General features: G+C 39.8%; 1 protein-coding gene and 2 pseudogenes across 1 annotated transcript; 2 read left to right on the forward strand and 1 right to left on the reverse strand.

The window, feature by feature from the left end:
• Nucleotides 1–3,699: 3,699 nt before the first annotated feature.
• Nucleotides 3,700–537,270, reverse strand: Tafa1 (TAFA chemokine like family member 1). Its single transcript, XM_035448721.1, has 4 exons — nucleotides 537,153–537,270; nucleotides 127,873–128,013; nucleotides 14,426–14,550; nucleotides 3,700–6,569 (listed from the first exon to the last, which is right to left on the reverse strand). The coding sequence occupies exons 1-4, from the start codon at nucleotides 537,268–537,270 to the stop codon at nucleotides 6,552–6,554; spliced, it is 402 nt and encodes a 133-aa protein (XP_035304612.1). The 3' UTR covers nucleotides 3,700–6,551.
• On the forward strand, nucleotides 86,765–86,865 carry LOC113834808 (annotated as a pseudogene).
• Nucleotides 109,375–109,613, forward strand: LOC103160821 (annotated as a pseudogene).
• Nucleotides 537,271–906,668: the final 369,398 nt, after the last annotated feature.

The following is a 906,668-nucleotide window of genomic DNA, read 5'->3' on the forward strand; positions in this document are numbered from 1 at the left end:
TCATTGGGACCTGGGGGATCAATATTTTTAGGCTAGTCTGGTTGAACAGAGATTCTAAGACATCTCTCTGCCTCTGCCTCTCTAGCACTGGAATCACAAGCATGTATCACCACACCCACTTTTATAAGAGTTTGGGAAATTGAACTCAGGTCCTAATGCTTAGAAAACAAGCACTTTCCAGATAGAGCTTTTACTCCAGGCCCACATGAACTTGTTTGTTATCTGCATGTCTTTAGCAATTGGCTGAGGTAACCTGAATTAAGGGCATCAACCATCTACAAAAGGATCAGCAGTATTCATTGTTCTATCTTCAGGCTCAGATGAGGTAAATATTTTGTGCATGTAACTAAACACTGGTAACATCAGTTCCATTTGTGTACTATTCAATCTCATCTCCATTTGGCTCTTAAAAAATTTGGGCTCTTCATAGGAAGACCTTGACACAAAGATTTTGAGGTAAGAAGTCTGAGTGATGAACTTGAGACACACGGGTAAGGAAGCAAGGATATAGGTCAGGAATTGAAGGTAAAGCAGTCAAAGCTTGTTTGTGAGTAGACTGTGGGTTTGGTCATCTGTAACCTACTTGGAATTCAGGATGGATGGACAAACCTCTGCTGCCCAATGCAGCAGCAGCTGATCTGGTCAAACTAAAACCCAACTTTAAATCAATGATAATTCTAAGTAGATGTAAGTCCTTACACTTATGGTTACATCATCCAAGAGCTTGAGAGCCACATGTTCCAACAATTTCCAATTAGACAGCTCAAATGTAGGCCATCTACAAATTGTACAGTCTTCACCACAGAGCTTGAACACAGAATATGCTTCAGATGTTCCCATTTGAAAGGGAGGAAGTTGGGAGTTTTATCCTCGAGTCTCATTGGTTAGTGATCAATGGTTGCTTTTCGAATTCCTTGTACCACACCTAGATTTTTTTTTTCTGCATGGACAAGGATTTAAGTAAGTGGAGGGTATGACTTGACACCAATGATGCCTATACAAGTTTAAATCAGATTGGGTTACTTCCTGCTTCTAAGCCCCCTTGATAATGACTTCTTGTTACAATGCAGATAGAAGTTCAAGTTTTAATTGTGTGTATATGCTACATGATGTAACTTCAAGATCCCTTTCCCAATGCTGTACAGAGGTGCTTTTGCAAACACATCCAGCTCTTCCTTGACTACAGCATTTGCACAGGCCTTTGCCACCTGGAATCTGCATATAGCCTCCTCATTATCACTCCCTTCAACTCTCTCATTTCCCTTTATGCTCCTGTTCTCAAACTAAATGCTACCTCCTCAAGACATTCTGTGAGTATTCTACTTAAAACAGCATTTCCCTCCCATCATTTACTTTCTTGGTACCTTTGGAATTAATCATGTCATGATTCTTGGTTATTAGATTACTTTTGTCATTTATAGAAGGTGTTATGTCATTCTCAGTATCTACTACTGGAATGGCTTATTGTAAAAACACAATAGATATTTTTTTCTTGAATGAATAAGTGACTGGATAAATAAGCATGACGTTTAACAGTGAGGTAGATATTTAAAAAAAAATCCAGATGCCATACTTCTGGAGTAATAGAGATTGCTACATAAATCTGCTTGGCCAATTAGCCTGAATGAGTTGACAGCTCTGTGTGGAGAAGGTGTCTGGTCATGACCTTTCATGATTGTTGATCATCATCTCCTTACAAACCAGATGGCTCAGGCTATTATTATTGAATTACATTCACATTTATTCTGAACATTAGCTATGCCTTTTTCGTCAGTTGCTTGCTTGTGTCAATGACATTAGTCAAGTGTGGCTTACACTAGCATTTGCCAGTGACTGAAAAATACTAGTAGTGGTACTATCGAATGGTAACTTCTAGATATGAATCTAGAAGTATGAATCTGTCCAGTCTTTGAACATTATAGAAAGAGAGTGTGAAATAACATGGTGGCTTGGTTTTCAGTGTCTGTCTTGAGTGTGGACCACTGACAAAGAGCTTCTAGAATGATGGTATAGAGATACCACTGGTGCTCCTCACTGGCACTGATAAGGCTAATTACTCATACCACTTGGTTTATGTAAAATGTTTCTGCATCTTTCTCCCTAGTCCTCCTATAATCTTCAAATTTTGTGTAGTGATACCCATCTTGCACAAATGAAAGCCCAGAGAAAGTATGCATGTTTTTCCAGGTTGTGGGTGGAAAGCAAGAACTTGATCTATTAGGTGCTTATAAAGTGAGGGCTGTTTTCAATATGTATAATGTTATGGGCCTGCAATGTGAAAGGGAGCAGATAGGTAGAAATGCAAATAAGTGAAATGGATGGCACAGAAGAGAGACCTTTAGATTTTTCAGTTTGACCCCAGTGACAAAGTCCAGGTCAGAAATCAAATAAAATTAAACACTCCCTACAGTCCAGGTAAGAATGGAGAGGGTATTTTTATGAGAAAGAAGGAATAATACATCGATTTCACAGGTGGAATGTTGTGTGCACAGCATAGAAAATCATGGGGAGGCCATTTATCATTGGCCTACATTATTTTGAGTATATATACACAAGCTTCTCAAGTCATGTGAATCTCTCAAGTTAGCAGTGCCTTTCTCTCAGCCCCCCTAATTTCCCCTTCCTACTAGTTTGGTTACTTCAAAGTTAGAGTGGATAGAAATTGAATCTGCTGTGTGTGAGTGTGTGTGCATGAGCACTGCCATGCAGTGTGTGTAGAAGCCAGAGGGCAATTTGCTGGAGTTGGGTCTTTCCTTCTACCATGTGAGTTCTGAAGATCACTAATCAGGCCTGGTAGCAAGCACTTTTATTTTCTGAGAGCCATAGCAATGGCTCAATATATATTTAAGTAAACTCACTGAAATAAACAGAATAAACAAATGGGAACCAGCTATAAGGCAATAATGTAAAGATGCTATGACAGCCAATGATGACTTAGAGCTACTTTTCAAGGGAAAAAAAATCCCACCCACAAAGCCTAAAATCACAAAATCTTTAATAGGCAATTTAGTGTGTGAGAGAGTGGAGTATGAGACAGGGGGAGAGGGAGAAAGAGAGGAAGAGGGAAGGATGGAGAGAGAAAGATTGATTCTTGGCCTCTTTAATTTACTTTGAAGTATAAACATCATTCCTTTTAATCATTTTGGTACAAAGTCTGTGATTTCTAGGGAATTAGATCCCATCCCCAATGCCACTTGTCCCAAATACTCCCATTTTTAATCCTGTCTTTTATCATGTGTTCTTTTATTTAGAAAATATTTGGGAATGGCTTCAGTCTTACAATTTTGCTAAACACTAACCCTGCTTGTTTAGCTCATGTAAAAAGACATGACAAGTTCTAGTGTCAAACTAAGAGCTTTTGAAATGGAACTGCTGAACTTAATTAGTAGAGAAACTCCATGTATGGGAGGAATGGGTGATTCTACTACTATAAACAATATTTATACCCTCCATAACTTACTGTATCAGTGAGAATGACAAGGTGGCATAATATATCGCACTATAAAAATCACTGTATTGCTTTGTGAAAGAACATGATTTAATCGAGAAAAGATGTAGGCTGTGTGTTGGTGAAAGCACTTGTCACTCCATGCTGGAAAATGCCGAGTAGTCAACTTCCCAATGAGTTTTCGGAGTCAATGAATAGGTAAAACCAAGAACCCCAAAATGTCAACAAATAAACTTGACTCACTTCAAAAATCTCCGAACAAGCTTCACTTTCTCTTTTATCAAGAACAGAACTCTGGCTGGAACTTTGTATATATATTCCAATTATGTTACTACATTTTTCATGGTACATGGGGCACAATCTTAAAATTGATATTAGTCATACACACTGATCTCTTTATTACCATATTCATGTGATAAAATTTTGTGCACCATAAATGTGCAGGCTCAGTAGGCAGATGGTAGCAACTGAATTCCCCAAATTTGAACAAGTTAAATTTAAACACAATTTGATGGTTCACACATTTGTGTAAGGGGCTTGGATGAATCCAAATTGAATTTGACATTTACAAATATTTGCACTGTCTTATTGGATGGCTGCCTGATTCTGATGTGGTTTCTTTCTGTAGGTGTCTTCAAGGGATGCTACTGCATGGATCCATGGATAGGAGTGAGCTAAAGGATGTAGCCTTTGAGGCTAGCTCTTACATTGAGTTAGAGCTCCTGGAGCTTCACATACTATGTGTGTTAGCAGAATTGTCTTACAAAGAAAGTTTTTGCAAATTGAAGAGCCTGCTTTCTTCTCATTGGATTTTCATCTGTTATCAAAGTTAGTAGAAGAAGACTCCATGGGACTCTAATGTCAGAGCTAAGTCTACCCTTTGGAGAACATGACACTACAACAGCATTTGCAGCTTGATTTATTTATTTATTTTTGTTTCAAACCTGACTTTCTTGTTCTAGTCTTCCTTGATGCTGTACTGTCTTTTGTTGTGTTAAAGGCCCTGCCAAATTCTCTGCCAAACACTTCTATTTTAGTTTTATTCCTTAAATATATAATTCTTAGGGTCCATGGTTTTGATTTTAATATGAATTTGGCAGATGAAAAGTAGTTTTTTTTTAAGTATATTGTTTGGCACTTGAATATGTACTGTAAAACTCAGGAAGGACTTCTGGAATGAATTTTTTTCTTTTGTTTTGGGGAAGGAGTCTAATCTGTATTCCAGGCTGACTTTGAACTCTCAATCCTCCCATTCCCATCTTTCAAGTGCTGGGATCTTAAGTAATGGCTATCAATCACTAGCCACTACACCTGGGTACTGGTATGAATTTTATGTTCCCTTTTTAGCAAATAACCACAGAATTGTTTGGAAGTCTCCATTTTACAGTCAAGATTCTATTTTATCCTGAGATGATGTTTACAGGCCTTCAAGATACAGAATCAAATTTTCTGGTTAGAAGTTCACACATTCAATCAAACTTCAGGCTATCTGTGTAGAGTTCCCGAAGTTTTTCAAGTTTTTCTTGAGGTTTGATACTAATAGGTCCAGATCCAGGGAACGCAGTGCTGTTGACTTAGGAAGAGGCACTAACAACACAGATGCCAGAGAATAAATTTGGGAGAAAACAAAATACATCTGCTCCTCTGAGATGACATGGTAACAGGAGTAAAAAATTCGATGAAAACTCTCCCCAGGAAAACTAGACCTTAAGTAGATGTTTACTCTTAGCTCAGTAACTCCAAAAGGACAGGGAAAATGACTTTTTTTGTGGGGTGGGTGGTTAAGCCCCATGTATATCATCAGAATGACCTACAGGAAGCCCTGAAATTGTCATCGGATATTTCAGTATGATCATGTTAATGAATTTCTAGGTTTCAAAAGATTATTTTTGGAAACCATAGTTTCAAAGACCTTTTGGCTAACTACAGACATAGCAGGGTATTCTTGTGGTTTGGTTAAAGCATAGTCTGTAAAACTAAATGGCAGACACAGAGGACAAGTGGGTTAAGAAAGAAGTTATTTACCACTTTAATAGGGCTGTCCAACATTTGGTCACACAGATCATGGGGAAACCTAATTGCTTTCATAGCCTTCCTATCTCACCAGAGGAGATTCAAATACTCTAGGAAAAAGCAAATCAAACATAGAAAGAGGTGCCATGATAAGACTCATCACTACAGCACTACGCAGTTAACAATGCCAGACTTTGGATTTAATCAGAGGATACGTCTGCAGTCTAGGACAGCTATACAAAGCCCTAAAACATTGTATTTACAGGACTTATAAATATAGGGATCTACAACCTACCACCCTGCCAGAGTCTTATAGTGTGGAGGGGCATCTCCCTCAAGAATCCTCATTTGCTTATCTGTGGAAAAGCTAGGAGTTCTAAAAATATTTTCCTGGAAGAGGTTAGAACGGTTATTGTATATCAATTGAATATAAAGTATGGTTATGTAAGCCAAGCTTGCATGCTAATATTGCACAGGATAGAAAGCAATAAAACAAGACGATGAGCTTCCTTGGGTCACCAGGTAGAAACAGAGAGAAGCTCTTGACTCAGTATTGTTAGAATGCCTCAGATTCCAGGAGTCCGCCTGCAACTGGCTTTCCAGGGAGAGTGCCATGTTGGATTCTCACACGGGCATGTATCTTCCTCACCGAGAGAAAAAGAAATGGCAAACAAAACAAAACCGACCAAACATCCAAAACTGAAAGGGATACACCAGCCACCTCACACCGTGGTACTGTTCATTTCTTGAAGAGAATATATAATATTTCAAAATATTATATATACATATATTTCAAATGGTACAAAGTAACAGTAGTTCCAAGTTAGAAGACAGTTGATCGTTCTTCATGATCCTCCAAATTTCACTGAGAAAACTCATTTTTAAGCCATTTTTCCATGATGTTGCCAGGGAATCCCGATTCTTCTTATGGGACACTTTGTTTCACAGAGTAAATGCACTGTGATTATCTGGTAATCAGCCAAAGTGCAAATATGAGATCCATTTGGTTTGCAAGTATGTAAGATATTTCAAATCCTCACAATATATTTTCCACAGGTTATTTTTCCTATTTATATAACGAATGCTTCTGTTAGGTTCTTGGGTGAATCTGAAACCAAAGAAAGAAAAAAGAAATTTCAGCAAGAAAAGTAAGAAATAAAGGCATAGAGAAATGTGTTTATGCAGAACATGGGGATGCATTTAATTTATTGTGTTGCTTTATTTGAGTGGTTCTCAATTGATGCTCAAAACACATGGACAGGTTCTCTGTATTTCCATAAATCCATTAGGCTCCTCTGTGTCAAAACTGAGGAGAAAGATTCTTAGAGAAATGTCTATCTAGAACTAGCTTCATGGGGATCAACTGCTATCAAATTCCATGGGTTCTGCACTAATAAAGGTCCCACAGTTGGTTTATTTCCTTGTTGCTGCTGCCTTAAATTTCCTAATAAATTTTTAATGAGGACTTTGCATTTTCTTGTTGCACAGGGTCATGCAAATTATGTGATCAATCTCTGTCCCCATGGTGAGAATTTGAAGTAATCATCTCATGGCCTTGTGTAGTTGTCCTGTTACAAGCCACTGAGGAGTGGCCATTGGAAAACTCATTGCCTAGATTAGTCCATGTATGTGGAGGAACAGAGGAATGCCTTTATAAGATGAGGAACTATTATATCCAATGATGAGTGTTAACTGGAATCAAGAACATGTCACCTAATCCATATCAGCAAGAACCCAAAGACTCAAATATTAAGGACATATGCAAGCTCAAGGAACCATGGCTGAGAACATGAACAAGGACTCTTGCAGGGAGAAACCAGTTTGAGGAAATAAGCTATTGTTCTTTGTTATCTCAATGTCTTGTGATGTTGGGTCCAAACCAAGGGTCTTGTGCATATCAGGGTATCATGCAGGTACATTCCAAGCCCTGTTAATTCTTTATAGCTTTGGAAAATGACCCCTTTGAGTTCAGGAGTACAAGTTAATTCTAATCTTTCAGAGTTACATAGAACAATAATAAAATTTTACACTGAAATATTGCACGGTCCAGGTGCAGAATTATATGGGAATTTTTCATAAATGTGTTTTGAATTCCTTGCTTACAAATAAAGAGATATTTTAAAGCATTGTTTCCTTTATTTTAATAGTGGACATAACCTTTGGTTGACAGTGTCTTCTTTTCCATCACAAATGGGATAAAGTAACATTCACCAAACTTAATTGAAATTGCCTTTCTGTCATCTCTATCTTTCCTCCATACCCCAACATGGAAGACTGGGGATTCTGCCTTGTTGCCATCAAATCCTGGAGACATTAACCCATTCAAATTGAACACCACAGGCTTACCTGTACTTTCTGAATAAAATAGTGATTGAGTTTATTGCTTCTGGGCAACTGTCACTCTGTCAAATGATTCATATCCCTTCCTGCAATTATCTGACTCTTGGCCAGCTCCATGTTTAATGCCTCTCCCTTTTCTTTCAACTGCTTTCTCATTTAGACAGAAATTTGATATTGCTTATTTGATGGTTGGTATCTTCCTCTCCCTCCTTTTCTATATTTCAGATATTGAGTGTAAATCAGAAGTGTAAAGCCATAGTCTCTCAAAACATTTTAGTTCTGGTAGAATTTTAGTGAAGAAGCCAGAAGGTGTCAAAACTGGTATCCCACTCTTTCTTAAATATAAAAAAGTTGGGATAATTAGAATGGGCATATATTGCCAAATTCAAAGTCACCATCAGAGGGAGAGACCAAGAGAGCATGAACAAAGGACCATGGGTTTGTGTTGGCCAGTCACAGAAACAGTGACTAGACAATATGGCTATTAGGCTTTGTTGTATAATTTAAAGTCCAATAACTCCTCTCTTAAGTGAAAAAAAAAACCCTAACTTTAGAAGACATACTAATTGTTGTTTTCCCCCACTGGTTTGAAGCAAATCCACCGTTGATTGATTTTTCCCAAGGAAATCAATCAGACTACATTTTTGCAATCTTCATCCTTTTGTTTTTCTTTCCAATTGACTATAATTTTCTCTAAATTTCATCCCTTTCCCTTTAATATCTTCAAAATGCTTGACATTCTATTTTCAGATGTAGTTAGTATACTATTGTAAAATAACTTGTTTCCTCTGTGGGGAATTCTGCTCTTCTAAATCAGGCCATTGTGCTGTCTTTGTGAGGTACATGGGTACAGCCTCACCAACATTTCTAGGCTTTATTTGATATATTATTTTAAATAAAAGAAGTGTTAAGAAATATCTGGAGATAGATCCATATCTATCGCCATGCACAAAGCTTAAGTTCAAATGGATCAAAGACCTCAACATAAATCTAGCCACACTGAACCTCTTAGAAGTGAAACTAGGAGGTACCCTCAAATGAATTGGTATATGAGACCACTTCCTGAATATAACAGCAGTAGCACAGACACTGAGATTGACAATGAATAAATGTGACCTCCTGAAACTAAGAAGCTTCTGTAGGGAAAGGACACAGTCAATAAGACAATACAGCAGTCCATAGAATGGGAAAAGACATTTACCAACCCCACATCTGACAGAAGCCTGATTTCCAAAATATACAAAGAACTCAAGAAGCTAGTCACCAAAACATCAAATAATCCAATTGAAAAGTGGGGTACAGAACTAAATAGAGAATTCTCAATAGAGGAATCTAAAATGGTTGAAAGACACATAAGAAAGTACTCAACATCCTTAGCCATCATGGAAATGCAAATCAAAACAACTCTGAGATATCATCCTGCTCCAGTCAGAATGGCTAAAATCAAAAAACGCCAATGACCGTTTATGCTGGAGAGGATGTGGAGAAAGTGGAACACTCCTCCACTGCTGGTGGGTGAGAGTGCAAACTTGTTCAGTCACTTTGGGAATCAGTATGGTGGTTCCTCAGGAAAATGGGAATCAGTCTACCACAAGATCCAGCAACTCCACTCTTTGACATATACCCTAAGGATGTACATTCATACAACAAGGACATCTGTTCAACTATGTTCATAGCAGCATTGGTTATAATAGCTAGAACCTAGAAGCAACCTAGATGCCCCTCTACTGAAGAATGGATAGAGAAAATGTGGTACATTTACACAATGGAGTACTACTTGAGGGGGGCAATGGAATATTAAAATTTGAAGGCAAATGGATGGAACTAGAAGAAACCATCCTGAGCAAGGTAACCCAGTCACAAAAAGACAAACATGGTTTTACTCACTCATGTATGGGTTTTAGACATAGAGCAAAGAATTACCAGCCTACAATCCATAACACCAGAGAAGCTAGGAAATAAGGAGGACCTTAAGAGAGACATACATGGTCCCCTGGGGAAGGGGAAAGGGACAAGGTCTTCTGAGATCATTAGGAGCATGGGGGAGGGGAGATGAAGACATGAGGTAGCAGGAAAATTGAGGCAGAGGAAGAATAGAGGAGAGCAAGAAAAGAGATACTATAATAGAGGGAGCCATTATAGGTTTGAAGAGAAATCTGGCACTAGGGAATGTCCAGCGATCTACAAGGATGACCCCAACTAACAATCTAATCAATAGTGGAGAGGCTACCTTAAATGCCATTCTCTAATAATGAGAGTGATGACTACCTTATATGCCATCCTAGAGCCTTCATTCAGTAGCTGATGGAAGGAGAAGCAGATACCTACAGCTAAATACTGAGCTGAACGCTGGAATCCACTTGCAGAGAGGGAGGAGTGATGAGCAAAGGGGTTAAGACCAGGCTGGTGAAATCCACAGAAACAGCTGAACTGAACAATGGGAGCTCATGGACCCCAGACTTACAGCTTGGAAACCAGCATAGGACTGTTCCAGACCCTCTGAAAGTTGATGTCAGTTTGGGGCCTCTGGTAGTGGATCATTATTTATCCCTATTATAGAAATGGATTTTTGGGAACCCACTGCACATAGAGGGATGGTTTCTCAGCTTAGCCACATGGGGAAGGGTTTAGGTCCTGCTCCAAATGATGACAGTTTTTAAGATTCCCCCATGGAAGGCCTCATCCTCCCTGGGGAGCAGAAAGAGGATGGGATAGGGGATGGGTGTGGGCAGGGGAGGAGGGGAGCGAGAGGGAACTGGGATTGACAGGTAAAAGAAGCTCGCTTCTAATTTAAATAAATAAAGAAAAAATCATTAAAAGAAAAGAAATATCTGGACTTTTAGGTAATATTTGGTCTAGTTTGGGTATTATACAACAATAAAACAATTTAATCAAGTAGCTCAACCAATGATCAAGATGGGGCAGGGTTAATGTTTGGTCATGAAGCTTTGCTTCTCCCTGAGGAAGTGTGGTACCAATGTTATTTTACTTCACACTGACTTTTCAATAACTTTTTAAACACGAGCACTTCTTTTCTATGTTGTGACTTCCAGGGATCTTCAGTCTTCTTAAGATTCATCACTCCAAATCCCTTGATAGAAAATGCTTCGCCTTATTCCACTTATTTTTTCTACCTCCTTAGTTTATACTGTCAATAAGATCCATGATTACCAAGAGTCTTTTCAGGCTTGTCCATTCTGGTTGTAGTTTAGATGATACATGGGATTTCTACTCTCCAGCTCTCTTTTAAAAAGGAACATTGGAAATCTTTCAAGTAGATCACACAGTGGAACATCTTATTAGTATTTCAGAGGCTTCCTGACGAGTCACCCCCAACCCTATTTATTTATTTATGTGGTTATGTGTACATACATGTTTTCTAGGGTGTGTAAATGGAGGCCAGAAGTTCATGTCTTTTTCTAGTACCCTACACTGTTTTTTGTTGTTGTTGTTGTTGTTGTTTTTGTTTTTGATACTGGGTCATTCATTATACCCAGAGCTCATAGATTTGGCAAGAATAATTGGCCAGCAGGGTACAGGCACGTGCCATCACAGCTTTTTTTTTTTTGCCATCATAGCTTTTATGTGGGGTTTATGGGAATCTGATTTAGCTTCTTACACTTGCACAGCATTCACTTTAGCAACTGCACCGGCTCCCTGGCCCTAGAGTTAATATTTAAACTAACAGCTTGAAAGAAGTGCTCACTTCCCATTTTAACAGTTAATAGTTTAGAGTATCTTTTAACTCTGTCTTTTTAAAGTGGGCCGTGTTCTTTTATTTTAATGTGGAGAATTTTTATTTTCAATTGACATTGCCATGCTTTACAAAAAATTTAAATGTTGACTGAGCAAGTACTTGCCAATACTGACAGAAAGAAGAAACATTGTCCTTATTCCATGAGACATTAACTGAGAATGAAGGCTAAAATCACATACACTGTCTCCAAAATCAGGAGAACAGTAAAGGACCTGTTAGGACTTAAATGAAGAGAATTTTGCATAATGAATGCATAGTGTTCTTTTTAAACCAGTTTTATATATAAGAAGAAAATAAATGGTTTCCTTTATTTTTCTTACTTCTTAGATAACAAAAAAAAATGGACTCATATGATTGAAGTCCCTCTGTGAATTAACCATTTTAAAAGATAAAATTGCTTGAGTCAATATTTGAAATAGTTAGGCATATATGTAGTTTTATGGGAAAACACACAGGAGAATATTATCTAAGAACTGTTGTTAGTCTACCACCTGCTAGAATGTGGGCTCTTGGATGAATGTCTGGGATCAATGGTTATGTTTCCTGTTTAAAGGTGTTTTTTACATCTGGGAGTTCTTGGAATCTAGCAGAGAAAAGGTGAGAGTAATGTTTGAATCATCTTAGTGTTTATAAAGCACAACTTTACCTAGTGCCCTCTTTCCCCACTCTAAATGTAGACTGGAGAATTCTCACTTGTTCACATGGTAGAACACATATACCCTCAGCTTTCAAAGCAGTATCAGCCATGGTTTATTTCTCTTGTATCCTCAGTTGCTTGTGTTGACCTCAGTACACCCTGAATGGGGCAAATAGCCACAACATCCTCAGTTACAATGAACAGGTTCTACACAAGTCTCCTTCAAGTTGGAAAGTGTCTAGGGGCACATAACAACAAACATAATGGCTAAAATAGACTCCAGAATAAAATAAAGGCCAAATTTGAATAACAGTTGGACAATTCTCAAAAAAGTAGCATAAAATATTTCTGGATGTTTACATTTTTAAATTCGTTTCATTTTTACTTTGAGTATAAAGATTCCAAAGATTCTCTGAGGTGGTATTCTTGGAATTTTCTGTATTTCCATACTGAAATAATTTGAATTGGATTAATTTTCATTAATGGGTTTTGGATTCAAATCCACTGTGAGAGCAATGGGGTCCCTTCCACAGAGGACATCAGTCATCAGTTGAAGATGGACTGAGAATTGGCATAAGACACCAAAGTGATGTATTCAAAACAAAAGTGATTGGACTCCAACTCTAATCCAGAGTAGCTTCAAGTGTTCTCATTTGTCTAGGTATCTTTCAGATAATACATAGTGATAGCCAAATCTGGCCTCCGCCATCAGCTAATTAAACAATTTCTTTTGAGGGCAAGAAACCCAAGGCAGCCTTACTTCTAGATGCTTCCTTATATAAGTGTTTAATTGCAATGAGGCAAAAAAAAATCTATGCTGAATTATTCAGAGACATGAAGATGCTTATTAATAAGCTAAGGTGGTTTAGAAATCCCTCTTTGTAGGGGAAGCTGTAGCCACGCCTACTTAGGGGCTGGCTACAGGAGTGCCTGACCATGCTTGTGAGGGGACACTTTCAGGGGACTGCGTTTCTCTTTCAGTTTCACTTTTGTACTTGCTGACAAACTGCTGCCATGCCAGCTGCCTAGGTCATTCTGTAAGTAAGGCTTTTCCCTATTAAATATCCTTGTATTTCTACCTGACTCCGTATTGGTAATTTCCCACTATACCTCTTGACCACTGGTCAAGGAATTATGGCCATTTATTGGCCACTATAGTCTACATGAATAACTATATTTGATGCACCTTTATTTTGTATATGATAACCTGATTGTTTTCATACAGTATTATGTAACTTTATTTCTGATTTCTGTACTACATAGCTGTGAAGATCACTTTTACTAATTGCAGTATGACATTGAGAAGAAAGATCATATCAAGGTTCATGATATAGTGGCTAGAATAAAAAATATGAGTCACCTTTTGTTAGAGTAAATGTTTATCATTTGTGGACTTCACAATGGTAAAGATTACTTTTAAAATGCCAAGAAATAAACACACACACACACACACACACACACACACACACACACACACACACACCACACATACACATTAACATTCTCCGGGGATAATATGCTGACAGTTGGGTGGTACACAGCATAGAATGATGCTAGCTGTTAAATATTTTCATTCCTTTGTACTAGTGGATAATAATCCCTCTTGAGCATTCAAAGCTCCACCCACCTTCTCTCCTTTAGGTGTCACATACATTCCAGCCCCTACATGGTTAATGGTTGTCCCAGAACATCATTCCTCCCTGGTATAGCACCATAACACCAATCCTAATGGGTAAGGCAATGCCACCTACAGACTTCATACTTTTTAGGAAGCTCCTGGTTTAACCAGAGAAATCAAGCAATAATGACTGACTTTACAAATCTCATTGTGCATCTCTAAAATGTCATTAAAATTCCTTTAAACATGACTGTACTTAAACATAGTCTTTTCCAGCATACTCTCTGGATGAATCAAGCAAGGCAGGTACTTAACATTCTGAGCACCAAGGTCAGAAGATGCACTCCCCACGTAACTGCCCTACTGTTGCCCACTCACTTGCTTTATTTGCAACTCTTTAACATAGATAAAGAACTACACCACACAAAAAGGTCAGGTTTTAACTCTAGCTTCTGATTCATGGGTGGACACTGGCCCGCCTAGTCCAGAGTATGTCCTGTTAAAGGAAATCTCTCCTCCTGTCCCATTCAAAGCCCTTTGACTGATGCTAATGCAAGAGCAAAGCAAGTAGCACAGTGTGAAATAGGAAGGCGATGTTTGAAGTGGACTTACTCTTGTGGTCTTAATTTTGTTGCCTGTGGCACACATCCATCCGGAATTGTCAGGGAGTGTCTTACATTCTTCTCCTTCTAGGCAGGGCTCCATCTCACACCACCATTTCCCAATCACTATGGAGGCTGTGGGAAAACAGGAAACAACTGTATTTGTACTTTGCCAAATAGCCCTGTCCTGATGCTGTGTCCCTCTGCAGATTTTAATATTCTCTGCAGCACAGTGGGTCTACTTCTATCTTCTAAGACTGGATAGGAAAGACATGTCAAGAAAACAGTATAGTACAAAATGATGCAAATATAATATATAATAATGTCACCACCCTGTTCAAATTCACCTCATAGAATTAAAGAAACAAGGAATGGGAACACTTTTGCTTTGTGTCACTCTGTCTGAGACTGGGTTTTGCTATGCAATTCTTCCTGGCCTGAAGCTTGCTATGTGGGAGACTTACTCTCAGATTTTGAGGGATTTCAACTCACTACTTTTTGTAGATCAGGCACCTTGTGCTATTTCTTGCCAGTTAGGGGGACAAAGAGCTGAGTATTCTTCAGATTGACTAACGCATTCTTTTCAGAAAGGCCAGTTTATCCACCCAGCATTAGATTTATCCCTTAGCCTAGGGCCGTGGAGAATTTCAAATCCCTAGCAAAAGAAAAAAAAAAAATGAACTGCAAGCACAGAAGCAAAGTTGTAAAGTACAAATCAAGAGTAATGATAAAGACAAGTTCATTCCTTTGCAGTCAAAGGTACAGTTGGTTTGTGTTGTGGTTTCCCTTTCATGTGTTTGATGAGCTGTAGAACTACGCTAGCCAAATCTCAGATGAAACTGTCTTTTGGGGTTATATCATGGATATATATATATATATATATATATATATATATATATATATATGTACATATATATATCAGTAATTAATACATATGAACACACACATAGCATTTTTTTTATAATGAGACTTTATAAAACAGTGGAAAACAAGCATCTGTTATCTCTGTGCTTCTTACTGTGTTAGTTCCTCAGAAATCCACCTGGGTTTGTCCCATTCACAGAGCTCAAAATAAGGGCCTGGAAAGAGGGCCTAGTGGTTAAGAGTACTTCCTGCTCTTGCTGAAAGCCTGGAGTTCAGTTCCCAGCACCCACATGATATTTCACACCTAGAGTCTATAGCTCCAGCTCTAGGGGATGCAATGTTCTCCTCTAGCTTCAAGGAGACCAGTCATGCACACAGTACACATGCATACATGCAGGTCAACACTAACATGAATAAAATAAAGATAAGTAAATCCCCCAAACAACAGCAACAAGAAACACACAGGCTCAAAATGGTAGCCATGTTTTTTGTTTGTTTGTTTTTTCATTCTAATTTTGTACTGGGCCTTCAGCTACCATCCATCTCACCACCCCCCATCTCCAGAGGTATGTCTACCATGATTTTAAGTCATAGTGATAAAGAAGCCAAACAATACTTATCAGTGTCTCAGAAGATAAATACTAAGATACAGAAAAGTAGGAACACATTAAAATTCTCCAGGCTTTCTGTGTTAACTACAGGGATTAGATTTCTACCTTAAAATTAAGTGCTATACTCACCCAAACAGCCACTTGCATTCAGATTTGCCTTCTTTCACACGTTTTTCAATTTAAAGATTTATTTATTTTTTGTTAGTGTGTATGGATATTTTGCCTGTATGCTTGTCCTTACACTATATGCATGCAGTGTACAATGAGGCCATAAGAGGACATCAGATCCTCTGGAACCAGAGTTACAGATGGTTGTGAGCTGCCTTATGGGTACAGGAGCCCAAGCCCTGTCCTCTGGAAGAGTAGCCCTTACTCCTAATTGCTGAGTCATCTCCTGCCCCATTGCATACTGCCTTTACCTCACGATTTCTCTTCCTTAGATTTCAATGTTGCTTCAGTGTTGCTTTGAATTAAATCACTGGACAGAGTTATATAGACAAAAATTATATTGTGCCTTAATAGCATGAATTTAAGAAAATTTTCAGGGGCAAATTTGCCACGTTGAATGATTTTTATTTCATGTGGAACAGACCAATGTAAATATGATGTCTACCTCAGGCATGCTAAGAAGGTATCAGAGGTCAAAGTTCATTAAGCCTTCTATCTATGCACAGGACACCATGAGTAATGATACAGACAAAAATCTTTCACAAGTTCATCGTGATGATATGAATGTCTAGTTATTTTTCTTGTGAGTATCAGTGCTCTACAACAGGCATGGAGAAGGGTGAGGTTTTTATGTCATGTGCAAAAGAATTTATCCCTGCTGATAAATAGGTAAGAGTTTTATACAAGAGAATATGAAATTCCTTCAACAAAGAGAAACAATGTCATGTTGAGAGGGAATAAAACTAATGGTAAAACTTCCACTGTAAAATGTGAGATAAAAATAAGGGTTTGCTGCTGTGTATCAAAAACTTGTAAAATGTGGTTCCCTTCAGTTGGTGTTTAACAGAAAAAATTATTCACATTTATTGTCAAAGCCATTATTTCTCCTTTAAAGCCTACCTCATATTTCCATACCACGGCCCTGAATTGAAACCACTATGAACAGACACCATCTGACCTTTGCTCTGAGGGGAGGGATGCTTTCTTGACAACCCTTTCACTGAGCATGTTGTCATGCTTTCTTTTCCCTCATGGAACCATGGTAATAACGAACACCTGGCAGTGGGGTCAGCCTGAAGTATTTGTGCCAGCTTCTGAAGGCCTGTGCTCTTTCCCTTCCTCCAGGCAGCTCGCTGTCCTCTTTGTGCTGACCTACTTTGCTATAAGCTCTACCAAGGCAGTTTCCCTTTCTCTTGGCCATTTTAATGTCTCCCCAGTAAGTGCATAGACAGACAAACAGACAACAATCTCCAAACTCCTGTAGCATCTTTAATTCAAAGCTCTAAAGAGTCACTGGCCATTATGGGGAAGGCTCTGTATGGATGGAAATGTCCTCGCATATACTTATAACAGTGAAACTTTCACACTGTGACTTCCTTTGCAGAATGAAGTTGCTGATCTGCCTTTCCTCTGTGAGTCTGGTTCATCATCCAGCACAGCCTTGTTTGATGGAGCATCCCATCACATGGGCATCTTTGTACACACATCTTCACATCCTAGGTCAAGCTGCAGCCCATAATTCAGACATTTTTCATAAACTCGTATTTCCTGCCATATCTTTCATGTGATTCACAAAGAGAATTTCAAACTACCCTGTTCCTTTACCCAAACTAGAAGCTATTTTAAACTTTCAAACTTTGGGAACAGTTAGAATCTGTTAAACTTCATAAAATGAGCTTTAGGTGTCAATGACATTTAGATATTTCTATGATATGTGGAGATAAAATTACAATAAGAGAAATATAAATACAAAAATGATTTTTCCTGCTCAGTATATGTTCAAGAAACAATACAGAAATTGATGTATAGGCATCTATTAATATTCTCCAAACTCTGGTAAGTTTTCTGAAATTTATTCAAATTTAGTTTCTTAATTGTCCCTCAATTTGAAAAACCACATTTGTAATTAACACAAGTTTTTACTTCCATGATCATTTTTCAACATTTTGCTTTTTATATAGATATTATTTCCTTTGTCTCTGTAAATAAGATATGGAGGATGTATAGGAATTTCTGTGTTGGCCCTCTGCTAGAGAGATCTGGCCCCACCACTCATCTATGATAGTGTGGCATGGGTGAAGGAAAGAATCTCCCCACCCCTCAATTCCAAAATATATTTTTAGTATATGTAAAAACTTTTTTCCCAAACTGGGAATTTTTAAATTGGAAATGCTTTTATTTTTTAACTTCTATTTATTTACTACAGAAATATTTACTTATTTATTTTAATGTGCATGAATGTTTTGCCTGCCTGTAAATAAATGGATCACAAAGGTGCTTGGTGTCCACAAAGGCTAGAAGAGGGTGTTGACCTTCAGCAATATGGCAGAATGAAAGATTAACTCAAAAATCAGTAGTAATGACAAATGGGTCAAGAAAAAAATCAGAGAAACATCACCCTTTACAACAGCCAAAAATATATGTCTTGGGGTAATTCTAACCAAACAAGTGAAAGTCCTGTATGACAAGAACTTTAAGTCCCTAAAGAAAGACATTGAAGAAAATATCAGAAAATGGAAAGATCTCCAAAGCTCTTGGGTTGGTAGGATAAGCATAATGAAAATGGCAATCTTGCCAAAAGCAATCTACAGATTCAATGTAATCCCCACCAAAATCCCAACACAATTCTTCACACACCTTGACAGAACAACACCAACTTCATATGGAAAAACAAAAACCCCAGAATAACTAAAACAGCCCTGTACAAGAAAAGGAATTCCAGAGGCATCACCATCATTGACTTCAAACTCTATTATAGAAATGAAAACAGCTTGGTATTGGCATAAAAATAGGTGGATCAATGGAATTGAATCAAAGACCCTGACATTAATCCACACATCTATGAACGCCTGATTGTTCTCAAAGATGCCAAATTAGAACAATAGAAATAGGAAAGCATCTTTAACAAATGGTGATAGCATAACATGTACAAAATTGAAAATAAATCCATATCTATTGCCATGAACAAAACTCAAGTCTAAATGGATCAAGGACCTCAACATAAATCCAGCTACATTGGACCTGATAGAAGAGAAAGTGGAAAGAAGTCTTGAATACATTGGCACAGGAGGTCACTTCCTAAAGTTAACACCAGTAGCACAGATGCTGGGAGCAACAATTAATAAATGGGACCTCCTGAAACTGAAACGCTTCTGTAAGGCAAAGGACACTGTCAATAAGACAAAACGACAGTCTACAGAATGGAAAAAGATCTTCACCAATCCCACATCTGACAGAGGGCTGTTCTCCAAAATACATAAAGAACTCAAGAAACTAGACATCAAAATACCAAATAATCCAATTAAAAATGGGACACAGAGATAATTCTCATCAGAAGAATCTCAAATGGCAGAAAGACATTTAAGGAATTGCTCAACATCCTTAATCATTAGAGAAATGCAAAATCAAACCAGTCTGAGATAATATTTTAAACTTGCCAGAATGGCTAAGATCAAAAATTCTGAGGACAACATACGTTGGAGAGGATGTGGAGTCAAGGGAACACTCCTTCACTGATGGTGGGAATGCAAACTTGTACAGCCACTTTGGAAATCAGTATGGCAGTTTCTAAGAAATTTGGGGATCAATCTACCTCAAAACTCAGCGATACTACTCTTGTGAATATACCCCAAGGAAACTCAATCATACCATAAGGACGCTCACTCAACAATGTTCATAGCAGCACTATTTGTAATAACTAGAAACTAGAAATAACCTAGATATCCTTCAACTGAAGAATGGATAAAAAATGTGGCATAATTACACAGTTGAGTATTACTCAACTGTAAGAAAACATGACATCATGAAATTTGCAGGCAAATGGATGAAACTAGATAAAACCATCCTGAGTGAGGTAACCCAGACTCAGAAAGACAAAGATGGTAATATTCACTCATAAGTGGATGTTAGCTTGAAAGCAAAGGATAACCACAACTCCAGAGAAGCTAGGTAACAAGGAGAACCCTCAGAGGGACATATGAATTGCCCAGGGAAGGGAAATTAGATGAGATCTCCTGGGTAAACTGGGGACAAGGGGACAATAAAGAGGAGGGGAGAGGGGATGAGAACACAGGGAACAGGATGGCCAAGTGGGGGGGGGGCAGAGTGGATGAACAATGAAAGAGCTACCTTAATGGAGAGAGCTACTAGGGGGTTAGGAAGAAACCTGGTGCTAGGGTAATTCCCAAGAGTCTACAAGGATGATCCTAGATTGGTAAACACCCCAAATATCAGATGCAGAGATCCACAACCAAGCACCAGACTGATCTCTGGGAATCCAGTCAAAGAGGGAGGAGGGAATTTATGAGCAAGGAAGGTCATGATCATGATGGAGAAATCTACAGAGACAGCTGAACCAAGCTAATGGAAACTCATGAATTCTAGACCAACAGCTGTGGAGACTTTAGGGCACTGAGTCTCCCTCTGTATGTGGGAGAGAGTTGTGAAGCTTGAACCAACCATCTGAGGGATCTCTGGCAGTAGAACTATGATACAAACCTGATACATGAGTTATCTTTCTGGAGCCAATTACCTGTGGTGGGATGCCATGCTCAGCCTTAATACATGGTAGAGGGGCTTGGTCTTTCCCCAACTTAATGTGCCAAACTTTGTTGACTCCTCACAGAAGCCCTTACCCATGAGAGAAGGGGATGGGGGGGTGCACTGAGGTGAGGTAAGAGGGATGGAAGGAGTGGTGGGAGGGAGAATTGAGGTTGGAATGTAAAATGAAACTAAAATAAATAAATAGATTATAAAAAAGAAGAGGGAAAAAAGAAGAGGGTGTTAGATCCTTAAGGATTATAGTTGCATATGACTGTGAGCTGCCATGTAAGTTCTGAGAATGAACTTGGATCATCTAGTCAAGGTGCACTTTTAACAACTGATCCATCTCGGCAGCTTCTTTTCTTCTTCCTCTTATCATCATCATCATCATCATCATCATCATCATCATCGTCATCATCATCATCTGTGTCTCTCACAGACACACACACACAAAACTAGATTTTACACATGAATGAAACACTATACAGGGTGTTCTTTTCCTTATTTCCTCTCTGTTCCCCCATTCCTTCCCTTTAGATCCCTTCATTCTCCAACATAGTCTATTTTAGTTCCTTTTAGTTCCTCATATATATATATATATATATATATATATATATATATATATATTTAAAAATCTGAATAATTCTTAAATGTTTCAAACTATAATAGTTAATAATGCCAACAATGCATTTGCTGAATGTCAGTTACGTGTTTCTGTATTAGGTTTATTTTTCATCTTGAGGATCCAGGTAGGCACACATTTATGATCCACCTGCTTCCACCCCTGAGGGTTAACATTACAGTGATATGCCACTACTCCTGGACCTGTACTAACAACTTAAAACACACTACATCATCCTCACAGGGGTTACCACGGAACCCTAGTGGTTAGCTTTTCCAGCTTTACAGAGGTCACAAGGGCTTCAGGTCAGCTTATACACGATCCTTGCAGAGCTCACTTTTTTTATATATAGTTTTGTGTTTAGAATTCAGAGAACTTAAAACAATTATTGATTGCTGACTGAATGGATTTTCTCTGCTATATTACTGCTGAAAATAATTCCATGTCAAACAAACATATACAGAAAAGAAAAATACATTCAGTGTCTGATGAAATTAGTTTCAGCACGCTTGCTGCTTCTCTGGTCTGCGATGCGCTCGGCTCCATTCCATCAGTTAAAACATTGGAACACAAATCCCCACCAGGGAACAATTTCGGAATTGAGGGACGCTGTGTGGCAGATATGTAACTGTGACAAGGACTTTTTGTCCCTTAGAAAAACTGAGTTAATTAAACACCATCCACACAAACGACTTCCTCTTATCCATAGCGATTATGAAAGGTGGCCTTCTAGGTCCCTTTTAACCCCAGGGTTCTAGGATTTGCTCTATGAATATGCCACGTGCAGGAAATATCTGATCTTCTGCTCTTTTAAGAATGTTCACATCTCCTGGAGAGCTTCTTAAAAATCTCTAAAGCTCCTTTAATCACGAATTCTGGATTTCTCCCTTATACTAGATCATACTGCCCCGGAGCCAAAAAGATACTGTAAGAGGCGAATCAATCTGCCTTTACTGACTGTCTAGATGGGCGGGCACCCTTTCCCAATGCTGTTCCTCTTATCATGATCATCTTTGATGAGGGGATGCAGGGAGATACGAATCGGCGCTGAGTTTAACAAATATAGCACATGAGCATCGTATCGAACAAGAGCAGAAATCCCCTTCTTATCATTTCAGCAGACCGTGGCTGACTCTTTCAGGCTAGGAAATGTTTATCTCAGTATACGGAGAATGATAAAGACCACGGCAGAGGCCCGCCCTCCAGCTTCAGTCTAGATCTGGCTTCTTGTCAGAGGCACTGGTGCTATTCGGCACAAATAAAGGCGCACAGCGATCTTCTGCAAGCAAATGCATAAGTATGCTGAGAAAGCAGGCTGGCATGGGGTTAAGGGTGGAAACAGGAAACTTTTAATATACTTGGGGAGTTATTTAGAGCAGGAAGCTAGCCTTCTGTTTGTTACTTTTCTTGAATGGGGTGAGTCACTGAAGATTTTAGCACCCAGATTCCGGGAGCAAAAGTGAGACAGGAATGAAGGGAGCTTGAGGCAGATGAACTGGGCAGTGGTGAGTAAGACAGAAGAAAAGATCCAGAAGGAGCGGACGCGCCAGCGAAGCGTCACTGCACTTGAGAGACCTTAAAGGGTTTTGCTGTTGCCATTGTTTTTTCCAAACATTTGGATAAAGGACACTTTCTTTTTTTAAATATCGAGATGATAATATAGTTACATTTCCCCTTCTCTTTCCTTCCTCCCAACCCTATCATGTACTCCTTCCCACTCTCCTTCAAACTCATAACCTCTCTTTTTTGTTTGTTGTTATTGCCTGCATATGTATAGTCCTAAATATAACCTGTTTAGTATGTATAATATTAATTGTATGTTTGTTTTCAGGGCAGACCATTTGGCACTGACAAACAATTGATGTGCTATTCCCCAGGGAAGACCACCTCTCCTGCTCCCAGGTTTTTTCAGTTGCATGTAATTCTTTGTGTAGGGTTGTGGCTTTGTGGGTTCAGCTCCTGGTTAGACATCCATGTTGGTGAGACTTTATGGGTGTTACTTCCGATGTTACTAAGAGCTGAAAACTCACACCAAAGTCCCTGATTCTAGTCATTACAATCTTTCTGTTCCCTCTTCCACAATGTTCCTTGAACCTTAGGTGTGGAAGAGTTTTATAGATGTACCCACTTCGCCTGGCATTTTAGACAGACAGGCCATCTTCAAACACTTTAAAGATCTACAGACTATGGCATTTAAAATGTTTTAATAACATAGGTTCTTTTTTTATGGTCATGAGACATGTCAGCACGTGGCAGCATCAATCTACTTCAGAGAAGATGATGAGCATCAAAGAAATTTCACATGGAGTTTACTTTCTTTGTGGCAAAGGTAAGCCACTGAGCAAGAAAGTGCCCTTGCCTCGACTGCTGATAGTATGCTGTCCAAACTGGACAAACAGGACACCAAAGAGAGTGACTGCAAACCTTGCCAAGACAAGGTGGGTATGTTTCTACAACTCTCTGCATTTTGATTGTTTGTGTTTTTCTGTGATAGGCTCTGACAGTGCCTTCTTGTACTTCTTAGGTTAGCCTTGCACTTGCTTCCTCCCTACCTCATCCTTTCAAGTATCTGGGAAAGCAGGCACTGGCATTATGCCCTAACTAACATAAAGGCTTGATTTGGGGTTCCCTCATAGAATACCTAAGAAGTGCAGATCTGGTAACAGTGTTAGAAGCATTGGAGAAAACAATATGATCATAAAATTCAACACCTTAGCTGTCCCTCTTATGGCAGTAGACAGTGGAGTAATATACCCACCTATTTGCACTAAGTATCATATATAGAAAACATGCAATCGATATGCATATGTTTTCAGGGATAACCATTTGGTATTATACATACAAGCAACATTATCCGGATTGAGCAGATTGCATTCACATATTTAGGAACAATACACTATTTGTGTGTGATTTGTGTGTGTGTGTGTATGCATGTGTGAAAACAATTAAAGAAAAAGGCAATTTGAAAGAGAGTAAGAGTGTTACATGGGAGGGCTTTGGATGGAGGAGATAAGTAGGAAGATGATATAATTATAAGCTCAAAAATAAAAAAGTAAACATACGAAAAATCTTACACTTCCCTATTTGAGGGGTATGACTAGCTGACAGTAAGTTATCAACCTTCGAAAGAATGGATAAAATCTGAAACAGAAAGAGAAAAAATACCTGAAACAATGGGTTGTGAGGATTACATGACAAAAAGCATGCAAAGCACGAGGCACACTGTGGCATTTAGTAAATACTCAATAAATTTTACCTGTCATTTTCACTGGTGTCATCATTTCTTAGAAGTCTAAAGAATAAAATCACTTTAGGCAGAACAGCAGTCCATCATGAGCTAGAGAGTAAACTATTGTTCTTCAATTTTATGCCAAACTCCCAGCTTGTTTTTATGGCTTATGAGAGTCCAAGCATAAATTAAGTGGTTGAACATGTGATCACATTCATGTCCCTAGAAGATTATCAATCAAGACAGGCTTCCACCTTCATTTTTATCCAACATGTCATGTAGTAGAAGAAACAGCTACAACTCCATAGGGATGGAACAACTCTTCAGTCTCCCTGTTTGCAGTTGTTGGAACACAGTTGCAGCATTGTTGTTCTCCCCACCCCCACCCCAAGGGATGTGTAGTAACTCTGTGTATGTCATTGTCTTAATCAAAGCAAACGGAAAATCAAAGCACTGAATACCCAAACCTGCAATTTTTCTAGATCTCCTCTCCCTATGATCACACATTTAAGGAAGTGATCTAGCCTGGAGGCACTGTGCATTGTCAAATCCATGGTATGTGCTGCACGATGTACTGAATGACATGTCTATAATACAGGCCCTCAGGTTTCAGTCTTAACTACACCATTCGTTATTAGTGACATGAATTTCAAACATGGCTTGGTTCCAGACTAAGGTTCTTCACTTATAAAACCCACACTGGTTATTGTGAATTTTAAATGAAATAAAGGACTTAGCATAATTCATAATAAACACTTATTTGCCAGATATTCTTTATATGTGTGTTCATTGGGTACTGTGCATGAATTTACCCATGAGTTAATGCTTGATCTTCAGTGGAAGTTTATATGAGGTCTAATATACATAAATTACTATATATATATATATATATATATATATATATATATATATATCAATGCATATGTTGATATTACATACTCCATAACATCCATGGAATGAATAGGTGAGGGAAGTTTGACTATCATTATATTCTTTTTTTGTCATTTTTTTATTAGTTCAAATTAGGAACAAGCTTGTTTCACATGTCAATCCCTTCTCCCTCTCCCTTCCCTCCCCCCACCCCTACCTCCCTACCCCCAACCTACCCCCCACCCCATCCACCCTCCACTCCCCAGGCAGGGTAGAGCCATCGACGGGGACTCCCCAAAGTCCATCACATCATTCTAGGCCCTCCCTCATGTGTTCAGGCCGAGAGTGCATCCCTTCATGTGGGATGGGCTCTCAAAGTCCCTTCTTACACCAGGGAAAAATACTAATCCACTACCAGGGGCCCCTTAGTCATTATATTCTTTCTATATTTATTTTCTAGAATTTTCGAGACATTTCCAGATGTAACTTACTTTCATAAAGTATTGGTGAAGATGGAGAATGTAAAACCAGTAAGACAAACCCACAAAGACTGATATAATCTCTTACTATTGAAGAATAGTATTATATCTTATGCACTAAAAAGCTATTTATTTACTTTTGTCCTAGATATAAAACAAAGAGGCACAGTTTCCAACTTTCAGCCACTTCTTATAGGAGCGACATAGGGTGTAAAGAATAGATAGTATCGGGAGCCAAACTGCTGCATAAAGATACAATATACTTTCAGGGACGTGATAGGTGGATCTAATCAGATAAGTAGGGTGGTAGTAGCAAGAGGATTTCTCACTGGTGAAATTATTTCATCATTAACAAAATTTCATAGTAGAACACACAGCATATATTTTAAAAGAGAGAGGGGCAGCCTTGCATGGATGGTCAGGTAGAAAAAAAAACAGAGACCTTTCTTGTCATCACTAGCTGTCCTGTGCTATCTTACTAGTCACTGGGGGCACATTTACTACTTTAAAAAGAATGTGGAAGAATAGAAAATAACAAGAATGGAGATACCATAATAGAGGGAGACATTTTAGGTTTACAGAGAAATCAGGCACTAGGGAAATGTCTGGAGATCTACAAAGATGAAACCATATAACAATCTAAGCAACAGAGCAGAGGCTACCTTAAATGACCTCCCCTGATAATGAGATTGATGACTGACTTATATGCCACCAGATAGCCCTCATCCAGCAGCTGGTGGAAGTAGAAGCAGACACCCACAGCTAATCACTGAACTGAACTGGAATCCAGATGCAGAGAAGGATGAGTGAAGAGCAAAGGGGTCCAGACCAGGCTGGTGAAACCCACAGAAACAGCTAACCTGAACATCAGGGAACTCTTGCTCCCCAGACTGATAGCTGGGATAGCCGCATGAGACTGATCCAGACCCCAGGAACATGGGTTTCAGTGAGGAAACCTTGGGAATCTATAGGACCTCCTGTAGTAGTTCAATACATATCCGTAGCATAGGTGTGGATTTGGGGAGCCCCTTCCACATAGAGGGATACTCCCTGAGCCAATACACATGGGGGTGGGCCTAGGCCCTATCCCAAAGGATACGATAGACTCTGATGACACCCTATGGAAGGCCTCACCATCCAGGGGGAACAGAAAGGATATGTGATAGGTAGGGTTTTAGTTGGGGGGTTTGTAGAGGAGGATGGGAGGGAGAAGGGAACTGAGTTTGTCATGTAAAACAATCTTGTTTCTAATTCAAATAAAAAATCTGAAAAAAAATATAAAAAGAGTGGTTTGTTCTAGTGACAGAATAATCCATCTTTTGCTACATAAGGGAGGACTCCAAACTCTTGTCATCACGAAATTTTTCCTTCTTAAGCTGGACACTGGCATTTGAGTCCAGGCTTACTCTGCAATTTCACTCCAAATTAACTCTATCCATGAGACCAGTAAATATCCTAACACTGTCCTACTTTCCTTGGGTAGGTGGCTTTCTTTTAGAAGTAAGTTCAGCTAAATGTACTTTCACCATCAGTGAAGGTTCAGTTGGTTCAGTTTGTGTGTGTGTGTGTTTACATGTGTATGAGCAAATGTGTGTGCTTGCCTGTGAAGGACAGAGGTTGACACTGGGCATCTTCCTTAATCTTTTCCACTTCATATACTGAGACAAAGTCTCTTATTCACCTTGGGGGTCACTGATTTCATTAGTCTAGCAAGCCAGATGCTCTGGGCATCACACATCTCTGCCTTCAGAGCACTAGGATTACAGGTGGGCTTCCTGTCTGGCAGTTATGTGGGTACCAGAAATTAAAACTTTGTTCCTCATGCTTGTACAGCAAGTGCATTGTCCACTGAGTCATCTCCACAGTAGCCAGTGTATGATTTTTAATCAGTTGTAAGAGGAACACAAGGATTCATGACTATTAAATAAATTCTACAATGCATATATCCTCAACCTCTAAATTTAACATTCCACACTTAAGAAGTTAAACATATCTCTGAAGTTTCCAGACCACAGAAGTTGTTTTGTTGAGGCATAAATGTTTTTAAATTTTCTTCTGTTGTCCATTATAACAAACTTGGCATTCTTCTCTTCTGATTTTTAAAGCCAATATTTAACTATTTTCTAACAATCCGAACACAGAGTTAAATATCAATAGAGAAGGAATATCACCCATAAAACTGTGTGGTAGAGGCACACTATTCCATTTGGCTATGTTTTCTTACAACTTTAGAAATGGCTCCTTGGTTTCCAGCACTCAGAAGACAGAGACAGGCGGATCTCTGTGAATTCAAAGCCAGCCTGGTCTCCAGAGCGAGTGCCAGGATAGGCTCCAAAGCTATACAGAGAAACCCTGTATCAAAAAAAACAAAAAAAAAAAAAGAAAGAAAAAAGAAAAGAAATGGCTCCATGGAGGTCTACATTGATATACAAGTATTTTCTCAATTTACAAAAAGCATTTTGCAATGGTATTAGGTTCTCAAATATGTTTTTTTTTCTAGAATTGCTACAGATTTACTATAATCAGATAACGTCTGTTAAGTATGCTTTCTTCTTTTCATATGCAAAGTAATCACTTTTATGGTTATTGATATATTAAAATATCACTTTTGCTTTATTTCACTTTGCTGCTGATATCAAATATTAAATCATGCCCAGAAAATTCCTGGCATCAAGTTAATTTGCAAAGCCAGCACTCATAGAGTTGGCAGTAACGGGAAAGTGGCACACTGATTGTAAGGTCTTTCATTTTAATCTCACTCCCACTAGAGAAGATTGATATAAATAAAATTTAAATAGAAAACACATTTCAGATGCCAGCAGTGAAAAAGACTTTGTCAGCCTAATGAAAAGGTATCAATTTTCTCCACTTTATTCAATGAATTGTAAGTCATTTTCTAAATGGATTAGATTAAAGGAAAGTTCAAACTCCCAGGGAGATGTTCCTGGCACTGACAAGACTTTAGACAAGGGAGAAAGAACAGGGCACAAAACCTCTCAGGCCACTTCAAATCAATAAAAATTGATACCAAGGAGGGCAGTAGTGTCTCTAACCCTGAGCTCACCTACTGCCTGCGCAGCCAAATCCTGGAGAATTGAACAAGACACACTGTTTCTCTGATTTCATTACGATGTCATGGATGGCTGAGTGAATTACAACAGGAGATGGAACCATGGGAGAGTGAAGTCCAGTCAAAGCAGGTGGGTCTCAGTGTCACACACGCCTTTCTCATAGACACTTTGAATGCATTAATTTGGTTGTTTTTACAAAACGAGAGAGCAGCATGCTTTAACCCTGCTCTGATCCTACTGTCTCTGGGGACACTGATGCCACTGGGTTTGTGGCAACGGATTTAACTTCAGAATACATAATTTGACATTCATGTGAGGATGAAATGTTTAGCCCAGGATCACAGAGTAGTCAGATCTAATTTAATTCGTTTGAAATATCAACATAGTTCTTTGATTACTTATTTCTGCCATTTTCAAGAAGTCCCCATTATGTCTTCAGAATGAATTCACTTCTGCCATCAACCTCTTGAGAATTAGAAAATGACAAATGATGATTTCATTTTCCCCTACACAGTTTGATTCTAGTAGCACAAATATTTATTTCTTTAATAATTTGCTTTGTTTAAAAGTGATTTTGTGTGTATGGGTGTTTTGCCTACATGTATGTCTGTGCACTGTGTGCATGGAAGATGCCAGAAGAAGGTAGCATCTACATGACAGCTCACAACCATCTGTAACTCTGGTTCCAGGGAATCTGGTAGTCATGATGTTTTACCAAAGTTCTACCTGCTTTAAGGGCAAAGAAGCCTGGGAGGTAGGCCAGCTGTGGTTCTTCTGTGCTTTTTCCTTTTAAACTTAACTTACTAACAATAGCGATTTTGTAACAGTGATAGATCTCTGCCATAATTTGAAAAGCCACCATCTCCTTGTGTCATATGACACTAATTTTCCATTTTTGAATGGTAATGATGGCCAAAATCTTCATCATCTGTGCTCACTTCTTCACAAAGTAACTTCAAGAAGTGGTCTATTTCCCCAGCACTTCTAGCTGGCTTCCACAATGTGACTTGCTGGGTCAATAGCAGATTAGCAAAACCACATGGGAATAGGATTAAAATTGATTGGGCTTTCAAATGGTGACATGAGCATAGAGTAGCTAGCCTAGGTTGGGCCATTCTAGAATAATTGGTCAGCCAACCATCTGATGTGTAGCTGGGAAATGGGATATATTACAGCCACAGATGGACCAGGTGGTCAGAAGATACACTTCTGAAAAAAAGCATGTCGAAGTAAACATAAAGAAACAAATCAAGCAAAGAATAATAGAGTGTGGTTATATAGCAAAAATCTAGAAATGTCTAGAATCCTCTATGCAAATCTCAAGTAAGGACCTTCACAAGCTGTAGTTCGGTTTTCTTGGTGCATTTCGAAGGGATGAGGGCTCGTATCAGGCTAAGAAGCCCATTCAAATGAAATTCAAGTGTTTAAAAGGAAAAATAAAACAAACCCCAAATAAAACTGGGAGGGTAAAAACACATTGGATCATAACCAGGAATATTATTTGGGTGGGATATTTTCTTCCCAACCAGTGCTGACATTACAGTTACAGAATTCTTTTTTCTGAGGGCATTGATACAGAAATTAATCAACTTATCCTCTAATTAACCTCTCACACATATTCTGAAAGCAATACCAAGCAAATTATTTGGGTTATCAACAATGACACCACTAAAAACAAACCCCAAACCAAAAACCAAAATAAGACATAGAAGGGGAACTAGCTGACAGGAGGAGCAGGACAAACAAGGTGGTGTGTGTGTGTGTGTGTGTGTGTGTGTGTGTGTGATCAAAATACATTACATACATGTTTAAACAATATCACAGTGAAACTCCTCATTATGTTTAACTAATATATGCTGGTGAAAAACTTTAAAGAAGTAAGCAACTTATGACAATGCATGTTCTAATAACACAAGGATCATGGGCCAGTCCCTTTACCGGCAGAGGAGGCTGTTCTTGGTTTGTAATCTTGGTGATCCTAAGAAATTACAAAATAAATTTCACTCAAAGGTCAAAAATCAGCAGCTTGTGCACCAAACCCATCTGAAGATTCTGCTTCTTCCCATGTCACAGTGGTTTTAAATAGCGGAATTTAATTGCTAATGTTGAGCTTGTACATTAAGTTTCAGATTTCATGTTCTGAATAAAATGGAAAAAATCAAGCCACAATGAAATGTCAAGCTCATAATACCAAATAGTGTTTGTTTACACTGCTTGCTTTGTCTGTTTTTCCCCTCTGTATTATCCGCCCTGCCCCACACACACACCACAAGATACATTGTAAGTGCCCAAATCTTGGTTTAAGTGCTGCCTCCTAAACACCTTTCCAAATGACTAGAAAAAAATCCTTTCAATCTAGCACCTGTGAATGACATCGTGTTTCCCAGACCCTTGCCTCTGCTTTTCTTCACACATTACTCCAACTGCTTGCATGGATTTCTGGTCATTCGCCATGCATATAGAGCCCTTCTTCCTATCTCAAGTGAGATGCTTATTTTCAATGGTAGTTTAGTAAGAGAAAAGAGTCAGAGATGAGCAAGTTGGTTGGAAGAATATTGGCAGACATCACAGGAAATCTATCTGTTTCCACTTTCCACAACCACTTTCTCAGTTTTCGAGAAAAATCTACAAATACCTACGACAATTATTAGACTTCTAGTTAGCTTACTCAAGAACACAAATCCCAAGATCATATATCTGAACGCGAGAGGAACAAATTTCTTGGGGTCCAGACCCTCTAGAGTTCCCTTTTTCCTTCCCTTTCCTTGTGAGCCTGACTGATGGTGAGCTGGTTATTTGACCCATTCTACTACTAAATTTGCACAAGAGGGAAAAAACTAATTGTCCAAAGTTCCCTAACACTGTAACCTTTTTCTTGACCTACCTTGACCAAACTTCTGTCTTCTTTTAGGTTTTTATTGTATTTTCCCTACTGCCTCAAATGTGGAAGCATTTCTTTCCCCATATATCCCCATACTAGGCTGTGCTTCTCTGAAGGCCAGGGACAGCACGTCTCCATCTGTGTGTTTAAGGTTCCTCACAGAGCAGATGACACACTGAAATTGTGGCCAGAACTGTAAATTGGCTACAGAAAAGCCATTTCCAGCCCTTTCTCCCATTATAATTCCTACCCCAGAATCTTGACACGAAAATAATTTCCTTGTGGCTGAGGCTGGGCAGTTCTGCTTTATAAAAGCAACTAAGGTCTTTTAGGGAGAGTGCCCTGGAAAAGTCCTCATTTCCTGTCAGCAAAAGGCATCTGTCTTCTGACCCCTAGTTTTGTAGGTGTATCTACTGAATGCTGAGATGTAAGTTGTAACTATAGGCATCTTCAAGGGAAATTCATAAAATTGTCCAATACTGTCACTTAGCTTACTAAATTCTCGTTGATGGCTGATATCTGTGGATTTCTTACATAAGAATCAGTTCCTATTGTTTAAGCTTCTATTGTTCACGCATCCTAGTACTTACTGCTGAATAGACTCCCATGTGACACCAATGTACTCAGGGAGAGCTTGAGGACTCACTGAAATAAATGAATGGATCTAGGCATACGAAGTACAAAGCCAGAACACTGCCATCACCCCCTCATTTAACACTATATATACACAGAGAATATGACTGAAGACAGAATATTTTAATATTACAATTCAGACATTCAGATGACTGATTGACAACCCTGGGAGTGGCTTTCTGTCCTTATTATTATGTGTGCCTCCACATTGCCCACATAATCACAATGTCCTTCTCTACACAGCAGATGCAGAAGCTGCCGGATGGGCACAGCTGTATGTAAATCAGGCATTTTCCTGGAACACTTGCCTCTCAGTGGTGACGTTGGGTTTTCTTAATTACAATCTACCATGCTCACAATGGAGTGATACTAATTGTTATGATCTAGAGAAGCTAAATTCAATTTTGTTAAGCAATTAAGGTCTATTTTCCAGTCTCTGTCATGATTCTAGCAGAAAAGGACACCATGTAGAAACTGGTGCCAGGGTGAAGCACTCCCCGAGTCTTGCTGCATCTCGGGAAGTAACTGGGAGACAGCATCAGCCATCAAAACAAAAATGAAAAACAAAAAACAAAAAACAAAAAACAAAACCACAGCAACCAGAAAAAAGTCTGGTAATATTTCTTGGCTGTTTATTTAAGGCTATTTCCTGTTCTACCAGTGTCAGGTTGAAACATAACCCTACAGAAGGCATCACAGCCGCAAGACTGGAGATCTTTTGGGACTGACAGGATTTGCTGGGAAGGCAGGTGTGCAGCAACTTTGCTCTTCCCTTGTGCTCTGAGTTTTCAAGCGGCCTTCAGCTCAAGCGTTGAAAGCAAAAGGTATTTTCATTTCACATTTTGAGATGACAACTTTTGTCAAGGAAAGAAATGCTCGGTGGAGAGACATGGCTTAATGTGAAATTCTGAGGAAGGTAAATACTGTGATGGATGTGAGCCCCTCTTTTTGAAATCATGTCCTCTGTTATGAACCTTACTGCAGCATTCCTGCTCAATGTTGTCTCCCTCAACCCTCCAGAATAGGGATGTCCATGCCATACACTGAATGTTTGTGTTCCCCTCACTTTCAGGTTCCTGTGTGGAAACCATGATCTGCAATTTGATGGTATGAGGTGGGGCCTCTGAGAAGAAATTAGGACATGAGAACAGGCCAGTCTCTCAAGGATGGAATCATTGCCCTTATAAAAGAGACCCCAGAGAGCTTTCTCTCACATGAAAATAGCAATAAATTGGAAGCTTACAACCTAGAAAGGGCCATAGGTTGGCCATGCTGGCATTTCAGTTGGTTCATCCTGGACAAACACTTCTGCTGTGCATCAGGTCCCCAGGCTACCATGCTTTGCTAGAGCCACCCAAACTAATTAAGGAAGCCCACAGCACATTAAAATTATTCATTTCTGAATGTATTCTCCTAGGCAAACTAGTTACTACAAGACTATGAGATATTGATGAGCAATTATCTTAGTCTGTTTAGATGCTAAAACAAAATACCATGAGCTTGACAGTGTAAATAAAACACAGAACTTCATAGGTCACTTCTGGGAAAGAGAAGAATGAATCCCTGGCATGTTCGTAGCCTGACACAGAGCCACTCTTGGTTCTTGGTTTTCTTGCTGCATCTTCACAGGACAGAAAGAGACCTCAGGCTCTTGAGGCCTCTGTCATGGGAATACTAATTCATCAAGGATATGATTACCATTAAAGTTCACAACTTCAACATCATTCCAGTGATGGGGAGTTAATATAGTCTTCAGACAGATACTCAGACCTCACCAGTAACTTTCCAGACTTCATACCATGTTTTAAATCAAGATGATGAACATTTGGTTTTGTGTAGACACACTAGTACATGTTATTTGGGAATAAAAGAAGAATTTTTGATATCTAATTGGAAATTAGCTTTATCACTGATGTTAACTACAGAAGGAGTTGCCACATAAAAGCTCATGAGTGTCATGGACAAATGACAGTGAGTCAGAAACCAGCTATGTGTTCAGCTTCTGTTGAGCAATAGCTGCACATTTCCCACTCTAATAGATACAGTTGGCCAACCCTTAGGGAAACCTTGTCTCTTGCTTTCAAATCAGGATGACTTAGTGCTGGCTTCATTGTCTGTTTCTCCCTGCTTATCTCAGTGATCAGTAAGGATGTGAATGGAAACAGTTAATGAGACTGGAAGTCCTGGGACTTCCACTGGCTTCTCGGAGAAGCAGTGGCTCTCTTTCTGGATTGGCTCCTAAACAAGTTTTGTGATCATGAGCATCCCATAAACCTCCCTCCCTTGGAGTGGTCCTGTTAGAGAGTCAGAGTTCATCAAGTGGTGGTCCAAGACACTGATTCTTGAACAATGCTAAACTGAGTTCAGGAGTACCTGAAGCTAACTTGATGTTCTGACTTTTAAAATGGAAGCTACCAGAAGTTCATGTTTTACTTAATATTATTTGTGGCCTCTGTAAGTATTTTGGGGCATGGTCCTGAAGAATTTGATGACTACATGATTTGGATGCAAATGGTGCTATCACTGTGAGCTTTACTTAAAGCCTTATCATCTGGGGCTGTAGAGATGGCTCAGCAGTTTAAAACACTTACTGCTCTTACAGATAATCTAGGTGTGATTCTCAGCACTCACATGGTGGCTTGCAGTCATCCATAACTCCAGTTCCAGGGGATCCTATGCCCTCTTCTAGTCTCTGTGGGCAACAAGACTGCATGCTATACACATACAAAAATGGAAGATATATATATATATATATATATATATATATATATATAAAACAAAATTAACCAAAATCTATTACATACATACAGATATACACCTACTATATCAACTTCTTGAGTATCAAATCATTAAAGCACAGTTTTCAGTGAAATATATGGACTCAGACAGACTTTGACTTCAAATCCTTCATTTGCTGTAAGATTTTAGGCAAAGTATTAACTAACTTAAGCCTTGGTTTGCTTGTCTCTTTTTTAAAGTATTTATTTATTTATTTATTTATTTATTTATTTATTTATTTATTTATTTTTATGTTTATCGGTGTTTTATCTGCATTTTTCTGTATACAACACGTGTACATTGCTTATGGGAGTCAAAAGAAGGTGTTGGATCCCCTGGAACTGAGTTATAGATACTAAACACTGCCACGTAGGTGCTGGAACAGAACCCAGGTCCTCTGCAAGAGCAGTAAGTTCTGTTAACCATTGAGCCATCTCTCCAGCATGTTTCATTTATTTAGTTATATTTTAAAATATTTATTTATCAATTTTATTCTTCTCTCATAATTACACCCAGACTGTAGTTTTCCCTCCCTCCACTCCTCCCAGTCAACCCTCCCCCACTTCCCTTCTCTCACAGATCAACTCCTCTATTTCCCTTCAAAAAACACCTAACATAGCCTAACAAGATACAATAAGACTGGGAACAAACCCTCATATCATGGCTGGAGGAGGCAACCCAGTAGGAAGAGAAGCATCCCAAGTGCAGGCAAAAGAGTCAGAGACACTCCCTAACTCTTACTGTTAGAGCCCTATAAGAACTCCAAGCTACACAACCACAATGCATATGCAGAGGACCTAGCTCAGACCCATAGAGGCTCTGTGTTTGTCACTTCAGTCTCTGTGAACCTCACTAAGTTGATTCTGTGGCCAGTGTATTTATGATGTCCTCCACTCTTCTGACTCCTACAATTTTTCCTCTCCCTCTTTTATGGGTTTCCTACTGTTTGGCTGGAGGCCTCTGCTTCTGTTTCCATCAGTTACTGGATGACACACAGCCCTCTGATGACAATTGGGCTAGGTACTGATCTATGAGTATACCAGAATATCATTAGGAATCAATTCTTTGACATTTTTGTCAATTTTGTTTGGTTCTATCCTGGGTCTCTGTTGTGCTTCTGATTCCTAGCCATCTAGGTAGTGCCAGGTGTGGGCTCCCTTTTGTGGCATGGGCCACAAGTTGGACCAGTCATGAGTTGGTCACTCCCATCAGCTCTATGCCACCATTGCGCCATTGTTGTCTTGCAGGCAGGCCAGATTATAGGTCAAAGGTTTTGTGGCTGGCTGATGTCCTAGTCCCTAAGCATGTTGGAAAAGTGGTACACTCCTCCATTGCTGGTACGAGTGTAAACTAATACAGTCACTATAGGAATCAATATGGAAGTTCCTCAGGAAATTGCAAAGCAATTTACCTCAAGGCCCAGCTCTACTATTCTTGGGCATATACATTTCATCCTACCACAAGCACACTAGCTCAGCTATAGTTATTGTAGCTCTATTCATACCTGGAAACAACCTAGATGTCCCTCAACTGAAGAATGGATGAAGAAAATGTGATACATTTACACAATGGAGTATTACTCAGTTGTTAAAAATAACGACATCACAAGATTTGCAGGCAAACAGATGGAACTAGAAAAGATCATCCTGAGTGAGGTAACCCAGATCCGGAAAGACCAACATGGTATATACTCACTTATATGTGGGTACTAGATTTTAAGTAAAAGACAATCCATAGATCCAGAGAGGCTAAGTAACAAGGAAGGCTCAAGGGGGGGACATGAATCTCCCTGGGAAGGAGAAAAGAATAGATTTTTATGGTGGACTAGTGTCTGGCAGGCATGGGTACAGGAGGGGTCAGGTGGTATGGGATAGGCAAGATGGAGGTAGAGTATTGGGAAAGGAGACTGGAATTGGGGCGTCGAGGGAGGCATTTGATGGGCAATGTAGAAACCTCAGTCAGTGGAAACTCCATGGAATATGAGAATGGTCCTAGGAAAGTCTCTTCATAATGGGGGACATGGAGCCTGAACTGCTGTATTTATTTCTATTTAAAACTTCTATTTAAAGGTCAAGGGACTGACAACCTAACTATTCATAAAACTCCAGATCAAATCCTGGTACAAAGTGAATGCTCAATGACCAAGTGCTACTGTTACAATTGTTTAAGTATCACCAGTAATTAGTAACTGTCATCAGGGGACCTCATCTAGACTCCTTTCCATGCAGTTCAGTTAAACATATTCCTGGGGCTATGTTAGGGCTGAAGATAAACTGATTAATTTTAGTGGATGCCACTGAGAAGCTCTCAGCCTAATGTAAAGTATAATTTAATTTCCATTAATGTGATCAGTGAGATAATAAAATGAATAGTAGTTTGAAACCGTAACAGTTATATAGCACTTACTATGAGCCAGGTATTGCACTAAGTGAATTGTGTGAGTTCAGTGGGTCAGACCTCCTATTAGTCCTGGGATACAGATATGACTACTGCTCTGTTTAGAGAGGTGGAGATGAAAGCAGAGGGGGAGGCCATGACTACTCCATGTTTGCACAGGCAGTAAGGGAGTACTAGAACTTTGGACCAAAACCACTGTTTTCAAAGATGATTAGAGAGTGAAAAGATAATGCCTGAGATAAGTAGTGAAGGTGGAATCAAAGTATTTGAAGAAGAGACAAGTACTGGTATGTGTGTGTGTGTGTGTGTGTGTGTGTGTGTGTGTGTGTGTGTGTGTGTGTGTGTGTGTGTGTGCATGTGTGGGTACACATGTGGGTAGATGCCAGAGGTCAGATTTCATTCCTTTGAATGTCGTCCAGTTTGTTTTATGAGACAGGATTTCTCATTGGTCTAGAGTCTACCAAGAAGACTTGGCTGGCTGGCAGGCAGGCTACAAGGACCTGCTTATCTCCACCTCTCCCATTGCTAAGAATACAAACACATTCCACCATACCTGACTTTGGTTTGTGAGTTCTGTGGACTGAACTCTGGTAACCAGGTTGTCGTGGCAAACATTTTACTAATCACTATCTCCCCACACTGAGACGGGTGTTCTCAATGGAGATAAAGTTTGCATATAATCCAGAGATATGAGCAACCATGTCACATTCCAGCCAGTATTGGTTGTTAGAAATTTTTGAAGGAAAAGGAGGTATGTGTTTGTCAGTGGGTAGCAATAGTGCGGATGGGTCTATTCGGGGGTAAGTGGGCTTGGGTCACAACCTTCCTCCATAAAGTAGACCCCACACTACACATCTGCTGTGGAAAATCAAAGGTCTGAAGAAGCTAATGGAAATGATTACTTTTTAAAACTTGAACTAAAAACAATTAGATTTTAATATTATGTATATGAGCGTTTGTCCCTGCATACATATGTGCACCACATGTATGTCTAGTGCCTTCAAAGTCAGAAGAGAGCATCAAATCCCCTGGAAATGGAATTACCCATGATTGTGGACCATCATGTAGTGCTGGGGACATAATCCAAGTCTTCTGTCAGAACAAAAGTTCTTTCTTAATCCCCCAGTCATCTCCCCAGTGATGGAATGATTTCATTTAGAGTCAGAGCAGCTCTCTCTCCTCCCAGGCTATAGTTTTCCTTTGTCAGATGATGGACATTCCCTCCCCACTATTCTATGTTGGAAGAATGCAACTTACTTCTAGCTGGTGCTGTGAGTGCATGGGTTTATTCAACAAGAGCATGCCGTCTGTTCTCCTTAGTATTTCCTGCAATCTGTACTCCCACCAGATGCTGCTGGAGGAGGCTTGCTTAGCATTGATTGCTCACCTTGCTGCAGGTAACCTGACTGTGTTTTGCACAGATGTCCCTGCACCTATATCAAAAAGGGAACTAAAAGCTGTGTGGATTTCTAGTTGATTAACAGAAGCCCGGACAAGGAAAGTGTATAAGAGCTCAAGAAGAGCAAAGCTCTCTGCTTGATTGTTAAACATAGTAAGACTTGTCATCTGTATATCTCAGTGCTAGAGCAGTGGCCTAGCAAGAGAATTACCCTGGTTTTAACAACAGCACACACACACACACACACACACACACACACACACACAGAGAGAGAGAGAGAGAGAGAGAGAGAGAGAGAGAGAGAGAGAGAGGGAGAGAGAGATTTAAAATAGTGTCACTTTTAGGAATTGTAATATATATTTATATGCCATAGTATATATATGAAAGTAACTCCACATATCATATCATACCATCATATCATATCACATATGTAAATTAACTCCATGGTCAATCAAGACAAATTGAACAAACAGCTACTTTCTCTAGGTAAATATTGTCACTGTATAAAGGAACAGAGTTTCCTAGCTTGTATTCAAACACTGGAGGGAAATGCTTAGAGAGCTGTTACATGCAGGACAGTCCTCACACAGGCTTTCTCTTCTTAAGCACGCGAGAAAGACTGAAGAGGAGGGGGAGCAAGTACTTGGTTTACACTAGTCTTCCCTGGTATTTAGCACACCTCAATTATTACCACAAATGATCTCATTTATTATCAGTGGCATGACTCCTCCACACTGAGCACAGGGAAATATTTCTGACCTCCTGTGCTCTTTTTATTGCTTTTCCAGGCACAGGATAAAGAACTGTAGCCATCCTTAGATGCCACATAAAACCCCAATTGCTTTCAATCCAAGATCACTTGATTTTTAGATCTAATTTAAGAGCTAGAGAGATTAATTGAAAATATATACAAAAGAAAGCTTGAAATATGAAAGAGCTGCAACATCCCTATCTTAAATGTCCCCTCTGGCATTCGCATTTAAAGATGTCAGAACCCTAGGATAACATTTCCCGAAGTGCATTTCCCTTTCAGAGCTGTCTCCATGATGAAAAACATCAGACTGAGAAGTCATGGGTCTAGTATTTGAAGCCAAATTTAATCACAGGATTTGGTGACAGCTTCCAGTTATTGATGTCCAGGATAAAAATATTAAGCAATCAAGTTTTATCAGTGATGACCAATAAAAGGAAAAAAAAAAAACTAACCTCAGCGCCTGATCCCATTATGAAGATGGGCTCAGCGGCCTCCAGTGTTGCAAAGAACCACTGGCCCTCTGTGCTTTGCATTCTGAGGGGAGTAACTTTCAAAGGTCAAGAAGCACAGTATGACCTCCAGATGCATAAAAACACTCTGTCCTGTGAATGGTGATGGAGCTCTATCTGCTTTTACAGATCAAAGGAAAATGTGAACTACATCTGGGAATTAGAGACCAGTGCTGCTTGCAAATAATATTTAGGTTCTCTACACTTAAAGCCCTCAACATTGGAAACTCCTTAGCTCATCACATTTTATGCTACCCTCAAAGGCAGTGTTATCTTTAAGATAAGCTCATGCCCAGTGCCTCACATATCACGAGAAAGACTGAGAAAAGAACCTCTGTGAAAACCCAGGTGCTTCATCCAGCAACTTCAGGGAGCAGTTACTATTATCTACAGTTTACAGAAAAGGAAGGGAAGACTAAGAGACACAAAAGTAACCTAAGATAGTAGATGGTAAACTGTGAGGTTCGGCTCATCACCCTGGAGTCAGATCTTTTTTTTTTTCCATTTTAATAATGTCTGCTGGATCCACATGGTTGTATGATGTCAGCATCAGCATCCACCTGTTCAGAGCTGTTGCTTGCATGTGCACATGAACTAATTTCTTTTTCTTTCTGGAAATATATCTTTTTTTTTTCTGTTAGGAAATATTGGTCATATACTTCATGTAGAGCTGACCCTAGCCCTTGGAAATAGGGGCAGTAATGGGCTCAGGCTCATCATATCAGATCAATCTATCTCTTTGTAAGGTAAAAGATTATTGTAGTGGGAAAAAGTTAGCTTCAGGTCCCCCTCGAGATGGAGCATCATTCCCCAGTGACCTCTTTCCCGGATGGAAATGTTTGGAAGGACCCTCTAGGATTTCCTAAAATACAGCCTAAAAAGTCTCTTGCATCTTCTCTTTGGTAATCCATCCTGTTCCTTCTGGAACAATCTTACTACCCTCCCCATATCAAACTAGAAAAGATAGGACATGTGAATATCACACTGGAAAATCCCAGTTGCATTCTGCTTTCCAGCCCTTCTCTGGGCCAGTGTGCTTTATTCTAAGTTGTTTGTAGACTGAGATTTCCAGGGAAAAGAAAACACCATGAAGTGACCTCTGACAACACCATGTGGGACAGAAAAAATTATCCTTCTGAACTTCATCCAAATTACTGATGAATAAAATCATGGGCTGAAATAAAATGCCAGTTTTGAGCCCGAGTGTTAGGGGTGTTATGTAGCAATTAAAAATTGGGACAATCAATTTCTCTGGCCACAGTGACTGATTTGGAGATGGGGTTGTGACATGAGCCAACCAATTCCCTTCAATTCCAGGGTTATGCTAACACTAATGCTTTCTGTTTATTGCAAGGGTGACTTTGCAAGCTTTAAGATTGGGGTATTGTTGGTGCTTGGTGAGAGCTTGAAAAAGACACCAAGAGTGAATAAACCAAAGCAGAGATACTAAGAGGTAGTGACATCTGGAGACAGCCATTGCCTTGATTTTTAACATTATGTTTAAATCAGTTGAATTTTGATATTTTCCACTGTAGTTGTTTCCAAGGAAAGGTGTACCTGGAAGAAAAGGCAACATCTCAAGGACAAGGGGGTGGGCAATGAAATAAAAGCTCTCTCTACTCATGCACATCTATTACCATGAACTTGAGATATTCATATTAATTGATACTATTTCACAGTTGTACTATAACCCCTCAAAAAAGAACAACTTAAGGATCCACAGAAAATGTTTTGCCAAACCTATGCACAATGGTCTTAATTCAGAGGACATTTTTTACTTCTTAAATGTACTTCTTAAATGGAATAAAAGTTAATGTAGTCACTAAATGTTTCTATATTCACATTATTTATCTAAACCCTTCAGAGTTAAGGTGTTGACTGTTTTACAAGGTGGGAGACTGGGAGAGAATTAATACATACAAGTGGAGATCTCTTGAACGGGGTCAGTGCCCGTAAGAGGCAAGTCCAGAAGCAGCCTCCATTCTGCCCACAATGTCATTAGAGTGAGGAGACATCACTGATGCTAATGCAGACTCAAAGGAGGTTCATTCTGCCAGCCACTTGATCTTTCACTCTCCAGCCTCCACCATGGGGAATACATTTCTGTTATTTGTAGAATTCCTAGCTTATGTTATTTTGTTCTAGCAATCCACAAATGTGGAAATGACTTCTACACAGAAAAATGAAGACACATTGTTTGATCAAAAGACATGGGAAAAATAAGCAGAATAAATCAATGGTGAGAATTATTAGTGAGCAAATTATTTCATCATTAGTATACTGATTTTTATGCAGAAAATGAAAATGTATTTGTCTTACTTCCTTAACATGTTTGTTTTGAGACAGGATCTTGCACAGACTGGCTTAGAACTCCTGGACTCCTGCAATCCATCTGTGGAGTAGCTGAAGGTACAGGCATGTGCTGTCATACCTGGATTTTTTTAGTTAAATTAGTTAGTGTTTGGGTAATCAGATTGGAAGAGACAGTTAAACTGTATCAGGGCTTACAGCTGTGTGGTGTTGACTTGGCTGCACCCGTCTGTATGAGGACAGTGGGTCTGTCTCAGCAGAAAAAAATGAAAGTGACTCTAACTAACATCAAAAATTGGTTGTTAGCCACATGACCTTAGATTTATAGTAGTTAAGATTTTGTAAAAAAAAAATAAAATTCAGCTCACATATGTAAGTCATATTGGAAAGACATAACTGTTAGCCAGTGTCACCGCACTCAATAGCATAGAACAGACATTTTTCACACTATGGGAAGTGATTCTTGGCATTCCATCTTCTGGAAACTATGGGTCATAACCTGGTACACACTCACACATACCTATGTGACCTCACTCCACTGGTCCTAAGGAGTTATTTAATCTAACCCTCAAATTCCTGCAATGTCTATGTTCGCTGCTCTGGAGGCATCCAAGTGAAAGAGGGATGGAATGGTTTGTCTTCACACATGAAGTTCAGCTTAACAACATCTTCAAAAGATCAAATGCTTATCCAAGAGGAACACTTTGTGATCCAATTCCATAGTTAATGTAGCTAATATAATCAAGATTAGGAACTCAGATAAGAGAGGACCATTTTAAAATGTGTTTACTCTTTATCTCACTTTATAATTTGTTACTTATAAGAACCTAGATAATTTCAAAACTCTTTTCAATAATGAAACATGACCCGAGTCTTAGGAATATTACACTTTGAATGTGCTAGAACAACTTTTCGCTTCCCTTCCTGGCCTTTAGGCCATTGCACAGCCTTTAATCAACCCATACTTGAGATGGTTACAGAAATGGATCTGTACTTTTGAGGATGGGTAGAGTAAAACCGATAGTGGTATTGCTGTTGTGATACTACTTTGTCAAACCAGTTGTATACAATTCTTCATGCTGATAAAAGTCATTACATTTAAGAGTTAATGAATGTTTTGAGAGTAGAGTTTATCATTTTAGGGGGAGGGCATCTTAGTTTTACTTTCAAGAAACAATCAAATTCCAAATGATGAATGAAACAGAGTGGAACTTTTAAATGATTCAACCGTGGGTTTGTGTATCACATGGAATGATTACACCAAGGAGTGGTCAACTGTGGTCAGAGAAGCTGAGGTCTAACCTCAGCTCAAGTACTTAACCTTTGTAAGTCTTGGTGTCTTTTTACATTAGATAGTGATATTTACAGCAGTCCTACGTCCCAGGGTTGCTCAGGTGATTTTATATGCAATAAGCTAATAGAAAAAGACCTGAGGATACTACTTTCATATACTCGTGCTGTATACCTGATCTTCGGTGCTGGTGCTGGTCACTATCATCAACCACACAACTTAGAACAATTCCTGCTGCATCTCAAGTGACTAATTAGATATTGTACATTACTCATCATTCTCTACTGTAATTCTAAAATATATATTTGGTTTTAATTTGAACAAGTGATATTGAGAGTCATAATAAGACAAGTCATTTCAGTAGATTAAGTTTATCTAGAGTTACAAAGTGTATCGGGGAAACATTGAAAGAGCATAAGCCTAGTGAATATTAATCTGTATTTAATTAACATTTTAAAATTGTAAAGCTTTGTGGGTTTATTTTTGCTCTCAGATCACTTAGAATATTTACTGATCTGGAGTAGGAATTCCTTAGCATCATTTTACAGTAGGAAAACCTCATAGTTATCTATCCAGATCATCTTTAATTGCCTCTATTCACAATCAAATTCAGATTTTTATTGTTTTGATATAAGAAAAATGGTTACCTTTACTGCTGTATTTCTAGGCAAGGCCTAGAGGGAATAAGTTATTTCAACTTATATGCTTCTAGAAATACATGATTAGAAACCTATTGAAGCTCTGAAGATGATTAAGTTAATCACGTTTATGACAACCAAACTTGCTAATGGTATTGTTTTCACACCTATTACTTCATGCATAAAATTTATCATAGTGAGAGATTGAGCCTTATTTCCATATTTATTGCTACTCTGATATTTGTACTATATGCTTACTTAAAAAAAAAGCAGCCGTGGATGTAGTTTTGAATGAGCAAAATGAGTGAAATGGGATTGCAAAAGATCTAATGAGATTTTTCTCCTTCCAGGGCCAAGGAAAGAACCAGCATTGCATGGAGAAACATTTGCTTCCAAGCCCTTTTAATATGTACTCTGACAAATCAATGCAGCAGATACCTGACCTTCCTTATGCTTTTCTGAGCAAGCAAGAAAAGTCTTGAAATCAAATGGTATAAAAACGTAGGATTGGAATGAACGAGTTCATATCAGAGGGAAAATTTCCAACTTACATTTACCTGAAAGCCAAAGAAGAATAATAACCTCTCATTCCCCTTTCGTAGAGCCCAGTAAATCTGTCACCTTCCTGAATTTTTATTTTTCTTGTCTTCCTTTTTCCTTTACTGTGTGAAATGATACAATGAGAAAAGTGCTGAATTGGGAGTCAAAGCTCCCCTGGGTAATAGCACTATGATATTAACTACTGTGTCACCTCACTTGACATTTTCAAATTTCTGAGTCCCAGTTTCTTTATCCTAATGAAGTGTGCAGACTCTACATTTTAGATGTGGTATAAAACTTAATAGCATTGTGTGGATGGCTGGGAACAGAGGTGACCAAGGTCTTTACCCTGAGACACACAACTGGGAAATGGTTGTTACAGTTAGTCAACAATGGGCGGAGACAATCTAAGCTATTGTGTCCCATAGAGAAGGACACAAGACAGAGCTTCCTGGAGGGCAAGGTGGCGTGTAGTAGCTTCAGTTTCTCACTTAGGAATTAGCACTGGGAATGGGGTGATGGGTGAAGTGCTCTCTATTCTCTTCCTGTGACCTGCTCAGTGTGTATGGGGAAGATCAAGCTCATAGGCAATTACCATTCCATATAATACACCCTGTAGAGGAGAGAGATAACAGATACTAACCCAGTGCATCAGAGGGGACCAGTCAAGGAAAGAGATGAGTGGAGGCTGAGGCTTATGGATATAAGAAAGTCCTCTGCCTTTTTGTAAGAGCAACGCCAGAGGGAATATGGGGTGAGGTCATTTCAATGATCTTATTGGTCACCATGATGCCTTTGGACTCTATCCTGAGACAATGGGCACCCGAATAAGGTTACATATAATGTGTATGAGGTCTTGTCGTAAGATCAGACCCTTTGAGCCTTCATGCAGGGCATCTGGTCTTCTTCCACCCCATTTTGCCCTCCTGCCCCCTGCCTCTCGGGAAACATCTACATTCTGGAGACCTTTCTTTAGCTTTCCTTGTTGCTGTAGTTTGAATTTGGAATGTCCCCTCAGGCCCATATGTTAAACATTTGCCTCTTAATTCGGTGTTATTAGAAGATGTTGGGATTTTTGCGGGCGTTGGTGGTGCACGCCTTTAATCCCAGCACTCGGGAGGCAGAGGCAGGTGGATCTCTGTGAGTTCAAGATCAGCCTGGTCTACAGAGCGAGTTCCAGGCAGCCTCCAAAGCCACAGAGAAACCCTGTCTCAAAACAACCAAAAAAAAGAGAGAAGATGTTGGGATTTTAAAGAGATAAGACCCATGGGAGTTCTTACATCTCTGTGGGCTTATCTGCTACAGAGGTCATGGGAAATGGCTCTTCCCCTCTGTGTCCTCATATTTCTCTTCCTTTTCTTTTTATAAAATGCCCGGAGGTGCACTCATGCCATTAGACAATGCCTCGTCACAGCCCCAAAGTTGGCTAAGTCCAATGACCACAGATTAGAACCTCTGAGACCACAACCAGGGTAAAGCAGTGTAGCCCAGATGCTTTGCCACAGTAACAGGATTTTACTAACATAGTTGTTAATTTTCTACCATTCTCTAGAACGAATCAAACTTATAAATTACCTCCTAATTACTAATTACTACTAATTACCCAGAGTAATGGCTGATGAGAAATAGATATGCTATCCTCTCAAGGGCTGTGAGTTTTTAAAACCTTTGGGATTTGATATTGGTGCTTATTTTAAAAAACTCCATTTTCATGGTTTCTTCTTCCCCTTGGCTATAAGTATACCCCATTTTTAATTGATTAAAATCAAAAAAGTATTTTAAATTTTTTTAAATTTACATTTAATTTGGAATGTATTACTTTTTTCCCCATGAAAATGCCCAATTTGGTAGAATGGTGGAGTGGATACTTCCAGGTTAGAGGTCTTCAGAGTTCTTATATCCACATAGGGTCATGAGGGAAGGTTGCCTGGTATCCTTCAAAATTAAGCCATTGATTGACTTCCCCTATGTTTCTGAAGGGTTGGATAGATGTGTAAAAAGCTCCTACAGGCTAAGTGCTGGTGTCACCTCATTGATTAACCTGGTGTGTTTTTACGAGACCATACAACATTGACTTTCCTGCAGACTCCTTTGGTAACTTCTTTGTGATAATTAAACATAAAAGCATAGGTGAATCACTCAATACTGAGCTCTGATATCCAGTTGTCCTGGTTAGTTTCCTTGTTTTTCCAAATTGACAGCAGTTAGATTCATTTGAAAAGAGGGAATCTCAACTGAAAAAAAATGTCCACCACTAGTTTGGATTGTGGGGCATTTTCATGATTAATGATTAATGCAAAGGACCCAGCCCATTTGTGGGCAGTGCCTTTCCAGGTTAGGGGGGTCCATTCACTATAATGAACATCATTTCTGACCAGAGAAAAAGTAATTCAAAAGGTTTTATTGCTATAAGAAGAACATGTTCTGGGGGTTATGTGTTCATCACCTTTGTGAATGATTCAAATGAAATAAATGAAGAATTTTTGGGCAACTCAAAAGGAAGGACATTTTCATGAACATTTATATGACAAATCCTTGGTCATTATGAGGGATGAGTCACCTGAAAGCCTTCTTCTATTATAATACTAAAATGTGAACAATTTTCTCAGTACAAGAACATTTGCCCTGAATTAGAGGTCATCCTTGACTAATGTCTGAACAACAATGATGGAGTATCACAGTGTCCTTCTTATGCCCATAGAACTAACACCAGCTTCTGGATACGGTAGTAGCTCTCAGTTGGGAACTAGTAAAGCATCTGTATTGTGTGTGTGAAAAGCATACCACCCTCAGAAGGAATCTCATCATCCATATCCCTATGTAATCTCCTCCCCTAGACAGGGCCAGTAAGCTGCCGTTTTTAAGAATATGGCAGAGGTGCTACAGGCAGAGATTTCACAACTCCATTCATTTTATAAGACTCAATCTTTGTAGCCTGGAGAAAGTTTCTCTTCCTTCTTTTGAAAAAGCAGCTTACACTAGTTGCTGGACTATGCTGGGCCTGTGTGTAAGGGAAAGGTAGCATCCAGCACCTGAAAGCAGCATCCATCAGATATCCAATGACACGTGGTCCCTCTGCCAGGAAGATAGTGTTTCTAAACACCTGATGAAGATTAGAGATGGATTTCTGTAGTCAAGAATCCAGATAAGGATCAGTGTATATATACTCTCACAGTATCTTCAAAACACATTACGAAGTATTATATTGGCCCAAAACAGACATGTTGATCGATGGATTTGAAGAGCCAGACATAAATTCACATGTTTATGGACACCTGATTTTGATAAGCCATAAACACACACTGGAAAAAATACAGCATCTTCAATAAATAATAATGGTCAAGCTGGATGGCTGCATGTAGAAGAAGCCAAATAGATCCATACTTATCACCTTGCACAAAACTCAAAGACCTCAGCATCAGTTAGATACAATGAACCTGACAGAAGAGAAAGTGGGAAACAGTCTTGAATACACTAGCATAGGAAAAGACCTTCTTAACAAAACACCATTAGCTTAAGCACTAAGTTCAACAATCAATCAATGGGACCCCAAGAAACTAAGAAGCTTCTGTATGGCAAAGGACACTGTCATTTGGATGAAGAAAATGAGAAATGATTTTGATCAACTACCATCTGAAAGAGGGCTAATATTCAAAATATTCAAGGAACAAAAAAAACTAGATATCAGGAAAACAAATAAAAATACGGTACAGATCTAAACAGAGAATTCTCAAAAGAGGAAACTCAAATGGATGAGAAGCAATTAGAGAAATGTTCAACATCCTTAGCCATCAGGGATATGCAATTCAAAATGACTTTGATATTTCATGTTACACATGTCAAAATGGCTAAGATAAATAAAACAAGTAGCAGCTCATACTGGTGACGATATGGAATAAGGATAACACTCATCCACTGCTGGTAGGGGTGCAACTTGTACAACCACCATGGAAATCAGTGTGGCAGCTCCTCAGAAAGATGAGCATCAATCTATCCTAAGATATAGGTATACCTACCTCTCTTGGGCATAAACTCAAAGACATTTAATCTTACCACAGAGATATTTGCTCAACCATCTTCATTGCTATTTTATTCATAATCTCCCGAAATTGGAAACAACCTAGCTATTCTAGAAAAGAAGAATGCATAAAGAAAATGTGGTACATTTACACAACGGAGTATTACTCATGCATTAAAAAATTAAATAATGAAATTTTCAGGTAAGTGGGGGAGAACTAGAAAAAAATTGTCCTTGGTGAAGTAACACAGACTAAGAAGACAAATATGGTATGTATTCACTTATATGTAGATAGTAACTTAAATTGAGTTAATAACTTAAGAATAAAGGACTACATGAAGATAGATCTCATTAGTAAAGGGAAGTAGAATAGATTATTATGGATAGATAGGCAGGTGGCTGGAATTGGAGGGTCAAGTGGGGAGTCGGATAGGAGAGGGGTACAAGGGAGGGAATATAGGGAGAGACAGCTAACATTAAGGACCATTTGAGTGATAGTATGGAAACCTAATACAGTAGAAGTTTCCTAAAATACATGCATATATGAAGGCAATCTAAATGAATCATCCAAATAATAGGGGACATAGAGTTCTAACTGGCCATCTCTTATAACCAAATGAAAGTACAAGTACTGAGACTGAGTTGTATATCTAATTGAGTTGTTGGTTAAAAGGGTTCCATGGGAACCCCAAAGAATCCAGGCTGCTGCCAACTATATATAGCTATAGTTGTATACAAGTATAGCTGCCAATAACTATAGGTTGTTCTCTACCAATTGATGCCAAGACCTCATTGCTGAAGACAACTCCAACACAACTCAAGCTGGCACCTCCATGGAGTCTTTACCCCTATGTTTTAGTGTAGTGATCCTCAGCCTGTGGGTTGTAACCCCTTGGGAAGGTTGAATAACCCTTTTACAGGGGTCACCTAAAACCATTGGAAAACACAGATGTTTACATTACAATTTATAATAGTAGAAAAATTATAGTGATGAAGTAGCAACAAAAATGATTTTATAGTTGGAGAATCACCACAGCATGAGGAACTTGATTAAAGTGTTACAGCATTAGGGAGGTTGAGAACCACTGCCCTAGCTTCTTTGACATAGGGAGGTATTCTGCAAGCCATCAAAAGAGAAATATAAATACAAAGCCAGTCATAAAACCTTTGATATATAATTATTTCCTGCCTTCAAGATATGCTAGGCAATAGTGCCACAAAGCTTGTGGGACCAACCAACCAATAGACATAAGGCCCACTCCATAAGATGGAACCTATACCTGTCACTGTTTGGGTGGCAAAGAACCAGAGAACTAGTTAGCCCAGGGGCCTAGGTAAAAGCAAACACTTTTGTTCCAAATAACAACAAAAATGTAGCAATAAATGACTCCTGATGACTTTCTGCTATATGCATAGATTAGTGCCTTTTTCAGCCATCATCAGAGAAGTTTCCCCAGGAAGCAGATGGGAACAAATACAGAAACCCACTGCCAGACTTTACACAGAGAGTGAGAGACCTTGGAACACTCAGCCCTAAATGTAGTATCTCTTTCAAGTCCTTCCTCTCAGAGCTCAGGAATCCTACAAAAGAAGAGGTAGACAGAGTAAGAGCCAGAGGGTATGGAGGACAGGAGAAAATAAGGCCCTTTAAATCAACATAGTCAAAGCTCATGTGAACTCACAGGGCCTGGGCAGAAAGCAGAGGGCCTGCATGGGTCTGCATCATGCCATCTGTGTATATATTATGGTTCAGTTTATTGTTTATGGGATTCCCGAGTGTGAAAATGAGTGCTTGTCCAAATTTGATGTGTTAGTTTTGCTTTATAATATTATTTTGGTTATAATATGTTAGTAATATTATGATTATATAGTATATAGTATATCCATTAGAAGCATGTTTGTTTTCTAATATGAAACAGAAAAGGTGTGGATCCAGAAGGGAGAGAAGCTGGGGAGGAAATGGAAGGAATAGCGGGAGGGGCATCCATAATTAGGATGTATTATGTGAGAAAAAAAATTCTCAATAAATGGAATAAAGAAGAAGAGGAGCAAGTTGAGGCATGCATAAACTCTTGTGCTACACATTTTGAGTTGATAAAATTGTTGTTTCAGATGGTTTTATTTGCATAATTTTCATAGACAAATAGAAAGTAATCCAAGGATAGAGTGATGAGCCTAAAATGCAATCCTTGAGCTTGAAGGATGTGAATGTAAGAGTATGAAAGAAAATGAATGAATATGAAAAACAGGGACTGGAGGGAGAGCTCAGTTGGCAAAGTGTCTGCCATGCATGCACAAAGATCTTAGTTAGAATCCCAGAATCCACATAAAAAAATACTGGGGTTGCCATGCACATTTCTAATCTTAGTGTGGGCAGGTGGAGGCATAGATTACTGAGAACCATTGGCCAGCATGTACAGTTGAATCAGTGAGTTCCAGGTCAGTGAGATACCATGTCTTCAAAAACAAGATGGCTGGCTACCGAGGAACAGGAACAGGAATAGCCAAGGCAGACCTGTAGTCTCCATATACACGGGCACACTGGTCTACATCCTCCCTCCACAGGTGCCTCTAGGCACATAATAGCATGAACAGACACTTATACACAAGTGAAAAGTAGCAGGGCTTGGAACCATCATCATATATGATATGATTGGTATCTAGAGAGTAGATTTTTAATTTAAATTATTTTTACTAAGTAATTCTAAGCACTGGACATTTGGTTCAATACTTTACTCATCTCTTTCTCTGTAGTTTCCTCATTATCTACCTCAGCATGCTCCAAACACACACCAGCAAGTGAAGTCCACACTGCCTTTACTCTGCTTTGCCATATGCTTGGGAACTCTCTGTGCCTCTTCTGTAGCCTCAGGTGTCTGTCTACTCAGGGTAATTTAGGACTTCCCATCTCTTCTATACAGAAAGATGATCTCTGATTTATCATTCTACAGCTCCTTTCATTTCACAGTCAAGTCCTCTCATAGCCTTAGTTTTTGAGGAGTTTTCATCATCTCTAAAAGGAGTCATCAGTATTCCTTGATCAAAATTGAGTCCACTTGAGTCATTATTACATACCTGTATACACAGCACAAGGCAGAAACCTCTGTTGTTTGGGTTTCCTATTCTCTGACAGACTTCACTGGCCATTGATATTCTTGTAGATGAAAATGGGAGAAAATTCAAGCATATTAGCTGAACCATTGAAAAGTGGATGATACTTTTGTAGTGATAAGGACATGATTGAGAATAACAATTTATATTGAGTACAGGATTTCCTATTTCATTTCAAGAGACAAAGTTAAATGTGGGGAGCCAATATTGGCTGTGACAGCTACAGATTGTTGGCGCTTGCACTGTTGTTTGGATCAGGTGAAACTAATCAAGTCAAGTAGGCATCTCAGTGGCAGACATGGCAGGAGTGATGTGACTGTCATGCCTAGATCCAGGTTGTGCTCCAGGAATGTCAGGGTCTAGGGAGGCTCCTCCAGGCATCAGGCAAAAGCATACTGCAGGCTCTGGGAACAATGTGTACTTAGAATCATTCATTTAGGATGGCAGTTAAGGAGCCCTGCTGGTTTGTAAATCAAAGGCACTTCTAGCAGCCTGGTGAGCTGGATCAGGGCAACTTGGTTTTACAGGAAAGATTATGCTGAACCAATGTCAATGATAGACTAAAGGGTTAAGCAAACTCTTCTGCTTGAAGAAACTACATTTTGTTTTGTATCTAGCGATCTATAAATGATACTAAGATGTGGTTGTGGCTATTCTTCTTGTCTCTGCATCAAAAAATATGTGGTTGAAAGGTACAACACTTAAAAGATAGCAGTCAATTTTGTAAGTAGTAGAATTCTATTCATGTACATTGGAGTGCTTTTTTTTTTTCTGTAGGGATCAAGCTTATCCTATTATCTGACAAAGATAATGTCATAAAGAGCAAAGTCAGAGTTACGGTGATTGTGATTATCATACTTTTTACTTAATGAATTTCTCAGCATTCAGCACCTTGTGCAACTATTAAATAGAAATCGGGCTGGGAAGATGGATCCAGGGATAAGGTGCTTGCTGCACTATCATGAGGACCTGGGCTTGGATCCTCCAACCCACATGACAGCCAGGATGTATGTGCATCCCTGTAACCCCAGTGCTAGGGAGTAGAGACAAGTTGATCTTAGGGGCTTGTTGCCTGGGCAGGTCCACCAAAGTGATGACGTGCTTCAGGTCCAGTGAAGCGACCCAGTCTCAAAAGAAAGATAAAAGAAGAGGGCGACTGAAGAAGACTTTCCAATATCAGTCCATATCTTCATATGTGTACACACACACACACACACACACACACACACACACACACACACACACACACACACCATGCATGTATGCACATGCCAAATTCATACATTCTGTCTCATATGCTCTGCTTCCAGAATATGCATTGTCATAGGGGGTATCTCTCCTGAAGAAATGGAAACATTCTGTAAGAAATGTTTTCATAAAAAAGTTGTCCCTAAGAGGAATACTCCTGGTAAGACAGTTTTTAAATTGTTTAGAGAAACTTACCTACCTAGAACTTGGCATCAAAATCAACTCAACGCAGACAATCCAGAGCCTCTTAGCACATTCACAATGTATAACTGTCTCCACAAAGCTAGTTCTAGAACAGTTTAAGATCACCAAAGGAAACAGTACCCAATAAGCATCCCCTCCCCTTTCACAATTCTGACAACCATTAACACACCTCTTGGGCTCTTTCTCCTTTGGGGCTAGTATGCATGATGCTTCTAGATGTCTGTGTAAGGTGTCAGCTTGAGTATATGTGTACAATTCTTTGGCCCCTTATGATTTTAAGGCTTAATTCTATATCTTTTTATATTAGTTTTAAATTGTCATATGGAAGTTCCATTGTGGAATTCCCACAGTGCTCTGTTGTTGCTGGTCCTTCTCCTCAGCTTCCCAAGCTTCCCCTCCTCATTCCCCTGTGCCTCTTCTGCTACTCTCCCTGGCCCCCATTGTCCCCTGTTAACTTGCATGTGCCATGTAGTCTTGTTACGATAAATCTTTCTGCCAAAAGCCGCTGAGCCCCACCGCCACGTGTAAGCTTTACGCCAGCCACCTGCCCAAGTTAGGCCCAAATGAATACACAGAAACTTGTATTAGGTACAAAGCTGCTTGGCCAATGACTAGGATTCTCATCTGCTAACTCAGTCTTAACTATCAAACCAATATATTTTATAAGACTTATCTTATCGGACACCTTATTGGTGTCCCTCCTTGCTGGGATCACATCTTGCCGCTGGAGCAGGAGGGGAAAAAAGGGGTGCTTCCTGTTTCTCCTTCGCTTAAATATGAGTCTCCTTGCTATGTGTGATCCTGCCTGGATCACACTTCTCTATTACATTTCCCAGAATCCTCTTTGACTCCTAGTCCCGTCTACTTGCTGTCTCATTGGCCAAACAGTATTTTATTTAAAAATCAGTAAGATAAATATACACAGAAGTACTTCCCCATCATCTCCTCTTTTCTGTCTAAATAAAAAGAAGGGTAACTTATCTTTTATAGTAACTGAAGAAAACTATAACCATAACTATCTGTCTTTAACTCTATCAAAGACCACCACTATATAGTCTATTTTATTTTCTTTCCTCCTTCCATGTAAGATCTCTTTTCCCCCTCTATGGTCCTTTTCTGTTTCCTGACTCATACTCCCCAAACCACACATACATACAATTAAAATTTGGGATCCTCATGTGAGATAAAACACTCACTTCTAGTCCTTCAGAGTCTGGCTTATTTTGCTTAACATAATGTTTCCTAGTCCCATTCTTGCAACTGGTACAATTTCATTTTTCCTTTTGGCTGGTTATGTATGCATATGGCATGCTTTTTATCATTCATCTTGTTGATGAATATTTAGGCCGGTTTTGTTTCTTACCTATTATGAATATTACAGAAATAAATATAGATGTGCAAATAAATCTGAGCTAAGGCTGAGGTGGAGAATGACAGGGGAAAATGCCCTCACAGCAGTCTACATCTTCATATGGACATGCATAATCCTTTGGTCGTTTAGGTGTTTAGGTCTACCTAGCAACAGTGTAGAGTACATTACTTGTTGGGGGAGGTTTGGTCTGGTCCAGAATGGCTGTGACCACATGTAGCATTTTATGTTTCAGAGTGTCAAGGAGAGTTTCTAAATTTGGTTGGGAGAGGAGACAGCAGGTGAGGGGACCTGGGAACAGGCAAGGGAGAAGAGTGATGTTGGAAGATAAGCGAGAGCATCTGTTATATAGGCCTAAGTTCTCATCACTGATCATTTGTGCAGTGCTTGTCACAGTGTCTACATAGCTATTGTCTTTGTCTATGTGCCTAGCAGCATGTTCATTACCTAACCAGTCACTCTGTTTAGTGATGAATAAATGTACCCTGTGTGGAATGACAAAGATGTCAGTGGGCGACTCAGAACACTTGTTTACAGTGGCCTAAGGTTTGCTGACTGACTTTGTTTCACTTTGTGTGTTCTGAAGCACAAGAAGAGTTGAATTTTCCTAATGTAAAACAAAGTAATTATAAACCTTATGCATAAAATGAAATTAATAACAGGGTTGCCATAGGAAATTAAGTTACTTAATGCATTTAAATGAATCAGAACATTGCTATTAATTCTAGTCAATCAGTATGTCACTATCATTACCTACTAATGTGCAAAACCAAAGGCGCTATTTTTAAATGCAATCTAACCATGCATTCATTTGCTTAAAGCCCTTCACTTTTGCAGGGCAGAGGTGGCTCACGCCTTTAATCCCAGCACTCAGGAGGCAGAGGCAGGTGGATCTCTGTGAGTTCGAGACCAGCCTGGTCTACAAGAGCTAGTTCTAGGACAGCCTCCAAAGCGACAGAGAAACTCTGTCTCAAAAAACCAAAAAAAAAAAAAAAAAGCCCTTCACTTCACTTTCCATGTTTACAAATCAAGAAAGAGTATGTGCATGGTTCTGCCCAACAGGTCAGATTCTAACCTCTCAAGTGATTTGGGACTAGTTTTTCTTAGCTTACTCTTTTTAAGCTACTCCTTTTCTTTTCTATAAACTGACAAAATTTCCTATTACAAACGATCAAGAGATTTCTCTTGCTCTGCCCATCTATATAGTAATTCTCTATGATGTCTATACAACAATTCTCTATGATGTATCTACACAGCAATTCTAAATAGTGTGTCTACACAGCAATTTTCTTGGCTAGTTGTTCATTCTGTTGTGGAAATTGCATTTAAAACCACTCCCACAAAAGACCTTTGCTAAAGGGAGTCCTCTGTTATTAATTTTTATTTCTAATTTTTATTCCTACTCTTTTTAGCTGTTGTGCATATGTAGCCTAATTACAATGTGATGTTATTTTATGTAATTACATGACTTTAGTTTTGTCTGTCTGACCTTCAACTTTCTTACAGGGATCCATTTACTATTCATTCTTATGGTTTTCATATTTTACAATGTTTAGATATTTGTATTACATATTAATGAAATATTTGATAAATAAATACATTAGTTATATAGCTTTCACTTTCATTTCTCGGAAACAGAACTAAAGGCATGTACTATAAGGTTTCCATTTTATATAATACCCTGTAAGGTATTAGTAATTATCTTATTTTCTTTGAACTTATTAATTTGTTCTTTTGTGTTCTTTTACCCTCTGTCTATTGCTATGAAAAGACACTATGACCACAGCAACTCTTATAAAGGAAAACATTTATCTGGGATTTACTTGCAGTTTCAGAAGTTTAGTCTATTGTCATGATAGTGGAGAGCATGATAGACGAGGCAGATATGGTGCTGGAGAATTAGATGAGATTCCTATGTCCGGATCTGCAGGCAGCAGGAAGAGAGAACCTCTGGGCTTGTCATGGGTCATTGAAACCTCAAAGACCACACAGTGACACTTCCTCCAACAAGGCCAACACCTACATCAACAATGCCACACATGCTAGTCCTTTCAAATAATACCACTTCCTGGTAACCAAGCATTCAAATATATGAGTCTATGGAGACCATTCTTAGTCAAACCATCAGACCCTCAGTATTCTGCAGAGAACGTGAAATAATAAATTCTTATAAGCCCCGGTTATCATTTGAAATCACAGCATGATTTTACTGTACTCATTTAAAACAAGTAATTTAGTTTTCAGTATCTAAGATGCAATGAAAGCATAAAGAGCAAAGGGTCCTGGATGATGTGCTACACACTTGTAGATTCTTGAATTCCTGGAATAAAAGTTTTGTTCCTTTGGCAGCCCGTGTAATCACCTTCCTTCTTTGCATATGTGCTCTTGGAGTGTGTTCCTTTGTCTTGACCTAGCATAAATCATGCCATTTCAATCATAGTGAGGGTTTACAGAAGGCCTCAGAATTTTTTTTTTTTGCAACATGATAGTAAATATTTTGTACCTGTAGGTGATATACTCACTACCATTTAACTTTACTATGACATCCTGATAAGCCACAGAAATAATTAGGTATTGACAAACTTGCTTGACTATGTTCCAATACGATTTGTTTAGAATGGTAGGGAGCAGACTTGGTCTGTGGGTTATTGTTTACCTACTCCTAGCTCAGGGGTCTGTTTCTCAAAAATCGTGGCTGGGTCTGCAGCAAATGTAGACATTTGGAATGTTTAGAACACATCTCTATAATCTTACAGGAATTTTCCATCTGTGAAGCCTAATAATGACTCTAGACTTATACCATGTAAGTATTTTCATTTCCATTTCATGCTAATTTATTTTTTTACTGTGTTTGAAGAAAGTAATGGTTCATGAAAGATCAGCTGTTCAGTGATGACAATAAAAGACCATTCACAACAGAGCATTGAAAACCACTGGTTCAGATCACCACATGACTTAAGATCAGCCCAAGAAACTAAGTTGATCTGTGATTTATCTAAAGAAACAGGCTATCTCCCACTGTACTGAAACACACACAAATGTGAGCTTGTTGCTGTCCGAGGTCAGCCCACAGAGCCCAGGAAGAGAGCTGCAGTAGTGGATAGTACAAGAAAGAGATGGAAAGGAATGTGTGCATTGATGATACTATTTGAGACCATGTCTCGATAAATGTTCAGCTTACAAGCTACTTTCCCAGTTATCTTTCTTTGCCTCATAACTTTTACCTCTTCCTTTATTGAAAATTTAGCCAACAATTCCCTCCCACCCCTTTCTGTCCCTTATAACTAAATCAATCCTAAAAACACCCATATCCTTGCATTTTTCTCCCATGAGTTGACAGTAAATTACTATAACTATAATTTTTCTTCTTCATTTATGGGTTTCTGCTACTATAAAATACATGAGTTTTACCGAAAAATATTTCAATCTTGTTAGAATTTAAATACATTTTTTATTTCTGCTTTATGGATAAATTGAGGGTGTTTACACTTCAATTTATTAGTATGATATTCAGGAATTTTTCTTTGCAATGCTCATGCAAATGAAAAGGAAAGGGAGGAAAAGACAGCCAACTCTGAATTTTAAAAAAAAGCAAAACAAACAAACAAGTACAAAGCCACAATACCCCTTATGTGAAGATCCCTGATTTGGTTAAGTAATGTTATTTCCAGAGTATGTCAATGGTGACTAGAATGTTCTAAAAAGAGTATTATTTACAACATTATTGATGGGCGATATTATTCTGTATATGTTTCTCTTAATTGGTTAATGAATAAAACACTGATTTGACAGGCAGGACGATAGGTGGGGCGAGGAGATGAGGAGAATTCTGGGCAGTGGAGGCAGAAATCAGTCTCCATGTAATGGAGGAAGGAGTAACAGGTTCAGACCCTTCTCCAGTAAGATAAGACCGCGTGGAAATACATAATAGAAATGGATTAATAATTAAGACAGAGCTAGCCAATAAAAGCCCTAGTCATCAGCCAATAGTTTCATAATTAATATAGCATCTGTGTGTTCATTTCGGGCTTAAGGGCCATGGAATCTTCCAGGCCAGAAAACTCATGCTTATACATTGTTATATAAAATTCCTTTCTTTAGAAACTTTTATTTTGAGCTTCATAGATGAAGTATGATCATATATGCCCCCATCCTTCCATGTCACATCATGTTTCCCCATCTTGACCTATTATCAACTTCATATTCCTGTGTGTTTGTATATATGTGTGTGAGACAATGCATTAAATCTGGTTGTGTTTCACACTGTGGAGTCATCCATGGACAAGATATTTGTTATTAATATCAGTTTAATGCCCTCCAAAATAGGACGAGTTGCTTAGTATAAATAAAATTCTGCATGTATCTCAAAAGAGAATTGTAATACCCAGACTGCTCTATGAGAGTCAGGAAAATGTATCTCTTTGATGAGGTTTACAGTTTCATTTCAGTAACGTAAGGCTGACCACTCAAGCCTCTAGCAGCATAAAGGGAAATGATTATTACAAAGGTAGGAGAGAAGAAATTTACTTCTAGGCTCCAGCTAATACATTCCCCAAATCCCTTTAGCTGAAGACAAGCTTTCAAGGCTTCATTTTCCAAGAAGTGTTAAAAAATAAATCTTGTCTCCAGAAAAGTCCCTGAAGATCATTTTGGTCAGTCACCTGGCAACTGACCCCCTATACACAAGCACTACTTCAAATGCTTCCTTCTGCATGGTGGGCCATTAAAATATACTTTTTCCTTCACAGGGAAAAGAAAGCTGCTCAAAAAACTTTTGGAAGAATTTTTATGTTCTAAAATAGCCCTCTTCTAATCTGTCATTGGAATCAGGAAAAGCATCTTTGTGTCCTCAAGCTGTCTTGCATTCCCCGTGACATCTTGGGTTCTATAACTATCGTATTCAGTTCTGACTAGACTTAGGATTGTTTTTTCTTTTCCTTAAGAAGGAGAATGACTTTTCTGTTTTTGAGAGAGGCAGCTATCTGTGCCCACTTCAACACAGCACACTTTCCTATTGTTCACATTCATAGAAGGACTGTTGTTTTCACCCCTAGAGCCACTTATCCCTGTGCTGTATAACCCAGCATTGCTAGCATTATATAATCCATCTAATTGATTCATCTTTGCACCCCCAGTTCCTGGCTCCTCTGTGGAGCTAGAAACATTACAAAACCATAAGAATTATTAAGGACTCTCAGCACTCCTGTTGCCTCTCAAAGATACTTGATGTATGACCTACCCTTTCTGCATTCCCATGAAGCAAGCCCAACAATGCTATATTATAGATGAGGAAACAGGCCATAACAGCAAGTAGCTGCTGAGCCAGGATCAAACTTTTATCTGGGATCTCTTAGCCGTCTAACGGAGCATTGTCTGTTCTGAGCATCAAGTTGCTGTTGTTGAAAAGTACATTTACTATCAGGCAGGATATTCATATCTCAGTATGCAGGGAATATCTCAATAAGAAAATCCAACACACTGGAGGCAGGCTAAAAGTACATGATCATCTACCCTTGGCAAGTCAGAACGCGACTCCTTATATTTCATTGCTCAGGGAAGCGCTCAGCCCTCAGGACAGTCCAGGTCAACGGTGACTAAATCCAACACTCCAGTAAGGACAACAGCAGCATATGCACACCAAGAGAAACAGTGAAAATTGTTATTTTGGAAACTATCTACAATATCCTCTTTCCTCCCTTAATTCAGGTACATTTGGTACTTGCTCTCTGTAATGAAGAGGATGCTGGGTAAGGAAGCCTGCCTCGCTACTCTGCTCTAGTGTCCCACAGGGCAATATCTTCAGGTATCCTTTTTGAACCACAGTTTCAGTGATATTGGATTGAGCAGGCCTGTTACTTGTCTTTATTTGCTTGAGGGAATGAAGGTTCGCTAGCACTGTATTTCAAGAGGTGGGCAGGAAAATCCTGCAGAATAAACAGGAGCACTTCAAAGGATGCCTCTTAAACCTCTGCCCACAGAGATCGCTTTCCCCTTCCAGCCTGTGAGGGAAGTTTGCTTGGCATTGCCTCACTTGCTTTGATGTAAATTCTTCCTCGGTTTCCTTTCTTTCTTGATCCATGTGCGAGCCTGGGGAGCTCATGTCTTTCTGCACCCTCATAATCAAACCCAAGTTGCTTTAGATATTTGTCCTTGGGCTATGCCTGCAGCAACACTGACTTTGGATGGGATTTCAAATGTGCCCCCTAATCCAAAATGAAGTGAGCTGAATACTCTGGAATAGCCATTAAGTAAGTAGGAAGTAACTCTTATAGATTTTACTGTAACTTAAAACAACTAAATGCATATTTATTTGTCAATTTTTAAAAAGTAAGGTAAGGGCTTTTCTTGGACTTAGGTTTCCCATATTGATGTCCCACAAACTCAGTGATTCCTGCCTAAGTTGCATTTATTGGGTATAACCTGCAATGGCAGGTTTTGATATTTTTTAAATCAAAATGAATAAAATGAAAACTGGGACAGATCACAGAAATCCCCCCCAACCTGACATGATCTCACTACATAACCTTGATTGGCCTGGAGCTTATGGAACTCACTATGTAGATCAGACTGGTCTTGAACTCATAAAGACCCACCTGCTCCTGACTCCCAAGTGCTGGGATTAAAATCATGCATCACCATTTCCTTTTGAAAAATGATCTTACCCAGCTGAAAACTATTACCCAATCTTCCTGGAGTATTTAACTCCCTTTCTTTTCCTAGCTCAGGTTCTATTGGATTATAGTATAGTTTATAGAATTATGTGTCTCAATAGCCAGTGTCACATGCAACATTGGGCTGGGCCTACTGTATCTTGCTAAGTATACAAGTCAACTGGTGAGAATAAAAGTGCTCAGTGCTGGGTATCTCTGTGGCACTCCTATTGACAGAGTAGAGGATGCTGATCAGCCCATCAGTTAGTTGCAATGTTGAAGAGCTTCCATTTGAATTCAGGTTCTTACTCTAGCTAACAGCATCTTATTGAAAACCACACTCTCCAAAGTCCACAGGAGCAGCCATTATTGTGGCATAAACCCTTTGGTAATCAATATGGAAGCTAGGCTTAACTAGAACAATAATTGTTTTGAAAGCATATTTTTATGTGCCAGGCACTGCTCTAAGTGCTTTATGTATTTTATGTAACACAGGGTTGTAGCAGGCTGTGGACATAAGAAAAGAAGATATTGTCAGGGAAAAGATTTAAAAATCATGTTAAGACTTGGGCTAGGAGTCATTTGGAATTAATTCACTGTGTGTGACTTCTATTTTCAAGATCACAGTATGATTTTAAGAAGACCCTGGGAAACTCTATATCTACTTTCTAGTAGCCCAAAGAATGGGTGGAAAGTTCTCTAGGAAACTTAGCATACTTAGATCTATGATTTACAGACTCTACCTTGTGTGCATAGTTTTAGTTGTGTAAAGTGATCCCCAGTGTGGCATCTACATTCTTTTACAGCAGAGAAAGAGGAAAGAACAGTAGGAATCACTAGCAAACTGATTCTCACATTACTATCTATGTTTTAAAGGAGGGAGCTGAGGCTTGATTGTAAGTAGTAAGCAGAAGTCTGGACACTAATTCCAAGGACAATGTTTTTTGTTTATTTGTTTGTTTTGGTTTTCAAGACAGGGTTTCTCTGTGTAGGTTTGGAGCCTATCCATGGCACTTGCTCTGGAGACCAGGCTGGCCTGGAACTCACAGAGATCCTCCTGCCTCTGCCTCCCTAGTGCTGGGATTAAAGGCATGCACCACCAACGCCTGACCCAAGGACAATGTTAACTCTTAAAGCCAACCTGAGAAGCTGCTCTTTCCCACCACAGTGTCCAGGGATGTTGAACTTAGATTAGCCACATGAACATACAACAAGTAAGTTCAGAGTCTAAAACAGAATCCTAGGTCATCAAATTCCAAAGCAGGAGCTGTCAGGCAGCTTAGCATATTGTTGTCTCCATGGTGCTTTAGGGGCAGAGTCCACAGATGCCATAGGCTGCTCCATTCTTGGTGCATGAAGGAGGGGAGCAGTGCTCAGATCAAGAAAACCAGTCAGACTTACAGAAGCAATGCCTCATCAGCTTCAGATCAATTAAGCATCAAACTGCATCAGGTATTAAAAATTATCATGGCTAATTATTATACCAGAGCGAGATAAAAGAAAGTTAGTATTTTGTTTGGCCTGCAAAGATGGCTACTATTAAAGAAGAAAAGCAGGGACACAGGGAAAGAGGAATCCTTAAGTGCTTTTGGTGGGAGAATAGAATGGTAGACTACTTGGGCAATCAGAATTGTGGGGGTCCATAAAACATTAAAAGCAGAACTACCATATGATATAACAATTGCATTCTGGGACTACACCCAAGAGAATTTAAAACTAGGATTTGAAGAGGAATTTGTACACACATGATCATACAGCACCAGTCATAATAGCCAAAAGATCGATGCAAACCAAACCCTTTCATTAGATGAATAGATGAAATATAGAAGGAAAGAGTCAGGGAAGGGAGTGTGGAATATGACTTAGTTCTTAAAAAGGAAGAAAATATGACACACAGTACAACATAATTTCTAATTCGTTTTCCTTTTAGATGATTTTTAGTAGGTCTATGGTAGAGCCAAGAAATCTGTTTATTCAGAAACTATACCAACATGGATTTGTGTCTACTGTGGTGTGGGAACACATACTGTATAGGGCTATAGGGTTTAATAAGAAACTTAACTTCTTTAAATGAGTTTACAGTGATTTTTTCCATGTAGAAATGTCTTTACAATAGTTCTCCCCAGTCTTTTCTTTCAATAGAAAGAAAATAAAAAACAACACACAAAATGTTGTTTATCCTTGATCTCCCCCGCCTCCCCCCCCCCCCGGACAGTGTAAATATGGAAACATCACACGGAAACTACCACTGAAACTCCATAGTGACTTATATTGGACCTTCAAGATTAAAAACTCATCCATAAATAAAGTCAAGAATGAAAGGCTCCCCTAAACAACAGAGCATTTGAACAAACACTTGTACTGATTCATTTACTGGTTTCTTCTTTCATTCACAGAGAGAAGAGATCAGAGGGATTCCCAGAGGAACTTGGGTATTCAGCCTGGCAGGGAGGGCACTCACTCAGAAATTCCCTCTATAGTCTGGTTTCCCTGGGCTCTGCCTTTACTCCAGGGGGAGGGGGGAAGTGGAGGGGCTCTGTGGTGGGGAAATCTACTGAGAATTTTGGAAAAAAGCTTAATGCAAACAACAAACAAAAAACCCAAAACAAACAAACAAAAAACAAAGAAAGAAAAGCCATGGGTTGAAACAGAAAGGGGCAGAAAGATCTGTCTTAAACTGTTAAGGCTCCATTACAGGGAGAAAAGGAAGTTCCTTGAAACTTAATCATTTTACTAAACCATTCTAACTATGAGCCTACACGGGTTAACCTCTATGCAGAGCTGCAGGGACAGAAGAACAAACACCTCATCCTCTCATTTCTATTTTTTTTAGTGTACATGACAGTTCTTCATGAGGTATTTATGACACACGAGCATAGCCTATATAGACTAAGCTAAGAAGTGTGCATGAACAGAAAGTACATTCCCCAGTTTCCATCAGTAAGGATGGAACACAGTTTGAAGGGAAACAGAATTGCTTTTAGGGGGCTTTGGAGTCACCTGGCCTGTGTGTGAGACTGCCGTTTCTGATTCACAGGTGAGATCCTGATTTGGCAAGTCTGGAGTGAGGCACCTCAAATTGCATTTGTGACTATTTTCCTAAACCTGCACAGGTCCCCACCTTTATGAAGATTAGGTACTATCCAGTTTTGACTTCAGGATTCTATTTAACTCTGTAACAACTTTGAGGGTCGTAGATAACTTTGGTGGTATGTATTGATGTTTACTGAACTAGAAATGAAAAAAAAAGAAATTTTACAAGTATTTTAATTTACTTAAATTAACAATACCCTCACAGAATAATTTTTTTCAAGGGAAAATAACTATATTTTCTAAAAGAAATCAGCAAAATCAATGGTTTAGTTTGTAATTTTTGATAGCATTAATGAGTGTATTTGAGAATACAGGAATTTCATAAATGCTTCTTCATTTAATCTGTTGTGATGGGCAGTTTTGGTTAAAACATGTGAGAATGTGTCTTTTTGTAAAGATATATGATGAGACAGAGAAGGAGTTCTACATTATAAGATGCTCACATAGTATTATCACAGCCATGTAAGGGGATTTAGAGACAGATATGATGGCTTACACCTGTAATCCCAGTGCTAAAGAAGCCAAGGTGGGACGGGGGAGGGTTGCTGTGAATTTCACACCAGATTGAGCTACCTAGTAAGTGCAAGGTGAGTGTGGGCTATAGAGTGAGATGTTACCTCAAAACCTAAACAATGGAATAAAACAACAACAAAGAAAGAAAAGATACTCGTTGTACATCTTCCAAATACAAAGGAAAAGCGATTCTTAGTTGATTAACCAGTGCAGCTTTGGAACCAACTCAATGAACTTTCATGCTGTTACTGAGAAGCCTTCCTTCTCTTTGTACCATGGGGGAACTCATACCCAGTCAAGATTTTGTCATATCATTAATTGCTCACTTGGAAATGTAGGTTCACTGAGTTAAGCAGACTTTGAAATGTTGGCACATTTCATTATATAATATCAAAACCAGCACACTTTTAATACACCACTGTCAATCATGCCAGGAAAGACTGCATGTATTGGGAATCTGTCAAGTTAAAGTTTTCCTAAATCATATTTTTTTTCACTTGATATTTTGAGCTTTTTTCTTGTCATCAAATCCTATCAGTCATTGTCCTTAGAAATGACAGTCTCAGTTTTATGGGTTGGGAGGAGGGTATGCTGACAAATATCAAATCTACAAGAATATATATATATTCTACAAGAACATATATATATATATGTATATATATATAATATCAGTTTTAAATGAATAAAGAGCGGAATTCTGCAAACAGAATATCAATTGGGACAATGACAATGTAAGTCTTTGCCATTTTGTCATGTGGAATATTTGTGTGCTCAAGTGTTTAGATTAGATAAAATTAATGTGTACAAATATGTGTTAGCTACAGTCTTGATCAGATGTACATTATTTTAATTTACTGTAAGTGTATTGAAGTGAATATTGTAATGCCTACTGGTATAGTCTGGTAGCACTGATGGATCTGATTTTAATGGGAGTTCTAATCATCATTGTTTCAAACCATGATTTTTGAAAATAAGCTTGAACATTTGAACCCTTATGAGTGTCAGAGAATCACTAGAGAACTGTGCTAACAGAGAATATCTAATCCAGAGAACAACATAAAAAAATGAAAACTCACAAGTCCTCATAGAGACTGAAATTAAATTGAATTTGGTACAAACATTTAATAATCAGGAGTTTTCGTTAGAAAAATGGATTCTATAATATGGCAGTTTCACAGAAAATTGGGCATAGATGTACCTCAAGATCCAGATATATCACTTCTGGGCATATACAAAAAGGATGCTCCATTCTACTACAAGGACACTTGCTCAACTGTCTTCATAGTAGCCTTATTTATAATAACCAGAAACTGGAAGCAACCAAATGTCCCTTGATCAAAGACTAGATAAAGAATCTGTGGTACATTTATACAGTGGAGTATTACTCAGCTTTTAAAACAACATCATAAAATTTGCTGGCAAGTGGATGAAACTAGAAAAGATCATCCTGAGTGAGGTAACCCAGACCCATAAAATAAACATGGTACGTACTCACTTATAAATGAATATTAGCCACAAAGTAAAGGATAATGATGCTACAATCCACATACCCAGAGAGGCTAAGTAACAAGGATGGCTCAAGGTGGGATGCATGAATATCATTGTAAAGGGGGAGTACAATAGACATTGCCAGTGGATGGGCATATGTTACAGTTGTACAGTGGGAGTAGGGTCTGTTTCTAATTCTGTTATCTTCTTCTTGGAGATAGCCTTAATAGGAGAGGAATTGCCTAGTCTCACTGCAACTTGATATACCATGACTGCTGATATCCATGGGAGACCTGCTCTTCTCTGAAAGAGGAGAAGGAGTATATGAGAGGAGGGTATAGGAGAAGAGGAGGGAGGGAAAACTGTGGTTGTGATGTAAAAACAAAAAATATAAATAAAATAAAAAATAAGTAAAAAGACAGAGAGAGAGAGAGAGAGAGAGAGAGAGAGAGAGAGAGGAAGGAAGGAAGGAAGGAAGGAAGGAAGGAAGGAAGGAAGGAAGGAAGGAAAGAAGGAAAAGAAATCTGGATTCCAGACTTGTCTTAAGACATTGAAGGATGTGACAATGTTCTTTCTTCCCCCTTTGCTGAAAATCTCTAAAGTTAGTTTGGTTGATACATTACATTTACTTCCTGAAGTACATGTGAGCTTGCATCCTCCCGTACTGCCTCACGGCAAAACTGTGGCAAGTGTTTGCTTGCTTTAGATGTGCCAGATTAGCTGCCTCTTTTGGGTCTATTCATACCGACTGGTGAAGTCCTTTCTATCCCCCGTAACCTCAGTTTCCTTATCTTCAAAATGGAGATACAATTTGTTCTCTCCAACAGTGGTTGTAACAATGACTCAACGGATAGTGTCCTTGCCATACTGCAGAATATGGTAGTCAATCCTCACTGTCAACTTGACTGGATTTAGAATCACCTTCCACAAATGTGGGTGTCAATCAGGGTGTTTTCATAAAGGTTTAACTGAAGATGAAAAGACCCACTTCAAGTAGACGTGGCACCATCAGTGGGCTGGGATACTGGACTGAATCTAAATGATGCAACTTGAACACCATCATTGGTCACTCTATGCTTCCTGAATGAAGCCTCAGGCTCCTGATGATATGCCCAGTCTGCCATGATGGACTTTATACTCAAACACTGAAGCCAAATAAACCCTTCCTTTTAAAATTTGTTTTTGTTGTATTTTGCCACAGCAATGAGAGACAATACCTGATATAGAGATGTGGTGTAACTGTATCATGCTTATCGACTTCACTGGGCATTTATAATACACTGTAGTGTATATATTTTATTGACAAACATACATGGAACAAGAGAGGTTCAGGGAATGTATTCTAAATTAGCAGAAGGGGTTGGATTTGATCATAGACAGGGTTGCGAATTTTTGTTCTTGGCAATAAGGATAAGAAGTATATTCTAAAGAGGGGCTGAAATATAGTCCTAAGCATCTCTATCAGTCAGCATGGTATCTAATGGTTTGAGGAGGGGCGCATTTGCAGAAAGGAGACACTACTTATGCTACTGTGCTGCCTGATCATACTGATGTGTCTATCTGAGGAAGCCCTCCAATATAGATCAAGGAAAAGAACAGGAGAAACAGCCACAACACTCAGTATTTCAGTAAGATTGATGTATAATTTATCGCATCACTATTTTGGGTAGAGAGAACGGTTTGACACTGACAGAAGTCTGAACATTTATAGAAATAACCATACATTCCAGCTGTGGAAAACTAAATACCACAAACATGAATATTCTATAGCTGAATCTAGACAATTTAAATAGTGAAATTCATATTTAAACAAACAAACAAACAAACAAATCTTGGGGCAGTTTGACTCTAGTTAGAGCCACCAGAACTTTGACACTGAGTTCTATTAGTTTTCTCCAAACCTTCCCTAACAGCATAGTCTTTGGGATTTAATTTAAGGCAATTGACATTCTCTCTTATTTCCAATTAAACCGTGAGGTTTGTAAATATTCTGGGACCCATCATAATATTTCCATCTTTTCATAATTTTGAGAATGACCTTCTTTGGGTTAATTGGATCCCAAAGGTCCTCTATTTTCTCATATTTTTACTTCATTTCATCTTTGGTTTACTGTCAAACTTTAGTGGAAATGAAACATCACAATAAACTCCTAACTAATTTAAAACAGTTTTTAAAATAAGAAACTAACCCATAGGTATTATCAATGTGACTGAGAAATTCCTTGAAACACTTTGATTCTGATATCAAAATACTAAGCAGTACAAAGAGAACTCATTTTCTAATTGCTCACATATCATCTGGCTAATTAAATCAGTGCTCACATTTATGGAACATTGCTGTAGACAACATCCAATAAAGGTTTACTTCACAGACTTTAGTGCATCATTGTTAACTAGGTTTGCTAGTTGACGTGTACTGGTAAGATAGAGTGTATTAACTCTTACATCTATTTTACAAGTGTGATACAACAGGATGAGCTAGTAGTTCCATCTGAGAGAACAGAAAAAATGGAAACATAGACAGATCAAGAAACTTTTTCCTTTCCAAATCACAAAGCTAGTAAATGGTGAGGCTGAGATTTGAACCCATGTCTTGCCGATCTCAAGGGCCAGGCTTTGCTAATATTCAAGGCATTGCACAGATCAAGGGCTGGTCAGATGGCTTGAACAACATAGCATGCTTCAGAATAGAAAGAGTGGCCTTATCTGTGAAGTAGTAAAGATTTTACATCCTACCGGATGGTTTTCAAATACAAAATCTGAAACACATGTTGCAGGCAAATAAATCATAATCACCCAGTTCTTTCGTTTGCTTCTTTCATATAGATAAAAATCAAGCAAGAACAATCTCATCCACACAGGCTTCTTTCATTTAGCAGTTAATTATTTAGGCGGCTACATTTTCTTTTAATAAGAACCTACCAATGAAGGAAAAGTCTATGTTTTACTAAATTTAAGTGAAATGAAGGTAAAACCATTTTAAAAGGCAATGAGTGGAATGAAGTCAGAGATTCCTAGCTCAAGGCATATTTGCACTAGCACGTCATTACAACAAGACGTGCTCTGTAACATTTAAACTCCCAAGAACTGAGCAACTGCAGGCAAATGGCTGGGGAGAAGGTCAGAATAGTTGACAGGAGTCAATAACCAACATCCAAAATCAATAGACTTGATACAGTTTTTTTGTCAAATAAAGAATATGCAAAGCTCTCTAAAGTAAATATGAGTTACTAACATTTACTGGAATATCAAGAGATGAATTAAAACATCCTAAGACACTTCCTATAAAATAAATTGACTATTTTTCACAATTGCAGAATGTGTTATGGTTTTGATGTGATATGTCTCTCGCAGACTAACATGATTAAACCCTATTTTCCTAGCTAATGGCACTGTTTAAATCCTTTAAACATGGGATTAAGCTGGCAGACATGGGTACTTAGGTGTAGAATTTAAGGGCTATAGGTAGCTCCACTTGTAGTCCTTGTACTGTGTTTCCTGATCTGCTGAGATGTAACACACAATTTAAATCCCACCACCATGGACCAGAATGCCACCATGGTAGACTATCTATCCTAAAAGTGTGGGCCAAAACAACCCTTCTCAGGAGTCATGTCTCTCAGTTATCTGTAGCAGTGATTTGATTGATGAAGATAACTGGCATCATACGTGAGATTCTTTAATTGTAAACCTGACCATGTAGTTCACACAATCATAACCAGTTTATTAGAAAAAATGTGGCAGACTTTTGGAACTAGAAGTTACATTATAGACTTCTGTAAATAGAGCTCATTCTGGTGAGAGTTTGGAAGACTATAATCCTGAAAGGAATGTGTACAGTGAAGACTGGGCAATGAAGTTTCAGATCAGAGTAAGGTATCTATTGGTAACTGGTATAGAGGCCACTTTTATTACACTTGACAAAGAATCTACCTGCATTCTGCCTAGGTTTTGGTCATTTAAATGAGGCAAAGTTTTTAAAAATTGACTATTTTGTTTGGTGGAGTAAGTTTTAAGACCATATAACATCCCTCTGTGGCAGAGTTATTGCCAAAGCACATAAAACAAGACCAGGACACATTTCAAGGGGCAGCAGAATGTACTGTCTTCTTATGGTGTAGATTTTACAGGAAGTGGAAAAAAACATTATAGTCATGAAGTCTTGTGCTAAGGGTCTAGAAAAATCCTATGAGGCCTGAGAATATGAAGGTCCTGGGAGTCATCATGAGCTGCCTAATTCGAGACTGTAAAGGTGAAGGGTAAAATGCAATGGAGGTCCCATGCTGTGGGAGACAAGGCACTGTGTGGAGCTGCCACATGAAACATCCCATGTGTGCTACGGGTATCAGAGCTGTAGGGTTAGGCTTTCTGAGCCACTTGGCCCTTGATGCCAGACACAGAGCAGCACAAGACCTGGCGTTCTTCCTTCTGGGGTTTTTGGTCTTCCTTTGCTGTGGTTGTTCTTTACCACTCTCTCATTCCTCCCTTTGGACTGGGAAGGTTTTCTTTGTGCCATTTTTTATTGGACATATGTAACTTGCTTTTTGCCTTTTACATGGGCTTAGCGGTAAGAAACTGACTCTCGAGTCTCAAAAAATACTGAACATTCTTATTTAAATTAGAAACAATCTTATTTTATATATCAGTCACAGTTCCCTCTCCCTCCTATTCTCCCATGCCCCCCACTGACTCCCATCCCTTCCCTCTTCTGTTCCATAAAAGGGTGAGGCCTTCTAGGGGGATCATCAAAGTCTGTCACATCATTTGGAGCAGGGCCTAGGCCCTCCTCCATGTGTCTAGGCTGAGAGAGTATCCTTCTATGGGGAATGGTCTCCCAATGTCCATAGTACACTAGGCATAAATGCTGCTCCATTACCAGGGGACCCATAGACTACCCAGGCCTCCTAACTGACACCTACATGAAGGGAGCCTGATTCCCTCCTATGCTGGTTTCCCAGCTGTCAGTCTGGGGTCCATGAGCTTTCCGTTGTTCAAATCAGCTGTTTCTGTGGGTTTTCCAAGCATGGTCTTGACCCCTTTGCTCATTACTCCTTCCTCTCTACAACTGGATTCCAGAAATTCAGCTCAGTGCTTAGTTGTGGGTCTCTGCATCTGTTTCCATCAGCTACTGGATGAAGGTGTCTATGATGGCATATAAGGTAGCCATCAATCTCATTATAGGGAAAGGGCATTTAAGATAGTCTGTCCCCTTTTGCTTAGATTGCTAGTTAGGGTCATCCTAGTAGATCTCTGGACATTTCTGTAGTGCCAGATTTCTCTTTAAATCTATAATGGATCCCTCTTTTAAGGTATTTCTTTTTCTTGCTCTCCTCTATTCTTCCCCCTTCCTCACTAAATCTTCCTGGACCCTCATATCTTCCTCCCTCTCCTCTTATTCCCTTCTCTTTCTTGTAACTCCCTCTCCCCTCCCCCAGTGCTCCTAATTTGCTCAGGAGATCTTTTCCCTTTTGCCTTCTCCAGGGGACCATGTATGTCTCTCTTAGAGATCTCTTTGTTTCCTAGCTTCTCTGGAGCTGTGGATTGTAGGCTGATAATGCTTTGCTCTATGTCTAATATCCATATATGAGTGAGTACATACTATGTTTGTCCTTTTGTAACTGGGTTACCTCACTCAGGATGGTTTCTTCTAGTTCCATCCATTTGCCTGCAAATTTCAAGATTCCATTGTGCCCCCCTCCCCCGCTGAGTAATACTCCATTGTGTAAATTTACTTCATTTTCTTTATCCATTCTTCAGTTGAGGGGCATCTAGATTGCTTCTAGGTTCTGGCTATTCCAAATAATGCTGCCTTGAACATAGTTGAACAGATGTCCTTGTTGTGTATGTTGGCTGTAGTCATGGCTAAGTGGTTAAGGTGATGGACTAGAAAATAATGAACTTCTTAACTATGCCAATGCTTATGATAATCAGGCTTGTAAACTGATGTCATTTGAAGTTGAACTCCATGCATATTGTATTATGCAATGGCCACAAAACCTATGGGGCCAGGGACAGAATGCTATGGTCTGAGACATCTCCAACAAGCACATGCATTTGAATGTTTGTTCTCCTGATTTTGGGCACTATTTTGGGAGGTTGTGGCATCCTTCACGGCCTTAGCTGGCATATCTAGGGCATTACAGGTAGGGCTCTCTGCTTCTGGCTTACACTCTCTGCTTCTCAATCCACAATGACTAAAGAATCGCCTAAAATGTAAGCTCCAGTCCTAGCCATCCCTTCCACACCTCAATGGTCTGTATCTGTTTAAATCATGAACCAAATGAATCATTCCTCCTTTAAGTCACCTCTTCCAGGTACAGTGTTATAGGAATATAAAAGTAATGAAAAAAGAATGGTTTAGTGGGGTACCATCTGAGATGTCAATCTTATCTAAATCATGACTTTATCAGTAGGCACAAGACAAATTACTCCCCTTTCCTAATTCTCTATGGGAGCCAAGAGAAGATAGGAAAAACCAGTAGATTCATTAAGAAAAAATTCTTTTGAAAACAGCTGGCTGGAATCAGTCACACATCTGGCAAAGTCTTCTGGAGAGGCAACGCAGCTGTTGTTTAACTCCATCTGGCTTAAGTGTGATAAGGTGTTGCAGCTGGCCACCAAGAGAGATGACACAACTTGTGGCCTTATTTGTAGAAAATATTCAGGACAGACAGTTGCTTGTGCTTGGTGGGTTTGAGGTAAGGGATGCTTGAAAGAGTCATGACTTGGACTTTTGATAGTGGCTTTGAGCCTGTGTAGATATGGCCACCTCCACTTCCTTGACACTTCAGTAGTCCCCTTTGTATGCAAGAGCACGTGTCACATGGAAAGCAATTGAGGCCAGGTTTAAAACAGCCCTGGTTATGATTCTTGCCTTGAAATTAAACCTCAGCAAGCAAATTGTTTCCTTTTTCCCTGAGAAGATTTTTAAATCCAATTTATTTGAGATTTCTATTTAAATTGAAAATACTGTAGCATCTCATGCAAAGTGAAATCAATCTCGTCAGAAACAGTGGGAGGAGAAGGAGGAGGGGAGGATGTGGGGCAAGCGTATGTAGATTAAAACTTGCTTCTTCAAAGCCTCTGCAATATGAGCACCTACTTCTGCCTCGAAGATTAATGGTGGATCCCTGGGATAGAACCACTCTGTTTAACTGCTTTTCTGGTTGCTTAATAAGCATCTCCAACTTAATATATCTAAGCCCAGGCTCCTTGGAATGCTTCTGCTAGCTCCTTTTCCTGGGCTTTGACTATTCAGAAGAGAGTCAACACATTAGCTTCTGAAGCCAATCTCTGATTCCCCTCCTTTACCATACTTTCCACGGGCAATTAACAGCTGCTTAGCTGTACAATAGGCCCTAATATTTGCTGAAAGAATCAGTGAAAACATTGTTAATATGAGCCCATTCCACATAGAGGGATGCTGCCTGAGTCAAGACACACAGGGGTGGGCCTAGGCCCTATCCCAAAGTATATGACAGACTCTGATGACTCCCTATGAAAGGTCTCATCCTTCCTGTAGAGCAGAAAGGATATGTGATAGGTAGGGTTTTAGCTGGGGGGTGGTAGGGGAGGATGGGAGGGAGAGGGAACTGGGATTGACATGTAAAACAATCTTGATTCTAATTCAAATAAAAAATAAAAATATAAAATATATATATTGGAACTCATGAAGCATTATGCAGATTTGGGTATAGGTGGCTTATGAGTTACTTCTGCTATAGAGAAGAGCCTACATGTTTTGACAAAGACCAGATGAGATCTCTTGACCTACAAAGCCAGAATATCTGCCCCATTGCAAAGAACATACATATTCTAATATTTATATAGTATATTACTTTGTTAGTAGGATTTGTATGATTGTATGTATGCATGTTTGAATGTGTATATAGAATGCATGCACATATGTGCATATATCTGAAGTTGACATCAGGAGTTTTCTTCAGCCTCCTCAACACTCATATATACCTGTTTAAAAAGCTATACATTTTTCCTCATGAACTAACCCTTATATCTCAGTGTCTCTTCTGGTGCTTTCTCCATCTATAGGATATAGCAGCTAAGGAATACCATTGCATCTTGAGGACCAGGCACCCCCTTTCTCTCTGGCACATAGTTATCTACTTGCAGTGTTTTGGGGCTGAGAATGTCTTTCTTCTTTGCTTCTGACAAAAACAAACAAACAAACAAACAAACAAAAACCCTAGTTGCTGTCAACAGTCAATAGAATTGACACTTTTGCAAAGAAAATTTGAATCCAGTGAATCCATTAACTGAACAACACAGGGATAGGACTGACTTTAGAAACTTCTAGGTCCAGGAGCTGAAATTGTCAATGGATCTGTTTTCTCTCTTTCTACTGCTTTGTCTCTTGCAGTAGCTTGAAGACCAATCAGGCAGATTTTCCACTTAAGATTGCAGCCAAGCTGACATGATCTCTCAGAGCTGTGAGTGTTCTGAGATCCCAGAGAAACTGCCGCTGCATTGGTTCCAGTTGTACCACATGCCCAGCCCTGAAACCACCACCTTGGCAGGAAGAAAGGTCTGTTTTCACTGGGTCAGAATAATATCATCTTGAGCCTACTGAGTGAGGTCTGAAGACAATTCTGCCAAAAGGCTGAGAATGAAAGCAGGTGGTTTACCCAGGGGAAGTCAGCTTGTAAGGAAGAGAAATAGGAAATGTGAGCAGCGTGGCAAGTTTGTGGATGTTAGTTAGCCTGTCCTTGACAGCACAGTGGAAACCACATCTTCTCCGTTGACCTTCCCTGACCCTTTTGTTGCTATTCCTCCTGATTTCTTTATCCATTCTGGTTCCTGAGGCCATGGACATTCCTCTGTGTCAGCACTGCCCATACAATGTGATAATAATTTACAGTGACAACAACAACCCCTCTCCTACTACAGAGACTGCCAACTTAAATGACCTCTTCTTTTATTCTATGTCTTTACAACATTCAAACACAGGAGATGTAATACAGGAGTTCAATAAATGCTAGATGTTCATACATGTATTCTAGACCCGTATTTTCCTAGAATAAGGGATGTATGTATAAAATTTGCATTTTAGGAAGAGTACCCTGGTATTGTTGGAGTGTTGAAGTTGAATGATTGTTACTGTATTATGTAATGAAATAAGTTGAAGGGCTGACAGGTGGGTGACTGTCATGGAAGGAGACATAGAACACACTGGTATAAAGGATTAATGGGGAATACTAGAACAGAAAGGATAAAATTGGTATGGGTGATGGGAGGGAAGAGTAGAAGAGGGAATATGGATAAAGGGTAGAGAATGCATAAATAGCACTAAAGACTTTTTTTAAAGCTATATTTAAAGTAGTTACTGTAGTATCTTCCATATATATATATATTATATAAAAATAGAATTAAAATGTTATTACCCCATAGTGGGGCAACAATGCCTCTACTAGACAGCATATGCAAACAAATAAAAAAACAGTGCCAAGGATGGGCTCTCTCTTTTCAAATTGTTGGCCAGTAGGGTTCCATAGACTACAAACATTACATACAGGCTATTGCCAATGCTATTGGTTTCCCCTCCAGAGCTAGTTAGTAAGACTCTAGTGCTGAAGACACCACATGCTTGAGTCACAGAACATGGAGAAACTAAGCTAGTGCTGATTTGAAAGCTTCATCACCATTTGTTAGCTTTTATAATGCTAGAAGGAATTACACACATTACCAGAGAAGAAAAGTGACCATTGGTCTTTTATCCAGCTGTGCATCCTGTGAGTCCCAATAACAACTGACCTGGTAAGACATGTTCACTGGTTCAATAATGGAATGAACATCACATGAGTAACCAACCACTTTCTGACTGGATTTGTCTTGCTCTACAAAATGAAACCCATAACTGGCACTATTATGGGGCAGGAAATCTGTGGCTATATGGATCATGGGCTCTAGGAGAGAACCTATTAATATTATTATGCTAAATGGCCACAGTGTTAAACCAAATACTAATGACTTGTGACTATATTTATAGAGTAGTACATCTCGTAGCCATCATCCGAGAAGGTTTTATTTGCAGCAGGTGGCAACTAACTCCAAGACCCATAACCAATCATCGTGTAAAGAACAAGAGATTGGAGAATGCTCAGCCCTAAATGGGATCCCTATATCACATTCCTTTCTTCCAGGGATCATATGGAAGAGCAGTGGAAAGATTGTAAGAGCCAGAGAGATGATAGGTGACTACAAGGAAACAGTATCTTCTGGACACAGCAGGCCAGAGGTTCACAAGAACTCACAGTGGGCATGCCTATGCAAGCTCAAGCCAGATAAAATGCCATCCTGAAAAGGGGAGGTAGGCATGAGGTCTGACCCCTAACTGGGAAGTAATTGGCAATTGATAGCTGCAGGGAGAGGGAGAGCCATTTTTCTTTAAGCATGTAGTCACTGGCATGTTGGCCACCCCCTGATGGGAAGAATACACCCACAAACATAAAGGCAGCACACATTTTTTCTTGGTAGGTTTCAAAAAGTAAAAATGAAAAAAGGACACAAAGTTGGGTAGGTAGGGAAGAGGATGGATTTGAGGGGAGTTGGGGAGTTGTTTATATGATAAAATGTATTCTAGAGGACTCTTAAACAACTAAAATGAGAAAAATTTAAAAGAGGGAAACTTACTGTTTTGTACTTATATTATCATATCAGTGATCAAAATGTAAATGTCCACATTATTCTTATTTCTCAAGACAGGGTCTCACTTTGTAACTCTGACTGTCCTGGAACTAGTTATGTAGACTAGCTGGCTTGAAACTGAGAGAAATCTGCTGCCTCTGACTCCCAAGTGCTATGATAAAAGGCAGGTACAACCATGCCTCACTTAAATTTCTGGTTGTTAGAACTGTGGTCTAAACATGCTATCATGCCTAAACTAAGCATGTAGATCTACCAATGAGCTACATTTTTCAGTGCCCAGATTTCTTAAATTGATCAAAATTGATCAAAAATTTTGACTAACTGTAAGATCTGCTGTTTATTATTACTGGCCTATGAGATAGATGCTGTTATCCACTTTATACAAATTAGCAAGTTAGATCTCTCAGTACCCTTGGGTAGATCAATGGCAGTCTAATTTTAGAGATAAGGAACATTAAACTAGCTGTATAAGGTTATGCATAAGCTAGAAGAGTATTAGACCTGTCTGAATTGTCATTAAATCCACAAGAAGTAAGTAAAGCCACCTAATTCTTCAAACACTCTTTAGGTCCCAATATGATTAACTTTAGATTTGAGGTCCATATGAGTTTTAATAATCAGTGAAACTGCATCTGTGCTTGTGTGGTTGTAATTAATTATTTTTTTCCTCATCACTTTGGCAAATCACACAAATCTACTAGGAAGAATTTGTTTTAACTGGAGACTTTAGAGGGTTCAATCCATGGTCACTTGGCCCCTTGTGGTTGGGTCAACTATCATGGAGGAAGAAACAGTTGGCAGAGTAGGGTCTGCATGATATACATGATGTAGAGAGCAAGAAAGGGAGGAGCTGGGAACAAAATACCACCAAGAACATGTTCCCAGAGTTGCTCTTCCTTCCATGAAGCCCGACTTACCTCCAAAATTCTCAGAAATATTCTGAATAATTCCACAAGCTAGCAACTGGTTCCAACATAAATCTTTTGTGGGGATACTACATATCCAGATAATGCTTCCCAGACAATTAACAGAGAAAAACACTGTTACTGACTTTCTAGTTGATGTTTCTATTGTTAGAGTAAAGTCTCAATGGATTTCCCTGATAGTATGAAGTCTGACAGAATTCAGCTAGTGAAGAACCTCTGGCTTTGTATGTGGGATAAAGTCTCCTAGCCAGCAGTCAAACATATGGAATAAAAGCTAATCCTCCTTATGCATAAAGAGGAGTTTATACACTGACTATTCTTGCAATGAATTCCTTTAATACCGCTCATTGTTTGTTTTAGGAAGCAATAGCCCTGATAATCAGACTTTGTTCATGGTATTTTGTTTTTTTTACAAAACCTAATATCTGAAATTTCATAAAGATATCCAGAATCTTAGAGATATGAGACTGTCACATGTCTGTGGCAGAATCCCACAGAGCATTAGGAGAGAGCTGCCCAATCTCAGGGTGCTTCAGAATGACCTACAAGATGTGGTTGACACATAGTCTACTGGGTCTTCTTCCTAGAGTTTCTGCTTCAGATAGTCCCTGAAAATTACATTTCTAACAAGTTCCTAGGTCATGCTGATGTTACTAACTTAGGCTCAATATCTCCTTTTGCATTGAACTAATAATCCCTGCCCAAAGAAGTAAAGGCCTTGTCTCAACCACGTTAGCTAGATCACAGCTGAATAGCAGGTGAGTAGAACTTTGTGAGGTCCTCCCTGACATGGGGAAGTTGGAGAGGTATGCATATGAGGGCGGATATTACGATTAATAACTAATATGTAGCCCATGATGGTCAGTGTATATTTATTAGGTAGCCAACCGGTGGGAAAGCAGAGCAAGCCAAAGAATCAGGGAAAATAGAGAGCTACCATGTGTGTTCCCTAACCCTTTAAATCTCTTCCACATCAGCCTGACATCACCTTGACCACACCCTGACGGGCATGGTTGGGCAAACCTATAGTCAGCTCTTAGGAGGCATGGTTATGATGTCTCCCTACAGGTGGTAGTTGAGTGTACATGGTTGCATATATGTTCTTGACATCTATTACTCTGTTTTTAGGTTGGAGTATGCCTTTCAACTTCTTAGTTCCTATAATCTAAATGGAATGATATCATGCTACATGTAGAGAGACAATAATGTAGAAAAAGATACTCTGGAAATATCAAAACCTAAAGTATCCAATTAAACACGCTTGTTTTCTAGAACCATCCTAATAATAAAGACCCATGTGTTATGAAATTATTAAATATGTAGATTTATTCCAGCAGTTTTTTAATAAAGAAAAAATAGTGAAGAACCAAAAGGCCCATCAGTAGGACACTATGCTACTGAATTATGATGAGCATATAAATTTTGTTCTCTTTGTATTAAAAATTTATCACAATTTAAAAACTTTTACTCATTAACGAAACCTTACATAACCATATTAAATATAAGAGAAATGTTCTACTACTGTTTCCTTAAAAGTATTGCAGAACCTTCATTTTGGGCATTGAATGAGCACTAAGATCTAAGGAAATAAAACAAGGGAAAGGCAATATCTATAGCTACTATATTTGTAGAGCAATATTCATCGACATACATCTAAAAACTCAACACATGAAATGTATGTGTGGTCAAATTTGGTAAGTATTACATATAATATATATTCATATAAATGTTCACATGCATAATATATGTACATATTTGTGACTCCTGTAGGACAATATATATTTAATAGTTCATAAAATGAATTATCTATTTGGAATTTGTCTTATACAGAAGTAGAGATTTGATATTTGCCAATATTATGCCTACATAATAAAAAATGCCTAGAAGATTTTCAGTCATTTAGATGACATGCTTTAATTATATGTATATTTACCTATTGTTGTTCAAGTTATTCTTAATTTTTAAATTGCTTGCTGCTTCAAAGTAAAACAGAAGTTGAGGATCATGTTAAATAATGTCTGAGAAATTACAATGCCATTCACATCAGCTCTTACTTGCAGTTCCTATTGCATAGCTCATCAATTACCATGTGATACTAAGATGATCCCAAAATAAGGTTCAAATGACTGACACATTTTAGCAGTGTGTGTGTGTGTGTGTGTGTGTGTGTGTGTGTGTGTGTGTGTGTGTGTAATGCATGAGGAGTATGTCTGAGTGTGTATGGTGTGTGTGTGTGTGTATGAATTACACATCTGCTAGAGAGTTCTCTGTTTCACAGACCATGAAAGTCTTGTAGAGAATAATTTTCATTTGAAAAACTTCCCTTTTATATATAGAAGTTGCTAAATGTTGTCTCAAACATTGCTAAAAAGTCTTCCTGATTTCTCCTTTAGGAAGGAAGTATGAAGAGACCAATGAGATGTGAACAGGTGTTCTGAGCCCATTATAAGCATCACTGAGAATTCTCCTCGACTCTTCTGTCAACTTGCCACACCATGTTCCGATTTGTTAAACAAAGAGAGTGGCAAAGTTGAGAATACATAATGAGACAGAAAATGCAGCTGCCGACACCCAGGAGAGCTCAAGAGTCACAGCAATGTGTCTGCTCAGACTTCCGAAGACCGACTTTAATGCCGGGCTCCAGCAGTCCTCTTTGTTCCCAAATCTCATTGGATGATTTTAAAACTCTGTCCCTTTTCCATAAATAGAGGAATAATCCCTGAGCTACGAGTAGAACTATTTCCATGTTATTTATGTTTACTGCTCCTAATTTTAAACTCAAAATAAAATGGTAAGAGATATTACTATCCTTCTAACAATGTGAGTTTTTAAACAATGCCTAAAATGGATAATACTAAACACTAGGGCTAGGGAGATGGCTCAGTGGGTAAGGGCACTTGCTGTGCAAGCAGGGGACATGAGTGTGAATTGTAAACACACAGGTAAAATCTGGGCCAGGCCACACTGTTTAATAACCCTATCATTAGGGTATGGAGCCAGAAAGATTTCTGGTTAGCCAGCCCAGGCAAACCTCAAGCTTCAGTTTCAGTGACCCTATCTCAAAATGAAGTGGAACCTCCTTTTTTTTTTTTTTTTTTTTGAGACAGAGTTTCTCTGTGTAGCTTTGGAGCCTATCCTGACACTCACTCTGTAGACCAGGCTGGCCTTGAACTCAAAGAGATTCGCCTGCCTCTGCCTCCCGAGTGCTGGGATTAAAGGCGTGTGCCACTGATGCTCAGTAAGGTGGAATCTTAAGAGGAAAATACCCAATGTTTCCCTCTAGACTCTGCATACTTGTGCATGGAGTGATATATACTCTACCCCACATTGCATGCACGCGTGCACAAGACATGCCACAAACACACATACCAACTATTGGTATGTACCAGTCTCTTTAGCTGTATCTTCTAAAACTAAACATATACATATTCTTCAATCCAGCATTTCCACTCTCAGTTTTATAGTCAGTCACAATACACACTTGTATTTGTCATGAGATGCGTATGTAGATGTCTATAAAATAACACATAGTAGTTTCAAACTTATTCAAGAAAGGTTGGACAAATTTCAAAATTCGAACTATTGTGGTATGTTCAATGGATGGAAAACTCGGTAGAGGTGAGAACAAAGAAATAAGTATTACATGGAACAATGCGGAGTATTGTCATGAGTTGCTTTTAAAACACACTGCAGTATTATACTGTCTGATTAACAGTCTAAAAAGAACTTCTGTTACCATGAGTTGATTTATTTCTGTTTAGACTGTTAATATTAATGTTAGAAACTTTAGTAAATATAGATAATATTAATAAATATAGCCAATATTATACAAATATAATAGCATTTGTATGTATCACCATGAATTTTATGTTTTTATGTAGTTGAGACCCTAGATCTTTAAAAAATGGTATTTAACAATAGGTATTTGACCATGAAGTCATCTAATGCTATAATTAAAACTGATACTAGTCCTGTGAAATTGCTAATTAAAAGTCTCTATTTTCAGATATGTAGGAAGCGATGTGGGTTTTTTGTTGTTGTTTGTTTTGTTTTTGAGACAAGACCTTGCAATCTTCCTACCCCAACTTGCTAAGTGTTGGTGTGTGTTACCACATCTGGCTGAGACATAGCAGTTAAGGCATTTAAACATGTATTCCTCATTGAGTTCCAGGTTCCCAAGTCTCAATTTCTGAGACACTTGGGCCAAGTTCCAGGCATGTTTCTCAGTGAGTTGAATGGCTACTGGTTTCTGAAGACTGGAGCTCACTTTGTCTGAACAGCTTAAGGTTGGGCCCCTTAAAATGAGACCCAGCATTGAAAACATGGTTTTGAAGGAAGAGAACAGCTTTTCACATCTGACCCCAAGCAGGAGACTTTCAGTACAAATGCCTATGGTGAGCACAAAACCAGAGTGATTCTGACAAGGAAGTGGGACCTTAGGTAATCAGTTCAGCAGATCACATCTCAGCTGAAGGGAATTCTCCACACTTCTAACCCTCAGTAGGAAAACACAGCCATTCTCAGAAAACAAAGCCGCTAATGTGATAAGCAGAATTCTATCCTGAGAGTCACAGTTATCTCTTCTACTTTCATTGCTTCTCTCTCTTATGCTTTTTAAAAAACCTGCACTAGAGATTATGTTGAAGTGATGATTTATTCAGTTCACTTGGTTATAGACTCTTGTAAATTTGTTTGCACGTCTGATTACTATCTAAATCTACTTTTCATGGAGAACAGAGATGGTTCTGAAAGCAGATAAAGGGATAATTTTCAGACTTGTGAAACCAAGATAAAGAAGAACCAGTGATATTTTCATAAGAATGTCACCAGATAGTTAGGCACTGTTCTCCAAGTCTCCATTTAGCCATCTCATGTCGCTAGGTCTGCATCTTCTCTCCAAGTTCATGCCTGACTTTTTCCTTCCCTCAGACTATTCCTGAAGCTTCCAGCTGTGGAGCAAGCTGCAGCCAGGGCATGGCTGTGGTGTCATCCTAGGAGTGGTTTGGCCAGTTTGCTACAGTTTCCAGGAATAGGGCATGAGTGTGGAAATCCACCCTTGTGTAAAGCTTCAGCTTCTCAAATTGTCAAGTGTGACAAGACAATTCTATCACCACTGCGAGGCATCCAGGAAAAATGGTGTAAGGAGAGGCTCTTGTGGTTTAGAAACTTCAATGTAGTTACTTGATCTTGTGATCCTCTCTTTCCTTTTTATATAGAATTCATATACCTGCTAATAACATTGTAATATTGCAAAAATCTACATAAAGTGCCAATGAAATAAACTGTAGTGAAGACTTGTAGTATCTTGGCATTTTATTTATTAAAGGTGTTACATTGTCTTACACAATACTGCTTAACACTAATCTCTGAGCTCACTCACTTTTCTCATGGGGACCTTCCTGCAGTTTTCTTTTATTCATCTTTTTCTCTATTGTACCATGGTCCATGTTTCAGGTGCTTTTAGCCCCCCAAAATATAAGGCAAAATATTAAGAAAAATTATGCTATCTGTAGGAATAGTATTTTGGGGAAGGGGAGAGATAATAAACACACACAAGCCACTAAGATTCTGCTTAAGAAAGCAGATAAACACCAACTACAGTAACACTATTGAGTAGAGTCACTAGATACAGGGACTGAGTGAAGTAGGGACAGTTACCCTGAACTCTGTTCTGAGCAGCTATCAAACTGGGGCTTTGCATGGGGCTACTTGATAGAATTCAGGATACCATAGCAGATGGATATGGACAATAAGGACTCTTATTGAGGGAAACATTCTACCATTGTTCAATGTCACTGGAGAAGGAAGCAAACCAAACAACATCACTGTTGCTGTCTGGTGGACAGTTGTACTCTGGCAACAGTGTCACCCCCCAAATAAGACTTCTAATAAAGAAATGCTGAGCATACAAATACATACATTGAGTTATCATGTCAACATCATTATTCATCACCCACCATACCTTTCTACATTTCCTTTTCATCACCAGGGGGAACCTTATAACTCTATTTCCTAGCATCTTCCGCTGTGTGGTTCCAGGCTTAGATTAGGCACCCAGAAGCAGAGGGAGGTGGAAGAAAAATAGTAGCCATTATTCTCTGGTGGGATTTTCTAGCAAACAATTCAGAGAAGCATCTGGCTGGGGCACTAGAGAGTTCCTGAGTGGCTGAGATAATGGACAGTGGCTTGTTTTCACATCTGTGGGCTCTTCCCAATCAATTAGCCTGATACTGAAAGCCATGGGGACCATCGACTCAGATGTATTCACAATTACTTCAGGGTTTCTTGGGTGTGGGCTACTAACCATTTCATTATTTGCCCTACTCTAGCCCTCCTGTCAGATGTCTAACCATGACATTTATATATTCCACATCTATCTTATAAGACTTTAGATAAAGTGGCTCCCATGTTTCTATTTGAAACCAAACTGACAACTCTTCCTCCCTATCAGCCAAAGTAATCTATTAGTCAAATGGATACTTTACCAAAAAGTTATAATCACTAATTGACTGGAAAATCCTAAGTGATTTCCAGGTAGTCAGCTGTTAACTGTTTCACCCACATTTCATTCAGATAATTGCATGTAATTGAGAAACTAACTAGTAAGGGGACAGTATCTGTGTGTTATGTATCCACGTTCCAACCAAAGTGACTATTTCCTTTATTAACTCCACAACGAGGGTGTTGGTGTTAATATCATTTCAGCCCAATCCCCCAGCTCTACTTGTGCATGGATATTTAGTTCTAAATAATTCCACCCATGTTGTGCCTTGTACCTACCACCAGCATCAAGATACTAATTCTGTCAGCAAGGACTCCAAGCACACTTTTGAGTTTCAGTTCTTACATTGACCCTACAAGAGGTAACAGCCTCTCTGTTTCCCAGATTAAAAAGACTAAACCACTAAACTTCAAACAACTGAAGTTAGAAGATTTCAGAACTAGACTTTGAATCCAGATTATCTTATAGCAAGGCCAGTGGCCTGGCCAGCAGCAGAGTAGAGCTGTCCTTGGCCCTGTTCTAGGGGTCAGTCACTACATAACCTTTTGTGTCTTAACTGGCTATCTCTGTCACTTTTCAAAACAGGAAATGAGAGAGCCATTCTTGACTGTGAGACATAAATGGGGCATAAATTATGTTTTTTTCCATAATTTTTCCTCTTCTGTGACTTTGCAAGGAACTAACCACTTTGACAAAGAGCCATTTGACACCTTGTGAAATTCGGTTTTTACTACAAATGATGTAGCTAGTGCTGAATTGGCAGTTCTTTAAAGTCATGTAGGCAACAAACATGTCTTTCTTAGAAACCAGATTTGAAGATAATAGAAGAGTGCTGACCATGTGGGCCCAGGTTGGATGCAGAGAACCAGGGAGGTTGCCTTATAAATCTCAACAGCATTGCCAAACTAACTATGGATGATAATAGGGGTCTGAAAGAGCACAAATACTGTAATTGAAATCTACAGATAATCTCCAAACTTCATTTTACACAATTGCTTCAGTGCCCTCACGGGCAAGCCTTGATAGGAATGGGTAACAAGCAGTGCTGTGATTGATATGTGTTTCCTTTGTTCTTTCTTGTCCCAATAGAACCTAGCCACAGGGATGCTCAAATGGTTTTGAGGAGAACAGGGCAAGCAAAATCTGTTACCAAGTGGGCCTGGAGGAGCTTGGCTCCTCCATCACAAATACAAATACTGTCCATTCATTTTTTTGACATCTCCAAGTCAAATGTGTAACACACAGTCTCAGAGTCACAATGAGGGATTGAAAGAAAAACACCTTTTTTACATATCTTGTAACTGATACATTTATCAATGTCATTTCCCTCATAGTCTAGGGGTCATGAATCACTATTTTATTTTGTACTATTGTGGTATAAACAACACATTTATGCTGTGTTCCTTCTTTTCAGTTTGAATTAAAAGCTTGAATTGATTATAAATCTGAAGTAAAAAAATCATGAAACATTATGTGTTTGTCTATGGGTGCATTTGTGTTGCTGTAATAAACGGTGCTGAGGAGACAACTATAAGGAAGTGAAGTTTACTTTCTTGAAGTTGTGGTGTCCAGCTGGTATCTGCAAGAGTCTTCTTGATGTGTCCTTTGACAGAGAGGAACACCATGGTCTCAAGCCCAGAAAAACTAAGAAAAGCAGATAGGGAGTCAAACAGTTATAACTGCATTAATGTGTTGAAGGTGGGATCATATGACCTAAACACGGCTCACTAAATCCTACCATTCAGCCACTTTGTACTGAGAATTAACTGGCCAGCACATGGATTTGGGGAGATTGATTATTTTGGGGGACTCATATAAAGCACAGAAGTTCATTTCAGTGTTTTTTAGATATAATGTATCACAACTTCAAAAACAAAATGACTTGAAGCATTGAGGGAAAATTCAAGCATGACTGCATAATTGTATCTTGCACACCACAGAAAGGAGCCTGTGTTATCTTTACCATTCAAAAGACAGGGTTAGTTTTGGCAGTACAGTTACTAAAATTGGGATGATACAGAGATTAGCATGGCCTCTATATAAGGATGACAGCCAAATCTGTAAAGTGTTTCACATTTTAGCTGAGACTAGTGGGTCACTAATGTAATCACAGCATGTTGGAAACAAGGACAGAAGGACTACTGAGAATTTGAAGTCAGTGAGAACTGTTCTGTGAGTTTCAGGCCAGACTTTGCCTTCAAGACCCTGTATAAGACCCTGTCTCAAAAATTAAACAAACATAGGTGCTGTCCACTAAGTCTTTACTAAGACACATGCACACACCTATATACAGGCACCATGCACACACAAACACACAAAGCACACCACACATAACACACAACACATATTCACTATACACATACACTCTACATGTATACTACACATTTACACATCACACACCATCATCACCACCACTGTTATCATGAACACACATGCACATACCATATACAAAGACATCATATACACACACTTTATTCCCCCCATGCACTATACACATAGACACAATCCCCACACCCACACCAACACTACACCACACACACACACACCAGTACCACACACAGATACACACACAGGCACACACACAAGACACATACTCACACACCACACACACACAGACAACACATACCACCACTACACACACAGACACACAAGATACCCACCACACACAGATACAGCCCCCCCACACCACACACACACAGAAAGAAAGACACACTATGTGGTTGGTATATTGTGTCTAACTTTGGAATAATCACTGACAAACATTCTGATTAACCTGACATTATTTCTGCTTCTGTGAGGTTGATTTTAACTAGGTCTGACATTTTGTCTCTGAATTGTCCAATTTTAGCAAAAATATTAATTCAGATAACCTGATAACCCTAAAAAAAATCTAAGTATCTAACCATAATCCTTGAAGGATGGCTCCAAGGGAGACTCAATTTATTAAGAAATGCTTGGCTAAGTTCTGAGTGTGGTTTTATCTCAAGATTTCTAAAGTGGGGATGGTGATCTTTACATTTTAAGAATATCTATATATAATTATATTGGGATAACATATATGCATGGTTGTAAGCTATAAAACAATCTTCATATTTCAATGGCTTAAAACAAAGGAGTCCTTAGTAGTTTGATGAAGATTTCTTTTCCTTTTCAAAGCTTATGTTTTATGAATTCAATCAATGGAGTGGTGAGCCACTGATCTGGACTGTCACCAACTATTGTATCACAGCAGAACCTATCTGTATGGACTCATGTTAGTGAATATGCTCTGTTAAGCCCTAAATCATGTCACTTCACCCACACTTTGTGTAACCTCTAGAATCCCAGGAAATATAAAACTTGTATAATACGTCTAGAAATACTTAGAATTTTTTGGCAGCTTGTTCAAGTTCAAAGGTTTACATATTCAATGAAATCCATACTACCAGGTAAGCTACACAACAGAATCGGTCTCCAACAGGCTGGCAGCTCCCAGTTTTTAATTTACTTGTTGATGCTCTTGCCTTCTTCCTACCTCCCCAGTGTACAATCTTCCTCTTGTGGTAACTGATTGCCCAGATTTTAGCTAGATACACAGTTTCCTGGTAACAGACAATATTTTCTAGGTAAGTGTATTCATGAGACTAAAATAGGCAAATGAAAAGTAAGTGGAAATGATTGTCATTCAGGGAAAAGTCATGCCCTCGGCCATACTTCTTTTCCATTGGTTGAAATATAAACCTTATAGACAGAGATAGAGCATCCAGCTTACCCAGGAGGGCTGTGGTCCAAGAAGAAACCCATAATTCTGCTCTAGAAATTATCTGGATCTAGACTTCAACTTGTGATGGAAGTTCCTGGGTGACTTGTGTCACAGCTACTTGGGATTATTATTATTTTTTTTTAATTTCACTTTCCCCTGTGAAGAACTGAACAGTGCTCAGAATGTTTCCAGAAACCCTCCAACTCCCAGTCACTGAGAAGCCTGGGATCTAACTCAGTGATAGAGCATCCACCTAGCATGTACAAGCCCTAAGTTCATTCCCAGATCTGCAAAACAAAAACTAGTGCATTGGTCTGCAAGTAATGCATTATCAAGCTAGTCATAGCTGAGGCTAAAGAAACTAGGCATGTGGAGATTTGGAAGGTTAACATATGCCTCTTGCATTCACATTTCTATTTTACTTCCAGGTTGCAAGTTGAATAGGAGTCTGAGATTTTTGCCTGTTTTCTTCATGTACATATGACTTCACCAAATATTACATCCAATATCAACTGGCAGGGCTTATTTCTATGTATCTGGGTATTTTCAATATCAATTGATAACAAGCTATAATTTTTGGGAAAAAACCTTGGCTACTATCATAAGCACTTAATCAAGTCAAAATTCACCATGGAATGTGAAATGGGTTGATAGGTGACAAAGATGGAGAAGAAGAGCAGTATAAGTCAGCGAAAGCTAGGGATGGGTCCAGAGGGGGAAGCCAAACTGACTTAAAAATAAAACTCCCCTTTGTGCGTCTACAGAACAGGCTAATCAAAACTATGCAAAGTGAAGCCTTCTGACAGAAGCCTTGTACTGCATTGCAAGTTGTTGGTATCAAGCCTGAAATCAAACAGTGGTTTCTACATTATGCTCCAGGAAGGAGTTGCTAAAGAACTCCTTCAACTTTTCGCTGGCATCTATTGATTATATCCATAGAAATTAAGAGGAGAAGGCAATTAAGTTTAAGATTTAATGGTGTTCTGCTGTTGTTAATTTACTGGCTGGCTTGATCAATGCGTCACCCTGGATAGAAATCTATGCACCCCCCATGTGCTAGAAAATTCTATGATGCCCTTTCAGCTAAATTTATAACAATAACCTGTAACCAAAGACCAAGGGGCACTGGACAAAGAGGTGAGAGAAAAACTTCAGGTGCCCAAAAGAATTCAATCCATATTTTAAAAGAGATCATTGAAGCAGAGAAAAAAAAGCCCTTGGAATTATATTTACTTTAGTACCTGTCAATTTTGGGATTCACTAAGGGGTCTATGAGCCACATTTATCAGAAAAGTATATTTTTTTCTCTCAGTGCTATAAATTATGGACATTCATTCTTCCAGACAAACAATGACAAGAGGTCCTGAACATGTTATGATTTAGTCTGGAATGTGTCATTTAATGTACAACATGAGTGGATTGGGAAGCCCCAAAGGCTTATTCACTTTACTGTGTGCCAGTGGGCTTTCTTATGATAAGATATAAGATAAAGCTTCTGGCAATTAGATATAAGCAACTAAAATACTTCCTGAAAACTCTACCTAGGATAGGTTATATATTGGTTTAACTTAAATTTTATTTGCTCTAAATTAAGTGTAGACATATATTTATTATTTATTACTATTTAAAGATATAGAACAATATAATAAAATAAGTTTAAATGTTTTCTCTATTATTTTTATTTATCATTCTATTCAGAATTCCCCAAAGGTCTTCAGAAATGTAACTTATAACAGTAAAAATATATTCTGTCTGCTGAAAGACTTACCATTTACTGCTACTGCACAGAAAATGTTTTTTGCTTTCACATTTTTTCTGAAGCCCTGATAATTGATCTAGGAGCAATTGATTTTCTTCAAAGGTGGTAATATGTTGTGCATGAACAGCCAAAAGTGCTTCTGGAAATTTGGGCATGAACTGAGAAATGAACCAGAGGTGAGCAGAGATACATAGGGCAGAACCATGCAGAGACATTGGACAGCATAGATAGAAGGCCCACTCCAAGGGAAGAAGGCTTTTTGTTTCCATCTGGAGATCAGGTTACTGTAACTGAAATTTGTTTTCATTCCCACTGACATTAGGAGGATATGTTGTTGGAAGCTTGTGCTCTGTGTATCACTGCACTATCCACAAAACCCATGTTGATTGTAGTTATGGAAGGGTTACAGCAATCAAATCTTCAATTGCTCTTCATAACATTATCCCCACTAAGATTACAGATTCAGAGTACAGAGTGGATGATGGGAACAGATAGAAAGCATTGTGTGGGATTTGCATAGACTTGGGCTATCTGCTTTATACTGGTAAATAGAAGGTTGTGTTTAAGCAGACTCTAGCAGTGAGGAGGCTCTGCACTTAGTCCAAAGCACGTTTATTTGAAGGGTCCTTTCAACCTAGGCTAGTCCCCCAACCCTGTGTCAGGGAAGAAAGGAAAACAATGAAATGAATGCATCCCTGAGAACAGCTAGAAAACAAACTATTTTCAATAGAGGTTACTTTTGTTTGCTCCATGGTATAAAAATGTCTGAGATAGGATCAGGAAATGGGAAGCTCATCTATCGGAATTTCAATAGGGAGTTCCTTATTATAAAACTCCAGCTAATGGCCTCAACCTCTCTGGTTGATTTTCCAGAATGTTTGTAAATCTCCAATTTGGTGGTGGTAGCTTTGTTTGCTCTCTCAGTCCAGCTACTCCAGTTGTCTCTGACATACACCATAAATTCCTGATTTGCTGATGATTTGTGCTCTCTTTGCTACTTCTCTCTGCTATTTGTTATTTGTTCATTTACTTTTGCTTGCAATATACTTAATAAATGCATTCAATAAAAAATAGCTACAATGGATCATCCTATGGACTTAATAGAACATAAGTGAAACATAATTTCAAAGATTGGAGATAAGTTATTTGTACTCATGGTTGTCCCTATACTGGACCAGAGGAGCTATTCAGTTTTGTTTATATCTTGGGTGACAGAGAACTATTTCATTTGAGATATATTTCTTTTTAAAATACACTTTAAGTTATTTAAATGATACAATTATCATTACTTTAAGAAATTTAGTACAGTGATTATACAGATATGGGTCTCAGATCAGGAGCAGGAACAGTTTCTAGATAATTGTTGGGATTACATGTTATTGGGAACTACCTCAAGTCTGTGTAATCAGAGTCCCTGGTAGGACCAGGACTGAGGGCAGCCACCTATGTCAAGAAGCTACTCCTGAGCTTGCTATCTCCTGTCAAAGACACCTAGGTAAGTATTCATTCTGGTGATTGTTCTGCTGTGGGGAAGGAGCAGGAGGTACTTTGGAGTCTTGAACATAGAGATGAGGAGGCAAATGTTGTCACAAATAATACAGATCACCACCAAATGCAATATCCAATAATTTATCTCAACCACTTCTAGTAAGCTGCTTATCATGTACCTGTTGGTAAATATGATATTATGCTAAAAGAACATCTTTTCCATGGACATGAATGATGGCATTTTAAATTTCTTTATTCAAGGAGTGAATGCTGAGAAGAAAGGAAAAAAACACTATCCTTGAAGACACCTTCTTTGATGGAATGGAATAGCTGGGCTATCAGATTGGGCATGGGAGGGGATGGTCTAAAGATCCCTTCAAAGGCTGTTATATTGAGATTTGGTTACATAAACTTTGTCCCATTTTTTTAATACTCCACAAATGTATTCTCAGCCACATAGTTTTGTTACAGAGAGAAGACTTTTTAAAAAGCTTCTGTCTTTATTTCTTACAGAGACCAGAAACTAACAAACAAAACCAGAAAACTATTTTTATGCTCATTTGTTATGCTTTTGGAAGACAGGGTGTACAATAAAACCACTCTCTCAGAGAGGATGGCAATTATGTGTCTTTCAAGTCTTCCCTTCTGATCTGCCTATGTTACAAAGCAGGTGGCAAGTACTGTGCCTATCTGGACAAAGGAAACAATACTGAAAACACAATCAAGTTCAAGGGTAATGAGTGCAACATCTTAATTAAGTTTTCCCGAACTGCAAGTCTCTGTGATGGTACATGAAGAGTTTGTCCCTACTTATGTATTGCTTTGATTTCACTGGGGATGATGTCGCTTCACGAGCATCTTAAAATGAGAATCTTCTATGGGCAACTGGAGAATTAGGGAAAAACAGAAATGAGGTTTCTTTGTATCGATCTTATCACTCATTTCAAAGATGAGATAATACTTGCTATCAACTACAAACACATTCATTCAACTCCCATAAAACTAGTATTAGTCCCATTTGATTTTGTGCTTGAATCAGGATTTAGTTATATTTATTCAATCCTCAGAACTTGTATTTTGCAAAAAACGAAAGATTCAAGTTTGAATCATTGCTTACTCCCTGTTCATTAAACGATCAAATGAACAAAAAGTACTTGCTTTCAGAATTAGTCCCTGCATAAAATTCTTTATTTCTTTCTCTCTATGATATAGATTCTGCACTCAAGATCAAGGCAGAGCCTTAACCTGCCCACTACATTTGTTTTATAAAAGGAAGTTTCTTGCTAGCTGAAAGGTCAGGGTCATCACCCATGCCATGTATGCAATGGTCTTACTTTCCCTTAGGAAAGATGTTCATTTTCCAAGCTCCTGCACTGGCTCACTGGGAATGGTACTGAGCCTGAGTTTCGTTTTCTAAAGGCATATCCATACATATGTTTCATGACCATCAGAAATGGTAAAAGAATCTCCTAGGTCCTTGGCTAATGAGAAGGGCTATCCCCATGTTATCCAGAGTGTAACTGTCTGTCAGAGCATACCTTTATCTGCCCATCACTGGTTCCTTTTCTCCCACAGAGGCTGATTCTCAAGAGTTTGCTCCACAAACCTCCAGAAAAAAAATCTGTTTTTAGGGATTTTCCTAAGATATTACTATATAATGAAGTAATGTATAGGTTGCCCTTATTCTATAAGAGTAGGTTATACAGGAAAGAAAGGGAGTAAAAACATCTCTATTCCACTCATAAGATTGTAGCTCAAGCTGTTCAACATGGCCTTCAGATGGCATTTTTCTGTGGAAAGCATCCAGTGATATTTTAACAGCTGTCTCAATGCTATTATTTTTTTTTGTGAATCTACAGACCCACTTTTGGACTCTACAGACCCTTTTAGAATCAGAATCCTGTGTCTTAACACTGGAAAAGGCACAAAACTATCAATGAAACAAATAGTTGGTTTTTCAAGAAGATAAAAAGATTGACAAATGCTTGGCCAAATTAACAAAAAGAAGGGGAGAGAGAAGAGCCAAATTAATATAACTATAGATGAAAGGGAAACATTGACACAGGTACCAATGAAATCCAGAGAATAATAATGATGCACTAAAAACTTATATCTCCATAAATTTGTAAAACCTTAAAGAAATAGTTGATTGTCTAGATGCACCTGACCTATCAAAGTTAAGCCAAGATGACATAAATAATTTTAAAAGATTATAATAAGCAATGAGTTTACAGTAATTTAAGAAATGTGGGTTTACTTCATAATTCTGTTTTGGACTTTGGTACTGGTATGGAACTGAGGATTTTATATTTGCTGGTTAATTGCCATACTACTGAGCCACACTCCTCTAGTACTGAGTAATTGCTTTGGAGAGGTGATTAACTTTCCCAAGTCCTTTTAGAGATTATAAAACAATGGGCCATTAAGTAGACCTTGGGAAAACAAGCTATAGTTTTGGTTTATCTACTACTCATGTACTAATTCATAACATATGTTCTAGTCATACAACAAAACCATATGGCTTAATGTTTTATATCTGCTTCTCCTATCCCATAAGCAAAGGGTAAACCCTTTACAAGCACGGTCCCTGGGACAGGGTCATCAGAACTACTTAAGATGTTAACACAAATTGTAGGCATTCATATCTCACTTTTTTGTGCATTCTAAAACAATCACAGACATGTAGATGTGGAAGCAGAGTGGTGGCTACAATGGGCTGAGTGGCAAAAGTAGTCAAAGAATGCACAATTTCAGTGAGGTATAAAGAATAATTTCAAGAGATCTATTTTACAATATGGCAATTGAGTTAACAGGGATATATTGCATTCTTAAAATTCATTCATCAGTTGCTTTTTTTACCTCCCTGAAATCATTAAATTTTTGAAGCTATATTTCCAAACAGCATGCTATAGATGATGATATGTGTAACTTTTGTCAATTAAAAATAAATAAATACAATGAAAACAGTTATAGATTCCCCAGCTTTCATTTACACCTAAGTTTGGAATCAGCATTAGGGATACAGCTTTTAGGTAAACATTCTTGATACTTAGGAATGTTAGGTAAACATTCTCTCTCTCTCTCTCTCTCTCTCTCTCTCTCTCTCTCTCTCTCTCTCTCTCCTCCCCTTTGTTATTGTTTTCACATAGGGTCTTACCACATAGTCTAGGTTAGCCTTGACTTCTTAAATTCTCAATCCTCCTTTCTCAGCTTCCTGGATAATAGATAGTGTGTTAGCAATCCTTTTGTAAGCCCTGTGGAAGCTATACACAAGGGTGTTTATAGATACTTAAGAAAAAAAAGCAAGAGTATGAAATATCAGTTGCTATGAACTGGCATCAACAATAACAAAACACTATCACTGAGAACTTCTCAAGATTCCCAAGTCTTTTCAGAAGGTCAGAAAAGGACTTTGATGTCTCTGTTAACCAGTGGCTGGGCTTCATCAAATTATCTGGTGACTGGACATGGCCACCAGCTTCTGAGTACCTGACTCTATTGTAAGGGTGTTTGAGATAGCTAATCTTAAGTTTGAAGACAGAAAGGACATTAAGACTGCTGAGAAAAACTGTTAGGCTGGTGAACAGAGGGACCAAAGTTCTTAGAACCAGGTTACAGTACAAACAAGTGCATATATGGGTAGAACAGGCAATGTTTAAAGACAGAGAAGAACAACTTGAGAGACTCCATACATTAGTGGTTCTATTTCTTACAAAGAGAGCAGAATAACTCAGAAGATCTTCCCTATTCTTGTTCAATTTGCCTGTTGACTAATGTCACATGTTTTGAAGTTACCGACTGTTCTTTAACACCACAGCTGCCATCATGCTCTAAATTTACAGTAGGAGTCCTATTGGTAGAGAGTGTCTGTCAGCTGCTCTACTTCCAAGGGATGTGTGAGGAGTTCATTTCTCATTTCAGTCCTTCTCCTTAAGCCTTTTCACTAAGAAATACCCAAAAGTTAAGTTTCAGGGTGCCAAAGATGAGAGGTGATTGACAGCCACTTGTGCTTCTCTCAATAAAGTCTAAGTATGTGGAGGCCTGGGAGGAATTGAATGCTTTGACCATAACATAACCCTTGTAGTTAATTGTCATTTGAATCATGATGTTGGTGATCAACATGCCAGGAATAATGAGTGTAAAGCCTGACAAACAGTTCCTTAAAAATTATCAAGCACAGATCTGGCATATTGCTGTTTGTCATATTATTCCTGTGCCAGATGCTTACACAAAGTCTGTTGCCCATCACCAAATGGCCTCACTGTACATTTTCTTATTAGATAGGATTGACATTCTTCACAGATACTTGATCAAACAGAATTAATGAAAAAGAGCTTCACATTTGCATTCTGTACCTACCATGTCTGTTGCTACCCCACACCCCACTCACCTGCTGGTTCGGGCTTCTCCTTCTTCTGTGGGTCCGGAATGTACCAGAATTGCCAAGAACAGAGTTACACTTTGCATTTTGATCAAAGTAAAAGCAAAATAGAGTGGCACCAAGAGGAGTTGCCTTTCTAATGTGCACACTTTCTGTCAGGTCTGAAATATGCTGCATTTTCAGATAGCACACATTTTCACATCCTAACGTAGAGCCTGTCAATCGCCAGCACAAATTGCAAAAGGGTAAAGGACTCTGCAATGGCTCCTTTGTCAAGACAGAGTGTTTGGGACACTACATATGACCCACTCAAACCCCATCATTCTTCAAAGAACTCAAAAGCCTTGAGTCTGCTAGTGCTCAAGGTCAGCAAATGCTCTTGTCTCTGGAGATTAATCCATTTCTCTCACAATCTTAGTGAAATAAAGCATTGCCATAGCAGCCAGGCAAAAAACGAACAGCTAGATATGTGTACTGTTTCAGAAAAAAATATATCATCATTCAAACAGGGAGTATGTGAGCTCATGATTGACAGTCATGGTATTCAACATTTACAATTCCCTCTTCGGGGATATTCAGCATCGATTGAAACAGAATGCAGTGTTTAGGAACTACTCAGGGGTACTTTCAATAAAATGCTTCAAATAATGATTGTCCAAAGCTTGCTAGACACTTTGTAAATGTCAGAAACACATTAAATATGTTAAATGAGCATGTCCAATATCCAGAAAACAACACGAGTGATTTACAATCAATTTCACACATGCCTGAGAATGCCTCCCTGATGCAAGACAAAGAGGTCCTCTTTGACCAGGGCACACCAACCCCAAGTTTTGTTCCTGGTGCAGTCTTTAAATTCATTAGTCTGCTCAACATAAGTGGTGGGGCACTTTCTTGGGGGTAAGTACACATGTCTAGGGGCTCACTAAGTGTTTCAAGTTGAATATGCCTTCTATGGCTGAGTAAGGACTGGAGCAGATGCTATGCTTCATTAAAAGCAGATGAAAGAGCTAGCTAATGGCACACCTTAAGTTAAAGGACTCTGCCCATAACCTTCCATTCCTCAACCCCCTTAGACCTTTTCCATATCCAGGCATTTCAGTACTTGTATGCTTCATCTCTCTCATGAGTTCTCTTGTGCATTCTTGGGGAGGGACTACAAGATCACCCATCACTTGGATGCCTTCACAATTATCACCATATGTGTCTAGGGAACTCTTGACAGTAAAATTCTACTGAGCTTGTCTTTTCACTATGCAATTCATTATTCTTTAACTTTAGGCCACCAGAAGTCCTATTTGATCTGTGTACTTCTAGATTTTTTTTTTATGTGTTTAAGTGCTTTTCCTAAATGCATATGAGTGCACACATGATTATGGTTATTCTTGAGGCCAGGGGGTGTTGTAACCCCTGAAGTGAGTTTATTTAGTTCATATGTACATGTTGTTATGTACATATGAACATACATACATGTTAGTTCATATGTACATATACATATCTATATCTGCATATGTCTTTAGGGCTGACAACTTGAGAATGGATCGCTGAAAGACTGGTCCTCTTTCTCTCAGGAGTCATTAATTACATGTAACTTCATCTAGTGTGGGGCTTTGTGCAGTTTCCCCCAATCACATTGGCATGTAAACTGGTATTGTCACTGTTCATGTCTTGTTAAAGCAGCCAGATTGTTGCAATTTCCTGAGTGTAGCTTTCCTGTCATAGATAGAAGAAACAATCTCACAGCGGATGTTTTGGTCCTCTGGATCTTACAATCTTCCTGTTCATTCTTTCTCAATGTTTCCTTAAGGAATTGGGTTGTGAATGTATCTACCGAGGCTGGGTACCCCGTAGTTAGCTGTTCTTTGTGGTTTTCTGTAATGAACCCCATCTGCTGCAAAATGAAGCTTCATTGATGGGGGTGGAGCTGTGTGAGAGTTATCCCTTTCAGATTGGGTCTGGGCATAGTGAATGCCCATACAAAGACTATAGGTTGCATGTGGTGCAAGTGGACTAAAGTAGGGAAAGCTGGACAAATAGGCTGGCACACAGGATATGTAACTGATAATAAGCTTGGGAGTTGGGGAAGGCACAGACAAGATTGACCAGACTGGTCTGGCTCACCCTCACCAAAACTGTTGTTTTTTCATAGAGTTAAAATATATAGTGTTTAGGATTCTGTTATCCTTAGAGATCCACTGAAATTCATCAATATCAACAAGGAAATTCAAATTTCAAAAAAGTGGGCCTTGCATTTACCATATTTGATGCTTCTTAGAAATTTACTTATTTGCCCTTGACACTATCCACACCTCTGGATTCACTTCACTCTTATTTGGATATATTTTGAGGATAATTGTGCTGTTGTCTAGGCATCTGTCTATGAGCCTTCCTAAACCCCAGGCTCACTGAATGGTGGGTTTCATTCCCAAGGCCTTACCCATCAACTTCCCAAGGCTGGTTATTTAATCCCAAACTGTTAGCTCAGATACATCTGCTGGTTTGAAACTCACATAATCAATGTTCTGTTCAACACTGATAACCACAGTTATCCTGAGTTTACTGCATAATGCATATGTCCCCAAAGCATAGCATCTTCCTTACCATAAACATGATTTTTCCTCCTTAATCCCCATGACAGCAGCCCCCAAGAACAAACTAGAAAACAGGTGATGCCTCCTGCTCATCTTTTCCTCAACAGAAAAAGAATATCGAGTAGCTACAGGATCCTTAGTAGTAAGAAAGGAAATGGGGTATCTTTCATTTTTCTAAAAACACATAAAACTTTTGGGATTTCATTTTCTGACCTTTGGTCTAGTTTTGGTACTAAGAAGTAGTTCTGTACTGTACAAGAATGTGCTATAACTGTGATAGTAGATAGATATAACAATGGGATTTTGCATTGTTAAGGAAAGTAGAGGAGTCCTTGTCTCCAGGACACTAGGCACTAAATCAGACATCATTACTCATCTATGGCCACTGGATACCCTGGATAATGTGTTTTTGGTTACTAGATCTCCCAGTATTTTTGGAGCGAGTGTAGTGTCCTGATTATCTAAACATGAGGAGTTGAAATTTAATGGAGTAGCCAAATAAATATACATGTAAGCAAGATATTCCCCAAAAGTTCAATAATTTTCAATTCCATTATAAAACAGAAATAATAAACACGTAAAAGCTGTATTAAAAAATCTGTCCCTCTTCTACAAAATAGTTTTCGGTAGCCTAAACATGAATGGTAAGACCTTCCAGATTCTGTCCACTTTATTTCCCTTCTACTTCAAAACAATCAAATCAAACCAAAATAAACAGACAGAAACCCACCTCTGCTTCCTCCCTAGCCCTTCATATTCTAGCAAAAATGAAGAGAGTCCCATATCCTATAGCATTTCCTGTATGCCCAAGTCCACTGCTTACTTCTATTTTTAAAATTATGTTTCTACAATTGGAGCATCAATACCTCTGTCTTTCATAACCAACTTGAGACTTTGTGAATCATCTCCTTCATGAAGATCCCCCTCTCGCCTTCTTCTTCTCCTCTTCCAATTTGCCCTCTTTCTTCCTCCATTAGTGTACTTCCTTTAATAATGGAGGTGGATCTTGTTTTCTCACAGTAGATTTGACTACCTTGCAGATGAAGGCCTATTTCAGTTTTTTTTTTTTTTTTTGTACCCTGGCATGGAAGCGATTCTAGGGTGGGCACACACTGAACAGATGTGAAATGAGGCATATTTTAAACACTTTGATCAAAGTGAAGTACAGGCAGATCATCTCATACTGTTGTGCGATTATTTAATGTTACATTACCATCCTAAAGTCCTCTAAGGATGAAGAAGAGCTCACAGGTCATTCTGACTAGATGACTTTGGTCTTCTTCACAAAAGTCCTGAAAGAGAAGTTTACTTCTATTTTACAGAAGACAAATGGAAACTTAGTGGTTTTATTCAGGTGATGTAGTAAGAAAGCTTGCTGGAACTCCTCCTTCTACTTTACTGCCCTGGTTTCCTTTGGCAACACAGATTCCACTTTCAGCATACTCTAGTTTCTTAGTCCATAAAATATGATGCATTTTTTAAATTAACCACTAGCTCAAATTTAGCATCCTCCTTCAAATTATGTAAGACATACTGGGCACACCAGACTCAATAGTAGCTACCATTGGCATATGCAGAAAACACATACATTTCATGGATCCCATAGTCAAGGTGGATTCACTGAAGTGTTGTTTATCTTCTTCATTATTTAAAAGCTACCACTGCTGGGAAAATCAAGGGTAGAGTTTGCTATTTACTCTATGCAGATGGCACTTATCTATCATACTCCCAAATAAACATCTGAAATACTTTGAACTAGATTTCAATATGATTTATTTTCTGAGCTGCCCTGTACCTTTAGGAAGCATGGTACTTGGAAAAGGTTTGGGGCCTTCTATCACTTTTCTGGGCTCCAGGACACAAAGCAGGTTAAGAAGGCTGGAGACTCGTTCCCCATTTGACTTCCTCATAAGGTGACCTATCTAGTGATGGAGATGCCTGCTCTGCACCCTGAACCCTCTCTCTGGAAGAAAGGCCCATCTCTTCCACATTCAGCTGACGCTTCCCTGGTTTGTCATCCCATTGTGCTTCTCACTAGTGTGACATGGTGCATTGGGCCAGCCATTTAACCCCAGGGCCTTTGCTCTCTCTTTTGGCTTAAAGGATAGTTGTGGGATGGGCCACAGAAATATACTTGCCAGCTCCAGATAACAAATTTTGCTGTCAGAGTTCAACCTTGTGCTTATTTTCTGTAGTGTTTTTCATTCTAAGGATGTAGCTTCAGAACTCCCCAATACACAGCACTAGAGCAGCCATTAACAAATGCCTCGAGTTGACTCTCTGTGATAGAAATTATTGGATAGCCTTGGCACTATTCAGTTCATGGGTATGCTTCTCCATAATTCTGAGTTATACTCCTCTGTGGAAATCTAGAACACCATTAAAATTTTTCAGTCATCATCTATACTTATCTAACTATTGTCTCTATCTCTGAAATGAACTTTTGACTTATTAATGGTCATACAAGAAACTTGATAGTTGGAAGCTGTGCTGTAGATTAGTGGAACAGAATGTTTATTTTTATTTTTACAAAATAAAAAACCTGGAAGGAGAGGGTCGAGAGCAGGTGATGCAATAAAAAATAAAACTAGTGATAGGTTTAGAAAATATAAGGGAGGGACTTGAGAGTTGACAAAGGGAAGCAGTCAGCTTTTGGTTGCTACCCCATGTTGTCAATCACCTGTGAGGATATCAGAGTCTCACGCCATGGAATAGAATGCTACCACTAATCTCACAATAGTGCTGCAATGAGTGTTGGAGCTGAGAGAAGAAAATGCCTGCAATTTCCATGAACATTCAACTGGCTGCTTTGCTTTCCCTCACTTTTTAAGTATGTTGTAGCATCCAGTGCCATACACATCATCCTTTTAACACTTCTTCTAGTGACAGCAAATGATTCATCACACTGAAGATAATCTGATGCACCAACCTTTGCTGTCACACAGACACAGAAATGAAGCAAATAGATAATTAATGCCCCTGTGCTAAATCTCTGTTATGAATCCAAGAAGCCACCAGAATGATATGGACCTATCCCTGCTGATGGCTCCACTCCACTCCACTCCAGACAACCTCATTAAGGAACAATTGTATTCAGATTAGTGGGTTCTGTGTAACAGACACATGGCTCCACTTCTTGTACTTCAGTTTCAGATGAGCATGTGTGTCTAATTAACTGGACATGACAGTGAACCATTCATCACACCAATGGAGGAAGCCTCTGCCACCTCAGAGGGGAACATTAACCACTGTTTCTTTCCTGGGAAGGATTGGTTTGCCTCAAAAGCTGCCTTTGTGATTCTTTTTTTTTGGACATAATTCTTCTATCTGTATAGTAGGAATTGGGTACTGAAGTGTGTAATTCAATTCCCTTTCATTTTCATTCTTTAGTGACAGGCATATATAAATGATTTGTCCTTATAATTGAATGTGCTGCTTATGGACTTGTAGAGGATCCCCAGTTCAAGGCAATAAAGGGACTATAGATGAAGGTCAGAGGGGGAGGAAGGAGGCTGGACCCCTCTGTTCTCTTTACTCACTTCTCTTTTCATTAGCCAGAGATCAAGAAACCTTTTCTACAGGAGTGCTCCTTCTGATCTTTATTGTGACTATTTTCAGTGGTGTGTGTGTGTGTGTGTGTGTGTGTGTGCGTGCGTGCGTGCGTGCGTGCGTGTGTGCGTGCGTGTGTGTGTGTGTGTGTGTGTGTGTGTGTGTGTGTGATTTAGTGAAAAGGAAGACATAGAAAATGCATAAGTAAATGAGTGTAGCTGTATGCCAATAAAACTTTATAAAAACAAGCATTGTGACAATTGAGTGTGTAGGGTATAGCTTCCTAAAACCTGTGTTAGAAGATTTTCCTCCAACTAGGTTGGATTGCTTGACATTCTCAAAAATGCAAAACAAAAAAATGGCAGAAAAATAGAAAAGGCACTATGCATAATCTGTTAAGCAGATGTCACAGTAAGTCAGCTAGTTTTTCAGAAAAGCAAATAAGGCACTCCAAGTATATGGTTTATAAAATATGAAACGCCTCAGAGATGCAATCATCGGCTCTGCAAGTCTTAGGTGTAATATCTTTGTGTTATGACAAGAACCGAACACAAATATGAGCTACAGACATCAAAATGATGTTTCACTCTTTTCTTTGAATTATTGAACCATTGTTGGTAAGTCAGATAAATATATCACTCTAACAAACCAAGTCTATGGAGTAAATAGTGTTATCAATATTTTACAGCTAAGAACATGTGATGTTCAGAATGGGTAAAATAGTGCTTGACATTACAGAGGTTGGAAATGGCAAAAGATGAGAGTCCCATCTCCTCAAGTTAAGGGAAGAGCAAGAGTCCCAACTTTTTATATGCATGTGCATATTCTTGCAAATATTCTTAGGAAGTTACAGTACAATGTTCAGCTTTGCACTACAGATGCATACTCTCTTCTATGGTCTAGTGTTGTCACAGAAAGCCCAGGAAAAGTCTCCATTTCCCAGGCTCCCTTCAATTAAGTGAAGTCACCTGACTGCTCTCAGTCAATAATGTTATGTAATAATAACACATGCCATATGAAGATATGGATGGGAAAGAACCAATGGACAGAATTAGAATCATAGGGGCATGATGCACTGAGAATTCCTCTCAGCAACCACGGCAGGGAATACTACAATGCTTGCATGGCAGGATTGCACATCTCTAGGGAATGCCACCCTTTCCCATTCCTCCCTGCTCTGAAGGTGGTTTTCCACCTGTTTGTTCTGTTTGGTTTTGTTTTTATTTTTTCATTGTAGTTATCCTCCCCCTGCTCTTACGTATTTGATGTGTGTGATTGGGTAGGGACCACACACCTCAGGTTTTAGTTTTTAAGACATCCCAGCTACAAGAAAGAATCACCCTACATTTGATGTATTAGAGAGTATTCCCATCTTAGACAGGGAGCTGTGGTTGTCCAAAGACTAGTCTTTTGGGCTGCCTCTATGTGCATACATGGGGGCTATGGTCTATGAGTGAGGAAGGTGGATACAGATGTTTAGGGCTGGTAGGAGGTGCTATAGAAAAGACAGCCAGTGCTGCCCAGAGTGGAATGTTCTCATTTCCTAAGGGAGAATGACACCACAAAAACCTGCCTTATTTTCATGGCCTTTTGTAATGAGGTAGGATGCTTCAGCAATGCAATGTGGAGTAGTCTGGATGTGGAATGACCCCACCCTCAGGAGTTAGAGGCTTGGTCCTTAGCAGGTACTGGTTTGAGGAAGTGATGGGAAATCTAAGTAGTCACTTGGAGCATGGCTCTAGGAAGATGCCCTTTGTCCCTGGCCCATTACGGTCTCTCTGCTTTCCAGGTTTGTTGAGGTGACCAGCTGGTCTGCCACGTGTTCCAACTACCATGAATTTCTGCCTCACTTCAGGCACATAGTGTAGAAGTCAATCAACCACGTGCTAAAGCCTTTGGAACCATGTACCAAAATAACCTGGCCTGAAAAATCTAACACACAAATGTGAATGAAGCAATGAGATCAATTTCTTAATCAGGTTGGTTAAGAGACTGTTGGGTCTGTCCTGACATGTTCCACTTGAAGTGTTTGTCCTTGGTGGTCAAAGAGGACAGAGCCCCAGTAAGGAGATGAGGAGAATTCCTAAAACAAAGTGTCACACATGAAGGAAAGTCACTTGCTACTCACGTCCACTTAATTTTCTTTGTGAATGAGAAGTGGATTTCTTTTTTTTATCCTTAATTCAATGAACTTTATTTAGATTTTTAGAAACCAGAGAAAGTGAAAGCAATTTCCTTCATCATATTTTCCTCCATTAATTTCTTTATAATGTTATACAGTTGTATACACTGGTGATCCAGTGTATAGCCCAATTAGATCATACAGACGACCCTGATTAAACCAAATGGATCACACTATAAAACAAAAAGTCAACAATTTGAGAAAGGAACATGCATGGAAAGCTATTGAATGTCCATTTCAGTTTTTAGTAAAAAATTGTCTGTGAGATATTTAATCTATTCTTTTCTCCAGATATTAAGATTTGTTTCAGGCTGGTTGAATGTTGACACCTGCACTGCACTATTTTGGGCATGCAAACTCTAGAGTTAGATTTATTGAACTATGAGAGGTTGAACTGGTCCCCTAAAAAGGATAATGGCAAAGCATCCTGTGAGCCTTACATCAGAGGTTCATCCCTCTTCTCTCCCTCCTTGCCTATCCCGTCTCTCTTGCTTTCGTCCTCAATTCTCTTTCACTGTCTTTGCAACCCCTCGGCAATGCACTGTATCAGCATCCCGGGAGGAGATGAGACAAACACTGTTCATGCAGTGTGATGTTTTATATTGTTTGCCAGAAATGCAGGACCTAAAATCACCCAGGAGACAAACCTCTTGGTATATCTCAGAGAGAGTTTCTAGAGTGGGTTAACCAAGGTGGGGATGTTAGACCCTGAATGTGGATGGTATTAACTCATGCATGTGTTAATTAATTAATAAAATTAATTAATAAAATTAATAAAAAGAGAAAGTGAACAATAAAAAGGGGAAAGTGAACGGAGCTCTGGCACTCATTTCTCCCTAAGCCTCCTGACTATGGCTGCAATGGGACCAGCTGCCTCACACTCTTGCTACCATGGCCTACCTGCCATAACTGACTGCATTCTCATACCTTTATTATCCCTAAGTTGCCTTTCTCACAATATCTTGAAATCTAACTAATGCACTCAGCATACTCTTTGCCTAAACCTGGAACTAGAGCTTTGTCTAGTACTCTGCTAGGAACAGCTGTTTCTCTCTCAATCCGCTGTCTGGGTTAAACTTGGAACAGTCTCACTGTTGCAATAAATCTTGTTTTCCACTCATTGCTGCCTGTTGGTAGGTTTAGCGTACAATCTGCATGTTGAGGTTTGCACTGGCTCCCACAGTCTCTTCTAGGTGTACTGGCTTCCCTGGACTTCCACCAAAGCTCACAACTCCCCTTCCTCTGCATACTTGTCTTTACTGTGTGTGGGATATATCCTTGAACGTGACTTCTAATCTGTTTGGAATATTAAAAGAGAAGTGACAGGAAGAGGAACAATTTGCGGCACCAGGTGGGGTCTGCTAATGAAGAGGGCAGAGACTCTGACAGCAGGCTTGAAGCTGCCAAAAAGATTCAAGGAATCATAGAGGAGTCCCTTCTCCTGACCACCAAGGTTAACCCCCACTGGTTCTCCACTCAGTTTTAAAGCTCTCGGATGATTTAATTTCAAGTTTTCACATAGACATCTGTTGGCTCCACATTTGGGTTAAATTCAAATCAGAACCCAAGTCTGGGAATGAAGTCTGAACAGTCCAGTCATTTATTCTGTTTTGTATAATACACACCTGGCTTGCCCCACCTGCCTGGGGACTTTGTTACTAGATGATCACTAATGAACATTTGTTGAAATTTAAGTAGGAGCCTGAAGCTCAAGAAAGCCATTTGGCCCCAATATGCCTTTGTAAATGTTTTTCTCTATTACTCTCCCAGGCCTCAGGCAAACTGATTCGTGTCCTTGGAATAAGCCTCGTGATTTCCATCCCTTCTGTCCTGAGTCTGTTGTCACCTTCATCTAAGGTAAGGACAACAGTTCCATTCTCGAAACACAGGGCAGGAATTTGTAACTTTCCTCATAGGTTATTTAATCCTTATATTGATCACATTGGACAGGTACTATTATTATTCCCAGTTTACATATGCAAAGACTCAGGTCAGAGCTGAATTCCTTTAGTATTTATACTATAGTCTGAATTTTTCCTCATTGTGTTGGAAATACTATACTTCTTGTTGCAGGGTCTCAGTGTGCACCTCTCACTGGCCTGGAATTCACCGTGTAGATAAGACTGGCTTCAAATTCAGAGATTCTCTTCCCTCTGCCTCTCCTGGGATTAAAGGAATGTGCCACCATGCCAGGGGAAGTATTCTTTTAATGTTTTATGAAATATTTATAGTTGAAAACTTAAAAACTTAAGATAATTCTGCTTCTAGAAAGGGGTGGAGGTCCAGCCCAGTTTTCTATAGTTCATAGTCCTACACCTTCAGTTACCAGCTAACCAAATGTTAATGTCATCAATAAGTATTTAAGAATGTCCAGACCCCACCTTGGCTCAATTAATACTTATAAGAACGTGATCTTTAGAAACTCAGTTCCATGAGTGAGAATGAGATGCTAATGTGGGCAGTGATTAAAAGCAAACAACACCTAGGGGTGAAGACAAGACAGAGGTGATTTTAGGACCATCCTTGGGTGATTCTAATGTAGAAACTGGTAGAGAGTCAATGTGCTCTTCAATTCTCATAGTGTGATTTTCTCTCTCTGCCTGGCTAGGACATCTGTGTTACAGATCTCAACTGTCTCCTTACTACAGTGATCCATGACCTCACACCAAAGAGTTGTCATAAGCACTGTGGAGTGTGAGTGTGTGTGTAGTCACAGGAGTGTATGCAGGAGTGTATCACATACATGCAAAAGCACCAATGTTAGGAGAAATGAGAATTTCAGGTTGATGAGGGAAGTACTTCTGTGTATGTTTATCTTATTGATTGTTTAATAAAGTTCTGTTTGGCCAATGAAACAGCAAGTTAGACAGGACTAGGAGTCAAAGAGGATTCTGGGAAATGTAGTAGAGAAGTGGTGATCCAGGCTGGAAGTGACATAGCAAAGAGACTCATATTTGAGCAAGGAGAAACAGGAAGTTCTCTCTTTTTTTCCCCTTCCTCCTCAAGCGTCGGGATGTGAGCCACCAGCAAGGAAGGACACCAATAAGGCGTCTGATAAGATAAGTCTTATAATATATATAAATTTATGATAATTAAGACTGAGCTAGCAGATGAGGATCCTAGTCATTGGCCAAGCAGCATTTGAACCTAATACAAGTTTCTGTGTATTCATTTGGGCCCTAACTTGGGCGGGCGGCTGGCATAAAGCATACACATGACAGTGGGGCTCGGCAGCTTATGGCAGAAAGATTTATTGTAACATCAGGTGTTGTCCCTCAGGTGCCTGCCTGCCTGCCTTCCTTTATTCTCTCTCCCCTCTCTCTTTCTTTCTCTTCCTTCATTTCTTGAAACAATCTCTTCATTGGGCCTAGAGAATGTTCATTTGACTAAGATGCCTGGCTTCTGCTCCCCAGAAACCTATCCATCTCTGCCTTCCGAGTGTTGCATTATAAGCATATACCTCCATAGCTAGCATTTTATAAAGTTCTGATAGTCAAACTCAATCCTTATTACTTGCATGGCCAACACTTTACCATCTGAGTCATCTTCCCAGTTCCCAGTCATCTTCCCAATTCCCATTACCCTAGAATTTTGTGGGTATGGGCAGTGTAAGGGCTCACTGTCAAGCAGCTGAGTTGCTGGGATCTTCTCTGGGAGGGGCTTCATTTCCCATGATCATTACTTTTAGATTTTTATTGGTAGATTTGGAATATAACAATCATCTTAGATGTTAAAACATGGACCCATACACCCATGCTGGCAGACATCTATTCTCCTAGTCTGGCACTTCAGAGTCTTATTTTCTATATTGCTTAGAAATCTGTGCCTGGTAACAATGGATAACAACTGTACAGATGCAATTTAGTTGTTGTGCTAGGTAGGCACACACCCATTTACAAACCTAACCATTTAACTATACAGTGTGTGTGTGTGTGTGTGTGTGTGTGTGTGTGTGTGTGTGTCTAGGTACAGGTGTGTGCGTGCATCTGGGTGCAGATATCATTCCTGAGTATGTTCATCTTGATCAGTCCCTTGTTGACTATGGTAGGCTCAATGGCCAGGGATTCTCAGGGATCTGCCTCTCTCTGCCTCTCCAGCATCAAGATTATAAAACCAGGACAAGATGCTCTTTAGCATCCATTTCTATTGCTCTTGGACAGAGATACATTTGACTACCATTGTACCTGCTAGGGTGTTAAGGAGCTTGCCTCATTGTGAGAGCTCTAGCCACCTCTTTACAGACTCATCTTACAGTCTTTTCTACCCAGGCACAATGAGCTTCTTCAGTCCATTGTTGTTTCATCATGCCCTTTCTTGTTGACTCTATACTTGGATAGATGTTATTGCCTCTGATTCAAACATTCTATGCTGTCTCCTCCAAGTCTTAGTTTGGATATGAACTCAACTCATCTATAATTTGCTTGCTCTCAGAGCATTCAGCTCATCCCAAGTGCAGCACACTTCACAGGACAGACGATGTACAGTCTGCTTTTGACTCTATAATAGCCCAGAGGGATCATGTCCTTGACACTCTATTCTTGAGGCTCAGTGCCAATGACGATGGGTATCTGTGGAGTAAATTTTCTGATATGAACTTTCCTTGAGCCCTTTATGTTGCATTGTATGGTTTAGATGTGAAGTTGTTAGAAATATGTTAGACACATTTCTCCTGAGTCTCAGGGTCTACAAGTTGGCATCATCAAAAATGAGAGGTTTCTAGAGGAACAGTGTTAACTCTGAAGAATACAAGGAAACTCTAAGAATCAGTTGGCAGGCTGGAAAAGCCATTTTTAAGAGTTTCTCTTAGGGGACTTTGGGTTGGGCCCCCTGGCGGTCTGCTCCATACCATGCAGGAACCTCTAGTAGCCCTGGGCCTGTGCACTCCCCGCTTTCCACCATGCCTGGGGGCGTGCCCTGGTCCACCTACTTGAAAATGCTCTCCTCCAGTCTCCTGGTCATGTGTGCCAGGGCTCAGGTGGTGCCCTGGTACTACCTGCCTGACCTGACAATACCTGAAATTCCACCAAAGCCTGGAGAACTCAAAACAGAGCTTTTGGGACTGAAAGAGAAACACACCACAAACCTCAGGTTTTACAGCAGCAGAAACTTAATACAACTCTGCCAAGAATGCTGTGATTATTTTACATACGTATTTTTAAATGTATTGAGTAAAACTATGTCTTAAACATCTAATCCAAAAACAAATGCTGGTTGATAGGAACTGATAAAGTTGAACTTGTATTATGATTCAGTCAGTATTTTCTAGTTTCATTATGCATTCTTGGCTCACCTGGAACTCACTCTGTCGATCAGGCTGGCCCCAGGCTGACAGGTATCCACAGGCTTCTGCAACAAGGTCTCTGTGTAGCCCATGCTGATCCACTTCCCGAATGGTGGAATTGCAGGTATCTATTACCACACTTAACTGAAGAAGCCTCAGCTTTACATTTGACTGGGGAATTGTTTCTCTTCAGTATCACAAGAGACGGAGTATTTGCAATGCCTCCAGCCACTATGATTCTTATTTCTCTGAATGAGCTTCATTATAACGGCAAGTTATAAATTATGCTCAATAATAGTCAGTGATAATGCTTATAGGGTCTAAACATTGAGAAGTAATGTTTGTACTAAACTATTTAAAGTTCTAAGTTCTTTGGAGTTGTGTGCCTAATGGAATTGCAACATTAGTGACTTAGCTTGTCAAGGTGCTTTAATCCCCCAAATTTGAGAAAGCAAATTAAAGTTAACATTTTCTTTATACATGTAAAAATGTGGTAAAATATTAAATGAATGGCTAAATTAAATTGTGTCCCTAAAATAATGCTGACCTCAAAAAAAAAAAGTTTCTCTTAGGGACAGTCATCAGGCATATTAAGCTACTCTCCTTTTGTTCCAAGGTTTGTGTGAATTCATGCTATGTGTTTTTGTCTCCAAGTAGAATATCAGCAACACTGAGGGGCAGAAGGTGTCTATCGAGGTCTTTTTGTTTGCATAAAATGGATTGTTTAAAATCCTTAGCATATGGCTGACTACAAAGTAGGGTATTAGTCACCTGAAGTTCTGCAGTGTGATATGAAAATGGTGAAGTGTGAGATCTGCTTAGGTTCTTTGGTTGAATTTGACTTCGAACATTTCCTTGCGACAGTCGAGAGGATGTTCCAACCATCTCCTGTTGCTTGCAATAATACAGTAGATAGGAGAGGAAGTATTTGTCTTTGAGGGCTTTTTTTCAAAGATTTTGAGACAGGGTCCCATTATGTGGGCCAAGTTAACCTTAGATTCATGGTCCCACTCCCTTAGCCTCCCAAATGCTGTGAAAGGAATGTTGTACAACACCTGGCAAAATTCTCTGAGTTTCCTTTTTTTTTATTAAGTTGCAGGTGCTGGGGATGCTGTTCAGGCTCTTACACATGCTAAAATACAGAATGAGAAAATGTCTCCATAAGATCAGGGTGTAGGCAAGGCTGTGGGGTATTTTCTTAATTAGTGATTCATAGGGGAGGGCCCTGCCCATGTGGGTGGTGCCACCCTTGGCCTGGTAGTCCTAGGTTCTATAAAAGAACGGTCTGAGCAAGCCTGTAAGCAGCACCCTCCATGGCCTCTGCATCAGCTCCAGTCTCCAGGTCCCTGCCCTGCTTGAGTTCCTGCCCTCACTGCTTTTGGTGATGAACTGTGAATGAAAGAAACCCTTTCTTCCCCAAGTTCCTTTGGTCGTGGTGTTTCATCAAAGCAATAGAAACCCTAACTAAGACAATATTTTCACTGGTTTATAAATGCAGCATTTTTTCATTCCCTCTTTAAAGGTGAGAAACCATGGTTTCCAGGGTAATACCATGCTGAAGGGTGTGAGAATGATCACTGGCAAAGCTAGGGTAGAAATCTAGCCCTCTCTGTGTTTAGGCTTCAGGGTTCTCAAGTGGCACTGGAAGTTCCCATTTGTCCCTATGAGGACAAAGGTAACCCTCTTATCCTAAGTGGGTGCTACTTTTTATTTGCTGAGGGTGAAGCCTGGTTCTAACATATGTTGGCTTTGTCATCTTGGGAAAGTCCTTTCTCATTTTGTAGTCATTTTTATGACCAGAATACGAGGATAATAAAAATGTGCAACATAGGCTGGGATGTGGGTATAAAACATTTGCCTTGTATGTGCCAGGAACTAAGTTTGAATTTCCAGAACCCATGCAAAGCTGAGTGCACTAGCCCACATCTCTCTCTATGTCTCTATTTTTTCTCTGCAATCATTGATTTCCTATTGCTTTTCCTTTATTGATGGATCCTTGTACGATTTCCCCCATCCATATTGGTACATCAACTGCCATTGTTTCTGAATGTTGTTTAGAAACAATATTTAGAAATATTGTTTAGAAAACCATATTTTCGACGGGCGTTGGTGGCTCATGCCTTTAATCCCAGCACTTGTGAGTTCGAGACAGTCCCCAAAGCCACAGAGAAACCCTGTCTGGAGAAACAAACAAACAAAAAAAAACCCAGCAACAACAAAAAACAAAACAAAACATATTTTTGATATTTCATGGATGTAGCTTTCTTGTCCAATATAGAAGAGACAGTCTCTCAGCAGACATCCTGACCCTCTGGCTCTTAAGATCTTTCCAACCTCTCTTTTTCAGTGTTCCCTGGACCTTAGGTGTAGGCGTTGTGTCAAACTGTATCAACTGGGGCTGGACACCCCATAGTCACTTGTTCTCTGCATTTTGACACATTGTGGCTTTCTGTAATATTCATTTTTATGTGAACAGACAACACCATATTCTATGTATCTACACCTCTCCTCTAAACTTCCTTAACATATTTATCACCAGATGCTACAACACAGCTCCTAAAATTTCATGTGGTCAGTGAAATTCAGAATAGTGTGTGCATGAATAGGGAGATGGTGGGAAAAGCCATTGCTTCTCTTATTGACATTTAAAGATCATCAAATATCACATGTCTGAGAAACAACATAAAAATGCATTGTACACTACAAAAATGTTCTACCTTCCTTAGCATCACTTACAGTCAAATTTTAATCGTAACTACAGGACCTGATAGTTCTTGAGCAAAGAATACATGAGGCACTCACTGACAAAATTACTAATGCTACAACATTTAACATTTTTAGTAATGTATGGGATGCAAACTCTGTGCATTAAACATTGTGTGTGCTTTTGTGTGTATGCATTCATGTGTGTGAGCATATACATACACCATGATATGTGTGGAGGTCTAAGGACAACCTCCTTCAATTCTTTTACTCTGCCCTATTTGACACAATGACTCTCTTTCCATTGTTTGCTGTGTACAGCTCATAATCAGTCTATGAGCTTCTGTGGATTCTCATGTCTCTGCCTCTGATCCAATCTTACAATTGACAAGAAAGCTACATCCATGAAATATCGAAAATATGGTTTTCTAAACAAGACCTTTACAGAAACAATGGCAGTTGACGTACCGACATGGATGAGGGAAATCTTACAAGGATCCATCAATGAAGGAAAAGCAATAGGAAATTAATGACAGGAGAGAGAGAGAGAGAGAGAGAGAGAGAGAGAGAGAGAGAGAGAGAGAGTCTTCTCCATAGACAAGCTTCCAATAGTATGTGGTCAGCTCTAAACACATATTTACAGAAACAACACCAAATGGACTCAACACCAAATGGACTCAGTAGGTTATTTTTATATATTTATGCATATGGACACATGTGACAATAATAAATAACGAAAAGGAAATATTAGAGATATACATGAAAGTAGAAGGATGTCTTGAAACTAGAAGGAGATAGTGGAAGGGGAAGGAGGATATAGGGGTTTGAAAACAATCAATGTATATTAAATACATATGAAATGTCATATGAAACCCATTAGTTTGTATTAATGGGTTTGTATTAATTAATAAACAGCAATAAAATGAAAACAAAAAGAAATGCATTGGCACTAATGCAGAAAATGAGAAAGGGGAAAGTGAACTGCCATGACTCTGGAGTTGACATGACTCTAGAGTTCATTGCCATATTGAAACGACCCCCAAGACTCCTTGTGAAAAGAACCTAGATGCAAGTTAAAGTATTATGTAAAATAGGAAGGTGGACTTGAAAAGCAATAACTGCAAATGTTTGTTTTGTTTGATTTGGGGGAGGCTGTGAGGATTATTTGTGGCAGGGTGAGGAGTCAGAAGTGGAGAATACGTGAGACATGCCAGTGATAGCAATCATAAGGAGGATGACATGTGTGAAAGCTACTGATGTCAAAAAGCAAATACCACTTTCTTTGCTTTGGCATGGTCTGAAACAATATTGCTGAGGTTTTGAAGTCTGTTGTCGAACACTACATAGGAGTTTTTGTCTCAGCAAAGAGCTCTCTGTGCTGTCTCCTTAATCACAAAATCTCCTGGTGGGCTCACTATCCAATTTCTCACTGCAGATTCCTCTTTTGTTGTCTTGATTAACACATCTCAGACATAAGAATCTTATCAGGAAGTGGTGACATCCAGATTAGTGATGTCACCCTTTAATGTGTGGCCCCATCTGTCTTTTCCACCTGTTCATGCATACAATCTCACAGTTCATTGGCTTTAAGCCAGAATAGCTTTCTCTCAAGGTCTTGATCAAAACCCATGGATTTCTGCCCGTGCTGTTCCCTCTATCTGGAGTGCTCATGCTACTATCCATATCTGTATTCACATCTCAGACTTCTTACCTCAGAAGTCCCCCTAGCTTCCCAGAAGATTCCCCACTAACACCATTACAATATTTTCACCACTTAATATATAATCTGACAACATGCCCTCTTCTCGGCTAGAGAGATTTACCCATCCATCCATGTATTCAATAATTATTAGGGTGCCTTGCTCGTGTGCAAGAGATTTTTTCCTAATTTTCAACACATATTGATGAAGGAAGGATGTTTTGTTTCCATTTAGCACAGATTCTAACAGGAGAGACAAATATTAACTTACGTGTGTTAAAGTCAATGGATAGATACTACACATGCTGGAAGAAAGGAAATGAGTCCTTAAGGAGGATGGATAACAGACTTCTTGAGCTGATACAAGCATGCTAGAAAGGAAGAGTATGGCAGAAGTGATAAAAGGTCCCCAAAGACACATTTTACATGGAGGGATGAATTAAAGTCAAGATAAGTGTTTTGTGAAGTCTTGAAATCAAGGCATGGAGAAAAATGATGAATTTGTGATTATTGGAAAGTGGACAATGGTGCACATGTGTTGGAAAGAAGGCATAAGGAGGAGCCTGGCATGCTTGAACAACCGTGTTCTCTGGGGAGATGAGCACGAGAATCTCCGGATTCTTATCAATAGTGCCTCAGATGCCATGTCCTGACTAGTCTTTCCAGGAACTCTCCACTAGAGGGCGCACTTGAGTCTCACCAAGTTCCTTTCCAGTCAGTAGTGCTTACTATATAATGTTGAAAGGATTATAGGAAACAATACATATAACACACGGGGTCTGGCACAAACTGAGAACCCAGTAATTGTTATCTGTTTTATTTTTAGGACTAAATAATTGTAAACAAATGATATTACCAGTTTTAATGTCAAATTCTAACAAATGGCCCATGGAAATGATATCATTTCCAGCTGTTGTGGACAGCTGCCTCAGTTGTAGAAACAAAAGGACAGTGTAGCAATCTAGAAAGACCCCAAATAAAAGATGGCATCGTCAGTGACACAGAATGAATATAGACAGACTGGCTCTGATAGCATGCCAGTTCTAGCTGCCTCATAGTTTATTTTGGAACAGTCTATGATTTTGAACTTTATGATCCTAGTAAACTCTTTCCAGTATAATATTCCCCTCCGTTTGAGAAACTGCTGAGGTGGTGGTTTGTGTTAGTTGCACCCTGTAGCATATTGTTGAGAACAGGTCCGATATAAAGACAACTTCATGTATTCCAAAGGAGAAAAGGAGTAACAATTTCTAAATTAGTACATGCAAGACATTCCCAATTTAAAGAAATGTGGCCTTCCTGTGAAAGAGTGTCTGGTTAACTGCCCAGACACTAGCATAAGTACTATGAATTCACTTTAGACTCAATGTGATAAGGAACATACCAAATAATACCAGAGGTTATTCATCTTGCTCTTTGTCTTAGTTAATTTTCTGTTGCTGATATTAAATCTCATGACAAAAGTAAAAGCTGATTATTGTTGGGGTGGAATAGGAATGGGAATAGCAAGACAAGGTATAAGTAAATGTGGGCTCTTAATAAAGAAGGGAGATAAATATAGGAGGGAAGAGGTAAAATGACAGTAAGATACTTAAAAAGGTGATAAGAACCATACTATTAAGTCTCTACCTATAATACACATAAGTCAATATATAAATACACATACATAGTTTGAACAAAAAATTCCATTTGGACTGACAATACTCCCCTCAAGAGACATAGACCAAAGAATGAACTCCACAAAACCAAGCATGAAAAGTCCTCTTTTGAGTTTGTTGGTCAGAATTGTCCAAGAGATTTTCCAAATATTATAGCCTATTGTTATTGCCCTTGGTTGCCCCCAGAGAAGGAAAGTAAGTCTTTATTGCTGAATACATCATGCACTTCAGACCCAGACCCCAGAGGACCAGAGCAGGAGACACGCTGAAAACCCCCTCCCTGAGGACAAGCTTTTATTATACCAGAAGGTGCCATTCAAGCTTCCATGGGAGGGAAACAACCAAGAGTCCTACCCATCATGATACCTATGAATCCTAATGACTATCAATGCACCATGGTCCTAAGGTGCAATAGTCACATGTATGTATGTCCTGGTTGTAACCAACTGGACTTAAGATCAACTCAACAAGAGGAAATTATGCCTGGTACTGGAAACTTTGAAAACTACCAAAGGCTAATGAAGTCACACATCTTAGAGGATAACCTACAACCACCAATTGTAAAGCAGCACAGTCCCTAACTATATTCTAAGTACTTATCCTTATACCCACAGATAAAAGTAGCTCTTACTCCTTATCAAGGAAACTTTCTTTTGTAACAGAGACTATTACATGAACTCACAACCTACCAAAATGTAGACTTGTGGAGCCTAGTCCCAACTGATATATTCACAATATAACTCCTGAATCTATGGCTCAAGGATCATTTCAGAAGAGGAGACAGAAAGATGGTAAGGACCAGAGGAACAGAAAGTTTGCTGTGAGATAGCGTTTCCTTGAAATGTGCGAAGCTACACCAATGAAGTTTCACCCACATAACTGCCTAAATCAGAGAGCAACAGAAACAGTTTTCCTCAGGCAAAAGCATATTAATTGTCTATCCAGTATCAAAGGGTCAGCCATGAAAACATATACATACAGATATCATTATGTGGATTGAATAGTTTGAATTTATATATTTAGGAATACACATATCCATACAACTACAAAAATTAAAGAAAAAGAAGATATGGATTTTAAAGAGAACAAGAGTAGGGTATATGGAAGAATTTGGAGGGAGGAAAGGGAAGGATGGAAAGATGTAATTATATTAAAATATCAAAAATTCAATATTTTAAAACAGTAACTTAATGGGCTTACTTATAGTTTCAGGTAGGGAGTTTGCAGCAGGAGTTTGAGGGAGCTGACCACATGAGTAACATGTGCCCATAGTCAAGAAGCAGCAAACAATAGATACCTTAGTTCAACTCTCTTTCTCCTTTCTGTATAATCCAGGATTCTAACCTAGAGAATGGTACCATTCATAGTGGGCAGGTATTCCCACCTCAGGTAACCCAACCATGATAATATGCCATAAGCATGCCCAAAGGTCTGTCAAGTAGGTGATTCTAAACCTCATCAAGTTGACAATTGAGATTAATATCCAAGCTTATGTTTTGCAAGCAAACCAGGGCAAAACAGGGATGATGAGAGTGTGGTACCCATGTTCTTTGCCAGCTGGAAAACCCAAACCCATCCAGATGGCCCTGAGAAGTTGGTGCATAAGATTGCTTCTCTGAGTCCTTTGTGCATTGTAGAGCCCAGGTCCCTTATCTCATTTTCAAAAGATCACATATGCGGGACAGAAAAGGGCTAGGAAGTTTTGAGGTGCTGGTGGCAATGACACTTATTGGAGAATTAATGTACCACATGCTATCTGCTATTGATAAATAGTCCACTAAAAGGCAAGGGAGAGGGCACAGAGTGTGGACCTAATGTATGCTTAGTTCTTGTGGCATGAGGTTATTGAGCTAGTTCTAGAGGTGAGGATAACTAATCTGCCACTGCAGGCAGGTAGCTGTGGTTCTAGAAGACCACATTCCTCCTACCAGTGAGGCTCTCTTCAGGCTCAGCTCACAGAAGCCTGAAGTGGAGGAAAGAAATAAACCCTGCATTCTTCAATCTTATAGCTAAGTAGATTTTGAATGTAGATATTTCTGGGTCTCTGCCATCTGGTTAGTATGTGTTGTAATTCCTTGTTACTGTGGCAAAGGTATTTCACAAGCACCTAAAGTTACAGCTTTGCTTACAGTTCAGGGGGCTACAACCCATTATAGTGAGGCTGTCATGGTCTGAAATAATTCATAAGGCCTTCTGGTTATTCATATGGTCAAAGCATTTATAACACAAGATCCTGAAACCTTGCCTTCTTGAGGTTCAAACCTAGCTACAGGAATGAGGAGTTGGCTCCTTAGATTTAGAATGGCATTTTCCCACCCCTTTGGGGAAAGAAAAGAATTGATTAAAAGAGAACTCATATCAGAGAACAACAGGTCTGTGAAAACACCTGGGCTCTTTAGAAATAAATAATAGCCAATGATTTTGGGATTGCTTTGGGGAAAATATCTTCATTTATAAAGAGGGTATTATGTGTCACCAAATTTATAGCAGGTAAACAGCTGAAGGGTATTGGGTGTATACTGTATCATGATCTCTGTCTCTGTCTGTCTCACAATTCATGAACACACATATGCACACATACATATACACCCATACATGCACACACATATACACAGAAATGCATGCATGCACCCCTTATACTTCATGGCATGTGTTTTGTGACTGCTGTATGTCACAAACCTGTATGTATGCACCAAATATAATTCCATACATAGTTTTCCCGCTGAAATGGCACCAGGTTCTCTGATTCTTTTTAGCTGCTGTCTAGATCCATGCATCCAACATGTGTGAAAATTCAAGGAATTAAATGCTCAAAAACTGTTGCTAAACAAAAGTAAGCACAAACAGCTATAACACATTCAATTTCTATTATGTTCTCAAAACATCCAGCCTCATTACAAATTTTAGTATTTATCATCCTCCCTTTGGTGAGCCACACAGAGAAGGTTGGCTAACTAATTGAGTTTGTAAGCCGTTTGTCATTGAGTATGATTTAAATGTAATTTTTCTCTCCTCCCTCCTCAAGACTGGATATTACCAAACTTTTCATCTCTGCCTACTTGATTGATGAAACTGCATCTCGGTGTTTAATTTACATTTCTCTAAATGAGTAATGTCCAGTAATTTTTTCAAGCTTAGCAGCCATTTCCATTTCTCTTTCAGTGACTTATTTAAGGTATACCCCTATGTTATGCTATAACATTATAGGCATGGATCATTGTATTTCATATGATATCATCTGATGACTCCAAGATTCTTTTCTAATGGGAGCAGTGGGCTCTCCTTTCAGAAATGATCTCTTGTTTTTGATGAAGCAAGCCATCAGAATCTGGTGGTTCTGCCTATGAAGCCAGCCAGAGTTGCCCTTCCAAGAGCAAGGCTACTGTTAGAGGGAGGTAGTGGCGGATGGCATCTCTGACAAATCACATCAGCTCCCTCACATGGTGCCCCCTTGGGTGGATGACAGGCAACGGTGGAAAATCCAAATAAGCCTTTTTCATCACCAAAATATTTAACACTTGCAAATACAAGAAAACAACTTTTCATGTTATATTTTGAAAGGTATCTAGATGATTGGCAAACTGTACCTGAGCCTGTCACGTCAGTGAGATATTGGAAATATCTGTGTATTGATTAGTTAGGGTTCTAAAGAAGAACTCTGAGCCGCGGGGACAGAAAAACCAAAACAAAGACATAGCATCCACAATACCATGGCCTTGTGTCTATATCATAGAGCACATGGGGTTTTGTAAATGCTTTTAAGAGAACAAAAGTCTACAGCATAAGACAGTTGACATATGTTGCAGCTTTAACCAGCTACTTGCCTGCAGAACTTCTCAGAACTTTTAATATGATACCACAGTATGGCAGGCTACCAAGGGGCTATTTAATGTCAAATTGTATATATAATGTTATTCTATGGAAAATATTGCTGAATTTAAAATTTACATCTATTCTCAGGCTTTCCCCTCACCATACAGTGTTTTGGGATTGAGATGGTATATGTCAAGTGTGTCAAGAAAATTTTATCATGTCTTCTCTATACAATCAATCTCCATAAAACTTTTGTAAAAAATTTTGTTTCTGAATCTCATATAGTGCAACTGTATGTGTCTGTATATTACAAATCTAACTCTATCAAGTAAAATTGTTTGAGACAGGAACTTTATATGTGGCCTGGGTCAACCTAGATATTGTGATCTTCTTGCCTCAGCCTCGGGAGTGCTCAGATTATGAACATACACTAGCATCCCTGCTAAGTTTTTCTGTAATTGTCATAAACTGTTGTTCTTATACCCACAAATCAGTGTAGTCTTCACGCCTCATCAGGACAGCTTCTCTTTACAACAGACAGAGATCAATATAGAAAACCACAACCACTCAAAACATAGAGTTGTGGAACCCAGTCCCAGAAGATACATCTATAAAACATTCTCTCATCTAAGTCTAAGGGGACATGCAGAAAGATTATAGGGGCCAGATATTCAGGGAGTTTGCTGTGAGATCTGGCTCCTGGTAATGTCCCATGTTAGACTCATGAATTCCTACCAACATGACTCTCTGAACATGAACTGAACAAAGATGGCATCAATGGACGTGATAATGTGGGCAGAGAAAGGCCCAGGAGGCCTCAACCTTACACAAGAATTGTGGGCCACTGAGAAAATCTGTGAGTGGGAGAAGTGGCCTTCCCCAGGGAAGAAAGCACCTAATGGTTGTTCAGTACCAAAAGGTCAGCCCTGAAAAAAAAAAAAAATATATATATATATATATATATATATATATATATATATTGCAACGCTACAAGGACTAAACAGTTTACTTTTATTTAAATTAGAAACAATCTTATTTTACATACCAATCCCAGTTCCCTCTCCCTCCCATCCCCCCCACCGACTCCCCACAGTGCCCTCCCCCTCTATCCCACTCCCCATCCACTCCCCAGGGAGAGTAAGGCCTTTCATGGGGATCATCAATGTCTGTCACATCATTTGGGGCAGGACCTAGGCCTTCACCCCCCCCATGTATTAGGCTTCATGGGGGAATGGGCTCCCAAAGTCCATTTGTGCACTAGGGATAAATACTGGTTCCAGCGCCAGAGGCCCCATAGACTGCCCAGGCCTCCTAACTGTCACCCAAGCTCAGGGGCCTGGTTCGGTCCTATGCTGGTTCCCTAGCTGTCTGGCTGGGGTCCATGAGCTACCACTTTCTCAGGTCAGCTGTTTCTGTTGGCTTCTCTATCATGGTCTTGATCCCTTTATTCATCACTCCTCCCTCTCTACAATTGGATTCCAGAAATTTGGCTCAGTGCTTAGCTGTGGGTCTCTGCTTCTGTTTCCATCAGCTACTAGATGAAGGCTCTAGGATGACATTTAAGGTAGTCATCTGTCTCATTATAGGGGAAGGACATTTAAGGTAACCCCTCCCCTATTGCTTAGATTCTTAGTTTGGGTAATCCTTGTGCATTTTTGGACATTTCCCTTGTGCCAGATTTCTCTTTAAAGCTATAATGGCTCCCTCTATTAAGGTATCTCTTTTCTTGCTCTCCTCTATTCATCCCCCAACTCAATCTTCCTGAACCCTCATGTTCTCCACTCCCCTCCTCTTCTCCCCTCCTTTTTCTCTTCCCTCTCTCCACTTTCCCCTTACCCCATGCTCCTAATTTATTCAGGAGCTCTTATCCATTTCCCCTTCTCCCGGGGGACTATGTATGTCTTTCTTAGGGTCTTCCTTGTTTCTGAGCTTCTCTGGAGGTGTGGACTGTAGGGTGATAATCCTTTGCTCCATGTCTAAAATCCATATATGAGTGAGTACACACCATGCTTGTCTTTCTGTGACTGGTTTACCTCTCTCAGGATGGTTTCTTCTAGTTCCATCCATTTGCCTGTGAATTTCAAGATTCCATTGTTTTATTTTTGCCACTGAGTAGTACTCCATTGTGTAAATGTACCACATTTTCTTTATCCATTCTTTGGTTGAGGGGCATCTCGATTGCTTCCAGGTTCTGGGTATTACAAATAACTCTGCTATGAACATCACTAAACATATGTCCTTGTTGTATGAATGTGCATCCTTTAAGTATATGCCCAAGAGTGGAATAGCAGGATCTTGAGGTAGACTGATTCCCATTTTCCTGAGAAACCACCATACTGATTTCCAAAGTGGCTGTACAAGTTTGCACTCCCACAAGCAATGGAGGAGTGTAGAAATATATATATATATATATATTATATATAATATATATATATATATATATATGTGTGTGTGTGTGTGTGTGTGTGTGTGTGTGTGTGCGTGCAATAACAATTACTGAAAAATAGGCGCTGAATTTGAAAGAAAGTAGGGAAGGTTTGGAGAGAGGAAAGTGAAAGGAGAAATGCTGTAATTATATTATAATCTCAAAAGTAAAAGCATCCCCACCCCTAAAGAAACAAGCCCAAATCAGCAATAATAAGACTGAACATACCAGTTCCTCAAGACAATGAATCAAGCTATTCTGTGGATATATCTGTGGTAGTGTTTGTGTTTAGTGTCTATAGAATACCCTTTCTAACTCACTACCTTCCGTTTCCTCCCTATGCCTCCTACCCTGTGTGGCCTCTGTCCTCATGTCTTCCAGTCTTCTGTCCCATCAGAATCTTTGTGTCCCTTTATTTCTGTCTCTTTGTTCTTGTCTGGTAGGCTTATGATAAGCAAGGAGCAAATTGTACTGATGTACAATGGCTTGTTTGTGTCACAAAAATGACTAGGAATGCAGTGGCTGTTTCATTGTAGTAACAAAGTTACTACAAGTAAGAAGTTACTACAAGTTCAAGAAGACCCTGGGATGCTCATGAGTAAAAGGTACAAAGATCTCTAACAGAAGCTTGTTTCTGCATGCCTCCCCATGCCCGGTGACAAAGGGTAAAACATAAGAATAGAAGAGCCTCAAGTCTAAATCACCAGGAATAGGAGTCACTGAGATAGCCATTCTTTTCTCTGAATGAGAAGGAAGGCAGACAATGGTGGAAAGTCAAATAAGACTTGGACTAGTTCAGACTCTGGCTAATGTCTACAATTCATTCAAAATATCCCCAGTAACCAGAAGTAGAACTTTTCCTCACATGGTATTTACTCAAGTTAAAATATGTATGCATTACTTGGCAAACTCTAAATAGAGAAACTTGTAGGAACATTTCACTATAAAACATATGCTCTGGTCCTGCCAACACACACACACACACACACAGTGAGAGAGAGAAAGAGAGAGAGAGAGAGAGAGAGAGAGAGAGAGAGAGAGAGAGAGAGAGAAAGAGTCAGAGATTGACAGACAGAGACAGAGAGACAGACAGAGAAAGAGAGAGACACAGAGACAGAGAGAGATAGAGACTGAAAGACAGAGACAGAGAGACAGAGAAAGAGAGAGACACAGAGACAGATAGAGATAGAGACTGGCAGACAGAGACAGAGAGACAGACAGAGACAGAGAGAGACACACTGAGTGGTGCCTTGTGCAGTAAATCCCCAATCATTATATACAACTAAAAGCATTGCTTACAGAAGCACTTCTACCTACTTCTATGGCAATGACCCTAGAAGGCACAATCCCTATGATATCTAATAGGAAGAGGCAGGCAATGATGTTTCTGTATCTGGTTGTACTGCCTTTTCCTATTTACCTAGATATTTACATCTTTCAAGTAAGCCTTTGAAGCTCAATATGTGCTAATACTAGATGTTGGTTTAATTATATTTGAACCATGAGGTCTCCTGGAACTCCACAGCCCAGGTTGACCTGTCTCTGCCTCTTAGGACAGAGCATAAGAGAAATTTAAAAAATGTGCTAAGTGTGTCAGAGAAGAGAGGGTAGTTAAATAAATGAAGGTATAATTGCCATTGAGAATCCCATGTAGCTATTGACAACTATGTTTGGAAGAATGTGCACAAATGTAGGAAATATTTATCACATATTAAGTTAAATTAGCCCTCCATCAATCAATATCATAGCATTTAAGTCTGATAAATATTCCAATGAGCTTTTACTTTTTAGTGCTTGGCTTAGACTATAAGGTAATCATGCAAAGCCATGATCATCTCTGGGAAATGGTATCATGGGTGTTTTAATGTATGGATATTATATATCTGTGGGCTTAAGCATCTCTACAACAGCCAGGCGATGGTGGCACACACCTTTAATCCCAGAACTTGGGAGGGAGAGACAGGCGAATCTCTGTGAGTTCTAGGCCATCCTGGTCTAAAAAGTGAGTTCCAGGATACCTAGGGCTACAGAAACTCACCCCCCAAAAAATGAAAACTAAAAAATCCCTACAACAAGCTTGATCTCCTGAGAGGCAATCTGCACTATCTGGATGGTCATTTGGAAAATATTCTTGGAACACATGAAGCCAAGATGCCACCATGTTGAATTAACATGACATTGAAATTTCTAACAGTTACCCATATTTACTAGTAAGATAAGAAATAGAACATATAAATTAGAGAGCACTTAAGGGGAGCCAATGTGGAAATGACATTACAAACATAGTTCTATTACTCCTCACCTCAGCTCCAGGAGGCAGAAATCCTTTGCATCCTCACTTTGGAGAAGACAACACACTGGGGTTAGAGGGACACACCTTGCCAAAGTTGTTCTATTGGTATGCCAAAGTTGTTCTATTGGTAACAGGTACAGCTGTGATTCTGTCCAGATGTAAAGCTCAGCCCAATATTCTAGCAACTATATCAAAATGATTGCTCTTTATTTATTTTTCCATATAGAGCTTGAGGTTCCCCAAACAAATATAATGATAGCAACATGTACTTGTTGATACATGCCCATAGACTTAACAATAAAAATGAAATGTTATTTAAATATGGATATTCATCACCAGACTAAAGAACTTTCTTATTGGGTTTTGCTTGGAATATAGAGGTGGTGGTCCTTTTGTTTGAAACAACCACACTGACTATAAGAAATTTCCAAAAGGAAATAAACTTGTCCTGAGATGAAAATATCATCATATGGTTTATCATCTAACACAAAGTTGAGCCAAATGCCATTTCCCAATCTCTCAGTATATCCAACACGCTGCACTGTGTGTTTTTCATCCAAAATCTGAAGGCAATTCCATTCTAGATCATTAGTGATGACAATTAACTAGAATCGGGCTGGAGATTTATAGGTAACAACCTCATTGCTTTCTTTGGCCAAGAACATAAGAGACCATTGGAGCTTTTTGGTGTACAATACCTCCTGCCTCCTTGGCAAGAGCTTCCTCTTGGAAGAGGCCAATATGGCTTTAGTAGGCTAGCTGCCTTCCTTCTCCTTGTTAGCAATGCCTCATGGTGTACACTGTGATACAAAACAGTCCCAGTCACATTCCAAGTCTGTCAACCTCAATACCAATGGCATTATTGTGGGATATGTAAACTTTTGGTCAGGGGAGGAGTCCAATGTGTTATGGATGCTTAGTGGTATTCTGTCCCAGAAGCCAGTTGCTATAACACCTCCCTCCTTGATAAACATCTGAAATAAAAATGTTTCCTTATATTACCAAGTGACTTCTGAGAGAAACTGCTCCACTGCAGAACTGATTGCACTATATTCTCAAACTTCGGTTAGTCTCAACCTTCAAGACTAAATTGAATTTCCCATAAAACAGAAGGGCAGATGTGCTGGCCATGTAAGCTTGTCCTTCTGGCTGTAATTGACCAGGCAAAAGTAGACCTCTTGACCCAAGCTGGACCACTCACACACATACTCTGTTGTCTCAGGAATCATATTTACATCATGGGATCTTGGTTAAATATGCTTTACTGAAGCTTTGCTCTCATACTAAGTGGGAACAGAGTGGCACCTTTTACCCATTTGTAATTCATGTGAAAGTGTGAGGCAGATGCTTGAAGAGGGAATCAGGCTCTACAAAGGAGAATGAAGTAAGCAAAGATCAGAAATCAAAGGGAGAACATGACAGCAGCTGCCTAAAGGATTCCCCACAGTTGATTCATGTAGAATCCTTTGACTTTCTAAAATAACTTAGGTTTTCCTTGCCACAGCTTAAGTGTGCTTCTCTCTCAACCAACTATTGATCCATAAGGAAAAATAGAAAACACAATCTTATCTGGGAAGTGGCCTCACCCTGCATATCTAGAAGAAGAGTGGACTTAAGCCAGGAAATAGAAGTTCTCAGTCATGCTCTATGACCCTGCACATATGGGTCATTTCCCTGAATCCCAACTCCCTTGGTGAATAATTAGGAAATCAAATCATACCTACACCTTTAAATTGTGATAACTGCAGAGAACCACAGGCTTACTTCTTGGCCAAAATATATAAGATTATTCCAGAGGTGGCAACAAGATTTAGTATTAAAGTCTGTGATACTGGCCTTAAGAGTCACAGAAGAGGTGACTTTTGAAGCATGTATCAAGCAGATTACCCTACTGTTCTTAGTATAGGGAAGGAAACAGAGCCTCCTCTGGTATCCAGCTTCCGACATTACCTCTGACGATCTGCGTCTGTTTGTCTTCATGTTCTGGCAACCCACCTTTATACTGAAGAGGTAGACTGATGTGACTGACAGAACAGCAACAAAACAGTGACACATAAGTTCTAAGGTTTAACATAAAGGACATTGGATCTTATGTTTGGTTTTCTTATAAGTACTCTGGAGAAAACCTACTACCATGTTCTAAAGCTCCAATGGAGAGGTCCACATGGCAGAGAACAGTAGCACTTGCCAATAGCTATGTGAGCAAGCCATCTTAAAACCTTCTGTCGGCACCAGTCAACATTTCAGAACTCAATTTCAGCTACATGAGAGCTTCTGAGCCAGAACCTCCCAGCAAAGTATAATTCTTGATCTACAGGCATAGTAGTATAATAGTTGAAATTTAATTTAATTTATTTATTTGAGACAGGGTTTTATGTCACCCAGGTTAGTCTTGAGTTTTCTGTGTAGCCAAGGATGACTTTGATCCCCTGTTTCCACCTTATGAGCATTGGGATTACAGATATGCATAGCTACACCAGGCTTATGCTGTGCTTGGGATTGAACCCAAGGCTTTGTGCATGCTAGGCAAGCATTCTACCACATGAACTACAATCCTAGTCCAATGCATGGTATTTTCAGCTGTTAAATTTGGGTGTGACTTATAGCACAGAGCTAGAAAACTTATACAATTGGTAGTAAGACTTTTGGTAGGATTAGATAAAATAACATATGAGCAATATGTACCAAATTTTGGCACATACTCCAGGCAATGGTGTTCATTCACATATATATCAAGCAACTAGAGTGATACTTGGCAGATTAATTAGTCCTCACTAAATATCTTTTAAATGAACATTAGGTACTGCCAACTTTCAAACTTTCCTATCACTAACATAATCATCATCCCAAACAGAATCATCTTTCAAATAAGTTGAATCCATACATTTATTGCCCTAAAAATTTCCTCCCTCCCTCCCTCCATCCCTCCCTCCTTTCCTCCCCATCTCTTTCACTGATTGTGTTGTGTGTGTGTGTGTGTGTGTGTGTGTGTGTGTGTGTGTGTGTGTGTGTGTGTGTTTGCTGCTATAACAGAACACCTATGACTAGGTAACATACAAACATAAAATAAATTAATTCCCAAAGCTCTAGAGACTTGGAGCCATAAGCATCTGATGCAGGCCTTTCATGATAGAGCACCACATAATGGGTACCAGAAAAGCAGGGGCACAAGGTGGGACTGGAATTCCCCTTTCAAATGGCACTAACCTCACTCATGATTGTGCAGCCCTCGTGGCTCAGTCACCTCTCAGATGCCTCATCTTCCTGCATCAAAAAATGGCAGTCTGCTTTCAAGACGAGTTTTGGAGTAAACATTCAAACCTAACATGGGAGGAACCAAAGTTCCACATATATGCTGAGTTCTGGCATTTAACTTCACAGCAGTTTAGATACGCCTTGTCTATGGTTCAGAGACACAGCTAGTTTACACACGAAAACACATTGTATGTATGAAAACACATGAGTTCACTCAGTGAACTCATGAGTGAACATCCATTAGAGAGTGCTAAAACCCATTACTTACCATCCACACAGGAAGGTCGGTTTCTTGTTGTTCCAGCGACTTTCCCAGGTAGGCAGGAACACTTCACTGTTTGTGACCGCTCCTCTATACGGTTCTTGTTACAGCACCTGTGGGCTGCGATCACTTCACAGGTCCCTCCTTCTGGCAAGACAATAAAAAGACGGACATTGCTTAGACCTAACCCCGGGGTTGCTTAGGCATGTTAGAATACACAGGCATGTTTGGAGAAAATGACAGGAATTATATAGGGGTCCTGTGACGTACAGTTACTAAAGAGCTCTCATCTATGGTTCATGCAGTCTCGGAGAACACAGGCATTGCTGTGCTACACTCAAAACAGAAGAACACCAGCGAATAAATGGGCATCTCAAGATGTGATGATTCTGGGTTGGATGTAATAGAAATGCAGTGGAGCAGCAAATGCCTGGAGCTAAAACGCCAAGTAAAGTGTCCACCTGATTTAGATGCACTGTTACCTGTGCTAACTGCATTTAAGATTCTCTGAACACCCGCTAATGATGAGCAGCAAAAATCCAGTGATGCAGAACTTGAAGTGCCAAGAAAGCATCCAGGAACCAGTTCCCCTTCCTACTGCCTACTCATGTTAAGGGGGCTGAACTGAATGAAAATCTAGTCCAGAATCATTGGCAAACCCAGACAGCACACACAAGTGAAAGGGGGAATTTTTAGAAGAAATGCTATGTGCTTTCCATGGCATGGCTAGGCATAGGACTTAATTTAAATTATTAGGGCTCACTTATGCATGCATCAATGAATATGGGCATCCTAATGGGATTCCACTCTGTACTAGCTCCTGGGTATGTGAGTTCCCAGGTCAGAGGAAATGTTGGTGAATATTCAAGTCACTCCTTTTGCTTTGGATTCTGCTGCTGTTGTTAAGCTGCCCATAAACTAGTCATCTTTCTCCATTAGCCTCCCAAATGCTGAGAATATAGGTATGCACTGCCACAGCTGGCTTGGGTCAATTTCTTCCGTCACGGAAGCAATAAGCTTTTCAAAGTTTTAAAATATATCAGAACTTAACTTTCCCACCCTCAAGTTTTGAGTTCAGAGACAATCGGTTTTCATTTTACCAAAATGGGCTCCTAGCATTTAGAATTATTGACCTTTGGCATTCAATCAGCAGAGTTGGCCAAATTTTGTTGAACAAGTGGTCTACATGTTGCTTATAAACTCTAAAGGGAGAAGGGGAGTGTATACTATCTAGACATATAGAAGATACATATTGGCACACATGAAAGTGGGAAGGGGAAACAGAAATAAAGGATATTTAAGAACACATTGTTCTTTGAGAACTTAGTTGCAATCGTGTTTTAGATATTGTGGAAGTAAGGCATGATCTGGTTCCCTCCTATCAATAATTAAAAGTTGAGAGATAGCTTGTTGCCTGTGATTATTATGAGGAGCAAGATGCTACTTGCATACTAGAGAAGAGGGATGCCATTAAACATCCCACAGTGTACCTTGACAGTGTGTTGCTAAAAGGGGGGACCTGGCTCCAAAATACTAATATCAACAGTGCTAAAAAACCTTTGTCTGCTGTTGAAGAAATACACCAAAGTAACCCAATATTAGGAAGGCAGTCCTGTCTCCAGCAAAAGAAGGGAAGAGTCCAAAGTTTAACCCATCTTATTTTCATTTGAATTTCATTCCTTCCACTTAGTATTTGATAACCTCAGTTTCCTCATCTGTAAAGTGAGAATAATAATCATAGCACCTATAGCAGAAGATGTGCAGATATCAACTAGAAAGCATATCTACCTAAGATGGGTCATCAATTAGCCTGATACGTAGTCCAGAGTCCTACAATAATACTTGCAACAATATTTGCAGAGGGTATTTCCTCTCCTTTTGTTTCCTGTTTGGTTTTGACAGTGGTAAAGATCAAAAACAGGTCCTTGTACATGCTAAACAAACAGAGTTACATCTCAAATCCAACTACCATCTTTCCTGTCTCAGCATTTATGGTATTTCCTGAAATATTTTCTCTTAGCTCCTAACCACCTCCATCACTCCAGCACATTCCTGTCTATTAGTGCCTAGCCATCCAACCCCACCTCCCCCCAACATGCACACACACACATGACTATGGAGAGAAAGAGAAAGGGGGAGATAGAGAAGGGTACACACATGTGTATATCTATGTGTGTGTGTGAGAATTTTCATAAGAGCTTGATGCCAAGATCAATTCTTCAAAGAATGTCTTATCACCTCCACAACTATGCATTCTCTTAGTATTCCATGCATTTCCAATTACCTAGTAGTCAATGTTTGTGGCTCCTCCCAGTCAAGCTGTAAACTGAGGCAGGATCAAGACTATTATTTTTCTTCTCAGTCCTATCAACATGGAGGAAGTCTAGAAGTTTTTTCTAAATGTCTGAGTAAAATAAATGCATTAACTGACATTAATAGCAATAGGGTATGCCCCAGGTTCTGTAAACATAGGTGGACTGGGGGAACCATTTATGTATGGAGACTACAGAAAATTTCCAAGATTCTGAGTTGAAAGGTGAGTCTCCAACAGGCAGTTATGAAGAGCAGGACTCACAATAACATGATAATCTGAGGCATTTTTAAGAAGTCATTTTATTATTATAGAGTAATTTTAGATTTCCAGAAAATTTATGAAGGTGGTACTGAGAATCCTCAATTGTATCCCACTCTACTATATCCTCCTTGTATTATCTAATTATTGACATCTTCAGTGTGGTGCATTTGAAGTTTTCTTATCCCTGGTATTATGTTTCAGTTCTATGGAACCTGCTTGCTTAACATGTTCTGGTTTTGATGACTGGGAGCCCTTTCATTGGCTTTGCATCACTTTGACATGTGGTGTTCACTGTATGTTTATCTGACTTTCACTTTGAGCACTCCCTTACTTGCTGACTCTTCAATTGCTCCAGGACTGCACTCTCTAACATATTTGCATTAACTAAAGTCTAAACTCTCTTAGATGTTCTTAATTTTAACCTTTTCTATTCCAGGGTTCAACCAGGCAGATGACCTTGTGTTCACTTCCATCATCTCTCTAGGTGTCTCATGGCTGTGACATTTTTTTCAAACATTCATTGCTTTTTAATAACCTTGGCATTTTGGAGTAGACTGGTCAGGCATTTTGCAGACTGTCTCTCAATTGGGCTTTGTCTAATGCCTTTCTTATGATTAGAGTGAGGTTATGTGTTTTGTAGGAAGCTTGGAAAGGTAAATGCCACTCTGGTCCCATCCTATCATTGGTATACACTATCAATCTGGCTTTGTCTTATTGAGGCTGGATCTGGCCACCACGCTTAGGTAGCCACTGTCAGATTATTATCATGTTTTGTCATTATTGTCATGTTTTCCCTTCCTTTCCCCTTTGTAGTATACACCTTGGAAGGAAGTTTCTGTGAACAGTCTACATTTAGGAACTGATTTAGGGGGTTATATTCTGTATCCTGAAATTATGACAATGCTTAATAGTATTTAGAATTCTTCTGCATGATCTCTTTCTTCCCATTTTCACTTATTTATATATAGGTATACTCATGAATTTTATTTATGCCTAATATTATTATGTATTGTGAGGTCACTTAATTGCTTCAAACATTCCTGCTTTGACTACTGTGAGGTGTCTTTTGGCTTTTATGTCCCTTTGCCACAGTGACCATTGCAAGCTTGCATTGTTTTAGTCTTTATTCTGAACAATTCATTTCTTGGCTCTTTAAGATGCTAAAAGATCATATTATAGATGCCCTGGCCTCATGTTATAATCAGCCATTTCTCCAAAGCAATTATTGTGGCTTTTCAAAATCATACTACAATCAATGAACTAAGACTTCCAGGTCAGGTGAGACAAGATTGAATTGGAGGGGTTTTCCTCCTTCCTCCCTCAGGAGAATCCTCTTGTGCAGTGTGACCAAATAGCAATTAGAAAAGACAATTTCCAGTCCCTACGTGGGTGTTGCTTCAGAGCCATCTCCTTGATGGATGTGTCCATGAGGGACTGGAGAAGAGAAAGGTGATCAAGCAAGAGGGACAAACAGCACTACTGCGCATTACTGAGCAGGAAACAGAAGACTTGAACTTGGGTCAATGGAAAGTATCTCCCTATTTCCACACTCACAGGCCTAGGATTAGAGTTAATGGAACAGGGTCAATGGTACATTACACTCTCATCCAGTCGCCCATGATCATGTTGCTTTAGCTAGCAGTTGTTACCTACAATTACCTTCAATCAAATCAGTAAGAGCTAGGTTTACACTTTAAGAAAATACTGCTAATTTAAGTGACTACTTGGCTTTAATACCAGACAGCAGCAGCATTTGTGATGAAAAGTAGCCCAAGGCATATGGATGGTGCCAGGAGGCACTGTGAATCTCACTTTATTTACACTCAAGTCAGAAGCTATGATAGACATACAAGAACATGAGTGTAGCATGCTGTATCCCAGAAATTTTACATGATGTCACCCCCCAGCATATGAAAAACCAAGTCCCAGAGACAAATGATAACCTGATTAGATGCACACAAGAGTGACTGCAGTCTATTCTATTCCAAAGTTCATGGGTTTGCATATTATACAAAAATAGTGATTTTTTATAGATCAAAAGCATCCATAAAATAAGTGTGTCATGTCTCTCAGGATGGTTATAAAGCTAAGTGCCCAGAATGCCTCTTCCCACTTCTGTCTGTGCCCTATTGGCCACCACTCTCCTTTACTCTTCTGCCTCTTACACAGACACTGGCCATTTACTTGGGGCAATCTAGCTAAGATGCCAGACATGGTCTTTCTGAGGGATTCCCACTTTACATGGGACACTGTACCTGTAGATCTCTTGCTCACTCTTAATCCCTCTTCATCTTTGTTCAAATGCCACTTCATAAGAAACTGATTGGTTGATTACTTCATTAGGATAAATCCTAATTTCCTCCTTAGGTACACATGAGACTCATACCTTTGATTGTGTCTGACCCTCATTCTCTCCTATAGTACCTGCTACCTTCAAATTCTGCGTGCAATTTATTTGTCATCCTTACTGTTTGTCCCTCAATGGAGGGTAAACTCCTTATGGAGAGGGGCCCCTATCATTTCATGTATTAAATCATTTCTGGAGTACTATCAGGCTCAAAGGTACTTTGAACACAAGTCTAATTTAGTTTTCAGAATTGCTTAAAGCCAGACATAGGGCTATTGTTACCCAAGTTATCTAAGGAGGATGGACACCTAAAGAATGGCACATCCCTGTAACTAGTGATGACAATGCCATTAAAGCAGTTAACTGGGTCTGGAGAGCCAACTCAGCAGGTAAAGTACTTGTCACATAAGCCTGAGGACCTAGTTCAGATCACCAGGACCAATGTAAGAGGGGAGGGTGGTAGGCATCTGTAATCCCAGCACCATTGGGGCAGAGACAGGTAGATCCTTGAAGCTTACTGGCCAGTTTGTCTGGCCAAATCAGAGAGCCCCAACGCAATTTCAATATTCAAATCTATCCTGATAGTGTAAGTCTAGTCAATTTGCTTGTGTTGACAAAATGAAAGTATTGAATATTTTATAGGAAAAGTTTCCCTTATGCTAAGTTATGATTGAGGGTTTTTTATAGGCTATATAAAGGGGTCCAGCTGCCGTCACAAAAGGAAATGACTCTGCTACAGTAGTTCCTGAAAATATGGTACAACAAACTAGTCTTTAATGATAGTACTATGCTAAGGAAGAATGAAAGCAATTCTATTTATCCAGCTACCAGCCATCCAAAGCTAGTACTAAGTGACAAGCATTGGATGGGTGGATGGATGGATGGATGGATGGATGGATGGATGGATGGATGGGAGCATGGATACAGAATGTAACAGAGAAAGGTGGATATCTTCAGCAGAGTAAATAAAGAGGTAAACATGCAAAATGTGGCCGCCCATCCAGATTTATATTTAGTATTTCTTAGTACTATCAGCACCCCACATTTTAATCTGACCCATGTAAAATTAAGTGAGAAATTGATGAAATTCTATTAAAGTAAAACCCCAGTTTTGTATCATAAACACAGAGATGACAAAGTCTATTGTTCAAACCAGCTTGCTGCTTGGAAAAGAGGGGATGGAGACACACAAAATGTCTGTCCAAATCAAAGGGAAGAGTGTTTTAAGATAAAACACTTTCTAGAAACTAGAAAAATGGACCCCTCTATTTAATAGTATTTGCATTTTAAGGAGTACCTAGTGTACTATCCCTTTAAATCTAATGCCAATGTTATTTCAAAATCACAACAATATTTGTCATGTAGTTGCTTCTCAGCCTTTTCTGTGGTACCATGGCCAATCCATTCCCAGATTTTATCTTCATCCAAGTCCAAATGATTTCAAGATGACTTATGGCTTGTCAAAGCAGAGTCATCTAAGATGACTTGGAAATTCGGACTTCCCCTTTGTGAATATGGATTATCTGGAAAATGGCTTCTGCTGGATTGTATCCAGTGTCTGTACATCCAGCCAATCACATAGGTTGAGTAACTGATTAACTAATAGCAGGGGATACAGGGCAAATAACAAAGAGTTTGGGTGTTGTCTGTACTACTCTGATTTCCAAATTACTGTTCATTTTGATGACAGAAAACAAGTCTAACATAGAGGATCTAGAAAAATGTAGCCCCATATCCTAAATTTACTTTCATAAAGGGTTCTGTTAGGACCTAATATAGGAAGTACCTGATTAATGAAGGTCAATCTGAAATAGCCAAGTATGTTCAGCATACAGCAACTTCCTAGTTCCTCCCCCACCACACACCTTCAATAGAATCTCTTGCCTCTCACCCTCTTCACCCAGGTAAAAGGGGAAATCCCTTGCAAGGAAACCCCATTGGGACATCGCTCTGTTTCCCACCCCTCTCTATCTCTTGGGTTTGTCAGAGCTCTGAGTTCATTATCAACTTTATTCTTAACAGAAAAAGAAGATTTCTAATGCCCCCAAAGGTGAAAAGAAGACACTGTTTTAAGATTATTTTTGGCAGCATCAACTCTCTGCCAAGCCCAAATGCTCCAAGCAAGATCTCTCTTTCCCAGCTCCATGCATCACTGTCTTGCTCTATACAAGGAAGGAAACCCAAGGGAGATGGATTGCCAAGGATAAGGTTTCTTTTAAAAGAACTCCTCACTGATGACAATTGTGTATGATGATGGTAAGGGAAGAAAAAGGCTAGGAATGACTGGCAGGCAGATGATTAAAAGCTGAGATGAAGGTTGTCACCACAACCAGAATTTGCCCTCAGATTGGAAATCTACTAAAAGTAGCTTAGACTGAGCAACTGATTCATTCTAGGCTATAAACTGGGAAAACCAGTTTTAAATGGTCACTGGTGGGAACTTTCTCATGTCTATTCCTTTTCGTCTGTCAAAGAATTTACTGCTTATCTGTGTGTTGATGGTTTTACAAGCAAGAAGGAGAAGCATAGTTGAACAACTTAAATTACCACAAGATCAAGTTTTCTAGCAAAGAAAAGAATATTCTAGGCAAGAAGACATAGTGAGCTTCTTTTCTTTTTCATAAAGCCTCCTTGTATATGGCAATTGTCTCAAAATCAGAACAAAAATGAACACATGCAGTTTCTCCAATGCTCCCTCTGTGTGTGTGTGTGTGTGTGTGTGTGTGTGTGTGTGTGTGTGTGTGTGTGTGTGTGTGTTTGGTGTGTGTGGTATGTATGTGTGTATGTGTATGTGGTGTGTATGTAGTATGCGTGTGTATTTGTGTGTATGATGTGTGTGTATGTATGTGTGTGGTGTGTGTATGTGTGTATTTGTATGTGCTGTGTGTGTGTGGTATGTGTGTGTGTATGTGTATGTGTGGTGTGTGTGTATGTGCTGTGTGTGTGGTGTGTATGTGCTGTGTGTGTGTATGTGTGTATGTGTGTGTGTGTGTGTGTGTGTGTGTGTGTGTGTGTGTGACCCTAAGCTCATCATTTAAGGTCTCCTTTGAGTGCTCTTCCTGAACCAATACATGAATATTTCTCTATATATGTTCATACACTTCACATATTTCTTCCATAATAATATTCATATTGCATGATTTTTAAAATAATGCTCACTTTTCTATAAAGGGTTGGCACAACTCATTTTCTAAGTGATGGAATTAATTAAATGTCTGTGATAGATGGGAAGGAGAAAACAAAGAAGCAGAGAAGGGAAGAAGTAGAGAAAGAAAAAATGGTATAAAAGAAAAAGCCTGAGTAGAGAAAGAAAAGAAAAAAATGGTATAAAAGAAAAAGCCTGAATATTAATTATATTAACAAATAGTATGTAAGTTTTTATAAATTCTTGGAGGATTTCATACATGCACACAATGTATTTTAATAATATTAAATCCACACTTTTCACCTAACACTTCAGATCCCCATCTTCCCACCCCTTCCCAAATATATGAATATTTTGGAATCTTTTGTAAAATAGTCTTTGCATGGTACTTTTCAAGGATCAAATTGCATGCTAAATTACAGCTTATGCAGAGAAGTGACTTTCTAGTGCATCTAGAAAAGCCAACTTGAAACTTTGGTTTTGTCATTTGGTTTTGTAAATTTTATCAAAATGTACAAAGGCTTTTATTCTGTATGAGATAACTTAGAAATGAAGTAGCAACTTGCTAACATTTTCTTTCTACAGGACCCCACATGACTATCATTGTCCCATTTCAGCAGGAAGTAACTTGGAGAATGCTACGCCCCCTTTCCCCATTGTTGTCACTTAGGATAGTGTATATACCTAGTTAAGAATAGCTTCCTATTGTTTATGGTTGGGATTGGAAGGAAGTGTTCAGTCTTGGACACCTCTTTCAGATGACTTAAGGGTTTAGTTAAAATAGATAGTTAGGATGTGACATAAGCAGATTGTTGTATCTTCTTATATTTTACCTTTATGATTGTTAATTTTGGATACTTTATACTGTTAAGTTTTAATCCTCTTTTAGACTAAAAGGGGAATTGTAGGGGAAGCTGTAGCCACGCCTTCTTAGGGGGTGGCTACAGGTGTGCCTGACCAGGCTTGTGAGGGCGTGGTCAGAGTGAAGTAGTGGGATTGCATTTTTGGTTTCGGTTTCTTTTTGCTGTTTGCTGTACAGACCTCTACCACGCTGGCTGGCTAGGTCGCTCTGTAAGTAAGGCTTTTCCCTATTAAATACCCTTATATTTCTACCTGACTCCGTATTGGTAATTTCCTACTATAGCAACTAACACACACACACACACACACACACACACACGCACACACGCACGCACGCACGCACGCACGCACGCACGCACGCACGCACGGGTGCGCGGAAAAACATAGGTCTTTATCAATTGCCTAGCAAGGGTATGTGCTTGAGGTCTATGATAGCTAATCTTGGTTTCCATCTTGAGCAGAGGGAACCTCAGTTGCAGAATTGCCTCTGTGAGATTGGACCATAGGCATGTCTGTGGGGTATTTTCTTAACTGGTAACTGGTATAGAAGGTCCTGGCCCACTGTGGGTGATGGGTCATCCCTACTCAAGTGGGCCTGGGCTTTAAAGGAAAAACAGTGGAATGTGAGCCTGGGAACAAGCCAGGAAATGGCTTCCCTCCATGTTCTCTGCTTCAGTTTCCACTCATTTGCTATTGTAAGTTTCTGCCTTAGCATCCCTTGATGGTGGACTGTGACCTGTAAGACAAAATAGACCCCTCCCTTTACAAGTTTCTTTGATCACAAGGTTTATCACAGCATCAGAAAAGCAAATGAGGATACATTCAACGGTAATATTTGGAGGAAATTAATAAAAACTGAGCTGAAGTATGTTAAGATTGACAAGATTAATTGGACACTTAGACTTTCACTTTATTTCAAGGAGTTCCTTTCTTGAAAAGCTGTAATGTGTAAGATAAAGCAGGGCCTTTAAGATTCACTTTTATAGGACTTCCTGATCAGGCCTTAAAAATAGCTCCTTAGGAATCTATTGTAGCGGATGTCAGAAATGCATATTTAAGACTCTGTTAAAAATGCTTTATTGACCCAATGGACTGGAAGGAAGCTTCGTCTCTCTGTCAGTGAATCATTGACAGGAGAGACACTAATGGATCTTCAGGCACAGTCTGGTCAAGCAGGGCAAGATGGCTGCTTAATATGTTTAAGCTTAAGATTAAACAAATTATCATCTTCTCTGCTCCTGGGCTCTGGGCATGATGTACAAGACAGAGTTTTTTTAAAAGGACAAATCTGGGAAAAATAGCCATGTCTGATGCAACACATGATGGGAAGACCACACATTACAGAAGCAAGTGGCTCATATTCAAGCCCTGGAATAAGATATTTCCTCTTATTTTTCATCTCACACTTCAGTTTCTCAACTAAGCAGTGGTGATAGCATCAGCCTCATAAAGGTACTTTGAGGACTAAATGGGTACAGGCTTTAGTACAGATGACTACAGTGATATTGGGTTCATTGTTGGCACCAAAATAAATGCAATGCTACTGATGCTGTTGGGATGATCTTAGACTACATCAGAATATTGATGGGAGAAACAGTCTCCCAGTGTTTTTCCTCCTTTGCCAGCATGAACCATCTGCATCTTCTCCTCTCTACCTAGTTAGTAACTAGGTGACTCTAATCAGTTCTCAAACTCCCCCTGAAACAAAATAATAAAGTAATATCCGGAGCATCTCATCTTATTCACTACACTCTTCCTTTTCTAAGGAAGAAATGACTTATACAGTGGATGCAGTAGAACTCAACTGCATGAATCATTTTTATTAATGGCTCTATTCATATGGAAATAAATTTTACCGAAAATTACCAAGCTTACAATAAGCTTGGAAGACAAAATAATCTCTGATTCTTGATTGTTCCTTAAATAAGGTAGGATTTTTATTCCTTAACAATAAGAAAAGCTCTGTATGACACTGACGATTACAGTCTCTGTAACGGGATGGACATCAGATTTCCTTTGTGTTGTTCTCAGGTCTATCTGAGGATTTTTATTTGTTAAAATGAAGCTGAGAATATCACGTCTACCTCTCTATTCTTCATCCCCAAAGTATGTTTGGTCTATCTATGCTTACCCCCGATACTTTGTAAGTTATAGTCATTTTAGAAATTACTTATTGTCTGTAACATAATCATTCAAATAAAATAAATAAAACAAATACATGGGACTTCTCTCTCAAAAAGGGGTTTTCACCCTGGCTGACCATGAATGTGTCCTGAAACTGAATTACAGCATCTGAGCTTTTTAGCATGCCTAGGCTACAATTTACAATTATAAGATACATTCTATTTTTTGTCATTAGGACCAAAGATAAAGAAAATCTCTCTCTCTCTCTCTCTCTCTCTCTCTCTCTCTCTCTCTCTCTCTCTTTCTCTCTCTCTCTCCTCTCTCCATTCCATTATAAAGTAGGACAGTTTTGGTATATGTCTTCTGTGGGCTTTCTTCAGCCACATAGTTGAACCAAGATTACTGGTTCAGCCAGGAAATAGGCAATCTGACTTTTCATCTCTTTTGGTAGCCATCAAGGCTGAATTTGATATGGGGACAATTTCTAGACAAGACACAGGATATCCTGTTTTATGCTAGGGACCCTTGTGGCTATGTTAATTTCCCTAGGATTATACAAAAAAAGTGGCATTGAGGTTGAATATATTAATGCTGAAATAATATTTCAAATAATAAGCCTGTCATGGGTTATTCAGCTCAGGGACTGGGGTTACAAAGTCATGCCTTCTAACTCTTGATCCCTTGGAAATAAAACCCTCTTTCTTTAAGGAATATTGAAATACTAGCGAGTTGATGGGAAATTAATAAAATTAGCAGCATGCATGTTCTTCTTACCAATATAAAATGCAATTTAGCTTTAAAAATACCACTGAGAGAGGGCCAATTGTAAGAGGTGATGGTGGAAAGACAGATTTCAGAATGGTGGCAATGACTGCATTTATCTTTCAGGTGCTAGGAGTCCCCTGCCAGGGGCCACATGCATTTGAACTGTTCTTTTGTGATAATGGTCTACGTGTCTCTCTTCATTGTACCCTTATATTACCTACTTACCATGCATTTAGTTGTGATCTGTATTTCCTCATTATGCATATTTAATGACATCCAAGCATGAAAATAATTTGGAATAGACACAGTATGGAAGCACAAAAATAAATATCTACATAAAAAAAATCTCTTTAAAGGATTTCCTCCCTTATCCTCCATTGGGTAAATAAGATGGATGTTGAAGGGATCACAGCACTGATGATACACAAGTGTCCTCAATACAACATAAAAGAACAGCTAATAAATAACCTGATGCTCACAGCCCATCACTGCTACACCACAGGTATTTTAAGATACCCCCCAGCGAAATGACAAGCATACTCACAGAAGAGCATCACTGAGTTGGCTTATGTGTAAAACTGAGAGGATAAAGACATGATGTCATATAGTTTGTGTAAGGTGGTTGGAAGACACCAATCTCTGGAAAACACATTCTCACTTTAGGGCTTGATGCCCATTGGTGAAACTTCTTACCACAAACTGACCTTAAATTACAGGACCTTTCTTCAGGATGCATGAAACAGGAAAACCACATACAACACCCCACATATTAGATTTTACTTATCTGTGGACTAATTATTAGCAACCCCTTAAGCAAATGAACAAACAAACAAGAAATTAGTGTTTTGGTTACATCTATTGCTTCCTATAATAAAAGGCTTTGTCAGGAAGCAGTCACTGTGGCAGTGCTTCTCAACCTTCCTAATGTTTTAACACTTTAATACAGTTCTTGATGTTGTAATGACCCCAATCATAGAAATATTTTCAGTGCTACTTCATAACTGTAAACTGATACTGTTATGAATTCTAATGTAAATATCTGTGTTTTCTGATGATCTCAGGTGATCCTTGGGAAAGGTTTGTTTAACCTCCAAAGGGGTCATGAGAACTGCTATTCTATGGTGTCAGAGGCTGTTTTGTTCGGCAGCCCACAGATTGGGAAAAGATATTCACCAACCCCACATCTGACAGAGAGCTGATCTTCAAAATATACAAAGAACTCAAGAAGCTAGTCTCCAAAACACCAAACAATCCAATTAAAAAGTGGGGTACAGAACTAAATAGACAGTTCTCAATAGAGGAATCTAAAATGGCTGAAAGACACATAAGAAAGTGTTCAACATCCTTAGCCATCAGGGAAATGAAAATCAAAACAACTCTGAGATATCATCTTACTCCTGTCAGAATAGCCAAAATCAAAAACACCAATGACAGTTTATGATGGAGAGAATGTGGAGAAAGGGGAACAATTCTGCACTGTTGGTGGGAGTGCCAAATTGTACAGACACTTTGGAAATCAGTATGGCAACTCCTCAAGAAAATGAGAATCAGTCTACCACAAGATCCAGCAATTCCACTCTTAGGCATATACCCAAAAGAAGCACATTCATACAACAAGGACATCTGTTCAACTATGTTCATAGCAGCACTATTTGTAATAGCCAGAAACTGGAAGCAGCCTAGATGCCCCTCACCCAAAGAATGGATAGACAAAATGTGGTACATTTACACAATGGGGTACTACTCAGTGGAAAAAAAACAATGGAATCTTAAAATTTGGAGGAAAATGAATGGAATAGAAGAAACCATTTTGAGTGAGGTAACCCAATCACAGAAAGACAAACATGGTATGTACTCACTCATATGTGGATTTTAGACATAGAGTAAAGGATTACCAGCCTACAATCCACACTGCCAGAGAAGCTAGGAAACAAGGGGGACTCTAAGAGAGATATGCATGGTCCCCTGGAGAAGAGGAAAGGGTCAAGATCTTCTGAGCAAATTGGGAGCATGGGAAGAGGGGGGAGGCAGCTAGGAGAATGAGAAGGGGAGAAGAGGAGGGACGCAGAGGACATGAGGGAGCAGAAAGGTTGAGACAGGAGAAGAATAGAAGATAACAAGAATGGAGATACCATAATAGAGGGAAACAATTGAGGTTTACAGAGAAATCAGGCACTAGGGAAATGTCTGGAGATCTACAAAGATGACACCAGCTAACAATCTATGCAACAGAGGAAGGCTACCTTAAATGCCCTCCCCTGATAATGAGATGGATGACTGACTTATATACCACCCGATAGCCCTCATCCAGCAGCTGGTGGAAGTAGAAGCAGACTCCCACAACTAATCACTGAACTGGAATCCAGATGCAGAGAAGGATGAATGAAGAGAAAAGGGGTCCAGACCAGGCTGGTGAAACCCACAGAAACAGCTGACCTGAACATTGGGTAACTCTTGCTCCCCAGACTGATAGCTGGAAAACCAGCATGGGACTGATCCAGACCCCAGGAACATGGGTTTCAGTGAAGAAACCTCGGAAATCTACAGGACCTCCTATAGAAGATCAGTACTTATCCATAGTATAGGTGTGGACTTTGGGAGTCCATTCCATATAGAGGGATACTCTCTGAGCCAAGACACATAGGGGTGGGCCTAGGCCCTATCCCAAAGGATATGATAGACACTGATGACACCCTATGGCAGGCTTCACCATCCAGGGGGAGCAGAAAGGATATATGATAGGTAGGGTTTTAGTGGGGGGTGTGGTAGGGGAGAATGGGAGGGAGAAGGGAACTGGGATTGTCATGTAAAACAATCTTGTTTCTAATTCAAATAAAAAGTCTGCAAAAAAGGCTGTTTTGTTGTTCTTTTTATTTTTATCTCAGATATCTATAAATAGGTAGGATGGTTAGGAACATAGTGATTGGGATTGGAGATTATACCTGGGAGCCAAGCTAACATGATTTTGATACAGCTCCCATGCTTTCTCAGATTTATCTCAAGTAAACCACAATGCTTTTCTTGCCTATTTTGCTCACTTGAAAAGTAGAGAACAGCAATCTTTAGACCCGTATGAGTTGTAGTGAAGATGAATGAGTTCACACAAGCAAAACATTGACAAGGGTGGAGAACGGAAAGCACAATGCAACTGTTTGCTGTAGGTAGCGCTGACACTGGGAGCTCTCTCCTCTTGTTCCAAGGCTGGCTATGGAAGCTTGCTATGGTTAGACAACTGGTTGTTAAGGGAACTGACATGTCACAACCATGCTGAGAGTTAATTGACTGTGGAAAACCCTCCAGAGATCCCCTTTTGCCATTGCAGCAGCTAGCAATATTTTAGATCAGAGGTCAGCAAACTTTTTCTATGAAGGTCCAGACTGTAAATTTTCTCAGCTTTGTGAGCCTTCTGGTAAGGGCAACTGCCAAACTGTGCTGCTATATCATGTAAATAGCTTCTAGCAATATGTGAACAGGTGAGCGTGGCTGTCTGCCCACACCGGTGTTATTTATGAAAACAGAAACTTGAATTTCATGTAATTTTTCATGTGTCATAAATCATCTCCTTTTGATTATTTTTTCCAGGCATTCAAAAAAGCAGAAAGTTTTCTTAGCCTTTAGACCATCCAAGTCTAATGGTGAGCCAGGTCTGGCTGGTGGGCCACAGTTTGATATTCTTAGTTCAGTTAGTGGCCACTCCAGAATGCTTGCTCCTGATTAACTGAAGCCCCAAGACCACTGTTGAATCATGTCTTATAATGAACTAGTAAACCTTGTTATTTTTAAAAGCCAATGATGTGGGGTGAGTTGTTACTGTCAATAGAGCAGGGTCCATTCACCATATTATCTTTTAAGATGATGAGACTAACTGAGGTACATTCAACCCTTAGTGTACTTACATAACTTCCACCAAGGTGTTTAATCACAGTGGTAAAGATGGCTGGAGAAACCTCCAAAATTTTGCCCACTGAAAAAGTCTTCCAAATCTCTGCTTTCTGTGAGTCGCTCCAAGGAGATAGATAACTCTGGTTAGCTATGGCTGAGGGTCTGACCCTTGTCATCCTTGGTATTTTATTGGCTTGGCAGAGAGGTAATAATAAAAGTCTATATTTATTTATAATATGAGACTGTGCTTTCACAACATCAGCCAGGGAGATCAAAACATCACAGACATTTAAGGGGAAAGGAGGCAAACAGAAACTGATTTGTGTTACACATGGTAGAAGTCATTAAGGATGACTCAGGTAGAAAAACTTATTACTTCTCTTTTTTGACAGTGATGACAGTTTAATAGCATTTGACTCCACCAAGTTGCATATGGCATCCGGAGGCATTGAAAGAGATGGTTTATCAAGATGATAAACAAGGTTTCATTTCCTCCCTGGCTGCATGGATGTGATCAGAAGTCTAAGGCCACCTGAATTCACTTAGGCTGGCCACAGGCAGACAGTAAGCTACCAGGGGACCATCTGTGCTTGAAATGAGCCTTCCTTTAATGGACCTCCTGCACGCAGGGCAGCAGCAGCAGAGGCATGCTTGCATGTGTATATGCACACAGCTTTCAGGGTAGACTGAAGGGCGGAGGGAAGAACGTTAATTGTTTTAGAAACCCCAATATGTAGGAAATTGATGCAGTTCAGTTTCAAATTGCAGAGTTAGTTTTACTTTGTGGATAGGGTAGCTATTGAAAAGCCGGGTGTTTAGAATCTCATTCTGTGAAGATGGTAGAATGAGTTTGTGTGAGGAAGAATAATAAGAAACACTTTTAATGGGGCTGTTTCTTAGTGTGACTACTATCACCATTGCCATATGTCATTGTCATTCTACAGCAGACTCTGGCCTTGCTACACCTATTGTCTTCTGTTCCTATTAAGCCAGTAGCTTTTCTCCCAAATTTCCAGCTCCCGAAGTTGGATAGGTGCTGATTTTAGTTCCAGTCCCACAAGCCTTTGTCCTGATTGTGCTGATCATGCCATCTCTAGATGCTAGGGGCTACTAACATCTCTGGCAATTTGACTGAAGTTATTCGCTGTGGGACCCAACCACCGAACATTTATACCTAGAATAGAATAAAGCTTTCCTATCTCACTGATGGAGAGATATGGCTAGAATTGGCTCAAACCTTAGCACCATGGGGAAAAAAATAACCTGTAAGTGAATGGAATCAACCCAGGGCATTGGAACCTCCCCAGCACTGCTGTTAGCGCCCTTTGCTGCAGCCAGGCCTGTATCTGGAAGCTGATATTCCAACAGTAATTTCTTTGGTATTTCCTCTTGATGTTGATTTGGATATTTCTTTCTGCCGCTCGCAATGCAAACAGCCATGAAGTACATACATACTAAAAACATCAGGTAGATTGTGTTCTATTTCTCTTTTCCTTGTAGGTAGGTGTCTAAGTTGAACATTCATGCCAGCTTCCATTTCCTTGGAGAATCCTTTCTTCTCCTCCTGGGCCAATGTTACCTTCTTCCTCTCCTACTGTACTTTCAAATCACAATGCCCTTCACTTCAGCACGTCCACAATTATCTCTTTACAAGTATGTGCTAAATACTTTATTACCATTTCCTATAGGAAATCAAAACCCCATGGGGCAGTGGTCATGCATGTTTTCACTGATGGTGTTATCTCAAGTAGTCAGCAGAATACCTGACTTTGGAAATTGTTTTCTATCAACATACTGCATCCCTCACTGTCCATGGGGACAAAAGCCACCAATATTTGGGGATGCAAAAGTCATTCTATGAAATGTTGTAGCATTTACATATAATCTACACACATTCCCACACACTTTGAACTTCTGTGTATTAGAAGAATAACTTCTAATACAGTGCAGAGTATGGTGTGGCCTCAAATTCTTTCTCTTTATAATATTCTCTTCTTGGCAAGAATGGAATTTATGACTTACTACCAACTAGCACAATATAGAAAAAGTGATTTATGTGATCCTCAAAACTAGGGCGGGGATGATGGTTTCTTTTGTAAAATACTTGCCACATGATCATGAGGACCTGAGTTCAAATCTCTATAACTACATTAAAAAGAGCCAGCCTTGGGGATCCATACCTGTAATCCCAGTCCTGGAGAATGAAGACGGGGCATCCTCTGGAGTTTGCTGACCAGCCACAGACTCTAGCTGAATCAGCAAGCTTCAGGCTCAAGGAGATACCCAAGCTTCAATAGTAAGGCAGAGATTGATTGTAAAAGACACCTGTCATTTATCCTTGGCCTCTGCACACACATGCACATACATAAAAACAAAGATCAAAATTAGGTTGTATTACATGTCAAAATTGAAGTAGTAGACCTTTCTGATAATACACCATCAGATATAAGTAGATGGATTCTCTATTGCTGGTGCTGAGTGAGTGGGCTGTGACACTCTAAAGAAATGTGCATACGGAAAGGAACTACAGATAAACTTTAGAGTCCAGTCATCCCTGTTCCCTTCAGCATGAAAATAGGAGGCCATCATTCAGACAAAAGATCTCTAGACACCACCCCGGGGAGCAAGAAGTCTTCATTTCCACACTGAGGCATTTGATGAGAGCATGCCCTGAGTCTGCACCTGGGTGCAGTCTAGCAATACTCAAAGAAGAGAAAGGTTTTTTTTTTCCTTTTTATTTTAATTAGGAAGAACATTATTTTACATGTCAATCCCAGGTCCCGCTACCTCCCCTCCTCCCTTGCCCCCCCCAACTGATGCCCTATCTATCCCATACCCTTTCTGCTCCCCAGGGAGGGTGAGGACTTCCATAGGGAGGGGAGTCTTCAAAGTCTGTCATATACGTTGGGATAGGGCCTAGGCTTGTGTCTAGGCTCAGGGAGTATCCCTCCATGTGGGATGGGATCTAAACTCCATTCCTATGGTAGCGATAAGTTATGATCCATTACAAGAGGTCCCATAGATTTCCAACATCTCCTCACTGACACCCACATTCAGGATCAGTCCCATGCTGGTTTCCCAGCTATCAGTCTGGGGACCAAGAGCTCCCCCTTGTTCAGGTCAGCTGTTTCTGTGGGTTTCACCAGCCTGATCTGGACCCCTTTGCTCATCAATCCTCCTTTTCTGCATCTGGATTTCAGTTCAGTTCAAGGTTTAGCTGTGGGTGTTTGCTTCTACTTACACCAGCTGCTGGATGAAGGCTATAGGATAGCATATGAATTAGTCATCAATCCCATTATCTGGAGAGGGCATTTAAGGGAGAAAAAAATCCATGGGCACTATAAGGTAATAAATGCATGTTATTCTAAGACCTGTATTTGCCATGTAGACACCTAATGCAGGGTTTAAATGAATCCATGTGTCTATTATCTTTCCTCCACCTTTTCTTATTCCCTGTCCATGTGTTCTTAGATATAGATGAAGGAACTACAATCTAAAAATGGTTGCCAGGTTTGACATCTTGTTATCAAGAACATCAAGAGTCATGAGTATTTGTTTGATTTGTGTGTACATAGTCTTTGTTCTTGAAGAATCTGTTCAATGAGGAAAATGATATATAGTTCCTACTTTACTGTGTATAGCCCTCTGTCCCATTATGAATGCTAGGATGACTGTCAAGACCCATGCTTCCTTTTTAGGAGTATGATAAGTAGTCTGGATTGAATGGAGTCCACAGGGATGGAGAGGGGCTTACAACTATCCTGAGGATCTTTGTATAGATTATTGGCTTTATGTTTTATATCTGGCAAATGCCAACAACTGTAGCATCATATAACTTGATTTATTTGTCTCGGAAATGGAAATGCCAATAAACACCACTGTTTACATTTACAATCACTACTCCTGCTTATCTGTGCCTTGTTCCTTTTTTGAGTAGTAGAATAGACATTTTCCTGTCCATCTTTAGCTCACACTGTGCATTGGACAAGAGCTCTGAGATAGTACTGAGACTTAGACATGACCACACAGTATAGTCTTTCCCCAGGCACAAAGAGTGTCCAGAAGGTGGGCTTTGGGCCCAACTTGGTTCAATCAAACTCAACCTGAGGTCTGTGGGAAAATATTGGGTTAAAAGAAACTTTATTTCTGTTGAACTTGAAGACATGAACTGACCTTTATAGAGAACCTGTGCTGATGCAGAGAAAAGCGAGAGAGATGATGGCAAGGAACACAGTTCTGGTGACAACTTTCAGTTCTCAATACTTTGCTGCTGGCCCCTCTCTGAAATTTTCAATTCAGTGTGCCAATATCATCTCTGTTTATTTGCTTAATCCAATTGGAATTAAGTTATCAAGAAGTTTTAGTGGTAAGTAAAGACCCATAAAGTATTCAGTACAGTGTTTAAGATGTTTTTCACCTGGTGTGTTTTGTACCCTGTTTTCTATTGTTTTTATAGTTGCTATGATAAAATGGTTGAAATGTTGTCATGATAATATACAAATGTGCCTGTCAGAATTACTGGTAGTCTCTAAATTTACTGAAAGAGATTGGATTGAAAATCAAGTAGGTACTGATTTCCTGAGATTTTTAGTACAGGCAAAGTAATAAGAACACATCACATAGACTATAGCAATTGATAACTATCAGCTGAACTGACCTTGGTCAAATGGATGACTGAGCCTCTGTTGTTACTATGAAATTCAAATAGCAAAGTCAACAGTGATGGGAAAAGGATATGTTAAAGACTTCTGGGCTCTGTAATTTGGCAAACAAGAGTTCAAATCCCAACTCTGTAGTTTGCAAATCATGTAGTATGTATTTGTGCCTTAAACTCTGTGAGCTTCATAAAAATGTAGCTATAAGGACACCTCCTAAGATAATTGTGAAGGATCAATGGCATAGTAATTATGTACTGCTCACTATAGCTTGGCCAAGATTGTAAACATCCACAGTACGACTTTGATATTTGAGTTACATTGATCATCAAGGTTGAAGGAGTTCAACTCTAAGTTGATGAGAATTAGACTTTAAAATTTTAATGGACAAAATATTGATGAACTGTTATTTAAGTGATATAAATGGGATGCATACAAATAATTGAAATGTTAAATTGTGAGACTAAATGGCAAGAGCATTTTGCTATGTAATCTAGAAGAATGCAAACTTGAAATATTAAACATATCCCTACATGTAAGTTATCAATGTGTGACCCTGCAGGGAGCTGCCTGAGAATATGGGTACTCTTCCTTGGTGAGATGTAAGTCTGAAGGCAAACAGTTAAAGAATGGTAATCTGATAAGCAGAATGTAAAGTTCTCAGTTCCCTGAAGAAACATTCATGAAAGTTAATGATTGCAATGAAGTAACACTTGGGAGAAGCCGGCCAAAAAAAATTACATACATTTCAACCGAAGGCTAAAGTTTTCTCCTTCACGTTATACTCAGGTTAATGGGGTTAATGTGGGGATTGGAGCTAGGGAGACTGCTGTGATGGCTCATACTAAACTTCTACTGTTCTCAGTAATACACAGAAGACATGGAAAGGGATGCTAGCTCCGGACTGTGCTTGTGAAAATGCAAGGTCTTTGTGATAACAGTGTCTGATACAGAACTCCTTTCTCTGTCTCCTTCCTAGTTTCACTTGATCCTTTCTTAGCAAATAAAAAGGTTTTTCCCCTAAACAAAATAGAAAGTGATTCGTAAAAGACAGTGCTCAAGCCAAACCTGGGGAAAGTTGTCATTAAAGATGAACTGAGGAGAAAGTATGAAAGACAGTCTGGTGGGAATGTATAACAGACATTAAAATCTGAGTTAAATGGTCCCATGTTTATTGGAAGGACACCGAGTAGCTCGTAAAAGATGTCAACAGGGAAAATGTCATGAGCAAGGCAAGGCTTGAACCTCTGTGGAAAACTGTTAGCTCTCTTGTAGACATGTATCCAAGAATAATGAGGGCAACTGGGCAAGAAGCATATAAAAATGTTCATGGAGGCTTTGTTCATTATGGTCCCAAAGGAAGCTATTCAGATGTTCAACGACAGCAGAGCTAAACTGGTGTGTTTATACACTAAGACAATAGGTAGCAACACAAGCAAGTCATCTATTGCTGTCTTCAACAAAGCCGATTAATTAAGCCAGTAGAAAAGCAGAGGTAGTATGTAGATCAGTTTTTTTTAAAATGACTTTTATAGTTAAAATAAATCAATAGTTACAAAAGCAGTTTCCTTGTAAAGGGAATGGGGCCTGGAAATTTTCCTAAAAGTGTTTTCTAGATTGCAGGTTATGTTGTGGTTCTTGTTTGAGTTGCATTGCTGGGGATGAGTTCAGTGAGGGGATATTCACTGGATTGTGATTTGAATGCTTTTCTCCATTCTATTATACCCCAATTATAAACATCCTTGAGGAAGGCCTGGTAATATAGTCCTGTAATTCCAGCTACCCAGAAAGCTGGGGCAAGAGAATCATAAGTTCCAGGCCTGCTCTGGCTATAAGGTTGAGCTCAAGGATAGCATGGGCAATTTAGTGAGAAATGTATCTCAAAGTTTTGTAGAGTGAAAGAGGGCTCAGGATGTACCTCAGTGGTAGAGCATTTACTAACCATGTGTGAGGCTCTGGAATCAACCTCCTACAACACCACTCCCTAAAACAAGGAGAGAAAGAATGGAGAACACTAGAAGTCCCACTGTATGCAGCCCTCACTACATCAGGGAATTTTATCAGAAATGAATAAACAAAACAGTTAAAATTCAGTAATATGATTTAGAAGTCTTTTCTCTAGCTTGCAAAAAACTCTAAAGCAGGCTATAATTAAGAGTCAATGACTGAGAGCCACAATTAATTAATGGGACCTCCTGAAACTGAGAAGCTTCTGTAAGGCAAAGGACACAATCAACAAGACAAAATGACAGCCCACAAATTGGGAAAAGGTATTCACCAACCCCACATCTGACAGAGGGCTGATCTTCAAAATATACAAAAACTCAAGAAGCTAGTCTCCAAAACACCAAATAACCCAATTAAAAAGTGGGGTCAGAACTAAACAGACAATTCTCAATAGAGGAATCTAAAATGACTGAAAGACATATAAGAAAGTGTTCAACATCCTTAGCCATCAGGGAAATGCAAATCAAAACAACACTGAGATACCATCTTACTTCTGTCAGAATGGCCAAAATCAAAAACACCAATGACAGTTTATGCTGGAGAGAATGTGGAGAAAGGGGAACACTCCTCCGTTGATGGTGGGAGTGCCAACTTGTACAGCTACTTTGGAAATCTGTATGTTGATTCCTCAGGAAAATGGGAATCAGTCTACCACAAGATCCAGCAATTCCACTCTTAGGCATATACCAAAAGAAGCACATTCCTACAACAAGGACATCTGTTCAACTATGTTCATAACAGCATTATTTGTAATAGCCACAACCTGGAAACAACCTAGATGCCCCTCAACTGAAGAATGGATAGAGAAAATGTGGTACATTTACATAATGGAGTACTACTCAACGGGGAAAAAAAAACCAATGGAATCTTGAAATTTGTAGGCAAATGGATGGAACTAGAAGAAACCAATCTGAGTGAGGTAACCCAGTCACAAAAGGACAGGCATTGTATGTACTCACTCATATGTGGATTTTAGACATAGAGAAAAGAATTCCCAGCCTGCAACCCAGGCTGCTGGAGAGGCTGCTAAACAAGGAGGACCTAACAGAGACATACATGGTCCCCTGGAGAAGGGGAAAGGGACAAGATCTCCTGAGCAAATTGGGGGGAGGGGAATGGGCACTAGGTTAATGAGAAGGGGAGAAGAGGAGGGGTGAGTAAGACATGATGGGACAAGATTTTTGAGTTGGGGGAAGAACAGAAGAGAGCAAGATAAGAGATAATATGATAGAGGGAGACATTATAAATTCAAAGAGAATTCAGGCACTAGGGAAATGTCTGGAGAGCTACAAAGATGACACCAACTAACAATCTAAGCAACAGAGGATAGGCTACCTTAAAAGCCCTCTCCAGATAATGAGATTAATGGCTAATTCATATGCTATCGTATAGCCTTCATCCAGCAGCTGGTGGAAGTAGAAGCAGACACCCACAGCTAAACCTTGAACTGAACTGAAATCCAGATGTGGAAAAGGAGGATTGATGAGCAAAGGGGTCCAGACCAGGCTGGTGAAACCCACAGAAACAGCTGACCTTAATAAGGGAAAACTCTTGGTCCCCAGACTGATAGCTGGGAAACCAGCATGGGACTGATCCAGACCCCCTGAATGTGGGTGTCAGTGAAGAGACTTGGAAACCTATGGGGCCTCTTGTAGTGGATCATAACTTATCACTACCAGGAATGGACTTTAGGATCCCATCCCACATGGAGGGATACTCCCTGAGCCTAAACATAAGGGGATTGGCCTAGGCCCTATCCCAAAGTATATGTTAGACTTTGAAGACCCCCTATGGAAGGCCTCACCCTCCCTGGGGAGCAAAAAGGGTATGGGTTGGGTGGGGCGTTAGTTTGGGGGACAGGGGAGGATGGGAAGGAGAGCCACCTGGGATTGACATATAATTTTCTTTCTAATAAAAAAGTCAACGATGGTATAAAGAAGCATACACATCTAAAATCAACTGGGGTATAAGCTGGATGCCATTTTTTAAACCTGAACCACTTGATGCAACTGTTGACTACTAAATACTTAAAGGATAAACAATGCCACATTTCCTTAGGTTATTGAATAAAGAAACCCATGAAAAACACATTCTACAAGCCTAGCTTTGGTCAAATACTACAACTATACATAAAGAAAGAAGAAGAGGGGGGAGATTGAAGCTTGGGGGGCACAAAACTACTATCCAAAAATATTTACCATGTCATTATCACCCAATGGTAAATTATCTGGAATAGAAATTAAGAAAGCAACATTGGGTTGGTCCTATGCTGGTTTCTCAGCTATCAGTCTGGGGTCCATGAGCTTCCCTAGTATTCAAGTCAGCTGTTTCTGTGGATTTCTCCTGCCTGTTCTTGGCCCCTTTGTTCATCACTTCCTCTTCTCTACAACTGGATTCCAGATAATTGGCTCAGTGTTTAGCTATGGGTGTCTGCTTCTGCTTCCATCAGCTACTGGATGAAGGCTCCAGGATGGCATACAAGGTAGTCATCAATCTCATTATAGGAAAAGGGCATTTAAGGTAGCCTCTCCACTATTGCTTAGATTCTTAGTTGGGGTCATCTTGTATATCTCTGGACATTTCCCTAGTGCCTGATTTCTCTGTAAACCTATAATGGCTCCCTCTATTATGGTATGTCTTTTCTTGCTCTCCTTTGGACTGACCCAGAACCCCTAAACGTGGGCGTCAGTTAGGAGGCCTGAGTAGTCTATGGGGCCTCTGGTAGTGGATCAGTATTTATCCCTAGTGTATGAATTGACTTTAGGAACCCATTCCACATAGAGGGATACTCTCTCATTCTAGACACAAGAGTGAGGGCCTAGGCCCTACTCCAAATGATGTGGCAGACTTTAAAGATCCCCATGGAAGGCCTCACCCTCTGTGGGGAGCAGAAAGGGGATGGGATAGGGGGTCGGTGGGGAGCAAGGGAGGGGAGGAGGGAGAGGGAATTGGGATTGACATGTAAAACAAGATTGTTTCTAATTTAAATAAAGAATAGAGGAGGAAAAAATAAAATAAAATATAAAAAAGCAACCCTGCCTGTAACAGCTACAGATAATTCTAAAAAATTAAGAATAAACTTAACCAAAAGTAGAAAGACCTCTGTAATGAAAATCATAAAGCACTGATTAAGGCAATTGAACACCCCCCACACACACACACAAAATGGAAAAAACACCCTGTGTTGTTCATGCATTACATTTTAAAAGGTCCCTATTGACCAAAGGAATCTACAAATTAATTAAAATGCTACTATGAATACCAATTGTCTTATTTACAGACTAGGAAGGAGCAATCAAAAAATGTATATAGAGCCACAAAATGTTTAAATACTTAAAGCGATCTGGAGAAAAAGAATGAAACAGGAAGTGGCCAAGCAGGCACTGATTTTTCAACAAAGATGCATTGGGGCAAAAGGATAGTCTTATCAATGAGTGGTGACTAGAAAATGAACACCTATGGGAAGAATGACTAGATTGTACTCTCTCATTGGTTATCAAATCAGTTCAAAATATATTAAAGATTTAAATGCAGGATCTGAAATAATGAAACCACTATAATAAAAGAAGTGAACACATGGGTACTGGCTTTTTCTCTTTCCTTCTTCCTTCCTTCCTTCCTTCCTTCCTTCCTTCCTTCCTTCCTTTCTTTCTTTCTTTTGTTCTTTCTTTCCTTTTTTCTTTCTCTCATCCTTCCTTTCTTTCCACTTCCTTCCTCCTTCCTTCCTTTCCTTCTCTCTTTCTTAATCTATGGGCCATCTCCCCAACTCCCTTCCTTCCTTCCTTCCTTCCTTCCTTCCTTCCTTTCTTTCTTTCTTTCTTTCTTTCTTTCTTTCTTTCTTTCTTCCTTCCTTCCTTCCTTCCTTCCTTCCTTCCTTCCTTCCTCCTTCCCTCTCTCACCCCCCTCTCTCTGTGTCTCTTTCTTTCTTTCTTGGATACAACTCTAAAGCAGAAAAAACCAAAGCAACCATAGTCAAATGTCTAACCAAACATTTCTGCACAACAAAGGAAATAATCAGCAGAATGTGCCTTCAGCACAGGAGATAATACTTGAAAATTATATCTCAGATAAGGAATTGTTATCTAGAACATGAAAAGAATAACAACAACAAAATCCCTCAGTAGTGAAAAACCAAGTAGCCCAACTGAAAACAGGCAGTAATATAAAGACAATTCTAAGAAAAGGGTATTCAGGTTAAACAGATCTGTCTCCTCACCTCACATGGATTACTCCCTTATTGTAAAGACCCTTACAATTCTTCCTTGGAGCCTTTTGAAATGGGACAATGTCTTGCTGTCTTCTGCAGTCCCCTACTGTTACTATCACACCAGAAATTCTTATTATTTTCATACTACGACTTAGCATTCATTGGTCAACCTTTTCCCATCCAGCCTTAACTACTTATTCTCTCTAGCTCCAAATTCTTTTAATTTTTGCTTAAAAGATAATGGATTCTTTTACTTATGCTGAGAGGTAGTTTCATATTTAGGGTGAGAAAAAGTCATACAAAAAGTTCTGCTGAAGGGACTTTGTGATCATCAGCTTCCACATCAGAAAAGCCTTTTCCAACCTACCAAGAAACAATGACCATAGCCAGTTTCCAAACTAGACGTTCCTTAGCATGGGGGGGGGAAAGTCAACCTATTCTAGCCAAGAGACATGGTGTCTGGTGCACCCACAACTCTAAAAGGCTATCACATGCTGCTCTCTCATCCTGACAGAGTTGTTGACTAATGTTCAGAAATGTGTCCTCTTCTTCTGCACTAAAGAAATGAGGTGGCCAGAAACTAATTAAATGAAACATAGATTATCTTCATTAAGAGTGCGTTGGAGTAGCAGTGATATCAGTTTTGGAGTTTTGGAATATGGTCTGGATGAGCACTGAAGGGACTTGGCACATTGAAGCTGTTGTTGGTGTGGTTTTAGTAAATGCTGGGGATTTTCTCGAAATAGCATATAAACAGGATGGTGGTGGTGTAACATAAGAACATTCCAGGCAGCGGACAGGCTGAACAGAAGGAGACTAATAGAGATAAATGTTGAGCATGGCATCTCAGAGAAAAAGCAGAGAAGGAGATGGAAAAGGGAAGTGATTTACAATTATGATTTACAGAAACCAAGAAGCATCATTTGATAGTGATTTCAGAACAAGGCCTTACTGGGATGTGCTTACTAAAATTGCTTGTGTGGTTTCAGGTTTCATTAGTGGAAGTTTATTACCTGAAGCACACCCAGATGATGGGCGAGACCATTTTTCTCTAAGCCCATGCTGTCCTTAAAAAATAAATCCAAAGTTTAATTCTAGTGACTCCAAATAAGCCCCCAAATTCCATAAAGTACCTGCATACCTTGCCAGCTAATTTTTTATCCTAATTTTTGAAATATGAACTTCAGAGAGGTATTTTACATGTTTTTTTTCCCTAGAAATACTATTATTTTGGAAAGTTGAGTGTAAATTATATAAGAAGTTCATTTGGGGATTTGATAGTTACCACTTATTCATAAAGCAACACAACTTCCTTTGGGGAAATGAGACTAGGTTAACGGAATTGAAGAATAAATCTTAATGACATCAGTATTTGGGAGACTAATATGGGAATTTCTTTGTCTTCCAATTTTCATGTCCTCAGCATCCATCCTAGTGCCTGCTATCAAGTTATATGTCAGTAACTGCTGAAGTTTAAACACTTAGTAAGCCCTTACCATGACGCTGCAATGAGATCAATCCCATGGTAAAATGATATAAATTTTCACACACAAAAGTCTCCTAGGTGACTACTATTTAATATGAAAAGCATAAAAAGGGATAGAGACTGCTCAGTAGGGCAAAATGCTAGCTGTGCAAGACTGAAGACTTGAGTACAGGTACCTCCTTAAATCCACATAAATTAGGCACAAGTCACTAATTTCCAATTAGTGACTCTACAGAAAGAGGGGAGACATAGGGAGGGAAATTCCTGGATGCCGCATGGTATAAGCAAAATGGAAGAAGAGACTCCGTGTCTATCAAGGTAGAAGGAAAAGACCAACATGCAAGATTGTCCTCTAATCTCCATATGATGCCATAGCACATGAACATGGACACAGATGATAGATAGATAGATAGATAGATAGATAGATAGATAGATAGATCACCAAAAATAAGTAAGTGCAAATTAGACTGTATATATTTAATCAATAACCTTAAAATGATACTTTTTATTACTACATTCCAATTGATCAGTCTACTTTCCAAGAGTTTCCTAGTGTTTTAAAACACCCGCCCCTTGCAAATTCAGCTACCACTGAGCATCATGAGCACAGCATTGAGAATATTGGATATGTGAGGAAATATAATTATACTAGAAGAATATAGTGTAGGTTTATGGTGGTCCAAATTCCTGACTCAGCTTAAGCTGTCAACAAAGAGCTTCCAGAAAGTGTGGACTTGAGATTAATTCCTCCTCTCCTGGTACTTTAAGACTTCATTTTAAAGAAAATGTCTACAATGTCAGTTCCAAGAAAGGAAGACTGGGGCACAGAGTTCGCCATGTAATTTCTGGTTTTACAAAGAAAACCTTGAGCACACTAGCAAGTAGATGTAGGGCAAGCACATACATTTCCATATCAAACCAACATGCACACAGGAAGATGATCTGTCTTTGTAAACTAGAGAATCTTGCAAATTGATCTCATGGGACTGTTTCCCTAGGACCTGAATCTTATGCATACATTTCAAAAATGAATCAAAGGGAAATGGAACCATCTCAAATAAAATTAGCCTTAGGAGGGCAAAGTTCTGGAATCATACATTTTAACAGACTCTATACCTACTAGCTACCAAGAAGACATCCAAAAGGCTGGCAGGAAAGCAAGGCACAGTCTATAGAACCAATTCATCAACTCCACAGCTGGTGCTGTAGAGGTCACTCTGTTGGTGAGGGCAATGTTCCCACCAGGAGATGCCTACCAACATGGAAGGCAGCAACAAAACCTGCCTATATCCAGGCTAAGTGTCACCCCAGAATGCCAGGCTAGATTCTGTACACAGCACCCCACATGAGTTCCCAGTGCTGGTGAAATGAAACTGAAGGCAGACTTGCTATACGTGTACATGAGAGGGCCCTGGTAGAATAAAACTAGCTTGCAGTATACCTGGTTATTATATCACCAAAGGAGGGTTGGAGCAATTTTGATTCTTAATGAAGAGCCTGGAGTTCGGGCTCTGTCAGTTGTTATTTTTCATTTTGGAGCATTCACAGGATAATTTTTATACTTTTGCTTTCTCATCGGCAAAGCAGCAAGACTGACAGAAATCAGTCCTTAGGTGGCAAGGACTCAGGCACACTGCTTTGCTTGCAGCAAAAACCACAACTTTTTCTCTGACAGTCCCAATTGCAAGTAAATGTGTGAGGCTCAGGAGGGCTTGAGAACTGTCATAACTACACACTGTACTCTGGTGGAGCACAGAAGCAGTCACAGAGAGTAAATGATGGATGGCTGCGTATCACCAAAACTTTGAGCAAAGAAGCACATTGCTCAGGCTGTAGTTTAAGATGGCTATAGACTGTAATAATAATATTATATACTTGGTCTGGTTCCCAGCATTACAAAGGCTGGGCACACACTTCTAATCTCAGTGCTTTGGAGGTGGAAACAAGAGGATCTGGAGTTCTAGGAGATTCTTGGCTCCACTGAGAATTTAAGGCCAACCTGAACCTGTCCCAAGTAAGGTAAGAATAAGAATGAGAAAAACCAATAATATCACAAATAAATCCAAGCATGGCAATATATAAGATTATTTACAACATTTCACAAACCACGCTAAGTGCTTTATTCTTGGGTGTGGGATCATGTGATCATGTGATCATGTACTTTCTTAGTGCACAAACAAGGCCCTGAGTTTGGTTTCTACCACCCCATTAACAACAATTAGTGCTGAGCACCTGTAATCCTAGTACTCAGTAGGTAGAGGTAGGTGTTGCAGAGGTTCAAAGTTTCCATCGGCTGCACAATGAAGTTCAAAGTCATGCAATGAGAGACTTCGTCTCAAACTTAAAAAATACCCTTTCAAGGTAGAAATGGATTCCATTTCTGTTTTAACAAGGTGACACAGGGCCAGGGACTTTAAGTAATTAATACAATGCTACACAGTTGCTGACCTGAAAGTTAGGGTCAAGGGCATTTCCTAAGCTTTGTGCCCTCTGTGCTCCTCATCACTCCTTCTGACTGTGATGGAGGAGTAACTTGGTTTACAGAGATCACACTAGCTGGCCAGATTATTAAACACCCAGGCTATTGTGCATAGTGTGTATCAGCACTGAGTCATTTCAAAATGACAAGCAAGGTCCTCCATGTGTGTGAAATGATGTGGGGGACAGTGCCTTTCTCATCCCTCACAATGTCCTCTGTGCTTGTGTTCCTTTACTTAATCCCAGGTCCCCAGAGAAGAGCTTCTATTACTATCTCCATTTGGCAGGTGAAAGAGTTAGAGGCTCCAAGACATTAACTTTCTCACCTCAGGTCACATAGAAAATTACAGAGCAAGGACAGAATCCCAAAATATTAGATTCCAAGGTCTAAATGTCGAGGCCTTTAAACTCTGCACCAAAATGTCCCTTTCAGCTCAGAAATACCATACAATTGATAGAGACTTGATTGGGCCTCAAGGGCTCACATCCTGATTGTTTTTGAAGACCTCTGGAGATGGGCTGGCATACCACACACTAATATCCAAGTCAGAAGACAAACAAAGACAGAGTTTGAAGCCAGTGAAAGTCAGAGGGAAAAGGTCATTCACTTGATGCTCCTAATTCCCTCACTGCTCCACCTGAGCAGACTGTGGGAAGCTTTCAGATGTACAGGAGTCTGGCTTGCCTTTGCACAGACCCCAGTCCATATGACTGGGTGGGAGATGAGCAGAAGTTTCCCTAGGTTGCATTTAAGATGGCCTGGGCACGTGGATGGGTATACATCCCCAAAATTGTAAAAATTAAAGGGTAGAGCCATGTCTTTTAATTTGGCTGCCCACTTGAGTCACTTGAAGAGTATTTACCACAAGGTCTAACACAGAAGCACTTTAAAAGTTTATAAATGAAATGTTAAGCGTGATATCTGATTCCATTCTGTTTTTGCTCAGTGACTTGCATGGAGTAAAGATGCCAGTAAATCTTAAACTGACTCCAAGTCTGTTTTGTGTAGGTAATCCACAGCCCACAAGTTCAATCAGTTGTATTTGAATCAAGAAAGGCTTAGAAATTAGTTGCAAGTTGATGAAAATCCTGTATAGATACAGACACAAATTCATATCCCTTGCCAGAGTAAGATACAGAATAGATACCAGTCTTGTGGGGAACAAAAAGAACACTTGCCTTTGAAGAAGACAGCTGTTCAGCAGAGGAACAAAGAGGAATGAGGGACTGTTTGTGTTTGGAGAGATTTGAGCCTAGGCAGAAACACTGAAAAACAAAACTGTCTGGTGGTATCAGGTCAAAAGAGGATCTGTTTCTTTAGAGGCCGGGTCCTGGTAAGAAGGGGCCAGATACTTCCATCCAAGGTATACCATTGTCTTAAAATGTAATTAGTCTCAGAAGGTTGGTAGCAGAAGATGGTGGTTTTCCTTTACTCTTACACTGAGGATAATTTTTGTGGGCAGGAGATATGAGGTGTTGAAAGTCACGTGATCCATAAAGAATGCAGAGACAGTCATCCTGAGATCACTCAGATAACCAGAAAAGGCTGTGTTTGAGTTGCTAGCAGAGATGGGGCAATTTTTCTCACAAGAAAGTGTAAGTAACTTAACTAAAGGACAAAGGAGTAGGCTGATTTCATCAAAACAAAATCATATAATAAGGTGAAGGCTTAACATGGTGTAATGCATTTAGCATTACAAACATGAAGGAAGTGGGGTTGTAAAATGTAGAATGGTTAAAAGTCATTTTATGTTCAAAAATCTTGGATTTTGGAGTACATAAAGATTCAGATTTCTGTGGTAAACATTTATTCATTAAAATTTCACAGTCAGCTGTAGGGGAAGATGTAGCCACGCCTACTTAGGGGCTGGCTACAGGTGTGCCTAACCACGCTTGCAAGGGCGTAGTCAGGTTGACGAAGAGTGAGGATTTCAGGGGACTGTGTTTCTCTTTCGGTTTCACTTTTGTACTTGCTGGACAGTCTGTTGCCACGCTGGCTGGCTAGGTTGCTCTGTAAGCAAGACTTTTCCCTATTAAATACCCTTATATTTCTACCTGACTCTGTATTGGTAATTTTCCCACTATATCTGGTGTCAGAAGTGGGATATTGGAAACCTACACTCCATTTGGGACAGGCTGTGGGTCCCACCAGGCCTGCATCCTTGGCAGGGAAAGGGCCCTCTCTTCACAGGTGCTCCCGCATCCCAGCAACCCACTGCCGCTGAGCTGCTCCCAGTTTGTAGATTCAAACAGACCTCCTACAGTTTTACCACTGTGTGCTCAGGACCAGCTCAGACTGCTGCCTACCCACAACTCCAGCCCTTGAGCTGAGTTGGAGTTGGTCTTGGTTTCAGCAGGGTCCGTGCAGTGGCCTTAAAGCCACGCCTCATTCAGTGGTTGCAGCTGCAAGGCCGTACTCTCTAAGATAAGCACAGCCACTTTTGTGACCTCTCTCCACAGCTGCCACCCATCACTGCCAAACACCGTGGACTAACTGAACACCTGTGCCACCCACTGGTCAAAGATAGTTATTGCATCTGGAGTAGAAATTAGGTAAAATTATGCAGAATATTTATCATTTGCTAAAATTGGTAATATTTTTGTTTATTACGTGAATTAAATGTTTGAGGAGGATACTAATCTGCCAATTACTGGCCTATATGCCGTAATGGCAGTTAGTCTGCTGGTACAAATAATATTACTAGCCAGAGGACTCAGGAATAAGGATAAGGATAACTTCACCACCTACTTACAGGAAATAACAGCTTTACGCAGTGAGGTTTTGGAGAACAGATTAAGTCAGACCACAATTGTGCAGCAAGTGGAACAGAAATTGGATGATAAGCTTGGCTCTGTGTCCAATACACTAAAGACAGAGCTGTCTGTTACCCAAGATGAGATGCAGCGTATTTATGCTATGTCTGAGGCCTTAGAGGCTAGGCTGTCAGAAGACCGTGATGAGCTAAAAAATATCTGTAGCCAGCTAGAAACTCAGATAGGCAATGTTACCCAGAAATTAGATGCAAAGGTGCAAGATACCCAGGATAGGGTTGAAGAATTGGACAATGCCATTCAATCAATTATTGTAGCATCCAAGGTAGCAGATCACAAATTTGAGTCTAGATTTGAATGTTTGGAAGATAATTTATAGTACAGGGGTGACAGACTACATAGGTCCATACAGTCCATTGCTGAGGACTCAAAATCAGCAAATCATGAACTCAAATCTAGACTCCAATACCTAGAAGGCAGTTTCCATGCCATCCAGATGCTGCCTAAGGATGATCGTATTAAAGACCTAGAAAAACATGTAAATGAGCAGTTAGAGCAATTTACAGATTCACTAACATGCTTAGAATCTTTTCTGATTAAGGAGATTGAAACTTTTCAAAAGGATATCATTACTAGGCTTAAAGATCATTGGGATGCCTCAGAAGCAGAATCACTCCAATCACAGGCACCTACTCCACCCAGGTATTGTAGGGGAAGCTGCAGCTATGTCTACTTAGGGGCTGGCTACAGGTATGCCTGACCACGCCCTCACAAGCTTGCAAGGGCATGGTCAGGGGATGTAGGGATTGTGTTTTTGCTTTAGGTTGGGTAGATACTTGGGAGGAAAAGGTAGCTATAAACATCAAACAAAAGGAACGTGCCATATGGTAAACTTTACAGCTGTCTCTCAGAGAACTTTTTCTCTTTATTTTCTAGTCCCTATTCAATTAAACCAATGCTGGGTTTAGAGGTGGATTTGGCTTTCCTCCTCTAAAATCCAAGCACGTTATTTAACTAAACTTTATTGTTTCTGTGTTGTATCAAGAAGCCAATTGATGTAATACAGAATAAAAGAAAAATTTGGGGACTGTCTTTGTCTTTTCTTGGATTTTTCTCTCAAGGTATACACCCTCTCATAATTGTTATGCTCTCATGGTTACATTCCCCAGCATGTGTGCATACACAAGCAAACATTTCTCTGCTAACTGTTTATGTTTGACTCCCACACAGCCAATGAAGACCTGCCTGACAACAATCCCTGGACACTCTAGAAAGAAAATGGGCCACACCTCCTCGACTACACTAGATCCAACTTGCTCCATTTCAACTGACACTCGGGCCAGAGGTTCGGGTACTGACTTCAATCAAGTTGAGGATTTCAAGCAAAATCTTCAATCAAATGAATCCCATCTAACATGGACTGGATACTAACATTTTCTTCCTACAGGACCCCACATGACTATCATCATCCCATTTCAGCAGGAAGTAACTTAGAGAATGCTACGCCCCCTTTCTCCATTGTTGTCACTTAGGATAGTGTATAGACCTAGTTAGGGATAGCTTCCTATTGTTTATGGATGGGATTGGAAGGAGGTGTCCAGGCTTGGACACCTCTTTCAGATGACTTTAGGGTTTAGTTAAAATAGATAGTTAGGATGTGACATAATCAGATTGTTGTATCTTCTTATACTTTAAACTGTTAAATTTTAATCCTCTTTTAGGCTGAAAGGGGAATTGTAGGGGAAGCTGTAGCCACGCCTACTTAGGGGCTGGCTACAGGTATGCCTGACCACACTCTCACAAGCTTGCGAGGGCGTGGTCAGGGGATGTAGGGACTGCATTTTCGATTTCGGGTGCTCTTTGGGGCTTGCGTACAGACTGCTGCCACACCAGCTGGCTAGGTCACTCTGTAAGTAATGCTTTTCCCTATTAAATACCCTTATATTTCTACCAGACTCCGTATTGGTAATTTCCCATCATAAGGTATCATGACTATTCATCTAAGGTTGTTACTCGTACACCATTAGTGTACCCAGCTACCATGGTAGAAAAGCCAGCTTCTAAGAAACAGCCTAATGGACAGATGGCTTATGAATGGCAACCTATACAGCTGAAGGATCTTAAGAATATTAAAGAATCAGTTTCTCATATGGTCTCCATAACACATACGCAAAACAGCTATTACATTCATGGGCAACCTTTAACAAGGTGACACCCACAGATTGGGAACGATTGGTAGCAGCTGTACTTGAGAATTCATGCCAAATCCAGTGGAAGGCATTAGTAAGGGAAGAGGCAAAGCTCCTTGAGCATCAGGGCATAAAGGAAGGTTTTGAAGCCCCTGTAGATAAGCTTCTTGGTCAGGGTATTTATGCTGACCCACAGGTTCAGGCTGAATATGATGATGATATACTGTCTCTATGCAGGAAAGCAGCATTAAATGCCTGGGATAAGGTTCGTGAGCCAGGAGAACGCCTAGAAGCTTATACCAGAATAGAACAGGGACCTACAGAACAGTTTTAGGACTTCTTACAAAGGTTAACTAGGGCAGTGGAATTACAGGTAACAGATCCAGAAACAAGACAATAAATTATATATATGATAGCTTATGAAAATGCAAACCCAATATGCAAAAGAATACTTTTGCCTTTAAAGATCAGATCAGCTCTGCTAGAAGAATGGGTTTTGTATGCAGCCAACATTGATTATAATGTGCAAGATACTGGAGCTTGGGTAGGAGAAGCCATTTCAAAAGGTTTAAAAAGGCAACAGGAAATTAAAAGTTCTATCGGTGAGGATGTAAGGGCTTGGCAAGGAGAAGCACCTTACAGAGGTCAACATAGGTACCAAGAGGCTAGAGGTTACAACTACTATGAACCAGAACCTTGGGTAGGAGGAGACTTCCCCTGGAGACCAGGAAGGCACCAGGAACCTAGATGTTTCAACTGTGGTAAAATGGGACATACTGAGAGAAACTGTAGACAAACGAATTCTAACAATGCCTCATATGGAAGGCCACTGACTTCTCGATTGTGTAGAAGATGTGGTAAGGGCACACACTGGACCAATGGACGTAGATCGACCAGGGCCACACAAGGAAACCCGTTAAGTTCGGGAAACCCCAAGGGGGACCTCAAGAAAGCCCCCGCATAGAGAAAGGTCGGGTCATTTCCAGTAGCAGTGGGAGACAATCTTTCACAGGACCAATAGATAGTTCTTTGCCTATTTACCATCCTCTAGATGGTAGTTTGAATAGTGATGAAGAATCAAGTGTGAATGGACAAAATGAGAAACACATATTTTGGCAAGCTTCTATTAATGATAAAAGGCCTCAGTTGAAAGTGAAAATTAATAATAAAATTATTTCTGGCTTAGTAGACACTGGAGCAGATGCAACTATTATTACCCCAAAATCTTGACCTCAGAAATGGCCACTTAGAGAGACAAATGTACAATTTTTAGGAATTGGAACTCTATCTAGAGTTCGACAGAGTGTTAACTTGGTGGTCTGCATTGGACCGGAAGGACAGAAAGGGATACTGAAACCATATGTGGCAGATAACTATAAATCTCTGGGGTCATGATCTCTTACAGCATTGGAATACTCGGATTAATATTCCTCCAATGTCAGATACAAATTATGTACAATCTTTAGATAGTAGAAAAGATCTGGTAAGACGCTATGGAAAACGTTTACCAACCATCCATGCTGTACAGAAACTAGATATAAATGATGGACCTTCAGAGGAGCCAAAGGCTCTGCCATTGAAGTGGCTTACAGATAAACCAGTTTGGGTAGGACAATGGCCTATGACCTCTGAGAAGATAGAGGCTTTAGAAAAGTTAGTACAGGAATAGCTAGACCCTGGACATATAGAGGAATCTACCAATTCTTAGAATTCTCCTGTATTTGTTATCAAAAAGAAGTCAGGTAAGTGGAGAATGCTGACAGAGCTGAGAGCCATAAATAAGGTAATTCAACCAATGGACTCTCTGCAACCTGGAATGCCATTACCTTCCTTCATACCTAAAGGATGGCCTATCATAGTCATTGATCTAAAAGACTGTTTTTACACAATACCGTTACAGGAAAATGATAGAGAAAAAATTGCATTTACTGTACCAACTCTTAATAATTCACAGCCAGTAGGAGATATCAGTGGATAGTTTTGCCACAAGGAATGCTAAATAACCCTACTTTGTGTCAACACTTTGTACAGCAACCTTTGGAAATAATTCGAAGGAAATTTTCACAGTCTCTTGTTTATCATTATATGGATGACATTCTTTTAACAGATTCTGATAAGGAAATTTTGTAATGTATGTTTGAAATGGTGAAGGAAGTTCTGCCTCGTTGGGGATTACAGATTGCCCCAGAAAAGATACAAAGAGGAGATTCTATTAACTATTTAGGTTACAAGATAGACTTACAAAGAATCAGACCTCAAAAGGTACAAATTAGGAGAGATCGTTATCAAACTCTTGATTCTCTTCAGAAATTATTAGGTGAAATTTCTCAATTACAGACGATTATTGGTGTAGAAAGACATGACTTAAAGCATAGTCCGAGAATATTATATGCTGAGGCAGAAAAAGAGTTACAATAGGTAGAAAACAGAATATTGGATGCACATGTAGATCGAATAAACCTTGATTTAGACTGTATTCTGGTTATCTTGCCATCCAGAGAATACCCTGGGATTCTGATGCATAGGGAAGACACTATATTGGAATGGATATTTCTGCTACATAAACAGAATAAAAAGTTAAAGACATATATAGAAAAGATTTCTGATTTGATTTTAAAGGGAAAATTAAGACTTCGTCAACTGACTGGAAAAGATCCAGCAGAAATTATAGTACCTTTAACTAACGAAGAAATTTCCTCCTTGTGGAAAGATAATGAATATTGGCAAATAGCTCTTACTGACTTTTGGGAACCATTAGCAACAACTATCCCAAAACTGAAAGAATTAAATTCATAAAAAAGGCAGTCTGGATTCTTCCACGTATTGTAAGACAAACTCCCATTTCTGGAGTTCTAACCTTCTACACTGATGCCAACAAATCAGGTAAGGCAGGTTATAAAGCAGGTGAGGTAAGTAAAGTAGTTCAAACTCCATATACATCTGTGCAGAAGGCAGAATTATATATAATTCTCATGGTGCTTATGGATTTTACAGAACCTCTTAATATAGTTACTGATTCCCAATATGCAGAGAGAGTTGTGTTATAAATTGAGACTGCAGAATTCTTTCCTGATAATATGGAATTAACTTCACTGTTTTTACAATTACAGGAAACTATCATAAACAGAAGTAATCCTATATATATTACACATATTAAATCCCATACGGGTCTGCCAGGCCCACTAGCACAAGGCAATGATGAGACTGATCGTTTATTAATTGGAAGTGTGCCAGAAGCCTCAGAATTTCATAAGAAACATCATGTAAATAGCAAGGGTTTGAAAAAGGACTTCTCCATCACTTGGCAACAAGCCAAGGAGATAGTGAGAAACTGTCCTACTTGTTCCTTTTATAACCAAACTCCATTGCCAGCAGGTTGTAATCCTAAGGGCATTCAGAGAAATGAGGTTTGGCAGATGCATGTCTTTCACTTTGCAGAGTTTGGAAATTTGAAATATGTGCATCATACTATAGACACATTCTCAGGGTTCCAATGGGCTACTGCTCTTAACTCTGAAAAAGAAGATTCTGTTATTACACACCTGCTAGAGGTGATGACAGTTATGGGTATACCTGCACAAATAAAAACTGACAATGCTCCAGCATATGTCTCTACAAAATTAGAACAATTTTTCAAATATTATAACATAAAACATGTTACCAGTATACCACACAATCCTACAGGACAAGCAGCAGTTGAGAGATCTAATAGAACACTAAAGGAGATGCTCAACAAACAGGCTTAGAGGACTAAACCCCCCAAACATAGGTTGCATAATGCTTTATTAACACTAAACTTTCTTAATGCCAATGAAAAAGGACAAACAGCTACAGAAAGACACTAGACTACAGAGAAAACTGCTGAACTCAATCAGCCGGTATATTTCAAAGATGTACTAACCTCTTTAGGGAAACCAGGACATGTGTTACGTTGGGGTAGGGGTTTTGCATTGGTTTCTACAGGAGAAGAAAAATTTTGGATACCATCATAGTTGATCAAGATTCGAGTGGAAAAGGAAAAACCTCTCGACGAGGACAAATGACAGGTATTCTACTAAGGTATATCTCGTAAACTATATAGAAACCCCCCAATGGAAAGGGAAGTGTTTTGCTATTATCTTCACAGGAAAACTCATCTCCAGAAGGCAAAGGACACTGCATGGGTAGACACTTAAGAAGAAAAGGTAGCTATAACCATCAAACAAAAGGAACATGCCATATGGTAAACTTTACAGCTGTCTCTCAGAGAACTTTATTTCTCTTTATTTCCTAGTCCCTATTCAATTAAACCAATGCTGGATTTAGAGGTGGATTTGGCTTTCCTCCTCTAAAATCCAAGCATGTTATTTAACTAAACTTTATTGTTTCTGTATTGTATCAAGAAGCCAATTGATGTAATACAGAATAAAAGAAGAATTTGGAGACTGTCTTTGTCTTTTTCTTGGATTTTTCTTTCAAGGTGTATACCCTCTCATAATTGTTATGCTCTCATGGTTTCATTCCCCAGCATGTGTGCATACACAAGCAAACATTTCTCTGCTAACTGTTTATGTTTGACTCCCACACAGCCAATGAAGACCTGCCTGACAGCAATTCCTGGATACCCTGGATAGAAAATGGGCCACACCTCCTTGACTGCACTGGATCCAACTTGCTCCATTTCAACTGACACTCTGGCCAGAGGTTCAGGAACTGACTTCAATCAAGTTGAGGATTTCAAGCGAGATCTTCAATCAAGTGAATCCCATCTAATGTGGACTGGATACAATTCATTCAAGACTTTCACTATACTAACATTTTCTTCCTACAGACCCTACATGACTATCATCGTCCCATTTCAGCAGGAAGTAACTTGGAGGATGCTAGGCCCCCTTTCCCCAATGTTATCACTTAGGATAGTGTATAGACCTAGTTAGGGATAGCTTCCTATTGTTTATGGTTGGGATTGGAAGGAGGCGTTCAGGCTTGGACACCTCTTTCAGATGACTTTAGGGTTTAGTTAAAATAGATAGTTAGGATGTGACATAAGCAGATTGTTTTATCTTCTTATATTTTACTTTTATGATTGTTAATTTTGGATACTTTATACTGTTAAGTTTTAATCCTCTTTTAGACTAAAAGGGGAATTGTAGGGGAAGCTGTAGCCATGCCTACTTAGGGGCTGGCTACAGGTGTGCCTGACCATGCTTGCGAGGGCGTGGTCAGGTTGACATAGAGTGAGGCTTTCAGGGGACTGCGTTTCTCTTTCGGTTTCACTTTTGTACTTGCTGGACAGACTGCTGCCACGCTGGCTGGCTAGGTTGCTCTGTAAGTAAGGCTTTTCCCTATTAAATACCCTTGTATTTCTACCTGACTCCCACTTTAGTGGTAATTTCCCACTATAGTCAGCAAACTTGTACCTTGAATTTTCTGTATCTGGCTTCACACAGCAGGGATAATTTTCTTTTTGTCATATGGGTAACAGCAGGGAGCACCTGAGAATGGCTAATGTGCTCCGAACTCATTGCTCCTTCCCTCTCTTCTTTGCCTAGATGGTCTGTTCATACTCCTCCATCCTTATGACTCCTCTATCCTTATGACTGCCACCACACAAGCAAGTATGTCCATGAAGTAGGATTTCTGCCTTCCAGCCTCAATGGTCTGCCTGGGGCTGCTCACATGACCCAAGCTGGAAGGGCATGTGGAATTCCATTTCTGATGGTCTCCTAAGTGGAGGGATAGAATCTCAGGCATGGATGGCTATTTTGTCATGAGATCTGAGGTAAAGAAAAGGTATTGACACCTCATGCTGTTTCCAAGTCTTCAATGTACTGCTTCCTGAGGCTTTAGGAGACACTGTGTTTTTTACAATAAATTTCCTCCTTACATTTTATTTTTGCTCGAGTGGGTTTCCACTCTCATCAAATAAGAGCCTGAACTAATACAGAAATGGGATTGAGCTATTTGCAGAACCCATTCAGTTTTACTCATGAACAAGGGTCCTAACAAAATGAATGTTTGCTAGGCAGAGTGACCCAAGTATTCAGTTTGAATACTGATAAGCATTTTCCACACATTGCAGTTAGATTTAAAAAATCTGGTCTTAAATTAAGATTGGCATATCTGGGCTTCCAGATGGTGACTCATATCTTGAAGTAAAATGAAATGACTTCTGTCTCTTATGGTGGTTTTGACATCACCATTTATTACAGAAGCAGGGTGTGCTGGTGGCTGCTGTGCAAAACCCTCTAAAAGGGACTTATGTCAAGAGCTTCAGTAAGGGGTGGGGGGGATAAAGCCAATTTGGGGACAGGGTACCATAGAAAGGTCGGGAGTTAAGAGCAAACAATTTGGGTGTATCTTTTCTGTTTCTTTGAATAACATGAGTCACTGTGGATATTCCTTTTTGGATGACAATAAACAATGGGATAAAGAAAAGAGTATGCTTTTAGAGTCAACTAATCAGACTAGGTTCACTTTTTTCATGTAACCTTAACTCAGGTACCTTTCTGAGCTCCCATCTTCTCATTTGTAGAATGAACACCACACAGTTTTCCTCTGGCATAGAATTTTAATAAGATTGTGATAGAAGCTATGAACATGGTATGTATTCACTGCACTGCAGTTATTATTACTAGACCAAATCAAGTTCAATTTATTGCCTATATTAATTCATTGGTGCATTCATTCATAACACAAGTTTTTTTTCCCTGTGCCTACTATGTGCAAGACCCTGTGTTAATGAAGAGAAGCAACATTGGCTCCCCAAGAGCCATAGACTATCTAATAAAACCCCAGTGCCAGACATGAGAAACCCCCTTTCAAGTTTTTGGTCAATGGTATCCAAGAAATACATCAAACAGGCTATAGTTGTTGCCTTTGGTTGCCTAACAGAGATTGAAGGTATAAATCTTAGTCCTGAAGGCACCTTGTGCTTTGAACCCAAGACTCACAGGATTAGAGCTAGATATGATTTGAACGCCTTCTTTCTGAGAACCAACTTCCATAGAACTGTCAGATTCTATACAAACTAACAAGGGAGGGAAGTAACCAATAGTCATACATAATTGTGAAGGCTAGAAGCCACAATGACCAATATGGGCAGATATCTCTAAAGGTGCAATAGTGGCACTCATAGCTTGAGAGTAACCAACAGCTGTCTAAGTGGACTTAAAGCTTTCTTAGCAAGAGGGAAATCATAGCTGGTACTGGAAACCTAGTCAACTACCCAGGGCTAGTGAGGTCTTAGGGAAGAACCTGCCACAACCAGGAAATCTGCTGAGACTGTGTCTTCTAAAAATGATAGAGAAGCCTCACCCAGGATGCCTAAACAAAACCTGACAAAATATAAAACCAATAGACAAGCTGAAATGGAAGGCAGAAATCTCACAGTACCCCACCCATAGATAAAAACATACAGGTAAGTAAGGAATGGGAGAAATAGTCTTCTTCCAAGATGAATCCCTCACTGGAGAACAAGTGTTCAGTAACATTAAATGGAATGAGAAGATTGTATTTATATATTTAGGCATTTAATATATGTATGTGTGTGCACGTGTGTGTGTATGTGTGTGTGTGTGTGTGTGTGTGTGTGTGTGTGTGTGTGTGTGTGCGCACGCGCACGCATGTATATACCATTAACAATTAGGAAAGAGGAGGTCAAGGAGGGATTTGTGCGGGGGTGTGGGAGGAATTGGATGAAGAAAAAGGAATGGAGAGAAATGATATAATTCTATTTTAATAAAAATGTTAATTGAAAAACTTGTAGTTTAAACTGGCAACAAATATGTGAACTTTACATATTCAGAGATCAGTTCTTCCCCTGTGGAAACTGAAGCCAAACAAATCCATTTCTGTCTCCAGCAGGAGGCTTGCCCAGGAAGGGGCTGGGGACCTTGTACGTTGGCATCATTTGTAAACCTAGACAGGTTTACAAATAAGTTTGGTATTTTCCAAAGGATCCCTGGCTCAGCTTCTTGTTGGTGTTATTTATTTGTGTCTTTCACTTTCATTTTCTTTAATAATGATTCCTTCAGTGCTGAATCTAGTTCTTTTGTCATCTGATGGGTTATATTATTTCATTTCATTAATTCAACCATTTTTGTATATGGGTCTCAGCAACTTATTGCCAAATTTTGTCTGTCTAGTTTGGTTTTTATTGTCCTCTGCCTGACAAGGCTGTACTGAGGCATATGTCCTGGGATATCTTCACCCTGCAATTTTATATCACCTGTGGGTCCTTGGAACTCTACTAGTCACGTGGCTAGTGATTAGTGAAACAGGCCTTCTGAGCACAGGGTCAGAGGAACACAAAGACTGGTTAGCAATCTTCAGAACCCTGTGGCTGCCTCCAGTGAAGCATGTTCCAGCCCAGAGTTTGAGTTCTTTTTATTGTTATTTCCACCATCATTATTTTCCTTTAGACTCCAGATCAACATCCTCAGCAGTCTTATTTTTTTCTTGAATGTGCATTTTCCCTTTCAATCATTTTACCACCAGCAAGCCTGAGGCATGCCCCACAGAGTGCAAGGTTGCATTATTCAGAGACCCTCAGCAATTTGGGCAGACCATAAACATAGTCACAATATAATGCTATCCTAGTCACAGTGTGTGTGTGTGTGTGTGTGTGTGTGTGTGTGTGTGTGTGTGTGTGTGTGTGTGTGATACATTTGTGTGCATATGTGCTCTCAGATACAGAGGCCTAAAGTTGACATTGGGTGTCTTCCTCATTCATTGTCTACCTAATTTTTTGAGGCTCCTTCTTTCACTGAAGCTGAGCTCAGTGGTTCCTAGACCGTCTGCCCAGCAAGATGCAGATAGCACCCTTTGTCTGCCTCATAGCTCTGGAAGCAGAGGCATATGTCACTGGCTTTTTACACAGTTGCTGGGATTCCAACACATAGGCTCATGCTTGCACAGCAAGCACTTTACCCATTGAGACATCTATGTAACCCAATCATTGTGATATTTAGAAAACAAATGCATGACACATGCCTTCTCTGGCTATTGAGGGCATCATAAGTAACAGATATTCATCTGGTAATTATGACAAACGCAGAAAAATTAAGAGGCACTTTTCAGGAAATACAACCACGACGTCTTTGAGACCAAGGATCTCAAACTGTCTGTGCTTTAATTTTCCCGATAGATGTAGGTCAGTCAAAATCTATTTTCATATAAGAAACTGGTTTCTATAGTTACTTGAAAAATATCAGAATTTTCTCAGCATGGGGCCATCATGCATTCATAGGGACAACTAGCTGGTGGTATCATTAGCAGCCTCCTTCCAATTAAAACCAGTGTATGATCTTCAGCTTACATTCTATGTCACTCCAATATGTTTCCAATTTGGTCATCTTAGCTAATTTTTAATTTTCTGAATTCCTTGTGCATTTGAATTTGCAACCCCTGGCTTAGGTGATCTCAAACATGTTAATTTACTAAGCTCCACAGAAGTAGTACTTCAGGTTGCCAATGGACAAACAGAGGCTCCATGATATTTTATTTATTTAACAATGGCCCTATGTTGGCTGAGACAAGGTTAATAGAGAGAGGCAAAAATAATCACCATCATCTCTTAAAGGAAGCTCCAATGATAAAAAATTTTTGGATGGGCTTTATTTATTTATTTATTTATTTATTTATTTATTTACTAATTCTAGGTTATTTTGATAATTAAATGTACAATTAAGAAGTATCTTAAAGTGTGGAAAAGCAAAGTTCAGGAAAATTATATTCTTCAAACTATAAGATCATACCACATGATTTCAGTTACTTAAGTTGATTTGTTTTCCTCTTTCCATCAGACAAGTGCCAGTGTTGTGGCCTGTTGGAAAGAGGAGGGGTGTAGATCTAATGGATCCGAGTATCAGTGCTAAGAGCTACATAGTCTTCTTGTTGGCACTCTACAACATAACATCCAGTAATGATAGAACCAACACAAGTAAAATCCAAATGCAAAATAACAAAGAGTTTAAACAAACCAAAGATCTTCTCCCTTTCTGTAGTAGCAATTTTGACTTTTTTTTTGCCATTCCACAATGATATTTCACAATACACCTTTTTCTTCTCCCACATACTTAAAGTGCTATTTGTAACCCCTTTTGCATTAAGTGGTCAGCAACCCTCATGAACATATCACACACGCACGCACGCACACACACACACACACACACACACACACCTTATAAAGACTCTAGAATTCTCAAGATGCTTTCTGGTTAGAGGGAAGCCTGGTATTCTACTATTTACTTATGTTTCATATTTTGCCAGTACTCTTTCCTTAGACTAGGTCATTTCTATGTCCCTAGAAATGTATGATCCAGGGAGGTCTGGATCAGTCCCATGCTTGCCTCCCAGCCATTATTCTGGGGTCCATAAGTTCCCCTTTGTTCTTGTCAGCTGTTTCTATGGGTTTCACCAGCTCGGTCTTGACTCCTTTGCCTTTCACTCCTCCCTCTCTGCAACTGGTTTCTAGGAGTTCAGATCAATGTTTAGCTGTGGGTGTCTGCCTCTGCTTACATCAGCCACTGGATGAAGGCTCTAGGGTGGCATATAAGGTGGTCATCAATCTCATTATCGAAGAAGGTTGTTTAAGGAATCCTCTCCACTATTGCTTACATTGCCAATTGGTGTCATCCTTGTAAATCTCTGGAATTTTCCCTAGTGCCAGATCTCTCCTCACATTGATAATGGCTCCCTCTATTATGATATCTCTTATCCTGCTCTTCTCTATTCTTTCCCCAACTTGACCTTCCTGCTCCCCTGTTTTCTCCTCTTGTCCACCTCTCTTTCTACCAACTCTGTCTCCCCTCCCCACATGGTCCCAATCCACTCAGAAGATCTTGTCCTATTCCTCTTCTCAGGGGTACCATGCATGTCTCTCTTAGAGTACTCCCTGTTACCCAGCCTCTCTGGTGGTATGGATTGTAGGCTGGCAATCCCCTGATCCATATCTAAAATAGTTATGTGAGACTACATACCATGTTTGTCTTTTTGTGACCGGGTTACCTCACTCAGGATGGTTTCTTCTAGTGCCATTCATTTGCCTGTGAATTTCAAGATTCCTTTTTTTTTTTTTTTTGCTGAGTAGTACTCCATTGTGTAAATGGACCACATTTTCTCTATCCACTCTTTGGCAGAGGGGCATTTAGGTTGCTTCCAGGTTCTGTCTATTACAAATAATGCTGTGATGAATATAGTTGAACAGATGTCCTTGTTGTATGAATGTGCATCTTTTGGGTATATGCCTAAAAGTGGAATTGCTGGATCTTGTGGTAGACTCATTCCCATATTCCTGAGGAACTGCCATACTGATTTCCGAGTGGCTGTACAAGTTGGCACTCCCACCAGCTGTGGAAGAGTGTTCCCCTTTCTCCACATCCTCTCCAGCATAAACTATCATTGTGTTTTTGATTTTAGCCATTCTGACAGTAGTAAGATGGTATCTCAGAGTTGTTTTGATTTGCATTTCCCTGATGGCTAAGGATGTTAAGCACTTTCTTAAATGTCTATCAGCCATTTTAGACTCTTCTATTGAGAATTCTTTATTTAGTTCTTTACTCCTGCTTTTTAATTTGATTATTTGTTATTTTGAAGACTAGCTTCTTGAGTTCTTTGTAAATTTTGGAGATCAGCCCTTTGTCAGATGTGGGGTTGGCTTCATCTCATAAATCTGGTTTGATTACAAGTAGACATGAGTCTAATTCAGACTACACAAGTTTTCTGTTATTTGGGGACAAATAACATCTATACCCTTTGTACTGGGAAAGTGGACAAAATGAAAATTTCAAGCAATTAAATGGCAGAGTTGCATGTATATTTACAGACGAAATGGCTTATTTTTCATTATAATTAGCTTGTAGAGCATTGCAGGGGATGGCAAATAAATATATGGGAATGTCTACATAGAAATAAACTGTTTGCATTGGAGTTAATTTGCTTTACCGCTAGATACAGCCTGGAGCTAAGTGAGCCATTTATGTTGAGCATTAGTTTTGGAGACAATAGATGGATCCCTCCATTCTAGTGGATGTCCTTTGTTTTCCTGTCTCCATCCTAAAAGCTGACTTATTAGCATTTCCCATATGATTTCTTAAATGTTCTCTGTCATTCCACCACCAGGGAGTGGATAATAGAAAGAACATAGCAAGCAAATACATGGATACTACCAGAGAACTGTTTCTTTTGTTTGGAGGTCTGGTTGGCTTAAGTGAACATCTGAGGTGTGGTGCTGCACTGCTGACTTCCACTGTAACACTTGTCAGGGTTAGGAACAGCTCCTTGCTGACCATGGCTCTTCTAGGCATATCCTTGCTGACAGGTGACTTTGTGTTGACAGTATTTGTTCATATGCAGGAATTCCTAAAGCCCATTGAACATTGATGGGCATTCAACTAACACTAGAGAGAATGTTTGCTTCTTTTACTTCATTTTCTTAATGTTGCTGCTAAAATATTATTAAAGCCTGAAGAGATTTTGCACACTTATAGACAAGGGTACCAGTTAATCAAAGGGCTGCTAAATAGATGGAGGCATCTTAAGAGTAGCCTAGATGAGAATTTCTATGGATGAACAAGAGCACATTGCTGTCCGAGAGCTTTTGGTGCCACAAATACACTTAGACCTTTCAGGTGGGACCAAAAAATATAAATAATATCACTGTTTCAATGCTGGTAATATCCAAACTGATTTATGGGTAGCAACCCCCTAAGTCCTCAGACATACTCTGTGGAGCACATGATTTATTATCCCTGTTTAAGAAATGGAGAAACTTGAAGTAAACCTAAAAGAGGTGGAGAGTGGTCAGTGAGCTCTGAAGCTCTGAATGTGTCATGGACAAGGTTCAGGGTTTATTAACTGACATAGAAGTCAGAATACTGATACCTTTGAGTATGATCAGGCTCTACAGAGGCAGCTGTGAGTCATGCCTTTTCATTCCAATCTCACTTCTCATAATTACAGTAGATCCTGTCTATGAGCACAAACTATCCATGCACTCTTCATGCCTATTAACTCAATCTCCACAAATTCTAATAAGTACAATCAATCTTTCTGATTTCTGGTTTATTTAGGCATGGAGACATTAAATAATCTGCCCAAATCAAAATCTGGTTGTCAGCAGCAGAAGGCTATAGATTACTTTGTGTTTCAAGATAGTGGGGGAAGGACAGTGGATATTACAGGTAAAAATATGCATGGGTTTCTTCTTTACAAGAACCTGGAAAGACCTTCCAAAATAATCTGCCAGAAGGTATTTTTTAATCATAAAAAGTTCCTTATTTATGCTTCTTCCATTTTGCATTTTCTCAGGAAACACTTGCATAGTGAAGATTTTTATTCATGTTGTGGGTAAGCCAGTGAGACCTAGAGGTCAGGAGTCCATGTTCTAGACAGTCAATTGTCATTTTTCTATGATGATTCTGACACGAGGCAGTCTTAGAAAAATCACCAGGGTCTGAGGATAGGGGAGTGGATCTGTGGGTGGAGAGATGGGGAGGAGACTGGGAGGATCAGAGGGAGCAGAAGCTGTGGTTTGGATGTATTATATGAGAGAAGAATAAATAAAAATAAATAAAATTAGCAAGTGGTGTTACAGCATAATTACAAGAGTGGCTTCACTCACAGGGCCTCTGTGAAATCCCATGAGAGTTTGTGCCCCACATACTTTGCAGTTACTTGAGGCCTGTGAATATTGAAGATGCAAAGACTATTTCTGCCTTGTCTAGAAACCAGTTTAGAAGTTTGCACATTGAGAAGGTGTCCAATAGGAACATGTTCAAGCACAAACTTGATGCCACTGAAACCTCTTCCAAAAGCATAGTTTTATTCCTCTTTGACAGATAAATATAAGAATCATTCCATTTACTAAATAGCCAATCTAGAATTTTGCATCGTTTAATGATCAACTGGGCAGATGAGTGACAGAATATTTAATGCAGTGGTCACTGATTGTATAATATGACAGCACTGTGACTCGAGATGAATGCAGATAAATTCTTTACCTTTGCAAACATTCAGTGTCGCCCCTTTAAATTGGAATAAGGCCCATGTCTTTGTGTCCTAGCTGAATTAAATAATGTGCATAGTCACCTGATACAATGTGTCCAATCAGCACAATTGAGAAATGATGGCTATTTCTTTGTTTGTCCCAATTTCTCAGGCCTTACCAGTCTACAGGTAAAACCTGCTGCCTCTTGCTGCACACCTAGTGGAGGCAGCTGGTATAAGCTGACTTCCCACCTATATAATCATTACTTCACTACTTTAAGACTGTCACGAGAGCAGTTGGCATATGATAACAATTAATTTGCACTTACACCAAACCTCTATTTTGCCTTATTACTTCTCTAGTATAAAACCATACGCCACTCTAATCCATCATCATACAAAAAACTGGAAACATAACATTTACTTCTTACGAACATTAAACTTAGTGATTTAAAAGCCTCTCACCAGCTCCTCTAATATTTGATGAATAATAACAGATACCAATAAATTTTAGTTTTTATTAGAGTATAATAAAACTTTTCTCATGGCTGCAGTATGTTGACGGTGGGGTAATGTCTGGCAAAATCATTTCTGTCTCTGCATAAAATGTGAGCATTTCCATATGAATCAGGGATTTTAGCATTGTTGTGTCTTCATGTGAGGCCAAGCTGTGAATTTAAATGGCAGCATATGTCATACTTATGTGTACAGACAGTATTTCAAGTGACTAACTGTGACAATATTAGTGCTACCAATTTGAAATTTTCAACCTGCAGAGTAAGTATTTGGGACTCAGGAAAAGAAATCTACTCTGCTGCATGGGGTAGCAGGGGAGCAGTTACTATGGATGATTCTGACCTTGCCTCCTGCTTCCTTTTTCAGAGCACATTGGGTAACAAGTGAGACTGGCTTCCTGTGCCTTGAGAGAAATTGCCTCAGCTGTTGTAACAGTAGCACTTGAGTACCAGGATATATTACCATGGCACATATTGTGACCACAGCCTCAGAGAGAGCAGATATGCCTATGTCACTCCAATCTCCTTCACTGTTATTATAAAAGTTTTCTGGTTAACTGAGTGACTGCTGACAAAGCCAGGTGTTTCCTACTGGTACTGTCTGTAGGTTACATGGTGGTGTGGATCTCTATGAAGACCCATAGAATAAACACTTTTCACTAATTCAGCAAGAAACCTGAGCTGGCAAAGACCAGAGGAGTCGCTGAAGTTGGCTATTTATTCTCATTATTGGAGATGACAAATTAACCAATATTACAATCATAGCTGAAATCCAATGGGGGGTATCCACTGATCCTAATTTGTATGATCTGGGGTCTAAAACCATACTAGCCTAGTATGAAGAAACCAAGAGCTTACAGAGGAGCAAAGATCTGCCATTTATTGTTCAACATATCCAGCTTTGCTAACGTGTGTCTTATGAAGGTGCCAATTGCCGAGATTCCACAACATGACTCCATTGGAAAGGTGCAAGGTCGCCACTTTCAACTCTGCTTTGACCTTTAAATTTTAGTTCCAGCTATGACTTAGTACTCTATGAAGTAGCATTTGGTGGTGGTTATAACAAATGACAACAAACTTGGTTGCCTGAATCTCCATGAGTCCATGCATTTTTAGTTCCTAAATTCAGAAGTCTAGCATGGATCTTATAAAGCTAACCCTGAGAGATAGGCAAGGCTCTGTTGCTTCCTGGGAGCTCTAGGGGAGAATCTGATTCTCAATTTCCCAGCATCTCTTTGCTACCTACACTGCTTGGCTGACTGTCTACACTTCTTGGCTGTCTGTTTATACTCCTTGGCTTGAAGCTTCTTCTTTCATGAGAGGCAGCAAGAGTCGGTTGAGGTCTTCTCATACCATGTCATGCCAATACTCCAAGTGTTCTCTTCTGTCTCCTATTTTATTTTAAAGAATTCTTTGATCATACTTGGCTATTCACACAAACCAGGATGCACCCCTATGGCATAGTTGGCTCCAACAACCTTATTTCTATCTGAAACTTTAAAATCTCTATACAAGGTAGTATATTTACAGATGTGGGAGGTTAGACATCTTTGAGAGGGTCATTAGTCTGTCTATCACTGAGGTCAAGTCAAGATTAACTAGAAACTTCTCTTTCAGTACTGATGAACATGATTTTAAGAACTTAGTTGTATAGGTATGGAATCAAGGGAAGGATTAATAGCATTAAATACATTTCAAAAAAGTCATATGGGGTCCTAAAGCCTAAAAAAATCACCTCAGGCTGTTGACATAGCAAACCACTAGAGTTGTACACTTTATAGGCTGGACTGAATGAAACAAACTCAAGACAAACACACGCAGTAACTTTTCATAAGTCATGCATTTCTTTTGGCTGATGGGCTGTTCAGAAACCATTAATTAACCTCTAACTATGGACTTTCCACTTAAATGAGATGTTGATATAATTATCTTAGCTGTTTTGGCATTTTAAACCAAAAGTCCAGTAAGAAAGCATGAAAGGACATCTAGCTTGCAAAATTAAGGAAAATTAAGACATAGAATTGGAATAATGGCATTTTATAAAATAACCCCAAACCACATATATAGAGAATTATGTAAGTATAAGAGTCTGCATAAAAGCACACATGCCAAGTAGGTATCAATGATCCCTGGAACAGGATCAGATATGGGGCTCTTTGGCTGTTATATTTATTGTTATAATAATAATTAGATTTGTGGAATATTGGCTCCCTGAAAATACCACCAGGGCAACCTGCAGACAGTGTGATTTATGTAACACATAATACTTTTGGAAGGAAGCAGCCTATGAAAAACATGCAAACATATTCAATGTTATTTACTTATTTATTTTTAGGTTCTAAGAGAGTCTTACTATGTAGACCAAGCTAGCCATCAATTAGAACCCATTCTGCCTCAGCTCTCCAAGTGCTTGGATGACCATCACACCCCTTCCTTCCTTCCTTCCTTCCTTCCTTCCTTCCTTCCTTCCTTCCTTCCTTCCTTCATTCCTTTCTTCCTTCCTTCCTTCCTTCCTCCCTCCCTCTCTCCCTCCCTCCCTCCCCCTTCTTTTCCTCCTTCCTCCCTTTCTTTTTAATTTGGTTTTTCGAAACAGGGTTTCTCTGTGGAGCTTTGGAGCATGTCCTGGAACTTGCTTTGTAGAACAGGTTAGCCCCAAACTTATACAGCCCTGCCTACCTCTGCCTGCCAAATGCCACGATCAAAGGAGTGTGCCACCATGCCTGGCCACACCCCACCTTTTTTTCATTCTATCATCTTTATAAAGACGTCTCCAAAAAGCTAGTTCATGCACTAGCAATAAATACTGGTTCCGCTGCTTCCCACATTCAGGGGTCCTAATTCCATCTTGTGCAGCTATCAATCTGGCATCAGTGAGCTCCTGCTGTTTCTCTGGGTTTCCCTAGCATGATATTGGCTCCTTTGCTCTTTCCTCTCTACAACTGGATTCCAGGAGCTCAGCTCAGTGCTTAGCTGTGAATCTCTGCATCTACTTCCATCAGTTACTGAATGAAGGCTCTATAATGACATTTAAGATAGTCATCAATCTCATTGTAGGGAGAGGGCATTTAAGGTAGCCTCTCCATTATTGCTTAGATTCTTAGTTGGGGTCATCTTTGTGGATTCCTGAGAATTTCCCTAGTGTCCTGTTTCTTGATAACCCCAAAATGGCTCCCTCTATCAAGGTATCTCTTTCCTTGCTCTCCCTCTCTGTCCTTCCCCCAACTTGACCTTCCTGGTCCCTTATGTTCTCCTACCACCCTTCCCCACCCCCTCTCCCAATTTACTCAGGAGATCTTGTCTATTTCCCCTTCTGGGGATGGAATCCACATATGTCTTTCTTAGAGTCTTCCTTGTATCCTGGCTTCTCTGAGGTTGTGGACTGTAGACTAGTTATCCCTTTGCTTTACTTCTAATATCTATTTATGAGTGAGTCCCATTCCCTATGGAAGGGTTCCTTGCTCAGCATAGATACAGCGGGGAGGGCCTGGGTCCTATCCCAAATGATGTGACAGACCTTGGTGATTTCCAACGGGAGGCCTCACCTTCTCTGGAGAGTAGATGAGGGTTGGGGTGGAAAGAAGATTGGGAAGAGGGAGTGGGAAGACAGGAGGGAGAGGGACCTGGGATTGGTATGTAAATTAAGATTTTTTAAAAACAAAAATCTCTGATTTCCAAGATCCAAAACCTAATATAACCTGGGACATAAGTATTAATTTACAAAGTCAAACATACCTCCATTTGTGCACTAGATATGAAAGCATTTTGCCACTCCTCTCTGGATTCTGAACAAGAAATACTAGAAAGAGCTCAGAAAGTGTACAGCGGCTAACAGTAGTTTTCCAGGTACTCCATCTCCTTACCAGAACTTCTGTAACTGTTCCTCTGACTCGAGTTTTCTATGTGACTGGCTTACCAGATAAACCAGACTTCAACTAGTCTGAGTGTCTTCACTGTACAAGACTGGAAGCTGTCAGAAAGTAACCACAAGTTCTAACGGCCTTTTAATAAATTTAATAAATAAGACTAAAGGAATAATGCTGGTCCTTATTAGCCAACAATGTTTCCCTTGCCTATACTGCTTATTATCCTTCTAAGAAAGAACAAAGAGTCCCTTCCATCTTGACCACAGGCATCCATCAATACCCAAAGTGATAATATAATAACATAATGGAGCTCACTTTGTTTCATCAACATGTTCAGGTTTCCCTGAAACAAGTTGCTAAGTAAGAAGCAGTTCTTGGTTATGCTATCCTTTTTAGAAGATTTACTTCCATTCAGTTGTGTAAACAGTTCCCTGAATTCTTGTGTGTTCAGCACAGTTCTGGGATGGATAGAAGAAACAAATGTTGTTGACATAATTCTTGTCTACTGAGAGCTTACAATGTCATTGACAAGAGGAGACACAAACGTGGCATCTTTATCTCTCTGTGAAAAAGGACACGGTGTCATCGCCCTTGTAGATTTCCTCACATATCTTATAAACAAGGCAGCTCGGCTGAAAGCCCAGAACTGTCTGTATGCACACCCCAGCCATGCCTGCCCCGAATGTGAACTGCTAAAGCACACATTTAAATGGCAAGAGTGCTGCATGGTCTCTGTCATTTGTGGATCCTAGCTCTGTACCTTTAGATGTGGTTCTGTAACCCGAAGCAACCACCAAAACCAGGAAGGTAAAGTGGACCATGGTGTCATGGAGAAGGGACTCTGTGGAAAGGGTAGGGCACAGGCACTATGAAAGTGGAAATGTGAAAATTGGGTAAGATTTACCTGGGGGGGGGGGAAGGAGAGAAACATGGACAGAGAAATGAATGATAAAAAAATCATTAAGGATAAGGATATTTGAAACAGCCACATGGAACATATTAAGTTATATTTACTTAAAAACATATATATATATATATATACATATATATATATATGTATATATATGTATGTATGTATGTGTGTGTGTGTATGTGTGTGTGTGTGTGTGTGTGTGTGTGTGTGTGTGTGTGTGTATCCACATGCACACAGTATAAATAAATAATATATTTATGCCACACAGGGAAATAATATGCAAAATTCTGTAGACTAACAAAAATCCCAGTGCCAGGCATGAGAAACCTTCCTTTGAATCACTGGTCAGAGTGTCTAAGAACTGTAAAACAAAAACAGGCAATTGCCATTGTCCCTGATTTCCTGCAAAGATTTGAAGGCAAGAATCTATTGTTAAATACCCAACACACTTTGAACACAGGACTTAGCAGAATCAAGCCAGAAATGATGGGGAATCCTCATCCTGATGACTGGCTCATATAGTACCTGAAGGTGCTACACACACTGCCAAGAGAGAAAAACAGTCAATATTCCTCTCCATCTGTAAAGCAACAACCTTGTCCTGCACAGCTAGATATAATCAATGATGCAATAATGCCACATTCAGACCTAGTACCATAAACCTAAACAACTAACCATGGCTGGAAAGGTCATAGGCTCTAGAGAAAAGCCCAGCACTTGCCATTTTCCTAAATTGATATAATTTAAAACTGTATTTGAAATACTTATCATTATAGCCACATAGAAGAATTGCTTTCATCCCTCATCAATATACCTTCATTTGGCAAAAAAAAAAAACTATTAGAGAGGACCATGATTGGTCAAAATTCAGGGACTACATGACCATAGTGTACCCAGTCCCAAATGGTACATCTACATGGCAACTCCTACATCTAAGGCTCAGGGAAAATCACAGAAGACAAGGCAGAAAGAGTGTAAGAACTGGGGTACATATCAGGATGCCTGCCTTTAGATAGTTTCTTCTAGACACAACAGAGAAGCAGAAACCATCAAATCTCTATAATGTGTTTTCATAAACAAGACACACATAATGACAATAGCAATTGATATGCCAATATGAATGGGGGAAGTTTTACAAGGCCCAATACCTGGCACTAAGGGTAATTAATGGCTGCCAAGAGAGGGAGAGTCAGTTTTCTTCAGTGATGCACCACCTGAAATGCTATAAATCTCAAGTGCTCAGTCCCAATCAGGTGTGTGTGTGTGTGTGTGTGTGTGTGTGTGTGTGTGTGTGTGTGTTTGTGTGTGTGTGTGTGTGTACACAATCATATATATACAACCATGATAATTAAAGAAGAAGCAATGTATTTGAGAGAGAGTGGGGTAGTGCATAGGAAGAATTGGAGGGCAGAAAGTGGTGAAAATGATGTAAATTTAATATTCACATATGAAATTCTCAAATAATTTTTTAAAAAATCATTTACTCACAAAAGAATTATTGGGCTGGGAAAATGGTTAGTCAATAAAGTGCTTGCCACAGAATACTTCAGTTTGGCCCCCAGAGTGGATATTTAAAAAAAAAAAGTCAGGCACAGTGATGTATACTTGTAAGCCCAGGTAGCACTGGTGAGGCAGACCCAGGTTAACCCTGAGCGGTTGCTGGCAAGCTAGCCAAATCTACACAACACCGAGAACCTGACTCAAAATAAATGAAGGGGGGTTGGTGACATAGTAATAACAGTTGAAGCTGTCCTCCGATGTCCACAAACATACATGGGAACCCTTACACACATGTATGCCCCTACACACATTGTATATACATGTGTACACATGCACTCATATGCAGAGCTACAAGCATTAAGTGGGACTATGGGCTGATATACTTAACATAGTACCAACACATATATAAACATGTATGATTTGGTGTTTCCTTTTTTGGCTTTAATTTTTTATTCATCATTTATTTTATATACCAGTCACAGTTTCCCCTCCCTCCTCTCCTCCTGGACTCTCTCCTCACTTCCCTTCTACCCCTCCCTCCCTCCACTCCTCCTCCATTTCCATTCAGATGGAGTAAGGCCTCCCATGGGAATCAGCAAAGCATGGCATAGCAAGTTGAGGCAGGAACAAACTCTTCCCCCCTCCCCCTCCCTCCCCTCCCCCCCCACATCAAGGCTGAACAAGGCAATGCACCATAGGGAATAGGCTCCAAAGAGCCTGCTCATGTATCAGGAACAGGTGTTGGTCTCACTGCTAGGGGCCCCACAAAAGACCCAAGCTTCATAACTGTCACCCAGAAGCACAGGGCCTAGATCGGTTCCATGTTGCCTCCCTAGCTGTTCCTCCAGAGTCTGAGTTCCTACTAGCTCAGATCAGCTGTCACTGTGGTTTCTGAGTCATGATCTTGACCCTGCCTTGCTCATATTATCCTTCTACCCTCTCCCGGAGCTTGGACCAGTGCTTGGCTATGGATCTCTGTATCAGCTTCCATCAGGTATTGGATGAAGGCTCTATGATGACAATTAGGGTAGTCAACAATCTGATTATAGGGGAAGGCCATTTACTTTTATAAATTCTTTTAGTATCAGAATTGAATGAGACGTGTGTTTAAGAAGGCCAGCTTAGTGTCTGGTGCTCTGTCCAGTGCTCACTGGGGACAGCTCTCAGTTCTGAAATGATCTGGCTCTTTGCCTGCTTTTCTGTAGTAGAAGCCACTGGATCTACATTTCCCCCTCCCTCTATGGGAAGAACCTAAGCACTTGTGTATTACGTCTTGTGCTGGATCCAACACTTGCTTCAAGTTCATCCAGTTACACTCACAATCACCTTTTAGGGCAAGTTTTAATTCTATAGATGTGAAGATGAGGCTCAAAACACCACCTGGGATGTTGCTGGGACCGAAAATGTAGGCATCTTAAGACAAGTGTTCCCCCATTCAACAGTTCTAGCTCCTTCTTTACAATTTTGCCCCGTGCCTCCTGCCTCCATCTTTCCCAAGGATTCAATTTAAAATGGAGTTTTCCACCAGAATTTGCTGTGCTGTTTAATAACGTAGCCCTAGCCACTGCCATGTGTGGCTCTTGCTATTAGCACTTGAAACTTGAGTAATGTAATTGATGAGCTGGACTTAAATTTTATTCTATTACAAGTAAATTTAAGTGGCCACATGTCGCTTGTGGATAGCAGTGTGGATAGAAGCCCCATGGCATTTTCCAGGCACACTTCTAACTTTGCTCCATACTGCAAGGAATGGGCTGCTCAACCTGTAACAAAGGGTCCATTTCCCTGGTTTTGGTCTCCAACTAAGAAAACTCATCATGATGTTGAGCCAACATCTTTGTGTAACTTCTTGTTACTTGGTCTGAATTTTTCCCTGAGGCAACATAAAACATGTTTAATCAATATCACAAAACTGTATGTAGCAATACTCATTGCCCTATGCAAATTTTGGTAATTATAAGGCACTCTGGATTCTGGGTTTTTATGAGGCTCTGGTGGGGATTCACGTGCATGGGTGATGATGATATCAAGGTGGTGAAGAAACTCATGATTGCCTGTTTGCTAGCACTCACTTGTGTAAAACCTTGATACCTTCCTATAGCTCCTCTCTTCTCACTGTAATAGTTAGAGAGGTCCAGTTCTAGGAAGCAGGAACTAAGACAAGTGTGCACATATCATCATACATCTTCAAAGAGATGAAGCCTGAGTTCAAAACTAGAGTTTGAATCCAAAGCTCACATGTTTAATCATGCTGCAGCCTAGTTTTCCAAGACCAGAATCAAAGACACAGAAAAATACACTGTAGTGAAAGAGACCTTGGGCCTAGAACTCCTAGTCCCAGGTTGCATAAGAGCAGATAACATTATAACTTTGGGCTACCAAGACCTTTACCATTCCCACAGAACAAAGGCTTGTTGGAAAAAGTCAGTTCTCAAGTGTCCAGAAGTACCCAGAATTGGGAAAGATGTTCTTGGCACAGATTTCAAACTGAACCATTTATAGTGTCTAGGAAGCTCACAGAAATGAGGGTGGTAGGCTATTTATTTAAATGAATGCATATATACATGTCTGTGCATGCAAATGTGAGTATCATGTTCTAAATCATATCATAGTGTTTACAGAGCAAGCAAATTCCCAAGTGAGCCATCTCCCCAGCCCTTAAGTGAATTTTTGCTTCTTCAATGTTTTCTTTTCCTATTTGTCTTCAGAGTAACTGTCCAGTTGCCCTTGTCTCTGTCACAAGAGGAGACACACAGTGAGGATAATGGCTATCCATGTGTACTGTTGTCTAGGAAGCAATAGAGAGTAGAGGAGATTGTGCCAAAATGAAGGTCCATACCAGGTATAAAAGGGCAATAGTGAGCCAGTAGAAAATGGGACTCTTGCCATGTGTGGTCCAAATTCCCAGGGAAAATGTTAAATTAATGCGTTTTGTGTGGATGTTTTACTTTTGAAATATTGACAATTGATTAAATAAAATATGACCCTGTACTAAAGCATTATAGGATATATAATTGAGTCTCAGAATGAAAGGGAAAACGTTTGTTTCTCCTTTTAAAAAAAGAAGTTAAGGAAGAGGCAGGCTGTAGCCAAAACCTGAGGTTGGTGAATATACTTGTAGTCCAAGGCTGTGATGTGTATGCTCTGCTCTGGTCCAAGTACCACATCTTGAAGGAAGTTGAACTCTAGACAATGTGCACATATATAAATCTGTTGTGGGATTTGGTCTAAAACCCCCATTTGCTAGTGCTCAGGCCAGGGTTGATTGATCCTGGAATGGTAATACAAATTTTTTTGTTTAGTCCACACTGGAATAAAGCAAGCATTAAGGTTTCACTTGTGAAGATCATTACAGGGATGGAACGTGACGGACTGTGCTGTTGATGAAGGCCATTCTCTTTCTTCCCTCCCACTGGCCTTCCTTCCCTGCTCTCTACCTCAGCCTCAGTTTTTCTCTTTACTCTGTTTCTGGGTATCATGAGTTTTCCTTCCATTGTCCCCTACTTTGTCATAGCCCCTGTGGCATGGAAAGACAGAGTATGCATCCAATATTGGCCATGAATACAAAATAACACACTTAGCTACAAGCAGACTCAGCAACATTGTTAAACATCAACAGCTTTTCAATGCAACAGGAAAGAATCATTGCTAAAGTAGTCATGCCACAAGTCACATGACCTGCTCACAGCAGAACACAGGTGATAAGGTAAGGAGCCCCTATAAAGGACTAGCAGACTTGCCTGCCTTAATGAAAGAAAAGGATAAGCAGTCCATCGTCACAGTTGAGCTCCCAGTGCCATTGAGGACCAGAGAGAAGAACACTTGACAAGAAACAGGCATCTAATTTGTCCTAAGATACAAAGGATTCTAATACCTGGACAAGTTGCATATGATACGTGGGAGTCAGAATGAAAAGCCAGAGGCTATGGAGGAGTGAAATACTGCCTGAAAGGGAGAGATACATATCTGTAGCATGTTCTTTCTCCCTTACAGGGCACAGTTCAAGGGCGAAGGGTGAGTAATATCTTCTTCTGTGGAAAGGTACAATTTTAGCAATTCAAAGAGGCATTTTACCAGTGTAGCTACCTTGCTACTGGGACAGAAGACAGAGTGGAAATCTGCAGGGAGCTATACACATTCTGAAGGTTGTCTTAATAAGGTAGTAAGGGGCTGGGAAAATGACTCAGTCAGCAATGTGCTTGCCTCGAAAGTCTGATGATGCAAATTCTATCCCCAGGACCCACATAAAAAGCTAGGTATGGTGTCAAGTATTTGTGATATTAGCACTGGGGAAGCAGAGTCAGGAAGATCCCAGGTCTAGCCATCCTAGCCTATTTGGAGAGTCCCAGGTCAGTGAAACCATGTATCATAAAACAAGATAAAGTGTATGTGGAAAACAACATCAAGGTTGACCTCTGGCTACCAAGTGCACCCACGTGAACATACACGTGGCTTTTTCCTTTGCTTTGTCACTTCCCTCAACATTGATGGCACATTACTGGGGAAGCTGTACAAGCTGTACAAGCCATCTGAAGTATTTTCATTCTCTGAGTACCTCCTGCATATACAAGTTACACGCATGTTAGCAGTGTCTGTCTTTTATTAATCTGCCTTTTATAATGGAGTCCATTCCAATCTCAAACTGGAGTTTCAGAAAAGCTTTCATAATAGATGGAAACAACTTGATGGAGTAAGGATAACTTTGATGTGGCTTTTCCCATATTTATTTTTATCATAATTATCTTGGCTAGTGATCAGCCTGGAAATTTTAGGTCCGGGTTGGAGATGCTGCCCTTTCAGGTCTTATAATCAGGTCACTTTGGCTCTGCTTGCTTCTGAGCTGATGCTATGATGTTGGAAACACCTGCAGACCTGGCTTCTACCTCTGGAGATTTGGATTTCACTCTTCTGGAGTTTAAACTCATCCCCAGGAATTTAAAGAACTTATTGGAGGGTGTCTGTGTATGGCTATGGGTGGGAAGCACTGCCTTCGTTAAATGACTGAGTAGTGAGCAGCTTAGAAACAGCAGGGGCTTTCTCCCACCCCACTGACCCACCAAGAACACAGGCAACAGCCAGGAATACCTTCACAACATTTGAAAGTCAGTGTTCCAACTACAAGTACCCTTGATGGTTTTTACGAAGAAACTATTTTGGGGGAGAGGAGTAGAGTAATAGAGTGTATAATATGAAAGAAGGGTGGGTTTGGTGGGTGGTGGAGAGAGGTATCCAACACGAGGGAAGCAGGCTGGATGTGAAGTACCGTAGAGGAAGAAGAATGAATAAGAACAAAGAAAATGACATATGTGTATGAAAATACCATAGTGAAACCATTACGCCCTCTGATAATTTCAGAACAATGAAAATGAAGAAGGAAGGTAGAAAGAAAGGAAGGGAGGGAGGGAGAGAGAGGAAGGGAGCAAGGAACGAAGGAAGGAAGGCCAGCCCGGCCTCATTTCTGCTCTTAGGTTAATATGGGGAGACCAGAGATGTTAAGGGGCAAGTCTAAGGCCACACAGTTCTTAAAAGACACAGCACGGAGCTCACTGTCATAGACAAGCAGACTCCTATCAGTGCTAATTGCATCTTGAATAGATGTCCTTAAATGTAATTGACTTTGTCCTGAAGATGCATCCTTGTGCTTTTCTGTTTAAAAGGAATTTAAAGCATGTCTCCTGAATGGGAAACAGGATACTGTGCTTGACTTAAACTGGCAGTTCTGTAAATTTCACAGTGAGTAGGAAACATTCTGGATCCTCTTTAAAATTCAAGATCCCAGAGGACTGACTCAGGAAATCTGTGTGGTGGACAAGATTAGAGTTGATAACCCCAGTTCTACTCTAATCATAAGGAGGGGTCTTTCCTCCCCACCTTTGTAATTCCAGGGATCAGACTGAGATGCCCCTGCCCTGCCATTTGATCCCTGTCACTGGTGTAAGGTACAGTGGGTGTGTATGTATGTCTTCATATATGTGTGTATATGGAAGTTTAAGTTAGCGTACAAAGACATGTGCTTTATTATGGGATTTTCATACATATATATCTTGTCTTTGTTCTCATTCATCCCCCAACACTGACCTCTCCATCTTCCTTAAGTCAAAGTCACAGAGATAGCCCTTCAGGGGGCAGGCAAATATTGCTAATGACTCAAGCAGACAGGGAATTAGGAGTTCATAGGGGTTACTAGGGGCCATGGCAAACTGTTTAGCTCGAGTGTGTCTGAAAAAGAACTGTTGTGAATTGTGCCAGGGCTATTATTATGCTGTGGAATATATTATGATGTAGAATACCTCTTCCTCTCTCATCCCTCATTCCCAGAAAGCAAAAGTAATGATCTGCATTGGGATTCTATACTCTGTGACTTAAGGGTCTAATCCACCTATTCATCTGTCACTCCAAATAAAGTTTTATTGAAACACAACACTCATTTAACACATTTCCAATGACCTCTGTTTCCCTACATTGATATCATCAAGTATCTGTGACAGGCTTATGGTCCTCTAAGTCTAAACTATTTATTATCTTGACCTTTACAGATAAAACATGCTGATCCTGATGAAGGTATTTTTGTGTGAAATTTTAAAATTTAAAATATTCAAAATTTCTAAAGATCACATGTTCAAATAGCTAGGAACTGAACACGTGCCTCTTTCTATATATGTATGTGTGGGATACAGCTCCACAGGGCAAAGTATACACAGGACATTCATTTCAACAACGCCTTTTCATAAGAGAAAATGCCCAGAAAAATGAGCACTTAGTTATCTGGTAAAAACACTTTCAGAAATTAAAAAACATTTTGCTTGCAGGAGAAAAGGGGGAAAGTAGACAATGATAGCTTTGGATTAAGATAGTAAACACAGATTTAAAATTTTCAAATAGAAAAGAAAACTTCAAAGAGATTCAGTCTAGATAAAAGAGCCTGTAGGATGATCCACCTCAATTTTTATGATGCTTGTGGAAAAACAGAAAAATTGCCCCCAAACACACAGAATAATTCAGGAAGGGTTTTCAGAAAGAAAAAAAATATCTGTCCCTACAGAAGAGAGGTATAGGAAATAGATTGCCATCAGACTTTTAATAAGATGTTGGCATAAGAAGTCTGGTTTGTCTTAGAATCAAAGCCTTCAGAATGTTTATCCATCATGTTTTAGAATCAGTGAAAGCCCTTCCAGTTGTTTTTGCCCCAACCGTTAATTTTAGGAGTCCTTGATCTTTCCGCTGCAGCCCTTTCAACCACACTGGTTCTCATGAAGGAACGCGATCCCTGTGGCTGTGGCGGGATTGCAGTAATTCATTCTCACAGTTCATGTTGAGTTTTAAAAATTGCTTTCAGAGGTGTCAGGGAATGGAGGAGGAGAGGGAGTAAACAAGGGTTATAAAGAAGCCTGTGTTGAACTATTTCAGAACTACAGCAAGATGGAATTCTCTCGGAATTCATTGGCACTTCCAGGAAACTTACCTAAACCAATATACACAGGAATAAAATTAGGAAAATAGGTCTTATGTGATTCACAAATTGTATTTCCTACTTTCATCTTTTAAAAAGTGTGTGTGTGTGTGTGTGTGTGTGTGTGTGTGTGTGTGTGTGTGTGTGTGTCCATCTGTACATTATGTATGCATCTGTATGTCATGTGTGTAAAGTCCAAAAGTTAACTTTGGATATCATTCCTCAGGATGCCAGTCACTTTTATTTTTGTTTGTTGAGAGAAGGTTGCTTGTGGGACTGAAACTCACGATGAGGGTTAGATTGGCTAGCCAATGAGAATGAGAGATCATCTTGTCTCTGCCTTCACACTGAGACTGCAAGTGCATGCCACTGCTATCATGTCTGACTTTTTTTTATTAAAGTGGGTTCTAGAATTAAATCCCAGGACCTCATATTTACTACGCAAGCACTTTACTAGATGAGCCATCTCTGAAACTCCTTCCCCTAAATTTCTAGCTCAGTTTATAGCATTAATACAGAATATACTGAGCTATTGAAGATTCCAAACCTACTTACAACAGAATACAATTCAATGAGCAGTAACATCATGTAACCTATGAAGCATCCATCATAGGCAGAATGATAAACACAAATAAAAGTAATAGTGATCAGTCATTATGTACTTTTGGAGTGAAAAGCTCTGAATGAGCATGTTAAACAAATTATCTTCTTTAGTTCTTACAAGGTTGTTAGATCTTACAAGCCAATGGTCACACAATTTGCTGTATGGAACACAGCTAACAAGGGGTTGAGGCCAGAACCGAGCCTGTCCTCTTTAGAACATTTGCATTTCAGTGACCTTGTGCAGAGTGGTTTCTTTACAGGGTAGAATGTAAATGCTCCCTGGAATTGCCTACTTGCAATTACTTAGCAAATGGCAGAACTAGTGCCCAGTTTCCTGGTTTTAGTAGTCATTGGATAATGCCTCCACAAAGGGAATTATATTTAAATACATCAAAATTTAGGGAGAGAGTCTTCTAGAGCTTGCTTCCTAGAGGGTTTGCTGTGGATAAGTTGTAAAGAAGGATAAGAGTGTAGAGGAGAGCTCTGATTTCCTGCTGATAGAATATTCAACGTGATTAAAAAGCATTCTGTTGCCTCCACTGCTAAAAATATGTAAAGACAGTAGGGATTAGAAGAGGAGAGTAGAGAAGAAGAAAGAAGAAGAAGAAGAAGAAGAAGAAGAAGAAGAAGAAGAAGAAGAAGAAGAAGAAGAAGAAGAAGAAGAAGAAGGAGTAGAGAGCCTCATCTCATGGTCCAAATCAGTTCCTCGGAGCCAAATAGATGATACTGGACTAGTTATTGTAAATTTTAGTACAACAAGTAATTTATGTCCATTACATATCATCCATAGTGCTCTATATGGTCTGCAGATTGGTCTATGATAGCCACACTCTCAGTTTTGAATGAATGAGTCTATAGTGTATGGAACAAGCAAATGTAAAGGAATACATAGCAAGTGGCAGATGGATGGAAGCAAACGCAGAGAGCAAGATGCCATCCCATTGGAGGTTTAATATCTTCCAGAAGAAACCAACAGTGAAACCCCTTTTAGACAATCAGCTAGAGTTTCCAATCAGGAAAGAGTTCTAAGTAAAATATTAAGTAGCAGCAGATAGCTGTTATAAAATCAATGTTCACAACATCTAAGAGAAACCACTTGGCAAGCTGAAGCAGGTAGTTAGAGTTGCACTTTGACCACCTGGCTGAGCTTCCCATGGTAGCACTTCCAGCTTCCTTTTCCCACTACAGACACTTTCATATCTTGTGATAAACTATTGGAATATCTGTTGAAAATGGTTGACCTTCTAGCTGTTCTCAAGGACACAATGTTGCTACTCTTGGGCTCTTTTGCTGTTCTCTTCCCTCCCTACCACAGGTGTCAGAAAAGAGGCCTTGGAGGACACTTTGAGACATATGTTTGGTTCTGAATGCAGGATGGGGGAATCCCACTCCTTCTCAGTGAGCTCAAAGAGAGCATGCTGATTTAGTGTCATAATGTATATTTCATATGGCTCTGTGCATGATGGTATAGTAACAGGGATTGCATAACTGCAAGAGGCCTGGGAATCCTAAAATCCTATCTTATCCATCCCAATAGGAAGCAGCTTAGCTCTGCCCTAGAGAAACCCTGACTATGTCATAGAGGAAATGTTTATGTGCTGCATATAAGAGAACCATTTCCAGCAATGACCTGGTGCAGAAAGTGAGATTTACTGAAGGAAGAATTTTTAAAATTATCTGAGCCCCAGAGATCACTCATCTCAGTAGGTTTAGAGTGAGAGAGGAAGAGAATGAACACTTTGCATGAGTGTGGAATCATTTAAGGCATTGTTGTCAATTGGTGCATCTAATAACTAGTAATTAGAAACCAAAATTTCTCATAGTGATTTAACAGTGAATATCAAATGTTCTTTGAATGTGTAATACCAAGAACATTCCAGAGAGATGTAACTGGTGCATATTAGCAATAGTGGCTAATGAATTAGAGATGAGTGCAGGAGGCATGAGCAAAGAGCAACTTCTTGCCATCTAGTAGAGAAAACAGACCATCCTCAATACTCCCTTTAAGGGGAGGGGCAGAGGGTTCTCTCACTGGAAACAAGAAGAGTTTGGCAAGTTGCATCATGCACATTCTAGCTTGTGGTACTCAGTCCACTAGCCCTTTACTTTAACTCTTTGTATATCTTGATCCCAACTGCCATATATTTCTTTTTCCATTCATTATAGGGGGAAATGAGGAACACTGTGTCTGATTCATCCCTTAAGGCTATGAAGCAATTCTATTCAGAAAATGTAAGCTTATTTATATAAGCTACACTGTATAAGTATGTGAGGTTGTTTTTAGCATTTAATGGTATTAATGTAAACCAAAGTCTGTATAATAATGGCTAAACAATATAAAATAGAGAACCATTAGCCCTCATTGCCTGCCATTTCTGCTGTCTTCATAAAGATTAAGTCTAAGTATCTTGGTATAAATCTCTAATCCTAAGAGGTAGAGAATGACAGGAAAGTCTCAAGTTCAAGGCCAACCTGAGCTGTGTAGGAAGATCTTGTTTCAAAAAGATGTGGGGCTTCAGGGAATGAAAACACCAGGCGGTCAGCATTCTCCAATGAAGCACACGAAGCACATTAGCACAGAAAGTTTGACTCTAACTGAGTGGACCACACATTCTTATATTTCTCAGAGCTTTGCTTCTGAATTATACAAATTCAATCTCTGTGTAGTTAGTGAGGTCCCGAGGCTACAAACAACAGCAGCTAAACATTCTGCTATTCCTTCTTGGTCCTGCCAGGTCTGTGACTTGGCAAGCTGCTGACTCTACTTGTTCCCAAGAGAAAGAATAGATATTTCATCATCAGTTATCTTCCACCCATCTTTTATTCTACCCTTTTATACCAACTTCCATCAAATGCCATTGTATAAATTCACAAGAAGTTATGGCTTATTTTTCCAGAATCAAATTCTAATGCTACAGCTTACAAACACACCCTTTTTCGAGAGCATCTGAGTTCTACTTCTATCTCTTAGACTATTTCCTGAGCAACAACAAACACTTGGATGAGATATTATCTCTCTACCCCAAGGAAATCCTGGCCTATGCCTCCTCTGCTGCCTTGTTGAGGTGAAATGTCACTCTTGTTCTTATCAGTGGATTGCTGATTTCTCATGGTTTTTAGTTGCTTTCATATATCCTTAGTATTGTTAATCCCTTTTCTATTTTCCCTCAGTCAGAGGATTTTCCTGAGCAAAAGAGCAACTCTATTCTGTATTCACTGGTTATCATGTGAAGCTGCATCCTGTAGAAGAAAGGACAGTTATAATAAGAGCTACAGGCTTGCAGGGGAGATGCAGAGCAGGGACTGGTAGGTATATGATGAACTTTCCTCTTCTGGACATCTTTGTCTGGACCAGAGACTTTATCTGTCCCAGACTGATCACTCTGTTATGACACACCATGACTTATGCCTTGATGCCAATTCTATAGGAATTTCAACAGGGTGCAAGCACGGTGTCTCCAGAGGTTGGCGGTTGGTCTCATCCAAAACAGCAGTGTCTCCTTGTCCCTGGATGCTGACTGTCAGCAAAGACTGGCATTATACAAGCTATGTTTGCCACCAATCTCCTTTAGTCAGCAGGAACTGAGCTTCCTTTTTCATTTTGAAGACTGTAAAGGAACCTGTATCAGCTTGTCAATCATGCAGTTGGTGACAGAGAACACAAGTCATATGTTGAATAGCCTCTGAATTACACCTCCTTCCATCTCACTTTATATGCCTTTGATATAGAGAAAACAAAAGAACCCACTTCCAAGACACTAATAAATCAAATAAAAAATGACACGAACAATGGTCACAGTACCTGGAATCTAAAGACCCTCTCTTTGTCTCTACACTGTGAAAGAGGGCTCAGACCTAGATCAGGTCTGGGATAGACCCCTAGTTCCTTGCTTCCCAGTTTTATATGGTCAGTTTGATGGAATGAGAATAATTAATTGATGCTAGGTAGTCAATGTGGCTTTACAGGCATCCTTGTTCTCTGGAGTGCCTTGAGACTGCTATGGTACAAAAGCCACCACTGAGTAGAAAGGCCCATTTATGAGGAAGACTTGGTTCTGTAATTAACTTCCACAAATTTATGAGTGAAATCAGAGGTCCCCGAGCCTTCTAAAGCCCAATGGTCCCTTTGCGACACAGGAAACTCTCAGCAGCCACATGAAACTTTTCATTTAGTTAGCACTAGGTTCAAATACCTCCATAGGTATGTATGCCTTAAAATTTAGAAGAGGATGGCCTAGAAGCCCCTCCCCTAGAATGAGATTGATGACTACTCTCTATGCTATCCTAGAGTCCTCATCCAGTGGCTGATGGAAGCAGAGACAGACATACACAGAAATACACTGAGCTGAATTCTGGAACCTAGTTGAAGAGAGGGAGGAATGAAGAACGAAGGGGTCTGTACCAGATTGGAGAAACCCACATAAACAGTTGGCCTGAAAAAGGGAAAGCATATCGACCCCAGATGCTCTTTGGGAGGCCAGTATGGGACTAATCCAGCCCCCTGATCATGGATGCCATCGGGGAGGCCCCTGCACTCCTGGGAGCCTCCGGAGGTGGACTGGCTTTTTGCCCTGGTGTATGTGGGGGACTTCGAGAGCCCATCCCACTTGAAGGGATGCACTCTGTCTCTGAACACATGGGGAGGGACCCAGGCCCAGCACAGGAAGATTTGGTGGACTTGGTGGAGCCCCGGTTGGGGGCCCTACCCTGCCTGGGGAGTGGTGGGTGGATGGGGTGGGGGGTAGGTTGGAGGTGGGGGAGAAGGAATGGGGATAAGGGGAGGGAGAGGGAGAGGGAGAGGGGAAGTACATGTGAAACAAGCCTGTTCCCTAACTTGAATTAATAATAATAAAAAGAGAAAAAAATTTAGAAGTCACCAAAATTAACCATATATAACAAAAAAGTTATAAAATATACCACACTTTGTGTACATATTAGCCATTATAAAAATAAAATAGTGCTGTTATATGCAACTTCTGAAACACAGGATTCAGATAACACAACAGTACTGAAATGGTCTATTTGCAAATATTGTTACATTAATTCATATATGTATGTATGTATGCCATAGTGTGGATGCAGAAGTCAGATGGGAATCAGCAGAAATCAGTCTGTCTTACTATTATGTTGGTTCCTTGGAGGGAATTCAGGTTATGGGGTTTTGTAGCAAGCACCTTTGCCTGTTGCCATCTCACCAACCCCTACTTTAAAAAAAAAGTACACAATTGCTGAAAACCCTGTTCTATAAGGGTATGGGATAATCAAAAACACATAGCAAACAGTACAAATTATAATGCAGTTGGAAATGGCATAGTAACTTAGTGTTCAAAATTTATCTAGGGGCAAGACATTGTCTCAGTCATTTCAGAGTCTGCTGGTTGAACTCGGGTCCTCACATTGCACAGAAGTGCATAAATACACAGTTTGAGAAGCATGGTTTGTAATGAAGCCATCTCCTTCTCTCTGAATGGCAGGCCTAGGAGGCCAGGATTGTGTTTAACACTTAGGATGATGAAAGCCAAGTGCAAAATTGCCATGCACAGAGGCTGACCTCCTTCAGCCTTTACTGTGCATAGTAATAATACTTAACTGTGCACAAGAATAACATGGTTTCTTTAAAGGATAAACAAATGGTTCTCTACCCCAGAAATTATGATTCAGTAGAGAGAGGAAGTACCTCTAGAATCTGTATTTCTCATCTTACTAAGGGTTTTATATGGAGGTGGTCTGAGGGCTACGTTTGGAGAAAGGCTACTTGCAGTATAACATTTGTTTACTTGGAATATATTAAAACACCAACAATTTAGGAAAGAAGAGTTAACCTGTGACATTATCTTCTGAATAGCTAATGAGAGACCCTGAGAGTACCCCAGTGCCTGGCTCAGTATAGTTTTCTGATTGGATTCCTTAGATAATTGATCTATAGATTCTGACCCACTCCTATCCAGACTACCCAAAAGCTCTCTGTTAAAGCAGCTAACCTATAGGAAATTTGATCTTTTAGATAGAAAAAAGAAGGCATTGAAAGGAAGAAAGATGCCTTGTGAGTGAAGAATCTATGATTAAATCCTAGAAGCTTCTCTGTGTAAAGTGAAATTACGGTTATTAAATTCTCAGCAGATTACAGGGTAACAGCACCTTATAGTGCAAAGGCCAGATTGGGTCTTTGTGCTGTGTAACTCGCTAAGCACGAGAGGAGCAGGCTGTACCTCTTGAAGGATATTTGCCTACAGCATAATACCAATAATGGAAATAATATCAGATCATATAAAGTTGAGGCTTTTATTCTCCACAGAGCTGAGAAATGATGAGAGAGGCACTCTGGGAATTTTCCCTGTAGATTAAATATTTGAATCATGACTGTCAGAGACAATCACATTCAGTTTGAAAATTACTTTGCTATCTCAAGCATGCTGAGAAGAAAAGAGACTTTCGGTATCACAATTAAGACATGAGAATTTTATTTTCTGTGGGATTTGTATAGTTAAGAAAAGAGAAAAAATATTTGAATGGTACTTAATGTTTTAGCTAAATTTAACTAGCTCATTTTCTGGCACCCATACAGGATAAACAAGTTCACAGCTTTTGTGGGATGATTAGAGATACTCCATTGATGCTCTCATCCATTGTGCATAGGATCAGATGGTAAAACAGAACAAAAGCTAACTGGAGGAGCGTTTTTATTGTTAATGGAAGTGGCAAATATCACATTTTCTAGCACCTATTATCGCTGGCATCCAAAGTGACCTGGACTTTGCTTTCTGCTGAGATTTAAGGAGGCCTTTGGGGGCAAGAGGTGGCATTTGTTCCTGTACTTATTACTTTTCTGTTGCTGGGATAAAACACCACGGTCAAAAGCAACTTGCAGAAGATAGTTTTGATGTTGGTATCAAGAAGGAGAGTCCATAATGGTGAGGAGGGCAAGGCAACAGTACTAGGACACTGCCATGGGATTCATACCCAGGAAGCATAGATGGAGCAAGAAGTAGGGTGAGGGTATAGACTCTGAAAGCTTGCTCCCTGAGAAGTTCTTCTAGTGAGGCTCCACCTCCTAAAGGTTCCATAACCTCCTCAAAGGGATTAATCCTGCAGGGGTGTTTCTCATTCAATATAATGCAATTCCCTTTACTTATCTAGTGGTGATTTTCTGTGGATGCTACCAACCTGCTTGGAAGGGTTTGGAGACATTCCATAGATCCATAGGTCAGCTAGCTCAGCTGGACTTAGGGGAAGATGGTGACATAGATAGATGGATAGATAGGTAGATAGATAGATAGATAGATGGATTGGAATGCAAGATTTCCTTCTCAAAATATAACCTCTTTCAAACATCAGCTCACAAAACCACCAGTTCCCAAGTCCCCCTGTGCTCAAATCCCTTTCATATTGGGTCATCATTCCATACCTCCTCATTCCTGCTCAAGCTCCTGCCAAGCACAGTCACTGTTATTTCTTATTGCACTTTTGGACCCATATCTCTGCTTCCAGGATTCCTCCTAGTCTAGAGGACCAACTGCCTGCTTCCTGACTTCTACCCACCAGTATCTCCTTGATATTTCATGCTACTTCTTCTAAGACTTATTTGACTCCCGTGACTGCATCATAGAAGTCCTTATCTTGACTGAAATAAAACAACAACAGTGCCTATTCCACTCTACCTAAGAACCACTGCTTCGTAAGGGCACTGACCCCTCCACAGCTTTGCCAGCATGTAACTAAGTAGTCACCACTTTCGTTCTCAATTCAGCTTAACCACCCCCCAAAAACATTTTAAATGGTTTTTAACAAAAAGCTTCCTCTATACACAAATTTCTTCTTTCTCTTGTGGAATATTTCAAATCATTGGAAAGAGCCTCAAATTTGTCTTTCTCAAATTTGGTTAACATTCCCTTCCATTGGTACAATTATTTTTAAATTGTAATCATGACCTAAACTGAACCCTTATGTCTAATAACTCAGGGCTCCATTTACTTATAACTATGTTTTCTATGGTAAAATGTTAGCAAAATGATAGCTTTAGTAAAACACATAATCAAATCCATAAAGCAAAGGATAACCAGCCTACCACAACCCAAGAAAAGCTGGTAAACAAGGAGGACCCAAAGAAAAATATACATGGTACCGAGAAGGGGAAAGGGACAAGATCTCCTGAGTAAATTGGGAGCCTAAGGGGAGAGGAAGGGCAGTAGGGGAGACAAGAGGGGAGAAGGGGAGCAGGAAGGAGAACATGAGGGATCAGGGAGTAGAGTTGTAGGAAGAACAGAGAAGGAGAACAAGAAAAGGGATACCTTAATAGAGGGAGCCATTATGGGCTTAAGGAGAAATCTCACACTCGGGAAATTCCCAGGAATCCACAAGGATGACCCCAGCTAAGAATCTAAGCAATAGTGTAAAGGCTACCTTAAATGCCCTTCCCCTATAATGAGATTGAAGAGTACCTTAAATGCCATCATAAAGAGCCTTCATACAGCAGCTGATGGAAACAGAAGCAGAGATTCACAGATAAACACTGAGCAGAACTCCTGGAATCCAGTTGTAGAGAAGGAGGAGTGATGAGCAAAGGGGTCAAGACCATGCTAGGGAAACCCATAGAAACAGCTGACCTGAGCAAGTGGGAATTCACAGACTGTAGACTGACAGCTGGGGAATCAGCCTAAGACCAAACCAAGCCCCCTGAATGTGGGTGTCAGTTAGAGAGCTTGGGCAGTCTATGAGGCCTCTGGCAGTAGAACCAGTATTTATCCCAAGTACATAGATATGTGTGTGGGGGGGGAGGGTTGGACCTGCCCCAAATGATGTTACAGACTTTGATGATCCCCATGGGAGACAGTTATGATAAATCTTTCTGCCAAAAGCCACCCGAGCCCCACAGCCACGGGTGCATTTTATGCCAGCCACCTCCCCAAGTTAGGGCCCAAATGAATATACAGAAAGACTTGTATTAGGTTCAAAGCTGCTTGGCCAATGCCTAGGATTCTCATCTGCTAGCTCAGTCTTAATTATCATAAATCTATATATTTTATAAGACTTATCGGACACCTTATTGGCGTCCCTCCACTGGAGGAGGAAGGGGAAAAGAGACACTTCCTGTTTCTCCTTGCTAAATAAATGAGTTTCCTTGCTATGTCACTTCCGGCCTGGATCACCACTTCGCTGCTACATTTCCCAGAATCATCTTTGATTCCTAGTCCTGCCTAACTTGCTGCCATTGGCCAAACAGTATTTTATTCAACAATCAATAAGATAAACATACACTTTCCCCATCAGTAGACCTCACCTTCATCCATGGGAGTGGATGGGGTATGGGATGGGGAGATGGTGGGGGGAGTGAGAGGATGGGAGGGAGGGAGAGGGAACTTGGATTGATATTTAACCTGTTTGTTTTTAATTTAAATAAAAAAATTAAAAAATCAAATCCTATATTATACTTTGAAGGGAAAAATCAGCTCTTTTGATGCTATGCTTAGAATCTCATGCCATTTTTCTGACACTAAAACAACTAAGTATGGCTCTGTTATATCTAGCCAATCTGTAATTATTGAAGTACTTGATCCTCTCCTAGTATCCACACACATTTTCATCCTTCTTATTTCACTGGATTTGGTTTTGTCCACATGACTTGCTTTAGCTAATAGGATGTGGGTAAAATCTACATTTTGTCTGTCTAGTCCAATCCTCAAGAGATTGTTTGTTTGTTTGTTTGTTTCCTTGCTTGCTTGTTTTTTCTTCCTGCATGCTATTGATCAGGGAAAGGCCATATCCTAGGTGTCTGCTTTCTTTAAAATTGAGCCCTGGGATGTTGCCATAATAGAGTAGCTGTGACTCATTAACCTACAAAAAAAGGTTTATTTAGATCTGGAAGGTCAAGGCTGGGCAGCCATATCTGGCCAGGGTCACATGTTGCTACATACATAGCAGGAAATAGGGACGATCAAACCTGTGTGGACTGGAGGAAGGGACACAGGAGACCATGCACTGTGTAACAACTTGCCCACAGTAACTAATTCAGGACTGTAGAGTAAGAGCTCACTTCCACAGAACAGTGCCATTTCATTTAGACACACTGCCTCATGACACAAGTATTTTGCACCAACCCTACCTCCCAGTGCCTATTTACTAAAGAGCTGGGTCTCAACATGAGTGTTAGTGGGGACAAACAATATTTAAACCATAACATGACAGTGACTTCATTTGTACACATAGTCAGACTGTAAGCCCAGATAAGCCTGTCTGGGATCAGGCAAACCCCAGACAATTCACCAAACCCTATGAATGAATAACAGAGACTTGTTTGAAGTCACTGAGGCTTGCAGTAATTTGTTATACAACACTTAAAGAACCAATAAATGACTAGCATTATTCTCAAGCATTGAGTAGGCCTAAAACAAATGTGGATCTTTTTTCATAATAATTTAGAATAATCATTTTTTTTTAATTAAAGGAAGAGCCTTGTGTATCCCAGATTGGCCTCAAACTTACTATGTAGCTGAAGATGTTCTAAAACATCTGATCTCCCTGCTTCTACCTCCTAAGTGCCAGATTACAGTCACACACCACCATGCTCTATTGATGCAGTGTTGGGGATCAAACCTCATGTAGCTAGGCAAGCACTGTGCCAACTGATCTGCTTTGCCAGCTCTCCTGATTAATCCTGTATACGCTCCTAGAACCAGAAAGAAAAGGTTTGAATCTTGACTTAATTATTTTAAATCCCTCTAGCCTTGGGTTCAATAAAAAAGGGCAATGATCCTAATTTTATAAGATTTTGGTGCAGTTAACAGGGAAGCATGGTGGACACACAGGGCTACATATGATCAGGGGCTTGACCTAGAATTTGGGACATGATAGATAAAAGATTACAGAGGTAAAAGATAAAGCTGGACAATAAATGAAAGAAAGAAATGTGCTGAGCATCAGCGTCACTTTTGTTAGATGGCATCTAGCCACTTACTGTTCACAGAGTCACTAACACTAACAAAGCTGGTGGAAAACAAGGAAGGATCTTTTTGGTGAGAGTCAGGAATCACTAAAAAGCAAAGCCACCTGCAAGGCCACTTATTCAATATTGACGGCAGAGCACAGCCTAAGGCATTTGCTTTGGAATTTAACACAAGTTTGAAATGGAGACTTATTTTTTGAACATCAATAAGCACTGACCATATCAAAAAGGCTCTCTGAGATCTGATGGATGAGTTCCATTATTTAAGTAAAAATTGAGGGCTGGCCTCATCCAAGTGTTGTTAGCAACATGCACAAAAGATCCATACTGGGTAGCCCAGAACTCACCAGGGAGAAGAGTTTTCAATATAAGCTTGTACAACAAAAACAAATACCCACATCATTAAATAAGCTCCAAGCCAGAAGAACTTTAAGCATTGCACTTGAGCATGGGCTAATCTCATCTGACAGAAACCCAGTAAGTGATTAGAAACATCTACTATGTGAGCTTCAGTGAATTAATGACACTGGTTGTGGACTCTTGTCCCCGGCATGCCACGCCACGCTGATCTTTTGGCTTTGTTTTCATTTAAAATAGAAGAAAAAACACAGGCAACAGAAAAGAATACAAAAGATAGGGGAATGTGGACTTCACACAGCAAGGAATCCCTCAGAAGTGACAACTTGATCACCCCTGTGACTTCCACACACAAGTTATTTCTTTAAAACACAATATGTAAACACTTGGCAAGGAGGCAAGATGGATCTTAAATATTTAAGAGATTTGTACATACAGGAACAACATGAACCTAAAATAACAAATAGACATGAGAGTCCCCCCATTTATGTATTATATATATATATATATGTGTGTGTGTGTGTGTGTGTGTGTGTGTGTGTGTGTGTGTGTGTGTGTGTGTGTGTGCGCGTGTGTGTGCGTGTGTGTAGGCCAGCAGTCAAATGCAAGTGATTTCTTCCATCACTTTCAACCTTCATTTTGAGACAAAATTTCCGAGTGGGATATACATCCAGTAAACTCCTGGGATCTCTCTCTCTCAACCCTAATTGTGCTGTGTTACAGATGTGTAGATGTATACCATCACATCCAGTGTTCAATCTTTATTGTTTGAAAACTTTATATATATGTTGAATATATTTTGATCAAATCAATTCCAGTCCCTCATCTCCAATACCTCTCCTGTCCCATCCTATCAAATTTCTCTCCCAACTTCATGTTCTCTCTCTTTCTCCTCTTTTGTTTTTAAACCCACTGTGTCTACTTAGTGCCTCCTATGTATTCATGGATATAAGACTATCTATTGGAGCATGGGTAGCCTTTCAAGGGCTGCATCCCAAAGAAACTTACTATTCCCCCTTGCCAGCCGCCAACTGCCAATAGCTTCTTAGATAAATGTGGGATGTCACTAGACATACCCCCTCAGTGCAATCATGGGTTTTGGCTGCCTTGATCTTACATAATCATAGATGCTGTGAGCTTAGTTTGCAATGGTCCTCTTATGTCCATTGAATACTGTTTTGCTGCAGATGTGCACTACTTCTGACTATTAAAATTGTTTTGCTCTCTTCTTAGATGCTACTCTGTAAGCCATGACATGTATGTGTATGGGGGGCAGGGGAAGGGGGACAGGTAGGGAGACAGAGAATCACACACACACACACACACACACACACACACACACACAGAGAGAGAGAGAGAGAGAGAGAGAGAGAGAGAGAGAGAGAGAGAGAGAGAGAGAGTTTTCTAGCTTTCATAGTAGTAGACTATTACCTGGAGGAAAAACATTAACAATCTTACTGAGCTGTGAACTCTGTGAGCTACAACAATGACTAGCCTGGCAAGATATACCCAAAGGTACAATAGTGTCATAAATGTTATGAGAATAACAATCCACTTCAGATTAGGTTTAAAGCCTGCTCCAAAGATTGGAGTTCATGCCTGGTACTGTTAACTAGGCCAAGAAACTGTGACTGGTTAGGTCATAGGCCCAGGGGAGAACCTGATACTATTATCCAGCTTTTATTTATGTGGCCACTGCAGAAACAAACATAGGTCTCCATGATTGTGAGAGAGGTACTTTACTACAGAACCATCTCTCCAGCCCAGGCACAAGGGCACTTTTGGAAGCTTTGGCTATCTTCACTCTCTTGTTTGAAGTGATGATCACTTGAGAAACAAAAAACATACGGTTAACAAATTGTATACATTAATTATGTGCACTTAAATAATGATGTAGGGTTTTTTTTGTATAGCAATGATATCTCAGTAAACCTGGGGAAAAGGACAGTGTTTCAAATAATCTAAACTGTCAGGCATTATATGTCATATTTTCAAATGGACAACTTGTTTAAAATACCCATCCTGCCTAGCTTCCTGGTACTGAATCAGTAGATATTCATAGACTCTGATGAATGGCTAAAGATGTACTTTTTTTCCTTAAGTATATTATTTGATATTAAAAAGAGTAGGGATGCTTATATGAGTGTTCAAAATTGTGGATTTTCTTTAAAAATTCACTAGGTAGGATAATTCTGTGTCATAGAGTGTCAGGGAAGCAGCTAAGATCCTGAAGGCATGAAAATGAGACTCCAAAGGCACCGCAAACAGGATGCTCCAGCAAACAAATCCAGAGACTGCCCATCCCAACGGCATTAAAATCTTCATGGTCAACATTTAAGAAAGGGATGCCACAAACTGGGCTCTCAATAGCTGCTTTAGTCACTTTAATTCTCAAAGTACAAGCTGGATGTTATGCTCTTTTAGCACAAGCTTTGGAAGCCAATCAGGGAAACTGTTTTACCTAAGGCCACACTGCTGGCAAAAGGTGGTGACAGGCTTCAAGGCCATGTCGGCCTGGTTCCAAAATTTTCCATCCATGGTGATCTACCACTTTCCCAACTCAGTATGTTAAGGAGAATTAGAAATACTGACAAATGCTGAAAGTAGTGGGCAAGGATTCAGGAATTGCAAACAAAGTTTACAAATCAAAGCTTGGCAAAGCAACTAAGAAATATTTGCCATAAATAAATCTTCCATGTTGTCAGAAGTACCAGGAAGTTCTTCCTTTCTAAGGACATTTTTGCTTCAGCAAATAATTCATGACCAAATTGACATTCATTCTAATGACTGATATCATTCATCATTTATCCATCAATTTTGAGAATCAATGGAAGTTATTAAAGCAAGTACACTTAATAACCTTCCAAATTAGGTATAATTGTATATATCTTCAGGTATTGTTATATGTATGAAAGTGTATGCCATACATCTTGTAGCATAATCTCTGATTTAAAAAAATGATTACAATGTGAGCATAAACCAGGAGAAATGCCTGGTAATCTAACTCATTCAGATGCTCAAGTCAGTTCTAATTCACTTCTTTTAAAGACTAAAGAGTCACAAATGTCATCATAAAACCAGCATATAGTCACAGACACAGAAAATTTGATCTCTGTTTGGATAACTCAATCCTTGCCACTTCTTGGGGTCCAAAATAGGCAATAGATACCATGGGAATGTTCAGAATAGACACTTGAATAACTGGACATTCACAGATCTCGAAAACAATGTGCTTACTGTTATTATTCTAGCACTCTTTTTCCCCTAACTCTGAATTTAAAATAAAGAGTTGGTAATAAATTCAATAACTCAGCTCAATTCCCAAACTCTATCAGTCTAGAGGAATTACTAGCTTTTCTGTGAAGAGAAAGAACATTCCAAATGTCCTTCTAAATCAGGGTATGTAACTGAAACCTTCATGCAAACATATTCCTTTTTCTGAAATATGAAGAACTAACAGTCACATTCATATTCCGCAGGCTTCCTTAACAAGTTACTACCATTTACTAGATAGGAGGTCAGTACACCTTATCTGAAATGTTGACACCAGGATGTTTTTGTATTTTTTATTTTACATTTTGGAATACTTTTTAGATTTCATAATATTACCATGTATATAATGAGACCCCTTGTGTGGATGAGCCAAGTCCAAGGCAAAAACATGTTTCTGTTTCATCTCTACTATATCCATGTAGCACAAAGCTAATTTTATATAATATTTTTTAACAATCTTTTCCATGAATTAGTTGTTGGTGTGATATGTTCCACTTGGGAAGCAAAAGAGTTCAAAAGGCTCCAAATTTTGGAGCATAATAGGTTTGGGGCTTTTGGATTTAAGAATGCTAATTTTGGCTAATGATACATGATTTCTAGATGGCATGGGATACCTTGAGATCAAAGCATTTAACTGCTCAGGTTTACTTTCTAACTTTCTTGTTTTCTAAACTTCTTAGGATCTAATCCCAAAGTGGTAGAATCAGTGAAAGAGTGTACAGCTGAGTTTATCATTGGCCAACATTAGACATGTAAAGGAGGACATACAGAATGAGCAAGACTCAGGGCAATAGTATTGAAACACTGCTTTCAGTGGTGATATTGGTATAATTTGGGAATTTGTTAAAGATACAGGATCAGAGCTACTGAAGTAGAGATTTTTTTATTCTGGTTTTTCAAGACAGAGTTTCTCTGCATAAATGCCCTAGTTGTCCTGGGACTCCTTTGTGTCTGTGTGCAGGTGTATATGGATGTCAGATGTTGGCATTCAATGTCATTCCCAATCTTTTTCCACCTTATGTTTGGACACAGGGTCTGTCTGTGCATGCACCTGGAGATTCCCTTTCCTCTGCATGCTATCCAACACTCATGGTTTTGTTTCTTGCAAATGGCCACTGTAATGAGTATGAGGTGATACCTCAATGCAGCTTTGATTTTCAAAAGGAGTTCTTAATTGCTCTAAACAATGAAAACTTGAAGGTAGATATAGAGGAAAATGCTGAGAGATCAGAGAGAAGAAGGAGCAAGCCAAAGTCACCTTTGCCTCTATAGCTTCCCAGCAGAAAAAAATAGTGAATTCCTGTTTCTTCCCACTTATATCCTCTCTCCACCTAGCCATCTCACTTCCTGTCTGTCTGTACAGACCTCCAGACCTCTATGGTTAGCTAGTGGCAAACTCCATCCTCTGATCTTCAGATAAGCTTTATTTGTACAAGCAAGATATCACCACACATTTACTTTAAATTCTTTCATAAAATTTATCATTTAACTTAAAACATTATTCTCCATTTGATGATTTGATGATGTGTCCATTTCTGCACTAAACGCTTTTCATTATGCCAGGAAATTGACAACTGGCTATTTGATAAGTGCTTTCTTTCGATTTTGATTAAGAGCCATACAGCAATACAAATATTTTTAAACTTTTTAATGTCTTCCATGATCACAGTTTATGAGTTCTCCAGCCTACACACTGACCATGGAGAAACAGAAGCTTTCCTGTGAAGCAGGTGCTGGCAGTGCCACACGCCTTGACCTTGTCATTCTCAATCCCCACATCAAGTCTGGGCTCTAGATGGTGGACAGGTGGTGTGTGATCACAACACAGGTGTGGCTTCACCCGGCTTTGCTCAGGGCTTCCTAGACGAGCTTTTCACTTTCTGTATACATAACTGATGTTGCTTCCTCCCGAAGAAACACGTGAAACTGTGTGACAGGCTGCATGCAGTGCCCCTGCCCACCGCACAGCAGAGGAGTTCCTTTGTGTCCTCCTCTGCTGTTGTATTTACCATTCCATTCCATGTTGAGTTTTCTATGTGGTCTAAGGCATGTGTCCATTTTAAACATTACTTTGCACATGGTTATCCAGTTTTCTCCACACCATCTTCTGAAGAGACTCTCAATACTCAGTCCTGGTGCCTTTGCATAATGTTTGTAAATGCTCAGGTTTAATTTAGGCATTCTACTGTGTTGGTCTATGTAACATAGTGACCTATGTCTGTAAGCTTTGCTCTATAATTTGAATGCTGGCTGCTTCCTTATTATTGTTTAAGATTGCTTTAACTACTCCATGTATATTGGTTCTGCATGAATCAAGCCAGTTTCCTAATGATCTCATAGACAATGAGTGATCTTGGCACCAAGTTACCGAAATGAGTGTGTTTCTTGATCAATTAACTTGTTCATATAATTCGGATTGAGTGAGGCCTAAGAAATCAGACTATTTTCATCTCTTTATAAACATGTAGCTCAGAGATGACTCAAGCACAGACACAGGTTGTCTATATCCCTCCAATTCCCAGTGGTTCCTAGACTAAACTCTTTCAGCATTTTAGCTTGGATAGAGAATGTGTGACTGGAGTTTGATGATAATCATAATAACACTCAAATGAAAAAACTGCTAAGGGCAGCTGTTTGCAAAAAGGCTTTTTTCAGAAGGATCTGTGGCAGAAGTGTCAAAGAAAGTTTCCAACATGTAATTGACCATCACTCCCTCCTTCAAGACTTCCCTCTGACAGAACTTGTGAATGGTTCTACTGGCAAAGATAGCCTGAGAAGCACAGAGACTGAAAACCAAGGCACCACAAATTCAAGATGTACCATTAACTGTGACTACAATAGACTGTGCTCTGCATCTCCATGGAGACTACAGAGAAGTAACCAGGGTCACAGAGAGCATCATAGAACTTGGTAACCTCATGGAGTTAAGATTTTTCCATTTGCATAGCTTGGACACCGTCTGCCTTCCACTTGAGTTTCATTTCATTATATTCTGTCAATGCTCTTGTTTTCTATCTAATCCTCTTCTGGATTTCCGTATCACTACTTTCTGCCACTAGCTTCTCATTTCTGGCTCAATTTCATCGGTCTCTGCTCTTCAGAGGTGCAATGCTGCATATACATTCATTGTGTGTAAGCAATCTATTCTCTAAAATGGATGAATAAAATAAGAGGTGTACACAAAACAGTGTTATCTGTGAGCTGATGTTCAAGCCAAGTGAATTCTAAAGTGAACCGAACAATAAAAATGAATAGATAATGCATGTATGCCTCACGTCTGCCTGCTGGTTTATGCAAGTTCCCGGAAACGGCTGTAAACAATTTGCAATGCTCCGCCAAGGTTGAAACGTTTGTTACTGCCTTTCAGCAAACAGTCAAAATGCTCAGACTGGTTTCCTGGCCCAGCAGACAGTTTCCCCAGCAATTGCAGCTCAAGGGGCTTCAAAACGTGTAATCACTGCTTTCCCCAAACACAAATCTGAAACTAAATAGGATCATCAAGAGGAAGAGTGTGTCCTCCTGAAACTGGGGCGGCAATTGCCGTGCTCAATAAAAATAGCATCTTACCCAACATCAGAAGCAATTTTATGAAATTGGTAATTTCAGCACTCACACATCCCAAGCCTGACACTGGGGAATGTATCTGAGAGAACAGCACAGAATCCCAGTTGATCCCCAAGCAGCTGATTCATGAAAACTCAGCATGGAGAAATCATAAAAGCCAAGGCTATCATTCCAGTTGAGAAAGATGAGAAAAATGTGAGGCTCGGTAGCATCAAATGGTGATGTCCTTCTGCACTGACAGATTCACAGGACAGAGTCGGCCAAGATGAACAATAAATACATCCTTGCAGACACTGTTTATTTTGGAAAATGTTAACATTTCTCTGATCCCATTTACTCTCTCCACTTAAACGCCTATGTAAAAACCCTCCTCATACTGTACAGCATGCTATAGAAACAATTCTCAAGGATTCAGATTGTCTCTAGTTTGCAAGGTAATTTTATCCAATTATTTTCCCTTATAGAAGCTAATCAAGGAGGAAGTATCTCCATCTTGCATTACATATGAGCCACAAAATAGGTTGTGTGGAAAAGCCTCCTTCATTACAACACAGCCATATCATTCATCTCATGATGAATAAACAACACAGAACCAACACAAACTCTGTTGAGTACTAACTTCATGCCCAGAACCATGTCAAATATCTTCATGAGCCTAAAATCATTTGCAATCTAGTGAAGCTATATTGCTATCCCCATTTTACTGGCAAAAGAATGAAATCTAGTGATATTTGTTATTTTGACCCATTTCATGCTGTTAATGATTATAGAAATTAGCACTTGAACTAAGATTGGCCTAACATCAAAGTGAATAATTAACTCACCTGGTTTCTGACTAGTTTTACATTCATTTTAACTCCAAGCCTATATAAAATTATTCCTTGCAGAAACACCAAGTGATAGCCCTAAAATTCCTAAACTGGTCTTCCTGTTAACACTCAAAGACATCTGGGTGGGGTAGCAGTTTGACAATGGAATCCAGAGCCTAGAATGTGTAACTTTATATTTAGAGACATGTTCTTATCCAGCTCTAAACTCTGCCAGCAATAATAATGAACATCCAGCAATAATAATGAACATCCTGAAAAATATGCCCATTATCACATCAATTATCATTATCACATGAATGTTTAAGGGATAATCATTCACTTTCTGATATTATAGAACTCTTACCAAGTACTATTACCTAGGCCGAGAACCCATAGCTGGGCAGGTCATGAGACCCTAGGAGAGAACCTACTATCATGTTGCTAAATGGACATGGTATCAGACAGTCCTTTAAATACTTATCTTTATACCCATAGGCTAGTGCAATGTTCAGCCATCATCAGAGAAGCTTCTTTTTTTAAGATACCATGCTTAATATAAAGATCTACAACTGGTCCAAGTACAGAGGCTAAGAAACTGTATGGTACTCAGCCACAATGCGGAAATCTATGTAACCTTCCCCTCAAAGTTTGGTGATTATTGTGGAAAGCAGAGAATAAAAAATATAAGAACCAGAAGTAGAAAAAAAAAACTGCTCCTAAACAGTATTTTGCATATATGACAGGATGGTTGCACCCATGAACTCCAAATGGATGTGGCATGCAAAAGATCTGCATAAGATAATCAAGCCATGCAAAAATCCAGTGTGAGAGGCCCACAAAGTCCCAACCCTAGCAGATGAGCTACAGGCTGCTGATGGCTCCTAGAGGAGGAGCATCAGTTTCCTTTGGAGCTGTAGTCCCAGATAGGTTGTCCATGCTCCAGTGAATGGCCCTATACCAATGCACCTCAGCAGCACTATTTGGAATCAGTTGTTGAGTATATGAAGTTGGGAGGGAGCTGTCATGGAGGAGCTCCTAGAAAGAATTTGAAGGTAGTGACTGGGGATTTGGTTTGGCCAAAAATTACTGCATACAAGCATAAAGTTATAAAAGAAATGTAAAAACCAAGTGAGATTTCTAAACTCAGTTACGATGTTTTGAGTTTTGTCTCATAATACCTTTTACCCTTTTTTTAAAAAAAGCATTTCAAAGGAGTAGGTATTTTTTTCTCCGAGAGATGGGAGGATTGAATACAGCAGTTCTCTGAGGTAGCCCTAGCATTGTGTCTGTCCAATAACGAGGGCTCTCAAGTTCTAGTTTCATTTCCTTCTGACACGATCACTCTTTACTTCATGGTGGCAAACTTTGTATGTCCTTTCAAACAGGAGAGTCTGATACCACCAAGACCACTGACAGACAGCAAAAAGGGCAGAGTGAAAGTCAGCCTTCTCATTAACATGCCTTGGCTGACTCAAATATGCAGGCAATTTGAAGAAGAGTCAAGTGCTGGCCTGACATCACTAATGCATCCAACCACTTCTCCCGGTTCCTCTGAGTATTGTGCTGGATCCCTTCTTTCCCAGGATTGATTTGTAAAAATAATCTCCAATGACACAAAACAAACTGTATTGCAAGCAAACCTCATTTGGAAGAAGTGCACACACACACACACACCTGGGAGTTTCAATGCCAGGCACACTTCAAATGTTGACTTTATTCCACGGCAGGATCAGTGAAAAGAAGAATGATTACAGAAAAATTTAACGAATAAATCCTCGAAGTATATTTAAAATGTATAGCTAAGATGCTTGACATTGGTCTAGAATTTCAGTTCCCTGTTTCACACACGATCATGAGAAACCAATACATGCAAGAATGCAATATATGCATTTGGGATTTGAGATCTCAGTGAATTCCATTAAGTATTTTATTTTTATTTTCCTGGAATTGCTACTTTCTTGAATTCTCCAACATTCTAACCGGCTCTAAGACCATTTCAGATAGCCCTCTTCTATAGCTAAGATCAAATACTATTCAGATCTCTTCCCTTTTAAGAGCACAGCTGCTCCTAATCTCAGAGTTGGTGAGAAAAGGGGATATTTGTCCAAGTTACTGCAAGGTACAGTAACTGGCAAATTCTTAATACTGTATCAGGTCATGACCTTTTAAGTCAAAAAAAGAATCTGAGAAAAGCCTTTGAGATTCTTGGAGCATTATGACAGCTTGATTAGCACAATAACAGATCTTGAAATCCCCACTGGTTTCTTTCAAAGTCCCTGGTCACTAAAGCTCCAAGATTTACCGGGGACCTTGTAGTTCATGAGAGTACTGTGAAGAGGTTAATGGACTTGTCCACACTACACAGATAGCATGTGAAACAAGATGCATACACAATGAACAGTGAGAGGGCTCAGTCTATTCACCTACAACTGGCACTGTAGATGCCCTGTATGCTCCATTGCTGACACACCTGCTTTACAGCCTTCACAACCCTTGTCTAATTGCATCATTACAGCAAACTCAGAAAGTAGATGCTATTGCCATCCTCAATGTGTGAGTAAGAAATTAATACCTAATACAGATGTCAACTGGTGGGGGGCAGCAACAGCCAAACAGACTACACTGGTCTGAATCCATACTCCTAAATACAACACTCCACAGGAACACCCATGCTTCAAACAGTCTCCCACCTAAAAATCAATGACACTGGCATCTAGTGCCATTAAATGATTTCCCTACAGTCATACAACCGGCTAGTGACATATATGGATTTCAGAACTCACCCTGATGTCCTCTGTTGCAATGATTCCCAACTTTGTAATTTGGCTAGAAGTTATAGACACAAATACACTTCCTGGGTGTGTCAGCTTAGAGCCAGCGTGGCTCTAACAGCTAAACCATGATGTTCTCCTGTGAAACAATTTTATAGGGAGAAAAATCACTTTACACAAGGCTACTCTTTGTGAGAAAGACTGATAAAGAGATCACACATGCATAAACAACAGGGAGAATACTGCCCAAGCCAAGAAAGAGCCTGGGTCTCCTTTTTTCCTAGCTAATGAATGAATATTTCTATGTTAATTGCTGCTTTGGCTCCACTTTATGTTCTCTGTAGTTATAAAAACTAAAACCTTCCTTCCAAAAGAAGTCTATCTAGAGCAAGACCATGGCCCTGCTCCCCCCAAAGTCCCTGTCAATCCAAATCCCAGAACAAACTCTACCACATACACTTCACTTCTTCTGTGATTCTCAGCCATTCCCAGAGCACACTGGTCCCTCTGTTGCAAACCAGGAGACTTCTTGTTTCTTGAGTGTCCTCATTATGCTCTTTGGTGTTTGGACTGTTCTGATGTATAATTTTACAATATATATTGTATTGCATGAAGAGTTTTTTGTTAACTATTATCTATTGTCAGTATTTCTAAAATGGAAAACTTTCATCAGCAAAACACAACAGGGAACTAACCTCAAAAACCCCCAACAAACAGAAAGCAAGGCAAGACTTGCACAACTTTGGCTGAAGTTAACCATCTAGCTTCATGGATAAAAAAAATCTCTAAATTTTTATTATTTAATTATGTGTATTCCTAAAACATAAATTTGGGGTCATGAGAGCTCTTCTAAAAATGTGGGTGGGGAAAGGCTGGAAATTGTGGCTCATTCCTACAGTCCTAACCCTTGGACCAGGAAGGCAGAAGTAAGAAGGATCTTGGAATGAGGCTGGACATGTTGGCTCATGCCTGTAATCTCAGCACTAGGAGGCAGAATCCAGAGGACTACATTGATTTTCAACATAGTCTGGGCTGCAGAGCAAGGTATTATCTCAAAGCCAAAATAGATATATCTTTAAAACAACAGCAAAAATACACATAAAAGTAGAAAAAACTGATACTTATTGACAATAAAAAGAAGCGAAGCTATAATTCCTGGAGTCTTGGAGATCCATGTGCCCCTCTGTTGATGTCCCTTCAAGTACTGACCTGGTTAGCTCTAACTGTCAGCTTGCCACAATCTAGAATTGTTTGGGAGAAATAAGCTTGATCTGTAGTCATGTCTGTTAGAGACTGTCTTGATGGTTAATTGGTGTACATGGTCCCAGTCAATTGAGAGTGGGACCATTCCCTAGCCAGGTGGTCCTGAACTACATGAGAAAGCTAGCTGGACATAAGCCTAACTTCCATAGAATCCTTTACGGCTCCTGAAATATTTCTTTGTATGTGAAGTGAGTTCCTTTGTCAGAAGAACTACTGTGTGGAACAGTAAGCAACCCTGACTTCAAATTATTGCTTAAGTGATGGGCTGTGTCTTGAAATTGCAAATAAATACTTTCTTCCCTAAAGTTGCTTTCTGTTAGGGTATTTGCCATAACAACAGAAATAAAGCCAGAACAGGTTTTTTTTTGTTTTGTTTTGTTTTGTTTTTTAATAAGATGAAAATGTTGTGGATTACAGTGTGGCTTCCCCTCCCGAACACAACAAAGGGGCTCATGTTAGTGGAGGGCTCCAAGCTCATATTTCATTTGTTTCATAGTAAATCCACACACTAGTATGCACCGAATGTCATGCTGCTTCTGAGATCTGCTTTTTATGAAATAAATTCCAGTTAATCTCACAGGCTAGAGGAATAAGCAAATATTTGCATCATCAAGGTCCTCTCACTAGTTTGTGGCTATTTCACTCCCATCCTTTTCAGCTTAGCACAATAGTATGAATTTCAGTTGTGAAAATCATAATTCTGATGGCTGAAATTACCTATATATACAAAAAACGACTGTTAGCTCAATACATTTTGGGTAGAGAATTGCTCTCTACCTACCTGTAGTTAACCCAGAAGAGTTTGCATCCTTTCTTTCTGAGACTCAGTGTTGTTTGGTTTGGTTTGGGTCTGACTCCCCTCAGCTTTTCTTTGCATTTGTGTTGGCTCCTATTCCCTGGCTCTTCAATCTGCTCCCTACTTCTGGCCACTTTAGTCTATTTATTTCCATGAATTTTGCACAGCTGGGTAGGCCTGCAGGTGGCAGCTAATGTATTGTACAGGTGGCTGCATAAATCCTGGTTCATTTCATCTGGAGGAGATGCTGTTTCTCCTGGAATAGGTTCAGTTCACCAGGATCTGGGCACATGGCCCTGGTCATACATATGAAAGCAGATATTTAAAGTGAAATAATACTTGCCAAATGCCATGAGGATTTTATGTAAGAGATTTGCTTTTCAAAGCATCCTTTAAGATAAGCAATGATACATCTCCGAAATTATGACTATGGGCCACAATGGATACTGACTTTTCTTTGGGATGCGGAGCTCTGTGTTGTAAATGGAGTGACTTGGTACTTAGAACAGAATTTCAACTATTGTTTAAATGTTGTCTCTAACTCTATGAATAGGGTTGGGCAAGCTGAGTGACTTTTCCTAGTGGGAATATCAATGAGGTGGAGACAATAGCATTGATGTCTAAGGCTTTGAAAATGAAGAGTCAGAGTAATATGCAAAGCCCAGCTCTGGGAAGGACCAGGGAACAACTGTTATTGGCATAACCAACAGATTTCTCATGGATCTGAGGCCTCCTCTGTAGGGGGGAGCTCATTCTCTGCTTCAAGGAACTTTGTCAAAGGCCTATGGCTGGGAAGTTCATAGACACTAAGTTTGAACCTCCATATTGCTGGTCAAGGTGCTGAGAACAACTGACTTGAATATTCACCCTTGAACATATCAGTCTCTCCAAGGCTCAGGGAACTTCACATAAGGATTCAGAAGAATACAAGTGCTGGGAAGAAGAATGTGACATAAAGTATTACATGTATGGCAGCTATAGTACTCAAAAACTCATAGTAGAAGAGATTGCTTTGAGGCATCTGGCCACCATTGAGCCCCAAAATATAAAAGCTGGTTTGGGTAGATGAGGAACAGGAGACAGTGTGCAGATGAGGATGTTTTACACACATGTATGATGTTGTCAAAGAGTAAAGTAATTACAATAAAGAAAAAAAAAGAAAATGAACAGACTTTAAAATGTGATCCTTGTTTATTTTTATGTACACACATACGTGTGTGTGTGTGTGTGTGTGTGTGTGTGTGTGTGTGTGTGTGTGTGTGTGTACAGCATGGATTCTTATGAGTTGTCTTTCTCTATCATGTTTTACCTTACTTTTTGAGTCTGGGTCTCAAAATCTGAAACTCATTGATTCAGCTTGACTTGGATCAGTGAGTTCCAAAGATCTGTCTGCCTCTATATACAATTGATAAGACAATAGGTATAAGCCACAGTGCCCCTGAGGCTTTTTTTAACATGGATTCTGGGGACTCAACTCATATTTCAATGCTTATGTAGCACTACTTTAATAGCTGAGCCATCTCCCCCGGCCAAGACTAGGAATTTGTTGAGTGAGGTGCAGGTCTAAGGGTATGTGGTAATTTTGAGAGAACCATCACCTAAACACCAAAAAATCTTTTGGGAACATTAATTTTTCCTAAATATTGAGCTTCAGACAACTGCTATATTACTATGTATTTTATATTTAAACAACTATTATGGAGTTTGAAGTGAAATGCCTATACTTATGATAAAGTATCTATAAGACAAGATCACAAACAATTGGGAGTTTAAGTAGTTACTTTTAACATATGGTCTTAGGAGCATAAAACCAGAAAATTGGTTCCTTTTCCAGCGAGGCAGAGTTTGGCGTAAACTTAATTGGGTCATTTTAAAATTCTGTATTTATAAAGTGTTCTATGCCTTCTAGAACAATCTTTGAGCACACTTAGCTATGGAAGAACATTGTATTTGGGAACGGACATAGCTGAAATGCCTAGAAACAGGTCTTTGTACAGACAGTAACCAGAGAAATATGAAAGTAATTATTCATATTTAGGCTCTTTCAGAAAACCTTAGTGACTGCATTTGGCTATTTCCCTTAAAATAGCAGACAATGGTCCTCCTGTGGTTTTCCAAGCCTCTAAGTCCAGATGGAGTCCAGAGAGGGATGACAGAGGTAATAAAACTTAGGAGTCCAGGTGGGAAGAGGTGACAAAACAGTAGAAGAGAGGGACCAGAAGGAGAGGGCAAGAGAATAGCAATATGGCTACTGGTAAGTCAAAGGCTTAGAGAGGATGTGTGACATATTCAAAAGTCCCAGCATTTTTAAAATCCAGGTTTACATTTCTTATTGCAGGCCATTCTTATATATCTAGTGATTTTCAAGAAACTAGAGCATTTTTTTAAAATCTCTTTGGATTAGGGAAATGGCTCTGACAGTAACATGCTTGCTATGCAAACATTCAGACATTGGATCACCAGCAACCATGTAAAAGTCCTGGCAAAGCAGTCCACACCTGTAAACCCAGGGCTGAGAAGGCAATAGACAAGAGGAATCCTGATTGCTTGGGGTTGTCAGCCAATCAGTCCATAAAACTGGTGATCACATGTTCAGTGAGAGACCATATCTCAAAGAAAAAAAGATGGAGAATGAATAAGGGACAGACACAGTGTCTTGCTTCCACACATGTGCAACCCCCCCCCCCGCACCATACACAAACACAATTCTAAATAGTAGCTTACTATACATTTGAAATATTCACAACTATACTTTCATATATCCCTTTCTCCTCCATTAAGGGAAGTCATAGTTAAAAATACCCTAGAGGGGGTGTCAATAGTGATATCTACTTTGCTGAGGACTTATGATGTACAGGGATAATACACTGAATATAAAACCTAAAAAGTAGACATTGTGATTAAGTTATTATATATGGGATCCCTATTATGTGTGACCAAGAAGAATCTAAACAATAACAATCTCATTATAGAGGGTCTTCCCCCATGAGTCAGGCAATATTCAAACTATTTCTTCTAATTAGACTATGGATAAAGCGTAACCCTATGTATTGAAAAATGTTTATCCTGTATTTGACAAAAAAATGGCACTCCAGGAATATAAGCTAACTGACATGCCTCCATAATATAGTTGGAAGAGGCAGGTCAGAGGTCTGAACCCATCCTCACAACTCCAGTTTGTTTTGCCTCAGGTGAGCAGGAAAGGTGGCAGCTTCCAGTCCACTTTGTAGTGCTGATTCAGAGGCTAGGCCTTCCCCAGTTCTTCCTGCCCGTTCTTTCTTCGTCCACTTGAGAAGATTCTGGTTCCTTCTGAGGACATGCCTATTCTTGGGACACAACTTCTCTCTGTTCCAGGTCCCTCCCCCCAAAGTGAAGTCAGATTCTATCTCGAATGCGGTCTTCGAGTCGTGACTTTCATCAGGAAACTAGTTATAAAAGGGGGAGAAATGATTTGAAGCTAAAATGGAGATTGGAATGGATCATAGCAGGGAGACAGACCTGAATGAGAAGGAGAGTGGGAGGAGATGGCTTTACTGAATTTCAGAATCCATCATGACAAAGTGGAACTGCAACAGGCCTTTTCTGCAGGATCTACTGTAGAGGACAGAGAGGTGCTAGTCACGCCCCACAACCGCACCCTTCTGCTTCCTTCAAGGCCTCCTGTTTTCAATCCATCCCAGCAAGCTCAGGACTCAGTAAGCGTGAAGCAGACAGCGCTTTGCTGCTCCAAGCAGAGCAGGAGAGTGAAGCAGGTGGACCTGAAGGCAGACCGACTAAGAAACCATAAACTGAATCTGTTTAAATTACACAAGAAGCCAAAGAGGGTGCCATGTGGCCACACAGCCAACCCTGGTTCTCAAGCTACCGTTGCAGGAAGGATGGCAAAATGGGATTTTAATTTTCATTTATTTAACTTATATCATCACTCAAGTGCTTCAGATTTTCCTCAGGAAAGAGAAAAGACTGAGCTATTACACTTCTACTTCAACAGAAGCATTTGTTTAACAGCTTGATACACACCACACATACACAAACACCCACATCCACACCCACACACCCACAACCCCCACCCCATTGCACATGAAGTAAAAATTTTACTCAGGTAAGACTCATCCTTTTAGAAGAAACAGGGTTTCAGTAATATTCTCATTACAAGCTGTATCAAAGCTAACAACCATTGTAGTCTTCCTATGAAAATAACCAATTATTTTTATGATAATGAAGACTTTAAATAGCTCAGCGGGATAAATTAGATCCGAGTCTAGGCTTAGTCAGTTCCTTCCATCTTTGGAATACTAAACTGGAATGAAAGACTCAATCCGTCTAATACAGACACATCTCTTTTGAACTTGGAAGAAAAGAAAAGACTCTGTTTTGAGGATGATGAATCAATTCGAGGCTAGGGTTAGGAAAATGTGAGTTTTACTGAGGGAACTAAGCAAGCTAGGAATGAATTTAACTTTGCAAAGTCCTTAGTGGTAACAGCCATCAACATCAACACTGAGAGTTAATGAGACACATCTGATAAACGTGAGCAGTAATCCACTTGGGTGGGTGTGGTTACCACATGTGGAACATTTTTCTTGACCTCATGGCATTGATATTTTGGGGCAGATAATGTTTTTGCTGGGAACCAGGCTTTCCTGAATAGTGCAAGATGTACCCCTGGCTTCTATCTACTAGGTGCTAGTAATCCTCCAAACTCTATGCCTCAGTGAAGACAAACTTGCTTTTATACATTTCGACAATAGCTCCTGGCTGAGCCTTACTGTCTTAGAGGTTTGCACTTACCTTAATTATGTCTATTTGCTTGTCACCATTCACTATGTTTGTTGAATTAATTCTCCTTTGCATTGTGTTTTAATTCTCTGCATTTAAGTTAGGGCCACATACTTGCTGGGCAAGCACTGTACCACTGAGCTATATCCCCAGCCTTCCTTTAACTTTTTAAGAATTATTTGTTAGGACAACATCATATTTGTATAGAGTGCACTGTGAACACATTGACCTCCCACTACCCTCTCTCATCCCTCTTCCACTCCTGATGAATGCCTTTTTCCCAATTAGGCTCATGGCTGCTCTCATGTTTTCATCCTTATGAAAGAAGCTCCTTATTTGCAGCTTCTATTTGGGCAGTGTGATGATTTCAATGAGCATAGTATATCTAGAAGATGCCATATCAGTCAGCTCACAAAGTCCTTTCTACCCTCCTGTGATGTTTCCTGGGGTTCAGGGTCCAATGGGAGGTGGTGATGTGGTAGATATCCCATTTGGGACTGAGTACTCTGTAGTCACTCATTCTTAGCATTTTGAGTAATCAGCCCCAAGTCCCCTCCCTTGAGCATCAATTGCTGAAGATGGAAGCACTAGGGCTAAGACTTAGAGTTCCATTCAGGAGGTCCTGAATCTTGCATCTTCTGTTGATATGTCACCAAGTTGACATGGACTTAACTAACTGCTTAATATTTATGTTTATACAATACCTCTCTGCATTTATTTATTTATTTATTTATTTATTTATTTATTTATTTATGAGCTGGTATCTCCTTAGGTTGGCCAGGCTTGTTTTCAATTTGTGATCTTCCTGCCTCAGATTATCTAGTAGCTAGGATTATAGGCCAGTGCCACCCTGCCAGGCTCAACATTAACTTGAACATCATAGGCAATGATTTTACTAAATGTAGAAGTTACACACAGGGCTTAGACTCTCTGTGGGGTTAAGCAGCTTCACAGCAACCTCTTATATGCCCTTAAAATGAACAAAGTTGTTCCCATATTCTTAAAGAGACCTAGAAGGAATCAACTGCACTTTGAAAGGGTTATCTTGAGACATAGGGGGAAAGAGGATGAAACAAAATGTTGTGCTCTGGGATGTCTGAATCATGGTAACTCCTTTAAGATGTGGACCCTAAGTTCAGTTATCAGCACCCATGTGGAGTGACTGACAACTACCTGAAGCTCCAAGGGGATCTTCTAGCCTCTGTGGGTGCTCTACACAGGAGTCATTCACTCAAACACAGACACACACACACACACACACACACACACACACACACACACACACACACACACAAATAATAAAATAAATCATTTGAAAATAAATGGGTATTTGTTAGTGCCATGTGGATTCTGTTTCTATCTATGAATTTATAGTATTGGGTTCTATTTCTTTATTAACAGAGACATTATACAATGCATATTTTTATTGAAGATCATAATTCAAAAGGTTTAAATTCAATTACTTTTCAGGCAGTAAGCCTACTTAGAAAAGATTATATCCAAATCTTTTAAGCAATTATTATGAGGAAAGAACTAGGTTTCTTATAAAGTACATTTCTCAAACAGTTTAAGGAAGATACTAATCTCCTAGTATAATTCCTAATATTAACTAGAAACAAAAAGAAAATAATGTTCAAGGAGGAAGAAAAACACAATAAAAAATCTAAATAGTATAGTGTTAGATGGAAAGACTGGAGAGCTGGAACCTAGCCCAGACTGTGACAATGCACACTAGGTGACCTATGGTATACCACTCTGCATTTGGGAATCTGTCCTTCCCAGTAAGTTAATACAGTCCACTTGAGGACTTTGGAGATCCCTTGAACCTCAATGGCTAATAATTTTACAAACAAATATCTACTAATGCGTTATCTCTTTTGAGAACTTTTAGCTTTCCAGTTTCATCATGTAATTACTCCAAGAAAGTCTACTGCAGTCAGAGCTGGTGACTTTCTATGCATAATAGGGGAGGCAATGTAAAACAGAATTATTGCTGAAATGTAGCCTAAGTAAGAAATAACATTGGTTATAGGAACTGGTTGATAGGTGTGTGTGTGTGTGTGTGTGTGTGTGTGTGTGTGTGTGTGTGCGTGCGCGCAAGTCTGAGGCTGAGGCCATAGGTCTTCTACCACTATCTATTTTTTTTTTTTGAGAGAGAGAGAGAGAGAGAGAGAGAGAGAGTCCTTGAAGCCCATCATATGAGCTAGGCTGGTTGGTCAGCAAGACCCCAAGGTCTTTTATCCCTGCCCCTCATCCAGGACTGGGCTTACATGGGCTTAATGTAGTTAGCTGGAATTTAACTTAGGTCCTCTTTCTTTCATAGCAAAATTCTTAATGCCTGAGACCTCTCCAGCTCCCAAAACTGTTCCTTAATGTGCATGCTCTTATAAATTTTACTAATTTATGATTGATAGCATTTCACTTGGGTGAGAAATTTCTGTAGAATCTCCAGAAAGTTAACAAAGTATTATCTATAAATATGCACCTTCTACCATACCTAGAAACCAGCCATTTATCAAGTCATTGGAGTTCTCTTACTTTATTCTTCCCACCTCCCAATCAACTATGTCTGACAATCATCCCCTTTAACATTGAACATAAAGTTATTGACTTCCCATTTAATGGGTGTTCTGCTTGGCTTTTTATTTTGTCTTATAAGGAACCAACTATGACTATTTAAAATAACCTATTTCAATCTGTACTAGTATCATTATAGAAGAAACCAGTAATTACTCAGCTTGATTAGTGAATAATTACAAATGGAAAGGTTAGCAATTTTTTATCAACATACATTTTCTGAGTCTGTGTTGTGCATGTATGACTGTCACCTCTAACTGATTAAAATATAGTTAGAAATAATAGATACATAATGATAACGCACTTTAGAGGTGTTCACTCAGTAACTACATTGTCTTCTTTAGCTTCCTGTATTAGAGACCTGGACCAAGAACTGCCCAAACAACAGAAACCAAGTACTGGTATGCAGCTTGACTTCACTTACTCATCCAACACATCCGTCTACTGAGACTTGTTAAGTTTGTGTCACACACTAGAGTAGACAGTGAATCGCTAGGACCTACGATGGTTCCGGCTAGGTCCAGAACAATCAATAAATACTTGTTAAAAATAAGACTCCAAGGACTGCATTCAAACCACCTCATGGAAGCTGCAATTTTCAATGTTACTTTTCATCATCTGAAAGGAAATAAGAAGGATAAGTAGAGTGAAAAAGCCTAGACCACACAGTTAGAATCCTGATCGGTAGGATGTTATGACAATTCTAAACAACATTAAAAACACATTCAATGCAGCATTTATAACTACAGCAACATGAAGCAGTATTTGTTGTACTCCTTCCATCTGAAGATGGATCCTGGGATACTTTAGGGCAAGAGGATTTTCTAAGCCAGTGGTCATTTTATTGAACCACTCTGATCATTTCTCAGGGAAGAGTTTCCTGCTGGCAGGGTGAACCTCCTTCTGCACCCACCAGGGTACCCTCAGGTTGTCAACGTTACAACTCAGGCCATGGTGTGCATATTAAAATAACCCATTTCAACAGAGCATTAGGACAGTTATGCAATGAAATAGTCTTCACTCGACTTAGATTAGTGAATCCCTCATTTAATTACAACAGGAAAGGTTAGAAACTTTTTTATCACAGACACATTCTATGGGAATTATCTGTCTTTGGAATATAATTAATCATCCTCTGTCATGCTTTCATTATATACAGTGCTCTCCAGAGCCCTGGCTTTCTTCTCTCTTCATTCATATTCCTCTGGCCTTCCCCTTTGCTGCTACCACAGACCTCAGGTGAATTTTGTCGATTGCTCAGAAATGACTGGATATTGTTAAACCCATTTGTCAACTCCCATTATCAACTCTCAAACACAAAAATCTCTGCATATGCTTAGCCTTTTCCATACATATCAGTCCCAATATTAACATGGATGGCATCTGTCAATGTTGACAAAAATTAAATTTCAAAACTACTGTACATAATAAAGCAGTCATAGAGAGACAGTCTCTTTGGAGCAGGAGCTACTCATAAACATAATTTGCATATTGTGCTTACAGCTGTTTCAACATGAGCTGTTTGCTGTGGTTCATTAAAGCGATTTGATTTGTCAGATTCTAGAATGGTTGGAAGTTTGCATAGAGAACTATTTAAGGGAGTTTTGTGTAATCTTTGAATTGTACAGCAGTACATATTGGGCATAGTTTACTAAAGTGCATTCAGGGGTGAGGCTGTAGCTCAGTGCTAGAGTACCTGCCTAATCACGAATAAAGACACAGCTCCAATTGCCGGCCCCATAAAAAATAATTCTAACTAAATGAATTGAATAATGTATCTTTAGGAGAAATTAATAGGGATTGAATTTATAAGAATCATCATTAGTTAAATTCCAAGCCATTTTCTCTATCTCTGTAGAGCTCCCAAGATATTCGAGGCACAACCCAGTTGAAGTCAGAGAGCTCCTTGCCTTTCTGAAGTCAAGGGGAGAGGATATGATGAACTTTGCTAAGTGACTGTGCATGGCACAATCAAACACACTCTCACTGACCTGATTATCACTTTCTATGGAATAGATTTAATTCAATAATCTACAGCCTTCCTATCACCACCTTCTGACCAGGTATCATAAAACCTCATTGCTCATCTGGCAAAGGGCACACAGGTTGGCTTTATGTCTTCCAGGAAGAGTTTATCTAATCTGTTTTTTAAAGTTATAATTTGCTTTTTAATAATTTTTTGGAAAAAATATCCCATGATTTGTTACTTATGGGAAACATTTTTTCTTCTGAGGCAAATACCTTTTATAATGTCTTATGATTTTTGTGATTTATTGTTTCCTAGTTATGCTGGCAATACAATCCCTGTTTCGATAACAATCCTAAAAGTCAAGACCTTGACTCAGGGGTCTGTCAAGGATTAGCTGACTTCAATTTTTCAGCTAATCCTGAATCCCTGAAAATATTCATGGTCTCCTCAGTCCTGGAGCTTGTATTGTTTAGTGAGCTTCGCTAGCCATAGATCATAAATTTAAAAAGAAAATTTTAAATTTCACTACAAATAGATCAATTGTCTAGCATGTGAAAGGTCCTGCAATGCTAAAGAGATAATATTTTGAATATAGAAGTCATTGTCAAATTCACAATTAAAATACTACTGTTAGTAAAAAGTATTCCATTTATTGACTGGTAGCCAACAGCAAAAGTAACTTTGAGTGTGTGAGTGTGTGTGTGTACATGTATGTATGTACAGAAATACACATGTATGGATACTGTAGAGTGTTGCTTTCTTTTTCAAAAACCAGCCTTAACAAGAGAAAACATTGCCAAACATTTGGACCTGGGTGTGTGACTGACAATTTGGGGAACATTAATGGCAGGTGAATCCCAAGGAGGGTGAGAAAATGAGAGGAAGGAGTAGTTATTGCTGCCATGGCTTTACCATAATTCCACTGAAAAACAGCAGGCATCAATTCCCTTTCTGAATAAGTAGGCAAATAAAGCCTGGCTGTGAACACACATTGTCCTCCATGGACAGGAACAGGTGTTCCTGTTTGAATTTTATAAAGAAAAGTACATCCGTGACTTACATGTCAAACATTGCTATCTAATTGGGTCAGGTATTCAATCCTGAGGGCTGCTCTCCTCCTAACTACCTTTCACGGGCTGTCATAGGAAAAAGCAACATTTAGACCCCCAAAGGAACAACAGCTCTCAAGTCTAGAGAAACACACGAGGAGGACAGGAGTCACTTTAGTCCCATGTGAGGCAGCAGGCAGATGCTGTAGTATTGCTGCTTTGCTTAACTCCCAGGGAGAATATTCCTCTTACAGGTCTCTGTGTTTGGGGTCAAAAGTAAATGCACATTTGTCATTTCTTCAGGCTAATACTAATAGCCCAGTTTTCAAAAGAAAGCATCCTATCCCTCCAGCCCAGCAGCTTTTATGGAAGCTGACTTCAGCACCACTGGGATGTGATAGGAGTGGAAAAGCCTAGATTACGTCTACAACCTCTTCCTGGTGAGACATGAAAGCAAATGCCCCAGCTGCCCAGTTAGGGACCGCAGTGAGATTTCCTCTTGTCATGAGAGTTGTATACAGATATCTAGGTTCTGTACTACAAAAGGGTCTTACAATTTATGAGCAGCATTCATATTATAATATCTTGACTAGTTTGATATTTTTTTCTAATTCATTATAATATTTTCTTATTATATGTTATTTATATATTATTTGAGCAAGGTTTATGGAAGATGGCCTTGAGTATTTGTCCCTAGCGCACTAATGGGCTTTGGGAGCCTCTTCTCTATGGAAGGACACTCTCTCAGCCTAGATACACAAGGGAGGGCCTAGGTCATGCCCCAAATGATGGGATAGACTTTGATGATCCCCATGGGAATCCTCACCTTCCCTGGGGTAATGGATGGGGGTGGGATGGGGAGTTGGTGGGGGGCATGGATGGACCGGAGGGAGAGAGAACTTGGGTTGGTATGTAAAATAAGATTTTTTAATTTAAATAAAATTTTATTTTAAAAAGTAAAATTACCTGTAATATTAAAAATTATTTTAAGAAACTCATCATAATTTACCAATGGGTAAAGGTAAAGACAGGTCCTAAGGAAGTTCTGTTGAACATTGTGCTTTGAACTAGCCAGCCACATTTGTGCTGCAAGACATGGTAGCAAACATACACAGTAACACACAGCAGGAGACGTTCAGCTCCTTAACACACAGCAGGAGATGGTCAGATGGTCAGCAAGGAGCTTCCAAAGTAGAGAAGACGATGCTCCACTCTCAGAATCATTTGCTCTCATGTATATTCAGTTTTAATTTGGCATGATGCTTTAAAGGATGAGAATGCCTTAAGCACATGATAAGCATCAGAAGTTTCACACACACAGCACTTGAGAGCACACACACACACACATACACACACACACACACACACACACACACACACACACACACACAAAGCAAAGTTTTAAAGGTATATGATTAAAATGTATATCAAAATCTTTCAGCATTATCATTGACTTCTCTGTAATAGAAATGTTACTTATTTCAAACATAAATCCAATCCAATGATCATACCATCTATAATCCAGAACTCAATTTTAAAATAAGATTTTAAAAACCATAATGAACACAAATGACTTCAACACTCAAAACTATAAATCTGAAGTGGGCCAAGAAACACAATGATATGATATAGAGGGAAGCAGTGCAAATTAGTGATAGCATTACACATGTAATTTCTATACATTTAGAATGATTTCTGGTGAAGTAGTCAAATACACGGTGGTAATAGTCCCTCCCCTTTTAAAAAAATATGTTTGTTTATTTAGGCTTTTTGACACTGGGTCTCACTATGTAGACCAAGATGGTCTCAAATCTATGATCCTCCTGTATCAGACTCTCATGTGTTGAGGTTACAGATGTTCATTGCCATGCCTGGCCCAACTTTTTTTTTAAGTATTCAGAACATATTTAACTTCATTGATACTAATCCCTAGTGAAGATCTTGGCTTCTCAGAAATAAAACAAAAATCTCAAGTCTCCATGCAAGCTAGAAAGACAGTGAAGTAGGACATTCAGTTGTAGGTACAGGAAAACTCTGAGAACAATATAGTTCGTTTTTCAAGAGGATGACAGCAATTTTATAATAACTAGCATAAACCAATGTTTTTGAATTCTTCATTCCTCTGACAAAAAATTGTCTATGATTGCCAATGGTGACGTTTATGTGATTTTTATGCGTATTTTAATAATTTTTACTGATAAATAAACCATACACATACTTTGAAGATTTCCTGGAGCAAGAAGTATCTTTTTCTAATTTGAGCTATATGGGCTGGCCACAGCCTTGGCTTTCAGGAAAACAACTTTCTTCTTCCCACTAACATGAGAGAGAATCTTGAATGTGTGGAGTGGCTGGAACTCACAGCTTGCTGGGCTAACACTGAGGCGTGTATGAGAAAACTGGAGTCATTTTGCCATAGTTTGAGGACCTGACTGGACCTTCTTAAAAGCTGGAACCTCTTGATGGGTTCCATTTTTGTGGGTTAATAAACTTCCTTGTACATTTCTACCATTGATAACAAAGACTCTGGTAGGAATCCAACCCCAAAGAAAACAGTTATTTGCAGAAAGCCATGTGAGAAAACTTGGCTTTGGACATTCCACTGTGAACATCTGAACTTGTTTTTCACATGTTCATGGCATGCTCAAAGGAACATGCTTTTGTAGTAAAGTAGAGAAAAGTTCAAACCTTTCTTTGCCTCTTGGAGCTGTGGTAGATCCCACCTGAGAATTAAATGAGATAATTAAAGTTCAATGCCCTGGTTTTAGTGGGTAGTCAGTAAATAATAATCCTTTCACCTTCAAAATTACTGATTTTGCATATTAGTTTTTGCTTTGGAGTTTGCATCATTAACTACATTACATATGTCCTGAGCAGGAACTTCATGCTGGAGCTGCACACCAGTGTGTAGGGATGAGAAAAATAAGCAGAACAAATCCTCCATTTGCACAGATCCTACTTGTGATGGGGAAATTGAATGACAAAACAACCTTCAATTGAATACCAAGCATTCACTGAGATTCATTGAGATTCTGAAGCAAAGCTTGGATTTCTTGTTGGGAGAACAGGGGAGGCCTGAACCACAGAATCTAGTTGAGCTTAGATGGGACAAATGGTTGTGAAGACTAGGAAAGATAAACTGGAGTCTACAATTTCCCCTTGATTTAGTATAGTGGACTCATCTGGCTCTGTTGCCAGTTCCTGAGAGTGGCTTCCAGTGACTGGAATGACACATGAACCCTTGTGAGGTGATAAACCTTAGACCAGAGAGTCAAGAATTTCGAAAGATGTACACGAAATACCTAAAATCAAAGCAAACATTTCTTGAAGTGTTCACACATTTTAGGAAGATAGTGAAATAAGTCATTCAGTTATTAGAGGAAACTTTGAGAACACTATTTTCCTGAAAGAACGTGCATTGGTTAGTTTTTTTTTTTTTTTTTTTTTTTTTTTTTTTTTTTTTTTTTTTTTTTTTTTTTTGCAATTTGCTACAAGCTAGGTTCTTATGGTAAGACAGAACCTTGACATCTGGGAAGAGGGAACTTCAGCTGGGGAATTGTCACATCAGAATGGCCTGTGAGCAAGTCTATGGGGCATTTTCTTGATTAATGATTGATGTGAGAGGGCCTAGCCTACTGTAGGGTTGGGCCTTGGCTGGCGGTCCTGGGTTGTGTAAGAAAGCAAACCGAACAGGCAGTGGATAGCCAGTAAACAGTATTCATTTGGTCTCTCCTCAATTTCTGCTTCCATGTTCCTTCCTTGAGTTGGCTTCCTGCAATAATCGACTGCCATCGGAAAGTGTAAGCCAAGCAAACCTTTCCTCTCTAAGTTGCTTTTAATCATGTTATTTGTCACAGCAACGGACAGTGAAGTAGAACAGGAAGACATAAATGCCCTATGATATTTAGCATATAAGAGTGTTTCTCAGGTGCAGGGGTTAAAGTTGTGCACCATCACACATGCCTTCATATAGTCCACATGAAGGTATGTGAAGTGTCAGAACAAAAATAAGGATTCTGAAGCAGGAACCATGCTTTATGAGAAGAGACTGGCCTTCATAAAGCCATCCAATGACCACACTAAGCATTCTGATTAATGGGTTAGTGCTAGAGATAACAAAGTCACTGGGAATGGTGGTAGGATTATAAAGGAGTAACTGGAGAAGAATGCATACTTGCACATAATTTTTTGGGCAGATATAGGCATTTCTTAAAACAAAAAAACTAACCAAACTAAATATGGGAATTTTAGTTTCACCCCTCCAGGGGTGATAACATATTAATAAAAGTTGAACTCAAGATAAAGTCAGATCCTGTACATTACACACTGTGCAGTAGACAAATCCCATCCTAGGAACAAAGCCTTCTGGGTGCCTGGACTACACACAATCAATCCTATTGGTTCAGAGTCACAGAGTTCTCAGTGTGGAAATGTTGCATCAGGATGAGTTTAAATGTATAATTATTTTGGAATATTTATGAAGACTAAAATAGTCATATTGGAAACCAATGAAGTGACAAGCGCAATTATGGGCTGCTCTGCCCAGTCACTGTCTTTGTTTTTGTTATTGTTGTGACTTTTTAAATAGTCTCAACACTGGCCGGCCTAAGTTTTCTTTCTCACTGGGGTTCAGCCCTCACTATGAGGGCCCAGTCACTGGTTCCTTTTCTCTCATGAGTACTCCAGATGAGATTGATGCTAAATCAAGAACAAAGTGTGGCTTATACTCATACTTTTTTGTCCTTTCTGACCTGTTAGCCTATGAAGGTAAACAAATGTATAATAGACACAAAATAGACCTAGATTTAGGGAAAGTCTGCCTACTGCATGTTCATACAAAAAGCATAGTTAAAACTTGACAAATCCTCACATCTCATGAATTTGAGACTATTAACATACCAGCTCATGTGTAAATGCATGAAGATAGATACCACTGCCGAAAGCATTGACTAAGGGGGCACCTAGCTGCAAATTCCTAACATTAATTGTCAGAGTTAGAGCTTCTCTTGTTCCATCCTGACAGGAATGAAGGTATTATAAAGAAACAGTTGTGACCCTCCCCTTGGCCATCAGACTATTGAAATAATGGACACTCCAAAATTGAAGTTTCTGCAGCAACTCATATTGGCTTTTGGAGAATGGATGGCCAAGTCTGGCTTGTTAAGCTGTCAACGCCCCTAATGTTATCCCAATAACACCAGCAACATCCAGATACCAGGATATTGCCCTACAAGATCATTTTGGACTAGCAATAAGATGCTACACAAAAGATTTCAAATTGTCTGTCATGTGTTTTATTTTTTATCTCATGATTGTACATATGTTTCTGATCTAAGTTGATATATAAAAGTTTTCATTTGAAAAATGAGTTATAGATAAATATTTTAGTGGCTTCTTTCATTATTTTACCATAAAACAGTCTTTGGAAGTGTAAGATAAAAAAGCTATAGTTTGCTGGGTGATGGTGGCGCACGCCTTTAATCCCAGCACTTGGGAGGCAGAGGCAGGCAGATCTCTGTGAGGCCAGCCTGGTATCCAGAGCAAGTGCCAGGATAGGCTCCAAAGCTACACAGAGAAACCCTGTCTCAAAAAAACAAATAAATAAATAAAAATCTATTGTTTGCAACAGTGACTTTATCTACTGGTGTGTGCTTGGTAATGTGTTAACCTAGTAATATCCATTGTCTCAGTTACACTCTATTAGCATTACTTAGAAATCAAAATCCACAGATATTAAAGAGCTTTCCAAAGTCACACAGCAGATATAATACAGGTACTTGTTTGATCCAAAGACCACTTAAAAATAAGTCATTGCAGAATTCTGTCTGCGTTGTATTCAAAGGAGAGAAATGGGGTAATTTTTAACTTTTACTGTTTTACCATTAAGAAATAGTAAATATTTTGGTAGATATATATCTTCAACCTAACTGAATAATTCCATAATGTATGAAGGAAGCAAAACATATGTTAGCTCATTAAAGCATATAATTTTGCTTTCATGTATCAATTAAAAATCAATTAATAGCAATAAAAAAGTGTTCAGAAAAAGGAAGGTAAATATTTGGAATAATTAAAATATGTTAATTAAGTCAAAATTAGTCTGGGAGGAAACTAGAAATAAAATTGTTGCTGGGATACAGACACTGGAGAAGGATTCATTCCACCCCACCCCACAGGTGCCTACTGCATGTTCAGCACAAAGGACAGCAGCCCCCGATAGCATCTTAGCCCAGTGGTTCTCACCATGTGAGTTAACACCTCCACAGCACTGGCATATTGGATACTCTGCATATATTTACATTATGATTCATAACAGTGGCAGAATTACAGTTATGATGTAGCATTAGGAAGGTTGAGAACCACTGCCTTAGACACAGACATAGAAACAAAGGATGCCTTGTTTGAAACTTTCACATAGAAAAACTACAGAGACAAGCCTTCATTCATTGAGGTCTGCTTCAATCCAGAGTTTGGACTCCTCAATAAATTTAAATGAGACAAAATTTAAACTATAGAGTTAAAATATACATTTGACAGCATGCAACTTTAAACAACACATAGAAACACACACACACACACACACACACACACACACACACACACACACGTTCAAATGCACAAAATGCACCCAAGCACAAATGCACACACATAAGTGACAGTTTGAGGGTTTTCTTTTAAGTGTTTATGCATGTGTGGAAATTAAATCCAAGCAAACTCTCTGGGGTGGGATGCAAATCTTGAATGCTTCAAAGTTAATAGCACTCTGATAATTACTGTCATTTAATTAAGTTTTTGCAAGGTCAAACCCGCAGAGAGACTTGTTATTTCCCTTTAGGCACTAAGCCCACTGAAAGAATAAGCCTACATATAAGGAGGAAATGCAAAGGCAAAAGATGAGCACATTAAAGAAACACTACTGAGTAAGCGCCAACCCCAGTGTTCCCTCCCTGGATAATTTCCAGGCACTGCACAATAGACAGAGGTTTTCCTTCATCCACTAGGTCTTTTCTGGAATCTGAAGTTCCCTAGATAATATTTTCTGCATAAGAATTGCATCAAACATTTAACTGATGCAATTGCATATTTTCGTGTTTTTCCTCTCTTTTCCAGTCATTAAAGGACTTTAGTTATTGATTTAATTTTATTGTTTTTAAACTTTAAAACCTCTATGTTCCCACACAGAGCTTTATTCCATCAGTTCTGGCTTGTTAATAGCTCCAGTTAACCTAAAGATACTGAAGACACTGAGATGTGGAGGCTACATGTAACATGTTCCTTTGCACACTGAAGAGTAGACAGATGAGCATGTGGGCCAGTTTTTCTTTGGCTCTTGTATTTTTTCTTAATGGCTCCACTGTGGCCTCTCTATATTCATATTGTGTATACACTTCCAATGACAGAATCTGCTATGGATGCATGGCAAGTTCCTTTCCCCTAACCACCAACTTCTACTTAATAATTGTAACTATTCACTCTGGCTAGGAACTTATTAGAACATACCTATAATTCTCAGGTCTCTAACCTGCCTACTATTTCTGGACAGAAAATTATTATCTTTTCCACTTTTTCCTTCTTTGGTCTAAGATTTTATTACAGATTGAAATCCCTCCCACTAAAATGGAATATTGAAGTACTAAAACCCTGCACATTTTATTGCAAGTTATATTGGTAAATTGCCATGTGCTGTTTAAGCTTATTGAAAGTGGAGTCTATTAGTGTAGTGGGTTCTCTTATCCCAGGCTCCAGCATGTTTAAGTATCCTGCAAGAAACCACATCCAGGAATGAGTTGGACTCCCCCTATACCTGCAACACAGAGAATGAAAAACAACAAAACTGCTCCAAAGTGAAAACAAGGTGCCATTGAGAACAGCTGTTGGGAAGTCTCCATTAGAATCTTCAGTGAGGCTGTACCAACAGGGCTTTGCTGCTCATCTCAGGGCTCTTGGGCTCATCCCTGCTGCATATTTGAGAGCTGCCAAGTTTGATGGTGCTACTTTTCTGTCTCCATTTTGTAAATTGCTAGACTCTTAGTCAGAACTCCAACAAGCTGCCTCAACGCAGCTAGATATTTGTAAAATCTGGATTTGATTCTATTACCTGTAGTTTGATTTGCTCAGTTGTGCTAAGCCAGCTTTGTCTGCTAGATTTTGCAAGCATCCAGTTTGATGATTTTTTTTGCTATATATCTGCTTCTTCTTGATCTGCCATTCACTGTTTATCTTAATTTTACTTGCTGTATGGCTAATAAACTCAGTCATTTAAACCAAAAGCTATAGTAGATAATTCTCTAGATTGCAAAGAATACTCTGGTTATGTGTATATGTGACTTTTCTTGGCATAAAGTCTCAGCAGATATAGTTGAGGTTCCTAGAGTGGGCTTTAGTCCACTAACACCAGTACATTGCAAGAAGAAAATGAAACAAAACACAGGAAAATCTGGGCACAGAGAGAGATCTGAGTAATGGAGTTACAATGAAATTTCAGGCGAAGGAGGGTTAGAGGAAGATAGTAGTACAAAAATCAAAGGCAGGCTCCCTGAGATTACAGCTTCTTGTTCCCTGAACACTTTGTGAGGTAGAACATCAGGAAGGCATGAGGTGGGTATCTAAATAGGACCAACTGGGGAAAGGAGAGGACCCAGTGACCATGTAAAATGCCTGATCTACAGTCTGTTTAGCAGGCTTCCAGATTTAGGAAGGCGAAGGCTGTTGCTATCCTTTTCTCTGCAACTTAGTTTTCTGTCTTTACTGGTCATTCAGTTCTTTGTCTGTAGCAGGGAATGAGCTTGGTAAACCCCTTAACAACTTCCAGCACAATCACTATATCAGTGAGTTTGGAGTAAAAGCTAGAAAAAGATAAAAGAGGATTTCACAGAGTCTTAGAAGGAACATGGGTCTGCCTGTGCATTTTAGTGCTAGGCTTCTAGCCTCTAGATTTCTAGAATAAAGTCTAAACTAAAACTACCCAGTTTGTGCTTCTTTGTTTTTAGCAGTCATAGCAGCCAAGATTCCATTTGTCTTGGACAAGGAGACATGAAGTGGAAGAATCTTGTCAGATGAAGTTATTATAAGATCTGCAAAAGCAAATGAAAAACCCAACCAACCCAATACACTTTCCTTGTCCATCATTTCCTCTGGTATCTTCACCTTTTCTTCCTACCCTCTGATTCATTACCATCCAATGGAATTTCATTTACTTACTTCCTCATTCATAACTCAGACCTTGCAAAGTCTCTCTTCAGATTTTCTAAATATTCTTTGTAATTCATTTTAGTGGTGGTTTTAAAAGAATAATCTAGAATAATGTTACACAAAGCCTATATTACTTCTGAGGTAACACAGGATAATTACCACTCTGTGATTACCACAGATCCTGGGGATGAGCTATTATCCTTAAACCTTATGGACATCCCTGTGTCTTGGGTGGACATAGTCTTTGCTCTCAGAACCAAGTCACAGTATTCCTTTAGCCTACTTAGAAAAAGGAGGCATATCCTGAAAAACTAGCTACACTACCAAAAGATAAACTGATAGCCAGAAATGCCTTTTTCCTCGGTTCAAATATAAGTATCATTTCAAAAAGGATTCTCACTATAGTTAGAAATTTGCTTGTTTGAACTTGGGCTTTTAACAAACAAAACTCTACATCATTTGAAATTTGGAATGTTGATTCTAAATGCAACTTTCTCCTTCACATATGCTCATAACAGGAATATATCATTTAAATCACACAGCTATTGAACATTTTCTACTTTAATATGCAACAGGATGAAAATATGGTTAGAATACTTCCACATGCTTTTAGAAACCTTCATTTAGCCATATTTAAATATCCAATTTCAGATTTCTATCATTTTGAAATAGCTCTGCTTTATTCTTTGTGGGTAAAACTATTACCGTACACTTCAATTTTCCACTAATGCAATGTCTGCCTTTATTAAGCAGACACTACATCGTGGATGCAGCTTAACACTTGAAATTCTGTGTGTTTCTAGTATGACAAAAGGAAATAAAAAACTTAAATTTTTTGTTTTAAAAATGCTTTTGATAATCCCTTGTTCTATGTCTAAAATTCACGAGGGAGCAGAAAGGTTGAGTAAGGGGAAGAATAGACAAAAGCAAGAAAAGAGATACCATAATGGTTGGAAACTTTATAGGTTTAAAGATAAATCTGGCACTAGGGAAATGTCCAGAGATCTACAAGGTTAACCCCCAACTAAGAATCTAAGCAATAGTGGAGAGGATACCTTAAATGCCCTTCCCTGATAATGAGATTGATGACTACCTTATATGCCACCCTATAGCCTTCATCTAGTAGTTGATGGAAGCAGAAGCAGAGACCCACAACTAAACACTGAACTGAACTCCTGGAATCCAGTTGCAGAGAGGGAGGAGTGATGAGCAAAGGGGTCAGTCAGGACCAGGCTGGAGAAACCCACAGAAACAGCTGAACTGAACAAGGGGGAGCTCATGGACCTCAGACTGATAGCTGGGAAACCAGTATAGGACTGATCCAGACCCCCTGAACGTGGGTGTTAGTGAGGAATTCTGATTAATATATGGGACCTCTGACAGTGGATCAGTATTTATCCCTATTATAGGAATGGAATTTGGGAGCCCATTCCACATAGAGTGATACTATCTCAGCCTAGACACATGGGGAGGGCCTAGGCCCTACTCCAAATGATATGACAGACTTCGAAGATCCTCCATGGAAGGCCTCCTGGGGAGCAGAAAGGGGATGGGAGAGGGGGTCAGGAGGGAGAGGGAACTTGAGTTGACATGTAAAACAACCTTGTTTCCAATTTAAAGAAAAAAATCACCATAAAAAGGTATTTAATTGGGATCATGAGGGTAGAGAAGAGGGAGCTGCCAGAATGAGAGGAGGAGAAGAGGAGAGGAGAAGAGAAAATGCAGGAGCAGAAAGATTGAGTCGGGGGAAGAATAAAGGAGAGGAGGATGAGAGATACCATAACAGAGGGAGCCTTTATAGGTCCGAGGAGAGATTTGACACTAGGGAGATTTCCAGATATCTACAAGGATGACACCAACTGACAATCTAGGCAATATTGGAGAGGTTACCCTAAAAGCCCTTCCCCTATAACGAGATTGATGACTGCCTTATATGCCATCCTAAACATTTCATCCAGTGGTTGATGGAAGCAGAGGCAGACACCCACAGCTATACACTGAACTGAACTCTGGTACCCAATTGCAGAGAGGGAGGAATGAAGAACAAAGGGGTTGGGACCAGGCTGGTCAAACCCACTGAAACAGCTGATCTGAACAAGGGGGAGCACATGGGCCCCAGACTGATATCTGGGAGGCCAGCACGGGACTGATCCAGACCCCTGAACATGGATGTCAATGAAGAGTCCTTGGCACTCTATGAGACCCCTGGCAGTGAATCAGTATTTATCCCTGGTGTAAGAAGGGACTTTGTGATACTATCCCATGAAGGAATGCAATCTCAGCCTGAACACATGGGGGAGGGCCTAGGCCCTGCCCAGGATGATATGACAGACTTTGGGGAACCCCCTTGGAGGGCCTTACCTTCCCTGGGGAGCAGAGGGGGGATGAGATGGGGGTTGGTGGGGGTTTAGGGGGAGGGGTGGGAGAGGGAGAAGGGATTGACATGTGAAGCAAGCTTGTTTCTAATTTGAACTAATAAAAATAAATAATAAAAAATTTAAACTTCAATAAAAACGTGGTTTTTTAAGTGGAAAAATAAAAACAAACAAACAAACAAAAAACTGTTTTGGTAAAGGAAAGAGCTGTTATTTCCTAACCAACTTTCAAACATGCATGAGCAAACTGATGACTTTTGAATGAACTTTGGTCCTTGTGATGTGTTTCGAGTTTTCCTAAAAGATTTTCCTAACAGGAAGAACTGAGCAAAAATTCTTTGTTTCAACACTCTTTGGGGAAAAAATTGCCAACCCTGTGGATTATGTTAGGGTCCTCTTTTACTCACCTCTTGCCATCTGTATGTCACAATTTGTAACTTTTTTTGTTTTTGTTTTTGTTTTTATTAAATCTGTGAGTCTTGCTTAGAGTACCTGGTTCGAGAATCTTCTTACACTAAAAAAGATGTGCATTCTCAGCAAAGATGGAATGAGCATTACGACGATCTGGACTTGTGAACTTCACGTACTGGGAACTTGACTGTGAGTACAATGGTGCTCACTGCTGGAAAATCAACCAACAGTTTTGTAGTGTTTGAAGGTGGGGACATCCACATCATTAGTTGTGCAAACCTTGAGCCGATTGGATCATAAATACTCTGACTTTATAAACAGTTTAATGTTATTATGTTGAAGATGTGTCATCATGGGAGTGGCCATCTAATGAAAGAGAAATTTCCATCCCTCCCCTTTCTGTCTCACACATGCTCTTCATTATCCTTATACCCTCCACAATGGGAGGATGTCCAAGGGCTGTCTTCAGACACTGGATACTGGTCCTTGGATAGTACTTCCAGAACTAAAAGAAGTACATTTCTGCTGGTTTTAAAAGTTATCCTATTTTTATTTATGTGTAGGTGTCTGTGTTTCTGTGTGTGAGTTTGTGCACATGAGTGCTGGCAATTGCAGAGAACAGAAGAAGGCTTTGGAGCCACTGGAACTGGAGCTAAGGTGTTTGTGAACTAACAGGGTTTCTAGGAATGGAACTCAGACCCTCTGCAAAAGCAACAATATTCTTTATCACTGATTTATCTATTCACTACAATTTCTGACCTTTCATTATCTTCTCTAATATTCTGTTAGAGCAACACAAGTGAACTAAGACATACAAAAGTCTGGAAATGTCTCTCCATGTAGACCTATATGTTAAGGAAAGGTGTTTTCATTCAATATATAGTATTGGATTCTTACAACAATGCCAGAGGTAGAAATGGTCTGTATTTATTGAGGTCTTACTATGAACCAAGCACTTGGCTGCAAACTTTCAAGGGTAATGAGGGTAACATAACTACCTGATGGTGTATATTACTAACACTTTTCTCATTTAATGAGGAAACTGAAGTACAGGGGGTTGTATAACATCATCAGGATTACTCACAGCCAGTAAAGAGTGTAGTTTTGATGGGACATAAGTATTTTGAATCTGAAAATCTTGTTTTGAATCTAAATCATTAACCTCTTTTACAAAGGCTGAAATTGAGGTTCTGAGATTATTTTCCATTCTGGTTCATATAGTTAGCAAATGTAAAAAATAGGCTGGAGAATTCTAGCCTATCAAACTCCTACTTAGGTCCACCCTTTGTAGATTCAACTGTATCATATGTGCAATACATTCAAAGGTGTTGACTGTATTCCCATCCTATGTGTCTGTGGATATTACAGATATCAGCACACAATAGCAAAAATTGGACAAGGAATCTGCTCTTGGGAACCTGGGTAAAGAGTTAAGTGAACTGGGAAAATTTTAGAAAGTATGTAAAGAATGAAAAAAATAAAAGATGAGGAAAAAAGAGCTAAGAAGAAAAATAAGGAGCAGCATGGGTAAGCCATTGTCACTGTCATCAGCTATGAGCTCTATCTACTTTTTTTCTGAACAGTTCCCTGTCATTTAGAAATGAGAAGCATGAAGAGGTCATGGTGGATCCTGACAGGAGAGCCTAGAGAATTCTTTGAGGAGGAAGCCATGTTGGATGTGTGCTGTGATTGATGGGTAAGACCCTGTCAATGCATTTTTATTGACTTTCTAGGGGAATTTTTCACCCTCAAAAGCATGACTGCAAAGAAATACTTTACAATGACAAGGACTTCTGTTAATGAGTTAAGACTTTATGTAATCATTAATGTGACCTAGCAAATTCCAGCTGGAAATATGTATCAATTCCTTTAAAAAGTAGAGGAAAAGAAAACATTAGATCTTTGGCAAAGAGCCTCAAAAGTTATGTTAACTACATTGTGAAAGAGATGCTATGTGATAAATTTTTAATACTTTCATTTAGTACACAATAAAAATGGGTAGTATTACATGAAAAGAGTAAAGTGAAGTGACTGCAAAACTGGCTAAATCTACCAATGAACTAAGTGAACTGGAGATATAAATCTGAATAAAATTATCATAAAAAGTCTGTCTCCAAAATACATACATTTACTGAATGCCACCATTCTGAAACATAATCTCCCTTTTAGTGTGGGCCTACACTGTTAAATGATTTTTTTTTCATGCTTTTCCACAGAAGCACCAGCTGTCAGTCAATTCACAGACTTTTGACAGTTTTCAGTGTTGGCTAAATCTCCCATCTTCGTTTTCATCTCAGTTATGACCCCTTTATCATAAACAGTTCAGACAATGTTCTTTTTGATTAAAAACAAACTCACATCTTCCAAAGAGATGTATACTTACTGCTTTTAACTTTTCTTCACCTCTGGTGGCCCAGAAAAAGGTCACTTTGCCACGCCCCCATCATCTGTTAGACTTATCCAAGTTTATTGTTCGTACTTGGACCACTTCTCTTGAGCTTTGATGAGACTTGTTTTGTGAAATGTTATTTCATCTTTGGTTTTCCACATAGAAAGCCTCTCAATGGGTCCTAGGGAGACAGCTCATTTGGCGAAGTACTTGTCCACATAAAGATACTCAGCATGTCACTGAGCACTAGCAATCCCAGAACTGGAAAGGCAGACACAGGAGAACCCCTGCAGCTTACTAACCAGCCATTCTAAGTGAAACTGTGAGCTCCAGGCCAATGAGAAAACCTGCCTTAAAGGAGGCACATGGAGCCTGGCAAATGACATCCCAGGTTACACTCTAGCCTCCATATATGGGTGTACACACACACACACACACACACCCACACACACACACACACACACACACCTGCACACATAAACGCAGGCATTTAAAAAAAAGCGAGTCAATGGTTTCTCAGGTCTATTTAAGGGTAAGGAGATACTGTGCATTGACACAAAGAAGGAAGTAATGCTCTCTGTGAGGACAGTGAATGGTCTCCTAACATACATTCAGGGAAGACATCAAGGTATGAGATTACTCAGTGAGCTATGTGTTATGTGGGGAGGATGTAAATAAAAAGGAGATTAACTTGTCAGATATTTGTTAGATAAATTACTAGAAGGAAAGTACATGGAAAATGGTGGAAGTGACTATTTATGGGCCAGACAAGTGAATGAATGGTTCTAGAGGTAGGATTAAACATCTGACTGAACACTGCTATTTTGACTTCCTATGTCAAAAGGGAGAGGGAACTGGGATTGTCATGTAAAACAATCTTGTTCCTAATTCAAATAAAAAAGAATCTGCAAAAAGGACAATAGCTAAATGACAATCTTATCTGCAAAAATAATGTAGACTTTGTTTGCTCATTTTTTTCTAGAAGTGGTAGAAAGAAAAATTATAATTCCCAGAATCCCCCCCAAAGCTATAGATTTGGGGGGTCTATATATGTGACAAGATTCACACACTTGTGTACTAAAAAGAAAACAGGATATGTGTAAAAATGCAAAACTTTAAAAAGGGTGTCATGCACAGGCCTACAATCCCAGTAGGTATAGGTAGAGGCAGGAAGATCAGAAGTTCAAGATGAGTAGTTATTCTTGACTACATAGAGGGTACTACATAGGCCAGCCAGGGCTTTATGAGACCTTACCTCAAACCATCTTATCCCCGTAAATCCAGTGGAGGATTCAAGAGCAGATAAAGCAGGCAGCTGCTCTCTCCCTGAGACCCTCCACTCACTGTCTCCTTTGGATCTCTCCCTTTTGTTCATTTTCTTTCTCTTTTTATGTTTCTATCACCCCGTCTGTTCTACTCTTTTAGATACAAGATTTTCCATCACCAATACCTAACCCCTCTGATATCATTTTGTCTATCCTTCTGCTTTTATTTTATTTTATTTCCTCCTCCTCCTTGTCAGTGCATTACACCTAGAGTCACATCCACTGGTTATTCAGGATCCCCTCATCCTGACTCTGCATGGCTGCTCATTTCCAGGAATGTTAACTACCTACTAGGATACGTTGGATTTCTAGTTGAAATTTCTGCAGGGAAGACCACAGTGGCTCCATCAGAACTGGCATATATCTCTGGATACTTCAGGGTGGCAGAGTCATTGACTTGCTCTGTACTGGTCAGGCTCTCACTCAGGGAGGGCTTACGGAAGAACAGATCCCTTCTATATCCATCAAAGCAGATGCAAAATAACCAGTGTGTTAGAGCAGGGGCAATGTTCTCCAAGTTCACAAAAGTCATTCAGCCTGAGAGGAAACAAATTTGTGTCTCTTCTGAAGTGCTCAGAAAGTATAAGTAATATGGATTGGGAAACAATTCGAAAAACTACAATGAGTTCTTAACAAATGAAAAATAAAACAGCACTATGAGAAAACGCTAGACCTACTGAGATTATTGTAGGAACTTATCTAAGTTTCAAAACAAACAGAAATAGGAAGCCATCAGAAAGATGTAATATATGCATACAGAAATATTGTTGATGTATAAGATCCCAGAATTATAACAATGAGTACCACAAAGCCCAATGACAGAAGAAAATTAAACATAAACCCACACAGCAAATAATCTGAAAGTGATCAGTGACATCAGTAGTGTCATGTTGTGCATGGTATCTGTAGGTAACAGGGGAACACACACACACACACACACACACACACACACACACACACACACACCTGTACTTCTGAGGCTGTTCCAAGAATTTCCTGTCTATCAGAAACACTGGCAAAATGTTTGAAAGATAAAGGTGGCTGAGTTCCACCCAAGACAGGTAGAATCATTCTTCAGTAATTAGTGGTGGCCATGTGTCTCTATCATAAAACATCATCTAATTCATTAGAAATCTCTGAGGGCCTAAGATACAGATTTAGAATTAAGAGTGACTTTTGTGAAGATATAACAAGAAGTGTCTATGCCAAGACTTTCTATATATCCCCCTGTCTTTTACTCTCTCTCTCTCTCTCTCTCTCTCTCTCTCTCTCTCTCTCTCTCTCTCTCTCTCTCTCTCTTTCTCTCCTTCCCTCTCCATTGTTGGTACAGAAGTGAGGATTTAACCGAGGGTATTTTGTCTATTAGGCAAGGTCTCGGCCACTGAGTTCCATCCCCAGACATCTATGATCATTTCTGGCTAATTTATAGGGTAGTGGTGGTTAGGTAATTGCAACAAGTCATTGAGGAGAAGCACTCTGTTTCACTGGGTACTTACTTGCATGGCTAATTCCGACAGATGTAACCAAGTCCTGTGGGCTCTGCCATCTTTTCCCCCTTCTTTGCCATTCTAGGGTATGTTTCTGTCCTCTCTTGGCCCCAGCTAATTGGGCTTTCCTCGATACCCTTAGATATGCCTCCTACCTCAAACCTGAGGCATCTGCTGCACAATTAACTGAAAGAATGACATTCCTTCTCTCCTATGGCTCAGTGAACTTCCCCCACCACATACTCTCAGTATCAGTTCAATAAGAGATTTCCAGATATTCCCAGTTAGGTTATTGTCTTAGTTATTTTTTATTGCCACAAAGAAATACCATGACCAAGGCAACTTATAAAAAGAAAGCATTTAATGGGAGATCTGCTCACAGTTTCAGAGGGTGAGTCTGTGATCATCATGGTGGGGGAGCATGGCAGCAAGTGAGCAGGCATGGCACTAGAGCAGTAGCTGAGAGCTTATATCATATTTCCAAGTTGTAGGCAAATGAAGAAAAACTGGGTATGGTGGAGGCCTTTGAAACCTCAAACTCATCTTCAGGAAAACACCTTTAACAAGAATATACTCTGCCAACAAGGCCACACCAACTCCATGAGACCACACCCCTTCCAACAAGGCCACACTGCCCTTCTAAAGAGTCCAACAAACAGGGACCAAGTATTCAAACATATGAGCCAATGAGGACCATTCTCATTTATACTACCATAGCAATTTCAGTTGAAATTATCTAATATCATTGTTCCCACCTGTGTGGTGGTTATGTGATACACAGGTCTGCCTAATAATAACAAGCCCCTGAGATCAGCCTCCATATCTTCTTCTTATATTCCAAGCACCAAATACAAGGCTTGTTCAGGCTAGGGGTTCAATATGAGACATACAAGCATGAAACCACAGTCGGCCAGGAAGTACATCTGCTGCACAAGAAGTCAGTTCCACAGAGACCTGGAAACCAGTTGGATGAACTCCATTATAGAAAAATATTCTGAGTAGTCTCCTTTGGGGCCTTACAACATCATTTGGTACCTTGCATTCTTTTCTAAAGATACTCTGTCTTTCTGTGGCTGCTTAGCTTGAACATACTTGGATGGATTTTTCATCAAGTTCCAAGGATATGTTTGGGATTATGAGATCTAAATAGAAATTTCAAGGCACATGTGACAGAAATTCATTTAGGGGGCTCTTGGGAACTATTCAACTGAGAAACCAGTAATTCTCCAGTGAGGCTAAAACTGAAACTCGAAAACCATTCACGTGGTTGAGACATACCACATGCTCCAAAAGGCTGTAGATAGGAACAAGTGTGAGTCTTCTATGTGCAGCTAAAGAAAGTCCATAGAGTATAGGATCCAGATTTCTGTATCTCACATGGTCTGCTCTAGGGCTGGGTTTGGTTTTCTTGTGTGTGTGTGTGTGTGTGTGTGTGTGTGTGTGTGTGTGTGTGTGTGTGTGTGTAGCAGGGTTTGTACATGCACCTATGTTCATGTGGTGTGAAGGCCAAAGACTGATGTCAAATGTCAGTTGCTATGCTGGTGAGTGTTTGTCAACTTAACACAAACATAGATGGATCTGATGAGAGGAAATCTTAACTGAGAAAATGCCTCCATAAGATTGACATGTAGGCAAACCTGAGGGACAATTTCTTGATTAGTCATTCATGTGGGAGGGACTAGCTCATTGGAGGCCATGATAACCCTGAGAAGGTGGTACATGATGGTATAAGAAAGCAGGCTGAGCAAGTCATGGGAAGTATGTCAGGAAGCAATGTTCCTCCCAGGATTCTTTTTCATTTCCTGCCTCTAGGTTCCTGAGCTGACTTCCCTCAGTAACAGGGTATGACCTGAGAATGGAAAGATGAAATAAACATTTTCCTCTCTAAGTTGTTTTTGATCCTGATGTTTTATCAGAGCAATAGAAACCTAATTAAGACAGTTGCTCTCCACCTTATCTTTTGGGATGAGTTTTCATTGAACCTGAGCCTTTCTGGCAAAATTGGCTAGCTAGCCATCCCCAGCATCCCTTCCATCTTTATCTCCCTTTGTACTGGGGTCACTGCCACTCACTGCCAGGCCCAGTGTTTTTACATAGATACTGGAGAAGTGAACTCAGGTCCTCATGCTTTGTATAGCAAGCACTTTATCAACAGAGCTGTCTCCCCATTGACTTGGGTTCTGCTAAGAGGTAGCTACAATAATTATTCGACTGTCTGCAGCAATCCCCATGTACAACAACAACAGTAGAGCTACAAAGAGAACTAAGTTAATTTCTTATCTAAAGAGGATCATTCCCTTGCCATCTGCACTGGTTCTTATTATATATATTATATATATATATATATATATATATATATATATATCCTTAATTCAAAATTAAAACACTAGAGAATTCTATGGAGAGAAAAACTGGGAAGCACTTCCAATTTCCACCTATCTCTGTGGGAGCAAACAGGGTTGACAATTTTATGTATACATTTTCCTTTTATACACACACACACAAGTCCATACACACATTCCCTACTGTGACCATCTTGTCACTTGAACTTTTGTGAAAGACTGAGCAGTCTATTTTTAATTTAAAAGCACATCCTAGAACTTATAATCAAAATAAAAGCATGGATTTTCTATCAGTAAGCATGAAAAAAAAATGTTGCCTTAAAAAGCTACCAATCCACTGGATTTTAGCTATAGGATTTATAATCAGCTCCACAGGAAGGGAGACGAGACAGTTTCCTTCATCTTCTGTAAATGCTGTACGATTGATTGATTTTTAAAATCTCTAAATAATTAACTCTTTCCATATTGTTGCATTTAAAATGCCTTGTACATACATTGCATTTTACAGGTCACTGGCCCTTTAATTGACATTATCCTCTTCAACTGTCAGAGCAAATTTAGGCAGTCAGAGGGCTGGGGCTAAAGGAACAAACCTGAGGTTCAGGGAAGGTAGGTGATTTGAGTGAGGATGCAAAGTGAGGAAACAGAAGAGGCAGGATTCAGACCCAGAGCTAAGGAAAGAGAGGATTCAGGCCTCGAGCTGAGTTGAATTAAGCTCCTTTCCCTCACTCCTGGGCAGAGACCGCTAACTTTAGTGTGGCTGCTGCACCCATGAAACTTGGCTAGGTAACGGAGAGGCTACAATGTTGATTTTATCTAATTGAAACATAAATGTAAAGTAGACATTTTATAAATCTTTTTTTTTCTCAAATACAAGTTTTATTGTCCCAGTCAAACTACAATCGAATTGTACTATTAGAAATTTAGTGGCAGTTCACAATAAACTGGGAGTGTCAAGCACATAGGATTTCAAAGTGTTTGCATAATTCTGTATGAACTCAAAATATCTCCTTAATAAAAACTGCACTGTGTGTTCAAATGGCATTTTGGAAAGATCTTTAATAAAATGTACATTTATGTATTTCTAGTTCTTTAAATGTGGTGACATGAAATCTTAGATTATATGTAGAATGAAAATTTTCTCATATTGACAGTACTGGTCTGAGTTACCTTGTCTCGTTGATTCTGGGGCCTCTGGGAGAGCAGTGCCTGCGGTATATTGTAATTTGAAGTTTGTTATTCCTACTGTATAATTTGACAACTCAGGATATTCTAAAATCTTTCCTGAGATACAGAAGGTCACAGACAAGCACTAGGCCAGAGATGATTATCTTCACTGCCAGAGTGTGTTTCTGTGATGTTTGAGCATAGTTCATTCCAAATGAAGAAAATCCCTCCTGCTCAATCGATAGCTTTGCAGAGACACTCTCTGTGCTGTGATCAAAGCCTGTTCTTTGTGTGTTTTGACAAGATCTGCCTTTCTCCATGACCTCATTCATTGGGCAGCTTTAGGGAACGGTCCCTAGGTAGGCCTCAAAATGAAATGAAAAAGACCTTTCCAAGCAGTTCTCAAACGTTTCCATAGCAGGTCTCCAAACACGGGGGCTTCTCTCCACCAACTCTCATTCTCACAGAAAAAAACTAAGGTAGGTGCCAAATATGACTGCTTCAGGAGAGCAAGGAGTCTCACAATGATTAAGAGGCCCAGTGAGGCACATTGCTAAGCCTTGGTATATGCAATGTTGCATCCTCACAGAGGCTCCAGATGGAGATTCCACCATTAATCATGGAAACTGGCCATTGTTGGTTAGTCTAGTATCAATTATCTAAAAAGATGATCTGAGCCCTTGTCTATCTGAAACAGAGTAAACATTTTTATGTTTATACTTTAATCATCCCTCAATATGTTGGTGAGGCTTCATCTAGTAAAGACTTTCTCAATACGGGACCCTGGATTAATGTCAGAAGTCAAAGAAGATGGTGTTACTGCTGCATCTTTTGGAAATGAGCTATTTGTCCTTGGGTGGGGGTCTATCATTTTCATTATCCAATCAAACTAATTCATCACCTTGGTTTACAGAGTAGTGGAACTTCTGGTGTTTTCAACCTTAGGTTTTAGTGGCTAAAACCAACCAGGGCAAACAAAACAAAACAAAATAAACCCACAGGGTCATCCTTCTATATGCACAATTTAAAGATGGCACAAGATTGTCAAGGTAGCTTTTGAGAATGGATGTCAAAACAATGAATAACAATCTGTGAACTGCCTCTTAATAACTACAAATGAGAGTAGGGAGGTGACTAGGGATTTGTAGGTGGAGTTTTCTTGTCCTGACAGGTACCACAGCCCTTCAGCTCCAAATAAGCACATGGATGCTATATTAGTTATAAAACTGATGGCCAATGGCTAGTGCTTCTTATTGTCTAGCTCTGTCTTAATTATTAACCCATTTCTATTGCTTTATATATTTCCACATGGTCTTGGCTTACCAGAGAATGCTCAGAACTGTTACTCCATTGGCAGCTATGTGGCATCTCTTTGCAGTGCCTCTCTCCCAGGCTTCTCCTTGTCTCCTAGCCCCACCTATCTTCCTGCCTCTACTGGCTATTGGAAAAATAGTGTTTTATTCATCAACCAATAAGAGAAACATATATACAGAAGGATATCCCCATCAGGGATTTTTTTCTCCTCCCAGCAGCTCAGTGGAGGTCAAAAAGAGAGCCAAAAGATTAAGAAAACATTTACATGAAACCTGAGTCCTGTGCATATTAGAATCCCAAGAACTCTGAACTTGTTCAAAGATGATTTATGTTGACAAGCAAAAGGTCAGGAGGAGAAGCCATAAAGGAAATGGTGCAAAAATGAGGACACACCAAAGCTCCAGCTAAGTTAATACTGTGTATGTGGAATTCTAAGTGCATAGGGGAACTAATATGGTCTAAACACACTCAAATAAATATTTACAATAGGAAATATTTTATGTAACCAATTTAGAGGAAAAGACAATCAGTGTCTATGTTGCTTGGGGTTGGGAAAAAGGCAATCATGAGAAATGAATGAAAAATAAAATTACATTTTCAGGAATACGGGATTCCAGGTATACTTCTGAGAATGTTTTGCTAAAATTATGGACTGGAGTTTTACCATACTGGCTACTCTTCTGTGAACTTGACACAAGCTAGGGGAGGGAATGTCAGTTAAGAAAATGTTTCCATAGGATTGGCTTATAAGCAAGACTGAAGGGGCATTTTCTTCTTTAATGATTCATGTGGGATGGCCCAGCTCACTGGATGTAGAACCACCCATGGGCAGGTAGTTCTTGAGGGTATAAGAAAGCAGGCTGTGCACAAAACTTAAGTCAAAATGGATCAAAGACCTCAACATAAACCCAGCCACACTGAACCTACTAGAAGATAAAGTGGGAAATACCCTTGAATTAATCGGTACAGGAGACCGCACTTCCTGAACATAACACCAGTATCATAGATGCTGAGGTCAACAATTAATAAATGGGACCTCCTGTAAGAAGCTTCTGTAAGGCAAAGGACTCAGTCAGCAAGACAAATCGACAGCCCACAGACTGGGAAAAGATATTCACTAACCCCACATCTGACAGAGGGCTGATCTCCAAAATATACAAAGAACTCAAGAAGCTATTCTCCAAAACACCAAACAATCCAATTAAAAAATGGGGTACAGAACTAAATAGACAATTCTCAATAGACGAATCTAAAATAGCTGAAAGACACATAAGAAAGTGTTCAACATCCTTAGCCATCAGGGAAATGCAAATCAAAACAACTCTGGGATACCATCTTACTCCTGTCAGAATGGCTAAAATAAAAAACACCAATGACAGTTTATGCTGGAGAGGATGTGGAGAAAGAGGAACATTCCTCCACTGCTGGTGGGAGTGCCAACTTGTACAGCCACTTTGGAAATCAGTATGGCGACTCCTCAAAAAAATGGGAATGAGTCTACCACAAGACCCAGCAATTCTACTCCTAGGCATATACCCAAAAGAAGCACATTCATACAACAAGGAAATCTGTTCAATCATGTTCATAGCAACATTATTTGTAATAGCCAGAAACTGGAAGCAGCCTAGATGCCTCTCAACCAAAGAATGGCTAGAGAAAATGTGGTACATTTACACAATAGAGGACTACTCAGCAGAAAAAAAAAAAAAAAACAATGGAATCTTGAAATTTGCAGGAAAATGCATGGAACTCGAAGAAACCATTCTGAGCGAGGTAACCCAATCACAAAAAGACAAACATGATATGTGGATCCTCACTCATATGTGGATTTTAGACATAGAGTAAGGGATTACCATCCTACAATCCACACTGCCAGAGAAACTAGTAAACAAGGAAGATCCTAAAACAGACAAACTTTGTCCCCTGGAGAAGGGGAAAGGGTCACCATCCCCTGAGCAAATTGAGAACATGGGAAAGAGGGGGTGGAAGCTACGAGAGTGAGAAGGGAAGAAAAGGAAGGATGCAGAGGTCATGAGGAAGCAGAAAGGTTGAGTCAGGTGTAGATTAGAAGAAAGGACATATGACAGGTAGGATTTTAGTTGGGGGGTGGTAGAGGATGAAGGGAGGGAGAAGGGAACTGGGATCGTCATGTAATTCAATCTTGTTTGTAATTCAAATATATATATATATATATATATATATATATATATATATATATATATGTTTCTGACAGAGGAAAGAACCAAGACAGAGGAAAGAACCAAGCTGCTATGTCAGATGATACAAATCATTTCGGTAATCCTGAGAAGATAAATGTATCTGCAAGAAAGTAAAACCAATGTCCTTAGGTGAAATAACAATAAAGGGAGGTGACTGAAGTTCCTCCACTCCTGATTTTGTAATAGGTTGATTGGATTTTTTTCTTCCATTGCTATTTGAAAACATAAAATTACTTCCTGTTTTTTAATAAAAATATTATTTAAGGGATAAACAGTTATGATAATAAAAAAGAAAGCAGGCTGAATTGAATTTCAAATCTATTAACAGGAATGGTCATTTCTTCTAAAAGACAGTCTAAATATACTCAAGTTCCCCCTTCTTCACTTCTCTCTAGAATAGTTTTTGATACTTCTTATTTAACCTTGTGGCTCTATTCTCTTCTGCATTGGTTTTCAATGAGCTCCTTCATGAAACTTTATTCCTTGTCTTTATGGAGAAAACATTAATGCCTGGATTGTAGTAAAATGACTTTCTTTTCTGTTATGGCAGCAAGAATTCTCCAAATAAATAGGTACTCATTGTGAAGAAAACACATCTTAAGTGTGGTGTGTGGTTTTTAAGCAATCAACATCATTCTTCTCATAATACTTTATGCATGGTTTAAAATGTCCAGTACCCTTTTGTGTAAAACAGTCAGAATGTCTCCATCCTGAGCTACTCAAATGTGCATATCTTGCTCTGCTTCTACTTCCTCCTTTATATGATGACTTCTTTTTCACAAAATTAGCACTTAAAGTGGCTCAATGTACATGCTACTGGGCAGACAGACCCATGGCCAACATGAAAAGATGGTGGAAGTCTCAGGAAGGCTTCAACCATAAATTTAGTTGTTAAAAAAGATAGCAACATTGTAGTGTTCCTGTAGAGTTTAAACAAGACAATAGCTTTAAAGAGCAAGAAACTACTAGCCATATAAAGAGTACTCTATCCATGAAATACAAAACATTCTGCCCCAAAGCACCTTCTAGAGCCTTTAATTATTCATTGTTATACTGGTATGTGTGTAAGGCTAGACATCATTTTATGGATTTGGAGCCTGGTTCTAAATATCTTTCATTCTACTGGTGCAACAGAGGAAACTTCAATGAGAGCCACCTCCTACTGAGTCTGTGTTGCTGTCATTTCCACATTATATCAATGAGGCAAATAAAGATAGCTTTTCTTCAAAATTTCATGAGTCAGACCCATCTGCCTTCCTTTAACATGTATCATTTTTATTTGACATTTACTGTGATCATAAGACTATTATTTACTATACTCCATAGGTTAAAAAAATCAGGGGAAAGCAAAAATAAAAGTTTAGCAGAGTGGAATAAAACACGCAAGAGTAGCTAGCTATTAAATGGAGTGTGGGTTAGATTTTGAGAGAGAAAATGCTGTTCATTTCAGAGTGAAAACAGTAAAATTTTAAAAAGCAATTTTCAGGTATAACTACTTGTGACTGATAACATCAGTAATTTCTTTTTAAAATTATTTCCCACATGCAGACTAAAGGTTACAAATTAATAGTTAAACACATTAGACAAAGTATTCTTTCTAAAGTACCAATATAGATATCAATTAAATCATAAATTAGATATACCTTTTGACTTCTGCAAAATAAGAGAATTACAACACTATTAAAGAGTTTTAAACTACTGGGTAGTCAAGTAATTAGGAACCTGTCAAAGCTTGTTATGTTATCTTCTTCTGGTTAGTGTTCAGAATATTTCTTGCTACTTCTGGACTGAGCACGATGTAGTTAACATGCAGCTTCAGTCAACAAAAGTTCAAAGGGGACAATTTAATTATGACTCTGTAACTTCTTAATTTTCAATTATTATGACACAGGGGAACTGCCCTTGAGAAAGGGCAGTTAAGAGACATTTTTTTTCACTCAAAAATTGTAGAAATAAATGAATTTGAATAAGAATAATTACTATTCATGTATTTTTATTTAAATTAGAAAAATCTTACTTTACATATCAATACCAGTTCCCTCTACCTCCTATTCCCCCCCACTGAACCCCCATCCCATCCCTCTTTTGCGCCCTAGGAGGGTGAGGCCTTCCATGGGGGAATCTTCAAAGTCTGTCACACCATTTGGGGCAGGGCCTAGGCCCTCCCCATTGTGTCTAGTGTCCCTCTATGTGGAATGGCTCCCAAAGTCCATTCCTATAGTAGGGATAAATACTGATCCACTACCAGAGGCCCCATAGATTAACCAGGCCTCCTAACTGACACCCATGTTCAGAGTGCCTGGTTTGGTCCTATGCTGGTTTCCCAGCTGTCAGTCTGGGGTCCATGAGCTCCCCCTTGTTCAGGTCAGCTTTTCCTATGGGTTTCCCCAGCCTGGTTTTCACCCCTTTGCTCATCATTCCTCCCTCTCTACAACTGGATTCCAGGAGTTTGGCTTAGTGCTTAGCTGTGGGTCTCTGCTTCTGCTTCCATAAGCTACTGAGTGAAGAAGACTCTATGATGGCATTTAAGGTAGTCATCAATCTCATTATCAGGGAAGGGCATTTAAGGTAGCATCTCCACTACTGCTTAGATTCTTAGTTGGGGTCAACCTTGTAGATCTCTGGACATTTCCCTAGTGCCAGATTTCTCTTTAAACCTATAATGGCCCCCTCTAATAAGGTATCTCTTTTCTTGATCTCCTCTATTCATGTATTTTTAAGAGTTGAAGTAAGACAATAGAGTCTCCAAAGCACACACAATGCATATGAGCACACACACACACACACACACACACACACACACACACTTTACATGGTAGCATTGGAGAACACTAAAATCAATTCTATTGACCACTACTTTTAGTGCTGTGTGATGTTACATGTTTTACTGAAGGATACTTTCAAGGAAAACTATTATAGAAATGGAGGGGTTAAATCAAACTGAAGAGTTATTTTTCTGTGAGCAGCATTTCTCAGAAAATAGTTTATAAAATAATTCAAAGGAGCTAATATAGAAAACATTCAAAATTGTGTATTTTGTTTTGCCATAATAGCCGTGTTCAATGGACTATTCTCTGGGTTATGCTCACATTATGCAAAAAAGCCCTCTGCATGGAGTCAAGACACATTGGTGTTCTAGTTACACTACTTGTTTGCTTTTATTTCTCATGGACAATCTGTCCACTCACTCCAGTATTTTTCACTTCCACCTACATTGTTTGAATTAAACAAATGAGTGAACCAGTGGAATTTTTTTGTGAGAAATGAAAGCTTTCAAATTTAATGAGAGCCAAACTGAGAGCTTCCATTTACAACACAAACATTTTGCTTTTCTTCTTATCAATTGGAGCTGATGGTACCATCCTTCACCCTGATGCTTGCATCCAAAACTGAGGATGGGCTGGTGATTATTTTCCCACCTCATCTCTCACATTCTATTCACCTCAAATGTTTGAAGGCTCCACTTCTGAAACTAGACTCCACTCTGATTTTCTACATTTCCACAGATGCTGCCAGGATTTTACCAGTAGTCATTTCCCACCTGCACTATTGCAACAGAATAGTCTAAGTGTTCTGCTTGTTTCCATCTTCATTCATTATTTAAATCACTGTCAAATATAAGTAGTTTGTGCCAACATTCTTCTAAGAACATTCTGGCATATCTCTATGGCACTCACACTAACACCAAGAACAGCTTCTGAAAACATAGATCTAACTATGAAGGACATACAACAGGGCATCTGCAAGCAAGTGTAGAGAGTATTTATGGCCTTGAATTATGCAAGGATTTTAAGACAGAACAAATCAAACACTAAACAAAGAAAGATTAGTAAATTTAATAACATTAAAAACAAAAACTCTCTACTCATAGCATTAAAAGATGCTCACATATGCTTTTAGTGAAATATAGGAGAGAGGATTCAGAATACACACACACACACACACACACACACACACACAAACACACATACACATACAGAAGCTAACAAAGCCAAATACTTCAAGACATGAGATAACTTCCTTGGAGACTAAAGAAATACGGCCCGGTTTCAATATTTTGTAATTGCTACAATGCTATTCAGTACCCTAATAATATTTTTCCTATAGGGTGATACTAGCAGAGTAGTTTTGCATAAAAATTTTGTGATTATATAGAACCCTATCTCACTCTTATCATGACACAGTCATTACTAAGCCAGTTCACCTGCTTACAGAGTGGTATTTAATACAGATAGAGGTCTTGGTGTTGCCCTTTGAAGAAGATGAATAAGCAATACAAGAATAGGTATATTAATGATTTAGGTGTTATATTTAATTTGAAAAAACAGGACAGCAGTATATTTCATTGGAAGCAGAGGTAGAAACTGCCTGGATGAGAAGTGGAGAAGAAAGTGAACACTGCTCTAGATGCAATACAAACGAAAGGAAGGTTAGAAACTCTCAACAAACATCCACGCTCACTTAGTAAGAATTGCAACATCATCTGCCATGGACCAATTCTCCCGGCAGCAACGCCAATGACATGGAAGTTTCTGGAGTAGATTTTAATTTCATTTGCTTCATTTTTATCCTCACTGACTCCTTTGGATTCAACACAAATACAATTCAAGGATAGCTGAACCTTAGCAGAGCTGCTTAAAAAGTATAATGTTTGGGGATGGATGGAGAGATGGTTCTAAGATTAACAGCAGTTGCTACTCTTGCAGAGATGCTGAGAAGAGTCCCCAGGACCCACATGGCAGCTCCTGACCTTCTGGATCTCTAGTTCCAGAGATCCTATGCCCTCTTTTCTAGGCACCTGACACATGCCAGTGTACATACACACATGTGGGCTAAATACTCATACACATAACATAAATATAAATAGATCTTCTTTGTAAAGAATGTTCATTTTGTGCCTATGGCAAGGCAAGGGATTATATGTGGTCCTAGAAACATGGTGTGTTCTGAATCCAGTTATGGGGAGCAGCATATGCACAAGGAGCAGTGTACCCATGAGGAGCAGTGTATACATGGAACAGTGTACCCATGAGGAGCAGTGTATACATGAGGATCAACCTGTGTAGGAACTCTGTTTTCTTGAGGAGCATGCTTTGCAGTTTTTGCTAATTCTAGTCTATCAACACGTGAACTCTCAGCATGCATGGAGAAATAAGTTTACCCATGAACAGAGAAATAATGAGAAATAAGACCCAAGGAGGCTTTTGAGCCTGAGCAACAAGGCTTTACTCACAGTATCTGTGGGCATAAATAAGTATTTAAAACATTAAGAATGTTCCAATCATGTCAGAGTTTTCAGAAAAATTAAAATATCCTTCCAACAAAAACAGAAACAGAAACAAATCCCATTGCAACAAATGTCCTCCAGATACATGAAGTGAGTCGGGTGAGAAACTCAAAAATGCCCTTCACTCCAGCAAATGACCAGATGTAATTAGATTTCACAGGCAGGCCTGCTCCAGGAGGAAGGGGTGAGCAATCCTAATTTTAAGTTTACACGGTATTCATTGCAGGCTCAAAAGCTTTCCCCATTACAATAATTTGCCCAGACATGTTTTTAAAGCACTTAAAATGCATATGGTAACATCAGGAGGCACTTTTCGAAGCCACCAGGGGAAGAGGGCTTTGCAACTGAAGGAGTGCTAAGAGCGCTGTCCTTGAGCACTCCTTTGGCCAGATCCATTTGATTCTGGTTGAATGTGAGGTTAGATGGACAGGAAACAGTGCTTAATTCTCTCAACTCTGTATAGAGAGAAAGAAAAGAAATCTCAATTGGTCCTGACTATGGTTTTCTGTCACAGTAACTACAGCCCTGAACCGAATGCATCTGCTTACTGCGGAGCATTGTGGGGTGGAGCAGAGGTCAGGGCAGAGCAGCTGCCAAGGAAACAGAACAACCCAATGAGGCTCTCATAGTTAGCAGGTGATGAATGAAGGGCAAAGAGGAGCCTGCGTCTTCTGTAATAGGGTGATAATAGGAGCCTCATTTAGGCTGCTGTATTCTGCTTCAACTTGTGTCAGCTTTTCCATTACGCAGGCAGCTTTTCAGCAGGGTGATAATTCAATTCAGGGGCAAGGAAAAATAAGAGGAAAGTAAATTAACTGTGGGCTGAGACTTAGCGAATAAGGGGTTCCATTTGGGTATGCAGAGCCCATGAAAATGTGAACAAAGATCAGATCACAATTAATTCCAAGCCAGAATTGGCTATTTTTCTGCATTTGTGTGTGCATGCCAGTGTGTGTGTGTGTGTGTGTGTGTGTGTGTGTGTGTGTGTGTGTGTGTCTACACATACATTCTTCATGATGCTCCTGAATACAGAGCCCAGAGACTGCCAAGTTTCCCCCTCTTCAAACACACTGAGCCCTTACTCCAAATGTCCAATAACCAAGAATGGGACTTTAGAATTGTGCATCCCAGAGGCGCAACTTTTTTATTCAGATCCCTCTCCTTATGCAAGAACAAACAATGCAGTGCTTGGCTCCACTTCCCTTCAGTGGCTCTTTACATCTGAGTCTAAAGTGAACCCCCAATGCTATGATTGTTCTATGGGACTGTCACCTTGTGCTTGCCCCCTACTATTCCTGGAAGACGTCCACAATGACCTCTCAATCCCTAGAGACTAAATGCTCAGCAATGTTTGTTAAATGAATGTCAAAGATACTCTTCCCCACGTCTAATTTTCTTGAGTGTTCTCTTATTCATTCCCACCTACTGTGCCTTATGCCTCTTTATCCTCTGGCAGGCACTCTAATTCAAACTCGAAGTGGCCATCCCTAAACACATACATGCATGTGTGTGTGTGTGTGACAATAATAACAGAATAAGAAGAGGTCATAATTTGAGAGGGAGAAGAGGGAGATATAGAAGGAGAAGCAGGGGTAGAAGTGATGCAAATACAGTATTCATGCACGAAACTCTCAAAAGAAAAAAAGAAGGACCTATTTCTCAGGAGCAAGTGTCCAGACATTACTCAGAACACAAGGTCTATGGTAATATTTCTTATAATCACTAGAAACTCCAACATACATTTAAAGAAGACACACATTCTATTAGAAGGTGGCCTCTTAAAGGATCTTTTTTGGCTGAAGTGGCTATCAGTGCAGATTCAACAACAAAACCCAATGACAAATAAAAACAATAAGTATTTCTCTATTGGGGAATTTCAGGTCTTCTAGTCTGGTTTTTCACTTGGTGTGTCATTTTGCTTACACCTTTGAGTTTTCTCAGGGTGAGCAAAACTGTAGAACTGTATCCCAAGGAACCAACGAATACTAGACAAGTTATACAACACAGCACGTTGACAGCCCAGGACTGATCACACTTACCACTTTGGGTTGTGTGATAGGCCATGAGGAAGGACAAGCTGCAAAAGGAGTTTGCATTTACTAAGTCTTTTGACAAAAGCTTTTCCATAAACATAATTTTGAGCTTCACATGCTCCAATGTGGGTGTTATTGCTTGACTGAGGAGAATTGAGGCTCTGAGGAATTGAGAATTTTTCACATCTAGTGCCCAGGTTTGGAGGCATGCAGAATAAAATAATGGCTTGAAGTTTTATCTTGATGGAGAATGTACCAAGTTTAGAGATTATATGAATACACTGCGGTAATGAATCCTTTGAATTTCCCAGAGAGTAGAACAGCCTTGGTCTGATGTAGGTAACCCTAGAGAATAATATATATGTAGGCTTGAAAACCAGAAGTTAGACAAAAAGAAATAACAAAATGAGCATGTATGGATTCATGGCTTTCCTCTTTGCATTTTAAGACATTCATCAATTCTTCAGGGGGAATCAATTATAACAAAACAGTCATAAACACTCCTACTCATGTGCCAGGTTTACTCATTTGCTTTGAACATTAATCCTGTATGAAAATAAGGAACATTATATCTTCCCTTAGAACACAGTTAAGTCATAATTCCAAGAAAAAAAAGCCATCTTCCATATGAGCCAAAAGGAAAACATGCATACAATATGATGGTGCCTCTATACCCACTGCATTAAAAACCAACTTGATGTCCACAATGATATATATCTAAAATCCTTGTATATTCTAGGACATGGAAATGAACCCAGTTCTTCTCACTGCAAACTCAAATTTGAAGATCTTTTCCACCAATGACTCAGCAAGGGCAACCAATTAACATGGAATGTGATAGACTCCAGATGGCCATATTTTAACAAAAAAATGAGAAAAGCCCCTAATCTTTCCCATGCTTTGGGCTTGTGCTAGGGTCACAAGACAATAAAGAGCAGTGATTCTGTTCTTTCTAAGAAAAGTCTTTAGCCCTGATCTTACCCATCAGGCCTCTGCTGTGATGCTCAGAATGACTCATTCTATTCAGGGAGCAGACAGGATCCCTTGGTTATGTCCAGGTTGGGGACTCCATAAGTCTGCCCCTTCTCTCATACTCAAGAGAACACATTAGAACACAAGGTGGGTAAAAAGGTATTGCTAGACAAACTTTCACCATTCTTGGTTTTGTGATAAGAGATAAAGCATCTACCTATAACTATTTAACTGTTTTATGGATTATTTTTATCATATCCATGACTCATCAGGACCCCAAAAGCACTTTTGCATGTATAAAAATGTGGCATTATTTTTCCTGATGGTGCTGCCCCACACTGACTTTCGATGTCCAAACTGGGACAATTTGGCTCTAAGCTAAAGAAGAGAGCAGCTAAGGGTCAGAGTTCAGGTCAAATCCCAGCTATCAGACCTTGAATAGTTTAAACATGCTAACTACTCTTGCCCTTATTTGTAAAATGAGGATGATTGACAGTTGCACCTACTTCATTAGGGCATCACAGAAGTTGAATAAAATGTGTAACATCATATTCCAGGCACTTAGCATATAGAGTTCACTGTAATGACTAAGAAAATGAAGAGTGAGAATAAGCAAGGATGAAATGATTACATATGCAATCTACCAGGAAGTTCTATTAATAAGTAGCAACCTTCAGCATTAAAGAGTAAGCCTACACACTGAAAGCCTTTAAAATAGTGTTGACTGGCCCAATGCACAAAGGGATTATTAAAAAGATTTTAATGAAAGGAAAATCTGTCAACATCGTGCATGTGATCGTAAGGTCTCATGGTACAGTATAGATCTCAGCTTGGCTTCAAAGCACATAGGGCAGACATAATAACAATGGCTCCAAGAAAAAGTAGATAGAATCTTGAATCCTGGTTCTGCTGCACACTCTTGGGTAAGCCACTAATCTACTCCTGATCCTTTTTCTCCATATCTGAAATGGCTATAGAAGCTGATTAATTTATAAGATAGTTGGCAAGATCCCGTGTAAATATGCACAAAGTATTCAGAACAGTGTCTGATCCACAATATGTGCTGGGTACCTGTTGCCTTTGAGAGTCATCAATTAAGAACAAGAGCAAAGTATACAAACAGATGCCACTTTGGGACTGGCAAGATGGATCAGTAGTTAAAAATACTAGCTGCACCATCCAGATCACCAGTCATGGAGAAAAGAAAGAACTGACTTCAAAAGAGGTTCTCTAACCTCCACACATTTGCGTGTGTGCAGCCTCCCCAATTCTCCCCCTCCTCCTACTTCTACTATTACTACTACTGAATACAAATTAGAATAAAAATCTGATCCTCATTTCGGGGGATCAAAAATTACACTGCTGATTAATACTAAGGCAAATCAAAGAAGTAGCTTGAGAGAAGCACACGAATCCAATCACGTCAGTATCCCAAACAGTATTAAAAACCGAGCAAGGCAGACAACATGAAAATGTATCTACTCCAGTGGAGCTGTCACATCGAATAAAAGGTCCCCATGCCCTTGTTGAATTTTAAAACTGTGGACAGAATTCAGCATGAGCAGTGGCTCTGATCATTAAAGAATCTGAATATGAATTCTGAGTTGATTTCAGTTCACCAGTGCCACTATTGTGCTAAAAATAGTATTAAGTACCATAATCGTATTTCCCCTGGTCTTCCTTCAGAACAGTGGTATAGACTTCATTAGAATGGCTATTATGGAAATTAACAGCCAGAAAACTCACAACATCTTAAATAACTGATTCTAGAGCTTGCTGTTACAGCAAGTGCCCAGCATTCCTGATTTTGAAAACACTGAAAATACACTCTTCTGACAGTCTAATCTCAAGGACAACATGGTCTGGTGATATCTAGAGGATTCCAGTATTGCAAAGGCATTTCTCTATGCACAAATTTCCTTTGCCACATACAAGGATCACATAGAATATGCAGCTTACTTTTTGTCTTCCCCTAGGCATTAGGTTATATCCCTTGTTCTGATTTGCATCTCTATTGCTATGATGAAACACTGACTAAAAGCAACCTGGGGAAGGAAAGTTCCTTTGGCTCATTCTTCTTCAGCACAGTCTATCATCCAGGGAAGCCAGGGCAGAACTGTAGCAGAAGAGACCTGGTGAAAAGCTGCTCCATGGTCTGCTAGTTCTGGCTTGTTCAGCTATGTTTTTATTGTTCTTGGAAGTTTAATTCCATTTAATCAAAGACCACCATGGCAAGACCATCCATCATAATTCATATTGCATATATTAATGACTAAATGCCTTTAAAGACAAAGGTTGTTTGGAGTAAATGTAACTTTTTATAATTAATGGATTTGTCATGATTGTCTTTGATTAAAGAGAATTCAGCTACCTTTCACATATAGATCAGGCCCACCTGATCTTGCAGTGGGCTTGACCCTCTCATATCAATCAGCAATCAAGGAAATACATCAGAGACATGCCCACAGACAACTCTGATGGAGGTAATTCTTCAGTTGAGATTCCTTTTTCTCAGGTATGTTTAAGTCTGTGTCAAGTTGACAAAAAAATACAACACATATAAGACCTTAATTTAAATATTTATCACCCCCATCCTCTAGGGCCATTGAAAGAATCAAAGGAATTGACAGGAAATTAAGTAGACCTATACAAATTAGGGTTGCTTTCTTATTGCATTGAATAAGAAATGTTTATATTATCATCATCTTAATCAACATCATACATTAAAGAGTATGCAATTTTCTAAAACCTTTAGCAAATGGAGAGTAAAATCGTTAGTAGCGAAGAAGTTTAAGGTCAAAGAGTATGGACTAACTGATAAGGAGGATAACACTGATAAAACTGAAGATCTGAAGTCATCTGAAGAAATACAGCAGTGTCCCCCAAATAAATACACTTATACTACTGCCATTTCATTTTTCCTTCTTTCTTTTTTTTTTGTTTTTTGAGACAGGGTTTCTCTGTGTATCAGTCCTGGATGTCCTAGAACTAGCTCTATAGACCAGACTGGCCTTGAACTCACAGAGATCTGCCTAACTCTGCCTCCAAAGTGCTCGGGTTAAAGGTGTGTGCCAAATCTACCTGGCTTATTTTCATTTCTTACATGACTTAAACACTCAGCACCTCCACATTTCTAATATGTTCAAAATCCCTGAAACCTATGATCCAGATTTAAGATATGTAACTGTGATATAATGTAGGTTTTCTTTTTCATCAAAAATACTTCTAACCATCCCACTGTGTAGAAAGGGGCTAGTTAATGCACTGGCACTGTCAACTCCCCTACAATTAAAGACAGGTTGCTTTGTAATGATGGAAGGGTAAAGTTATACTATAGTAATGCATTGCCTGAGAAATCATTCTCTGTCACCTAAGACTTTTCCTACCTCACCAAGTCACATTCTTCAAGAAAGAGAATATTGAGATTGCATAACAATGAACCACAAAAGAGGGTACCACTAATTCAGTAACTTACAAAGAATGATTGCCAGCCAGGGTTGTTAAAGGATCAATGGTATTGAAAGAATGAGTTGTGGTGAGCAGAATATTGACCATTGAAAAGAATGATGGACAATTGCAGCCCTGTTCCAACATCAGTGCTAAAAAGGCCATCACTATAAGATGCCTCAGCCCACTTCTGTCTGAAAGTCCTTTTATGTTTGATTACAGACTTTTCCCTCCACCTCCTCAACTCTGTTTTCTCAAGTGATTCCTTCATAATCTTAATGGCAGAAAATAGCACTATCCGGCAGATGGAAAAACATATCACTTACATTGTTAGCATTATTAGACTTTTACATCCTGTATGGAAAGCTATATAGGAGAATTTCCACAAATGTGCTTTGCAAAACTGCCACTGAACATTACTTAAAATGCAAAAAGCTATGGTTGCATATCATTAGGGATACTAATATAAATTCCTCCAAAGTCCATGAATGAAAGAAGTTATGTCTCTCTAGATGGTGTTCAATTCCCTGTTGCCACATGTACCATGTAATGCAGAATTTGTTGTGTTATACTTACAAGCTTAGCTATTAACCAGGAGTGCAATCCATGCACAAAGCCCATATTAAAACCTAATGTTACTCAGAAAACCATCTCCTAGCTGCTCTATGGTTTTATGAGATTTCTTCCCCAAAATGGGAAATTTCCTATCGAGTAAATATTTTGAATTGAAATTCTAGGAAGAAGGATAGAGAGGAGAAATATATCCCCTTTCTCCTCAGATTGCCTATAATGGACATAATGTTTTTTTATTATTATGTCTGTTTCATTACTCAGATTATCTCATCCAGAAAACAAGATCCACACCCAGTTCATCTCTGCATAGTCTGAGACATCTACTATAAAAATGTCAACTGACTACATATGTCTTGATTAAATGGGTGATTTGGGAATAGGATGGGGAAGTCGATGAACCTAAACATGAAACCTGTGCAACATCTTTGACAAATAAAGTCATGGCTACCTTTCTATGTTCCATAACTTTAAAAAAATGCCTGGACCTCTATCTAGTTTTCTTTTAAATAAATAAATGTCTAGACCTCTCCCAAGTTTTGCCATGAAACACAATACTTCATATTGTAATCCAAATATTTTAATTTAATTTCAGTTGCTATATGGTTCTATCCCATGCAATGATATATAGAAAATGTTGCTTTGGCTCTGGTTAGACAGGGCTCATCGTTTCCATTTAGTCAACTCTGATGAAGAGCAGCTATTGAGGACCTGGGTATCCTAAGCAGGCAGTGAACAGGCAGTAGCCCCTGGAGCTTAGTGGCAGCCACTGAATCTCAGCCCTTGCAGAAGATCCTACTGAGATCTGCATCTGAGCTTGATTCGTGTTCACAGGACAGTTGGAAAGCACTCTTTGTGGACACTGTGAAGAAAGAGTGCTGCGTGGACAGGCAGCACCAAGAGTAGCATCACTTGGAACCTTGTCAGAATCAGAGTATTAGTTTCTTCTCTAGACATGTTAAGCAAGTTTCTGCAGGAGCAGGGCTCAGGATGTGTATTTTAGCAGGCTCTCCAACTGATGCTCAGGCTTGCTATGTTTGAGAATCACTGATTGAAAGCCCCATGCTGACCACAGTTGAAAGGTACACCTGGGCTTAAACAAGAAGAGGTATTGATCAATTAATATGATCCATGCAGGCGCACAGTCTCAGGGTTAGACTTACACCACAATATTTATTATCGCTTCTCTAGATAGAAAATCTGACTCGTGGCTATGGTACTTTAAGACCACACATATAGGACTTTTCAGGAAATCAAAATTGGAACTAGGATGAGAAATAAAGTTGAACAACCACATAAAGGAAATGGGGAAGATGAAAGCAATCTAAGAAAAGATTAAACCCTAAACAGATAAAAATGAGTGTGGGATATAGTATAAGTTTTCGATCTGGGTAGCAAGCAAAAGGAATGGGCTAGCATTTCTTTTACTTTTGAGTACAATAATCCTTCCTTACTTATGGGAGAAACAATTTAAGATGACCAGTGGATGATTGAAATTGCACACAGAAATAGCCAGAACTCCATGTATACCCTGACTTTTTTCAATATTTGCATACCTATGACAAAGTTCCATCTACTAATACTATAAGAGACTGTTAGCAATGAAAACAATACGTTGTAACAAAAACTTAGAACATATGATTTCTCTCCTCATCTCTGACAGCATCTATCCTGGGTGAGAGGTAGGGAAATATACTGCTGGTAGGAACATAAATGATTAGCATTTTGGAAGGCACTTGGATGGTAGGTACTTAATGAAATACTTAAATATTTTTCATACAAATTGACTTGATAATTCTACCCATAGAATGCTTACCTACAGGAGAAGATAGTAGACATTTTTATAAAGCCATAATATAAATATTTATAATGATTTTTTAATTTGAAATGATAATATGGAGAAAATTGTAGCCTTTGCACTAAGACAGAATGGTTCAGCAAATGTGATGTGTTCATAGCACAGTTATTTCTAAATGTATTGACCTTGAAAGTTGTCAATAACATACAAGGAGGAAACTGTCTATCCTTTCTTAATAGGCAGGAAAAATGCTTATGTGAGCATCTGCGTGTACATGGACCAGTGTCTGGAAGACTAACAAACAGTGGTTACCTCAGAGAAGGAAGAAGGAAAATGACCACTTTGGGGAGGATGCCCATCATTTTCATGTTAATGTAGTTTTGTCCTAATGTGTCTTAGGGTCAAGGTGGCACAAACCCAGCCAATGGGTATCTCTTGGGACACTCATCTAGACTGTGAGAAATGCTCATTTATGCAATCAGATTCCTATGCCTTTAGCCTTCTAATCTTTGTCTTCACCCTGCTTCAGCCTTCGAACAAGAGAAAACCTGGAGATGGGGATTTTTGTAACCACTGAACACAGGTCCTCTGTTCAGACATGGCACCAGGGGAAGCTAGAAGCAGCCTGGGTTCTAGCAGAAGAGTAGATATATGATTTAACTAGCACTTTTCTGATTGTATTGCAATGTGCATGTAACAGTGTCCTCAACACTTAATTCATCGTTTTTCAGGTTTTCTTGTCAGAAGAGTTATCAGACCAAGCACTACTTAAATGTCTATTTGCCAGGTACATCTGGTAAGATACATATATGTATATAACACATAACTGTAATATATATATATATATATATATATATATATATATATCATAAATGCACACATGTAGCCTAATAGACAAGTAGATGTGTATATTATATGAATATGCTATATACAACAAATACATAAATATACATTACAATATATATATATATATATATATATATATATATATATATATATATGCCCAGTATTACATGCAGAAGCAGCTTTCACATACAGGGGTACCTCATATATCTTACATGTATTCTCAGCCTTAGCATTCTGCCTGGGACATAATTTAATAAAAGACTAAGTGAATCTATAAAAGAATAATGTACACAGTTATCTTTAGATTGTGGGGTTATGGATGATTTTAATTTCCTTTTGTATACTTGCTTCTGTTCTCTGAATATTTAGCATCAGGAAAAAAAACAATGAAGCTATTTAAAAAAACTATTAAACTGTATAAGAAAGCTGTGTGCCACTACATGATAAAGTGGAACTGTGCATGCCACAGAGTTCAAAACACTGTAAATCACATGTCCCCCCACCCTGCCCCATAAACTACTTAAACAATAGAATAAAATCCTGATAAAACTCGATATACAAGATGAGTATTAGTCCGATCCCCCATCAGAATGATAAAGGAGGTTTACTCTACAATTATATTATATATTTATAAAAAAATTTGGAAAGCAGATTCTTTTACATTGATGGATGTGCGAACACAAACCATAAGAAATAATAAAAAATGAAGCATCTTTGTTTTTTGTTTCTAAGAACACACATATTGTGTACAATACTTCAATTCAGGGAATATATTTATCATGCCTCTTAGGGAAGTGTGCTCACAAATCAACTAAAAACCCTCTGCATGGTACAAGCCACCTTCTGCATTGTTGACTTCTAGGACATTCAGAAAACAGCTTGGTGAGCATGCCTTCACACCACTTAGCGAAGTCTCAAGACATGGAATACTACAATATCTTACAGGTCAAAGATAGGGGTACGGCAAGACACCACCCAGAACATCTCTAGTGACCAAGGACTATTGAGCCCTGATGTTAACACTATTGAGCTTAAAGTACTCCTCCAAGTCTGTTACCAGACCCTTGCTAATTGGTTGATTTGTCTTTAACTTCTGCTGCACTTATCGCCCTATTAAATTAGCAGTTGGATAATTGAATTTGCAGCTAAGTTATTTTTGCCTAGTCTTAGAATTTTAGCAGAACCGTAACTATTTATCTTAGAGATGCCTTCAATCAATGGGTTGCTAATTCATAGTCCAATGGTAGTTCCTAGTATTGCAGCTGGCTCTAGGTTTATGGATCTGAGAGACCACATGTCCCAGGCTCAGGTATTCATTGTCTAGTGAAACAAACAAACAAAGCCCCACAGAGGAGTCCCGTTTGAGAATGTCCTCATTCTATTAGCCACTATCTCCTTTCTCTTTATGAGACAAACAACAGTAGACTTTTGTTGCTTCCTGGTCTCTGCACTGTTTTTGTCTTGTTTTGTTGTTGTTGTTTTTTTTTTTTCTTCGTCAAGTATCTTGCTTCACATCTCTTCTTAGCTGACTCTTTTGTGTCACTTAGGTCTCTGCTCAAATGTCACCTCCTGAGAGAGGGCATTGGTGATCATTCTGGCTATTATCTTCTTTCAACTCTCTACAGCCCATTGTCATTTCATACCCTTTATCTTAAATTATCTTGCTTTTCCATTTAGTGTTTGTCTCGAAAAAGTGACTTTTAATGACTTTTGGGGCAAGGGGAAATACCCTAACCTCAGAAGGCCTGAGAAGATGCCATGGCCAAGGACATAAAAGTCACCCCAAAGCTGTTTCTTTTTTCCCAGCTGCACTGGTCTGATTGCTCTTCTCACAAAACACACTTGCTGGGACCATAGGACCTGACTGTCTGCCTAGAACGCTCTAACCCCTACCGCTCACCTAATCACTACTCAGTCTTCACTGCTCAGCACTTCTGCTTACTCAGTCTGCACTAACCACCAAGAAGCTCTGTGTGTTTCTCCCCAGCCTCATTTATTACATTGGCCTTTACTGCTTCCTGTATGCTTTCTCTCTCTCTCTCTGTCTCTGTCTCCTCTCTCTCTCTCTCTCTCTCTCTCTCTCTCTCATATATATATATATATATATATATATAATATATATATATATATATATATATTTTCTTTCTAGAACACAGCATTGTGTTCCAGTTAATGGCTTCACTTCATGACAAGATTTCTTCCCCATAAGCATGAGACACATAAAAAATGAGTAATTTAATCTATGAGCAGAATTAGACAAGATTTAAAAATAAAATCAAACTGAAATTTACTGAAACTTTCTCTTGCTGCTTTCTCTCAAGAACTCCTAGGTTTATTGGCCACCCATCCAATATGCTTCTGCAGATTGTGTGCATTCTACATTAATTTTATATCAGAAGTGATACAAAAATCTTTTGCTAAAGGAATCCTTCCTAGAGAAAACAGCTAACCCAGCAGTCATGACATCCATCATATAAAAGCAGAGGCCCGTAAGGATGCTTCTGACTTAGGTGACTCATACACATTCACACATACAGATACGTGCTGAGACATACAAGCACATGCATATATGCACAGAGACTTATATGCACATATATGCATACACCTGCACACACATGCATGCACACATGTACCTTGCCAACACAGAGGTTCTTGTTAATGAAACATAAAATGTCATGAGGCATGTTGCATTATTTTGACACTGTTATGTTATGATTTATGGAGATCGCTCTGGGATCTGAGAGTCCTCTCAGTGGAAGAAATCATGTCCCACAGCACTTTAGGTGAGCTCTCAGTGTAGCCAATGTGGGACATGCCTTGTTTTTGAGGATATTATCTGTGGAATGATTTTTGCAAACCACACTCTGCAGTGGGCATTGATTGCCTGCATCTAATTCTATAGGCAGAAGTGAACTTTGGCTTTCCCTTGGATATATTGGCATCTCACACTGTTTTGTTCTTCTATTAATTTACCATTTTCTCTAAACACTACCAAGAGAAATATCAGAGGGGGGGTGGAGAATTTTCTCCTCCTAATCCTTCATTTAATAAAAGTTTCATTGTAGATCTTTAAAATTCTTTGCCCTTCTCTGTGAAAATGATCAACCTGAACACATGTTAAGGAAATTTAAATCCACAGCCTGGGCCTCTAAAAGTTATAATGTGACTTTGGAATCAGAAATTTATTTGTGTATCAAGTTAATGGTCTCTTTAGAAGCTATTCTGAGTTTGAAAAAGAGAATATAATTCAAGACTACCTAACTCCTCTCTCTCTCTCTCTCTCTCTCTCTCTCTCTCTAAAATCCTGAATCTCTACCTAAATACCAGACTAGAAATGTTTTTAGGGAAACTAGTGTGTCTTAGGATAACTACCTGTATATAATGAAAGGCTAATAAAGATATTTATAAATCAGAATGAAATGTTGGTATATGAGGAGCAGAGCTATATCCTATGTGTTCACGTCTTGGACAGGGAAACTGAGTCCTGAGGATTTAATTACATTTTGAGTAAGTCACATAGCCTGGGAGAAGGCTGACATTTTTCCTTATATTATACTGCTACCACACAGTTTTTTCCACATCATTTGGTCTCTGGACTTCTTTTCCTAATTTCCCTACTTCCAATCTTACATCCTCCAAGTGACCATCCCAGCAAAGCTAGATTAATCTCAGGAGATAATTTATGTCATCCTAGTTCTACACAATGATGCCTCTGCACAGAGATAGCAAGACATTGACAAAACTTTATAAAGCTCTGTATTATATAGTCCCTTCTTTTTCCCCAACACATGTCATATCCCCCTCCTCGCCAAACTCACTTCCATCCATGCTTGGTATTCAGTTCCTCAAACATATACAGATCTTATTTGCATGCAGGTATTTTTATATTTGCATTCTTTTGCATTCCCTCTGTTGGGATACTTTCTTCTCTTTTTTTGCCTGGTTATCTGTCTTTCAGACCAGATCTTAGCGTATTGCCACCTCTTAGAAGCCATTCTATACAAAAGGGAGGCTTTCCCCCAGAGTAGCAAATCTGACTCTCCTCTAGTGCATGCAGTACTATTTAAAATTGCTTATTTTCCCACTGCGTAATTCTATTCCTCTGTGTACCACAGAGTAGGAACAGAGTAGAACTAAGGTTCATTCATTGTTGTAGAATGGAACTTAAATTAAAACTCAAATCACCATCTCAATGCGTATCTGATAGTATAAGGAAGACAGTATTAAATATATTTTAGATGTATTGCTTTGGCCTGACCAGACAGTCAGCTTTGGCTTGAAAATATACAGCTTGTCTTCACAATGCAGGACAAATAAAGCCAATGAGATATTTTACTTAGAATCTCAGACAATGAATCCTGTTTCCAATGACCTAACACCCAGGCAGAAGAAAGACAAGTGTCATAAAACTGCATGCTCTCTTAATACCTAGCCTTTAAAGAGATTCTGGTTCTCCAACACAGAATAAGAGCATCATGTTGTATAAGTTGCCTTGAATAATAACATTCAGGTGAGGCTAAGACAAGGGGATCACTGGAAATTTGAAGCTGCTCACACTGTAGTTTGCGGCCATGTCCCAAAACAATCAAAAAAGTTTTGTTTATATTTCCATATACTGAATACTCATGTACTTCCCCACCACCCTTTTTCTTTGATTTCTGAATAGGTCATGGTCATCAGATACGTTTTATGGATTTTTATCTCATTTTGACTCCCTAACTCTATTTATTTCAGGAACTTTATCTTAGCCATTGAAGAAATTAAGAAACTCATATTGCAAGAGCTACATAGGTAAAGTCAAAAAGACCAGGGAAGGGAAGGGACAGGAGGGCCCTGAAGGCAAACAGGTGCTACATCTGCATGGTGACTGCCACCCTGTCTAGCAGAGTTGCAGTGGAGCACAGAAGCTAATGCTGCTGTTCACAGTACTGTATTTTATTACAAAAAAAGAGCCGTTTCACCCATGAGAATAGGCTTTTCTATGTAAGGTGATTTTTATCTTTAGCAGAAAGCAACTGCAATACAGTCATATTTCACTCAGCTCAGAGCTCAAATCTACACATACATCTCTCTCAGTCAATAGGATGGGGGAAAGAGACTGTCCCCCTGAGCATCTATTTATAGCTACATGGTACATATCATTGTATGCTTCAAAATGTCTTAACCATATTTCAGTCATGTTAGTGACACCCTCCAGTGGGCATTGAGTCCTCATTTCTGAGATAAATAAGCTTATTGTATGTATTTAAATTTGTGTGTGTGCGTGCATGTGTGTGTGAGAGAGAGACAGAGGGAGAGAGAAAGAACGAAGGAAGGAAGGAAGGAAGGAAGGAAGGAAGGAAGGAAGGAAGGAAGGAAGAAAGAAAGATTTAATATGGAAAGTAAAGGACAGAATACAGATGGCTGTTCTCCAAAAGTCTCCCAATGCCCATCCATATGCAAACATTGCCCCCAAATGTTGCCTGTGACCTGCAACTGATATCAGCAACCATTCATAATAACTTCATGCCAAGTACTGGATTCTTCATCACTCACCCTAGTTTCTTAAAGGAATATCTTGCCTTTGATTTCTGTTTTATACTTAAAATCCAAAGTATTCCTTCTTTCTTTTGCAGTAGTTCAGTGTCACCAGGGCAGAAATTCTGAGTGGTTAGTTCTCCATTGTGTATTGGGTTGGATTGCTGTGGCCAATGCCATGCCCCAGACCACATTGTTGGCTATTGGATGATGAGGGTATTCGGGAAGGTAGAGCTATGAAACTGGATCCCAAGATCCCCATGGTTACAGCCAAGCAGCAGCTGTGCGTATTACTGGGTTTTATTACCTTGTAGAAAACAGACCTGAAGTCCTGATGGGTGGTCATTCATGCTACCTTTTGGGGAAATCCTCCCAATGCAGAAGAAAGTCACATGGTGAGATGGAGGCCAAAGGGATGGTCATGGACAGGACACTTGACACTCTAGTGCTTCACATTCTAGCCTCTTTCAAAGCATCTATATTCTTGCCAGGTAAAGTTAAGTTCATCTGACAATTCCATGTCAATTTTTGTTCTTAAGCAGTTTTGCTTGGATTTCTATAATTTTCTACAAGGACTCTTGATGACTGCAGATTGAAAAATCAATGTTCGTACAATTTCAGTAGAAACAATACATCTGGTTATCATTTCTTCATTCATGTGCTAAATTACTCAAACACTTATACATGCTAAATGGTCCCCATGTGCTTTTCTTCCTTATGATTTTAAGTTTAGATTTGATTTTTCTTTTCTGGCAAATCCATATCCTTCCCTCATAGCTGCAGGGAAGACTAATTGCCACACAACCGGGAGGTGATGTCACTTGAAATGTCACTTTTGCTCTTGTGCCCAGAGGATGAGCTCCATGGATGAAAGCCCCAGGCCACAGGGAAGGGTATCCATGACTGTCCTAGGTCAGGCTGTCACATGGTAACACAAATCCCATGATAAAGCTTTTACAATCACAGTAACCAAATTCCAAATCATTGCAGGGGCATTGGAACAATTATTACGTAGGTATACCCAGACACTCGTGAATATGCTGAAAACTGCCTGGTGTTCTTTGTTGCACATAAAACCAATATTTTCCAAGTCCAAGTATAAGCAATGTGGAAAGGTTGGGAATGTTCTTGTGTTTTCTTACTGGATCTGCACATGCCAAATGGGATAAAAATCGCAAAGTGTGTTCAGGTGATATTCTAGTCCCTTTTGTTCTGACCAATGCTAACTCTTGTCACTGAAGCCCCTCCACAGGCCCTGTCATTTTTTAAAGGAACTTAGAGAAGTTAAGTAACATACCTGAGAAAGTGAAGGAACAGAGTCTCAGTCAACAGGCTCCATCCACTCAACTCTGACAAAAGGGAGGCGAAGTATGCATTTGGATGTGCTTTGATACACTTCTCCCAGGCCTGGCTTTCAGCAGGAGTAGGAGATGAAACAGTATTGCCAGAGATATTTAGCCAAAGGAATCTCTGGATAACAGCTTCCAGAATGGCCTTTGGTTATGTTAAATGGGTTAATTCTAATTGCAGAAGAAATCCAAGCTCTGGTGTCTGGAAACACTCAAAGTATCTTGTGTCAGCCAACAGCATCATCTTTCCCTTGAATCTCAGGTCCTACACTAGAGCTACTCAATCAGAAGAAAAGGAGCCACAAGTGACTTACATGCACACTTAAGTTAGGGACACACTGGTCTGGACTAGAACTGTGAAAGTGTGACCCTGAGACAGACTCCCAGTATCCCTGGGAGTGTTAGAGAAGTGATAACAGAGGAAAGGAAGAAAGGAAAGAGGAAGAGAAGAGGAACAGGAAAAAGGAATCTAAAGAATTGCATAATAAGACAAAGGAAATATACATGTTAGTTAGAAACTCTTACAAGGCAGGTATAATGGGCTATAGGAATTAATGCTGGGTTAGTCAGGCAAGACAGATCAGTGTCAGCCACTTTGGAGGCTTACATTTTTTTTAATTACCCTCATTGCCCAACTGACTGGTTTCTTTCTTACAGAAAGAAAGAGCAGGCTGTGCCTGAGTTAAGCAACATGAGCAGCACTCATGGAATATGTATAAGAAAAGACAGTGGAAATGTCAGGAAGGCAAAGGATGGATATTTTTAGGTTCCTGGAGGAAAACCAAAGGCCTGGGTTTGGACCTCTTCCCCTCATGTCAGGGAGTCTGGCCTCTTCTACTATTCATCCATTCTTATCCTTTTCATTTCTTTCACATTTCATTCCCTTCATTGTATTTTCTCTCGGTGAGAGAAGGTGGTAGAGATGATAATACCTGTCAAAGAGAGGTCAAGTATCACAGAAGAAAATATCTCAAGGACTTGAACTGCCCACCCCTCTCCCTTGCCTCCTCTTTACAAACCCATGATGAGTTGAATCACAGGGCCAGCAATTTTCAGTCTTTGGTTGGTTTGAATGTGCTAACTCTCAAGAATATCAAAGTTTGGATAACATCCTAAACTCTTTCTTCTTCTTCATTTTGTTGCCCGAAATGTCATTCCCTTTCTTCCCTTTTCATTTTCTTATTCCCTCATATGAGTGTTCTCTTTCAGAATCCCATGATTCAGAACCAAACTTTGGACATCATCTTAATATAAGGAAAAACTAGAAAGTCAAGCAAAGACCTTAGAACTTTATTTTAGAAGCCAGTATTCTAAAAGAGAATGACATGATTCTGACAATGCATTTCACCTATTATCAACTCTTAAACAGGCAGAAACTTCCAACAGAAAGAATTGTTCTCTGTGTCGTCCGTGTCAGGAGCAACAATCCCAAATGTACACCATGAAGAGCATCAGAACTCATAAATGTTTGCTGGATCATATTCAGAATTGTTTTGAGTATCCCTGATACTACCTTGAAATTTTCCAGCAGAGATTTACTGTGTGTTTATGGACTTCTCATTGGGATGTAAGAAGGGTCACTGAAAATGTCTTTAGAGGAAAAGACAATTTCGAGAAGTTGTAATGTGTAGAGTAATATAAAGCTAGTGTTTCTCCCCCAATCAACTTCAACTAAGAAAGGAAATACTTCAAATAACCTGTACAGATTCAACAAGATTTCAGGGGTTGACAGAGAAATCAGGACACAAGCAATTGCCTATATCTGAAGAAAACTCCCTGGAAACACTCTACACAAATTCCCTTAAGTCAAGGTGTCAACAAAAAGCTCATCCACCAATTGAGAGGCTCATACTTACGACCAGGCACAGTTGACCCAGACTGCTCTGCAAATTTTGGCTTCATGTCTGGTCTTTTACATTATTGTTGGAGTTACTTGAACTTTACTTTCCTTGCCTGAAATGACTATGACATACATACAAGACATGCATATGCACCACAGTGCTTCTCAGGAGGTTATGCTCTAGTAAAATTATTCATGACAAGTCACTAGTATATGTGAATGGGTTCAGTAAGTCTTTTACTTTTGTATTTTTATTTTGAATAAAATAATTGACAAACAGAATGAACATATATTCATGTAATATAACTTGCTAGCCTGGTGTTGTTTGCAGTGTGAAATGACTAAGCAGGGTAATTAACTCTAAGTCTTAACCTTGTGATCCAAGGACAATTTACACAAATGGGTGGGGATAAACATGGCTTAGTGTGGGAAGAAAAGCAGCTTTCTCTTGTTAATGCTTCCCTTGGGGAAAAGGATCATTTGCATGTTGGAAGATCATCTCTGGAAAGCGTGTTTTTATTGGCACCTACAGCCCCCAGCGCCTTGGCAAAGGCTGCATAGAGCTGGCATTGCCGGAGTCTAACAGTGGATATGCTTCATTAAGGTCCAGCTAGGCAGGACACATAGCTTGAAATGATGGTAACAAGCCAATTAAAACCACATCCATATCCCCCAAGAACTGGGCAGCACCCTCCAGTGAGGAGGACACAGAAGGCAGAAAAATCACTGGATGACAGCATCCAGACTCCCTGTCTTCCATTCCTCATCCTCTCCAGGTACCCAAGCCTGTGGGCACAGTCTCTCTCTCTCTCTCTCTCTCTCTCTCTCTCTCTCTCTCTCTCTCTCTCTCTCTCCTCCCTCTCCTCTCTCCAAGAACTGCTGACTGCATTTTTTTTCTGGAATTGTCTATGCTTGTGATTCACATCAAAGGGTTTTCAGCCTTATATTTTAGAAATGCAGACTTTCCAATCTGAGGCAAGTGTTTGTAAAGGAAAAAGAAAACTACACTATCACACAGATGGACAATAAGGAACAGACAAGTTGGTTAGTTTAAATCCTTTAGGTCAGAGACAAGGCTCATAGAGTAAAGACATCTGCCACCAAGGCTAAGGACATGAGTTCAATCCTAGGGAACCACATGGTAGAAGAGAAGACACTCCCTCCATGAGTTCTCTTCTAACATCTGTGTGAAACAGTAAACAATGAATAAGTAATGTAATATGAAAGAAGAAATTTTCTGTAAATAATAAACAACCAACCAAACATTAGCATAAGGAAGAAGACTGTTTTGGCTAGAGAGATGGCTCAATGGTTAAGAGCACTTGTTCTTGCAAAGGACCTGGGTTTGGTTCCCAGCACTCACATGGCAGCTCACAACCATCTGTGTGCATGACTCTAGTTCTGGAGGATCTGTTGCCCTCTTCTAGTCTCTGCAAGTACCAGGTACACATATGGTTCATGAATATACATGCACGAAAAACAGCTATGCACATAATATAAAATAATTATAATAGATTAAAAATTAGAAGGAAGACTCTGGAAGGGAGCCAGAAGCTGGCTTAATGCTCCTCTGTCCAGGCTGTACTTCTGTAGAAGAGAGTAGTCACACTTTATATTATACAACTTTCAACTTCACAACACCCTTGACACACATCTCTTCAAGTAAAAATATGTTCTATCCAAGTCTCTTTCTTTTAAGCTAGATGATATCATGCTTCAGTTTTGCCAACAGCCAAATACCTTTACTACAGGGAGTAAAAGTGAAAATGACCATCTTGGCTGCAAATTAAGTTACCCTTCACAAGAGAGATGGCATTCCACATCTGACTCCATTCAGCCCAACACCAATCACTTTTCTTTAATGGTGTCCAGCTCACAGGGACTTGCTTTGGTCAAGAAGATAAATGACTGAGTGACTGAAGTGCAGCAATGAGGCACCGTCAGGAACAGTAAGATCTTGCCACCATGTCCTTGGAAACATCCAACAGCCTCCCACATAGAAGAAACTCAAGACTTCAACACTCCACTAGGCACAGAATTTTCTTTTTCTCTGGTTTAATTTTCCTTTCTTTCTCCGTTTAAATGTCAGCACCGGAGATTAAACCTAAAATGTTCTGTATGCTAGACAAATGTCCCACCACTAAGCTATATCCCAGCCCCTTTCTACCTTTTCATTTGGAGACAGGCTCTCAATAATTTTCCCAGGATAACCTTAAACTCACTCTATAGGCCAGGCTGACCTGTGAATGGCTGAACATGTGAGTGGCTGAACTTGTGAATGGCTGAATTTACAGATCTGTAAGACCTAAATCCAGGTAATAGACAGAAATTACAAAAGAAGCTATAAAGCTGATTATTTTTCTATTTCTAATTTTGTTGTGGATTTTTTGGTTTTGGTGGTGGGTAAGCGCATACAATGTATTAGATACTGAAAGTGCAAAATTTAATGTGAAGCTCCTCCATAGCTTTGTATCAAATGCCTATTCTGACCCTGCTGAAGATCATTGAGTTGTACAGACTTTGGATTTGGTTAATTTTGGTATGTGGAATTTTTTATTTGAAATTTTTAACAATAAAGTTTATATAACTAAAAAAATAAGTTAAAACATCAGCAACAAAGCTAATCAGAAACCTTCCATCCAGATGTTGGATGAACTGAATTCATGAAGTGTTCCAGAGACATACACCAATGCCCCTGAAAGCCTACTATATTTTTCAGCAGCCCAGATTCAGATGACCAACCTTTAAGGCAGTACTGAGCAGTATACAGACCATGGGAGAAAAAATATTTGAGTGTCTTGGACAGCCCATTCTGTCAAGAGCTCTTCCATTGAGAGGTTCTCTATAACCAGCTTCAAGTTCGTATTTCTCATTCATGTGGCTTTTATCCTCAGACCTGGAAGAGATTCCAGAGACTAAAGCTTCCTAACACATCCAAGCTCCAGAAAACTGTTCTACCCAAGGGGGCAGATCAAAACATCTTTCTGAAGCTTTGGAATACAAAAATAGTTCCCACTGAGAAGTCCCACTTGAGTTTAAAAAGAAAGAAAAGAAAACACCCTGATCTTGGCAGCATCCTGGACCAGTGTGCTAAATCATCATTAATTAACAAACGAGTTGCCCTTGATGATCGAAAACCACATCCACATGAAAGACCTCACAAATTAAGTTGATGCTGACAGCAGCAGGGACTGGGGCCCTTTGGAGTACAAGAATGCTCTGTGAGACTCTGAGAAAGAGATGATTAGGACAAAGAAAATGAAATCAACACATGTTAATAATGGCAGAGGGAAATCAAACAGATAATTGAGCCCTGAGTGATGTGAACCTCAAAACAGAGTTTCCATGATGCTCTTTGAAAAGAACTCTCAAGTTAAATAGCACCATGAGGAGGTGAAAATAAAACTCTGACATTATGGAAATTACTCTGAGTTGAACACATATCTAGCTTTGCCAGTAAAGCAACATGTGAGTTTCTAAATTCAATAATCTATAAATCTATTCCAATCTTTTGCATACATTTTCATATAAGGATGCCAATTCTATATAGAGATATGGAATCTTAGGCAAAGTTTTATATAAAATCTTAATGATTTTCAATATAATCTTAGCATGCCTCAGCTATGTACTTATCTGTCATAAAAAACTGTCCATGTATCCCTAAAATATAGCATTAAATTTGTGAGGTTTTGATCCTAACAGAATAATGTATGATTAGTTGATCATCATTGAAACATTTAAGTAAACTTTCTCAAAAGTTTCCCACCCCTCAGACAGATGGTTTCTTAAAAAATAATATTTATTTTTAGTGTGTGTGTGTGTGTGTGTGTGTGTGTGTGTGTGTGTGTGTGTGTGTGTGTGTGTTGTTAGGGGTGGAATGGGTGCTTCTCTAGTATGAGGCAACCTCTCTACCAATAGTTACATTCCAACCCAAACACATATTTTCAAATCATCTTGTGTATTTTTCTAGAAACTGACATCAGTGGTGTTAAAGGAAGACCACTACTGAGGCCAGAGTAAGTTTGTACCAGGAATGTCCCTAGTCTTGTACAAAATAAGGCAGACACTGTTCTGGGTGGTGTTGTGGAATACTTAACTGTGTAAAGATGTGTTAGATTGGTTTATGGTGTGGAATATTACTTTAGCTGTACAAGGTGTGTTACATTTGTTTATGCTTCTTTTTAAATCATTTTTATTTGAATTAGAAACAAGATTGATTTACATGACAATCCCAGTTCCCTTCTCCCTCCCATCCTCCCCTACCACCCCCCAACTAAAACCCTATCTCATACCCATTCTTCTATTCTTCCCCTGACTCAACCTTTCTGCTCCCTCACGACTTCTGCATCCTTCCTCTTCTTCCCTTCTCATTCTTGTAGCTCCCTCCCCCCTCTCCCCATGCTCTCAATTTGCTCAGGGGATCTTGACCCTTTCCCCTTCTCCAGGGGACCATGTATGTCTCTCTTAGGGTCCTCCTTGTTTACTAGCATCTCTGGCAGTGTGGATTGTAGGCTGGTAACAATGTAAGGATCAGCTACATTTGTTTCTGCTGTATTTGTTTAATTATGTAAAGATGAGTTGCTGTATCACTTTGACTGCCTAAGGTACCTGATTGGTCTAATAAAAAGCTGAATCTCCAATAGACAGAAGAGTAATATGAGGGGCTCACAGGCAGAGAGTATAAGTAGGAGTATAAATCTAGAGAATGAGAGAGGAGAGGAGAGAACAAAGGAGAAAGAGAGGGACACACCTGGGGCAGAAGCCAAGCAGTTGCCAGACAGACACAAGAAGCAGTAAAAGATATACAGAAGGAATGAAAAGTAAAAATCCCTGAGACAAAACAAAGATGAAGAGAAACAGGTTAACTTATAAGAGCTATCAGGAAAGGAGCCTAAGCTAGGCTGAGAATTCACAACTAATAAGAAGTCTCTGTGTGACAATTTGGGAGCTGGTTGGTGGCTCAAAAGAAAAAGCCTGGTACATGGTGGTGCCCATGTGACAGGAGGACTCAGCAGTTCCTAACTCATATTGTGTAGCCCTTAGGGATCAGGGCTTAAGGTCTCCACCTTAGAATCTAAAGTACAATCATAGAACTGGATCTCCATGAAATGCCGATCATTACATGCATGGAAGAAAGCTTCCAGTCCTCAGTGAAGCCATGTCAAATACTGTCAGTCAGTCAAATACTGAAGACAGTCAGATACTGTCAAATCCAACTGAAGGTACTGGATGTAATATCCACAGATGTTTAATGATGAATTGTGCCTTTAATGATTTTCACAGGTCAAAATTCTGTGCGAGGAACATTAGCATCACTCATTGAAATCAAACTTACATTTGCATACACAATACCTTAACATTTCCTCAACAAACACATCTTTCTCTGCTCAAAAGTCACACTATGCTGAGCAGTAAGAAATATTGTAGGTGGTTGTCTCCCCAGATACACAACCTGGTATCAAATACCCATCATAAATGTTTTCAATGACTCAGCACAACTTATGAAATACCATGAAGTTTGAAGTTTTAAAACACATACAATATGTGATTGACAAAACCTCCAAATGTGGGATATGGTGCTTAAAAATAAGGGAGCTGGGAAAAATATGGGAGGAGTTGGGGAAGGGAAAAAGCATGATCAAAATGCATTGTGTGAAAAATATTTAACAGGAACGAGAAATTCTTCTGAAGAGAAAAAAACTAAGACACATAATCAGCAAATAAAACTAGATTGTGTTTGGGCTCAATTGAAAAACTCTGGTTCATCTGGAAGTCAGAATAGGAGGGCTTCTTACATTCTGTGAACATAGATCATAAATGATTTTGTATTGGGGAACTAATCACTCTATAGAAGTCTGATTATGAGTAAGCAAGTGATCAAATTTTATTTTCCCTATCACATCCCAGTAAAGGGATATCTCAGTGAAAACCAAATGCTTCTACTGCTCTATTTTACATGACTTCAGGAATTTTGCAAATTTGGGAGTTACTGAACCAAAAGGATTAAATTCAAAAGAGAATGGAAAATGCAGTTAAATCCCTGAAGATATGATTTTACTTTGGGTATTATATTAATCAGCTTTTTATTATCTCATAAGAAGTACTCAACATGGGCTAATTTATACTACATCACTGAGGTCTCCTAGCTTATAGTTTTGGAGGGTAAACATGCTAATGACATAGAAAGTCAATCTGAAAGATCTGTCCACACACATTCATTCAATCTTCCACTGCTGCATTAACATAGCCTCCAGCACAGGATTACTGGGTTCCAAGAATATGTATAAATGTATGGCATCAGCAGGAAACACTGAGAATTGACATCACTGGCTGCTGGTCTTTGTTGGGAATAGTCACTCCAGAGTCATGTTGAATTTTGATTTGCATTTTCAGGTGTAAATCAGATGGAGATATTAAAATATTCTCTGAACACTCAGATTCACCATGGCAACCATTAAGTTAAGAATAGTCCTAATACACTTTCATGTTTTGAAAAAAAATCAAAACAAAAGAATGCACCTCATTTAAAAGAAAATACTTTGGGGTACACAGTGCAGGGTACTGTGTACTTACCCTGGTGCTTGTTGAATTAAGTGTTCATTTGTTGGATTATCCACTGATTCCTCTACTACGATTGAGTACTAGCCCTGCTTGAGGCAATTTCCTAGGAGTTAAGGTACATAACTGAGACAAAAAATACTACAGTCCCTAAGTCCATGAACTGAATTATCTTTTGAGTAATAGGTCATGCCAAGGAAAAGATGATCATACTGCATTGGAAATTAAATGAAGGAGGCTAATCATTGAAGTGGCTTGAAGAGGTTTCATAAACATGCTACCTAGGAACATTCGCTGAGTTCTAAAGAAAAAGCAGTCCCAAGAGATAGAGAGCATAAACAGAACATGTCAGGTCTGGATCAGTGTGTGCAAATTCCCTGAGGCTGGAATAGACCTCATGTTTTCAAGGACCAGGGAGGAAGACTGTGAAAACAGAGCAGTGCAAATGAAGGCAGATATGAAATGAAGCCAGAAGAGGAATCCAGAGCCTGATACTATCTCCTTAATCCTTGAGTGGTGCTACCCACAGGAGTGACAAGAGGCAGCAAGAATCATGAGAAATCACATTGACTGCAGTGTGAACACAGGAATGAAACAGAGACGTGTGAGAAATTGGCTTTTGTGATCAGTAGAAAGTTCTGGATAAAGATAGGGCAGCTGAACAACAGAATGGGCACATTGCCTTGATAAATGTGTGACCATTGCATTTCTTCCATGTTCTAACCAACCCTCAGTCTCCTCACCACAGGCCCACATTTTCTTCTGGCTTTCCAGTGTCACAGTAACGTAGCACACAATGCCATGGCCATGCACATTAGGTATACATTTGTATACGATTAAACAATTCAATTACAATTTGCAGGCAGTGACATCTCTCCTGCTCTCAGTGACATCTTTATCTCTCAGGAAAGACAACAGAGAATCTTTTAAGGAAGAAAACTACGATTTATGAAAATAAAAATACCATCTCACAGACATTGTCAAAATCAGACACAGATCAAAAAACAACTTTGTACTGCAATGCCAGGAGCTAGGTATCATGGACTGCCACTTTGTACAGATGACAATGGAGTCACAGAAGGATAGATAGCATAGTCAAGGCCTTAGTCTCACAGACAGTGTGTTTGCTCTGAACAGCCATGACAAAAACCCAGAAATAGAGAAGTTTTTATTTGCTAGACCCCTTGCAGTGAAAATGTACCATGTCCCTTGTGCCTGAAAGGAGAGGTTTCTGAGCTGACACTGTGTAGCTAGAAAATGTAGATATTATTCAGTAATGGTCAGCAGGGCCCCTTGTCAGGGCCATCTAAGTCCAAGGGCAAAAATTGTTTTATCCTATTACAACCTGAAAGGACTATAGCAATGCATCATTTTAAAGGCAGCTTGGAATAGCTACCTGGCTTTATCTTAGATTCTACTATTTGGAAAATGTTGTAATACAATTTTTCTGTCTTTGATAAATAGTTTATCCTACAGACTGTAGAGGCAGGATTATGAGGCAGAACAATTATTAATAAAATGATTCATTAAGAAATTGATTCACTAGTAAATTGATTCTTTGATCCCTACTTTGGTTATTTACATATATATGCTCATGAAAACAAGGTCTGTGGTGGTTACCGATTTTCCTGCTGTCAACCACAGGAAGTGTCCAATTGCTAATCACCCTCTTTCTCTTCATAGACATGGGAGTCAATATCTTTTGTAAGGAGCAAATCCCAAGCAGTTCAGGGGCTTTTAAATAGATAAATCATTATCTCACAAAACAGGCAGGCAGGTGAACAGATCAGAAAAACTATAAAAGTCTAGAAGATTCCAGCATGGGCTTCAGTTTTCTCTCAGTGATTGCTTGGTCTGTGGTCACAATCACTTCTAACCCCCAGAAGAACATGCACATGGTAGTTATCTCCAAATAAAAGAAACAAAGGGGTGAATATGAAGGTAGTTGGTGATGATATGAAGACCTATCACAAAGCCTTTTTAAAAAAAAAAAACTTTTTGATTTTAAACTTTCTTAGAGTAAATATTAGAACTGGTAGTTTTGTTTTTCCTCATCTAGGCTTAGTGATTAATGTTGACAGAACCAAACCATTGAATGTAAAATGGATAATGTTTTCCTTAAAATGGCAAGTAAACCATATTTATAAAGATAAGTTTGTCAGCAAAATGTAATAAGAGAAAAAGAATCATATTAATAAAAGCTCAGTGAGAACTAAACATGCTCTTCATTCCGTCTTTATCCATTCACATTTCTCAGAGTGGATCCTTCCGATTGGATTGATCCAATTGAGTGAGGCTGCAGATGACTTGAAGATGAATGAAGACATTTCATCTGTTGTACTGGCAACTATTTGATTGATTTCATTCCCTTTGTCACAATGGCCACTCATTGAAATGGTTTGTTTTCTTGTTGTAAACCAGATTTCTTTTGAGTGACAAGCAATTCATTACAATATTCATTTCTTCCCCACCTTTTTGAATGAGGCCAAATAGTTGCCACTTTTGTGTCTAGTTTCAGCCAGAGTATCGACTTACTTGTTCTATTTATTGCATTGTGGAACCTGGTAATATGTGCTGGGATTACTGCTGGTATGGTTAATTTGACATCTTGGATCCAACCATTATAGTACTCCATTGTCCCTTGGAAAAGCAGGACAATATCATAGAAGGTCACTTGCAGAAAACTGAGACTTACTTTTTGGCATGAAGACTTCTGCAGAGAACTACAGCTATTTGTAATGTTCCTACCCCTCCCCCAGCTTTCCTTTGCAGAATTAGTGATGTCCTTAGAAGATCTCCCTGCTTCCTATTGGCCTAGGTCCCAGCACTGCTATTTAGAAGGCAGCTTCAGAGCTTACAGCTTTCCTCCCCACACTGAAAGGCAGACAGAAAAGTATTTCATTTCTGAAGTACAAATGATGCAAAAAATCTTCTTTTCAGCTTAAAAAAAGATATGAGATTTGACTGCATTTAAGGCAAATGTAAGTCAGTATCAATGCAGAAGAATATTGGAATGTTTTACCTCCTCTTCTTCATTGGTTCAATATTAATGGGATTGAACTTCATATTTTCTCAATTATTAGCTTCCATCCCATGTATATTATAATTCTTACATTTTGTCTTTGATTCATATTAAAGACCAATGCTTTGGATGAACCATACTAATTACATGTGTATGTGTAATATTTTGGATAAATTTTGTAAGTACAAAGAAACTGATTCCCTAGTCATTTCTGTAGATTTTCCAAGTGAATCTAGAGTTCTGCAAGGTAGGAGCTCAGTCAAAGCACAGTTACTACAAAGACCTTTCATCTACCACTAATGTCACTTTGACATTCAATCACCAACAGCTTATTTGTCAGTGTTGAATAAGGTGTTTTGACTTCAGAAGCTTGTTATTAGAACTAGCTAGTTATTTCCATATTCTACTGATAGGACAGAAACCTATCTTCTAGCTTAGGGTGTTGGTCAAGAAAAGTGTAATGATTAAATTCTTCCAAGAACTTTCATAAAATAAGTACTGCCCGGCATAGCACATTGCCTAGACTGTCTGTGAGAAAGTAGAAACTTGATCCAATCATTACCTACCTTGTATCATATTAGAGCTCTATATTCTGGTTGGAGGTATAGAGCCTCAGCATAGACAGTTAAACAGTGGTCTGTGCAACAAAAGTTGTACACAACAGGAGAGCTACAAGAATGTAGAGGGGTGAAAACTGGTGCCTAGCAGAATGGCTGTGATGAATTCCTAAAGGGATGAAATTTCAAGTAAGCCTTAAGAAACAGGTGCATTTAATTATCACAGAATATAGGATATGCTTTACAGAAGGTCAAGGAAATGGGATTGTGAAGGCATGTTCAATTTTATGAGTAATGAAAATTACTCAATAAATACACTCATCATTCAGGAGGTAATTCTAAACGTATCTGCTGTGTCATTGCAAATACAAATACTTCAAAAAGTAAACTTTATTGTGCTTTTTTTTCCAAAACAAGTATTTTTATTAATTATTTGGAAATACCATGCAATGCATACTGATCATACCTGTTTCCCATTCCTCCCAGGTTCACCGACCCATCCTTGCATTCCCTCCCCACAAAAGAAAACAACAACAACATTAAAAATACCAAGTTCAATTTGTGTTGCCCAAATATCCAGCTGTTGTTCTAAAGCATTTTGCATGTGCTTGTCTCTTTAACCATTACACTAGTAAAACTAGCTAGTTGTTATTATCACCTTCATTTTACAGGAAGTCATGGAGTTTTTAAACAACTGGTCAGCATCAGATGGGGGAAGTGGTCAAGTCAGAATCTGAACCTACACAGTGTTGTAGACAGTGGGTTCTAAGCCAGGTTGGTCAATTCAATGAGATCTGATCTCAAAATCAAACGCAAAAAGAAGACCAAGTATATAGCTTAGTGGCAGAGTGCTTTCCTGGCCCTAAATTCAATTTGCAGCATCTACTACCATTCAGCTGCCTCTGCAAAAAAAAAAAAAAAAAAGAAAGAAAAAAAAAAAGGAAAGCAGGTAGCTCAAAATATTGACTGTAGGAAGCCAATCTAAGACATCAGGAAATACAGAAGAATTAGAATGAAAGGTCGTACTAGATTGGCAGAAGTTCAGGAAACTTAGGAAAAGACAGTATATGAGGTTTCAGCCTTGAATCATCATGACAATGGAAAAGAAGGGAATATATAGTGAATTTCATAAGGATAGTTTAACTGGAGAGTTAGAGCAAAAAGATGAGAAAGAAGTCAGCCAAGTGAGCTCAATGCACACAATCGTTAAGTTTAGAGGGCTAAGCCCACCTGGCATTGCCTACTAAGGAATGAGAGCTAGAGTATGATGGTAAATGATTAAGGCTTTGGAGCTTCAAGGCCCAGTATAAATTCCAAATGTATGGCTTCTATATCTTTGATATCTGTGACTAAATTAACATCCCTATAGCTTCAGTGTCCCTAAAGGTAAATAATGCTATTTCTCTGTAGTCACTCATGTGGCTTTCCTTTAGCCTCAGGAAGGAATACAGGTTTTAGCTGTGCTATAGGGTCTTGGTTTCCTCTTCTTGCTTACTCCTCTCTCATCTGTCTCATCATATTCCACACAGAGAAGCCATGATCTATTCCTCGCAAACACTTCTTCCTCTGGAAACTTGGACAGGGTGGGGGCTATGATGGAAACACTGTCCCTTTCATTCAACCCTCGCTTTAAATTTCATCTCATCCTTCCATATATCCTTTGCCTCTACTAAACAGAGCCTGTTTTGCCATGGCTGCATCAGACAAATGATTCCATAAATATTGGCATAAGAGGATGAATGGAATGAAAATAACAAGAGAATAGTAGAGACTCTAGCAATGTATGTAAATGAGATGGGAAATCATTCCTAATTCTTAGCAAATAATCTTAGCAAATATCAAGGAAAGGCTATATTACAATGGGGTCAGGGAATTGGAATGTAGTGTCTGAATCCATGAACAGGCTTCAGGCAGGCTAGGCTTTATAGCTTACAGTCACCACCTACCCTCATGCATCAATTACCCAAATTTTGGGGAAGAACTTTGAATGCTATCCAATGAGAAGTTGATTATTATTGGTGTATTAGGAACTAATCAGTTGTTGTGTTTGTGTTCTTGCTTAAACACCATCTACCAGCCGCCATTTATTGCTGTTCTGTGGATACACTGGAGATTTGGGAATGGTGTGGTATTAAACTAACAGCAATGAGAAGTTGAAAGAAAGCAACTGCCATTTCTATCATATGAATTGTAGTTATTTCAAAAATTGCCATCACATTACCATAATAAGAGGAATGGGGTTCCTTTTATGATTTTTTATGTAATTATGGCCTTTATGAATAGTAATTGACTTGAAAATAGATCCTTGTCCTGCTGGGTCAGGCTCCAGGGAAGAGGGAAATTGCTAGGAAAATGATTAAGGGATCACTTAGGCTTGCCCAACTAGGCTAGAGAATTTCTTTCCTTTTGTGAATTTCTGTCCACATCCCCATTCAAGCGGTTTTTATTTTGCCTTAGAGGCTGGTCATCTGTAAGAAAGAGTGGGTGAGAATTTTAAAGCCTGCAAGATAAGTTGTTACTGACTGTTTCAATGTTTTGGGACTAGAGCCAGCCGACCTCTGGAAAAGAGACAGCATCATGATTTATATTTAGGAGGCCTGAACACACATGGTAGGGCTGCCCTCAGGATATAATAGAGAGGGGGGAGAAGAAACCTGGACACAGAGTAGAGCTGCCCTCCAGATGTAATGGAGGAAGAGTTCAAGGGTCCATATCAGCCTAGAAGAAATATTACCCTTAGTTCTGGTTCCCCAAAATCCTTATATTAAAAGCCTGGATAAATGACTCAGCCATTAAGAGTACTTTCAAGGACCTGTGTTCAATTGTCAGTCACCTGTGTGGGGTGGCATGCAAGCCTCTGTAACTATAATTCATGGGAGTACAAGGACCTGTTCTGACTTCCCCTGAGCACCAGGCACATGATTGATACACACACATATTGCATGAAAGATATTCATACACAAAATAAAATAAAATAAAATAAAACACAAAAAAATAAATACAGAACAAACCCTCATAATGAGCACTGGTGGATTACACCTTCTCAGGCTCCAATAAGCAAATAAGTATGTGGTAAGCTGGAAGACCACAGTCTTTAAACTTTTCTTAAGACCATTTTCAAACAAAGCCTGTATGCTTGACTGTTAATAGTATAGTTTCCCATATACTGGGGACATAGAGAGCACCCAAAGGACATCACAGGTTTAAAGCCATTTGTCATTGATGTTACTCCAGACACATGGTTTTGAAGGAAACTGAACAAAACATGCATTACACTAAAGTGTTCTACTCTGGGGTCCTCATTCCACAGCTGGCTCTAGATATTCTCAAAACACCCAATCCATCTTCTCCAGGCTCCATGTCCACTCAGTGATGAACTTACTCTAACTCTGCCAGCCCTAATTCTACTGCTTGATGTCTGAATGGGCAAACCTCAGCGGGGATTTTTTGGGCTTCCTTTCCCCCTTTCTTTTAGGCCCTGTTTGTTCTTAGCACTGCCTTTCTTTCTCCTCTCAGTGCCTTCCAAATCCAGAGCTTGGCAGATCAGCATTGGAAGATCCCCAAGCCAGTGTTGCCTCCTATGCAGCTAGTCTTGGTTTTCAATGGAGCATCATTCCCCTTCTGATGGGGGGATGTCCTTCTGTATATATGTTTCTTTTATTGGTTGATGAATAAAACACTAATTGGCCGGGAGACAGGCAGGAAGAATAGGCGGGGCTACCAGGCTAGGAGAAGGCTGGGGAGAGGGAGGCAGAGAGGAGCCACCAGAGAGAAGCCATGTAGAGGCAGGAGTAACATGCCAGGGTATTACAGGATAAGCCAAGAGCACATGGAAATACTTAGATTAATAGAAATGGGTTAACAATTAAAAGATAGATAGCCAGTAAGAAGCCCTAGCCATCGGCCAAACAGTTTTTAAATTAATGTAAGTCTTTGTGTATTTATGTGGGGCTAATCAGCTGCAGGACCAGGCAGAACAGAAATGTTTGTCTACACTCTTCCATTTGAAGGCCTTTGGATGAAGGCCTTTTTCTCATGGTTTTGGGGGGTTGAGTCCATAGTTGCTTAGTCCAAATGCTTGAAGAAACTCATGTAGCAAAGGAGATCCTGACATCACAATAACTCAGGAATCAGAGTGCATTGGCAGGAAGGGAGCCAAGGACAAGACACTCCCAAGAATCAGGGACCTCAGTGAACCACTTCCTCCAACTTGGTCCCACCTCCTAAAGTCCCCAGACTCTCTGGAAAGAGTAGAACAATCTGGGAACCAATCCCTTATGGAAGGAGCCTTCTCACAGATATTTTGTACCCAAATCATAACATAGGACATTTGCCCCAATGGCTGGTTTGTTATTTTACAAACTATTCTCTCTCCAAGTGATTTGTCTTATTCTTAATCTCATCTCAATAATTTTATTTTACTTCTAGAAACAGTAAGCCTAAGGCAGACTAAAGTCTTCTCCCCACTAATGATGTGAAATTGCATTGTTTCAAGTGTTTCCACTTAGTGGTTCTTTCTGAGGTTTGGATTGGCCAAACCATGAATTTTTTTTACATTTATAAAACAAGGAGCCGCAGCCTCTGACTTTGCAGATAAATCATTGCAAACTAGTTATTAGAAATTAACATGAAGAATGTGTTAGAGCTTTGTGATCCTCTCAGCAGCTTTTCTTTTTAACATGAACTCTCTCTACTTTTAAAGTCCATATCTTAAAAGAAATCTTAGAGTTCCCATACCCAATGCCTTTGTTACACCACAAGAGGTCATTCCTAAATCTTCCAGTTACGTTGCTACTGAATTAATATTCAAGTTGGGTTCAGTACAAAGAGATACAAACCATGGCGCTGGAATTTATATCACCTTTCCAAAGTTACACCACAACAAAATTGAGTTTCTAGAAACATGGAATCAGGGTGATTCATGCTCATTGAAAAACACTGAATGCCTGGAGCCCAAGATGCCCATCATGGGATCTTATGACACAGCGGAGACATTTTGTTCTTTACACTCTGCCATGGTCTCATGAATTGTGTTGTTTTAGAATCCTCACAGGGTCAGGTCCTCTGCCCTATGCAGTGCTGTGTTCCCATCCTTACTGAGTGGGAAAAACTCACAAAAGGGAAGGGAAACCAGAATGCATAAATGAGAATGATATGGGTAGTGGCAAGGGAATGGAGGAATGTGTCTGCCCTTATAGCCCTGTAGCACTCTGGGCCCCTGTGTGCTTGGATGCTAAGCAGCCTGTCACCTCCAAGTCTCTTGGTGTACCTGTGGCACCAGGAACTTGAGGTGGCTTCAGGCAAAAAGCACCAGGAATGTGACAAGCTTCCCAATGCTGTCCATTTGAGGAAGTCTTCAGGAGTCACCAGAGCTGGAACTAGGACAGGTGTTAGCTCTGATGACATTTAGAGACAAGATAAACAATAATATTTCACAGGATAATTTTTTTCTTAAAGAAAGAGTAGAGAGAATTGGAAAATTCTAAGAAAAACAGTTTTTTTAAGTGCTGTGGGATGATGACAATAAAGGTGTTTTTTAAATTTCTTGTTTTAATTCTTTTCTCTTTTTACATTAATTTATTTACATATCATTTGTGTGTAGATCATTTATCCCACTTTCCATTTTCAGCATATTCTATTTCAGTTATTATTTAAGTGGTTTGAAAAGTCAGTCTGAGCAGACATGGAGTTGTAGAGTTGGTGATAAGAACAATGTATACAAAAGAAAGGTTTAAGCTGTAGCTGAAGGAATATCCCAGGTAGATCCCGGGGCAATAGAATTTCTTGGTTCTAATCATATTCATGTATTAAGAATCAAGAAAGGGAAAAAAAAGAGATTCAACTGTCCTCAAAATGTTTTCTTAAAGCAGAATTAATGGCTAAATGTTGATTGATATGTTTGGATGTTTTCTATGAGTCATTTCTTTTTTTATTATTATTATTTCCAATCAACCCCAGAAGATAATCAGCTCCAGAGAGATGGCTCATGAGGTAAATGTTCTTACTGTCAACTTTGTGGACCTGAGAAGTTGTTCTCTGAGCATCACACTAGTTGTGTGGCACACATGCTTGTGTGTGTGGGGGGGGGCACACACACAAATGATATTTAAATGAATTAATATTATAAAAGAGAATAGAATTTTAAAGAAATTTAAAAAGCACCTTTATTGCCATCATCCCACAGATCTTAAGTGACAGAAATGGAGACAAAGTATGTCTGTAAGTGGCAGAACTAGGTGTTGGCCTCAAGAAGCCAACTCAACATCAAATCCTTATTAACCATCTAAACCCTCAGATTAGTATGCCTTACTTTACATGTGGGACAAATGGAGTCTTTCCCATTTTCAACATATTCTATTCTGGTTATTTTTTAAGTGGTTTGTACAGTCTGAGCAGACATGGAGTTGTAAAATTGATGATAAGAACCATACTAGACTGAGGCTAGTGCTTCACCAATAGGACAGATCATTTCACAATTTCATTTTATTTCACATTTACAAGAGACCAGAGAGTTTTAGAATTATTTCCTCAATTTTCAGAAAGAAATTGAGACAAAAAGACAGAAAAAGATTGGCCAAGATCTTCAGAGATTCATTTAGTCTTGATCTTGCATTTTTTTCTTACAATGGTTGTGACCATAAAAAATGTTTGTTTGGCCACAATGTAACAGTAGATGCCTTGAGTGAGAGACCACTCCCTGGGGACGCATAGAAGATTCTATATTGCTTTTCCCATCGCCTTGCCAAAACACCCTGAGAGAAACAATGTATGGGATGAAAACCTTACTTTGGCACATAGTTCCAAAGGTTCTCAGCCTAGTATGGTGGGGAAGGCATGGCCGTTTGAGTGTTTCAGGAGCTTGTGGCTACACCTGGGAGCAGAAAACTGGACCCAAGACCAGGGATGGGTACAACCATCAAAGACCAGCCATAGTCACCTGCTTAAGCCTGCCTGGTCCTATACTTTTAAAGATTTACAGCCTTAAAACAGCATCATAAGCCTGGGCCAAGGGTTCAAAACAAGGGCCTGTGGGGATTGTTTTCAGACTTGGATTGTAGCAGTTCTAGGTCACACTTGACCCACTTGGACTGCAAGTGGTATACGGTGGCCCAAATACAAGACACAGGGAAGCACCAGATGTAGTGTTCGATTCTGGAGATGCAACTTGGACCATCATGCTTAGGATCCCTATCCTTGTAGAGCCTTCACTACAGGAGACTGCTCTGTGTCACATTAACTTTACCTATGTATCCAGCTCTGCATGGGTCATTACTTAAAGGCTCTTATGAAAGCCCAGCACACTTTGTCTTTCCTCCAGAAAGCCAGCTCATACATTTCATAAAATAAGGAAACAATAAAGGCTAACCCTAAAGAGCAAAGCATTTATTTTCTCTGTGATCTGTACTCTCAGGATGGGCAGGTTTCAGGTGGGAGGCTGTTCAAGGTCATTCCAGAGGTAATCAGAAAAGGAAGCAAGGCAATTCATCTTCTGATTCCTGCTCTGTCCGTAAGATTTTCTATTTGCAAAAGGTGAGCAAGTATCAGATGTTTGTGAAATAAACTATGGTAAAATAAAAGCCCCCTAGCAGTCCTCCTTTAAGCACCAGATGGTACCAGGTGACTCTTTTGTTCACTTTACTTTAAGATGCAATAGCTAAGCAAGACTCCATGAAATGAAAAGAGGCACATTAGGAATATATGTAAATTGCAGGTGCAACATGTAAATCACAAAGAAATCATTACTACAGGTTAATGTCCAGGAAAATAACCTATCAGGATCTTTAAAAGGAATTAGAGACTCAATAAATAAGGAAACTCATCCCTAGCTATGTGACCTTTGTTGAAATCAGTAAGGCTCTGGAAGGAGTTTGATCATATGGACGCCGAGTAATAAGGATCAAGAGTGTTGCTGGGTGCTTTAGCTGTTAAGTACTAGCATGGCAGAGAGTATTATCAACAACTATTGCCAGGTGAAGACTGCCACTTAGTTTCCAAAAATGCTCATAGATAATATGGCCAGCTCTTGGCTGAATATCATCAGCAGGTCCCAAATCCTCCTGAATCCTTGAGATGTGGAAATGCATTTTTAACAGCTTGCCAAAGAGATCATATATCTTGAAGATCTGTCAGTGAGAGCCTGAGAAAAAAGGGAAAGCCTGATTCTGAGCTTCCTTTCCCAGGGAAATAATTCCACATTAAGTACGATGTGACCTTTAAGCATTTGCATGCATGACATCTGATTCTATATGTCTATCAGATTAGCTTTGTGATACCAGTCATTTGATCTTTCCAAAATGTAGTTTTACACCATTATGAGTAAGGCAGTAATCCTACCCACATATGTTTTGTTTCCTGTAAAGGAACTGGGTAATGATGCAGGTTGTAACACTTGGGAACACACCTGGTAGAGAATAAATAAATAAATATCCCTAAGTACTATCACGCAGGTCACATGATTTATAAAAACACTATATACTTTTAAAAAATGTTATACTTCAATGGATGAGGAATAGTCTTGTCAATAATCGTGCTGGAGCCACTGGGCATCTTCAAGAAAAAGAAGGGAAACTACTCATGCTTCTAAATAATTGACTAAGGGGCTGGCCATGTGGCTCAGGGGGTAAGAGTACTTTCTTTGCAAGTGTGAGGACCTGAATTCAGAACCACCGCACCCATTTAAAAAGCTAAGCATGACTGTACCTTTCTGTAGCCCTAGCATGAGAATCAGAGACAAGTATACACTGAGAGATTGTTGCCCAGCAAACCCAGATGAAAAGACAAGTTTATGTCTCAGTGAGAGACCTGTCCCAAGGAAGTAAGGCATGCAATGATAGAAGAAGACACCAGCCATCATACTCTGGCCTATTCATGTACTCATGTACACTCATGCACATATGTACACACAGAGAGAGACAGAGGCATCTTAAACACACCACACTACACACAGAACTGACTGAAGAAAGAAACGATGAACTTGGATCTAATATATAAAACAGTAAAAATTTTTAGAGAAAAGAGGAGACAATCCCCATGATCTACTTCCAGCAAAGAATATTTAGATATGAAACTAAGAGTCAATAAAACAAGCTGATAATTTGTCCTTGTCAACATTAAGATCTACTGCTCTGAAAAAAACAACCCTTAAGAGGATAAAAAACATTAACTAGAGATGGGACTAAAGCACTTTTAAATCATACATGTGGTGATGGATTTAAATCGGGAATCAGATCTCTCAGCATTAAAAGAATATAGTTGTAAAATAGACAAAAGCCCATGAACAGATATTTCTCAGGAAAAGATACATTAGCGGCTAATCAGCACATTTTAAAAAATGATCAACGTCATTGGGAAAGTGACAATTAAAACAGTTGTGAAATTTCACGTCTATCAGGATGTTTGAATTGAAAAAAAAAAAAGTCACCACATCAAATGCTGGTGAGATTGCAGAGAACCTAGACCACTCTTACATTAGTTCTGGAGCTCTAACATGAGACAGAGACAGGAACTCTGAACAGAAGTCTGGAAATTCCTTCAAAAACTAAAAATATATTTATAATATGACTCAGAGATTATATATTAAATATTTTCCTAGGCTTCTTCATGGTATCATAATTCATAATAACCAAACACTGGAAGCCGCCCCAGTGTTCTTCTTTGGGTTGACAGCAACACCAATGATGATTGTATCTATAATTATTGAAAGAAAAAAGAGAATGTAATATCTACATCTTGAATGAGCCCCCCGAGTAATTTATAATTCTTGAAGAAACACTGTCTCAACAGGTTACATAGTGTATGATTATATTTATATAATCTTTGCAGAATAATATATTTATATAGAGAAAGACTCATGATTGTTGGAGGTTGGGTGGGGAGGGCACAGTTTTGAAGGAAGGGCTCAAGGGTGACTTGTGGTCGAGATATATTGTTTCTTTACTGTGGTGGGTGAATAATGAAGCTGTGTCTGTTTTAAAGCATAAACCAACATGCACTTAAAACACTCATAAACCCTGAAGCACATAAAACACTCACCTAAAAATGAACTCAAGCGTAACTGGGGACATTTGAATGTATTCTCAGGACTGCAGCAACATCAGTTACTGGTAACCATATTGAAACTGTATCCATGGTGTTAACTAACTGGGAAGAGGCCTGCTGTGCTGCAGAACTCTCTGCTTCTTGGATGATAGTTACTTAACAGTAAATGTTAAATAAATCAGGTTGATTTTATGATTTTATTCTTTTATGTAAGACCTCTCCAAACCTTTAGCTTTACACCTAGTATGAAATCTGAAGGTCACTAGTGTGTGTGTGTGTGTGTGTGTGTGTGTGTGTTGAGACTGAGTTACAGGATCCAGTGTTAAGCCATGCCTCCATATTTCATCATCAGGCACAATCCAGGGAATCTGACATTCACAGAGTCCCATAATCCATCCAGGGTAAGTTAATGTTTTCCTCCCCTCTGTGGGAAGGAGGATAAATATCAACTTAGAATGCTTCTAAGGAAATAGAAAATGGGAAAAGTAGCTTATTTTATCACACTTCCTCCAATACGCATGCTTACACATCTCACAGTTACTAACCAGTCACCATATGCTAAGTGTTACAGACAACATAGATAGTGAGAAACACTGTGCTATCTACATCAGAACTTCAGTTTATATGTGTGCACTTGCTTCTCGACAACAGCACTTAAGCAGGAAAAATGTAAATGACAGTTTTCAGTTCCACACTCAGTTTGAGATATTAGACAAATTACTTTAACTCTTTTTTGTTCGTTTTTCAAGACAGGGTTTCTCTGTGCAGCTTTGGAACCTATCCTGGCACTCCCTCTGGAGACCAGGCTGGCCTTGAACTCAAGAGATCTGCCTGCCTCTGCCTCCCGAGTGCTGGGATTAAAGGCATGTGCCACCAACACCCAGCTACTTTAACTCTTAAAACAATTGTTAATATGGGAATCAAACTATGCATCATAATGATATTCATAATTCAATAACATCCAATTTCAAGGAGCAAAATGTCATCAAGCACAATAATCAGAAGGTATTATACTTAATTTAAAACTTCACTAATTCAGACACAATCAAGGATGGTTGCTTTAAATCTAACTCCTAATGTTCACAGAAGAAGAATTTGCTATCTAAACAAGCCATGCAAATACAAGTATAAGTGTAAATACATGTAAAAATAGTTCATCACAAGCTATGCAGGTGCAGGGGCTAAACTGTAACAAAGGGGTTACCCAAACTAGAGCATTTCAAAGTAAACCTTTAAAAGCTCCAGGCTGGATCCTAGCACACTGATCCAGTTTGTCTAATAATTTGTCTGGGGCTGCATTACTGAAGATTCAAGCAGGATTGGGGGTAATGCCAAAAGCCAGGTCCAATAGGATCTGAAAACAAGAAAATTAAGATAACAAAAAGATGAAATATTTGAAATTATGCCACTTGGTAACCATGTTTTCCCCAAAGGGTATTGACAAAACAAAAACCCCACTGACAGGCATGGGAAACCTCCTCTGAAGTTGTTAGAGGAACCCAAAAGATACCCCCCCAAAAGAAACAATATAGGTAATTGCCTTTGCCCTTAGCTGCCTTTCAGCAAAATAAAGTTAAGATCCCATTGCCAATGACACCACACCTTTAAGAAACAGCACTATGAGGAATCAAGCTCAAAATGACCTGGAAGCCCCTCATACTAGGTCTAACAGTATCTGAAAGAGCTATGTAACTATGGAGGGAGAAAAGCAATCAATGATCCTATCTATCTATAATGTCCACGAACCACAACAATGGTCAGAACCAACAACCAGCCACCTAGGTGGACTTAAGGTCCACTCAAAAGCAGGGAATTCATGCCTGGTATTGTAATATTAGCCAACTACCCATGGGCAGGCAGGCCCTGGATCCTATAAGACAACCTACATCTCTTCTAGAACATAGTTTTCCTGAACCAGTACGATCTCTAACTAGAGAAGTCTAGCTCTCATCCCTTATCAAAGAAGTACCTTTTCCCAGCAGATGGAGACCATTACAGAAATCCACAGCTTGTCCAAATCCAGAGAACACTGACAATGGGGTTCCCTAGCCTGACTATATACATCTACACAGACTCCACACTTAAGACTCAGGGACTACTGAGGAAGAAGGGGTGGAAAGATTGCAAGAAACAGAGGGACCAGGATGGCTCTCTGCTGCAAGGTAGTATCTTCTATATATGCCAGGAATGCTATGCCCATGAAATATCAATAATATAGTATCCTGAGCAGAACCTGAAAAATGTTACAACCAATTGACATGGATGGGAGAAATCTCACAAGTCTCCCCCACCCCTGTCCCAGATGAAGAGCTACAGGTAATTAATGGCTGCTGAGAGAATTCTCCAGGGACAAGTCCCCCGATTGGTTATCTGGTCATAGGAAGTCAGTTCTACACACACACACACACACACACACACACACACACACACACACACACACAATGAGCATCACTAAGTGAACTCAACAAGTTGTATATATAAACATGTAACAATAATAAAATTAAAAATCAGAGGTTATTCACAAATGCTTTCCTTATACCTTCAGTTTCCTTGTGGCTTTGGCTACAAAATCACGTTGAAATATTAAGAGTTGGGGTTCCAAAGAGCATAGAAAAATCATGTCTTTGCAATCAAGCTTAAATTGAGCTGCCAGTGATCCTATCACACCCTTGCCTCTGTCCCTTCACTGGGATTGCCTAATAAAGAGGGAGAGAAAGCTGGGGCATTCAGCTAAATAGCTGTTCTCTAGGAAGATGTAACAATGGCACACTCAGGGGTAAGTGACTGGATATATCCATGAAAAGCGTTCTTCACAAGAAATCAGGGTTTATAGGCTGTGCTTCATTCTGAAGTGAGATTCCTCTTCCCCTTCATTAATTTTGACACTGAGAAAAAGGAATTCTTTGAAAGTCACAAAAGATGGGTTTTTCAGCATAGATTCTCCCGTCAGGTACTGAATCTCAAGAGCTTTGAAACAGATGTATGGGCATAGCAGTTTTAGTGCATAAACATCAGAAAGCAGCTGCTTTCTGGGAAAAAGAGATCTCGATCACCACGTAACTGCATAGTTCTCTATTTTTATTTAAAAATCTTCAATCAAAACAACTTCACTTGCCTTATACACTTCCCACTAGAATAAGGTGCAGACATCTCATGTAAAATTAGTCTAATTATCAATTCTATGATAAATAAGAGCATTATTTTGCAGCCCCATTTCTGTATACCTTCACAGAAATCACCTATTAGTTACTAAGACAAAATCTTTCTTTTCTTCTTTTTTGTTGTTGGTTTTTTTGTTTTTGTTGTTGTTTTAGTGGTATTTGAGTCAGAGTTTGTTTGTGTAGATCTGGCTGTCCTAGAACTCACTCTGTAGACCTGTAGACCAGGCTGGCCTTGAAGTCAAAGAGATCCATCTGCTTCTGCCTCCCATTTGCTGTGACTAAAGGCAATTGCCACTACTACCAGGCTATGACAAAATTTTCATCCACTACTTTAAAAGAGAAACTATATCTGTTAAGGTATGCCATCTCCCTTCTTGAAGCAAAACACAATGGAGCTCTCTTTATAGCCTCAGACCTTTTAATGATGGAGGGAAATCTGGTCAGCAGAATTACCCAACACTTCTACCACTGTGGGTCCTTGACTTTTCATTTCTGTGCAACAAAGCTTAGAATGATGATGGAGGGTGCACACCTTTAATCACAGCACTTGGGAGACAGAGGCAGATGGATCTCTGTGAGTTCGAGGCCAGCCTGGTCTACAGAGCAAGTGCCAGGATAGGCCCCAAAGCTACACAGAGAAACCCTGTCTTGACAAACAAACAAACAAAAAGAATGATAATGGAAGCAGAAAGAAAACAACCAGCAAGGCAATGCACATGAGGTTTTAAGAAACTGGATAACTTCAGTAAGCACTCAGTCTTCCTGTTATTCTTTTGTTTAAAAAGAAGAAAAGAGAAATATTGAGACAGACATATTGACTATAAGTTTATTATAAAGCAGAATGGGTAGACTAAGAAGAGGAACAGGGTAATGGCTGACCGCCATGGCAGGTCGCCATAGAGAGACAGAGCGGGAAACAGAGAAACAGGGGGAGAGAGAGACAGACAGACAGAGAGAGAGAGACCATGGAACCTTGGGCTGACCAGGGTATTGCCTGAGTGGATTCCACCAGGTAACAGGAGCAGGCCAGCATAATGCCTGAACCTTTCACCTCCCAAGAACAGCAAGGTAACAGACTTTTTCTCTCCCTTTTCCCTGAATATTTTGTCCATTTCTGAACAAGGGTGACATAACAACCCAGATTCAGAACCTAGCATGTCTAATTTACAGTGTTGTAAGTTTACAAATGATATAATCAAATGTCAAATAAACATGACATAAATATCAGCACGGCATTCCTCCACATACAGTTGGGATGATAACAATAACAACAATAGTAATAAGAAGAAGAGGAGAAGGAGGAGGAGGAGGAAGGATTGCACTATATTCTGACTGCTGCCATCTTCTGGTAGTCTCTTCTCATCCCTCTTATGGTCCTGTGGGGTTAACTAATTAATGCCAGTAACTTGAGCTTTGCCATTTATTTAAGAGAAAAGCACTGCATTTGAATGTATGGAACCCCTTGGCTGTCTGGCATTGGATTGACTAGACTGTGTTTGCTGTTTCTCAAATGTTCAGACACCTGTGCAGGGCTAGCTGGCTTTAGTAAAAGCTTTGCTCATTCATTAGTCCTCCCGCCCCCCCCCACCAGCACACTTTGGGTAGTGACAGGAACCTCTGTGTAAAAGAAATGGGTATTCCTGGATCGCTGGCAAATCTCTCGGAGCTTCCTCCACCATTTCTAAAGGATTAATAGAGAGATCACTGACTGGTAGCCAGCCCACCAAAGGCTGGGATTGCAATTCAAATACATGCCTGAACAATCTCTTCACCTGGTGTACAAAAGAGCTGTTGTGAGCATCCAATTTCCCAATGCATGAGAGAGCTTCTTGGTGCCAAAATACTATTTATTTATAAGATACTATTACTATTATGTATTTAAAAGGAAAGTCAATTTTCAATGAAACCATCTGTCTCCTCAGCTATAAATGTGTCAATGAGGTTGTTACAGGACAGAGAGGCTACAAATGGTTCTGACTAATTGTATTAGGGTTTCAGTGGATTGGGGGGGGTGCTTGCTCTAAATGGCACAAAGGAAGCAGATGAGCTGCCTCCTTCCTCCTCACTAAACATTCTAATTGTTTTGGCAACAATGCATTCAGCAGATGAGAAGCTGGACCAAGCACTTCTTCAATTTGTCTGCCCTTGGAGCTGTGGAAAAGCCATGGACCCACAATGTGAAATGTTATTTGTGTCAGTATCGGGATACTAACTTTAGTGGCTTGTTTTATTTGAGGTTGGAGTTGCAGGAGGGGTGACTTCACCCAGAAACCCACAGGCTTCTACTAGGGAAGGAGCTAAGACTTGGAGAAGAATATCCTCTTACTGAACATTAAAGGGGAAAAGCAATGGAATCTGCTTTGTCATAAAATGGAGTTCATCACAATTGAGAAATGGAAACACAGATAGTTTAATTGTGAATTTCTCAGTTCAGATTTCAGATCCTTGAACTCCCAAAACTTATTGATAAATGTTTTAATGTAAAATCAAGTCAGTGTTCTCATAGCACTTTCTTCCTTATTAGTTTGTTAAAATTCAATTATTGATAGATGAAAAGTGAGGTAAGGAGATAGCCATTCATTTTACTGACATAGACATAAACTTTAATTATTGGCTCAAGTAAGCATAAATACATACATACATCAAGTGCCTCAAAAAATTTCTCTCCGGTTAACATTTAAGCTGCATTAGGTAACACTTAAACTGGCCCTTCTGGCAAAAAAATAATAATCTTAGAGATTAGACTAAATAAGACTATAAATACAAAGATATATGACATAAAGTCTTCACCCAAAACAACACTATTGGTGATTATGTTCCATATTTCAAACTTAAACACAGATCTAAGACAGACAGGTTTCAACTGCATAGTCCAGAGTTCATTAGTAAGTTATAATTTCTCTTTAATGTCACTCTTCTCTTATAAAATTGAAGTATACACTGATTGGGGCTCAGGAAAAGAGACAAAAGGAGAGGGCTAATAGTACAGTTGCATGAAGTGTTCTTGTTTCTTTTAAGATGTTACAAAATACTTAATCATCAGCCATCAGTTTGGCAATGGACGTGATAAACAATGCAAGTCTACCCTTCTTGTAGGATTATTCATTCGCTGCCAGTGTTTGGATAAACAGTCTCATCTAACTCCCTACACAGTTGTCATCATCAGCCACAGAAAATGTTCAAAAGAATCAGGTGGATTAACAGGCCACATAATGTATTGTGAGCTCCATGTCTGTACAGTTCACCCATTGAAAACCTGTTCACTGGCAATGGCTCCTGTGATCAGAGCTGACATTTGTTAAGATGTTGTCAACCCCTCCTCTCTAGAGACAACTGTTAAGTGCTATTTATTCAAAGCAGGTACACAGTGAGGAAAACTAGGTGGCCCATGAGATCCAGAAAAGTATGTATGTAGTGCAACCTCAGGAAGGACTTATCTCCAGGTGTCATTTCTCAGCCTAGGGCAGTGGTTGCTTTCCACTTGGTGTCTGAGACTATTCTGATAATAATCTTGAATTATTAGGCATCAATCTTCTGATGAATCTATCTCCTGCGAAGACTTCAGACTCAACTTTCTATTCAAACTACTGCATGGTTTCTCATTTCTGATTGGATTCTGACCCATCTTTTTATATGCTTTACTTTTTGTAACAAGTATGGAATACATTCATAATTACATATATGTATAGGTAGTATGATATCTGTGTTTGTGTCTGTGTGTGTGTATGTATGTATGTATGTATTATGTATGTATGTATGGTAAAAACAGAGTCCAAAGATACATTTATCATTATAGGATAAGTAGTCTTCTCCTTGGGCATATCACATCCTAGGATATGAGGAGTTATCCCCATGAACACAGAAACATAGGAACTCATAAAGATATGTTTAGATTTCCTCCCTAGCACCCAACATATGGGCTGTATTTACATTAGAATGGAGAATGATCATATACTTGAGGATCAACAGCCTGTGCCACTCAAACATTTGCTTCTCTCAAATTTGTATTTAAAAATCATCATCCCCAAGGCAACCTTATTAGAAGTCAAGGGCTCTGAGAAGTGACTGTAATCATACATGATCCGTCAAGAGTACCATTATTGGCCATGCAGAAGATACCTCAGAGTCATGTGCCATGAGAGAACACGGTGAAATGGCATCGTCTATGAGGCAGTAAGCAGGTCTGCTTCAGACAGGACTGTAGTATGAGCCATGGGAAGTGCATTTCTGGCCTTTATAAGCTTCCTGGGATGTTACAGCCATTTTTTCACAGCAGCCTGAGCTGGCTCGGACAGTTGTGGACTAGACTTTCTTGCAATTTTCACAGGTGCATTTGGACCTCACCTAATTGTTAGAGCCATTAGTTCATGTCTAAGAATTCTACTGAGGCCACATTTGCTCCAGCATACCTTTCCTTAGATCCCTGCTACTCTATGATCATGATGCCAGGGGATACTGACACCATTCCCCAAATCTGTGAAGATGTGAAAAGATAGAGATGGCCCAAGGACATGTAGTTTCAGGCACAATTGAAGCTTCCTTTTATTCCATACAATTCCCTATGAAGAATAATACTTAAGTCTGAATATGGAAAACTTGTCAGAGAAATATTAGGGCAATAGAGAAGCTTTCAGCTCCATCCTATCATACCCCATGTTGTATTTAGCTAAATTCTGTCTCCTAGTTTCCGTCAATATCTCCCTGCACACCTGGAAGGATAACCCTGTCACTAAATACATTATAAAATAAGGAAGTAGGGTAAGCTGCAGGGGTCAGATTCCAGCATTTTTCTCTATATGAAAATGTATTTCCTGGGCTGAGGATAGCTTAGTTGTAGTGTGCTTGCCTGGCATTGAGTTTGAGGCCCACCACTGCTGTCACCAGCCCAAGTGGTATATTCTAGTAATCCCAGTACAAGGGGATGGGATTCCAGTACAGGAAGATCAGACATTTCACACACACACACACACACACACACACACACACACACACACACACACACACACATTGGACTCGGGCTACAACCATAGCACATTTTACTTCACTGAATATATTAGAATATTATCAGTGAATTAGAAATGAAAGTAATTAAGTGGCTCCAGAATGTCTGCCTGTCTCACAAAGGTGACCTTTTCTCTTTATCTGGTTTTACTGTAAGCTTGAGAGTTAATGTTTCCCAAACATCAACTTTGTGCAAAAATATTAAACATATAAGTGAAAAACTGTGATATTTTTGCTATTAATAATTATAATACTATGTTAATCAAGATTTCTAGTTTTAAAATTCAAAACCAAACTCAGATCATGTTTTTTTAAAAAATAAGGGATTTCATAGTGTCTCTTAGTGAGAAAGTTCTGGAATGGTTCTAATTCCAGGGTTGTCCATGAAATACTCAAACCACATGAGAAAACTTCATATTTTCTTCTCCTTTATCTCAGCTTGCTTTTCTCTTCCTCTGAAGAAATTTCCATGTGTGCCTTGGTTCTCAAGAGAGGCAGGATGATAATTTCCCTGCCTTAAATATAGTCAACCCACAGTTTTCCTTTACCAAAGTACTGAGGTCCCAGAACTGAGTCCCATTGGCTTACTATGGGTCACAGAGAACATAGCATGGTCAGGCACGATTGATCTACAGAGTATAGGGTAGGATTAGAACAACAGATCATAATGACTCCACAGAGAAAAATTGAGAAAAGAAAGAACATCCCATTAGGAAGAACAGAAAGGGGGACTGAGGAGATACAGTTTCTCCATTCCCAGAAATTACTATTTATTTTAGCTAAATATAATCTACGATATTGTAGTTAATTCTAAAATTACCACACATTTCTAAAATCATAGCAAAGAGTTGGTGCTCAAAGGTATGTAACATTCGCAAGATTTCGGCACTGGTTTGTATTAGGGCTGCTGTGAATACAGTCATCCTTCAGTGTGCACTCAGGAAATCTAGGAAAGGTAAACTTGCATACAACCACACACATGCTCCATACACTTGGAATTATTGTTGGATCACATGTAGTATGCATAATCATACACATACATAGTAGAATACAATATAAATCCTATGCAACTAGTTACTATACTGTATTGTATGGAAAACAATGACAAGAGAAAATAATCTGGACACATTCATACCGATGTAATTTTTGGAACACATTTGATTCCTGGCTGGCTGAACCATGGGTGCTGGAATTGTAATACTAAGACCCAGCCAGACTGGTAGCTGATACTCATGTAACAGAAACAAGGGAACTTTACAAAAATATCCCAACATGTAAGGTGTCTTTTATAATTAATTTGGAGGTTGTTTTGGTTCAAACAATGTATATCAGAGAAGTCACAGATTGGAACACAATACAATATCTACATAGCTAAATTGGACATCTCTTCCAAAGTTGCCAAGTTTGAGACAGAAAAATAGTTCTGAGCAGCATATACACTAATAGAGTATTTTGAGCTAAGATGAGAATTCATATTGACCTCTCTGAGAGTAAGCCATAGGAACTCCAGAAAAAGGTGTGTGTGTGTGTGTGTGTGTGTGTGTGTGTGTGTGTGTCTGCACACGTGCATGCATGTTTGCCTGTGCAGTCTATACAAGGTGGCATAAGGATCAAGAATGGTTCAAATGGTTGTTGAAGATGACCAAGTTCATTTGTTCTATTCATTCATTCATTCATTCATTCATTCATTCATTCATTCATGGGATTTTATTATATATCCATGTGGTCCTAGGGAAGCATAAGACACTGACTCTAAAAGGCCTACAAGGTGCATCACTTGAATGAATGATCACATGCTCCATCACTTTCATTTAACTATGTAATTTTCAGGGACCAAATCATCAGAGGATGGCTTAGAATATTTACTGTGAATGGTAGTTGCATTGTTTATTTGTTTTATTATCTGAGAATAAAAAGTGGAAGAAAATGTGGGCAAGCAAGATTCCATCTTGGAAGACAAAGAGGAGCTTGGTGGGCCAGGTAAAAAGGGAGCCAGAGCACTGTCACTGTGGATGAATCAGAACCCAATTCTGGAACTAGTAGAATGGAACTGTGTCTGCACAGCACATGGCAAGAGCTGGTGCTTTCTATGCTTTAATCACACTCAGAGCTGATAAACCCTAAACGCCCTCTTCTGGTTTAGCACCTGCAATTTCATTTCCAAGAGAAGCTACTCTACAAGAGAAGGAGGCATTTTTGAGGCTCTCCCATATATATATATATATATATATATATATATATATATATATATATATATATATATATATCTTCGGGGTATTTAATCTGAAAGACACTGAAATCTGCTCACTTGGAGAGCTGCCACAGAAGTAACTTCCCTCTGACAATGCTGTCGACTCCTCTCATCACCCACGAAGTCAGTATCTAGCTGCTTTCTGTAGGAGGCCAATTCCAAATTCAGTTTCCAAACACCTGCCACTGCTGTTCTTTGATTTCATTCTCAAATGCCATCGTGGGGAATCTGTTCAAGCAATCACCAACGTGGTTGAAAACCCACAGAAATACAGCTGCTGCATAATCTGTCGATATCCTCCAACCCAGTGGTGTTGGGCGGACCAGAGTGCTATTCAGCCCTCCTAAGCCCATTGGGAGCCAAGGGATGAGGACAATAAGCTCCCAATTTGAATTCTACCTCTAGTACTTCTTCCCTTCCATGATCACTTTTCCTCTTCCTTACCTCATTTGTTCCCATCAGTAAAATGGGAATGAACCAATTTTCCAGATTTAAACAATCAGAGCAAGTGTAAGCATAGAGAGGGGTCATTACAAGGAGATTAATTTTCTGTGTTGTAGAACCTCTGCCCCCACAGAAACATAAGTTCTTTGAACTCTGGATGGTGTTTTTCATAAGCTTGTGATTTTGGAACTCTTGGTTTAGAGGCACTCAGTGGAGTCTTATTATGTTGGTTACAACGTATAGCTTTTCAAATCTACAGAGACAGAAAGTAAATGAGCTGCCCGGGGCTGAGGAGAAGGGGCACTAACTGCAAATGAACGTGGAACATCTGGGATGGTGGCCTTGTGCTAAAACTGGGCTGTAGTGAAGGTTACACAGTCTGTAAGTTCTACCAAAACACCATTGAATTTTGTCTTTGAAGTAAATACTTTTATGGAATATAAATCATACTCTAATCAGCAGATAATAAAATGTAAGCTGGATTAGATATGTGATAAAGCAACTCTAATAAAGTATTAATTGTGCAAGCTGTTTAGGATAATTTTTGACTAATTAATGTTAGGTGTTTAATATTCTAACTCCTACATTCACTGGCATAAATAGCTGGTCAGTGTCAAGAGTTACTTCTTGCAGTTTCCTGCTTCTCTTAGTGCTGGAAATATTCAAAGTAAAATCTCATAGAAAACAGATGTGTGGAAAACTAGAAGCTTTGAGATTTGTAGAAAGGATGGATGGAGCATTCCATTTTGTGGAAATAAATAAATGCACACATGATTATATAACACAAATGGAAGTCAATTCAAACTCTGGCTCTCTTTAATGAAAGTATGTCATATGTGCTGAAGAAAGTCTTGGGGAAAGTATTACAAATACCTTCATTATATAATAATATAATGAAACCAAGTCTAAATCCTGTTGAAATGGACATATAAATGAAAAAGTTTAGGCATGACACACCCAGCATATGGGCATCATTGCTTAGTCCCTGGTCTAACGACCACATGCTGGGAGCAGTTCACAGGTTCACTTCATTACTTCACTAGTCTGACACTTTCTTCCCTCCACATGGAACATGGAGAATAGTTTAAGCACAATCCTGAACTGACTGCATTATAACTTGCTTAGCCATGCTAAGTTCCAGGAGCTATTCAAAATAGAAAATCACATTACATCTTCTGGGAAGATGGACAAGAAGGTCTCTTGTGATGCCACTGTGGTTACTGTAGGTAGTGGTTACTGATGTCTACCACTACCAATGAGGGTGGCTGTGGACATATTGGACAGCATCTTCCTATTTTTCACAAGGACCTCAACATTTTTAAGCTAGCATGGAAGAACATCATGCATGTGTCTATTTTGTGGAGGTAAAGCTGTTGTTGATGTACAACAAGGAAACTCAGGAGAGCACCTGGAAATGGTACTGACCTGCCTGTCAGGAAACCTAACAGAAAATGGTCAGCAGAATGAAGGTGCAGTTACACACTCTCACTACACACTTCTCAGACTCTTGCCTACTTGGCTCCACACTCTCAAGTCAGTAGCCAAGATGACTTGACTTTGAGAGAAACTGGGCTGGTGTTTTCCAAAGGTTGAGTCAGATGTCATATTGGAGGGGCAGGTAGTGGGTGGCCACAGACACAGAGGAGAGTGTGAGTGAGAAACACTATTTCTTCAACAACACCCCCCTAACATACTCCATCTTAGATATTCTTTTGTCTTCTGCTTCCTCCCAGTTCTCTTCTTTGATCTTAGGTCTTTGATCAAGGAAGAGCTCAATAGAGGCAGCATTGGAGATGTGTCTCTCTAGTCTATTTCCTTTGCAAATTCAACACCAGATCAGATGTTTTTTAGTTCAGATGTGAAGGATTCTTCAAGGTGGGCTTTGCTAAAAAGAAAACAACAACAACAACAAAAGAGCTGCCTCCAGGCAATGAAGCTTGTTTGTAGAGACAGCGAGAAATGAGTCCCCTTCTGAGGTGCCCATGGCACATTGGGAAAGATGAGCATGTAAGTGAATGAATGACTGAACAATTAAGTAAGAGCAAATGTAACAATTAAAAGCACAAAGCCATATGTCAATGTGATACAGGTCAGAAAAGATGCAGTCATGGCATATTCTCTTTACAAACATCTTAGAGTCTGATTGCCAGTCCCCATATCAGGGCTACTACTTATCAAGTATTTCTGCCACACCCAGGTGATGTGATGAAGTGCTTTGGATCTTTGATTTAATGTAATCTTCACAATGAGCCACCAGTAACAACTGTTTTCATCTCCCCGATTTTCCAAATGAGCAAAGCTCAAACACATCTGCTAAAGTAGGCTATAGTCTACAGCTCTCCAAGCTGGAGGCTTGTGCGTGTGTGAACCTGTGTCCAAGTTCAGCCACTGCTTATCATCTGCACAAAAAAATCTCCCAAGTAAATCATCCCTTAGCTCAAAATTAGAGCCTGTCAGACAAGATCTTCTGGAGAATCACTTTACGTGTGTGGATTTGGCTCAATGAAGCATCTGTGGTTGGAAAAGAAAAAAGAAGCATCTTAATAAAAAAGTCCCAGGTACTGCCAATATTGGGCAATAAATTCAAACTCTGGGTATCCAATGTGGTTTTAAACAGAGACTGGGAAAGAAACTTTCCATCTCTGACCAAAGTTGGATTGAGAGGGGCACAGCAGGGAGTTGGAGAGATAGCTTGGTGATTAAGGGTTAGTCCTTAGCACCCACATGGCAGCTCACAATGGCTAATAAGTCTGTTCCCAGGTGATAAAAAAGCCTCCTGGCCTCCTTGTATATCAAGCATACTTGTGGTACCCCACCCCCACATATGCAGGAACTCACACAGATTAAATAAAGTTATTTTTTTAAAGACCCAATGTACCACTCTCTGATATAGAAACGATCACTATTACTTCTGCCTTTCTTCAGACCTTAAGTTTCCTCTCTCCCCTTTCATTTGGTTGTTTTTAATGATCACTTCTTCCACATATGCCTGTAGGAGGCCTCTCTATGTGGGAAGTAACATGTGGTGTTTGCACTCATTCTCCAAGTTCACCTGTCTCCAACTTGGAAGGTTGAAAGGGAATGGCTGAATTCCAGCCCTCATAATTATGTTCTAATTTGTCTTTATTTCTTCTCCTCATTTTTCATATAACATTCTTAACACAACTCAAACATAATTGCATTGCTTTTTTTTGTACAAAAGAAAATAAATGGAAGCACTGTGTGTTCCTAATGACATGAGTTTTCCTTTAGCTCTATTCTTCCTACTTGAAACTTACACAGGGATTACTAAGACACACCCTAACATACCTAGATATGTGTGTATTTTTCTATATGAACATTTGTATATAAAATAAAGGAAAGAGTAATAGGAAAAGAAGGAGGGGAAAGAAAAGTGTAGTAAGTGGAAGAGAATAGGAGGAAGAGGAGGAAGCAGTGCTGGCGAGAGAACTCTTAAATTATCTAAAAATCAGCCTGTTAGAGTGCTGGCTCAGTAGCTAAGGGTGTTTACTGCTCTTGCTGAGGACACTGTCTCAGTACCCAGCACATTGGGCAGCTTAAAATCACCTGTAAGTCCAGCTCCAGAGAATCCAGAATCTATTCCCTCTAGTGGCCTCCACATGCCCAGACATGATGTATATGATGTATATAAATTATTCACACACACACACACACACACACACACACACACACACACACACACACACACACACACGAACGATAAATAAATCTATAAGAAATGTATGGAAAGACCATTTGATGTGCATTTGTGACTGTTTGACCCTGGACTCTCAACAGCTCTTTGCTTCATACACATGCATCCTCCCAATGACAAAGGTCCAAACACTTTGCTTTGTGCACTGCAAATCCCAAACCAGTTTGGAGTCCCTGAATTCCCCGACTTTTCTGGGAGCACTCACTAGTGATCACTGCCTTATCTAGAATTTTGTTTTTCTCTTGTGTTTATAGGCAGACACAATTTCAAAATCATGTTCTAGGGACCAGACTGGTTCTGTAACTTGAGCCAGATCACACTAAACTTTTGTTTTTCAGACTTCAAATGAAAGACATTGATGGGTATTCTGTCAACAGTTCTGGTCAGTTGACACCTTCAGCTATATAATACCTAAAAGATGTTCTAAATAATTAATTGAAATGATAACAAAGTGAACCAGGAAGTGAATAAGTACAAATTCTTTTCTTTTCAGATCATAAATTCATTGATATAAGGCTCACACACTTAAAACACACTTGTTTATTTGCCTATTTATTTTTGAACTGTCACGTAGTCTGGTGGTCTTCTAACTAACTATGTAGCTAAGGATGACTTTGAACTTCTGACCTTTCTCACTCCAGCTGAGATTTCGGGTATACATCAAGCCACTTGGTTTATGTGGTTGCTGAGAATGGAGCTCAGGGATTCTCTGCATGCTAGGCAAGCAGTTTAACAATTTAGCAACACCCCCAATCCTAAGGTTTTCTTTTTATGACTTTTATGTTTTCCATTTTGGAACTTCACAGGAAGGTATCACAGGGAAAGAAGTGGATATGGAGTGGGAAGAGGTCAAATGTCAGATAAACATCTTGACGTGATGATTGCCACATGCATATAAAATCATACATCTAAGAAACGTTCATCTGCACATGAAAAAAAAGTCTGTGGTTATGAAAATACAGCAGCCACTCTTCCTTTGTGAATGGGTATGGAAGCATTTAAGACAACTGAAGCAGGCACCTCCTTGGAGCAAACAGCCCTTGTACTTGGCACGGGATCACTTCATGTTCAGTTGCCTGGTCAAGAAGTCCTAAAGGACAGTGGGGAGAGTGTGCACTCAAGACTAGGAAAAATCACTTCATTTTCCATCAATTAACCAGCCACTGTAGGAACTTGGGTATGCTAAACTTAGAAAATGGGACCTGGAATCTAGCTGTGCTGGTGACTACATGCTGCAAACATTTGGATATGAATACCCCACTTTTGGTAATCAGGAATTTCATATGCTGCCTTGTCTATATGCTGTCCACTTACCCATTACAATATCTTCTCTCCTATATTAATGATCTTCTATGGTAATAAAGAAAGGGCTAGGAACCAGGAAGCCGGTTCTATATTCCAGTCTCATGCTATCTGCTGTACATATAGGAATCCTAGAATAGACTTTGTTTGATACATAGTAATTGCTCAGGAAATCAATATTTCAACATACATGAATTGAGCAGACTTGATTAGAGGAGACCTGACCTATCCAAGGTCACCAGCTGGCCCTCTTCTGTGGTTCCACATTGGCACCGCAGGCAGGAACTATCAGACTATCTATTTTCCTTGCCATTCTCAACAGATTTATTTGGTGTGGGTTTATTTTAAAGAGATGGGCCTGTAAGACTCTATGTGATTACATAGACACATGATTCTGATATTATAGGTTGTTGAAAATTTCCCATTCATGCCTTTTTTTTGAGTCTATGTATTTGTGTGAGTGTGTGTGTGCAAGCACACATCTGTGTGCCAGCATATATACTAAAGATTGAATCCAAATTCTGATATGTATTAGAAGAAAACTCTATCCCAGCCCTCATCCCTCATGTTTCTTCTTGAACAAGAGACTTCACCAGGTTTAAGTCAGGGAAACAAATTATTATTAAATCAATTCACAAACTGTCTCTACCCAGAAATGTGGAGATTTAAAATACCAAGGGTAATAATCAGAGGCCCACTCACTGTTTCCCTTCCACCACCATTGGGCTGCAAGTCTGCAGTCTCTTTTTTCTGTCATATTAATATGAGTTCAATTGTCTTTTTAAATGTATCTAGGATAAATAGTTAACTGGAAGCTTAGGAAAAGTGATTCTCAGAGCCAACAATGAGGGGCAGTGAGCCCTCAGTCAGGAGAGTGACTGATGGCCAGTTTCTCTGTTAAGACTCATATTTACCAACTATATACTACCTCTTATATTGAAAGCCACAAACAAGCATTCCGGAAGCAGACACCCAAATCTCCAAGTTCATTCCCCTGAGTAATGGATTTAGAGAATGTCATACAGTGTGCTATCAAATTAAAACCATCACCCCTTCAACTGAGGTGGCAAATGTTTACAAACAGCAGAATTAAATTTCCATTTTCAGCCTGGGTCTCATAGGGTGCATAATTCATTGTAATTGTTTACATTTGAAGTACCAATAAATCAACCATGGTGGGCATCACTGAGCAGGGCAGGCGCCCAAAGGGATGATGCCTATGAAGGACATGTGGGTCTCTTAGTATTAATTCTTCCTTACAAGCATCCAGGCTTCCATTGCCTCCATCTACTTTCATTGTCAGAAGGGAATTTGTACATGTATTCAATTCTTTTCAAAATATACTAGCCTTCATGTTGACTGTGAGCAACAAACAAAAGAACACTGGCTGCATGTGAGACAGAAAATACCAATTGCAGTAGTTTCCCAATACTGGCACAATGAATATGTGCACAATTAATTATATTCTCATTAACTGCATTCAGAATAAAGGAAACAGTGAATAAGGGTTAGAGAATTCATGTGTTTGATGTTGAAACGTCGTGTAAGCATGACTATTGGACCTTGCACTCACTTAAAATGCAGAAGTAAAATAAAATATGCTGATATGCACAAAGTTTGATTGGTCATATATTTTAGCCCAAGATTGCTGGAAATTTCATTTTTCCTGGTCAGTATATGTCAAGACTTTTGTCTTTGCCTTTTGTCTCAGTGCCCCCTGCCATCAATGGGCCAAATGTTTGAGACAGGTTTTATCCTGTGATATTCATCTGCCTGTCAGTAAAACTTTTTGATGGCTTATATATTTGTTGAAACATAAGACAATGCTAGGATATTTGCCTAAAAGGCTTCTGAGCATGCATGCATGCATGCATGCATGCATGCATTTATTCACACATAATTCCAAACACTCAAAATTCTGGAAGACCATTAGGAATTGTGTTAGCTTTGCATACTATTCCATGGTTTCATTACTATGGTTGTAAATATGATTTTTTTAAATGGTACTGTCTGGGACATACACAGCAGTTGCTCATTTATTTAAAACATTTTTTGTATGGGAACCCCAACTTGCTTCTTGGCACAGATTATCTTGCAAGTGTAAGTGGAGAGGCTTGATAAACTAGCTCAACCTTAAGTAGCTTGAAAGTGTTTGAGTAATTATTTAATAAATCCTCAAGGAAATCATGCTGATACCTTTGGCAGGAAAGAAGACTACCCATTGAGATCCCTTACCTTAGTCACCAAAGTTGGCTCTGAAGCTTTTGCTTTCCTCCAAAAGACAAATCAAGCTTCAAAGTAAGAAAAAAAATGTCATAATGAAGGGCATTCAATAGAATGTGACTTTTGTCTCCATGTTATTGTAGAATTACTTACAATGCCACAGTATAGCATACGTCTAGAAGCCCATAAACAGATGATTGAATAGTAAATAAAGACAATGTGGTATATGAACAAAATGGAGTTTTATTCAGTCATGAAGAATAATGAAATTAAGTCATTACCAAAATAATGAATGGAACTGGAGGTCATTGAATTAAGAGTTATTAGCCAGACTCAGAAAAGACAAATACACTTTCCTTATATGAGCAGAATCTACATTTGAAACACACACAATATAATATATATAATATATATATATTATATATATATATATAGCGACCAAATGAGGAAAGGAATGGTTCTAGAGGTAGATAAAGGAGTAATATGGGAGGTCAGTGGTCATGGCTGTGAGCAAGGACAATCTAGTAAAATACAGGCATAAAATGTTATACTGAAACATCATTATTTTGTATGCTAATGAAAAGGTTAAAGGATGAAAACAACATGTTCAACCCTTAAAGAGAGCATGATTAATGTGTGCTTTACAGAGTTAGAACAAATGCCTCATAAACCACATGGAAGGGAGAAAACCCTTTAAATGTAAACTCTGGGAAATTAATTTACTGAATTAATGATCAGTAGATACTAAATACCTGCTTAATTGGGAGAACTAGCATGGCAATTGTGTAGGGAAAAGGTGACATAAATGTAGAGAAATATGGTCCATCCCTCCATGGGGATTAGATGGCATCAAAGGAGCCATTCAGGTAAGGAAGGGACCAGCTTGAATCACTTTACCTTTACCTCTACAAATAAGGATATATCAGGAGTAGAAGTAGGGAGGACAATGCAGCAGTTTCCTGTCTGGCATGAAATTCATTTTGTGAAAAGAGCAGCTACCTAAAGGCAGACTTCTTTCTTAGTGACATCAGATAGTTTGCATGAAAGGGCAAACTAAGCCCACTAATGCTCAGCTTGCAAATCAGAGCAACAAATTTCAATGGGCTGAGTGCTCTCCTCCATTTCTCCCACCCATGAAAGTAAAATGTAAAAACCTACAGCACTTGTGGGGCCTGGGCATCACCAATAGTTATGCATCTTGCAGGAATGGGTTTTCGGGAGCTGGCTGTGAAGCACCTTCTGGTGTCATTCCTTATCATATTTCTGTGTTTGACAGATAAAACATGAATTTTCATTTCACTACACAGTTATATACCAGTGGTATGTACGTAAATCAAATGAAACATGATTAATTTTTAGTGGTGGTTTTCAAGTGATGAAAGAATCCCAATGGAATAATGGTCTACTAGACACCTTAAGTCACACAGACAGACCTGTTCCACTGTATGTGTGTTCATTCTATGTCTCTTCCTGGATTGAAATACTAGCAAACCTCCATCCACATGATTTTTAAAACCACTGATGTACTCCACTTTTCATATTCTATGTCTTATAGACACAAGCCACAGCAGTTACACTGTGCACCTCTGTCTCAGAGGAGAAGAGCAAGTAGCAGAACAAGCAACACTGGGAGAGAAGCAATCTTTGCTTCTGACAAAGACTCAGTGCAGTTGTTAAACACTTGTCTTCCAGCCCTGTTATTTTCTTAAGAAGATATAACCTAATTTTTTTTATTTCTTCTTTACCATGCAAAGAGGTAATTCAATCTTTGCCATGCAGTTTTGGAGACCAACATGCAAACAATAGGAATAATGGGATGGGGGCAGTAGGGGTGAGGGGGGACTCATTCTCTACCTTATATTGCTAAAATATAATGGAAATTTCAAAACTAGAAGGAAAGACAAGCAAAATTAAGTCAGTTTTCCTTACTGTGAACCACAGCTCAATGTGTAAAACTAATCAGATGATCAAGAGTGATACTGAAGACAAACATTGGTATTTGTCACTGGAAAGGGATAGGCCATGGGCATCTTTATGCAGTAGTGAAATGATTCCACAGGACCACAGATGAGCAAGAAGAAATGAGGATACAAATTTATTGCCCTATCCATGATTCTTACATGGTCAAAAGACTAGAAGCTCCAATGGGATTGGGGGATTCTACCAGGGTGGCTGTAACAAGACTAAGATGACCCTACCTTAGGGATATTAAGCATCCCAGACAAGTCAGCTCTTGTAGTCATTACTGTCAATAGGCAGAGGCATCTATAGTATTGTGGACTGAGTGGGAAGGGGCATCAAGACCTACAGCCAACAGAAAGAGACCTGGTTGAAAATACTACTAGCTACCTGAGAGTAAGCAATGCGTGCAAGAGACAGATGAAGAAGTGAGACTGCTCACCATGACCCAAGGACCATAGCCCATCTTTTACTGAGATTTACTCAACCGCATCCCTTCATCCAGATACCTTGTATGCCACTGGAAAAATATTTTTCACATGGAGGATGGAAAGCAGAGGGGTTAGTTCCTTTTGTCTATTAATACTGATCATTTTAGTTTAAAAGACTAAACTCCACCTCAAGAGACTGAACCAGCATATCAGAACTACAAACATGATTGAATCTTCATCAGCAGCTATTTTCATCATTAATTAATAATGGTCTTGGAAAACTAATTAATTATAGACGAAAATTACATGTTCAAGTTGTAATGAGTAATAACTTATTACTCAAACTTGTCCCCAGCCTTGTATAAATGCCCTACATCTGTGAGGTAGATTTAGCTCAGTTTAATTTAATCATGCTTTTACCTGAGATCCACAGGACCTCAATTTGCTTTAGAATGGCCTTTATTTGACTCTATGTGACAGGCAATATTTATATACCATTGTTATGAACGAATAAATCCTTTGGAAGTGTCTATCCTTGTGATCATTAAAAATTTTGTATATCACTGAGTTAATGACCCAACCAAATTTAGATGCTAAGTCGAATTCTTTTCTAATTAAGAATGTTTTGTTTCAAAGACCTAATACTCATTCTACTACAAATACAGTTCATACTGTGACTTGCATAATTATGTGAGGGCATATAAAACTTATAAACCAATTTATCATATTAAATCTTCAGAGGATGAAAAATGACAAACCTGTTTTATGTGCTGATAATTGTTCTAACTATTAATTCTTTCTTCAATATGGATAGGGGACACCCATTCTTTTTCTCTGTTAACAAGCAATTATCACCAAACATGACCAGGAATGAGATAAACCTGGTAGTCATCTGCAACAGGTAAGTTTTCAGGTGGTCCCTAGTATATGAACTCTAGTTTATATACCCTGTCTTTTCCTATCCAGTGTGAGTAAAAGCAGTAAATATGATGGTCTATTTAATATACTAATAGTTTGAGTTTGACTAAGAGTGTGGACAGATTATTTTGCTTGATCCTGACCAATCAAACAAGGTGTCCAAAATATAAACAACCAGGACCATGCTTACTGGAATGAATGGAAACAGCAAACCAGCTACAGATAAAAACTAAGCCACTTGGGAAGTGGAGAACGACCTCTGGCTAGCTGATTGTAGAAGCAGTAAAAGCATGACTGACAGTTTATGAAGGTGCCTGCCCTTCTGCACAAGTGCTGCAGGCAAAGTTGCAAAGCTTGTGTGTGTGTGTGTGTGTGCGTGCGCGCATGTCCTCACGTATATTGCGGCATCATTACTCCCTAGACCCTGTGTGTCAAACCTGTATTTTGATGTTCAACAATGTCCATATTAGCAAACCATATACACAGGTGGGTTGTACTCCCCAGTGTTTTATGTCACTATTTTACTAGTTCTTGTCAAATTAAAATACTTTTAAAAAATGTCTTTGGGGTATTGAGAAACTTGTTCTGAAGGGGAATGTAAATGCATTTCTCACTGTCGGGCTATGCTGGAGATTTATATTTTTTAAGATATAATAGCTGCAGCCATATTTCCCTAGTGATTAAAAGAAATCCCCTTAGTAATCCATACAAAATCCTGAAGGGCTAAAAAGCAATGAAGAGGATTTCTAATGGTAAGTTATAAATCCTTTTAGAGAACATCTTGGTTTAAAATAATTTCAAAAAAGAATACACAGAAATTGAGCATCACTATTTAGAAATCCAAGAGCAATATCAAGGACACTCAAAGGGATTTCACTCTCAGAGCTGGGAGTGGAAACGAAATTATGTTTGTGATGGTCATAGGTAGGTAACAAGGAACTGAGGTCGTCAGAGAAGCAGAACTTTGCATTCTCAGAGCTTCGTGGAAACGGAGTGGTCATGTTTAACTTTGCCCCAGTTTGTTGCACCTGTAGGGACAGAGGAAGGTCTCAGCATCTCACAAACCAATGCTTTTCTTTAGTGCACAAGGCAGGGATTTGATCCAATGTGTTCAGTTTTCATTTGAGCTTTGTTCTCTGCCATCTCATAGAAATTACATGTCTGGTTTATATATAGATGCCAACTTGACAGATTCCAGAATATCCTTGGAGACCCAAGATCTGGACATGCCTGTGGGGGATTATTTAGGTTTGGTTAAATGAGGTGGGAAGATCCACCATAAATATGGCCAGCATAATTTCATAGGCTGGGATCCTGTACTGTATAAAATAGAGAAAACTAACTTATCCCATTGCCCTCTGCTTCCTGACGACAGGTGCTCTGTGATCAGCAACCTCAGGTTTGTCACATCTGTCTTGTCTTCCTTGCCATAATGGACTTCCCCTCAAAGTGCAGACCAGAATAAACCTTTGTTTCCTCAAACTGCTTATTACCCAGTATTTGGCGACAACAATCAGAAAAACAACTTACATATTGATTTTATTCTATTTAGCTCTATTAGAAGATATCCATTGCTATTATTAACTTTCACTGGCTGGATATATATAAGGCCCAGCTGGAAAAGTAAACAAAGAAAGAATGATGTGGTGATGGGGGATGTTATTCCGTGTATAGCTTTTCTTGTTGGTTGATGAAAAAAACACTAATTGGCCAATAGCAATGCAGGAAGTATAGGCGGGGCTACCAGACAAGGAGAATGATGGGGAGAGGAGGTGAGATAAAATAGAAGGAGATGCAATGTAGCCAAGAAAGAGAAACAGGTCCGGACCCTTCTCTGGGAAGATAGCACCACATGGAAATAAATAGATTAATAGAAATGGGTTAATAATTAAGAGAGAGCTAGCCAATAAGAAGTCTGAGCCATCAGCCAGGCCAAACAGTTTCTAATTAATATAAGTGTCAGTGTGTTTATTTGGGGCTAAGAGGCTGTGGGAACAGAAATTCCTCCGCATACAATGTGGGCTATAAAATGCAAATCAGTTGACAGCTGATTTAGTGTCAAGCTGTAGGACCAACCCTACACTAGTGTTAAGTTAGTTTTCTCTATTTTATACAGTACAGGATCCCAGCCTATGAAATTATGCTGGCCATACTTATGGTGGATCTTTCCATTCATCAGAATGGGAGGTGCTGTTCATTGCCCACCCACACATAATGGTTCAGAAATGACTCTGGACAAACTACTAATCGAGATTATCAAGAATAAAATGCTTTCTTTCTAAAAGCTACAATTCACTGACCTAAGCATTTAGAAGATTTTTTTTTTCAGTTTTCTGAGACAAGAATTTTAAAGATTCTTTTTTCAGTTTTTTGAAACATAGTCCTGTATCCCAGGAGAATCTTAAACTCAACAGTTCTCTTGCCTTAGCCCCCTGATTGTTTGGCTCATAGGTGAATGCCAAAATAAAAATTCTATTTGGCTCTCCCAAGAGTGTCATGACATCAGGACATGCTGTAACTTGAGTCACACAAATGGAAATCGTGGGAACCTTCAGTGAATTTCTACAGTTTTCATGGGAAAGGCTAACGTTTTGACATTGAATTGATGCTGGAAAATTGAGACATCAAATCATGTGTGGTGTCTGTCAAATAACCCTCTAGGAAACTCATTAGCTAAAGATCTATTGGTAACTGAGACATACAGCCAAGGGGTTAGGAGTATAGTTCAGTCATAGCATGCTTGACTAACATGAATGAGGCCCTGGATTCAGTCCCCAGCATCAGAACAAAACAAAACATTGGCATTTCACAGAATCTGAAACCAAAGAGGTACTTAGGATACTGTCCTCAGAATAGTCATGCACAGGCAAGCAGAGAACAATGTGGGCAATCCTGGTACCATGTAGGATATTCAAATTCTATTCATTTGAATGTCCTTGAATGAAAAGATAATAGTGATAAAAGCTAACCCATTAGACAATAACAAGGGACACTGTGAAAACTAAGTGAAATAGTTAAGTGCACTTATTTCAGATAGTTTTATGGGCAAAAATTCACCTATTACCATACCAACCTTCCAGTGAAATTTATTTTAATAACAGTCTTAAATTTAAATAAAAATGTGAAGATAGTAGTTCCTGTGTAGGCTACATCCAGTTTTCTGTTGTTAATAACCTACCTCAGCATGGGCACTTGCAATGTATTGAATGATGACTGGATATTGATGTTCTATTAACAAAAGTCTTAGTTTTCGCCTAATGCTTTTCTTTATGACTTTACATACCATCACAATAACCCCTAACATTTAATCATCTACCTCTGCAATGTATATTGTATTGCTAAATTATGCTGTTTCAGCTCCCCAAGAAGCTGGCTGTGAAAGCAAGGTTATTCTCTCACTTCAAACCCAAATATGTTTGTCTCACAGTGTTTTCCAAGGTCCCTTGTTTGGGGGTGGTATGGCTATCACATCATACCCCAGCAATGTGACAGGAAGGGAAGACATAGCCCAAGAGTGAAAGCATTGTGTCCTTGAGGGCAGCTAGGAAGTAAGTCATTTCCAGTAGACATTGTCATGGTTTATCTAAGACTGCATGGGAAAGAGAGGCTGAACTGCAGCTATGGGAAGCTCAGCCACGGAGGGAAAGCTCATCTTGGAACTCCAGTTACCTACTTCAACTCCCGTGTCAGTTCTGCTCAGTGATCTGAGTGCCCGATTTGATCATGTTAGCTCTATCTGTTGTTCCTTGTCCCTTTACATGGAAGCTGTATCTAATGGGACTATGCCTGGCCAAGACATTCTCTATGGAGAACACCAACTGACTACTGTCAAGGGCTACCCAAGTCAGTTACTACCAATTTTTTTTTTAACTCCTGATTTGGTGATGTTTGTCTATGCATCTGCATGTCTGTCTGTCTCTCTATATATATTTATTCATTTCATCTTTTAAAGGTTATCCTGAGGTTTTAGGTGATTCAGAATAGAGTTCCAGAGGCTGTCATTTCATCTTATTTAATATTAAGTGCACAACTGCAATCATGATTGTGTTGTGTAAACCTTAGTCACCTGACTGAGGCAGTAAGTATTTCCTGTAGGTGTATATGCATGTGTGTGCCTGAAGGTCAGAGATCAATTCTAGGAGTCTGTGTGTGTGGCTCTCTACCTTATTTTTGGAATCAAGGTCTCTCACTGAACCTGGAATTCATCAGTTCAGTTGGGTTGGGTGGCCAATGATCAGGATCACCTGCCTCTGCCTTCCAGAATTAGTGTTACACAAGAAACACACCACACTTGGCTTTTGTGTGGGTACTTGGGATACAGCATGGCTCCTCAAGCTTGTGAGTCAGGCACTTTATTGGTAGAGCTGTCCCCCCAGCCCTACTTCATTCATTTTCTCACTTTGTGTCTACTGGAACCTTGTTCAATTGGCTCCTGTGTCCTTTGAACTCTTTACCAGGGGATTATTTTTAAAGTACTTCCTTGCTTTGTTGTACCATTAGGAATTTCAGGCTCACCTTGCATAGTCCCTGGCCCTTTCTAAGAATCACTCCTTTCTCCAAATGCAGATAGTGACTTTTAGTGGAGAACAGCATTAAAAACAAGGTCCAGACTCCCAGTATGCTGACTATACTTTAAGAAAATATTTATGTGTGTATTAGTACAAATTTAACCCATACCCCTATAGGATACAATTTTACTGATTCATCTACAGTACTTAAGTGTAACTTATTTACCCTTTAATTTTACAGGTACACTTACTTCTGATTTCAATGCAGCATTGTTCATTCTATTCCTGCCCTAGCTGACTTTTCTGTTGCTGTGATAAACCACCATGACTGAAAACAGCTTGGGGAGGAAAGGGTTTGTTTCAGATAACAGTTTGTAATCTTTCATGAATGGAAGGAAGGGCATGAATTCAAGAGCCCAGAGTGAGGGACTAAAGAGGAGGTCGTGGAGAAAAAAATGAATGTTGCTTACTGGCTTGCTTTCTTATATAGTCCAGGGTCACCTACCTGGGTGTGGCATCATACAAAGTGGGCTCGTCTTCCCACAATAATCATTAACCAAGAAAATTACCTAGACACTTGCTTATAGGCCAGGCCTACAGAGACTTCTTTTCAGTTGAGGAACCCTATTTCTAGATGACTCCAGTTTGCATTAAGTTGAGAAGAAACACATTTCCCTTCTATGAAGTCATTTCTATATCTTAGTGCAGTGAAATTTAATCTCTTCCTTATTTTGGAGCCACAGTGCTTCCTCAGAATTTTCTTTCCTTCTTTCTTTCTTTCTTTCTTTCTTTCTTTTCTTTCTTTCTATCTTTCTTTCTATCTTTAGTGTGTGTGTGTGTGTGTGTGTGTGTGTGTGTGTGTGTGTGTGTGTGTCTGTGTGTCTGTGTCTGTGTGTGAGAGAGAGTGTGTTCATATGCCAAGGCCCACTCTGTGTGCTGCAAGGCTCAGTGGATTCTGACAGATTGAAAACATCCATTGAGCACATTTACTATATGAAATTTAATAGCACTTGGGGTACATTGGCAATAAGTGATGACCTTTAAAAAATTCTCCCATGCGTCACCTTCCACTCTTGTGTCCTGTTAAAACTTAGGCAGACAGTAATCATTTCATCATCTCTAAAGTTTAGCATGTCCCCAGATGTCTTACAGCTGGAATTATCCAGAAGATAGACTTGGCAGCCTGGTTTCTCTTATTTAGTAATTTGCACTTATATTTTCTTATGTCACCCTGGACTGACAGCTGTGGAGACTCTATGGGACCAAACTAGGCCCTCTGCATGTGGGAGACAATTGTGAAGCTTGGTCTGTCTGAGGGGCCCTGGCAATGGAACCAGGATCTTTCCCTGGTTCATGAGCTAGCTTTTTGAAGCCTATTCCCTATGGTGGGATGTCTTGCTTAGTCTTAATGCATCAGGGAGGGAATTGGTCGTGCTCCAACTTAATGTGCCAGGCTTTGTTGATGCCCACATGCGAGGCTTTACCCTTTGGGAAGAGTCGGTGGGGATGGGCTGGGGGGTGAAGGCGGGCAGGAGGGGGTTTGGAGGGAGAATTGTGAGTGGAATGTAAAGTGAAATTTAATTTTTTTCTTGTATCATTTAATGGCTTGATAGCTCATATCCATTTTAGCTGAGTAATGTTCCTTTTTATGAGTATACCATGGTGCTTTTATCCATTCACCCATTGAAGCATATTTTTGTTGTTTCGAGTCCATGATACAAATAATGTGAGTACAAACATATGCATGCAGACCTTTGTGGGGGTATAGATTTTTCAGAGAATTTAGATAAACACCTAAAAATATGAATGGAGGATATGAGGGTGAGATTGTGTCTACTTTGTAACAAACTGCTAATTTCCTTTCCAGAGTTGCTGCACTTTACTGAATGACTGGTTGCCATCCACAGCATCCATTAGTTTCCTACAGGGGGCGCAGTGCACTGTTTTCTAATCCCCGAAGCCTCCAGAGAAGGTTGCCAGGACTCCACTTTACTGTTAGCACTTGATATTGACAGTTTCAAAGATGCTAGCTATTTGTTGTCCTTTATCATATATGTCCAAGTCCACGGCTTGTATTTTCATTGTCTTGGAAATGCTTTTCACAGAGCAGAAGCTGGGGGTTTCAATATACTTTAATTTATCTCATTTGCTATTGTTCTTCATGAACCATGCTTTTACTATATCTCCCTGTGATGTCTGTAAATGACATACTCCATCTTTTTGGTGGTATAATTGGAATTTGAAGAGTGACTGGGTGGAGGTCTCATAAGGTACATTTCAAACCAGATAGTCTGACTGCCAGCTTTATATTGACATGATTACACAGTGTAGAAATCTAAGAATTCTTCATTTCACTCATTCGCAGGAAGATATGCAACATCTAAGCAACACTACACCTTTCTTTCTTAATAAAAAACTTGAACTAAAATTTCAAAGCAGTCTCCACTTGTCCCTGTGGGTGTTTCCTTCTCACCTTCAACAGAAAACCTGCAATCTAATAGTTAAGACATGAACAATAAATTTTATTATGGATGCAGTAAATAACCAAAGGCAGTTTATATAAGAGGAGGCAGGATATCTGTGGCACACCTATAAGGCAAGCTTCTGGTAACATCTACCATTTTTGAGCCTTCATTGTATGCTAGACATATGCCCAAGAACTTAGCACCAACTCTCTTGATTTGTTTCAGCTATTACTACTGGTTTATTTAGCAAGGAAGAAGCCAAAGACTAGAGAAATGAAGGCATTCACTCAAAGTCCTGTGAAGCTTGAGAATGAACTCTGAGTCCAGGGCCTGTGCTCTCAAATACTGTGCTTTTCCACCTAATGGAAACCGTGCTGTTGTCATTAGAAGACTGCATTAGCATTATTAGCATTTCATTCTGCCACCAAGTTTCTTGAGAAAGAAAAGACTTTATATAGTACCTAAGAGAACATATGGAGAATTTTGGAAGGTTATACTAAAGGCTTTGTGTATGCCATTTGGCTAAAAGAGTGACAATGCACCACTGCTTCTATCAGCAAAGCTCAAATCCTAATGGTTTACTAATTTTTAAGTACACCTGGAAGAGTAGGAAGCTGACCACAGTCTATAATCTCTAGAAAGCAGAAGGACAGCCCAAAGCATTTGGATCATGTTGCCTGCCAACCTGTCAATGTACGTCTAGGAAAAGGTCAATACTCAGTCGATCTATTCCCTTTAACAAGCTAACCCAAGAAACTGGTGCTCATGAGTTTGACTGAGGAAGTTAGAGTCGATGAACAAACAACTTGCTAATGCATAGTCCCCTGCAATATTGCAAAGGATATTATCTGCTTCAAAGTTAACTCTTCTTTATGTAGTCTTTTGCTATGTGTGTATAATAACACCCAGGTAAAAAAGACAGGCAAAACTCAATAATATTTTATGAAAGTCAAGGTTGAATTGATTCAATATTGGAAGAATGTGCTAAAGGCTCTATTGGCTGTAATCAGAACTTTCTGTCTAGCTCAGAGAATAGGAAGGTCTCAGCTGGGTATACTCCCTTATCTCAAACACTTACTGTAAGCCTGATTCCTGAACTGGAGAATGCAATGCAAAGAAATTTCACCTGTGACTTCTTCTGCCTTATTGATCAAATTACCCTGAACATGTAAGTTGGGCAACTTCCTGGGAAGTGTAAGATTGATAGAATCTACGGGTTTGTTGATATTTCTTCTAAGATTTAATAACTCTCACACACTGAATACCCTACTCCTTGACACTTGAGGGAGACTAGGGTTAGAAAAGTGAAAGCAAAGGAAAACTATAACTTTTGGTAACAGCACCCAGAATTCTTTCTGGAATATTTGATTCTCTCAACTATATGGGAACATGCTAAATCAACAAACTTTATGGGATTTTTTTAAATACAGGCTTAGAATTTTCTATACAGCTGGATCCTCACTACTGTTGTTATGCCTGGATTATACAGTCATGGGGGAATCTTAGCCAGAGGGTTATTTCATCATAGAAGTAGTCACTTGAAGACATCATGAGATAGCTATTGCATATTCATGCATGGATAGCTGCTGATCTTTCTCACCAAACATTGTTTACCCAATATGCAGTTTCCCAAGTCTCCTGATAGTCATGGAATAAATTCATTTTAAAACTTATACTAGCTGAATTTCACACTTTGTCATGGACATCCAAGTGTTAGACCTGATTCTATTGACCAACAGGACAAGATGTCAATTTCCCTTGACATGAAGAGGAGTGAGTAGCCTCAAGGATATGTTTTTACATATTCTGTCTCTCTCGGGATGGATCTTTATAAATTGTCACCATTTACAAGTTAAGGTTGCTGATATCAGAAGAGAGTTAATGATTGAGCAGGAGAGAAATCCTGCAAGTTTCTTAAAGAGTCATGTTTTCCTTTTGCTGGACTGATGCCCTGAAATCCTACCTGTCAGTCAAGTGGGATAAATGGGACCAAGGAAAGAGAAGCACAGAGGGAAAGAGTGGGAGGTTCCAGAGAAGCCAACTCCTTTCTCCAGCTGAACTTACCACTGCTATTGACTGACTTTAGAAACATGATGTGCACCGGGCAGTGGTGGCACATGCCTTTAATCCCAGCACTTGGGCAGCAGAGGCAGGTGGATCTCTGTGAGTTTGAGACCAGCCTGGTCTACAAGAGCAAGTTCTAGAACAACCTCCAAAGCCGCAGAGAAACAGTGTCTCAAAAAACCAAATAATAATAATAATAATAATAATAATAATAATAATAATAACAGAAGAAGAAGATGTGCATATACAAATATCATTCAAAACTATGAACAGTTCCTCATCACAAAAAGATGTCTGCTTTGAAGCATAAATATATTTCTATCTAAAAGGATTTTCAAAAGACAACCAAAAGAGGAGCTGAGATAAATATCCATTTTCCCCCTAGAAATAAGACAACTCCACTCAAGTCTAAAGAATATAATATTCAGTTTCTAGTAAGAATGTCTCAATGTCTCCAACTGCATTTACAAAGGCCACAGAGTATGGTCTATCCCTTTTCTCCACCCCCAAATGTCTTCTTTGTCCCTCTTTCCAAGTCAATATGCTTCAGTCAAATAAATCTTTCTTTTGTCACTGAGTGGGCCAAACTATTTTCTTAATGGTCTCTATCCATGCTCTTTCCTCTTTCTGATTTGTTCTCCCTCCCCACAAGGATCTTCCCATCTTTCCATCCATTCTTCATCATACTGTTAGTCTTAAGTACCTTCTCTTCAGAATAGCCAATATCCATGCCTTCTTTTGTGTAACACAACTCCCCATGTATGTTCTACCCCAGTTCTTATATTTTCTTCTGGTGCTGTTTACTGCAATGTCAATTTGCAATTTGTAATTTTTCCCTCATAAATAGAAGTTTGACCAAGTTTGGTGGTCTTTCCATGTCAGTCATTCCAGTACAGTGACTGGAAGATAATAGAATCTCAGTATTATTTTGACAAATATCTATATTCAGATGTATTCAGATGTAAGAATCATGACAGTAAAGGCATTTATCACTATGTTCAAAGTCTTTTCTACTAAATGTATCCTCTGGAACAGAAGATTTATACTCATTAAGATAGCATATAGATGGTGGAAGAGAACCAATCCCATAAGTTGTCTTCTGACCTCCATACCATGTACCCCAACACATGACCAAGATGGTTCTTACACAGTTCCCTCCCATAAGGAATAGAGTTAGCCTGCTTTCAAAACCCATAAGATATTGCAGAAATGGTAGTATGTGATTTCCATGGCTAAGTCATAAAACACATAGCTCCCTAGGATGGCTTACCTGGGGAAAACTTTCATCCAAGATGGGAAGAAGTCTACCTGTTTGTGAAGCCATCCAGATTGGAAAAGTAATGTTTTCTTTCAATACCCATCCCAAATTGTTCATTATCTTAACATGAGATCCTTTGGCCTTTATCAAAACTGTGTAAGATAAAGTCTTGCTCAACAGCTAAATTTGAGCAGTAGCTTCACATAATAACAACATAGGAAACAATATACTATCTCCCAATGCCTACAGAGTAGGAACTATCACACAAAAGGTACCTAGTTGCCTCAATAGTAGTGGTAAGTCTATCTGTAGCTCAGTAGGACTTGGGAGGAATAAGTTGCACTAAAACAAAAAGAATTATTGGATATTTATAGTGTGTGGCCCAGAGAAATCATGACAGTATATGTCAGACATCAGAACTGATTCGTTTCCTCTTGCTAGGCCAAAGGGTAAATGGAACTGACAGAGTGGAAATTTAAAATGACTCAATCTCTATTAGTTAGATAACCCTGGGGGATACAATCATATGGGCACAAGTCCAAGGTAGGTAACCCATCACACTTCACTGGGCAAGCAGCTTGAAAAGTCCACGATCAGAGGGAGCCTAGCAAGTGTATATTCATGCTGAGAACTATGGTGAGGACAAGTGGTCTCTGAGGATGGTCCCCTAAAGCCTCTGTGTGGCCAGCCTTCCTCTTAGAAAAAAAGACCCTAAGAAACAGGCCTCGAGACAGTTGGGTTTTCCTGAGACATTTGTGATGAATCCTTCTGAGTTAGATTTCATTTTCTTCAGCTTCTGATAACTGAATCACACATCTAAGGTAAAACAAATGGAAGGTGTTAAATAATAGAAAAATCTTCAAAAATAGGACTTGGTGGTAATAGAAGAGACAGTTCCAATTATTTTCTCTTTCTCCGAAGCACAAGCTCATTACAAATCTAGGGCAGCAAGAAGGAAAGAAAAGAAAAATTTGTGATGGAGCTTGGTGATTTCAAACCATCTTTAAGTATGTTTAAGAAAGAAAACAAAACTGACACTGATGAGATTAAAACAGGCTCCTCATTCCAGCTGCCACGGGTTTCATATGCATTTATTTAGACTCTAAACTGCTGCATTCGAGTGTCTGAGACAGTAAGTTATATATATAGATTGTGGTGGAGTTTCGTTCTTATTATGGTTGTATCTGTATTATAATACAGAAAGAAATTAAATTCTCTAACATAGGCAAACATGGAAATCTTTGGGATGTTGCAGCATTTGTGGACAGGATAATTCAAAAAAAATCAAGACATATAACTAAAAATTTAAATCAACGTCTAAAAACATTGGGAGCCAGAAACCCATGGGCTGTGACTGCAATGAGGAGACGTGTAATATAATAATGCAAGTGGAAGAGAACAAATAAACCAGTTAAGGAGCAAGAAGGGATGATGATAATGCGATATGCCACCCTCTAAATTTAATTGTCTATGAGAATCACAACATCTCTATGTTGCTTTCCATTTGTTGGGAGGCCATTGTCCATTGTCTTGTACATAAGTCATAGAAATTACTACTATATAATGCAACATTCTTCAGGGAGGTCTAGGCATGTTCTAGTCCGCATTAGTCTTCTATTCCTGTGCAACAAATTACCACAATTCTAACCGCTTAAAATAACAAATTCATCAGCCACCTGCGGTCAAGAGTGTTCCAGCTGGGTTTTCTGCTTAAGGTCTTCCAAGGCTGAAATCAAAGTCTCAGATGACTATATCATCAAATCTAACTAAGAAGAGAACTAACTCTACACTGTCATTGCTAGCAGGACATATTTCCTTACATTTTTGTAGCTAAGGTTTTCATCCTGGACAACTATTAACTAGAAACACCTCATAGGATCCAAAGGTCACTCTCAGGCCCTTCTGTGGGTTATATCCATGAAATGGCATTTGATCTATCAAGGCAAGAAGAAAGGCATCTCCACAGGTTGGAATTTCTCATGTTTTTTTGGACTCTGACCACTAGACCTATTTTCTCCTGTTTCATACAATGCACACCTGATTAGGCTGCACCCATGTGCAGCAAGACTTCAGAGAATACCAAAGAGAGAATTTTAGTAGCATACAATCTGCAATAAAATTTGCACAGATCAGAAGCCTGGGACATATGCTTATACATGGTGGACAATAGAAAAGGTTAAGCTCCTAAGTCTCTGTCTGCATCAGAGAGCAGTGATTGGCAAATTCTTGTCTTACCAGGGAAAGTCGGGCAGGTGTTCTTTTGCCTTAATTAATTCCTCCCTCTCCTCTTATGTCCTACATGCAAATTTGCAAAAGTGCAGAGTTTACTTTCAAGTGACTATAAAGCAAAACAGTGAAAATTCTTCCTGTTCCGGCAAGTGTCTGAGTATACTATAACTCAATTGCCTCTAAAGTTGAGTGTCTCTAAGCATCTAAATTACAGAGCAGGATGCTGGGAAAGGAAGCTTTGTACATACTAGCCACATGATCTTCACTAAATACTTCACTTTTACTCCCTGTTTCCTTTCTGCAAAATGGAAATAACAAGAGCTCCCAACTCCTACAGTTCTGGTCATCAAATGAGTTCCCGAAGCTGTCTGGCATATGCTCAATACTTAACAAATACCATTCCAACTTCTGCAGCTTGTACTAGTAGAAAACAAATTTTAATGGCTTTGTTTACATCAAAGATTTGACTGTACAGATTTCTAGGACTGTCCCTAGAGGCACAGATTCAATAAGTCTAGCATGTTGCCCTGAGAGTTTACATGACATGCTTATTGTCACTGTGGACTGCACAGCTTAGCACTTCATTAATGGAATAAAAAAATTACCAACCCAAGTGGTAATTAAACATTCCATTGTATGGGTAACATGTAATCATGCTTTTTTTTTAACTGATTTTTTCTCATTGTCTATAGAAACTTACCACTTTTAATTAATTAATGTACGTTAATAGATTTTAATTGGGAAAAATATAAGGCATAGAATGATTATATATTGGTTCAAAAAGAGAGAAACTTCAGACCACGATGCTGCACAGGAGGAACCCACTGCACTTGAAGTCAGAGTATTACTGTTTGTTAATTCTACAATACATCTTTTTGCTGAAGCTTTTTTTTTAATTTTTTTTTTTTTGGTTTTTCGAGACAGGGTTTCTCTGTGTAGCATTGGAGCCTATCCTGGCACTCACTCTGTAGACCAGGCTGGCCTCAAACTCACAGAGATCTGAATGCCTCTGCCCCCCAAGTGCTAGAATTAAAGGCGTATGCCACCAACGCTTGGCTTGCTGAAGCTTTTTTATACCTATTTTCAACCCAGATCTTAAAGATCCCTGAATGATGTGATTTGTAAATTAGTAGGTCTATAAGAAATGAGTGCCTTAAAATCAACACATATTTGAAAATATTTCACAAGAAATCAGATATACTAAGGAGACATATATTACCAGCGATGTCAGTTTTAGGCTGTCAGCAGGCTATAATCAATCTGCCACTAGTTGTCACCCTTAATGTTCATTGTTTACAATATCATATTCTCTATATTGATATAGAAAGAAATTTGAATCCACCACTATCTTATAACACTCTCTCTCTCTCTCTCTCTCTCTCTCTCTCTTTCTTGCCGTCATGATGTTTCACTAGCTTTAAACCCACATGAAATTCTTTACTATTTAGCAGCAGTTTGTTTCCCATGTATAAATTTTTATTTTTAAAATAAATAGTATAATATCAAAAATCACCCTAATATTCATGAAGCACATGGAATAATGGTGGAATTTAGGCTATGTTCTTATGGGGGATATCAGATACCTACATTCTTCTTTATTCTGCAGTGAGTCTCAATGCATCATGACCATAAAGTGACTTCACTCATCTCTTGAGAGCTCAACCAATGGGAGAAACTCTAAATTGTAATTCATAGCAATATATCTAACATGTTTTCTTACTAACATGAGGATAATCAAGCTGTGAGTTTATTTTTATTTTTACTTTTTTCTTCATCTGCCCTTAGATTCAGGACAATTTTTGTCTTATGTGACAGTTCCTAGTCATTTTCACATTGCTTATGGTCTGTCCCTATAAAAAGTCACATTACCTGCAAACAAACAAATGGAGCAATTTGAATAAACAAAAGCCATCCTGAGACATTTCCTAGTCTCCATGGATCTAAAATCATGTGAAATTTACTTTTGTCCTGCTGCAGTAACAGGTAAGAAATCCTGATGGAATTCAACTTTTTTGAGTTCTGAACATCTATATTTCACATATGGAGGGAGGGGGCAGTGGGGGGAGGAGAACCAGAGACTCGTGCCTTTTCTCAGTCTGCAGAGTCAGATGGATTCCTTGTCTTCCCTTTCCTCCCCCATACAGTTGTTTATCTCTTTGATCTGTCATCTTTCAGGATAAGGTCTACAGTGTGCTCTGGCTGGACAGGAGATCCTGAAACATCCTGAAGTGAACACAGCCATAGTTTGCCTCCTTGCAATAATTTCCATTGCATTTATCGACTAAGAGTTTCAGCTCATAAAGCACAAACACTGGTTATTGAACCAAGTCAAATCATTTTGCAGGAGAATATGAGTTCTAAAAACCAGCCATGTCTTCCAGACTAAGCCAAAGAAATCCCCCTTCACACAATCCTTGTGTGTTAAGTGTTAAGTCACAGTTCATTTTCTTAGGCTAGCCCGCATTATGAAATTCTAATACATTCCACACAAGGTCAGTTTTATATTATGTGTGGAACTACAACTGGCCACTCAACTTTATAATTCTGTAATAAGATGTGATTTACTAAATGGGAATAGTTATGCTTGAAGTGAAAAAGGGAAAAAAGGAAGTGGGTTTATAGGGCACCTGGGAGGCCAAATGATACACTGAGAACAGATATTTACAGGAGAAGACCATAGACCTCTGTTATTGAATAAATTAGTAATTAATTCACTGGATGACCTTGAGCAAATTAGCTTTACCTTGAGAACTTCAGTTCCCTCTAAGGGATTTCAGAAAGATCACTTGTCAAAATCAGTGAGAGGTCTTTACAGAAAGTTTATTAGAAGGACTGTGGTAGACAGTCAATATAGACAATGAATGTCTACAGTGTGATTTTTTAAGTCAATCTGGCACTTGGTTCTCCATCCAAATGCCATAGACTGCTAATTCTGGTTACACTTTCCTGGCCCCAGCAAAGGCATATGATTCATAAGGTTTATAAGATTTATAAGATTTATCTTATAAATCTGATTTATAAGATTATCCCTTTCATCCCTCCTATGGATAATTCTATTAATCAAGACCTGGGCGTATAATAAAATAGTGCTAATCAGTGTCACCACTGAAACGTCATATTGACAAAGGAGAAGGAGGGGCTAGCTAGTTTAACTGATGGATTGGTTGAGGAGCAGTATGGTATGGTTGTGGTTGAGAGCTGAAACTCTGCATTATCCAGAGTAAGATTCCCACACTTTTGTGAGTTTCACAACCAGGTTTTCATAGTAAATACTGGAGGAAATCCCTGGGTGTTTGTGGCAAAGAGAAGAAAAAGAAGGGCTTTGACATATGCTAAAATAATCCTCAAGAGAAACCAAACCACAATCAGATGTGGAAAGAACCTGAGTGACCTGGCAGAAAGGATACCTATATCCAGATAGCCCTATCTTTCCATGAGGGAGAATAAAAATACTCAAGTCCTATCACCTATGGCAGGAAAACAAAACTGAGAGTCACTTCTGAAACTTAGAGTTTATAGTCATTGGCTCACAGATGTACAGGAACATAAGGGATCATTAGACTTACAGAAATCATCAGCCGAAGGACTTTTTCTCCCATGAATTTTACCATCACAGTATCAAAAGCCTATTTATAGCAATTACTTTGTCCACCTTCCTAATTCCTAACTAACTATATTAATATGGTCCTCAAGTATGAAATTCTCAGAAAGAAAATATTTTTCAAAGAAACAGTAAAAATGTAAGACAAACAAACAAAAACAAGAAAGAAAAGAAAAGAGCAAATAACATGGCCAGAGAGCAGAGTAAACATCAAAAACAAAAATGGCAAGGATGGGGGAATGACAAGGCAGCAAGCCAAAGACAACCGTGATTAATATGCTATAGGTTGTAATGGATAAAGTAGATACCATGCAAGAAAAGATGGACAATGTAATCAGAAAAAACAACAAGTATAAGAAAGTATCAAATACTAATGTTGAAAATACTTACAAAATTGAAAACTGTTTTTGATGAGATGACTAGTAGTCTAGACATAAGGAAAGACTCTCGGAACGTGAGGATTTTGGTAGAAACCTATGAGAGTCAGGGGACATCAGAGAAGGAAGAGTAAAAAGATCATAAAAGCCAAAAGTCTGGGAATACTGTTTAGAGAAAATGCCTTCTGGATATTGTAGAGCTGTTCTGTTTATGAACTCACAGCAGCTGTGGGTGATGGCTCAAGAACTGCACATTATTAATACTATCAATATTCCAACAAAGAGGAGGAAATGCACATAAGACCCCACACCTAGTTGAAGATGAAACAAAGAGTCCATTGTTTTTCCAGTGGTGTGCCCCATGCTATGTTGCCTAAGTTTTAATTGATAGTCCCTACATACATGCCTATATGCCCAGCACTAGTTATTCTCAGTGAACTATTAAGAAAAAAGGAGAAAATTTGGAACAGGTCTGGGAGGAGTTGGAGGAGCATCTGGAGATGGATATGATCTAAATACATTGTATTTGTGTATAAAATTGCCAGGATTAATAATTTAAAAATGAACACTTGAAGGTGAAAATCAAGGAGGAAAAAAACAGTCTAGAAAAAAAAGCACAGAATATTTAATACTTTGGGACAAGTATAAGAAGTATATCATGAAGAAAATGGTAACACAGGAAGAGAAGGGAAATACAGAAATACTTATGGCAGTCTCCAATGCTACAGAGAAACCCTGTTTCAAAACAAAAATCCAACAAAGAAATACTTGAGGCAATAATGACTGAATTTTCCCAAAATGAAGGCTAAATATTAATCTATAGATTTGAGAAGTGTGGAGACTTCCAAGTTGAGACAGGTTAATTATATTATACAAAAGTGCATATTTTTCACTGTACTGTGCAACCCCAGACATTTAAAAAAATCCTAAAAGAAGAAAAACAAAAACTTTATCTATAATGGAGGAAAAATAAGAATTATATTCTACCCCCATCCCCTGCCACACACAAAGCAAGAACGAAGAAAGAATTCTGGAAAAACATAACCCAAGGTTTCTAAATCCTGCAAAATTATCTTTTGAAAGATCAAGAGCAAAACATACCTTTTCTCAAAGATAAATTAAAAGAATTTTCAACCCTCTTGAAACCATTAGAAGAGGGTTATTAAAAGAGAAGGAATAGAATGAAGGGCAGAGATTGACCCCATAAAGAAGTGAAGTGTGATAAAGAAAGATGGACGGAATAAAACAAAAACTTCTAAGTGTTACTGTTCTTAATTCATCTAATATAACATTGTTTGAAATAAGAGTATCTAAGTACATATACTTATGTATAGAATATCTTTTGAAGTATGTAATGCTTCAGTATGTTATATGTGAGTGAAATGAATTATGAAAAACATAAAGGATAGAGGGGCATTAGGGTTACTTTATTATAAGACAATACTACTACTTTGGAAGCTATGTAGTAAAACTTTAAACTTCATTATTGCAAATGTATATGGAAAACTCCACTTAAAACATTAAAGATATATAATTGTTATGAAAAGAAAGGAGAGAAAACAGAAATTTAAACACTCAATTAAAAACAATAAATGCAGAAAGAATAATACAAGATTCTGTGTAGCAGTTTCCTCCAAGATTAAAAATTTCCATTGGAGGGAAACTTTTCAAGACAGGATGTTCTAAGGGGAGGTGAAATACTGCAGGGAAGATCATTGAAACAGAAAGTAAACAACTCAAAATAGCTCGAGGAAGTACCTGAAACTGACAAGACTCACTAGGCTTCTCCTTGCCCAAGAAAATATAAACAGTATATACTGCTAAGAGTCACCCCCAGCAAGATGAGCTGCTTAGAAGAGGCTCAGGCCAAGCAGTCAAACAGAGGCCACCCAAACTGCCTATAAAAACAACCACACCTAAAGAGGATCACATAAACAGGTTCAATGTAAAAGGACACCCTCCAAACTGTTGAGCCGTCTGTAGATTGTGCAGTGAACTCCAGGTTTCCAACTTTGGAGAACTGTCACCCACACTGTGGTGAGATTTCTTTTTGAGTCACTTATATTCCTATAAGTAACTGCTTGCCCATATTCCAGTAAGTAACCCTAATAAAACTCATTGGTTCACAAATTTGGACTTTGTGCTGTTTTGTTGCCAGTTCCTAATTGGTGTGAGTAGACATTTGTCCATGGCTCCCTAGGAATAGTGTCACACAACACAAGACAAAACAACAGGAATATAAAGGAAGAGTTACAAATAAAAAGTGATAGAAATAGTAAGACTAATTATATTAATAAAAAAATAAGTTGCCAGGAGTAATGGTACACACATTTAATCCCAGCATGATAGCAGAGAGAGGTGGATCTTTCTGTGAGTTCAAAGCCAGACTAATCTACATAGCAAACTTGTAACTCCAGACAGTCAAGTCTGTAGTAGGAGTATGTCAAACAAAACACACAAACAAAAAACAGAAGCTGTCCAAATGACTGGACAAAGACAATGTTGCAATAAAACCACAAAAGAATTTTATTCAGCCATAAAGAAAAATGAAATTCTGACATCTATGTCATTTAAGTGAAATAAAAATTGTTTTGTTAAACAAAGAATTACAGACTCAAACACAAATATGCCATGCTCTCCTATTTGGATCCCAGATTTTGATTTTTAATTATAAGTGATTGGAGGGTACTTCCAGGTCCTGAAAATAGAGAGGGAACTATAGAAGTGAAAAAGAGTTCTTAAGAGAAGGGGAGGGAGGGGTAAAAATGATAGAATACATGCAAGATGATTTCCAATATTTTAATAGTACAGAAGTATATCAGTTACATTTATTATTGTGAGAAGATGCTTGGTAAAATCAAATTAAGCAAGGAAGGGATCACTTTGACTCACAATGTGAGGATTTATTATTACAGGAAAACACAAAGTGGCTGGTCACACTGTGTATCTAGGTTAGAAAGTGGAGATGGATAGATGCCAGTGATCAGCTCTCTTTCTTATTTTAATTAATTTGGGTACCTTGGCCCATAGGCTAGTGATACCTACTTTTATGGTAGATCTTGTTCCTTGGTTAAACCTCTTTGAAATATTTTCATTGCATCTGAAGAAGTTTGTTTCATTGGTGAGTCTCAATTTAGTTACATTGACAATGGTGATTAACCATCAAAAGCAAAAAAGCTATGGTTGGCAACAATTAATTATTTGTAAACACCAAGTAAGAAGAATTTCCAATGTTTCTATGTCAAAGAGATAATGACTATTTTAAATAATAAATATGCCAATTATTATGATGTGATCCCTATAAATACCAGACAGTGTTATATAAACTTGTACAATTATTACATATCAATTAAAATTTAGCAACACAAGAATGGAGAAACAAATAACACTCTAACACCAATGAAAAGCAAATAGGTGCTGCTATATTGATTAGAGACACAGCATACATCAAAGCAGGGAGTAACCAGAGATAAAGGGGCCTTATACAATGTTAAAAGAGTATAATAATAGCCACTATCAAATATGTACCCAACCATAGGGAGGCAATATGGTAAGATATCTTAGATAAAACCTAGATGTGAGAGACATAAGTGAATCATTTATGGTTGACACTTTTGCACTCTTTCACTGGAAAAACAAAGAGCCTGGAGGCAGAAAGTCAGCAAGGATGATCTTGAATTCAAGAGAATTGTCAGCAAGCTGGATAAGATTGATACTTACACACGATGTCATCAAAAGTACATATAGGTATGTATTCTCTTTTCAAGCTTACTTAGAATATTCTCTAGGACATTATACTTGGCAATATAATGCTCCTTAACAAATTTAAAGGATTAACCAATCTTTTCTGAATAATACATATGTCAAAGACATCTAAAGTATTTAAATTTAAACAAAGAAATGTCAAAAAGTGTGAACTAAGTGAAATCCATAAATTGAAGTAGCACTTATCAAAGTTGGTAGGACAGAGCAGAGGTGAGGATGAAATGAAAATTGATATTGTTGTATATGCCTATTTCAAAAAGGCAGTGTAGGTTTTGGCCTTAGGAAATGAGGAAAAGAAAACCACCATGAAAATGGACAATAAAGCAAAAGCAAAATTTGGTGGAATAAAATTGAAAATAAAAATTCAATAGAGGACAATTGATGAACTTGATAAATGAGTGTTTAAAAAGCATCAATAATGAGCCGGGCCTTGGTGGCACACACCTTTAATCCCAGCACTCGGGAGGCAGAGGCAGGCAGATCGCTGTGAGTTCGAGGCTAGCCTGGTCTCCAGAGGGAGTGCCAGAATAGACTCCAAAGCTACATAGAGAAACCCTGTCTTGAAAAACAAACAAAAAAATAAAGCATCAATAAGCTTTTATCCAGGCTAAGTAGAAGTGGGGAGGACAGAAGAGAGGAAGGGGAAGAGAGAGAGAATGGATGTGATAATGCTCACATTAGTTCTCTCAGTAATAAAAATGATACATTGCTTTGGAGGCCATGCAAACTGAAAGGATAACAAAGGAATACTAAGAATAACTCACAGCCAGTCAGTACCCAGAGAGATATTATTTATCAAAAAACACACAGGACTTCATCAACAATCTAAATAGACCTCTGCATGCTAAAGAAACTAAAATAATAATTAATAAACTTCCAAATAAGAAAGCACAGGCCCAGATCTGTTAATTGGGAGAATCTTCCATACATTTAAGAGCAAAGCACTCCAATTCTAACTTATCCTATGCAGGCTCTATCACCCATATACCAAAATTAGACAAAGACATTGCAAGAAAGAGAAACTACAAAGCAATGCCTCTCACAAACAATCATTTAAAACACCACAACAAAAATTTAAGCAGGTTTACCTTTAGGAATATAAAGATATGACAAAGCAGAATTTTCCCACAGAATGAATATAAACATGGTTCAATATTTGAAAACAATGTAATTCACCATATCAACAGGCTAAAGAAGAAAATACCACGCAACACATCATAGGTACAGAAAAAGCATTTGGCAAGATATAATTATTACTAATGAATGACAAATGCTTTCAGTAGTGGGAGCAGCTTCAACTCAATAAGAATGTTCATTAAAAAAAAAAAAAACTTGCAAGGAACAGTGTCTTTTATTTTGCCAAACTAGAAGCCTTCCCACTACAAACAAGACAATACAAAGGAGTAACCCTTTATCATTTAGTTCCAACGTAGCACTTTAAGTTCTAGCAAGTAGGAAAGAAAAGAAAATGCTACTGATTGAGAAATTTTGCAGATAACAGGATTGTTTATGTAAAAAAATTGAAGAAACTTAAAAAGATAACAAAAGACCTTCAAGGAATCAATAAGTCATTAGGGCATAGTTACAAAATATAATATTAACATAAAAAGTCAATCACATATTCATCATCAGAATTTTAACTTAAAAGTACAATGTAATTTACACTAGCATTATACAAAATGAATTTTGACTTATAAACCTATCTTACAATACCTATTTGAAGATAGCTACTAAGGTCTGGTGAAAGAAATCCAAAAACTAAATAAAAACAATCTGTATAGGAAGATTCAATATTGTCAAGATGCCAGCTTTCCTAGTATTTTTATATGTTCAGTGAAGAGCCAGTTAAAATACCACTAAGTTATTCTGTCCATGAAGCTGGCTGGGTATAGTGGGGAAAGTCTTTAATCCCATCTCTTCTGTGACAGAGGCAGACATATCTCTATGAGTTGAGGCCAATCTGATATACATAGTAAATTCCATGACAGTCAGAACTACATGATGAGACCTGGTCTCAAAATAAAACAATAATGATGATGGTGGTGGTGGTGGTGGTGAAGATGATGATAATGAAAAAATGTTTCTGTGAACAAGCAAAAGATCTTGACAGGCTAACAGAAAATTGAAGGAGAAAATTCAGAGTTAAAAGCCCAACACTACCTACTTCTAAGACTTATAATAGAGACACCACAATAGGATGACATCATTTTGGTGACAGCATAGACAAACATGTCAATGTAGTGAATAGAAAATCAACAAAGTGGCTCACAAATCTAATCAACTAGTATTTAGCAATGGACAAAGGCAATATAACTGAGAAATGGCAGTCCTTTATATGAATGACTACAAAACAACTGGATACCCACTTGGAAAAACAAAAAAGAAAAAGGAAAAATCTAGGCATATAGCTCACACCCATCCCAAAGAACTCAATATGGACCAGAAACTTAAATGTGAAATTCAAAAGCACAGTCTCCTAGAAGATAATACAAGAAAAGGTCAAGGTGATGTTAGGTTTGATAATGACATTTTGCTTAACGTCAAAGGCATAATCCATGAAACAGATAATGTCTAGGGTAAGCATCATTAAAATCAAAAACTTTCTGAGAAGAAGGCACATAGAAAGAATGGAAAGATAACTCTCACATTGGATGAAAATGTATTTTTAAAGCACTCTTAATACAATAAAAAGAAAATAATCTGTTTTCCAAACATCCAAAGATCTTAGCAGATACCTCACCAGAGAAGCTATGTAAATGGAAAATGAATATGAAAAGAATTTTCATAGAAAATTCCACCAGGAAATGGCAAACTGAGGCAATCCTGGGTTACTACTACATACCTATCACAATAGCAAAATCCAGAGCAGGACATCTGCAAATTCTGGCAAGACCATGAAGAGACAGGAACTTGGAGGCTGTGTCTGGTAGAAATGACAGAAAAGCTACACCCATGTTAACTCAACAATATGCCTGCCTAAAGAAGACAAAAACAATACTACACCAATAGACATACTAAAGTAGAAGGGAAAAATCTTACCAGGTACCATCCCACCCAAAGAATTACAGGCAACTAAAGATTGCTGAGAGAGAGAGAATTACTCTTCTCCAGGGATGAGTCCTTTCATTGGTTATCTAATACCAAATGATCAGTCCTGAAAGCACAAACAATATATGAACTCAATAGGTTGTATTCATATATGTATATATAAATGCACATATAAATACATGTGTATATGTTTGTATGTATCAATAATAATCAAAAAAAAGAGAACATGACTTTGAGAGGGGGTTAAGGAGCCTGGGAATGATTGGAGAGAGGTAACATGGGAAAGACTAGAGGTAGAAAATGATATAGGAGAAATGATGTAATTATATTTTAATTAAAATTAAAAGCAAAAACAAAAAAGCAAGAACTCTCTTTGTCAGTGAAAATATGATATCATATAGCTATTTTGGAAAACAGTTTGATTTATTATAAAACTAAAAATATTTCTACCATAAGACCCAACTGTATTCTCAATTTTCAACAGAGTTGAAAATTTCATCCAGAAAAATACAATGCAGAGATGTTTATAGTAGCATCAATCATAACCAAAAAGCTTTGGAAGCATTGGGATGCCCTTCAGGTAAATAAGGAAGTCATTCAGGTAGATCTGTACAATGGTATATTACTTGGTTGTAAAAAGAAGTTGCTACAAAGCCAAGAAAAGCATGGAGGAAACTTAAATGCACCTTTTTAAGAAAAACAATTTGGTTTGCAAAAGCTTTGTGCTGCATGACTCTAAATATAAGACATCCAGGACAAGGCAAGGGTTTGGAGACAAAGATTTTCATTTTTTAGTGACTAATATACAAATTCATGGATCTGTTCAATGAGTACTGGTTAAGCAACTTTTACATACTAGATCCTGAGGTGGCAATAGTGGACAGAACCGAAAGTGCTCAGTAGCTGGAACTTACATGCTGGTAGAACCAGAATTGTATTATGTTTAATTACATATAATTCAGTTTCAGAAGCACTCAACCCTCCTGTATGCAGGAATAATTAAATCCAGAATGAAAAATGATACCTCGTAATTCACAGATCTCAGATTTCCCAATGTTTCTTCCAACAGTGAATTTAGAACCAAGTTTATCACAAGAGCCTGAAGGTATAATATTTGCTAAGGTTTTTCTTTTTTAAATAAGGTCTCTGTCTTGCTGTTTTGACGACGATATATATTCATGCCTTGTTTGATGCAACTTTTCTGCAGGAGATAATTTTGAGTAGTATCTGCCAACTAGAGTTCTATTTAATACAACCACCTGCTGGCAATCAAAACAAAACAAAAGTCATTACCATTTTCTTCTTCTTTATTATTAGAGGCTACAACCAACAGAGAGACAAAGGAGGCCATAGTCCTGGTCCACTCCTGCCTGGCAGGATTCTGCTCACTATATGCCTCAAACATCAGGGAACTATCTTAACCAAGCCACCTTAAAATATGCCAGGCAAATATGAGATCATACCAAAGATACATATGATCCAAGGAAGACATATAGTCCAAGCCAGGCCTGCGTAACATCTCTGAAATGTCACCATTTTGTTAAGAAAAGCAGTCAAATAAGCTCAGGGAGTGCTTATTTTAGCAGAGCATAAATGTTCTATTTATTGTTGAGGAAATTTTTTCATTCACTCTGCTGGCAAATCCTTCTAAACAAACCAGAATGCTGACAATATGTAACAGAGTAAATCATTATACTTGGCCTTCAGTTGGTAACTATATATACATACATCTTTCAGTTCTGGCTGTAGTATAATGCATAATTCTAGGCTTTGTAGAAGAAAGTGGCAGACATTGAATCTGTGATACATCTAATATTGGTTATCCCTTAATGTTCTCTTGTCCTGGAGTTCTTTCTGGACATTCTACTAGTTGCAAAATGTTTGTCCCTTTTCTGAAGTGTATCCCACATAGTGGAATCAGCTACAGAATCCTCTTCCAGACAGGGGTGATAGCTCTGTTGTTGGTGCTGATCCAACTGTTCAGTCTACTTGGCCGAAGTAATTGGTTTATGTGTTGGTAAATGACTCAAAATAGACAGATTAAAATTGGTCTCATGGCTTACTTGACGTAACTATAGGGAATGGTCATTCAACAAAGACTAGTGGTAGCCATCTTGTCTACCATGTTGAGCCATTTATGTGAGCTGTGCAAGTACAGGAAGCACTGATCCAAATCCCAGGTGAAATATCCTAGAGCAGTAGAAACAGGATTGAGAAACAGAAGTGTGATGATTTTCTCCTACATGCACCTACACAGAGATCTCTATTGTTTTATCTTACACTAATTAACCGCGTCATCTCAGCTAAGGGATGCTAAAGTATTGGATGACAGGAAATTCAGAACAAATTTAGAGCTCACGTAAGTATCTAAGCAGAGTGGCTGATTAGAAAATTGAAAGCTAAACTCAATCATATACTCAAACATGCACTGAGCACCCAGCGCATGCCAGGAACTGAGGGGAAAAGGCCAAGTACCTGAAGAAGTTTGTATTTAAGGAAGGACAAACACACAAAGAAGCTGTCATACGACAACGTAGCCAGAACCCAAATGCTTAGTATCTCTAAAACTCAGAAATATCTTACAGTGCCAGCAGAGGGCACCAGATCTCATTCAAGGTGGTTGTGAGCCACCTTGTGGTTGCTGGGAATTAAACTCAGGACCTCTGGAAAAACAGTCAGTGCTCTCTGAAAGATACTTAAGACAGTGCTCAAAATCCTTGGCCATCAGAGAAATGCAACTCAAAACAACTCTGAGATGCCATCTTACTCCCATCAGAATGACTAAAATAAAAAACACCAATGACAATCTAAGCTGGAGAGAATTTAGAGAAAAAGGAACACTCCTCCTTTGCTGGTGGGAGTGCAAACTTGTAAGACCACTTTGGAAATCAGTATGGCACTTGCTCAAAAAAGAAATGGGAATCCGTCTACATCAAGATCCAGCAATTCCTCTCTTGGGCATATACCCAAATAATGCATGTCCATACAACAAGGGCATACATTCAACCATGTTCATAGTAGCAATGTTTGTAATAGCCAGAACCTTGAAGCAGCCTAGATGCCCCTCAGCTGAAGAATCAATAGAGAAAATGTGTTACATTTATACAATGGAGTACTTCTCAACAGAAAAAAAGTGATGGAATCTTGAAATTTGCCGGCAAATGGATGGAAGTAGAAGAAACCATCCTGAGAGAGGTAATCCAGTCACAAAAAGACAAACATGGAATGTACTCACTCATATATGAATTTTAGACATAGCGCAAAGGATTACCAGCCTACAATCCCCTTCACCAAAGAAACTAGGAAACAAGAAGGACTCTAAGGGAAAAAATGCATGGACCCCAGGAATGGGAAGGGGCAGTAACTCCTGAGCTAATTGGGAGCATGAGGGTAGAGGAGAGGGAGTTGCCAGAATGAGAGGAGGATAAGAGGAGAGTAGAGGAGGAAATGGAGGAGCAGAAATATGGACTTGGGGGAAGAATAGAGGAGAGCAGGATGAGAGATACCGTATCAGAGAGAGCCATTATAGGTCTCAGGAGAGATCTGGCACTAGGGAGATTTCCAGACACCTACAAGGATGATACGAACTGACAATCTAGGCAATGGTGGAGAGGATAACTTAAATGCCCTTTCCCTATAATGAGGCTGATGACTATTTTATATGCCAACCTAGAGCCCTCATCTAGTGGCTGATGGAAGCAGAGGCAAACATCTATAGATATACACTGAACTGAACTCTGGAACCTAGTTGCAGAGAGGGAGGAATGAAGATCAAAGGGGTCGGTACTAGGCTGGTGAAACCCAAAGAAACAGCTGGCCTGTACAAAGGGAGCATATGGACCCCAGACTGCTGTTTGGGAGGCCAGTACAAGACTGATCCAGACCCCTGAACATGGATGTCAATTAGGAGGCCTCCGCACTCCAGGGGGCCCCTGGTAGTGGATTGGTATTTTTCCCTGGTGTAAGAAGGGACTTTGAGAGCCCATCCCACGTGAAGGGATGCACTCTCGACCTGGACACATGGGGGAAGGCCTTGGCCCGGCCCAGGATGATGTTGTGGACTTTGGGGAGCCCCTGTCGAGAGCACTATACTGCCTGGGGAGTGGAGGGTGGGAGGGGTGGGGGAAAGGGAGGGAGAAGGAGACGGGATTGACAGGTGAAGATAGCTTGTTCCTAATTAAAAATAATAAAAAAATTACAAAAATACTGAGAAATATGCTAGAAACTGAGACCAATAATGAACACACCCAGAAGGAAAGGGACATGGATCCGTGAATAAACAAAATGCAAGTTGACCATTGGTATAAAAATATCATTACCACTTTTGAGGGCTCAGAGGAAAGTTCTGAGTTATGTGGATGTAGGCATGTCCTCACTCTAGGAAAGCTGCTTATCCACAGGTGGACAAAACCTAGTCAGATTCCTGTCTTCCCATGTACCATGCAGATGTCCTTGCAGAAAGAGCAGTTTTCCTAAGACCTGTGACCTATGGTCAATCTTCTGAGAACCCAGCATGCTACCAAACACCATGAATTCCTGAAGTACTTGACATTAGGAAGAAGGGAGACAAAGTTTAGAGTTGGAAGTGGTACTAAGTACACATTTTTATAACCATAGATTCCATTCATGAATCTTTATTAAGCACTAACTAATTTCCAGATGAATCCTAGAAACTAAAGGAATAGAAGGATGTGTACAACGAGTCAAGGGAAAAGAGAAAAGTCCAACACCATGTGGAAAGAATGATACGAATAGTAGGAATCCCTGTGACCTGGTGCAGTCGAATTTACTTGTCTAGAGTAGGCATAACTGAGCATGGGGCTTTCAGCCTTAGATATAGTGACTTCTGAGGCTAGATAATCTTTTGTGATGGAAGAGCTGTCTTATGTTTTATAAGGCATTATTCAGGTATTCCTGAATGTTAACCTAGCTATCTCTGGGTGGTAGAAGTACCTCCAGGTATGACAACCAGAAATGCTTCCAGATAATTTCAAATGTGCCATGCACATCTGTAGTAATGAGGTAGTAATGTACAGAGATAGATTAGATACAGTCTGATCTTCCAGCTAGCACATCACCATACTCCTCTCTATTCTAGGAGTTCTGAGGTTGAGTCATTTAAGTAAGGTATTAATAACTCACTGAGATTAAGGGTCATGCCTGGCACTGAGGCCTTATGGTTTATCTTCTTCCCAGGACATTGATCAACTCCTTCAGGCTTTTGAAGGAAGTTAAGCAATATGACTAATAACTAGAAATGCCTATTTTTATCTTTAAACAAATGTACATATAAATCAGAGTAACCAAAAATTAACATAAATCTTGAAAGAACATTTCCAACTGCTATGGGCTATGTAAGTCTGTAGTCACAACCCTCTAGGCATGCAATCATCCTCTTCTGATATGAACATGTGGAAGAAGTACATAAGGGTCCCAACACATTGGTAATTGAGGGGCATATCTTGAAGCAAGACTCTAGGAAATTAAATGACTGTACTTAAATACTGACAGTTACAGAGAAATATATGAGAAGACAGATACCATGATAATGGCAATGGTGGCACATCTTCACTTGTGACAAAGGCTTTATATATGCTATCTGGACACTATAGACTCTACATAGACAATCCATACCATCCCTGTGACATACCTATAGGTGTCATTGTCACTATGTAAGGATAGGGAAACCAGCTTTACACTCAAGTGACTCATTCCAGGGTACAGGGCCAACATATGAGTTTCCTCTGTCTCCTCTAGTGTTATCTGAAATAGCTTGAAACAATGTAAATCTATTCTCTCACAAGCCAGAGCCTCAACATTTGTAACCACAACCCTTTCTTACCTAGATACTAATATGCCTTCTCCTACCACGGTACCTCTGTGTACACATACACATCAACATACTCACACACGCACAGCTTAAACCCATTTGGTTCCATTTTTAGTATACTATATCTTTCATAATAGCACAGCCTTCACTATTCAATTACTTCTTATCAGAAATTTCCATTAGCATGATTATAAAAAGTATATAGTTGTGCTTATCTTATTCAGTGGGTCAAGGTGGATCTAGAATTATAATCTAGCAAATTGGGAAAATTTTAAGTGGAGACAGCAATGGCGACTTCTGTTTAGTGGTGTAAGGCACACTAGCTTATCTCAACACCATGCCTTCTCCCTAACACTGCCGCCCTGTGTGTCCTGAGACTTGGTAGTAAGTGCTCTTGTGGGAAGAAGCATGCACCCTCCCCCACTGTCTTTGCACTTGGGTACTTTATATGCTTTCATGGGTGAACAGAAATGACGATGCTTCTACTCTAAGCCATGATTTCCATCAGTATTAAAGAGACTGCAAGTTCTCTTGAGCTTCTTCTCTTTGCCATGGGAGGAGTATAGCCCAGAGACACTGATTTTCCAGCCCCAGTCTCACAATAATAAGACAAGTGACACAGTCATATACCTGACACAGAGCCTGACATGAAGCCTAGCCTAATCAAGTTCAGTCAAGAGTAGCTGAAACATAACTACTCTTCATATCCACATGAGTGTTAGAAGATATGCCATTGGAAAACCCTGGAGCCCAGGACTTGCTCCTTATACAGCCCTAGTGCAGCAGAGACTTACCTGCACAGCTACCATGCAGGATACATGGAGAATGTTTGCATCCTGGAACTCAGCTGTAGAGCATAAACTAGAACTTAGGGGAAAGCAGACTTCCTCTATGAATAAAAATATTTTTCTACTGATTCATATTTTAATTTCAGAGTTATTTTTGCCTGGAGGAAATTTTTTAAATAATGATGACAGCTATACTCTCAAGAAGGCAATGGACTCACCATACAAAACTCTACTGAAATTTCTAAGCAACTAAAAGTGTTGGCAACAGACAAAAAGCACCTTGTCCTAAGGATGCCATTTTGACTTCAGACTCCAGTTTACCTGTAGGGTGAAACAAAGTTCAGGTTCTCTAGGAAAGCTGGGAACCTTCCAATAGCTGACCCACCTCCTCATTAAACCATAGAGATAGTTGTTATGCATCTTTAGTTCTCTAGAAACACCACCACTGTTTCTAACAACAGAAGGAACAAATGAATCTGATTAGTTTAACTGAAAAGCTTGAATTGTATGTTGGCTGACATTCAAGAAAGCCTCTAATCTTTAAACCCTGATTGGTGAAAACTGTAACCATAGCTTGTCCACAAATGTTTGCAGGTTTTGTGCTTAAATACTTGCATCAACTGCCACCCGGAGTTGCAGTTCAGCTCCTGAGTCTGTTCTGTGGCCCTCATCAATCAGTCCACTCCCTTCCCCCTTTCTCTGCTGCCCTGCATTAAATCTTGCCTTGCAGTAACCTCTTATGTCTGCTTGTCTTGATTACAAGCCTTGGACCACAACAAAAGTAGCCATGCATAGAGAGGACAGAAGGCTTATTAATGCAGAGGAGATGTAGCTGACATTTCTGCTCCCTTGTTTAAATTCCAAAGCTAAATGATTTGGATGAGTGTTCTTGTTATTAATTCTGTTTAACTTGGTTATTTTCTTGACAGTTTTTGGTAAAAATCTGGAACCTTGTGGACTTACTTAAATTAGGCCTTTAAAAGCCTTTCTAGCATAAAATAATACTTAGATGAATAACATAAAAATACCTAAAATAAGCTGGGTGGTGGTGGTGCACATCTTTAATCCCAGCACTTGGGAGGCAGAGATAGGCAGATCTCTGTGAGTTCCAGACCAGTCTGGTTTAAAAAGCTACACAGAGAAACCCTGTCTTGAAAAACAAACTAACAACAACAACAACAACAACAACAAAAATACCTAAAATAGCTGTCTTCTGCCAGATCTCTGCCCCTAAACACCATGGTGACTAACTGGAGTTTGTGGTTTTCTTTAGGTGGAAGAGACAAGTACTATGACTAATGCCTATTCTAAGAACATAAGGCTTTCATTGGCTCTTAATCCTCATTACCTTAAGGAGGCTTCTGAAGATCACAACAGAATCTACAGAGACAGACAGCTAAGTGATAGAACAATGCCTAGCATATGCAAGGCCATGGACACTGGGAAAAAAATACACTGTACCATATGAGCTACCTAGTGAGACACTGTTTCAAAAAAAAATCAAAATAAACAGCAACACGGCCTCCTTTCTTAAATTCACTATTTGCTTATGCTACAAAATTCCCACTTTGCTTTATATCCTTTGCTTTTATGTCCTCCTGGGCTCCCTTTGGCAATTTCCACCCTTTTCCTTGTATTGAACAATAACATAGAACTTTCTATCTGGAGGAATATTCTTGATCATGTTTGAGGTCCCATGTGGCCCATTAAACCTTCTGCCCGTTTAAGTTGTTATCAGAGCCCTATATGCTATCAAACTTCTTAATCTAACTTTAATCTCACTCATTTCTGTGTGGTTTCCATGACAGCAAGAATTTATCACTCACTCCCTTACACCTCTATAGTCTCATGCATGATAAGTATTCAGTGAAAAGAATCACTGGGCTACAGTGAGTATATATCTCACAGATCAAAAGACAAGAAATACCTATGAGCTGGAGCAAATGACACATATGGGCAGGACCTTGAGAAGCAAAGTAGAGGCCAGGGCAAAGGCAGAAAGATGGACACAAAAGGAACCTCCTGAGTGGCACATCCTACAACCTTTCTGGCATGAAGGAAATTGCTGAATTGCCACCAAATCAAATATATCCTGCATTATGATGGCATCCTTCAGACTTCCTAAATTATCCACAGTGAAAATTGGGTCATTTGTGTCATGTGCTTCGTGGCTCACAAATATTTGTGGAAAACCTTATAAAATAAAGATGCCTAGACATGTCATTCTCTTAATTATATTAATCCAAGTAATGGTGCCGTGTTAATGTCATATCTCCTTTCCCTGGAATCTACTGCCTTTATTACAAAAAAATTAAATAAACAAACAAAACACCCAACAGTATTAGGGCAGAGCAATGATTAAATCTAATATAAAATTTATCCTATCCAACAAACTCCCCTGGGATACTTTATTCCATCACTTCTATACATAACTCTGCTGTATCCATTTCCACTGAGACCCAGCAAAAGCAAAAGTGACTGAATGGGACTTCTAACACTCAGCTTGATTTGCATACCACCGGTCAGTTCCACTTTGCTACGAAGGTGGTCAGTGGCACTCAAGGAGAGTCTTGATTTTCTACTGCTTGAACAGGCTTAGTAAATGCTTCCATGACAACCATCCCTTGGAAAATGGTGTGAACCTGAGTCATTGATGCCCTGGAGATGTCCCAAGTCTGATATCTTCCTGAGGATGCCCAAATATGGGTGTATAAGACTATATACCATATAGTAAAATGGATACTAATTTGCTTAACATTGGGTTTTTTAATGAAACAACAGAAAACAAATCAAAATCAAGATAAACACACAATAGACTCATTATAAAATAGCATTTCCCTAGGGGGAGCTCATGGACCCTAGACTGATGGCTGGGAAACTAGCATAGGACTGAACTAGGCCAGTGTCAGTTAGGAGGTTTGGGCAGTCTCTGAGGCCTCTGGTAGTGGTACAGTTTTTATCCCTAGTGTATGAAAGGACATTGGGAGCCCATTCCGCATAGAGAGATACGCTCTCATCCTAGACACACAGGGGAGGGCGTAGGCCCTGCCCCAAATGATGTGACAGACTTTGATGATTCCCTCATAGAAGGCCTCACCCTCCCTGGGGAGCAGAAGGGGAATGAGATGGGGGGCCTGTGAGGGGCATGGGAGGATGGGAGGGAGAGGGAACTGGGATTGATATGTAAAATAAGATTGTTTCTAATTTACATTAAAAAATAGCATTCCCCTCTTCCTCCTGTCACAGAAATTCCTGTAGAGTGCTTGTGAATTCATCATCCAGGGCCACAGAACAGAATCTGTGGAGTCAACCATCCCCTACTGATGGAATTTTAAGAGTCCTGAAACAGGGAAACTATATTAAAAGCAGTATCTAAAACAATTCAAAGATGAGAGATGTTCATTAAAACTGTGGTCTGTGTATTTAATTTACATACTAGTCTATCCTAGTTTACTTCTCTGCTACTGTTATAAAACACTGACCAAAACAATCTTAGGGGAGGAAAGGTTGTGTTTGACTTACATGTCCTGATCATAGCCCATCACTGAGGGAAGTCAGGGCAGGGACCCAAGCAGGAACCTGGAGGCAGGAACTGAAGCAGAGACCCCAGAAGGATGCTACTTCCTGTCCTGCTCTCTCTGGCTTTCTGAATTCGCTTTCTTATACAATCCAGGACCACCTCCCCAAGAGTTGCCCCATTCCCAGCGCATTGGGTCCTGCACATCAATCATTAATCAGGGAAATGTTTCACAAACTTGCAAGCTAATCAGTTGGAGGCATTATTTCAGCTAAGTTTTCCTCTTCTCAGAGGATCCTAGCTTGGGTCAAGTTGAAAGAAAACTAGCCAGCACACAGTCTCACTAAAGGTCCACAGTAGTTTTTTTATGGGAAGTGCCGGACACACATTGAATTAGGAATACCTGAAGTTATTTTCCCTGTTAGATACAATTCAGTAAGAAGTACTAATGGTCCATGTGAAGAAATGTCTATTCTGCTCCCACAAATTCCTCCCTTTCTGCGCACATGTGTTTAGCACAGTCAAAGGCTAAAGCTCTCCCTCTCAAAATCAATGTGCAGAGGATCAAGTAGGCATGCGGTAGAAATTCATATGCTCCCACTGAGGTCAGTCCAGTCATCCTGGGGTCTGGCTGCAGTTCATTTTCCCTTCCTGTAAAACACTCCAAGGCAAGTGGTGTGAAGAACACAGTTTGGGAAATATAGCAGGATCATGGTGCCATGGATTAGAAAAGGGCACTGTAGCACAAAGTTTCTTGGCATTGGAGTCCTTGGATCTGAAAGACAGTAGGCCTCAAATACAAAGTTCCCTCCACATCTCTAGCTTTCTTTTGCCTGCACCATCTCTTACTTAAGGCAGGTTACATAAACAAAGAATTTCCCTTCTTATAGTAGGGCATAAAAGTCATTACCCTTTGTCTTCGTTAGGCTTTCTGTTGCTGTGAGGAAACACCATGGCCACCAAGCAAGTTTGGGGGCAGGGTATTAGGTTTACACTTCAGCATTGCTGTTTATTACTGAAGGAAGTCAGAACAGGAACTCAAACAGGGCAGGATCCCAGAGACAGGAGCTGATGCAGAGGCCATGGATGATGAGGCTTACTGGATTGCCTCCCATGGCTTTCTCAACCCAGCTTCTTATAGAACCCAGGACCAACAGCTCATGGAAGGCACCACCCACCATGGGCTGGGCCCTGCCCCCATTGATTACTAATTGAGAAAATGCTTTATAGCTCTATCTCATCAAGGCATTTCCTCAACTGAGGGTCCCTCCTCTCAGATGACTCTAGCTTGTGCCAAGATGACACACAAAACCAATCAGTGTACCCTTTTCTTATGAAATCAGCCATAAAAACTAGAATATTATCCTCTCCTTCCTACCTCTTCCTGTCTTGGAGGTGGTTATAAAGCAATTGCCTAATGTACCTTGTCTGCAGATCGGTAAGACTCTTTTTCCAGAAGAGGTCTTGCCCCACTTGTGGGAGGAAAAGACCTATACAGAGAAGCCAGAAGACTGTGAACACATGGGGCTCCCTGGATTTCCTTTTCTCACCCTGCCAACATGGATAACACCGTTTTAGAACAACTACTTTTCTACATGGCTGTCTGTGCCATGAAGTCTATGAAACATACTAATGAAAAGTCCACTTGAGCTCTGAGTCTTCCCTTGTGAATTCTCCTGTGTCAAATAAAACTTGAATTAATCTACCTTATTCTTACTTGTGCATGTGTATTTTTTATAGGTGTGTAGGTTGTGGCCCTTATGGTGTGAGGAAAGGTGTCACACTAAGCCTCTACAGTGGAGTCTGAGAGGGCATAGTTCCTGTGTTGATGTTTTGCCTTCAGAAATCAAAGCCCATGGAAATTGAGCTCAAGTTGATGAATAAAACCATCTTGTGGAAGAACTTGGTTGGGTCTTGCCTTCCAATGGCTTCTTGCTATCATCTAGAATATACTCAGAAATGTGGTCAGTGCTAGAGAGGCTGTCAGGACACCCTGCAGAGGATGCAAGATAAGCTGTAATCTAATTAATCATTTCTTTCACTACAGGGTAATGCAGACATAAAGACTGACAGCAAATAAGGAATGGAGAACAGAATGACAAAATGTTAGAATTTGTTCGTATCTCTTTCTGACACCATTCAAGGCAGAAAGCAGGCTGATTCCACATGACTAACAGCAGTTCTTTTGACAGATTCTCCCTCATGTAGAGCAAGACAATTCATTTCAACCACAGTAGCTTGATATAATAGCTTTGAATTTCACCAGCTTCCTTTGTTCTAGTTCATTCTCATCAAACAATCTGCTTCTCTCTAACGGAGGCTTCAAAGTTCAGTCACACACTAGGGAAAATTCCCCTGTGCCAATGACTAATAATGCCAATAGTGACACTAGGAATTATAGTAGTGTCACCAGTGGTATTAATGGCAGCCCCTTTATGTCTGGTACCACACCACCCTTTATCCTGAATTATCTCATTGGAATTTTAAAGCATCCTAAGAGAAGGAAACACATTGTTCTCCATGTCGAGCTAAAGAATCAGAGGCAAGGGGAGGCTAAAGAGTTTGAGTTCAAATTATGTAATAATCAAAGAGACAAGTTTTGATTCAGTCTATTATTACTGGGGACAAGAATTCACCTATTGCGTTGTTTTACCTTGGACACACCTCCTTGCTAGAATTCTAGTTATTGATCCACAAGTGAACTATGAAAGGGCCAATGTCAGGGTTCCCAATGAGACTCTAATCCAGATGAGGCAGAGCTTTAGTGGGCAGCCATATTTGATACAGGCAATTGTGTGGGTCTATATTCATGTGTGTGCAGGTACAGGTGTAGGCAAGAATAGGCAAAGAGTCAGAATTGAGTGTTGTTCCTCAAGATCCATCTAACATGGATTTTTAAAAAAAATTATTTACATAGACTCTCTGCTAAGCCTGGAGCTCACTAAGTATGCTAGGGTATGCCCAACCAGCTCCTAAATTCCACTTGCCCTTAATATGGAAATTACAAGTATATGCCTCCATGCTCACCTTTTTATTTTATTTTGGATTTAAAAGAAAGCTTGTATTCTGGAGAAGGAACTCATATCCTCATGTGTGCAAGGCAAATACTTCATCAACTAAACTATCTCTTCAGCCATGAACAGATATCTAAACCAGCATTTCAGAAATGGGAATCTATGCAAAAGAGGTAGGAAGAACAGGAATAGGTTTGAACATCATTAAAGGTAAGTTTGAAGGAAAATTTAAACATGTTTGTCTCTTGGGCTACATGTTGCATCCCAGAAATACATTACAGGAATGCATTCTAGGAATGTAGGCAAGCATGCTGAAGGGGAAAGGCCAAGGACAGGACAACAGAGTTCTAACCACAAGGCCTACTACATCCTTCCTTTTCTTTCCCTAAGCCAATATTTGTTGAGCATTTATATACCTGGTCATTGAGAATATGATAGTGAACAGCAAATACTCTCCACTTTCCCAAAACTTCCATCCTGAAATTTTATATCCCAAAATTTTATTCTACTTACCAGAGATTATGCATATAAGTCAGTTCTGGATAACACAATCATTAGCATATATCCAACCTGAATCTCACTGTTGAGAGCTGATGGCCAGAGTCTGGACCTAGAAAGCCATGAGATGGTCACAACCCCTCTCCATCCCATGGCACACACATCTATTAAGGAAGTAAAATGGCATGGCATGAGGCCATGCTTGAACCAGTAGAGCACCATGTCAAATGCCATGGGGTACCACAAAGCCATCTTTTCTCCACTGCAAAGTTGTCTTCAGTGCAAGAAGAATTCTGAGTTAAGAAAGTCCAGTCACCTGTCTAAGTCAATTAGATCAAATTCTTAATGGAAGCACAAAACACTCTTTACAAGAACCTGGGTTGCTTCAGGAAACACAAAATACATATAAGAGATGGCCAGTCTCATGTGAACGAGGAATATAAGAAATAAAATTGGGAAATCTTATAAGGCCTCACCCCCTAGATGAAGAGATACAGGAAATTAATGATTGTGGATAGTGGGAGCACCCATCTTCTTCAAGGATGAGCCCCCTAATTTTTATTCCAATCCCAAGTGGTCAACTCCAAATACAATCTCAAATATAAATAAATGGACTCAGCCAGTTGTATTCATGTATTTATAATGTATCTATTCATATATATATATATATACATATATATATATATATATATATATATATATATATATATATATATTTAAATTGTGTAGCTTGTCTTTTCCTATTCCACCTGCCAGCTCCTAAATAATCAGATGGAGACTTCTTATTAATTATGAAATCTCTGCAGATACCTTAGGCTTATCCGACTAGCTCTTATAACTTAAATTAACCCATTTCTATTAATTTACTTTCTGTCTCATGGCTTTATTACCTTTACTCTGTACTGCCCATGCTACTTTCCTGCTTCCTCCCTGCCTGGCTTGTGACTGCACACTTCTTCTTCCCAGCATTCTCTGTGTTTGGAAATCCTGCCTAGCTATTGGATATTCATCTCTTTATTAAACCAATCAGAGTGACATATCTTTACACAGTGTAATCAAACATCTCACAACAAAATCAAGGACATGATTTTAAAAGAAAGCAAGTGGGATGTGGGAAGGGCTGAAGGAGAATATATATATATATATATATATATATCACAGATATTTATATTCTGTACACAGAAAGATAATAGTTAAAATCCTCCATAGAAAAGAATGCAAGTTTAAAGTTCAAAAACTTTAAAACCTGCAGAACAGGTAAGAAATGGAGAAACCCACTCAAAGAATTTTAAAGCCAAATGACAATTCAGTGATACAAGAGAATCAACCTTATAAAATTGTTACTACTATTGTCCAGGAATATTAGGTAGTCTGGAATTTAGTCACTTGATTTAGCTTCCCCAAACAAGATATCAAACACACCTAGAAACGAATACCATTAATGTTAATTTTTTTTCTGTTCAACGTAAAAGCAAACAAATGTACAGCCTTAAGAATATAAGGCAACCCACAAAATAGAAAATGCAATACAGGTAGCAAAAGATTTACATTTAGAATATGAAAGAACTTTTGCATTTCAATAAGACAGAACAAGGGCTGGTGGGGTGTCTCAATGGGTAAAGGCACTTTCCCCCTAGCCTGACAACCTACATCCAATCCCCAGGACATGGTTGAAGGAGAGAACCAAGTCCTGCAAGCTGTCCTCCTACATTCACATGCTTGCCAGGGCATGTGTGTGCCCACATGCATTCTCATACCCATCTACAAATAAACAGTAAATGTAATAAAAAAATAATCTAAGAAGGGCAAAGCAATATCATCCAGTAAAATATAAGTAAGATTGAAACAGCAACCACAAACCATAATATTCCAACAGCCTGTAATTACATGAATAATAACGAGAGTAAGTGCTCAACTTTATTTCTTAATGAAACATGCATCAAACTCTCAATGTGGCCACAATACTCATTGCAATGGTGAAAATTAAAAAGAGATTGACAGAACCAAGTACTGGAAGAAGTTAAGTCAAGGATATACTCTTCTTGGACTGAGTACAAATATGAAACAGGTAGGAAAAATATGTGGCAAATTTTGCTAAAACTACACAGTACTTTTCATGTGAGAACCCCAAATCCTTCCCCAGATAACTTGTTGTATGAATTTTCTTAATTAGTTAATTGATTTAAGAAAGCACAGCCCACTGTGGATGGTGTTGTCTTTGGGCAGGTCCTGGTTTACATAAGAAACCAAGCTGAGCAAGCCATGGAAGTGCTCCTAAGCAGTGTTTGTCCATGGCCTCTGCAATGGTTCCTGCCTTGAGTTCCTCTGACGTTCCTGAATGATGGACTACAGGCTATAAAATGAAATAAACCATGTTTTCCCCTGGTTGTTTTGGGTAATGGGGTTTGTCACACCCTAAGCATCTCATGTTAACTAAGACACAATCCCAAAATGTGGGCAGAAAGCTCAGGAAATCATTACTATCAAGAGCTCCAAAGAGACAAACAGAACTACAGCAGTCAGCTAACCATGCAACCCTGTCATCATCCCTCACAACCAGGTTCACAAACATTCTATAGAATTGATGAAGTCACAATATATAAAGCCATTGTGCAAAGTTAAACAAAAACAAGAACAGACAAAGCTAATGTGTAAAGCCAAAAGGCTAATGCAGCCTTTGACTAGAGGTGAGAAGGACGAGAAAGCACATGTAAAAATCTTCTATATGGCAGCCTTGCATTTTGCATTTCGTTGTCTGTTTGAAGCCCCTTTCTGCTAATCTGCTGAGCCTTGAGTTTATGATTTATGTAGACTTCTGTGTGCTGTTGTCCCACTAACAGGCGTTCCAAAGGTATCTTGATAGGCTACTGATGAGCCAAAAAAAAAATAAAATAAAATAAAAAAAGGTACCAAGTTATGTGTGGCGTATTTTGGTTTTTTATTCACACTGAATAAAAACAGGTAGAATGAATCCACCACAGGACTGGGGGCTTCTGTTTTCCACTGAAGTTTAGTGTGAAGCAGAGTCAAGGATGAAGCAGGGGGTGAGCATTTAGGAATAGCACCCTGGCCTGACTCGTTTTCACACTTTCACAGGTTTTTAAGAATCTGCTAATTATCCACAGAGGCAAGAAGCACACATGACTCCAGAGCATCATCTGTGGGATAGCCTCATGGTGTGCTTTGATATGCCAACTGATAGTGTGTGGGGGGAGGGAGTTGCACATGCTGTTATCAAAAGCTTGAATTTTCTTAGGAGCTGAAAGAAATTTAAATATCTTGGCTACCTAAAAACAGAGCTGAAGGAATGGGTAAAATGGAAGCAAGAAAGCAGCTGAGATGGCCCAGGTGGGTTAGGTGCCAGATGAGGAAGGAAGTAAAGGAGATGCCTAAGGATGCTCACAGGAGAACCAATAATTATTTCCAGTCCCAGGTGAAGATGAGACAGAGATTGTCCTCAGCAAAGGAAATGCATTTGACAAAGGGCCAACTCAGGAAAATCTTAGCACTTCTGCCAAATCAAGAATTGAAGCACCTGGACTTTGGTGATTGACCTGGCCAAAGACTGCCAGGAAGTATACAATGAAAACAGGAAGATGATGCCACAGGCCATGAACAGCCCATTTTCCTTCAGTATAGATAACTAAATGCATCAGATACATGATTTTCAAAATTGAAAGAAGAGACCATTAAGTGCATCGTAAACGCAGTGCATATGTCCACTTATCAGCATATGATATCTTCATTGAGCACCTATCGTGTGCCTGTCCACGTGCAAGAGATGAAGGGGTGCTATGCTAAAAAGGAGAGAGCCTTCATCTCTGCTGTCAGTGTTCACATCTTAGCAAAATAGGGTTTCAATCCGCAGCCCATTATTATTTTAATACAAGGGGCTGAGTTAAGCTTCAGATCACAAATTACTGGGCAGTGTAAAGCAGCACATGAGAACAGAAAGACATGTTCAACTTCCTTCTATGACTACAGGATATTCTGGAAATTTCCAGGAAAGAATTAGGAAAGAATACTGTGAAGTATTTAAGATTCACCAACAGTTTCTAGTAACGCCTAGTGTAAAATCCAAAATTTGTGTGAGGTATAATAATTATCCCTAAGTAGTGGAAATGCATACTAGAAAAAAAAACTCAAGATAACATTAAGGAAGGGAAACTCAATGGATGGAGAAGGCACAGGAGGCTGAGTTGATGATGAGAAGGTCGCATTCCAGTTTCATTTCCAGGGAGGAAGGATCCTGTTTGAGATATCCTACTAATATATATTCACCTCCCTATTTGAACAAGTGTAGCTTTGTGTCCATCAACTCCTGCTCAGAACCATTCTGAACTGGTACCTTATTTTGTCTTGATTCCATTTCTTTTAAAAGTTCTCTTCTATTCATATTCAGTACCAAATGCTGGTATCACACATATGTAAAGAGTCTTTTAAGATAAATGAATTTATGATGAAATAAGGATATAATATCACAAGTGGTCCCCAGGATGGCAAGCTATGAAAATTTCAAAGACTTGAAAAGACAGGCTTGTAATACCCATAAGTTTCCAGCACTTCCCACTCTGTTCAGTGCTGTGAGAGTCTGCAGTTTTCCAGCCATCAAGGCTTTCTGTGATCAACTGTCTCTGAACTCACAGAAGTGATTTGCTTCATCAGAAAGGGTCCTTGTCCTTCTCTCCTCTCTCTTTCTTTGGCCTCCCTTGACTAGCTCCCAGTGGCCTGTTTAGGGACCAATCAAATATGGCTCCTTCCAGGATACCCCTCTCCTATTCTCTCAGGAGACTCAGGTCCCCCAGAGACACATACCCAGAGTGCTGGTTCAGAAGTCTGTTTTTCCCTAAAAGCCCAAAAACTTCATGAGAAGAGAGACATGTAGATGACCATTGTGAATGAAGATTCCTGGAAAGAAGGTGTGCCTGGCTATGAACAAAAAAGCTCCTGGAAGGAGTTTCTATGTCTGCCGAGACAGAGGGACCAGTGAGAACTTCAGTACTGTGGAGGGATTTTGGTAAATTCAGAAGATATTTACTCTGTTTTAGGCTAGTTTTAGCCTTCTCAAACAGTTATTCCTTGCCACACTCTATCTGAACCAACACCTTGTGATAATAAATAAAAACCTCTTAAAAGATACTAACTTATCAGAACACTAGCTTCCCCCAATCCAAGAGCTAAGGATATCATCAAAGAACATGTTGGATCTGTAATGAAGCTTCCCCCATCTAAACTTATTCATCTCTCTGGTGCACCCACCAATGTATTTGAAACTTGCCTTGATATATGACTTTCTTTGTTCTGTAGATCTATAAAAAAAACCCTGTAAAACCACTTCCATGCTGAAGCACGGAATTTGGGATAACCTAAATCTGTGCTCCTGGAGTAAGATCCATAATAGGAAACTTCCTCTCATGCCATTTAAGATGAGAGCTGTGGTTTTTATGTCGGCACCATCTAGACAGAGTTCCTGTCATATAACAAGGTTAAACATTTATTGTTTTGAAATAAATGGGATAAAATGGCATTTAACACATGGGGAATTAACAACCTAAAAGAGAAGAATGGACAGATATGCCTTATGCTTATGGCATTCCTAAGATTCCTAAGATGGGCTGTAGTAATTTTGTGTGCCTTTCCCCCTGCAAAGATCATCAAAGATAACACTTGTCTTCAGGTGAGAGTTACATGACCTTTTCCTTTATCCCTTCCATCCCATCAATTATCTGAATCATTACAAAGTGTGGACTTAATCATTTACTACTTTTTTCACAGCAAACTGAAAGGGGGGACACAGCACAGGGGCACATTGTGGTGCCCAGTTCCTCTCTAAGGCACAGCAGTGTGATACACCATGCTGACATCTCAGAGAGAAGCAATTTGATGTTAGTGCTTGGATTAGGCAATTTGAGCTCTCTTCTTGGGTTGCAGATTAGGGGTAATTACGTTCGATTGTAATGAAGGGCAGTATCTTTTTTAGTGTATTAGCTTTGTGCTACAGAAGACCAAGGTCAGCTCATTACCCCATCCTTGTGGTTATCTCTGAAGCACATGGCATTATACTACACACTTGTGCATTCATTCTCCCTGACACATTAATGGCAGTTACTACTGTTTTGTATGCATGGGTTCCCATCCTAGGATCAGACTGAGAGCTGCAGAATGGAGTCTGATGTAAACAGAACATGCTTACTTGCAAATATATTATTTTCATTTAGTGGGTTAGAAATTGCCAGCCACAGAAATGAGGGAATATGCAGTCCCTAAATTCTAAAGAGATGCAGGAAGAGGAAACTGTTTCAAGTAGACTGTACACCCCAGGGGAATGATCAAATAACCTTGTCTCTTGTGGCTGAGGGCAGCTAATAAATAATAATAAAAGATAAACAGCATCCAATCATCTTCTAAATCCTAACACTTCCAATCAGAAAGTCTTTATTATATGAAAATACGGTTCTTCTCAAAACTGGAACTTGACCAAGATATTAATATGCACCTCACTTTATACCTCAGTGGAGACAATATATCTGAAACATAATAAGTGGCTGGAGTGTTCCAGTGCATGATAATGCATGACTTCTAGTTCATTATTTCTTGATGTTATGACATTGCTGTCCAATCCTGGGGTGTAATGAGGAGCTCCAGAACTTATATTACCACTTAATGAAGTCCAATTAAGTATCATTAACCTTTGATCTACTCCTCACACTTGATGCACAATGCATGGTCCCAGGAAAACTTGAAAAGGTGAACTTGGGCAAGAATTAGTCAGTGAATTTTTTTGAGCAGCTAAAACCCTCCCAAACCAACATTTTCACCTGAAGCAATGAGACAGGTGGTGTTATTGATTGATGCTAAGACTACGCACATACACCTCAAGTCAAATGTATTGAATATTGCTATGTTTCCATGATGGAGTAATTATTTGGGAGGATCGAGCCAGCTGATAATAAACCTGGCTTTGAAAATTTATTGTTTTATCTGTGCACCTCCTGGACCTAAACATAAATTATATTTCTTTCCATTTTCAATTGAGTCTAACCCATAGTTATTGCCATCATATGCATAAAATATAAACAACATCCATAAAACATGACAGTACTACTAAAAACCAAACTGAATTGGCTGAAATTGCTAATAAATGTATACAGTACACAGAGCAGTATGCTTTATGTGAGTCTCAAGTATCCAAGTTTTATGTAAAGAAATGTGTTAGGGACATTCCATGAAAACACACATTAAACTATGCATATGTGTTTGCCAATGAGAACATTAAGCAACTGGATGCAGGTCTAGGTGGAAGGCTTCCCTAGCATGTGTAAAGGCTCTGGGTTCTATTCCCAGAACTGCACAAACAAGACAAAGTGAAACAAATGTCTGTCAAATTCGGTGGTAACATTCTCACAATGCCAGCACTCAGGAGGCTGAAGCATGAAGCCATCAAGTCATAACAAACTAGCAGCTGAAGCAAGAACTTAGCACTAAAAGGCCCAAATTCCCATTTCTGGTATTTGAATATGTTAAGCTGTTAACACAGTTTTGAATCAAATACTAGTGTATTGTGTGTAGCATTTAAAACCTAAATGTCACAACCTCGGGAACCAAAGCCGCCCCACGGCACTCTAATCGCATTCATTTTCATCTCCAGACCCAGCACAATGCCATGGAGGAGTTTACAAAGCTCACTGAATAGAGTCTTGAATGGGACCCGTTTTCCAGCTGAGAGCCAGATAGCAAACAGTGTGCTAAGGGTTACACAATTTATCAGCTAAGAATGGCTTTCACGACTCGCGTAATCTTTACCATGATTTAGCCCTGTGCCTTTTACCCTCAATGAGACTGCTCCCCTGTGTTCCAGGTGAATGTTGCAACCTTTCCTTTTCCTAACTGATGCAAAAGAAACCTGCTTTGGATGGAGCTTGTCGTGGTCAGTAGCATTCTGTTGGTGTATCCCGGGACGTATTTTTGATAATTAGAACATTTGAAAGTGTATCTGAAGGGTCTGAGAAATTAAGATAATTGGTGTGGGTATGTGTTGCTTAATTCCAGGGACAGTGGCTCCTGAGGGCTGCAGTATTAGGTGCACCTCACAGCACACACTCACTTACACTTAGAGGGTGTAGATCAGTATCTCAGTGTGGTGTCTAGACGCACTCAAGAGATGGTCAGTATGGATACAGGTTTATGTGATGATGGCTTCTGGTAACATGCATGCTGGATTACAGAAAATACTGTCTGAGTCCAGTAAGTATTTAAAACAAATGAATTAAAGTACATAAGACATACAAAAACCATTAATATAGTCTTCTATTATCCTTATCAAAAGTTTGTTCTAACTGCATGTGCTATGCTTCTGTATGACAGCTGAGCTGCTGCGGTGGGTTTGTTTATACCAGGGTCATCACAAACAGGAAGCCATGCCTTATATGTTGCAGTGTTACACTGGCTATAGTACCACTAAATGAAAGGAAACTTTTTAGCTCCATTATAGCCCCAAACATCATGGGCCACATGACCGGAATTTGAAAGGATGATTTTCACACAAACAACATATTTGTAGGCAGACTTTACAATTGTTGACTTACCCACCACAAGTCAGCCTTAATTCATGTCATAGCTTCTGGATAACTCTGATATCAATCTTTCCCTGAAACTATACACAAAGGAGTAACACAGTTCATAGTTTTCACAGAGAATCCTTAGGAAAATGTCTTTGTATTCTATTCGGTGAGCCGCATTTTCTGGTGCAAGGCATATTTTTAATCTGTTGCTATCTAGTGACTTAGAATAAAATTTAGTAATATAGAACAATATCCAATTTCTATAAGCCAGGGATCTAGGCACAATTAAGCCAGGCTCTCTGTTTTCTAGGAATAAAGTAGGGATGCATCCAAGGCTTCAAGCCAGAGCTGAAGCTCCACACTCTCTAGGGAAGGAAAGACAGGCTCACTCTTGTGGTTTTGGTCTGGATTCAGTTGCTAGGCTGCTCAATGTGGAGCCTAGGTTCCTCATCTGTCTTGCAGAGGGCCCTCCCTTTTATGCCTCTTTCACTCAGCAGCTTGCATTATTGAAAGCTAGGAAGCAAAGAAGGCAGGGAACCGCAGGAGGATGCCTCTGCATTTTATGACCCAAGTTCAGAAGTGAAACTGCATCACTTGTGCTTTATTCTGGTGGTTTTAGGAGAAACTCATTGAACCCAAACCATTGGGTAGAAGGAAGAAGGCACACGGGCGTGAGAATGAGCAAAGATGACTGAAGACCAGTTTAGAAGCTACCTCCTCCCACATAGGCATTGTCACTGTCCTGGTGACTGCACACTTGGGGTTACAGAGAGCCGACTGTTTTAAGTGGGAGCCAATGTACTGTGAGTGTGACAAGGTAGTGTGCACTGGATGAATCCAAACCTTCTGGCATTTAACCATGTGTGTAATTTCTTTGCATTTACAGGAACACACAGGTAAAGAAACAAGTTGGATAAACTGCAAGTAGGGAGGGTCTGGCCTAACAAACTACAGGAGCATCTCTCCAAGATCCTAACTAAGCCTCTGACGTAATTAAAAGACAGTCCATCTTCTATGGATCATCCAACTTCTTCATTTGAAAATAATAACTGTGGCATCAGGAGAGTTAATCAAGAAGATGAAGACCAGACAATATTATTCTGAACAGTTTTCAGAGAAAATACATTCCCCGTGTTCTTTAAGTGTGGAGTTGCAAGTAAGAAGCCTTTGAAGAAAGCACCAGCCAATTGCTTGTTGCCACATTATTCTTTAATAATCTAACAGTACAGCCAGAAAAAAAAAACCAGAAAACCATCTGTGTAGTTTTTACAATGAATAAAACAAAGAAAAAAAAAAACACACTAAGCTGGGGTCATAGTCACCCAGGCACTCAAATTAACCTCTAAGGTTGTTTGGAAAGACCATGATTTAACAAGCCTAAACATATTTTGTGTCTAGAAAGGAGGGAAAGGGGAAAATAACTCGGATATGTAAATGTCCTTGAATTTTAAATTTTTATAAGCACCAACATGGTATTTTATAAAGCAGAGGTGTGTTGAGGACATATAGCACACTATTTTCCTGGATGTGAACAGGTTACAACCAGGTGGGATTATGACTGATGATACCATGTGTGTTTTCAAATTGTACCATTCAAAAAGTCTTGAATGGTTCTGCCATGGGAAGTGACATTCACCAAGTGGGACCCTGGCTGGCACTACCTCCCGCCCTCCTCTACACACTGATAATGAGGACACCTAACATCTCCAAGTGCATCATGGAGCACACTGTGATACAAACTGGCCCAAAAGTGGATGTTTGCTAATAACCCTTTTGATCTGTGACGAAGATCAGAGTCACCACCATCTTTCTTAAAAACAGCTATCACTGACCAACTTGAGACATGCTTCTTGAAGAATACACTTTTGGGGTGAATTTAATCACAGCTGGACTGAAAGAACTGGAAGAGAGGATCCTTCTGTTCACTGTTTTAAAGCAGCTGGTCTACCATCTCTTACCTGCCAGTGCTGAGACAGAACACCACCGAGGCAGAAGCCTATGGGATGCTTGCCTCATGGCAAACCGAAAGTGTGTGATAGACACAACAAACTCTCTATTCATGTCATTTCATTCTCCCCAGTCTAAGCCCCTAAAATACTGATTGCTGTCACCCTGCCAGTCAGATGACTCTTGGGTGTGGAAGTTAAAACTTGGATACTGGAACCACATGATCTCAGTTTTCAAATACTGTGGTATCCCATATATCTACTTCATTACCGCAGGGGACTGCAAACAGGAGTGTTTTGGTCTGAATGCCATTTTAAACTCCAGACTACTTGGTTTCATTATAATGATACCAGAAAGATGCAACTATGTCCAAACTATGGTCCTTGGGCTTCTAGAGGTCTGTTCCTTTCCCAGGGAGAGTTCTAGTGGCAGCATGAGTATCACACTCTCTCACAGCCCCTTTCTAGTAAAGACTTAATACCCAGATGCACCAAGAAGAAAGCACCCTTAGAGTCTGAGTTTCCCTTGCCCATTCATCCAGTCTTCATCAAAAAGAATGTCTTCCTGCTCCAGGAACTGTTGGTCATTTATTCGGGTTATTGGGTCAGAACCTGAAGACTTTGACAGCCCTAACCTTCCCTGTGGCCCAGCAAACCATCCTTCTTCTCATAGGTCCTTGAGCATTCATCCCAAACACCTTCCAGCACAGGCTCCTACTGGCCTGAGATGCTTTGCCCTGAATGGGCCATCATACACACCTTCTCCTGGAAGACGTCCCTGGATGTTACATATAAACAGCATTATGCACACCTTCTCCTGGTAGGCTTCCTGGATGCTCAGAATTAAGACTCATTTTGATCTCCTGGTTGTTAGTCTTCATCTTAACTTGTTACCTGTTTTCTTCTTAGCACCTGTCTAAATCCACGATTGTTTTATTTATCCAATCAATATTTTGTCTCTTCCACTAGGATTTTATCTAAGAAAGAAAGGGATTATACCACCCGGATCAGCACATTCTCCAGCATCAGATCAGATTGTCTGGCACAGTGGAAGTGACTCCATGAGAAGATGAGTGAATGAACAAATGATAGATGACAAATTAAAAAGCCATTCCAATTAGGCCAAATATGACTTAACATAATAATAGCCACTATGTTGTAAGTGCTATGCTTTGAAGGGCTGTCAAATATTATATTTTATCTACTTCCTTGTATGCATCTACATATTATAAATGAAAAATGGAAGCTTAATGGTGTTAAGTCATTTGTCCAAAGTCAGAGACATAAAAGAAGTGGAAGAAAGCTTGGATCCTATTTCATTTCACTGGAGTTTAAGCTTGTAATTATTACACATGCCATTAGTAGTCAATCCCTCACTGAAAAAAAAGCATGGGTTTCTAATTATTTGGATAACTGCCTGGGACTACATTTACACTTGTACCAAATATGACAATTTATGTAACCACATCCTGTTCCAGTCTTGAGTATTACAAACAGGTGTCTCAAGATGACAACATCTGCAAAAGAGAAGATGAGAATTACATCCTATTGCTGAAGACAGCACTTTGGATGCATGATATAGAGAAATCCTGCTGGAAGTGAGCTAGAAGCTTCCTTTCTACCAGATAACTTCCATAGTTCTCAGAGGTGCTATGCAGACCGCTGGGGAGAAAAGGCATCAATAGTCTCATGTCTCCTTGAATCTACAGTCTTAAGAACAACTTACCTGTTAAGATATGCCCACTGCTAGGCTTTGGTGGCTCATGCCTTTAATCCCAGCACTCAGGAGGCAGAGGCAGGTGGATCTCTGTGAGTTCCAGACCAACCTACAGAGTGAGTGCCAGGACAAGGCTCCAAAGCAATACAGAGAAACCCTGTCTCAGAAAAAAAAAAAAAGATGTGTCCACTATGTAACAATGGCACTACTATTATGGAGTCAACCAACAGCTATCTAATTGGATTTGAGATTTGACCCACAGGAGGAAAAAAAATCATGCCTGGTACTAAAATTTTTACAGAAAAAAAATAAAAGGCAAAACAGGACCAAGGATATCATAGGCCTCAGAGAGAAACTGAGTAGTATTGTTTAACAAACTGACACAGCATCAAACTGCTTTCTGTATGTTTATAGACACATACTCCTTATAGCCTTAGTCATTGAAGCTTCACTTTGCAGTGAACAGTGGTAAGTGCAGAGACTCATGGTGTTGAGAATAAGTGATGGATGGATGCTCAGCCATAAGCAAGACATTTATACAATCACCTCAAAGATTCAGGGAATGTATTGGGTAAAGGGAGTAGAAAGAATATAAGAATCAGAAGACAGGGAGAAGGCTGAGAAATGTCATCTCCTGACTAAAACACAACCATTGTAATCAGGAAATCACAGCAACTGCAGAAGCCTGAACCTGGTCAGTCAATAGCCCGGAATGGATGGAGGATTGAATAAGGAAGTCCAACCTTTATTGCTAGACTATTTGCTACAGACATATTCAAAGGGGCAACTATCATCTTGAGTTGTGGACTTGGAGGACGCCACCAGTTCCAATGGATAGTTACAACTTAATGTTCACACAGATGGCCCTGGCTAAACTAATTGAGTCATAGAACAAAACCAAAAGTTCATGGATCTGGAAGAAAGACTGATACATATGAGGGCAGATTGGTAGCAGTAGGAGGAAGAGAAGAGGTTGGGGAGTGAGCAGAATGCATTTTATGCACATACAAAATCTTCAGATACCAAAATTAATATTAAAAAAGAGAAGTCAATGGTAAATAGCCCAAGATATACAGAATTCTGGAGCCTTCCAGCTGGGAAGCTTCCCCTGCAGTTACTATGAAATGTGGATTGTAGTTTTCTTTGTTGCTTAATTTTTATTTTTTTCTCTGAAAAATTTATAATTTATACAGTGTGTTTTGATTGATTCCACGCCATAACTTCCCTCCTTTATCTTTCCCAAGTTCCACCGTCACATCCCTTCCAAATTCATTCCTCTTTCTTATAATTATTGATTTTTACATTTATTTATTTATTTACTCCACTGAGTCCTATTAGTGCTGGTGATGTGCCCAGGGGTGCCCAGGGGTGTGGGATCATCCACTGAGGTACTTGGAAGATTCCAGACCACCCTGGTCCCCAAGCTGCCATCAACTGCTCCTCAGGTAGGAGTGTGGATAGCAGTTTTCTAACGGAACTGGATTTAAACCTTTCTGACCATTTGCAGTGATTGACCAATTACACGTCCCAAAGAAGTTTGAGGGTCTCTGTCTCAGTATCTACTTGACAAGAATCTATGGCCAACGACAGAATTCCATGCATCTACTTAAATGAAAAGACCCAGTTCCCACCTACTTAGAGTAACTCCTGTTTCATGTTGATTGCATTCCTATGCATATTGCCCCCATTCAAGGAGTACAAGCAGTACTGGCTGAGTCACTGTAATATTTACAGTCTGAATGAGGTCCACAAAGACACTGGTGAAAATGTCAGTTCTTGATGATCACCACGCTCACAAAACATCCTGATTCAAATGCCACAAAGAATCTTATGAGCAATACAGAGAATCATAAACAACCAAATCAATCCCCCCTTCCCAGATCTGGCAAACGATTTATTCCCAGGTTGAGCTTTTGTGCTGAGTTTCATCCCAGAGAACAACTTTACAGCCGAGTTATAAACCCTGAAATTGCTGATGCAGCCTTAATTATAGTTATGCTGGTGACATGGTCCTAATGAACTCTTCGCTATGTTATGTGCCTGGGGATCCCAGAAGGAGCATTGTGGAAATGTGCAAACACATTGGTCAGGGTTCAGTGGGATATTTTTGGAATGGAGAAGTGGCGAATGTGTATATGAATGCAAATATGAATTATGTAGATTTTAATGAGTATGATACCAAAGTGCTAATAGCATTAGTCATCATCATAGAAGAGAGTTAATGCCAACGTGTCCAATTTAAAAAATATGTCAAGATCAAACCAGAGACTAAATGTGGTGTAATTTGTGCTTCTATTTACATTGAGTCCTTTATTGCCTTTATTGGATAACAACTTGACTTTCAAACCAAAATACCAACCATCCTTTTCCATTCCGTGCAGTCTGGCACTTTTGGAAATGCTATGTGCTTAGGAAGCACAATCCAGTTCAAATTCTGAGTCTGGGTCTGCAGATCAGGAGTGAGGCTTCTCTGAGTATCTCACCAATTGCTGCTCCATGTCATTATTTATTTGTAGTGGGATTTCTGTGAGAGGGTGTGCCTACCACGGTTTTTCTAACATTCAAACATACTTTGAAAATCTGTGTGGTGAACATATACATCTAAAGAGATACTGCCATTGAATATGATACAGTTTTTTTTTTTTAATTAAAGCATCCTACACTTGCTTCTTGTCTAAATATGTGTAAGTGGTGGTTCAAGTGCTATTTTACAACTCAAGTTTTCTGGATATCTTTGACATTGAAAAGAAGAAGAGGTCAAAAGGCACCATTCAGAAGGACAGGCAAACATATTGTCATCTCTTCTAGCAAAGCACAAAGGTTCTGGAACCCAGTCAAGGCAGCCAGACTAAAAAGAGTAATGGCTTCCATCTTTGTCAGGTGGCCACCTGTTTCAAATGGAAATGTCCCTTCCTAGAAGGGGCAGGGAGGCTCTTGAGAATAAGGAAGCTGAGGCCACTTGCAAGCTCAGGAAGCAGAGAACATTAAAAGGGTTACAGGGCTTCTCCTCAAGGCTTTAAAAGCAGTGAACCCACTGAGTTGTCTGCAAACTGGGCAGGAAGTGCCAGGGATTCAGCTTCCCAGAGTTGCCATTCATTCTGGGGGTGGTCTTTCCAGTTATGAAGCTGCCTTTGAGTTAGTTGCCCATGCTCCTATAAGAACCAAAGTAAACTTAGCAATTTACCTAGCTAGACTCATGTACTTACTGCTTTGGAGTGCTGTTGGCATCCTACTTGGAGTGAACAGACATTGGCTCACACCTCCTCAGTAAAAGTCACACAGAAATTGTCTGCATCTTGAAAATGAACTCTCCTAGGAAGGCAAGTCTTGCAACTTGCAAGCTGTAATAATGTCCAAGGTTTCCAAATAGTCACCATGCCCATGGTATACAATATGGACATGAATATCTAGCAAATGGTAAGGTAGTCATATCAAAGTATAGTGTTTTCCTTGATCTATTTTCTTTCATGTGTGATACAAGATGATAAGGGTTTGGTTTGAACGTGCCCCAAAGTTCATATGTTGGGAGGTGGGGCCTAGTGGGAGGGATTTGAAAGTAGATTGGGAGCAAGCCTTCATGAGTGGATAATTCCATCATTCTGAAACTTCTCTCACTTGGAGTTTTACTCTCTTACAACACATGTTCTATTTCCTTTCTTGCTGTCCCCCACCCTCTGCCATGGGATAACACAACAAAAAGGCCTTTCCCAGATCAAGGCCCAACATGCTGATCTTGAGTTTCTCAGCTTCAGCAACTGCAGGAAAATAAATCTGCCTTTTTTTTTAATTAGTCAGAGTGGGGTGTTCTGTTATAGTAGCTTGAAATGGACTAAGACAAAATGTTTTTTCAGTATAAAGATAGTGTTTGTACTCATTGCTTTAACGGAAGCCAGGGAAAAATTTTAAAGAGCAGCAGAGGGTTAGATCCAGAGTAATAGTCCCTAATCTTAGTAGAAAAAATATTATGTGGGTGATATTTGGTATATTAAATAATTGTGAAAACAAATTAATTCAACTCTAAAACAAGCACATCAATATCATAAAACAAGCTATTAAAACTTAGTGAGTTACACAAATTATGTAGCTGTGGTCATATGCCCCAGGATTAAAAAGTAGACCTCCAAAAAATATGAAGAGCCACTGCAGTGTACCATAGAAAGGAATATGCATCTTGACACAAATTCTCCATGAATTACACCTCCAACTTGTCAGAAAACATATATTCCCGGATGTAAACTGCCACTTAAATATTTGTGAAGTGACTTTTGAATGACTCTTTATGATTCACAATTTTGACATTCTATCACACAGGATGTGAGTGATACTGCCACACATCCTGTGGCTGGGGTTCTACCAACACAGCACTGATGAGAATTTAGATAGTTTAAATTTTAGGTGCCATGAGAAATGTGACTATGTTGGGAATGAATGCAAAGGCTTCCAGGTAAATATTCAAGTGGTGTGACATCCTATAGATATGCTTTAGAGAGATACAGCTAGAAGTCACTACCACAGCCATTTAACGCGAAGAATTTGAAGCTTTCTTTTCAGGAAAACAAAGCATTGTGTAAAATGCAAAACAGAATTTTTTGTTTGTTTGTCCTGGGTGAGACCCTCCACTCTCTTGGCCTTTTATACCACCCCTCCACCACACACACACACACACACACACACACACACACATACACACACACACACACACACCGTATTCTACCCACATACCACAAAGGTGGTTCTCTGTAGTGAATATTGCCTTCCTGCCCTAGTTCAGGTGCCCCGTGTCACTCTAGAACATGGAAACTTTGGTTAAATAATACACATACATATGCTTGCATTTGAACTTGAGCTAGTAGTTCTAGCTGGCTCTCCCTATAGGCTAGGGGATGTTACCAATGTCATAGCATCTTTGTCACGTACCAGCACAAGAATCTTATACCTTTGCTCTGGCTCCTAAATTCAGATTGCTACAACAAACTCAAGTGTCCACAGTTTCATGTGTATTATTAAAGATATCTTTTTTAAATAATGGATTTATTGAACTATAATTAAAATGCCATAAAACCAAGGACTGACAAGATTATGTAACATATTAAGGTGATTTCTGGCAAGCCAGATGATCATCTTCACATGTACACCATGGTGTGTACACACACATACACACACAAACACACACCACTGAGTAAATAAATAAAGGTAACAAGTACAATAAGATTTACCTTTTTTATTCAGAAGTTTTAGGACAGTCATTAGCTATTAGGCCATCTGATTTTTGATCCTTCTAGAAAGGAAAGCCTATCACTGAGGGCAGCTGTCATTTTCTGTACTGACCCCAGGATTCTTTCTATTTTTATACTGTGGAAATTTTATATAAATAAAAAATTTGGTTCTCTGCTGCTGTGATAAAACCATGACCAAAGGCAACTTAGGGAGAAAAGAGATTATTGTATTTTTAAAGGCTAGAGTTCATCATCAAAGAAACAAACAAACAAAAAAACAAACAAAGGAACTCAAGACAGGAATCAGGAGACAGGAACTAAAGTAGAGGCCATGGAGGAATGCTGCTCAAGGGCTTCCCTCTTCATGGTCCACTCAGCTTGTGCTTAGACAACCCAGGACCACCAACCAGCCTGGGGGTTGGCACTGCTCCTACTGGGCTAGGCTCTTTTAATCAATCATTAATCAAGAAAATGCCCACAGGCCAATCTAATAGCAGCAATCTCTCTATTGAAGTTCCTTCTTCTCAAGGGACTGTAATTTGTGTCTGGTTGAGAAAAACTGCCCAGGACAAATACAATCACGTGCCAGCTAGCTTATTTCCTGTGAGTGGCTTCCATGCATATATTACTTTTTCTTACCTGTTTTTATAATTGAATAATAACACATTCTGTGTCCAACCTATATTTTACTAATTCATTGCTTCTAATCTTTTACTGCTTTGAATTATGCTGTTATGAATATATATATATATATATATATATATATATATATATATATATATGATTTTAATAGATGATAAGTCTTTGGGGATATATCTGCTGGGTCACATGATAACTCTTTCACATTTGGAAGAACTATAAACTTATCTGCAAGAGATGAACATCTTTTCATTCTCCATTGGTTATTTGGTTTCCTTTTTGTAGCAGTATCTATTCAAATCCTCTCCCAAGTAAGAAATTAGGATGGTCTGTCTTTATGCTGTTGAGTTGCAATGAATATATATATATATATATATATATATACATATATATATATATATATGTATATATATATATATATATATCCTGGATTTTAGGTACTTATAAAGTACATGATTTTAAAATATTATATCCAGTGTGAAGTTGTATTTTCACTTTTTAATGAGGTCACTGAAACACAAAACTTTGAATACAGATGAAATTTTTTTCTTTTATCAGTTTATCTTTTCATTAAAAAAAACTAGCACCTAATAGAAAGTTAGAAATATTTATGTCTATGTGTTCCTTTAATAGCTTTTTAAAAGTTTAGGTCTTATGTATTTGTTGATCATCCATGATTGATGAAGTTCTATATGGTGTGAGGTGGTGTTCAAAATTAATTCTTCTATAGAAAGCTACTTATTGTTGCGTACATTAATTTCCACACTACCCTACTTTGAAATTCAATGAACATAACATGAGCCTATGTAGGGACTTATTACTGTGTGCATTCATGTTTCTTTATATACAATAAATACACTGTTCTGAATAGTATGATTTCATGGTTAGTTCATAATTTGGACATGCTATTTCGCCAATCATTTTAAAGATTATTTTAGCTATACTGGGTCCCTTGCAGAGTACACACAAATCTGAGAACCACTTGACAAGCTGTGTTGATAAAAGGGTTTCCAGAAGTCTGGCATAAATTGCATTGAATGAATGGATCAATTTGCAGAGTTCTGCCATCTTAATCATCTTCAAATCTCTCAACCTTGATGACAACCAACTTGTTTATAAATTTATTCGCTTTTATTAATATTTATAATTTTTATTACTAAAGTCTTTTATTTCTTTTGTCAAATATGTAACTAAATGCTTTATCTTTATGGTGATATTATAAATGGAATTATTTCTTATTTAATAAAAATGTCACTACTGGGTTGAATGCATTTTCCCGTTAGTTTTGTCTGTCTCTGTTGATGTCATATAATTTGGATTCTTACAATATTAACATGCTTTGTTATACTGATTGATTTTGTTTGCTAGCTCAATCTTACTTTCCAGAAGCAAGCCCCAATTTTTATAGTATATAATCTCTTTTAATATATATGTACATTGTTCTTGCTTAGTAGAATTCTGTTGAAATTTTGTAAATCTTTACAAGGTATATTGATTCTTGTCTAATGTTGGTATCAGGATAGTTAGCTGCCCTTATGCAATGAACTAAGAAACATTACTCTCTCTATTTAAAATTTATTTTGCTTATTTTAATTCATGTGTATGGGTGATTTGTCTGCATTCACATTTGTGTGTCACATACATACAATGCCATGCAAGCCAGAAAAGGGTGTCAGAATCCCTGGAACTGGAGATGTAGATGGCTGTGAGCTCCAGTGTAGGTGATGAGAACTGAATAGTGGATCCTCTGGAGGAGCATCAAGTCCTCTTAACCAATGGGCTATCTCTACAGTCTCCTCTATTTTATAGGCTATGTGAAGGATGACTGTTACTTTTAAAACATTAGACAGACTGGTTAGGTCATATTTATCACTGTGTGTTTATGTATGCATATAAAATACTTATGGAAATATTTGTCAACAATCAATGAAAAAGGAGACCATGAATTTGAAAGAGAGCAAGAAGGTACATTATGGGAGGGTTTGTGGGGAGGGGGGCAATGGAGAGGAGAAATGAAGTTAATATATGTTATAGAAGTTATTATCTTATAATCTTAATATATGTTATTTTTTATAATCTCAAAAATAGAAATATTTTTAAGGAAAATTCTATATAGAGTTCTCAAGTGAAGTCTTGTAATCTGAGTTCTAGTGGGGAAGATACTGGCTACTCATTTGATGTTTGATGTTTTCTTTTTCACTGAGAGTTTTGGTAGTTTGTATATTTCTAGACATTTGTTATTTCATTATGTTACCCAACTTGCTTTCGTGTTCATTCTTTTTTTTTATCCTTTTCATTTCTATGAGATAAGTAATGATAGCCCCCATTCACTTCCTGATCATGGTAATTTAAGTCACTTGTTCAGTCTAGCAAAGGCTTTGTCAATCTTGTTCACTTTTACAAAGAACTTTTCTTCTTTGCTCTATTGATTTTCTTTACTGTTTGTTCAACTCTTTGTTGTTTATTTGCACTTTAATCTTTAACTTTCGACATTACTCTTTATTTTAGATTTTGTTTGATACTATTTAAAAAAATCCTTGAGTAGAAGCTTGCAGGTATTTTTTGCTTGTTTTTTCCAAATGTAGGAATTTACACATATTAATTCCCCTCTCAACATAGCTTTCACAGATTCTACAAGTTTAGATATATTATATTACATTAATCTCAATGTAATTTCCTAAGGTTTGTATATGTGTGAAATTTTTATCCTTGACTCTTTAGTACTGTGCTGCTTAGTCTCTCAATCTCCCTCCGCCCCCCTCTCACACACACACAAACTAGGGACACATATTTATGAGCCATCACACTTTTTTTCTATTAATTTTATTGTTGAGAAAAATACTTTTAATTATCTCAGTCTTTGAAAACGTTGTGAGGTTTGTTTCTGATTTAACAAATTAATTCTTGAGAATGTTCTACCTGGTCTGGGGATGAGAATGTAATGGAAAATTCATTTGCTGTTAGGTGGAGAATTTTGTAAATGTCTTTTTATTCTAGCTAGTGTAAAGTGTTTTTCTAGTCTTATTTCTTTGTTATTATATCGAGCATTGAACTACAGAAGTATTCTTAGAAATTTTTACTCTCCCTTAGCTACATAAATTTTGTGATGTGAGTTTACTCTACTACTAGGTACAGACATGATTATGGTTTTTCTGTCTTCCTTATGGACAGGCACTTACTATAAAATGTCCTCTGCCTCCATAAGCACTTTTTAAGCCTATTCTGTCTTCATTTGTATAATACCTTCAGACGCTTCCGTTTGTCTTTTGACACTGTCTCTTTTTCCATACTTTGACTTCCAACCTTTTCTTGAAACTAAAGCACAACTCTTATAAACATCATATATTTGAGTCCAGAAAAATGACTCAGCAGGTAAAGGTGCTTGCCAAGGAATCCCAGAGACCTGAGTTCAATCCCTGGAAGCTAGGTGAAGGTTGAAGGTTGAAGAAGAGAATCAACAGTTAGTACTCCTCTGACCTCTACAATGCACTGAAGCATGCATCATACCACCAAACACATCATGTACACACACACACACACACACACACACACACACACACACACACACACTAAGCATACAGAGAAATCAGGCACTAGGAAATGTCTGGAGATCTACAAAGATGACACCAGCTAACAATCTAAGCAACAGAGGAGAGGCTACCTCAAATGCCCTCCCCTGATAATGAGATCGATGACTGACTTATATGCCATCCTATAGCCTTCATCTAGCAGCTGGTGGAAGTAGAAGCAGACACCCACAGCTAATCACCGAACTGAACTGAAACCCAGATTCAGAAAAGGACAGGGGTCAAGACCAGGCTGGTGAAACCCACAGAAACAGCTGACCTGAACATCAAGGAACTCTTGTTCCACAGACTGACAACTGGAATACCATCATGGGACTGATCCAGCCCCAGGAACATGGGTTTCTGTGAGGAAACCTCAGAAATCTACAGGACCTCCTATAGAAGATCAGTACTTATCCATAGTATAGGTGTGGACTTTGGGAGCCCATTCCATATAGAGGGATACTCCCTGAGCCAACACACACCAAGGGGGTGGGCCTAGGCCCTATCCCAAAGGATACAACAGGCTTTGATGACACCCTATGGAAGCCCTCACCATCCAGGGGGAGCAGAAAGGATATGTGATAGATAGGGTTTTAGTTCGGGGGAGGGTGGTAGGGGAGGACGGGTGGGAGAAGGGAACTGGGTTTGTCATGTAAATCAATCCTGTTTCTAATTCAAATAAAAAAAGTAGAAAAAAATAAAATAAAATTTATAGGATATAATATAATAGGATTGTAGTTGCCTATCACCTCTGACAATACGTCATTTGATTGGACTGGTCAGTCCATTTTGATTTGTTGTAATTACATATGAACTACGAGTCACACCTGCCATTTTTGTATTTCAGTCCTATGTAATATTATGTATGCCATGTCTGTCTCCTCTATTCCTCCACTCCTGCCACTGTTGTGTTAAATAGACAATGCCTGTGTATATCTTAATTTCACAGTTTTCACCCTTGTAATATTTTAAAAATTTAGTGATTGTTCTGAGAGTACACCTAACCTTTTAACTTACTATAACAATAAAAATTTAATTAAATAATTTATAAAACTTGCTCCTATTTATCTCTGTTTTCCTCCATTATTCTGTGTATTCTTTTATATACATTTTCTCTTAATTGATTATGCTATTTATTCAGATTTATTTGAAATTAGAAAGGAAGAGTAAACAGTCACAAAAATGTATTTATCCTACCTTCTATATACACATGGCAGGTGTGACTCCTATTTCATCTATAATAAGAACAAATCAAAATGACTGAACAATCCAATTAAATGACAGATTGTCAGAGGCGTTCAGAGGTGACAGGAAAATACAATTCAGTTATATCTTAAGTATATATGTAGTCACTCCTGCTGTTTCTATTTTCTCAAATGACTCAACTTATTTTCTATGCCCCTCCTTTGCAGCCTAAAGCATTTTTGTAGCCCTGGTAGGGCAGATCTCTTAACAGGTAAGTTCTCTCATCTTTACTTACCTAGAACCTCTTCTTTCCTCTTGATTCCTGAAACACAGATTTGCTAAATGTCTTTGCTCACTTTCTGTTTCTGTCACAGAATACCTGACACTGGGGAATTATTTAAAAGGACTTTGTTCAGAGCTTTCAAAGCTGGACATCCTCCATCTAGCAAAGGCTATGCAGGGCATCTTTACAGAGCTGAGAGGTGGAATGACACGGGCTCATGCCAAAGAGAGAAGACAGAAGGGGCAACTGCTTCTCAAGTGCCCATTCCTCTGATGACTCAGTCCTACAAAAATCTTAGTGACACAACCACCTCTTAAAGGTTCAGCTCCTCTTGGCACTATTACACTGGGGACCAAGTTTCAATAGGAAGGTAGGAAGAGATGGACTGTATTCAAACCATAGGCGTCGCTGGCAATTGTAAATTAGTAGGTTTTTTTTTTTTCTGGTGTAATAAATATGTCAACCTACTGCTTTCTACTGTCCTTGAATTCTGATAGGTCTCCTGTCAGTCTCACTGAGTGGTGCTGAATGTGTTGCTCTTCTTTGCCACCATCAAGATTTTGTCTGCTTTTCATCGAGGTGACTCTGCTATATCTAGGTGAACTTCTTTTGAAGTATCACCCACTTGCTTTCCACTAAATTGATACAATGTGTGTATTATATTTTAAGAAATTTGGAGGGGTTTAGACCATTCTTTCTTCTTTAATTTTTCCTAAATATTTTTCTTTTTTCTTTCTTCTATTTCTTACCTTGCTTTATATATGTTGACACATTGGATGGTGTCCCAGATGTTGGAAGTCTGTCCACTTATTTTTTACTATTTTTATTACCAACCTAGATGATCTCATCTGACCTATCTTAAGTCAATGTTGCCTTCTCTTGATTTTTTTCCCTCATCCCCCTCCAGGGCCTGTTGGAAATTGCTATTGGTATCTCAAATAAAATTTTCATTTCAGTTTGTTATACTTTGCAACTTGAGAATATCCATTTAGACATTTCTAATGCCTTTATCTTTGTTGAATATCTGTATTTGGTAAGATATTGTTGTCTTATCATCCATCAATTGTTTGAGACAGTGTCCTGTGGTTCCTTTTGCATATATATAATAGCATATTTAAAGCCTTGGCTAGCAAGTCCAACATACTCCTGCTTAAGGGACAGTTTCTATAATTGGTCCTGCTTCTTATGTCTGAACCATGAGCTCCTCAACGCCCCTTTTCATAACTACACATTCCAAATATGTAATCTAGAAACTGAAAATAAGTTCCTCTTCATGTCCCAGAAATATGCTGGAATATTTCTAGTGCCACTTGTGGACACCTCCTGACCCGAATTTTCCTTTGAAGTTCATGGTCAGCCTCTTTCCTATTTGTCTCATAGGGCCACTGTTTTACAGAGCTGTAATGTAAAACAATGGCAACTGATACTTTTTTAACAAATACTCTGGGGAGAGGGATATTTGTACAGAGAAACATGAGTCAGACTAAATGAACCAACCTCCAAAAATGGGGCATTCCAAGGAAGTTACTAGATGAATACAGTGGTGATGAGACTTTGGGAAAGCTAACCCACCCACAAATGTTTTTTATCCCTCCAGTGGCTGACACACTGCTGTTTTTGTTTTTGTTATTGTTGTTGTTGTTTTCCAGTACTATAGATGTGAATGAAGCTGCTGGATTCCAAGGTAACTGAAAACCTAAAAGAGGGTGATGGGAATATGGCAGGTCAAAAATTACATGAATCGTGCTCTTCTTACTGATATTCACTTGTTTTCATGAGTAAATGTCCCAAGTATTGTCACAAGCCTTTAGTTCACTGCTAGAGTTCTGTAAGATTTGGAGGATTTTTGCTTTAGTGTTTTGCAGATTGAGAGTAGAGTCTAATCTTTACTCCACCATTCTAGGTCTTTCTGAAAACACATCTTAAAACTATTTATCTCTCTACTTTCTCTTTAACTAATACATCCCACCAGTAACAGAACATCAAACTTTTTGACCACCCACTAAAGGCAGCCAGCTTCCCATCTGTCAATTGTTTGCAGCAGATATGCCCCTTTTTTGCCTTATTTTCATAATCTTCCTTCTAAAACCTTGTTAAATCTAGCATGTGTCAAAACTCTTTACATGACCAACACTGTTAGAGAGACTCATCTATGTCATGGAGTTTGGATGCATCTAATAACACGAGCCTTTTATTTGTCTTCCTCTTGCCTTTGATGATAACATTCTGAATAGGCTAAACATGCTTTATATATTTGAAGTACTTGGGACCAGACATTTTGGAGTTTAGATATTTTATAGTTTTGAATATATGCATATATAAGTTATTTAGGATTGTAATCCAAGTATCAATTGAAATAATTCATATTTCAAAAATTATATATTTATACCATATATGTATACACACACACACACACATATATATATATATATATATATATATATTTGTAATTTGATATTTTCAGTGTGCCTTTATTTTGACTATGACCTATTTTGTCAAATCTTATTAATGTTCAAAATTTTCATATTTTGGAGTAATCCAGATTTTTAATTAGGGGTCCGACTTATACTTGTTACTGACTGCTAAGTAACAAAACTCTCTAGAATTATTGCCTTCAAACAGTTTCTATCATTCTTTCCTAAAATGTCTGTACTCCATGGATGGTCAAGGCTAGTGATCAAGCAGTTATTGCTGCTGTCTAGAAACGGGGACACTTTCTTTGGGAGATTACAACCCATTCCTTCCTGCTATAGTCAGGGTTGACTGTGTATGGAGGGTAAACTTCCTAGGTTACTCAATTCAAAAGTAAGGAGATGTTAATTTCATTTGGTGGCCCAATTGGTCTGTAAATGGCACCACCGAAGAGTTGTTTGAAAGTCAACATGACATAGCAGCTGGCAACTTCCAGGGTATGGAAACACCAGTTTGGGAGGCTTCTCATGATCACATTTGTCACCGTCTGGTCATCTGAGACCAGACTTGATTCAATTTGAGAAGGGCACAAATTAATGGTAACATAAATCATTCAGGAGTATCTTAAAGAGCATCTGCTACAGTATCTAACTTACCCAGGGCTATTTTGCAAGGTATAAATATTTATAGATGTGGCCACCTCTTAAACAAGTGCCAATCTCCATGCAGAGGAATAAAAGCACACATTCCAGTACAATACAAATCTACATAACTCATATGTCAAAAATGAAAGAAAGATGATACACTTTGAAAATTCAGTAAAAGTAGGAATTGCATCCATTTTTCAAAATAGGAGTGCAGACTAAGAGGGCCTCAGTTATGACAGAGAAATCAGAAAATCGCTGTTCATTTTTATGAGACTGGTTCTCTGTCTGCTTCTGTAAAGACAGTGTAACATCTACTTTTAGCCCCAGTAAGTACATTGTTTTTAGTTTAAAGGAAAATATGCTTATTGGAATTTTGAAGATCATGAGCAGTTTTAGATCCTATGGATAGTAAAATAATTCGTGGTCTCAAAGAAGGGCCTAGAGGACATCAAAGTTATTAGGGATAATTTGTGGGATTGACTTATTGGTTACAAGTAGATTCTCCTTCCAGAATTTGAAGAAAAGATAGAGGTTTCAAAATTCTTTGATTAGAATACAGATTAACAAGATATTGATGATACCCAACCAGCATATAAGAGATGGTGGCTATCTCTAGAAACATGAAGGTTTGTAGCTGTCTGTACTAAAAACCTTGCATTCTTATATGTAGCTTCTAGAATCCTTATTTGAGGAGTCTGGGATTTCTGTGACTGGTTTGCTTAACCAATGCTGGCTGTTGAACTGGATACATAGGCCAACATCCATCCATCTATCGGAGTTTGCTATACTTAGAGTAAATCTGTTGGGCTAAAGGCGACAGAAGCTAGAAGGAGTGTTTAACTTACTTTTCTTTTGTTGTGGCAAGATACCATGACTAAGGCAACCAATTTCAAAAAAAAAAAAAAGAAAGAAAAAGAGACTACCTAGGTGTAGGGAGACACCGTAACCACGCCTCCTAAGGGCCGGCTACAGGTGTACTTAACCACGCCTGTCAGGGCGTGGTCAAGGGGTGTTCAGGATGAAGCGCCCTGACGCCCTGACAGGCGTGGTTAAGTACACCTGTAGCCCGCTCTTAGGAGGCATGGTTACGGTGTCTCTCTACACCTAGGGCTTACAGTTTTGGACAGATAGAATCCAAAACTCATGACCAGGCAGGCATGGCACTAGAGCAGTAGCTGAGAGCATACATCCAAGGACATTTTCAGTGTCTCACCATGAGGCATGGGGTTTTGAAACCTCAAAGACCACCCTCTGTGATAAACCTCCTGCAGCAAAGTCACACCCTTAAACCTTCCTAAATAGTTCCAATTAGGAACCCAGATTTCAAATACCTGAGCCTATGGGAGTCACTGCAGTTCAAACCACCACAATAAGTAGTGTTCCCATAACTTCCATCAAATCAAACACAGCAAGTCTTTGTTATTGTTTGTTTGTCTGAAGTGTATGGGAAATAATAAACAACAACAAAATATCCAAATCTATGCTAACCATCATTTCTTATAAATTTTTCAGTGAAAACCTGAGTGACAAATAGAGGAAAGCATTAATATTCAGGCCAGCATGACCTGTAGAAGTATACACCTGAATGTGTATATACAGTTCCTTAAAAAATAATAAAATGATTTTCTTTATTTTTGTATTTTTGTTTTGCTTTTACATCCTAACCATAATTTCTCCTCCCCTCTTCCCATCCCTCCCCAATGTCTCCTACCCTATCTACTTCTCTATTTCTCTTCAAAAAAGGGAATGTCAACCAGCCATGGTATATCAAGTTGCAGTGAGAGTAGGTAATTCATCTTCTATTAAGACTGGATAAGGTAACCCAGGAGGAGGAAAGGGCCCCAAAAGTAGGCAACAGAGTCAGAGACAGTTCCTGATCCCACTGTTAGGTGTCACACAAGAAGACAAAGCTAAACAACTCTAACATATATGCAAAGGGCCTAGGTCAGTCCCATGAAGGCTCCCTGCTAGTCAGTTCAGTCTCTGTGAGCCTCTATGAACCCAGGCTAGTTGATTCTGTTGGTTTTCTTGTGGTGTCCTTGACCCCTCTGGCTCCCACAATCCTTCTCTCCCCTCTTTTGCAGGATTCCCTAGCTTGGCCTAATGTTTATCTGTGGGTCCCTGCATCTGTTCCCAGCAGTATGAAGTGTTTGTAAGACTGTTGGGTTTTGGAGAAAGGAAATGTCTTGATATGGTGTGGGGCATGGGAGCAGCTGGAGGAGGAAAGAGATGGAAATAAAAGGTACAATTAGAAAATAAGTATTAAGATGAGTTATTCTCTCTCTCTCTCTCTCTCTCTCTCTCTCTCTCTCTCTCTCGTGTGTGTGTGTGTGTGTGTGTGTGTGTGTGTGTGTGTGTGTGTGTGTGTGTGTGTTAGTGAGGTATACATGTTATAGCCTTTGGAAGTCAGTGGACAACCTGTTTTCTGCATTGTTTGAGAGGGTTCATTGTCTGCCACAGCATATGTGAGGCTAACAGACCTGTGAGCTTCCAGTTCATCTGTCTCCACCTGGCATCTTCTGCAGGAACCTAAGGACGATAGACATCTGCTTGGGCATCTGGGTTGATGTGGGTAATTGGTGTCAAAACTCAGATCTTCCTACTTGTGTGGCAAATATTCTATCACCCAGCTCTTCTTTAGTGATTTAAACATTATCTTGGAATCAATTTAGACTTTTATATATTTTATTAGGGATTTCTGACTATAATGGAGGTGTTTATTTTTGCATAGTGGTCCTTAAACTCTGATGTGTTAAGAATTCCTCTGTGCTCTGGTTTTAAAACTGCAGATTAATGAAAGGGTCCCCAAAAATCTGCATTTTAACCTTGCCAGGGTCATTCTCAGGAAGTCCTCTAGGACAATGCTGTGAGGAGCTGAGCACCATAGCACGAGTCTTATTTTTAAAGAACCAAGGGAACATCAAACACAGAGATTTCGAGGACCTGAGCCCATGTCTCAACTATGGTCCCAACCAGCCATGTAGCCTAGGGAACTTTACTTCGGTTCTAGTGAACCATTGAGAAAACTGTTGAGGTAGATGACAAATGCCAAGTGTTGAGGCTGGGAGCTGAGTACCAGCAGGCAGCTCTCTCTCTCTGCTTCCTGACTGAGGATGAAATGTTACCTCCAACTCCTACTATCATGATTTCACCACTGTGATGGACTCTACCCTCACTCGGGCTATATATAAGTCAAAATGAACCTTCCTTTTCTGCAGGTGTTTAGCCAGGTATTTGTCATGGGAGAACAGCTAATACAACAGGAAAGGAGGCTCCATGCTCAAGGGCTTCACAGACTCCCAAGAATTCAAAGCATTCTCAGTGGAGAGGAAGCGGCCATAGGTGAGCAGTTCTTATCCTTGCCCTTCATCATACAGAAGCTGTGTGCTACATGTCTGCTCTGTGGCTTTGTGGCCACTGGGCTTTCCCTGACCCTAACTCATGACTGTATGGGGATTGCAGGTCCACGAATGAGCAATAAACCCTCAGCCTCTTTCTGAGAGTCTGACCCTCCATTTGATTTGAGTACTTTCCTCTGATGGTTTCATTTGGCAGCTCCATACAAAGATGTTCTCTTCCTGTCCTCAGGGGAAGGGTGTTTCTACCATTATGGGCATCACGAGGGAGGCATGTGACAGGCTTTGTTGTGCCTTTCACTGTGTTAATTTTTAATATAGAACGTCAGATTCCTTTGGCTCCCTGCATCATACTGAGCATTCTGTTGGCCTCACATCTACTCCGTGAGGCACATCTTTTAGCTGTTCAAAGAATTGGCTTTCTTCTGTTAGGATTCTTATGATGGCCTATTGTTATCATCTCAATAAAAGCCCAAAAGGCTTACTTTTGTTCATTGTATGTTGTTACTGTAAACTGAGAAATATGTAGAGTTATAACATGGCAAGTAGAAGACTGACTGAGAACAGATATAGTACCCTGAAAGGAAACAAGAACACCAAAAATAGTATGGAATAAAGAGCCCATAAAAGACGGAACAAAGAATTCACATGCATTCAAGATTAGTACATTTAGAGGCACAAAGGCAATGCCTGTAGTTCTAGCACTTGAAAGGTACAGGCAGGAGGAGTTCAAGACCAGTCTGGACTATAAGAGATCCTGTTTGTTTTTTGTATTATTTTATTTTGGTGTGTGTGTGTGTGTGTGTGTGTGTGTGTGTGTGTGTGTGTGTGTGTGTACAAGTGTGTTTTACAAGTGTGCTATACACACATTTTATTGTTTTATTGTCATTTTTTAAATGAACAAGATTAAGAAAAAAGAAATCTTAGCTGTTTTCATCCCAGTAGGCTAGCAAGACCTTGTACGTGGCAAATAAGATTTTTGCAATCATGTCCCAACCTACTGTGTGGTCTTTGAGCTCTGACCACACTAACTTTTAGGAGTGGGATGTGCTGTGGTTTGTTATGGCTTTCCTTCACTTTCCCTTTCTTTATTTGTCACTTCTGCTTTCTGTCACACCATTTTCAATAGGATAGAAGAGTCCCAGGGGAGACTGGAATTTGACCTGGCCCATGTGGTAAGAAGGAACAGTTCCCTCTTCTGTCCTTTGTGACCACTTTGCCATGAAAATATTCCCTCATTGTTATTACTGTTTTACTTAAATATTTCACTTCAAGTTTCTAAATAATTATTGAGTATATGTTATGTGCCAGGCCCTGTGGTTCACTCTAGGCACACAGCACTGGACAAAACAAAGCTGCTTGCCTCCCAACTAACTTTATTTTGTATTGTCTACCTTTTCTGGGACACAGAAGGGCAGGTCTTGTAGGGATATTGCAATGCTGTATTCTCACAACTTAGGAGAATGTGGTGCTTGGAAAGAATTTGATAGTTGAGTATTTGTTGAATAAAGACACCTATAGAGAACATCTTCCTGGAAAATAATGCTTTTCATAACAGAGCTAAAGGAGTTTAAGAGTAAAGGCTATTTCATTTTCACCTCTTCCATCTGTAGAGGAAAACAGTTCTGATGGGGAGCAGATGCGCATGACTGAAGAAACCATGCTTAGTACTCTGACTGCTTGAGAATTCTCTGTATTCAGACTCCGCACAACCACGTCAATTTATCCCGAGACAGTATACAGTCAGGACCTTTCCCTATGAAAGTCTTGTCTAATCATAGGACTCAGCCAGAACTGGGTCAGAATCCATGTGGAGTTTCAGCACCCAGCTTCGACGATGACTGAGCCTTAGTGGATACCCACCTCATATTTGAGATATTGCGTCAAGTTTGATCACTATTTTTTTCTTGTGAAGTTGAGATTCTAAAATGGCAGTAGATAAAGGCTTTCCATACAAACAACACTGTAGGCTCCAGGGCTATCACCCATTTTTATATTCTATTTAATCTGCTGCACCTTGGCCTAAACTTACCTTGAACAATTGTGCAAAGAGTTCATGTATGAACAGCCACCATTGTCTATCTACAAAATGGAATGAATATTACAAAGTAGTGATATATACAGAGAAGCATTAGAACAAGTAACTTTGGAAATGTTTAGAAATTACATGTATTGTTGTTAATTATTAGTATTATGTAGCTGAGGGTGTGAGTACAAGCATACCATAATGTATGTGTGATGGTCAGAGGACAACTTTCAGGAGTTGGTTCTCTCCTTCCACTATATGGGTCCCAAAGACTGAGCTCAGTGGTCAGGCTTGGCAGCAGCTTTATGAAGTAAGCAATTTTACTAGTCCAATTTTATGAATATTTGAGGAGAAAACACTATCCTTAAATGATAAACCCAAGAGGACCATCAAAGATGGTTAGAGTCACTATGTGTGTTTTAGAGCATTGGAGAGGGTTCACTCAAGTTATCTTCTAGATGTAATGGAAAACTAGAATAGAATGAAAAATACATTACAGATAACCCATAAAGTAAGTAATCATAGGGGAAACTGAGGTGACCCCAAGAAATGGATATTAATCAAATTCCCTCATGTAGTCTTTACGCACACACACACACACACACACACACACACACACACACACTCACACGCATGCACGCACGTACAGAGAGGGAGAGAGAGAGAGAGACAGAGAGACAGAGAGACAGAGAGACAGAGAGAGACAGAGACAGAGAGAGACAGAGACGGAGAGAGCAGAGAGCAGAGAATAGTAGTCAAGGTCAAAATCTGAGCTCAAAAGCAGATGGAAATGAGAGAGTAAATTTAATGAAAAGGAAGAGATTCTGCAAAACCAAGAGTTTATTCAACTTCCTGAGACTGAAAGAATGCTCCCATTCAACACAATGTGCCTGGGACAATTTCCTGAGGGAGAAAGAATTTAATAAATTTGGCTGTTGATATCTTCAAGATATAATAATGCCAGAAGTCAGCTGATAACACCAATTCCAATGTCCTAAGAGCCTTTCAGAATTTTGTTTGAATATTTGTGAAAATCACAAGGATTCATGCACATTAAATAGTGTACTTTGAAATTCTGTATGAAAAATCCCTCATTGAGAATAAAGCCCTTTCTGTGTCAATTTTCTGCCCTGAGTGAAGGTTTATGGCCAAATTAAAAATCTTGGGGGGGCGGGTAAGAGAGAGACTGTGGTGCAGGCGCTGAGTCAGCACAGAGCTTTGGAGTGGCAATGGGACACTGTTTTAATGATGCTGGAACTGTGATACGTCACTCCCGAGATTAGCATATCTGTTAAAAAATAAAATAAAAAAGCAAGAACATCCAGCCACCTGAGCCAAGGCATTTGGCTAGTGGTCAGCAGAAACAGCATTTTTACATAATAAGGAAGGTTGGGAGTCCCAGTCTCGAACTTTGGGATCTCAGCATTTATAGAATTGTGTTAGTCTAGATGAGAGTTGTCTTTGTATCCCCAGCTCATTCCAAAAAGAATGTGTCTAGTAAGAGTTGGAGAAGAACTGGGTCCACCATCAGCTTACACACACTCCTCCATCCTTGTAGCAGGTTTTCTAGCTTATCACTAAAATTTGCCTCTTGATTAGTTCATCCACAGGTGAACTTAGCACTGTACCCTTCCAGGCACTTGGAATCCACTGATAATCAATACTCACCTGCTATCTTTGAGAATGTCATAGTTTGCAAGGGGTCACAGCCTACATAGGTAGTAATTTTAGCTCAGATTCATTATGCAATCACAGAGGTGAGCAGAGAAGACTAAGAGAAGGCAATAAAATGGTTGCCCTATGAAAGAAATGAAAGATTTGAGCCCGTGTTTCAGGATTGACCTGGCTCTTAACACACTTTCCTAGGATGATTAACTCACCCGAGTGCAGCATCTACTTCTTTAGATCCTCATCCATTTTAAATCTTAAATTTTGGAAGAAACAACTAATAACATGGAGAGATCATGTCCTGGCCTAAGGTTATACATCAAGGTCATAGCATGGTTTGTTTAGACAGGATGGTGACTAACCCCTGGACCAGTAATACCCCTCTGGAGTCATTCAGTGACATTTCAAACTTCAATAATACTTAGTTAGAACCCAGCCAGTACACTGGAATGGGCTGATCAATACATAAAGAAGAACACCCCTTCAGAACATTACATGGAAAGAAAAATAAATCACAGTGCCCTTGACAGAAAAGCTACTTTTATTTAAGTTAATAAAGCTTTATTTGTTCTCTAGCTGTTAAGTTTATAGAAATTAAAAGTCTTGACTATTTGTCTTTTGCCAACATGAATTTAAAAGTAGCTTTAAAAAATCTCATTAACATTGTGCTCTTTTTTTATCCCAAGCTGATTCAATACAAAACACATTACCTCCTGTCTGTGCCACCAAAGTGCACATAAATATTTCACAAACCAATTTATCTAAAAATTTTGTCATTCTTCATTCTGAGTCTGGACACAGTGCACACTGTAGAGCACTTTAGGTCTTTCAGATAGCATCATCAGAGAGGCAACAGTGTATGGTATCCTTTTAGGCTTCTTGTCTGGACTCAAAATATTTCTCTTGGAGTATTTTTGCAATTTCATTATGTCAGATTGAGACCTGCACATGCAATGATACCGTACCCAAGAAGACTTAATTGTGATAATTTAACAGAATACTGACAAAAGACTACATTGCTGAGCCTTAGGGAAAGAGTGAATAAATTTAGTTTTGCTAGCTCAGGTGGGAAAAATTATAGTTCCCACACAAAGAATGATCTAGAAAATTGAGGAACACATTCAAAGAAAAGCTGGGGAATTTTTGATATTGAATTCAAAAGTGGGAAACTGAAGTTAATAGCATTCTCTTCTCTTTAGCTGTCTTACTTGTAGAGATTTATACCTCTAGACAAAACATTCTTTATAAAGGAACAAATAGCAAAGAATTTCTGCTTTATGAACTACCCAATATCCATTGTATCTATGCAGATTTGCTGGTGCAATGCATGTTTGACAATTGATAAATGAGCATGATTGGCTTCAATAAAACTTTATTTATAAAAATAAGCCATGGGTAAGATTTGGTCCACAGGGCTGTAGTTTTTCTTATTCCTATACTAGAATAAGAAACCATGTATCTCAAGATAGAAATCAAACAGTGTCAACATACTCTGGCTAGTCCAAGGAGGTAAGATCAAATCTCCATGCCAACAATACTAAATATAAGCAAGCAAGGAGGCTTAAGAAGAGTAGAATTCGAGCAAAGGAACTTGACTGTAATTTCACCATCCAATCTACTCAGCAGAATGATGGCATAAACAAAAATTTGTAATATTTTAGGACACTTTAAAATAATAAACAAATGATATGGGTATTATAGTTATTTGGTCTTTGTAACCCAGATTGCTGGGTTCTACCACCACATAGTTTCCAGCTTAGTGGGTTTCAAATGGGCCCCGACAATTCACATTGCTAACAGCTGTCAGGGGCTGTTGTTACTGCTTTCCTGCAGACTTTTTGTTCTTAGAAGTGAAAGTGAGGTCACAAATGGAATTCCAATCCAGAACAGTGAGGGCTACGCAGAGGTTTGAGTCTTTTGTACATAATAAGAATCTAAAATTGAAAGATACATTCTTGGTCAGCATATCAAGCATTTTAAGCCTTTTTACAGGAAAATGTGTGACTTTGTGATAAATATTAGCTTCCTTCTACAGCTTCCTAGCAGACCCAGAGAAGAATATTTGAATTAGCTTTGCTTCCAAGTACTACCGTACCATACTATCACACAATCATACACACACACACACACACACACACACATTCACACACACACACACACACACACACACACACACACACACACACACACACACACAGAGAGGATTATAGTATATAAGGTCTCATTAGAATCTCTAACAACAAGAATTAAAGGCATGGATTGGAATGCTTTTAGGATGTAGTTCGAGATAGTGTCGTGTCGCCCACACTCTGAACACCTGGGCTTTTGCATTTTGACCTACAAAGTTTTCCTAGCATGAGTAAGTGATCAGAAGTCCTGTTTGGCAGCTTGGGCTCTAGGCTTTCACAAACTGGGCAAAATCCTCTCTAGCCCGGGAAGGCAGTAGAAGAGTCCAGTATCAGTTCTTGAGTAGAAATTCTATCCATACATATTGATGATTGTGTGAGGCAGGAAAGTTGGTGAAGTTCTTTGAGTCTTGCCACTAGTGGCTGATAAAACAAGAAACTATTAGGAGCTTGCTGCTACTATAATTATTCTGCATCAACTTTTATCCTCCCATCAACTCTGACACTTCTACTATTTTTTACATCCATGGTATAGATTTAAAAACAGAGTGGTGGGGAAAAAGAACATCCTATTGTTGACTCACCGAACCAGAAAGAAAAACATCTAGAGCTATTTACCCAGCAAACTATGACCCAGTGGTCAATTTCAGTCCCAGTTAAAATTTTATCAATGAACCTCTACCAAAACACAGTTATACCCACTCAATCACACAGAACCTATGCTTACATTCATATTCCTCAGCAAAGGTGAGTAATGAAAACAGAGAATGAATGACCCACAAAATCTTACATGTTTTCTCTTGTTTTTTTTTTTTTCATTGAAAAGTTCACTGGTGTCTGCTCTAAGAGTCCCTATAATGAACTGGCATATTCTCTGGCAAGTTAATTCTCTTAACCCACCCTTGTGTCTTCACTATAAAATCAGGTTCATACCACTGACCTTAAAGGATCCTGGGAGCTCTCCACATCTAGTATTCATAAATATGCTGTGTATGCTGCCTTATTTTCTAGTGTTCTTGTGTTGGTACGTCTGTTGGTAAAACTGTGAAGAACTATTGTTATGGGCAGCACAACATGGAAGAGTCTACATTTGTGGTCTAACTCAGTGGGTTTCAAGTCGTGAGTCGTGGTCCCCTTGGCAAACCTCTATCTCCAAAAATTTTTACATTGCTATTCACAACAGTGGCAAAATTACACTCATGAGGTGGCAGCAAAAGTAGTTTTATGGTTGGAGGACGTCACTACAACATGAGGAACTGTATTAAATAGTCACAGCATTAAGGAGGTTGAGAACCAATGGTCTAAATGAAGAGACTAAGGCACATTTCTTGAAATCATATTGCTGGTTAGATGAGGAGGAGACTTTAACCATTTCTTGTGATGTCAAAAGGCTCCTCCCATGTGGTCAGCCCTGCTCTGTAGTCTCTCTCTACTGGTCTACTAACCATGTCTGCCTTCAGCTGACACTGTGACCTGGGGCCAGAATCCATATCCTTAACCCTTGCTCTCAGAAAATTGTACAATTTGTATGAGTCAAACTCTTAGAAACTATTTCATTACCAAGATCCCACACAGAGTTTTTGTGAGTAATTCACACAATTTATACCTCACAAGTTGAATTTGAACGATGATAACATTCCATTACACTCTATGTTTCAAACAGTCCCTGTGTGCAAAGCTATAGATAGGGGATGTGGGCTTCCAAAGGTTGCTAAGAATCTAGATTTCTGGCTCATGCAATAGAGAGGGTAGATGCTTCTGAATTGGAGAGGTCATTGAGAACTCTCAGCAGTATACTGATGAACCCTATTGTACGGGATGTGCTAAAATCAGAAGCCTTTCCCTATCAGTCCAGGACTGCCAAGAGAATAAAGGTCCAGCAAAGCCATTCTACCAGAGGCCCCCATATTAGGGCTGCTCTTGAGGGGCATATTTTCGAAAGAGCCTGAGTGAAGCTTCATGGCTGGTTTTAATTTCTGCTGATTCTAGCAGGAAGGTATTGATCTGTGGAAATAGTTAACCCTGTGGAGGAAGCGACAGATCAACAGGGAAGGAACTGAAGGGGAGCCTCCAGCTGCTCCCTGTGGGCTGAAAAGTAAGATACAGTTTTTCATCATCTAATCAAAGTTCTTAAATCTAAGGAGCCCTGCCTTCATTAATACAGGAACCAAGGGTGGTGCCCTCCTTGTAGGGCACTGTATGTATTAAGACAGCCAGAGAGTGAAATGTGCAGCCTGGAGATAAACTGGAGGATGCCAGACCCACTTAGAAATGACTGAAGAGACCATGTGTGAGGTTTTATCATCTTGGTAAAAAAGAAATGGGAAGCATAACCCTGGGAGATGAGACCGTGGGATTTCTTAGTCATGTCTATTGGTCAGAGGCAGTTCCAGAAAGACTGAAAACTATTTTTAAAATAAAGAAGCTGTATTTTTTCCTGTCTGCCTATATGCCTTGCAAGCAAGGCTTTATCCTCTCTCTCCTATCATAGTTGGGATAATTCGTTTTCAGTAAACGAAAGCTTACTTATCAGATTTTATGGACAGAGCTGTGCTCATGTAGACTGTGCTCATGTAGACTCTTGATACCTCCGAGTAACATTCTACTTCTGACTTAGGATGATGGATGCACCAATGTGTTCTATCTACCACTAAATGTGAACCTCAGTCTGGGTTTCTACAGGATGCTCTAGAGAAGGCTTGGAAGCACAAAAACCATAAACAAAAACAGAGGAAAACCAACAACTAAATGACACCAGTAATAATTCTCCCTGGTCCTTTCTGAACATTCTCTAAATACATGTTTCCTGCCCCACACTGATTGCTTCTGAAATCAGTCTGATTGAAAACACAGAGGGCATTGTAGGACAGCTCAGAATCAAAGTTTGCAAAAAGAACCCAAGAATGTTTTTCCTCTTTTCAAAATTATGGTGGTTAATAGTGTTAGAACTCAACTCCTCATGTGTTACCTAAAAATAGATCCAAACTGTAGGTAACTGCATAACCTCCTCAGACCTCAGGCTTTCATCTACGTAATGGGGATATTAATATCAACATTAAGAAGTACATATATTAGAGTATTCATTTAGCATTTTCCTGGCATATAATATATGCTCAATAAATGTGGATGTTTTTGTTTTGGAAATAGAAGATAATAGTATTTATCATTCCAAGTTCCGATCACTGTCAATCAATCTTAACAGAACATTAAGTCATCAAAACATTTACTATTTTGATGCGATAAGGTAAAACAGGTTTCTACAAATGGATGACTTCTTGTGGAGCCAGCATTGCATTAAGCTGTGTTGATAAATTTCTTCTTTAATGAGCACAATGACCACTTATCCATATTAATTAACCATTTCTGTGTTACAGATGAAGAAACTGAGGCCCAGAAAGTAATATAATTTGCAAAAGAGTCACATTTAATAAGAAAAAACAGGGAGAAAGAAAAAACCACCATCCAGACAAGTGTCTACCTGATTTCCATGCTGGCATGTGGAACCCTTACACATAGTGTCCAAAGCCTCAGATCACATGCCTACTTATATAACTTCATCCTTTATACCCAGAGAGCCTGGTTCAAGGGGTAGCAGGGTAGTCGGTGAGCTCACAGACACAGTGGCCATTGGCCCAGAAGATTTTTCTTATTCTAGACATCATCTGTCTCCTAGAAAAATCCTAAGATTTGGAATTTCATCCCAAGTCTGTCTTAATATGGCAATTTTGGTACTGGGTTTACCTCATCCCATCTGCAACTTATTCCTGCTGCTGTTCTTAGCTTCTTCAAAATAACTCCAGAATCAGAAATGGTACCCGTGGGCCAAATGCAGCCTGCTTGATCCTGGGGTTTGGACCACCTGGTACTTGAAGGGGGAAAAAAGTAATAACCTCATTATTGCCACCACCTGCCTGGTGTCACTGTTGCGTTCCTGTCTATTGCCAGGTGTGATGCTGGCAGGCTTGGATCAATTAGTAATTGTACCTGAAGCTGAATGCAATTAATTACATAACTTTAAGCTGTTCAACTTTAATACCCCGAAATTACTGCATAAGACTGGTTTTTAATGAAGTATTGCTGCAAACAAAGGAACACAGCCATGAATAAGGCCCCTCCAAGTGTTTTCTTCAGCTTTTGACTCTGGTCAAGCCTTAGGCAGCTTCTTCAGATCTGACCCTTTCTGTTTGCTATTGTCGCTGAAATGGTTTGTTAATTTTCAACTCGTGGCCCCCCAAAGTCCAAGCTATTCTTCTCAGACCAAAAAGGAGGATGCCATCTCCTCGGTAGCACATGGTGACAGGAGCTCTGCGAGGCACCCGGACTGGCACGGGGTATGACCTGTGGGATTACAGCTGACAGGAATGGATTAGCTTGAGTCCTATCTCAGATCTTAAATAAGACATAAGTGATGACTGCACTCCGCTTCCATTTCCTCACCTATAAAATAAGGATAATGTCAGCACTGGGAAAGTCAGGCGAGCATATGCTGTCTGGAACAAATGCTGACTACCCCAGCACCATGACTCTCTGCTAACACTGGAATAGGTGAAGGGATTGTCAAAACTTCTTAGGGTCCACCAGTGCTGTAACCCTGCAGTGATCAGGCACTTCAGTGTGACGAAGCTATGCATGAGTTAGTACTGGGAGTCTGTGTCACATGGGTTCTCATCATGTGACATACCACTTAATGCAGGGTATGTCTGAGGAGAATTGGTATAACTTCTTCAAGTCTCAGCTTAAAATGGGGGAAGTACGACCCACCTCATGGTGTCAGCTCTATGACTTATAGTAAATCATGTAATTAATATAATCAGTCAATTTGTGTCAGCTTTTATTTGTTGCATGGCAGTTAATTGTTATATTTTCTTAGTATTCCCTGTCCTATTTTTACTGTTCATTGGTCATGAAGTTCTTCTATATTTTCTTGCTCTAGGAATTTACTGGCACAGAAAGTAGGCATTAAATGTCCCATGTGCATTGGATTGATAATGTAAGAAGTGTTTACACATGTCCATGGCAAAAACAAGGAAAATTAAGGTCAAAGTTCTTTGTGAGATGGCTATGGTACTACTACCTCCATCCAGGCCCCTCAGGACAAGACAACCAAAACAGGACAAGTCTTTGGGTGCCCAGAGAATGAAAATCCATATGGGTTCACTGANGTGTGTGTGTGTGTGTGTGTGTGTGTGTGTGTGTGTGTGTGTGTGTGTGTGTGTTTACACATGTCCATGGCAAAAACAAGGAAATTATGTGGAGACAAATTCTGGAGCAAGTGGAGAGAACTACTACCTCCATCCAGGCCCCTCAGGACAAGACAACCAAAACAGGACAAGTCTTTGGGTGCCCAGAGAATGAAAATCCATATGGGTTCACTGATAAAGCCCAGAGCAGAAGGGGATGAGAAGAGACAACTGTGAGCCCAAGAAGGAGCACAAGTTTGAATAAAATGGTACAAGGATCAGAAGCTACAGATGTCATTTATACACAGACCTGAATTTCTAACTAAATTCTCAAGGTTGTACAAAAATCTACAAGCCAAAGGAAGCCCCAGGAATGATTTTAGAAAGAGTTGGCTGGATGCTCACAGAACACAGATTTTCCTTTCTGGGAACTCAGAGGGATCGCATGAACCATCACAGTTTGCAGTAGGCTGTGGTCACTGAAGAGACTCATAACTGGTCCAAGTGCCAAGTATAAATAAATAACATCAAGTGCTCAGCTGTGGATGGACTGTCTATATCCACTTACCCTCATCCAAGGCTCAGGAACTTTGCTGAAGATGGAGCAGAAGGAATGTAAGAGCCAGGGACTTGGGAGAAGAGCTATGGAGTGCTGACATCTGGACATGGCATGCCTGTTGCAAGTATCAACTCAAAGCAGCTGTAATTCCCTGTGTCAGACCTTTGTAAATAATATCAAACCACTTTTTAAAAAATGGGACATGGATAGCAGAGGGCCCCTGAGGCCCTACTCCTAGTTAAGGAATTATTGGCAGTTGGTAACTGCTGATGAAGAGTCCTCTCCTTCCGGTCTGTGACCATTGGTCATTTGTGTATGCGCCAGTGGATCAGTATAAATGCATGTGCATACATGCAGCACTAACTGAATTCATGGGTTATTAATAACAGTAAAAAAAAGATATGAGGTAGGATTTTAGTTGGGGGAGGTGGTAGAGGAGGAAGGGAGGGAGAAGGGAACTGGGATCGTCATGTAATTCAATCTTGTTCGTAATTCAAATATATAAAACATAAATAAAATATACACAAAAAGACATGAGGTTGGGAGAAAGGATGGTTGATACCATGAGAAAACAAAGGGGTAGATGGACATGGTCAAAATACATTGTATATATTTACAAAACTTTCTTTCAATGAATAAAATATTGAAAACAATAGAAACAAATGAATAAGATTTATATGCCGCATATTAGATGAGCTGGCATTGATCATTCTTAGTAGTCATGTGGCTGCATTGAATTTTTCAGAACTAGAAGTGGAAAGTTAGAAAACAGAAGCAAATGGATTTAAGGTAAACAATGAACATAATGTGAGTCACACTTAAGTCTAGGAACTGGTTTCTCAAAAGGTGGATTTTCTATGTATCAGTCCAAGCAATAACAATGTCAAAAGCATGTGTTCTCACCCAGGACTCTCACTCAAGGAAAAGGTCAAAATTGGAGTGTGGTCTCTTAACCATGACAGTGCCATAGAATCATCAGACGGATGTGTGCATCTTAACTGCTCTATGGAGGTATCTCTGCAAATACAAATGATGCCAATACTTGGAGCCTAGAGGTATAAAATAAATAAAACATGAACAACGAAAATAAATCAGCCTTTGAGAGCTTGATTCCAAAGCCATTCAAAGCTAGAGAGGAGCTTTTCAACTTAGAGTGAGTCCTCATTTATCTACCTCCTCCGGCTTTCTCAACAAAACACCACTCTCTCCACTTCTTTGTCTTTCTTACCAGTTCCCAACCATGACCTTCCTGCTCTCCCACTGTTGCAGTTTCTAAATGGTCCTTGAAAGTGTCCTGTGACATGTCATAAACCACTTTATTCATTTCAGTAATTTGAAGCATCTGGGAAATAAATACCACCAGAACACTAATTGTGTGAAGAGTTGGTATTGATCTATGTAGAGACACAGCTGGCACAGACTAGATTATTTTAGATTGGGCACCATTTAAAATATTTACTGAGAAAATTTTTCTAACTTAACCATCAAGGGGGAAGTGACTGCTGGACTATGAGCAAAGAGAATGACTCATTTTATCTACTGATGGATCAGGAAGGTGCCAACTGATTTATCTATCAACATTCAGACTCCTTAATTTTAGGATTAAGACCAGCCTTCTTTTAGAAACCAAGCTCTCTTGCCCTTCCTCTATGTGGATAACAAGTGGTCGATTCCATCTCACGCTGCCTTTACCCTCCATTCCCAAGACTTCAAAGAGCACCCAGGACACTCTATCACTGAAACTTCTTTTCTGCTCTGCAAGGTAACAGAAGTCACTGGAGCCAGAACCCTAGGACGTTTGAAGTAACCTTGCTGAAATATTGGCTCTTGTGATTGGGAAGTGTAATATGGCAGAATACACTCTACTATTTATCAGTGAGGGCCTCCTCGTCACCACTTTGGAAGGAGCTACTTAAGACTGTATTTAATATAAAAAGAAAAAGTGAGCTAAAACACAAAGAGCAGAGAAAGGCACCTGGGCCTAGCTATATGTTGCAGAAGCAAACAAATTGCCTTTCATGCTTCAGCCAGTTTGAACTGCTGTCTCTGAAAATGCTGCCTTAATTCATGAGGCTGATGCTGACCAACAGCACTAGAAGATCTTCACAAAATGCTCTGTAGTTTGTACAACAGGACAGCTACATAAAGGGGGAGGTTAATGGTGCCAGGTGGAGAAGGCATGATTAGAATCTTCACACACTAGGAAACTGTGGGTGACATCATGATAAGGAGGGCAGCTCTGAGACATAGCCATCCTAGATTTAAACCACAGAGGTCCCATTTGCCAAGTGAGCCTTCATGCCAGCGAGTCACTTAGCTTCTTTAAATTCACAATGAGGAAAGTCAATACCACTGGGTGATACTAAAGACTCTGCATGTTGACCAGGATGCTGGGCATGTCCTCCCAAAGCAGAACTCTAACTGTTGCTGTTGTTTACTAGGCATCGTACTCTTAAGGAAGTGATAAGGTGTGGATAGAGATTGGTAGAAATAGCTCCCAAGCCATCTAAGTCACTGGGAAGACTAGAAGCAACCCAATTCAGTATTTCATTTGGTGAGGCAGAAAGAAGAAAAAGGAAAGTTAAAATAAAGACACCCTGCTAATCTAGTCTTGTAAGACAGCATTAACAGGATACAACCTCACAACCTGTGTTGACTTTCCCCTTGGACACGAGAATCCACCAGCACCCTCCACGGCTGTGATGGCAGGACTTCCCAACATTCATTTCCCAGTGATTTGCCTTTGTCAACACACCAGTGGCAAAAGAAATCAATTTTACAATTTTCTCTTTTTCCTGGCTGCCCTGGGCTTTGACTGATAAAGCAGTGATTTACTGCAATGTCTGAAAGGGCAGCTTTAGCATGTGCTTAGAGGATAATCACCAGGCTTCATCTTCAGATGAACCCTATTTTTAACCAGGCCCCTAACCTCAGAGTGTGGCAATTAAACAGAGGAGCATATGAAACACAGAGAATACAAACCGAAAGCTATGTTCATTTGGTGTTGTATCTCGGGTACCTGCAGGTGTGAGCTAATGAATTACATGACTGGTAAAATGAAATTAAAGGCAGCTGTGTGTGTTTACAAAACTGCAGCCGAAAATTACAGGTATCTGTAGCATCCATAATTCATCCATAATTGACAATTTTCATATTACTGTAGAAAGAACCAAGTCATGTGGATGATTACTGCATTTGCCTCTCGGCGTTAAAGACCTTCCTTTGGTACCGGAACCTATGCGGTGACTCAAATGAAATAAACACAGCTTTTCAGGGAAAGTCCTCAAGGTAAAAACAAGTGCAGGTGACTCAGCCCACAGCGCCATCCCCACAGCTCCAGTTCTTGAGTCAATAGAGAAGCATACACCGAGCTCTACAATGCAGTCTTTCTCTGCTTTTGACACCCTGACTTAAATCTAGAGTATTTAGATAAGTAAGTTCTTAAAGCCCATGCCTCAGTTTCACCTTCCATTAAACAGATAATGCTGACTAATACTTGGGTTTGTTTTAGTTAAATAAATTAAGATTATTGACTTAAGTGATGGAAAGTATTTGGGGCAGCTAGCGCAAAGCAAGAACTTAGTGAATATTAATAAGGGCAGGCATTAGTTTCCTTGACCATAAAGTGCGGGGAAAGTATGGCTTAGTGCATATGGTTTGACAGGGGGATGGAGTGAGATAACACACATCCTGAATGCTTAGCTGACTCAAGCACATAAACATTCCAGTTTACTCCTGGAATGGCTGTACCTTAAATGACACTAATATAGACAAACTTAAATATACTGATATTGCTCTTTTTAAAAGAGCATTGTGTTTCCAAGTCCCACATTTTGGGCTTATTTTATTTGAAAGAATCTTTTACATTTGGGGATTTGGATTTGGATTTTTATCCTGCATCTTAAACTTGAATCGTTTAACACTGATTAAAAAAAAAATCTCTGGTGTAAAGGACTGCCCTCTGCATGGGAGGGAGACCCCTTTGCTTTTCCTGGACTTCTCAGTGGCTTAATAAGAACTGGGGGCCCCTTTAGAAGATGATGGAATTGAAAGAAACACTGACCACAGAAGGGGCTTCGAGCAAGTCAGAGTAGAGAAGTGACAAGGATCCAAGCCACAAGCCAAACACTATTCTGAAACCTCTGGGATACTGTCCAGAACTGACTTGCTCAAGTACATGCGATTACAGAGGTGAGAAGCTGAGGGTCTGATAGAAGGGCCATGCAGACTACAAGTATAAAACTAAATGTCTGAGGCAAACAGATCTGAGCTTCTGTCCAAGTTTATTGCCTATTAGTTAATAAGGAACCCAGCTGGCAGAATACACTCATTCAAAATGCTGCAAGAGATGAAAGAATACGCTCCTGGGAAAGAGCCTGCTCCTCTGGCCCTCAGAGGCCATGCTTTTAACCAATATGGAGCAAATGTGAAGAACAATATGCTGCCACGTGGGGAACAACCCTTAAATCTGTAAGAGAGGCAAGGGATTAAAAAAAAAATGATGTTTGGCTGTTCATTAGATAACTCAGCTAACTAGGTTTCACTTGCCTTTTCCCGCACAGAACCAATCACATCCAGACTCTGGACAAAGGCCAAATCCAGAAACAGTGCCAGAAGCAGTGTCCTGATTTATCACTTCTAATTTCTATGCTGTATGAATGTGTTCAACAGCTTCCTTACTCCTAGACACTTTTCTTTCAAGGTAGTAAGATTGTCTCTCAGCCATATCTTAAATGTGTTTAGAATGCTGCTCTACCAAGGATTTTTAAGGTGTTTTCTTTGCACAGGCCATGGTGAATTTTCACAACAGGTGTAAACACTAGGCACAGTAGGTTTAACCCTACGTCCTTCACAAAGAACTTTCTTTCACAGAGAACTGGCCATGTGGACAGATTAAGTTTCTCTGCTTCAGGTCTATCATCATATGGGTGGAAAGAGCCAAGTAAGGACTCATTTGAAGAATGGCCATACAAAAATTGCATTCAAATATTTTAAGTGCTTCATTGAAATTGTCAGCGATCAGAGTCAAGGGGAGGGGTGAAAGATGGTGATGAATTCAATAGCATTAGTTCTGAGGATGCTGTGTATTGTTTTATGTTTGGATCCATTTGCTATGGCTACCAGAGGAGACAGAAATTCAGGAACGTGCTTTACTACATAGCCATTCACCAACCTATCTCAGTTCGGTATCAACTTTTGCAGCCTTATGGAATATGAAAGTGATACCCATTGAGTACTTTCTACTTTAGATGGTAAATTTTAATCTTTTCCTGGCTTCACAATCTCTAGGCATCCTGAGCAGTGGTAGTGAGCTATAATTCTCAGTCACCCCTATCATCTGGAGACTACCAAGTCTCAACAGTGGGCTGTGCTGACAGTATTTCTGGATACAGGTATAAGTAAGTTATAGGGGGCATTTAACATTGTTATGAAATAGGCTCTGAGTAAGGTGTGTTTGCCTGCTGAATGCAAGTTTTCCTGGCATGTTTAAGGTAGGCTTGGTCAAGCTATTCTCTTTGGAAGGTTGAGTGCATGAAAGGAATGCACTTTCTACCTAATGATGTTTTCAACTTACAATAGGTTTATCAGGACCCAGCCCCAATTTAGGTCAAGAAGAGTCTGTACTTATAGCTACTCAACATGGGAGGCATGCCATGCCACACAGCATTACTTGAGAAAGATGCCAGGGCTAGGAAGGTCATAAGTGAGAAGGCAGCAACAGCATGTCAGGGGACAATAAGTTCTATGAGTTTTATTGAGTTTCCTTAGGAATGTAGAGCAGGGTGAACAATTTTTTTCTTTTTTATCAATTCTGTACACTGTAGAGATGGTGCCCAGTTGCTGATACTTGGCCCTTGGATGTTACAGGCAGAAGATTACTGTTTCTTAGACATATGAGCCAGGTGGCACAGGTACATCTCTATACAAACTATTCTGCAAATTGAAAGTCTGTTCCTGGATGCATTCTTGCTGTTTCTTAGAACTGTCTGGTCCAGGTGAAGTAGGTATGTAGGTATGCCCCAGCTAGTGTTTTTTTTTTTGTATCAAATGTTTTTATATCAAAACATTACAATATAGGTTGTTTTCGTTTTTAATCTGCATGAGTAGCATGAAAGGTTTTTGTGATTTCTGTCTACTGTTTTCAGCTTGTGTTCCCACATTCCTAGGTTGATTTCAGTAGTTTAAGTCTGTTTAAGCAAGACATATATTATGTGAATAGCCTTACCTTTTCAGAAAATCAACATAAACACATAATCAACAATGTGCTATATTAGATGAACTATTTTAATTAGTTAACCTTCCCCAAACTCTGTAAGTATGTCTTTTCAGCTACACACAGGGCCAAGTGCTCTAGGTCTCCCACATGGGACTGTGGTCTAGTGCAAAGATATGTGGGAAATTCTATACTAAACCTTGGAAAGCATGCTTTTGTTTTCATCTGTTTCAATTGATTCCAGGTTGGACACAGAATCTTTCTTGATGCATTCATACATCAAGTGGGTACCAAGATTTCTGTGTTTGCCAAACTTAATTTGTAGGATTTAGTGTTCTGACCTACCCACAACTCCAGTAACTCCCCCACCCCTCGTGATATCTTTCCAAACTTTCATCACACTGGCTTTGAGGAAACTTCCCAATGTAGTCTTTCTATAGCACCTCTTCAACACTCCCTTAAAAGCTATAAAATCCAGGAGTGCTACAAGCTGTGCACCTACAAGAACAGACAGCATCATGATCCACACAGTGCTTGATGTCCCTTAGAGCTGTGTGAACCAAAGAAATATGTTCAAGGTCTTTACTATACTATGTGAAAAAAATATAGCGTTATATGGATTTTGTCAAAGAGCTTAACAAAGGCAGATTGTCAGTAATAGCTAACAAGCTAGGCAATTGATGGCACTTACATCATTGTTGTATATTGTAACCATGCCAACTATCCAACATGGTTTATTATCTCCTATTTTCCAATTAGGAAATGGAGTTTTCTGCAGGTTGATGAAAGATTTTATACTTAAGCTCAAGGTCAAAGATCAGGGAGGAAAAATATCAGGAGTTGGGATTTGATACTAATTACAGCAGCTGTGGCTTTCACATAGAAAACTGGGTTAAAATTTTCTTATTGGACAAAGTTGGAAATTAAAAAGAACTTGGGGAACAATATTTCAAGAGAGATAAATGTAAAATGTGTAATCAGAATGTGTTATTAGTAAACACATTCTTGTTTTTCTGATTTGAAATGAAGAACACGTCAAAACAGATAAGATGAAACAAACATATTGATCTCTACCACAAAATATGTATTAGGTCTTTAAGAATAAAAGATGAGCCAAGCCTCTCTTGGCCACACCAGCCTCACAGGCAGCAGAGAGCAAATGAGAAGGTTCGTGGGAATGAGGTGATAAAACAACAATAACAAAATTTAGGAAATGCCTTCCAAGAATTTTTCACACCCCAGCAGACACTTGGTTCTAACAAATGGTCGATTCTGGAACCTAGGAGCACAGAAAGTTATTTTTCCAACAGCCCTGAAATTTGATTTTTTTCCCTCTTTCAAAAAGAGTGCTTCTGCCAAGTTTTCTCAAAAACAAAAAGATCTTTAAAAAAAAAAAAAAGAGTCCCCCAGTTTCTGGTGACATAAAGGGCGTATGGAAGGTAAGCTGCCTATCAGTCATAATTTTTAGTTCTAGTGACAATTAAAGGGACAGAGGGGGATTGGACTCAGTTATAGGTTTAAAAGTGATTTAGAATGCAAGGGTCATGCAGGATCTTGAGAGACCATTTGGCCCATCCCTGTGTTTCCAAGAATGACTCATCTTCTCAATACTTTCTCTGTACCCTCAGAGAATAAAATTCATCCCATTTTAGAGAGCACTGGGAAACAAGTTTTACTGTGGACTAAGATCAGAAATCATTTCTCCAATTTCACTGTAAATCTCCTACTTTTCATCTTAATTTAACTCAGTGCTTGTCAATCTGGAAAGAGGCCCCTCATTATACCCACAGTAGGGACATGTGACAATGAGGGAATTCCTTCTTTGTTATAACTGAAAAAAGAAGTTACTCGTGCCACCAAGTAGCTCATTCCGAGGATGGTGAAATGCCTGAGATAGATCTCATTGTATGGAGGGACCTAGGGGTAATGTTTGAGGGTGATAAACTTTGAAATGGTAGAGTCTTGTGTTGGCAGGAGGGTAGACAATGTGATGTTTGTGATATAAGGGCCTAACTATACTGAGACTAAATATCCTGTACTTCAGGAACACATTGCTTTACAAATCACTGTAGAAGTTTAATTTATTTTCATTTTATGTGTAGATGTGTTATAGCTGCATGATGTCTTTGCCTGACATGTGTACAGTGCTTATGGAAGCTAGAAAGGATGACATCTCCCCTGGAATTGGGGTTACAGAGGTTGTGAGCCACTGTGTGGGTGTTGGACATTGAACCTGGGTCCTCCTGGAGAACATCCAGTGCTCCTAATTGCTGGGCCATCTCGCTAGCCCCTGAAAAACCCTTTTAAAATAACGAGACCGATTAATCAGCTAGTCTTAGTTATTGGTAAGTGCTTTCAGAACAGGGACATAACATAGGGAATAACATATAACAAATGATCAACATAGTTTTTTTTATACATCTCTATATTAAAATTTAACTCATTGAGTTTTGTGAAAGATTTTCTTTCACAGATTTCAAGCTTGGGCCTGAGATTGCCTGTGTTAGAATCACAGCTCATTCTGTGTACTTATTACTGTTGGAGTGCCCAAGGGATACAGCTCAAATGAAACATGCTCTTCCTGCGCAGCTGAATCCAAGAATTCTGTGGCTGTAAGTGGAACTTAACATTATAGATATAGATACATGAAAAGTTTGCAGATTTTTAAGAAGGGAGTAAATTCCCATGTGAATGTCAATGTGAAATTCACAGGGCTGGATTCTCCGAACTACATTTTTGCTCTGCTTTCCAGACAGCAGCCCTGTCAACTTCTACATTGGTCCATTCTATGGGAGAGAGCCACTTCTTGTAAGAAAGGAAAGGAGGTCTGTAAGTGAATGTGAGCTAGGCAATTCATGACACGGGGTATATTTAAAGTGTTCTTGGAAAGCTACCAACCACCACCATCATAGACACAACCCATTTCTGTCTTAACAGGAATGTCTTTAGCCCATCCTGTTAGAGTAGGAGGCTTTGCCAACTTCCTTTAGACTTTAATTGATAACACACAAATCTGTTGCCACAGATGGTTAGGTGGGCAGCATCTGAAGCTGAGGTCTGGAGAAAGGCGTCCCACCCCCAAGCAAATGCCAGAATGTTCAAGGCACGTCAATGTACAGTGCACCATGGAAACAGAATTAAGGAAAGAGCTATGGATACGACACTAGAGAATAAGGAGTTTGGATGTAAAGTAGGAGGAAGGTCAGAGGTTCCCAATTTGCCTCCCTATCCCATGCAGGTGAAAACATAGGACATAGAATCCCAGTTTTACTCACTAACAGCTGCCATAAGACCTTGGGCAATTTATTCAACTTTATCATATTTGTCTCCCCTCCCCCACAAAAGGGATAAATACTAATACCATCTTAAAAATGTAATAGTAAAAACTGTCCATTAATTACAAGTGCTTCCAAGTGTATGAAACAAAACTCTAATAGAGAGACTGCTTCTGTTTTCTGTCTCTCCACAATGGGACAGTGAGATCTGGTAATTATTCTAGAAGCTTGAACACTGTGGGTTCATCAGAAACTCTGTAGAGTCACATCATGGCAAAAGGGTAAAGTGACCCAGTCTGAAAAGATCTGAGATGGAAAAATATTGTCTAAACTGTTCCTTTTTGGTGCAGGTAACTGAAAGTCAACTCCAACTATCTCAAGGATTAAAAAGGAAGACATCTATGCATCCTTATTAATCACAGATGAGATGCCTAATGAGCTGTCTTGAATGAGGACAACTCTAGATTTAAAACAAATTATCACAAACTGGTCTTTTCAATTGACTTTCTTTTGTGTGTGCTGCAGCATTCTTTATCAAGGCTTCCTGTAGAGGCAGCTTCAAGGACAGCCAAGCTCGAATTCTTTTGACTGTCAAGGCCAGCTGACCAAATAGATTTCCCAAAACCACTTGAGAAATCAGAATTTATTCTCTTTTGCTCATGCCTTGATCCTGTGTCTCCTCTTGCCATCAGACCAAACTTGAGCCAGCTGACTGAAAAGGCAAGGAAATAACAAGAAACAATCAGAATAGATGCCAATCTTCTCTACTATCTTGCTGAGTGTTAATAGAGGCTCTTGCAACCCCCTTCCTCCCTATCACATGATGTGGGTGGTTCCAAACCTGAGTTGAGCATGGGTTGAAAATGAGAGGAGAATGGAAACAGCTAGACTAGAAAAGTGGTTTTGATGAGCTCATTAAAAGCATGTCCACCTCAGGGCATACCTTATCACCTGTCTATCAAGCAGCAGCCCGAGGAAGCAGAATCTCATGAACTACTGCTTGACACTGACCTTTCTCTCCATTTTAGTACTGCCACTCTTTACAGCTAAGGCTCTTGGAACAGGAAGGAAGAGACAGGCTGGGTACCATTTTCTAAAGCATCAATCCATGGTCGGCTAATTCCACGGGCTAATGAAATGATACTTCTATCATGTCTTTCTCCAGAGCAGGCTCGGTGATTTCTACCTAAGTCTGCTGAGGTCCCTTTGAGAATGAGGGCCTTTAAGGAAGACAGGGCCGCATATTCATAGTTCTGTAGAGTGGATTCTAGGAAGCAGAGCAATAAAAGGGCAAATGTCTAGGTTTCACAGTACATGTAGTGGGGAAACCCCAGAAAAAGACATGTAACTGTCCTGATTCACTGTCCTATTATGAAGTAGAGGGAGTGGTTACACTGGGTGTTGCTGACTTTATTTATGTGCTAATTATTTATCTATGTATGGTGTGTAAGAACTGTGTGTATGTGGAAGTGAGGAACAACTTCATGACTTTGTTTCCCTCCTTCTACCTTTCTGTGGATCCCAGGTATGGAACTCAGGTCCACACTTGTGCAGGAAATGCCTTCACCAGCTAAGGCATCACACTGACCTCCAAATTCCCTACCTAAAGATGAACTCAAATCATTGGATGTCTTCAAGATGAAAAGGCTATTATTTGACTGGAAAATGCAGTAGTTTCTTCTGGATGTGATTTTTGAAAGGGAAAGTCCTGTTCAGAGCAGCCTATAAAAATTCTCCATCTCCTCTTTCTGAATGTGAGGCAGGCTGCATTTCTAGACCGAGTGCAGAAAGGCACTTGTCCCAAGAAAGTACATTGACAAATCAATGCCAGGTACTACCATCACCACAATCTCCCACCTAAGCTGAATGTGCTTGGTTGCTATGGCAGGCTCCCATGAAGCCACTTTAAATCCTTTCTCCTAGGGGTTATTCACTATAGTTTGAGATGTGAGCCTGAACTTAGGCCATAGAAAACATAGGTTCATCAGCTTCAGTAGGACCTAGTATTGGTACAGTACATACTTAAATGTTTGCATGCGTGATTCATGTGTTCCTGACAACTCCTCCAAGAGTGGAGAACTATTATCCCAACTTTCCAGGTGAAACACTGTGTACCATTGAGGCACTCAATCCAACATTGTATACAGGCAGTGAGCAGTGGAGCCAGCCCCCGGTGAAGTGCAATATTCTCTATTATGCCAAATTGTCCTGGGTTAAGATACAGCACTGTATGGATCCAGATAAGTCAGATGAGGCTTTCTACTGATTGGAATGGATTCCTATACCAGACTGCAGGCTTAATGTGAGTATAAAACCCAGAGCTAGTGTAATGGAATGAGTTCACTTTTTCATGACCTCAGGGTACCCAAGTTGTGAGGGAACACATTGAAGCCCAATAAATCTTTTTATTCTATAAAAGGATGCAATCTAAATGTCTTGGTTACAGTAAGCAAGTCATATATTTGGTTTCTTTCTTTAAAGAAGGAAATGAAAAAAAACAAACGGCCACAGCCTGTCTTTATCATAACAGGACTCACTGTGCCCACAGTGAATCAATATTTCCTCATAATGTTACTTGTTTCCTACTGAATTCCTGGCAATGTCTACAGGGGAAAGCAGTACTTACAGCACATTATTACTTTGGTGTTTGGCGGGGAATTATTCATCCCCCATATATTATTGAAACTGTCTTCACTTTACAGAATCTATTCCCAACACTAACTTCCGTGGTGTGTATTTCTCATCTTCCTGCTATTTAAATATGTAATGAATTCCTAAGGCTAATTGACCTGGCATTTGGCACATCAGTGTTTGCACAAGTTAACATAAACAAATACCATCTCTAAAATGATGGCTATAACAATAAATCAGAAATCCCACTGGAATTCCTTAACAATTAAAAGGTGGTAATGACTCCCAGAATTCTCTCTGCCAATCTGAAATACAGTGCCCATTTCTACGTGGCCACACTTAAGGCAGTAACTCATAAAACAGAAGCATTGTCACATACTGGTTCATGGAAATTGCCTCTCATCATGGAAGCCAACTCTTGATGATGATGCACAAGGAGGATGTGACTGAATCCACACCATGTACTAGAAGATTTGTAGTAGTCATCTCACAGGACTTGCTCAGGGGTAATGAGTTGATATCAGACAGGTGAGGAAACAGTGACACAGTGTCCTGTGTTCCATCGGGGCATAAGAGGTACCGCTAGGGTGCCACTCAAAAACTGTTTGATTCCCAAGTGCAGTTTTATCAAGCACTCTATCTGTTCCTTACAAATGCAAACGTTGGCAATAGACATTTCATATTTGTTTTAACATGGATGATGAATATCCACACAACACTCCTGATAACTTTGACATTGTGCCTCCACCATGTCCACATGCTGTTCATGATCCTTAGAGAAGAGGGATAGGAATCTTGCATGATTGGCTCATAAATGCTTCAGCCCACAAATAAATAGCAAATCTATTCTTAATCCAGTGGATGCTATCTTTACATAGCTCAGCTTCAAGGAGGTTAAAAAAGATGAAAAAGATCACATGCATCCTCTACTATATAATTCTTTTTAGGACCCTTATGTAGTCGGTGGCCTCCTGGGCTGTTCTGTATGCTGGACCTTTGCAGGTAGAGTCATTAAACAATTTCCAGTTCTTTACACTAATTTTATAAATTTTATTTATAAAATATATTATTTACTAATATGCTCATTGACGCTACTTTTTTTAAAAACTTCACCAGCTGAGAGCCCTATACATGGGCTTGGTCAGTAAAATGCTTGCATCACAAAGAACTTAGTGTGATCTACAGAACTCACACAAAATTCCAGCTTTGGTGGCACATGCTTGTTAGTCCATTGATGGTGAGATGGGAAGTCAAGACTGGTAGGTCCTTGGAGCTTACTAATCTCCCCACCTAGCCTACTTAGTGAAGTTGCAGGTCAATGAGAGCATCTGCCTCAAACACTAATTGAAAGCACCTGAAGAACAACACCTGAGGTAGTCCTCTGACTTCTACACGTATGAGCATATAAATGCATACATGCACCCACATGTATTTGTGCACCCATACACACACTGAACACAAACACACACACACACACACACACACACACACACACACACACACACACACACACAAACAAATAAAGATAAGGCTATATATTTTCAACTGGAACAATATGAAGCATATGAAAATACTTTTTGCAGGGTTTTTTATTTGAGTTAGAAACAGGATTGTTTTACATGTCAATCCCAGTTGCCCTTTCTTCCCCTCCTCCCCTACCATTCCCCCAACTAAAACCCTACCTATCAAATATCCTTTCTGCTCCCCAGGAAGGGTGAGGCCTAACATGGGGGTCATAAGAGTCTATCATATCCTTTGGGATAGGGCCTAGGCCCACCCCCGTGTGCCTTGGCTCAGGGAGTATCCTTCTATGTGGAATGGGCTCCCAAAGTCCACACCTATGCTAGGGATAAGTATTGATCCCTACAGGAGGCCCCATTCTGAGCAAGGTAACCCAATCACAAAAAAACAAACATGGTATATATTCACTCATATGTGGATTTTAGACATAGAGCAAAGGATTACCAGCCTACAATCCACACTGCCAGAGAAGCTAGTAAACAAGGAGGACCCTAAGAGAGACATACATGGTCCCCTGGAGAAGGGGAAAGGGACAAGATCTCCTGAGCAAATTGGGAGCATGGGAGAGGGGAGAGGGAGCTAGGAGAATGAGAAGGGGAGAAGAGGAGGGGTGAGGAGGACATGAGTGAGCAGAAAGGTTGAGTTGGGGGAAGAATAGAAGAAAACAAAAAAGGAGATACCATAATTGATGAAAATACTTTTGAAGATGTTAATTGCAGAGTACCAAGAAGTAGATTTGGACATCTTTAGTCCATTAGTACCTACCAGCAAATCTATTACTATTTCTTGCTAAAAATCACAGCTTCTATTTTCTCTCAATAGTTTTTATGGGAAAGTACCAAGCATAAGTGCCAGACAGGTATGAAGATGGCCTTTCTGGACCTTTCCTTACATGCCTGCCATGATTTACTGTTTATATTCTCACTTTCTGCCCACAACTGACCAGCACAACTACAGGTTTAAGGGGCACCCTACCAGGGTCAGCAGCTTGTGTGATGGTCATCTTTCATCATTCTCTAGTTCACTGAAACAAAAGGCAAGATCTCAGAGGAGAAAAACTCCAGGAGCGTCTGGTGTACTTGTCTTTGTTTTATTGCCTTTTTATATTCTAGGGACCTAACAACTTTCTAGAAATGTCTATTTTTTTGTGATATGCACCCATCCTCTACCACAACTGTTACTTACAAGTATACTAGAATTTATTATCTACTCCCAGGATTTAAAATCAAGTTTTGTCTCTGAGTATAACTGATAGGATAAATTAATTTTGAAAAGCTTAAGTCTTGATGGAAGGAGGAGAGCTGATGATGTGGGGGAGGGGACAAAACTCAGTTCAGGGCATTTATGTGAAGCTGTCTGAAGTGACTGGATGCTGAGGATTTCTTTATCATCCTCACCTTGTTTTTATGTTTCCAGAAGGCTTCATGCTTACTCCATGTGAGCAAAGGAAAGGTTTTGCTACAAAAACTCCCATTTCAGAACTGGAGAAAGACTTCAGATAGAAATATTCTAACCATAATGGAAAAATCATTCTGGGGTTGTCAGCCCTCCATCACAGTTGAAAATGTCGATCTTTGAAAACACTGTATTGAAACTCATTTCATCCCATCAAGTCCTCACAACTTGAGTTTTGGTGAGCAGTCTTTAGTGAACAGGTGGAGGGAGGCCAAAGTGTCCTTTGACATTTCAGCAAATCACTGGGCCAATACTTAAGTTACCAAGAACAGTGCAAACTAATAGATCAAAATCACATCTCATAGGGATGTTCACTGATGCTGTCTACAAGGTAAATTTTAATCCTGTCTTTCCCATCTATACCCATCCAAGAAGAAATGTCAGAAATTGGGAAGGAACACTTGACTCTTTCCCTGGTATCTGCACCAGCTCCTTTTCTCTACTTAGGGACACAAGCCTCCATTATCTACTTCCTCCCCAATATATATGTTTTAAAAAGACAGAGACACCCTGTGAAGAGGTTGCCATGGAGAATCTGGTCCAGGTAAAGAACAGTCACTGTGGAAAAGTGGCATGCAACTTGTCAGCAGACATGCAGCAGCCTCCCTGCAGCGCTCATAATTCCTGTTCTCCTCACTGAAAGGCAACACGACTCTGCTGGGCCAGAAAAGGCTGTGCTTTTGGGAGTGTGTCTTGCTGTACAGTAGAGCTATGCCCCTAACATCTACATTGAAGTCGAAGCACATGGCAAATGGTCCTGTGCAGAACCATGTCTACCAGAACCTTGATGGCAGTGCTTTGTCCCACACTTTCTTTCTTGCTCTATGGAGTTTTGGTGTGGTGGAATTCCACCACATGAGATGAACTTGTGAAATTCTGACCCTTGCTCTCTTCAGCTGTGATGGAAATCAAAGTCTATCCTCTCACATTCTCAAAAAGATCTGATAGTTAAAGCAAAGCTTCATCTGCTTTGTTTCCTGGCTGAGACCTATGTAAGAATATGAAAGTTAAATTTTGTCCATTTATTAGACTGTGGCCAAATTACCTGGATTTGAATTAAGGAAAGTATTTCTTCACAGGAGATACACACACACACACACACACACACACACACACACTGCATGACAAAAATTACCTTCATCATGTTGATAGTTGCTTAAATATAATAAGAAATTAAGAAAATTATCACTAGGTGTTTGAATGTGTGTGTGTGTGTGTGTGTGTGTGTGTGTGTGAGAGAGAGAGAGAGAGAGAGAGAGAGAGAGAGAGAGAGAGAGAGAGAGAGAGAGATGTGCAGGTGAGTGTGGCCATGCCATGGTACATATTTGGATGTCTCAGGACAATGTAGAGTTAGTTCTTTCCTTTCAACCTCTACACACGTACTAGGAATTTGAATTCAAGTCATCGGACTTGCATCACCTTTACCCATTGAGCCATTTTGCTGGCCTCAAAGAATCTTGACAGATTTAAAGGATGAGAAAATTAAAATTTTCACTCCATCACAGCTGTTTAAATAAATGATCTGGCAAGTCCAAATGCTATGATCCTTAAAGAACTACCTCCAACATTGCACATTAAAAAATATCACTGACATTTATCAACCATTATATTATGTTCCCATCCACAAAGCCAAGTCCTTTGTACTTACAATTCCATTCAGTCCTCAAAACAACTTATGAGAGATGGTGGCATGTGACCAGAAAACACAGGCTTAAAGTTGCTTAGCAACCTGCCAAAGTTCATTCTTCTGCATAAGAGCCATGCCAGCATCTGCTGCTCCTTCTTCTTCCATGCTACCTGAACAACAGAAGATGTCAGCATTCGAGTGCAGGACCTCAGCCTTGCTAGTCCTATACCATGTGCTTGGATGCTGCCAGGGAAGAAATTACAGGTTTTTTGGCTTCAGCAAGCTACACATGCATTATGATGGATATTGTTCAGTGGAAATGTCTCCCATAGATTCTGATATGTGAATATGGGATTCACAGTTGGTAATAGTGTTTGGGTAGGTTTAGGAGTTCTGGCCTGGCTGGGGAAAATAGGTCACTGGGGACAGGCTTTGAGGTTCCCAGTTTTTTCTCTGCTGCTTTCTGTGGTTCAAGAGATAAGCTCTCAGCTGCAATCTCCAGCCACTACACCATCATGGACCCTTGTTCCTCTGGGCAGTAATTCCAAATAAACTCTTTATAAGATGCCTTGGTCATGGTGTTTTATTTCAGCAAAAAAGTAACTAATAGAAATGGCTACCTTAAATCTCTGTTCTCCTCTCGTCTTGGATAGCAGATGGATGTGCCTAGCCAAATAACTACATTCGCAAGGCTTATGGAAAGATGTCTATAACCAGTGATATGTAATAGAAAACTGATGGGTAAAGTTGTCAGCAAAGCTTTTTTCAAAGGATCCTGTTTGGTCTAATGTTCTTTTAGATACACATGCATTATGATGGATATTGTTCAGTGGAAATGTCTTTCTCAAAGTCTTGCTCTCTGCATTTACAATGTTGCACAGTGTCTGAAGGGTGAATTCATAATCATGAAGAAACTCAGAAGGTAAAAAGAGATGATGAAGAAACCTCATGTACCTCTTCTGGTTCAAACATCATCTATATCAGAGAAAAAATTGGGGTCAGGGAAGTGATACAGGAAGTAAGGATGCTTGGGGCAGAGCTTGAAGACCTCAGTTCCATCCCTGGAATCCATGTGGTGACTAACTTCAGTGCTATTCTCTGATCTCCTTTTGTGTGCTGTGGGATGAGTTCAGGCATGTGTACCTGCATGTGTGTGTGTGTGTGTGTGTGTGTGTGTGTGTGTGTGTGTGTGTGTGTGTGACCCACAATTTCATTTAAGTCACAATCAGCTGGAAGAGCTTCTTCATGAAGTCCACATTTGTTTCAACTAGAACTTAATGTTAGATAGAGTAAGGAAGAAAAGGAATCAGGAATTCATATCCTCATCTTCCTCCAAATAGAACTTCCTAGAGATGCAAAAATCTACCTGTTGCCATCTTTTAATGTTTCCCCCAAATGGTCAACCATTCCAGGCAAACAGCTTTGTGCCCACAGTTTCTTCTCCACTCAAGGCCAGAGATATCTTCGATTCTCTGATTAATGCTAACTTTCAGGACATCCATGTTTCAAAGTTAACTCAGTTCAAATACTCCAACTCTAAGGAAATGTACTTGGGACAGATTCCAGCAGGCCACTGACACTGACTGACAGCAAGAACCAAATGTTCCTCAACCTGGTGCAAACAACCACCCAGCACTCAATGTGTCACTAGAAATGACAGCAGCTAAATAAGGAGCCTTGTGGACTTTGAAATAATTACAGTTGACAAAGGAACTGCTACAGACTTCCTCTGGTATCCTGGGGTTTGATTCAAGACTTTCATGGATATCAAAGTTCCACCCAAGCTGTCAAGTTTCTTGCATAAAATCATGCAGTATTTTCATGCAGCCTGTATGCAACTCTCGATTCCTTTAAATTATCTCTAGTTGGTTGTCTATTATCATATAAATGTTAGACAAATAATGTTACAATATATTGTTTATGTAATAATGACAAGAAAACAAATCTGTAAATGTTCAGTACAAGAGCTCATTTGAAATATATTCCTTGCAAATGAACCTTTTTGGTGTGTCTCTTGGTGGAGGTGTAAGACCAGCTCTTATTATGTAGTTCAGGGTGCCATCAAACACACAGCACAACTATCTTAGTCTCACACATGCTAGTATTACAGATGTATACCATGCAAGATTTCAGGTGATTCACCCATCTCTGCCTCCATGGTGCTTGGCTTACCAGCACAGTCCACCTTGCCTGACTTGGATATGCCAGTTCTAGGAATCTCACTCAGGATGCATGTGTTCTAGGACACACACACACACACACACACACACACACACACACACACACACACACACACACACACCTCCAGCTCTCAGAACTGTCCTTTTATCATGTGAAAGCTCATAGAGTTTTTCAAAGCAATTCTGTGTCCTCCCCCTCTTTAGCCTTTATTAGTTGGCATGGGGCATAAAATGCGGTAAATATTTTCTAACTGAAGCCAGCTTGATTGCTAGCACTGGGAGCCTACCTTCTCTGAACAAAGGACATAGAAGCTGTTGGGATCAGGAGTCTGAAACTTACAGAATCCAAGGAAATATGAGTGTTTATCATTTCCCAAATTGTATCTAGAGAACTTAGTAGGTGCCAGCTACTGGGTCAAATGTTTCCATAACCTTCTCAATCAGAGAAGGAGGATCTGTAATTATTTCTATATTACAGATGAAAAAATGAAATTGAGGCATAAAAACTGCCAATGAACCAAGTCCACATCCAGGGGTCCAGTCTAGCCTCTAGCACTCTAGACCCGAACTCAAATACTACATGGCAGTTATTCTAAGTCTTGAATTTTGAACATGACTAGTTGGATGCAGCCTAACCCTCTACAGCAAAGGCTCACATGCCATCCAACAGCCCAGGCAGGAGCCAAGAAATAGAACATCATTGTACACTGAAGAGCTCACAGCAACAGCTACAAAGTTCACTCCATCTACCTGGGAAGACACTAATAAAGACAGCTGTAGGTCGAATAAGGGAAACAACATAATAGCAGGAGGCATGCTGAAAATGAAAGCAAGGATGCAGGAGCAGGAGGCTTGAAGGTAATTAACCTGTACACCCTCTGGGGAGAACAGAAATCAACTAATTGGCCAGCATAACCAACTTTGACAGCCGACAACCTCCTTCCCTCCCTCCCTCCCTGCCTCCCTGCCTCCCTCCCTCCCTCCCTCCCTCCCCCCCTCCCTCCCTCCCTCCCTCCTCTCTCTCTCTCTCTGTCTCTCTCTGTCTCTCTTCCTCTGTCTCTCTCCCTCACTCTCGTCTCCCCTGCTCTCTCTCTCTCTCTCTCTCTCTCTCTCTCTCTCTCTCTCTCTGTGTGTGTGTGTGTGTGTGTGTGTGTTTATGTGCATTTGTGCAAAGAGATGATCACAGAGGGGTAGTACTGTCCATCACCAGAATGGATAGAACATATACAAAAGTATGAGCAAGTCACTTGCAAGCAAAAAATAAACACCATTCAGTCATGGTTTCAAAGACCATAAGTGAACTGCAATATGTGGTGTTTGGAACCTGGAATATTCCTGAAGGAACACAGTTCAACCAGGATATTGTGGGGTTTATTTTATTTATTTATTTATTTTACATTTTTTCTTATATTAAAAACAGATTCTTTTTTAATGCAATTATGTAGTGATATATTTGCTTCCACACCTGTAACATTGACCATATCTTTTGGGTGTGGTCACAGGTGTGGACATGACCAGTTAAAGGAAAAGGATCAGGGTCGAACTACCCTTTTCCCGGAGCAGGGCGACAGTCACAGTGACAGTCACGTGTTTCCTGTGAGTTCTTTTCTCCAAATAAACTCCACTTCATTTGTACTGGAGCTAGTGAATCCTAATTCCCTCGCCCACAAATAAATACTAATACGTAACTAAGTATAGTTTCCCCTTCCTGTTCCTCCTCACTCCCTTCCCCTCTAAATGTACTCCCTTTCTGTCTCTCATTAAAAAGAACATGTTGGCCCTGTGCTTTTGTCTCTTGTGAGCACACATGTGTCAGGCTTAGTTGGTTCAGAGGGCTCTTAAACTGGCCATTCTTTGCATACTAACTTATTCCAAAAGTAGATAAGGTGCATTGTTTAATAAAAGCATACTGATACATGCATTCCACAGCTCCATGGAGATAGCAACACACAGAATATGATTCTGCTATCTCATAGACCCTGCCTTTGGTATGAAGGAGGCAGACAATGCATACGCCAGCCACCAGAGAAACAGTAGAAATAACTGAAAAAGATGATAAAAACAACCCAGAAAAAGCAAAGAGGAGGCCCTGGTCAACAGAGAAGGGTGTTTCATAATAAAACGGCATGTGGCCTGAGATGTTCAGAATGGGAAGGCTGCAGCTCTGCTACTTTCTAGCAAGGAGAGAGGCTTTTAGGCAAATAAAACCTTGAGGGAAAAGGTCCTGAGGCAGAAACTAGTTTAATAAATTGGAGGGAGAAAAAAAGCTGCTTGAATATAAAATGGAGAAAGTGAGATGAGAGGAGGTAGGTGAATAAGACAAAAGGTGGAAGAGCTTCGTAGCCTGTGATACAAACTTGGGATTTTATTTTAGAAGAAATAGATACTTTCAGAGGCTGAGCAGAATGAGAGAACTGTGGAGGATCTGTAGCTGCTGAAAGGAGAAGGGGTCTTCAGTAGAAGACAGGAAGAGGACAGACTTTGGCTGCTGTGGAAGGGTAGGTAGGTAGTTTGGGAGAGTGTGGAAGCAACAGAAATGGAAATCAGCCAAAAGACTTAGAGCAGCATCATGGAGCAAAACCTCTTGCTTTCCCCCTTGGCACAGTGTCTAAAATTCTTATAATTAAATAATTTAGGAGGTAGTGGTTCTATCCAACACTAATTCAAGAAAGGATTTCAGATAGCTGTGCCCCCAGCTTTTTCAGTGCATTGCAAAGGGTCCACTCCTTAAAGTCAGTGAGGCTTTATGACTCTACAGGCCTGGACACCCCTGTCCTAGGAGAGTTGCTATGAGAAATTAATTAATCAGCAATAAATGAGATAAAAGTCTTTAAGCTATTGTGTTGTTTTCCCTCAAAATGAACCACATGTTACAAAAATGTTGCTCAAAGAAATGTGAAAATAGGCGTCTCACCGAGAAAGACTTCTTCAGGAAGCTGCATTGTGAAACTTTGCAGAACCCTTACTGCATTTGTGTATACAGGAAGCATCAGTACTATACTGTCTTTCTCAAACTTATTTAAAGAAGGAACTTTCACAATCTTTGTAGTTACATGAGCCAGGGAACCAGGTATGGTATTCCCAGTACTACAGAGATAAAAGACTACCACTGGGTACTTGAAGGTCTTTAGAGGTTAAAGTTCAAAACCTCCCAGAAGGAAAACATGTAGAAAATTTGATTTTTATTAACTTGGAGAAGAATGATCAGCCTACAGACCCATTACCTGGAAATGGGCATTGGTCAGAGGACAAATGCAAAGGGAAACTCCTATGAGGTATCAGGGAAATAACGTCTCCCTTAATCCAAAAATCCTGAAGATGTGACCATTAGGAATTCCATTTGATTGAGAAACTAGAGTTGGAAGACATGGAGTGGTTTACATAAGTTCATCTAACCTACCTAGAAACCAGCATGTGAGCCTCTACCCATTACACCAAGTCACTTTTCCGTTCGTTTCTGTTTTTCATATTTTAGTTTAGGTGACAAGGTTTCTTTGTGTAACACAGACTGGATTCATATGCTATAATCCCCAATTACTGGGATTAGGAGTGTATTCTACCATGGCAATATGCAATGTTCTTTTTAAAAGGTCTAGATCGAGTATATCAGCCCTTTAGTTAGTGTAACTTCTATTCCACTTTGTACCATAAGTAACAGAGGGCATCAAAATCAGGCAAAGGATGAAAATCCCAACTTCACCATTTTTGTTTAACTTCTTCGAGTTCTAACTAACTCACCTGTATAGGACAGATCACAATGTACTCTACATGGATATTTATTGAGCTGTTACCTAGGAATTCAATACCTGGCATGTTCCTGTCATCCTAAATATTTAAACTATCTTTCTACTTTATGCACTATTAGTTGTACATTCTTGGAGAATACAAAATAATCCCACAATGTTGGGATTCTTGGAGAATGATGGCATCCTGAAAATGAGAACAAGCGTGGTCCCCATTTCCAGAGTTTCTTTTAGCACTATTTATTCGTATACATACATTTAGGTTTAAGAGACAAAAAAAACAAAAGCCACGTATTTTCACTTAATCTAGAAGTTAACATTTCTTAGAAATTAGCTTTCCCTAAAAGTTGTTTTTTTTGTTTTCTGGAAATACTTCCTTTTGTGCTAACTCATGTTACTGAGTAACTTGAGGAATATTGGAATCCTGGAAATAGATAAGGACTTGGACAATGAGGCTGCATAAGACCCTAGGTATCTCCAAGTAGCAGGGATTCCTCTCTGTAGGGTGTGAGACAGCCTACATGGTATGTATCCCAGAGCAGGAGGGACACCAGGGCATGCCAGTGTAGAGAGTCTGCTCAGACAAGGCAAAAGCTACAATGCAAATCTCACCTTATTCTTGCCTTACTTAAGTCCACAGGAAACCAGCTTTTGACCTTTAAAACACATCATCCTGTTCACAGTCCCCTTGTGAGTTGCTTATCTACTTAATGAAATTGTTGCTTGGATAATAAAGTTGTGGTTTGCAAAGTCCTGCCTCCCAGCCATTAACCCCAGGATCTGAGCACAATTTTCTGTTCATTACACTCAGAAGTCCTTTAGCAGTGGGACATAAGATCTTGCTTAGAACTGACTCCAAATGGTCCTGAGCTTGATGAGTTTAAATTGGAAAATAAGATGTTAGATTAGAATAAAGGCTATGTGGAATTCAGTGTGTGGCCTTTGGAATCATCCTGTCTGACTTTAAGTCTTAGTTCCATAGCATATTAATTGTGGGACATCTTGAGGCTTGTTCCTCCAGCTTTAAACTGAACATTAATTTTAATGAGAATGACACCTATCACACACTTGTGAGTGATTATGAAGATTAAGGAACAAGGAGAGCTCCTAAGGCAAAAGAAGCATGGACATCATTTTTACTACCACAGTAACCACAATATCCACCACCATTAGTGTCAGCATCACCATTGCCTGCACCATCACCAGCAATGCCATTTCCATTATCAATAACACAATCATCACCAACATCACCATTATCATCACCAATGTCACCATCATTATCACTATTACTACAATGCCATCATCAACATTGCCATAATTATTACTACCATCACCAACATGACTATTACCATCATTACCAACACCCTCTAACTCTTATCACCGTCATCATCTTAACAACCAGCATCATCCCCATCATCCACATTTCCAGTATCTCCATCATCACAACACCAACATCATTAACATCACCACAACCAAAACTATCACCTCTGTGATTAATACTACAGTCATCACCTTAGCTACCACCCCTACCACCCTCAGTATCATTACTACCTGCATCAGCATCAGCATCACCATCATCTGCACAAGCTTTGTCATCATCATTACTACCATTACCACCACCACAACCATTATTATATCATCATCACCATGACCTTAGCAGCATCACTAAGAGTCATGTTCCACCCAAACCCATCAGTCTAAATTTCCAAAAGTCCTTTGGAATCCCAACATTTCCCTCCACGGTGCATTTCAGCCAGGCTCATATTTTGCAACGTGGTTATTAAGAACAGTTTTAAATCCACCTGGCAAGATATTCGACAAAAGCATGAGAACTACAAGCTTAGATCTTAATTCCTGTTATCTAGGGTCAAATGTCTTGACCTTTGTCCATCTTTGAACTCATACACTGTCAGCAGTTATAGTGTCTTACTATTAAACACTAAATATTACCCATTCTATAGCCATGTGTCAAGATCTCTTCCTTGGTTTCTACTTCCTCTTTAGGGTCTAAGTGGGTCACAGAGCTGTGAAGGGAATTTAGGAGTTGTGACAGGAGCTTTAACTTGTGATCTGGTAGAATCCAAACTTATCTGATAATGACCTGTCTTGAGTCTGCAATTTGTACTGATTGTTCTTGCAGTAGTAATCTACTATCCACACTATCTCGGCAGTAATATGGGCTGCCTCTGTTCAATATCTGAACGCATGAAGGTAAGCAGATTTTATAAACCCTAAGATCTAAAACTCCAATCTTCCCTCTTTAGAAAATTAAGACTCCTAGCAATAGTGGAGAGGGTGCCTGAACCGGCCAGAACCTTAAAACAACCTAGATGCCCCTCAACTGAAGAATGCATAAAAAATGTGGTATAACTACCCAATGGAGTATTACTCAGCAGAAAAAAAAAATGTCATCATGGGATCTACAGGTGAAAGGATGAAACTAAGAAACATCATTTTGAGTAAGGTAACCCAGATCCAGAAAGACAAAAATGGTATATAGTCACTCAAAAGTGGATATTAGATGTGAAACAAAGGATAACCAGGCTACAATACTCAGTCCCAGATAAACTAGGTAACAAGGAGGACCCCAAGGAGAATGCATGGATCTCCCTGGGAAGAGGAGATAGATGAGATGTTCTGGGTAAACTGCGGGTGGGGAGGTAAAGGTGAGGAGATGGGGGCATAAGAAACATGTGGGATCAGGATGGTTAAGTTGTGGGTGGGACACAGTGGGAGAGTGATGGGGGAGATATTTTGATAGAGCGGGTCATTATGGGCTTAGGGAGAAACCTGGTACCAGAGAAAGTCCCAGGATCCCACAAGAATGCCCTTAGCCGAGACCCTCAGCAATAGTGTAAAAGGTGCTTGAACTGGCCTTCCCCTGTAATCAGATTAGTGACTACCCTAATTTTCATCATAGAGACTTCATCTAGTACCTGATGGAAGTAGAGGCAGAGATCCACAGCCAAGCACTGCACTGAGTTCTGGGAGTCCAGTTGAAGGGAGGGTGGAGGGAGTCAAGATCGTGATGGGAAAACTCACAGAGACAGTTGACCTGAGCTTGTGGGAGCTCAGGGACTTCGAACAGAGAGTTAGGGAGCTAGCAGGGGACCAGCCTAGGCCCTCTGCATCTGGGTGGCAGTTGTGTAGCTTTGTCTTTTGTGGGGCCCTGAGCAGTGGGACCAGAGCCTGTTCCTGATGCATGAGCTGGCTCTTTGGAACCTATTCCTTATGGTGGGATACCTTGTTCGGCCTTGATGCAAGGAGGAGGAGCTTGGCCCTGCCTTAACTTGATGTGCCATGCTTTGTTGATTGCCATGAGAGACCTTACCCCACCTGAATGGAGACTGAGGAGGGGTGGATTAGAGCAGGTGTAAGGGAGGTTGGAGGAAAGGATGGGAGGACAGGAGAGAGGTGAAACTGTGGTTGGTATGTAAAACAGACAGACAGACAGACAGACAGACAGACAGATAAATAAATGAAAAAAGAAGAAAATTAAAATTATGAACTTATTGTATTGAAGAATTTGTGCCAAGTGTTGAATTGGAACATATATGCCAGGAGCATGCCCACGCTAAGAGGACGCTTCTCATTCTTCAATCAGGTGAGGACGCTTATGATGTTATATGTCACCTGAACCTCCACAGAGCAAGATGCACTTCTAACGACATCTTCTCTTATAGTCCCCATCTCTCACCACTACGTACGTATACTTGCCATGCATTTGATCTCCAAGTTTTTCTTATAAACTGTGCATCAAAGCCTTCACCCATTTCTACTATTGAGCCTGAGGTCACTGGTGACTATTTGATAGCATGCAAAGTGCTCATACACACACACACACACACACACACACACACACACACACACACACACACACACACACATTCAAAGACAGATAGATTTTGGAGACAAAGAACTGGTGTATTTGTGAACTTCCCCTTCTTTGTGACCATAAGGAAAACAGAAAACATGCCATGACTAGAGATGGAACTAACCAGGCATAACATAGAGCCCTCAAAGGAGGCTTATGACATCCTCCTGCCATGTCTCCAATGCAGTGCTTAGTAAATAAAACCAAACAAGCCCCAGCTGACCTGCTCATTATCAGGGTCCTAGAAGCATGTTGATTCATTCACTCACTGCCTCAATCATTCAGGCAGCAGTTGATGATGCCTACGGGCTGCCAGACACTAGCATAGACCTTGGGGAGTCAGTACTGACCAGGACAAATGGCGTTTGTCATATATGGACACTGACACCAGCTTCTACTTTAGGATTTCAGAGAAGTGTATGCTTCAATTTGGCTCCCCACAAATCAGATCCCGAGACAGGCCTTCAGGACTAAAAGTTCATTTCAAAGGTGATTGAAGGACATAGGACCAAAACATCAGGGACAGTGATGTAATAACAGGGCAAACTCAATCAAATAGTGTATTCTGGGGTTTCTGGTATAGACAGAAGGGGCTGATGGGAATCCTCTGGGACACCCAAGAAGTGCACAGAGAGCTTTCTAGACTCTTCCATTTGAAGGACGGGAAGCTTCTGTGTTTATCTGCTAGCCTTCATCCTCATTGACTGGGGCTACTTGCGGCCTAATTTTGTCTTCATGAGGGACTTCATGAGGAGAACATGTAGCACAGTCTATGTGCATCTGTGTTGGGAAACTGCTCATCTGAGGTAAGGTAAATATAAGCCTCTCAAAGAACTGTCTACCTTAATGGCTCAAAGGTGGAGCTAGCTGAGGGAACCACGAGGGACACCAAACAGAATAATAATCTGGTTTTAAGACATTTTCTATGTAGCCCAGGCTGGCCTTGAGCCAACAAATAACCTGCTGCAGTCATCCTCCAAGTACTAGGATGACAAGTACAGGCACCATACCTCACTCTGCAGCCACTCTTTTAATAAGAATATAGCAAGACTTTACTCCCAGAACCTACAGAGAAGCCCTGTACTGGGTTTCTGTCTATGTGATTCACAAAGCCAAGGGCTTCTGAACCTTCGAGTTTCCACATCTTTAAGCCAGGACTACATCTCTCTAGCCACTTTGAGCACGCAGCAGTGATAACACTTAGACTAGCATAAACACAACAGTAGTGAGGGTTACTCCACATTCCAAGCTCTGCTGCAGCACCTGTGCGACGCATCTTAATCCTCACAGTAACAGGGCAGCATAAGTGCCAACAGGATCAGCTCAGTTTTACAGGTCAGGAAATTAAACCTGAAACAAGCCCGGAGACCTCCTGAGGGTGAAGTTCCTAGTGAGCTCAGGGCAGGATTTCATATCCTCACAGTTAGATTATAGATTGTGCACTCACTGAATTCCAATTCTCTAAGATTAAAGTAAGGGGATGGGGTGTAGCTTAGTGGTAGAGCATTTTGCCTTGCATGTGCAAAACCCTGGGATTCAGAAATTCTACAACACACTGATGAGTGCATGCGCGTACGCATGTGCACGCGAACACACACACACACACACACACACACACACACACACACACACACAGACACACACACACACACACACCACAGAAAAAGATGAAAGAGAGTGAGAGGATAATGATATGATCAGGCACCTCTTAAAAGCGCATGTATTTATACAATGTTGTATACAATCCCAGAGACATCCAAACCCTGTGGAGATCCCCTAAATATTAGCCAGTTCACAGGAAATACTATTGAAGAAAATTTCTTTGAAAATAAGGAATGACTAGAGGCAGCTCTCATTGCTAAGAGGAAGAATTTCTTTTTAAATCTCTCATCCCATAGTCCCTGCTAATTATAAAACCCTTGTTACCACTGAGTGGCAGGGCGTACAGCCAACACAATTAAAATTGTAATTAATTAAGCTGAAGGCAACATTAACTTGTAAAAAAAAAAAAACAAAATAATAACCCTAAACTCTCTACACAGGAAGATTAGCAAAAGATCGCATGTCAGTAAATACAGCAACATTTTCAACATTAAACAGGCTACCATCCTTTGCAACTAACACTGGTGACCTGACTTAAGGAAACATTGGCAAAACTAAGAGAGTTCAGACATAGTGACAACTAGAATTTCTAAAGATCAAGCACATTTAAAAAAAAAAACATTATTGTTCTGTATTTTAAATTGTATTTTAACTTCAAAATTATTTTTATTAATTCTCAGAGAATGTAATTATATTTTGAACATTCTCCTCACCCTCTCTTATCTCCTCCAAGATCAAACACCTGGTCTGTATTCACCCAAATTCACGTTCTCATTTAAAAACAAAATAAAAAGAACAGGGAGTCTCACTAGTATTGCCTACACACTCAAGTGTGTGGCCATCGACTGGGGCTGTTTCAAGCTTTGTTTTCTTTTCTGTTACTCCCATTGGATAGCCCTTCTCCTCAATGACTCCTAAAAATTTGCTGTGTGTATGTGTCATGTGTATACATATATTACATATACATACATGTAAAGTGAAAATTGACGTTTGTGTGCACATTATATTTGTGTGTATGCATACGTGCATACACAAGTGGCATAAAACAAGTTATGGTGAAAACAGCTAGAGTCTTATTATACAAATAAATGAGTTTACCATTTGTTTCTAATTCTGTTTGTCAAATGAGAAACAACTTGTTTCTCCTCGGCTTTGCCATTTATGAAAAACATGTGGACCATATCACTGTCAAAGGTCACTCTGAGGCTTGTTTCAGTACCGGTTTCACTCACCACAACGTGGTTCCAAATTCATGTTTTGCTCCTTTTCCTCCATATCCAGGAGCAAGTGTTCCCATTAGGTGGGCTGCTTAAAACACAATATGATTTACTCTGTTGAATCACTCAACCTATTTATTATCTTCATCTCATTTATAATTCTTTTCAACCTTGGCTACTCTTGATTTTATTTATGTTTTTATGACTGATGTTGTACACAAGGTACCTTAGGGTCAAATGGGTTCATAAACACTGTGAAATGTAGATGTTAAAGGATTGCTACATCCAGTTCTGATGCCATTATCAAGAGTGACAGAAAGATGGGTTTTAAGCAGAATGGCAGATCCTCAGTGTCATTAGAAAAGCTAACTGATATAGCAAGCCTCAAAAACAGAACAGTCAGGGGCCTGACTGTGGGGAAACAGCAAGAATTTTGACTCAAATTATTTGGAAGCCAGATCCATGTTTAATGGAAAACATTGGTTTCTTTCTTTGTGAAATGGAGATTGAAAGAAACATATATGAGATGAATTGGGTAAAGAACTGATATATACACAGGAGGTTTTATTCAGCCATGAAGAAGAATGAAATCATGTCTTTTGAAGGAAAATGGATAGAAGCAGGGATCATTATGTTAAGCAAAATAAATCAGACTTGTATATACATCACACTTTCTCTCATTCAGAATCTAAAATAAATATAGATAAGCACATATAAATCATATTATTAATATATGGAATGCAAAAGTAGAAATGGAATTCTGTGAAGACAAAAACAGACCAAAACAAAAAAGTCAAAGTCAAATATCACATGTTCTCTCTTATATGTGGACAACACACACATATAATGCCAATATATTTCATACACAATGCATCTGCATATGACTTGGAAACAAAAGGGAGACTTTTTAGGAGGAAGAAGAGGTACAACAGGAAGATGACCTATAGCCAATGAGAGTAAGGTAATAGATACACACAGAGAAGTGCCACACTGAAAGTTACTATTTTGTGTCTTTTTCTAAAAATCCATTCGAAAAAAGAGGTAGTCGTAGGTATAAAATGCTGTTTGTGGACACAGCAGTCTATTAGACTTATGAAGAAAAGTATGTCCACTCCAAACCACCGTTGGGTGTTAATAATGGACATAACAAACCACAACATAGACACAGATATCCTGCACAACCTGCTGAGCTCCCCTGCTGCTACCAAATTTTAAGGCTCCTGTCTCAGAATCACACTCAAACTTTTGAAGATATCCCATCTCCAGTTCATTGTCAGTTGTTCTTCCAAGTCACAGGGCAGCCTATATTTTGATTGATCTAAATAACAGAGGTCAGAACACAACAGTAAACTGTGCATACTTATCTCAGGCTTTCCACTTTCACTAATGAATGCTGGCTTATTTTTGAAGATTGGGAAAACCTGCGTTTATTGAATTAGGGACACCATGGAGAGCTTAGTGTCCCAGCTGGATCATTCACACTCCAGACACACACTGTTCTTACTCAACTGTAGCCTGAACATTCAGTTCAAGAGTGTTCTTCAAAAGCCTCGTTAGTGAACTTCAGATTTCTTAGAACACCAAAAATAAGCTTGCAAATGTGAATGATCCACCAACACAGAATAATGAGTTCTGCCAGAGTTGTCAAAAAACACAAGAAAGTCATCTTTTTCCTTTGTCATTAATAATTATTGAAGCAGCAGACCTGGAGTTCACTCTTGGGAAGCTTCAACTCTGGTGATGAATACATAGATATACAGACACCGTATATATGAAATTATGTATACATGTATACACAAAGACAAAAATATGCATGTACAATATTTGAAAAGTCTAATTAAAATGTGTCCTATGAATAATTAGAATAGAATGCATTATCCAAAGCATTTTTCAGCTTCCATTAAAATTTGAGTAGAAAGGATCTAAAATCAAACTCTTCCTTTATTAATCCTTCACTATCTATCTGCTGCCTTTTCATCCTCATGCCACTGGCCTAGACACAGTTCACTAATCTAAAAGGAAAGGAAAGACTGTTGATTCCAGGCAAGGTTTGAATTTGTCAAATTAGCTCTTGGCTCGAGTTGTACAAACATTCTTCAATTGTTTTTAATTAACTTTCAGTTATGCATCCTATAAAAACTGGAGCCAGGAGCCGAGGGCATAGCTCAGAGAGTGAAGCACTTTCCATACAAGTGTGAGGACCTATGCTTGGATCCCCAGCACCCATGCAAATGCCAGGAGAGTATGGTAATCCACTTATAATCCCGGTGCTCAAAGAGCAAAGAAAGAGGAGAACTGGGCATAGGGGGGCAAAGTGGCTAGCTGTACTAATTGAGTCAGGGAACTTGGGTTTAGGTGAGATACTTGCCTTAATACACAAGGTAGAAAGCTACAGAAGATTTTGCATCATGTAGTCAGGCCTCTACATTCATGCACCCACATACATGTGAATAAGCACATTACACACACACACACACACACACACACACACACACACACACACACACACACAATTATAAATAAAACATAACTGAAGCCTGGAACCAGCCAATCACATTCATGAAAATGTGTCAACATCTGCGGCTACACAGAGTTCCTTTCATTCTTCCAAGATCATGAGGAAGAGCTCTTACCACAAGTTGTGGAAGAATCAATCCCCAAGGACTCATGGAAATGCAAGTGTCTTTCAGGAATTTTCATGAAACAGCAGGCACAAAATAAATACCTGCTGCACAAATCATGAAGATGGCATCAATGTCTCTCCAAATGACCACTTTTTCCCAGGGTACCACCCTCGCCTCATGAGATAAGCCCCTATCATTGCTAAAACCCAGGGCATAAAGAGTGGTCTCACTATGAAAAGTCAAAAAGTCAGATAGGGGAGCAGCTGCAGTGTTCTCACCCACACCTGTACTCATCCTCTGTTAAGGATGTCACAGTTCTCTTCAAAGAAGAATTGATTGAAAACAACCAGTATTTGCTTATAGATGTTCCATTATCTCCTTCTTTTATGAGCTTCTCTAACTTGAGTATATCCAGAATTCACTATATACAGTTAGAAGAAAGTATACATATATAAAGCCATGTAGGCAATCCTTCCCCCAAAAAAAATAAAACTTTAGAAGGAAAAACAAAGTTAGAGATCTCATACTCTCAAATTTCAATTTATTTCAAATGCACAGTGATAAAGACCAACATCTACCTAGACCAATGGAGTGGACTAGAAAGCCAAGAAGGAACTCCAGACCTATGCCATGAAATGACAAAACACAGATGCCAAGAGACTGGAGCTTTTCCAAAAATGCTGTTGGGAAATCTGGATAGCCACATGTACAGAAATGATGCTAGACTCTTTCCTGTTACCATGAACAAAAATGCTTCAAAATGGATCAAACAACTAAACTCAAACCTTTAACAAGAACATTTAGGGATGAAGTTTTTGACCCTGAGTTATCAGAGGTTTCTTGGAAATAAAACCGAAAGAACTGGCAATGGCTGTAAATCCAGATGAACCAGGCAACATAAACATTTAAATATTCTGTGCATCCATGGGCACAACCAAGAATATAAAAGCAACCTACAGGAAGGAAGAAAGATTCCAAATTTCATATCTAACAATGTTTTCACAGCCAGGTTACAGAACTAACCAAGAAGAACAAAAACATAAACTCAACTTAAAAATGTGACAACTTCTATTCTTCTCCAGACTCAGTCTGTCTGCTCCTTCATGTCCTCCTCTTCTCCCCTTCTCATTCTCCTAGCTCCTTCCCCACTCCTCCCTTGCTCCCAATTTGCTCAGGAGATCTTGTCCCTTTCCCCTTCTCCAGGGGACCATGTATGTCTCTCTTAGGGTCCTCCTTGTTTACTAGCTTCTCTGGCAGTGTGAATTGCTCTATGTCTAAAATCCACATATGAGTGAGTACATACCAGGTTTGTCTTTTTGTGATTGGGTTACCTCGCTCACAATGGTTTCTTCTAGTTCCCTCCATTTTCCTGCAAATTTCAAGATTCCATTGTTTTTTTTTTTTTTTGGTTTTTTGTTTGTTTGTTTGTTTGTTTCTGCTGAGTAGTACTCCATTGCATAAATGCACATTTTCTCTAACAGTTCTTCAGTTGAGGGGCATCTAGGTTGCTTCCAGTTTCTGGCTATTACAAATAGTGCCACTATGAACATCGTTGAACAGATATCCTTGTTGTATGAATGTACTTCTTTTGGGTATATGCCTAAGAGTGGAATTGCTGGATCTTGTGGTAGACTGATTCCCATTTTTCTGAGGATTCGCCATGCTGATTTCCAAAGTGGCTGCACAAGTTGGCACTCCCACCATCAGTGGAGGAGTGTTCCCCTTTCTCCACATCCTCTCCAGCATAAACTTTCATTGGTGTTTTTATTATTATTATTTTTTTATTTTAGCCATTCTAACAGGAGTAAGATGGTATCTCAGAGTTGTTTTGATATGCATTTCCCTGATGGCTAAGGATGTTTAACACTTTCTTATGTGCCTTTTAGCCATTTTAGATTCCTCTATTGATAATTGTCTATTTAGTTCTATACCCCACTTTTTAATTGGATTGTTTGGTGTTTTGGAGACTCGTTTCTTGAATTCTTTGTATATTTTGGATATCAGCCCTCTGTGACATATTGAGTTGGTGAATATCTCTTCCCAGTCTGTGGGCTGCCATTTTGTCTTACTGACTGTGTCCTTAGCCTTACAGAAGCTTCTCAGTCTCAGTTTCAGGAGGTCCCATTTATCAATTGTTGATCTCAGTGTCTGTGCTACTACTGGTGTAATGTTCAGGAAGCAGTCTCCTGTACCAATTAATTCAAGAGTATTTCCCACCCTAGCATAGGTGTGAACTTTGGGAGCCCAATTCATATAGAGGGATACTCCCTAAGCCAAGACACATAGGGATGGGCCTAGGCCCTATCCCAAAGGATATGATAGACTCTGGTGACCCCCCTACGGAAGGCCTCACCCTCCCTGGAGAGCAGAAAGGATATGTGATAGGTAGGGTTTTAGTGGGGGGGTGGCAGGGGAGGTTGGGAGGGTAGTGGGAACTGGGATTGACATGGAAAATAATCTTGTTTTTAATTCAAATAAAAAAGATGGAAAATGGGCCAACTTTTATAGACTATTTTCCAAAGAACACATGTATGACCAACAAGAGCAGGAAAATGTATTGAACATATATGAACACATATATGACCAGCAAGGGCATGAAAATGTATTCAGTGTCACTAATCTTTAGGTAAATGCAAATACAATACACAATAAGATGTCACCTTACAACCATAAAACAACTTCCATAAGAAGAAACTGAACAGAACTTTAGAGAATAACAAAGATAGGAGAAGTGGGAATTCTTATGCACTATTGGTATGGATGCAAAATAATGTAGCTCACATAAAATAGGACAATAGTGTCTCAACATTCTCAACAACAATAATAGAATTACCATTCAAGTCATCTATCTTACTTCTAGATATTTACCCTAAATAATGAAAACATAATCCTAGAAAGATGTGTGTACACTTATGGTAGCAGCAGAGTATTCACATTAGCAAAAAGGTAGAAGTAACTAAAATGTACAATAGTAAGTAAATGGATAGATCAAATAATACACACACACACACACACACACACACACACACACACACACACACACACAGAGTGGTTGGCCTTAAAAGCGAGGGAATCCCACCATGTGTTGATGAACACACACACACACACACACACACACACTGTATTATTAAACTTATATCAGGCACTTAGGATAGACATGGTTAAGGAAAATGCATTGCATGCTCTCCTTTCTTTGACTCTAGCACTAGCACACAGTTTCTGAGCGGTTGCAGATAACAAGGATTCAGGGCTTGGCAGGCCAAGCAGACTCAGTTACCAACTGCACAGCTCTGCCACTCACTGAAGCATGAGAAGAGCTATACATAATATGCAAAATGTTGGGAAACATTGTGTTCATAAACAACTTTATTCATAAAACTGGGCAAATGAGTGGATTTAGGCCAGAGGCCATGTTGCCAGCCTTTGTCCTGCCTGTCAGAGCCAGGAGTGATGTTCCAGAAGTCTTTCTTTTCATAACTTTCTGCCCCAGTACATGGGTGATAGAAAAGCAGACAAAAGTAAAAAATGACTACCATATGCCTACTAATGAGCCAGTCAACTCTTCCAAACTACTCTTCCAAACCTGACAAATCAATAGGTGTTTAGAGGGATCAGCTAAAAGTTTAGACTCTGAACAACTTGATTATGATGAGCCCAGCTATGGTGAATACATCTTCAATACAATTCCTGCACCTAAACCTTGGGGAACATCACAAAATAGGAGACAGAAAGATTTTCTGAGCCCTAGAAAATCTGCTGTGAGATTGTGTCTCCTCCCAAAAATGAAAGGGAATTGTCACATAAAAAATATGGGTTCCTAAATGACAACCCCAATAGATATGATAACATGGGATGGGGGAATCTCAAAGGTCACTGTCCCTAGACAAAAACCTATGGAGAGATTCCTCAGTGGTTATGTGCACTCATTCTTCCAGAGTAATGGTGTTTGATTCCCAGTATCTATAAGGAGGCTCACAAGCATCTGTAACTCCAGTTCCAGGGGAATTGATACACTCTTCTGGCTGCCACAGGCATTTGGCATGCACATGGTACACAGACATACATGTAGACAAACCACCCACATACATAAAATAATAATATTCTACAGGCAACTCATGAATGCTGAGAGTAGGAGAATTAGTCTTCCCCGGTGATGAAGCCCCTAATTGTTTAACTAGTACCAAGTCAGAAATTGTATACATACAAGTACATAGCCAGTCCTGAAATCATATATACATAAGCAACACTTAATGGAATCAGAAGGTTATATTTAAATATTTATGAATATGATAATAACATTTACAGGAAAAGATACCATGAATTTGAGGGGGCATGGGAGGGGTTGAATAGAGGAAATGTTATAATTATATGGAACAGTAAAAAAAATAGACTCTTCAGTCACACTTGGGATTTTGGTTCTGCCATTACTGTAGGGGTAGTAGAACACTAATTCTTTTAAAAATAATTTTTATTTGTGTATAGTAACTATGGGTTAAAGTGTACTCTTTCAATACACATATACCATAATTGGATCATGGTTACTAACTATGCTTAGAATCTCAGATATCTATCATTTCCATATGCAGCAAGCAGCAGGTGTGATGATTGTAGTAGAAACTGAGAAATCATATTTCAACTATGAGCACAGAGAAACAAAGGGGAGACTAGAAATGGTACAGCTCTCAAAACCAGTGACCAACTTCCTCCAGCAAGTCTGTCCCTCCTAAGCTTCCCCAAACAGTGCCACTAACTGGGGACCAAGCTTTCAAATACCCAACACTTTGGGGTACAGTTCTCATTCAAACTACCACACATTTAAAAGGAGACCTTTGTTTGCATTCTATGAAACACACAAGGTTGTACAGATGGGCATTATTTATAAGAAGGCCCTAAACTCAAATCAATGCAAATCTCCATCAGTTAAGAAATAGGGAAGTAGTGATGTATTATTCATCAAGGAATTCTGTACTGCAAGTTTAGGAGTGCCTTGACTGTTGAAGTCTCAGAAATACCAAAATAGCAACATAGCAACCCACCATGGTCTCATTTACATGAGTGACCAGCTGATTTTAACCACATGTTTGGAGATCAGAGTAAGGAAAGGATGAGGAGGGATGATGGTGCAACTTGAAAGAGGTGCACAGAATCTGATGACAAATTGCAGGTGGACAGTAATAAAAGTAGACAGATTGTGATCACCTCTAGTCTAGAGGAGGAAGTTCTCAGAGAACCAACTCTGAGAGGTCATGGTCACAAAACAGAGGCATTCAGAGCTGACCAGAGTGGGTTCCATTATAGCCATTTCCTGCTTTGACTTGAAATCCTGAAGGGGACACCCTGGGGGGGGGGGTAAGCATAAACTGAAAGAGAGCAAGACTTCATGTAGATGGCACCTCAGTGAGAGCTGACTATGAGGGACATTGGGCTCCTGATGCCTGCCTAACACTGTAAGTCACATGATCCTGCCTTTCCATGGCTTAGACCCGGGCTGGACCAATATCACCCTACCTGTAGAGATACACCAAGTTTCGAGGGCTCCAGTCATTTCTGCAAACACTTCAAGTGAAATGCCCGTAAGAATGCAATCTAAGATAGCCAGGCACACAAGAAAGCAAACTATACTGCGCACACAGGCAGGCTCTTGGAGTAGCTGGATTCTGGTCAAAACTAAAAGGCAAGGAGTGGAGTGAAATGATGGTCTCAATGTACTAAAAGAAACTTGTGGTCAAGAGTGAATTGTATGTTTAGGAAAAAAGTCGTCTCCAAAATAAAGGGAGAAGGGCAGAACTGCCTGCACGGAATTGTCTCCTTTCACCTTTATGTGAATTATGAGGATCGAACTGTCACAGCAAGTTCACTTCCCCACTAAGCCACCTCTCCAGTTCTATTTTCATCAATGTTCTTATGGGAACATTTTCTAAGGACAATTTCCTGTATTCCAAGCCCTAGAAATCTTGTATATTTCCGTAAGTATGGTGATGGTTAACCTCTGTGCCATCTCTCCAGGGCCCAAGTATGGTGATTCTATTCCAGCCCCAGGGCCTAGGCCATGGCGAAGCAGGGTTATATCACAGTGTTAGAGATCTCCAAGCTTACAGTTAAAACAAGCCATCCATTCATGTAAATGAAATCATAGTGGGGTGCAGTTTTGATATCTCTGATACAAAACTGTGTGATATATCTGCACAGTGAAGATACCCCTCAAACTACAATGTGGCTATGTCCCAGCAAGCATCATTGCAAGCTGAAACTGTGTTTAATACATCCAACAAAACATCAGAGTTTGTCTCACAATCCACAACTGATCCATATGGAGTATCAGCTGTCCACTCATACTGCCACAGTGTGAGGGGGAGTTGTACCTCACTGTGGCCACCTAGGATTGCAGGAGAGGCTTATACCAAATGTTGCTAGCCTGAATTAAAACCAAACTTCAAAATATGAATTGCTCCTATTTGGCTGTCACTTTCACACCATCACCTTGCTACTCTGGTCCATAGTTTCTCACTAGAGATACTCTTGCTGCCTCAATATCTTGGTTGTGAAGAGCTTTGGTGACTTGCCTACTGACTGACTCTTCTGAGTCACACAAGCTCTCCTCATACTATCCTTCCTAAGAGGCCTTGGCTCAAAGCCTCAGAAAACTTCTCCCTCAGCAAGTCCCCTGTGCATCACTCTAGGTTAGTTCACAGTGGGCTAAGGATGTAGCTTAGTGGTGGTGTGCTTGCCAAGCATGTGAAGCTCCCTAGCATCACTCCCTAGCATCACTCCCACACATGTATAAGTATGTGCACTCCTATGTACATATGTGTGTATGCATGTATGTGTGTTACAGATGTGTGTGTGTATTATATGTTTATAGTTCTTGAGGTATTGACATTATTCTTTTAAAATCCTTTCAAATTCCTCCAGTCAAAGATTATAATTGCTTTTAATGATATGGAGAAACCTGCCTGAAAGTGTCACAATTGGTTATTAGATGGAGAGAATATTAAGGAAGAGATAGCACATAAAACTGAAGCACAGTTCTGGCATACACCAGGTCCACTCAGTGTATTCGATAAAACTGGCATGACAAAGCCCTGGCCAGCACACAGACATCATTAACTCAGTCTTGGTTTTAAGAGGAGGAAGCTGGTTTTCTCTCCTTTTGCCCTTCACTCCAAATCTCCAATTTGATGTTATTCAATTATCTTCCCAAGAAAATGTTTCCTTTTTAATTTCAGTCAAAGTATCTGCATTTAGCAGTGTATCCAAAGACCCACCAATGGATGCCAATTTATTAATTGAGTACAGGAGTCTGAAGTACAAGAAAGAAAGACAAGAAAATCTAAATATTCACTTATAGGAGCTGGCTATCTCCTGTATTTGGGAGCCTAATTGTGGGTAGCCTTTTGGAAGATCTGTAGATTTTTTTAATGAAAGAATGCAATGTTAAATTAACATGGGGATGGCTAAATAAATCACACAAGCTATGTGATAGATTGCAGAGATGAATATGTAGCATTATGCAGCTTTAATTTGAAATATTTCTCTCTATAGACATGTATGTTACTTCTATAGAGTGAAATCAAGAATAAAGACTGGTACTGCATTTCTAGGCCCTTGCTTTATCTTAGTACTTTATTTTATATATTTTTATAACAACAGATTCAAATAACAACTCAGAAAATTTTAAATTGTATCTTTTTAATGTTGGCCATTTTCTTTGGGTGTGTTAATGTCTTCATCTAATAAGCAACAGTGTTCTTCATGTGTGAGAAATTAGTAAATATGCATGTAAAAGTTTGTGCTGCCTTGTTCTCGTTTAATGTCTGAAGACACTCCAGGAACCAGAGTCCTTGGGTACTCACCAATCAGCCAATATCATGCACTTCTCAGTTTAATGGAGGCAGAGGAGTAGTAATTAAGGGTCCAAAGACTAAAACACACCATGATACTTAACTCTTTACACATACACAAAACTTTAAGTGAAATATCATTTCCACTACCTTATCTTTATGTTACAAACATCTGTGGCCTCAAGTTTTTTTATTATGTTAAGACCTCTTGATTTATTAGGAAAGTATTTATAGTACTATTTAAGTCGCTTCCCCCATTTAAATTCAACTCCCCTAGTCCTTCTCTGAACAAGTGTCTACATTTTACCACATGAAATAAACACCTTAAAGGACAGAAACAATAAATTCTTACATATTTTTGATACAAAGATTCTATGGGTTATACAATAAGTGTCTATCAAAAATGATCTAACTTTTGCTAATATGGGATCCTTAAAAACTTTGGCCAAAAACATTGAACTTTTTGAAGAGAAATCACACAGCCTGTCAGTCTATGCATTTCCTCATCTAGGCACTGAAGCATAAGGTTTGGCAAGAGACCCTGATTTAGTCTTAATAAGTGTTTAACAAAATTAGTACTTTAATGACTAGGGCAGAACCATCCAAGAGCCTCTGCAAAATCAATAAAAACACAAGCAGCAAATTGAAATTGACAATAAATTATGTGCTAAAAGACTTTTGCCCTTTGAATTTGAATTTGAATCTTCATGCTGCTAATTGGTGTTACTGGAGAGTATCAGAAATCGTACGAAAGTCAACCACTCCAGGCAATCGTGGGAGGGAGAACCCCGAGCATCTCTGGAGCCTCTGGGAAAGAAATGAGCAATCTGGAAAACCTACTGGATAGTTCATGGCAACTGCAACCTATTTTCTAATTCATAAGTACTTTTCATGATCCAAGAAAAGGGAATGTGGAAGTGAAGATGTAGTAGACCTAGTTCCCTTCCCCAAATACTTCTATTTCTTCTTGCTGTTTTCCTAAGACACTATTCTTTCTAGACTCTTGAGAGTTTATCAATGTGCCTTAGTCATATTCACCTCCCCCAGCTCCTCCCCGACTGCTCTACCCACCCATTTTCTTGTTCTTTGAATTCTATTTGTGTTATCTAATACTCTTGGGTGTGGGACATGCCCTGGAGTGTGATTGACCTATCAGGGGTCACACCGTTAAAACTGACTCTCCCTCTCCCAAAAGCTACCCAATGCAAGTAGCTCCCCAATGCTGGGCTCTCCTGGCTTGAGTCTGGGCAGGTCTTGCGTATGCTGTCACAATCACTGTGAATTCGTTTGTGCAAATGTCTCCTGTGGAAAAACTGTTTCACTAAACTCATCAAGCAAATCTGGCTCTAAAAATCTTTGCGGCCCCCCTCTTTGAGAATGCTCCCTGAACCTTGGAGGTAGAGATGTGATGTAGACATCCCATTTACTCTTTTTTTAAAAATCACTTTTTATTTAATTTTTTTCATTTTACATACCAACCCCAGTTCCCCCTCCTTCTCTTCTCCTGGCCCCCAGTTTCCCACTTCCCAAGCCCCCATCCGCTCCTGAGAGGGCATAAGGCCTTCCTTGGGGTCAGAATTTGTTGGCTCCTGTTTACTCTTAAACCACAGAAAGACTATGTTTGTAGACATCCTTTCGCATATCAGTGGTTTTGTTTGCTTTTTTGGGGGCTGAGCAGTATTCTGTATGTGAATACATCACTATTTGTTTATCCACTCCTGCTGGATAGAGATTTTGGTCATGTATGGTTTGTCAGAGTCTGAATAAAACTATCACAAACATTAATTCACAGGCATATGAATAGATACACATTTTAATTTCCCTGGTACTAGAATTGCTGAGTCATGTGTAAAGCTATAATGGTAAACATTTAACATTCCCTCTCCCCTCCTCGTAGTCTAGGTTCCTAATTTCAGTATTTTCTAATTACTGAGATATAAACAAACACTTCTACCCTGCCCTACTTCAAGCTTCCGAAAGTGGCCAGACTGGAATATAAACACACACACACACACACATCCATTTTGTTAAGAAATCGTCAAATTGTTTTGCAAAGGGTCTTTGGCTTTTACACCTCTACAATGAAGTCCATGAATTCCTTTCCCTCAGCATTCCAGTCAGCATTCAAGACTAACCCCTTTCAATTTAGTCATACTGTTAGGTATATAATGTTTTATCATTCTGGTTTTCATCTGAGTGTCCCTGTGACTAATGATGCTGAATGCCTTCTCTTCTACTTATTTGCCTTTTTACTTTAAATGTCTGTTTATTGAAATGCCTTTTCTCTTAGTATTACTTATTGAGAATTCTTGCTTTCCACATCAGATGTTCTAGTTAAAGGTATTTGTTTTTCCATTCATAGTTAGTCTTCACTGTCATAACTGCCTGTTTACAAAGTGTGACTTTGGTGCTGACAAAGTCTCATTTACCTTTAAAATTTATCATATCCATTTATGCTGAGGGCTTGGGAGGCTGTGGGGAACTGTGTGTGAAGGTCAGAGGATGTCTAAAGCAATTTTGTCCCACCTGAAACATCCCAGGTGGAGGGAGGCTCTGTAAGGCTACAGAATTAGAAGTTCTAAGCCAAAACCTTGCCCCAGGAAGCAGAGAAGATACTCAGGAGACCTAAGAAGCAAACAATCTTCATGTACCAAGGAAAGCTGAACTAGGGCCAGGAGGCCCTTCCCTAAGGTTATGGAAACAGTAAATACCTACTGGGGGGAGGGACTCTCTCCTGTCTCTGATCTGCCTGCCAGCCATGCACAGAGCTCCAGGGTTGCAGTATGCCCAACTTGTTGGCCATGCTAGAGCAGGCATTTCAGTGATATAGCTGCCTTTTGACTTGTCCTTCCTCCAGTAACTTACCTTCTTCCCATGTGCCTGTACATACCGAAGATACCCACTGAGTCTCCATGTTGGACTTTGGTACAATTGTTGCTTTGGCTTGGCAATTTGCAAATTTTGGTCCCCTGTTTTCACCAGATAGATCTCAGAGATTGAACTTGGGTCATCAAGCATGGTGGTAAGCTGTTTACCCACTGAGCAACACTACCCTTCCTCATATATCTTTTGTTGCTACTGTTGTCCTTGTTCTTATTGTTTGTGTTTTATTCTAAAAAGTATACCTAACCAAACACGTAGTTGTTCCTGAAGTTTCTTCTAGAATTCAAAGCAATTGGCAAATGTAGTGACTTAACATTTGATATGAAAGTAAATAAAAGTAGAGCTTTAATTTGATTATATTTCTATCCACAACTGATTCACTGACTAGGTCCTACTACATAAGGCAAGACACCTATTGAACATTTCAGTCATTGTTCAATGTCCTTTTTTGACACCTACAACACAAGCTTTATTTTTCAGGTTTGATGTATTTAATCCAGGCATATGATGTGAGGTCTGGCACAGTGTTAACTCTTGCACTTGTATTTAAAATTGTTCCAGCTGTATTTTGAAATACTTCTGCTGTCCCATAATTCTTTTGTATTTGAGAGTGTAACTAAAAAATATTTTTTAGCATTTAAAAATTCCTTTCAAAGGATAGGCATGCCTGAGAATAAAAGACTAGATTGCAGCTGAATCATGCCCACCAAATTCCCCAAGTGACTATGGTGTTACCAACTACACTTTGTCTCTGACTAAACTCTGTTCCAGATAGAATGTCATGAGTCCTTGGGAAACTGATCTCAGACGCTAGGCAGGTCAGACCTAGGAGACACAGAGAGGTAGCCAAAATGCACAATAAAGGCAAAGGGGTCCATACCAGGCTGGTGAAACCCATAGAAACAGCTGACCTGAACATGGGAGAACTCTTGGTCCCCAGACTGATAGCTGGGAAACCAGTATGGGACTGATCCAGACCCCCTGAATGTGGGAGTCAGTGAGGAGACCTTGGAAATCTATGGGGTCTCTTGTAGTGGATCAGTACTTACCCCTAGCACAGGAATGGACTTTGGGAGCCCATCCCACATGGAGGGATAACCCCTGACACAAGGGGGTGGGCCTAGGCCCTATCCCAAAGAATATGACAGACTTTGAAGACCCCCCCTGTGGAATGCCTCACCCCCCCCCCGCGGGGGATCAGAAAGGGTATGGGATAGGCAGGGTGTTAGTTGGGGGGGGGAGGGAGGGAGAGGGACCTGTGATTGACATGTAAAATAATTTTCTTTCTAATAAAAAGGGAAAAAAAGGCAACTTCTTCCTGAATGGAAGCTACTGAACCACCAAATCATGGCAGCAAAACCTCTCTTCTTCCATAACGCATAGACAGATGACCTCTGCAGGAAACCTTAGTGCAAGGTAGAAGCAGAGAGCATCCCGAGGCTCTCTCTTCTTCTCCCCATCAGTTTACTTAGTGAATGTGTTGGTTACTTTCAGTTGTCCACTTAACACAACCTATACAGCCAGAAAGAGTCTCCCTGAGGAATGATGTGGTTTGAGTTGGCCTCTGAGGGATTTTCTGACTGAGTTAAGGTAGGAAGTCCTGCCCTAAATGTTCGAGACAGCGCCTCTCACTGGCTGGACCCTGGACTGCATATGAGTGATGAAAGCTGGCTGACTAAGAATCCAAACAAGACAGCGCTTTGTGATTGCTCTCTTTGACCCTGACTGTGGATTGGATGTGACCAGCTGCTTCTCTGAAATGACCAACTGTACCCTGGAATTATAAACCCAATAAGCCCTCTCCACTCTAAAGTTGCCATTTATTGGAATATTTCATCGCAGCAACAGACATGAAACTAGAACCGTAGAAAGATGTGTTTCTCACACAGGTTTGACATTTTTCCTCCTCTTTATTTAGTGAATTTTGGTAAACATATTTTGTACTTAAAGACCAACTATAAGACTGAGATAACCTTTGGCCCTTTTCAAATCAAGCCAGGTCTCAATGAAATAAAAATATTTCTTTAACTGGCTAAACATTTTAGACTACTCAATTTTTGGAAATGAGAGTAGTTTGCTCATCTGGAAAAGTCTCAACTAGTCAATGACTCCAGGGAGTTATAGGAATGAATACCCATAAACACTGAGCGTGAAAGAAATTATTTCGATTAGAAGTCACCAAATGTTATGACGACATGCATCTATAAACATTCTAGCTTGAAAGACATTATTTATAGCAGAAATTATCAAGCTTTCCTCTATGAAGGATCACATGGAAATTCCAGGTTCTGCATGGCATAGCACCTCTGCTGCTGCTACACCACACTGCTGTTGTGAAGTAAAAACAGCCGTAAGCAACATGTGAAAGGGTGAGCTTCATAATTGGCCACTAAAAGTGTACTGGTAAAAAAAGAAAAAGTCTGAGGACTGAGGATGAGATTGAACTCCAGGTTATAGTTTCCAGAACCCTGTTTTGGAGTGACAGCTCTTTAATCTGAGCCTTTCTGTGAGAAAATTCATTGCAATGCAATTTGTGTAAACATAAATGAAATTTAAGGATAATTCATCTCATTTAAAGACCATTTCATATATTCTAGGAATGTGATATTTTAACCATAATATGAACGTAATGAATTCTGTCAGAGCACTTTATAATTTTTTACATACTTTGTCTCATTTGAAACTTCTATGTTTTGCATACATTTGAAAAGATAATGGGAATTTAATTGAACAATGTAAAAATTCATAAAGAACCATTCTTGGAATGGTTTGATATAGGGTTATTACTTCAGTGCTTAGCTACGTAAATACAGTAGATCCATTTCAATTTGGAAACATACCAAGTTCCTTAATGATCGAGATATGAGACGGGTATAAAGTGGCAACTGAGTCCACATGTGATGATTATAACAAGGGCAATAAAGATTAATTATTATGAGAAAGCTGTCTAAAAATGAGCCTTCAAATCCCTGCTGCATCTTGGAGGTACATTCAGGCTAAGTCAATAAACTGGGATAACAAAAGACATACACATATGTTTACCAGAGACTCTTAGGCCAACAACCTGGGTTCAAGTCTGTACCATGCTGCTTCCTCTCGGTAACTTTCAGGTATGGGAAAATCGGTCTCTGGAACTTATCATTTGCACATTGCAGGTAATAAAAGTAGCACTTCACTGGTTCTGTGGGCATTGCATGACATAACCCACACTAGGTGCTCAGAATAGAGGCTGCACATAACAAATAAGCAGTGAGTAGAGGTTACTGACAATTACTGCTTTATTATGATTTGATGGTGATGATTATAGTGCTCAAACTTACACTCAGCAGACCCAGAGAACTCCAAAGTGGGTCCTAGTCACTTCATAATTCACCATCAATAACTGGCTAATGGGGTGGATGCACAGAAAGCTGTTAATTGCTTTGAGTGTATAATATGGATGTATTAGCACTAATTTGATTGTAACTGTTCAGATCTTTAGCACAAATTCAACATCTAAAATAGGGGGATGAATCAGAGAGGTTAGAATTATCATGACATGTAGTTAATAAACATTTGAAAAGAAGGAACACTCAACATGCACTTACCCCACAACACTTAGGCCAGACCTTGCTACAGCTATTTCCCCTACACTTCCTCCTAACGGGTAAGCAGAGATAACTCCATCTGCCCCATACTTGAAGGACTGAAAGCAAGAGCCCTGGTGAACACACACACACACACACACACACACACACACACACACACACACACACACACTTTCTCTTCCTCATGATCCATGACTTCAGGCTACACTGTGGGGGACTGAACACATAAATTTGACACTGACAGATTTTCATGTCCACCCTAGTAATAACCCGCCTTGATCATCTACATATACTCCCAGAATGCCTCTCTGGCTTTGGGGAGGTAAACTTGGGGAAGAAAAAAAACTTCCAGGACTTTAAAGCCGCTTGTTCTGAGAAGTCTATGGCCTTTGGTACCCAGAGAATGGTGTGAAAGGTAAATATTGTTTCAGGATGAACACAACTTTACATCTAAAGATTCCTAACTGACAGAGAAGGGCACAGCCAGAAGAGAAACAAAGCTGGGTCTTGCAACCCAAGACATGGCCTAGGGTGAGCTGAATGGATTCTAAATGAACCATGGATTATACATGACTGGAGAGACAAGAATAAACAAGGTCTTGTGACTGGCCTTTTTGGGAAATGGTAAAGGTCAGAAATTAACTGAAACTACCTGAGGTATCTCTTTCATATCCTCCAAGACTCATCAATAAATTGCTGAAAATCATGGTGCATAATAGCAAGTTCACTAAGTTTTATAGGAGCATGGGTCTTCAACTCACTCCAATTCAAAGCCCTAGCCATTCAAAAAATAAATAAGTAAAGATGAGAGCTTCCTGTGTGTTTTATTAGTTAACTGACATTAAAGCTCCTAGTTGGATCTCCTATTAATTAGGATAGTGTAACATCCATGCATATCCATAATGATTGCTGGGTCAGAGAGACACAGGATGTTGCAAAGTTGTGAAATCATAGTTACCTGAAAGGTCGATACTGAAGGGTATTAAATGAACAGCCTTCAAAATCCTAAGCCCAGGCTACTCTCTCTGAGAAGTTTATAGCCATGATCAGAGGTGTGCCTTTCTTTCTGAATGCTTCCCCTTGCCTGAACATTATGCTTATGCCTATATCAAAATACCCTTATTAAACCCAACCCTGCTTCAAAAAGAAATCTTGAGTCCAGGGTACCTAAAGAATGGGGAAGGCAGTTTAGAACTTGCAGAACAGGGAAGTATCCTAGTTACTGTCTGTTGCTGTGATGCACTGACCAAAAACCATTTGGGGAAAGGAAGGGTTTATTTGGCTTCTAAGTTCGGATCCCAGTTCATCTTTGAAGTAAAGCAGGGACGAACTCAGGATCAGAGGCAAGAGCCACAGAGGAATGAATGTTCCTTACTGGCCTGCTCTCCATGGCTTTCTTGTTTGCTTTCTTATGACCCAGAAACACCTGCCCAGGAGTGGGCTTGGCCCTTCCACACCAATCATTACTGAAAAGCATGTCCCACAGATTTACTTAAAGACAAGTCTGGTGCAGGCATTTTCTCAGTTGCAGTTCTCTCTTCCCAGGCGACCTGAGGTTTTGTCAAGTTGACAAAAGCTAACCAGAACAGGAGGTTTATAGTCTTCTCATCTTTAAGAACTTTATCAGCCTGACAGCCCAGACCAGACCCATGCTTCTATGGGGAAAGAGCGAGCCTGACTTTCAGAGCAGAATGTCAAACGCACTGCTGGCCCAACACATCTATCTTTATTCTTGTTTGCAAAGAAGTTGTAAATAATTGTTATCTTTGATGATACAGGTGATTGTTTTAAACTACCTGTCTCTATCCCAACCTTGAAAAACCAAGCAAGACTCTCCATCCAGAACCATCCACTTTGAGGTGGGTATAAACCTGAGTTTCCTGAAAGGTGCTTAGGGAGAAATGACCAAATAAGAAGTCATCCATAGCAACCATACTTCTTCCTAGAATAGAGGAGAGTTGTCAGATTCCTAGGAGAGGGTGCTGTGGCATGAATCTATAAATTGCAATGATATGCCTGAAGTCTCCAGGAGAAAACATCAGTCATCTATGTTCAGGAGAAAATAGAGTATCACTTTTCAGATGGTATCTCTCAGCCGAAGCCCACTCATGGGACCCAGGAGGTTCTGCTACCTATCTTTATTCCTGCTCTTCTTCTCCTGCTTCAAAACTGAGAAGCTATTCTACTGAATAACTTTACTTGGCATCCCAGGCCTATGAGATCACAAATATCTTGAGACAGGATCCTCTCCTCCTTCTATCACATGGATAGAAGTGTCTAGCTCCTTTATCTAGCATGGCAGAAAACTAGATGTATGGTGCTGGATAGATGTGAAACAGGAGTAGGAATTGCTTCCCAACTTTGGTCTCTGCTTCTTGATACATGAGCTACAGCATTTCCTTGACCAGATGTTTCTTCAGGAGAGAGGATCGTTCTCACCTCTGACTTAAGAGCAGAGAATTGGAAACACTGTACAAGAAGGCTTCATGTAGATGATTAGACCCATGGAATAAGGCATGGTGAACAACTAGAAGAACTGCTTAGGATTGATGTAGTCTAAATATGCATGAAAGGTCTATTGATAAGCAGTATCAGTCACTGAATTGGGGATCAAGATCCAAAAGGCAAAGCATCTACCTAGTAGCCCTAAAGTACCAGAATAAGCCAAGACCCTAAATCCATATACCCATAGCATTTATCTCTGTCTACCATCATTTTTACTTCCTACCCCTTGTACTCATTTGCATGTCTGTCTTCCAACCAGCATGATTCCTTAGCGCATGCTCCCACTAATCAGATATCCCATTCTTTGACTGCCTTACTGCTTGGCATCTAACCAGAGACCAGTGGATGTTGATGAACTGATAAAGCAATGAAAAAAATGCAAGTCAGACAGACATGTGCGGAGAGAAGGCTCTGAGATGGAGAAGGCAATGCCCTTACACATTTATTTTCACTCTTTGACTTTTGTTGTGTTTGGAAACTAAAACCCTGGGAGGCCCAGTGGCTTCTCCTAAGTCATGAGCTGAGATGCAGCACAGTAGACTAGAAAAGTTGGCTTTGCTTGAGAAGGTGCCAGTCATGTTCAAGCCTGTGAACACATTTTACAAAACAGTCAGACATCAAAATGGCATCAGTTGAGTGTGCATTTGTTTCTATTTTCTATTTGATGCATCCAATTATTGACTTCCATTGCAATGCTGTTAAGGCACTGAATTCACTTAGGTTTCATTTGAAGGCAATGGTGTAATTCTGTGCAGCAAAAAACCAATCAATCTTCAGTATCAATGGCAATTACAAGTATTGACTGCGCAGCATGCTCTTGTTCCTAACAAAGAGCATCCCATGGAGAATTTCCCATTCTGCATATGAGAAAACTGAGGCTTCACAGGGACAACATGCTGATGCTTTCATACCCAGTGTGGGAAGAAGCAAACCTTAGTCCCATATTTACCTGACAATGGAGGCCAATGTCAGGGCCACCAAACTTTGGGGATTCTTTTAAAATACTTCTTTCTCATCTTTGTATGCCTCCCTGCCCTCCCCTTAGGAACTATATTGTGCATACTCTTGTTCAGCAAGCTTTTACTCAGCACATATTAAGTGCCAGGTCTTAAGGACAACATGGAGCAAGTCAAACAAAATGCCCTGCCTTGTCTTCTTGCTGGACTTGAAGGTGCATATAGGAAGAGAAAATGCTTGTCTTTTTTCCTCTTACACTGCAGAATGACTGAGACAACTGGATACATAAGGACTCAAAGCTTGTATAACTGTTCTGACACACCAAAACATGAGCAAGCAAATGTGTGTGGGAGATTTGACCCCACCCCTCATCTGCCATATGGTGGAGTGGGCAAAGGAGACATGCAGCTGGTGGGAAAGTGGGCCCTGAGGTCATGAAAGCAAGAGAGCAACTCACCAGCTACAGCACTTGGGAGAGCAGGCCCTGCACTTTGTCAGGACAACATAGTACTGCTGACCTTGTTACAGGGGCACAAGTGAGTCAGCCCTGAGGGCACGAGAGAAGGAGAGCTGATACCACACCTCCCATCTGCCTTATGGTGTCACAGATGAAGGAAAGATAGCCCCCACCATGTGCATGCGCATGCTCTCCTTGCCACCTGTGGCAGGCAGGAGAGCTGGCCTGGGAGTGTGGGTATGAGTGATGTGGACCAGAGGGCACAAGAGCAGGTCCTGCTCCTTGCTGACTGCTGCATCAAGTAAGCTAGCCCAGGTAGGGCTGGGAAGTTTGCCTAGGTTAGAGGAAGCTAGTGGGCTGACCAACCCAGCTACCACCGAGGCCCAGAACCAGGGCTAAGAGTTAGCCCACCCCAACATCTATGTTATCTATGAGCTGCTGGAACATATAAAGGGCCGGACCTGCAGATCCAAAGCTGCAGGACCTCCATGACACAAGGCAACAACAGAATATCCAAGAGGAGCTACAGTGGGGGCCCAATATAAATAGTGTAGCAGAAGACAGAAGCCTTGAAACCAGACCAATGACGCATAGCAAAGAACTCTTACAGGTAAAGATGCATGGGCTAAAGGGTATACTGTGTGTCCCACTGGGCCAGCCTACAGCTGCCATGATGAGATTTTTTTGTTGTTTTGCCATGTGGGTGTTGTTTGTTTTGGTTTTTGCTTTTTCTTTGAAAATTTATTTTATTGGAGGTGTGTTTCAAGGGCAGAGGGCAGCTACAAAGGGACAGGGAGATGAATGAGATCAGGATGCATGATGTGAAATCCACTGAGAATCAATAAAACATTTAAAAAAATAGGATCGTTTCATCAAAAGCTCATTTTAGGGCAGAAGAGGGATATTGAGTACTGCCATGCTGGCTGATAAACACAGAAGCAAACACACACAGTGAGAAGGTAAACAGAGACAATCATTTATTTTGTTTACTCTAACGTAAGTAGAAACTAACTGCTCTTTCAACCCGACATAATTGTTGTGGCCCTGGGGCTGAAAGGTGTTCCTTTCAAATGAGGGTTATTATGGGAAAGAAGTGTCTGGAGTAAAAGCTGGTGTTAATGAAGCTGAGATTCTGTCTTTGTAATCACAAGAAACTCAACCCCAGGTTATAGTCCCCGTAGCTTGTGTATGAGATCATTTCTCTCAGGATATACTCCTGGCAAATGCATGCATAGGAAATGCATCTACGGCAACAGACGACATGATTCTTTTACTTTAATAAGAATGAGCCCTGAGCGTCTGTTATCAAATCCCCTGGCTTGCAGGAGCAGGCTGGAGAAAGAAAAGGAGCATTTACTCAAAGAAGTATTTCGGAGATCCCCAGGTACCATTTACCTGCTGAGGGTGCCCTGGGGTACACACCTGCTGGATGGTAATTAGATGTTTTCAAAACCCTTCCAATCCATCTGGTTACTCTTTCCCATTACCTGGGAGAGGAACTTTGTCAAACTCTACTTTCTAAGCCTTACAAAAGTGTCTTGTGGTCCCAGCTCTCTTAAGATGCAAAGTGTGTATTTGAATGCACTAGAGTGCTCTCATGTACATCTATATGTATTGCATGTTTGTATATTACCCCCACACACCTCCTGTCCCTGCTGGCCTCTTTCTGTAGGACCTTAAGCCACACTACAACAGGAGCTAACTTGGACTAGAAATTCAGAGTACTGGGTTTGCTGTAATCCAAGCTCTGATTGCAAGCTGTCTGACCTGGGAGAAGTTACCTAACTTCCTCCTCTGAGCCTTAGTGTCCATGGTTGAAAAAGTAGCTAAAGCTTGAACCTCATGGAATTGTGGGGTGGGGGGAGACACAAACAATTAATGGACCCACTGTGTCTTTAGTAAGGAAATGGTCTGAAGTCTGTGTCAATACTCTGGCAGATCATTCAACCTCTCTGAACCCACTTACTTTATGTACAAAATAGGCGTATGAACAGTACACAACTCGCAGGATATTTTGCCAGGACTAAATATTTAATGCAAGGCAGGTGTCTGACAGTGTTTGAAAACATAGCATGTTCTGGGTAAGTGCTGTCTATTACAGCTTCTTCTACGATTGCCATCATCATCACCATCCCAGATAATGTCGCCAAGTGAGTACCTTATCCTCAACCCAGATATTCAGAATTAAAAGTTCCTTAATATTTCATGTCTAGTTGCCCACGGGTTTGAGCTATACCAGGTGGAGGTAGCTTGTTGCACATTTCTCTCTCAATATTACCCTTTAAAACAAAATGCATTTAAAACAATGGAAATACTACTCAATGGAAACATATATCTATATAATATTCTTACCTGAAATACTATCAAGGGGTAGGAAAGTAGGTCTCATGGGTCTGAGAAAGTAGAGGCTTTGTAAGCAGCAGAGTCAGGATTGGGGAGCTCTCGCCAGCATGGACACAACAGGCATGCCCCAAAAAACTGTAAGCATATTTGGAAGACACACAATCTTGTCCCCATTGTGTGAAGACAAGATCAGAAGGACACAAGCCTGATGTCAAGTCACCAGAAAGCCTGTGAGAGGATCACTGCCCATTTCTTTGATTGCCAGGTAGCCTTGTACAGTCCTAGGTGGGCTGCCACAGTTCTGCAAGATGTTCCAAAGTTGCCAAAGTAATGTACAATGAGAAATGAAGACCAAATCCCGTTTACATTCATTCCTCTTTGATTCTCTAACTGTTGATACCCTACTAAAGGTTAAAGCCTGGAATTGAAACCAGAAGGATAGCAACATTCATTGAAGAGCATGAAGTACCTAGAACAACACTAAAGGCAAATAACCCTGTTTTACTCTTGAGAATGTTGTCCTTGTGGCAGACATGAAATAACTCATTTTCCTCTTTCCTATCTTCTATGAACTGACAAATGTTTCTCCCTTATTGCAGAGTGACATTTCCTAAGCATCCTTCAATCAGCATGGCAAATCACTTTTTCACCTCTGTACAAGATTTGAATTTTTGTAATTGTTATGAAATGGGAAGAAACAAATTCTGCTCTTTTTACTAATTGAACAATTATAAGTCCCAAATGAATATTCTGGGTACCCAACATGTATAAGGATACAAAGGAGACTAAGAAACCCATCCTTGTGGATCTCATATTCTAATAGAAGAAATAAGACAGTGAATTATTATAACCTCAACAGATAAACAAATTATTTTAAAAGTCAGAAAAAGATTTATTGGCTCAGAGAAGATGAATAATTTAAACATCTATATGCCCACCAAAGTTGGAAATCATAACTAGATAGAATTGTTAGCTTTGTTAGATATAATGTTTTTAAAACTATTAAACTGATGTACTTTTCATACATCTTCAATCACAATACCCTGGGGCTCCTATATCCTAATGGGGTTTGGTGCCGCAGAGAAAGAGTAGGCATCATCTGGAATAACAGAATTCTTGTTCCATGAGGACTGTCAGATTAGATTAATTTTGAGATCATAACAAGACAATAGTTCTAACAGGTATTCTCAAAAGAGGGGGAAAGTTCAAAAGTTTACTTCCTATAAGAAAAGTCCTGGCTCAGATGTCCATATGTTACATGTCCCAAGTAGGGGAACCCTGAGAGAGAACACAAATGAACATTGATGGGTGATATAGAGAAAACTTCCAGGGAGGTCAGAAAAATGGATTTTTGTTTTATCAACTTTTATCTACCTCTGTGAACCAACCCTCAAGTGGGGTAGTAAAATCACACAATGTAGCAATGAAGTTGGCTTTAAGTATCACCCATTAACTCCAGAAGAATACTACCCTTATGTATCCTTCTTCCAAATGTCAACTAAAGAAAAATATAAATGGCCTCATGGCATAGCTACATGGAAAGTGACTCCAAGGGACTACCATATTAACCCAGATCTCAGCACACTGTTTTATGTCTCACTTATAATATGGGAAACATCTAGAAGTTTCCTAAATATTATTTGGATGGGTGAGGTAGACAAAAGCCAATGGTGGTTGCCAGAGAAGAAGGGCTTGGAATGGGTCTGCAAAGATAATTTTCAATTAATGGCCAAATTATGGCTGATAGACATTAGTTTAACCTCAGAATGGCAAGACAGGGACACTGGAAACAAGGTAGGGAGGGAAAAGCAGTAAGGAAAGATGCTGTGAACAGCAACAAAAACCAAATGGATGGATGGATGGATGGATGGATGGATGGATGGATGGATGGATGGATGGATACATAGACAGATAGATAGATAGATAGATAGATAGATAGATAGATAGATAGATGTCAGTTTTATCCGTTATGATCTAAGAGACATAATAAAAGGATTCAGAGAGGTGGGAAGAATGTTCTCAAGAGAAGCCAACACAAGTTCCCTGGACACTCCAGTTTTCTTGCTTTCATATCATTTTTTTCTACACCTGTCACCATCTTAGATTTTGAAGAGTGAAAAACTTTTTAGAGAAAATGAACCTTCACAAAAGTGTATTTCTCTATACTTTGGACTAGACATTTACCTAATAGTGACTGAATAATCTGAAATGGAGTAGTTAATGAACGAGAGGATAAAATAGCAACAAAATCATCTGTTCACTGTTGGCTTCATTACCTACACAATAAAGCTGAGTGGGATGTAAATCTAAATTTCTTTTCTAAACACCAGTTACTCAGCCCTCCTGATGTATCCTGAAGTCCTCTACGTACACACAGTGCCAGTTGATTTAGCCTTGGCACATGTGGGAGTTCAATGACTACTCTGGGAGGTGTCTAGACTTTAAGGCTTTCTGTTTAGGACTTCTGAGAACTGTTTGCTGAAAGGAGGAAGTGTTCTTCTGCTTATGGGTATGCCTATAAAACCTTAAAGCAAAATGCTTAATAAGTCCTGTGAAAGATATGCCTGAGAGAGATAGAAGGGTATATTTACTGGTAGCCACAACTCAATTTCTTCCTTCTTCCCTGCCCATTTGTCACAAGGACTCTCTCATTGATCTAAAACTTTAATTTGAACAAGTTGAAATCTCTCCCCATGGTGGTGTCTTCTTACAGCTCCTTACCAAAATGGCTATCCCCACATTCTCAGCACGTTCCTTGATATCACTGTAGGCTATCAGGAAGATAGCATAATTATTTGACTGGGTATCTGAGTTATTCTTGCCTGCTGGATGAAAACACAGAACAATGAGGTGGGTAGCTGATCAGAAAAAAAATTATTTGTTGCACTTAGAATAATTAATTATACAAAGGAAATGGTAGATTCTATGTTCTTGTCAGGGTTAGATGTAATCAGACATTTGTCATGATTCATCATGGCCATATATTGACCTTGACTGAGGGTGGTATTCTGTGAAAGCATTTGTGTTTAGTAGGAGAGTATTCATTGAGGCTGGCTGTGTGCAGTCCACCTTCATCTGCTCACCCTGCCTTTCCCCCTTGCAACTTGTTCAAGAATTTGAAGTAACTTATAAAGGTTAATAAGCATTTGAATCTCCTTACTCAATATTTTGTCTGCTCAGCAGGTTTGAAACTAAACTTTCAAATGGGGCTGCAGCATGTGCTCTGCGTATATATTATAGGTTTAAGCTTAGTACTTTTATGGGACTCCTAACTGTGGGAGCAAGTAGGTCTCTGACTCTTGTGGCCGCACTTAGGAATCTTTTCCTTCTATTGGGTTTCTGTGTCCAACTTTGATATGATAGTTTTGCTTTATCTTATTATATTTTATTTTGTTATGTTTGGTTACTATCTCTTAGAAGCCTGTTCCATTCAAATGAGAAAAAGAAAGGGAGTGGATCTGGAGGGGAGGGGGAGGTGGAAAGGAACAGGGAGGAGTAGAGAGAGGGGAAACTATAATCAGGACAAAATTATATAAAAAAGAATGTATTTTCCAAAAGAGGAAAAATAAAAAAAGAAATGAGAGAGAGAGAGAGAGAGAGAGAGAGAGAGAGAGAGAGAGAGAGAGAGACTAGGCCCTCTGAAGACAGACACCACAGTGCCTTATTCATTATTTTATCCCAGTGACTCCTCAGTGCTGAAGAAATGGATCATGCAATAACCAGAAATCTTAGAAGGTCTCCAATTGGAACCCAGAAACTTAATCTTATAGCTCAAAGGACTGGATAATGATGCAGGAATAAAAGCAAGCCAGTTATTCCAGGATCCAAAAGGGCAAGACAAACAAATGTATAATAAGCATTTTACTTTATGGCTGGTAAGATGTCTCAATGGGTAAGGGCCTTGGTTACCAAGCCTGACAATCTTGAGTGTCATCCCAGTAACTCTCAGAGGCCACTGACTCCACCAAGCTGTTCTTTGACCTCAACATGTATGCTGTGGCTTGTATATGTGTGTATTCACACACATGTACACACACAAATAATAAATGAAGGGGAAAGAATTTTTAAAGACTCCTTTATCAGAATTTATTTTAAATAACTTGCCAAAAGACATTCAAAATGCTTAATCCTCGGCACTCTATTATCCCTAGCAAACAAAATGTCTTTGGAGACATGGGGGACCACAAGGGATGTTTAGGGAAGCATTGACTTGCACTGTTGTTATATAGAGAAATAATTTCCTGAAGCCCGTCCAGATGACAAGATAACACCAGTGAGCAAAAGATATGTTGATATGCTCTCCATTGAGAAAGCAGCCCAGGAATGGATCATGGTTTCTGACTTGCTTTCAAGATATTTTGCTGTCTGGCTTTTTGATACTTAGCTCACATTCATTTGATTGAAGAATAATATTCCCCATGTGTCTGAGGACAGAGATATGTACTATGGGGGAATGGGTGGAAACCTTGTGAATGGATCCAGATTTACGCTCAGAGATTCAAAATCTCACAGCCATTGATTTTTCTTTTTCTTTTCTTTTTCTTTCTTTCTTTCTTCCTTCCTTCCTTTCTTTCTTTTTTTCTTTTTTTTGTAGCACCAACACTCACAATCTGGTTTTTCTCTGATTCAACTCTTGGCAATGCAAGCTTCTCAGCTGGGGAGAGTAGCTGATTTTCTCACCCCCTAAAAAAGGCATCCAGTCTCTCTGCATGGTAGATACCTTGCCAGATGCTGTAGAAACTGTGGTGAGAGCAGATATAATGCTTGTCCTCTGAGGTTATAGTCATAAAGGAAAACTAACACTGAAGAAGGAATTACCGTTGAGCTAAATGTTACAAAAAGGGGTACACTGACCTGTATATATGGAGGACTATCCACACCTACAGGGTCATAGATGGAGGGGAAACACATAGAGCATGAAAACAAAGAATACAGGGTTAGCTAATACGTCTTTGCATATCTTTAGAGTTAAGGATTCACATCTTGCATTTGTAATTCTAATTGCATCAAGTTTCTGTGTTTGTGTGTATGTCTGTGTGAATATTGCTGTGTGTGTAGAGGCCTGAGGGAAGTCTTAGATGTCTTTTATCAGTGTTATATACTTGGTTTGTTGAGACAATGTCTCTCATTTGTCTGCAACAGACCAACAAAGCCCACAGATCCATCTGTCTGCCTCTATAGTGCTAGATTAATAGTGTGTGCCACCATGCCTGAGTTTTTTGTTTGCCTGCTTGTTTGTTTTTAAGATGAGTTGTGGGGGATGCTTGAAAGGCAAGTATTTTACTGACGGAATATTACTCTAGCCCCATGTAAAATCTTAATGTAAAAATGAGGCACTGTTTGCTGGGTGGGATGGTCTATTGTGTTTTTTCAAGAAGTTATCATAAATGATTCTCAAACTTTTTAAAAAGTATAATTAAAAAGAGAAGAACTTGGGTAAAAACTACACAGGATCTCTTTCTGCTGTTTCTTACAAATATGTGTGAATCTAAAAATCAATGCTTAATTTAAGAGACTAAATGTAAATCTTACAGAGCTTTTTCATTTGGAGTTTTTGATGAAGATGCCCACGTGATCTAACAGTTTTTACTAAGATATCAAGATTCCAGCAACATTGGTCTCTTGGTCATGAAAGTTCATGACTTCTATTAGTTGCTTTTCACATTTTTAGTGATTGAATGAGTGAGGGAATTCTTTTATTTATATTTATTAGTTTGTGTTAGTTGGTTAGTTAGTTACTTAGGTAGCTAGTTAGTTAGTTAGTTTTCTTGAAACCGGGCTTCTCTGTGTAGCCTTGACTATCCTGGAACTTGCTATATAGACCAGACTGGCCTTGAACTCCTGTCTCTGCCTCCTGAGTGCTGGGATTAAGGGCCTGTGCTGCCACATCCAGATCGGAGGGAATTCTGAGTGAATAGAAAGTCTCAGGCTGCTAACCTCAAGTTCAAAGCCATGGTCATTATAATAAAATATTCACTGAGTGTTTAAGAGGGGCTCTTAGGAGGTCAGCTAGACAATCTCATTTTCAGAGATCACACATATAATAGCGCCTGTGAATCATGAACACATTTTTAAAGCAGAAATTGTAATTCAGTTCAGGATTGTTTATATTTCTCTCTTTAATATTTTATCCTTGATTCCTAACAAGACCTAGCTCAGACATCAAGGGACCATGTAAATACTGGTTGAATTATTCAACATATTCCCTCTGAGCATCTCAAGGACTCTACAGGCTCCACTAATAAACATCACTATGTAGGAGAAGAGGGTCAGGACCACATTTCAACCACAAAAACTAAAGTTGGTATAGTCAACTTGGATAATGTGGATCCCAGGATCCATAGCACAGATTTCACTGGAAGATGCAATTAATAACCACTTACTATATCAGTTAAATGTGTTTCCTCTTCTCTTTGGTTCCCCCACTGTACAAAAAAACAGAGAAGCCCATCTTTAACTTCATCATGTCTGAGACTGGTCAAGACGCTGGGACTGACTTTAACAGTGTTCATGGTCATTAATTTAGCACCTACATGTTCCTTAATCTACACTTTGTCTCAATGAAAAGAAAGATCTGATGTTCATAACTTAAATAATATTCATCAAGCAGTGTTATAACACTTTATAAACACATTTTCATTGTTTATTTAACTCTCACAAAACACATTTACCTTATAAATGGGAAAACAGAGGAATGGTGGGATTGATCACCTCAGTATCATTTTGGCAATGTTAACATTTCCCAAATTTAAAGCAGAAGGTTTATCTCTCTCTTGAACTCAAGACAAGAATGTATAACTTCATATTCAACCTCAGTCCTCAAAAGTAGCATGTAGAAAACCAAAATAGTGACCATGCTCTCTGTATGTCCCCATGACAGCTTTTGCAAATCCCCATAGAAGCCTTAGTACCTTTAATATCAGGGAATAGCAACTACCATCCAGTTACTCAAACCAGCAACTACAGAATCCTTCTGATCACCTCTTTCAGTATTTCTCTGCATCCTACCTGTGAGTATGTCTACTCAGCTGTACCTCTAAATAGAATCAGGACTATTTCTTCCTTCCCATCATTCATGACACTTCCATAATCACTCAATGTATCAACTGAAATAATCTTTGGATTTTGACTATGACTTTAGATTTCCTACAGTCTGTTCAGATACATGTACTGAGGATAATCCTTTAGACCTTGATATGTCAAGCAGACCCTTGGTTGAAGACTGTGGCATTTGTCACCTCCCCTCCTCTCTGCCTTGGTAAATGTAATGAAGGCATATTCAGAATAAAGTATCCAGTGATTTTTGTTTAAACTTCAAGCAGAAACAATGAAGAGCACACACATTCAAAACTACAAGATGCACATAAACTAAGTAACTACCTAGCAATATGCTTTCATTTTGCAGGGCAGGAAACAAATGCCCAGGATTATTTGATGAGCTCCAAATTCTTATAAGCAGCTGAACTTTGATCAGTGCTGAGATTTCCAAGCTCCTGGCCAGTGCTTCAGATATGACTTCACAGCCTTTACCTACTTAGTTGCTATAGCAGGAACTGCTGTGCAACAAAACCACAGGTGATCAATAAAACCAAAATCTTTGGAAGGATAAAGCAGTGTATATATGTGCCTGACATCATCGCTTCACTGTGGTTGTGGGATTTCAGGTAACATGATTGCTTTGTGAATTTTCAGATACTTTAATCCATGGACACTCCATGAGTCCATATTATTTTAAAGTTTACAATCTTTTGTAGCTCTGGAGAACACTAACTAGTCATATTAACTCTCAACTGGTGACGAAAACCATCTCAACAAAACAAAACTTATAAGGGAAAAGATATTCACCAACCCCACATCTGACAGAGGGCTGATCACAAAAATATACAATTAACTCAAGAAGCTAGCCACCAAAACAACAAACAATGCAATTAAAAGATGGAGTGCAGAACTAAATAGAGAATTCTCAACAGAGGATTCCAAAATGGCTGAAAGACACTTAAGAAAGTGCTCAACATCCTTAGACATCAGGGAAATGCAACTCAAAACCATTCTGAGATACCATCTTACTCCTGTCAGAATGGCTAAAATCAATAACACCAGTGAAAATCTATGCTGGAGACGATGTGGAGAAAGAGGAACTCTCCTCCATTGCTGGTGGGAGTGCAAAGTTGTACAACCACTTTGGAAATCAGTATGGCAGTTTCTCAGGAAAATGGGAATCAGTCTACCACAAGATCCAGCAATCCCTCTCTTGGGCATAAACCCAAAGAATGCACACTCATACAATAAGGACATATGTTCAACTATGTTCATAGCAGCATTATTTGTAATAGTCAGAAGCTGGAAGCAACCTAGATGTCCCTCAACTGAAGAATAGATAGAGAAAATGTGGTATATTTATACAATGGAGTACTACTCAGAGGAAAAAAAAAAACAAAGTAATATTAAAATTCACAGGCAAATGGATGGAACTAGTAGAAACCACCCTCAGTGAGGTAACCCAATCACAAAAAGATACACATGATATGTACTCACCCATTTTTAATTTTTAGACATAGAGCAAAGGATCACTAGCCTACAATCTACACTGCCAGATGAGCTAGGAAACAAGGAGGACTCCAAGAGAAGATTGCATAGTCCCTTGAAGAAGGGGATGGGACAAGAACCCCTGACCAAATTGGAGTCTGGGGGGCAGGGAGAGGAAGGAGAGTCTTCATCCAGTTGCTGTTCAAAGCAGAAACAGACACCCACAGCTAAGCACTGAACCATACTACTGAAATTCGGTTGTGGAGAGGGAGGAGGGTTGAGCAAAGGAGCCAAGATGGGGACAGAGAGGCCTGCAGAAACAGTGGACCTGACCTACTGATAGAATGGAGACCCTAGTCATAAAATCGGGGAAACAGCATTGGACCAAACCAAGCCCTCTGAATGTGGGTACCAGCAAAGAGTCCAAGACAGTCTATGGGACCTCTAACAGCAGAGCCAGTCTTTATCCCTAGAACACAAATGGACTTTGGGAGCCCATTTCCTATGGAGGGATACTATTGCAGCCCAGATACAACAAGGAGGGCCTAGATCCTCCCCCAAACAATATGACAGACTTTGGAGGTCCTTGGTGGAGGGCCTCACTATCCCTGGGGAGGAGTCGGGGGTGGGGAGTGAGATGGGTTGGGTGAGGAACATGGGAGGATGGGAGGGCAAGGGAATGGGGGGGATGGATATGTAAATATGAGTAATTAAAAATAATTTTAAAAAATTTAAAAAAACAAAGCAAAACTTTACTCCTGACTAGATTCCAATGGTTTTGCTCTTATTATTTATCATGAAGCAGATAGAATAAGAAAATGGGTTACATTACATATGGTACGTTAGGGTTTGAATGTGCAATGCCTGCCCCATATTGGTGGTGTTATAAATGATATAAATGATAGGAGGTGAGGCTTATTTGGAGAAAACAGGTCATTAAAGACATGTCCTTGTGGGCTGTTTATTTCCTTATGTTCTTTTGAAGTCTTTCTGTTTCCAGGATGCGGAGGTAAACACCTTTGCTTTGCTACACCCCTCTGCCATATTTCACTCTACCATGGCCTAGGAACTATGCAACCAACCAGCCACATCCCTAGACCTCAGAAAATCAAAGTCTTCCTTTAAATAATGTTTTCTGTGACAAAAAAAAACAAAACAAACTAAAAAATAAAAAATTGTGATTAACACAAGGCTATAGTCCTGATACCTGTACATAGCATCAGTTTAAGACATATTTACTGAATTAATAAATCAACATGTATACATTCCATCCAGGAAACAGAGTCTAACTATGAAGCACAGGCTTGCCTTGAACTTCTGTCCTTCCACCTTGACCTTGGAAGTGTTAGCATTACAAGAATGTGCTTCCACATACATCCTTACATATATGAACAAAGACAGATAAGCAGAAAGGAGGTAGGTAGAAAGGGGGTAAAGGAAAAAGCAAGGCAAACATTAGGAAGTCCAATTGGTATTTTCTTTTCTTTTCTTTTCTTTGCAGATTTTTTATTTGAATTAGAAACAAGATTGTTTTACATGTCAATCCCAGTTCCCTCTCCCTCCCATCCTCCCCTACCACCCCCCCAACTAAAACCCTATCTATCACATATCCTTTCTGCTCCCCCTGGATGGTGAGACCTTCCATAGGGTGTCATCAGCGTCTATTATATCCTTTGGGATACGGCCTAGGCCCACCCCCGTGTGTATTGGCTCAGGGAGTATTCCTCTATATGGAATGGGCTCCCTACTACAAGAGGTCCTGTAGATTTTCAAGGTATCCTCACTGAAACCCATGTTCCTGGGGTCTGAATAAGTCCCATGATGGTATCCCAGCTATCAGTCTGGGGAACAAGAGTTCCCCGATGTTCAGGTCAGCTGTTTCTATGGGTTTCACCAGCCTGGTCTGGACCCCTTTGCTCTAAACTCGTCCTTTTCTGCATCTGGATTCCAGTTCAGTTCAGTGATTAGTTGTGGATGTCGGCTTCTACTTCCACCAGCTGCTGGATGAGGGCTATCAGGTGGCATATAAGTCAGTCATCAATCTCATTATCGGGGAGGGCATTTAAGGTAGCCTCTGCTCTGTTGCTTAGATTGTTATATGGTTTCATCTTTGTAGATTTCCAGACATTTCCCTAGTGCCTGATTTCTCTGTAAACCTAAAATCTCTCCCTCTCTTATGGTATCTCCGGGAGCTTGGAGAATGAGAAGGGGAGAAGAGGAGGGATGCAAAGGACAAGAGGGAGCAGAAAGATTGAGTCATGGCAAGAATAGAAGATACCAATAGGTATTTTCTAATATGCTTTCACTGCATGACATCTATCAAGAATCTTGTTTTGTGTTTCTGTGTTAAAATTAATTTCTTGAAGTATTCTTTCAGAGTATCTAGTATACACAATGTAAATTTACTGTCAATTGCATGTTCTCTAAAAATGAGATACAAAATTCTGAGAGTAATTTCTAACTTTTACCACCACCATCAACAATAATACCCCTCCAAGATGAATCCACATCTATTCCCTAGCATTATTAACTATCATCTCCAACTATTTGGGTATGAGAGCTTATGGATTTTGCAAATCAGATTCAATTCCATTCTAAATGCAATTCCTGTACAACAGTGGGTATCCAGTGGTAACTAAGCAGGGTTATTTGAACAGCACATAAATATTTCATGTTGTACAAAAAGCCACAAATGCCAAACTCTAAAATGTCTGCAAACATGCAAGATTTTCAGTTCCAAGAGTGTAATTGTCGCCTTGGGAGTTGTGGGGTGTCTTGTTGAAAACCCTTTTCATTTTGATAAAGTGATGATCCTGTAAGTACGATGCTCAATCATCCCACGTTGACCTCAGTGGTCTTGATCAATGGGGAGGATTCCTTTAGTCAATCATTTAAGAGAGCACTACCTAAAACCTTTTGTCATCTGTTAGCATCAAAGAAGGCTTTCCACCAGGTCACTGGGAGGAAAATGGGTTTTTATAACACAATAGGTTGCTTCGCTGCAAATTTCACAACTTCAAAATCATCATTATCGACAAGCTGCCCTTTCTCTTTAGACTACATTAAAAGGAAGAAGGATATCTCATCTTTCTTCCCCGTCAGTCTCATTACAGAGCAAAGAGCTTTTAAGAAATAAACCAATTCAGGTATGAATTTTGAAAACAGAAGGGAAAAGTATAGTCAAAATGCTTTTTATATAGTTGATTATGACTTAAAGGAAGTGAAAATGAAGAAAAGCAAGAGTGTTGCTTTAGCACTCAGCAATTGGAGACAGTGTCAGCAACTTCGACAGACATGCAACATGCCATCCCATACCACTAAGATCAAGATCAAAGAAAAGGGTGAGTAGATGATCTAGAAAACAACACAAATCTCTAAGCTTCCAGCATACAGTGACCTCTACACAGTCACTGACTGACACCTGAATCCCTGTCCAGAATGGGAAGCATGGAAAATACCCACAACAATCTGAAGAGCATTCTGGGAACATTTGCTTTCCTAGAGTACTTTTAAGACAGAAGAGGAAAAGACTGTATGTGTTTCTCATTCTGGACCACTAAACTGGTAAATGACCACTTGGCTAATAATTGACTATTTCAGCATCTAACAATGGGTTATGCTGCCTGAAAAGAGAAAGAAAAAAGGCCCGGGGTAGAGAGGACAATGATGGGTTTTGTCAACTGTCAGATGTCAGTTTTCTCAACTACCCAAATTATTCCCCAATTTCTACAATAAACATCAGGACCCATTGTTGGAACTTTCCATACTGAGCACAAATGTCTTGACATGTCTGTGTTTTTGCTGATGTGTCACTGTCTTCCTGTGGGCAGAGATTTTTGAGGGATGAATTAGACGTCTATGAACATCCTAATTTGGAGGGGTATACAATTGAAAAGCCACTCAGCTATGGAGTATCCTTTGCTTCATTTTCAAGTTACTGGGGAGTTCCTTGGAATGCTAACTGCGTGACCAAACATGGGTGAGTAGAGTGAGTGGATATACTCTCAGGAGCCAGGGTCAGACTTAAAAACAAATCAAAATCCCTCCAAACCTGTAGAGAAAGTAGCATCTTCATCTCTACCTTTCCATGGAACACAGTGATAATTCTACACAAGGAAGAATGATAAAGAAACTGTGACATGGCCACTCCATGTAAAGATTTTTATTGAGAGAGAGAGAGAGAGAGAGAGAGAGAGAGAGAGAGAGAGAGAGAGAGAGAGAGAACTGTCAGAGGCATCTGGAAGGGTCCAAAGCAGAGAGAGAAAATAGAATGAACATGGCCAGCAGACTGGACACAGACAGCTATCTGCAAGAAAGAATAACAAGGGATAGAGAATGGAAATAGAGTAGTGAGAATTGTGGGGTTGTAAGGAAGGTGAGTAGTGGGGGTGGGGCGATGGTCTGGGAGACTGATGTAGGAGCTCTAAAATGTATAACAAGTACTTGTGATACTAAAATAGCCTGCAGGCTGGTGTGAAATTTGATGTGAAGCTACAGGTATATGTCCATGGAGAGTCCTATGTCCCGTCTGCCAGAGGTAAGGGAAATGACTCCATTTGGCAGGTGGAAATTAGTTTCACAAGTTCCTGAGGAATTCTGCCTCTTATCTAACCATCAGACATCCTCTGATAGTCCAGGTTGAGCTCATCTCTGCATATTTGAACTGCCTTTTAGTTTGGGGAATTGGAATTTCCTTTGGACATGACAATAATAACACTTAAAACTGCATGTGAGCATTTATGAAAGAACTCTAATGCTATCATTTCCCATGTGTCTATTCTAAGTGTCAACCTCCATGTGTTATCATAATCATATGAGTGAGGAAGTGTTGCATATGGGATGTCTTCCTCAAAGACCCCCAAGTGAGCACTTCTTCATTAAGGCCTTCACAAACCCTGATATAGAGAAAATGTTTTCACTCTTCATCTCATTTCTTCGTTGAGGGTTCTTGTTTGTAGAGACAAGGTCTCACAATGTACCCAAGGCTGGCTTGGAAATCATAATCCTCCCCAGCCCCTCAGTCTCTCAAGATTACGGGCCTGTACATCATGTTCAGCTTCTAGATTTTTAAGTACAGAATTCCTTCACTAGTTATTCATTTGGGAATTATAAACCCCTACCCTATCAGAAGCAAACATGCCAACACTCAATTCTCAGAAGTCATAAAAGATGCTTTTTCACATAGCAGGTGAGCAACACTAACCCATGCCTGCATTATAATGCCAAGTGCTTAATTTGAGCTTACATGCCTAGACCATTACTGGGTGCCAGGAAGCATGAGAAAGATGCAAACATATAAACAAAATGGAATTTTTTTTCTTGTGTGTGTACATGTGGGTGAGTGTTGGTTTATGTGGAGGAGTACTTGAAGGCCAAAGGACAACACAACACAAAGTACCATCAGGAGAGCTCTCCACTTCATTTGGAGAGGGACTGTCATTGGTCTGGAGCTCACAAACTAGGCTACAGTGGATGGACAATAAGCTCAAGGGACTCACAAGTCTCTACCTCCCCAGTTCTGGGTGACAAGTGCTTATCATTGCACTCAGAATTTGTAAGTACATCCCGGGGATGGAACTTCTCATATGGTGAGTTGAATGCTTTACCAACCACGCCAGCCTTTACCTCTAACCCCGTGACATAGCCACCACCAGCCCACAAGATACGATTTCTAGGACCTGGATCTTGTGTCCGAGGGAAGGAAAAATATGTGCAGCAGTGACTCTGTCTAATACAGGGCATGTATTTACAGGCACTGCAATAAAGGCAGGAAGATCTATAATGTATAGGAGAGAAGGCAGCCAGTTCTCACTATCATAGGAGAAATAATTCTCAAAGGAGACAAAATGAAGGGTAAGCGATAACACTTAAATTTTAGATATATATTTATAGAGAAATCTTGAAAACCCTCCAAGTGCTAACCATATTAGCATATGAATGGAGTAGGAAATAACTATTAAAGTAACAAAGTCATACATGAAGAAAAATTGTCTTTTTTCTAAGCTATGAACAAAGTTAATCTAATACTATATATATATATATATATATATATATAATCCCTAAAACAATATAACTATACACTGCAATATAATCATGTATATTTACTTGAAAACATTATTATATTATTATGACATCGTAACTAATATATTTGTATACAGCAAATGACAAAAACTTAGTAACTATAGGCATACCAACCACTGTACCCCTTAGGGAAACTTCCTTTCCACAGTCCAAACTGAGGGGTAACCTTAGGCAGCTATAAAGTGTATCTAGTAAGTCACAGTAGGTCACCTCCAAGATTGACAGAAACAGTCTTCTGTCCAGGAACACAGGCATACTGGCAAGAATAGCTCTGCCAAAAGTGAAGTAGGCCAGAATACTGAGATTCTCACTTTCCAAAATTAAACTGGGAAATATGAATTATGATCTTGTTGTGTTGGTTACATTGGATATTGTGAAAGAAAAAGGGTCTTGAGGTCACTAAGAGGGACACTAACAAGGAACACACATGAATGAGTTGACTTATGTAGAAGTAAAAAAGCAGAGGCCATAAAATCAGAAGTACATGCCCACACACAGGAATAAAAGAGAAAAAGAGAATGAATCAAACATTCAATGTTCTCTAGCCAATAATTGATCAGAACCAGTAAAAACATGCCGAAAATAAAAGCTAAGGCCAAAAAATAAAGCCTAAAGACTGAAGGAACATTCAGGAACTTCTGCTGAGTTCTACAGCGATACATCTGTTCATCTCCATTTTCCCATAAACCTCAGGACTGTCACAGTGCCAATTCAAAAATCCCAGAGAGCCATTGGCCTATTGACCATAATTACCACCATGTGCTAGTCTTAATGCCTCTTCTCTATGGCACTCCAAGAGATGAATTAAACCAAGTTTAGAAGAAGAAAGAACAAAGAAATGAGGTGAAATCACACTGCTTTCATATAATGTTCATTTTGGAGCAATTTTGTCCAATCTTTCTGATGTATAATTTTAGTTTAAATGATTCTCATATAAAATCTACAGAAAACAGGCAATTAAAATCCAGACAATTCACACAGAAACAATGTGATAGCCACCAAAGCAAAGTGATTACCACCTGAAACATGTAACTACCAAGACATGAAGAGGGTAGGTTGAAGGGTGTGTATAGTTAAGCTCTTCAATTAATGTCCTTACTTCCCAGAGCACTGTTTTATCACTAGACTGAGCTCTCCTCTGATTATAGAGGCAGTATCTCATTAGGCACGTGTGTGACATAGCCATGGCCTTCAGCTTCTTTCATTCATGCTCTTTTATGCTGCTAAGCACTTTGCAACTACAAAGAAAAGAGTTAAAAGGAGGGCTGCGAACTTCATTAATATTAAATATTAATTCCTTGCAGATTAAGGCACAGTTCCCTATTAAATGTTAAGTACATTCTTATAGAATCCCCAAAGGGCAGGTAGGATACCTCCTCCTTCTATATGGAAAAGTGGATAAGCCAAGAGGGGCAGTGACTTCCTCAATGTCAAACAACAGGAGAATGGAGAATGACAATTGGGTTTTACAGCACAGAGACTCAAATCCTTTTGATTCAGGGCTCCCTATATTTTTTCAGATGACCCTGAAGCAACCAAAATGGTGTCTCATCTCAGAGAACACTATATAAACATACCTTTGTTACTACCCTCAAGCTACTCATTTTGTAGTAAGACAGGTGAACCTAAAATAATTCTCATAAAACATAAAGCACTAAATCCTCACCACCATCACCCACAACCTACTATGCTTGGCTGCTAGCTCCCATTTCCTCTTCCAGTCTTTAATAACCAAAACTGTAATAGTACTTTGGAAAACAGTACTTTGTAATAAACAACAGTTCATACACAGCTATAGCATTAATTTTCCATTCTATTGGTAAACTAATAGCTTATTTATACATATGTGTGTATGTATATGTATGTGTACCTATGTAGAAAACATCATTCTTAGGACTTAAAAACATGTGCAATTTGTTATTGATCTACTGAAGTATGCTTTACTTTGCAGAGGTCTAGCTAGCTTTTCAATGCTCTTATCAAAGATCCCAAGCTTATTTCTGAATTAGCTTATGGGAAAGGATCATAGTGGAAGAAAGCACACTGATAGCACTTAAAAGACTATTATTCCGCCGGGTGTTGGTGGCACATGCCTTTAATCCCAGCACTCGGGAGGCAGAGGCAGGTGGATCTCTGTGAGTTTGAGGCCACCCTGGTCTCCAGAGTGAGTGCCAGGATAGGCTCCAAAGCTACACAGAGAAACCCTGTCTCGAAAAACAAAATACAAAAATAAATAAATAAATAAATAAATAAATAAATAAATAAATAAATAAGACGATTATTCCAAGAGTAAAAACCAAAGTCACATAGACCCTAGACTCAAGTGAAAAACCAAAATGCAGCTAAGTTTATGCCTGCCATTATCAGTGTGTCCGTATATAAAGGTAATCAGTAGTCATGTGGTCCACACAAAACATTACCCAACTATGACAGTCTCAAGGCAACTCTTTATAAATGAAAGTCACAGATTCAAATATTCTTCCAAAAACAGTATTTATTGAGCTTAGGTCTATGTTTTCTGATGCTACTATGTCAAAGAGCCATATAAAATATGTGCCTTTTGTTAACTGTCAGCTTCCTGACATTACTTTGAGAGAAAAAATTTACAGTGGGGAAATCTTGTTGCAATAATTCCAGGGGATTCTGAAATGGAGCAATTTATGGTAAAAACCATTCTGAGATAGCAAACATGAAATGTACTGGGGATAGTAGAATGGGCTTGTGACCCTAGCTCCTTGGTGGAATTGTTACAGTAGGATCTTAAGTTTGAGGTCTATCTGGGATATACAGCAAGTTCAAGATCAGTTTCAGTAACAACAACAAAAACAAACTGTTTTAAACTTAAAAGAGGAGAGAGAGAGAGAGAGAGAGAGAGAGAGAGAGAGAGAGAGAGAGAGAGAGAGAGAATGTAGCTCAGTAGTAAAACACTTGTCCAGTCCAGCATTCATAAAACTTTGAAATAAATTCCATAGTACCACCAAAAATAAAGTCAAACAATAAAAAGCCAAAGAAAGATGCATTTTTGGGATACAAGAGGCAATTTTCCTGATTCAAGATTGAAGTGACTGATGCAGAGGAAATGTACATGGCAGCTACAAAGGAAGCTAAGGTTTCCGTGCACCCAACTGACATCTCAGCTCTACCGTAAAATGAACTATTTACTGTTTCACCTCCTGGAATCTCAAGCCTTCTGATATGTGGGCATAAAAGGCCTCCCTTGCATAGCTGGGGTCACAAGCTTTGTCAAATGCTCTTCATGCATTTCCTTTTAATTTAATCATGTTCCTTTAATGTAGATCATTATATTTCTAATTTTTATTAATGAGGAATTTAAGCTTCAATAATTTAAATATTTGCTCAAGGTCACATAGTAGGTAAAAACTACCCTGAGATTCAATTCCAGGAAATTGAACTTCAGGTTCAAAATTTGGGGTTAAACTTCTTAACAGCCTTGAACACATACAGAATGTCAGTCACACAAAAGCCACACACCAAACATGTGTCATCGCCATCATTTCTGCTTAAATCTAATGTTCTGTAAATACATAATGTGTTCCTATCACAAAGGCAGCCATGGCATAAATAATCCTTCAAGAATCCCACAAGTAGAAAAGGCTACCCAAAGGAAGTCTTCCCCATTATTTATCTACTCATTTTCTAATTAACACAGAACAAGGATGGCCTGTCTGCTAATTTCCTTTGGAAGCCTGAAATTCAAACGCCTGTCATTGAACAAAGATTCTCTCTAAAGAAATCCCTCTAATGAGCTGGGGGAAGAAAGCATTGTTCCCTTTCAGGAAAATATCACTGGAGTTCATTGTACTCTAACTCAAATTAATTAATGCTGAGAACAGCACAAAGATGCATGTCTTAAGCCAGTAGTGTTCCTTTCATGTTTCCAGACCCTCACTGTCTTTTAGGTCACGTTCCAGGGTTCAGACAAAGACTGATCCCTCACACTTAGGCTCATAATGTCCAACTGAATGTATATATCTATCTAGGAACATCCCATGATACCACAAACATCACAAAAAGCAGCCAATCCATAAAAACTTGTACATTATCTGTGTCATTGTCACTGCTCTAGTTCCAAAGCCAGAAAGTTATTTCTGTGGCTCCCTTCTTATATCTAAGCATAAAATTGGAAGGCCTGCTTTTTTCCTGAGTGGAAACAGAGAACCAGTGAATCTGGGGAAGAGAGGAGGTGGGGAGGATTAGGAGGAGGGAATGGAGATGAGGCTGCAGTTGGGATATATTGTTTGAGAGAATGAATAAATAAAATAAAAAGATGCATCCATTTCATTCATTCTTAAGTATTCCTTGGATATCCTTTTATCCACCAACTCTGGTTTGAATGTCACCTCAACAGTTTGTGTACTGGAAACATAACCCTCAAATTTAAGTTATGTCAAATGATACCTGACGGTAGTGTGATCTTTGGCAGCTATTTAGCTGAGATAATGAGTATGAGGTTCTCCTGATGACATCAGTGGATGTATAATGGAAAGAGTTGAGATATGAGCTAGCACCCTGGTATTGTGTCACCATGGGGTGTCTTCTGCCGTGCCACCACACAGCAAGACAATCTTTACTATGTGCTGGACAGAAGCCAAGGCCATACTCATGAAAACCGGAACCCCAGCCACATAAACTTTGACTCTTCCGAAATTACCCAGTCTTGAGTATTTCACAACACCGTATTACAACACTATCCTGATTCTCTCTATATGTATATCACTTTGACCTGGAATCCTGTAGAACCAACCAACTTCTCACCCTGCCTGCAGTCTTCCACATCTTCAGCCTGACAAAAGCTGAAATCCCACCCTCTTTCTCATCTTGAGAATGCGTTCAAACCACCTGAAAATTTCTAATACAAAATTAAGAGCTATGGTGTGGCCTCTGCCCAGTTCTCTAGCCTCCCATCCTGTGCTTTATACTCAAGCAACATGAGGCATTTTCTCACGTCTGTGCTTTTGCTCATGATCATAGCTCTGCTTCAAAAGCCACCTGCTATTACCACATCTGGTCCTCTTTCTGCTTGACTCTTCCTCATTCTTTAAGCCTTAGCTCAAGGATTAAAACCTCTGGTAACAGAATTACAATGAGAATGAATGTCAAATAGTGCTTACAATATTCCTTGATAGTGTTCTAAGCAACTTGTGGTTTTAACTTATTTATTCTTTGCAATGGTTGCACCATTTTAGAGACAGAAATCTAAGGTACAGACAGGCGAAGCTAACAACTGTGTCACTGCATAGGAGCACAGCCTGGAAGGCTCTGCAATTTTAAAGCATACCGTGAACATATCTCTCAGAAAACTTCCCTAATTTCCTCCCATCACATCACCACCCCCACTATCAAGATATAATTACTAGTTGACATAGACCTCTGAATTTCATCCCAGGGACCTATCCATTATGGTTCATATACCTGTCAGCCGCTATTGTCCTAGTGTAACCTTCAATAGAACATTCCAATAAACATGTCGAAAACTATAGGGTTCACGTTACTCCCTTTCTCAGAAATACTCCAAATCCACAAGTCTACATAGTACTCTATACATACTGAATGAAAACTTAAAGGGAAGAACCCCAGGACCCTACAGTACTTGCAATCTTTGTAAAATACTGTGTGTTCAACCCTATGGAAGGCTGATGAGAAATGTAAGGATGGTACTGAGTCATCCACAGCTTCTTAGATAATGAACACTCAAAAGAATATTAACCCTCAGGGCTGGGAAGATAAGTCAGTGTGGTGTTTTTAATGACACTATGCCCCAAAGGTTCAGGTGTTGGAATATATGGTCTCTGGTTGATGACACTGTTTGGGACGTGTGCCCTTGTTAGAAGTTGTGTTACTGAGGAAGGGCTTTGAGGTTTCCAAACCTCTGGCCATTCCCAGTGCATTTTCAGTTTTGTGGTTGCAGCTGAATATGTGAAACCTCAGCTTCCTGCTCCTGGCACCATGCCTGCACTCTGTCATCATGGGCTCTAACCTTCCCAAACTCTAAGCCCAAAGAAACTCCTTCTGCTGTAAGTTGCCTTGGTCATGGTGTTCTGTCACAGCAATGGGAAAGTAACTAATACAGCTGGTAACTGTGAGCTGTGTAAGTATGAAGGCCTGGGTTCAATGCCCCAAATATTATGTGAGTAAGCTTAATGCTATGCACTTGTCTTCCCAGTGCTAGACAGGCAAAGAAAAGAGGATCCCTGGGAGTCCCTGAGCAGCCAGCCTACCCAAATTGATGAGTTCCAGATCAGTCAGAGCACCTGTTTCACAAAGTAGGGCTATGGCAGCAAGTACTGATATTGAAAGTTGATGTCTAGCCTCTACATACACGTGCATACACCTCTACATGTACCCCCTGCACATGCGTGCATATATGCAAACATACACACACAAACATGCCACCCCTACCATTTTTTTTGTTTTTTCCACTAATTTGGATACAAAGAGAAGAAAGTAAACAAATACCTAACAAATTTCTTATTAATTCAAAAGAAAGAAGGGAAGAGAGAGAAAGCAAACAGTCTAGTTAAAGCCATAATACATGAGCTCTTTTTGATTAAAGTGTAATTTTGGAGGAAATAAGCTTATGGTTTCCAGTTCCATGCTCTTAGGGTTTGCTTCAGGTAAACCACAGGGGAAGGAAAGACACAAATATGTTTTTATCTGAGCAGTGCTATTCCTGAGAGTAGTGGCGCCTACTTAAGTAACATGACCCCAAGTACAGGAATTAGGGTGATTAAAGATTTAAAAGCTTAGAGCCATCAGCATGGTTGTACTATAAAGCCTCAGAACAACAAAAAATCCAGTGAATATAAACATGAGGGATCTGTCTGAGCTTGTTAGAAATGTCATTTCTAGAACGGGTCCCTAAGAAAGCCCTATATGGAAAGTCCAATAAGGAATCCTATATATTAAAGTCTTTGATGAATGCCTCCTCCCTGAGGAATAGTTCTCATGGTACCAGAAAGTGCCATACAATATTCCAAAGAAGAGAGGCAACCAACAGTTCTACCCAACTATAGACCATAACAATACCTAGCATGGCACAACAACCCTAAGGGTGAAGTTGTCATACACACTTTGGCATTAACCAATGGCTCTCTAGTTGCCTTTAAGACCTGTTCAACAAAAGGGAAATCATGCTTAATATTGGAAATCTAGCCAATCTAGGGATAGTGAAGTCATGGATCTTAGATGAGAACTTACAGCTACCACTTTGCTATGTCAGCATAATCCCTACCTTTATTCTAAATATCTGCCTGTCCTTATATCCAAAGATAAGTGTAGTCTCACCCCTCATCAAGGAAACTTCTCTTTGTCACAAATGGAGACCATTATATAAAACCACAACCTATCAAAATCCATAATTGTGGAGTCCTGTCCCAAAATGACATATTACATAATATACTCCAAAATCCTTCTCATTTTGTGTTTCTCATTTTTTGTCCATCACATACTGAGACTCAGTTATTTATTTAGTTTATCTGTCATCTGATAGCCCATGAGAAATGTTATGACTGAAGTATGGTAGGAGTGATCATTGTTTCCTGTCTCCAGTCACTGTCCTTCAGAATCAAAAGGCCAGCCATGGCTTGTTGTCTTCAGTTATTGAAGACACTGCTACCAGTGGGGAATGACAAGAATGGTAATGTCAAAGGAAACCACAGGAATTATGATGAAGCCCCCAAAGCACAGCCACACAAAGTCTCAGAATTTTAGAGTTGTTTCGTTAAAAGAATTATTCCTTCTAGTTCTCCTAACTTTTCATGCATCTGCCCTTCTGCCATTTCTGAATAGCAAGGACACAGCTTCATTCGGATTTGTTTCATCAGACCTACTACATAACAGTCAATTAGTGAATGTTTACTGAATGAAAAAGCAGGAAGACAGGGAGCAAGGAGGAAGAAAGAGAGGAAGGAGGGAGGGAAGGGAGGGATAGATGTAGAGAAGGATATAAGGAAGAAAGAAAGAAGGTTTCTAATTGGTAGAAACTGCATTTAGCAATTAAAACTCATGTAATTTCCAAATTGAAAATAGTTAACATGATTCATTTTTGTGACACTACTGTCTACTTTTTCCACTTGATGGCAAACACTTTGGCTACATACAATTGGAGCTGATACAAAGAGGTAGGTAGATAGATGATTGACATGTATGCACATCATAGATCTACTTCTATATTTCTTTGTACACGCACACATACAAATTTCTAGTGTTAAATGAAGCACTCGGATCACTCTACAATACCAGTTTGTGCTGTCTATCATGCCTGTGGGTTCCCCTGTAAGTTCTCTGAGGGAAGGAGTTTGACTGGATTAGATTTGGGAAGCCATCAATACAAGTCAAGCACTGGGCAAGAGATCTTGCTCAATGATGTCAGAAGCATGTGTAAACACAGAAGGTAAGACATAGCTACTTTCTCACTGGCTCACTGGATACCCTGGGAACATGCCCTCGAAACACAGAATTCATTATCCATTCCAGTAAAGGTTCTTATTCTAGATGGGAAAGCCTTCTTTCGGGGTTTAAGATCACAGATTGGATTTATATGATCAGATGAAAATGCATTCTGCAGTCATACTAGAGAAATCCCAAGGAAAACAAGCAAACAAAAAGCCCTGTAACACACAAGGGAAGCCCATCAAAACAGAAAATTCTGCAAAGACAGGCAAATCAGCTAGAATGCACCTATGTATGTGGCTGTTTTCTCTTCCAGGCCAAAGTAAGACTATCCTGAGCTCTCCCAAATTGTAATTTAGATAAGAGATAACAAACATTAATTAATTGCATTAGTAATATAGAGGAAGTCAACTGCATAGTACAAATCCCTATAGGCTTATGTGTGATGCTGCTTTCTTTGATGGGTTTTGATTTCCTTGTGAACCACAGCTCCCAAACCCATCTCAGGGTCCACCCGGGAAAGTGACATTAACTGAAATGTACACATCATGAATTTTTCTCTCAAAAATGCAGATATTTCCCATAAATTGAATTGAAAACCTTTAAATGAGGAAAATGGAGATTCCTAGTGTCTGCAAATGTGTCCAATCTTATTAAATTGACAATGTGAGGCAATTTTATTATTAAAATTATATAACAACAAAACCATAATCAGACACTTCTCAGGCAGAAAATGACAAAAAATACACAAAGTGTGAAATGTTTTCAGAGGCATTAAGAAGCTTTCTTGGGCAAGTTATGTTACAATAAAATATTAATGTGTGCTCGTTTGTCATGTGTTAATTAGCAGAATAAGCTGTAGGAAGTCCGGATTACCATGCAAATGTTAATTAGGTCATAATTTATATCAAGCATTTCTAAGTTTAGGAGAACTGCATCTCATTTAGCAGCAGATGAACTTTGGAAATAATTTGCATGTGCAACTACTTCTTTTCTACTTTAATATGACTGTGGCTTCATTTTAAGAAATACAAAACCCTAGATTCAAATAATAGCAAATTCTCAGGGGATTTGCTTAGTCACAGGATGTCTCTGGGAAATGGGAGTGGTTTTTCTGTCACCATTTAGGCTGGAAAAAAAAAAAAAAAAACTTCAGAAGATACTTTTCCTGTAAGAACTAAGAGACTAGCTGGGGAGACTGCTCAGTGGGTAACAGAACTTGTAAGGCAAACAAGAGGACCTAAGTTCAAAGCCCCCCCCCCCAGCACTCCTGCAAAAGCAGGGTGTGGTCCCATGTGCCTGTAACCCCCTCAGTGAATGAAGGGTACAGAGACAGAAGGATCTTGGGAGCTCACTGGTTGGCCAGCCTATCAGAAAATGATGAACACCAGGTTCAGTAAAATGCCCTTTCTCAAAATGTCAGTTGGAGGGAGGGAGGCAGAAGAATTAGACGAGTGCCCTCTTATTACCTCCACTAGCACCAGGCACATAATTGGCACTCAGATATCCATGTAGACAAAACACATGTACAAGTATAAAATAAATAAATCTTTTATAATTAAAAAAATAAGCTGGAGAATGACTGAAGACACCCAACATCCTCTGGCACCCTCCAAGTATACTAAGAATGCAAATGAATAAACAGTGAATAAACACAGAGCTCAGAGCACCCTTCCCAGATTCCCACCACCTTCCCTGGTCATTCAGCTGTTCCTTTGGTCACCCATTCATTTGTTAATTTGAGGAGAATGCTCTCCCAGCTGTTTTTCTGGGCCCCAGCTTGGCCATCTTTCTGCTGCACTCATTTTCTGTTTTCATTGCTGTGGCTCCAACTCCTGCAAACCCAGTCCATAGCAGCAGATTCTCTACCATCTTCCATGCTGCTCCTTTCTGATATTCTAGTATAGTGCTTGAAAACAGGAGCTCACACGAACTCCCATCAGAAGTTCAGAGAAGACACTGTTTTTTTTTTTTTTTGAGGTATCATTTCCATATTTCTAATATTTTTGTAAACCTTATTATAAAATAAGTTCAAAGCCTGACAACAAAAGAAAATCACAGTGAAAGTTAATTCTGTTTTTTTTTTAATTGCAAATTCTTTCTTCGTGTGCCCATAAAGAAACATCCCTGTCTTTGATGAAGAATAGGTAGTATAGTCAGAGAAGGCAAAAAGGTAAATCCACTCTGAGCCCATTGTTTATCTTCCTTCTCCATTTTCCTGGAAAAGTCATGATCTCACTCTCAAAAACAAGAGGCCTTTCCTGGATGTCTCTGAATGTAACTTTGTCACTAGCTTCCTCTGTTCTTCACTTACATATCTGTTCTACTTCAGAATCTACTCTTTCATGACACTGTGTGTGCACAAACCTGAGTGCTTACATTCTTATTATATGTAAAAATATATCTGTTATTGGGGCCTACATTCCTTCTTTGTAAGCTTCCAGCAATACTACAGCTTCCATCGAGAGATAAACAAACAGGGACCTTCCTGATGCTCAGATTATTTCTAACGCTGTAGAAGTTAGACCTCATGTTCCAATGCTGATTCCCACCCCATCACAACCAACCTAGCTCCCTTTCTCATGACTTCTGCTTCCCACTTTCGCTGAGGCACACCAACTATATTAAGGGTGGAATTTTCAGTATGAGAAGAAGCCAATCGCCACATTTCCTTTTAAAAAAACTATACTCATGTCATTTTCACAATCAAAATGCAAAACACAGATTTTGATATGAGACTCCTTTAATAGCCTTCTCAAAGTCTCCTGCCTGTTATTAATATCATTATCTGTTTATAGCATGAATGGGACCCACTAGCATGGAGCTTTCTACTACACACGGCATGGATGTGACAGACAGACTCCTTTGTGGCCTGCTGTGGCACTTTCCACTGGGAAGAGTTACACGGTGCTGTTGATGGCTGCTGTCCACTCAGTTTAAATCAAGTTCACTTTCAGGGAGTCGCTCTGTCCAAACAAATCTGAGAAGTAAACTGGACATACACAGTAGGGCGGAACAGAAGGAGAAAGCAAGACACCGAAAAGCAGCATGCAGCTGGTACAAAGAGGAACTGCATGACCAAGTCTGTGGTGGCTTCAATGAGAATTGCCTCATAGGCTCATGTATTTGAATGCTTCGTCTCTAGGGGGTGGACCCGTTGAGTGGATTAGAAGGATTAGGAGGTGTGGCCTTGTTGGAGGAAGTGCATCACTGCTGTGGATTTGGGGCTTTAAGAAGCCTATGCCAGACCCACTCGCTTTGCTTGTGGATCAGGATGTAGCTCTCAAATACTTCTCTGGCACCATGTCTGTCTGTCCCCGTGTTCCCTGCCATGGTACTAATGGTCTAAGCCTCTGATACTGTAAGCAAACTCCCAATTAAATGTTTTTCTTTCTAAGAGTTTCTTTGGTCATGGTATCTCTTCGCCCTAGAACAGTGGCTAAGACGGTGCAACCATCCACCCTAACACGATGACTTGTGATGTTGAGATTTGAAGAATCCACCTTTTCATTATGTAGGGCCTGCCCACTAAAAACGAACAATTGAAAGCTAGCTAATTGAATTATCCATGAGTCCGTTTAAAACAGAAATATTGCTCAATAAAATTAAATGGCCTCTCTTAAAGCCACCCCTTCACTTTTTTATCTTTCCCCTAAGGTATATGTACCTGACATCCATGAGAAAAAGCCACAGCTCAACAGGAGACTAAGCCCACATCACAGTGGGCAACATGGTCTCCACATTCATGGGCCTCGGTATAATGCCACTCATAGCGAATAAGCTTGCTATAAAATCTCAGTGCAGAGACTCCTGGCAAAGCATCCGCATATGTTTCTTTGCCTGAAATTATACCAGTGAGCCTTATTTCTTCAAGATCAAATGCCATGGGGCCATAAGCACTATTAAAATAAAATCATAGATCCTGGAGTCACAAAATGAAGTTCCACTCGTTACTGTATACTCAGGGTCTGCCTGTGTGTTATTTCTCCATTGGAAGCAGTTGGTATAAAAGCTATAGTGATGACGTTGTGGTAGGTGAGGCTGCTGTACATGTGCTGGGCAACAGTAGAGTACAGTCACTGCTGGGAGACAGGCAGTCACTGACCACTTAGGGAGACCACACCTCCAAAGGAAGAAAAAGATTCTTAAAAAGTGCATACATATACCTACATTGATACATATATGCACACATACATACTTAAACATGTGTTGTGATTTGTTTTACTCTTTTACTTTTTGAGGGGCCCACCACCCAGCTCCCAAATAAGTATACACGGATTCTTATTATTACTTATGAATGCCTAGCCTACACTTGGCTTGTTTCTAGCCCTTTTCCCTTTTCCCTCTGGGCTCTCATCTTTCATACTTCTGCATGTCTTACTTTCCTTCTTACTCTGTGGCTGACTGGGTGTCTGGGTGTCTGGACCCTAACACCCTCCTCTCCTTGTTCTCTCATTGCTCTTCTTTCTCAGCTCTCCTATTTGTACTCTTGGCCTGCGAGCCCCGCCTATCCTTGCTCCTGCCTTGCTATTGGCCATCAAACTCTTTATTAGGCTATCAGGTGCTTTAGACAAGCAAAGAACCATAGCTTCACTGAATTAAAATAATGCAGCATAAACAAAAGTCACACCTTTTAAAATAATATTCTACCACATGCATGCACTGTTGAAACATAGACTTCTGAGGGAGTTTAAGGATAATACTAAGACATTCAGACAAACATTTCTTCCTTTCCAGGTTGGCTACTGAAAGAATCAGAAGGCAATTGTCTCTTTCATTTAATGAGTGAGATGTAAGCAGCAGATGGACTATAATTGTACAGTGTGTGTGTGTTTGTGTGTGTGTGTGTGTGTGTGTGTGTGTGTGTATGAGAGAGAGAGAGAGAGAGAGAGAGAGAGAGAGAGAGAGAGAGAGAGAGAGAGGTCTGTGTCTTAGTGCCTGGGACAAAGAAACTACCATACTCAATGTTCAAACAAACACATTATTCTATAGTTCTGGAGATTAGACCTATAAAATGGATCTTAGGAGACAATAATCATTGTGCCACCAGGGTCACATTCCTTCTGAAGGTTCCAAGTGAAACTCTGCTCCTTGTTATATTTGGCTTCTCTTCCATCTTCAAATTATCACAGGGCCTGTGCTTCTATCATTTTATTTCCTGTTCTGATGCTAAATGACCTCTAACTCATTCAAAGATAAAGCCATTGCAATTGCTGTGGTCTACCTAGTCCATCCACTTAAATCAAGATCTTTTCTCAGATGAGCAAAATCCACTTTGTCATATAAAATATGGTAATCACAAGATCTGCCCTGGAAGTGCAGAAGGAATATCTTTGGCTAAACCCAAAGTTTTGTCTATCACACCTTAAAAATATCAAGTTATAAAACTATATTTAATAATTTTTTCAAATATAAAAATAAAGTTCTTCCATCCTCCCATATTTAATGTGCATATATTTGTGTTTAAATGGGACGGTGAACTTGATATTTTCTCACTAACTTAGTGAATTAAGCTGTCAGTCACAGGAGGGTAAGGAAGCTAGCCAGTGTTACATCTTTGCAGCACTGATGCAGGGAGCTGGCTTTGGGGGCTGTGGGAGCACTGCATTAAGTGATGGGAATTAGCCCATAAAACAGATAGCAAAGCTGTGAACCATAGATAGCATTAGAGCTGTCACATAACAATCTACAGAGTGCAGATTTCTATACTAGAGTTTCTTTTTCAGGGTGTAGAAGATATATTGACTCTGACCCAAGAGAAGGCATCTCTGCCCTCACTTAAGAAAGTGAACTATTGGCCAGGGGTAATAGGATTCTAAGACAGCTATTAAAGGAGAGAAAGTAGTTTCCATGCAGCTAAGTTATAATCACCAGGTTCACACCTCTTTATCATTAAGCAACTTATTATAAACTATAAGCAATGAGAAACTCCTTTGGTATGACAAAATCAGCTTAACACAGGCTACCAGTGGGCCTGAGTACATACGGGGGCTCAAGAGTGAAAAAGGCTGTTTAATGCTTTCATGCCCCCATATCTTCAATGACTCCGGAAAAATCCCAGCTGGGACTTCCTGGACCACATATTACCTTTTATACCAGGACTCAAGTCAAGTTACCCTGACCAAGATCAAATGAGTGAAAATACCTAGAATTTAATGTTGTCTGGGAAGAACTTTCAGCCAGTGACTTTGGGGAATTGATTTGCCAATTCCCCAGCACCTTCGTTCTGTACTGGGAATTTAAGGAAGCCTGTATGTTGCCCTAGTTCTCAGTTTCCCATGGGATTAAGCACTGTGCTTACTGTGATACCTTAATGTCTTCCTGAACAGTTGTTTCACATAGTAATGTCCTCTTATGTTTTCTAGGTAAGTCAAGCTAAGTTTTGCCTTAGCATATACACATGGCATCAAGACATTTGGAGTTAGAGGGATCAAGGAAGTGAATTATCAAATTACCAGCCAAGATTGTACAAAGAATAGCAACTGAAATTTATCTGAAACTGAGAAGTTTTTGTTGTTGTTGATGATGTTTTGTTTTTTCTCATTTGGTTTGATTTTAGTCTTGCTTTTGTTTGGGGACTTAAGGCTTTCTGTGCTTACTTGTGTCAGGAAGTCTTGAGAAAACAAGAATGAACTAGATATTTCAATTGTAAATCAAAGTTGTCATAGAAAATGTTATCTTTAAAAAACATTAAATTTATACAAACGTTCATGTGTGTATGTACACAGTACGCATGTATGGATATGTGGCAGTCAAAAGACACCTCACAGGAGCATCTCTCTCTCTTTCCACTATGTGTATCCCCAGTATTGATAGTATTGAACTCAGGTTCATCAGGCTAGGCAGCAAATGCCTTTATCTGCTGTACCGTCTCACCAGCCCCAGGAAAGGCATCTTTAGAACTGACCCTTGAAGGAGGTGAGGAGATGCCTCAGTGTGTAGGATACTCACTTTGCAAGCCCGAGGATTAGAGATCAGATCTTCAGAACTCATTTAAAGCTGGGCAGGCATGGCAGCTGTCTGTAATATCAGCACTTGGACAGCAGTGACAGGGAACCCCCAGAGCAAGCTGACTAGCTGGACTTGTCAAAATAGATCATCTCCAGGAAGTTCAGGGAAAGACCCTGCCTCCATAAATAACACAGAGAATAAGCCAGGTAGATATAAGATGCCAACACTTTGGACCTCTACAAACAACTACTCCCAAACACATGCAAACATGCATACAAACACATCACAAACACATGGCAAGGTGTTGGAGGTATAATTAACCTTAGAAGCTTGAAACTGCCCAACTCAAACAAAATTGCTCTTACTGCTTAGACCCTGTGAATGCTAGGCTATCAGGATTGCCAGGAGACTTACCTGAGCTGACCTGGCATGGGGCATAGCTGGCAGATGATGCAATGGTTTGTGTGATCTCTCTGGATCCTGAGAAGCACAGTGGCAATGGTCATTGGAATGATTGTGGAATTCCAGAGGGGTGCCTAGTGTAACCCACAAGAAGAAAGAAGGAAATGACAGAATAAAGCCCTGTGAATACCAACTCAGGGCAAGAAAGAAAGCCAGAAGGTTTGAAGGACAACATGAAAGGAGACTCTCAGTTTCTGCAGGTAAGAGGTCAGACTGGAAACTGGTAGGAGGGAGGAGTGGGGAGATTTGATGAGATAGAGAAAAACATAGCTAGCTCTTCGTGCTTAAGAACTCAGGAGAAGTTTGAACCAAGAGAAGGCCTTGAAAGATGACCATACTGCTGTCCTCAAGGTCTACCCCATGGTCTGGTAGCCAAGGTCATTCCAGCTTGACTTCATGAGGACAGTACCAACTCTGTATCATGAAGTACAAATTATTTGATGATGGCATTTCACAATTAGGTGAACAGATTCCTGTAGAACTCATATGTGTCTTAGGACCCTTTGGGTGGGGAAGGGAACAACATATGGTGAGGGAAAATGTATTGCTATTGAGGTTCTAACTACATAGAGAATAGCAGAAACTGAGCTTTCTACCTTCTGCCCTTCAACCCATGAGTAGCTTTCACCTGACAGTTTTAAGTTGGAAAACAAATATCCCCACTGGCTCCACTTAGGTGGGCCATCTCTGACAACGAACTTTACACATTTCTGAGACTTTAACTATAGAGGTCTTAACCTTGTCACAAAGGATGACAGGTAGCTAGCTTGCCAGTGAGCCAGCCGCCTTCCCTCCCATCCTCCCCATTCCTGAGATTGTGTTTAATGTTTGGTTTTCCACCCAATGAAAGTTCTTAAACCCGAATCTTTGCCTGACGGTGTGCTTGCAGGAAAGCCCAAACCAAGACATGGAGATGAATATCTCAACGCTCAGATTTCAGAGCATCCTTAGTCATCACCAAAAGTGAAACGGCATAGGAACACACTAGTATCAGATTAAGGATTTGGGGATCTTATTATTTAAGGTAACTAGCAGTTCACTTGAAGATTTTAGGACATAGTCTAGACTTTAGTAGCCATATCAAATACTTGCTGAATTAATAAAAAGCAAATAACATTAACTCTAACCACTGCTATAACTCACAGGGTGGCAAACTCTACCTGTAAAATGATGAATAGCTTAGGTTTTACAGAGAACTCAATTTCTGTTGTAACTATTTATTTATGTCTGTTGTTGTGTAAAAGCAGCTGTGGACAATGTATAACGAATGTAGATGCATTTAAATAAAACTTTTTTTGTAACCAAATGGCAGGCCACAAGGCATTGTTTCCTAATCTCTGGTAAAATCAAGTTGGTTTCATTACCAAATAAATTAGAGGGAATCCAGAAAAGTTCAGGTGTCTCTGATGGCTATTTTGATACTTTTAAAATATAAACTTATTTTATAATGATTTTATTATTTGAGATGACCCTGATTTGCTGGAAGTTTCACTGAGCATTTGAGTGACTCTACAGCACAGAGGTTATGAAGAAATAAAATGTTACACAAGAGATAGCAAAGGCAGATGCCACAGTCGGCTTGAGAGGAGAAAGACTCAGCAGCCGTGTCTACAATGCAGTGTCACCTTCTATGGTTTCAGTTATAAGCAGTTAAGTGTGCTCTAAAAATATTGAGTATAAAATTCTATAACTAAGCACCGGATGAGTTTCAAATAACTCTGTAAATGTATATCATGTTTTATTACTGTTGGTGGTATCTTAAACCTAATTCAAAAATATTTTAAATTTTACATGTGTGTGTGTGTGTGTGTGTGTGTGTGTATACATACACACATTCATGCATATACAAACTTAGTTCGGTGATATCTACAGTTGCAGGCATTCATTGAGGGTCTGGAACCTATTGCCTTGATAAAAGCAGATTACTACATAGATGTCCCTTAAAAATGGACAGCAAAATTGGGGAAGAGAAATACAGGAAGGTGAATTGGCCTAAATGCAGATGTAGTGTTTTCATTCCTATTAGAAAAAGAAATCATAGATTTTACTCGTTTCCCTCTTGTATATAAGCATACAGACCAAGATCCTGAATAAGGTCCGTTAAAATTTAAATAGCCCCGAGATTCCAGCCTGGAGCGCGCTGCGCTGTGTGGTCACCGTTCCCCAGGTGGTATCAGACCCAGCAGGCCCTTAGCTCAGTGAGGGACAGGGAGGAGGGCTATGGACATGTTTTCGAGAAGCCAGATTCGCTGACAACCAAATCTCTCTAGACTCCTGATAAAGACCGCTCTCAGGACCCACGGAGAGCTGTGGGGACCCTGAGGGACACTCAACATATATGGCCAAAAAAAATGCCAAGAAGGAAGTGACAGGCAGGAACTGGCATCAAGACACTGAAGAGGAGGGAACATTCTCACTGGCCAGTCAGGATGTCCTGAGGAATAGAACCATAAAGAGAGCCAAGCGGAGACACACCAGACTCCAATCTGATAGTGGGGGGACTTCCAAAGGGATTAAAGGTTTGGCTGTGACTTCCGGGGAAGGAGAATCTGGCAATAGCCCTGGGGAGAAGCCCCGGGAAGGAATATCAACCAGAAAGAACACAGCCAGGGCAGCAGCGGAGCCCAAGGCAGCCCTGGGTTCTGTTACTGCCAATGGCCCCACCTTCTTAGACCATGAACAGATCTCAGATCCCCAGACTAATGGTTATAGTCAGCATGCTACCTACTTGGGCCTTTCTTTCAGTCAAGCCTATGCTGGGAGTGTCTACCACAGGCAGTTAACTGGCCTGAACTGCTCTGTCCGGGACTGGATAGTGAAGCACGTGAATTCTAACCCGTTCTGTGATCTGACGCCGGTCTTTAAACAGTATGAGAAATACTTAGTAGCCATCGAAAAACAGCTCCATAGCAGCTATGGGTGTCTTTCTGAAAGAGAGCCCAACAGGGGCTTGCTTGGGGCACAGCCTCCTTCCCTAGTTGTTGCCACCCAACTACAGCCAGAGGCAGTCCTGTCTGAAAAGACAGAGTCTATAGCTGAAAAGAAAGCAGAGCCACCAGAAGGAGCAACAATTACCTCGTGTAACTTTGTCAAGAACACCGAAAGCCCATTTTTAGGTTCCTTAAGCTCTGGTCCCATAAACGGAGTTTCATCACCCACCAGAAGCTCCAGTTTAACTGGTAAAGGTACCACCCCGAAGAAACCAGCATCCGCAAAAACTCTAGAAAGTCCAGCAAATGGTGGCAGTGATGAATGCAAAGGCAAAAGGGATGAGACCTCCAAGGCGGTCCTTGTTGAAGGGAAGGAGGAGGGCATTTTCTACTCGAAAAAATGTAGACTATTTTATAAGAAAGACAATGAATTTAAAGAAAAAGGTGGAGGCATACTGCGGTTAAAAGCCACAGCCAATCAGAAGACGCGGCTCTTAGTGCAGGATACAAAGTTAGGCAACATACTCCTAAACGTTCTGGTCCCTCCCAATATGCCGTGTACCCGAATGGGGAGGAATAATGTCCTCATCGTCTGTGTGCCCGACCCACCGCTTGATAAAAAGAGTGCCACCATCGAGGTCACCATGCTAATTCGGGTGAAGACATGTAAGGATGCAGAGGAACTGCACAAAATTTTACTGCAGAAAAAGGGTGTTTGAACACAAATTCCACCGGGGAGCTTGCCAACTTCCTGTGTTTTGTTCTGTCCCCCAAATGTAGTTTGTTTGTTTGTTTTTTTAATCTGTTTTTGTTTATGACATCCTATAAACTTCCATATAACAAAAATTTTATGAGGAAAACTAAGGCCAGCAAAAACTTCAGTGTTCAGTTGGGTATGGAGAAAGTGGCCTCCCTTTGTTAAACTGCCTCACATGCAGAATACTTTTAAATAAAAAGGTTTGGGAATTTTTTTGATATTCATTTACTGAGTACATTAAGTATTGGTGACTTCTTAGAAAAAAAGCCCATCTATAGGGGGCAGGTGACATTTTAAACAATTTACGGTAAGATCCTCCTTGAAGACTTCATACTATTTAGGGACACCTTCTTCCACACCATAGTGTATCTGCCTTGTTCTCCTATCTGCAGTGGCTCTCTCGTCTAGTGCTAACAATGTCAAAGGCTATGGCCTAGACCTAGACCAGGCTGTTGGATAACATATAACAGACCCTTCAGAGCACTGCTTCTCCACCTTCCTAATGCTGCAATCCTTAAATACAGTTCCTCATGTTGTGTTAACCCCAACCATAGTTATTTTGGTTTCCACTTCATAACTGTAATTTTGCTACTGTTATGACTCATAATGTAAATATCTGTGGTCTTAGATGACCCCTGTGAAAGGGTCATTCAATCTCAAAGGGGTCATGACACACAGGGTGAGAACTGCTGCTCTGATTCTAATTCCATTCCATCAGTATACATGTATTCTGGTTTTCTTTCACCATTCTGCATCTCCAAGGGGAAAATAAATTGTTGATAAGGCTGGTGACATAAATGTCTCTTGTCCAAATACAAAATGGTTTCTGCCCATGAAATAAAAGTGAGTATCCCTGATGGAGAGAGTCATTCTTTCTAAGTCCAATTCTCATTTAAAGCATTACATATCATATAATTATAAAATAATATCATCCCATTAGAAGTGGAATCAAATCTTTGAGGGTCATTTATTATATCCGTGTGAGTCATGACTCATCTTTTCAAAATTAGCCATTAATAGTAAACCAAGATGTGAAAGTGAACTGGAAAGGAAAAACTATATGGTTTAATATTATGTCAGGCACACAGCTGGAATAACAGATGAATAATTGATCAAACAGATTGGCAGGTAAGATGAATGGAGTTGACCAAATAAGACATGGAACCAGGAGGCAAAGTGCAGCTTTCAAATATGCTTTATGAATGCACTGGTTGGGAACTGTGTAAGCACTCCCATTAAAAACCCCATAAATTGGTTGTAGTGTGCATCTTCTCAGGGGCTGCCCTTCTTTAATCACCACAGAGCTTCCATGTGGGATACAGGAAGGTGGGAAAGCTTCATAAGAACATTAGAACTCTCACAGTAGCCATGGGAACCTATTGATGGCCATGTGAAAGCTGGCTGTCAAAAGAGGGGCCATTAAGAAAAAAACTTTTGGCAGAAGTAGCCTATTGAGAAACCCTTTACTTTTTGAAAATTCCATAAATATATATGGATTTTTGTCACTTTTATACCCCATTACTCCATCTCCTGATGAAACATTCCTTCTTCCCCCTTGTACCTTGATGTCCTGTGTTGGTGGTGGGTGGATGGTGAGTGTATGTCACTGGGTTTAATTATAGGTGCTTCGATGAGCAGGAGTTGGGAGCTAATTTACTAGACTGTGAGCAACTTACAAATGGCTATACCACTGACGAAAATTACAACCCTCCCCCAGAATTCATTAATAGCCTATAGTCCCTAAATGAGGGTTAGGCCTCAGAAGTCCCTCCCATTGCATGATGAAACGGTAATGGACCCAATCTGATATAGTTATGGTGCAGGTGAAGACATCTACAGTGAGCACATTATGAGCACATTGGCGATGCTTCATCTAGAAGACAGTGTTCCACAACACTTATCCCCATCTTCTGGCTCTCACCTTCTTCCTGCCCCCTCTTTTATGATGCTTCATGAGCCTCAGAGCAGGAAACAAGGATGTCCTGTGTAGGGGTAATCACTCCGTAGTCACTCAAAGTTCACATTCTGACCATTTGTGAGTCTGCCCTCTGCAAAACGAACCTTCTCTGACAATGCTGAGAGCAGTGCTAGAGGAGACAGGAAACATGAAGAGCCTGGAGAAGAACTTGTCACTGCAATCCTCTAGGCATGGCACAACCAACCATTGCAACCATGAACTCAGCACTGAAGCTGTAAAAGAAAAGTAGTCGCAGATGGGGGAGGGACTCATAGGGGTCCTCCTCCTCCATGCTGAGCTTTTGGCTACAGATAGATTCTGGGAAAGGGAACTCATTGTCTTGGGTTGCATATGAACCAGTGAGTCCACCAAGCTCCAATGAAAAGTTACAAGCTAATGATCACATGTATTATCCTGATTAAACTCAGTGTGGCACAAAACAAAACCAGCAGATCTGAAGATATGGGGAAAAAAAACTTAGAGGGATGATAGAGAGTTGGCATAAGTGAGAGGGAGATAAAAAGGGTAAAGATAAAAGTAATTCAAATGTGTTATATACTTGTATTAAATTGCCAAAGAACAGGTTTAGAAGGCATTTTGACCCTGTGCATTGAGCAAAGCATTAGTAGTAGGTTTTCCCCTGGGGCCTATGACCTCCCTAGACACCAGCTAGGCCCACCTTTTTTTTTTCTGTAATTAAAAATTTGCTTGCAAATTTATCTGTCAAGTTGAAAGATCTCCATGTTTAGCAATAAGAGAAAGAGGTCATGGTGAGATTTTGATGGGAAAGAGCTATTAGTAATTGCTCCAGTGTGGTAAAATTTAGAAGGGAGAACATTTGAATGGGGGTATTCCACTTCAAAGCCATGCTGTCAAAATATTGAAAGTTAAACAGTTATGAATAACAGCCTCTCAGACTTTCCACTGCCAGACACCTCTGTAATTTATGGAGAAAAGGCTTCTTTAAATCACAACAAAGATCAGGGTTTGGGGGGCTGTCCTCTGTCAGCTCCAATTGTCTCAGATTGATAGAAAGATATGGAATGCAAAGCTTATCATTCGCATTGTCAAAACAATTCTTCATTGTTTAAATTTGAGTTAGGGGAAAATAAATTACACATTTTCATCAACTAGGCACCTGACAAGAGTTTTGTTCAATGACAGTGCCATTCAAAAAAGAAAGAAAAAGATTACTTTCCATGACTACATGTACTTATCTTGACAAAATATTTCCATCTATCTTTTCAAAGCCCATGAGCCAGAAAAATTATGATGATAATTTATAAATCATGTGTGATATTATGACATACACTGTGCCAAATATTAGAGGTTAAGAGTTCAGTAGTGACATATCTAATTTAGGGGCTCACACTGGCACTAATGCCAGTTTAAGCCAAATAAATCTTGCCACCGAAACTAACATCATTGGCTTCTACACATTGCAGGCTGGTAGCTCACTCTTCCCTGGTTACAGCAACGTGCAAAGCCTCTAGAATTGTCAAACAACCCTTTGATTTGAACCCTACAATTCTTAAAGATTACTCAAATATTTTAGTAAATTTCGTACTTGATCTGAATCTTAAGAGAAATCTAGGAAATTATCCTGTAGTTTTCTCTCTAAAATAACTCCAATGGATTTTCAGTAAAGAGGATAGAGAAAGGAGTGGAAATCTAAATAGGTGTAATATAAACATTTATTCAATTCCAAATGTTCCAAATATTATTTAAAGACAAACATATAGATTATCTAGGCAATCTTCTTAGTGAAGTAGGTGTTATTCATCACCCCCATTTTATAGGTGAGAAACATGGCGGTAAGGTGATAAACATTTTGCATAGACTCAACACAGAAAACCCTTTAGGCAAAAGTTCAAAACCTGCAACTGTAAAGAGCACATTTCACACCTCTCTCTACTGTCTCTTGAGAAGTAAAATCTCTTTTAGCTAATGGATACAGGTGTAGGGGAAGGTACATTGGCTCCGGAGAAAAATAATGGACAATCGATGATAGTTTATGAATTTTCACTGAATCAAGGTCACATCTACTTGCAGATACACTATGTATAGTTGTTTCCATGCTCCAAGGCCATACTGCATAGAAGCAATATATTATAATACCTGTAAAGAAGCAATTACTATTCTTATCTTCTTTCAGTGTATGTATATTATATGCCTATGTGTGTATGTAGATATGCTGGTGTGCTCATTCATGCATGTGTGTGTAGAGGCTAGAGGTTGACCAGGTGTCTTTTTCTATCACTCTTCATCTTAGTACCTGAGACAGTGTCTCTCTCTCTGAACCTAGAGCTTATTGTTTTAGCAGTCAAACTGAACAGCAACCCCTGAGAATCCACATATCTCTGTTCCCAGCTTTTCTGGGTGTGCTGGGATCCAAACATGCAACCCATCTGTCTAGCTTGCAAATAATTACAAATTGGCCTTTTAAAGAACTCTCTCACTGATTTAGAACTTGTCCTAGAAGCTGCAAAGCTATTCCCTTCAGTGGTTACAGAAGGAGGTAGGACTTGGATCAAGGTCAGTTCCTTACCCAGATTCTCACACAGAGGACTCTCTAATTATGATACAAATGGCCCCAGCAGAGAGCTAGAGCTTTCTGTGAGCCATTCTGGAAAGCCTTGTATTGATGTCCTCTAGTCCATAGTCCTCTAACACTCAGTAAGGTAGCATGGCATGGCATGGCAGAGGCTGAAAGGGAGCCAGCCCAGTGCCCTTCTCCATTTGTTGCTATATAGAGAGGCCTTTTCTCTTAATGTCCTGGGAACAGGTTACTAAATGTAGGGCAAATGAGATGCTCCAAAGATTTATACCACTGATCATACTCAGGGAGGACCACAAGAAGAATCAGTGAGGAGCCCCTTAGTCTGACCCTTGACTGAGAAATACCCAAACTCTCAAGCCTAGCCTGTTTCCAGTTTCTAGGAGTAGCTAGTTTGAGAATACATCCTTTATTTGATCTCTCCTTTCCCAGTACCTCTTCCTCACTTCCAACACACATTTTCTATAACTGTCTCCTTAAAAAAGAATATTTGAATTCTTACTTCAAGGTCTGTTTCTGTAGAAAATGAAGCTAAGGCATGTCAGATTTTCTGGCAAAAACACTGTGATGGCTATTCTTGGTTGTCAACTTGACTATATCTGGAATGAACTATAATCCAGAAATGGAGGGCACACCTGTGATCCAGATATTGAGGCAGGAAGACAACATGTCTTTGATCCAGATTTTGAGGTGGGATGATACACCTTTAATGTGGGCCACTCCTTCTGCTGGAAGCCTATATAAAGACAATGGAATAAGGAAGGGATTGTTTGTTCTTCACCAGCTTGTCCTCACCTTGTCATCACATCCTTCACTGGCATTGGAGCCTACTTCTGCAGGATGCTTAGGCTTATTTGAAGACAGCATATTCCACACTTGGGTGCATTACTCCAACTCATATACCAAGTGACTCACAAAGCTGCTATCCCTGTGTGGGGCCTGGAACAGAAGAAGGATTTTCAACAGATCCAGGCTGCTGTGCAGGGTGCTCTGCCACTTGGACCATATGATCCAGCAGACCCTATGGTACTTGAGGTATTAGTGGCAGATGGGGACACTGTTTGGGGGACTTTCTCATCCCCTATAGGTGAATCACAGAAGATACCTTTGGGATATACTGGAGTAAGTATCAGACATGATCTGCAGACAGCTATTTTCCCTTTGAAAGACAGCTCTTGGCCTGCTATTGGGCCTTAGTAGAAACTGAATGTTTGACAGTGGGCTACAACATTATCATGCAACCCAAACTTCCCATCATGAGCTGGATGTTATCTGACCCACCAAGTCATAAAGTAAGATGTGCACAGCAGCAATCTATTATCAAATGAAGTGATATATATGTGATCAGGACCAAGCAGGTCCTGAACATATAAGCAAGTTACATGAAAGTTGCCCAAATGCCTATGGCTTCTACTCCTATTACAATGGCATCTACTGCCAAGAATGTACCTATAGCCTCAAGGGGTGTGCCCTATTACCAGTTGACTGAGGAAGAGAAGACTAGGGCCTTCTGCCGATACCACCTAGAAGTGGATAGCTGCAGCATGACAACTCCTTTCTGGAGCAACTCTGGAAGGTATTGGTGAAGGAAAATCTTCACAGTGGGCAGAACTTAGGGCAGTATATGTAGTATCACAGTTTGTTTGGAAGAAGAAATGGCCAGCTGTAGGACTATTCACTGACTCGTGAGGTGTACCCAATGGATTGGAAAATTGGTGAGAAAGATATCTGGGGAAGAAATATGTGGATAGACCTCTCTAAATGGGCAAATGATGTAAGGATGCTTGTGTCCCATGTAAATGCTTACCAAAAGGTGACTTCAGATGAGGAGTTCAATAATCAAATAGATGGGATACCCCATGAAGTGGACAGTCATCCTCTGTACCCAGTCATTCCTGACATTGCCCTATGGGACCCTGACAAAGTGTCATGGTGGCAGAGATGGGTATTACACATGGGCTCAACAACATGGACTTCAATTCATCAAAGCTGACCTAGCTATAGCTGCTGCTGATTGCTAGATATGCCAACAACAGAGACCAATACAGAGCCCCAGATATGGCACCATTCCCTGGGGTGATCATCCAGCAACCTGGTGGCAGGTTGACTACATTGGATCACTTCCTCCATGGAAAGAACAACATTTTGCCCTTATTGGAGTAGATACTTATCCTGGCTACGGATTTCCTTTCTTGCATGTAATGCTACTACCCAAACTACCATTCACGGACTTACAGAATGCCTTATTCTCTGACATGGTATTCCACACAGTATTGCTTCTGACCAAGGAGTTCACTTCACAGCCAGAGAAGTGTGACAGTGGGCCCACGATCATGGAATCCACTGGTCCTGTCATGTTCCCTACCAACCTGAAGCAGTTTTTTCAGAAAGAAAGGTGGAATGACCTTCTGAAGACACAGTTATAGTGCCAGTTAGGTGGCAGCAGCATGGAGGGCTGGGGCAGTATATACTTTGAATCAGCATCTAGTATATGGTCCTATTTCTCTTATAGCCAGACTCCACTGGTCCAGGAATCAAGGGGTGGAAAAGTCCCACTCACTATCACCCCTAGTGACCCACTAGGAAAGTTTTGCTTCCTGTTCCCACAACCTTAAATTCTGTTAGTCAAATTTTGGTTCTGGGGATTAGTATTCCTGCCAGGAACCACAGAAAACATTCCATTGAACTGGAAGGTCAAATTTCCCTCTGGTCACTTTGGACTTCTAATGCCCTTAAACCAACAGGCTAAGAAAGGAGTAACAGTGTTGTGTGTGTGTGGGGGGGGGGCGATTGATCCAGATTACCATGGGGAAGTTGGATTGCCTCTACACAATGGAGGTAAGAAGGATTATGTCTGGAGGGCAGGAGATCCTTTAGGGCATTTCTTGATTCTACCATGCCCTGTGATTAAAGTCAATGAGAAACTAAAACAACCCAATCCAGACAGAATGACAAGGGGCAAAGCCCCATCAGGAATGAAGGCTATGGGTCACTCCTCCAGGAAAAGAGCCAAGATCTGCTGAGATGATAGCAGAGGGTAGAGAAGTACAGAATGAGTAGTAGTGGAAGATAGATATAAACACCATCTAAGGCCATGTAACCAGTTGCAGAAATGAGGACTATGAATGACATGAGAACTTCTGTTAAGAATGCATTTATGCAGATATTTGTGTTTTCTTTCAATTTCATTAATATCAATTAAGAAAATATCAATATCAATAGTTATGATATTTAAGCTTGAGATACTAAAAGGATGCCCCCCGAAGGTACATTGCCATACATTCTAAATTTATATGTTTGCAGTTGTTCAAGGGATAGTTACATTGTATTATGCATAATTATGACTTGGTTAAAAATATAATGCATTTGCAATTGCATGTGGATAGTTATACTAGGTTAATGTATCATTATGATATGGTTGTTATTTTCATTTGGAAATTAATCATGACATACGGAGATATTTGTGTATCAAGTTGACAAGGGGTGGTTTGTGATAGCTACTTTTGGTTGTCAATTTGACTCTATCTGGAATGAGCTACAATCCAGAAATGGGAGACACGCCTATGATCCATGTCTCGAGACAGGAAGATAACATGCCTCTAATCATGATCTGAGGCAAGAAGACACACCTTTAACCTGGGACACACCATCTACCGGAAGCCTATACAAGGACAATGGGAGAAGAAAGCCTTCCTTCTTTGCCTGCTTGCCCTCATCTTCCCAGCACATCCATTCCTTCACTGGCACTGGAGCCCACTTCTTCGGTATTCTATCATATACAGAAGACCAGCTGAGACGCCCAGCCTCCCGGGACTGAACAACTCTAGATTCTTGGACTTTCTAGTCACAGTTAACGACTGTTGGATTAGTTGAACTGCAGCCTCTAAGTCTTTCATATATATATATATATATATATATATATATATATATATATAGAGAGAGAGAGAGAGAGAGAGAGAGAGAGAGAGAGACTCTAGAAAACCCTGACTAATACAAACACCAAGATCTGGAAAGTTATGGGGAGACCCAGAGTCCTCCAGCTGGGAATTGATGTTGTCAAGATTTGAACCAGGAACATCGGGCTCCAAAGTCTATATTCTTAGCCAAACCCTTCTCTCTGAGCAGCCCTGTGTGAGTGCATCCCAGTGTGCCTACTAGGCTTCCTCTGCTGAATAGGAACCTGGAAGAGCATCAGGACCACCTCTGAAAGCCTATCCAGGGAGGGAAGAAAATTATTTCGGGGTGGGGGGGAAACTAAACAGCAAGATTATTCGCTCCCTGTTCTCACAGAAAAGACTGGGCTTCTCTCATGACAGCAGTTTCTGTGCCACTACCTGAGAGACAGGAAGAGGGACCTGTCCTCCCCTGAGTCTTAGGAATTGGCATCTATACCCTCCCCTTACCTCTGTTCCATTACCAGCCCCAAGTGGACTATTCCCCTGAGCTCCACACAATCAGTTACCTTTCCCCAGGCATCAAGACAGACATAAAGTCTCCACTGACACACAGAATTCATGTGTCTCCACTAACACAAATCATGCTTGGATTCCTCTTCAGTCTGGGGAAACAGTGAGACCATCACCATCTTTCCTCTAAGGGATTAAAATAAAACACATGTGTGATTGATGCACCACTGCCATTATTCTTCATCCACAACTCATGGGCCTCCCATAACAAAAGGCATTCAAATCATTTTGCTTGTCACACATGCATCATGCCTGGTGACTGAATAAGAGCTGGTCCCCAAGAGGTAACATCTTCTGCCAACAGACCTCTCTGTCACTGCCTTGGCTCTGCCCCAGTCACTATAAGGCAAAGGGTTTATTTTCTTTGACTATCCTATGTACTGAATAAAGAAAAATAAGAGTATCAGTGATCTTCTAAGGAGAAAACAGGGGACTGAGGCACAGCTATGACACACATTACAGAATTGGTGCCCCTAGAATTGCATGGTGAAAAGTCTCCCCAACAGAACATGGTCTTCGTTTAACCCACCTTAAGATCTATGAATTCCATATGGACATGTCTTGCCCAATACATTCTTAAAATCATAGTTGTTATATTAATTAGTAATTAATTATACAAATTATTTACTAAGAAAAGGATGAACAGGTGTCTGACCAGCAGAAATGAAATCAACCATATAATTAACAAGAGTTGTAACTCATGAAGCAGAAATGCAGCAAGTCATGCTGGGTTTGTTATTTCAGTGACTCCTGGTGCCTGGGTTCTGACTTAACTTCTACACAATTTCATCTGCCTCTGTCTCTTGATGTGCACAAGGCTACTATAGTTTGGGCACCATTCCCCAGGGACACCTAGCACTCACTCAGAGTGCATAAGGTCAAAGAGCAATTGAAGCCCCATCTCCCACAGGACAGCAATGGGCTTGGAGCTCTGGAAGCTTCTGAAGCCTCTAGATCTGTCACCTGTCACTACCCACCAAGCTTGGTACCATATTACTAAATATTCCCAGTACATCCTCATTCCCCACTTAAACAACCTAGATGAGCATATGTCCATTCCTTCCAATCAAATGGCTTATGAAACTTTTCATTTGCTACCTGAGAGACATATTTCCCATCTGGGCAATTACATGACACCCCAGGGGAAAATATCTATGACTTCATTCCAGAGAGAATGACACCCTTCTTAATTAAATGTAGTTACTATCTTTCCTGTAAGTTAGGGAAACTTGTCTGCAGTAAGCAATGATCAATGGAGAGCTTTGTGACTGGTCAAAGTGTAGAGACTAATTGACTGTTGAATGCTCAGTCCTAAGTGAGACATCCATCTCACTCCCTCCAAGAGAACATTGTATAAGAGGGGTGGAAAGTATGGGTTCAACATTGAGGGAGGGTACTATGAAATGTGGTGTTCTCTTTGTGGTACAGCTGTCGTACCCATGAACTCATAGCAGCAGTAGCTACTAGCTCATGATCTGATGAGTTGGGTCTGTCAGCATTCCATCACAGATTCGAGAGAGGCTCTTAAGGCCACACCCCTCTTGGAGAGCTATAGGCAGCTAATGGTTGCTGAAGGAGTGAGAGTGACAGACACCATCCAAAAAAGGCTGTTGGAAATCATATATTTGAGAGCCTCTTATACCAAGAGATGGCAGTGTTTCATTCACATTCAGAAGAAAGGACAATGGCTCCGACTGTAGGTGCTTAATAAAGATGGTGCATGTAGACCCCAGAACTAATAAACCATTATGAGAATAAGGATAAGTAGGGAGAATAAGCTCAACTACTGGAGTGTCTGAATAAGGATTTTTCATATATGCTGTACAGGGCTAACAGAAAGCAAAGAAAGCAAAAGCTTTATCCAAGTATTTATTGAGTACAATGTTGTATGATAGTTCTGATAACATATGATAGATTTAGTACATATTGAATAGTATCTTCTTTTAAAATATCAATATGTAGTACAGCCCCAATAGTAAAGTGTTTGTCTAACATGTACAGGCTATGAGTTTGTTTCCAGCACAAGAAAAAAAAAACATCAATATGATGTACATAACAGTACTTATAAAACTTAGTACCACCAGGTTTAACTTTATATATACATAGTATGTCTGTCTATACAGTACCCTCCACTCATGGTCTGGAATCAGACTACATGAATTCAAATCTTAGATATGCCACTTGTTGACTGTCTAGAAAACTAAGCTTTTTAACCTTTCTGAACTTTTGTCTATTTATAAATTCAGGTGGTGCATCTTCCACACAGGGTGCTTTGTGGATTAAGTGGGATTATCCATGGGCCATACTTATCATGATGCTTGAACACAGTAAGCCTTCAATCAATACTTATTGTCACAAAAGAGGCAACATACTCAACATTGATCTTATCAGTAAGACAACAAGACCCTAATGGACAATTTTACTGATTTATTTCTAGGGTTCTTGTTCATAGCCAGCCTGTCACTTTCAAAGTTTATAAAAATGTATCATTGCAAACTTGGGAACACAGTTATAAGACAGTATTTCAATAATGAAATTCAGTGTTTTCTGGAACTACTAGAGCAATATTTTAGGGTCTGGTTAGCTAATTTTTTGGTTAGAGGATGATTTATTTTATACTGATACAAACAACATCTAAAATGTAACTTTTCATACAAGGCAAAAACAACAAACATTATATGCAGCTACATAAAAATATCCCTTGTAGTACAGAAAATAAATGAAGACATAAGTTTGCTTCAAATCTTGGAAGCCAGTGCCAAATTAACTATATTATATTCAACACCTCAATTGAAAACAGAGTATCCTCAATGGGAGTATGGCTTACATAAGCCATGAGGATAAGAGAAAATGAATTCCAGTTGATCTAAGAGGAGTGTAAACCTATTAGGACAAAGATGCTGCCAGCAGAAAAAAATGTAATTAAAATATGCCACCAGGCAAATTCCCAAAACTCAGCAATTATGACAATATCTAAAAGTTGCTACTTACATCACTAACAGTTCTTGGTGGCTTCTAATTCCAGCCTTTGATAGGACATGCTAAGGTGTTTTCTCTAGAAGAGCGATCCCCTTTGTTAATGTTAGTGCTTGATGTTCAAAATGAAGTAAAGGCATGCACATGACTTTGTTTGGACAATGGATTATGTACATAAGGGATGTGCTGACAGTTCTGAGCCTAGGTTCTTAAGATGTCTCATTTCTGCTTTGGTTCTCTGCCTTGGAAATGTCAAGACCTTCCTTCATATGGCTTGTGTTCATCAACCTGAACCAAACATGTTGAACAAATCTGGCCTGGCTGAACCCACAACTCAGAGCACAACTGTTGAGGTCAGCCGGATACCTAGTTATATAACTAAGCTGGCCAAAAGCCCCCAGAAATGTCTCTTGGCAATCTGTAGAAGCTTGCCCAGAAGAGTATGAAAGTGTCATTTTTCCTGAGATTGTGCGGATAATTATTTCACAATAATAGCTGACTGATATATTCATGACCATTGACAGTAATAACTACTACCTGTGTCTATATGCTAAGCCCACTCACAGGATTTTTGCCATGACAGTGTTTCCCCCAATTTTAGAAATGGAGATTTGAAAGCTAGAAAATCTTTTGCATTTTTCTAGTATCTAACAATAAATGACTACTCAGTGATCTGAAATTTGGCCTAGTTTAATATTCCAGGCACTCTCCTTCCCTCTCATGATAAACAATATGTCAATTTATGCCAATGGAACTTTATAACATAGAGTATATATATATTTCTTGGAAGGTCAAGGCTGGAATGAAGTGTGCAAGGGAAGAGTAATAGGTGGTAAAATCAGAAAGGTGACAACAGGCTGGGCTGCCAAGACCTCCTGTTATTGTTGAGAGCTCCTATTTTACTATGAACAAAAGCTGAGCATGGTGACGTGTAAAAATCTTAGCACTTGGAAGGCTAAAGCAGAAGGATGGAGAATCCAAGTCTAACCTAGTCACCATAAGAGATTAGAAAAACAAACAAACAAACACAAGAAGATACCCACAATGAAATCAAAGGATTTCAGATGTTTTGACCCAGTGGATATTTTCTAAGCACTTTGCAGGACACAAAGGTTTCAGTGGTCAGCTATAAAAAGCTAAGTAAAAATAAATAGAGCCACAACTCTGGTGGAGGCTCCTGGTCCATCAGAGGCCATGCTGGCATCCAGAATCCCAGGTAAGCCCCGTGCTTGCAGACCACCAAGGAGCCCTCAGTTCCTGCTCAGCTTCTCCCTAATTATACCTCCTCTCATTCTCACCATATTCTGACCCACAACTCCTCTAACAGAAGTCCCTTGCTCTACCAGAAGCCATGCAAGAAGCCAGAACCCCAGGTAAGTGCCCTGCCCACAGAACACCAATATTCCTTCAGTGTCCACCTAGCCTATCCCCAATAATCCCTCCTCAGCTCATTACCAAATCTGAGCCCACAATTCTGGTATTAAACCCTCTGTTCCATCAAAGGCCAAGTGGGCAACAATAACCCCAGGTAAGCATCCCACTCTAGAACCACCCCCTCTCTCTTAGTTTCTGCCCATCCTATACCCAACTATCTCCCTCCATCCCCCAGCACCAACAGAGGCCTCCTGTTTTACCAGAGGCCACACCAGCCACAAGAACTGTAGGTAGCCCACATGCCTGAGCACTGTCTCCACTCAGTGCCTGCCCAGCCTATCCTCAATCACCCCACCCCTCCCTGTCACCACAACCCTGGCCCCCAACTCTTTTGGAGGATCTCCAGCTGAACCAGAGGCTATACCAGCTGCAAGAACGCTATACTCCAAGTCAGTAGAAATACCCTGCCTGACCAGAGGCAACCCCAGCCATCAGGAGTCCAGCCCCCTACTCAGGTAGAGATCCTCTACTCAACTACAGGCAACTTTGGCCAGAAGACCAGAGAGGAAACAGAAACCAAGAAACAAAACACCTATCCAACAAAGAATAATTAAGAAACATGCCCCTAGACCTATAATTACCCCAAGCCTAGATGCCTAGAAACTAGTGTAAGAAATCTATCAACAGCAGTCAGGATAATATGTGACCACCAATGCCTGGCTATCCTACTATAGCAAGTCCTGAATATGCCAACACAGCTAAAGTACAAGAAAGTGACCTTAAACCAACTTTATAAAGATAATAAAGGTCTTAAAGAGGGAATTAATAAATCCCTTAAAGAAATTGAGGAAAAGACAAACAAAAAAATCAGTAAACCCCTTAAAGAAATCCAAAATAAAAATAATAAAAAACCAAATAAACAGGTTAAGGACATGAATAAAACTGTTCAAGACCTAAAAATGAAGCAGAATCAATAAAAGAAACACAAACTGAGGGAATTCTGGAAGTGGAAAACGTAGGTAAGTGAACAGGAACTACAGATGCAAGCAATCACCAACAGAAAATGAGAGATGGGTGAAAGAATATCAGGTGCTGGAGACATGAAAGGAGAAATAGATACATCCTTGAAAGAAAATGTTAAATCTTACAAAAATCCTGACAAAACATCCAAGAAATCTAGGACACTATGAAAAGACCAAATCTAAGAATAATAGAAATAGAGGAAGAAGAATCCCAGCTCAAAGGCCCAGAAAATATCTTTTACAAAATCATAGAAGAAAATATTCCTAACCTAAAGAAGGACATACCTAAAGAGGTACAAGAAGCTTACAGAATAGCAAATATGTTGGATTAGAAAGGGCAGTTCCCTTGCCATATATGACCAAAATAAACATATAAAACAAAAAATAAGTATTAAAAGCTGCAAGAGAAAAAAGGCCAAGTAACATACAAAAGCAAACCTATTAAAACTATACATGACTTCTCAACAGAGACTCTAAAAGCCAGGAGGTCCAGAACAGATGAGCTGTAAACACTAAGAGACCACAGATACCAGTCAAGAATACTATACACAGCAAAATTTTTAATCAATATCTACGGAGAAAACAAGATATTCCATGACAAAGTCAAATGTAAACATCTATCCAAATATCTAACCCTATGGAAAGTACTGGATGGAAAATTTCAAACCAAAGAGGTTAAACTATACCCATGAAAATACTGGAAATAATAATCTCACACCAACAAAAACCAAAAAAAGAAAAGTACACATACACACACACACACACACACACACACACACACACACACCACAAACAACAACAAAATAATAGAAATTAACAATCATTGCTCATTGATATCTCTAAATTTCAATGGAGTCAATTCCCCAATAAAAAGACACAGACTAACAGAATGGATACAAAAACAGGATCCATATGCCTGCTACTTACAAGGAACACACCTCAACATCAAAGATAGACATTTCCTCAAAGTAAAGGTTTAGATACAGGTCTTCCAAGCAAATGGAGAGAAGCAAGCTGGTGTAGCTATTCTAATATCTAACAAATTAAACTTCAAACAAAATGAATGAAAATAGACAGGGAAGGACACTTTGTATTCATCAAAGGAAAAATCCACCAAGATGGTCTTGCAATTATTAATATTTGTGCCAAACACAAGAGCATCCAAGTTTGTAAAGGAAACACTACTAAAGCTTAAATCAAACATCAACCTTCACACATTAATAATGAGAGACTTCAATACCCCTCTCTAACCAATTGAGAGGTAATACAGACAAAAACTAAATAGAGAAATAATGGAGCTAACAGATTTTTTGAACCAGATGAGTCTAAAAGATACCTATACAACATTTCACCCAAACACAAAAAATACACATCCTTCTCAACACCTCATGGAACATTCTCCAAAACTGATCACATACTCAGTCACAATGTAAGTCTCAACAGATACAAGAAAATTGAAGAGAAACCCTGCATCTTATCATACCAACACAGATTAAAGCTGAATTTCAACAAGAGAAAAAACAGAAACCCTACAAGCTTGTGGAAACTGAACAACTCTCTGAGGGACCACTGGTCAAGGCAGAAAAAAATTACAGAATTTCTTTAATTCAGTGAAAATAAATATACCACATGCCAAAACTTATGAACCTACATAAAAGCAGTTCTAAGAGGCAAGTAGTTCATAGGCCAAAATTGTTTTTAAAGAAATGGAATATTTTTCTAAATAGATACTATTTACCAAAGTTAAATCAAGGTTATATAAACAACTAAAATAGACCTATAACCCTTAAGGAAATGGAAACAGCAATTAAAAGTCTCCCATCTAAAAAAAAAATGCCCAGGGCCAGGAAGCTTAATTACAGAATTCTACCAGACTTCCAAAGAAGAGCTAATGCCAATACTCCTCAAATTATTCCACAAAATAAAAGTAGAAGGAAGATTCTAAGTCACAGTCACCCTGATATCAAACCACACAAAGATTCAACAGACCATTGCCACTCATGAACAAAGATGCAAAATTATTCAATAAAATACTTGCAAACTGAATCTAAGAACCCATCAAGAAGATCATCCACCTTGATCAAGTATGCTATATCCTAGAAATGCAGAAATGGAACAAAATATGAAAATTTGTCAATGCAATTCATCATATAAACAAATTGAAAGAAAAAAACACATGGCTATCTCATTAGATGCTGAAAAAGTACTTGACAAAGTCATACACCCCTTCATATTAAAAGTCTTGGAGAGATAAGGGATAAAATGGACATGCCTAAAATAATAAAGAAAATTTATGGCAAGCCAATAGCCATCATCAAATTAAATGGAGAGAAACTCAAAGCAAAACTCAGGAATAAAGACAGGGCTATCTCTTCATATCTATTTAATATAGTAAATGAAGTTCTAGCTGGAGCAATAAGACAACTAAAGAAGATCAAGCAGATAAAAACTGGAAAAGAGGAAGTCAAAATATCATTATTTGTCAATAATATGATAGTATACAAAAGTGACCCCAAAAATTCTACTAGGGAACTCTTACAGCTGATGAAGACCTTCATTAAAGTGGCTGGATATAAGATTAATTAAAAGTAGTGGCCCCCTATATATAAATAATAGATGTGGGGGATGATAAGAATCACACTTCACAATAGCCACAAATGACACAAAATAACTTAGTGTAACTCTAACCAAGCAAGTAAAAGACTTGCATGAAGTATTTGAAGGAAGTATTTGAAAGAAGAAATTGGAGAATATATCAGAAGATGTAAAGATCTCTCATGCTCATGGATTGGTAGGATTAACATAGTAAAAATCGCCATCTTAACAAAAGCAATCTACAGATTCAATAAAATTCCCACCCAAATCCCAATACAATTCTTTACAGACCTTGAAGGAACAATACTTAATTTCATATGGAAAAAACAGGATAGCTAAACAATCCTATACAATGGAACTTCCAGGTATCACAATCCCTGATTTCAAGCTCTACTACAGAGTTATAGTAGTAAAAAGCACATGGTATTGGCATAAAAACAGACAGGTGGATCAATGTAATTAAGTAAAAAACCAAGATATAAATCCACACACCTATGGACACCTGATTTTTGACAAAGATACATAAAGTATAAAACAGAAAAAAGAAAGCATCTTCTTCAATCAATGGTGCTGGTCTAACTGGATGTTGGCATGCAGAAGAATGCAAACAGATCAGTATCTATCACCCTGCACAAAACTCAAGCCAAAGTGGATCAAAGACCTCAACATAAAACCAGATACACTGAATCTAATAGATGAGAAAGTGGGAACAAACCTTGAACACATTTGTATAAGAGAGAACTTTCTGAACAGAACACTGATAGCATAAGCACTAAGAACAAAATTAGTAAATAGAACCCCAAGAAACTGAAAAGCCTCTATAATGTGAAACATAGTCAATGGGACAAAACAGTATCATACAGAATGAGAAAAGATTTTCATCAACTCCTTATCTGACAGAGGACTAATATCCAGAATATATAAAGAACTCAGAAAACTAGATATCAACAAACTAAATAACTCGATTAAAATTGGGGTGCAGATCTAAATAGAGAATTGTCAACTGAGGAATCTCTAATGACTAAGATACACTTAAAGAAATGTTCAACAGCCTTAGCCATCAGGGAATTGCAAATCAAAACTACTTTGAGATTCCATCTCTACCTGTCAGAATTGCTAAGATCAAAAACACAAGTGATAGCTCACACAAGTGAGGATGTGGAGCAAGGAGGACACTCCTCCATTACTGGTGAGAGTGCAAACATCTACAGTCACTATGGAAATCACTATTGGCAATTCCTCAGAAAATTAAGAATTGTTCTACCTCAAGACCCAGCTATGTCACTCTTGGGCATATGCACAAAGGACACTTGATCCTACCACAAAGACTCTTGTTCAACTATGTTGATAGTGGCTTTACTCATAGTAGCTCAAAATTGGAAACAACCTATTAGGTGCCCCTCAACCAAAAAATGGATAAAGAAGATGTTTACACAATGTACACAATGAAGTATTACTCAGATGTTAAAGAAAATATGGCATCCATTAGATAGGCAACTGACAGAAACAGATGCAGAGAACCATAGCCAAACATTAGGCAGAGCTTGGGGAGCTTGGGGAACCCTGCAGAAGAGGAGGGGGAAAGATTATAGGAACCTGAAGGGTCAAGGACACCACAAGAAATTTCACAGAATCAACTAGCCTGGACTCATGGCGGCTCACAGAGTCAGAACTGACAACCAGGGAGCCTGCATGGGACTGACCTAGGCCCTCTGCATATATGTGACAGATGTGTAGCTTGTGTAGAACCAGTCATGACTGGGAAAAACAGTCAATGAAATGATACACAATGATACTATGTATAATCATATATCAGTGCCTAGCCCAATTATCAGAGAGGTGTCATCCAGCAACTGATGGGAGCAGGGACCCACAGCTAAACACTAGGTGGAGCCAGGGGAACCTCAAAGAAAGGAGGAGGATGGATCGTGGGACCCAGAGGAATAGAGAACATAGACCACAGATTTAACTAAGCAGGGATACAAGGCACTCACAGACAGAAGGGACAAACAGCGATCATGATGGGTCCAAGCTAGGTCTTTTGCATAAATGCTTTGGTTGTGTAGCTTGATGTTCTTATGGGAGTAGGGGGTGTCTCTGACTCTTGCCTGTGTTTGGGACTCTTCTTCATACTAGGTTATTTGTCCAGCCTTGATAGGAGAGTTTGTGCCTAGCTTATTGCAATTGGTTATGCCATGGTTGGTTGATATTCTTAGAAGGCCTGCTCTTTTCTTTTCTTTTCTTTCTTTCTTTTTTTTTTTTTTTTTGAAGAGAAATGGAGAAAGAGTGGATCTGGGATAGAAGGGATGTGGGAAGGAAGGGATAGGAGGAGAAAAGAGGGGAAACTGAGGGAAGAATTTTTAAAAAAGAAATATAAAAATATAGGTGCTATGAGTGGGGCAAAGTACATACTACTTTGAAAGTATAAACTAGGAGTAGGGGGTAAGTGAATGAAAAAAGATGTAAAGTGATGGAAATGACTCCAGTTTGGGACAAGAAAAATAGCTAGGTGGTTAGGAGCAATGAATGTTCTTGCAGAAGTCCTAAATTCAGTTCCTAGCACTCACGTGGTGGCTCACAAATTCAGTTCCAGGTGAGTCCAGTGCCCCCCTCTGGTCTCTGCTGGCACTGCAAACAAATGATGCACTGACATGCATTCAAGGGGGAAAAAAGCCATACACATAAAATAAAAATAATTAATACCCAGCACTCAGGAGGCAGAGGCAGGCAGATCACTATGAGTTTGAGGCCAGCCTGGTCTACAGAGCGAGTGCCAGGAAAGGCTCCAAAGCTACACAGAGAAACCCTGTCTTGAAAAACCAAAAAGAAAAAAAATGGTAGCCTGCTAGAATACATGTGAAGATTAGAGAATACACACATAAATGGGCCATAGAGAGTGGCAGTCACTGGTACATTCATATACAAACATATAAAAGTCAATGTCATGAGTCAAAATAATCAAAAATCATAACAATGTGTAACACAAGCATACAATCACTAGCTAAATATAATAAAAGATGGCAGTCTCAAATAATCTGTGATGCTGTGTATTGCTTAGTTTGTCAGATTTGTAGTGAAACCCATGAATGAAGTGTCTTACAAGCTCAAGGCATTTTACATAACACAGAAGAAGAAACATCATAGAACAGAGAGTAAGAATGATGGTCTAGAACAGTGGTTCTCAACTGAGGGCTGCAATCCCAAAACCACTTCCACGGTGGTTGCCCAAGCCTATCAGAAAACATAGATATTTATATTATGATTCATAAGAATAGCAAAATTACAGTTATATAGTAGCAACAAAAATAATGGTATGGTTGGGGGGGTCATCATAATGTGAAGAACTGTATTAAAGGTTCACAACATTAGGAAGGTTGAGAACTACTAGTGTCGAGCAAATACAGAGCAGCCATATTGGAAAAGGAGGACTTTTTTAAAGCTAATTTACCCAGATAATTAAGGAATTTAATTTGGATTAAATTTCTTTAATAAAAAGTACTCAGAAGTTCAAAACAATCTAACAACACTGGTGGGTATCCAGCCAAAGCTCTTTAGAAGGCCTGTGGTCACCAGGATAGGCCTTTCAAACCATGCTCTGTTAAAGACCAAGACCTAGAATGGCCAATAAGGAACCTGCATCTTTGTAATAACTCAAATGTTATCGATTTTTCACTGTGAGTTTCTAGAGAAGTGTGAATCAAAGAGTTTCACTGTAGTGAAAAGTTGAAAATATGTTGCATGAAATAGGCAAATAGAAAAAGAAAATTTATAGGCAGCAGAAAGGCATGAATGTATTCATTTGTAACCCATGCATAAACTCTTGGAAGAATAAAAATCTGAACTTTGGTAAGACAATTCAGTTAGCTCCTCAATTTTTTAATCAGATAATTGAACATAAAAGAAAGATATGTTTTACATAAATAAAACTTCAACAGAGTGTTTTAGAGGTGTGAAAATTTGCACAGGGTAAGAACAGGGGGCTCCAAACTTTACTTCTAGTTGCGAATGCTAGAATTTTTCTCTGTGAGGCAGCACACCTTTATCATTACCAGATAAGTACTTGCAAATATTTCATAGCATTCTATAAACTAATTTAATGAGATCACCATTTTTTTATTTGTAATAAAGTCTGATATATCAATGATCATTGATATACTATTATATTTTTCACATACACTGGTAACAAAAATACACTAGTATTAAAAAACACTAGTGTAATTTTCAAAATAACATTCTATTATCCCAGAGTTATATAATCCATAAAACAGCAGAGGATAAGGACATCGAAATCTTCGTTGATGACAAGCATGTTATTAAGAAAAAAATCTTTCAAAATGAAAAGTATTTTGTTGCTTTATTCAAATGGTTTGTACCTTATAAAAATTATTAAGAGAAGTAAAGTCATATAAATGTAAATTGTAATTGAGTATAGTAGTGGGTCTGGATGATTGATGAGTGTTCACCCATGTCTTCTGGAAGGGCTTTTAAATAGGCTGCTGTATGTCATACTCAAAGACTGCAAGGGGTTAGGGAAGGAGACCAAGTATATGAACCTTCCTGGGCAACTGTGAAGCTGCTGGGAGGATGGCCACACTTCCTGAGCTACTGGACTAGAGAAAATTATAAAGCATCCAGGGGCTAAGGCAGATCATTAACCCACAGTTATTGTTCAGAAATAAAATGCCTCCAATGACTCATCTTCTCAACATTTGTTTTCCACATGAGAGGCTACTGTGATGTAAACAGATCAGAAGGATGCTTTAGCATCAATGGATTAACTCGCTGATAAGTGTCTAGCTGAATGAGCTCTTAGGACACTTGATCTAATTTGAGGAAGTCAGTAATTCTAGATAGGCCTTTTGAAGACTGTACCTGTTCTAGCATCATTCTGTTGCTGTATCAAATACCATGACAAAAAGCTGCTTAATGGAGGAAAGGATTTATTTGGCTTATGCTTCTAGGTCACAGTCCATCAATTAAAAGAAGTCAAGGCAAGACCTCAAGAAGGTACTGGAAGAAGAAACCATGAAGGGATACTGCTTTCTCACTCACTAACAGACTTTCCTTTCAGATGGCTCTAAGATATGTCACTTAAATTATAGGTCAATTAAAGCTAACTAGGATAGTATCTTACCCTTGGGCTCTTCCTCTCTGCTTCTCTTTACTTCCTGGGGACCATGAGGCGAGCAGCTTTGCTAACCCACAATGATGTTCTACATAAAAAAGTCTACAGAAATCGGGTTAAGAAACTATGAACTGAAACCACAAGCCAAAATGAACACCATTTTAAGTTGCTTTATTTTGTTATTATAGAGAAACATGATGGACAGACTTATCAGAGCACCAGCAGAAATACCTCTGTGCTCAAGAAGGCACAATCTTCGTAGAACATGTTCCTGGTACCCTACCATATTATTTCAGAAGTCTCCATCTCCATACAGTGGGCACGTACAGTGGCTTGAGGACTTCCTATGAACATGAGCACATGGCCATGCTTAGCCCTCTCATATGGCAAGTGAGAAATGTGTAGTCAATACCCATGACACCAGTTCATGACCAGTGATAAGCTAGAATAATTAGTTTCTTCCTTAAATGGGACTCTATTGAAGCAAGTTCTGCACAGATCTCAGAAAGCTTGAATGGGGCTGAGCCCCCACAGTCCACATCAGTAATCTGCCTAGTGATGCAAAACATAATGGTTGTCCTCTCTTTCCTGCCTCAATTCCCAGGGCCTGATAGCATTTCCTAGGACCAACAGTTTCTTTCCATTGAACTATCAAAACTCAAATCCTTGTTTCAAAAGAGCCTACATTTGGGGCACCCCCGCTGTTCTCTGAAATATTTTTTAAAATAGTAGCAAAACAATTATCTATCATGGGTATTTATCAGATGAAATTCTATGGTCTCACTGAGTATGAAGAAATTGCAGGATAAGAAAGGCAGTCTTTTATTAGTTTTACTAAATACACACATACACACAGTAGCATGGACTTCCTTTAGTGCATGTATTCTACATGAAAACTTAGAAAATGGATCTTTCCCTGGAAGTACTTAAAACTAAAAATTCTATCAACAGAAGGTTAAGGAAATGAGTCAATAGATATTCAGAAAATAAAGAACTATGCCATTTATAGAAACAATATAGTACTTATCAATCAACAAGTGTTCAATTATAGGCTGACCAATTGCAGAGACTAAACACAGAGCAAGGATGAGGATGACACATTCCCTGGTGGCATGGTGCTTCAAGTCTAACTAGGGAAGGAAAATACTGAAACAGAATCTGGTACAATGCAAGTAATAAACAAGTTAAAAATTAAGGCAGTTACCATCTTACATTTAAAAAAATGGTTCCAGGGTAACCCAAAAAATTCTACCAGGGAACTCCTACAACTGATAAACACCTTCAGCAAAGTGGCAGGATACAATATTAACTTTAAAAAGTCAATAGCCCTTCTATGTAAAGACAATAAATGGGCTGAGAAAGAAATCAGAGAAACATTACCTTTCACAATAGCCACAAACAACATAAAATATCTTGGAGGTAACTCTAAGCCAACAAGTGAAAGATCTATATGACAAAAACATTAAGTCTTTAAAGAAATAAATTAAAGAAGATATCAGAGAATGGAAAGATCTCACATGCTGTTCGTTAGGTAGTATCAACATAGTAAAAATGGCAATCTTACCAAAAGCAATCTGCAGATTCAATGAAATCCCCATTAAAATCCCAGCACAATACTTCACAAATCTTGAAAGAACAATTCTCTACTTTATATGGAAAAACAAAAGACCCAGGATAGTCAAAACAACCCTGTACAATAAAGGAACTTCCGGAGGCATCACTATCCCTCACTTTTAGCTCTACTATAAAGCTATAGTAATGAAAACAGCTTGGTATTGGCATAACAGACAGGTAGACCAACAAAATCAAACTGAAAACACTGATATTAATCCACATACTTACGAACACCTAATTTTTGAAAAAGAAGCTAAAATTATACAATGGAAAAAAAGAAAGCATCTTCCACAAATGGTGCTGGCATTACTGGATGTTGACATACAGAAGACTGCAAATAGATCCATATCTATCACCATGCACAAAACTTAATTCCAAATGGATCAAAGACCTCAACATAAATTCAGCCACACTGAACCTCTTAGAAGAGAAAGTGGGAAATACCCTTGAATTAATTGGTACAGGAGACCACTTGCTGTAACACAGACACTGAGATTGACAATTAATAAATGGGACCTCCTGAAACTGAAAAGCTTGTATAAGGCAAAGGACACAGTCAACAAGACAAACAGCAGCCCACCAAATGGGGAAAGATCTTCATCAACCCCACATCTGACAGAGGGCTGATCTCCAAAATATACAAAGAACTCAAGAAGCTAGTCTCCAAAACACCAAATAATCCAATTAAAAAGTGGGGTACAGATCTAAATAGAGAATTCTCAATAGAGGAATCTAAAATGGCTGAAAGACACTTAAGAAATTGCTCAACATCCTTAGCCATCAGGGAAACACAAATCAAAACAACTCTGAGATACCATTTTATACCTGTCAGAATGGCTGAAATCAAAAACAGTTTATGCTAAAGAGGATGTGGAGAAAGGGAAACACTCCTCCACTGCTGGTGGGAATACAAACTTGTACAGCCACTGTGGAAATCAATAAGATGGTTTCTCAGGAAAATGGGGATCAGTCTACCTCAAGATACAGCAATTCTATTCTTAGGTATATACCCAAAGGATGCACATTCATACCACATGGGCATCTGTGCAACTATGTTCATGGTAGCATTGTTTGTAATAGCCAGAACCTGGAAGCAACCTAGATGCCCCTCAACCAAAGAATGGATTAAAAAAAAAAGTAGTACATTTACACAATGGAGTACTACTCAGTGGGGAAAAAACAAGGAAATCTTGAAATCCTCAGGTAAATTGATAGAACTAGAAGAATCCATCCTACGTGGAATAACCCAGACATAGAAAGAAAAACATGGTATGTACTCACTCATAAGTGGATATTAGACATAGAGCAAAAGGATAACCGGCTTATAATCCACAACCCCAGATAAGCTAGGAAACAAGGAGCACCCTGAGAGAGACACACATGGTTCCCCAGAGAAGGAGAAAGAGAAAAGATTTCCTGAGTAAATTGGTAGCATGGGAGTGGGGTAGAGAAACAGGAGAGGAGTGGGGGAGCTGGGAGGAGAACATGAGGGATCAGAAAAGCTGAATTGGGGGAAAGAGATACCTTGATAGAGGAAGCCATAATGGGCTTAATGAGAGAACTGTCACTAGGGAAATCTCCAGGGATCCACAAGGATGATCCCAGCTAAAAATCTAAGCAATAATGGAGAGGGTACCTTAAATGCCCTTCCCCTATAATGAGATTGATGGCTACCTTAAATGCCATCCTAGAGCCTTCATCCAGTAGATGATGGAAGAAGCAGAGATTCACAGCTAATCACTGAGCTGAACTCCTGGAATCCAATTGTAGAGAGGGAAGAGTAATGGGCATAGTGGTCAAGACTATGCTTGGGAAAGCCAAAGAAACAGCTGACTTGAGCAAGTGGGTGATGGGGAAAGGCCTTCTGTGTATATGTCTCTCTTACAGGCTAGTGTATAAAGCACTGTTGGCAATAGGGAAGCAAGTTAGGCAGGACTAGGAGGGAAGGGGGATTCTGGGAAATGTAGTAAAAAGAGGCATGGAGTCACCATGTGATCCTGGCAGGAGAGGACACCAGCTGCTGGAGTCCTCTATAAGTCTTTATAAAATATATAGATTAGTAGCTATAGTTGATAATTAAGACTGAGCTAATACATAAGAAATCCTAATCATTGGCCAGCAGCTTTGAAACTAATATAAGACTCTGCGTGTTGTTTGGGGGCCCTAGCATAGCAGTGGGGCTCAGGTGGCTGGCAGAAAGAGTTATTGTTACAAGTGGAAGCTCATGGATACCAGACTGGTAGCAGGGGTACCAGCATAGGACTGAACCGGGTCGCCTGAATGTGGGTGTCAGTTGGGGGGCTTGGGTAGTCTATGGGGAGTCTGGCAGAGGATCATTATTTATCACTAGTGCATGAATGGGCTTTGGGAGCCCATTCCCTATTGGAGAAATACTCTCTCAGCCTAGATATGTGGAGGAGGTCCTCAGTCCTCCCCCAAATGATGTGACAGACTTTGATGATCCCCCATGGGAGACCTCACCCTCCCTGAAAAATGAATGGGAGGTGGGATGGGGGATGATGGAGGAAGAGGGAGGGCAGGAGGGAACTGGGATTGGTATATAAATATAAAATAAGATTGTTTTTAATTTAAACAAAAATTAATTAAAAATTATGCAGAAGAAATATATTTTGGACTCTGGGAGCTATTATGTTAGTGTATGATAATGATGGCTTTGGCAAACCATGACAAGACAGTCTACAAGTCAAAATAAGGACACATAAGCTAACAGTATTCCAGACAAAATCCAGCATTTCTCTGAATTCCCTAATGTTCTTCTGGGGACCGCTGATGGTATGATCAGTTGTGAACTACATGTAATACAGTAATTCGGATAACATCAGGCTTTTATGCAATGGTATGCAAAGGTTCCTCATGGTTTTCCTTTGCCTTTCTTCTTTCTTTCTCTCTCTCTCTCTCTCTCTCTCTCTCTCTCTCTCTCTCTCTCTCTCTCTCTCTCTCTCTCTCAGAAAGCAAAAGACAAAGGCCACACACACAATTTCCTTTGGGCTGCATTCCCACTTACACAGAAATGGCAGACGGTGAGAATATTTTTTCTTGCTCTGTTGTCCTGTCTGGCCATAAGACGCTTAAAACGGATTTGCTTAAATTGAGCCCAGAGCAGTAAAATCTTTCTTGCCAAAGTTCTCTCTCCACCTTGCCTCTGGAGTGATGCTTCTAAAATGCAAATCTTTCTGAGTCTCATCCCTGCCAAAACCCATTTAAAAGGGCCCCTTCCACACACCAGAGGAAAAGATTAAAATATTTACAGGGTGAATATTTCCCCACTAAAATGGAAAATCGTTTTACTGAGTCCCATGGATGAACTGTATTTCTTCTAAAATGGATTACCTCCTTTATTGAGTAGAAGAATGTCACTGGGAAATATTGAAACTGCAGTTTAGACATAAAATGTTAATACCTAGACATGTTTTTGAAAAGAAATAGAAAAAAATATTAGCTTTTAAATCTTCCACATTAGAACTGGGTCCTGTGGGCTGGGGGACAGTCATGGGAGACTCAGAGCCTGGAGGTTCATTATCACAGCTTATAAGATGGCACCATCCACTCCTTTAGTGTGATATGCCAGGGCTTGCGAATGTGGTCCTCACCACCCTGGTGTCACCTCCAGACTATAAGCTCCGTTGTACCCCATCCTCCAGAATGCTGCTGTCCTCCAATTTCTCCAGAAACACTGCTGTTCATGTTTTATTGCTCTTCCATGTCTTCATTCCTGGCTCCTGCCCTTCTCTGCCCTTCTTTGTTGGGGTAACCACTTTGCCTATTCTTTAAGACAACACAGTTGCTGTCACGTCTCTCAGTTCTTCCTTGACCTGCCCAGAGAAGTCACTCTCCATCTGCTCATGGCTCCATGTCCTTGCTTAGGTTACCACACCCCATCTAAACACCCAGTCTACCTGATGCAAGAGAACACACACTTCAGAGAATCTGACTGACTTCTGCTTTGCTTGCTTGTGACTTGCAAGTTAGCTCTTGGCAGGTGTTAGACATGTGATCAATAGGCAACACACACACAAAAAAATAAATAACAGCAAAATGTTAGCTGAGTACTCATAATTCTGTTGATCTTGAATGGCCACAGACTAGGTTCTATTTATTAAACAAGTGGTTTTATTATCATTTTCTTGAACTCGTTGGAATTACTTTGACAAAAAGGAGGACTTGTCCTCAAAGTTAATATTTATTTGGGGATGTAAGTATTTGTCATGCTGTATTATTTACTAGGGAGAAATTAGCTGGGATTTGGAACAGGGAAAAGAGGTGATTACAGGAGTTGTGATACCTATGCTGCTAGCCTGACAATGCAAGGACTTACCAAGCCCGCATGTAATCATCACCTATAGCTAAACATGACATGTTTAAAAATCACTGGTCTCAAAGATACTTTCCCCCAAGGAAAACGGTAAAAAGGTTAAAATAATAAGTGTCAGGCTCCCTGACATTAAGCAAGATATGAAATCAATAATAAACTTACAATGTCATGAAATCTGTTTTATGTTGCATTCACTATTTTTATATTTACTTACAATAACATTTATTCTTTTGCTGAATTGTTTGGAAGAGTTTTTAAAAAATTTCATCTGTCCCATCACCATTAGCACAATATAGACTACTTTCATCCCCCCTCAAAACACACTCTCACTGCTCCATAGTTAACCCCAGCACCAGCCCCTGGGTATCACTGTAAGCTATCCATCAATCTAATTTTGCCTTTCCAGAACACTGAGTATATTAACCTCTGAAAAAGCTGGTCTTGAGTCTGGCTTCCTTCACTTAACATGATGCCATGCCAGTGCACGTTTCAATATTTTGTACCTCTGTGATGCTATTCCATTCTGCAGATACACCATAGTTCACTGGTCTACTCACTTGTTAGGGTACATTTGTAGAGTTCTCAGATCTTACCTATTTTGAATAAAACAACAATTAAATATTTTTGCATGGTGGTATGTGAAAACCAGTTACGGTTTTGCTGATCTAGCATGAAGAAGGAATATCAGTGAACTATTTTAAGTGTCCATGTGATAAAAAAAAATACTGACACACTGTTCCAGTTTCTGTCACGTTTTGTCCCTGAGCCATTGTTTGTCATGCTCTTCAGTGGTTGGTATTATCTATAATGGTTTTCCTGCTCCAGTCAGTGGCTCACTGAGATTGGAGATTTGGCTTCAGAGAGCAGGATTTTGAAGATGTAAGAATTATAGCCCAACCTGGAATATGAAGGTTGCCAAGCTCAAGTGAGATTCAGTGTCAAAGTAAAAAGAAAAGAAAGAGCTGGTGAATACAGCTCAGTGACAGAGTGCTTGCTTCTAGACTTAGTCCTCAAGTCCTGAAAAAAACTATGCATGACATCATAAAACAGCTTAGTAAAGCAAATTAGTTTCAATACAAGTGGAGGCTGCTTGTTTTGTTATTGAACACATTGCATATTTAATATAAAGAAAAAGCTGGGCATTGGTGGAAAATGCCTTCAATCCCAGTACTCAGGACGCAGAGGCAGGCAGATCTCTGTGAGTTCGAGGCCAGCCTGGTCTCCAGAGCGAGTGCCAGGATAGGCTCCAAAGCTACACAGAGAAACCCTGTCTCGACACACACACACACACACACACACACACACACACACACACACACACACACACACACACACACACAAGGAACTGTGGTGTCTGGTTTAAGAAGTCAGAACAGATGGTTACTAGTAAACAGAAGGTACGTGAAAAGTAAGAAAGTGCCTCGAAACTGTATGTAACAAACAGTAGTCATAGGCTGGAACTCCACAGATAGGACTATAAGAGACATAGTTACAATCCATAAATCAGAGTGAGTTCTTGGCTTTTCAAAATCATACAACTGGATCTGAACAGTGAATAAGGCAATGGTTCACAACCTTCCTGATGCTGCAACGCTTCAATACTATTCCTCATGTTGTGGTGACCCCCAACCATAAAATTATTTTTGTTGCTAGTTCATAACTGTAATTTTCTACTGTTGTGATTTATAATACAAATTTCTATGCTTTCTGGTGGCCTTAGGTGACCCCTGTGAATGAGTCATTCAACCCCCAAAGGAGTAGTGAGTGACCCTCAGGTAGAGAACCTCTGGAATAGGGGAACATGGATGTTTGCTGTATAAACAGCCCTTTCTGTAAATGTTGGATGAATTCCTGAAAGGGAAAATCTTCAGAGAGAACTGAAGAACCTTTCTGAGACATCCCAAGACATCTCTAACCTAGGTGCCACCACAAGGCAGAACATATAAACAAATAGAAAACAGCCTGGTTTGTATGTGTTTTTATTTCCTCCATTGCAATAGTTCTAGGCATTTTCCAGTTTGCATATTCACCCGAACACTTACACAAATATCCCTGTCCCCTCACACTGCATTATTTCATATAGGTAGAAAAAGAAGGGAGAGAGACTCTTAGGCTCAAGACCCTGGCATGGAAAGTGTTACTATAAAAGTGAGAAAGAGAAAGACTGATAGCAGCTTCATGGTCTCCAACTCAAAAATCAGCAAGAGCTGAGAACAGAAAGCATCATTTAGGGAAGAAACTTTTTGTTGTTGTTGTTTTTGGAATCTGTCTATGTGTTTTGGAGGGCTGCAGATGTGTGTGTGCTACAGGGCACATGCAGAAGTCAGAGGGCAACCTCAGGTGTGACACTCCCCTCCCCATTTGAGACAGGGTCTCTTGTTCTCTACTTCTACTGCATATGCCAGGGTAGCTGGCCTATGTGCCTCTAGAGATTCTTCTGCCTCCCCCCCCCAACACCTTACTGTAAAAGATCTGAGACTACAGACAGACCTTACCACATCTGGTTTTCAAATCAGAATGTTTGAGTTCAAGTCTTCACATCTGCATGGCAAGCACTTTACCCACTGAGCCATCTCCCAGACCAAAAACCTCTTCCAAACCTCCTACAACATGCCAGACCAGAATTCAGTCCATTTCTGGTAACATTTCAGAGCATGGGATGAGAAATAAGACAGTCTGAACACAAGCTGGCCTCTTCTACTTGCTAGGCATCTGACTGGTATTATCAGGAAAGGCTAACTACTTTGCAGTTCCTCTTAGATGAGAGGGACAATAGTAGCCATGTCTTGCAAGTTTACATAACAGGTAAGTGTACATTGGGAAGGATAAATGACTTTAGATAAGCAAAGAGATTAGTATAGGGATCATACATGCTGTATATCAGCTGCTACTGCTTTCAAGTTTATCATCACAATTAAAAAGAGCTTTATCATCTGTCAAGGTAAGGAAGCATTCAGGAGGACCCAAATTTCATTTCCTCCTAACTCCTGTCTTTATTCTGTAGTGGCTTATTTATTTAGTTCAATCTATAAGCTGAGCCATGCACACAGAAGGTAGCTATGGATTAGCAAGGAGCAATGCCACATGTATGAAAGACACTAATGCCTCACACATCAAAGGTAAGCTGTCATATCACAACGAACACATGTGTTCTTGTGAGCGAAGATATCGCCACCTTTCTTGTCATTAGTATGTTTGAGTTCTTATTTAGTTTACTGACATATTGTCACCTGTCTTCTTCTAAACAAACTGCTCTGAAAAGTGAACTCTTAACTGAAAGGTGATCTGTGAAACTCAACATGAAGTCTATCTATGCACAGGAATGTTGAAAACTTTATTCTCAACACTTATCAGCTGACAAAGGTGTCTATAATAAACATTTTGAAAGGGAAGGCATTGTCCAATTCCACATTCTACAGAAAATAAATGTTTCCTACTTGAGATAATACTTTATATGCTAATTTTCCTTTTATTCATTCCTTAAGAAGGAAGCATCCAAGATAGGTTTGATCCAGCAATTTGTAAGCTAATATTTGTCATATCATGTTAGCTTATCTGCATATAAAAATGTTATGCTATTGGGGGCATTTAATTTGTATATAAATTATTTTTAAAGATCAATGTCTGACATAAAATTGCAAAGTAAATGTCATCATCAAAAGGTAAACTCTTGCATTGTACATAGCTTTCTTGCATTGCACATATTTTTCAAATAGCAAAGTAAAAGAAAGAAAGAAATGACAAGTAACGCAGAAAAGTAAAACCCTAAAGATCTAATACTTGGAAAAGAAAGATACAAAGAGGAATGACCCTGAGGTAGAGTGTTCCAGTTATGTCAGGTGTAGAAAGTCAATGTTCAGTCCCCAGCTGTGAGGACAGAGAGAAGGTGAAGATGGGGACAGCTGACCAGACTGTCAGAAAAGGAAGTTAGTCTGAAAGCTCCCACACAGGAAAACTGTGAGCCCAGATTGTCACACAAGGAAGTAGCAACTAGGTCAATGGGAAAATGCAGAAAATTACTAGAGGTGTTATCTATTTTCATCAAAAATTGAGGGCAATTTGACCACTTTTTCATTATTATGAAAGTGTTTCACAACTAGGCATTACCTTTCTAAACAACTGGTAAATATATATATTTTTTCCATCAACCATATAGCAATCAAAGTTTTCTCATCTCAGTTAATTTTGGTAAAAATGTAAGAATGCTATATGGTGGGACAGGAAGGAAAAGTTAGGAAAGGAGAGGAGAGCAGAGGAGAGGAGGGAAGGGGAGAGAGGAGAGGAGAGGAGGGAAGGGGAGAGAGGAGAGGAGAGCAGAGGAGAGGAGGAGAGGAGAGGAGGGGAGGGAAGGGGGAGGAAAAGAGGAGAGGGGAGGGAAGAGAGAAGAGGAGAAAGGGAGGGAAGAGGTAAAAGAGAATTTAGCAAATCCATGCTTCCTTTACCAGGGGCCACTCCCTATATGCTGTCTGTAAGACTGACAGCACAGGCCTGATGTAACCTGGCACTCTTTCCATCCTTTCTTTTCCAAATGTTAGTGGGATCAGATGAGCTTTGGGTTGGGAACTAAGCACTTTGGGTTTAGATGGGCATGGGAGAAAACAAGAAAGAAAGGGTAAGAAAAAAAATCAAAACAACCATTGGCTGTTCCTTCACCAACTGATCATGTCAGTGCCCCCTCCTTACACACTCACATCTGTTTGGCCATTGACTCACTGCAATGGTAAAAAGTCTGGTGAGAGCTTCAGATGATGATTTTCACTCACACCAGAGAAGCTGTTGGTTTATTTCATGAATACCACAAGCCTAAGTACATAAAGTTCAGAAAGACCTGAAGACAGGAGCACAGGGCCTAAGACATAAAAATGTAAGGAAGTCTCAGAGGAAATACAAATACTAAGACTACAGCATGGCCAATGAGTAAATAAGTAAATAAACCCCACAGGCCTGAGAAGGAAAATCTTTAAGAAGATTCAAATAGGTATAATTTAGAGATTAAGTCTAAGAGAACCACGTCCCTCTGATTCTGGCTTGGGTTTATCACAATGGGATACGTCTCAATCAGCATGTACATTAGAAATGAAAACAGAAGCCACAGGAAGTGCAATAAAAGATAGGAGTCATCAGCTCTAACCTTCTGAGCTACACAGTATCACTCAGTGTTACTAGGGATTCAGGAAGAGATGTTTACACAATGAGGCCCCAACTTTTCTTAAACAAAATTTTCCAACATTTTTGTTTCATTTACTCACCATCCTTTTCCATTACCAGCCACCATGCACTAGCTTCTGGTTTTATGACTAGTCTGCCGCCCAGGAACAACTCGACAAATGGAGATGACTATTTTCATTTATTTTCCAGACCCATTGCTCTACCATCTCCTCCACAAAGTCGGTTTTCCCTGGCTCTTCTAGGTCAGCATTATTATTCTTTCTTATTCCTCAGACCATCAGCACTGACTTCTCCTTGCTTTACATCTCTTTTTCATTTTTTGGGCATCGCCTACAGTTTTGTGAGTGCTCTGGAGTTAAAGTAGACTTTTATTCATCTTCACTAGCACCTACCAGCATTAGCACAGTATCCCACAGAAACATCTGTGGAATGAAATGAGAATCCAGATGGGACATAAAATTCATCACCAGGCATCCCACAAGGAAAGTACTTATACACCAGTCTCTCAATACGGAGAATTCTAGGCCTTAGTCCATATTGAATATTTATCATCTTCCAATAATGATTGTATTAAGATGTTCCCAACTGAGACCTGCAAGTTTCTACTCTTAAATAAGAAACCCTTTTGGGGGGGAAATACTGAAATTTTTAAATAAGATCTGATCTGTCATTTCAACACCCAAGTGATGCATTGTAGTCAAAGAACCAAGACACTTTAGAAACTTGACTCTCTCAGAAGTGTTGGCATCATTTTTGCTGGTGTAATTATTTCTGGTAGTGGAGCTAAGTGCATATAAGTCATGAAATGCATGAGCTTTTTCATGTTCTCTCGGAAGACTCTAAGGAGGGGGCATTCTTTCTGTATGGAGAACAGGACATTTCAGTTTGGGGTTGCCTTTGGAAGCAGACACTCAGTGTCTTGCTTAAGAAAGCTCTTGGGCCAAATACCATATAAAAGACAGATAGCTTAAAACACCATTAAGTGTGGGCTGTTCTAAACTTGTTTTATCTTTATAGCTTGTTTTACCGATAGAACATTACTGTTTGCCATTATTAATAACACTCTCTATCTCGTTTTTTGCTTATATCCATTCTCTTGACATTTTAACTATATTCCCTTACTTCTTCATCTTAAAAAACATCAAGTTAACATTCTGAGAAGATGTTAATTAGAGGAAAAAGAAGGGCATTTGGCCCCTGCCTGGCGGAAAGTGGAGGAGTTCATGCTTCTGAAATTCAGATCACATGGCTACCAAAGGTGTGGCACTCGACCAGGGGGACCATCAAGTTGGCTTCTTAATCTTGCTGGGTTTACTTAATTTAAATTTTCAAACTAGCGTTTTGCTTCCTTAGAGGAAAACTTTTAAACATAATTAGAATAAATTCAGTGTGTGGATAGCTCTTATTCACCTATGGATTTCATAAACTCTAAATGTAGATAAACAATTTATGGGGACTCCTAAGTGTCTGCCAATATACTGCCAGTACAAGACCAGATATCAAAGCACTGGTACAGAAAAAACAAACAAATCATGAAATAATTTTATATTGTTAATAGAGGCATGCATGGTCATTTCAATGGATTAAATAATACCACTTAAACAATGTGTCCATGTTCTCTGGCTCTAGTACTAACATGCAGAAAGAACCTATGACTATGGTGAGTAAATATTACCTTATAGGGCCAAGAGGGAGGTAAAAAACAGTGATTACAGATACTGAAGAAGAACTTTTCCTGGATTAGATAGTCTTAAATCCAAAGACAAGTATCCTACAAATAAAATTGAGAGGTTTGATAGACAGCAGAGGAATAAGTAGCATAGACATAGAGACCTCAGGGATGTAGACAACACAGTAGAGGACCAACAGCCAAGGAAGCTGGGAGAGACAAAGGAGGCTCCGGCTTTCCCCTTAGAGGACTAAAAACCTGCAGTGATGCTAGGCCTGGTTTCTCCTGACTGTGAGACAACACATTTCTACTGCTTTAAGCAGTGATGTTTATGGCAATTTGTCATCAGCAAGCACAGAAAAAAATTAAAACCAGTGTTTTGAATATATGGATAAAAAATAATATTTTAATTGCATATTTTTAACTATAAAAATGTGGTTCCTAGAAAATTGTGGAGAAGGTGCCCAAACTGGCCTTCCCCTGTAACCAGATTGGTAAATACCCCAACTATCATCATAGAGCCTTCATCCAGTAGCTGATGGGACCAGATACAACCCAGCCTACAACCAAGCAGCAGGCTGAACTTTGGGAATCCAGTGGAAGAGAGGGAAGAGAGAATACATGAGCAAGGGAGGTCAAAATCATGATTGAGAAATTGACAAAGACAGCTGAACCAAGCTCATGGAAACTCATGAACTCTGGATCGACAGCTGTGGCGACTTCAGGGAACTGAACTAGGTGCTCTCTATGCAGGAAATGGTTGTGAAACTTGAGCTATCTGAGGGGCCCCTGGCAGTAGGACCAGGATCTATCCCTGGTGCATGAGCTAGCTTGTTGGAGCCCATTCCCTCTGGTGGGATGCCATGTTCATCCTTAAAGCAGGGGGAAGGGCCTTGGTCCTGCCCCAATTTATTGAGCCAGACTTTGTGGAGGGAGAACTGTTTCCTGGAGTTCCCATCTCTAAGACCATATGTGCAAGAAGCAGCTTGAAACTGCTCTTCTGTATGTGTGTTGTTTGAATGTGCATGTGTGTGTGTGTGTGTGTGTGTGTGTGTGTGTGTGTGTGTGTGTGTATGTATGTGTGTATGTGTGTATGTGTGTACTCCCACATAGGTGTGTGGAGGTGCACTTGCATTTCAATATGCAGGACAGATGTCAACCTCATGCACCTTCCTCAATTGCTCTCCACCTTAGATTTTGACACAGGGTCTTTCTAATTGACTAGACTACCTGGCAGCAAGTCCCAGGGATCTTCTTGTCTCTACTCCCCCAGGGTTGAGTTACAGACATGCAACAAACCTGGATTTTACATGTGAGTGCTAGAGATCCAAACTCAGTTCCTCCTACTTACATGACAATCATATTTTTTATCACCCCACCCCAAACACAAAATGATAAAGTGCTCACATACCATCAGCACTTTGGGGGCATGGTAAATTCTGAATACATGCTTTGGAACTAACTATTAATTATCAACTTACAGACTTATTTATTCATTTAGAACCATTAAGCAGAGAATTCAGTGACTGTAGGAGTATTGAAATTTTTGACAGTTTCTAATGAGAGGAAATGAAGGTTGAAACCTAATGAGATAGAAAGTAATAGGAACAAACTCTGAGTCCACACTTGTATCCAAATAGCCAGCTGCAAAAGCAGAGATGGGAGGAGACATGATGTCTGTGTGACATGTGTGAAAAAGGCCTGGGGGTCTTCACTAACAGACAACTCAATAGGAGTTGGCAGGGTGATACAGCACCAGGGTAGCTATGTGGACATTTGTGCTGTTTAAACAAAAATCAGAGTATCACAGTTAGAGTCCTATACTAGTCTACAGTTGCCCCATATCATATAACAGGCAACTAGCCCGGCTAAGGGAGGAGTTAAGAGGGACACACTGGCTCACCGTCTCTGAATGGTTCCTTTCAGGAAGACATCTTAACTGTTTAATCTCCCATAAACTTAAAACCAACTCAGCTCATCTTCCCTAGCTCCAACATTTTTTACAATTCAAGTAAATGTGTAAGGGGAGGGTGGTTCATCCAGTGACATTCTATTGGAGACAAAATGAATTTCCCTTTGACAACAGGTATCAACTGCAAATCACACTCCAGGGCAGACCCCTGTCCAAAGGTTGACTAACACAAATGAACTCCATGCTTGTGCGTTGCTTTGTGGGCTTTTGGTTTTGTTTCAGCATTTTTAAAAATTGTTTTGCTTTGCTTTTTGTGGTGTTATTTTTCCTGAGAGAGCAGAGGGAAAGAGAGAGAATAAACATAAAGTTGGTTGGGTAGAGAAATGGGGAAGATATATATGGGAGGAATTGAAACTTGAAACTTGGGGGGGGAACATGATCAAATACATAGTTAAGAAAACTTGAAATAAAAAGAGAGCTCATCCACTTTGAGCTATCAAACACTGAACTGTTCTATTCCAAAAGGTACCTCATATCTCAGAGAAGATGGTTATGAAGCACCCTGTATGAGAGCTGGGAACACAATTAAGAATGGCATCCCAAGAGAATGGTGTATCACCTTCCATAAAGAAGACACACAGAAGCCAGCATACAACACACCAGTTAGGAGCACATACTAGGGTCACACCAGCATGCCACACACTGGTTAGGAGCACACACTAGGGTCACAACAGCATGCCACACACTGGTTAGGTGCACACACTAGGGTCACACTAGCATGTTACACACTAGATAGGAGCACACACTAGGATCACACCAGCATGCCACACACTGGTTAGGAGCACACACTAGGGTCACACTAGCATGTTACACACTGGTTAGGCACACACACTAGGGTCACAGTAGCATGTTACACACTAGTTAGGAGCACACACTAGGGTCAGACTGGGTTTGAGTCCCAGCTCTGTCACATATTGCTTGTATGAAACTGGAAAATTATTTTTCTCTTCTGAAAAAGTAAGTTAATGAAAGTCTCTATCCCTTTTAGTTATTCTCAAGATTCTATAGCAGGGATGGGCACTGGTGTGCTCATGGCCAGTGCGCATCGTTAAACACATGACAAAAGCTTCATAGCAGGCAGATACTATTAAGTTAGAAGAAAAAGACATTTATATCACCAAATTTCCTTCTTTAGAACATCTTTGTGTTTGAAAATCATATAAACTTCTTTGGATTTCTCATAGAGAATCAAGGGAAAATGGACCTTTCTGGATGGGAATATGACTTGGCACCACAGTGACCATAAACATCAGCCTAAGGACACATGTTCTACATCCTGCTCCTTGTTAGACCAGTCACCTCACACTCAAAAAACATTTGATCTTGGGATAACTACTAACTCACTCCTGTGACCAGCAAAGGCATTCCAGTTCTGGGGGCAAGACCACCCACAACCAAGATAGAAAGTTATTCCTTTTTGAGCAGAGAGATTGGGACTAAGGTTTGGGGGCAAGGGCTATGAGAATATATATATATATATATATATATATATATATATTGGGAAGACTCTAAAATTTTTTCTTCATTGATTCACTTGACAGATGTTTAAGGGACTTATTTTTCACCTGTGGTTTACGCAGTGACAAAAAGGGTAGAACCACAACCCTTTTGCAACTCACATTTTGGAGGAGACAAACAAATATAAGCACAAGGGAGTTGTAGTAAGTTCAAAGTAACAAATGCTACTGTCACAAAAACAGTACGAAGTGGGGAGAAGCAGACCTCGGGGAGGATGGAGAAATCAAAAATCCATAAAGGGGCCTACAGGATCACAGAGTCTGCATACGAAACCAAACAAAAAAGGGTGAGAGTTGCATCACATAGATATGTGAGAGACTGTGTTCCAGGCAGAGTAAAAGCTAGAGACACAGGAGTATGTGTGTCTTTTAAAGGAAAACAAAGATGCCATTGTAGGTAAGGAAGAGTCAGCAAAAGGGGGACCAGCTAAAGAGTTAGTGATAACAGGGTCATGGACGTGGGGCATACTGTGTGGGATCATCATAAGGACTGTGTCTCTTACCTTGAGAGAAATATGAAACCCTTATAGGGTGTGGACCCATAAATAAATTCAGATGAAGTCTAACTATAGTTCTGCTGCTGGGAAGAAAAGAAAGTCAGTCTACAAAAGGCTTCTGCAACAGTCCACCTTGGAGGACATGATAATCATCTGTAGAAGTGCAGAGAAATTATTGGAATCTGGATGTATCATGAAGTCTGGGGAAATAGCCCCACTGGTAGTCTCAATATGAAATTTGGGAGAAAGCCCAGCACTGAGAGCAACGCTAAGGTGTTAGTGTCAGCAATGGGAAGGTTGGGGTTGCCGTTCACTGAGATGAAGAAAGCTATGAATGGAAGTAGGTCAAGGACATGGCTGAAAGAGCCTTCTCAAGGTAAGACAAAGGAAACACCCCACATCTCAGCAGAATACCCCAAAACACTATGGCAAAGACCCCATCAGTGAGTCAACAATCACTAGGCCAGCAATAATCTGAGTCGAACAAAGAATCCAATGAAAGCATAGTCTAGATGTTGCTAGAATAATCTCCACCTTGTTCCTTTCTGAAATATAATTTTATAGTACCTTAACAACATATGATACAGGGTGTGTGTGTGTGTGTGTGTGTGTGTGTGTGTGTGTGTGTGTGTGATTCTAGTCCAGTGAGGTCTTTACAGTCATGACAAAAATAATTGCCTCTGTTGAATTCCACTCTTAGGAGATAGGTCAGATATTAAAGTCACGTTTCACAGAACTAAACCTGGCAAGCAAATGTCATCTTCTTAAACCATCCTCAGGAAAATGGCGCTTGGTAATGACATTTGTGACACATAGAAGTGTTGGCAGACCGGACTAGTGTTCCTGTTTCTTAATTCCCTTTCTTTAGCTTCACAGTGGTGAATTTCAGCTCTTTCTGATCTGCCATGAGCACGGAATTCTTTTTAAGGTAATAAGGGAAAAACTCTGTTAGTTAAATAAGAGCTCTCCCGAAGCCTGACTCTCCCCAAACAACTTTCCTTCAGTGGAGGTCACCGTGCATTACGAGAACACTTAGTTACAGGAAGGAGGCGAGGAATAATATTGCCATACTCCTAGGGTTTGAAAATAAGTCATTTAGCACCTAAAATTGCAATGTTCTCTGCTATCGCTGTTTTCCTAGCTTCATTAATTTTTTTTCTCCCCAAGTCAGCATCCACTCTTGCAAGCCCCTGTCTCCTGCTGTCATCAAAGCATTTGCATGCATTAATCCATGACACATGGGTGCATTTGATCCATAACTGATTTCTCTGCCTGCCAACCAGGAAGAAGCACAGTTCTAGAAATGAAAATAAGGAGATTAAAAAAAAAGAGACATAGCCAGGAGAATACAAAAATACCTCCTTGCTAAATATACCCTATTCCAATTTTCTCTATAGCAAACGGGAGCATCGTAAATGGTATAGCAGCGAATGCTTTGACCTTTGAGACCCATGCACAAATTTTCCTTGGACTGGGTATCAGTTCCCAGATTACAGTCTCACCAATGAGAAGGAGGAGGGAAAGAAGCAAAAAGGAGAAATCAAGCAAAAAGCATGACACATCTGTGATAGGAAAGAAATGCAACAGACTGAAGAACAGAAATACATGTGGCCTTTCAAAGGCTCTCCTCACTTTCACACCAAAGAGAAGGTGTACCACAATGACAGCCGGTCACTTAAAAGTCTGCTAAACAGAAATAAAGCAAAAACAGTCCAGGGGTCTTTGTGCGGTTTTTGGTTGATCTGAATTCACTAACTAGATTATCCTTTTTGTCATCTTTACTGATGTTCCCTAACCCTCACCGAAGTATTAAGACAAACTAAGCCATTTAAGCAGGTATATCTGCAAATGGAAGAACCTGCCATTGGGTTAAGCCATACAACCAGGCCTAGCCAGAACATTTTAGACAAAAGTGATCAGTGACAGTAGTCCTCCTGCTATCAGACCCTCCCCAACTCTTCTCTGACACAGCAAACTGCTTTGTCTCCTTTAGGTGCCAGTCAGGACCCAGACTGGAGGGAACCCCTTAAAGCCAACCTCAGCAGGCTGCCACATAAACAGGAAAGGAGCTTGAGCTGTTGACACTGGGAAGACTAGATATTCTGGCATCACCTTTCCTGGCCTGACATACATTTGTTTACATCTTTAATGCTTCCCACTTCAACCAAAACTAAGCATGCTGCCAGAGGCCCATTTCCTACACTGACATTGCAGCAAGCATGGCATCTGTTTCCAGATGGTCTGCTTTAAATTCTGCCTTTCTGCTTACCAGTCTGCACTTTGGGGAAAGAAATGTAACTCCTGTGAGCCTTATGCCCCTTATTTGTACAAAGAAGAGAGTAAATACCTCATGGGGGTAAATATGCAGGCTAGTGCAGTGATTTGGAATGCTTGGCACTCTACCAGCCACACAGCAAATGATTAGCAAAAGTTTGCATTTGGTATTCATGCAAATTTTAGCAAACAGAGGGGAGTGCTAAGTCACTCTTCCTTCCCAAGTCAGCTTTCCTCTGCCTTCTGTGGTCTTCAAAAACCTTCTGTGGTCTTGCATGCACTGGTCCATAGCAAGGCAGCCCCTTTACTCTGATGTTTGTTCCCCCTTTAACTTCTATCCTTCATCCTGACCAAAACACCAAAGAGAATGCTGCGATCATCACTAGGAAGTTTTCTTGCTCTATGAACCCCATCATTTATTCTTGGAACCTCTTCTAATTGTATTTGAAGCAGGGGAGGACCTTGCCCAGACCTTAGTCATTTCCTCCCATCAGTAGAAATCTATCAAGGAAGGATAGGAGGTGTTGCTGCTCCCCAGGGGCCATAGTAGGAAGACATGGAATCCTGCCTTGATGCAACCCCACACACATACTTTAACCACCTAACACAAAATTCAATGTTACAAATAGTATGGGGAGCTTCTACTTCCAAAGTTTCTGTCATGATGACATCCTTGAATTAGCATGATTATATTGTGTTTTCTTGATGAATTGCATGATATCCAGCAGAAAGAACTTCCCACAAAGCCTTATTCACACAAACAAGCACATCAATAAAGCTCTCTACTTACAACAATTATAAACTACCCTTACTTGTTATCAACAATTTAATTAAATACAATTAACTCTAGTTTGTTTTGCCAACCTATTAATGTCACAATTGAAAATAAATAGACTCATGAAAAGATTATAATTAATAAATCCTTTACACTACTGTAAAATTACTCAGATGCTCTGCTTGCCAGAAATACTTAACAGCATTTGTGAAGTATGTTAATGAGGACAGTAAAAGGGAGATAATAAAGCTCCAGGAAGAACTCAGGAAGGCTTGATAATGCTTTTGACCCTTCGGTACACATCTGATGACTGTTGGATACAGTTATTAAGAGACTCTGAGACATTAATTGCAAATTTATCATCATCTTAAAATATCTTTAATCCATGGTTTTGCCTGTTCAGGATATTCTCTCATGGTATCTCAAATTCCCTAGGCTCTTGAAACATGAGATACAGACCCCTGATGCCTCTTTATATATTTTTTCTCTCTGCCAAGGTTCAGAATTTTAGATATCATATAATTTAGGCATTTAAATTTTTGGAAACATAGTTTCGCATAGCCTATGCTGTCCTTAAACTCAATATGTAGGCAAGGATAACCTTGAATTTGTGGTAGTCTTGCTTCCATCTCCTAGGACAACAGACATACATTTACCATGCCCCATTTATGCTGGGATAATCCGGCGTTTTGTGTATATTAGACAAACACTTTATCAATGGAACCATAACCACAGTCAAAGTTAAGTAATTCTTGTGTGTAATATAAAATGCATGCTCACTTGTGTGTGTGCATGTGTGTGTTTGGATACAGGTGTTTTATGGACATGAATATGGGAGGTTAGAAGTCATTGTCAAAAGTCTGATTCTATTGTCTCCACCTTATCTCTCAATGAACAATATGCTCACCATCTGTCTGACCAGTGAGCTCTGGGGACCGGCCTGTCTGCCCTCACAGTACTGGGAGTACAGATGCTCACAACCATGCCTTGTTTTTAACCTGGGTTCCAGGCATCCTAGCTCAGATCCACATCACACTTGTATGGCAGGTATTATGTCAAATGAGCCATCTCCCCAAACCCAGCTTGAGCAATTCTTAGTATATACAAAGGTAATATTTTATACTCAGACTAGAAAATAAAGAATGCACGTGAGAGTGTAGTTTCAAAACACAAATGGCAGGCTGGGATGAATCCCATGGACATTTAGATAGCACTGTGTTTATCAACATATTTATGGGAACCTTCCTTGAGTAGCAGTGATAAGTAGGCAATAGATTATCTTAAGAAAAGCTCGATCAAAAGAAAAGGGCTCAGAGACAGAATACAGGCTTAGCATTAGCAAATCTTTGAGCTCAATCCCCAGTGCCCCTGAGATAATTAAAGTTAATAAAAAGTCAAGCCACCCTAGGAAGCATGGATACATGGCTAGTATCTGTTTTAGTACGATTATAATAGAGTTGGGTTATCTTCTGAGAGTAACAACAGTATTAACTTTCAGAGTACTTCCCTTTGGTGGATTATTAATTAACTAAACTTCCCTCGGGTAGCATCTCACAGAACAACCAAACTTGACTGTAGCACTTCCATAAGTAATTACATATACAGTATATTGTTAGAAGGGCACTAGAAATATATTGACCTGTTCATATTGACTTAGAACTCATGGCTAACTATTGAGTACTGCAGAGAAGAGATTAACAATAAAACCTCTGTTGTTTGTTGGGCTAAATACATGTATTTTATTGTCAGGAGAATTGGAGGTGGCTGTGATTAATTAAGGCCAAGTTATAAAATTTATATGTACATCTTCATTACATGATGAAATATTAAGAGTATTGATGCTAACATTAAGTATTCAATCTATCTCTTTTCCTGGCATTCACATAGGTATCTAACAGTATAACAAGACACCACAAGCTGAGTGCCTATTTTAAAGAAGATACACAGCACATATCTTCGCTATTTCCTGCTCAAGTCTAAAAGCTGGTGTTTTATAAATAGGTGTTCCCCATTTGATGGATAAAGTAGGAAGACTCAGTCTCACTTATCTGTACTGAGAGCCAATAACTATAATAATAATAGAAGCATGATGTGAACTTCTGGTTTGTTTAATATACCAGGCAGTTCCATCCTACTCCACTCCTTGCACCAAAACTAATTAACAAGGTGAAGTCAAGACATACAAAATAAAAATCAGTTATCTAATTTCCAAAGACAGAGGATGATCCTTCACTCATGGGTACTTAACCTATTCCAGGACCTGTTCTAGGTACTAAATGTGTATCAGCTTTTTGCATCATTCTATCATTATTTTTATTTATTTTTAAAAATTCTATTTGCTGTGTCTAAATGTTTTGCCTATATGTATGACTGTGTGCCATTTATGTGTATGCAGTATGGTCAGAGGCCAGAAGAGGGCATTGATTCCCTGGAATTAGAGTTAGAGATGATTGTGAACCTCCCTGTGGACTCTGGGAATAGAACCCAGCAAATAGTCTCAACTGTTGGGGCATCTCTCCAGCTCCCAAATAATTAATTTTAAATGAATACTATGGCTCACATTGCAGGGACATGTGATGTACATAAAAGACTAGTCTAGACCAGAAAGAATCAATGGGTATCATTTTCTGGCTAAATAGGCAAGTCTATGATGTAGCATGTATGTATGCAGGAGCAGGTGGGTGATGACTGTTCTTGGGGCAGTAGTCGTGTTTGTTTTTTAAGACACTGCTGTTGTATTTAGTTACTCAGTGATTCTAAGATAGAATCTGGACTCAATGAAAAACTTTCTGTCATTGATTAATGATGCCTGCAATGTTATTTTCATAGGAAGAATGAGTTGGTTGTCTATCAAGAGTGTACCATCACTGGCCCTGGGAAATTTTTAGAACAGAGGGAGATAACCATTTGATGATAACAGGGATTGAAGAGGAAGATTTCTTATCTGAAGATTTCTTATCTGATTTTACAAGCAATTTCTACCCACCATGTTCCTGGGCCATGGGCCTTGCATGCTTTATTTGAAAGATAGAAAATTCAATATTTTAGCAAAAAGACACTGCTGCAAATGATCAAATCACTTGCCAGAAAGGTCAGCCCACTTTACAATATTCTACATAATTTATAAAGTCTCAACATGATAAATGCCCCTCAAAAATGGTATCAGAAAACTTAGATTGTAGTTGGAGAGAATTCTTTCCCAGTGTGAATGATTTACAACTTCATTTTGAGGATTACAGAAAAATCTCCTCTTAAGACCATTTCTCCTCTACTTGCTGCCTCCCTGTGTGTAGTACAGAAGGGTCTCGAGAGTCTACTGGAAGACAATAGCCCTGGAAAAAGTACTTGCCGATGAGTCGCTGCTCATCCAGCAAAGACAGAACAGAATGTATGTGCCTCAGTTTGTCCAGTAAAATAAAGACAAAGGCATTCCTCAGCCACATTAGCAAAAGTACTGCCTGATAGAGACTAAGAAAAGCTCTCAGCAAGGTACTTAGCTAAAATAAAACAATAGCCCTTGCACAGGAATTCATTCTCTAATTTCAGTTGGTTGAGACTACCCTGCTGGTATTCTTAATAGTACATGGCTATGATGGAAGCACGACTGGACTGAGACCTTGCTCAACCTAAGTTTTTTCTCATATATAGCATGATTTCCCACTTTTTGATGTGTGAAACAATGAGGATAACTGACATGTAGGGTTGTGTTGCAGGTAAAACATGACAGAAAAAGGAACATGTCACATTGGACTCTGTGAAGTAAATAGAGGTTCCACTCAGACACTGGAAATAATCTCCAGTTCGCCCTCCCAAGTCATGTCCCAATCTATAGGAACTTGATCAAATCAAAGAACTTATTACTTGTTTCCAGCATGACCGTCATTTCCTACTGCCCAGAATGTTTGAACTTACATTAAGTGGATTTTTATTTAAAAAAAAATTAAAAGGCCATCTCTATTATAAGAGGAAAAACATAATTCACAATTCTCAGTAAATGGCCAATAAACATTTGAGGAGTATTGTGTATTAAATGTACTGAATGTTAAAAATAAAATTAAGAGTAGATGTTTTAGGAGAGTATGAATAGTAGATTTTAGGTAAAATGAAAATATACAGGAATTTTAGGTTTAGAAAGGCTTAAGTGGAGTGGGAGTAAGGGATGGAGACAGGGGAGAGGGTTAACAAAAATGAAGAGTGTATGAAAAAGCCATGTAGAAATCTACTATATTGAAACCCATTTTTTTTAAAAAAAAGGAGATAGTATAACATATGCCATATGGAAGCATAGGGAAGGGATACTGAGTACTAAAAATAAGTGCTGTCAAAGTTCAGCCCTAAATAAGACATCTATACTATTCCCCTTTCCTCAAGCTTCGGGGATCATCAAGAACAAGAGTGTAGAATGTGATCACTTACTGATCTTGTAGGCCTGGTAGAGGGCTGGAGACTGGCAACCCACAAGCCATAAATTTACTCTATTTTCTCAATAATTCTGGAAGCAGCTGTCAAAAATGTTGTCCTACAAATATTCACCCAGTGACCTCAATTTGAGAGTACCTCTCCAGGATGTGACAATTTGCATTCTTGGCAGATGAAAAGATGCAGGGAACAACCACACCATTTCCATTTGTTGTAACTGTATCTAGGATGCTTCCAAACACAGCATTGTACTGCTCTGTGTCATTTTGTTCCATAAAAGGGGATTGGATGATTGATTGATTGATTGATTGATTAAGTTTTCATTATGCCAGGTTATTATTTCTAATTTAAGCTTCTATGAACACCAATCTCTAGTCATACAATTGTCTTGACAAAAGCTGTCCTCAAACTTCTATAACCATAGCTCAATGAAGAAGACAAATTGGCAATACCCACCTATTTCAACTTTATAGTAGCAAGAATCCTAGGAGATAAATTCTTGGCAAGAAGTTCATATGAACCACTATTTTTTGTTTGTTTTGTTGTGTTTTTAATTTTTGTTTGTTTGGTGTGTGTGTCTGTGTGTGTGTTTGTGTGTGTGTGTGTGTGTGTGTGTGTGTGTGTGTGTGTGTGTGTGTGTGTATGTGTGTGTGTTTGAGATACGATGAACCTATTAACAGATCCTTATAAAACAATGTTCTAGCTGTATGGACATAAAAGTACCATGAGAACCTATTGCAGAGGTTCACAGTTAGTGTCTACATAATGTCACTACACAAGTAATACATGCACATAGAGTGATGAGATGTACAAGTTTTAGCAATTAGAATCTAAGTTACCATGCACACCCCTTCTAGCTCCAGGGCCTGACATACCTGGGCTATTCTCAGTCTTGCTAAGTAACTTATGATGATCTTGAGCATCTAACCTTTTGCCTTTATCTCCTGAGGGCTGAAGTTACAGGTATGCACCACCACACCTGGTTTATGGGATAGTGGGAGTCAAACCCAGGGCTTCATCTATGTTAGGTAAGAATTCTACCAGGCCAACCTCTGATAAACCATAATTCATGATTGGCTTAATGGCTAGTCTTCTTTGACAATTTAAAGCACAAAAGAAACAAATATGCATCATTCATACTATAGGGTTAACCAAGCAGCCCACAACAAAGTCACTGATAATGAGAAAACTAAACCAACAGCGATTTATAATTAAAAAGCAAGACCACAGCAATTGAAAATCACTAACAACTAAAACAACTCTCACGATACACTGATAACAAATTGTCTTTTCTCAAATGGGATGAATTATAATTATCTGCATGCAGGAGCTCCACCGTGTTTTCTAAGAGCTGGCAGCCAGGTTTCCTACGAGGACACTAAATTAAGAATGCTCAGGAACCTCAGTTATATGTCATTTGCAGAAGAATGATGACATAGGTGGCTTCCTAATAAGTTGCCTTTATTCTTGTATGAAATAAATGTGCATGCTTAAAGAACAACAGCAAAAAAGAAATAATATTGGCTTTCAAGATATATTTATGACATACTAGTGGGTTGCAAACTGGATTCTGAGAACTTTAATAAAATATTAAATTAAGAGTTTTATGTGGGCATCACAGTACTTCTGGATGCTGCTCTCCATTTTATTACATTTACCGATTACCATTTCTCCCAAGCCTTAATTTAAAAGAAAATTAATGGATTTGTTTTTAGTTGAGATTCAAATGAGACCTTTGATTAGAACAATGGCCTCATTATATAAAAACTCTCAGTTGACTGGAGCCCCTGCAACAACAATTCAAATACATGTAAAAAGCACAGATTCAAGTGTTTCCACCTATTGGGTAAAGCTCAGGGTATGGTTCAAGTGTGCCCACGATTTTAAAACATGCCAAGACAGATGTGCCTACAATGTCCCCCTTTGTAACTATGGACCTTCCCTCTCTTGACTCATCTTGCCTAAATATACTTGGTAAATTCATTAAGAATCAGAAAAATGTTGGAGCTGGAGATAATCTTGACTGACAGTCTGCAAGAAAGTATGTATGTCACTCTTAGTCAAGATTGTTGTACCACCTGATATTTACCAGATAAAGAAAGTACACATAAACATTAAGATTCGGGATCCCTTTCAAATGTCAGATAATCTCCTCACATTGTGCTAGGCTCAGAGGCAGCTCAGAACAAGTTCATTCTTCAAGATGTGTGTCTATTCTTTAGCTGTCTCAGCTGTCAGCACCCCTACTGCCCTCCCCCAACTATTTCAATAATTTCTGTTACCAGGGGGAATTTTTGTATTTCTTACTTATGAATTGTTCATATTGTTTAATTCATTTCAGCCAATGACTCTGTGAAAGAGGTAATTTTGCAAGGAATCTTTCTACATGGAATTGATAAAATGAACAAACCAGTTCTTGGGGCAGTTTAAAGATTCATTATCTGACAACATACATCATTATTTATGGAACATATGGATCGCCTTCTTGGAGCATTGATACTGTTCGGGGAGATGAAGAGGGATGCCGAGGACATGAGGGAGCAAAAAGTATGAGTTAGGAGAAGAATACACAATAACAAGAATGGAGATATCATAATAGAGGGAGACATTTTTGGTTTACAGAGAAATCAGGCACCAGGGAAATGTCTGGAGATCTACAAAGATGACACAAGCTAACTATCTCAGCAATGGAGGAGAGGCTACCTTAAATGTCCTTCCCTGATTATGAGATTGATGACTGACTTATATGCCTTCATCCAGCAGTTGGTGGAAGTAGAAGCAGACACCCATTCCTTCCTTCTAACCATTACCCCTGGGAGCCATAGTGATTGACAGCTTAGGAGAGATGCTACAAGCTTAGCCTCTGACTACTACTCTATGGTCATCTCTCCTCACTGTATTTGATCATTTCTTAAAAAGCTAATGTGGTCTTTTTCAACTAATATGTGAGTGTTAGAAAATGCAAAGGTCTTGTTTAAAAAAAGCCTAGTTGACCAAAAAAAATATTTATTGAACTGTTATTCAATCCTTTTTCAGAAGGAAGCATTGGCCTGCTGACCCTAATCTAGGATGTATGGTTAATTACTAGAGTATGATAATGCTTTCCTTCAATTTAGGTGCTTATTGGAATCTAGGATCTGGAATTCTGAAAGTGTGCAACTCAGTCAGTCCATTCCTCATCTGCAGAACTGAGAAACACAGCAATCCCTCTGGATATGTGTACTCAGATGGCTTTGATTTAGGATTGGGAGGCATGGAGCATCCTAAAAGAGAATGTCTAGTCAGGATGTAGTTAAAGGTAAACATTGGTGATATCAAGAGATCAATGAGAACAGTGACCATACCAGAGGGCACCAGGGTCTTCTGCCCTTTAGGACCCATGATAAGACTTGGTTTGATATCCTTCCTACCTGAAAGAAGGGAGGAAGGAAGTCTTTAATCAACAGACAGACCCCTCAATATTCAATCCAACTTTCTGGGAGGAAAACTTCATGATAACACCATTTGTGTTTTCATTCTGGAAACTGTTATTACATAACATCAAGAAGGAGAAAGAAAGAGGGGGCTAAGAGAGTTCCCCATGTGCTTTAAGGATGTTATCTTTGGGGGATTCAATTAGTTTATACAGCTTGTTAACAAAATAATTCATCTTTTCTTTACCCCAAAGAAGGAGGAAATTGCCTATCTGCTGTTCTGTTTGTTACAAAGCTGAAGTGATTTTTTTTTTCTCTCGAAATCAAAAACTTTACACAGAGAAAGGCTTTTCTCTGCCTGTTAAGGGGAGCTTTTTCTTCAGTCCCCAAACTCATCCCTATGAGACCTTTTCAAATCTAAAGGGAGAAAAGGAAGCCTACTGTTGAGAATAAAAACCCTTAGGCATTTAACATATGACTAGATTTATAAGTATAATCTCTATATATTCTACATCTTTAAGTTCATTTTAAAGCAGTAAAATAGGTGTCAAATGTCAAACAGTTAAATATCCACATAAAGACATATGTATCTATAGACATATATGCTATACTGATTATTTGCTACTTTTATTAATATGCATTTGAAAGGTGTCCACATTCTAATCCCACATACAAACAACATAAATCCATAATGTCCTTGTGCTGACACACATACAAATCATAACAGCTAATGAAAGGTTACAATTCTATCAAAATCTTCATTTTTTGCTGAATAATTTAGCAAGTATCTTCTAAGTTTCTACATGTCAAGTACCCTAGTCATACTGAGATATAAAGGATGAATAAAATTTCAGAATTCTCTTCTCCCACATTTCTCAATGCATGTGATGTGAATATACACTGCCAATACAGCCCAAATAAAAAAGTAATGTTTACAAAAAATAGTTTTTATTAATCTGCAACTGTTTCCAGAACTTTCATCACTTACACCATATGTGTCCTAGAGAAAAATATATCACAGAGCAATTATTTCCCGGGCATTCAACCCCATTTTCCCAATAAGGATCTTGAAGAAGCATATTTTGGTTATTACTGGTTTACAGTTTCTATTATTAGAAGGGTCTTAGGAGAGAGGCCTCATTATAATTTCTTACTCATCCTCCTTCATTTTTGTTTTAAAATGAATTTTTAAAAATTCTTAAGTCACTTAAGAATTTCTTCAGATTTCACTATTACTGTATGATGTTTGATTTTTTTTCATTTCTTCAACTTATTTTAAAATAGTATTCGGCTCCTTGTTTTCTTCATTCATCAGTATCTTAGGGATTTTCTACATGAGCACATATAAACATAACTCATCCTTTCTAATGGCCACACTGAATCCCACTGGATAGATGTGTGCCATAATTTATTTCATCAATCCCATTTTGATGGAGATGAAACTCTGTTGTTGCCATTATAACCATTACTGCAATCACTATACCTCAACATAAATCCTTTCACACATGTCCAACATTTTTCTTGGGGGTAAGCATCTAGAAGTGGAAGCATGCTTTGAATGCATACATTTCACATTTTAAGAGATACAATGCTGTGGGAAAATGGTTTACCAGCTCCAGTGTACTCAAACTAAAATGTTCTGTGGTGTTTTGAGTGGAAAGTTCAGATCATCATCTCCTATGAAGTTTAAGAAATTAGTAATTGGCAGCTAATGTTCATTTGTGCCACTACTAAATCTTTTAGTTTGCCATGTAATGTAATGTCTTGTCCTTAACTATGGCATAGAAGGCATAAAATTGTGCTCAAATCAGTAGCCATTTGTATGGTATTTTCATCATTCTGTTCCAAGTTCATGGCAGTGACAGGAAAAATGTACTTATATCTGTACTTGGCCCTGGTATTTTGGGGTTTAATTTTATGTCCATAGCTGCATTCTAACTCTTGGAGGAGGTCAATATCATCCATCAGATGATCAATGCATGATCACTAGCACCAGCTTACACCAAATAACAGCCTGTCTTCTCCAATCCTAACACCAATCCACTATACTTAGCAACTTCAAGCTAAGGAAGCTAAAGCTAAAAGGAAAATAAGCAACCACAGTTGTGCCCACTAGGTCTTACACACTAAAACTATTCAGGAACCCTTTATTGAAAAGCACCTTGGCTTTTCAATGCCCCAGGCAGTTTTCTAAAATGTAGTTTTGAATGGTATGGTAAAAATTAATGTAAGGTATGTATAAATTTTTATTGATTTACTCAAATCCTCATGTTAAAATGGATGGTGATGTACACTATATAATAAAGTTATAAACAAGGACTTCTAACACACACAGTAAGCTTAATACAGTCTTAAATCTTGTCAAGTATAAATTACATGGATATTCTATCCAGAGCAAACATTTATATATCATTTCCAATGTCAATGAAATCATATTGACTCAAGAACAAATGATTCATTGTTTACTTCTAACTTGTGTCTCATGTAATTCATAGATATATAGTTTTATTTGGCTAAAGAATCTGAAGGATTCTTTTCTTGCTAAAGAATTTTGAGAAGACTCATATTTTATTGTTTCAAACATACACACACACACACACACATACACACACACACACACACACACTTCCACCCACCTGTCCCAAATAAAGTAAGCATTAAAATTGTCATCATAATTCATATATCCATACCAGGAGAAAACATAATCTTAATTGGAAGCCTGCATTTGGCAGACCATTTATCCTTTTTCTCCCGTGCACCCACTATTGAGTGTGAAGAACTCAGACTGTCCTAATTACTGGAAACCAAAGAGATGTTACATCTGAGTTTCCATTGTTGAATCTGTCTTTTTAAAATTAACTGTCCTTACAAAGGTTTGGTATGGGGGAGAGGCACAAATATTTTTCATGTTGTCATAGTAACTTCCTACATCTTTCCCCAGATAAAAAATTATCTTCATATTCAATTATTAAAATTATGAATCTGTTAATCTATAGCACATTTATTCACTTATATAATTTTAAATTTCAGTTTCATTTGATTGACTGTTTTAATCTTCCCTAACTAGTGAGTAAGAGAAAATAAATGGCGCAGTCCTAATACTATAAATATGAAAAATAGGAAGTACTTAGGGGCTGCAGGAAAATCCATTAAAATCAGTCAGTTTTCTAGTTAACATATTCTCATTCTGTTTGTGCACAAACCCACTACACTGAGGAGACGGATCACAAATGCATGGCCTTACAAAAACACTGTCCCAATTTCATGTTATGACAGCAGAAATTGGCCCAAATCTCTAACCATTTCCCCTAACAGGCCCTGGCTGCCTGGTGCCATCCAGGTAAGGCGCAATCTCAACAAGGGGAACGGCTCGTCAAATTCCTCTCATCTGTCAGTGTAGTGGATTATTTCTTGAGAGACTGAAATTGCCTGCTTGCAATCGTAACACCATCAATCTTGCTGTGGAGGGGATGGAGAAGCTGCCTGTGAGGTGCTGGCCTGAGGGGGAGGGGATGCCATTTCTAAGCAGGTGAAGGTGGCTGTAGAGCCCCCCTCCTCTCTCACACACACAACACAGACACACAGACACACACACACACCGTCCTAGTGAAAGATTTGTTACTTTGCACATTTCCACATGCTTGGCATGCATGCCAAGTACACTGCTCTGCCTTGGGAAGGAGGTGATTTTTCAAGCTTAGGCAAATGTAGCAAGGCTGGGGTCTGCTGCTGTCTCATTTTTTCTCATCATGTCACTTATTTTCACTGATTTGAGAGAATGAAATTATATTTTCCCTTTTTTTGCTCATTTATCCAACTATTTATTTATTTGTTTGCTCACTTAGGGATGGATTGTCACAGATAACCCGCCCTGAGTTGTTTTTTTTTTTTCCTTTATTTTGTTTTCAGACACATTTCATTAGTGTCCCTAAAGATTTAAGACCCACAGAGGAAAATGCCACAACACTTATCTGAAAGAAAAAAAAGAAACACATTTTTACTCTTAAAATCAAAACAGAAGAACACATTAAAGAGGGACTGAAATAATTTGGGAGATTTCTATGGCCAAGATCTATCACTTTAATCTCGGCAGCTATTGCAGCAATCTTAAGGGAGTTGAAGAAGCACATTATACAGACTCACTGGACTTTCAGATCAACATTATTTTAATCCCTCTGCATATAGAAGAAGATTTCTACCCTTTCCTTTTCTACAACAAGGCTGTGCTAGGGCTCAAAGAGTGGATACTTGAGGGCAGACTTTGTAACAAAGTTCCTGGGGATATTTAAGGTATAACTTCAACATGTATTGGCTGATCACGAGCAAACTCCACAGTGGATAAGAAAGAACATGAGCAGGGCATTTAATTTCAGGCAGAACCAATTTTTAAAATATGCTATTCTAATAAGACCTATGATGATATGGATTTCTTTGTTACACATGATAGCCCCAGTTGCCATAAGCGGACAGACCTGTTGTATGTGAGAGTTCCCTACGAACTATATGAGCTTTTTTTTTTTTTATGACTACACACAGCATAAAGTTAAGAGAGGTTGTAATCACAGGCGTGTCCTAGGCACGTGTCACATGCTTAGAAAACAACATAGACAATAAGCTTTGCCCTGGCCAAGTAGATCTGTTAGCAGTGCAAACAGTAAAATTGGACTCCTTCAACATGTGTGACTTACAGGTTGCAGTCCCTCAAACAGGAGGTGACTATGTTTAGTATTTATAGGAAAATTCACATTATACCCAGCACTTCTCACTTCCTAGGAAGTCAACCCCACCACTCTGATACCCCCATTCCCTGATGGGGAATTTAGTTCAGATATGGAAAGTCCAAGTTCATGTCAGGAAAGTTAGGGACAGAGATGTTGACCTGTCCCTGGCCTCCACCACCAGCCACCTGCTTCAGCCACCTCCCAGAACTGGCTTATAGTTTAAATTGGTGTGTGCATTGATCTGACCTTAAAGTCTTCACAGATTATATCCAATGCTGCTCAAGAGGCTACCTAATATAGACAATTTGTCTATTTGGAGACATTTTCCCCTCTTGTGGTAGAATCACAAGACCATGACCTCCATTGGCAGCCATTCTTGGGGTGGTTTCAGACTGTCACCCAGCCACTTCAAACTTCCACATCCATTCTCTGGGCAAAGGGGGTAAAATATATCCACTTACACAGTGGCTAAACTAACAAAATGAATTAACCCTGAACACGGTCTCAGCACTGTTGGGCTGGTTGGTTGTTTTACCTCATTGTTGAGTATTACAGAGAAACCCCATTTCCCAGGTTATTTGTATGACTATTGTAACAAGCCCAAGACTTTTCTTGCCAGAACAGATTGGCGATTAAGTAGTTGGAGGTAGCTCAGGGATCCCCAAATCCACGATTGTGTTCCTTCCATGTTGGCACTGAAGCTTCTGGCAGAAATCTGGCGCTTCCCGTGCCAGGGTCTGCACACAGGACACAGAAAACACAGGCAAGCAGCACCAGCAGCGGCTGCTGCACGTTTTCCATGCCCACCCGCCGGGGCACCAGCGCCCCCTCGCTCCCTTGCTGACCTGGCTTATGGAAGGAAGAAAGGCGGCTGGGACCCGGGGACAGCTGGCTTCCTCCTCCCCCAGCCCTCCTCTGCAGCCGAGGGCGGCAGACCCAGCAGGCGTGCGTGAGCTGGCATGCACCCTCCCAGGTTTATCCAGTCTGCCCCAGCCTGGAGGCTGAACCTTGGGAGGCAGCAAAAGGCACCCCGAGAGGGACTGGATGGAGAAGGCTAAAACAAGAGTGCAGGATCACAGTCAAGGCTGCGGAGCCAGGAAAGACAGCCCTGCAGACTCCGGACCTGGACCTGCTGCGAGGAGAAGCCCTCTGGATGGCAGGAGGCCAGGGACGGATATGGAGAGGGCGCTGGAGGGGGCGCGGCAGCACTCCAAAACTGAGGAGCCGGAACTTGGGTGTGCAACTGGTCCCCAAACGTTGTACTTGCTCATCCCAGGGGCCCATCAAGGACGGTGAAGGTAGGGGGTGCGGCGAAAAGACACAAAGGCTAAACACAGCCACAGGGAAAACGGAAGGAAACCTTTCTGAAAATCAACCGGGAAGCTTTAAGGACAACTGAACTGGGGGTGACTTCCTATGAGAAAGCTGGAAAGACAAAGAAAGGAAAATCAGGATTGAAGAGTGGGGCAAGGGAAGAGTTAGAAACCCGAAGAGAGGACACTGCACCCGGAACTAAAAGGAAAAAAAGAAATCAATAAAGAAAATTTTCAATAAAGCATGCCAGAGCGAACTTGTTCCTGAAACTGCCAACAGAGGGAGGAAAAAAGGGTGGGGGCACCGAACATACTGGAGGAACCAAAAGTGATGGAAGGAAGGGAGAGAAGACTGGATGCAAATTAAACCAGACACGACATAGTAAGTCGCTGTTTCATTTTCTTTTTCATTGACAACTTCTAAAGTCAGTCTGGTCATTAACACATCCCTGGAGTCCTTAGCTACACAGACGGAAATGACAGCATCTACACTAGGTAAAAACTCAACCCAGCAAATATATGCCTCCTCTCTAAATCCCCCAGAGTCTTGAAAGTTACTCCACCGGTTTGTAGAATTTTTTGCTATTGTCCAAAACCAAATCACTCTCCTAAACAAGGTGTGTGGAAGTGGGTAGTGGGGCTGTGGGAGAGAGGGGGGCGACGACTCCTTTAAAGAGACCTGCCTTTTCTGAGAAATTAACAGAAATACCTCCAAGGCATTTTGGTACACTCTCCATCCCCCAGAGCATCCAGCCCACAGCATGTCTTAGAATTCAAAGGCAAACTGCCCACACTATAGCAATTTCTGTCACTTGCATTCCACCATCTGTTGAAGAGACCACGGTAAGCCTGGAGGAGCCTGCTGTGGAGCAGACCCCCCAGCCCCCCCCACACACACGCATACACTTACCTGGTCTGTGCAGGTGGTGCTGCTGGAAGGTGTGCTGGAGGGATCCATGGCAGAGCAGCATGGCACAAGCACTTATCCACAAGTACAGAACCCAGGACATCGCAGAGACCATTGCCATTCTCTAAAGAGAACATGAAACAAGAACAGGTTATCCCCAGCTTGCAGCCCCCAGTGCAATACGTCCCACGGAGGAGGGAAGGGAGATATTAGAAGTAGTGTTCTTTTGCTACTTGGCAGTCTAGAAGGATCGTTCCAGTAGAGGTCATGCCGGGGATTAGGATTGAAGACCCTTTCCAGAAGCTCATAAATAGGTCCCTTAAGGTCTGGAAAACAAAAGGCCAATGATTGCCTAAGATGCAAAAATAAAGTTTTTGACTATCAATGAGGCAGATGAAACCATTTCATGTCCATGAAAACATCCAGTTTTACACAAAGAGCTGCAAACTAGTTTTCCCATGCATTCAGAAGCTGCAGACTTGCTCATTCTAACTTCATTGCAAGTCTGACATAAGCCTGGAAGAAAAGAGTGGGCTCTTTTTTTTTCCTTTAATTCTACAGTTATGAATTTTTAATGGCAATGCTGTCCTCTAAACTAAGTAATCATTTCTCAGAGGCATGTTGTAATCTCCCAACAGAACTGATCTTTCTGACTGGACTTGAAATCAGAAGGGAGTGTGTCTTCGGCCAGAGTGAGTTTCAGATGCAAGGTTTATGCATCTATCCTCCAGCAAGCTGTAACTTACAGTATTGTTTTGCCTCCTAAGACCCTGCTGTGGCATTTCTCAGAGCATTGATGAATATGCATATACAGGTGCTGTGTGTATTTATGGCTGAGCATATACCTTTTCTCAGGCACCGAAACTTTGACAGTCTTATCTGCACCTATGAGCAAGCATCTCAGCAACTACAGAAGCTCAACGGCGCTACACATTGTCCAATTTCCCAAACAACACCTTATGCTGCATTTCATATTGCCAAATTAATCAAACTTGAAGCATCTTCCTTAGTCAGCCAGTGTTAAGAGGCATCTTTCTATACAAGAATTCAGTGAGCAACATGCCTTTCTCTTAGAGAGCTCCAAGCAATCAAGGTGGTGTTTTTCCTCTTTCCCTGTTTCAAATGACACCCTTCAGGAATTTCCACTAAACATTGAAACCCTGCTCATGAGCTCCCAGTATGCTTTCCTTATCTGTGGAATTTGGTACTCTTTTAAAACCAGGGATGTTTAGCAAAACTAAACATTATACACACACCCTTATTCATGTCTCTAATTCTGGGTAATTTGCAGGTTTTAAAGAGGTGGAGTGTTTGAGAAAGGGCTTTGAGGAAAACAATAGATAAAATGTGACAACTGTAATTAAGTGCGAAGTGGGGAAACATTCTTTTCAACCACATGGAGCCATCAGTGCCCCAGGCAGGGACTAGGATGGACCACTCACTTTCTAATTAGTTTCTAGTTTGGTGGCCCACTGTTTACTTCTGTATACAGCATGCTTTGCCGCCTTGTTTTCAGAACTAGCAGGATAGCATAGATGCATTCTCATTAGCAGAGATAAATAACAACTCCCCTCCTGTGAATCCCCAAATGAGTGCATTTTAGAGCCTTTCAGAACAGCCTGCAAATTACAGAAAGACAAAACAGAGGTGACCCGGCATGCATTTGCTGTGTTGTCAATCACTGTTAAATGTACTGGAAATTTAACTCAGGAAAAAAATCCAACCATCATCAGAACTTAGCAATTCCTCAGAGCTTGGCTGCCTCTTGCTCATTTTTAACCCACATAGACCTCAGCATGCAGAAAGATGCTCAGACTTGACAATCGCAACACTCCTTTTTTCCTTTCTTTTTTCCTGTTAACTTTCTTTAATTCCCAGCTTTACTTCCCAGGCTCCTGAATATCCATTTCCCTGCTCGCTCACTCTCAGACAGAGCTCTGCTCCGCTCAGTGGCAGTAAGTATTTCCCCCCCAAATAAAGCATCTAACCTCGCGTACTTCTCTGAATATGTTTCAAATCTGCTTTCCCAATCTTAAATCTTGACAGAGGCTTTCTTACCTGAAAAATCCAGCCAAGAGCAGGGCACTCTGCTAGTGTTCATTGGAAAGAGCTAACACTTTTTAAAATCCATCTGTGCCACAATTCTGAGATATTCAAAGAGAATGCTTCCCAGCAGTTCTTTATCAAGAATTAAAGAAGAAGAAGAAGAAGGAAAAAAAAAAAGCTTTCTTCTTCCAATCCTATTTCCACAGTTAAGAAGACGTTGGGTTCGTTCACTGTATTGTCAGAAAAGGAACCAGGGTTTGAGGGGTGGAAACCTTGTCATTTTCACCTTTAAATCATCTCCTGGCGTCACCTCTGTCTGCCGAGACCTTTGAAGTGATGGTGAGCTAATGTAGTTTCCCCGATGAGAAGCAGTTTATAGCCACTGACAGACCATCCCCACTCCAGCACATTCAGGACAGAGTTAGGCAGCGAAATGTAAGAGCAGGGCTGCTATACCTCCTGTAAGGAGCGGGAGTCTGTTTCAGTACACCCTTCCTCTCTAAAGTCTCACATGTCTTAAAGTGACATTACCCTCTATTATAGATACGGTACATTTTAATAACTGCCCTTAACTCTCCCACGACTAAAACAGCACTTTAACACACTATTACCTGATGGTTTGTGGTGGAGGTTTTTGTCTTATACCATTCTCATGCCAGGAGACTGAGAAGGGAAAGAATAATGAAAGAGAAGGAAGCATCAGCAAAATATTGATAGTGTTAATGACTGTTAGGCTTGGAACAGTAAATGGGAACGTGAAGCACACACCAGGTCTTACCTCTGAATGCTCTTTTTGCCAGTAAGTTAGCCAAATATACTCTTAGACTTACCCTGATTTTTTTTTTTCTGTTACTTGTTTTGTCAACTGAATCCTGAAATACAATTTATCTGGAATATAACTGATGTTTGTGTTCCTAAGCCAAATAAAAATCTTTGGAGTTATTTAACATGTTTAATAAGTAGAAATATATCATTGTTGGCACCAAAGACTGAGTTATAATGAAGAAATATGCTCAAGGTTCTTTGTCAAAGTATTTTTGCTTTCTTTAAATAGCATGCTGAGATGCAAAGGGAAAACACACAGAAGTTCAGTAGCATCTTGAATGCTATGGTGTGAACCCCAGCTTCCCTGGAAATATACTATGATTGTATTTAAACTTCAGAGACGCATGGGAGATGACCTACTTTTCTTTTATAGGCTGTGTCGGTGATAAGTCTCTGAAATACTCATTCAATTGCTTCACAAGTCACTCATGCCACACCTACTATGTGCTAGATGTTTTTGATAAAGCAAAAAGCAAGACCGGAATGGTACCCACTGTTAAAGGTCACCACCCTAAGTCCCCTACATTATTTCCAGAACTGAGATAGTTCTCACAATTTTCTTGCCTGGAAAACTTCAAAGTTTCTGAGTATGCCTTTGCCTTTTGTGGGTTTTATAAAGAAGGCTGGATGCTGGGGTGCATCTTAGGGAAAATTTTTTTTTTCCTGTGCTCTACAAAGTGCAAGAATGAGGCCCTCTTGGTGTTTCACCAGTCTTTCCCACTGCTCTTTCAATGATCACAAACACAGAGACACACAGACACACAGACACACAGACACACAGACACACAGACACACAGACACACAGACACACACGGACACGGACACGGACACACACACACACACACACACACACACACACACACACGGACACACACGGACACACACGGACACACACGACACACACACGGATACCCACAATCATGCCTCTCTCCACAAACAAAAATTTCAAAATAATAATCAAATGAGTTAAGAATGATAAGTGTTTGGTTTGGGTTCATGTGTCTCATTTCTGTGGCTCATTTTGACCATCTTAATTAATGGGTGTCTATAGAAAATTTATTCTCATGCTGCAGAATCAAGACAAAAATAGGAGCAGTCACAGGAGCAGGAGCCAGAGTTCATCAGACCTTCCCACATGCTTGCACTACTCTGAATTCTATCTTGTAAGGCATAATCTAAAGAGTTTCACTAACCCAGTAGGACAGGCATTGCCATTATCTCCATCTCACAGATGAGGAGCATGGAGGGAGGCTAAGAAAGCGAAAAGAACTCTTTCAAGGTAACAGAAGCACAAAGTGGTATAGTGGATTCCCAGTTCAAATGCTCTGCACAGGAGCCTATGTCTTCAATATTCCAATAAAGGAATTCAGGAAAAAGTCATTAAAAACTCTGCCTTTGTATTTTATTTGTTTTATAATAAGGCAGTTTCAGAACTTATTAGTCATTTATTGTAGAGACATATATTATTCTAGACATAACATTCAGCTCCTCAAGACAGTCTTTGCCCCATGATTTTTGGGTTTTTGACTTCGGTTTGCAAATGAATTTAAATTAAGAGAAATTCACATATGCCAATAAATGCTTATAGTTTCCATTTCCTGGAATTAAACAAAAGATGAACATAGTTGCTAACTATAATCCAATGCACTTTAATGGAGTTGAAGCATGGACTCATGGATCATGTTTAAGGCACTGCAGATAAATGTTGAGACATATAAAAAGCCAAAAGACTTGCTGTAACATTCTATGCATAGACATGATGAGTGAAATGAATGAATGAGGTAAGAATGTCATCACTACTCCATGTATTTCTCCCCAACAGATACTTTACAATCCATTACATTGCAGCCAATGATATTTTCCTTCATAGCATAAAATCAGCAAATACTGGTTGTGTGTGTGTGTGTGTGTGTGTGTGTGTGTGTGTGTGTGTGTGTGCATATGTGAGTCTGTGGTGTAGGTATATATGGTGCCTGTGTGTGCACAGAGGCCAGAGGATCTAAACTGTTTTGCTTTATCACTGTCCACTTTTTTACCTGGACAGGGGTTCTCATTGAACCTGGAGCTAGGTTGGAGGACAGCAAGCCCTGACAATCCTCCTGTCTCTGCCTCTGGGTTATAGGCATAGATGGCTTTCCATATGGATGATGGAAATTTGAATTCAGTCCTTACCCTTGTATAGCAAGTGCTTTTACTCATGAAGCCATCTCCCCAGCTTCAACAAACACTGAGATTTACTTCAACTTAAACCAAAGTGACTCTGGTGCCTTTCAGGGAAGCTGTAGCTGTACATCTTCTGACCATGGTAGGATGGATAGCAGGTACCCGTTGGGTTGGTTAGGGTTTAAAGCTTTGGTCAACAAAGACAGGTGTAATCACACTACAACTAGAGTTTTAATGTTTGGAGAAATGCCCTCCAGATCTCTCTTTGCCTCTGGAATAGGGACAAGCTGTACTGTCAGCCTAGATCAGATCACCAAGGGACCACAATGAAGAGGCCCTCCTCCTCCCTTCTCAACCCAGATGGATACACACAGTGAAAAGGAAGTAGTTGCCAAAGCAACTGAGACTTGTAACTTTATTATAGCATAAAACTGAAAATCCTGATTGATAAAGACTTAAACCTGTATTAGTCATTTCCTAATTAAATTGTTTTGTTCCATGTCTTATCTTAAGCTATCCCTAAGGAGACAGCAGTGTGCCTATTCAAACTCCTGTCTTCACGGAGACCACTGTGATGGGAATCTATTGGCTGTTGTTTGTCAAGGCACAGATAACCATGAAGCATGGGATATTGGGACTAGAGGCCTGGGGTATCCAAGCGAGGAATGATGGATAAGTTGATCCCTCATGTAGCTAATGATTGGCCAGTATCATGCCAGGAAAGTGTTAGAAAGAAAGGGAACTAAAAAGGATTATAGACTTATTATTTTTAACTTCCAGTTTCATTAATTCAAAATAGTCTAAGCATAGTGGGTTTCAAACTATGTTCTGGGTCACATTCCTAATGATAGACATTCAAGTACAGTACTATCTATGCCACACATACATGTACATACATGTATATTTTTTACAATATCCTATACACTAGAAATCCTCCCATGGAAATCCCACATATTCAGAAAGAAGGCTCTGCAGAGACATTGGAAGTAAAATTAAAGCATCCAGAAAGCTTAATTAGCCCCAAATTTTCAGCAAACGTCCCTGCACAAGGAAACATGGGTGAGTAGAGGGTAGAGGAGGAGAGGACAACGTCTGTAACATGATGGAAATCTGGGAGGAGATCAAACATCAGTGGCAAAGAGGTGGAGGCTGAGGAACAGAAGGAATCAAGTGAACAGAAACCATCCAGTCCAGTTGTCTTTAACAAAACACTTTATCTGAGTAGCTTGTCTGCATGTATGTATATGTCTAGTGCCCATAGAGGCCACAAGAGGACATCAGATCCCCAGGAACTGGAGTTACAGATGGTGTGAGCATCCATGTGGACACGGGGAACCAAGCCCAGGTCCTCTGCAAGAGCAGCCAGTGTTCTTAGTTGCTAAGCCATCTACTTGTCTTGGTGGAAAACTACATCCAAAGTGTAGGATAACACATTTCTCCAGATGAAACTGTAGCTCTGAATGATGACAACTCCTTATACAAATGTCCCATACAGTGAGTGTGATTTAAAAACTAACCTGGAACCCTACTTCTCATACTGGGTCACATTGCCCACTCTTAACACCTGGGAAGGTGCTTAGTCTTACTGCAACTTGATATGCCATGTTTTGTTGATACTCATGGGAGAGGTAGGTGCCCTTTCCTAAATAGAAATGCAGGAGGAGTCAGGGGTGGGAACAAAAGGGAGGTGGTGACAGGGACTGGGAAGAAAAGAGGGAGGGAAACTATGACCAGGATGTAAAATAAATAAATAAATTTAAAGACAATACAACAACAGCAAAGTATCCTGTGAAACTCATCCAGGGAACTAAGTTTCATGTAGAGAGAATAGGCACCATGGCTTATTTACTCAAAGACAGAAATTTCCCACTTATCTCAGTCCACAGTTTTTATTTCTGATCATTGGAAATGAAAGATGTCCTCACTTCAATTTAAGAATAAGTGAATTACTAATTCAGCTCATTTTAGTTCACAGATATACTGAAGAAAATATGAGGTGATGCATGTAAAATTTTATGTCTGCATATCTCTAAATTGAAAAACAATGAAAGGAATTTTAAATAAATGACAGCCAGACTAAGGATACCAAGTTTGAGCCCAATGCAAAGTCAAATGGCTTAGACGTAGGTCAAATATTTCTTGAGATAACACATTTTTGCTGTGAGTTCACAACTCTGCTGCCCCCCCCCATTCCATTTCAATTTGTTAATGAAAATGATGACATAGACAAAACGATTATTGAGAAGGTTGGAATCCAAATGTTCTCAGTACCACTATAAAGCCCACCCATTTCCTCATTTTGTTCTGTTCTCTTTTTCCTCTTTCTTCATTTCCTCCTTTTTTTTTTTTTTTGGAGAAGGAACAGTTATTGAGACTACACACCAGTTAGTCTACAATGTCCATTTTAGATGCACCACCTCATAGGCTCACATGTTTGGATGCTTGGTCTCCAGTGGATAGCCTTGTTTACAAAACTTGTAAAAACCTTTAGGAGGCATAACTTGATGGAAGGAGTTGGGGAGTACCTTGAAGCTTTACATTCTGGACCAATTTCTGTTTACCTCTGTTTCCTGAATATAAATGTAATGTGACCAGCCAACTATTGTTTCTGATTCTATGTGTTTCCAGAATGGATTCCATCCAGCCAGAATAAACCCTTTCCCATACTGCAAAACACAGAACTCACTATGAAGACTAGGTTGCCCCTGAACTCACAGAGATCCACCAGCCTTTGCCTCAGACAGTCTACCTGGCTCCTTAAGCTGCTTTTGTCCTGGCATTTTATCCCAGCTACAGGAAAATCAGCAAAGACAGTAACTTCTCTATTATAAACTGTGTTATAGCAAAAAAAAAGATTGGATGAGGAAAAAAAGTATGAACAGAAATCAGGTAAAAAGCAAAGCGAGAATATTGTGCTGGTGATGCTAGTTAGATGATCTTGTGTGTCGTCACATACATTTAATGGGAAAAGAAGAAAGGTATATGCTAGTCTGGGCACTTCACACACTGTTTCATTTAATACAAAATTGCTAATAGATGGATTCTTTTTGTTAAAGACACCTACTTTCAGAGAAACTAAATGATTAAAATAATGTCACATCTCTGTCTAGCAAGGTTGAAGAACTATGACTCAGATTCATCTCCTATTTCTAAAGCCCAGGTGCTAGGCAACCAAATTCTAGGCAAACAACATTAGTAAGAAACAATAAACTTTAACTCATAATTATAACACCATAGGCCTATTCATGAAAGTGAAAGAAGCCAGATATGGGAGAAGAATATGACATGGAAGACACACAGCCATTCAAAGACAGCACTATTTTATATTTTTGGTTGTGAGCCTAGCCTTTAACGGCTGAGCCATCTCTCCAGCCCGACAGCACTATTTTAATGCTAAGTAAACTCCCCAGTAACCACAATGAAGAAGGGAATGATTGTTCTCTTAAAATCAAGAACAAATTAAGATTAAAAAGCATGCAAAAGTAAAATAAAATAAATTGAAATGGTAATAACAAAGGAATCTAAGACTGTTCAGGAAACAATAAAACATTTGAGTAATAGGGGCTGCAAAGATGGCTCAGTGGTTAGGAGAACTGGCTGCTCTTGCAGAAGACCCAGGTTTGGTTCCCAGCACCACCATCCATAACTTCAGTTTCAGGGAATACAACTGCCTCTTCTGCCCCCCCCTCAGGCACCAGGCATACACATGGTGCACAGACATGTAGGCAGACAAAACACTTATACACCTAAAATAATAAGTTTTAAAATTTAAACTAACTGTCAGTAATAATAGTATTAGTGAGGCTAAATTACCTGTTATAAAAAAGTAATGATAGTCTACTTACTATTCAGATCTGAACACATAAGGCAAAATTTTAGTAATTGAAAGAAAAAGAAGATGGAGGCAAGATTGTTCTGGGGCCGGATAAAAAGGTAACCTTCATATAGGAGTCTCATTTTTCAACTCCAGCAGCCTATCCCTGCAATTACTTTATCAAGTAGAACTGACTGCTCACTGCTTATCGTCTCTGTCTTGTAGGCAAAAGATAAAGAAAGAATGAGGCCATTTCCTTTGTTCTTCAACTCCTGCTTTCTTTATTGTCTTTATAGAACACAGATAAATATGGAATCACAACAGCAGCCCATCCTTCTCTGTAAGCAAAGTACTGGTAAGGCAGAGAATAGGGGAGGGTGTCTTTTCATTACAAGGGTGTGAACATGAACTATAAGCACATAAGGGTTGTAGCATCCATTACTTTAGTAAACTAAAAAAAATGACCACATGGTATTTTGCTTTGGGACAATCTCAGGTCCAGGTCTGGTGTCATGACTCAGAATGTAAAGTGCTTGTATCATGCAAGCCTGAGGATATGAGTTTGAATCCCCACAACCCCTACAAATGCCAAGTGAACAACAGGGATTCCTGCAATTCCAGAATGCAGACAATAGAGAAGGGGAATCCCCAGAACAAGCTAGCTGGTCACATGATCGGAAATGGCAAACTGCATTTTTGAGAGAGTCTGCCTCAGTGTGTAAGGGGGAAAGTAGTCAAGGAATACACCTAATGTTCTCCTCAAGTCTTCATATGCACGTACACCCATGTACACAAGCACCTGCGCATGTAACTCCACACATGTGAACGTGTAAACATATGAATACCATTTGCAGACACGTGCACAAGAAGTGTTAGTGCTACTTTCAAAGAAATCCCTCAGATTTCCAGCTGATCTGAAGTCAGATCCCTCCCAGTCCCACTAAGATTGAATGACTCACTCACTCACTCACTCACTCACTCATCAATTTGTGCCTGAAATGACTCTGCCACATCCCTTTCAACAGATTTCCACTTCCAGTTGCTCCTTTCTATTAACTCTGCTTCCCAGCTAGGCCTCAGATCGTCCATTGTTTCCTTCTTCCTTCAATCACCATCACCCAAGGCACATGCGTCATCTTTATTCAACCCATAGCAGTACCTCACTAATGAGCCCACTTCCCTGGGAGTGTACATCTTCCATCCACATCTCCCTCATTTTGTATGTAACTGGAATGTGTTTGATACCTAGGGTGATCACATTACTCTTGCTAGTTTGAAAACTTTAAGGCTTCCCACTGAGTTTAAAATAATGTCCAAATTTCATGACTGTGACTGACAAGGATCTGTCTGAGCTGGACCCTCTAGACTGCAGCACTGGCCTGTTATAAACATGCTGTGAAGGTTATGTGGAAACATGGCAGAATCTGGAAACACCATGGAGACCTGCATCTCAGAGCATCTTTGAGGGATTACCTAGATTAGGTTAGTTGAGGTAGGAAACTCACTCAAACATGGGCAGCACACGAAGGGACTGGAGGCCTGGCCTTCATATAAAGGAGAAATCAAGCAGAGCGCCATCACTCATTGTTTTCTACTTCCTAGAGCTGCAGTGTAACTGTCTGCCATTTCTCCCGCTCTTGCTGCTATGAGAGCCAAAACAAGCTATTCTTTAAGATGCTTCTGTCAGTTGTTTTGCCCCAATGAGAAGAAAAGTGACTATTTCACATATCTGCTCTTGCTCCTGCTGACACCTTTCCTTAGGAACTTGAATGAGACAAGGAGACTGTTCTTCTGAAACCTTCCCCACTGCTCACACAAGATCACGTGATTATTATATCATGTGTTCCTGCAATCTTTGGGGTATCACCTCTATAGCCCTAACTACCATCGTCAAGAGCTCTTTCTGAAATTATCTGCTTGATATCCGCTTTATCTCCTTGCTGAAATAAAAAGAACAAGCATTTGTTTGCTGCTGCCTCCTCGGAATCTAATATAATGCCTGCGATGTAGTAAACACTGAGGTGTTTGAATGAATAAATGAATAATAATGAATGAATCAAGGACCAAATACTAGTTTACCATCTAGCATGCATGTATGATAAACTATTTTTAATAGGACTATGTTGATTTTGTCATTATTTCCTCTCACCTCTGTTAGACTCTTGGTGAACAATGTATTCATTCATTTAAAGAGGGTGACACAAACAGGATGAGTGCCTTGGCCTGTGTTAGTCCTCTGTTTTGATGCCCATACATTGTTTCGACCTGCAGTGTTATGAATGTGAATGGACTCCATTAGCTCATATCTTTGAATATTTGATCTTCAATTGGAGAAATTATTTGGTAAGGATGAAGAGGTGTGGCCTTATTGGAGGAACTGTAGCTCTGTCTCTCTGCCTCCCACTTGTGGATTAAAATGTGAGCTTTCAACCTTTCCTACAGCCATGCCTTTGTTCTGCCATCAGAGACTCGGACCCTCTGAAACCATAAGCTCAGTTAAGCACTTTCTTTTGTAAGTTGCCTTGGTCATGTGTTTTGCCACAGCAGAAGACAAGTAGCTGATATATATCCCTGCGACAAAATTTACCTTCTTCTTTCTGGAAAAAAAAAAAAAAAAAGATGTTCTCAATTTGCAGCCTTCAATCTAAGGATTTGATATCCAAATATAGTCCAATGCCACATTACACAGAAGCCCCGAAGAATGGAAAAATCTACATACAAACCAGAAAGTATACTTTTAAAATATTAAAAGAAATTAAAACTAGAAGGGATTCCGAAAGCCTCCTAGTTTTGTGTCTGTCTTCTGGCAGAGATAAGGAAATATAAGAAAAAGAAGATGACACACTCAAGGGAACACTGAGGATTATCTGGTACAAGACGGGTGGTATGAGAACACAGGTTTCCCGGGCTGGGGAAATAGCTCAGACAGTAAAGGGTTTGCTATGTGTCTTACTTAGCATTCAGCAACTCTAAAAAGGGAAATATTTAATTGGGTTGGCTTCCTTACAGCTTCAGAGGTTCCGTCCATTATCATCATGTTCCCAGCCATGATGGTGGTGCTGGCTACATCTTGATCAGAAGGTAACAAGAACTGGTCTGTATGTTATACTGAGCAAAGCTTGAGCAATAGACACTTCAAAGCCTGCCTCTCCCCCCTACAGTGATATACTTCTTCCAACAAAGCCACAGCTACTTCAACAAAACCATACCTCCTAATAGTGCCATTCCCTTTGGGGGCCATTTTCTTTCAAACCACCACGATAAAGAACTATTTGCCTGAGTTTGATCCCTCAGAATCCACATAACCTGGAAATGGGGCGTTAATTCATATTTACTCTCAGTGTTACAAGAGTGACACTATAGGGACCCTGAGCCAATTAACCTAGCCTACTTGGTAAGTTCCATGCAAATGTGAGACCTTGTTGAGACACACACAGAGAGAGGAGGGGAGGGAGGGGAAGGAGGGAAGGAGGGAGGGAGAAAAGATGGGAGGGAGATAGCATGTCAAAAATGACATCTGAGGTTCTCTTGTGGCACACGTGAGTGTCTGTGCCTGTATAGATTTATGAACACACACACACACCAGGTTTCCCATTCCCCCTTCTTGTCTCTTTCTCCCCCACCCCTGTCTCATCCTCTCGTCCTTCTGCACTGTCCTCTATACACAGGCACTCAAACAGCACTGTGAAGCAGAATCTCCTGTAATCCCAGAAATGCTTTCCCTGTACACTGGCTAACATGGTAACCCCACCATCTCACTAATTGTCAAGCATTTGAAATGTAGTTAGTGCAGCAACAGAAGTCAATTTTAAATTATACTGACCTTTATTTTTTTCTCATTTTTGCCATTGTGTTATTTTTTAATTTCAGTTTACATTTCAAACACATTCTCCTTCCCATACCTCCTCCTGCCCCCCTCACATCTTCCCACCTTGTTTACCTCCTCCTCAGCCCACCCCAAGTCTGATCTTTCTCACTGGAAAAGGCTCCCATGAGGACTCAACATAGTCTGGCACAATAGGTTGGGACAGGGACAGGCCCCTCTTGCATGCTTCAAGGCTGAGCATGGCATCCCACCCTAGGGAGTGGGCTCCAAAAAACTAGCTCATGTGCCACGCTTGTATCTATGTCTTTCTGCCAGGGCCCCTCAGCTAGTCCAAACTTCACAACTATTTTTCACATATGGAGGACCTAGTTTGGTCCCCTGGAGTCTCCATAGTTGTAGGTTTAGAGTTCATGAGTTTCCACAGGCTTGGTTCAGCTGTCTCTATGGATTTCTCCATCACGATCTTGACCTCCTTTGCTCATAAATTCCCTCCTCTCCCTCTACTTTTATTTAAATTTAGATAGCCACATTCAGCTGGGGGTTCATGTATGAAAAGCATAGCTCTGGCACTCACAATCAAGGTCAAAGAAAACAAAACCTGTGCCATTGGATAGTTGGCAGGAAGTTAGAAGGAGAATAGTAACTACTATAGCTTAAATTTCCTCATCAAATCTCATGTTGAAATAAAGTCCCCATTTAGATGTATTGAGAGTTGGGGTCAGGGGTAATTTTAAGAGGTTCTTCTATCATGAATGGGTTAATCTATCCATGAGCCAATGGACGAATGAGTTAGTACACTATCTTGAGAGTAGGTTATTCCAAAACCAGCTCTGTCCCTTGTATGTATCCCTTTCATGATATAATAGCCTCTGTTCAGAATTTTGCAGATTCCCCACCAACAAGAAGACCTTCAGACCTTCACCAGATATGGTACCTTGTCCTTGGACCAAGCAGCCTCTAGAACTACATGCTGATTAAACCTTTATTCTTTATAAATTACCCAGTCTTCTGTGTTCAGTTATAGAAGCAGCAAGCAGACAAAGACATCAATCTTCCAAGATGCTAATGACACAAAAAAGGATGTAGGCTGTAAATGATGGTTGCCATTTGCAGGAAAAAGAAAACCACTAGAACCATTTCAAACAAGAAAATAATAAAGATGTATGGTTTCCTAGTATTTGCAGCCCACAAGTGAGTTCAACTCCAGGTGAGTTTGCTTCTGCAATTCCATTGTGCCATCAAAGACCTAGCTGTCTCATTTCTAATTATCTCTTTACCTTTGCAGATATCTGATCCAAGGAAATCTCCTCATCACTGATGCATCAGGACTGCTCACAGGTGTCTAAGCTCTGTGCTTCCTCATCCGTGACATGAGTTTTGAGCAAGACAAAGCAAGGCCGCTACTCTCAGGTAATTCAAGATCTTGTAGTTTGTTGCCAATTATTGATGGCACAGGTTGTGCTTTCCTTGACCTTATTGGTGTCTAGTAGAGCTGTGCTTTTCACTACAGCAGCCATTAGTCAGCCATGGTACTTAAATCCATACAGGTAACAGCAAGAAAAAGGGTTATTTCTGAGCTAAGCCACATAAACAAGGATTTCTCCTTTTTAGCTTCTACAGAAAATCACTTCATGTCTCAAGAGGTTAGTTTCAGTATGCCTCCTTGGGCTGCTGTCTGGACCAGGAGGAAAGATCACAGTGCTGGACTTACAGCTCAGTAATGCCCCATCCCTCACCCATAAACTAAGGGAGATAAATGGAAAAATGGAGGTGGCACACAAAGAAACATTATAATATTAAGGCAAGGGGGGAATATTGATCAAATTATGATCAAAGCTGTGATGTTTTCTATAGTCACATGTATTTATAATTTTCCTACTTAGAAAAATGCATACTCAAGTTTTTCTTTCTTTAGTATCCCTTTAGTTAGAATTATTTTTTTTTTAGTTTTATTGTGACACTTTCATACATATATATGATGAATCTCCCCAACTGCTCTCCCCCATACAGCCTTTCCCCCACTCGCTGGTACGGTTCCTGCCCCTAAATAGTTTCTCCTTCTGTGTTCATGTCACACATACTCATTATTTTAGAAAGGTAGAAAACTTAAGATCTAAATAGAGAATTTTAAATCATCTCTGATGCACTACAGCAAGGTTTGCAGCACTCATGCATGAATGTGCATATACAGAACACTTTTCTAAGCACAGCTATTGGATTTCCTGTTTTTCTAAATACTGAACTTTTAACATGGACTATATTGAACCATGTGTAGTCCTCCAATACCAGAATGTAGATGCTAAGGTAGGAAGTTACTATCGATCCTAGGATCAACCTAGACCATGTAGTGAGTACCAAGTGTGCCAGGGCTACACAGTGAGACCCTTTTTCGAAGAGTAAAAACAAAAACATTTCAAATAAGTTTTAAAAGTTTTTTTTCTTGGGATATCACATTTTCCAAATCAGTAATTCTTCCTTCAATGGTGTCTTAACCAATACAAAACCTTTTCTTTTTCCAAATAGTCCACATCTACTGGTTATTTCTCACATGGTTGATCTTACTTTTGATGAGACTGAGCCAACAAGAAGAATGTTTCTCTATGGGATACTACATGTAGTTGTTAACTCCAGCAAATTCCTCCATCTCCTCCCCTTCTAGGGAAGAAATCCTTATTGATACTTCTCAACTCTCTATGTTCATATAAAATTTATTTTAAAATAAAATTTCTTCTGAGTTTCCTGTCAGTATTAGCTCTTCTCTTTTGTCTGGTTGCAGTCTTAAGTCTGGGAACTATGCAATTCCCAGTAATAGGACAAAGTTTTTTAAGTGTATTTTAAACAAGGTCTCACACTTGCTAGACAAACACCCCTCTGCTGAACCTCCTCGCTACAGCCCTTCCTTGTGTCTTTTTCCTTTTAATTTTTATTGTTGACCTGGTCAGTAACATAGTATAATAGAGATGACCAAAGAACTCAGGAGCCACCATTCTTAGCTCCACCTGTGAGGGTGAACCACTCTGACCCCACATGGAGGGAAGCATTGCAAGGTGACTATCAAGATTCCTGGTATACTTGTAGTCTTGATAATATGTTATTTTTTTTTTTTTAGTTTTTCTTAAGGATGTTTTCTCACATCTCTTAACCCTTGCAAATTCAACTATATTTGAATCTCTCTGTTGAATCTCTCTCTCTCTCTCTCTCTCTCTCTCTTTCTCTCTCTCTCTCTCTCTCTCTCCTATTTTCAACTGCTGCCCTCCTTCTACTTTACAACTCAAATTCTCTAGACTGACTTGTGGGTCATTTTCTATTGAGTTTCACTTGGCCCCTGAAGTCTACACTAGACACTGCTCCTTAATACCCATGAGAGTCAGTGTTATCTCCATTTGCAGTAACGTTGTCCTCTGTGTCCTGAGCCTGCTGCCAAAGTGCATACCACCAAGGAAAGCACACTGCCTTTCAGCCACTCAAATGTATCACATTCCTTTTGATACAAAGTTTTTTCACATTTTGTTACCTTTCTATCATTCTATTCTCTATCCAACTTGGTTTTCAGCACTCTGGGTATAGACTTTCTCTAACCCCAACATTCCTTGCTTGCAAATGTGAATTACCTGCCCAATATGCACAGAATATAATGCTATCTGAGTTAAGATTTCCTTTTGTTTTAAGACAATTATCCCACTGAGTAGCACTGACTGATCTGATTCTCCCTGTCCGTGCTTCCTGGATGCTGGGATGCTTGTGCACAGACCACAAGACCTTGAATGAAACATTTATCCATATTTTCCAACTAATGCCATTTTACTACTCCCTACCCATCTGCCTACCCATCACTCTCCATTTACCCTTGCCTTAATTAATTAATTATTATCTCATTAATTTATTCGATTACCTACTCATTCAGCAATGTGCAGAGACTTGAACTCAAAACCTCATGAAAAAATGGTAGATGATTGATTATCATGCCCAGGACCATTACCCCAAATGCTTTTTAAATTTAGGGCTTTGGCAAAATCTGAACATTCTTGTTTGACCATGGCAATGTACCTGATCTATAGTGGGTACTCAATCAATAGTTATAGAAAATATGAATAAATGAATGTGTGAATGAACAAACTCAGTCACTTCTCATTTATTCATGTTTAAGATGTTTTATAAATTCTCAGGAAGATGCTAAGCGAGTGGTTGGCAGTGGGCTGAGTGGGAGGAGGCTGGCGAGAGTTTCAGATGATGTGTCTGCATGGGTGTTCGTGTGGGATGCTGAGACTCGGAGTGCCTAAAAGTGCCTCTCCAACCACATCCCAGCATCAGAAGGAAGTGCTCTTTGCCTCCCTTCTCATTTTCTCTTTCCTATCCTTTCATCCCTTTCTTCTCACACACCATATTGCTAGTGGGCCTTCGCCACTCTTGGTCTCCACCCTCACATTCAACATTTTCATACTGTAATGGAGAGTGTGTGGTATTTCTGACAGTGCCAGCTTAGACAGGAGAATCTAGCTGTTACTAGTTTAGAGCAGAGGGAAAGGGTGTTGTAAAAGGAAGTCAAGGAAATCTTGGGCAGTGCTCAAGAGGAAGAAATGGTCATACTCATATTCCTTAAGCCAGAGGTCTTCAGGCTTGGCATTGAATTTCATTAAGGGATGGAATAGTTAAGGCTCTATGTCCCAAGACCCCACCCTGAGATCTATTGAATTAGCATCTCTGGATCGGAGAGCCTGGCAATAGTATTTTTCACAGCTCCCTAGTTAGTTCCAATACGCAGCCAAGTTTGAAAACCACTGTGCTAAAACAAAAACTTATTTTGGTAGATTTTGTGTCACTATGGCAACACCAGAAATACCTGCAATTTCTTTTTAATTAGTTGCCAACTAAAAAACACATTTGCTAAGTTTAACAGATGTAATGTTAGCCCAATGTAGGCATATTTATTGAGTCCTTACTATGTGCTTTGTATGGTAATAGCTGTCATATGAAACCTCTACTTTGTTATGTTTTTTTTTTTCTGGATCTTATTTAAGTGCATAGAGTAGGTGAAGAATATGTGTTCTAAGGAATGTCTATTTGGTTTCAAGGTTGCTTCCTTTAAAATATATCTCTTGTCTTGATTTTCATTCACGCTAATACAATTCCCCTTCTGAGTTAACTGTAGTTTTAGTAGTCTCTCCTATAACACACGGAAGACCCATTCCCTGGTCATGATTAGTGATGGGAACCAAAGTCAATTTGGGCTGGTGAAGAATATGCAAACACAGGATTGCAAACATCTCTTGGAAAGATGTCTTTCTCTCATTTAAGACAATTTCAAGAAGCAATTTTCCCATCAACCAAGAGCTGGGATGAGAGGCATGTTACTATGTCACTCACAGTGACTTTGAAAGAGTGCTAACAGAATGAAACCAATACTAGGAGATCACAGTGAACATGTAATGGGAAACAAATCCTTTGTTTAGGAAAACTAATCCCAGTGTCACCTCAACACCAGGTGCTTCCTACTAGACAGAGGATAAGACATTTAGATTTGGGGTACCAGTCCTCGCCTTCTCTTGTTGTTTGATTTGGAACTATCTACTCTGGCTGGCACACCAGCTTCTGGAGATTCTCCTGTCTCTGCCTCCCATCTCACTGTAGAAATGCTAAAATAACAGATGCAGGCTACCACATCAGGCTTTATATGGATTTTGAAAATCTAAACTCAGGTGTTTATTTCTGTACAACAATGTCCTTACTTTCTGAGCCATCTCCTCAAGGCCTGATCTCTCATTTTAAAAATAAATAAATTAGGATCCAAAGATCTGAAGTGATTTATGTAAGGCGACACAGTCTTCCCATCCTGAGTTATGTAAAGCTGGATGTTGCTCTTAAGACTCTTCAAGGCCACACCATTGCTCATTTCACTTAAGCTCCAGAATCATCTTCATTGAAAATATTTGCCTAAATTTCCCAATGTGCTGTTAGTTGTGATGACCATAGTCTTTGAAATGCCTTTAGATTTCCTTGGAAGAAACTCTTTCTAGAAATAGATATTCTCAATCCTCTCGGAAAAGACATACCCCCAAACCTATGGATGCAATTTGGTTTTCAGATGTAGACATCATGAAATAATATGTAAAGCTGTTGAAAATATAGATCACACAGCTCACCACCAACCAAGAAAAACATTAAAAATTCTCCCCAGCTCAGCTGCTTCAGTACACTTTTACACTACACATGATGTTGCTGAATATATAAAATACTTGGATCTAAATTTAAAAATGCTCCCCCTCCCCTTGATTAACCAGATTGTCCCCTCCCCTATATATAGGAACGCTATGTGCCTGAGCCCACTTGCCATCTGTCATCATATTTTCCAAACTTCTCTTCCACCCCCTCCTCTTACACAATTTTATCACATAAAAATATTAGATTTCAGGGATTTGTATAATTTCATCAAATTTTCTGAGCCAAGTGAAAATAGAAGAAGTACTGGTATATGAAATTTCCTCAGCTTTTCAGTACCCAACACATATCCACAACAGTCATGATATCCTTTAGCACAACTTGCATGGCCAAGAATAGCAAGTCAAATTTCCTCCATTGTTACATTTCATATTAGGAATTTGAAAGTAGATATCAGATGATTTCCAGACATTTCTGACCCATAGAACATTGTAATGCTTTGTTTATTACATTTGGTGACATTTGGTGACTTTTCCCACATCCTTGGAAAAGAGTTCACCAGTCAACTAGAGATTGTCCATTATTTGTGCCATCTCATGGTTGGGAGATGATGTTTACCCACCTAAATACATGGTATCTCTAAGGCCAAGGGCTTCAACAAGACCTAAGAGCCTACCTGGGAAGCTTCGTTTCTATTTCTCACACACAACTACAAGAAGTCCCAGACAATATTCTTGTTTCTGAGTCATAGGAAGTCAATGAGGAGTGTCCATGGAGGTTGACTCTGAAATATAAAACTCACAATGAAGGGGGCAGTTCTCTCACTACAGTCTCTCCTATCTTTCCATAAGTTTTTTCTTAAGGTTTGTAATGAATATCCTGGGATGACTTCTACACCTCCCAGTCTCTCCCCTATTCTCCCTGGGTTAGATCTGAAGGCCTCGTTGACCTCAGTGCTTTGAATTATTCCATGATTGAAGTGACAGTCATGTGACTTAAGGTTGTCCAATCAGGAATTCTCATGCACTGTCACCAGATAATGGTCCAAATATGAGAACAGGTTCAAAGAAGACCCTTGAGGAGAAAGCAATTGACTTTCTGTGCTACTAGTAGCTTTTTAAAATTTTTATTTATTTATGCATTAATTTATTATTCATGTCTATGTAAATGTCTATCCATGATTATGGAGAATACAAGCAGATCTACAGGTAAAGGAGAAAAAGTAGATACAGGCAGCATGATTGTGATTAAACAGCCTGATGCTGCCTACAGTGTTCGCAGTAAACCTGTTTTCTTACACACACACACACACACACACACACACACACACACACACACACACACACACACACAAACACACATGGGGGTAGGTAGTTAGGTAGACAGACAGCTAAAAAGCAGAAATGGAGGATATAGAGGTATTCTTTTAAAAGATTTGTTTGACGTGTATATATGTGCCTATGCATGTGTACCATGTGTGTGCAGTGCCTACAGAGGCTAAAAGAAGCCACTGGATTCCCTGGAATAAGAATTACAAGGGGTTTCGAACTGCCTGAAGGAGATACTGGTAACCAAAACCGAGTTCCCTGAACAGCAGCAAATGCTCTTAACCACTGAGCAATCTCTCCATTCCCAGGATTAGGGTTAAAGAAAGAGTTTGCAAATTATGAGCCACCTTCCATTCTGTCCACCATAACAAATCCTACAACCTGTCTAGACAAAGGGATGATGGTATATGCTTAGAAGCACAAAGGTTGTACAGATTTAGAAAATATCCTGTATACCCACCCAAGGGATTATTAGCCTCAAATTTCCCATGAAGGTGTGTGTGTGTGTGTAAGTCTAGGAGACTTTCTGAAGGTGTGACACTAAGAAGTCTAACTGGAATAAAAGTGAGTATGACTCTAAACTTCAGACTTTTTTAGGTCCCCTCATGTGGGTGTCCTTCCTAATCAGCCCTGCATTGTGTGGTTGCATGGCATTGTAGGTTTACATGACGGAGGACTAAGTAAGGGATTTACAATGTTTAGGTCTGATGAGCTGAGAAATGAGAATCCCTTTTACCTTTCTAATAAAACACTTTCACATAATACCACAGTACTAAAGACTAACATGGGTGATGGTCTTTAACTAGATTTGATCCAGGATACAGTATAGACTCTCCAATAAGATAATACAAGGAGAATAAAAGGAAGGTAGGCAGAAAGGAACAGAGGGGGCAAGGAAATTAGATGGAAAAGGATAGTGAATTGAGTAGGTGGAAAGCAGGGTTTAGACAGAGACCTTCCCTATTCCTGAATACCTTAAGTATAATTCTTTCTTAAAAGGTTCAGGTTCAAATATTTATGAGACGGAGTTACTATTCCTTTTAGAGGCTTGTCAAGTGTAAAAGAGGAGGACAAATCTGTTTGTGAAGGGAGTTTACAGTACACTTAAAAGTTTATTTTAAAAATAAATAGGACTTGATAGAGAGGGCAATAAACAGTAGATCCTATCCACAACCTGCCTGCAGCAGTGACAGGGAGCTTCTGCAGGCTGCCAGAGCCAGAAATAAGAATGAACACTTCTTCCTGTCACAAAGTTCCAGGAATATCCACAAAACAAAGAGGATATTTGGGATGTGGCATCTGTAAGCCAAGTGGCTCTCTGTCACATCACAGTTTGTGTGGAACACACCCACACAGGTAGGCACATCTGAGTCAGATGTTTCTGGCTCCCTTTGCAGTGAGTCCCCACTTTTGTTTTAGGTGGAAACAGTGACACCATTTACAAGTTAGGGAGGGGTTTTTAGAAAAATGGAGAGCCAGAGGAAGATTGAATCTGAATAACCATGTGGCCGAAACAAGTCCTGTGTGCCCCCAGCCCAACACTTACTATGGTAGTATTCTCACTTGTTGAATACACAGGGGCATGGCTAGTTATTTAAATGTGCCTAACATGTACTGGACAGGATTGTAGGAATAGAGAGGCAAGCATGAGAAAGAAAAGGATTTCTGCCTTCATGAAACTTCATAGCTTATTGGGGAGAAAGATGTGGAAACAGATACACAAAGTCATTCCACACAGGAGTAATAGACAGCAATCAAAATCATGATGTAATTGACCCCTGGGACACAGGGTGGGATATTCTGAAGGGAGTGACCCACCTTTTGGGTGATGACCTTTGTCCCAGAGCCACCGGAGCCATAAGTACTCTTTATGAAATGACAAAGTACAATAGATACTCAGTCCTGTTTCAATTAATAATGTCCATGTCTAGAGATAAAAGTTTCATGCTGCTTGACTTGGGAAGTCTCTTGTCTGAGTCTATTTTGTCACTCAACAACTACATGCTACCTTTGAACTAGCCAAGTCCATTTTATAAGCTGTGAGATGTATGGTGGGGGCAGGGGAGTGCTGCTCTGAAAAATTACAGTGCTTGTTTTCCTATTCCCGAGATATGGACACACATGCTTCCTTCTCTCATTCTCTAGAGTGCACACATGCGTACATAGTGACATACACACAGACCATATGTGTTATGTCTTCTACTTTCCAACTACGATCAGGAATGCACACTGGGCAAACTAAATGTTCATTCAACAAAATTTGAATAGAAGTGAAATCTAATCACCTTTTCTGAAATACCCCATTAGCTAATCTGGTAAGATCCCTGGGGTCATGCCTATGCGTACACTGTCATATTGGACATTCCACATCTCCTTCTCAAGCTCCTGTCACTGCTAGTCTGTGTGATGCTTTTTCTCCATCTTCTTTTCTCAGTATGCATCAATCCCAGTGCATCTGATCAGAGCAGAAATGAACAATGACTCAAAGGAAGGTCAGCTGTCATCTTTCTCCTGCTGGACACTGACACTCTGGCCTAATCGTTTGCTTCCAAGATGTGGATTTAGGAAACATTGGCTAGGTTGTTAGTGGGACCAAAAAGTGAACGGCACTTAAAAGGCTGCCAGGGAGCACTGGGGTAGAGTCTTAGGATTCAGTAGCTGGTGACACTCCCTGAAGAGTTTCCCCACTGACTCCTTTGAGGCTTTGGCAACATGATACTTCTTGCTCATGCAAGGAACTGCTCCCTAGCCTATCAATAACTCTGTTTCTGCTTGGGCATTTATAACCAGAGTTCTTTCATCCCGATTCTTTTCATTGAAAAGGGAAGGAAGGCTCTTTCCACAAACGGGGTGGAATTACATGGAGATGTTCCGAGCAGCCAGATAAATGAACAGAATAGTCAATAAAAATGGAGTAAAGACTGTTTTTTCCAGAGGCCAATGGATATGAACTGCTGATACGGCAGGAGATGTAAATGACATCCCCAACAGAAAATGAGTTTGAGGCAGGAGGGTGGAAGGTAACCTAAACTGATCTGGGAGAACATTAGAGAGAGACTCGGAGGTGACAATTAGCCTTAACCATTCTGGTAGCCATTAGTGCATGATCAGCCCCAGATCTTTCAAATGCTTATACCCCTTGTCCTAGCTCCTTCCTAGCGTTAAACCCCCAGTACTCAAAACTTCAATAAAGAGGTTTCAAATTGCCTTTCAGCTACCAGATAAGAAAATGTTTTCTCCTAGTCATTCTTTGAAGAACACTCTCTTTAGCACTTCCTGTTGGTGTAAGAGAATACCACAGACTGGATAGTAAAGAAACTTTGTACAGGGGAGAAGTTGACGATTGTGGAGGCAGAGGAGGCTAAGAACACATGATAGCATGGGGCAAGGGCACTCAAGGTGCATCAGGACACGGTAGGAAGGGAAAAGGAAGTGGGCGTGAGCAGAAGAGGCAAGGCATGCAGACTTAATCTTCTAAACAAACAAGCAAACAAACTCCTGACTTTTGTGATTAAGCAACACACTCCTCTCACAGCAGCGCCAGTTCACTGACTAGGGCTTCTTGTTCACAACAGAATCACCACTCGACAGGCCCTACTTCCCAAACCCTGCACAGGGATAAAGCTCTTAAGGCACGGACTTGGAGGACATGACCAAAACCCAGCCATGCTGTCATTCCTTCCCTGTGGAATTCTTTTCAATTTCCTTTTAATTCTGTAGTTTGTGCTCAACTTAGGGACTCTGGATAGGCTGATAAAGCTTGTCATTTTTAAAAAGAAAGTGGTAAGGAGTGATCAGCCAATAGTCACTTCCAACTGCCATCTGTGACAAGTCTGTAAAGCATTCCGTTTGCATAATACATGGGAAGTCTATTAAAATACAGCACACTGCTACAAGAAGGTGGAAAAAGTCTAAGTCAAATTATATTTCCTTGTAAAATAGTCCCTCTATTACTGGCAACAAAGCTGAGTTTTTCTGTATCGCTTTAAATTGAAAAAAAAATCCACTGCTCAAGAAATCCTTGAATAGATGCTATACCTAGTTTTGTCCAAGGCTGCAGATATGTTGCACCTCCATAAGGAGCAGGATGCTGGGCAGTGGTCATTGAGCAGAGTGGATGCCTATTTAACAGACTATCTCTACTCTAGGGTAAGCAAGGACAGAGCCTGAATCAGCTATGAAAGCAGGCAGCGTGTTCACACACAGTACAGACCTATATATATGACCCAAAAAGGCCATCTCTTGTGTTGCTAGGATGGGAAAATGTATATCAAATACTTTACCCATAAGAACAGAGTTTTCTGTGTCAGAAGTAGGCCAGCAAGCTGGTATCTTGACAGCATGCTAGCGACTCTAGCAGAGGGGGACTGAAGGTATGTGATTTTCACTCATTCCCTACCCCAGGCTCTGAAGCACAATGCCATCTCTGCTCTAAAAATTGACACTTTTCTGTTTGTCGGGGCTCTGTTTTTAAACACATGCAACTCTTCTCACAGCTTCAAACCGGATTGCTTGTTACAGGGATGGCTTTTGAAAGGGTTTGAAGCTGGAAGAATAGTTACTACTGATGACAGATAAGTTGGCCCCCAACCTGCCCTCCAAATTCTGGTGACTCTTGCAGGAAAATCCAAAGGACAGAGGGGTGGAAGAAGATTCCTCATCTTCAGATTTTAATTAATCTGCCCTAATAAAGACACTGGAATTATCAGCAGATGTCATAAGCTTGATGCCCGAAGCCTTTTTATTGAACTGCCAGCCCTGGAAATAACCTCTGAAGGTATTTTTGAATAGTTTGGTTCACTCTGTGTGGAGTTCAATCAGGACTGGAGACACTTATAAATGGCTTTCCTTTCCAAGCAGCCTGAGTGACAGTCACTCCCATATCATACTTCTTTCAAGACAGATGGTGAGAACACAGTTTGCTGTTCAGTTTCCATTCAGTGCTGTCTTTTCTGAGCAGCATGGAGAAGCGAGCTGCAAAAGAGACTGGCCTTCAAAGCAGCTCAGCCTAAATTTAACAATACTGTGGAGACTCTGCAACTTGGCTGTTATGGCTCTCTCCCTAAGATGTTAGGAAGCATGCCTTAAGTTTGCCACCCAAGGTTCATAACTGATGAAATTTAGGTAATGTCCTAAGTTTTACATACAGGAGGCACTGAAGATTCATGTGCTGCACAGATTATACGTAATTGGAGTCACTAATAATGAACCAGTGTTGCATTAAGAAAAGAACTAAAGCACTTCCCGTTGAAGTCATTCCACTAAGAGTCCAGATTTGAATTGTCTACTTCATTCTCCCTGTGTCTTCCTTCCTCTGTCTCATGCATAAGTCTAAATCTCTACCTGCCTGAAGGCTGTCTTGTGGATCTATTTGTCCCTGGGTTTATGTTTATGTGTGTCTGTTTCTGTCGGTGTGATTGTAGGTATCTCTATGACTATTTGTTATGTCTCTGTGTGTGGTGCAACTATCTGTGTGTTGACTGTGTGTTCCTGTGTGTGTGTGTGTGTGTGTGTGTGTGTGTGTGTGTGTGTGTGTGAATGGTGTCTGTCCCTAACAAGGGACTTTGCTCTGTCTTTATTGAATAACACAGAATGCATCACATGGGGGAAGGAATGGGATACTTTACTGAAATCTTCAACAAAATTTTACAAGGGATTAAGTCACTGGCTCCAACTGATCCCAATTAACTCAGATAATAAGCAGCATTGTTTATCAACCAGTATCCACATTTGGATGCTTCCAACTGTCTTGGTAAATTTTAAGAAGTTGCTTTCAACTTCTGCATTTGCTGCTTTCAGCAAATACTGCACATGTAACTCTGGGTGAGGGGTATAAACAAGTATGTAACTTAAGGTGGCAGCTATGCATTAGCTTAGGTTGTAAAAGCTGATCACATGGGAAATCCAAGTCAAATACGATTGGTTGTTACATTGTTCTCTTAAAGGCAAGTTAAAGAGAGTTTGGATACTGGGCATGATAGCAGTCTTAAGTGACATCAAGGTGTGGGTGTGTAATTAACTTCTGCTGTGAGGTCCAGCAGAAGCCCCAATCTCTTAGAACATAAGAGACGCTTACAGAATATTGCCTGTCACACATTGCCCTTCCTGACACCATCATTAAATTCCCTGCATGTGGGCATTGCCTTTGGCAGAACTCTGATTCATACTGGTATGGGACTTGATCCTTTTTATCCCACAATGCCACAAAAGAAAAACAAAGATCTACCAAACTCTTGAATATTCAACATCCAGATGTATGTTCTCCTTTAATATCCATGCTGGGTGCTTAATGTGGGCTTCCCACTGTGCTTTGCGGATACTCTTCATGTTAATATTACAATGCCAGAAGATAAATGTGGTCTTCCAGATGATACAGATCTCATACATTTCCAGACGTCACCTGGCTCATTTGCTGCACAGTAGAAGTGCAAGGGTAAAGCTCCACATTCTAACTCTTGTCACTAAATAGCTCGTCACTGTGCTCAGTGCTCAAGGTGATGCCTGAAACACTAGCTTGAGTGACAAAACCTGAGCACCTGCAGCATCACCCTTGAATCCAACCCAGTCTTCCATTTTGATGAATTCCCACTTAGCTAATCAACACCTGCATTATGTTGGGCTTAAAAGGGAAGCTGGTTTTCTTGGGGTCAGAGGAAAGATAGTTCAAGTCAGCCTTTCTCCCATGAAAAATATGGTTGTCTTAGTTACGCTGCGCATTCCTATGCTCAATCTATTTACAATGTACCCTCTAGAAAGCTCAAAGACCCAGTCAAGTACCATAATCTTGGAATCCACAGTTCATTATTTAGTGAAATAATGGATGAATGGATGGATGGATGGATGGATGGATATGGTAAAAAGAATTTAAAAGAATTTAATGGATATATTGATAGGATGGAAAGGATGAATATACAGGGTGAACATATATATATATATATATATATATATATATATATATATATATATACATAGATGGAATAGATGAACAACTTAACAGGGACATCATAATGCAGAAACAAGAGTTCTCAGTAGAAGATCATTTTCTTCTGTGTCATGCTTTAGCCAACCACATTTATGGCACGAGTCCATTCCTGATGCTGACTGCCAGCTTAGTTACTTAACTCATAACATGTCCAGTTCTAAAAGCTTGGGTCTCTCCCTGCTAGACAGCCTGGTCCATCTGGAAGCTTGTCATTAGTTTAAGAATGAACTTTACTTTTCTCACATGGTATATGTCTATATTCCACTCTCCGTTGCTAGACCAAAGAACATCAAAAAAGAGAGAAACGGCTTTATGCTTCAAGCATAAGGTAAGCATTCTGATTTCTTAACCACAAAAGATGAGTATGCTGCTCTATCATTTTCATTCACATAGCTAACATTATGGAGCCCCTAGTGTTTGCCAGGTATGTTCCAACAGTTGCTGATGAAAAGAAAATGGACAAGAATCCTTGCTCTGATGCAACTTTCATTCCAGAGGAGGGAGCCAAACAGTAAACAAAATAGACGTGCAAATTGTAGGGTGTGAGGAGGCAGCTCAGAAGTGTGATGGCAGTAAGAAGGTCAGGGTGCCACTTGGAACAGTGTGGGGCTCATCCATTTCCCCTCAGAAAAGCAAGTTGAAATCCTATCTCTCAGCAACTCAGTACTTGAGCTTTATCTGGTAATTGTAGTGGCATCTAGTCTTGCCAGTGTATTTGTGTTAGTGGCCACACCCCTTTGGGCGTGGCTTCAGGTGCATACTTGAAGATGGGGAAGCATGAGAGGGCTCTCTCCTTTCTCTCCCTCTCTCTCCCTTCCTCTCTCTCTCTCTCTCTCTCTCTCTCTCTCTCTCTCTCTCTCTCTCAGCATGGATCAGATTGGAAGGGCAGAGACTGCATCTTCTGGAGCAGGAAGGCTGCAGAGGTTCTTTATTACTATCTGTGTAAGTTGTTCCCCAATAAAACACACACTTATCTTTTATCTTGGGTCTAGTGAACTCATTATCCCCTGCCTTCAGGTAATGGAATGGATAGTGAGCTAATTCCTCCAGATGTGATCATAGGGGATGAGAGTGGGCTCCTGAAGCAGTAACACTGCTATTCTGAGAGACAAATGTCAACTTCAGCTAGGAAAGGATCGAATTATCTGGTGGAGGGGGGGTGGGGGGGCGTCACCAAAAACCCAGGTTTCTGGGCTCAGGACCTCTTCTTCAGGCACTCTGGTGCCAGACTAGTGAGCAAGTATGTGTAACAAGTTGCCTATTGATGCCGATAGTTCTATCCCATGGTCTGCCAAATTTGTTAATGGGTGAAGCTTCAAGATGATCTGGACCTCTTTCTGTTCTAAGCTGGTGAAAGCCATTCAGAGTTAGAATAGAAAAGCAACAGATTCTGACTTCTGTTTTAGCAGCACACTGGGCCTGTTGGGCTTGGGAACAGACTGTAAGGAATGAAGGTTGGAAGGAGAAAAGGCCAGTTCTGAGATAATTAAAAATAAGACGTGCAGTGTGAAACAGCTGTGTGGAAGCAGCCAGAAGCCAAGGTCTGTTGCATGTAACTCAGGTTTCTTCTTTTTCTTTTTTTAATTTTTTAATGTCAACAGTTTATTTGCAATTTTTTGTAGAGAAAATATGTTTAAAATTGAATGAAAGCTACCAAACACTTAAGAAATTGACCTTAGTAGGCATGGAGAGTTGTAGAACAGAGTCTTTGTCCTTGTAGTTTTGGTCATCAGCCTAACCTTTAATAGCTAAGCCATCTCTCCAGCCCCAGGGTCTTTTTTCTTTAGAAAGCCGACAGTCTGCTTATAATGTGAGACAACCAATGTGTTAGGGTCCAAGGTGCCCATTAAGGCTTTGTAAGTAACAACTCAACTTCACTGAGTAACTCTGGGTAGATAGATGGTTTATATTCAGATTCAAATGCCACTCCTGCCCGATTGCTTGCCTTTCTCCCTTCCTTCCTTCTTCCTTTCCTTCCGCCCTTCCTCTTCTTCCTTCTTTCCTTCCTTGTCTTCCTTCCTTCCTTCCCCTCTTCCTTTCTTTTTCAGAAGCAAGAGTAATTTTAAGCATTTGTTTTGCTTTGGGGATTATATTGTAATTATATCATCCCCCCCCCTTCCCTTTCCTCCCTCCAAACCCTCCCATGTAGCCCTCCTCGAACTCTTTCAGATCCATGGCCTATTTTTCCATTAATTTTGTTGTTGCTGCTGCTGTGCTGCTGGTAGTGGTGGTGGCGGTGGTGGTGGTGTGTGTGTACTTCTGAATACGTAAATCCAACCTGTTCAGTCTGTACAGTGTTACATATATGTATATGTTTTCAGGGCTGACCTTTTAGTACTAGATAAGCAATTGGTATGACATTCCTGTCAGTCTCAGCATTCCTAGTTGATGCCTCATGGACTTTCTCCCATTCTCAGTAGCCAGCCTATTGTTGTCATCCTTGCTCAGCTCATGTTTAGGCAATCATGCTCATGAGACTTTATGGGTGTGTCTTCTGAAATAAATATGCATATATAGTTTGAATGAAATTTTCCAATCCCAGCTGACGATGTTCCAAAGACCATCTAACAAAACTCCCAACACCATGAGAAACACTCTTCTGAGATATTGGTCAGAGTTTTCCAAAAGACTGTCAACGACATTAACAGGCTATTAATAGCCTTTGGTCGCCCCAGATGTGGAAGGTAAGTCCCTTTTGCTGAAAAAAGTACCATGTACTTCAGACACAGGGCCCAGAGGCCCCTTAGCTGAAATAACCTAAAAGCCTTCATCCTAAGGACTAGCTTTCATGGTACCATAAGTTGCCTTGTAATCTTTAACATGAGAGAGAGCAACCAATCCTACCTAGCTATGACACTTATAAACCTCAATACAAACAATCACCAGCATAGCATGATAGTGCTGAGGATGCAGTAGTGGCACCCACACCTTGGAGGTAACCAATAGTTCTCTAGTTGAACTTAAGACCCACTTAACAAGAGGGAAAACATGCCTGGTGCTAGAAACCTAGCTAGTTACCCAGGGTTAGTGAAGTCATAGGCTTGAAGGAGAATCCATCACTTTATGAAATCACTATAACCCCTAACTACATTTACCTTTACACACAGAGATAAATGTAGCCCTTCTGCTTCATCAAGGAAACTTGTCTTTATAAGAAGAATAGACCATTACACAAACGCACAACTGATCTAAATTCGGAGTTGCAGAGCCTAGTCCCAGGGGATAAATCTAAAACAAAACTCCTGTACCTAAAGCTCATGGATCTTTGCAAAAGAGGGAATGGGAAGATGGTGAGAACCAGAGGATCAGGGAGTTTGCTGGGAGATTGTGTCCCAGGTTTCTTTAGAGAACTGAGAAGTGCTTGGGCACAGAATACAAATACATAAGAGATTTGATTTACCTGGTGCCTTGAAAACTCCGGATTCTCAGAGAACAGTACGTATTTAACACGAGCTATATTGCTTCTGAGTAGCTTCGCTTCCCCTCCACTCCTCCATTCAGCAATATTCAGCAATCCAACTCAAGTCATATCTTGACATTCTGAAGGATTCCATGGGCCATTCCTTGGAGTTATTTCCTAAATGGCTGGGAAGTGGGGGAGGTGGAAGGGTTCTTTTAGTCTACCCTGTCACCACCTCACAATCCTACAAACTTAAGAGCTTTTGTTTTAGTGGCTAATGAGGATGACAGCACACATGCTGTGTTCAAGTCCTTAGCCCATTCATAAGGTGACATTTAAGAAGGTCTTGCAATAGAATATACATCACCTCTTTATATCCAGTCCAGGCCTTACAATGAACTGTTTCCAAACGTGCAGGATAAGATAAAACCTACTATACAGAGAGTGACTGGAAAGTGCTGTTTAGACAAGACCAATCCAGTGTCTGAAGCCTGTGATTTCTAATTAACATGCCCCCCTGTCCCTCTTATGTACTCTCACTTTTCTACTGATCTATCATTTTGACAGTGTGCTCATCACATCCACCCAGAACACTTCAAAAACATAATGATTTGGAGATTTTGACTGTTTAAAAGACACTGTGAGCTGCCTAATTTGGATTTCACCAATACCTTGTTTTTCTTTTTATTTTCTTCTCTTTCTTTTCATTTTTTCTTTCATTTCTTTCATTTCTTTTCATTTTTCTCTTTCCTTTTCTTTTCAAATAGTCTGTTTAAAGAACTCAGACACTGTAGGAAGACAGAGCCTATGACCTTTTCCTTCTACAGCAAAAGTGGAGAATTTTAAATTTATATTCAAACCACTTAAGTGCTAGCACACTAAATCATTAGCCAGCTGAGTGTGAATAAAACGAGCTTCTCTGTTCTTGGCTCCCCCTATTAGTCAGTAAAGGATGTTTAGACAAATCATAAAGGCCCCTGTGAGCACCAGAAACAGCTGATTATAGGTGTCCTGCTTTGGCTTTCTGTTCTAGTGGTGGTTGATGCTGGGTTTTGAGTATCATCAGTACGTGCTCTGTCATCAAAGTCATCTTGCCTCCTGAAATTGCCTTTAGGGCAGCTGTTTTAAACTGCATTTGTGATAGTAAAGCAGAAATCACAGTCCAAGCTCTAAAGGGGATGCTCTAGGAAGGGAAATGAGTAAAACATATATAAGCAGGAAGAAACACAGCCAAGAATCATTAAGTCACAGCCTAGGAAGGAATAGAGCAACTCCAAATGAAAAATATCTGCTACTTGGCAACTGTAAATGCATCATGGGAAGAAAAAGGCAGGCTTGATACAGCACCTATGTCCAGAATCTCAAAAAGTTCATTTGTGCTTATGGTACCTTGATCCTGAAGTAATAAGTAACTCTAATTAAAAAATCATTACCTTCACTGCTTGGACCACATCAACAGGTCAGAGCTTCAGAGGACTCTAACCTATGAGCTGGGAGTTTGCATGATGAAAGATACAGCGAACGGGATTTATTCTTTGGGGATTATTTTCGCATGCTGGGTTTTGTAAGAGGAGGATCAGCTTGCATGAATCCTTATTTATTTTCATTCTCTCTCCCTGAAAAATAATCACCAAACCTTCATATGTCCCAACACAGAGAAAGTAAATCAGTCATAATATCCTAAGCTAAACAGAAAGGTAGATGACCCAGGATACTGGAAAATGCTAATAAGAGAGCACAAAAGATTTTCCAATGAAGCCTTATATAACTGCAGACTGACCTGCCAAGGACTAAATAGATAATGCATTCTCTATGTCTTATCATTTCCATTGGCTAAAGATTGAAATAGTAATTATAAATAGCAAGAACAACCAACAAAGTTAAAAATAGAAAACAAACAATACTGTAAATAGAATATTTTTATTTCCGAGGAAGATTAAAATGATTAAGTTGTAAGTACCTTTAGAATACCTAAGTAGTTTTTTTTTTTTTTAAATTGATGTTTCAGTTGCTATGTAGAAGCCTATTCAATTTTCAAGAAAAAGTACTTATGTTTATGGATTTTTCTATATAAATAAAATTAGACCCCTATCAATTTATATTCTGGATATTGAACCACACACAAAAGGTGTGGGTGGATTTTCATCATTTGGGGGACATAAATAGGATGGTCTGAGCAAAAGTGTAGTGCTGTTCTCAGAATGGCTCCAGGAATTGACCTGACTTGGGTGGTGAGGTAATGAAAAGGTGACAAAATACAGAAAGCTGGCATCAGATAGGCTGGATTCTCAGATGGAGAAATCACAGCATTCTGAGACCTCTGCATGTTTATTATATAGAGTTGGAAAGGGTGGTTGTGTTATTGTAGGCAGCTGAATCAAGGAGATAGGGTTAATTATACATCTAGATTGAGGAGGCAGATTTAGCTAATCCCCGTAGGAGCAGTCATTGTAGGGGAGCAGTCTTCAGGCAATGAAAAGCTATGATGGGTATTTTCTGTACACACCATCAACATCTACACATGGACCAGATGAAGACTTTACCTTTCCCATGACAATAGCACACACTTACTCAGATCTGGTCCTTGACATGGCCATGCCCATGTCAATAGCACACACTCACTCAGGACATGGTTCTGACAAGCAAGGAGGAAGGATAACAAGCCAATGCAACTGTATCATAGAACTGGAGATGACTGTTAGCCACTGGAGATGTCTGAGATCCCCAGAGGACAGCTTTGGCTATGCTGCCTCCAAAAGCCAGGGAAGTTGAGATCCACCTTAGGGTCTCATCTTCCATGGATATTGTCTTCCTTGAATATTAGAACTGATCATGGCTTTGGGAGAAGTGGTGAAGCAGAAGAGTGGAAAGATGATGAGGAAAGTGGGGGGGGGGTGGAATCTATGGCTTTAAACTGAGCATGCTCAGAAATATGCTGGTCCCATGCCCGTTTTATGAGAATATGTGTGAGCTCCAAGAGAAACTCCCAGCTTTCTCCATTCCAGAAGAGCATTGTTTATAGATGACCCGGTGCTTTCCATATGTGTTGCTGGTAATAGACCTTTCTGCATTCTTTTTCCTTCTAGTTGTCTTCCTTGGCTTTGTACCCACCCTACCAATTGCATTCCATTAGGATTTTATGATAAGCATGTTAACATTAAACTGACCAAGCTCTGATCCTTTATTATACCAAAGAAACAAACACCAATTCTTCTTCAAGCACATGGCCAAACCAGAAGTCACAGGTCAGGTACTTGCCTCTCAGACACTGATTTGCCACAAGCTGCTTTCTGTTCAGGCAACCCCGGAGACCATTTCTAAACTATCAATCCTAAGTGTAAGGATTCAGGCATTATGTTGGCCTGCCCCTGTCATCTGGCAGAACACACTCAGACAGTACTCTGGTCAGCCCAGGGTTCCATGAATACTAGTCTGCACTAGGTGCAAAGGACCCCTTTAAAAGAAAGACCACTGCCCACTTACACTCTCTTTTCCAGTTCTGCTCTCCTCCTGCTCTCCCTGCTCTCTCTTCCCCACCATTCCCCTAGAGCAGACAGGACTTTTCCTGTCTCCCTCTTCACTTCTGTCTTCTCTCTGTGTCTCTTTACATCTCTTCTCCTTCTTTACCCCTCCCTCACCTTTCTAATAAAACTTTTTTTACTTAAACTCTGTCTGCCTGGCGTGTTTGTCCCTCTACCTTGGTCATCCTCGCCCACCATGGTCCCCCACACAAGGATCCCCTCAAGCTTTATCCTAACAATAAGTTCTTCTTCATTTTTGATTTATCATTTTCCCTCCTCTCCCTGTAAGAACCCCTGGAAGCTCAGGCCTCCAGAATCTTTTCCCAGGACTGAGACCACCCCAATCACCATGAGGAAGCAGAAACTTGATGCAAATAGCAAGAGGCTTTAATGAAAGGTGATGTTTGTACAAACGGGCTCTCCCAGCATGCAGGATAGAGAGCAGGCCCGTCCCACAGGCACAGGTGTTTTTAAAGGCAAAAAAACATGAGCTTAGGGAGGGGTGTGACCAGAATCATGGGTTCCTAGGAGGCCCTCTGTCTTGAGGAGAGGGCTGGGAATCAGATGGCCTCCTGACCCACCAGTTGTAAAACCTGCAGACCTCAGGATATGCTTATCTTGCTTGAGCAAATAGTAGCTATCTCTTTGTTTCATAGGGACCCTTAATTGTTAATTATTGACACATTGGCCAGTGGGGCAATCTGTTTCCTCCATGAGCCCCTAGGGGAGGGTGGCCATCTGGGAATTCTTGGTACCCAGTTATCTTATGGCCTTGTAAGCTGGTAAATTCCAGGCCCTAAGTCATAGTAGTGGCCTTAGTTTCTGGGTTAGGCTGCCCTACATTCAGTTTGGAGTTTTCTTATCTGGGCTATATTTCTTTGCTAATTTTTAAGTCTTTCATCCCCACTCAGTCTATCATTTATTCCTTTAGCAGGTAGAAGGCGATAGAACAGAAGCAAACTTTCTGGTACTAAGAGGAATATGAATTTTAGGAATAGAGCTATTACAAGCAAAAAAAAAAAAAAAATGCTTCTTCAGCCAAAATAGCCAAAAATGTAGTTATCTCATTTAGTGTTATCAGGCACAAAACTATTTAGATAGAACATATTTTGCATGAAATACACACAAACATGCATGTATAAGTCGTTCACCACACACCAGTAGCTTGTAACTCTCCTAGGCAAGAGAAGGCACACCAGCAATTCATCAATCACAAGTTTTCTGAAAATATAATTGAATTCTCTGAGTGAACAGGACCAAGTTAGGAATATCTCCTGGGTATTGAGCACTGAAGAAACCCACCTACTGTGTATTACAAGATCCACTCTTAACAAAACACAAGTGTTTATGCATGTGCACCTGAAGCGAAACTCACACTAAAGGGAATTATTTTCTAAAAAAGAAATTTCTCCCATGCTGAGTGTCACCATTGTGGGACTTTAGCACAGAAGCAGGTGTTTGCAATTCGGGACCTTGGAACCACCACTTGAGTACAAGCCTCCTGCAGAAACCATGCTAACTAATGACTCCCCCATTGTCTGCTCTCAGATTCCAATAAAGGTTTTGAATAACAAAGGGGAGAGAATGAAAAGGCAAGTGGAAAATGGAAAAAAGAAAGGCCAGAAAATAACAGGTGAAGTTATATCATGTCACAGTGAGCACGTTCATTCTGATTTGTATAATTTTATTTACACATATCAAAGTGGGTAAACGTTGTGGGCATGGTCAAAGGGAGCCTAGTAGGTAAAGTGACTTGAAATCTTCTTAATGATGCCAACCAAACTGTTTATAATTGATACCTGGCAATTAAGGCTTTCTCCACCTACGTTGATACCATTTTCTTCACTGTAGCTGGAGTTTCAATTAAGGCTCAACCAGGAAGACGTTTTGTTAAACTTCTCAGTTCTATTCTATTAGTTAGCTGGTTAATTCAATTTCCTAAGATTTGGAAGCAAACAGAGCAACAGATAAATACACTGTTACAGGAATCCTGACTATGGAGCTTTAAAATGTAAAAGGGGATCAAGTGGGAAATAAAGAGGAGACTCTTAAATGGCAATGGACTTGCAGTCTGAGAACTGTTCTGTCCAAACCCTTAACAGACTATCAAGGATGCCAGTGTCTTTCCTATTCCTCATTTCTTCTTGGATGCTTCTAATTTTCAAAGCATATGGTTCTGTTAATAACTGGCCAAGGAATATTTGCAAATGAGTTTTTTTCTTTTAATCAGAGCCCACAACAGTGCGTTCTTTGCTGCTCAATAATTAAAAAGAAGATGGTTGCATGAATATTCATGGCAGGAGGATTATATGAAAAACATGAAGTTTCTCTATTTTTCATGATAGTGTAGTGAAGGGGAAGTGGGCATCTTGGGATTCCTGCTTGGTCCTCAGAACCTCTTTGACAACTCTGAGAGTGTATACCAAATTATGAATCAATGCATAAATGTGTATCTTTCTGGGGATGAGGGCCATAGCTGGCATCAAATTCTCCAAGTGGCCTGGTGCCTCTCTCCATAGCTCATACAAAAATATTTTGAAGAGAGGACTGGAAAAATGGTTCTGTGGGTGAAATCCTTGCAGCACAAACAGGGGGACCCAAGTTTGAAATCCCAGGGTCCACATAAAAAAGGGGGCATGATAGTATGGTAGCACCTACGTGTAATCTCAGCCCTGAGGAACCAGCGACATAAAGATCTTCAGAGTTCGCTAGCCAAATCAGTGAGCTCCCAGTCAGTAAGAAATCCATTCTCAAAAGGCAAGGAGACAATTACCTTCTGGCCTTCATATGCAAGTGCGACCTTCCCCATGAATACATGCATTCACAGTAAAATAAACAATAATACAAATTTGAAAGACAGAAAAGCATTCTCAGGGGCAGTTTTGTTCTTTTTCTATTACTCTTTTTATTTTTCAAATTTTAATGTAAAATATATTCTGTTCATATTCCTCTCTTTCTCCCAGGATTTCGAGACTTTCCACTTCCATGCCCGTCCCCCAATTCCATATTCTTTTCTTCTTAAAAAAAAATATAAAAGTCCTATGTGAACAATAAAGAGAATACCCGTGCTCTCTCTCTCAGACACACACACACACACACACACACACACACACACACACACACACACCACCATCACCACCACCACCACCAACAATAACAACCACAACAAAGCCATAGAATCCATTTTGTTTTGTTGCCCAATTATTTCTGAGCCTGGGGCATGCCCCAAAGCTGAAAAGAGATCCACCACAAGACCCAGCTGTACTACTCTTGGGCACATATACAAAGGACTCCACCTATACCTTACTGCATATATACAAAAGACTTTATATCTTACTACAGAGACACTTGCTCTGCCATCTCCATTGCTGTTCTAGTCTCAATATCCAGAAATCGGAAACAGCCTAGATGTCCATCAACTGATAAATGGATAATGAAACTGTGGTACATTTACAAAATGGAATATTGTTCAGCTGTTAGGAAAAATAAAAATCTCAGGTAAATGGCTGAACTAGAAACACCCATTCTGAATGAGGTAGCCCTGACCCAGAAAGACAAACACTGCAGTTTCCTCTCCTAAGTGATGTTGTCTTCTTAAGCTTCAGATATGTGTGCATCATGCAGAATATCTACAGAGTTAAGGTAGGGGCCCAAGGGAGGCAGAGGGAACCTTTCAAGAAAGGGGAAACAGAATATAGTATTATAAAGGGTTTTGTTGTTTAACAAATGGAGTGACCTGGCCTTAAGTGATGAAGGACTAGTCTTAGGAGGTCTCGCTTTGTCATGCACTGCCTCATACATGTGCATGTTCCCGATACCTCTATGAAATGGGTGCTTACAAACATCTAGACAGAAGGTATGTTTGAGTTGGGCTTCTTGACAAAACATTTGGATATTTGTTGTTGCTTTGGCCAGTCGACTCAGAGATAAAACAGTGCTAGGCCATAAAGTTGGTTTTTTTAATCTTTGGATGTAATCACTTTTCTAACCTTGTGCTCAACTCCCTTAATGCGTCCTTATACGATGCTGCAAATTCCCAGGCATATGAAAATCATAAGAAAAAGCTTCTCATGGGGGAAGACAAAGAGCAAGGCAATTAGATTACAATCCTATGACTCTTAAAAAATGATCTTGCATTATTTTTCCTAGTAGCACTTAGATTTAACTACCAACAGAATTATTATACATTGGTTTGTTGATGAATGTTGGTTTTTTTTTTTTGAATGTTGTTTATTACCCCAACAGAAGAAATGTAAATGCCACTGGGAGGTAGACATTATCTAGTATATCCAGTATTGTATCCTCAACACCTGGAACCAAGGCTAAACTTCACAGGACCTGACTAGTGACTAACTCTGAGAACCTCATTATCAGAGTTCACACAGAAAAGAGTGGGAACCTCAGAGCCCACTGGTTAACTCTCTCCTGTGCTGATCCAGTTCTTTCTGGTGAGTTTCCCAAAGCACTCAAATAGAATTACATTTAAGTGTTACACTCTCCACAGCCTAGGCAGAAATCCATTCAATATCCATGAATGTTGCCTATTCAAATAACAATATAATTCTTGTACTTGTTTTAAGTGATTCTAAAAGGAGGAAATCGTTGGCTTTACAAGACTTTTATAATTGGAAAGCTGGGTGCATTTTAGCAGAGGCTAATGGATATATATTTATTTTTTTCTGTGGAGTTGCATTTTCAGAACACCAGGAAAGGAACTCTTATTAAACTTTTAAGCATATTCAAAACAAGCTTTCTGTTACGTTTCTAAAGGAAATTTACATACTGTTCCTAGTTTTATACTAACTTCAGCTTCATGGCCCTTAAATCATCATTTTACATCCTCAGCATTCAGCAAAGAACAAAATATGTGTCCCATAGAATTTGTGGCTTGTTTGAAAGATGCAAGAGGGTATAGTTGAGAGCTGCATAGCTCAGAACAAATTCAATCTAGACAAGACAGTATACCGTTAAACGAAGCTCCCTGTCCCAACTCACAAGAGACTGCAGGAAGAAATTTCCCCCCTCAAACATGAAATTCATGGAACACTTTAATTCTGCAACAGTCATTCACTAGGCAACAGAAAAATCATTTCATCTCCTAGTGTTTTAGAGACCCCAGGCAAATGTAAACAGTAGATGCTGTTAGACATTAAGTATTCATTATGGGCACTAAACAGCTAAACTAAAAATCTACTGATTTATTTGAAATTCCATCCGATTCTAGTAGGAGATTTATTAAATTATTTACCAAACTTCAACAGGAAAAATTACCATTGATTGACTCTGAATGTACTGTTTATGAAGGCATATTTATTTCACAGCATGGTTTATATTAAGCAATAAAGTATGTGGCAAAATAATTTCTCGTGTCTACCATTAATTCACTTAAGATCCATTTTCATGTAAAACTATGGTGCCATGAAAGTACTCATTGGTGATTAAGCATTTTAAAGATCTTCTGATAAGATTTATCTTACTTTACTAATGGTTGTCTGAGTACAAGGCCAAGCTTGAGTAGTTATATGGAGAGAATGGTCCTCCATCTACCAACATCACAAAAAACAAACACAAAACCCACATAATAGTATTGTAACTCTTTCTATATGACAAATCTTTAGATCATTCTGAATAATCAGATACTATTCTCCTAACTGAGATTATTCCTAGAAAATAGTGATGTCTACATATAGTTACATGTGTATCCACTCCTTCACCACTCCCACCCCCAACAGGCATCATAAACATCTGGATACTTGGTAAAATGGAAATGCAGGAGCAGAAATAAGTCAGTTACTGAGTAGCAGAAATGAATGGAGATGACGGAATGACTGTCACTGGCAATGACACACAACTACCACACAGGAAGCAGTCCAGTTAATAAGGTTGTCCAAACCTCAGGGGACAGAAGCCCAAACTAAAGATCTCAGATAGGTGTGTTTCCTGATGAACATATGCAATCATTGATTATAACTTACATGCAAAGGTCTACAAATGAGAACAGAACAAATCTGAGAAGAACCTGTGACCACTAAGATTTAATAACAGAAGAGGGGAAAAAAGGATGGAAGGACATGAACACAAGGAAGATAAAGTGCAGGAGACATCTTTATGATGATGGCTATTCGTATCAGGGGTCCGGTGAATGAGGAGACAGTGTGAGATCTGAAAGACTGGAGGATGCTTTTCTTCTAGCCTTCAAAATAGAGCATGCAGCCATAAGCTGTGGAATGTGGGAAACTTCCAGAAGCCAGAAATGACAAGGATCGCTGGGAACATTACAGTTCTGCAAACACCTTGTTTTTTAGCCTTGGGATAACATCTGATAGACAGCTATAGAAGAGCAAGTCTCTGAAGTCACTCACTTCATAGCCATTTCTACCAATAGCAGAAAGAAAAACCGCCATTCTGAACAGTAATAGCTGTGTGTGTGTGTGTGTGTGTGTGTGTGTGTGTGTGTGTGTGTGTGTGTGTGAATTTTCTATCTTACTCATTTTATCCAGTGAATTAGAGAAAATAATTTTGGTTGCTGACTTCTCATCTAATTCCCAGCTTCTTTGATGTAGGGCTGATTGGTTTGATTTTTAGGTTTCCTTTTTCTTTTTTTCCTTTTCTAACTATCTCGATAGAATGAATTCATAGCAACCCAAAACAACATTTTGCTATTTAAATCATTAAGCCAAGTAGGTCTCAAATTATTATTATAAATAGCTTACTGAGTACAAAAAATTAAAAGCTTGGCAGTAGAGTTAGTTCCTCCATTTAATTAGTAAGCAGAGAAAATAATTAACTTTTTTGCTCTATTCTAAGGATATTTTAATATATTTACACTAGTGCTGTCCAATGAGATAAAGTGGGATTGGTCTGATAATGTCCTGATCCTTTGAGAGACAGTGACATCCTCTTAATACTGTTCACTGTCTATTCCCCATACTCAGTGTACTCAAGTCAGTCACATGACCCTTAAGGAACTATGTGTAGATGATCTGCCCATCATTCATTTCTCATCCTCTGTTTATTGTCAATTAGATTGAAACTATTAAGGGAACTCTACTAGGCTCTCTGTGCTGGGTCTCATAGCCATGAAATGTAGATTCTCAAAGGAGCCTTTAAGCCCCTTTCATCCAAGACTGACCAAAAGGAGATCAACTGTTGCTACTTTACAGTCCATCCACTTTATCATCTAACTTTAAGAACAAAATAGTGAAAACCAGCTTTCACTGTCTAATTTGCACACCAGCTCTCAGTCTGTGCTCATACAACCCACTCAGTCTCTTCAAGATTCCACTTTCCCAACCCAATGCCTTGGGAACAGATGCAACACTCTAGTCACTTGCTATGAGATTTCGGTGAGATACTCTCTTCAGAACTTTGAGCTGATGGCTGGAGAATGTTGGTAAGAGAAAATATAGGACTCATTCTCCATCTCTTAAACAGTTATTTGAATACAAGATATATAACGCAACATCTTTGGATGGTATCATCTTCATTTGGTAAGAAGGGGAGTCTGGCTAAATCTTAATCTACCTTTTCCCATTTAGTTATAAAACTCTGCAATTTGAGAAATAATACATAAGCTTTCGAAAGAGACAAGATAGTTAGATGAAAAGATGGTGAAAGACAGAAGTGCATTTAGCTATGATTTTATAGTCATCTATGTTAATATTTATTCTAATGTTAGACAGAAAGGCCCATCAAGCCATGGACCAAGTGTTAACATACCGGTGTTTGAGGAATCTTCAGTCAATATTTATAAAAGTCAATATTTGTTGTTTCTTCAATGGCACAAACAGCTCTAAGAGTTTTCTATGTATTAACAGAAGAGGAAATCCAAGCATAATGCAGGATTTCTCTGTGTGGCTTTGGAGCCTATCCTGGCACTCACTCTGGAGACCAGGCTGGCCTTGAACTCACAGAGATCCGCCTGCCTCTGCCTCCCGAGTGCTGGGATTAAAGGCGTGTGCCACCAACGCCTGGCCAACTTTTAGTTTTTTAATTTTTTACTTTAAAAATGATCTGTGTGTGTTTTGCCTGTATGCATATCTGTGCACCATGTGTGTGCCTAGTGTCCACAGAGGCCAGAAGGGGGCACTGGCTCCATCATGTCAGCCCTAGTAATCAAGCCCCAGGTCCTCTGGAAGAGTGGAGGAGGCCAACCACCTCTCCAACCCCATATATTACTTTTATTCTAGGAATATCAGAACATTTAATATAAACAACTCAGAACACACTTGGACTTCTAATCTGAAAGTCATTTCAAATATTTAAGAAGTTTCAATTTTTTAAAATTATGTTTTTAGAACAACAGGATCTGGATTCAAGTGTCAAATGCCGTATACAGAAAGATAAACAGATAACCAAATTATTTTTAATATAATTTATTTATTTTTATTTTACATGCATTGTTATTTTGCTTGCATGTATGTCTGTGTGAGAGTGTGAGATTTTGGAGTTACAAACAATTGTGAGCTGCCATGTGGGTGCTGAGAATTGAACCTGGGTCCCCTTGAGGAACAGCCAGAGGTCTTAACTGCTGAGCCATCTCTCCAGCCCAAGATGACCATATAATAATGAAGCTTAAATACTGGCTGAAAGCCCAGTCATTCCTAAAAGAGATATAAAGAATGAAATCAGGAAGCTCTAATTATTGCAGAAGAAGATAATGGAAGGCTAACATATGACCCACATAGATGTGTTCAAAAAAATAAGAGAAAAATTAAATCAGTGAAATTAGTTTTAGTGATAAATTTTGTACTTAAAATATTTCACTCCAGCATGTGATAGATATTAGAATTATTGAGATATTTTATATTTTTTCTTCTTCCTCAAACTAACTTATATTGACAAAATGCTTGTGTTTACTATACCAAAAGTCGTGTTTACCTCATGTTAGGTGGTATTGTATATAAGCATGTCATGGCTAAAGCAATCCAACTGCCTATGCATTATCTCACATTCTTAGGTATTTTTTATGGTGAGAACTCTTTAAAAATTTCCCATCTTAGTACCTTTTGAAACAGGAAGCATAGTGAGCAACTGTAGTCTCTGTGTCCCAGCCCAAACCTCTTAACTCATGTCTCCCCTCTTACTGAGACTCTTGTGTTTTAACCACTGTGTTGCCATCCCAATCCCTACCACACTGAGTCCCAGTGACCAACCTTACCATCCACCTCTGTGTGTTCAGCTCTCTGAAACTCAACACAGAAGTGAGATCATATGATGGTATTTCATTTAACAGAATGTCCTCTGAGAAGACCAGCTGTGTCGCAAATCACAGACCTGCCTTCATTTCTAAGCCTGGATGGTATTTTCTGTGTGTACCAGGTTTTCCTTCTTGCTTATTGTGGACAAGTTTATAATGAGTGTGAGAGTGTAGGTGTCTCTTCTAAGTACTGACTTCATTTTCTGTAGGATTGCTGGTCCATACAGCAATTTAATTTTTTAACTTTTGAGGACCCCCACCCTGTTTTCCCCAATGCTCTGCTAAGGCACTTCCCATAGTAGGCAGGGGTTTCCACTTCCACCCCTGAGATAAGACTCATCTTAGCAAAAGTGATGCAAAATCTCACTGTGGTTTTAATTTGTATTTCACTGATAATTGGTGATATTGAACACATTTACACAGCCTTTGGTCTTTTGAACAATCTTTTTAACTAATCTCAGTTTGGAACATTGGGTCCATATTGAATCAGGGTATTTGTCTTGCTAGTACAGAGTAGCCTAGGTTTCTTATGTGTTTTTTATGGCAGGCTCTTACCAGATATATGGATTATAAATACATTCCATCCTTACATTCATCATTCTTTCCCCTGTTGACAATTTTTCTTCACTGTCTAGAAGCTTTTTGGTACAATATTACTATCAGAAGATACTTACAGGACAGAACGTCTGTCTCTGTTTAGAATGTCTACAAATCTACTATAAATAGTTTAGGGTTTTTCTGTTTTCAATATAAACAAATTATATAATGCCATATTATAAACAAGTTGCCACATCAAAATATTTAAAAGTATTACTTGTAAAATATGGCTAAAATATGAATGACTGAACTTAACACAGCTAATTTGATAATCTACTTACTACTAGATATTTAAATACTCCTTTTTTGCCTCAGCCTCAAGGATATTGCATACTAATAATATTCTTCATAAATAAAGTTATAGTGAAAGGAGATTACTATATCATTTTCAATGGTCATTTCTTTTATCCTACGAGTTTCTTCATCTTTGTGGACATTTATGAATTAGCTATCTACTGTTGTCCTTTATACCCTATTACTTCAAGGCATCAGTCTGCCAGATGAGCTTCATATACATTAAGGACCATAACCCTTCATCCGCTAGCAAAGCTACAGCTATGGTTTCCTGTTTGCCTCTTAAGTTCTCAGATTGGATTTGTTAATTTTTGTTTGGTTTTAAGAACAGGCTTTTTAGCAATTATATAATCAAAAACCTATGCATACTGCATTTAAAAACTTACATCATTGCATTTATGATTAGAAAGGTCTTCCTTGTTGAACTTTATACTGCCTTATTTGTAAATGTTTAACTGTGATTAACATGATTTTTTTCAAAATTAAAAAAAAAGAATGTTGCTTCCTCCACCCTGACCTCTCCTGAGCCCTACTCCTGCCCAAGGACCCCATCACCCCAGGATCTCTGTGGGCCTGCGGCTACAGAGAGCAAACCTGCCTGCATAGAGTGGATCCACCCAGACAGGAAGGACCTCCTTGAGTATGGAAATACCTCACTCTTCCTTCCCCTCGGCTGCCCCAACCTCTCCTGAATGAGGAGACTACCAGGAGAGGTAAGACCATGCATATCTGCAGACATTGAAGTCTTGGCCCACACACACCATGGTGTGACAAGAGAAGATAGACCCCACCTTCACCCACTTGAAGAAGAGATGGGAAGAAGGCAGAATAAGAACACACTCAACAGAAAGACCAATATGATACCACCAGAATCTAGGGACTCCACACCAGCAAGATCTGAAAAGCACAACACAGAGGAAGAAGAAGAGACAGACCTAAAAATCTATTTCATGAAGATGTTCGAGACCCTTAAAGAGGAAACAAGAAAATCTCTTAAAGAAATAGAAGAAAAAACAAACAAAAAAATTCAAGAAATAAGTAATTCTCTTAAAGAATCTAAAGAAAAAAAACAAACAAGTGAAGGAAGCACTGGAAACAGTTCAAAGCATGAAAGCTGAAATAGAAACAATAAAGCAAACACAAAATGAGGGGATGCTGGAAATACAAAGGCTGGATAAATGGTCAGGATCTAAGGATGTGAGTATAACCAATAGAATACAAGATATGGAAGAGAGAATCTCAGTTGTTGAAGACTCACTAAAGGATATACAGTCATCAACCAAAGAAAATCTCAAGTCCAACAAATCTCTAACACAAAATATCCAGGAAATATGGGACACCCTGAAAAGGCCGAACCTAAGAATAATAGGTTTAGAAGAAGGTGAAGAAATACAGCTTAAAGGTACAGAAAACATTCAACAGAATCATAGAAGAAACTTCCCTAACCTACAGAAGGATATGCCTATGAAAGTATAAGAAGCTTACAGAACACATTCCAATAGACTGGACCACAAAAAGAACTTCCCTTGCCACATAATAATCAAAACACCAAACTTACAGAATAAAGAGAAAATATTAAGAGGAGCAAATGAAGAAGGTCAAGTAACATATAAAGACAGACCAACCAGAATGACACCTGACTTCTCAATGGAAACTTTGAAAGCCAGAAGGTCCTGGACAGATGTCCTACAAACACTAAGGGAGCATGGATGCCAACCCAGACTACTGTACACAGCAAAGCTTTCAGTCGCTATAGATGGAGAAAACAAGATATTCCATGACAAAACCAGATTTAAACAATACGTATCCACAAATCCAGCACTACAGAAAGTCCCAGAGGGAAAACTCCAACCCAATGAAGATAACTACACTGAAAAAACAGTAATAGATAATCCAACTTTACCAAACATGAAAAGAAACAGGAAGGTGAAATCCACACACAATGACACCACCAACAATAAATCCAAAACAAACAAGAACCAACAATCAATGGACATTAATTTCCCTCAATGTCAATGGTCTTAACCTGCCTATAAAAAGATACAGGTTAACAGAATGGATACAAAGACAGAATCCATCATTCTACTGTATACAAGAGACACACCTCAACTTCAGAGACAGGCGTTACCTTAGAGTAAATGGTTGGGAAAGATTTTCCAATCAAATGGGCCCAAGAAAGGAGCTGGTGTAGCAATCCTAATATCTAACAAATTAGACTTTTAACTAAAATCAATCAAAAGAGATGAAGAATTACATTTCATAGTCATCACAGGAAAAGTCCATCAAGATGAAGTCTCAATCTTAAACATCTATGCCCCAAAGATGAAGGAACCCACATTTGTAAAAGAAACATTACTAAAGCTCAAACCACACATAAAACCACACACACTTATAGTAGGAGACTTCAACACCCCTCTTTCACCACTAGACAGGACCACCAGACAGAAACTTAACAAAGAAACAAATGATCTAACAGAAGTTATGACCCAATTGGGATTAACAGACATCTATAGAACATTCCATCCAAACACAGAATATACCTTCTTATCAGCGCCACATGGAACCATGTCTAAAATTGACCACATACTTGGCAACATAGCAAACCTTCACAGATACAAAAAATTGAAATAACCTCCTGTATCTAATCAGACCACCATGCTTTAAGATTAGAGATCAACAGCAATACAAATTGCAGAAAACCTACAAACTCATGGAAATTACATAACACCCAATTGCATCATTCCTGGGTCGAGGAAGAAATAAAAAGTGAAATTAAAGACTTCCTAGAATTTAATGAGAATATAGACACAACATATCCAAACTTATGGGACACTCTGAAAGCAGTGCTAAGAGGAATGTTCATAGCACTAAGTGCCCACATGAAGAAACTGGAGAATAGTCACACTAGAAAATTGACAGAACAACTGAAAGCTTTAGAATAAAAAGAAGCAAACTTACCACACAGAAGTAGACACCAGGAAATAATCAAACTGAGGGCTGAAATTAATAAAGTAGAAACCAGGAAAACATTCCAAAGAATCAATGAAACACAGAGTTGGTTCTTTGAGAAGATCAACAAGATAAACAAACCTCTATCCAAATTAACCAAAAGGCAGAGAGAGAACATGCTAATTAACAAAATCAGAAATCAAAAAGGGGATATAACAACAGACACTGAGGAAATCCAGAGAATCATCAAGTCATACTTTGAAAACCTGTACTCCACAAAATTTGAAAATCTAAAGGAATTGGACAATTTTCTGGATAGATATCACTTACCAAAATTAAACCAAGAACAGATAAGCAGTTTAAATCAACCAATAACCCAAAGCCCAGGGCCAGATGGCTTCACTGCAGAATTCTACCAGAAATTCAAACAAGAGCTAATACCAGTACTCCTCAAATTGTTCCACACAATAGAAGCAGGAGGGACATTGCCAAACGCTTTTTACGAGGCCACAATTATTTTGAAACCCAAGCCACACAAAGATACAACTAAAAAAGAGAACTACAGACCAATATCCCTCATGAATTTTGATGCAAAAATACTCAACAAAATATTGGCGAATCGAATCCAAGAACACATCAGAAAAATCATCCACCATGATCACATAGGCTTCATGCCAGGGATGCAAGGATGGTTCAACATATGAAAATCCATCAATGTAATCTACCATATAAACAAACTGAAAAAGAAAAACCACATTATCTTCTCACTAGATGCTGAAAAAGCCTTTGACAAAATCCAGCATCCCTTCATGATAAAGACCTTGGAGAGAACAGGAATAACAGGAACATATCTAAATATGATAAAAGCAATATATAGCAAACCAACAGCCAACATCAAACTAAATGGAGAGAAACTCAATGCAATTCCTCTAAAATCAAGAACAAGACAAGGCTGTCCACTCTCTCCATACCTCTTCAATATTGTCCTTGAAGTTCTAGCTAGAGCAATAAGACTACAAAAGGAGATTAAGGGGACACAAATTGGAAAGAAAGAAGTCAAACTTTCACTATTTGCAGATGATATGAGAGTCTACATAAGTGACCCAAAAAATTTACCAGGGAACTCCTACAGCTGATAAACACCTTCAGCAAAGTAGCAGGACAAAAATTTAACAACAACAAAAAAATTTACCAGGGAACTCCTACATCTGATAAACACCTTCAGCAAAGTAGCAGGACAAAAATTTAACAACAACAACAAAAAAAGCAGCAGCCCTACTGTATTCAGATGATAAACAGAATGAGAAAGAAATCAGAGAAACATCATCCTTCACAATATCCACAAACAACATAAAATATCTTGGGGTAATGCTAGCCAAAAAAAGTGAAAGACCTGTACTGTAAGAATTTTGTGTCTCTAAAGAAAGAAATTAAAGAAGATACCAGGAAATGGAAAGATCTCCCATGTTCTTGGATAGGTAGGATCAACATAGTAAAAATGGCAATCTTGCCAAAAGTAATCTACGATTCAACGCAATCCCCATCAAAATCCCAAAACAGTTCTTCACAGACCTTGAAAGAACAATACTCAACTTTATATGGAAAAACAAAAAACCCAGGATAGCCAAAACAACTCTGTACAATAAAGGAACCTCTGGAGGCATCACCATCCCTGACTTCAATCTCTATTATAGAGCCATAGTCCTGAAAACAGCTTGGTATTGGCACAAAAATAGACAGATAGAATTGTCGAATTGAATATCCTGATATTAACCCACATACCTATGAACACCTTATTTTTGACAAAGATGCTAAATCTATACAATGGAATGAAGAAAGCATCTTCAACAAATGGTGCTGGCACAACTGGTTTGGGGCATGCAGGGACTGCAGATAGATCTATATCTGTCGCCATGCACAAAACTTAAGTCCAAATGGATCAAAGATCTCAACATAAATCCAGCCACACTGAACCTTCTAGAAGTGGGAGATACCCTTGAATTAATTGGTACAGGAGACCACTTCCTGAACATAACACCAGTAGCACAGACATTGAGATCTACAATTAATAAATGTGACTTCCTGAAACTGAGAAGCTTCTAAGGCAAAGGACACAGTCAGTAAGACGAAACAACAGCCCACAGAATGGAAAAAGATCTTCACCAACCCCACATCTGACAGAGGGCTGATTTCCAAAATATACAATGAACTCAAGAAGCTAGCCACCAAAACACCAATCAATGAAATTAAAAAGTGGGGCACAGAACTAAATAGAGAATTCTCAACAAAAGAATCTAAAATGGCTGAAAGACATTTAAGAAAGTGCTCAAAATCCTTAGCCATCAGAGAAATGCAACTCAAAACAACTCTAAGATACCATCTTTTACACCTGCAAGAATGGCTGAAATCAAAAATACCAATGACAATCTATGCTAGAGAGGATGTGGAGAAAAAGGAACACTCCTCCATTGCTGGTGGGAGTGCAAATTTGTAAGACCTCTCTGGGAATCAGTATGGCTGTTGTTCAGGAAAATGGGAATCAGTGTACCTCAAGATCCAGCAATTCCTCCGTTGGGCATATGCCCAAATAATGCACGTTCATACAACAAGGACATATGTTCAACCATGTTCATAGCAGCATGGTTTGTAATAGCCAGAACCTGGAAGCAACCTAGATGCCCCTCAACTGAAGAACAGATAGAGAAAATGTGGTACATTACACAATGGAGTACTACTCAGCAGAAAAAAGCAACAGAATCTTGAAATTCGCAGGCAAATGGATGGAACTAGAAGAAACCATCCAGAGTGAGGTAACCCAGTCACAAAAAGACAAACATGGTATGTACTCACTCACTCCTATATGAATTTTAGACATAGAGCAAAGGATTACCAGCCTAAAATCCTCTTCACCAAAGAAACTAGGAAACATGAAGGACTCTAAGCGAAAAATGAATGGACCCCAGGAATGGGAAGGGGCAGGAACTCCTGAGCTAATTAGGAGCATGAGGGTAGGGGAAAGGGAGCTGCCAGAATGAGAGGAGGAGAAGAGGAGAGGAAAGGAGGAAATAGAGGAGCAGAAATATTGAGTTGGGGGAAGAATAGAGGAGAGCAGGATGAGAGATACCATATTAGAGGGAGCCATTATAAGTCTGAGGAGAGATCTGGCACTAGGGAGATTTCCAGAGATCTACAAGGATGACACCAATCAACAATCTAGGCAATGGTGGAGAGGCTACCCTAAATGCCCTTCCCCTATAATGAAACTGATGACTACTTTATATACCATCCTAGAGCCCTCATCCAGTGGCTAATGGAAGCAGAGGCAGACACCCACAGCTATACACTGAACTGAACTCTGGAACGCAGTTGCAGAGAGGGAGAAATGAAGATCAAGAGGGTCAGGACAAGGCTGGTGAATCTCACAGAAACAGCTGACCTGAACAAGGGGGAGCACATGGCCCTCAGTCTGCTGTCTGGGAGGCCATCACAGGACTGATCCAGACCCCTGAAAGTGGATGTCAACAAGGAGGCCTTGGCATCCTATGGGGCCTCTTGTAGTGGATTAGTATTTTTCCCTGGCATAAGAAGGGACTTTGAGAGCCCATCCCATGTGAAAGGATGCTTTCTTGGCCTGGACACATTGGGGAGGACCTAGGCTGGGCCCATGATGATGTTGTGGGATTTGGGGAGCCCCTGTGGAGGGCCCTACCCTCTATGGGGAGTGGAGGGGGAGAGGGGAAGAGGACGGGGCTGTGGGGGGTTGGGGTGGGGAGAGGAAGAAGGGATTGACATGTGAAATTAATAATTTTGTAAAAATAAAAAACAAATGATACACTTAAAAAATAAAAGAATGTCTACAAATCAAGTGTTAACAGCCATATGTAACTACTGACTACTGTGCTGAATGGAAAAGATCGAGAAAAACTTTGACCATATCCAAGATACATCAATGGTTCCATACAGAAATTCATCTATAGAAATCACCAGTGAATTCTTCAAGAGCTGAGAACTATCTGAATGAAGTATCTGTAAAGCACAGAGCAGTTACTGTTTATTCTAGGTGACTGGTTTGGATTTCACAACTATTTCAAATGCACAAGGTGGAAAGAATACCAAGCCCAAGTTGAAAGGCAAGAATCCAATCTTAGTTTGCATAAGCCATGTTCAAGGCTTGTACCCTTCCCTCAGCTCTAAGCTGTTTTATTTCCTGGCATTGATTTGACAATGAAATGAAATAATTTTGTTAAACTTACAGAGAAAAAAAAAGAAACAAAAGGAATTGTGATCATATTGCTGAGTTAATATTGGTGATGATGTGGCATCCACATTGTTGTTTACAAACTAGAATTTATGGTAAAAGTCCTTCATAAAATATGTCAAAGAAATGGGGCTTTATTTAAATCATTAAATTGTTTGTTAAAAAGATGTTCAAAAAGAGTGACATAATTATTAAGGGTACCTAATTGTCTCTTTTTATTGACTCAATAAAGTTACATCTTTTGTTCTAAACAAATGGTCAAGAGCTAAAGGAGAGACACATGAAGAAGATGGATGTATATGTCTAGCTTCGTGAAGTACAAGTAAACGCAGAGAAAGCCATTTTGACTATATTATAATAAATCATTGTGTCAACATTTTGTGTCAATAAGAGAAAACTGTTATTCTATTGCAGGAGGCAGGAAATTTTTTAAGGTGAATTAATTAGTTGCATTGATAACTACTTGTTCAAGACTTGTTCATCATAAATATGAAATTACCATTCATAAAAGAATGTGATTATATACGTTGGAAAATGCTAGAAAGTATTCAATATTTTTCCACAGCTGTGCACGATGGCTAATGCTCATGTTCCCAGTACTCAGGATGAAGGCAGGAAGATTAAGAGTTGGAAACCAAACCAGGCTCTAAAGTAAGAGTCTCAGGCCACCTGAGACTGAGCTACACAGCAAGATTCTGAATAAAAAAAAAAACAATATTTTCCAGAAAATCACTGTAGTAGAATCATGGAGTAAATAAATTGTCCCTCATCTAGACTAACTTCTTTGGAATTTTTTAAATAAGCATATATCTTGTTCATGTTTCTTCGGGATGCTGCAACATTTCATATATGTATATAATATGTAATCAGGTCACATGGGCAATTGATGTATCTAACACTTCAGACACTTGTCATTTCTTTGCATTGGAAACATTCAGTGGCCTCTACCTGCTCTTTGTAATAATTAATTAATTGTTCTCAAATAGTGTGTTAACTTTTAAAAAGTTTCTTCAGGAAGACAGGCATGGTGACACAAACCTGTAATCCTAGGAAGAGAAAAACTAATGCAGGAAGGTTGGGAGGTCAAAGTCAGCCTGGGCTAAATAATGACACTATGTTGGGGAGAGATGGTGGGAAGGAGGAAGGGAGGAAAGAAAGGGAAGAATGGAGGGAGGGGGAAGGGAGGGGTAGAAGGTGGAAGTACGTTTTTTAAATTTTGTGTCCAGCCAGAGCTATGGCAGGAAGGGAGAAAAAGTTTTATGTTTCTTATTTAAGGTAAAGCAGAGTTTACACTTGATTTAAGACAGCCGCAGTATATAATAAGATTCAATTTCAAAGAATAACAAGCAGGCAACGACACATTTAAAACCAAAATATATCTTTCCTTCTTTGGATTGGTTTGCTTAGAAGAATTTCTTTCTGAACTAAAATATTTTTGCAGAACCTCAATATATAAAACAAACTAAAGCCATATTGTATGAGCTTAAGACAAATTACACGGCATTTGTTTCCGCTGATGCAGAACTAGCGTGTGAAGACAGCTTTGATCAGTTAAAATATTTTACTTAACTATAAGAGAACCACTACCTGTGAGTGTCTCACGTCCCTGTTTGTACTCTTAGGTGCGTATCATTATAAATGTGACTACAGACTGCTCAGAGCTAATGATAATGAGCAATTTTGAACAGAAAACGATACCAACATAATAGTAATGATTGGGTTTCCTTCTACTTTTTTATTATTTACTCTCTGAAATTTTTACCCATGTATACAATGTAGCTTGATCATATCCAACCCCCACTCCTTTGCTCCATCTTTGGGCTTCTTAAACATCCTGGTCTGTGATATTTCAATTCTCTTTGAAGTATAAGATCCAGAAGCTTGAAGTGATACACAGTGAAACTTGTTTCAAAGTTTAATCAGCAGTAACATCAAGAATTTGTTCATACTTTCTACTATAAAACTAAGAGTCACATGACTAAAAGCTAATTACTGCTTTCTAAAAGGGTCAAATCTTCACCAGGAGATAATTTCCAATACCAAGCAGGGGGAAACTTATATCACAAAATCTAATTTGTAAGAAAAACAGGTAGTAAATACGGCATTGGTATATATACATACATACATACATACACACATATATGTGTGAGTCCATATATATATATATACATACATATATATATAATTATAATTATCCAACATATGAAATACAAAAAATTGTCTGATTTGGGAAGGATTAAAACAACAACATAGGATAATAGCAACATTTAAGTTTGGAGGGATATGATCTGAGTAGAACTACTATATATGACCCTGTATTATTTATTCTGGTGTATGGTAAAGACAGTTATTTATTGTATATGTCTTTATGAGAGATAAGCCTATTATAATAGCTTGGATAATTAATAACACAGACATCTGACTTGTAACTATCAAAAATAATCTGAATGAAGGGGAAAATATCTTTCAATAATTTAAATAAATAAGTAAAAGGAAAAATGAAGCAAATTTATCACAAATTATTAGGTGTGTGTGTATTGTTATATAGGATTGATATATTGGTGTTAAAGGAAGACAACGTAGGCTGTGTAGAGAACTCACTGCCAAGTTCAGCTACATAGTGAGACCATGCCCAAAAAACCCAATACTGGGAATCTGGCTCAGTGGTAAAGTACTCCTGTGCAAGGATCTGGGTTCAATTCACAAGTCAGAAAATAAACAAAATTTTAGGAGACACACTTAACTGAGAACTCAGGGAGATTTCAGTCAGTTAAAGGGTTAATAATAAAGAATGTGGGTGGAGCAATAATTCTGGATAAAATGGACTTGAAAGCAAGAGAAACTTATACAGAAAATTGTATTTTAATACTAATCTTCAGCAGCCTTAATTACTAAGAAGGTATGAAACCTAAACCAAGGAGTTCTTGAACACATAGCTTTGAGCAACTGGAGGGATTATTCAGTGGTAATGAACACTGGCTGTTCTTCCATAGGACTGGGGTTCAACTCCCAACACACACATGGTGACTCACACTGTGTAACGCCAGTCACAAGAGATCTGACACTTTCTTCTGTCCTATTTGTATACCAGGGATACATACAGTGTACAGATACACATGCAGGGAAAACACCCATACATATAAAAAATAAAGGAGATTAAAGATTTTGAAGTTATGAAGGCATAACTTCAAAACACAGAGTGGAAAAGAAATGGCAATTACCATACAGAAGTAAGTTCACCAGCACAGGGGAGAATGGTAGACCATTTACACAAGGTGAAAAAAATGTGACTGGCTACATAATTACTGAACAACATAATTAGCAAACTTGGCATGATGTATCCAATCGCTATACAGCCTTCTAAAACTTCATCTTTCTTCCCAGAAGAGTCAGGGTGTGACACAGCACATTTCCTCATTTCCATGAATTTGTCCCTTCGTCTACTTCTATAGAAACCAGAAGTGGTGGAAGAGTGATGGACACACAATCGACTCTCATCCGACACATCTGGCCAGTGCCAATTAGAACAAAAGGCACATGGTGCCCCAATTCCATGATAAATAGTCCAATTCCACATTCTAGGAGTCTAAAAGTAGCAGCTAAAACTATTCAAAACAGGACAAATCCCATATAGGCCAAACAAACTCTTTTCACTGATTGGCCCACTATTCTTTACCAAGGAAAACCATACAAAGAGGCGCAGCATTGACTCTTTGTGGATCCATTATCACCTCCCTGGTTTAAGTTAGTCAAGCAAGAATGTTTGGATTTTAAGGAGGTGATGAAGTCTCCCTGAAGTTGCACATAACCCCCTCATTGTCACCATGCTCACAACACAAAAATAGAGCATGTATGTTAGGGGAGGGCAGTTGTATTCTAAATTCCACACACAGGAAAATGTGTTAACCTGGCCCACAATGGCAGGCAAAGAGTTACAATGTGTTCAGACAGTTTTCATCCTTTCTCAAAGTGTACATTGCTTTTTATTAATTTCTAGATAGGTAAAGTACAGTTAGAAATAAAATGAAGATGAAAAGTACTAGAGCACAGTTAAAAATAATCTTATGACAGACACAGGAATTGGACTATTTCTACATTAGACATTTTCTATTAATGAGTTTATTTAGCCCATCATGGACAAATGCCTGTATTAAGCCTATTATCTCCAAAATACATATCAATAACCAAGACAAAATGCAGTGCAAGCATAGTGTGGTTAAATATAATACATAGCAACACATAGTTAACTTTTCCAGGAAGATTTGAGGCGGATGTATTAATTCAACAGATACTATTAATGTTCTTACCAAGGTCAGGTACAAAGTAAACACTGGAGACACAAAAGTAAGAAACAGATAAGATACTTTTTTAAATGTTCAATAACCCTAGGAAGGAAACAAATGAAAATCAAGACTACTTTCAGATTTCAAAGTCAGAGCACTATAACTTTTTATTATTATTTTTAGAAAACAACCGACAAGTGTAGGTGAGGATACTTCAGAAGGGGAGCGCTCCTTAACTGTTGTTGGGATTGCAAACTGGTAATAGCCACTATGGAAACCAGTGTGGGTGATCCTCAAAGAGCTAAAAATCGATCTACCATATGACCCAGCTATACCACTCATTGCCATCTGCCCAAAGGACTGGACATTCCTACAAAGATATTTGCTCAGCCATGTTCATTGATGCTCTCTTCAAAATAGCTAAGACATGCAAACACCCTAGTTATCTCTGAACCTATGAATAGATAATGAAACTGTGGTATGAATTCATAATGAAATCATATTCAGCTGTAAAGAATAACAAAATCTTAAATTTTATCTAAATGGATAGAACTAGAAAATATACTGATTGAATTAATCCAGAAAGATGAGCCTACATGTTCTTTCATATTTGTGGATTCTGCATCTGAATCTTTGTTTGTGACTACAAAACCTGGGAAACTAGGAAAGACAAAGGAACCACTAGGGGAGGGAAAGAGGAAGAATGAGTTATAGAGAGGGAGATAACAGGGCACAGGTGCACAGGTGCTATGATGGGGGGGGTGTAGCAGAATAACTGGGGAGAAGGGAGAGAGTTTGTTACAGAGGGGGAGGGAAGAGACATAAATAACACTGAGGGTGTTTGTAAAGGCCATAGGGAAACATTTTGTAAGTAGTTTATTTTAAAATACACTTATAATACACACACACACACAGAGAGAGAGAGAGAGAGAGAGAGAGAGAGAGAGAGAGAGAGAGAGACAGAGACAGAGACAGAGAGAGACAGAGAGACAGAGACAGAGACAGAGACACAGAGACACAGAGATCTGTGATGTGCTACACATGATCTCTCAGCCTCCATTACACTGACATTTGTGAGAAACAGTTCTTTGGTGGGCCACCCTGAGCATTTTACAATGTTTAGGGTACATGTGGCCTCCATCCTAGTCCCCTCTAGTGGTTATAAACAAAATCATCTACAGAGACTGCCAGATGTTCCCTGGAGGACCACAATACTCCTAGTTGAGTACCATTGTACAAAAGTGATGGGGCCACAGTTTATGTTGTTTGTGATGATGTCCTCTAATGGGCATAGAACTTCACTTAAAAGGAAAAAAAATCTAATGAAGCAATAATTTGGTGAGAGGTTTCTAGACAGAGAGAACTAAATGTCAAAACAATGAGCAGGCAATGACCTTGTACTGTCCAATGAACAAAGGTTTGTGTGGCCAAACCACCCAAATGGAGTGGATGAGACAAGAGAGGCAGAAAGACCTGGCTTGCATAAGGCAGTAGACCATGATGGAAATTTTTGATTTAAACTTGATAAACGTGTAATGGAAAGTTTAGAATAGAGTTGCTGACTGGCTGTGGACTGAGAAATGCTTTTGGCTAGACCTTGAATATGCACAGGGCTGAACTTTTCCAGCCTGAGGAGAGAGATGACAGTACTCCGTGTTGATAAGGGATCAGACATGATATATCCTGGCTTGCATTGAGCAAAGACTACATAGAACACATTTTCTGAACTGTCAGAAAGTTAAAGTCTACTGCAAAACTTGGGAAAACAACTCAGAGTAGCCTGCAAGGACAGTATGTTCTAGGTGACACATGGGCAGCAGCTGGGAGCCATGGTACCCACTGTGTGTGTATGGACTCTGGCTCAGCCCCAATCAGATCTCTTTGAGAAGAAAGTGCTCAAAGCCAAGGGCAGGCCAGGTTACCCAACAGGAGCCAGGAAGACAACCCAAGCCTGGCAATGATAGCACCAAGATGTCCCTGGATTGACTTTGCAATGTTCTTGTCGGAGGTTTACAAAGTCAAGGTCTTTCTCTTCAACACAGACCAGATTGAAAACAGACACTCACTGCTGTTTCACTACTTGTATAAGGTACTGTCCAATGTACTTTCTGTGCTTAGTCTTCCAAAAACACAGGAAGTCAAGTTCTTCCAGCATGAGGTTTTTTTAAAGATGCTTCAATATGGAGTTGTTCTACTGTTTGCTGATAGAATATGAAACCTAAGCAATTCCTAATTCTAAGAACCCAGTTCTAACAGTAAGCTTTGCCAACTGCTCAGATAAGGCTGTTGAAAAAGATGAAGTCTATATGGATTTTAGACCTAGAACAAAGGAGTAGCAACCTAAATCCACATCACCAGAGAAGCTAAGAAACAAGGAGGACCCCAAGAGAGACATACATGGTCCCCCAGAGGAGGGGAAAGGCACAAGATCTCCTGAGCTAATAGGGAGCATGGGAGATGGGGAGAGGGAGTTCGAAGAAACAGGTGGAGAGAAGAGGAGGGGAGAGGAGGACTGGAGAGAACAGGAAGTTCGAGTCAGGGGAAGTTATAGAGGAGAGCAAGAATTAGATACCATGATAGAGGGAGCCATTATAGGTTTGAAGAAAAATCTGGCACTAGGGAAATGTCCAGAGATCTGCAAGGTTGACCCCAACTAAAAATCTAAGCAATAGTTGACAGGCTACCTTAAAAGCCCTTCTGCTATAATGAGATTGATGACTACCTATATGCCTTCCTAGAGCCTTCATCCAGTCGCTGATGAAAGCAGAAGCAGACACCCATAGCTAAACACTGAGCTGAACTCTGGAATCCAGTTGCAGAGAGGGAAGAGTGATGAGCAAAGGGGTCAAGACCAGGCTGGAGAAACCCACAGAAACAGCTGACCTGAACAAGTGGTTGCTCATAGACTCCAGAGTGATAGCTAGGAAACAAGCATAGGACTATTCCAGACTCCCTGAACAAGGATGTCAGTTTGGAGGTCTGGGCAATCTATGGAGCCTCTGGTAATGGATCAGTATTTATTCCTAGTTCAGGAATGGACTTTGGGAGCTCTCTCCACATAGAGGGATACTCTCTTAGCCTAGACCCACGGGGGAGGGCCTAGGCCCTGCTCCAAATGATATGACAGACTTTGAAGATCCTCCATGGAAGGCCTCACCCTCCATAGGGAGCAGAAAGGGGTTGGGATAGGGGAGTCCGTGGGGGACAGGGGAAGAGAGGAGGGAGAGGGAACTGGGATTGACAGGTAAAAGAAACTTGTTTCGAATTTAAAAATAAAAGAAAAAGAGAAGTCAAGGGCAGACCCAGCTACTTGCAACCATTTGAACAGCAACTAGAACCAGCTTTTCTAACTCTGAATGAGTCTAGTTTAATCTTCACAAAGACCCAGGAAATGTCTTACTACATATAACATGTTATAAACAAGAAATCTGAGGTTTAGGGACCATAAGTATCTTGTCCAAATTCACACAGCAAGTAAGTGATAGGAGTGAAATTTGAATCCAGGCAGGCAAAGGTCCCTTTAATCTGGAACTGTCATGGAAACAAGATCTCTTCCAATAAGGAATTTATAAGAACTCGTATGTTTTACTGTACAAAAATAAGGTGTATAATTTAAAATAATGCAACATTATTTAAAGGAACTTCACTGACAAAAACATCTGCTAATTCAGTAGGTAATTCTTTGGAACAGTAGGTAATTGTCTGGAACTCTTCCATCACTGTTTGTTAAAAATTTAAGGAGAAAACAACCAATTAATTCACTTATTTATTTTATTTTACTCTTAATTTGCAAACAAGTAAGTGGGAAAAAGGAGTATGTCAATTTGTTAACCTTTTCTTCACTAATGAGTGCAAGAATCTATTTTCAATAAAAGATAAAATGTAAAAAGTAGATCACAGTATGCTGATAGATATATGGAGTTTGAAGAGCAACAGGGGAAAGTAGAATAAATCAGTGGGAAGTTTTAAAAAAAAGGAAAATAAAAAAGAAAAGTTTCCTAATTGGAGCTGGCACTTGAATTTTTTTATAGATATCAGCTTTGACAGAAGAGGTTTAAAGTATTTTAATCGGATTTTGTTTAGGATGATTGATTAGACCTGAATTTATATATGTATTCATCTATATAAATACAGCTTAATGAAAAATAAATAATAAATAAATGAAGATTCACTATTACTAACAAATTGTTATATGATACAGGTGATGACCATGACTAATGATGAACACTTTCTCTACCTCCAAGAGCTAGTCTGTTACTCATATCTTAGTAGGCTACTTCTCTGACTCTTCTTGGAAATTATTATTATCTTCAAGCTTATGTTAATCTTTTTGCTTTTTAAAACATAAATCATATATGATTGCATCAACAGTCCTATTTGATTGAGTCCAGCATTGGGTTGTCACACATATATAGCTTAATTCAATTTTAAACTGGTATACTGAATGAATATATCACAACATATCAGTTATCTTTACCAACAAGTTACTGGATTGCATCTAATGTTTCACTGTGGTAAGTAATGGTTCCATGAACAACAATAGTGTCACCTGAGGGTTTCTGTTATGATGAGAGGTGTGACAATATTTCATATTGTTTCTTTAAGATAAATATAATAAAATATATTTTATCATGAACTTAGTTTTCATTCCCTGTTCACTAGTCATGCTTAGAGCCTCTTCATAAGGCCATCAAACATATGTGTTTTCTCTTATGTAAGCTGCTTATTTGTGATCCTTGCCAATTTTCCCATTGGGTTATTTATCTTCCTTACTGATTCACATCAGTTATGTAAATATCTATGCAGCATATTTACATAAACATTGTCAATTTTGCATATTATTAATATGCCCTCTTGTTTTGTGACTTATCTTTTCATTACCTTTACAAGCAGTAGGGGAATTTGTCAAGCTTTTCCTCAATGATTGTTCTACATTGGACAATACCACCCTTCTGCAGACATACCCTCCTCAAAGCAGGAAATATGCTCTCATTTGGAAATAGAACCTTTGAAAATATAATCAATTTAGCTAATATTATACTGAATTAAATGAGCTCCCAATAAAACCATTGTTATTCTTATTTTTAAAAGGTAAAGGGAAATTTAGATAAAGGGATAAAGAAGATAGGGGGAAGAATTCCAAGCAACAATGGAAGTAGACATTGAATGATACCCTACAACTCATGTAGCACTAAGGAAGGCTAGCATACTTGTACAGTTTGTTTTACATTTTTTGAGACATATATAGAGTAGGGATCCCATCTTGCTAGTTTTTCTATTTTCCTCTATCTATATAAAAAAATGACCCCTCTACTATGTATTAGAAGGCCCATCTTTTTCCCTAGAGTTGCAAAGCCTCTGCCACACAGCAAGGTACCAGCTGAGTGTGAGTTTCATACTGAGAGCTTGAGCCTGTTCAGTTTGCATATCATGCTAATCTAAGCTAATTATTAACTATTAGAGTTCTCTTCTGGGAGTGCTAGTCCTCTCCACTACTTCTATTTGTTCTCTTCAAGAGTCTCTTGGTTATTGTCGGGCAATTGAACCTCTCCTAAAATTAAAAATTAGGTCATTAATTGCCTCTTAAATATCTTTTGGAGTTTAAATTGGAATTTCATTTAATCCATAGATCAACACAGGGGAAGTAACGTTTTTATGATATTAAGCCTTTGTACGAATGAAATAATTTTGTTTTAATTTTGGTACAAAAGGTTTAACTGGTCTTGAACTTGCTAGTAGCTGAGGGTGGTCTTGAATCTCTGGCCCTCTGGTCTGTGGCTCTGAAATACTGGGATTACAGGCATGTGCCACCACACACTGTTCTTTTGTATTTTCTCATAAAGTGCTGAGGCACTATGATTTTCATCACATAAATCATGTCACTGTTAAATGTCTTCCTAAGTGCTACAAATACCTGGTGAGAATACTAGCTTTTCAAAATTATATTCTAAGAAATCTTTGTATATGAAGCCTGAGTTTGATTGTTAGTGTTACATTCAGCTGCCTCACAAAGCTCTGTAGTTATTGTGACATATTTAGTTTTCTATTTGGAGAATTACATGCCACCTCCCCAAATAAAGGGAAATCAATTTTCTCCTCTTTTTTTTTCAATCCTGGAGACTTAACCTAAGGCAAAAGCAAAATGGCTACAGTAAACAATATATACTTGAACCATATACTAAAAGAAGAAATCTTTCCTTCTTAAAATATCTCCACAACTTTTTGTTTTGAAAATATCAAGCTCTCAGAAGTTGAAATGATGATATATATTTTGAAGTACTTGGAATTTAAATTCTCTTCTCTCTTTTTAATTAGTATATACTATTTATGCAAAAGTATGGGCTTCAGTGTAATATTTTCTTACATGTACATAACATACGTTTGTTGTATTTTGCTCCTAGTATTATGTTTTTTGACCCATTTCTCCCTGGACTCCTTCCCATAACCACATAGTTCCCCTTTCACTCTCATACATCTCTTTAAAGTACTATCTTATCTAGATTCTGCATGAGATAAAAACACACTGTATTTGTCTTTCTGAGCTTGGCTTACTTCTCTTAACATGATGATCCCTGGTTCTGCCCATTTTTCTGGATATTATATTATTCACCACACTTTCTATCTTTTTTTCCTTGGGTACCTGACTGAAACCTCCAGCATCATCATATATACTAATATCACACGAAGGGCATTCGTGTCCTTTTTGGAAAAAAAATATTAACTCATTGCAAATTGCCTTCGTGCATAATCACAGGCAGCCCACTCTTCTCCATAACTCTTGCTTAACCCAGCCTTTATCCCCTCACACCCTCCCAACATCATGTCCTTTTGTTTTCTTTTCTAACCCTCCCAGTCCAATCTGTGAGTTCATGCACTAGGTACAGTCAACCTACCAGGAGAAACATCCTTAAAGAAAACAGACTCTCTCTCTCCCCCAGGTGCCCTGAATTGTCAACATCTCTCTGACCAAGTGCACTGACTTATGATCCCCTTCCCACCTTGCCTTTCTCTTAGTCCAGTGGTTCTCAGCCTTCCTAAGGCTGTGACCCATGTTGTGGTGACCCCCACAACCATAAAATTATATTCACTGCTACACCATAACTATAATTTTGATACTATTCTGAATCATAAATATTTTTGGAGGTGCAGGTTTGCCAAAGGGGTGACCTAAAGGTGACACACGGGTGACCTATAGTTACTTTTCTATTGTCATGATGAGGCGCCATGACCAAAGCAACTTACAAAAGAAGATGTTTATTGACGTTCACATTTCCAGAGGGTTAGAGTCCATGGTCATCATGGCAGGGGGCATGGAAGCACCAGGCAGGCATGGTTCTGAAGCAGTAGGTGAAAGCTTACATTCTGATCCACAGATATGAAACAGAGAGAGTAAGCTGTGAATTGAATTGGACTTTGTAAACTTCAAAACCCACCCCTAATCCTTCCCTTTCACCAGCTAGAGACCACAAATTTAGATATTTGAGCCTCAGGGGACCATTTTCATTCAAATTATCACACCTCTTTATGTTTTAATGCCGACAGTCTTGACATGGGGTAGGTCTTGTTGTCTATTCCTCTGTGGCATCCATCACTTCTATCCCTGTGCTCAGCCCCATGTTGGACACCATATGTGGGAAGCTGTCTTTGCTGTCAGGGCCAGACAACTAGCCCACAGTTCATACCTGAGAGGGGGAGTGTGGACTAAGAAAGGCTAGCTAAAGGAGTTAAGAGAAATGAAGGAGACACAGGAATATTGTCAGGAGGGCAGAATCAGTCCATTCAGAAGACCATTTTCATTCAAATTATCAAAGCCCACTATGTCCTAATGCTGACAGTCTTGATTTGGGGTAGGTCTTATGATATCAGGCACAACTGCTGTGAGTTCATGACTATAGTACTCCTCTTGTATCCAAAAGACACTGCTTCACTCTAAGCCTTCCTGATCTCTGTCTCCTACAATCTTTTTGTTCAATCTTCCACATTAGTTTCTGAGCTTTAGAAGAGGGAATATCATATGATGTCCCATTTGTGGGTGAACACTCCACAGACCTTCTCTGCATTTTGATCCGTTTCTGCATTAACCACTATCCATTGCACAAAGAAACTTATGATGAGGTCTGAAAGCTGCACTAATCTATAGGGGGAGAGATTCAAATTTAGAACACAGTTTGATATTGTATTCATTTAGCAAAATAGTAATAGTTTATCCCTGGGAACTAAGCCATATCAAACTTTGGGTTGTTGGTTGGATTTACAATGGCAGGTATATTCGTCCTTCTGTTGGAACAGGCCTGAAATATACTAAGAAACTAGTTGGTTCATGTCACTATTGCATCAAAGTATATATCTTGCCATAGTGGCCATTATTGTAGCCATAGTAATCAGAGCTAGAGGACTGTTGATGACTGTCCCCCACCACACACACACACCAGAAGCCTACATAGCACCTTACAGTACTAAGAAATGAGTGAGGAAGCCATGAGGGAGAAAGCCATAGAAAGCAAGCCAGTAAACAGTATAAACTAAAACACTGCCTCCACGTTCCTGCTTATTGTCCTGCCCCACTTCCCTCAATAATGGATGGTGATGTGGAAGACAAATAAACCCTTCCCTCCCTAAGTTACTTTGGTCATAGTATTTTATCACAGCAATAGAATCCCACACAGCATCCAAGAGCAATAACAGTAGCCTGTATTGTTTGGGGGATGTCCAGGACACCTCTGACCAAAAACTGGAAGGGAGGCAAACCACACCAGGAACTAGGGTTTTTATTTGCCAACCTATGGCTTCTGAGAGGACCATTATTCCATTTATAGGGTAATGTCAGTTATTTTCTCTATTATATGAGATTTATGAAGTAGAATTTTGTGTGGATTTTTCAAACGTTTTGAATGGTATTGATCCTTCCCCTAGCCTCTACTATACCCAAGCCTCCATCCCTTTCCCAATTTAACGCTCCCTTCCATTATTCTTCTATTCCCCTTCATCTCATCAATGTTCTATTTGCCTTTCTACCCCCTACAATCAAGCCTTGTCCTCCCTACCCATGCTCCCTTTCTAATTTTCTGGATTCTATGTATACTTCAAGCTGAAACATAAACATAAAGATTTGACACTAGGATCGACATAAAAGACAGAACATGTTACATTTGTCTTCCTGGGTTTGAGTACCCTCACCCAGGATATTCTCCAGTTAAATCGATTTTATTGGCAGAGTTCATCATTTTGTTTTTCTTTAATTCTCACTAAAATTCCACTGAGAGCCATATTTTTATTATCCATTCATCCATTGATGGACATCTAGGCTTTTTAAGTATCCTAACTACTGTCAGTAGAGAAGAATTAACATAGATGAGCAAGTTGCTCTAGAGTCCTGTGGGCATATGTCAAGGAGTGCTGTAGCTGAGTCATATGATAGATCTATTTCTAGTTTCCATAGTGGATGCACAAGTTTTCATCCTACCAACAGTGAATAAGTGTTCTCCTTTCCCACATCCAACCCAGCATTTGTTGTCTTTTTTTTTTTTTTGTCTTGGCTGTTCTAACTGAAATAAAATGAAATCTCAATGTAGTTTTAATCTGCATTTCCTTGATTGCTGTGGATGGTAAAAACTTAAAAGTATTTCTTATCCATTTTCACTTTTTCATCAGAAAATGCTCTGTCGAGTTTCGCAGCCCACTTTTAAGTTGGGTTGTCATTGTTTTCTTGGTGTTCTGGTGGGTTCTTTGTATACTTTAGATACTAATCCTCTCTCAGATGTATAACAGCCAAAAAACTTTTTCCCAAACTGTAGGCTGAACATTGAACTGATTGACAGTTTCCATTGCAGTACAGCTTTTTAATTTCATAAAGTTCTGCTTAATGACTGTTGGTCCTATTTCCTGGGCTACCAGAGTCCTATTCTATAAGTCCCTACCCATGTCTATATCCTGAAGTATACTCCATAGTCTCTCATCTAGATATTCCTAGAGTTTTCATCAAAATGGCAGGTTACAAATTAATATACCCAAATTAGTGCCCTTTCTATAGACCAAAGACTTGCAGACTGAGAAAGGAATCAGACAAACAATCCCATTTTCAATATCCTCAAACATAGCATACCTTTGAATGAATATAATGGAGAAACTGAAAACACACACAGTGAAAACTTTGAGACACTGGAGAGATAAATGTAACAGACACCAGAGTATGGAGAGACCTTCCATGCACATAATTAGCAGAATTAATATTATAAGAAGGGCTATGCTACCAAAAACAACACATAGATTCCAAGCAATCCCTGTCAAAATTCCAATGCAATTCTTGACAGAACTGAAAAAAATCTTAAATATCAGGCAGAAGCACAAAAGACTCTATATAACCAAAACAATTCTGAACATTAAAACCTCTCTGGAAGTATCACTACTCCTGATTTCAAGGTATACATAACCAATGTAGTGAAAACACATTACTGGGACAAAAATAGACACATTAGTCAGAGGGATAGAATTGAGGGTCCAAGTATTACCTGGGAACTCATGTCTTACTCTTAGTTTTGAAAGAAATGCCTCTGCTAAAGATTTGAAATTTAGTGTTTATTAGATGTTTTGAAATTGTGTGGCTTTAAATATTAATTTAAATTAACATTAATATCAAAAAGTATAAAATGAACTGAATTTCTAGGATAAAGCGAACTTTATTTTGGTGTATTGATTTTTGTATCAATGTTTTGATTGACAAATTTATATTTATCAGTAAAATTGCTTCACTTTCATTTGGGCTCATAAAATAAAATTAGAGAGGAGATTTTTTAATTCTGTGGATTTTCATGACATTGGAAATATTTTGCTTCTTAAAATGCTATAGAATTTGCTGATGTAGCATTTGAGCCTCATACTTTCTGGTGTGAAGAAACTTGCAAAATTATATAAGGCACTTAATAAGACTGGCACTAAAGAAGACACATAGAAAAACTCTTCTCAGAGCTAGGCAACATAGAACTTATAGAAAAAATTTAACATGCTCTAGTCAAAATGTCAAGATTTAGATACTTTCAAAGAAACGTCTATACTTAAGAAAATCAGTAAAATATCCAATTAGTAATAGCCAATTATTTGGACATACTTTTAAGAAATGAGACCAATGTGCCAATTTCTACTGTATGATGCTAGAACTAGCACAAATAATCTGCAGTCCTAACTACTTTTTGAGATAGGTTCTTGTTATGTGTAGAAGCACTCTCAGATAGCCTAGCCTCCCAGCTCAGCCTGCCAAGTGTCCGCATCACAGACATCCATCAGCTCACACTTGTAAGTCAATGGTTCTAACTTGTGTACATTTTAAGATTGTTTTAGATAATAAATCCAAGCTTAGACTAGCTTTGCCTTCCTAATGAGTTGAGACTTTTATTTTTGTTTAAGGAACTTTATACCCTTAATTTTTTGTTATTTTTATTTAGTGACTTTAATGCTACTTTTAGTTATTTTTATCTGTAAATATCCATATGCGTGAACCCTGCATCTGTGTTTTGAAATGCAACTGCAATACCAAAGAGCTGCCTATTGAGTGTAAAAAATAGACTTTTGCTCACCAGGTAGCGGGTTATTTTAAACAACCTCCTTCTTTCTTGCTCATATCTATTTCTTATTTATTTCATATATTAAATTTATATCCTGCATTTGTTATTCTTCTATCTAATAATTGTAAATTAAGTCTGATGCAATGTTTGCTGGCTTTTGTTACTTCTGACCTGTGGTGGTTTGTGTGTTCCCATTAGTTTATCTTGAATTGGCAACTTGTGGGAACAGAGCTACTGGCTGTCACAACAGTATTCATCTTTTTACTCTGATTCTTATATATAATGTGACCACCCACCTGTGTTCCTGCTGCATTCCTTCCTTGCCACAATGAAGTACATCCCTTGGAAATATAAGCTCAAATCAGACCTTTCTCCCTTAAGTTGCCTCTTGTCTGGTATTTGGTTTCAACAAGGACTAAAGTAATTAATACAGTAGCCATGCTTTCCACTGGGGAGGATTCATGTTTGCTGAGAGCCAGGAGGTAATGCTAGTCTGGGACAACCTCAAACTCTCAGCAAGTCACAGGTTACATCTACTAATTTCATGCTACATGTTTTCTAAATAGCTCTCACGGTCCTGGGTTCATGAAATCAAGCTAAAGCAGAATGCAGATGCTGAACATAAAGGTGTTCTAATGAATGATGCTCCCTTTAAATTCATGTTGAAGGTCTGCAATCTCAGCATGACTTTTTGAGGGGAGCTAAGGCATTAGAAGGCACATAGGGTAAAATGAGGTGCTAAGAGTGAGTGACTTAGAAAAGGATGATACTTATATACTATTCTGTTCCCCTGCTCCCCTGTTTTGGAATTACCAGAAAGCAGTTGGCTGCTTACTGGTCAAGAGACTAGTTCTTGAAATGAAATCTACCTAGCTAGTCCTACATCTTGGATATATAAGCCTCCAATATTGTAAGATAAAGTTATGCTGTTTAAAATACTGTCTGTAATATTGTGTTTTGACTGCTCATACTGATTAGGATGTTTTGTTGTAGTAGTTACAGAAAAAAAAAACAAACAAAGAACAACAAAAACAAACCTCACAGAACCTTCTCAAGCATGAACAATGCTTGCTTCCTGCTGGTTGTCATAAAAGACCCTGACTCAGATCTTCTCTGTATTCTGGAAGATTATTACATCACTTCCAAAATCAGAAACATTTGCAGGATGGTTTTCCATTTCAGAGTCATGAACTGTCTGCAAGCATTCTTTCTGCGTGAAATTTTCAGCTGTCACTTCCTCTGAACATCTCCATCTTTCCCTGGTACCTGCTTGCCTTGTCTATGCTGATAAATCCACCTTCATTGAGTTCCTTTGGCTTCACATTCAGGATCTCTCAAAGCTTGCTGGTGCCCTCACTCCTGTAGAAAGCATTTCTTTCTAGTTTCATATATATTGCTTGAATCTCACCTCCAGTGTTTTCCATTTTCATTTCCCTCCTTTACTGTTAGTATTATTGGCTGACGGTCTCCTCTGACTGTTACCTAGAAAATGGATAATCTTATCCATTTCTATAAATTGTCACTCAGTTCTCTCAATAAGAACAAATGGCAACAGGTTATCTGCACTGGTGTCTGCCCATACTTTAAATACCAAGCATACTATGACCAATTACCAAGAGGCTGAGAAGGAAGTGGCATGTTTGGTTACTATACAATTCATGGCTGTTGTTTATGTCATAACTGTCCAGGAAAGAAGATCCAACTAAATGTGATGACAGCAGCTCTTCCATGGTTTCTAGACTATGGACCATGCTGTTGGAGGGCTGCTGTTATTAATCAGCATGCAATCACTGATAACTAGGAAGTAATGTAAAGCAAAGACTGTTTGCACTGTAATGTTTTCATCTTTACATCTAGATAGGTTAAAAGATGCCATTTCTAACCAAGGGCTAAGGCAGGAGGATCCCAAGTTTCAGGCAATCCTGGACTATTTAGGAGAAAGTTGTCTTATAAAGAGAGAAAAAAGAAGATGGAATTTCTATTATTTTAAAACTTTAAGTCACATGGGCTGTATTATTATAATATTTGAAAAGGTCACGTATTCTAAACATTTCAAATCTCCATATCTTCATTTGTAAAGCATAGCTACTAATAGCATTTAACCAAAATTATTGTTTTCCCTTTCAGCTATCATTAGCTGGATATTTATTATGTGCTGATAAGGAAAGTATATTAATAGTAGAGTAATAGCCCCATTATTAGTTACAAGTATCAAGAAATGGAAACAACATAAATATTCCTCAACTGGCAGATGCATAAAGCAAACTGTGTGTGTGTGTGTGTGTGTGTGTGTGTGTGTGTGTGTGTGTATGTGTGTGTGTGTGTATGTGTGTGTATAAAAGCATATATAATGAATATATATAACTATATATGTTCTATATATAACATATAATACTAACTAAATAACAAATAATGAATACTATTCAGCCACAGCAAGGATGAAATTCTGTCATTTACAACAACAATGATGGAAGTGGAGGATGTCATGCTCAGTTTAAAAAAAAAGGCATAGGAAACCAAACACATCTTTTAGCTCATTCACATGGAAAATTTTTAAAATTTATCTTTAGAAGATGAAAACAGAGTGAAAGAGTGGCTATTAGAGGTTGGGAAGGTTAGGTGTGGCTAGAGAAAGGTTGGTTGAAAGGTATTACATTATAAAGATGACTGGAAGTTCTGATATGTCACTCACTGCTCAATAGGATCATGACAAACCATCATACTGTATATTCAAAAGAGCTTGAAGAAAAGACATGAAATATTTCTACCAGAAATATATGTGACTATAAAGACATTGATAGACTTACTGACTTGAAAATTTAACACTGTGCACAGGTATCCAAATACACACAGTAACCTATAAATATGCATAACTTTATGTGCCAATTGAAAAACTGAAAAGAAAAAGAATTTACACTTACTATTTCCTTTTTACTTGGGGGATGTTTTTTCTGCATCATTTGGTAAATGGTTTTTTTTTTTTTTTAATTTCACCCGAAGTTGGCTTACATATTTAAATAACACTCTGTTTCCACTAGTTGTTATTCACCCATAAAATTGGAATATACTGTTCAGGAAAATTATAATCCACATATGAGTATGATGTCACTTTTCATGTGCCTTATCCTTAATGAATAATTAAAATAATTAGTGGCTCAAATGTGTATATCTTAATACTTCTTCAAACCTTCCCCTATGTTCAACAGAAAAGAATCTACCCTTATAATAAAATCAGAATGATTAGTGTTATCCAAAGGTGACTCTAGATTTAATTGGCACAGGCTTTGCATTGTAACACAATACTTACAGCTCCTGAGAGGCACTAAGTTTTAAAGCCATACTGCTGTTGGCAGTGTAGAGTGACTTGTCTTCCAATAACTTCTTACTCTAGCATTTATTGTATATTTATAATTTAGCTGAATAAATCATTAGAATGTTATTATTAATGGAAAATCACACTTCCCAAACCAAATACTGATATAAATTTCAATTGTCCAAAAACTAAGTTCTCTGAGCAGACTATAATTTGAGAGAGAGTTTCAATTAGGAATAGGAAAGGAGTATTTGAATACACAGACTGATTTTTTGAGCCAAGCACTAAGCAAACGAAGCCACAAGTATTTCTTCCACATAAAATTATGTCAGAGGATGACACACAAGGCTTCTTTGAAAAAAAGTTTTAACTGTAATTGGACCTTGATCATACTTGCTAAAGGAAGCCGACTCACTAGGTAAAATAGAAAAAAAAAGAAGTTGTTTGGCATAAGAACTATTTTTAAGTTAAGGAAGGCACAAAGGTTAGAAATTTCTAATGCAATAAAATGATAAGAGGAAAGGGCCAAAGAACAAACACGTACCAGCCTGCCATTGTTTAATTTAAGTTATAACTTCACTCATGAAGCTGAATTTGGAATAACTGTTAAGAACAGCACTTCCCTATAATCAAAAGGAGTTTATTTTAATAATCATCTCACTTCGGTTGTTAACCTGAAAGTCTGAGGTTACATATCCTTACCAAAGGAAATTTCAATCCTTGCAATTATTTAAGAAAAGAGAACCGAGTTCACTAAAGTTAAAAGGCATAAAATACAAAGTAGGAGGAATTTTACTTCTGATGTGTGTTGGCAGCCATTTTTTAACTACAAATATACACAATCCACCCCCTCCAGTCTCTATTCCTTGATATGTTCACAGCATAAGTGTAGTATGTGTGCATGAAAACACATATTAGTGTGTTCATAGCATGAGTATTTGGAATAGCCTCTCACTGAATGATACCAAAGGCTCACCCCAATAGAATGGACCAATATTAGTACTTACTCACTGGTAAAGATCAAACCAACTGCAATGACACACTGTCCCATAGATGTCAGACACATAAAGAAATATAACCATTATACTGAAAACATATACTTCAAGGTAATCTTTGCATCCAAATAAGGGTGGAGCAGATGGCTTCATGGGTAAAAATGTTTGTCCTGCAAGCTTAAGAACTTGAGCTTGACCCCAGAATCTAAATAAATGCCACATTCGGGACACACATCTGTAGTTGCAGAGCTTCTATGGGGAATGGAAGCCAGAGGCAGGAGAGTGGCCTGGGAGCTCGTGAGCCTCATAGGCTAGTGTACACAGTACAAAACCAACAAGAGAGCCTCTGCCTCAAAAGCAAAATGAGGAAGCTGGAGCGACTGCTCAGCAGTTAAGAGAAGTTGCTACTCTTTCAAAGGTTCTAAGTCCAGTTGCCAACACCTACATTAAGGCTTACAACTTCCTGTAATCCCAGCTCTAGAGGATTTGATGTACTCTTCTGACGTGTGTGTGTGTGTGTGTGTGTGTGTGTGTGTGTGTGTGTGTGTGTGTGTGTGTGTGTGTGTGTGTTTTCTTGAAAAAAAAAGAAAGAAGAAAGATGAAAAGGTGAGGTTGGATTCCTGAAAGTTGTTCCCTGACTCCCACAAATAAATCATGGTAATATATATACATATGTGTACGTACATAATACATGCAGACATTCAGGACCCCCACAAGTAGATCATGATAGTACACACACACACAAATTTACACATCATACAGGTATAAATATCATACATACATACCATTCATACACACATGAACACACATACATGTCTAGATACCATACACACATGAATACCATTCACACACACACACAAGCAAATACATATATAGACACTTACACAATATAATTAGTAATTAGTCTGGGTACAGACAGCCTGTGTCTAGTAAGAAAGACCTTACAAATAAGGTGCTTGCTATGAATGGTTGGATCCATTTTGACTTAGAAGTATTTTGAGCCCTCCACTTTTGTGTACCTAATTCTTCTTATATTACATTTTGATAAAAAGTTTAACATCAAAATAATATAAAAACACAATGTAAAGTCCACTCCTACAGAGTACCATGGTAGTACTATTGCATGATAATGCCACTTTTTCCTTTTTTCATGTTTAACTAATCCACTGAAGATTACAAAATAAATATTTTATATCCCACTTTAGAAATATGTTTTACTACAGACACATTTAAGCCATCAGAGAATACACTGCTATTAACTAAATTTGAATCTTAATGTGTTTCTGAGTCAGAATTTGGTTCTTAAAATAAAAAGTAATGAGAGTCAAATTTATTCACTGCCTGGGTCAAGTTTCTTTTTAGCTCATTGACATTCAGTTTCCTGTTCTCCACAATGGCCTCTTAAGATTGGATCCCACCCTGAAGCTGTGGCCAGGTCACTTAAATTCAAGCTCCCCAACTAATTGTTGCTCCAGCCCTTGGGTCCTAAGGGCTAGTGCAGTTTTAAACAATGGATTCCCTGTCTAGATGGTACATAACCACTGCTGTCCATTTAAGTCACACAGCATGGGATTCCTCTCCAGGGCTGAACTCCACCAGCAGAAACACTGTCTCAATCAAACCTGAAGCTGGAGTTGTGGTTTCTGAGGGCTGTGAGCTTGACCTGAGGATGTAACTGCTGTAGCCTCTCAGCTTACCTTTGAGATGAGGCTTCTGTTTCCCTCCTTCTGCCATGATCCACACGGGCTGAACTGGGCTCTATTGCCTATTTCTCTGTCTTTCTTTTCCTGAGTACTTGGCCATATCCTATCTCTTTCTTGAGTTTCTGAAGTAATCTCTTCTTACTTATACTTACTCTTTCTTACTCAGGTATGGTGTTTTGGATGAGAAATGTCCCACAGGCTTGTGTATTTGAACACTTGATTCTAAGCTGGTAGTGCTGTTTGCCAAGGTTATGGAACTGTTAGGAGCCTTGATGGAGGAAGTATATTACTGGGGGTGGGCTGTGGTGAGTCTCACCCCATCTCTCTCCCTCTCCTTCTCCCTCTCCCTCTCCCTCTCCTCTCTCTCTTTCTCTCTGTCTCTCTGCTCACTCCTGCTGCCATGCTTTCCCTGAATATTAAGTCCTTTTCTCCTCTAAGTCACACTTTGTCATCTTACTTTATCACAGCAACAGAAAAGTAACCAGTTCACCAAGTCAACAAGTCACATGAAGGCAGATTCTAGTCTACTGTCTTAGTGGCAAATGTCTAGATATGGACTTTCAGAAGTCATGTGGACCTCTTATCCTGTTTCCTTGGATTATAAAAATAACCCCAGCCTAGTTTACAGAAGAAATCAAACAGTATGGTCAATGGCCACTTATCATAATCATGTCAGTTGAGGCCTCAAATGTTTGCCAGGCCAGCCCAGTCAGTGGTCTGCCACTCCACTGTGGTCTCTCATGACTGACCATAGACATATGAGGAATATTAGCCAACACCAAGACTTCTCAGCTGAACCAAGAGTCCAGTGTGTGTTTATTATATTTTGAGTGTTTATTTTAAAACTTTGCCATAGTCTTATCTACCTAATATAGAAGGTACACTTTCATATCAATTCTAAAGTTTCTATTGGCTCTAGTGCATTAACTGCAGTTTGAGAGTCACGGACATTGCAGTATTCCTATATTATATAATATCCTTCAAACACTGTACAATATTCCAATGATTATATATATATATATATATATATTCCAATATTATATATATATATGTGTGTGTGTGTGTGTGAGAGAGAGAGAGAGAGAGAGAGAGAGAGAGAGAGAGAGATCACTTAAACCTATAATTAGCTGCATTAAAATGCTTCTGATTGACCACCAGTAGGTTTTCCTATGTCTTTTATCACAGTGTTCCAATGGACCTATGGAATGAAAGAGGTAGTTAAAGCCACATTACAAGCCTAATCTAGTTATTTTCTCTGTCATATCACAAATAATTATTTAATTAACATCTGTGTAAGAGATTCTGGCCAAAACAATGGAGTACCTCTTTCAAACTTAGCACATAATTAGACACTTAATTATACCTTAAAATATCAGCATAGTGCTATGAATCGTTACAGGGAGAGTTCACTTTAATCTCCCTCTTTAATTTATGCATGTAAAAATGAACATATACTGACACATGTCTCTACAGCGTCTTCTCAAAGCAGATCATTGCTAGAACCTTAACTACATCCCCTCGGGTATGTTATGTTGTACCTTGTATGTACATTGTACTTGTATGAATAAAAAATGAATTTGTGAGTAGGAAAGAACCCTTACTCTGTTTGCTCCTTTATTTCATGTTATAGCTAAAGTCTTGCAGCAATATGCACATATTAAGATAAAGACCTAACATGAGGTGTTCCCATGTCAGAGCACACAAAGGGTCATGCTACTGAGTCATTTGGGATGGCCAGTCTCCCCATGTCTGTTAGACTTAATAAGATTAAAACTTCAGATTTTCTATTCAGGGTTCAACGTTTTTGGTTTTTTGTTTTTTGTTTTTCACTGGAAAGAGAGAGAGGCAGTGGTCTGGTTTGATTCTTTTGTTGTGACAAATACATAAGCAAAACCACCTTAGGGGGAAAATGAGTTTATTTTAGCTTACAGGTTATAGACCATGGTTGAGGAAAGTCATAGCAGGTGTACAAGTGGGGTCTTGAGCAGAATCCATGGAGGAACACCACCTACTGGGTCATTCCAGGTCCATGCTTAGATATCTCCTTTATGCAATCCAGTAACTCCTGCCAGGGAGTAGTCCTGCCCACAGCGACAAGACAATGCCACCACAGGCATGTCCCTAGGCCAATCTCTCAATTGACACTCCTTTATCAGGTGACTCTAGGCTGTGTCAAGTTGACAATTAAAACTATCAAGGACACACAGTACAAATACTAGAAAGTTGGGGTCACATCCCCCTTTTTTTAAAAAAATTAACATTTGATGAATCCATACTATGATCTAAGTCTTTCAATAGAAAATAATGAGTCAAAAAATGATTTCCAAAGGCTGGAGAGATGATTCAGTGGTTAAGAGCACATGCTGATCTTCCAGAGGATCCAAGTTCAGTTCTCAGTGCCCATACTGAGTGGCTCACAACCTCACAACCATCTATATCTCTAGCCTCAGGGGATCCTGCTCAAGGAGATATGATGCCTTTGGCCTCCATAGTTATCTGGCCATGCACACACACACACACACACACACACACACACACACACACACACACACACACTTTATAATAAATCTTTAGAAAAAAATAAAAGCCCAGCCCAGGGCAGAAAGAATAAACTTCAATTTCAATCACAGTTTCTTGGAGGCTTAAATCTTTGTTTTTTTTTAATATTTAATTGTATTAGCAATGTCAGCCATTATTTATTTTTGAGGAATACCTTGCTTTAAGGAATCATTTTACATCCTTAAAAAAGTTTTAAACCCAAGAACAAAATGCTGAGAAAAACAACTGTGCTTCCAAATGATATCTGCTTTATAGATCCACAGCTCAGATAATCTGGTCATTCAGGAATTGATGCTGTCAATAGTAGTTGTTTGGTGTTCTAGAATCTGAAGTCAAGTGTACACAACTATGGGCTTGCTGTCCTCCAAAAGAACACTCACAGTCTCACGATGGAACCGTGTCGCCTCCCCAAATCAGCCTTAAAAACAGAAATGCATCACAAATGCATGTAAATCACGTGCAGCATTCAGTACAAAACAAACAAACAAACGAAATTTTAAAACAACAAAAACAAAAACAGTCTGAGGTGGAATTCTGAAATTCTCGAACCTGACTTCAGTTTATGTACACATTGAACAGATACAGCTTTGGGATGGTGGTTTTATATTTCAGGTTACTTCCTCATTCTTATGACTTCAGCTAAGTCCTCAAGATGTGGCGTCTATACAATCGTACCAAGTTATTATAAGAAATTGAATCTGCAGTTCTTTTTTAAATAATCAGATTAAATTCAGGGTACATTTCCTATCATAAGAATTTCAAAGTGCTTAAAATCTGGGACAGATTTTTTTTTTCTGAGCTGTTACAGGAACTATCGTGGGAGGAAGAAAGAGAGGAGGCAGCGGAAGTGAGGGAAAAGAAGGGAAAAGGGGTGGGGGAGGAAGAGGGGGAGGAAGAAGAAGGGATGGGGGAGGCAGTCAAGAAGCCTGCTCAGAGAAGTCGTGTTCCCGTGAAGAAGCAATTCTATTAAGGAGTTTGGTTTGCTAAATAACCAGATGCATTTTTCTCTGGACTTTAACTTGGAAGACGGCACCGTTTTGTCACGCCTAAAGCAGCGACTTTTCTTAGAATACCAACAAGTGGGATTCAGAGAATTATGTTCTGAGGACATAATGATCACTACAAAAATAAACAAAAAACTTTTGGTTTATTTCTTTCTGGAAGAGAGCCCACAAAACACTGGGCTTTTTCAAAGGAGAAACCTGATGTAGCAGCTCCATCTAAGGAGACATGAGCTTGAACATCCGGGGAGGTGGGAGTAGGAAACTGTTCACGCTATTTTTTTCTCCTTTATTATATTTTCTCTTCCTGATAATTTTGGGAATAGCATCATGTCCCAAATTCCTCCAGCTACTGCTAATTGCTGAACTTCCTGTTCCCCTGTGGCAGGAACCCATCAACCCTTAATCTTTGCATTATTAATCCTATTCCTCAATATAGGTCACTTGAGTCTGAAGTACTCAGTTACAGATAAAATATAACTCTCCACTAGAGGGACATATTTTTATCTCAATATTCAAAGAGTTGCCTTTTCCACATGTCAAGTGTTAATGGGGTGACACTCGTAACTCTTCAGGAGGATGCCATAATTTAGAACTCTACTCTCCCTTTTGGGAATTAGACAGAACTTCCATGAACATAAAATGAGAATTATGTGACTTAAAGGAGGCAAGATCAGACCCTTTAGTTTAATATAGTGATGCAAATTGTGACACCTACACAGCATGGAAGTCTCCCTGAAACCAGACCACCACTTATTGAAATGTCATTATAACCCCCATGGCTGTTCCTATACCCTAATGAGTGCAGGACAGAATAAGTTTTCTGTCTCATTTGTATTCGGGGAACCTCAGAGAACTCCCTTCCTCTTATTATATTTATTCCACTTATTTCTTCTGTGGTGTTCTGCCACTGAACTGTGTTGTTCCCCTGTTCTTTATGCCAACCAATGGCTTACTCTAGTTTTAGTAACAGAAATTCACTTTGTTAGAGTGTCATTAACTACAAGTGATAAACTCCTTATAATTAAATTTATGACCACTTGCCGAAGAGCCCTGTAAAGCATCTACCCCAAAACCTGACCTGTCTATAAGTCACCATACATATGAACAGTTTCATCCATTTTGCAAGATTGATATATAAAGCTGTACATCTATTAGGTGTTTAGCAAACACCACAACACTTGAACAATGCTGATGAAAATTAATTAATATAAACTGCTGAAAAATCCAGTTCTTTCCCAAGTTCTAGCTATTAGTTACAAAGTTTGACTTTTAACAATTGATGTTTTTAGCTGGGCATTGGTGGCTCACACCTTTAATCCCAGCATTCAGGAGGCAGAGGCAGGCAGATCTCTGTGAGTTCGAGGCCAGCCTAGTCTACAGAGTGAGTTGCAGGACACCTCCAAAGCAATACAGAGAAACCCTGTATTGGGAAAAAAATTGATGTTTTTCCTACTAACATGCTACATAAATTTAAAAAATCCTATTATCCATATAATCTACAAGAAGAGAATAACACCAAACAGTCCACAGTTGAGTATGCAATGTTGCTTAAACAATGGCTCCAGCAGATGAAGAAACATTTCTGGGCTAAGTGATAGATCAATCAGTGAAGTACTTGCCTTGCAGGCATGAAACCCTTGTTTTGAACTCCTAGAATTGACATTATTTAAAAATAATAAAGAAAGAAAGGAAAGAAAAAATAAGAAAGAGGTGGGTTAGTGACACTCACTTGCAATCCCAGTTCCAATTCCCTACAGGTAGAAACAGGTAGATTCCCTTGGTCCTGCTGGCCTGGCCCACCATTTCAGTCTACTTAAGAGATCCAGTCCCAGGCAGAGACTTCAGTGGGGAGGGGACAGGGGAATAAGGGCTTGAGAGATGACTCTATAGTCAAAAGTGCTTGCTGCTCAATTATGAGGAGCAGAGTTCAGACCCCAGTCCATGGAACAAGTCAGGGATTCCACAAATGCCTCTAACTGGAGCTCCAAAGGATTCAGAGATCTGATGTCTTATTCAGATTTAAGTGAATGCACGTGTGTATGTACTCACATGGACACATATGCAGAGATCTGATGCTTTATTCAGATTTAAGTGAATGCACGTGTGTATGTACTCACATGGACACATATGCACACAAATAAAACAAATATATAAAGACAAAGCAAAACAAGTCAACGTGGACCAGTGTCTGAGGGACTACAGCTAGGGTTGACCTTTGGCCTCTACAAGCATGAATACCTTCTCACACCACACACACACAAACTCAGAGAGACAGAGAGAGACACACAGAGAGAGATAGACACCCCCCCACACACACACACACAGAGAGAGAGACAGACAGACAGACAGACAGAGACAGAGACAGAGACAGAGACAGAGACAGAGATGTTACTGGGGGGGGTTAGGTTAAATAAGACACCAGATGGTAGTCAGAGGCACTGAAATACACAAGGTCGCCAATGAATGTATTTTCTGCTTAGGACATATACACACTGATGTATTATTTTAGACGTTCTTTCAGCCAAGTCATTCCATTTCCTGGAACATTACAGATTATAAGGAGGAGAACAACCGCTAAAGTACACTTTTAACAAGAAGGAGTATCTAACGCAAGAGGGAGGGACCAGACATAATACATCCTCTGGAACAAGCATTCAAAGGATAGCTCCCTTGATCGGTAAGTGCACTTCACCATATCTTTCCTCTCCACCTAGAAGAAAAAGAAAAAAGTAACCCACGCTATCTTACACACAGCATCAAATTCTATTCAAAATGCTGTTGTCGATGACAATGAGAGCCATTGTTTACTGTACAAAGGCTTCCGTTCTGTCCAAACTTGTTATTGCTAAGGTTTTGTCCAAAGAAGAGGCAGCTATAAATTGCTAATCATGCCCCACTCCCAGCACTTGGACTGCCCACTATAATAAGGGAAAGCTGGTTAGCCTTCATGCTTTACCTCTGAACTATCCAAAATTGATCATACTGACTCACACTGAGTCCTATTCTAGACAAGAAACTACTTCACAAAGACTATGGAGTTGGAGAGAATAATCTTATTGTACATGTTAGTGGAACTCCTGGCCCATTTGGTTTTTTAATTCATTCATCAATAATTAATGGGGAGCACTAGAAATTCTTGACACATAGGTCTCACATATTCCTTCTTCCCCCTTTAAACCCAATTTCAACAGGGAAAGAGGATGGTGGTAATAAGAGCTAAGGGTCAAATGCTGTTCTGAACCACAATGACATGCTACCTTGTTTGGGGCCGGAGAGACAACTCAGTGATTAAGAGCAGCTGATGCTCTGTCATGTAGCCCCGAGTTCAAATCCCAGCACCCGTGTCAGGCAGCTCACATATACCTGTAACACCAGCTCCAAAAGATTTGGTGTGTCTTCTGACCTCTGCAGGCACACATCCATAACACAGACACATGAATAAAGAATAAAGAAATTTTACTCCATTTAGTCATTATAATTGCCCAACAGCTACAACCATCAACCTTATTTTAGAGAAAAGAAATGTACAGAATGACTTGGGATCTTGTGCAGAGCTTCCCGGGCAGCAAGTGGCAGAACTGAATTCCTAGAGGAAACGGGGTTCCCAGCATGCTCGCAGAGACGATTGTTTTAAATGGATTTATCTTATGTATGTGAATGCTTTGCCTACATGCCAGTCTGTGTACCATGTGTGTGCAGTATCTGCAGAGGCCAGAAGGGGGTGTCTGATCCCTTGGGATTTAAGTAAGAGACTTCAGCCCAGGTTCTCTGCAAGAGTAGTCAGTGCTCCTGATCAATGAGCCATCTCTCCAGGCTAGAGATAGGATTTCTAAAGAGCCCATAAATGAAATGCTGTCACTACCATGAGTCTCATGCACCCTAGATTCAGAGCCATCATCACAACATGACCAAGTTTACATAAATATTTAAACCCTCCCCAAACTGTGTTTATTATTCTCCAACTTCTGATACAAAGGGAGCCTTGGGAGGAGGAGATGTGGTAGTGCTGAGCACTCCACAGTCCCTTACTATGTTTTTGACCAATTGTGGGTCTCTGAGTAATCACCACTGCAGAAAGGAGCTTCTCTGATGAGGGTGACAGATACACTAATCTATAGGTACAGAGATATGTGCTTAGGGGGTAGTTTAATACTAGCAGAATAACAGTAGTAGGATCAGTTCTAGGGTTCGAGACACATCCAGTCATGCATTCTTGTGTCAGTTAGCAGCACCAGGCATGAGTTCTGTCCTGTGGCAACTCAGATAAGTTTCTAATTTACTTAGCCAACCTTGGCCTTGGGACCCCTTACTGACTCAGTCATTTCACTCTCAAGTTCAACTATTGGAGTAGTCATATACAAGTGCCCTTTTGTGAGATCAACTGCTTCAGTAGATGCTGTGACTGGGAAAGGAGAGCTGCCCAAAGGAATACAGGATGTTTTGCTTTCTGAGAGCGAGGACCATTAGTAAGGTAGAAATTTCTGCCTCCTAGCTTCATGGACATTCTTCCATAGAAAAGGCTCGATTTCACACATGTTATCAAGGACCACCTTCTATTGTGGACTATGCATCACCTCTGTGCTAAACTTTTCGCACATCTCATTTCATTTAATCCTCATAACAATGTCAAAGCAAACACTACTATTATTTCCGGAAATGAGATATATTTAGATACCATTACACCTTGGCCAGCTATTTATAATAGGAATTCCATTCATTGAAACCTAAAGAAACACAGACCACAACAAGAACAGTACATTTTCAGCCCTTGGCCAGACTGGGAAAGACAGCAGGACACTGATAATATGAGGTGTTGGTAAAGATGTAGGAAATAAACACCTGTTATTTTACACAAAATTTCAACCATTCGATATTGACAATAAATACCTACCACTATTAAATATCTTCAAAATGTTCCAATCAGTAATTTGGCCAGACAAATTAAGCCTATGAATCATAATAATAATTAGAAAGATAAACAAGATAACATATGCATTATGAATAGTGACTTAAATGAGAAGACCCTCTGAAAATAACCAAACATTCATCAATAGAAAATGAAGCAAATAAACTATTGTGTATCACCACAATAAAACTCCAAATTGTCACTTACATGATAAAAAGCCATTTTTTTTTTGTTTTTTCTGAGACAGGGTTTCTCTGTGTAGCTTTGGAGCCTATCCTGGCACTCTCTCTGGAGACCAGGCTGCATATTTTTCATTTGGACAAAAATATACATTTTGTATGCTCCCAATTAATAGTAAAAATTCAGATGTGAATGCATGAAGGAAAATCCAGGGGATATGTGCTGAGCAGTGCTGCATTAAACAATTGCCACTTTGCATCATACCAGACTTTCTACACACAGACAATTTGGAAGAAAGGTACTGAAAGGAAAATCACTTACAAGAAGCTAAGGGTTCTTTGAAAACACTTGTCCTCTAAATCATTGAGTGTCATCCTGTGATAGTCAGTAGTCCCACCTCAGGTCACAGGCAGATGTTGCTTACCTGCCTGACCCTGTTCATCCTGGACATGTTCTTGAGACTTGCCTTCTTCAGTCTCTTTTTCTCTTAGAGGCATTTCTCAGCTTGCCTTGTTTGCTTCCCATTTGTCCCATATATAGGAGGATGGGCTTGAGAGGAGAAGATGGCAAGCCCTTCATCAACCCTAGGAGACAAAAGAGAGCACCTGCCCTGACTCCCTTCACAACCCCTTCCTGACAAAGTGCACACAGTGGTATTTAACTCTGTGGTCTCCATGTGAAAATCAGAAAAGGGACTGATTTAATGTGTTGCTTACAAACTGAAAACAAAAATATCCAAGTGTTTTCTGGATCTCGGTAGTATCACATAGTTAAAAGGTTGGATGGCTACCGGCCTAAGTGTTGGAGTGATTAGGAACAATTCTTATGTCTCAAGAACAACAGTGCAGACAGAAGACCTAGCTCTTTCTAATTCTGGGATTCTTCCCCCCAAATTTCATCAAACCACAAAGAAGGCAGAAAAGGAGAGCAAGACTCAGACCCCTCAGGGTCAACCAGTTCAAATACCAGACGAGATCATAAGAACATTACAATAGTAAAACAGGGTCACTCACATCACTAACATTTTGGTTTGGATTTGAAAAAGTCTCCCAAACATTCATGCATTCTAGTCATGGCCTCCAGTACAGCAACAGAGATGAGGCCTGAGGACAAGATCAGATCAGAAGTACTTTAACTTCATTGATGAATTAAGTCGCTTAATAATATCTATTTTAATTGGATATTGAGAGGGAACTTTGGGGTGTAAGATCTAATTAGATGAAGCAAGTCATTGGGAATTTGGCTTTGAAAGCTGTATGCTGTCCCCGGTAACTTGTTCATCCTGTCTCTCTGTATCTGTCTGTCTGTCTCTCCTTCCTTCCTGACATGAGTAGAACAGCTTCTACCTCCTCATGTTCCTATCACCTATGCTATCTGCCTCAACATAACCAAAGGAATGACATCACCTAGCCATAAATTGAAACTATCACCCAAAAGACAAAAACTTCCTTCAAGTTGGGACTTTGTCACAACAACCAAAAGCTTATACATGGAATTTTACCTGAAAGAAGTGACTTAAAAGATAAAGGACTGATCATGGCTCCTGGTTTCAGAAGATATGTTCCATCATTATGAGGAAAACACGGCAATTGGAAGAGCTTCAACTGGAGCAATGGGAGCCAATGCATTAGCTTCCCAAGGCAGTCATACTGAGAGACAGGTTAGACTGAAACTGGAAAGAGATATAATCTTTAAAACATGCCCAAAGTGGCTAACACTGGTCAGCTCGGCCTCATGCCCCAAAGGTTCCATAACCTGCCTAAATGCCACCAGCTGGGGGTCACTTGGTGGTGCAGCTCCAAGCCACAACAGTTTCAAATTTTTGGTTCTAAGAATTCTGTAATTTTACTTGAATTTTGTTTCTGGCTCACGTTTTGTGTAGTTTGTGGAATCTGTTCCTCTTGTTTAGAATAATTTATCATTATGACCTGTTTTGTGACACTGTCAGAGTGGAAATAGTTTCCTGACCTCCAGTATGCTGAAGTGTTTCCTCCTTTTTGTTAAGAATCCCAGGGCATTTGTATTTTCATGATTTCATAGACATGAGCTAGGGAAATGAACTACAACTCTACTTTCTGTAGCAGAAGGTCTCTTGTTCTGCCAGGTCCTGGCACCCTTTTCAGCCCAAAATAAGCACACAGATGCTATATTAATTATTAAACTGTTGGCTGATGGCTAGGGCTTCTTATTGACTAGCTCTGTCTTAACTATTAACCCATTTCTATTAATCTGTGTATCTCTATATGGCCTTATCTTATTGGAGAACCCCTGGCATGTCCTAGCCTCCCAGCCTCCCAGTCCCTCCATGGAATCACCTTTCAGTCTCTCCCTGCCTACATTTCCCAGAATCCTCCTCTTTCCTAGTCCTGCCCATCTTCCTGCCTCTATTGGCAAAACAGTGTTTTATTTATCAACCAATAAGAGAGAGAAATATATATATTTATATAAAAATATATAAATAAATATATATTTATGGACATCCCCCGTCACTTTCTCTGTGAGGAAGAAAGGAAGCAACACACCATATTTAAAGACTATTCTCAGGCAGTAAGGCAGGATATGTGAATTAGTGTGATTTCTATGATGCATGATAGGGTCTGGCTCCATCCTCTGTGCAACATCCAGTGATGGGGAAAATACTTCTGTGTATGTTTATCTTATTGATTGTTAAATAAAATACTGTTTAGCCAATGAGACAGCGAGTTAGATGGGACTAGGAATCAAAGAGGATTCTGGGAAATGTAGTAGAGAAGTGGTGATCCAGGCAGGAAGTGACATAGCAAGGACTCTCATATTTGAAGGAGAAACAGGAAGCGTCCCTCTTTTCCCCTCTGCTCCTGCTCCAGTGGCACAATGTGATCCACCGGCAAGGAGGGATGCCAATAAGGCATCCGATAAGATAAGTCTTATAAAATATATAGGTTTATGATAGTTAAGACTGAGCTAACAGATGAGAATCCTAGTCATTGGCCAAGCAGCATTGAACCTAATACAAGTTTCTGTGTATTCATTTGGTCCTAACTCGGGTGGGCGGCTGGCATAAAGTTCACATGTGGCAGTGGGGCTCGGGGGCTTTTGATGGAAAGATTTATCGTAACAATCCAGTCATCAAGGTCACCATGCAAACACTGGTGACAATATACAGACCTCTATGACTTGGACAGAGTAGCAGGGCCAGGAGGAAGCAAACTTACCCAAACAGTATCTTGAGATCAAAGATAGCCAGCATGGTTAGCTTTGCCTTTGAACTCTGCTTGAGAGGGAAAAGATACTTGTCACATGCCACAGTGACCACTCACACATTCACACTTGTTTTCTTTTCTCTTATCACTTCTTTCCATTATCTCTGTGTCTTTTTCCTTCAGCTCTTACAAACAGTCCAACTTAATATTTGCCTTCTAATATTTATCCCATTTATAATTAGTGTGATTTCTGTATACCAGAACTTTTATCTGCCATTGTGCTGTGTTTTCTATTTGTTCCATTCTCTTTCCACTACCCTTTTTCTCATTTCACAACTTCCTCTTAACATCTTAGAAAATCAGTTTAACCTTCATGAGCTTTTAACTATACTTCTTTGAATTTCCTTTTCAGAGATTGCTTCTGGGATAACAGCATGTGCTGTTAAATAAAAATCATGAGCATTTGTTAACATTTAATATTGATTTTTTAAATTAAATTGTCACAATTGTGAAACAGTACAGTTGTACTTTTTCACCAACATTTGCACAATTTATATCATATCTGAATTCTATGATATCTTTTATTTATTAATATTAAGGAGAAATGTTTATGTAATATGTAGGCTATACATATATATATATATATATATATATATATATATATGCATCCATCTTTTCAAATACTTCTCACTTCTGTCTGCATTCCCATGTTACAATATTGTAAGGCTTCCCTAAAACTTAAAGAAATTTCTCCAGTGTTTCTAGGTTATTGTTTTTTGAGCTTACTTAACTTTCTTTTTAAGGTTATTTATTTATTCATTCATTTATTCTCTCTCTCTCTCTCTCTCTCTCTCTCTCTCTGCGTGTGTGTGTGTGTGTGTGTGTGTGTGTGTGTGTATGTACCACACGTGTGTGGGTGCCCTTAAGGCCAGAAGAAGGTGTCAAATGCCCTAGAAATGGAGTTACAGGCAAGTTATAAGCTAGTTGATGTGGGTTCTCAACAATCCTCCAACTGAGCAGCAGTAAGAACTCCTAACTGCTCATCCATATCACCAGCCTTATATTTAATCTTACTTGGCTACCATGATTTTGGTTTATTATTATAGTTTTTTTTTTTGATTTTTAATTCTTCAGTCTGTTGAACAGGTAAGGCCAGCAATCTGGTATGATTTTACATTCAAATTTTACACCTCACAGTCTGTGTGGTTCTAGGGTTGTGTCTGTACCTTTTCTTTTAAGTTCCCAGTTGTGTTTGAGTGTCAGAAATATACCTCTTATAGTTCCAGATGAACTGGAGTGACTAAGCACATGCTTTTTAAACTGCAGCAAAGTCTTAACCTTCCCGGAAGCAGTTCTGAATTTTAGAGTACTTAAAGAGTCCTACTTGACTCCTAGTTTCCAGTTCATTTTGCTCTGGGGCACCTACTCAATGCATATGTAATATGTGTTCAGCGAGGGACTTGTGCATAGTTCATATTCAGAATTTTGACTGCAGCGTATCTATTGCTTCCACATTCCAAACTATCTGTCTAAGGACTCCTAACTTTCCCCTTCCGTGGATGATATCTGTTCTTTTAAACTGGTCATGAAGACTAGAGCAACTACAAAGTAAACTGTAAACCCAATAGCCATTGACACATAGGTTTGTCAGTCATCACTGGCACAATGCCCCAATTAAAAATATAAAATCTTATGGAGTCATAGAAGTAATAACAGAGACCCAACATATACACTTAATTCTCCCAATGATGACATTTTGGAAAACAGCTATGCTATATAGCAACTGATAAAAGTGTGATCTAATTAGCATTTTGCCTATTCGCTTATGTATCTGTCTATCAGTGTTCATGTATGTGTGTGCTAAAATTTTATCATAAGCATAGGCTCATTGTGTCCACCACTGAGTCAATCCGTAAACCCTTCACCACAAGGATGCCTTTGATTGTCCTTCTATTAACACATTCATTCACTTTTCTTCCATTATGTTCTTAGCCCCATGTTCACACATGTCCTCAACCCCAGGAAAGCCATGGTTTCTATTTAATTCTAAATTTTGTTATTCCAGAATACTGCATAAGCAGTATTATATATTACCTTCCAGTGTTGACCTTCCTCAATATAAATTCTTCAGGACTTTGTCCAAGTTGTAACATACATAAGTATGTATTTCATTCTTAATATTGGATTATATTCTATAAAGTAAGTATACCACCATTGTATGGTCATTCCCCCTTTGATTCAAGCTGTTATACGTTTGCATACAGTTTGAATTCTTTTGTTTTTCTGCAATTTTGTTTACTTATTTATTGGTAAAGATAGGGTTTTGCTGCTCTGAGATAAATACAAAAGAAAACGGGCATTAAGTCCTATGACAGCTGAATACTTGGCTTTTCGTTTAAAAGACCAAACTGTTTTCCCAGGTGACAGCATTGTTTCTCAGCGTCACCAGTGCTACACTTCCTCTGGATCAGAAACACTATTTGCTGTCATTACAACTCTTGTCTAAGTGATATCTGACTGTGGCTTTAATCTGCACTTACTTCAAAAGCACATGCACTAAAGGACACACAAAATACTCCCAAAACAACGTCAAGAAATAATCACTTAGAAACTGGGCAAAAAGCATGGGGAGATATTTTACTGAACACAACATGTCAGTGTCAATTTCCAGATATGAAATCTTTTTAAACGGTTATTTTCAGAATTACAAAACATCCTCCACACTCTCCTATGTTCTCTTCTATTTTGAAAAACTTGTTTGCACTTCCAATTCATGTGTACATGTGCATCCCTGTGTGTGTATGTGCGGATGTTCCTGGGGGGCAGAAGAATGCACTGAATCCCCTGGAGCTGGAGTATACTCACAATTGTAAAGTATCCAACAAGCATGCTGCTAGCTGAACTCGGGTCCTTTGCAAGATCCACAGCATTCTTAGCTGCTGAGCCTGCTATACCACCCCTTTCTATAGGTATATGAAGACCTTGAAATTATGTGAGAAAATACTTATAGCATATGAATAATATAAAATGGGGTGTTGTGACAAAAATCTGATTGCACTATTGAAAACATCAATTATATGTAAAAATAGAAACAAATATTCCACAAGATAGAATAATTATCTTTGATAATAGTAATGAGTAAAACATGTCTATTTTAGATTTCTTTTTAATGTGGGTGGTTAGAAACTTATCTTCTGAAATTACTACTATTTTGATATTTTTAGGTTATAATTTAATTACTATTAAAATGTATTTCTCGAAGACACTAATGAAAAATCCAACTTGAATGTTTTAGTTAACAATAATGTCTACCTAGTCTTGCTATTCCAGTTTGATAAATTAATACGTTTCCTACCCTCTCCAGAAATCATAAGATAAGGACAGCTTATAATTTTTTATATAAAGCAATATAGGTGATGATTTTTATTATATTTGGCAGTACCATCAACAAATAATGTGAATAAAATACTGTTAACTATAGAAGTAACTCATTAATAAATTTAGTAATTTTGATCCATATTCTACAATAAAGATGTTATAGGTAATCCTTTAAAATTTTAGAATTACTAGCAATTAAGCAAGTCTTAAACATATTTACAAGAAACACTGACACATACAGTTTTAATAAAGAGCATACTACTAGGCCAAAACATGGGTTAACCTCACTGAAATAACTCCATGTGTCCTATCTAACCACAGTACAATAAAGTTTGAAATCAATAGCACAAGATTTTGGAAATTACATGAACTCATGTAGACTAAATCAGACTACTGAATGATGACTGGATCAAAGAAGAAATCAAGAAGAATATTTGAATCATGGAAATGAACAAAAAAAAAACACAACAAAACCTCCAAGACACGTTAAAACCCAGTGCTAAGATGAAATTTATGCTGCAAAATGGTTAAATTAAAAAAAAAAACAGAACAAGAACAAATAAATGAATTAATGATGTGACTCAAGAGTTTGTAAAACAATAAAAAAACTAAAATCCAGTAGATGAGAAGATGGCAGAAATGAATGATATAGAAAAAATATGATTACTACCAACAAAATAAAACACAAAGAAGGCTGGGCATTGGTGGCGCACGCCTTTAATCCCAGCACTCAGGAGGCAGAGGCAGGCAGATCTCTGGGAGTTCAAGGCCAGCCTGGTCTCCAGAGCGAGTGCCAGGATAGGCTCCAAAGCTACACAGAGAAACCCTGTCTCGGGGAAAAAAAAAAAAAAAGCACAAAGAATTACAAATAAATAAAATCAGATACAACCCGGGAGACAATACAATAGATGCCAAAGAAATTCTGAATATTATAAGAGAATACCTTAAAAACTCTATTAAGTTAGAAAATCTAAAATAAATTACCAAAACTTTTGATTTATCTGAATCACCAAATTTAAACCAAACAGAAACCAACAACTTATACAGACCATAACAAATAGATTGAAACAGAAATAAAAGCATTCTACCTAAATAAAAATCTCAAGTCTCAAGTCCGGATGGATTCACAGAAGTCTTCTTTCAAAAAATTACTGAAACCAACCCTTCTTAAATAATTAAAAATAATATAAACAGAAGGAGGACTTCCAAATGCCTCTACAAAGGGTTGGTTTCTCTGTCTCTGTCTCTCTCTGTCTCTCTGTCTCTGTCTCTGTCTCTGTCTCTCTCTCTCTCTCTCTCTCTCTCTCTCTCACACACACACACACACACACACACACACACTCAAAGGAAAACTATAAGCCAATATCCTTGATAAACAAAGATGCAAATGTTTTCAATAAAATATTGGTAAACCGAATATCAACATATATCAACAAGATCATACAGAGGCAACCTCTGCTCCCCTTTTCAGTCCTGCTTCATTTGCTTCACCCCCCCCCCCCCGAGACCTGTGGGTGCTTTCTAGGGACTGCTACCTCCCACTCAACCCTCACTATCCTTCTGGGATTCCAGTTGTCTTATCTGGTTTTCAGACCTAGGAGCGGCCCACACTGAAAGGGGAAAATTTTTCAAGCTCCTTTCTTGGCCAAGTGACTAAAGGCAACAGATTACTGAAGGCAATAGATTAGAGCTGGTAACCGGAAGACCATATATAAAAGCTGTAGCCCCTACCCAGAAGACAAACAGAAGAAACTGATCTTCTACCTTGCTATGAATTAACCTAATCTAAATCAAAACTCCAGATGCTAGTTTTTTGCAAATTCTAACACAAAGATAAAATCAACACACACACACATACACACACACACAGTTGGAATTTTCTTTACACCACCAACCAGCTCCCAAAAAAAGAGAGATATTCATTATGAATTTTAAACCTTAGCTTAAGCTTGTCCCACTAGCTCTTTCAACTTAATCTGTGTCTATTTATCTACATTTTGCCTCAGGGACTCTTACCTTTCATTCTGTACATCCTGCTTTCCTGATTTCTCCATGTCTGTCTGGTTGGCTGATTCTTGGTATCTCACTGGCATCTTCCTCTCTCCCTCTATCTTACTCTGTCTTACTCTCTCTGCCCAGAAGCCTATACCTCCTGCTTAGCTACTGGATATTTAGCTTTTATTAGACCAATCAGGTGCCCTAGTCAAGCAAGGTAAACAAATGCAACACATCTTTACATAGTTAAACTAATATTCCACAACACACATGAAAACACATAGGAACTCCTCAAAATATCATGCCCCCTTCATAAAAGTGCAAGTGTCACTGTGATGACCCCTAATAAATGTTGGAGGACTCTGCTACTTAAGGTTACAGTCCACAATGTCTAGACAGTTTTTTTGAGCTCAGTTCCAAATGGAGGACTCCTTTCCCTCAACAGGACTTCCTGCTCTCCACCTGACCTTATTTGGAAGTTGTCCCTGAGCCTAGATGCTGACTCATCTTAAGTCTGACTTTTGACACGTTCCCTACAAATGTTCCCCCATCTGCTGTCCATATGGTAATTAGCTATTATGCTCCAGCTGTGTGGTAGGACTGTGCTGCCAATCACAAATTAGGTGATTCTCCAGCCAATGTACCCATCATGTATATTCCCCTTATTCTGAAATAAAGTTTAGCTGTCTCACTGAAGCAGACTCCTAGAAGGCTATTTCTTTTTTTTTTTTCTTTTTTTTTTTTTAATTTTATTTTATTTTATTAGTTCTAGATAGGGAACAAGCTTATTTCAAGTCCCTTCTCCCTCTCCCTCCCCTCACCCCCAAACTTTCTCCCCCACCCCCAGCCCATCCCCCCAACCCCATCCACCCACTACTCCCCAGGCAGGGTAGGGCCCTCAACGGGAGCTCAGCAAAGTCCACCAAGTCTTCCTATGCTGATCCTGGGCCCTTCCCCATGTGTCCAGGGCCAGAGTGTAACCCTTCATATGGGATGGGCTCTCAAAGTCCCTTTTTGCACCAGGGAAAAATACTAATCCACTACCAGAGGCTCCCTGGAGTGCAGAGGCCTCCTTATTGACATCTATGTTCTGGGGTCTGGATCAGTCTTGTACAGGCCTCCTGGACAGCATCTGGGGTCGATGTGCTCTCCCTTGTTCAGGCCAACAGTTCCTGTGGGTTTCTCCATCCTAGTACAGACCCCTTCGTTCTTCATTCCTCCCTCTCTTCAACTAAATTCCCGATTTCGGCTCATTGTATATCTGTGGATGTCTGTCTCTGTTTCCATCAGCCACTGGGTGAGGGCTCTAGGATGGCATAAAGAGAAGTCATCAATCTCATTTTAGGGGGAGGGTTTTTAGGTTATCCTCTCCACCATTGCCTGGATTGTCAGATCGTGTCATCCTTGTAGGTCTCTGGAGATCTCCCTGGTTCCTGATCCCTTCTCGGGCCTACAGTGGCTCCCTCTGATATCGTTTCTCTCATCTTGCTCTCTTTCCTCTATTCTTCCCCCAACTCAATGTTTCTGCCCCTCCATTTCCTCTCCTCTTCTCCTCTTCTCTTGCTCTTATTGTAGCAGCTCCTTCCCCCCCCACCCTCATGCCCCCAATTAGTTCGGGAGTTCATGCCATTTCCATTCCTGGGGACCATTTAACCCTTAGAGTCCTTCATGTTTCCTAGTTTCTTTGGTGAAGAGCATTATATACTGGTAGTCTTTTGTTCTATGTCTAAAATTCATATATCAGTGAGTACATACCTTGCTTGTCTTTTTGTGACTGGGTTACCTCACTCAGGATGGTTTCCTCTAGTTCCATCCATTTGCCTGCGAATTTCAAGATTCCATTGCTTTTTTCTGCTGAGTAGTACTCCATTGTATAAATGTACCACATTTTCTCAATCCATTCTTCAATAGAGGGGCATCTAGGTTGTTTCCAGGTTCTGGCTATTACAAACAATGCTGCTATGAACATGGTTGAACATATGTCCTTGTTGTAAGTACATGCCCTATTTGGGTATATACCCAAGAGAGGAATGGCTGGATCTTGAGGTACACTGATTCCCATTTTTCTGAGCAACCGCCATACTGATTTCCAGAGTGGTCTTACAAGATCGCACTCCCACCAGCAATGGAGGAGTGTTCCTTTTTCTCCACATCCTCTCCAGCATAGATTGTCATTGGTGTTTTTTATTTTAGCCATTCTGACAGGCGTGAGATGGTATCTCAGAGTTGTTTTGAGTTGCATTTCTCTGATGGCCAATGATTTTGAGCACTTTTTTAAGTGTCTTTCAGCCATTTCAGATTCCTCTGTTGAGAATTCCCTATTTAGTTCTGCACCCCACTTTTTAATTTCGTTGTTTGGTGTTTTGGTGGCTAGCTTCTTGAGCTCCTTATATATTTTGGAAATCAGTCCTCTGTCAGATGTGGGATTGGTGAAGATCTTTTCCCATTCTGTGGGTGGTCGTTTTATCCTACTGACTGTTTCCTTTGCCTTGCAGAAGCTTCTCAGTTTCAGTAGGTCCCATTTATTAATTGCAGACCTCAATGTCTGTGCTTCTGGCGTAATGTTCAGGAAGTGGTCTCCTGTGCCAATTTGTTCAAGGGTTGTTCCCACTTTCTCTTCTAGAAGATTCAGTGTGGTTGGATTTATGCTGAGATCTTTGATCCATTTGCACTTAAGTTTTGTGCATGGTGACAGGTATGGATCTATCTGTAATTTTCTGCATGTCCGCATCCAATTGTGCCAGCACCATTTGTTGAAGATGCTGTCTTTTTTCCATTGTATAGATTTAGCACCTTTGTCAAAAATAAGGTATCCATAGGTGCGTGGGTCGATATCAGGGTTTTCAATTCGATTCCATTGGTCTATCAGTCTATTTTTGTGCCAATACCAAGCTGTTTTCAGAACTATGGCTCTATAGTAGAGCTTGAAGTCGGGGATGGTGATGCCTCCAGAAGATCCTTTATTGTAAAGAGTTGTTTTGGCTATCCTGGGCTTTTTATTTTTCCATATAAAGTTGAGTATTGTTCTTTCAATGTCTGTGAAAAACTGTGTTGGGATTTTGATGGGGATTGCATTGAATCTGTAGATTGCTTTTGGCAGGATTGCCATTTTTACTATGTTAATTCTACCTATCCAAGAGCATGGGAGATCTTTCCATTTTCTGGTATCTTCTTTAATTTCTTTCTTTAAAGTCTCAAAGTTCTTATTGTACAGGTCTTTCACTTTTTTGGTTAGTGTTACCCCAGGTATTTTATGTTGCTTGTGGATATTGTGAAAGGTGATGTTTCCCTGATTTCTTTCTCATTGGATTTATCATCTGTGTATAGTAGGGCTACTGATTTTTTTGAGTTAATTTTGTATCCTGCTACCTTGCTGAAGGTGTTTATCAGCCGTAGGAGTTCCCTGGTAGAGTTTTTCGGGTCACTAATGTAGACTATCATGTCGTCTGCAAATAGTGAAAGTTTTACTTCATCCTTTCCAATTTGTATCCCTTTGATCCCCTTTTCTTGTCTTATTGCTATAGCCAGAACTTCAAGTACAATATTGAAGAGATATGGAGAGAGTGGACAGCCTTGTCTTGTTCCTGATTTTAGAGGAAACGCTTTGAGTTTCTCTCCATTTACTTTGATGTTGGCTATTGGTTTGTGTATATATTCTTGATCATAGATATGATATTCCTGTTATTCCTGTTCTCTCCAAGATCTTTATCATGAAGGGATGTTGGATTTTGTCAAAGGCTTTTTCAGCATCTAGTGAGATGATCATGTGGTTTTTCTTTTTAAGTTTGTTTATATAGTGGATTACATTGATGGATTTTCGTATGTTGAACCATCCTTGCATCCCTGGGATAAAGCCTACTTGATCATGGTGGATGATTTTTCTGATATGTTCTTGTATTCGGTTGGCCAATATTTTGTTGAGTATTTTAGCATCGATGTTCATGAGGGATATCGGTCTGTAGTTCTCTTTCTTAGTCATATCTTTGTGAGGCTTGGGTATCAAAGTGATTGTAGCCTCATAGAAAGAGTTTGGCAATATCCCATCTGCTTCTATTGTGTGGAACAGTTTGAGGAGTACTGGAATTAGCTCTTGTTTGAATTTCTGGTAGAATTCTGCAGTGAAGCCATCTGGCCCTGGGCTTTTTTTGGTTGGGAGGCTTTTGATTACTGCTTCTATCTCATTAGGGGTTATAGTTCGATTTAAACTGTCTATCTGATCTTGATTTAATTTTGGTAAGTGATATTTATCCAGAAAGTTGTCCATTTCCTTTAGGTTTTCCAATTTTGTGGAATACAGGTTTTCAAAGTATGACCTAAAGATTCTCTGGATTTCCTCAGTGTCCGTTGTTATGTCTCCCTTTTCATTTCTGATTTTGTTAATTAGCATGCTCTCTCTCTGCCTTTTGGTTAGTTTGGCTAGAGGCTTGTCTATCTTGTTGATCTTCTCAAAGAACCAACTCTTTGTTTCATTGATTCTTTGTACTGTTTTCCTAGTTTCTACTTTGTTGATTTCGGCTCTCAGGTTGATTATTTCCTGGCGTCTACTCCTCCTTGGTGAGTTTGCTTCCTCTTGCTCTAAAGCTTTCAGTTGTTCTGTCAATTCTCTAATGTGACTTTCCTCCAGTTTCTTCATGTGAGCACTTAGTGCTATGAACTTCCCTCTTAGCACTGCTTTCAGGGTGTCCCATAAGTTCGGGTATGTTGTGTCTACATTCTCATTAAATTCTAGAAAGTCTTTGATTTCTTTTTTTATTTCTTCCTCAACCCAGGAATGGTGCAATTGGGAGTTATTCATTTTCCACGTAAATGTAGGTTTTCTGCAATTCGTATTGCTGTTGAATTCTAGCTTTAATGCATGGTGGTCTGATAAGATACAGGGGGTTATTTCAATACTTTTGTACCTGTGGAGGTTTGCTTTGCTGCCAACTATGTGGTCAATTTTTGAGAAGGTTCCATGTGGCGCTGAGAAGAAGGTATATTCTTTTGTGTTTGGATGGAATGTTCTATAGATATCTGTTAAACCCAGTTGTGTCATAACTTCTTTCAGATCCTTTGTTTCTTTGTTAAGTTTCTGTCTAGTAGTTCTGTCCAGTGGTATAAGGGGGGTGTTGAAGTCTCCTACTATAAGTGTGTGTGGTTTTATGTGTGGTTTGAGCTTTAGTAATGTTTCTTTTACAAAAGTGGATGCTTTTGTATTAGGGGCATAGATGTTCAGGATTGAGACTTCGTCTTGATGGACTTTTCCTGTGATGAGTATGAAATGCCCTTCTTTATCTCTTTTGATTGCTTTCAGTTTAAAGTCTAATTTGTTAGATATTAGTATTGCTACCCCAGCTTGTTTCTTGAGCCCATTTGATTGGAAAATCTTTTCCCATCCTTTTACTCTGAGGTATCGCCTGTCTTTGAATTTGAGGTGTGTTTCTTGTAAACAGCAGAAGGATGGATTCTGTCTTCGTATCCATTCTGTTAGCCTGTATCTTTTTATGGGTAAGTTAAGACCATTGACATTCAGGGATATTAACGTCCATTGTTCATTGGTTCTTCTTAGTTTTGGATTTATTGTTGGTGGTATCATTGCGTGTGGATTTTGCCCTTCTGTTTCTTTTTGTGTTTGGTGAAATTCGATTAACTACTGACAGTGTTTTTGTGAGTGTAGTTATGTTCGTTGGGTTGGAGTTTTCCTTCCAGAGCCTTCTGTAGTGCTGGATTTGTTGATATGTATTGTTTAAATCTGTTTTTGTCGTGGAATATCTTGTTTTCTCCATCTATAGTGATTGAAAGTTTTGCTGGGTACAGTAGTCTGGGTTGACATCCATGCTCCCTTAGTGCTTGTAGGGTATCTATCCAAGACCTTCTGGCTTTCAGAGTTTCCATTGAGAAGTCGGGTGTGATTCTGATTGGTTTGCCTTTATATGTTACTTGGCCTTTTTCCTTTGCTGCTCTTAATATTTTCTCTTTATTCTGTAGATTTGGTGTTTTGATTATTATGTGTCGGGGGGACTTCTTTTTGTGGTCCAGTCTGTTTGGTGTCCTGTAAGCTTCTTGTACTTTCATAGGCATATCCTTCTGTAGGTTGGGGAAGTTTTCTTCTATGATTTTGTTGAATATGTTTTCTGTACCTTTGAGCAGTGTTTCTTCACCTTCTTCTACACCTATTATTCTTAGGTTTGGCCTTTTTACGGTGTCCCATATTTCCTGGATATTTTGTGTTAGGGTTTTGTTGGACTTGAGGTTCTCTTTGGTGGATGAATGTATATCCTCTAGCGAGTCTTCAGTGGCTGAGATTCTCTCTTCCATCTCTTGAATCCTGTTGGATACACTTACATCTTTAGTTCCTGATCGTTTATCCAACCTTTCCATTTCCAACATGGTCTCATTCTGTGTTTTCTTTATTGTGTGTATTTCAGCTTTCATGTTTTGAACTATTTCAAGAGCTTCCTTCACTTGCTTGGATGTTTTTTCTTGGCTTTCTTTGGATTCTTTAAGAGATTTATTTATTTCTTGAATTTTTTGGTTTGTCTTTTCCTCCAATTCATTTAATTTTTTGTTTGTTTTCTCTTCTATTTCTTTAAGGGATTTTCTTGTTTCCTCTTTAAAGGTCTCTATCAACTTGCTGAGATAATTTTTGAGGTCCATCTCATCTTCATGCTCTGTGTTGGGCTTTTCAGCTCTTGCCGGAGTGGAGTCCCTAGGTTCTGGTGGTGTCATGTTGGTCTTTGTGTTGTTGAGTGAAATCTTATTCTGTCTTCTCCCCATATCCTTTTAGTGGGTGCGGGTGGGTTCTCTCTATCTCCTCTTGTGGCCCAGTGGTGTGTGGGGGCTAGGAATTCGATGTCCACAACTCTAGATGATCTCGACGCTCCTGGTGGTCTCCTCGCTAGTTCCTAGTTTCTTGGTCGTTCGGCGGAATGGAAGAGTGGGGTGCTACCAGATTTGGGGCACAGGGAGCTCCTCCCTGCCTGGGCTTGTCTGGCCCAAGCCGGCAGGCTCAGGAGGGGGTGGTGGGATGGGGGTGGTGGGGTGTTCTGGCCTGGAGTCGGGAGCGGGCAGGAGCTCACTCACCTAGTTCCAGGTCAGTCTGCGGCGGCGGAATGTAAGAATGGGGTGCTAGCAGATTGGTGGGGCAGGGGGCTCCTCCCTCTCTGGGCGTGTCTGGCCCAAGCCGGCAGGCTCAGGAGGGGGTGGTGGGATGGGGGTGGTGGGGTGTTCTGGCCTGGAGTCGGGAGCGGGCAGGAGCTCACTCACCTAGTTCCAGGTCAGTCTGCGGCGGCGGAATGTAAGAATGGGGTGCTAGCAGATTGGTGGGGCAGAGGGCTCCTCCCTCTCTGGGCGTGTCTGGCCCAAGCCGGCAGGCTCAGGCGGGGGTGGTGGGATGGGGGTGGTGGGGTGTTCTGGTCTGGGGTCGGGAGCGGGCAGGAGCTCACTCACCTAGTTCCAGGCCAGTCTGCGGCGGCGGAATGTAAGAATGGAGTGCTAGCAGATTGGTGGGGCAGAGGGCTCCTCCCTCTCTGGGCGTGTCTGGCCCAAGCCGGCAGGCTCAGGAGGGGGTGGTGGGATGGGGGTGGTGGGGTGTTCTGGCCTGGAGTCGGGAGCGGGCAGGAGCTCACTCACCTAGTTCCAGGTCAGTCTGCGGCGGCGGAATGTAAGAATGGAGTGCTAGCAGATTGGTGGGGCAGAGGGCTCCTCCCTCTCTGGGCGTGTCTGGCCCAAGCCGGCAGGCTCAGGAGGGGGTGGTGGGATGGGGGTGGTGGGGTGTTCTGGCCTGGAGTCGGGAGCGGGCAGGAGCTCACTCACCTAGTTCCAGGTCAGTCTTCGGCGGCGGAATGTAAGAATGGGGTGCTAGCAGATTGGTGGGGCAGGGGGCTCCTCCCTCTCTGGGCGTGTCTGGCCCAAGCCGGCAGGCTCAGGAGGGGGTGGTGGGATGGGGGTGGTGGGGTGTTCTGGTCTGGGGTCGGGAGCGGGCAGGAGCTCACTCACCTAGTTCCAGGCCAGTCTGCGGCGGCGGAATGTAAGAATGGAGTGCTAGCAGATTGGTGGGGCAGAGGGCTCCTCCCTCTCTGGGCGTGTCTGGCCCAAGCCGGCAGGCTCAGGAGGGGGTGGTGGGATGGGGGTGGTGGGGTGTTCTGGCCTGGAGTCGGGAGCGGGCAGGAGCTCACTCACCTAGTTCCAGGTCAGTCTTCGGCGGCGGAATGTAAGAATGGGGTGCTAGCAGATTGGTGGGGCAGGGGGCTCCTCCCTCTCTGGGCGTGTCTGGCCCAAGCCGGCAGGCTCAGGCGGGGGTGGTGGGATGGGGGTGGTGGGGTGTTCTGGTCTGGGGTCGGGAGCGGGCAGGAGCTCACTCACCTAGTTCCAGGTCAGTCTTCGGCGGCGGAATGTAAGAATGGAGTGCTAGCAGATTGGTGGGGCAGAGGGCTCCTCCCTCTCTGGGCGTGTCTGGCCCAAGCCGGCAGGCGCAGGAGGGGGTGGTGGGATGGGGGTGGTGGGGTGTTCTGGTCTGGGGTCGGGAGCGGGCAGGAGCTCACTCACCTAGTTCCAGGTCAGTCTAGTTCCAGGCCAGTCTGCGGCGGCGGAATCCCTAGAAGGCTATTTCAATCATACTCAAGGCTGTACAAATTCCTGCACACTGCTTCTGCTCCCTTAGTCCTCTCAGACCCTAAAGATTCTACTCATAAATATGATTAAAACAAAAATCAGCAAAGTAGCTGAACACAAATTTCACACACAAAACTCAGTAGCCTTCCTACATATAAGTAATAAATAAATAAAGGAAGCAGTATCATTCACAATAGCTTCAAAAATAAATATGCAGGGATAAATCTACCTAAGGAAGTGAAAAACATATTTGATTAAAAAAAACATTAAGATACCTAGAAAAGAAACTGAATATGCCAGAACATAGAAAGACCTCCCATGCTCATGAATTGGTGGGATTAATATTGTAAAATCACTCATCCTGCCAAAAGCAATTTATAAAATTCAATACAATCCCCATAAAAATTCCAATTCAATTCTTCACAGAAAAAATCTTAAATTTCATATGTAAATGCAAAAGATCCAGGATAATCAAAACAGTTCTGAACAACTGCAACAAAAATGTGTTAAAAATCAGCCCAGATTTGAAGCTATGTTATAGAACTACAGTAATAAAAGGAGCATCATACTGACAGAAAAAAAAGACATCAATTTGTGTAATATAACTAAAGAACCCTATAAAAGGCCACACTCCTACAGTCACCTGCTTTTTGACAAAGAAGCCAAAAATAAATATACCTTGGAAACAAAAATTTCAACAAATCGTGCTCATCAAACTAGATAACTACATGTCAAAGAATGAAACTGGATCTTATCTCTTACCCTGTACAAAACTCAACTCCAAATGGATCAAGAACTCAACATAAAGCCTATAGAGGAGAAAGTCGGGAAACAGTTGAACTCATTGACACAAGAAAGGACTTTCTAAACAGGCTCTGTAGCTCAGATAACAGGACCAAAAATTTAATAATGGGATCTCATGAAATTATAAGGCAAAGTCACTAAAGTGTATGCAGAGGCAGCTTATAGAATGGGGGGGAAAGTCTTTACCAGATACATATCTGGCAGAGTTGGTATCTAGATTATATAAAAAAACTAAAAGAAAGACCTGGGGAGGGTATTTCGAAAGGAGGGAATGGGAGAGGGAGGGAGGAAAAAAAGAAAATAACAAAAAATTAGTGTAGGCTATGGACTTGTTGTAAAATGCCTATATTATGTTTAGGTAGGTCCCTTGTATCCCTAATCTCTCCAGGACTTTTATAATATAGGGGTGTTGGATTTTGTTAAAGGCCTTTTCTGATTTGATTTTTTTCTTCCAGTTTGTTTATATGTTTGATTACATTTGTTGATTTTTGTATATTGAACAATCCCTCCATCTCTGGGATGCAGTCTACTTGAGCATGGTGAATGATCTTTTCTGTGTTCTCTTGAATTTGGTTTGCAAGTATTTTATTGAGTAATATTACATTTATGTTCATAAAGAAAATTGATCTGTAATTCTCTTTCTTTGTTGGGTCTTTATGTGGTTTGGGCATCAGGTTAACTGTGTTTCTATATTGTGGAATAATTTGAAGAGTATTGGTGTTAACTCTTCTTTGAAAAATCTAGAGAGTGGATCCAGGTAGGAGAGGAGATTGAGGGAACTGAGAGGAGGAGAAGGAAACTGTAATCAGGATATATTGTATGAGAAAAGAATTCATTGTTAATAAAAGGGGGAAGTTTCTTTTTATTTATAAAATTATTTTTAAGATTTTGAAAGACTTTTCTAAAAATCTAAACATCTAGAAAACAAACTACAAAGTTTTAAGATGGGGTCTAGCACTAAGCAAAGTTCTCAAAACATAAAATGCAAAGAGCTGAGAGATACTTTTTAATGTTCAATATTCTTACACATCAAGGAAATGTAAATTAAAACTACTTCGAGATTTCATCTTAGCCCAGGCAGAATGACTAACACGATTTGAAATACGGGTTTGGACATGATGAGCAGGAGACTCTAACTCACTCTGGTAGGAATGCATTCTGGGGCAGTCACTACAGAAATCAGTGTCAGAGGTCCTTAGAAGCTAGAAACAGATCCACCACATATGATCAACTATCACTCTTTATATCCTACTACAGGTACTTGCTCATTCATGTTCTTTGCTGCTCTGGTCACAGGAGCCAGAAAATGGAAACATTAGTGGGAAGGAATTCACACCTAAGCAGTGACCCTGAAGAGATGATAGATCTTAGAGGAGAAACTACTACTGTCACTTTCATAAGCCAATACTCTTTCTGACTTGGGATCATCAGGCAGAAGAAAGTCTGTAGAAGCCAGAAGCCCAGCATGCCTGCTCAGATACTGCATCTTCTATAAAGGCAGCAAGGCTGCACCCATGAAATTGGACCAATACAGTCACCTGAGGCCTGTAGTCAACGTACCAACATGGATAGGGGAAATTTCACAAGGCTGAACCACTAGATGAAGGCTACAGGCAATCAATGGCTGCTCAGAGGGAGAATCAGTCTTCTTGATGGTTGCCTGACGTGATAGGTTATCCAGTTCCCAGTGATCAGTCCTAAACACATGCACATGCAAACAATACTACATGCACTCATTAGGGTGTGTGTTCGTGTGTGTGTGTGTGTGTGTGTGTGTGTGTGTGTGTGTGTGTGTGTGTATGCAGAAATGTCACAATAATAATTGCAGAAGATCATGAATTTGAAAAGAAGTGTGGGTAGATGTAAGGAATTGAAGGGGGAAGATGGAAGGGGTGAACTGATTTAAATTTAGTATTTATGTAATGAAAGTCTCAAAAGGACTAAAAATTAAATGCATAAAATACTACAATTAGTATACAATTAAATAAGGGGAGTATATCTAAAATACTACCCCAATATAAAGTTGAATATTATGTATTTTGTTATTTTTGTATGCATCTATACAATCATGCATACCAGGGGTGAGAAGAAAACCTGTAGTGTTGATCCTCACCTTCCCCACAGTTTGTTTTCTGCTGTGTACACCTGACAAGCCAGCCCACAAGCATCTCATCTTCCTGTGGCCACACTGAGGTTACAAACCTGTGTTAGAGTGCTGGGCTTTATTATAGGCATTTGAACTCAGGTTCTCATACTTTCAGAGCAAGTGCCTTACCCACTGAGACATAGCCCTGCACTTAAGAATTTTAAGTTTCATATACAATAAATAAAGACTAAGAGATAAACTCAAACCTGTGTGGACATTCAGTCAGGATCTCAAAAGATAACCTGGGCCCCAAACAATCTTTCTAATTTACTGATTCATGCTCTTGAGTCAATTTGTGAGATCTCTGAATTCAGCTCAGAAACCTGACTGAAATGAATAAACCCATATAGTCTACTTAAATTTTTAATTTTGTTTCTTTCTTTTCATGAAACCAACAAGAAAGTCTGTCCTCCCTAATCCAAATCAGTAAAAAAAAAAAAAAAAAAAAAAAAGCATATCAAATGCAGTCCTCTAGACTCACTCATCACACATACACACACACACACACACTATTTCAGATATTTTTTATTTGGAATTTATGAAACTTCATAAACACCTATAGGTAATTAAGAGAAAAGTGAAAGTGATTTACGATCTCACTGAGGCATTTCTATGGCCGGATGCAAAATTCTGAAATCTCCAGGTGGGAAGCACAGACCTTTTGTCTTCACCATAAAGCCATTAACATTTAAAAACTGGCAAGGCTGGTATTTCACATAGTAAATAACTCTGGATACAGCCATCCACACATCAGTGTCAGATACTCATGCTTCAGTCTGACTTAGCCATGTGTACTCCAAAGTGGCCGAATTCTTAGTTCATAGTTTTCTGTTCTGCTGCAATAAGAGCTCGGGAGAGAAGTCCTCAGAGTGCAATATTAATAATTAGCATGGTGATGACTAGTGTGCCTTTAAGAGCTCGTAAATTAGAAGTTCATGTCATGAATACTGCAAACACCCCACTAACACATATGCTCCTGAAAACACAGTGGACCATAACAAGGGAGGTAAAATGGGGTAGCTTTTATAATTTATACATTATTCATTTCCCATTGGTTTTCATAACAAACAACTCCTGGCAGGAAATGAGCTGCCAACGAAAAGTTACAGCAAAGGAATCTTGGGGCTAGAGCTAAATCAGCTAATAAGGAAAAAAAAAATTTATTAGTGCTGAAGAGTCTGTTGCTACCAGATAGAGGAGTCTGTGGGATGTGGGGGACCCGGCTTTGACCCTTAGTCCATGGGGGATGAGAGTGAGAGAGCTCACTCGCTGGTTCTGAAGGGCCTTTAAGTTATTCAACAGGAAGGAAATTGGCACTGTGGTTACACTATTACCTACCTCAGAAAGTCCTTCAAGGATTCATCTGCAGCACGTACCCTCAATGCATTTCATCTAGCGGAATGTTAGCTTCTGCTTTAGGCGACTTGTTTTAATTTTCAAACATTCCATTGAGTACTGAGCCTGAGCGCGTGTGAGGAGTTTATGCCTCAGGAGTCTCCCCTTCATGCTACCATTTTCATTTTAGAAAATGCAACTGAACAGGTCCACATTATAGCTTGATGGAAATGCCTACCTGACTGTTAGCAAAGGGGGTATGCCTGTGAGGTGGTTTTTTCCTCTTTTTTCTTTTCTCAATGATATTCCACTTAGGGAAATGCAATGTTTGGGTGTTCTGAGGGCTCTCGATCATTACAAACATAGCTTGCTGCCCCAGTGGCGATGCTCACTGACCTGAAGTGAACATCTCATATGGAACTCTAAGAGATTCGAGAAATTCATTCCAGTCCTCACCCAGCTGCACTATGATGTTGTAGATAAGTTGATGTCCACTCTTCATTATAGTATCATTGCTAGTTTAACAAAATATCTTCTATTTTTGCAAGAGTATTCCAAGTATCCTAGGCTATAGAGGGGATGTGCTCCTACAGAATTTGCATCCTAGAACACTGACCCTCAATGGGATGATATCTGGAGATGAACCTTTGAGAGTTACTTAGGTTGAGAAGAGGTCCTGCGAATGGTCCTCCATGACCATGACAGGAGAAGAAAAGATAGGAGATTAATTCTTTCTCCCCCTTCCATACCCTCCCTCCTCTCTTTTCCTTTCTTCTTTGCCTCTGCTCTCCTCCCGTCTATGCTTCGTCCTCTCCTTCACTTCCTCCCTCTCTATTTCCCTTTTCTGGTGCATGAGGCAAGTCTCATAGGCTACACACAAGCAAACCCTCACAAAGAAGCTGACCACCTGAGATCTTGGACTTGGATTTCTAACCTGGGGACTATGAGAAACAAATACAAGCTGCCTAAATCTTCCAGTTAGTGTCTCTATAGCAGCACATAGAAAGGTTCATAAACTTTGTATGATTTTGAAATTTACTACCGAAAATCTAGAGTTACTTATAACATTTTTGCTCTTTTGTTTCCTTCCTTTCTTCTTTCTCTCTTTCTATAGACCTAGGGATTAAACCCAGGGTCATTCAAATTCTAAGCAAGTGTGTTATCATCAACCTATATATCCAGACCTTTTGATAATTTTAAATTTGGTGGCAGGATTTACTAAGATGCACAGGCTGGTCTTAATCTTGCTTTGTAAACCAGTCAAGCCTTGAACTTGCATTTGCCCTGCCTCAGTTTCCAAATACCTATGATTATATATCTGTACCACCAGGCCTAGCTCCAATTGTAACTGTTAATGCTGATTGGCAGGACCCACTTATAAAATGTGTTCAGAATATGAATGGTGTCCAAGCCAAGAGACAAAGGATTGAAGAAGACAGGGAACTGAGTCGGGGAAGGAGAAACACAGGCAGGACAGCATGCCTAAGCTCTTCTCCGGCTCCTAAAGAACAGCAACACTGAGTCAGAAGCCACTTGGGAGAACCGTATCCAAAAATATCCATCGACTGGTTTCCTGGCTCTCATCTTTTCCTTTCACTTGCTGGTCAAAGGGCACCCTCTCCTCTTTTGGAACAAGGTTCTGGGTAGAACTTGGGAGTCCTGTGCACCCAGCTCTGAGAGCCCAAACTGCTGTAGTTCTCACCACAATGAGGACAAGGAGATTCAGGCACTCATCCAGCTTTTGTCGTCAGGAACAAAAGACTTAAACCTTATCTAAGAACTTTAGACCCATAGGAACAGAGGCCTCCATAGAGGCTTGCAAAACAGAAAGTAGGGTGAGCAACTGAAACTAATGTCAAAGATAGGATAGACTGGCCAGGTATGAAGCGATGTCAACATGGGATCTGGCACCTTCTCTCTCCTCCCTCAGTAATGGGGACATTTGAAGAACACATAGGATGCAGGAAGGAAAGTTGAGCCTGTAAACCACAAATGAATAACCATGAGAACCTTAGGTAGATCCCCAGGAAGAGCCAGGCATGATAACATGCACTTGTTATCCTAGTGCTGGGGAGGCATGGACAGCCAGATCTCTGGGGACCATTGTCCAGTCATCCCAGCCTACTTGGTAAGCCCCAGGCACCAGTGGAAGACACTGCCTGGTAAAACAAGATATACCTCATGTAAGGAATGATCCCCCTCTGGCCTCCACATTCCTCTCCAACCCCCATACAAACATGCACACATACACACACAAAAGAAATGCATGATTCTTCCTCACAGAGGACTCAGGCCAGAGCAGCGCAGAACAAGTCCACTGCACTACTGTTGTTGGCATGGAATTTCAGAAAGACTTCAGTAGTAGTCCTCTTGACGTTTAGGGATTTTGACCCTTTAAGCCCCTTCCACAAACATTTTCGGCTCATGTCAAGCATTTCCCTGCATTGTGACTGAGAGCAAGGTATGTCTGCTTAGAAGCAGGGGATGCATAGGACGACTTCTGCTGCTATTCTATTTTTAAGAAATGTTGCAGAAATTGCTATGGAAAGCAACAGGTAACATTCTGTATAAAATATGTTCCACCAGCTGGCGCCACCAGTCGGTCCTCCTCCCGTGCAGCTGCTTTACTTCCAAGACTCTCCAGGGGCCGATGGGGCAAGTCACTCTTAGCGCTGTGCCTGTGGCCACTCTTCCAACTCTTCTCGCAATTATGTCCTGACCCTCTCAGCCTTCTGCTTGAATGCACTTGTCCTTAGCCTCCAACTTATGAGGACGGCATAATGACTTAGAGATGCATACCAACATCAGCAAGTCTGCCTCCTGACACTTGCAGCTTCCTGTCTAAATCAATCTTTGGTACAATAAGGAGCCTAATTCCTGCTTTTGAGCAATGGCAGGGAAGTTGTGGGTGGCAACCAAGAAAACGGTACCTAAAGCAAGTGTTCCTTTATATGCCACAAATTGAAAGGTCTCCCTAGGGGCACAAACACTCCTTGATGAGTTTTGAAGGCTCAGTTTGTGAGCTGGAATCTGCCATGAATAGTCGAGAAATACCTGGTGCTCAAAGTTGTCAGAAAAAAGCTTCCTTTTGCAATGGGCAACAGTCGGTGCTGAGATGCATAGCTGGCCAGAGTACTGAGAATAGGGACTGAGTGTTTAACCATGACCAGCACATCTACACTAATCCCACGTACTCACCACTCCGACTCAGGTAACATGAACGAGGAGAAGGCAGAAAGAATGTAAGAGCTGGAAGATGGGGGAGAGTGCTACACAATACTCTCTGCTGGATATGACATGGCCATCATTGATAAGCTCAGGGTTGCTATGGCTCCCTCCACACGACCTACACAAGATCAAGACAGCTTTGACTCCAACATCACCCCCTTGGCAGCGGTAATTGTTGGGGGAGGGAGAATTATTATTTTTTTTTGAGGTTATGGCCACTGGTAGGTTCCCCATGTTCCTGTGGCTGGCTTAATGAGCTGTAAAAAATAGAATGACATAAAGTTGGGTAGTGTTTATTAAGAATATATAAGGGATGGGGGAAATGAAGTAGGTACAATCATATTTCTTTGTATACAAATATGGAATTCTCAAAAGTAAAGTAAAAATTTAAAGACATATCTGCTAAACCAACAGGGAAATAAACAGGAAATCATCATGTTAAGTGAAATGGGTCATACTCAGAAAGACATATGCTGCCTCTTTTTTGTCAAAAATGGATCCCATATTTGTGTGTGTCTGTGTGTGTGTGTGTGTGTGTGTGTGTGAGAGAGAGAGAGAGAGAGAGAGAGAGAGAGAGAGAGAGAGAGAGAAGAGAGAGAAAGAGAGAGAGAGAGAGACTTGCCTCTACCTCTGTTTTTGTGTCTTGGCTTCCTGATTGGCCAGCATGTGAGGGGCCTTGCTATATATCCACACCATCTGAGATTCATTCCACCATGCCTTTACCACCATGTTAGACTAAATTTTCTGAAACTATGAGCCAAAGTAGATCTTTCCTCCCTTAAGTTGTCTTTGTCAGGTATTTTGTTATCATCTTGAGAAAAGGAACCAACATGGACATTACAGAGAGGGCGGAGCCAGCTGGAGCCATTGCATTTTCTTCTACCTGGGAACCCAAGAGATGAGTTATGCTTAGAAGCCAAAGCACCCATGTGTTCTGTTGATCTGTAGATGTGTTTGTCTCTTCATTTCAGGAAAATTCTTCAGTATCCTATAGCTGAATACAACATTTTTTAAAATCTTTGGGTGGAAAATTGAACTCCTAGAACACTTTTTCTTATCCAAGTTTGTACTTGTGCTTGTCTTATCTGCTCCCAAGCATTGACTATGTATTTTTACTTATTTGAATTCACAATTACTACATATAGTCATCTCAATGTTAATAGTTACCATGTAAATATGGATTACTTGCTATTACTATGGAGTCTGACTTTTCTTTAATGCCATTGTTTTAGGGCTAGATTTTGTTTTCTTGGGTCTTCAAATCACTCTGTTGTTTTGATAAGTAATATAGGAAAAAATGTTAGACTTGACGAGCACATTCATAAGACAAATTTGACAGACTTCATCCTCCATCTGCTACTGTCTGTCAATAGATTCTAGTTCTGAAAAGTTGGGCAAGTCCTGCAGTTTCTGTGGTCCCTTTCAAGTCAAAAGAAGAGCCTCACTGCAATAAAGTCTGATCTTCAGTGCACAACAGTCCAAACATTAAGTTTCTTCGTTTGCTCATTTCAGAGGCACTTTAACCAGAGACATCAGTTGTGTATACAGGATGCCTCACCCTTTTCATAGCCTGGTGCAGGCTGGGTTTCTGAAGCCTGGAGTCTCTCATTCAAGGAAAGACCTTGTTCTGGTAGCTGAATCCTCTAAAGAACGGCAGGACCACAGTGCAGAATCCCTCACTGATAATCCTCAGCAGTTCCCAGGTGCCTTCCCATGGTGGCTTCTGACTGCCGCTCCCAGAACATTAGTGGTGACCCCTTCCAGTAGACCACACTCAAGTTTCCTATCCCTGAAGGTTCTGGATCATTTCACCCACCTAGAAATCCTCCCTGGCAGAGACTCTTTCATACCACCTCCATGAAACCAGACATACCCCCCACCTGTTTTTTTAACTCTATGAGCGAATCCCAGATGGTGCAGATAGTGTTTCCTCTATGTTGAATTCATTTGGGTTCAGGAGGGCTGCACAGCTCTCTCCTGTTGCATGTGAGGAGGGCATGAAGATGAGAGTATAGCCCACTAGCATCCTCCCTCATCTACATGTCAAACCTGGAGGTAGTTATCCATAAAACTCAGCAGGACCATCTACGAATGTATTCCGTGTTGGAGGTTTTGTTTATCTTTGTGCAACTACATTTAGCCTATGATGACTCTGAGCAACTGTTGAATTTCTAATAGGATACATAATGTGTGTTGGAAGAAATAACTTCCAAAACGGCAATACTAGCTTTCTGATAATTTTATAACCGTTCTCACAAACACAATAGTAGCTTGAAACACAAATTTATTGTCTCACAGCTCTGTAGGGCAAGAGAACAACATGGGTCCCAGTGAATTAAAACACAAATTTGCTTCACAAGGTTTGAATCATTTCTGGAAGTCAACAAGGGTCTCCAATGTGGGGAACTCACTTTCTTTCTTGGTCCCCTCTAGCTCAAAAGGCAATCAGAACTTTGCTCTCGAGTATGTGAATATCAATGGATGTACTTCAAAATCAGAATCCACCTTTAGGATTTTATTGCATCTCACAGCCTGTCTCCTAGACCTCAGTGCTTGGCTCCATTTACTGAGCTTTCTCAAGCATATATGTTCAACCCATCTGTGGATTCCATGAGCTATCTCTAACTTACTTCCCTAGAAGACTTATTTAATTTTTTGTTTATGTTTGTGTTATACCCAAATGTGCCACAGTCTATTTTTTTAGTGTCTCCCTGTCAAAGACTCCAGGCTAGAAGTTGGGGTTAATGTTCCACAAAAGTAAAGGTTTCTTTAACGTAATTCTGAGCCGTCGATTTCACGGGCAAGGAGCGCTTCTATGTTTATGTGACGTATTGGATGCTAAGACTCAGGAATCAATAATATCTCAGTAAGTACAATTCTTCATTTTGCCTCGCTCAGGGAAGGATTCATTCTGTTTGGGAGAAGTCAATGAAAGAAGGATAACTAATAAAAATGCAGTGTTTCCTTACAATGATTTAGGTTTCTGCTGAATTTGAAATTTTTATGCCAATACTCCATGGGTCACTGATTTAGACAAATTAAAGGCATAAATCATATGAGTGCTATAATTGCAGGAGTGGTTTGGTTTTTCACTTTACATTTATGGAATCTATTTGTTTTGCTCTGTTTTATTGCCCAGCTTTACCTGTTTCCATTGTTATGCTAAGGTAGTTTTCTCTTTGGAATAGCTATTTGTCTGTGCCTTGCTTATGGAGTCCCACTAAGTGTATGCTCAGCTTCAGCAGCTTTTTAGGTAGTGGGAAGCCTTTACAAAACAGCCAGTTTCCACTGTCACACTCACAGTATCATCGACCTCTGAAAAGTCCTTAGGGAGAGGGACAGTACGTAACTAGCCAATATTTTACTGTGTGGAATTAATCCAAATTGTTCTTTCACAAATGAGTAATTAGAAATAATATTATATTATATTATATTATGTATTATACTATATACTAGTTGAAGACATTATTAAATTTATTCTTCCTGTGATACAGAGTTTTCATCTCTCAGTTGACAGCTTAAAATTTGTAAACTTTTAGAATTGTAAATGTGGAGACCATAGCAACATGCTTCATACACATACAGAGACAGGGTAAGGACTGAAGCCAGGTCTAACTAAATCAAAGCTCATGGCTGCCAACAACTCTAAAATTTTGACTTCTGCTCAACTTTCCCATTTGCTTCCTAAATAATTCAAACTGTGTTTATGTTCCTTTTTTGACACTTTCATCAGAATGAAAACACAAATCTTTGAATTATGACAGAGAATTCAGAAAAGTTGGGAGTTGGCTCTTAATGCTGGGTCATCCATCTAATTTTAGTGTGGTAATTGACTGTAGCCAATGTGGAGTCCCCCCTAAAACATGAAATGAAAGAAACTACTGTTAAAGAGGCCTCTAAAAGCAAACGAAGAAAGTGTATTTTTTGCAGGTTCAAATCATGGCCCTCCCATACTCCCCTTATGGCAGGAAGAAAGACACACCAATAAGCCAGGTTTTCTTGATTAGATTAAATTCATTGTAGAATGAAGTTAAATAACAAAGCTTGAGGTCTAGGAAGATTCTCAGCACAGTCCATTCTCAGGGAATCTTCCAGGAAGAAGATGTAGGATGATTGCAAGAACCAGGGGTAATAGATGACTTCACAGAAACAGAATTTAATGTACACAACAGGGCAGTTACACATCTGAACGCACAGCGATTGGTACAGTATGCACAAGACCTACACAGTGCCAGGCAAACAAAAGCCTAGCATGGAGGAGGTAGGTGGCCACAAAGCCCACCTCTAACTGATAAGCCATTAGCATTTGATAGCTGCTGGTACAAGGAGAGTCAATGTTGATTAATGGCATGGCCACAGATAGGTTGCCATATTCCAGCATAGTCTCCATACCAAGATTAGTTAGCCAATGCAAACTGGACTTCATGGATTTAAGAGAGTTGGGAGGGGTGAATACAATCAAAATACATTGTATGAAACTCTCAAAGAAGTAATAAAAACATAATTTTAAAAACAATGACTTGGTGGCAAGGAAGAGACAGAGGATAAAAATGAATCACTGTCTACCCACTATTAAGTTTGTGTATCAATTAGCTCACAGTAATTTTTATGATTTTTTTAAAAACAATCCTAATAGCTCACCAACTTGTCACAAAATTTCATTTGTTGGTTACATTTTACATCTTTGCCTTACAATTAAAAGGTGAACTGTAAGGTACTCTTACATACTTCCTGTATAAGGTAGCAGCCTGTGTTTGGTACTTTATTGACATCATAGCAGAGAGGAGGAAAAGTGCTGAGAAGTTAGCCAATGACACTAAAGATTCTCCTTAACAATAGAATTTTGTCTATTTGTCACTTCCTTCTACATTTCATTAGCACAATCCAATCACATGGCCTAGCTAACTTCAAAAGGTCCAGAATTTATAATGACTTGTACAGATTGCAGTAGGGACATTTTGAAGTATAAAACTTTTCTACTCTATCTAATAAGATCTGTTGTTTAGGGAGGTTAGGGAGAAGCATTGGTCAGTGAAGGGCTTGCCACATAAGCACGAAGACTTGAATTCAGACTCCCAGTGCCCAAACGTGGTAGTGCGTAACTGTAATCCTACTGCTGGGCAGGCAGAGTCATAAGAATCCTTGGACATCTCAGCCAGGTAGTGTAGCCAAGTCAGTGAGCTCCAGATTCAGTGAGATAGCCTGTCTCAAAAATAATGTAGAGAACTGAGAAAGTCATCGGACTTCAACCTGCCATTTCTACATGCACACACACAAATGCACGCATGTACTTATACACAAACACAAATGACATACACACACAATTTCTACTCTTTGTGGAGCAACATACATATATATGGAGCCAGGCTGAGCCTGCTGATGGACAAACTGTAGCTCTCATCACGGAATCCCTCTAAGTCGCATGTTGTCTACGTCTCTGATTGTTAGAGTTGAAGAGTTCACGAACTTTCTCATTAAAAAAAAAAAAAAGGCAGTGCGATGAATACTCAAGAGAGGTTCAATGCTGATGGACAGCCATGAACTTTGTCTGCATGGAACTTGAGATTAAAAGGAAGAATATTTAGTACACAATGACTGGATAGCAACTCTGAAGCTCAAAGAACAGGTACAGGGTGTTATGATAAAGTGCGAGGGGAACCTTGCATGGGAGACCTTGGCAGATTCCATGGCAGGCAAGGTTGACCGAAACAGAGGGACAAACATGCCAGGCAGACAGTTTAAGAAGTTTTATTGGAAAGGGGAGGGAAGAGGGAAGGAAAGAGAGAAGAGGTAAAGAGACACAAAGACAGAGAGAGAGGGGGACAGAAGAGAAGAGGGAGACAGGAGAAGTCCTGTCTGCCCCAGGGGAACAGCAGGAAAGAGAGTGTAAGTGTGTGTGTGGGTGGGGGGTCTTTCTTTTAAGGGGTCCGTTGTACCTGGGCTGACCAGGGTACTGCCTGGGTGCATTGTGCCAGGTGACAGAAGCAGGCCAGCATAATGCCTGAATCCTCACACAGGGTGCTTCGAAAGAATAAGCACAGAGGGGTCAAGGACAGTTTCTTTGAGAGTGCTGTGACAGGCTCAGTGGTTAAAGTGCTTCCCACACATGTGTGAAGTTCCAAGTTTGGATTCCCAGGACCCACATACAATGATAGCATAGCCGCTGACATTTGAAATCCCAGCACAGGGAGGATCCCTAGAGCTTACTGACCAGTCAGCTTCCTCATTTGGTGAGGCTGAGGTTCAATGAGAGATGCTAGATTTAAAAAAAAAAAAAAAAAAAAAAAGGTGGATAGCAAGTGAGGAAGACACTCTCTAGCCTCTACCCTAATGCATGCACACACATTTCAGGTACATGCCATGCACACAAAAGAACATCAGAGGAAAGTGAAAGAGGATGGCCTTTGATCTCGAATATGGCTGGTAGAGTGGACCGTGGTAGGACTAGTATGCAAAGGGCTGAAAAGGGAAGTAGTAGTGCTGATTTTTAGTGCACAGTCGTGCGATGGATGGATTATCTCAGAAGTCCCAAGCGAAGGACGCCAGGTTGCTTAAGGAAAGCAAAGAAGTCATACTGTCTCCTGGGAGGGAGAGAACACACACTCAGGGCCTTTGCTGCCTGGATTTTAACCCTTCATTCCCCCACTCCACTGTGAACAACTGAACAAGCTATTTACCCTTCTATTTTAGTTGTGCAATCACAAAAAGGGAATACACATGGTGCCTACCTTAGAATTTTATTAGCCAGATACTTTTTGGAAAGCATTGAAAACAGTCTAGTATAGGATTGACTCTATGGTTATCATGGAGAACAAGAAACACAGTGGCACAGTGGCTGAGCCATCGTGTATCAAGGTGATCCAGTCATGACAGCAAGGCTGACCAACAATAATCAACAAACCTTTACACATTTACTATAATGACATCATGAAGGAACAAAGGAGCGGTGTCAACTTCCCAGATTTCCATTTACCCCCATAGGACAGTGTGGGGCTGGGGTCAGCTGAGGGAACCATCTCTCTGCCTTGAGTCAGGAACACGATGCTCCTGCCTCATTATGGGCCATGGACCAGGGAAGAGAGGAGAGACCAGAAGGAGAAGAGGAAACAGCAGCAAAGCAGAGACAATTCCCCAGCCACAACTGAGAAGGAAGATTCAGTGACAATACCCAGCCAGCAGCTCAGCTCAAACATGTGGTGAGTATATTCCCAAGGAAGGCCCCTAGTGATCAATAACAATGTCCCTGTGGGCTCTCGGGTCTCAGTGGGGCTGAGGACTTAAGTGTAACACACCTCAGAAAACTGAACCCCACTTACTAGACTGCTTGAGTTTTGGGAGAACGGCATCCCCAGGAGTCCTGCTAAGCACTGCCTGATGAAGCTAGACAATCACATACTGGGTTTGGTTTGGAACAGATTCCTTAGGATCTAGTCATGGGGATATATATATGTGTGTGTGTGTGTGTGTGTGTGTGTGTGTGTGTGTCTGTCTGTCTGTCTGTCTGTCTGTCTGTCTGTCTGTCTGTCTATGTATACATGTAAACCACAGATATATATATATATATATATATATATATATATATATATTATATATACATTCATCAGCCTAAATGGCTCTCTATGAAGTTCCTCAGCTGCTGATAAGACAGTTTGGAATGAGAATGGCAGTGGGCACCCTGGGAAGAACCCTGCTTGCCAGCCTCCATAGACCCCTTTTTTAAAGTGCTTGCTGCCCCCTCAGAAGTTTGGATACTAACACCTGCAGCTTCCAGCTTGGTACCATTCAGAATAATTTCCCAGATGTCTCTACCCCTTAGCATTCCAAGCAAGTTGTTTGGTTCTTTTCGGTAAACAAACCAAAAGACCAGTGCCACTGAGTGTGTGATCACTCAAGATAAAACTGAATGACAGAAAGGGACCAGTGTAAAATGTAAGGGCCTAGGCTTGTGAGATGGCTCAGCCAGTGAAACACTTGCTGTGCAAGCATGATTACCTTCGTAAAAAGGCAGGCAGGGCTCTAGGAGTCTACAAAGGAATAGCAAGGAGGTGGGGACAAGCAGATGCCTGGAACTCACTGGCAGGCCAGGAGCCTGACTGAATTAGTGAGCACCAGGTTCAAAAAGAGACGCTGTCTCAAAAAAAAAAAAAAAAAAAAAAAAAAAAAAGCCAGAGAGTGACTGATGTCTAAGGCAGACAAGTGACATTGACCTGTGACCTACTGGCATACACACACACACACACACACACACACACACACACACTATTGTAAGGGGCCACTCTAGGGTCACAGAGCTAAATGAACCCACCCATCAGGATCAAAAAATTCAAAGCCATATATGCCTACTACTTTGCTGGGCCCACTAAGCTATATCAGAAGAAGAAGAAGAAAAAAAAAAAAAACTCATTTGAAGATGATGATGACCCAGGGAATTTTTTTGGCTATTTTATACTATAACCAGGGAAAGTGGTGAGAGTAATCATACTTTATTGTCATTTTCTTGGGATCCTAGAAAGCAATTTTGATCTTTGGCAGTAACAGGAGAGAATGAAGTTCATCCACCAGGTGACTTGTATTCTAGAGTGCAGATGTGACTGGTACACTCTCCAGCATTTTGCTTTTCCATGGAACATCACGAGGGGCAAAGGAAACCTGAGTCAATGATACATCTGCTCATAAACTTCCATTTGTTAAATATGAAGCAAAATCCTGACAACCATAAAGCAGGGTGAACAGTTGTGTGTTTGTATTAAAATATCATCAAGATAAGCAATAACCAACTATCCGAGCAAAGGAACAGCTGCGATATCATCTCGCTATTTCTGCCTGAGTCATCTCATGCTGGGAGAAAACACAGGGAAATGGAGTTATCACTTGTGGTGTTCTTAATTGAGTTAGGGAAGGGTTCTGCTTTGTATCCTCCTGGGAGCTGTCCCTACAGATGCAACAGGTCTCTTTGAAGAGTAATTTTTGAGCTGATTGCTTCAGATCATTGCAGATCTGGCACTGTAGACAATTTTAAAATAAAGAAGTAAAATTCTGTCCTGATAATTCTTGGAACAAAATGAAAGCAGGCATGGCCTTACAATGAATAAATTTGCCCATGCTCTATGGCTTTTATTTTTATTTGTATTTATTTGTGTGTTTGTGTGGGTGCCCCCATGCGTGAATATGCATGTGCATAAATGTGTACCAGAATGTGAAGGCCAGAGGACAAGTCCAGGTGCTGTTCCCCATGAGTACCATCTACAGATTTTTATTGTTTGTTCTAGAATTTGGTTCGGGGTTTGGGACAGCATTCTCAGTGTGGAACTTACCAAACACTTAAGCTGGGTGACAAGTGAGTCCCAGGAGTGGTCCTCCTGTCTCTAGCTCCCCAGCACATGACAAGAGACAACCTTTTTGAATGGGTTCTAGGTGTCAACGTCAGGCCCACATGCATTTTATTTACTGAGCTATGTCCCCAACACACTTGCCTTTGTGCAGGGACTTTTTGGTTGACCTCTAGAAATGGAGCTAGTTCATCAGAAGCATTTGAAGGGGCTGTCTCCCGGGCTCTTACTAAGAAAGTCTTCCTTAAAATGCTTTGTAATTATGAACTAAATATTCTGGGTAGAGGTAAAGTCAAAAAGACACTAGGAGAGTGCTGAAATAATGGGATCAAGATCTTTTATTATTGAAAGCAGCTCCAGAAGCAATTTGCTGCTAACCTCTCATTACAGAGGTGGTAAACATGAACCTACAACACCATGTGTGTATGATCGGCAGGTAGAAGCCATTATTTAGATAGAAGGACAAACACACTTGGATTTGATACTGGATTTTACATCTTGAGCAAACCACTTAACCATCCTGAGCTGTGGGCTAAATTTCTCTCTAAAAAAGAAGACCATTATACAGGCTTGTCCTGTAGGTTTCCAGGAGTAGTAATACATGATATTCAACTGTTTGTATACTAAGTTCTGGTCCTTAAAGATGCCCCCATTGGTGGTTTGGTTTTTGTTGCTGTTGTTGTTTTGAGGGATTTTGTTTTGTTTTGTTTTGTTTTGACTTTTGTTGTTGTTGTTTTTGGTTTTTTGGGACAGGGTTTCTCTGAATTGTTTTGGAGCCTGTCCTGGAACTCGCTCTGTAGGCCAGACTGGCCTTACAGAGATCTACCTGCCTCTGCCTCCCGAGTACTGGCATTAAAGGCATGCACCACCAATGCCCTGCTCCCGATTGGTGGTTTTTATTACTGGGAGTAGAGCTGGAAATAGAGTGGATTCCAGATAGCCTGTTCGTTACATTAGAAAGCAAATGTGTTCATTATGAAGCGTGAGAAAGTCAATGAATCCTACCTGTCAATGTTCCCAGATCGGTCTGGCACATTCGTGAAAAGCATACCAGTACACATGAGACAGTCTACAATTGAACCACGGCTTTAACCAGATCTGTGATAATCTGGACAATGCAAACAAAGGCAGTCTTAGCCTGAAGGCTGACTGAGGACAAAGGACTAATGCAGAGGGTCTTCCAACTGAAGGCTCCATGTGGCAGACAAGTGCAGGTATTTTCATTCTAGCTCCAGACAAGGCAGCTCCTGCCAGTTGGCACTTGATTTGGGTACAGTCATCTTTTGTAGTCAGAAAGTCTGATGCATACATGTCCCCATTCCCCCTGCATGCAACTACTGAAAGCAAACAACCATTTCTAAGTGAGCCTAGAAGTCATTTCTAGAGGCCAATTCAGAGAGAGCCATGCAATAGGATGCAGTCTGAATGTTAAAGACAATGATCTCTGTGGGCATCCATTAGATATGAAAATCCCTTTGAAAACTTTCTTCAAACAGAAAAATATAGAATCAACAGCTGGTAACTCCGAAGAGAAATTTCCTTTAGTACAAACCATAGTCATCAACCTAAATTTGTGTTATTTCATAACATAAGCTGTAGCTTTGTAGAGTGCTTTTTATCTGTACTTTATTGATCACAGAGCACATCACAAACATAAAGCATTAAATAACTCATTAGAAATGCTGAGTGCTTAAAGGGATTATTTTACTTCCAGTGCACAGTCCCTATTTAAATATAAACGGCCTGACACAGAGATGTAATAAATGTCTACCTTTCTTCTAAATGTTCATCCCCTTTACAAACAAATTAATCTTTATGTCAGCTTCATAAAGTGTGAATATGGTACATGTTGCTTTCCTTTTTATATTGTAAAGTATGAGAATCTGGAAGTAATGCCCCCTGAAGGTGTGTGGTAGGAAGGTGCTTGCTTTCCAACAATGCTGCCTTCATGTTAGACATGCTATTCTAAATCATCCCTTGGTTTTACTGTTGGAATTTCTTCCCTACAAATGTTGCTCTGAAATAGAAAGAAGTTATGTCACTGCTCTGTTTGAATTCTTAAGATATTGACTTCAAGTCAATTGACAATGTCAGAGAGATGCCAATCCATCCTCCAAGTTCTCAGATCCAGACACATCAGGGAACTACCTGCCCATGCATCCCACAGGGATGTCTCAGAACTCTGTGACCCTATCCACATAGTAAGTAAACTCACATCAAGAGCTGTCTAAAATGAATCATCTACACCAGGGAACCCAGGGTACCTTTAAAATATCACCATGAGGCTTTGGGGTCACTTACAGATGTCCATAAAATTGGAGTGGATGGTAAGATGTCTCCAGCAGGCATCTCTCTGATACTGATGCCTTGGCTTCTGTGACTTTTGATTTCTATTTTTATAAATGCATTATTTAACACCATTCAAGAACCTATTTGTCAACCTTAATTATGGCTTACATTAGAGTTTATATTGATTGTTTTTTGATTGGCTCTGAACTCTTTGTCCGGGGACAAAAAAATGTAATTTCCATGAGAAATTACCATTAGTTTCCTTCTGGGCTGCTTAAAATATACTGTTTAAAAATGCATGCTTTTAGGATGACTTGGGCAACAATCATTTTTAAACACATATAACCTCTTGTTATTGAATTGCATGAGCAAAGTAATATAAGGTTTATATGCAATCTAAAATAATTTACGATCTATAGCTGCCAGCTTGCATTAGTCTTTTACAAAGTCTAATTATTTTTCCTAATAATGTAATTGCTTTATATTCCTTCAAAATATTAGATTTTATGTTTATGACAAATAAAAAATTAATGAGTATTCTACACATAGTTTGGGATCTTTGGGGGGGCTTTGTTCTAAAGTCGGAACCTTTCTGTAGTTGTAGGGAGTCAAACACTATGTTGGTTACCAAGTTAGAGTTGTTGCTCTTACCACCATAGTTGTTGTTTCTATCTGCTGTTATTACTATTTGTATCTTAAAAATGAGAAAGCTGAAATGTATGTCAGGAAGTTTGCCTGAGGTATTTAAATATTTGACAACAGGACCAGGATTTAACCTCATGTATATCCAACATCAAACTTTATATATCCTTAATATAGGGCTTCAAGATTATAGCAATTTATTGAAATTTATAAAAGCATATATTAAAGACCTGAATAATAAAGAGAGAGATAAACAAGGGAGAAAACACGAAAAAACTGGACAATGAAGTTTTCTGAGGAGATTTAGGAAGAGCTGGTACTGTCTTTCTGCTATAGGGATCTTGTCCATTATGGAGAAGTAATTGAACGTGGTGTAGAGGAAAATGCTGGTAAGCAACATAGCACTCTCTCTGAGAATTTCTCTTGACTCCCTCAGTTCAGGCCCCATCACCTGACCAGGGTGCCATGAGCATTTTCCAAGTAGTCTCTCTGACTTCGGTCTGGCTTTCCCAGTCTGTCTGCCGTGCTGTGTTCACATTGTTCCAAAGTGAAAATATCATTAAGTCTTCCTAAAACCCATTTCCACTCCCCATTACCCTCAGAATAATGGACTCTGAGGGTATAAAACAACCCTCTAAAGTCAGGTCCAGGTACATCTGACTACCTCTCCCCCCTTGGTACCTGAGGTCCCCATATCCACCAGGGCTCCCCACACCCCCACTGCACAGGATGCCAAAGTATTCTACATTCTTTGTCTCAGGACAAGTCCAGGAGATTTCCTACAGTGTGATCTTTGGACTTCCAGGCCCTTCTGTATGTAACTTTTAAAAACCATCATTCTGCTGATGCTAGCCTGCCATCACTTGGACCTTTCTGTCTACAACCCTGGTACCATTGTTACCAACCAACCCAGGCCCAGCTCTGTATCACTGCCATGGCTTCTCCTGGTATCTGTCCCATCGTATCCTATCATAATATCGTGACAGGCTTTATACTTTTCTAGAAAGCTTCTTAGGAGAGGGTAACTCTTAGGGTGACTTAAATCCTATCTTATTTACAAAAGAGTCTCTAACTAGTGTCTGACAGTCATTGGCCAGTAAATATTATTTTTCAAATAAAAGATGGATGGACATAAATGAATGGTTGGAGAACTATGACAGAACAGCTAAGAAAGGATGAGAAAGTATAGATGTGAAGAATATAACAGTAATTGTAGTCTCCTTGAATACAATGAAACAGAATAATATACTTAATGTCACAGTGTATCAAACCATACTCTTACAGGGAAAATAATATCAATTTCTTTAAATTATGTCTACAGGGTATCTATAAAATCTAGAAACACAAATGGTACCTTGTTTTACTAGTTGTTTCTTTGATGGCATTATTTAATAAAAATAAAAGGGATGTATTTGCCTGAGTTTCTAGCATTTGGGAGTGCCCACTGATATAAGCACTCTAATTTCCACAATTCCTGGCTTATTCTCTACCTGATCTGTGAAATCTTGCTGCTTTTTTTTTCTCATGGAAAACAGAATATGATGGCAACAGGCCAAGCAGGAACCTCCTGCCAATGTGGACTTTGAAACCCTTTGGGATGTCTTGCCCATCCTCTAGGGCAAGCACACTCCACCCGCAGCCTGCAGGTAACAAGTGCCTTGGAATAAATGTGTATGTGGCCTGATACCTTTGTAGATAACATCATGATATTGCCAGGAGGTTGGACAATCCTGCTCTAGGGGCTTCATGTTGACGGATTAATAGAGCCTTCTGGTCCATATAATGGCCTTTCCTATTACATATACCTGTCTTCAAAGCCCCCAGAACTTTTGCTGCCTTTAGGCCTGTCTCTTGATTTAGAAAATTAAATAAGCATATATTTGTAGAAAATAGAGATAATTATCTTGATATTTTTAAGCTGGTCTCAAATGACTTTCCTTAATTCTTTCAATCAGTCTTCCCTCTCATGGCAGTGAGAACCAAAACATAGATCTGCCCCACATCTTTTTGCTCCAGATCCCTGTTGTGAGGCCTGGGTGCTGACTTAGTGTTTCCAATTTTTCCTTTAAAAATTTAATTGCGTTTGTATTAGATACATTTTGTGTGTGAGCATGTGTGTGTACTCATATTCTCCAGGGTACATGTGGAGGTCAAAGGACAGCTGGCAAATCAGTTCTCCCCTCCCAGGTCATCAGGCTTAGTGGCAGGCTTCTTTACACAATGAGAGATTTTGTTGGCCCGATGTCACCAACTGTTTTCTATTGGGAACTTTGATGCTCCCCACTTTCGCTTAAAATGTTGGAATCAAGTATATCAGCTACTAATTCTAACGAAACATCTTCCTGATAGCCAAACTTCACACAGCTTTCCATATTCAAGCCCTGAGAAGTGGTCCATTCCCTGATGACAAGCACTATCCCAAAACCTCCCACCGGCCTTCATCCCCATATAAAGACCATTGGAAAATGTGACTTTTCCCCCATAAAGCCCCGTTGTGTGGTAAAAAAAAAAATCATAACCAATGAAACTGGAAACTATCTCAAGGATAAATGAATAGTATGAAGAAAAGTAAATGGAAGAAAAGTCTAGAAATCAAGAGAAAAAGAAAAGTGGCCAGTTGTAGATCAGGGACAAAAGGGAAACAAGTATTTAGATAGTTTCCACAGTAAATACAGCACACATCCAGAAAAGTTCCCCTGTGTGCAACTATAAATATTACATATGCATTCCAGCATCTAAAATAACAGCCACATCTCTGTTAACTGGTGGTCTCCTAGTGGGAGAACAATGTCCACATTAATACTCTATAATCCATAATAAGGCTACTGCTTTCATTGTGTGTTAGTGTTATTGAAAACAAATAGAGGGTTGGGGTTGTGACTGTGCTAGAGAACTTGCCTGGAATGCACAAGGCCCAAGTTGGAGCCAGGGGACTGCAGTAATAAAAAAAGAAAAGAAGAGAAGAGAAGAGAAAAGAAAAGAAAAGAAAAGAAAAGAAAAGAAAAGAAAGCACCATAGCAGCATGTAGGAGCCATAGTCTATTGTTAGGCCTTGCAGTTCAGGCCTACAATTCTGCCCATTGACTCTAGTTCCATATTTTGAGGGGCAGGAGAATCACTTTGAGACATTATGCTATGTCTCAGTTTTTTTTAAAATAACCATCCTAGATCAAATATTAAATTCTTGGGCTTTTCATTAACGCTGTGAATATTTCAGAACTGTGGGTTATGCTTCACTGTATCGAAGGAAGATCACTCTTAGCCTCTGCTGCAGTTAGAGCAAGGAATGTACTTCTCTCCAAATTGCCTTTTTTATTTTTACCGTTGTGTTACAGCACAACCTTCTGTGTGTAGCATACAAATGATAGTTGGTAAAGAGATTGTGGGCTTGCATGCATAATAAATACAGTTCTATTTGAGTAGTTGGTGAGTATTTCATAACGCACAAGTAGGAAATGGGACAATTTAAATATTTTGGGATGCTTCACTATATATTCACTATGCATGCATGTACATATTTACATACCATTTTCAACCCTCTTATTTATAAGCAAATAGCCAAACAGGCAATTATTTGTATGTGGGCCAATATGACACAGTCAATGGTCTGGAAAATATAGGGTAGTTAACGAACTCATTATTGTAAAATGGGAAATGCTGGGAAGGTATACTGGCTATTTGAAACATAAGCCACTGAAGAGAGAGCAATTCCCTTCAAACAAAATTTAGTAGCAATAACTAGATATAAGTCCTCTCGTTTTTGGTAATATTTAAAATGACATAGAAATATGAAACATCTAAAAAGCCATTTTAGTAAAACCTGTGGCTCAATACCTTTCCATAAAAAGCCTGGAAATCAAAACCAATATATCCTTTGTGACTTCCATTTCAATTCGGAGGAATGCTGTATTCTGTGGGCTATGGCTTCCCCTGAAGCAGCTACTTGATTCTTAAATAGAAACACCTGTAGAGAGTGGGCAACTAGCCCAAGGAGCCTTTCTATTAAGGACAGAGACTGTGGAAGTATTTGAGATTTACTCAGAAGGGGCAGAAAAAGGAAGCAGGCATGCTCCAAGGCTGGGTTGTTTGGGCAAGGGGAAGGCATCGCAAGAGATGAAGGATGCAGCCATCACTCCATCACTGCCCATCCAGGTAAAACAGTGAATGGAAATGACTGATCTACAATTTGCATCCTCTTTCGGTCCATCAACAGAACATTATTAAAACCAGTCAGCCAGAGCCCATTAGAACAGCACTCACGTATGAAACAATACCCAGGTCTGCTTGGTCTCCATTTTTATGCACTGCTACAGGACTATAAATATTCATCGTAATGTAACTGAAAATTATTGAAGTGAGAAAAAAGAGAAACAGGGAAGCCATTTGCTTCAATTCATAAACAGCATCTGTTGGGAAGTTATTCATAGATTGCTTCAGGGCCTGCTGAGCAGCAAGCCCACGGAAAAGGATGCCATTGCAAGCAAATTGGCGCAAACTGCATGGAGGTGCTATTAGACGTGATTCACTGACAGTCAGGGAGAGTGATCAGGCACTGGGTTGTTTTATGTGTTCTTTTATCACTGGGACACAGAGTTACCCTCCAGCCAAAGTCTCTTGCAGTTCAAATTAGACAAGCAACCTTCTGAGTGTATTAGGCCTAACTAGTGTCTGGGGAAAGTGAGAAGGAGCGACTGCACTCCAGGTCTTAGAACTCCTTCATCTGCCCACACCTTAGGCACATGTCAGATGCGACCTGTGCATCCTGGCTGATTTGGATGTCCCTAGCAAGACCTTGTTCATCAAAAATTAAGCATGAAAGAGAACAGACTTTTTAGAAGGATGAAGTCAGTGGTGTGTTAGGCCTGAAAGGAGTGGAATGCTTGCCACTTATCAAAACCACCCCAAGAAGAAAAATTAGCAGGGACCCTTTCCAATCTGGCCTGTTAGCAAAGTCGTATTTCATCAAAGACTGGATTTATGGCTTCGCAGTCAAAGCCTCAAATTCAGTTCACAGAAAATAAACACAATGAGAGCTTTCAAATGTGAAGTGATCATGAATAAAATAGATGGGTTGGTTTAGTAACTGTTTATACTTGTACATTGATGCATGTGTTTGTGGTTCAAAGGCATCTTTGAGACTAAGAAATAAAATATTTTGTTTTTCAGATTTGGGATGTATTTTAGTGATGTGAATGCCATCTATTTCCAGCTAAACTTGCAGATTCATCTTAATCTCACTGGAAGAGAGACAGCCAAGTATGCATCTCCCAAGACAAGAGAGTAATACCTTTCCAAAGGAAAAAGCCTTGTGCATACAGTAAACATTCATGCGCATGCACATACACAGGCATGCACACACACACACACACACACACACACACACACACACACACACACACACACGCACAGACATAATCAGTCTAAGCATTTAGACTTAGTTGCTACATTATAAGAAAAAAAGGTGACTATATATATATATACATATATATATATATATATATATATATATATATATAATGAAAGTGCCATTTCAGACTTGAAAGCTTTAAGTGAATTGGTTTCCATGACAAATAAACTACAAAGAAATAAAATGGTCAGGAAAAGAAATGAGGAACATACAGAATAAAAGATGCTTAAGAAATATGTCAAGTTGGCTGAGGATATAACGAAATTGGTAGGATACTCTCCTGGAGGAGGGAGGTTTTGTATTTAATTCCTAGTCATCATCATGTAAATTTATTGCATAGACCCTGTTGAGATCTTGATTTGAATGAACTGACTACACTTTGTTAAGGAGAAAAATAACACACACACACACACACACACACACACACACACATACACACACACACACAGAGAGAGAGAGAGTTGAAAAATTTTGAATGCTGACTAGATACATTAATAGTTTCAAGGAATTACAATTCTTTAAATAATACTGTATTTTAAATATTCCTTTTATTTTAGAAATAATGAAATACAGACATCAAAATAGTACCATGGAAGGCAGAATAAATGACACAAGAATTTCTTGATTTGATAGATTTGATAATTAATGACTGTAGGTTATAAAAACATGGGGATTGATCAGCCAATTTTCTCCTCACCTCCATCTTCCACTATAAAAATTATGTCATATTTTCCTGTGTTTTATAGTCCAATCACTCTCCTCATTATTTTCTAACACAGGGTCTCTCACTGAACCTTGAACTCATTGATTCAGCTAGGCTGCCTCGTCAGTGCTGGGATTACAGATATGCACCATCACACTTAGCTTCTTATGTGGCTGTTGGGATCAGAACTCAGGTCCTCATGCTTAAGTGGCAAGCCTCCTAGCTACTGAGCTATCTCCCCAGCCACTAAATTTCTCCATATGTATCATTTCATTTATCTACTCTTGATATTAAGTGATATATGTATACAAAATAACCTCTCATTGGCACAATGTTTTATTAAATCCTAAAAATAAAGATATGAGCAAACAAAGGAGTTCGATTGTTCTATCCTAGTAATTAAGGACATTTTTAAAAATAATGAAAGGTCTTATCTAAAGCCACCTGGCTAGTTAGAGTCAAACTCATAATCAAAGTCTTTAAAAAGTCTGTCCTAATTTAAAACTCTTTTGGCAAATCACTTGGTTATTGTCTGTGTAAACACGAAGTAAATTTGTATAAACTTGTGAATAAGAAAGGAAAAAAATCTCAAAGGGTCTCATATCCTTCCCTACGTTCACCGTTATAAAGGCCATTGGGCTCATTAAACCCCATCTCTATGCATTCATTACTAACTTCTATACATCAAACATAGCCCAGGTCAGATTCTATCAGAAAATGGAAACATTCCAGATTTTATGAAACATAGATGTTGGCTCCCATAACTTTCAGTTAGCCTAGATTGCCAAAAGGGTGTGTTTTGTTTGAAATATTGTGATTTGCCCAATTACTGGCTGCCACTCCTGCTTTCTTCCTGCAATCCAACAGAAGCCACACCAGCCAAGCTTGCTAGGAATTATTTTGAAGGCTAAGGGCTGCTGTCCCACCAGCATCTAAATTCCCTGCATTTGCATCCTCTTGAACAAGATGAGTAAGACAAGCAATCCTTACTTATCCCTGTGGCTTGCATCTGCTTTACTAAGACTAGTAATGCCAAGTAGGATCCTGTAACTGAGAAAATGGCTAAGGGGGTGGGCTTGGGGGGCAAAATGTGATCTTCAAGTAAATGCTGAATAAAGGAGAGACATAATCTGCCCCCTTTGCGCACTCTTGGAAAAAATTTGAAGTGGAATTAAGAGTTCCTAATCACTCATCAATTCCACTATCTTTTTTATTTGCACATCCCTGTTATTTTACTAACTACTTGCTACCTGCCAGAGACTGTGTCAAGCACTTGGTGTGTGACAGTGAAAGACCACAACCTCAAGGAACTCACAGGAATGTGCATGGGGCCTTAAAGTAAAGAAATGGGCACATTACAGTATGCAAAGGGCTGTAGGGAGATGTAGCAAATGTTTGGTAGAGACATAGAGGGTGCCTCACCTGCAGCTTTCCCTATGCCCAGGACTATCCCGAGAGATGGAGAAATTTCTCTGATGAGCTGGGAGAAGACACTGTAGACATTGGGAATACCATGTGTAACACAATTGGGAAGATTTCACTCTCGGAGGGTCTGATTCAATAAATCTGAATTGAAGTCCAGGAAAACAAAATTTTAGCAAGGGATTTGAATGTAAATGACCAAGGGCTTCAAGAAGGTCAACGGCAGCATGGCCTTTTCCAACCACCTGGAAATGTGAATGGCCCACATACTTTAGAAGAATTTTTCCAGTTTCTGTGAAGTACCTTCCTTGGCACCATTTATATTAATATCTCCAGCTGCATTGATTATGTGCCTGCTGTGTGTGATGTAGGAGGCAGTTTAGAAGGTAGACAAACTAGAGAAAATACAAAGCTATGGTCCATATGCAACATATAACACAAGGTGCATAGCATGAAGGAGGCCTTCCTGGTTGGCAAGATGTTGACCTAGAACTTGAAGTACAATCAGAACACACAGGAGAGCGGTACATGTATTTCCTATAACTGCCCTGGACTGGATCTAGGTTAGGCAGCTTCTTGGCCATGGCCTCCAGCAAATGACAGGATTTCTTGCTTTAGTTTCTTCATGCATAAAGATGCAAATGGCAACAATTTAATCTATGAAGACTGTGGTGTCTTCCATCAAATAAAATACATGAGGCCCAGTGCACAGTAAGTAGTACATGGTTATTGAATAAAAACTAAACTCCAGGTGTCACAATTTTGCCACAAACTCAACAAGTATTTTTAAACTTGGGACTCAAAAACTATTTGCATAGAACCACTTCTCTGAGCTTCAAAGGATTCAGGACATTACTTGACTCTAGCCCTTTATTTTGTAGTATGTAGAACATAGTAACAAGGACAGAAGTTTTAGAAGTGAGTGTGAGTTCTGCCTCACTATTGATATATTTTGCAAACTCAGGCTTGATTTCTTCAAAATCCAAAGATGTAGCTTGAAGTCAATCCATTCAATCAATCAATCAATCAATCAATCAATCAATCAATCAATCAAATAAAATAAAGCATTTATTACATGTAAGGAAACTGCTTCAGGACCTGAGGATCATCAGTGTACAAAATGAAAGACCGGAGCCCTCATCTGGCTTCCAGAGATTAGGAAAGGTGGGTAGATTGTGTCACTGGGGCGCTGGACAAATTGCTACAACTCAGGAAGCTTAGATCAACAACAACAACAACAACAACAACAACAAAAAGTCCTAGATTTTCTGAAGAAATACAGAATCAGGATATCTACCAGCAATTTCAGAAGGGCTTGGAATATACTACCTCTCTTAACTTCCAGTGATCACCAACTTTGTGGCTAGTTTTATATCAATTCAACATAGGCTGACATCATTTGGGAAGATAGAATCTCAACTGAGAAAATGCCCCTACCAGATTGACCTGTGGGCATTCCTAGCTTTAAAGACACATGACTTCAACACCAGCACATGTCTTCTTCTAAATTTCCCTTATCTTATAAAGGTACCAGTTGTCATTATAAGATTTAGAGCCAATCTTAATCTGGCAGGAATTCCTACTGACTAGATTACATCTTAGATGTCTCTGTTTCCAAATATACTTGAATTCCCTAGGATGTTGGATTAGAACTTCACAATATAATTTCAAGGGATATGGTTAAATCTTTAGCAATAGACAACCTGAGCAGGGATAGCTGCCAGGAAACCCAAAGATTCTGACTTCTAGGAAGCACCCAGTAAAAAGAGATAGTTCATACAGGAAAATACATTTCTCACATTCATAGATAAGGCCACTGATTAGCACGCTTATAAAAGACTGGAGATTAAGCATATGCATAGCAGATGTCTGATCAAATACCTTCCCAAAGAAAGAAGGGCATCTCCACACAGCTGTGTCTCCCTGAGAACAGTATTCAAATGCCTAAGGGCTCTTTAAAAACCCGTAGGTGCCCAGACAGACTAGGTAATGAGGAGGGTTCATTGGGGGCATGCCCAGATCTCACTGGGAAGGGAAAATAGACTCCCAACAGTAGTGGATACATAGACTGAACTGGCCATCTCCTGTAACCACATTGGTGCCTAGCTCAACTGTCATCAGAGAGGTGTCATCCAGAAACTGATGAAAAAAAGCAGACCTACAGCCAAATATTATGTAGAGTTCAAGGAATCCTGCAGAAGAAGGGGAAGAAGGATTGTAGGAACCAGAGGGGTTAAGGACACCTTAGGGAAACTCACAGAATAAACTAACCTGGGTTCATAGGGGCTCACAGAGACTGAACCAACAACCAGGGAGGCTGCATAGGATTGACCTAGGCACTCTGCATACATGTTACAGCTGTGTAGCTTAATTCCCTGGTGAGACTCCTAACAGTGGGAACAGGGGCTGTCTCTGATTCTTTTACTGGTTTTAGGGACCCTCCTCCCCATACTGGGTCTCCTTGCGCAGCCCTAATACATGGGGAGTTTCTTAGTCTTAATGCAACTTGAAAAGCCATGATTTGTTGACACTTATAGGAGGAGACCTGCCCTTTCCTAAGCAGAAACAGAGGAGGAGTGGATTAGGGGTGGGAAGATAGTGGGGGCTAGGGACTGGAAGGACATGAGGGAGGGGAAACTGCAGCCAGGATGTAAAAAATAAACTTCTTAAAAATAAATTGTAGGTGCCAAACTAGATTTCTTTTCAATAATTATGTGAACATTTTAACATGTATAAGAAGAATTCTTTTTTTTAAATTTATTTATTAGTTCTAGTTACGGAACAAGCTTGTTTCACATGTAAGTCCCTTCTCCCTCTCCCTCCCCTCACCCCCATCCCTCCTCCCCCACCCCAGCCCACCCCCACCCAATCCACCCACCACTCCCCAGGCAGGGTAGGTCCCTCAACTGGGGCTCTGCAAATAAGAAGAATTCTTATCAACATCTTAAAACTAGGATTTCACAAACACTTATGATGGCAATTCCATTTCAAATAATTAGGGATTAAAGTGGGGCAGTTGATGATAGAAAAATCAGGAAAAGAATTAAAACAACTACAGTTATAGTTGGAGAATCAAGGTTGAGAAATGCCACATTGCCTGTGTTCTTTACTCATTCTGTCAAACAAAGTGGAGTTTCCTGGCTGCATGTTTGACACAGATCCAATTTGCAAAATGGGCTTTCAGCGATTTCACAACTGGGACATGGAACTTACAGACAAGAGCATGTCTGATGTCAACCTCCTGGTAAGTAGATGACAGCTTCCCTCAAATCTACATCTTAAAGGACCCCAGTCGACTTCAGAACTTATCCAAAAGCTACAAACCCCAAGACTGTGTGGTGACCTAGGATACAAATATACATCAATAGTCTACAAGTCGAAGTTCAGAAGTGAACCCATACATGTTGACTCTATGCTTTTTACATAGGATAATGCATTATTCAACCAGGAAAGCACCAGCTTTGCAACAAGTGACATTAGGACAATGGAAAAACCCTTATAAAAGTGATGAGACAGATAAGGGAGCCCAGTGGGCACAGGCCCTTGACATATAAACCTTTGCCCACTAAGTCATCCTAATTGACCTTATTTCCTGAAAAAAAAAAAAAAAAACTACTCTCAAGCTTTCTTTTAATTTCATATTTTTTTTATTTTGCAGGTTTTTTATTTGAATTAGAAACAAGATTGTTTTACATGACAATCCCAGTTCCCACTGCCTCCCCTCCTCCACTACCACCCCCCCCCAACTAAAACCCTACCTATCACATATCCTTACTGCTCCCCCTGGATGGTGAGGCCTTCCATAGGGTGTCATCAGAGTCTATCGTATTCTTTGGGATAGGGCCTAGGGCCACCCCTGTGTGTCGTGGCTCAGGGAGTATTCCTCTATGTGGAATGGGCTCCCAAAGTCCACACCTATGCTAGGGATAAGTACTGAACTTCTACAGGAGGTCCTGTAGATTTCTGAGGTTTCCTCACAGAAACCCATGTTCCTGGGGTCTGGATCAGTCCAATTCTGGTATTCCAGCTATCAGTCTGGGGAGCAAGAGTTCCCCGATATTCAGGTCAGCTGTTTCTGTGTGTTTCAACAACCTGGTCTGGACCACTTTGCTCTTCATCCATCCTTCTCTGCAACTGGATTCCAGTTCAGTTCAGTGATTAGTTGTGGGTGTCTGCTTCTACTTCCACCAGCTGCTGAATGGGAACTATTGGGTGGTATATAAGTCAGTCATCAATCTCATTATCAGGGGAGGGCATTTAAGGTAGCTTCTCATCTGTTGCTTATTTTGTAGGCTGGTGTCATCTTTGTAGATCTCCAGACATTTCCCTAGTGCCTGATTTCTTTGTAAACCTAAAATGTCTCCCTCTATTATGGTATCTCCATTCTTGTTATCTTTATTCTTCCTCTGACTCAACCTTTCTGCTCCCTCATGTACTCTGCACACCTCCCCTTCTCCCCTTCTCATTCTCCTAGCTCTCTCCCCCATCTTCCCATGCTCCTAATTTGCTCAGAAGATCTTGATCCTTTCCCCTTCTCTAGGGGACCATATATGTCTCTCTTACGGTCCTCCTTGTTTATTAGCTTCTCTGGCAGTGTGGATTGTAGGATTGTAATCATTTACTCTATGTCGAAAACCAACATATAAGTGAGTACATACCAGGTTTGTCTTTTTGTGATTGGGTTTCCTCGATCAGAGTGGTTTCTTCTAGTTCCATCCATTTTCCTACAAATTTCAAGATTCCATTGTTTTTTTTTTCTGCTGAGTAGTACTCCATTGTGTAAACGTACCACATTTTCTCTATCCATTTTTCAGTTGAGGGGCATCTAGGCTGCTTCCAGTTTCTGGCTATTACAAATAGTGCTGCAATGAACATCGTTGAACAGATGTCCTTGTTGTATGAATGAGCTTCTTTGGGTAAATGCCTAGGAGTGGAATTGCTGGATCTTGTGATAGACTCATTCCCATTTCCTTGAGGAGTCACCATACTGATTTCCAAAGTGGCTGAACAAGTTGGCACTCCACAGGAGTGGAGAAGTGTTCCCTTTCTCCACATACTCTCCAGCATAAACTGCCATTGGTGTTTTTGATTTTAGCCACTCTGACAGGAGTAAGATGGTATCTCAGAGTTGTTTTGATTTGCATTTCCCTGAAGGTTAAGGATGTTGAACACTTTCTTATGTGTCTTTCAGCCACTTTAGATTCCTCTCTTGAGAATTGTCTATTTAGTTCTGTACCCCACTTTTTAATTGGATTTTTTGGTGTTTTGGAGACTAGCTTCTTGAGATCTTTGTATATTTTGGAGATCAGCCCTCTGTCAGATGTGGGGTTGGTGAATATCTTTTCCCAGTATGTGGGCTGTTGATTTGTCTTGCTGACTGAGACCTTTGCCTCACAGAAGCTTCTCAGGTTCAGGAGGTCCCATTTGTCAATTGTTGATCTCAGTGTCTGGGCTACTGGTGTAATGTTCAGGAATCCGTCTCCTGTACCAATTAATTCAAAAGTATTTCCCACTTTGTCTTCTAATAGGTTCAGTGTGGCTGGATTTATGTTGAGGTCTTTGATCCATTTGGACTTGAGTTTTGTGCTTGGCGATAGACTTGGATCTATCTGCAGTCTATTACATGCCAGCATCCAGTTATGCCAGGTTGAAGATGTCTTCTTTATTGCATTGTATAAGTTTAGATTGTCAAAAATCAGGTGTTCATAGGTGTGTGGGTTAATATCAGGGTTTTCAACTCAATTCCATTGGTCTACCGCTCTATTTTTGTGCCAATACCAAGCTGTTTTCAGAACTATAGCTCTGTAATAGAGCTTGAAATCAGGGATGCCTCCAGAAGTTCCTTTATTGTACAGGGTTGTTTTGACTATCCTGGGTCTTTTGTTTTTCCATATAAAGTTGAGAATTGTTCTTTCAAGGTCAGTGAAGAATTGTGTTGGGATTTTGATGGGGATTGCATTGAATCTGTAGATTGCTTTTGGCAAGATTGCCATTTTTACTATGCTGATTCTATCTATCCAAGAGCATGGGAGATCTTTCCATTTTCTGGTATCTTCTTTAATTTCTTTCTTTAGAGACTCAAAATTCTTACAGTCCAGGTCTTTCACTTTTTTGTTAGTGTTACCCCAAGGTATTTTATGTTGTTTGTGGCTATTGTAAAGGGTGATGTTTCTCAGATTTCTTTCTCCAGCAATGTGTTATAGGTATATAGTAGGGCTACAGATTTTTTTGTGTTAATCTTGTATCCTGCCACTTTGCTGAAGGTGTTTATCAGCTGTAGGAGTTCCCTGCTAGAGTCTTTCGGGTCACTTATGTAGACTATCATATAATCTGCAAATAGTGAGAGTTTGACTTCTTCCTTTCTGATTTGTATTCCCTTGATCTCCTTTTGTTGTCTTATTGCTCTAGCTAGAACTTCAAGGACAATATTGAAGAGGTATGGAGAGAGTGGACAGCCTTGTCTTGTCCCCAATTTTAGAGGAATTGCATTGAGTTTCTCTCCATTTAATTTGATGTTGGCTGTTGGCTTGCTGTATATTACTTTTATTATGTTCCTATTATCCCTGATTTCTCCAGGACCTTTATCATGAAGGGGTGTTGGATTTTGTCAAGGCTTTTTCGGCATCTAGTAAGATGATTATGTGGGTTTTTTCCCTCAGTCTATTTACATGGTGGATTACATTGATGGATTTTCATATGTTGACCCATCCTTGCATCCCTGGAATGAAGCCTACTTGATCATGGTGGATGATTTCTCTGATGTGTTCTTGGATTGGATTTGCCAGTATTTTATTGAGTATTTTTGTATCAATGTTCATGAGGGATATTGGTCTGTAGTTCTCTTTCTTAGTTGTGTCTTTGTGTGGCTTGGGTATCAAGGTTATTGAAGCCTCGTAATAAGAGTTTGGCAATGACCCTTCTGCTTCGATTGTGTGGAATACTTTGAGGAGAATTGGTATTAGCTGTTCCTTGAATGTCTGGTAGAATTCTGCACTGAAGCCATCTGTCCCTGGGCTTTTTTTGGTTGGGAGACTTTTTATGACTGCTTCTATTTCATTGGGGGTTATAGGTCTATTTAAGTTGCTTATCTGCTCTTGATTTAATTTTGATAAGTGAAATCTGTCCAGAAAATTTAGACCATTTTGAAATGGTCTAATCTGTCCATTTCCTTTAGACTTTCAAATAATGAGGAATATAGGTTTTCAAAGTATGACCTGATGAGTCTCTGGATTTCCTCTGTGTCCGTTGTTATGTCCCCCTTTTCATTCCTGATTTTATTAATTTGCATGTTTACTCTTTGTTGTTTGGTAAGTTTGGATAAAGGTTTGTCTATCTTGTTGATTTTCTCAAAGAACCAACTCTTCGTTATATTGATTTTTTGTATTGTTCTCCTAGTCTCCATTTTATTGATTTCAGCCCTCAATTTGATTATTTCATGGCATCTGCTTCTCCGGCATGTATTGGCTTCTTTGTGTTCTAGAGTTTTTGAGTGATTTGTTGATATCTTGTATTTTTTATTTGTTTTTTCTTGCATTTCTTTAAGGGATTTTCTCATGTCCTCTTTGAGGTCCTCTATCATTTTCTTAAGGATGTTTTTAATGTCATTCTCTTCTGCTTCATCTGCATTGTGATGTTCAGGTCTTGCTGGTGTATGGTTCCTAGTCTCCAGTGGTGTCATATTGGGTTTTCTGTTGTTGAATGTGCTTTTACATTGTCTTCTTCTCATCCTTTCTTCTGGTGGGAGTATCAGGAGTGTCTTCCTCTCCTGGTGGGTATGGGACCAATGTTCGCTTCTGGTACATGCAAACAGTTCCAATACTCTGCTGTCTGTCCTCTTCTCATGGATGGAGGTGGCACTGTTACTGGGGCCTAGGCAGGGTCTGGGTGTATTGGATCCTGATGCCAAGTTCGGATCCGGTGAGCAGACCCTTGGCATCAGGTGTCTCCAAGCAGGGCTGCAGAACCAGAAAAATATTTGTTTTTAATTTTAAATATATTTAAAATAGCTTACTTTTTTGCAGTTGGTTTCCATCACCAAAGACAACACTTTCCTTATATTTTTTGCCTCAATTTTTTTTTGAAAACTAGAAATTTTAAGGCTGTCAATGTGGCTCAGTTGGTAGAGTGCTTGCCTTGGATGCAGATCCACCGAGTTCAAGCCCTAGCACCACATAAACCAGGCAAAGTGACACATGCCTGCAATCCCAGCACTAGGGCAGTGGAGATATGAGGATCAGAAGTTGAAGGTCATTCTTGACTCTACATCAAATTTTAGGCTAGTCTGGACAACATGACACTATGTGTCTACAGAAAAGGAGGACAAACACTGAACATTTTTAATATAACGTGGAAATAATAAAATTTAAATTTCCCCTTTTCAAGATTTGTTGTTATTGCTGCTTTTTGTTTTTCTTTCTATGGCAGTAAATGTTCACTGTCTCCTTGACTAAATTTGCACTTACCTAGGAGACACATCCCTTGGTGTGTCCATGAGGGTGTTTCCAAAGAGGCTTCACTGAGGAGGAGAGCCCTGCCCTCAATGTGAGCAACACCATCACGGGGAACAAGTGAATAAGAAGTGAAAAACCACTGATTGGGATGAGAACCAGCATGCATCCTTTCTACTCTCTGACTGCAGACCTGGCAAGCAGCCTCAGCTCCCTGCCACCAAATTTTCAGACAGCATAACATCCACACTGTGACATGGTTACCGCTCAGTGCTCTTTGTTATATCTACAATGAGAAACAGCAGAAATGCATTTAAAGTATGGTTTGGTTTAAAAGGACAGTTTGGTGGTGAAAAGAGAGTGAATGTAAAGTCTGTAGACAAGATGGATGTAAGATAAACTGCTGCGGTTGTTAATGAGATCAGCAGTATTGGAGAGGAACCTTGAGCTCTGCCATTGGATGAAAGGAGGCCTGTGGTCAAAAAGATGCCATCCATGTAAGGCTACAACTTAATCAAAATGGATCCGAAAAGAGCCCAAACTGAGGATGCCATGAAGGAATTCTCAGGTTCAGCCACCAAAGATGTCAGAGGCCACTGTAGCTGAAAGTAGAAGGTGGGGAAAGAAAGCCACAATTCACACCAACAGGAGAAATTGACAGTGCCATCTACATTTGCAGGCATGGGAAAAACCAAGAATTTCAGAATCATGGGAGTTTGCATCAAGTCTCCAAAAACGCGATTTCAATCAAGTAACGAAGGCCAGGGTCATATGCCACACAAGGAGGCCCTCAGAGGTCAATGGCTGAAGGTGAGAAAGTGAATCCTGAACTGCAATGGAGATAAAACGGCATTTAAAATGCCAGAACAAAGGGATCTCTACTGTAGGCACAGAGTGGAACCAGTCCCAAAGAGACACTGTATGTTCTGGAAGTAGCAACACAGGAGGGGTGGGCTACCCAAGGCTATTGGAGCCCATGCAATGTCACTACAAGCCTATATACTTGCAGCTGAGGGTTTAGACCTGATTTGGTCTAACCTTTCTTTTCTGTACCTCTATTCCCATTTTGGAATAAGAAAGTTTACTATGTGTCATTAGAAATATATCTTTCATTTCACAGGGGATGAGTTAAGAGATTGCCTTGAATCTCAGAAGAGACTTTGGAGTTTTGAAGAGTATGAGTTAAAACTGTTAAGAGTCTGATATTCTTTCAGATAAGATAAATGCATTCTGTACTATAAGGTAGCCATGAGAATTTGGAAACCAGGGATCTATTGCTATAGTTAAAAGTGGTGTGTCTGGATGTCAAGTTGATAAGGAGTGGACTTGTGGTGATTGATCTTCATCATTACCTTCACTGGATTTGGAATCACCTATGAGACACAACAGCTCTGGGCATGTCCAAAGAGGTTTAACTGAGGGAAAAGACCCACCCTGAATGTCGGCAGCAAAACCCATATTCTTCCTCTGGTTTGAACAAGTGCTCAGAGAGCTTAGTGATTGCCATCAATTAGACACATTTCCTTAAGCCCCTAAAAGCAATGTCCCCAGTCTTTTCTGGGCCACTCCATGCATATGTTGGACACATCTTTGACTCTCAGCTAGTCTGCTTTTCCTGGCCTTCATCCAGCCTCAAGATTAGTCAAAGGCAAGTGCTTAGGATTTTCTCCATCCTTTTCCAGAGGATTTGAAGAGCCCTGAAAATGCACACAGCTCTTCACATGTGTGTGGCCTAGAAGACTCCAGAAATCAATGAGAATGCATCAAAGAAAAAATAAACTTGGTCATTCCCCTGTTTTTCCTTTGAAGTCTTTTAGCGGACCTATTACTTGTGCCAATTCTTCTCTACTTTCATAGTTAAAAGATTGGCCTCTAAATGTTTTTTTTACAAACATCCCCTAGAAAAAGAAATTCACTTGATGATTGTTATATAAGTCAGATCAAATCAAGATTCCTTTGCCAGTAGAGTGTTGCTAAGAACTGCCAAACAGGTTAGCTAAAAAGAATTTTCTGAAAATGTCTCTGGGTGCCCAGCCCCAATTGATACCTCTCAATGCAATCCATTGCACCTGAAGTTCAAAGAACATTGCAATAGACATGGCAGAAAGATTATAAAAGCCAGAGTACTCATATGCTTAATGCTAGTCTGTTTCCCTAGACATGATAGAGAAGCTGCACCCATGAACTCTTAACAATACGGCCACCTAAACATGACTAGAGTAATGATCACACCTACTGACATGCCAACATGCATGGGGAAGTTTACACAAAGTTCTGTCCTGGATGAAGAGCTACAGATGGTCAGTGGCTGCTAGAAGAAGGAGAATCATTTTCCTCCAGGGGTGATATCCCACAAAGATTGCCTAGTCACAAGTGATCAGCCCTGGACACATTCATAGAAGCAAAGCTAAATGGACTCTGTATGCTGTATATTCATGTGTGTATGTATATACGTGTGCACATATAAATGTTGTATATATGTGTGTGTGTGTGTGTGTGTGTGTGTGTGTTTGCTCAGTTCCCAACATTCTGCAAGAGCTGCTTTTTTGTCTGTTTTCTCAACATTTTTATTATCTTTTAAAATTTTTTATTTAAATTAAAAACAATCTTTTTTACATACCAATCCCAGTTCCCTCTCCTTCCCATTCTCTCACTCCCCTACACACTCCTCAGAGAGGAAGAGGCCTCCAATGGGAGATCATCAAAGTTTGTCACATCATTTGGGACAGGACCTAGGCCCTCCACCTTGCATCTAGGCTGAGAAAGTATCCCCCCAGGGGGAATGGGCTCCAAAAAGCCAGTTCATGCACTAGGGGATGAATACTGGTTCCACTGCCATTGCCCGCATAGACTGCTCAGGCCCCCCAGTTGACACCCACATTCAGGGGGCCTAGTTCTGTCTTGTGCAGGTTCCCCAGATGTCAGTCTAGAGTCAGTGAGCTCCCATTTGCTCAGGTCAGCTCTTTAAATGGGTTTCTCCAACTTTGTCTTGACCCTTTTGCTCATCACTCCTCCCTCTCTACATCTGAGATTCCAGGAGTTCGGCTCAGTGCTTAGAGCTGTGGGTCTCTGCTTCTGTTTCCATCAGCTACAGGATGAAGGCTCTATGGTGGCATTTAAGGTAGTCATCAATCTCATTATAGGGGAAAGGCATTTAAGGTAGCCTCTCCACTATTACATAGATTCATAGTTGGGGTCATGCTTGTGGATTCCTGGGAATTTCCCTAGTGACAGATTTCTCGTTAAGCCCATAATGACTCCCTCTATCAAGGTATCTCTTTCCTTGCTCTCCTTCTTTGTCCTTCCCCTAACTCTACCTTCCTGATCCTTCATGTTCTTCACCCCCTCCCCTTCTCCCCTCCTCTCTTACATCCCCCTCCCCACACACTCCCAATTTACTCAGGTGATCTTGTCCCTTTCCCCTTCTTGGGGAAGGGTGTGTCCATGTATATCTCAGAGCTGTTTCTGACCAGTGTTTTTCCCTTGTTGCTTTCTGTCTGTTTCTATGGAGGTGAACATCTTTACATCAACACCCTTAAGTGCTGCCCTTTCTGTCTGCCTATCTCCCTACAGCTCTACATGAAGAAATATTTCACAGCCTGAGCTGGGATTCTTCCCCTCTCTTGATATGTTCCCCAATGTTACAGAAAATTTAACAATCTCCAGGTTTGGGAAACTTATTTTGGGGGTATTATAGTTCCAAAGGTACAAAGTTGCTATTGTTTTATTTGAGCCATAAAGGTTACTAACTATAGATACTTGGCAGCTAAGTCCCCTGAGATCTTGATCCTGGGAAGGTAGCTATGTTCTCTCCCTCTCTGGGTGCCTTATTTTCAAATTTTCCAGCGTGGTGTCATAGATTCTCTATTTTTACATAATGAAAATCAACTGTTTGTTTTAAAAAAAAAGTCTTTGTAATGGAAACTCCCACAATCGTTTGATAGCAGCTCCATAATCTACATAGCAGAAGTAGCCTCATCAGTTACTGCCACAGCTTTCCAGCCAGGTTTGACCTGGCTCTCCCTGCGTTCCCAGATTCAGAATTCTACTCTGACTCAGGGAAGGAAAAAGCTCTTCCTCCTGCCAGCAACAGCCAAGACTGCAGAAACAACAGCTGGCCAGAAGTGACTTTTATCCTGTGGAACAAGACATACACACACCATTGCATGGCCAAGTGACAATCCCAGGTTGGTAATGCTGCTGGTTTTATTTGAAGTCCCTTTGTTTGATTAACATTAGCACACCATTTCTCTCAAGGCCTTACACAGCATATCCAGAAATGTCTCTGAGCAAATAATAATAATAGTAATGATATTAATTCCAATTGACAACATTAAGATAAAACTCATACAGTGGTGCTTTACTGTAATATAACTCACAAAACAAGGCACAATGCAGAGAAGGTTATGGCCCAGAGGCCCAGTGGGCAGTTTGGAAAAGGAGCCTGTGTTTTAGCATAATAATCACTAAATGTTTCTAAATTTGACCAGGCAAGGTCACTTTAGGAAATCTGTCTACCAATTATTTCCAAAACATTTGTAGATTGGACCTTCAAAATGTTTGTTTGTTTGTCTTCCTATCTGGTAATAAATAAACAGAATGGTTTTTGTTGGTTATTTTTTTTTTAATTACAAGGCAAGGTAAACTCCACCCCAACTGAGATCAGTCCCAGCATTTCCTGATTGCTTACGGAATCAGTTTTAAACTGCCAGACACAAGGTCACTGGTACAAGTGGTGACAGCTCCACTGGACACATTTGTCTCCCTCCAAGTGTGGCCTGGAACATCTGGCTGAGACAGAAAGTCGTGGACACCTTGCTCATGGTTACAGACAAATCCTGACCGATATGAGTCTGGGGAAGGACTCAAGCATGCACACTGAATCCTCCAGAACCTCCTGACCGCTTATTTCTATTCAAGAGAGATAAGGAAGCAGTAACCTTGTACTGATGTGAATTCCAAGGAGGGAAACTAAATAAATTGCCTCTACTTTACACACACCACTATTAATCTATACAAATACTGGTCAATTAAATTAGATTACACTTGTAAAGTGCCTGGCACCAGGGCTGGACACAGCCAGCTTTCCTGTAAATCTTACTGGCAATTAATAATATATCATATTCTGAACTACTTAGCAGGTTTTTGGCATTGCATTTAAAATTCTGACAGGAGAGACGACCTCAAGGCAAAGACACAAAATAAAATGTTCTCTGCAAATACCTTGGGTTCCAGGCACTAATCCATGCCTGGAAGGTCAAGTGTCCCATTTCTGGACATGGGAAGACAGTCTATGGGTGGCATTTGAGGAAGAGATGGGATACAAGCATCATGGAGGTGACAGATTATAGGCACACAGTCAATGAAGGTGAAATGTGACGTGTCTGCCTCTTGCTTTCTTTGTGGACACTATGGACAGCCAGTAAAACATGAAGGCTGGACTTTAAGTACCTATAGATGAAAGCAGTACCATGCTACCTCCTCTCAGTTCATTTCTCCTTTGAGATGCTTTAAGGAAAATCGTTGTCCTTATAGATTCTCATATCTACTTACTATGTTCAGAAATCACCCCAATTCACTTGGCAGTGTCTTTGTTTTTGCTGCCATTGCTGTTGTTGCTGTTGCTTCAGCAGCCTGTAGTTATACTCAACTTTATCACCAAGGTGAGTCAAATCCTCTCAGCAAATATGGGAAGTGCTAAAAGCATTAACTCCTGCTGCACTCTTTATATAACTCGGATGTGCTTTGCCCTGATTGGTGTTTGAAGTTGCATTAAGTATACCAAGGCATAAAATAATGACATTTACAAGATAACATAAGAAAGCAAAGTTGGGTGTAACCATAGGTTAAGTGGTATTCATAACAAAAAATAAACAACCATCCTGGAAGTGTAATTCAAATATATTGACTCTGCCAGTTACCCATGAGAGGTGGTTCCTTTTGGCCATTGTTTATAGGGTTTGTCTGACCAGAATACTGTCTTTATTTCTCTCCCTTTATCCAAATTATCACTTAAAGCATCCAAGTTCCACATCCTACTCATGTCCATGGTCTAATGACAGGTCATGCCAGTTACTGCATTTCTGTCCCTTCTGACAGTGAAAGGATCAGGAGAGGAGGTAATCCCAGGTGATTCCATCAAAGCAAATGTTGTTCTGCTTGGATTTATACTGGAACCATTTGAGGAAGAGGGTTCCTCTTTTCATTCAGCAGACATTTCCTGTTAACTGTGATGACATTCAAAAGGCAGAGGTCGCATGGAATTAATGCCAGCATAGGCACAGGATTAAGAGATGATGAAGGAACAGGCCTTCAAGCATCTGAATCTAGTCATGCCTGAATCTATGTAGGAGGGAATTTTTAATTTACATTAAGCAATGTCTTCCTTTACAGTTATATGGAATAGCACATCCTTACTTACTATGGAACATCAATAGTAACACACAGTATGGTCAAGGCTGGGAATTGAATACTGACCTAGAAAAGTGCAGTTCCTGACTTACAGAAGTGTCATTCCTGGTAGAGACACTAACAAGTAAATGAGTCATCATCAAGCTTCCAACAGTGGAGAAATACAGTGCATGAAGGAGCCTACAGGTGCACCTGACCCAGCTTAGGCCAGCTACGAGCAGAAGATGTCCCAGAAAGGATGCCATTGGATGAATTCCCTGTCAACTCTTCTCTAGGGCTCAAATTAAAGATACTGTGTTTATAAATCAAGCTGAGTTCCTAGTGAGTAATACTGTTGATGCCTGGCCAGAGGGGCCATCGTTGAAATTCTGAAACTGTGACTTTTTCTTAAAATTCCCATTGTATGAGATGTCATCCTTTCATTCTATTTTAATGGCTGGATTTACATTATTCATGATTATTGTCTCAAAAACATAGATTATCCCAGCTGTTCAGCTTCCATATATAGAGTTTCCAACCCCAACACCCACTCCCAATCAGAATTCTGGCCATCGCCCCAGTTGGTGCTGAGAGAGAACACATAAACTTTAAATACTATAACAATCTGTGATGGAAGGGAAAAATTCATCAGCTGACAGTGCTGCAGAACTGTACTGGGAAAGCAAAAAGGCCCTTCCAAGTGCCTGGATTCTCAAAGTGATGCATGCTGACTCAGCGATCCTGTGGCAGGGCTAGCAAACCCATCAAAGGGCATAGACTTATAAAACCTTTTTGTGCCTCTTTTTCTGAGGGAATAGTAAACTTCGTCAGGATTTGAGTTATAGAGTAAATATTGGTAACTGGTTAAGGATAATACACATTCCCATGAGATAAATATGATCTTCAGGTGTATTCATTTCAGACCACAAATCATATTGGATTTCTCAATATCCAGTCTTAGGATATTTTTTCCCAATTCACAAAAGGTTTTGTGATGATTTTCATGGTCACAGGCTTCATGTGTCCCAGGATAGCTATGAATGAGGCCCAACACATGTGTAGATAGTACCGTGTTTCAAGGTCAAAAGGCTGGACATCCATTTGAGTCTAAGAGATTGCCGATTGAATGCTGTCCGACTGTCCTTAAAAATGCCTGTAATGGGGCCAGTGAGGGGGGTCAGCAGGTGAGAGGGCTTGCTGTCTAGCCTGACAATCTGAGCTTGCTCACTGCAACCCTCGTGGCTGAAGGTAAGAACCAACTCCTGTAATTTTATTCATATCTCTTTGCACACACCATGGCACATGATAAAATAAATTAAAAACAGCTTTTAAATTTCTGTGTAAAGAGTGACCTCAAAACAAACCAAAAAAAAGCACAAAGTGGGATAAAGTCCTAAAATTTATATACATTTATTTAATCTCTTTGATTGAGGTAAATTTGGAAGAGTGCTCAAGAAGTCAGTCTAAAAGGGTTGACTGATCAAGCTTGATGACCATCAGTGTCCAAGACAGTTTCAATGACTCTTTCTCCCTATATTTACACCCTAGTATATCCTTTCCCACAATGCATAAAACTGGTAATAAAATCAAATACTGCCGAAATGATTTATTAAGGTTTTTTAAAAAATATATTATAGTTTCTGGTGTGTTCCCTCTTGGAAAAGTCACTCTGAAGAATGACAATCATCATTACATAAGGACATTGGAGTCCCTTTTAGAAGAAGGTCAAGCTAGGAATGAGATTTCTCACATACTTGCTAGCCCTGTGTGTAGTTCAGCCTACCACAGGTATAGAGCCGACTGATGCCTTACTGCAAATTCATGAGACTCCTAAACCCAAACTGCCCAGCTAAGCTGCTGTAGGTCCACAGATGCCATAAGATAAAAGGCACCCATTATTATTTTATGTCTCTGTTGGAGGCTAATTTGTTGTGCAAAGACAGGTAAGATAACCCAATGGTTTCTGTAAGTAGTTACTTACTAAAAGAAGGGTATTGTTTGAAGTATCTGCCAATGCTGACTACTGTGAAGACAAGAAGCCTAAAGTATTATTCTCATGTTCCATTCATTTAAAGTTTAGAATATGATTGCTGTGTTCAAGTTGTCTGTGTCTCCGTTCAGTATATACCCAGTTCCAGGGCACATTGACTTAATAGCCAACTAGCCTGTATTCCATCTGCAGAGATCTGCTTGGTCAAGATGCTCACACCTATTCAAGTACCCTGCTTGTCTATTTGCACCCTGATCTTCAAGGAGTCATGACCGCAAACATCTCTCAGCCCATTCTTTCATCAGAACACCAGCTGTAAGGTCGCCAAACCAAATCATAAACACGCTGACAGCAACTTATGACTCATTAGAATTCAGCCTGTACCTCAAACCAATGTATTCAAGCAAAGTTGAGTTCCTTCTGAATGACAAATACTGACCACAGACACTGTGTCAGTCACATTTCTCCCTGGTTAACCTTTCTGTTGTCTATGGAAAACATTTCCTCCCATTTGAATTCTTCCTTGCATAGGATATGCAACAAATATTACCAGCCAAACACAATGAGCCCCTGATATCCTGGCATTCTCCGCCTATCTTGTTCCCATTTCTCTGTTATCAATTAACAGCCTTGTATATGTATCTGTGTGTTGGTGCCTGAGTGATTTGCATATGGGTACCTTCTGAAGCATCAGCCACTTTCCTCTCTCTATCAATCCTATAATGCCTCATTTCATAAGTCAGTCCACATCACCCTCTTTACATATGCATGTCATTCCTCTGCCATTTGTCACAAAGGAAGTTGGTACAGAGATGTTCCCAATGGTTATTATTGGGAGGGAATCAGCTTCCTCCTCTTCTGGGCACATTTGATCTTAGACATGTCAAGTTAGTAAGTATTAAGCATTTCCCAAGCATCTCCAGCTGTGTCTGGAGCTGTATCAAAAAATGTGCAAGATAGGCTAGCAGCCAGTTCACCTTCTTAGGTCAGATGCTGAGTCTGTCTTGCTCATTCTGGTTTACCTGCATGGGACCCACCAAGCAGATACACTGATCTAACTAGGAGATGAAGAAAAAAAAACCAACAAACCTTAATGGACAGAAAATTTTGTGAACAACAGATGCTTACAGAAACTAAGCAGGGATGAGATGCTCAAACCTTAGTATACAAAAAAGGGGGGGCATGGGAGAATGTGAGAGACTGCCTGACCTACCACAGACTCCTTACAAAAGATCTATTCTCAAAGTCATTGTCTTACAGTAGCCATCAATTCTGCTTTTGTTCCCCTTGCTCGAAAACCTAAGACTAGGCTATACTTTTGTTGTGCTACTGTATGATTTGGTGGTAACATAAATTCAGGAGAGTTAGACCAAAGGTCTCTTTATCTTTCTATTAAGAAAAAAAAAGTTGCAATGGGTCAAAGAGTAGGCAGCAGGTTTTTGTCACCAAGAAATATTAGGGGAACAATAAATAATCCATGGTGCACCTCAAGAAGCCAAGCCGTATTGTTTGTTTCATACTACACCTCGTGCAAGCCTCAAGTAGAAGAATCACTTCTCTAAATATCAGCCGAAAGAGGGACAAAAACCAGCACACAATGGCACTCAACTTTTAATTCCAGTGACAGGTAAAACACCATTAAACCGTACTTCAAGTCTTTGAAGTACTAAAAAGTTCAGTCGGAAAATAGTGTACGGCCACGTATCCAATTTAATAGCTAATGCAGTTCCCTCTCTGTGTAGTTGAGAAGACGTTCAAAGTACAAAGGGAAGCTACTGGGAGCTTTAAAGACCCAAAGTAAAGGAGCCAGCCTTTCAGAGCAAGATAAAAGGAATGTGGAAATCATTACCTCCTCTTCCCACTTCACATCCATTATCCAATCGTATCAGACATTCTTTAGAGGTCAGAGAGATGATTGGTTCACAGTGTAAGCTGTCTCCCTGCTTGCCTCCTCCTCCGCAACCTATAAACTCTTGTCTCAGTTCTAGCACCTGATGTCCATGACCCTCAGCCTTCTCATCTACAAATATAGATAACAATAGTCTCTCTCTCACTCTCTCATAAAGCTCTATGACGATTAAATGTAGTGATGTATTCATGGTCCCACATAGTGAGGACCTATTAAGTCATGCTCACAGTGAAGTGATAACGTTCCATTTGTAGTCCTACCAGTGGGTCTCCATTTGCTACTGTGGAGACTATTGAAACAGTAGTTTCTTGAAGAAGAGTGATATCCAACACATAATAAATTCCTTGTATGACACTCAGAGACCCAAGGAAGGAAAAAAAAAATCATCCGCACACCTCTGAACAAAATCCCCAGTACTCCTTGGCTACAGCTGTCCTAGAATTAAAAACTTCCCTTTATGTCATTAATATCCATATGCTATATAAAAACTGACAAGGCTGCAGGCAAGTGACCCAAGGCCTATGCCTAGGATCATGGCATCTATTTAAGGAGCTGTTTCCATTGTTATTGAAGACTTCAACATTCCTCGCCTTAGTGCTTCCTCCCAACCTTGACATTAGATTGTATTTTATTTTAAGGAGTTTGGTGTGCTAGGTTCTAAGAAAATAGAAACACGTGACACACACAAAACCCCTTCACCTTCTATCCTCCCACACACACACCTCCTGTTCAGCACTATATTTACAGAAGTAATTCTACTTCTGGATTGTGGGATGTATGTAGCATGAACCAAACAATCAAAGCAGCCTCTCAAGGTACATCATGGGTTATTTCCCCTAATCATTCCCACTGATAACATGGAGAAGAGGTTGTATCGTTATCTGTAGTCCACCCACTGACACACCATGCTCATTCAACTTTGCAACCTCAAATATTAACCAGCATAGGGCAAATAATACTGTGTTACCTGTTACCCTCCTATAAGAAGCACCTGTTGTTCATACATCTGACACTTTATTCTCGAGCCAATATATATACCTGGTATATATACCAGTCCAGACCCACTGGTAGGACTACAAATGGAACGTTATCACTTCACTGTGAGCATGACTTAATAGGTCCTCACTATGTGGGACCATGAATACATCACTACATTTAATCGTCATAGAGCTTTATGAGAGAGTGAGAGAGACTATATATATATATATATATATATATATATATATATATATATATATACAGCAGGAGAAATACGGGGGACTTATAAGCAATAATTTACGAGAGTGACAAAAACATGAAGTGTTGTGGAAACAAGCTGGCTCCAAGCATCTCCTTATCAGAAAATGTTCTAACATATTTTTTTTGTGCAAAGTGATAGTTTAGCTTGTTAAATCCATATTTCAAAGTCAGGTTTACAAGTCTTTCTTGTACAAGCTGAAACTTACAGAATTAAAGGTTATGCTGTGGATATAGCCAAACCTTTTGTGGTATTCAATACACACATCCCTTTCCTTCTTGTATTTTAGTGGAAGAAAATTTCATGTGAACAGTAAAAATTATTATATAGGAAGAAAACTTTGCCTGTTTTGGTCAAAAACCAAGGGCATGTGTGCATAGCTTCCATATAAGAAATAAAAAGTATTTAACACATTCACTAGACATTGAGAAATGAATTTGTGAATGGATTATAAGCATGCACTGGTTGGACAAATGTAATCATAAGGTCACATGGGAAATGAATCAAAGTTCTTTTTAAAACCTAGAGAAAAACAAATGCCTAGGAGTTCGCCTATAAATTATGTATTTCAGAGAAGATTCACTGTCAAGGTCTATCAGAGATCAAATTTCTAGAAATCTACATGGACTGCTCAATGTTTTGTTGGCTTATTTTCCTAGCAATCTGTAGAAAATAGAAGCTGGTTAATTCTGTAGTGCATCTTGTTTTGTTATGTTTTTTCTAACAGTCATTATTTAAGCTGTTCTTTTCTGGTATCATTGTCTCTAAGAATGTAGGAACCCAAGCCAGGTCTTACCCACATCCTTTGGGCTTATTGGAAAACAGTATGGGATTACAGTCCCAGGTATGGCCAGAAATTACAGTGTCTGACATGTTTAGCCACACTTAGTTCATGGCTCAGGAAGACATCAGCAGGATGGTAAGTAGTATGGGCTGGATATAGTCTCACTCCTATTGATTATACTGGATAGAGCCAGGGTCCTGTGCATTGTACTGGATAGAGCTGGGGGTCTTGTGGATTGCATTGGATAGATCTGGGGCCCTGTGGATTGTATTGGACAGAGCTGGGGTCCTGGGTTCATGTTTCTGGACTACAGGCAATGACAGAAATGGCTCTGCAAGTCCTCTGCATACCAGGTGAAGATAATTGGATTATAGCTTAACACACTTTTAATTCCATAAGTTTTGATTCACTTCAATAATTGGAGACTTAGTATCTATCCTAGTCAGGAAAATGAGGATTGAAATGGTCCTTGAATATCTACAATGTGTCAGTATGGGGAATTAACCTACTTTTTTCTTTATGAAACTGGGATATTAAGTCTAAGAATTTCTCTCATGTTGTAAGTTAATGCATTCTTTGTGTCAGCTCTGAAGGACTATAAGCAAAATTCACAAAACAAGGTGGATTAAATGAGGAAAAGAAATAGAGATTTTAAAAATGGAGAAAACTGCGTTTTAAAAATACTTCAGGAGGGTAGAGAAATAGCTCAGTTGATAAAGTGTTTGGCAAAAAGTGTAAGGACCCAAGGCCAATCCCTAAAACCATAGAAAAAAAGTTGGACCTGGTGGAAGACATCATAACACCACAAGGAAGACAAGACAAGAGGATTTGCAGGGTTTGCCAGAGATTATTCAGTCTAGCTGAATCATGTTGTTATAGGCTAATGAGAGAGAGAGAGAGAGAGAGAGAGAGAGAGAGAGAGAGAGAGAGAAACAGAGACAGAGACAGAGACAGACAGAGACAGAGACAGAGAGACAGACAGAGACAGAGAGACAGAGACAGAGAGACAGAGACAGAGGGAGGGAGGGAGGTTGACCTCAGGCTTCCATACGTACATGCATACACACAAAAACACTATAAAATGTTAGAATTTGAGCCTAGAGAAACTGAAGAAAGTGAAGAATATCTGAGAAGTGCATATCATGAGGTGGGTCATTTGCTACAGCATGGGTAAAAGATATTACAAGGCTGCATGGGAATTACCATTTCACTAGTCACTAACTACCCTGCCATAGCCAAAAGATATATGAGTGGACAATTCTGAAACATCCATAGGACAGGGTCTCACCTTTAAAGATCCTGTAGTACTGAGGCTAGTTTGTGGGAAAGGACTTACAGATCTCAACCAACTGGCCCAAGTAACACCCATGGTTGTCTTAGCTCCTCAGTGGAACTAGTAACTGCTTCAAATTGTAATGAGAGCTTAACATTTGTTAGATGCAGGTGGAGGAGAAGTTTCCTCTCTGCTTGGTGACAGTGGTGGGGATTTTTCCAGTAAGGTTAAATTGAATAAGTTCAAGACCTTCATCCTGGATGGATGAGCATTGCATATTTATTCCTGTATCATTGGTTTTGTCAGAAATCTTAGGAAAGAAATGAGAGAATTGACTTGTGTGAGGAACAAAGGCTTATGGGAAATGAAAATGAAAGCTACATTAAGCATCATTATCACACTAACAGTAGCTCCTTGTCTTCTCAGAAAATTAGGAGACATGAAACAAGGTGGAGGAGGGATGAGTATGGCACGGCACGACTTACAACACAACAACAGATAGCTAGAGCCATCAAGAGCTGCCTAGAATATAGACAACATTATGACATCATCAGAAAATAGCTCTAAACTTAATGTGTCTGACCTGGGAATAAATTTGACTTCTTCTAATCCTAGTACCTCTTATTACAATTACAGATATGTACACGCTGATGAGAGTTTAAAATTACAAAGATGTATTTTTCAGCAAGTAATTATCTAGAAATATGTACAAGTTAAATGTTACTGGCCTTCATTCACCTACATTTAAGGGCTTTGCCCTAAAAAAATCAATTCCATTGAAAACAATTTTAATCAGTGTATTAATCAAGGACCCTTTTGATGGGGAAGTAAACCTCAGCACAATGTGAAAGAGGATCTACAGCCTAACCTAATGGAAATGGCTAGGGAGGGAGAGTATCCAACAGTCAAGGACTTAAGCATCGGTAAAACATGGTTTCCCGCATCAGCATCACTCTTTCTGGGTTGGCATCTCTCTGGCAGGTCCTTTCCTCTTTGTAGGGAGCTGTCCCTGCATTCTCCATTACAAGATGGCGCCTGCATCTGGCAGGCACCGAATGTAAACAAGTTATTGCGCAGGTGCTGGGTAACTTTCCATTCCTTGGTCTCTGCCTCTCCCGTGGCGTCATATGGTCCGATGAGCTGCAGCCAATCATGGGGTAACACGTCCGAGGTGGCGGTTGCCAGCCTTTATTAGGGGATGGGATTCTTGGCTCGGGGTCTCCGCTCTGGTAAGCTTATGCTCGCCTCTCAAGACGCATTAAAGCTTTACTGCAGAAGGATCCGAATGTCCTGTGTGGTTCTTGCCGGCAAGACTATCGCGCGGGACACCTCTTGGTGACAATTGGTGTAGGAGACTTACCTTTTCTTTCTCAGAGATTAAATCAAAAGTCCTTATATTGAGTATCTTTGTTTATTTCTGCTACGGTAACCTCTCTTGAGCCAAGCTCACGTATTGTCACTAGGGAGGAAGTCTGTGTTGATTTCCCTGGCCTGGGTCACTTGGCCTTTCCTAGAGAGAAATGAGCAGTCTGTTCACATGGCATCTTCATGAAATGGATGAGAATGGGCCATCATTCTCTGAAACAAGGAAAGGGTAGAGGTCTCTTGATAGATAGATAGATAGATAGATAGATAGATAGATAGATAGATAGATAGACAGAGAGACAGACAATACATACATGAGCAAGAAAAGCAACAAATGACAAACCAACTGCTGTGTCTGATTTGCTTTTGTCGACTTGATAGTAGCTAGGATCATCTGGGAAGAAGATTCTCAATTGAGAAAATGCTTTCATCAGATTGCCTGTAGCTAGTCTGTGTTGGGGGGGACATTCTTTTGATTAATGATGGATGTGGAAAGGCTCAGGCAACTGTGAGTGGTGCTACCCCTGGGCAGGTGGCCCTCAGTTGTATAAGACTATTGGCTAAGCAAACTATAGAGAGCAAGTCAGTGACCAGTTTTCTCCCATAGCCCCTGCATCACTCCTGCTTGTGTTCCTACCCTTATTTTCTTTCGTGATGGACTGTAAGCTATAAGGTGAAATAAACCCTGTCCTCCCCAAACTGTTTTTGGTCATAGTGTTTTATGACACCAATAGAAACCTAACTAAAACACTGACATTCAGAGACTATTGGGATGTGCCCTACCCCACCCCCAAGCATAGACTCCAAGTCCTTCAGGAGACTTTACCACTGTTTCCAGAGCACAGGCAACAGTCCAACTCTTAAGGCATTTCTCCAAAAGCAAAGGATCAGAGGTCTGCAGACTCTTGTCTCTCCTCTCTCTTCATAGACTTAAAAAATACTAAATCAAGCATTTGCAGTTAAGTTGTGGTTCCCTTGCCTTCTCAATGACCAGCTTTATGTGATCAGGTCAATCATTCAATCGATTGAATTTTACCATTAAAAAGCAAGCCCAAATATCGAGTTGACCTTTTTCAGTCTAGGGTTTTGAGATTCCTAAACAGTGTCTCCTTTATAGAATGTATAGGTTTTTTCATTCCTTTTCTGTTTTCTTCTGTCCCTCCCCTTGCATGTCTGCTGTGTATTTCATATTTAAGTATATTTTCTCATAAGATCCCTGAATTCAGCTTCACATCCTTTGCTCGGTCAAATACAGATGGCATTCACATTGTTCTATTTGCCCAACACAGACTGGCATTTCAGGCACTATTCAAAGCACTTGGGTCATGCATGGCCACCACCAAGACAGTGAAGATGATGGTTTGCATTATTTAAACGTGTAACTCACATTGTGGTATGGGGGATGGTCAAAAGTTTGTTTGTATGTCTTCATCTGCGACTGTTGACCACAACCTATGGCCATCAGAATGTGCAGGCTTCCTTTCAGACGACAATGCCTCATCCAATCTTCCTAAATTACTAAGGGAGGTAGGGCAGGATCCACTGACCCCATTTTACAGATATCATAAAACAGAGATATCAAGTTCTATAGGTAATTTAGTCAATCACCCAAGAAAGATCTACCTACAACACACAGGTTATACTTAGATTTTTGGAAATGCATCAGCTAATATCATTGGCCTGGGCATACTCCTCCTGAATCCTGTGAGGGACATCAATAAGTACAATAGCAACCAACATGTATATGAAGTGAAACTGGTGAATATCTAAAAATTCAGAATTTCTGATCTCACATGTAAAGGACTGAGCTCCATAGATGGCAGTGTGACCAGAATCCCTGAGAAAATGAGGTATTTTTTATGTAATTGACTGGTGTGCAGGCTAGTGTGCAGGATTAGCCCTGCTGCCAACCCACAACTGTGCCAGCCCCATGCTCTCCACCCATGCAGTGTGATAAGTTGGGACAACTCTGCTCCATCTCAGGCATCCTTAGCTGCAGAGTAAAGATTCTGCAAGGATGCCTCTCACCACACAAGCTGTCACAAAGGAAAAGCATAATTCACAAAAGGAAAGTGTCAGGGTATAGATACTGTAAGATGTGATTAAACAGTCAACTGAATACAAATAGCTACCTGTGGTGAGTGGTGTGGGAAGAGTGTGAGAAGCAGATAAGGGCTGCTACAAATGATGAAAACAAGAACAGCAACCGAATGAACAAACAATTACTGTAAAGTTCAATTAGCAAAGACCTACAGTCTTAAATAGCAGTGATAGGGGGTACCACCCCACACTCCTCAAATAGGGAAGGAAACTTCTGGCCTCACTTGAATTGCTTGCAATTGCTTTGCTGGACAGTTTGGAAAGTGGTCAATACTTCTCAAAGAGACCCAAGGTACAATCTGGTCACTTCATTTCCACATAATCCCTGTAGAAATCCTTGCACTGTGTCTGAGAAGATGCTTCATTTGTGAAACTGTATCATAAACAGACTGCACATCTATCATTAAGAACATAATGTAAATTTTAAATGGAAGTGACCTATGTGACTCCATACAATACATACATTGCCACTTACGCACATACCTATAATACAAAACATAATGAAACAGACCCATAGTAGATTTCCATTCAATGTTGAACTTAACTGTAAGTGTGAGGCAACATGATATCTCTAAGAGATGGACTCACTCAGTTATGTGTCTTAGCATTTCCTCCCTTGTGTGATTTTGTTCAGTGAATCTTCCTAACCTAATCCCACCACTGCTCAAAGGTCCATGTACTTCCATACCACCAGAAGCTCAGTAGAATTGGGGTCCTATCCCAGGTCCTCAGACTCAAAATCTGTGGATTATATATGTTCACTTTAAAATGTAGGAAGCATGGGTGTGCAAATCTAGCTACCCACAATAAGAGCAAATTTTTATTTTCTTTTTGTAAATTCCTGCCTAAGCTCAAGTCCTGGCTTAGCCATTGATGTCTGTGACCTTTATCAAAGTAATTTGGCTTACCTAGGTCTTGATTTTCTTATTCCCTAATGGCAATGAACATGAGAGTGTATCTCTCAGCTGGCCATAGGAATATGCTATCCACTGAGGAGTGCTTGGGGAGCCTCAAGACTGGGACTTGGGTGCTATTTTTGTTATTAATGAGACTTTTGAAAGAAATAAAATTAGCAATGTATAACATGTAAGAAAGGACCATCGTGGCATCACAAAGAGAAGAGCGAGAGAGAGTGTGGATGCTAAAACAGGTCCATGAAAAAGCACTAGGCAGATGGGGCTTCAAGACCAGGAACCCTTTGCATACCCACTCTGCTCTAGAATCCACTGCACTTGACTATTTCTTCATTCCTTAAAGACACGAATGGTAGTGGTAGTTGAGTTGATGCTTGGTGGGGCATTTTGCATTTTATGCTTTATTTTCTGATGTTGCAACATATGCACCTGGAAGGGTTTTCATACTTTTTGCAGATGGAATTTTCTACTCCTTTTCAATTCCCAAAATATAACAGAGGCAACCAGAAAGCCCTATAACCTTTTGGGGGGCTGTCTGTTTCCTGCATCCCATGATGCTCTGTTCACAGCATCCTGCTCCCAGCAGGGCTTAAAACTCTTGTTCTCTCACCTGGACTATCTCCAACTCTTGCCTTACTGCAGTGCACACAATAAAGGCAGCAAGAAGGAGTGCTGAAAATAGCAATCCCAAGGTTAGCTCATTGCCTAAGGTCATTAATAACAGTGGCTTCACATACAGATAAAATCTCTGCCACTATAAATACTGGTCCTTTATCACTTCATCATAACTATTGGACTTTTCCTATAAATACTGCACCTTCATTATCAATATGTTATCTTTCAATTCTTGTACTGTGTGTGGTTTCTCCCTCCCTCCTTCCCTCCTACATCCCCCTTTTCCCCCCCCCCCCCTCTCTCTCTCTCTCTCTCTCTCTCTCTCTCTCTCTCTCTCTCTCTCTCTCTCCTTTTCCTACTCCTGAACCCTCTGATATCCTATCACCAACCACCACTACCTCATCAAATTGGCCTGCCTTGCCCATTCCAAGCACAGTGGCTTCAGTGAAACTTTGATAGTGGATGTCAGGCCCTCTTTTGAGCAGATTATGAGTCTCAAATTCTTGGAGTTCAACCTTGCTTTCCTGTGGAATATTACTTCAGTTTAGAAGCTTCACTTCAACTGCCCATTGTGGCTGCTGCCTCACAGGGTGAACTGTTCGTTCCCTGAGATATATTCTGTGAAAGTTTCACAGACAAGACAACCTGGACATTAGCCCATGATCCCCCCCTCTGCTCTTTCATGTTCCTTTTCCCTGGACTTTCAGGGTATTCTTGACTTTCAGAGGGGTTCAGGCCCATGAACAAAATGTTCCTTATTATATTCCACCCAAGATTTAAAGTACTTTGCCACTGGAAGATTTGCTATCCCAGTACATGATATTACAAGAATTTGAATTGCCTGGGTATGTAACTGTGTATTTTCCTCTATTATTTAAGGGTGACTTATCTAGCCTACCGCAGTGTAATTGCCAGGAGAGAAGGGACTGCATGTGTTTTTCTGTCACCATCCTGTTTTTTTTTTTTTTTTCTTATCAGCATCTGGCACAGAGTGGATGTCCCCCAAATATTTGTTGAAGGAATGATCAGATCAGAGCTGGAGTGTGGAAGATTCTCTTTGGAGTGTCTTATTGAATAGCAGGGTGATAAAACTTAACCAAAGGCGATATGACAAATTCCAAGATGTTCAACATTCTCGCAGGCACTCACAGATAAAAGCCTCAGAGCCTTTGATCACCAGAAAATGTGGCTCTCCCACTAGTCTAATGCCATTAATCTTTAATGCATTCCTCACCCCATCCATCCTACACTTAAGTTTCCATATTATTCATTAATTCTGACATTGGCAGACTGAATTCCTCTGAGGCCCAAGGCACTCCAGCTCTCTCTGCATCCCAAAGGCATATTTTTAAAAGACAGGCATAATTTTTGCCCACAAGATTCTCTGTAACAATATTACCAATTAGCCCCTTGTACTCCCCAAATAAATTGGCCACTAGTCATCACTTTAAGGGATTAATTGACCATGCAGATACTGAGGCAGAAGACTCAGACACAGATCCAGTTAAGGCTGCCTTACAAACTTCTTTGGAGCATATTCCTTTCTATTCTGATCTTACAGAATTTGGTATCACTTAAGTGAAAGTTACAAAGTTCAATTAAGTTTTCTAACCTTAGCTTCATGCTTAATTCATTTGTCTTTTGCCACCTGGGACCTGGGACTGGGACCTGCTAGTCCTTCTTGAGAGATTTGAAACCAGTGGATGGGGGGGCAGGGGGCCGCACATGCTTAGGTAAATGTTAGAATTCTAGCTGGTTTTCTAACTCTACCTTGGAGAAATCAGCCATAGTGAAATACCCCATGACAGATACAGGGAGCAGGGAGTCTAAATTTCTACAAGCTCTGTACAGCGTCAAAATATGGACAGCACAGGAAGTCCCTTAACATTCGAGTGTATTGGAAAGCTAGGCAAGTGGGGAGAAGAGATTAGTGTGTGCGTGTGTGTGTGTGTGTGTGTGTGTGTGTGTGTGTATTCATAAGGCCATGTGAATATGTGCATGTGCTTCCATGTGTAAATATGCACATAGAGGCCAAAGGTTGATGTCAGTGTCCTCAACCACTTTCCACTTTATTTCTGAGACAAATTTCCCTCTAAACCTGGGCTTAGCAATCCCACTAGATGGGTTGGCTAATGAGCTCTGATGATCCATGATCCTCCACCTCCTTAGCACTGGGATGACAGGTGTGCACCCTCCACCCAGATTTGAAATAAATGTTAGGGATGCTGAAGATCCAGACTAAGGTCCCAATGCTCACACACCAAGCAGTTTACCAGCTAAGCTAACTGCCTAGGCCAAGGAGTCTTATAATAAAACAATATTTACAAAGAGTGTGAGTGTAAGGAAGCCATAAATGTTCTAGACAGGCCCTGAACTTCCTGCCAGCTGAGGTGTTATCACATCTAAACTGAAAGGGATTGGAAAACAGGTAAGTCAATAGAACTGGGAAAGACAAAGGGGCTCCTTTGGCAAAGGGACACCTTCCAAGGATCTGTGATCTCTGGGCCACCAAAGAGGCATATCCTATGTGATCCCTGTAAGAGGGGAGCCAAGGATTTAAAATCTCCAAGGCTCCCTTCTTTCCATCCACCCACTCATCCTACCATAGTCCTCACTGGCCAATATGATACTAGAAGGCAAAGGAGGTCATGTCCAGCCTGCTGAGAATAGACCCTGGAGGAAAACAAATGAAAAAGGAGCATCAATTCCATCAGGGATCCAAGGCACCTGGGAAAGACATCCAGAGATCCCAGGGCAGACCCCAGACATACTGCATCAGACAATGGAATTTAGGAAAAACCTTAATTTTAGCTTTTCTTCTAAAAATTAAAAATCTCTGTGACCCAGTTTTGTCTTTTACTTCCTATATCAGGTTGTCTGGCTTACCCAAAGAAATTGAAGCATTTAGCAAGCCTGGCTTTCTATCCAGGGTATATGTCTATTCTGCTCACACTGGCATTGCTGTGCTGGGTCATAAATAGCCAATTCTGGGATTCTCCAAATGCCCATCTTCTAGCCTAGGTTCCCAACAGTTGTCTGTTCAAACAATTTAAGGACTAATGCTTAGGCTCACACTAATACCTGATGAGCTTAGGCCCTCTGAATGCCATGTCCAAGGTTCATTGATGCTGACTTGTCAAGTATTACTTCTCTTTTGTCTTCAGATGCTTGGATGGTGTTTTTGTTGAGGCAGGGTCTCAGGGTGACTGGTGACCTTATCAGCCTGGCCTAGAATTCCCTCTGCTAGTGCTGGGATCAAAGGTGTTGAATTCTAAACTATGCAAATGAATATCCCTGGTGACATTAATAGCTACACCATTATGGAAGGATAAAGGGGTGACTGGTGGCCATCTCACTGACAGTATAGCAGTAAATGGCACATCCTTTCCCTATGTGAAGTTTTATCATCAAAACCAAGGAACTGAGCCAAGCTTAGTGACTCAGGCCTGTAATCCCAGATATGGGGAAGGCTGAGGCAGGAAGCAGATGGAAGATTTAAGGCCTGCCTAGGCAATGTAGTGACTAACAAAGGGAAAAAAACCTAACATAAAAAGGGCTGAAGATATATCTCAGTAGCAGAGTGCTTACTGTCATGTGTGAGGTCCTAACTGCAATCCCTAGAGCCTTCAAAACCAGTAACTGCCAGGCTTGAGTATCAGATTAGGCAAAAAGTCAGCATCCTTAGGCAGAACAGTGGGTGAAAACATCTTTTTTGTGTGGTTTACTTGGGAGATAGGTGGTCTAGAAAAACCATCCGGGCTCAAGCATGCAAGGCATACATAATACCACAGTTTAATGTTCTGCCTTAGCAGAACTGTCCAAAGTGTGCTGATTCTCAGGCTATTTCTTTACCATTTGAAGGTTTAAAACCAAAACAGACAGGAAACTAACAGCAAAATGTTTCTGGCCAAAGTACTCCTTCAAATTACACCCATCTCAGGTTATATTGGTGAGTTAGGGAAAATAAAGAAAAGAAACAATTTTAAAACTGCAGACAAATAGACCATGTCCTCAGATATCCGTCACATGAATAAACCGCCTGCCTTTTATGTCACCATTGGGTTTTCCTAGCACCTAGCTGCAGCTCTACACACATGAAGTTCTCTAAAGTCCTAACAGGGAGTATTATTTTTTTTTCTACTGAATTGCTTTTTTTATTAATTTATTTTTTACAATCCAATCCCAGTTCCCCCTCCCTCTTTTCCTCCCACTCCCTCCACTCCACCCTCCTCCCATCTGCTCCACAGAAAGGGTAAGGCCTCCCACAGGAAGTCTACTAAGTCTGCCCCATCATCTAGTTAAGGCAGGACCAAGGCACCTCTCCACCCCCAAACCCTGTGTCTAGGCTGAGCAAGGTATCTCTCCATATAGTATGGGCTCCACTAAGTCAGTTTGTGCATTAGAGGTAGATCGTGGACACACTGCCAGTGGCCTCATATATTGTCCCAGTTACACCATTGTCACCTATATTAAGGGAGTCTAGTTTGGTCTTATACAGATTCCCCATTTGTTAGAACTGTGTCTGTGATCTCTCACTAGCTCAGGTCAGCTGATTCTGTGGGTTTCCCCATCATGGTCTTGACTCCTTTGTTCATATTTTTTCTCCTCCCTCACTTTTATTGTACTCCAGGTGCTTGGCCCATTGGTTAGTTGCAGATTTCTGCATATGGAAGAGGGTTTAAGGTTATGGATTGTAGGCTGGGTATCTTTTGCTTTATTTCTGGTATCTACTTATGAGTGAGTACATACTATATTTGTCTTTCTCTTTTTGAGTTATGATGGGGGAAGTACTTCTGTGTATGTTTGCCTTATTGATTGCTATTTGGCCAATGACACAGCAAGTTAGATGGGACTAAGAGTCAAAGAGGATTCTGGGAAATGTAGTAGAGAAGTGGTGATCCAGGCAGGAAGTGACATAGCAAGGAGACTCATTTAAGCAAGGAGAAACAGGAAGTGTCCCCCTTTCCCCTTTGCATGCTCCAGCAGCACCATGTGAGCCACCGGCAAGAGAGGGCACCAGCGTAAGGCATCCTCTATAAGATAAATCTTATAAAATATATAGATTTATGATAATCAAGACTGAGCTAGCAGATGAGAAATCCTAGTCATAGGCCAAGCAGCATTTGAACCTAATACAATTCTCTGTGTATTAATTTGGGCCCTACCTCGGGCCAGCTGGCAGCTGGCGTAAAGCACACATGTGGTGGTAGGGCTCCTGTGGCTTTGGCAGAAAGATTATCATAACAGGGTTACCTCACTTAGGATGATTTTTTTCTATTTCTGCTTATTTGCCTGTGAATTTTAGGATGTCATTGTTTCTTACCACCGAGGAGTATTCCATTGTGTAAATATACCACACTTTTTTAATCCATTTTTCAATTGAGGGGCATCTAGGCTGTTTCCAAGATCTGGCCATTACAAATAATGTTGCTGTGAACATAGTTGAGCAAATGTCCTTGTGGTGTGAATGTGCCTCCTTTGGGTGTATGCCCAACAGTGGTATTGCAGAGTCTTGAGGTAGGTTGATCCCTGATTTCTAAGAAATGGCCATACTGATTTCCACAGTGGCTGTACAAGTTTGCACTCCCACCAGCAATGGAGAAGTGTTCCCCTTTCTCCACATCCTCTCCAGCATAAGTGGTTTTTGTTTTGTTTTGTTTAGTTTTGTTTTGTTTTTTTAAGCCATTCTGATTAGTATAAGAAGAATCTCAGAGTGGTGTTGATTTGCATTTCACAGGGAGTATTCTTAAGGCCACCGTATTGAAGGGAAGACACAGCTTAATGGACATACATGACTATACATAAGCCATTTACAACTGCTTATCAGCCACTCACAGCACATTTGAAAGAAGACACATAATGAAAGAGTATTGTCTTTACATTGGCTATAGTGATGGAACTTCTATATAGAGCAAACTATTTTCTTAAAACCTTTATTTATCAGGGCTGGATAATGGTCTCGAAAGCCAATAGGCTTAAAGGGTTGGTCTCAAATGTGTTTTAGATATTTGAAAGTAAAGCTATCCATTTCTCCTTCTGCAAAATTTTATGTATTAATGCAGTCTGAGTTAAGGTTTGGCGTGTACTCTAAATCTAGAATCAGCAACCTGACATACTAAGGAAGTTTTTCAGGTGACACCAATTCATACTCAAGTTTAAAAGACATAGATCCAGACCATACAGAATAATATGCCTGATGAGAAGCACCTAGTACATCATTTTTCCCTCAGGGCTCCTTGCCACTTGCCTCTCTGAAAGCCCCTACCATGGCATTTCAGCTCAGTAACTTTTTGATGGTATTGCAGACTGAATTCTATCTAGTCAGAATTCACACACAGAAGTCCTGAACCACCTCAAAAAATTTGTGTATTTGGTGTAGACATTTTAATAGAATAATTAGATTTAAATGTGTCATTAGCATATGCCCTACCTCAGTTACTTAGTAGAGATACTATTAAGACTACACAGAAGACCACAATGGATACACCAAGGGGGAGAGTTGGCTCAAAGGCAAAGCAGGTGCTGAAGCCATAGAGGGAAGCCACACAAATCAAGGAGAAAGGCCTCTGGAGAAAGGTCACTCTACCAATATCTTGATCGAGGACTCCTAGCCTCCAGGACCACAAGGAAACAGAACATTTACCCTAAGGTACCAGTCAAAGCTAGCACAGCATTGTGATGAAACACTGGTAATAGCAACTAGCATTCAAGCATTGAGACTGACTCTTCTAGAGGGAGGAACTCTCCCCCTCCCCCTTTCCATCCAGGTGTGACCTGTCATCAAGACAAGTGTGGTTTACTACTAACCCATAATTCCAGCCCATCAGAAGACTCAAGCAGAAGAATCATGGGTTTGAAGCCAGACATAAATTGTCTCAAAACCAAGAGGAAGAAGAGACAGAAGAGGGAGGAGGATAGAGTTGGTGTCTCAGATTCCTGATCATGGAATCAAAATATGCCTTTTCAAAGATTTCTCAGGTTATTGGGACTCAGAACCAACAAAGCCCTAGAAGTGTTGCCCTACATCATAGTCCGGGTTTGTCGTGTTCAGAAAATAGGGACATACTCATCCATCATTGCATGAGGAGATATGGTCATACTGAAAATAGGCATTGTTCATATTCACCTTGGGGTCCTGTGCTTATCTCACAGCCCTACAGGGGCAGCCTCCTTGGGGACAGGGAGCTCAGCCACACTGATATCAAAACAAGACAAAGAGGCTGGATTAATAAAAGGTTCTTTTAGGATTGGGTGTTTTTTCTCTGCAAGCTAAATAATGTAATAACACTCAAAAGGACTGACATTTCCATTAGTTGAAAGAATAGCAAATCTTGGTGATCTTGTCCAATCTGCAGGCACCAGAATTCTCATTGGAAATATCTCTATCAGTCATCATTGTGTAAGCCCATGGCTCATTTTTTCCCAAGGAATCCTGAAGTCTAGAGCACTGAATTACCCCAAAGAGCCTCAGAAACATCAAGTGGCTCCTTCTTGTCATGTTGCCTTATCTCTGAGTTAAAGTGGCAGCTCATTTATTTTGGGACTTAAAATATATATATATATCATACTAGCAAGATGGCCCAGTGGGAAAATGTGTTTGCCACCAAACCCAATTCTGTCTGAAGCTGCATGGTAGAAAGCAATACTGACTGCTACAAATTGTCCCCCTTACACACACACACACACTGCATATGTGCAATTAAGGAGCAAATCTTTAAATAAAAAATTTTACCTTATATTATAAATAATCTTATAAACCTGAGTTTACCCCCATCTTACTGTAATAATAATACAAAAAGGCAATTAATATTATGAAATAGTTCCCAAGCATCCAGAGATACAAGTTGCCAAGTTTTATCCTCTGAAGTAAGTGCTTTGACCTCATTTTAATGAAGTTATAGGGCTGATTTTCAGCAATATTCAGTTTATGCCTAGCACAGTTAAAGCACTGTACTGTATCTATTCATTCTATCATCATACCACTGTAATGTAAATGTTCGCACCTTTTTACATATGAGATGTTATTGCCTCCAGCCTCACACAGCTGATTAACATTGAGCTGAGAGTCAAGTTGGCCAAGGCAGCACCAAATCCTTGTGCTAATCACTAGCTCAGCTGACTAAAGAGGCCACTCACAATCAAAGCATTTAAGCCACTTCCCTACACCCAGAACAGTATTTGAAGTCAGATTCCATACTTTCCACACAGTAATGTTTGTGAAACGGTTAGAAACCTGAAACAGCCAAGAAGCCACACTATGGTCTCTACCACAGTCTAGTGATGACATCATTATTGGGACTCTGCATAGAAGAGCTGCAATTCAAAGATTTCCCACTCTCAGTATGGCAGCTGGCTAGATAGGAGACAACAAATCAAGGGCCTGATTTTTCCAGTTTGTTATAATTGATCAGTTAGTCCTGTAGCTGGTAAGAACAAGAGGGAAAAATCCAAGCATCACCAGAGTAACACCTTAAGGACCAGAATTTGCAGACAGTGGAGTATATTAACGATATTTATTTGTCCAGTGAACAAGCCTGTGTGGAGTTTCCCTGTCTGCCAAGCACTCAACTGCTCTCTAGATAGTCGACCTTCATTTCACAGAACTGCTAACACACAGTACTTTACACACATCCCTTTGATCCCAATGAGAAACAGCCCTTGCACATTACCAAAGAGTAGTAATAACCTTTGTTCAACAAATTTTTAAATTTTAAAGAAGGAGAATTTTAAATCTGCAAATCAATGAGAAGTACTTTTCAATTAAGCTTTCCATTACCGCATTCGACATTTCTGTATTGTCTCAGCTACTCAGCCTTGGCGGATTTATTTGCCTTCTTGGATGTCTATAAAATGTGGATAGAAAAATACTCAGTGCATGGGAGAGCTGTGAGTATTGAGTGTGTCGATGTGGGTGGTTAAGAGGTCTATGGCACATCCTAATTGCCACCAACTGTTACCTGAGGGTCCCCGGTATGTTCATTTCAAGTACAGTCCATGGGTCTTTTAAGGGGGACTCACTTACACCACCTGCTAAAGAAAGTACACCCCCTGGGTCTCATCTACTGGTTAGGGAACTCTACTTCTATTGTCCCCAAAGCCTAGTGATTCTCATGCACATGGATGTGGGAGAAGACTTGTCATCAAGGTGGCTTCTCAGTGGCAGCCTTTGCTCATCAGTCACTTGCACATGACAAGCAGAACAGCTTCAGTCCCTTTTCATCCCAGAATGCCAATTATAATAAAGTTGAAGTGGTTTTCCAAGGTAACTTGTTACCCTAGTAACAGGCAGAGACAGGCTTTCCACACATAGGCCTGCCTGTAAAGACATGCTTTTGGCCACCCCACAAAAGACACAAAAGCTTCCCAGGAAACTCACCATCATCAGAAGATCAACTGGGATAAAGTCTTTAACACACTTTCTTTGCGATGCCAGACTCCAGATTAAAGCAATTAACAGCAGTCACTTACCCTGAGGGAACCTTTATATTAAACAATGGACCTGGGAATCCCTGCTTTGACATTGGGAATTCCCAAGTGGCCTCCTAAACTAACCATGACACCTTCCTTCCAAGGAGAGCCTAGCTTTGGAACAGCAAAACCTATAGGGTAAGGGCTTCCACAGATGGTTAACTATCACCCACCAGGGCCTCGTGACTTAGGAGGGCTTGCTTTCCCACACAGGTTTTAGGACTTACAGGGTGATCAAGAGCTGAGCTCTTCAAGTTAATATTCACGGGGGAGCAAAGGTGATGGGAGAAACTCTAATAACCTGCTCTTGATTGGATTATAGTTTGAAAAAAAAAAAAGCCCTCAAAGCTGAGGACACTTTAAGGCAATTGGGACACGGATTGTGTATTAGAAGATGATAAAGAATTAGACATAATTTATTATGTCTGATGAAGATGTGATAGTCATATAGGAATATATCCTCTTTAATCAAACATTCAACAGTAATAGGGGAAATGTTGTAATTGACATACTTTATTTCAAATACTCAAGAAAAAGCACAGATCCAGCAAAGATGGAATGTGGTAGGAAACTAAAAGCATCCTGGTAGCTGCCCACTGAGGGTCATTAGACAATACTTGCTAATTTTTTGTTGTTGTTGGCTTTAATTTTTTTAAGAATTGAATAAGACTTTTAGGGGTTAGTAAATCCATTTCTAAAAGTTTGACAATATTCTTTTTTTTCTGAAAAACTAGACTAAAGAATAAGACTATATTAAGTACTTAAGTTGATTACTGCAGGATTGGATGTAGTTGGTGAAATACATTTTCCAGTTAAATATCCAGCAAATAGAAAGTGATGAACAAGTTGCACTTAGTGTGTGCAGGGGAGGTTTATGCATCTCTAAAACACGATGATGTTAATCTCTTGATCATGTCATGCAAAAAGATGCTTATATTGTGAAAATAGCAAAAGCTACAGGTGTGACATGACACCATCTTGCAAAGAGAACTGTGTACTCTCCGTGCTGATTCTGTATCCCCAAGTGCACTGAGAGCTGCTTCCCAGCCCTTGTGCTTTTTGTGAACACTGTTTGTTGTTGTCGACATTGTCCACCCGAGGAAGTGAAGGCACAGAAAAGCTAATTGTTCGAAGTCCTATAGCAGAAATAAACAGAGCTAGGATTCATAGCCATGACTCTGAGAGTTTGAATCTCAAAACTCTTCCTTGCTCAGTACAGTGGCCTACCCCAGGAGGATGGCATGACCTCCACTAGAACACGCATTAATACTAGTTGTATGTAGGATGACAGGTCATTGTTTTGTTTCTATGCTTTCCCATAGTTTACCTTTATTTCTATAGTGTGTATTACCTGGAGTCTTTTCTATTTGTTTATGAATATATCTTCTTTTGCAAAAGGGGGATGGGTGGTCACAGTCAGGATTTTCCTGGTTGTGTTATGTTGTCTGTTCCCTCTGATAGAAGCCTGGGACATTGTATCTAGTAGCCTGTTCTGTGTTTGCTTATGCTGGACTTAAACTCAAAGCCCAATCTGTTTAATTTTGTTAATCCTTCTTGAATCATTCTCCTTTGAAATAATATCAACTACTTTACTGCAGAAAATACTTTGCATAGATGGCCATCCCATCCCAAGGGCTCGCTGCCATGTGTGGCTTAGCCACTCTTTTAAAGAGGAGACCTCTCCCCTTGAGCCTGGTGAATTCTTGATACTGACTCCATTAATGGAGGATGACATAAATGATTCTATATGTCAGCCAAGACTAGACCTCAAGGATGACACAGCTTCAAGCGGATTCTTTCTCTTTTTGGATACTTGCTTTTGAAACTCAGCTACACAGCCATGAGGAAGCATGGGCCATGTGGGAAAGCTACAGGTAAGTGTTCCAACCTACAGGCTTACTGAGGTCCTCAGCCAATAGCCAGTATCAGACACACTGGCACAAGTGAGGGATATTCTGAGATTACTCTAGCTCAAGTGTTATCTGCCTACAGCTCTCCAGGCAATCTGATCAAGAACCATGAGTAGTAATAAACTGTGCTCATTCTAGAGCACTAAGAGTGGTGTCGAGGGCCAAAAGGGGCCTCATACTGAGTCAAGAGTTAATCATTGTTAGATGACCAGAATCGCTGTGACTACAAGATGTTTTTTCCGGATAAGCTGCACAATACATGTTGCAAAATGTTCTCCCTTTTCTCAGAAATAGCTGCGGTTCGCTAACAATGGGACCATGGGCTAAGATTTACCTTGCCTCTATTTCCTCTTGAAAATTTTCCATTCCTCCTGCTCCCTTACCCCGCCCTGAGTAAAAATCCCCTGCATATAAGCAAGCTTTACCTTTCAATAAATGAGACCTTGACATTGCACAGACGGACTCTTGTCCTTTCTTGCGCTGCAAGGTCTCCCTCCTCTCTCGCCCTCATGACCCCTTTAGGTGACAACCCCCTCGAGACCCGCGAATAACCTGGCCTGCTGGATGGGTCAAGTGGCGCCCAACGTGGGCCTCGAACCCACGACCCTGAGATTAAGAGTCTCATGCTCTACCGACTGAGCTACACACTGTGTTTTAGACTCGGGCAGCATGATGGAGTTCAGACGACCATTCTCATATTATCCCCATGACCCCACACTTGTGAGTGAAATAGTAAGATCCTTTTTACAATGGAAAGAATGGAGCATGGGCAATTTAGGAGTCTGAAATTGCAAATAAAAGACCAGCTTCTAAATCCCATCTCTGGGTCTCTGTGACATAATCTTAGTCTACTTTTGTGTTAAATGTGTGTGGCAGCAGCATGGACCTAACCAGCCTGGGCCATGTGCTGTTTAACAGTGTAATGTGATCTGCATTACTGACCCCAAGCTTGAAAGTGTCCTAGTCCCTTGTACTTCCTCTTTCAAAGCCAACTCTTGGCAAATTCTAGATGCTCAAAAGAAAGAAAGAGACAGAGACAGACAAAACTTCAAAATACATGTGTACACGCTCACGCGCGCACATACACACACACACACACACACACACACACACACACACACACACATAGCTTTTCTGGTCCCCACTGGTTACAGTTTCCTTCATTCCTACAGGGCAACTGTCCCAGTGGTTTCCCTGCTTTGCCTTCACTTCATGTGAGTCTGTACTTCTTGTTATTTCTTTCTCACTCCCTTCCTACCCCACCCCTCTCTTTCTGGGTCAGAGTCTCACATAGCCCAAGCTGCCCTTAGACTTGCTGAGGATGACCTTGAACCCCTATTCCTCCTGGTACCATCTCCCAAGTGCTGAAAAATGCAGGCATGTGCCTCTGTGACAGCCTGGTCTGAGTCTCTTTTCAATACAACTGTATCATTGATGCTGTGACAGAATCCAGTGGCATTGTGCCTCTTAGAATCCCCATGGCTCCTCTTTACCCCAGAGCAAATGATAAAGCCCCAGCAGGGCAGCCAGGTGTCCATGCATTGTCATCATCATCATCATCATCATCATCATCATCATCTCTATCATCATCATCATCATCATCATCATCATCATTATCAGCAGCAGCAGCAGCAGCATTGTCATCACATCATCACCATCTCATCTCCTCCAACTCTTTCCCCGCTATAAAGTGGAGGCCTGCTCTAGCTGAGGTCTTTTTCACTTCCTATCACCTCTCCATGGAAGGCTTTTGCTCCAGGCATCTCTCAGTCTCCATGAAGACATTACTCAAATGGGAGGTACTAGGTGACTTTTCAAGGACACATTATATGAACTGTAACCTCCATGTCACCTCCCTTATTTGATATATCTGCAGTGTCCACTCCAAGCAGATGTGACATATATTTGAATTTGTTATCCACCATAACTGTTAATCTTCACTGTCAACTTGACTACACTTAGAGTTACCATGAACCTCTTGTGTGTCTATGAGAATGTCTCAAGAGAGGGTTAACCAAGCAGGGAGAACTCTGTTATCTCTCAGACAAAAGAACAAAAGAAAACCCAAAGTGAGCATGGTCATTTGTGTCTCTGTTCCCTGACTGCCAATGCAGTGTGACCATGATGAGTTGTATCCCCTAGAACTGTAGCTGAAACAGGCCCTTTATCCCTTAAGTTGCTTCTTGTCAAGTGTTTGTCATAGCAACAAGAAAGCTAACCAACATACTAACCCCTTGTAGAGAACGGTTTCCATGACAACAGGCATTTCTTTCAGCATTATTACTTCGGACCCCCAAATCTAGAGTGGCACACCTAGCAGATAAATGTTTAATGAGTATTTGTTAGTCATGATTTTACAAATGGCAGACCTCCTTAAAGTACAGCTGTGATCATATTATTAGGGTTGGAATGTGGGTGTTCAGACTTCCATGGTGACATCCATCATAGATGGTGAAGTAACCTCCCCCAAAAGACAAGTCCAAGTCCCAACCTGCAGAACCAGTGCAAATGGCCTTACTTGGCAAGAGTCTTTACAGGTGTAAACTAAGGATCATGCGATGAATTTTAAGATCCTTAACTTGGATCTAAATTGAACCTGAGCTGTAGGTCCAATAACAGGTATACTTATAAGAAAAGAAGTGATCTACAGGCAAATGGCTGTGAAGCAGGACCAGAGATCAGAACGATGTGTCTACTAGCTCAGAAACACCAAGGACTGTTGGCCACCATTAGAGAAAAGAGAGAAACAGTGCACAGAGTTTCCAAAAGGAATCAATCCCTGCAGCATCTTGATTTTGGATTTCCAGCCTCCACAACTGTGAAAGATTACATTTCTAATACAAGCTATTTACTTGAGTATGGCAGGCCAGTGAAACGAAGCCATCCACAACACCCTCATGGCTCCTTATATGCCAGAGCACTTTCCAACTTGGCTCAACAATCTGGACATGACCTTATTGTGCTAACAGGCCTCATCATAATTGCACATTTCTTTCCCACAGGACAAGCAGGCTCGCACAGCCTCTACCCTGCAGAAGATGTTGCCCACTTTCCTCACGACTCCAACCTTGAACTCAGGTCTTGATGTTCCCCAGTCTGTACGGACAGTGGCTATAAATTGCCAGTCATGCTAATGTTATTTTATCCTGGAATGTGCACCTGGTATCCATTTCCTGTATCCGGTGGGCTGGATACAACCAGTATCAGGAGCTGGGGCTCTGGGCCCTCTGCATCTCAGCTTGTCTGTGACCCAACCACTGCTGGTGATTTCGCTACTCCTCAAAACCTCAGGATCCACTGCCCAAGCCTAATCAAGGCACAGCTGGAAGTATTGTCTGTTCCTGAAACTTTCCTGATGTCTACTGTGATGTTTAATTTATGTTGTAAGAAATAAAAGAGCACTTCTTCCCGCTGAAGACATCAGTGCCAGCCAAGCTCTCACTCTGTTGTTCCTTACCAGGAGACAAAGCAGAAACTGAGTTTCTGTCCTAATCCCCAAATGTTTAACAACACCGTGCTCCTGCAAACAGGACAGAGAGACATCACACAATTATCCCCAACCCTCCAGACAAACACTCTGTACATAGGCAGATGAAATTCTCATCCCTTTCTCCTTAGTCAGCAAGCATGAATAGAGGAATGGAAGATCCATTCTGGATTTAAATCAGATCACTTATAAACTGCATTGCTGGGGCTGGGGAGATGGCTCAAGGGTTAAATCACAAGTGTAAGGACCTGAGTTCAGATCCCCGAACCCACAGTAGTTTGTATCTGTAATCTCAATGTTTTCATGACTCAGGGTAGTGAGGACAGGGAAATCTAGCCTGGCATACCTAGCTATGGACAGCAAGAGGCCAAAACAAGGTGAAAGGTAAGGACTGACATTCAAAGGTGTCTTCTCACCTCCACAGGCACCATGGCTCACATGTGTCCAAATTCACCACATGTACATGTGCACAAATGTGTACCTGCACACTCTTGCACATGTCTCCCTCCCCCACCCTAGGGGATACAACTCAAGCAATGCAAATCCATTGCTTGTACTTCAAAAGCCTTATAGGGACATTAAATGGTTATCACTGAGCCTGCAAAAGGGAACTGGCATCTAAAAGATGAATTTTGAACCAACCCGATCTACAGCCTGTCTATCAAGTTCCATACCCCCCTTCATGACTGGCCCTGAGCCTTCCAGGTATCTATCAATCCAAGCAAGATGACATGGTGACAGCCAGCTCCTTCTCACAGTTCATTACTCATTTGCTGTTAATTCTGGATCAATGGCAGAACACTTGGCAGCATGTACTAGGTGCTGGGTCCATCCCTAGCAATGAAAAAACAAACAAAAACCCCAAAAAGTAATCTTTCAAAAAAGGAAGAAGACTCAAGAACTTATCAAAGGGAATTCATCTGTTTGAAGAGGTGATGACTAAGAAAAACAGTCCCCTGTCTCAGTACAAAAAGAAATTTCGTTCCATCAAGCGAACACATATTTAGTATTTCTATGAAACTAGAATGACTTGGTCAAGAATGGTCTGCTGCCCTGCAAACAAACTTTCCAGGCAGGGATTTTCATCCTCAGAATGGTCACCGCCATTTCTGTCCTGCTTGTGATGGCCCTGGCAAATGTTGTGTGTGCTCATAAAACACATGTTGAATGTTGTTGCATCCTAGGGAATTGAGCAGCAGAGAGGCTGCAGAAAATGTCCTAAAACACACTAATAGCTGGACTTCAGAGGGAAAATCGAGTCAACACCGGAAATTTTACTTTCCAATTCTTATGGATCAAGCCCAGAGGCAGAAGCCTTGCCTGATTACTTTAGAATAACAACAGTCAGTGCTGTCGGTGAAAGGTGAGTGGCAAGGAGCTAAGTACTTGAGATTCATGTGCTAATTTAAGGTCATCCTTATCCTGTGGGAAGAGGAAAGAGCTGGGGAGGGGAGTGATTAACCTAAAGTCACACTACTATTGAATGGTTAAATCAGAAGTCACACCCAGGATCCAGAGTGGCAGCAAAGATGGAACCAAGGTTTACCGGAAAAAAAATTGAAATCTCAGTTTTGCTCAGAAAAAGCATTTTCTCATCATAACACTCTTCCCCCCAATGCTAAGAAGGAAATCTGGTCGATGCCTTTAAAGAATTTTTTTTTCAGTTGAGGAAAAAAAGTTATTTTTAAGAGACAACAGCATATTTAATCGCCAAAAGAAACAAGAAAGACTTCTACCCCCCCCCAATCAACCTGTTTGAAATATTAATATGGTGTTTATCTACTGCCTTTCTTCCAGGAACTGAAAGAGTTTAATATAGCCCATTAATTCTTATACTATTTCGGTGAGAGAAGAAAGCTAGCATCATTATCTATATTTTAACATGAAGGAACAGAAGTGCAGAACCAGCTAGAGTATGGGGAAACGGAGTAAATGTGAATTCCAAGCCAAATGTGAACATGCAATATGGAGGCTAGTTTTCTCTAGAGTGTTTGCTGAATGTGGATGGCTTCCCAGAAGCACTCTGGCCACTGATGCATACAGATGCTTAAGGAAACCTGTCGTCGTGTGACAGCTTTGTCAGTGAGCCCTGTGGCAGGGAGTATTTTTTTGGTGAAATAAAAATATTAGTTAAAGGGATTCTCAAAGGTGACAATGCAGCAAGGTCACCAGGATGGAGGGAACAAAGTTGACTGAACCCTTCAGAGTTTGTGACCCTGCCGCCTGAAGGTATAACTCAGTCTCCATTTGTCCTAAGACCCAGGTGATATGTAGACTACTGGTCCCTGGACCACACTTCTACCAGTCATCTCATGGAGCTCAACATTGAGGATAGCACTACAAAAGGTAACAGAGACCACAGAACTCACCACACCCAGGCTTGAATTCCAGCACTGTCACTGACTGCTATGTGTGATGTCAATAACCTGTGTAATTGGTTGCTTTGTACTTCAGCTGTTTCTTTCAAAAAAGATGGACTTAGAGTCATAATTTTGCACACAGAATGGGTTCAACCTTTGTTAGTGACCACATATTTTGTGAAGAGTCAAGCTATGCTTAGCAACCCTCTAGAATGTTACAGAAGCTCTCACTCACAAGGTAGCTATAATTAGGAAATATTCCTTCCAAGAAGTTGGACAGTCCCTGGGGAAATTAATACCAGGCAGAAATCTTAATTATGGGACTCATCCTGAAACTGGTAGGGCCAGGGACTTTGATCAACGGGGAATATTGCTTTAGGACATGAACTCACTAGACTTGCCTTAAAAGTCCTCTTAGCAAGGGTAGGGACTCTAACTTTGATACATTTCCAGAGAGTTAAGTAACAAATTATCAAATTTTAATGATGCTGGCAAGGACAGCTGCATCTGATGGAGGTACATTCAAGAATACTTAGTCAGAATTTTAATGAAAAAGACTCCCTCCCTCCCTAGGTTGCACCCAGAAGCTAGGATACTGGGTACGGGCTGAAGGATAATGGGATGGTGAAAACTGTGTCTAAATTTCTGAAGTTCCTTGACAGAATTTCTTACTGAGAAATAGGAAGTTTAGTCTTACAGCTGGCTGAGAGCCAGGGGTGGTGGTGCACACATGTAATCTTAGTAAAATTAGCTTGGGGTAATAAGGAAAGAAGTATCAGAAGTTGAAGGACAGCCTCAGCTACATAGCAAGTCTGTGGGGCAGCCTGAACTACATGAGACATTGACACCAAGAAACACAAAATAAAGAAAAAATAGAAATATTTACTGTCTTCACTGTCCGAGGAAAGGCACAGTGGTTGTAGCATCATTTACACTCAAATGGCCATGGCTTTATGTTTTCCCTGGCACTTTATACAGGCAAACAGACTGTGTTATGGACTTTTAAAAATGATTGGTCTAATGGAGTCTATTGAGCATCTCACTAATATTCAGTCCCACATGCTCACCCTGCCCCAGCCTCCTTACGAGACTGACACTGAAGGGCTTCACTCTTTCATTGCTAGTAGCCAGTAAATAAACAAGTCCATCCACAAAGTACATGAATTGTCTATAAGTTATAATACATTGAATTAGTCTATAGACTGACTTTATGGGCCCCCAAGAAATGACATCCTCAGCTGGAGAGATGGTTTAGGGGGTAAAAGTTCTTACAATGCAAGCATGATGGGCTGAGTACAGGTACCTAGCACTTGAATGAAAATCTGGGCATGGTAGTATATATCTGTAACCCCAGCGCTGTAGAGGCAGGCACAGAAGGATTCTTGGAGCTTCTTTGTCAGTCAGTCAAGTTCAATGGGCTCCAAGCTCTGTGAAAGGCCCTAGCTCAGGAAGAAGGGGAGGGAAGAAGGGAAGGAGGAAGGGAGGGAGGGAGGGAGGGAGGGAGGGAGGGAGGGAGGGAGGAGGAGAATGATGGAGGAAAACACCCATTGTTAGCCTCTGACCTCTCCAAGTACTTTGCACATGTAGACACACACACTCACATATACTATAGACCAAATAAAAAATAATAAAAAAGTTCGTTCTTCTGTGGCAGGCCTGGCTGTCACTAGAATTTGCCTTCCTTGATTATATGCCTATTTTGTGCCTAAAACTTACAAAATGGGAGCAGCCTCTGAATTCAAACATGGAGGCAAACAGCTACCATGCAAGTTCTGATAATGTAATAAATGCTACGTGGTGATAAGTTTAGCATAGTCATGTACACAAACACAGGCTAAAAAGCACTGAGACCCTAGCCAGGAATGACAGTTGAGCTCCCACTCAACAGCCAGCAAAACTCTATAGCCCTGTGGATGAGACTGTCTTGTAAATAGATCCCAGCCTCAGTCAAGCTGCCCCCACTGATGCTATTTGGAAGCAAAGGCTACCTAGTTGGCTATTTGAATCCATTAAATATGGTCTAGCTTCATTCCACTAAGCAGCAACAAATATTCCAAGACCTGACTAGGAGATTCACACAGTAGGCATGCTCAGCTTATGTCTGTTGTTCAAAAATTCATCTTGATGCTGCTTACCCAACCCAGGATTCTGTCATGGTACTTCATACAACATGTTGATAGCAAGTTAGCAATACATGTTTACATGTTATTTGATACTACTAATACTAGGTTCACTCTATAATCCTGCTTTTTAAATTTGATCTTTGTGTCAAAGCCTAGGAAGAAATTTTTTAACCCTGTTTTGGTCATCCAGTAATCTAAGTCTGACACTTTAAATATACATGACAATATTAGTCAATTAAAACATCACCTTTGTACATTTTTGTGTGTGTGTTTCCTTTTGTCATAGGAACGTTTTAAAAATATAATGTCTTTTTAAGAGGTAATGTCTTAATTGACTACATGTTGTCACATAAATTGCTTGTATCTCATTGCTTGGGGTCCATCTATCAGCTACAGACTGCATACCGAAGCAGTCCGACTCCCACTTTACCTCACTTGCCTTCTAAGATCTATTCATTCCCTTAAGAAAACTATTTTTACTTTTATTCATGTTTATGTGTCTGTGTGTGTGTGCATATCAGTGCAGGCGCCCTTGGAGGTCAGAGAGGTGGAATGCCCCTGCATCTTGAGCTACAGCTGTGTGAGCCTTCCAACATGAGTGCTGGAAATTGAACATGGGCAAAAGCAGTATACACTTTTTTGATGAGGAGAATGAAGGCAGCGACACAAAGCCTATAATTTTAACTCTTCATCTTTGTGCCGTTCACTTTTCCACCAGTTTTTGCAAATCGAGTAAAAGCTGCAAAGACAAAGAGATCAGATGAGCACATGTTACGGAGCAAATCATTTCTAAGTTCTAGCATTGTTCCCTTCTAAGCTCCGAGTTAAGACCCACATTTGCAGGGTAACCTTCAGAGACTCCTCCTGGAAGGGTCTCAGTTCACTACAGATCCATTTCTGCAGGTTTTGCCTCTCTGAGTTATCCTGCTTGCTAGTGAATAGCAGCTGGCTGTAGCCACTGTTTACTAATCGAGGGGGCTAGACTAGGTACTGGGTTTGTATATTTACCTTTGCAGTAGCAGGGGTTTTCTGAAACTTCTGCAAACAGGTACTTTCACCTCATGAAATGTTTCCTGGGAATTGAAAACAGAGAAACAGACACCTACACAGGAAATGAAAATACTATTTACATAGCACATTTGTCTTCTGTTGTCTACAGGGACAGGGAGATAAACTGGGAAGAGATCAGTATTTGGACTCCCTTGAGCTCCAACCCTGCCTTCCTTGCCAAGTTATTTGATGTTGGGGGTTCAGTTTCCTGGTCCACACAAAGTGATGTGAACCATGACCTTCACAAATGAAGCCAGATACGAAGTTTGGAAAAGCACATTTATGGACTTTACAAAGGGCCATCATAACAGTATTAATGCCATTACTAGAAACCTCTTAATTATGTCTACACATGGGACAAGACTACCATGTCTATCTGTTCAGCACTTGAAGTATTTTTTTTATCTTTACTGCAATGATAATTCTTTATCATAGACAATTTCATTTCTCCTTCCAACCCTCCCAATATGGAGGAATTGTGAAGACTGAATAAGGTAACATCAGTGTCTTAGGATGTCAGCACACTGCCAGAGAACCCAAGCTAACTCTGACCTGGAAAGCTTCAGTCAGGGTCTCCTCACTCTAAGAACTTCCACCAGTTCATTCCCCTCCATGCTTGGAGCAGCTGATGTTGATGGCCTGTTCATCCCCAAAAGACCTGCCATGGCTGGTCTGCAGAAAACTGGCCATCTCCCACTCCCTGCCTTTCTGCTTTGCCATGTGAAAACCCTGACTCCATAGAAACACAACCAAGCAAGACAATACAAGGGTTAGGGCAAGGGCTGAAGCAATGATGGATGAAAATAGCTCAGCTTCTCACTGTGGCACTTCTTAAAGACTTTCTAGAAGATTCCACAGCTGGTTCTCTGAAGATTTAATTCCATTTCTCTATAGTGGTCATTAATTCATTCATGATCCCTAAGGGATCCAGACTCAATCTTCTGCTCCATTTTCCTGTGTTTGTTTGTTTGTTTTGAGCCTCCTAACTCAGTTTCCAGATAAATAACACAGTAACCTTGTCTCAAAGTCTCCTCCTTTGGAGATGCCAAATAAGACACCAAACAGAGAAGGATGCACCCGACTTGCCAAAACTATCATTAGCCCTTGCCGGGAAACTAAGATGGTCCTTGCCAGCATAAATGAGTATCTGGCATTTGTAGTTTCTCTAGTGAGAGCAATCACATCAGCTGTGTCTTTGTAGCATCTCTATTCACTATATTCCACAGGCAGTAGAAACCTTCTCCTAAGAGATTGAGAAATGTCTAGATTCAGTGTTTCTTTTATTAACCAACCTACCTATGTATTCCAGTGGCTGCAAACACCTTTCAAAACCATAAAAGCCTTATCTCTTGTCCTCAGAATCAATTTGAGAGAGTTGATGGTCTCCCAACTTCCTTATATTTGTGATTTCTAGGTCCTTTTTCATCTGATCTTAGATTCAACTACAGACCCATTGCATGCCTACCCAAATTTGAGAAAATAAATGAAATACTGTCCTTGGCTTTCCACTGGTCCACAATCGAGTAGAGAAGACAACTGCATGCATGAACAGTTCTGATTTAAGATGAACTCCAGTTAGTGCTGGAATACAAGCACCGAAGGTAATATACTGGGGGAAAGAGAGATTTGTTTCCACAGAGAGGATCAGGAAAAGATGGGGCATTCAGCCACTTATAGACTTTGTGCCATCCCACGGAGCTAGGCAACATGGCCAGTGAAAGCATAAGCACTGATGTGAAGGCATGCAAAAATTGCTCTTAGCCCTGCAAACAATCTGTAGCTACAGGAGTGTTTATGTGAATGACACAATTTATTGTGTATTGCAGAGTTCCTCCAGGGAATCATGCCAAGTGGCCACCAGAGTATGTTACTGATTAGTGTGAAGTCAGGGATGGCTCAAGTAGAGTAGATGGGCCCACGTTGAAACAATAGTAGTAGCATCTGCAGGGAGAGCAGGCTGATCCAGGAGAACAGTACTCAGGTTCACATCCCATGTATTCTCTCCATACTTGGAGTGAAGTTGTTTCCTGGTCCACAAAATCAAGGCTGGTCCATCTTGTCCTCAGCTGTGTTTCATTTTTAGTTGCCATAGTTCATAAGCAAGATAGCATGACCTAGTTTCCCAATATGCTCTGACAATCCTTATCTAGGCATTCCCAGTTCTAGCCTACCATTATGTACTCCATTATTGGTCAAGTCATGAGAGTTATGTTCCCTAAAGTCCTAACCATCTTCTGAGTTTTACCTCTTAGTTTTATGCCAGTAAGTCCCATTTGGATGTTTGCCATTTGGACTCCTCTCCATCCTTTCATTTCTTTTCTTTGCAATACAGATGACATACTGGAGCTGTTACCCTTCTGAAGCCAGATATCAAGCCATCTAATGAGTGGCTGAGAGAGGGGGTAGTGTTAAAGACAGGCTCGAGTTTAAGTCTTGGTTCTAGAGATTAAAACTCAAAGATATACTTCTGGAATGGCAAATGAATCCCATTGTTTCAGTATGTAATATATTGTCAAACAATTACACCCATTCATTTACATATTACCTATGATTGTTTCTCTCTAGAGACAGAGAATTTAGTAATTTTAACACAAACGGAATAAAACACAAAGCCTAAAATTACTTACTACAGAAAACCTTTGCCCTTTTATGAGAGAAGTATCATAGATTAATAAAAACTCATGAAAGGAAAACTCAATGTACATGCATAATATAAATACTTAGTGAATGTCAGTTATTATAATTACCATTATTATTTCAGAATTTCTAGTCATTGACCTGCATGAATTCAGAACTCTGCATCCCTGACTTCTCTGCAAAGGCGGATGTACAAGGCATACTGTACTTTCCAGCTCCTAGATCACTCCTTTTCACAAATTACATTCTCCCTGAGGTTTGAGATATGACATTCTATCCTTCTCTGCTCCCTTCTCCAAAGTCCTGTTAAATCTAGACCTGCTTCCATGTCCAAATCTTAGTACCATAGGCTCTGAAGAAGAGTACAAATGGGCTTTTCCTCCTAAATTCTGAATCCCAATCCAATGGAGGACCATCAATGCAACCTGGAGCCAAGATTAAAGACTTTAGAAACTTTACAATTAAAACAAATGCCAGATTATGGACTTTTCAAGCCAAAAGAGAACCATAAAAATCCAGCTGTCTTATTTCTTATAAATTAGGTGGTTACTTCTCTTCAGTGAGTATTATCAACTTACAACTAAAACATATTTGTCTTTTTTTTTAACCATTTCTTTTCACATTTCTACACTGCTGGAGTTACTGACTCCTTTCAAACAAGCACTCATCCCTGCTTCTGCTTATTCCATCGTTTATTCATCCTACTGATATTCAAGAAGCATCCTTAAGTGGGATGTATTGACCAAAGTTCTAGGGACACAATAAAGAATGGGCAACAACTGCCATTCAAAGTGAAGATAAATATTCATGCAACTAAATGCTCATTAGGAAAAATGAAAACTAAATTCCAACATTAGCATTCAGACTTAAGATGAAAGGTCTCCTCCACCACACACTTCATTGTGTGATTCATCCCTTTGTGACAAGCCCAAAAAGATGGTCAAGTAATGGAACCTCTGAAACAATAAGCCAAATCAAACCTTATCTCTTATTAATGTGTTATTGTTTTTTAGGTTGCCACACAAAGTGATGGGTTTCATTGTGGTTGCATAGCCAGGTGGATCCGTTTTTTTAGATTTTTATTTTTTACATATTTGAATTACAAACAAGATTGAATTACATGACAATCCCAGTTCCCTTCTCCCTCCCTTCCTCCCCTACAACCTCCCCAACTAAAACCCTACCTATCATATGTCCTTTCTTCCAATCTACACCTGACTCAACCCTTCTGCTCCCTCATGACCTCTGCATCCTTCCTTTTCTTTCCTTCTCATTCTTGTAGCTCCCCCCCTTCCCATGTTCTCAATTTGCTCAGGGGGTGGTGACCCTTTCCCCTTCTTCAAGGGACAAAGTTTGGCTCTTTTAGGGTCCTCCTTGTTTCCTAGTTTCTCTGGCAGTGTAGATTGTAGGCTGGTAATCTGTTACTCTATGTCTAAAATCCACATATGAGTGAGTACATATCATGTTTGTCTTTTTGTGATTGGGTTACCTTGCTCAGAATGGTTTCTTCAAGTTCCATCCATTTTCCTGCAAATTTCAAGGTTCCATTGATTTTTTCTGCTGAGTAGTACTCCATTGTGTAAATGTATCCACATTTTCTCCATCCATTCTTCGGTAGAGGGTCTTCCAGTTTCTGGCTATTACGAATAATGCTGCTATGAACATGGTTGAACAGATGTCCTTGTTGTATGAATGTGCTTCTTTTGGGTATATGCCTAGGAGTGGAATTGCTGGATCTTGTGGTAGACTCATTCCCATTTTCTTGAGGAGTCACCATACTGATTTCCAAAGTGGCTGTACAAGTTGGCACTCCCACCAGCAGTGGAGGAGTGTTCCTCTTTCTCCACATCCTCTTCAGCATAAACTGTCATTGGTGTTTTTGATTTTAGCCATTCTGACAGGAGTAAGATGGTATCTCAGAGTTGTTTTGATTTGCATTTCCCTGATGGCTAAGGATGTTGAACACTTTCTTATGTGTCTTTCAGCCATTTTAGATTCCTCTATTGAGAATTGTCTATTTAGTTCTGTACCCCATTTTTTAATTGGATTGTTTGGTGTTTTGGAGAATAGCTTCTTGAGTTCTTTGTATATTTTGGAGATCAGCCCTCTGTCAGATGTGGGGTTGGTGAATATCTTTTCCCAGTCTGTGGGCTGCCGTTTTGTCTTGCTGACTGTGTCCTTTGCCTTACAGAAGCTTCTCAGTTTCAGGAGGTCCCATTTATCAATTGTTGATCTCAGTGTCTGTGCTACTGGTGTTATGTTCAGGAAGCAGTATCCTGTACCGATTAATTCAAGGGTATTTCCCACTTTATCTTCTAATAGGTTCAGTGTGGCTGGGTTTATGTTGAGGTCTTTGATTCATTTTGACTTAAGTTTTGTGCAGGGTGAAAGGCTAGGGTCTATCTGTAGTCTTCTACATGTTTGCATCCAGTTATGCCAGCATGATTTGTTGAAGGTGTTCTCTTTGTTCCAGCGTATATATTTGGATTGTTTGTCAAAAATCAAGTGTTTGTAGGTGTGTGGGTTAATATCAGGGTTTTCAACTCTATTCCATTGGTCTACCTGTCTATTTTTGTGCCAATGCCAAGCTGTTTTCAGGAATATAGCTCTGTAATAGAGCCTGAAGTCAGGGATGGTGATGCCTCCAGAAGTTCCTCTATTGTACAGGGTTGTTTTGGCTATCCTGGGTCTTTTGTTTCTCCATAAAAAGTTGAGAATTGTTCTTTCAAGGTCAGTGAAGAATTGTGTTGGGATTTTGATGGGGATTGCATTGAATCTGTAGATTGCTTTTGGCAAGATTGCCATTTTTACTATGCTGATCCTGCCTATCCAAGAGCATGGGAGATCTTTCCATTTTCTGGTATCATTTTTTTTTCCTGATCTCAATTCCTTTGATGAATTTTTTCCATGTTGTTGACTTTTTCATCCATAATGTTTATCTTCTCTCCATTTTGATGACTGTTTCCTCCATGTTGCTAAAATTCTTCTCTGGGTCCTGGACAACTTCTTCTGCTCGTTTGTATCCTCCTGGAGTTCACTGATCACCTTTACTAGGAAACTTTTGAAAACTTAAGCCAACAGATTACCCATGTGAGTATCTTTTAACTCAGTGGTTAAGAAGTTATGATCTTTGAAGGACTTGAGTTTTTGTGTTTTTGTGGTGCAATTTACATATCTTTTCTTTGGGCATCTCTTCTGCTTTTATTCAGAAATCTTTGCTACTCCTGAATGCTTAATTCTCAGTGTCATTCACTGAAGAGAAAACAAATTTGTAAAAGCAACAACTTCAAATCATACAAGATAAAGGAATACACTTAACATCAATCAAGGCCCACCAATAATCATTAATGATTATGAAGTGAAAAATAGTAAAACTAATTCAGAATGTTCTAACAAATTAAAAAAACTAGTTATACAAATACAAAAAAATGCAAAATACAAAAATATAAAATACAGAAATAGAAAATGAATGACACAAAAGAATGAACAAGGAAAGGGAAGAAACAGAGGCAAGGCTACAAGAGTAAGTAAAAGGAAAAAAAGGCAATGAAAAGAGAAAAATATTATAGAGGAAAAGAGAAAAGACCAAGAGTAGAAGCAGTGAGGTACTAGTCAGTGGATTCTTTGTTACTTCAAGCAATGACTGAATTCAACCAATGGCAAGGAATTATTATTATTATTTGCCAAAAATCTATAGACATTTTAGAAACAATTTCTTGGAGATGGGGAATATTAAAATCGTCCTAACATTTTAAAACTGTAATATCTGTTTAGAATACCCCACATTGCTAAAACGCAATGTTGATTTCCTTCAAAAAACAAACTAGTAAGGAATATGTAAGTCAAAAAAACCTGCGTGAAACGGGCATATAGACAAACTATAAAACCCATTAATAAACTCAAGCATAGATGTAAATTATAGAAGCCATTAATGACCTCAAGCATAGATATTCAACTAAGTTTCAACCAGAGAACTAAGGAGGCACAGTATGAAGAGGCTAAGCTTTCTAATAATCAGAGGAAATAGGAGCGGACACTCACGTATTAAAAAAAAATGAAATTTAACTCAGATCATATATGTAATCCATTCAAAATGGATTAAAGATTAAAATGTGAGGCTAAAACCAACCATAAGACTCCTAGAAGGAAACACAGGAGAAAAGTCCACTTATAACCACCTTAGCCATGACGTATTTTTTAATAAGGCATCAGAAAACACAGACAACAAGAGCAAAAACAAACAGTGGAACCACATCAATCCAAAACAGCTCTTCCAAAAATCAACAATAACACTAAAAGGTAGCCTAGAGATGGGGAAACATCTGCAGATCATCCACCAGCTATGAGGTTAAGTATCCAAAATAGTAAAGAAATTCAGACTCCCACTGCAAAAGCGAAAGGGATAACTCACTCCATTAAGAAATGCCAAAGAACCTCGATAGATTTTCCCATAGCAATGGCATACAACTGACCAACAGGTATATGGAAATAAATGTTCAGTGTTATTATTCATGAGAGGAACTCAAATCAAATCACAAGGAGTTATTACAGCATACCTATTAGGATGTCTACAATCAAAATCACAGGAAGGGGCTGAGGGTGTCACACAGTGGTCAAGTACAGCCTATTATACATGAGGCCCTGAGTTTGTACTCAGATCACAGACAGAAAAATAGTTTTTAAAAAAAGTGTCAGTATGGGTTCCAAGCACTGTTGAATGCAAATGCAAACTGATTCAACCATTAAAGAAAACAGGTTGAATTTTCTCAGATCTTCAAAATAAAACTGCCATATGAACAGGAGTCATGCTCCCAGATATGTATGTATGTATGTATGTACATGCACACACAAACACAAACACACACACACACACACACACACACACACACACACACAAATGCACACCCAAGGAAAAATAATGAGCAATTCATAAAAAAATCCACATTCCAATGTCTATTGCCAAATTATTCCCAGCAGTGGAGATATGGAAATAGTTGTGGATAGATAACTACACAGGGAGGGTGTGCAAACAGCAGAATATACCCTTAAGAAGGCTGACCTACCATCTGTGACTGTGGTAATGAAACTGAAGGCCATGGTGCCAAATGAACCGCACAGTAGTTTTTCCTTTGTACTGTATATAACCTGAGATTATGAGAGGAAAGATTTTAGAAAGAAAAAGGACTAGAGCAGTGGATACAGGGGTGGGTAATGGCATGAAATATGCATATTAGAGGATACACAATTTCTTTTATAAGAGTCTAGAGCACACAGGCATTCATATACAAGAAGACAGTTACCAAAATCTCTGGGGATACTAGAAATGTGTAGGAGAGTGAGTTTAGGTAGGGTGTACATACAGTATGACCGTGAGATGAGAGATGTGTTCATTGACTTGACAATAGTAATCATTGTATATCAAAACATCCTGCTAAGCTAGGTGGGTATTGTGGTAGAGCATACCTATAATCTTAGCACTTGGGAGACTGAGGCAGGAGGGTTGCCATGAATTTGAGGTCAACTTGGGCTGCAAGTTCAAGGTCAGAGTGAAGTATGGGGTGAGATCATGTCTTAAAACAAACAAGCAAGCAAGCAAACAACCCCCCCAAATCGTACTATATACCTTAAATATATCCAATAAAAATAATACAAAATATGGACTATTTTGTAGCAAGAAAAATATAAAGATATTAAGTAGTAAACCCTACCTAGCCAATTTCTTCCATGAATGGTCTGAATTCCACTGAGCCTATTGGTTTCCTTTTCTTAAAGGAGAAAAAAGAATGAATAATTTGAGTATTGAAAAAAATGTCAAAATTCCAGGAAAAAATACTTTCATATACACCTTTTGGGGAAAAAAATCAAACAAACAAATAATTTTCTTTGAGAAGCAACCAGACATCTTTGCTTTCATGAGTGAGGTTTTGTCAAGAACACATTCAGAATCAATAAACAACAAAGTTCTTGCATTTGTCATGGTAAGTAGCTTAGCAATAGGGATGCCTTGAGTCCTACACAATCAGAGGCAGGATACCTTTCAGCATTTTCACACAATGTGACACTTTAACACCAGCAGATGACAATGTTCCAACCACCCCAGATAAAGTTAGAGGCAGTCACTGGGATGTATATGAAAAATGCAAGATGGAAGACATTTCAAAGGTCAAGTTCAATGTTTAAGACACTGTTCATGAGGACAACGGAGTTGACTGTTAGCTGTCCTTTCAGGGGTATTCATTTGAGACTGGGAGTGCTGGAGCACAGTGTGGGAAGACCAGGCCTGGCCTTCCCTCATCAAACCCTTAGACTACAGTGAATGAGGAGACCTGTGTTGAAGCATGAGGCTCTGAGGTGGATCGCTACCACACTGACACCATGTGCTCAGCAGAAAGAGAGGTTTAGAAGTGCATGTGTCGAACATTCTATGTCAAGCTGAAGGCATCACCACCCTCATTCTATGTAAAGACACTGCCGTGTCTTTCGTATTTATTTACCCTGTCATTTGTCTTATTGTCTTAAAGCCAATTTGTGTGAGGTCTTTACAAGCAGACACTTGTTTCCTCTTACACCTTGCCTGAGGTGAATGTAAAACCTTTACTAAATGGCCATCACATTAAATGAAGTCATTCTATAATAAAATTACCATGACTATTGAAACATTGAATTGCAGCTTTATAATATAGAACATTCAAATAGATAAAGTAGCATTGCTTAAGCTATCTACATCTGTGCAGTAATGGAACAGAGGACAGTCTGACATGACACAGAGGGGCCCCCAGGCCCAACAATAAGAATTTCTTGCACTTCAGACAACACTCTCCTCCCCCACACCAATTGCTCTGCTCTAAATTTAATTCTATGGGAAATTTTTTACTTTAACAATCTCACAATGTAGGGCATGGTGTCTTTAAACACAGTCCTAAAGACAAACCCTAATAAATCACTGTTTGGACAATAGCCATGTCTCTAGAATAAACTAGAATAGAAGATAAATGACTCTGCAGAGGGCATTCACCTAAATAGGTTTTTCCTTGGTGACAATGACAATCCCCTACCTGGGTCATGAGGTGTGATGGAACCTCTGGGGAAGTTGAGAAGTCAAGATGTTAGTGAAGTGACTTCAAGCCCTTTGACTGAACACCCTTGCCTATACTAATCTTGACCAAGAGTCAAAGACATCAAGAGTAAAAGAGTAAGCAATTGATTTTAAGAGTTTTTTTTTTTTTTTAAGGGTAAAGCAAACATCAGGATGGAAATGAATTAATTCAACCAGGGAAAGTAAAGAGTCAGCCAATAAAAGGCAAGAACAAAGGCACAGAATATGACAAGAGGGACAGAGGAAACACATGATGGGGCCCAAGAGTGAAGTTTGGGAGAATGATGCCTGGGGGAGTAGATGGAGAAAGTGGGAGTTAGAATCTATAAAAACCTGAGTTCCACCGGGGGTGCTGCAGTGAATGATAACTACAGGAAAGTGACTTCATCTAAGACTCATTCTTCATTTGTAATCTGGGAGTGCACAATTGCATCTAGTGGAAGTTTATGACAAGCACACTCAAATATAAATGACCAAAAAGTGGGGCGAAGTGTTGATAAAGAAACAGACATTTTGCCTTACTAAACATGTCTCTAACTATTTTCTATGCAGACCCTCCCAAAAGAATTCATCGGTCTTTGCATGTATGAGTACAAAAAATAACAACAATCCCCAACATTCATAGGAGAGTACTGGAATATTTGAGGAAGAGAGTATTTTTGAGTACAGATTTTCCTCATGCTTTGTAGAACCCCACAGCCAAGTACGATGTAACAGAAAGCATTGATACCCATATTAATACCCAAGTGACCTAACGTACCAGGTTCATATAAGACAATAATGGGATTGAAATATAGACTGGCACTGTGAAAAATAGCAGTGCCATATGCAAGTGCAACATGAAAAATGTGTATTATCACCACCTACTTCTGTAGAACTCTGGGATATAACACAATGACTGTGGGTCTCCTCTTTAGTCACTAAAAAAAAGAAATTAACAACAGGGCAGTGGGGAGGCAGAGGCAAGCAGGCCTCCACGTTTGAGGCCAGCCTGGATTACAGAGCAAGTTCAAGGACAGCCAGGGTAACAGAGAAACCTAGTCTCAAAAAACAAAACAAAAACAAAAAGCAAAGAAAGTAATTAGCCAAGGAATGACCTAACTGCTACTCGTTCCATCAACTAGCTAGCCGCTAGCCGTAGCATTGACAACATCAACTGGTCTCTGTGAGGTTCATCAACCGAGATATCCTCAAAGCTGCTGCTACTTTTGTTAAGCTTACTAAGTTCTCACTCACTGCTTACTAATTGTAAGCTGTTTTATAGTTTAGTGATGACATATCAGATACTCATTAAAAAGTAGACGATTGTCTAAGGCAGGTACCCCTGAAGTCCAGTTTGTGTTCACCAGTGTATGTATTGCAGATTAGATAGGTCATTTTCCTTGTCTGACTCAAGTTCCTCAACTATCAGCTAAGTACCTCTCTTCTCAGACTTAAGAGGTTCAGAACAGAGCCTTTTGCTCCCCACTTGGGCCTTTGTACTGAAACTCCATTCAGTTGAATGGCCTTTCATATGCTCAGTTAGGATAAAAAGGGTTGATTTCTAGTCCACCAGCCTTTTACCCTCTACAAACCATCCAAATGTCTCCTGGCCACCAATCAGCAAGCTAGCTCATTCTCATCTTCTCCTATTTTCCTATTTTCCTCAGAAACATCTTCCCTGGCCATCCATCACCAAAAGCATCCTGTTGGTATTTCAATCCAATAATCTCAGTCCTGTCTAAAAGTGCCCTCTGCATGGAATTAGCATGTTTATCTTATGATTTTGCCACTCACTAATAGCTTTCATGAGACCCAGGGAAACCACCATTAGTTTGTACCCAGTGTGTGGCATGTGGGTCTTCAATACCCATCATTTATCAAATGAATAGTGGAAGAGAGATAGTAGAAAGCCTTTGGCTTACACATGTGCAAGGTGGGATTCTCAAGGGCAATTCTGATCCCTTCAGATTGAGGTTCCACTTTCAAAAGCAAAAGCCAACTCCACCATAACCATAGCTATGGACCATTTACATTGCTGTGGTCTGCTGATTACATTAAAACATGACATGTTAAAGTCATTTTTAAAGAATACAGCACCATGAAACGCCATACATAAATATTTTTAATGTTATCATAGTTTGGTTGCTGGTATGTGCTCTTGTACCAGTTCTGGTACATAAGAGCCTCCGTGTGAATCTGATGGTTTCAGAATCAAGAAAAAAAGCTCAACCCAAGTTAATTAGGGAACTCCCAGCTTACAATAGTTTGCGGGACTAAGTTGTACAGTGAGTCTTGGCCTTGCCCTTCCCATCCTCCCATGTTCCCTACCAACACCGCCCAGCCCACCCCCCAACTCCTGCCCAGGGATAGAGAGGCCCTCCATGGGGGACTTTAAAAGTCTGCCATATCATTTGGGGGAGGGCCTAGTCCCTCCTTGCTGTATCTGGGCTGCAATAGTATCCCTCCATAGGGAATGGGCTCCCAAAGTCCATTTGTGCTCTAGGGATAAAGACTGTCTCCACTGTTAGAGGTCCCATAGACTGCCCTGGCCACCTAGCTGGCACCCACATTCAAAGGGCTTGGTTCGGTCCAATGCTGGTTCCCCAGATTTATGACTAGGGTCTCCATGCTATCAGTAGGTCAGGTCCACTGTTTCTGCAGGTTTATCCAGACCTGTCTTGCCTCCTTTGCTCATCCCTCCTCCCTCTCCACAACTGGATTCCAGTAGTGTGGTTCAATGCTTAGCTGTGGGTGCCTGTTTCTGCTTCAAACAGCTACTGGATGAATAGTAACCAAGGTAGGCATCAATCTCATTATAGGGGAAGGGCATCAATGGCATCCTCTCCACCACTGCCTGGCTTCTTAGTTGGTGTCATTCCTGTGAATCCCCTAACATTTTCCCTGTGCCAGGCCTCTCTCCAAACCTGTACTGTCTCCCTCTATCAAGGCATCGCCTTTCTTGCCCTCCTCTATTCCTCCCCTGTCTCAGTCCTCTTATTCTCCTCCCCCTCCTCTTCTTCCCTTCCCACCTCCTTCCTCCTCCCCCACCCACTTTCATCAGAGGTTCTTGCCCCCATCCCCTTCTTCGAGGGACTATGCAATCTTCTCTTCGGGTCCTTCTTGTTTCCTAGCTCCTCTGGCAGTGTGGATTGTAGACTGGTAATCCTTTGCTTTATGTCTAAAAATCATATATGAGTGAGTACATACCATGTTTATCTTTTTGTGACTGGGTTACCTCACTCAGGATGGCTTGGCCTAATTCTTTATGGTTCTCTTTTTTCTCCTTCCCTGTGCTGGCTTCGTCCTTGAGCACATAGTAAAAAGCCTGCCTTGGGTTCTGATATGACAGTGACTTTGGCCAAAAGAGACCATTTTGCCCCCAACTTTATCTTTCCAAAGCCATTGGCCAACATCTCCTCCCATCTTCTTTAACTTGCTTTAACAATTATTTGTCTAGGGACCATTGGTTGTCATGGTCTTGAGTTGTTACCCCAATTACTGCCAAAGAGAAAGTAAAGAAATCAGATACATCCTGGATGTGAGGGCAGGCTTGCTTTCCCTGAAGCATTTGTTTCTGTCCCAGGGATATGTGAATATGTCTAAAAGTAAATCAGACAGGAAAGAGTAAATATTTTCTGGGTAAAAAACAAATGGGATCCACTACATTTGTGAAAGCTAAATGCTTTAGGCAGAATGCTTAGACAAATTCCAAGGCATGCACAAATGCTTAGGAACATTAGCTGCCCTTTTGTTGGAACTAAAACTACTAACTAATCTACTTTTCTATTCTAGATATTAAGCAAAGAATGTATTAAACCAAGGGCAAACATAGTCTTATATAAATCCTTTTTGTAGGTTCTTTTACTTGATTTAAGCATAATACATTTTCCAGTTAGGTTTTGGTCAGTCAATATGTTTAAGTATTTATACTAAGAAGTACACAATTTAAAAATACTGCACCATACATCAAGTCTCAGATAGAGCTTCCCCCAGGAGCTTAGAAGCCAATGCCTAACATATGAGCCATGTCAATGCACAGTGACAGCATTCAATAGCATCGCTCAGTAAGTTAAATGCTAAGACTTAAATGTGATATAGGTATGTATGTCTATATAATCCACTTACATAAAAATAGAAATATTAAGAGAGTGATTCAGTCTAGCACTGTTTAAAAGCCTGGTCACTGGAGCCACACAGAATGCAGTTTGAATTCATCCACTGCTATAAGCAGAAACCACTTGAAAATTTATGAATCTTCCCCTAATGTTAGTGTCTTCACCTGAAAAAAAATGTACCCAATCTCAATGGACTGCTGTTAGGGTTGAATGAAATGAGATGGTGCAAATAATTGTTGCCACTTTGTCCAGCATGTACTATGCAGGAAAATATGTCCATATTCATGAAGCATGTATTATGTGTTTGCTGCTTTCTTATCTCCATGAGCAAAATACATATCAGAAACAACAAAAGGGAGGAAAGTCTTAGCTTGGCTCACAATATGGGAGCAATTTCAGTCTGTGTGGCAAGGAAGGCATGGCAGTGTGTAGCTCCATGTCTTGTGCCAGAAATGACTCAGTGGCAGCAGAATGCAATGCAGCTGACAGGAAGAATGAGCTACACTGGAGGTGGGGTGGGTACCATCTTCAAAAGCCCACTACTAATGGCCTACTTCTGCCTCCTAAGGACTTCACAGCTACTGAGGACCACATATCCAAAAGATGAGACTTCTGTCCATCGCTGTGATAAAATACCATAACCAAAAGCAATTGGGGAGAAAAGAAGTTGATTTCAGCTAGACTTCAACATCACAAGTCAAGGCAGGAACCTGGAGGTAGGAACTGATGCAGAAGGCCATGAAGAAACACTGCTACTGACTTGCTCCTCATGGCTTGTTCTGTATGCTTTCTTATACCACCCAGAGTTGGCACCACCCAGCTTAATCATTGATTAAGAAAATGCTCAGCAGAGGTGCTTATAGGCCAGTCTCATGGAGACATTTTTTTTTTCAATTGAGAGTCAGTCCATCTTCCCAAATGACTCCAGCTTATGTCAAATTAACATAAAACTAACCAACACACATTCCCAAACACTTAGTGGATGGTTGCAATTTTAGACAGTAATGGTGTGTGTGTGTGTGTGTGTGTGTGTGTGTATGTGTGTGTGTGTGTGTGTTTAATACATATATGTACGTGCCTATGATAAATTTTATAAATTTGGCAGAGCTATGTGTTATGATTAATGAACTGTAACCATTACAGAAGCGCATTGTAGTAAAAGATACACAAATATGGTCTTCTCCACTCTTAAAATATCTCGTAGTGTGTTCAATGCTTTGCTTGCAAAGATGTAGAAATGGGACATGGCTGGTGGCACCATGGAGTAGGACAGTGAGAGATTTCACCAGGATACTGACAACAGCACACAGTTTGATACTTATGAATTGTTTATTTCAGAAAATTTCCATTTAACATTTTCAGGCTAGTTAAACATAGATAACTGAAATGAGAAAGTAAGTAGTAAAATCACTGCTAAGTAGGGCTACCAAATTTCACAAAGTTTAGCTGCTATTAGAGTTGCCATCCTCCTGGGTTCAGTTTTATGAAATCTTGGTTTAAAGAAAGTAGAGGACACAGAAGGGTAAACAGAGAAAAGATTGATGGTATAACTAGAAGTCCAGAAGTCATTCTGGGGACTCAGTGTACAACCAGAAGTGAGCCAGAGCCAGAGACTCTGGATGGAAAAGAGCTTATTTGGCACTATCTCACTAAATGCTGCTATTAAGTCATTTAAGTAGCCATTTTCTCCCTTCTTCCCATCTCTATCTACTTAGCATATGCTTTCTTCTTGAGAAACAGTAACTGAGACTCTGGAAGTCATGTGCCACAAATCCTTGCATAGAAGGACATGCACACTTTTAAGAGACAAGAGACCTGCGAGTATTTGCCATTGATAAGATAATACAGGGAGGATGGGAAGGTGGCTCAGTAGTTAAGAACACTTACTAGGCAACCATAAGGACTGAGTTCAGGGCCCAGCACCCACATAATAGGCCCTGTGAGGTCCCTCATGCACCTGTCACTGGAGTGCCAAAGCAAAAGAAACAAGAGGATCACTGGGGAGTATTTGATGCAGCCCAGATGAAAAACAGGAGCTCCAGGTTCTGGCTTTCATGTAGTCATAGATTATGCATCCACATAAACACATACACACTTGCATGTAACATGAACACACATACGCTACCACCACCACCAAAGCAAAAAGAAAAGAAATGGAGAGGGGAGAAGGAAGAAAGGAAAGAAGGGCACCACAGTACAAGGCAAATTGAAGTACTCCAAAGATGACCATTGAATGGGAAAACAAAGTAAAAATAAACAAGTTAATTAAAAGGGCCAGTAAACACCAGGAACCAATCTACCCGAAGAGCAAGCCCAGGGGAGTGGGAAGTATGCAGGACTGTGAAACCTCAGACTTCCTCTTCTAGTCCTCAGTAACCTTGAACAATTAGCCTATATGCACCTCTTGCCCTCAAGTGTGACAAGGTCACCAAACAGCTGCTACCTCCCACACTTGCAATGAACAATCCTGATTGGTGGTTCCATCTTTGCAGAGCATGGATGTTCTTTCTTTGAGTTCTGCCCACCCCACATTTGCACATAGGAAAGGCACACTTCTGCCTCTTGCCAGAGGTGTTGGTGTTTGCTTTTCCAGCCCTAGGATCTACATATTTACGATGAAGAGAGCAATCACTCCCATCCACATAACAGGAGCTGAGTCAGCAGTGATGGGTGAAATCAATTCTCAAGTTGACATTAGCTAAAATCACAGAAGAGACAGCCCTCTGGCCATACTTGTGAGGAAAATGCTATATTGACTTAGTGACAGGGGAAGAATAACCTAACAGGCTAGGGGTCTGAACTGAACAAAATGGAGGCAGTGAGCTGAGCACCAGCGTTCATCTCTCTCTGCTTCCTGACTGCAAACGCGATGTGACATTTGCCTCATGCTCCTGTTGACAAATCTTCCCTGCCAAGATGTGCTGTTCCCTCAAAATGTAAGCTGTAAGCTGGTTTAGTTACAGCAACAGGAAAAGTAAGTACTACACAGGGAGAAATAGCCAGTGTTTTTCATGGGTCTGAGACTCAGAATGGGCCTGAATAAGAGCACTCATGCAATCTGGGGGAATTTTTTTTTATCTTTTTTTTTAAAGTTTTTTTTTTTTTTTTTTTTTATTAGTCCAAATTAGGAACAAGCTTGCTTCACATGTCAATCCCTTCTCCCTCTCCCTCCCCCAACTCTCCCCAACCCCCTACCTTCCCCCACCCCATCCACCCTCCACTCCCCAGGCAGGGTAGGGCCATTGACGGTGGCTCCCCAAAGTCCACCACATGATCCTGGACCGGGCCTAGGCCCTTCCCCATGTGTTCAGGCCAAGAGTGCATCCCTTCACGTGGGGTGGGCTCTTAAAGTCCCTTCTTACACCAGGGAAAAATACTAATCCACTACCAGGGGCCCCCTAGAGAGCGGAGGCCTCCTCATTGACATCCATGTTCAGTAGTCTGGATCAATCTTGTGCTGGCCTCCCCGAAGTCTGGGGTCCATGTGCTCCCCCTTGTTCAGGCCAGCTGTTTCTGTGGGTTTCAAGGCTGGCGGAATTTATTGGAGCTTCTTATTCCCAACATGTTTAGAATTTCAAGACAAGAAAAACAGAGCACTTAGCCAAATAAGAGCACGTTCTGGTAATATACATGGGATGCACACTCTGAAGCCCTTCCTGCTGATATAGCAAGCATCCCATTTCCTTCCTTCTAGTTCACCATTAACTGGAGTGGATAGACACATATAACATGAAGTCTATGTAACATGCTGTGGATGGTATGGACTCTCTTGTTCTAAGTTTACTTCCCAGAGTCATCTTTCCTCTATTTTTTGCCCCAAATGCTGGGCATAAAATGTTCCACTTTCCTGTAATCTTCGCATTTCCTTGCTTTGCATTCTGGAATCCTCCTACCTGGATTCAAATTTGGATTCACCCCCACTGATCCTGTATAGAAATAGGCATGAAGCCTCACTCTATTTCTATTTTCTTAACTGAAAACTGAAACTAATGATAATTATTTCATAGGCCTGCAACCATACATTATCTGAACTATGCATTATCTGAACTAATAATTGTAAATAGCATGGAACATGATGACTCTTAACCCAGAGGCACACTCACAATCTTCTGGGTAGGTATCTAAAATTTGCAGTGCCTGTCTCCACCTAGACCAACTGAATCAGAGTCTTGAGGGGTGAGGCCAGGATACTGAATAATTTCTAAAAGATTTTTCTTGACATCTATACCACACCTCTCAATGCTTAGAGAACACAGCCAAATTAGGGGTAGAAATAATATACGAGGGAGGGTGGGGATGAGAGCTGTGAATTTCTACCTTCTGGACAAGAGAAGGCCCTCACACTCATGAATTCACAGTAGCTATGGTTACCTACATGAGGCCCAAGGTCAGCTGAGCTTACCAATATTTCACCATGGGTAGGGGAGGGACTCATGAGACCCCCCCTGCTTGCTGAAGAGCTATTGGCTGTTGCTGGCTGCTGGGGAAATGGGAGTCATTTTTCTTCAGTAGGTTAGTCACTAGTTAGCTGCCTACACCTCAATAAATAACCCCACATGCATGCCCATGCATCAACCTGCAGTAAACTCAGTGGATCAAAGGTCAAAAGAAGGCATAGGAGAGAATCAGAAGGGATTTGGAAGAAGTGTGATGGAGAAGGTAATGAAGCGAATTTAATTAAAAACAAACACTATACATGAGCAAAATTATCAAATAATAGACTTTCAATTTCTTTTTAAATTCTTCTGCAGATGTTCAGTGAGTAAAGGCATCTATGCCAACCCTGATAACCTGAGGTCAATGCCCAGAACCCTCATAGCTCTCTGACCTACAAATGTGTATCATAGAAAGTATCTGCACACATGTACAGGGGATAAATAAATGTAATTTTAAAATGTAAGTTCACCTAGAGGTTTAAATGAGCAGGGGGTCAGGGGACCAATTGTCTTGTGTATGGCCACTGCCCTTCTAGTGTTGGCTAGCGATAGTCACCCAACATAGCTGCCCAAAGAAGTAAATTAGGTTACATTGCAGTTCTTCTTTTTGATCTACTTTGCATCTGGATTCTTTCTCCCACTCCCACTTACTTTGATCCAGCATGTACCTGCAACCAATATAAATCAGAGTCAAGGATGTCTTGGGGTGTTCCCTCTGAGACAAAAGTACCTTTGAATACAGGTCTTCCTGTTAACCCAGAGATGAGAGAGGAAATGTCAACTTCTCCAAAGGGGTCCTTCCTTTGATATCATTGTGGGGCTTCTTGTAAAAGTTCTTCATGCTGCAGGATTGAGGGCTACGAGGACTCAATCAAGTCACCAGAAATGCCTAAATAATGCAAAGCAAAGAGAGGTGAAGAGTATGAGATGTTAATTTTGTGAGCCTGTATCTCTCTCATCAGTGTGGATAATCATCTTTCTGCAAATGTCCCCTTGTCATATCTATGATGGTGACACATCCATTATGAATCCAGTAGCTCATTTGCAACATGACCTGGCAAATATTGAATGTTCTAGGGTACATTTAATTCCAAGGTAACTGAAATCATTTGTGTTTCTTAGTAACCAGATAGGGTTTGGATCTCAGAAAGCTTAAAATAGTAGGGCCTTTTTGACTTGTGTTTCACAAACTCAAATCTAGACGAAGTTTGAGGAAAAAGCCTATGGTGATTTGAATCTGTTGGGTCAAGGTCAAGAGAAAAAGGCTGTGAGTCCAGGACACCTTGCCGAAGGAGTGACTGAAGAAGCTGGTTAAAAATGGCTTCCTGGCAGAAGAATAGAGGAGAGCAATAAAAGAGATACCTGTAGGGGAAGCTGTAGTGGCTGGTTCGCTCTGTAAGTAAGGCTTTTCCCTATTAAATACCCTTATATTCCTACCTGACTCCGTATTGGTAATTTCTTACTATAGATACCATAATAGAGGGAGCCGTTATAGGTTTAAAGAGAAATCTGGCACTAGGGAAATGTCCAGAGATCTACAAGGTTGACCCCAACTAACAATCTAAGCAATAGTCAAGAGGCTATCTTAAATGCCCTTCCCCAATAATGAAACTGATAACTACCTTATGTGCCATCCTAGAGCCTTCATCCAGTAGCTGATGGAAGCAGAAGCAGACACCCAAACTAAACACTGAGTTGAACTCTGGAACCTAGTTGCAGAGAAAGAGGGGTGATGAGCATAGGGGTGAAGACCAGACTGGAGAAACCCACAGAAACAGATCACCTGAACAAGGGGGAGCTCATGGACTCCAGACTAATAGCTGGGAAACCAGCATAGAACTTGTTCCAGACCCCCTAAATGTGGATGATAGTTTGGAGGTCTGGTTAATCCATGGGGCCTCTGATAGTGGATCAGTATTTATCCCTAGTACACAAATGGACTTTGGGAGCCCTCTCCACATAGAGGGATACTTTCTCAGCCTAGACACATGGGGGAGGGCCTAGGCCCTGCTCCAAATGATATGACAGACTTTGAATAGTCCCCCATGGAAGGCCTCACCCTCCCTGGGGAGCAGCAAGGGATTGGGATAGGTGGGTCCCTGGGGGGCAGGAGAGGAGTGGAGGGAGAGGGAACTGGGATTGACATGTAAAACAAGCTTGTTTCTAATTTAAATTTTAAAAAAGGAAAAAGAAATGGCTTCCTGACTTAAGTCAACTGACCATCTCCTCTAGCTAAATAGGATGCAGAGTTGCATACCAAGTTTATCAGGGCTCAGATACACATATCTGCCCTGTTGAGAAACTTAGAGGTCTGAATCTCAACATCCAACTATTGAACACTTGCTACTGTGCTTAGGTTGAGAGTCTAAGACAAAGTGGGTTCAGTTCAGAAACTGTTTATATTCCAATCAGCTTGCCAAATCCCAAATATTAGTGCAGGCCATGGCAGGCACTACAGAGAAACATGGGTGTTGAGGGCAGAAGACACCTTGTAGTCAGTACAGTGCAGCCATTAAGTTTCTCAATCACTGGGAGTCCTGAATGTAATTCAGTAGGTCAGTCCAAATAGCTTTCCAGAATGAACTAGAATAGACAGGTCTAGACCAGCTCTAAATGTTTCACTCTACTAGGCAAATATTGGGATTTTGTTCTGTTTTCTAGATTTTTATTGCAGGCATGTATGATTCTATGTATGGATAAGTGTATGTTGAAACGAGATATGAAGAGCAATGATTTGGCTAAGGCTCAAGTTCCTCCCCCAAAAGAATTAAATTCAGGCTTCTGAAGACAGAGGTCCTTCAGGCAGGACATACAGAGCAGTGACTCAGGTCACATACCACATTCAGCCACCAGGGATGGGCCACCAGTGGGTTTTGTTATTGTTTTTGTTTTATGAGTCATTAAATGATCTTGAAAAAATAAGTTGTTAACTAGCAGTACAAAAATCAAGAGGCAATATATTTTTTAAAAATACAGATTTTCAGCATCTCTTCAAAACAATGAGTCTAACTTTGTTATAAACTGGTGTAACCTGGGCAACCTTCTTCCATTTAACTTGAAACAACTTGACAGGTAGATGGGGTGGATCTAGATCTATGTTGATCTCTTTCTAAGGGCCCCTTCTGGCAGTTATTTGTTCCTACTCGTCATCCTTAAGCCAACTACATTTTCAGCCTCATTATCACTCACTATCTGTTCTAGTCCGATATGAGCTAAGTCAGTCAGTAATATTTCCAACAATCCCCTGTATGCAATATTCATTCTGCTCCACACTCTCTGACAGCTAAAACCCGTATCAAAGATGAATACTCACATGTGATTGTTTGAAAGCTTCTCTGCATCTCCATGCATCTCCTGAGCCTCCATAGCCCTGAATTTATCTCATATAGTTTACTTCTCCAGCAGCCCTTGTACACTCATAGTTCCCTCAAACATGTAATCTTTATTTATCATTGTCTGTCTGCTTGAGTGTTCATGAGCTTCTTAAATGAACAAATCACATCCCATTTATTTCTGTTTTACCATCCCATTGTCCAGACCAGTAAATTGCATAAAACAGATAATCAATAACCATTTGATGAATTAGATTACAATAGACTTCAATATAAGCTTATTCATTAGAGCGTTGCTGAAAAAAGCAAAATACTGAAAACAATCCAATTGTCCATCAGTTGAATTTGAATAAATCATTACAGTGCTCTGTTATGGTATAGAAATGACACAGAGGCTGTTGAAAATGTCTTTGATCTACATCGGGTAATCTACAAAGATATTCAGTCTATTATTCAGAAAGATAGCAATTGCCAAAATCCAAAAGAAGAATAATATTCAAGTATTTAATAGACGTTTATAGCACAAAAGACCAGGAAAGATGTATAAATTTGTTTGAGAATATTATTTACTGAATGCCTATTATGACCCAGGCAGGAATTATTCTCAGCTATATATGTAAGATTTAACTAAGCAAGGTGTCTATAGACAATCAGTTAGCATTCTAGTTGAGTGATAAAGAAAAATTGCATATAAATCATGGTGTGCACAACAATGAGAATTAAGAAATTGAATCAAAGAAAAATCAGGCACTAGGGAAATGTCTGTAGATCTACAATGATGACATCAACTAACAATCTAAGCAACGGAGGAGAGGCTACCTTAAATGCCCTCCCCTGACAATGAGATTGATGACTAACTTATATGCCACCCTATAGCTTTCACCCAGCAGCTGGTGGAAGTGGAAGCAGACACCCACAGCTAAACACTGAACTGAACTGGAATCCAGTTGCAGAGAAGGAGGAGTGATGAGCAAAGGAGTCAAGACAAGGCTGGTGAAACCCACAGAAATAGCTGACCAGAACAAGGGGTAACTCTTGGTTCCCAGACTGATAGCTGGGAAACCAGCATGGGATTGATACAGACACCATGAATGTGGGTGTCAATGAGGAGACCTCAGAAATCTATGGGGCCTTTTGTAGTAGATCAGTACTAATCCCTAGCATAGGAATAGACTTTGGGAGCCCATTCCACATACAGGGATACTCCCTTGGCCTAGACACAAGGGGGAGGGCCTCAGCCCTATCCCAAAGGATGTGACAGACTCTTAAAACCCCCTATGGAAGGCCTCACACTCCCTGGGGAGCAGAAAAGGTATGGGATAGGTAGGATGTTAATTAGCAGGGCAGGGGAGGAGTGGAGGCAGAGGGAACTGGGATTGACATATAAAATAATCTTGTTTCTAATTTAAATAAAAAATGGAGAGAAAGAAAAAATCCTTGGTGCTGATATCTGGTCTTGTCTTTGTTGCGTGGATATTTTGTTCCCAAGTGTATGGTGACTGAGTGCTGCCTGGTAGGAAAAAAAAAATTGAATCAAACAGTGATATGACTAACTGATCATGGTAGTAAACAGTTTTGATCCCAGTTTTGGAGGTGCAGAGACAGGCAGATTTGTGTGAGTTAAGGGCATCTTGGTCTACAGAGGGAATGGCAGGTCAGCCAGCACTCTATAGTAAGACTCTGTCTCAAAAAAAAAAATAGGATAAATGTGAAGAACATTTCTATATTAAATAATGAGATGAGTTGGTAAGGAAGCATCTTCATATCTGATGAGAGATTGATAACACACACACACACACACACACACACACACACACACACACACACACACACACACACCTCTGCCCCAGAATCCTAAATGAAGTGAGAAAATAAAGCTTTGGGAGCAACAAGAGTTTCATAATGGACAAGGTAATTCTGAGAAGCCTATTGGGCCTCTATATTAGAGTCAGGCAGTGCAATGTATGAGATCTAGAGTTCAGGAGTGAAGGCCAGGCTGGATTTGGATTTGAGATCATACATAAATGGTATTTAAATCCATCTGTGGAGCTGAAGAGGTGGCTAGTGAGTGTGAGGATTTGTTGTGCAAGTCTAGGGACCTAAGATCGAATCCCCAACACTCATGTAAAAAAATAAATAAAAAGCCCAGTCTAGACACATGTACTTAGATGCACTTGTTATCCCATTGCTGGGGATTTTGTTAGTTTCTTTCTATTTCTGTTTCTGTGATAAATACCATGGCTTAAGACAACTTGGGGAGGGAAGGGTTTAGAGTCATAGTCTATTGTGAAGACACGTAAAGACAGGAACCTGAAGGCTGAAACTGAAGCTGAGGTCATACAGGAGCATTGCTTCCTGGCTTGCTCCTTGTGGTTTGCTCAGCCTGCTTTCATGGACAGCCCTGGACCACTTGCCCAAGGCAGGCACCATCTACAGTAAGCTGGATCCTCCCACATTAATCATTAACCAAGAAAATGCAATGCGTTCTGCAGACTTGCCTATTGGCCAATCCAGTAAAGGCAATTTCTCAGTCAAGATTCCCTCATCCCGGATCATCTAATCTTGTATCAAGTTGACAAAAACCCAGAAGCACAGTGATGGGAGGCCCTGGGTCATGCTGGCTACCAGCCCAGCTCTAGGTTCAGTAAAAGATCCTGTTTTAAAGAAATCAGGCAGAGAACAGCAGAACAGAACACAGGACATCTTCCTCTATATCCCTTAGGTGCACATAGGTGCAATTACCCATAAACATGTGCATATAACACACACACACACACACACACACACACACACACACACACACACCATCCATATACATATACTACAGACACACAACCTCACACCACATTCACACATACAAATAAGTAACTAGATATGTAAGTAAACAAATCATTTTTCTAGCTTAGCAGACTACTTGAAAATAAATGTGGAATACCAAGAGGTCTGAGAATTAAGTTTGGTCACATTGCACTGTATGGGGCCAGAAGATGAGAAGAAGTAAGCAAAGGCTACGCAGGGCCCTGAGGACAAGGAATAAGCCACAAAAGAAGTCTAGTAAGAATGTGGGCCATGAAGGGCCCAGGCCCAGCACAGGAAGATTTGGTGGACTTTGCAGAGCCCCCATTGAGGGCCCTACCCTGCCTGGGGAGTGGTAGGTGGATGGGGTGGGGGATAGGTTGGAGGTGGGGGAGAGGGATGGGGGTGAGGGGAGGAGAGGGAGAGGGAGAAGGGACTTACATGTGAAACAAGCTTGTTCCCTAACTTGAATTAATAAAAAAAAAAAACAAAAAAAAAAAAAAAGAATGTGGGCCACTCTCCAGAGGTGGGAGATAAACACCATGAAAGAGTGTTAAGAGGTTGAATAAAGGGATGACTGGAAACTAGCCATTGAATTTTGTGACATGAAGGTCACTAGTGACCTGAATAAAAGCAATCTTGGAAGAATGATAGGGACAAAAGTCAGATTAAATGAGGATCTCCAAAGAAAGAGAAGGCAGGACTGACACGACCCCTTCAAAGCCTTTTCAAAATTAAGAAATATCAGATAAATTGAGAGGCGTCCTAGAAATCATCAAGCCTGTTGTCCACAAAAATGTCAATGTCAGGAAAGTTGAAGAAAAGCTGAGGGAATGTTCCAGGTTAAGAGAGGCCAGGGGATGTGACAACTGAATTTCATGTAGGATTGGAGATAGACTTGGGATGTCAAGAAAGCATTTATAAAGAAAATTATTGAAACGGTTGACAAAATTTCGCTACAGTCCACATTCTTAAACAAAAGGATTGAGCTGATGCTAAATTTCTCCAGTGCAGTTACTGAATAGTGGTTGGGTAACACGTGCTTTTTTTTTCTTTAAACATAAAAGCACTTCACAGTAAGGAACAATGGTAGCAAATGATTCAGAAAAGTCAGTAAATACAGATAGATTTATATGCATGTGCACATACATGTGGCTATGTATGAAGTTAAAACAGATACATTGATATTACAAAATGCAAACACATGGGATATAGGTGAGAGATATATGAAAGTTCTATGTATTTTTACCACTTTAATTACATTTGAAATTATTTTACAGTAAAAGAGTTTTTGACAACATGAATAGTGCTTATGAATAGAGGTCATGGATTTTCCCTATATCCCAATGTCTAACTTCTTTATAAAAATAAACAGGGTAGACACATGGATCATTTGGTAAAGCACTTACTGCACAAGCATGAGGACCTGAGTTAAAACACATGTTTAAAAAAAAAGTCAGGTATGGCCGTATATACCCACCATCCCAGTGTTGGAACAGAGTGATAGCAGGATGCCTGGGTCTTCCTGGCCATCTGGTCTACCCAAATCAGTGGGTTTCAGGGTTGACAAAAGAGCATGATTCAGAAAATAGGATGAATAGTTATTGAGTAAGACACCCAACACAGATCTCTGACCTTCACATGCATGCACACACACACACATGAATGTGTACCCCCTCATGCACTCACATATGACTATGTCAAAACACATAAAACAAACAGGGATCAATTGAGTGAAACATAAATTTTAACAATGAGAAAATGTATCCATTGACTATAACAAGTACCCAAAAGACAAACTTACAATATTTTGAGTAAATACTAAATTATAATAAAGAAATTACTAACTAATAGGTTGAAATATAGCTTTAAGAATTTTTAAATTAATTATCATACTAAGTCATCAAATGTTTAATGCCCAGATTTTCTCAATTCTTTTGGCATAACTTCTTAGGGACGTATTATCTTTGATTTCTGACCTTCTCTATGGGAAACTTGTGAATAAATTGTCTCAGAGTGACCACAGAAGGCAGGTGAGACAGCTTCTCACCCTAAGGACAACCTGGCTGTATACTCCCTAGCAGAACAAATCTACCATTATCCCAATAATGGATTTTTTTTGGTAGTCTCAATAGTCACTTGTTGGATACTTGGTGAGCAGGAGAGGAGAATTTATGTCAGAAACAATTTGACCTCACAAGATGTAGCAGGAATGGAATCAGCTCTCTCAGACCCAGAAGATAAAATATAAAAGCCACAGGGTTAGATGAGTGAAACTTTTTGAGATGTTACTCTGCCTAGCAAGAAGTATCAGCTTGACAGCCAAATAAAGAAAATGAGTAGTGGGGGTGTCCTAGAAAGCCAAATATTGATAGTTCCACTATGGAGACATAATTAATTTGAAACTTACCATTTAAATTCAGCCTTTGAAGGCAAGTTAACAAATATTATTCTTAGAATGATTTTAAACATTTATTTTAAATATGCAAGAACATATTATTAACATATGTGTCTGCCTTTTCAATTTTTAGAAACACAGCAGACTGACCAGTCTGGCTGACATTCTTGACAAAACCAAGTAATTACAAATATCTGTTTGCATAAGTTTACAGGAGGACATGATGGTACCTACAGTCATCCCAAATACTCTGGAGGCTGAGGCAGGAAATCAAAGTTCAAGTCAGCCTGGCTTCAGCTTAAGATCCAGACAAGCTGAATGACTTAGTAAGAAACTAACTCAAAATAATATTAAGATAAGAATTTCAAGGGTTTGTGGTATAACTCAGTGGTAGAATACTTGCTAAGCTTGTGCAAAGCCTTTATGCCAATCCCCAGTAACACACACACACACACACACACACACACACACACACACAAAGAGAGAGAGAGAGAGAGAGAGAGAGAGAGAGAGAGAGAGAGAGAGAGAGAGAGATTCTCTGAGTCTTGAAGTTCAGGGGGAATCAGATGCCTAGAGAGGCGTGCATGCATCAAGCATATTTTGACTTGAAGGGCATCTTTTGAGGCCAGACAATACTAGCTGTCACTTTTCACGCCTCATCAGGAGTGAAGACAGGAGAAAATTGTTTCAAAGTGACAAGTTTAATAAGAGATTTTACACATAAACCTAGGAATAGAAAATAAACCAATTACATATCCAGAAAACAAACTAAGAATAAAACTGCAGCTCTTCAGACTCATTCACTTAATTACATGTCTGTATTTATAGTTGTGAGAGAAAAAATGAGGAATATCTATAAATTAGAAGATGACCAAAATTTCAAAACAAATAGCTATCTAATAAATAAATGAAATGTGCATTTGATTTGATCAAAACACATTCTATGCATGTATGAAATTCTAAAGTAATTAGGATTTTTAAAAACATATTTGTGATAGCCTATGTAACGTAATTAAATGATCAAATTAGACCCAAATAAATGTGCCCATTGTTCATAAATTAGAAGACTCAATATTATCAGGATATCACTACCTTAGAGCTTTAGAGTATATATTTCTAATTTAGTTACTGGAGAGAAATACTCAGGTGAGCCAATGAGATGACTCAGTGGGTAAAGATGCTTCCTGTCCTACCTGATGGTACAAGCAGATGAACTAAGTTTGACCCCTGGTACCCATATAAAGATGGAAGGAAAGAACATACTCCACAAAATTGTTCTCTGACCTCCATTGCATACATGTGAAACCACACATAGATACCAGACATGCATGTGAACCCACAAACATACACCATACAGATAAGCAATAGTGATAATAACAAATAATTTTAAAATTTCTATGATTAGCTTTATTATCAACCTACTATTGATGGACATGAAAGCCCAAGAGCCCCTCCCCCCAGAAGCAAGCTGAATAACCAATGCTAGGACAACTGGTGCATGAGCTGCCCTCAAAGGAGTAAAAGCAAAAAGAAAACTGAATGCTACATGAAAAAAATCGCAGAGAAATAGAAAAAAAAAAAAGCCCCTAACAGTGGAATTACAATAATTATCACATAGCCTGGGACCTAGGAGGTTAAAGCTAGAAGTCCCAGGGCAGATTCAAAACATCCACAATGCAAAATAAGAACCCCCCAAATGTGCAAGAGAGGAGGCTGTCATCCCCATATGCCAGAGTGAACTGAGAGAGAAACCATGACACACTCTCAGAAATCTAGTGACTTGTCATCTGTGCTTTGGTACCTAAGAGAGAGACTGAGATTCTTCAAGGCTTCCACAGTTTCAGGACACACAGAGTTGGTGGAGAGATTGAGATTCTTCAAGGCTTCCACAGTTTCACGGAGCACGGAGTTGGTGTTTTGGGAGGATGCCTCAGGGCAAGAATAGTCATCCATTCCTCTGCACCTTGTCACTATTCCTCCCCTTCTTTCTGTGGGCCTTGGACAACTGCTTGCTCTTCTTCTTGAACCGCTTGCTCTTTTTCTTGTTGGTCTTAATGTCTGTTTCTGTCTTTCTGAATCTGTCAGCCAGGACCTGATAAGTCTTCTTTAAGTTGGCTTCATATCTTCTTAGCTTTTCTGAATTGAGGTATTTATCCCAGGAGTAGCTGGTTGAGGACTCCGAGTAATTAATGGGAGGGACACTGGATGTGCTCCTAGCCATCATGTATATCAAAGGTATCCTGAGCGAGGGAAATCTGTTGGGAGCAGAGGCATAGGTGTTCTGGAGGGCAACCTGCTGTATTAGAGAGCACCGCATCTCTTTCCATAAGGACTGCTCCATGAACCAAGTCTCAACTTATTCCTCTGTCAGGTGGAGTCTGCTGGCCAGATCCCTTCGAGCCTCGAGGTCTGGGTATGTCTCCTGCTCAAAGTATTATTCCAGTTGCCATTGTGGATCCCAAATGTGCTCCTCAAGGTGTCCCAGGGTATCGGGAGACAGAGAAGGCAGAGTTGCTCCTATCTCATCTGAAAACCGAAGATTTTGGACCCTGTCCTGGAACTAGCTCTTACAGTCCACATTGGTCTCAAACTCACTGAGACGCACCTTCCTCAGCCTCCGGAATGCTGGGATTAAAGGCCGTTGCCCCAACAAATAAATTTTTTTAAAAAGAAATTTTAAGGTAAAAAAAAATGAAAAGACACCATTTTCTTCCCCTTTCTATCTAAACATTCATTCTTCTCAGGTTCTTCTTTGAAATTTGGCAAGAAGATCATGAGACATAGATGTCAAGACAAAGATGAGATAACCCTAACCCTGAGACAGGAAAAGCACTTGCCTTCCAAGGAGTGTTGGCCAGTTACCTTTCTCATCTCTGAGACCAAAAATTGACAAAAAGCAAAGTGAAGGAGGAAGGATTTACTGAGGTCATTGTCTCAAAAGATAAAGCCCAATATGCTGGGGAAGGCGTGGTGATGGCAATGGCTCATGGTTGTGGCAGCTGGAGTTTGAGTAGCTAGTTACAACACAGGGATACTCAGAAAGCAGAGAAACGGAATAGAAAGCAAGCAAGCTATAATTTTCAAAGCTCCTTTCCCAGCACCCTACTTCTTCCAGCTAGGCCCTGCCTCCCGATGTTTCTACAGCCCCCCAAAACATCTGGGGAACACGTGTACAAATACATGAGTCTGTGGGTGAGATTTCACACCCCAACCATGTGTTCAAGAGTTGACTCTGAAGAGTATAGAGGAGAAAACAAACTGAATGGCAACCCCCAAGTACCAATGAAATACCACTCTCAAAGGCTGGACACTCCAGCAAAAGAAGCAGAAGAGCGGTGAATCAAAGAGTCAGAAAACTTCCAGACAACATCCTTTCTTACCCCCTATCAAAACACTGAGTCAAACCAGTAATGTGTAATGTCAAAAGTCTAAAGGAGAGTCCAGACAATCACCCCTAAAAGGGAGTCCATATATGGCATATTCATGTCCACAGATGTCATAAATGGGAGTCTGCTTGCAACCAAGAAAGAATTCACAGAATGCCAACTATGGAGTCTGGACTCACCCTGCACTCATCAGTAATGAGGTACCTTCCCACCTTCCAGCTGAAGGATGTCAGAGGAGGCATAACAAAGACTTGGGATTTCATTGCCACCGAGCATCAAATGAAGCCACAATGTGTCTGAACATCATCCGGGGCTTTGGATCTCCATTGTCTCCATATACAGGAAGAGGACAAATCTCACCTGTGAAGACTAGTGACATAACATAAGTAGTAGAGTGTATGTTAGCATGCATAATGGCTTAGTATGTCCTGGCCTTAGTAACTAGCACCAAGAGAAGAAAAATATGGCTTTTACTTGATGAAACAAATACCATTTGTCCAAGTATCACCAACGCATGCAGTAAAAACAGTTCTGCTCCAGGAAGGCAAGGCACTCACTACACATGGGATAGATGGGTGGGCTGGCACTGGGTGTAATTCAGCCATGCTTCTACCCATCAGCAGAAATAGCACCACATTTCCTGCAGATTCGTTTGCACTTTCTCCGGGGAAAATATCTTAGGCTTTTGTATATGCATATTCATAAAATTAAAATAACTTAATCTGCTGGTACTCTGGGCCTGGAAGTAAGGGGAGTGGGGGAAGGGAGAATACCCTCAGGAGTCCAAGAAGAAAAACAGGATTCTGCAGGAAGCCCAGAAGTAAAGGGGCTGCAGAGTCCAGGTCCTTGGGAAAAGCAGGACTAGACAGATGTTCACTGTGCAGATGTGCTCAGCAAAGAAAACGGCCTTTCTCCTCAGGATCGTAAACTTGAAAATGCCAGTTGTCTGACCCAGATGATAGCGAGGTTCGTGTCAACTGCTGCCAAGCTGAAGGTGTATTTAGATGCAAGCTGGCTGGGACTCCAGCCAGGGAGGTAGCAGCCACACAGGATGGGCAGAACCACCTGATCTTTGCTAAGAGAGATACCCTTCAGAATGGTCACACCTGGTAGGGCAGCAATAGCACAAAAAACAAAAAAGCAAAAAAAAAAAAAAAAAAAAGAGTGGCAATCATCAGGATGTACTTTTGTTCTGCCAGCACCATTTCATACCCCTTTCCTGTCTCTTAGATGTGTTTGTTTTTGATTGATGGAGGGGATGTCATAATTTTATTCCCCAGTTCTTTCCCTGCCAAGCTCTGAGGCAGCAGTGACTGTATTCTTCTTCCAAGGCCACAGCTGCTCTTGGGTAGCAATGGCTGCTCCCTGCTGTCTCTAGCCACAGGGTCTGTTGCCATCATTTGCTGGTTTCTCTTGTCGCTGCCATGCCTATGTAATGCTCCCCAAATAGAACTCACTAATCCCATCTGAGTTTTGGTCTGCTTCCTGCCAGGCCCCTGACTGGGATGGTGCATTTGGCTGGGCTGGCAAATGAGTTTCAGAAGGAGGGAGAAGAGCAGAGCAATGGTTGGAGAGGAACCTCAAAGACATCATGCTGTTTGCAATCCTTGGCTGTCCTCTAGGAAAGCAGCTCTGAGGCCTCAGCCATCTGGCAGAGGTTGTGGTGCTGTGGAAATGAAGACAATGACATTGGGTATCATTGCAAGCTTGGAGAAGGGAGGCAGGAGGAAGGTGTTATAAAAGAACATAGGCTTAGAAGGTCACAGAGACCAGGGCAGAACCTCCATGGTCCGGAGAGAGTGACTCAAACCTCTGAGCCTCTCTGTATTAGTTTGTTTTCATCTTCTCAGAGAGGAAATAATATCCACACGGAGGGGGCTCTGTACCATGATTAAAGTAACAAGCATTGCTATAGAACAGGGTCCTGAACACCACAGGGTCCAGTTCAGTGTGCGCTCCCTTCACGCATCTCTGCTCTCAGTGGAGTACACAAAAGGCCTGGAGAAGGAGATGTTTCTCAAGTGGAGAGATACTCAGTGTAACATTCTGCTTTACTGATAAGAGGAACAGCACTCTGTGAATAGTGCTACATATGCAGACTTGACTTGAGGATCAGTTACTCAGAGCTAGCCAGCTTCAGGCAAGGTTCTTAAGGTCTCTGAGCCCCAGGGTTCTATGAGTAAGAAACAGACCGGCTCCTCCTAACATGTCAGTCACTATCTGGAACTGAAAAGGATACTGGGGCATAAGGAGAAGACAATGAACCCATCAACTTACAAAAGAGAGAGAGAGAGAGAGAGAGAGAGAGAGAGAGAGAGAGAGAGAGAGAGAGAGAAACAAAGAACTAAGAGGATATAAAATGCATTCTTGCAGCTGAGTTCTGCTGGGTTTTAAAGTTCCATGTTATCTGACAACCTTTAAACTCAGAAAAATCATACAAATTCAGATAGCGGCTTCTCTTTCAGATCAGGCCATAGTCATCTACTTTATACTTTCCCTCAGTGTAGCAGGGGCCACACACACAGATCTCTCAAGTTTTTCCGCTGCCTGATCTTCACCTGGCCCATTTCACTCATGTACATTGTATGGCAGGCAATGAGGATATCTGAGTATTTGACAAGTACTAAAAATTTAGAACTCATTTTCAATAAGATAAAAAAAAAAAATGATCCAAGAGTATGTCAATATGCCACGTCTGTAATTGATGCATGTGGCAGTTCAGTAAGACCATTTTGTCAGCATTAATTTGCTTGTGCCACCTCTGGCATTGTCAAACACTGCAGCCAGGAAAGTAGTCACATTCTTTTGAGAACTAGTATATAAGGTGGGAAAACCCAGAGCTAGTTCCTGTCTTTATTCTGGGCCTTGGTAACTTGCAGGTGACAAGGAAGCTTTCTTTCACTTTGCACGGCTATTCCATTAAGCCAGGGCCATTTGTGACTGGGTTACCTCTCTCAGAATGGTTTCTTTTAGTTCCATCCATTTTCCTGCAAATTTCAAGATTCCATTTTTTTTTCCGCTGAGTAGTACTCCATTGTACAGATGTACCACATTTTCTCTATCCATTCTTCAGTTGAGGGGCATCTAGGTTGCTTCCAGCTTCTGGCTCTTACAAATAGTGCTGCTATGAACATAGTTGAGCAGATGTCCTTGTTGTATGAATGTGCTTCTTTGGGTATATGCCTAGGAGTGGAATTTCTGGATCTTGTGGTAGACTGATTCCCATTTTCTTGAGGAATTGCCATACTGATTTCCAAAGTGGCTGTACAAGTTGGCACTCCCACCAGCAATGGAGGAGTGTTCTGCTTTCTCCACATCCTCTCCAGTATAAACTGTCATTGGTATTTTTGATTTTAGCCATTCTGACAGGAGTAAGATGGTATCTCAGAGTTGTTTTGATTTGCATTTCCCTGATGGCTAAGGATGTTGAACACTTTCTTAAGTGTCTATCAGCCATTTTAGATTGCTCTATTGAGAATTCTCCATGGTGTGTACTCACTCATATATGTATTTTAGACAGAGAGCAAAGAATAACCAGCCTACAATCCACACTGCCAGAGAAGCTAGGAAACAAGGAGGACTCTAAGAGAGACAGGGGAAAGGGACAAGATCTCTTGAGCAAATTGGGAGCATGGGGGAGGGAATAGGAGCTAGGAGACTGAGAAGGGGAGAATAGGAGGGGTGAGGAGGACATGAGGGAGCAGGAAGGTTGAGTTGGGGGAAGAATAGAGGAGAACAAGATAAGAGATACCATAGTAGAGGGAGCCATTATAGGTTTAAAGAGAAATCAGGCACTAGGGAAATGTCCAGAGATCTACAAGGATGACACCAACTAACAATCTAAGCAACAGAGGAGAGGCTACCTTAAATGCCCTCCCCTGATAGTGAGATTGATGACTGACTTACATGCCATCCTATAGCCTTCATCCAGCAGCTGATGGAAGCAGAAGCAGACACCCACAACTAAACAGTGAACTGAACTGAAATACAGTTGCAGAGAGGGAGGGGTGATGAGCAAAGGGGTCAAGACCAGGCTACTGAAACCCACAGAAACAACTGACCTGAACAAGGGGGAGCTCATGGTCCCCATGGGACTGATTCGGACCCCATGAACATGGGTGTCAGTGAGGAGGCCTCAGAAATCTATGGGGCCTCTTGTAGTAGTAGATCAGTACTTATCCCTAGTACTGGACTGGACTTTGGGAATGGACTTTGGAAGCCCATTCCACATAGAGGGATACTCCCTCAGCCTAAAACCATGGCCTTATCCCAAAGGATATGATATACTCTGAAGATGCCATGGAAGGCCTCACCCTCCCTGGGGAGCAGAAAGGGTATAGGATAGGTAGGGTGCTAGAGGGGGGCAAGAGAGAGGGGAGAGAGAAGGAACTGGGATTGACATGTAAAACAATCTCGTTTCTAATTTAAATTAAAAATGGAAAAAAGAATTGATTACAAATATATAAATGATTATACAATTTTTTTAAAAAGCCAGGGCAAAACAATGGTAGAATTAAGATATCATTTTAAGAACTTAATGAATTAGGGATCCTGACAAACACTAATGATCTTTATCACAAAACCAGGAAGAAACTCAGGATTTCTGGTCAAACACACAGCTCTACAAAGAGCTATTACTAAAAACAAAGCAAACTGAACCCAACAAAAATCCATCATTCTAACAATGCCACAGCCCTTCAGAGGAACAACACCTTCCATTACGTGTAATGAGATGCATATAGCAAAGTCCAGACCTGAGAAAGGCCAGGAGCACAACAAATAAACACCAAAGAAACAAGTCTTTCTAATCCAGCTATGCAGGAAGTTAAGGTAGGATGGCTGCAAGTTCAAAACCAGACTGAGCAACCTGAAAAGACTTTGTCTTTAAATAAAACTTTAGAAATAATATAGCTCAGTGTAGAGTACTAGTTTCATTTCCAGTACTTCAATAATAAACCTTACTTTTAGAACTGCTTCAAATATCAACAAAATCAAACCAAAATTACAGAGAATTCCATCTACCAGTTGTCTCAATATATACCCAATGTCTTGCTCTATTCACACCTGCATCAGAGTGGTACACTCAATACAACTAACACACCTACACTCACAGGTCATTATCACCCCAAGGTCATAGTTTATGTGAGGCACTACTGGGGGCTACATATCCTGTAGGTTTGGAAATGTATATGAAGATTGATATTCATCGCTAAAGTAGCATAGTTCCACTGCCTTCAAAAGCTTCATTCTTCCTTCTCGCCTAACCCCTACTAACTACTATGCTTTGAACCATCTATAGCTTCATTTTTTTTTCAGAAAGTCATATAGCTGGAATCATATAGTATATAGCCTTTTTACATTGGCTTCTTTTACTTAGCAACATACACTTCAGTTTTCTCCATGACTTTACCTAATTAGATAGCTCATTTTTGTTTGTTTCCAATAAATCATACTGTTTATTAATTTAAAATATGTTATAATTAGTATACATATGTGTTTCCTAAATTTGTCAAGATTTTTTAAGATTTATTCTTCTCTCATACAATACATCCTAACCCAGTTACCCAGTTTCCCTCCCTCTACTCTTCCCAGTCCATCCCCTACCTCCCTTTTCCCCAGATCCACTGCTCCTCTGTTTCCCTTCAAAAAAAAAAAAAAAAAAAAAGCAGGCCTCCCAGGGATATATCAACCAGACATGGCATAACAAGGTGCAATAATACTGGACACAAGCTCTCATATCAAACCTGGATGAGGCAACCCAGTAGGAGGAAAAGGGTCTCAAGAGCAGGGTCTCACTTATCCAGTAAAATGAATATTGGTTATTCCCCAGTTTTAAGAATATGAATACAACTACTGAAAACATTTGTATGATGTTATTATATGGACTTTATTTATTTATTTATTTATTTGAGTAAATACCAAGGAGCATAGTGACTAGGCTGCATGGTTTGACTTAGTTTTGTAAGACCGTACCATATTGTCTTCCCAAACTACCTATTGCATCAGTAGCAAATGAAAGTTTGTGTGGCTCAGCCTCCTCCCCAGTATTTGATGTTGTTGGTAGTTTAATTTGGAACATTCTGATAGGAATATAACACTTGTGAGTAACTGTTTCTATCTGCAGTCCCCAAATGGCTTATGATGCTGGACAACTTCGCATGTGCTTAGTTCCTATCTGTCTATCTTTGGTTAAGTGTGTGTTCATGCTTTTACCCATTTTAAATTGGATTGTTGGATTGTCTTCATGTTGCTGAATATTAAGAACAATTGCAATTTTATATAGCAGTCCTTCATCAGACTTATCTTTAAGAGATTGTCTTCTCATTTTCTTGACAGTGCCTTTTCATAGAAATCTCTTATTTGAGTGAGGCTCAAGTTACTGCTTTCATAGTTGGGGGTCGTGCTGCCTCTAATATATCATCACCATATTCAAGGTCACCTGAGTTCTCTCTTGTGCTACCTTCCAGGGGTTTTGGTAGTGGTTTTTTAATTATTTAGTATGTGCGTGCTTGCATTGGTGTGTGTGAGTGTGTGTGTTGTGTGTGTGTGTGTGTGTGTGTGTGTGTGTGTGTGTGTGTGTGGTGATGTATCATTTATGATTTATTAAAGCTTGCCTGATGATTCAGAAAGCAAAATCAGCCATAAGCCATAGAAACCAGGCACACACCTTTAATTCCAGCAGCCAGAATCTTGGAGGTAGTAGTACACACCTCCAAGGACTCAGGACTCAGGATTAACAGGTAGTCTGATCTCTGTGAGTCCAAGGCCACCCAGATCTATACAAGAAATATATCCAGTCCTAAAGATTTAATCCCAGAACTAGGGAGGTATATAAGACAAGAGCAAGATCAATATAGAGCCTTCATTCTCTATACTTCCTATACATCTCAGGATTCTACAGCCATGCTGAGGAGAAGCAGCAGGATCAGCCCATTCAGCCTAAAGTAGTGGTAAGAACTAGTAGGCCACTACTTTGCTTGAACCCCAATATTAGTCCCTGGTTTATTTATTTATTCGCTCTGTGTGTGTGTGTGTGTGTGTGTGTGTGTGTGTGTGTGTGTTGTATAGGCTACAGTGTATATGTGGAGGCCAGAGGACAATTTCCAGGAACAGGTTCTCTCTTTCCACCATGTGGGTCACTGGGATCAAACTCAGGTTGTTAGGCATCTCAGCAAGTGCATATACCTACAAAACCATCTCCGAGCCCATGTTTGGTAGTTTTGCATTGAACATGTAAGTTTCCACTTCTTTGAGATTTAGTTTTGTGAAAGATATGTGGCTTATTGAGATTCCTTGTTCTTTTGTCTATTTATCAACCACGTATTATAAATATTTTGGTCTATTCTCTTGTCTTTGACCCTTCCAAAAGGATCTGTTGACAATATGTGAATTTATATTTAGGTTTCCTATATCATCAGTTGATTTGTACTTTATTTTGATAATACCTTACCGTCTTGATTAATGTAATGCTATAGTAAGTCTTGAAGATGAATTGTATCAATTTTCCTACTTTGTTCTCCTGCTTCAATCTTGAATCAAATATTCTGGATATTTTAACTTACTATGTAAATTTTACTATTAATTTGTTGATATGCCCACTTAGTCATTATAGATATATACATACATGTATACACACACAAATATATATATATATATGTATATATATACATATATATATATATATATATATATATATATATTGGCTTTTTTAATTTTAAAAGAATTTTATTCTAGCCAAAGCTTGGGGAATATAACAAAAGATGGGATTTATAGAAGGTAAGGGCAGAGAATGAGGAGTACTGTGAAAGAGGGTCTTCTAGACATAACACAGCCTTTGCTCTCATGAACTCACTGCTTAGACCTGCATAAGATTGGACCTATCTTCACTCCATCTTCATCATGTATGAGGGAGAGAATCATGAGGCCCCACCATTCACTGAGGGATTATGAACAGTGATTAGGTCCTAAGGGAGACGCCATTTCCTTTAGCCAGCATAACCACTGGTTAGTTACTTGTGTTCTGGTATACAATCCCCAACTGCTGTTCATGCAAGCAACCATAATTAAACTCAGTGCATTCGTAAATAAAAAAATACATAAAGTAGAAGGGAGAATGTTGGGAAGAAGAAAGAATCCAACTGAGGAGAGGGATTAAAGAAGATAATACTCTAAATTTAGTATATGCACATACGTAATTGTCAGAGAAAAGCATTAAATAAAAAACAGAATTTTGGAACCTATATTCAGGAGAGAAAATAGCTTGCAGTTTTCTTTTCTTATAAAGTATTTGTCTAGCTTGGGGCTTATTAGGATAATGTTGGCCACAGAAAGAGTTAGGGATTATTGCTTTGCTTCAGTCGTTTAGATATGGTTGTAAAGAATTGGCAGTTTCTTCTTTAAATGTTTTGAGGGAGAGCAGTTAGGAGAAGGGGATGAATAAGAACAGAGTATAATGAGTACTCTGGATTTAAAACTTTCCATTTTGAAAGGTTATTAGTCATTGATTGGGATTCTATGAAAGACATTGTACTCTCTGGTTGTCTGATTCTTGCATGGCTTCTGCTACAATGTGTCTTTCAAGGAATTTGGTCCATTTTAGTAAATTATTTAATTTGAGAACAGAAAGTTATACTAGTGCACTTATTATTTGTTGATAAGTTCTGTAGTGTTGTAATAACACTTATGATATTATTAATTTCTACTTTATTCATTTCTTAGCCTTGTTAGTGATTTTTCAATCTAATTCATGTTTTTCTTTAATTGATCATCTCTATCGACTGCCTAACTTTTCATTTTTTTCAATGACTTTTACTTAATTCTTGTTCCTTGATCTTGTGTGCATATGTGTAGGGTGTATATATGTGCACACACACGTGGCACAGCATTAGTGTGGAGGTCAGAAGACAATGGGAAATAACCAGTTTTCTCCTTGTAGATCCCATGTGGATCCCAGGGATCAAACTCAAGTCCCCAGGCTTGAGCACTTTTACCCACTGAGCCATTTTATCATCCCCAACTTTTTATAGTTTCTTTGTGTTTGTTTATTCTGGATTTAATTTGCTCTTTTCTACAGTTACCTCAGGTGAGAGCCTAGATTATGGTTTTAGATTGCTCTGTTTTTCTATTATGTGCAGACAGTGGTATAAAATTCCTGGTAACTGCTTTAGTGTATCTTACAAACTCTGATGGCTGTGTTTTCATTTAGTTCAAACTATCTTAAACATGTCTTTTTGCTATGCTCATGTGTTATCAAGTGGATCTTTAATGCTCCAAATATTTGAGACCCCACCAGTTCTTATTCTGTTATTGATTTCTAGTTTAACTCCATTGTTAAACTAGACACCACTCTAAGATTTCCATTCTTTTCAATGTGCTGGATTTACATGTATTTTATGGCCCAGGATATAGTCTATCTTGGGGAATGGTTCATGTGATATACTATTGTTGAGAAGCATTCTCTTGACCTGTCAATTATTCTGGTGACTAATGGAGCTGTTGAGTTCTTCAATGTCCTCACTGACTTTCTGCTTTCTGAACTTCTCCCTTTTCATGAGGAGACTCATCCAACTCTTTCTGTTCTGCTTGACTCTGTTCCATGTGGAATCCACACAGTGTTCAGCTCTGTTGTTGGCCATATATATGATAAAGTCTGTTACACATTCTTAGAGTACTGAGCATCCCCATATATATGTGTATATAATAATGTACATTTTATAATATATATATATATTCTTTCTTTACCATGAAGTCCTTGTGTAAAATTAATATAACCACTCCACCTCCCACTTTTTTTCATTACTTTACCATGGTATAGTTTAACTTTCCTTTACATTGAATCTGTATGTCTTTATCATTAAAATTTTCATTAAGATGATTTATAGTTGTGTCTTTGACTCTGATTCAGTAAGCTGAAAGTATTGTATTGATATTTAATGTGATTATTGAAATACTTGCATTAATAGATAGATGATAGATAAGTTGAAGATAGATAATGACTAGACAGATGGTGTATAGATATATGGATAGATAGATGATAGGTAGATATATATTGGACACATACATGATAGATAGATAGATAGATAGATAGATAGATAGATAGATAGATAGATAGATAGATATGTGGTGAACAGATGATGCATAGATCATACTTGTTACTTCTTTTTCAATCTTTCACTATTGTTCTTTATTCCTATTGGTTTCCAGTGTTTTTGTCCCTTGTGGTTTTAATTACACATTTGTGTTATAGTTTTTCCTCTTGATTCTTAGTACATTAATTATCTTTAAAAAAAAAAAACTTGTTGCCATTGAACTTCCCAGTATCTACTTACAACTAGTCAAGTTTACATTCAAGGGACATAATACTGCTTCACAGATAGCATTGATGTCTCATGATAACTAACTATCCCTAATGCTACCCTGTCATCCCTTGTGTCATTGCTGTCTTTAAATAGGAAAGCACAGCTAAGGGATAGAAATGGATTTTCACCTTCCCCCACCTGGAAGGCTATGGGCATGTATTTGGTACTCTCTTTCCCTGAGTAGGTGGCTAAGACCCCAGTCGCTTAGGTTTAGGTAAAATTTTAGTTTCTTAGAACAGTACTCAGCATGTGTCAGTATGACTCCTTTTACTGCCTTCACTGGAAGTGCAGGGGGATTTTTTTTTTCCTTTGACATTTGCTATGAGGACATGGTGGAGCTCCTGATGATAAATTGCAAAGGCATAGCCTTGCCTAAATGGAGCTTTCTGGAGCCTGACCCAAGGCAAATGCCTCTAGCAACTTGTCAACTACTGTTAGGTTTCCCATCCCAGTTCTGGATCTGGAGCACTATCTGTTTGTATGTTTCTGTACCAGCACATCATGATTTTCTGTGCCCACCTGTCTGATTCTGAAGCTCTGGTGGCAGAAGCTGTCCCTGTGGCTTCGGTTGTCTGACTGATCTAAGAAGAGTTGATTTTCAGTTTATCCAGGCCTTGGTTAAAAGGAGCAGAAATGTTTAAGCTCCTTAAATGTCAGGCAAGAACCTAGAAGTCAACTATGTCTGTCACAAAGGAAGGACAGTCAGTTTTCTTTAGGGACAAACCATGGCTGCTCATGCCCAAGTGTCCAGTCCTTCACCCATGTACATATAGGCAGCTCTAACTGGACTCAGTGGGGGTGGGGGGGACATGATGAAAATAGTTGAACTTATATGTGAAATTCCTTTCTTTTCACTCCTCTTCCTTCTCTCTCTTTCTTTCTTATTCTCTGTTTTCTCTAAATACCTTAAACGAAGTTAGACAAGTTTCCACCACATCTCAGGGGAAAGGAAATAGCTTTGCCACAGAAGCACTTGCCATAATCCCTTCTTTCACTTTCCTCATACGTATCTTTCATGCCCCATTCTTTAAACGTTTTCTTAAATGAACTCTTTCTTCACTTTCCATTGAAAATCTTACTCATGAAATAAAAGATGTGAAGTTCTACATTGTTTGGAGTGCTGAGAATAAGAGACTAGAAAGAATCAACTCCAGCTGAGACATCTGTATCAATCTGCTCAAGGAACACCATGGGAGAGATGGCAGAAAGCATGGAAGTGCCTAAGGTCAAGGGGGGTGCTACGAAACGCTGTTTGCTCACTAGTGCACCTCTGGGTTCACGGCAGCTGTGGTGACCAAGTGCACACAGTGTACACAAGATCAAGCCACCCAGAATTCCATCTTAGGTGAGAGGGAAACTCTTGAGTCCCACCCTACCCCCATACTGAAGAGCTATTGGCAGTTGATATCTGGGGAGAAATGGAGAACCATACTTCTTTGGGAGTCACTGGTGGGTTGCCTATGCTCAAGTAGATGCCCCCAACTCATGCACATTTGGGCAGCATTAATTGTAACTTAGTGGACTATTTTAAAAAAGAAGATATGAAATTTGGAGGGGGTGTATGTGAAGATCCAACAGGAGTTGAAGGGGGAAGTTGGGCATAGTTATGGTCATAGTCCATTGTATTCATGTATGAAATTCTCAAAATATAATTTTAATGTAGGCTCCTAGCAATGTTTTGATGTATATAAAAATAGATCCTACAAATAAAGGCAATTTCTTCATCTCTACAGCAATTTGTATTTCCTCATGCTTTGGGCAACACTGCCCTAGCTTGAATGATCATCAGAACCATGGATAGAGATGTCTAGAACCCCTCAAACTTTGAGAACTATTATCTGCCTTTCATATTCTAACATGTAGAAGATAGTGAGATGGCAAAACTGAAATCTCTTAGATCTGGAGTGTAGCAGATCCTGCATCTTTAACTCTCCCATTTAAAGTTTTAAGAAAAATGGCTCCTGCTTTACTATAAAGAGTCAGCTATTTCAGAGGAATCTATAGCTGTTTCATCAAGGGGTGGGGGAATATGAATCCATTACATTTCTTGAGAACACAGAACTGTAGCTGGAAGCAAAAGCTACTGCTTTGTGGTGATGCCAAGCATCCTGGAGCTGCTGCTTGACCAAGATCACAGTGCTCAAATGACTGGGACTGACCCTTTACTGCCCTTGCTGGAAGTCGCTGGACAACTCTTGACTATGTCTTTGAAATGTTTAATGTTAAGGGCCCCTCACCAAAGACTAGAACTGGGACAATGTAACAATTCTTGTGAAAGCTGATGTTAAGAATAAAATGTATGGTTTTATTCCCTAGGAAAATTAGCTGTATAAGAAATTGAGTTTTCAAACAGTCCCACCTCCATCCACCACTCAGGTAGGCCAGGGCCTGCTTCTGGTTCAGGTTCTGTGGCCCTCTTGGGGGCACCTGACCCAGTGGGTCCACTCACAGGATCTGAACTTGGTGGGATCCAACAGACCCAGAGACTGCCAAGGCCCAGGTAACAGTCCTGCCTCCATCCACCTGCCCAGGAGGGCCAGGGCTGTTTCCTGTTCAGGCTCCCCTGCTGTTTCCTGCTGGAGAGGAAATGGAGAAAGGGGAACACTTCTCCACTGCTGGTGGGAGTGCCAACTTGTACAGCTGCTTTGGAAATCAGTATGGCAACTCCTCAGGAAAATGGGAATCAGTCTACCACAAGATCCAGCAATTCCACTCTTAGGTATACACCCAAAAGATGCACATTCATACAACAAATACATCTATTCAGCTATGTTCATCGCAGCATTATTTGTAATAGCCAGAACCTGGAAGCAACCTAATTGCCCCTCAACTGAAGAGTGGATAGAGAAAATGTAGTACATTTACACAATGGAGTACTACTCAGCAGAAAAAACAATGGAATCTTGAAATTTGCAGGAAAATGGATGGAACTAGAAGAAACCATTCTGAGCGAGGTAACCCAATCACAAAAAGACAAACATGGTATGTACTCACTCATATGTGGATTTTAGACATAGAGTAAAGGATTACCAGCCTACAATCCACACTGCCAGAGAAGCTAGTAAACAAGGAGGACCCTAAGAGAGACATACATGGTCCCCTGGAGAAGTGGAAAGGGACAAGATCTCCTGAGCAAATTGGGAGCATGAGAAGAGCGGGGGGGGGGAGCTAGGAGAATGAGAAGAGGAGAAGAGCAGGAGTGAGGAGGACATGAGAGAGGAGAAAGGTTGAGTGGGGGGAAGAATAGAAGAAAACAAATAGGAGATACCGTAATAGACAGAGACATTTTAATCTAGGTTTACAGAGAAATCAGGCACTAGGGAAATGTCTAGAGATCTACAAAGATGACACCAACTAACAATATAAGCAACAGAGGAGAGGCTACCTTAAATGCCCTCCCCTGATAATGAGATTGATGACTGTTTTGTATGCCATCCTATAGCCTTCACCCAGCAGCTAGTAGAAGTGGAAGCAGACACCCACAGCTAAACACTGAACTGAACTGGAATCCAGTTGCAAAGAAGGAGGAGTGATGAGCAAAGGGGTCAAGACCAGGCTGTTAAAACCCACAGAAACAGCTGACCTGAACAATGGGGAGCACTTGGTCCCCAGACTGATACCTAGGAGACCAGCATGGGACTGATCCAGACCCCAGGAACGTGGGTTTCAGTGAGGAGACCTCGGAAATCTACAGGACCTCCTGTAGTAGGTCAGTGCTTATCCCTAGCATAGGTGTGGACTTTGGGAGCCCAATCCACATACAGGGATACTCCCTGAGCCCAGACACACGAGGGTGGGCCTAGGCCCTATCCCAAAGGACACGATAGACTCTGATGACACCCTCTGGAGGGCCTCACCCTCCCTGGGGAGCAGAAAGGATATGTGATAGGTGGGGTTTTAGTTGAGGGGGGTGGTAGGGGAGGGGAGGGAGTGGGAACTGGGATTGTCATGTAAAACGATCTTGTTTCTAATTCAAATAAAAAAATAATAGCCAAGCTAAAGTCAGTCATTCATAAAGAAAAAAAAAAGAAACTGAATTTTCTATAGAAATTATTACTTTAGTGGTACTAAAGAGTATGAGATACAGGATCTGGAACAAATCATTTCAGAAGAAAAACTTAGGGAAATTTTAGAACTATAACTGAATCATTAGGTTTTTTGTTTTACCTCAGAAACACAGAACTAGTATGAACAAGGAAAAGATTCAAAGTTAATGACAGGCCGTGGTACCCTCCTAGAGGCAAATTAAACAGTGTTAGGAATCTTGATGGTCTTTTACACTTTGTAGAACTGTAATAATGATAAAGACCCTATTGAAACAAAGGTTTATGACAGAGACACTCTTGAAACATCTGTCCCTGTACTTGTGCAGGAACAAGATATTCAAAATAACGTATACTCAAAAAAGTCAGTAAGATTTGATGGACTAGAGGAGATGGCCACAGTTCAGATTGCAAGCCTCTTTCCACTACATACTCCGGCAATTACGTGAGATATACAGAAACAAAGTTAGATTAGCTAAGTTACCTCTGACCTATACAGAGACATAAGGATATCAGGACCTTTCCTTCTTAGGAAAGTTAGCACATGCAGAGTCACTATGGTGTCAGATGACCAAGGAACAATAGAATGCCAGGATTAGACAGATAAACAAATTCTATAAAATATAAATGTAAACAATGTACTATGCCAGAATTTGAATAATAATTGCAACAGTTTTGGCCTGAGGATATTTCTTGGGCATTCTAACCATTAAGAGTTAATAATACACTACTCAGTACATGGCAATCTGCCTGGAATACCTTAGAGATTTTGTTTTGGTTTCCTTGTAGCCACAAGAGTTACCAGCCTGAGAACAGGCTGTCATATGCCTCTAGATCCTTAAAATTTGGGTTATGGGATTGATGAGTAAAAATGGTTATAAAAGATAACTTTGTCAATGATGTCAAAACTTGAGGGAAATGATTTGAAATGATAACTCTGTTCTGTCATAGTTCATTAATGATTATTAAAAGATGAGCAAAAGGAAGTGAAACACATGTCCAAAACCAAAAATGATAGGATCTATGTTTTAGACGAACATGAAGGCATTTCTACTTACTAAATTCTATATAAATAAAGAAGCACTCTGGCTGCTTGTCAGTCAGGCTACAAGATTCTCCCTACCACCGTGGCTTATCTCATTCCCTTGTCAACTTCTTACATCCTCAGCTAGGACCTGTCCACTGCTGGAGATGGCTCCTGGCAACTTTGGATTCACTTTGTGATCCATCTGAGAAGAAAACCACATGGACTGACTGTGGAGGATGGAACTTCTCTTCTGAATGCAGCCATGTAAAAAATAAATAAAATAAAATAAAATAAAAAACAGCATACATATAAAGTATGACAACATACTTTAGCTGTACTGTAGTCTTGGATTTTCCTTACCTAGAGACTGAGTTTTCTTTCAATGGATTGGTGCTTTAGAGACCTTCGGGGAGGGGAAAAAATAAAACAGAGGAGGATGAAAGTTAGGGCTCATTGAAATTTATAAAAGTTGAAAAATGACCATTCTATGTTTTTTTGTTCACTGCAATACAACAAAACATCAGTTAATTGTAATAAAAAATATATAAACCAATGCATTAGTCTGTTAGTACCACAATCATTAAAATATAAGCATTCAGTTCTGAGAATACAACCAAATACACGAAATCCATTTTAGGAAATGCTTTTGAAAATTGAATGACTATTGAACACTAGAACTTTACAAAAGAAAAAAAAAAAAAAACAGGAAAAAGTTGCACCAAGCTTCTAAATTAGCCCTAACGTAAGAAATGCCAATATTCAACCATTTAAGGCTATTTTATATCCAAAAATGTAGTGAATGTTGCAATATCACTTTTATTCTGGTACAAAAAAATATGACTCTCTAAAGACATGGCAACCTAAAACAAAAATGCTTTCATTGTGGTACAAATGATGCGACATGCCTGATAAATGCCACTTGGAAACTCCTTTGGGTTTTGGCATCATTTCACACTTATTTTAAGTTACTAATAGAATCTGCCCATTTGACTAGTCTTTCCTTGAAACTGTCATTTAGTCTGAAATGACAAAAAAGTAAAATGTTCTTAAATCTGTCTCTTTTTCCTGACTGATTTGCTAATGATTGAGAGTACTATCTTTCATTTAGGGTTTTGGCGTGATAAGATGGTCATTGCCCAGTCATGAATATTAAACAGAGGTGTTACATTTAAGTCTTAGAAAGAAAAAGAAAAACCTGTCTCAGTAACTTGATGGGTGTGTGTGTGTGTGTGTGTGTGTGTGTGTGTGTGTGTGTGTGTGTGTGTGCAAGTCATTTGGATACGTAAATTCTTCCAACTGAATGGACCTGACATATTCTTCCAGTGACACACTCATGTACTAGATGAAGCCTGCTGCAAATAGGATGGCTTTCAGGCTAATTAGTGGATGGAAGGACAAAGCAGGGATGTACTTTGGCTTTTCAACCAGGGAGGTTTTAAAACTGGTGACAGCTGGGAACCTACCTATAAATAATTAATGACAAAACATTCTGTGGCTTTCCAGGCAGCAATTTTCTTTGAAAGTTCTGTGATCATCTTAGAACAGCACATAACAGCCACATTAAGGATCCTAGGTGGCTGACCATGAATGTTGAAACATAAATAAGCAGAAGAGATCCGCCAGAGTACCTGGGAGATTAAAACATAACTCTTTACTATGCTAGCTTTGGTAAAACATAGCAAGTTGCTTTTTTTTCTCTCTCTCTCTCCTTATAAATAGTCCCAAAGAAAGATTAGGCATCTTATCACAAAGCTTATTGCTGAATTTTTCATCCATTAAGCCATTCATTTCTTCTTTTATCAATTCATTATTTGACCAAATTGTCTTGATTTATTTTAACTTTCTGACAAGCAGTGTGTTATACACAAGGGGGCTCGGTGGTGGTAAACAAGAAAATTACATCTCCTTTCCCATAAAATCTCAATCAATGGTGATTTAAATAATGAAATAGAAACAAGGCAATTCACAAAGAATAGTGGAGGGAAGGGAAGGGATCAGAGGAGCTCACTTGGATAGAAGGGATCCATGTCAGGAGCAGTGACACTCAACGGCTTCAGCATCACCTGGGAAGGTCATGGAAACATGAACTCTGAGTCCCACCCCTGAGTGACCAAGTGAGAAACTAGAGGTAGGCCTGGTTGTCTGGCTTCCATAAGCATTGTCCTCAGGGCATGTTACTGTTGAAATCTGGACCCAGTAAAGTCATTAGCACAAGAAGGCCTAGTGGGCCTGATCCACCTTGACATTTACTGCCTCTCAACAGTCAGCCCTCTTTTGAACACAGACTTTCTTATACTTACCTAAGTGGGCCATTTCTTTGCTCCTCTTTATGGCAAAATTCCAAGAGAATCGAGTTCTTTTTCTGAGAACCTCTCCTCATCCCACTCCAATTAAGTTTGCTTGTGTCCTACGATACCACAACTCTCCATACCAAAGTCACCAGTGACCTCACCTGGCCAGTCAATGAGACTTCAGACTTCATCTTCACAGAGTGTGATATAGTGCTTTGTAATAGCACCTCCAAACCTTGGTTGTCATCATTCTAAGCACAAGTAGCTGCTCTTTATCTGCTTTACCTGTAAGCATTAGCTTCTCAGGAGCTCATATCTGGGACCCCTCCCTCATTTGCTCTAGGAGCAATCACATCTCATTTACTTTCATTGGGTTAAATAACATTTGGTCCCTAACTTCATCTCTGCCCTTCACTTTTCCCTAAGCTAAATTACTCCCCTTTAATATATATATATATATATATATATATATATATATATATATCATTTTCTTTAGTTATCTATTTGTTGATGAGCACCAAGGTTGACTCCATTACTTAGCTATTATGCATAGTTCTGCAATAGGCATGAGTGTGTATGTCTTTTTTTGTTTTTTAGCTTTTTAGATGATGGGACATTCTTAGTAGACTTTCTAAGGGAGGCTTTACCCTCTCTGTGGAGGGGGAACTGGAACAGGCATCTTAAGATCAGCAACATCACAATAAAGCAATGAATTGATTCTCTCTCTGCAGCCTCCTTCTTCATCTCAGCAAATGACACCCCAGGTTCTGAGCCTCTTTGCCCTCCCCATGATCTTGAAGTCACACATGACCCTTCCTTCTTTTTACCCCCAAATATATAATTCATCCTACTGAATTTGCCTTCACATGGTAGCTACAATACAAGCAACTATTTACCATCACCAACACTACCTCCACTCTGGTCCAACCTGTCTCACTTGGATGACTACTGTAGCTTCTGCATTGTTGTTGTTCTTTGAGCACTTCATGCAACGTATTTTGACCATGCCTCCTTCACTTTTCCCCAGATCTAGCACCCTTCCCTATCCACCCATGTGTGTGTCTATTTGTAATAAAAAAATTTAAAGACCAAAATGTGCTACCCAAATATTCATGCCTACCATCAAAGCATGGTTGACTTACCAGAGGATACACACTTCGAGAAAATTGATCCTTCCTTTTCCAACAGCTAACAATTGCCAATAGTTCCCCCACTAGGGATGAGACTGTGTGCCTAAGTCAGAAAGTGGACTATGAACTGAAAAGCACTATGTCATGAAAGGTATGGGACTTGATATCCTTTCCTTTCAGAATGTCCCAGGAGAGAGGAAATAGGGTCCGTTTGTTCAAGGATAGTGGTAACCCTCTATTTGAAGGCGATTCATTGTGTCCCTATTCACACATTGAGTGAGTGTAGTGACTGTCCTGCACATCCTGGGATCCTTAAAGTGTCTCTGGTATCTCTACCCAGCAGAAGTCAGAAGCATCCACTAGATGTAACATAATATAGAAGTAATGTAATGTAAATCAAAACTACCTCCAGGTATGGATTGGCTTATGTTCCCTGGGGAACAAGACACTCATTGGCCCACCACTGCACTGCAGTCTCTCTGCCTCTAGTCTAGAAATGTGAACATAACATGATTAGTCTTCATGTGACACCTTAACAAGTTTCCAGACTCACATAGGCATGCCAGGTAAGTGTCATGTTTTAAAACTCTAAAAAGGCAATGCACAGTATTTTTTTTTAATGCGACAACATTTGGTTTCTAGAAACCACTAATAATCTACCTATAGTAAAGATCTGAACATAACTGTACCAACCTGTTCACAATTATCACTCTGAAGTTGTAGCCTAGAGAGGCAACAGGAGAGGCGGTGAGTTTATAAATAACATGGTTTGACTTATTAGACAGCAAAATACAGTGTTCCAAATATTTTTGTTGATGACAATGAACAATGCAAAGACATATCAGGGTGCACAGTTTGGAAAGACCATAAGCTAGACATAGCAATGGAAAACAAGATGAAACATGTACTGTCCCCACACAAAGTCACCAACCTTTTTTTTTAGAGTTTCTAATTTTATTTATTTAAATTAGAAACAAGATTGTTTTACATGTCAATCCCAATTCCCCTCCCTCCCCTCCTCCCCTGCCCCCCAGTAACATCCTACCTATCCCATACCATTGCTGCTCCCCAGGGAGGGAGAGGCATGGGGGGGAGGGTCTTCAGAGTCTGTCATATCCTTTGGGATAGGGCCACCAACCTTTTTGCAAAGATCAAGAAGTTAGCACGGGGGCTGAGGTTTTAGCTCAACAGACTCAGGCAAGGCTCTGGTTCTGTCCTTACAACCACAAAGAAAAAGTCTGTAGTGGTTACATGGTCTAGGAATGCACATGTGAGTTCTTGGACCTTAAAGCAAAGCATTGAAGAAGCTAATTCTGAGTACATCTCTGTCTGCAATCCCATTGTGTGTGCATGTGTGCATGCCTGTGTGTGTGTGTGTATGTGTGTGTGTGTGTGTGTGTGTGTGTGCATTCGGGTAAATGTTTGTGGCTTTTCTATGTAGCTTTTGAGGAATTTAACTCATTTCCACATGCTTGTGCATGAAGCACTTGACCAACTGAGCCATTCCCTCTCCCCCCCCAACAACTCCAGTCATAACAACTCTGAAAGCCTATAAACACCCAGGACATTGTTTCTCAAACTTACTGGGAGAAAATCACCTGGAATCTATACCACAGATACAGAATCTGAACACAGGGGTTTGGGAAGGGTTGCAAAGAAATTTGATTTTTAACAAATTGATCAAGAAGATGCTTTATTTATTAGATTTTATTTTATGTATAATATCATCTATACAGTATGCACTCAGTAAGTATTTTTAGTCACTTTGAATTGAATCGCACAAAAAGCAAATGACTTTTTCCTTGAAGCTAAGTTTGTTGTGTCCCTTCATAATCCTGAGTGGTTTGGGTAAAAGCAGAGTAGCATTCAAATTAAAAAGCGGTGCTACAGCCTTCAAAAATAGGTCCGTCTTTCATCATGGCAAATACCCCTGAACTTCAGCACGGAAGCCTAACATCTGGCAAATGATGAGTCAACTCTGTTCATCTGAGAAATATATGAGAGAAAATATCATGAAAGGTCATGAGAGAGCAGAAAGGTTGAGTCAGCTGTAGATTAGAAGAAAGGATATGTGATAGGTAGGGTTTTAGTTGGGGGGGTAGGGGAGGAAGGGAGGGAGAAGGGAACTGGGATTGTTATATAATTCAATCTTGTTTGTAATTCAAATAAAAAATCTGAATATAGCCAAAAACAGAAAAAAAAAAGAAAGAAAATATCACCAGATAAGAGCTGGAGAGATGTCTCAAGAGTTAAGAGCACTGGCTGTTCTTCCAGTGGACCAGGGTTCAATTCTCAGCACCCACAGGTCACCATGGAACTCTCTATAGCTTCAGTGCCAGCGTGTCTGATGTCTTCTTCTGAACTCGAGTGCATGTACATTGTGCACAGATATACAAGAAGGCAAAATAACCCATTCCCATAAAAAGAAAAATAAATAAATCTTTTTTAAAGCTTATAGAGCCATTCAATCTTCTTATTTCATTTTAGAACCTTTAGATGTCTTTCTAAGAGGATATCTGCCTACAGCAGTATCTTCAAACCAGCCTGGTCAGCCTGGGGCCATCACAGCATCTTCATGTTATCCAGGGGACCCTGGGGCAGTCACAGCATCATCTCCATGCCATCCATATAGAGGGAGATAATAGTCACAAACTTTTAAAAAACATCCTGGATTTCAAATTTCCAATCACTTGAAGCTTGAAACACATTCAAACCCAAAGGGGATATGTCATAAATGACAGTATGCATAGGTAGATAGGGGTATCTCTCTAAACAGACTATAAAAGGAAGATGGCTAAGACAACTGAAAGATGTTAGTGCACAATAAACAGGAAAAAATAGGCTTAAAGTGGTAAATAAATACTAATTGGTCTTATGAGAAGGCTGTTTAGTTTGTACTTAAAGGATGAAATTTTTGGAAAATGGTACACTAAAGGCTTCCTTTCAAATTATAAATTTTTATCTAAAAAGCAAATTGTCTTAAAGTCTCCATTTTATTACTCAGCCCTGTTTTCACTTTATGGAATATTTTGCATTATATTTTAATTAAAGTTATAATTACAGAACTAAATATAATTAGCTTCTTTCTTCAAAAGAAATTGGAAGTGAACTTACTTTATTAAATTTTCAATTTGTTTCCTGTAGTGTTACATAGTTTATTCTAATTAATTGAAAGAGAGCTCATAAATATTTTATCAACATAGGAATGTGATTAAAAGCTCCAGAATTTTCCCCTTATTTTCACATTTTATACCCCTTAATTTGTGGCTTGTGTTAAGATAATGCACATGAAAATGAAGACTGTCATTACTTGGTTCCCTCTTGACCTCTGTGTAGCATGGTGGAAGCATTAATTTCTGCATTCCCTTTTCTTGAGGGTTTGCATTTTGAAGTCCTCCCAAAGGAAGACAGAGTGTTGTCAAGCTTTCTTCATTTTTCCTGAGTTGATACAAAGATGGACACTGTAGTATATCTGTCCATCTCATCATCCCTTCCAACCTGAAAACAAGTGTGTCCTTGCCTTTGTTTTGTTGGCCATCCATTCACAGCCCTACAAACAGCAGCCAGCACAAGCGGGAATCTCAAGAATATTTTTGGGGTTTATAATGGACCCAAAATTTTCAGAACATTTCCTCAAGCAGACTATCTCTGAATTATGTTTAGCTTGTATAACCCTTTAAAGAATTCTGTGTCCAGTAGGAAAGCATCCTCAGCTGCTTGGCGGAAGGCTGTGCAGGAAGTAAAGTAATGCTACCCATGCTGTTTGGCTGAGAATCATTTTCCTTCTGCTATCTCATGACACTGCTCTACAGCATATATGCTAGGAAACTCTACTGTATGTGTCTTAATGACTCCAAAGAAAAGGAACAACATTAAATGTTTAAGAGTGTGGTTGGTGAGACCAGCAGCAGCAGCACAGGGGCATAGGCCCTATCCTGACCAACTCACTCATGAGTCACTGCTCTTCAATTCCATTCCTCATAGGTACACTGTAGGCAGCCATGTCACCATGTTTAATATATATATATATATATATATATATATATATATATATATTCTTGTGTTGGACTTACAGAAGTAGTTGGGTCAATATGGGAGGAAGTGACAATTGGCACCTCTGACTATTCCATTCTGTATATAATTTTGACTTTCTGAAATCCTAATCGTCTACATATTAAAAATAAATGGGGAAATGGAATGGACTAAAAACAGAAAACAGAAGCAAATAGACTGTGTAAATTCAGTTGTATTTTAGTCACCTTGTGATGGACACAGAGAGAGGGAGAGGGTAAAGGAGAGAGAAAGAGAAAGGGAAATGAACAAACAAAAGAGAAACGAGGTTGGATGAGGAATGGGTGGACAGAGGATACATGTTCAGTTTGGAACAGAGAGGAACAAGGAGGGATGTGGTGTTTTGAATGAGAATGGCCCCTATTGGCTCATACATTTGAATGCTCAGTCCTTAATTGGTAGAATTGTTTAGGAAGGATTAGGAGTTGAGGTCTTGTTAGAGGGGCTTTTAAGTTTCAAAAATCCCATACCAGATTCAGTCTTTCTCTCTGTGTCTTCAACTTGAGAACCAGATGTGAGCTCTTAACTACTGCTCCAGCACCATGTCTGCCACCATGATGAGCATGGACTAAATCTCTGAAACTGTAAGCAAGCCACCAATTAAATGCTTTCTTTTATAAATTCCCTTGGTCATGGTATCTCATCACAGCAACAGAACAGTAACTAAGGGTACACATTTTATCAACAACCTGTCAACTATTTTCAATAAACTTGCTTTCTATGGAGAAAAAGAAAAATATGAAATCATTTGGGAGAGTATTCTAGGATCAAGACTCTGAGCCAGGCATGATAGTGAAAGCTGGAATCCCAGCATTCAAGTGACCAAGGAAGAAAGATCATGAGTCTAAAGCCATACTGTTGTGAGAAAGAGAGAAATGAAAAAGATGAAGGAAAGGAGGAAGAAGTAAAAGTAAATAAGCATGGTGTCAGGGTTCTCAATGAGGAAGGCTATACACACAAATATGAAATGGAGAAGAAGACAAGAGGAATTTGTGTAGGAATAGAATGTAAATAGGGAGAATTAGTGTAAATTAGTGTTTTCAAATATTTCATTTACTATGAGTATATGTGATTCTGTAAATACATATATATCTACTGATTCAATGAACTAACAGGGACAGTAAAAACACTTTGTGCCTACAGCCTGCTATGCAGTGCTATTCCAAGTAACTGAACCAGAGCACCTCAAAGAACTGGCCCCTAGAACATTTCCTTATTCTACAAAGAAAATAGTCAAAGAAATGTCAGAGTATTCTCAAAGATGCAGAAGCCAGCTTCAAGTATCCACCAACCAAAACTCTGGGGGCAATCTCAGCATCAAAATGCCTACTATGATATTCTAAGATGAAACATTCTGTGAATTAAAAAAATAAATTTATTGTTTTATATAAAGGGCAGTTAGACAGACAGACAAGGGTCTTGCTTGTAGAAGAAAGCCGTATGCTGGTAGAGTACTGGGTTAAGAAGTCAGCAATTGGCATCCGTTGTGATTTGACTCATCACTGGTTTTATTTGAATGACCGTTCAAATAAAGCTGACAGTGGGCTGAGTGGTAGGGCCAGCATTTGAGATGCATTCAATACCCTGAGCTTAGGTAAGTGAATGCTCCTACTATAAAAAGTGACTCTGTGGTTTTCCCTGTGCAGCTCTCAAGGTTATCTGGTCCAATGCTAAGGCCATCATTGGACTCCTGTGAATTGGACTCCTCTTCATCCTCTCTCATTCCTTTTCTCTCTCTCTTCCTTCTTCACTCCCTTGCTCACTCTTCAGTTTCTTTGAAGCCTTTGTACCCTCTTACATAAATCAAAAATTAACTATCACATGAAGAGAGATGCCTTCTGGCTTCCTTTTCCCCAGGCAGTTTCCTCATATTCTTCCAGAATTTGGTACCTTTCATCAACCCTAATCTAACATGATGTTATCCCTTTATAGTATTCCTATGCTTTCCAAAATATTTTCCCCAACACAGTCTCATACCATCTTTAACCACTCAGTGAACAATATGCATATGACCACACTTCCTTCATTACCAAAGAGCCTGGAGAGAGGAGGCACCATTGAGTCCAAGGTCAGAAGGAATAGGAACTAGAACCTCAAGCACAAGCTTAGATTCTATTCCGCACCCAGCTCTCATCACCCTGCATCATGAAGTCAGAGAAACATGACCCATATCTGTTAAAAGTTTGTGGTAAGCTGGGCTTTGGTGGTGCATGCCTTTAATCTCAGCACTTGGGAGGTAGAGGCAGGCGGATCTCTGTGAGTTTGAGGCCAGCCTGGTCTACAGAGCGAATTCCAGGACAGCCGCCAAAGCAATACAGAGAAACCCTGTCTTGAAAAAACAAACAAAAAAGTTTGTGGTAAGCATTTAAATACCATCACAGGGGACAGGAGAGATGGTCAAAGAGATAAAAAGCATGTACTACTTTTTAGAGGACCCAAGAGTGGTCCTCAGCACCCTCATCAGGGCTCACAACCTCTTTTAACTTCCAGCTCCTTGGAATCTTATGCCCTCTTGTGGCCTCCATGAGCAATGCACTCATGTGCGCCAACCATATACAAACATTCACATGTATACATGATTAAAATAAAAAGTAAGATATTTTGAGGGGCTGGAGTTATGGCTTAGCAGTTAAGAACATTTGTCGCTCTTTCAGAGGACCCATATTTGATTCTCAGCACCCACAAGGTGTCTCACAACCAGCAGTAACTTCTGTTACAGGGGATCTGATACTCTCTTCAGACCTCCATGGGCACCAGGCACACACTTACTTCATACTTGCAGGGAAAGCATTCATATGAATGTAAAATAAAATTTAAAAATTCAAAACATTTATTGCATGTTTTATTTAATATTAATGCATGCAATGTGTTTAAGCCCATCCACCTCCCATTCTCTTCTCTCTAATTCCCTTCCTATCACTGGCCCACATTATTCCCTCCCAACATCACATACTCCCTCTGTTTTTTAAATTTAACATCCACTGAGTCCCCTTTAGTGCTGCCTGTGTGTGCACGGGTCTCAGCCCATCTACTTTAAATAACAACACAAGGCTTGCTTTCAGCTGTGACTATGCACAGCCTGGGAGTCTTTTGCGCTTGTCCATATTGACTTTCTTCTATATGAAATATTTACATATGTTTATCACTTCATCATCACTTAGCACAGCATCTGTTTGCCAAAAGTGAGTCAGCCCCCAGCCACAGCAGCTTGTGGGATCACGGGAGATCTCAGAGGAAAGAGAAAACTGGCTTTTTGGGAGGTTCTCTTGGAAAGGGGTTGCTTTAGTCTGAGTTACCTGACGGTTCATCCCACCCACACACTCAAATATATGCTGTGTGCCTCCCTTCACTTGGTATTTGACAACACCAATGTGGGATGTGGAAAGGTACTTGGGGTGCCCGGGTGGCTGTGAATATGAATTCTATGGAGGTGGAGTGGTGCATAGCTAAGACAATGAGAGGCCATGTCTCTTCATTCTCCGCCTGTGGTCTTTTCATTAACTTTGCTGAGACACCTCACTGAAGTAATCCCAGAACCTAGTTTTATCATTAAAATAAAAGCTACAACTTAGTGAATCTTTGAGTTTGTTTTATTTTATTTTGTTTATTTATTATTTTCTTTTCTTCTGTTAAGACAGGGCGTCAATTTGTAGACAAGGTTGGCCTCAAACTCACAGAGAACCACTTGCCTGTCTCCTGGGTGCTGGGAATGAAGGAGTGTGCCACCACATGCCCCTTTTTGAGTGTATCTTTGAGTATTAGCTTATACTTAAAGTAGTAAGAGATTTTTTTTTTCTGTGACTTCTAAATACTAACTAAAGTCTCCAAATCCTGAGAGGCTGTAGGGTTAGCCCTAACTCTCCAAACCAAGCAGCTCATCTGGTCCTTTGACTCACAGCCACATCACTTAATCCTTCCCTAAGAACAGAAGACAAGAGCTGAGAGCACCTGAGTCAGGATGATTCTTGGCCTACTGGCTATTCCACAAGACAAGAGTGTTTCTAAGAACAGACCAGATGACGGTTATTACATGGGAGGCATGGTTTCTATGAGATAGCAGAACTGCATGCAGGTCAATAACAAATCTGTTTTCTCTGCCCCCACCTTCTCAGCCCTGGCACAGATCTCTACGACAAGATTCATCAACAAGCATTACATCATGCTTTTGTTTGCTTTTCTAGACAGATGTTCTCTGTGTAAACGGTCTTGGCTGTCCTTGAACTCACTTTGTAGACCAGGCTGGCCTCGAACTCACAGATATCTGCCTGCCTCTGCCTCCCCAGTGCTGGAATTAAAGGCGTGCACCACTGCCCAGATACATCAATCTATTAACACAGGGATTACATGTGAGACAACAATGTGATAGTCACTTCCTCTCTGAAAGACGGGCGAGTGGCTGGAGCCAACTTCAATGACAGGGAAAGGACAGAGCCTTGGGGACAACAGCTGTCACACCCAGCTCAGCAAATTTCCCAGGCACCACAGAGCTTCCTTGCTCATCTCAACCCTTTCTGCTCATTACCCACGAGCAGAGCAGCAAATGCCATAGTAAGTCATCATGGTGTAGGCCACAGAAGCAGCAGCTGGACTGCCTCCTAGCCTTCTAGCAATCAATGAAGTACATTGTTGAATAACTGCCCTTATGTCAGTTCAGTCAAGTTCCCTAAAAACAGATGGGGACTAGTAGTCAGGAACATGAGATTTAGCAATGGTGAATTTTCAAAGTCTGTTGGGGCTGGAAAAGAAAACAGAATAAAGACTAGGAAAGGGGAGCTAGGGAACTCAGTGGGTAAAAGTACTTGCCATACAAGATCAAGGACCTGAGGACATACCTCCAGAACTTATGGAAAAGCTGGAGTGTTAGCATGTGTGTGTGACCTCGGTGCTCCAGTAGTGAGATGGGATGCAGAAGCAGGCAACTCTACAGAAGCTCACAGCCAGCTAGCCTGGTGTAAACAGCATCCAACAACAGGAGACCCTGCATCAAATAAGATCAAAGGCAAGGACCAACAATGGAGAATGTTGTCCAAGCTCCACAGGCCAAGTATGAGTACTAGTGATGCCTGCACTCACACACAAACAACATGCTCACATGTGTGTAAGTGTGCATGCACACACAAATACATACACACACATACACTTTTTTAATTAAAATTTTAATGCTAGGGCATTATCACAAGTAAGTATAGCTTTGTCCTGAAACCTGGGTAGAAAATGATTTGACAGTTCTCAACCTTCCTAGTGCTGAGACCCTTTGATACTTGTTCCTTATGTGGTGGTGACCCCCAACCATAAAATTGTTTCATTGCTACTTCGTAATTGTAAGTTTGTTACTATTGTGAATCGTAATGTAAATAGCTGTGTTTCCAATGATCTTACTTGAGCCCTGGGAGCCACAGGTTGGGAATATCTGTTCTAGAGCACAAACTATCCAGTGAATTTCTGTCTTTTGCAGGGAACTCGACATTTGAATCCTCAGTCACTCACAAGTTACTGGTGACTAAGGGGGGCTTACCCACAGAGTCAGGAGGCAGCTGTGAGCCATGGAATGTTCAGTGTAATGTGAAACATTTGTCCAGGACATAAGGGAAATACATTTGGGAAACGAAAAGTGTACCACACCTGTCTTCTGAAGACAATCCTAAAAGGTGTAGTCTCCTCAACTATGTTCATAGCAGCACTATTTGTAATAGCCAGAACCAGGAAACAACCTAGATGCCCCTCAACCAAAAAGAAAAAAAAAAGTGGTACATTGACACAATGGATTATTACTCAGTGGAAAAAAAAAAAAAAACAATGACCTCTTGAACTTTGCAGGAAAATGGATAGAACTATTTAAAAAAACATCCTGAGTGAGGTAGCCCAGACAAACATGTTATGTATTCACTCATAAGTAGATATTAGATGTAAAGCAAATCATAACCAGGCTACAATCTACAACCCCAAGGAAGCTAGCTAAAACTGGGAACCCTAAGAGGTACACACATGAAGGGCCCCAGAAAGGGAAAATAGTTAAGATCTCCTGGGTAAACTGGGAGGGAGGTGGAAATGAGGGGATGGGGGGGATGGAAACATGAGGGATCAAGAAGACCTATGAGGAGAGAAACAGAGGGGGAGAGCAATGAAAGAGATATTTTGATAGAGGGAGCCATTATGGGATTAGGGAGAAACCTGGTGCTAGAAAAATTCCCAGGAATCCACAAGGATGACCCCAGCTAAGACTCCTACAACACTGGAGAGGATGTCTGAAGAGGCCTTCCCCTTTAATCAGATTAGTGACTACCCTAATTGTCATCATAGAACCTACATCCAATAACTGATGGAATCAGATGCAGTGACCCACAGCCAAGCACTGGGCTGAGCTCCTGGAGTTCAGTTGAAGAGAGGGAGGAGTGATAATACAAACAAGGGGTATCAAGACCATGATGGGAAAAACCACAGAGACAACTGACCCAAGCTAGTGGGACCTACCTGAGGGGGTGGGGGATATTCTTCTGTGTATATGTTTCTCTTATTGCTTGGTGAATAAAACTCTGTTTGGCCAATGAGGCAGGAAGTTAGGCCAAGAAAGCCACCCATAGGTGGATTTGTGAAGGCATTTTAAGGCAGGATTAACTAAGGGAAGGAAGCCCCTCTCCCAGCCTACACTGAACTTTCAGAGTGGTAGTCCAAATGCAAAGAACACTAAGGAGAAAGGGATGCTGTCTGCCAGCCTCGGAGTGTTGACACCCTCTGAACTGGAGTGGGAATGTCCACTGCTGCTGCCACTACCTTGTTTTGGTGATGTCAGAACCCAGATTCTTCAGACTTCCGATGTGGACTGGAGACCAGTAGCTCTCAGGAACCTTCCAGGTATTCAGCACCATGATTATTGCTGAGGCCTCCCTCCTCAGCGAGTCTCAGCCCCTCTAGAATAAAGTCAGTGTTGGACTAAACAACCCCTGCTGTGTAAGCCATGTTCACTTGATCAGTTCAGTTCCTCTGGAGAACCCTAATACATATCCCTATTTCTTCACTCATACTGCTTGAAAACACTTCCCAGAAGGATAGGCTGCAACCAGTACTCTCCTTACAGTTCCTCTCTGTTAGAGAAACTCAAACTAAGGTCGTTATGATAAGAATATTCTTTTTTTCTTTTTTCTTAATTTATTTTTCACATTCTAATCCCAGTTCCCCCCCCTTCTCTTCTCCAGCTCCTCCCAGTATCTTCCCTCACCTCCCATATTCTCCTCACTGAGAGTTAACTATATCGGTTACTTTTGTATCTCTGTTACCAAAATTCCTGACCTAACAATTGAAGTCCAGGGATTATTTATTGTAGCTCATGGCTTCAGAAGGATCAGCCTATCATGGATGGAAAGACATGGATGGATGCCAAGAAGAGCAATTTTATTTTATGGCAGGCCCAAAGGCAGAGCAAAGGGAACACTGTCTCCATTTTCTCCTATTGTATTTCCCCTGGGCTCCCAGCCCTTGGATGGTCCCACCCAATAGAAAGAGTACATCTTCCTCCTTCAGCTAGTCATCTCTAGAAACACTCACAGATACACTCCTAGGTTGTTCTCCATAAACTCGAGTTGAAATGTATGAAAACTCACCATTACTTTTATCTGTGCCCACAGGCACCAACAATGGGTGTTGGGGATTTAGCTCAGTGGTAGAGCACTTGTCTAGCAAGCACAAAGCCCTAGGTTCAGTTCTCAGCTCCTGGGGTGTGGGTAGGGGGGTGGAGGTGGGGGTGGTGGGTGGGATGGCAGAATGAGAGATGGTGTTCCAGAGAAAGAATGAGTGACTCCCTTACCCACTTCTATCCATGAAATGTGAGTTTGTGCACTGACACCCCTTCACTGTCTAATTTCCACAGCTCTATTCTAAAAGTGGGTACGATTGTCTTCATTTTGCATGAATTCCAAGAGGGTCAGAGTGCTGTCAAAGCCCCCCTGCTAAGGGTCAAGTTCACAAAGTGATTTTAATGCCAATAAATGTTCTTACCAATCAAGCCACCCAGCCTTACTTGAAATTTCAGAAGCACCCTACCAATAAACATTTGCTTGTTTCTGAACTTGAAGGCAAGGTACCTGCGAGAACTCAAGACAGTATTGGTGGGTCACTTCTGTGAAAATAGGTGCTCCCTCTCCTCCTTTTCTCCTATCAGCAGCAAGATGAAAAGGGCAGATAGCATGCTCTGTTGTTAAACTGACAGCATTATAGATATTTTCCAAATTATTACCAGAAAGACCTGGCACTCACATGTTTTATTTAAGGCAGTTTCTGCATTGTTTGGACTTTAGATTATTTATGTCAAAACGGTATATTGGGTGAACATTTATTCACCCAGTAACATTTATTAGTTACAACCCAGCAGTTTTAAGACCAGAATAAAGAATTGTAAGAGGGAGGGGGAAACGGCCAAGTATCATTTTTCTGGCATTCTCCCTGACAAGCAGAGATTTTGTTCAGGTTATAAACTAAATCCCCAACGTTTTCTTGGTAGGCTTGCTACAGTTCCCTAAGTGACCAGCTGCTAGGAATGCCTACTCAATCATCCAGGGAACCAGGACAATGGCAAACACTGCACACAGGAGGCTAGACTGTGTGGTAAGTAGTAATACAAACATGGGTACCAAGAAGTCTTTTGTGTAACTAGGACATAACACTAATCAGCTCCAGTCTTAGACAACTTTCCTTCCTTAATACATCAGACAGTAAGCAGAGCTACTAAGGGTTGAGAAAACATTGGATATGGCCAGGTTACATGTATCTGGTCACAGTATATATTGTCTATTACAAATGTCTTTCTGTGTGACAAGAATTGAGTGAAAGATATTTATATAAATATGAATGTGGCTCACTTTCCCCACCCTGGCCTATGCTGTCCCACACACATCAGCACAGAATATGTTCCTGGTGGCTGACAGAAAAAATGTTCATGAGGAGGACCACCAAATGCAGATTCCCTGGCCAGTGCTCATCAGTCATGTCTCAGCTACTGAGGTTATCTGAAACAGGCCACTTACAGCTTTCCCTAGGTGGTGCCTGAGAAAGCAAACGACTCCAGGGGGCAGCAGACATAGTGGAGAGAGAATGTCTATCGAACTACAAGGCTGTAAACTTATATTGCCATGAATCTGGGAGGGCAAGCCTAAGTCATAGCAAGGGAAGTGCCGCTTGAATTACACAAGGCCTCCCCCAAACCTGGCATAACCAGCTAAGTAGCTTTGACCATCCCATGTTTCCTTTATGCTACATAAATTCATCCAGAAGTTTTCTTAACTCTCTCCCATTTTACTCTCCTTACCATGTGAACTGAAAATGTTTCAATTATTTAACATTTATTTGCAGAATGTTTTCTTCTTTGAATGGGCATCTCCATAGAACATTGTCCAGATCTAAGGGACAGCCACAGACATCTCATCAAATCAAATCATTTTCCCATCATAAAGATGTGTAGTGAGAGTCAAAATATGTTTATTGACCACCATATGTAATCAGTCTCTTGCCAACACAACTGTTCCATGTGATTTCAAAAGGAGATGCTGGGGATGGGAACAAGGCTCAGAGGTTAAGAGCATTTGCTGCTCTTCCAGAACACTCCAGTTCAGTTCCCAACACCCACATTAGGCAGGGCTCACAAGCATTCATTACTCCGGATCTCCACGGGACACAACACCCTCTTCTGGCCTACACACACACACACACACACACACACACACACACACACACACACACACAGAGAGAGACAGACACACACAAATCATTAAAAAAGAAAAATCTTTAAATGTAAATTTCAATTGATGTGATGTCATGGGAGCTTGTAGTAGTTTATTCTCAATTGCTATGCAAAACGCCATGACCAAGACAACTTGTAAAAGAAAGTGTTCAGTTGGATTTATGGTTTCAAAGGACTAAAGTCTATCAATGCAGGCAATGTGGCAGCAAGCAACAAGGCATATTGGCACTAGAGCAGCAGCTGGGAGGTCACATCCCAATCCACAAACAAAAAGTAGTCACTGAGCACACAGGGATGGACAGGAGTCTTTTAAAACCCCATAGCCCACACCCAGTGACACACCTCTTCCAACAAGGCCACGCCTCTTAACCCTTCCCAAACAGTTCCACCAACTGGGAACCAAATATTTGAACACAAGAGCCTATGGGGACTGTGCTCTCTCAAACCACCATTGGGCTCATGTGTAAAACCCAACATTCATCATTCATACCACTATCACACCAGTGGGTATGTGTTGCCAGATGAGTCATCATGATTACTTTCAGGGTTCACAGCTGGGTAAGATTAATTACTGATCTCTTCAGGTGCAGAGCAAATACCACCACTATGAAAGCTATCCAGTAGGAATGAAACTTCCAGACCCATACAATCTTACTTTTGCCATTTTGTATGTACATGACTTTTTTAGCAATAGGGCCTTATCATATAGTTCTGGAGGTAAAGGAATGTCAATATCTTAAAATGTCTGGGGAGCTATGGAACCCCATTGGCCAACAGCTCCAAAAGAAATAACCTATTTTTTTTTTTTTTGGTTTTTCGAGACAGGGTTTCCCTGTGTAGCTTTGGAGCCTATCCTGGCACTCGCTCTGGAGACCAGTCTGGCCTCAAACTCACAGAGATCTGCCTGCCTCTGCCTCCCGAGTGCTGTGATTACAGGCTTGCATGCCACCAATGCCTGGCAAAATAACCCATTCTTAATGATGGTATTTTATTTGCCAGCCTAAGGTACCTACTGGGGTCATTGTTCCTGTTATAGGGTAACTCCATTTTGAATAGGCATATGTGTGTATTGTACATATATGTGTATGTGTCATATGTACATATATAATACACATATATATGAAGTTTCTACAATAGTATGCTTCTGTATGACTTTCTAAAAGTTTAGTGTTATTTGTCCCTCCCATATTCCCTCCTCTACTCTCCCACTCCCTCCTCAATTTAACCCTTCCTGTCCCATTATTCCCCCTTCAACTCTTTGTGCAATGGTACTCTATTTCCCCTCCCTTGAACCCCACCACCACCATGGCACTTTAGTAATTCATTTACATAAATGAGTATTCAAAGTGAAAGACACACATCTGAAGATTCAAGGCTCACAACCACCAACGAGAAAAAATAAAGAATATATGTAGGTCCTAGCGGAAAATGGTGAGGGAACATAGGAAGAGTTGGAGGGAAGGGAACGGGGAGGTTGATTTGGTCAAAGCAAGGGATACTAATGTCTACAATTCTCAATAAATTATTATAATAAAGAAAATAATGATTGTTGAGAGAGGTTTTTCAAAAAGAAGAAAAACTCAAGGGGATAGAGAGATGGCTTTGCAGTTAAGAGCACTTGCTGCTCTTGCAGAGGACCCAGGGTCAGTTCCCAGCACTTGCATGGTGGCTCACGACTGTTTATAGCTCTAATCCCAGGGAATCTGGTACCACTTTTGACTTCTTTTCTGACCTCTTAAGGTCCTAGAAACACCTGGTACACATATATGCATGCTGGCACAATACTCATACACATAAATATTTTTAAAAGCTGTCAAACTATTATTCCTAGAGGAAGCCATCTTTTTTTCAGCTCCATTGGAAATCTACTGGAATGGATTTCCTTGCATAGGTTTATCTCACATTCATTTAGTTTTCTACTATGTTCTCCAATTTAATACCAGATGTTATCCATCTCTTTGCCCTGGGTACCTATCAGAGTCACTGGCTCAGAGACTAAAAACACCACCAAACTGAACTAAACAGGAAGGTTCATTAACAAAGTCCAAAGTCACCCTTCTAACCAGATATAGGAGATAATGAAGACATTAAGAAAAAGAAATACCCAGAATGTGAATCACAAGGAAAGGAAAGGTTCTTTCACTCATTCTTCCATCAAACAACATAAATATTAAGGGTCTATGGTGAAAATAATGGGAGAGAGAAGCAATGGGAGGCTTCTAGTTGGTATACTGGGTGCTGTAATTTAAAAAAAGCCGTGCAAGAGAGAAAGTAGCCCTGCGACATGGTTCAAGCAGAGGGGTATTTTTATTAGGGAAAGGGATCATAAAAGGGGGAAAGGGAAGGGGGAACCAGACTCGAGACAGGAGTAGTAGGATATAGAGAGGGAGGGAAAGAGGGAGAGAAGAAGGATGAGAGGCAGGGAGGGAATAGACAGACAAAGAGAGGGAGAGAAAGAAAGAGAGAAGGATGGGTGGTAGGCAGGACCCTTTTCAAAGGGAATGTACTGAATGTTCACAGGCAGTGCTCTTAGTGGCTGCAGCTGCCAGGACCCCAAGCACAGGCCAGTACAGATGCCTGAATAGTAACACTAAGGAATTAGGTACCACTACCCACATACAAGCGAGATTTAATAAGCAGTCAAGTCGTGAAGAAACGTCAGGAATAAGCAGAAATGGGAACGGGAAGTATAGGAGAAGTCTTGGTATGAATATGCCACTCCAGTGGCCAGGACCCACACTGGTGCTCTTCCTCTGTATTCCATTAGCTATTAGGAACATCTTCCTAAGGTTTTGTTTCAGGTGTGAGACTCTTTTCAAAGTTAAACTCACCTTAATACTGTTATTAGAAAATGATAAAGTAATATGTTCATCCTAGCCTCCCCAGAAAACATTTATATTTTTTAAAATGCACTTTAAATAAAAGAAAGCTTGTCAATGTAATCTTTCACATCATTTATTTACAGATACACTTTTGCTGAAGCTGTGCTTGCAGGTGCTGGTTAATCACCTCAGCCACATTTCAAAAACCAAAAGCTGAAGTCTTTAATATCTCTCATATATGAAATATTTGTATGTGTTCACACTGACATAGATGCATGGAGAGGCTAAAAGGCAAAAAGAAAGCACAACAAAATGGATCCAGAGAAATCATTGCTTGCATTCTAGGTATTTCCTCGTGGACATTCACACTAGCTCATCTATCTGTATGGCTATTTTTACAGCCATAACAATTCATATTATGTTAGGATGTTGTTTGTAATCGTGACTTTCTATGTAAAATTCCTAGCAGAAAACATGGCACATGAAAAAGAAAAAAAAAAAAAAAACATGATGTTACCAGTTTTTTCTGGTCAAAGCATGAGCAACAGCAGCCATACCAAGCCAAGTTTATCCACCTGTACTCAATAAACAAGTTAGAATTAAAAGCAGAGAAAGATTTATTCAATATGGTCTCCTTGCAAAAAGGAACAAAGGGTCCAGAGACAGCCCCCAAGTCTATCTTCTAGGGTCTTGACATGAGGTGTAGGTTTAAATAAAGGTTAAGAGGTCTGCATAACTAAATAGTCCTGGGATAATCGGTAGTCCTGTCCATCAGGGATCCAATGCCCTTGTGCAAGTGGTCTGACAAACTGTCAAAAACTGGGTACAGTCTCTTCCTGGAAACAAGCTCCTCTGCTTCCTGGTACCAGATTCAGCCTTTTGTTTTTTGTTTGTTTGGTTTTGGTTTTTTGAGACAGGGTTTCTCTGTGTAGCTTTGGAGCCTATCCTGGCACTCGCTCTCGAGACCAGGCTGGCCTCGAACTCACAGAGATCCACCTGCCTCTGCCTCCCGAGTGCTGGGATTAAAGGCATACACAATCAACTCCCTGCCAGCCTTTGTTCTTTTAGCATGAAAATCCAATTCACTGGGGCCCATTGTCTCAGAAGTCTATTGGCCAAAGGGAAAGACATAAGTGCCTTTAGAGTATCTTCATTCCTGCAAGGATAACAATGATGACATGATAAAAATGTGTTTATGATTATTGTATTTCCATACCCTAGGTCAGCATCCTTCTGCTAACCACCTTCCCCTCCCCAATAGGCTGCAAGGAACCGTGTTGAAGACAGCATTAATAATAGGTGAAGACTGAACGATATTAACCTCAGTGCAGTAACCCAGATCCCTAAACACAAACACCTCATGTTGTCTCTTATTTGTGGAACCTATCTCTGAATCTTAAGATTTGAGCACATAACCTGGGATAATCACAGAAGCTATGAAAGTAAAAGAGACCACAGAGGGAGAGAAGGGAGAAAAGGAACTTCACAGCAGGGTTCCATGAGCCATGAAAAGGGAAATGTAAAGAATGGGGGAGGAAGAGGGGACTTTAACTTGGTGGGGGTGATACTGAGAAAGAGAGACAGAGGAAAGCAAAATAACACTAAGCATGTTTGAGGAAACTATAGGGAAATACACTATTTTATAAGCTTACTTGTATATAATATATATACATAGATATCACAGGAAGAGTTGGAAGGGAAGAGTGGGGGTGGAAATAATGTAAATATAGCACTAACGAAATTATAAAAACAATTTAAAAAAAGAGTCACTAAGACAAGGCAAATACACTGGCTCATGCTTCCAGTCCAACACTTGGGCTACATAGCAAGCTCCTGTCTCCAAAACCAGAAACCAAATCAAAGAAAAAAGGAGTGGATAAAAATACAAATTAAGAGTCTCTCTGAGTAATGACAATATGGAAATTGATGATGTCTTTTGTGTCATTTTCACAGACTAGTCTAATCAGTGCATGTAATTGACCCCTGGTGACCTAAGGTTCCTCAATTACAAGGTAGAAACAATTACTTTCTCTCAAATACTTCTTTTAAAAGTTGCATATATGGAATTTTTCTAACAGCTCCTTGTGCAGAGCAGACACTCGGGAGTATCAGCTATGACTACCCATGTTATAATTAGTCATATATGCTTATCGGTTCCAGAATGAGACCCAAATTAATGTTTTGTTCCAAAGTTCCATGTGACAGAAAACAGTTAAGAAGTGGTATATTTGCTGTAAGCATCCTCCTCAACCCTGGCACTTTGATGCCTTGACACAGGTAGTGCTAGGACGTCAAAGCAGGTGTGAGAAAGCAGTGACCTCAAAGAGAGCTTGGCCAGCTCAGGCTGGAGCAGGCAGCAGGCAGCTGCTTAAGGACACTAGAAATCAGGCATTCAGTGGGCTACTCAGTTCACACTACATTAGATCTTTGATTCTTTATATTTCTCCCTTAATCCCCGTAGCTTTGATTATAAGCAGCACTGGTTCATGTGTAATTCTAACAAAGGCTTCTCTGAAAATCCCAAATAACTCTACTCAGTTATTATGCAGCCCTCTTTTATGACCTTATTATATAGGAAGGTTTTGTTAAACAGATTTTTCTCTCTTGCAAATTAGTACTGAACATACTTTATTTTTGTGTATCTCAGCAAGGTTTCTAAAATCCTTCCCACATCATGGTTCATTTAGACCAATTAGAATTCCATGAACAGAAGATAAACTACGTTATTAAAAAAAAAAAAAAAAAGGAGGCTGGGAGTGTGGGGTGGCACTGGTGCTCTGGGGAAGAGTTCAGCAGTTTCTTCAGAAAACTGAACATGAACATGCAACCCAGCAATTACACTCCTGGAGAAATTTCCCAGAGACTTGAAAATTTATGTTCCCTCAAATTCTAATGCACAAACTTTCACAGCAACTTTATTTGCAAAGCTGAAAACTAAAATCAGCACAGGTGTTCTTCCACAGGGGACTGAGACACCGTGATGAATGTGGCACATCCATGCCACACAGTATGTGACACTGGGTGGGTCTTAGGAGGAAAGGAAACTATTGACAATTCCATGCTTTTTATACTGACCAAACCAATCCCAAGGGAGCTATATAGTGTTGAGTCCATCTCTGTAACATGTTTGAAATGATGAAAACAGAGTGCACATTAGGAGACAACAGGGGTTGAAGACTAGGCAGGTTGATGAAATGATCATTTATTTTTAATACACAGAGGTCCCACAGACAAATATAAACAAAAATCTGATTATGTTTCCTGAGTTATATGACAGACAATATGCTAGTTATGCTAATTGCTTTGCACATGGGATTTTTTTTCTGTATCATTCCTCATAGCCACATCTTGATCTATAATATCACAAGGAAAATAGTGTTCAACTTAAAAACAAACAAATAAAGTCAATAAGAAAAGAGGTGAACTCTAAGTTTTAAAAGATGACAGAGAAGCTAAAGCGCTTTATGTCAAAGAAACCCCAGACTAAGAATTGCAGCAACTCAAATTATATAAAGGTGCATGTATTTATTGCACTGTCCTTATAGCTGTCTAAATTACATCCTGGAGTGCTAAAACCCTCAGAATCTTCATTTTCTCTGTCCTACACATCTGTGCCCCACCCATCAATAGATTCCAGAATCCAGAAATTTTTCATCCTATCCACTACCACCACAGGGTCTCTAAACTGGATTGTTCTAGCAGCCTTGAAATGGTTTCCAAGTCTCTCTGCTTCTCTACAGTCCATTTCAGCACAGCAGCTAAGCAATCCTTGAAAATCTATCAGGTCATGGAACTGGCATTATGCCTTAGTGGGTAAAAATACTTGCTACACAAACCTGGTGACCTGACTTCACTCCCTGGAACCCCGTGTGGAAGGAGAGAACCAACTCTGGAAAGTTGTCCTCTGACTGCCAACATGCATGTCCATAACCACACAAGCACACATGCATGCACACACCATAAAAAATAAAATTTTAAAATAAATTAACAAAACTATTACTATTTAGATTGGAGCTAGTTCAAACCATGCCATGTGAGACTCCCCTAGAACCCTCATGCACTAATGAACACCATCCAAATAGAAAATCTCTCCATGGCACTTTTGGGGTTCCACACCATCTGACTCCCATTTTACCCATCTATCCTTCTCCCTTCCTCCCCTTTACTCTGCAGCTCAGGCATCATTGGTCTGTTTAGTTTCGCTTGAATACCTGCCTCAGGGCCTTTGCACTCTGTTGCTGGAGTTTTTCTTTCCACCAGGTCCCGCTGCCTCTTCAACCCCAAATGAATACACAGAGATGCTATATTAATTATAAAACTGTTGGCCAATGCCTAGGGCCTCTTACAGGCTAACTATCTCTTAATTATTAACCCATTTCTATTACTTTATGTATTTCCATGTGGTCTTGGCTTACTGGAGAATGCTAGGACCTGTTACTCCTTCCTTGAATACATGGTGTCTCCTTGTGGTGCCTCTCTGCCTCTCTCCCTAGCATCCTCCTCGTCTCCTAGCCATGTCTATCTTCCTGCCTCTACTGGCTATTGACAAAACAGTGTTTTATTCATCAACAAATAAGAGAAACATATATACAGAAAGACATCCCCCGCCAGCACTCCGTATTTCCATAAGACACCACACTCCACTCCTGTACATCTGTTGGTGTGCACCTGAAGGCTACCTTTGCACAGGTTCCTGTACCTTTCCCTGCCCCTATTTCCTTCCTGAGGAACTCAATATCACTCAAATACTTCCTGTTCATTTTTTATTTTAGCTACCAAAACACATTTTGCTTACCCAAACTATTGACTAGCAAACAGAACACAGTCTATTTGTTGAACACAAACGTACATGGATAGAAAATGGAACAGAGATAACGCAGTGTCACACCACGGGAAACACTGGTTAGAGCTTTGATGCAGATTTTCATCCTTCAAGTCTAAGCCACAGACTTCCTATGCTCTGCTGTTTTAACAATTCATAACTCCTTCACTAAATTATTAACACCCACACATCACCCGCTGCTGCACTGTTTGTTCAAATGGTTCCTCAGATGACTTCCCCGTGAGATTGGGAGCTCAAGAGCTAAAGCCAGAGAAGGCTCTTTACAGTTCTCTAGCATTACCCGAAAATAACTGTATGGAACTAAGCATGACCACCCTCGTCTACCACGGACTCTTCCGTTATTCTCCCTTTGACATTTTGAGAATACATTCTCATCTTACGGTGACTATATCTTCTCTTTCAGATAGAATTAGAACAGCATTCTACTGCTCATAGTTTTCCACTGAAGTAATAGAAATAACCTTTCACCTTTAGCCCACTAACTTCCTCCAAGGTCAAATCTTGTCACCAAAAAGATGTAAGCCCTAAACAAAAGTGACTTCCTGGGAAAACCCATCATGAAAAAGAGGCAATATTCTGAAGCCCATGGGAACAAGGGTAAGCTTGTGTTAAATCTTGCCAGCTGTCTTGCCTTGCATAATGACTGGAGCAGCCATTTTTTTTCTGCTAGACTTTAGAAATGCAGATTCAAATAACTCATTTTAAAGCAAACCAGAAGGTTGTCTCTTTCTCTGACTGCTTCCACCCTGAAATGTAACTCTGAATTTAAAGCTCTTGAATGTTGTTTTATGTTAAGTCCTTGGAGAATATTTGGTTTGGATAGCACTGAGTTGGAAGAAAAGGGTGAGGGCAGTGAGGAAAATGAGGGGCAGGACTTGAATTCATAAAGGAGACTCCACTCTGAGAAAAGTGGTGCAGGAGGGAAGAGGCAAGGCACATTCTGAGCAAGATGATAAAATATACTCGGTGCTGGAAGAAAGAAACCTGAAAACCATTGACTTTATCTTCTCCTGTAACATGAGAAAGCTTCTTCCCCAAATGATAGAATACTTTGCCCAAGGCCAGGACCACTCTGCAACAGCAGCATTGTGCCAATGATGATTCTAATGTCCACGGTGCTCAAAGGTCATTAGAAATCACCATTCCAATGCACTACTTATACTAGATGGAGGTTCATTCCCACTCTATGGGAAGCCATGACTCCACTCCCCAGTTTCTTTCTTACCTTGCTGTCTCCTTGTTTGCTTTAATTGTGAGGTGGGGGGCTTATGATTTACCTTTCTGACAAAATGTTGAGGGTACAATATGGGATTGTTAAGTGTAAGTACATTGCGACAGCAGTTCTGCCTAACTTTACACCTCCTTCCTCTGCTTCCTCTTCCAGTCAGCTACCATTCTGCTCCCTGCTTCTGTGAGTTTGACTATTGCATGTGCTTCACACTATTTGAATCACGTAGCATGATTCCTTCTGATACTGGTTTATGTCACTTGGGACAGTGCCCCTGGGACTCATCCGTGGTGTCAAGTAGGTATATGATGGGATTTCCCTCCCTTTCTTTGACCCCAGGTAGCCAGGACTTTCCATTTTGTAAAAGAATTTCTAAGCTGTTGATTATCAAGAAGCTGATAAGACTGGACAGTACACTTAGTCTCCTCCAAAAGACCAAGAAGCAATGTAATTTGTAATGAGTATTTGTTTCCAGATTTCATGTTTAAGTTAGAATATTGCATAGCGGCTTTCATTAAGCCGTTTCCATACATGGCTGTCATACTTTGTTTTTATCTATTCCTCCTTCCCACTTCTTGCTGGTCCTTTTCCTGCCTTGAAGAATCCCTCTTCTATGTTCATATCACATGGTTTCACTACTCTTTTTTCTATCTCCCTTAGGATTCTTTTCTCCCCTTTCATTACTGCTTTCTACTTTCGAAAGATTTCATTTTTTTAAGCTAAATGATATCCCATCCTATGTATTCTCAACTTTCTAGTCCTCCCTCTGTCAATGGGTAATCAGGTTGCTTCTAAGCTTGACCATTGTCAATACTATTGCAATAAATTTGAAAGTGCAGTATTTCCCCTGCACACTGTTTCAATTTGCTTTACAGACCTGTGCAGAAGTGGGATTTCTGGGTCATACATCACTTCTGCTTTTAATATTTTAGGAACGTCTATACTGCTTTCCATACAGCTTCATCATTTCATATTCCCACCAAGAGCTATCCAAACCAGAAGATGTACAAGTTACAACAGAATAATGCAAGAGCCATGAAAAAAGCAAAACAATATGACTCCTACAGAAAAATAATCAAGACTCATCAACTCCTGTGCTCATCAGTACTGAAACAGGCCAAATTCCAGGTGAACATTCTAAACATTTTCTGGTAAAAATGACCAGTGACCTGAAAAGGGATATAAGTGAGACATGAATTCAATCCAGAGTCTGTAGAAGAAAGCTCTCGGCACAGAGGACAAAGCACAATGAATGAAAAAATAAGCAGTGAGTATAGAAAGCAATCAGCAACACTGAAGAAAAATCAGCCCAATAACTGAGATTCTGAAAAAAAAGTTAAAATATTAGAGATAAGAAACTAAATGAGTCAAATAAAAACAGTGCAAAACATAATCAATAGACTCAATGAAGCAGAAAAGATAACAGGGATGGTGAATAAAGCTGATGAAATGCTGCATTCGAATACCAATAGGAAAAAGAATGAGCATGTCCACAATGCCCAAGAACTTTGGGGTATGATCAAGAGACTGAACCTGAGAATCTAAAAGATAGGAGAAATTCAGGTAAGCAGTAAAGACACAGAAAGTCTATTCCCTGAAGTAATAGCAGAAAATCCCCCCAAAACAGAGAAAAAATAGACATTTCAAACACGTAACCAGGCATTTAGAACCCCAAGCAGGCGTGACTAAATAAGAACCTCTCCCTGATACACTATAATAATCAGGATGTGGGGGATACAAAGCAATGTTAAAGCTGTAAAAGAAAAATACTAACTGACATAAAGGTAGAAAAATCAGAATAACATCACCTCTTTCATCAGCAACCCCTGAACTATGGATTCCTAAAAGTAAACAACTGCCAACCAAGAGTACTATACCCAGCAAAGCTGGCTTTTACAATTGATGAATAAGAACATTTCAAGACAAGCACAAACTGATACAGTTCGTGACTACCAAGCTAGCAATACATAAAGTATCTAAAGGAATATACAGAGAAGGAATACTACAGTGAACCCAGGAATGATGGCAGGAGAGCTAGGAAGGCATCTCCCAGATCCAACATTGCAAACCAGAAAATCCCTGAAATTTATGGAAGAGCAAGAAAAGAACAATAATGCAAACAAATCAGAAAACAACCAACAAAATTATAGGAATTAGTAAATATCTCTCCACAATTAATGCATGTGCGAATAAACTCAACTAACCAATAAATAACATAGACTGGTTGAATGAATTAAAGAACAGGTTTCTGATACCTTTAAAAAAATATATCCCGCCAGTAAAGACATCTATAGACTGGGATTCAAAGGATAGAAAACAATAGGCCAAAAGTGAGCAAAAACCAAAATCAAGCAGGAATAGTTTTGATATCTGATAAGGAGACTACAGACCAATATTAGCCAGAAGAGTTACATATTAATAACTGGAACAATTTACCAAGAAGATATAACAATTTTGTGTATGCATGAATGAAACATTAGGACTTCTAATTTAAAAAAACCCAAGCATTAAATAGGCATGAACAAATGAGTCTTAATACAATGACAGTAGGTAGATTTAATATTCCATTCTTGTCTCTAGTAGATCAAGCTAAAAAGTCAACAATAATATAAACCTCAGAGTTACACTGCATAATGAGTCAAACACTTATCAGTTATCTGTAGAACATCTCATTTAACAGAAATGGAACATGTATTTTTCTCAAAAGCCCAAGGAACCATGTCTAAAGTAGATCATATTCAAATCAAGTCATTCTAAATACAAAAGAATCAAGATTATCTCTTATACACCAGGATATAGAACTATAGCAATCAATGACATTGAGGCCATAATTTAAAAGGCTCCCAATGAGGAAAAATCCAGGACCAGATGATTTCACTGCAAAGTTATACCAAATCTTTAAAGAAGAGCTAACTGAAATGAACCTCAAACTGTCCCATACAATAGAAAGGAAGGAACATTGTCAAACAATCTACAAAACCAGCATTACCTTAATAAACTGGATAAGGACACAACAAAGAATACTAGAGATTAGTTTCCCTGGACAACATAAGATGCAAAAATTCTCAAATAAAACTCAAGAACACATTAAATTAAATACATTGTGGTCAAGTTGTTTTCATTTCAGCAATGAGAGTTTGGTTAAACATATATAAAACATACAGAATCACATGATCAACTCACTCCATGCAGGAAATACCTCTGACAAAATTCAAAATCCTGAAAGAACATCAGCACTCTGAAGAAACTCGTAATAAAATGAACATACTACAACATAATAAAAGCTATACATGACAAAGCCACAGCCAACTAAAGGATAAAAATCCCATGATTTTCATTAAAATCAGCAATGAGGCAACAGTGCCTACTTTCTCTACTCTCTTTCAACACTTCAACAGAAATCTTAGCTAATATTATAGGAAAGATTAATAAAAGGAATGCAAGTAGGAAAGGAAGAAATGAAGATATCCCTGAGCGCAGATGGCATGATCTGTAAGACTTGAAGACTCCACCAGCAAACTCTTAGAACTGGCAAATACTTTTATCAAAGAAGCACACAAAACCCATAGCTTTTCTATACACCAATTATGTATAAGAACTCTTATTAGACTCTTATCTTTCACTCCACACAAAAAATGAAATTTAAATGCATAAAAGATATGATACACATGAAATTATACATGTGATAGAATAGACATGAAATAAGAAAGCTTTTCGACATTTTGAAATTACCAGCATAAAAAACAGCTACTAAATGTATGAAAAAAAGTTTGCTTTGCCAACTCCACAACAGACAATACATATCAAGTACATAAAAAGAACTGTAAAAATTAAACCTCAAATATGTCATTCAATCAGTAAGAGAGCTAGTAAGCTAAATAAAGTTGTCAAAAGAAATACAAGTAGCTAATAAATGCATGAAAAGGCATCCAACATCCTCAGCCATCAGAAAAAAAATTAAGACTACTTTTAGCATCCATCTCACTCAGTCAGAAATTTCTTCATCAAGAAACAAATGACAATATCCTGACCAACACCTCTGGCAGAAGGACCCTATTCCACCAGAGGCCAGGCCAGCTCCCTGAAAACCAGGCCAGACCAGAGAGGAAACAGAAACCATGGAGGAAAACACTCATCTAAACAAAGACGAACTCAGAAATCATCACTTAGACCTATAGTCACTGAAAATCCACATGCCTAAATGTCAGCATAAGAACACAACAACAGTCAGAGCAGTATAATCAGCTAGGATCTAGCCATCCCACTGCAGCAAGCACTGAATATTCCAACACTGCTGAAGCACAAGAAAGCAACCTTAAAACCAACATTGTGAATATGATAGAGGTCCTTAAAGAGAAAGTGAATATATCTCTTAAAGAAATCAAAGAAAAAGTAATCAAAAACTGTAGGAAATCAATAAATCCCTTAAAGAATGTCAAGAAAACCAAGAAAAACACACAGTTAAAGGAAACAAATAAAACTGACCTGAAATTGGAAGTAGAAGCAATAAAGAAGACACAAACTGAGGGAACTCTGGAAATGGAAAATCTAGGTAAGTAAATAGGAATTATAGATGCATCAGCTACAGGATACAAGAGATGGAAAAGAGAATTTCAGGCATTGAAAACATAACAAAAAATAGAAAATTAAAAATTTGCAAAACACAAAATAGATTGGACCAGAAAAGGAAGTTTCTTGTTACATAATAAAATACTAAACACACAAAACAAAGAAAGAATATTAAAGGCTACAAGAGAAACAGGCCAAATAACATATAATGGCAGACCCATTACAACATTACAATTGCAGCCAACTTCTCAATGGACACTCTAAAGGACAGAAGGGCCTGGAAAGATGTTCTACAGATTCTAAGAGACCACAGATGCCAGCCCAGACTAGTATACCCAACAAAGATTTCAATCTCTATGGAGAAAATAAGATATTCAGTGATAAAGTCAAATTTAAACAATATCTATCCACAAACCCAGCCCTACAGATGGTACTAGAAGAGAAACTCAAACCTACAGAGACTAACTACACCCATGAAAACATAGGGAATAAGTATCCTTACAGAAGTATAACTCAAAAAGAAGGAAAACACACACAACAACAATACCTACAACAAATTAACAGGAATTAACAATTATTGATGACTGATATCTCTCAATATCAATGGATTCCATTCCCCAATAAAAAGACACGGACTAACAGAATGGGTGTGAAAACAAAATTCATTCTTCTGTATACAAGAAACATACCTCAACATCAAAGATAGGCATTACCTCAGAGTAAAAGGTTAGAAAAAAGATTTTCCAAGAAAATGGCCCCTAGAAGCAAACACTAATATCTAAAAAAAAAAAAATAGACTTCAAACCAAAGTAAATCAAAAGCAATGGGAAAGGACACTTTATACTCATCGAAGGAAAAATTCACATTTAAATTCTCATCATCTATGCCCCAAATACAAGGGCACTCACATTTGTAAAGAAACATTATTAAAGCTTAAATCACATATTGACCCTCATACATCAATAGTGGGCCAGAAATTGTTAACACAATATTCTACTAGACTTTCAAAGAAGAGCCAATACCAATACTCCTCAAATTGTTCCACAAAATAGAAAAAGAAAGACTACCAAATTCATTTTATGAGACCACAGTCACTCTGATCTCCAAACACACAAAGATTCAACAAAGAAAATTACAGACCAATATCCCTCATTAACACTGATGCAAAAATTCAATACAATACAAACCAAATTCAAGAACACATCAAAAGAAATCATCTACCATAATCAAGTAGGCTTCATCCCAGAGATGCACTGATGGTTCAACATATGAAAATCTGCCAGGGTAATCCAACATACAAACAAACTGAAAGAAAAAACATGCAATCATCTTATTAGATGCTTAAAAAAAGCTTCAACAAAATTCAACACCCCTTCATGCTAAAAGTCTTGGATAGATCAGAGATACAAGGGACATACCTAAACATAATAAAGGCAATATACAGCAGTCAATAGCCAACATCAAACTGAATGGAGAGAGACTACAAACGATTCCACTAAAATCAGGAACAAGACAAGGCTCCCCCTTCTCTCCATATCTATTCAAGATATTACTTGAAGTTCTAGATACAGCAATAAGAACTAAAGAAAATCAGGGGGATATAAATTGGAAAGAAAGGAATCAAAATATTTCTATTTGCAGATGATATGATAGTATACATAAGCAACCAAAAAAAAGTTCTACCAGGGAACTCCTACAGCTGATAAACACCTTCAGTAATGTAGCAGGATACAAAATTAACTCAAAAAATCAGTGGCCCACCTATACACAAATGATGAAGTGGCTAAGAAAGAAATCAGAGAATCAACACCCCTTTAAACAGCCACAAATAATATATTTTTGTGTAATTTTAACCAAACGTGTGAAAAACTTGTATAACAAGAACTCCAAGTCTTTGAAGAATGAAATTGGAAATGACATTGAAGATGGAAAAATCTCCCATGCTCATGTATCCATAGGACCAACATAGTAAAAATGGCCAGCTTGCCAAAAGCAATCTACAGATTCATCGAATCACCATCAAAATCCCAACAGAATTCATTATGGACTTTGAAAGAATAGTACTAAACTTCATATGGAAAATCAAAATACCCAGGATGTATTTTGGGTACAATGAAAGAACTTCCAAAGGTAACACCATTCCTGATTTCAAGTTCTACTACAGAATTATAGTAATAAAAACTATAAGATATTAGCATCAAAACAGACAAGTGTATCAATGGGATTGAATCTAAGACTGAGCAGTAAATCCACACACCAATGGACTCCTGATTATTTTGACAAAGAAACAAAAAGTATCTGATGGAAAAAGAAAACATCACCAACAAATGGTGCTGATCTAATTGGGTGTCAGCATGTGGGAGAATACAAACAGATCCATAACTATCTCTCTGCATAAAACTCAAGTCCAAGTGGATCAAAGACTTCAACTTAAATCTGGATACACTGAACCTGATAGAAGAGAAAAGTGGGGAATAGCCTTGAATGCATTGGCACAGGAGCCTATTTCCTAAACAGAACATCAATAGCACAGGTACTAAGATTGGCAATTAACAAATAGGACCTCATGGAACTGAAAAACTTCTGTAAGGCAAAAGACATTGTCAATAGGACAAAACAACAGCCTACAGAATGGGAAAAGATCTTACCAATCTCATTCTGACAGAGGGCTAATTTCCAATATATAAAAAGAACTCAAGAAACCAGACATCAAAAAAACAAAATAATCCAATTTAAAAATAGAATACAGATCTAAACAGAGAATTCTCAACAGAGGAATCTTAAATGGGTGAGAAACAAAGAAATGTTAAACATCCTTACCCATCAGGGAAATGCAAATCAAAACAACTCTGAGATTTCATCTTATCCCTGTCAGAATGACAAAGATAAAAACACATGCCAGAGAGGATGTGGAGTGAGGAGAATACTTCTGTGTTGCTGGTGAGAGTGCAGACTTGTACAGCTACTTTGGAAATCAATATGGTAGTTTCTCAGAAAACTGGGAATTCATCTACCCCAAGACCCAGCTATACCACTTTTGGGCATATACCCAAAGTATGCTCCATCATACCACAGGGCCACTTGCTCAACTATGTTCATAGCAGCTTTAGTCATAATAGCCAGAAACTGGAAATAACCCAGATGTTACTCAATCAAGGAATGGATAAAGAAAATGTAGTACATTTACACAATGGATCATTACTCAGCTGCTAAAAACAATGACATCATGAAATTTGCAGGCAAATGGATAGAACCAGAAAAAAATCATCCTGAGTGAGGTAACCAGACCCAGAAAGACAAACATTGCTGTATGTACTCACTCATAAGCGGATATTAGCTGTAAAGTAACGGATAACCATGCTATAATCCACAGATCCTGAGAAGCTAGATTAACAAGGACTCAAGTGGGGACACTAGGATTTCCCTCGTTAAGGAAAACAGATTTCTTGGGTGGATTGGGAGGATGGTAACAGCAGGGAACAGGCTGGGGGATAGAAGGGGAAAATACTGGAAGAGACAACTGTAAAGGTGGGGAGCATTTCATGATGTGAGGTAGAAACCTAGTGCAATAGAAATTCCCAGGAATCTGCAAGGTGACTGTAGCTAAGATTGCTAGCAATAGGAATATGTAGCCTGAACTGGCTATCTCCTGGAACCAGGAATGACTTCCAGTGGAGAGATTTGGACACCACCCAGCCACATAACTTTCGACATACAATTTGCCCTGCCTGAAAGACTGCTGGGGTAAATGTGGCTCAGAAATTGTGGGAGTGTCCAATCAATGAGTGGCCCAGCCTAAGACCCATGCCACAAGAGGGAGCCGACCACTGATGCTGCACGGAGCTCCAAGACCCAGAGGCTGGACAGCCCAGAGACCTGTCATTGAACCAAACAGGACTGGCAATTTAAAAAAAAAAAACAAGTCAATGTAATGATGCCTAATGGTATTCTGTTACATTCATAGATGGGTGCCTAGTCCAATTGTCATCAAAGAGGCTTCATCCAGCAACTGATGGAAACAGATGCAGAAACCCACAGCCAAACATTAGGTAGAACTCAGGGAATACTGCAGAAGACAGTACAAGAAAATCTACAGAATACATTAACCTGGGCTCTTAGAGACTGAACCAAGAACCTGAGCCTACATGGAATTGACCTAGACCCTCTGCATGTATGTTACAGATGTGTAACTTTGTCTTCTTGTGGGACTCCTCACAGTGGGAGCAGGGGATGTCTCTGATCTCTCTGATGACTTTTGAGATCCTATTACTAATACTGTGTTGCTTTGTTCAGCCTTAATATGAGGGGAAGTGCCTAGTCTTATTTCAACTTGATATGCTAGGATTGATTGATAACCATGGGAGGCCTGCCCTTTTCTGAAGAGAAACTTGGGAGGAATGGATGGGGGATAGGGCAGAGAGGAAGGAAGGAAGGGGAAACTGTGATCCAGATATAATAATAATAATAATAATAATAATAATAATAATAATAATAATAATAATAGATAAAATATACTACAAAAATACCAAAAAAGATAGGAAACAAATGCTGGCAAAGAGAACAATTATATTCACTGTACAGAATCACTGTGGAAATAAGTATGGAACTTCTTTTAAAACACTGAAACTAGTACTACACATGACTACATATGTCTCTTTGGCATATACCTAAAAGACTCTTACATTAACATGCCACAGAAATACTTGAACTCCATGTCCATGGCTACACTATCCATATAAGCCAAGAAAGAGGCTGCATTAAGAAATATCTTCCACAGGCTCAGATATTTGGACACTTGGTCACCAATTGGTGGTGTCTGGGGGGAGTCGTTCTAGAAGGCGCAGCCTTGCTGGAGGAAATTTGTTCCTCGGGGTAGGCTTGGAGAGTGTATACATTTGCCCCACTTCTACTTCTCTCTCTCTCTCTCTCTCTCTCTCTCTCTCTCTCTCTCTCTCTCTCTCTCTCTCTCTCTCTTTGCATTTTATGTTGAAGATGTGCTCTCTCAGCTTCATGCTTATACATCAACTACCACTTCCGGACTCTCTCCAAGTCCTACTGCTGCTTGAACCAATAGCAAGTTCCAAAACTACTGTATGTTATAAACAGCACTGTTTTACAGTACTGTACATGTAAATTTTCCCATTCTTATAGATAATGGTTTTACTATGGAAACAAAGTCTTAATATTTTCACACTGTCATTCCTCAATTGTCAATTTATAGTGTCTTTGGATTGTATTGTGTTAGATGCTTGATTTTTTACATAAGTTCTTTATTGATTCTTTGGGAATTTTACATCATACACCCCAATTCTGCTCATCTCTCAGTACCCCCATATCTCCCCCTCATCCTTGCAGTGTTCTTTCCAAAATAAAATGAAAACAAACAAACAAAACTTTCCATTCCTGTCTTTCTTCCTTTCCAACACCTCTTCATTGATCTTAGTGGCATTGGGATACCCTTTTGTCCAATCAACCTTACTTGCAAAAATTCATGGCAAGGAGTCATTGGTCTGATCAAGATCCCTGGTTTCTGGTACACCATCATCACTGGACCTTCACCAAAACTCCTTTCTAATATCCCACAGCCACCACAAGTCATAGAGATCTAGCAGATATTGATCCCTGGGACCAATTCCTTCAGGACATAGATGGACCAATCTAGCAGGACACAGATTTGATAGATATTAGGGTGGGCCAACCCAAGATCCTGAATATGGACCTGGGTAGTAGCTGAACTGGTCATTTTTGGGCCACTGGGGCTGCCAAGCTCAGGTAACAGGAAGAACCAGCTCTTCTATGTCCATGCCATCAGGGCCAGTTCTCCCCCACCTGTGGCGAGGGATGGGTCCATCTCTCCCAAGTGCAAGGGGGTGGCAGTTCTCCCATGTGGATCAAGGCCATCTCTCTTGCTGCACTGTCCAGCAAGGGGCATGTCAAGCTTTCCCAGGGCCAGAAAAATGCAGGGCCAGCTCAGCATAGCCCTCTGATTTAATCATGCATGGTTCCTATGGCCCCATGTGATAACCACAGACACCAACACAGATCGCAGCTGCAGCATGACATGGCCCTAGGCAGCAGCTTGGGCCTTATTGTCACCTTTACCCCAGTTGGCAACACAGGCCTCAGACTTCAATACACCCTGGCTGCAGTAGGTATGAACCCAGGTATGGTCCTTGACAGCAGCTGGGCCTGGATGTCACCATTGCCCCAGGAATAAGAACAGGCCCCTCAGATTGGCATAGCCCAGTGGCAACAAGGTCCTTGGACACCAACATGGGGCTCCAGGTGGTGTTCCAGACCTCAAACATCTGCATGGCCTTCAACAGTTACCAGGAGCTATGGATATAAACACAGACCCTGGATATGGTAGGTCCAAAGACCCAGACATGGCCCTCAGCTGTAGCTCTGGCCCAGACGTCTTCATGGCACTGGGTAGCAGTGCAGGCCACTCAGATCTGTATGGCCCGGGACACCAACATGGTCTCAGACATCCACATGGCCCTGGGTGACAACAGGAGCCTTAGACACCAACTCAGACCCTGGCTAATGTAGGGCCACAGACCCAGACATGGCCCTCAGCAGCAGCTCAGGCCAGGATGACACCATGTCCAGGGTGGCAGTACAAGCCACTCAGATCTGTATGGTCTCGGATGCAGCATGGCTCTCAGACTCTAACAAGGCCAGTGGTTGTGGCCCACATCATGTGCTTCCATGTGGCCTTTGGTGGCAACATGGGCCATGGGCAGTAACATAGACCTGGGCTGCAATAGGACCATGGACCCAGTCATGGCCTTTGGCAGCAACCCTGGCTGGGAATCATCCTTGCCCCAGGTGGCAGAGCAATATGGCACAGTTGCAGCACTGCTCTTGGACACCAACATGGCCTCAGGTGGTGGGCCAGACCCAAGACGTCCCCACAGCCTTTGGTGATAACAGGAGCCAAGGACGTCAACTCAGACCCTGACTCCAGTAGGGACATGGACCCAGACATGGCTTAGCTACAGCTCTGTCCCAGATGGCATCATGGTACCCAGTGGCAGCACAAACCACAAGATCAGTATGACCCCTGCAGCAACATGGCCCTTAGACACCTACATGGCCACAGATAGCATCCCAAACATTGGGCATCCTTGTGGCCTTTGGTGGCAATTTGGCTATGAATGTCAACACAGACCCTGGATGCATTAGGGCCACACTCAGACGTGTCCTTTGGCAGCAGACCAGCCCGGATGCCACCATGGCCCCAGGTGACAAGCAGGTCACCACATCAGCTTACTCCTTGCTGCGCCTTCCACCTCTTTCCACAGCACATGAACCATTCTGCTTCTCTTTCTCTCCTATTTCTCCACCACACATATGCTCACCATAATGGCACCCACCCACCTGGTGTCACAAGGTGCCCAGCAGGACCATGAAGGTCTTCAGCCAGCCCGGGCCTTAAGAACCCAGTATGGCCTGTGGGTGGCTAGCACCCACCTGAGCCAAATGGCATCAAGCAAGCCCATGGTGTCAAATGCTTGACTTTTAAAAATTGCTTCTGAGATGTGTGTGAGACACAAAATGGTGATCAGAATATATTGTAAAAACTTTCAATTAAAAAATTAAATTAAAATTCCTGTTTGAGTTGCTGACTTGAGTTCCATTAAATACTGTTAAATGAATTCTGACTTGGAATTAGGACAATTTTTCCAACTATTTAAAAAAAATGGCTTAAGCATGTGTTTGCCGACTTGTACTAGGTACTTAGGAAAAGTCTCATTCTCAGAACTGATGCGTCTAAAACCATAGCTCTGACCAACTCTGGAAAGTTTTGGGGACAACTGATGTCCTCCAACATCTAATATTAGGCCGAGGCTCAAATCTTTGCATAAAACAAATATATACCTCTCATTAGTATTCAAATTTTCTTCCATATTTAATGGATGGTAAAATTACAAGTATATCAAAGCTATTTTAAAATAAATTCCTTTGATCTACTGTCAGTAAAAGAAAAACTGTCACAATGAAACCCATTATTTTATACAATTAGTATATAATAACCATAGTTTTCTCCTAGAAAAGGATAAAACCTCAAGGAATAAAATTTATTAAAGAACTGAAAGACTCGCACTTTGTCTCAAAATCACAAAACAGTGATAAAGGAAATCAAAGAGGACATAAATAATTAGAAAGAACTAAGTGTGTATCAAAAGACATTTTTAAGATATCCATACTTCCAAAACCTATCCACGTGGTCAATATACATAATTTCTATCAAAATTCCAATGACACTTTTTTAAAATAAAAATAAGACTGACCTTTATTTGGGGGAAAGTAGACATGACACCAATGGCACGGGTACTGTAAACAAGTCAAAACAACACACTCAGTTTATTCCAGGAAGGGGTAAGCCTTATAGACCCCAACCCTACCCGAGGGGAGGAAATCCACTGAGCTGGCATCTGCTGAGGTGATGTGGTCTCTGTTCATAGGTCCACATCATCTCTCATCTGCGGTTGTCAAGGCCCTCTGGCAGACCCAGGCTGGCTGTCATGAAATATCTACTGCACAAGCTAGTCTAGGCCAACTTTCAGGAAATATCTACTGTGCATGCTCTTACTATTGGTCTGGGCCAGCTGTCAGGCCCATTGAAGGTCAGTTGTCCCCCCAGAGAGATCCAGGCCTCTGGTCCCATGGACTCTACTCTCATAAGGATCAGAAGAAGCCCAACTACAGTACTGGGCCCAGGGCCCCTCTAGCCACAGCCTGCGTATGACATTATATAAATGTATGGTATTTATACAAGTGTGCATTATAACATTATATGAACATATGTATGTGCATTTAAATTTATATGTATGTACATGTGTGTGCTCCAAAAAATAACTTGCCTCTTCTACAAAACAACATACTGAAAGAGCATACTTGGAAAAACATGTGAGAAAGATATCCCAAATCCATTCAGCTTCATGGCCAACCCAATTTTTTTGTTTGTTAAGACAGGATCTTTAGCCCAGGCTATGTAGAATTATTTATGACATTTAGGATTATCTAGAACATCTGATCTCCCTGTCCTTATTTTCCAAATATTGGGATTAGAAGTGTGCACCATTGGCAGTACTGGGGACTTAACCTGGAACCCATGCTTGCTAGCAGGCATTCTGCCAGCTGAGCTGCCACCACTAACCTTTCAGATCCAATTTTCATGAATGGATGAATGCATAGTTAGATAGATAGATAGATAGATAGATAGATAGATAGATAGATAGATAGATAGATAGATAGATAGATAGAGCCAGAAGCTGGTAGCTTGGAGAGCACCTTGAGGTACAGCTCAAGGTGACTACCTTAAAGAAATTAGAAATATAAAAGAGTAAACATGTCTTCCTTAGGGCACTAGACCAATGGAAATGCAGAGATGTGCTAAACTAACAGAGCTATTGCCTAAATAGGCATGAGAGGAAATACAACCTTGTACAAGACAGGAGTTCTGCAAGGTGGAGGTCTCCCAAGGTGAAGCTGGATGCCGATAGCCTTCATTTCTTAAAAATGGAATTGAAACTCTCCAACATGCAAAGCAGATGAACTGAAGCTTTCTTCCTCCTTGTTAAAGATGATAATTTTACTCCCATCACTCCACCTCTGCTAAGATAATCTTTAAAAGACCCACACCTACCACTTCATTTATAGATGACATTATTTCCTCTTTACTACAACACAGAAGACCAGGAGTATTCTAGAAACACATGTGCTGTTGAATGGAAGGTACTCTATACAGTACTCTATACAGTTGTAATAGAGTACAGAAGGTACTCTATAGCTCATTTGCTGTTGTAATTACAAATGGAGATTCCTGCTGCACTAGCTGTGGCTGCTAGCTGAACATTTGTTGAAAAGTCCTGCTCTTGCAAAATTTGACCACTGTGACAAATGGAAAGTGATCTGAGAATGTTACACATGTATACTCTCACATCCTTCCAGCATCATCTCCACATGATTGTCCAGTCACTTGCATGTTATAGGATCTTCTTGAGTGAAAAATTTATATTGAATTCATCTTTGTCCATATTAAACATGATAGATGTTTAATAAATACTTATGCAAACAAACTCTAGGCTCTGGAAGCCATGATTCTCTGTTCAAACTTAGTATTGAATGATGAAAATTAAATGGCAATCTTTGCTTTTTTTTTTTGTCTTGACTCTATAGCTGCCCCCAGAAGGCTAAGTGAGATGACAGAAAAACAGACAATAATAAAATAGTCAAAATTATTAGAGCACTTTTAGATAATCAGGCATGAAACTAAGTGCAGAAAGTACATTAGCTCACTCAGAGGTTATTCCAGGGGCAAATGGCTGTCACACTATTCCATAAGATGCAGATGATCAGAGGGGGTTAAATTGTCCCTGAGACAGCACATGGAGTGTAAGCCATGATGCTCACTGGCTCATCCTCAGAATCTCAGACCCTTCATCCAGAAAATCATGTCAAATATTTTCCCCGAAGCCCTCAGAGAACCATTATGAGGGTGGACTGAGTTATAGAAAAACCTAAGAAAATATTACTGTCTGACATTTGCAAAGAGCATTAGAGGTCTTTAGAGTGGTTCCATGTGCACCAAGCATTTAACAAGCTCTAAGGGCTCCGTGTAAATGGAGAGTGTCATTAATCTTCCCCCATGTTTCTAATCCCTCACATGTCTTCCATACCACAAGGTAATAACCACATCAACAGCTAATGATAAAATAAGCTGAGCTTGACGCTATGAGCAATATGCTGATTGTCCTAGTGTATACTAAGAAAAAGTTAGCTACTCTTCCCTTTAAAGGTAAGAAATTATATGGAAATTAAATAATTTGCATATTTCATTTTTAATAAATTAGCAGGTCAGAATTTAAATATTCTACCATCTTACCAAATACCAAAGCCTATCATAACAGAATTAATACAAGATACCTTATGATTACAACATTGTGTAGAATTCAATATATTTGTAATTGTCACTGATTTTGATAACCTGCAGGTAAGGGAGGTCAGGAGAGGTGCTTACATTTTGACTAAATTATATCTCTAAAACATCACAAACATGCATTCACACGCACTCAGAAAGATCTCACAGGATTCTCTAGACAAATTCTGGACATGACTATCATTTGCATTCAGGAAGTGCTTAATTGACCCAACTCTGAGAACACTGTAAAACTATAAATCTGCACATGAAATATTTATAAATAAAATCACACTATGAGGTGCCCTGAGTAGGGCAGCTTTTCTTTGAAGAAGCCTTAAAATATTTTTATTGGACAACAAAATATAAATTAACCCTCACAGCAGAACCAACCCTGAATTCACATTAGTACATTTCTACTTATAGGTTTTTATTTTTAAAGAGATCTGTATTTTCAGGGGCATTTTTCACATTCCCTTAAAAGTTATTTTATGATCATTAATGTATTAAACTGTTAGTGTTGAGTAAATTCTCCTGTTCCTCCTAAATCATGTATGTGATCTGGATTAGCTTTGATGAAGCAAATTTAGTTTTTCTTCCCTTATAATAAAAATATTTTGTCTAAAAATAAGTTTTACAGAATAGTGAGCAGATGGGGACTTTGGAGGAAACCTCTATTTAGTCTCTGTAACCGTTTTTCCTATTATTCAAAAGGCTATATTAGAATGATGAGTCATAATTAATAAAACAAAGCTGACATCTCATTCCCAACTAAATCCTATACTTCCTGCAGACGTCCTTAGCTGATGTCTAATGTCTTTTTTTCTGCTCTAGGTGCTATAGCATGATAAATAAAAGACCCAGAGACAGATATCTTCAGACAAGTTTTAATAAATCATCAATAATATGTCAGCACAAGAGACCATGTCACATTTATTGTCCTGTGTCTCTAAACTCCTCAGACCCTAGGAGAGTTTCTCTGATGGCTTGAATGGCATTGCCATTTCAGAGGAAGTCAAGTAACTTATAGGACTCTCATCATCTGCATTGCCTGATGTACTTCTTGTGAATATACTTGAGCCTGTGACCCTGGGGAGGAGGGGCCAAACGGATTAAACATCAATTGATTTACATAGCAAATATAAATACAGGTCATCTGATTTCTAGTTGTTCATATTGACCTTGATAGCCTGGCTGAAGAAGGGTTTATCAGCTTTCATCACTATCCAGTGATTCACCTTTTACCAACTTTTAAGGTTCTTTATGGAATGAAGTCACTGTCTAGTCCATACCCAAGAGATGGAGAGCTGAGGTCCTCACCCTGTAGGATGTAAGAGATGCATCATTTATTTGAAATTCTTCTCTGTGTGGGATTTATTCTTTTTCCTCCACTCTTTGATCTATTCAACCAGTCTTTAAATCAATAGCAACTTGTGAATATTTATTTTCACTTTAGCTTATAACCCAGTGCTACTTGACTTATTTTCTTGCTCGGGGTTTCCAGCTTTGCTTGTGGGAAGCCCTTTAAGATGGTTCCTGTGTTTCTTTGACACACCGTTGTTAGCGTGACTTTCTTTGTCATGCACTTATGTCTTTTCTGACTCTTAACAAACTTCATTGAGATCAGCTAGCGTGTTTTCTGTCGCATGTTTGCCATCAGCTGTTTCTCCAAAGAGCACTTGTTACTTTGTTAAACAGTACTAGAAGCCAACATCTGCAAGCTAAGCTTGCTTACGGTTACTGGAGTATTTCTGCTGTTAGGCCTGAGAAATTGCCAGAGCAATGTATTTAAATATAGAATATTTTAATATACAATATAGCAATATATTTAAATATATACCAACATTAGATAGATATGAAAATTACAAATACATGATAGATATGAAGATAGAGATTTTAGATAGATGGTAGATAGATAGATAGATAGGCAAACAGATAGATAAGCAGACAGACAGACAGTCACACACATTTAGGATTGTATAACCATCTACATATACAGCAAGATAAATGAGTTCTCATTGACATCATCAACTTTAATCCATTACCATATGATGGACTATTTCAGCCATTTCCTTTAGTTTATAAATTCCCATCCAACTATAAGAAATAAAATACTGTCATTCATCATCAATGGGCTTAATTTGCAGCACTTTTGTATCCTTTTTTATTTTTTATTTTTTTGCTTTCATTTTACAGCCACCATGCATTCCTAAAGTTACTTATATGAACACCTTTAACTGCCTCTCCATTAGTGGGGTTATTTCATACATCATAATCCACATTCCTCTTGCAACTCCAGGCCTCCTAAATTATTTCAGTTTCCATATATTGTGCTAGTTCTTGTATTGTTAATTGTGTATGTGCACATGCACATGCTTGGGTGTGTGGGTGTACCTGTGTGCACAATTCTGGGGCTTGTTCCAGAGGTGCCCTGGGACTCATCAAGTAGATTAGGCTGACAAGCCAGTGAGGACCATAAAGGTCTCACCCAGGACCTGTTTTGACATTTGGTACTTCAATCTCCAATAAGTCTAAGAAGGGATCCTGAGGGACAGTTGTTTGGCCTGCTGTAAGCATGAAGGTAATTGCAAAGTGACTACCATATGCTCTGTATGTCAAAACTCAAATTGCATTTCCATACACTGACTCTTTGGAGAATTCACATCTTTTTTCATCCCCTGTGGAATCTCGTGTCACCATCTGGGCTTCAGACCCACAGAGGATAAACTTGAACTTCTAACTCTCCAACTTCCATTTCCTGTGTGCTGGATGGCAAGCATGCACCACTAACACCCAGTTCTACAGAGTTCTGGGACTTGACCCCAGAGCTCTGTTCATGCGTGTTTGTTTTTGTTTTCTGAGACAGAGTTTCTCTGTGTATCCTAGATGTCCTGAACTTAATCTGTAGACCAGGCTTGTCTTGAACTAAGTGCTGAGATTAAGGCATGCCCCATGACTACCCAGCTCAAGCCACTTTTATTTTCTTAAAATTACTTCAATGCATTTCTTATGTGATTCACAAAGTTCTTAATTTTAAGGACGGATGGCTTAGTGAGTCTGGAATGATAGGTCCCTTTAACTTTTTTATTCTAAAGTTTAGTCATTCACAGCATGTCTATAAAAAAAATTCTCACAAGTGAGGATTCTGAAGTTCAAGAAGCAGCTGACTCCCCTCAGTCACACAAATAGCTAACCCCAGAGAACAGACTCTGCTCTTCCATCTTACTGACATATGTTTTCACCTCTGTGTGCTTTCCAAGGTCCCTAATGCTACAGAATATTCACTATCACATAATAAGGTGGCATGATGTCACACAATACAATGTTTTTCAAGACTTGTTCTGGGAAAAAATATAAATCTACATCATTTAGTACCATGCATATTTATTTGGTCCCTTCCATGTAGATCCTAGGCTCTACCTACTTATAATTCATATACAAGGAATATTTTAAGGAAATGAAACATGATTTGCTGGATCAAAAATAGTTTAAGTTAGCAATATAAAAATCACATTATTCGGTCATCCATGGTGGTACACCTAATACTCAATACTCAATAGGCAGAAACAGGCAGATCTCTACTGTGGGATAATCTCTTTGTACACTGTGAAGATGTGTCTTTGCAAGGAGCCTTCTGGTTGGTTTAATAAATGTCTGAATGGCCAATAGCTAGACAGGAGAGGTTAGGCAGGACTTCTGGGCAGAGAGAGGAACTTGGGTTGAATCTAGGCAAGTGAACGAGATGCCAGAAGACATGGAGGGAGTTGGATGTATGGAATGAAGGAAAGGCAAAAAGGCCATGTGGCAGAATGTAGAGTTAAACAGGTTAATTTGAGTTATAAGAGCTAGTTGGAAACAAGCCTAAGCTAAGGGCCAAGCGCCATAAGTAATAATTAATAATAAGTCTCCATGTCATTATTTGGGGCTGGTGGCTGACAAGAAAGTCTGACTACAGATCTCTGTGAATGTGAGATCCAGACCAGCAGGAATTACACATTGAAAACACTGTCTCAAAGACAAAAACAAGCCAGGCAATGGTAGTGCCTGCCTTTAATCTCAGCATAAGCAAGTGGAACTCAATAAGTTAGAGGCCAGCCTGGTCTACAAAGACAGTTCCAGGCCAGCCAGGACTGTTACACAGAGAAACCCTGTCTTGAAAAAAAAATCGTGTAAATAAATAGAATTTTAAGTAGCCCAGAGTGGCTCACATCTTTAATCCAAACACTCTAGGAAGCATGGGCAGGCAGATCTCTGTAAGTGGCAGGCCAGCCTTTTCCACATGATTAGTTCCAGGACAGCCAGGGCTACAGAGAGAACCTGTCTAAAAAAATCATATTTCTTTTCTGTTGAATATTCTTTACTTCCTTGAGTCTTCAAGGATTCTGGTTTCATTTCATGGTCTCTGAAATGACAAGTTCCTAAAAATCTAACCTGTATGTTTAATTATTATTTTACTCATTTGCCAAAGAAAAACTGTTGAAATGGCAAGAATTTGGGAATGTCTGCAATATGTAAAAGATTTTAAAGGTACATTAAAGAATGAGAATTAAGTTAATGGTATGTCTTTAAAAACCATGGTGTGTGTTTGAGGCCTCTGATTTGTATTTTACCCCATTTTTCTGCTGACAGTAAAAACGTTCATGTTAAGGCACCTTAGAGTCTGATTTCTAAGGGACTGTATTCCAGAATCAATGTTGTTTTCCACTCCCATCCCATCACAGGCAGTCATCCGTTGTAATCAGTTCTTCTTAGGGAATAACTGTTTAAAAGCCATGACTTCATTTTTCAGGCTAAATCCATGTCAGTATCATTCTGAGAATTAAAAGAAAAAAATTTTAAAACACAGAAAGGAGAAACTAGTCTTTGAGTTCTATGTTCAATTTACTAAAAACTGTCTAGAATACTGAAGTATTTCTAAAGGCAAATCTTTGGTGTGACAGATGCATAATAATACACACAGGCTGAAGGGCTTTCTTAGAAAAGCATCCTGTAGCTACTTTAACAAGAGGACTGGGTGTCATTTATAATTCATGCAAGTAGATTGAAGCTTTCTGCTGCCATCCAAGAAAGATGGTTTGCAAAGCTACAGAGCACAATAATCCAATATTCCTTCTGGAGAGTTCCATATATCTCAGACAGATTTTACACTGGAGATCATTTCCATGCCAATGTCCCTAAGAACATAATGTGGTATTTTCAGAAAACACAGATTTATGCTGTGGGTTATTTCTGCAGGCTTGGAGGATGCCACTAGATCATCAAGTTGAAGGTGGATTTCTGGGCCAACAGTGTAGCTGCTGTTTCAAAGGAATGGATATCTTCATGCTTCAGGAACTGCTCTGATGCAGTGCTGAATATATCTCACAGTTAGCATGTCTTACAGTAGAATGATCAGAGTGTAATCTTGGTAGAAGTCAACATGACCCTGAGAATAATTAAATCATTTGTTCTGAAGCACAGGACTTAAAATAAGATCAACTTCTATCCAAGTATGTGTTGTGGGTCAAAAGAAGCAGGCTTCTGAAAGTGAGCTAATAGCTTTACAAAATGAGGACATGGGAAGACGTGGCCCACCATTAAAGGGTCATCTACCTGTTTTGGTACCACAGTGCCCGGAAGATCATGTCTCAAGAAAGTTATGAAGCAGGACCAGCAAGATGGATGAGCAATTGAAGGCACTTGCCACCAACCATAATGGCCAGAGTTTGATCCTTGATAGGAGATAACCAACTTTCACACATTAGCTTCTTTCCATTTTAGTAGACTTACCTATTACAATATAACCCATAAACAGAATCCCAAATACATGAAATTCTCTATTCACGGTAATCTTGTAATGGCAACCACCACTTCAGTATTTCTCTCTGAATTCTACCAAATGACACCAGTTTACTGCTCTGCCCCAGGGAATTAAACTACACCTACCTATGGTCTACAACTCCTCAAGGGGTTGCCAACCACTGAATGGAGAACCTATCCATTTTGAACTGTAGAGACCCTTGACATGGTGTTATGGTGCCTCAGTGTATATACAAAAGAACATTTTTTTAATAACTTAAGGTTATCAATAAATAACGAGGGTCTGATTCAGTTGGTAGAATGCTCACCCACTATGCACAAGACCTTCGTTTGACCCCCAGGGTCATATTAAACAGGTATGATGGTGTAGGTCTATAACCTCAGCACTCAGAAAGAAGAGGCAGGAAGAATGCTGAAAGCTCAAAGCCAGCTTAGTACACATAGGAAGTTCCAGACCAGTCAGGATATACAGCAAGGCCTTGTCTCAAACAAAGAGCAAAAACAAAATACAAAAAATAAATGAATAAATATATCAACTAATAGGAGGGATATCTGTGAACAAATTAATTTTCTGCTGATCAATTTAATTTTTCAAACTAAAAAAAATACTATTTGAAACTTTGCTTTCAAGTCTATAATACTTTTAAATAAACTTATTTAAGATTCATATTTTCAGAAAAGTTAGTACGAATCTCCATACATGTGTATGCATTACATTAGTGTAATACATCTATTACAATTAATGAATAAGTAATTATTTATTGCTAACTAAATTTCATACTTGATATTTTCATAGGTTTTAACCTAAGATCCAATGCCAAACACTAAATAGCTGCCATATCCCCTCTTGGTTCCTTTTAACTGGGACAGTTCTCAGCCAAAATTTTAATAGCCATATTTGTCTTGATTCATATTACCTACATACTTTGTACGATGCCTCTTTATTGTGTTTGGTTTGACATAATTCTTATGGTTAGACTGGACTTCTGGAGGTTTTTTTACATTTTAATTTAAATATATTTATATCACTTCTCCCCTTCCCTTTGATCCTTCAGCCCCTCTAATGTCCTCTACTCTCAAACTGAAAGCCTCTTTTTCATGCTTGTTATCGCTTCACACACAAAGCGGGAATAAATACAACCTATTAAATCTATTTTTGTGTGTATTTATGGTTTCAGGACTGACCACTTTAGATTCTGAGTTTTTTGAAAGAAAAAAGTCAGACATAAAGGCAATTCTCATGGGCAATGAGATGGCTCAGTGAGTACACTGACTAATTTTATGCCAACTTGAACAAGATAGAGTCATTTGGAAAGAGGGAACCTCAACTGAGAAAATGCCACCAAAAGACTGACTTGTGGATCAAATCAGTGCATCTTCTTGATTGATGATTGACATGGTGGTCAATGCCATGCCTGGGCAGATAGTCCTGAAGTATATAAGCAGTAAGACTGAACCAGACCAGTCACGGGAGCAAGTCATTAAGCAACATTCCTCTATGAAGGTTCCTGCCTCAAGGTTCCTGTCTTGAGCTGCTGCACTGACTCCCTCAGTGCCAGACTATGATGTAGAAGAATAAGCAAAATAAACTCTTTCCTCTCCAAGTTGTCATGATGTTTTAACACAAAAATAGAAATCCTAATAAGACAGCCGTGGAAGCAACTGGCTGCCAAGCCCAGTGACATGAATTAGATCCCTGGAATCCAGACAGCAGAAGGAGAGAATTTATTCCTGGAAGTTGTCCACTGACATACATAGGTATATCATGCCACACACATTCATGTTCATACACACACATACACACACACACACACACACACACACACACACACACACACACACACAAATAAATGAATGAATGAATGAATGAATGAATGAATGAATTTTTAAAAATAATACAGAACAATTCTCATTGTATCTTATCAGGAATCTGCGTCTGATTTTTCATGATAACATTCACCATTCACTAAATTAATCTCTGTCAGGTTTCTCTACAGTGAAATTACTTTTCCCATATTCCTGTAACTTTGAGAAGAAGTCTTATACCCATCTCACACCTAAGAAGCAGACAATATAGTCATCTCAGAGATTGTAAGATGCCTCAGGAGTTAAGAGCACTGAGAATTGGAGTTCAGATTCTAGCATGCACACAAGCATCTTCGAGCTCTATAACCCATACTCCAAGGGTCTGAGACGGGAGGATGACTGGCTTCCAGCCTATCAAAGGGGAAGCAATGCCCAGGCTCAAAGAGCTACAGCTTCAAAGGGATGGATGAGGAATGATAGAGTAATAGGAGTCTTGGAACCCTCTTCTGTTTCACATGTATGGACAGACACAAATGCACAAACACACACACACACACACACACACACACACACACACACACACACGTGAGAGAGAGAGAGAGAGAGAGAGAGAGAGAGAGAAAGAGATTATATTCATCACCTTCAGGGGAAAGTAGCAATATAAAATACTTGAAATCTTTCTACCTACAATATTTGTCTGTTTTCACCAATTTATTCATTTAGTAATGTATTTGTCAGTTTGGCTTTGTGGATATTTATTTTTGACTTTTGATCAAATCCAATGCCACACTTTTGGGAAGAAACTGTTAAAAATTGACAGCCTCTTTAATTTAATACTCATGTTCTTTTGATACAACCTTATCACCGTGGGAATATTTTTCATTTTTTCCATGGTGGGAGTAGTGAGTACTTCTGTACATTTTTGTATTGTAATGTGCTTTGAGTTAACCTAACCTCCCAGAACCCCTATTTCCTCTTCAAGTCTTGGGCCTTGCTCCAATAAATTGAAGAATAGTATTACTTCATGGCAGTGGGTTCTTTAGGGATATTTCTGTTGATATGCTTTCTCATAGGATATTGATGTTTTCTCTAATGGTCACCAGATGTAAATTTTTGACAAATTCATTGAGAAATGAGAATATACGTCTATCTCATTTCTGTGTGTTTTGGAGGAAGTTTTGGCACAGCATAGAGACTAAATGCAAAGCAAACACTACCTTTAAAGGAGACTATTTCAAACACACTGAAAATACAACAAATTACAACTTTGTTTTCTGAAGTCTATCATAATTCTCTGATGGTTTTGTTTCTGTTTTGACATGTTTTCATTGCTGTAAAAGTAAACAAAGAAGTGAGACACTGATTCTAAAACTTACTCTCATTGTTAAAAATAATTTAGCCAAATCACATAAGGCTGCTTAATTACATAATACAATTTGTTTCATATAACCCCCAGGCATAGTCTGTATATTTAACTGACATATACTGAAGTTTATGCAAATGTATAAACATTAGGAGCTGGCCAGATACTCAGATAATGAATCACTTGCCACCACGCCTGTTGTTATGAATTCAATCCTCAGGACCCTCATGGTTAGGTCCATAAAGTGGTCCTCTGACTTCCATAAATATTCTGTGGCATCTATGTGGCCCCCATACATATACATACAAACACACAGACAAATAATAAATAATAAATAAATAGTGATCAAAGCAGCTATCATTCTCTGATATTCCATTGCTGCTTTCAGCTTCAACTTTTTTTCTAATTTTCCACAAGAAACATATGACCACACTATCCTGAATCTATTCCTTAACCAAAACTCTGGATAATACAATGTTTTTAAAAACTAATATCCAGGTTTAAATAAGACAATTGCTTCAAAACTCTATTTCAATGAACCCACTTGACCAACTACTTTAGATGTTTGAATTTCAGTAACTTTCTAATTTGCCTGCAGACAGCACTTGAAGTGGATGATCCTTTCTGATCCATGCCCTTAAGAAACTTCAGTGGCTGCAGAAATGGCTGTTTGTAAAATGCTTGCCTTGCAAACATTGACCTGAGTGCTATCTCCAGAACCCACACTAAAAGGCTGGGAGCCATACCTCAGGCTTAGATCCCAGTACTGGAGAGGCAAAGAGAGAGGAGTTCAGGTGCTCCTTTGCCAGGCAGCCTAACCCACTTGGTGAGCTCCAACTTAGTGAGAAATAATAAGTAGAGAGAGAGGGGAGGGAGACAGGAAGAGAGAGAAAGAGAGAGAGAGAGAGAGAGAGAGAGAGAGAGAGAGAGAGAGAGAGAAGGAGAGAGAGAGAATTGACAATGCCTAATAACGCCCAATGTTTTCCTAAGTTTTCCATACACACACAGGCACACGTGCACGGAAACCCACATATACACATGTATCTGGATGCTGGGAAACTAACATACACAAGAAACTCCAACAAACTCGACATAACTAAGCCTACTGAGTTACCTTGTCATTACAAAGGCAGATACTAGGGTGTCTGGGATGGTAAAGGACAACTCACAAGTGCTGTGCATCTTGAAAACCTTCTTATCAAAGTATTGGTGCAGAGCTGTCAGCTAATATGCTTTAGAGGAAGAGTCAACAGCTCTCAAGACAAGATCAGATGTCAATGTTGACAAGTTTGTAATCTGATCATCTGGTGTCCTTTATATCAAGGCAGAGAGAGGTACAGCATTTTATGCCTGACATAACACAGGCAGCATTGAAATAGCCATTTGAGAGCATTGCTTTCCACAGCATGTGTCAGTCTTCCAAAACATTTTAAGAGACAGATGAGATTATTTACTGGCCTGTTTGCTTTGGAGAATGGATAAAGAGCAGTGAGTAGCTGTCTCTAGGTTCTCACTTCCTCCAGATATGAGTTATCGACTTTGTGAAAACCTTACTCCAATTACTCTTCTGCACCCCACCTTCTTTTGTTGCAATACCACAGATTGAACTCAGGCCTATACTTTCCATTTAACAGTAAGACTTAAGGGCAAGAGTGCAGAGAGTGCAGAAGTAAGCTGCTTCGGCCCCTGCCTTGGGCCCAACTTCCGCCTTCCCACCCTGGCAAATCCCGACCCAGGACCTGCAGGCAGGCTGAATCAGTCCATGAGGTCCCTGGGATCCTGACTCTGCTGAGATCGCTGAGCTATTCCGGCCCCCACAGAGTGCAGAGAGTGCAGAGGTGAGCTGCTTCAGTACCTGCCCTGGGCCCAACTTCTGCCTGTCCACTCTGGGAACTCCTGCCCAAGGGTCTGCGACAGGAAGACTCGACCCCCAAGGACCAAGCAACCAAGAGTCTGCTGATATCTCTGTGCCAGTGCTGCTCTCACCCACCTGGAGAGCAAGTGCCTCAGACCTCCCTGCACCCAACTTGAGACCCATCAGAGTATCAAAGTCAATTGCACACACCTGAAGAGAACACCGGACCCACACACACCAGGAAAGGAAGTGACATCAACTGTACCTACCAGAAGAAGAGATGGGAAGACAACAATATAAGAATACATCCAACAACAGGAAAACCAATATGACACCACCTGAGTCTAGGGACTCTACACCAGCAAGACATGAACATCCCAACACAGAAGAAGCAGAAGGGAGCAACCTTAAAAACAACTTCATGCAGATGACAGAGAACCTAAGAGAGGAAATCAGAAAATCCTTCAGAGAAATGGAAGAAAAGATGAACCAAACAATGCAAGAAATCAAGAAAAGCCAAAAAAGCCAAGAAAATACAATTAAACAGCTGAAGGAAACAATTCAGGACCTGAAAACTGAATTAGAGACAATAAAGAAAACACAAACTGAGGGAATGCTGGAAGTGGAAAAGCCGAGCTAATATCAGGAACAACTAATGCAAGCATAACCAAGAGAATACAAGAGATGGAAGACAGAATCTCAGATGCTGAAGACAAACTAGAGGAATTAAACTCATCTAGCAAAGAAAATCTGAAGTCTAACAAATCCATAACACAAAATAGCCAGGAAATATGGGACATCGTGAAAAGACCACACCTAAGGATAATAGGAATAGAAGAAGGTGAAGAAACACAACTCAAAGGTGCAGAAAACATATTCAACAAAATCATAGAAGAAAACTTTCCCATGCCCCTAAAGAAAGACATGCCAATGAAAGTACAAGAACCCTACAGAACACCAAATAGAGTGGACCACAAAAGAAAGTCCCCTCGTCACATAATAATTAAAACACCAAACATACAGAATAAAGAAAAAAATATTAAGAGCAGCAAGGGAAAAAGGCCAAGTAACATATAAAGGCAAACCTATCAGAATTACACCAGATTTCTCCATGGAAACTCTTAAATGCTAGAAGGACCTGGATAGATACTCTACCAACTCTGAGAGAACATGGATGCCAGCCCAGACTACTATACCCAGCAAAGCTTTCAATCACTATAAATGATTGAAGAAATCACTATGAAGAAATCAAAAGATTGAAGAAATCACTATGAAGAAAACAAGATATTCCACGACGAAACCAGATTTAAACAATATGTAACCACTAATCCAGCCCTACAGAAAGTACTGGAAGGAAAACTCCAACCTAAGGAAACTAACTCACTAACATAAACATAGGCAATATATAATCCACTCTACAAAAACACAAAATAAAAGGCAGGGTAAATCCACATACAATACCAGTACCAACAGCAAATCAAAAACAAACAACAATAAACACTCAATGGAACTTAATTTCCCTCAATATTAATGGTCTTAACTCGCCTATAAAAAGACACAGGCTAACAGATTGGATACAAAGACAGAATCCATCCTTCTGCTGCAAACAAAAACACACCTCGAATTCAAAGACAGACATTACCTCAGAGTAAAGGGTTGGGATAAGATACTCCAATCAAATGGACACAAGAAACAAGCTGGGGTGGCTATCCTAGTATCTAACAAGTTAGACTTCAAACTAAAATCAATCAAAAGAGATGAAGAAAGTCATTTCATATTCATCAAAGGAAAAATCCATCAGGAAGAAGTCTCAATTCTAAACATCTATACTCCGAATACAAAGACACCAACATTCGTAAAAGAAACATTATTAAAACTCAAATCACAAATAAGGCCTCACACAGTTATAGTGGGAGACTTCAACACCCCACTCTCACTGCTGGACAGGACCACGGCAGAAACTTAGTAAAGAGACAAAGGAAGTAACAGAAGTTATGACCCAATTGGGATGAACAGACATTTATAGAACTTTCTATCCAAACACAAAAGACTATACCTTCTTTTCAGCATCACATGGAACCTTCTCAAAAATCAACCACATTCTCAGCAAAATAGCAAACCTCAACAGGTACAAAAAAATTGGAATAATCCCTTGTGTCTTATCAGACCACCATGCTTTAAAGTTAGAAATCAAAAACAAATCAAAGTGCAGAAAACCTACCAAAACATGGAAATTGAACAACACACAATTACAACATTCCTGGGTCAAGGAAGAAATAAAGAAAGAAATTAAAGACTTCCTAGAATTCAATGAAAATGTTGACACAACATACCCAAACTTATGGGACACTTTGAAAGCAGTATTAAGAGGAAAGTTCATAGCTCTAAGTGCTCACATGAAGAAACTAGAGTATAGCCACACAAGAGATTTGACATCACAGCTGAAAAATGGAAGCAAATTCACCCCAGAGGAGCAGACGCCAGGAAATAGTCAAACTGAGGGATGAAATCAATAAAGTCGAAACAAAGAAAACAATTCAAAGAATCAATATAACAAAGAGGTGGTTCTTCGAGAAAATCAACAAGATAGACAAACGGTTATCCAAACTAACCAAAAGGCAGAGAGAGATCATGCAAATTAAAATCAGAAATAAAAAGCAGGACAGAATAATGGACACTGAGGAAATCCAGAGAATCTTCAGGTCATACTTTGAAAACCTGTACTCCACAAAATTTGAAAACTTAAAGGAAATGGAAAATTTTCTGGACAGTTGTCACTTACCAAAATTGAATCAAGAACAGATAAGTAACTTAAACAGACCTATAAACTCTAAGGAAATAGAAGCAGTCATCAAAAGTCTCCCAACCAAAAAAAGTCCAGGGCCAAATGGATTCACTGCAGAATTCTACCAGAAATTCAAAGAAATGCTAATACCAATACCCCTCAAATTGTTCCACACAATAGAAACAGAAGAGACATTGCCAAACTCTTTTTATGAGGCTACAATAACCTTGATACTAAAGCTGCACAAAGACACAACTAAGAAAGAGAACTACAGACCAATATCCCTCATGAACATTGATGCAAAAATTCTCAATAAAATACTGGCAAATCGAATACAGGACCACATCAGAGAAATCATCCACCATGATCAAGTAGGCTTCATCCTATGGATGCAAGGATGGTTCAACATACGAAAATCCATCAATGTAATCCACCATATATGTATTACACTGAGGAAAAAAAAACCACATGATCATCTCACTAGATGCCGAAAAAGCCTTTGACAAAATCCAACACCCCTCCATGATAAAGGTCCTGGAGAAATCAGGAATAGCAGGAACATACCTCACATTATAAAACCAATATACAGCAAGCCAACAGCCAACATCAAATTAAATGAAGAGAAACTCAATCCAGTTCCTCTAAAATCGGGGACAAGACAAGGCTGTCCACTCTCTCCATACCTCTTCAATATTGTCCTTGAAGTTCTAGCTAGAGCAATAAGACAACGAAAGGAGATAAAGGGAATACAAATCAGAAAGGAAGAAGTTAAACTCTCATTATTTGCAAATGATATGATAGTCTACATTAGTGACTGAAAAACTCTACCAGGGAACTCCTACAGCTGATAAACACCTTCAGCAAAGTGGCAGGATACAAAATTAACTGAAAAAAATCTGTAGCCCTACTATATACCTATGACACATTGCTGGAGAAAGAAATCTGAGAAACATCACCCTTTACAATTGCCACAAACAACATAAAATACCTTGGGGTAACACTAACAAAAAAAGTGAAAGACCTGGACTGTAAGAATTTTGAGTCTCTAAAGAAAGAAATTAAAGAAGATACCAGAAAATGGAAAGATCTCCCATGTTCTTGGATAGGTAGACTCAGCATAGTAAAAATGGCAATCTTGCCAAAAGCAATCTACAGATTCAATGCAATCCCCATCAAAATCCCAACACAATTCTTCACTGACCTTGAAAGAACAATTCTTAACTTTATATGGAGAAACAAAAGACCCAGGATAGCCAAAACAACTCTGTACAATAGAGGAATTTCTGGAGGCATCACCATCCCTGACTTCAAGCTCTATTTCAGAGCTATAGTCCTGAAAACAGCTTGGTATTGGCACAAAAATAGACAGGTAGACCAATGGAATAGAGTTGAAAACCCTGATATTAACCCACACACCTACGAACACCTGATTTTTGACAAACAATCCAAATATATACGCTGGAACAAAGAGAACATCTTCAACAAATGGTGCTCTCATGACTGGATGGAAACATGTAGAAGACTTCAGATAGACCCAAGCCTTTCGCCCTGCACAAAACTTAATTCAAAATGGATCAAAGACCTCAACATAAACCCAGCTACACTGAACCTATTAGAAGACAAAGTAGGAAATACCCTTGAATTAATTGGTACAGGAGACTGCTTCCTGAACATAACACCAGTAGCACAGACACTTAGGTCAACAATTGATAAATGGGACCTCCTGAAACTGAGAAGCTTCTGTAAGGCTAAAGGCACAGTCAGCAAGACAAAAACGGCAGCCCACAGACTGGGAAAAGATATTCACCAACCCCACATCTGACAGAGGGCTGATCTCCAAAATACACAAAGAGCTCAAGAAGGTAGTCTCCAAAACACCAAACAATCCAAATAAAAAATGGGGTACAGAACTAAATAGACAATTGTCAATAGAGGAATCTAAAATGGCTGAAAGACACATAAGAAAGTGTTCAACATCCTTAGCCATCAGGGAAATGCAAATCAAAACAACTCTGAGATACCATCTTACTCCTGTCAGAATAGTTAAAATCCAAAACACTAATGACAGTTTAAGCTGGAGAGTATGTGGAGAAAGGGGAACACTTCTCTACTGCTGGTGGGAGTGCCAACTTGTACAGCCACTTTAGAAATCAGTATGGCGACTCCTCAAGAAAATGGGAATCAGTCTACCACAAGATCCAGCAATTCCACTCTTAGGCATATACCCAAAAGAAACACATTCATACAACAAGGACATCTGTTCAACTATGTCAATAGCAGCACTATTTGTAATAGCCAGAAACTGGAAGCAGCCTAGATGCCCCTGAACCAAAGAATGGATAGAGAAATTGTGCTACATTTACACAATGGAGGACTACTCAGCGGAAAAAAACAATGGAATCTTGAAATTTGCAAGAAAATGGATGGAACTAGAAGAAACCATTCTGAGTGAGGTAACCCAGTCACAAAAAGAGAAACATGGTATGTTCTCACTCATATGCAGATTTTAGATATAGAATAAGGATTACCAGCCTACAATCCACACTGCCAAAGAAGCTAATAAACAAGAACCCTAAGAGTAGCATACATGGTCCCCTGGAGAAGGGGAAAGGGTCAAGATCCCCTGAGCAAATTGGGAGCACAGGAAGAGGCGAGGGGTGGGGGGGAGAGGAGCTAGGAGAATGACAAGGGGAGAAGAGGAGGGGTGTGGAGGACATGAGGGAGCAGAAAGGTTGAGTCAGGAGAAGAATAGAAGATAACAAGAATGGAGATACCATAATAGAGGGAGACATTTTAGGTTTACAGAGAAATCAGGCCCTAGGGAATTGTCTGGAGATCTACAAAGATGACACCAGCTAACAATCTAAGCAACAGAGGAGAGGCGACCTTAAATTCCCTCCCCTGATTATGAGATTGATGACTGACTTATATGCCATCCTATAGCCTTCATCCAGCAGCTGGTGGAAGTCGAATCAGACACCCACAACTAATCACGGAACTGAACTGGAACCCAGATGCAGAGAAGGACGAGTGAAGAGCACAGGGGTCCAGACAAGGCTAGTGAAACCCACAGAAACAGCTGACCTGAGCATCCGGGAGGGAACTCTTGCTCCCCAGACTGATACCTGGAATACCAGGGAAATATGGGTTTCTGTGAGGAAACCTCAAAAATCTACAGAACCTCCTGTAGAAAGTTCAGTACTCATCCCTAACATAGGTGTGGACTTTGGGAGCCCATTCCTCATAGAGGAATACTCCCTGAGCCACAACACATGGGAGTGGGCCTAGGCCCTATCCCAAAGGATACAATAGACACTGATGACACCCTATGGAAGGCCTCACCATCCAGGGGGAGCAGAAAGGATATGTGATAGATAGGGTTTCAGTTGAAGGGGGGTAAGGGAGGATGGGTGGGAGAAGGAAACTGGAATTGTCATGTAAAACAATCCTGTTTCTAATTCAAATAAAAAAAGTTGGAAAAAAAAGAGACTTAATGACAACAAATGGAGCAGAATTAAACTAGGTTCCCATTCCTGAAGTGTTTAGTAACTATTTTCTAGTACCTGCATGAACATGTTTACTTAACATGGTACCATTCATATCAGGCAAGTTATATGATCAGCCTAGCCTAGGTGTGGAGTAATAGATGGATGAATAAAGGAAATGTGGCACATATAAACAATGAAATTCTATTCAGTAATAAAGAAGGAATAAAAATTATGTCATTGTCAGGAAAATGAATGGAACTGAAGATCATTATATTAAGTGAAACAATACAGGTTCAGAAAGACAAATACATTTTCTGTCATACATTGGATGCAGATTTTTTTTGTTTTTTTTTGTTTTTTGTTTTTTGTTTTTTTTTGGTTTTTGGTTTTTCGAGACAGGGTTTATCTGTGTAGCTTTGGAGCCTATCCTGGCACTCGCTCTGGAGACCAGGCTGGCCTCGAACTCACAGAGATCTGCCTGCCTCTGCCTCCCGAGTGCTGGGATTAAAGGCGTGCGCTACCAACGCCTGGCAGATTGTTTTTTTAAAAAGATAAAAAAGCCGGCACTCGGGAGGCAGAGGCAGGCAGATCTCTGTGAGTTCTAGGCCAGCCTGGTCTCCAGAGGGAGTGCCAGGATAGGCTCCAAAGCTACAGAGATAAACCCTGTCTCAAAAAACCAAAAAAAAAAAAAGAGAGAGAGAGAGAGAAAAGAAAAAGTAGAAATAGAACTATTTTAGAAGAGGAAGGGCACAAATCTGAGAGAAGAAAGGGGCATGAATATGGGGGTAGTGTTCAAAGTACATTATAAGTGTAAACAGAAATGTCATAAACCCATGTTTGCATAATTAATATATGCTAACAAAAGAAAAAGCAGTCCCTTTTCTCTTTTTGATTTACTTATATGAAAAGAAATTCAAGCTATTTATATATACCAGTTGATGCTTTAATTATTGACACAAAATTCATTGTAATTCAGAAAAGTCCACGGTACAATATTCTCCTGGGAGAACCCACACACTTCTTCCTACCTCTGGTTTCATACATTCTTCTTTTGACCCCAGTGAGCCACTTCTGTTACAGTTAGGGTTTCTATTGCTGAAAAGAAACACCCCATGATTACAGCAACTCTTTCAAAGAAAACATTTAATTGTAGTGTCTCCATGATGATAATGGACAGAGCGGTGTACAGGCAGACATGTTGCTGGAGAGGTAGCTGCTATATGTCGATGTGTAGGCAACAGGAAGTAGACTGAGACTCACACAGATCAAAGCTTGAACAGGAGACCTCAAAGGCTGTTCTCATAGTGACACACTTCCTCCAACAAGACCATACCTTCTTCAAAAAGACTCCTAACAGTGCCTTTGGGGACCATTTTCTTTCAAACCATCACATTCCACTCCCCAATCCCCAAAGGCTTGTAGCAATTACATAATGCAAAAATGCATTTAATCCAACTTCAAAAATCCCCATAATCTATCACAGTCTCAACAATGTTTAAAAGTCCAAAGTTCAAACCTCTAACATCTTGGAGGCTCCAAGGCAATCCAGGATTTAACTTTATAGCTTTACAAAATGGCTTCTCTAAGCCTCCATTCAGGGACACCCATGACACAAGCCTGGCCTCAGAGGATTTCCTTAGACATGGGGACAAATTCCATAACCCCTTCCTTCTATCCTTAACCCAGAATCAAGTGACCACAGCTGCCAAGTTCTGCTGCTTGCTGGGGCTGGAACATAGTCTCCTTGTTCAGTCACATCTTCCCCAACTTTCAGTTTTCAATGGTTATACCAGACTGGTCTCAAAATCAGAGATTTGGCAGCCTCTGTCTCTAGAGTGCTGGGATTAAAGATGTGTATCACTACACCTGGCTTAAAAGTGGTACCAACTTCTATCTTTATTAGGGTTTCTGTTGCTTTAAAGAGACGACGACAACACCACAGCAGTTCTTTTAAAAGAAAGAATTTAATGGGGTGGAGGCTCACAGTTCAGAGATTCAGTCCATTGTCATCATGGCAGGAGTGTGGAGGCTGTAGGTAGGCATTATGCTGGCTACATCTTGATCAGAAGGCATCAGGGAGTGAACTCTGACACTGCCAGTAACTTGAGTATAGGAAAATGCAAAGCTCACCCTCAAAATGGCAAACTTCCCCCAACAAGAGCATACCTACTTCAATAAGGCCATCCTGCCCAATAGTGCCACTCCCTTTGGGGGTCATTTTCTTTCAAACCAACACATCCCACTTCTTGACCCCTAAAAAGCTAACCTCCTTCAAGACTTCAAGTGACTCTGCTTCTGGATTAGCATCTTATATCGTTGCTCTGACCGTAAGGACTTCCCCTGCCCTATAGAGATCCTTCTAGCACCATTCTGCCTCAGATTTCATGGCAGTGCCCCTCCATTTTGTCCTATGGCTCAGAGAGTTATCTGACCCTTGCTAAGTCATCTGCCTAATCTGCCTCCTATTCCAACACACACTGTACTGTCCTTCTATCACTGGGCCCACATAATAGTCACTCTCCATCACTACCATGGGCCTGGACTAGACCTGGAGATAGTAGCAGATCCTACCCCTTTGACCAGACAACTGCCTTAACTCTGCCTGCTCAAGACAGTCCTAAAATACACAGCTTAACACCTCTCTTTGAGTCCAAACCTGTGGGTTAAAAACTTGCCAAAAGACAATCAACATCCTAAACCCACATGCCCAGTTTACATTCAGTAAAACAAATAATATGATAAGCCAAGATACCTCTGTCACTAATTCCATAGTAACGTCCCCTAAGGAAAGAAATTTAAACAAAAAGTCAAGATATAGAACTCACCAGATGGTGGTGGCACATGCTTTAATCCCAGCACTCACACTTAAAAGGCAAAGGCATGTGGATCTCTGAGTTTGAGGTCAGCCTGGTCTACAGAGTGAATTTCAGGACAGCCAGAGCTAGACAGAGAAACCATGTATCAAAAAACAATAACAAAAGAACCCAAAAAGCAAGATTTAGAACTCAAAAGAGCAACTGTAAACATGTTCAATGAGTTCAATGTGATTAAAGAGGGAAGAAATGAACTCCTTAGTGAACAGGGAGAACAGAAATTAAACTGAGAATGAAGGGTACTGAAAGCTGCCATAGAGAAGGGCCAAGTAACAAAGAGGCTCATCAGAATGGCTGATTACTAACTTTTAAAGCCAGAGGGTCCTAGAAATAGATATTCCAAGTTCTAACAGTAACAACTGTCAATTCAGACTGGTACACCCTGAAAAACTATTACAATTGAAGAAGTAAAAACACTTCATGATAAAACGATATTAAAGAAATATATGATCACTAAACCAATTCTACAAAAGAGTCTAGAAGAAACATTTCAAACTGAAGAGAGGGATAAGGCACACCCGATATGGCACATGGGAAAAAAAAAATAAAACTACCAGTACTGATAACCAAAAAAAAAATCCATGATATAAGAGCTGGAGAGATGGCTCAACAGTTAAAGTCAATTGTTGCACTGGCAGAGGACCCAAGTTCAAATCCAAGCATCCATACTGTGGCTCACAACTGGAATATTTTCAGTTACAAGTAATTCAGCACTATCTTCTGGCCTCTGTGGATGTAAGACACACACACGGTGCACTTACATATAAGCAGGCAAAATATTTATATACATAAAATAGAAATAAATTCTAAAGGTCAATTTAAGAGAAAGGTCCACAGAAACACTATAAAACAACAAAATGTCAGGAATTAATACAAATTTCTACAATAACCCTGAATATCATGGTCTCAGTCTCCTCATAAGAAGACACAGATCAGCAGATTTGATTAGAAAACAGATATACCTGACCAACAAAGATAGACACCATCTTGTGATAAATGGATAGAAAAGGTATCCCAAGCAAATAAAACTAGGAAAATAGGATGGAAAGCTAATCTAAGAGCAAACAAAACACACTACAAAATAAACCTACTCAAAAGATAAAGAGGGTCACTTCACATTCACTAAGGGAACAACCCATCAAGAAGACATTACAATTCTAAACATGTGCACACCAAACATAGGGATATTCAATTCCATAAAATAAATACTAGTATATGTAAAACCACAACTTGAACCCAGCATAGTAATAGTTGGAGATTTCCAAACTGGACAACACCAATAGGTATATCATCTGGATGAAAAATGACCATAAACATTGGAGTTAAGTGACACTATAAATCAACTGTACCTAACAGATATCTACAGAACACTAAAGAAAACACCCTTCTCAGAAGCTCATGTAACCATTTCCAAATTTGACACATATTAGGACATATAACAAACCTCAACAAATATAGGGATGTTGAGATAACATCCTATATTCTATATGACCAGAATGGAATAAAGCAGGATATCAACAACAAGAGTTACCACAGACAGCACACAAACCAGTGGAATTGAAACAACACGATACTGAATGACACACTGGCATTGGCAAAATTATGAAATTAAAAAAACCTTCCTAAAATTAAATAAAAATGAACACACAATTTAACAAAATCTATGAGATGCAATGAAGGCAGTCCTAAATGAATACATCAAAAACATGAGTCACAAATAATTTAATGATGTACCTTAATGACTATATTTAAAAAAGAATAAATCAAACTCCAAATCAGCAAGTGGGAGAGAATGTTTAAGATTAAAGGAGAAATTAATGAACTAGGAAAAATGTAAAGAATCAATGAGACAAAGAGATATTTTTAAACTTAAATAAGACAGACATAACCCTAGACAAATTAACCAGAGGGAAGCAGGGGGCATTAACCAGAGGGAAGCAGGACCTCCAGGTCATTATGGGCTATATAGAGAAACCCTGTCTCAAAAACAAAAATAATAAAAGATAGCAGCAGACTGATGGAATTAATATTCATTTTCTACACTTACTTGGTTTTGTCTAGTTTTCTGAGCTATGTCGTTCCTATAGAGCTACTTTGCCTCTAAAAATTAATGATGTCAAAAAGGCACTTGCATGTAGTTTTGTGCAATCAGTGGAGGGATGTGTCTTTTTATATATCATTCAACACAGCTATCATAAATTGACTTGAGTGTGAAAAGGCATTTTTAAAAGCTGGAGAAATCTTATTATATGTGTGCTTAAATACTGGTATGTTTGTAAGTATTCTTTCATTCATCGGAGTTTTTAAGAGTTGAAGGCCAACAAAATCAATTTTCGTGCATTGTCAGATAGCTGACTTCACAATCATAAGGAGGTAAGTCATAAAAATATAAAGTAAGCCAGTAATTTAACTAAAAAAGAAGGTTATGTGGAACAAATCTATACCCAACATCAAGATGAATGGAAACACTCAAAGAGATCTCACAACAAGACAAAGTTGTCTCTTCTTTCAATTCCTATTCAATATAGTGCTTTAGGTCTTGGGTAGAGCAATAAGACAAGACAAGGAAATAAAATACAAATAGGAAAAGAAGTCAGAGTATACCTTTGAGTAGATGATAGGACTCTATACATAGGAGACCCTAAAAACTCTGTCTTAGTTAGGGTTTCTGTTGCTGAGATGAAACACAATGACCAAAAAGCAAGTTGGGAACATTGCTATTCATTATTGAAGGAAGCCAGGAAAAGGTCCTGGAGGTAGGAGCTGATGCAGAAGCCATGGGTAGATGCTGCTTACTGGCTTGCTTCACATGGTTTCTCAAACTTCTTTCTTATAGAACCCAGGACCACCAGCCCAGGAATGGCACCATGGATCACTAGCGGAGAAAATGCCCTAGAGTATTTCCTCAACTGAGGCTCCTTCCTCTCTGATGACTCTAGCTTGTGTCAAATTGATACACAAAACCAGCCTGTATAGACTCCATCAAAAACTCTTAGAGCTGAAAACACATTTACAAGAGTGTCACAATACATAATCAACACACACAAATCAGTAGTCTTCTTATAAACCAATAACAAGCATACTGGAAAAAAAAATCAAGGAAAGGGAACCGGAGTAATTGATAACACACACACACACACACACACACACACACACACACAGAGAGAGAGAGAGAGAGAGAGAGAGAGAGAGAGAGAGAGAGAGAGAGAGAGAGAGGTAAACCTAACCAAGGAAATGGAAGACTTCTACAATGAAAATTTTAAGATACTGAAGAAAGAGATTGAAGGCACTAGAAGATTGAAAGATCTTCCAACTAGTAGATTGGGTTGGAAGAATTAATATTGTGGAAGTAGCCATCCTACCAAACACAACTTTCAGAATTAAGGCTATGGCAATAATAATTCCAGGATTATTTTTCACATATTAAAAAAAAAGGATCATAGAACTTATAAGGAAGCACATAAGACCAAGGGCAGCCAAAGCAATCCTGAATTTAAGAATACATATGTCAGGAATTATCACTGCAACTCATTTCAAATTATACAACAGAGCCATAGTAGTAAAAACAGAATGGCACTGGCACTAAAGCAGATATTTAGAACAATGGAATAGAATAGAGGAACCAGATACATAGCTACCTAATTTTTGACAAAAAAATGACCAAAATATGCATTGAAGAAATAACAGTGTCTAACAAATCATACTAGGAAACCTAGAAAACAACACAGAGAAGAATAAAACTAGATCCCTATATCCCACCCAAATCAATGCTAAGTGGATCAAGGACAACAGCATTAGATATGATCCTCTAACACTGCAAGAAGAAAAAGTAGTGAGTGCATGTCAACATATAGGTATAGCATATGACTTTCTGAAGAGGACTCCCATAGCATAGGACATAACACTCATGAAATTGAAAAGCTACTGCACAGGAAATGGTGAGCTGAGTAAAGAGTTGGCCCACAGAATGGTAGAAAACCTTTGGCAGCTGATTATCCAGCCCAGGATTAATGACACAGATATGTAAGAACTCAAAAAAATTCAACACCAAGAAACAAGCACTCCAATTTTAAAATAGGCTACAGAACTGATCAGAAAACTCTTAAAGGGAGAAATGTAAATGGCTAGGAAACAGTTTATTTTGTTTATTTATTTTTTGTTTATTTATTCATTTTTTTGAGACAGGGTTTCTCTGTGTAACAGCCCTGGCTGTCCAGGAACTAGCTCTGTAGACCAGAGTGGCCTCAAACTAGGAGAGATCCACCCATCTCTGTCTTCCAAGTGCTGGGAATAAAGGCGAGCAATACCACAACCCTGCTAGGAAACACTTTAAAAAGTGATTGAAATGATTAGTCACTATAAAATGTAGATTAAAACTACTTTAAGATTCCATCTCATTCTAGTCAGAATGGCCATCACAAAAACAAAATGCTGGCAAAAAGGTAAAGAAAGGGGAAACCTTATGGTTTGTAGATATATAAACTAGCACAACCACTCTTGAAACCATTCTGGAAGTTTCTCAAGAAAACTAGAAATAGATCTACCATATGACCCAGCTATCTCATTCCTGGGCATATGCCCAAAGAAATCTATACCTAATGACTGGGCTACCTCATCATCCATGCTCATATAGGAAAGGAATGGAAGCAGTCAAGGTGTCCATCGGGTGACGGATAATAGAGATGCAGTACTTATACACAATGGGCCAGTTAATTAACTGTACTAAAAATGAAATTATTAATTTTTCAGCTAAATAGATGAAAATCAGAAAAGTTACAATAAATAAAGTAATCCAGATCCAGAAAGACAAGCACCGCATGTTCTTTCTCATATGTAGATCCCAGCATCAATTCTGTAGCTTATTTAACAGAGTACCTGTGGAAGCTGAGAAGCATGAGCAGAGACAGAAGGAATATCTTGTAAGAAGAGGCATAGTAGATCATAGATAAAAAGAAAGTAAAGAGAGGAATGTTGTAGGTAAAAAGGTTCACAGAGAGATAGAGGTGGGGACATTGGAGAGATGAGTATGTGGGATTTCTGGATTACATAACCAAGGTAAAGGCAATACAAAGAGACCACGTGGATATTGATACATATATACACTTGTGCAATGATGACTTGGTTCTTCTGGGCTTCCATCTGTTCTTATATTGATTTGAGGCCCACTCCATAAGTGTGTGGAACTTATTATGTATGGCAATGAGCCTTGCTAACAACTGATGTCTAGGTAGGCAATAGGCCTCCACAGAGAACTTATTACTAATGGGTAACATAACATCCAACTGCCTTTCAAATTCCTATGCTTATCCCCACAGACCCACTTGGCAGCTTCCAGAAGCTTTTCCTTACAGTAAATGGTGGTGAATGCAGACTGATGCATGGCCTCCCAAGATGCAGATAATTAGCAATGATTGTGGCCCCAACTCTAAACAAGATGTTTATGCCATCTCTAAGGTTCAGGAAGACTTTACAGAAGAGGTGTAAAAAGTATTTAAGAGCCAGAAGGTTGAGTAAAGGGCTTCAAAATGCTGTTCTATGGACTCAATGCAACTATTTCTAAAATTAACTCACAAAAACTGTAGTTTCCTGCACTGGGACCACGCAAGACCAGCCCATGACACCAATCAGTAAATGAAGGGGGAGGTGCTCATGGAACTTTACCCTTGATCTGTAAACTATTTACTGGGATAGATTCTGGGAGAGGGAAAAATTATTTTAGTTGTATACATACTGATGAGCTCATCAGGCTTCAATAGATAACTTCAAACCCATCATCACATAGAGAACCCCAATTTATCTCACTGGGTCACAAAACAAAATGAATAGACATAACTGTGAGAAAGGAGTTGTGGAGAGGAAGGAGTATGGGATGGACAGAGGTGACAGGGAGAAGGGAGTTGAGAGTGATTAGTGTCCACCGCAAATTTGTTTAAAAGGAAATTTAATTTTTTAGCTCCTTGTGGTTATCTGGTCTTGTAGCCATTGACTGTATATGATATCAATAAGGTCAAATGCATTAATAATCCTTAGATGGGTGCAGTCTTACCTACTGATGCATGTTTATTTTAGAAATGCTATTTTCACTGGTTTACCAATTATTATTCGCTGCCAGTCTAGTAGATACTTTTTGGAAAAATTGATAATGACATCATCTACCAGTGGAGACTTCAAGGGTGAATAATGTCAAAGCTAAGTGGAGACAGAGAGGCTCAAGTTCATATTGACATGTTCTGCCTACAAGTGAAGATAGACTGAGGGAAAGTGAAAAAGACATTTCACCCCAGAGGTTTAAAGAATTGTGCTTTACAGCTTGCTGATAATAGAATAAAGTGGGGGTAGATTTTAAGTTTTAGAGAAGATTAAGTAATGCCCTGGAGAGTCTGAGAGTCTGTTTTTCTACAGCTATGACCAATGACATATGAGTTCCTCTGCATGGGCTTTTATAAGACTGTTAAGAGCCAATCTACGAATGATCAGAGAACCTGGTGGGCACAGGAGTATGAGTGGCAAAGCATTGAGTCTAGTCTGCTTTAAAAGATGAATGAATAGAAAAAAGTACAGGAAACAAACATGAAGAGAATCTGGCCTTGTAGCCCTTTGAAAATTAAATATTCCTCCTCTCTAAGTCCCCTGGTGATCAGAGAAGAGGGTACGAGCCAGGCTAAACCTTGCCTGACAACCTTGTACTGAATAACAATGGCTGCTTTGGATAATTAGACACTCTTAACCATTATTCTTTCAAGATACTGTCTAGGAATTCCTCAGGGTGGAACAACAACTAGGCAATGGCCTTGGTACCCAAATTGAGTATTTTAGCCAAACAACATTCTTTAAAAGCTACAAATTTTAAGTTTTTGTCCTTAAGCTCAAGTTCATGTTACAAATGTATTGGCAAGTCTATATTTCACCCTCAAATTGATATGCATCTAAAATGTATAAAGAAGTCTTTAAAATAAATGAGAAAAAGAGAGCTGGCCCAGTAGGAAAATAAACAACAGTCTTGGATGCTTCACAAAAGAGAATATTGAAATGGTCAATCAACATGATTAAAAGTTCAGCCATAAAAGTCACTTGGGAGATGTAAATTAAAGCCACAATACAGTGTTGCACCATTTCTATCTAAATAATTAAGATGAAGAAAGTGGAAAATATTTAGTACTGATGAGAAAATAAAAAGAATTTATTTTTTATTTTTTTAGTCCTGAAGTTTGACCTAGGACCCTAAACATGCTAAGCAGTAATCTACCATTGAGCTACTTTCATTACCCCTGAAATTGTCATATAGTGTCAAAGGAACATCCTGTTACAACAACTCTTCGGGAATATCTAATCCAACACAATATACATGTTTCCTGTGATCTAGGGATTTCATTCTCAAGCATACCAAGCAGAACTATGTACACTAAGCTCATCAAAGGCATACTCAGAAATACCTATAACATCTCTAATCATACAGACAAAAATAAATGGAAATGGAATGGATTATGTTAATAGTCATTCAACTGGAAATGATATAATAGCAACAATAAAGAACCTAACTCCATGTGACAATAAGGTAAACTAAAGGCAGCAGGATGAAATACTATCAAGAATCAAATACTAAAAACTATAGTAAGTAGTTTTGACAGTGCACAAAAGGATAAAATTCAATATATAATTATGGTAGTAATCTTTGCATTTCTATGACCAAATTTCTGGCATAATCAGGTTAATAGTAAGTAAGAGCTATTTTGGTCCACAGTTTCAGAAGCTTCAAGTCCATGGTGGGCTAGCTCTGCCCTTTGGGCCTGTGACAGCACAGTACATTATAGTGGGAACAGCTGATAAGAAAGGGGATATTCACTCATGGTAGCCAGGAAGCAAAGAGACAAAGTATCCAGTGTCTCAACATCCCCTTCATGCACAAGCCACATATGATTTAACTTTATTCCAATACATTTGCATCCTAGAGGATCCACTCTTTTCTGGATACCAATTCTTCAAGATGTGAATCTTTTTAGAAACAGTTAAGATAAATTGAATGCTGTCAAAAATCTAAGGTATTATTTAACTCTAGGGAACAGTGAAACAGAGATGAGAAAAAGGGGGTTGAGAGAGCTGTAAATGTTAGTTTATTGGTCTGATTACTGGCTATACAGCTGTGCTTAGTTTGTTAGAATCTGTAGAGTTAAACACTTACAATCTCTGAATATATAAAAGGCTACACAAGAGGCTCTTATAATCACAAGGTACTCAATTCAACCCTAGGAGGAGCTCTACAGTGGCAATCAAGTGATCCCACCAGGGCTCATGCACTCCTTCTTGCTCTTCTCATCTGCCCTTTCTTCTTCTTTGTTATTTATTTTCTTGGACAAGCCTTATTCATTTGGTTTCAGAATGTCTGGTAATCCAAGGTTTACATACCGTTTGTTTAGAGACTAGGCAAGAGGAAAAGAGTTTCTTCAGTCTTTCTTCCTATAAAGACTGAGGAATCGAATCCCATTGAACTAACCTGATCCACATACCTGGAAGAAACAGTACTTGCAAGAGATTAAGATATATTGATGGCCGTTGCACTAATAAATAGACTGCAGCTGTGGCTGCCTGTACAAAACCCTCACAAGATCAAGCCAGCCAGCATTCCAGAACAAATAGAGATAAGGCCTCACTCTTAGATGAGGTGCTATGGGCAACTACTAGCTAGGGAGGGGAAAGTTAGCATTCTTCAGGGTTGTGGGCCCAAATAGGTTGACCACACTCCAGTGAATGGCTTCATACCCATGCCCATTGGGTTGCACTAATTTTGAACTCAGTGGACTAAAAAGGAAAAGAAAAAAGATGGCTGTCCAAGAGACTCCCCAAAACCTTACAAGCTATTACTATTACCCTTGGTTGCTCCACAATGCTGGAAGATAAGTCCCTATTGCTGAAGACATCATGCAGTTCAGACATGGGGCCCAGAGTTCCCTGATCTGGAACTGACCTGAAAGCCTCGTCCCTAAGGACTAGCATTCATGGTACCAGAAGGTGCCATGCAAGTTTCCAAAGGAACAAGCAATCTGCAGTCTTAACTAACTACAATGCCTATGAAGCACAATGACCAGCATGACATGATAACCCTAAGGGTGGCACCCATATCTTGGTGGCAACCAATAGCCAAATTTTGATATAATACCCATTCAACAAGAGGGAAATTTACTATTTGTATAATGCTTTCTGTTAAAAAAAAAAAAGCAATTGTTTTAAGGTCTCACTGTATAGCCCTGATTGACCTGGATCTTGTTATGTAAACCAGGCTGGCTTCAAACTCACAGAGATCCATCTGCCTCTGTTTTCCCAGTGCTAGCATTAAAGGTGTGCATGGCCAGGCTCCTTCCCATAAAATCTGTACTGACCTATGATCTAGTCAGAAACATCATTCAGTATCGTTTCTGGCATAATCCATTTATTAGAAATAAGAGGTTGCTGGATGAGGTACCCTATGTTTGCATGGCAGCAAATTTGAGATCAGTCTGGTCTACATGGCCAGACTGAAGAAGGAAAATGGGAAGGAGTAAGAAGAGTAGGACATTGAGACCAACTTATACTCAAAGATTTTGTGTTGTTTCTTAAACCAGGACAGAGACAACATAACCAAATATTTATGCCCAGAAAAAAGGAACAAGAGTGCAAGGGTACTGAGCTCCCGACTGAATGAGAGAAACCTCTGGAAAGTGAAAAGGCATGCTGTTAATCCTCTTGCCTGGGTGACTAAGATGAAAATGGTACAGATGGTCCAATCCTTTTCCAAATTAATTAACACAAGGTCCACACCAGGGCAGTAAAGGCAAGATGTGTTCCCTTCCAATAGGATACCAGTTGCTCCTGGGCACCTATACCAAAGCCATTCTGACAACACTTACAATGCTTTAATTGAACTGCCTCAGCATAGAAGAATTGCTCTTTTCTAAAGGAAAATAGAGGGGGAATTACAAAAATAGCATAGCAGGAAAAATGCAACATGTTCTCTGGCTTTTGAAATGTAAAACTTCTGGGCACCAATTTATCTGTCTTACATTATAGGGTTACAAACAGTCAGCAACTCGTACTTGGTCATTTTTCACAATACGTTCATAAGTGCTATTTTCATCCCATAATGATTGCACAGGTCTCTATTTTTCGTGTGTGTGTGTGTGTGTGTGTGTGTGTGTGTGTGTGTGTGTGTGTGTGTGTGTGTTTGGAGAAAGGGAAGGTTCCCTGAGTGTTACCTTTGCCTCTGGCAGAGCTTGGCAACAAAAGAAAATGTATTGTGTTAATCAGATTGGACCACTTGCTTAGTGAGAAGAATGCAATGTGGCTTTTAACAAAATACAAAGCATTCCACATCCATACAGAAAAGTAAGTAGTCACTGGATCCTTTCCTGCAGGACTATGTAACTGGCATCACTCTTCAGCTTCTGGGTAGAAGAGAAGGCAGAAGGCCATTGCTGAAGTCATGCAGAGATTTCTTTTGACCATAGAATGCCCAGGGAGGCAGCATAAAAGGTGAGCTGGGGAAGGAGGCAGGTGGCTCTAATGCAGAACAGAGTCCTTTTGACTGGCCATACTCCTCACACCAGCAGGTGTGTACCCTCTTAGGCTAGAAGTGCTTCTCAGCAGAGACTGTGTGACATGCATGCCAGATGTTGACAGAAATGATATTTTAGCCAGCTCCTGCTTCATCTGCATTTCAAGCATGATATGGAGAGATTCTTTTAAGTCTACCTCCTCAACAACTCTGATCTCTGAGAAGAGCATCAGGCCATACACAAACCATTGTAATACAGAGTACCACCCAAAGAGGCCCAACCACAAAGTAAGTGCTGAGCAAATATGGATTGGGAGGTAACATTTATTTAGGGCTTTGTACAGAGCAGGCAGTGGCAAGTGCTTTACGAATTCACCCTTCACAGTCACTGTGTCTTCAGTGAGAAGTATTCTACTTAGTTGAGAGACAAAGAAATTAGGGTTGCACCACGAAAAACATCTTGGTGCTTTGATCTGAAAGCCTTATTGTGAATTAAGAAAATCTGATTCCACAGCCTTTGTTCTTAATTACTATCTATTATAGTTGATGAAAGGAGGGTTGGGGAAGGAGGGAGGGACAGAGGAGAGAGAGATAAATGGATGTACAGAACAAAGATAGTATGACAGAATCTGTGATAGCATAGGGGGAGGGGTAAGAAAATTGAACTAGCTATCAGACGAGACCAAATAGAAGAGGTGATATCTGGCTTAAGTTCTGGAAAATTGTGTATATCTCTAGATAGAGAAGTTAGAGATGGACTCTCCGAGCTGGCAGAGAAGCATAATCAAAGATGCAGCACACACGTGAATCTAAGGATGGCCAGTAGTCCTAAAGGTCTGGGCACGGGACACACAGGGCAGCAGCTGGGGAGAATGCTGTGTAGGTCTACATGATGACAGGTTGGAACTTCATGTGAGTAAGTTTGGTGATGTTGCTTCCACAGACAGTACAAGGTTGTAAACACTTTTTTAAAAAATGATCTATAGCATTTATTGAGAACTTAGGTTGTACTGGCCGTGAAACCTTCTCAAAGCAGATGCTGTGATGACCCCCTTATTTTATGAGTGATAGCACTGAGGCCTAAAAGTGTAAATCACTTGAGCCAAGTCAAGTCACCTAGAATGGTTTCCATGAGAATTCAAGCCAGGCAGCCCTCAATAACTAGTTTTTTAGTAAATGGCCATTGTGTGCTCTGCAAACAACTGATCAATTAATAGTATATTCCCCATCATTAAAGTTAAAATGAGAAAAGGGCATACAAATTAATACTTAATTTGATACCAGTATACATCTGGATATCTGTCTAAAGCATATGCACATGTGCATATATAAACTAGATTTCTGAAGTCACACCAAAACATCAATAGCTATTATTAAAGAATAATAAGATGATGTGTAAATTTATTTTCTCCCTATTTTAACTCATTCTTTACTGAATGTCTCTAGTGAGAAAATAGTAGACAAAAGTAAATGTTACCAAATATCCTCCTTTAATATTCACTGACTGAGACCCCATAATAAACTAAATCATGTAACTTATAAACTCCAAATACAATGAGACCACCTCCTTACACACACACACACACACACACACACACACACACACACACACACACACACACTACTCATGCATATACTACATACACACAACTAAAGCTACAAAAACCACACTAAGCCAAGCATAAATACAAAACTAAGGTTCAAACCTAACACTTATACCCAAAAGCAACTGATCTGATTAATTTTCTTTTTATATACTAATCATGCATTTAAGTATGGCAACATTTCCCAAGAATTTTCTAATTCTTCTTTGTAGGTGGCTCAGTGAACACCACTCTAATCCACTTGTGGTAGTACATACCTGTAGTCACAAGTTCAAGGTCAGCCTGAGCTACATACATAGTGAGACACACTTCTACACCACATATAAAAAGACTTATATTTATATAAATAAAACCCACCCCCTCGTACGTGCTCACATAACAATCCTTTCATAGGCATATCCTTCCGTAGGTTGGGGAAGTTTTCTTCTATGATTTTGTTGAATATGTTTTCTGTACCTTTGAGCAGTGTTTCTTCACCTTCTTCTACACCTATTATTCTTAGGTTTGGTCTTTTTACGGTGTCCCATATTTCCTGGATATTTTGTGTTAGGGATTTGTTGGACTTGAGGTTTTCTTTGGTTGATGAATGTATATCCTCTAGCGAGTCTTCAATAGCTGAGATTCTCTCTTCCATCTCTTGAATTCTATTGGTTATACTCACATCTTTAGTTCCTTATCGTTTATCCAGCCTTTCCATTTCCAGCATCGCCTCATTCTGTGTTTTCTTTATTGTGTCTATTTCAGCTTTCATGCTTTGAACTGTTTCAAGAACTTCCTTCACTTGTTTGGATGTTTTTTCTTGGGTTTCTTTAGATTCTTTAAGACATTTGTTTATTTCTTGAATTTTTTGGTTTGTCTTTTCCTCCATTTTGTGTAATTTTTTGTTTGCTTTTTCTTCTATTTCTTTAAGGGATTTTCTTGTTTCCTCTTTAAAGGTCTCTATCATCTTGCTGAGATAATTTTTGAGGTCCATCTCATCTTCATGCTCTGTGTTGGGCTTTTCAGATCTTGCTGGAGTGGAGTCCCTAGATTCTGGTGGTGTCATATTGGTCTTTCTGTTGTTGAGTGAAATCTTATTCTGTCTTCTTCTCATATCTTCTTTTAGTGGGTGCAGGTGGGGCCTCTCTGTCTCCTCTTGTGACCCAGTGGTGTGTGGGGGCCAGGAATTCAATGTCCACAACTCTGGATGGTCTTGCCTCTCCTGGTACTCTCCTCACTCGTTGTGAATCGGTTGGCGGAAAGAGATGGAAGAGTGGGGTGTTTCCAGATTCAGGAAGCTCCTCCTTGTCTGTGCATGTCTACCCTAAGCAGGCAGGTGCAGGCCCAGGGTGGTCGGGGTGAGTGATGGTTTGGGTGGGGGTTGGGTAAGGGCAGAGGCTCACTCACCTAGTTCCTGGGTCGATTGGGCGGAAAGGGATGGAAGAGTGGGGTGCTACCAGATTCAGGGAGCAGGGAGCTCCTCCCTGCGTGGGTGTGTCTACCCAAGCCAGCAGGCGCAGGTTGGGGGATGGGTGGTAGGGGTGAGTGATGTTTTGGGCGGGAGTTGGGTAAAGGCAGAGACTCACTCACCTAGTTCCTGGGTCGGTCGGCGGAATGGAAGAGTGGGGTGCTCCTCACATAACAATCCTAACCAAGCTCAATCGGTCATTATAGAAAAGACAAGCAATTAGGAAGGGAAACTGTTGGGAAATAGTCAGGCTCCAGAGGGAGGGGAGGAGGATGAGCAAGGTAATGGGGATGAGTATGATCAAATGCATTGTGTACATTTATGAAGTTGTCAGTGACTAATATATATATATTATATATATATTATATATGTATTATATATATTATATATGTATTATATACATATTATATATATATATATTAAAAATAAAAAGGAGATCCATTGTCTTCTCATTTTAGGGTTGTGCTTTAGTAATTTCCAGAACACGAGTTGGCAATGTCCAACCCTGAGTATGACAGTAGGGATGATTTCCCCCAGAACTGTAGCTTCCCATGGGAAGACTTATTTCAGTAACACAGGCTTTACGTAGACAATGTAAGAGGTTTTCTACTTCAGGATAAAGGCACTTGCCCTCCATGCACACATGAAGATATTTTAAACCACATCTTTTATTTTATGTTATTTTTCTGAGCTACCACAGATTTATAAAAACAATGATCTGGGACACAGGAAAATTTCCCAACATCCCCATTGTAGGTTGATTCACCATATAACAAGGAGACTATGGCACAGAGCTGTCACTCAGTTTTCACAGGTATCTATGTATGGGGAGAAGTGGAATGGGCCATTAAGCTTGTTTTTTCCCCTCTGTGTCCCTTTTAATTAAGTGTCTCTAGACATGATGGGCCTTGTCCAGGTAACAGTGGAGCCTCTCTGTGTCTGCCCCCTGTCACTCATTCTCCCTGCTGTATTTCTGGAATTGGGCTTCATGTTCTGTCATCTTGAATATTTTAATACTTTACTGATCTTGAATGTGTTCAAACATAGAAGGCTCACAGTAAAATAAAATTTTATAGCCTACAAACTCTTTATAACTAAAGTTTATTGCACATTTTCTGTTTTGTTTAACAACACGTGGGTCTCTGAAATACAGCTTTTTCAACTTGCACTTGGCTCATTTTCCATTTTTTGTGTTGACTGCATTATTACATGAGAAAGGATATTCTATGAAGACAGTCTTTTATAACAGGGTTTTAAAAAAAACAATTAGCACCACTTCCCATTAATCCCTGTTTTATAAAGATGGCATGGAGGCACCAGAATTTTTAATTTGGGGCAAATTTTTAATGTTGTACAAGACATGAAATTCATAGAGTAAGTGGATAACCACCTTTTTACATAATGATTGAAGTCGAGCAAGCAAAACAATTCCAGGCTTTTCCAAAAAATGAACACCAGAAAGGACTAATATCTGGGGATGGTGGGGGATTTGGGAGACACAGGCAAGCTGAAATCAGCTCCACAATGTCATCCAGATGACATGTGACATGGCTGCTTTACCAGGAAAGACCAAATGAATAGAAATGGTTTCATTGGACATCTGAAGCATTTCCCAGTTCATATTTTGACCCAGGTAGATGCCAATAGAAAGCAAAGTTGCTGTGATGTCAGCTCTACCACTTTCAAAGAAATGTTGGAAGATTCTATCATTCACTTTCCTTGCAAGATCTAGTAAACTGTCAATATTCGTTAAGACTCCAGAAGCTTGAACTGTCTTCACCACTGACAGAGCCTTACAGAATAGATGTTAGGGTATTCTTAAGAGAAAGAGTTAACTAACAGCCCTACGAAAATAAACCACTCATCTCCTTGGTCTTATGGAACTCTTGACCTATTTTCTTGCCTGAATGACCAGGAAAGAAATTCAAAAGCCTTTAACCCTCTTCATGCTTAGAGAATCTAAAAATATACAGGTTGGAAGGAAATTTCTCTACACTTTTATTATCTCCAAGGATGAGATCACTGAATCTTAGCATGGGAGCAGTGTTTGAAGGGTCACCATATCTGGATGCCAACCTTAGAACTACAGGACTCCCAGGCCACCAATGTCATGTGCAGAATCAATTCTAAGGCCCTGTTCAAATTGGGAATGTATCAGAAAGAGAAGAGTTATTTCTTAGATTTTTTTTAAATGACTTTTCTCCCAATACCCTGGTAGTCAGGAAGGCTACTTCATTGTCAACTGTTTTCAACCTCAATTTTATGTAGTCTGCCTTCTACTGCGATGAGAATAATGCCTTGTAAGCTCTTTTAACAGCCCTGTTTATCCTTGGTCTGATTTTTAAGGTACCCTCCAACTACCTTTACTGGAAGCCTTTTTCCCTTTGTGTTGAACATAATTAGAAACTGCTCCAGGGTCTTCTTAAAGTAATGTGAGATTTTTCCATGTTTATGTCTGGCTTGGGTGATGTTAACATCCAAGTGGCACAGTGTTGTGGATACTGGGGAGACGGCAAAAGACAACCTCCATCCTTGACTCTCCCTTGATAGAAGTGACAGTCTTATTTGTTTGGTTAACCAGTGAATAATTAAAAATCAGTGTTTTAGACCATCATAAAAATCTCTATAACTATGCACATTGTGAATTTGACGTTGGAAAGGAATATCCATTAAAACATAGCCATGTGTAATTTACAAGAAATCAGTAATAAAATGTTTGCTCTCGACATTATCTGCAAATGGTCTGTGTGTTGCCGGAATAAATCTGTATTACTTGGAGGCTGTAGATAAACATCCATAGGCAAAGTTCACATTGAGGTTATCTGCCGCCTGCTCCAAAGCAGGAAGTGTGATTTAGAAGAGATAGATGATAGCTTGCCTATCCAAGTCTCGAGTACACAGCACAGAAATGAGTTTAATTCCTGAGAGGGTATCTGTCATATCCAAATGGGAATGAATACCATTATAGGTTTGTGCCCAGTGAAGAACACAGCTTGTGTCCTTGGTGAGAAACAAAAAACAACCTGAATGATCCAAAGTCCTGGATTCACCTTCCGTTCATAAACAGATGTTTTTGTCTCTATGAAAGGCAAATTCAATAGCAATGAGGTCACCAGTGATGTCACAGTTCCAGGATCTAAACCTCCATGTGTATCTTTACCTTGAGTTGTGAAGTAGGATTAATATTTTGTAGATAAGGAAACACATGTAAATAAAGGGGGGAAGCAATGGAATAACAAGTGATGGATGTTCAAGAGGGTCATGGAATCTTCCTTAGAGGAATGCCCATCACTAAGCTGTCCACGATTTTCGAATCACCCTTCATACATTCCTATTCATTTAAACTTATTGGTTCACAAAAGGGAGAGGACTAAGAGGAGGGGGAATCAGGAAATAAAAGAAAACAGGATTAGTTCATTTTAAACTTTGTTAGAAAATGATTGAAATTTTGAGGGTACCTCCTGAGCTTGCTTCATTTGCAAGCCCTTATTCTAATTTCTAGATGTCGTTATTGCTGCACCTCAAATCCAGTATATCCCATAATGAATTTGTCCTTTCTCTGCTCACACTTCATTCCTATCTCCAGGAGGTACTCAAATTTTCAGCTATCTTTGATTCCTTCTCCCCTCTCTACTCCTACCTATCCCTAGACCTCCACATAAGAGCATACCACTAAGGAATGCCCCCTCCCCTATCATAGTGTGTTCAGACTGACTTCCTCTTCAGGCGACTCCTTCAGTTCCTGTCTGTCCTCACAGGAACTAGCTAGACAACGGTGTGAAACAGAGGAAAGGTCTCTAGGAATGTTGGTGAGGACCTGAAAAATAAACACGCCTTAGCAACAATCTTCAAAACACAATCTGGCCCTAATCTGGGGGCTCCTAACCTGATGCAGGGAAGGCAGGGAACTGGGCGAGCATCTCTTCCCCCAATTATGATTCAGACAAGACAACCCATTATGATGTTATTGTAAATTCTCTAATCTGTCACACAGTAGCTATTCAATAATCATTTATTGGGGGATTTTTTTTTGAGCTAACAACTCACATTATTTTAGAAGAGAATAAAATGTCACTGGCCCATAAGTAAGCTTTCGGTAATGGGCTTACATTCCTTCACCTGTTCTTCCAGTCAACAAATGTTCAGTAGGTACCTCCTAGGTTTTAAAAAAGAGGTAATGACAATAGGACATTTTCTCCTAGCTCTCAGTATTTAGACCTATCAGGACACCAGAGAAGAAAGACTTCTTAAAATACAATGGCTAATGGGTGACTTGGAGTAAAAATGGAAGTCACCTCTCACTGCCATTTAATGTCTAGCAGGTATCTCTTGTCTTTTGACTCGCCCCGAGGCTACAGAGCAGCTCTACCTGGTCACTGGGCAGCTATTAGGTCTTATGAGCCTGTTCTCTGAACAGAATAGCCTAGCATCTCTGCTGTAGCTGGGGACATCTCCGAAGTAGAGTTTACACTTCTGATTCCCCATGGTGACTCTGGTTGAAACGTTAAACTGGAATGGAGGTGCTGTCACTGCTCAAGCACCCCCTGCTCTCAGCGGGCCTTCCCTAGTTGCTCCTGGCATCACTGGGAGCACTCCCTTAACATGGTCACTGACAAGCAAATACACTCTACTGAGAACCCAACACAAAACAACTTCAAAGAGTCCAATCACATGGCTGGAACATAGGGTGCCTGGTGGAGGGATGGTAAGATGGATGATGGATCTCTTGTGCTCTGTATCTCTTAAAGGTGATACAGGGCTGTAGTGGGTGGCTGCTATGCAGTCACACTGGGACCTTCATTCACAAAGACATTGTACTTAGTTTAATCATTCCTTATTACCTCCTTTGCTTTTTATTCTTAGTTTTCAAGAGTTCCATGATTTCATTTCTATGGGCACCAAAAAAGGCAACATTCTCCCCTGAAATTATTCAGGCTATAGACTCATGATCAGATATAAATTAGGACGGGGCTCTGAAAAATACCCCAAAGGTCCAAGTGCTAAAGGCTTTAGCCACCAACTGTAATGCTAAGAGGTGGAGTTTTATGATGTAAGGCTTTGTAGGAATGAACATATCTATCACACTTAGAAAAGCATATTAGATGCCTGGCCCTTTTGTGTCTCTTTGCCTCCTGCTCAATCAGAGATGAGTCACTATGCTCTATCTACCCCATGTTCTGATCACCATGCTCTGCCTCACCATAGGCCCAGAAACAAAGTCAAGTGAAACCATGTGTCAAAATCAACACTCCAGTGACTGTGGAGTAAAGCACTTTCTGCAGAAGCATACAGATTTGAGTTCAGACCCCCAGTACCCACATAAAAAGCCAGATGGGGTTGTTTGCATATGTGACCCTAGCTAGTGTTAGTGAGTGGCAGTAAGGCAAATCCCTGGCCAGCCACCTTAACCAATCAATAAGCAAGAAGCTCAGGGAGTGAGCCTGTCTCAAACGATAGGGTGAAGAATGACTGGAAAAGACACCTGACATAAACCAGTGGCCTTCACACACATGTGGACACACACTCACAAATACGTATACACACAGAGAGACATATGCACACAAAAAAAAATACAAAATGGAACAAATGGGTATTTTATCTTTTAAGTTGCTTATCTCATGTATTTTGTCCCAACAAGATGCTAACTAACAGTATCCTTTAAGCCTCTGACTTGACTCTCCTTGGTGCAGGGTATGGTGGTTCATGCCCATATTCAAAGCACTCTTTAAGTTATGGAGGCAAGAGGATCAGTTTCAACTACAGAGTGAGCTCATGGTTAGCCTAGGCTAAGGTGAAACCCTCCCTACCTGCAAAAAAAGAAAATAAATAAAAGACTTGTCCAAACCCATTGTGTGAAAGCTTTTACCTTTCCAAATCATCTGGGATTTTTGTTTGTTTAGTTCATTGGCATGTTTTGGTTTTTCAAGACAGGGTTTCTGTGTGTATCCCTAGATGTTCTTGTACTCTCTCTATAGACCAGGCTGGCCTCAAACTCAGAGATCCACCTGCCTCTGCCTCCTGGGTTCCGAAATTAAAGATGTACATCACCACTGCCTTACTCAAATCTTCCAATTTTTATCATATCGCTTCATTGTTAAGCTACTCTCTGTGAGGGCATGTTTCTGGATCTCCCCCACCACTGGATAGAAGAGGTTTGAATGAGGCCTGGTCATCTCCAGAGCATCTCTACTTCAACATGGTTGACTAAACTCCTGATCTGCTGATTACCTGCTGTTACTTTGTTTTAAGAAGATACCCAATCACTTGACCAAAGGAGGCAGACTAAGTTCATCAAGATGATACCAGGTGATTACAGTCCAATAATGTGTCTGGTAAATGTATTAGTAGTAAATATGTGTTGGTTCATGGACTGCATGCTAACAGTTCATTTGTAAGTCGGTTGCAAGGAACTTGAAATCCATTTTTTCTATAGGAAACATAGTTATAAAAAGCATCTAGAGGACCCCTGGCTACAGAAGCCTTATGACCTGAGTTTGATTCCCCCATAACCTAGTTAAACATTGGATACAGTGGATGCAAGGAGCAAAGATCACAGGCTAGTTAGCAACAACAGCAACAGAAGCAAGCTAGATCTTGCCTTAGCAATACAGAGGGAAAGAACCGGCTCTCCAAAAGTCATCTTCATACACACACACACACACACACACACACACACACACACACACACACACAGAGAGAGAGAGAGAGAGAGAGAGACAGACAGACAGGCAGGCAGGCAGGCAGGCACACACACACATGCCTTTTGACCTTTTGTAAGAAGCACTTGTATAAGTGATTACGCTTCCAACCAGGACTCCCAAATTTATTTAGCCCATAGCTCTGCTACAATACAGTATATTCACAAAGGGGTTTGTGTTACTTTACTGATTATGACTAAGCAGAGCAGCAGAAATAATATAAATATGTTTCTTTTGTAAATGTGTCTTGAAGACTCATGCACTGAAGAGGCAATTGTAACTAAAGCACAATAAATGAAGTCTTTGGGAAACATTGAAAGACATACATTAGAGAGGATTCTGAACCTTTGGAACCAAAACTCCCCAAGATAAAACAGCTGAAGCTTCAGTAAGCAAGGGCAGCACTGGTGTCCACAGGACCCTCTTTCTTCATTCCACACTAGTGTAATGATGTTGACATGTCTTTCTGAATGTCTTAGCCTTTCTTCTGAGATATCCCTCAATTTTTCTTTGAGGTAAAAGACCAACAATAGTCTCAATTTCAATGAAACTAAACCTAAATCGGAAGTCAGACTTGAAGTGCAAAACTTAGTCCTCACCTGACTAGTCAGTGTTTCAAAGGCCCTTCTCATTGATTGGTCAGAACTGAGCACTCTGCTCTAACAGTTCCAGGCAGGGGCAATACACAGGGCTAGGATTACTGGGAAAGGCTGTTTATCCCCAAGAGTTTCTATTCTTGTGAGATACAAGTGCTTCTTACAAAAGGCCAAAGAATAGAGAGCCAAACTCCTGATTTCAACCATGAACTACCCAGCTCCACCTGTGCTGTAGCCATTCTCTTAAATGAGAAGCAAGTGTGTTTCCCTTTGTTTGGGGATTCTTTGTAATTAACTTTCTGTCATCAAACAGTCATCGAGTCATTGATTTTGCAACAAATATCAGTTAATGGCATATGGCTTTTGTTAATTCCATTAGAATACCAACAATTCACCCAACTGTTCCTTAAATTCTACCCCAGATGGGCTAGATTCCAGAATTTTTAGAGGGCTTGGATTTGAGCACACTACTTTGTGTCTTCATCTGTTTGTTTGGGTTCTCTTTGCAATTTGTTTGTTTCATTGTATTTTGTTTTAAACAAATTTCACTCTTGATTTGGGCCCATATATTCTTACCACTGTTAGAGATATTTTTCTTCCCACCACTGCCCCAAAGAGACTATAACAATATAAAAATAAATAAAGGAAAATTATTAAAGAAGAAAGAAGGAAATTATAGATGCATTAAAATGTTTTAAAGGTAATTGATGTATATTAATATGCCTACATATTGACATAACCTTTCTTTTTTATTTTCCAAGACAGGGTTTCTTTGTGTAGCTTTGTAGACCAGGCTGGTCTCCAACTCACAGAGGTCTGCCTCCCTGTGCCGCCTGAGTGCTAGGATTAAAGGCATGCACCAGCACCACGTGGCTGACATAGTCTTTCTTACAAATCAGAGCTACACTGGGCCTCAATGGTAAAGAAAACTGGCTGCTTTCCCAGAGGTCCCAGGTTCAATTCCTAGCACCCATACAGTAGTTCACAACCATCTGTAACTCCAACTCCAAGGATTTGACACTATCTTCTGGCCTCCACGGGCAACAGGCACAAGTCATACATTCAGGCATACCATTCATACATCTAGAATTTTAAATAAAGAAATTAAGTAACAATGCTATAGCATTGGTGAAAAGATAATTCTCTGCAGAAGGTCCAGGGATCCTGTCTGTCTTTTCATTGTTAATGGCCCCAAGTCTTTGCTCTTATATTTGTATAAGAAGTGATCATGATTCTCATATCTCTGAAACAAACTTGAAAGGGAAAGGAGCAAGAAATCAGGATTAAAACAGGATAACAAAATAGGATCTCCTGGGATGAAAACTGTGACTGATAAGAAAACTGTGTGTGGTAGGGACCCTCCCATACTGAAAAAAAAAAATCAAGGGCTAGATAGAGACATTCAGCTGGGTGTGGTGACATGCTCCTGTGACCTCAGTCAAAAGAGGTGGACACAGGAGGTCAGCCTGGGCTGTATGAGACCTGTCTGGAAAGAGAGGTGGTAGGGGAGGAGAAGGAGAAGGTGCTATTGAGTCTAATGATTTGCTGTGGGATCCCCTGGTGGTACTACCAGCCCCAGACAGGTACTGATGCCTCATACATTCACAAAGTCAGGAATTGGTCATCTGCTGAGTCTACGATATTCAGTTTCATGAGTAAATTCTTTGCTTAATAATTGGTGTGATTCCTATAGAAAAATTCAGATAAGGAAACATTTAATTTTCTCTAATGAGGCAAAAAGAGGAACATTTCATAGCAGAAGGTTTTGTTCCTTCTGAAGATGAACATAACACTGGTTAGCATGAACAAGCATCTCCAGCCTGCTGGAGTAATTAGCTGGCACTTGGTAATAAAGTGTACAGATTTTATAGTGCTGGTTTCTGCTTTTTCTCCAGTTAATGTCCACAGAAAGATTTTTAATTCCCAAAGAAATGAGTTTCTAGCAGTATGTTAACACGGTGCTTAACATATAAAACTATGCAAAAGGCAAAGCTTTAACTGCAGCAGTATAAAGGCAGCCCTGGCTTCTGTGAAGCACATTTGTCAACATGTCCCTTGGGGAGCCTAAGAATGCCAGTCTGCTGCTATAGGCTTCTTGCCCCAGGTCTGTGGAGCTTTCTTCACTCAGGTGATGTATATGAAAAGAAGAGCTGTGAGGGCTTTGTATTTAATACAGAAAAGCCAAATGCCAGGTGGAAATAAGTTAAAAACATTACAATCCAAGGCTCTTCCATTTCCAGGAAAATGAAGTAGAGTTTATTTGTTTGTTTGTTTGTTTGAAGTTGGCCTGCTAAGTACAATGACAGACTTGGCCAGGCTGACCTTTCACATTGCAGCACGACACTGAATTACAAAAACAAATCTCTTCTCTCTGTCTCCCTCTCACACATCAAAAAAACTCACAATGTTTTAGATAAGTTTACAAGTAAGTTCACAAATTTGTGTTGGGCCACTTTCATAACTATCCTAAGACACAGGCTGGACACACCTGTAGGCACTATATGCAGAACAAACCTAAGGGGACCCTAAGCAGGATGTGGGGGCATAAAACTATATACAAGTTAGGAGTCTTGAAATTCCAGGAGCCACACACACCTCCTCTGTGTGGACTTCTCAGTAAGGAGTTCAATGACGCAGAAATACCAATGGGTATCAATGAAAAGCTCCTCCAAACTTTGTTCTTGCCAAACAGCAACAAAATTTGGAGCCTAGCACAACATAAAACTTGTAGAAAAGATGTATTCTACTTCAACCACAAAGCACAGGCAAAGCTGTGGCTCCTTCCTGGTCCTCGGCAATGCACCTAGTTCACCTTTACGACACTTTAACAAAGTTGACACTGCTGGTGTCAGAAGGCACAAGAGGCGCCTGGGACTTTGATCCCTACAGAACAGTAATAGGGTGCCCCTCCCCAGGAAAAGACTAAGGGACAATGGACACTCCTACCTTGTCAAGTAATATGGAGGGAGGCTGACTTAAAGAAAGATTAAACAAAATTCTGAGTCTTCTCTGAACCCAAAAGGTTTAGCTTTCTATCACAAATCATCATATTAAGATCTGAGGATATTTCAATTTGAAGATTCAAAAAAAAAAAAACCTTAAATGTCAGCACACTATATTTGACATCGGTGTCAGCGGCGTCTGACAAAAAAGAACCCATGATAAAATGTTTCAATTATTCTCTCTCTCTCTCTCTCTCTCTCTCTCTCTCTCTCTCTCTCTCTCTCTCTATTGAGGGTAAGGATATAAGGGAGAGAACAGCCAGAGGGTCCAGAATTGAGAGAGAAACTAGTGGACTAAACACAACCAGTAGACTGAACCAGACCACGAGAGGTGAGAAGAGCGTGAGGGAGAGAGGCAAAAGAGACCAGAAAATTAAGAGAGAGAGAAACAAGAGGGTAAAGAGAACCAAGGAGGATTCAGGATCCATTTCTCTTATTTTTAGTTTACAATACTGGGATAAAACTCAAGACATTGCTTATGCTAGGCAAACACTCCACACCACTTTAAAGCTACACCCATCCCAGGTTTTCTTTTTTTTTCCCCCACACAAGATTACCCACTGAGAAATTTTGCATTATTATCTGACCTCCTCATTAAAACTCTGGCTGCCCAGATGCCTTTCCGTAGCAATTTTCATCCACAAAGATCCACCCTCTCCTTACCACCCTCTTCTCTTGAGTCTACTCATTTGCTTTAGTGCTCTGCACCTTGGTTAGAATCTCTGCACTGACTGAGCAACTGCAGTTAGGCTCAGCAACTTTCCCTTTAGTGTCAAAACCAGAACGAGCCCTTGATGCTGCATGTGTCAGATAAAGATTGTTGCAAACACAAAGCTACCTGAAATTAGCTATTGAGGTTTATTTGGGTCTTGTAGTTAAGGAATTCAAGACTGGGCCCTCTGATTATATTGCAACATGACAGTCATGTGCGGAAGTGAGGCACCTTCCCTTGAGACAGCCTCCACTCAGAACCCACTGGGTGAGACCAGCATGAATCCCTTGCCGTGGATGCCCCAGTGATATAATCCCTTCCCCTGGAGCCCATGTCTTAAAGGTCCTGTCACTTCTCCACATCAGCATACTAGAGGGAAAGCCTTCAGAACATGCACATTGGTGGGAAAGAAACACTATCTGGACTATAGCAGGGCCCTCAGATAATGAACCTATGAGGGATATTGACTTAGGGGGTCAGTATCCTTACCTGGACCCTTACCTGACTAGACATCAACCCACTTTGGTCATGAGCTCATTGGTGAGTAAGGAATTCAGAGATCAGAAAAGGAAACAAAGACTTTCATTTATTGAGAAGACTTGGGAAGCTTCTCAGCTGGATTTATCGACTGGGCTATTTAAATCAGCAGAAGAAACTCCAGAGCAGGAAACAAAGCATGCAAAAGGCAGGTCTGCACATCTCCTAAGGGGTGACTCAGATCATTTCATCTGGGAGCATGTGGCTGTTGTGACACATGGGCTAATGTACTAATCAGAAACACTGCTGCATGGTAATCTATGTACATATCCCTGTGGGTCCTCCTCACCAAGCTTCCCCACCCATTAGTTATCCATCAGTTCCTTAACTTTCCATCATCCCTCAACAGTGTGAACAAAGAAAATCTGGGGATTTGGAGGTAAATTATGCCAGACAGGATACTTATTGTGACTGTGACCAGTGATGCCATCCTTAAGTGCTCTCTTGAAGCACTGCTTGATTAGCTTGGAGCCACCTACATAGAAGTTGCCTAGCACGTGCATCACTCTGACACACCCAATCTACTGTCCCAACATTGTGATAAATAATTCTTTGATAAATAATGCTTATATAAACAGTACTAGGAGCAAACAAGAGTAACTATCAGACTTGTTCATGAAGGATGAGAGTACAGACTAAAACCAAGAACTCAACAAGAGCAACATTTTGCTCATCAAAAGATGCTTCATGAACTGAATAGTACTTGACAGTGCCCACAGTATGTAGGCTCAGGTCACAGATTCCAACTAGATACAACCAGTGTCCTGCCTGGTAGGACTTAACCTTCAATCACCCCACCCACACTCTCAAAAACTAAAAATAGTCTCACAAAACCCTACCTTCTCACTAGGACTCACACTTGGTCAAGGTGTGTTCTCCTTTATTGGGGTAGATGGAATTAATGAACTTAGCTGTTCATACTTGGTCAAGGTGTGTTCTCCTCTGTTGAGGTAGATGGAACTAATGAAGTTAGCTCTCACAACCTAGAGACCACTTTGGGGATCTGCCAAGAAGTCAATAGTTGACAATATTAATGTCAACACAGTTATTTCAGTATGCCATAGCCAATCCGATCTTGATTCACTGTCAATACAGAATAGGAAATTACCTTATTCAAACTCTCCTGGAAATAAAAATAAAATAGTATGAAATTAAAACCAACCTTACTTAAGAAACTTACATTCAAGCACCTCAAAGTGTACATTTTCTTAAAAAGTACATCCTTAACTCGATTCACAGATAATAAAAGGTACAAACTAGTCTCTGGTTTTCTGTTTGGTTTTGGTTTGGGGTTTTTGTTTCCTGTTTGTGTTTGTTTGCTTGTTTTTTCAGACAAACTGGATGAGAACTCCTGTCTACTGTTTGATTACTTGGGTTACAGGCAACTCTACCACATCAATCAATATTTTGCTACTTTTTCTATTTGGTTATGAGACCCTCACTGTCCTTCCTTACCAATACATGGACAGGAAGGTTGTCCAATTGATAAATCCCCTTCTTCCTATACTGGCAAAAGTATCTCTGGATCCATTATTGTGAAGACAAAACCCGTTCTTATCTCAAAGTGCTTTCATTGGCATGCCAAAGTTTAGCTGTTCCTGGTGTGCCTAGAATCATTTTATGGGAAAGAAAACACCACGCCTTGAATCTCTGACAAGTGTCAAAACCAAATGTCACAGTGATCCCAGTTACTTACTCTGTGCAGCTTAATTATAATAAAAGGTCTGTGGGTGGCTTTCCCTGTTGTCACTGTTAGCTAATGAAAATTACTGGTGTTGCAAGTCATGATGGTACTCCGGTACAGTCCCAGCATTTGGTAATCTGAGGCAGAGAAACTGAGTTCTGGGTCAATGTGGACTATTTAGTATATTGTATAAAAAATAAAGGAATGGAAGGAGGGAAGAGAAAGGTAGGAAAGGAGGAATGAGGGATGGAGGAAAGAAAGAAGATGAAACTGTTGGTGCTTGTGTTACTTATGTCAAATTTTAGTGGATGCTGTGGCCATGGTTGGGGTATCCCAGATAAAAGATAACGATGCTTATTTCAAATGGATGTCAGTTTATTTGTGAACTCTGCCCTGTCACCACCCTCCACCATGTTTTCTCCTAGCCTTATCTCTATCCTCAAGCCAAGTTGCAGCAACCAGCGGTAATGATGGAGAAAATACCTCTAATATGTAAGAAAACTATCCTTACATGCACTGTTTGTCTTCTAATGATGATTAATACCACTAGTCTGAGGTTCAGTTGGGTATATGCATTCTAAACTTTGATTTTTACTTAAACAGCCACATGGCCCACCCCTATAGAACTGTTCCCATACAGTTATCATAGTGAACCATGGCAGGAAGGGGAGGGGGAAGCTTTTATTGTAGATGACATCACTTAATAAATAAATAATTGTAAATCTTAAAATGTATGTAGGTAAATGTGAACACAGCTATTTATCTCAAAGTGACAATTCTTGATTAAACAATGATCTCGTTGTTAGTACCATGTTTGACATTCCTAACACAATTTCCTCATCTTTTTAGTTAAAATCATATCCTATGGCTCTGAATATAAACCCATTCAAGCCCTTGGGACCCAGCCAAACCCTTTTAATAAAAATCACTCTATTCTATTCTCACATCTTAGAGCATTTTAGTCCTTGCATTCTGATGAATAATTAGTATTACTGCCAACCCATTAATCACACATATGGCTGCGTTAATAAGTCACTTTTCTGTGGATATAGCTTAAAGATTATAATTGAATTGAAATCGCCCTGCTTTATCAGCTTATTGGTATTCTTGATGAATTAATTCAGTCCCATGTTTTCACATATTTGGGATTGGTTTCACAAAATAAATCATTCCATTTTTCCTAAGTGTTCATACTCTGTATAATGTCAAATCAGTGTGGTCAAGCATAGCTGTGTAAGATCCAGTGAAAATCTGATGTTGGCATATAACAAAGTGAAGTATTTTAAACACATTAATCTTGATTTTCACATGAAAAAAATATCACTTGTTAATTTGAAAATATGCCACTAGATAGTGTGTGACATATCCACTAACTGTCTGCTGGTGTATAAGTCCTTCCTCTATAGAACTCCTACCTGTCATCCTTCAGCAGTCCTGGCTTCCAGCTAAGAACCTTGGCAAATGAGTAGAGAACCAAGTCCCAGCCTTGTTTCTCTCCATAGCAGGTTTAAGCATGAAAGCTCTTCTTTAGTTTCTTCTTCATGCTGGGTATTGGTGGCGCACGCCTTTAATCCCAGCACTCGAAAGGTAGAGGCAGGCAGATCTCTGTGAGTTTGAGGCCAGCTTGATCTCCAGAGCAAGTGTCAGGATAGGCTCCAAAGCTATACAGAGAAACCCTGTCTCGAAAACAAAAAATAGTTTCTTCTTCATGAGCTGGTAGTTTTCTTAAAATGTGTACAAAACACATTGCTTCTGGGGTGACTTCACATCTTGGCTATTGTGAATAGAACTTGATCAGCATAGGACTGCAGATATCTTTTCTACAAAGATAGAGAGAACAATAGAGACAGAGGTCAATAGATCATATATATATATATATATATATATGTTATTGTTACACCTTTGAGACAGTCTTTGGACATATAGCCCTGGCTGGGACTGAACTTACTCTACAGCCCAGGCTGACATTGACCTCACAGTGACCTCACCTCCACCTCAGGTATTATGGGATGATACACATAATCCTATCTAGCTAGTATATCTTTTTTTTTTTAACAGCAAACTCCATACTGTTTTCCAAAATGCCTATCCTAATTTATGATGTTTAATTCATTCTTCTTAAAATTCAAAGTAGCAAAATCTTAAGGAAAAAGATTAAAAATTAAACAGTGTGTGAAATATACAAGAGCATCCTCCCTGGCACTAACCCTTTCTTCACTTCTACTCCACAGAGGTCGTCCTCACTTACAGTCAAAGCTTTTGGATGTTTTAGAATACAGTTGTGTCTGTCAACTGTGTTTTGATTGCTGCAAAGGGTTGAGGAATGTTCACCTATGACCCCAGTACTCAGGAGGATGAGACAGGAGAATCCCATGAGTTCAAAGCCAAGCTGGGCTGCATAGAGAAAAAAATATGAGGGTGAGAAACATCTTAATACTTATTTCTAGGCTGCTAATAAATAGTTTTTCCAAATAATAAATTCCTCCAGGGCTTTAAGACACAAATTGAGAGATCCTTATACACAAACATGGCACACTTTTGGAGTTACATTGAATGAACAAAGCATGATGAAGAATCCATGTGCTACAGGCATCCATTTTTACTTTTAAGATGTATGAAGAATCTCCAAAAAGATTCTTTTAACAATTTTTTTAATTAACAGAAATAGTAAACAGCTCATCAAAGAAAACTCCCTGGCATGCTTTCTATTTGAATTTACTTATTTAAAAATTAGAAGGGCTAATTAGATGACCCAGGGGGTAAAGGCACTTGCCACCCAGCCTGATGACGTGTTTGATCTACACATGTTAAGAATGAGAGAACCAACTCTGTGTCCTCTGACCTCCACATGTAACATGCATGCCATGCAGATGCACATATGTACATGGACAGATAGATAAATAAATACGTGTAAGTAAAGATTTTAAATATAATAAAATAACTCAAAAATCAGAAAATCTATTTTAATTTTTTACACACCAAGGCATACTGTACCTCTTTTCTTTCAGTGAGTTCTTACTGAGTGGATCATTCTGTTTGTTACTTGTTAATCACATAACAGTTTCCCTTATAACTTTTTCCTTTCAGTAAATAGGAGGCCAGTGGGTTCTTTTCTAAGAGTGAAGAGTATCCCAATACATATAAACTAAATTTAAAACTAACAATCATCCATTAATATACTAAGTCATTGTCTTTAGAGGCACTGGAGTAATATTTCATGGCCTAATTTTATTAAGAAGTCTCTAATAATTCCTCATATGATAAACTAGCAGGCAACAAATACAAAATAATGAAAAAAGTTCAACCATAGGTCTCATCAAACAAATGACAGGTAGAACAGTGAGAAAAATGCATTATTGTAAGTGTGAGAGTGATGACCTCAGTGCTCAATACTAATGATGTATAAGTAGGCACAGAGTAGTTTGGCAATCTGGTTGAAAACATGAACTGGAACACTTTTCTTCCATGAACATTGTGCCTGTGAATTATCCTTTATTAAGCAACTGAGCAAATTTTCTGACATAAAAGTACAGTTTTCACTATAGCATTTTATGAAAGTAAAGGACACTTGAAATATCCACTAAAGAAAGGTAATTGGTTGATTACTTGTTAAGGGGCATATGTGTAAGAAACCACTAGGAACCATTGGAAAGAAGGCATTGTTAATTGGAATTATTTACAGAAGGGGTAGGGGAGATGACTAAGTGGTTAAGAGGGTCTACTGCTATCGCAAAGAAATGGAGCTATATTCCCATCACCACATTGGGTAATTCATAGCCACCTGTATCGCCAGATCTAGGGGATCCAGCACCCTCTTCTGGCCCCTGAAAGACCCTGCCTCTACACAGGCACACACACACACACACACACACACACACACACACACACACACACACACACACACACACGGTATAAAATAAAATAATTTTTTTAAAGAATCGTTTAAAGAAAGATTCAGGTGACGAAGAAACTCTGTAAATCATGCTCTCACTTGGGGCAGTCCCCTTGTTATACAATCTGCCACTGGGATTTCAAACAACAATGTCAACAAGAAGCTCTATTCTATTCAGACTCTACCTGCATTTGATTTCAGATCAAATAGTAGCTGTTTGGAGAGTGAAGGGGATTGCCAGAAAATAGATGCAATCCTATTCATCTGCTGACTTCAAATAGAAAAATTCAAAATCTAATTAAACAATTGGATGTCACATCTTAGTATTTCAGATAAAAGTTTACAAGATTAAGTAATTTTTCTTCTTTATTCCCTCTGTGTTCCAGAAAATTTTCTAAATCAAATTTTGGTGTTTTGTTTCACTTTAACAAAAGAACTGATTTGAGTTGTGGTTCTCGCTTTGACGTATTTTCAGGAAATAAAAATCTAAATCAGTATGAATTATCTGACCATCCTTAGATCCTTGCTAATTCAAGGAAAAGTATCAGAAAAAGAGAGGCACCCTCTTGCCCAGAGTAAGCTTTGCAGGAACTGGGGAGATGGCTTAGTCAGCAAAGTGATCACCACCCAAGCAGGGGGACCTGAGTTCAAATCCCCAGCATTCATCTAAAAGCTAGGCAGAGCCATGCATTTCTGTAAGCCTAATACTCTGGGAAGATGGAGACAACAAAAATCTTGAGAACTCGCTTCCACCCAGTCTGACCAAAATCTAGTGACAGGGAAAGGCCCTGTCTCAAAATCTAAGCGGGGAAGTGACTGAGGAAGATACCAGAAGATGATCTATGCCCTACACACACACACACACACACACACACACACACACACACACACAGGCTTTACAACCATTTGAATAAAAAAAGAGTTTCTAACAAAGTGTTTTCTAACTGCCCTCAAACTATCTCACACAGCAATAAACAAAATTCATTGTATTCTTTATTTACTATATTAAAACAATAAATTCATGTGGTGGGAAATCTGTAATAAAATAGGAAGTAAGATTATTTTTCTCATAACAACTATGTTTTTTAATCAGGTCACCGTGAATTCGATAAAAGCAATCTATTCTTGCTATGTCTGCCTTGTTCAGATCAATTCTTCAATTGCAAAGGCAATAAACAAAACAGGTTTAAATGTCTGAATTAAAATCAATATAATTTATTCCGGAATCTTCTTCCATTTCCTTGAAATGGTGTGCCTAAAGTCCTTAGAGAATCCCTGCATGTCCAGTGATGTGTCTGAAAACAGTTTCCCCTAAACGCAGCAAAGAGAGTATCTGGGGGAGGGGTGGGGGCATAAACCATGTGGTGTTTAGTGAGTGTCTGTAGTATGCAGAGCATGTTAAGAGGCAGTTTCAGTTCCAGGGCTATCCAGTTTAAAAGTGAATTTAGAAAAAAACTTTAAAATCAGGGGTATGGAGGCCAGAGCTCAATGGTTGTCTAACGTGCATGAAGACCTGTGTTTGTTCCCCAGTGCTGGGTTAACCTGGTATGATAGTGCTCTCTTATCATCCATCACTTGAGTTGTGATGGCTGGAGATTCTCAAGTCCAGGGCCAGCCTGGGCTAAATGAGACCTCGTCTCAAAAAAGGAAAGAAATCAGAGTCAGAGAGGAAACTGTTTGGAAAGTAAGGGACCATCAAGAGAGGAGATGAGCGATGCTAATGAGGAAGGAGGGAGACAGGAACCAACCGGTGATGCACATGACTGATTGTAACAGAGAAATTCCTCATTCCACCGCGGGGTTGCACATGCCTCATTCCACCGATAAACAACAAAGAAGTCAGACTTTAAATATAAAAATAAATGAAAGTGAAACCTGGATCAGAGTCAGCTGTGGAAAGAATCTGCAGCCTGGGTCCACATATGAGGAGTAGATTCACTGCTGAGAGTAACTGCCTTCAAAGCTGTTCATGTTTGTCCCGGGAATCTCTGATTGAACTTGAACTTGGGTTCTCAGTTTGGGAAATTAGAAAGCAGAGACTGTAGGACAGCTGGTCCATTGAAGAAGTTGTCCCTGGTCAGAAGAAACAAAGCTTAGCCTCATAGAAGCCTTTGCATAATGGTTTCCTCAGGCTGCACAGCTGAACCCTGGTTGATTTTTACAACTCCTGGGGCGTTAAAACTAGACCCTTAAACTTCTCATATTGAAAGTAATTGTAAATTGAATTTACTAAAACAGTGCCTTAAAGAGGCACGGCTTGAGTATTGTTGGCACAAATCAAATGATGAAGCAGAATTGAGAGAGCCGCAGAGACAAGTGTCTTCTAGCGTCTGTATCGATCTGCTCGAAGCAGCTACTGCGGACCCCCTTGGCCCGGTGAGTGGAATTACATGCTTACAGCTCATTGATTATTCTCAGGGAGCCAGACTGTAAGGCCTGGCTTCAGGTGGGTTGGTCATTCCTAAGTCAATGCTTGGACTCTTACTAAAGATAAGCGACCCTGTGGGAAGGGCAGAGAGAATACCCTCTACCTGGGTTCCCAGCTGAGGCTGGCCCACTTTCGTGAAGGAAAGGGGGAGAAGGCCACCAAAAAAAAATGTTTTGTATGCGCTTTCAAAGATGCTGATGGCATTTGTGTACTAGGGCAATGACTACAAAGGCGTGCTGCCTCCTGGGCATCGTAAGTGGTATGAGATTTGCCTCACTCTTCTGCAGGCTGTAATAGCAAGGAAAAAGTACAGACAGAGTGGATAGATAACCTCTGAGGGATCCAAGGAAGAGTTCCACCCCACCCCTTCCACACACACACCAGTGGTTCATTTACTTCTTCGCTGCCCCTGGGTTGGGGAAACATCACTCTGGTGTCTTCTGACATAGCCACATTTATGCCTTCTTATGTGCAGGCTTCCTTTTAATGAATCATAAAAGATTGCACAGCTCTCAGACAGGACAATTGGCGCAAGTTTAAGGCCAGTTGATGGTACTAGGGAAATCAGGGTCCTCTCCTGGGGTTCTTAGTACCAATAATAGAAAAACGTTTCAATGGACTCAAAATGGAAGCTCAAGGACAATTTTATTTGCGTTTAAAGAGAAAAACCCCAGAACAGGCCATCTATATTACTGAGAGCTGCCTAGAGGAGGACAATAGAGAAGAGGGAAAAGCCATCCATCCACTTTAGCTGGAGGTCAGACACATGGCAGTCAAGCAGCCACATGACAAGGAGAACTTCAGGGAAAAGGAAACCCAAAGTGGTTGGAAAGCCATGGTGTTAGGGAAAACATGCATAAAAAAGAAGTAGAAAGAAGGAAAGGGAAAGTCTCACTTTTCTGAACTATTTAGACTCACAAAGCTGCATCTCTGTGAGTAGCCAGTGAGCCACTGTGCTGGCATGGGAATTCAGAGAAGTACAGTATCAAACTAAGGGAAGGCCATCTGTCCCTCCTTAGCATGGCTTAAGGGCAGCCTGTCTCCTAGAGATGGCCTCTGGGCCAGATTATTGACTCTGCCAGACTGGAATGTTAGGTCTCCAGCCAGGGCAGAGTCTAGTCCCTGGATTGGGAGATTTCCTTAATACTACTTTATTGATACCTAGTCTACATAGGAAGACCCCCAGAAAACTTGGTGGGGTGCATTGTAGTGATGTAATTTGTTTGGAGAAGTCAAGTATGGAGGCAAAAAGGACAACTTTATCTGTCATTCCTCAAGTGTTAGCCTCTTTTTTTTTTTTTTAAGAAGTTGCTCATTGGCCTGGAACTTGCCAAGTAAGCTAGGTTGGCTTGTCATCGAGCCCCCAAAGGTCTCTCTGTCTCTGCTGCCCCAAAACTGAGATTACAAGCACAGGTCACCACACCTGTTTTGTTGTTGTTGTTGTTTGTTTTTGTTTGTTTTGTTTTTTACTTAAACATGGACTCTTTGAGAATAACAAGGCAGGCATTTGGCTAACTGAACCTCAGCCCTCTAATGACCTAATTCTTAATTGTGTCAGCAAGGGTTCCGTTCTGACTGGAATAACATTCTGAGACACTATGGGATAAGACTTGAAGGTATGAGTGTAGATGGAAAACAGTTCAACCCAAACAGTGTCCTACCTGGAGTATGGGGAGTCCTTTAATCAACTCTCAGTCTAAGACTTTGTATCACATATCTTGGATGCTTTTTAAAGGTACCTTTACCTGTGTTTCACCTCTGGAGTTTTTAATTTAATTGGCCTGGAGTTTGGGCACAGAGTGGGTGTTTTTTAAGTAGTAGCTATGGTAATTCTAAAGTCAAGCCAGGATTGAGACTCATTAAATGGTTCATTCCCTAGAAAGTTTAACAATTGGGCCTCTACCATTCAGAGGCAAAACTCTAAAATGTATCAACTATTTTAAGGACCAGGCGACATAGGCTGGATCCACATTGATCACCAATGCTAGGAGGACTAAATACGAGGTCTGGCCTGAACAGGTTGCCCCATAAATATTGATGAATCAATGAAAGAATGCACACATAAATAAGTTAAGCCAACATGTATCCTTTGAATGTATTCAGTGCATATCATTACATGGGGCACTAGAGAAGTGGTTTTAGTAAATAAATAAGCAAGTGGATGTATGAATGAATTCTTACCCAGAATTCCCTTCCTGTCTGCTAATACTAACTAGTAAATGTTACACATTCAGATGTAACATTTTTGTCCCATGACTTTTGTTTGCTTTTAATTTTTGTTTTTGATTTTGAAACATGGTCTTACCTTCTAGACTTAGTTGATCCAGAACACTCTTTAGAAAAATAGTGTGTGTGTATGTGTGTGTGTGTGTGTGTGTGTGTGTGTGTGTGTGTAGGGGAGGGACTTAATGCATGCCACTGTGTTTGTGTGAAGACCAGAGAACAGCTTTTGTGGAGTCAGCTCTCTCTCTCTCTCTCTCTCTCTCTCTCTCTCTCTCTCTCTCTCTCTTTCTCTCTGTCTGTCTTCCTGCATGGAACTCAGCTTGTCTAGCCACCCCTAACACCAGCTGAGCCATCTTGTCACAGCTGCCTCTTCATCAGCTCTCAAGCTCTGCATATTTGAACTCCCCAGGCTCTGCTGCAGCCTTTTTTACCCTTCTATGGGCATTCTGTAACCCACATATACACAAACACACATACATAATTACTGTGCAATGTGCCACGTGTGATTTGAGAGTACAGTAATTAAAATACCAGAATAAAAGAACTTGTGTTGAGCAATTGCCACCCATCAAGGGAAGTCGGGACACTTGGCAAATTGCAACCAATGAAAACAATAGAGCTGTAAGTTTAATTATTATGTAATAAATTCTTACATTGTGGAAATACAATGTCTGTGTTTCTGGCCTAGCATGTTCATGACTTACAGAAATCTAACCACCTGAAGTGTGATTCTTTTCTCCAGGCTGTGGGGACCTACAGAAAGACTGCGGTGGCAGGTATGCTCAACTTCAAATGAGCAATCATCTGATAGCTAGGGCTAAGGTGCTGGGGATGAGGATGTTAACCACTCTCTCTTACAAGTATGTGGGATGCCACCATATGTCACCTGAGATTCTAGTCACCATGATCCCCATGTGATCTTCTGGGTAGGAGTACTAAATTATGAAATAACATTGAAGGTAGAAGGTTAACCTGGAGTTGGGAATTTCCCATTGTGCATCTGCTCTTGAATCCACCATGTCAGGAATGGTATAACTTTCTACCAGCTAAGAATGAGGACTTTTGAGAGAGACACTTGTGTCCCTCCTTTTGGCTACCAGACTACTGAGACATTATACCCCCTAAAATTGGAATTTCTCTAAAATCTCTCTGGGGAAAAGCCTGAACCCTGAGGCCAGCCAGGAGAGGGAGCACTTGTTGCTCCAGAAAGGCCACTTTGTTGGAAAGCCTGGAGCTCAGAGAATGGTTGGGTTGGTGATGGCCTGGACCACATCTTCACCAGAACTGTTTAGCTACTCATAACTCTGGCACTCTGCTTACACATGAACTTCATGTGGGACCCCAAAGCTGGTCTTGGATCTTCCTGTCCTTCTCCCCAATGTAGCCCCATTAACTAAATCTCCTTTTCTACTTTTCACTGTTAATCCATTTCTTAGAGGCAGGTAACTGTGCCTGTTAGGATTGTCAGAAGCATCTCAGACCCTAATAACCCAGGTAACAATGGGACTTCCCAGTGGTGCAGTCACCTCAGAGCCATCCACACCCTGTAAGTAACCCTATTAAACTCATTGATTCACCAGGCTGGAGTTGGACATAATTTTTCCTTTAGTCTGTTAGTGCCTCTCCCCCACTTCCCATATAGATATTTCTTTACATTTTTCCAGGAAAACACAAAAATGGTTGAAATTCACCTCTGTCCTTCATGAAGTCCCAAGTTCCATTTGGAGAAGACAAATGAATAATCATGGAGCAATATCAACAGGAAAGAATAAATGAAGGGGCTCCAAGGCCTTAGAGGAAGGGTGACACCAGACACTTGGGACCATCAACCATAATCTACATTCACTATAGTTTAAAAGAAATTAGGAAACAAATTCGTAAAGGAAAATGGATTTATTTGTGGGATGGCCAAACCAGGGAGTCACAGACTCTTCTGGATCATCTCTACCTTTTCTGGAACAGTGTGATGATCATATGGAAAAGAGAAAATAATGCTCAGGTGTGCTGATGTCATGGAGATGAGTGGTCGGGGTATAAAACTGCTCACTAAGGCCCTCCCCCATTCAAAGGTTTCCGGAGGAAACTTTAATTATTTGGAGTCCACTGTTTCAGGAGTCTCATGGCAGAGGACACATGTGTCTCTCTGTAAAAGGCATCACCTCCTGCCTAGGCCTCAGCACAGTTAACAGAAGTGTGAGAGTCAGGTCCTGGAGGAGGAGCACAGAACAAGCACAGCCAAGGAGAGAGAATGAACGTAAAAGCATCATCAGAGTAATGTGATCAAGAAATCCTAGGCAGCCAGAAGGAAGAGAGAGTGAAAAGGGGCAGCCTGTCCAAAAAGCACAGTAGTCTGGTACAGTTTTGACTGTGAGCCACAGCCATGCTGCTTTGTAAAGCTCACCATTTTGGTTAAGCTCACATGACAACTTTTAAAACTAAAGTATTTCATTCTCTGAACTAAAGGGACTTGTTTGCCTAGACTCTTGCCCTCTCTACCTTATCAACTCCTATAAGCACTATCCAGGAGAGGTAGGAGATATTTGCCCATCACCTAATGTTCTTTCACCCACCAGAAAACCTTAGCAACAGCAAACCATGTCCCAAACAGGATGCTTGTCAGTTCCCATCTGCCTTGCCCATTCCCTGTCCAGTAAGAATGCCCACCTGCAAGTGGACCACAGGCTCTTTGGTTCTTGGACTAGAGATGCCCCCTCTTCAGGTCTGTTCCTGGATAAAGCCTATACCACCATTGAATGGCTTTTCCCTTTGTCTATCTTTCCTTTCCACTGACCTTAGTGAGATACAGATTTTTTAAAAAAATATATATTAATTTATTTAAGGCAAGGAAAAGAGTTGGTCAACCAAGGTTGTAACATTATTCAACCAGCCCTGGGGAAAGAGTCACTGACTGTCTATCTGCTATGGAGAATATGACACTTCCAGGATCATGAGCTTTTGTTTCTGCCACATTAATTTCATGGATCTTTGTATAAAAATTGTAGGAAAATGCCTTTCAAGGTTGTCTTATGCAGTCTTACAATGACATTTTGGGTAACCATTGACCAGGTACACAATGGTCTCATAAGACAACAATGGAGCTGGAATTCCCTATTGCCTATGTCTCTGTAGCATTGTAACATCATGTCAGGATGCACCATTCTTGTATTTGGGGTGATTCTGGTGTCAACAACTGGACTGCACTGACAGTCTTATGTAATGGAAGCACAGCAATGTAATTATGCATAATGCTGGGTAATGGTGACAAATGACCGTGTTAGTGGTTTGTGAGTTTCCTATACTAGTCATTTTATAATTGTACTCTACTTACAAAAGGAACCTTATTGTAGAGTAGTCATTTTGCTACATGAGCAATACCTCACAATCCTCGTGTTTACTGCTTTTTTGATTATGTAGCAAAGCAGTAGAGTTGGGACAAAGGACATATTAACATTCGAGGGGCATGCCTTTAATCCCCACACTCGGGAGACAGAGCAGGCAGATCTAGGTGAGTTCAAAGCCAGCCTGGTCTAAAGATAGTTCCAGGACAGCCAAAGCTACACAAAGAAACCTTTTGTGTGTGTGTGTGTGTGTGTGTGTGTGTGTGTGTGTGTGTGTGTGTGTGTGTGTGTGTTGGGGGGGGTTTGGGGGATGTTAACATATGAAAGAAACCAGTGATTGAGGAGAAGGACTAGACATTTCCCACCACCAAGAGCTACTAGAAGAGAATGAGTATGCCCCATATAAACCCTCCATCTACAAATGCAGAAGAATGTGGGACAGAGTTATGAAAATGACACACAAAAGATCTTAATTGTTGTGACCTATAGTTAGGCTCTCTAGCCCACTTTCACCCCTCAGAAGAGCTTTCTTAACATACTGTCTCTGTTTCTATAGCTACCCAAGTGTCTCTGGGCCAATTCTATGTTCTAGGGCACAAAAACTTGGGAATCCTAACAGGTACCCTACAGACTCAAATCTATACTTATAACAACAGTGCCATTTTCTTTTGAGCTTCATTCTATCTGGCTTTATTTTGTTCATGGTAACCAAAAGAGCAATAGGTATTGTGTGTGTGAGTGAGTGTGTGTGTGAGTGTGTGTGTGTGTGTGTGTGTGTGTGTGTGTGTGTGTGTGTGTGTCTTTGTCTGTTTCTGTGTGTGTCTGTATGTGTTATAGTCTGAATGTATAGTATGATACACCATTTTGGTTTGCACTCCATGATGGTCTAATGATGGAACTGTCAAGTGATGCTAAGTGAAATGATTGTGTTTCATTTAAAATGTGTTCACTGAAAAAAAACTGAGACATTAACCAAGATTTGTTGAGCCATTTTAGCTTCAATTTTGTTTTTTTACTTTTTTATTTTTGAGATGATAATTCAATTATAAAGTTTCTCTTTTTCCTTTCCTCCCTCCAAACCATCACATATACCCCTCCTAGCTTTCCTTCCACTTCATAGCCCCTTTTTTCATTCATTGTTGTCTGATGTAAATATGTATATGTAAGTTCAGATGTATTCCTAAATATAAGGATATATATAAATAAATAAATGGAAAAAAAAGAATATGTCCTCCATGCCTTCATAATTAACATAACTTGAAAATTCCCAGTAGGTTTTTAATACTTTAATCGAAAATGCAACACATGTATTGTCACATGGCAATATTTTGTGTTTTGTATGCATTGTCTCGTTTAATAAATATTTAGAGATTTAAAAAAGGATATATATATATATATATATATATATATATATATGAAATGTTACTTGTTATAGTTTATAAAATGTCACTTGTATGTATGTTTCCAGGGCTGACCATTTTGTATTGGATCACTCTTTGGTATGATTTTAAATCCAAAGTATAATTTTCCAGCAAGATACTTTTATAAATAAGGAAGATTATTCGGCTTTACCAACTGGCATTGATATTAATTAACATGAATCCATTCCCAGGACTTGTACATGGCCTTGCTCTAAAAACAGCAAATGCTTTTCAATAAAACTTACATGTAACCTTGAATCTTGGTTTATGGCCATTTTCTTTTTTGAGTGCCTTGAGGCTCTGAAGTTCCAACTCAGCTGAAATAACATTGAATCTAATTTGGAGAATCCAGTGGAGTTTAACCATAAATTATTCTGTTATATTCAAAGGCCAGGGGTCTGTAAATTATCACATCAGCAGCATTTGCCTCTAATAGCATTAGGTTTCTTTTCCTTTCCTTTTCTTCTTTTTTTTTTCTTGATTTGGTTTTTTGAGACAGAGTTTTTCTGTATTGCTTTGGAGGCTGTCCTGGAACTTGCTCTGTAGACCAGGCTGGCCTCAAACTCAGAGATCCACCTGCCTCTGCCTCCTGAGTGCTGGGATTAAAGGTGTGTGCCACCAACGCCTGGCTGGCATTAGGTTTCTTGATAAGATGTTCTAACATCTAATTTGTCAGACTGCTGTTTCAAAGATAATTCTTTGGAATGAATGAGGCATCTGACATGGGACCTGGAAGGAACTGTCATACATGAAATCAGTTACTAATAAATTTGTGACCAAATGAAACTCCTCCTCAGACTGTAATTGACAAATGTCACTACAACTGTGTGACTTTGAAAATTCTGAACACCTAGGTTTTGTTTTGTTTCATAATACTGATGGAATGTCTGAAAATATTTTTATCATATTTTGTAAACTCCTTGAAGGTAAATTAAATAGGACCCAACACATGTTCACATCTCCAGTACTTGGCCTGTGTCCTGCATTACCAGTACATGGCAAGCATTCAAAAATTATTGACTGAAAATATGAATGTCACTAATGAGTTTTTCCTAGATTTAAAACACTATGCAAAATGTTTTGTATGCACCAAGTGTGGTTGTGCTCATTTATAATCGTGGCATTTGGGAGGGGGAGGCAGGAGGATTGGGAGTTCAGAGTCGTCCTCAACTATAGAGCATGAATACTCCAAGTCAGCCTAATACGAGACCCAATTTATATTTCCCCATCCATTTCTCATGATAATGCTGTAAGACACCGTAGTTGCTAATTTTGCAGATCAGAAGTAGAATCTAAGAAAGTTCACCCAGCTGATAAAACCCTAAGTGAATGCATATAGACTGTTTAAGTAAATAATGAGTATACAATTTGTAGAGTGTAACTATGGTGTCAGCCCAACAGTGGGATATACACACTTCTCAACCCGAGGCTAGGATGAGATGCTCTTGGCAGGTGAAGCATTAAGCATAAGAAGAAGTTTTGGGGGTAGCAAGATGGCTCAGAGGATAGCATGCCTTCTGCTAAGCCTTACCACCTGAGTTTGATCCCAGAACCCACGTGGTTACAGGGATCAACAGTTTTGGAGGCCATTTAGGAATCTACTCTGTTATGTTCACTTTGTACCCAATTTCCCTTTTGTGTAGGACAGAAAGGTAAATATCAGCTTCATTGCATACAAAATAAATATTTAATAAAAAATTTTAAAGAATATGTTTTTAACTTTGGGCTGGAATCATGTCTAACTGGTTATCATGGTTATGGAGGTCTGAGGAAATCTTAACTATGACAACCCAAGAAGACATTCATCTCCCACTCATATAAGTAGCAATCAGGTGAAACTATTTTTGCCATTAACCTTCATATACAATAAACAAGAATTTGGTAAAAACCTTCAGTCATGTTTTCCTAGACAGTGGGCATGGAACTAAAAAAAAAAGTGTAAGATTACCAGCATATAACTGGCTCGATTATTTTTTTCTAAGGATTCAAAAACCCTAAAGGGGAAAATTTTTATCTCAGTAAAAATAACCTTCACAAGTCACACACACACACACACACACACACACACACACACACACACACACACACACACACACACGAGAAAGAGATGATAGATAGATGATTGATAGAGATATCTATGTATGTATGTGTATATATTTATGTGTGTATATATATACATATGCATACCCAATAATATTCATTTGTCAGGAATTCACATCCCTTCCTACAAAGTGAGAAGAATATTGTTGGAGGCCAGAACTAATTAAACCTAGGGACTTGCACATGCTAAGTGAAGTTTCACCCATTGCACTGTAACCCAGCAAAGAATTTTAGCTTCATAATAATTTTGTCTTTAACACTGAGAAGAATAGTAAAGATGTCTCTTAGCTGAAAACAATCATTTCTGAACTGAAATCCTGCCCCAACCACTCTATGCATCAGTCCACACAAAAGTCCTACTATAAACTTCAAAAACACATTAGTGATGTTATTCAAGATCACAGCTGTAAGCAAAGAGTACAAAACATAATAAAACTAAAATTACATGATTGCTTACCATCAGCCAGAGGCAGAGGCTGGCAGATCTCTGAGTTTGAGGCCAGCCTCTTCTAGACTTCCAGTTTCAGAACAGCCAAGCTCAGACAGTAAATATGGTATCAAACAAGATGGTTTTGAAGATGGTGACGATGGGACTGAAAAAGAGAGTAATGTTCCAGCTCTAGCAAGCAGCAGAAATTGGCAGCATCAGCCACATGGTTCTGGAGTTAAGGATAGAAGAAATTTGCCTCTATGACTAAGGAAAGCCGCTAAGGACAGGCATGTGTTAGGGGTATCCCTGAATGGAGGCCTAGAGAGGCTATTTCGTGAAGCTGCAAAATTTAATCCTGGATTGTCTTGGAGACTACAGGATTTTGGAGACACCAGAGTTGTGGGATACCTGCCAAGGAAAGCTGCTAACAGGGAGTGGAACCAGCCCAAGAGAGAGAAGTGTGTTGCAGTCCACAAAGCTGAATGGAGTTGGAGTTCTGAAGATCGTTTTGACATCAGCCATGGAGATGCAGAGTTTGGGATTTGCCCAGGTGGTTTTGGGTCTTGCTTTGTTCCAGCATTCCCTCAATATGCTCCCTTTCCCAATGTTTTGGAATTATAATATATATATCTTATATATTGGAAGCATATGATTTGTTCTGATTTTTATTTTATAGGGGATTATGGTTAAGAGATAGCATGAATCTCAAAAGAGGCTTTGAATTTTGAACTTTTAAACATTGTTGAGACTGTGATAGACAATGGAGCTTTTGAAGCTGTACTAAATGCATTTTGAATTATTTTATTGTTACAAGCTTTTGGGTGCCAGGGAGTAAAATGTAGTAGTTTGAATGTAATTGGCCACCATAAGCTCATAGGGAGTGTCACTATTAGGAGGTGTGGCTTTGTTGGAATAGGTGTGGCCTTGTTGGAGGAAGTGTGTCACTGTAGGGTTGGGCTTTGAGGTCCTACATATGCTCAAGCCATGGCCAGAGTCTCAGATCACTTCCTGTTGCCTGTGAGTCAAATGTGAGAACCCTGAGCTCCTTCTCTAGCATCATGTCTGCCTGCATTCTACCTTTTACACCATGATGATAATGGGCTAAACCTCTATAACTTTAAGCCACCACACTAAATGTTTTCCTTGCTGTTGCTTATAAACTTGGTGTCTCTTCACAGCAATAGAAACCTTAACTTTACTTGACTTAAAACAGTCTTCATGAACCATTTTCACTTTGCAACAATTAATAGCTTGGTTCCATCACTAATCCCTCACTCAAGGAAGGAAGATGGAGTTTCAAAAATAAATCAAAGGGAAAAAACAAAGCAGGAGTAGGAACATTACAAGGATATTAACAATGAGGGCCACATGACACTATGTGATACATAAAGCAATGTGAGGTGATGGCATGAAACAATAATGTTATATATCAGGAAGCCTTGGGTTCAGATATCACTATCAATGGACAAATGCCCATAAAGTATTAAAAAGCAAAGAGTACTAATAAGAAAGATTTCACTAGTTATTTGATGAAATTATAAGTAAACTGCACCCTACTTAGCCCATCAGCCACCAGGCTATGAAACATTCCCTTCTATTGAGGACAGAGGATGAATACCCTCTAATGGGAAGGTGTCTCTGAAGCCTGCTAGGGACAGATTGACAGCATGGAGGACCTGGCAGAGTCTCCTGGTATCAACAGATCTAAGTGATCTGATATCACAAATAGTCAAGGAAAGTAATTACTGAGCCAAGTTTATCGGCCATGCTTTACCTTCGGGCTGCCTTACAAGAGCCCCTGTATTTCCTGTCTACAATTCACAACCAAGAAACCAAACAACCAGTTTCTAAGAGTCACTCAGAGAGAAGACATGTATCCCCAGGTACAGAAACACATTTTACACAAAATCATTCGCCAATCACAGTCCAGGGAGGAAATGAGCCATGGGAAAGCCAGAATGCTATAAAGAGGCAGCCCCAGGACACAGGCAGTAACTGAGTACCCTGGAAAAACCCTAACAAGATCCTGGAATTGTGGTCAGATTCACCAAGGTACCTCAAGTGTCTTGAAAGAAAGGGTCTAAGAAATCCACTTTATCCTTCAAATCATGAATCAAAAGCCGTTATCTCAGAGAAGTCTCTCCTGATAGCCTGTCAGGGTCTGGTCCCCCACAGACGTTGTCAGTACACTGTGTTCCTCAGCTTCCTGGGCTTTTTAAATGATTTCCATCTTTCAAACTGTTTGTTATATTACCTTAAAAATATTCAACCATATTCTCCCACATAATCCACAGTGAGGTTGGCCTTTTGTCCCATTTGTCCCTCTTTGTATCTTCCCTTTATTTTCCTCTTTTTTTTTTTTTTTTTTTTTTGGTTTTTTTCAAGACAGGGTTTTTTGGAGCCTGTCCTGGAACTCGCTCTGTAGACCAGGCTGGCCTCAAATTCACATCGATCCTCCTGCCTCTGCCTCCCAAGTGCTGGGATTAAAGGGGTGCACCACCAATGCCTGGCTTCTTTATCTCTTTTAATGTTAAATACATGAAATAAATCTCTGGCATCATGGCATCTCATGCCTAATGATTTCAATGTGTTCATCTTTAAAATAATCAACTTATTTTCTAGTCACTGTCTCTGTTAGACTTTCCCACAAAAGTAAAGCCTGTAACAAAGATTTACATATAAAGAATAAATTGGGGGAAGTGATTCCAAAGAATGTAGTGTTGGGATGAAGGGGTAGGGACATAGCTCAGAGGTAAAGTGCTTGCTGTACAAGGATGAGGACCTGCGTTTGATATTCAGCACCCATGTTTTATAAAAAGCTTGGCCTAATGGCTTGCTAAGTAACTAAGGGGGCGGGGAGGATGGAGACAGGAGGATCACTTGGGCTTGCAGTCCAATTGTCCAATTGGTGAGCCTCAAGTTCAAGTTCAGAGAGAGATTCTATCTCAAAGGTAAGATAGAGGGACTGGAAAAATGGCTCAGTGATTACCTACATGCAGTTCACAGGCATCTGTTACTCCAGTACCATGGGATCTGGCAGCCTCTTCTGGATTCTGTGGACACCTGTATGCATGTGGTGAACAAATGTATGCCCAAGATGCATAGACAGACACATAAAGTAAATAAACTTAAGCCCCCAAAATGTGGAGAGCAGTAGAGGGAGACATCCAGTATAAACTCTGGGCCTCCACAGGCATGCATATTCATACAACACACACACACACACACACACACACACACACACACACACACACACACACACACACACACACACACACACACACACACATACACACACACACATAAGTAAGTAAAATGCAGAGAAGATGGCAAAAAGTGGTCAACCTCATGGACACATGGAAATACATTCTGAAGAGGACCTATCAAAGACCCAGAATGCAATTTCAATTCTTTATTAGGTGACCACAATAGGAAGAGTTTGCCCACTATTTTCCATAGTCCATAATGAGGATTGGTCCCATGGGATGTTTAGTCTTTTACACAAAGATTAATGATTTCCCTCAGAATGAAACAGAATGACCAAAATAATTTCCACAGGGGACAAGATAGACCTGCAATAGAAACAGAAGTGTGTGGTGCAGTTGGCAGAAAGGGGGCATTCTATCATTAAGTTCCTTTTACAGATGATGTTCAATAAACATCTGATTAAGCCAAGCATGATAGCCAGGCAATAGTGGCACACACCTTTAATTCTAGCACTTGGGAGGCAGAGGCAGGAGAATTTCTGTGAGTTTGAGGTCAGCTGGTGTACAAAGCAAGTTCCAAGACAGCCAGGGCTACACAGAGAAACCCTGTCTCTGGGAGGGAAGGAGAGAGAGAGAGAGAGAGAGAGAGAGAGAGAGAGAGAGAGAGAGAGAGAGAGAGAGAGAGAAGCATGGTTAGTACATGACCTAATTCCATCATTCAAGCTTCAGAGGCAGGAGGATCATGAATCTGAGGCCCGGGCTACATAATGAGACTGGATCAAAATGCAAAGAGCTAAGGATATAGCTCAATGGTAGAGCTTAACATGCACAAAGCCCTTCACAGCAAGAATAAAAATTAAGGATTAAAATTCTGATGAATAAATGAATAAATATCTATGTGAAAAGAAGTTAATGGAAAACCTGTCTTGGGATCAACTTTTCTCCCACCACTCACCCTAACAAGCAGGAACATAGAGTGGAGGAACCTGGGGATCTATATTCACAATTCTCCCTAGTTCACTATTGGACTCTAAACTGAAAATCACTGTTTCAATGTCCCCCAAAGCCAGTGGACTCCACTTCCCTCCTCACTACACTCCATTGGAGGCTTCCTTTTTACAAACGCACATTCTCTCATACTCTCATATATATTGTGTGTATACATATACATATACATATACGTGAATGGTATCCATGCAAGCTCAGTGTTCAGCTACTGAGCTATGTGTTCATCCCTTTGCTGGATGTCAAATGATGGCTCTACTCTCCAGTTCATCTCACCCAACTCTAGGTCTCTGTTGCTGCAGCTTCAACACCTGCCCCTCCTACAAGAATTCCCACTGTCCTATCATCAGGTTGTCTGAAGGCACCTCTGCTCACTCTCTTTCCTGTTAGAGTGATCTGACCAATAGCTCTCTAAAGGCCGTGCCTAGCATTTTGAAAATCTCTTCTTACACATATTAAATTCTGCTGACTTCTCCTTCGGGCTATCCCCTGGGAAGAAGTTCAAAAAGATTGTGTAATGCTGCCAGGCTCTTTCAGAGTAGAAAATGCTTCCAGCAGTGTGTCTCTGTCCTGTATATAGTTTCTCTCTGTTATTGACCCTTTAGAACATCTATTATGAACTGTCAACAAACAATGTGTAAAGACTGATGTGTGATAAAAAAGAATAAGGCCACAAAAGAGCTTGTCAAGTAAAGGGCAGGATGTATGGAGTCATAGTCAGAAGGTGTGCTTGGCAAGAGATAAATAACAACATAAAGAATTTCTTTTATATTACTTTTTAATTTATTTGGGTTTTGAAGCAGGATCTCACTGTGTAGCCCTGGCAGGACTGAAACCTACTATGTAAGTCAAGTTGGCTTTGAATGCATGGTCATCCTCCTGTCGCTGCCTCCTAAACGTGTGATAATAAGCAGGCACCACAGGCATGACCACTGTGCCATCAAAAAATGGTTTTATTGGCATTCTATGTAACATATAGAGTATGCTAACAAGACTGAGGTTTCATTTCCTTACACTCTGGAAGGGTGCTTTTGTTTACATAATCATTACAGGACTGTCTATCCGAGGCGTTGAACCTTCTGACATTGTGATATGGCATTACCATCTACAAATGTGTTGGGCTACATTCACAGCTATTCTGAGATGTATGCCACATGTCAGACAAGCATGAATTTTGGCTAAGTGATAATGCTGCTATATTTTTTTATTCTATTATTTCCAAAATCCAACAAAGCTCAGGTTTCCTACCAAGGAGTAATGTGCTTGTTGAATGGCATACTACTATACCCCATAAAATGTTTATACCTTCATCCTCAGAAACTGTGAGGAAGCAATACTACAAGGCACAAGAGTGACGGGAGTAGAAAATTTGAGACAAGTAGATATTACTGTGGGAAAATGAATAGGTCAGAGCTCAACCATGCTTCCTTAACAAATAAATCAGGAGAGGGGAAAACAGAATGAAACAAAAACTTGTAGCTTCAAAGAGAACTGAAAGGTGTTAATTGTCTATAATTTATGGACTTTACTTGAGCCCTGAAGCAAGCAAACTGTAAATCAATCAATTAATTAACTAATTAATTAATGATAACTATACAGAGATATACTCACTGGGAAATTGGAAACTTGACTGCTGAACAAATTGGATACTAATGAATTGTTGGAGATTTAGTTTTGGTGTGATAATGGAAGCAGGTTTAAAAAAAAGTCTTTTGTCTCTCAGACATACATGTGGAAATACTTATGGGGAAAAATCAATGTATGGATCCGTATCAGTGCTATGGTGTACTGCCCAGAAACACCATCTGTCTTCCAGGACTTAAGTACCCATTCCTCCAGCCTCCAAGAGCCTTGGCCACTGACAGGTCACAACTCAGGATCACTCTAGAAACTGTCCTCTATCCAATTCTATTTCTTTCCCTTCTTTACAGACATTAAGCTCAAAAGCAGTTGCCAATAAACTCCCTGCCTGCTAATTTCTATCAGTGAGTCTGGGAACCACTCAGTCACAATTCAGTAATGACAAGAATGATGATACCAAATTCATTGTGTGTATTTGGGGGCATCCTACAAGGATAACCATGGGTGTTTTCTTTTTCTATTTTTTTGTCTTTGTTGTTGTGCTGGGTATCAAATCCAGAGCCTCCCACATGCTAGCCCAGCACTTTATCCCCGAGCTATACACTCAGCACCAAGGTAGATTTTCCTGAGTTTCTTGATATTTTTTACAGCAACAGACACATGTAAAGACAGCCTTCAAGCCAAGCTTCTTATCCACCAGATTGGCAGGGAAACTGATGAATGCAGGCAGTATGTTGAGTGTAATAAAGGCTGGGTGTGCTTAATATGACTTTGTAGAGGTGCAATGTGTTCAGATGGACTTGGCCCTCAAAGGTGTTCCATAAAATAGCAGCAATGATGTCACTAAGAACTAGTAAGATACAAATTCCCAGACCCTGGATATCTCTATTGAGGCCATTGTGTGAGCCAAACCATTGATGTTTTAATCAAACCCCCAGGTAGTTTTGATGCATGTTCAATTTTGAAACTTTGAGATAAGTCAAAAGGGTCTGTATGGGTTAGAAATTTTAGAAACCACATTTTATAAATGTAAGTGTCTTTACAATGCTCATGTTAACAAACATTTAGATGGCATTCTTTTACCATGTAATCATTTGTTTTTATTAAAGTTACAGGAAATCAATAATGAAGGCCTACCATAGGATGCTTATGCTGTTTCTATGTGCATAACATGGAGTCAGGCTCTGTGGAAATGCTTGGTGCCTCACTGCTATCCCACTGACAATGAGCATGATCCTGGAGCATCAGCATCTTCTAGACACTGCCAAAGGACCAGAATGTAAATATTCTAGACTCTGTGGATTACCCTTGATCTGCCACAACTGTTAGGCTCTAGCCTTGTGGCACAAGTGGCACATGTGTAGATAACATGTAAATGGGCATAACTGTGCCCCCACGAACTGTCTGTCACTCATGAAAACAAACAGGGAGCTCATGAGCTATAATTTTCTCACTCTATCATATACTATTTACCATTCCAAGTGACAACATTGTGGCCCTGTGTGGTTTGTTAATATATTTCATTTTATTTGGATTTTTAGTACTTCTTCATGCAGAAAATTTTCTAAGCCATGAGCTTCAATGTCTGGTCTCATCCCAATGAGTAAATGCATCGTATTTATTACTGCAATAATAGCGACTGTACCAACACAGCAACAAGAAAACACAGAATACTGAGGCTAATACTACTCCTTTATAAATTGGAAACTAATACTTAGGTTGAGAAATTACCAAAGCTCTTACAGAAATTCTAATTTTTTGAGCCATGACTCAAACACTAGCTGATTTGGCAGTGATTTTTTGCCATTTTCAGGTATGGAATAGCCACTCTGTGCTTACTCTCTAACTGGAAATTGAGCATAGCATGAAATGCAACATTCATAATTAATTGGCTATTTCTCTTCTGGACTCTGTTCTGTTACTAATCTCAGTTTCAGAGCAATTAATTTTCTTAAGTGCCACGGCAATCACACTTATGTTACAGATGAGCTACAACAAAAAACCCTAAGCATAACTTGCTACTAACTGACTGTAGACTACGAAACATTTATAACAGCTCATTTGCCAATATTATCTTTCACAACACTGTTTTACAGTCATCTCTCCAGAGTATAGTTTTCAAGGTAACTATTAACTGGTTCCCCCTCCCATGGATATTAATTTTTCCAGACAAAATCTAGGATTTGTCTCTATATATTACCAAACATGATTATCTTTTAATTCAGAATTCTAATTCTGTAACAGAACAACACATGTTTTCTAATACTTTTTGACACAGGGTCTCATTCTATTGTCCATACGCCAGCCTTGAACTTGTTATGTAGTTCAGGTCAGCTTCAAATTTGCTGGGATGATGGGAGATGCAATTCTGTAAATATGTTTCTCTTATTGGTTGACGAATAAAGCACTGTTGGCCAATAGGGAAGCAAGATATGTGGGTCTAGGAGATGTGGAGGATTCTGGGAAGAGAGCCTCGATGTAGACCGCAATGGAGTAAGAAGTCAGGACCTTTTCTCCAGTAAGATAAGACCACATGGAAATACTTCGATTTATAGAAATGGGTTAGTAATTATGACAGAGATAGCCAATAAGAAGCCCTAGTCAATGGTCAACAGCTTTTTCATCAACTAATAAGACAAACACATTTACAGAATGACATCTCCTATCCCTGGGATCCTCCTATCTCAACATCCCACATGCCAGAGTTACAGGTGTGTACCATCAAACTCAGGTCTCAAGTTTCGAATTCCTGCAAAACAATCCTTTGTATTTCCTGTGGTTACAAATTGCACATGTCTGCTGTTGATACATATGTTGAGCCAAACGCTCAACTCTGTAGAATTAATAATTATCTTAAAAATAAGTGAAAGATTCATAGTAAATGATAAAAAAAAGTGAGTATCTGTGGCCATGCAGTCCTAAATAAAGTCAAAGATGATAAACATTTTCAAGGAGTTCATCTGTCATATTCAGCAGATGGGAAGGGGTGAATGAAAGTTGATAACGATGAGGCTTGTTAAATCTGATAGTATAGCAGATCTGCACAGATGGGAATACCAGTGAACAAGCACATGTGTGTTCTCGGGTCAGAGGAAAAGCCACTGAAAATAGACCATAAAACAGCAGAGCCTGGCACAGTGTTATGAAAAGCAAAGTTTAACTCAGCCTCAATGGGGGAAAGAGGCTCATCATCATGCTATTACCTAAAATGTGGCTCTGCTATCACAACCATTCAAAACACAAGAGGAGTCCAATCAGTAGAAGGCAACATGGCATTGGATGAGCACGTTTTATCAGTTCAGCCAATACCTATTTTGAAGGAATCCTTTACCATTCACTGAGGATTAAAAAAAGGGGGGCATTATTCATAGAGATACATCTGTTCAATTTAGCAAAGTATAGTCTTTTCTTTTTCTTTCTTCCTTTCTACCCCTTTCTTTTTGTGGTATTGTTGCTAATGAAAATAATTCATTTTATAAGAATGTCAAGAGTAATAGGTACTTTGCTTTTCTTCATTTTCTTCAGTTAACAAAATAAAGGTAAATACTGCAAGACATGGATTGCCATTCTTAGTTTACAAAGGAGGATATTAAATTTCAAGAAATTGAGGACCAAGCTCAAGGTCAATGTCTATTTACATGGCATTCCCAAAGATTTTCCTTTTCTTACAGATAATGCTAAGACTGATGCCTGATCACACATCAAGAGGAAGCTCAGGAGCTGACTGCCGAAGATGTGGAGATGGATTTTTCAATGGGTAAAGAACTTGCTACATAAGCATGAGGACCTGAGTTCAGATCCCACCACTCATGTAAACATTAGGCATGATTGTACAGGTCTGAAACCCCAATGGTGGAGAGCCAGAGACAAGCAAACCCTGGATGACTTGCAGGTAAGCCAGACTATCCGAGACAGGTGAACTCAGTGAAAGACTCTGTCTCAAAGAAAAAGATGAAAAGAGATAGAGGAAGACATCTAGAATCAAGCTCTGGCCTCCAACATGTGCACACATAGGCCTATGCACCCATATGCACATGTGCATGTATGCACAGGCCATACACACACACACACACACACACACACACACACACACACACACACACACACACACACACACACACTCGAGAGTGCATGTATGCACATACACTACAAAAAGTGGAATTTAAGAAAATAATAAGAATACAACTTAAAAATAAAATAAGAAGGAAAAGCAGTCTTGACTTCAAAGGGACATAAATGGCAGTCAACAGCCATATGCTCATCCTGACTGACAACCCCTATGACTCAAGTGTCAACATTTCCCCAAAACAGCAAGAAAAAAAGTTGCAAGTGATTTTAAATGTTTATGTGTCTTAATGCAATGCGATCCATCTGAAAGCTCCCGTCAGTTTGGACCGTCTCCATTTTGGAAGAGTTAGAAAAACAGTTGGCAGCACTTTGTGCATTTTATTTTAATTGAGGGGAGGGCATTTGAGATCTGCGATTAAAAAAGAGGTTTGGTTTGGCTGTGATGAACTATTGTCATTCACAATTTGAACTCATCTTGAAGAAAACAACAACAGTCACATTAGTCACACTTGCCAGGGATGGGGGTAGGTAGGATAATATGGGGTAGGTACAGGCAAGAGCTTGTTGATAGTGCTACAGAACCACAGATCAGTCATCAAACGAGCAGACGAAAGTTCCATGAGCCACCAATTGACAGTTTTAAAAAAAAAAAGAATAGACTTTTATCAAAGTAGTTTTGAAAGGACTGATAATAATAAGTTGTGTGCCCTTGTGCCTGTTGGTGAGTTCAGTATTCAAATTTTGCGCACTGAAAAATGTCATTAGGTATGTAATCTGGGGCCTTCAGTAGCATGAAATAAATGGAACAATTAATCTCTGAGGGAATCCTCTCTTTTTCTCTTTTTACTTTTTGTTGTAAAAGAAAAAGCGCAGAAACCTCACAGCTTAACTCTAAGATCCTGAGAAAATTGTAAATGGCTGTGTTTACCAGAGGACTCATTCTGTACCTGGAAATGTAATATTTGCCCATCAAGTGGTGTTCAGAAAAGCTTATGTCCTTGTGAGGCTTACAGCATCATCCTCTCTCTCTAAAAAAAAAAAAAAAATCCACTACGGTGGTAGTGGAGGAGCTGATAAAACATGATATCCGTCCGTAATTCTGGATCACAAAAAGTGGAATATAGTTGAGTGTTATTTCCCATGAGATAAACTCCAGTTATAATAGCTCAATGTTTTGAATTCCTCACTCGATCAATAAACAAATCTGGAGGGAATGACAGCATGAAATACTGAACTGCATTTTACTTCTTGGGAGGAAGTTGCTTTTCTCCATTTGCAGCCCTTCTGCCGCGAAGATTAGGCCAAGAAGCTGAAGCCAACTGCTCCAGAGGAGAGAGAAATGATGCAAAACCAGATCTTCTCGAAAGAGAAACTAGGAAGCTCTGCTGCCAAAGGAGACCTTGGGGAGCAGAGGAAGAGACGAGCGAGGATACGTCCTCCCAGCCATGTTGTCCCTGCTGTCCCCAGTTCACAGCATCTTCAGATACGAAAGTACAAGGCAAATGAAGCTGAATGCACAGTCAGTCAGTAGTCAGGCCTTTCACTGCAAATAAGAATCCCTCCAAAGGATTGTCCTGAGATGAAGGGCCAAAGGAAAGGAAGGCCAAAAATCTAGAATAGCGGAGCCCAGCAGGAATACAAGGTAAAACGTTTGTGCAACTAAAAATGCATGAGTTGGGGCTGGGAGAGGGCTCAGACATAAAGCGCCTGCCATGCAAGCCTAAGGACCTGAGTTTGATCCCCAGTACTCACATTTTTTAAAAGCCAGTATGGCAGCACACATCTGTGATCCCAGCACACGGGAGACAGAGTTAGGCTGGTCACCTGGGGCTTGTAGACCAGGTCATCCAGCTGAATTGAGTGAGTGAGCTCCAGGATCAGTGAGAGACTCTGTCTCAAGATATAAGATGGAAAGCTTTGGGGAAAACACTGAGCATCAAGCTCTGCATACACACACACATACACATACACAATGTTTGAGTAGACTCATTTTGCAAAATTTAAAGAAGTTGGGTAGTGGTTAGTTCCTATAATCTAGGAATTGGGGAGGCAGAGGCAAGAGGATTTCCAAGTTAAGGCTAGCCTGGGCTCCTTAATAAGACTCCAACTTACAACTCTTCCCCCAAGTAAAAATAAGCAGGTAAGATTAATTTTATAAATAATGTATTGAACCAAAAATAATACAAACATAAGTAATAACTAATGCAAAGTGTTAACCAGAAATCTTAACTTTTAAATTAATATTTATTTGGTCTCCTTAACTTTTTATATTTATATTTACTGGGTCTCCTTTACCATATCTCAATTCAGTCAAGTCACTAGATCTAGTGACTTTGTTTCTTTCTCTTTTTTGGGGGTGTGTGTGGGGGCTCTCATGTAGCTCAGGCTAGCTTTGAACTCACTAAAATTCAAGAATGACCTTGAATTTTTGATACTCCTGCCTCCTTCTGAGTGCTGGGATTGCAGTTGCTTCTGTCCCATTCCAGACACTCAATAACCCTATGTATTCAATACCACACGTCTAGAAAATCCTGGAAAGTTTTAAACTGGAGAAACCAAATGAGCTTGATTAGTCATTCCCTCACGTTCTCCTCCTCCTCCCCTCCTCCCCTCCTCCCCTCCACCCTCCCTTCTACCCCTCAGCCCTAGCTCCTGATTTACTCAGGAGAGCTGATCTATTTCCCCTTACTAGGGGATCCATGTACACACCTCTTAGGGTCCTCCTTGTTACCTAGCTTCTCTGGAAGGTTGGTTATTCTTTGCTTTATGTCTAGTATCTGCTTCGGAGTAAGTACATACTGTGTTTGTCTTTCAGGTTCTGGAAAGAGGTATCTTGATAGAGAGAGCCCTTATGGGGTTAGTAAGAAACCTAGCACTAGGGAAATTCCCAGGAATCCACAAGGTTGACCCCAGCTAAGACTCTAAACAATGGTGGAGAAAGGGTGCCTGAAGTGGCCTTCCCCAGTAATCAGATTGATGACTACCTTAATTGCTGTCCTAGAATCCTTCATCCAGCAACTGATGGAAGCAGATGCAGTGATCCACAGCTAAGCACTGGGTGGAGCTCCCAAAGTCCAGTTGAAGAGAAGGAGAAGGGATAATATGAGCAAAGGGGTCAAGACCATGATAGTGAGACCCACAGAAATGGGGAGGGGGGAGGTAGGGAGAGTGGGAGTAGGAGAAGGAGTGGGAACTGGGATTGGTATGTAATTTTTTTTTTTAAAAAAAGATTGTTTTAAAAAAGAAAAAAGTAGATCTGTGCTCCAGAGGCTAAAAGGGGATTGTGAGTTCAGTGAGCTTTCCACATAGCAAGAATCTGCAAAAAACAAAAACAAAAAACAAAAACAAAAACTAAGCCAAAACTAGAATAGAGCTGTGGGTTGTTATTTTATTTAGTGGACTCTCCTAAGTTGTCACAGAAAATCTCACCCAGCCATATACACATGTACCAAGGGTCTTCCCTGTCAAAGGCTTTGGAATAGAGCCTTCAAATCCAAAGATAAGTAAGATAATGGGCTGCTCCTGATGATGAGGAGGTTAAACAAAACACAAAATGCGAAGGAATGCAAAGCAGAGCCCTAGGAGCTCAGTGCTTATAACACTGACTGGTTTTCATCTTGCAGAGTGGAGCAGTTGTGCTGAGATGTGAACATAAGAAAAGTTGCCCTTCTGGAACACTCAGCCAATGATTAGGACTGTAACTGGGGACAAGAGGTGTGGAAATGGTAGGTTAGGGCCAGATGGCAGAAAGTGCAACAAGGGTTTTACGAATTGTTTGCAAGATCTGACCATCTTATACATCCTATATACAACCTGGTAATACTACAGTGTGGCAAAAGTCCGAAAAATGCTAAAGTAGACTCTTTTGTCATTTTGGATTGGATTTTTAGGGCTCCCTGTCTGCTAATATAGCATCAAGCATACGTTACGACTGGTGGTACCAATGTATGAAACTTAGGAATACATTGCTGAATGTCTTGCTATTAAGAAGTGCAATGCTCCTGCCTAATGTGGTACTTTATAAATTCTATGTTCGTATAGCACTAGCAAGCCTGGAGAGTGGCCATAAACAAAATATAAATTAATTAATAAGAAGAGGGAGGATAGTTTATGAAGCTTATAAAAGCTTATTCCAGCATTTGAGTAATTGGAAATTTGATTATGGCCAACACAATTTAAGTTCATTCGAGAATAGAGGTGGTTTTGAAAATAAAACTAATGTTAGTGTCAGATAAGCAAGGATTTCCACACCAGCTGCTTTTCTTCCCTGAGAGTGACTTACCTCCCTGATTCTCCTAGATCTCATCTGGAAAACAAGGTGCAGATAGCAGCCCTAACTCTGAGAGTCATGTGATCCTTAATTGGCATATCAGAAAAACCGGCAAAGCTCAACAAATGGTAGCCATTGCTTTATCATTTGTTCCTAAAATAGTTACCAACTATGTGTTACATGCTTTATTCCAGAAATTGTGTAATTTAACAAATATGTCCCATCACAGCTTCTGTACTAGCACAGTCTTCAGATAGAACTCTTCGTTGTTGGGGGTTGTGATAGCCAATCTTGGTTGTCAACTTGACACACTCTGGAAGAGGAAACATGCTTTGATGAATTGTCTTAATCAGTTTAGCCAATGGGATTGTCTATGAAGTAATTTCTTGATCAGTGATTGATGGTGGCCCAGTCCACTGTGGACAATACCATCCCTAGGCAGATAGGCCTAGGCTACATAAGAAAAGTAACTGAATGTGAGGCCAGGAGAAAGCCAGTAAGCACAGTTTTTCCATGGTCTGTGCTTCAGTTCCTGCCTTTAGCACCTGTCTGGATTCTCTGATGATGAATTGTAGTCTGAAATACACCCTTCCCTCTCAAGCTGCTTTTAGTCATGCTGTTTATCACAGCAACAGAAAAGCAAGTTCGAATAGGGGCTATCTTTTGAGTTGTATGGTACTTGGCCACATGTCTGGCCTCTGCCCACAAGATGTCAATAGCACATCCCAGTGGCAACCAATGTCTCCAGATATCGATTAAATGTTTCGAACAGGTTGTCTTTGGTTGAGAACCTCTGGCAGAGCCTGATGGCAGAGGTACACCAGTCTTCAATAAGTTGTAAGCAGATATCTCTAATTCACATCTCCTGGTTTGGTTACACAACCTGGAATTGCTGACATCATCTGCATCTTACCTCCTCTGTGTTCTACCACTTTTATTCTTTTCTTTAAAAATTATTACATTTTATTCTCTCTCCCTCCCTCCACTCTCCTCCCCTCCCTCTCTCCCTCCCTGTCTCCCTGTCTCCCTCTTTCCCTCCCTTCTTTCCTTTCTCCCTCTTGTCAGAGATCAACCATATGGATCCCAGAGATCAAGATCAAGCTGAGGCTATCAAGCTTGATGACAGGTGCATTTACCCATTGATCATCTTGTTGGCCCCAATAGCTCCTAGCTAATTCAGATGTGCCCTTTGTCTCTGACCAGAACCATAGTATAACTTGGACTTCCTCAAAATTTCTACACTCCCTCTCTCTCCATCTACTAATCCCACATCTAGAAAAGCAGGTTAATCTGCCCAAGTCAACTCCTAGTTGCCTTTGGGCAATAAATTGTGCTTTTCTGTTACTGCTGTTTTGATGTACAGGAGTTTGTTTTTCTCTTTCTTTTAAGGTTTTTGAGACACTGTCTTGCTACATATCTTAGGCTAGCCTAGATTTCAACATCCTCATAAGTAGCAGCCATGAACCACCATGACTGGCTAACATGCTAGCCAGACTTTTCTATGACAAAATCCAAGATGTAAGCAAGTTTGAAGAACAATTATTTTTGTCTTATGACCCCTATGTTCCCAGGTCACAGTTCTTTGATCCATTGCATCTGGGTCCATGGTAAGGCAGAGTAACATGGTAGTGAGAGTGTGTGGCAGAGGCTACAAGAAACAGAGAGAATAGGACTGGAGCCAGCTAAAACTTCAGAATGTATGACCATAATGACCTGTATCATCCAGTCAGGTTCACCTCCTTAATGTTTCCTCCACTTTCTAAAATAACACCAACATATGAGCTCTGGGAGGCATTTCACACTCAAACCATATGTGTAATTTTACTGGCATTGACTGTGTGGCCATTTCACCTGATTTTGAGAACCATTGGCATAGCCTGATGATGGAGGCACCTGTCTTCATAGATTGGTGTAAACTGCCCCTCTGACTCTACATTTTCTGGTTTGGTGGATATAGTGCCTGGCTGCTGTGATGTCATCCACATCTCACCATCTCCAATCCTAGCATTTTCTGGTCTAACTCAGGTACCTGTTGTCTTTCACCAGAGTGTGATACAGCTTGCATTTTAACATGTTAGGGGAGCCAAGGAAAAGGTCACCCTTAGAAAGTAGGCCTAGTTGATTTTTTTTTCAGTTTTTCAAGACAGGGATTCCCTGTGTAGCTTTGGAGTTTGTCCCGGAACTAGCTCTTGTAGACCAGGCTGGCCTCAAACTCACAGAGATCCACCTGCCTCTGCCTCCCAAGTCCTGGGATTAAAGGCATGAGCCACCACCAACTGCCTGGCCCAGTTTATTTTTAAACACCTCTTCTGTGAAACTACAGTGTGGGAACCCACAGAATTGAGTCCATTACATTTTGACTTAAGGTCAGGGAGTTTTTTGCCTACCCTTGTTCTTCCAAAGTGAAACAGCAGGTTTGGTCTATGCAACACGATTCTTGGCCTAAGGTGTAGTCACTGCATGTCCTACCTAAACAACAGAATACTTAACTCAGGGTATAGTTACTTGGTGTTTTGGGTATTGAGAAGGTAATTAAGCTTGCTTATACTTTACCGAACTTGGGTTGCTAGGAGTTTCCAAGTCCATGCTCCCCCACTCAGGCTGAACCTCATGGCTACTATGGCTTGGGGATGAGATATGGCACCAGAAGTTGGGGCCAGAGAACAGGGGAAGAAGCCATGGACACCACGAAGAAAGGGACACCGAAGAAGCAATGGACAAGGCAGAGGCAGGGACACTTTGAAGAGATAGTCGTCTCAGGTGAACTGGTCGGAGAAGAGCGCGTGCAGAAAAAAGAAGAAAGAAGTGACCAAGTGTGGTGAGTGAAGAGTGTTAAGTCAGGAATAAAACTGTATATAATTGTAGAAATAGGAAACAGATATTTGTAATACGAAATAGGAAGACGTCATCCAGCAGCTGACAAAAAAAAAGGTAAAGCAGGTTATTTAACCCTTAAAGTAATAGAAGGTACACAAAGTATATGTGAGACTGAAATGTCAGTCAGATGACAAATAGTAAAATGTAGTGAGTTAAACTCCAGAGTGAAAACTGCAGGTAATTGTAAATATAAAACAGCAATATTAGCCAGATGGTAAAGAGAAGTAAGTTAGCCTTGAAAGTAAAAATGTATATAGTTAGACAAATCAGGCAGATTTAGTCAGATGATTGTATATATATTTACTTGGGTATAGTTTAATAGCTAGGAGAGCTGAAACAATGTGAAAACAAGTACAGGAGACTTTAGAGTTGAGGAGTTTTAAAGGGATCCTTCCCACTTGCAAAAGCCACTGACATGACTCCGTCAGCATTTCGAGTTGTGCCAGGGCTTGAGAAGACATAGGTGCAGCCTTGCATATGCGCAGGATCTCGGGAGATATCTAGGAATGTAATGGAAAACAGAAAACTCTGTGCCTACTAAGGGGCAGCTAGATGGTAAAGAATTTACAGGACAAATGATTGGGATGAGCAGGAAGAGAGAGTTAATAAGTGCCAAGATGGAGAGTCTTCACCTCCTTCATTTTAAACTGGGAATACAGAGAGGCAAATACCCAATGGTAAAATTCAGCAGGAGCTAAGAGACTTGAAAGTTTTAGAGAAATTACTTACAGTAGATGAGAAATTTACAAGTTTCCTCGGATCAGAGAGAGAGAGGCTCAGGGGAACATAAGCAGGATTCGTGCGCCAATACCATTCAAACAGCTCAAGGAACTAAAGATGGATTATGCTCCAATGACTACATGAACAACACAAATTGGACTTATTTTTTTTTTAAAACATTTTGGGGGAAGTTTGCAAGGAGAGGCATGGACAGTGGAGGAGTGGGAAGTAAGGGTTATTGGAGTGCATTATGTGAAATTCCCAAATAATCAAAAAGAAAAAGAGGAAGGAAGGAGGAAAGGGAGAGGAAAAAAAGTGACAATAAAGTCTAGCAAGAATGGGGGGAAGGGAATCCTGGTATCTGCTACTGGCAAAAGTGTAATCTAGTGCAGCTATTCCTTAAATCAGTATCGAGGTTTCCCAAAAGTTAAAACTGCCACAAGAGGCAGCTCTACCACTGGCTATATACCCAGAAGAATCATATCCTACTATAGAGACATATTCTCACCCATGTTTATCTCTGCTCTATTTACCATAGCTAAGACATGGAATCAGCCTAGATGTCCATCAACTGATGCATGAATAATAAAATTATGGTAGATATCACACAGTTGGATTTTATTCTCACACAGTTGGATTTTATTCAGCAGCAAAGGAAAAAAAAGAAAATTGCAAGAATGATGGAACTGGAAAATATACTGTGATAACCCAGGCCCAGAAAGACAAATGCCACATGTCTTCTCTCCCTTGTGGATCATTCCAGCTTTGAACTTTCAGATTCATGTTTGAATTTGTGTATCTGTGGAGACTGATAAGTATTTTGAATCCCTAGTAGTGGGGTTTCAGCCGACCCAGCAAGCCAAATGGAGCCAAATTAATAAGACCAAGTTTAATCTAAGCAAAGCACTCCTGGGAGGGAAATCACATGGCCAGTCTATGGACAAGAGCTTAAATACCCTGTAGGTGTGATCTTGAGTAGCTCCAGGGGAGGAGGTGGACTTTCTAAGGAGTAGGGTTTGAAGCCAGGAGTGGAGGCAGAGTTTCCAATAAAACAGGGATCAAGAAATTAAGAGTCTATGAGACAAGAAAGAGAAAAACGCCTTAATGGGGGTAAAGTATAGCAGAACACATATGATATGAAAGAGGGAGGGGGCAATACTGAGAATTAAAGGTTTAAGCAGGGATAAGAGATAGGATAGATTAGGGGTGGCTTAGCTAAACCTAAGTATATATGACAAATCCTTATGGGAACCTACTACTTTTTAAGCTAAGCAAAAATAGAAAAAATACTTTTTTCTAAAATGAATTTTTGTTAGAGTAGATTTCTCTAGAACCAGAACATGGAATAATATGGCTGAGTTCCCAATGACAGAGTATAGGACCCTGGGAATAATGGGTGAGTACTCAAACAGTTTTTTATGTGGTGACATTTACCCTGGGAAATCATTAAACTATCATTACAGTATTGTTACAGTCCAAGTAAGTCCCCTCTCACACAGATTGATTCTATTCACACTGTCAATACCTCATAGTCAATGAATGCCACTTTACAGAGTCTGTAGAGTCCTAGGGATGTAGCGCAGTTGGTACAGTGTCTGTCTACCAGGCACGAAGCCCTGGATTTGATCAGCAGTGCTGCACAAACCAGATATAATATTATACCCATGTAATCTCAGCACTTAAGAGGTAGAGGCTGAAGAATCAGAAGCTCAAGGTCATCTTCAACTACAGAGTTGAGGCCAGCTCAGGCTACCCGAGACTCTTGCCTCCAAGAACAAAGCACAACACAAAACAACAACAACAAAAAATCTGTGAAGGAAACCAAAATGACAACAAATTACAGAAGCTCAAAAGTCAAATGAACAGCATTCTTGAGAAGACTTGCTTGGGCCACTCCTTTTATAAAAAGCCTCATGTATGATGCTCTCTATGAAAAATAAAAGAAGGCAGAACATCCATATAGCCACTGCATGTCTGACTTGCTATTAGGATGAATGATTGGCAGTGCCATCCTGAGAAAAAGGCTCCAGTTTAGCCAAGAAAGATCATTAGTTAAGTCATGTTCAACTTGGCATATCTGTGAGATACCTGGAAAGATGCTGTCAAAAAAAAAAGCTGTTAAATATGTGGTTCTTACATAGTTAGACATGGACAGCTGTGATCTGTCTGCATAAAAATCACAATCAAACCTGTTCGAACCTGTGATTATCAATGAGATTCTCCAGAAGAGGGATGGAAGGAGAGAGGGCCTGGGATTCTCAAGGGAGGCCTTTTATTAATGGCTGGTTGAGAAGGAGATGCCTGAAGTGACAAGAACCTTTTGTAAATGCATATGAAGATAAGGTTTGAGGTGCTACTTGAAGGATAATTAGGCTCCTGATGGCAGAAATCAGTAGGAAGGACATCGAGAGAAGGGAAGATAATGAAGTAAATCATTCCAGACAAAGTGAGCAAGGCAGATGAAGACAAAGCAAGATGCCAGAGGCTGAGAGGGAGATAAAGCTGAGAGGCCTATCACATGATGAAGTCTAGAATGTCACTATGAAGGTCTGCTGTTTTCAAAGACGAGAGTCTAGGTGACAGGGCTCTGGGCCACGTGTCTAGTTATCACCTATAGGAACTTTACTTTCTTATCTTTTCATGTGTGACTAACAAAATACTTTGAAATGTGATGTATACTGCCTTTAGCTACGGAGGTGAAATTATGCTATCTTTTCTGTTTCCCAGACAGATATTAATATGTGTTTTCTCAAAACCTGCCTTGTTTTTCTGTGATGGGCAGTGGTCAGAAACTCAAGCTGCCTTGAAAGATCATGCAGGGAATGTGAACAGGCCAGGTGGATGGGGTACAAGAGAAGCAGGGACTGTCAGTATGTGTGACATGCTTCTTTTAAATAATTCAAATTTAACTTAAAAGCTAAAAGGCAGGCCTGTGGAAAACTCACAAAACTGATCTGTATAGCAGTCAGCCCAAGGACCCCTGATTATGACCTCTGGACTAGATTTTGAAGGATTGGGTACAGAAGGTTATTGAAAATTGAAAAGTATGCTATTTACAGGTATGCCAAATGTGCTCAGGGAGGAGTACAGTTTCTCCTCCTCACCTTCCTCCACTGCAGAGGAGGAAGAGGAGAGGGCCAAAAGGAGGGCTTAGCTAGTAGTGGCTAGGATTGCCTGTTTTGGCTGCCTGCTTGGTAACAAGACTTCAGCATATTATCTGTACAGGAGGGAACGGAAGCACCAGAGACGACCAACAACTCTTGGTCTAGACTAGGAAGCCAGCAATGTGGACGGAATCCAGAAACATGAGAGTGGTTCCTTGAGAGCTGCAGTTTTCCTCCCTCCCCTGAAAATGAGAGCCAGTTAGGAATTAGACTGTTGTTCTCTTTTCTTATTTTTTGATGAACATGTTAATAAAGCTCTATTTTTAAGAAGACAGGGAATGGATCCTCTATTAGGTGGAAGATCACTAGTGCCAGCTAGGGGAGAAGAGGTTGATCTGAACACCTCTCCTGAACACAGGTCAATTGGCAAGAGAGGACAACTAGACAATCCTTTTGTGTGTGTGAAATGAGTGAGGGGCAGGGAGTGTCACTGGACCATGACCAAGTTCTTGGGCTGACAGCCAGCCCCTCACAGTATTGAGCACAAGCTTAAAAACAAGTTAAAGAATCGAGGTGTAGAATCATGTAATCCTATTTGACTCTTCGAATGGTCCCTCAGAAAGTTTAGAAAATGGTCATAGTATAAATGTACTCTCTTTTCCAAACAGAGAACTTGGTCCTACCTCAACTTGATGTGCCATGCTTTGTTGACACTCATGGGAGGCCTGCTTCTTTCTGAACAGAAACAGAGGAGGAATAGATGGGGGCGGGCAGAGGGGAGGTGGGCAGGGGACAGGAAGAGAGGAGGGATGAGAAACAACAGTAGGAATGTAAAATACAGGAAAAAGTTTCATTAATTTTTTAAAAAAAAGAAAAGAAATGTACTTTTCATTGATGACCTATATTGGAGACCCTCTCCATCTTTTTAAAATTATGTTATTTATTCATTTAATAGTCCACCTAGTATGACTAAGGTTGCCTATATGTGCAGGAGTGTGGAATCATCCACTGGATCATAGGCAACCCATTAGTGGCCACACCCTTCCTGAAAATGACTGCCTCAAGTAGCTATCAACTGCCCATAATTCTTCAGTATGTGTGGTATAGTGTGAGCCCCTCCCCATCCTTGCTGGGATGGGGGGAGTAACCACAGCTGTTGTGCGTTCATATTGGCAAAGGCCAAGTCATATGTAGAAGACAGATTTGTACAGTGCCCTTCTCCATCCTCCACTCTTACATACTATTCTCCCCTCCTTTCACAATTTTCCCTGCCTTGAGGGCATGGGGGGAAAGGTATTAGTAAAGATATCCACTGAGCACACACAATCACTCTCATTGCATTGGCCAGTTATGAGTGTTTGCATTAACCAACCACTGCCCATTGCAGAAAGAAGCTTTTCTGACTAAGGTTGAGGGCAACACAAATGCATGGGTATAAATATAAACATTTAGAAAGCATTCTTCATATTCATATGTACGCATGCAGAGACATGCGTACACACAGATTTACTATAAGAAATGGCCTCAGGAAAAAAGAGAAAGAAGAAAGAAAGAAATTGTCTGGGGGCTGAGAATATTCTGTTGGTAGAGTGTTTGCCTTGCATGCATGGGCTTACTGCATCCCTATCTCATGCTTAATATACTTCTTTACCAGGCCCAGGACTACCTGCTTAAAGACCAGAAAGCCCACAGTGTTCTGGGTCCTCCTATATTAATTAACTACTAAAACAATCTGTCACAGGCATGTCTACAGACCAACATGATACAGTTACTCAATTGAAACTGGTTTCCAGATGGTTCTATGCTGTGTCAAATTGACAATTAATGTTAACTAGATAAGACAGGATATCACAGTGCAGCTTAGTTAGGCTAGCTTCAAACTTGCAACAATCTTGCTGCCTCTGTCTTCTCTGCCTCCCAAGTATTGAGATTAACCAGGGTGTATCACCGTGGCTAGTGATTTTTGTCTGGACTGTGTGTTTCTGAGTTCTTGGGCACCCTGTCCTAAGAACTAAAGAAGCACACACAAAAATCAGCATGACAAAAGATTTTACTCAGAATCAAAAGGAAAATAACAAGTGGACACACAATGAGTCAACTGTAGACTCTGAGCATCTGGCTACTGTTTGAGACATCCTTGTATGGGTCCAAGAGGAGGGACAGTTGGTTGCTAGGGAGCAAGGCATGGGTGGTTTCCTGTTTGACTGACAAGCATGGGTTTGTAGGCATCTTTTCACTGCATGTGTTCTTCCCACAATGCAGTTGAATGTTTATTCAATCATGCATCGGTACCAGATGCCAAATAGGGATTCACTCAGAGAACATAGATTATCTTTCTGCATATATACCCAAATCAGTTCAAATTGGATCAGCTCATTGCCCCCCAACACTCTGATATGTTTTAAGATGTGTTTGATCACAAAAGGGGAGTTGCTAGGGAGATCTAGGTCAGAATGATCAACTGTGTGGAGAGGGGTGTGGGTGGGCTTGGAGCTTGATGCAAGTGCCAGGTTACTAAGTGTTTTGATGAAAAAGGGCTGTATATATAGCTCAAAACACACGCAGTCCCAGGATACTAAATTTCCCCTGTGCTTACACGCCTTACCACCAAGCTAAGGGCAGGACATCTTATAGGAAGAGTGCATTAGGGTTTGTGTCTTGCAGTTTGTGAGTTAACATGTACCAGCAGCATCAAGAAATCCTATAATAAAGAAACTACATTGGCTTTGCTCTACTTAATGTTAGCTAAATGAGTTTGATATCCCTGAAATGCCTTGTTGTCACACAACATCTATCTTTAAGTTACTATTTTGTACCACTGTGTTTTGGGATACCTGGAAGTGAAATCACTTGTAAAGTTAAACAATCCAGAATTTGAATCTGTACCTTCCCTCATCCTGGTGGCCTCAGTTTCTGTAGGGCATTGATTAAAAAAATATGGAATAGACTTACCTACTGTTCAATGTTGTATCAAACTGCAGCCAAAACCACACTTTAGAATATGACTGTAACAGGTTAAATATCCAACAAGAGAACTAAAAACACATATTGGCTCTTTGCTGTCCCTTTTTCATGTGAAACTTTACAAACAATTACAAAAACTGTACACTAATTACCATAGTGCACATAGACATTGAATGACTTCCTGGCAGTTTTGAATGAATGTCTGCTCAACCCAGATGGGACACTTACAACAGACCAAATGAATGTTTTCACCCGGGTCTAATGGAGTGATCCAGTGAACTTATTGGGGTGCTTACAGGGGCATGGATGTTTCATGTTTCGTCACTGAAAAGTCAACCCTAATAACAGGGACTTCTCAAAAAGACTGCATCCCTGGACCTCCATGCCCAGTCTGTAGGAGGCACCATCAAGATTCCCCATTCCCTTGGTACAGAGCCCTGTGGCTCTTGTTTTCTTCTGAATTCCCTGAGTCCTATGAGTAACTCTCTTCTCCCATCAGAAATGTCTCTATTTGAGGAACAAGATATGCTTCCTAGATGTCATTCTTTCAATTACTATAACATCTTAAGCTGAAAAAAATTCAATTATAATTTAAGGGAAAGAATGTTTATTTCTGCTTCCCACAATAATTAATTCATGTTCTGTGCATCTTTCATCCATGATATCAGAGCACAATAAACCCAGAACTGAGCATCGGCAAACACATACCAAGCTTACCCAGGCCCTCTAAACCACAGAGATAAAAAGCCTTGAGAATTGGAAGTTGCTGAGCCCATTATTGTTGGTAGAGATATCACTACTAACTGTGGTTCCTGTTACTTCAAGAGAAATACAGTTAAAAATCTTCAGACACATAGTGCAAAGTACAAAGTGCTTGCCACCTTTGGATCAAGTGCCATGCCTTAGAAATAAGCCTACAAGGAAAATCAAAATAGGAATGCCTTAAAAGGTTTAAAAAGTCAAATCTTGTGGATAGCATTTAAACACAGCAATGATTTTTGAACCCTTGGGGAAGCACTGATCTTTTCAAAGCCTCAGTGTACTTATCAACACACTGGGTGCAATGCTAATAACTATGTAAGTTAAAGCATCACATTTGCTGTGCTTCTAAGTCCTCAACCAACAAGCTGATGCTGAATTTTGAAAATCTCTGGAAACTTTCGACTGAGATTCACACTGGGCATCATTTTTTAAAGGGAGAAGAGAAACAGCGTGATTGTATTATTTAATGTCATCAAGTATTAACAGAGAGGAGAAAAGCGCAGAGAATACATTTCTCATAAACAGAATTCTCTCTAAACGGATGCATTGTGCCGTATCCCACAAGGCAACTGCAGGTCTTCAGGGACACAAAACAATTTATTGAAACTTCTGTGCAAATTGAAACTCGTTTCTGGAGCAATGCGTTAAGAGGGTTCAGATCGTTTATTCATGCTGCACGCTGATGGAGGCCCACAGATCACTTTTATTATACAAATGGTCCTTCAGTGATTAAGACTCCTCTCTGGCATATGGATGGGAAAGGAATAAAAGCGAGAGAACAAGAAATGTGACCTACTCTGCTAGACAGATTGCATATATTCAATAACAAGGAAAATGGCGTGTGTGTGTGTTATCATATTAAAAAATAAAATATATTGTGAACTGCTTGAATTTCCTTTCTCAATAATGAGAGGTACGGATGATAATGTTCACACTAGTGATTTCATCAGCATACCATCAATGAGGCTCCAGTAAATGGTAGATATTACTCTTGCTCATGCACGAATAGGACATTATTTTGCTATTATTTCCACAAACACAGCTAGGACAACTAATGCCAATTCTAAACTGTGTGTCAGAGCTTCACAATGGTAACAGCCAATAAAGAAAAAGCCCTGGAAGTTTTTCTAGTTTGGAATGGTAGCTATAATACACCCATCTCTCTCCTAGACAGTGTTAAAGAAAAGCATTTTGGTGGCCTGGGGATAGCTGAGTTGATAAAGCACTTGCCTGAGTTTAATCCCCACCACTTCATGAACTAAGCGTGATAGTTCAGGTCAGTAATTTTAGCATTCCATTGGGAAGGCAGAAGCAAGAGGATCAGAAACCTAAAGTCATCCTTGGTTACATAGTGAGTTCAAGTTCCATCTGGGTTATAAAAAAACACCCTAAAATAGGCAGTCGCCTAGTGAACTTATGTTACTGAGGGGATTCATCTAAGAACTTTGAGAATGTATAAAACATAAGTTTGATACTCACTCAGATCCACTGCCAACCTGAACTTAAATAAGTGTCTTGCCTTTTCAAAGACTTCAATTTGCTTTTTCAAAGACTTCAGTTTCTTCTTGAATCAAATGGGAGCAAGCATACCTACTCTTAGTGTATTGTGAGATGAGTGAGTTAATGTATATAAATTATTAAATCCAATATGCTATACACAAACATCAGTGATTGCTGGTTACTACTTGGCAAATTAGTATCTTCGTTAGGATCTCAGGATAAGCAATGCAATGTGGTTATTGGGAAAGGATTCCAGGAAACACTACAGATGGAGAAGTAAGAAGAAATAAGAGAAAGGAAGATGGGCATAAAGGGTCAATCTCTGATCTCTCTACTGATTTGTGTAACAGCACTAGGGTTCAGTCCCACTGAGGGACACTGAGACACTACACAGAACAGCTTCAGAATTATTCCTCCCAGGGCCTGGGGATACAGCTCTAGGTTTGAACCCCAGCATCACATAACTGGATGTGATGGTGCACACCTATAATTCCAGCACTCAGGAAGTTAATTCAGGAGAATTAGCAATTCAAAGTCATCCTCAGCTGAATAGTGAATTTGAAGACACCCGAGGATGAAACAATGTATTGGGGTGGGGGTTATTCCACCCCAGGGCCAAATGAGTTGGAGTATAATCCACCCACTTTCTGCAACTGCTTCTGAGAGCACGGACTTTCCAACAATGACATCCTGTCCTGTATGCTGACCAAGCCTGCTGCCACAGGCAGAGACAGTCTTAGGCAGACAGGATCCAAGTGACTCCAAGAAGGTGGCTGAAAGGATCGTAAGAGAAATAAACAGAGTCAAACAGTATTCAAACAAGCAAGGCTTGGGCAGAGTTGGCCCTTGGCTCCTGACTCCTCAGGTCTCGATACTCCACAAGGCTTTTGTAATATAGATAAAACCTTTCAGACCATTTTCTTAGGATCTTTCCATGTGACTTCATGCTGGCAAGATTTGGATAAACACCGTCCTATGTGAGTGGCTTAGACCTTGGAGCTTGGCATTCAGATTTGATACAAGATTGGCTTAGGCAGACAGGACACTTTTTTTTTTTTTAAGTATTAGTTGAAGTCAGTTTAGAAATTTAAGGTTCTGAGGTGTGTGCCAGGGAGCTTGCTAAGATATCAGATAGAAGGTTTTGCACCTTAAAAGCTCCTGAAATTCCTGATGCTGTGATGCAGTGTTAATTCTGATTTTGTTCTGATGCAAATGAACATGGTGCACATCTGAGTTAATGTCTTAAGCTGTTGGTTATTTGGCTCAGTAATGAAAGGGACAAGTGATTTACTACAGTGGGGTAAAAATGGTGGAGAGCCATAAATTTACTAGGAAACATTTATTGAATTGTTTTGTCTCTATTATTTTAAAGAGGAAAGTGAGAAGTCAGTGGACAATTGCCAAGTTGTGGTATGAAGGTACCAAGTCTGAAAAAAAAAAGACTTTTAACTTAAAAAGGGGACAGAATTTTTTAAGTATGTAAACTGTATTCACTAGAGTAGATACCACTCAATTAATAAGAGCCCACTTTGTGGTAAGACTTATGCTGAGGAAGGTCATGAGATTAGAAAATAAGAGAAAACCTACAATGTAAGCCCCCCCTTAGCTAAGAGTAATCCAATTTAATTCATCTCTTTGTACCTACATGCCTTCTTTTTTTATAGTAGGCATAGTAAGACCTACTTAATGGCATTGTAGAAAGAATTCAACTTATTTGTGTAAAATGACATAAAATTACTAGAGATCAACACAACAGATGGACAAATTGTGCCTTGTTTGCCCAATGGGATGCTACTGTATTAGTTATTCATTGTACTGTATTAGTTACTCATCATACTGAATTAGTTACTCTTTAGCCTAATTGCTCTGATAAAATTCCTGAAAGAATCTACATAAGGAAGGAAGGATTTATTTTGTCTCTTGGTTTAAGAGGATACAGCCCATCCCAAAGGCACAGCATGGTGGCATACATCTCCAGGGCAACAGAAACTTGTGGTTGGCACTCCTCACATCATGGTAGAACAGGATGCAGAACCTGGACAAGAAGTTGGACCAAGCTATAGACCTCAAGCATCCCCTTCCTCATTAAGGTTCCACCCCCATCAGGTTGAACAGCCCCCCAAATCAGCTGCCAGGTGGGAAGCAAGTGCTCAGACATGACCTTCTAAGGTGCATTCTACATTTAAGTGATGCTATTCCACCTCTTACCCCACAAGTTCAAGACCATCTCATTAGGCAAAATACATTTAGTCCAATTGCAAAACTCCCTATAATTTTAACAGTTGTAACACTGTTTAAAACAAGCAAACAAGTCAAAACTTGAGGCAATTTCTTAACTGTGATCTCTGCACTTTGGGGTGGGCAGGCAATATTCACTGGTTTAGACGATACCTCTCCATTCCCAAGGGGAACAATGAGAACACAGTATGTCAAGATGGAACCAAAGCAAGACTTAAACCAAGCAGGGAAATCACAACCCCTTAGCTTGGTGTCTGCCATCTGTGACATCATCACAATGGGTTTGGGTAACCCCACCCTTCCTCCTTTGTTGTCTGCAGCCCACCTGGCCTCTCTCCCTCTTGGTTTGGCTACACTTCATGACCTCCAACTTTCCTTGAAAAAAGTCCTATGTATCTGGCATCTCACATACCGTGAGGTCTCCGACTTAGGCTTCACCTTTACACCTTCATGCATAGGCCACTCAGGAACTCCATAAAAGGAATTCAACTCTGACAAGTGTTGCCTAGCCTCTGAGGCCTTCTAGAACCCTGCCACAAGTCTCCCTGAGCCCTTCCCTTTTGTGTCCTGCATGTCTGCAAACCAGAACCCTGTGGACAACAGCATGTTTTGCTATCAGCTGCTGAGTAATAGAAAGGAATGGACTGTTAATTTACAAAGCAAAATATACTAATGATGTGGGATGTCCTTCTGTATGCTGCGAACATTCATTGCTTTTATAGGTTGATGAATAAACCTGTTTCAGCCAATGTCCAGGAAAAATATAGCTAGGCAGGAATTCCAAAGAAAGATGTAGAGAGAAGGAATGTGGAGTCAGGGAGACAGCATGTAGCTTCCAAAGGGATAAGATGTCAAGGAATCACTGGTAAGCCACAGTCATGTTGTGATACACAGATTAGTAGAAATGGGTTAATTTAATTGTGAGTGCTAGCCAGTAAGAAGCCTGAGTCATTGGCCAAACAATTGTAGCTGATATTATGTTTCTGAGTGGTTACCTTATAAACATCTGTGGGGAACCAGTGGGAGGAGAGAAACCAGTCCAGTGGGACTGGAGAAAAGTCTCCATCTACAGATTAACCTCAGAATAATTATTCCAGGCAGAAAAAGAATATACACATTTATACAAAATTCTAGAAAACGAAAAAGTATCCTAAGGGAACTGAAATGTGTATGTGAGGGCTTACTTGAAAATGAACTGCAAAGAGACATGGGAAAATCTTGGGGTGGTGGATATGTACATTACCTTGAGGTGGGGGGCTGCTTCATGGATTTATATGCAAATGTGAACCTGACAAATTGTGTGTAGCTGTGTGTCATTTGTAGTTTGGTACTCATACTTCAGTAAAGCTTTTAGCAAAACTAGTCCCCCTAGCAAATTCTCAGGAAACACAAGCTTCCATCTTTAACTGCATGTTTTTGTGCTTTTGACTTAATGTGCTTAAGATCAAATATGACAAGACCAAGTCAGTTGAAGTCACATAGAATTGGCATCGTTTTGTCTCTTCATTATTTTTCTTCTCCATATAATTGGATCATCCCTCTATAAGAAAACCCTTTCTCCCTGGATGGAAACCAATCATATAGATCCAGCACCTGGCCTGCTCTGGGATGAGCATTGCAGTGTGCCCCCTCTACTAGTGTTATGTACCTGGCTCCCAACTTCCTTTTGCTGCAAACAGCTGGGCTTGCAACCCTCTCCAGAGAATTGTCCTTTTTAGGGTTACTAGAGCTGCCTGACCTATGGAAAGTCAGCTCAAAGGTTCCTAATAGATTATGTCCACTCATGGAAAGTCATAGCCAAAGACTGTCTAATGTGCAAAGCCCAGTTCCCTGGATGAGTAACAGGAGTAACCACTGATCATGTCCCTAGCTCCCCTAGGGGGACATACAAAAGGTCACACTTAATTTATGCTTGCCTATTGGATCTCATTAGGTATGATTTGAGAAGGTGTTCTGTAGGAGCTTACAGATTACAGGGCTAGACTCTAGCCTGTGGCACGATAGGAAAGAATGACACCTTAAAACACCCATCTAGTGAAGAAGGTTTAAGGCATACCCTTGTAGGGGATCACAGAATCCTCGTATCTCCTGCTTTCTCGTTCACTTCCCAGCCACAAGGTGAACAGGCACCCTCTGCCACACACTCCTATCATAATATTCTACTATGTCACCTAACGCAATCGTGCCAATCAGCCATAGACTATAAAACCTTTGGTGCTGTGGTCTAAAACAAGACTTTCTTCTTAAATTGGTTAGCTCAATTATCTTGTAATCGTGACAGAAAGCTGACTAATACATTGTACTTATCATGTTATTTTACCAGTTTCCCCAAGGATAACTTTCTTAGTAAAACTGCGTATACTTCAACCTGACCTACAACAGCACGGATCAATGGAGATTGTATAAAAATGACTGAAATGAAAAACGTAGCTCAGTAAGGCTGTGAACTGTACAACGGAGATTTTGTCCAGGAGTTGAGATACTGGTTGGCCTCAACCAGTGTCATAGGTATTTTTCTATTTTTCTACTTGAGTTAGGACTGTCTTTCTTCTGTGACCAAGAGGAGGTGAAGATGTGGCAACAAAGCTCCAAGTCCCACGTCTCTCATCTTGTAAGAAGACTAATTTGAGAGAATACTAAATGGGAAGGCAAGGAGAGGAGCCCACACAATTCACAAGTTGTGAATCTTTGATGTTAGGCCTCTCCATTTTGAGACTAAGTTAGCCAACAAACACTCCATTAGTCCACTGGTGATTTGGCTTCAGTTTCTGACACTTAAAATGCAATGAATACTGATAACACATGTAGTATCCAGAGGAACTAAGGCTTTCTGTCCTTGCCTGGTGAGCTGTTCATGTAGGCAGTTTAGACTGGATCAAACTGCTCTTACCATGGAGACTACAAGAAAGACCCAACACTCAATTTCCAATTTTTTCCTGTCATACTCAGAGACCAGCTTTCATGTTAGCTCTTCTTATGTTAGATTGGAAATAAAACTTGTATGTCAGAGGTATAAACAAATATATAAAATATAAATTCCCACATACCTGTGTTACTTGGTAATCATTTAAATTGGTTTCCCTCTGATTAGCAAACTCGACCCTTGAACAGACAGCTTGTACATAATCGTACGGGGGGAACTGGTGAGCTAATCTTAGCTGGCTTCCCTTAAAAGCTATGCTTTTCCCTCAGACAAGGCACAATCACATAAAAACTCATTTTATCAAGAAAAAAGCGATCTTAATGGCAGATAGTATAAAAATGACTTCCTGCAGTAGTTGAGCTTACAAGTGTCCTAAATCAAATGGATAGCAGGACCATTAACTGCTTGGAAACATTTCAAATTGATATTTGCCATTTCATGTGGAATGCTGGGATAGCACTTCCTTGGCTTGGCTAAAGTCAAACTAATGACATGAAAATTACTATTTTAATTCATTTAATGATTGCTTGGTAATTTAAAGCTCTTTGCTTCCCTTTGGTCTAATTTTTTTATTAACCTACAAAATGATGAGATGGATAAAAAAAACACAGCATGTAAAAATAGGTTATATGCAATAATATCTACCGTTTTAAAATGGAATTTTGTCAGAGATATGTCCAGTAATATTAAATTTCAAAAAAGTAGGAATTGGTACAGCAAGATGGCTCAGTTGGTAAAGACACTTGCCACTAACCCTGATGTCCTCCTGAGTTTGACACCTGGGCCCCAAGTGGTAGAAGGAGAAAACTAATCCCCACACATTGTCCTCTGATCTCCACAGGCACCATGACACATTTGTGCCCACATGCATGCACTAATATGTGCACATGCACATGAAGTAAATAAATAAATGTTAAAAAAATAAAGTGGTAGTGAGCATATTCCGTGTATAAGGACTTCTACTCTAATAACAAATATTTATCAGATCCTCAATCAAAGGGTCATTTTTCTCTTCTTCTCTGCCCCACACATATAAAACAGTGGGCAATGTCTGAAAACAGATAATGGTCTTCAAAGGAGGGGACATTTGCTGGTGCATGTAGGTAGGCAGAGGCCAGCCATACTGGTAAAATATAGGAAGACATAGGGTCACAAATAATTACTCAGAACAAATGACAACAGTGTTAAGGCAAAAAAAAAAAAAATGTACAACGTTGCTATGGAATGCTGCTCCTTTCCCACCACTTGGTGGCTGTACCATGCAGGAGATAAGAGGAGCAGCTCTGGACCCCACTCAGTCCTCAAATGGAGCAATGAGGAATCACATTCAAGTTTTTTCTCTAATAACAGGACAATGGCACTCCTCTTGGGGTTCCTTTTTTTTGTTTTTGAAGACAGGGTTTCTCTGTGTAGCGTTGGAGTCTATCCTGGTACTCGCTCAGGAGACCAGGCTGGCTTCGAACTCACAGAGATCTGCCTGCCTCTGCCTCCTGAGTGCTGGGATTAAAGGCGTGAGCCACCAACACCCAGCCTTGGGGTTTCTTTTGAAATGAAGGAGCTATATACTTCTAGGGAAAGTGCTTCAAAACACCTACATACAATACAGACCTAACCAAACCAATCCAGTGATGGCCATGTTTATTGCTACACATAGAATATAAAATGATGCACCATACTTTGGGGGACTATTTTGAATTATTTTCAGACTGTTTGAATTGAGCCATTTTGACAATAGGGTTATTTTGATATAGGTTTAAGGATATTAGACTTTCCTGAGCTGTGTTTGTACATCAGTTTAGAGAACTCACCTGACATAAGCCATAAGGCCTTAGGTTTGATCCTGCATAAACTTTGTATGGTGTATATAGTGCCACCTGCTTGTAATCCCAGCACATGAGAAGTGGAAACAGGAGGGTCAGAAGTTCAAGGTCATCCTTTGTTACATTTCGAGTTCAAGGCCAGCCTGAACTAAAAAGAAATAGAATATGCTGAAAATTACTATACAGCAGTCACCACAGACATTCTTTCTTCATTCTTCAGCTCTAACTTTTTGCGGCCTTCTCAAATTCCTGTTTATCCCCATTCCTAATTTACCTCCATCCCTAGTCTAATGTGGGTGATGTGTGTTTGTGTGCAAGTGTGTGTGTGCACCTGTGTGAGTATGTGTGTACTAGAATGTACAAGCACATGTGTGGGGATAAGAACACAATCTCTTCAGGCACCTTCTACTTTTTGTTTCAAAAAGGGTCTCTTCTTGGCCTGAAATTTCACCAAGTAGGATAGGCTAACTGGCCAGGGTACTCCCAAGGATCTGTGTGTCCCTGCTTCCCATTTCCCTATAACTGGGATTATAAGTGCATGCCACCATGCTCAGCATTTTACATGGGATTCGGGGATCAAACTTGGGTCACCCCATGTGTGTCTAGCAAGCACTTTGCCAGCTGATCCTCCATTCTAGTTTTGAACGTCAGCCAGCACTTGCCTTCTCCCATCCTCCTCTGCATCTTTGAATTCCATGAGCTACATGAATGTCATCAGTGGTTGACGTGACCAGACAGAATGAACAGGAAGGGCTGGATTTTGTCAGTGGCCTTGCCTTCGTCTTGTTTGATTTTAATAATTTTTTTTCTTTGACACTGTTTTTCTTTTTTTCTCTTTCTTTTATATACATTTTCTTTCCCAATTCCTTTAGATGGAACATATCTTATTGCCACAGTCCCAGGACGCCTTATTAGGCTGTGTTTTAATTTCATTTCTGTTGCTATGACAAATACTAAAATCAACTTAGGGGAGGACAGGAGTTTATTTGGTCTACAGTTCCAGGTTACAATTCATCCTTGCAAGGAAATCACAGAGGATCAAGTTTCAAACAACTGATCTCGCCAGAATGTGCCTATGCTGCCTGCTTACTTTCTTTGCACTCAGCTATGTTTCTCTACCCTTATATACTCCAGAGACCCCTGCCCAGGGAATGGTGTACCTTACAGTGGGCTGGGTCAATCAACAACCAAGATAACCCTCCACCACATACCCACAACCCAATCTGGCCTAGGAAGTTCCTCAGTTGAGACTCAGGTGATACCAGGCTGCATCAGGTTGAGAGCTGAAGGCAAGTGGTCCTGCCTGCTTGCTTTGCTCACATCACTTTTCTGGCTTTTGTCTTGGAAGGGTGGACTGTGTAGATGCTGAAAGAGGACTGAAGTAGGTGATTTGGCCATGGGGGGACTCAGTAAGGCACAACCAAAAGTGTGCAGAAGCTTTCAGAGGTGGGTTTACAGGCCCATCCTGAGAACAAGGGTGTCCCACAGTCCAGGGGACCCACATCATCCATGAGACAAAGCTGGGCGGAGAAGGTGCATTTCAGCTGCAGGTGCAAGAGACAGAAGCCAAAGAGAAAGAACTCACTGTAACTTACAGTAACAGGATGCATGGAGCTGTTTAAAGTGGGACTTGGAGGTGACAAGATAAAATGTGTGTTTTGAGTTCTTAAAAATGGTTTGTAGGGAATGAAGAGATGGTTTAGCAGTTACGAGTGCTTGCTGTTCTTGCAAAGGACCAGAATTCAGTTCTCTGGATCCATGTCAGGTGCCTTTTTAGCACCTGTAACTCCAGTTCCAGGTCTAGCTCCCTCCTCTGGCCTGCACACACACACACACACACACACACACACACACACACACACACACACACACAACACACACACAGAGAGAGAGAGAGAGAGAGAGAGAGAGAGAGAGAGAGAGAGAGAGAGAGTCTTTTTAAAACACTTATTTTTTTTAAACAGAATCTCATATAGGCTAGACTGACCTAAAACTCACTATTTAGCTAGGGGTAAGGTTAAACTTCTGATGCTCTTTTCTCTAGTTCCTGAGGGCTGTGGTTACAGGTATCTACTGCTAAGCTTGGTTTATATAATAATGGATCAAAGCTGGGCTTCATGCAAGCCAGGTATGCACTCTACCAACTAAGCCACACTAGCAGCCCCTGACTTGAAGTTTTTCATATTAAGGTGTGCTTATTGTAGAATTTTAAAAGAGAAAAGCCTTTAACTTATAGTTATTAATACACATGGGGCTGGAGAGACGACTCAGTGGTTAAGAACACTGGCTGCTTGTCCAGAAGACCAAGACACGTTTCCCAACATCCCCACAGCAGCTAACAACTGTCTGTAACACCAGTTCCAGAAGATCTGACACCCTCACACAAACATACATGCAGGGAAAGCACTGATGCACATAATATAAAAATAAGTCATTAAAAACAATACAGAGACTTTTATTTCATTTTGCTTCAGCTTGTTTGTTTGTTTTTGAGGCAAGGTCTCATGTAGCCCAGGCTGACTTCAAATTTGCTGTATAGCTGAAATAGCCTGAAACTCCTGCATCTCCTGCTTCTATACTCCCAAGAGCTGGGATTACTGATGTGTCTCACCGCACCTGGTGTCACAGTCAAATTCAGTTGTCAACTTGACAAAGCCTAGAGTCATCTGGGAAGAGAGAACAACAACCGAAGAATTGCCCAGCTCTGACTGGCCTGTAGCCATGTCTGTGAGTCGTTTTCTCAATTGGTAATTGATGTATGAGGGCCCAGCCCATTGTGAGTGGTATCATCCATAGGCAATTGAGCCTGAGCTGTATAAGAAAGATAACAGAGCACCCAAGGGAGTGAGCCAGTAAACAGTGTTCTTCCATGGTTTCTGCTATGGTTTGTGTTTGAGTTCCTACCCTGGCTTCACTAAATAACCAACTATGACCCGAAAATGTAAGGTAAATAAACCCCTTTCTCCAGGAAGTTGCTCTTGGTCATGGTGTTTATCACAATAACAGAAAGCAAACTGGAACACTTGGCTTCACACACACTTTTTAAAAACCAAATTTAGAGTCATCTGTGAAATCTGTGGCTAGTCTTTAAAGTTTGATAAGTTGTCTATATTTCCCTACATCGTTAGGTTTTTAAGTTATCGTATTTGATAGAAGTGCAAAAGAAAACAGTATCTATTTTCACTGAAGCATTATTTTTTTTACATTTGAAAGAAACAACTAAAACACCAGCTAAACATAATTGTGCATGGCTAAAGCCCTGCATTTGGGAATAGAAAGCAAGAAAATCGCAGGTCTGAGGCCAGCTTGGTCTACATACTGAAATCCTGTTTCAGGCAAGCAAACAAACAAATTTCAAACTAAACAAAATCTCACTAAACATGAAAAAAATATTCTTGACTTCATAAATATCCATTGAGCTTGTAGTGCATGCCAAACACTGCTCTCTATGCAGTGAGAATCTAGTAACAGACAAAGCAGACAACAATATTTATGCTCACTGAGTGTACTCTAGTGAATTTATATTCTGGTGCAGATGTTACACATTTTTCATTGTATGGTCCTTGTCACAGTGACTCATCCCTACCTGGTAAACAGCCATAGACAACACAGGAACAAATAGTCAAGACTGAGTCCCAATAAAACAGATTATGCACGCACTTGCACACGCGCACACACCACACACACACACACACACACACACAGTTAGACAGGGGATGGGATGTATCTTAGTTGTGGGGTTCCTGACTAGCACACTTGAAGTCTAGGTTCAGTTCCCCAAGTACAAGACAGGTATGTAGAAAGGAAAGTAGATACATGGTAGACCGATAGTTTCTTGAACTGTTAACAGTGACTAATCACTTTCAGAGAGCAAAAGATCTTAGTGATGTGTAGATTACCTTTTAAGGTAAATTTTATGTGTTTTGGTGCCAGTCAAAGTTCTAATGTATTTTTCATTAGTTATTCACTTGCTATATCATGTTGCAATTAATGTCTTTGAATGAATATCTTGTGTGTGTGTTTGTGTGTGTGTGTGTGTGTGTGTGTGTGTGTGTGTGTGTGTGTGTGTGTAAGCAGGTACATTTGCCTATGCACAGCCATGTGGAAGCCAGAGACATCAGGTGTTCTCCATCATTTCCCCCTCATTTGTTGAGAGATAGTCTATCACTATACCTGAAACTTGCTATTTCAGCTAGGCTGGCTAGCTAGCAGTCCTCCAGATCTGCCTGTAGTCCAGCCCTGACATTCAGGTGTGAACTGTGGTACCTCACTTTTATGTGGGTGCTGAGGATCTGAACCTATACTTGCACAGCAAATGCTTTATATCATTTTTTGAGTTATTCCTCAGCTCCTGAATGAATTTCATTTACTTTGAATTTAAATATTTTTAAAAATCTCCTTAGAAATAGAATTATTGAACTGGAGAATTTAAAATTTTCAAGGCTGCGTGCGCGCGCGTGCACACGCGCGCGCGCGCACACACACATACACACACACACACACACACACACACACACACACACACACACACCAAAATGACTTATATAAGCACATAACAATTTTATGCTTCCACCAAAAAGTAGAAGACCCTCCCAATTGTACCCACATCTAATTTTTTTATTTTATTAGTTTGTTTTTATACTTATTTATTAATTGGAGATTATTGTTTACCATGACACACTTGTATAGATAGGAAATCTTGTGAGAGTTGGTTCTCTCCTTCCACCATGTAGATTCTGGGGTTCAAATTGAGTTTGTCTGGCTTAGCAGCAACTGCCCTTACCCACTGAGCTGTCTGCCAGCCCTAAAATTTTATTTTAAAATGTGTCAACTTTTATTTTTTATTAATTATATTTTTGAATTAGTATTTTTCTAGGTAGTGTAAGCTGGCTTGGGACTCACTCTGTAGACCAGGCTGAACTCTAACTTACCTTAGCCTCTAGGGCTGGGATTTTAGGCACATGCCACCTGGTGGGTTTATACCCTTATTTTCCAGGAAATATTTTTGTTTAATTTTTCATTTCACCAATTTATTCAGTGGAGATAACTTCTTTTGTGACTATTTTCACACCTCCCCGAATTATTTATTCATGTTCATTATTTCGATTGTGGGCATTAATAGTTATTGTAGTAATCTACTGAACTAGTTATGCCATCTCATGAAAATATTCCTAAGAATACTTTAGGTGCTGAATCTATCTTGGGTAAAACTGGCCTCTACACCAGCCCTAAATTCCTATGCATGTGACCCTGACCTCAAGGTTAACTGCCTAATGATTTAACTGCCTGACCATTTAACTCCACTTCTCTAAATAACCCTTGCTTTCTGTGTATGTCAAAATTTTGTATTTTGCCATCAAGAACTCAAACCAACTGGAGACCAGGGCTGCTTCCTGATAATCTGTTAGGGATAGACCTGCCCACAGTTAACAAAGACTCCATTCAAACAACCTAGATGTCTCTTGACCAAAGAATGGATAAAGACAATGTGGTACAGTTATACAATGAAGTATTATTCAGCTGTTAAACTTTACTTCAGGAAACTTGAAGGCAAATGGATGGAACTAGGAAAAAATAAGTCATTCTGGTGAGGTAATCTAAACCTGGGAAGACAAACATGGTATATACTCACTCATAAGTAGATATTAACTGCAAAGTAAAGAATAACTGTGTTACAAACCACAGGCCCAGAGAGTCTAGGTAACAATGAAGGGACATAGAAGAGACCTCCTGGGTGGGCTGGGGGGTGAGTGAGAATGGGAACTTGAGAGATCCAGTTGAGGGTGGGTGAGCCAGGAGAGTACTGAAAGAGATGACTGAAAGGAGGGTGGCTTTTCAGGGTCAGAAAGAAACCTGATGCAAGGGAAAACTTTCACTAATCTACAAAGATGACCCCAGTTAAGACTCCTAGCAACAGTGGATATGTAGCCTGAATTGGCCATCCCCTGTGATCATATTGGTGACTACCCCAATTGTCATCAGAGAGCCTTCATCCAGTAACTGATGGAAACAAATGCAGAGAACCCATAGCTAAACATTAAGTTGGGCTAGGGAATCTGGCTGAAGAGAGGGAGGAAGGAATGTAGGAGCCAGATGGGCACACACACACACACACACACACACACACACACACACACACACACACACCACAGAAACAGCTAACCTGGGATCATAGGAACTCACAGAGTTTGAACCAATAACCGGGGATCCTGCATGAGAATGACCTAAGCTCTCTACATATATGTGACAGTTCTGTAGCTTGGTCTATTTGTGGGACTCCTAACAGTGGCTCCTGAGAACCTATTCCTCATGTGTTTGCCTTGACAGCCTAAATACAAGGAAAGGTGCTTAGTCTTATGGCAACTTGATATGCCATGCTTTGCTGATACCCATGGGAGGCCTGCCCCTTTCTGAACAGAAACAGAGGAGGAGTGGATGGGGGGGTAGGAGATGAGAAAGAGGAAACTGCATTCTGGCTGTAAAATAAATAAATATTAAAGATAACTTTTAAAACTTAAATAAAATTAAGACTTCATCAAGCCTCTCTGGAATTTTCTCTTCAGGTACTCTATAACATTATAAGTTATCTAGGTACTTAATATTTCCATGCAAGCTGGGTGGTAGTAGTGCATACCTTTGATCCCATCACTTGGGAGGCAGAGGCAGGCAGATCTCTGTGAGTTCAAGGCCAGCCTGGTCTACAGAGCAAGTGTCAGGACAGGCTCCAAAGTTACACAGAGAAACCCTGTTTCAAAAAACAAAACAAAACAAAATTCCATGTAAAATTCTGTCTCCATTCATCCTTCTTCCCCCTTCCTCCTGCTTCCCTTCCTTCCTTCAGGGTTGGGAATGGAACCCTCAGCTTCGCAGAAAGGTGGCCAGCATTTTGCAGTCAGCTTTACTCTGATTTCCACTAGTTTCCCCTTTCCTAGCTGTATGGGAACCACTATTCTGGAAACTGTCAATGCAACAGCAACAGAAACAAATCAAACAAAAGCACCAGCTCTAAAGACTAATTCCTGGGCCATTTAAAACTCCTGAGCCATCATGATATGGATATAACTTTCTTTCCTTACCTGGTCTGTATCTGTCATAACATTTATATGTGGCATATAATAGGATCATTATACCTAAATTAAGTAATCAAGAATACAGTTTGGCTTAATGAAGTGGAGGTACTAGATAAGAGAAATATGTATTTAAAATAATAAAAATTTTCATATTTAACTAGATTTAATGTATGTTTCCCCTGTTCTTATAGTTATTCATATTCTATGAATTACCTTACTTATATTTAAATGGTTAGAAATGGGACTTTGGAAGGAGTCACCATAGAGTATTATCCCTTTTTTTTGTTAGTTAAATGAAAACATTGTTCAATTAATATTTTAATATCAGGTAATCATACTATAGGATATTTTAGGCACTAGCTAAAGCAAGAAACGTTTAAGGTGTTGTCTTAGTTAGGGCCTCTATTGCTGTGAAGAGATACCATGACTTTGGCAAATCTTATAAAGGAGAACATTTAATTGGGGCTGGCTTACAGTTTCAGAGGTTTAGTCCTTTAGCATCATGGACAAGGTGGTGTGCAGGCAGACATGGAGCTGGAGAAGGAGCTGAGAGTTCTACATCTTGATCCACAAACAATAGAAAGTGAACTGTCCCACACTGGGCATAGCTTGAGCATATATGAGAACTCAAAGGCAGCCCCCACAGAAACACACTTCCTTCAGCACAGCCATACCTCCTAATAGTGCCATTCCTTATAAGGTTAAGTATTCAAGCACATGAGTCTATGGGAGGGGCATACCTATTCAAACCACCACAAGTGTAAGACATCATGAATGTTGTTGTTATTAGAGATTTATGTCTTTTGTATACTTTGATAAGAGTTAATCAAAATCTTAGGGTGTCTCTGGCTAGAATAAGTAGAGTTAAAGTTTAATTGTAAAACTAGATATTTTTTGTTCAAATTATTCTGAATTGTCTGATGCTTTGTAGACAACTACACTCTAATATCTTCCTTTCCCCTAGTGTTTCCTCTTCTAGCCTTCTGGGGGTGTCACTATGCTGGAAACCTATCCTAATATTGATCTACTGTGATTTCAACCATTTTAGGATAAAGATTTTGAAAGGAAAATTACAGAGGTTTTGTAGCTTGGTGACAACTTCCCTAAGCAGGTTCTTGGTGATGCAGCTACCCTTTCCTTAGCTTCTGGCCATCCCTCCAGTCAGTGGTGAGTTCTGATCTCACTGATCTGCTTACAACAATATCCAGTGTTTCCCCACTGTTTCAGCCCACTGTTGCAGAGATCAGCTGTTGAAGCCAGGATGCTGCCTTGCTTTCTCTGGGGGAACAAGGACATCTTCAGAAGCTGGTCCACCTCTTGGATTTGGCTCTTAGGGGACTTCTGCTACAAACACATTTGCTTTGCTGGTAGCTCAACAAAGCTCAGTGTTGCTGGAGGAATCATCTGCATGTCTATACTCTTCTGCTGTAATTCTAGTCTTTTTTTTAAATATAGCTTTTCCTAGATTCCCTTGTGTTGCTGCTTCTAATCTTTTTATATCTATCAAATAAAAAGCCACCAAATAAGCACTTTCTGCAATATCTAAGTCTCATTATGGCTCCATTGAGAACTTCCTATGTCAGCTATTTTATGGCTTCGTGGTGGGCCCTGGACTGTGGGGATGTTCAGAGCATCCATGCTGTGCTAGAAATGACACAGAAAGCATCCAATCCAGTAATTAAGGAAAACAGGCAGAAACACAGTTTGGGACTACAATTCTGGAAGCTTTTCTTGTTGTTTTGTTTTGGCTTTTTTGCTTGTTTGCTTGTTTTAAGCAGCATGTAACAATCTTAAGCAACTCTCCTCCACCCTCAGGGGAAAAAAAACACTATTGTGAGAAGACTTGATTGGCAATATAGTTCACACAGAGCCCATATCCTCTCTGTCCACTCTGTTACTTGTTTGGGAGGACAATTCTAGCCCCAGTTATCTGCAGTACTCTGCCCCTTGGTTTTATCCAGGCACATAGGTATAACTGCCCCACAAAGAGGCAGCTTTCCAGTACATGCAACAACTCTTCCACCACTGAGCCCTTCAATGGAGCAATTGTAGAGTGTATTCTGGAACTGAATACAATAAACCCCACTAACCAACAATGGCTTACCAATGCCATCTTCAGGAGCTCTCCACCTTTCTTAAGGGGGTTTCCATTCCCTTACCAGCTACTGGGGAATGGCTTCATGAGCTCTTGAGCTCCTAGTATTCCAAGCCTTGTCTTAGGCACCACAGAAACCTGACAAAGAAAATGGTGTAATAGTGTTGAATTCTATGTCCAAGGTAGACAGCCCCAGACTCCCACTGGCTGACAAAGTAGTCACTAATTGCAAGTATCTGTTCAAAGTTTAGTGCAAGCCGGGTCTAATGGGGTAGGCCTACAGTCTCAGTTACTTGGGAGCATTAGAGATGTCTCTGTTCACAGACAGCTCTCAAAGGCTTGGCCTCTCTTTTAGGCACCAGCTAAACACACTCACCCGAATGAGCCCATCTGAGGCCAACATATTTTGCTGACCATCTAAGTTATAAGCTAAAATGTCCAGGGGTGGCTGATGATGCTGAGATATATAGCTAATGCATCCATTATTGGCGGGATGCCCAGATTTAATGACTTGTTGATTGCAAGTTGACTGGTAACAGTGGCCGTCCTAAAAATCCTGATTTCATTTTCCTCTAACGTTGCATTTGCTGTTACATGCTGAGTAGAAATTCATGTCCATCACTGCTGTTTAAACTCACACGGTATCTGTGGTACCTCACACCACATGAGAAAAGGGTTTCTACAGCCCGACCATTAGGTCCAAGGCCAAATTGAAAGCATGAAAATTAGCCTTTAATCTGAAAGCCAAAGACTTCAATCAAACCTGAAGAGATGGGCTCTGACCACTAAGGTTTCATCTTTCTTCTCTGGAAGGCAGATTGACCTCTGCCAGCAGCAGGTGGGACACAGTGGTCTGCCTTACGACAAGTCCTACATGTAGCTCTCTGGCGTCTTTCAGGGTACTCTCTTTCTGTCTCCTTATGCCTGAGAATTCTAGGTTATAATGGTTTTCCCCTATAACTAGAATAAAAAGAGGTGTCAGGTTTTATCCGCCTGAGTTCAGGGGAGGCTTAACACTTGAGTTCAGGGCAGTCACAGCTCTTAAATATGGAATGAGTCTGCTCCAATGTAGGAAGATTAAAATAGACAGTGGGTTTGGAAGACACAGTCTTCCAAATATACATAATATTATTAATTTAATATTGTTTATATAATATGATCACCCTTGAGTTATAGTCACTTATTGCAATAACCAATTCCCCCATTTCCTTTAGGTTTTTAGTATGTCACAACTAAATAATTTGTTGAAAATCATGGCTAACTCCCAACACCCTGGATTTAACCCCAGCACCCACACCCTCCAGCTATGTGGAGTAAAGAAAGGCTGCCTCATTGGTATGGTCCATCTGCTGCATTTGCTCTCAAAACAACATCAAGTAAAGCCACCACTCCATCTACTCGCTGACGTGTGGCATGTGAAGTGGTGTGCTTGCCTAATTCTTAATTCTAGCGATTTCAAAAGTCAGCTTTAATCAGCATTGCAGGTGCTGAGTTCAGAGGGCTCCAACCACAGCAGGCATGAATGTGGGTCTTTCCGCAGGGAGCTCATTCCCACGTCCCATCAGGTGCCTCCACTTTACTCTTTCTGTCCCTGTCCCCACAAAGCCCTTCGTGGAAACATTCGGCAATTCCACCATCTTCTTCATTGATCTCCACGCTCCCTGATAGGACACCACACACCATTCTACCTCATTCCCCACGTCTAGATCTCTGCTCTCCTTGTTCTCAACTGTGCCCCCTGTAGGTAGAAGATGCTCGTTGTTTTTATCCTTACTTTGCAATATGTGTCCCTTGACTTCTCTCCAGGACATAATACAAACTTCTCTTGAGCTCATGGCTCTTCTATGCACTTTCTCACCTAAAGAAACTGCTGTGTGATGACATCAAAATTGATTTCTTTTTTTCTCCCTCTTCCAATGCCAGGGGTCAAGTCTAGAGTCCCATTCATTCTAAATGAATGATCTACCACTGAGCAATGCCCTCTACCACCCCCAAATTAATCATTGTAATACTCTGCTTAAGAGGCAAAAATATCTTTACCACAAAGGAAGCTTTTTTTGTGTGTCATTGGCAAATGACACAAGTGAAGCCTTGGTTAAAGTGGATGTCACAAATTGTAACAGTGGCTCTGCCTGTCTGTGAATTCAAGAAATCTGCTATCCATTAAGAAAAGAAAGAACTAAATGAGACTCACAAATGCCCTTCCTTTCATCATTGCAACAGTAATCTTCATCCCTGACATGCAGCAGCATGGACTCAAATATGTAATTCATGAAAATTAGGGCTGTTTCTTTAAAAACTGTATTCGGCTCTGCTGGTTATAATGAGTTTGTATTTGTCAAATGGCTTTTATACTTAAATAAAAAGGTAATGATAAACAAGCACTCCAACTGCTGGGTGCAGTAACCCTTTGCAAGGCTTCATGACATGTGTCTTTAGCAAAGCGGGGCCCCTGGAGTAACCAGTGTGAATATGAAAATGAGCACATTATTTCACTGTTAGCATAGGCGGCCGAGATGAAAGCGAAGGCTGTGGGCCTACTGTTGTTTTTATTTTCCTTTCTGGAACGGTTAAATGAATAAGAAAGTGTAGGCAGGCTGTTCTAACTGCAAAATTGATGGTGGGGTTTTGGAATTTCATCCTTCGGATGTGTGCAAAGTTTATGAGAAGAGCTGCAGTGTGAACTCCCAGATCTGGGAAGCTGTCACCACAACACTAACGGGGAAACTAAGGCTCATGGATGTTAAAAACTACAGAAACAGACACACAAAGAAAACTTCTTACTGGAGTAATGAAGCCTGACAAACATCAGTCTCTGGGATCTTAAGCGCATGACAGAGCTTCATCAGAAGTGCAGTCCCTACTACCTTCCACAAAGAAAGGACTCACCCACAGTTATGTAGGTTTTGAGTCACAATGAAGACATTAATGGCTTGCCTGATGCATATGACTATTCTTTAGTCTGATCTCACCCAAAAGGTGACCCCTGTTTGTTCTACTTTATATAGCTCTTATCCTGGTAGAGAACTGCGAAGGCCCACTTTAGACCAGCTGCAGAATGGTATTGCAGTTCAAGCTTCCATTCTTTGGTCAAACTCTGCCATCACATCACCCAGTCCATTTTGAGATGTGGGAGAGGCCAGAGCTCCTGGGTTGCAAGGTTCTGAGAAGCGGCTTGCCAGTATAAATAGCTATGCCTTTGTTTTTCCTTCCTTCCTTCCTCCCTCCCTCCCTCCCTCCCTTCCTCCCTCCCTCCCTTCCTCCCTCCCTCCCTTCCTTCCTTTCTTCCTCCTTTTCTCTTTTTCTACCTCCCTCCTTCTTTTTTTGTTTCTTTGTTTCTTTCTTTGTTTCTTTGTTTCTTTCTTTCTTCCTTCCAGATTGCTATTAAAGTTAAAAGAGTAAATGGACATTTTCCCCTTTGGATTTGGTACTCAAGAAAATGCCATACCACGTGGGAGACAAAACCTACACCCTCAAGGATAAGCCTGCATATGTTAAATGAACAGGGGAGATGTTGAGAGCAGTTTGGATACTGCAAAATAAAAGTAAAGGATATTGTTGACTTGAGACAGTGGGAGGGAAGTTCAGAGCATTGAGTGTTGAGAAGAATGAAACGTCATTACCTCAGGACTGACCTATAGTTCCTAACACCAAGCCAATTGCTGAGCTCTAGAACACAGTGACTGTGCTGTCACTCACAACTTGATTTTTGGACTTTGTGACCACTGCAATGGGCCCCAAACTCCAAATACTGTTACTTG

The sequence above is a fragment of the Cricetulus griseus genome, chromosome 8, assembly GCF_003668045.3.
Source record: "Cricetulus griseus strain 17A/GY chromosome 8, alternate assembly CriGri-PICRH-1.0, whole genome shotgun sequence".
NCBI classification, from domain to species: Eukaryota; Metazoa; Chordata; class Mammalia; order Rodentia; family Cricetidae; genus Cricetulus; species Cricetulus griseus.

Excerpts from the sequence above, each read along its gene's own strand:
- Tafa1 (XM_035448721.1), bottom strand. The coding sequence starts at position 537,270 with ATGGCAATGGTCTCTGCGATGTCCTGGGTTCTGTACTTGTGGATAAGT. Across the intron at positions 128,014-537,152 it reads GCACCACCTGCACAGACCAG|AAGGAGGGACCTGTGAAGTG; the intron begins GTAAGTGTATGC and ends TTGTCTTGCCAG. Across the intron at positions 14,551-127,872 it reads CCGACCTTCCTGTGTGGATG|CCTCCATAGTGATTGGGAAA; the intron begins GTAAGTAATGGG and ends GTTTTCCCACAG.